Source organism: Pseudophryne corroboree, chromosome 1 (genome assembly GCF_028390025.1).
Source record: "Pseudophryne corroboree isolate aPseCor3 chromosome 1, aPseCor3.hap2, whole genome shotgun sequence".
In the NCBI taxonomy this organism is placed as follows: Eukaryota; Metazoa; Chordata; class Amphibia; order Anura; family Myobatrachidae; genus Pseudophryne; species Pseudophryne corroboree.
The window spans coordinates 712,055,905-713,153,404 of NC_086444.1; the positions used below are offsets into that span (position 1 = coordinate 712,055,905).

The window sequence follows — 1,097,500 nt, forward strand, 5'->3', positions numbered from 1 at the left end:
ACTTCTAGCTTCTATCTAAAGTTGCCAGAATAAATTTGTATTAAAAAAAAAAAAAAAATTCCTCTAAATGTTATACTTAAGATTTAAAGAAAATAAAAAATATGTATGTAACATACTGGCGGCACTCGACACAATAATGACACACCACAGCAGAAGTATCGATCAACGTTTTGAGAACCTTTACTGTCTCGTCATTAGGATAAAGTAAATCACATGAATGCCAGCTGCCGGAGTGCAGGGAAGACGCCCACAAATGACGTCATCACTCCGCATGACTACAACAGGATACAGTAGAAAAAAATATCCTTGTAGTGAATATACAAAGTTTTACAACGACACAAAAGTCTAGACTATAGTACACAAGGCTGTCACAAATACAGAACACTTCTTATGATCAAATCGCTTAACGTACAAATGCAGAATGAAAATCACATAGTTATCAGTACACAATAGGGACAAACTCATGTATTTTTACTTAAACAAGAAGTACACCACATGAATACAACAAGATTGTCAATTTCATACCGGTCCTCCGCAGCAGCAGAGCCACTAATAGTGTATCATACACCAGTGACAATGTATGAGATTACTCCTTACCTAAACAACTGTCTCGATCCACTTAAAAATAACAATGCAGACCCAGGTTTTCGTTTAACCCCCTAGGAGATAAATTCCCCAACTGATAGATCCATCCAGTTTTACATTTCAGTAATTTGTTAGCTCTGTTCCCATCACTTAGGGATTCCAGAATATGATCAATGATCATATACTGGAGTGTGGAGAGATTGTGTCCTGCTGGTCACTGTGGCCGCTCTTCAAAGCTGCTGAGTAGCCATACGCTCCCTCTGTGTCCGTTCCGTCTTCCCGACATAACTAAGCCCACAGGGACATGCTATCAAATAGACCAGGCCTGGCCAACCTGTGGCTCTCCAGATGTTGTGAAACTACACATCCCAGCATGCCCTGCCATGCCCAGCCATTCCTTAATAGCTAAACTGTGACAAAGCATGATGGGACTTGTAGTTTTACAACAGCTGGAGAGCCACAGGTTGGCCAGGCCTGAAATAGACAATCTCGTCTGGCATGAAACACGGTGCATAATCATTATCTTTTTGCCACTATGTGGATGATTACACCCATAAGCACAGTGGCACATTAGCACTGCACTTAAACAGTGAGCATATTACACAGTCTTCATGGTCCCACAAAACCTCTGACTACTCCAAAGTTCTCAGTATCACAGAACTCATACTTCCGGCAAACTTGGTTGCCTATAAATAAAAAGAGGGACTGTGCTGATAGTTACTGAACCAAGTGAATGTTTTAAAAATACGTAATTCATAAAAATGGCAAAAATAGAATCTAAACGTCTGCACAGTTTCCTTTGCAAGCATATATAAATTATAACTAATACATAAAAAAAATAGTTTTCCTTTTAAAACGCTACACAGCTTTAGAACATTATGGTAAGAAACAGACCATGTTCTTATTAGTAGCAGCTGTAATTATTGCTTAATGTGTGTGTGTGTGTGTGTGTGTGTGTGTGTGTGTGTGTGTGTGTGTGTGTGTGTGTGTGTGTGTGGTACCAGGGCTGAAACTAGGATTCGAATATAATATATATATTTTTTATAAACACAGTATAAACTGTGTATGTGTATATATATATATAATATATACATACATACATACACAGTATATATGTGTGTGTGTGTGTATATATATATATATATATATATATATATATATAATCACAGACACGGTATAGGCACATATACTTTCTATACATATATTGCACTGGCTGCTCCTTCTGCCTGGACTCCCACCTCACAATGCCCACTTCCCTCCGCCCAGAGTGGGGATGCGATGAACTTGTCGCTGGCTTGTCTTCTCTCTCTCAGCGTCTCTCCGGAGGCACTGGCAGGCAGCCGGGTGGGAGGGAGGGTTTGCAGAAGGCGCTGCCAGGCGGAAATACAGAGGACACTCGGTGGGAGACTTGCAGTAGCGGCGGGACCGGGACAGCTCCATACTCAGCTGCGGGAGATGATCGCTGCGGGCGGGTGTTAGAGAAGCAGCTGTAGAGGGAGGCTCTGGCTGTAACTTGGCACAGGGAGACTTGGAGCAGTGGTCGGACCGTGACGGCTCCGTACTCAGCCGTGGGACATGATCGCGGCAGCCGAGGGTTGGAGAAGCAGCTGCAGAGGGATGGCCTGGCTGTAACTTGGCACAGGGAGACTTGCAGCAGCGGCGGGACTGTGACAGCTACTCAGCTGTGGGAAATTATTGCGGCGGGCGGGGATTGGAGAAGCAGCTGACTGAGGGAGACTGGGAGAGGTCCCTGCGCCCCCTGAAATCCGGCACCGGGGGCACGTGACCCCTTAGCCCCCCACCCTAGTTACGGCCATGGTGGTACGAGGGATTCAAAAAGTATCCCCTGGACCCCAGGTCTAATGTAAGCAATATGTTTGTGAATAAGGGTTTGTGTGATGCTGTATTTTTAATAAAAAAATAAATTAGTTTGGTGTAGTCACATCTGTTAATGTGGGATATGCAGTGGTGTCCTCCTACATCTTGCCTCTATACGCCATGCAGCGGTAGATGCCTGGCGTGAGTGAACTGACGGGTCCCGTGCAACTCTGTTAACATCGGGTGTCTGACTGTATCTGCAAACGAAATGGTACATTACAGTGTTTCATATGCAGATATAGCCACGATCGCCCAAAGAATATAGGTATGCTGCATATCCTTTTCAATCAGCATAGTCTGCTTGTGCTCCCTGTTCACAAAGCGATGTGAAAAAGACGCTTTCTAATTGAAAAAGTTGCACGAAAAACACTCAGTGCTTCCAAGTTATGCCATGGAATTGTGTGACTAAATGGGCTGTTTAACGTATGAGGAAGCTAGATGTATGTTGACACATCTGTAAGAGTATACAAAATGCAAACTTGTCAAAAACTTGTTAATGGAAGTCAGAATGGTGGGAGAAAGGCAATTCCTGTATATTTTATCTCAAGCTCTCAGGAGATAGGACAGCCAGGTTCCCATGTGCATGGGGCAAGCAATCAGGAGATAGGACAGCCAGGTCCCCATATGTGTTGTGGGAGCACTCAGGAGCTAGGACAGCCAGGTCCCCATATGTTTTGTGGAAGCACTCAGGAGTTAGGACAGACAGGTCCCCATATGTGTTGTGGGAGCGCTCAGGAGCTAGGACAGACAGGTCCCCATATGTGTTGTGGGAGCACTCAGGAGCTAGGACAGCCAGGTCCCCATATGTGTTGTGGAAGCACTCGGGAGCTAGGACAGACAGGTCCCCATATGTGTTGTGGAAGCACTCAGGAGCTAGGACAGACAGGTCCCCATATGTGTTGTGGGAGCACTCAGGAGCTAGGACAGACAGGTCCCCATATGTGTTGTGGGAGCACTCAGGAGCTAGGACAGCCAGGTCACCATATGTGTTGTGGAAGCACTCAGGAGCTAGGACAGACAGGTCCCCATATGTGTTGTGGAAGCACTCAGGAGCTAGGACAGACAGGTCCCCATATGTGTTGTGGGAGCACTCAGGAGCTAGGACAGACAGGTCCCCATATGTGTTGTGGAAGCACTCAGGAGCTAGGACAGACAGGTCCCCATATGTGTTGTGGAAGCACTCAGGAGCTAGGACAGCCAGGTCCCCATATGTGTTGTGGAAGCACTCAGGAGCTAGGACAGCCAGGTCCCCATATGTGTTGTAGAAGCACTCAGGAGCTAGGTCAGACAGGTCCCCATATGTGTTGTGGAAGCAATCTGATTTTTTTTTTTTTTTATCCTCTACACCATGCATGATTAATGGAATAGATGTACACAGAACATTTCACAGACTAAAGTCCCCAATTTCAGATTCCTTTATTCAGGTGGCACAGAAGTCTGGTGTTTTTGGTGACTTGGTAGTATGCCTATTTGTCTGACCCGCAGACTGGCTGGTCACTGAGGGAGAGCTTTGTTCCTGTGATGAAATTTGTTTTCTCTTACGTCCTAGAGGATGCTGGGGACTCCAAAAGGACCATGGGGTATAGACGGGATCCGCAGGAGCTTGGGCACACTGAAAAGACTTAAACTGGGTGTGAACTGGCTCCTCCCTCTATGCCCCTCCTCCAGACCTCAGTTAGACTTTGTGCCCAGGACTGACTGGACACTCACTAGGGGAGCTCTCCTGAGTTTCTCTGGAAAAGACTTTGTTAGGTTTTTTATTTTCAGGGAGACCTGCTGGCTACAGGCTCCCTGCATCGTGGGACTGAGGGGAGAGAAGCAGGACCTACTTCTTCTTAGTTTAAAGGCTCGGCTACTGGACACCATTAGCTCCAGAGGGTTTGATCACTTGGTGCGCCTAGCTGCTCGTTCCCGGAGCCACGCCGTCACCCCCCTCACAGAAGACAGAAGTCGGGTGAGTATGAGAAGACCAGAAGACTTCAGGACGGCAGAAGACTTCAGTAAAGGTACAGCTCAGTGGCAACGCTGCGCTCCATGCTCCCACACACATTTCCTCCAGCACTCACAGGGTGCAGGGCGCTGGGTGGGGCGCCCTGGGCAGCATGTTACTGGGTCTTCTGGGGCCGGCAGATGTTTGTTCGGTGCATCTACACCGTTTTCGGGACCCCCGCCGGCATTTTCGTAAGTTTGAATTTGGCGGGCTGAAGCGCGCCGGGAGGGGGCAGAGCTTAGCCGCACGGCTCACAGGCGCCATTTTCTCCGCGTGTGCAGGCAGGAGACGCTGGTCCGGGACCTCCACGAGCTCCATCAGAGTAATGGGGAGCTTATCGGAAGGGGGGGGGGGGACACAGTAGCTGGTGCATATTTGGTTAATTGGGCAGCACTGGTACATATATTTTTCCTTGGTGGGATATATGGGCGCTGGGGTGTGAGCTGGCATACTCCCTCTGTGTTTCTCTGTCCGGGTTTCCTTGTGGACCTGTCCCCTACTGAGGCATTGTATGTGTGTGTCGGTGGGTCGATACTAGGTGTCGACATGTCTGAGGCTGAATGTTATTCACCGGAGGAGGTTTTGGGGGAGGCAGATGCGGGTATGGAGTTGGCTCTGTCGACGCAGCCGACACCTGACTTACTTGCACTGTTTAATACAATTAATTCTAATGTCACTTCTTTATCGAAGAGATTAGATAAATCTGAATCAGACACAGGTGTGGAAAAAATCCATGGAGGATGCTTTATCACAGGTACAGACCCCGTCGGGGTCGATAAAGAGGCCGTTCACTCAAGTGGTAGATACGGATACCGACACGGATTCTGAATCTGATGTCGACTTCACTGAGGCTCCTTTACACCCTAGATTAGTTAAGAGTATTCAGTACATGATTGTGGCTATAAAAGATGTTACGCATTTCTGAGGAACCTGCAGTACAGGAAACAAGGATTTGCTTGTTTAAGGAGAAAAAACCTGAGGTACCGTTTCCCCCCTCTCATGAGATGAATGCTCTTTGTGAAAAGGCTTGGGAGTCGCCAGACAAGAGGTGGCAGATTCCCAAGATGATTTACATGGCGTATCCTTTTCCATCAGTTGATAGGGGAAAATGTGAGGTGTCTCCTAATGTTGATAAAGCTTTATCTCGTTTGTCTAAAAAGGTGGCGCTTCCGTCTCCTGACACGGCAGCTCTCAAGGATCCGGCGGATCGCAAGCTGGAGACATCTCTAAAGTCCATTTTCGCTAATACGGGTGCATTGCTCAGACCTGCTGTGGCGTCTGTATGGGTGAGTAGTGCTATTGCTAAATGGGCTGAGAATTTAGCTTCTGATATGGATGCCCTTGATAAAGATACTGTTCTTTTAACTCTTGGTTATATCAAGGACGCTGCAGATTACCTGAAGGATGCGGCGAGGGATGTTGGTCTCTTGGAATCAAGAGCCAATGCCATGTCGATTTCGGCCAGAAGGGCGCTGTGGATACATCAATGGAATGCTGACGCGGATTCCAAGAGAGCTATGGAAGCGTTACCCTTCAAAGGTAATGTCCTGTTTGGGGAAGGCTTGGCAGACCTGGTGTCTACCGCGACGGCGGGTAAGTCCTCGCTTCTTCCCTATGTTCCCACACAACACAAAAAGCCACAACATCAGCAGATGCAGTCCTTTCATCCAAATAAATACAGGCGAGGAAAGGGTTCGTCCTTTCTCGCTTCAAAAGGTAGAGGAAGGGGAAAGAAGTCGCCTGCGGTGTCAGGCGCCCAGGACCAGAAGTCCACCCCTGCCGCTACCAAGTCCATCGCATGACGCTGGGGCTTCCCTGGGGGAGTCCGTCCCGGTGGGGGGCCATCTGCAGTTCTTCTGGGTCCAATCGGACTTGGATCCGTGGGTTCTAGAGATTGTATCTCAGGGCTACAGGCTGGAGTTTCAGGAGACGCCCCCTCACCGGTTTTTCATGTCGACCCTGCCAGTGTCTCTTCCTGACAGGGAGGTCGTGCTGGCAGCAATACAAAAGTTGTGTCTTCAGAGGGTCATTGTTCCCGTTCCCCCGTCTCAATGGGGGGAGGGGTTCTACTCGAGCCTCTTTGTGGTGCTGAAACCGGACGATTCGGTCAGACCGATTCTGAACCTAAAATCCCTCAATCCATACTTGAAAGTTTTCAAGTTCAAGATGGAATCTCTTCGAGCGGTGATTGCCAGCCTAGAAGGGGGGATTTTATGGCGTCAGTGGACATAAAGGATGCCTACTTACACGTCCCAATTTATCCTCCGCATCAGGCTTTCCTAAGGGTTGCGATACAGGATTCTCATTACCAATTTCAGACGTTGCCGTTTGGGCTTTCCACGGCCCCGAGGATTTTCACCAAGGTCATGGCGGAGATGATTGTTCTCCTTCGCAGGCAAGGGGTTACAATTATTCCGTACTTGTACGATCTCCTGATAAAAGCGAGGTCCAAGGAACGTTTGCTGAGGAGTGTGAGTTTGGTACTGTTGGTGCTCCGGCAGCACGGTTGGGTGCTGAATTTGCCAAAATCTCAGTTGATTCCGGCCACTCTGCTGTCGTTTCTGGGCATGATTCTGGACACAGAGTTACAAAGAGTATTTCTTCCAGAAGAAAAAGCTCTAGAACTGCAGTCAATGGTCAGGGAACTTCTGCGGCCGAAGTCTGTGTCCATCCATCAATGTACTCGGGTTCTGGGGAAAATGGTTGCGGCGTACGAAGCCATTCCGTTTGGCAGGTTTCATGCCCGGGTGTTTCAGTGGGATTTGCTGAGCAAATGGTCCGGGTCTCACCTGCACATGCACCGGAAGATAAGTCTATCTCCCAGAGCCAGGATTTCTCTCCTGTGGTGGATGCAAAGTTCTCACCTCCTGGAAGGTCGCCGGTTCGGTATCCTGGACTGGGTGCTTCTGACAACAGATTCAAGTCTCCGGGGCTGGGGCGCAGTCACCCAAGGAAGGAACTTCCAGGGGAAATGGTCGCTCCAGGAAGCTTGTCTTCACATAAATGTTCTCGAGTTAAGGGCCATTTACAACAGCCTGCAACAAGCAAGAAGCCTTCTTCAGGGTCGACCTGTCCTGGTACAGTCAGACAACATCACAGCGGTAGCACATATAAACCGTCAAGGCGGAACAAGGAGCAGAGTGGCAATGGCGAAGGCCACAAGAATCCTTCGCTGGGCGGAACAACACGTGAGTGCTCTGTCAGCAGTCTTCCTACCGGGAGTGGACAACTGGGAAGCAGATTTCCTCAGCAGACACGATCTCCATCCGGGAGAGTGGGCTCTTCACCAAGAGATATTTGCAGAGGTGACAAAGCGTTGGGGAATTCCGTTAATCAACATGATGGCGTCTCGTCTCAACAAGAAGCTTCCGAGGTCTTGTTCCAGGTCCAGAGACCCCCAGGCAAGTGCAGTGTCTCTGTGGGTGGGTGTTCAGGTCGGTGTATGTGTTTTCTCCGCTTCCTCTCATTCCAAAGGTACTGGGGACCATTCGACGAGCAAGGGTTCAGGCGATTCTCGTCGTTCCAGATTGGCCAAGAAGGGCCTGGTACCCGGATCTTCAGGAGTTACTGGTGGAAGATCCTTGGCCACTTCCTCTAAGAGAGGATCTGTTGTTGCAGGGTCCATGCGTGTTTCCAGACTTACCGCGGCTGCGTTTGACGGCATGGAAGTTGAGCGCCAGATCTTAGCTCGTAAGGGTATTCCTGGGGAAGTCATTCCCACTCTCATTAAGGCTAGGAAGGAGGTTACGGCGAAACATTATCACCGTATTTGGAGAAAGTATGTTTCCTGGTGTGAGACCAAAATGGCTCCTGCGGAAGAGTTTCACTTGGGTCGCTTTCTCCATTTTTTGCAGGCAGGTGTAGATGCGGGCCTAAAATTGGGCTCCATCAAGGTACAGATCTCGGCTTTGTCTATTTTCTTTCAAAAGGAATTAGCTGTCCTCCCAGAGGTTCAGACTTTGTGAAAGGAGTAATGCATATCAATCCTCCGTTTGTGCCTCCTGTGGCTCCATGGGATCTTGACGTGGTCTTACAGTTTCTCATGTCTTCCTGGTTTGAGCCTTTGCGTAAGGTTGAGTTGAAGTTTCTCACTTGGAAGGTAGTCATGCTGTTGGCACTGGCGTCTGCCAGGAGGGTGTCAGAATTGGCGGCTTTATCTCATAAGAGCCCGTATTTGATTTTTCATTCTGATAGGGAAGAATTGCGGACTCGTCAACAATTTTTGCCGAAGGTGGTGTCTTCGTTTCACATTAACCAACCTATTTTGGTGCCGGTGGCTACGGAGGCTGGGGCGATTCCAAAGTTTCTGGATGTGGTGAGAGCTTTGAGGATCTACTTCGCCAGAACAGCTGTTGCCAGGAAAACTGAGGCACTGTTTGTCCTGTATGCTTCTAACAAGATTGGTCATCCTGCTTCAAAACAGACTATTGCACGCTGGATTTGTAGTACGATCCAGCAGGCTCATTCTTCGGCCGGGCTACCTGTGCCGAAGTCCGTAAAAACTCATTCTACCAGAAAGGTGGGCTCGTCTTGGGCAGCTGCCCGAGGCGTATCGGCTTTACAGCTTTGCCGTGCAGCCACCTGGTCAGGGGCAAACACTTTTGCCAAGTTCTATAAGTTTGATACCCTGGCTGATGAGGATCTTACGTTTGCTCAGTCTGTGCTGCAGAGTCGTCCGCACTCTCCCGCCCGGTCTGGAGCTTTGGTATAGACCCCATGGTCCTTTTGGAGTCCCCAGCATCCTCTAGGACGTAAGAGAAAATAGGATTTTGGTACTTACCGATAAATCCTTTTCTCCTAGTCCGTAGAGGATGCTGGGCGCCCATCCCGGTGCGGACTGTTACTGGCAATGTTTTCGTGTTGGTTAACTTGGTTTGTACACGGGTAGTGTATTTCTGGTTTTCAGCTTGTTGCTGTTGTTATTTCATACGGTTATCTGGTTTACTATTACTCTGGTGATACGGTATGTTTGTGGTGTGGGCTGGTATGTTTGTAGCCCTTAGTTTACACAAAAATCCTTTCCTCTAAATGTCCGTCAGTCCTGGGCACAGTTCCTATAACTGAGGTCTGGAGGAGGGGCATAGAGGGAGGAGCCAGTTCACACCCAGTTTGTCTTTTCAGTGTGCCCAAGCTCCTGCGGATCCCGTCTATACCCCATGGTCCTTTTGGAGTCCCCAGCATCCTCTACGGACTAGGAGAAAAGGATTTATCGGTAAGTACCAAAATCCTATTTTTTGTTTCCAGTGGCGTAACAAGGGTGGGGCAAGTGCACTGGGCAACAGGGCAGCGAAGCGCGCCTGTGCAGGTATTCAGTTAGATCCATTCTGTCTGTGTCAAACTTGACCCTGCCCGCTGCCTCAGAGTCCCTCCCTTTACTGTGTGGGGGCTCAAATCATCTGCATGTTGCCACAGTTTCCTCAGCTGCTCTCACTTTAGTTCTTCGCTCCTCATCTATATTTTACCCCCCAGGATTTCAGATGGAATTTAGTAGGACGAGGCAGAGCCAGGTCAGGACTAGAAGGTGGGTCCAGATAGGGACTTGTGGAGGCCGAGCAGGAAAACAACCATTGTGGCTGTGGCACTGGAGGAAAGGAAACTCCTCTTATGAGTACTGTAAGTGGGACCCCTGTATTTGTAAAGACTGCAGCAGGTGAATTTCAGTTGTTTGACTTAGAACATAGAGTAACAGGGAACAATAAAAAAAAGCCACTGTCTCTATGTAAAACTGCATAGAATGATATCAGAAGCTGCTGACTGCTATTTTAATGTCTACAGTAATGTATTAGTCCTAGTCTGTGGGGAATCACTAAATAATGGGTGGTCTTCAGTATGCCGGCTGTCGGGATCCTGGCGCACAGTATACCGGCGCCGGAATCCCGACAGCCGGCATACCGACACTTATTCTCCCTCGTGGGGGTCCACGACCTCCCTGGAGGGAGAATAAAATAGCGTGGCGCGCGCCACCGTGCCCGCAGCGTGGAGAGCGCAGCGAGCCCGCAAGGGGCTCATTTGCGCTCGCCACACTGTCGGTAAGCCGGCGGTCAGGCTCCCAGTGCTGGTCGCAGAGAGCCCAACCGCCGGCATACCATACCACACCCCTAAATAATACCTTTGTATTTGTTGCACCTTGCATTTTTTTTTTTTAACTATTTCTCCCACTGATACTTTGTTGGAAGCCCATCTCTATTTGTTTAATTTAACATAAACTACTTTTGGTACTTACATGAAATAGGTGGTGGCTCAAAGAAAAGCTTTTTTTTTTTTGTTTGCTAAGGTACGACCAGTGCAGTGGAGTATCTGTAATGGGTCCAGGAGGGCACGCACTGCACACCTTGAGAATAGGAAGGGAAGAACAATTGCAATGTGAAATAAGGGGACAGCAGACATTATTTCAACTGGGTATCTGTGTCCATGTGAATATGGAGAGTGTAAATGATGGCATCAATTTTGCTTCCCAAACGTGAGATGTAGTGTTGTGAAAGACTGAAGTGCCGGAGGGGGCTCGAAATACCTGAATGACTGGATGTACCATAGAGGGATTGCAGCAATAGTCTTTGATATCTGCAGGAGTCCCTCAATTTCTGTCAGCAGAAACTGCCCCCTTATTTTTTGGGGGCACTTCTATGTTAACAAATTTACCAGAGCCTCGCCCTAACAGCTAATGCCTGATTACTCCACACAAATTACTGGGAGAGCATTTTGTAGGCAGGGCATCTGGTGGTCAGGTACACTTGTTGCTGGGACTGAAGTCAAAGCTGGGTGGTCAGATTCAAATGCCTGCCTTGCTGTGACGTCAGGATGACCAAGCGGCTGATTGGTAAGTGTATATACTTATCTGAATCAGCCGCTCTGCACGACTGTGGGTTCACCTCAAGTTGGCTACTGTGTACCCAGAATTGGCATTCCCTTTGGCTGGAGAGCTGCATGCTGCCTCATTCTGGTCACTGAAATGTTTTCCAACTTGCTGGTGTTTTAGCAGTATTGATTGCTGGGTTTGTGAACATATGTAAACAAACCGTAATTATGAATTATTTTTGCTAGTTATAAATAATGGGGTGACTTTACTTTCCCACAGCAGAAAAGTTCTCTTGAACATGTATTAGAATTATATAGATGTGTGCCTGGTAAAGTGTTGATTTAGCCTTATGGGGAAAAGTTTATTAGAATAGACATACCTGTAGCAGCAGGATTATCCCAGTTTTATATTTTGATGAACAGGTCCCATTGCAGCATTTTTTCCCCAACTTTCAAATCACAACTGTATCTTAGGGAAGAACGATAATGGTATATATAGTACATGGGTGGTTTGTTTATAGCTCTATCTCAGATGTATCAAACCTTTGAAGGAGGACAATCTTGTAGCTATAAAGTATATTATATAAAATCTTAGCTAGAAACTGGTTGCTATTGGCAACTTCACTGCCTATCCTCTTTAATAGGTTTGATACTTATTCCGCACTATCAAGTATTAATTCTGTAGATTAGCATAGTGTGATTGGTGAGCTACTACCTCCGTCCTCACACACACTGGCAGCCAGTCTCCTCTAAGCACAGGGTATGTGTATACTGTATATGTAAATGAATGTATGTGTGTGTGTGTGTGTGTGTGTGTGTGTGTGTGTGTGTGTGTGTGTGTGTTTATATAATACACTATTCTTTCTTCGCACAGGAGTTTCTGATTTTCATGGTTGTAAGTATAAATGAGTGTTAAAAATTTGGTACATTTATAGAGATGTAAATTTGAGACATCCTAATGTAAGTAAATATTAATCCTTTAAGCTTGGCGTTACCCGAGGAGCACCCGTAGCAGATATGGTAAAAAGCGACGGGACCATTTTTGTAGTTTATTAAATTCTACACACTGGAGGCGCAATCCAAATTTTGATCTGATTGTCCATTTGGCTGTTACTGTTCCTGCAACGCAAGCCACACATCGGTAATGACATCATTATGTCAACTCCCTTTAAGGGAGGTTTATTCAAATTCTAATTATGTAGTTTTCCTATTTCCCACCTGAAGAATACCTATGTTAAATTTCAGCTTCCCAACATATAAGGAATTAAGAGAATTAGTAGTCAGTCAGTCAGTGATGGCTTTCTCATTTATATAGATATAGAACTGTCATTTTACAGGATGACAGGAGCTGATTGGTTGATGCTTTATCTAGCTCCACGTTCTCTCTTCAAGTCGATAACACCCTAATTCATATGTTCAAATATATAATATGGTAATTTGCTGAGATGGCTATTTTTCTGTTTAGTTTAGTGTTTAAATATTTGTACTTTGTGGAATAAAGGGTTAATGTCATTCCTGTAACATAACTAACAAACTAACAGTTACTGTGGTAACTCAAGTCTGAATTAAATAGAAGATGGAACTATCAAACTCCAGTTCATGTACCCTAAATATTCAGCTCATAAACATATAGTTTAGTTTATCATATCATGATTTACTGTAAGGGATAATTATAAAATCAAACGGTGCTTTTATAGAGTTGGACACAATTAGCAGAGCTGGCTCTGGGCATAGGCAGTATAGGCACGTGCCTAGGGGCATCTGTGCAGGCTGGACGTCTAAATTCTAATTAGCAATTTCAGGTTGCAACTTTATTGTAGCCACTGTAGCTTTATTACACTGGTGGTGATTGGTGCAATAAAGTTTTTTTATTTTTCATTATGGTTCAGCGTGCGTGACTTAACACTTTTCCGCTGAGCAGAGTAGCCAGTGGGCGATCCAAACACTGTAAATGTGGTGACTTGAGAGTCACTTATGTGGGCTGGGGCCAGATCCTGCAGGAATCCTTCATGTTGTTTGAGATATATATATTGGTGTGCACTGTTATATCAACATTCTGGGGCTAGAGTGTGCAGGGATAAATTCATTTTTGAGATATTCTCACTTCACTCTTGGAACAAGATCTAGATTAATGTGATATCGTGTTAAAGATACCTTTATGGACATATCCTACGCTCGCATAGTGTGAGTGGGGGTACGCAGATCATTGCTTTTCATTGTCTGACACATAGATATAATCCATCATCTTTTCCCCTTGCACCAAAGGAGCGAACTGATCCAATCTTTTTTGCATTTATTGGGGTTTGTTTGTTTTTTTAGTTTTTGTGAATCTCACTATTTTGTTTTGGTTTTTAAGGATATTGCTCACCTCCTTAGTTCGTGCTTGGCAGTGAGGTAAGGTCAGGGAACTTCCAAACACATGTTTGTATGTCTACATATTAAGGGATAGTAGGCTGATTTTCTGTAGGCTGATATAGACCGTGTGAAGAATACCAAGTGTGAAAATGTAATAACTATAGGCTGCACTTAACCTGGACAGAAACTGAATGAAAACACCGAACAACTAATACAACTACAGATGAACTTCTTTGCAACTTCAAATGCATGTACTGTATATATCACTCTGCAATCCTCACTCTGTAAACACTATGCAACTAATTTATGCTTAACATTTGTAATATGATTTTAATGCAATTGTTAATACTTGTAAATTTCTCTGACGTCCTAGTGGATGCTGGGAACTCCGTAAGGACCATGGGGAATAGCGGCTCCGCAGGAGACTGGGCACAAAAAGTAAAAGCTTTAGACTAGCTGGTGTGCACTGGCTCCTCCCCCTATGACCCTCCTCCAAGCCTCAGTTAGATTTTTGTGCCCGAACGAGAAGGGTGCAAGCTAGGTGGCTCTCCTGAGCTGCTTAGAAGTAAAAGTTTAAATAGGTTTTTTATTTTCAGTGAGTCCTGCTGGCAACAGGCTCACTGCATCGTGGGACTAAGGGGAGAAGAAGCGAACTCACCTGACTGCAGAGTGGATTGGGCTTCTTGGCTACTGGACATTAGCTCCAGAGGGACGATCACAGGTTCAGCCTGGATGGGTCCCGGAGCCGCGCCGCCGGCCCCCTTACAGAGCCAGAAGAGCGAAGAGGTCCGGAGAAAGCGGCGGCAGAAGACGTTCCTGTCTTCAAATAAGGTAGCGCACAGCACTGCAGCTGTGCGCCATTGCTCTCAGCACACTTCACACTCCGGTCACTGAGGGTGCAGGGCGCTGGGGGGGAGCGCCCTGAGACGCAATAAAAATGATATAAAAACCTTATATGGCTAAATAAAATGCATCACATATAGCTCCTGGGCTATATGGATGCATTTATCCCCTGCCAGTTTCCTGAAAAAAGCGGGAGAAAAGGCCGCCGTGAAGGGGGCGGAGCCTTTCTCCTCCGCACACAAGCGCCATTTTCTTTCACAGCTTCGCTGGAAGGACGGCTCCCTGACTCTCCCCTGCAGTCCTGCACTACAGAAACAGGGTAAAACAGAGAGGGGGGCACTATTGGCAGCTAATATATAAATACAGCAGCTATAACAGGGAGTAACACTTATATAAGGTTATCCCTGTATATATATAGCGCTCTGGTGTGTGCTGGCAAACTCTCCCTCTGTCTCCCCAAAGGGCTAGTGGGGTCCTGTCCTCTATCAGAGCATTCCCTGTGTGTGTGCTGGGTGTCGGTACGATTGTGTCGACATGTATGAGGAGGAAAATGATGTGGAAGCAGAGCAATTGCCTGTGTTAGTGATGTCACCCCCTAGGGAGTCGACACCTGACTGGATGGTAGTAATTAAAGAATTACGTGACAATGTCAGCACTTTGCAAAAAACTGTTGACGACATGAGACAGCCGACAAATCAATTAGTGCCTGTTCAGGCGTCTCAGACACCGTCAGGGGCGCTAAAACGCCCGTTACCTCAGATGGTCGACACAGACCCTGACACGGATACTGAATCCAGTGTCGACGGTGACGAGACAAACGTAATGTCCAGTAGGGCCACACGTTACATGATCACGGCAATGAAGGAGGCATTGCACATTTCTGACACTACAAGTACCACAAAAAAGGGTATTATGTGGGGTGTGAAAAAACTACCAGTGGTTTTTCCTGAGTCAGATGAATTAAATGAGGTGTGTGATTATTGGCACTATACCCTTTCCCGCCAGAGGTTAGGGCACGTTGGGAAACACCCCCTAGGGTAGATAAGGCGCTCACACGCTTATCAAAACAAGTGGCGTTACCGTCTCCTGACACGGCCGCTCTCAAGGAACCAGCTGATAGAAGGCTGGAAAATATCTTAAAAGGTATATACACACATACCGGTGTTATACTGCGACCAGCGATCGCCTCAGCCTGGATGTGCAGCGCTGGAGTGGCTTGGTCGGATTCCCTGACTGAAAATATTGATACCCTGGATAGGGACAGTATATTGTTAACTATAGAGCATTACTATATATGCGAGATGCACAGAGGGATATTTGCACCCTGGCATCTAGAGTAAGTGCGATGTCCATTTCTGCCAGAAGAACGTTATGGACGCGACAGTGGTCAGGTGATGCAGATTCCAAACGACATATGGAAGTATTGCCGTATAAAGGGGAGGAGTTATTTGGGGTCGGTCTATCGGACCTGGTGGCCACAGCAACGGCTGGAAAATCCACCTTTTTACCCCAGGTCACCTCTCAGCAGAAAAAGACACCGTCTTTTCAAACCCAGTCCTTTCGTCCCTATAAGGGCAAGAGGGAAAAAGGCCGCTCGTTCCTGCCCCGGGGCAGAGGAAGGGGAAAAAGACTGCACCATGCAGCCTCTTCCCAGGAGCAGAAGCCCTCCCCCGCTTCTGCCAAGTCCTCAGCATGACGCTGGGGCTCTGCAAGCAGACTCGGGCACGGTGGGGGGCCGTCTCAAGAATTTCAGCGCGCAGTGGGCTCACTCGCAAGTGGACCCCTGGATCCTGCAGGTAGTATCACAGGGGTATAAATTGGAATTCGAGACGTCTCCCCCTCGCCGGTTCCTGAAGTCTGCTCTACCAACGTCTCCCTCCGACAGGGAGGCAGTATTGGAAGCTATTCACAAGCTGTATTCCCAGCAGGTGATAATCAAGGTACCCCTCCTACAACAGGGAAAGGGGTATTATTCCACGCTGTTTGTGGTACCGAAGCCGGACGGCTCGGTGAGACCAATTTTAAATCTAAAATCTTTGAACACTTACATAAAAAGGTTCAAATTCAAGATGGAGTCACTCAGAGCAGTGATAGCGAACCTGGAAGAAGGGGACTATATGGTATCTCTAGACATCAAGGATGCTTATCTCCATGTCCCAATCTACCCTTCTCACCAAGGGTACCTCAGGTTTGTGATACAAAACTGTCATTATCAGTTTCAGACGCTGCCGTTTGGATTGTCCACGGCACCACGGGTCTTTACCAAGGTAATGGCCGAAATGATGATTCTTCTTCGAAGAAAAGGCGTATTAATTATCCCTTACTTGGACGATCTCCTGATAAGGGCAAGGTCCAGGGAACAGTTAGAGGTCGGAGTAGCACTATCTCAGGTAGTGCTACGTCAGCACGGGTGGATTCTAAATATCCCAAAATCACAGCTGATTCCAACAACACGTCTACTGTTCCTAGGGATGATTCTGGACACAGTCCAGAAAAAGGTGTTTCTCCCGGAGGAGAAGGCCAGGGAGTTATCCGAGCTAGTCAGGAACCTCCTAAAACCAGGACAAGTGTCAGTGCATCAGTGCACGAGAGTCCTGGGAAAAATGGTGGCTTCTTACGAAGCGATTCCATTCGGAAGATTCCATGCAAGAACTTTTCAGTGGGATCTGCTGGACAAATGGTCCGGATCGCATCTTCAGATGCATCAGCGGATAACCCTATCTCCAAGGACAAGGGTATCTCTCCTGTGGTGGTTACAGAAGGCTCATCTTCTAGAGGGCCGCAGATTCGGCATTCAGGATTGGATGCTGGTAACCACGGATGCCAGCCTGAGAGGCTGGGGAGCAGTCACACAGGGAAGAAATTTCCAGGGCTTGTGGTCAAGCATGGAAACGTCTCTTCACATAAATATCCTAGAGCTAAGGGCCATTTACAATGCCCTAAGTCAAGCAAGGCCTCTGCTTCAGGGTCAACCGGTATTGATCCAGTCGGACAACATCACGGCTGTCGCCCACGTAAACAGACAGGGCGGCACAAGAAGCAGGAGGGCAATGGCAGAAGCTGCAAGGATTCTCCGCTGGGCGGAAAATCATGTGATAGCACTGTCAGCAGTGTTCATTCCGGGAGTGGACAACTGGGAAGCAGACTTCCTCAGCAGACACGACCTCCACCCGGGGGAGTGGGGACTTCATCCAGAAGTCTTCCAAGTGATTGTAAACCGTTGGGAAAAACCAAAGGTGGACATGATGGCGTCGCGTCTCAACAAGAAACTGGACAGATATTGCGCCAGGTCAAGGGACCCTCAGGCAATAGCGGTGGACGCTCTGGTAACTCCGTGGGTGTTCCAGTCGGTATATGTGTTCCCTCCTCTTCCTCTCATACCAAAAGTACTGAGAATCATAAGAAGGAGAGGAGTAAGAACGATACTCGTGGCTCCGGATTGGCCAAGAAGAACTTGGTACCCGGAGCTGCAAGAGATGCTCACGGAGGACCCGTGGCCTCTACCTCTAAGGAAGGACCTGCTCCAGCAGGGACCTTGTCTGTTCCAAGACTTACCGCGGCTGCGTTTGACGGCATGGCGGTTGAACGCCGGATTCTGAAGGAAAAAGGCATTCCAGATGAAGTCATCCCTACCCTGATCAAGGCCAGGAAGGATGTAACTGCAAAACATTATCATCGCATTTGGCGAAAATATGTTGCGTGGTGTGAGGCCAAGAAGGCCCCTACGGAGGAATTTCAACTGGGTCGTTTACTACATTTCCTGCAAGCAGGATTGTCTATGGGCCTAAAATTAGGATCCATTAAGGTTCAAATTTCGGCCCTGTCGATCTTCTTCCAGAAAGAACTGGCTTCAGTGCCTGAAGTTCAGACGTTTGTCAAAGGGGTACTGCATATACAGCCTCCTTTTGTGCCTCCAGTGGCACCTTGGGATCTCAATGTAGTTTTGGGGTTCCTAAAATCACATTGGTTTGAACCACTTGCCACAGTGGATTTGAAATATCTCACATGGAAAGTGGTAATGCTGTTGGCCCTGGCTTCAGCCAGGCGCGTATCAGAATTGGCGGCTTTATCTTATAAAAGCCCTTACCTGATATTTCATTCGGATAGGGCGGAATTGAGGACTCGTCCTCAATTTCTCCCTAAGGTGGTTTCAGCGTTTCACATGAATCAACCTATTGTGGTACCTGTGGCTACTAGGGACTTGGAGGACTCCAAGTTGCTGGACGTAGTCAGGGCCCTGAAAATATATGTTTCCAGGACGGCTGGAGTCAGAAAATCTGACTCGCTGTTTATACTGTATGCACCCAACAAGCTGGGTGCTCCTGCTTCTAAGCAGACGATTGCTCGTTGGATTTGTAGTACAATTCAACTTGCACATTCTGTGGCAGGCCTGCCACAGCCAAAATCTGTAAAAGCCCATTCCACACGGAAGGTGGGCTCATCTTGGGCGGCTACCCGAGGGGTCTCGGCTTTACAACTTTGCCGAGCAGCTACTTGGTCAGGGACAAACACGTTTGCTAAATTCTACAAATTTGATACCCTGGCTGAGGAGGACCTGGAGTTCTCTCATTCGGTGCTGCAGAGTCATCCGCACTCTCCCGCCCGTTTGGGAGCTTTGGTATAATCCCCATGGTCCTTACGGAGTTCCCAGCATCCACTAGGACGTCAGAGAAAATAAGAATTTACTTACCGATAATTCTATTTCTCATAGTCCGTAGTGGATGCTGGGCGCCCATCCCAAGTGCGGATTGTCTGCAATACTTGTATATAGTTATTGTTACAAACAAATCGGGTTGTTTATTGTTGGAAGCCATCTTTTCAGAGGCTCCTACGGTTATCATACTGTTAACTGGGTTCAGATCACAAGTTGTACGGTGTGATTGGTGTGGCTGGTATGAGTCTTACCCGGGATTCAAGATCCTTCCTTATTATGTACGCTCGTCCGGGCACAGTATCTTAACTGAGGCTTGGAGGAGGGTCATAGGGGGAGGAGCCAGTGCACACCAGCTAGTCTAAAGCTTTTACTTTTTGTGCCCAGTCTCCTGCGGAGCCGCTATTCCCCATGGTCCTTACGGAGTTCCCAGCATCCACTACGGACTATGAGAAATAGAATTATCGGTAAGTAAATTCTTATTTTTTCTCACTGAGGCATAGTTAATGAATACATAGGGGTATATTTACTAAGGTCCCGATTTTGACCGAGATACCGTTTTTTCTTCAAAGTGTCATCTCTGTAATTTACTAAGCAAAAATCACGGCAGTGATGAGGGCATTCGTAATATTTTGGAAGTCCTAGGAAAAAATCACGAATCAATACACCATCGGTCAAATACGCCTGCAATTTGGTAGAAATCGGGAATTTACTAAAAAGTGCAATTCACAAACACTGCCGGCAATAGCCAAACACTGCCGTGCAGAAATACAAATCATAAAAAAGTGCTAAAAAAAAACAGACCTGCTTTTTTATCCCGTGTTTGGATAGGCATGCAGGGATCCATGAGATCCGTGCATGTTTATCAGTGGGAAGGGGATGGGAAAGTGTTAATTTTTTGAAAAAAAAATTGCGTGCGTTCCCCCCTCCTAAGCCAAACCAGCCTCGGGCTCTTTGAGCCGGTCCTGGTTGCAAAAATATGGGAAAAAAATTGACAGGGGTTCCCCCATATTTAAACAACCAGCACCGGGCTCTGCGCCTGGTCCTGGTTCCAAAAATACGGGGGACAAAAAGCGTAGGGGTCCCCCGTATTTTTGAAACCAGCACCGGGCTCCACTAGCTGGACAGATAATGCCACAGCTGGGGGTCACTTTTATACAGCGCCCTGCGGCCGTGGCATTAAATACCCAACTAGTCACCCCTGGCCGGGGTACCCTGGAGGAGTGGGAACCCCTTCAATCAAGGGGTCCCCCCCCTCCAGCCACCCAAGGGCCAGGGGTGAAGCCCGAGGCTGTCCCCCCCATCCAATGGGCTGCGGATGGGGGGCTGATAGCCTTTGTTGTAAGTTATGAATATTGTTTTTAGTAGCAGTACTACAAGTCCCAGCAAGCCTCCCCCGCAAGCTGGTACTTGGAGAACCACAAGTACCAGCATGCGGCGGAAAACCGGGCCCGCTGGTACCTGTAGTACTACTACTAAAAAAATACCCCATTAAAGACATAACACACACACACCTTGAAAGTATAACTTTAATGCATACATACACACCACCATATACACATACTTACCTTATGTTCACACGAGGGTCGGTCCTCTTCTCCATGTAGAATCCATGGTGTACCTGTTGAAAAAATTCTACTCACCAAATCCAGTGTAGAGGGCTCCTCGGGTAATCCATTTGTAATCCACGTACTTGTAAAAATAAAAAAACGGACACCCGACCACGAACTGAAAGGGGCCCCATGTTTTCACATGGGACCCCTTTCCCCGAATGCCAGAAACCCCCTCTGACTTATGTCTAAGAGGGTTTCTTCAGCCAATCAGGGAGCGCAACGTTGTGGCACCCTCCTGATCAGCTGTGTGCTCCTGTACTGTATGACAGGCGGCACACGGCAGTGTTACAATGTAGCGCCTATGCGCTCCATTGTAACCAATGGTGGGAACTTTGTGGTCAGCGGGTGACCGAAAGTAACCTCACCGCTGACCACAGTCTCAGTTTCAGTCTCCACGACAGCAGAGGGGGGAATTCGGGAGGGGAGGAGACCATGGAGAGTGTGTTCTCCCGCCTTCCCTCACCATCTGCTCCACGTGCATATGACCGGAATCATCCTGCTGTCACAGCAGTGGTTTTTGATGTAGTGGATGCAGGCTCCCCTCTGTCTGCCTGCTGCGATCGGAAGTCTCAGCTCCGGTCCCGCAGCAGAGACAGAGGGGGAAGAGGCAGAACTAGCAGCAATGAAATGCCCGCGGCCGCCGGCTTTATGCAAAACAGCCAGGTACTACAGTGAGTCAGCCTGACTCATTATAGTGCGCTGGCAGGTGTCTGCACCGCAGACTATCGCTGAGGGAGGAGGTGAGGCTGTCTGGCTGGAGAAATGTACCTTTCCCCTTCTCCATCACCCAGCATGATAGGACGCTTTGTGCCTCCTGGATGGCTGGATACCACCCCTGGGACCAGCCACCCTATCGAGTATATAGCGTGATTCACTCCTGGCCGGGGTGGAAGGGAGAGAGCAGGATCTGAGTACTATCCTGGCTGGAAACCACCGTGGTGGCTGCAGCCTGTGTATCGCGGGCAGCTGCAGGCAGCCACGGAGGATGTAGCGAGGGGAGCACCAAGCCTGGAGCAGTCTGCTCTGCCGTGTCTGCCCCTAGTGCATGCCACAATTTGCAGGTATTTATGCAATGAACTGCCCGCGAATCGTGATGGGGCTTAATGCAATGATGGGGCCTGATGGGGGCTTAATGCAATGAACTGCCCACCCCCATCAGAGATCTGTGCCTGAGCTGCTGTAGTTGGTAGTGTATCTCATGCTGCCTCCTCTCTCTCTCTCATTCACTGTCTTGCTCCTCTCTCTCTCTCTCTCTCTGACACTCTTGTTCCTCTGTATCTAACTCTCTCTCTGACACTCCTGTCTTGCTCCCCGCTCTCTCATGCACCTCTCCCTCTCTCTCCCTGATAATGTCTTGCTCCTCTCTCTGCCTGACACTCATGTGCCTCTCCCTGACACACTCTCATGCGCCTCTCCATCACACACTCATGCACCTCTCCCTGACACACACACTCATGCTCCTCTCCATCTCTCTTCATGACACACACTCTCATGCGCCTCTCCCTCTCTCCCTGACATCCTCTTAAATGCCCCTCTCTCTCATCCCTGACACACACACTGTTCCTCTCCCTGACACTGACTCTTTCTTACTCCCCTCTTTCTCTCCCTCTCTGACACACTCACACTTACTCGCTCCCCTCCCTCTCTCTTGCTCTTTCCCCCTCTCTCTGTAACACCCTCCAGTGATTGCAAAATACGCGTTATAGCGCATTGACCCAGTTTTTAAAAATGAGCGGGTCCTGCAGGACGCGCTGATGCCTGCGTGCTCCGTGTCAGCCAATAAGAATTCACTGACCTGCTCCACTTGTCTGCTCTGATACGCATTAGAGAGCGGCCTGACCCTACTGACTCACAGTAACAACCCACGCAGCAGCAGCTAGCGTACCTCCTGGGCAGCGGAATATCTTCAGCCTTCACCCTCTCCCTGTGACCGACCGACCGAGCTGTTACGTGCGGAGCCATCTCACGAGTCTCGAAAGAACATCTACTGAGCACTGGACATCGCCTCCTAGATACCGGCCATCACCCTTCCTACACACCCAGCGCTTCAGCATCCTCTCCTTGGCTGCAGCTCAGTGGACCAGGATGCCATCATTGGAGAGTGCCCACACACAGCCGCGGCAACTTCCTCAGCCTTACTTTCTGCACTCGGCACCTGGTAAGATGTGTTTAGTACTATAGGGGTGCTGTCATATATGCCCGTGGTCCCCGCTGCCAGCCACACATGTGTAGAGGTCGTGTCTCCAGTGCCCCAACAGCCATCTACCCTTACCCTACCCCCAGTACTTCCTGCCTCTAACCCCATCCTTGCCCTTCTGCACTTACCCACCTATTAATGTACCCAGTATCTACCCATGCTGTCTCCCTACCCCCGGCACTTTGTGCCCCTAACCCCCTCTTTGCCCCCCATTATCTACCCATGCCCCCTCCCTACTCCAAGTACTTCCTACCCATAACCCGTCCTTGCCCCCCCAGTACTGTCCCAGCTACATCCTGTATCTACCCATGCCCTCTCCCTTCTCCAGTACTTCCTGCCCCAACCCCCTTCTTGCTTCAGTACTGCCCCAGCTACCATCTACCCATGCCACCTTCCTACCCCCAATATCTATCCATGCCCCCTCCCTACCAGTACTTCTGCCCCTAACCCCCTCCTTTCCCTCCAGTACTGCCCCAGCTGCTATCTACCCAAGCCGCATACCTACCACCAGTACTGCCTGCCTCTATCCCCCTCCTTGCCACCCTGTACCGCCCCAGCTATCTACCCATGCCATCTTATACCCCCAATACTACCAGCCCCTAACCCCCTCCATGCCCCCACCACTGCCGCAGCTGCTATCTAGCCATGCCTCTCCTACACCCAGTACTTCCTGCCTCTATCTCCCTCCTTGCTCCCCAGTACTGTCACAGCTGCTGTTTACAATTAACCCCTAACTACTCCCAGCACTGCCTGCTACTAGCCACCCCAACACTGTTTCAACTGCTGTCTGAACTTACCCTCTCCCTACCCCCAGTGTTGCCTGCCTTTACAGCCTCCCTCTACTCCCAGCTCTACCCCAACTTCTCTCTACTTCTGCCACAACAGCTCTACCCCACCTTCTCCCTGCTTCATTACCCCTCTATCCTAAATGCTACCTGCCCCCCAGCACTGCCATATGCTACCATCTGGCCCCCGCACTGTCCCAACTGCTGCCTTCCCTCACCCCTCATAAAGTGTGATGGGACCCATAAATGGTGAAGTAGGACCCCAATTTCTCTTACGTCCTAGAGGATGCTGGGGACTCCGTAAGGACCATGGGGAATAGATGGGCTCCGCAGGAGACATGGGCACTAAAAAGAACTTCAGATATGGGTGTGCACTGGCTCCTCCCTCTATGCCCCTCCTCCAGACCTCAGTTTGATACTGTGCCCAGAGAAGACTGGGTGCACTACAGGGAGCTCTTCTGAGTTTCCTGAAATAAAGTATTTTGTTAGTTTTTTTATTTTCAGGGAGCACTGCTGGCAACAGGCTCCCTGCATCGGGGGACTGAGGAGAGAGAAGCATACCTACTTAAATGCTAGGCTCTGCTTCTTAGGCTACTGGACACCATTAGCTCCAGAGGGAGTCGGAACGCAGGTCTCTCCTCGCTATTCGTCCCGGAGCCGCGCCGCCGTCCTCCTCACAGAGCCGGAAGACAGAAGCCGGGTGAGTATAAGAAGATAAGAAGACTTCAGAGGCGGCAGAAGACTTACAGATCTTCACTGAGGTAACACGCAGCGGTAACGCTGCGCGCCATTTCTCCCACACAGAACACACACGGCAGGCACTGAGGGTGCAGGGCGCCCTGGGCAGCAATTTACACCTCTGGGACTGGTAAAAATAGATATATTGGCTCTGTGGGCTGTATATGAGTATCCCCCGCCAGTTTTTGAATGGATTCTAGCGGGACCGAAGCCCGCCGCTGAGGGGGCGGGGCTTGATCCCTCAGCACTCACCAGCACCATTTTTCTTCACAGCACACGCTGAGAAGCTGGCTCCCCGGACTCTCCCCTGCTGAACACGGTGACAGAGGGGTTTAAAGAAGGGGGGGGGGCACATAATTTGGCGCAATCAATATATATATAAAAAGCGCTATCTGGGAATTTTTTTTCCAAAGTCATTGGCGCTGGGTGTGTGCTGGCATACTCTCTCTCTGTCTCTCCTAAGGGCCTTGTGGGGGAACGGTCTCCAGATTAGATATTTCCCTGAGTGTGTGGGGTGTCGGTATGCGTGTGTCGGCATGTCTGAAGCGGAAGGCTCTTCTAGGGAGGAGGTGGAGCAAATGAGTGTGGTGTCTCCGTCGGCAACGCCAGCACCTGACTGGGTGGATATGTGGAATGTTTTAAATGCAAATGTGAATTTATTACACAAGAGGTTGGACAAAGCAGAGTCCAGGGAATGTACAGGGGGTCTAGGCCTGCCTTTTACTATGTCGCAGGGACCTTCTGGGTCTCAAAAGCGCCCACTATCCCAGGTTGTAGACACGGATACCGACATGGATTCTGACTCCAGTGTCGATTATGATGATGCGAAGTTGCAGCCAAAATTGGCTAACAGTATTCATTATATGATTATTGCAATAAAAGAGGTGTTGCATATCACAGATGATCCTTCTGTCCCTGACACGAGGGTGCGCATGTATAAGGAAAAGAAACCTGAGGTAACCTTTCCCCCATCTCATGAGCTGAACGAGTTATTTGAAAATGCTTGGGAATCTCCGGACAAAAAACTGCAGATTCCCAAAAGGATTCTTATGGTGTATCCTTTCCCGGCTAAGGACAGGATACGGTGGGAATCCTCCCCAAGGGTGGACAAAGCGTTGACACGCTTATCCAAAAAGGTAGCGCTGCCATCTCAAGATACCGCAACCCTCAAGGATCCTGCTGATTGCAGGCAGGAGACTACCTTGAAGTCAATTTACACACATACTGGTACATTACTCAGCCCGGCGATAGCGTCGGCTTGGGTTTGTAGCACTGTAGCAGCGTGGACAGATACCTTATCTGCTGATATAGATACGCTGGATAAGGAAACCATTTTATTGACCCTGGGTCATATTAAAGATGCTGTCCTATATATGAGAGATGCTCAGAGAGACGTTGGCCTACTGGGTTCCAGAGCCAACGCTATGGCGATTTCTGCTAGACGAGCCCTATGGACCCGACAATGGACGGGTGATGCCGACTCGAAGAGGCATATGGAGGTTTTGCCTTACAAGGGTGAGGAATTGTTTGGGGAAGGTATCACGGACCTGGTTTCCACAGCTACGGCAGGTAAATCAACTTTTTTGCCTTATGTTTCCTCACAGCCTTAGAAAACGCCACATTATCAGATGCAGTCCTTTCGGTCGCATAAACCCAAGAGAGTACGGGGATCTTCCTTTCTTGCCAGAGGTAAGGGCAGGGGGAAAAAGCTGCCGACTACAGCTAGTTCCCAGGAGCAGAAGTCCTCCCCGGCCTCTACAAAATCCACCGCATGACAGTGGGGGCACGTCTTTGACTTTTCAGCCACGTCTGGGTTCACTCACAGGTGGATCCCTGGGCAATAGAATTTGTTTCCCAGGGTTACAAGCTGGAATTCGAAGAGGTGCCTCCTCGCCGGTTTTCAAATCGGCCCTACCGGCTTCTTCCCCAGAGAGGGAGATAGTTTTAAATGCAATTCAAAAATTGTGTCTTCAACAAGTGGTGGTCAAAGTTCCCCTGCTTTAGCAGGGGATGCGGTATTACTCAACCCTGTTTGTGGTCCCGAAACCGGACGGTTTGGTCAGACCGATTTTAAATTTAAAATCCTTAAACCTGTACTTAAAAAGGTTAAAAATCAAGATGGAATCGCTCAGAGCGGTCATCGCCAGCCTGGAAGGGGGGGATTATATGGTGTCCCTGGACATAAAGGATGCATACCTTCATGTCCCCATATATCCGCCTCATCAGGTGTTCCTGAGATTTGCTGTACAGGATTGTCATTACCAATTTCAGACGTTGCCGTTTGGGCTTTACACGGCCCCGAGGATTTTCACCAAGGTAATGGCGGAAATGATGGTGCTCCTGCGCAAGCAGGGTGTCACAATTATCCCGTACTTGGACGATCTCCTAATAAAAGCGAGATCAAGAGAGCAGTTGCTGAACAGCGTATCACTTTCCCTGAGGGTGTTGCAGCAGCATGGCTGGATTCTCAATATCCCAAAGTCACAGTTGGTTCCAACGACCCGTTTGCCTTTCTTAGGCATGATTCTGGATACAGACCAGAAAAGGGTTCATCTCCCGATGGAAAAGGCCCAAGAACTCATGAATTTGGTCAAGGACCTATTGAAGCCAAAAATGGTGTTGGTGCATCACTGCACTCGAGTTCTGGGGAAGATGGTGGCGTCTTACGAGGCCATTCCATTCGGCAGGTTCCATGCGAGGACTTTTCAGTCGGACCTTCTGGACAAGTGGTCCGGGTCAGATCTACAGATTCATCAGATGATCAGCCTGTCCCCCAGGGCCAGGGTATCTCTCCTGTGGTGGCTGCAGAGTGCTCACTTTCTAGAGGGTCGCAGGTACGGCATTCAGGACTGGGTTCTGATAACCACGGACGCGAGCCTCCGAGGTTGGGGAGCAGTCACACAGGGAAGAAACTTCCAAGGTCTCTGGTCAAGCCAGGAGGCTTGTCTTCACATCAACGTACTGGAATTAAGGGCCTTATACAATGGCCTTCGTCAAGCGGAGACTTTGCTTCGCGACCTACCGATTCTGATTCAGTCAGACAACATCACCGCAGTGGCTCATGTAAACCGCCAAGGCGAAACAAAGAGCAGAGTGGCAATGGCAGAAGCCACCAGGATTCTTCGCTGGGCGGAAAATCATGTAAGCGCTCTGACAGTATTCTTCATTCCGGGAGTGGACAACTGGGAAGCAGACTTCCTCAGCAGACACGATCTACATCCAGGAGAGTGGGGACTTCATCAGGAAGTCTTCGCAGAGATTGCAAGTCAGTGGGGACTGCCACAGATAGACATGATGGCGTCACGCCTCAACAAAAAACTACCGAGGTATTGCGCCAGGTCAAGAGACCCTCAGGCGCTAGCAGTGGACACCCTGGTGACACCGTGGATGTTCCAGTCGGTCTATGTGTTTCCTCCTCTTCCTCTCATCTCCAAGGTATTGAGAATCATAAGACGTAGAGGAGTACAGACAATTCTCATTGTTCCAGATTGGCCTCGAAGGGCCTGGTATCCGGATCTGCAGGAAATGCTCACAGAAGATCCGTGGCCTCTTCCTCTCAGAGAGGACCTGTTACAACGGGGGCCCTGTCTGTTCCAAGACTTACCGCGGCTGCGTTTGACGGCATGGCGGTTGAACGCCGGATCCTAGCGGAAAAGGGCACTCCGGATGAGGTCATTCCTACTCTGATAAATGCTAGGAAGGACGTGACAACAAAACATTATCACCGTATCTGGCGGAAGTATGTATCTTGGTGTGAGTCCAGGAATGCTCCTCCGGAAGAATTCCATCTGGGCCGTTTCCTTCACTTCCTACAGACTGGAGTGAATTTGGGCCTAAAATTAGGCTCCATTAAGGTTCAGATTTCGTCCCTATCCATTTTCTTTCAGAAGGAATTGTCTTCTCTTCCGGAAGTACAGACTTTTGTGAAGGGAGTGCTGCATATCCAGCCTCCTTTTGTACCTCCAGTGGCACCCTGGGACCTTAACGTGGTGTTGCGGTTCCTTAAGTCTCACTGGCTCTTAAAACGGTGGAATTAAAGTATCTCACTTGGAAAGTGGTCATGTTGATGGCCTTGGCATCGGCAAGGCGAGTGTCGGAATTGGCGGCTTTATCTCACAAAAGCCCCGATCTGGTTTTCCATGTGGATAGGGCGGAGTTGCGAACTCGTCCTCAATTTTTGCCCAAGGTGGTTTCAGCTTTTCATATGAACCAACCTATTGTGGTGCCTGTGGCTACGCAGGACTTGGAGGATTCCGAGTCCCTTGATGTGGTCAGGGCATTGAAAATTTATGTGGCCAGAACGGCTCGGGTTAGGAAAACAGAGGCACTGTTTGTTCTGCATGCAGCCAACAAGCTTTGCGCTCCTGCTTCTAAGCAAACTATTGCTCGCTGGATCTGTAACATGATTCAGCAGGCTCATTCTACGGCTGGATTGCCGTTAACAAATTCTGTAAAGGCCCATTCCACTAGGAAGGTGGGCTCTTCTTGGGCAGCTGCCCGAGGTGTCTCGGCATTACAGCTTTGCAGAGCGGCGACTTGGTCGGGTTCAAACACCTTTGCAAAGTTCTACAAGTTTGATACCCTGGCTGATGAGGACCTCCTGTTTGCTCAATCGGTGCTGCAGAGTCATCTGCACACTCCCGCCCATTTTGGAGCTTTGGTATAATCCCCATGGTCCTTACGGAGTCCCCAGCATCCTCTAGGATGTAAGAGAAAATAAGATTTTAAACCTACCGGTAAATCTTTTTCTCCTAGTCCGTAGAGGATGCTGGGCACCCGTCCCAGTGTGGACTAAATTCTGCAAGACTTGTATATAGTTTCTGCTTACATAAGGGTTATGTTACAGTTTTGATCAGTCTCGGGCTGATGCTGTTTTGTTTCATACTGTTGACTGGTTCGTATATCCATGTTATATGGTGTGGATGGTGTGGGCTGGTATGAATCTTGCCCTTAGATTAACAAAAATCCTTTCCTTGTACTGTCCGTCTCCTCTGGGCACAGTTTCTCTAACTGAGGTCTGGAGGAGGGGCATAGAGGGAGGAGCCAGTGCACACCCATATCTAAAGTTCTTTTTAGTGCCCATGTCTCCTGCAGAGCCCGTCTATTCCCCATGGTCCTTACGGAGTCCCCAGCATCCTATACGGACTAGGAGAAAAATATTTACCGGTAGGTTTAAAATCTTATTTTTTTTATAGTGAGGGGTCCAAAGGACCCACAATTTTTTTTGCTCAGCGCAATCACTGGTATTCCTTTAAATACAATCTGGGGTCAGCTGTGCTGGTGAATGTGCATTCATATATACAGATTGTTCATTACACTGTGTTTGAAAATTAATAGCTGATCAACACCAGTAAACATGTATTTGAATGCTTAACTTTAACAATTGCAACTTATTTATGCTCTAAGCCAGAGTTTCTCAAACACGGTCCTCAAGGTACCCCAACGGTCCAGGTTTTAAGTATATCCATGGCTCACCAAAGATGGTTAAATCAAATTGACTGAGATGATAATTAAGCCACCTGTGGCCAAGTATGGAAATAAATTCAAACTTGGACCTTTGGGGTGCTTTTGAGAACCTCTGCTCTAAACCTAAATACCTTCTTTTGTTAAACACACAATGGGAGTAATTCCAAGTTGATCGGAGCAGGACATTTTTTAGCAATTGGGCAAAACCATGTGCACTGCAGTGGGGGCAGATATAACATTTGCAGAGAGAGTTAGATTTGGGTGTGGTGTGTTCAATCTGCAATCTAATTTGCAGTGTAAAAATAAAGCAGCCAGTATTTACCCTGCACAGAAACAAAATAACCCACCCAAATCTAACTCTCTCTGTGCACTGCCACACCTGCAGTGCACATGGTTTTGCCCAATTGCTAACTTTCTTGCTGCTGCGATCAACTCAGAATTACCCCCTATGTACCACAAATTGCTTTTCTTTATTGCACTCCATGGTCTTGTCTCCATAGCAAATACATCCTTCATTCTCCCTACAACCCACTCCTCTGTACACGTTGCTGCCAGAATTATCTATTCCCCTCTTATTAACATTCATTTTTTATTTATCTTTACACTTTTTCAATAACATCCACGTGTCACCATAAAAAATATTTACAAACCACCTAGATAGATATAGATAGATATATATATATATATATATATATATATATATATATATATATAATTTAATTTATCTTTCTTTTGCTTCTATTACCAGGTGACCTTTCACCAAATCCAGGCCCCAACCACTTGCCCCACTCACATTCACCTGATTTGCAACATATAGAAATCCAGCAAACTTTGTTAATATCACATGTCTCCCATCAACTTCCAAATCACTAAAATGTGTCTTATGGAATGCATGCTCTGTTTGTATCAAATTAACATTTATCCATAGCCTCTACATATCTAACAACTTCAACCTGCTAGCTATAACAGAAACATGGCTCACAATCTGACATGGCCTGCCCTGCAGCATTGTTACACAGTGGTCTCCAATTCACCCACACTCCAGGCCTGGTAATAGTAAAGGAGGTGGGGTTTTATTATTACTATCCCAATCTTTCACATATATAGTTCTACCGCAGGTTCCAGAACTCGCATTTACATCAACTGAAGTACATTTTATCAGAATATACACACCTTTCTCTCTGCGTGTTGCAGCTATTAATCATCCACCTGGACATCCCAAACAATTTATGAAAGCTCTTTTTGCCTGGCTCCCTCACTTCCTATCCTCTGACATCTTAACCATCATCATGGGTGATTACAATATATTGATAGTCCGAAATCTGCTGCTCATGCCTCCAAACTACTCTCTCTAACCTTCTCTCTCTGCATCTCCCAATGGACTGATTCCTCTACTCATCAGGAGGGCCACTGCTTTGATCTTGTATTCACCAGAATATGGTTGTGTTTGTTAGCAAACAAAAAAAAAAGCACACTAATAGGTAAAACCATGTTGCACTGTAGGTGACGCAGATAAAACATGTGCAGAGAGATTTAGAGTTGGGTGAGTTTATTGTTTTTTTGCTACATGCATCTAAAAACATATCCAAAATATGACCATACCTTACACAATACACTGCAAAAAATCTAATCCATGCTCTTCTTATCTCCCGCATTGATTATGGCAATACTTCTTACTGGAAAAAATGTACTCTATAAAAAGAAAAGTGAAAACCTGTCTCTCTGTAAGAAACAATTCATTGGTCAGTGAGAGACCGCATCTGATTTACCTTTCAGGCTGCACCATAGTGTTCCAGGACGTGGTAGGAGATGCCACTTAAGTGCCAACCCTGGGAATAAAAGTGAGACCTCTGTGGAGTTTAGGGGAAATACTTGCAGTTCTTAAAGTGACTCTTAGAAGGCTGTGTTGACGTCCCCATGTAACATACTGCTAAAACCTTTTATGTACATTGGACCTTATTCAGGTCCAGTTCTACTTGCGCCCTGATGCACAAAGTACGGATGTGTGCATGCACAAATGGATTCTGCGACACAGGATGCAGGAACGGCATAGGATGGTCAGTGATTGACACTAAGTTAATGGATGTATGCCACTTTCTGGTGCAGACCAAGCTAGGACCAAAAAACTTGGGTGTATCAATCACACACTTTTCGGATATCTGGCGATAGGAATTATGGCTTATGACCCTCAGCGCTTATGGTTTAAAACAGTGAGCAAATTGCAATAAAACACTATTTATTTTAAGTAAAAATAAATTAGAACAGTAACATAAAAAGACTGTATATACAAATATAATTAGCATTAACATGTGATTTAGGATGGGAATACTGGCAAGTATTCATCAAGAGAGAATTACATGGGGTGGTACACTAAACACTGGCAGCTGTTTTACAATCGAAAATTGCATAAAACAAAAGATTGTGCAATAAAACTTTCCCAGGCACTACCACAGGTAGGTGTTTCTCAGTCCTTAGATTATATGGCAGTATGCACAGTAAGCTGACACTTTTCAAGGTCTTCCTCAAAGCTGTGTGCATTGCTGCTCCAAATACTTCTAGTGCTGGCAATCTCCTCCTCGTGTAACTGGGACCGAAAGTGGGCGTGGTCACGATGAAGTCTGACCGGAAGTTCGTGTGCCGCAGCCAGATGTTATATGTTTATTAGAAAAGCCATGCTGCAGTGTGTGAGCCCTGTTTGTGGCTCTATAAGTCCAGGTGTGCAGGTTATTGATTAAAACTTGATTTCTATATATTTCTATGTTTCTGGTGGGATATTGATAGTGGCCGCTTCCGAAAAACTTCCTGTTTTTTCAGGCGGAAGTGGGGCATTCCCCCTTTAGCTTATGCGCATGTCAGATGGATGGTTTCCACTGGTTTGGTGTATTTTCCTTGTGTGCAGATCAATTTGCTTCTGTGAAAAATAAGAATTCCTTTTTAGTACACATATAATTAAAGTGAAAAAAAGTCATGTTACGCTATTGCTGTGGTTATATATATATTATATACACACATACACATACAGTGCATCTGGAAAGTATTCACAGCGCTTCACTTTTTCCACATTTTGTTATGTTGCAGCCTCATTCCAACATGGAATAAATTATTTTTTTTCCCCCTCAAACTTCTACGCACAATACCCCATAATGACAATGTGGAAAAAGGGGTTTTTTTTGAGATTTTTGCTAATTTATTAAAAACTAAGAAATCACATGTACATAAGTATTCACAGCCTTTGCCATGAAGCTCAAAATTGAGCTTGGGTGCATCCTGTTTCCACTGATCATCCTTGAGATGTTCCTACAGCTTAATTGGAGCCTGCCATTCGTACATTCAGTTGATTGGACATGATTTGGAAAGGCACACACCTGTCTACATAAGGTCCCACTCTTGACAGTGCATGTCTGAGCACAAACCAAGCATGAAGTCAAAGGAATTGTCTGTAGACCTCCGAGACAGGAATGTCTCGCACAAATCTGGGGAAGGGTACAGAAAAATATCTGTTGGTTTGAAGGTCCCAATGAGCACAGTGGCCTCCATCATCCGTAAATGGAAGAAGTTCGGAACCACCAGGACTCTTCCTAGAGCTGGCTGGTCATCTAAACTGAGCGATCGTTGGAGAAGGGCCCTAGTCAGGGAGGTGACCAAGAACACGATGGTCACTCTGTCAGAACTACAGCATTCCTCTGTGGAGAGAGAACCTTCCAGAAAGACAACCATCTCTGCAGCAATCCACCAGTCAGGCCTGTATGGTAGAGTGGCCAGACGGAAGCCACTCCTTAGTAAAAAGCACATGACAGCCCGCCTGGAGTTTGCCAAAATGCACCTGAGGGACTCTCAGACCATGAGAAACAAAATTCTCTGGTCTAATGAGACAAAGATTGAACTCTTTGGCATGAATGCCAGGCGTCATGTTTGGTGGAAACCAGGCAGCGCTCATCACCAGGCCAATACCATCCCTACAGTGGAGCATGGTGGTGGCAGTATCATGCTTCCAGGGGGTGTTTTTCAGCAGCAGGAACTGGGAGACTAGTCAGGATAGAGGGAAAGATGAATGCACCAATGTACCTGCCAGCATTCATAAATTGTGTTTTATTGCAATCTGCTCATTGTTTTAAACCATAAGCACTGAGGGTGATAAGCCATAATTAACGATGTCAATGATTGACCGTTTTATGCCATTTGGTGGTGGGGGCAGCAACATCTTCTGTTTGTGAAAATAGAGGTGTGTTGTCGCCGTTTAGGGGGAGGAAAGTGGCCTTGGATCTCCGTCATTGCACAGAGATTTTGTGGCCTATGCAATGAGCGGCTTGCACGTCCCCATGGGTGCTGTAAGCCTCCAGATCAGATAAGTAATGCAGCAGGAGGCGTGACTCCTCCTACTGCACTACCATATTAGTGCTATCTCTATGTAAGTGCATTGTGCCAGTACTTCTTTAAAAGAGTCCAGTATTGGAGTAGCAGTAACCCAGGGAAAAATGTTAGAACAATCAAACAAACCAGTAGGGAAAATACTGTATTATTAGGAAACAAAACCTCACACGACCGAGTCTGAGGGTTGGAATGCAGTGCTGCCCAGCCTGCTTCAGAAAAAAGGATTCAGTGCTAAGTGACAAAAATCCTATTTTCTCTTTCAACAAGGCTGGGCAGCACTGGACCATAGGACATTCAGCAGCCACCCCCAGGGAGGGAATGCTAAGGCTGCATTACCAAAGAACTGTACCCCCAAAGTGGGCATCACCAGAGGCAAAAAAAAACTGAAAACGTGTGAACATTAAACCAGGTGACTGCATGACAGACTTGTTGTGCTGAAGCCCCATTCCACACTGCCTAGGAGGTTGCCACTGCCCTAGTGGTAGGCACTGACACCCGACTTGGTGCCGGTCACCCTGCACTAGCATGGGCTCGAGTGATGACCGAGGGGATCCAATGCACAATGGTCTGCATAGTAGCTGGCGAACCACATTGCAAAAAACAAGCAAAGAATCTGTGTGGCAGACAGAAGAAGTCTGGTCCAAGTAAATTTGCAAAGCTTTAACTATGTCTAGTAGAGCCAGATCATCACGGCCACTGGAAATCATTGAAGGAGTGACACACCGGAAAAACATCTTAGTTTAAGTGGAAAACCAAAACAACCTTCAGCTGAACATAAGAACCTTACGAATAAATGCACTTTCATACTGGAAGATGAGATAAGTTGTTTGAAAGCCAAAACACCTATCTTGGAAACATGCCATGCCAAGGCAATAGTTATAAGGAACACAAGCTTCCAAGTAACAAACTGAAGATTTGCTGAATCTAAAGGCTTAGAAGGATCCAGTTTGAAAGCAAAAAGGAGGAGATTTAAGATCCCATGGAGCTACCGGCAGACAAAACAATGGTTGGATAATGGAACAATGGAACACTGTAAAAAAGTTTGGACCTCTGGTAGAAGTGCCAAATGCCACTAGAAATAAATTGACAGGCCTGAAATCTGTACTTTCAATGAACAAAGCTTTAAACCAGCTCCCAAACTCCCCCTAAAGGAGAGCCAAAAAAATGAGGCAAAATTTTGAGGTATGAACCCTTCTTTATTTATACCACAAGATATAGATCTTCCATACTCTGTAGTAACTGTGTGACAAAACCGGTTTCCAGGCCCATAGCATATTACAAATTACTGAAGGAGAAAACTGTTTAGCCAACCAAGAAGGGTCCTTGTATTTAAACGGACCATGTTGTAGTAAGTCTGGGCAAAGTTGAAGACACCCCTTGGACCTACCAAAATTTTGAGAATGTCTGCATGCCACAGCCTACATGGCCACTCTGGAGCCACTAGGATTACCCATGGGTCCCTGGTGTGATTGAGTACCTGAAGCAACATTGGTGTTGGAGGAAAAAGGTATGGTAGATGAAAATCCTGCAAAGCCATTATGGTATCTACTGCAAAAAGCCAGCGGGTCCAATGATCTTGTGCAAAACTGTTGAACCATGAAGTCATGTCAAGAGGCCATGAGATACACTTGTGGAAGGCCCCACTTCTGAACCAACTGTGGAAAAACATTCAGATTGAGAGACCACTCCCCTGGGTGAAACGTGGATCTGCTGAGGATGTCTGCTTCTCAATTTACCACACTCAGGATGAACATCGCAGATAACGGCGGAACAAAGGTCTCCACCCATGTAAGTATTCATATTCAGGCCTCCTGTACCATTGCTGTCATGCTCTTTTTGCTTCCTTGGTGATTTACATACGCCACCATTGTGGTGCTGTCCGGCTGAATATGAACTGGCCGGCCATGACAGACTTCTCTTTAACGAGAGCCTGCAAAATGGCTCAGAGCATGAGTACATTGATGGACAGTGACCAAAGGCCCTTGAGATGTAATGTTACAGCACCTTATCCTAGGAGCCTCATGTCTCTAGTCACAATGACCCAATTTGGAGTGATCAAGGATCGACCTTGGAGGAGATGGTCGGGAACAAGCCACCAACGTAGAGACTGATGAGTGTTGTCTGGCAGAATGAGAAACAGAGATGAGAGCGATGCCGAGCATCCTGACCGGTTTTGGAGAATTTCCCACTGAAATTCCAGCAAATGGAACCTGGCATTCTGAATGCTCTCAAAGGCTGGGACCATTGTTCCCAACAGCTTCATGCACAAAAAGATCAACAGAAGAGGTACTGACGTGACCAAGTTCTGTAGGGTCCATGCCTTGGACTCTGGTAAGAAAACCTTTTGAACTAGGTGTTAAAGACCTAACCCAAGGACTGAAAGTGCTGACAAGGAATTGAGTGAGATACATGATATCCATGATCCTGAAGTACAGTACCAGGATGATCTAGATGCTGTTGTAACTGCGTAGCTAAATCTACTTTCACAAGCAGATCATCCAAATAAGGTATGACTGTGATACAGTGCACAGTAAACTTGCCATTGCTGACATGATCTTGGTGAAAACATGGTGCCATCACTATTCCGAATGGTAGTGCCTGGAATTGATAGTAATCATAACTGACTGCACAATAGAGTGGGGCATGATGACCTGCCCAAATCAGAGGTAAGCCTCTCTGATGTCCAATGAGGCCAAATATTCGTTGGCCTCTATGCCAGGGTTTACTGATCAAATAGATTCCATACAAAAATTATTTACCTACAACCTGGTGTTCAAGGTGTGTAGAATTAAAATTGTCCTGAATGATCCGTTCAACTTCTGAAAAATATACATTATGGTAAGAACTTCACCGTTGATAACGGTATTTCTCCTATGTCCGCAGGATAACAATGGGATATGATGGAGCGACAGCGGATTGGCACCAAACGATCACAAGCTTTCAGTCCTCCCAGGATGCAACTGGCCCGTCCATATATATATCCCCACCCACTGGCTCAGGCAAATCAGTTGGATTCCAAATCATTTTGGCAGGAGCATTATGTAGAACCCTATTCAGGTGAGAAGAACACACATGCACACCCTTCCATGCAAGAGGGAAGAGTTTAGTGAGTAAAAAGATCCTCAAATCAAGTGCATTAGGGTGGAATCCCTGTGGAACCTGTGGACATAAGAGAAATACCATTATCAATGGTAAGTTCTTACCATAACTTATATTTCTCCGGCAGGGTCCACAGGTTATCCACAGGATAACAATGGGATTTCCCAAAGCAATATTTAGTGGTGGGGACGCTCCTGATTAGACAGGAGAACCTTACGCCCGAATTCAGAGTCATGAGAGGCAAAAGTATCCAAGGCATAATGTCTAATGAATGTGTTAACGGAAGACCATGTGGCTGCCTTACATATCTGTTCTGCTGAAGCACCATGTTGTGCTGCCCATGAAGGACCTACCTTACGCGTAGAGTGAGCAGAGACATTAGCTGGAACAGGAAGATCAGCTTGAGAATATGCTTCTGAAATCGTCATTCAAAGCCATCTTGCTAGTGTCTGTTTAGTAGCAGGCCATTCCCTCTTGTGAAATCCGTAGAGAATGAAGAGAGAATCTCTCTTTCTGATGGCACTGGTACGATCCACGTAGATTCTTCATGCACGGACTACGTCCAGCGACGCTTCTCCCACAGAAAGTCCCGATACCTGAAAAGCCGGGACTACAATTTCTTCGTTAAGGTGAAATTTAGATACCACCTTAGGAAGATAACCAGACCTAGTTCTGAGAACTACTTTATCTTGATAAAAAATCTGAAAAGGAGGTTTACATGACAGTGCTCCTAAATCTGATACTCTTCTAGCTGATGCCATAGTCAGTAGAAAGAGAACTTTAGCTGTCAACCATTTAAGATCCACTTTATTAAGTGGTTCAAATGGAGCAACTTGAAGGGCTTTGAGAACCAAACTTAAGTCCCAAGGCACTGCAGGAGGAACAAAAGGCAGTTGATCGGTCACTCTGCTCCTTGTGAGAAAGGAAGCAGCGGTCACGTGATCGCAGCCCATTTCCGGACTATGGAACGCATCGTGGAACGCGGAAGTGCGGCTGGCCGCGACCACGATGCGCTCCTAAGTATATAAAATAGATATGAAAATGAAATTTATTAGTTGGGTGAGCATCATTATTTAATGTAGTTGTAACAAGCAGAGGAAAGTACAATAAAACATCGCAACTATACATTTTTATTCAAGTTACCCATGATGCATTTCCATTTCCTGTTCACTGGTATAAATATGTTTGTCAGTCACTGTCTGAGTATCCACCTTGAAAAAGACCTTGTGTCGAAACGGCGTTGGTGATATCAGACAGTGCTTTTTAATTCTCCTATATCGATACCAAATCAAGGTAATATGCAGCATTTGTGTTCGCAAGTGTAAGTCCGGAATTCACTTGTGATTGTCATTTTCCATTCTGACACACATTTTGCTCTATCCTGATTTTTTTGGTAATTATTTAAGGAGATTTGTTTTTATGAATTATTTTTAAAATTTGTTATCACGCACCAATAAACTAATTCTTTATGGAAGAGAAGAGTTATTCATCTATTCAAAGAAACCGCTACGTGTGGGATACCATCTGCTGAAAACGTGAGTGTGGTACGTTTTCGTTGAACGGATCTCGTTTCACGTGTCTTAAGTAGAAGTATAAAAGAAACCTTTATGTGTATGGTGATATTTAACTCTAAGTGAGTTTTGGTACGTGTACCTATGTTTGTGAAGTGGTGGTGAGAAACTATCCTTATCTCCTATCAAGAAAAACTTCCACATCACAGGGCTCTGCTTCATCGGAGAACACACAAAAAATTGAACTTATTGTAGACATTACTACACATTTGTTGTTTATTTTTGTTCTTTGCATGTAAACATCTGGTAATTACTGGATTTATATGAAAAAAAGATTAACGAAGGACCACAAGGTTTTGCAAGTATATTATACAAATTTTGTTTATTATATTTGTCACTTGTATAGCAGCGCCTTTGATCTCCCTTCCACTTGTTATTTCTTCAGTTGAATACGCAGCATTCCCTGGAAAAAAGTATGCACATCCTGTAGATTGGCAATTTTCTTTTGAAACCATACAGTCAATGCTGATACTTGCACTCTCAAGGAAGCCACCTTTAAACCCTTATCCATTCCTGCCTGAAGGAAATCTAAGACCTTGGATACTCTGAAAGATTTTGGGTCCATACTTCTTTCACTGCACCAATAAATATAGGCTTGCCATATTCGGTGATAAATGCGAGCTGAGGAGGGTTTCTTTGCTCTGAGCATAGTTTGAATTACCTGTTGTGAGAATCCTCTGGACTTCAGGATAGAGGTTTCAATAGCCACGCCGTCAAAGACAGTCGATCCAGATGCCTGTGATAACAAGGACCCTGCATCAGTAGATCTTGACATTGAGGGAGCAGAATTGGAGCATCAATCAACATCCTCTGTAGATCTATGTACCAATGCCTTCTGAGCCAAGCTGGAGCTATTCGAATCACGGCACCCTTTGCTTTCTTTATTTTCCTCACCACCCTGGGTAAAAGGGTGATTGGAGGAAACAGATAAGACAAATGAAAGTCCCATTTCACCGACAAGGCGTCCACAAAGATCACTCCGGGATCCCTTGCTCTTGATCCGAATGCTGGCACTTTGTTGTTCAGATGGGATTTCATGAGATCTATTTCTGGCAACCCCCATTTGTCTACTAGAGTCTGAAAAACCTCCGGGTGTAGAGCCCATTCGCTTGATTGAATGGTGTGTCGACTGAGAAAGTCCGCTTCCCAGTTTAGAACTCCAGGAACGAACACTGCAGACAATCCTGGAAGATGAAGTTCTGCCCACCTTAGTATGTGACTTACCTCCTTCATTGCTTTTTTGGCTGCGAGTTCCTCCCTGATGGTTGAGGTACGCTACGACCGTCGCAATGTCTGAGCGGATCTGGACTGGTTTTCCTTGCAGAGTGTCCTTTGCCTGAATCAGTGCCATGTATATGGCCCGAAGTTCCAACAGGTTTATTGGCAGGCAACATTCTTCTGTGGTCCACTGTCCTTGGAACCATCATTTTCCAGACACTGCTCCCAAGCCCTGAAGACTGGCATCCATTGTCAGGATCTTCCAATCTGATATCCAAAAGGGTCTCCCCTTGTCTAGATGGGATGTCAGCAGCCACCAGGCTAATTACCTTTTTACCTTTTCTGAAAGTACTATGGTCTGTTTCTTTATTGTCTGATGTACTCCATTCCATCTGGCCAGAATCAGACGCTGCAGAGGTCTTGAGTGGAATTGTGCATACTCCACCATGTCGAATGTTGACACTATCAAACCCATCAGTCGCATTGCTGCGTGAATTGGTATTGTTTGACTGTGTAACAACTCCTGAGTCCTTAACTGCACCTTGGATATCTTGTTCCGAGGTAAAAATATTTTCTGCAGACTTGAATCCAATACAGCCCCCAAATGAATCATCCGTTGTGACGGAATCAGAGATGACTTTTCCCAATTTATGAGCCATCCGTGCTTCTGTAGACGTTATTGTCTGTTGGAAATGGCTCAAGAGCAATTCCTGTGACTGTGCCAGGATTAAAAGATTGTCGAGGTATGGCAAAATTCTTATCCCCTGCTTGCGGAGATAAGCTGCCATAACCACCATGATCTTGGTAAATACTCTGGGGGCTGTGGCTAACCCAAAGGGTAAGACCTGGATCTGAAAATGTTGCTGGAGGGTGGCGAACCTGAGGTAACACCTATTGAGACAATGCTATAGGAACATGCAGGTAAGCATCCTATATATCCAGAGATACCATGTAATCCCCTGGGTCCATGGCCAAAACTATGGTGCGTAACGTCTCCATGTGGAACCGTGGTACCCAAATGTATTTGTTTAGCATTTTCAGAATGAGAATGTTCCGAAACGACCCATTTGGCTTCTGAACCAAAAACAGGTTGGAGTAAAAACCCTGTCCCCGTTGTGCAGGGTACTGGAATAATTACTCCTGACTGAAGCAATTTCTGAACTGCTTCTTGCAGGGCTCTGGCCTTCGCCTCTATACAAGACGGACTGGTGCAGAAGAACCTTTGAGGAGGCTGCTTCTTGAAAGGGAAAACATAACTCAGAGATACCGCTTCTTGCACCCAAGCATCTGTTGTCGACTGCTGCAATATGTGTGCAAACTGAAGAAGTCTGCCCCCTAGCCTGGGGTCCCCCAGGCGGAGGCCTGCACCATCAAGCTGATGGCTTATGTTCTGGTTTGGAAGCTTGCCCTCTGGTGGCCCATTGCTTTTTTGCCTTACCAAACTTATTGTATTGGGGCTGCTTAGAATCACTTTTTTCTTTTGTTTTTCCTTGCGACTGAAATGGCCGAAAAAACCGAACCCCTAGGCCTGGGGTTATAATTGGCAGGAAGCCTGACCTTCTTGGATTCTGCTTCTGACTCAAGAATATTTGTCAATTCCTTACCAAACAGAATATTCCCAACAAAAGGCAAATATTCCAGAACCTTCTTAGATTCTGAATCAGCTTTCCATGTACATAGCCAAATTGTTCTGCGAGCAGCTACCGTTAAGGCTGATGCCTTGGAAGCAATCGTACCCATATCCATTGCTGCTTTTTCTAAGAATACCGCAGCCTGCTTCATGTGAGCTATATGGGATTCCTGCTTATAGCTCACATTCAGCTACCGCCTTTGCCATCCAAGCTGAAGCGATAGCTGGCCTTATGACTTCCCCTGACAGAGAAAATATGGTTTTCAAAAACCCATCCACTCTTCTGTCTGACATCATTTAATGATGTTGACGGTAAAGGCAATATAGATTTTCGCACTAATCGAATGACATGCGTATCTACCTTAGGAGGCACTTCTCTTTTTAAACAGTCCCCAGTTGGAAAAGGGTAATAGGAATCCCATTTTTTGGGAATCTATATATTTTTTTTATTGGGTGTAGCCCAAGCTTCCTCCATGATTTCCGTCAGCTGATCTGACCCTGGAAACTGGACCCTAACTGTTTTAGGACGTTTAAACACAGGTGCCTTAGTTTTTAACACCGGCTCTGCTGAATCCTCTAGGGATAGAATAGCCTTCATTGCTCCAATTAATTCAGCTATATCCTCTGAGCTGATACCTTCTACCTGTTCTTCATATGCTGAAGCAGAGTATATAGAGCTATCATCATCTGATGTATCATCCTGTGTAGCCTGTGAATTTGATTATATATTTACCCTTGGTTTATCAGCTTGTTTACTTGGAGAAGCTGTAGGGGGCTATACCATAAGAGGGAAGCTGCATGTATGGGTTAATAGTGTACCCTACTTCTGGTACTGAAGCTGTAGGGATTACCCATTCAGCTATACTGGACAAGGTCTGTGCAAACATAGCCCAAGGTGGATCTACCTGCCGTTGAACAGGGATCTGCCTTGCAATCTGCTGAAACGCAAACCAATTTGTACATAACCCATCATGTGGCAGATCCTGAGAGGATAATCCCACTTTGCAGGACAAACATGTTATGAGTGTTGGTGTTACTGTTAATGTAACCTCGTTATCCCGCTCTTAGACATGATAAATAATCAGCTTTTCACAGTGTACTACACAATTTGTGACTGTAATCCCTTTATTATATTTAAAGTGATATCAATCTGACCCCATCCCATGCACCAGCATTGAGGCTCAGAAGAAACCACTGACAAACATATATAAAGTCAGCAATCACACTAGCAGTCAGTCACATGTTATATATTAGTCATATGAGCATATTATCAACTACAAACACATTTCAAAGTATGTAGGAGTAAATATTGCTGAATTCTGTTCTATACAGATCTTTAACGTATTCAGACGCATTGCGAAGAAAACCACAGTGATGTACACAGACTCATATGCAATAGGCACTAAAGTTCCATACTTACAAAAAGTGGATAGAAATTTAGTGCTGTATAACCCGTACTCAGTATAGTGGGATACAGGGAGACTCACCCCACTTCCAAGATCGATCAATACGTTAGCGAACGCTGAGTGGATCCAGACGCTACTAGTGTACACTGCCGCTCCGGGAACTTTTAGTGAACACAGACGTACTGGTCATACAGACGCCTGTACTGTGACCGGGTCTCCTCGCGGTAGCACTTAGTGTACACAGACGCAGCGGCTATGCTGCAACCGAGACCCCTCGTGGTAGCGTCTGAGACGGAAGTGAGGCCATCAGTTCATGGCAGGAGACCGACAAAAACTGGTCATGAACTGGGGGGAGGGGCAACCAGGAGAGTGTCCGACTCCCCACCACTGACATCAACCCTAGGGATCGCAGCCTCATACTATTCCTTGTGCCTTATGATCCCTAAGGCCTAGCGCTGGAGCACCCATGGTGGCAGCGCGCCAGCTACTGTTTGGTAGTCTCCTCCCAATACAGTGCGGCTGTGTCTGTTATTCCCCTTCTAAGTGGAACCGATGCCTTACCTTCTCCCCGTGCTCCGGCCACAGCCTGGTAACGTCTGCTGGACCTGCTAGTATATCCGACACAGACACCCGTCGAGACAGCACTTGTACCGTGGGTAAGCATTGTTGCGACCCGGCGGAGAGTTGTTGGAGCGACTCTTTCCAATATGCGTATAAGACGCTGTTAGGAAAGATCCCTCAGAAAACTAGTAAGACTATAAAAATAAAAAAAGAAAGCTTAGGGCTGCCAAACACAGCAGCCCTGTGACCATGGTCCGGCTCCTGCCGCACCAAACAAAAAACTGATTTGCCTGAGCCAGTGGGAGGGGATATATGGACGGGCCCATTGCATCCTGGGAGGACTGAAAGCTTGTGATCGTTTGGTGCCAATCCGCTGTCGCTCCATCATATTCCATTGTTATCCTGTGGATAACCTGTGGACCCTGCCGGAGAAAGGAACAGATTTGAGTAAAACACCCATTTCCATCCCAGCAGAGATACTGGAGCGATAATGCCAAAAGGAAAGAACTGCTAGCATAATTCAAAGCTGCTTTCTTCACCACATCCTGGGAAAGAACAGTGGCAAAAAAAACAACTCTGGTGATGGACTCCTGACATTGATGATGTAACCTCTGGGAATGATGCCCCGCTCCCAGGCATCTGAAGAAGACTCCGCTCAATGGTCATTGAACTGAAGCAACCACCCTCCAATTAGTGATTGTACTGAGTGGAGAGGGAACCCACGAGGTGCTAGGCTTCTCTGCAGCCTTGGGTACTGAGATGTAGTCAGGCTAATAATGGAATCCAGTTCTGATCTAAAAAGAACACCCCCACCAAAAGGAAGAGCTTACTAGGAACATTTTGATTCTGATTCTGCAGTCTTAGGGGGTTATACAGGATTTCCCCGTTGGCAGCATCAGTGTGCACGCGCAGGTCCCGCCCTGCGCATGTGCGGCCTGGCCAATGCGATCGCATTGCATTGGCTGTGAACATCTCTACCTGATTGACAGGTAGAGGCATTTGTGGGGCAGGGACGGCACGTGAAAAATGATGATGGGCTGTGGCATTTTCATGGTGGCTTTGTGACATCGCGTGTAGCTGCTCCAAAGGACAAAAGGTGACAGGGCTGCAGAGACAGGGGATCATCCACAGCTGCTGCCACTGGGCAGGACAGTCAGCATGCTGGATGGCCTTGCCCTGTGATGGGTGGCATACATTGGGTCTAATTCGGTAAGGATCGCAAAATGTACAAATTAGCAAAAACTGTGACCAATCGCAAAATTGAGAAAGCACGCCCAAACGGAAAATCTGCAACACTAATTTAATGTTACAAAAAAAGGTGGACTTGTCAAATTTGCTAATTTTGCAATGAGATTTAAAATACCGCATTTTTTGCTAAAAAACTTACACTTAGTCGCATTTTTTGCGTAAAGGCTTCTGATGTCACAATTTAACATCAGCCACACATAACATTGAGCCAACCATGCCTACTGACAGGATGTGTCGAACAACAAGACGAGCTACTTTCGCTGGTGAATCCACAAACGCAGGCGGAAAAAGGGGGAAAAAAAGTTTTTTGGGGGTTTTTTTGTGTTGAAAGTTTACATACATGACATATTAATGTTTCTTTGTTATTATTAACATTCCTATTGTTATTGTTTAATGTGAAAATATTTATTAAAAAAAAATAGTGGTGCATAATTAAAATGTCCACAAAATCACAATTATTGTGGTGATGTTATTAAACATATGTTTCTTTGTCAAGGGAAAAAACAAAACAAAAAAACCTTACACATGTATGTGGGTATGATTTTTGAAGATAATTGTTTGTTGCTTTAAATCAGAAAAAAACTCAGCTTTTAAACAAAAAGCCATTAACCAAACAAAAAAACTTGCTTGTAAATGTTATTGTACATGTTTGTAGGAAAACAAGTGTGTTCTTGACAAACCTGCATTGTTATTAACTTAAAGAATTATTAGGTTACTACTAACATATATTTTAGAGTAATACATGTGTTTAATAGTTTAAACCTCCCTTACATGTGAAGTGTCAATGCAGCTGAATAAAGTGTGTTGTGGTCTGAGATGTGAGCTTCTTCAGCTGGGTGTAATGAAGCAATGATTGCAGTATACATGCCGTCTACAACTGAGGTCAGCTTGTGCAGATTTTAAAGGTAGACCTGTAGTCACTCGGAAACTGCACACCATAAATGTGCGATCAGTTGTAAAAATTGCGAATGCACCACCCACCGATCATCAGCATACGCCCACAACATGCCCCGCAACACGCCCCTGCTCATAGTTTTTGCGAGACCAGCCCTTTAGTACGCCCCCTACATGCCTACTTTTCGTAGTGCATACGCAGTTTTTGCTATGTCTCAGTAGTATTTTTTTTGTCTCAGATTTTGCGTTTTCAGTCTCAAATTTTACGTATTTTCGCATTTTCTGCGATTTTTGTTGCTTTGCGTTCCTTGCTGAATTAGGCCCCTTATGTAAAAAAAAAAGGATTGCAGATTCTTCTAAAAAGCAGAATCTGCAATCCTTTTTTTTACATAAGGGGCCTCATTCAGCAAGGAACGCAAAGCAGCAAAAATCGCAGAAAATACGTAAAAACTGAGAAAAAAAATGCTAAATCTGAAGAACCCCCTAAGCGCACAGCTAAAAAGCCCTTTATCAGGGACAGCCATAGCTGAAACTTTGGAAGCCACCTAAGTGCCATCTTGCATGGCCTCTTATACATATTCAACTGCACTGCAAAGCTGTTTTGCCAATTCCAGTGTCAGGATCCTGAACTAATTCATACATGTAGTAAGTGTTCCTTGTATCTTACTTACCTCCTGTTTTGCAGGGGTTTTAGGATGTGCAAAGCTTCATGCAGACTTCAGCTTCCAAGCTACAGCATGTGTTTGTGTTACAAACTGCAGTCTGTGTTACTCACTCTTGATTAAGCCACCTGTGTAGGAATTCCTAATCGGCAGGATCCAGTATACAGCATCTGGTCTCTCTGTTCATTGTGTCAACATGAAGTTCCCAGCAGCCATGTTGTTTTGTCAGCTGACTGGACTGTCCTCCAATGGGATTCCTGGTGTGTGTCAGCTGATTCCCTCCACCAATGACAAGCTACCTGAGGGTATATAAACAGGGTTGTAGGAACAGGAAATTGCATAAACAACTTCTTCCTCTAGTGCAGTGATGGGGAACCTTTGGCACGCCACCTGTTGTTGAACTACACATCCCAGCATGCCCTGCTACAGTTTTAGCATGGCCAAACAGCAAAACTGTAGCAGGGCATGCTGGGATGTGTAGTTCAACAACTGCTGGAGTGCCAAAAGTGCCCCATTACTGCTCTAGTGATTGCAAGCTCCTGTTTGCTGTTTGCAGGCTCTGTACTGTGTCCTCACTAGGATCTCCAGTACTTTCAAGTATTCTCCAGTGAACTTCAACATTGATTACCATCGATTATCTTCTAGTGTTCTCCAGTGTCTTCAAGTATTCACCAGTACCGATTGGTTATCTCCAGTGATCTCCAGCATCAAATAACATTGATTTATACGAGTGTTCCCCAGTACCGAATGCTATCGGTTATCTTCAGTGATCTCTAGCATTGATTAAACATCGATTTTCTTCAAGTGCTTTCCAGTACCATGTCCTACCGGTTGTCTCCAGTGAACTTCAACATAAATTGTCTTCAAGTGCTTTCCAGTACCATGTGCTGACCTATATAGTAGCAGATGCTCAATTAGCTTAATGATATTCAGGTGCTTGAAAGGGAGGGGTATTTCTAAGCAAGAAAAAAAGGTATTTTGTTTCCCCCAGCACCCTGAATGATAACAGTAACCAGATTTAAATCCCACACAATATTAGAATTCAGAGATCTCGGTAACATATACAGAGACGCCTTGATGCGGCTCTGGGGCTTATTCATACATTTGCGCAAATATATGTAACCGAGATCTCTGGCTGAGCTGGATGGCTTAAGTGTGGCATACCTTTACATTCTATTAACACTTTTCACACACTAATTCCTTTAACACTATTTCTTCATTTTAATTGCATCTCATTTTTGTATCACCTTTATACTGTAGCTTCGGCTTCCTAACACTAATTTATAAACACTATAGTTTTTTCACTGGTATGCTGCCCTGGGCTTTCTGGCTTATGCTGGTGCTTTGGGGTGCCACACCCTGCACCTACATATAGCACTAGGGTCCCCAAATATACAGAGACGCCAGTACCATGTGCTATCAGTTATCAGTGATCTTGAGCTTCATTTAACTTCAATTGCCTCTGTGTTTCCCACTACTATTGATTATTTACATATGACCACCTTGTTTGCTGCTGCCTTATCAGCCAGTAACTCCTCCATTCAGCTTGCAAGCCGAGACCACCAGGGACCAGGTCGTGACATCCAGGAGGGAAATCCTTGGCTAGTCTGTGAAGGCCTTTAATGAGTTTGTTGGCCCAAATCTGCATGGCTTGAGCCACCCAAGCTGAGGTTAATAAAGGTTAGATAATGACCCCAGAGCCTATAAAAATGGACCCGAGACAACAGTACAACTTTTAAAGGATGCAGAGCCCTGAACAGGAAGAGCCATGGAGGCACTTCTCACTTAGATACATGATCCGCTGGAAGTGGATAAAACTAGGAAAATTTGCTAGGTACGGAGTACAGTCCAGCGAGTGGCTCACAGTCGCAATAATGTTCCTGAAGACAAGACCAGAGGAAGATATTAGGTCCTCACACCCCAGGGTGACAATCATCTCCTGAAAGTTACTCTGTCTCCTTCGAAACCTCCAATGGAGAACTGTAAGGAGGAAGTCGCTTGTACGCTGAGCACAGCTGAGGATTCTTGAAAAATAATTCTTATGGGGGCGTGGCCTGACTGTAAGGGAGAGCAGACATGTTCACTCTCAGCTTCTGCAAAAAGCCTCCTATTCCTACATCTCTAGGTAAATTCCCCTGTCCCTGCCTGGTAGAAACACCCAGAGATAGCTCCTCTAACGTCCTGGGAGCCTGCTGCAATGGCTGCCTCCCTTTTGGACTCTGTATTCCCTGCCTTGCAAGAGAGGTGCAAGAAGTCCTCTAACCCTGTCTTGCTCCACTATATTTGCCTCACTCTTTATTAACACTACAGTGATTTTTTTTCAATAAGGAGCTGAGTGCTTAGTTACTGTGTTTGGCTGCTGTATTTTTCCCCTTTCCACTCATCCTCTGCCTATGGTCCAGATACGGTGCTTGGAACTATAGTTATCTCTGTTTTTTCATTCATTCCAACTCATTCCTCTGCAGATGTGATTATAAGATGGAGTGTTGTGCTAAAGTGAGCGAGTGATGTGACACGCTGCCTTGCCTTTCCACCTGGGATCTGCCTGTTCAGCATATACTATTGCAGTGGAACCAACACTATTTTGTTTACTTCAGCCTACTGCTGTTAAAGCTAATTGTTTCCTGTCTGAACGTTTTCATTTTCTTGTTCTTTTTCTCTGATATTATGCCACCTAAGAAGTCTAAGGGGTCATTGCACCCTCCTGTTTCTTTTCCAAGTCAGAAATTGCCCCGGTCCTCACCTGTAGCCCACGGGGTACTGGCCTCCTCTTCTACTAAGAGCCGTGGTCAGTTGAGACAATTCCTCTCTGTACCAGGAGTTGATCCTAACTCTCCTGAACCTCTAACCCAGGGGTGGGCAATTATTTCAGCTGAGGGGCCACTTGACATTTTCTGTCAGTATCCGAGGGCCACAAACAAAATAGCAGCTCCCCCCACTTGCCAAAAATATAGGTACGTGGCTTCATGTGGAAGGGGTGTGGGCAAAAAAATAATACAGATTGATATAAGGCTGCACAATAGTCTCCATTACACAAATTGCGCCACACAGCGCCACTTACACGCATTACACCAGGTAGAGCCCCTTTTACACACATTACGGCAGGTAGAGCTCCCTTTTACACATTACACCTGGTAGAGCCCCTTTTACACACATTACGGCAGGTAGAGCCCCCTTTTACACATTAACATTTTATTTAGGATAATTATTGCGCAGCAAGCAAATTATCCAGTGTCTTATAGCCCCTGGGGAAAGGTGTGACACAGTGATAGAACACGGGGGTGACAGTGACAGAACACGGTGGGGGTGACACAGTGACAGAACATGGGGGTGACACTAGTGGTGTCAGAAGGGGGGTGCGACCGGCACTCGGGTGTCCCCCTCGGAAGGGGTGACGCCAAAGTGCCAGCTCTTCTGCTTTGACAGGAGCCGAGTGCTGCAGTGAGATAATCTCCTGCAGCACTCGGCTCCTGTCACAGATAAGAGCCGACACACACACAGTCCAGTCTCCGGGGTCAGCCAGCATCTTTGGGGAAGCTGGACATGCCACCGGAGCGAAAGAGAAAAGACCCACCAGGCCACGCCCCTTTTAAATTAGGTCACACCCCCTTTTCGGGTGCCACGCGGCCCGAGCGGGGGGGGGGGGGTGTAATAGTACAGAGTGCGCTCCGGGTGTCACCACACCCGGTGATGCCTCTGGGCGACACGGTGACAGAACACGTTGGGGTTGACAGTGACAGAACACGGTGGGGGTGACACAGTGACAGAACACGGCAGGGGTGACACAGTGACAGAACACGGGGGGGTGACACAGTGACAGAACACGGGGGGGTGACACAGTGACAGAACACGGGGGGTGTGACCAGTGGCGGATCTAGACTTAACTTTTAGGGGGGGCGGTTTAAGAATTATGACTCCTCCCCCTAATCATAGCCCCTCCCACTTAGTAATGCCCTTCCCGTTCGCTTCTAAATTTCCTATTGTTGCCATTACTAATAAAATGTTGCCAGTTAGTGGAGAGAACCCTGAGCCAAAATTCACGTTATTGCACGCAGAATGAGCCAAAATTCACGTTATAGCACGCAGAATGAGCCAAAATTCACGTTATAGCACACTGAATGAGCCAAAATTCACGTTATAGCACACTGAATGAGCTGAAATTCATATTATAGCACACTGAATGAGCCGAAATTCACATTATAGCACGCAGAATGAGCCGAAATTCACATCATAGCACGCAGAATGAGCCAAAATTCACATTATAGCACACTGACTGGGCCGAAATTCACATTATAGCACGCAGAATGAGCCAAAATTCACATTATAGCACGCAGAATGAGCCAAAATTCACATTATAGCACACTGAATGAGCCGAAATTCACATCATAGCACAATGTATGAGCCGAAATTCACATTACAGCATGTAGAATGAGCCGAAATTCACATTACAGTATCACTGAATTAGCCAAAATAATGCAGGGACATATACACTTTAGCTAGGAGCGGAGGGGGGAGACATGGAACACAGAGGGGGCACACACACACACACACACACTTACTTTAGTTTGGAGGGTAGGAGACATGGCATACACACTGACAGTGACACCTGCTGCAGCCAGCAGCATGAGGAGTCGGATGGAGGCCGGGTGCCGCCGCGGCATTGGGAACGAGGTGGAGAGCGGTGCAGCGCGGCGGGGGACGGGGAGAGAGAGAGAGAGAGAGAGAGAGAGAGAGAGAGAGAGAGAGAGAGAGAGAGAGAGAGAGAGAGAGCGAGCTTCCTGACGCGCGTACAGGAAGGAGGGGGCGTGGTCAGAACAGAGGCCGCTCAGCCGCTGTATGCGCGTCAGGACGCTCTCTCTCCCCTTCCCACGCCGCGCTGCACCGCTCTCCACCTCGTTCCCAACACCGCGGCGGGACCCGGCCTCCATCCCGGTGCCGGTATGTGTAGGGGGGGCGTTCGCCCTAATCGCCCCCCGCTAAATCCGCCACTGGGTGTGACACAGTGACAGAACACGGGGGGGGGGGGTGACACAGTGACAGAACACGGCGGGGGTGACACAGTGACAGAACACGGCGGGGTGGTGACAGTGACAGAACAGGGCGGGGGGTGACAGTGACAGAACACGGGGGGGGTGACACAGTGACAGAACACGGGGGTGACACAGTGACAGAACACGGGAGGGGATGGTACAGTGAGAGCTAAAGTACACACACACACACACACACACACACACACTTTCACTTTTCCCATTAACTTACTGATCTGGCTGGCAGTGGCAGGAAGGATGGATCTGTAGCAGTCTGCCTCTTGTCCCGTGTAGCTCCGCCCCCTGAGGTCCCATGTAGCCCCGCCCCCTCATCGTCACATAGCTCCACCCCCTTTTCAGTTGACCACAGCCGTTGTCACTGTGGACGGGAGGAGGAGGAGGAGGCTGGGGAGAGAGGAGCTGCCGGCAGCTAGGAGGCACTGCAGTGCAGAGCAATGACAAGCAGCTCAGCCGGTCGGGCCGCTTGTCATTACTCGGTGGTGGGAGGCAGTGGGCCGGGCAGGATCCGCGGCCCGTATTTTGCCCACCCCTACTCTAATCGTCAAAACTCTCTGTCAGGTTCTAGTGGCTTATAAGTCGGATCTATCTCAAGATTTAACTGCGGCTATTCAAGAGGTCAGAGTGGAGTTGACCACTATCGGAGACAGAAATGATCATTTAGAGCCCAAAATGGAAGAGTTAGTTGCCTCGCACAATGATCTTATAATAGCTCATGACCATCAACAGGCCGACATGGAGGCGTTCAAAGATAAAATAGCGGATATTGAGGATTGTTTGCGCAGGAACAATATTAAAATACGTGGGATTCCTGACTCTGTATCCAATTCGGAGTTACTGGACTATGCATCGTCCTTGTTTCGTAAGCTCCTACCGAAAGTGGACGTGAAAGATTTACTGATTGACGGGATCCATCGACTTCCCAGACCGCGGTCCTCGTTGACTTCCTTCCCTAAAGACACTCTACTCAGAGTACATTTATTCACTATTAAGGAACATATCTTACAAGCTGCGGAGGATTCTGATGTCTTGGGTGGCTTGCAATTTTTTCTGGACTTTTCCACCTATACTATCTCCAAGCGAAGATTATTGGCTCCAGTCACTGCTGCCCCAAGAGCTCAAGCTATCCGGTATAGGTGGGGGTTTCCGGAGAAACAGATTATCACTTACGACAACTCCTCGTACATTGTCTCCGACTTGGATGCCGGAGTGAAGTTGCTCACAGACTGGGACATTCCGGTCTTCCCACAGCTCCTGTTCGACGTCCGTCACCTTGACCTGAATGGTCTACTACTTGATTTTCTTTCTAATTGATATCTTTGCTAATAGTTCTATGTCCAGCTAGAATGCCTTTCTTTCTTTCTTTCTTTCTTTCTTTCTTTCTTTCTTTCTTTCTTTCTTTCTTTCTTTCTTTCTTTCTTTCTTTCTTTCTTTCTTTCTTTCTTTCTTTCTTTCTTTCTTTCTTTCTTTTTCTCTCTCTCTCTCTCTCTCTCTGAGACAGTCGATTCACCATGGCCAAGATCCGTTGCTATGTTGGTTTCACCTCTACTTATTTTCTTATATATTGCCATTGACTTTACTGTTTTTTTTACTAATTGTCATTCAAATTTTTATAATATTTCAATGTTTTACTCTGTGCTGCACTGTGCTGATAATTTGAATTTAGATTTAAATTTGAATTAAAATTAGTTAACAGTATTGCCTATTCCTTCACACGTTTTTGTGAAGGTGTTTGTGTCCAGACTGACCCTGGGTGGAATGTCATTGCCATTTCCCCCCACCATCACCTAACGCACTGTATTTTTTCTTCCCTACAGTGCAATGCAGATCCGATATACTGGATCTTTTGGGGGGTTTTCCCTTGTGCTCTTCTTTTTTTTTTTACTCTTTGTATTTTGTTTTGCTATTCCTGCTGTTTTCCCTAATTGTCTTTGCTCCCTCCACCTGGGATTTAAATTTATTCACTATCTGCTGTTTACTGTATGAGGGTTAGACTTTTTTCTCTAAATGTTAAGGGCTTAAATTCTCCTAATAAATGTAGGTTAGCATTGTCCTCTTTTTAAAAATAAAGGGCGGACATTGTGGTCCTCCAGGAAACTCAATTCTCTTCATTTGGCCTCCCTGTATTGAAGGATCATAGATTCCCAACGGGTTACTTCGCCAACAGCCCTTTTAAGAGAAATAGCCATTTTATTTCGAAATACTGTTTCTTTTGTTTTACATTCATAAATCGCTGATAAGTCAGGCCGGTATTTTATTCTTACAGGGTTATTAGAGGATAAACTTGTTACTATTGTCCCTTTACGCTCCCAACTCAAACCAAGTTGCTTTTCTAAGAAGGCTCTGTTTATTAATCCAGAAGGTCCGCGTTGATTCTCTTGGGAGATTTGAATTTGGTAGTTGATCCGAATTTTGATAGGGTACCTCCACATGTTTCTGCCTCCTCCAAATCACGTATCGGTCCCTCCCTAGCGTTTTGCAATCTCCTCATGGAATTTGATCTGTATGATGTGAGGAGAATCCAAAACTCAACAGGTCAAGACTATACGTTCTTCTCCTCAGTTCATAACTCCTATTCCCATATTGATCTCATTTTCTGCGATAAGTGGACTCTATAACACTCTGGTTCTTTAGATATCTTACCCATTTCTTGGTCAGATCATGCCCCTCTGCTTTCGAGATGGGATAGCTCCAATAATCGCATTTCCCCTAGACCATGGCGCCTCTCCCCACATTTGTTAACTGACCCTTTAGCAAGGAAAATTATATCTGACTCTATCTTTCTATACTTTGAAATGAACTCCCCTTCCGACACAACAATTTTAAACTTCTGGTACGCCTTTAAAGCGGTAACTAGAGGAGCGGCTCTTAAAGCTGGAGCCATTCTTAAAAAACAGAATATGCAAATACAGGCTGATTTAGAAACTAAGCTTAATGTTCTTGAAGATAAGAATAAATCCCACCCTACCAAAGCCCTATGAAGGAATTATCTGAGGTCCGTAGCCAACTACAAAAATTTCTCATGGTTAAAACACAAGCTGCTCTTAATAGACTGCGTCAGAAATTTTATTTGAAAGTAAACAGACCTGGGAAGATGTTAGCACCTAAACTACGCACCAAACAAGCTTGGAATAGGATTAAATATATTTGTTCCCCGTCAGGTTCCAAATTAGCGAATACTCTTGATATAGCTAAGCAATTCGCAAGTTATTATGCCCAACTATATAATTGCGTTCTGATTCGTCTACTCCACAACCCACCACTGCGACTGTCCAATCTTTACTTTCTTCTGTTAGTCTCCCTACTCTGACTCCTTCTCAAGTAGACACTTTGAACGCTCCGTGGTCTGCACAGGAAATTGAAGGGGCAATTAAATCTTTTCCTAAAAACAACGCCCCGGGCCCTGATGGCTTTACTAATGACTTTTGCGTCTCCTTCAACACTGTGTTCTCCTCTACTTTGACATCCCTATTCAATGAGGTGACACAAGGTGGAAATGCTAGAAGCACAAATAGTTGCGATTCCCAAACCAGGGAAAGACCCAACCTATTGTTCCAATTATCGCCCGATTGCCCTGTTGAATGGGGATGTGAAACTTTATGCTAAACTGATTGCATCCCATGTTAATGTTTACTTGCCCTCCCTGATACACCCAGACCAGGTTGGGTTTGTGCCCAGCAGGCAAGCCTCAGACAATACCCGAAAAGTTTTTAATTTGATTGATTCTATTTCGTATGGGACGGATTTCCTGTTGCCTTCTTTTGATGCTGAGAAAGCATTCGATAGGTTAAACTGGCTATATATGCACACTGTTTTGACTAAAATGGGTTTTCGTGATCAAATCCCGACCTCTGTTTTAGCACTGTACAGTTCTCTCACGGCAAGGGTATTTAGCAATTGCTTCCTGTCGGACACGTTCCCTGTCTCTAATGGGACACGTCAAGGGTGCCCTCTTTCCCCCTTCATTTTTGTACTAGTAATACAGCCTCTAGCGACTGAAATCAGATCTGATGAAAACTTTCCTGGGTTGTTGCGAGGCGAGACTTCGCATAAACTCTGCCTTTTTGTGGATGATGTTCTTCTCTTCATTTCCCACCCTACCTTTTCTCTCCACCACTTACATGACATTTTAGCTAGCTTCAGTGATGCTTCTTTCTATAAATTGAATACTACAAGGATGGACGCTCTTCCTATTAATTTACCTGATTCTCTTATAGCCTCTTTACATTCTCAATATCCTTATAACTGGAAATCTGAGTCCCTTCTTTATCTTGGAATACATATTTCCCCTTCCACTTCATCTCTCTTTGATGTAAATTTACCCTCCCTTCTTGCAGCTCTTCAGTCTTTCACGTCCTCTTGGATGTCGTATGAAATCTCATGGCTGGGTAGATTAGCGGCGTTTACAATGACTTTATTACCCAAACTTATGTATTTATTTCGAACCATACAATTTATATTCCCCAGACTATATATGGATAAGTGCTAACTCTTACTTACTAAATATATTTGGATATCTCACCATCCTAAGTTGGCTCGTCATAGGATGATCCTACCTAGAAATCACGGTGGTCTATTACTCCCAGATATAACTTTTTATCAAGAAGCTTGTCTCCTAGCATCTCTTAAACATTGGAGGTGGCCTTCTTCTGTTTCCACTTGGGTACCCATTGAAAAAACTATGTGCTCAGATTATCCTCTAGAAGACCTTTTACTTACCCCTAAACACCTGAGACCATCTCAATTATCCTTACTTCCTTCTACAACTTCTTCTATACGTGTATGGAACAGTTTAACTTCTAAACTTCCAGGTTACACTTTTCCATACGCTGCTCTCTCCTTAGATGCAATCGTTAAACTGATACCTAATTTAAAACACTCATCTTGGACCTCTTGCCAGATCTGAACCCTTGGAGATATACTTGATGGAGGTGCCTTGTTAAAATTTTCCCAACTGCAAGAATGGTTTTCACTCCCTCATATAGAATTGTATCACTATCTTCAAATTAGACATTGGTACAACAGTTTACCCAAAGCTCGGCACTCTTCCTGCCCTATAACTCAGTCAGTTTTATTATGTATATCATTAACCACTTCTTCAAGAGATATTTCCTTCAGGTATAATGTGCTTATACAATTGGTTCCTTCCAAAAAGTCCAATGCACAACTTCGTTGGGAAAGAGATCTAGATGTTTACTTATTGCCGCTAGGGCGACTGTAGCTCGGGCTTGAAAAAATTCTGCTCTCCCGCCGGTCCTAAATGTTTTTCAAAAGATACATTTTCATTTCCTTATGGAAACAGAGAATATATCTTATTCTTCCTCTGTCTCCTCTCCTTTTGTGAAGTGGATGTCTTGGCACGAATACACTACGGATAGATAGGGAGTGAAATGCTACCCCATTCTTCTAAGACATCCCCTCTACAGTTTAGTCTCATTGAAACTCCCTACTCTTAATGTTCCTCACCGATGCATATGTACGCTTTATATTTGTATTTTGTTCTATGTATTTATTTCCTTAAAGGATTTCTAATAGGAACTATGTTCCCTTTACATTTTACCATTGTCTTTATATATTTTATGTTGATGTATTTTTGATGATGTATCTGTATATATATGTATGTATGTATGTATGTATGTATGTATGTCCCTTTTTTCCCCCTATGTTCTGTTTTCCTCCCCACCCTCCCCGTTTATTTTTCTCTGTACCCCGTTGTTTGCATATTTTTCAATAAAAATTATTGAAGTTAAAAAAAGAAAGAAAAAGTATTCTTATAATAGAAAACTCTTCCGAACCCTGGCACCGTATGCCCCATGGTATGGAGCCAAGGAGGATCAGACACCGATTGGGGGAGTTGTATTACTAGGAGCAAGTAACTAAAGGTTCGTGGAGAAAGCTTGTAGTTCACTGCAGCTTCACTTCCTCAGTAAACCAGTCTGGACCATCTGTGCATATTAGCAGGGGAGACCAGCAGCTCCAGGCCCCTACCCCCCTGTAATGCGGCTGCACTCAGTGTAATGGAGCTACCCCAGGAAACTCAGAAAAATGGCTGCTGCCATCCAGGACAGCACTGCTGCTTCTGCACCCTCTAGGGCAGTGGTTCTCAAACTGTGTGCTGTGACACCCTGGGGTGCTGCGGGACACTTGCAGGGTTGCTTTATGTTGGTGGTTCAGGACCAATTCAAACTATTTATGGTCAATGTAATAGGCAAAACTAGTACTTGTGGCTGCCGATTATAAAATATGTGGACGAACAGAATCAAATCTTGTTCCTTACCACATAATTGAACCTAAGGATGACATAATTATAAACATCATTTACTTAATTTTTTTTTTCAATTTCTCAATACGAAACTTTTGGCCTAGGGGCACCGTGAAAAAAATACTAATACTCTAGGGCGCCATTATTCAAAAAGTTTGGGAACCACTGTTCTAGGGTGAGAGTGCACACTTTTCCTGGGTCTAAGCGGTCTCTAGCAGAGACTAGAGTGCTGTGTGAGGGGTCCCACCATTTGCGCAACCCCTCTTCCACCACAGCTGCACCTGACAAGCTGACACACAGCTCCCGCAGCTGCTAGCATTCTCACTGTGCATTGCTACAAGCAGTGCACAGATACTTATGTAAAAAATAAATAAAAGTATTACAAATAAAAATAATATAACTAGCTACAATAGGGGACCCTACAACAGCATGCCCTACTCCATCAGACACCTAAAGAAGGCTGACATAAAGGGTTTAAGGGGAGGAGCTCAATTTAAACCTACAGTAGCTTAAGTGCCAAACTCCAGCCCAGCCTTGCTGAAAGAGAAATTCTTGTTTTATTAATGTATTCATATAATGATTCAGTCATATGTGCAAAAGCAAAATGTCCTGTGTGAATGGGCTATAGGCCTTCTCATAAAGGCCTTCTTTACTTATACTGCTAGCACTGTCACCAGTGTGAATCTGTTCCTGTCTCTTAACTTCCATCTAGATACTCTGATTATGTCTGTCTGCTTGTGGGTACAAACTTATTGGGCCTAATTCAGTTGTGATTGTTCTTACTATAGCTGTTGCTATCTTTTGCCATCTTTTGCTACCTATAATTGCATTTATATGCTAATATGGACAGAAGCTAACCAGAACATAGGGATGCCTACTTCTGCTGCATCATTTGTATCCAGCGCATACAACTGCTGAAACATCAGTACCATTGATGTATATCAGGTCCTGTCGCAGAGTCTGAGTACATATGTAGACACGCAGGCTGAGCTGCTCTCCAGTAGCAAGTAAGATTGCAACCACTAATTTACAAGCCCAGAAAATGCAGAATTTATGGAAATGACACATCTGCGTTTACCCGACCACTCCCCATTACCACCCCCAAACACTGACTTCCTGTCACTAACATTGCGACAAATTGCTGTGTGCGATTACCATCAAAATTCACTCGCTGCACATGCTCACTGCTGCTCAGATGCATGCGCAGTAAGAAAACATTGACTTGCTGTGACACTCTCATGGATTTCCCACCAAGTATCATGAAATGCTATAAAATGCCTTCACTACAACTTATAACACAATACAATTTAAGTTCCAATACACTCAGTCATATGGGTTTATGGGAGGCACAGAGTGAAGGGGGCAGGCTGAGAGACACAGTGAAGTGTGGGAGACACAGAGTGAAGGGGGCAGGCTGAGAGACACAGTGAAGTGTGGGAGGCACAGAGTGAAGGGGGCAGGCTGAGAGGCACAGTGAAGTGTGGGAGGCACAGAGTGAAGGGGGCAGGCTGAGAGACACAGTGAAGTGTGGGAGGCACAGAGTGAAGGGGGCAGGCTGAGAGACACAGTGAAGTGTGGGAGGCACAGAGTGAAGGGGGCAGGCTGAGAGACACAGTGAAGTGTGGGAGGCACAGAGTGAAGGGGGCAGGCTGAGAGACACAGTGAAGTGTGGGAGGCACAGAGTGAAGGGGGCAGGCTGAGAGACACAGTGAAGTGTGGGAGGCACAGAGTGAAGGGGGCAGGCTGAGAGACACAGTGAAGTGTGGGGGCACAGAGTGAAGGGGGCAGGCTGAGAGACACAGTGAAGTGTGGGAGGCACAGAGTGAAGGGGGCAGGCTGAGAGACACAGTGAAGTGTGGGAGGCACAGAGTGAAGGGGGCAGGCTGAGAGACACAGTGAAGTGTGGGAGGCACAGAGTGAAGGGGGCAGGCTGAGAGACACAGTGAAGTGTGGGAGGCACAGAGTGAAGGGGGCAGGCTGAGAGACACAGTGAAGTGTGGGAGGCACAGAGTGAAGGGGGCAGGCTGAGAGACACAGTGAAGTGTGGGAGGCACAGAGTGAAGGGGGCAGGCTGAGAGACACAGTGAAGTGTGGGAGACACAGAGTGAAGGGGGCAGGCTGAGAGACACAGTGAAGTGTGGGAGACACAGAGTGAAGGGGGCAGGCTGAGAGACACAGTGAAGTGTGGGAGGCACAGAGTGAAGGGGGCAGGCTGAGAGACACAGTGAAGTGTGGGAGGCACAGAGTGAAGGGGGCAGGCTGAGAGACACAGTGAAGTGTGGGAGGCACAGAGTGAAGGGGGCAGGCTGAGAGACACAGTGAAGTGTGGGAGGCACAGAGTGAAGGGGGCAGGCTGAGAGACACAGTGAAGTGTGGGAGGCACAGAGTGAAGGGGGCAGGCTGAGAGACACAGTGAAGTGTGGGAGGCACAGAGTAAAGGGGTGACTCAGACACAAAGTAAGATGGATTGTGAGAGATACGTGGCAGGGAGATGCAGGCGGGAGATGATGGTGTGGATGAGAGATAAAGCAGTGTGTGGATGATGTTGGGGTGAGAGACCACGCAGGGAGAAGAGTAGATGCTGTGGCTGAGCGATGCAAGCGGAAGATGACGATGTGGCTGAGAGACACAGGGAGGAGATGATGGTGTGGCTTAGAGACACAGGGGGCAGGAGGTCAAAGGAGTCTGGTTGAACCTCTGTTGCATGATATAATCTTGGTTATATTCCTACACAAACAGGCATCTTCTGGACCATGTAATTTCCTACATGAATGGTGATTGCCGTCTGCCCAGGGAGGACATTTCTTCAGAGGTTCCCTATATTGTGAATCCACCATATACTGTATGTAAGGTGCATATGGAATGGATCGGAATGCTCCCAGAGTGATTAGAAGCAGTTTGTCCCTTTATCTATCTTGAAGGTCTGATACATCTCCCTGTCGCCTCTTCTTAGAAAAATATTGGCAGAATACGCACTTGTGTTTCATGCTACCAGAACACGTGTCCTCTCTCATAACATATCCTGGCTTGAGTACTGCAACCACCTCTTATCTGGCATTCCCTCCCCCATCAAACCCACTTCAACATCTTAAATGTTGTGGCACCACTACTTCCACCCCCTTGCTGCATCATATCTGCTACACTACTTGTGAGAAGAACTGCATATCCTCCAGACTTCAGTTCAAATTGTTCACCCTTACTTACAGAGGCCTCAACAACACTACTTTATTCATCTCAATTTCATATCATAATATTCTCCCTCTTGTACTTCGCTCTATCTCTGACCTGCTTCTCACCTAGTCTGTGGTAACCACCACTGCCTACTGGACTTCTTCTGTGTCACTCACTACACACTTACTGAATTCCCCACCACACTGAATAAGATTCTCCCGAAGCCTTTAGATCTTGAAGTGCTCTCTGAAAACACGTCTCTTTATTAGAGCTTATAATGCTCCAGTGATACTTCCCAAAGTAATGCCCTTATCAACTGCCTCAACTCTCATTCTGAGTCACAGTTTCTCCCCTTGTTTCAGCTAGCTCTTCCTACTAGAATGCAAGCTCTGTATAAATGAGCAGGACCCTCCATCCTTTGTTTCATTTCTAAATATACAGTATTTGGTTCAACTTTTGTTTTAAATATGTACTGGTTCTCTCATTGTGGTGCCTTTCAAATGAATAATAATATCGATTACAGAACAGGAGGCACACTGTCACATACCATGGTGTTGATATGCAATCACATAGGTGAGATGTTGTGTACTCATCTGTTCTGACACGTGCATCCGGTGATTTCTACACCATAGGTGTGTTTATCATTGTCCCTTCTCAGGTTGTGGAGGGGGAAGGGGGGGTTGTTGTTTTTTAAGTCACATCTCTGGCCTATACTTCGTCGGGTGTATCCACAAATCTTGGACTGTGACTCCTTTCTTTTGACTGTAGCTCTCACTCACTCTCTCTCTCTCTTTACTCTACTGGGCTGAGTTGAGACTGAATTGTGACTGGAAGTGTGGCTTCACTGTCAGTACAGAGATTTCTAAAATTCACAGCATACAGAAATATATTGAAGCTACTGGTCAGAATGTGCAGCTAATAATTTTCGAAGTGTCTTGGAGCATCTTCATTTCTCCACGAAGCAGATGAGAGAATAATTTTTTATATTATGGCCCAAATTAATTAAGCCTTAAAAAGTGATAAAGTGGAGAGAGATAAAGACAGATAAATGAGCAGCCAACGAGCTTCTAACTGACATTTTTCAAACACAGCCTGTGACATGGCAGTAAGGGAGGTGATTGGCTGGTCATTCATCACTCTTTATTCATCTCCACTTTATCACTTTTTAAGGCTTAATACATCTGGGCCTAGATGTGGTGCAGGCCTCCCCATTCTTACTTGTGCAAGACTCCATTTTTTTATTACAAGGGTTTCTTGTCGTAAAAACGGACCTGATTCGGAGGTAGACTCTAGTAAAAGGAGGCACTGTGCACATGTCCAGATGGTTACCTCGCCATGGTGATGTGTCAGGTGTGCCTGTGTCAGGGACTACATCTTAAGACACAGTTCCACTGACCCCAGTGACATGGACACACAGAAACATTCTGCTCCTACAACAAGCAGATGCAATGTCCAATGGTGCTGCCGATGGATCCGCTAATTTGTACAGAGCAGGGCCGGCTCCAGGCCTACTAGCACCCTGAGCGAGAAAATGTAAAAGCGCCCCCCCCCCCCCCATGCGCGCGCCGAAGGCGCGCGCGTTCCCGGAAAAGTGGGTGTGGCCTCTGGAAAAGTGGGCGTGGACTCGTAACTTCATATCATCAAACTGTAAAAATATTTTCACACAATTAGCAGCCTTACACATAGCCACAGTAGTGTTCCTTACACACAATGTCTCCAGTATAGTGCCAGATACACATAATGTGCAGTGCCAGATAGACATGACATGCCTCCCAGCAGTGCCAGATAGACATGACATGCCTCCCAGCAGTGCCAGCTACACATGACATGCCCCGCAGCAGTGCCAGCTACACATGACATGCCCCGCAGCAGTGCCAGCTACACATGACATGCCCCCCAGTAGTGCCAGCTACACAGGATAGTGTTCACTTTTTAGGGCATGGTGCTGATCACAGGGAGGGCACATTTTTAAGTTAGGAGGGCAAAATGATGTACATACTGCTTGTTGTTCCCACACCTATATGTCAAAGCATGGACAGTGCGCGCCGAAGGCGAGCAGCAAAAATTAATGGGAGTTACTTCGTGGGGAAGGTACGTGGCCACATAATAGTGGCAATTTGCATTACACCACACAGTAGTGCAGCTAATACACACTGCACCAGGTAGAACCTCCTATACACTTTGCGCCAGGCACAGCACTGAGACACATTGCCTAGCCACAGACGCCTAGCGGGAACACTACATGACATGCCCCCCAGCAGTGCCAGCTACACGTGACATGCCCCCCAGCAGTGCCAGCTACATAAATGGCCACACAGTGCCAGATATGCACCCACAGTTCAGATACATAAATGCCCCCAAAGTGCCAGATACATAAGTGCCTCCACAGTGCAGATATGCCCCCCACAGTGCCAGATACATGATGCCCCCGCAGTGCCAGATACATAAGTGCCCACACAGTGCCAGATATAAAAATGCCCACACAGTGCCAGATATGTCCCCACTGTGCCATATATAAAAATGCCCGCACAGTGCCAGATATGCCACCACAGGGCCAGATACATAAATCCCCCCAGTGCCAGATACATAAATGCCCACATATTGCCAGATGCATAAGTGCCCACACAGTGCCAGATGCATTATTGCCCCCCACAGTGTCAGATACATTAATGCCCCCAGTGCCAGATATGCCCCCACAGTGCCATATACATAATGCCCCCACAGTGCAGATATGCCCCCACAGTGCCAGAAACATAATTCCCCCACAGTGCAGCTATGCCCCCACAGTGCCAGATATATAATGCCCCCACAGTGCAGATATGCCCCCACAGTGCCAGATATATAATGCCCCCACAGTGCAGATATGCCCCCACAGTGCCAGATACATAATGCCCCCACAGTGCAGATATGCCCCCACAGTGCCAGAAACATAATGCCCCCACAGTGCAGCTATGCCCCCACAGTGCCAGATATATAATGCCCCCACAGTGCAGATATGCCCCCACAGTGCCAGATACATAATGCCCCCACAGTGCAGATATGCCCCCACAGTGCAAGAAACATAATGCCCCCACAGTGCAGCTATGCCCCCACAGTGCCAGATATATAATGCCCCCACAGTGCAGATATGCCCCCACAGTGCCAGATATATAATGCCCCCACAGTGCAGATATGCCCCCACAGTGCCAGATATATAATGCCCCCACAGTGCAGATATGCCCCCACAGTGCAAGAAACAATGCCCCCACAGTGCAGCTATGCCCCCACAGTGCCAGATATATAATGCCCCCACAGTGCAGATATGCCCCCACAGTGCCAGATATATAATGCCCCCACAGTGCAGATATGCCCCCACAGTGCAAGAATCAATGCCCCCACAGTGCAAGAATCAATGCCCCCACAGTGCCAGATATATAATGCCCCCACAGTGCAGATATGCCCCCACAGTGCCAGATATATAATGCCCCCACAGTGCAGATATGCCCCCACAGTGCCAGATATATAATGCCCCCACAGTGCAGATATGCCCCCACATGAATAAACATAATGCCCCCACAGTGCCAGATATATAATGCCCCCACAGTGCAGATTTTAACTTAAATGGCATTGTCACTGCGGACTGCGGTGCTGGGAGCCGGGAGGGGGAGTACTGCTGTGGGCCCAGGCAGGCAGGCAGGCAGGCGGGCGGCTGGACGGATGAACGATTCCGTCTGCGCTGCGCGGCGCCGGCGTCTAACGTCAGACGCAGGCGCCGCACAGCGCGCTGCGCGCACACACACACAGTTTGAAGGCTGGCTCCAGGCAGGAATATGGCGGCCGCAGCGTGCGGCGCCCTAAAAGAGTGGCGCCCCGCGCGGCCGCTCCAGTCGAACATGCCTGGAGCCGGCCCTGGTACAGAGTCTTCATAAGCACTGTTCCTGCGGTTTTCATGTATTTAAATAAATGGATTTGTTTTTTACATTTGCCACCAATTGGATGCAGTCATATTAAGAGCATTTTTAGTCATCGCTATCAACTTTACACTTACACCTGGGACAGAGCCGACACAAATTAGACCCCTTCAAGAAGCGGTGTTTGAGACTTTTCGGCAGCAATGGTTGTTTACATTCCCAGAATACACCCATTTTGCTCTTTCAAGATAACTGCATGCACCCTTCAGCCCTAGTCATACAGAGTCACAAGTTAGACCAAAGATGCAGTAAAATAATAAAATTAAAAAAATAGCAAGTTGAGACTGAATAAAAGCTTACATTTAAAATGGACTGTGAATAAAGCATTATGGGCCTGCTTCAGAGGTGGATGCAATGCTGATGTTTGTGCAGCTGAGCGAAAATTTGCTACTACACATGCGCAAAAAATCCTGAAATCCCCTATGATGCATGTGTTCCCCTGAGTGTTCCCAGAGTCTGCTGATGCATACAGGGGGAAGAAGGGCGTAGGGGTGCTCTATTATGCTTTCAAAACTTTTACACACAGAAGCATGCACGGAGCTTACTGATCTGTGCATGCTTCTGTCAAACTTGCCTATAAAAAGATGGTCTCTATATAGGCACATTTTTGGTAAGGTTATGGGTGCGAGTTTAAAACACACACCCTATCAGATTGGCCAAGTTTTTATTACACTGGATGTGAGTTTGGTCTGTGCCAGTTTCGGGATTGTATGTTCCCGCATACTCATTATATCAGTTTTAAAAATGTGCAAGTTTAGTGCTAAACTTTAGTTTGGCCCCAAGTATCCGTTTGGAAGCTGGGAAATTGAAGCGCCAAAACATTGCATTTATGATTTAGCAGTTTTCACGGAGCGTTGTAAACCATCGTAGATGTGCATATGTTTTACACATCCATCTGGCCAATCAGAAGGAGAGGAATAAACATGCACATATAATTAAAAAAAAAAAAAAAAAAAAAAATATATATATATATATATATATATATATATATATATATATATATATGTGTGTGTGTATATGTATATTGCAAAAGAAGTCCTAAATATATCAGTGGAAAATTGAGTCATTTTATTAAGATAGCGATATTATTCATTGCTTATATTAAGGGACCAATATTAAATAATTATTAATGTTTAAAAATGTATTTTAATGAGAGAATCATTTATTATTTTATGTCTATATTAATGGTACCACCATCATTAAAAGCATGTCTAAACACCAATACATAATTACTTAATATTGCCCCTTTAATATAGGTAATAAATAATATTGCTCTCAATAAATGAATGAGCAGTGTAAATGACCTTCAATGTGTATAAGTTGTATATGAAACATAAATGTATTCTGTGCTTAGACCATGATATCTCATTATGGTATGCAATTATTCCAAAATACGGAAAAATCCGATATCCAAAATGCTTGGGACCAGAAGTATTTTGGATAAGGGATACTCAACCTGTATATAAAAATTGCCATAATTATACTGTAAGTGTCCGGTTATTCCTTTCCTTCTCATTTGCCAGATAGCTCAGATAACATTCTTTGGAAGGCTCCTCGCCTTACACAACTACTTCATTTATTTGGGTGGGTCCGTCTGCAGTTTTTCATCAGTTTCTAAAAGCCGATGCTTAGTAAATATCAGTATGTATACATGTAATGTTAAAAACATTGATGGTGAGCTGATGTATTATTGTATTCTAAAGTGTGGCATTCCTGACGTTTCTCATCGTATTAAGAGTTAGTAAATCCGTGGATTGCAAAACTACTAGAAAACCCAAAACTGATGCTTACTAATATACCGCTGGGTTCTTTATGTTGGAGAATTGCACAGTAATATTGACAGCATATGCTATCAAATGATTTTCCCATTATCACATAGTCACTATAATCAAAGTCCAGGTGCCTTGATAACCAATGGGGTTATGTTATCACGGATGTTTGCAGATCCAGTTAGAACAGCACAGACCGGCACTAAGCACTAAGGGCCTAATTCAGACCTGGACGCTGCAGTGGAAGCGTTCGCAGTCTGAAGGCCAGTGCAGTGTGCGCAAGCGCAGAAGCCGCACTGCGTGTGTGATCGCCTCTGCCTGATTGACAGGCAGGGGCAGTTGGGGGCATGTTGGCAGCATTGGGGGGCTGCGATCTGAACAATAGAGGTGTGTCTGAACCGTTGTTGGGGCAGGTCACGGCAGCTGCATGGCGTCACACGCGTTGCGGCTAAAAAACATGGCGGGTAGCAGTCTGCCCTCACCACTAGGCTGCGTGGGTAGAGAACTACTCGGTAGGTGTGAAAGCATCGCCGCCATGCAATGTTTTCGTATGTCTGCAGGGGGGAGGGGATAGCACCCAGCATGCAGGGTGGACTTGCCCTGTGCTGGCGTTCCTCCCGCATGTCAAAGATTTTGATTACAATCAGGTCTGAATTAGGCTCTAAGATGGAAGTGATCCAACCTAATAAGCAGGTTTTGGCAAATATGGGCTTCATTATATGTGTGTCCTGGTAAGACAATCCCAAATTCAGCCTCTGTTATAATGTTTACAAGAAATACGCCCAAATACAACATATTGTAGGCACCTAAATACACACACATACTATAATGTGAGGCTTTCACATAAGAAGTTGAAGCATTTCCTGGGCAGAAATAATGTTTATTGAAAAAACACAAACAGCAGAATAAGATTGTACATTTCAGTAATTGTGGATTGAGTTGAGGGTGCCTCCTTTTATACCGTAGGTTATATAGTTATCAGCCCTTTCTTCAATTATTGTGTACTTTTTAAGGGAATTTCCACTTTTGGACAATACCCTGCTCATAAATTGCTTGTGTTCCAATTTAGCTGTCTTGTACTCCATTAATAGAGTAGGACCAGGAAAGCTTTATACAGTGAATGCATTATTTGTGGGTGAAGTAATACGCTGATAGCGGCTGTCTTAAACCCTCTAGCAAGTTCTGCATTGCTGCATCATTCCCTGACAATGACAGTAGTATGCTGATAGTACTAATGTATGTTTATGTCATTAAAGGGACCTATTGACAATTTGACATCAGTGGTTTTGTATAGGGCAAGGGATTAATGAAAAAAATTAATTTACCATTAAAGTAATTTTAAACGTATCATTTATTTGTATAAGTATCTTAAACTTGGGGATGAATTACGCCTATTCAGTTAGCTTTAATGACTAATATAAAGGGGACATGGGGTTTACAGCTACAGTAGGGAAGTATATTTTTTGAAGCCTAAAATAATGTCTAAATGGCTGTTCCATATTTTATTTTTTGGGCTATTTTGCAGAAGCCTAGCATAGGAAATATGAGAGAGGTCCTGATAGCTTACACCATCTAAAGATGGCGCTAGCCACTCTAGCTTATGGGTGCATCACTGCAGAGTTATCTTCTGGTCCCTCTACAGCAGATTTAATGTTCCTCCCTTTCCTTCTGTAATTCATATTATGATGGTCATGCACAGTAACTATGCAGGGTCAGTATCTGAAAGTAAAGTGACAGTGAAAGCTCTTCGCTGAGACAGCCTTGTATCAAAGCCACCGTACTGGAATGAGTTGGTAAATTGTGTCTTACTGCTCCATTACTTATTTCATTATGATATGTTTCATATATTTCATTATATGTTTTACAGTTACTAGCAGGTGATAGAAGTATAAAAAAAAATACATGTTCCTTTTGGGTCATGTGTTTAATTCAAGCATACAGTAAATACAATTTATAATTCCAGTGATAAAAAAAGATTATTGCTTTTTCTCTTATGATCATTGTGTTAATGCTGATTAAGTATTCGTACTTTAGAGCAGGGGCGTAACCAGAATTTTGTGCACTCCATTGAAACATATTGATGGGGCCCTGTCTCCAAAATGTATTGAGATACACTTCCCCAGCAGAACTTAATTTTATTCCCCATATTAGTGCCCTAGTTCATTTTATGAACCATATTAGTTAATGTTATGCCCCATAGTAGTGCCCTAGTTTATTTTACAAACCATTGTAGTTCCCTAATTTACATAATGTCACATGGTAGGGCTGCCAGTACACATTTTGCCACAATTCACATTATGACAGTGTCCCCAGTTCATATTATGCCAAGTTAGTGCCTCAGGTCATATTATGCCACACTATAGTTCCTCCATTTCATAAGGTGCCACATTATAGCGTGCATTTACCATTACAGTGCCCCCTTACCATTATTATAGTATGTAACATTATGGTGCCCTCCACATAACAATGAGCAGATCAGATTATGCCACATTACAGTGTCCCCTTTACATAACATCCACTACACACACCTCTCACTGAAAATGAAAGTAACACAATTCAGGCTTGCCAATGGATCAGACCCAAATGCAAATCTGAGAAATTGGTATGCAACTTTACAACCTGAGTCCAGGCACCCTAACCCTCTGGGTCAAATAACAATGGCACCCCTTGCATCTACTATAGTTATGCCCATGATTTCATGCTTTAGAGCATATCAGGGTCACTGTTTAGAAAGTTACCAGCTATGGTTACATCAGTCAGATTCCATTAGGCTTTACTGGCATGTATATTTTAATTTTCCCATTTCTTAGTTGTTCTTTTATATTCTCTGTTATGAAAAAAAATATATTTCTGTGTCAGCAAGGCTGGGGACACTGGACCATGGGGGTTGCGGATGGGTACTAAGGAGCTGGCACTTAAACTAAAACCTGCAACTTTATTAAACATAAGCTCCTCCCCTCTGCAATTTAAAGTGCTGTCAGGAGTTTGGCACGGTTTTGGGTGACTGCAGGCAGTCATGCAGCCATTGTGGCGAGGGGGCGGATGAGCTGACCATTCGTTCGCTTCCCTGGTGACACTCCACAGATCCATCTGGACCAGGGACTTTGTGACATTGTGATTATTTATGGTGTCCCTGTCACGTAAGTGTTGATTCTCCTGCTAACACTGCACATTTCAAGGTAATGGCCGACAAGGCAAAGGCCATTAAAGATAAAGATGCCACCGTGGTGGTGTTCTTTACATGTTCTTTACTCAGGCTATATGCCGGAGGTGCCGCATATGCCCTGATGTTTTCAGGCATAAGCACAGGCTCTGGGTCGGTCAGTATCCAGCTTAGTGAAGCTAGTAGTGATTCAGCAAGATGATTAGATTAGAAAGGTTGCTATACCTTGTTCCTCGGTGTGGGGAACCAAGACACCTGCTCCTGGCAGTGTGGTTCTTCAATTTATGTTTGAGCTGCCTTGGCTTGGTGTTATGGAGCACATGGCATGAAAAAAATTCCACATAGGCATCTTCCTTCGCGTAGGCTATTAGAAGTTTCAGATCCAGAGGAGGAAGAGGGTGAACTTAAAAAGGATGCCATTGTTCCGGCCAGTGAAGAACTGGGGGGGAAATGTACTAATGGTGTATTTTGGTCAATTTTGCATTTTTTGTGATAAAGTCACAATTTTGCTGATCGCAATTTTACTAAGGACCAAATTATATGGAAACCACATGTTGACTTTGCATTCCAAATTGCAACAAATCACCATCAGAACAATTATTGTTAAAATAACATTGGTACCAATAGAAATCGTGAACTTACTAAGTATCATTTTTGTGAAATCACTTAAAATCATACCAAAATTGCATCCCAATGCACCAAATCAATGCACTTGCTTTTAGCAAGCATGTTTGGTGCATAGCCTGCACGGATCAGAGAGATCTGTGCAGGCTTTTGTGGTTTAAGTATAATAATGAGTTAATAAAAAAAAAAAGGCAGTGTGGGATCCCACCCAAAAGAAAAACCAGCACTGGGCTCGGTGAGCTGGTTCAAGAAATATGAGGGGGGAGGGCATTGGGGTCCCTTGCATTTCATTGAACTAGCACTGGGCTCACTGGTTCTGGAAATATGGGGGGAAAATGCGCATGGGTACCCCGTAGTTCCATCAACCAGCACCTGTCTCTAACTAGTGTGTGTGTGTGTGGGGGGGGGGGGGAGGGGGGGGAGGGTAGCCTCACACCCAGGGGACATGCTTGTTGGGGTCCTTCTTCTCCAGGGCACCTGAGGCTTGGGCTGGAGCACAGGGATATCCCTCGCACCCCTGGGTGATGGGTGCAGAGTTGATAGCATTCACGTAAAGGTAGAATAATATTGTCTTTTACAAGAGGGCTACAGGTCCCAGCAAGCCTCCCCTGCATGTTGGTACTTGGAGAACAACAAGTACCAACATGCTAGGCATTAAGGGCCCACTGGTACCTATAGTCCCCCTGTAAAATAAATATTAAAATATAGACCGTATACACACACCATTGACAGCATAACTTTAATAAACACACTCACATGGCAGTGACATGTAAATCATCAAGGAGGTACAAGGAGCATGGGAGCAATGGCGGAGATGGCCCAAATTCTTTTTGGGCTGAAGCATTTGTCCCAGCACTCTCAGCAGGATTAATACCAGGAGTGCAAAATTGGAAAGCGGACTTCCTTAGCAGAACAACATTCTCCAAGGGAGTTCGGTTTCCATCCAGAGGTCTTCTAACAGTTGGTTTCAGAAGTGGGGCCTTCTGTAGGTGTAGCTCATGGCCTCTCAACACAACTTTAAGGTTTCACAGTTTTGTGCAAGATCCGTGGACTTGGTGGCTTTTGCAGTGGATGCCATGACTGTTCTGTGGTATTTATATCTGCCTTATCCATTTACCCCGATCCCAAAGTTGCCTTGTGTACTCAAGTGGATCAGAGATTAATGGGTGACCGTAATCTTAGTGGCTCAGACTGGCCACACAGGTCGCGGTACGCCGACATTCTCACAAAAGTCAGTAGGTCCCGGGTGGAGTCTTCCACTACATCCAGACCTGCAGCTACATGTCCTGTTTCTGCACAAGGTCCTTCTTCGGTGGGCTTTATTGGATTGGCTTTTTAAGACCGAGTTTCAACCAGTCCATGCATTTTTTACCATTTTCCTGGTTTTGCCTCCGGTGACACCCAGTTTGGGCATACAGTTCTCAGGTCAGGCAGCTGACCATTAGTTTAAGTGTCTGCTCCTTGGTCCCCATCCGTAAGAGAAAATGATTCAAGGGTAATTTACCAAAAATCTTCTTTTTCTTATCTAGTTTAAGAAATAGTGCTACTGCTCTAAAATGCTGAAATGAATACAAATTGAATAACAAAACATCTATATATAAGGTCTAAGGAAGGATCTTACAAAGCTGATTTAAGTAATGAAATCAGTATAATAGAGCTATGTTTACAAATGAATTTCTATAAACTACTGAAAATACAACAAAATATCTTCTTAGCCACAGATAAAGTTGCTTCAATGAGGGCATGGATTTGATAGTTTTGAATATGAAGTACGGTAAGTTTATTTTGAATTGGTGTGTGAATCAGTGCAGCATATATAATCGAAGTGATGTTAAATTGTAAATTTTAAATATTTTTCAGAGCTTAGTAAATACATTGCTGCTGCATAAGTAAATTACATCCAACTTTTTTCTAAACAGCCCATTGAGCCTGTGATTTAAGCAGATTGTTCACCTATAGAACAGGCAATATACAATAAAATAATTGTTTAAGGTATTACCCATTAATTACGCTGTCTTTACCTACACACACGCTCTGCCCTCATTCCTAGTTCACACACATTCATGCAGAATTGTTACTCTTTCACAATATTCTTAAAAAAAAACAAATATTAATAAAAGATGGATCTGTACATACTGTGCTTGGCTGATAAGGGAACAGATATTCCCCATTCATTAAGGACAAGCCCTAAATATATTCAGAGCTCTTGCAAGGAAAAATAAATGCTGGAATCTATTAATGTCATATAAGACCAGACTCAATATTTTTTTCTCAGCAAACTGATGCTATATTTCTGAGTTTTTAAAGAATAGGTACTGGAGACCACTGTATATTGATCAGACACTTGGCTCAGGTTCACCAGCCATTTTGCAACTTTTCTAGTAAAGATAAGTAAAAACGTGAAATACTGTACTGGTGACTGCTTTTACTTTGTTTGTAAGTCCAGTGCTTAGAAAGGTTTTCTATCTTTGGAGTGTGGCCATACATTTTACTTCCGCTAATAAAAATTTAAAATGTAAAAGTTGTCATGGCTCTTTATGCAGACTCAATCCAAATTTGGAATACTGCAAATGATGTTCTTGGTATTTAGGTACATATTATTGGGCATTGGATGTATGTGGCATTCCAAACTGCAACATTAGCTTAAAGTCTGATCCAGGAGGCAAACTCTGAGGGTTTGCTGGGTGCATGTACATTTTATCAGATGGCCTCAGCCAGTTCTCCCCACTATTAAAAGTCAGATTTCTTTTCAGGTGGGACAGCTGTGGAGGAGTACCATGGGAAGATTGTTGAAAAAAACTTTCACATGTGGGTGAAGAAACCACTCGTCTATGCTCTCTAGAAGACCAATGGTAATGTAAATAATGGGGGTTATGTCCATGTGAAGGATGATGGTTAATTTTCTCTCCATACTGGGTTACATACTCTTGTATGTGTTTGGACAGAAAGTTGGGATTGCTCCTGTGTTGAGGTAAATATTGATTCTCATCCACATGTATGGGCAAAAAACAAGATTCCTTCCCATGATGTGGACCGTAGCAAGAGTTCTTACTATGATGATGTAAATAACGTAAATTTTCTGCATGCTGGGCTAAATATCGAGACTCATCTTCTTTTAAAGGTAAGTAGTGGGAATCTTCCCTGTGCAATGGTGTATAGTGGGAATCCTCTCCATGGGGGTAGAAGCAATGTGGCTCTTGTGAGTCATATTGTCCATCTGTGGGTAAACTGGAAGCTGCAAATTGGTGGTTGTCTGTGTGCAATAAACTAGTGGATGAATCTCGCATCGAGTGATTGATGTAGTCTTGGGAAAAAAACATCCTCTTCTGCTGTTGAGGAGTCTGTTCTGGAGTCAGCGGAATACCAGTGTGCTCCTTACTGTGGCCAGGGCTCCAACCATGTTGTTTTAAAGATGTGAGGAGAGGATTATGATCTGGATGGTCTAACGCTCTACTTCTGCTCACACTGGTAACAGAATCCTCTGGAATGAGGCCATTGTCTTTTTCTTTGTGTTTACACTGTGTCTTTCTTCTTTGCTGTGAGCTCAGCAAACATACACCTAGCCCAGACAATACTGCACCCACAACAAAGGATGCCACAGTGGAAACCACCAGCATGTTGACAGACACTTCAACACCTTCATGCTCCATGAAACTCTGAGTGACCAAACCTTAGGAAAAAGAAATTTGAAATTAAATGTAAAGCTAACTAGGTCAGTACAGCAACAGAGAAAGCTTAATAACATATATAAAAAAAACTAACCTTCACAATCTCCAAGTTGAGATATTTGTTCTCCACCAAGGTCCTGCTCATAACGAACCCTGGAACATATTATTGCAAGTTAGCAAATACATTTCTATCAAATATAGTGGGCCTCATTTATGATGCACAAATGCAGAAAAGGTGAGTGCACACTGCTCTTTGGAGTTGCCAAATGCACCCAGATTACCATTAAAATATATCCATTTAAAAAGCAGAGGAGCAGAAGTTTGCATCAACCAATGGTAAAAGCTGTGTGGAGTGATGATATAGAGAGAATAATTACACCCTTGCATACAGTTTTGTATGCAAGTAGAGCAGAAACAAGATTTCATTTTCAGCATACTTATTTAAGTGACATAAAATTGTGCCTAGGATGCATTTAAGGGTCATGGAGAATATGACTGGATAAGGGTTCCTGGGTGTGGATGTGAGAGAGAAGTGAGGGCTCCATCCACAAGGTCCATTTCGGGTCTTTAGGCCTTCAGCTTGAGAGCAGGCTATTTCGTTTCTGCACCTGTAAAATGGCTGATAAAAGCTGTGTCAGGGCTTTGCTCAGTGTCTCCTCACTATCTGGGGCAACAGGCAGGTACTTATCCATCATGCAATACCATTATGGAGGCATCTGATTGGCTCCAAATTTATTCTACAGCAGGACAATGACACCAAACATACAGCCAATATCATTAAGAACTATCTTCAGCGTAAAGAAGAACAAAGTATCGTGGAAGTGATGATCTGGCCCCCACAAAGCCCTGATCTCAACATCATCAATTCTATCTGGGATTACATGAAGAGAAAGAAGGATTTGAGAAAGATTACATCCACAGAAGATATGTGCTTAGTACTCCAAGATGTTTGGAACAACCTACTGAGTTCCTTCAAAAACTGTGTGCAAGTGTACCTAGGGGTGGTCTTCAGGTTGCCGACTGTCGGGATACCGGCATAACGACAGTTTTTCTCCCTCGTCGGGGTCCACGACCCCTCTGGAGGAAGAATAAATAGAGTGGTAGCGCGCCACCGTGCCCACAGCGTGGCGAGCGCAGCGAGCCTGCAAGGGGCTCATTTGCGCTCGCCACGCTGTTGGTATGCCGGCGGTCGGGCTTCCGGCGCCGGTATGCTGGTCGCCGGGAGCCCGGCCGCCAGCATACCATACCACACCCGTACCTAGAAGAATTTATGGTTTTGAAGGCAAAGGGTGGTCACACCAAATATTGATTTGATTTAGAGTTCTTTTCTGTTCATTCTCTATGCATTTTGTTAATTGATAAAAATAAACTATTAACATTTCTATTTTTGAAAGCATTTTAACTTTGCAGCATTTTTTCCACACCTGCCTAAAACCTTTGCACAGTACTGTATACATATACACAACTTGGGAAGAACAATGTACAGCAGTAAAGTAAAACAGTGAGTAGTTTATTAACTGCAGTTTGGCAGGCCACTACATGCCAAGTGTCAGGTCTTATATCAAAGCAGGTTACAGTACAATATGAAGCAGTCACAGTATTAAGTATACAACTCCAGCCCACAGCCGACGTACATTAAATCAGTGGACCTTCCTAGTCCAGGCACCCTGATGCTAACCACAACCCCCAGCCTATCGCGTGGCCGACTTGTTTAGCACCAGGAGCCCTAGACTCTGTTCCCAGCAGAGGTTTAAGCCAAGATTTCAGGTGATGCTGATTACCTGCCTGTTCTACTCAGCAAGCTGCAAAACCTGTACCAGACCTAAAAAACACATTATACCTAGGTTGTCAGATGGTATGTCCCAACTCCCTCTGTGTCTGAGAACAACCCTGGGCCCACCTACCCAGTTGTGACTCATCATTACACTGGTGTTATCTATAATGGGTGCAAGGTGTGCTGTGCCCACACATCCTGCACCCATTTAACTATACTCACCTCTCCATCAGCCCGGCGCTTGCTGCAGAGTAGCAAATATCACTTGGAAAAGTTCCACAGCGGCTATTTTCTGGTGATTCACACATGTGCAATAGAGATGTCCCCTGGAACGCAGCGAGGGCGCCATGTTCCCGGTGACCTGTGCATGCACAGTAGACTCTGGTACAATGCTAGATTCCTCTGCACCGCCAAAGGGGAAGGGGGCCCAATCGGAGAGTGCACAGGAGCACTCTCATCTCTTGAAGCACCAAATAGAGTATTCAACCTGAAGTGCCCTGCTTATAAAATGGTACTGTAGAAAAAAGAAAAGCTAGCACATCTAAAGAAGAAAGCTTATTTATTAACCATAGTGAAAAGTATTTATAAGGCAGCAATCAATTGCATCCAATAAAGTACATGTCCAAACACTGCAACAAGCTAAGGCGACTTGACAACATCAATCAGCAGCATCATATTGTGAAGTACTTATCACAGTGTGAGGGTGATAGTGTATGGGGATCAGTACGAGATCCCGGAGGTCGGAATACTGAAACCAGAATCCCGACCGGCACAATCCCGACAGGGGGCTAGTGCAATGCAGCCCCTTGGAGGCTCGCTTCGAGCACACTAATTTATTCTCCCTCTATGGGTGTCGTAGACACCCACAGAGGGAGAATATGTCAGGATTGTGCCGGTCGGGATTCCGGTTTCAGTATTCCGACCGCTGGGATTCCGTCCGGCGGAATCTTGACCGCATCCCAGCGTACGACTTCTTCCTATGTAAACCACCCGACAGCCATTTTGGTGTGACACTAACACCTTTATCATGAGTATATAAAACACAATTCAGACAAGAAGGAAAGCCAATCTTGGTTGGAGGGGCGCTATTGGGGTGCGTTTCTAAATGTAGCTGCTGCCTAAATAAGATTAGTCACACCTAATTTAAAGATATACACAAAAATAAATAAAGGCAGCGCTAATCAATGAACAGATGGATTGTCTGTTAATAACACATTTCATATAAAAAAATTAAATTATTCATATGAAATACAGTAGGTTAAAAATTAATTCATAGGTAATACACTGTGAACATGAAAAGCTTCTAGTCACCATATACATTAAGCATACCACATCTCGCCTGTTCCTGATAGTTCACATAGGACCTTAAGTGTAGTAAGTGGACAATGGTTAATTTTTTAAGACCGACAGCGCAGTCCCGGGAACGGTAATCTCACTTCCCCCGCTGGAAGAATTGCAGTCCCAAAGTTAATGAATTTCAAAATCGGGAGTCCTCACCAGAATTGCAATGACTTTTAATAGGAGTCTGATCCTTTAAGATAGAAAAAGTCCAGCACTAGCTTGAGGGTCCAGTGATGGTTCAGGCGACAATTTGTCCTTTTAGTGGATTGGGGTGACGAAAGAAGCACACACCCTAGGTTGGACTTTTTCTGTCTTAAAGGATCGGACTCCTATTAAAAGTCATTGCAATTCTGATGAGGACTCCCCATTTTGAAATTCATAAACTTTAGGACTGCAATTCCTCCAGCGGTGGAAGTGAGATTACCGTTCCTGGGACTGCGCTGTCAGTTCTAAGAAATTTATTGGTGACATTGCAGATGGTATTGAGGAGAAAGTATGTTTTTTTGCAGAATGGACAAGAGTGTGGCAAATACAGTTTAATGCCAAAAAATGCAAAATCATGCACTTCGGTCTCAAAAATCTAAAGTCTAAATATAGTAATAATGGCACTATACTGGAAAAACTACTGAGGCGGAAAGAGATCTAGGAGTCACTATTTCAGGTGACTTAAAGGCAGGTAAGCAATGTAACAAGGCAATGAGGAAAGCTACTCAGATGCTTGGTAGCATAGGGAGAAGAAACTGCAGCAGAAAGAAAGAAGTAATAATGACACTGTATAGGTCATTGGTACACCCTCAACTGGAATACTGTGTCCAGTTCTGGAAGCTATATCTTCAGAAGGATATTGATACATTAGGGACAGTACAAAGAAAGACAACTAATATGGTGCATGGCCTACAGCACAAAACTTACCTGTAAAGACTAAAAGATCTTAACATATACAGGGGTCTATTCATGAAGCAGTGAAAGAGTGGAGAAGTGAGCCTGTGGAGAATTTGCCCATGGCAACCAATCAGCTGCTCCGTAAAATTGTATAGTATGCAAATGATAAATGTTACTTCAATGCTGACTGGTTGCCATGGGCAACTTCTCCACACTGTTCACTGCCTCATGAACAGACCCCATGGTATGGAGTAGTGAAGGGAAAGGGGGACATGATTGAAACTTTGAAATATATCAAGAGTTTTAACAAGGTACAGGAGTTAGGGCTGGCTCTACCATAAGGTAGCACCCCACTGAGTCTGCCTATCACAAAATTAAAAATGTTTCTGAAAGAAACATCCTTGTTGTACTTAATGCAAGTGGTGACTGTGGAACTTAAAAGTCACACTTTCATCTGAAGGGCTGGGAAGTGGTTGGGAGCAGTAGACTGAAGTTTTGCCTAGGGTGCTGAGAAACCTTGCACCGGCCCTGACAGGAGGGAAACATTCTTCAAAGGAAGAGAAGTATTAGAACATGAGGACATGCACTGAAACTGGAGGGACGTAGGTTCAGGGGAAACGTGAGGAAAAATTACTTCTCAGAAAGGGTAGTGGACAAGTGGAATTATGAGGAAAAACTTACAAGGTTAGATATGTTTACACTGGAAAAGAGACGGCTAAGAGGGGACATTATTAATATTTATAAATACATTAAGGGACAATAGAAGGACTTATCAGACAATCAAAAACAAAAACGCTACACAGGACATGAGGACACCCCCTGAGGCTAGAAGAAAATTTTTTTCCTACACAACGGAGGAAAGGATTCTTTAGAGTAAGAGCAGTAAGGATTTGGAATTCTCTACCAGAGGAGGTAGTAATGGTGGACTCACTAAATAAGATTCAAAATGGTTTGGATACATTTCTAACTGATAGAAAAACCCAAGGTTACAACATCTAAATGATATGATACAGATTGAACTCGATGGACATTTTGTCTTTTTTCAACCTCACCAACTATGTAACATTTTCAGTTTCAGGCACTACCCTTTTGACTTGCCACAGCTCCAAGGGTGTTTACCAAAATTATGGTGGTGATAGCAGCTCACCTACTTCGTCAGGGAATAAGGATTTTCCCATACCTAGACAACCTGCTAATCCTGGCACAATCCCAGGAAACCCTCCACTGCCATCTTCAATTAACAACTGCCTGCCTACAGGCTCATGGCTGGCTCATAAACTGGACAAAGTCCTCTAGTTCCATCCCAGTGGATGACTAGGGGCTGTATTGGATACCAGTCTTCAGAGAATCTTTCTTCCTCTAGACAAAATATCCATGATAAAGATGAGAATTCGCAGCTTGCTACACAATCGGAGAGTATACATTCATGCAGCAATACGGATTCTGGGATCAATGGTCTCGACATTCGACATGGTAGAATACATCCAGTTCCATTCAAGACCCCTTCAACATCTGATTCTCTCCAGATGGAATGGACAGCACCAGAAGATATAAAGTCAGACAATGACCCTTTTCACAGGAAGTTCGTCAGTCATTAGCCTGGTGGTTATAGACGTCTCCTCTAGACAAAAGTCGACCCTTTTGGATCTCAGACTGGGTGCTTATGGCAATGGACGCAAGTCTCCAAGTCTGGGGAGCAGTAATAGAGCAATACTCTCTCCAGGGGCTTTGGACCAAGGAGGAAAGTTGTCTGCCAATCAATGTCCTGGAACTTCGGGCCATCTATATGGCACTCACCCAAAAGACATGCTTTGTGGCAATCAGTTCAGATTCAGTCAAACAATGCCACTGCAGTAGCGTACCTCAATCATCAAGGAGACACTCACAGTTGGAGGGCTATGAGGGAGGCAAGCCACACATTAAGGTGGGCAGAACTTCATCATCCAGCTGTATCCGCAGTATTCATACCCGGAGTATTAAATTGGGAAGAGGACTCTCTCAGCCGGCACGTCATTCATGCAGGCAAATGGGCCTTGCACCCAGAAGTCTTTTAGGTTCTGGTAAACAAGTGGGGGAAGGGGATCTGATGGCTTCACGTCAGAACAACAAGGTACCTCCATACAGGTCAAGAACAAAGGATCCCAATGCAATCTTCATGGACGCCGTGTCCGTGAGATCGAAATTTCATCTGGCATATGTCTTAGGAACATAGTAACATAGTTTCTAAGGTTGAAAAAAGAGAATTAGTCTATCAAGTTCAGCCTGTTAGTGGTCTCCTACACTGTAACATTTTTAAGACTAATTTAACTGTGATAAATGTTTAGCCGTTACGTCAATTCCTTTTTTTATTTTTTTATTTTAATACTACAGTGCATGATTAGCCCACCATGACCCTGTATATCCTTATCCATTAGGAATTTATCTAGCCCACTGTTAAAAGCAATGACCAAGTCCGCCATTACTACTCTCTCAGGCAGGGAATTCCAAATACGTATTGTGCTTACTGTGAAGAAACCTTTCAGTCTCTGTGTGCAAAATCTCCTCTCCTCTAACCTAAGGAGGTGTCCACATGTCCTTTGTGATGATCTTACCATAAACACTTCCCCCGCTAGCTCTGTGTATTGACTCCTTATATATTTGTAAATACTAATCATGTCTCCTCTTCATCTCCTTTTTTCCAGTGTAAACATGCCAAGCCTAGCAAGACTTTCCTCGTATTCTAGCCTCTCCATCCCCTTAATCAATTTGGTCGCCCGTCTCTGAACCTTTTCTAGTTCCTGGATATCCTTTTTGTAGTATGGTGCCCATAATTGTGCACAGTTTTCAAGATGTGGCCTCACTAGTGATTTATATAATGGGAGTATTACAGTCTCATCCATTGTATTAATTCCCCGCATTATGCATGCTAATACCTTGTTCACCTTTTTTGCTGCATTCCTACTTTGGGTACTACTGCTCAGTTTGTTATCTATGTGGACACCTAAAGTCATTTTCCAGTACAGAATCCCCTAGTTTTTCCCCATTTTGGTATGTACAGTAGGTAGTATTTTTGTTCTTGCTACCAAAGTGCATTACCTTACATTTGTCTATATTAAACCTCATTCTCCATTTTGCTGGCCATGTTTCCAGTTTAAATAAGTCATTCTGTAGAGAATCAGCATCCTCCTCCAAATTTATGACCTTACACAGTCTGGTATCATCTGCAAAAATCTACACTGTGCTCTCTAGACCTACTACCAGATAATTTATGAAAATGTTGAACAATACAATACAGTCCAAGTTCAGACCCTTGTGGCACACCACTTAGTACTTCAGTCCAATTCGAAAAAGTTCCATTTACCACCACTCGCTGTTCCCTTTTAGCCAACCAGTTTCTAACCCAAGTGCATATTGTGCTCCCTAGCCCAAGTTCTCGTAATTTGTAGATAAGTCTCATGTGAAGTACTGTATCGAAAGCTTTAGCAAAGTCTAAAAAGATTACGTCTGCCTCTTTACCCTGATCTAGGTTCCACACTAACTGTTTCATAAAAGCCTATTAAGTTAGTTTGACATGATCTATCCTTCACAAATCCATGTTGGTTCCTTTTAATAACCTTATTGGTTTCAAGGAACTCCTGTATTCTATCCCTTAAATTACCTTCCAGTACTTTCCCCACTATGGATGTAAGACTAACTGGTCTATAATTACCTGGTTTAGATTTACTTCCCTGTTTAAATATCGGCACTACTTCCGCAATACACCAGTCTTTGGGGACCATGCCTGATGTAAGTGAGTCATTGAAAATCAAATATAGCTATATTGCTTATTCAGAGTGGAGCTTCATAAGAATCCTTGGGTGAATTCTGTCGGGACCAGGTCACTTCTTAATCTTAATTTTTCTTCATCAATCACAGATTACTTCCTCACTTAAATAAGCATTTAGCAGTGGGACATTATCATTGCTGAGGTTATGCGTCAATTCCGCCATCTGGTCCTCTTTTGTGAATACAGACGAGAAAAACTTGTTTAATTTTTCCGCTATGTCATTGTCGTCTTTGATTAGTATGCCCAACTTGCCTTTTACAGGGCCTATACTCTCTTTCTTTAATCTTTTGCTGTTCATCTACAGTATTTAAAAAAACTTTTTGGGGTGTGATTTACTTTGCTTTGCTACTAACTTTTCCGTTTCTATTTTAGACACTGATTTATTTCTTGCATATTTTGTTACAATCCTTATAGTACTGGAATGACTCCACCCTACCGTCCAATTTATACTTTTTGAATGCTCACCTCTTTTTGGGCATTAGTTCCTTAATCTTTTTGTTAAGCCACATTGGTTTGGAATTATTACTCCTTCGTTTGCTGCCCATGGGAATTAACTTACTAGTATAACTAGCAAGCAGCATTTTTAATACATTCCATTTCTCTGTAGTATTCTTGCTTTGATACAAAATCTCCCAGTCAATGTCTCTTAAATCTTCCCTCATCATGTCAAAGTTGGCTTTGCTAAAGTTTAAAGTCTTAGTTGAACCTGTATAGGGCTGCTTGTAAAAACTGATATTGAATGTGACCATAGTGTGGTTGCTGTTTCCCATGGGCTCCCCTACTATAATAGTTGATATCAATTTCCCATTGTTTGTTAAAACCAGGTCTAAGATTGCATTGTACCTAGTTGATTCCTCAATTAATTGAAGTAGTGATCGTTTAGTGTGTTTAAAATTGGTGTGGTCCCACCAATCTCCCTGTTGCCCAGGGTGATATTAATAGCTCCGGTGTGGCCCAGACGAAATTGTTACATGAATCTGCAGAGACTACCTGTGGATGCTCTATTCCTACTGCCACAACGACCAGATCTGCTGATTAAGGGTCCATGTCTCTATGAACACTTGGATCGACTGTCTTTGATGGTGTGGCATTTGAAAGATCCATATTAAAAGGAAAGGGATTTTCACAGGCGGTAATTCAAACTATGCTTAAAGCAAGGAAACCATCCTCCGCTCGCATCAATTACCGGATATGGCATGCTTATTTTCAGTGATGTTCTACCAGAAAATATGATCAAAGGTCCTTCAGAGTTTCAAGAAGTCTAGCGAACCTTCAAGTTGGAATGGACCAAGGTCTCCAAATAACTTCCCTGAAGGCGTCCGCATTAACCATTTGGTTCCAAAGGAAAATTGCAAATCTACAAGATGTTACCACATTTTTCCAGGGAATGCTTCACAATCCATCTCTGTTTGTACCACCAACAGCTCCTTGGGACCTTGGGATTGGTTCTCAGGGTGCTTCAAGATGCCCCATTTGAACCCCTGCATCGCATGGAGCTCAAATGGCTAACAGCTAAAGTTCTCTTCCTACTGGCAATTGCTTCAGCTAGAAGAGAATCAGATTTTGGGGCACTATCATGTCGCCTTCCATTTCTGGTATTCCATACAGAGTGGTTCTCCAAACCAAATCTGGATATCTTCCTAAATAGGTCTCAAAGTTCTACCTTAATGAAGAAACAGTAGCTCCGGACTTTCAATTGCCGGATCTCACTGTGGGAGATGCATCATTGGACGTAGTTCGTGCACTAAGGATCTACGTGGATCGTACCAGTGCCATCAGAAAAACAGACTCTCTCTTTGTTCTATATGTATTTCAGAAGAAAGGGTGGCCTGCCAATAGGCAAACACTGGCTAGATGGCTTTGGATGACTATCTCAGAAGCATACTCTCAAACCAATCTCTCTATCCCAGATAATGGGACTAATTCAGAGTTGATAGCAGCAGCAAATTTGTTAGCAGTTGGGCAAAACCATGTGCACTGCAGGGGGGTGGCAGATATAACATGTGCAGAGAGAGTTAGATTTGGGTGGGGTGTGTTCAAACTGAAATCTAAATTGCAGTGTAAAAATAAAGCAGCCAGTATTTACTCTGCATAGAAACAAAATAACCACCCAAATCTAACTCTCTCTGCACATGTTATGGGGTGTATTCAATAACTGTCGGAAGCTGCTGTCTTATCGGAAAGATGGCAGCTTCAAACAGAAATAGGTCAGAACCTATCCATTAGGGGCAGTTTTTTCCGACAAGTCTGGAACTCCCGACTTGTCGGAAAACACGTGATTCAGCGGAATAGCCGCCGATCCGCAAGCTTCTGTCGGAATTGGGGCGAAATCCAACAGGTTTTGGCCCCCTTTCCGACATACTCAATCTGACTTGAAAACAAATTGGATTGAGGAGACAGGGAGCGGTGCAGCGGGCTACTGGGATGAGAGGTACCTTGCCTGGCCATCTCCCAACAAGGCACCTCTCTCCCTACTACGAATCCCCATGCCACTGCAGACATGTCCCCCCGCCGCCAGCTCTCCCCATCGGCCACTGATCTTTGCTCCCCCTGCAGCCGTCCAGCTTACCCCTGCCGCCCGCCGCCATCCACCTCCTCCCTGCCGCCATTACTCCCCCCACCGGCCGCCGCCATCTGCACCCCCTGACGCCGCTGTCAGCGCACCCGGCAGCCGCTGACAGCAGATTTGTCCATCCATTAATTAGGGATTGTCAGATTTATTCCGACAAATGCATGTCGGAATGGATTCAATCTAATTGAATACACCCCTAGTGGCGCACCCAGGGGGGGTTTCAGAGTACCCAGAAACCCCCCTCCACTAGCTGCATGAGTATTATTAATGACTGTCTAGCGTCCTCTGTAGCCTGCTGTCTTCCTGGTGGCACTTGCAAGTGCAATAAAAGTTTACTTTATTTTAATTATAGTACACATATATCCAAGTGCCTACATATATACACATGTATATACATACATACATACATATAAACACACACACACACACACACACACACACACACACACACACACATATTATATATATATATATACATGTGTATATATATGTGTACTGTATGTGTGTATATATATATATATATATATATATATATGTATGTATGCATGTTTAAAATGCTATGTATATGTGTATATGGGTTCACTACGATCTCCCGGCGGCTGGCCTCCCGGCGACCAGCATACCGGCGCCGGGAGGCCGGCCGCCGGCTTACCAACAGTGTGGCGAGCGCAAATGAGCCCCTTGCGGGCTCGCTACGCGCGCCACACTATTCTATTCTCCCTCCAGGGGGGTCGTGGACCCCCACGAGGGAGAATAAGTGTCGGTATGCCGGCGGTCAGGCTCCCGGCGCCGGTATGCTGGTCCCCGGGAGCCCGACCGCCGGCATACTGAAGACCACCCGTGTATATGTATATATATATATATATATATGTGTGTGTAGATATATATATATATATATATACACACACACACACACACAAACACACTAGTTTTACGGACCCAGCATATACTGGGTCACCTCAGTCCCCACCCCCGTGATTGGCTCCGCCCAGTTCTGGAAACCCCCCCATGCAAATCCTGCGTTTGCCACTGGACCCCTATATCTGCCATACCTGCAGTACACATGGTTTTGCCCAACTACTAACAAATTTGCTGCCGCGATCAACTCTGAATTACCCCCAATGTCTCTGTCCATTCTCCCCGTTCAGTACAGATGGAGCCGTGCTCATCTGAGGCGGCTCCATCGCAGACGTGCACTCCTAGTGTGACTAGGCGATCCGTCCGCCTAGTCTTGCCGGGAGTCCATGGAGATGCTCCTATTGTGAGCGTCTCTGTCCAGGCGCGCGACAGAGACGCTCTCCCATTCTAGTGAATGGGGCACGTTTCCGTCACGCGCGCGCGCGCCCAGCTGGACGGAGATGCTCAAGGCATTAGGCGCGCCCAGGCACAGACGGAGCCACGATTAGCATGGCTCCATCTGTAGATCCTTCATGGGCAGCCCACCATGGTGCATCAGCTGAGCAACTCTGTAAGGCAGCCACAAGGTCTTCCATAAATACATATATTAGACATTATGCCTTTGATACCTTTGCCTCTCAGGATGCTGCGTTTTGGCATAGTATTCTCCTGTGAAATCATGAGCATCCCCTCCCTTAATTACTGCTTTCGGACATCCCAATGTATATCCTGTGGATTCTACTGTGGATCCTGAAGGAGAAAGGAGTTATGTTAGACTTACCATTGAGAACGCTGTTTCTCTGAAGTCCACAGTATCCACAGGGAACCCACCCTGACGCATCTGATTTGAGAATCTATACACTTGCTAACCCCTTCCTTCTGCTATGGAAGTTTGTGTGTTCTTCTCGTCTTCCTTCTCGATCTAATCCTGCTCCTACCTGGGCTTTGTAACAATCCGAGTTCCCTGGGCCAGTAGGCAGGGTTATATGCAGACTGGACTGATGCATGCTGGGAGCCCCAACAGCTTTAACCATTTGGTGCCCGATTCTCTGACGCCACCTACAACCCAATGTATATCCTGTGGATACTGTGGAGAAATAGAGTTATCAACGGTAAAACTACCATAACTCCTGTTTTAACAATTGTACTGTGCAGTTTATGTATATATATATATATATATATATATACATATACATACACACTCTTGTACAGCAAAGTAAATAACCAAGGTGCCTTCCTTCATAAAATATATAGCCAGAGGGGGGACCAGCTTGTCCCCCTCCAAATGTCAGGAACCAAGCAGCACTCAGCGAATTTGAAAAACTGCATAGTAAATTCCCACTAATGTTTCAACACCACACAGGAGGGGGAACTTCTGGCTTTATATATATATATATATATATATATAAATATATATATATATCAGGGGCGTATTTTTTTTTTAAATCAAGTAGTTTTTATTGAGTTTTATGTCACAAACAAACAAAACAAAACATCAACATTGAAATTTAACTATAACTTTAACAGTTGCCATCAATAAACCGGTTTTTCCAATCACATTTTGGTGTGCGTGTTATTTCTTATCATATATAGTTACATATATATATCCATGACGAGGAGTATCCATAGTTTTACAATGTCGCTCATGTGCTTAATACTTGTTCGCCCAGCCCTGCGCCACCCCAGCGGCCCCACATCTCCGTAAACCGAGAGGTGGAACCCCGTATTTTATACATATGTCTCTCATGGCGAATTACCTCGTTCACCAACGCCCTCCAGTGCTCCACCCTAGGTGTATCAGCAGAGAACCAGACCCTAGCAATAACCACCTTTGCTAGCGTTGTGAGACACAGGACATATTTGTACAGCAAAACAGAGTGCGTCTCCTCCAAATCTAGCCCAAATAAACATATGCCAGGATCTAATGTATGAAGGGACGGTGCTGTCATGACTACATCACCCCAAACTCTATGCCAGAAAAGGGAAATCTCAGGGCAGTCCCACAATAAGTGCCAAAATCCGGCATCAGCTGCCTGACACCTGGGGCAATTAGAATCTTCCCTAAGACCAGCCCTCTGCATACCAATCGGAGTGCGATAGGACCTGTGTAGAATGTAGAAAAAAACCTGCTTATACCTTATACATGGAGTAGTGTATTTAAGTGAACTCATAATCTGAAGCCACTGCTCTTGGGACAATTGCCCTAAGTCAGTCTCCCATTTAGTACGGAGATTGTTTAATAGATCGGGGTAGCTATTGTTATTTAGAGCAGCATATATGGTAGACACCTTCCCCCTCCGGCTCATTGAAGCAAGCAGCGTTTTAACAGGTGAGTCAGCAATCGATGGTGGGCCGTGAGGGAATTGGGTCTGTATAGCATGTCTAAGCCGAAAGTATCGGAACATAACTGTGTTAGGCACATCAAATTCGATCTTAAGTTGCTGAAATGACTTCAGCACTCCACCGTGGTATAGCTGACCCAGTGCCACGACTCCCCTAGCAATCCATATGTTATCTAGCGACATCTCATATAGCTCAGGGTATGCACTGTTGAACCAAAATGGAGTACAGGTATCATGTCCCTCCCAGTCATACAAAGTGTGCGCATAACGCCAAATAAGCAAGGCTTGACGCAACAAGGGAGGCATGCCAGACGTTGAGAGACCAGAAAGGAGAAGTTGAAGAGGAGAGAGAGAGAAAGCAGGAGAGCACTCCGTCCACTCAGCCAGAAACCCCCTCATCGTATCCCCCAGATAGCCCCCAGTCCATTCACTCAGATGGGCCAGCTGAGTGGCCACATAGTACAGTCTGAGATCTGGGAGGCTTGCTCCGCCAGACATCTGAGATCTGCACATCGTTCTTATAGAGACCCGCGCCTGCCTGCCACTCCATATAAATGAGGATAAAACTCCCTCAATAACAGTAAAGATTTTCTTGGGAAGGTAGACCGGGGAATTCTGTAGAGCATAGAGAAACTTTGGCTGCATCACCATTTTAAATAAATTGACCCTACCCAGGACAGACAACGGTAATTTTTTCCAGCTATGTGCCTTTTCTTTAAATGTCGCTAGTATGGGGTCAATATTTTGGGCCATATAGCTACTCGCCATAGGAGTAATCCAGATGCCTAGATATTTAAATCGCAGTGTCCATTGCAAAGGATACGCCCCCTGTGTGTTTTCGGGAAGAAGGCCAGAGATAGGAAAAATGTGGGATTTGTCCCAGTTAATTAGCAGACCGGAAAAGATACCAAAATTCTCCACTACATGTAATGCTGTACGTAGGGAGTCATCAGAGTCCTGCAGGAAAAGTAGCATGTCATCCGCGTATAGCGCCATCACATCCACATGACCCCCAATCTCAACTCCCCTGACCCCGCCATTACCTCGCAGCAGGGCGGCCAACGGCTCCACGGCCATCGCAAACAGTGCAGGAGACAGGGGGCAGCCCTGTCGAGTGCCCCTCTCCAGTGCAAAAAGCTCAGACGTGAAACCATTGGCCGTCACACGAGCCACGGGCAAGGAATACAATAATTGGATAAAGCCAATAAAACGAGGACCAAAGGCAAATTTCTCCAGCACCCCCCATAGGTACCTCCACTCTACGGAGTCGAACGCTTTGGCCGCATCAAGGGACACCACCACCGCGTCCGATCCCCCCACATCATTTCTCTGGAGATGGCAGAACAATCTACGTAAATTTTGGGCCGTGGACTTACCCGGCATAAAGCCCGTCTGGTCTGGATGAATTATCGTTGTAATTACCGAATTCAATCGAGATGCCAAGATTTTTGCTAATATTTTTACATCAGTGTTGAGGAGGGAAATGGGTCGATAGGACTCGGGGAGCAGGGGGTCTTTCCCTGGTTTCAGCAGGACAATTATATTGGCCTCGGCCATAGAACGCGGGAGGGCCCCACCCTTTAAGAGTAGTTCAAACAGTTGTAGGAGATAGGGGGCAAAGAAAGTAATGTATTTTTTATAGACCTCGCCCGGGAGTCCATCCGATCCCGGTGCCTTAGACGCCGGGAGAGACAGGATCGCGGCCTCCACCTCCTCCACCGTGATAGGCGCATCCAGAGCCCCAGAGTCCTCCCGGGACAAGCATGGCAAGGTCAGCTGAGCCAAAAAATCCCCCAGCTGATCATCAGAGTAATCGGCTCGGGATGCATAGAGCGAGGTATAGTAACTACGGAAAGTCTCCGCCACCTTTGATCCAGAGTAACACATTTGGCCAGCAGAGTCTTTCACACACTGAATTACTGTTCTAGGGGAGTCAGATCGGGCCAAAAAGGCCAAATAGCTACCATTCATCTCAGCCCGAAAATACTGCTCATGTCCCGCAAAAAGGAGTCTACGTCTGGATTTCTCAAATAAACAATCCGACCACTCATTCTGCGCGTTCTTCCACAACAATTCATCAGACCGCAAATGGGTATTAAGATATTGAGATTCCAACTGCTGGCACAAATATTCCAACCGCATCTCCTCCCTTTTACTGAACGCTTTAACTTCAGAGATCCGCTTTATAAAGGAGCCCCGCAGAAACGCCTTAAAAGCATCATGCTTCATTGTCAGAACATTGTATAGTGAATTATCTTCCTGGAACCCTTCCCAGGCGGCCACCAGATCCTCACCCTTCCCCAGCAGAGTCAACCAAAAGGGATTAAGCTTCCACATTTTTGCTCCCTGCTCCCAACCTATATTAACTGTGACCAAAACAGGAGAATGATCCGATATGCCCCTAGGGAGATAATCCACCGCCAGTACGTCCGGGGACAAACCATGGGAGACCAACACCAAATCAATACGAGAAAAAGCGTGATGGGTAGCGGATTGACAGGAGAACTGAGTGGCCGCGGGATTTCGACATCTCCATATATCCACCAGCCCCATCTCCCCCACCAGTCTTGCGAATGAGGTAGGGGACGCCATGGGAGGGGAAGATGCAACCGACTCCCTCCACCTGTCCATACCACCATCCATGACATTGTTAAAATCTCCCAGACATATCACAGGGGTGGCAGGGGACCGGGCCAGAAAACGGGCAGCGTGCCGGAGGACCTCATTGTTATATGGCGGGGGGACATATACTGCTAATATATTAAACAGTCGGCTGTTAATATGGGCTCGTAGGAAGACGTACCTGCCATATTGGTCAGTTTCACATTCATCCATATGAAATTGTACGGACTTTTTAATCATTACAGAAACGCCTCTTGCATTGCTAGAGAAGGTGGAATGATACACGTGACTGACCCATGGTTTTCTAAGCGCCAACACCCTACTTCCATGCAAATGTGTTTCAGAAAGACAAATTATGTCTGCCTGATATTTTTTAACCTGAGTCAGGACTAACGATCTTTTGATTTTTTCATTCAATCCCCGAACGTTCCAGCTGAGCAGACGGAGCCCTTCAGAAACAGTAGACATAGAAATCATACCGGAGAGGGATAACAGGATAGGTTAAAGAGACATATAGCAGAGCCTGGCATCGCAGCATATCAACGCTGAGCCAACAGTACATAGGGACAGGAATAACCAGTCCCCCTACGTTCCTGGAGGCACATGAGCACAAAGCAACATAATGCAGAGAATACACGTCTTTGCAAAATACGCACAGAGCTAAAAAGTGATGGCTTGGAAAAAAATAAACTAACCCCCCCCGCACCCACCCTGTATCACCTAATAACGCAGTGTAGCAGAACACACACATAGTCAAAAATTGATGTCATGAAAGAAAACAAACTAACCCCCCCCCACACCCACCCTGTATCACCTTGCGAACATAAGGTATACCTGGATCCCATAACTCCCACCAAAGTAACTAATCTAAGGGATAGGGGCCTAACTAAGATCCCAAAGAAATGCCCCTACACTATCTTCGGCATAAACTCTCCTCAGAATACCAGTAGAAGTATTACCCTAACCCTGGAAAAATAAAAAAAGAAGGAAGAAAAAGAAAAGAAAAACATATCTAGCAGCGTACCCCAACATATAAAAACGAGACTGAGATTAATATCAACATTAGGCTGCTCAACATTGCCCCCCTAGTACTTTGCATATATATCCACAGCATGACTAGCGTATCGTGATTTGGAACAGTTAGTCTTAGCCAGCAATAAGAAAGTAACAGATCAACAAATGTATGATATTACATCAACGAGGAGGACGAGGCTGTCGTTCCAACCATGCAGCAGCATCTTGAGGAGTGGAGAAGAAATGAGTGGTGTTATCAGACACCACCCTCAGTTTGGCCGGGAACAGCATAGAGTATTGTATATTGCGGTCACGGAGTTGACGCTTAACATGCAGAAACTGTGATCTACTCTTTTGCACCTCCAGGGCAAAGTCAGGGAAAACGGATATATTATGTCCATCTAGTTGGATAGGGCCCTGTGTCCGGGCCATGCGGAGTATAGCGTCACGGTCCTTAAAATGTAGGAAACGAGCAATAAATGTTCTAGCCGGAGCCCCGGGTGGTGGCGGTCTAGGCGGGAGCCTGTGCGCTCGTTCCACCGCGAATTGAGAGGTAAATGCTTCTTTGCCAAATAATTTAATAAGCCAATTTTCCAGAAAGGATTCCGGGGAGGTGCCCTCTGCCCTCTCAGGGAGCCCAACAAACCGAACGTTGTTGCGCCGTAGTCTCCCCTCGATATCGGACATTTTACTCTGCATAGATATCACCTGGGTAGATAGGTCGGCCACTTTCAATTGTAAGGGTGATGTAGTGTCTTCCAGATCTGATATCCGATGCTCAGTTTCACTCACTCTTTCCCGGATTTTTTGTAGATCCTGTCTTAAGAGAGAGACGTCCGCCTGGACTTGCCCAATCCTGTCTGTGACCCTTTGCTCAGACGCAAAAATGGCCTGTAGTATTTGCTGGGTAGACTGAACCTGCTCAGTGGGGTCAGGGGCAGCGACCTCAGCCGCAGGCGGGGATGGGTCAGTGTCACCCTGCTTTGCCGAATGAGTTGCCTGTTGCGACCTAGCGAATTTCTCCAGTTTTGCAGCGGCGCTCGCCGCGCTCTGACCTCCTTTCACCATTGCAGCACTGGACGCGAAGTCAGGACTCCAAGGATATTACAGCAAAAAAGTCTCTGAGCAGTATCAGGTCAGCACAGGTGCTGGAGCCGCTCGGATCGGGCAGATATGATAAATAATAATGTAGCAAAGTAGAGCAGGCCTATGAGCACACCACAAAATAGGTTGTATGCAGAGAATAGGAGACTAGCTGATTCAGCACAAGAGCAAAACTATGTGGTTATTGCAGGTTTGCAGGGAGCATATAAGGACTGTGCTGTTTCCTTCCTTATTATTGCTCTCTATTCCCCTTCTTCTTCTGTATAATCAGGAACTCCTCAGTGGATGTAGGGGGAGCAATAATTTTGTATTTTATATATATTTTCTTTTTCCTTTCTTTTCTCTTCTGTTTTATTGGGGCACCACACTTTTGGTTATTTATTAAGCCCAGGAGGGAGATATAGAGGAAGCTCCAGCCACAGCTCAATTTACTGTATTGCACCACCAGATGGCGCTGAGAGACCAGTTTCACATGTGCAGACTAGAGAAAAGAAAAGAGGATGGCGGCTTCGCGGGCTTTCCTCCCTGCACTCACCCGCCCGCCGGGTCCTCTGGTAGTCACCGCTACTCCCGGCCGTCAGTCAGGAACTCCTCAGTCTCCGATCCCCAGCTGGGGGATCACTGCAGGGCCGCCGTCAGGAGCGCTGTCGCGTGTCCCACGCGTCTTCTCTCCAGCTCCGGCACGCAGAGAGGCAGGGAGCCGGGCTAGCACACTGGAGGGGTCTGACACAAGGAGCCGCTTCACGCTCCCGGCCAGCGCGGATGACAGCAGGGGCAGCACACCTTCCTATGCCCGCAGGTAGGACCCAGGAGTCACGGGTTAGGGGAAAAAGGATGTTTTAGCAGGATTATTACGGAGAGCTAGAGTTGCACACTGCTACTCCATTCCGATCCAAGCCACGCCCCCTATATCAGGGGCGTATTTACCCATTGGCCAGGATGGCACTCGCCAGGGGTGCCAGGCAAGGATGGGGCGCCGCCTGGCAGTGCCATCCACAGCCAGGGGGTAGAATCCAGTAGTACTGTCAGACTTGGTGACTGTTAGTGTCAGCGTCCGCACCTCACTTGTAATCAGACTCAACATAAACTACAGCTCCCAGCATCCCTTGTTGCCGGGAGCTCCGGGAGCTGTAATTTATTTTGAGTCTGATTGATCACTAGTGCAGTGCTGTGCCGCTGGACACCGGCGCCGGCAGTAACAGACAGTCACAAGGTACAATCCGGATTAAGTGAGGGGAGGGGTGGCACAGGACTGCACTGCACGGCATTGACCTACGGTAAGTGGACGGAGAGGAAGCAGGGGGGCGGAGCTACACAGCACTCAGTCAGTGCCAGGCAACCCAGCAGCATAAAGGAGAGAGGGATGACAAGGAGCTACTACAGTACATGCATTGAGTGTACCCTGTCTGTGAAGTGAGGGGGGCAAACACTATATACTGTCTGTATGTGTGTCTGTGACTGCATTTATGTATTTGACTATGGACCTCATTCCGAGTTGATCGCTCGCTAGCTGCTTTTAGCAGCAGTGCAAACGCTAGGCCGCCGCCCTCTGGGAGTGTATCTTAGCTTAGCAGAAGTGCGAACGAAAGGATCGCAGAACTGCTCCAAAAAAAGATTGTGCAGTTTCTGAGCAGCTCGAAACTTACTCCTAGCCAGCAATCACTTCAGACTGTTTAGTTCCTGATTTGATGTCACAAACATGCCCTGCGTTCGGCCAGCCACGCCCCCGTTTCCCCAGCCACTCCTGCGTTTTTATCGGGCACGCCTGCGTTTTTACACACACTCCCAGAAAACGGTCAGTTTCCGCCCAGAAATACCCACTTCCTGTCAATCACTCACCGATCAGCAGTGTGATTGAAAAGCGTCGCTAGACCTTGTGTGAAACTGCATAGTTTTGTGTGAAAGTACGTCACGCGTGCACACTGCGCACCATACGCAGAAATGCCGCTTTTTCAGCTAATCCCGCGCTGCGACCGAAAGCAGCTAGTGAATAACTTGGAATGAGGGCCAATATGTGTATTTATGTTTGTGTGTATAAGTATCTACTGTATTTATGTGTGTATTAGTGTGTGACTATGTATGTAAATAAGTGTGTAACTATATATGTATGTGACTGTATATATGTGTGCCATGTGTGTGACTATTTGTATATACTGCATGTGTGACTGTACTGTATATCATATGTGTATGTGTGTATGTATGTGTGTATGTATATACATATGTGTATGTGTTTTGTGTGTGACAGTATGTATGTAAATGTACAGTATATGTGTGTGTGCCTATGGGCGGTATCAGATGTACTAATGGCAGTGGGGGTTATTCGGTAAGGATTGCAGATTCCCTTCTATTGCATGCTGGGAGATGCTCCTCCATCGCAGGGCGAGGCCGGCCAGCATGCTGAATGGCCTGCTCAGTGACTGCGACTACAATTTAATTGTGGTCGTAGCAACTGTGGACGACCCCCTGCAGCTGCAGCTAGGCTGCGTATGCAGGCGGTCCGCCTCCATTTTTCACATAGGGGTGGCTGCGTGTGATGTCACTTAGCCGCCCCGAAAATGCAGATGGCCCGACCCCGTTTTCCCCGCGCTGACAGGGGCGCTCAGACCCCTAGATACACCCCTGATATAGATATATATATGTTCCCTTTGACAGGGGGGGTCAAAGGGAACATCCCTCCTGGGCTCCAAGCTTCAGGGGGGCCCCATCACTTGCTATGGTCCGGTTGGTCTCCGCTTTGTTGCCGTCAGTATGCATGCGGCATACCGCTCTGCTGTCCCGTCCCTGTCTGACCCACCTGCTGCCGCTGCAGCTGAAGAGCTGTGCAGCAGAGCAGAAAATAACGGCTACACTGACTGTGCGAGTCAGGGCTCCTTTTAGCAGATGCCCGCAGCACTACTTCTGTCCATCCCTGCACCCAACGTGCTTGGATGGCACCCTCACAGCCTCAATATTACATACTATGTCAAGGTACTGCCATAGTTTCCTATATAAATGTGTGTGCGGTGAGTTCTATGTGTGTGTACATATATAATATATTTATACTGTATATATAATATATATATATATATATATATTCTGTATGTAAATATATGCACACACAGTATATGTGTATATCTACATACACACACATATATATATATATATATATATACATACACATACACACAATTTTTTTTAAAGCCACTCTATACTTTATAAGAGGGGGTCAAGGCAGGGTGGGGGGCCCCAGAGATATTGGTGTACCGGGCCCCAAGATTTCTCTTGCGGTTCTGGGGCACGGTACACCTATACGTTGTCCATGTCGACCTATGTCGACATACACACCCAAAAATAGGATTTTGGTACCTTTTCTCATAGTCCGTAGAGGATGCTGGGGTCCACATTAGTACCATGGGGTATAGACAGGTCCACCAGGAGCCATTGGCGCTTTCAGATATTGAGAGTGTGGGCTGGCTCCTCCCTCTATGCCCCTCCTACCAGACTCAGTCTAGAAACTGTGCCCGAGGAGATGACATACTTCGAGAGAAGGATTATACACAGATAGTGGTGAGATTCACACCAGCTCACACATACAAGGCACATCAAGCCAACTAGCTTTAACTACTCAGCAACAGCTGAAACATTACTTACCAAGTAACAATGCAGTACTCAACTAAAACGAAGTTGTGCTGAACCAAATAACATTTGCAGGAAAACTAAGCGCTGGGTGGGTGCCCAGCATCCTCTACGGACTACGAGAAAAGGATTTACCGGTAGGTACCAAAATCCTATTTTCTCTTACGTCCTAAAGTATGCTGGGGTCCACATTAGTACCATGGGGATATACCAAAGCTCCCAGAACGGGAGGGAGAGCGCTGAGGCTCCCATTCTGGGAGCTTTTTGGGTGCCCAGCATCCTCTACGGACTACGAGAAGAGGATTTACCGGTAGGTACCAAAATCCTATTTTCTCTTACGTCCTAGAGGATGTTGTGGTCCACATTAGTACCATGGGGATGTACCAAAGCTCCCAGAATGTGAGGGAGAGCGCTGAGGCTCCTGCAGAACTGATTGACTGAACTTCAGATCATCAGAGGCCAAAGTATCGAACTTGCAAAACTTTGCAAACGTGTTCGACCCAGACCAAGTTGCAGCTCAGCAAAGTTGTACTACCGAGACACCCCGGGCAGCCGCCCAGGAAGACCCCACCTTACGAGTAGAGTGGGCCTTAACAGATTTTGGACACGGCAGTCCTGCCATAGAATAAGCGTGCTGGATAGTGAACCTGATCCAGCGAGAGATCGTCTGCTTAGAAGCAGGACACACAATTTTATTGGGATCATATAGGACAGAGAGTCGAACTTTCTGTGACGAGAAGTTCTCTTCACATATATCTTCAGAGCCCTTACGACATCCAAGGACTTTGAAGTAATTGAGGAGTCAGTAGCCAAGGGCACCACAATAGGTTGGTTGATATGAAATGCCGACACAACCTTCGGAAGAAACTGCTGACGCGTCCGGAGCTCAGCTCTGTCTTCGTGGAAGATCAAGTATGGGATTTTACAGGATATAGCCCCCAGCTCGGTCACACGTCTAGCAGAAGCTAAGGCTAACAAAGTGACCGCCTTCCATGTAAAAAATTTGACATCTACCTCCTGTAGAGGTTCAAACCAATATGACTGGAGGAACTGCAACACCACGTTAAGGTCCCAAGGCAGTACAAAGGGAGGTTGGATATGCAGAACTCCCTTCAAAAAGGTCTGAACCTCATGGAGGGCAGCCAATTGTTTCTGAAAGAAAATGGATAGGACTGAAATCTGGACCTTCACAGATCCCAACCGCAGACCCATATCCACTACTGCTTACAGGAAGAGGAGGAAACGTCCCAGTTGAAACTCCACCATAGGTAACTTCTTGGACTCACACCAAGAGATATATTTCTTCCAAATACAATGGTAATGTTTAGACGTTACCCTTCTCCTAGCCTGTATGAGGGTAGGAATAACCTTCTTCGGAATGCCCTTCCGAGCAAGAATCAGGCGCTCAACTTCCATGCAGCCAAACGTAGCTGCGGTAAGTCTTGATAGCCAAACGGCCCCTGCTGCAGCAGGTCCTCCCGAAGAGGAAGAGGCCTCGGCTCTTCTTGCAGTAGATTCAGAAGGTCCGCGTACCAAGCCCTTCTTGGCCAGTCTGGGGCAATGAGGATCGCTTGAGCTTTAGGATTCTTGGGATGAGTGGGAGTGGTGAAAACATGTACACTGACTGGAACACCCACGGAGACACCAGGGCGTCCACTGCCTGTGGGTCCCTCGACCTGGAAAAATAACGCAGAAGCTTCTTGTTGAGACAAAAGACCATCATGTCTATTTGGGGTAAGCCCCAAAGATCTGTTAATTCCTTGAACACCTCTGGATGGAGTGCCCATTCTTCTGGATGGAGATTGTGTCTGCTGAGGAAGTCTGCTTCCCACTTGTCTACTCCCGGAATGAAGATGGCTGACAGCGCCAACGCGTGCTTTTCTGTCCAGAGGAGTATTCTTGTCACCTCTGACATTGCCGCTCTGCTCTTCATTCCGCCTTGTCAGTTTATGTAAGCTACTGTTGTTACGTTATCCGACTGCACTTGAATGGCCCGATTTCTCAGTAGAGGGGCCGCCTGAAGAAGACCGTTGTAGACGGCTCCTAGTTCCAGGATGTTGATGGACATGCCGGCTTCCAGGCTTGACCACCGTCCTTGGAAGGTTACTCCTTGAGTGACTGCTCCCCTGCCCCGGAGACTCGCATCCGTGGTTAGAAGGACCCAGTCCTGAATCCCGATCCTGCGGCCCTCCAGAAGGGGAGGCAATTGGAGCCACCAGAGGAGTGAAATCCTTGCCTTTGGCGACAGACGAATTCTCTGGTGCATGTGGAGGTGAGATCCTGACCACTTGTCCAGGAGATCCAGTTGGAAGGTCCAAGCGTGGAACCTCCCATACTGGAGAGCCTCGTAAGAGGCCACCATCTTTCCCAATAGGTGAATGCATTGATGAAGCGACACCCGGGGTGGCTTCCGGACATCCCGGATCATAGCTTGTATCACCAATGCCTTTTCCTGCGGAAGAAACACCCTCTGCACTTCCGTATCCAGGATCATTCCCAGAAATGACAACCTCTGGGTTGGTTCCAAATGTGACTTTGGAAGATTCAGAATCCAACCGTGACTCTGGAGCAGTCGTGTTGTGAGAACAATGGACTGCAGTAGCTTCTCTTTGGACGATGCCTTTATTAGCAGATCGTCCAGATATGGAATGATGTTTACCCCTTGCTTGCGGAGGAGAATCATAATTTCCGCCATCACCTTGGTAAACACACTCGGTGCTGTGGGGAGGCCCAATGGCAGGGCCTGGAACTGGAAATGACAGTCCAGCAATGCGAAGCGGAGATAAGCCTGATGCGGCAGCCAGATCGGAATGTGGAGGTATGCATCCTTGATATCCAGTGATACCAGGAATTCCCCTTCTTCCAGACCTGATATCACCACCCTGAGAGACTCCATTTTGAACTTGAACTCCTTTAGAAAGGGGTTCAATGATTTTAGGTTCAGAATGGGCCTGACCGAACCATCCGGTTTCGGTACCACGAAAAGGTTCGAATAGCAACCTTTGTTCTGCATGTGAGGTGGCACTGCCACAATGACCTGTGCCTCCACCAGCTTTTAGACAGCGTCTTGTAGTACCATGCTGTCCTCCAACAGAGTTGGTAAGCCTGATTTGAAAAAGCGATGAGGAGGGAGACTTTGAAATTCCAGCCTGTATCCCTGAGACACAATATCTATCACCCAGGGATCCAGGCCGGGCGATACCCAGACATGACTGAAGTGTCTGAGTCTCGCTCCCACTGGCCCCACCACCAGGGCGTGCAGTCCACCGTCATGCGGAGGACTTTGGCGTACCCGAAGTAGGCTTTTGTTCCTGGGAACCTGCAGCGGCAGGTTTCTTGGACTTAACCCGACCTCCCCTAAAGAAGGTACTGGATGTTCTGGCCTTTCTAGGTTTGTTAGGCCGAAAGGACTGCATTGCAGATAAAGAGAAAGATTTCTTCGGAGCAGGTGCTGCTGAGGGAAGAAACGGAGACTTACTCGCCGTAGCGGTGGATATCCACGCGTCTAGAGCTTCCCCAAAAAGAGCATGACCTGTATAGGGTAGGGACTCCACACTCCTTCTGGATTCCGCGTTGGCCGTACAATGGCGCAGCCACAGTCCCCGACGAGCTGAAACAGACATGGAAGAAATTCCCGCAGCCATGGAACCCAGGTCTTTCATGGATTCTACCATAAAACCTGCAGAATCATGTATGCAATGCAACATCATCCCTATCCATAGTATCCAAATCCTCAAGTAAGGTAGCCGACCACTTTACTATTGCCTTTGCAATCCATGCAGCAGCAATAGTGGGACGTAATATTGCCCCTGAAGCAGTATACATTGATTTAAGCATGTTTTATCAATTTTCCTATCAGCCGGCACCTTTAAGGCGGTAGATCCTGGAACAGATAAAACCACCTTCTTTGAGAGTCTGGACACAGAGGTGTCAACAATCGGTGGGTTTTCCCACTTTTTCCTATCCTCCTCAGGGAAAGGAAATGCCACCTGGACCCTTTTAGGGATCTGGAATTTTTTCTCTGGGTTTTCCCATGCTTTTTCAAAAATAGCATTCAATTCCCTTGACGCAGGGAAGGTTAGCGAGGCTTTTTTTATTTTCACTGAAAAAAGCCTCCTCAACCTGCTCAGGTGTGGTTTCATTAACATTTAACACATCCCTGATAGCCTCTATCAACAATTGCACCCCCTTTGCAAGAGATGCGGACCCCCACAACACATCCCCATCACCATCTGTAGTGTCAGAATCGGTATCCGTGTCATCTTGTGTGACATGCACAAGCGCACGTTTCTGGGGGTATATAGCGGGGCGTCCTGGGGTACCAGAAACAGGCCATACTGCCATAGAGCTCTGTAATACCTGGGTTGCAGATTCATTACTTGCAACCCTGTCAGGAATCTGAGAAATCCAAGATTTGATAGAGGAAAACCACTCTGGTTCCCTTGCCGGTATCTGTGCTAAACCAGTGCTATTCTGATTACATGGAATGGGATCATCCTGGGAGAATAAATCCACTGCAGCATATGACACAGTGTCCCTGTACATAGCTAAAGGAGACCATCAAACACTCCACACACACACAGGTGGGGGCAGACAGAGTTTCACCTCCAAAAATGGCAAGAGAGACACAGAGATCAGAGCCAACCCACACACAGCGCTTTCAGCAAAGGGAGACCCCTTGTCAGCGCAGACTGTGTCCCTTAATAGGAGACACAGTCGTTTTACAGCCTCCTCCCCCTTCTACAACCCCCTGGTACCGTGTACTGATAGCTGGAGTTGCTATGGAGGGACCTGTTCTTCCATCCAGCGCTGTGCAGGCAGGAAAATGAGGAGAAGCTCTGCCCCCTTAATAGCGCTGCCTTCCCACTCTTCATAGATTATACTGGCCTGAGGAGAAATGTGCTGGCTGAGACCAGTGGACCCCGACAGACTTGCTGACCAGTGTGGGGGTAAGCGCTGGCACAGGGCGCCCCTCACAGCGCCGCACCATATGCCTCTGGAACTTCACAGGAGCGCAGTTAATACTGCGTTCCCTCCCCGTTGCTTCCATCTTCACACCAGCCCCCAGCTTGCTAGGGGGGCGGTGTCTCACTCACCACTCTTCAGCTCTGTAAGGGGTTGGCGGCATGCTGCTGGGGCGAGCGGTCCCCTGTGGCGGAGAACGATCCGACCCCTCAGGAGCTCAGTGTCCAGTCAGCGGAGTCAGTGGCTCAGACCCCGCAGGGCGGACACTGCTCCCCCCCCTTAGTCCCTCGCTGCAGGCAGGCTGTTGCCAACAAAAAAAAGTGATGCAATGAGGTTGACCTATGCGCTGCCGTAAAAAACACTGTGTTTGTGTTTATATAGCAGATATAGAAATTAAAAGAAAAAACAGCTGCGCAAAATAGCAGGGAAAGTTGTAGAGACAGAGAGCCGACGTGTATAATAAAAAAGGGGGTTTATTTAAAAAAAAATTAAAACATATATGCACACAAATATTTAATAAAAACCTAATTTGATACCATGAAATAGTAGTATTACTTTGCACCCTGATGGAATAAAAATTAAATGTGTCAAACCAATAATGGTAACTGAGTAGCAGCAAAAGAAACAATGGGGTAAATTTACTAAGGTGGGAGATTTTTAGAACTGGTGATGTTGCCCATAGCAACCAATCAGATTATATCTATTATCTGCTAGAAGCAGCTAGACAAATGGTAAGAAGAATCTGATTGGTTGCCATGGGTGACATCACCAGTTCTAAAAATCTCCCACCTTATTAAATTTACCCCAATGTATCCAGTAAATACACTCTGAAGAGAATGAGAGTCCACAGTCACATTAGGTGGACACAATTCGGTTTTCCACTAATTAGCAGTATGCAACTGTTGCAGTCCCGTGATACAGATTATTTTGCCATGCTAGAAATGAACTTAATAGATAAGTGCAAGGTTGAAATACCTCTCCTGTGGGCTGGTACAACCGAGCGTCCTCGGTTGATGGTTGGTTCTATATCGGAGGGGCTGAAGGGACCTTGTGACGTATTGAGGGGAGGAGCTACGTCACCAGGGGGAGGAGCTACGGGCTCCGCTCCGCTTCGCTCACCACCTAATTACTAAAGGTAATAGTTGGTGGCGTGGATAGTAGAGGAACTATCCCGCTGGCCTAGCTCCTCCCCCTTGTGTCGTAACTCCTCCCCCTTACGGAAAAGGTCCCTTAGCCCACTTGATTCTAGCATCTACCCTCGGTTTGATAGGTCCAGCAGTGTCCACAACGTAGCTGCCTGGAGATGAGATTTATGCCGTCCAGCGATTGCGGGAAGCTGGGAGCCGCGTGTGAAGGAGAGGCGGCTTTCGTCACATGTCCCGTGACTTTTTCAAAGGTGTATATATACACCTTTGAAAGAGTCACGGGACACGTGACGAAACACGTTAGAACTCTGTATCTGTTGATACCCTGAATCACGCACCCGCTACAGCAGCACTTTGTTCCTGAGCAGCGGGATCTGCATTGGCACAGTGATCCCTGAAAGCCGCATCTCCTTAGTACGCAGCTCCCAGCCTCCAGCAATTGCCGGACGGCACAAAGCTACAGCAGCACTCTGTCTTTGAGCGACACTGTACTGGCACCGTGACTGTATATATACAGTATATATACATACATACGGTGAAAATTCTTACTTGTTTCATATGAACTGATTCTTTAGCTTTATTATGGCTCTATGGTTATTTGCATGTTCATCAGACCCTATTAGTGCTCTACATTTTCTCTGTAGTTCAAGATTTGGATATTCAGAAGCTCTCTTCCCTCTACTGTCCTGTATAACTGCTATATACGCTTTTTCCCATAGACAATATCAATTGCAGATTTCTGCAGACTTCTTTTCTGTGTGTTGTAAATACAGTTATGTGAGCATTAGCTACTTGTATTTTTCAACATGCTAATGTAAAATATCTCAAAGTTCTATGTATATGCATTATGTTAGTACATACATTATTTTTAATATATCTTACCAGGTTCTGAAAGGAGTAAAGACGCAGAGACTCTTCACTGGATCCCATGCACAGTACGGGTCACGAGTGCCCAGACAACTTCTGTGAAAAGAAAAATCCCGAAGAGGTGACACAAAAAGTAGGCAAGTATGCTTAAAACTGAAAGAAATGAGCCTGATAAAAAATGTAATTTGACAATAATTGCTATCATATATACACGATACTAATAAAACCACCCTCCCATCTTAGCAGGCAAAAACGCATCTGTAATATTGCATGCATGAGGAACTTTGCATACTAATGATAGACTGTATACCAAGTGTGGGGCTCTTTGGCTTCTTTTGACAGCCTCAACTACATCCCTCCACCACTACACCCAGCCACACATACACTTTAAATATTTAAAAAACCTTTTATTTAGAGTCTAATGCTGGGTACACACCTAAAGATATATCTGCAGATCAAATGATCTGCAGATATATCTAATGCCGGATCGGGCAATGTGCTGTGCATACACATTGGCCCTCATTCCGAGTTGTTCGCTCGTTATTTTCCTTCGCATCGGTGCGATTTTCCGCTAACTGCACATGCGCAATGTTCGCACTGCGGCTGCGTCAAGTAAATTTGCTAAGAAGTTTGGTATTTTACTCACGGCATTACAAGGTTTTTTCTTCGTTCTGGTGATCGGAGTGTGATTGACAGGAAGTGGGTGTTTCTGGGCGGAAACTGCCCGTTTTATGGGTGTGTGTGAAAAAACGCTGCCGTTTCTGGGAAAAACGCGGGAGTGGCTGGAGAAACGGGGGAGAGTCTGGGCGAACGCTGGGTGTGTTTGTGACGTCAAACCAGGAACGAAACTGACTGAACTGATCGCAGTGGCAGAGTAAGTCTCGAGCTACTCAGAAACTGCTAAGAAATGTCTATTCGCAATTTTGCTAATCTTTCGTTCGCAATTCTGCTAAGCTAAGATACACTCCCAGAGGGCGGCGGCTTAGCGTGTGCACTGCTGCGAAAAGCGGCTAGCGAGCGAACAACTCGGAATGAGGGCCATTGCCCGATCCTTCGGGGACTGACGCCACGAACTGGGCGGGCGTTAAACACGCCCGCCCAGTTCAGCTGTCAGTCACCACCGACTCCTGCAGCTTGTGTACGGGTAGGTCGGCTGACCGTCTGTACACACACACCGGCATGCCAATATATCTAATGACATATTGCCCGTCGGCTGTGCAGCAGGGCCGATGTGATAGGTCTGTTAAAGATGGACCCGCAATATATTGGCTGTTCAATAGAACTGCCAATATATCGGCCAGTGTGTACCCAGCTTAAGTCACCCCTTTGGACTAAAGCTAGAGAAACAACCAATGCATCACCCATTAATGTACAACTTTGTACCCTGCGCAAATTTTGTGTTACCAGACATTACATCATGGGGGAGTGGTATCTCCTTTCATCTTTCCTACTATCCCACTCGGACAGCTACTCAAATAATGACCGCAATATTTGTAGCATATAATATTCTACTATCACTATGGCCAGGGGCTGGCTGACAACTTTCAGGCTGGGAGGTAAACACAAACAATATATATACTGTATAAATATATATATATATATATACACATACATACATACATGCAACGTAGGTGTGCCTACTTGCGTAATCAAACTCACCTGGTGACTGATCAGAGCAGAACTCACTCATTGAGGTGAATTAAGCACTGCACTGCTGAAAGGCTAAAAAAACGGGGGGAGGGGAGGGGGGGGAAGGTTCCCTTCCTGTGTTCTGTTCAACCCATACTTGCCTACCTGACCCTCTCCATGAGGGGGGAAATACTCTGTTCCTGGACTTTCCTGGTAATGTATGATTGCCATCACCTGTGGTGAGCTAGTTAATTGAGAAGAAAGGTGTTTCACCACAGGTGATGGCAATCATACATTACCAGGAAAGTCCAGGAACATAGCATTTTCTCCCTCATGGAGAGGGTCAGGTAGGCAAGTATGGTTCAACCCCTGCATTGCTAGAAAGAAAAAAAAAACAGTGTATTGTATTTACTGTGTGCAGTACTAAAGACATATTTGTTTGTGAAAACTGGCTTCTTATTTAAAAGCACCTACATTCTTTTATACCCCTCCCACTATAAAAATGGAGAAACTTTTTTGCACTGTTTTAAATTTGCTAGCCTCACTTCAAAAGACAGAGGAACAAATGTTACAATTGGTGACCCAAACAATGGGCACAACAACTGCTGCAGGGCATCTAAAGAAAATGTCTGCTTCAGATGACCCAGAGGTGTATTTGTTAATATTTGAAAGGGTGGCAGAGTGCTTAAAGTAGCCAGTGGATACTTTGGCTGATAAGCTTGCCTCCTATTTTACAGATGAGACTCAGAAAGCATATGCTGAGCTATTCTTTGCTGATGCAGAGAAAATAGCAAATTATACTTACCAATAATTTTGTTTCTTCAAGATACTTCATGGCAGCCATTACTCTGGGATTGCATCCCATCCCCCTAGTTCTAGACAGGAAGTTTTTTTCTTCAGGGATCGCCCACTTAGGGTATATAAGAGTCACTCCTCCCCTTCCTCCTCAGTCTTTTAAGTGTCTCCTCACATTCAGTTCCTGTGAAAACACACACTAAAGGGAGGGTATATTATAGGCTGCCATGAAGTATCTTGAGGAAACAAAATTATCGGTAAGTATAATTTGCTATTTTCTTCTACACTACTTCATCGCAGCCATTACTCTGGGATATACCAAAGCATAATAATATAGGGAAGGTAACAAATAGTCCAACAGACAAAAAAGCAAGCTTAATGACCCAATTTTATACATTGCAATGCCCCTTCAAGGACATAAATGTCAAAATGGGCACCAGCCACTTCCATAGTGACTAAAGAAAGTGTGAACAAACGGCCAGGTGGCTACATATGTCTTTCATTGATACCTGAGCCTCCTTAACCCAGGAAGTTGCAGCAACCCTGGTTGAGTGTGCCTTCAGATTTTCTGGAACTTTATGATCACTTTTCTCATGCACAAGTAATCGGCACCTTAATCCACCTGGCAATAGTTTGCTTCATGGGCGCATCACCTTTCTTTATGCCTACATGTAAAACAAATACTTTGTTTTCCAAAAGTCTTACTCTGTCCAAATAGACAGAAATTGCTCGCAATACCTCCAGCATATGCAACCTTCCTTCCTTCCTTCTTATTTTTAGGTTATGGGAAAAAGGTGTTCAAAATAATCTCCTGATTTAATTAAATGCTGACACTATCTTAGGTAAAGAAGCTGTATTTGTTCATAGAACAACTTTATCTGGCAAGATATTGAGAGGACCCTTCTGCCCATAATACTTGTAATTCACTGACCCGTCTGGCTGAAGTTCAGTATCAGATTCAGATCCCATGGGGCTAGGACTGATTTGACACAAGACCATATTCTTTTCATACAGTAGCCTGACAGACACGTTTGACAAGATTGTCTTCAGACAGTTTCCTATCCAGCAGCAATCTCAATGCTGCTATCTGTATCTTAGTGGTTGATACAGTCAGACCTATCTCAACCCATAATATAGAAAGTGTAATACTTGGGGTGTTTCAACTCTCATGACATTAAATTCAGATTCGGCCCATGAGATAAAAGTATTCCAGATCCTGTAATAAATTAGAGGATACCTTCTTTCTTGCTTGCATAAGAAACTGAATAACTTGTTCTGACAATCCTTTCCTCCATACTATTAAATGAAAATTGTTCAGGATTAGATAGAATAATGGCCCTGGTATAATAGACCTGGTATGAGTGGTAACATCCATAGACTCTCTGCTGCCATGCTCACCACTTTTGGGAACCACACTCTCCTTGGTCAGTAAGGAATAATTACGATCCCTTTAACTTGCTCTTTTCTGTTTTTTTTTAAATGACATTAGCAATCATAGAAATAAAGGAGGGAACACATATTTCAGTATAAAGTTCCATGCTAGGGAGAACATGTGTACTCTGCTTGTTCACGGTGAATGGTATCTACAAAAAAGAAGAAGTGTTTTTTGGTTTGTTTTCTTTTGTTCTGACGTGTGCCCATTAGATCCACCTGGGATTGTCCAAACTTTATTACAATCTCTTGAAAGCTCTTGGCATCCACTGCCTATTCTCCTGGCAACACCTTGTGTCTGCTGAGAAAGTCTGCAACACAGTTGTCTTTTTCTGGTACATTCAGAGCTTTGAGAACTAAGATGACACTGTGCCCAGTCTAAAAGTCTTGTCAGTTCTAACTAGAAATGAGCGGGTTCGGTTCTCAGAGAGCCGAACCCCCCTGAACATCACGTTCCGAGCAAGAATCCGAGTCTAGCTCAGGACTTCCCGCCAGACTCGGATCCCAGAACGAGGCAAAACATTATCATCCTGCTGTCGGATTCTCGCGGGTTTTGGATTCCATATAAACAGCTGCGCGTCGCCGCCATTTTCACTCCTAACTTTGAGAGTGAGGGAGAGAGACCTCTGTCTCTCTCTGTGGGTGGTGGCATTGGATGCTGTCAGTGTGTACTCTGCAGGTGTGCTGTTCCTGTCACTGTGGTGTCCCTGTGAAGTTAGGGTGCTGTCCTGGCTGTCACTGTGTTGTACAGGGGGCAGGGGCACTGTCCTGTATTCAGTGAAAATACAAGGGTGTTGGCTGTAAAAATTCAGGGATGCAATGAAAATAAATGTACACTGGCCCTGTCTTGTATGCTGTAAAAACACAGGGGTGCAGTGAAAATAAACGTACACTGGCCCTGTCTTGTATGCTGTAAAAATTCTGAGGTGCACTGAAAATAAATGTACACTGGCCCTGTTTGTATGCTGTAAAAATTCTGGGGTGCAGTGAAAATAAATGTACACTGGTCCTGTATGCTGTGAAAATACAGGGGTGCTGCTGTTAAAATAAAAGTACACTGGTCCTGTATGCTGTAAAAATACAAGGGTGCTGCTGTTAAAATAAAAGTACACTGGTCCTGTATGCTTTAAAATTACAGGGGTGCTGTTGTTAAAATAAAAGTACACTGGCCTGTATGCTGTAAAATACAGGGGTGCAGTGAAAATAGGATTTTAATACCTACCGGTAAATCCTTTTCTCCTAGTCCGTAGAGGATGCTGGGGACTCCAAAAGGACCATGGGGTATAGACGGGATCCGAAGGAGACATGGGCACACTATAAGACTTTGAATGAGTGTGAACTGGCTCCTCCCTCTCCTCTATGCCCCTCCTCCAGACCTCAGCCATAGGAACTGTGCCCAGGGAGATGGACATTTCGAGGAAAAGGATTTTTGTTAACCAAGGGTGAGAAACACACCAGCCCACACCACAACACACAGTACAACATGGCTTTTAAGCAATACCAGTTAACAGCATGAACTAAAAATAGCAACAAGCTGAACATAACCGATACACAACCTCCATGTAACAGAAGCAATAACTATCAATACTACTGCAAAACAGTCCGCACAGGGACGGGCACCCAGCATCCTCTACGGACTAGGAGAAAAGGATTTACCGGTAGGTATTAAAATCCTATTTTCTCTTACGTCCTAGAGGATGCTGGCTACTCCAAAAGGACCATGGGGTCTATACCAAAGCTCCAGACCAGGCGGGAGAGTGCGGACGACTCTGCAGCACCGATTGAGCAAACATAAGGTCCTCATCAGCCAGGGTATCAAACTTGTAGAACTTAGCAAAAGTGTTTGAACCTGACCATGTAGCCGCTCGGCAAAGTTGAAGTGCCGAGACTCCTCGGGCAGCCGCCCAAGATGAGCCCACCTTCCTAGTAGAATGGGCTTTCACTGACTTCGACAACGGCAATCCAGCCATAGAATGAGCATGCTGAATCGTATTACAGATCCAGCGGGCAATAGTCTGCTTGGAAGCAGGAGCCCCAATTTTGTTGGGAGCATATAGGACGAACAGAGCCTCTGATTTCCTAATTTGAGCCGTTCTGGCGACATAAATTTTCAAAGCTCTGACTACATCGAGAGATTTTGAAACAGCCAAGGTATCTGTAGCCACAAGTACCACAATAGGTTGGTTTATGTGAAACGAAGAAACCACCTTCGCCAGAAATTGTTGACGAGTTTTCAATTCCGCTCTATCCACATGGAAAATCAAATAGGGGCTCTTTTGAGACAAAGCCGCCAATTCCGACACCCATCTTGCGGACGCCAAGGCCAAAAGAATGACCACCTTCCAAGTGAGAAATTTCAACTCAACCTTTCGCAAAGGTTCAAACCAGTGAGACATAAGAAACTGCAACACCACGTCAAGATCCCACGGTGCCACGGGTGGCACAAACGGAGAATGTATGTGCAGAACTCCCTTCACGAAAGTCTGAACCTCTGGAAGGGTCGGCCAATTCTTTTTGAAATAAAATAGATAAAGCCGAAATCTGCCCTTTAATGGAACCTAATTTCAGGCCTGCATCCACACCTGCCTGCAAAAAATGGAGGAAACGACCCAGCTGAAACTCCTCCGTAGGAGCCTTCTTGGCCTCACACCAAGACACATACTTTCTCCAAATACGGTGATAATGCTTCGCCGTGACCTCCTTTCTAGCCTTAAGGTGAGTAGGGATGACTTCCCCGGGAATACCCTTTCGAGCTGGGATTTGGCATTAAACCTCCACGCCGTCAAACGCAACCGCGGTAAGTCCTGAAAGATGCACGGCCCCTGCAGTAACAGATCTTCTCTGAGAGGAAGAGGCCAGGGATCTTCTATGAGCAATTCCTGAAGATCCGGATACCAGGCCCTCCGTGGAAAATCTGGAACAATGAGTACCGCCTGAACTCTTGTTCTTCTTATGATCCTTAACACTTTTGGAATGAGTGGAAGTGGAGGGAACACATATACCGACTGAAACACCCACGGAGTCACCAGGGCACTGGCTTGAGGGTCCCTTGACCTGGAACAATATCTCTGAAGCTTCTTGTTGAGGCGAGATGCCATCATGTCTATTTGAGGAATTCCCCAATGACTTGTCACTTCTGCAAACACCTCTTGATGAAGACCCCACTCTCCTGGATGGAGATCGTGTCTGCTGAGGAAATCTGCTTCCCAGTTGTCCACGCCCGGAAGGAAGACAGCTGACAGAGCGCTTACATGTTTTTCTGCCCAGCTGAGAACTTTTGTGGCCTCCGCCATCGCTGCTCTGCTCTTTGTTCTGCCCTGGCGGTTTATGTATGCCACCACTGTTACGTTGTCCGACTGAATCAGAACAGGTAGACCTTGAAGAAAATGTTCCGCTCGCAGAAGGCCGTTGTAGATGGCTCTTAACTCCAGAACGTTTATGTGCAGACAAACTTCCTGGCTTGACCATTTTCCCTGGAAATTTTGTTCCTGTGTGACTGCTCCCCAGCCTCGGAGACTTGCATCCGTGGTCACCAGGACCCAATCCTGGATCCCGAACCTGCATCCCTCTAGGAGGTGAGAACTTTGAATCCACCACAGGAGAGATATTCTGGTCCTGGAAGATAGCCTTATTTTCCGGTGCATGTGCAGGTGAGACCCAGACCACTTGTCCAACAGGTCCCACTGAAATACTCGGGCATGAAACCTGCCAAACGGAATGGCTTCGTAAGCTGCAACCATCTTCCCCAACACATGAGTGCATTGACGGATCAACACACTTGCCAATTTCATAATCTCTGTGACAATGGTCTGGATTTCCAGAGCTTTTTCCGCTGGGAGAAACACTCTCTGCAGTTCCGTGTCCAGGATCATGCCTAAGAAAGACAGCCGCGTTGTCGGAACCAACTGTGACTTTGGCAAATTTAGAATCCAACCATGTTGTTGTAGGATTGTCAGGGAGAGCTTCTTAGCAACTGCTCCATTGATCTCGCCTTTATCAGGAGATCGTCCAAGTACGGGATAATTGTGACACCCTACTTTCGTAGGAGCACCATCATTTCCGCCATTACTTTGGTGAAGATCCTCGGGGCCGTGGAAAGACCAAACGGCAACGTCTGAAATTGGTAATGACAATCCTGAACCGCAAACCTCAGGAAAGCTTGATGTGGAGGATATATTGGGACATGTAAGTAGGCATCTTTTATGTCGACTGACGCCATAAAATCCCCCCCTTCCAGACTGGAGATCACTGCCTGAAGAGATTCCATCTTGAACTTGAAAGTTTTCAAATACAGATTGAGGGATTTTAGGTTCAGGATTGGTCTGACCGAGCCATCCGGCTTTGGTACGACAAAAAAAGGCTAGAATAAAACCCTTCTCCCCGTTGAGACGGGGGTACCGTGACAATGACACGCTGCTGACACAGCTTTTGTATCGCAGCACGCACTACTTCCCTTTCTGGGATAGAAACTGGCAAGGCTGATTTGAAAAATCCATGGGGGGGCACCTCCTGAAACTCCAGTTTGTACCCTTGGGACACTATGTCTAACACCTAAGGATCCAGGCCCAAGTGAAACCAGACCTGACTGAAGAGCCGGAGATGCACACCCACCGGTACGGACTCCCGTAGAGGAGCCCCAACGTCATGCAGTGGATTTGGCAGAAGCCGTGGAGGACTTCTGCTCCTGGGAGCTTGGCACAGCAGGAGACCTTTTTCCCCGTCCTCTACCTTTTGAGGCAAGGAAGGACGACCCTCTTCTTTTTTTGTATTTATTAGGCCGAAAGGACTGCATCTGATAATGTGGCGTCTTTTTCTGTTGTGCAGGAACATAAGGAAGAAATGATGACTTACCCGCTGTAGCTGTAGACACCAGGTCAGCAAGGCCGTCACCAAACAAGACCCTACCTTTATAGGGGAGAGCTTCCATAGCTTTCTTAGAGTCGGCATCCGCATTCCATTGATGAATCCACAGCGCTCTCCTGTCCGAGACTGCCATGGCATTGGCCCTTGATCCCAAAAGGCCAATATCCCTTGCCGCATCCTTTAGGTAAGCTGCAGCGTCCCTGATATAACCGAGAGTCAAAAGAATGCTATCCCTATCCAGGATATCCATGTCAGATGCCAAATTATCTGCCCACTTGCCAATAGCACTACTCACCCATGCCGACACCACGGCAGGTCTGAGCAGCGCACCCGTAGTGACATAAATGGATTTTAAGGTCGTTTCCTGCTTACGATCCGCAGGGTCCTTTAGGGCAGCAGTGTCAGGAGACGGAAGCGCCACCTTCTTGGACAGCCGTGATAGAGCCTTGTCCACATTGGGAGATGACTCCCACCTTTCCCTGTCGTCAGAGGGAAAGGATATGCCATTAAAATTCTCTTGGGAATCTGTCACCTTTTGTCAGGAGATTCCCAAGCTTTTTCACAAAGAGTGTTCAGCTCATGAGAGGGGGGAAATGTCACCTCAGGCTTTTTTCCCTTTTACAAACAAACCCTTGTATCAGGAACAGTAGGTACTTCTGAAATATGTAAAACGTCTTTAATTGCCACAATCATGTACTGAATACTCTTAACCAGTTTTGGATTTAAACTGGCCTCACTATAGTCGACACTGGAATCAGTGTCTGTGTCGGTATCAGTATCCGCCATCTGGGTAAATTAGCGCTTTTGTGACCCTGAGGGGGCCTTGTACCTGAGACAAGGCGTCCTCCATGGAATTTCTCCATGCTTGTGTCTGAGAATCAGATTTATCCAGCCTTTTAGTCAATAACGCCACATTCGCATTCAATGTACTCAACATATCCACCCAATCAGCAGTCGGCGGTGCCGACAGAGTCACTCCCAGCGTCTTATCTGCCCCCACTGAAACTTCCTCCGAGGAGGAGCACTCAGCCTCAGACATGTCGACACACACGTACTGACACACACAAATACACTGGCTATAGGGGACAGTCCCACAGGAAAGCCTGTTAGAGAGCAAATACCCACTGCCTCAGACCTGTCTGCGCTGTTATTATTAAGGGTTAATAGCACCAAATTACTGTGCCCCCCCCATTTTGCTCCCTGTTACTTGTGCAGGAGAGTGGAGGTCTGGGCCAGCGTCTCTGCATCCTGTGAAGAGAAAATGTTGCTGGTAAGCTGTGAGGGCTAAGCCACACCCCCTCACCGGCGCGCTGTAGTCCCGCTCAAATTTTAAATATTTATACTGGAGGGGGCTATATTTAGTGCCTAGGCACTTTTGACATATATATTTTGGCCAGATTCATTATTAAAACTCCAGTAAGCATGCTGCCCAGGGCGACCCCCTGCGCCCTGCAAGTGCCGCCAGAAGTGTGTGTGGGAGCATGGCGCACAGCGCGACCGCTGCGCAGTACCTCATACTAAAGTCTTCTGCCGTCACTGAAGTTTTCTGATCTTCTTTATACTCACCCGGCTTCTTTCTTCTGGCTCTGTGAAGGGGTTGACGGCGCGGCTCCGGGAACAAGCAGCTAGGCGCACCAAGTGATCGAACCCTCTGGAGCTAATGGTGTCCAGTAGCCTAAGAAGCAGAGCCTTTGAACTCAGAAGAAGTAGGTCTGCTTCTCTCCCCTCACTCCCACGAAGCAGGGAGCCTGTAGCCAGCAGGTCTCCCTGAAAATAAAAAACCTAACAGAAAGTCTTTTCAGAGAAACTCAGGAGAGCTCCCCTAGTGTGTGTCCAGTCTCTCTGGGCACAGAATCAAACTGAGGTCTGGAGGAGGGGCATGGAGGGAGGAGCCAGTTCACACCCATTCAAAGTCTTATAGTGTGCCCATGTCTCTTGCGATCCCATCTATACCCCATGGTCCTTTTGGAGTCCTGAGCATCCTCTAGGACGTAAGAGAAAATAAATGTACACTGGCCTTGTCTTGGATGCTCTAAAATATAGGGGTGTTGTGAAAATACAGGGGTGCTGGCACTGTCTGCGGTTGCGATGTCTAGGCTTGACCTTCACAACACTGTATGGGAAGAGGAGGCTCCTACCACCATTTGCACATTCTCTGCAAGTGCTGGGAGGAGCACCGCCAGTCCAGTTGCTGATATTGAGATTGAGGATGTCACTGTAGAAGTACACCAGGATGAGGAGGATATTGGTTAGCTGACGCTGAGGAAGAAGTTGACGACGAGGATTCTGATGATGATGTGGTTTGTTTGAATAAGGCACCACTGGAGACAGTTGTTGGCCATGGGATGAAAAAGCCTATTGTCATGCATGGGGAAAATACCAAAAAAGCCACCTCTTCGGTGTGGAATTATTTCTCCACAAATCCAAACAACATGTGTCAAGCCATCTGTTGCCTTTGTCAATCCATAATAAGTAGGGGTAAGGACGTTAACCACCTAGCAACATCCTCCCTTCTACGTCACCTGCAGCACATTCATCATAAGTCATTGTCAAGTTCAGAAACTTTGGGTAATAGCATAAGCAGTCCGCTGACACCTAAATTATGTGGTTTGTTTGAATATTATTTCTCTGTGAGGATGAGGATGTAAGCACTGAAGGGGGGATCTGAGGATGAGGACGACATCTTGCCTTTGTGCAAGGAGAGATTAATTGCTTCTTTTTTCGTGGGGGCCCAAACACAGCAATCATTTCAGCCACAGTCGTGTGGCAGACCCTGTTGCTGGAATGATTGGTTTGATAAAGTGTGCATGTCCTGTTTATACAACATAAGGGTGGGTGGGCCCGGTAGGCCCGCCCAAGGACAATTCCACCTTGCACGTCTTTTCTTTGCCACATCATTCCAGGGGTGCTGCCCTATATGGGGTGCTGCCCTCTGCCCTATCAGTCCAGGGGTGCTGCCCCACTGCCATTTAAGTCCAGGGGTGCTATTGCCTATCTGCTGTGCTGTGTAAATCTCCAGGGGTGCTGCCTATGCTGTATAAATACAGGGGTGCTGCCATATAATTCCAGAGGTGCTTATGTATTTGATCCTAGGTTTAAAGTAATATCTAGAGCAGAATATGAAACAAGCTTTAACATCACAAACAGATTTGTGAAAACATAGCCGCAAACGTGGAAATTGCAAAGTGTTTTCCAATGAGACCGCATTTGTGACCAAAGTCAGAATGACTCAGAAGAGACAGAATCAAAAATCCAGCGCAATTGCCGGAGAGGTAAAAGTGAGATTTTCTGCCGGAGCATTAGAGGTTCTTCTCAATTACAGTAATTCAAGTTAGGGACTCACTCAAATGAATGGCTCCAATTAGTCAACCTTAATTTTGATTTATTATTTATGTTCCACATTTTGGGATTATTTATTTACAAGATGCGCATTTGTTGTACAGGGTTCTTCTCCTAAGGGCTGCGTAGGGTTATTGCAAGACCTTGTGGTGTTAGAAGAACAGAGTTTCAGTGATCTTGCATTGCATCAGCTTTCCATTGCACTGCAGTATTATAAGGGCCAGGAGCTCCTGTGAGGTACAAACAGTTACTGAATAAGGCCCAGTATGGAGTCTCATGGTGGTTTACAGCCAGGAAGATGTCTGGTTTGCCAGGCTGACGCATGATGTGGGCACAGAGGTTTAGACTGTAGAGTGGTAAGCTCTACTAGGGCAGGAGCTCAATAACAAAAAATTCACTGCAAAGTCCTGCCTAGAACTGTACAGAATCCAACCGAACTCAACTTGCCCCATCTGGGGTTGCTGTGGGGGCTCAGGATGGGCTGCTAAAACATCTAAGGGGCTGCTTTGTTTAAAACGTAAGTATGAAAAAAAATAAACAAGACACACACGTATGCTCACATGCATGTAACTGGGACACACATGTATGCTCACATGCATGTAACTGGGGTCTGTGAAAAACAAAAATAAGGCATCTGCCACAAAATATGTAAATAAAAATGCAATAAAAAAATGGAAAAAAAGAAACCCACTAGATTTTCCCAAAATAAGTCTCCGTGGATGGGGAAAAATATAAAATCTTGATCTGTGGTATACACCAGTTTATTTGCATCCCAGCATTAAATCTGAGATTATTTTAATCCCTGAAAATAGAGAAGGGGGTACAAATTTGGAGGCTTTGGACCCTAGTTTTTCAGTTTGTCCAGTAATGTGGTAATTATATATTTGCTTGGTTGAAGTCCTTTCCTTTTCACACCAATATATGAGTGGAGGTGAAAGCCTGTGTGTTGTTCCTGATTGCATGTGCCTCTCTAATTTATAATGACCTTATTGACACTGTCCTCTTCCTCTTTCCTCTTCTCATAATGTGAAAAGTCATCAAAGAAGGAGGTGGGATTGTCACGATCCTGACTGAAATTCTTATATTCTGTGTCTTACCTATCTGCTTCACATACTAACTGCAGTCTTGATTACTTGCTGGTTAGCACTTGAGTAGGAATTCCTCTGTAATTGCCAAGATCCAGTGTTCAGCAACACGGCTCTCTGTTCATTACACCCAGCTGGCAGAAAAGTCTGTATATGCTGTTTCTGCATACTGTAGCTCTCTCAGCATAATGTCTGCTTCCTAGTGTTTAGGCCTACTAGGCCTCAATCCACATCAGAGCCTAAGCCTGGAGTACTGCTGTGACAAGTCCTGATCACCTGCAGCACAGCCAATCATGTGACTGTCTGAGCTTCCCTGCACCACCTGATCATCCCAGCCAATCCCTGCACACTGGCTCCTATAAGAATGCTGGGTAAGGACTGCCTAATTGCCAGTGCTATGATTGTCATACCCTGTATGGTTGCTTGTGCTCAGCTGCTTCCAGGTTAACTTGCTCCTGGAGATTCCATTCTGACCTGAGTTCCATCCTGCTTGCAGCTCTGCCTGGCTCATTGGTGTTCTGCCATTGATCTCTACCTCTATCGGTGTTCCGCCATCGATCTCGAGCTCCATCAGTGTTCCGCCATTGATCTCTATCTCCATCGGTGTTCCGCCATTGATCTCTATCTCCATCGGTCTTCCGCCATTGATCTCTAGCTCCATCGGTGTTCCGCCATCGATCTCTAGCTCCATCGGTGTTCCGCCATCGATCTCTAGCTCCATCGGTGTTCTGCCATCGATCTCTAGCTCCATTTGTGTTCTGCCATCGATCTCCTGCTCCATCGGTGTTCCGCCATCAATCTCCTGCTCCATCGGTGCAAGATGATTGACAGGAAGAGGCCGTTTGTGGGTGGTAACTGACCTTTTTACAGGAGTGTCCGGAAAAATACAGGCGGGCTCAGGCGTTTGGAGGGAGGGTGTCTGACGTCGGCTCTGGCCCCGATAACCAGGAAATCATCGCAGTGGCTAAGTAAGTCCTGGGCTAAGCAGAGACTGCACAAACTGATGTTTGTGCAGCTCTGCTACAAATGCGATCAAACACCTGCACACACCATATACCCTCTCCCTGTATGCGGCGACTATCTGATCGCAGGGATGCAAAAAATGCACTTTAGCGATTAGGTCTAAATTACCCCCAAAGTCTCTTGTGTCTTGACATCGCTTTAACTAGTAATTCAAGGAGGTTCCTTCTCGGCTGTACTTTAGCAAATTCCATTGTAACTTTCTCATCCTCCATCTTGCCCAACGGTTATGTCTATGTTTGAGGATATTATTCCCTGCAAACAAAGTCCAGTATGTAATGTTACCATGTCCCTTCCTTGTACCAATGCGGCCAGTTCTTGAATCTTTCCGCACCTATCTTGTGCCCGCAAGAACTATATTTGTCAAAGTGGATTAAACTGACTTTTCTCCCAGTTTATTATCAAACCTTAAGACTGAGGGATCTGTAATGTTCTGTCCACAGCATCCTTCATTGTTTCCTTTGACTTTTCTGCAACATACTAAGTTGTTAAAATACAGCCAAATTGCTATCCCTTGTCTTCTTATAAGCAATAAGTGCCACAAAGCAGCTTTGCAAATGTTCCTGGGGATGTTATTATTCCGAAGGAAAGACATGTCAACTGAAGAAGTTTTCCTTGGATGCAGAATCTGAGATATTTTTGATGTCCCCTGCATACTAGAACATGAAAATATGCATCTTTTAGACAGTGCCGTAACTAGGCATTTTAGCGCTATGTGCAAAGAACGGCATTGGCGCCCCCCCCCCATATAAGATAGGGGTAGTGCGCGCCGCAGGCGCGTGAAAAATATATAAGGGCGTGGCTTCATGGGGAAGAGGTGTAGCCACAAAATAATACCAATTCATACTATGGTGCACAGTTGTCTCCATCATTCAAATTACGCTGCACAGTAGCGCCACTACACCAGGTAGAGCCCCTTTTACATATTACGGCAGACAGCGTTCCCATTTTTACACATTACGGCAGACAGCGTCCCCCTTTTTACACATTACGGCAGGCAGCGTCCCCCTTTTTACACATTACGGCAGGCAGCGTCCCCCTTTTTACACATTACGGCAGACAGCGTCCCCTTTTTACACATTACGGCAGACAGCGTCCCCCTTTTTACACATTAAGGCAGACAGCGTCCCCCTTTTTACACATTAAGGCAGACAGCGTACCCTTTTTACACATCACGGCAGACAGCGTCCCCTTTTTACACATTAAGGCAGACAGCGTCCCCTTTTTACACATTACGGCAGACAGCGTCCCCTTTTTACACATTACGGCAGACAGCGTCCCCTTTTTACACATTATGGCAGACAGCGTCCCCTTTTTACACATTACGGCAGACAGAGTCCTCTTTTTACACATTACAGCAGACAGCATAGAGTGCAGAGTAGGGAGCAATGTTGGTGGGTGAGTGATGGTAACAGAGAGAGTGGGTGTAGGGATCAGTGAGGGTGAGAGTAGGGAGTAGTGAGGGGAGCAGAGAGTGGGTGTAATGAACAGTGAGGGACACCAGTGTGGACTGTGGAGGCGCTGAGCAAAGTGTGTGTTCCCAACTTCCAGCTGTAACCACCCTACCCCCACCCCACTCTGTGACTCACCCCATGCTGCCTCCGCTCCTGTGCTGGACTCTTCCTCTGGCAGGCCATGTGTGCGACACTGCTGAGTGCAAGGTCGCACAGCAGTTCTCTCAGGGGCGCAGTCAGAAAGGGGGGGATGCAGGCATTTGTGGCCACTCCCAACGCCGAGATGTGCTGCTGCAGTGAGCTGCTTGCTGCTCCTCTTCTCTGTTCTCCTGCTGCCGCTCCCAGAATGCCATGCGCATCCCCGGCTTGAAACGCTGGGAGGGAGTGCAGCGCAGCGCGACACGGCTGTTTCCAAATTTGGCTGACAGCGACGGGGGATGGCGGCGCCTACAGGGTAAATACTAATACCCTGCTTGCCCACTTCCTGTGTGTGCTAGCGGGTGCGCCCCCAGTGCACATGCCAGTGGCGGATTTAGCGGGGGGCGATTAGGGCGAACGCCCCCCCTAAACATACCGCCACCGGGATGGATGGGCGGGTCCCGCTGCGGTTTTGGTGTTACTGCCGGTGCGGCCCGGGAACGGACTGGAGAGCGGTGCAGCGCGGCGGCGGAAGGGAGAGAGAACGCTGCGGAAGAGTGACACAGTGCAGCAGCAGCGGCCAATCTGTCCGTCGGCTTACAGGGAGGAGGGGGCGTGGTCAGAACAGAGGCCGGCGGGGAGAGGCTACAGTGATTGTGTACACTGCTGCCTCTGCCGTCCCTTCTCTGTCTCCTCATGCTGCAGCGTGCGGGCCAACGGACTCCAAAATACAGTATGTTTCTCAACATGTCTGCCCCCCTCCTAGCTAAAGTGTATGCCATGTCTCCTCCCCCCTCTCCTCCTAGCTAAAGTGTCTGTGTACCATGTCTCCCCCCTCCCCTCCTAGGTAATGTGTCTGTGTGCCACGTCTCCCCCTCCCCTCCTTGCTAATGTGTCTGTGTGCCATGTCTCCCCCCTCTTCTCCTAGCTAATGTGTCTATGTGCCATGTCTCCCCCATCTTCTCCTAGCTAAAGTGTATGCCAAGTTCCCCCTCCTAGCTAATGTGTCTGTGTACCATGTCTCCCCCACTCTTCTCCTAGCTAAAGTGTGTGTCTCATCATGTACTGTCCCAGTGCCGCCCCCCCCCCCCCCCCAGCTAAAGTGTGAGTCTGCTCCAGTACTGTCCCAGGCCCCAGTGTGTATGTCACCATGCCCCCCCTCCCCCAGTATGTTTGTCACCAAATCCCTCTCCTGGCCCCCGTATTTGTCACTATGTCCCTTAAAGCCACAGTGTGTATGTCACCATGTCCCTCCAAGACAGGGACAGCTCGACGGCCATTTGAGTGGAGTGGCGGGACACATGACTGATCTGGCAGAGGACCTCCGGTCCAGAAGCGGACCTCGGACAGCGAAACCTTGGACAAAGAGCGCAGCCCGAGAGCCGGTCGGAGGTGACAGAAGATCCGCAGACCCACAGCTCAGGGTGAGTTACTGTTTAAGCCCTTCCGCTGCAATACTCTGCCTAACGGAGTAAAGAAGGGGGCAGGCTCCCCTGTGTTTTTTTTCCTCGCTGCCCCAGTGTACAGTTATTAAGGGGGTAGGATTCCCCTTGTCCCAGTGCCTGCATTATTCCGGCTCACACGGTGTACTGTAATGTGAATTTCGGCTCATTCAGTGTTCTATAATGTGAATTTTGGCTCATACAGTGTGCTATAATGTGAATTTCGGCTCATACCGTGTGCAATAATGTGAATTTCGGCTCATACAGTGTGCTATAATGTGAATTTCGGCTCATACAGTGTGCTATAATGTGAATTTCGGCTTATACCGTGTGGTATAATGTGAATTTCGGCTCATTCTGTGTGCTATAATGAGAATTTTAGCTCACACCATGTGGTATAATGTGAATTTCGTCTCATTCTGTGTGCTATAATGTGAATTTTAGCACATACCGTGTGGTATAATGTGAATTTCGGCTCATACAGTGTGCTATAATGTGAATTTCGGCTCATACAGTGTGCTATAATGTGAATTTCGGCTTATACCATGTGGTATAATGTAAATTTCGGCTCATTCTGTGTGCTATAATGAGAATTTTAGCACATACCGTGTGGTATAATGGGAATTTCGGCTCATTCTGTGTGCTATAATGTGAATTTCGGCTCATTCTGTGTGCTATGCAGGAATGGTGATTCGCCAGTCTGTATCACCAGTGTGCAGGGTTCTCTCCACTAACTAGCAACATTTTATTAGTAATGGCAACAATAGAAAATTTTAGGAGCGAACGGGAAGGGCATTTCTAAGTGGGAGGAGCTATGATTAGGGGGAGGAGTTATAATTCTTAAACCGCCCCCCCTAAAAGTTAAGTCTAGATCCGCCACTGGCACATGCACTGTGTGCAACGCACCGCTAGCACACACCTAGTTACGGCATTGGTCGGGGGTGCTACGGATAGAGAAGGGGGGGGGTTAGAGCTGTGAAGAGAGAGAAAGCAAAAGAAGGGAATCTGGGTGGGGGACAGGGGGTGTGGGGATGCTGCGGATGGAGGAGGGGTTTGGAGCTGTGAGGAGAGAGAGCCTGCAGAAGAGAGGAATCTTGGTGGGGGACAGGGGGTCGGGGGTTATATGGATGGAGAAGGGGGGGCAATTAGACATGTGAATAGAGAGAGACCAGGAGAGGGGAATCTGGGTGGGAGACAGAGGGTCGGGTGCTACGGATGGAGAAGGGGGGGGGGTTAGGGGCTGTGAAGATATTTATTTGGGGGGGTGCATACGATTACACACACATATATACATATATATGTATATATATATACATATAGTACACACACACACACACACACACACATACATATATAACACACACACCTCTCCACTCACGAAGCAGGGGATCAGCTGCGTCCAGGTCAGGACAAGGCACCATTCGATTAGGCCCCGCCCCCAAAATGCCGCAATTTGCGGGTCTTCCGAAATTTGAGCTGATGGTACCGCAGTGACTCTGCTGCCTCTCACTGATTGTGGTGCTGGGGGGATTGGTGACTGGAGGAGCTCCACAAATTACTCCAAACTGCAGGCCCCTGGAAGGTGCCGGCATACAGTATAGCATGGTGACTGACGTGCTACTGGGGGCGGGGCCCTCCGTCCTGCTGGCTCCTCCTCCTTTAATTCCGGTAAGGGAGTAGGGGGGACGGTGAGGGGAGCCGCGTGCAGTGGTAATCCGGGGGTTGCTCTGCACTCTGGCAAAATACGGGAGCCTCCCGCGGGTAGGCAAGTCTGCTTGGTGGGTGGTGTGAGACTCCGGCGTCCGGCAGCATTTACCCCCCTGTAGCCCGCCCTCTCTCCTTTACAGTCTGCGCTGCCGCTGTTAGAAGCTCTGCCCACGCTGTTACACAAACAGCAGACACAGCCAGCCAGCCAGCTGCTGCCGGCTGCCTCCCCCCCCCAGCTAACCCCACAGACAGGTGTACCCGCACCCGCAGCAGAACACACGTCTGCCCAGTGGGGGATTCGCCAGTGCTGCCACCTTAATACACAACAGGGCAGCCAATTCGGGGGTCAGCGCACATTGCGCCTCCATCACAAGTGCGCTGTGTGCAGTGCCCACTCTGCACACACGTGGTTACGGCCCTGCTTTTAGATGTATTGATGCTAAAGAATACTCTTTTCTTAAAATAGTCAAAATAGAGTTCAGTGTTTCCATATGAAACCTTATCTTCACTGAGCTGTCTGAGATCCAGAACAGTTCTGAATCCCCTGTGGACTTTTCTAAAAGAAATATACGAAAGTAAAACCTTACTTTATCTCGGATGACTGGACAAAGGGGGTCATTCCGACCCGTTTGCACGCAGCGTTTTTTTTGCTGTGGTGCAAACGGGTGCGGAATGCACATGCGCGGTGGGCGCGCCGTTGCCCGGCGACAGGGGTCGCCAGGTTACATCGCAGCTACCGACGGGAGCGGTCGCAGCGGCGACCGCTAAGAAGATTGACAGCAAGGAGGCGTGGATGGGCGGATCCGGACCGTTGGAGAGCGTTTTCGGGGAGTGGTGAGTAAAACGCAGGCATGTCCAGGACAACAGAGGGCGGAGGAGTGACGTCAAAGCCAATCCCATCATCGCTGGATCCATCGCACAGGGTAAGTATGTCCAGGGCTACTCTTCTTCTGCTTGATTTTTTTTTAGATTAGCAGGGCTGCACAAGCGTTTGCAGTCCTGCTAAGCTAAAATACACTCCCCCATAGGCGTGGACTGTTGATCGCAGCATCAGCTAAAAGTTGCCTTACTTCCAGTACCCGTTTTACAATGGGATGTAGTTATGTGACCAGCGGTCACAATACCTCCCCCTGCATCCCGAACACTGACAATCCCGACAGTTGGCATACTGACTAAAAGGGACTATTCCCACTCGTGGGTGTCCACGACACCCATAGAGTGGAAATAGAACCTGTGGCACCGAGCCCGCAGTGTGGCGAGTGCAGCAAGCCCGCAAGGGGCTTCGTTGCGCCTGCTCCCCTGCTGGCATTCTGCAGCTGGGATCCCGGCATCGGGATGCTGACCGACAGGATCCCAGCCGCCGGTAACACATACCCAACCCTTTACAATAGGTAATTTTGAATGACAAGCACTCCATTTATAAAACAGGATACCTGGGTGCTTTCCCACGATCCAGAGGACCCATAATAACAGTATACAATGATGGGTGTCACTACCGGATTGTAATGAAGAGAACAGCTACAAAAGTTGATAGGTCAACACTTCAGATGCATTTATTTAGCAAGTGAAAATCCAAACTTTGCATTGATTTGGGAGATGGCAACACCTCGTTCACTGTTGCTTAAATTGTGATATGCTGCCATCTTCAATGTGGATTATAAACCACCTGATACCCAAAGATACTTGTCTATACATAGTACTTCAATTGTGGAAGTTACAATTGAATTCTGGGGTGTGTGTATGTGTATATATATATATATATATATAGTTGTGCTCATAAGTTTACATATCCTAGCAGAATTTGTGATTTTCTGGCCATTTGTCAGAGAATATGAATGATAACTCACAAACTTTTCTTTCACTCATGGTTGGTGGTTGGGTGAAGCCATTTATTGTCAAACAACTGTGTTTACTCTTTTTAAATCATAATGACAACAGAAACTACCCAAATGACCCTGATCAAAAGTTTACATACCCCAGTTCTTAATACCGTGTATTGCCCCCTTTAACATCAATGACAGCTTGAAGTCTTTTGTGGTAGTTGTGGATGAGGCTCTTTATTTTCTCAGACAGTAAAGCTGCCCATTCTTCTTGGCAAAAAGCCTCCAGTTCCTGTAAATTCTTGGGCTGTCTTGCATGAACTGCACGTTTGAGATCTCCCCAGAGTGGCTCAATGATATTGAGGTCAGGAAACTGAGATGGCCACTCCAGAACCTTCACTTTATTCTGCTGTAGCCAATGACAGGTCGACTTGGCTTTGTGTTTTGGATCATTGTCATGTTGGAACGTCCAAGTACGTCCCATGCGCGGCTTCCGGGCTGATGAGTGCAAATTTTCAGTATTTTCTGATAAAATGCTGCATTCATCTTGCCATCAATTTTGACCAAGTTTCCAGTGCCTTTGTAGCTCACACATCCCCAAAACATCAGCGATCCACCTCTGTGTTTCACAGTAGGAATGGTGTACCTTTCATCATAGGCCTTGTTGACTCCTCTCCAAATATAACGTTTATGGTTGTGGCCAAAAAGTAAAATTTTGGTCTCATCACTCCAAATGACTTTGGTCCAGAAGTTTTGAGGCTTGTCTCTGTGCTGTTTGGAGTATTGTAAGCGGGATGCTTTGTGGCATTTGTGTAGTAATGGCGACTCGACCATGCAGACCATTTTTCTTCAAATGCCTCCTTATTGTGCATCTTGAAACAACCACACCACTTTTTTTCAGAGTCCTGTATTTCAGCTGAAGTTATTTGTGGATTTTTCTTTGCATCCCAAACAATTTTCCTGGCAGTTGTGGCTGAAATTTTTGTTGGTCTACCTGACCGTGATTTGGTTTCCACAGAATCCCTCATTTTCAACTTCTTAATTAGAGTTTGAACACTGCTGATTGGCATTCTCAATTGCTTGGATATCTTTTTATATCCCTTTCCTGTTTTAAACAGTTCAATAACCTTTTTCCGCAGATCCTTTGACAATTCTTTTGCTTTCCCCATGACTCAGAATCCAGACACATCAGTGATGCACTGGATCAAAGATGCAAGGGTCCTTCAGGAGTCCAGAAACTCACTGACCTTTTATACGCACACACTGATTACAAGCAAATAGATCACAGGTGAGGATGGTTACCTTTAGTAGCCATTCAAACCCGTTTGTGTCAACTTGTATGCATGTTATCAGGCCAAAATCTCCAGGGTATGTAAACTTTTGATCAGGGTCATTTGGGTAGTTTCTGTTGTCATTATGATTTAAATAGAGTAAACACAGTTGTTTGACAATAAATGGCTTCACCCAGCCACTAACCATGAGTGAAAGAAAAGTTTGTGAGTTATCATTCATATTCTATGACAAATGGCCAAATCACAAATTCTGCTAGGGTATGTAAACTTATGAGCACAACTGTATACATAATATATTGTGTGTGTGTGTGTGTGTGTGTGTGTGTGTGTGTGTGTGTGTGTGTTTATGTGCGCGCGCAAATAGAATGGCATAAGTTTCCTGATTCTACAACAGGGAGCTGGGGAATGTTTTGTATGTATTACTTTTGTTATATTACCGCTTCCTTTATAGCATTTGCTGTCACCTACACATTGATACAGAAATGTACTGTAAATATGACAAAATATTTTAAATCTAAACTACCACATGTACATAAAACTTAACAAAAGTGTCAAGCTATCTGCTTGGATTAGTAAATACAGTATACTATATTCTATACCATGCTATACCCAGCCAGAATATACTATATGCTATACCTATGTTATACCTGTGATATAACAAACATTTATTTGTTATTTTATTGTCACAACTGAGGGCCTGAGCTGACGGGAGGCAGCCTCAGTTGTAGGGGCTGAGATGTACCGGAACCTGGGAGGTTGTATCAGACCCCTGGACATGTAAGTAACATGAAGAAGAACCGCCCGAAGGCGTGACCACGACAACTTGAATAAAAGTCAATGATGTTTATTTATGACAAACTCCATGCATCACAGTAGCAGTAAAAGAAACATAAAATCAGCAGAGAAATAATACAGTTCCTGGGTACTACAGGGGCAGGGGCCACAGAGTTCTGGTAGTATGAGACAGTTCTTATTATCTGCGAGTTGGAAAGTCCTTACCAGGCCTGACTGTAGCAATGAAGAAAGCCCAGGATCGTACCAGCTGGTGTTCCAGGGAAAGCTGGACTGCTGTAAATAAAATAGCTGCTGTGGGTTCTGGTTGGAACCAGACAGATGTTGGCACGGAGTGGATACTGGCTGGAACCAGTTAAATAATAAATGAAGCTTGAGAGCGATGCAATATGAATGAAATGTAGAACTTGAGAGCGGAGAAATAATAATACCGGTGGAGAGTGGTAAAGTGTAGAAAGGACACCGGCCCTTTAAGAGAAGCTGTACTCTGCTGGAAGCTGGGCTGGAAGCAGGTAATGTTGTAGCTGGAAACAGATGAATCCACAATGGATCGGAGAGTCAGGCTACACCGCAGGTGGAATGCTGGTGCGGGTCTCTATGGTGGAAGTCTTGAGACAGGAGCTGGAACCTGGAAGACAATCACAGGAGAGAGACAAACAGGAACTAGGTTTGACAACCAAAGCACTGACGCCTTCCTTGCTCAGGCACAGTGTATTTATACCTGCAGCAAGGAAGGGATTGGCTAGGCAATTATGCAGATTATCAATACTGAGAACAGATTGGTGGAAATGATCAGCTGACAGAATCCAAGATGGCTGCGCCCATGCAGACACTTGGAGGGAAGTTTGGTTTGTAATCCATGTGGTAATGAAAACAGTAATGGCGGCGCCGGCCACCGGAGACAGGAGGCGCCAAGCTGACAGGTGCACATCCAACCACGCGGACACAGCGGAGGCCGCGGCTGACGTAATCGCCACTCAGACACTCTGCATGCAGAAGCTCAGGGACGGCGGCGGAGGCCGCGGGAGACGCCATGCCAGGTGTAATATGGCGTTTACTGTGACAGCGTCTCAGAGTGACAGGAGAGGATACAGGAATGTAAACATCAGGATAACAGATGGGATCCGGTCCTGGAGCGCTGAGCCAGCCTTAGGAGGCATCTGATGGGTAAGAAATGGCGTCCAGATACCCGGATCGTGACAGCACCCCCCCCTTTAGGAGTGGCCCCAGGACACTTCTTTGGCTTTTGAGGAAACTTGGAATGGAATCTCCGGACAAAGGCAGGAGCATGGACATCAGAAGCATTGGTCCATGAACGTTCCTCAGGGCCATAACCCTTCCAGTCAATAAAATATTGTAGTTGACCGTAACGGTGACGTGAGTCCAGGATCTTGGCTACTTCATACTCAACGCCTCGTTGAGTTTGGACTTTCGGAGTTGCAGGAAGTGAGGAATGAAACCGATTCAAGATCAGCGGTTTCAACAGGGAAACATGGAATGTCCTGGGTATTTTTAAGAAGGGAGGCAACTGAAGTCTGTAAGCAACAGGATTGATGACTTGTTCAATCTTGAAAGGACCGATATAGCGAGGTGCAAACTTCATACTGGGAACTCTTAACCTCAAATTCTTCGTGGATAACCATGCCCGATCACCCACCTTGAGAGCAGGAACTGCTCGACGCTTCTTATCCGCAAACTTCTTGTACCTGAACGATGCCTTGAGCAGAGCTGATCGTACGCTCTTCCAGATATTGGCAAACTGGTGCAAGGTGATATCCACTGCGGGAACAGAAGTTGCTGGAAGCGGTTGGAACTCAGGGACTTTAGGGTGGAATCCAAAGTTAGTGAAGAATGGTGTTGAAGCAGATGAAGAATGATACTGGTTGTTATGACAGAACTCGGCCCAGGGAAGTAATTGAACCCAGTCATCTTGAGAGGAGGACACATAGATGCGGAGGAAGGCCTCCAAGTCCTGATTCACCCTCTCGGTTTGACCATTGGTCTGAGGATGGTAAGCCGTGGAAAACTTTAGCTTGACTTGGAGGACTTGACATAAACTTCGCCAGAATTTGGCTGTGAATTGAACTCCTCGATCTGAGATAATTTCTTCAGGAAGACCGTGGAGTCGGAAGATCTCTTGTATGAATACTTGAGCCAACTTGGAAGCTGACGGAAGACTGGTGAGAGGAATGAAGTGTGCCATCTTGGTGAACCGGTCAACTACCACCCAGATGGTATTGAACTTGTTGCACATGGGTAAATCTGTAATAAAATCCATCGACAAATGGGTCCAAGGTCGACGGGGAACAGATAGTGGAACCAGTTGCCCCGCAGGCGACTGGCGGGATACCTTATGTTGAGCACACTTTGGGCAAGATGCAATAAACTCCAAGACGTCCTTTTTCAGAGTTGGCCACCAATAGGACCTAGAGATAAACTCCAGGGTTTTTTGGATACCTGTATGTCCGGCAAAACGGGAAGCATGGGCCCAATGCATGAGCTTCTTCCTTAGCATCGGTTTCACAAAACTTTTCCCTGATGGGGGCGTAGAGTCCATCCCTACCGTGGAGAATGCCAACGGATTTATAATAGGATGCTTGTCTGAAGACTCTGACTCATTTTCTTGCTCCCATGAGCGGGAAAGGGCATCGGCCTTGCGATTCTGAGAGCCCGGACAGAACTGGAGTTTAAAGTCAAACCTGGAAAAGAAAAGTGCTCATCTGGCCTGACGAGGGTTGAGACATTGTGCGCCTTTCAGATATAAAAGGTTCTTGTGGTCTGTAAGTATGGTGATTGAATGAGAAGCTCCCTCCAACAGATACCTCCACTCTTCTAGAGCGAGCTTGATGGCTAGCAACTCCTGGTCGCCAATGGCATAGTTGCGCTCAGCTGGGGAGAACTTCCGGGAGAAGAAACTGCAAGGGTGTAAATGGCCATCTTTAGCCCTCTGAGATAACACCGCTCCTACTCCAACGGAGGAGGCATCCACCTCTAAGATGAAAGGAGAGTCGATGTCAGGCTGTTTCAGAACAGGCGCAGAGATGAACCTTTGTTTTAAAAGATGAAATGCTTGCATGGCTTCTTCAGACCACTTGGACGGGTTAGCACCCTTCTTAGTGAAAGCAGTAATAGGCGCCACAATGGTGGAAAAGTCTCGTATAAACTTTCGGTAATAGTTGGCGAACCCTAAGAACCTCTGGACCCCTTTGAGGGTTAAGGGTACCGGCCAATTTTGGATTGCTTGTAGTTTCTCAGGATCCATCTCTAGTCCGGAACCGGACACAATGTACCCTAGAAACGGAATGGACTTGACTTCAAAGACGCATTTCTCTAATTTGCAATAGAGATGATTGACACGGAGACGGGACAGAACCTCTTTAACCCAAAAACGATGTTCCTCTAAATCGTTGGCAAAAATGAGGATATCGTCTAGATAGACCACGACATGACGGTATAGAATGTCTCTGAAGATCTCATTGACAAAATGCTGGAAGACAGCTGGAGCATTGCTCAATCCGAAGGGCATGACGAGGTACTCATAATGTCCGTCACGGGTGTTAAAGGCGGTCTTCCACTCGTCACCCTCACGGATCCGGATGAGATTGTATGCACCTCTCAAGTCCAGCTTTGTAAAGATGGTAGCTCCGCTAACTCTGTCAAAGAGCTCAGTAATCAGGGGTAAAGGATAACGGTTCTTGATGGTAATGTCGTTCAAACCTCTGTAGTCGATGCACGGCCGCAGACCACCATCTTTCTTTTTTACAAAAAAGAAGCCTGCGCCGGCTGGGGAAGAAGAAGGTCGAATGAACCCCTTTGCTAGGTTCTCTTTAATGTATTCCTCCATAGAATGCGTCTCAGGCAGAGACAACGGATAAGTTCGGCCTCGAGGTGGAACCTTCCCTGGAACGAGATCAATCGGGAAGTGCCATTCTCTATGAGGAGGAAGGATATCAGCAGAAGCTTTACTGAACACATCCGTGAAAACTTGATATGGAGGAGGTGGAACATCAGACGACCTGGGGGAGGAAGAACAGACAGGCAATACTTTAAACAAACATGTCTCAGCACAGGAGGAACCCCATGCCAGGATTTGCGTAGTCGTCCAATCAATTGTAGGATTGTGAAGACGGAGCCATGGAAGGCCCAGGACCACAGGATGTGTGGCTCTTGGAATCACTAAAAAAGAAATAAGTTCGGAATGAAGAACTCCCACTCTCAGACGAACTGGTAGCGTCTTTAAAGAAATAACTGCATCAAAAATTTTGCTGCCATCCACGGCAGTTAAAGAAATGGACGAAGGAAGTCTCTCGGTGGGTAGGGACCACCGTTTAACATAGGCTTCGGTAATAAAGTTCCCAGCTGCTCCGGAATCAAGGAGGGCAATGACGTTCCGATAACGCTGAGCAACTTGAAGCGAGACTGGGAGATTACAATCTTGAGGAGATGGAGAGGAGATCATTACTCCTAGCCGGCCCTCTCCTTGGCGAGCTAGGATTTGGAGTTTCCCGGACGTTTGGGACAGGCATTAATGGTGTGAGACGGAGCTGCACAATAAAGACAGAGAGACTCGGAGAGACGTCTTCGGCGCTCAGCAGGAGTTAAACGGGAACGGCCAATTTGCATGGGCTCATCTTTAGTTGGTGACAGTTGGCGAGGAGGAGGAGCAGAAGATTTTGGAGCAGATGATCTTCCACGCTCAGTTGCTCTCTCTCTGAAACGTAAATCAACTTTCGTGCAGAGTGAGATTAGCTCATCTAACTTAGAGGGTAAGTCTCTGGTAGCTAACTCATCTTTAATACGCTCAGATAAGCCATGCCAGAATGCAGCATACAGGGCCTCGTCGTTCCATGCCAGTTCGGATGCCAGGATCTGGAACTGTATCAGATATTGTCCTACAGTACGTGACCCCTGGCGTAAACGGAGAATCTCGGATGAAGCTGAGGTTACCCGGCCTGGCTCGTCGAAGATGCGCCTGAATGTTGACACGAATGCAGTGTAAGAAGATAGCAGGGTGTCGTACCTCTCCCATAACGGTGATGCCCAATCAAGGGCTGAGCCACTGAGAAGAGAAATAATGTAGGCAATTTTTGTACGGTCACTGGGAAAATTGCCAGGTTGTAGCTCAAACTGAATCTCACACTGGTTGAGAAATCCCCTGCAGAATCTTGGAGATCCGTCAAATTTTGCTGGCGTTGGAAGATGAAGACGTGGAGCAGAAATGGGTAAGGTGGGTGGGGTTATAGCTGGAGTCACTGTGGTTGACGCACCAGACGCGCCTGATCCACGGAGAGTTGTCTGAATCCCATCCAGCCGAGTAGAGAAATCCTGGAGACAGCGGATGATGTGGCCCTGTGCAGCCTCCTGATGTTCTAGTCGGGCTGCCAGTTCTTGCATCGGCCTGGCCGCTTGATCCTGGTCTCCGGCTGGATTCATTAGGTCAGTGCTTACTGTCACAACTGAGGGCCTGAGCTGACGGTAGGCAGCCTCAGTTGTAGGGGCTGAGATGTACCGGAACCTGAGAGGTTGTATCAGACCCCTGGACATGTAAGTAACATGAAGAAGAACCGCCCGAAGGCGTGACCACGACAACTTGAATAAAAGTCAATGATGTTTATTTATGACAAACTCCTTGCATCACAGTAGCAGTAAAAGAAACATAAAATCAGCAGAGAAATAATACAGTTCCTGGGTACTACAGGGGCAGGGGCCACAGAGCTCTGGTAGTATGAGACAGTTCTTATTATCAGCGAGTTGGAAAGTCCTTACCAGGCCTGACTGTAGCAATGAAGAAAGCCCAGGATCGTACCAGCTGGTGTTCCAGGGAAAGCTGGACTGCTGTAAATAAAATAGCTGCTGTGGGTTCTGGTTGGAACCAGACAGATGTTGGCACGGAGTGGATACTGGCTGGAACCAGTTAAATAATAAATGAAGCTTGAGAGCGATGCAATATGAATGAAATGTAGAACTTGAGAGCGGAGAAATAATAATACCGGTGGAGAGTGGTAAAGTGTAGAAAGGACACCGGCCCTTTAAGAGAAGCTGTACTCTGCTGGAAGCTGGGCTGGAAGCAGGTAATGTTGTAGCTGGAAACAGATGAATCCACAATGGATCGGAGAGTCAGGCTACACCGCAGGTGGAATGCTGGTGCGGGTCTCTATGGTGGAAGTCTTGAGACAGGAGCTGGAACCTGGAAGACAATCACAGGAGAGAGACAAACAGGAACTAGGTTTGACAACCAAAGCACTGACGCCTTCCTTGCTCAGGCACAGTGTATTTATACCTGCAGCAAGGAAGGGATTGGCTAGGCAATTATGCAGATTATCAATACTGAGAACAGATTGGTGGAATTGATCAGCTGACAGAATCCAAGATGGCTGCGCCCATGCAGACACTTGGAGGGAAGTTTGGTTTGTAATCCATGTGGTAATGAAAACAGTAATGGCGGCGCCGGCTACCGGAGACAGGAGGCGCCAAGCTGACAGGTGCACATCCAACCACGCGGACACAGCGGAGGCCGCGGCTGACGTAATCGCCACTCAGACACTCTGCATGCAGAAGCTCAGGGACGGCGGCGGAGGCCGCGGGAGACGCCATGCCAGGTGTAATATGGCGTTTACTGTGACAGCGTCTCAGAGTGACAGGAGAGGATACAGGAATGTAAACATCAGGATAACAGATGGGATCCGGTCCTGGAGCGCTGAGCCAGCCTTAGGAGGCATCTGATGGGTAAGAAATGGCGTCCAGATACCCGGATCGTGACATTTATTTATTAACAGTTTCTTATATAGCGCAGCAAATACTGTTGCGCTTTACAATTGGAAACAGTGATGACATAAAACAAAACAACTGGAACAGTGGGGGGGGGGGGGAACAAGACTGGGTAATAACAGGCAGTCATAGAGGTAGGAAGGCCCTGCTCACAAGTTTACAATCTATAGGGAAATAGGCATTGATACACAATGAGAGGTGTTATCTATTGCATAAAGGTCCACCAGGTTGCAAAGGTTCTTGGTGGGCTGTATGATATGGTCACACAGTAATGTTTGCCTGGAGTCAGAAAGATGGGAAAGTGAAGAATGAGAAAATACTGTATGCAAGGATATGAGAGGACTCTACAGTGGGGAAGTAACTAATAGGAAAGTTTATAGGGGATGCGGTCAAGATGCCGCCGGCCGGAATCCCGGCGGTCGAAATACCGACGCCGGAAACCCGACCGCCACAATCTCGACCGCCACAATCCCGACATATTCTCCCTCCGTGGGTGTCCATGACACCCATAGAGGGAGAATATAATAGTGTGCCGAGCGTGGCGTTCCGCTCACCACCCCTGTCGGGATTGTGTGGTCGGGATTCCGGCGTCGGTATTTCGACCGCCGGGATTCCAGCCGGCGGCATTTAGTACTGATCCCGTTTATAGAGGTTATGTGGGCGGTTCCAGAATTTGATAAGCTTGCCTGAAGATAAATTATTTATATAAATATATTCAGGGACAATTCAAGGCAAGGGCTGACAGGGCTGTTGTCAACCTGGTTAATAAACTACACTCTGGTTAAGGCAATCTGCTGTGTGGACTAATTTCGATTTGCAAACCACTGCCACCTACCACCGTAGTGTCTGCCACTACCTCTGGCCAAGGCCACCATCACTGTCGCTCCCAACCCGCCCCATGGCTTTCCTTCACCTCCTCTTCTGCATTGATGGCTGCAGATGAGAGAACATTGTAAAGAGAACACACTCCTGTGCTAGCCAAGGGCGGTACATTCTGCCAAACACCACATACATACTAATCGCATATGTACTAACATGCGTATGTAATTGGTATTGCAAAGGACAGCTCATCCAATAAGAGCTGCCCTTTATAGTACTGGGATTTCTGGGTTTTGGCCCCGAAAGTCCCTCTGTGCATGCGCGGAGGGCACTGGGAGGGAATCAGCGATGCAAGTATGCAGGTACCCTTAAGAATTTGGCAGCAGGTATGCAGAACCACCCACTGAACACTTTGCACCTGTAACTGCCATTACCGCAATTATAATGTACTCCCAAGCAACAAGACCATGGTGTTTGGCAGTATGACGGGGCCTCCCACTTTGTCAGGGCTACAGGGAGCGCAACGGTGACGTCATGAGATCACATCACGCTTCTCATGGTGGCCGCGGCAGACGTGAAGAAAGGAGCCTGGGGACTGGTCGCCTTTTCCCGCAGTGTCCAGCTGTTTCCCTTCACTCGGCTCAAGTGGCGCATCGTCCCTAAGCGGCTTTTGTTTTTTACAGGCTGGGCTGCTGGGCATGTCTCTGGCTTCACTGTGTGGGGTAATGACTTTTATTATATAACTAAGTGATTCATCGTGCCCTATGGGCGCTCTTCACACCGTCGTAAGGGGCTACGCCCCCTTAACCCTTGCACTCCCTTGTGGCATGCAATATTTTTTATTATATGGAGTATTACCTCTAATCATAATTGTGTGAGTGCTTAAATATTGCACGGACAAAGGGCGTGCGATGGTTAAGGGGTCGAAGCCCCTTTCAACAGCATGAACAGCGCACACAGGGCCTGATGAATCACTTAGTAGGTGCTGTGGTTGGGGGAGTTGCAAGTGCAGGGGAGACGCAGATGGGGTCCCACGGGTGGGGGAGGGGCAGTTGCGGGGGTGCTGCAGGTAGGGGAGGGGCTGGTGCCGCGGGTGGGGGAGGGGCGGGTGCCGTGTGTGTGTGTGGGGGTGTCCAGAGCCACCATGGGTGGGGGAGGAGCGGTTGCAGGGGTGCTGTGGGTGGGGGGTCCGGAGCCACTGCGGGTGGTGGAGGGGTGTGTGGGGGTGCCGCAGATGGGGCCCGGAGGTACAGCGAGCGGGGGAGGGGCGGGTAATGCTTCTCCTGCTTCTCCTCTTGGAAGCAGCTAAACTGCTGTCCTCCCTTTGGCAGTGGCTCTCCCAGAGACTCGCACAGCAGCCAAGCAGCCAGTCACTATTGTTAGCACTGGTGTCCCAACATGCCGCATTACAGGGAAGAAGATGCACTCAATAAACTACAGCTCCCAGCAGCCCTTAGCGCCAGAATGCTTTGGCGCTATGGGCTGCTGGGAGCTGTAGTTTATTTACTGCGTCTACTTCCCTGTAATGTGGCACGTTGGGCACCAGCGCTAACAATAGTGACCGACTGGCAGAACTGACTGACTCGCTTAATCAATGTAAAAGGTGAGAGTGCTGCACAGTGTCAGTGACACTGCACACCCACTGCACCGCACAGCACTGTCACCTTTTACATTGATTCAGCATCCACACATTACCCTACGCGATATCACCCACTCTATCCATTACATTAGCCATCTCGGAGATTCCAGGCCGGCAGCCCAGGTGCTGTGTTGCGGAGTCAGGGCATCTGGGGATCTGGGCGCGGCTGTGGTGGGGAGGCACTTCTATGACATCACGCGCAGAGGAGACTGCGGGGCTCAGAGAGTATGCGGCGCAGGAAGGGCTATGAAAGCCTTCCGCTGCGCCGCTTTCATACACATCTAAGCCAGTGGCCGCAGCAGCTTTTGTTCCATCTGCACCATGGCTAGGGACTGGGGATTGTTGATGCTGGAGGGGGCAGGTGGACTGGCAGCAGGACATACTGTAGGATGCTGCAGTAAAAGGATTTTTTCCCCCCCTATGTACAGCGCAGAGACTTGCTGCAGATGCAGTGGCATACCCTCCAGCTGTACCTTTTTTGCAAGTACAGAACCTTTTTTTTATGGTCTTTACCGATTTTTGGCTCTCCAAACTTCCATTGAAAGTATATGAAAAGAGCTGTGGCCACGTCGCTTAACCAGTGGCTATGCCCCCTTTTAGAATTTGTAGCTTTTTTTTAATGTGTAAGATGTTGGAGGGTATGTTGCTGCAGATGCAGTGGGCCAATTTTGGGGTGTTGACCTGGAGCTGCAGCTCCATCAGCCCCATTGTTAATCCTGTCTGGGAACACACAGCAGCCAAAGGGCAGAGCCTCCCATTGGATGTAACCTGTGTGGGAGGGCGTTTCGCTCCCAATCAGCTGTGGACTGGTTGTGACAGACCTGCTACTAACCCAATGAGAGCTCCTAGCCACGCTCAGTGTTGTACACACAGGCACAAAGTCACAGATCTGGGCTATTATATAGGACATAGGTTCTCAATCTCGATCCTCAGGACCCCACACAGTGCATGTTTTGCAGGTAACCCAGCAGGTGCACAGGTGTATTAATTACTCACTGACACATTTTAAAATGTCCACAGGTGGAGCTAATTATTTCACTTGTGATTCTGTGAGGAGACCTGCAAAACATGCACTGTGTGGGGTCCTTAGGACCGAGTTTGAGAACCTCTGATACAGGAGATGTGGACACTACTATATATGTCTATTATTATGGGACATTACTATATATTTCTATTGTAATGTGGTCACTATAATATATTTCTATTATTATGGGGGCATTACTATATATTTATTTTGTAATGTGGGACACTACAGGGACGTGCAGTCAGGGGAGGCAGGGGAGGCAGTGCCTCCCCTGTCATTCATTAATGATTAAAATAATACAAAAAGATACATATGACACATATTCTGTGTCATATGTATCCTGTTCATATTATTCTAATAACTTCAGTGTATTAAACTAGATTGGGAGGCACTGATATCAAGTGCCTCCCGAGACAGCGTGTGGACAGTGGGAACGGGGGATAATGCCGGGGGCGGGGCCAAGCGCTGGGCTGAAAAAGCCCATTACAAAATTCAATGAAAGCGGCACTTATGTAAGTGCCTCGCTGGCAGGGAAAGCACGCCCCTGCTAGCGAGACACATTTGATTGGACAGCGGATCCAGCGCTGGATCCGTTGGCCCAATCATCAATACGCAGTGGCAGGACAAGGAAGAGACTCAGCGGTCTCCTCTCTTCCTCTCCCGCCAGCACCCGCGATCACCTGCCAGCACCCGGGGATTTAGAAGTAGAATTCAAGATCCGGGGAGGGGGGCAGAGCCAAGTGTCGCCGTGCAGCAGCAGCTAATCTGCACGGCGGCAGCGGCGGCGGCGGTAAGACCAGACACAGGGAGGAAATCGTGCGGCAGCCGGAGCTCTCCTCTCTCACAGGCAGAAACCCCAATGCCTGCTGCCATCTCCTGGCGGTGGTTTCTGCACGGGTCCCAGCGCTACCTGCTCTTCCATGTGATCTCTGGAGAGGGAACACCGCACACAGATCAGGTACTACCATTTGTCCCTACCCGGATCCCCAGACTTCATATTTGCAGCCTTATCTGGGTGTCAGTGATGCCGGAGAGGGGATGGGGGGTGTAAAAAGGGAGATGCTGTCTGCCGTAATGTGTAATAAGAGGACGCTGTCTGCCATATTGTGTAATAAGAGGACGCTGTCTGCCGTAATGTGTAATATGGGGACGCAGTCTGCCGTAATGTGTAATATGGGGACGCAGTCTGCCGTAATGTGTAATATGGGGACGCAGTCTGCCGTAATGTGTAACAAGGGGGATGCTGTCTGCTGTAATGTGAAAAAAGAGGACTCAGTCTGCCGTAATGTGCAATAAGAGGACGCTGTCTGCCATAATGTGTAATATGGGGACGCAGTCTGCCGTAATGTGTAATATGGGGACGCAGTCTGCCGTAATGTGTAATATGGGGACGCTGTCTGCCGTAATGTGTAACAAGGGGGATGCTGTCTGCCGTAATGTGAAAAAAGAGGACTCAGTCTGCCGTAATGTGTAATAAGAGGACGCTGTCTGCCATAATGTGTAATAAGAGGACTCTGTCTGCCGTAATGTGTAACAAGGGGGACGCTGTCTGCCGTAATGTGTAACAAGGGGGATGCTGTCTGCCGTAATGTGTAATAAGAGGACGCTGTCTGCCGTAATGTGTAACAGGGGGGACGCTGTCTGCCGTAATGTGTAACAAGGGGGACGCTGTCTGCCGTAATGTGTAACAAGGGGGACACTGTCCGCCATAATGTGTAATAAGAGGACGCTGTCTGCCGTAATGTGTAAAAAGGGGACGCTGTCTGCCACAATGTGTAAAAATGGGATGCTGTCTGCCGTAACGTGTAAAAGGGGGACGCTGTCTGCCGTAATGTATAAAAGGGGCTCTACCTGGTGTAGTTGTGCTACTGTGCAGCGTAATTTGAATAATGGAGACTACTGTGCACCGTAGTATGAATTGGTATTATTTTGTGGCCATGCCCCTTCCCCATGAAGCCACACCCCTATACATTTTTCACGCGCCTACAGCGCGCACTGCCCCTATCTTGCATGGGAAGGGGGGGCGCCAATGCCGTTTCTTGCACACAGCGCTAAAATGCTTAGTTACAGCACTGATGAAACGCAGCTACTACACCTATGCCCTGAGCACAGCACTAGCATCCAAGAGCCCCTAACCTCCCCCTATTGTTCCTAACCTCCATGTGGCATTACCTAAACCTAACCCTTCCAACCAGCAGCTTAACCCTAACCTTCCTGCGGCGGTACCTAACCCCCCCTCCCTGCACACTAACCTCCCTGTGACGGTACCTAACCCTCCATCCCTGCAGCCTAACACTAACATCCCTGCGGCGGTACCTAAACCTAACCCTCCGCAGCCTAATCCTTCCCGTTGATGCCTAACCCTAACCTCCCCAGGGGTTGGCTAAAGTACTATGTGTAAGACTGTAGGAGGTGATGATAATACGGTATATATATTTAAAATTTGATAATATATAATTACGAGGCTAGTCCCACTTTCCTAGGAGTGCGCGCGCCTATTGCGCACATTGGGGGGAGAGGGGGTGCTTCAACAGATCTCGCTCAGAATGCCAGTAGTTTTGGACCCAGGCCTGGCTGCTCTCTGGGTACTTTGCGATCTGTCCTGTAATCACAGTACTGCATAGGTTCTCAAACTCGGTCCTCAGGAACCCACACAGTGCATGTTTTGCAGGTAACCCAGCAGGTGCACAGGTGTATTAATTACTCACTGACACATTTTAAAAGGTCCACATGTGGAGCTAATTATTTACTTGTGGTTCTGCGAGGAGACCTGCAAAACATGCACTGTGTGGAGTTCTGAGGACTAAGTTTGAGAACCTGTGCAGTACTGTATATACACAATTGCTGCAGTACCATACCCCCCCCCCCATCCATTGACTTCACCGCACGTCACTGGGTTAGCCAGTGCCTCCTGAGCCATTTAGCTCACCGCACGTGCCTGGGACACTACTATATATGTCTATTATTATGGGGACATTACTATGTATATCTATTATAATGTGGGACACTACTATATACGTCTATTATTATGGGACATTATTATATATTTATATTGTAATGTGGGACACTACTATATATGTCTATTATTATGGGGACATTACTATGTATTTCTATTATAATGTGGGACACTACTATATATGTCTATTATTATGGGGACATTACTATGTATTTCTATTATAATGTGGGACACTACTATATATGTCTATTATTATGGGGACATTACTATGTATTTCTATTATAATGTGGGACGCTACTATATATGTCTATTATTATGGGGACATTACTATGTATTTCTATTATAATGTGGGACACTACTATATATGTCTATTATTATGGGGACATTACTATGTATTTCTATTATAATGTGGGACACTACTATATATGTCTATTATTATGGGGACATTACTATGTATTTCTATTATAATGTGGGACACTACTATATATGTCTATTATTATGGGGACATTACTATGTATTTCTATTATAATGTGGGACACTACTATATATGTCTATTATTATGGGGACATTACTATGTATTTCTATTATAATGTGGGACACTACTATATATGTCTATTATTATGGGGACATTACTATGTATTTCTATTATAATGTGGGACACTACTATATATGTCTATTATTATAATGTGGGACACTACTATATATGTCTATTATTATGGGGACATTACTATGTATTTCTATTATAATGTGGGACACTACTATATATGTCTATTATTATGGGGACATTACTATGTATTTCTATTATAATGTGGGACACTACTATATATGTCTATTATTATGGGGACATTACTATGTATTTCTATTATAATGTGGGACACTACTATATATGTCTATTATTATGGGGACATTACTATGTATTTCTATTATAATGTGGGACACTACTATATATGTCTATTATTATGGGACATTACTATATATTGATATTGTAATGTGGGACACTACTATATATTTCTATTATACTGGGGGCAGAGGAGGATTTACCACAAGTCAACAAAAGCAGCTGCTTAGGGCCCTGTTTATCTCAGGGGGCACTGCTTGTACCAGGGGTCCCACCGACAAGGCTGTATAAAGGGCATTTCTGGCAGACCACCAGCTTCACCAAAATTATCCCAAGAGCTGAGCTGGCTGAATACTCCCAGCATGCTGTCAGTAATTAGACAGCTGTTGGATGCCGGCTCCAGAGCATGCCTGTGTCCCCAGTCCTGCAGTACTGTGCGTGTGACCAGTCATGACAAACGTGTGTATGACATCAGAAGCCTAGAGAAAGGAGCCGGAATGTGCACAGTTCTTCCAGTGTACTTTATTACTGTATTTTTTACATTTTATATACATTTTACATAACATCCACCACCTACTTCAAATTCCAATCAAGCGTGAGTGGGGAATGCTGGGGGGTGGGGGTAGACAGTGCTATTTTAGGTACAGTGTCTAACATCTGCCTGTGACAGTCATGGCTGTGGAGGAGGCATATATTGACTAGTGATATATCAATATGCTATAATACTGTGTTTTAAGTACTGCCATGTACGGTAGATGCCTACTACAATCAGTGGGGCACTGATATATAATCAATACAGTCACACTGACTGAGGGGTGTAATAACGGGTATTATAAGGGATGGGGGACCTGCTAGGCTGCTACAATCAGTAAGGTGGGAGAGAGGCACTATAATGCAGTCAACACTAATGTAATTGGGTGTAATAATAAGTATTATAATGTTGGGTGCTTGCATTATATATCAGTGCCTCCCCCCAACACACATACTGATTGTAGCACATTACCCATCCCCTATTAGCAGGTCCTCCATCTCTTATAATATCCATTATTGCACCCCTCAGTGACTGTGACTGTATTGACTATATATCAGTGACTTTAGTGTGACTCCATTATACAAGGTCTGACAATTAAGTTAGCGAACTTGCTACCGTATAGTAGCGGATTTACCAGTAGGCATCAAAAACAGCTACAAGGGCCAAGCAGGTTCCAGTGGACTCGCCAACAGATCATAAGTCGGGAGGGCATTTCTGATTTCCGCCAACAATGTCCGAGTGCTGGTCTGGCCGAATAGTCCCGGCAGACTGTCAATGACTAGATTGCTGCCCGGTGTGATTTTAAGGGCACCATGGATGGTGTAATGGAGAGCATTACTACCTCACAGCACTCAGGTCATGGGTTCAATTCCCACCATTGCACTAACTGTGTGGAGATTGTATATTCTCCCCGCACTTGTGTGGGTTTCCTCCCACAATCCTAAAATATACTGATAGGTTTTTTGGCTCCCAACAAAATTAATCCTAGCGTGAATGTGTACATGTGGTAGGGAATATGGATTGAAGTTCCACTGGGAAAGGGACTGAGTTGAATGGCCTGATGTGAATGGCCAAATGTTCTCTGTAAAGCGCTGCAAAATATGTGTGTAACTGGTAATAAATAATATTCAATACACTAGTACACAGGTTCTCAATCTCGGTCCTCAGGACCCCACACAGTGCATGTTTTGCAGGTCACCCAGCATGTGCACAGGTGTAGTAATTACTCACTTACACATTTTAAAAGGTCCACAGGTGGAGCTAATTATTTATTTTGTGATTCTGTGAGGAGACCTGCAAAACATGCACTGTGTGGGGTCCTGAGGACCGAGTTTGAGAGGGTTCACTACGGCTGGCCGGCGGTCGGGCTCCCGGCGACCAGCATCCCGGCGCCGGGAGCCCGACCGCCGGCTTACCGACAGCTTGGCGAGCGCAAATGAGCCCCTTGCGGGCTCGCTGCGCTCGCCACGCTACGGGCACGGTGGCGCGCTACGCACACCACACTATTTTATTCTCCCTCTATGGGGGTCGTGGACCCCCACGAGGGAAAATAATTGTCGGTATTCCGGCTGTCGGGCTCCCGGCGCCGGTATACTGAGCGCCGGGAGCCCGACCGCCGGCAAACAGAAGACCACCCGTTTGAGAACCTGTGCACTAGTACAACTACCATCCGCTTGCTATAATTATCTATGGGCAGACTGGGGAGCATACACTGACGGGGGCAGCAGGACCTGTCTGCTACAATTGATGGGGGGCACACTGAGGATTGTTTAAGGAAGGGGGGCCTGAAATCGGTGTCTTGCTTAGGACCCCATGAAGTCTAAATCCACCTCTAACTGGGGACACTACTACAGTATATATTTCTGTTATAATGAGGGCATTACTATGTATTTTTATTAAATTGGTGGCATTGCAATATATTTCTATTATACTGGGGTATTACAATATGTTTGTATTATGCTGGTGTTATTACTATTTATTTTTATTATACTGGAGGCAGTACTATATATTTCTAGCCTTGCCTCCAGAGTGTAATGTAGCCACTCCCCCTAGTTTCATGTGGTCATGCCCCATCATGACAAGTGACCACGCCCATTTTTCGGCATACTCAGTACCACTAAGAAAATATTTCTACTTGCACCACTGGAGGGAATCGATTGGATGCCTCTCAGGAAGGGTGCGGAAAGAAGCCCATAGGTTTCTATAGGGTAACGCCATCAAAAGCTGGTGTTATCCTCCGCACCAAAGCCCTGGCATCCAGGGCTTAGTAAAGTAGTTCCCAAATGGGTGCCGTGGCGTCTTGGAGCACTTGCAAGGGTTCATCAGGTTGATGGACCAGGACCAACTCAAATTATTTATGGTCAATGTAATAGGCAAAACCAGTGCTGGTGGCTTTCAGTTAGAAAATATGTGGATAAACAGAAGTGAACCCTGTCACTCATCACAAAACTGAACCTAAGGATAACATGTAAACACAATTTACTTCATTTATTATTTTTCTCTGAATTTCTCAAGAAGAAACCTTTGGCCTAGGGATGCCATGCAAATTTGTTTTTATTCTCTAGAGTGCTGTGACTAAAAAATTTGGGAACTACTGACTTAGTTCATATGAGAAATGCGGCCAAAGCCTGAAAAAGGGCTCTTGCCTGCATTTTTCCTTAGTATATCCCGCCCTGAGGCTGGAACAGCTGCAGGAGGAGGTACCTGTCTGGCTCAGAGTAGTGATTAGCTGGATGCTCATGCAACTAAATATTGTAGCTGTGTTAAAACAGCTTCATTATACAGTATGCTTTATTGGCACATAAAGCAGCAAAACTATAACAACCTTGACTTGCAAATGATCTTGTTATCAGTAAGTCATTAACAGCTATTTTATCAAGCTGTTTTTTCCCCAAAAATGTTTTACAAATCTTTTTAGCAGGGGCATATTTATCAAATGGTTTAACGCAGGAGATATCATAAATAACCCTTGCGTTAAGTAATTAGCTGCATAACGGGTCTAATTCAAGGTTGATCACAAAAGCAAAATCTTCCTCTAATGGGCAAAACCATGTGCACTGCAGGTGGGGCAGATGTAACATGTGCAGAGACAGTTAGTTTTGGGTGGGGTGTGTTCAAAGTGAAATCTAAATTGCAGTGTAAAAATAAAGCAGCCAGTATTTACCCTGCACAGAAACAAAATAACCCACCCAAATCTAACTCTCTCTGCACATGTTATACCTGCCCCAACTGCAGTGCAGATGGTTTTGCCCATTGAGGAAGATTTTGCTTTTGCAATCAATCTTGAATTACTGTAGGTCCAACATCATATAGCATCAATATTATTTATTATCACCAGTTATTTATATAGCACACACATATTCCACAACGCTTTACAGAGAATATTTGGCCATTCACATCAGTCCCTGCCCCAGTGAAGCTTGCAATATATATACCCTACCGAATATACACACACACACATTCATGCTAGGGTTCATTTTGTTGGGACACAATTAATCTATATTTTGGATTGTGCGAGGAAACCGGGCTAACCGAAGGAAACCCACGCAAGCATGGAGAGAATATACAAACCCCACACAGTTAGGGCCATGGTGGGAATCAAACCCATGACCTCAGTGCTGTGACACAGTACTGCCAACCATTGCACAATCTGTATTACCAAATACCTTAAAGGGAACTATTGTTTGTCAGATTTATCAAACTCTGAAAAGGTATTTTTTTCAGTGCTTGTCGTCTATATCTAACTACATCTTTAGACTATTTTCAGATCACTTACTTGCATGTATGCAGCTCCTTTTTTTTATTCTTGCTCAAATGAGAGATAGAAAAGGAGACTAAAGGTATCTAGACTGCCAGGTAAAGCACCTATCTGTTCTCACCTACCTTTCTATGGAAATTCTATTTAAAAGCATTGCTGTCTGACTAGTAACATATAACTGAAATACAACTGCAGCACATCTAGCTGTCTCTTGTGCTCCTTTTGCTATAGTGTAAAATGGCATATGTCAAGAATCTGGATTTGGATGTTCTCGAAGAAGACTTTTGGGCATCTTTGGTAGTGCCATGTGCAGGAATCGGGGCAGTGTTATCTACTTACGCTTAGATTGGACTGGAGCTGGCTAGGTAAGGCTGAGGCTGGACAGGAGTACAGGATTTATGGCTGCTTGTTGCAAATACAGGAATGGAAACGGTAAGTCACTTGATGCCAAGCTGGAACTGGCTATTACCTACAGGTAACCGGACTGGAACTGGTTAAGCTACTAATGCCATCTGGGACCGGCTACTGGATTCAAATACTGGACTGGTACAGCTTACACTTGTGGTGCTAACTGGGTGCAGGGATCGGGCTTGAATCGTTTATACTTCTGGTTCCAGCTGGAACTGTCTGCTGGATACAGATACCGGGCTGGAACCGGTTATGCTTCTGCTGACGTCTGAGACCGGCTGCTGGTGCTATAGTAGCATTTTGCAGACTGACTGGTAGATGACTTAGGGGGACATTTACTAAGCAGTGATAAGAGCGGAGAAGTGAGCCAGTGGAGAAATTGCCCCATCAACCAATCAGCAGCTCTGTATAATTCTATAGTATGCAAATTATAGATGTTACTTCAGTGCTGATTGGTTGCCATGGGCAACCTCTCCACGGGCTCACTTCTCTGCTCTTATCACTGCTTAGTAAATGTACCCCAAAGGCAGATAAGCAGGAACTCTGTCTGCGGGAATTAGTACTACCTCCATGCTGGTAATCAGAATACTGGTACAGGAATCTGAATGCAGAGTTCTGGAGCCTGTACATGCCGCAATATTACCATGTTGCTCTGGCCATTTGCGGAACTCCAGCCAGAACCTTTATACCCAAAGGTTAGCGTGATTGGTGCTTGTCGTCTTGTGACTGAAATCTGGACTCCCATTGGTGTTACAGTGGTCAACTGGTCACCACCAAGATGGTGCCCAGGACCTAGAGCTGGTGGGAGACTGGGAGAGAGGACGCCAAGCCCACTTGGAGGCTTGATGCGGCCAGGGCAGGAGAGCCAGGACTTCCCATATGAGCAGCACTGCAATAGCAACCGGAGCTGCAGACCCCACTAGATGCACTTGGAGGCCCAAATGGGTAAGCACTGCGGGATTTTATGCTGAGTCCTAACAGTATATGTGTGTTAGGACAGTATCCTATGTCTGAGTTTGTATGGAAAGGGTTCTCCAAAGGAAAATTGTCGCTCTGGACCACACTTGCTCTAGAACTGGTCCTGTATATATTGTATATGACAAGAATTTTCTTTTCACCAAGGAACACTCACTTTATGCAGCCATCATGTCTCTGGCAGCGTGCAAGGGGCACCTTTACCACACATCTGGTGTACACCACTAAAAGAGACCCTGACCCCTTGTCCACTTCTAAGCCAATAATTCTCTGTTCTTCTTTTTCACCACACCTGCAAATCGGGAACATAATGTGCAATATATAACAGCAATATCTGGAATACAAGCATATCAGTCTTTCATAAACAGAATATTCAAGGTACTAACATACCTATCTGCAGGGTAAGTCTGGAGCTCCTCAAGCAAGATGCTGCTCTTAGCATTCTCTGTGTTAGATGTATAAACCTTGGGATTCAGAAGATACTTTAGGACAATTCCAGAGTTTGAGCCAAGGAACAGAACTGTTTCATTCCCAAATATGCCACAAGATGTATCTACAGCAAGGTGTGTCATCTGATCCCTGGGGAGTTACACAATAAAGAATTCTATTCTTAAGAACTATAAATAAATAAATGTGTGTGCGTGTGTGTGTGTGTGTGTGTGTGTGTGTGTGTGTGTGTGTGTGTGTGTTAGACAAACATTATTAATGTTAGTTTTGTTCTTAAAACACTAACATGTTCTGAAGCAATGAGAAATATTGACACAAAGCAAACTTACAATAATACTTCCAAGTACTACACTGCTGATTTTGTACAAAATAAAAAACAAAATTCTACTACACTTCTAATTATTTTGTTACATGGCTGGTCTGGGAGTTCTGTTAGGGGTGGTAAATCTTCCTTCCAATTATTACTGGCTTCTTCTGACCATTTCCATTTCTGCACCCATTGTGCAATCTGTATCCACCACTTTCACCCATGTCATGCTCCTTTACTGTCCATGAACACAGTAAGTCCAGGTCCGTTACTACCTATGGGCGAACGGTGCCCCGCACACAGCGCAAATGCTGCTATCTCTCTTTGCCGGCACCTGCCGCTGAGATGAATGTTTCAAGCGGCGCTCCCGGCTTCAGTAAGTTCTATCCCCAGTAAGGCAGCATCAGGTGGTCGGGGATAGTGCTGCTGTCTGTCCTGCGTGTTCCTGGGGATAGTTATTGTTGTGTCTGTACTAGCCTGCAGGTCCCGGTGTGCCCTGTGATTGGTGCCCAGGGTAAGTTTATTGTTGTCCTGCTGGGCTAGTTGTCGGGCTGATGTGCTGCTCGGGGCTCTGGGGGAAGAGGAAGAGGAGAGAGTGGCCATGTGTGTATGGTGCCTGCAGTTCTATGATGCTATGTATGTATGTGTGTATGTAAGTACATTGTCTATTTATGTACAGTATATGTGTATGTACAGTTTATATGAATGTGTGTACTGTATATATGTATGTATGTATGTATGTACAGTATGTATAGTGTATATGTATGTGTGTACAGTGTATATGTATGTGTGTATAGTGTATGTATATATATATATATATATATATATATGCATACATCCCAACTATTCCAATTTTTGCGGGACAGTCCTGATTTTTTGGGACTGTCCTGCTGTCCCACCCGCAGGCCGCAGTGTCCGCAGTGGGGGGGAAATTGGGAGGCTCCTGTCATACATACATACATACATACACAGTGTCTATTCACGAGTGACAGAGGGAGAGGGGGCATGCCAGCTGCTCACAGAGTGCTTGCTATGCCCCCTTCAGTGATGGACAAGGGAGGCGTGGCTTACAATCGCGGTATCACCACAAAGACAAGCCCCCTTTTTGAGGCCACACCGTGCTTGTGTCCCTCTTCATAGAAGAAGAAAGTTGGGAGGTACTGTATGTGTAGTGTATATGTATGTGTGTATAGTGTGTATGTATTTGTGTGTATATGTGTATGTACAGTGTATATGTATTTATGCATGTACGTACAGTGTATATGTGGGTGTGTACCATGTATATGCATGTATAGTGTATTTGTGTAAGTACATTGTCTATGTATGTACAGTGTATATGCATGTATGTACAGTGTATGTGTATATGTAGGTGTGTGTAGTGTATATGTATGTGTGTATAGTGTATATGTGTATGTAGAGTGTATATGTACTCTATGTATGTACAGTGTATATTTATGTCTGTATATGTGTATGTACAGTGTATATGTATGTGTGTATAGTGTATATGTACAATGTATATGTATGTACTGTATGTACAGTATGCATGTACATATGTACAGTGTGTGTGTATGTATGTACAGTGTATACTGTATGGTATGTGTGTATAGTGTATATGTATGTATGTACATACAGTGTATATGTATGTGTGTACAGTATGTACAGTTTATATGTATGTGTGTATGTACAGTGTGTGTGTGTGTGTGTGTGTGTGTGTGTGTGTATGTGTGTGCAGCTGGGCCATAGTTGCCTACCCTCCCACCTTCTGCGGTAGACTCTCAATTCATGGTGGAAGTCTCCCGCTATCCCAGATTTCACATCAAATCCCCCAAATTAAATTGCACCACCCTGAATCCGGTTTGCACAAGTGTGAGTCTGTATATGACAGGGTGGGTCCTGGATGAGAGGACTGGACCATAAGTTTTGACACCAGAAGCAAATCCTATCCATGAGCCTGCTGGTTCCCCACCCACCTACTGACCAGAAAGCATCTTATAAGAGCCATCAAGGAAGGACCCATCCGCCCCATCTAGATCACTGCTGCACTGGAAAGTACTGCTTCTCACCTGCACTTCCCCAACTCTGTGGGTACCCGTCTACTTTACAGACACTCCAGACTTAAACTAATGTGTAAAAGGGAGCTCTGCCTGCCGCAATGTTTAAAAGGGAGCTCTGCCTGCCGTAATGTGTAAAAGGTGTCTCTACCTGCTATAATGTGAGAAAGGGGACTCTGCCTGTCCTAATGTGTAGAAGGGAGCTCTGCCTGCTGAAATTTGAAAAATGGAGCTCTGCCTGCCGTAATGTGAAAAAGTGGACTCTGCCTGCCGTAATGTGTAAAAAGGAGCTCTGCCTGCCGTAAATTGGTAAAGGGGACTCTGCCTGCTGTAATGTGTAAACGGGAGCTCTGCCTGCCGTAATGTGAAAAAGGAGAGCTCTGCCTGCCGTAATGTGAAAAAGGGGACTCTGCCTGCCGTAATGTGTAAAAAGGAGCTCTGCCTGCCGTATTTTGGAAAAGGGTACTCTGCTGTAATTTGGAAAAGGGGACTCTGCCTGCTGTAATGTGTAAAAGGGAGCTCTGCCTGCCGTAATGTGAAAAAGGAGAGCTCTGCCTGCCATAATGTGAAAAAGGGTACTCTGCCTGCCGTAATGTGTAAACGAGAGCTCTGCCTGCCATAATGTGTAAAAGGGAGCTCTGCCTGCCGTAATGTGTAAAAGGGAGCTCTGCCTGTCGTAATGTGTAAAAGGGAGCTCTGTCTTCCGTAATGTGTAAAAGAGAACTCTGCCTGCTGTAATGTGTGAAAGGGGACTCTACTTGCTGTAATGTGTAAAAGGGAGCTCTGCCTTCCGCAATATGTAAAAGAGAGCTCTGCCTTCTGTAATGTGTAAAAGGGAGCTCTGCCTTCCATAATGTATAAAAGGTGTCTCTACCTGCCGTAATGTGAAAAAGGGGACTCTGCCTGCCATAATTTGGAAACGGGGACTCTGCCTGCTGTCATGTGTAAATGGGAGCTCTTCCTTCCGTAATGTGTAAAAGGTGTCTCTACCTGCCGTAATGTGAAAAAGGGAGCTCTGCCTGCCTTAATGTGTAAAAGAGAGCTTTGCCTGCCATAATGTGAAAAAGGGGACTCTGACTGCCGTAATTTGGAAAAAAGACTGCCTTCCGTAATGTGTAAAAGGGAGCTCTGCCTGCCGTATTTTGGAAAAGGGGACTCTGCCTGCTGTCATGTGTAAACGGGAGCTCTGCATTCCCTAATGTGTAAAAGGGAGCTCTGCCTGCCATAATGTCTAAAAAGGGAGCTCTGCCTGCCATAATGTGTAAAAGGTGTCTCTACCTGCCGTAATGTGAAAAAGGGGACTCTGCTTGCCATAATGTGTAAAAGGGAGCTTTGCCTCCCATAATGTGTAAAAGGGAGCTCTGCCTGCTGTAATGTGTAAAAGGGGACTCTGCCTGCCGTACTGTGTAAAAGGGGACTCTGCCTGCTGTAATGTGAAAAGGAGCTCTGCCTGTCGTAATGTGTAAAAGGGAGCTCTGCCTGCCGTAATGTGAAAAAGGGGAATCTGCCTGCCGCAATGTGTAAAAGGGAGCTCTGCATGCCTTAATGTGTAAAAGGGAGCTTTGCCTGCCATAATGTGAAAAAGGGGACTCTGACTGCCGTAATTTGGAAAAGGGTCTCTGCCTGCCGTAATGTGTAAATTGGAGCTCTGCCTGCCTTAATGTGTAAAAGGGAGCTTTGCCTGCCATAATGTGTAAAAGGGGACTCTGTCTGCCGTAATATGTAAAAGGGGACTCTGCCTGCCGTATTGTGTAAAAGAGAACTCTGCCTGCTGTAATGTGTAAAAGGGAGCTCTACCTGCCATAATGTGTAAAAGGGAACTCTGCCTGCCTTAATTTGAAAAAGAGGACTCTGCCTGCCATAATGTGTAAAAGGTGGCTCTGCCTGCCATAATGTGTAAAAGGTGGCTCTGCCTGCCATAATGTGTAAAAGGTGGCTCTGCCTGCCGTACTGTGCAAAAGGGGACTCTGACTACCGTAATGTATAAAAGGGAGCTCTGCCTGCCATAATGTGTAAAATGGAGCTCTGCCTGCCGTAATGTGTTAAAGGTGTCTCTACCTGCCATTATGTGTAAAACGGGACTCTGCCTGCCATAATATGTAAAAGGGGGCTCTGCCTGCTGTATTTTGGAAAAGGGGACTCTGCCTGCTGTCATGTGTAAACAGGAGCTCGGCATTCCGTAATGTGTAAAAGGGAGCTCTGCCTGCCATAATGTGTAAAAGGTGTCTCTACCTGCCGTAATGTGTAAAAGGGAGCTCTGCCTGCCGTAATGTGTAAACAGGAGCTCTGCCTGCTTTAATTTGAAAAAGGGGACTCTGCCTGCCGTAATGTGTAAAAGGGGACTCTGCCTACCGTATTGTGTAAAAGGCGACTCTGCCTACCGTAATGTGTAAATGAGAGCTCTGCCTGCTGTCATGTGTAAACGGGATCTCTGCGTTCCGTAATGTGTAAAAGGGAGCTCTGCCTGCCATAATGTGTAAAAGGTGTCTCTACCTGCCGTAATGTGAAAAAGGGGACTCTGCCTGCCGTAATGTGTAAAAGGGAGCTCTGCCTGCCATAATGTGTAAACGGGAGCTCTGCCTGCCTTAATTTGAAAAAGGGGACGCTGCCTGCTGTAGTGTGTAAAAGGGGACTCTGCCTGCCGTATTGTGAAAAAGGGGACTCTGCCTGCTGTCATGTGTAAACAGGAGCTCTGCATTCTGTAATGTGTAAAAGGGAGCTCTGCCTGCCATAATGTGTAAAAGGTGTCTCTACCTGCCGTAATGTGTAAAAGGGAGCTCTGCCTGCCATAATGTGTAAACGGGAGCTCTGCCTGCCTTAATTTGAAAAAGGGGACTCTGCCTGCCGTAATGTGTAAAAGGGGACTCTGCCTGCCGTATTGTGTAAAAGGGGACTCTGCTTGCCGTAATGTGTAAATGGGAGCTCTGCCTGCCGTAATGTGTAAATGGGAGCTCTGCCTGCTGTAATGTGTAAAAGATTTCTCTACCTGCCGTAATGTGAAAAAGGGGACTCTGCCTTCCATAATATGTAAAAGGCAGCTCTGCCTGTCGTAATTTGGAAAAGGGGACTCTGCCTGCCGTCATGTGTAAATGGGAGCTCTGCCTGCCGTAATGTGTAAAAAAGAGCTCTGCCTGCCATAATGTGTAAAAGGTGGCTCTGCCTGCCGTTATGTGTAAAAAGGGACTCTGCCTGCTGTAATGTGTAAAAGGGGACTCTGCCTGCCATAATGTGTAAAATGGCACACTACCTGATGTAATGTGTAAAAGGGAGCTCTGCCTGCCGTAATCTGTGACAGGGGCTCCACCTGGTGCAATTTGTGTAAGTCGCGCTACTGTGCGGCGTAATTTGAGTAATGGAGATTACTGTGCAGCGTAATATAAATTGGTGTTATTTGTGGCCACACCCCTTCCCGTGAAGCCACACCCATATATTTTTAGCGCGTGCCTGTGGCGTGCACTGGCTCTATTTTGAATATTATATGGGAGAGGCGCCGATGCGGTTTCTTGCACACAGTGCTAAACTGTCTAGTTACGGCACTAAGTCACTAGTATATAGTTTATGGTTGCTACTTACAATATTTAACTGTGTTCTATCCCCCCAAACACACACTATGTAACTTCAGAAGCTGCAAATTAAACAGTTCAAAATTAGTAATATGGATGCAATTTCAACTTGGGGAATTTAATTACAAGTATTGCCTTGACTCCAACACCTTCATGTGCTGATTGCCCATCCATTTTCAGTGTAATAGCAGAGATCCTCACAGATCTCCTGTCAATTTCTCTACTCCGGTGGTTACAATCTGGAAGGTTTTCATATGACAGTACGGATGGTGTAATGGTTAGCATTACTGCCTCACAGCACTGAAGTCATGGAATCGATTCCCACCATGGCCCTAACTGTGGGGAGTTTGTATATTCTCCCCGTACTTGCGTGGGTTTCCTCCGGGTACTCCGGTTTCCTCCCACAATCCAAAAATATACTGGTAGGTTAATTGGCTCCCAAAAAAATTAACCCAAGTATGAATTTGTCTGTGTGTACATGTTATAGGGAATATAGGGGTACATTTACTAAGCAGTGATGAGTGGAGAAGTGCCGATGGCAACTAATCAGCACTGAAGTAACATCTATAATTTGCATATTATAAAATGAAACAGAGCTGCTGATTGGTTGATGGGGAAATATCTCCACTGGCTCACTTCTCTTCTCTTATCACTGCTTAGTAAATGTACCCTATAGACTGTAAGCTCCACTGGGGCAGGGACTGATGTCAATGTGGAAATAGTCTCTGTACAGCACTGCGGAATATGCGTGTGCTATATAAATAACTGGTAATAATAATAATAATATGACCAAAATAAACTAGCTTTTTGAAGAATCTCTTACCTGGTATCCCCAATATGAAAAGTGAATGCCCCTTCATTTGCTGAATTTATGGTAGGCTTCCACAGAAATATCATGTACTGTATTATGAGCATATACAGTAGAGAAGTTTTAAAAATGATTCTGTCACAAACGTCACAGAATATCACTCCTAGACAGAAAAGGATCTACCTTTTGTAATTTGAGCAAGTGGGTCCTCATTTCATTGCCGATTACTATGGCTAAATTGCATATAATGTTTCACTGTGGTTAATTAAAAAAAGGCTGTCAGTTATCAACTTTATCACTGAAGCATTTGTGTTTCTTATAAAGACCCTTCTGTTTTCTCTTACTCCATGGGGGTAGGTGCAATGTTTTACAATTTGACAATCATTGTTGTATTTCTTTTTGATAACTGTTAGCAATGAATTTGCCACTGAAAGAACATAGGCCCTCATTCCGAGTTGTTCGCTCGCTAGCTGCTTTTAGAAGCATTGCACACGCTAAGCCGCTGCCCTCTGGGAGTGTATCTTAGCATAGCAGAATTGCGAACGAAAGATTAGCAGAATTGTGAATAGAAATTTCTTAGCAGTTTCTGAGTAGCTCGAGACTTACTCACACATAGCGATCAGTCCAGTCAGTTTCGTTCCTGGTTTGACGTCACAAACACACCCAGCGTTCGCCTAGACACTCCCCCGTTTCTTCAGACACTCCCGCGTTTTTCCCAGAAACGTCAGCGTTTTTCCGCACACTCCCATAAAACGGCAAGTATCCGCGCAGAAACACCCACTTCCTGTCAATCGCACTCCGATCACCAGAACGATGAAAAATCTTCGTTAGGCCGTGAGTAAAATACCAAACTTTTGAGCTAATTTACTTGGGCTAAATAACGAGCGAACAACTCGGAATGACCCCCATAAGGTGGACTTCTACTCTGAATATGTTCTGATCATAAAAATCTTAAAAGTGTCTTCAAGCTGGCCAGAGAAACAATGCAAATTAGACAGGTGTTCCTACAACTGCTACATTTATTATTAAGATGTCTCTGGTAAAAGAAACATTCATATCTAATTAACTACAGTATGTTATAAGGATATGCAGTCAGTTTACTGACAGTCAGAATGTTAATAGCCAGAGTGTAAACACAACATGTTAGGGTTAGGGTTAGATTAGTTTTACGGTTATATGCAATTCCCACTGTCGATATGCCAGCAATCAACATTCAGACATTATGTCAGTAATGACATTTGACATGTCGACATTCTGTATATTTCAACATCCTAAATGTCCGTTCTAAGTCAAACACATTCTTCATTTATAGAGATGTGCACCAACTCCCATGTTTTGATTTGGGATCTGTATTCATTTTGTGTTTTGGTTCTAATTTGACAAAACCACCCTTGGTCTGGTTTTCGATCATGTAATTTGGGCCTGTTTTTGTTCCTACAGTATTATTAACTTCAATAATATTAATTTCCAGTCAATTTTGACCAGCTCATAGTTCATAATATTGTTTTCACCAATATTGGCCAAACGCAGCAGTGAGCTGTCTGGTTACTAAGCGACAGAGCAGCGGCACAAACACACAGCAGTTTATAGCACATCTATGAAACATTGCCACACCACAGTGGTAGAAAAGTGGTGCAAAATTAAATTGTCCTTGGGTCCTTCCACCCACCCTTATGTTGGATGTCAGGTGGTTGCTGGGGCTTCAACAAGGGTGTTTGTTGTCCCTTGTTCCTGGCTGCACTGCCCAGTCCATGCATGCAGTGGAGCGGCGGGCCCTGGAGGTAGCAGCTGCATCTCCTTCACCCATAGTAGTTACACGCTGTTTGATATTAAAAAAAGACATGCACAGTTTAACAAACCAAGCTATTCAAGATGAAAAGACTTGGTTTGTTTGGGCTTAAGGCAGTGAACAGTGTTGTTTTGTTACTACAGTGGGAAGATGTCATTATCATCCTCATCAGTGTTAACATCATCATCGCACAATATAAACTCATCCTCTCTGGAATCCACCATTACAGAAGTCTCTGTACTTCGACATAATTGGCGGGAAATATCTTCCTCATGGAATCTGTAATTAATTTTCTATATTTTAAGGAAGTAGCCTCCTACGCCGATCACTGACAAGGTTCCCGGCTGTGCTGAAGCTCTTTTGGAGTACACACTGGAGGGTGGGTAGCTTAAGTAAAGCAAAGCAACTTTGTACAAATAGCCTATGTTTGCTCCCAGTAGTCAATGGGACTGTCTGACATGCTCATTTGTACACTGTCATTAAAATAATCAATATCTATGGATGGTTACCAGAATCAGAATCAGTTTATTGCCAAGTACAATATATATATCAGTACATAATACACAAGTAATTTGTTTCCAATAACCACAGCTCCCAAACAGAATATGACATATGACAAGAAACATAAAGGTAGGAAGAACACATGAAGTACAGTTTGAGTACATGAGTTGAGTACAGAGCGGATTTGTGAATATGACTAAGTGTTTGCTGAATTAACCAAGTTAATTGCCTGAGGAATGAAGCTGTTTCTGTGCCTCACTGTTCTCACGAGTATCGAGCTATACCGTCTGCCCGATGGCAGCATCCGAAACAGGTCATGGGTAGGGTGGGAGTGGTCACCGATGATCCTCCCCGCTCGCTCACTTCTTGACCCTTGCCCGATAAATATCCATGACTGCCGGGAGATTCGTCCCTATGATTTTTTCCGCTGCCCTTACAATGCTTTGTTGCCTGTTTCTGTCGTGGGTTGAGGCAAAGCCAAACCACACTATTATTGAGGTGCAGAGAATAGATTGTATAATTGCAGAGTAGAAAAGGATCAGAAGTTTCTGTGGCAGTTTAAACTTCCTAAGTTGGCGTAAGAAGTACAATCTCTGCTGAGCTTTCCCCACAATGTCATCTATATTAGAGTTCAACCTCTGATCCTTAGAGATCGTGGATCCCAGAAATCTGAAGGATTCCACCACAGTTACAACATTGTCCGCAATTATGAGTGGGGGGCGTACTTCCTAAAATTGACAATCATCTCAACTGTTTTAGTGTGTTTAGCTCTAGATTGTTTGCTGTGCACCAGTTGGCCAGCCGCACAACCTCCTTCCTGTTACCAGACTCATCACCATCCCTGATGAGTCCAATGAGCGTAGTGTCATCCGCAAATTTAAGGAGTCACAGATTTGTCATCAGAAGTGCAGTCGGTGTACAGTGAGAAGAGGAAGGGTGAGAGAACACAACCCTGCGGTGCGCCCGTGCTTGACCGAACACCAGAGGTGAATTTGATTGAGTGACGGTAGAGGTGTCACTAATGTTGGGCAATTCTTTAAGACCTGACCAGATGTCAAAATGTTGTTTCACTCTGGTGTGTTGAGTGGACTCATCCCCATCACCATTGGGACTCTGGGAAAGGTTAGTTTTTTTTCTGGCAGCAGCAGCAGCTCCTGCTCTTCTATCAACTGATTGTGATCCATATAGACTCACAGCACTTATATTATGGTGGCATGGTATCTACTGAGCATTATTGAACACACACAAGTATTACAAAAAAAAACACATTTTTTAAGTTTTTTCACAATAACTTCACACTGTAACTGACAGCGCTTATATTCTTAACATGGTGCATGGCCTGGCTGTAAACACACACAATGGGGGAGATTCAAATGTTTGAAAAGTCGGTTGGGTGTCTGTTTTTTCCTGTATATTAGATAGGAAAAAACAGACTCCCAACTGACTTTTCAAACATTTGAATCTCCCCCATTGTTTTTTATTTTTAAATATTTTTGCTTTTTATATTTTTTTACACACTGCTGCAAATCACTGTGCTTATATTATAGTTATGTTGGCATGCACCAGTGTGCACTGTGGGCAGTGACAAAAACCCCCCATCAGTGTACAACACGGGTTAATGCTGCCCTGTATCAGGTGCTCTGGGCAGCACTGTGGGCAGTGACAAAAATAAGCAACATGGTGCACCAAGGGTTAATGCTGCAGTTAAGTTACAGAACCAGTGTGACACACTTAGCCAAAATGAAAGTAATATAAATGTACTTGCAATATAAAATAAAAAATAATGTTTTGCTAACTACCTACATCCATCTAGCTCGGCCATTATTAACACTAGGGTCATGTGGGTGCCTGTCAAACTGTGTCCTTGCTTTTACCGAAAGATTCCTCCCCTCAGGCCAGTGGTGCAAGTAGAATTATTTTCTTAGTGGTACTGATAATAAAAATGGATGTGGTCATGCGTAATAAGGAGGCATGGTCACACAAAACTAGGAGAGTGGCTACATGCAAATAGGGGCATGGCTACATTATGCCACACACCGTAATGCCCCTTACACATTATGCCACACATCGTAATGCTTATTACACATTATGCCACACACCGTAATGCCCATTACACATGCCAGATATCATAATGCCCATTACACATTATGCCACACCGTAATGCCTATTACATATTATACCACACACAGTTATGCCACTGACACCATTTTATGTCCCACACACACAAAAATGCTTCTTACAGATTATGCCCCACAGTAATGCTTCTATTTACTTGCTGGAATACGAGGAAAGGCTTGCAAGACTCGGCATGTTTACACTGTAAAGAGGAGACTAAGAGGGGACATGATCAACATCTACAAATATATAATGGGACAATACACAGATCTTGCACAGGACCTGTTGTTGGTTAGATCAACACAGAGGACTCGTGGACACTCGCTCAGGTTAGAGGAGAGTCCGCACAGTACGGCGTAAAGGCTTTTTCACGGTAAGGACAATACGTGTTTGGAATTCCCTGCCTGAGGGAGTTGTAATGGCGGACTCAGTCAACACCTTTAAGAATGGGTTAGATAAATTCCTAATGGATAAGGATATCCAGGGTTATGGTGCATAGTCACGCACTATAGTTACTATAGAAAGGGATAAAACGCAACGGCTGACATCAGCATCAGTCAAAATTTTAGACCAAATAATCCTGCATAGGAGACCACAAATAGGTTGAACTCGATGGACAATTGTCTTTTTTCAACCTTAGATACTATGTTACTATTTTGCTGCATGGCAAAAGATGCAGCTTTCTGCATCTTCTCCTGGTGGCGCAAGCGTTCCCGGCACTTCTGGGTAACGCTATACATGCAGTGTCATAATTATACATTTTGCACCCCCCCATGACATTTTAGTGTCGCTTACACACACAATACCCCCTATAGTGCCTCTTACACGCATAGTGCTCCCTGCAGTGCTGCTTCCACACATAATGCCCCTTTGTAGTGCCGCTTCCACACACAATGCCCCCTGTGTGCTGCTTACATGCATAATGCCCCCTGCAGTGCTGCTTACACACATAATGCTTCTAGTAAGACTTACCACCTTACATACTCATCGCCAGGAGTTTCTTGTTCATTGACAGGTGTTACATGTTTATTGTCAGGGGTTTCTTGCTTGTTGCCAGGGGTTGCATGCCCATTGCAGACAGAGACCCTGCTTCACCAGCAGTGGGCTGGTGGTACTGCATACCACCACCATATTTCTTAATAGTACTCTGTACCACCCCGTACCACCCTACTTTCAGCACTGCCTCCGGCGGTCCTATGTGAAATTGTGCCTGAATCAACGCGAGAGGGACTCCAAAACATGCAAGATCTGAATTCAGGAGGATGACGTTTTGCCTCATTCTGTTCTCCAAGCAAGGTGGGAACACTTTGGAGTCACTCGGAAACCAATAGTTCTCTGAGAACTGAGCCCCTCATCTGTATTCATTGATGGGCATTGGCGTTTCTATAATGGGTGCAATGTATGCGGTGGGTCCGGAGGATGGGGGCCACACTTCACCCATGTTTTAATACTTAACCTTTCCTGAGCCCCATGTCGGGGGCTGCAGCCGCAGCCAAAGTGGCCACCGTGCATGCGCAGTAGTGAAATTAGTTTCCAGAACAAGGCGAGTGCCGGATTAAGTATCGGGGGTGCCCGGGGCACTTAGGCAGGTGGTCCCTGGGGAGGAGGGGTGCATATTAGATTGTGCATACCTTCCAAAATGCTCTCTACCTGGACTTCCCTTTTAATATTGTATATGATTGGCGTCACCTGTGTTGAACTAACTAATTAATAAGAAAGGTATTTCAACAGCTGTGATTGCAGTCATGAATTAAGGGGCAAATCCAGGTAGAGAGCATTTTGTTCCTCCTGGAATGGGTCATGCTGGAATATTAAATTTAAACAATGGTATATATTGAATTTAAACTAATAGTTTATTAATCAAACAAAGATAGGAAACCTCCACATAAAATAGCGCGCACAGAAAATACTTATAGGGTTTGTTGAGTCAGTCTCCAAATGATCTTTCAATGGATTTATTACCTCAAAAGGAGGCAGAAATATAATATAGTGTTATATCTTTATAACATTTATTATAGATTTTTATGAGGAAACTCGTACCCTTGGATTTGTCTACCAGGTTAGTGATAGATCAAAAAGTACATTTGAGACTCAAGATTATGCCATAGAGCTTCCTCTCTTAAAAGCCTCCCTCCAAAACCTTCCGGTGGTAACTCCTCCGGGTTCACATGTGGATACAAAAGATCACCACTATAGTGTAAAACTGCAACATTTATTTTACAAACAAATATAAAAATTAGCCTCCCACCCTTATAGGTGGTCTACTAACAACAAGTAGACAAAACAGATTTAGAAATTTGGCCAAGGTGAGGAGGGGCACTGCAAACTAAGGATCACCACCCAGGACGAAGGGACTGTTTTCCAGGGACGCCTGAGGTTTTTCCAGTAATCCTGTGATAAAGTCTACACTACGTGGTAGACCATTCCATCTGGTAGGAGTCCTATGTTTGCAGTTTAAACATCTTGGCCAAATTTCTAAAGCTGTTTTGTCTACTTGTTGTTAGTAGACCACCTATAAGGGTGGGAGGCTAATTTTTATCTTTGTTTGTAAAATAAATGTTGCGGTTTTACACTATGGTGGTGATCTTTTGTATCTAATATGCACCTCTCCTCCCCAGGGACCACCTGTCTAAGTGCCCCGGGCACCCCCAATACTTAATCCGGCCCTGGGGATGACTCACCAGGGACAGGAGTAATGGGGTCAGTGGAGACACAGTCTGTTTTTTTTTGCAAAAATACCACGAGAAGGGTGGGGAGAGGATTCACTAGGTCAGGGCATACTTGCAAGCTCTTTCCTTGCTTGCGGATATTAATACATTCAAGTGATAAATGCAAAAATTGCAGTTGTAATTAATATGCTGCTTAAACTTGCACAGTGTGTGCTCAAAAAAGTGCACAAAGCACCGTGTCTTGTCTTACTTAAAGCCAGCCAACTACTTTTTTTCCCTACTCTAGCTTACTCCCAGCCCTACATTTCTATGCATTTCACCCATTTCTATAGATTTCATAACTGACCTTAGTCTAACACCTGTATAAATGTTGCGCACATTCTGGGATTGGTGCTGGTAGAGACCCTATCATGGTCATATCCAAAGCTTTTACCCAGAAATGTTCTTCAGTACCACAGTAGGTTTAGAACTCTTCTTGCTCTTGCATTTGTATGATCAGTCTTCTGTAATAGAACTTCAGAACAGTCTTGCCATGGGCTTCACTTACAGTATAATAGATGCCTTTCTCACAGAAATGAACATGTTCACAGATACTCAGATGTCCTCAGGACTTAACCTTGAGTAGTAACAGCTTATTAAAAAAACGGATATTATATATTGGAGACTACAATCACACAATCATTGACCTACTTATGCTGGAGTAAATAATAGATCTGACCTGTCACAGGATGATGGATAGTGTGATGGTGAAGAAGCTATATGGAGTGAAGTAACCATGGAAACTCTGGGAACAGACAGGAGATTCATCAAGCATAGGTCAGGAGGCCAGCGTTCTTAGCAATATAGGGGTATATGCAATTGCGGTCGAATTCCCGAAAATGTCGAAAAACGGGACATTATCGGCCAAAAAAAAATTCGACAATGCAATACAGTACTTTTCGCAAAAAAAACGGCCATTCCAAATTCAACTTTTTGAAATTCGTCATTTGTCAAATTCGACATTTCTGCAATGGTACAAATGCGGCAATTCGACAAAAGTATATTCAATTGAAGATTGTAAATTCGACAACAGTGCTTTTCGACAGTAAATTCGTAATTTTCAATCCGCCACACTTTGCTGGCGGAATCTAATAAAAAAATGTTAAAAACATGTTTTTTTTGTGTGTTTTTTATTGGTAATAGCATATCTATTTATATTAGAAGGGATTAGGTACTTGGTTTGTCTATTTAGGAGGCACAAGTATTATTTATATATTTTTAAAAATATATATTTTTTTTTATGTAATGGGGTAAAAGTTAGAAAAAAAAATGCGTGGGGTCCCCCCTCCTAAGCATAACCAGCCTCGGGCTCTTTGAGCCGGTCCTGGTTGCCAAAATACGGGGGGAAAAATGACAGGGGATCCCCCGTATTTTAACAACCAACACCGGGCTCTGCGCCTGGTCCTGGTGCAAAAAATACGGGGGACAAAAAGAGCAGGGGTCCCCCGTATTTTTTGTACCAGCACCGGGCTCCACTAGCTGGACAGATAATGCCACAGCCGGGGTCACTTTTATACAGCGCCCTGCGGCCGTGGCATTAAATATCCAACTAGTCACCCCTGGCCGGGGTACCCTGGAGGAGTGGGGACCCCTTCAATCAAGGGGTCCCCCCCCAGCCACCCAAGGGCCAGGGGTGAAGCCCGAGGCTGCCCCCCCCATCCAAGGGCTGCGGATGGGGGGCTGATAGCCTTGAGTAAAATGTAAGAATATTGGTTTTTGCAGAAGAACTACAAGTCCCAGCAAGCCTCCCTCGCAAGCCGGTACTTGGAGAACCACAAGTACCAGCATGCGAGGGGGAAATGGGCCCGCTGGTACCTGTAGTTCTACTGCAAAAAAAATACCCAAATAAAAACAGGACACAGACACCGTGAAAATACAACTTTATTTCATACATGCAGACACACATACTTACCTATGTTGACACGCCGACTCTGGCCTCGTCTCCAATGACGACGTCCGGGGTACCTGAAAATAAAATTATACTCACCTGATCCAGTGTCCTGGTCTTTTATTATAATCCACGTACTTGGCAAAAAAACAAACCGCATTAACCCGAACCAGACGGACTGAAAGGGGTCCCATGTTTACACATGGGACCCCTTTCCCCGAATGCAGAGACCCCCCGTGACTCCTGTCACAGAAAGGTCCCTTCAGCCAATCAGGTAGCGCCACTTCGTGGCACTCTCCTGATTGGCTTTGCACGTCTGAGCTGGCAGACAGCGCATCGCACAGCTCCCTCCATTAGTTTCAATGGTGGGAACTTTGCGGTCAGCGGTGGGGTTACCCGCGGTGAGCCGCTGACCGCGGGTGGCCTCACCGCTGACCGCAAAGTTCCCACCATTGAAGATAATGGAGGGGGCTGTGCGATGCGCGTCTGACAGCTCCGACGTGCATACAGCCAATCAGGAGAGTGCCACGACGTGGCGCTACCTGATTGGCTGAAGAGACTCTCTGTGACAGGAGTCATGGGGGGTCTCTGCATTCGGGGAAAGGGGTCCCATGTGTAAACATGGGACCCCTTTCAGTCCGTCTGGTTCGGGTTAATGCGGTTTGTTTTTTGCCAAGTACGTGGATTATAATAAAAGACCAGGACACTGGATCAGGTGAGTATAATTTTATTTTCAGGTACCCCGGACGTCGACATTGGAGACGAGGCCAGAGTCGGCGTGTCAACATAGGTAAGTATGTGTGTCTGCATGTATGAAATAAAGTTGTATTTTCACGGTGTCTGTGTCCTGTTTTTATTTGGGTATTTTTTTTGCAGTAGAACTACAGGTACCAGCGGGCCCGTTTCCCCCTCGCATGCTGGTACTTGTGGTTCTCCAAGTACCGGCTTGCGGGGGAGGCTTGCTGGGACTTGTAGTTCTTCTGCAAAAAACAATATTCTTACATTTTACTCAAGGCTATCAGCCCCCCATCTGCAGCCCTTGGATGGGGGGGACAGCCTCGGGCTTCACCCCTGGCCCTTGGGTGGCTAGGGGGGGGACCCCTTGATTGAAGGGGTCCCCACTCCTCCAGGGTACCCCGGCCAGGGGTGACTAGTTGGATATTTAATGCCACGGCCGCAGGGCGCTGTATAAAAGTGACCCCCGGCTGTGGCATTATCTGTCCAGCTAGTGGAGCCCGGTGCTGGTACAAAAAATACGGGGGACCCCTACTCTTTTTGTCCCCAGTATTTTTTGCACCAGGACCAGGCGCAGAGCCCGGTGCTGGTTGTTAAAATACCGGGGATCCCCTGTCATTTTTCCCCCCGTATTTTGGCAACCAGTACCGGCTCAAAGAGCCCGAGGCTGGTTATGCTTAGGAGGGGGGACCCCACGCAAAAATTTTTCGGGTTTTTTACCATTTTTAAAAATCGGATCAAAATCCGTCAAATCGGCCGTTTTTCGACAACGGGACTGTCGAATCCGTTTTTTATTGAATATGTCGAATTCCGGCACCCACCTGCCGGAATTCGACGGTCGAATTGTGTCGAATTAAAAAACGGGCGAAAAATTGCCGCAATTCGCCCGCAATTGCATATACCCCATAATGTAGCTGTTTGGTTTGCAGATATTGTGGGGCTTATGCCGAGTTAGAAACTAATAAAAAAAGGTGCAAAAAAGCAGAAATTTTCTCCTTATAACCAAGTTTTAATACAGGTGGTGCAAATGCATTATTATTTTTTCTTTTTTGCATGCATGCCGGGAAAATTCATGCTGCTTTTGCTTGAGTGCACATATACTGGGCAGCTTTGTTTTTCAATGATGTCTATCTATATAATAAAATTGGCTGCTGATAAGAATTGGCACTGTGAGAGGATCAAGGCAGGGGTGCCCTCACCTGGGGTAGATGGGCACCTCCAAACACACAGCAGCAAGGAAAACGACACACCAGTCCAGGGATTTCGTGCAATCTAGCCATGGCTAGTTTTATTGTGCAGTACAAAAACACAAAACATAAAATAAATCCTAGTCCATCTCGGCACTAACTAAACAAAGTAAATTCCAACTTTCAGAGTGGTAGGACCTAATGCCCCTACCACAAACATAGGCATATGCACAGTACCTTCATTCAGAAAATCACAGTGTTTTATAACAGGCTTGCTGACTTTTTACCCAGGTAGTGAGATCCTGAGCAAAGCCCTGACAGCTTCTATCAGCCTCTTCCAGGTGTAGGTACTATTTAGCCTGCTCTCAGGTTGAAAGCCTAAAAGACCCGAAATGAGGCTCATGAATGGAACCCGCCCTCTCTCCACACCCATACCCCAAGGACCCCTTTTATGTAGAGCCCATACTCTAATCCAGACATTTTCCTGGGGGTTTAAATCATAAAGGTCAAAGACCTGGGACAAACATATCTACAAACTGAAAAAAAAGTCAGTGATGTTCTTCCAAAAAACATAACACACATCTACAGGTATGACTTATCACCGCTCGGGATGCTGAATGTCATTATGCCGACATCAGCATCCCAAGTTGTGGAATGCTGGCAGGGGGACGAGTGCAACTAAGCCCCTTGTGGGCTCACCACAGGGCTCCCCTTTGCTTGCCACCGGTTCTATTCTCCCTCTATGGGTGTCATTGACACCCAAAGAGGAGGAATCACTTACCTCGCCGGTATACCGGCAGCAGTATGGTGCCCCCCCTCCGTACCCCGGCGTCTGTATTGTGACTGCTGGAATCCCGACTGTCGGTATGCTAACTGCATACCATCTACAGTCTCCAAACACTTCTGGTTTTTTCCCATACTTAAAATCATAAAGGGTAGAAACTGCCACTGAACTAGGGCCCAGATTATCAAGGCTTGGAGAGTGATAAATTACATGGTTAAGTTTCAACCAGGTTGAGAAACATGCTAGGCTTGAGATTCGGGCCACTACTGTTTGGAGACTGACCCATTGCGTAATCGTCAGAGCTGACTGCAAAGCCTAGAGCTACCATTACGGGTGATTGGCTGAAAGCACCAACGTCACCACTCTGCTGCACACAAACCTACACATACAGATAGATCCACGGTTATCTTGGCTTCTTTGCTGCGCCTAGGCACACCATGGTTTATTTACATAAACCCTTCATCTATTGTTCTCAGCTGCAATACAATACAGAGAACAATACAGCAGGGGATTAAGTCCAACTGCCCAGTCTCAGTTAATCCCATTAAAGGCAAAGATAAACATGGAACCATCTGTATGCTTAATCTGGCTAAGTGAGCAGCAGGAGGGATCCCTAAGGATGATAGCTGGCAGCACAAGCGTCACTGTCGCTATACTTTGGATGACACCAAATAGGATCACATGAGGCAACAGAGAATTTAAAATTGCCCTCTGGCTGTGTGGTACCAAAGATCATAACAGTGGGATATCATTACTGCTGCCTGGCTTGATTGGAACAAGTGCTCCTGATGGATGAGCAGCCGGCTTCTTTGACAATATTGTCATGCTACACCAGGATTTAAACGTTAGATCCAGTGGGTAGTAAAGGAAGAAAAGTTAATTCATCCTATTAAGGCTAGCCAGCCGACAGGTGACTATTATATACGGAATTACAAGTTTTTCTCCACTTTTTTCTATATATAAATACAGTATCAAGTTCCATTCCTTCATTTAGGGAAGAGCACTGCCCTTCTAATTGCCTATTGTGTGGTTTCCATCTGTATATATTAACATTGCAGGAGTAACAAGCTCTTAGCGGACATTATAAGAATTTATGGAATAACAAAATAATACAACTATATTTATGTCCAGACAAATCCGTGCTGCAAACAGTGATTCTATGGACAGTTTATTGTTATAATGTTCTTGAATTGGGATGTTTAAATCCCGGTTTATTATGTATAAATGCTAGAACACTGACATAGAGGCATACTAATGTTGTTAAAACCTGAGAACTTTGGCAATATTTGTATCTCTTTTGTTTTGCTAAAACTAAAGCAGATAAAGTGGTTGAATTATACTTGCAAATCAATATGTTATTTCTTCAGCAGATACATTTGTATCTCAAGAGAGTCATAACCAGTGTCGGACTGGAGCATGTAGGGCCCATCGGGGGAATGCAGTGTTAGGGGCCCATGTTGGGGGTGTGGTCAGTCTGCAGAGAGGGTGTGACCTGCTACCTGACTGGTTGGACTAACCATTAGTGAGTGCAACATCTGGGTCCCTTCATAAATATATACAGTAAATTCAGCTGCTTCATGCATGATAATGTACAAGATTAATAACAGCAATGCACTGTAGAAAATACACCATAATCCAGTATAAGGTAACAAATGTATAATGTATAATTCAAGTGCACAGTCTGGAACCTGATTCTTAGAGCAGAAGGTGGGCCCCCGGGCAGTAGGGCCCACCAGTGGTTTCCCCTGTACCCCTGTGGGCCAGTCCAAGCCTGGTCATAACGTTAATTTAGCTACAATTATATGTCAGTTTTCACAGAGGTTTGTGTTTTTTTGTATTTAGGTTGAATGTGTATGGGGACTTAATAAATTTTAATAATTTGTATCATTGCGCTCCATCCATATGCCTTTTTCTTTTTTGATTGAATCAACACCTGGACTGGACCCTTCAGTCTTGCTGCTTTTGCTCTGCCAAACCTGGGATATCTGGACATTACACATTAACTTCATGTGGAATTACTCTGTACCTGCCACACTCCTCTCCCCTTAGCTTCAACCAGCCTGGTGAAGTTAAAAAATTTTCAGGCGAGCGATCTGCCCACATCTATTTGTGTCATTGATCCAGGTACACAACTCTCTACCAATTCACAGAGTTTGCCATCTTTCCCCTTTTCCTCCTCCTCCCCTAGCTTCACCTTAGGGTTGCTTGGAGGATCGGGCCAACAAACCTTCTGGAAAAGGCATCAGTATTGAGGCACTGTTTCCCCGGACGATACTGCAACTCAAATTTAAATGGCTGCAAAGCCAAAAACCAGCAGGTCACACGATCATTCACTTCTTTGTTAGTGTGTATCCACTGTAAAGGGGCATGATCTGTAACCAATAAGAACTCCGGGCCCAACAAAAAATATTTTAACGAGTCTACTGCCCACTTGATTGCCAAGCACTTTTGTTCTACAGTTGAGTACTTGCGCTCCCTAGGCAGCAATTTCCTGCTAAGGTAGAGGATGGCTTTCTCTTCCCCTTCTACAACTTGGGAAAGGACTGTCCCCAAACCTGTACCTGAGGCATTTGTCTGCAATATAAAATACTTCTTGAAATCAGGAGCCTGCAACACAGGCTCTGCATACAAGGCACCTTAAATCCTGTCATGCAGCCTCTGCTGGTCTAGACCATATAATTCTGTCTGGGGACTGTTTTTTCAGACACTCAGTTAGTGGTGCCACCCTAGTGGCAAAATCACAAATGAATCTGTGGTAGTATCCCACTACACCAAGAAGATAATTTATATATGGGTCGCGCTAAAGAACCATTAATAACAGAATAATGCCAGTGGTTCTAAAAATGATGGCAATATTTAGATACAAAGCTGTAACAGTTGTAGAAGAATGTAGCAATCAGAGGCAGAGCCGGCCCTAACCAATATGATGCCCTAGACAAGATTTTGGCCGGTGCCCCCTAGCACCACCGCTGGTTCTGCCTCTGACCTTGCACCTCTTTCCCAGCACCATCACCCCTCACCCATAGCAGTCCTTGTACCCCCTATATTTTAAATAGGAACAGTTCGCACATTTGATGCACAGCTCAAAAAGGGGCATCTTCTTGCTGGGAAGAGGCATGGCCACACAATAGTAACCCCAATTCCAATTGCGCCACACAGTACTGCAACTTTATTCACATTTTAGCTTACGATAGTGTCCATAATTCATATTACATCCCACAGTAGTATCACTTTACCTTATAAACGTTACTCCTCACAGTAGAGCCCCTTATTCACATTACATCACACTGAATTGCTCCTTATTCACATTACACCACACCTTATTGCTCTTTATTCACATTAGACGACACAGTAGTGCCCTTTCTATACGCAACGCCACATAGTAGAGCACCTTATACACATAATGCCATACATTAGTAATGCATTTATACACAATTCCACACAGTAATGCCCCTTATACATATGAGACACATTAATTTCCTTATAAACATAATGCAACTTACACATTATGACAACCTTTATTAATGCCCTTTTACACATAATGTCCCTTACACATATGCCGCACATTATTAATGCCCTTATACACATAATGACAGACATAGTGCCCCCTACACATTTGCTGCACATTATTAGTGAACCTATACACATAATGACACACATACAGTAGTACCCTGTTACACATATGCCGCACATTATTAATGCCCTTATACACATAATGACACACATAGTGGCCCTTTACACATATGTTGCACATTATAAATGCATTTTTACATGACACACATAATGCTCCTTACACATATTCCGAACACTACTGCACAACCAACCCTCTCACATGCACACAGCACTCACACTTCCATTAACACTGTGACCTCTGCCTCTGCTTGGATACAGATGTGTCCAGACAAATCTTGCATCAATGCTAACGTCGGGCACCTTTTTTTATTGAAAATGCATCTTATTTGCATTGCTATGTGGCTAGGATGCACAAGCAGCTTTTGCTGATTAAACTGATATGCAGCATGCCTATATACTGTGTGAGACTGTGGCTGTATCTGCATATGAAATGCTACTGTACATACAGAATATAGGCATGCCGCATATCATTTTAATCAGCAGAAGCTGCTGATGCCCTAGGCAATTGCCTAGTTTGCCTATGCCTATGCCCGGCTCTGATCAGAGGATATTACCTCACTGTTGCTACTAAGTTGCAGTTTGTTTCATATATGTATCTATGAGCTGAGTAAACTATTGTAGTCACAGAGTGGACAAGTTAATTCAATTAAGTGCCAAATAAACAGTGACCGGTTGGAGACTGGGGTCCGATATGAGGCATGTAATAATAGTGTCAACAGAAATCCCAACTTGGAGGCTCATATTAATAGTCACAGGTGATCCCTTGTAAATTGCAAATTGATGACAAGCTGTTCACCGTGCCACTACTCACTCTATCACGATGTTTGTGGGACCTATTCCAAGGTGTGAGGAATTGATCGATCCTGGGCGTCCCCGGGTGCGGCAGCTAGATGTTTAGTGGTGGTTTATAGAGCTAAGAACGGGATCGGCGGTAACATCCTGGATGAGCAGCGGTTAGCTGTTGGTATTCAGATAGCCTCTCGTGGGATCCCCCAGGTACTCGCCAGTTCAGAGAAGGAGTCCTAGACGCGTTTCATCACTTCCTGTGACTTTCTCGATAGGTAATGCTACTTCTGCTTAGCGGGATTCTTTTTATATACTAAAATCCACACACCTGTTATGGATCCAAATTAGTGATACCAATTAATACCGCACATTGCTGAACGGTATAACAGAAACCACTGGCAATAATGATCATTATATGACAATCGGAATACAATACCAAAACTTAGTATATTAATAAGCTTCAATGTCAAAACTCACCTTCTGATGAAACCGTTCAAATGTTATAACGGAGAAACGCGTTAAGGATTTGGCACTGGTGCTTTGATTATCTGCCTGCTTCGGAGTGCTACATCTATCTGCTCCATTTTTCCAGCTTTCAATATAGGCAAATAACGGCCGCACAGCAGATCAATACAGCTGTTTATCCTTTTGGCCTCAGCCTTGGCCCTGGTAAAGGAACATCTCGTGGCACACCGCTACAGCCGTCGGCTGCTCCATTCTACAAGAAGCATCACTATCCTGTCTGCGGTGAGGTGAGACGAAAAACATCACATTGACCTAGCTGGTCACGGTTACCTGTCTAGACCACACATCACGTTGGCAGTAGAGAAGTGAAGTAGAGCGGCGAGCTGTTAAACCGGCTCCCGGTGAGTGCACCCATCAGGATAGTTTGGATCCAGAGGCTGCAATTTGCATATAACTATCTGGACCTAGAATAAAAACATCTGGCTTTTAGCGAGTGATATATGCCCATTTATATGCGAAATTTCCAGGACATAAAATAAACGGCTGGACACCAATATCATTGGCCCTTAGAGCCAATTAAGAGCTATATAAATATATGGATATGGACTGCCTTGCTATTTATGAACTTTGAAAGCACTCTGGAGCAATACAGCTTATATTAGAGATTGCAGTAGATTTATAGCCCATAAAGTGCTATCTATGCATTCGAATGAATAATTTATGCCTATAAATGTATTTTACTATTATTCTTTTTTATATAAAGTTTTTTAATATGCAATAAATGTGATTGGAACTTATGCGCTCTCTAAAAATATATATATCTGAATACCAACAGCTAACCGCTGCTCATCCAGGACGTGACCGTCGATCCCACTCTTAGCTCTATGAGCCACCGCTAAACATCTAGCTGCTGCACCCGGGGATGCCCGGGATCGATCAACTCCTCACACCTTGGAATTGGTTCCACAAACATTGGGCTAGAGTGAGTAGCGGCACTGTGAACGGCTTGTCATCAATTTGCAATTTACAAGGGTTCACCTGTGACTATTAATATAAGCCTCCAAGTTGGGATTTCCGTTTATTGACACTATTATTACATGCCTCATATTGGACCCCAGTCTCCAACTGGTCACTGTTTATTTGGCACTTAATTTAATTATCTTGTCCACTATGTGACTACAATAGTTTACTCAGCTCATAGATACATATATGAAATGAACTGCAACTTAGTAACAACAGTGAGGTAATATCCCCTGATTGCTACATTCTTCCACAATTGTTACAGCTTTGTATCTATTTAGCATTTACTGTTACATACCAATGTGCAATTTTTAAAGTGTGTTTTTAAGCGCCTAAAGTGTAATAAAACTTGCCATCATTTTTAGAACCACTGGCATTATTCTGTTATTAATGGTTCTTTTGCGCGACCCTTATATAAATTATCTTCTTGCTTTTATATCTGGAGCCTATGCAGATAGGCTCTTAGGGTCAGTTGCAATTGAACCATTATATTAATTGATTGGTTTTAACCCTAGAACCATATATTTGTCTGCAATTAACCATTCGCACTATCATGCTAATTGTTTTGTCACTAGACCAAGCTGGGATTTACATTTTGGTTTAGGCCATGTGAAGACTGCCTCCACCTTACTAGGCTGAGGTTTTACAATATGTCCCAAGTACTTCGCCTCTACCATTCCAATGGCACACTTCTCAGGATTAGCAGTAAACCCGTATGCCTTTAGAGACTGTAACACTGCCTCTACCCTTGGATGGTGTGACTCCCAGTCAGAACTAAAGATGACTATGTCATCTAGATATGCAGCTGCATATTCTCTGTGAGGTCGCAGCAACTTGTTCATAGCTCTCTGGAAATTTGCTGGGGCTCCATGCAAACCAAAATGCAGCACTTTATACTAAAATAATCCCTCTGCGGTAGAGAAGGCTGTTTTGGCATTACTAGCATCAGTTAAAAAATTCTGCCAATAACCTTTTGTCAAATCCACAGTGGTGAGATACTGGCTGTTTGCTAGGTTCTCCACCTGCTCGTCAACCCGAAACATAGGGTAGGAATCGAGCTGCAAAACTTTATTTAACTTGCAAAATTCATTGCAGAATCTTAGAGCACTCAGAGGCTCGGGCACTAAAACATTTGCTATTTGATTCCTCTATGACTCCTAGGTGCAGCATCTTTTCTAACTCTCGTTTGACCACTGCTTGCTTTGCCTCAGGTATACGATATGGCCTCTGTTTTATAACCACCCCGGGAGGAGTAACAACATCATACTGGATGATTTGGGATTTTCCCGGAATGGCAGAGAACACATCCTGGTATTGTGCCACTAAATTCACCACTTCCTGTTTCTTGCTTGGATTACAGATATCTTCAATGAGCACCTGACATTCTGGGATTTTCTTAGACACCAGTGAGTGCTGGCCAGCACTCTTTCCAGGGTTTTAGCAGGTTTCCATGATAGATTTGTACCTCCTTCCTTCTACCCTCATGTCGAACCCTATAATTAGGGGGTCCCACTGCTTCTATCACATCATAAGGGCCTCACCACTGGGCATATACATTACTCTCCCTGGTAGGTACAAGAACCAGTACCTTGTCTCCCGGCTTAAAAGACCGTTGACTGTGGTCATGTCATAATTACGTTTTAGTCGCTATTGGGCCCTAGACATGTGCTTGTTCAGGAGTGGCGCAATTTGCCTTAAGCAGCCATACAACTGAGACACACACTGAATGATGTTAGGTTCTTCACATGACTGTTGTTCCCACCCCTCTTTCAGCAGATCTAAAAACCCTCTAGGTTGCCTCCCATAGAGTTTGAAAGGACTAAACACTGTAGAGGACTGGGGCACCTCTCATACTGGAAACATTAAATAGCGTAGGCGTAAATCCCAATCTTGCTTTTCCTCAGACACCGCCCTTTTATAATCTGTTTAAGAGTCTGGTTAAAGCATTCTACCAGGCCATCTGTTTGTGAGCGGTAAACTGAGGTAGTAATCCTATTCACCTTTAACAGTCGGCACAAATCTTTCATTAGTTTAGAGACAAAAGGGGTACCTTGGTCCATTAAGACCTCTTTCAGTATTCTCAGACAGGTGTTCAGTGTCAATAATTCCAAGGCAATGGTGTTAGATTTTCTATTCCGTAGTGGTATGGCCTCCGGGTATCTGGTGGCATAATCCATTACTACTAGTATGTATTGATGCCCTCAAGCAGAATTTTCTATCAGCCCTATCAGATCATTACCAATTCTCTCAAAGGGCAAAGAAATGACACATTGGGCATTCCTGACATACCTTTTTACTGCAGCATGAATGCCAGGCCAAAATAATCTTAACTGTATGCGCTGGAGAGTTTTCTCCTTCCCTAAATGGCCACCCCACAGGTACATGTGTTCTGCCCCCAATTCCAACAGCTCAGGTTTCAGGGGAACTAATAACTGGTCTACTCTTTTACCCTCCAAAGAGGTTACACGGTAAACAAATCATTTTTCAAAATAAAGTATGGTACACCTTGTGGTGGCAAAGCAGCAACCACTTTACCATTAATTTCTACCACATTTTCAAAGACATTAACCAGATTTCTATCATCTTGTTGGTCTCTGCCAAAGTTCTTTAAAGACACTTGCTCACCAACAGGGGACACTGGGCCTCAGTCTGTTTCCTCTGGCAGTTCACAGACTAAGGAAGCTTCCACTGTCGATAAGCTTGGCTCCTGGGAAGCCTCTGCTACTGACCGTTTGCTCTCATCATGCCCCGTAACTACCTCCTGCAGCAACGGGAAATCACGGGCCAGGATCAGTGGATAAGATGGTCTGGATTTAACCATGGCTACCACTTTCAATGGCCGGCCTTTTATCATTATGGTTAGGAGTACACGTGGGCACTTCTCGACATCCCCATAGATACACAATAATTTGACAGGTGGTAAAAAAACCTAGTCAGCCCCCAGAGGTACTAGGGTAGCAGCGACAAGGAGGAGGGCACTGCCAGTATCAACTAATGCCGAGACCTCTCGGCCAATCAGCTGCACCATCATATGGAACAGGATGGTTTCTGCCAGGGAAACGGTTTCAACAGCCATGCTGACCACAGGTTTTTTCATGTGCTGCAATCCATCAGTTCACCCTGTTTTGGACAGTCTTTGAGTTGTGATCAGGTTTGCCACAATCAAAACACACCAAAGGAGGCGGGGGGTTTTCTTAGCAATATGAATCTGGGTTCTGGGCTTTGGTACTGGCTGCCACCCATGCTTAATTTTGGTTAATTTTCCAAGGTCGAGGAACCACTCTATCACCACTACTAACTCCTCAAATGTTTGGGGATCAGCCTGGGTCCAGTTTTGTATCCCATGGTCTAATACCCTTATAGCATGGTCCAAAGCAATACTACAGTTCTACTATGCATAGTGCTGTACACTTCTCTAGCTGTAGACACGCTTTACTCAGTCTGGCTAGTTTGACCAGCTGAACTCTCGGTAACTCAGACAGGTTCCGCCACCTATCATGGAACTCCTAGGCTTTACTGGGGCCCATCACCCCAATCCTGCTGAGTATGGCCTACTTTACACAAGGATATGAAGTAGCTTCAGCCACAGAGAGGTCAATATAAGCTTGCTGTGATTCCCTGATAAGAGCGGGAGCTAACCTGGCAACCTATTCCTCCTCTTGCCACTTTTAAACATGCGACAGTGCACTCAAAAGTACACAAAATTGCCTCCATATCATCTTAGGCTGTAAGTTTATGCAAAACCTTACAATCCTTATTTCCTTGAATTCTTCCTGCAATAGCTGGATCTGAGTTTGCTGGCCTATAGCCAATTCGGCAAACACCTTGAAAAATTTTTCCATTTTATTATGCTGCTTGTACACAAATCTTGCACGCCTACTGTAATTAGCTGGCCTGAGTAGCACACTATCCAGCTGATTATCCTTAACACTGCATATCATTCCCTGGGCTCAATGCTCTTTACACAGGAGTTAGCAACTGCTGTATCGAGTGCACACGCACCAAACTTTCCCTATAGAAGGTTATGGGCTACTTTCCGCTCGCGCTGAGGGAGGGATCGAATTGCATCCATCGCAGCATGCCATGCAGGCGTTGCATCCTTCTGCGCATGTGTGTCACGAGACTGACTGTAGTTCTCATATCTGGTGACTCACCTCTGCCACTTGTCCTGGATCCTGCGTCTTTTCTGCTCACTGGGATAAACAGCTTGCCAGTACCATGAGTTTCCTGAGTGCTGAGTTCTCTGCCTGGAAGGTAAGAGTTAACGAGCTCCACCTGTGGTGATTAACCTTCTATGTGAATTCAGCAAGTCTCTCTATGCTGTGCCTACACAGCAATCATTGTTGTCATTATACTATATGCCTATCTGACTCCAGTGGTCACCAGATACATTCTCCACTGTGCTCAGCAATCTGGAGTTTAGGCCTAAAAGCATCCTCTGTTCCTTTGTAGAAGTGCAGGCTTCAGTGTTTTTTCGGCCTGCTAGGCCTCACTCCACATTAGAGCCTAACCTGGAGTATTCACATGAAAGGGTCTGATCACCTGACCTGGAGTTATCCAATCCTGTGCCAGCCTGAGACTCTCTGACTCACCTGACTCTGTTCACCAATCACCAAGGACCAGGAAGTATAAGTAAAGAGACTTGTGTTACAGAATCTGACAGTTCTTTGTGTCACACAGCTCTGTGTGAGCTTTGTTGCTGAGCTCCCTAAAAGGTAACACTTTTACTTTGGTTCCTGTAAAAGCTCTATCGCTACCCAGTCTGGATTACAGTTGTGTTACCAGTTATATCCAGTATCAGTCTTGTCTTAAAGACACAGTCACAGTATTCTTCAGTCTCGTCTTAAAGCCACAGCCGCAGTATTCATCAGTCTCGACTTAAAGACACAGCCGCAGTATTTTTCAGCCTCGTCTTAAAGACACAGCTGCAGTATTCTTCAGTCTCGTCTTAAAGACACAGTCGCAGTATTCTTCAGTCTCGTCTTAAAGACACAGCCGCAGTATTCTTCAGTCTCGTCTTAAAGACACAGCCGCAGTATTCTTCAGTCTCGCCTTAAAGCCGCAGTATTCATCAGTCTCGTCTTAAAGACACAGTCTCAGTATTCTTCAGCCTCGTCTTAAAGACACAGCTGCAGTATTCTTCAGTCTCGTCTTAAAGCCACAGCTGCAGTATTCTTCAGTCTTGTCTTAAAGACACAGCTGCAGTATTCTTCAGTCTCGTCTTAAAGACACCGCAGCAGCATTCTTCAGTCTCGTCTTAAAGACACAGCCACAGTATTCTTCAGCCTCATCTTAAAGACACAGTTACAGTCTTCAGTTCTTCAGCCTCATCTTAAAGACACAGCTACAGTCTTCAGTTCTTCAGCCTCATCTTAAAGTCACAGCCACAGTCATTGTTCTACTTACGGTTGCATTTCCAGTTATATCCGGTACCAGCCCGGATTACAGTTGCGTTCCAGTATACTGGTACACAGGCCAGTTCACAGTGCGGTTCTCAGTCTCACTGGTAACCAGCCCGGTTCAATGTCTTCAGCTCTCCTCCCAGTTCTGCGCAACTCCAAAGAACCTATTTCATAGTAACCTTGAGTACACAAACACCTACTCCTGTGAGAGTATATTCAGTTCATTCTCACCAATACATTCACCCTCCTGCTATCAACATCAAGTCCTTGGTGAACCAGTGGTCAGGATACTGCTCCCTCTGCCAAGGCCCGGGTTCGACCCCGGGTCAGGGATTGCTCCTTACTACTTCATCTCACTGATTCCCACAGACCAGCCAAATATACACATAGTCCTCCTGTTACCCACATGGACTTCACATACATGCCGGGTTCACAAAAATCATAGTCATGACAGTAGGAACTGGCCACATGGACTTGGCCAAAAGTGTTTGTCTGACGCAGGACCTCTTAAGCAATATTGCAGGACGCTTGGAGGGTTTGGAGTTGACTCAACAGCGACTGGCACAGAGTCTGCATCGGAACTAGTTCTGCAGAAATTCTCAGACTCCTGACCAGAGCCGGCCCTAACCAATATGATGCCCTAGGCAAGATTTTGGCTGGTGCCCCCTAGCACCGCCGCTAGTTCTGCAGGACATGCCTGGCATGAGTCAGCTGGCAGCTCTGCTAATGTTGGGGTGCCTTTTGTTTATGAAAATGCATCTTATTTGCATTACTATGTGGCTAGGATGCACAAGCAGCTTTTGCTGATTAAAATGATATGCAGCATGCCTATATTCAGTGTGCGACTGCGGCTGTATCTGCATACGAAATGCTACATTACAGTGATTTCCACAGAATATAGGCATGCCGCATATCATTTTAATCAGCAGAAGCTGCTGGTGCCCCTAAGCATACTAAATGCCCTAGGCATTTGCCTAGTTTGCCTATGCCTAAGGCCGGCTCTGCTCCTGACCAACTGTGGATTCTCTACCAGATGTTAATACAGTTACAAGAACTTTTGTCTAATATTCTTTCTGTGATGCCTGAACTCCTCAGGAATACTACCAACATTGTTGATCCTGTTTTGTCCCATCCAGTTACTAAAGTCTCCTCCTCTGTGCAAGAAAAACTTGTTCATCAGAGCTATCCACTGCTCTCTGAAGCTGAATGTCAGCAGCGTAGGGAACTACACCTCTGTCTTTACTGTGGAAATTCCAGTCATTTTGTTAAGGATTGCATTCTTTGCAATCCTGGAAATGGTGACAAATCTCAGTATCCTAGCGCTCATGTCTACAAGTCATCTACAGTAGCCAATCCTGCTACTGCTGATGGGGTGTTAACAAGGCTTCTCAAAAAGAGACTCATATTTGTGACTGGGGTCCTGTGATTAAAAGACCCTATCCCAAGTTGGATGTCCACAAAAGAATGTTCAAGCCATTTAAAGCCACAGAGGTGTCTGTGTCCGCAGCCCAAGGAGGGCCATCAGTCTCCGCAGCCCAAGGAGGGGTGTCAGTCTCCACAGCCCAAAGAGGGGTGTCAGTCTCTGCAGCCCAAGGAGAGGGGTCTGTCTCTGCAGCCCAAGGAGGTGCATCTGTGTCCAGTCTAAGGAGGGATGTCTGTCTCCACAGCCCAAGGAGGTACATCTGTCTCCACAGTCCAAGGAGGGGTGTCTGTCTCCGCAGCCCAAGGAGAGGGGTCTGTCTCCGCAGCCCAAGGAGGCATGTCTGTCTCCACAGCCCAAGGAGGGGCGTCTTTCTCTGCAGCCCAAGATGGGGTATCCAATGTTAAAGCTCTATTAGGGGCATATGAGTCTTCTTCTCAAAAAGGAGTTTCTGATCTGTCAACCCCAGGAGGGTTGCTGAAAATAACAACCATGAGAAAGGTGTCTGATTCATCAACCCCAGGAGGGGTCACTAGAGTTTCAGCCCCAATGGAAGCATCCAGAGCCAAGTTCCCAGATGGAAATATTTGTGCTACAGATGCAGTTATGAACTCCTGTTTTCCATCTTCAGAGAGCACCACCATGTTGGCATCCAGCATGGTTCAGGTCCAGGATGGGCCATCTGAATACTTCGATTCTACTCACTCTGGTTCCAGTCGGAATCTGTCTCCTTTGGTTCCAGCCGGTTCAAGTTTGTCCGGACTCAATCTGGTCTCATCCATATGTCCGGTTCAGTCTCTCCCAGTTCCAGCTGGTCCAGCAATACTCCAGGCCAGGCCTGGTCAGTCTGTCCTGGTTCCAGCTGGTCCAACTATACTCCAGGACCAGCCTGGTCAGTCTCCTTTGGTTCCAGCCAATTCAAGTATCCTTGGATCCAATTTGGTCCTACTCGTCCATCCAGAGACTTCTCCAGTTTCAGCCACTCCAAGTATAATTATTCACTCAGTAACTGTTGAGGACTTTAGTGCTTCAGAGCTGGACACCAATTTGAGTGCAGATTCTCAGCTTTGTCCCTAAGCTTTTCTGAGCAACCTATTGTTCCATCTGCTGATTTGGATAAAGGACTTCAGGCTAATGTTGCTGAGGGGGATACTGATGTTGCTTCCTCAACCCAGTCACCAGCTTCATTTGCCTCAGTCACAGACGCGAGTGTCGCAGCTTCAGGGAGAATTACTAGCGTCTCCATCCAGAAGGACATTTCAAGTGATTTCCCAGTTGAGGATTTCAGCCAGACAACTAACTCCAATCCAACTTCGAGAGTGCATTATTAGTTTCAGCCTCTAAGCTTTCATCCAATGCTTTAGCACCTATTTACTTTGATGGAGAATTATAACAATATGTCACTCTAGTCAATCATTTTCTCCCTCTGATGGAGTCAGATCATTCGGGTGCAGTAACTACTTCCAACGTTACTCGATATCTGTTCCGGGCATTCAAAGGAAGAGCTTTGGAGTGGGCTAACACGCTTTTTGAGAGTAATGATCCTGTGCGCCTTGATTTGCAGACTTTTAGTAATGCAGTATTTAAAGAATTTAGTCCTAAACCCTTGGAATCTGACTCTCAGTTAAAAAATCATGCTCCAAAAAGAATTCCAGTTTGTTTTCATTCAAACTACAACAGTCTGATACAAAAGGAAGTTTGTGCTGTCCTTCCAAGGATAATCTAAGTATCTCCTCCCGTAAGAATCTGGCCATTAAAACTGGTCATCTAGAAGTAACTCCTAGCCTGATACTAACTTCTCCGCCAAAGAATTTAAAACTCCAGTGCACTTCTCTGTCACCTCCAAACTGTGTATCTAAGGGAAATTTGTATCTTCCATTAGACTTGGACTCAGACTCTGAATTTGATCCAGTTTATGATGCTACTCCTTTCCTGAGAGGTACTGTGTTTTCTGAGGAAGTTTTATTCTTTACAGGAAATTCCACTCTCCCTGGTTAAATCCAGATGTTGCCATAAGAAGAAGAGGCATCGACGAAGGTCCTAAGTTCTTCTATATGAATTTTTCAAGTTCCTCTAAGATTCAAGATGGGTGTCCGGAGTCCACTCTTGAAAGGGGGGTACTGTCACGATCCTGACTGTAGTTCTCATATTTGGTGACTTACCTCTGCCATCTGTCCTGGATCCTGCGTCATTTCTGTATCACTGGGATAAACAGCTTGCCAGTACCATGAGTTTCCTGAGTGCTGAGTTCTCTGCCTGGAAGGTAAGAGTTAACGAGCTCCACCTGTGGTGATTAACCTTCTATGTGAATTCAGCAAGTCTCTCTATGCTGTGCCTACACAGCAATCATTGTTGTCATTATACTTTATGCCTCTCTGACTCCAGTGGTAACCAGATACATTCTCCACTGTGATCAGCAATCTGGAGTTTAGGCATAAAAGTCATCATCCTCTGTTCATTTGTAGAAGTTCAGGCTTCAGTGTTTTTTTGGCCTGCTAGGCCTCACTCCACATTAGAGCCTAACCTGGAGTATTCACATGACAGGGTCTGATCACCTGACCTGGTGTTATCCAATCCTGTGCCAGCCTGAGACTCTCTGACTCACCTGACTCTGTTCACCAATCACCAAGGACCAGGAAGTATAAGTAAAGAGACTTGTGTTACAGAATCTGCCAGTTCTTTGTGTCACACAGCTCTGTGTGAGCTTCATAGCTGAGCTCCCTAAAAGGTAACACTTTTACTTTGGTTCCTGTAAAACTCTGCTCTTTCGTTTCCCAGTCTGGATTACAGTTGTGTTACCAGTTATATCCAGTATCAGTCTCATCTCAAAGACACAGCTGCAGTATTCTTCAGTCTTGTCTTAAAGACACAGCAGCAGTATTCATCAGTCTCATCTTAAAGACACAGCCACAATATTCATCAGTCTCGTCTTAAAGACACAGTCGCAGTATTCTTCAGCCTCGTCTTAAAGACACAGCCGCAGCATTCTTCTGTCTCGTCTTAAAGACACAACCACAGTATTCTTCAGTCTCGTCTCAAAGACACAGCCGCAGTATTCTTCAGCCTCATCTTAAAGTCACAGTTACAGTCTTCAGTTCTTCAGCCTCGTCTTAAAGTCAGCTAGTCTTCAGTTCTTCTTCAGCCTTGTCTTAAAGTCACAGCCACAGTCATTGTTCTACTTACAGTTGTCTTTCCAGTTATATCCGGTACCAGCCCGGATAACAGTTGCATTCCAGTATACCGGTACACAGCCCGGTTCACAGTGCGGTTCTCAGTCTCACCTGGAACCAGCCCGGTTCAATGTCTTCAGCTCTCCTCCCAGTTCTGCGCAACTCCAAAGAACCTATTTCATAGTAACCTTGAGTACACAAACACCTACTCCTGTGACAGTATATCCAGTTCATTCTCACCAATACATTCACCATCCTGCTATCAACACCAAGTCCTTGGTGATCCAGTGGTCAGGATACGGCTCCCTCTGCCGAGGCCTGGGTTCGACCCCCGGTCAGGGATTGCTCCTTACTACTTCATCCCACTGATTCCCAAAGACCAGCCAAATATACATATAGTCCTCCTGTTACCCGCACGGACTTCACATACATGGTGTACAAAAACCATAGTCATGACAATGGGGGTCATTCCGAGTTGATCGCCAGCTGCCGTTGTTCGCAGCACAGTGATCAGGCTAAAAGTAGGCATTTCTGCGCATACATATGGCCCGCAATGCACACACGCGTCATACGGATACAAAGTCTGTTGTGGTTGTGCACAGGTTCTAGCGAAGTTTTCAGTCGCACTGACGGCTGCAAGAATATTGACAGGAAGTGGGCGTTTCTGGGTGTCAACTGACCGTTTTCAGGGTGTGTTTGCTAAAACGCAGGCGTGTCTGGAAAAACGCAGGCGTGGCTGAGTGTTCACTGGGCGGGTGTATAACGTCAAATCCGGACACAAATAGGCTGAAGTGATCGCAAGCGCTGAGTAGGTTCAGAGCTACTCTGAAACTGCACAAACTGTTTTTGCAGAGCTCGGCTGAACAAGCGTTCGCACTTCTGCTAAGCTAAAATACACTCCCCAGTGGGCGGCAGCATAGTGTTTGCACGGCTGCTAAAACTAGCTAGCGAGCGATCAACTCCCAATGCGGAGACAGACTTCCGGGGCCGATACCAGTAAGTCCAGATACAGAGACGCATTGCGAATGACAGCTCTGATCGCAAGAGCTGTCCTTCGCAACACTAATCGCATATGTTAGTGCATATATGATTAATATTGGCGTAATGTGTGGCGCGATGTACCACAACAGGTTGGTACATCCCACCCTATGGCATGAATTCTACACCACTTATATTACTCTTGCCGGTGCTGCCTCTATCTCTGTGTTGTTTAGTTCACTTTCCACAATACTTGGCCATTTATAATTGATTAACCCTGATTTGTGTGTACTGTATATGTTACTTTCATAGTCTATGCTTATGCCCTGTTTCCTCCCCTTTTTTCCCATCCCAGTTTCATAGCCTCCCTCCTATCTCATGGTATTTGTTTATATTCCTTGAAAATTTTAAATTGTTGTGATTGATTCATCTGTACTCATTGTATTGCATCTTTTTCCATAAAAATTAATTGAGTTAAAAAAAAGTATTAAGAAAAGCCTTAAATAAAGTATACCGCTACTTTTTAAAACTAAGTATTTAACATATTATCAATAACTAACTATTTTATTAAAGGCTAGGTAAGGGGGAGGGGTAGTGAAAAAATATAAAAAAAAAGAATTAAAAGAAGAAATGGGGGCCACATTTTAGGAAAAAGTATCATGGACCCAAAAAAATAGTAAAAAATAATAAAAAAAAAGAATACAAAGAAGATGATAATAATGATAATAATCTCAAGGGCAGTGCAATAGTTTTTAGGAGGTAGGAGTAGGGCCTAAAACAAAAGTGAAGCATGGATCCGAAACCTTATTAAACCTATTTTATTATGGAGAGAAGCAGTTCTTTTCTTCATATTAGCAATAAACCAAATTTTAGCATTAACCATATGCAAAGATGTTTCCAACATTTGGCTGGGGAACATCTAGCAGCTTGAAGAACATGAAACATTAGTTTATTTGAAAAATTATGATAACATGAAACCGGTGAGCCCAATTAAAATGCTCAAGGACTCAAAGGGACTGAGGTTTGTAAATATCCCTGTATGCTAGCACTCAGGGTGGCCGCCTCACCTTTTGCATGCTCCTGAACATCTCCATAAAACAGCTTAAATTCAACACAACTGACCACTGAACCAGGGGCATATCTACCTATTGGCCAGGATGGCACCCACCATGGGCGCCAGCTGAGGAGGGGCACCATCCAGTTGTGCCACTCGTGACCAGTAGCTAGATTAGAGGCAGCAGCAATCCACCCATCGTTATTGGGCATCCCTGCTGGTGAGGAACTACACAGGGTGGGAGGTTAGCTGCTGCCTCTAAAAGTGAAATGAATATGGAGGCATGTGTGTATCTGGCACTGTGGTGGCATGTGTGTGTATCTGACACTGTGGGGGCATATGTGCATCTGACACTTTGGGGGCATATGTGTGTCTGGCACTGTGGGGCATGTGTGTCTTGCACAATGGGGGCATATGTGCACCTGGCACTGTGGGGACATATGTGTGTATATCACTGTGGGGGTATATGTGTGTCTGGCACTGTGGGGCATGTGTGTCTGGCACTATGGGGAAGTATGTGTATCTGGCACTATGGGGGCATATGTGTGTCTAGCACTGTAGAGGTATTTGTGTGTCTGGCACTGGGGGGGCATATGTGTGTCTAGCACTATACTGAGAGGCATTATGTGTATCTGGCACTGCACTACTGGGTTCATTATGTGTAACTGGCACTTTACTAGAGGACATTATGTATATCTGACACTATACTGTGAACATTATGTGTATCTGGCACTATATTGAGAATATTATGTGGATCTGGCACTATACTGAGAACATTATGTGTATATGACACTATACTGGGACATTAAGTGTATCTAACACTATACTGATGCCAGATACACACATGCCCCCATATTAATTTCACTTTTAGAGGCAGCAGCTATCCCCCCACCCCGTGTAGCTCCTCACCAGCAGGGATGCCCAGTAAAAATCACAGCATGTAGCAGCAGCAGCCATGGTAATTGGTGCTGTGGTCCGTCACCGCACCACACTACTTCAAGTGCATCTGGCACTATACTGGTGAAATTACATGCATCTGGCACTATACTGGGGCATTATGTGTATCTGGCATTATACTGGGGTCATTATGCGCATCTGGCACTATACTAGAGCCATATGTGTATCTGACAATATACTGAGGACATTATGTGCTTCTAGCACTATAGTGGGGCCATTATGTGCATCTGGCACTATACTGGAATGTTATATGTATCTGACACTATAATGGGGACATTATGTGAAAGGAGCACTGCTGTGGGCATTGTGTGTAAGGCTGCTAATTGTGTGTGTGCGTGTGTAGGGGTGTGTGATTATATATTTATAGTTTGATATCATAATATAAAATTGCGAGGCCGCGTCCACTTTTCCAGGAGCGTGCACGCTTTCCCATATTTATGGCCACTACTGTGTGGCATTATGTGTATAAAGGGCATTACTGTGTAGCATAATGTGAATAATGGACATTACTGTGCTGTGTAATGCAAGGAGCACTACTGTGTGGTGTAATTTTAATTGGGGTACTATTGAGTGGCCATGCACCTCTTTGGTACACGCACCTTCCCTATTTCAAATATGGGGGGGAGCAGTCCTTCACTTTGCCAGGTGCACTTGGACCCCTAGATACACCCCTGCTCTGAACCATCATAACATTCCAGGAATTTACGTTTAACTTGTACTACCCTACACGGACATCTGTCCAAAATTAGCAGATTGTATTGCTGCACTAAGATACACATTAGATTGAAACCTCTTACTCCTTCAGTTTGGCATCTACTGTACTCTGCATTGGGTATCCCAGACAAGGTACTGTGGAAAACAATCTCTCTTTGGCTCCATTCAGCCCCTGCCTTTAGACATTATTCACCTCTGTTCTCTGAGCAACAAATAATTCCAATTTCTTGCATTAATAAACTAATACACAGTATATTCAGTCTCTGAATTGCTGAAGGGTCACTGTTAATTTCAAATCGCAGGATCCCAGCTATTCCCTAGGACACGTTTTCATTACCCCCACAAGGAATGATCACTTCAAAAGGCTCTCACACTGGGATTTTCACACCTACACAATAGGAATTGGAATCTAACAATTTTCCACAAGCCTGTTTTGTCCTGGAAAAATTGACTAAGGGGGTCATTCCGAGTTGATCGCTAGCTGCTTTCGATCACTGTGCAGCGATCAGGCAAAAAATCGGCACTTCTGCGCATGCGTATGCGGTGCAATGTGCACGCGTGTCGTACTAATGCACTGCTGGCTGCAGAGTGATTGACAGGAAGAGGGCATTTCTGGGTGGCAACTGTCCGTTTTCAGGGAGTGTTCGTAAAAACACAGGCGTGCCAGGAAAAACGCAGGTGTGGCTGGGCGTGAATAGTCTGAAGTGATCGCAAGCGCTGAGTAGGTCTGAAGCTACTCTGAAACTGCACAAAATTATTTTTGTAGTCGCTGTGCGATCCTTTCATTCGCACTTCTGCTAAGCTAAAATACACTCCCAGTGGGAGGCGGCATAGCGTTTGCACGGCTGCTAAAAACAGCTAGCGAGCGAACAACTCGGAATGACCACCAAAGGCCCTCAAAACGCTTTTCTATTGCAAAAATTATAAAGAGGATGTGGGCGCATGCGCAGGGTCCGTCCTGTGCATGCGCCCGCATTTAAGGCACAGGCAGAGGCGTTAGCAGGGAAGGAGGGGGGCTGCAATGCTCTGTTTCCTTGGTGGAGATGGAGCGCTGTGGGGGCGGCATTTGGCAAATGGAGGTGGCAGCCGAACAGGGGCATGGCATGAGCATGATCACATGCAGCCGCGGTGATCACAGATGACGGAGGACCTCCTGCAGTCGCAGCCAGGCTGCGCCGGCAAGATGCATCAAATTCTGCGATCATGCTGAAATTGCGGTACGACCGCAATTTCAGCGTGGTCACAGGGGGAGGCAGCGGGTAGTATGCTGGGTGGCCTTGCCCTGCGATGGGTGGCCCCCAGCATTCGATCAAAGGATTACAAATTCTGCTAATCAGCAACAGAAAAGAAAAGTTAGTTTGTTTAAAACTTGTTTAAAATATACCCATTGGAGTAAAATTAAGCAATTTGATATAGCCATAACCAGGATAATTTAAGTTCTGTTCATGAACCCCTTATCATTTCTGAATCACACACTGAATTGGACAAAGAGAAAAAAAAACCCTGCTTACTCTGGGCCTAATTCAGCACGGAACGCAGGTATGATTGTGCTTGCATGCTGAAGCCCTGTGAAATGTGCGCACACGCAGCAGCCGCACTGCGCATGCGCACACAGTGAGATGCATCAGCATCTCACATGTGCTAAAGCCTCTGCCTGATTGACAGGCAGAGGCGTTCATGGGGCAGAAGGGGGCATCGACCGGCGTATAAGGGGTGTCATGGTGGCATTTGGGGGGGGCGTGGTCTGGACAACACAGGCGTGTCTGTACTGTTTTCGGGGTGACTGGAAACATGGCAGGTAGCCACCTGCCTTCACTGTCGTGCAGTGCTTTTGCGTGTTTGCGTGGGGGGGCAGGGTCTGGCATGCGGGACGGGCTTGCCCCGTGCTGGATGTTTCCCCGCATATTAGTGTAATGGATTGTAGATGTGTGATTTTTTGCACGTCTACGATCCATGCTGAATTAGGCCCTTTGTCATTGATGACCCAATATATACGTATACAGTACCTCCAGCTTCATTCTTTCACTCTGCCCACCACTTGCCACAGTTCCAATTACACCCTCACAGGTATCTATTCTTCAATCCCTTGGCATTAAAAAAAACAAAACAGGTGTGTTGCATCGTGGGACACGATCAGGCCGAAAACCTATATTCCCCTGTAACCACCTAAGTACCTTGCCCAGCTGCTCACCCCCAGTTTCAAAGAGAAAGCAAATAGAAGTGGTACCCAAATGATGGGTGCGCTTGGAAGAACAGAAATGTAATACTTGCTTTGTGATTCCCATACCCAGAGCTCCTGCGCTTAACATAAAGCAGGCCATATAGAATGCCCAATCAGGTCCATCCTTTATAATGCCAGATCTATAAGAAACAAGACTGTTACAATTGCTGACCTTATTGAATCGTCAGAACTAGCCTGCGTATTACAGAAAATTGGCTAAATGAAAATGTAGCACCTATCTTGGAAGCTACGGTCCCAACAAGCTACTCTGTAATCCACTACCCAAGGCTGAACCACAAGGGAGTTCATCAGGATTAGGTTTCAGAGCACTTCTCATTTACCTCCCACCTGGAGATGGAAAGATATTTCTACAAGAAATTGCAGACACTGTTGCTGGTCTAGATGTGGAGCATCAGAGATCGCTCATCCTTGGGGATTTTAATTCATGGGTTGATGATGAGCCCTCACGCCTTGGCCAAGACCTCCTGTGTACAATGAATAGTCTGGGCTCCACACAAGTCATTCCTTCTGCTACACATAAAAGTGGACACACTCTTGATCTTGTATTTCAGAATGGATTAGAAGTCTACGACCTAAAAATAAACCCAGTCACTTGGTCCGACCAGCACTCAATTTGGTTCTCAGTTGCAACCCCTCAAATTAGATCTTCGCCCATGGAGTTAACCAGATATCACCCAAGGAAGTGTATGACTCCACAGACTCTTGCAGCATATCTGGATCTCTGCGATATTGGGTGCTTGTGGAGATTCCTGTTCGCTAGTCTTTACTATAATAGGGATATGATGGCTGCAATTGATATTATCACCCCTGTGCATATATACGACCTTGCAAACCACATCGTCAAGCTCCCTGGCTTGACAACAGTGTTAATGAGCTCAAGAAAAGGGGTGTAGACTTGGAAGAGGTAGAGGATAAGATAAAACTAATTAAGCATAATGAAGAGTATCAATCTACAATCACCTGTAAGAAATTACAGTTCCTGTCAAATGAGATCATGGCAGCAAACAATAGGCCAGCTCAACTTTTCCTGCAGCCTGATGAAACACTCTCCCAGGCAAGATGCAACAAGTTTGCAAACTTGTTTGCAGATAACGTATCAGTCATCTGGGCTGGACTCTCCACAGTGCCATCAAAGGAGTGCCAAACTACCAAGCCTGCCAATGTAAGCTACCTATCTTCATGGACCAGCTCTGACCCAATGGATGTAAACAACATTGCTGAAATTGCTCGAATTTTGCATCCCACTACCTGTGATCTGGACCCTGCCTCAAACAAGCTTCTAGTAGGGTGTATGGATATAAGTGTCACTGTCTTTGCAGAAATAGATCAATGCTCTTTGCAGACAGGCATTTTTTTCAGAACCCCTAAAGGAAGCAACTGTTAGACCTCTTCTTAAAAAACTTAATTAGATCTCGACTGCGTGGCCACCTACATACTGGTATTAGACCTTCCTTTTCTAGGGAAGGTTATTGAGAAAGTGGTTGCAAATCAACTAGAAATCTGCCTGACAACCCATTATATTTAGGATCCGTTACAATCAGGATTTAGGAGAAGACACTGCACTGAAACAGCCTTGGTGTTTGTTTTAAATGATCTTCTGATGGCAAGAGACAAAAGTGACTGTTCAATCTTAATCCTTCCAGATCTCTCTGCAGCATTTGATATTGTGGACCAAGGGCTCCTGATTGAGATCCGGAAAAAATTTCTGTGGACTGGATGGCACAGTCCTAAACTGGTTCAAATTGTTTCTCACCAGCAAGATTATATGCTATCCCCCATGCTTTTTGCAGTATATATGCATCATGGCCTGGTCTACTGCTATGCAGATGATACACAACTGTACCTGTCCTTTGCTCCGGGTACTGAGAACTCAATAACGGGAGGTGGTTGATAGATAGACATTCATTAGCTAGACGTCATATGGTCGACATTCAAAAGTCCGACAGTCCAAAGTAGGGATGAGTGGTTTGGATGCTATGAAATCTGAACTGCTCCAACGCCTGGGATCCGAGCACACCCGAGCTGCAGCTCAGGTGTTCCCGCCAGACTCGGATTCCGGCACGAGGCCAAATATCATTGTCCTGGGGTCAGATTCTCATGAGACTTAAATTACTTAAAAGGCGCATCGGCTGGGACTCCACACCATTTCACTTATAATGCACACTGCTGTATGCTGCGCTAAGCTCTGCTGATCATATCACAATCCCGATGCCTTAGAGTGAAGCAATTGCAGCTGCAGAGTGTGACTGTATAGGGGATACACTAACTGTGTAGGGGATACACTGCCAAAGTCTCACAAGGGGCTGTTTTGCCAGTGTGAAGGCACTAATAATAATAGTGTGTGGAACTCTATAGCGGGTAAACGGCATGCTGCTGTATGCTGTGTTGACTCTGCTTTATTAATTATATTATAATAACTGTGCTGTGTCAAGAGTCTCACAAGGGGCTGTGCTGAATAGCCAGTCTGTATAGGGGGCACAGTACTGTTTGCTGCATTATACGCTGCTGTACTTAATATTTACCTGCACTGTGTCCAGCCTCACAAGGTGATGCGCTGCTGTATGCTGCGCTATATTCTGCTGTAAATTGTACTGATTGGTGCACTGTGCCCTGTGATTCCACGCAGTGATCTGCAAACTGCAAGTTGCATAAACTTTAAAAAATATATGTATAAATAGCTACGTTCTATTGTTTATGTGTACTGTTTGCAGCTATTTGTCCTATTGTGCTGTGTACATGAGTATCTATAAGCCCTGTGATTCCACTCAGTGATCTGCGAACTGCAAGTACAAATATCCAGAACAATTTAAAAAAATACAGTTCTATTGTTTGTACTATTTGGTGCACTGTACCCAGTGCGCTTTCTTCACATGCATCTAACTCTGTGATTCACGCAGATTGAAAGGAGCTGCAAGTAAAAAAAAAAATATATATAAATATATATATATATATATATAGTTAAGTTCTATTGTTTATACTATTTGGTGCGCTGTACCCTAGTGTGCTTTCTTCACGTGCATCTGACCCTGTGATTCACGTAGTTAAAATGGATAACAATCAGTTTAAAGAAAACAAACCTGCTGCAACCAGTCATGATGATAATGATAGTCCAGCATCTACTAAAGTCAGCGCTCAAGGGCATAACACACAGGTTCTCAAACTCGGCCCTCAGGACCCCACACAGTGCATGTTTTGCAGGTCTACACACAGAATCACAAGTGAAATAATTAGCTCCACCTGTGGACCTTTTAAAATGTGTCAGTAACTATTAATACACAAGTGCCCCTGCTGAGTTACCTGCAACACATGCACTGTGTGAGGTCCTGAGGACCAAGTTTGAGAACCTGTGGCATAGAGGATCTGTCAGGGCTTTTAAAATAAAAAACCCAATATATAGTGGTAAAGAAAAAAACACCTATAAAGGGAAAGTTTGGTGAAGAAAACATAAAATTGCCAACATGCCATTCCCCACACACAGTGGCAAGTAAAGGCTCAGACCTTGGCCTTCATTTCTGAGTGGTGGTTTGCACCTGTCAGTGAGGGATCTACTTCTACCTCTCATGATGCCTCAGACTCGGAGTCTAAAAGAGGTCTAAAAGAAACTGAAAACCCCTATGGCAGTAGAACAAACTGTGCAATCAGAAACAGAAATGTCATAAATACCTGAGTCTAAGTGTGTCCCTGAGTGCTATGTGAAAGTCTGATATTTCTGATATTGTACTCGCAGAGAAGCCACCTTCCACCATTTCTGCTCCCTCTATATACGTTGGGATGAGCAGCATAAGTATTGCTGATGACACAGAAATTGAGGATGCCATCGTAGAATTGCAAGCGGATGAGAGGGAGATTTGTATAGCTGACACTGGCACTAATGAGGATGTTGAGGATGAGGATGTTGTTTGTGTTAGTCAGGCACCAGTGGAAACATCTCTTGGCAATGATAAGAAGAAGGCCACTGTCATGCCTGGGTATAGGACCAAAAAATCCACCTCTTACTGTATGTTTCAAATTAATTGTACCCAAGTCCTGACAACTTTTGTCCTGACAATTATTGTCAAGCCATCTGCAGCCTTTGTGGAACCACAGTAAGTAGAGGTAGCATCTAGAAACCTCCACCATATTATGTCATCTGCTGCAAGATCATGGTTCTAAAAATATAACAATAAGCAGTCCAGCATGAGCTAGCTCCCTTTTCTCTGCAATATCACACCACCTACAATCTCCACCACTAACACTTTCATCCACAGTATCCTCATTAATGATCAGAGATATTCCTGCAACCAATTTGTCAATGCTAGGTGACTCCTCTTCTTTCCAGGATTCCTCAGAAGAATCCTTGAGAGCTAGGCTGCTGCTGGTGGATCTTGATCCCAGAAGTGGACCAAAAAGATTGCTAGTAGTTGTTCCACAAAACAATTGACTGTTAAACAATCCTTTGCAATGGGTAGCAAGTATGACACAGTGGATCACTGACGCCAAGACTGCTATGCTAGTATTAGATCTGCGCCCAATATCCACCATTAATGCAGTGGGTTTTACCCAGTTAATTGAGGTCCTGTGTCCCTGGTAAAACAAACAGAATAGAGGTACAATAAAGCACCTCCCATTTCCAGGATAGTGTAAGGTTAGATGTAATTTAATTCAGTCCAATTAGCACCTACCACAAACCATTAAAAACCATTGCTGCTTGGTGTGGCTAATGACATAAACAAAAGGTGAGGTTATGACTGCGCTGAGAAATATATACACCTTTTCACAAAAAGAACTTTGATTGGCTTCTCTTTTATATAATACACAAAATGTATTACAAACAATAAAAATTCTCTTTAAAAGGGCTAAGGGCCTAAATCAGACCTGATTGCAGCAGCAAAATATTTCTCTAATGGGCAAAACCATGTGCACTGCAGGTGGGGCAGATATAACATGTGCAGAGAGAGCTAGATTTTTCTGTTTCTGTGCAGGGTAAATATTGGCTGCTTTCTTTTTACACTGCAATTTAGATTTCAGTTTGAACACACCCCACCCAAATCTAACTGTCTCTGCACATGTTACATCTGCCCCACCTGCAGTGCACATGGTTTTTCCCATTAGAGAAAAATGTTGCTGCTGTGATCAGGCCTGAATTAGGCCCTAAAGGCCTAATTTAGAGTTCATCGCAGCAGCAAATTTGTTAGCAGTTGGGCAAAACCATGTGCACTGCAGGGGGATATAACATGTGCAGAGAGAGTTAGATTTGGGTGGGGTGTGTTCAAACTGAAATCTAATTTGCAGTGTAAAAATAAAGCAGCCATTATTTACCCTGCACAGAACCAAAATAACCCATCCAAATCTAACTCTCTCTGCAAATGTTATATCTGCCACACTTGCAATTCCAGAAATGTAAGTCATTGGGTTGGATTTGTTGAAATTGATTATCCATCTGTGTTGTATCAGAGTCTGGTACGTTAGTAAAGCATGGTCTCTGATGGGTTCACTACGGCTGGCCGGCGGTCGGGCTCCCGGCGACCAGCATCCCGGCGCCGGGAGCCCGACCGCCGGCTTACCGACAGCTTGGCGAGCGCAAATGAGCCCCTTGCGGGCTCGCTGCGCTCGCCACGCTATTTTATTCTCCCTCTATGGGGGTCGTGGACCCCCACGAGGGAAAATAAGTGTCGGTATGCCGGCTGTCGGGCTCCCGGCGCCGGTATACTGAGCGCCGGGAGCCCGACCGCCGGCAAACAGAAGACCACCCGTCTCTGATGGCACCTTGATCAGAGAGGCAGTGCCGTTTCTAGCGGCGGGCGAGCCGTGCAACCGCACGGGGCGCCCGCCGCGGCACTTTGTTACTCCTTCTCGCCTCTACCGAGCGCTCCTGCTCGGGGGCGGAGTTTCGTGAAATGACGCGTTGCGTCGTGACGTCACGACGCAAACGCGTCATTCTGCGAAGCCCCGCCCCCCGAGCAGGAGCGCTCGGGAGAGGCGAGAAGGAGATAAGCATGAAGGAGGAGGCGGCCGGCGCGAGGGACGTGAGGCGGCGGGACCGAAGAGTGGGAAGACGTAAGTATTCTCTCTCTCTCTCTCCCCCCCTCTCCCCCTTCCTTCCCCTCAACTTGAAACCTGCCTGCCGCTGCCGCACTGTGTAAAATGGGGACACCTGCCTATGGGGATACCTGCCTGCCGCACTGTGTAAAATGGGGGCACCTGCCTGTGTACTGTGTAATATGGGGGCACCTGCCTGCGTACTGTGTAATATGGGGCCATCTGTCTGTGTACTGTGTAATATGGGGGCATCTGCCTGCGTACTGTGTAATATGGGGGCACCTGCCTGCGTACTGTGTAATATGGGGGCACCTGCCTGCGTACTGTGTAATATGGGGGCATCTGCCTGCGTACTGTGTAATATGGGGGCATCTGCCTGCGTACTGTGTAATATGGGGGCACCTGCCTGCGTACTGTGTAATATGGGGGCATCTGCCTGCGTACTGTGTAATATGGGGGCATCTGCCTGCGTACTGTGTAAAATGGGGATATCTGCCTGCCGCGTTGTGTAAAATGGGGATACCTGCCTGCCGCACTGTGTAAAATAGGGATACCTGCCTGCGTACTGTGTAATATGGGGGCATCTGCCTGCGTACTGTGTAAAATGGGGATATCTGCCTGCCGCGCTGTGTAAAATGGGGATACCCGCCTGCTGCACTGTGTAAACTAGGGATACCTGCCTGCGTACTGTGTAATATGGGGGCACCTGCCTGCGTACTGTGTAATATGGGGGCATCTGCCTGCGTACTGTGTAAAATGGGGATATCTGCCTGCCGCACTGTGTAAAATTGGGATACCTGCCTGCGTACTGTGTAATATGGGGGCATCTGCCTGCGTACTGTGTAAAATGGGGATATCTGCCTGCCGCGCTGTGTAAAATGGGGATACCCGCCTGCCGCACTGTGTAAACTAGGGATACCTGCCTGCGTACTGTGTAATATGGGGGCACCTGCCTGCGTACTGTGTAATATGGGGGCATCTGCCTGCGTACTGTGTAAAATGGGGATATCTGCCTGCCGTGCTGTGTAAAATGGGGGCACCTGCCTGCCGCACTGTGTAATATGGGGATACCTGCCTGCCGCACTGTGTAATATGGGGGCACCTGCCTGCGTACTGTGTAAAATGGGGATATCTGCCTGCCGTGCTGTGTAAAATGGGGATATCTGCCTGCCGTGCTGTGTAAAATGGGGATATCTGCCTGCCGTGCTGTGTAAAATGGGGATATCTGCCTGCCGTGCTGTGTAAAATGGGGATACCTGCCTGCCGCACTGTGTAAAATGGGGATACCTGCCTGCTGCACTTTGTAAAATGGGGGCACCTGCCTGCGTACTGTGTAAAATGGGGATACCTGCCTACCGTACTGTGTAAAATGGGGATACCTGCCTTCCGTACTGTGTAAAATGGGGACACCTGCCTGCCGCGCTGTGTAAAATGGGGACACCTGCCTGCCGCGCTGTGTAATATGGGGACAGTTGCCTGCTGTAATGTGTAAAAAGGGGACTTTTTTATTTTTATTTTTTCCCCCCTGTGGTGGGTGTGATGATATCAGATGAGGCCATGCCCACTTTAATGAGACCACGCCCATTTTAATCAGACCACACACCCTTGTCGGGAGCGCGCGCGCCTACGGCGCACGCATGCTTTTTCTTTTTATGGCTATATGGGGGGGGGGGGGCACACATTTTTTTTTTAGAGCAATGGGGGGGGGGGGGGGCGCATTTTGAAATCTCGCACTGGGAGCCAAATTGTCTAGAAACGGCCCTGCAGAGAGGTGCCATCAGAGGTCATCTAGGTAATGAAGTAAAATCAAATATATATCTGTGTTGCCTCAGAAATTGTGCTTTAAATCTATAGCTTCTAGTTTCTGTAACAAGTATTTTAATTTCAGTATAGTATAGAAATAATGTTTTTCTGTCGCCTTTGTGTTCTATCATCTGACTAATACCTGGTTATATAAATTACAAGGGTCCCAATTATTAACTATAGGAGACATAAGATGTATGGACCAGTCTGCCATCTGCTGGATACAACCACTCGCTTCAATTAGTTCATCTGACCATATTTGGAACTTCCTCCTTTTGCCTTTCAACCAATGTATCTCTATGATTTAATCTATATGTACGCCTTGTTAGTAAATTAGTTATGAACGATTGTATAATGTTATGGTATAAATATGTAAAGCTCAGTGCTCTAAAGATACGGGCTCATTGATGAACTCTGTCTTGCTCCACACTCCTCTGCGCATAATATTGGGTGTGGTTCCCTATTTGATAATAAATTCTATATGCTGAATATCATCACAACTGAGACCTCCCACTTATTATTACAATTATAATTTACTTTATCATATGGGGGCAAGTCCGGTTAGCTACGACCACCCACTGTACAGAAAAGCTGATTTTCCAGATGCAACAGAAAAGGGGGACATCAGCCGGTTGCACTCAGAGAGGTAAATATACCTTTTTATTTAAATACTTGTACCCTTAATCTTCTGCTTCTGGACAAGATTCTGTGGTTGCTGGGAAATTAGCTATAGTGAACTCGGCTGATTAGTGAGTTCTTGTGATTCATATTCATGCATAACTAAATACACATTATTATACTGTTATACCTTTTACTGCAGTTATTTTGCTTCTCTGTTTAGCATGGCACTGTATGCATTTATAGTATCAATAAACAATTGAGAGAAAGAGAAATTAGTTACCTCATCCTAACTGATGCAGTTGTGTTATCTGACAGTCTAAAGTACGTTGATAAGATATTGTGTGACTTGTATACACTTGAAAAGAGATTTAGATTTTTCTTTATTTTTTATTTTTTGGTTCTACGTGTTGTTTTGTTTAAGAAATACTATTCCCTATGAGAGAATAAGGGAATTATGGAGTTACTTGCTGGTACATAACTTATGGTTTTGGCATCCTAAATTACTGAAAGACGCTGTGAGCAGTCTATTTAAGATTCTTTGTGGCCACAAAGAACAGTCCAGGCTATAAAATTGCAACCCGCGCCACTGGATGTTGTGGTGTAAAGAGAATATATTGCTTTGTTGTTGTTGAAAATGGGCAGTGACTCATCTAAGTTTAGTCAGGGAACCACGGTTACAGGTATGATTAATTTATATGGAGAAGATTGTGTGAAGTATGTGAAAACATGATGTGCTATCACAAAGGATGAGGAAGCAAGTTTTCCTAAAACGGGAAGTTTTTACCCCATTATACTGGAGTGCCTTGAACGACAGATAAAAAAAACAAAACAAATAATAGCCTACAGCATTTAGAGTTATGAAAAAAAAGAAAAGAAATGTATTACTGGACAGCAAATAATGTTAATATTAATGATTGCACCGACACCGTAACTCAAAGCATTAACCCTCCACCGTATAACACGGCAACAATGGCACCATCACCACTATATCCGCGGCATGCACTACAAACAACATTGCTACCACTGGCACCAAATAACATCTCAAACCTTGAAGATGATGCACTCTTCTGCCAACACATGATAAACCACAACATGGTCCCCTATATAATAGCGCGGCCAGCCTCGATGATACCTAGCTCTCTGACATCTCGCTCTGTCTCTTATAAAATAGCAGCTATCACCCAACAGACACACACTCCTACTTCTAAATCACATAGCCTTACCACAGAGCAAGCAGTTTCTGCAGTAGGCAATGAACCAGATGTGCAATAAAGAATAAAAGAATTTATGTCAATGATATCTGCTGCTTCACAATCTTCCTGTTTCTTCTCTTTATTTTTCACTTCCTCAACCTAAACTTACTTTTACTACTCCTCTTGAAACATCACCTGTATATAAAAGAGATAATAATGCCATCGGTCTTGGCAACATAATGCCCCCAGAAGAACAACAGATCATATTATTTATAGACATCTTCCCTTCAGCCATTGACTGACTGGAAGCTATTTAACTCTTTGAACATATCTCAAAATCTTATTTCAGAAATATATTTGTCATAACTTTATATGCAAGTTAAATGTTTGTTGGCGCAGCGTTTTACAGTACAGTTACTCTTCGTAAGATTATTTTTTCTATGTGTATGTATGTGCATGTACAGTATGTGTATGTATGTATATGTACTGTATATGTGAATGTATTTATGGGGTTTTCCTTTTTTTTTTTAAACGTGATACTATTTTTTTCCAGTGTTTAAGCGCATATAGTTTGGATGATGATTAAATATTTATATATTCTTCAACCTTTTTCTACACATTCAGCCCTGGTTATATTTTTTATTACCAAATACGTGTGGTGAATTTTTTAAACTTATTCCTTTCTTTTGGCTACCGCCTGCTTAATTGAGTTACCTGTTATTTCAGACATTCCCTTCTAAATGATGCTAAGGACATACCACACAGAAGTCGCGTATCTACCGACATAATTAAAAAAAAAATTCTCTCTACCTCATTGTCCTCATGTTGCTGCTTTTTCTCTAAATTTTGTATTTTCAAACTTTTATGGTCATAACCCTTTATTTCATTATCTTGTAGTTACCCTAGGGTTATTGTTATAACCTATTTCTATTGGATCAGCTTGCCATGTTTTTTTTACATTCCCAGATCATTTTAGATTTTTGCATGTTTCTTTGTGTTCAGCTTCAGCTGCAATATAATGAGGAGTTTTGTCTGTGTGTGTAGCTGAACCAGTGCAAGTCTCCTCATCAGAGGGCCTAGTCTCCCTGGCTGCTCTGATTGGGTATTATCTCATATATATGTGTGTTTCCTGACTCTCATTCCATGCTGGTCATAGTTCCTGGTTGCTGCAGGAGCCCTCGTCATTCTGTTCCAGTCTCCGGCTTTAGAATTCTCACCTGCCTCTCAGCATCTATCGACAGTGTCAGCTCTGGTGTCCAGCTTTTGCTCCGTACCAGCCTTCTATAGAATTACCTTGCTTTATTATGTATCTTTATTTTTGTCTTTAGTGTTAGTTAAGTACTAGCTGCTACATATAGTACTATTCCTCCCAGCAAGGAGGTTACTTCAGTTTGGCATTATTTGTGTTAGCTCTCCTAAGTATTAACCTCTTCCCAGCTTGGCAGTCTCTTATCCCCTCAGTACTTTAGTTTTAGTTATTATGCAGTTGTTTGCCTTCCCTTCTCCCAGCTCATCCTCACTGCCCATGTAGTTCTCTTAGGGTTCAGTTCCTGCTGGCATTGATTCAGGTCACCTAGGGGTTGAGCTCACACTACCGCCAGTTGCCTGGTGGGCATCCCAGTACCGGTAGACATATAGAGTCTTATGGGAAAAACGGCTCTTATAGGCAAGAAGACCTGCTGAATGCGTTCTATGAGTCTCAATCCCAGGTGTACACAGAGTTTTATAATGTGGAAGTCAACAAAGTGGTACAAGCATTATAAAACAACACAGGTTTTGTTTTGTGACAAGGTTGTCACAAAGGGGGGGGGGATTAGAACAAAGATATCGTTACTATCAATAGCTGTATAGCACATATTTCAGTACGTTTTATTTTAGAAAAGATATAAAAGTGAAGAAAGGAAAAGTAGGTAGTATAATAGATGGACCGTATAAAGAGAGGTTATTGGAAACGTTTAGGAGCAATATGAAAGTTGCGTGAAAGTTTGAAGACTAGAAGAAGGGTCTATTTTGAGAAGGACAAAAGAAAGACTATTGTAGGAAGCAAAATAATGAGATGACACCTAGTCAACCCACACAGGACAATGATATTGAAATGTCCAAGGAAACTGTACAGTCACAAAAGACAATAAAGACATTGATTCCATCTCCCTTGACAATGAACCACTATGAGAAATATAGAAAGTATCCTGTTGCGACCGAAGAAAATGTTGTATAATAACTCAGACAATTGTACCAGTCTTGTTTATAACAGGAAATATTCTTGTGGAAGGGAAAAGAGATGTGTACCAGATAATAATGGTATCTGGAGAGATTAAAGGAAAGAGCACTGCACTGAAATCACTATTACAATACCTGGCCTGACCGAGAAAGCCCATAGGCTTGCTCACACTGGTAAGGGGTATGGTGGCAACAGTTCAGCTTTCTTTTCCTATGAATGTAAGAGGATGCAGTCATGCCTTCCCTGTCTAAAGAAAGAATACCCCGCACTACACAAGGACCTTTCCCAGGCAATACAGAATAACTCTATCCACCCTATAGAAAATATGTCTTAGTATATTGTAAAGTGTTTAGCGGGCAGCCAGAAGCACTGGTTGGCCACATTTTTTATAGACAAAGATGTATATTTAATCATAGGAGTCTAATCCACAAGCACACTGCCCTATAGGTCTTTGGCCACAGAGAGTCCCACCATGGTAATAATTCTGTTGTCAACAGTCACAGGGAACACAGTGTGGAGTTGGCGTAGTCTTGCATAAATACCAGTTGATGTCTATCACTCCACTAAACCTGTTCCCAAGAACCTGTTTCCATATTAGATTTTCATTGGCACATGCTCAGATTCTAGAATAAACCCAAAAGAAGATCATGCTGAATTAAATAACAGCACCACAAATTATATCCATGCCTGAAAGGAAAAAAGATACACCAGAGCGCAGTCTCCTCACATGCAAACAGCAGTGCTGGGACCAGCTGGCATGATATGAAGCCTGGTGAGTTTATGAATGGTCCGTAATTCTCTTTTTAGGTCTCCTTATACAGAAGATCACTGGGGAAGGACCAGGTCAAGGACTACCTCCACTTAGAAAAGTTGCTGAGAGAAACCCACCTGGAGAAGCTAAAAGCACCAATGAGGGGGGCTGATCTGGAGGAACTGTTCAAAGGACAGTAAATAGTTTAATGCCTTGTTTGGTACGGATGGTAAAATGGAAGAATGTGGGACAGATGAGAATGTCCTGCAGCCCTGAACATAATAAATTAAAAGAATCACTAATCCCTCTAAGGTGTATTATGTTTAAGAATAGACCTGTCCATGGTAGATTGGATGGCAGATAATATATATTTCATACAAGATCGAACGAGAGGAGGAAACAGGATGTGGAGCTGAACCAGGTTCCTGGAGCTGTGGCAAATAAGGTAACAATTCACTTGTGGGTTCTATGTGACTGATAACATTTTTCCCTACATCATGGTCCATAATGGTTTAAGGAAAATAACATACAGTATGTTCCCCACACTGACTATGGCATATGAAAATATAATGAGCAACGGAATATGTACTAAATGATGTATTGATAAGATACTGATCAATATGTACTTGAGCAGAAAATGAAATATATCACCTATCAATTGAGATATATCACCTATCAATTGAGACACGCTTATCAAAAGTATCTATTTATATCCCGTGTTTATAGAGCTAAAATAAAAAAAATTACAATTAAACTACTATAAAATCATACCCGTACTGATATGCCTTTTGGCTTATTATATTAACTTGTGATAGACATAGGAAGTTTAACTTTTATGGACTAGCTACAACTATCAATGCACCAAGTACTGCTATAGCTCTTATAAATGAGGAATTTAGAGAGGTAAGAGAAGATATGATTCAAATTAGAGTAGCCATTGACTACCTACTACTCAAAGCCGGTAGCGGTTGTGAACAATTTAAAGGAATGTGTTGTTTTAACAGCTCAGATAATTATAATCCCATTGAACAGAAAGTTAAGTTGCTACAAGATATGCAAGAACACATGACCCAATCGGCTGATTGGGACCCTTTTGGATGGATTTCAAAATGGCTCTATCAGATCCTACATTACGTTATGATAATTCTTATAATTTTCTAATATATATAACAATCAAATGTGTACCTACCCTTGGTCGACTGTGTGGCAGGATACTGACGCCGCCCCAAAGGAAGCCACGAACTAGTCTTATAGTGATGACCCCAGTTACCTACACAGCAGTTGCCCACACATAATCAAATTAACAGAAATATACTCTTAATAGGTGCTTACATGCTACTGCTCCATACATGCACACATAGCACGAAGAAGGAACCTCAACCTATAGCTAGGTTAAAGAAACAAAAACATATTCTGTCGCTACCTCTTCCATTTCTCTTATCTGTCCAAGTTTTCTGGAGGGTTGAGACTTTTCACATCAATACTCAGTGGACTAATGCCAGCGATTGCATCCAGAGAACAGGTTTTCCTTTTTCTATCTCATATCTCACACTACTACACTCATCACCGGATAACTAATTTTAAAATGATGAATATTTGATTTATTATGTAGTTGTTTATAGATTAAACAAAAGAGAGGGATGATGAAGTAAAATCAAATATATATCTGTGTTGCCTCAGAAATTGTGCTTTAAATCTATAGCTTCTAGTTTCTGTAACAAGTATCTTCATTTGAGTATAGTATAGAAATAATGTTTTTCTGTCAACCTTTGTGTTCTATCATCTGACTAATTGCGTACGTGGCTATCAGAAAAGACCCTTGTAATTTAGATAACCAGGTCTTAATGACATTTTACAAGGTTATGTGCCAAGACAACAAGGACAAGATATGGAATATCTGATAGACCTTTGCTTTGGACAAACAACATGCCATTATGAACAAGAATGACCCCTATGCTGAGGAGGCCTAATCGAGGACCCAATTATTAATTATTTATGCTGAATATCATTACAACGGAGACCTCCCAATTATTATTATAATTATCGTTTACTTTATCATAGGTATGGGACTATGGTGACACCCAGAGATCTTAGGTTTGCAACCATCACGACATGACTTTGGTGAAGACACGGGGTGCCAATGACAATCCGAATGGCAGCACCCAAAATTGATAATGATCCTGTAAAATTGCAAACCGTAAAAACACTTTATGCGGTTTCCAGATCAGGATGTGGAGATGTGTCCATGGAGATCAAGTACTCCTCTAGTTCTAAGTTTTCAATCACTGACTGAATCGATTCCATCTTGAATCGATAAAACGCTATGTATTGATTTACAGATTTCAGGTTTAGAATCCATCTGATTTCGGAACGACAAAAAGGTTGGAGTCAAACCCCCAACCCCTCTGGTGTATCTGTACCGGCAACAATACCCGACTGGAGGAGAGACTGGATCGCTTCCTGCAAGACTGCTATCCTGTCCTGGGATACTCGCAGGCCTGTTGTAAAGAACTGATTTGGCAGAGAAACTGGCAAATCTATTTTGTAACCTTGTGACACTAAATGATGAATCCAAGGATCTGAGGAGGTCTGTCTCCAGACCTGTTAAAATGACTGTAGACTATGCCTGTAAAAGGTTAGAGTGAAACTCCCATCCTCCCTGGTGTATCGGTACCAGCAACAAACCCCCGGATGGAGGAGGGACTGTGGAGGGACTTGTGACACTAAATAATGAATCCAGGAGACTGTGTGGGACTTGTGACACTAAATGATGGATCTGTGGAGGTCTGTTTCCAGACCTGTTGAAATGACTGTAGACTGGCACCCAGCTGGGGGTTGGAACACCTTCATGCCACCTGCTTTTAGGCAGGTTTGACCTCCAGACGGAATGCTGCGCTTGCGGGTGACCTCTAACTCTGCCACCTCTATGTGTGGTGCACCTCTGCCCTGAAAGGCCTGCGGGGCCCGAAAGGACTGAAACAAAGTTTTTGTATATGTTCACCTGGTAGGAGGAGCAGCTGAAAGTAAAAAGATGGACTTACCCCGGATGGCTTGGGAGATCCATTTGTCCAATTCTGGGCCAAACAGAATGTCCCCTGTGAATGAAAGAGCCTCCACAGTCTGTTTGGAATATGCATCCACCTGCCAAGAGCATAGCCAGAGCACCCTGTGAGCTGCCACAGCAGAAGCGGAAATCCTAGAGTTGACCTGACTAATTTCCTTAATGGCTACTTCCAAATATGTCACTGCAGTTCTTAACTGAGGAACCCATAAAAGTTATCAATCCTTACAAAGACTTAGCCAAGCCCGTAGTTCAGGCTGGTCCCGTCCTGTGAGACTTGGCTAATTCTGAAGACAAATTAGCCATACTGTAGCTCCAGCTAGGACTGAAGCCCCAGTGGGAGCAGAAGAGGAATCATCTGTCTTATCAGCGTAAGCTGCAGTACAAGACTCACATATGGATGATCTCCCCTCTGACTGTGTAAATTAAGTATTGCATGTAATGCAATTAAACAGCTTCTGAGAAGCTGTTATTTGACCTGCCAGTCATAATTATAAGCACACTCAGGTATACACAGTGAAGAGTTAAAATACCAGAAGGTGATGTGGAAGAGAGGGAGGATCACACAACACCCTGGTATTCCCTGTCTCCACCAACCACTTTTACACCGCAGCAGGGCCGTAACTACGTGTGTGCCAAGTTGGCTTGGCACACAGCGCAGTTGCCCTGTGGGCGCACGGCAAGCGGCATGTAATGAGTCAAATTGACTCATTACATGCCGCCTGTGCTGTGCGCCACAGCGCTGTGGAGGGAGAAGAGAGCAGCGCTGGGCAGGTGAGAAGGAAGAGGAGGGAGGGGGACTGGAGCCGCAGCAGCGCCATTTCATTGGTAGTAAGCGCCGCTGCAGCAGCCCCCTCTCCTTCTGTATTGGCTGCCTGGCGCTGCTGTGGATGCTGGTATGTGGTTCCTCCATCCCAGCATCCACAGCAGCGCCAGGCAGCCAATACGGAAGAAGAGGGGACTGCTGCAGCGGCACTTACTACCAATTACATAGTGCTGCTGCGGCTCCAGTCCCCCTCCCTCCTCCTCCTTCTCACCTGCCTGCACCGAGGAAGCTGCACGAGGAGCCTTTCAGCGGGGAGATGGTAAGTCTCTCTCTCTCTTTCTCTCTCTCTCTCGGACACCGTCTGCCATAATGTGTAAAAAGGGGGCCTGGCTGCCGCAATGTGTAAAAAGGGGGCCTGGCTGCCGCAATGTGTAAAAAGGGGGACTGGCTGCCGCAATGTGTGAAAAGGGGGACTGGCTGCCGCAATGTGTAAAAAGGGGGCCTGGCTGCCGCAATGTGTAAAAAGGGGGCCTGGCTGCCGCAATGTGTAAAAAGGGGGCCTGGCTGCCGCAATGTGTAAAAAGGGGGACTGGCTGCCGCAATGTGTAAAAAGGGGGACTGGCTGCCGTAATGTGTAAAAAGGAGGACCGGCTGCCGCACTGTGTAAAAAGGGGTACACCATCTGCCGTAATATGTAAAAAGAGGGCCTGGCTGCCGCAATGTGTGAAAAGGGGGACTGGCTGCCGCAATGTGTAAAAAGGGGGACTGGCTGCCGCAATGTGTAAAAAGGGGGACTGGCTGCCGCAATGTGTAAAAAGGGGGACGCTGGCTGCTGCAATGTGTATAAAGGTGGACACCATCTGCCGTAATGTGTAAAAAGGGGGACGCTGTCTGCCGTAATGTGTAAAAAGGGGGACTGTCTGCTGTAATGTGTAAAAAGGGGGACGCTGTCTGCTGTAATGTATAAAAGGGTCTCTACCTGGTGTAGTGGCACTACTGTGCAGCGTAATTTGAATAATGGAGACTACTGTGCACCGTAGTATGAATTGCTATTATTTTGTGGCCACGCCCCTTTCCCATAAAGCCACGCCCCTATATATTTTTTGCGCGCCTACGACGCGCACTGCCCCTGTCTTGCATGCGGGGGGAGGCACCAATGTCGTTTCTTGCACACAGCGCTAAAATGCCTAGTTACGGCACTGCACCGCAGTGTACTTACAGCCCTCCAGAAGGTTGTCAGCTGGGATGTTTATTTGTGACAGGAGAATCCATCAAACTGCAACCTTGTAGTGAAGTGGATGCAGTCTTCATCTCTGGCAAGGCCTGTCCTCTGTGTAAAGTGAGGAGAGGATCAGGAAAGTAACTCATATGCTGAAGAAGGCTGTGTTGTGAAGTCTCCGACCCCTTCCTCATGAAACTGGTGCCTAGAGAAATAAAATGGCCGCTGCTGTACCTATGTTACTATATTTTTTTATATCTTACATTTGCAGTAACTACCGGTACTAGTGCCCCTGCATGGTAAGCGTACCGAGTGTGCTGACAAGCACTATTGCTGCACACTCCCACTAGGTAAATACTTCCACAGGAGCCCTGCCGCCAGTGACCACAGCGAGGATCACATACAGCTTCCTGATCACTGCTGCTGGCACTGTGTGTGTGTGTGTGTGTGTGTGTGTGTGTGTGTGTGTGTGTGTGGTGGGGCTGCAAACCACTTTAATGAGAGGCTGCAGACTCCTAATCTGGTATGGAGAAGCCCTGACAATGTCTCCTTACCGATGTTCAGGGCGCCCAAACCCAGATCCCAAACTTTTGAAGTAAGCAGGGAATGGTACAGTGAGCCTCAGAAAAGAAAAAAAAACAATATAAAATAAAATCTAACAGAATGCTGGAGCATAGTCCAGTGTGACCAGCTTCCTAGAAACACATTTTTCTAACTGGGAGGGATGATGGGGAGGAGCTTCCCACTTCAAAATGATCATAAGTGCCAGCTCCCACTAGCCACGTCTCTATACCCCAGTGTAATAGTTCCAGTGTCCCCTAGTGGATGAAAGAGAAATTTCAGCAACTGTTTTTTGTTTGTATCACTTGACTCACCACTGAGTTGAACAAAGGTCTTTTATGTGTTCAAAGTTAGCAGCAGGCCCGGCGCTACCCGCTCAGCAAGGGGATGCAAAGCAGGTAGGCGCCTGGCTGATGTGGCGCTCTTTCTGCTTTGCATCCCTGCTGCTGCGCTGTCCTGTCCCCTATGAGTCTGCTGCTGCCGGCTGCTGTGCCTGTCACTGTATGACAGGCAGCAGCGCCGACAGCTTGTTGCTCTCCCCCTCCTTCAGTCACAGTGACCAGACAAAAGGGGGCGGAGCTACAAGTACAGGAAGAGGCGGAATCACATGGCTGAAAAGGGGCGGAGCTACATGAGACCCAGGCTGAGGCAGATCCCATTCAGCCAACCAGACTCTGGTAAGTGGATGGAAAGAAAGTGAGAGTAAGTGTATGTAATGTGTGTGTGTATGCGTGTGTGTGTGTGTGTGTGTGTGTGTGTGTGTGTGTGTGTGTGTGTGTGTGTGTGTGTAGTGGGGCTGCAAACCACTTTAATGAGAGGCTGCAGACTCCTAATCTGGTATGGAGAAGCCCTGACAATGTCTCCTTACCGATGTTCAGGGCGCCCAAACCCAGATCCCAAACTTTTGAAGTAAGCAGGGAATGGTACAGTGAGCCTCAGAAAAGAAAAAAAACAATATAAAATAAAATCTAACAGAATGCTGGAGCATAGTCCAGTGTGACCAGCTTCCTAGAAACACATTTTTCTAACTGGGAGGGATGATGGGGAGGAGCTTCCCACTTCAAAATGATCGTAAGTGCCAGCTCCCACTAGCCACGTCTCTATACCCCAGTGTAATAGTTCCAGTGTCCCCTAGTGGATGAAAGAGAAAGTTCAGCAACTGTTTTTTGTTTGTATCACTTGACTCACCACTGAGTTGAACAAAGGTCTTTTATGTGTTCAAAGTTAGCAGCAGGCCCGGCGCTACCCGCTCAGCAAGGGGATGCAAAGCAGGTAGGCGCCTGGCTGATGAGGTGCTCTTCCTGCTTTGCATCCCTGCTGCTGCGCCGTTCTGTCCCCTATGAGTCTGCTGCTGCCGGCTGCTGTGCCTGTCAATGTATGACAGGCAGCAGCGCCGACACCTTGTTGCTCTCCCCCACCCCCTCCTCCAGTCACAGTGACCAGACAAAAGGGGTGGAGCTACACGTACAGAAGAGATGGAGTCACATGGCTGAAAAGGGGCGGAGCTACATGAGACCCAGGCTGAGGCAGATCCCATTCGGCCAACCAGACTCTGGTAAGTGGATGGAAAGAAAGTGAGAGTAAGTGTATGTAATGTGTGTGTGCGTGTGCGTGTGTGTGTTTGAGAAAAAGCCACGAATGCTGCATCATAGGATATATATATATATATATATACTAGCTTACTAGACACTTCACATTAGGGAATACACTTCAGCTCTGTGGGTTTTCTTCTACCTTTGAATTGTGGGAGTCATTCCGACCCGATCGCTCGCTGTAATTTGTCGCAGCGCAGCGATCGGGTCGGAACTGCGCATGCTCCGGCGCATGGCAGCTTTCGTTGCCTAGCGATCGCCTCTGAGACAGAGGCGGACGCTGGACGGGAGGGGGCTGGATGGCGGCGTTAAGCCGCCGTTTAGGGGGAGCGGTCTGGCCAACGCAGGCGTGGCCGTAACATTGGGGGGTGCGGGCCGCGGCGGCTGCGTGATGTCTCACGCAGCCACTGCGGGCAGCGACAATTAACTCCCGGTCAGCCGCAGGAGCTGCGCTGGCCGGGAGTTACTCCTCAAATATAAAGGCATCGCCGCTGTGCGATGCTTTTGTGTTTGTTTGGGGGGGGGGGAGGCGGACTGACATGCGGGGCGGACTAGCCCTGTGCTGGGCGTTTCCCCGCATGTCATGGAAGATGATTGTAGCTGTGCTAAATTTAGCACAGCTACGATCAACTCGGAATGACCCCCTATGTCATATACTTTACAGAAAACATTTTAGATAACTGTGTAGTCATCCCACTGCACTACTCAAAAAAAAAAGCACCAATAGCAGCCAAAATACTTCTATCTTATGAAATACAGTTGTGTTCCTATACACTGTGTATTGAGTCGTGTGTGTGTGTGTATGTGTGCGCGTGCGTGCGCATGATGGGGGTCATTCCGATCCATTTGCTCGATTTGTTTTTTACAGCGGTGCGAATGGGTCGGTTCTGCGCATGCGCGGCGGATACAATGCGCAGGCACGTTGTTGCCCAGCGGCGGCCGTCGCTGGGCAACGACAAGAAGACCAAAGAAAGAAGATTGACAGAAGGAAGGCGTTCCGGGGCGTCAACTGACTGTTTTCTGGGAGTGGTGTGACGAACGCAGGTGTGTCCAGGCGTTTGCAGGGCGGGTGTCTGACATCAATTCCGGGACCTGACAGGCTGAAGACATCGCAGCGGGTAAGTAACTCCAAAGCTACTCAGAAACTGCACAAAAACATTTTGGCACAGCTCGGCTGCACAAGCATTCGCAGCCTTGCTATGCAAAAATGCCCTCCCCCATAGGCGGCGTCCAGTTGATCACACGGGCAGCAAAAAGTTGCTATGTACGATCAACTCGGAATGATTTTTACACTGCAATTTAGATTTCAGTTTGAACACACCCCACCCAAATCTAACTTTCTCTGCACATGTTATATCTGCCCCCCCCCCTCCCCTGCAGTGCACATAGGCCCTCATTCCGAGTTGTTCACTCGCTAGCTGCTTTTAGCAGCATTGCACATGCTAGGCCGCCGCCCTCTAAATTTAAACAGGATAGATTTATGTGGACCTTTACAAGCAGGTATAGCTCAAATCACAAGGAAATATAAAAATTTATCAACAAAAATTGGCCCATACTTTTGAAGGATCCAGTTATTGGAAAAGAACTTCCGGTTAAACCCTCTTTTATTTACAGAAGGGCACTGAATCTAAAAAATAAATTAGTTCGAAGTAGTTCAGAGGAAGAAAAACGTACTAGCTTAAGGATACAAGGTTTTCATCTGTGTGGTTTATGTCTTATGTGCAGAACCACAAAAAAATAATCCATCAAAAATAAAAGAATTTATAGTAAATGGAAAGGTCTATCCGATAAAGGACTTTATTACCTGTTGTTTTAAGAATGTGGTCTATGCGGTACAATGCACATGTAATTTGGTATATATAGGCAAAACTACAAGAAATCTCAAAACTCGCCTAACTGAACATGTTTACAACGTTAAAAAGGGCCTTGATTCCCAAACCTTCTCCGCACATTTTAAGGAGAAGCATAACTCAAAAGAATGTTTTATTAAATCTTTCTGGGGTATCCAATAGATACAAGCTAATTGGAGATCCAGAGATATTGAATTAAGACTCTCCAAGGCAGAGATGAAATGGATCTACCAACTTAAAACCCTGGTTCCCAGAGGTTTAAATGGGGAGTTTGAACTTAAACATTTCGTGTAGTTTGTTGTTTGATCACATACTCTTTTGTTCACTTGCCTCTTGTTCTCCTCTTTCTGTGTATGATATGTGCTTTGATAAAGATACATTTTATGTATATGAGATTATAATGTGTGTATGTTTTATTGTTTAAGGTCCCCCACCACCCGTGATACTGGATGCGTTTACATAGCTCCGATTATTGCAATCCTGTTGCTATGGAGATGAATCGCTACTGCTATCCAGTACTCTTCCGGATTGATGGTGTATAGTGGAACGCATTGTGCGACCCACCCGTCGACCGGAAACCCCGTCATTGAACTTCCGTGTAGTGGAACGCAAGACGCCGTCCCCGTCAGATAGCGGAAGTGATGTCACAGATCGCTAATACGCGATTCGCTTGTTTTGAATGTCTTTTTTGGCGCCCGGAAACACAGGGGGTGGGAGGCCAGTTTAGGATTGTATTTTGGCTAATTACCTAATTACCTTTAATATAAATAGACGAACCATGTACTCCACCACCATGCTTCTGATGAAGGACTTTTGCAGTCCGAAATGTGTAAAGCAGGTGGTTCTTCAGATGACTTCCTTGGGACCAGTACACCCCCCCGCCTGATAACATCTTACAAACGAGGACTCTGATCATTTCCATCTTTGACTCGTTGGTTTGGAATCTGTGTCCATGGAGGTTTTTATGCTTATATGTTTTTAAAGAATGTGAGTGTAATCCTGTTATTAAATATATTGTTTTTATGAAAAACAGTGTTGCACTATATCCTTTTCCTCTGATTTTCATATACGTTATTGGAGGAAGACATCCTAGGATATCCCTATCATTTTGGGGGATGATGAGCAAATATTATACTTATCAAATGTGAGTGTGATACCATATCACAATATCCATCTTGTGTATTTTAAAACGGTGTTACACTAAGTGTCTCTCTGTATCTATTTGATTTTTATATACCCCATTGGAGGAAGACATCTCAGGATATCATTATCTTGTTGGGGGATGATGAGCAAATATTATACATATCAAATGTGAGTGTGATACCTTACCACATTATCCATTTTGTGTATTATCAAAACGGTGTTGCACTAAGTGTCTCTCTCCTGTTTGAGGTACATCAAGTTGAACAACAACAAGGACTTGCTTTCAAGGATTTGAGACATAAGGACACCTGCGTTTTTTAGCAAACGCCGGGAAAACGCTGAGTTACCACCCAGAAACGCCCCTTTCCTGTCAATCATTCACCGATCAGCAGTGCAACTGAAAAGCGCCGCAGAATCCACAGCAAATCTGCAAAGTTTTCAGTTAAAAAACTAAGCGCATACACTCTGCGTGCCTTGCGCATGCGCAGTTTGCAACAAATCGCAGCATAGCGAAAATTGGCAACGAGTGAACAACTCGGAATGACCCCCATAGTTTTACCCAACTGCTAACAAATTTGCTGCTGTGATCAACTCTGAATTAGCCCCATACTCTGGTGGTGAGATTCAAGTTTTTTCTGCTGGTGGTGGTAATACAGTAGATTTACAGCAAGCTCATTGTCCGTGAAATAGATCTGACATCGCAGCTCCATGTATCATCCATTAGACAAAAGTCGGCAGTGCCAAATTAACAGCAACAGAGATTGTCAGCATTGTAAATGGACACTGCTAACTTTGAACAGTGGTGAGTCAAGTGATACAAACAAAAAACAATTGCTGGACTTTATGATACATTGTTTAATATTTTGCTTATACTCAAGCTATATGTACAAAGAAGACACTGCTACAGATTTATGTATATATGTTGTTTGTTTTGTATTTTTCTGCAAGAAACTTAGGGCCCGACCTGATCGCTGTAGTGCGAATTCGAGTAGGTCCTGGGCTATGCACAGACTGGAAAAATCATTTGATGGTGAGTGAGTTGCGAAGCTTCAAAGTCGAAAAATATTGTAATACACACAGCGTACTAATCACACACACACATGCCCGCTGCGCGTGCACTTGTTCCGCCGCGCGTGCACATATCCGCAATTTGCATTTGATCGCTCCCGCGGTCCTGCGCGTGGTATGGGTATTTACGGCGGAGTTTGTGAGCGCATAGAGGGTTATCAAAACATTACATATTTAACCCAAATAGTGCACATTGTACACATAGCCCCCCTGCACCACATCAGCAAGTATCAACAGTTTAAATGATTCCAGGACTAAGGGATTCACCTTTACATGATAGGAAGGGACAGACTAAGGTTATAAGGTGATGTCTAGTATCCAGCTGTAGGGTATTTTAAGGGTAACATTCAGGAAGATTGCATGTTCCTGCGTATAGTTATGTGCAGAAGTAGAATATAAATATAAACTGTATTTACTGTATATTATGTATGCAGCAGGAATCCAGAGGAGACCACCCACAAGAGCAGTTGGGAAAGACATCGCCCACCTTTTCAAATCAACCTATGACCTCTCCTGTAATGTAAAGATGCATCTCTGTGTCCAATGGACAAAGAGATTACAGTAACCATTGTATTGTTTATGGAAGTAGTGTATAAAAAGCCTGTTGCTGCCTGACCGGTCAGAAGACTCTGAACGCTATCTACCTGATGAGCGGAGGACTGGTCCAGGTTGTGCAAGCGAATATTCTCACGTATGTACATTGACTGTAGCCATTTTACTCTGTTGTATTTTGTAGTGTATAAATTGTATTGTTATCCCCTTCCAGATATATACGCTGAGGTTTCGGATCCCAGTGTTTAACTACAAATCGGTGTTGTGTCCTCTTTTCCCTGCTAGGGTTTAAAAGCGTATTTAACTGTATAAGGTTTAAGAGTGTATTGATAAGGTGTGTACGCACTGCGGGTACTTTATACCGTCAGCGCTGCATAAGGTTTAAGGTGTAACATCATTGCAGTGCTTTGCTGCATACGGTTTAGAGTGTAATAACATCATTGCATTTCATTACTAATAAGGTTTAAAAGTTATCAAGAGTGTGTGCGCGCGCTGTGTGTACTTTGTACCCCCAGCGCGGTGTTTGTACGCTAAGTCCGTACAGGGTACGGGACTCTGTGCGCAAATAGCGTACAAAGTGCATAGCGTGTGTATAAAGTCTAGCGGCCGCAGCGGCTCCATGGTAAAAGTGTGTTTAAAGGTATAGCTTTATGGTTTAAGATAATATCGACATTATCAGAAGGGATTGGCAGCTGACGGATGTTTGCAGAGATTTTTGCAAGGCGTATGCAGACTTGCATGGATTGGGTTTTCACTCTGTCTGGGTGGCAACTATCTGATCGCAAACCTCTGCAAATTTGAAAAGGAGCGTTAGGTCTGAATTACCACCCAAAGAGATAATTTTTATTGTTTGTAATAAATTTTGTGTATTATATAAAACAGAAGACAATCGAAGTCCTTAATGGCTGGTACCAAATTCCATCTTAGTTCTATTTTACCCGAAAAGCCATTCATCGGCTGTACCAGGACATTAAAATAAATGTAATCATTGCACTACAAAATGCCATTGTACTCACTGTCCACTTAACCACAGATATGTGGACAAGCAGTAGTAGGCAAACTAAATGACTGTAACAGTCCACTGGAAGGGTGAATCACCCGTTATCATCAGCAGCAGAAGCAATATCTAACAAACAACTCCAGTTAATTCAGAGGCAGGCTAGTCTGTGTCTCACCGGCTTCACTAAGAGGCATACCACTGACAACCTCTTAAAAAAATTGAGGGATGTCATAGCAACATGGCTTACCCCACTTGGACTAGGATTTGTTGTTTCTGATACCGCCACAAATATCGTGAAAACATTACAGCTGGGTGAATTCCAACACATCCCCTGTTTTGCTCACACGATCAACTTGGTGGTACATTTTATTCTATTTTTTTAATGACAGGGAAGTGCAGAAGATGCTTTCTGTGGCCTGAAAGATTTCGGGACATTTTTGGCATTCAGCAACAGCATGCAGGAGATTGTAGCACCTGCAAGAACAGTTCAGTTTGCTGTGTCATCAACTGAAGCTAGAGGTGTGCTTCAGCCAATGGACAAACGACAAAAAGCCATCCATAGCTATACAACAAGCCATGACTTTTTGAGAATGTACCTTAGCCCAGTGCAGTGGAGAGTACTTTCTGTCTTGTGCAAGGTGCTCAACCCCTTTGAAGTAGCCACCTGGGAAGTGAGTGCTGACACTACTAGCTTTAGCCAGGCGATTCCCCTAATTAGGCTTTTGGAAAAATCAGCTGGAGAAACTGAAGGAGGAGATGAAACAAAGTGATTATGAAAAGTAGGCCAGACTTGTAGATCAAGTCCTTGATTCACTTCACCAGGATCCAAGGGTTGCCAATATCTTGAAATTGGATCACTACATTTTGCCAACCGTACTTGATCCTAGGTTTAAGTCGTATGCTGTGTATTTCTTTTCAACTGACCCAGATCTTAGGAGATGCAAAGAGCTCCTGGTGAGCAAGTTGGCAGCTCTATTGTATCTTCAGCAGTAGCCAGGAAAAACTCACCTTTCCAAAAAGACCTATTGGTGCTGCAGATAAGTCAACACACCATTTTGACATCTGGTCAGGTTTAAACAAATTGCCCAGCATTTGTGGCACCTCTACCATAACTCCATCTGATACGGTCACCAACCACAGAATGGTGGAGGATATTTTTCATGACATCGTAAAAATAGGCATGTAACAAAGTCCTTTTGATTACTGGAAGGAAAAAAAGGCAATTTGGAGGCCCTTGTACAAACTGGCTTTGCATTACTTAGCTACCTACCCTCTAGTGTGTATTCAGAGAGTTTTCAGCACAGCCGGAAACCTTGTCAGCGATCGGCGTAGGAGGCTACTTCCTCAAAATGTGGAAAAGATGATGTTCATCAAAATAAACTGGAAATTCCATGAGGAAGACTTTTCCTGGCAATTACGTCAAGGTACAGAGACTTCTGTAATGGTGGATTCCAGTGGGGATGAATTAATATTGTGTGAGGAGGATGTACACACTGAAAGGGTGAGGATGAGGATGGCAATGACAATAACATATAACCACTGTAGAGCTGTTGCCTTAAGCCGATTGGTAGTTTGTTTTGTGGGGGCCCAAACAAACCAAGCACTTCAGCCACAAAAGCTGCAGTCCCTGTCGTTAGAGAGCTTGGTTTATTAAAATGTGCCTGTACTTTTTAATATCTAACATAAGGGTGGGTGGGAAGTTCCAAGAACAATTCCATCTTGCACCACAGTTCATTTCTCCCACTGCTGTGTGTCAGAGTTTGATAGAAATGCTATAAACTGCCATGTGTTTGTGCCGTTGCTCTATCACTTAATAAACCAGCCAGCTCACTGCAGACTTTGGCCTAAAGAGGATGAAAACAACATTGTGAGCTGTAAGATGGTCAAAATTATTTGCAAATGACTGGAAATTAATGTAATTGATGTTAATAATACTGTAAGGACTAAAAAAAGGCACACACAATGAGATTTTAGCTTTTTTAGTACTTTTTTAAAAGAAATCCAATCCCAAAGTCAGTCACAGTAGTCTGGCAAATCCATATCCAATGCCGACCAATGAATCAGTACCAAATCCAAATCCAGCAAAAATGGGCTGGCACATATCCCTAGTCAAAAGTCCGACAGGGTAAAAATGTTGACATTTAAAAGCCAGACAGTCAAAAGGTCGCCAGGGTAAAAATTCTGACAGTCAAAAGGTCGACACATGTTTTTAATGTTTTTTCATGCTTTTACAATTTTTGTATTTATTTACTGACTATGGGGGTCATTCCGACCCAAACGCTCGCTGCAGTTTGTCGCAGCGCAGCGATTGGGTCGGATCTGCGCATGGCAGCCGTCGTTGCATAGCGATCGCCTCTGAGACAGAGGTGGTCGCTGGGCCGGAGGGGGCTGGACGGCAGCATTAAGTTGCCGCTTAGGGGGAGCGGTCCGGCCAATGCAGGCGTGGCCGGACCATTGGGGAGGCGGGCCACGACGGCTGCGTGACGTCACACGCAGCTGCTGCGGGCTGGGGAGTGATGAGTAGCTCCCGGCCAGCACGCTAAAGCTGCGCTGGTCGGGAGCTACTCTTGAAGTGCAAAGGCATCGCTGCTGTGCGATGCCTTTGCACTTCTGCGGGGGGGAGGGGCAGTACTGACATGCGGGCGGATTAGACCTGTGCTGGGCATACCCCCGCATGTCAGTGTGAATGATTATAGCTGTGCTAAATTTAGTACAGAAACGATCAACCCGGAATGACCCCCTATGTCACAAACTATTACCTATAATAACTTGTGGCAAGCGAAGCAAGCTACCGAGCCCAAAGTGTGGCGAGCAGACGAATTTCAACAATTTGGGAGAAAATACAATCAAAGGACAAGGCTGCAGCATAACCAACCAACTGGACTTACACAGGTTCAGAATTACAACACACTGATCATGTGCGGAATCTTGACATTGCCTGGATGGTAGCTAGACACTTAAACATGAGATATCTGCTACAATCAAATTCTCATTCTTCTGAGGAACGTAGCCAGAATCAAGCATTTAATTCTCTATGAAGACCTGCCAAAAGTCAAACATGCATTTGTATAATCTCGATTAGACTACTGCAATGCCCTCTACCTTGGTCTCCCTGCAAAAAGAATTGCACCACTTATAACTGGTACAAAACGCAGCTGCCAGGCTGTTAATCAACCAGCCCTGTTCCAGCCACATAAAACCCCTTCTATACTCCCTCCACTGGCTGCCTGTAAGATGGTGAATCTTCAAGATTGGCTTACTGACTTTCAAAACCCTACATTTCCAGGTCCTAAGGTACCTGAAGCAGCTTCTGATTCCATATTGCCCCACTCGATTACTGTGATCTGTAGATGAAGGACTAATTCATCTGGGGGTCGAGCTTTTAGCCATACTGCTTCAACTCTATGGAACTCACTTCCCCACACAGTTCGAGAGGCCCCCACTGTAGAATCCTTCAAAAACAGGCTCAATACTTTCTAGTTTACTCAAACATTTCCTTAATGTCCCTTTATTATCTCCATGCTCTCTGTATTTTCTGAAAAGTTTTTCTGTACTACATTGCTTCTGTACTATATTATGTTCATTCTATCTGTTAAGTGCCTTGAGTCCTTTTGGAGAAAGAGTACTAAAAAATCTTATGAAGTCTTGTCGGGACCAGGTACCATCTGGAATACATTTTATGTCAGTTCTCTTTGATGGAAGAGTAGGGCCGCCATCAGGGTGGGGGTCGGGGTGGGGTAAGGGGGACTGTTAGAACTGGAGTCCCAGGCCCTGGCAGACTGGGAGCCGGGCAGCAGACCACAGACTTACAGCAAGGCATGGAGAGACAGTGGCAACATTTTCAAATTCGGAGCCAGCCACTAGCAGATCGCAGCTCGTGGACCGGTGGCCAATCAGGAGCAGCCACTCCTGCACCTGCGATTGGCTCGTGGCTGGCACCAAAGCCGAAATGCCATGCTGCCTATCTATGCCTGGCTGGCTGCCGGTCCATGATCAGCAACCAGCTTGGTGATACGGGTGAGTGGGAAGCAGTGTTGGAAGGGGAACCCTGTAAATACAGACACAGTGTCAAAAGTGTCCTGATGTGCTGCAGCTACAGGCTTGGGGTAAATAGCACTGCAGTCACAAACAGACACAGTCAAGCCCGGACAGGGGCTGACAACACCCCCCCCACACACACACCACAGACTCTCTTCCCAGCACTCTTGGAGTTGAAGGCGGATTTCATACTAAACCAAACTATATATATAATATAGTCTTATGTATGTATATATAGCATAGGTGCCTACCTTGCTGCACCCTTCCTCTGGGAGGTGGCAGTGTGATAGGCAAATGGCGTGGCTGGCAGCAATGTGGGAGGTCTGGGGCATGGGCGGTGGGGAAAGTGGGCAGTCTGGGTGCGTATCATCATGACTGCATCATCGTGGCCCGCCCCTGCTAGACAGTGCTGTGATTCGCATCATCGTATCCCCCTCGGACCACCCACTTGTTCTCTGCTGTGGGTGGCCAAGGGGGGTGTGGGGTGCTGCCAGCGAAAGTGGTAGACTTGCCCACCTTTCGGGAGCCTCCTGGCCATTCTGGGAGGGTAGGCAAGTATGATATATAGGTGATGAAGGATAAAGGGACTGCTATAGTGTGTCCCTTGTTCCACATATCCTATATCATTATATCACTATTTGTACATCCACTTTATTCTTTTCATATGCTAATAAGTTGTTTTTCTATGTGGCGGGTGCCTATTTTGTCAGTCATGTGCCCCACAATTTCTGATGGCAGCCCTGTGGAAGAGGAAATAATTGACATTCTTACTAATAATACTTCATGGATCCTTACCGAGGGGAGGCCCCAGATGCTCCTCCCATCTACGTTCATGATTGAGAACAGATTCCGAACCATAGGATCGGTGAGTGTTCTATAAAATTTAAATAATCTCCTTTCTCATAGAGATATAGTAGCTTAATCTTTCAAAAGGCGTAAAAACTGTCTAAAACCTAAAGCTCTATGTAAGGAGTGCAAATAAGATCGAATCTGCAGATATTCATACAATACAAGGCTGGGTATATGATGTTTGTGTGTTAGAGACTCTAAAGAATGCCAAAATTTGCCTTCAATAAAGTCAAGAATAAATCCAGGGGCGATCAGGTAGATAAAACCAGGAGTGAGAATGGAGGAAGGGAAAACCCGGGGTATAGGAACCAGAGTTATCCCAAATGGGGGTTAGTGGGGATGGGTAGGTAGAGGGTTAAAAACGCCTGGTGCAAAGTAGAAAAATAGAATGAGTAAGCATAGTAACTGGATTGAATTTATGAGAATATTGCGGCCCGCAGGCAGCAGTCGAGCAGGGGTCCTTTTGCGGCCCGACCGCCTTCACCTTCTTCAGGGGCCGGTACTTGTAGTCCGGGTAGTCAGCCATGTGTTTGAGACGCAGCTGCTCGGCCTCCCAAATGAAGGGGATCTTGTCGCTGTCCTTCAGCTTCTTCCGGCGCTTGCCCAGACGGAGATCTCAGCATTGTGCTTGTCCAGAGACTGCTCCATGATCTTCCGCCGCTTGATCGCGGCATCATCAGTATCTTAAATCAGGCGCCAGTTCGTGAGCCAATCAGAGCTTGCGGACCGGCAGCCAATCAGGAGCTGCCGGTCTGCAAGCTCTGATTGGTTCATGAACCGGCACCTGACTTAAAGAACCCATGCTGCCACTGGAGACTGGACTGTGGAGCAGGAGAGGCGCACGCTGCGCTCTCCTACGGTCTCACACACAGCCAGGCAGGACATCCTCAGCAGCGGCAGTGAGCACATTGGGGGCATATGGACAGGGTGATTCAAAAGTCGCAGTACACCCTTTTGTTTCAAAAAGTGTGCGAGAAATGGGAAAACTGAATACTCCAGTAAGGGATGGGTGAGATGGACTATTAAGATTCCGGTGTCGGCTTTCTGATGGGTGTTGGGATTCCCATGTCGGTATTCCAACTGCCGGGATCCTGACAGCAGGCATTTTAACCACATCCCAGCTAGACAGCTATTTTATTAAATGGTAAAAATTTTATCTGCATGTTACAGCTGATAGCACAGTACATATAACTAAACTTTTATATAAATACATTTTATATAAATAAAATTATTATTATTATTATTATTATTATTAAACATTTGCTAATTTAATATAAGCTCCGAAGGGACCACATAACACCTGGTACCTTGCAAAATAGTATTCATCTCTAGAAGCCCCCTTTTCCTGTACACCAGTCACAATTACTGGTATTTGGCTGTCAGCAGATGTTGCACATGTACTCCAAGTAAGCGAGGACATTAGTGACAAATGACATATGCACACCTCTTCACATACCCATGCAGCAGTGCTCTGGAATGCATAAGCGCAAATCCAGCGAAGAACATTCATTTGTACAAGTTGCTGAGGATGAAAGTCAGTGATAACATATGGCTAAGGAGCCACAAGTGAAAACAAGAATTGCAAAACACTTACAGTATAAAGAATAGGAAGGAAAACAAAACTTATAAAAACCCAAAACATTTATTTAGCTGATGATGAAGAATTACTGGAACTAAAATTACTGTGACATTTTTAAGATAAAATTCAGATTTGTTTCCTACCGTTTCAGTGTCCTTGTTATCCAGGGAGAACCTCCAAGAGAAGGGACAGAATCCTCCACCAAGGGATGCAACTTTACAAAACTCAGGACCTCATCGGGGAGACTACGAGAGGAATTATAGGGCATGGAAGAACCAACACAGCAACCTGGGCTGCAGGGCAACGGAGAAATAGATAAAACATTGCATTGGAAATGTTAAAAACATAACCCTGGTTAAAACACAAACATTGAGCATTTCCAATATATACATATATCCATAAAATAAAATACAAATAAAAAATGATATACAGTATGTGTGAAATAAATGTCGTTTTAGAAAAAAAAATTGTAATGAATAAATGTAATAAAACTTAAAAAAATTACCAGTCCTAGAATTGTAGGATAGCAATACAAATTTACAGTAGTTACACAGAAAAACGAAAAATTCAAAGCGGTCGATTCAATTCAAGTGTAGTGCAATGCCAGCATTGCGGCAAAATGGTATATTTTTGTGCGCAATGGTATCAGAGCCAAAGAAATGTATGTGTGATGTGAAATCCCGTTCCAGAATGCGTTTCGTACCTAATGGAATCGGCACCATTATTGTTATACCACTGCTCATACTGCATTATGCCACAGTAATTTCTGCTTGAGTGATACGGGTGGTAGTCATGTGACCGCCGGTCGGCTGACCGACAGTCACATGACCTCCTCCGTGAGCCCGACGGCTCACTATTCCGATGGTCGGGATGGTCGTGAAACATGTATAGAAAATGAGAGTGGTATATTTAATGACATAGGTAATGTATGTGCAGTGCAGTAAGATGCAGCAACCAAACAGCAATCACTTTGATTGGTTTAGTTTAGCAAGGCTAATGAAAGCAAATATATGATTTGCTGCTATGAATTACTGTGTACTATGATTAGTGAATACTGCTCACAGCAACATATGCCATCCTTCCAGTTCACCAAGAGGGTTCTACTGTACACCATTCTCATTGTTGGCTTTATGAAAATAAGGATTTGGAATTTATTTAGTTTTTCCCAGATACAAATTAAGCAACAAAAATAAATACTCTTTTGTTTTTCATTTCTCCTCATTTTACTTGATATGTTTTGAATGCTTTTTTATTTTATTTAAATCTGTTTTATTATTTTCCATGTTTCATAATAATAGTTTCTCTAACAATAATAGGAGAAGGTACAATGGAGCAGGAGTAAATACATAAGAGAAATGAGGAAGTCACGAGTACACTTCTGAAAGACAAATGTTACAAACAATTCAAAAGATCAGTGTCATAAGCCATAACATCAATATAAAGAATTGTAATGTAAACTTCAAATATGAGAATATAATCATTCATGAGAGAAAGCAGATCTTAGAACAATTAAATAAGATAATTATATTGTCTACATAATATGGGGGCTGATTCAGACCCTGTCGCAGATGTGCTAAAATCACTATGAAGCAGTACCGGCGTAGGCACATGCGCAAGGTCCTAAACTGCGTTCTCTTCAGAACGCAGTTTAAGACCTGGGAGGGACGGGCCTTCGACACTGCATTTTGTGTGTGTTGATCCTTCGTTTCAGGAGCGCGGTCCGGACAACGCAGGCGTGTCCGGACTGTTTGTGGAGCGGGCCGCGGTGGCATCACACACAGCCGCTGCAACCCTTAACATGGCAGGTAGCCACCTGCCTTCGCAGCTAGGCTGCACAGGCAAAGGGATACTCGAAACATGCAAAAGCATTACCGCCGTGCAATGCTTTTGCATGTGTGCAGGGGGGGGAGGGGGCAGGATCCGACATGCGGGGTGGACTTTCCCTGTGCTGGGCGTCCCCCTGCATGTCAAAGAAATTGATCGCAGATGTGTGTTTTCTCGCACATCTGCGATCAGGTCTGAATTAGGCCTGAATTCAAGGTTGATAGCAAAACAAAATTTTCCTCTAATGGCAAAAAACCATGTGCACTGCAGGGGGGGCAGATACAACATGTGTAGAGAGAGTTAGATTTGGGTGGGTTATTTTGTTTCTGTGCAGGGTAAATACTGGCTGTTTTTTTTACACTGCAATTTAGATTTTAGTTTGACATACCCCACCTAAATCTAACTCTCTCTGCACATGTTATATCTACCCCACCTGCAGTGCACATGGTTTTGGCCATTAGAGGAAAATGTTGTTTTGCAATCAACCTTGAATTAGGCCCATAGTGCAATAAAACATGATAAAGTGACTTTACTGGTATACTTGAACAGTGTAGGACAGGGTCATGGAGGCCCACCAGGGGAATGCAGAGGTAAAGGCCCATGCTTACGGGTGTGGCCAGCTGCCACAGAGGCTTGGCTAACATGGTATGGGCCCCATGATAAATATAGTGCATGCATGATAATGTACCAGATTAATAACTGCAATGCACTGTAGATAATATGTATAATGTACAATTCAAGTGCACAGTCGGGACCTGATCCATAGAGGAGGAGGTGGGCCCCCAGGCAGAGGGGCATACGGGTGGTTTTCCCTGTACCCCTGTTAGCCAGTCCAACCCTGTACCTGAATGAAACTGCAAGAGTATAATGATGCAACTCAATAAGAAAATGGGAGAGGAAAGAGGAGTGATTTATGCATCTGAAAGAGTAAAATAAGTGAAAAAAAATGTGGGAGGGGGAGGGAGTAGTTGTCTCCAGAAGTAATGGTGATATAGATAACATAAATATATACTTATCCCAGATTCTCAGAAATGGCAAAACCCTGCATCATGTGCACTAGAAATATAGGCATAATATCAAGTTTTATGTAAAATCTGCCAATGAAGAAACCAATCAGTGGAGTGAAATACTTGATAGATATGGTCTTTCACATCAGACTCCAGCTTATCTATATACAAACCCCAGTAGTTATAAAATTTAATGACGCCCTTCTCGATATCTGGTATACTGTAGCTGACCTTTTAGAAAAATATATTATTTGGAGTTTTTGTCAAACTTCTCCCAATGTTGGAGCAGAACTAGATGTCCAATTAATTAAAATAACATTTTTAGCTATAGTAAACATAGTGGTGAAAATAGGAATTCAAAATTCTCCATTGGGGCCTAGTTGCCAATTAGTAAAGTTGGAGGAAAGGCATGCCAAATGGTCCACTTGTAGTTGCAGAGGGAAAGTGGAGTTGACATATACTGTGGAATAAGTTTGTTCCAGAATTTCTACCGCCTGGGAAGGGGGTGCAGTCTATTGGGGTGGGGGAGGGTAGAATCCCTCCTCATAGGGCCTGAATGCAGTGTGATGTCACAGAAGAACTGTCTAGCTTCCTGTAGCTGAATGTTTTGGGATGTCACACTGGTATGTATGAAGTCACAAAGGGTTCTGTCCAGCTGTATGCAGCATAATGCATTGTGATGTCACGAAAGTGTTGTCTAGCTGCCTGCAGCTGAATGCATTGTGATGTCCCAGAAGTACTGTCTAGCTGCCTGCAGCTGAATTCATTGTGATGTCACAGAGGTACTGTCTAGCTGTCTGCAGATGACTGCATTGTGATGTCACAGAGCTATGGTCTGGCTGCCTGCAACTGAATGCAATTTGATGTCACAGAGGTACTGTTTAGCTGTCTGCAGCTGAATGGAATGTGATGTCATAATGGTACTCTCTAGCTGCCTGCAGCTGAATGCATTGTGATGTCACAGAGGAACGGTCTAGCTGCCTCCAGCTGAATGCACTGTGATGACACAGAGGTACTGTCTGTATGCAGCTGAATGCATTATGATGTTCCAGAGGTATTGTATAGCTGCCTGCAGCTGAATGCAGTGTGATGTCTTACTGGTACTTTCTAGCTGCCTGCAGCTGAATGCATTGTGATGTCACAGTGGAACGGTCTAGCTGCCTACAGCTGAATGCATTGTGATGTTGAAGAGGTACTGTCTGCAGCTGACTGTATTGTGATGTCACAGTGGTAGTGTTTAGCTGCCTGCAGCTGAATGCATTGTGTTGTCACAGAGGAACTGTCTAGCTGCCTGCATCTGAATGGATTGTGATATCACAAAGCTAAGGTCTAGCTGCCTGCAACTGAATTTAATGTGATGTCACAGAGGTACTTTCTAGCTGCCTGCAGCTGAATGGATTGTAATGTCACAGAGTGTGAAGATACCGGGTTCAAAATCACTCAAGCTTGGTAGTAGATGAAAAACCAATGTGGTTTATTGACAGAATCGGTTATAACATAGTTCAGCACACTTCTGTAATCCAATTCTACATGACAATTCCCTCCTGGAACTCCTGACAGAACATTACTTCTTAGCCAGTCTCCTGCCACTCTCTGACCCTTCTGTCCAGATCTCTCTCACCAGTAGAGCTCACTCCTCTTGTTATACCCTCCCCTGTCTATTCATCACACAAGCAGGTCAGTGAGGAGGTCACAGGAGTGGAGACGAGGTGACTGGGCTCCTGTACACAATGGGGTGCATAGGATCAGATTACCTGCAGCTCCATACAGAAACTGTTTACTACATAACCTACTCATCCTAATCACATCTGATTGTACAGCTAGGGGACTTAAATTATAATGAACTGATTTAACTATGTTACTAACACTCTGGCATACAATCACACACATTGAACACAGTATAACCAAATAAACTGCATATCACTAATATAACAGATAAATGTAACTGTACACTTGTAACAATAACATCATACAATATAATACAATATTGCCTAGTATATAGCCAAATACAAATCAGCAAGTAGTGTAGTCCATGGGCAGGACAAGGGCTAGGAAAGTAACTGCGTGTCTTTTACCACTGTGCAACACAATGCGCCGGCTGTGTTGTCCTTGTCACAGCAGGACCAGGACTAAGAAAGTAACTGCGTGTCTTTTACCACTGTGCAACACAACGCGTCGGCTGTGTTGTCACACAGAGGTACTGTCTAGTCTGCAGCTGAATGGATTGTGATGTCATAATGGTACTGTCTAGCTACCTGCAGCTGAATGCATTGTGATGTCACAGAGGTACTGTGTAGCTGACTGCAGCTGAATGCATTGTGATGTTGAAGAGGTACTGTCTGCAGCTGACTGTATTGTGATGTCACAGTGGTAGTGTTTAGCTGCCTACAGCTGAATGCATTGTTATGTCACAGGGGTACTGTCTAGCTGCCTACAGCTGAATGCATTGTTATGTCAAAGGGGTACTGTCTAGCTGCCTACAGCTGAATGCATTGTTATGTCACAGGGGTACTGTCTAGCTGCCTACAGCTGAATGCATTTTGATGTCACAGAGGTACTGTCTGTCTGCAGCTGAATGCATTTTGATATCACAGAGGTACTGTCTAGCTGCCTGCAGCTGAATGCATTGTTATGTCACAGTGGTACTGTCTAGCTGCCTACAGCTGAATGCATTTTGATGTCACAATGGTACTGTCTAGCTGCCTTCAGCTGAATGCATTGTGATGTCACAGAGGTACTGTCTGCAGCAATAATGCATTGTGATGTTCCAGAGGTACTGTCTAGCTGCCTGGAGCTGAATGCAATGTGATGTCATACTGGTACTTTCTAGTTGCCTGCAACTTAATGCATTGTGATGTCACAGAGGTACTGTCTGGCTGCCTGCAGCTGAATGCATTGTGATGTCACAGAGGTACTCTCTAGCTGCCTGCAGCTGAATGCATTGTGTTGTCACAGAGGTACTCTCTAGCTCAGGGCTGGCTCTACCATTAGGCAGCTGCCCAGGGTGCCAGGATCTGGGGGTGCCACTGAGTCTGCCTATCACAAAATAAAGGATGTCTGTGAAAGAAACATCCTTGTACATCTGAAGGGCTGGGAAGTGGGTATTATAGGAGGTTGGAGGCAGTAGGCTGAAGTTTTGCCTAGGATGCCGAGAAACCTTGCACCGGCACTGGTCTAGCTGCCTACAACTGAATGCATTGTACTGCCTGTCGGACCTGGTGTGCAGGGGCGTATCTACCCATTGGCCAGGATGGCACTCACCAGGGGCGCCAGCTGAGGGGCGCCACCTGGCTGTACCACCCACAGCCAGGGTAGATTACCCTGTGTTCCCCACCCACAGGGATGCCCGCCACTGACCACAGAAGGCAGCAGCAGCAGCCACTGTTCTTGGCGCCGGGGTCCAGCATCACTCCGCAGTCCACACTACAATCAAGCAACTCTGCAAAACTACAGCTCCCAGCAGCCATTTCAGCTGTGAGCTCTCAGCAGCAATGGCTGCTGGGAGCAGTAGTTTTGCAGTTACTTGATGTAGTGTGACTGTGGAGCGGTGCCTGACCCCGGCACAAAGAACAGTGGCTGCCGCTGCTACCTTCTGTGGTCATTGCAGAGCATCCCTGTGTGTGAGGAACTACCCCGGGAGGGGGGACATCGACGGGAACACAGGTGCCTCCTCTTCAAAGAAAAATGTGAATATATGTGTGTGTATATATATATATGTATGTATAAATATATATATATATATATATATATATATACACACTGCAAAAGGAAGGCACTCCCTTAAAAAATGCATGCATGCAGCTGGTGCCCTCACAATACTGTTTTCATACCACTCTCTGAGTGCGGCACTACTGGCGACGCAAGACACTGGCGACTGGCGTAATCAATAACATTTCAGTTGTATTCAACTGTCAGAATCTGATGACAGTTGAATATAACTGAAACGTTAATGACTACGCTAGTGTCTTGCGTCTTTGTGAAGCCAGAAGTGCCGCACCCGGAGAGTGGTGCATATATATATATACTAGGTGCTTCATCGCGCCCTACGGGCGCTCTTCACACTGTCGCAAGGGGCTACGCCCCCTTAACCCTTGCATGCCTTTCTGGGGTTCAATATTTGTATTATATGGAGTATTACCTGCATTCCTTTGTTAGTGGTTAAATATTGCACAATGAAAGGGCGTGCGATGGTGAAGGAGGCGCAGCCCCTTGCGACAGCGTGAACAGCACCTGCAGGGCACGATGTACAGAATGTAGCAGGTGCGGGGGGGACTGCGGATGGGGGAGGGTGTCTGTAGATGCTGCGGGTGGAGGGGGGGCGGAAGCGGGGGGGGGGGCCCGGATGGGGAAGGGTCGGGAGGTGCTGTGGGTGGGGGAGGGGCAGAGGAGTGGGGGCTGCAGATGGGGGAGGGGTCCGGAGGCACTGCAGGTGGGAGAGGGGCAGGGGTGCCACGGGTGGGAGAGGGGCAGGTGTGGGGATGAACAGCACCTGCAGGGCACGATGTACAGAATGTAGCGGGTGCGGGGGGGACTGCGGATGGGGGAGGGTGTCTGTAGATGCTGCGGGTGGAGGGGGGCAGAAGCGGGGGGGGGGGACCCGGATGGGGAAGGGTCGGGAGGTGCTGCGGGTGGGGGAGGGGCAGAGGAGTGGGGGCTGCAGATGGGGGAGGGGTCCGGAGGCACTGCAGGTGGGGGAGGGGCAGGGGTGCCACGGGTGGGAGAGGGGCAGGTGTGGGGATGTTGCGGATGGGTGAAGGGTTCCGGAGGTGCTGTGGGATGGGAAGGGGCGGGGGTGCCAGGGGTAGGGGAGGGGCAGGTACGGGGTGATGCGGCGGATGGGGAAGGAGGTCCGGAGGTGCTGCAGGTAGTGGAGGGGCAGGTGCAGGGGTGCCATGGGTGGGGGAGGGGTGGGTGAGGGGGGGACCGCGGATGGAGGAGGGTGTCTGCAGATGCTGCAGGTGGTGGAGGGGCAGGTGCAGGGGTGCCATGGGTGGGGGAGGGGTGGGTGAGGGAGGGGACCGCGGATGGAGGAGGGTGTCTGCAGATGCTGCGGGTGGAGGGGGGCAGGTGTGGGGGGAGACGTATATGGGGGGTGGATGGTGGAGGGGGTCTGGAGGTGCTGTGGATGGAGAAGGGGCGGAGGAGTGGGAGCCGCGGGTGGTGTAGGGGGTCTGGAGGCACAGCGTGTGGGGGAGGGTTGGAGTGCCGCATGTGGTGGAGTGGAAGGTGCGGAGATGTGGTGCATTGGGGAGGGGTCTGGAGGCGCTGCGGGTACTGTTCCTGCCAAAAAGGTAGTTGGAGGGTATGCAGTAACAGGGCCAGGACAGGGGTGACAGGGTCAGAACAGGGGTGACGGGGCCAGGACAGCTGTGACGGCGTCTGAACAGGGGTGACGGGGCCAGGACAGGGGCGACGGGGCCAGGATAAGGGTGACAGGGCCAGGGTAGGGGCGGCAGGACCAGGACAGGGGTGACAGGGCCAGTATAGGGTTGACAGGGCAAGCACAGGGGTGACAGGGCCAGGATAGGGGTAACAGGGCCAGCATAAGGGTGACAGGGCCAGGATAAGGGTGAAAGGGCCAGTATAAGGGTGACAGGGCAAGGCCAGGGGTGACAGGGACATGACAGAACACAGGGCACGGGAGAGATTGGTATTAGGGACAGGACAGTGGTGACAGACAGATGTGTGTTACCGGAGTCACTGCTGCTGGCTGCTGCTGTTCCACTCCAACCTGTTGGGATCTGCTGCTGGTGGAGACTTGGCATGGCTGACTCTCTCAGGCTGGAGTCCTGCTTCCTCTGCCCGTCCGCATCCCTCCCCCCTCCTCAGTCACACACCGCAGACCTCGCGCAGCTGCCGGGCACTGTGGTAAGGGGAGACTGGGAGTGACTGGTTAGCCCCAGGAGACGCTGCGGCTGGAGGGAGGAGGGGGTCATAGCATGCACACGGCGCGGACCTTGCGGCTGCTGGGCACTGTAATAAGGGGAGACTGGCAGTGACTGGTTAGCTCCCAGGAGACGCTGCGGCTGGAGGGAGGAGGGGGTCGGAGCCTGCAAGCACCTCGGACTTCTGCAGCGCTGCCCGCCAGCTAAAGTATGTGATGGAGCTGGGCACACCTCACTGCGGGCGGCAACGCTGCAGCTAGCAGTGGGGTTGCCGGGGCTGGAGATAACAGAGGCAGTACGGAACCTGCACAGCGGCAGGTGCCCCACAAAACTGCAGCTAAGAAGCGTGGAGTGTGGCAGAAAGTGACGCTCCTCCGCGCCAGAGAGACCCTGCTGAGTATGCTGATGTGGGGGTCACACAGTGAGCCGGTGCCCAGCTGTCTGTACGGCATACCCCCTCACACACCCCCATACCTCCCAACTGTCCCGATTTTCGCGGGACAGTCCCATTTTTTGGGGTCTGTCCCGCTGTCCCACCAGCGGGTCGCAGTGTCCCGCGGTGGGGGGGGGGGGGGCAGTTGGAAAGCCTAGCAGAGCAGCGGTGAATAGTGGAGACAGAGGGAGAGGGGGCATCAGGGGATACGGATTAAAGGGGGGTTCCAGCAGCAGAGCCGGATTAAGGGGGGGGGGCAGGGGGTACGTACCGTTGGCCCCACAGTTTTAGTGGCCCCCCCGGCTCGAATAGCTCTGTCCTAGCACAGAAGCTTCCCCGTCCTGCCAGCAACAGCGGCAGCATTGTGCTAAAGTCAGCACACGCTGCTGCGTGTTGGCAGGTCTGTGGTGTTGCAGGGAGGCAGCAGTCTCCCTGCTTTCTTCTGCCTGTGCGGGTGTGTAGGGGGGAGCGACCACCTCCCCTGGATTTAGCCCTAGCTGAGGGGCCAAAATTCCATAAAAAAATAATAATCCGGAATTTGCATAAGGGGGCGTGGCCTCGCGGATGCGATTAGACCACGCCCCCAACCCCACAGCAGGCACAGCAATGAGATAGGGCTCCCCTGTCTCAAGTGCCCTGGGCCCCCCGAACTCATAATCAGCCCCTGGGGGCATGCCAGCAGCTCACAGAGCGCTAGGCATGCCCCCTCACTGACAAAACGGGGGCCCTCCCGTAAAGCCACGCCCCTTTTTCGTTGACCAGGCCCCCTTTCCGCCGCTTGTGTGTCCCTCCTTCTGCCTGAAGAAAGCTGGGAGGTATGAACCCCTGCCTGTGCCATGCCCATACTATCTGCTTTTGCTCCTAGTCTCCTATAGATGTGGCCAGATCTGTGACTCATTTGACTAACTCCGCCCAGTGTTGTGACTCCGCCCAGCGTTAGCAAATGAGTCACAAAGTCACAGATCTGGGCTATTATATAGGAGATATGTATATTTAGATGCTGTAGTAAAGTAGCTGCCGGCACGCACAGGTCTTCCTGTTAATGTTAGAAAGGGGGTATTAGACAAGGGGTACTACTGTGTAGCATAATGTGAATAATATACATTACTGTGCGGTGTAATGTGAATGAGGGACACTACTGTGTGGTGCAATATGAATTAAGGGTACTTTTGTGTGGCCACGCCAATTTTTTGCAGACGTCCGTATTTCAAATAAGGGGAGGGGGCACCTGTCCCTAATTTGCCTGGGGTGCTCGGACCCCTAGATACACCCCTGCTGGTGTGTGTGCCCTGAGAATATCTGAGGGCAGCTGAATCATATTCCTGACTCCAGTCATTTAGGTAGCATGCAAGGGGAATATTCATGAGGTGTAGGGGCTCTTTCAAGAACGCACCTATAGCAGTGCCCAAGTTAGAGCGATGTCTGAGAAAATCGGTTCTATTCCAGCATCTAATATTCTGAAGATATATTGTGGCCGAGACAAAAACATAATCTATGCGAGAAAGAGTTTTAAGGGCTGCCGATAGGTGTATTATTTGTCTGTGTAGTGCTCGTCAAACATCTATAAAATGTAATTTAGATGTAAAATGTGGAATACCCAGATTAGGGGGTTTGGCAGACTTAAGGAGGGTACACACAGAGAGATCCGTTCTTAAAATCTAAGCAATCTGACTAGATTGCTTAGATTTAAGCACGGATCCTCCATGTGTATGCCCCACAACGATAGCGATGCACGGCCCCGTGCGTCGCTATCGCCAGTGCTAGATTGACCTGCATGCAGGCACAATCTAGCACATTGGTAATTTCACCCGCTGGGTGAAATAAGCGCCCCCCCCTCCCCCTTACTCAGCACACATTACGCTGTGCTGAGCAGGGGGAGAGATGTGTGCTGAACAGTCTGTGACAGATCTCTCCTGTGTGTACTGGCCTTTAGAGGTAGTAGAGGAATTATCCAGAAAAGTGAAGGTGGTGAGATTAAAGTCCCCACATAGTATAATAGGAGAATTAAGATGAGGAGATCATTTTGCTAATTCAGGGGTCTATTCACTAAGCCTTGGCTGGTACTGTCTAGCTGCCTGCAGCTGAATGCAATGTGATGTCATACTGGTACTTTCTAGCTGCCTTCATCTGAAAGCATTGTGACGTCACAGAGGTACTCTGTAGCTGCCTGTAGGCTGAAGTTTTGCCTAGGGTGCTGAGAAACCTTGCACCGGCACTGGTCTAGCTGCCTGCAACTGAATGCACTGCATTGTCACAGAGGTACTGTCCAGCTGACTGCAGCTGAATGCAATGTGATGTCATACTGGTACTTTCTAGCTGCCTGCAGCTGAATGCATTGTGATGTCACAGTGGAACTGTCTAGCTGCCTGCAGCTGAATGCACTGTGATGTCACAGAGGTACTGTCCAGCTGACTGCAGCTGAATGCAATGTGATGTCATACTGGTACTTTCTAGCTGCCTGCAGCTGAATGCATTGTGATGTCACAGTGGAACTGTCTAGCTGCCTGCAGCTGAATGCACTGTGATGTCACAGAGGTACTGTTGTCTGCAGCTGAATACATTCTGATGTTCCAAAGGTACTGTCTAACTGCCTGCCGCCGAATGCAATGTGATGTCATAGAGGTACTTTCTAGTTGCCTGCAGCTGAATGCATTGTGATGTTACTGAGGTACTGTCTAGCTGCCTTCAGCTGAATGCATTGTGATGTTCAGACTGTAATACAGCATAAGAGGTGGTATAATTTTTATTGACCCGGGAGACATAAGAGATCACATCATCCCGAATAAGTTTTTGCTGCTTGCCAAAATAATAAGATTTTACTTACCGATAAATCTATTTCTCATAGTCCGTAGTGGATGCTGGGGACTCCGTCAGGACCATGGGGAATAGCGGCTCCGCAGGAGACAGGGCACAAAAGCAAGCTTTTAGGATCACATGGTGTGTACTGGCTCCTCCCCCTATGACCCTCCTCCAAGCCTCAGTTAGGTACTGTGCCCGGACGAGCGTACACAATAAGGAAGGATCTTGAATCCCGGGTAAGACTCATACCAACCACACCAATCACACCGTACAACTTGTGATCTGAACCCAGTTAACAGTATGATAACAAAGAAGTAGCCTCTAAAAAAAGATGGCTCACAACAATAATAACCCGATTTTTGTAACAATAACTATGTACAAGTAATGCAGACAATCCGCACTTGGGATGGGCGCCCAGCATCCACTACGGACTATGAGAAATAGATTTATCGGTAAGTAAAATCTTATTTTCTCTAACGTCCTAGTGGATGCTGGGGACTCCGTCAGGACCATGGGGATTATACCAAAGCTCCCAAACGGGCGGGAGAGTGCGGATGACTCTGCAGCACCGAATGAGAGAACTCCAGGTCCTCCTCAGCCAGGGTATCAAATTTGTAGAATTTTACAAACGTGTTCCCCCCTGACCACGTAGCTGCTCGGCAAAGTTGTAAAGCCGAGACCCCTCGGGCAGCCGCCCAAGATGAGCCCACCTTCCTTGTGGAATGGGCATTTACAGATTTTGGCTGTGGCAGGCCTGCCACAGAATGTGCAAGCTGAATTGTACTACAAATCCAACGAGCAATAGTCTGCTTAGAAGCAGGAACACCCAGCTTTTTGGGTGCATACAATATAAACAGCAAGTCAGACTTTCTGACTCCAGCCGTCCTGGAATTATATATATATATATATATATATTTTCAGGGCCCTGACAGCGTCTAGCAACTTGGAGTCCTCCAAGTCCCTAGTAGCCGCAGGCACCACAATAGGTTGTTTCAGGTGAAACGCTGACACCACCTTAGGAAGAAACTGGGGACGAGTCCGCAGTTCTGCCCTGTCCGAATGGAAAATCAAATATGGGCTTTTGTAAGACAAAGCCGCCAATTCTAACACTCGCCTGGCCGAGGCCAGGGCCAACAGCATGGTCACTTTCCATGTGAGATATTTCAAATCCACAGATTTGAGCGGTTCAAACCAATATGATTTGAGGAATCCCAACACTACGTTGAGATCCCACGGTGCCACTGGAGGCACAAAAGGGGCTGTATATGCAATACTCCCTTGACAAATGTCTGGACTTCAGGAACTGAAGCCAATTCTTTCTGGAAGAAAATCTACAGGGCCGAAACTTGAACCTTAATGGACCCCAATTTGAGGCTCATAGACACTCCTGTTTGCAGGAAGTGCAGAAATCGACCTAGTTGAAATTTCTTCGTGGGGCCTTCCTGGCCTCACCCACGCAACATATTTTCACCACATGTGGTGATAACGTTGTGTGGTCACCTCCTTCCTGGCTTTGACCAGGGTAGGTATGACCTCTCCCGGAATGCCTTTTCCCTTAGGATCCGGCGTTCAACCGCCATGCCGTCAAACGCAGCCGCGGTAAGTCTTGGAACAGACATGGTACTTGCTGAAGCAAGTCCCTTCTTAGCTCCCGAGGCCATTAGTCCTCTGTGAGCATCTCTTGAAATTCCGGGTACCAAGTCCCTCTTGGCCAATCCGGAGCCACGAGTATAGTTCTTACTGCTCTACGTCTTATAATTCTCAATACCTTGGTTATGAGAAGCAGAGGAGGGAACACATACACCGACTGTTACACCCGCGGTGTTACCAGGACATCCACAGCTATCGCCTGAAGGTCTCGTGACCTGGCGCAATACCTGTCCCGTTTTTTGTTCGGGCGGGATGCCATCATGTCCACCTTTGGTCTTTCCCAACGGTTCACAATCATGCGGAAAACTTCCCGATGAAGTTCCCACTCTCCCGGGTGGAGGTCGTGCCTGCTGAGGAAGTCTGCTTCCCAGTCGTCCACTCCCGGAATGAACACTGCTGACAGTGCTATCACATGATTTTCCGCCTAGCGAAAAATCCTTGCAGTTTTGCCACTGCCCTCCTGCTTCTTGTGCCGCCCTTTCTGTTTACGTGGGCGACTGCCGTGATGTTATCCCACTGGATCAATACCGGCTGACCTTGAAGCAGAGGTCTTGCTAAGTTTAGAGCATTATAAATTTGCTCTTAGCTCCAGTATATTTATGTGGAGAGAATTCTCCAGACTTGATCACACTCCCTGGAAATTTTTTCCCTGTGTGACTGCTCTCCAGCCTCTCAGGCTGGCCTCCGTGGTCACCAGCACCCAATCCTGAATGCCGAATCTGCGGCCCTCTAGAAGATGAGCACTCTGTAATCACCACAGGAGAGACACCCTTGTCCTTGGATATAGGGTTATCCGCTGATGCATCTGAAGATGCGATCCGGACCATTTGTCCAGCAGATCCCACTGAAGAGTTCTTGCGTGAAATCTGCCGAATGGAATCGCTTCGTAATAAGCCACCATTTTTACCAGGACTCTTGTGCAATGATGCACTGACACTTTTCCTGGTTTTAGGAGGATCCCGATTAGCTCGGATAACTCCCTGGCTTTCTCCTCTGGGAGAAACACCTTTTTCTGGACTGTGTCCAGAATCATCCCTAGGACCAGCAGACGTGTCGTCGGAACAACTGCGGTTTTGGAATATTTAGAATCCACCCGTGTTGTCGTAGAACTACTTGAGATAGTGCTACTCCGACCTCCAACTGTTCTCTGGACCTTGTTCTTATCAGGAAGTCGTCCATTTTCTTTGAAGACGAATCCTCATTTCGGTCATTACCTTGGTAAGGACCCGGGGTGCCTTGGACAATCCAACGGCATCGTCTGAAACTGATAGTGACAGTTCTGTACCACGAACCTGAGGTACCCTCGGTGAGAAAGGCAAATTTTTGGGACATGGAGGTAAGCATCCCTGATGTCCCGGGACACCATATAGTCCCCTTCTTCCCGGTTCGCTATCACTGCTCTGAGTGACTCCATCTGGATTTGAACTTTTGTAAGTGTTCAAATATTTCAGATTTAGAATAGGTCTCACCTAGACTTCTGGCTTCAGTACCACCATATAGTGTGGAATAATACCCCTTTCCTTGTTGTAGGAGGGGTACTTTGATTATCACCTGCTGGGAATACAGCTTGTGAATTGTTTTCAATACTGCCTCCCTGTCGGAGGGAGACATTGGTACAGCAGACTACAGGAACCTGCGAGGGGGAAACGTCTCGACATTCCAATCTGTACCCCTTGGATACTACTTGTAGGATCCAGGGGTCCTGTACGGTCCCAGCGTCATGCTGAGAACTTGGTAGAAGCGTTGGAGGGCTTCTGTTCCTGGGAATGGGCTGCCTGCTGCAGTCTTCTTCCCTTTCCTCTATCCCTGGGCAGATATGACTCTTATAGGGACGAAAGGACTGAGGCTGAAAAGACGGTGTCTTTTTCTGCAGAGATGTGACTTAGGGTAAAAAACGGTGGATTTTCCAGCAGTTGCCGTGACCACCAGGTCCCATGGACCGACCCCAAATAACTCCTCCCCTTTATACGGCAATACATCTTTGTGCCGTTTGGAATCTGCATCACCTGACCACTGTCGTGTCCATAAACATCTTCTTGCAGATATGGACATCGCATTTACTCTTGATGCCAGAGTGCAAATATCCCTCTGCGCATCTCGCATATATAGAAATGCATCCTTTAAATGCTCTATAGTCAATAAAATACTGTCCCTGTCAAGGGTATCAATATTTTTAGTCAGGGAATCCGACCAAGCCACCTCAGCTCTGCACATCCCGGCTGAGGCGATCGCTGGTCGCAGTATAACACCAGCATGTGTGTGTATACTTTTTAGGATATTTTCCAGCCTCCTATCAGCTGGCTCCTTAAGTACGGCCCTATCTGTAGATGGTACCGCCACTTGTTCTGATAAGCATGTGAGCGCCTTATCCACCCTAAGGGGTGTTTCCCAACGCGCCCTAACTTCTGGCGGGAAAGGGTATACCGCCAATAATTTTCTATCGGGGGAAACCCACGCATCATCACACACTTCATTTAATTTATCTGATTCAGGAAAAACTACAGGTAGTTTTTTCACATCCCACATAATACCCTTTTTTGTGGTACTTGTAGTATCAGAAATATGTAACACCTCCTTCATTGCCCTTAACGTGTGGCCCTAAAGGAAAATACGTTTGTTTCTTCACCGTCGACACTGAAATCAGTGTCCGTGTCTGGGTCTGTGTCGACCGACTGAGGTAAATGGGCGTTTTACAGCCCCTGACAGTGTTTGAGACGCCTGGGCAGGTACTAATTTGTTCGCCGGCCGTCTCATGTCGTCAACCGGCTTGCAGCGTGTTGACATTATCACGTAATTCCATAAATAAGCCATCCATTCCGGTGTCGACTCCCTAGAGAGTGACATCACCATTACAGGCAATTTGCTCCGCCTCCTCACCAACATTTTCCTCATACATGTCGACACACACGTACCGACATACAGCACACACATAGGGAATGCTCTGATAGAGGACAGGACCCACTAGCCCTTTGGGGAGACAGAGGGAGAGTTTGCCAGCACACACCAAAACGCTATAATTATATAGGGACAACCTTTATATAAGTGTTCCTCCCTTATAGCATTTAATATATATTCATATCGCCAAATCAGTGCCCCCCCTCTCTGTTTTAACCCTGTTTCTGTAGTGCAGTGCAGGGGAGAGCATGGGAGCCTTCCCACCAGCATTTCTGTGAGGGAAAATGGCGCTGTGTGCTGAGGAGAATAGGCCCCGCCCCCTTTTCGGCGGGCTTCTTCTCCGGAGTTTGTGATATCTGGCAGGGGTTAAATACATCCATATAGCCTCAAGGGCTATATGTGATGTATTTTTCGCCATACAGGTATTATACATTGCTGCCCAGGGCGCCCCCCCCCCGCGCCCTGCACCCTCCGTGACCGCTGTGTGAAGTGTGCTGACAACAATGGCGCACAGCTGCAGTGCTGTGCGCTACCTGATGAAGACTGAAAGTCTTCTGCCGCCTGGTTCCGGACCTCTTCAATCTTCAGCATCTGCAAGGGGGGTCGGCGGCGCGGCTCCGGGACGAACCCCAGGGCGAGACCTGTGTTCCGACTCCCTCTGGAGCTAATGGTGTCCAGTAGCCTAAGAAGCCAATCCATCCTGCACGCAGGTGAGTTCACTTCTCTCCCCTAAGTCCCTCGATGCAGTGAGCCTGTTGCCAGCAGGACTCACTGAAAATAAAGAACCTAAAAACTTTTTCTAAGCAACTCTTTAAGAGAGCCACCTAGATTGCACCCTGCTCGGACGGGCACAAAAACCTAACTGAGGCTTGGAGGAGGGTCATAGGGGGAGGAGCCAGTACACACAATGTGATCCTAAAAGCTTGCTTTTGTGCCCTGTCTCCTGCGGAGCCGCTATTCCCCATGGTCCTGACGGAGTCCCCAGCATCCACTAGGACGTTAGAGAAAAGGGGGTATTTAAAATGGCATGATCTTCAGTTTATATTGTTCCCTTAAAGACAGCAGTCTCCAGGGCCTGATCAACCAATAGTCTGATTAGGCTGCAGCTTGGAGCGCTGGGCCCTGGGGGTGTGGGGGGTTGACGGGAGGGGGGGGGGGGGTGCAGCGCTGGCACAATAGAATAATTAGGTTTCTTTTTTTTTCTTTTTTACTGTGCAATCCTGCAGCACAGCCTGAGCTGCAGCATCTTCTGCATTTGGCCCCTCCTCACTCTTTCCTGCTTATGCTGCTGCGCAATGACTCAAAGTCTGACATGTGCAGTAGGCATTCCACTCCAGGACGCTGAGAGGGCCATCAGGGTGCCATTTTCAGCAGCAAAGTGCCGTGCCTCACAGGGCCTGATCAACCAATAAGAAGAATGCCTGTCGGACCTGGTATGTATTCCTTGAGACTATCTGAGGGCGGCTGTATCACAGTCCTGACTCCAGTTCTTTGGGCAGTACTTTATTATTATGGGGACCCAGAATGGGTTCTGCCTGGTCTGGTGCATATTATTGGGGGAGGGGAAGGGGAGCTGGACAATATTATTACTGAGGAAGTGGGTGCTGTCTGGTGCATCATATTATGGGGGGTAGAGAGGAGAATCTGGGATCATGTACTGGGGACTGTCTGGAACAATATTATCATGGGGGAAGGCATCTGGGAGCATAGGAAGGTCTGACAAATTGAATCTGTGGTAAATGTTGACACATTATTAAAGATTTTTAGGTGAACATGAGCTAAAAAATTGCTGGTGGTGACGAAGGGGGGGGGGGGGGGGGGGGGGGAGGGTGACCACTTTTCTATTAGCCTAGGGTGGCTGGAACCCTAAATCAGGCCCTGGCACTCTTTGTTTAAATTTGGTGGAATGGGATAAATGCGAGGGGAATATTCATGAGGTGTAGGGGCTCTTTCAAAAATGTACCTATAGCAGTGCCCAAGTTAGAGCGTTGTCTGAGAGAAAAATCGGTTCTATCCTAGCATCTAATAGTTTGAAGATATACTGTAATGTAGCTGAGACAAAAACATAATCTATGCGAGAAAGGGTTTTAAGGGCTGCCGTTAGACAGGTATATTATTTGTCTGTGTAGTGCTGTAAGATGTAATTTAGATGTAAAATATGGAATACCCAGTTTAGGGAGTTGGGCAGATTTAGAGGTAGTAGAGGACTTATCCAGAAAAGTGGAGGTGATGAGATTAAAGTCCCCACATAGTATAATAGGAGAATTAAGATGAGAGATACAGTAATTTAGCTAATTCAGAGGTCTATTTACTTAGCCTTGGCTGGAGATAAAGTGGACGGAGATAAAGTATCAGCCAATCAGCTCATAACTGCCATGTTACAGACTGTATATGGAGGATGGGGTTGAGGATACCGCACAGGACTAAGTAATGTATAATGAATAACAAATTGTATGATAGGGTTCCCGAGATAACCGACAGTCAAGACCAAAGTCTGATATTAATCATCATCTACCACTTAAGGTCTGTATTCACGGGCAGATGTGGGAGAGATCAGTGCCAGATTAAGGTCCATATGGGCCTGGAGCGGAAATTTAGGAAGGGCCTATTGTGTGCCTCGGCAGGAGATGTGACAAGCGCTGCGGTGGTGTGACTAGTGATGTAGGGGGGTGATCAGTGTGGTGTGGGTGTGGTCTAAATAGGGGGTGTGGCCTATGCCATGTGAGTGACACAGTCACCACTTACTGACAGACACTACTTACTGACACACACACACGCAACACAAAGCTTACTGACACAATCACCACTTACTGACAGACACTATTTACTAACACACACACTCACAACAAAAAACTTACCGACACAGACACCATTTACTGATAGATATTACTGACTAACACACACAAACAACACAGATAAACTTACTGACACAGATATTACTTACTGACACACGCACAACACAATACTTATACCGCTCTCACATCACAATGCCGGGTCCCACCTGGGAATTGGAAATGGGTCCATTCCTGGGTGGGACCCGGCATTTGACCCTACACACCGCCAACCCGACCCGGCAATTTGCCGGTTCGGGTTGCCATCTGTGGGCGGAGATGGAGTTGGCATCAGGTGCGGAGGCGGCGCTGGGAGATGAGATCATCCCTATGCAGTGAACGGGTCCCGGGTTGCATCGACCTGGGTGACCCATTCACACTGCACCGGACCTGGTATTTAACCCGGGAATAACCGTTCTTTATTCCCGGGTTGAATTACCGGGTCAGGCAATCCAGAATTCGCCCATGACCCCTTTCACAACACACATCGTACCGTGTCGACCCAGCAATATACCCAGTCTATACCAGGTTATTTTTGCGGTGTGAAAGGGGTATTACTGACACAGACACCCACCACTTACTGACAGACACTACTTACTGACACACACACTACAAAACCTACTGACAGACACTACTTACTGACACACACACACACACACACACACACACACACAAAACACAAAACTTACTGACACAGACACCATGCAAAATGTACTGACACAAACACTATTTACTGACAGACACTTCTTACTGACACCAGTGGTGCACACAGAATTTTTTTCTCGGTTGTACTGTGCCTGCGCGCTGTGGGCGTGGTCACATGTCATTAAGGGATGTGACCATGTGACACTAGGTGGAGTGGTTATATATTATGTGAATCCATGGCACAGACACCCCCTGTCCCTGCGGACTACAGAGACAAGGACAGCAGGATGTGACACTTGTTATAGAATAAAAAATATTATATATAAGCTGTGTACCCACACTCATCCTGTTATGATGTGAATATTTGCTCCAGTGCCCTCCGGTTTTTCAAGCTGTGGACAGAGTACAATGAGGCTGCACTCCCGAGTCTTGCTGGTGCAGTAAGATTTATTCAGTAAGATTCTGGATCAATAAATCTTACTGCTCCAGCAAAACTCGGGAGTGCCGCCTCATTGTACTTGTGGGGAGGGGTCCCGACCATTAGAGTTACTCACCGGGGTGTAGTATGAGCTGCCGGCGGCCGGGTCACCGGCGGAAAGCATACCGGCGCCGGGATCCAGACTGCCGGCTTCCCGACAGCAGGGCGAGCACAAATGAGCCCCTTGCGGGCTCGCTGCGGGCACAGTGGCGCGCGTAAGCGCCACGCTATCCTCCCTCTAGGGGGTTTGTGGACCCCCAAGAGGGAGATAAGGTGTCGGTATGCCGGTTGTCGGGATTCCGGCGCCGGTATACTGTGCGCCGGGATCCCAACAACTGGTATACTGAATACCACCCACATACTGCTGGCCTGGCACCCCATCGTCACTTTTTCTCTGCCAGTCTGCCAGGTGCGGGAGGGTGATGACATCGCCTTCATGCTCCCAGCAGTCCTTTTCCTGGAAAAGGAAGAAGGTGCTGGCGGCGCCTCCGAGCAAGATCTAGGAGCTTGGTGTTGGTGTTTTACAGTGTGGCGGGGGTATGGCGTACTGGCGGACACATTCTTAATGGTACGCCGTACGGGAGCATTCCACCACACTTGCAGGACTGACTAACACACACACAACGCAAAACATATTGACACATATGACACAACACAAAACTTACACAGCCACACACACAATGCAAAACTTACTGACACAGACACAATGCAAAACTTACTGACACTACTTACTGACACACACACAACGCAAAACCTACTGACACTACTTACTGACAGACACTACTTACTTAGCGACACACACACACATCCCCCCATTCAAAACTTACTGACATAGACACCACTTACATAGGAGACCTCGGGGCCTGGTGTGGGCTGCTACTCACATGGTTTGCATGCCCCCTCAGCTCTGACATCCAGGGACCCAGCTCTCCTAAAAGACAGGAGCCTCCTGCCAAGACCCTTCCCCTCTTGCATGAGGCATGTTATTGTTGGGAAGCTGCAGCAGGAAAGGTATGCTGCAGCAAAAACATTTACGGTTTGGTGGACAAGGGGGCGGGGCTTCGGAGGGGTTCGGGGGCGGGGCTTCAGAGTTATCTCTGAGGCTCCGCCCCATGTCCATCCGAAGCCCCGCCCCCTCACACATCAAAACATAATTGCTTTTGCTGCAGCATACCACTCCTGCTACAGCTTTCCAACAATAACATGCCTCATGAAAGAGGGGAAGGGTCTTGACAGGAGGCTGCTGTCTCGGAACTATTTCCGTGGATCCGCCCCCTTGCCCGTCCGAAGCCCCGCCCCCTTGTCCGTCCGAATCCCCGCCCCCTTGCAACACGAAGCGGTCAGGACACAGGCTGACCAGTTTGGGGTGGAGGTGAATGAGCAGCCGGAGGTGAGTGAGCTGCTCTATGTGCTGACAGGAAATGTTTTTTTTCCTCTCAGCACTGGCTACTGCTTGCACTGCAGGGAGCTCTGTGGGCCTATTTTCAATGGGGGGCTTGGAGCTGCAGCTCCATCCGCCCCATTGTTAATCCGGCCATGGGAGAGATGTGTGCTGAGCGAACCGCTTAGCACACATCTCTCCCCCCGCTCAGCACAGCGCGATGTGTGCTGAGCGTGCGGGCGGGGACGGATGGGACGCTCATTTCCCCCAGTGGGTGAAATGAGTGACCTGCTAGATTGGCCTGCATGCAGGCCAATCTAGCACCAGCGATAGCGATGCGCGGGGCTGCGCATCACTATCGCTGTAGGGGGTACACATGAAGCGATCATGCTTAAAATCTAAGCAATCTAGTCAGATTGCTTAGATTATTGCTCCGTGAGTACCCCCCTTTAGAAACAACTTTTACAGGTAGATTAAAAGGTGATTGTCAGTGGTGCTCCCATAGGTCCAAGGACATAATTGAATATAGGGGTAAAGAGAAAAAGAAGTGACCTTTGTTAGGAGCACTCGCTTTCGGAAACAATTTTAAAATTAATTTTGTGTAAATTGTATTATAATGATTAGGTAATTAAAACATAACTTTTAATAGTAGCAATTTTCAATAAAAATATAGGTATACCGTCAGAGTAAAAAAATAATAAATAGATGGCTACATTAATTGTGAACCACACAATCAGCTGTTTCTGCGAATATATATATGGATTAATTAAGCATTAATTGTAAGTCTGCTAAGCATATGTTACAGACTGTGTTTAAAAAAAAACCCCGTTTGGAGTAGATGTTAGACCCATAAACACTACATAGGACATAGTAAATATTATTGTACAGAACAGCAACTAATATAAATCTGCCTACATGGACGGCATCCATGGAAGAGATAATACGCAGCAGGGGCAGCTGCTATCAGCGACCATTTGTAGTTTGACCTTTTCTGTTAGAGTGAGGTGTGTCTCCTGGAGTAGAGCAATAAAAAATTCTTGCTTAAATAGATACATCAGAATTTTCCTCCGTTTAGTTGGAGAATTTATACCTCCCACTTTCCAATTACTTATAGCTAGGGTCGAATGGGCCAGTGTAAATAGTGCATAATAGCAGAAGAGAAGCACACAAATCCAGTCCCCAAAGGGGGGGAGTGAAACCAGATTAGTGGGAGTGTGTATGAATACAATGGAGACAGTGAGGGGGTGACCAGAGAAAGGGCTATAGGTAGGAGATGGAGACTTGGACAGGGACGCTCTCAAGAAATTGTGGCTCCAAAACAATGTGTTACACAATGACTTCTGGTAGAGAAGAAACATTGAGAAATGAGATAACTGAGAATAGAATATGCAGTATACAACATATAAGCTACACAAAGAGCTAACAGAAAATGCTGAGCATAGTGAAATAAACATATGAACGAACAATAGTAGCAATATTAGCTGTGAACTTTATCGTCAGCAATACATCGAGAATGTCAGAACATACTATGAGGCATGTAAGAAATATAAACACAGGGTAAATTAAAGTGAGTCCGAGCAGTGAACAAATACAGTTATACTTGCAAGTATTAGTACATGACCCAACATATAATAAAGTCCAATAGATCATGAAGTAGCATGGTGAGAAATATCTTGCTCTCTGGAGTCCATGCGATTAGATTCATCCAGACTTGGGAGTCACCTTGTAAAATGTGTAATCTTGCTGGATAGATCAAAGCAAGTTTCTTTTTATCCCAAACAAGTTGAGAACATATGGGAGAAAAGGCTTTCCTAGCCCTTGTGAGTTCCGGAGAAAAGTCTTGAAACAAAAACAACTTTCTACCTTCCCAATTGACATTTTTATGTCTCCTGGAAGCAGTCCAGATGACAAGCTTATAAAAGTAGTTTAAGCATTTGAAGATAGTAATCCGTGGGCGGGTGTCGGATTGTCTGGGAGTGGGTCCAATCCTATGAACACGTTCAATCACCAGGTCACCGCACTTGTTTTTGATCCCAAGTATATTGGGAAGATTGATACGTACAAATTGCGCTAATGCCGGGCCATTGATAGAATCAGGTAGGCCAAAAAAATAGAACTTGTTTCTCCACAATCTATTTTCAATATCATCAATCTTGTTCCATAAGTGGAAGTTTGTTTTCTTGAGGCGTAACTCCCAGAGGCAATGGAGACGCCTGCCTCCGGGCTACAAGCCCTGAAGGGGCACCTGCATGCACAGCAACACCTGTGTGTTTCACAGCAGGATTCAAGTGTGACTACCACTCTTCCAAAGGAGCTCTGCAGAGATAATTGGCTCTGTCCCATGAGCCTGCTAACACCAGCAATAGGGAACAGGATGACTCCCATCTGGTACCACTTAGCCTGCATTGCAGTAAGCGACGGTGCACCCACCGCTGCTGTTGGACAGTGAGATGAGACCCGCCAGTGAACGCTGATTCAACATGCTACAGGCAACTGAGTCTTGTGAGTCTGAGTAGCTGCAACCCTGCCAATTCATTGCAGGCTCTGGTCTCTGTAGACCACCTGATAGCGCTATCTATATAATTTTGTCAGTCGTGTGTGTATATTATGCACACACATTCACACATACCATATTTTTTGTGCCTTTTTTAGGGGGGGCAAACACCAAACTACAACTTGCCTCCGGGCGAATGGAATGAACTTACACCCCTATCGCTAACAGTACACTGTAAATTCACCATGTTGCGACAAATGCTCCGACAACCAAGAACAAGAAAAAATCTGCACTTTCCAATTTAAATGAGCTTTTAAGTAAATTGAAGAACCCCAATTAATATGATTGGACAAATCCCATCTATAAATGTCGGGGGTGCTACCTAAGACAACCATTGACAACACCTACTACATGGAAAGAGAATGGGGTTGTACTACAAGGTGCACCTTGTAGTACAACCCCATTCTCTTTCCATGTAGTAGGTGCGACAAATGCTCCCAATACGTTGTTCACTGACAGTGACCCTCTGTGATAAATTATGACGCTGAATAGTAATATCAGCTACAGCTTTGTTAAGAAGTGGACCCATAGTGGACTTAATGGCGTCCACTATGTCAGCAAGATATAGGAGCATCCGAGGGAGGACGCATTTGCGGCAGGTCAGTACCTTCAGGCGTCCATCACCATATTGGTCCCAGTGCGATGCTTCTGCTGAAGCGGTTGCTGTGGTGCAAGGCCAGTTAGAACCGTCAGGAACGTGTCCATGAAATGGCTGCAGGGTCACTGAGCAAGCGATTTTGGAAACTGCCAGCAGTCGTGAGAGGCTGTAATAGCCAGGCATGTGGAGGAGCAGCATGGAGAAACAGCTCACTCCATGCAGCCAGAACCGGAAATCTTTTGAATGCTTTTTACAATTTACATTTTGTTTTATATTATTTATATGACATAAATGCTCTGGTCCATGCTCTGGACACTACGCTGACAGACACAGCAAACCTTCTTGCCACAGCTCGCATTGATGTGCCATCCTGGATGAGCTGCACTACCTGAGCCACTTGTGTGGGTTGTAGGGAGGCCATACAGGCATGAGGAGGCCACAGACACTACTGAGCCTCATTTTGACTTGTTTTAAAGACATTACATCAAAGTTGGATCAGCCTGTAGTGTGTTTTTCCACTTTAATTTTGAGGGTGACTCCAAATCCAGACCTCCATGGGTTAATAAATTTGATTTCCATTGATCATTTTTGTGTGATTTTGTTGTCAGCACATTCAACTATGTAAAGAACAAAGTATTAAATAAGAATATTTCATTCATTCAGATCTAGGATGTGTTATTTTAGTGTTCCCTTTATTTTTTTGAGCAGTCATGTATATATATACATATATATATATATATATATATATATATACATATATAAATAAAAAGAATCTCCAAAGCGGCACTCCTTTAGTACTATATATACAGTAAGTCCACAATAAAGTGCATGAGTCAGTGCCCTCCAACAAACTGCACTCGAAATAAATAGAAAAGGCAGCATTCTTCACCAACATTTCAATGCTGTATTATACTAATTTTCGTCAGGGCGCCTAAAGTGATAAGTGTTATATGGCAACAGGGCTAAATGATCAAAATTATGTCATATGAAAGCACAAAAAAACAGTAAATACTAGAGATGTGCGGCTGGCACTTTTCGTGTTTTGTGTTTTGGTTTTGGTTCTAATACCACTTTCGTGTTTTGGTTTTGGCTTGGTTTTGCCAAAACCACCCTTTCGAGTTTTGGTTTTGGTTTTGGACCTGGATGATTTTTAAAAAAAAAATATAAAAACAGCTAAAATCGGTTCGAGCTTTTAGTCATGCGGCTCCGACTCTATGGAACTCACTTCCCCGCACAGTGCGAGAGGCCCCAACTATAGAATCCTTCAAAAGTAGACTCAAGACTTTCCTGTTTACTCAAGCATTTCCATAATGTCCCTTTTAGTATCTTCATGCTTCTGTATTTTATGAAAATGTACTTCATTATTTTCTGTACAATATTATGCTATGTATCTGTTAAGCGCCTTGAGTCCTATTGGAGAAAGAGCGCTATATAAATAAAATTATTATTATTATAATAAAATTACAGAATTTGGGAGTAATTTTGCTCCTACGGTATTATTAACCTCAATAACATTCATTTCCACTCATTTCCACTCTATTCTGAACACCTCATACCTCACAATATTGTTTTTTGGCCTAAAAGTTGCACCAAGGTGGCTGTATGACTAAGCTAAGCGACACAAGTGTGCGGCACAAACACCTGGCCCATCTAGGAGTGGCACTGCAGTTGCAGACAAGATGGCACTATTCAAAAACTAGTCCACAAACAGCACATGATGCAAAGAAGAAAAAGAGGCTCACCGAGACTGCTGTATAACTAAGCCAAGCAACACGGGTGTGCGGCACAAACACCTGGCCTATCTAGGAGTGGCACTGCAGTTACAGACAGGATGGCACTTAAAAAAACTAGTCCCCAAACAGCACATGATGCAAAGAAGAAAAAGAGGTGCAATGAGGTAGCTGGATGGCCAAGCTAAGCGACACAAGTGTGTGGCACAAACTCCTGGCCCATCTAGGAGTGGCACTGCAGTTACAGACAGGATGGCACAAAAAAAAACTAGTCCCCTAACAGCACATGATGCAAAGAAGAAAAAGAGGTGCAAGATGGAATTGTCCTTGGGCCCTCCCACCCACCCTTATGTTGTATAAGCAGGATATGCACACTTTAACAAACCAATCATTTTAGCGACAGGGTCTGCCACACGACTGTGGCTGAAATGACTGGTTTGTTTGGGCCCCCACCAAAAAAGAAGCAATCAATCTCTCCTTGCACAAACTGGCTCTACAAAGGCAAGATGTCCACCTCATCCTCATCCTCCGATTCCTCACCCCTTTCACTATGTACATCCTCCTCCTCACAGAGTATTAATTCATCCCCACTGGAACCCACCATCACAGGTCCCTGTGTACTTTCTGGAGGCAATTGCTGGTAAAGGTCTTCCCGGAGGAATATATAATTCATTTTGATGAACATCATCTTCTCCACATTTAGTGGAAGTAACCTCCCACGCCGATCGCTGACAAGGTTACCGGCTGCACTAAACACTCTATCGGAGTACACACTGGAGGGGGGGGGGGGGGGGGGGCAACTTAGGTAAAATAAAGCCAGTTTGTGCAAGGGCATCCAAATTGCCTCTTTTTCCTGTCAGTATACATACGGACTGTCTGACATGCCTACTTGGATGCTGTCACTCACATAATCAACCACCATTCTTTCAATGGTGACAGAATCATATGCAGTGACAGTAGACATGTCCGTAATCGTTGGCAGGTCCTTCAGTCCAGACCAGATGTCAGCTTTCGCTCCTGACTGCCCTGCATCACCGCCAGCGGGTGGGCTAGGAAATCTTATCTTTTTCCTTGCAGCCCCAGTGGTGGGAGAAATTGAAGGATGAGCTGCTGACAGGTCACGTTCCGCTTGAGTTGAATATTTACTAACCAGCAGGTCTTTGCACCTCTGCACACTTGTGTCTGCTGGAAAGAGAGATACAATGTAGGCTTTAAATCTAGGATCGAGCGCGGTGACCAAAATGTAGTGCTCTGATTTCAACAGATTGACCATCCTTGAATCCTGGCAAAGCGAATGAAGGGCTCCATCCACAAGTCCCACATACTTTGCGGAATCGCTCCGTCTTAGCTCCTCCTACAATTTCTTCAGCTGCTTCTGCAAAAGCCTGATGAGGTGAATGACCTGACTCAAGCTGGCAGTGTCTGAACTGACTTCACATGTGGCAAGTTCGAAGGGTTGGAGCTACACTGGATATATGGCAACATAGGACACCAACACTGTGACTGGCTGGACTGATGCAGCACAATACACTGACTACACTGGACTGGACAGCACAACACAGCACCACTTTATACAGCTACACTGGATATATGGCAGCAGAGGACACCAACACTGTGACTACACTGGACTGGACTGAGCAGCACAACACAGCACAAGACTCGCCACCCACTTTCCCGCCCCCACACAGACACTGAACACTGAGGACAGGTCCTCTCAATACACTCTCCGAGACTGGAGTGAAAATGGCAGCGACGCCCGGCTCCTTATATGGAATCCAAATCCTGCAAGAATCCGACAGCGGGATGATGACGTTTTGCCGCGTTCGGGTTTCAGAGTCAGGCGGGAAAACCCGAGCCACGCTCAGAACCAAACTCGGAAGGCAAAGTTCGGTAGGGTTCGGTTCTCTGAGAACCGAACCCGCTCATCTCTAGTAAATACGAGGTTCCTGGAATTAAAACACAAGGTATTTATGATCTAAAATGTTAGCTAAAAACTAAATCAATACCAAGTTAGAAACGGAATGTTTACAAAAGTACACATAATTGTGACTAATAATGGCTTATAACCAGGCACCACCCATTAAAATGGCCTTTCTGTGTGGCTGATATAGTGTCGACCGCATGGGCAACTAATTAATATACCACATATTTAATGGTGCACATCACATGCTGTCAAATTTAACATCACTAAAGAAGGGGCTACAATACTCGCAGATGCGTAGATCTGAATAATGCATTATCAGATATGGTAAATGTAACATTTGAGAGCGTGTGACGAGTACCACTAAATATGAGGTATATTTAATTAGCTGCCCATGCAGCCGACACTATGTCGGCAAAACAGAACGGACCATCAAAGAGCACATGGCTGCACATCGTTCTTCCAGTAAAGCTGGAATCACATCTGGACATAGCGACCAGCCAATCACGAGACATTTTCAGGAAGCAAGACACAGGGCCTAATTTAGACCTGATCGCTGTGCTGCAAATTACATTGTACTGTGATCATAGTCGCCGTTCAGGGGGAGTGAAAATTCGCCCCGTGTAAGTGTACGATTGCATGTGTATGCTTTGCGAAATTCCCCTCAGTCAGCGGACAGCTGCAATTCCGTTTGCATCACACTCACCATCTAATGTTTTTCCCATTCTGTGCAGTGTGTGCAGTCTATGTGTAGCTCAATACTTACTACTTACTCCTCCAGTGTGAAGAAATCAGGCTGATCGTTACACATCCGCCCTGAAAATGCTTGGGAATGCCTGCGTTTTTTTTACAGACACTCCCTGAAAACGGCCAGTTACCACCCACAAACGTCCTCTTCCTGTCAATCACCTTGCGAACAGCCATGTGACCGAAATTTTTGCACCATCCTGTCGCTGTTGGCGAACCACGTGCGCATTGCGGTGCAAACGCATGTGCTGTAGTTCGATAATCGCCCACTGTGTGAAAGCACAGCAGCAATCAGGTCTGAATCAGGCCCATAGTTCAGCAACTCTACAAAACCTGATAATAGAACAGGGTGGTCATTCCGAGTTGTTCGCTCATTGCCGATTTTCGCTATATTGCGATTAGTCGCTTTCTGCGCATGCGCAAGGTTCGCTTAGTTATTTTACACAAAAGTAAGGTATTTTACTCACGGCATAACGAGGATTTTTCATCATTCTGGTGATCGGAGTGGAAGTGGGTGTTTCTGGGAGGAAACTGGCCATTTTATGGGCGTGTGCGAAAAAACGCTGGCGTTTCTGGGAAAAACGCGGGAGTGTCTGAAGAAACGGGGGAGTGTCTGGGCGAACGCTGGGTGTGTTTGTGACGTCAAACCAGGAACGAAACTGACTGAACTGATCGCAATGGCAGAGTAAGTGTCGAGCTACTCAGAAACTGCTAAGAAATGTCTATTCACAATTCTGCTAATCTTTCGTTCGCAATTCTGCTTAGCTAAGATACACTCCCAGAGGGCGGCGGCTTAGCGTGTGCAATGCTGCTAAAAGCAGCCAGCGAGCGAACAACTCGGAATGAGGGCCTATATTCGTGCCCCTAAGTGCAGGTCGCTTTTGCCTTTGCAAGCTTAGAGCCATTAGATATCCTGACTTGACACCCTTGCCCCATGAGCTTAAAAATTTTGGAGGGACTTTCAAGTTTTCATGACGTTATTTGTAATGTTTTAGGTGATTAGAGTTGTTTTTTTCTTTTATATATATATATATATATATATATATATATATATATATATCTTTGTGGGTGGTTCCTGGTTATAACAAGGCATTATTAATCACAATTATGTGTACTTTTGTAAACATTTTTTACCATTTCTAACTTGGTATTGATTTTGTTTTTAGCTGACATTTTAGATCATAAATGCCTGGTGTTTTATTTCCAGGAACCTCATATTTACTATTTTTTTTTTGTGCTTTCATATGATATGATTTTGTTTATTTAGCCCTGTTCCCGTGTAACACAGTATTACTTTTGTTATTGGTTGGTTAGGTCACATGGTGCGAGCTCCCTCCGGGTCTACAACGTGGCGTGGACTAGTGACGTAATCTTTATGCACGAAGATGTGCGGCGGACAGCAACGTGGATGGTCCTTCAGGTATTTAGGTAAGTTACTGACAAAAATGCAGATAATACAGCATTGAAACTGTGGTATAGGATGCTGCCTGGTCTATTTATTTTGAGTGCCACTTCTGAGAGTATCTATCTATCTATCTACTGTATGTATATATTTACGTTTTTTCCTAAACTGTGTCTCTCTAAGATGGACAGATCCTCTGACATGTCTCAATGGGATGTGTCAGATTACCGGTGCCAGAATCCCAACACCTGTCAGAATGCCAATGCCAGAATGCCAACAGCTGACACCCCAAACATGCTGTAAGTATCAGGGAGAGGTGATAGGCTGCGGAGGTGTGCGTGTGTGTTGGGGACGGGGGGGGGGGGGGGGGGGGTTTAGGGCTATGCTGCAGGAAGGGAGGGGGACAGTCTGCAAAGGGACAGTCTGCAAACTACCGGCCACCATACAAGTGTATTCAAACATTGTTAAATACTTGTACATCCTAGCAAATAGTTTGTTGTGTCTAGTTTGTGATCACTACACATGCTGTGAAACACTGTTATACACCAATATGTACATTTCTGGAACTCTAATTTACAGTATTTACTTAATAATTCTTGAGCCTCTCCCTAATGCTTTTTTCAAAATGTGCTTGTCGGGACTCATTCTGTTGACCTTCACACATTTACTGACATACCAGTAACAGTATGTATGCTGTGACTACTTTATTTGGATTATTTTACTACTTTGTTTATTTGTAATTTGCCTAGGTTCCCTAACCTTGTTTATTGTTGAAGTACTGTAGCTTGTTCATCTATTCAATTTTTTTTTACCTGTCCTTGACTTTATTTTTGTTTCAACACAAATTGTGAAGCTAACCTGGGGACGATAACATGTCCTCAGTCTTCATGAAATCTTAATATTCCTGTGATGTTCTGTATTAAATGACCACATTATATGACAGTTGACCATGTATGCTCTACACATGTGCTTTTAATACAGTACTGACCGTGGCAATGGTACAAGCTCCTCTGGAACTGGTGTCCATACAGAATCTGGAGTGCGCTGCTCCTTAAACCGACTAGAGAATATCAAGGCCACCTGTTCCATGTCAAATACACAGACAGCGGAGCCTTGTATACTGGAAGATGACAAAAGTGAAGATCAGCTGATCAGTGATTAGCGGTCAGGTAGAATATAATTCATCATTTAGTTTGCTTTCCACATAACTACATAATATATAATATAACATAAAGATTGAGCACTGTACTTACTAGGGGTAATTTTTGACTACAAAAATGTATGTACATAAGTGCACCTACTTCAATGCAAAGAATATTTCAACATACACAGGGTTTAATTAACAATGGGGAAGGTGGAGTAGCATCTCCAGGCCCTCCCATGAATTGAAAACAGACAGAATACCTTGCCCGCGATTCCTCTGGACAGTTTGTAAATCAGAAAGATTTGTCTGGTGTTAATCCTGGATGGCCAGTGTGACTAGCTTCTAGAATCTCGGATGGAGGGGAAGCCAGCAACATCACTAACACTACCAGTGCATCCGCCTCCCATCAGCCAAGTGATGCTCTTTTGTGGTGATTGGTCAGACATCCCAAGTACTACATCCAAGGACCAGGCACACCCATCTTCCTGCTCATCTGCGCAGTTGCCTCCCTCCTTTCTACTCCTCCCATCCCTAGGACCAGGTAGTGCAGTGATGTAGTGTTGGGCTCTAGTATAGTGACATAGGGGGACATGTACTAAGCAGTGATAAAAGTGGAGACGTGAGCCAGTGGAGAAATTGCTCATGGCATCCAATCAGCTGCTCAGTTTGCTTTTATAGTATGCAAATTATAAATGTTATGTCAATGCTAACTGGTTGCCATGGGCACCTTCTCCACTGGCTCACTTCTCCACTTTTATCACTGCTTAGTACATCTCCCCCTTAGTCTGGGAAGGTAGTGCAGTGATACAGTATAATGCAGAACTGTGGTGTGGGTGTTAGAGGGCAGTGCACTCCAATGTCCAAGTCTCTTATTCTGCATACACTCAGGCATTAGGGTCAGAGTCAGCAGGTAGGAGCAACCTCTGATATAATGAGCTACTGAGCATGTTCAACTGGCTTCTTCTTCACTGTGTACAGTGATACAATAATGTGAAGATAATTCAAGGTATAGAGAGATCAGGGGTATAATCCAGAATTGTACAGTTGGGAAGAGATGCTGTGTATATAGAAGTTATATCATGCATGGAGGTAGTGAAGCATATAAGCATACATGAGGGAGCTCTGATGGATATATAAGAGCATGTGTTGGCCTGAAATTTTAAAAATACATGACTCTCCTGCGGTTCCTAGTTACATCACCTGTCCAGGAATCTGAATATTAAATGAAGGTAACCCTGAAGACTGAAAAAAGAAAATTCCTGTCAAAGTTAGCGCCGACAGATGTCCAAAGTCTGGCCTATGAGCCAGATTAAACTTTGGGGGACCCGGGTCACGTAGACAGGCGGATCCAGTTGAAGGGAGAATGTATATTAGATGCTTTCTATAGAGGACATTTTGTCCCTCCTGGAATGGGTCATGTTGGCAGGTATGGCTTTTGTATATTACATTTGAACCAATGGAGAGTTTAATAATGCCTGGGTACTGTTTATAGCTCCACCTGATTGAGAGACAACTATTGTATAATGTTTTCTTGTAGTGGAACAAAGACAACTTCAACAATTTAAAAAACAAATTGAAAAATAAAATATATAATTTATCTTGTCACCTACAAGAATAGCACAGCCTCTGTACTATTTACACACTGGGACAGGACTCAGGAGTACTCTATGTGTCTCTCTCTTTCGACCCAAATGCCCTCATTAGATAACAGATAACACAGGACCCAGACACCCAGGTGGGGAGAAGGAGAAGCTGGAACCCCTGGGTCATTTATAGTTCTCTATCCCCCTCCTATCTATCCTCTGGTCAGGAAGCTCCATCAGTCGTCCATGAAACCTGATACTAATGTGTCTCTGTTTGCATGGCATACTGTCCTGCTCGCATTCTGGCTGCCTGTTTCTGCTACTGTACAAGAGGGAGAGCTAGTGATGTCAGTGTGCTCTTGCCGGTGCGGCCGAGTACAGTATCCCCAGCAGCCCCCCTTAATCCGGCTATGCCTGGCCTATCGCTTCCTACACACCCGGGATAACTGCTGATTCTGGTTTTGAAAGTTTGAAGAAGCTCCAGAGTCCCATTGAAACTAAAACAACCACTTTCGGACCAACCTCCTATATTCATTTCACCTATTATCTGTTTGCCAAAAATACTGCTTGGTTTACATTTATTTATATCTTAAATGTATCATCTGAATAAATTAATTTTGAGACCATGGTTATTATGTCTATCACTTTTGTGTATTTGATGTTTTTTTATTACATTGATTAAAGCATGCCAATAAATGTGCTTTCCTACAGAAGTACAATTGGAAAGTGAAAAAGCATGTCCCATTGTTAGTATGCAGAAGATACCTGATCTTTGAGGGCTTTCAGTGGGGCGAATTGAGCTAAGCAGTCATAGAGCTGTCCCTGGAAAGGGGCAGTTTCAATGCCTGCAAAATTAAATATTTTCTGCACCTTAATCTGTACTTACCAAGAAATACCCATAATCTGCTCTGACCAATGCATAGTAATGTTTCAGACTGCTTCCGTTTTAAAAGTGGTTTCTGTGCTATTTCACTTACTGACTTTACACACACTGGTGAGCAGGAGCCTTGACTTTAAAAATGAGAAGCAGGTTATCATACGGGAAGACCATATATTTGAGTGAAGGCAAATAGTCCACCACTAGCATGATTTGTAGCTGTGCACACGCAGTCAATGTATTTGATGATTGATTTATGGTATTAGCTATCATTAGAGCACTATTTTATGTAGCTTGCAAGGACAAATGAAACCCCTGTTTCCCATCAGCAGCCTCTCCTCTCCCCCTGTGTCCCACCTGCAGCCCCTCTTCTCCCCCTGTGTCCCTCTAGAACAGGGGTGGCCGGACTTTTGGGACATGGGATCTACTTTTTGTTCACTTACTTACCGGTGATCTACCGGCATCAAAAAACACCAATAATAACACTCACATTTAAAAATAGCATTAATAATGATACCATCAAATAACAGCACCAATAATAATACGCACAATTAAAAATAGCATTAAGAATGACAACGTCAAATAACCCCCCTCTGTGCAAATCCCCCCTCTGTGCAAATCCCCCCTTTTGCAGATCCCCCCCTTGTGCAGATCCCCCCCTTCCACTCCCCTGCATAATAGCCCCCTGTACAATACCCACCTCCGTACAAATCCCCCACTTTGCAGATACGCCCCTTCCAGTCCCCTGCACAATAGCTCCCTGTACAATAATCCCCTCTGTGAAGATTCTCCACCCTTTGCAGATCCCCCCCATTTGTAAAAAAAAAAAAAACATTTGTGAAGATACCACGCCCTTTGCAGATTGTCCCTCCCCTTGTGTAGAAACATCCATTGCATAACTTACCTGACAAGTTGTCACGCTGCCGAGCTTCAGTCCTCCATCTCCCCGCAATCATGGCTCCCACATTCACGCTGCATGGCCTCCCGCTGGCTGCTAGATCAAACTGGATCCAACTAGCGTCCAGGCCCCTCACATCGCGGGTGACGTAATTACTTCACCCGCGTACCCGCACACTGCATCCCTGGGAACTATGAAGAGAAGCAGCAGTGGCAGGCTCCTTACAGTTATTTTCTGTTAAGACTGTTGGGATCTACTGACGGATGCTCCGCGAGCTACCGGTAGATCGCAATCTACCTTTTGGCCACCTCTGCTCTAGAAGCCTCTCACCTCCACCTGTGTCCCACCCATAGGTCCTCACATTCCCCTGTGTCCCTCCAGCATGATCTCACCTGACCGTGTCCCACTTCCTCCAGCAGCCTCTCACCTCCCGCAGTGTCCTACTCCCTCCACCAGCCTATTACCTGCTCGTGTCCCTCCAGCAGTCTCTCATGTCCCCCTGTCTGTCCAGCAGTCTTTACCTCCCCCTGTCCATCCAGCAGCCTCTCATCTTTCCCTGTGTTGCAACAGCAGGTATAGATTTGACACGTGGTTGCCATCTGCAACCAGAAAGGGTGCCGGTCATGAGCTAATCAGAGTTTGCGAACTAGCAGCTAATAAGGATCCACAATAGCAGCTGGTCCTGATTGGCTGCCAGTTCACAAGTTCTTATTAGATTGTGCCAGTACCAGATCTGAAAAGCCACTGGGGAATCAGTATAATATCCCAATGGACGAGATGCCGGCGGCCAGAATACTGATAGCCACATCCCAACCATCAGAATCCCGACAGGCCCCTGTAAAGTACCCTAACCCTTTCCTGCCCTCTACCCTAACCCTCCCTTAAGGGTGCCTAAACCTAACCCCCCTCGGTGGTGCCTAACCCTAACCCTTCCGGGTGGTGCCTAACCCTGACCTTCCCTTCCCTGCTGCCTAAACCCTAGGCTCCCCTTCTAAGTGCCTAAACCTAACCCTCCCTCCCTGATACCTAACTATACTTTTGCCGTCCCTGTACTCTAACCCTAACCCCCCTTCTCATGCCCAAACCTAACCTCCCCAACCCCACACTCGGCAGGACATCAGTGCGTACCGCTGGAAGAATGATCGGGATTCTGTCTGTCAGTATTTCAACGTCGATATCCCAAGCACGGTCAGTATTTAGACGCCGGGCTGCTGTTGTCCCACGGGATTCTGGCTTTGGTATATCGACAGCCGGGATCCCGTCCTTCGGGATCTTAACTGCATCCCGCCACTGGCGCTGTCTCTCCATGACTGCTTGCTGGTCCACCAGCTGCAACCAGCTAGAGGCCTAGCACCAAATACACCATGCTGCAATCTAGCCCCCCTTCAAGGATGGGCACGGAACTGCAATCCTCACCTGATAGCGGCCATTACCAGCTTGTAAGTCAAAATCAATGCTATTGTGACTAATGTGGCACATTTGGCTGACCTATTCAAAACAATTACAATAAAATTCAAAGTACTTCAGTCATGTTTATTCATCAACAACATTTAATTGTAGGGCTACCCAAATATCGGCAGCATCAGGCAGAGTGCATATAGAATGCACAAGGGGAAGGGGGGGGGGAGGGATAAACATAGTGGACAAAAGATGAAAACAATGAGTATTGATGGTTTTTGCTTGAGAGAGCTTAATCTTGTGTAAATTAGACAAACACAAGGGGAAATGTAAATCTAGGTCTACGTTTGTCTTGTACATTTAATTTTTAATCGTACCTTTTATATGAAGAATCAGATATACCTCCATAGTTGAAGTACTGAAATATGCTGTACTTCTGGAATAGTTTACATGTGTGACAGCAAAATCTATACATTTTATTTAGTTTATTTACTTATCATACAAAAAGTCAATAATTCTGCATGTCTAGAATTACTTATATGATTACTTATATAAGGCATTTATTATTTATTAACAGTGTCTTTTATAGCACAGCCAATTTGGAAACAACACTGGGTAATAACAGACAGACATAAGGAAGGCATGCAAAATTAGTAGTTTTTTTAAGCATACAGTAGGGGATCTGAGTTGGGAGCAAGTAACTTTGCACTTTGGTAAAACCTTCTTGTACCGCAGGTGAAGGCTGAATTAAAATTTGCAGAGAGATTTAGATTTGGGAGAGAAAAGTCCAAACCCAGATCTAAATTGCAGTGTAAAAATAAAGCTGTCCAGTAATTGTGGGCTACATGCAATAGCAACCCATATCCCTCCCTCACCAATCCCACCAGCTACTATCAGTGTACAAGGACAAGATTGATAAGATCCAAAATGAGATGGTATGCTCTTCTACAGCCATTGACCTGCTGAATTCCCTTCCTGAACCCTCTAACACCTTCTCTTCGTTTGATCCCACAAATGAAGATGAAGAATCTACACTTGTCTCATCTGTCTACTCTACTACCTTCTCTCTTGATCATATACCCTCACAAAGAGTAGAGCTCTGTCTCCTGTGCTTATCCCAACCTTAACTTAAATCTGTAATATCTCTCTCTGTCTACTGGTATCTTTCCATCTCTGTTTAAACATGCAGTGATTACTCCCATTCTGAAAAAAACAAAAGTCATACCCTAACATCTCTCTGTCAAACTACCATCCCATTTCTCAGCTCCCATGCTCCTCTAAGATACTTGAGAGACTTGCCTGCACTCGACTCACATGCTTTCTAACTCACTAACTTACTGGACTCACTTCAGTCGGGCTTTCGTGCCCAACACTCTACAGAGACAGCACTGACTAATGTAGTGAATTATTTGGTCACTGCTAAATCTAAAGGCCAGATCTAATCTAATCTCTTTCAGTGTGCAATTCTCTGGATCCACCTCCTCTTCACTACCTCTATCAGAAGTGTGCATCGACACCGACATAGGTGGTCATTCCGAGTTGTTCGCTCGTTGCCGTTTTTCGCTACAGAGCGATTAGGTGGAAAATGCGCATGCGCACGGTACGCAGCGCGCATGCGTTAAGTAATTTAACACAAAACTTTGGAGATCTACACAAGCTCGAGCGACGTTTGTGATTGACAGGAAGTGGGTGTTTCTGGGCGGAAACTGGCTGTTTTCAGGGAACTAAATGGACCGAGGTGATCGCAATCTAGGAGTAAGTCTGGAGCTATTCAGAAACTGCAAGGAATTATTTATTAGCAGTTCTGCTAAACTTTTGTTCGCTATTCTGCTAAGCTAAGATACACTCCCAGAGGGCGGCGGCCTAGCGTTTGCAATGCTGCTAAAAGCAGCTAGCGAGCGATCAACTCGGAATGAGGGCCCTAGTGCATACACACTGGACGATTTGAATAATGTGTAATTCCAATCCGTCGGAATCGGACAGATAGTTCACTATATCGCCTAGGTGTACCTGGCATTAGGTCCTCTGCTTTTCTCAATCTATATTACATCTCTTGGCAAACTAATCCGCTCTGTTGGATTTCAGGATCATCAGGATCATCTCTACGTGAATGATACTCAAATCTACCTATCCTCCCCAAATTTGTCACCATCTGAACTGGACCGTGTCACCGAATACCTTTCTGCCATTTCATGTTGGATGTCATCTCGCCATCTTAAACTTTATATTTACAAAACAGAATTGATTATATTTCCACTGACCAATTGTAGTTACCAACCTGATATCTTTATCACTGTTAAGAACTCGACAATCAGTCCTACCCCACAAGCTCGCTGCCTAGGTGTCATCCTTGACTCTGAACTGTTGTTTGTTCCCCACATTCAATCTGTCTCAAAATCATGTTACATGCATCTAAGAAACAAATCCAAAATACGACTATACTTTACATAAGACACTGCAAAAACTCTGATCCATGCTCTAATTATCTCCAGCATTGGTTATTGCAATAGTCTTCTTACTGGTCTTTACCAAAAAGAGAGTCCACTCATATCCTCACATATTTTCTCTAACGTCCTACGTGGATGCTGGGGACTCCGTCAGGACCATGGGGAATAGCGGCTCCGCAGGAGACAGGGCACAAAAGTAAAAGCTTTAGGATCAGGTGGTGTGCACTGGCTCCTCCCCCCACGACCCCCCTCCAAGCCTCAGTTAGATTTTTGTGCCCGGCCGAGAAGGGTGCAATCTAGGTGGCTCTCCTAAAGAGCTGCTTAGAGTAAAAGTTTTGTTAGGTTTTTTATTTTCAGTGAGTCCTGCTGGCAACAGGCTCACTGCTACGAGGGACTTAGGGGAGAGAAGTGAACTCACCTGCGTGCAGGATGGATTGGCTTCTTAGGCTACTGGACACCATTAGCTCCAGAGGGAGTCGGAACACAGGTCTCACCCTGGGGTTCGTCCCGGAGCCGCGCCGCCGACCCCCTTGCAGATGCCGAAAAGTGAAGAGGTCCAGAAACCGGCGGCAGAAGACTCTTCAGTCTTCATAAGGTAGCGCACAGCACTGCAGCTGTGCGCCATTGTTGTCAGCACACTTCATAGCAGCGGTCACTGAGGGTGCAGGGCGCTAGGGGGGGGCGCCCTGGGCAGCAATGATAGTACCTTATTCTGGCTAAAAATACATCACATATAGCCCCTGGGGGCTATATGGATGTATTTAACCCCTGCCAGGTCTCAGAAAAACGGGAGAAGAAGCCCGCCGAAAAGGGGGCGGGGCCTATTCTCCTCAGCACACAGCGCCATTTTCCCTCACAGAAATGCTGGTGGGAAGGCTCCCAGGCTCTCCCCTGCACTGCACTACAGAAACAGGGTTAAAACAGAGAGGGGGGGCACTTATTTGGCGATATGTATATATATATTAAAATGCTATAAGGGAAAATCACTTATATAAAGGTTGTCCCTGTATAATTATAGCGTTTTTGGTGTGTGCTGGCAAACTCTCCCTCTGTCTCCCCAAAGGGCTAGTGGGGTCCTGTCCTCTATCAGAGCATTCCCTGTGTGTGTGCTGTGTGTCGGTACGTGTGTGTCGACATGTATGAGGACGATGTTGGTGAGGAGGCGGAGCAATTGCCTGAAATGGTGATGTCACTCTCTAGGGAGTCGACACCCCGGAATGGATGGCTTATTTAAGGAATTACGTAATAATGTCAACACGCTGCAAGGTCGGTTGACGACATGAGACGGCCGGCAAACAAATTAGTACCTGTCCAGGCGTCTCAAACACCGTCAGGGGCTGTAAAACGCTCATTTACCTCAGTCGGTCGACACAGACACAGACACGGACACTGACTCCAGTGTCGACGGTGAAGAAACAAACGTATTTTCCTTTAGGGCCACACGTTACATGTTAAGGGCAATGAAGGAGGTGTTACATATTTCTGATACTACAAGTACCACAAAGAAGGGTATTATGTGGGGTGTGAAAAAACTACCTGTAGTTTCTCTAACGTCCTAGTGGATGCTGGGAACTCCGTAAGGACCATGGGGAATAGCGGGCTCCGAAGGAGGCTGGGCACTCTAGAAAGATCTTAGACTACCTGGTGTGCACTGGCTCCTCCCACTATGACCCTCCTCCAAGCCTCAGTTAGATTTCGTGCCCGGCCGAGGTTGGATGCACACTAGGGGCTCTCCTGAGCTCTTAGAAAGTTATAGTCTTAGAATTTGTTCTTTTCAGTGAGACCTGCTGGCAACAGGCTCACTGCAGCGAGGGACTAAGGGGAGAAGAAGCGAACTCGCCTGCTTGCAGCCGGATTGGGCTTCTTAGGCTACTGGACACCATTAGCTCCAGAGGGATCGACCGCAGGCCCAGCCTTGATGTTCGGTCCCGGAGCCGCGCCGCCGTCCCCCTTACAGAGCCAGAAGCAAGAAGATGGTCCGGAAAATCGGCGGCATGAAGACTCAGTCTTCACCAAGGTAGCGCACAGCACTGCAGCTGTGCGCCATTGCTCCTCTCACACACTTCATACTCCGGTCACTGAGGGTGCAGGGCGCTGGGGGGGGCGCCCTGAGGCAGCAATAAAAACACCTTGGCTGGCAAAAATACCTCAATATATAGCCCCAGGGGCTATATATGAGGTAAATACCCCTGCCAGAAGTCCATAAAAAACGGGAGAATAGGCCGCGAAAAAGGGGCGGAGCCTATCTCCTCAGCACACTGGCGCCATTTTCCCTCACAGCTCCGTTGGAGGGAAGCTCCCTGGCTCTCCCCTGCAGTCTACAAGGGTTAAAAAAAGAGAGAGGGGGCACTAAATTTAGGCGCAGTATACATTATATATATAGATATAAAGCTATAGGGGACATAACTCAGTTAGTCCCTGCAGTATATAGCGCTCTGGTGTGTGCTGGCATACTCTCACTCTGTCCCCCCAAAGGGCTTTTGTGGGTCCTGTCCTCGTTTAGAGCATTCCCTGTGTGTCTGCGGTGTGTCGGTACGGCTGTGTCGACATGTTGAATGAGGAGGCTTATATGGTGACGGAACAGAGGCCGATATATGTGATGTCGCCCCCTGTGGGGCCGACACCAGAGTGGATAGAGAGGTAAAAGGTATTAACCGACAGTGTCAACTCCTTACATAAAAGGGTGGATGACGTAACAGCTGTGGGACAGCCGGCTTCGCAGCCCGCGCCTGCCCAGGCGTCTCAAAGGCCATCAGGGGCTCAAAAACGCCCGCTCTCTCAGATGGCAGACACAGATGTCGACACGGAGTCTGACTCCAGTGTCGACAAGGTGGAGACATATACACAATCCAATCCGTGACTTGATCCCGGCAATAAAAAATGTGTTATACATTTCTGACTTTAACCTCTATAAATGGGTTTTAGGTTTGGGGAGAAAAAACAGGCAGTGTTTTGTTCCCCCATCAGATGAATAAATGAAGTGTGTGAAAAGCGTGGGTTCCCCCGTTAAGAAACTGGTAATTTATAAAAAGTTACTGATGGCGTACCCTTTCCCGCCAGGAGGATAAGTTACGCTGGGAGATATCCCCTAGGGTGGATAAGGCGCTCACACGTTTGTCAAAAAAGGTGGCACTGCCGTCTTAGGATACGGCCACTTTAATAGGTACCTGTTGATAAAAAAAAAAAAAAACCAGGAGGCTATCCTGAAGTCTGTATTTACACACTCAGGTACTAGACTGAGACCTGCAGATAGTGCTGCTGCAGCGTGGTTGGTGACCCTGTCAAACAGGGATAATAGTTGGCAAACATAAAAACATATTAAAGACGTTGTCTTATATATGGGGGATGCACAGAGGGATATTTTGCCGGCTGGCATCCAAAATAAATGTAATGTCCATTCTGTCAGGAGGGTATTAGAGACCTGTCACTGGACAGGTGATGCTGACTTAAAAAGCGCATAGAGAGCCTTATAAGAGTGAGGAATTATTTGGGGATGGTCTCTGGGACCTCGTATCCACAGCAACTGCTGGGAAGAAATAATTTTACCTCAGGTTTCCTCACAGAAAAAGGTACAGTCCTTTCGGCTTCAGAAAAGCAAGCGGGTCAAATGGCGCTTCCTTTCTGTACAGAGACAAGGGTAGAGGGAAAAAGCTGCACCAGTCAGCCTGTTCCCAGAATCAAGATTCTTCCCCCGCCTCCTGTGAGTACACACCATGACGCGGGTGCTCCACAGGTGTAGCCAGATACGGTGGGGGGCCGCCTCAAAAATTTCAGCAATTAGTGGGCTCGCTCACAGGTGGATCCCTGTTTCTTCCAAGTAGTATTTCAGGGGTACAAGCTGGAATTAGAGATGTCTCCCCCCAGCCGTTTCCTAAAATATGCCTTGCTGACAACTCCCTCAAGCAGGGAGGCTGTGCTAGAGGCAATTAATAAGCGGTATTCCCAGCAGGTAATACTCAAGGTGCCCCTACTTCAACAAGGACGGGGTTACTATTCCACACGGGTTGGGGTACCGAAACCGCATGGTTCGGTGTGACCCATTTTATATTTAAAATCCTTGAACATAAAAAAATTCAAGTTCAAGATGGAATCGCTCAGGGCGGTTATTGCAAGCCTGGACGAGGGGGATTACATGGTATCCCGGGACATCAAGGATGCTTACCTGCATGTCCCCATTTACCATCCTCGCCAGGAGTACCTCAGATTTGTGGTACAGGATTACCATTACCAAGTCCAGACACTGCCGTTTGGACTGTACATGGCACCGAGGGTGTTTTATCAAGGTAATGGCCGAAATGATGATACTCCTTCAAAAAAAGGGAGTTGTAATTATCCCGTAATTGGACAATCTCGTTATAAGGGCGAGGTCCAAGGAGCAGTTGGTAGTCGGGGTAGCACTATTTTGGAAAGTGCTACAACAGCATAGGTGGATTCTAAACAGTCCAAAGTCACAGCTGGTTCCTATGACACGTCTACTGTTCCTGGGGATGGTTCTGGACATAAACCAGAAATAGTGTTTCTCCCGGAGGAGAAAGCCAAGGAGTTGTCATCTCTAGTCAGAGACCTCCTGAAACCAAAATAGGTAGCGGTGCATCATTGCACGCGAGTCCTGGGAAAAATGGTAGCTTCTTACGAAGCAATCCCATTAGGCAGGTTCCATACAAGAACTTTTCAGAGGGACCTGTTGGACAAGTGGTCCGGATCGCATCTTCCGATGCATAGGCTGATAACCCTGTCTCCAAGGACCAGGGTATCTCTACTGTGGTGGCTGCAGAGTGCCCATCTTCAAGAGGGCCGCAGGTTCGGCATACAGGACTAGGTCCTAGTGACCATGGATTCCAGCCTTTGAGGCTGGGGGGCAGTCACATAGGGAAGAAACTTCCAGGGACTTTGGTCAAGTCAGGTTATTTCCCTACACATAAATATTCTGGATCTGAGGGCCATTTACAATGCCCTGAGGCCAGCAAGGCCTCTGCTTCAAAACCAGCCGGTACTGATCCAATCAGACAACATCACGGCAGTCGCCCATGTAATCAACAGGGCGGCACAAAAAGCAGGATGGCGATGGCAGAAGCCACAAGGATTCTCCGATAGGCGGAAAATCATGTGTTAGCACTGTCAGTAGTGTTCATTCCCGGAGTGGACAACTGGGAAGCAGATCTTCTCAACAGACACGACCTCCACCCGGGAGAATGGGGACTTCCTCCAGAAGTCTTCCAATAGGATTGTACACCATTGGGAAAGGCCACAGGTGGACATGATGGCGTCCCGCCTTAACAAAAAGCTATAAAAGATATTGCTCCAGGTCAAGGGACCCTCAGGCGATAGCTATGGACGCTCTGGTAACACCGTGGGTGTACCAGTCGGTTTAGGTGTTCTCCCCTCTGCCTCTCATACCAAAGGTACTGAGAATAATAAGAAGGCGAGGAGTAAGAACGATACTCGTGGATGGCCAAGAAGAGCTTGGTACCCAGAACTTCAAGAATTTATATCAGAGGACCAATGGCCTCTGCCACTCAGTCAGGACCTGCGGCAGCAGGGGCCCTGTCTGTTCCAAGACTTACCGCGGCTGCGTTTGACGGCATGGCGGTTGAACGCCGGATCCTGAAGGAAAAGGGTATTCCGGAGGAAGTAATTCCTACGCTTACTAAAGCCAGGAAAGAGGTTACAGCAACTCATTATCACCGCATATGGCGAAAATATGTTGCATGGTGTGAGGCCGAAATGGCCCCAACAGAAGAATTTCAACTAGGTCGATTTCTGCATTTCCTGCAAGCAGGAGTGACTATGGGCCTTAAATTGGGTTCCATTAAGGTACAGATCTCGGCTCTGTCGATTTTCTTTCAAAAAAGAACTAGCTTCAGTACCTGAAGTTCAGACATTTATAAAAGGAGTGCTGCATAGTCAGCCCCCGTTTGTGCCTCCTGTGGCACCTTGGGATCTCAACGTGGTGTTGAGTTTTCTTAAAATCACTTTGGTTTTAACCACTAAAAACCGTGGATCTGAAATATCTCACATGGAAGGTGGTTATGTTATTTGCCTTGGCTTCTGCCAGGCGAGTATCAGAATTGGCGGCTTTGTCTTGTAAAAGCCCTTATTTGATTTTCCATATGGATAGGGCAGAATTGAGGACTCGTCCCCAGTTTCTCCCTAAGGTGGTGTCAGCGTTTCACCTGAACCAGCCTATTGTGGTGCCTGCGGCTACTAAGGATTTGGAGGACTCCAAGTTGCTAGACGTTGTCAGGGCCCTGAAAATATATGTTTCCAGGACGGCTGGAGTCAGAAAATCTGACTCGCTGTTTATCCTATATGCACCCAACAAGCTGGGTGCTCCTGCTTCTAAGCAGACTATTGCTCGTTGGATTTGTAGTACAATTCAGCTTGCACATACTGTGGCAGGCCTGCCACAGCCAAAATCTGTCAATGCCCATTCCACAAGGAAGGTGGGCTCATCTTGGGCGGCTGCCCGAGGGGTCTCGGCTTTACAACTTTGCCGAGCAGCTACTTGGTCAGGGGCAAACACGTTTGCAAAATTCTACAAATTTGATACCCTGGCTGAGGAGGACCTGGAGTTCTCTCATTCGGTGCTGCAGAGTCATCCGCACTCTCCCGCCCGTTTGGGAGCTTTGGTATAATCCCCATGGTCCTTACGGAGTTCCCAGCATCCACTAGGACGTTAGAGAAAATAAGAATTTACTCACCGGTAATTCTATTTCTCGTAGTCCGTAGTGGATGCTGGGCGCCCATCCCAAGTGCGGTTTATCTGCATTACTTGTACATAGTTATTGTTAACTAAATCGGGTTATTGTTGAGCCATCTGTTGAGAGGCTCTATTGTTTCATACTGTTAACTGTGTTTCATATCACGAGTTGTACGGTGTGATTGGTGTGGCTGGTATGAGTCTTACCCGGGATTCAATATCCTTCCTTATTGTGTACGCTCGTCCGGGCACAGTACCTAACTGAGGCTTGGAGGAGGGTCATAGTGGGAGGAGCCAGTGCACACCAGGTAGTCTAAGATCTTTCTAGAGTGCCCAGCCTCCTTCGGAGCCCGCTATTCCCCATGGTCCTTACGGAGTTCCCAGCATCCACTACGGACTACGAGAAATAGAATTACCGGTGAGTAAATTCTTATTTTTTCCTGAATCAGATAAATTAAATGAAGTGTGTGATGATGAGTGGATTTCCCCCGATAGAAAATTATTGGCGGTATACCCTTTCCCGCCAGAAACACCCTTTAGGGTGGATAAGGCGCTCACACGCTTATCAAAACAAGTGGCGGTACCGTCTCCAGATAGGGCCGCCCTCAAGGAGCCAGCTGAGAGGCTGGAAAATATCCTAAAAAGGTATATACACACATACTGGTGTTATACTGCGACCAGCGATCGCCTCAACCTGGATGTGCAGCGCTGGGGTGGCTTGGTCGGATTCCCTGACTGAAAATATTGATACCCTTGACAGGGACAGTATTTTATTAACTATAGAGCATTTAAAGGATGCATTTCTATATATGCGAGATGCACAGAGGGATATTTGCACTCTGGCATCAAGAGTAAGTGCGATGTCCATATCTGCCAGAAGATGTTTATGGACACGACAGTGGTCAGGTGATGCAGATTCCAAACGGCACATGGAAGTATTGCCGTATAAAGGGGAGGAGTTATTTGGGGTCGGTCCATCGGACCTGGTGGCCACGGCAACAGCTGGAAAATCCACCTTTTTTACCCCAAGTCACATCTCAGCAAAAAAAGACACCGTCTTTTCAGCCTCAGTCCTTTCGTCCCCATAAGGGCAAGCGGGCAAAAGGCCAGTCATATCTGCCCAGGGATAGAGGAAAGGGAAGAAGACTGCAGCAGGCAGCCCATTCCCAGGAACAGAGCCCTCCACCGCTTCTACTAAGTCCTCAGCATGACGCTGGGGCCGTACAAGCGGACTCAGGTGCGGTGGGGGGTCGTCTCAAGAGTTTCAGCGCGTAGTGGGCTCATTTGCAAGTGGACCCCTGGATCCTACAAGTAGTATCCCAGAGGTACAGATTGGAAATTCGAGACGTCTCCCCCTCGCAGGCTCCTGATGTCTGTTTTACCAACGTCTTCCTCCGACAGGGAGGCAGTATTGGAAACAATTCACAAGCTGTATTCCCAGCAGGTGATAATCAAAGTACCCCTCCTACAACAAGGAAAGGGGTATTATTCCACACTATATTGTGGTACTGAAGCCGGACGGCTCGGTGAGACCTATTCTAAATGGATAATCTTTGAACACTTACATACAAAGGTTCAAATCAAGATGGAGTCACTCAGAGCAGTGATACCGAACCAATAGGGTGTCCCTGGACATCAAGGTTGCTTACCTCCATGTCCCAAATTGCCCTTCTCACCAAGGGTACCTCAGGTTCGTGGTACGGAACTGTCACTATCAGTTTCAGACGCTGCCGTTTGGATTGTCCACGGCACCCCGGGTCTTTACCAAAGTAATGGCCGAAATGATGATTCTTCTTCAAAGAAAAGGCGTCTTAATTATCCCTTACTTGGACGATCTCCTGATAAGGGCAGGGTCCAGAGAACAGTTGAAAGTCGGAGTAGCACTATCTCAAGTAGTTCTACGACAGCACGGGTGGATTTTAAATATCCAAAATCGCAGCCGTTTCCGACGACACGTCTGCTGTTCCTAGGGATGGTTCTGGACACAGTCCAGAAAAAGGTGTTTCTCCCGGAGGAGAAAGCCAGGGAGTTATCCGAGCTAGTCAGGAACCTCCTAAAACCAGGAAAAGTGTCAGTGCATCATTGCACAAGAGTCCTGGGAAAAATGGTGGCTTATTACGAAGCGATTCCATTCGGCAGATTCCACGCAAGAACTTTTCAGTGGGATCTGCTGGACAAATGGTCCGGATCGCATCTTCAGATGCATCAGCGGATAACCCTATCTCCAAGGACAAGGGTGTCTCTCCTGTGGTGGTTACAGAGTGCTCATCTTCTAGAGGGCCGCAGATTCGGCATTCAGGATTGGATGCTGGTGACCACGGAGGCCAGCCTGAGAGGCTGGGGAGCAGTCACACAAGGAAAAAATTTCCAGGGAGTGTGATCAAGTCTGGAGACTTTTCTCCACATAAATATACTGGAGCTAAGGGCAATTTACAATGCTCTAAGCTTAGCAAGACCTCTGCTTCAAGGTCAGCCGGTATTGATCCAGTGGGACAACAACACGGCAGTCGCCCACGTAAACAGAAGGGCGGCACAAGAAGCAGGAGGGCAATGGCAGAAACTGCAAGGATTTTTCGCTGGGCGGAAAATCATGTGATAGCACTGTCAGCAGTGTTCATTCCGGGAGTGGACAACTGGGAAGCAGACTTCCTCAGCACAACCTCCACCCGGGAGAGTGGGGACTTCATCGGGAAGTCTTCCACATGATTGTGAACCATTGGGAAAGACCAAAGGTGGACATGATGGCGTCCCGCCTGAACAAAAAACTGGACAAGTATTGCGCCAGGTCAAAAGACCCTCAGGCAATAGCTGTGGACGTTTCTGGTAACACCGTGGGTGTACCAGTCGGTGTATGTCTTACCTCCTCTGCTTCTCATACCCAAGGTATTGAGAATTATAAGAGGTAGAGGAGTAAGAACTATACTCGTGGCTCCGGATTGGCCAAGAAGGACTTGGTACCCGGAACTTCAAGAGATGCTCACAGAGGACTCATGGCCTCTGCCGCTAAGAAGGGACTTGTTTCAGCAAGTACCATGTCTGTTCCAAGACTTACCGCGGCTGCGTTTGACGGCATGGCGGTTGAACGCCGGATCCTAAGGGAAAAAGGCATTCCGGAAGAGGTCATTCCTACCCTGGTCAAAGCCAGGAAGGAGGTGACCGCACAACATTATCACCACATGTGACGAAAATATGTTGCGTGGTGTGAGGCCAGGAAGGCCCCACGAAGAAATTTCAACTCGGTCGTTTCCTGCATTCCTGCAAACAGGAGTGTCTATGGGCCTCAAATTGGGGTACATTAAGGTTCCAATTTCGGCCCTGTCGATTTTCTTCCAAAAAAGAATTGGCTTCAGTTCCTGAAGTCCAGAAGTTTGTCAAGGGAGTGCTGCATATACAACCCCCTTTTGTGCCTCCAGTGGCACTGTGGGATCTCAACGTAGTTCTGGGATTCCTAAAATCACATTGGTTTAAACCGCTCAAATCTGTGGATTTGAAATAGTTCACAGGGAAAGTGACCATGCGGTTGGCCCTGGCCTCGGCCAGGCGAGTGTCAGAATTGGCGGCGTTTGTCTCACAAAAGCCCATATCTGATTGTCCATTCGGACAGGGCAGAGCTGCGGACTCGTCCCCAGTTTCTCCCTAAGGTGGTGTCAGTGTTTCACCTGAACCAGCTTATTGTGGTACCTGCGGCTACTAGGGACTTGGAGGACTCCAAGTTGCTAGATGTTGTCAGGGCCCTGAAATTATAGTTTCCAGGACGACTGGAGTCAGGAAAACTGACTTGCTGTTATCCTGTATGCACCCAACAAACTGGGTGCTCTTGCTTCTAAGCAGACGATTGCTAGTTGGATGTGTAGTACAATTCAGCTTGCACATTCTGTGGCAGGCCTGCCACAGCCAAAATATGTAAATGCCCATTTCACAAGGAAGGTGGGCTCATCTTGGGCGGCTGCCCGAGGGCTCTCGGCTTTACAACTTTGCCGAGCTGATACTTGGTCAGGGGCACACCCTGACTGAGGAGGACCTGGAGTTCTCTCATTCGGTGCTGCAGAGTCATCCGCACTCTCCCGCCCGTTTGGGAGCTTTGGTATAATCCCCATGGTCCTGACGGAGTCCCCAGCATCCACTTAGGACGTTAGAGAAAATAAGAATTTACTTACCGATAATTCTATTTCTCGTAGTCCGTAGTGGATGCTGGGCGCCCATCCCAAGTGCGGATTGTCTGCAATACTTGTACATAGTTATTGTTACAAAAATCGGGTTATTATTGTTGTGAGCCATATTTTCAGAGGCTCCGCTGTTATCATGCTGTTACCTGGGTTCAGATCACAGGTTGTACAGTGTGATTGGTGTGGCTGGTATGAGTCTTACCCGGGATTCAAAATCCTTCCTTATTGTGTACGCTCGTCCGGGCACAGTGTCCTAACTGAGGCTTGGAGGGGGGTCGTGGGGGGAGGAGCCAGTGCACACCACCTGATCCTAAAGCTTTTACTTTTGTGCCCTGTCTCCTGCGGAGCCGCTATTCCCCATGGTCCTGACGGAGTCCCCAGCATCCACTACGGACTACGAGAAATAGAATTATCGGTAAGTAAATTCTTATTTTCTCTCTCTTCACTTTCACATCCTCCTGACCCATTGCTGTGTGACTACATCATACTGACCACCAAGAACCTTTACAATCTGGTGGACCATTATACAATAGATAACACCTATCCTTGTGTCTCAATGCCTATTTCAGCACAGACTGTAAGCTTACAAGCAGGGCCTTCCTACCACTATGACTTTATGTCATTACACAGTTTTATTTCATCACTGTTGTTTCCAATTGTAAAGTGCAACAGAATTTGCTGCACTATATAAGAAATTGTTAATTAATAAATAAATGTGTGCATTTGTTTTTCATTTTGTATTCTGGGCACTTAACATATATTTATTTTCTATTTATTTTCTCTTAACACCTGTGACACAAAAATAAATAGATAAGAAGAAATGACAAGAAAAAAACTCCAATCCGCACTAAAAAATATATTATATTCATTAAAACTATGTAACTCATATATGGTTATATCATACTGAATAAAATAATGTGTATCAGAACATGAATAATGGGTTCTATAGGAATGACCTGATAGTTTATTTCTGGAATGTAGACAAAGTTTAATCAATAATACTGCATAATAAATACACTGACTAAGGGGCAATTTAAGAGAGGAGGGAACCCGTGTGCAGCTTCCGTTGCGTGCCCCCTCCTCTCCGGCAGCAAGTAGACTGGCATTCTACCAGAGTCTACTGCACATGTGCAGGTCTCCGGGAACATGGTGCCTTGTTCGCGGGGACATCTCCAGTGCACATGTGCAGATCAGTCGGAAATGGGCGCGGCAGCAATTTTTCAAGTGATTTATACCCGCACTGGGGGGGGGCGCTCCCGCGGGACTCCGGAGTGGTAAGTATTATACAGTATATAAATGCAGTGTGTGCGGTGTGGGCCCCCCTGGACCCACACACTGCACCCATTATAGTAACGCCTATGCACTGACTATAGTATCCTGTTGTATCAACTACAGTTTTACCATTTGGACTGATTTTTATAAAAAGTGCCAGCTCACATTACAGGTACACCTGAAATACTGCTTACACATTCTGTGCGATTTCTTCTTGGTATGTAATTTGTATTTACATTTATATGTGTGGCATGGCTGGTATTTTATATATATATATATATATATATATATATATATATACATATACACATAATGTAAGACTAGCACTAATAGCCACTCGCCTTGCAGTAACATATGGGATGTGACTGCAGCCAGGTGTGTATTACCTAACCAGGTTGCATCCTATAGGTTAGTGATACCTTTCTGCTTCTGCTGTTTGCATGGAAGAAATCCTTTCTGCCCATATGCAGAACGAATCTCCTCCTCCTGACCCAGGCCCCTGGGAGTATTGTTGTGGTCTGTGAACACGAACCTCACTCCCCAAATTGTGCCCCAGATTGCCATGTAAATGACACTCTGGGCCACATGCACCTACACTAAAAGTTCTAGGAAGAAGTCACTAGACAGTGGGGACCCATTGACACTGGGAGTGGGAGTCGCATTGGTGGTGAGGGTGGGGTAGCTGCCACTGGGACCTATTACTGCTGGGGGAGGGGGTGATAATGCTGTGTATCATTTGCCACTGGGGGTTCTATTTCCGATGGAAGGGGTAGGAGTTGGTTTTACAATAGGGGGCTTATGGTCATGGTAGAGGTGGGGGTAACTTTGGAGGTTCTGAAGTCATTCCATTATTCTGTCTTCTCATAAACATTATCTTATTGAGTATGGTATATGAGCATATATCAATTGATATACTGTAGTTGTAACAAATATAATACATTATTTTTTTAATGCAGATTGGAATTTGTTTCTTGTTTTTTGTCCAGACTTTTGGTCTACACCGATTGTGGTGATTATAATGTTAGTGGAACCCTGGGCTAGCAGCCACTTCTTCAAACTCAGCACAACTGAAAGGGCATCCTATTTATACTTTACTATTACCTTCCTATTAATGTGAGCCTTCCCATCAGTTATTGTACCTGTTAGTCGGCGTAGAGAAGAGAGCAAGAACAACATGTCTTCCGTCCAAGGTTAGAATTTCACTTGATGACTGGATAACATTGAAATAAAAGTGAGAATCTCCAGGAACAGAGCAGTTGAGGCGTGCTTTCAGGAAGGATGTGAATTGCTTCTCCAGAACACGCTGAGATCCCCCCATGTCATTCTTACATACACGTGCAACACGAGAGACAATCACCTGTAGTACAATATAGTAAAGGTGGCTGAAAGTGGTGACTAAAATACAGAATGATTTAAGAAAAAAGAAAAAGTGAAACTGAAAATTTTGGAACACACTTTACTTTTGTAATTTTGTGAATTAAGATTAGAAATTAAACCCCAACATGGGCACAACTCAGATTAAAAAATGTGTCTCTCTAACTCATACACACAAATTTTACTAGACACAAGGGGGTATATTCAATTAAAGTCGGATCCATTCCGACACGTATTTGTCGGAATGGATCCGAGAACCCCTATTCAATCCCATCTTAATTCGATTTTTTCAAGTCGAATTGAAATGGGACGCAGAGGAGGAGAGGGGGGGCGAGCCGCAGAGAGACCAGCGGGGGGACAGCCGGCGGGCATACAGGGAAGATCAGCGCTACAGCAGCGCTGCAGCAGGATGTCACTCAGCCGCCCGACTTCACGGCAGCTTCCACCCGGCCCCAGCAGCGTGCTGGAGCCGGGTAGAAGCTGCCGTGAGGTCGGGCGGCTGAGTGACATCCAGCTGCAGCGCTACTGTAGCGCTGATCTCCCTGTATGCCCGCCGGCTGTCCCCCCATCTCCCTGCGGCTCCCCCCCCCCTCTCCTCCTCTGGGTCCTCATCTCAGTCCAACATCTTTTTGATGTCGGACTGAGATGGTCGAAAAGGGTTTTGGCCCCGTTTTCGACACAAGCACGTGGATCGGCAGCTATTTCGCCGATCCACGTGCTTTTCGACAAGTCAAATTCATCGACTTGTCGAAAAATTTAGGGATATATTGAATAGGTTGAATCGGGATTCGACCTTAAAAAGTCGAAAACTGCCGTCTTTTTGACAGACAGCAGTTTTCGACTTCAATTGAATATACCCCAAGGTCTCTGTCTCCACGAGAGGTTTCTGTCCTCCCTGAGCTTGCTTTAGGACACCTGCGGTATGGTTTGATAGGTGTACCGCCCCAGTCAAACTCCCCACCTGCCTCTGTATCTGAAGTGGGTTGGTACACATGAAGAATATATCAACATAAAAAAAATGCAAATACAAATTTGAAACATTACATAAATTAATAAAAGTTGAATATGCAATTGCTATAAAGTTTATGATAAAAAGTATAATAACAAATACTTTAGCATTTAGTAATATTTTTTCGCAAATATCTACAGTACTTTCACAACAGAATATGTGGTTTGTTGATTTATCTTATTTGGACTGAAGTTCATTTTTTATGGTAAGCAGTTGGAGTAGCAAGTACAACCAATTTAAACGTAAAATCTGAAGATAATTAGCTGAAAGGAGCCCACCCCTGCAATGTGTTAGTAGTCAATAAAGTTAGAAAAAACAGACAGCGCCGGAGACGGTCCCCACACAGCAATTAGATATTAAATGATCAGATGCTCATTGTTTCGATCCAAAAAATCTAAAAGTACAATTTATTACATAAGCTTAAATACAATTTAAAGTGTCTGGCAACAACATAACAGTGTTTATTAATATTACTGCATGGAGGTATTCACAGAAGAACTCCATTAAGAAGAACTCCATTAAGTCTTAAGGGACCTTTGGTTAATGTCAAGATCAATGGGTAGTCAGGTCCAAACTAGAACCATCAAAAATACCTAGCATACCATGTGTTGAACACAAAGTCTGTTCTTAGGAGCAACCTGGAGTTGGTGTTTTGAAGCTCTGAGAGTTTTGATGTTCATGGAGTAAGCAGGTGCCCAGGTGAAAGGGTCCTGAGGTGGGAGCTTGACTGTCAATGCTGAAGAGGTCCTGGGCTGCATTCAGAAAGTGTAGGGACCAGTACAGATGAAACAGGCAGGACTCCCCTTATCCTACATCCTGCCTCAAACTCAGTGGACACAGTGAGTTAGCAAGGAGCCCTGGAGCCCAGAGCAAAGTCATGCTATGATGCCCTCCCTCACAGTACTAACATGCACCTCATGGCCACTCCTCAATCAGACACGGCCACAAATACACACAGATATATATGTGTGTGTGTGTGTGTGTGTGTGTGTGTGTTTGTGTGTATACAAATAAACAAATAAAAATAATGTAAAAAAAATAAGTTACAAAATAAATGACAAATATTTGTTAAATGCAATAAAAAATAATAAAAATAAAATATTTTAGGACTACACAAGAGCTATCCAAGCTTTTTTTTTTTTTTTTTTTAAATAGTCATGTATTGATGCTTGTGAGACTTCCCCGTACAAACAGCGTTTATTGCTGGTGCTACCAGTTACAGACAATGTTAACCCTTTGAAGTAAGGAAAAGTCTTAAAGATTTATTAAAGTAAAAATGTAAAAAGGATTTGCTGCAGTCCCTCCATGTTACAATTGGGAGATACTAAATATACAGATTACTTTAAGTGATACTCTGTTTTTGATAATTAATTTTTTTTTTTACAATTGTTAAATAATTAATTTTTAATTTCACAATGTATGTGTTCTGTGGATAATGTTAATGTTTACCTGTACTTACAATTTCTCATCAAGTCACTGATCAAATCTTTTCTCTCTATCTAACCAACCAACCAACCAACCAACCAACCAACCAACCAACCAACAGATCTAACATCTGCCCTTTTTCTAATAGACAATATCACCAAGTTGTAGAACTCATTATACAGTCAATTGCAGTCCATTATGAATACTGATGCCAGGTTTGTACACCACCAATCATCTTCAGTTCCCAATCCTTACACAGGGAAAAAAAAACATATGAAGCGATCCACAATCTTCCCCTATTCTACATGTGCAACCTTATCACTAAGGGCCTGATTCCGATTTGTATGGAATTGCAGTCGCAGGGAAGCAGTCTTGCAATTCCATACAAATAAAATGCGAATGTGGCAGAAGGCGTCTGTAGGAGATAGACGCCACCTGCATACACCTGCGAGATACTGTATATAAGTACTACATCTGTGGATGCAACATCGGATCACCCTCTTGACCAGTGACGGTTCAAGAGGTAGGGCTGCAACTCAGTCTAAATTCAAACAATGGAGACACACCAACTGCCCATTTATGTTCGGTGATGTATGACAGTGTTTGGGGGGGCAGTTGGTGTGGCACCCCTATTTTAATTTAACGACTTGCAACGGTAGCAGACCATGGTCAGTTTGCTTAAATTGAAGCTCACTCAGACCAGCCATATGATCTGGACAGCCAGGTCCAGAGCCCGGAGCACCTACAAAGCAGAGGCAACATTTCCCCATTTTGAAGAACAGTGGCGGTTGCTACCCTAGCCATCCCCCAAATGCAGCAACATGTCAGCCACGCTGCAGCTAAGTGGGGGTTGCAAGTGATATTGCAAGAACCATTCTGCACATGCACAGATCACTAACCATTTGTAACCCATCAGGTTTGTGTACAAATCTGAATCAGGCCTATTTACTAAACCTTGGATGAAGTGTATGGAGATAAAGTGCCAGCCAATCAGTGTCTACTGTAACTTCCATGTCACAGGCTGGGTTTGAAAAATGACAGTTAGGAGCTGGTTGGTTTTGGTACATTATCTCCATCCACTTTATCTCCATCCAAGGCTAAGGGTTCTATTTACTAAGTCTTGGATGGAGATACAATAGACGGAGATAAAGTACCAGCCAACCAACTCCTGTCATTTTTTTAAGGTTCCAGTCTCTGACATGGCAGTTAGGAGCTGATTGGCTGGTACTTTATCTCCGTCTATTGTATCTCCATCCAAGGCTTAGTAAATAGACCCCTTAGTACAGTACATAGACCCATCCTTTATCAATTGTTCTTTAGATTCATCTTCAGCTCTGTTACCCCCTCAAGATTTCTTACTGATGCCCAGCCCATTAGTTATACCAGGAAACGTATGGGAAAAAAAACTGTTTAATGATTCTTTAACTGCCTTGTTTCTTTTTAAAGCATAGAGGGAAGTATGTGAGAATGGAGATGAATGCATACCTTCTCAAGGTAGTTAAACTCTACTGCAGTCTCCCTGAAGAAGAAATACACATGATCTTTCCATTCCACAGCATTGACAAAATATGGATCTAAGCACAGAAAAGAGAATAACTAGACACAACATACAGTACATTACCTATGTTATACAATATAAAGCATCAGAACAGATACTTTGAATCAGAAATGCACCTAGACACTTACCAAATCAAGTGGTCCACAAAGGAACATGTTAGGCAGAGCAGGTCCTAACCAATATGATGCCCTAGGCAAGATTTTGGCTGGTGCCCCCTAGCACCGCCGCTAGTTCTGCAGGACATGCCTGGCATGAGTCAGCTGGCAGCTCTGCTAACGTTGGGGTGCCTTTTGTTTATGAAAATGCGTCTTATTTGCATTACTATGTGGCTAGGATGCACAAGCAGCTTTTGCTGATTAAAATGATATGCAGCATGCCTATATTCAGTGTGCGACTGCGGCTGTATCTGCATACGAAATGCTACATTACAGTGATTTCCACAGAATATAGGCATGCCGCATATCATTTTAATCAGCAGAAGCTGCTGGTGCCCCTAAGCATACTAAATGCCCTAGGCATTTGCCTAGTTTGCCTATGCCTAGGGCCGGCTCTGATGTTAGGAGAAATAATAATCACGCACGCGCTAAAAACAAAGTACAATAGCATATGCATTTACGTACGACATTGCTATTACTTGAGGTTGATTTTGCAACCCATAGGCAGTTCAGGGTGAAGACCTGGAGGTGACCTAAAGTCTTCACAAAAACAGGAGATGTCATGGGCCTGTTATGGCAGTGTCATGGGCCTGTTATGGCAGTGTCATGGGCCTGTTATGGCAGTGTCATGGGCCTGTTATGGCAGTGTCATGGGCCTGTTATGGCAGTGTCATGGGCATGTTATGGCAGTGTCATGGGCCTGTTATGGCAGTGTCATGGGCCTGTTATGGCAGTGTCATGGGCCTGTTATGGCAGTGTCATGGGCCTGTTATGGCAGTGTCATGGGCCTGTTATGGCAGTGTCATGGGCCTGTTATGGCAGTGTCATGGGCCTGTTATGGCAGTGTCATGGGCCTGTTATGGCAGTGTCAAGGGCATGTTATGGCAGTGTCATGGGCCTGTTATGGCAGTGTCAAGGGCATGTTATGGCAGTGTCATGGGCCTGTTATGGCAGTGTCATGGGCATGTTTCAGCATGCAGCTGTGATCCCATTCTCAGCACTGCAGCCACAGTGGCTTTATCTTAAGAAAGTTAAAAGGGAGGCTGTGTGCAAAGCAGGGGCTGCTTGAGGAGTCAATGATGTGACCGTTGGTGCGTCAATAGTGAAGAGATCAAGGGGGTCATTCCGAGTTGATCGTAGCTGTGCTAAATTTAGCACAGCTACGATCTTCCCTGACATGCGGGGGGGACGCCCAGCAGAGGGCTAGCCCGCCCCACATGTCAGTCCGCTCCCCCCCCCCCACCGCAGAAGTGCAAAGGCATCGCACAGCGGCGATGCCTTTGCACTTCAAGAGTAGCTCCCGGCCAGCGCAGCTTTAGCGTGCTGGCCGGGAGCTACTCATCGCTCCCTGGCCTGCAGCGGCTGCGTGATGTCACACGCAACCGCTGCGGCCCGCCCCCTGTTCGGTCCGGCCACGCCTGCGCTGGCCGGACCAAACCCACGAAACGGCAACCAAACGCCGCCATTCCGCCCTCTCCCGCCCAGCGATCGCCTCTGCCTGATTGACAGGCCTTCGGCCGCCTGGCATGCGCTGGCGCACTACGGCGCCGGCGCATGCGCAATAGGGACCCATTTGCTCTGCTGCGTTAAAACGCAGCGAGCGAACGGGTCAGAATGACCCCATATCCACCAGCACATTTGAGCACTTTGTATACAGATTCAGACTCAGTTACACACAGATATAAAAGTGTCGCATATCAAGTTAATCAAAGCAGCCTCTTGGTGCAACCTAGTCACATTGTGACTAAAATGCATTATCAGGTGAAAGATAGTGACAATAGTGTATGAGGAGTGGAACACATCTATATAGTACACATAAATAAACATGGCATAAAACATTCAGACATGCAAATATGAAAAATATTAAGACAGTCTGCCTGTTCTCTGGCTCTTATGCTAAGAAGATAAGCTTTTCAGATCTTGGTAAATGGCTCATTTGCACATGGCCCTGTGGAAAGCAATGTGGTCTGCTTTTATTAATGAAAGCAGAGGGATTACAGCAGGTCCCTCATTCAGATGTGGCTGGAGGTGTACCCTGATGCGCAAAACAACGATGTTCAGTACTTTGCGTATGTGCAGGAAGCAGGAATGGCAGCAGACTGTCTGTGATTGACAGTCTAATGCCGTTGGGGGGCGGGTAGGGGGCGGCGACGGGCTCTTTGTGAAAATGGAGGCGTGTCACCACTGTTTAGGAGAAGGGAAGAAGCCAGGGATCTCTGTCGTTGCACAGAGATATCCTGGCCTCTGTGATGGGTGGCCTGCATATCTCCATGGGTGCCGCAAGCTTCCCGATGGTGCCAGGAAATATATGATACTGCTTCCTTGGATGCAATATAGATCAGTAATGCAGCAAAAGGCGTGACGCCTCCTGCTGCATTACCATATTGGTGCTATCGCTGCTGCTTCTATGTAAGCAGCAGCGATAGCACCTCCAACCACATCTGAATAAGGGCCCAGTTATCTGTCAGCTTACTTATGGTGCACCGATTTAGTAGAACATCAATAGTCATTTTTCTAGAACAATATACTTACTGATAGTGCCAGTTCTAATTTTCTTTTAAAACAATAAATTGTATTATGTATTTGATCAATGTTAATAGTACTGAAAAATTGTCACAGACATAAACTTTCATGGTCATACCTGAGCCTACTACAGTTTTATTTCTTTCGAATCTTAGATATCTCCTACCTTTGAACCATTTTGAGTCATGTTTGACACTTCGTAGAGCTGGACGCCGACCAAGACTACGATAAAGAACAGCATCAATTGCTAGGAAATCTGTTACTGTAGCAGTGAAGAGCATTCCATCTAAAAAACAGAGAAGTGAAGCTGAACTCTGAGATATATTATTGTACCTTCTAATAGTCTCTTTGTCTTAGTTTCTGAATGTTTAAATAATAATCTTGATGTACAGTACACACTGAGAGGCAGATGTATTAACCTGGAGAAGGCATAAGGAAGTGATAAACCAGTGATATGTGCAAGGTGATAAAGGCACCAGCCAATCAGATCCTAACTGTTAATTTACATATTGGAGCGGATTGGCTGGTGTGTTTATCACCTTGCACATATCACTGGTTTATCACTTCCTTATGCCTTCTCCAGGTTAATACATCTGCCCCTGTGTTTCCTACAGAGAACAGTGTGACAGTTGTCTCATGTGGATCATTGGGTCGACCAGTATTAGGTCGACAGTCACTAGGTCAACCCCATATGGTTGACAGGGTCAAAAGGTCGTTAGGGTCAATTGGTCGACATGCAAAAAGGTAGATATCTGAAAAGACAAATACAAAAGGTTGACAGATAAATGGTCGACACAGGTTTTTATTTTTGGGTGTCATTTTGTATGTTGTACCATGTAAAACCAAATTAGCGGAAAATATGTACACTTTCCTTGCCACGCTTCAGGTAGGTTACTATTCCCAATTGAAAACCACATGTATGGTAAAGAATGAAAAAAAACCTTGTGTTGAACATTTGTGTTGACCATTGTCTTGTCGACCTTAAACACTGTTGATATTTTACATGTCGACCTTTTGACCATGTCGGCCTAATGCATGTCGATCAAATAGAGTGACATATTGACTGTTGACCTATCATCCGGGCACCGTCTCAGGAAATTAATCTGTGCTGTTGGAAGTGCTTGCTTCTTTGACTATCTATCAGTATTTGCTACGTACCTCCAATTCTACCCTTGTATCCAGGGCTGCCTAATTACCTGGGTCTGGCTTCTTGGGGGGACCTGGAAGGCGATCAAGTCCCCCCCCCTTCCCCATCTACACCATACCTCTTAACTGACAGAGGTGGCAGCCTTTCTCCCCTGCCCAGATTGCTGTGTACTTGGATACAGTGAAGCCAGAAAGGCATCTGCCTATGCTGGTTGGGGGAAGCAATCACACTGATTATGTCCCCGCCTGGATTTGTCCCAGGTTGGGGGGCTCACAGATTTGCAGGCTTAGAAATACTCTTTTTCAAAAGGGGTGTGGCCACATCTAACGCGATTAGGCCATGCCCCCAAAATATAACGCAGGCCCGGCAGAGCTTGCTACAGTACAGCTTGTATCTTGACATTGATCCCATTCAGTCTAGCCCTCACTTACATAATCACATTACTGGACAAGCTACAACAGACATGTATTCACCGGGCGTTTTTGCACTATATAGTATGAGATGCATGGCATGACTTAGACGCCGCACCACCGATTGAAAGTGTCAGACTTTACCATCTTTTTCCCACCAGATAGTTTTTTTTCATCACAGCCACACACACAAATAGGATTATTGTGCACTGAAGGCTTATACCGAAAGCTTACATTAGATGACATGTGCACCCAGCCGATCCAAAGGGCGACAAGAGCCGGCATGCAGCAAGTGCGTACACACTTGCTGATGCCGGGTCCATCTGGGGGAGCCACGTAACATGCTGCATTCCGCAGCATGTCATCACTAGCGATATCCCTTGTTGGCCCTGCAGCAGATGTCAATAGTGACCTGCAGGAGCACGTGTATCATGGGTACAATACACACTAGATGATGTACCCAATATGTCACTCCGATCCGAGAGATTGGGCGACATATTGTCTAGTGTGTACTCAGCTTTAGAATTTGTACTGTTCTCCCAGTCATGGCTGTGGAATTTTCACAATGGGCATGATTCAGAGATGGACGGATATGCACAGTCTTTGTATAGCTAAGTGCATATGTGATTAGCATTGCAGCGATTGGCAGGGATGGCCATTAGTGTTTTATTCATGTGGGGGCCTATGGATGTGACTTTTTAATGCAAAGTCTATGTGTTTTATTAGTTTTATTTGGGGAACTATGGTTGTGGGTTTTTTTTTCATGCAAAGCCTATGGATGGGGGGGTTTACTGGAGCAATCCAATTAGTGGGGATTACCCCACACATGAATATCCGATGTGTGTCGAATGCGATTGCAACATATTGTTATGAAACGACTAGAACCTTGGACTTGCAAGATGCCGGAGAGAGTTCCTATGAAGAATTTTTGGACTCGCAAGATGCCGTGGAGTATTTCAGAACAATTAGAGTATGTGGCTGCCTTAGACTTAAGCTTGAAGTCATGGGAAACTCCAGTTCTATTACAGGGAGGCTCCTAGACCCTCTCAAGAGGCCTTTCATCATTATCAACCCCCCGCTGTTCCCTTAGAGCTTGTTGTGCACACTGGTACTTAGGGGGCCCCTGGACTTAATTCCTCCAGCAGTAGCAGCTCACCCAATAGAACGAAGGTCCCAGATTACACAGACTAAAGACTACAAAGAGAGGATACAGCAGTGTCTGGGTAGCTAAAACACAATTTGATGAGACTTCGGGACCACTGGGTCCTACGTGGTTCTCCCATACATGAGATTGTTAAGAGGTAGAGTCAGGCATCGGCAGATGCTGACAGACGAAATATCAGGAATGGCTTTGGCTCAGCCGTGTGAGGAAACTGCAGTCTGCTAGATAAAGTAGAGCTGAAGTTGCTCGACCTTGCAGGACATCAGCAGATAGCTCATGTATGCTGGATTGATCGAATCTTGGTCTAACAGGATGTCAGGAGATAGGACTGGTATGCAGGATTGTTAGAAGCTTGGCCTAGTAGTATGTCAGCTAACTGACCAGATACACCAGATTGACTGTAGATTTGACTTTGCAGGATATTAGATGACAGACAAGTATACAGGATTGACCTAAGCTTGGCCTTTCTGGACTTTAATGGACAGACCAGGTGTGCAGGGTTGGCTGGAGATTGGCCCTGCAGGATGTCAGCAGATAGAGATGTGCAGAATTGACTGAAGCTTGACCTTGGATGATGTAAACTGACTGACCAGGCATGCAGGATTGGCCGAAGCTGAACCTTGCAGGATGTTAACTGGCAGACAAGATGAGCAGGATTAGCTCAAGCTTGACCTTGCAGGATGGCAGCAGACATACCAGGTTTTCAGGAACAGCTGCAATATCTGTGTTTCATCATTACTATTGCCTCCAGTGCCGTTCTTTCTGGACTCTGCATACAACTTTGAGATCTGGCACAGGGGCTAGCTGTTTTGAAAGCAAAGGAGTGCCAACTGTCATGGAGATATATATATATATATATATATATATAAAAGTGTGTGTGTGTGTGTGTGATAGTATATATGTAATGGTTTCAGATCCATTTACTAGGAATTGAATGTTTAGTTAATATTTACAGTTTCCCAGACACTCATTACTCTTCTCGCCCATGATACTGGAAGACAAAAGACATTCAAATGAAATACTCCACAGCGGGACCTCCAGGCATTATCTAGATTTCTAGATCCAGCTATTCAGAGAAAGGAAAACTACTGATCTATCAGATGTCGAGTATACACAGATCCCTTCCTGTAACCAATGACTTTATTCCCCAAGGACTATTTCAATGCTGGTTTATAAATTGTGTAAGCTCTGGCTCTGAAGGTCGAAGCGTTCTGTGTAGAAGCTTGGGGCAGTGCTGTCTGTGTGCATGCAAATGAAATTGGCGGTACTTATACTTAATGGTTATGGAATCATTTGGGTTTCCCCGGGACTCTCTGAACCTCTAAGTGGCCTGAGGACACATCTGTACCTCTCAGCACTCTTGTAAACTGGTCTGTGCTGCTGAAATCATTTTGCGGAGCTGACAAGTCCCAGGCTATTCTATGGCTATATACTTTAAAACTGTGTAAACAAAACTCTTTACAACCAAGAATCTGAACAATTGAAAAATAAGCATTTCAATATGAAAATTCAGGGAAAGCAGGACATATTTTGCAATATCTGTGGATATATGATTGTATCATTACTTTACCTGCAAATAGAGCCACATTTCCATGTTTTGGATCATATGGACATCGAGCCATCCCACCAAGTGTTTCCCCAACTTGTTCAAACAAATCAATCTAAGAAAGACATAGAATATGCTAAGTATGCTATATACTGTAAAGGAAAGATACCAAGAAGAAAATTAAATGGTGGACAGAACACACCAGAGAGAAAGTGGATGCAGCATGTATTAATGAAAAAAGAGAGGTGAAGACAAGAACAGGCAAAACAGTCTGACAAGAGAGAGTATATGTAGAACATATCATCCCCATCGCGCAGGGATGGGGATGATAAAAAATGAGGGTGAGGCCACCGTGACACTTTCATAAGAAGGCCACGGGGCACATACTTGAGACCATTTGACCCTGTCATGGAGATAGTAGGTAATACATGCCATAGGGGAAGTGAAGGCACAAATTTGTGATTTTAGGGCAGAAAGAGATGGCGGGGAGGTTTTTCCAGTCACGAGCTATGAGACTTCTAGCAGCGACTAGGACATGGGACAGCAGTTTGATGCAATAATTTATTTTTTAATAAATACTACTTCAAGACAAATAGATTCATGATAAATAGTTTATCTTTAATTCAATACTTTCACAGTTGAAACAAGCATAAAAATGTATGTTTTTGACTCAATAGAAAGGCTATATAATCAGTACAGAAACAGTTAACAATTAGTAGTTGCAGAAGAAAGAGTTCTTACGTACACTGTAGTCTGCACAAACTGGGTTGAATGCATTGGTTCCACAAGCAAATAGAGTGTTGTGATGCAAAAGGAGAACTTTCACAAAATTTCTGCACTCATCCTGTTGGACAAGAAGAGAGTATTATTCAGATAGCTACAGTACCAGGAAAAAACGTGCATATATCAAATGAATGAGTGATAAATTAAGTTGTTGTACAAAATCTATTGAATATAAAAACTTTATTTAACAAAACTGAACACACAAAGCACACAAGATACTGAAACAAGTGTTATGTTTCATCCAAACATGGGAAGAAGTGGAATTGGTCTTGTTTGCTATAAACAGGTTAAGTCTACCTTATCCATGAGTCTAAAAACCATAATATTCTGAAAACTGTAATTTTTGGGCAGCTATGATATCATCACATAATCTGACTTTATGACGTCATCTAGTATCAATTGCCTATGACTGGTTAGGTGAGCATAGCTTGGCATTCAGTCTTATATGCAGCCCTCGCCGGAAACTCTAACCCGGGTAGGCTGCGGGGAGGGGGGGTTAGGGTTAGGCACCACCGGGGGGAGATTAGGTTTAGACACTAAGGGGGAAGGGTTAGGGTTAGGCTGCCGGAAGAGAGGGTTAGGAGGTAGGGGACAGGGAGGAAAATACTTACCTTGCCCCTGTTAGGATTTCAAACATCGGAATGCCGGCATCGGTATTCTGACTGCTGGCATCCCGTCTGCCAGTCAATCCTACTGAACCCACAGAGAAAGTTGACATATTTTGTCTTACAACTTTGAGATAACTTTTCCTAAAGAGACCTGAAGAGAACAGTTTGAGTAGGACATTAAGATCAATTGTACTCAACATTTTTTAGCTGGGATCCCAAGTAGGAGTGTGCCGTTTTTCTGATAAAGTCTCCATTGAACAATAGGTATGCAGAAAAACCTTACTCAGGTTCCCAACTCACAAGTTGTGTGCAGTAAACCTATACAAACTCAAAGATTGATCCAAAAAATAAAAATGCAGTATTCATGTGAAACACAGCAGAAGCACTGTCAATAAATCAGCAAGATGTCTGTTAGCAGCTATTCCCATACAAGAATGTAGGTTCTACCATTGTTGAGGTCTTGTTATAGACTTTACACCAATCTGAAAGTCATGCCATGCACAAGCTCCCACAATGCACTGTAAATTCTATTGTAAACTAGTCACCAGATTATAAATCCTGCCATATGCTCCTCGGCAGACTATAGGGTACACTAGCCACCAATGCCATAGACTGTTCAGTCTGAAGAGTCTCCCATTTGCAAGCTACCAGTTTGGATGTATAGTAAAACACATGAGTAACTAGTGTTCCTGGTAGACCGGGGGCAGGTACTGGAGGTGCAGGAGGTCTTCCCTGTACGATTTATGGTCAATCTCGGGGGTTTGCCCGGCATCTGCTTCCCCTATACTCACTCCTCAATGTGAATAGATGCTGCATTTATTCACCCAACGGCGATCTTAAACAGCAACTTTTCCCACCGATAGGACACTGCTGCCCGCAAGTGGGGATGGAAACGGACAGGCTCTTTTTGTCGGGCCACCGCGATTAGGACAGGATGCATTTTGTCCCTTTAAAATCAGGGAGGTTGACCCAACAAATATTAAACTGCACATGAGATGCGACCTCCCAATCCCAACCACTGCAATAGCGCGATTAGCTGTTTATCAGCTAACACTACTGCATCAGCACTGCATACAGTCCTTTACAATAAACGCCTGATCAGGAGAACGAGCCAACAATTGTATAGGTGTGTACCCAGCTTTATTTTTTGACAGTGCATAAATGGAAAGAAGAAGAACGAAGAAAGAAGGAAGAAGAAAGAAAGAAGCAAGGAAGGAAGGAGGGAGGAAGAAGAAAGAAGAGAAGAAGAAAGAAGCAAGGAAGGAAGGAAGGAGGGAGGAAGAAGAAAGAAGAGAAGAAGAAAGAAGAAAGAAGGAAGGAAGGAGGGAGGAAGAAGAAAGAAGAGAAGAAGAAAGAAGAAAGAAGGAAGGAAGGAGGGAGGAAGAAGAAAGAAGAGAAGAAGAAAGAAGCAAGGAAGGAAGGAAGGAGGGAGGAAGAAGAAAGAAGAGAAGAAGAAAGAAGAAAGAAGCAAGGAAGGAAGGAAGGAGGGAGGAAGAAGAAAGAAGAGAAGAAGAAAGAAGCTAGGAAGGAAGGAAGGAAGGAAGGAGGGAGGAAGAAGAAAGAAGAGAAGAAGAAAGAAGAAAGAAGCAAGGAAGGAAGGAGGGAGGAAGAAGAAAGAAGAAGAGAAGAAGAAAGAAGAAAGAAGCAAGGAAGGAAGGAGGGAGGAAGAAGAAAGAAGAGAAGAAGAAAGAAGAAAGAAGCAAGGAAGGAAGGAAGGAAGGAGGGAGGAAGAAGAAAGAAGAGAAGAAGAAAGAAGAAAGAAGCAAGGAAGGAAGGAAGGAGGAAGGAAGAAGAAAGAAGAGAAGAAGAAAGAAGCAAGGAAGGAAGGAAGGAGGAAGAAGAAGAAGAGAAGAAGAGAAGAAGAAAGAAGCAAGGAAGGAAGGAAGGAGGGAGGAAGAAGAAAGAAGAGAAGAAGAAAGAAGAAAGAAGCAAGGAAGGAAGGAAGGAGGGAGGAAGAAGAAAGAAGAGAAGAAGAAAGAAGAAAGAAAGGAAGGAAGGAAGGAAGGAGGGAGGAAGAAGAAAGAAGAGAAGAAGAAAGAAGGAAGAAGGAAGAAAGAAGGAAGAAGGAAGAAGGAAGAAGAAGAAGAAGAAGAAGAAGAAGAAGAAGAAGAAGAAGAAGAAGAAGAAGAAGAAGAAGAAGAAGAAGAAGAAGAAGAAGAAGAAGAAGAAGAAGAAGAAGAAGAAGAAGAAGAAAATGATACCGGACATTTACAGATAGTTAAGGCATTATAGGGTACGGTTGTTTCCATGTAGAAGGGGAATAATTGCAATTTTTTTGAGTGATCTGTGTAGATTATTTGATAGCTGTTTGATTCTGTAAAGAAAGGCATGCATATTTCAGTCAGTCTAATGTCCTAACTGTCCGAAGCCAACTCTATACATCCTGCCCCCTCATAGTTATCTAAAACTGACACGCTATACATCCTGTTCCAACTATCAGGGTTGCCATCAGGAGGTACAGCAGTAAGTTGCCTGAAAAGAATTTAGGGCTCATTGCCACTCAGATTTTTAAACTAAAATGTACTGTTCTTCTGCACTGACCCCAGGAAAAGAGTGGGAAGTGTTGCCACACATTCTGGTGGTCGAGAAGGCTTGCTTATTGCTCCTATTCGGACCTTCCATTTGCATTGCAGCCAGGCTCAATGCAAATGCTGTGTAATCTTAGTGGGAGGCGTGGCTTGTGAGTGGATGTGTGTTTACATGTGCAGGCTACAAATATAGAGGCAGAAATATAAAACATTGTTACAAGGCAAACAGCATTAAATATAAGATCATTGCTTTTAAAAAAAAACAAGGAGAGGGAAGGTTCAGGAGGAAGGACATGGAATGAGTAGGAGGAAAGAACTACCCAACACCACCATATTTTAAATAATATTTTTTCAAATATTTAAATATTATATTATGCACATCTGCAAAGTGGATCCACTCGTCAAAAACTGGGAGACACAGTGGGGCGATGCAGTCGCATGTGATATGACCATTACAGTTAAGTGGTTAAAGGGACAGTATGGCAAGCCTATTATTAAATGACAATAAGTAGTGCAAAAGTCAGTTAAATCCAGAGAGATAAAATAACAGAAAAAGTGTTGTGAGAGAAAAACATAATGGTTGCAAGTAGTGATGTGCACCGGACATTTTTCGGGTTTTGTGTTTTGGTTTTGAATTCGGTTCCGCGGCCGTGTTTTGGATTCGGATGCGTTTTGGCAAAACCTCCCTGAAAATTTTTTGTCGGATTCGGGTGTGTTTTGGATTCAGGTGTGTTTTTACAAAAACCCCTCAAAAACAGATTAAATCATAGAATTTGGGGGTAATTTTGATCCCATAGTATTATTAACCTCAATAACCATAATTTCCACTCATTTCCAGTCTATTCTGAACACCTCACAATATTATTTTTAGTCCTAAAATTTGCACCGAGGTCGCTGGATGACTAAGCTAAGCGACCCAAGTGGCCGACACAAACACCTGGCCCATCTAGGAGTGGCACTGCAGTGTCAGACAGGATGGCACTTCAAAAAAATAGTCCCCAAACAGCACATGATGCAAAGAAAAAAAGAGGCGCAATGAGGTAGCTGTGTGACTAAGCTAAGCGACCCAAGTGGCCGAGACAAACACCTGGCCCATCTAGGAGTGGCACTGCAGTGTCAGACAGGATGGCACTTCAAAAAAATAGTCCCCAAACAGCACATGAAGCAAAGAAAAAAAGAGGCGCAATGAGGTAGCTGTGTGACTAAGCTAAGCGACCCAAGTGGCCGACACAAACAACTGGCCCATCTAGGAGTGGCACTGCAGTTTTCTAGCGAGAGGATGAGTGCTTCCATCCTCATGTGAAGCTGAACCACTAGCCATGAACATAGGCCAGGGCCTCAGCCGTTCCTTGCCACTCCGTGTCGTAAATGGCATATTGGCAAGTTTACGCTTCTCCTCAGACGCTTTTAATTTTGATTTTTGGGTCATTTTACTGAACTTTTGTTTTTTGGATTTTACATGCTCTCTACTATGACATTGGGCATTGGCCTTGGCAGACGACGTTGATGGCATTTCATCGTCTCGGCCATAACTAGTGGCAGCAGCTTCAGCACGAGGTGGAAGTGGATCTTGATCTTTCCCTATTTTACCCTCCACATTTTTGTTCTCCATTTTTTAATGTGTGGAATTATATGCCAGTATCAATAGCAATGGCCTACTACTATATATACTGCGCACAACTGAAATGCACCACAGGTATGGATGGATAGTATACTTAACGACACAGAGGTAGGTAGAGCAGTGGCCTACTGTACCGTACTGCTATATATTATATACTGGTGGTCAGCAAACTGTGCAAAACTGAAATGCATCACAGGTATGGATGGATAGTATACTTGACGACACAGAGGTAGGTAGAGCAGTGGCCTACTGTACCGTACTGCTATATATTATATACTGGTGGTCAGCAAAATTATGCACTGTACTCCTACTATATACTACAATGCAGCACGGATATGGAGCGTTTTTCAGGCAGAGAACGTATAATACTGGTGGTCACTGGTCAGCAAAACTCTGCACTGTACTCCTCCTATATAATACTGCTGGTCCCCAGTCCCCACAATAAAGCAGTGTGAGCACAGATATATGCAGCACACTGAGCACAGATATGGAGCGTTTTTCAGGCAGACAACTTATAATACTGGTGGTCACTGGTCAGCAAAACTCTGCACTGTACTCCTCCTATATAATACTGCTGGTCCCCAGTCCCCACAATAAAGCAGTGTGAGCACAGATATATGCAGCACACTGAGCACAGATATGGAGCGTTTTTCAGGCAGAGAACGTATAATACTGGTGGTCACTGGTCAGCAAAACTCTGCACTGTACTCCTCCTATATAATACTGCTGGTCCCCAGTCCCCACAATAAAGCAGTGAGCACAGATATTTCCAGCCACCTGAATAAAACTGAGAGGACGCCAGCCACGTCCTCTCACTATCATTTCCAATGCACGAGTGAAAAATGGCGGTGACGCGCGGCTCCTTATATAGAATCCGAATTTCGCGAGAATCCGACAGCGGGATGATGACGTTCGGGCGCGCTCGGGTTAACCGAGCAAGGCGGGAAGATTCGAATCTGCCTCGGAACCGTGTAAAATGGGTGAAGTTCGGGGTGGTTCGGATTCCGACGAACCGAACCCGCTCATCACTAGTTGCAAGATGTAGGCATTAAAGTTGTACAGTATACAGTAATAAAGCACAGATGACAAAATTATGAGTAGATGATAGGATAATATGGAAGAAAAATGCTGGAGATAAATGGCAAAATATGCAAAGGGCAACAATGGGTACAGAAAATAAAAAGAATACAACTGGAAAAATCAATAGCTCTCACTTTGGCTGCTTGGGTGGTCTTCCACAGTGGGCTAGGTTTACTAAGCAGCACATTTCATAGCAACCGTGTCTTCAGCGATTTTGACCATAGGGTTTTAAGGGGCAATAGTATTAAATACAAAACCAGGCATTATAAGGTATTTAGTACTTTTGCATCTTTAAATCCAGTGACAGAAACCGCATAAAAAGTGTTTGCTTTGAGAAGCTCTATGAATCTAACATTCATTTAGTTATGGCACAGTGCGAGACAGATACATGGGGACCCAGGATACTGGTACACAAATATTGTAGCAGGCGGGCGCGTGGCCTGGAGAGGTCTCTCCAGCCTATTTATCTTGTGTGCTTATCCTGCTGCCCTAAAGGGACTCCTAGCACCTTTCCTCTGATCCAGTAAGTCATCTGTCACCTTTGGGGAGCTCAGGAGATCCTTGGGGATGTGTGTTTGTTCAACTCTGATCCTCTGTGTGCTGAAAACGTTTGGCAGCTATCTTAGATTTTGTAATCTGGCTTTTCTGCTGCCTCCTGAGGTCTCCTTGTGGCTATTGGGAGAGCTTCCAAAGCCTTCTCCTAACCTGCTGCTGTAGTTCTGTGAGCTCCTTGAACTCTTTCTCTGTCTTGCAGATCTCTGATAGCTGGCTGCCATCTTTGATTTTTGTCTCTGACTGTGTACTGCTGGCTGCTGCTTTGGAGACTGTCACTGCCTATGATTGCTCCTGACTCCTATACTGCTGATTCCTGACCCTGCTGCACACTACTGCTGATTCCTGGCCCTGTGCTGTTTTGAGATATAGGAAGCTGCAGTGATATACTCCCTGGTCTCCACAGCCACATCCCTGCAGTTCAGTGCAACCCTCTGACCCCTACTACATGCTATTGAGGATACCTGTCCTCTGATACTCTGCTGCTGATGGATTGGATTCCTGATGCTTGGCTCTATGCCGGATTTGACTATTATAATTACCTAATGATTGCTGGGATCGGTAGAAACTAGGCTGGAAAGATTTGCATGAGTTGTACCAGTTCCATTTGTAAGGTTCTCACACCAGTTGTTGCTCTGTTGACCGGCTCCTATTTAAGATCCTGTCTTAGCTGTCTCCTTGGCTCCTCGGAGAGAGATAAAGTACCAGCCAATCAGCTCTTAACTGCCATGTTACAGGATGTATTTGAAAAATTACAGTTAGGAGCTGATTGGCTGGTACTTTACCTCTGTCCACTTTATCTCTCTTCAAGGCTTAGTACATCGACACCTTAAGCTTATGTTCAGTGCTACCCCCTGGACTGTTACTCAGTTGCTGATACTTACCTACTGTTACAGTACAATCTTTTTCTGTTGTGACTGCACCATCGGTGTGCATCATGGATACAATCCTTTAGGCCATTATAAACTCAGGAAGGAGGCTGGTGGCTTAGGTAGTGAAGCCGCTGAGGAAAATAGCACTCCTGTCCTTTCTTTTCAATTTTCTGTTACACAGATGCGCTGTATATCTATGCAATTTTATTTATCCAGTGGTCCTCTGAAACCATTAAGCCTTACCAGGATTGGTGGCAGGGGCATAGCCAGAACTTTGTGGGCCCCATAGGAACATTTTGAAGGGGTCCATGTCCCAATGCTTCTTGAGTGACACCTCTCCGCAGTAGGTGTTAATTTTAAGCCACATATTAGTTCCCTACTGTAGTTCATTTTCTGAACCATAGTAGAGACTTAGGGGGACATGTACTAAGCAGTGATAAAAGTGGAGTCAGCAGCACTGTATACTTTTATAGTATGCAAATTATAAATGTTATGTCAATGCTGATTGGTTGCCAAGGGCAACTTCTCCACTGGCTCACTTCTGCACTTTTTTCACTGCTTAGTACATGTCCCCCTTAGTTAACGTTATGCCCCATAGTAGTGCCCTAGTTCACATTATGTCACATTGCAGGACTGCCAGTACACAGTATGTAACACAGTACCCACAATTCATATTATATTACATACAGTGTCCCCAGTTCATATTATGTAACATTATAATGCCCTCCAGTTAATTTTCTACTACATACAATAAACAGGTCCAGGGACATAACTAGTTAAATTGTAGGCCACAAAGCTAAAGATTGTAAGAGCTCTTATGTATCACCCAATAGTGAAAAATGTAACGCATGTAACTTTGAAAGCAAAGGTGGGCCCTTCTAAACTCTGGGCCCCATAGCAGCTGCACTCCCTGCACCTATGGTAGCTACGCCCTTGATTGGTGGAATGATGGAGCTTGGTGGTTGGGTAGTAGTGTTTTCCCTGAATATCTGCAGGCATCCTGGGAACTTTTGTATCTACAACATGACTCAATTTAATGATTTAATTGTATTTGTATTATCTCCTATATTTGTCTCTCATTCTGTTTCTTTATTATTCTTTTGTCTACACATGTTTTGAATTATGGAGGTCATTCCGAGTCGTTCGCTCGGAAAATTTATTCGTATCGCAGCGTTTTTCCGCTTAGTGCGCATGCGCAATGTCCGCACTGCGACTACGCCAAGTAAATTTGCTATGAAGTTTGGATTTTTACTCACGGCTTTTTCTTCGCTCAGGCGATCGTAGTGTGATTGACAGGAAATGGGTGTTACTGGGCGGAAACTGGCCGTTTTATGGGCGTGTGGGGAAAAACGCTACCGTTTCTGGAAAAAACGCGGGAGTGGCTGGAGAAACGGAGGAGTGTCTGGGCGAACGCTGGGTGTGTTTGTGACGTCAAACCAGGAACGATAAGCACTGAACTGATCGCAGATGCCAAGTAAGTCTGAAGCTACTCTGAAACTGCTACGAGATGGGTAATCGCAATATTGCGAATCTTTCGTTCGCAATTTTAAGAAGCTAAGATTCACTCCCAGTAGGCGGCGGCTTAGCGTGTGCAATACTGCTAAAATCGCCTTGCGAGCGAACAACTCGGAATGAGGGCCTATATGTAGAGATGTGCGGGCCTGGTTTCCTGAAAACCAAGCCTGTCTGAACTTCAGGAATCCAAGCTGTGGCTTGGGTTTTCCCACCAGGCCTGGATTCCAAATCAATGCAAAATGTCATTTTCCTGGTATCTGATCTCTGTTTTGGATTTAATATAAATTCCTCTAACGGTGATTCGGGCACCATTTCACCGCAGATGTCAGTGTTAGAGTACATCCACTAGACTGCCCGAACAGAAATTAATATATTACATTATTAATAAAAGGAGATTTATGGTAAGAACTTACCTTTGTTAAATCTCTTTCTGCGAGGTACACTGGGTTCCACAGGGATAACATCGTAGTGTAGAGTTGGATCTTGATCTGAGGCACCAACAGGCTAAAAGCTTTGACTGTTCCCAAGATGCACAGCGCCGCCTCCTCTATAACCCCACCTCCGTGCACAGGAGCTCAGATTTGTTAACCAGTCCAATGCAGTAGCAGGTAAAAGAGACGACAACCGTTAGTAGCCACATGTACCACATTCTAGCGACAGGGGAAGGTACCAGCGGCTAATGCCATACAAACCCAAAGAAGCTAAGTGCATCAGGGTGGGCGCCCAGTGGAACACACTGTACCTCGCAGAACGAGATTTAACAAAGGTAAATCTCCTTTTCTGCAGCGTGGTACGCTGGGGTTCCACAGGGATAACAACGGGGATGTCCTAAAGCAGTTCCTCATGGGAGGGGACGCACTGTAGCGGGCACAAGAACCCAGCGTCCACAGGAGGCATCCTGGGAGGCGGAAGTATCGAAGGCATAGAACCTTATGAACGTGTTCACTGAGGACCACGTAGCCGCTTTGCACAATTGTTCAAGGGTCGCCCCACGGCAGGCCGCCCAAGAAGGTCCAACAGACCGAGTAAAATGGGCTTTGATAGTAGCAGGAGCTGGAAGGCCAGCCTGTACATAAGAATGTGCAATCACCATTCTAATCCATCTGGCCTAGGTCTGCTTATTAGCAGGCCAGCCACATTTGTGAAAACCAAAAAGGACAAAGAGGGAATCAGATCTCCTAAGAGAAGCTCTTCTCTTCACATAAATACGGAGAGCCTGTACCACATCCAAAGACCGTTCTTTGGAGGATAAACCTGGAGAGGAAAATGCTGGAACCACAATTTCCTGGTTAAGGTGGAAAGACGACACCACCAGAGGCGGAACTAACGGCAGTGCAAGCAGTGCGTTGCACTGGGGCCCGCCTCTGATCAGGGGCCCAAGCATGTAATGAGTCAAACTGACTCATTACATGCCGCTGTGCGCTGCGGGCAACCGCTGCCCGCAGCGCACAGCCGCCCGGAGAGAGAGGAGAGGAGCGGCGCGCACTGCAGCGGTACGGGGTAAGGTGGAGGACGGAGGTGAAGGAGGGAGCCGCAGCAGCGCTTTGTTACTGGTGGAGGCGCTGCTGCTGCTGCTCCTCTGCTTCACTATAGGCTGTCTCTGAGAACAGCCTACAGTGAAGCAGAGGGGCAGCAGCAGCAGCGCCTCCACCAATAACACAGCGCTGCTGCGGCTCCCTCCTCCACCTCCCTCCTCCTTCTTCTCTACTGCCCGGGAAGCTGCACAAGGAGCCTGAGCCAACAGAGAGGGTAAGTATAATTTTTCTTTCTTTCTTTCTTTCTTTCTTTCTTTCTTTCTTTCTTTCTTTCTTTCTTTCTTTCTTTCTTGTCTCTTTCTTTTTTTATTTGTTGGGACTGCCTGTCGCAATGTGTAAAAAGGGGGAATCAGCCTGCCGCAATGTGTAAAAAGGGGGGACTGCCTGCCGCTATGTATAAAAATGGGGAATCTGCCTGCCGCTATGTATAAAAATGGGGAATCTGCCTGCCGCAATGTGTAAAAAGGGGGAATCTGCCTGCCGCAATGTAAAAAGGGGGAATCAGCCTGCCGCAATGTGTAAAAATGGGGAATCTGCCTGCCGCTATGTATAAAAATGGGGAATCTGCCTGCCGCTATGTGTAAAAAGGTAGAATCTGCCTGCCGTAATGTGTAAAAAGGGCACGCTGTCTGCCGTTATGTGTAAAAAGTGTATGCTGTCTGCCGTAATGTGTAAAATGGGGATGCTGTCTGCCGTTATGTGTAAAAAGTGTATGCTGTCTGCCGTAATGTGTAAAATGGGGACGCTGTCTGCCGTAATGTGTAAGAAGTGTATGCTGTCTGCCGTAATGTGTAAAAAGGGGATGCTGTCTGCCGCTATGTGTAACGAGGGCACGCTGTCTGCCATTATGTGTAAAAAGTGTATGCTGTCTGCCGTAATGTGTAAAAAGGGGATGCTGTCTGCCGCTATGTGTAACGAGGGCACGCTGTCTGCCATTATGTGTAAAAAGTGTATGCTGTCTGCCGTAATGTGTAAAATGGGGACGCTGTCTGCCGTAATGTGTAAAAAGTGCACGCTGTCTGCCGCTATGTGTAACGAGGGCACGCTGTCTGCCGCTATGTGTAACGAGGGCACGCTGTCTGCCATTATGTGTAAAAAGTGTATGCTGTCTGCCGTAATGTGTAAAAAGGGGATGCTGTCTGCCGCTATGTGTAACGAGGGCACGCTGTCTGCCATTATGTGTAAAAAGTGTATGCTGTCTGCCGTAATGTGTAAAATGGGGACGCTGTCTGCCGTAATGTGTAAAAAGTGCACGCTGTCTGCCGCTATGTGTAACGAGGGCACGCTGTCTGCCATTATGTGCAAAAAGTGTATGCTGTCTGCCGTAATGTGTAAAAAGGGGATGCTGTCTGCCGCTATGTGTAACGAGGGCACGCTGTCTGCCATTATGTGTAAAAAGTGTATGCTGTCTGCCGTAATGTGTAAAATGGGGACGCTGTCTGCCGTAATGTGTAAAAAGTGCACGCTGTCTGCCGCTATGTGTAACGAGGGCACGCTGTCTGCCGTTATGTGTAAAAAGTGCACGCTGTCTGCCGTTATGTGTAAAAAGGGGAATCTGTTCGCTGTAAGGTGTAAAAGGGTCTCTACCTGGTGTAGTGGTGCTACTGTGCGGCGTAATTTGAAGAATGGAGACTACTGTGCACCGTTTTATGAATTGGTATTATTTTGTGGACACACCCCTTCCCCACGAAGCCACGCCACTATGTATTTTTGCGCGCGCCTACGGCGCGCACTGCCCATGGGGTGGACTTGGATGGGATGGGGGGGGGGCCCAAAGCATTTTGTCGCACCTGGGCCCACCGCTTGCTTGTTCCGCCACTGGACACCACCTTAGGCAAATAACCAGGACGAGTTCTAAGAACCGCCCGGCCACGGTGAAAAATCAGAAAGGGAGACCTACAGGACAAGGCACCCAAGTCTGAAACTCATCTAGCAGAGGCAAAAGCCAGCAAGAACAAGACCTTAAGAGTAAGCCACTTAAGGTACACAGACTCAAGAGGTTCAAACGCAAACTCTTGTAGGGCATCCAGAATAACCGACAAATCCCAAGGAACCACAGGCGGGACATAAGGAAGTTGAATCCGTAAAACACCCTGAGTGAATGTATGATCATCATCAGGCAGAGTCGCAATTTTTCTCTGAAACCATATCGACAAGGCAGAAATATGAACCTTGAGGGAGGCCAGACGAAGGCCTAAGTCCAGGCCCTGTTGCAGGAAATCCAAAAGCTTGGCAGTACTGAACTTGTATGCGTCATAATGGTTAGTCGCACACCAGGCGAAGTAAGAATTCCAGACCCTATAATAAATCCGAGCAGACGCCGGTTTACGGGCCTTCAACATAGTTTGAACGACCGCCTCAGAAAATCCTTTGGCCCTCAATACGGAAGCTTCAAGAGCCATGCCGTCAAAGCCAGCCGGGCCAAATCCTAGTAGACACAAGGGCCTTGAACGAGGAGGTCTGGGCGCTGTGGAAGTAGAAGAAGACGCTCTATCGAGAGACCCTGCAGGTCTGAGAACCAATGCCGTCTGGGCCACGCTGGAGAGATTAGAAGTAGTATTCCTCCTTCTTGCTTGAACTCTCCGGCGTGTACGTCCTGATGACTGAGGAAGTCCGCATCCCAGTTGAGGACTCTCGGAATGAACACTGCCGATATGGCTGGCAGATAGCGTTCTGCCCAAAGAAGGATTTTTGACACTTCAGTCATTGCCATGCGGCTTCTAGTGCCGCCTTGATGATTTATGTATGCCACCGTGGTGGCATTGTCCAACTGTACTTGAACAGGCCTGTTCTGTACTAGAGGCAGGGCTAGTGTTAACGCATTGAGCACTGCCCGCAATTCCAAAATGTTTATCGGGAGGAGAGATTCCTCCCTGGTCCACCGACCCTGAAGAGTGTGTTGCTCCAACACCGCGCCCCAGCCACGCAGACTGGCATCCATCATCAGAAGGACCCAGTTGGAGATCCAGAAGGGACGACCCCTGCTCATTTGCTGGTCCTGTAGCCACCAGCTCAGTGACAAGCGGACCTCCGGAGTCAAGAAGATCATGTGAGTACTGATCCGGTGAGGCAGGCCGTCCCACTTGGAAAGTATCAACCGCTGCAGAGGGCAGGAATGAAATTGATCATACTCTACCATGTCAAAAGCCAACACCATGAGGCCAAGTACTTGCATCGCCGAGTGTACCGACACATGTGGGCGAGAGAGGAAGCATCTTATCTTGTCCTGAAGTTTCAGGACCTTCTCCGGAGACAAAAACAACCGCTGGTTGTGGATGTCCAGTAGCGCTCCCAGGTGCACCATGCTCTGAGCAGGGACCAGGGAAGATTTCTTCCAGTTGATGAGCCACCCGTGGGCTTGCAGGAATTGGACCGTCAGTTCCAGATGACAGAGTAGAGCCGTCATGACCGCCATGACCTTGGTGAAAATTCTTGGAGCCGTGGTCAGACTGAAAGGTAAGGCCTGGAATTGAAAACGTAGGTTGCCAATAGCAAACCACAGGTATTGCTGATGTGACACTGCAATAGGTATATACAGGTATGCATCCTGTATGTCCAGGGATACCATATAGTCCTTGAGCTCCAAAGCCAGAACAATAGAGCGAAGCGCTTCCATACGGAATTTGGAAACTTTCACAAATTTGTTCAAAGATTTGAGGTTGAGAATGGGCTGAGAGGACCCATTCGGTTTCGGAACTAGGAACAGCATGGAATAGTACCCCCTGCCTCTCTGAGCCAGAGGCACCGGCACTATCACTCCTGTATCCAGGAGAGATTGTACCACCAAGTGGAGAGTTTTTACTTTTACCTGATCCGAAGGGTTGTTTGTTGAGCAAAACTGGCGAGGGGGACGTTTCTTGAAAGAGATGGCGTATCCGTGAGTGACGACTTCCCTTACCCAGGCATCCGAAGTGGTCTGTAACCACACCTGAGCAAACCGTAGAAGTCGGCCTACCACCCTGGGACCACCCAGGGGGAGGCCCGCCCCATCATACAGTAGGATTGTCTGTTTTGGAAGCAGGCTTAAGGGCAGCCCAGGCACGTTTAGGTTTGGGCTTAGAGATTTTGGAAGTGCGAGCCTGTTTCGGGTACGCTGGACCCTTTGCTTTACCTGGAGGTTGAAAGGAACGAAAGGAAGTACTCTTAGCCTTTGGAGCCGAAGGAGAAGTACTAAGCAGACATGCAGTCGTAGCTAATGTCAAGTCAGCATCAATCTTGTTGAGATCTTCCCCAAAAAGAATGTTTCCCTTAAAAGGGATCACCTCCAATGTCTTTTTAGAGTCCAGATCTATGGACCAGGACCGCAACCAGAGAATCCGGCGAGCCAGAATGGACGTAGTAGATGCCTTGGCCGCCAGGACACCTGCATCAGATGCCGCCTCCTGAATATAATAAGAGGCTGTAATAATATATGAAAGATATTGTCTAGCATTATCAGGAAAATCCGACGGTAGTTCCGCTTCAACTTCCTGAACCCAGGCTTCAATAGCTTTTGCCGCCCAAGAAGCCGCACCAGTGGGCCTATGCACAGCTCCAGCAAGAGTGTAAATGGACTTCAAGCAACCCTCCATACGCTTATCTGTCAGTTCCTTCAGTGAGGTAACGGTAGTGACAGGCAGAGCAGAGGACACCACCAGACGTGCTACTTGTGAATCCACCGGCGGAGGTGTTTCCCATTTTTTACTTAACTCTGCAGCAAGGGGATAACAAGCTAGCATCTTTTTAGACAGGGAAAATTTATTTCCTGGATTTTCCCAGGATTCCTGATGAATGTCAACCAAGTGGTCAGAATGAGGTAAAACTAATTTAGTAACCTTCTGACGTTTAAACTTATCTGGTTTCTTAGAGGTAGCTGGAAGCTCTTCGTCATCATCGATTTGAAGAATCAGCCTGATAGCCTCCAAGAGGTCAGGAACATCCACTTGTGTCAGAAATTCCCCATCAGAAGCATCTGCATCAGTGTCTGAAGGGTCAGTGTAAGCGCCATCTTCATCGGATGAGGTATCCAAAACATGTGGATTGTGAGGAATTAATGGCCCGTTTAGATGACCTCTTAGTCTTAGGCGGGCGAGAGTGAGGATTTTGCTTAGCCAGAGACTGATTTAATTGCTGTAACTGAGAGGACAGAGTATCTGCAATTGGCGGATTAACTGCAGGGACAATATGTGGCTGTAATGGAGGTCCCATAGGGGGCGTAAGTCTAGTTACTAGCGTAGTCAGTAAATTAGAGAAAACAGCCCAAGGTGGGTCTTGATTGCCCCCGTTGCTGCAGACTGACCATGGGGTATAGAACCCCCAGCACCTGAACCCTCAGCTGCTATGTTTTCCTCCGAGTAATCCGTGGCGTCAGCACTGCATGGTGCAGGATCAGCCATGGATCTACCACCCTGTTTAGCAGACATTATATGTAAGCGTAACCTTAGGGTGTAATAGTACTATATAAGCAGACCAATTACCTGACAAAAAAAAACCCTGTATAGTGTGACTGCAAAGCAGAGCACAAACAGATGATTTAAGAGGTATGTGGTGACTGTAAAACACAGAGAAAAATATCAAAGTAGTATATCCTGTGAAACACTATATTATATGAGAACCCTGATGCACTTAGCCCCCCTCAGGGTACAGAATATAGGGATAGCAATATGTGTGAGATACATGAAATAGAGATAACACAGCAGCTATTGGCACACACACTCACATATACAATCCAGAAATTATTACAGACAATAAAACTGCACTGGACTAGCAATACTAAGTACAAACTGTACCACTAAGTAAAGCTATATAGGTATATAGATATAACAATGCACAGTAAAGACTGGATGTATATCACAGGGTACTTGTACTAAATATCCCTGTAGTATTGCACTTGTTCTTAACTAACACTGTCTAAATGACATGTAGAATACTTAAGTGTCCTGTAAATGCACAGCGCTGATGATGCAGGCGGCTTTACAGAGGAGACATTGCCCAGCAGTCCCAGAATCAGCTCAGCATGTGTGTAATGGCGCCCAAACGCTGACAGGGAGTGAGGGAGAGAGAGAGATGCAGCTCCAGGGTGGGAACATTTGCAGCAAATGGCACCTGGGGCTGGGGGAGGGGCTACAGGTCAGAGCCTTATCCCCTTGCTGGACTTCTCCATCGGTTACTGCGGAGCCTATTAAAGTGGATTATGAGGTAATCCGACCTGTGCCCCTTGCCCAGGTGGTCTAGTGGGGTCCCTGTATGGCCACAGTGTCCACGCCAGCGCACGCGGCCCATCTCCCAGAGACCACGGCGGATCGTGTTTTTCAGCGTGTCCCGCCTGGGGGACCCTCTTACCTCCTCCCTGTAATGCAGCCACGCGATCCTGGAGAGCAGAGGCAAGTGTGTGTGCCTGATGAGAAATCGGAGCCCTCCGCTATAAGTACCCGGCAACTAGGGTGCGGGAGTATACAGCGCCACTGGAGGAGGTGAGGGAGCCGAAGCACGATATGTCAGAATGACATATAGCACTTTTAAGTGCCTGTGCTGTGGCTCTTGAAGTCTTCTGTCTTCTAAAAAAGCTTTTCAGGGCTGCCTAGCGCAGCCCTCCCTGTTAGCTGCCTGCCGGCACCAACTTACAAACTGAGCTCCTGTCCACGGAGGTGGGGTTATAGAGGAGGCAGCGCTGTGCATCTTGGGAACAGTCAAAGCTTTTATCCTGTTGGTCCCTCGGATCAAGATCCAACTCTACACCCAAATGTTATCCCTGTGTAACCCCAGTGTACCCCGCTGCAGAAATATATATTGTTTATATATAACAGTCCTCTACTGATACACAGCCCAGAGCTCCTAAGGGCAGTGTTACTGTTAACCATCATTATTTGTGCTCACTGCTGCTTAGGAAGATTTAAAGCAAGTCACTGTTTGGCATGTCAATAGTTAACTACCAGCCTAGTAAGATGGATGTAGGCAGTTATCAAAACAGTCAGTTTTATTTTATGTTAGGAACATCTATAATATTACTTGTATTTTTGTTACACTGGTGCTGTAACTGAACTGCAGCACTTAGGGGGTCATTCAGACCTGATAGTTCGCTAGCGTTTTTTGTAGCGCTGCGATCAGGTCAGAACTGCACATGTGTATGCACCGCAATGCGCAGGCGCGTGGCACAGGTACAGAGCGGATAATATCTGTGCGATGGGTTTTACGAAGAATCCATTCGCACAGCCGATCGCAAGGAGATTGACAGGAAGAAGGCGTTTGTGGGTGGCAACTGACCATTTTCAGGAAGTGGTTGGAAAAACGCAGGCGTGTTCAAGTGTTTGCAGGGCGGGTGTCTGACGTCAATTACGGCCCCGGACAGGTTGAAGTGATCGCAGAGACTGAGTAAGTTCTGGGCAACTCAGAAACTATACAAAGTATTTTTGTACCGATTGGCTGCACATGCGATCGCGCAATACACTCAGTAGCGGATCTTGCCACGGGCAAGCAGGACTTTTGCCCGGGGTGCCGCCTTCCGGAGGGCGCCGCACCATGGCAAGATCCGCTGCTGCTGTGGTGCCCCCCGCTGCCGCTGCCCGCTGTCCTGTGAAGGGTAACTAGACGCTATGCGTCTAGTTTCCCTTCGTGGGCTGCCCGCTGTCAAGGGAAACTAGACGCTACGCGTCTAGTTTCCCTTCCTGGAGAGGACCTTAACTGTAATGATGTGCGGTGCGCGTTGACGTCATCGCGCACCGCACAGCAAAGGTCCTCTCCACGAAGGGAACTAGACGCTTAGAGTCTAGTTTTCCTTCGTGGAGAGGACCTTTGCTGTGCGGTGCACGATGACGTCATCGCGCACCGCACATCCTACTACAGTACAGGGGGCGTAACTGACCACGCCCCCTGTATGAAGCCACGCCCCCTAATGCCGCCCGGGGCGCAAGAAGCCCCGGAACCGGCCCTGAATACACTCCCCGGTGGGTGGCGAATATGCGAACGCAGGACTGCAAAAACCAACTAGCGAGCAATCAGGTCTGAATGACTCCTTTAGGCCCTAATTCAGATCTGATCACAGCAGCAAATTTGTTAGCAGTTGGGCAAGACCATGTGCAGGGGTGTATCTAGGGGTCTGAGCACCCCTGGCAAAGTAAGGGACTGGCGCCCCCCCCCCCCCCATCCCCATTTGATATAGGGAAAGTGTATGACTGTGTGGGGGTGTGTGTATTATATATATATATATATATATATATATATATATCAGGTTGTAGCCGGTACTCGGTAATAAGATAGACAAAGTTGCCAAGGTGCCCTCCACGGTCGCTGAATGCAGCTAAATATGCAGGGAAATGGTATCGGCGGCACTCATAGTACTTCCACGTTGCTAAACTATAAGCAGGCGTCAAACACCATTCCTTGTGGTCAACGTTTCGGTTTTATTCATTCAAAACTTTTGTCAGGACGATAATGAAGAATCTCTTAGCTTACATATATAGAAAATCACCCTGTGTCACAGTATCCGTCAACCACGCTAAATGCCGGGGAAGAGTGACGTCACACACCTGCGACGCGAGACTCACTGCGCTGTTACCAACCCGAACGTTGCCTAGTTACAAAAATAAACAAGTGCCTTCACCAACATAATAATGTGAACAGTCTGATTATAGTACAGTACTCTACATGATAAACATATAAACGGCACTAAGGCTTAGAGTATCTGAAAGTGAGTAGGTCATGAATCTCTGCGGTGAAGCCAGCAATAAATATGAAGGAAAACTAATGTCATAAACTATATAATATAGCTAAATATGTACCCATCAACAAATGTATTTAAGATCAAAAATGGCAAAGCCTGATGATAATGACTATAAACATATATATATATATATATACTGATTAATATATAACAACATCGAAGCAGCTGTAGCTCCAGCACGTAGTGTGTGCAACATTAAAGAACAAATTGATACACCATAATCTCCAAACCTAATTAATATATACATAAATGTATCCAAGAGGTATCACATTCCATCAGAAAAGCCTGTCAAATCCCAGCAACCGGAATCCCGAATGTAAGTATGCCGGGGAGGGTTAGGTTTAGGCTGTGGGGGGGAGGTCAGTTTTACGCACTAGAGGGAGGTTTAGGGGGAGGGTTTTGATTAGGGTTACTTAAGTGCGGTGCCTCTGTTGGGGTTCCGAGCAGTTGGGATGCCTGTGTCGGTATTTTTACTGCCGACATCCTTACTACTGATCTCCCATACCCAACCCGTCCCTGACAGAGGGTCACTGGGGACTGCACGGCACATATCACAGGCACAGCATAACACAAGAGTGGGGTTGTGTCATCCTTACAGCACCCAGAAGTCCCCAGCATCTAGAGGAGCACTCCACCACCACAAACCCATAACCCAGAGTAGCACTGTCCACCACAGACCCAGCACCCCTACACCACACACATCCAGAATATAAAGTGACCATATTATCCCTTTTACCTGGGACGCTTATGGATTACACAGGTTCTGTGGCTGATTAAAACAAGCTGAAATGTAGGCTTGAAGTCAGCCATAGAGATGAGCGGGTTCGGTTTCTCTGAATCCGAACCCGCACGAACTTCATGTTTTTTTCACGGGTCCGAGCAGACTCGGATCCTCCCGCCTTGCTCGGTTAACCCGAGCGCGCCCGAACGTCATCATGACGCTGTCGGATTCTCGCGAGACTCGGATTCTATATAAGGAGCCGCGCGTCGCCGCCATTTTCACACGTGCATTGAGATTGATAGGGAGAGGACGTGGCTGGCGTCCTCTCCATTTAGATTAGGGTTGAGAGAGAGAGAGAGAGATTGACCTGAGGCTGTGATACTGTAGAAGAGAGTGCAGAGTTTAGTGACTGACGACCACAGTGACCACCAGACAGTGCAGTTGTTTGTTTTATTTAATATATCCGTTCTCTGCCTGAAAAAAACGATACACACAGTGACTCAGTCACATACCATATCTGTGTGCACTGCTCAGCCCAGTGTGCTGCATCAATGTATATATATATCTGACTGTGCTCAGCTCACACAGCTTATAATTGTGGGGGAGACTGGGGAGCACTGCAGTGCCAGTTATAGGTTATAGCAGGAGCCAGGAGTACATAATATTATATTAAAATTAAACAGTGCACACTTTTGCTGCAGGAGTGCCACTGCCAGTGTGACTAGTGACCAGTGACCTGACCACCAGTATATATAATATTAGTAGTATACTATCTCTTTATCAACCAGTCTATATTAGCAGCAGACACAGTACAGTGCGGTAGTTCACGGCTGTGGCTACCTCTGTGTCGGCACTCGGCAGCCCGTCCATAATTGTATATACCACCTAACCGTGGTTTTTTTTTCTTTCTTTATAGTCATACTAGTTACGAGTATACTATCTCTTTATCAACCAGTCTATATTAGCAGCAGACACAGTACAGTGCGGTAGTTCACGGCTGTGGCTACCTCTGTGTCGGCACTCGGCAGCCCGTCCATAATTGTATATACCACCTAACCGTGGTTTTTTTTTCTTTCTTTATACATACATACTAGTTACGAGTATACTATCTCTTTATCAACCAGTCTATATTAGCAGCAGACACAGTACAGTGCGGTAGTTCACGGCTGTGGCTACCTCTGTGTCGGCACTCGGCAGCCCGTCCATAATTGTATATACCACCTAACCGTGGTTTTTCTTTCTTTCTTTATACATACATACTAGTTACGAGTATACTATCTCTTTATCAACCAGTCTATATTAGCAGCAGACACAGTACAGTGCGGTAGTTCACGGCTGTGGCTACCTCTGTGTCGGCACTCGGCAGCCCGTCCATAATTGTATATACCACCTAACCGTGGTTTTTCTTTCTTTCTTTATACATACATACTAGTTACGAGTATACTATCTCTTTATCAACCAGTCTATATATTAGCAGCAGACACAGTACAGTGCGGTAGTTCACGGCTGTGGCTACCTCTGTGTCGGCACTCGGCAGCCCGTCCATAATTGTATATACCACCTAACCGTGGTTTTTTTTTCTTTCTTTATACATACATACTAGTTACGAGTATACTATCTCTTTATCAACCAGTCTATATATTAGCAGCAGACACAGTACAGTGCGGTAGTTCACGGCTGTGGCTACCTCTGTGTCGGCACTCGGCAGCCCGTCCATAATTGTATATACCCCCTAACCGTGGTTTTTTTTTCTTTCTTTATACATACATACTAGTTACGAGTATACTATCTCTTTATCAACCAGTCTATATTAGCAGCAGACACAGTACAGTGCGGTAGTTCACGGCTGTGGCTACCTCTGTGTCGGCACTCGGCAGCCCGTCCATAATTGTATATACCACCTAACCGTGGTTTTTTTTTCTTTCTTTATACATACATACTAGTTACGAGTATACTATCTCTTTATCAACCAGTCTATATATTAGCAGCAGACACAGTACAGTGCGGTAGTTCACGGCTGTGGCTACCTCTGTGTCGGCACTCGGCAGCCCGTCCATAATTGTATATACCACCTAACCGTGGTTTTTTTTTCTTTCTTTATAGTCATACTAGTTACGAGTATACTATCTCTTTATCAACCAGTCTATATTAGCAGCAGACACAGTACAGTGCGGTAGTTCACGGCTGTGGCTACCTCTGTGTCGGCACTCGGCAGCCCGTCCATAATTGTATATACCACCTAACCGTGGTTTTTTTTTCTTTCTTTATACATACATACTAGTTACGAGTATACTATCTCTTTATCAACCAGTCTATATTAGCAACAGACACAGTACAGTGCGGTAGTTCACGGCTGTGGCTACCTCTGTGTCGGCACTCGGCAGCCCGTCCATAATTGTATATACCACCTAACCGTGGTTTTTTTTTCTTTCTTTATACATACATACTAGTTACGAGTATACTATCTCTTTATCAACCAGTCTATATATTAGCAGCAGACACAGTACAGTGCGGTAGTTCACGGCTGTGGCTACCTCTGTGTCGGCACTCGGCAGCCCGTCCATAATTGTATATACCACCTAACCGTGGTTTTTTTTTCTTTCTTTATACATACATACTAGTTACGAGTATACTATCTCTTTATCAACCAGTCTATATATTAGCAGCAGACACAGTACAGTGCGGTAGTTCACGGCTGTGGCTACCTCTGTGTCGGCACTCGGCAGCCCGTCCATAATTGTATATACCACCTAACCGTGGTTTTTTTTTCTTTCTTTATACATACATACTAGTTACGAGTATACTATCTCTTTATCAACCAGTCTATATTAGCAGCAGACACAGTACAGTGCGGTAGTTCACGGCTGTGGCTACCTCTGTGTCGGCACTCGGCAGCCCGTCCATAATTGTATATACCACCTAACCGTGGTTTTTTTTTCTTTCTTTATACATACATACTAGTTACGAGTATACTATCTCTTTATCAACCAGTCTATATATTAGCAGCAGACACAGTACAGTGCGGTAGTTCACGGCTGTGGCTACCTCTGTGTCGGCACTCGGCAGCCCGTCCATAATTGTATATACCACCTAACCGTGGTTTTTCTTTCTTTCTTTATACATACATACTAGTTACGAGTATACTATCTCTTTATCAACCAGTCTATATTAGCAGCAGACACAGTACAGTACGGTAGTTCACGGCTGTGGCTACCTCTGTGTCTGCACTCGGCAGGCAGTCCATAATTGTATACTAGTATCCATCTCCATTGTTTACCTGAGGTGCCTTTTAGTTGTGCCTATTAAAATATGGAGAACAAAAATGTTGAGGTTCCAAAATTAGGGAAAGATCAAGATCCACTTCCACCTCGTGCTGAAGCTGCTGCCACTAGTCATGGCCGAGACGATGAAATGCCAGCAACGTCGTCTGCCAAGGCCGATGCCCAATGTCATAGTACAGAGCATGTCAAATCCAAAACACCAAATATCAGAAAAAAAAGGACTCCAAAACCTAAAATAAAATTGTCGGAGGAGAAGCGTAAACTTGCCAATATGCCATTTACGACACGGAGTGGCAAGGAACGGCTGAGGCCCTGGCCTATGTTCATGGCTAGTGGTTCAGCTTCACATGAGGATGGAAGCACTCAGCCTCTCGCTAGAAAAATGAAAAGACTCAAGCTGGCAAAAGCAGCACAGCAAAGAACTGTGCATTCTTCGAAATCCCAAATCCACAAGGAGAGTCCAATTGTGTCGGTTGCGATGCCTGACCTTCCCAACACTGGACGTGAAGAGCATGCGCCTTCCACCATTTGCACGCCCCCTGCAAGTGCTGGAAGGAGCACCCGCAGTCCAGTTCCTGATAGTCAGATTGAAGATGTCAGTGTTGAAGTACACCAGGATGAGGAGGATATGGGTGTTGCTGGCGCTGGGGAGGAAATTGACCAGGAGGATTCTGATGGTGAGGTGGTTTGTTTAAGTCAGGCACCCGGGGAGACACCTGTTGTCCGTGGGAGGAATATGGCCGTTGACATGCCAGGTGAAAATACCAAAAAAATCAGCTCTTCGGTGTGGAGGTATTTCACCAGAAATGCGGACAACAGGTGTCAAGCCGTGTGTTCCCTTTGTCAAGCTGTAATAAGTAGGGGTAAGGACGTTAACCACCTCGGAACATCCTCCCTTATACGTCACCTGCAGCGCATTCATAATAAGTCAGTGACAAGTTCAAAAACTTTGGGTGACAGCGGAAGCAGTCCACTGACCAGTAAATCCCTTCCTCTTGTAACCAAGCTCACGCAAACCACCCCACCAACTCCCTCAGTGTCAATTTCCTCCTTCCCCAGGAATGCCAATAGTCCTGCAGGCCATGTCACTGGCAATTCTGACGAGTCCTCTCCTGCCTGGGATTCCTCCGATGCATCCTTGCGTGTAACGCCTACTGCTGCTGGCGCTGCTGTTGTTGCCGCTGGGAGTCGATGGTCATCCCAGAGGGGAAGTCGTAAGCCCACTTGTACTACTTCCAGTAAGCAATTGACTGTTCAACAGTCCTTTGCGAGGAAGATGAAATATCACAGCAGTCATCCTACTGCAAAGCGGATAACTGAGGCCTTGACAACTATGTTGGTGTTAGACGTGCGTCCGGTATCCGCCGTTAGTTCACAGGGAACTAGACAATTTATTGAGGCAGTGTGCCCCCGTTACCAAATACCATCTAGGTTCCACTTCTCTAGGCAGGCGATACCGAGAATGTACACGGACGTCAGAAAAAGACTCACCAGTGTCCTAAAAAATGCAGTTGTACCCAATGTCCACTTAACCACGGACATGTGGACAAGTGGAGCAGGGCAGGGTCAGGACTATATGACTGTGACAGCCCACTGGGTAGATGTATGGACTCCCGCCGCAAGAACAGCAGCGGCGGCACCAGTAGCAGCATCTCGCAAATGCCAACTCTTTCCTAGGCAGGCTACGCTTTGTATCACCGCTTTCCAGAATACGCACACAGCTGAAAACCTCTTACGGCAACTGAGGAAGATCATCGCGGAATGGCTTACCCCAATTGGACTCTCCTGTGGATTTGTGGCATCGGACAACGCCAGCAATATTGTGTGTGCATTAAATATGGGCAAATTCCAGCACGTCCCATGTTTTGCACATACCTTGAATTTGGTGGTGCAGAATTTTTTAAAAAACGACAGGGGCGTGCAAGAGATGCTGTCGGTGGCCAGAAGAATTGCGGGACACTTTCGGCGTACAGGCACCACGTACAGAAGACTGGAGCACCACCAAAAACTACTGAACCTGCCCTGCCATCATCTGAAGCAAGAAGTGGTAACGAGGTGGAATTCAACCCTCTATATGCTTCAGAGGTTGGAGGAGCAGCAAAAGGCCATTCAAGCCTATACAATTGAGCACGATATAGTAGGTGGAATGCACCTGTCTCAAGCGCAGTGGAGAATGATTTCAACGTTGTGCAAGGTTCTGATGCCCTTTGAACTTGCCACACGTGAAGTCAGTTCAGACACTGCCAGCCTGAGTCAGGTCATTCCCCTCATCAGGCTTTTGCAGAAGAAGCTGGAGACATTGAAGGAGGAGCTAACACGGAGCGATTCCGCTAGGCATGTGGGACTTGTGGATGGAGCCCTTAATTCGCTTAACAAGGATTCACGGGTGGTCAATCTGTTGAAATCAGAGCACTACATTTTGGCCACCGTGCTCGATCCTAGATTTAAAGCCTACCTTGGATCTCTCTTTCCGGCAGACACAAGTCTGCTGGGGTTGAAAGACCTGCTGGTGACAAAATTGTCAAGTCAAGCGGAACGCGACCTGTCAACATCTCCTCCTTCACATTCTCCCGCAACTGGGGGTGCGAGGAAAAGGCTCAGAATTCCGAGCCCACCCGCTGGCGGTGATGCAGGGCAGTCTGGAGCGACTGCTGATGCTGACATCTGGTCCGGACTGAAGGACCTGACAACGATTACGGACATGTCGTCTACTGTCACTGCATATGATTCTCTCAACATTGATAGAATGGTGGAGGATTATATGAGTGACCGCATCCAAGTAGGCACGTCACACAGTCCGTACTTATACTGGCAGGAAAAAGAGGCAATTTGGAGGCCCTTGCACAAACTGGCTTTATTCTACCTAAGTTGCCCTCCCACAAGTGTGTACTCCGAAAGAGTGTTTAGTGCCGCCGCTCACCTTGTCAGCAATCGGCGTACGAGGTTACATCCAGAAAATGTGGAGAAGATGATGTTCATTAAAATGAATTATAATCAATTCCTCCGCGGAGACATTGACCAGCAGCAATTGCCTCCACAAAGTACACAGGGAGCTGAGATGGTGGATTCCAGTGGGGACGAATTGATAATCTGTGAGGAGGGGGATGTACACGGTGATATATCGGAGGGTGATGATGAGGTGGACATCTTGCCTCTGTAGAGCCAGTTTGTGCAAGGAGAGATTAATTGCTTCTTTTTTGGGGGGGTCCAAACCAACCCGTCATATCAGTCACAGTCGTGTGGCAGACCCTGTCACTGAAATGATGGGTTGGTTAAAGTGTGCATGTCCTGTTTTGTTTATACAACATAAGGGTGGGTGGGAGGGCCCAAGGACAATTCCATCTTGCACCTCTTTTTTCTTTTCTTTTTCTTTGCATCATGTGCTGATTGGGGAGGGTTTTTTGGAAGGGACATCCTGCGTGACACTGCAGTGCCACTCCTAAATGGGCCCGGTGTTTGTGTCGGCCACTAGGGTCGCTAATCTTACTCACACAGTCAGCTACCTCATTGCGCCTCTTTTTTTCTTTGCGTCATGTGCTGTTTGGGGAGGGTTTTTTGGAAGGGACATCCTGCGTGACACTGCAGTGCCACTCCTAGATGGGCCCGGTGTTTGTGTCGGCCACTAGGGTCGCTAATCTTACTCACACAGCTACCTCATTGCGCCTCTTTTTTTCTTTGCGTCATGTGCTGTTTGGGGAGGGTTTTTTGGAAGGGACATCCTGCGTGACACTGCAGTGCCACTCCTAGATGGGCCCGGTGTTTGTGTCGGCCACTAGGGTCGCTAATCTTACTCACACAGCTACCTCATTGCGCCTCTTTTTTTCTTTGCGTCATGTGCTGTTTGGGGAGGGTTTTTTGGAAGGGCCATCCTGCGTGACACTGCAGTGCCACTCCTAGATGGGCCCGGTGTTTGTGTCGGCCACTAGGGTCGCTAATCTTACTCACACAGCTACCTCATTGCGCCTCTTTTTTTCTTTGCGTCATGTGCTGTTTGGGGAGGGTTTTTTGGAAGGGACATCCTGCGTGACACTGCAGTGCCACTCCTAGATGGGCCCGGTGTTTGTGTCGGCCACTAGGGTCGCTTATCTTACTCACACAGCGACCTCGGTGCAAATTTTAGGACTAAAAATAATATTGTGAGGTGTGAGGTATTCAGAATAGACTGAAAATGAGTGTAAATTATGGTTTTTGAGGTTAATAATACTTTGGGATCAAAATGACCCCCAAATTCTATGATTTAAGCTGTTTTTTAGTGTTTTTTGAAAAAAACACCCGAATCCAAAACACACCCGAATCCGACAAAAAAAATTCGGTGAGGTTTTGCCAAAACGCGTTCGAACCCAAAACACGGCCGCGGAACCGAACCCAAAACCAAAACACAAAACCCGAAAAATTTCAGGCGCTCATCTCTAGCAGCCAGCCACAGAACCTGTGCAATCCATAAGCGACCCAGGTAAAATGGATAATATGGTCAATCTACAGAATAGCACCCCCCACAGAAGCACCAAATTGAGCACCTCCACACACAGACCCAGCCAGCACCTACGAGAGCCCCCCCCACACTTCTCGACCCAGCAGAGTACTCCCACGGCACCCCCTACCCCCAGGACCTTCCTTTGTTTGCACAGATCCCAATCTCCATGCAGGTACACAGGCCAGTGGCTCTACTCAGCGGTGTAGAAGCTTACCTCGTCCAGGGCATGGTGGGAGTGTCGCTGCTGGACAGGAAACCTCCTGCACTCCCGGTTCTGGCATTGCTCCCTCCGCTCACCATGCTGTCCCTGTAGTGCTGCCGCCACATTCATCTTCCCGGACAGCATGCTGCCTCAGCGCAACCTCCTCCCTGACACCCAGTACTCAGTTGGCTCCCGGAGACCGCTCCGCCCTGGAGTTTATGGCTCCACCCACACACGTCCTCGACCGAGGACCCATGTCTGCTCCCAGCTGCTGCGCTGCGTTTTGAGCTACGGCAGCCAGCCATCCATATGCCCCAAAACGGCAGCAGCTGGAGCCACCGTAAGGCGCCGGTGTCCGGCACCGCGCCGCATTACAATAAAGAAACACTGCATAAACTACAGCTCCCAGCAGCCCTTGCTTCTGTGAGCTGCGGCAGCAAGGGCTGCTGGGAGCTGTAGTTTATGCAGCGTTTCTTTATTGAAATGCGGTGCAGCGCCGGACTCCAGCGCCTTACAGTGGTTCCAGCTCCTGCCTACCGTGGTTGATGCCGGGGCAGGTGAGGAACTGGCAGGGGAAGGGGGTACGAAGTGTACCTACCTCCTGGCCGCGAGTGGCACCATCGGGTGGCGCCCCTCCTTGGCTGGCGCCCCTGGCGAGTGCCATCCTGGCCAATAGGTAGATACGCCTCTGACCATGTGCACTGACATTTGCAGAGAGAGTTAGATTTGGGTGGGTTATTTTGTTTCTGTGTAAACGCAGGCGTGCCTGTGAAAACGCAGGCATGGCTGGCCGAACGCAGGGCATGTTAGTGACGTCAAAATAGGAACTAAACAGTCTGCAGTGATCGCAAGCTAGGAGTAGGTCTGGAGCTGCTCAGAAAATACACAATCTTTTTTTGTAGCCGCGCTGAGATCCTTTCGTTCGCACTTCTGCTAAGCTAAGATACACTCCCAGAGGGCGGCGGCTTAGCGTTTGCACGGCTGCTAAAAGCAGCTAGCGAGCGAACAACTTGGAATGACGCCCCATGTGCGCTGCTGGCGGGGCAGATATAACATGTGCAGAGAAGGTTAGATTTGGGTGGGTTTTATTGTTTCTGTGCAGGGTAAATAGTAATACTGGCTGCTTTTTTTTACACTGCAATTTAGATTTCAGTTTGAACACACCCCACCCAAATCTAACTCTCTCTGCACATGTTATATCTTCCCCACCTGCAGTGCAATATGGTTTTGCCCATTAGCTAACAAATTTGCTGCTGTGATCAGATCTGAATTACGCCCTTAGTTGCACGGTACACTAGTCTGTTAGTGGGGGGTTTTGTCACTGCCAAGTCTAACGTTTTAAGGGGGTAATTCAGAGTTGATCAGATATGTGCTAAATTTAGCACATCTACGATCACTTTCACAGACACGCAGGGGGACGCCCAGCACAGGGCTAGTCTGCCCCGCATGTCTGGCTCTGCCCCACTGCCCATGTACAAAAGCATCGCTCGGCGGCGATACTTTTGTACTGGCAGGGAGCTTCTCGCCACACACTGGGTCGCAGCAGCTGCGTATGACGTCACATAGCAGCCACGGCCCGCACCCCCAACGGTCCATACATGCCGATGTTGTCTAGACCGTGTATCACCAACGGCGTTCTAATGCCGTTGGCACCGCCTCTCCCACCCCGCGACTGCCTCTGCCTGTCAATCAGGCAGAGGCGATCGCAGCTCAGAGATGCAATAGCATCAATCTGGGCTTTCTGGGGTGCGCACGCACCCTTCGGCCACTGCACACGCGCACTCCACAAAAAGATTCAGACTGCGATCACTGCCAGTGCAGTAATCCAGTCTGAATTACTCCCCAATACATGGTCAGTATTAACTCTTAGTGCACAGTGCACACTGGTGTTTTTTGTCATTACCATGCCTACTTTACAGAACAGAGCTCCAAATAGGGCAGCATTAATCCTTGGTGCACACAGTTTTTTTTTTTTTTTATATCTCTGCCTTGTATACACTGCAGCCCAGAGCTTTTGGTGAAAAGAACAAAAAAATATAGAAATAGACATTTTTTAAAAAAAATGCCCCACTGCATTCACATAAATATACGCACTATGGGGGTCATTCCGAGTTGTTCGCTCGTTGCCGATTTTCGCAATGGAGCGATTAAGACAAAAATGTGCATGCGCATGGTACGCAGTGCGCATGCGCTAAGTAATTTAGCACAAAACTTAGTAGATTTACTCACGTCCGAACAAAGAATTTTCATCGTTGAAGTGATCGGAGTGTGATTGACAGTAAGTGGGTGTTTCTGGGCGGAAACTGACCGTTTTCTGGGAGTGTGCGGAAAAACGCAGGCGTGCCAGAATAAAACGCGGGAGTGTCTGGAGAAACGGGGGAGTGGCTGGCTGAACGCAGGGCGTGTTTGTGACGTCAAACCAGGAACGAAACAGGCTGAGACGATCGCAATGTAGGAGTAAGTTTCGAGCTACTCAGAAACTGCTAAGAAATTTCTATTCGCAATTCTGCTAATCTTTCGTTCGCAATTCTGCTAAGCTAAGATACACTCCCAGAGGGCGGCGGCCTAGTGTGTGCAATGCTGCTAAAATCTGCTAGCGAGCGAACAACTCGGAATGAGGGCCTTTGATTCCACAGTGTGAGTTGTCATTTGCAAAACAAAGAAAATAAAAAAAATGGCTTTTATTTGTACAACTTGTGTGTGCTGTAGGTGCTGTGACACTACATTAATAAATATAAGCATTGAGTCTATATGGATCACGACCAGTCAATAACTTAGTAGGAGCCACAACCAAGTACTAGTGCTAATGGACAAAAAAAGACGAGCATTTAAAAAATACAAATCCGAGGGGGATGCGGAGTCGTTTCAGCACTATAAGGACTGTAACAAAATATGCAAACAAGGAATAAGAGCGGCTAAAGTAGAAACTGAAAAACTAGTAGCAAAGGAAAGCAAAGCGAATCCCCCCAAAAATTTTAAGTACATCAACAGCAAGAGACTAAAGAAGGGGAGTATAGGCCCTTTAAAGGACAAGAGGGGAGTCTTAATTAAAAATGATAATGACATAGCAAACAAACTAAACAAGTTTTTTTTCAACAGTATTTACCAGAGAGGACCAAATGCTGGGTCTAACACAAAATCTCAACAAAGATAATGTCCCACTGCTAAATGCTTATTTATGTGAGGAGGTAGTCTGTGACCGATTAAAAAAGTTTAAGATTAATAAGTCACCTGGTCCCGATGGAATTCACCCGAGGGTTCTTATGGAGCTGCACGCTGAACTAGCAAGACCTCTATTTTTGATCTTCATGGATTCGGTTAAATCAGGTATGGTTCCCAAAGACTGGCGTATAGCGGAGGTAGTCCCGATATTCAAAAAGGGGAGCAAAGCTGAACCAGGTATTTATAGACCAGTTAGTCTTACATCTATAGTGGTGAAAGTATTGGAAGGTATTGTTATGCACACCAGTGCCAGCAGGAATGTACTGGTGTCTGAACGGAGAGGGATGCAAAACAAATGAACTCACAGACAGACTGGGGAATATGACATTACATACATAGAAGGTGATAGGGTAACATAATAAACACAAAGTGAACAGAGAAGCCCAAAGGCTAAGAAACTGGGTGTCTCCCTAGTATTAGGAATGCTCAGATGGAAAGAAGCGAGATGTTGTGATTTAATACGTAGAGAACCCGAAATGCTGTTGCTAAGGGCAACAGCAAAACCCTAAAGGGTTACCAACGGGTGTGGCAGTAAACTCCTTGGTCAGAGATGGAGTAATAGACACAAGGAGAGTCTCCACAATCCTAGTCCTCACTTGCAGTGCACTGGTTCAGCTTACTGCCACTAAACTGACACCTGAACACCTTGCACAGTGAGAAAGGATTTTGGCAGGCAAGTCTGAGAATACAGCCGCAAACCTGCTAGGTTCACAGAGTAGCAAAAGAACCCCAGCAGGTTAAACGACTGACTCCAGTCTTACTGCTAGGTCTGGATTGGCAGAGTGGAATACCAAATCCCAAGGCCTATTTGCAGTAAGCAACAAACAAATACAAAGTTTACACAGTACTAGCTAGCTTTCAGGAACTGACTAACCAACAAAGATTCAGCAGCATCTGCCTAACCTGAGAAGAGGGTTTATATAGCAGGTGCTGTCCACGCCCCACTCAGACCTCACAGACTGTGAGCACAAAAACCAGCACCGGATCCCCTGCCATGCACAGAGCCTGTAACCACTGCACAGCAAAAGACCCGAACCGGAGTATCAGCTACGCTCAGGTTACTCCGCTAGCACTTGTCTCCCGGTTGCCATGACGACGTGGCAGCACAGAGCAGGAGACCATAACAGTACCCCCCCTCTGACGAGGGGTCAAAGAACCCCTACCACCGGGTTTATCGGGGAACTGCGAGAAGAAAGAGCGTAACAGTGTGGGGGCATGAAGATCACAACTGCGCACCCACGACCGCTCCTCCGGGCCATACCCCTTTCAGTGCACCAAAAATGACAGCCGACCCCGAACCATCTTGGAGTCAAGAATCCTTTCAACAACAAACTCCCTCTGGCCACGTATCAGAAGAGGGGAAGGTCTTCCACTGGAAGAAGGATTACAAGTCGCCCGTTTTAAAAGGGAACAATGAAATGTTTTATTGATACCCAAAGAACGGGGTAGATCTAACTGAAATGCCACCGGATTGATAACCCTAGTGATCTTATAAGGACCGATGAACCGGGGGCCTAACTTATGAGATGGCTGTCTCAACTTCAAATTCTTGGTAGACAACCAGACGAAGTCTCCTAATTTGAAGCTGCAGGGTCTTTTCCGCTTATCAAAAACCCTTTTGGTCACTAATGACACAGACACAAGGGCTTTCTTCACTTTCCTCCAAATACCTCTAAGGACCGAAACCACAGAGGAACCACCAGGCGTGGAGTCCTGGGGGTCAAAAGAATTGGCCTTAGGATGATGCCCATACACACAAAGGAAGGGAGAGATCCCTGTAGCAGAGTGAGCCGCGTTGTTATAGGCAAACTCCGCCATGGACAGATGAGCAACCCAGTCAGTCTGACACTTGGAGACATAACACCTGAGGAACTGCTCCAAGGACTGGTTCACCCTTTCAGTCTGCCCATTAGACTGCGGATGGTAGCCTGACGACAAGCTGACAGAAATCTGGAGATCGGAACAAAATGCCCTCCAGAATTTGGCCACAAACTGGGATCCGCGGTCAGAGACCACATCAAGTGGCAACCCGTGGAGGCGCACAACATGCAGCATAAATAATTCAGACAGGCGTCTGGCCGATGGCAGCCCAACCAATGGAACGAAGTGCGCCATCTTCGAAAACCTGTCAATGACAACCCAGATGGCTGTCATCCCCGAGGATTTGGGCAAGTCCACCACAAAATCCATTGAAATGTGGGTCCATGGCTTAGATGGGATAGAGAGTGGATGTAATGGGCCAACAGGAACCCCTCTAGGAGTCTTATTTCGGGCACAGATGTCACATGCCCGAACCCACTGATCCACATCCCTAGCCACCGAGGGCCACCACACCGCCCTAGATAGCAACTCCCGAGTTCTGGCAATACCCGGGTGACCTGCCGACTTCTTGGCATGGAATTCCAGGAACACTCGCTATCTTAACCTAGGAGGCACAAACAAAAGACCTACTGGAAGGTCTGGAGGAGCCTGCTCCTGTGCTCTAAGGACTAATGACAAGAGGTCCTGGGTAATGCCCACTTTAATACATGATGGGGACACAATGGGCAATGGCTCCTCGGTGGTCTCCTGGATTGGAGCAAAACTCCGCGAGAGCGCATCAGCCTTGATGTTTTTTGACCCAGGGCGATATGTTATCAAAAAATTAAAGTGAGCAAAAAACAAAGCCCATCATGCCTGCCTGGCATTGAGGCGCTTCACTGACTCTAAATATGCCAAATTCTTATGGTCGGTGAGAATTGAGACCACAAACTTAGCCCCCTCAAGCCAGTGTCTCCACTCCTCGAGTGCATCCTTAATAGCCAACAATTCCCAGTTACCCACGTCATAATTCATCTTGGCAGGCGAAAATTTACGGGAAAAGTAAGCACAGGGATGAAGGCGATTATCAGACACCCCCATCTGAGAGAGCACTGCCCCAATACCCATCTCAGAGGCATCCACCTCCACTACAAAAGGACGCTCTGGATCTGGGTGTCGCAGCACCTTGGCCGAGACAAATGCCCTTTTGAGACGGGCAAAAGCCGCTTTGGCCTCACAAGACCAGTGAGCAACATCCGCCCCTTTCTTAGTGAGTGCCACCAAGGGCGCCACTATAGACGAAAATCCAGCGATAAATCATCTATAAAAATTCGCAAAGCCCAGAAAACGCTGAAGCGCCTTCAAACTAGTGGGCTGCACCCAATCCAGGACTGCCTGTACCTTGGAACCCTCCATTTGGAAACCCTTCTGGGGAGATAATATATCCTAGAAATGCGATTTGCTGAACTTCAAATTCGCACTTCTCCAGCTTCGCCCCAAGCCGGTGGTCTCTGAGTTTCTGGAGGACTAAGCGTACATGCTTCCGATGTTCCTCCAGGGAATGGGAGAAGATTAGGATGTCATCTAAGTATACAACTAAGAATCTATCCAAATATTCCCTGAGCACATCGTTCATGAAGTCCTGGAAGACTGCCAGGGCATTACAGAGCCCAAAAGGCATCACCAAATATTCATAATGCCCTGAGTGGGTATTAAAGGCAGTCTTCCATTCATCCCCCTCTCTTATTCGGATTAGATTGTACGCACCGCGTAGGTCAATCTTAGAAAAAATGGTGGCAGTACGAAGCTGGTCAAACAAGACCGAAATGAGAGGCAGTGGGTATGAGTTTTTAATCGTGATACGGTTCAATTCCCTGAAGTCGATGCAGGGTCGCAACGAACCATCCTTTTTACCCACGAAGAAGAACCCCGACTCAACTGGAGACTGTGAAGGTCTGATAAATCCCTTAGCCAAGTTCTCCTGAATGTACTCTGCCATAGCCTGAGTCTCAGAACGTGACAGGGAGTACAACCTGCTCTTGGGAAGCTTAGCATTCGGCAACAAATCAATGGCACAGTCATAGGGGCGATGGGGAGGTAGTACCTCTGCAACTCTTTTGGAGAACACGTCCGCAAAATCTGCATAACATCCTGGCAATCCTGGCAAACTTAGCTGCGAAAGCCTGACTGGAAGGCTCAAGCAGCTCCTGAAACAATCAGTACCCCAACTAAGAATCTCCCCAGAGACCCAGTCAAATTGAGGATTGTGGGCCCTTAACCAGGGTAACCCCAACACCAATGGGGCAAAAGTACAGACAGTCACATAAAAGGACAATTTTTCAGAGTGTGTGGCTCCAATAAACAAAGAAATCTGGCTAGTGCAAGAGGTAATTTTACCCTGGGATAATGGTTCCCCGTTTAACCCACAAATCTCAATCTCCGATGCCAAGGGTACTAAGGGAACAGAGTGTTTCAGGGCGAATTGGCGGTCCATAAAAACCCCGTCGGCCCCACTGTCCACAAAGGCCTCAGTCTTGACAGTTTGACCGAGGATCTTCAAGGTCACCGGAATGATAAAAGTCTTCTTGGGAAATTCTGACTTCTGGCCTGATAGGATATTTCCCATCACCCTCAGGCCCTGAAGTTTTCCGGCTTTTCTGGGCATGATACTACCACATGACCTTTATTCCCACAGTACAAACATAACCCCTGCTGTCTCCTCCGCGTCTTCTCACGCGAGGAGAGGCGGGTAGCCCCAATCTGCATAGGCTCCTCGGAAAATTCCTCAGAGTCTGAGGTTCCCTTGGGAAAGAAGGAAACCTCGGTCTCCCTTTCAAGCCTGCGCTCTCTCAGCCGTCTATCCACCCGAATGGATAACTGCATGAGCTGATCCAAGCTATCAGGCAAGGGATAGTGTACCAGTTGGTCTTTTAACTGGTTAGAAAGACCTCTTCGGTACTGGTGTCTCAGGGCTGGGTCATTCCACTGGGTATCATGGGCCAACCTCCGAAACTCCGTACAATAAACCTCAACTGGCCTTCGCCCTTGCTTAAGGATCGAAATCTGAGCCTCGGCTGAGGCCGTCTTGTCAGGGTCATCATACAACATGCCCAGTGCCGTAAAAAAAGCATCAACACTTTTAAGCGACGGACAGTCAGGCTGCAACCCATATGCCCAGACCTGTGGGTCTCCTTGTAGCAAGGAAATCACTATGCCCACCCGCTGAATCTCCGACCCAGAAGACTGAGGCCTAAGCTGGAAATATAGCTTGCAGCTCTCCTTGAAACAAAAGAACTGCGAGCGATCTCCAGAAAAAGGATTCGGGAGATTTACTTTCGGCTCCTTAACCCCTGAAGGCACTGCTGCTGCGGGAGCTCCGCCAGCGGCCTGCGAGGTGTGCATTTTAATGGACAAATCATTAAGTTGTCGAGTCAGGACCTGCACCTGATCGACCACCTGTTGCAAAGTATTTTGAGGGGTATGCTCCATATTCCCACAAAATTTCAACAGGAGTATTAGGCTGCTGAATATGTTATGCACACTAGTGCCAGCAGGAATGTACTGGTGTCTGAACGGAGAGGGATGCAAAACAAATGAACTCACAGACTGGTGAATATGACATTATATACATAGAAGGTGATAGGGTAACAAAATAAACACAAAGTGAACAGAGAAGCCCAAAGGCTAAGAAACTGGGTGTCTCCCTAGTATTAGGAATGCTCAGATGGAAAGAAGCGAGATGTTGTGATTTAATACGTAGAGAACCCGAAATGCTGTTGCTAAGGGCAACAGCAAAACACTAAAGGGTTACCAACGGGTGTGGCAGTAAACTCCTTGGTCAGAGATGGAGTAATAGACACAAGGAGAGTCTCCACAATCCTAGTCCTCACTTGCAGTGCACTGGTTCAGCTTACTGCCACTAAACTGACACCTGAACACCTTGCACAGTGAGAAAGGATTTTGGCAGGCAAGTCTGAGAATACAGCCGCAAACCTGCTAGGTTCACAGAGTAGCAAAAGAACCCCAGCAGGTTAAACGACTGACTCCAGTCTTACTGCTAGGTCTGGATTGGCAGAGTGTAATACCAAATCTCAAGGCCTATTTGCAGTAAGCAACAAACAAATACAAAGTTTACACAGTACTAGCTAGCTTTCAGGAACTGACTAACCAACAAAGATTCAGCAGCATCTGCCTAACCTGAGAAGAGGGTTTATATAGCAGGTGCTGTCCACGCCCCACTCAGACCTCACAGACTGTGAGCACAAAAATCAGCACCGGATCCCCTGCCGTGCACAGAGCCTGTAACCACTGCACAGCAAAAGACCCGAACCGGAGTATCAGCTACGCTCAGGTTACTCCGCTAGCACTTGTCTCCCGGTTGCCATGACGACGTGGCAGCACAGAGCAGGAGACCCTAACAGGTATTCTAAGGGACAGTATTCAAAAGTTTCTTGAAGCAAATAAGGACATTAAAAGGAACCAACATGGATTTGTGAAGGACAGATCATGTCAAACCAACTTACTTTGCTTTTATGAAACAGTAAGTGCGAACCTTGATCAGGGTAAGGAGGTGGATGTAATCTTTTTAGACTTTGCCAAAGCTTTCGACATTGTACCACACATGCGTCTTATCTATAAGCTACAAGATATAGGGCTAGGGAGCACAATATGCACTTGGGTCAGTAATTTGTTAGATAATAGGGAGCAGTGCGTTGTGGTCAATTGATCATTTTTAAATTGGACTAAAGTACTAAGTGGTGTGCCACAAGGGTCTGTACTCGGATCACTTTTGTTCAACATTTTCATCAACGACCTAACAGTATGTCTAGAGAGCATGGTGCCAATTTTCGCAGACGATACCAAATTGTGTAAGGTTATAAATACGGAGGGGGATGCTGAGTCTCTTCAGAACAACTTAACTAAACTGGAAGCATGGGCAGCAAAATGGAGTATGAGATTCAACACAGACAAGTGTAAGGTAATGCACTGTGGGAGCAAGACCAAAAATTACACCTATATACTAATTGGGGTAATATTAGGGGATTCTGTACTGGAAAAAGACTTAGGGTTCACATAGATAACAAATTAAGCAGCAGTACCCAAAGTAGGAGTGCAGCAAAGAAGGCTAATAAGATATTAGCATGCATAAAATGGGGAATTGATGCAAGGGACGAGAGTATTATATTCCCATTATGTAAATCACTACTGAGGCCACATCTTGAATACTGTATGCAATTTTGGGCACCATATTACAAAAGGATATCCTGGAGCTAGAAAAGGTGACCACACTATTCAAGGGCATGGAGACGTTGGAATACGAGGAAAGGCTTGCAAGGCTAGGAATGTTTACACTGGAAAAGAGGAGACTAAGAGGGGACATGATAAACATCTACAAATATATAAGGGGTAAATACACAGAGCTTGGGAGGGACCTGTTTTCTATAAGATCAGCACAGAGGACACGTGGTCACTCACTTAGGTTAGAGGAGAGGAGTTTCCGCACATTGAGGCGAAAAGGTTTTTTCACAGTAAGGACAATACGTGTTTGGAATTCCCTGCCTGAGAGAGTAGTAATGGCAGACTCAGTCAACACCTTTAAGAATGGGTTAGATGAATTCCTATTGGATAAAGATATTCAGGGTTATGGTGTGTAGGCACGCATTATAGTTAATATAACTAGTCCAAACATAAAAATTACTAGTCCTATAATAAGAATGCATAGGAGACCACAAATAGGTTGAACTCGATGGACAATTGTCTTTTTTCAACCTTAGTTACTATGTTACTATGTTACTATGCTGTGGCTGCTGCCAGTCATGATAGTACTACAACATCTACTAAAGGTGGTCCAAGGAACAGAAAGTTTAGGAACGGGCACCTGAAATCAAAATCTTTCAAACTGTTAAAAAAGGGGTAGAGGTGTGTTAAATCTCCAAGTGCATAAGGAATATTATATATTTTACTTATTCTATATACTCACATATTTTGTAGGTCTATAAGTATACCTATCATTGAATACATTTTACATGGAAAATAAGCATATTAATATACATAATCTTTTGTCTTATGCATTTTACCCTGAAAGAGATGCATCTCTCTCAGTCAAATGGGCTGATCTTTAAATAAATAATTACTTCTCTATGAAACTGAGCAAGAAACATATTACTTGCTGGCAACATGAACAGAAATCTAGTATTCAACAGTTGGGGGCTCATAGACTGACCATCCTCACTTCAACTTCTATGTCCACTCCTCCCTCGAATGTGGGGAATGATTGTAACTGTCCCTCTATGTTGGCAGAGTGTTGCGGTGTCGGATAGGGATGTTGTCGGATAGGGATGTTAGTCCACACAATGGAACTTCATCAGGATGATTGGTTTATTCATATAACAAGGATAACAGGTTGTAGTATACTGAAGATGTTCTGCAGCAGCAGGAACTCATAGTATACATGTAAAGCAGTACAGCGGTGACACAGCGATTTAGTACACACAGGGTGCGGCTGCAGGTTAAACAAGTTTACACACTCAGGAGAGTAGAAGCTGCACGTTAGTGCAGTTGTCTCTCCCAGTAAGAACTCTCTAAGACCGTGCACTAAGCACCTCCTCCTGCACTGAGCTGACACTAGGAGGGAAAACACTAGAGCAAGGAAGCTGCCTCTAGTGCTGGGAATGGAGACAGACAGCAGAGTTATCCACTTCTAATACCCCCTTCCCCGCTCGCTCAAGGCTGTCTCTGGTTACATAAATTTGCATAACACTTTATCAAAAACATTTCTCAATAAAGTTTTCTTGTAACCGAAAACACATTAATAAAGCATGGTAAGCAAACAGTAAAACAAATCAACATTTCTAAAAAGTATTCCAGTCCACATTTTGTCATGAACATGTTCGGCAAGTGTGATGACAGACAGCATATCAGCAGCATTGCTTTCGCTTGCTATGTAATCCACATTGACAGACTTATTCTCCACTAACTCACGGATAAAGTGATGTCCGATGGACCGTCCATAATGCTTGGTGCTGGAAGAAAAATTAATTGCTCCCTTGTTATCACACGCAATGTTGATAGTCTCACTGTGATAAAGAAGTCTAAGCTCATATAAAGTCTCCTTTATCCATAAAGCTTCCTTTGTAGTTTCTGTAAGTGCCATGTACTCCGCCTCAGTGGTGGATAGGGCAATGATTGGTTGCTTTCTGCTTGCCCAGCTGACATCTGCGCCTGCAAAAATGACCAAGTATCCCATGTAGGAATGACGGTCATCCTCATCTGATCCCCAATTGGCATCACAGAAAACTTCCAAAGTCATACCTTTTGACTTTGTAAACACCAACTTTAATGAACTTGTACCTTAAGATTCTTTTGACTGCAATCCAGTGTTGCCTCCCAGGGTTAATTGCAAACTGGCTTGCCCGGCTGTTAGGGTCTCCTGCCCTGTGCTGCCACGTCGTCATGGCAACCGGGAGACAAGTGCTAGCGGAGTAACCTGAGCGCAGCTGATACTCCGGTTCGGGTCTTTTGCTGTGCAGTGGTTATAGGCTCTGTGCACGGCAGGGGATCCGGTGCTGGTTTTTGTGCTCACAGTCTGTGAGGTCTGAGTGGGGCGTGGACAGCACCTGCTTTATAAGGCCTCTTCTCAGGGTAAGCAGATGCTGCTGAATCTTTGTTGGTTAGTCAGTTCCTGACAGTTAGCCAGTACTGTGTAGCTTTGTATTTGTTTGTTGCTTACTGCAAATAGGCCTGGGGATTTGGTATTACACTCTGCCAATCCAGACCTAGCAGTAAGACTGGAGTCAGTCGTTTAGCTTGCTGGGGTTCTGTTACTACTCTGTGAACTTAGCAAGTTTGCGGCTGTATTCTAAGACTTGCCTGTCTAATCCTGTCTCACTGTGCTAGGTGTCAGGGGTCAGTTTAGTGGCAGTAAGCTGAACCTGTGCACTGCAAGTGAGAATTAGGATTGTGGAGACTCTCCTTGTGTCTATCATTCCATCTCTGACCAAGGAGTTTACTGCCACACCCGTTGGTAACCCTTTAGGGTTTTGCTGTTGCCCTTAGCAACAGCATTTCGGGTTCTCTACGTATTAAAACACAACATCTTGCTTTTCCCATCTGAGCAGTTCTAATACAAGGGAGATACCCAGTTCCTTAGCCTCTGGGCTTCTCTGTTCACTTTGTGTGTATTTTGTTACCCTATCACCTTCTGTGTACGTTATGTCATATTCCCCAGTCTGTCTGTGAGTCCATTTGTTTTGCATAACAGTTCAAACACCAGTACATTCCTGCAGGCACTGGAGTGCATAACAGTTCTGACACCAGTACTTTCCTGCAGACACTGGTGTGCATAACAAATTCAGCAGCCTAATACTACTGTTGAAATTTTGTGGGAATATGGAGCATACCCCTCAAAATACGTTGCAACAGGTGGTCGATCAGGTGCAGGTCCTGACTCGACAATTTAATGATTTGTCCATTAAAATGCACTCCTCCCAGGCTGCTGGCGGAGCTCCCGCAGCAGCAGCACCTGCAGGGGTTAAGGAGCCGAAAGTAAATCTCCCGGATCGTTTTTCTGGAGATCGCTCGCAGTTCTTTTGTTTCAAGGAGAGCTGCAAGCTATACTTCCGGCTTAGGCCTCAGTCTTCTGGGTCGGAGATTCAGCGGGTGGGCATAGTGATTTCCTTGCTACAAGGAGACCCACAGGTCTGGGCATATGGGTTGCAGCCTGACTGTCCGTCGCTTAAAAGTGTTGATGCTTTTTTTACGGCACTGGGCATGTTGTATGATGACCCTGACAAGACGGCCTCAGCCGAGGCTCAGATTTCGATCCTTAAGCAAGGGCGAAGGCCAGTTGAGGTTTACTGTACGGAGTTTCGGAGGTTGGCCCATGATACCCAGTGGAATGACCCAGCCCTGAGACACCAGTACCGAAGAGGTCTTTCTAACCAGATAAAGGACCAACTGGTACAATATCCCTTGCCTGATAGCTTGGATCAGCTCATGCAGTTATCCATCCGGGTGGATAGACGGCTGAGAGAGCGTAGGCTTGAAAGGGAGACTGAGATTTCCTTCCTTCCCAAGGGAACCTCAGACTCTGAGGAATTTTCTGAGGAGCCTATGCAGATTGGGGCTACCCGCCTCTCCTCGCGTGAGAAGACGCGGAGGAGACAGCAGGGGTTGTGTTTGTACTGTGGGAATAAAGGTCATGTGGTAGTATCATGCCCAGAAAAGCCGGAAAACTTCAGGGCCTGAGGGTGATGGGAAATATCCTGTCAGGCCAGAAGTCAGAATTTCCCAAGAAGACTTTTATCATTCCGGTGACCTTGAAGATCCTCGGTCAAACTGTCAAGACTGAGGCCTTTGTGGACAGTGGGGCCGACGGGGTTTTTATGGACCGCCAATTCGCCCTGAAACACTCTGTTCCCTTAGTACCCTTGGCATCGGAAATTGAGATTTGTGGGTTAAACGGGGAACCATTATCCCAAGGTAAAATTACCTCTTGCACTAGCCAGATTTCTTTGTTTATTGGAGCCACACACTCTGAAAAATTGTCCTTTTATGTGACTGTCTGTACTTTTGCCCCATTGGTGTTGGGGTTACCCTGGTTAAGGGCCCACAATCCTCAATTTGACTGGGTCTCTGGGGAGATTCTTAGTTGGGGTACTGATTGTTTCAGGAGTTGCTTGAGCCTTCCAGTCAGGCTCTCGCAGCTAAATTTGCCAGGATTGCCAGGGTGTTATGCAGATTTTGCGGACGTGTTCTCCAAAAAAGTTGCAGAGGTACTACCTCCCCATCGCCCCTATGACTGTGCCATTGATTTGTTGCCAAATGCTAAGCTTCCCAAGAGCAGGTTGTACTCCCTGTCACGTCCTGAGACTCAGGCTATGGCAGAGTACATTCAGGAGAACTTGGCTAAGGGATTTATCAGACCTTCACAGTCTCCAGTTGGGTCGGGGTTCTTCTTCGTGGGTAAAAAGGACGGTTCGTTGCGACACTGCATCGACTTCAGGGAATTGAACCGTATCACGATTAAAAACTAATACCCACTGCCTCTCATTTCGGTCTTGTTTGACCAGCTTCGTACTGCCACCATTTTTTCTAAGATTGACCTACGCGGTGCGTACAATCTAATCCGAATAAGAGAGGGGGATGAATGGAAGACTGCCTTTAATACCCACTCAGGGCATTATGAATATTTGGTGATGCCTTTTGGGCTCTGTAATGCCCCGGCAGTCTTCCAGGATTTCATGAATGATGTGCTCAGGGAATATTTGGATAGATTCTTAGTTGTATACTTAGATGACATCCTAATCTTCTCCCATTCCCTGGAGGAACATCGGAAGCATGTACGCTTAGTCCTCCAGAAACTCAGAGACCACCGGCTTGGGGCGAAGCTGGAGAAGTGCGAATTTGAAGTTCAGCAAATCGCATTTCTAGGATATATTATCTCCCCAGAAGGTTTCCAAATGGAGGGTTCCAAGGTACAGGCAGTCCTGGATTGGGTGCAGCCCACTAGTTTGAAGGCGCTTCAGCGTTTCCTGGGCTTTGCAAATTTTTATAGACGATTTATCGCTGGATTTTCGTCTATAGTGGCGCCCTTGGTGGCACTCACTAAGAAAGGGGCGGATGTTGCTCACTGGTCTTGTGAGGCTAAAGCGGCTTTTGCCCGTCTCAAAAGGGCATTTGTTTCGGCCAAGGTGCTGCGACACCCAGATCCAGAGCGTCCTTTTGTGGTGGAGGTGGATGCCTCTGAGATGGGTATTGGGGCAGTGCTTTCTCAGATGGGAGTGTCTGATAATCGCCTTCATCCCTGTGCTTACTTTTCCCGTAAATTTTCGCCTGCCGAGATGAATTATGACGTGGGTAACCGGGAATTGTTGGCTATTAAGGATGCACTCGAGGAGTGGAGACACTGGCTTGAGGGGGCTAAGTTTGTGGTCTCAATTCTCACTGACCATAAGAATCTGGCATATTTAGAGTCAGCGAAGCGTCTCAATGCCAGGCAGGCACGATGGGCTTTGTTTTTTGCTCGCTTTAATTTTTTGATAACATATCGCCCTGGGTCAAAAAACATCAAGGCTGATGCGCTCTCGCTGAGTTTTGCTCCAATCCAGGAGACCACCGAGGAGCCGTTGCCCATTGTTTCCCCATCATGTATTAAAGTGGGCATTACCCAGGACCTCTTATCATTAGTCCTTAGAGCACAGGAGCAGGCTCCTCCAGACCTTCCGGTAGGTCTTTTGTTTGTGCCTCCTAGGTTAAGACAGCGAGTGTTCCTGGAATTCCATGCCAAGAAGTCGGCAGGTCACCCGGGTATTGCCAGAACTCGGGAGTTGCTATCTAGGGCGGTGTGGTGGCCCTCGGTGGCTAAGGATGTGGATCAGTGGGTTCGGGCATGTGACATCTGTGCCCGAAATAAGACTCCTAGAGGGGTTCCTGTTGGCCCATTACATCCACTCTCTATCCCATCTAAGCCATGGACCCACATTTCAATGGATTTTGTGGTGGACTTGCCCAAATCCTCGGGGATGACAGCCATCTGGGTTGTCGTTGACAGGTTTTCGAAGATGGCGCACTTCGTTCCACTGGTTGGGCTGCCATCGGCCAGACGCCTGTCTGAATTATTTATGCTGCATGTTGTGCGTCTCCACGGGTTGCCACTTGATGTGGTCTCTGACCGCGGATCCCAGTTTGTGGCCAAATTCTGGAGGGCATTTTGTTCCGATCTCCAGATTTCTGTCAGCTTGTCGTCAGGCTACCATCCGCAGTCTAATGGGCAGACTGAAAGGGTGAACCAGTCCTTGGAGCAGTTCCTCAGGTGTTATGTCTCCAAGTGTCAGACTGACTGGGTTGCTCATCTGTCCATGGCGGAGTTTGCCTATAACAACGCGGCTCACTCTGCTACAGGGATCTCTCCCTTCCTTTGTGTGTATGGGCATCATCCTAAGGCCAATTCTTTTGACCCCCTGGACTCCACGCCTGGTGGTTCCTCTGTGGTTTCGGTCCTTAGAGGTATTTGGCGGAAAGTGAAGAAAGCCCTTGTGTCTGTGTCATTAGTGACCAAAAGGGTTTTTGATAAGCGGAAAAGACCCTGCAGCTTCAAATTAGGAGACTTCGTCTGGTTGTCTACCAAGAATTTGAAGTTGAGACAGCCATCTCATAAGTTAGGCCCCCGGTTCATCGGCCCTTATAAGATCACCAGGGTTATCAATCCGGTGGCATTTCAGTTAGATCTGCCCCGTTCTTTGGGTATCAATAAAACATTTCATTGTTCCCTTTTAAAACGGGCGATTAGTAATCCTTCTTCCAGTGGAAGACCTTCCCCTCTTCTGATACGTGGCCAGAGGGAGTTTGTTGTTGAAAGGATTCTTGACTCCAAGGTGGTTCGGGGTCGGCTGTCATTTTTGGTGCACTGGAAGGGGTATGGCCCGGAGGAGCGGTCGTGGGTGCGCAGTTGTGATCTTCATGCCCCCAGACTGATACGCTCTTTCTTCTCGCAGTTCCCCGATAAACCCGGTGGTAGGGGTTCTTTGACCCCTCGTCAGAGGGGGGGTACTGTTAGGGTCTCCTGCCCTGTGCTGCCACGTCGTCATGGCAACCGGGAGACAAGTGCTAGCGGAGTAACCTGAGCGCAGCTGATACTCCGGTTCGGGTCTTTTGCTGTGCAGTGGTTATAGGCTCTGTGCACGGCAGGGGATCCGGTGCTGGTTTTTGTGCTCACAGTCTGTGAGGTCTGAGTGGGGCGTGGACAGCACCTGCTTTATAAGGCCTCTTCTCAGGGTAAGCAGATGCTGCTGAATCTTTGTTGGTTAGTCAGTTCCTGACAGTTAGCCAGTACTGTGTAGCTTTGTATTTGTTTGTTGCTTACTGCAAATAGGCCTGGGGATTTGGTATTACACTCTGCCAATCCAGACCTAGCAGTAAGACTGGAGTCAGTCGTTTAGCTTGCTGGGGTTCTGTTACTACTCTGTGAACTTAGCAAGTTTGCGGCTGTATTCTAAGACTTGCCTGTCTAATCCTGTCTCACTGTGCTAGGTGTCAGGGGTCAGTTTAGTGGCAGTAAGCTGAACCTGTGCACTGCAAGTGAGAATTAGGATTGTGGAGACTCTCCTTGTGTCTATCATTCCATCTCTGACCAAGGAGTTTACTGCCACACCCGTTGGTAACCCTTTAGGGTTTTGCTGTTGCCCTTAGCAACAGCATTTCGGGTTCTCTACGTATTAAAACACAACATCTTGCTTTTCCCATCTGAGCAGTTCTAATACAAGGGAGATACCCAGTTCCTTAGCCTCTGGGCTTCTCTGTTCACTTTGTGTGTATTTTGTTACCCTATCACCTTCTGTGTACGTTATGTCATATTCCCCAGTCTGTCTGTGAGTCCATTTGTTTTGCATAACAGTTCAAACACCAGGACATTCCTGCAGGCACTGGAGTGCATAACAGTTCTGACACCAGTACTTTCCTGCAGGCACTGGTGTGCATAACACCGGCTCACTGCATATGTGATGTCGGGGCTAGTCCCAGTACTTGCATACATCAAGCTACCAACACCATTTTGATAAGGAATCTCTCTTATTTCCTCTATCTCCTCCTGGCTGGTTGATGACATGGCCTTTACCATCTTTATGCTTTTGTCAATAGTAGTGCTCACTGGTTTTGCATCAGACATTCCATACTTGTGAAGTATTGCTTCAATATATGTCTGTTGATCAATTGTAACAGTCCTCTCTTTTAGATTTTGTACAATCCTCATGCCTAACAAATGATTTGCAGGCCCTAAATCCTTTAGTTTGAATCTTTGTTTCAGCTGCTGTTTTACATCAGTAATGTGCTCTTCTTGACCTGCTAGCAACAGATCATCCACATACACAACTATGATGAACCGCTGTTCTTCTTTTGTTTTGTGATATAAACAGTGATCAGTCTCTGACCAAACAAAGTTCATACCTAGCAGCACAGCATCCAGCTTTACATACCAACAACGACCACTTTGCTTTAGGCCGTACAACGATTTCTTGAAGAGGCAAACTTTTCCCTCTTGGAACATACTCTCGTCATAATGTTCAGGTGGTTCCATATAAATCTCCTCAATTAACTCTCCATTTAGTAATGCAGAATCAAAGTCTATCTGGTATAACAATAAATCATGAAGTGTAGCAATGGCAATGACTAACCTCAAGGTGCTGTACCTTGCGACAGGTAAAAAGATCTCTCCGTAGTCGATCCCAGATTTTTTTGTGTTTCCTTTAGCAACAAGGCGGACTTTATAACGAGCAATAGTCCCATCTGCATTCAGATTTCTGTAAAAGACACACTTGTTCTTGATTGTCTTATTGTTATTCGGCCTGTTAATTACAGTCCATGCTGTTAACATCCAGAGCTGACAGCTATGTATCTATTGCTGACTTTTATTCTTTCCAGTCGCTACTTGATTTAGCTTTCTGTATATTTTGGGGTTCACAGTAAGCTATATTTGCATATTCCTCACTGTATCATGGAACTTCTGTTTCCTGATTGGGTATCCGCATTAACTCTTTTGGGTTCAGACACACTTTTTGCTGCCTGTACACCCAGCGATACAAATTGTTGCTGTGATTCTTATTCCACTGTTCCAGTGATTGGTGCTGTATCATGGAACACCACATTTCTAGACTTTAGAAGATGTTTGTTTGTATTGTCCCAAAGCATAATACATTCCACTGACTTTGGATCTAATTTCCGTCTTTTCTCCTTAGGTATATGTGCATAAGCTTTAAAGACGAAGACACGGAGATGATTGACAGCTGGCTTTTTCTTGAACCATGCCTCCAGTGGCGTTTTACCTTTTACAGCTACTGTGGGTGCACGGTTTTTAAGATGTACTGCAGTAGACACTGCCTCGGCCAAAAAGCTTTACTCCAGGCCTGCGTCACTCAACATAGTTCATGCTCTCTCAACAATTGTACGATTTGCATGCTGACTCACAATGTTTTGTTCTGGTGTGTAAGCAATTGTTAGTTGATGCTGTATGCCATACTTTAAAACTCTGTTGTCATACTCTCCGCCAATCTCGGATCTCAAGACTTTTAATTTCAGACCGTCTGAGTCTCCACCTGGTTCTTGTATTCCCCAATTTTATTGACAACTTCACTTTTAGCTTTCATGAAATACACGTGTCATCCTTGTGGCATCATCAATAAATGTTATAAAATACCCGTAGTCACTCATTGATTCCATCTCCATTGGACCACATATGTCAGTATGCACTAGAGCTAGTGGTATTTCCGCTCTACTAATAGACTTAGGAAATAGGGTGTGGGTCTGCTTTCCTTTTATACAAATCTCACACGCAGGTCTCTCAGTATTACTCACAGTGATTCCAGTTGCCATTCCATCGAGTAGTTTCTGGACGTTGTCATATCACAGATGACCAAGGCACCTGTGCCACAGCTACATCGACTGGTTTGAATCAGAGGCCACCATTGCAGAACACGGTTTGGTGTCCAGGATATATAGGGGTATATGCAATTAGCGGCGAATTCCCGAAATTGTCGAAAAACGGCACTTTTTCGCCAAAAAAAAAAAAATTTGACAATGCAATTCAGTACTTTCCTACAAAAAACTGACTTTCAAAATTCGACTTTTTGAAATTCGACTTTTTGCAAATTCGACTTTTCTGCAATGATACAAGTGCTGCAATTCGACAAAAGCATATTCAATTCAAGTTTGGAAATTCGACAGCAGTGCTTTTAGACAGTAAATTCGTCATTTTCAATCCGCCACACTTTGGAGGGTGAAAACAATAAAAAAAAATTTAAACATGTTTTTTTTTTTTTGGGGAATAGCATATCTATTTATATTAGAAGGGATTAGGTACTTTTTTTTTTTTTTTTGGGAGGCACAAGTATTATTTATATATTTTTAAAAATAAATATTTTTATTTTATTTTTTTTTATTGCTGGAACGGTAAAATAAAAAATAAAAATGGCGTGGGGTCCCCCCTCCAAAGCATAACCAGCCTCGGGCTCTTCGAGCTAGTCCTGGTTCTAAAAATGCGGGGGAAAATTGGGCAGGGATCCCCCGTATTTTTAAAACCAGCAACGGGCTCTGCGCCTGGTGCTGGTGCAAAAAATACGGGGGACAAAACGAGCAGGGGTCCCCCGTATTTTTCACACCAGCATCGGGCTCCACTAGCTGGACAGATAATGCCACAGCCGGGGGTCACTTTTATACAGTGCCCTGCGGCCGTGGCATTAAATATCCAACTAGTCACCCCTGGCCGGGGTACCCAGGGGGAGTGGGGACCCCTTCAATCAAGGGGTCCCCCCCCCCCAGCCACCCAAGGGCCAGGGGTGAAGCCCGAGGCTGTCCCCCCCATCCAAGGGCTGCGGATGGGAGGCTGATAGCCTTGAGTAAAATGTCCGAATATTGTTTTTTCCAGTAGTACTACAAGTCCCAGCAAGCCTCCCCCGCAAGCTGGTACTTGGAGAACAACAAGTACCAGCATGCGGGAGAAAAATGGGCCCGCTGGTACCTGTAGTACTACTGGAAAAAAAATACCCAAATAAAAACAGGAGACACACACCTTGATAGTAAAACTTTATTACATACTGCCGACACACACATACTTACCTATCAGGGACGTGCGGTGAGTTAAATAGCTCAGGAGGCACTGGCTGGCACCAGAGCCAGATTTACATGCAATATATGAGCCAAAATGTACATCTGGGCATTATACACAGGTGCAGCAGTATAAACTCCTGGAAATTTGGCGAGTTTTGATCAGAGATGTGCAGGAAATATAGGCAGAGGAGGCACGGCCTCACCTGCCATAGACTTTTTACTCCAGAGTTTTGGCTATAACAATTATTAGAATAATGCAAATAACATATTTCAAACATATTCTTTGTATTTTTCATATACTTTATGCAGTCAAAACTCTGGCACAAACGTAAGTATGACAAGAAAGGCTCTGCCTCACCTGCCTCACCCCACCGCACGTCACTGTTACCTATGTTGACACGCCGACTGCCACGGTCTCCGACGATCCGAGGATACCTGTGAAAAAATTATACTCACCTTCCAGCGTCCAGAGGTACATCCACGTCCAGAAAATAATCCACGTACTTGGCAAAATAACAAAACGCAAAGACCCGACCAGCGAACTGAAAGGGGTCCCATGATGGTACCCCTTTCCCCGAATGCAGAGAGACCTCTCAGAGTGACAGCTGTCACAGAAAGGTCTCTAAAGCCAATCAGGAAGCGCAACTTCGTTGCGCTCACCTGATTGGCTGTGCGCTGTCTGAACTCAGACAGCGCATCGCACAGCTCCGTCCATTACTTTCAATGGTGGGAACTTTGCGGCTAGCGGTGAGGTCACCCGCCGGTCAGCGGCTGACCGCGGGTAACCTCACCGCTGACGGCAAAGTTCCCACCATTGAAAGTAATGGAGAGGCTTTGCGATGCGCTGTCTGACAGCTCAGACAGCGCACAGCCAATCAGGTGAGCGCCACGGAAGTAGCGCTTCCTGATTGGCTGAAGGGACTTCAGTGACAGGAGTCACGTGGTGTCCCGGCATTCGGGGAAAGGGGTCTGATGTGAAAGCATGGGACCCCTTTCAGTCCGGTGGTACGGGTGTTCGTTTTTTTTTTTAACAAGTACGTGGATGTATCTCTGGACGCTGGAAGGTGAGTATAATTTTTTTCACAGGTACCCTCGGATCGTCAGAGACCGTGGCAGTCGGCGTGTCAACATAGGTAAGTATGTGTGTGTCGGCAGTGTGTAATAAAGTTTTACTTGTCACGGTGTCTGTGTACTGTTTTTATTTGGGTATTTTTTTTCCAGTAGAACTACAGGTACCAGCGGGCCCGGTTTTCTCCCGCATGCTGGTACTTGTGGTTCTCCAAGTACCAGCTTGCGGGGGAGGCTTGCTGGGACTTGTAGTACTGCTGGAAAAAACAATATTCTTGTCATTTTTCTCAAGGCTATCAGCCTCCCATCCGCAGCCATTGGATGGGGGGACAGCCTCGGGCTTCACCCCTGGCCCTTGGGTGGCTGGGGGGGGGGGACCCCTTGATTGAAGGGGTCCCCACTCCCCCAGGGTACCCCGGCCAGGGGTGACTAGTTGGATATTTAATGCCACGGCCGCAGGGCACTGTATAAAAGTGACCCCCGGCTGTGGCATTATCTGTCCAGCTAGTGGAGCCCGATGCTGGTGTAAAAAATACGGGGGACCCCTACTCTTTTTGTCCCCCGTATTTTTTGCACCAGCCCCAGGCGCAGAGCCCGGTGCTGGTTTTAAAAATACGGGGGATCCCTGCCCTATTCCCCCCCGCATTTTTAGAACCAGGACCAGCTCGAAGAGCCCGAGGCTGGTTATGCTGTGGAGGGGGGACCCCAAGCCATTTTTTCCCGTTTTTCCCCGTTTTTTTAAATCGCGGCAAAATCCGGCAAATCGGCCGTTTTTCGCCCGCGGGAATGTCGAATCCGTTTTTCATTGAATATGGTGAATTCCGGGCAGCCACCTGCCGGAATTCACCTGTCGAATTGTGTCGAATTAAAAAACGGCGATAATTTGCCGCGATTCGCCGTGAATTGCATATACCCCATAGTCGGTTGCACTGGGTTGCTGAAGCAATTACAGCCCCTTTCTCATTTTGCACCATACATTTGCACTTTGCAAACTGGACTCTGTAACCCTTTTTCTCCAGGACGCTTATAGCAATAAGATTGCTTCCCCATTCTGGCACGAAAAAGACATCTTGGATGTCCGTAATAACTGTTTCACCTTTAATTCTTAGACGCACTGTGATTGTCCCAAATTTTGAAGCAGTAAGGACTTTTTCTCCAATCTCTTTTACTGTAATGGGTTCACATGCTGTCAGTGAATTGAACCATTCCTGATTACAACTGAAATGCCTAGTGGCCCCCGAGTCCATGTACCAGCAATCCTTCCTGTGACTATCTGCTACATTCAATGCTGACTCATTTGGTTTGTCACGCTTCTTCTGCGTACCACTGCAATTTCTCAGTCTGCAATCTGAGGCCTTGAGCCCCACCTTGTGTCATATAAAGCACTTCAACTTGAGCTTTCTGGACATAGTACTTTTTGTGAATAAGGCAGGACCTTCAGCATGTGTCTCGACAGGAATACATTCTTGGAACTGCAGCAGCGTGGCTCTTACAATTTCTGTTGTCAGCTTGGTATCGTTATGCTCCAAAGCTACTACCAGGAACTCAAATTCTGGTGTCATATTCTGTAACATCGCTACTGCCACTCCCTCATCACCCACCTATGCCCCCACAGATGCCAACTGCTGAACTATGGACAGTATTTTATCAATATAAACTTTCATGTCTTTACAGGCACTTAACTTTGTCCAGTACAGTATACGCCTCAAGTTTGTTCTTCTCATCAGACCTTTGTCTTCATATGCCATTTGCAGAGTTGCCCACATGTCTTTGGCTGACACTTTCCCGCTGATAATGGAGTAGACATGTTCCACGGCAAAGTCTATCATCCCGATGGCTCTATCCACCTCAACTGGGTTTGGGTCTTCTCCTGGCTCAATTGTGACTTTCCACAACTTTTCCCACTTAAGCTGCATCTCCATGGCGAATTTCCACGTTGTGTAATTCTCTGAGCCTTTTAGCTTTGTCAAGTTCACACTGTTCCCTGTACTGTATATTCTCTATATTTAATAAAAGTACTCCTTCTTTAATCAGCTGCACTTTTACTTCTTATTTACCTCTGTTTTAGAATGCCTTTCCGACTTGGAGCCCTGGGCCCATAACCAGTTGACAGAGTGTTGCGGTGTCAGACAGGGATGTTAGTCCACACAACAGCACTTAACCAGGATGATTGGTTTATTCATATAACAGAGATAACAGGTTGTAGCAGCAGGAACTCACAGTATACATGTGAAGCAGTTGTCACGATCCGGGTATCTGGACGCCATTACCTGCCTTTCAGATGTCTCCTGAGGCTCGCTCAGCGTTCCAAGGCCGGATCTCATCTGTGTCCACATACTGCACATTCCTCCTGTCACGCTGAGATGCTGTCACAGCGGCGCCATGTTTGTATCCTGCATGGTGTCTCCCGTTCTCCGCGGCCTCCGCCGCCGCTCCTGTGTTATAGGTGCAGGTTGTCAGTGTGGTGTTCCATGCCTGCCGCGGCCTCCGTTGTCATCCACGAGTATCAGCATACGTTTCTCAGTCTGGCGTCTCCTGTCCTCTGCGGCCGGCGCCGCCATTGCAGTTATGTTTCCACATGGTTTCCTAAACGAGTTTTCCCTCCAAGTTCTAACATGGGCGCAGCCATGTTGGATTCAATCACATGCTTCAGTTCCTCCAATCCACTGCCTGGAAATCTGCATAATTGCCCAGCCAATACCTGCATTGCTGCAGGTATAAGTATCCTGTGCCTGGGCCAGCAAATGGTCAGTGCTTTGTTTGTCATACCTTGTTCCAGTCTCTCTCCTGTGGTTGTGTTTCCAGGTTCCAGCTCCTGTCTCCGGCATCCACTAAAGAGACCCGCACCTGCCTACCATCCTGCGGTGCAGCCTGACTCTGCAGTCCTCCGTGGCTGATCCAGTTTCCAGCTTCCAGCTATTTCATCTGCTTCCAGCAGTATCCACTACCACCGCTAATCATCCTTCAACTCCTCTGTTTCCACGCTCCCTAGCATCTTACTACATTCACTCCGTGTTTCATCACCTGGCTGGTTACACCCAGCATTCATTCAGTGACTTTATCATCTGCTGATTCCATTCCGCATCCACTCCGTGTCTTACCACCTGGCTGGTTCCATCCAGCAATTACAATTACCAGCTTCATCTGTTCCATCTACTGGCCTGTTCCTTGGATATCTTCACTACTACAGCCAGGCCTGGTAAGGTTATTCCATCTAAGAACTTTAACAACTGTTCTTAACCTACCAGTGTCCTGTGTAACCATTTCATGGTCAGAGTGCTCCAGGAATCATATTATTTATCATTGCCATTATTTACCTTGAATGCTGTTTGTTTACACGGTACTGTTAATAAACTTTTATTTTGACTTTTACCTGGTTGTCATGGTCACACCTTCGGGTTTCCTTTTAACACTTACATGTCCAGGGGTCTGATTAAACCTCCCCGGTTTAAGTTCCTCTCAGCCCCTACAACTGAGGCTTTCTCCTGTCAGCCAAAACCCTCAGTTGTGACAGTAAGCACTGACCATATGAATCCAGCCGGAGACCAGGATCAAGCGGCTAGGCCGATGCAAGAACTGGCAGCCAGACTCGAACATCAGGAGGCTGCACAAGGCCACATCATCCGCTGTCTCCAGGATCTCTCTACGCGGCTGGATGGGATTCAAACGACCCTTCGTGGACCTGGCACGTCCGGTGCGTCCACTACAGTGACACCAGTTGTAACCCCACCCTCCTTACCCATTTCCATTCTACGTCTTCATCTCCCAACGCCAGCAAAGTTTGACGGATCTCCAAGGTTCTGCAGGGGATTTCTTAACCAATGCGAAATCCACTTTGAGCTTCAGCCTGGCAATTTTCCCAGTGACCGTACTAGAATTGCCTATATCATTTCCCTTCTCAGCGGCTCAGCCCTTGACTGGGCATCACCTTTATGGGAGAAGTCTGATCCCCTGCTGTCCTCTTATACGGACTTTGTGGCAATATTCAGGCGCATCTTCGACGAGCCAGGCCGGGTAACCTCTGCTTCATCTGAGATTCTCCGTTTACGCCAGGGAACACGTACTGTGGGACAGTATCTCATACAGTTCAAAATCCTGGCATCCGAACTGGCATGGAACGACGAGGCCCTGTATGCTGCATTCTGGCATGGCTTATCAGAACGCATCAAGGATGAGTTAGCTACCAGAGACTTGCCTTCTAAGTTGGATGAGCTAATTTCTCTTTGCACAAAGGTTGATCTACGTTTCAGAGAGAGAGCAACCGAGCGAGGAAGATCGTCTGCTCCAAAATCTTCTGCTCCTCCTCTTCGTCAACTGTCTCCATCCAAGGATGAGCCCATGCAAATTGGCCGTTCCCGTCTATCTCCCGCTGAGCGCCGAAGACGTCTCTCTGAGTCTCTCTGTCTCTATTGTGCAGCTCTGTCTCACATTATCAATGCTTGTCCCAAACGTCCGGGAAACTCCAAATCCTAGCTCGCCAAGGAGAGGGCCGGCTAGGAGTAATGATCTCCTCTCCATCTCCTCATGATTGTAATCTCCCAGTCTCGCTCCAAATTGCTCAACGTTACAGGAACGTCATTGCCCTCCTTGATTCCGGAGCAGCTGGGAATTTCATAACCGAAGCTTATGTTAAACGGTGGTCCCTACCCACCGAGAGACTTCCTTCGTCCATCTCCTTAACTGCAGTAGATGGCAGCAAGATTTTCGACGCAGTTATTTCTCTAAGGACTCTACCAGTTCGTCTGAGAGTGGGAGTTCTTCATGCAGAATTTATTTCCTTCCTAGTGATTCCAAGAGCCACACATCCAGTGGTTTTGGGCCTTCCATGGCTCCGTCTCCACAATCCGTCGATTGACTGGACGACTACGCAAATACTAGCATGGGGTCCCACCTGTGCTAAGACTTGTTTATCCAAAGTGCTTCCTGTTTGTTCTTCTTTCCCCAGGTCGTCTGATGTTCCACCTCCTCCATATCAAGACTACGCGGACGTGTTCAGTAAGGCTTCTGCTGATATCCTTCCTCCTCATAGAGAATGGGACTGCCCAATTGATCTCATTCCAGGGAAGGTTCCACCTCGAGGCCGAACTTACTCGTTGTCTCTGCCTGAGACGCACTCCATGGAGGAGTACATCAAAGAGAACCTGGCGAAAGGTTTTATCCGACCTTCTTCTTCTCCAGCTGGCGCAGGCTTCTTCTTCGTTAAGAAGAAGGACGGTGGTCTGCGACCGTGCATCGATTACAGAGGTCTGAACGACATTACCGCCAAGAACCGGTATCCTTTACCTTTGATTACAGAGCTCTTCGATAGAGTCAGCGGAGCAACCATCTTTACAAAGTTGGATTTGAGGGGTGCCTACAATCTCATCCGGATCCGTGAGGGCGACGAGTGGAAGACCACTTTTAACACCCGTGATGGACATTATGAGTACCTCGTCATGCCCTTCGGATTGAGCAACGCTCCAGCTGTCTTCCAACATTTCGTGAATGAGATCTTCAGGGACATTTTATTCCGCCATGTCGTGGTTTATCTAGATGATATCCTCATCTTTGCCAATAATCTGGAGGAACATCGTTTCTGGGTAAAGGAGGTTCTGTCCCGTCTCCGTGTCAATCATCTCTATTGCAAATTGGAGACATGTGTCTTTGAAGTTAAATCCATTCCGTTCCTAGGTTACATTGTGTCCGGTTCCGGACTAGAGATGGATCCTGAGAAACTACAAGCAATCCAGAATTGGCTGATACCCTTAACCCTCAAAGGGGTCCAGAGGTTCTTAGGGTTCGCCAATTATTACAGAAAGTTCATACGAGACTTTTCCACCATTGTGGCGCCTATCACTGCATTAACCAAGAAGGGTGCTAACCCGTCCAAGTGGTCTGAAGAAGCTACGCAAGCTTTTCATCTTCTAAAACAACGTTTCATTTCTGCACCAGTTCTGAAACAGCCCGACACCGACTCTCCTTTCATCTTAGAGGTGGATGCCTCCTCCGTTGGAGTAGGAGCGGTGTTATCCCAGAGGGCTAAAGATGGCCATCTACATCCTTGCAGTTTCTTCTCCCGGAAGTTCTCCCCAGCTGAGCGCAACTATGCCATTGGCGACCAGGAGTTGCTAGCCATTAAGCTCGCTCTAGAGGAGTGGAGATATCTGTTGGAGGGAGCTTCTCATTCAATCACGATACTTACCGACCACAAGAATCTTTTATACCTGAAAGGCGCACAATGTCTTAACTCTCGTCAGGCCAGATAGGCACTTTTCTTTTCCAGGTTCGACTTTAAACTCCAGTTCTGTCCGGGCTCTCAGAATCGCAAGGCCGATGCCCTTTCCCGCTCTTGGGAGCAAGAAAACGAGTCAGAGTTTTCAGACAAGCATCCTATTATTAATCCGTTGGCATTCTCCACGGTAGGGATGGACTCTACGCCCCCACCAGGGAAAAGTTTTGTGAAGCCGGTGTTGAGGAAGAAGCTTATGCATTGGGCCCAAGCTTCCCGTTTTGCCGGACATACAGGCATTCAGAAAACCCTCGAGTTTATCTCTAGGTCCTACTGGTGGCCAACTCTGAAGAAGGACGTCAAGGAGTTTATTGCCTCTTGCCCAAAGTGTGCCCAACACAAAGTCCCCCGCCAGTCGCCTGCGGGGCAACTGGTTCCATTATCTGTTCCCAGTCAACCGTGGACCCATTTGTCGATGGACTTTGTTACAGATCTGCCTATATGCAACAAGTTTAATACCATCTGGGTGGTAGTTGACCGGTTCACCAAGATGGCACATTTCATACCCCTCACCGGTCTTCCGTCAGCTTCCAAGTTTTTATCCAAGAGATCTTCCGACTTCACGGTCTTCCTGAAGAGATCATCTCCGATCGTGGAGTACAATTTGTAGCCAAATTTTGGCAAAGTTTGTGTCAAGCCCTCCAAGTCAAGTTACAGTTTTCTACAGCTTACCATCCTCAGACCAATGGTCAAACCGAGAGGGTGAATCAGGACTTGGAGGCCTTCCTCCGCATTTATGTGTCTTCCTCCCAAGATGACTGGGTTCAACTCCTTCCTTGGGCCGAGTTTAGCCACAACAATCAATACCATTCCTCATCCTCCTCAACACCATTCTTCATCAATTATGGATTTCACCCTAAGGTTCCAGAATGCCAACCGCTTCCAGCAACTTCTGTTCCAGCAGTGGATGTCACCTTGCGTCAGTTTTCAAACAACTGGAAGAATGTCCGCGCAGCCCTGCTTAAAGCCTCATTTAGGTACAAGAAGTTTGCCGATAGGAAGCGCAGAGCGGTTCCTGCTCTCAAGGTGGGTGATCGAGTATGGTTGTCCACGAAGAATTTGAGGTTGAGAGTTCCCAGCATGAAATTTGCTCCTCGTTACATCGGTCCTTTTAAAATTGAACAAGTCATCAATCCTGTTGCTTACAGACTCCAGTTACCTCCCTTCTTGAAAATACCCAGGACATTCCATGTTTCCCTGTTGAAACCGCTGATCCTGAATCGGTTTCATTCAGCACTTCCTCCAACTCCTAAAGTTCAGACTCAAGGGGAATCGAGTATGAGGTGGCCAAGATTCTGGACTCACGTTTCCGTTACGGTCAGTTGCAGTATCTTATTGACTGGAAGGGCTATGGTCCTGAAGAACGCTCTTGGACCAATGCGTCTGATGTCCATGCTCCTGCCTTGGTCCGGAATTTCCACTCGAAGTTTCCTCTAAAGCCTAAGAAGCGTAATGGGGCCACTCCTAAATGGGGGGTGCTGTCACGATCCGGGTATCTGGACGCCATTACCTGCCTTTCAGATGTCTCCTGAGGCTCGCTCAGCGTTCCAAGGTCGGATCTCATCTGTGTCCACATACTGTACATTCCTCCTGTCACGCTGAGATGCTGTCACAGCGGTGCCATGTTTGAATCCTGCATGGCGTCTCCCGTTCTCCGCGGCCTCCGCCGCCGCTCCTGTGTTATAGGTGCAGGTTGTCAGTGTGGTGTTCCATGCCTGCCGCGGCCTCCGTTGTCATCCACGAGTATCAGCATACATTTCTCAGTCTGGCGTCTCCTGTCCTCTGCGGCCGGCGCCGCCATTGCAGTTATGTTTCCACATGGTTTCCTAAACGAGTTTTCCCTCCAAGTTCTAACATGGGCGCAGCCATGTTGGATTCAATCACATGCTTCAGTTCCTCCAATCCACTGCCTGGAAATCTGCATAATTGCCCAGCCAATACCTGCATTGCTGCAGGTATAAGTATCCTGTACCTGGTTCAGCAAATGGTCAGTGCTTTGTTTGTCATACCTTTTTCCAGTCTCTCTCCTGTGGTTGTGTTTCCAGGTTCCAGCTCCTGTCTCCAGCATCTACTAAAGAGACCCGCACCTGCCTACCATCCTGCGGTGCAGCCTGACTCTGCAGTCCTCCGTGGCTGATCCAGTTTCCAGCTTCCAGCTATTTCATCTACTTCCAGCAGTATCCACTACCACCGCTAATCATCCTTCAACTCCTCTGTTTCCACGCTCCCTAGCATCTTACTACATTCACTCCGTGTTTCATCACCTGGCTGGTTCCACCCAGCATTCATTCAGTGACTTTATCATCTGGCTGATTCCATTCCGCATCCACTCCGTGTCTTACCACCTGGCTGGTTCCATCCAGCAATTATAACAGCTGATTCAAGTTACCAGCTTCATCTGTTCCATCTACTGGCCTGTTCCTTGGATATCTTCACTACTACAGCCAGGCCTGGTAAGGTTATTCCATCTAAGGACTTTAACAACTGTTCTTAACCTACCAGTGTCCTGTGTAACCATTTCATGGTCAGAGTGCTCCAGGAATCATATTATTTATCATTGCCATTATTTACCTTGAATGCTGTTTGTTTACACGGAATCTGTTAATAAACTTTTATTTTGACTTTTACCTGGTTGTCATGGTCACACCTTCGGGTTTCCTTTTAACACTTACATGTCCAGGGGTCTGATTAAACCTCCCCGGTTTAAGTTCCTCTCAGCCCCTACAACTGAGGCTTTCTCCTGTCAGCCAAAACCCTCAGTTGTGACAGCAGTACAGTGGTGACACAGTGATTTAGTTCACACAGGGTGCGGCTGCGGGGTTGACAAGGTCACACACTCAGGAGAGTAGAAGCTGCACGTCAGTGCAGTTCTCTTTCAGACTGTGCACTAAGCACCTCCTACTGCACTGAGCTGACACTAGGAGGGGAAAACACTAGAGCAGGGAAGCTGCCTTTAGTGCTGGGAATGGAGACAGACAGCAGAGTGATCCACTGTCTAACACTCTAAACTACAAGATGCTTGGTAAGTATAAGAAATATTTCTGTGCTCCGAGATGTTCTGAGGGAGGGTGAAGAAAGTTGTCAGTAATTGCTTAGTGAGAACCCAGGGACAGAATTATTGTGTCTTGCTGCATTTTAAATAAATGCAGATGTACAGTGTGGACTGATCACCCATAGCTGTTAGAGATTAAGACAAATATTTCTCCTGAAAAAAAATTGTGCAGAAGCAGTGTTATTGCTATTTATGACTATAATCTAAATTATCTAAACTCTGTTGTCACCTTATATCTCCTATATAATAGCCCTATTCTGTGACCTTGTGATTCATTTGCTAACGCTGGGCGGAGTTACAACAGTGGGCGGAGTTAGTCAAATGAGTCACAGAGATCTGGCCAACTCTACAGGAGACTAGGAGCAGAAGCAGATAGAATGGGCATTGGGCATGGCACAGGCAGGGGTGCAGACCTCCCAGCTTTCTGCAGGAGCTTTCTCCAGGCAGAAGGAGGGACACACACACACACTCAGCGAAAAGGGGGCGTGGCTTCACGGGACGGTCCGAGTTTTCGTCAGTGAGGGAGCATGCCCAGCGCTCTGTGAGCTGCTGGCATGCTCCCAGGGGCTGATTATGAGTCCGGGGGGCCCAGGGCACTTGTGACAGGGGAGCCCTATCTCATTGCTGTGCCTGCTGTGGGTTGGGGGCATGGCCTAATCGCGCCCGCGCGGCCACGCCCCCTTATGCAAATTTCGATTTTTATTTTTATTTTTTTCATGGGATTTTGGCCCCTCAGCTAGGGCTAAATCCAGAGGAGGTGGTCGCTCCCCCCCTACACACCCGCACAGGCAGAAGAAAGCAGGGAGACTGCTGCCTCCCTGCAACACCACAGACCTGCCTACACGTAGCAGCGTGCGCTGACTGTAGCACAATGCTGCCGCTGTTACTGGCAGGATGGGGGGGGGGTAGCTTCTGAGCTGGGACAGAGCTACTCCAGCCGGGGGGTCCCCTAAAACTGTGGGGCCAACGGTACGTATCCCCTGCCCCCCCCACCTTAATCCGGCTCTGCTGCTGGAACCCCCCCATTAATCCGTACCCCCTGATGCCCCCTCTCCCTCTGTCTCCACTATTCACCGCTGCTCTGCTAAGCAGAACAGCGAGTACAGGAGCTTTCCAACTGCCCCCCCCCCCCCCCCCCCACCGCCGGACACTGCGACCCGCGGGTGGGACAGCGGGACAGACCCCAAAAAATGGGACTGTCCCGCAAAAATCGGGACATTTGGGAGGTATGGGGGTGTGTGAGGGGTATGTCATACAGACAGACGGGCACCGGCTCACTGTGTGCTTGACCCCCCACATCGGCATACTCAGCAGGGTCTCTCTGATGCGGAGGAGCGTCACTTTCTGGCACACTCCACGCTTCTTAGCTGCAGTTTAGTGGGGCACCTGCTGCTGTGCAGGTTCCATACTGCCTCTGTTATCTCCAGCCCCGGCAACCCCACCGCTAGCTGCAGCGCTGCCACCCGCAGTGGAGTGCGCCCAGCTCATTCACACACTTTAGCTGGCGGGTAGCGCTGCAGAAATCCGAGCTGCTTGCAGGCTCTGACCCACTCCTCCCTCCAGCCGCAGCGTCTCCTGGGAGCTAACCAGTCACTCCCAGTCTCCCCTTACCACAGTGCCCGGAAGCCGTGAGGTCCGCGCCACGTGCATGGTATGACCCCCTCCTCCCTCCAGCCGCAGCATCTCCTGGGGGCTAACCAGTCATTTCCAGTCTCACCTTACCACAGTGCCCGGCAGCTGCGCGAGGTCTGCGGTGTGTGACTGAGGAGGGGGGGAGGGATGCGGACGGGCAGAGGAAGCAGGACTCCAGCCTGAGAGAGTCAGCCATGCCAAGTCTCCAGCAGCAGCAGATCCCAACAGGTTGGAGTGGAACAGCAGCAGCCAGCAGCAGTGACTCCGGTAAGACACATCTGTCTGTCACCACTGTTTTGTCCCTAATACCAATCTCTCCCGTGCCCTGTGTTCTGTCATGTCCCTGTCACCCCTGGCCTTGCCCTGCCACCCTTATCCTGGCCCTTTCACCCTTATCCTGGCCCTGTCACCCTTATCCTGTCCCTATCATTTCTGTCCTGGCCCCCGTCACCCCTGTCCTGGCCCCGTCACTCCTGTCCTGGCCCCGTCAACCCTGTACTGACCCTGTCACCCCTGTCCTGGCTCTGTTACTGCATACCCTCCAACTACCTTTTATGGCATGTACAGTACCCGCAGCGCCTCCAGACCTCTCCCCAATGCACCACACCTCCGCACCTTCCCCTCCACCACATGCGGCACTCCACCCCTCCCCCACATGCTGTGCCTCCAGACCCCCTACACCACCCGTGGCTCCCACTCCTCCACCCCTTCACCACCCACAGCACCTCCAGGCCCCTTCCACCATTCACCACCCTTATATGTCTCCCCCAACACCTGCTCCCCTCCACCCGCAGCATCTGCAGACACCCTCCTCCATCAGCGGTCCCCCCCTCACCCACCCCTCCTCCACCAATGGCACCCCCGCACCTGCCCCTCCACCACCTGCAGCACCTCCGGACCTCCTTTCCCATCCGCCGCAACACCCGTACCTGCCCCTACCCTACCCATGGTGCCTGCGGTCCCCTACCCAACCCCCGGCACTCCCGTCCCTTCCCATCCAACAGCACCTCCGGAACCCTTCATCCATCCACAACATCCCCACACCTGCCCCTCTCCCACCCGTGGCACCCCTGCCCCTCCCCCACCTTCAGTGCCTCCGGACCCCTCCCCATCTGCATCCCCCACTCCTCTGCCCCTCCCCCACGCGCAGCACCTCCCGAACCTTCCCCATCCGGGCCCCACCCCCACTTCTGCCTCCCTCCACCCGCAGCATCTACAGACACCATCCGCAGTCCCCCCCACACCCGCTACATTCTGTACATCGTGCCCTGCAGGTGCTGTTCACGCCGTCGCAAGGGGCTGCGCCTCCTTCACCATCGCACGCCCTTTCATTGTGCAATATTTAACAACTAACAAAGGAATGCAGGTAATACTCCATATAATACAAATATTAAACCCCAGAAAGGCATGCAAGGGTTAAGGGGGCGTAGCCCCTTGCGACGGTGTGAAGAGCGCCCGTAGGGCGCGATGAAGCACCTAGTAGGATTGTAATAGTTAATTCCGAACAAGATCCAGCCCATAACTTACTATGGTTGACATGTAGGGAAGAGGTAGGTGTGTGTGCGTGTGTGTGTGTGTGTGTGTGTGTGTGTGTGAGAGAGAGAGAGAGAGAGAGAGAGAGAGAGAGAGAGAGAGAGAGAATGTGTTGCATTTCCTTCACAGAATGTGAATTTCAGCTGCTTCCAAAATTCAATATTACTTTTGTTAGCGTCAAACGAAGAAACAGATTCCAGATCCTTTTAGTTGAAAAGTTTAGCAGCTATGAATAGGTAAACATTGCCCATACACAGCAGGGCGTAAAATATGTATGTATGCATAAAAAAGGTGAGAACTATAGTTGGCTACTTGATAAATTTGTAGTGTGAGGATTTGTGCCTGTCCCCATGATAGGCATGTCTCTATTGTAGATATAGATCCAGTATCAGGACAGGATCTAATATTTCATAGGAAGCAAAGACTAGCCCACATGTATTTGTTGGATCATACAAGCATTAGATCCTGATTATATAACGTTTGTGAAGAGTGGGGTAAGATGACAAGAAGTCATAGACAAATGTGTTCTCAGGGTATGGGACATTTTATGAAGACAGTTAAATTCATTAAGAGAAACAGAGTGCAACTCTTATAGGAGAGCAATGTTTACTAAAGTAGTTCATAAAAGTAGCCTAAAATAAACTATAAAATAATTGAAAGACTACAGCATTGATCTCTGGTTTCATGTTTTTTGGTTTTGTTATGAATAACGTCAGTAATTACTGTATGCATGTCTGAAAATGTTTAAAGAAGTGTTTTTTTTTTTTATCTCTCTGAAGTTAGGGGAGCCAGCTTGTTGTTATTGTGTATAGATGTTAGATAGAAATACAATAAATATTGTTGTGATATCCGTAGTCATGGAATAGTTGTAACTGTTAAATCATATAAGTATGATTTTGTGATAAATCAGCAACTAGAGTTATTTTCGGTAAAATATGGGGGGAGTTATGGAACATAAGATTTCATGTGTTTTGGCAGGAGCGTTTGAACTGTTTGTCTGTCAGCTGTTATTTTATATATATATATACATATATATATTAGTATATTCCCTTAGTGCGCTCTTATTATACACTACTGAAATGTCTAATTACTTTATGTCAGTTAGTGTCTGAGTTTACTAACATAAATACTATTATATTTCCAAACGGGAAAGCAAGCTTCATCACAGAGAGAATCCTTTGTCGGTAAGGATCAAAAATAGATAAAAGAAGAAATATCTCTATGGAGCGCTCTTATTCTATAATCTGATATAATTAGATGACTGTTGGTGGATGTTATATAAAGAGAGGATGACCTTACACATTTATACACCCATATTAGAATCACATATATCTCTTTATTAAAAGATTTTGATTTAAAACTTATCATAAAACTTATTCTTTTCTTTTACATTGGAGATACAATTGTATATTTCAACATTATTTGTATAAGGAAAAAAACAATAATATAATGAGCTTTCACCCAACGCGTTTCATCTATATCGACTTCTTCAGGGGTGTTTTCTAAATAACAGCTCTCTGTTTATATTGGAATAACTGTAGTATTCAAAAGGTATGAAGTTCTAATTGAACCAAAGTTGTACTGAAAAATATTTATTACCAAGTTGAAAAAACTTGAAGAAAATTATTCCCAGAATATGATAGCGTTTATTGGGATTCCTTATTATAGGCCACCTAATGAATTATATTCTTCTCCAGCATGTAGATATATATTTCATTCATTTTTCTTGGCTCATTGGGTTGGCATTTCCTCAGTTTTTCAAAGTATCAGTGAAGTCCAACAGAAGGGATCCACTTGTAAACTTAGGATAAAAATATCCCTTTAATTTTCCAGCAGTTGTCCTATAGGTCTGCCTGCATAGGTATCCAATATATATATATATATACATAAATAGACAAAGACTGCGCAATATAACCTGTTTCCAACTAGTCCAATATAATCCAATATGTGGTGTTTATAAGATGTGCAGCAAATTCCTTGGAGCCGTCCCACCAGCTCGATACATGTAGAGAAAGAACCAAACGTTTGGTGCACACATGAGTATAATTAAAAGTTTTTACTAGAACAAAAGTATCAAGCTCACATACATCAAGGTTTAAAATCACAGGCTTCATTCACGATCCTCGACATCAGCGCTTCCGGAATGCGCTCAGCAGTATGAACGAGGTTGAGAACACCGGGTGTAAACGTACAGGTATACTGCACTCGACCAACAGGAATGAACTCACTCAACCCACTGCTCTATTTTGATAATCCCGACCGGTTTCGTCACACTGGACTTCGTCAGGGGGTGTGTGGCCATACAGAACACTGCTGGTGTTTTTATAGCAGATCTCATTGGCAACATTATTATTGGCAACATAGTAACACCGGCTTGTTTTTAAAACACTCATGCAAGACGGTAATAGTTGCATTCAAATAAAATCTTATTCCAATACAATGTCACAATGCATTCACTCTTTATATCGAGGACCATACCCTAATTTTAAGGGCTTAGTATATAAAAACCATAACATCCCAGTTTAAAACACTCATTTAACCCTCTAAAGAATAGATATTACAAAGGGTATATAATAATTTTAAAACACCAGCCCACATTCAGGCATAGTACCTCAGTATAATTACAATATATATATATATATAAACTGTGGTCTTCTAGAGAGGGGTGTGCGTCAGCCCGCTCTCAATACTTAAAGAACCAGGCGGCACTCGAAGGACTAGTGAAAAAGGTCCTTCGAGTGGCGTAGCTATGCCATTTGTTTGATTGATTTGTTCAGTACATACTTTTTTCACTAGTCCTTCGAGTGTGCCTGGTTCTTTAAGTATTGAGAGTGGGCTGACGCACACCCCTCTCTAGAAGACCACAGTTTGTATATGATCCAGAAGGAAGGCACCGGGGCAGGATGCAGAGTAGACAAGTTTACACACTCAGGAGAGTAGAAGCTGCACATTAGTGCAGTTGTCTCTCCCAGGAAGAACTCACTAAGACTGTGCACTAAGCACCTCCTCCTGCACTGAGCTGACACTAGGAGGGAAAACACTAGAGCAGGGAAGCTGCCTCTAGTGCTGGGAATGGAGACAGACAGCAGAGTGATCCACTTCTAATACCCCCTTGCCCGCTTGCCCAAGGCTGTCTCCGGTTACATACATTTGCATAACACTTTATCAAAAACATTTCTCAATAAAGTTTTCTTGTAACCGAAAACACAATAATAAATCATGGTAAGCAAACAGTAAAGCAAATCAACATTTCTAAAAAGTATTCCAGTCCACATTTTGTCATGAACATGTTAAGCAAGTGTGATGACAGTCCCTTTGTCAACATATCAGCAGCATTGCTTTCGCTTTATTACTAACTCACGGATAAAGTGATGTCTGATGGACCGTCCATAATGCTTGGTGCTGGAAGAAAAATTAATTCCTCCCTTGTTATCACATGCAATGTTGATAGTCTCACTGTGATAAAGAAGTCTAAGCTCACATAAAGTCTCCTTTATCCATAAAGCTTCCATTGTAGTTTCTGTAAGTGCCATGTACTCCGCCTCAGTGGTGGATAGTGCAATGATGGGTTGCTTTCTGCTTGCCCAGCTGACATCTGCGCCTGCCAAAATGACCAAGTATCCCATGTAGGAATGACGGTCATCCTCATCTGATCCCCAATTGGCATCACAGAAAACTTCCAAAGTCATACCTTTTGACTTTGCAAACACCAACTTTAATGAACTTGTACCTTAAGATTCTTTTGACTGCAATCCAGTGTTGCCTCCCAGGGTTAATTGCAAACTGGCTTGCCCGACTCACTGCATATGTGATGTCGGGGCGAGTCCCAGTACTTGCATACATCAAGCTACCAACACCATTTTGATAAGGAATCTCTCTTATTTCCTCTATCTCCTCCTGGCTGGTTGGTGACATGGCCTTTACCATCTTTATGCTTTTGTCAATAGTAGTGCTCACTGGTTTTGCATCAGACATTCCATACTTGTGAAGTATTGCTTCAATATATGTCTGTTGATCAATTGTAACAGTCCTCTCTTTTAGATTTTGTACAATCCTCATGCCTAACAAATGATTTGCAGGGCCCAAATCCTTTAGTTTGAATCTTTGTTTCAGCTGCTGTTTTACATCAGTAATGTGCTCTTCTTGACCTGCTAGCAACAGATCATCCACATACACAACTATGATGAACCGCTGTTCTTCTTTTGTTTTGTGATATAAACAGTGATCAGTCTCTGACCAAAAAAAGTTCATCCCTAGCAGCACAGCATCCAGCTTTACATACCAACAATGACCACTTTGCATTAGGCAGTACAAAGATTTCTTGAAGAGGCAAACTTCTTGGAACATACTCTCGTCATAATGTTCAGGTGGTTCCATATAAATCTCCTCAATTAACTCTCCATTTAGTAACGAGGAGTCAAAGTCTAACTGGTATAACAATAAATCATGAAGTGTAGCAATGACAATGACTAACCTCAAGGTGCTGTACCTTGCGACAGGTGAAAAGATCTCTCCGTAGTCAATCCCGGATTTTTTTGTGTTTCCTTTAGCAACATGGCGGACTTTATAACGAGCAATAGTCCCATCTGCATTCAGATTTCTGTAAAAGACACACTTGTTCTTGATTGTCTTATGGTTATTTGGCCTGTTAATTACAGTCCATGTACTGTTAACATCCAGAGCTGACAGCTATGTATCTATTGCTGACTTCTATTCTTTCCAGTCGCTACTTGATTTAGCTTTCTGTATATTCTGGGGTTCACAGTAAGCTATATTTGCATATTCCTCACTGTATCATGGAACTTCTGTTTCCTGATTGGGTATCTGCATAAACTTTTTTGGGTTCAGACACACTTTTTGCTGCCTGTACATCCAGTGATACAAATTGTTGCTGTGATTCTTGTTCCACTGTTCCAGTGATTGGTGCTGTAACATGGAACATCACATTTCTAGACTTTAGAAGACGTTTGTTTGTATTGTCCCAAAGCATAATACATTCTACTTACTTTGGATCTCATTTCCGTCTTTTCTCCTTAGGTATATGTGCATAAGCTTTAAAGCCGAAGACACGGAGATGATTGACAGCTGGCTTTTTCTTGGACCATGCCTCCAGTGGTGTTTTACCTTTTACAGCTACTGTGGGTGCACGGTTTTTAAGATGTACTGCAGTAGACACTGCCTCGGCAAAAAAGCTTTACTCCAGGCCTGTGTCACTCAACATAGTCCATGCTCTCTCAACAATTGTATGATTTGCATGCTGACTCACAATGTTTTGTTCTGGTGTGTAAGCAATTGTTAGTTGATGCTGTATGCCATACTTTTTCAGGAACTGTGCTAAAACTCTGTTGTCATACTCTCCGCCAATCTCGGATCTCAAGACTTTTAATTTCAGACCGTCTGAGTCTCCACCTGGAGTACATCCTCCAGAAGGAAGGCACCGGGGCAGCTGTCTCAGGTGAAGGGAGTGCCGATCATTTCAGTTCTCTCTCTCTCTCTCTCTCTATATATATATATTACATACATATTACTTCTATACATATAAAATCTAGATTAAACTAGAGATGTGTGGCTGGCACTTTTTGTGTTTTGGTTCTAATTCCACTTTCGTGTTTTGGATTTGGCTTGGTTTTGCCAAAACCACCTTTTTGTGTTTTGGTTTTCGATCTGGATGATTTTTGAAAAAAACATAAAAACAGCTAAAATCACAGAATTTGGGGGTAATTTTGCTCCTACGGTATTATTAACCTCAATAACAACCATTTCCACTCATTTCCAGTCTATTCTGAACACCTCACAATATTGTTCTTAGGCCAGGTTTAGGCAAGGTTGCACCGAGGTGGCTATATGGCTAAGCTAAGCGACACAAGTGGACAACACAAACACCTGGCCCATCTAGGAGTGGCACTGCAGTGTCAGAAAGGAGGGCAGATATTAAAAAAGGCCCCAAACAGCACATCATGCAAAGAAGAAAAAAAATTGCAATGAGGTAGTTGTATGACTAAGCCAAGCGACACAAACAATTGGCCCATCTAGGCGTGACACTGCAGTGGCAGACAGGAGGGCAGATATAAAAAAAGGCCCCTAGCAGCACATGATGCAAAGAAGAAAAAAAGGTGCACCGAGGTTGCTGTATGACTAAGCTAAGTGACACAAACACCTGGCCCATCTAGTAGTGTCACGCAGTGGCTGAATGTCGAGAGTGGGCCGCAATTGTTCGGTCCACTGACAGCATCTCCAGCAAGCTCGTCACTTTTTAAAAAAATCTGCAATTGGTGGATTTATACGGCAGTACCCCAGGACTAATACAGCAGTATCCCTGGACTCATAAGGCAGTGTCACACAGGATGGCACTTTTCAAAAACTAGGCCCCAAACAGCACCTCATGCAAATATGTCGAAGAGGTGCAATAAGGAAGCTGTATGACTAAGCCAAGCGACACAAACAATTCCAACTGGAATTATATGTCCAAATCACTGGAATTATACATCCAAATCACAGGAATTAATTGGCAAGATCACTGTAATTAATAATTATACGTCCAAATCACTGGAATTAATTCGCAAAATCACTGTAATTATACGTCCAAATCACTGGAATGAATTGGCAAGATCACTGTAATTAATAATTATACTGCAAAATCACTGTAATTATATGTCCAAATCACTGGAATTAATTGGCAAGATCACTGTAATTAATAATCATACGTCCAAATCACTGGAATTAATTGGCAAGATCACTGTAATTATATGTCCAAATCACTGGAATTAATTGGCAAGATCACTGTAATTAATAATTATACATCCAAATCACTGGAATTATACGTCCAAATCACTGGAATTAATTGGCAAGATCACTAATTAATAATTATACGTCCAAATCACTGGAATTATACGTCCAAATCACTGGAATTAATTGGCAAGATCACTGTAATTAATAATTATACGTCCAAATCACTGGAATTAAATGTCAAAATCTCGCTATCGCCTGCCTAGCGAAGTGGAATCTAGATAGGATTTGGTACCGGGGACACAATACCTCCATCAATTGTCTAAATCCCACTGCACTAATGGCAGACACCGGATGCACGTCTAACACCAACATAAGTGTCAAGGCCTCAGTTATGAGGGCTTCCATCGTCATGTGAAGCTGAACCACTAGTCATGAACATAGGCCAGGGCCTCAGCCGTTCCTTGCCACTCCGTGTCATAAATGGCATATTGGCAAGTTTACGTTTCTCCTCAGACCATTTCTATTTCTTTTTTTTGGGTCTTTTTACTGAACTTTGGCTTTTTGGATTTTACATGCCCTCTAATATCACATGATCGGCCTTGGCAGACGATGTTGATGGCATTTTATCATCTATGTCATGGCTAGTGGCAGCAACTTCAGCACTAGGAGGAAGTGGTTCTTGATCTTTCCCTATTTTATCCTCCAAATTTTTGTTCTCCATTATGTTTCTGGAGTTATATAACACAATATGCGGCACAGGAATGACTGATGGCTGATGGCCAGGACACTACAACTGGTCTGATGCAGCACAACACAGCAACACTGTGATGGACTTGTTGTTGTTATTATTATTATTATTATTATTATTATTATTATATGGCAGCAGTGGACATTTAGCAGCAGCGTATACCACTGTAACTGCCTCATCACTGGAATGACTGATGGACAGGACACGATCACTGGTCTGATGCAGCACAACACAACCACACTGTAAGGGACTTGTGGTTGTTGTTGTTATAATTATTATAATACTGTAGCAGTGGACATATAGCAGCAGCATATACCACTGTGACTGCCTCATCACTGGAATGACTGATGGACAGGACACTGGTCTGATGCAGCACAACACAACAACACTGTAAGGGACTTTTACAGCTACACTGAATATATGGCAGCAGAGGACACCACCACTGTGAATGGTCACTGGACTGATGCTGCACAAGACACTTCCCCAGGTCTAATGCAGGACAACACAGCACCATTGAAAGGGACTTATACAGCTACACTGGATATATAGCAGCAGAGGACACCACCACTGTGACTGGTCACTGGACTGATGCTGCACAAGAGAGACACTACCCCTGGTCTGATGCAAGATAACACAGCAAAAATGCAAGGGACTTATACAGCAGCACTGGGGACATATAGCAGCAGAGGACACCAACACTGTGACTGGCTGAACTGATGCAGCACAATACACTGACTACACTGGACTGGCTGAACTGAGCAGCACAACACAGCACAAGACTCGCCACCCCACTTTCCCGCCCACACAGACACTGAGGACACGTCCTCTCAATACACTCTCCGAGACTGGAGTGAAAAAATCCGCGCCGCGCCGCTCCTTATATGGAATCCAAATCCTGCGAGAATCCGACAGCGGGATGATGACGTTTTGCCTCGTTCGGGTTTCCGAGTCAGGCGGGAAAACCCGAGCCTGACTCGGATCCAGGCTCGGAAGGCAAAGTCCGGTGGGGTTCGGTTCTCTGAGAACCGAACTTGCTCATCTCTAGATTAAACCATCATTAATCATAAATACATCCTCCAAATACCAACTTTAAACGGCAGCAAATTTATTAGAATAGATTTGTCAGGAATCGACTTACCACAGCTACATCTGTCGGTCGGTGCGGACTCCGTCCGGGGTCCCTACGTCTCGCTGTCGCTGGTCTCCCTGTCGCCGGATGCCATCCTGGGCCTAGGAACGCTCCTGTTGTCAGTTCCCGCCGGGCCGCGGCATGGGCGCCGCCATGACAGCTTACCACAGACTGCCGCATCAGCCAATCCGGAGCATGGCCGCACCTCCTCGTTTCCCTGCCAGCCAATGCCTGCAGACCGGGGGGTATATCAGGAGCAGCAGAGTGAGTCAGTCCTTGTCCTGGACTTCGTGTCACTCCTATGACCTGTGTCTCTGGATCCGTTCTCCAGTTCCTCCGTTTACCTGCTTTGCCTTCCAGTTTGTTCCTGTACTACCGTGGAACCACAAGCACCAGCAACCCTTGCACTTGAGTTTTGGCTTCACACCTTTACCAGCTACAGTGTGCTCCAGCCTCTGCAGTAGAGACTCTCCTCCAGGTGCATCTCGTCATCTACACCTGTTCATCAGCCTGCAAGCTGCCAGTGTTATTCAAACTGCACTGAGAACTTTAACACTCGTCTCCTGCAATTGCTACCAGGTTTGCTATTCCCATCAACATCTCTGCTGGCTCCACGGTCCAACAACTATCGGTTCCCATACCGACACATCGATCCCCTGATCGATTGAACTCATTATACAAACTTTGCCATAGACTCTCAGCTTCCACGCTGCTCATTCTCATTTGCATCGTTACTGTTATTATTTCTGCTGCCATATTGTTTCAACTTATTGTTTAATAAAACCACTTTGCGCACATGCGCAGGAATCCAATCCGGCCTCCTCACTTCCTCCACATTACTACCACTGAGCCACTACCGCCCCCTCCAGGAACACAAACTAAACAGAACCTGACAGTAAGTCCAGGACCGATGGACTCGGACGGTGGTCAGAATGTGGGGTCAGGGGCCTTACAAAATCTGGTCTCCCGCTTGGATGGTCAAGAGGCTGCGCAGCAGCAGATGTTCCAGTTCCTGCAAGGAATGTCCTCCCGTCTCGATACACTACAACAATCTCTGCCCAGTGCTCTTGTTTCTTCAGTTCCAGTCACCCCTGCGCCTGCAAGTGCAGCGGGTTCTCCTTCACCGGCTGCATCAACTCCAGTGTCACGCTTGCACCTGCCCGTGCCCAGCAAATATGATGGCAGCCCCAAGCTATGTCGCGGGTTTCTTAATCAATGTGAAATCCAGTTTGAGTTGTTATCACACAATTTCCCCACGCCAAGATCCAAGGTTGCCTACATCATATCACTGTTCTCTGGATCAGCTTTGAGTTGGGTGTCTCCTCTGTGGGAACGTGCCGACCCTCTTATGAATAACTATACCGAATTTGTGTCAACCTTCAGACGCATCTTTGATGAACCAGGTCGCGCAACATCAGCTTCTGCAGATCTTATCCAACTTCGTCAAGGTACCCGTAGCATGGGTCAATATGTCATCCAGTTCCAGACGTTAGCCGCAGAGATTCAATGGAATAACCAAGCACGCACTGGTAGCAGCCTTCTGGCATGGACTCTCTGATCGGATTAAAGATGAACTAGCCACCCGTGACATTCCTGAGCAATTATCAGAGTTAATTTCTTTGTGTATCAAGTTGGACTCTCGCATTCGCGAACGCAACAGTGAGCGTGCTCGTAGTGAGCCTCACAAGCCAAGAATGGTACCTCCGACATAATTTCAGCCTCCACCTTCTGACGAGCCTATGCAAATTAATAGGTCCCGCTTAACCCCTGAGGAGCGGTCAAGAAGACTTCGAGAGAGACTGTGTCTTTATTGTGCGGCTACAGGTCACCAAATTAATTCTTGTACAGCGCGTTCGGGAAACACCATATCCTGACTTGTAAAGAAGGAGTCAAGTTGGGATCTTCTAGACAAGCTCCTTCAAACCAAGACCTTATCCTTCCTGTGACTTTAGAGACTAGGGCTGGACTCCAGTCTGTAACTGCATTAGTGGACTGTGAAGCTGCTGGAAACTTCATTACTCAAGCTGCAGTTGATAAGTTCCGTCTGCCTATCTGCGAATTCATATATCCAGCCTATATCACTGCAGTGGATGGTAGCCGAATTTCCAAGGGTTCCATCTCTCATCAAACCAAGCCAGTTGTTCTGGGAGTCGGGTTCCTGCATTCGGAATTAACTGAGTTTCTAGTCATCCCTCAGGCAACCCAGGAGATCGTTTTGGGTATGCCCTGGCTCCAGCTACATAATCCGCAGATTGACTGGTCCACGTTACAACTGACTTCTTGGGGTTCACACTGCCATCAGTCCTGCCTAGCCCAAGTTCGTCCTGTGAGGTCTTCAGAAGTTAAAGTTCAGTCAAGTCTTCCTGTGGCCTACCAAGATTTCTCTGACGTCTTCAGCGAAAAGGCCGCCGATGTTCTGCCGCCCCATAGAGAGTGGGATTGTCCCATCGATCTCATTCCCGGCAAGAAGCCACCTAGAGGGCGTACTTATCCGTTATCCGTTCCTGAAACCGAGGCAATGAGTGAGTACATCAGGGAGAATTTACAGAAAGGATTCATCCGCCCTTCGTCTTCACCCGCTGGAGTGGGTTTTTTCTTCGTTAAAAGAAAGATGGAGGATTACGTCCATGCATCGATTACCGGGGGCTCAACGATATTACCGTCAAAAACAGCTATCCATTACCTCTCATCACTGAATTATTTGACAGAGTAAAGGGAGCCCGCATCTTCACCAAGTTAGATCTCCGCGGTGCCTACAATCTCATCAGGATCCGAAGTGGTGATGAATGGAAAACTGCCTTTAATACTCGGGATGGTCATTACGAGTACCTAGTAATGCCATTCGGGTTGAGCAATGCCCCAGCAGTGTTCCAGCACTTTGTTAACGAAATCTTCCGTGATGTCTTGTACAAATATCTCGTAGTCTACCTGGATGATATCCTTATCTTCTCTCAAGATCTCTCCTCACATCGCCTACAAGTTCGTGAGGTCCTCCGACGTCTTCGTGAGAACCGTCTCTACGGCAAGTTGTCTAAATGTACCTTCGAAGTTTCTTCCATACCCTTCCTAGGGTATTTAATTTCTGGATCGGATCTCCAGATGGACCCGACAAAATTAGAAGCTATTGCTAATTGGTCTATTCCGAGTACTCTCAAGTCCATTCAGCGATTCCTGGGATTCGCTAATTATTATAGGAAGTTCATCAGAGGATTCTCAACTCTCATTGCTCCTATTACCAGCCTAACTCGAAAGGGGGCAGATCATTCCAACTGGCCAGAAGATGCCTTGGCTGCGTTTCAAAAAATCAAGCAGGCTTTTATGTCCGCCCCAGTTCTGTTGCAACTAGATGTGGACAAGCCATTCAAGTTGGAGGTAGATGCGTCTACAGTGGGAGTTGGAGCTGTTCTTTCCGAAATAGGGGCTGATGGGAAGATTCATCCTTGTGGGTTCTTCTCTCGCAAATTCCTTCCTGCGGAAGCTAATTATTCCATCGGTGACCAAGAATTACTGGCGATCAAGCTGGCTCTTGAGGAGTGGAGGTATCTCCTGGAAGGGGCAAAGTTTCCATTTAACATCTACACGGATCACAAGAACTTGCTCTACTTAAAGGCAGCCCAGTGTCTTAATCCTCGCCAGTCCCGGTGGGCTATGTTCTTTTCTCGTTTCAACTTCAAGCTTCATTTCCGCCCAGGTTCTCAGAATAGCAAAGCTGATGCTCTGTCCCGATCTATGGGATCCGAAGAGGAGACGTCTGATCCAGTTCTGCATTACATTCTGAATCCAGTTGTGTTTGCTTCGTCTCAAGTTACTCCTGTTCCGCCTCCTGGCAAGATTTTTGTTTCTCCTGAGCTTCGTTCCAAGTTACTGTCTTGGGCTCATCAGTCTAAGTTCACTGGGCATCCTGGTGTCCTAAATACTTTCAAGTTCCTGTCTGAAACTTACTGGTGGCCAAAAATGAAGGTCGACATCAAGGACTTCGTGGCATCCTGCTCCAAGTGTGCTCAACACAAGACTCCCCGTCAGTCTCCGGCAGGTCAGTTACAGCCGTTATCAGTACCCAGCTGTCCTTGGTCACACCTGTCCATGGACTTTATCTCTGATCTTCCCTCCTCTCAAGGATTCAATACCATCTGGGTAGTTGTCGACAGGTTTACCAAAATGGCCCATTTTGTTCCACTCCAAGGTCTTCCTTCTGCTCCGAAACTTGCTCAAGTCTTCCTACGGGAGATCTTTCGTTTACATGGACTGCCCACTGAAATTATATCTGACCGTGGAGTTCAGTTCGTGGCAAGATTTTGGAGAGCCCTTTGTTCTGCCCTGCAAGTCAACCTTAAGTTTTCGTCAGCCTACCACCCTCAGACGAATGGACAGACGGAAAGGGTGAATCAAGAATTGGAGACCTTCTTGCGACTTTATGTTTCATCTTCCCAAGATGACTGGGTAGACCTGCTTCCATGGGCTGAATTCGCTCACAACTTTCGCTATCATACTGCCACGGAAACCACTCCGTTCTTTGCTGTATATGGACAACATCCTTGTGTCCCAGATTTCCAAGACCTTCCTAACATCGATGTTCCTGCAGCCACTTCTGTTCTAAGTCAGTTTTCATCAACTTGGAGGAAAATTCATGTTTCCCTTAAAAAGGCTTCAAGTCGATACAAGTTCTTTGCCGACCGCAAAAGACGTGCAGTTCCCAGCCTAAAACCCAAAGATAAGGTTTGGCTTTCCACTCGGAATCTTCGTCTCAGAGTGCCGTCGATGAAGTTTGCACCACGCTTCATTGGTCCTTTTCCCATTGACAAAGTCATCAGTCCTGTGGCCTACAAGCTTAAAATTGCCTCATTCTTTACGAATACCTAATGCCTTTCATGTCTCTCTCCTCAGACCTTTGATCCTGAATCGTTTCCAAAGAGCTCTTCCAGTTGGTCCCAAAATACGAACCCAGCGGGGCATTGAGTTCGAAATAGAGAAGGTTCTGGATTCCCGTTGCCGGTACGGTCGTCTGCAATATCTCATCGACTGGTCCGGTTATGGTCCTGAGGAGAGGAGTTGGGTAAATGCTACAGATGTCCATGCTCCAAGGTTGGTCCATGTTTTCCATAGAACTCATCCTTCCAAGCCACGTGGGTGTTCGGTGCCCACCCGTAAAGGAGGGGGTACTGTCAGGAATCGACTTACCACAGCTACATCTGTCCGTCGGTGCGGACTCCGTCCGGGGTCCCTACGTCTCGCTGTCGCTGGTCTCCCTGTCGCCGGATGCCATCCTGGGCCTAGGAACGCTCCTGTTGTCAATGGGCGTGCATGCACGCCGCGTTCCCGCCGGGCCGCGGCATGGGCGCTGCCATGACAGCTTACCTCAGACTGCCGAATCAGCCAATCCGGAGCTTGGCCGCACCTCCTCGTTTTCCTGCCAGCCAATGCCTGCAGACCGGGGGGTATATCAGGAGCAGCAGGGTGAGTCAGTCCTTGTCCTGGACTTCGTGTCACTCCTATGACCTGTGTCTCTGGATCCGTTCTCCAGTTCCTCCGTTTACCTGCTTTGCCTTCCAGTTTGTTCCTGTACTACCATGGAACCACAAGCACCAGCAACCCTTGCACTTGAGTTTTGGCTTCACACCTTTACCAGCTACAGTGTGCTCCAGCCTCTGCAGTAGAGACTCTCCTCCAGGTGCATCTCGTCATCTACACCTGTTCATCAGCCTGCAAGCTGCCAGTGTTATTCAAACTGCACTGAGAACTTTAACACTCGTCTCCTGCAATTGCTACCAGGTTTGCTATTCCCATCAACATTTCTGCTGGCTCCACGGTCCAACAACTATCGGTTCCCATACCGACACATCGATCCCCTGATCGATTGAACTCATTATACAAACTTTGCCATAGACTCTCAGCTTCCACGCTGCTCATTCTCATTTGCATCGTTACTGTTATTATTTCTGCTGCCATATTGTTTCAACTTATTGTTTAATAAAACCACTTTGCGCACATGCGCAGGAATCTAATCCGGCCTCCTCACTTCCTCCACATTACTACCACTGACCCACTAGCGCCCCCTCCGGGAACACAAACTAAACAGAACCTAACAAGATTACCCTATTCACTCTATATTAATTAACACTAAAAACTATACTAGGAACTGAGATTCACATTGATAATTACATATATCTACACACCTGACTGCACACCCTGCAGGTATCACAAAGGAGTAATTAAACTCAAACAACAATGTAATACCAATGTGCACAACCGACCATTAGAATTAATGTAAAAAGGGCACAAGTCTCGTTCAATCCATTGGGACTTAGGGCCTAATTCAGAGCATACTTGCCTACCTGACCCTCTCCATGAGGGAGAAAATGCTCTGTTCCTGGACTTTCCTGGTAATGTATGATTGCCATCACCTGTGGTGAGCTAGTTAATTGATTAAAAAAAAGGCGTTTCACCACAGGTGATGGCAATCATACATTACCAGGAAAGTCCAGGAACAGAGCATTTTCTCCCTCATGGAGAGGGTCAGGTAGGCAAGTATGATTCAGAGTTGATCGCAGCAGCAAATTTGTTAGCAGTTTGGCAAAACCATGTACACTGCAAGGGGGGCAGATATAACATTTGCAGAGTGCGTTAGATTTGGGTGGGATATTTTGTTTCTGTGCAGGGTAAATACTGGCTGCTTTATTTTTACACTGTAATTTAGATTTCAATTTGAACACACCCCACCCAAATCTAACTCTCTCTGCACATGTTACATCTGCCCCCCTGCAGTGCACATGGTTTTGCCCAACTGCTAACAAATTTGCTGCTGCGATCAACTCAGAATTAGGCCCTTAATGTCTTTAATTTATGTATCCAATATGTTTCTCTTTTGCCAAGAAGCTTCAATAAATCTCCTCCTCTCTCATCAAGTACTACATGTTCAATGGGCTTAAATGAAAATCTATTCAGATCCCCCCCCCCCCCCCCCCCCCCCCCACACACACACACACACACACACACACATTTTACAAAGGGTCTAGGGACAGTATGATTAATTTATTATTACTACTTCTGACATGCTCAAGAATTCTCATTTTTAATGCCCGCTTCGTTTTGCCGACATATCTAGCCCCACAGTCACATTCCAACAGGTATATGACATGTGCAGTCAGACAGTTGGCAAAACCCTTAATATTCCATGATTCAGTTTTATCTTCATTGCAGATTTTCTTTCTATCCTTACTCATATATTTACATATTTTACAATGGCTACATGGAGCGCAGCCGTTCACATTCTTAAGCCAATTATTTTTATTATTAATTATTTTTATGATGAGAGAGGAGGAGATTTATTGAAGCTTCTTGGCAAAAGAGAAACATATTGGATACATAAATTAAAGACATTAAGCCCCAATGGATTGAACGAGACTTTCGACATTGTGCCCTTTTTACATTAATTCTATTGGTCGGTTGTGCACACTGGTATTACAATGTTGTTTGAGTTTAATTACTTCTTTGTGATGCCTGGAGGGTGTGCAATCAGGTGGGTAGATATATGTAATTATCAATGTGAATCTCGGTTCTTTCCTAGCATAGTTTTTAGTGTTAATTAATATAGACTGCATAAGGTAAACTATTCTAATAAATTTGCTGCCGTTTAACGTTGGTATTTTGAGGATTTATTTATGATAAATGATGGTTTAATCTAGATTGTATATGTATAGAAGTAATATGTATGTATTGTATATATATTGTTTTTGTAATTATACTGAGGTACTATGCCTGAATGTGGGCGGATTTATTAAAATTATTATATACCCTTTGTAATATCTATTTTTTAGAGGGTTAAATGAGTGTATTAAACTAGGATGTTGTGGTTTTTATATACTAAGCCCTTAAAATTCAGGTATGGGCCTCAATATAAAGAGTGAATGTATTGTGACATTGGCCCTCATTCCGAGTCGTTCGCTCGTTCTTTTTTTTTCGCATCGCAGTGAAAATCTGCTTAGAGCGCATGCGCAATGTTCGCACTGCGACTGCGCTAAGTAATTCTGCTATGAAGAAAGGATTTTTACTCACGGCTTTTTGTTCGCACCGGCGAACATAGTGTGATTGACAGGAAATGGGTGTTACTGGGCGGAAACACGGCGTTTTATGGGCGTGTGGCTGAAAACGCTACCGTTTCCGGAAAAAACGCAGGAGTGGCCGGAGAAACGGGGGAGTGTCTGGGCGAACGCTGGGAGTGTTTGTGACGTCAAACCAGGAACGACAAGCACTGAACTGATCGCACAGGCAGAGTAAGTCTGGAGCTACTCTAAAACTGCTAAGTTTTTTTTGTTCGCAATATTGCGTAAACTTCGTTCGCACTTTTAAGATGCTAAGATACACTCCCAGTAGGCGTAGACTAAGCGTGTGTAACTCTGCTAAATTCGCCTTGCGACCGATCAACTTGGAATGAGGGCCATTGTATAGGAATAAAGAGATTTATTGTAGACTTACCATAGTTAAATCTCTTTCTGTGAGGTACATTGGATTCCACAGGGAATAACATCGGGGTGTTCATTTGGATCTTGATCCGAGGCACCAACAGGCTAAAGCTTTGACTGTTCCCAGGATGCATTGCAACGCCTCCTATATAACCCCGCCTCCAGATACTGAAGCTCGATTTCATTAACCAGTCCAATGCAGTAGCAGGCAAAAGAGGCGGTAGATATTAGTAACATAGAACCACATTCTCAGAGCAGGAGTAGAAGTAGGAGTAGAAGCTAAGTGCGTCAGGGTGGGCGCCCAGTGAAATTCAGTGTACCTCGCAGAAAGAGACTTAACTATGGTAAGTCTACCATAAATCTCCTTTTCTGCAGTGGGGTACACTGGTATTCCACAGGGAATAACATCGGGGATGTCCTAAAGCAGTTCCTCATGGAAGGGGATGCACTGTAGTGGGTACAAAAGAAGCATCCTGGGAGGCAGAAGTATCAAAGGCTTAGAACCTGATGAACGTGTTCACTGAGGACCACGTAGCCGCCTTGCACAACTGTTCAGCGGACGCGCCACAGCGAGCCGCCCAACAAGGTCCAACAGACCGAGTAGAATGGGCCTTGATAGCAGCAGGAGCTGGTAAACCAGTGTGCACATAAGCTTGTGCAATCACCATTCTAATCCATCTGACCAAGGTTTGCTTATTCGCAGGCCAGCCACGTTTGTGAAAACCAAAAAGTACAAAAAGGGTATCTGAACTTCTGATGGAGGCAGTCCTGTCTACGTAAATACGGAGAGCCCGTACCACATCCAAAGACCGCTATTTGGAGGACAAAACAGAAGAGATAAAGGCCGGAACCACAGTCTCTAGGTTAAGATGAAAAGATGATACCATCTTAGGTAGATAACCAGGGCAAGTTCAAAGAACTGCCCGTTCACGGTGAAAAATCAGAAAGGGTGGACGACAGGACATGGCGCCTAAGTCCGACACCCTCCTAGCAGAGGCAATAGCCAGTAAAAACACAACCTTAAGCGTAAGACCTTTAAGATCCACAGTCTCAAGAGGTTCAAATGGAGACTCTTGTAGGGCATTTTAGACAACAGACAGATCCCATGGAGCCACAGGAGGGACATAGGGAGGTTGAATCAGTAAAACGCCCTGAGTAAAAGTATGAACGTCAGGAATTGACATCATTTTTCTCTGAAACCACACCGACAAGGCAGATATATGAACCTTGAGGGAGGCCAGACAAAGGCCTAAATCTAGGCCTTGTTGCAGAAATGCCAAAAGCCTAGAAGCACTGAACGAATAGGCATCATATTTCTTAGCAGCAGACCATGTGAAGTAAGAGTTCCAGACCCTGTAATAAATTTGTGCAGAAGCCGGTTTGCGGGCTTTCAAAATAGTTTGAAGAACCGCCTCAGAGAATCCCTTGGCCCTGAGGAGTGAAGCTTCAAGAGCCACGCCGTCAAAGCCAAACTGGCAAGGTCCAGATAGACACAAGGGCCCTGAACAAGGAGGTCTGGGCGTTGAGGAAGTAGAAGAGGACGCTCTATCGATAGACCCTGCAGGTCTGAGAACCAATGCAGTCTGAGCCATGCTGGAGCGACTAGAAGTAGTATTCCTCTTTCTTGCTTGAACTTCTGTAGAACCCTGGGCAGGAGCGACACTGGTGGGAACACGTATGACAGACGAAAGTTCCATGGAATTGCCAGTGCATTCACGAACGCTGCTTGAGCATCCCTTGTCCTTGATCTGAAGACTGGAACCTTGTGATTGTGTCGAGACGCCATTAGGTCTACATCTGGTAGGTCCCACTTGTCCACTAGGAGTTGAAAGACTTCTGGATGAAGACTCCACTCTCCAGCGTGAAAGTCCTGACGACTGAGGAAATCCGCTTTCCAGTTGAGGACTCTGGGGATGAACACTGCCGATATTGCTGGCAGGTGGCGTTCCACACAACGGAGGATTTCTGATACTTCCATCATTGCTTTGCGGCTTCGAGTGCCGCCTTGATGATTTATGTACGCCACCGTGGTGGCGTAGTCTGATTGTACTTGAACAGGCCTGTTCTGTACTAGAGGCAGGGCCAGTGTCAACACATTGAACACTGCATAAAATTCCAGAATGTTTATCGGGAGGAGAGATTCCTCCATGGTCCACCGACCCTGGAGAGAGTGTTGCTCCAATACCGCGCCCCAACCCTGCACACTGGCATCCGTTGTCAGGAGGACCTAGCTGGAGATCCAGAAGGGGCGGCCCCTGCTCAACCGTTGGTCCTATAGCCACCAGCTCAGTGACAGACGAACCTCCGGAGTCAAGGAGATAATTTGAGACCTTATCCGATGAGGCAGGCCATCCCACTTGGAAAGGATTAACCTCTGCAGAGGGCGATAGTGAAACTGAGCGTACTCTACCATGTCGAAAGCCGACACCATGAGGCCTAGTAGTTGCATCGCCGAGTGTATCGACACTCTTGGGCGAGAGAGGAAATATCTGATCCTGTCCTGAAGTTTCAGGACTTTCTCTGGAGACAGAAACAATCATTGGCTGTGTGTGTCCAGTAGTGTCCCCTGGTGCACCATGCTCCAAGCATGATGAGCCACCCGTGGGCTAGTAGGAAATGGGCCGTCAATTCCAGATGACTGAGAAGAACCTCTCGGGCGTTCGCCAGGATCAGCAAGTCATCCAGATATGGCAGGATCCTGATTCCCAGACGGCGGAGAAGAGCTGTCATCACGGCCATTACTTTGGTGAAAATCCGAGGGGCCGTGGTCAATCCAAATGGCAGGGCCAGGAATTGATAATGTAGGTTGCCAATAGCAAACCCCAGATACTGCTGATGCGACATGGCAATGGAAATATGTAGGTAAGCATCCTGTATGTCCAGGGATACCATATAGTCTTCGGGTTCCATGGCCAGTACAATAAAGCGCAGAGTTTCCATACGAAATTTGGACACTCTCACAAATTTGTTCAACGATTTATGGTCGAGTATAGGCCGGAAGGACCCATTTGGCTTCGGAACTAGAAACAGGGTCGAATAGTATCCTCTGCCTCTCTGAGACAGAGGTACCGGCACTACCACTCCTGTATCCAGGAGGGATTGTACAACCAAGTGTACAGATTGCGCTTTTAACGGATCCGCAGAGATAACTGTTGTGCAAAACTGTTGAGGGGGACGTCTCTTGAAAGAGACTGCGTACCCGTGAGAGACAACTTCCCGCACCCTGGCATCTGAAGTAGTCTGTAACCAGGTCTGGGCGACCTGCAGAAGTGGGCTTCCCACCCTGGGGTTCCCCAGGGGGAGGCCCGCCCATCATGCAGCAGTCTTGTCTTGTTTGGAAGCAGGCTGATGGGCGGCCCAGGATTGTTTAGATTTAGGCTTAGTGGTTTTGGAAGCACAATCCTGTCACTGATACGCTTGACCCTTTGCCTTCCCTGGAGGTCAAAAGGAATGAAAGGTGGTACTCTTAGCATTCGGAGCAGAAGGATTAGTACTTGGGAGACACGCAGTCTTGGCAGTAGCCAAGTCAGTTACAATCTTGTTCAGATCCTCACCAAATAGGATGTCTCCTTTAAAAGGGAGCACCTCCAAGGTCTTTTGGAGTCCAGGTCCACCTTCCAGGACCTCAACACACAATTTGACGAGCCAGGATAGACGTAGTAGATGCTTTGGCCACCATTACACCAGCATCAAAGGCCGCCTCCTGAATATAGTGGGAGGCTGTGGTAATATAAGACAAATATTGTCTGTCAGTGTCAGAAAAATCCTGAGGCAGCTCATTCTCAATTGCCTGAACCCATGCTTCAATTCCTTTCGCAGTCCAGGAGGCTACCATAGTGGGTCTATGTACAGCACCTGTAAGTGAGTAAATAGACTTCAGGCATCCCTCCACACGCTTATCCATCGGTTCCTTCAGTGAAGTGACAGTGGTGACAGAGTAGATAACACCACCAGACGGGCGACATGAGAGTCCACCGGCGGTGGAGTTTCCCACTTGTTACTCAACTTCGCAGGGATAGTATAACAAGCTAGCATCTTTTTAGACAGGGAAAATTTCTTTCCAGGAGACAACCAGGATTCCTGACGTATGTCAATTAAATGGTCAGAATGTGGTAAGACTACTTTAGCAACCTTCTGATGTTTGAACTTATCAGGTTTCTTAGATGCAGTAGTAGGCTCAATGTCATCATCTTTTTGAAGAATTAGCTTAATAGCCTCCACTAGATCAGGAACATCAACCTGGGTTGTAGGTTCCTCATCAAAAGCAACTGTATCAGTGTCTGATGGATCAGTATATTCCCCATCCTAATTGGAAGAATCATCCAAAATATTAGTGGATTGTGAGGAAGAAATGGCCCGTTTAGATGACCCCTTGGCCCCACAGGGGTGTGGGGTAGACTTTTGTCTAACCAAAGATTGATTTAATTGTTGTAATTGGGTAGACAGAGTATCCGCCCAGAGCTGATAAACTACAGGGACAATATGTGGCTGCAATGGCACAGGTGGTCCTACAGGGGGTGTAAGACATGTCACAAGTGTAGTCAGCATACTTGAGAACGCTGCCCAAGGTGGGTCCTGATTGGCCACAGGTGCTGCAGGTTGACTGGGTGTATGGCACTCAGCACCTGAACCAGCAGCTAAAACTTCTCCCTCAGGTAAACCAGTGGCGCCAGTACTGCAGGATGCAGAAGCATCCGTGGATTTCCCGCCCTGTGTGGCTGACATTTTAAGGAATGTAGCCCTAGGGCATAACAGTACAATATAGCCAGACAAACACAATACCTGCAGATAACCCTCTATGTAATGTGACAGTAAATACCGGACACAGAACAGAGGATTTAAGCTGTATGAGGTGACTGAAAAACACAGGAAAAATACCAAATCGGATATTCTATGTGACACTATATATATATATATATATATATATATATAGTGTTCCAAATAAACGACACTCAAATTTCCAAATTCAGCTGCCTCGGTGCCTTCCCTTGCTAAATGCTGAGATATCCTGAAAAGACGAGTGGCACTCACAGGGGACTATAACAGCAATAATAATGACAGAGACTGCGCTCTAGATTGCGGTAACGTTTCAATTATATTATAACCTAGCCCCTCAGGGTACAGAATGTAGTGATAGCAATATGTGAAACAGGAGAATGGAATCCCACACAACAGCTACAGGCACACTCAGTCACATGTACAATGCAGAAGTTATTACATATAAACAATAAAACTGCACTGGACAGTAATTTACATATAACTATGCATGAGTATAGATATAACAATGCACAGTAGATACTGGATGTATATCACAGAATACTTGTACCAAATATTCAGATAGCAGTACACTTGTTCTAACTAACACTGTCTAAAATTACATGTAGAATACTTAAGTGTCTGTAAAAGCACAGCGCTGATGAGGCAGGCGGCTTTACAGAGAAGACAGAGCCTGCAGTCCCGGTGATCAGCCCAGCTAGTAGTGAAGATTGCGCCAAAATCTCAGTCAGGGAGTGAGGGAGAGTGAAATGCAGCTCCATGGCGGGAACACCAGCAGTAGATGGCGCCCGGAGCTGGGGGAGGGGCTACAGGTCAGCGCCTTATCCCTTATGCTGCTCCTCACCACCGGGTACTGTGGAGCCTTTTAGTAAATCCGATCTGTGCTCCCTTGCCCTGGTGGATATAGTGGGGTCCCTGTGCAGTATAGTGTCCACGGCAGCGGCGCGGTCCATCTCCTGGGACCACGACTGGATAGCGATTTACCGGCGGGTCCCACCTGAGGGACCCTTTTACCTCCTCCCTGATGTGCAGCCAAGCGATCCAGGAGAGTGTCAGTGGTGTGTGCCTGAAGTCCGGTGCGCCTCCGCCGCAAGTTCCCGGGAACCAGGCGGCAGCAGTATGCAGTGCTGCTGGGGAGGTGATAGAGCCACAGCACAGAATGTCAGACTGACATAAAAGTGCTGCAGCCCTTGAAGTCTAAAAAAAAAAAGCTCTTTTCAGGGCTGCCTAGCGCAGCCCCTACTTGTTAGTTGCCTGCTCTGCAGGCACCAACTTACAAACTGAGCTCCAGTGCCTGGAGGTGGGGTTATAGAGGAGGCGGTGTACCCCGCTGCAGAATTTATTTATTTGAATGCAACTGTTGCCGTTTTGCATGAGTGTTTTACTATGCCGGTGTTACTATGTTGCCAATAATAATGTTGCCAATGAGAGCTGCTATAAAAACACCAGCAGTGTTCTGTATGGCCACACCTCCCCTGAGGAAGTCCAGTGTGACGAAACCGATCGGTATTATCAGAATAGAACAGTGGATGGAGTGACTACCTTCTTGTGGGACGAGTGCTGTATACCTGTACGTTTACACCTGGCGTTCTCAACCTCGTTCATACTGCTGAGCACGTGCTGGAAGCGGTGATGTCGAGGATCGTGACTGAAACCTGTGATTTTAAACCTTGATGTATGTGAGCTTGATACTTTTGTTCTAGTAAAAACTTTTAATTATACTCACGTGTGTGCCAAAGTTTTGTTCTTTATATATGTATAATATATATATACATAAATCCTGCACTCTCATCGAGCATGTCACAACGGTGGGGTGCACCCAGTGTATGTCCACTGAGAAAGCGGATCCACATACATAGAACAGGTCCCTGATTCAGGGGAGGGCACGCTCCAATTAAACAAAAATCCACAACTGTTCAATGTCTTTTAATGTTCAATATAATGGCTCCAAACGGTCACCGTTTCGATTCCAGTGTAGAATCTTTATCAAGACCAGCCAAATTAAAGCATCCATACAAATGTGGGAACTGTACAGAATATAAAAATACAAAAAGAGGAAAAAATATGAACAATGCCTCACGGGCCCACATCTAGACAATATATGTGCACCCCAGGGGTGAGCCCCAACAACAGCCACGTGCCAGATGAAAGGTATAGGGGACCCCTACTGCATGCATAGTGACCAATGATAGAATAAACTAAAAAGCATGGGAACGACACAGGTGGTCAAGACCTAAGGTCACAACTGGACAGGCCGTGCTGGAGGATATAGATGCATATACCTATTTCATAGTTCAAAGCCCACTCGTCTCAATAACGGTGATCCAAAAGCCATGGCATGGGTAATTCAATATAGAGATACCTGGTCATTGTAAACAAAAAACTCTATGATGATATATCTTAATCAATCACCATGCAACAGGCAAGGGTTAAACAACAAGTATACTCACAACTAGAGCCGATGCAAGACAAGTCTGCTCACAAATGGGATCATTCCACCAGCCAACTAAACAGAGACATAATGGCAAAAGGTACTATGATCCTCAGCAAGATGGGTACAAAATATTGCCAATTGAATAACACAACAACCCTCAAAAAAAAAGAAGTAAAACGAATGGTACTCACATGGACCCAAGATCAATATCACAAACAGCAGAGGGATCAGACGTAGGGCTATGTGTACTGAGACTGCCACAGCGTCCAGATATAGTGCCCAGACAGGAAGTGACGTCACCCGGTGAGCGGTGCCCATACACTACAACCCCCTATGTATTATACACTATTATGGGCCACACCAGTAATGCCTGGTGACCCACCAACACCACAATCAACCTGCTACAGACGTCCGCGGTCAAAGCGCAGCAGACAAAAACCCCTAAAGAGCACTGGCTCTCCGAGGGATGAGGGCGGAAGTGCCGTGCTTTCCAACAGCGGCGGGCGGAAGTCCATACGTTCCACATGCACTCTCCACCCACCGCACCACAGACAAAAACAATAACAAGGGGATTCCGTGGCACATGATTCAAGTGCCCAATGGCAATACAGTAAGACATTAAAGGAGATGTGCAGTCCACAAAGGACTATCAATATGTGCAACTAGGGCATGTAGAGGCTGAACCCAGGTGCAACACACAGTCTATAAGGGGTCCGTGAGATACTAGGGAAAATGAAAAATAACATATGAAAAAACAAATTCATATATACAAAGTATACTAAATATAACGAAAAACACTAATTCGTTCCTCTTAAAAAATGCACAGGTGTTACAGGTAAGTATAAAATAACAAAAGTAATATCACAGGGAGACCTAAACCAATTCAAGGTTACACTGTTAGACAGTATATACAGACGTGTCATGACGACAGTAGAAGCAGAAAATGCAGAGTCAATCCAGTAATAAATAAACAAATAAATAAACAATGGGCCTTACAAATAGGGGAAGGGTCAAAGGAATAGAATACATACAGATAATTAGCATAGGAAATATGGACATAAGGTCCGCATATCACCCCAGTGCATACTTCTGAGTATGTGTAGATTTTAGACATACACTAACTGTTGAATAACCAGGGTGCTTAAAGAAAAATATTGAGGGAATTGTACTCATTCAAGCCCCGAGGGGCAACCGTGTCCAGTGTAGAAGTCCAATAGGTCTCTCGTTTCTTGAGCAGCGATTGGCGATCCCAACCCAGATACTGAGGCGGGACCCAGTCTATTAACATACACTTCAGGTTTGCTACCTGATGTCCATTCAACAAATAATGTCTAGCTACTGGTTTATCAGTTTTCTTGGTCTGGAGGGCGGCCCTGATGGTGGTCCTGTGATTTGCCATTCGGTCCCTGAAGCATCGCGAGGTTAACTCTACATAGTAGAGCCCGCACGGGCATGTGAGTAAGTATATCACATGGTCCATCTTACAGTGCAGGTGGTATCTGATCTTAATGCTTTTCCCAGAATGGGGATGAGGAAAGGTCTTACCAACTAGCATCGATCTACAGGTGGTACAGCCCCACAGGAAAAACTACCTGGTTTAGAACTCATAACTTGAGAAATGTTGGGACGTACTTCGGGCACTAGGGTAGGTCGCATCAACAGTTGCTTAAGACTTGCCCCTCGGCTATATGCCATCATCGGGGGTTGCATACGAGAAAATGGCAGTTATATCAGAGGTGAGGATTGGCCAATGCTTTTTCAAAGACCGTTGCGTGAAGTGTGAAAGGTGATCAAATTTACTGGTGTATACCATTCGTTGTTGATTGACACCTCGAGCGTTACCCTCACCATTAAAGATTCTTCTAGCCTTATACAGACATTTCTTTAGGGTCTTAGGTCGATAACCACGGTCACGGAAACTGTTTGACATTTCTTCCAGTTGTTTTTCTCTAATGGATGAATCAGTGTTGATCCGCATGACCCTCAGGTATTGCGAAACAGGTAAGTTGTCTTTCAGGCCGGAGGGATGGAAACTGCTGGCAAGAAGTGTGGTATTGCGATCTGTTGATTTCCTATAAAGTGATGTAATGATACGGCCATTGTTGATGTTAACAGTCACATCCAAGAAATTGATACTATCATATGAGAAATCAAAAGTAAACTTAAGAGGGGTATTGAGGAGATTGATTTTTTCGGCCATCGCTGTGAAAGACTCCCTGGTGCCACTCCACAGGAGGAAAACGTCATCTATGAAGCATTTATAGAAAAGAATCTGCGAGCCAAATTCAGGAAAAATGTGCGTGCTCTCAAAGCATGTCATGTATAAATTGACATACGACGGTGCCAGGTTAGAACCCATGGCAGTACCAGATTGTTGTATATAATACGCATCTTTATACTTAAAATGATTTTGACTAAGCACTAGATGGACGAGCTCCAAAACATACTCAGTCAGCATCCCTGAATACGGCTCAACAGACAATGTTTCTCTAAGTGTAGCAATGCCATCACCGTGCGGTATAACCGTATACAACGATTGAACATCCATCGTCTCCAATAGGGATAGGTTCTAAAAATGTGTAATTTGCTGGAGTTGGAAAAGAAAATTGCTGGTGTCACGAATGTAGCTGAGACTCTTAGTGACATATGGCTGGAGAATGTGGTCAACAAATTCGGCAATAGGTTGCAACAAAGATCCCTATGATAGGTCTTCTGGGAGGTCTAACTAAGGTTTTATGTACCTTAGGTAGTGTGCACATGAATGGACATCTCGGCGAATCCATAGTAAGAAATTCAAAAAGGTCATGGTCGATCCATGAATGGTCTAGACCAATCTTTAAACTCACGTCGACCTTCTTTTTAATAGAAGGAATGGGGTTCACAGCTATTCGCATGTAGGTATCTTGATCAGCGAGTTGACGACAGATCTCAGCGTCATAGTCGGTCCAGTCCTGAACAACAACTGCCCCGTCCTTGTCGGCAGGACGTATAACCAATGACGTGTCGTTCTTTAATCTGTTAAGGGCTGTCTTCTCGTCACTAGAGCGATTATCAAAGAATGGTGGAGGCGTGTATGTCTGTATGTCCTTGTGGACCATGCGCAAAAAAGTTCTGATGCTGGCGTTACTAGAGGGTGGGTCAAACCAAGATGCTTTTTTGAATGGTCATATCTGTTCAGGGTGCTGGGATTAGACAGAGGAGAATTCCTTGAGATGAAGTTTACACCCAAAATTATACTGATCCACGTTCCCCTTAAATTTTTGATGGTGAAACGAAGGTACAAACAATAACCCCTTGGCCAAAAGAGATAATTCAGCTATAGATAAATCTTGGCTAGAAAGGTTAAAGACCAAGTCAAGGTGCGCTTTCTCCGTCCTCTTCCCTTTATATCCACCCCGCCGCAGGTGTATACTATGTTTAGCCTTCAAGAAATGTCGTGCGACCTGTTGGTCGCTCCGACCAGATTCCAAGGCTTGTCTAATGGACATCCTATGCATAGCCATCCGCTCCCGGAATTGGCGCTGGGTTTTCCCCACATAGGATAGTCCACAAGGACATGTCAACATGTAAACCACATATGTTGTGCTACATGTGACTGGAAATTTAATCTGAAATCTTTTAACTGTATAAGGATGATTAAATGTGCTATTAGCCGTCATGGAGCTGCATGTAGTGCAGCCCAAGCATTTGAAACATCCGGGCTTCCGGTTCAAAAAATTAGTTGGGGCGTTTATAATCCAGCCCAGTGATGTCTAACTTAACCATTTTATCTTTTAAGTTTTTATTACGCTTATAACTGGGCATTAGACGTGTCTCTTTAAATCGGGGGAGATCTTTATCTGAACTAACCATAGGCCACCACTGTTTGGCTTTTTTTGTAAGTTCAGTGCTATGGGTGGTGTACCTATTCACCCATGGTATAGTAGTATTGGGTAGCAGTTTTTTTACTTTAGGGGTTAACAGTGCTTCTCGTGGCAATCCCATCACCTTTTGTTTATGCTTATGCAATTCCCTTTTGTCATAATCCCGTTCACTGAATCTTTGCATCATCTGATCCAGAGCTGGTTCTACTTGTAACGGGTCTGAGGTTAAATGTTTAACCCTTAATAATTGAGAGTAGGGTAAACTTTTACGTAAAGGTAGGGGATGGGAGCTTTCATTACATAATAAAGTGTTTCTGTCAGTACTTTTTCTATGGATGCTAGTCTGCAATTGTTGGTTGCATAACTGGATATTAACATCCAAATATTGTATGCATTCCTTGCTAATATTAAACGTGAACTTGGCCGGACTGGAGGAGATGTTATGAGATTCTAATAGTTGGACCAATTCTAACTCAGAGCCTACCCAAATAATCAGGAGGTCGTCTATAAACCTCCAGTAAAGTAGTACATTGGGATTTGTTATACCTTCTACATCAAATAGCTGTTTTTCTATCGCATACATAAATGCATTGGCGCACGATGGGGCCACTGAGGGCCCCATCGCACACCCTGAGCATTGTAAAAAGTACTGCCCGTTATGGAGAAAGTAGTTCCTGGTGAGGACCAACATCAACAGTTGTAATATAAAATTAACATCTGGCCCCTGATATGTAGGATTATCAACAATCAATTCTCTGACTGCCTGTACACCTGCCCCATGGGGTATGCAGGTGCACAGGCTGGTCACATCCACACTGCACAATACCGTCTGTTCAGGAACATTCTGCAAATCACTCAAAGAATTTAACAACATATTTGTGTCCTTCAAATATGACAGGATCCCTTGTATGCAGGGGTTAAGTAGGGAATCAATGTAAATCGATGCTGGTTGGTATAACGACCCACATGATGAACAATGGGTCGACCCGGAGGGTTTGTAAGACCCTTATGTATTTTGGGTGCTACATAGAATAAAGAAGTTATTGGGTATTCAACTTTCAAAGCCCCACATAACTCCGCTGAAATTACTGAATTCTTTTCAGTCTGATTCAAAGTGCTATCTAATTCAGCTTAAAATCTACCAGTAGGATCTTCAGCCAGATGTTGATATGTGTTCTCATCCTGTAACTGCCTTTCACATTCCTTTTTGTAGTCCACAAGGTCTTGAACCACTACGGCGCCACCTTTGTCCGCCGGCCGTATTATGATATCAGTCCGTTTGCTTAAAGCATCCATAGCCCTACGTTCCTCTCGTAACATATTGTCATAATATACACTCTGTTGTGCCATCTTAAAGCCTTCGGTTTCCAATAACCTAGTAAAGGTTTTGATTGATGGATTTTGATTAGGAGGGTCAAATTTTGACCTAGGTAATATTTTAAGTAACTGATGTGGAATATCGTCTCTCTTGTTGCCCTTATTATCCTCATTAGGCACTCGTGAGAAATGATCTTTGATACGCAGAGATCTATTGAGTCGGTATGTATCCAGTTTCCATTGAAAAGGGTCCATTCTAACTGAAGGCACAAATGATAAGCCTTTAGACAGCACTTGAGTCTCTGTGACTGTGAGGGGGGGGTTGATGATAAATTAAACACCAGGTGTTCTACTTTCTTGGAGCTATTGTTGTAGATCCTCTCATTCTGCCGCGACCGCCTCGTCGGCCTCTTCCTCTGGTTGGAGGAGCGTAGAGAGTGGACCGGGTTTGTAACCCCAAAGGGTTTGAGGCCTCTGCTGTAGCCTGGCTTTCCACATCGCTCTGTGAGGTACTAGATTCACCTGTGTTACTAAATTTGGTGTATTGCCCCCTCTTCCTATAATATTTAGGTCTATCTCTATTAGAGCTATTACTGGACAACCATGGATATACTCGTCTCCGTTCATAGTCCTGCTGGACTTTCTGCAGTTTTTCCTTTTTAAAGGTTATAAGGTCTTTTTTGTGGACCCCGATCAGAAACAATATCAGTGGGCAACCCATGAAGCCTGAACACATGGCGGAGGAACAAAACTGCCAACCCTTGAGCAGAAGGCAATCGAGGAAGAGCAATAAAATGAGCCATTTTACTAAAACGGTCCACTACCACCCATATGACTCGGAATCCGGCTGAAAGGGGAAGGTCAACCACAAAATCCATGGAAATATGAGACCATGGCCTGAGAGGAACAGTTAACGGCATAAGTTGCCCGATAGGCAAGGAACGGGGAACCTTATGCTGTGCACAAACCTGACATGAATAAACAAATTCCTTAACGTCTTTAGAAAGACTAGGCCACCATACTGAGCGAGAGACTAACTCCAATGTCTTAGTGATTCCCGGATGCCCTGAAACTTTGTTGTCATGATATTCAGTTAAAACAGTGGCTCTCAAAAATTCAGGGACATAAAGACGACCAGCAGGAGTAAATCTAGGAGCTTGGTGTTGAAGCTGGTTTAACTGGGTAAATAAATCCTGTGTGAGGCCTGCCCGGATGACCGAAGATGGAAGTATGGGGGTAACAACAGGATTGCTATTGTGAACCGGAAGAAAGCTACGTGACAGGGCATCAGCTTTAGTATTCTTGGAACCAGGCCTGAAAGTGATTATAAATTTGAAACGAGTAAAAAATAATGCCCAACGTGCCTGCCGGGCATTAAGCCGTTTAGCTGATTCAATGTATTGCAGGTTCATATGGTCAGTCAAAACCGAAATAGTATGTTTTGCTCCCTCCAGCCAATGCCTCCACTCCTCGAAAGCCCACTTTACCGCCAGTAACTCCCGATCACCAACGTCATAGTTGGATTCAGCGGAGGAGAATTTCCTGGACATAAAGGCACAAGGATGTAACTCCAGAGACTCCAGATCCTTTTGAGAAAGGACAGCCCCCACTCCAACCTCTGAGGCATCAACCTCCACAACAAAGGGCAACTCCGGATTAGGATGTCTGAGGACTGGAGCCGAGACAAAGGCTTGTTTCAAGGCCCGGAAGGACAACTCAGCTTCATGCGACCAGTTGGTAGGATCCGCTCCTTTCTTTGTCAGAGCTACTATAGGAGCAACCAGGTCAGAAAAAGAATGAATGAACCTTCTATAATAATTCGCAAACCCTAAAAAGCGCTGAATTGCTTTTAAATTGGTGGGTTGCGCCCAATTAAGGATGGCCTGGAGCTTCTTTGGTTCCATGGAAAATCCCTGAGGGGAAATTATGTACCCTAAAAAAGATACTTCCGTGACGTGAAAATCACACTTCTCCAGCTTGGCATATAAATGATTCTCACGTAACTTTTGAAGAACCAGACGAACCTGGGTAACATGTTGTTCCATTGATTCAGATTAAATCAAGATGTCGTCTAAATAAACGACCACGAATTTCCCTAGGAAGTCACGGAGCACATCGTTAATGAGGTCTTGAAAAACTGCTGGAGCATTAGACAGGCCGAACGGCATCACCAGGTATTCGTAGTGACCCGACTGAGTGCTGAAAGCCGTCTTCCACTCATCTCCAGATTTAATTCGGATGAGGTTGTAAGCTCCTCTAAGGTCAATTTTAGAAAAAATCACAGCAGAACGTAACTGATCAAAAAGTACAGAAATTTACGGCAAAGGATAGGTGTTTTTTACTGAGATCTTATTCAGGGCTCTAAAATCAATGCATGGTCTAAGCGAGCCATCCTTTTTCTCCACAAAGAAAAAACCTGCACTTAAAGGAGATTTTGATGGTCTAATAAATCCTTTCTCTAAGCTCTCCTGAACATAATCATTCATGGCCGATGTTTCTGGCCCGGACAATGCATATAATCTCCCCTTTGGCAATGTGGCACCTGGAACTAGCTCAATTGCACAATCATAAGGCCGATGGGGAGGCAGAATGTCCGCATTGCCTTTGGAGAATACATCGGCAAACTCCTGGTATTCCACAGGAATGAGCTCTGGAATGATAGCTGCTACTCTGACTGGATACGAAATACATTCCTTAGCACAAAATGTACCCCATTGGGAAATCTCCCCAGACCGCCAATCAATGGTGGGATTATGAAAGGCCAGCCAAGGGTGACCCAGAACAACTGGAACTGCTGGGCAATGTGTTAGGAAGAATTCAATATTTTCGGAATGTAAGGCTCCTACTGTAAGTACTACGGGAGGTGTACGGTGAGTAATAACCCCATTGGAAAGCTTACTCCCATCTAAGCCGTGCATAGTGATACACCTATCCAATGGTAACTGTGGAATGCCTAAGGCCTTAGCCCAAGTTAAATCCATAAAGTTTCCTGCAGCTCCACTGTCAACAAAAGCCGACACCAAAGAACTGAGGCTGCCAAAGGAAACCTTAACTGGAACTAAAAGAGAGTTATTCGAGGAGATAAGCTGCAGACCTAGGTGAACCCCCTCACAATTCACCTGGTCAAGGCGTTTCCCGACTTGTTGGGACAATTACGAGCAAAATGTCCCTTACCACCACAGTAAAAACAAAGACCGGAATTTTGCCTTCTGGTTTTTTCCTCAGGAGACAGCCGGGAAAGACCCATCTGCATGGGCTCTTCAATGTCCTCAGGAATGGAAAAAACACAAGGACTAGACCTTACAGTTGTTCCTCTTTCAGCCCTCCGCTCTCTGAGACGACGATCAATCTTAATAGAAAGCTCCATGAGTTTATCGAGAGTCTCAGGAGCGGGGTACTGGAGGAGACTGTCTTTAATAAACTCTGATAAACCGAGGCGAAACTGACTGCGCAGGGCTGGGTCATTCCAGCCACAGTCGTTCGACCAACGGCGAAACTCGGTACAATAAACCTCTGCAGGATTTCTACCTTGTTTGAGAGCGCGCAGCTGACTTTCAGCGGACGCCTCTCTATCTGGGTCATCATACAAGAGCCCTAAAGACTTAAAGAAAGCGTCTACTGACAACAACGCAGGATCCTCTGCTCTTAAACCAAATGCCCAGGTCTGAGGATCCCCCTGGAGTAAAGAAATAATAATCCCAACCCGCTGAGATTCAGTACCAGAGGAAGTAGGTCTTAAACGAAAATAAAGTTTACAGGACTCTTTAAAATTAAAAAATTCTTTTCTATCACCAGAAAAACGGTCGGGCAAATGCATCTTTGGTTCAGGGACTAGCTTTGGGGAGGCTCGCAAAAGATCTTCCTGCGACCTCACCCGAAGAGAAAGATCCTGAACCATCTGAGTAAGTTCTTGAATCTGATTGACTAAGAGCTGGCCAGGATTTGGCCCTAAACCTGTCGGATTCATGAGGCCAAAAAACTTTAACAAAATCTGAATGAGAAAAAATTAAACCCTGTTTAATTTTAGTTTTTGGTTTGGCCGGTAATAATGTTATGATTCCAGCACTCTGGTCTGAGGAGATCTTATTGCGAGGACCGGAGCACTGGAACGTAATGCTGGGGAAGGAAGCGGGAATGGAAAATAGTCCCTGGCGCCCTAACTCCGTTGTCTCGCCCGTGCTGTCAGAAATCCCCTGCGAGACTATGGTTGCTTGAGCCCATGGCAGCCGCGTTTGAAGGGCGGATTATGTCTGCCCAACTCCGATGCCCCCTCAGGTCTTAATGGGAGACAAAGGGAAATCCGAGACAGGGTGATAACAAGGGGCCCTCTGACTAAACAACCAGGCCAGGGGCTACAAGAAACTAAAAACTAGAATATGTGCGGAAAAACCGCCAGGGAAAAGGACAACCAAAATATCCACTTGTCCACTCTCCTACCCGGCACCGCCGAGTTCCGGAGAGGACTTGTGGAAGCGGAACCCTCCGCAAATGCTCCGAAACAGAATATAAAGATAAAGCAGCTGAGCCGCAACATACGGCAGAGCCGTAACTCACGAACACCACACGATATTCTCTGGTGATCGTTGAGGACAACAAGGGACCAAACGACTTCTTGGGATGAGATGACAACTCCAAGATACAGAACTTCTGAGGACAGGAATGACCGGATACAGCAGGACAGGAACAGACGTTCAGCAAACCAAAGCAGCATGCAGGAAGCTATTACCGGCGTCTGTGTGCAGCACTGAGCAGGTATTTAGCAGGGAGTCCTCCAATCAGAAGCTTGGAGCCTGATTAACAAGATGCCGTGCAGCTGGCTTGCTGCACGAGCAGAAGACAAATGTAAAAGTTTTAACTGATTAGATTGACCCTGCAATGGGGAGCGCGGTCCGCCCGTGGCGTCCCCGTTGCTAGGGTCCAGGCGGCTCAGTGTTACTAGGGAGCCGGCGGCTAAGCGCGCACGGCGTCCCAGCGTTGCTAGGGACCCGGCGGCTCGCACGCCTGGCGTCACTAGTTGCTAGGCGCCAGGCCGCAAGGACGTCGCGGACCACGGCGCCTAACAATTGACCAAGGACCAATAGAAGAACACGCCGCTTCCAATTAGAGACAGAGACCTCTAGCGGCACCTCGAATAGTGAGACAGATCGTGCCAGTTCCAGACGACGTCCTGCCGCACCATTAGCCCCTTTGGGGGTCCAAACCAGGGCCCAGAGGGACTTACCCGCAGAGCCAGAACCCGACGCGGCGGGCAGTGTGAAAGGCAAGGGCGCCAAAGGCGCAAAACCGAAGAAGTAATTTATAACTTATCTTCAAGATCCTTCACAGAGGATGAGATTAGCGTACTGTCTAAAGGTTTGAATTTTGTCCCTACCAACGAACATAATGATTTGGACAGTAGGATTGACCTCAGTAGGTTCAGTAGACAGTTACGCTTGAAGGAGTTCTTCAACACCAGACCCGATATGACCCTTAACTCTGCTGATTGCCCGATTAGATCGAGATCTTCTTTTGATCCATATTCCACTAATCCTGCAATCAAAGTCTTTACCAGGACTTTATCACAATGTATTGATGAATGTGGTAATCTTTCTAATTCAAGTGTGAATAATCTTACCAAAGCTCAGCGCCTGGGTTTACGTGATCTGTCATCCTATCCTGATATCACGGTGCGCCCTGCCGATAAGGGGGGCGGCATTGTGATTCAGGATTTGACAGACTACAAGTCAGAAGCTTATCGCCAGCTTGATGATGAATCTGTGTATAGCAGATTGATGGTTGATCCTACATCTGAATATACTGGGGAATTGAATTCCATTTTATCACAGGCGGAGATAAATGGTATTATTTCCAGTGCCACTAGGAAGGCTCTGGTAGTTACCTCACCATATGTGCCTGTCTTTTACACGATCCCTAAGCTACATAAAAATCCTGTCCAGCCGCAAGGGCGCCCTATAATTGCGGCGAGGGAATCGTTATTTTCGAATGTAGCAAAGTATGTGGATTATTATTTACAACCAGTTATTCAGAATCAGGCTACTTACCTGAAGGACACAACCACCTTTCTGCAAAAATTACGGGATATTGATTTAGCCACTGGTGAATGCTGGTTGTGCACAGCTGACGTTGTCAGCTTGTACACCAGCATTCCCCATGCACGAGGTTTAGCTGCTGTTAAATCATTGATAGAGGGTAATCCCCATTACTCTGGTCCAGATATCAATTTTTTCATGTCATTACTGTATTTAACCCTACACAGAAATTATTTTTTATTCAACAATGAGTTTTTCAAACAAGTGCAAGGTTGTGCCATGGGTTCTTGTGCCGCACCGGCATATGCGAATTCGTTTATGTTCGGTGTGGAGCAGACCCTTTTCTTTTCAAACAATGAGTCTAAATCATGTATAGCTATGTACACACGTTACATAGATGATATTTTTATTCTATGGACGGGTACACGTGATAGTTTCATTAAAATGATGAGTGAAGTGAATTTAAAGGACGAGTCTATCAAATTTACCTACAATATTCAGCCAGTTAGTATTAATTTTTTGGATGTCAATATCACGTTATCTGAAGGTAAATTTAAGACTTCGCTCTACAGTAAGCCTACTGATGTTAACAGTCTTTTAATGTCTTCAAGCCACCATCCCCAGTCGTTGAGAAATGGATTGCCATATTCTCAATTCTTGCGGGTTCACCGCATTTGTAGCGATTTGAATGATGAAAAGATCCAGATGGACCTCATGACCAAGAAATTCTTGGAAAGAGGTTACAAGAGTAAATTGCTTCAATCAGCCAGAGCCAGAGCGATGTTACAGCCCAAAATTCCGATATCTAAAACTAGTGACACTGATAGCTCATCTAAAGTGGTAGCATGTGTTACTAATTTCACTACTACTAGCCATCTCCTTACTAAAACAGCTAAAAGGATCTGGCCGATCATCCAATCGGATGCTGACCTTAATAGTTTGAGATCCAGCAGATTTATGCCCTGTTATAGGAGAGGTAACAACATTAGGGACATGATAGTACATAATGACATTTCTCAATTATCAATTATTGACACAGGCACTTTTTTATCCAGGAAACCAGGCAATTATAAGTGCACTGGGTGCACTACCTGCCTATATCTTGAGACAGGTGACTATGTGGTTCATCCACATACGGGGAAAAGAATTAAAATCAAACAGGTTTTAACGTGCACTAGTAAGTTCGTAGTGTACTGTATTAGGTGTCCATGCGGCCTATTTTATATAGGTAAAACTAGCTGTCAATTTAAAGAGCATATGTCCCAGCACAGAAGTGCAATTAAACAAATCTTGGAAGGTAAAATTATTGATCAGCCAGTGGCGAAGCATTTTAAATTACATCAACTTGGATTAGCTACTTTACGCTACAAAATGCTAGAACAGGTACCTTTGTCTAAACGAGGTGGAGATAGACATAGGATACTTTTGCAGAAAGAAGCCAGGTGGATACACCGGTTAAACACGGTATCACCTAATGGCTTAAATGAGACTCTTTCACTAACATGCTTTCTATAACGTAGATATGGTTAAGATGGTTAACTTTCATAATAGATAATTTAGGACATCTTTGAGAGGATTTAGCATAATGAGTCTTTTTGTACTTGTATTTTTACAGTGGCGCTGGCATTCCGGTCCCGGAGTTTTCTCTTGTATGTTTGTTTTTAAGTTGTCATGGTGATGGGTTAGTCACGATAGCCGGAAGTGTGCCGTTGTCAGGACAACTATGTCCGTGGATGATGACGCAACCGGAAGTTGATCCCGGCGTGGACGCCGTGGACATGGCACTAGTGGTGGTTCTTAGAGTGTATAAAGGTAAGAGTTTTGTAATGTTATATTTTTACTTCTGAAGACGGTTATATTAAAACCGAAATGTTAAGACACAATCCTTGAGTCAGCTCGAGTTTTGTTTTATGAAAAGTCCGTGAGTGCCGCCTATTTCCTTTCCATATATATATATATATATATTCCATAGACAAAAAACCTTACGGTTTCACATGTCCCATTAAGGCTTCTTAGACATGATCGAAATTTCAGAAACCTGTTGTAACTCTTCCACTCAAACTCTAAAAAGCAATGAAATTCCGATCATTAAGGCTGACGCCTTAATGGACGTGTTCCTTGCGCAATACAGATATGGTATGCCATCACAGCCTGTGGGTAAGTGCAGATTCAGCACTCTCACAGAGTGAGATTGCTGTCACTCACACAATGGTGGAGCTGCTAATTCACAGATTTGTGTGCTCATTGGAATACACACATGCAGTCTATGCAACTGAAGGTCTGAGCAGTTTTGTGGTGCTCCCATCCCACACAGTGCCCACAACCATCCCATTCAGTCACCACAACAATGCCACCTTGTTACAACATCCTTCTAACTCCATACATCCATCTCACTTAGTATACACATTTAGCTCCCTCAAACATCTTGGTTAATTGCTAAACTATAATACCCCATCTACGGTCTATGCATCTACACTTACTTCCCCTATACACCCCCATGCTGCCCTGTCTTCCCCAATCCCTACTGCTGTGTTCTCCCATCTGTGCTAGTCTGTACTAACTTATCTGTACCATCTGTCTTTCCCCACCTGTGCCTTGTCTGTACCACCGTTTCCTTCTCTCTGTGCTGCTCAGTGTTTCCTTCTTCAACGTCACTCTGCCTCCTCCAGTACATGGCACACTGTCTTCTCTCCCATCTGCACCAGTTTTCTACCCATCCATGCCAGTGTTTTCAACCCATCTGCACCATTTCCCCCATCTGCACCGCTCTGTCTCCCTTCCCATACTTGCTGCTTAATCTACCCCCTATCCACACCACTCTTACCCCATTCATGTAGCTGACATCCTGAAGGTAAATTTAGTGGATCCTGCGCTCTTGGCAGGGGGATAACCGCCACAGCCCACCCCCCAGTGGTCCGGAAACGCCTCCGTTGTGCAGACCATGCCCTGCCAATGGCATTCTAACGCTGTTTGCACGCCCCCCTCCTTCCCCGCAACCACCTCTGCCTATCAATCAGGCAGGGTGATAGCATCTCACTGGGCTCCTGGGGTACGCACGCGCAGTGCGGCCATTGCACGTGCGCACCTCACAAACTAATTCAGACTGCAATCGCTGCTGCTGCGGTCTGAATTACCCCCTGTGTTTCTCTGTCCCCCCCATTAGTGCTGCTTAGTGTTCCCTCTATCCACACACTTCTGTTCCCCCATCCACACCGCTCTCCTCCCTCCAATCAACAACACTCTTACCTCATCTGAGCAGCTTTGTCTTCCGCTCAGACCTTCAGTTGCATAGACTGCATGTGTGTATTCCAATGAGCACACAAATCTGTGAATTAGCAGCTCCACCATTGTGTGAGTGACAGCAATCTCACTCTGTGAGAGTGCTGAATCTGCACTTACCCACAGGCTGTGATGGCATACCATATCTGTATTGCGCAAGGAACACGTCCATTAAGGCGTCAGCCTTAATGATCGGAATTTCATTGCTTTTTAGAGTTTGAGTGGAAGAGTTACAACAGGTTTCTGAAATTTCGATCATGTCTAAGAAGCCTTAATGGGACATGTGAAACCGTAAGGTTTTTTGTCTATGGAATTTCATCGCTTTTTTTAAATTTATTTTTTTATTCAGAAATGTAAAATTTCACTGTAAGAATAAACATTTGATTTTTTAAATGTTTAATGAAAATGTTCGTATAACATCACTGTTCTGTGCAAAATTATTTTATTAACCAAACTGAATTGTTTAAGGTCCGTACACACTTAACGATTTAATGAGCGACGTCGCTCATTTTATCGTTAAGTGTGTATGCAGCCAGCGACAAACGATGCGCGGCCCCGCGGGTCGGCAACAATCGTCGCTGTCGGTAGGGCATGCAGGAAGGATGTGGACTGTCGTCCACGACCTTCATGCAGGGCTGGCGGGGGCGTGACGTCACTGAGCGATCATATCGCTCAGTGTGTACAGTCGGCCGCCGGCCGGCCCGGGAGGGGAAACATTAGACGATGTCGCTCACAGAGCGACATCGTTTAATGTGTATGGGCCTTTAGACTTTGGTCAAAATATTTTGCTGCCTTTGCAGCTGATGCAGGGAGGGGGGTAGGCGGCAGCAGCCTGTGACTGAGGCTGGAGGTAGGCGTGAAATGCATTGCTTGTACGTGTGAGTGCGTGGTGTCAGGTGCTGCGCGTGTATATGTGTGTGTGTGTGTGTCAGGTGCTGCCTGTGTATGTGTGTGTCAGCTCCTGTGTGTATGTGTGTGTCAGGTGCTGCGTGTATATATGAGTGTGTCTGATGGTGCGTGTGTATGCGTCAGCTGCCGCACGTGTGTGTGTGTGTCAGGTGTTGCGGGTGTATATGTGTGTGAGTATCAGGTGCTAAGCGTGTGTACAAGTGTATGTCTGGTGCTGTGCATGAATACGTATGTCTGTGTCAGGTGATGCGCGTGTACATGAATGTGCATCAGGTGCTGCGCGTGTACATGAGTGTGCATTAGGTGCTGCGCGTGTACATGAGTGTGCGTCAGGTGCTGCGTGTATACATGAGTGTGCATCAGGTGCTGCGCGTGTACATGTGTGTGCGTCAGGTGCTGCGCGTGTACATGTGTGTGCCTCAGGTGCTGCACGTGTCTATGTGTGTGTGAGTAAGGCACTGCGTGTGTATGTGTGTGTCTGATGGTGTGCGTGTATATGTATGTGTCAGGTGCTGCGTGTATATGCATGTGTCAGGTGCTGCGTGTATATGTATGTGTCAGGTGCTGCATGTTTATTTTATTGTGTCTGATGGTACGTGTGTGTGTCAGGTGCCGCACGTGTATATGTGTGTGTGTCAGGTGTTGCGCGTGTATGTGTGGGTCAGGTGCTGCATGTTTATTTTATTGTGTCTGATGCTACGTGTGTGTGTGTCAGGTGCCGCACGTGTATGTGTGTGTGTCAGGTGTTGCGCGTGTATGTGTGTGTCAGGTGCCGTTCCCCTTCTTCCCATCCCAGCTCTCTCTGTAGAATACAGCTCTGCACCCAGAGAGAGGGAAAGACTAGGGGGCTGATCACTGCACTGCTCACTTTTTGGTCATGAGTTCGGCCTCCTGTTTCTTCCAGTGCTGTGTTCCTGCAGCCTAGCCCTCCCTGTTGTGCCAGAGAATCAGCCCTTCCTTCCCCTGCCAGAGAGAGAGAGCCCGAGGCAGAGACACTCTTCCCGTAGCTGGCCTACCCCCAGTACTTCAGCACTGGCCATGCGGCAGTCAACAAAGGAGACCAGCAGGGGGTTCTGGCAGCATCAGCTGTGGCCGCAGCTGGATCGGGGAGGCCTGCAGTGTCTGAGGTAGGCAGCACTTCCTCCGCCGCTGTCACCTTCCCCTGCCGGACAGAAAGCCAGAGACATACCCTTCCCGCAGCTGGGCTACCCCTAGTACCTCAGCGCTGGACAGGCAGAAGTCTATGGAGGGGACCGGCAGGGGTTTCGGGCCGCAGCAGCGGCCGCAGTCAGATCAGGGAGGCCTGCAGGGTCAGAACTGGGCAGCACTTCCACCAACACTGTCACCTCTGTGCTGGGCATGTACACCAGTCCGTACGGACGGAGGTGTCCACAACAGGCAGCAGTATAATGAGTCAGACAAACTCATTACACGCTGCCCAGTGCTGCGCCGCATGCCCTCGATGGAAGAAGCCTAGATGCGGTCCCCAGCGGCAGCGAGGGAGAAGGGTGATCACATCACCTTTCAACCCGGCACCTCACAATCAGCTGGGGATCTGCAGTAGCTTCATCTCTCTCTTCCTCTCCCTCTCTGACAGCACAGCAGCCCCTCTGGGTCCCATGTAGCTCTGCCCCCCTGCTCACAGTTCACTCGGCCTCTCCTGATTAAAAAGAAAATAAGAGCCTGACCTGCTGCTCAGATGCAAGGAGGGGACGGGCGGTAGGTCCTCTGTGAGTACACTACACAGTCAAAATTAACTCTGACTCCTCACAACAGTGTGGACTGCGGGCGACGTCAGATGCCAATTTGGGTGTGCTTGCCGCACTACCTGCCCATCAAGCCCAACGTGGTGCCATGGTGCCAGCCCCGCCCACTATACGTATTCCATTTTGTATTAGGAACCCTATAACAGCATTCCGACATCCCTCCCTATGACGCTGCCATCCATACACTGCCGCTCTCATACATCCGTACACCGCCACTCTCATACATCCGCACACTGCCGCTCTCACACAACTGTACACTGTTGCTCTCATACATCCATACACTGCCGCTCTCATACATCCGTACAACCCCGCTCTCATACATCCGTACAACCCCGCTCTCATACATCCGTACAACCCCGCACTCTTACAGCCGCACTCTTACAGCCGTACTCTTACAGCCGCACACTGCCGCACTCTTACAGCCGCACACCATCGCACTCATACAGCCGCACACCGACGCAGTTATACAGCCGTACATTGCCGCTCTCATACATCCGCACACTGCCGCTCTCATACATCCGCACACTGCCGCTCACATCTATACATACATAGCCTCCATACATCTACACATCCAATCCCCGCGCAAGGGAACACTGAAATCACTATCACTTTTCCCTGGGGTGTGACCACAGCCAGCCACTACTCCGGCCACCTTCTTGTGACACCAAAATGCATCTTACCTATCATCAGGGTGGTGCTGCTGCTGGGGGCAGGTTGCTGCCTCAGTCTCCTGGTTGGTGCTGCGATTGGAGGGGGTACTGCTTCCCTGTGCTGCCACTGTCTCCCGGATCATCGTGCCGCTGGCTGAATTGCAGCTTGACGCTACTGCTGCCGGGAGTAACAGCTTCCTGACTGTTGTTGCTGGTGGCTGCCTACTGCTCATTGCCGCCGGAACACTGACCGGCTCGGCAGTGATGCTGGCGGAGGAGTAGTGGCGGTGGGGTGGTGCCTGCTCCCTTCCCTCGAGCATGCCGCAGTGTAAAAAAATAAATAATAAATAGAGAGCATACCAGGGTGAGAGTCTGTATGGATCACAGAGATTACACGGGGCACAGCATAAGGACACCTTGCTGTGAGGGGCTCTGCCCACACAGATTGCTGCACCCTCTCTGATGTCAGCCGCTGCCCTCTCGTTCTCTGGGCGGCCAGTTCCAGTGTGAGGTAGGAGAGGAAGAGAACACACAGGTGTTAGGCGCCGTGGTCCGCGATGTCCTCAAGGCCCGGCGCCTAGCAACTAGGGACGCCGAGCGTGCTAGCCGCCGGCTCCCTAGCAACGCTAGGACGCCGGGCGCGCTGAGCCGCCTGGACCCTAGCAACGGGGACGCCACGGACGGACTGCGCTCCCCTTGCAGGGTCAATCAAGTGAACTACACACACACACTTGTCTTCTGGTCGTGCAGCAAGGCAGCTGCACGGCATTGTGCTAATCAGGCTCTGAACTTCTGATTGGAGGACTCCCTGCTAAATACCTTCTCAGTGCTTCACACAGACGCCGGCAATAGCTTCCTGCATGCTGCTTTGGTTTGCTGACGTCTGTTCCAGTTCTGCTGTGTCCGGTCATTCCTGTCCTCAGAGTTCCTGAATCTTAGTGTTGTCATCTCTTCCCAAGGAGTCTTCCAGTCCTCATTTACCCGCAACAGTCGCTAGAGGATCTCGTGTGGTTTTCGTGAGTGGCGGCTCTGCCGCGTGCTGCGGCCTAGGCCGCTTTATTTTGTATTCTGTGTTGGTGCATTTGCGGAGGTTTCCGCTCCCACAGTCCTCTCCGGAACTCGCCGGTGCCGGGTAGAAGAGTGGACAAGTGGGTATTTTGGTTGTCCTTTTCCCTGGCGGTTTTCCGCACATACTCTAGTTTAAAGTTAGTTTTGAGCCCCTGGCTTTGATGTTTAGTAGAGGGCCCCTTGTTATCACCCTGTCTCGGATTTCTCTTTGTCTCCCATTAAGACCTGAGGGGGCATCGGAGTTGGGCAGACGTAATCCGCCCTTCAAACGCGGCTGCCATGGGCCCAAGCAACCATAGTTTCGCAAGAGATTTCTGACAGCACGGGCGAGACAACGGAGATAGGGCGCCAGGGGCTATTCCCGTTCCCACTCCCTTTCCAAGCATTACGTTCCAGTACTCAGGTCCTTGCTATAAGATATCCCCAGACCAGAGTATTGGAATCATAACAACAGGAGAGCAGCCCTGATATATAACAGAGGTGGAAGTTCTATAGGCAGCAGAGACGGAGACCAGCCAGCCAGTCTCCCAGTGCCCTGATCACTACACGCCGCCAGCACAGCATTACAGGAGGGTCCTATAGTGCTGCCCTGAGCTAACAGGTGTGTGTACCAGTGTGCTGCGCCCTGGTGTCTCTGAGAGGGGTGAGGTCACCGTGCCGCTTTAGTATATGGCTTTTCCTTAGTACTGTAAGTTACAGCCCTGCACTAGTAGTGGCAACTCTGCCCTATGTGAACCTGTGAGGTTATTTTCCTATTTACAGAATAACCGGGGAGAAGGCGGCCATATTGCGGCTCTCAAGAGAAGGCACTCTAGTACACCCCCTGCTGGCGGCCACTGCGCAGGCGCAACAAATTGAAATGCCCGATCTCTATAATGGGGCATATTTCTCTTCATTAAAAAAAACCTGTAACTTTCTGAAAAACCCCAACCGGGCGGGAGAGTGCGGATGACTCTGCAGCACCGCATGAGCGAACTCCAGGTCCTCCTCAGCCAGGGTGTCAAACTTGTAAAATCTTGCAAATGTGTTTGACCCCGACCAAGTAGCAGCTCAGCAAAGTTGTAAAGCCGAGACCCCTCGGGCAGCCGCCCAAGAAGAGCCCACCTTCCTCGTGGAATGGGCTTTTACTGATCTAGAATGCGGCAGTCCCGCCGCAGAATGTGCAAGCTGAATTGTGCTACATATCCAGCGAGCAATAGTCTGCTTTGAAGCAGGAGCACCCATCTTGTTTGGTGCGTAGAGGATAAACAGCGAGTCAGTTTTCCTGACTCCAGCCATTCTGGAAACATAAATTTTCAGGGCCCTGACTACATCCAGCAACTTGGAATCCTCCAAGTTCCGAGTAGCCGCAGGCACCACAATAGGTTGGTTCAAATGAAACGCTGAAACCACCTTAGGCAGAAATTGGGGACGAGTCCTCAATTCTGCCCTATCCATATGGAAAAATAGGATTTTGGTACTTACCAGGTAAATCCTTTTCTTTGAATCCATAGGGGGCACTGGAGTACTCTTGGGATATGGACGGGCTTCCGTAGGAACAGCACTGAATATTTAAATTTAGAACACTCCACCCCTCCATATCCCCGAGTACCTCTCAGTGTTTTTTACTGAGCCGAACAGGAACTATAGAGAGGTTGACAATGGAGTATTACATATAACATAACGGACAATAACGAAGTTGACACATAACGTTACCGACAACTAAACAGTTGACACCCTAACCAGCACTTGTAATTTGAACCAGTCGGTGAAAGTGTGTTACCATAAGATCCTCCGAACTCACCACAACTAGGTAAAACTGCTCTGGGTGGGCGTCCAGTGCCCCCTATGGATTCAAAGAAAAGGATTTACCTGGTAAGTACCAAAATCCTATTTTCTTCATCATCCACTAGGGGTCACTGGAGTACTCTTGGGACGTACCAAAGCTTCCCCCGTGGGCGGGAGAGCTGTTTGGCACTTGTAACACTAGGCGGCCAAAGCTAGATGCTGATGCCGCAAACGTATCAAACTTGTAAAAGCGCACAAACGTGTGCACTGAAGACCATGTAGCCGCACGGCAAAGCTGCGTCGTAGAAGCCCCACGACCAGCTGCCCATGAAGTTCCCACAGAACGTGTGGAATGAGCAGTTACTGACGTAGGCGGTTGTAACCTAGCATGAAGGTAAGCCTGACGTATGGTCAGTTTTATCCATCTGGATAAGGTTTGTTTAGACGCTGGCCAACCTATCTTGGCAGCATCATAGAGAATAAACAACGTATCCGTCTTACGAACTGAAGACGTTCGGGATACATAAACGCGTAATGCGCGTACCACATCCAGAGTTCCAGAATGTGCTGTCAACACAGGAACTACTATTGGTTGATTGATGTGAAAAGATGACACTACCTTTGGTAAGAAAGCGGGATTCGTCCGAAGTTCCGCTCTGTCATCATGAAACACCAAATACGGTGCCTTGCATGACAAGGCACCCAAATCCGAAACACGCCTTGCCGAAGCTAAGGCTAGGAGAAAAATAAGATTTTACTTACCGATAAATCTATTTCTCGTAGTCCGTAGTGGATGCTGGGACTCCGTCAGGACCATGGGGAATAGCGGCTCCGCAGGAGACAGGGCACAAAATTTAAAAGTTTGACCACTAGGTGGTGTGTACTGGCTCCTCCCCCTATGACCCTCCTCCAAGCCTCAGTTAGGATACTGTGCCCGGACGAGCGTACACAATAAGGAAGGATTTTGAATCCCGGGTAAGACTCATACCAGCCACACCAATCACACCGTACAACTTGTGATCTGAACCCAGTTAACAGTATGACAAACGTAGGAGCCTCTGAACAGACGGCTCACAACAATAACAACCCGATTTTTTTTTTTTTTTGTAACAATAACTATGTACAAGTATTGCAGACAATCCGCACTTGGGATGGGCGCCCAGCATCCACTACGGACTACGAGAAATAGATTTATCGGTAAGTAAAATCTTATTTTCTCTGACGTCCTAGTGGATGCTGGGACTCCGTCAGGACCATGGGGATTATACCAAAGCTCCCAAACGGGCGGGAGAGTGCGGATGACTCTGCAGCACCGAATGAGAGAACTCCAGGTCCTCCTTAGCCAGGGTATCAAATTTGTAGAATTTTACAAACGTGTTCTCCCCTGACCACGTAGCTGCTCGGCAGAGTTGTAATGCCGAGACCCCTCGGGCAGCCGCCCAAGATGAGCCCACCTTCCTTGTGGAATGGGCCTTGACAGATTTAGGCTGTGGCAGGCCTGCCACAGAATGTGCAAGTTGAATTGTGCTACAAATCCAACGAGCAATCGTCTGCTTAGAAGCAGGAGCACCCAGCTTGTTGGGTGCATACAGTATAAACAGCGAGTCAGATTTTCTGACTCCAGCCGTCCTTGAAATATATATTTTCAATGCTCTGACAACGTCCAGCAACTTGGAATCCTCCAAATCGCTAGTAGCCGCAGGCACCACAATAGGCTGGTTCAGGTGAAACACTGAAACCACCTTAGACAGAAGGTGAGGACGCGTCCGCAGTTCTGCCCTGTCCGAATGGAAAATCAAATATGGGCTTTTATACGATAAAGTAGCCAATTCTGACACTCTCCTGGCTGAAGCCAGGGCCAGTAGCATGGTTACTTTCCATGTAAGATATTTCAAATCCACCGATTTGAGTGGCTCAAACCAATGGGATTTGAGAAAATCCAAAACTACATTAAGATCCCACGGTGCCACTGGGGGCACAACCGGGGGCTGTATATGTAGTACTCCTTTTACAAAAGTCTGGACTTCAGGAACTGAAGCCAATTCTTTCTGGAAGAAAATCGACAGGGCCGAAATTTGAACCTTAATGGACCCTAATTTGAGGCCCATAGACAATCCTGTTTGCAGGAAATGTAGGAATCGACCCAGTTGAAATTCCTCCGTCGGGGCCTTCCTGGCCTCACACCACGCAACATATTTTCTCCAAATGCGGTGATAATGTTGTGCAGTCACCTCCTTCCTGGCTTTTACCAGGGTAGGGATGACCTCTTCCGGAATGCCTTTTTCCCTTAGGATTCGGCGTTCAACCGCCATGCCGTCAAACGCAGCCGCGGTAAGTCTTGGAATAGACACGGTCCCTGCTGAAGCAGGTCCCGTCTTAGAGGTAGAGGCCACGGATCTTCCGTGAGCATCTCCTGAAGTTCCGGGTACCAAGTTCTTCTTGGCCAATCCGGAGCCACGAGTATCGTTCTTACTCCCCTTTGCCGTATAATTCTCAGTACTTTTGGTATGAGAGGCAGAGGAGGAAACACATACACTGACTGGTACACCCATGGTGTTACCAGAGCGTCTACAGCTATTGCCTGAGGGTCTCTTGACCTGGCGCAATACCTGTCCAGTTTTTTGTTGAGGCGGGACGCCATCATGTCCACCATTGGTCTTTCCCAATGGACCACAATCATGTGGAAGACTTCTGGATGAAGTCCCCACTCTCCCGGGTGCAGATCGTGTCTGCTGAGGAAGTCTGCTTCCCAGTTGTCCACTCCCGGGATGAACACAGCTGACAGTGCTAACACATGATTTTCTGCCCAGCGGAGAATCCTTGCAGCTTCTGCCATTGCCCTCCTGCTTCTTGTGCCGCCCTGTCTGTTTACGTGGGCGACTGCCGTGATGTTGTCCGACTGAATCAACACCGGCTGACCCTGAAGCAGAGGTTTTGCCAGGCTTAGAGCATTGTAGATTGCTCTTAGCTCCAGTATATTTATGTGAAGAGACGTCTCCAGGCTTGACCACACGCCCTGGAAGTTTCTTCCCTGTGTGACCGCTCCCCAGCCTCTCAGGCTGGCATCCGTGGTCACTAGGACCCAGCTCTGTATGCCGAATCTGCGGCCCTCTAACAGATGAGCACTCTGCAACCACCATAGCAGAGACACTCTTGTCCTTATGGACAATTTTATCCGCTGATGCATCTGCAGATGCGATCCGGACCATTTGTCCAGCAGATCCCACTGAAAAGTTCGTGCATGGAATCTGCCGAATGGAATCGCTTCGTAAGAAGCTACCATTTTTCCCAGGACTCTTGTGCATTGATGCACAGATACTTTTCCTGGTTTTAGGAGGTTCCTGACTAGATCGGATAACTCCCTGGCTTTCTCCTCCGGAAGAAATACCTTTTTCTGAACAGTGTCCAGAATCATCCCTAGGAACAACAGACGTGTCGTCGGGATCAGTTGGGATTTTGGAAAATTCAGAATCCACCCGTGTTGTTGGAGCACTACTTGGGTTAGTGCTACTCCGACCTCCAGCTGTTCTCTGGATCTTGCCCTTATCAGGAGATCGTCCAAGTAAGGGATAATTAAGACGCCTTCTCTTCGAAGAAGGATCATCATTTCGGCCATTACCTTGGTAAAGACCCGGGGTGCCGTGGACAATCCAAACGGCAGCGTCTGAAACTGATAATGACAGTTTTGGACCACGAACTTGAGGTACCCTTGGTGTGAAGGACAAATTGGAACATGAAGGTAAGCATCCTCGATGTCCAAGGACACCATAAAATCCCCTTCTTCCAGATTCGCTATCACTGCTCTGAGTGACTCCATCTTGAACTTGAATTTTTGTATGTACAGGTTCAGAGATTTTAGATTTAGAATCGGTCTTACCGAGCCGTCCGGCTTCGGTACCACAAATAGCGTGGAGTAATACCCCTGTCCCTGTTGTAGGAGGGGTACCTTGACTATCACCTGCTGAGAATACAGCTTGTGAATGGCCTCCAATACCGTCGCCCTGTCGGAGGGAGACGTTGGCAAAGCAGACTTTAGGAAACGGCGAGGAGGGGACTTCTCGAATTCCAACCTGTAACCCTGAGATACTACCTGCAGGATCCAGGGGTCCACCTGCGAGTGAGCCCACTGTGCGCTGAAATGTTTGAGGCGACCCCCCACCGCCCCTGAGTCTGCTTGTAAGGTCCCAGCGTCATGCTGACGCCTTTGTAGAAGCCGGGGAGGGCTTCTGCTCCTGGGAAGGAGCTGCTTGTTGCAGTCTCTTACCCTTTCCTTTGCCTCGGGGCAAATAGGAATGTCCTTTTGCTCGTTTGTTCTTATAGGAACGAAAGGACTGCGGCTGAAAAGCCTGCGGCTTTTTCTGCTGGGAGGTGACCTGGGGTAAAAAGGTGGATTTTCCGGCCGTTGCCGTGGCCACCAGATCCGATAGACCGACCCCAAATAATTCCTCCCCCTTATACGGCAATACTTCCATATGTCGTTTGGAATCCGCATCACCTGACCACTGGCGCGTCCATAAACTTCTTCTGGCAGATATGGACATCGCACTTACTCTTGATGCCAGAGTGCAAATATCTCTCTGTGCATCTCGCATATAAAGAAATGCATCCTTTAACTGCTCTATAGTCAGTAAAATACTGTCCCTATCCAGGGTATCAATATTTTCAGACAGTGACTCCGACCAAGCCACGCCAGCACTGCACATCCAGGCTGAGGCGATTGCTGGTCTCAGTATAACACCCGTATGTGTGTATATACTTTTTAATGTATTCTCCAGCCTCCTATCAGCTGGATCCTTGAGGGCGGCCGTATCAGGAGACGGTAACGCCACTTGCTTTGATAAGCGTGTGAGCGCCTTATCCACCCTAGGAGGTGTTTCCCAGCGCGCCCTAACCTCTGGCGGGAAAGGGTATAATGCCAATAACTTCTTTGAAATTAGCAGTTTTCTATCTGGGGTAACCCACGCTTCATCACACACTTCATTCAGTTCCTCTGATTCAGGAAAAACTATCGGTAGTTTTTTCACACCCCACATAATACCCCTTTTTGTGGTACTTGCAGTATCAGAGATATGCAAAGCCTCCTTCATTGCCGTGATCATATAACGTGTGGCCCTACTGGAAAATACGTTTGTTTCTTCACCGTCGACACTGGATTCAGTGTCAGTGTCTGGGTCTGTGTCGACCGACTGAGGTAAAGGGCGTTTTACAGCCCCTGACGGTGTCTGAGACGCCTGGACAGGTACTAACTGGTTTGCCGGCTGTCTCATGTCGTCAACCGACTTTTGTAGCGTGCTGACACTATCCCGTAATTCCATAAACAAAGCCATCCATTCTGGTGTCGACTCCCTAGGGGGTGACATCACCATTACAGGCAATTGCTCCGCCTCCACGCCAACATCGTCCTCATACATGTCGACACACACGTACCGACACACAGCAGACACACAGGGAATGCTCTGATAGAAGACAGGACCCCACTAGCCCTTTGGGGAGACAGAGGGAGAGTTTGCCAGCACACACCCAAGCGCTATAAATATATATAGGGACAACCTTAATAAGTGTGTTCCCTTTATAGCAGCTCAAATATTATAAATATCGCCAATAAGTGCCCCCCCTCTCTGTTTTTACCCTGTTTCTGTAGTGCAGTGCAGGGGAGAGTCCTGGGAGCCTTCCTCGCAGCGGAGCTGGGCAGGAAAATGGCGCTGTGTGCTGAGGAGAATAGGCCCCGCCCCCTTTTCGGCGGGCTTCTTCTCCCGGTTTTTTTGGAACCTGGCAGGGGTTAAATACATCCATATAGCCCCAGGGGCTATATGTGATATATTTTAGCCAGAATAGGTATATTACATTGCTGCCCAGGGCGCCCCCCCCAGCGCCCTGCACCCTCAGTGACCGCTGGTGTGAAGTGTGCGGAGAGCAATGGCGCACAGCTGCAGTGCTGTGCGCTACCTCATGAAGACTGAGACGTCTTCTGCCGCCGGTTTCTGGACCTCTTCTCTATTCGGCATCTGCAAGGGGGTCGGCGGCGCGGCTCCGGTGACCCATCCAGGCTGTACCTGTGATCGTCCCTCTGGAGCTAGTGTCCAGTAGCCTAAGAAGCAAATCCATCCTGCACGCAGGTGAGTTCACTTCTTCTCCCCTAAGTCCCTCGTTGCAGTGAGCCTGTTGCCAGCAGGACTCACTGAAAATAAAAAACCTAACAAACTTTTTCTAAGCAGCTCTTTAGGAGAGCCACCTAGATTGCACCCTGCTCGGACGGGCACAAAAACCTAACTGAGGCTTGGAGGAGGGTCATAGGGGGAGGAGCCAGTACACACCACCTAGTGGTCAAACTTTTAAATTTTGTGCCCTGTCTCCTGCGGAGCCGCTATTCCCCATGGTCCTGACGGAGTCCCAGCATCCACTAGGACGTCAGAGAAAATTGTTTTCCAAGTGAGAAACTTTATATCCACTTGCTGTAAGGGTTCAAAATATGAAGACTGTAAGAACTCTAAAACCAGATTCAAGTCCCATGGCGCTGTAGGTGGAATGAATGGAGGCTGTACTCTGAGGACACCTTGGAGAAAAGTGCGTATAGACGGCAATAGAGCCAATCGTCTTTGAAAGTAAATTGACAAAGCAGATACCTGCACCTTTAGTGTAGATAAACGCAGTCCTCCATCTAACCCTGTTTGTAGAAACAACAAAAGGCGGCATAACTTGAAAGATGATGTCGGAAATTTCCGAGCTTCACACCAACCTATATAGGCACGCCATATGTAATAATGAGCTGCCGTAACCGGCTTCCTAGCTCGTAACATGGTTGGTATAACTGAATCTGGAATGCCCTCTCTTCTTAAGAGGGCGGTCTCAACAGCCACCCCGTCAAACGCAGCCGCGCTAAATCGGGGTAAAGGAACGGACCCTGTTGTAACAGGTCTGGACGCAGTGGGAGCGGCCAAGGATCGTCTGCGAGTAGTCCTCGGAGATCCGAGAACCAAGCTCTCCGAGGCCAATGAGGCGCCACTAGTATGACTGTGACAGACTCTCTTTTGATCCGTTTTAGCACCAGAGGGAGCAACGGAAACGGTGGAAACAGATACACAAGACTGTACGGCCACGTGACAGTGAGAGCATCCACCGCCACTGCCTTTGGATCTCTTGTTCTGGACACATACTGGAACGTTTGGTGATTGTGTCGAGACGCCATCAGGTCCACCTGAGGATAACCCCATCTCAGAACCAACATGTGAAACACTTCTGGATTTAATGCCCATTCGCCTGGATGAAAATCCCGACGACTGAGATAATCCGCTTCCCAGTTGTCCACTCCCGGAATGAACACTGCCGACAATATCACCTGGTGGCATTCCGCCCAATTGAGGATACGAGCTACTTCCCGCATTGCCATGCGGCTTCTCGTTCCTCCTTGTTTGTTGATGTATGCGACCGCCGTCGCATTGTCTGACTGCACTTGGACAGGCTGAGAGCGAAGCATGTGCACTGCTTGTCGAAGCGCATTGTAAATTGCGCGGAGTTCTAGGACATTTATAGACAGCAATTTCTCGTGATCCGCCCAGAGACCCTGGAGCTGACAATTTTGAATTACCGCTCCCCAACCTCTGAGACTGGCATCCGTAGTTAGAATTATCCAATTCCAGCCTCCGAACCGTCTTCCTGCGGTTAAATTGTGTTCCTTGAGCCACCAGAGAAGAGATACTCTTGCCCTTGGCGACAACCTCACCCTGTGGTGAATCTGCAGATGCGAGCCCGACCACTGGGCGAGCACATTCAGTTGAAATGGACGCGAGTGAAATCTTCCGAACTGAAGCGCTTCGAAAGCTGCTACCATTGTGCCTAAGAGGCGAATGCACAAGTGTACCGACACTGTGCGTGGCTTGAGCACTAATTGTACTAGATGGCATAGAATTTGTACTTTCTGCTGTGGTAGGTAAATTCTTTGATTGACCGTATCGAGAATCATACCTAGGAATTGAAGGCGTTGAGACGGAATGAAATGTGATTTCTTGAAGTTGACAATCCAACCGTGGTGAACCAGTACATTGTACGTTAGCAGCGCATGTTGGAGAAGCATCTGTTGAGACGGAGCTTTGATGAGCAGATCGTCTAAATACGGAACTATTGTCACTCCCAGGGATCTGAGATGAGCTATCAACACAGACATCACTTTGGTGAATACCCGAGGCGCTGATGACAGGCCAAACGGTAGAGCCTGAAACTGGTAATGGTTCTGGCGTATTGCAAACCGTAAGAATTTCTGATGAGGTTGCCAAATTGGAATGTGTAAGTACGCATCCTTGAGGTCTAGCGCAATCATAAATTCCTTTGGCTCTAAACCCGCAATCACCGAACGCAGAGACTCCATCTTGAATCTGTAGTAAGTTACGTACTGATTGAGACCCTTTAAGTTCAATATTGGTCTGACTGTGAATAATAACCCTGACCCTGTTGGTGTACAGGGACCGGAATCAAAACTGCCGAATCCAGTAGGGACTGAATGGCAATGTGCAGAACCCTCCTCTTGTCGTCCGACAGAGGCAATCCTGTCTTGAAAAACCGCAGACGCGGAAGACAGTCGAACTCTATTTTGTAACCTTTTAACACTAAATTGCGGATCCACCCATCCGCGGATGTGTGGAACCACGCCAAATGGAACGTCTGAAGGCGTGCTCCCACAATCGGAGAACCGAGATGGGCTGGTAGCCCGTCATGCCACTGGCTTGTCGGTAACCTTAGCGTCCTGGCGAGTTGTGTTGGTTTGTTGGAAACCACGTCCGCGACCACGTCTAGCAGGCGTGGCTGATCCTCTGCCACGTCCTCGAAAGGGCTGAGGTCTAAAGGATTTGAACGAAGGTCCAGCGTACCTTCTTCTTGATACCGGTGGAGGCAATGGTAAGAAAACAGACTTACCTCCCGTAGCCTCAGCAATCCATGCGTCCAATTCAGGACCAAACAACTTCTTGCCATCGTAAGGCAACGCCTCTATACCTCGTTTGACCTCTGCCTCCGCATGATAAGCACGCAGCCAGAGTGCTCTTCGTGCCGTAACTAGCGACGATGAAATACGAGAAGTGAGCTGACAGACGTCAGTAGACGCTGTACAGAGATACTCTACAGCCTCAATCATTTGATTTACAAGAATTATCAGGTTTTCGTCATGTAAAGCAGATTTGAGTTCTGTAAGCCATATTATGAGTGCCTTAGTGACCCAAATGCCAACCAATCCAGGTCTTAGCATCACACCTGCTGCTACATACATGGATTTTAGCATAGTTTCTATCTTGCGATCTGAAGGGTCTTTAAGCGTAGTAGCTGCTGGCACTGGTATGGTTAATTTCTTGGTAAGCTTTGACACTGAAGAATCAACTATTGGTGGATTCTCCCATGTACATGTTACCGAGTCTGGAAACGGGTAACTAGACTTAAATCTGCGAGGTATAGAAAACCGTTTATCTGGATTCTGTCGTGTTTCTACTAACATCTGATTAAGAGATTCCGACACAGGAAAACTTATTGGAGTTTTTTGTCGTTTAGTAAATACGACCTGATCATTTGTGAGAGGCTCCTCAGTTTCAGTAAACTTCAGAGACTGACGTACCGCTCTGATGAGATCATCAATGCCGGAACTGTTAAAATCCTCGCCATCTGACTCCACTTCGCCCTCCTCACCCTCATCTTGTTCCGTGAGGTCTGGCATGGAATCGTCAGAATGCAACATAGCAGACACTGGAAAATCCTAAGACATATGAAATTTATCCCGTTTACCCAAAATGGATTTGGACCTTACGCAAGGCTGAGACGCCTCCGGTAGTTCTGGCGGTCTCACCCTAGACTCAGATCTTGCCGTTTCCCGCTCCTGACGAGCGGCGGTCAATTCTGATTGTAACCTATCCAGTACATTTACTAACATACCCCACGAAGGGTCCGGTGAGGAAATTGGTTGTAAAACAGGAGCAGAAATGGTATTCTGAACCGAATTCACAAAACATACTGTACATGTGGTAGATCCATCCGGTAATACATTGTTACAGACTTTGCAATTATGCTTTTTAGTTTTTGCTGGTGCCTTACTCATTATGGCGACAGACAATACAATACACAAAAACCAGACACTTGCACGACTCAGTAAAATAGCAGTAAGGTGTCTCTGTATATAAATCTGGCCAAGTGCAGTACACGTGGCCAGTACTATGAAATGTGATCCCAAATTCCCTCTAACACCCCTGCGCCTCCGGTGGAGTAGAGATGTAGTACTGGAACGTTCTGGAATCACAGCAGGAAGACACAGGAAGCATGGTTAAAAATGGCTGCCATGCTATGCTTAATAATTCCTGCAAATATCCCTGCAGCCTAGCATCTGGTGCTGCAGTATTTCTTATGCCGCTTATTGCCCCCTTATTTATTTATTGCCCCCCCCCCCTTGTGTAATGGCTGCATGCTCTTTCCGATTCAGAGCAGCGGCAGCGCAGCGTGTGGGGCCCCAGCGGGTATCGCCGTGCGCTGTGTCTGAGCCCGGGTGAGCAGCGCGTCAACCAGCAGTGGGACCCGGAGCAGTAGCGGCGGCCGGCTCCGTGAGCGAGAGAGCTGCGGCGGCCGGCGCCCTCTGAGCGGCAGATCAGCGGCGGCCGGAGGCGTGCGGAAGAACTGCTGTGGCCGTCGCCATGTGGGGAGGGCGGCTGAGTGGGGAGAGCAGCGGCGGGACGGGCGGCTAAGTGGAGCGAGCAGCGGCGCTAAGCGCTAACAATGTCCCCACACCTCGGGGCGGCAGCGGGAGCTGACCGCCCCGTTCACATACCTTTATCCTGCAGCTTGTGAGGAGGCTCCGACGGGGCTTCTGAACAAGCGCCGGCCAGCCTGTGCAGGAGGCTGTGTGTGTGGCTGTGAGGGAGCTCTTTCAGAGAGGCCCGACACGCCCCTGCTGCTATCAGCAGCTGCACTATCCCTGACCCTGCCTTTTGGAAGGGGGAAAGGGATGTGTAAAATAGAAAAAAAAAATCAAATAAATAGAAAAATAAAAATTCTTCAAAGTAATCGTGACCTGAGTCACAGAGCTGTTGCTACGTCGAGCACAGAAAAAACACTGAGAGGTACTCGGGGATATGGAGGGGTGGAGTGTTCTAAATTTAAATATTCAGTGCTGTTCCTACGGAAGCCCGTCCATATCCCAAGAGTACTCCAGTGACCCCTAGTGGATGATAAAGAAATCACATAAGGGCTTTTACATGACAAAGCCGCCAACTCTGACACACGCCTGGCCGAAGCCAGGGCCAATAGCATGACCACTTTCGCCGTGAGATATTTTAACTCCACGGTTTTAAGTGGCTCAAACCAATGTGATTTAAGGAAATCCAACACCACGTTGAGATCCCAAGGTGCCACTGGAGGCACAAAAGGAGGCTGAATATGCAGCACTCCTTTAACAAAAGTCTGAACTTCCGGCAGGGAAGCCAGTTCTTTTTGGAAGAAAATCGACAGAGCCGAAATCTGGACCTTAATGGACCCCAATTTGAGGCCCATATTCACCCCTGACTGTAGGAAGTGCAGGAATCGACCCAGTTGAAATTCCTCCGTTGGGGCCTTCCTGTCCTCACACCAAGCAACATATTTTCGCCATATGTGGTGATAATGTTTTGCGGTCACGTCCTTCCTGGCTTTGATCAGCGTAGGAATGACTTCCTCCGGAATGCCCTTTTCCTTCAGGATCCGGTGTTCAACCGCCATGCCGTCAAACGCAGCCACGGTAAGTCTTGGAACAGACAAGGCCCCTGCTGCAGCAGGTCTTGTCTGAGCGGTAGAGGCCATGGGTCCTCCGAGATCATTTCTTGAAGTTCTGGGTACCAAGCTCTTCTTGGCCAATCCGGAATAATGAGTATAGTTCTTACTCTTCTCCTTCTTATTATCCTCAGCACCCTTGGTATGAGAGGAAGAGGAGGAAACACATAAACCGACCGGTACACCCACGGTGTCACTAGAGCGTCCACCGCTATCGCCTGAGGGTCCCTTGACCTGGCGCAATAGTTTTCTAGCTTTTTGTTGAGGCGGGACGCCATCATGTCCACCTGTGGCCATTCCCATCGGTTTGTAATCAGCCGGAAGACTTCTGGATGAAGTCCCCACTCTCCCGGGTGGAGGTCGTATCTGCTGAGGAAGTCTGCTTCCCAGTTGTCCACTCCTGGAATAAACACTGCCGACAGTGCTAACACGTGATTTTCCGCCCATCTGAGAATCTTCGTGGCTTCTGCCATCGCCATCCTGCTTCTCGTGCCGCCCTGTCGGTTTACATGGGCGACCGCCGTGATGTTGTCTGACTGAATCAGTACTGGCTGACTTTGAAGCAGGAGTCTTGCCTGACTTAGGGCATTGTAAATAGCTCTTAGTTCCAGAATATTTATGTGTAGGGACATTTCCTGGCTTGACCATAGTCCCTGGAAATTTCTTCCCTGTGTGACTGCTCCCCAGCCTCGAAGGCTGGCGCCCGTGGTTACCAGGACCCAGTCCTGTATGCCGAATCTGCGGCCCTCCAGAAGATGAGCACTCTGCAGCCACCACAGTAGAGACACCCTGGTCCTTGCAGACAGGGTTATCCTCTGATGCATCTGAAGATGCGATCCGGACCACTTGTCCAACAGATCCCACTGAAAGATCCGTGCATGGAACCTTTCCGAACGGAATTGCTTCGTAAGAAGCTACCATCTTTCCCAGGACTCGCGTGCAGTGGTGCACCGACACCTGTTTTGGTCTTAGGAGGTCTCTGACTAGCGATGACAACTCCTTGGCCTTCTCCTCCGGGAGAAACACCCTTTTCTGTTCTGTGTCCAGAACCATCCCCAGGAACAATAGACGTGTTGCAGGAACCAGCTGCGACTTTGGAATATTCAGGATCCAGCCGTGCTGTTGTAGCACCTGCCGAGCAAGTGCTACTCCGATCAACAACTGTTCCTTGGACCTCGCCTTTATCAGGAGATTGTCCAAGTACGGGATAATTATAACTCCCTTTTTTCGCAGGAGTATCATCATCTCGGCCATTACCTTGGTAAACACCCTCGGTGCCGTGGACAGACCAAACGGCAGCGTCTGGAATTGGTAATGACAGTCCTGTACCACAAATCTGAGGTACTCCTGGTGAGGAGAGTAAATGGGGACATGCAGGTAAGCATCCTTGATGTCCAGTGATACCATGTAATCCCCTTCCTCCAGGCTTGAGATAACCGCCCTGAGCGATTCCATCTTGAACTTGAACCGTTTTATATACGTGTTCAAAGATTTAAAATGGGTCTCACCGAACCGTCCGGTTTCGGTACCACAAACATTGTGGAATAGTAACCCCTTCCTTGTTGAAGGAGGGGTACCTTGACTATCACCTGCTGCGAATACAGCTTGTGAATTTGCCTCTATCACAGCCTCCCTGTCCAAGGGAGATGTTGGCAAGGCAGATTTTAGGAAACGGCGAGGGGGAGACGTCTCGAATTCCAGCTTGTATCCCTGAGACACTACTTGTAGAATCCAGGGATCCACCTGTGAGCAAGCCCACTGATCGCTGAAGCACTTGAGATGGGCCCCCACCGCACCTGGCTCCACCAGTGGAGCCCCAGCGTCATGCTGTGGACTTAGCGGAAGCGGGGGAGGACTTTTGTTCCTGGGAACTGGCTGTATATATATATATATATATATATATAGATATATATATATGCACACACACTCATGTATATACATGTATACACAAATACACGTATGTACATGTTTATGTATGTATAATACACTGATAGAGTACATTATATTTATGAATTAATTGCTTCCCGATTCTGCAGCAGCATCATCAGCACCATCAGTGTTACTCACAGTCACTTCACACTGACTGCTGCACAACACGTCACTTAATTTCCGGGCCGCCCGCCACCTGGTGAAGAGACATGGGAGATGAAGGACCAGCAGTGCCACGTTGAGCGGAAGTATTGTGAATTAGTTACCCACACACTCCTTGTGACACCTGCTCACCGTCTGCCCTCCCACCCGCCGCCTGCCATCCGGAACCCGCACTGACAAGTAAGTCTCAGCAGAATGTGTCTGCCGGCGGCTCCCAGTCCCCCCTAGAGGAACACTGCCAGTGGTGTGGCAGCCGCGGCACACTAGGACTGAAAGACCGCAGCGGGAGGAAAGCACGGGTGGGCGGGAGGAGAGCATAGGCGGACATCACCACGTCACATTGCAAGGTGACACCAGTCCCCCCAGTGAGGCCGCCGACGAATGCACTCAGCATAGTATTAGCAGCAGGCAGAGGGGGGGCGGGCGCAGCGGTGGTGGGAGGTACGGAAATGAGCTACAGGCTAGGCTCCACCAATCACACACTCAGCGATCACTGTGTTACAGCAAGCGTGGCGTGCAGCGGTGCTGGACATTAGGGAGTGCCTGTGCGCACCAGGCACCCCCTGTATGCACGCCTATGCGCTACCACCCCCCATATGCCACACTACATCACTATGCTATAGCCCTCCCATATGCTGCACTTCATAGTTACACTATACCCCCCATACAACATACTACATCACCACACTACACTACTCACAATAAAATTAAAACATCCCAGTTCCTCATTCTTAATGAGCTCACGTGAGTTCTCTCCCCAACGGAGCTCCAGACCAAGTAACAATGAAGACACCAGCAGCGTGTAGGGGGCAGGCCTGGTCCACTTGTCAGGAGAGAGCAGTCACTGGAGGGTAAGAAGGGGGCGGGGCCTAGTCCTACAGACGAGAGAGAGCACAGACAGGAGAGAGCAAGGTACAGGGGTAGAAGGGGACGGCTGATGTGAAGAAGGGGGCGGGGCCTGTTCTTGCAGGCTTTCAAAATTCGACTTTTTAAAATTCGACATTTGACAAATTCGACTTTTCTGCAATGGTACAAATGCGGCAATTCAACAAAAGTATATTCAATTGAAGTTTGTAAATTCGACAACAGTGCTTTTAAACAGTAAATTCGTCATTTTCAATCCGCCACACTTTGCAGGCGGAATCTAATAAAAAAAATTTAAAACATGTTTTTTTGGGGGTAATAGCATATCTATTTATATTAGAAGGGATTAGGTACTTGGTTTGTCTTTTTTGGAGGCACAAGTATTATTTATATATTTTTTAAAAGATTATTATTATTATTTTTTTTTTTAAATGGTATGTGAAAAACCCGGAAAAGAAAAATTGCGTGGGGTCCCCCCTCCAAAGCATAACCAGCCTCGGGCTCTTCGAGCCGGTCCTGGTTCTAAAAATCCGGGGGGAAAACGGACAGGGGATCCCCCGTATTTTTAAAACCAGCTCCGGGCTCTGCGCCTGGTGCTGGTGCAAAAAATACAGGGGACAAAAAGAGTAGGGTCCCCCATTATTTTTACACCAGCATCGGGCTCCACTAGCTGGACAGATAATGCCACAGCAGGGGGTCACTTTTATACAGTGCCCTGCGGCCGTGGCATTAAATATCCAACTAGTCACCCCTGGCCGGGGTACCCTGGGGGAGTGGGGACCCCTTCAATCAAGGGGTCCCCCCCCCAGCCACCCAAGGGCCAAGGGTGAAGCCCGAGGCTGTCCCCCCCCATCCAAGGGCTGCGGATGGGAGGCTGATAGCCTTGAGAAAATTGAAAGAATATTGTTTTTTCCAGTAGTACTACAAGTCCCAGCAAGCCTCCCCCGCAAGCTGGTACTTTGAGAACCACAAGTACCAGCATGCGGGAGAAAAACGGGCCCGCCGGTACCTGTAGTTCTACTGGGGAAAAAATACCCAAATAAAAACAGGACACAGACACCGTGAAAGTATAACTTTATTTCACACCTGCCGACACACACATACTTACCTATGTTGACATGAAGCAGTCGGTCCTCTTCTCCAAGTAGAATCCACGGGTACCTGAAAATAAAAAAGATAATTATACTCACCTGATCCAGGTTCCAGATTAAATCCACGTACTTGGCAAAACAACAAACCGAACACCCGGACCAGACGGACTGAAAGGGGTCCCATGTTTACACATGGGACCCCTTTCCACGAATGCAGACATCCAAATCTCGTGGGAATCCGACAGCGGGATGATGACGTTCGGGTGCGCTCGGGTTAGCCGAGCAAGGCGGGAAGGTTCGAACCTGCCTCGGACCCATGTAAAATGGGTGAAGTTCGGGGGGTCCGGATTCCGACGAACCGAACCCACTCATCACTAGTATGTACATGTGTGTCAGGTGCCGTGCGCGTACGTACGTGTGTGTCAGGTGTCGTGCGTGTACGTGTGTGTGTGTCAGGTGGCGCGTACCTACATGTGTGTATGTCAGGTGCTGTGCATGTGTGTACGTACACGCGTGTATGTGTCAGGTGCCGCGCGTGTACGTGTGTGTGCCAGTGTGCCAGGAGCCACGCGTGTACATGCGTGAGGGTGTCAGGAGCCGCGCGTATACGTACATACGTGTAGGTGTCAGGTGCCGCACGTATACATACGTGTGTGTGTCAGGAGCCGAGCGTGTACGTACATGTGTGTGTGTCAGGAGCAACGCGCGTGTGTGTCAGGAGCCACGCGTGTGCATACGTGTGTGTGTCAGGTGCCACACGTGTACGTACGTACGTACGTACGTGTGTGTGCTTGTGTGTGTGTGTCAGGTGCCGCGCGTGTACGTGTGTGTGTCAAGTGCCGCGTGTGTACGTACGAATGTGTGTGCCTGGAGCCGCGCGTGTACATACATGTGTGTGTGTGTCTCAGGTGCTGTACGTGTATGTGTGTGTCTCAGGTGCTGCACGTGTATATGTGTGTATTTCAGGTGCTGCATTTGTATGCGTCAGCTGCCACGTGGGTGTCAGGTGTTGAGCGTGTATGTGTTTGTGTCAGCTGTCGCATCTGTATGTGTGTGACTGTCAGGTGCTGCGCGTGTATGTGTGTGTCAGGTGCTGCATGTATATATGTGTGTGTTAGGTGCTGTTCATGTATGTGGGAGTGGCAGGTGCTGCATGTGTATATATGTGTGAGTGGCAGGTGCTGCGTGTGTATACGAGTGTGTGTGAGGTGCTGCGAGTGTATGTGTGTGTTAGGTGCTCTGAGTGTATATGATTGTGTGTCAGGTGCTGTGCGTGTGTGCGTTAAATGCCACATGTATATATGTGTGTCAGGTGCTGCGTGTGTGTGTGTGTGTGTGTGTCAGGTGCTGCATGTCTGTGTGTGTGTGTGTGTGTGTGTGTGTGTGTGTGTCAGGTGCTGCATATCTGTATGTGTGTGTGTGTGTGTGTGTGTGTGTGTGTGTCAGGCGCTGCATGTCTGTGTGTGTCAGGTGCTGCATGTCTGTATGTGTGTGTGGGTGTGTCAGGTGATGCATGTCTGTGTGTGTGGGTGTGTCAGCTGCTGCATGTGTGTGTGTGTGGGTGTGTCAGGTGCTGCATGTCTGTGTGTGTGTGTGTGTGTGTGTGTGTGTGTGTGTGTGTCTGTCAGGTGCTGCATGTGTGTGTGTCAGGTGCTGCATGTCTGCGTGTGTGTGTTTCAGGCGCTGCATATCTGTGTCAGGTGCTGTGTGTGTGTGTGTGTCAGGTGCTGCGTGTGTGTGTCAGGTGCTGCGTGTCTGCGTGTGTGTCAGGCGCTGCGTGTCTGCGTGTGTGTCAGGCGCTGCGTGTCTGCGTGTGTGTCAGGCGCTGCGTGTCTGCGTGTGTGTCAGGCGCTGCGTGTCTGCGTGTGTGTCAGGCGCTGCGTGTCTGTGTGTCAGGTGCTGCGTGTGTGTGTGTCAGGTGCTGCGTGTCTGTCAGGTGCTGCGTGTGAGTATGTCAGGTGCTGCGTATGAGTGCGTGTGTCAGGTGCGTGTGAGTGTCAGGTGCGTGTGTGTGTCAGGTGCGTGTGTGTGTCAGGCGCTGCGTGTGTGTCAGGCGCTACGTGTGTGTGTGTCAGGCGCTGCCTGTGCGTGTGCATGTGTGTCAGGCGCTGCCTGTGCGTCAGGCGCTGCGTGTCTGTGTGTGTCAGGCGCTGCGTGTCTGTGTGTGTCAGGCGCTGTGTGTCTGTGTGTGTCAGGCGCTGTGTGTCTGTGTGTGTCAGGCGCTGCCTGTGCGTGTGTGTCAGGCGCTGCCTGTGCGTGTGTGTCAGGCGCTGCCTGTGCGTGTGCGTCAGGCGCCGCATGTGCGTCAGGCGCCGCGTGTGAGTGTGTGCGTGTGTGTCAGGTGCTGCGTCTGTGTGTGCGTGTGTCAGGTGCTGCGTGTGTGTCAGGTGCTGCGTGTGAGTGTGTGCGCGTGTGTCAGGTCCATGTGAGTGTCAGGTGCTGTGTGTGTGTGTGCGTGTGTGTCAGGTGCTGTGTGTGCGTGTGTGTCAGGTGCTGTGTGTGTGTGTGTGTGTGTGTGTGTGTGTGTCAGGCGCTGCCTGTGCGTGTGTGTCAGGCGCTGCCTGTGCGTGTGTGTCAGGCGCTGCCTGTGCGTGTGTGTCAGGCGCTGCCTGTGCGTGTGCGTCAGGCGCTGCCTGTGCGTGTGTGTCAGGCGCCGCGTGTGCGTCAGGCGCCGCGTGTGCGTCAGGCGCCGCGTGTGCGTCAGGCGCCGCGTGTCTGTGTGCGTCAGGCGCCGCGTGTGAGTGTGTGCGTGTGTGTCAGGTCCGTGTGAGTGTCAGGTGCTGCGTCTGTGTGTGCGTGTGTCAGGTGCTGCGTGTGTGTCAGGTGCTGCGTGTGAGTGTGTGCGCGTGTGTCAGGTCCGTGTGAGTGTCAGGTGCTGTGTGTGTGTGTGTGTGTGTGTCAGGTGCTGTGTGTGTGCGTCAGGTGCTGTGTGTGTGTGTGTGTGTCAGGTGCTGTGTGTGTGCGTGTGTCAGGCGCTGCCTGTGCGTGTGTCAGGCGCTGCCTGTGCGTGTGTGTCAGGCGCTGCCTGTGCGTGTGTGTCAGGCGCTGCCTGTGCGTGTGCGTCAGGCGCCACGTGTGCGTCAGGCGCCGCGTGTCTGTGTGCGTCAGGCGCCGCGTGTCTGTGTGCGTCAGGCGCCGCGTGTGAGTGTGTATCAGGTCCGTGTGAGTGTCAGGTGCTGCGTCTGTGTGTGCGTGTGTCAGGTGCTGCGTGTGTGTCAGGTGCTGCGTGTGAGTGTGTGCGCGTGTGTCAGGTCCGTGTGAGTGTCAGGTGCTGTGTGTCAGGTGCTGTGTGTGTGTGTGTGTCAGGTGCTGTGTGTGTGCGTGTGTGTCAGGCGCTGCATATGCGTATGCGTGTGTCAGGCGTTGCATGTCTGTGTGTGTCAGGCGCTGCGTGTCTGGGGGGGGTGGCCGGACACACAGCAGAGAGGGGGGGGTGGCTGGACACACAGCAGAGAGGGGAGGGTGACCGGACACACGGCAGGGAGGGGAGGGGGTAGGGGGTGGCTGAACACAGCGGCAAGAGGTGGGAGTTGCCGAACACACAGCAGGGGAGGGGAGGGGATGGTGGCCAGACAAACAGCAGGGAGGGGGGGGGGAGGGTAGGCCGGACACACAGCAGGTGAGGGGGGGGGCTGGACTCACAGCAGGGAGGGGGGGTAGGCAGGACACACAGCAGGGGAGGGGAGGGTGGCCGGACAAACAGCAGGGAGGGGGGGTAGGCAGGACACACAGCAGGTGAGGGGGGCTGGACACACAGCAGGGAGGGGGGGGGTAGGCCGGACACACAGCAGGTGAGGGGGGTGGGGTGGCTGGACACACAGCAGGGAGGGAAGGGGGTAGGGGGTGGCCTTATTATAATAACCGTGTGGGGGAGGAGTCTGCGGCGGTGGGTGAATGAGATGTGGGGGCAGGCTGCTAAAGTTGCAGGGAAGGAGGGGGAGGGATCTGAACATGAGCCGCACGTCCCGCTGCCGGTAACTACCGCTCCGATGCCACTGCTACGGTTGCCAGTCTTCCTCCCCAGGATGGAATACATGGTGGGGGCAGGCTGCTAAGGGTGCAGGGGAGGAGGGGAAGGGAGCCGGATGGATCTGAATGTGAGCCGCACGTAAGCGACCATACTGATCCTCCCCACCTCAGCCCGCTGGTGCTGGTGCTGCTGCCTGACTTCTTCCGTGCAGCACAGCTGTCTACTCCGGCTGCCGCTCCCGCACCCGCTTCAGGTGTGGGGGTACCACACCGCTCAGTAGGCAGGCGCTGTCAGTGAGGAGTCAGCGCTGCGCCGGATGTCTCTTCTGGATGTCCTCTGACTTTCTCCTGCGGCGCAGCTCCAGCTATTCCTCCCGCTGCGGCTCCCACTTCGGGTAAGGGGACCATATTGCTCAGTAGTGAGCACTTTCGGTAAGCCTGCGGCTGCTATGCCGCTACCCCTCTCCTCCACAGTCCTAATGGGTCGCTGCAGTCTGTAAGGGACCGCAGGTGCACACACCCAGGAACCGCTGTTCTCCTCCCGCCGCCAGCAGTTACTTTTATAACCTCAGCCTGCACGAGACCCCTTCCCTCACTCACTCTCTCCTGGCGGCCACTGCGCAGCCGCAACAAATTGAAAAGCCCTATCTCTATAATGGGGCATATTTCTCTTAATTAAAAAAACCCTATAACTTTCTGAAAAACCACAACCCCAAAAGGCACTACCCTGGGGCATACTCTATCTAGTAAAACAAACCCCAAGTCTTAATTCGTCCTCTATCCGGAGTTATGCCTTCCCAAAAAATATCTAATTCACTCTATAGGAAAACGGTGTCAAAAAGCCACAAAGGAAGTCACAGAAAAAAACTGACAGTTGGAACTTTAGGTTACTCCCAATTCCTCATTTTTTATTATTTTGCCCTGAAATTTGGCATGCAGCACCGGGTGACGATTCTACACGCCCATGCCAAATTTCAGCTCAGTACGTCCAATCAGTTTTGAGGTGTAGCCCCTCAAACACCATGCCCCCATCTCAGAAGTTCCCTATGGGAGAATTCCGTTTGTTCGATTCAGCCTTAATATAAGGGCACGACCGTGCCCTTATAATATATATACATATAGTGAATGCAATGGGATCCTGTTCAATTATTATTATAATTAAGTACCTTGAAATTTAAGTTAAGTACTTTGAAATTATGTTAAATCCACAGCCTAATGACGTTATGATGGATCTGGTTTTTCCCAATAGCCTGCAAATGTTTTCAAATATACTGATTTTTTTTTTTTTTGTTTTAAAATGTTTGTAATACAAACAATTAAGGAAATGTATTATGTTATTATGATCTGTTTGAATTATAATGAAAGAAAGAGGATTTTATGGAATATTGTATAGAAAAGAGCTTTCTTTTTCAAACATTAAATAATGATAATGATCAATATTGTACTGTATAAAGTGAGCTTGTGTCATATTGCTATGATTTTTTGTGATATTAACTTTGTTATTTTCTTGCAGGAGCAAGTCCCATTGTGAACAAGTTACGCTATGTCAAGCCTTGACCATTTGAGAACTGATAAGGTTCAAAGGGGTGGACATAACTTTAGTTATTGTTTATTTAGAGGAATGGGGGGTAAAACGGGGAGAAGTACATTATGAAAAATGTGACACTTCTGTAATAGTAGATAAGGTTTTCTTATACAACATTACCAGTACATACAGTATAATTCATATTCCTCTTTGTATATTATACTTCAGAAAATGTAAAGAATGTGGAGGGATTAAATATGCTTTTGATGCAGCTCAGCATTAAGACTGACAAATTGTGATATACACCATTCCAATTTTAACAATGTTGAAAATAATAGCACAGATTTGAGAGTTTAGGGTGGTTTTGAAACACAGTTTTTATAGTCACAGACTGAAGTGGTATTTTAGAACAAAGTTAGAGGTAGTACAGCAAACCTTGCCCGTTTGCCTTAAAAGTTAAAGAAACATGTATCCTAGTAATAAAGAAGAAGGAAAATGTGTTGCAACATAACTTACATTTGTATGTTCCGTATGTAATAGTTCAGATTTTAAACAAAAACATGATTTAAAAGATAGGAAATTGTAATCTTGAATCTTACTAACTTTATGGTATATGGATATCCGCAACCTGAAATCCTGCTAAAACATTGCCTTCCTCAGTCTCAACATGGTGGAGTAAATATCAAAAATGAGAAAGAGGAAGATAATGAATAGGATTACATGAGCCATACTGTATTTGCGATAATTTGGAATTCCTTAACAAATCAGGGAAGTCTATAATTCATGCATATAAAGTTGAAAAATGTGAGTGTATATAGTTAACAAAAAGAAGTTACAATAACTAAGTGCCAAGCACATGCAAAATATGTGTTAGCATATTTGGGAGTAGTTAACATTAACTGGTTGGGGAAAAAATAAATGTGTCATTTGGTATGAAACTTATTTGTGAAACATGCATTATTGGTTGAAGAGAAAAGTACCCATAAAAGTTAAGCATCTTGTGTAATATAACATATCTTTTTCAAAGGTTGCAAATTAATTTTATTCAATTGATAAAGATAAAGGGACTATAGTAAGTGTTACATGTAAATTGTGAAGCACAATGGAATTTGCTGCGCTATATAAAAAATTGTTAATAAATAAATTACAAGGCGTCCAGATGCAGTACAGTACAGTTTTACTGATTGAAAGATTTTGGTGAATTTTGCAAAAAGAATATATTGAGTTTGTAAGAATTTTTTGTAAATATGATTTACCTAGTGTCACAGAATAGTGACCATGGATCTTACATTATGTGAGAAGATGATGAATAGAAGTAAATTCATTTCATTGTCTAGGGAAAGTTAATAAAATAAATAATGTGAAAATTGGTTAGATAAACTTACAAAAGAAACAGGAAAGGCATTACCAAAGCCCTATCTTTGGTGCTTCATAGTGTCTGAGTCACACCTTTCTCAATCTCTCTCTTTATGAACTAGTATTTGGAATTCAGTCAAGATACAAGATATGTTACTACTCCTCAGATTTCAAAATGATTTCAAATGACAAATGTGACGTGACTGTTCAATATTTTATACAGTTGACCAAACAGCTGCAAGAACTTTGAAGGGCTGACAAGGGAATCCAATCAGGTATAAGAGATATAACCTATATCAGCTATATGCTTATAAACTGATGTCACAAAGATCTTTTAATTTTCAGAGTATTATAATGGGAACACTGATACTTGTAATAATAGTTGGACTTATTTTTTTATTTTTGGAGAGAGAGCGAGTAGAGGTGTTGTGTATGAATACTCAACCATTGAGGGTGACAATTATTTTAATAAGACCCTTCCTTCTTCTTTTCTAAGCACCAAAACTAGATAACATAATGAGCAGTATAAAGAATTGGAATTGCTGCTTGTTGGAAGATGTATTTGTTAAGGTCCGTACACATTAGACGATGTCGCTCTGTGAACGACGTCGTCTAATGTATGCCCTCCCGGTCAGGCCGGTCGGCGGCTGACTGTACACACTGAGCGATGTGACCGCTCATATCGCTCAGTGATGTCATGCCTCAAGCAGCCCTGCATGCAGGTCGTGGACGACAGTCCAGATCCTGCATGCACGCACTGGTGACAGCGACGATTGTTGCCGACCCGTGGGGCCGCGCCTCGGTCGTCGCTGGCGGCATGCACACTTGCAGATAAAATGAGCGACGTCGCTCAGGGAGGGGGAAAATGAGCGGCGTTGCTCATTTTATCGGCAAGTGTGTATTGGCCTTAAGTATCATGGTAATCCACCTGAGAGATGCAAGGAGATACAACATAAACATGCCACATGGGAATGACAGTTGCTACTACAGTATATCCTTAGATTATAATATGGCATTTCTGTTAAAAAATTATATACAGTATAATATATATGTGAAAATTTGCTTACAAATGGTTACTAGTTAATTGAAGGTCTTTGTTAGTTGGGTAGAGTGATACCTCAATTCTATACCATAACTCATGATGATTTGGAAAAATAAGTGTTTTCACAGTATGACAGTATGAGAGATATTGTTCCAGTTACCAAGAAATATATTCTGCTTATTGATTCTTCAGTTAAACATTGTATTGTTACAACCATTGCAAAGATCTTGGAGTTATTTGAACAATCAACAGGAAATTATTGATCATGTTGAATTTATTCAGAATTTGACTGAACTTTATGATCAGACATGTTGGACATGAACTGAAAGCTTTTAGAAAAGAGCTGTCGTTCTGGACTCCATCACTGCCCAAACTGGAGGATATTGTTCATCACTTGAAACCAATCTTGGAGTTCACTGTTGTAATTATCTGACTAATAATACTACAGATCCAAAAGCTGTTATTAGTAATTACATGAATGAAGCTCATGATATGAAAGAAAAATGTTGCCGAATACATTATGATATGGACTCTTGGTTTTCAGGATTTGCAAAAATGGTTGTCACATATATTGAATTCCTTGATAAAGTTTATTCTTCATTCTGCACATATATGCCTTTTATAGGTCTATGCGCAGGGGTGTTTTAAGAGAGGAGGGGACCCGCATGCAGCCTTCATTAAGAGCCCCCTCCTCTCCAGCAGCAGTAGACTCTGGCATAATGCCAGAGTCTACTGGGCATGCGCAGGTCTCTGGAAACATGGTGCCCGCGGCACAGTGGCCATTTTCTGAGTGATTTGTGCCTGCAGAGCAGCTGTCGCGGGACTTCTGACTGGTAAGTATAATATATGGGTGCAGTGTGTGCTGTGTGGGCTCCCCTGGACTCAGGGGACTGTGTGCACCACACACACTGCAGCCATTATAGAAACGCTTATGCCTATGCTGTATTCAAATGGCTACTTTAAGGAAAAAGGAAGACTGAGAACATGTGAGAAATAATGCTGAATGAACTGTATATTCCTATGCAGACCCATAAGTGGTATAGCACATGTAAAATAAGCTTAATCAAAGGGTGGAACTGTTAAATCTCTAAGTGCATAAGGAATATTATACATTTTACTTAGATACTCACATATTTTTGTAGGTATACTTGTAGGTATAATTATCATAGAAAGATATTCCATAGAGTTAGATATGTGACCTTTATACAGTCTTCTGTTCAATGACACTTTGTACAAAAACATCTTTAGCATGCTTTGTCAGGTTTGATGGATATAAAAAAAGGAATAGGGGTGGAGGCTGCGCTCATATATCAGTGCATAACCATAATAAAATATCAAGACAATTTAATAAAAAAACATAGTAATGCATACATACAACAAAGAGTAAAAAATGGTATGAATTCATATACAGTAGTTAAAAATTAGATACAGGTTGAGTATCCCATATCCAAATATTCCGAAATACGGAATATTCCGAAATACGGACTTTTTTGAGTGAGAGTGAGATAGTGAAACCTTTGTTTTTTGATGGCTCAATGTACACAAACTTTGTTTAATACACAAAGTTATTAAAAATATTGTATTAAATGACCTCCAGGCTGTGTGTATAAGGTGTATATGAAACATAAATGATTTGTGTGAATGTAGACACACTTTGTTTAATGCACAAAGTTATAAAAAATATTGGCTAAAATGACCTTCAGGCTGTGTGTATAAGGCGTGTATGTAACATAAATGCCTTCTGTGCTTAGATTTAGGTCCCATCACCATGATATCTCATTATGGTATGCAATTATTCCAAAATACGGAAAAATCCTATATCCAAAATTCCTCTGGTCCCAAGCATTTTGGATAAGGGAGACTCAACCTGTATTACCATAGATATCCGGTCAGGACTGAAATAAAACTTAATTGATGGAGTCTGTTCCAATAGTGCCCCTGTAGAGTTAATAGTCCAGTGCAACAAGAGTCTCTTTGCAGAGTTATTTCATTAAGAGATGCATGCAATTTACCGTTAGAGGAATGATGGTTTAGCAATGTCCTTTTGGTGAATAGGTCCCTCATGCAATACGGTAATAGGCCGAAAAGTCTCTGGGTCTCTTGTAATTCAAAGGTGGTAATCCGGGGCTGGTTCGGTTTCCAATTTAGTAAAGCGTTCTGATAATCTGACAACATCAAACGCGTTTCGCTGCGTATAGCCTGCAGCTTTTTCAAAGGGAAGCATTTTTTGGCTGCAGCTTAGCGAGGCATCTCCTACTTCAGCGCCCTCAATACCTGTGTACAGGTTTCTCTTTCTTGATGGATATCAATGTTGTATCTCATCATGCAGAATATTTTAATACGTACGCAAAACTAAGAATATTTTATAAAGTATAAAGTCAGTGTGTGTGTATGGGGGGATGTAACCAACAGTACAAAGTGATTGTTAAATCACAATCTTTTGTCTTATGCATTTTACCCTGAGAGAGATGAATCTCTCTCAGTCAAATGGTCTGATCGTTAAATACATAATTACTTCTTCAAGAAACCGAACAAGAAACGTATTACTTACTGGCACCATGAACAGAAATCACTAGATTTATTGTACAAGAATGACTGATTAATTAAAATTAACAGGTGTCCCCTTAAAAACCAACAAATCAGTGCCCCCCAAAAATTAACATTAAGGCTGAAGAACAAACTGTGTGTTCACAAATCTTTGAGGAGAGTCTAGGGGTGTCCAAGTTAGCTATATGTGATTCTGTAATTTCTCACACTGTCCTCATAGAGAATCTTCCTTAACCTCCTCCCTCACATTTCTGCACCATCTGCAAATGTGGGGATGAGCAGTACAAATAAAGATGGTGATGATGACAAAATAGAAACTGAGGATGCTAGTGTGAAAGTGGAACAGAATTGGGGATATTTTTGTACTATCTGATGCTAATGAGAATGATGTGGATGAGTATGTTGATGATGTTGTTTATGTAAGTTGGCCATCAGTGGTAGCAGTTCTTGCCCATGATAAAAAGAAAGCCATTGTCATGACTTGGCATAAGACCAAATAGCCACCTCTTGGATGTGAGATTATTTTTACCCAAAACTTGACTATGTTTGTGAAGGCATCTGCTCCATTTGTGAGGCCAAAGATAGTAGGGAAGGGGACGTTATCCATCTAGGTACCTCCTCCGTGTTACGTCATTTGTGGCACACTCATGAAATGTATTTTACAAAATTATAATAATTTGTTGTAAATAACAACCTCATCCATCAACCTTCTCATTAGTGATGGAAATAGGGGGTCATTCCAAGTTGATCGCTTGCTAGCTACTTTAAGCAGCCATGCAAACGCATAGTCGCTGCCCACAGGGGGAGTGTGTTTTGCTTTGCAAGTGTGCGAATGCGTGTGCAGCCGAGCGGGACAAAAAAGTTTTTGCAGTTTCTGAGTAGCTCTAGACTTACTTAGCCCTTGCGATCACTTCAGTCTTTTTGGTCCTGGAATTGACGTCAGACACCCGCCCTGCAAACGCTTGGCCACGCCTACGTTTTACCAAACAGTCCCTGAAAATGGTCAGTTGACACCCACAAACGCCCTATTCCTGTCAATCTCCTTGTGATCGGCTGTGCAAATGGATTCTTCATTAAATCCATCGCCCAGCAACGATCCGCTTTGTACCTGTACAACACGCCAGTGCATTGCGGTGCATATGCATGCACAGTAGTGGCCTGTTCGCTGCGCTGCGAAAAACAGCAGCGAGCGATCAACTCGGAATGACCCCCATAGTCCTTCTATAAAATTGGTTTGTGGGGGCCTACACAAACCAAACACTTCAGCCACAAATGTGGTAGTCCCTGTCACTGAAGTGCTTAGTTTGTTAAACTGTGCTTGGCCTTCATAACAGTTGGTGGAAGGGCCCAAGAACAATTCCATCTTACACCACTTTAGTTTTCATAATGGACTACATTTTTGGGGGTATTGGGGATGGTCTTTGCATTACTAATCTGCAACACATGTTTAGCAAGAAATTATGTGGTGCCTCACACATGTCAATTTTAATTACTCAATCGATCAATCTTGCATTGCCTTTTGTCCCCCCCACAGAACAGCCTACAGATTTTGATTTAGGCTAACATCTGTTAATTTTAATTAATTAGTTTATTAATTGATCATTCTAGTATTTTATGGCCTTTCCCCCCCCCCCCCTGTAGGACAGCCTATAGCTCTTGATCTAACAGAAGAATGAGTAATACAGATTACAGAATACAACAAGATCGTTCAGATATATGTCCTGATAAGCAAAACGACTGGAGCCCAACGCATTTCGTCCTTAGGACTTCATCAGGGGTTAATATCTATGTGGTTTTAGAAAAAATATGTAAATTTTAAACCCAATAAATTGAGATCCTACAAATGTCAGATACCAACACACATACCCAATTTTTATAACGGGAGCGATCATCACTGGTTTTAATTCTCAGTGTGTCCCATCCAGACAATATGAAGAATATGATCAATGTTCAATAATATAGATATCTGGAAAATCACTATCATATCATATATTAATTTGCATATATATACAAAACAGGAAATAAGAGGAGGAGGAAAAAACAAGGGATCAAGACTCAAAATTGGTGTACATTAGATATCCATTAGTCATACATTATATATCCGTTAATCATAAATTTTACACTAGGTTCTGACAAGGATATCATAAACTGGATTGCTTTACGTTGATGATAGCACCTTTTGATAAGAATCTATAGTAGGAGTCAGATATACACAAAAAGGTGATAGATCAATATATCAAGTGTACATACCAATTTGGCTTCACCAGCAAATACCAATACAGGTATACAGAAAAAAATGGAGTGCTGTAACAATCCCTATAATCCCTGTTTTTTCCTCCTCCTTTTATTTCCTGTTTTGTATATATATGCAAATTAATATATGATATGATGGTGATTTTCCAGATATCTATATTATTGAACATTGATCATATTCTCCATATTGTCTGGATGTGACACACTGAGAATTAAAACCAGTGATGATCTCTCCCGTTATAAAAATTGGGTATGTATGTCGGCATCTGACATTTGTAAGATCTCAAATTATTGGGTTTAAAATGTACATATTTCTTCTAAAACCACCTAGATATTAACCCCTGATGAAGTCCTAAGGACGAAACGCGTTGGATCCAATCGTTTTGCTTATCAGGACATACATCTGAACGATCTTGTTGAATATTGGATGTTCTACCTTTATAGTAGATACCATCAGAGAAAAACTCTTCAGATCATTTTAAAACAATATTGGTATGTGTAGTTGATGTATATGATTCTGAAAGAGATCTTTTATGTATTTGCGTCTTAGACGTAAATAACAATGTTAAGAAATTCACTGTTCATTTTATGATAATAAAATAATTTTTATATTCATTTGTGAAAATTAATTAAGGTGGTATAACTCCCTTGAGAACTCTCTACACTTATATATATATATATATATATATATATATATATATATATATAAATATACATATATACAAGTGGCTATACTGAGGGGTAATTCAGACCTGATTGTAGCAGCAAATTTGTTAGCAGTTGGGCAAAACCATGTGCAATGCGGGGGGTGGGGGGGTGGGGGGGGCAGATATAACATGTGCAGAGAGAGTTAGATTTGGGTGTGTTGTGTTCAAACTGAAATCTAACTTGCAGTGTAAAATAAAGCAGCCAGTATTTACCCTGCACAGAATCAAAATAAGTCACCCAAATCTATCTCTCTCTGCAAATGTTATATCTCCCACACCTGCAGTGCACATGGTTTGGTCCAACTGCTAACAAATTTGCTGCTGCAATCAATTCTGAATTACCCCCTGTGTCCATTAAGTGGCTGTCCAGTGTCCATATATATATATATATATATATATATGAAACACATGAATAAAATGGATATCAATCCATACGGCATATGCTCATTACCGACAACACAACATAGTAGACCCTGGTTCCATAAACAAACATAAATATGAATAATAATGGATTTTATGACTTAGCAGGTCATCAAAATGCATTTTTCAGTTGTAGTTCACTAGCCAGCGGTATGCTACTACCTCCTGAGTGTGAAGTCTCTGGTGCTCCGTTGAGCTGGTTGGCTAAAGGTGAGTAACTGCAGATGCTGTATGATGGGAAGTGGAAGAGAGGCCACAGCTGCACTCTGCTATCTGTCTCCGTATTGTGGCTGTCAATAGGCAGAGGGAACCCGTATCAGTAAATGAAATGCTGTCCGTTCTTAACGCGTTTCACCGTCAGGGCCATAACTAGGGGGTGTGGAAACCTAGAAGATGCCCCTTCACTGCCCAAATGCTCCTGCATCTGGCTCAGATGGTGCCTGAAATGGCACCCTGCAGCCAATTTCGCTCATGCAGTCCCATCCAGAGCATCCTTTGGATCCTTAAGGCATGCACCCTACAGACACCCAGAGAGTCTTCTTGACTTCCAGTGCTGGCGGCCCCAGGATGCAGTGCCACTGTGTTACAGCACTGAGACAAATTGCAAAAAAAATAACATTTTCTATTGGAGCTATGAGCAATGATAAACAAAACTTTATTTTCAGAAGTATCTTAATAAATAGACCGCTAAACACTTAAAGTCAGTAAGGCTACTTTGGTCATTTAATGATATGCCTATTACCAGACTATATATTAGTCACTGAATACTTTGTGCTGTGAAACAAGAGGGAAAAATGTGTTATAATAACTTATTCAGTGAAACTTTGGAGATTTAATTATAGCCCAGTTGTAAAATAAGATCAATTGCTTTTTTTATGCTATGACACCAGTCATCCCAATTGTAACACTAACAATGAATTATAAACTCCATTATTTTGGAACCATCTTTATGGAATGATAATTAATTATACAATTATTAGATTCATTAAATCATTTCCTCTGATGACTGCTTTTTCAGCTGCATTTTATTCGAACAATTACCCAGGGATTAGTATAACATAAGTTAAATTGTGCTCTCTTTTATATGTATTTCATCCACTTGCCCATTTATTTAATTTATTCCATTTCATTTTAATGCTTACATTAATTTGTCACTCATATTTTAAAAATGAATTTAACACACATTGATTTTATATACTGTAACAATGGACTAAAGAAATACAGTGCATCCGGAAAGTATTCACAGCGCTTCACTTTTTTTAAGTTTTGTTATGTTACAGCCTTATTCCAAAATGGAATAAATACATTTTTTCCCTCAAAATTCTACACAAAATACCCCATAATGACATGAAAAAAGTTTTTTTTTTAGATTTTTGTTAATTTATTAAAAATAAAAAACTAAGAAATCACATGTACATAAGTATTTACAGCCTTTGTCATGAAGCTCAAAATTTAGCTCAGGTGTATCCTGTTTCCACTGACCATCCTACAGCTTAATTGGAGTCCACCTGTCGTAAATTCAGTTGATTGGACATGATTTAGAAAGGCACACACCTGTCTAAATAAGGTCCCACACTGCACAGTGCATGTCTAAGCATACACCAAGCATGAAGTCAAAGGAATTGTCTGTAGACCTCCAAGACAGGATTGTCTTGAGGCACAAATCTGGGGAAGGGTTCAGAAAATATCTGCTGCTTTGAAGATCCCAATGAGCTCAGTGACATCCACCATCCATAAATGCAAGAAGTTTGGAACCACCAGGACTCTTCCTAGAGCTGGCCAGCCGTCTAAACTGAGCAATCGGAGGAGAAGGGCCCTAGTCAGGGAGGTGACCAAGAACCTGATGGTTACTCTGTCAGAGCTACAGCATTCCTCTGTGGAGAGAGGAGAGCCTTCCAGAAGGACAACCATCTCTTCAGCAATCCACCAATCAGGCTTGTATGGTAAAGTGGCAAGACGGAGGCCACTGCTTAGTAAAAAGCACATTGCAGCTCATCTGGAGTGTACCAAAATGCACCTGAAGGACTCTGAGACTGTGAGAAACAAAATTCTCTGGTCTAATTAGACAAAGATTGTACTCATTGGCGTGAATGCCAGGCATCATGTTTGGAGGAAACCAGGCACCGCTCATCACCGGCCAATATCATCCCTACAGTGAAGCATGGTGGTGGCAGCATCATGCTGTGGGGATGTTTTTCAGTGGCAGGAACTGAGAGACTAGTCAGGATAGATGGAAAAATGAATGCAGCAATGTACAGAGACATCTTGATGAAAACCTGGTACGGTTGACCTCTTGACGGTTCATCTTTCAGCAGGACAATTACCCAAAGCACACAGCCAAGATATCAGAGGAGTGGCTTCAGGACAACTCTGTGAATGTCCTTGAGTGGCCCAGCCAAAGCACAGACTTGAATACGATTGAACATCTCTGGAGAGATAAGAAAATGGATGTGCACCGACGCTTCCCATACAACCTGATGAAGCTTAAGAGGTGCTGCAAAGAGGAATGGGCAAAACTGCCCAAAGATAGGTGTGCCAAGCTTGTGGCATCATATTCAAAAAGACTTGAGGCTGTAATTGCTGCCAAAGGTGCATCAACAAAATATTGAGCAAAGGCTGTGAATACTTATGTACATGTCAGAATCAGAATCAGAATCAGCTTTATTGGCCAGGTGTACTCACGTACACTAGGAATTCTTTGTGGTACAATGCATCGCCAAGCAGCAACATGGAGGAAAAAACGTAGCATACATTACACATATGAGTTCATACTGCACATATGCAACTGTACAGTAGACATATTATACATTTAAGACTAAAAACTAAGGCTGCTTGGCAGAGCAGCACCGAGGCAGCCATCCGCGGCGCCAACTAGAACTCACACAATGCACATAATACAGAAGATTTAAGTATTACATCAAAAGATAAACCACACAGACAAAGACACAGAAAGAATAATGCATGATTGGTGTAGGCATTTTGAGTAATAACCTCCAGGGGTTGTATATTCCACCATCACAAGGCACCAGGTGCGGCAGCCATCTTAGGAGCACTGCGTAGGATTACCCAGGGTGGAATAGTCCACCCCTAGAAGAGAACACAAAATGGGGAGATTGCAGAGTCCTTAAGTTCAGAGTAGGGTTCCAATAAAAACATCAGGTCCACGCATTTTTCATCCCATCCACAAGCGCACCAGATAAGGCAGCCATGTTGGGCGCACTACAAGGTTACACAGTGGGAGATGAGCCATACAGGGGCCAAATGCATGTATGGGAGAACTGACACGTGTGTAGGAGTATGCTATACCCTGCATGGAAAGATCCAAATGAAGCACACCCTGCCCACAGGGGAACCATCCGAGGCAGCCATGTTGGGCGCACTGCATAGGTTACTGCTGGCAGGGTGTGCAACCAATGGAGGTACACATTACGGGAATAGCACACAGTGGGGTGGAAGTACCGTGTAATGTGATTTCTTAGTTTTTTATTTTTAATAAATTTACAAATATCTCCAAAAACTTTTTTCACATTTTCACTATGGGGTACTCTGTGTGTAGAATTTTGAGGGAAAAAATGAATTTATTCCAACTTGAAATAATGATGTAACATAACAAAATGTGGAGTGCTGTGAATGCTTTCCGAATGCACTGTAAATATAGATTACAAGTGCATTCACAATGATTCTTAATAAATGTAATAACCTAATAATATATTTTTTCAGTTCTGGCATTGAATATTGGGGACTACAACTGCACTGAGTTATTTGCGTCATTTAAAATTCATTATTATTTTTTTAATTATCTGCAAGGTGTTTGAGCATGATTAGATATAAATGCAGTTTAAAGTGCTTTTGGTTTGGATTCTAGGCATTGATAATCTGTTGTTTATATCAGAGATGAGTAATTCGGATTCCTTGGAATCCGAGACTGCCCGAACTTCCGATATCAGAGTCAATCTGAGTCGTGGCTCGGGTATTCCCACCAGACAGGAATTCCAAATTGAGTCAAAATGTCACCATCCCGGAGTCGGATTCTCGTGTTTTTGGATTTAGGGGGCCACAGCCAGGACTCGGCATCACTGCACTCCAGTCTGAGCACAATGCTGTATGCTGCGCTCTGCTTTAAGTGACTGTGCGGCGTCCAGACTTCATACAAGTGGCTATACTGAGGGGTAATTCAGACCTGATTGTAGCAGCAAATTTGTTAGCAGTTGGGCAAAATCATGTGCAATGCGGGGGGGTGGGGGGGCAGATATAACATGTGCAGAGAGAGTTAGATTTGGGTGTGGTGTGTTCAAACTGAAATCTAACTTGCAGTGTAAAATAAAGCAGCCAGTATTTACCCTGCACAGAATCAAAATAAGTCACCCAAATCTATCTCTCTCTGCAAATGTTATATCTCCCACACCTGCAGTGCACATGGTTTTGTCCAACTGCTAACAAATTTGCTGCTGCAATCAATTCTGAATTACCCCCTGTGTCCATTAAGTGGCTGTCCAGTGTCCATCTGCTTCTGTGCTACCAACGCACCTGTGCAGTGTCCATCCACTTCAGTGCTGTCGATGCACCTGTCCAGTGTTCATCTACTCCGCTGCTTACAACACACCTGTCCAGTGTCCATCTACTCCAGTGTTAAAAAAGTAAAAAAAAGTTTAAAAAGGAAAAAGTCTTAAAAAGTAAAAATAATAATTGAAAAAGCTTTAAAAAAGTACAAAGAAATGAGAAAGCAAAAAAAAGTGTATCCATAACATACAAGTACTGTGACTTTGCAGTCCTTTGTACTTTGTGTATTTATAACATACAAGTACTGTGGCTACTGTGTATCCGGGTGTAGTACTGGTGACCGGCGGTCTCCTGACCGCCGGTCACCTTACCGACGCCGGGATCCCGGCAGCATACCGACGCCGGGATCCCGGCGGGGAGGGGTGAGTGCAGCAAGCCCCTTGCGGGCTCGCTGCGCTCGCCAAGCTGCGCTCGCCACGCTGCGGGCTCGGTGGCGACCTGCGGTCGCCACGGCTTCTATTCCCACTCTATGGGTGTCGTGGACACCCACGCAGTGGCGTAACTAGAAATTTTTCTCCCCCAAGCCAAATAATTCTATGGCGCCCCCCCCATAATTGACACTAGTAAAGGGACAAACGTGCGCGCCGAAGGCGCGCGTCGCCAAAAAGGGCCGTGGTTTCGTTTAAATGGGCGTGGCTTCGCATAAAGAGGCGTGGCATTGCAGGAAAAGACTACCTTATACCACAGTTTTGCAACCTGCACACCCAGACGTTGGCCACCACAGGAAAGAAAAATAATCCTGATTCATGCCCCTTCCATTATTTGTCATTTTTCCTCCTTATAGTAATGCCCAGTATACATTATGCCACATACTGCAAAGGCCCTCAGACATTATGCCACACACAATAATGCACATGACACAATATGCACACTCCGTAATGCCCCCGACACATTATGCCACACACCGTAATGCCTGTGACACATTATGACAGGAATCGCAATGCCCGTTATACATTATGCTACACACTGCAATGCCCCTGATACATTATAGCACATACCACAATGCCCGTGATATAGTATGCCACACACCGCAATGTCCGTAATACATTATGCCACACACCGCAATGTCCGTGATACATTATGACACACACTGCAATGAACCTGAGACATTATACCACATTCCACAATGCCCATGATATAGTATACCACACACCGCAATGTCCGTGATACATTATGACACACACCGCAATGTCCGTGATACATTATGACACACACTGCAATGAACCTGAGACATTATACCACATACCACAATGCCCATGATATAGTATACCACACACCGCAATGTCCGTGATACATTATGCCACACACTGCAATGACCCCGAGACATTATACCACATACCACAATGCCCGTGATATAGTATACAACACACAGTAATGCCTGACACATACCGCAATGCCCGTTATACATTATGCCACACTGCAATGACCCTGAGACATTATACCACATACCACAATGCCCGTGATATAGTATACAACACACAGTAATGCCTGACACATACCGCAATGCCCGTTATACATTATGCCACACTGCAATGACCCTGAGACATTATACCACATACCACAATGCCCGTGATATAGTATACAACACACAGTAATGCCTGACACATACCGCAATGCCCGTTATACATTATGCCACACTGCAATGACCCTGAGACATTATACCACATACCACAATGCCCGTGATATAGTATACAGACACCGTAATGCCTGACACATTATGCCACACACCGCAATGCCCGTTATAAATTATGCCACACACTGCAATGACCCTGAGACATTATACCACATACCACAATGCCCGTGATATAGTATACCATACACCGTAATGCCTGTGACACATACCGCAATGCCCGTTATACCCTATGCCACACTGCAATGCCCCTGAGACATACCACAATGCCCGTGATATAGTTTGTCACACACCGTAATGCCTGTGACACATTCTGACACACACCGCAATGTCCGTGATACATTATGCCACACACCGTAATGCCCATTACACATTACGTCCTACAGTAAGGCTTCTAATTACTTTTAAATTACCTGCTCGTTGTCAGGGGTTTCATGCTCTTGGTTCCATGCACGGTGCCAGGGGTTTTCATGCTCAGGGTGTCATGCTCGTTGCCAGGTGTTTCATGCACTCGGTGTCATGCTCGTTGCCAGGGATTTCATGCACTGGGTGTCATGCTCGTTGCTAGGGGGTAGTGCTTGTTGCTAGGGCTGTGCTCCCAGTGCCACATATGTCCTCAGTGCCAGATATTCCCCCACGGTGCCAGGTACTCACATGCCCCCAGTGCCAAATATAGCCTCTCCCCCCAGTGCCACATATGCCCCCAGTGCCAGATATTCCCCCACAATGCCAGGTGCTCACATGCCCCCAGTGCCAAATATAGCCCCCCCATGTGCCAGGTACACATACAGTGCCATATATGCCCCCTCAGTGCCCCCCCAGAGCCATATATGCCCCCTCAGTGCAATATATGCCCCCTCAGTGACATATATGCCCCCTCAGTGCCCCACCAGTGCCATATATGCCCCCTCAGTGCCCCCCAGTGCCATATATGCCCCCTCAGTGCCATATATGCCCCCTCAGTGCCCCCCAGTGCCATATATGCCCCCTCAGTACCATATATGCCCCCTCAGTGCCATATATGCCCCCTCAGTGCCCCCCGCAGTGCCATATATGCCCCCTTAGTGCCATATATGCCCCCTCTGTGCCCCCCAGTGCCATATATGCCCCCTCAGTGCCCCCCCAGTGCCATATATGCCCCCTCAGTGCCATATATGCCCCTCAGTGCCTCCCCAGTGCCATATATGCCCCCTCAGTGCCATATATGCCCCCTCAGTGCCCCCCCCAGTGCCATATATGCCCCCTCAGTGCCATATATGCATACCTTCCAACTGTCCCGATTTTCGCGGGACAGTCCCGTTTTTTGGGGACTGTCCCGCTGTCCCACCCGCGGGCCGCAGTGTCCCGCGATGGGGGGGAGCAGTTGGGAGGCTCCTACACTCACTGCTCTGCATAGCAGAGCAGTAGTGAATAGACGCACAGCGTCTATTCAGCGCAGACAGTGGGAGAGAGGGCATGCCAGCAGCTCACAGAGCGCTGGGCATGCCCCCTCAGTGACGAGACGGGGCGTGGCCCGCGATCGCGGGTCCTCCCGCGAAGCCACGCCCCTTTTCATAGGCCACGCCCCCGACACGCCGGAGACCCAGAGGGACACAGGAGAGGCGCGCGCTGTGCCCTCCGTGTGACCGTGTCCCTACTTCACAGCGGCGGGCTAATGACAACAGATTGACATGCGGACGCTCGTCCGCATGTCAATCTGCTCTAAATCAGTGGCGGCGCCCCCGCAGCCCCTCGCCCCCAAGCCACCGCGAGGGCTGCGGGGGCAGTAGTTACGCCACTGCACCCACGAGTGGAAATAGTCCCTGTTGGTCGGCATGCCGACCATCGGGATAGTGAGCCGTCGGGCTCACGGAGGAGGTCATGTGACTGTCGGTCAGCTGACCGGCGGTCACATGAATACCACTCGTGTATCCATAATATGTAAGTATTGTGACAATGCAGGCAATACCCCACTGCATATACATAACATATAAGTACTGTTACTCCGCAGTGAGCTATGATTTTCCCAAAAAAAAGTTCAAGTAAATAAATAATACTATTAAACTGTAGCTTTTGTACAACATGATTGTGTTTATCAATATGGATCACAACATTCATTCGAGAGAAGAGAAGGAGCAGCAAATGGTAGCGCTGCAGCTGCTGCAACCATTCATGATGACGAAACTAGTTCTTTAAAGTCATATAAAGCTCATGACAAGATCATAGTTAGTTTAAGTCAGGGCATCTAAAAACCCAAAAACAATATACAGTGGTAAAGAAAAAAATCCTCTATTAAAAGGAAAGTGTAGTGCAGAAAAACATAAAATTGGCGACATGCCATTCACCACACGCAGTGGCAAGGAAAGACTCAGGCCTTGGCCTTTTTTTATGAGTGGTGGTTTTGCAACTGTCAAGTAAGGCATCTTCTTCTGCCTCTCATGAATCTCAGAGTCTAGAAGAGTTGTAAAAAATAGATAAAAACCACCAAGGCAGTTCAGAACCATCACACATCCCTGAGGAGAGTCTAGGGATGTCCACATTACTATGTGTGAGTCTGACATTTCTCCCACTGTCCCCATAGAAAAGCCTTCTTTACCTCTTTCCACTATTTCTGCACTATCTGCCCATGTAGGGAGCAGTATAAGTAAACATGGTGATGCGGACAAAATGAGGATGCCTGTGTGGAAGTGGAACAGGATGAGGGGGAATGTGTGTACTACTACTATCTGACATTGAAGATGAGGATGTCGATGATGCTGTTTGTGTAAGTCAGCCATCAGTGGCAGCAGCTCATGACCGTGATAAAAAGAAAGTAATTGTGATGCCTGGGCATAAGACCAAAAAGCCACCTCTTGGGTGTGGGATTATTTTTACACAAGCCCTAACAAAATTTGGTAAGGCATCTGCTTCATTTGTGCGGCCAAAGTTAGTAGAGGTAGGGATGTTAGCCTACTAGACTCCTCCTCTATGTTATGTAATTTGCAGTGGGTTCATGAAATGTATTTTACAAGATTATAATGTAATTAATACCCTCATCATCGACCTCCTGATTAGTGATCGGAGGTAGCCCTTTCAAAAAATTGGTTTGTGGGGGCCAAAACAAACCAAGCACTTCAGCCACAAAAGTGTCAGTTCCTGTCACTGAAGTGCTTGGTTTGTTAAACTGTCCATGTCCTTTTTAATATCAAACATAAGTGGGTGGGAGGCCCAAGGACAATTTCATCTTGCACCACTTTTCTTTTCAAAATGGGCTGTAATTTTAGGGTTTTTAGGAATGGTCTTTTTTGCATATATATTTTTATTGGTTATATGTAGCTCTATTTTCATTTTGGGCTACATTTTTTGGGGGGGCCTTGGTGACTGTCTTACTCTTTATTGTCTCTTTGCCTCTAGACCTCACCTTGTAGAGAATTTCAATATTTTGTTTATTTATTTTTTTTTGCTGCTAGCCTCACAGAGAAAAGTGAATTCACATCAGTGTCTTCCCTAGTAGACCATACAGTTGCCAATGCCTACCACAATCAATCATTCAATATATTTTTTTTTATTCTGCTTTTATTGTTGACATAATAAGTATAATAAGTATAAGCAGGGTGATTTGACGCTGTGAGTTGTCAAATGTGAAAATAGTAAAAAAGAAAAATAGAGTTGCCTACCATAATCAATTAATCAATTTTTTTAAGTCTTCTTTTATTGTCTTTTTGCCACTAGGCCTCACTTTACTGTCACTTTGCTTACTCAACAAAAATTAGCCCCAGGGAACCAAATATATCCGACTTCAAAGCAGTGGTCCCCATCCTAGCTTATTAATTGCTTTTCCGAGCCAGATATCTCGGGTTCTGTCTGAAAGTATTCTCCAAAAGCTGGGACTCTGACGTTTCAGTGGACACTTGTCTCTACTATGCCCAGAAATTTCAGTCATCCAGCAGCTGGTCCCTTCTCCAGCTCCACACGCCTCGTATACAGTTTATATTTTTATCGGTAGATTGCTCTGGCTCCTGAACTCTGATGCCCAAGTCCCCAGTTCCTCCTGAAAGTTGGGACTCTCTATTTTTTTTTATCCCATTGAAAACTAAGAACTCTGGAACTAGGAGCTGCCCTCCCACTGGAAAATTATGAATATTAAACCCACTCCGCTATACACCCCTCCCCTGCATATTAAACACCCCCTACCACCCTGGAAGTCATGTACCGGGGCCCCTTCATTCAGCCCAATACCCCCTTGTACAGTTTAGTGTTCTCCCTCCCACCATCAGGGAGATGCAGTAAAGGAGTTATTAGCAGAAATTACTGCTCCAGGTCCTACATGCTGAGTGGAAAATAGAACACCCGCTACTGCCCGCGGTACATGAAAGCTGCCACTGATAGCCCCCCCTACTGCTGGAGGATGGGTAGGGGCCCCAGTGCACTGATTTGCCCAGGGGTCTACACTGTATTTAAGACGGCCCTGGCTACCCGGGTCAGATTCCCGCGTAACTGGACCCAAGTTAGTTTTCATGGAACCTTTTCCACTGACTCAGGAAAAACCCGAGTTATTTCAGCAGTGGAAAAGGGGTATTAGGTGACATCACACTACAATGACTCAGGAAGTATCAGTTCCTAAGTAATAACCAACATATGAAAAGTAGAAAAAATCCTGCATGATAACTCACAGAGCAATAACAGTGAAATATTTTAAGCTTGCGAGCAGGGCCCTCCTACCTCTATGTCTGTCAGTTTTTGCCGTTTGTTCTATTACTGCTGTTCTAATTGTAAAGTGCAACGGAATATGCTGTGCTATATAAGAAATTGTTAATAAATAATAACCCTATGGTATACATCCATGCAAGGGTGTAGCTACGATAGGTGCAGGGAGTGCAGCTGCCCAACTTCCCTGTCAATGTTACATGTGTCATTTACCATTGGTTATACATAGGGGCCCTTTCAAACCTTTGTCTGCAGTATATTGAGTTATGCCCCTGAACCTGCTCATTGTAATCTGGTATAAAATGAACTGGAGGGCATTATAATGTTATTTTATATGTACTGGTGCACTGTAAAGTGACGCAATATGAACTGGGGACACTGTATATCATAATGTGAATTGGGGGCATTGTGCTGCATAATGTGTACTGACAGCCCTATTATGTGACTTAACGTGTACTAGGGCACTAATATGGTTCATAAAATATACTAGGGCACTACTATGGGGAATAATATTAACTAAAGCACTACTATAGTTCAGTAATTTAACAAATGCAATATTATGGTACAGAAACTTACAAAGGCTGCAGAGAGGTGTCTCTAGCATTGGTGCAGGGGCCCCTTCATTATGTTGCTATGGGGCCCACAAAATTCTGGTTATGTCCCAGTATCCATGCACCGACTATTAATTCCCAAAATATATGAAAAGGCATGACACAGGTACTGTATATCATGATTACACAGACCTAAATCACATGAGATATACACAAAAATAACTAATAAAATAACTAAAAATAATAACCAAAAACAAAAGAATACAGTTACGGTAACCCCAAAGGCAAGGAGATATTACTACACAGCCTCTCAACCCCTAGGTAATATTAGTATATAACCCTTACCATACAAAACTACACCCCCTAACCCACCTTATCCCCCAGATAATAGTATACACCCCACACACAATTACTACACCCCCCAGCCCCCACAAATAAAATTAGTGTACAAAACCCCACCCCCATACATTACTACTGTACATCCCCCAACCCACCTCTCCATCCCCAGATATTATTAGTATACACCCCCCCCCCCCCCTTCCGCCCCCCCCCCCCCCACGTTACTAAACCCCCCAAACCCACCCCTGGTAATATTAGTGTACAACTGCCCTACCTATATATTACTTCTATTTCAATAGGAGGTAAATCATTCTGTGACCCACCACTTTTTTCATCATTCTCTGGCTCGCCACTCAGGCTTGACAAAAGAAACATTTCAGAACTGAAAGACACTTCCACTGCCACTGTACCAGTAACATTATCAAATGGGTCTGGGTTATTTACTTCAACGTCTCTCCCCAATATCACAATATACATCACTCCACGATCCAAACCCAAACCCAAAGAGACTACAGTAGAACCACACTGCATTTATGTGTTCACCTCCAAATTAACATAATAGTGAGTATCCCCATGTATGCAATTCACACCAAGAGTTTTCCCATTACAGTTTAAAGGGTTCATCAATTTGGAATTCAGAAGAGTAACCAGTCTACCAGAGTCCAGCAAATACTCTACCCTGTTGCATTCTATAGTGACTATACACATTTGCCTATCTGTCTCAGCCTATTGGCCTGTAGTCCAGGCTAGCTGAGCAAAGAAAGACACTATGCGATTGACATACCTGTAAGCAGTATTACATTGCATAGGTTCAGAGGTAAGCAAACAAATTAGCATCAATATGGCCCAAACCACCACATCAAAAGCATTGGATCATATTATTATCAAATCTTTTAAGGGGTAGGAATCTTCCTGGCACTGCTAGCCTACTTCCAGGTTCCAACCCCACAGTCTTAGGTTCATTCTGCTGCCAGGCACCCTTGAACAGTCTTACCAGTAGTCACTGGAGATCACTGTTGCGGGACTAGGGCCCGGTGGAGTACACTTAATAGTTCTTCAGACACCACATTCCTCTTCACCATTTCAACCAATTGGTCTGCTGTTTTAGGGTCTGTGTGGCTCTCCCACTTGCACAGGATTGTAGGTAGGGATAGTAGATATCTATCAATCAATCAATCAATCAATCAATCATCTCCTTTAATTTATCATAGTATTTGTTGTCAGGCACAAGTCAAAATATGCTTTTTGCTGTTCTCCAGACTGGAAGGGTGCCACAGGACTTGCCCACTGATCTTTAGGCCAACTCTCTCTTTCTCTCAGCTGTCCTTTCAGAAGTAGTAAAATAAGCTTCAACATCATCACTCTGGGTCATCTTTTGCAGAAAAAGACTTGCTCGCATGGAGCGAGTGTTAGTTGGAACATCAGTAGAATCATCTTCAGACCGGGCTGCTAGCTGCTGTACTTTATGCACAGCTCAAAAACCTTTGATTTTCCAATTTTCAATGTTGGATGTTCCTTCTTAAAAAGTTCATAACTCTCCATGACAGTCTTCACAAGATATCAATGCTCTATTCTTTTCTGCCAGGGCCAGTGGTTAATATCATATCGCAAGAAGAAATTATTTACTGCCTCCATTATTTCAAAATCAAGAGAGAGATCACGCCTTTCACGCTTTTTCTCAGGTGAGGCATGAATATTAGACTTTTCTGCCAATCGCTTGTTGCAGAGATCAGAGCCGGCCCTAACCAATATGATGCCCTAGGCAAGATTTTGTCTGGTGCCCCCTTGCACAGATGCTAGTTCCGCCTCTGACCCTGTACCCCTTTACCAGCACCATCACCCCTCACCCATACCAGTCCTTATTTTGGTGCTCTTACCGCCTATATTTTAATAGGAACAGTGTGCACATTCAGTGCCAGCTCAAAATGGTGAATGTTCTTGCTGGGAAGGGGCATGGCCACACAATAATACCCCTTTCTTTATGTTACGCCACAAAGTACTGTAGTACACCTTATACTAGTGATGAGCGGGTTCGGTTTCTCGGAAACCGAACCCCCCCGAACTTCACGCTTTTTACACGGGTCCGAGGCAGACTCGGATCTTCCCGCCTTGCTCGGTTAACCCGAGCGCGCCCGAACGTCATCATCCCGCTGTCGGATTCTCGCGAGGCTCGGATTCTATCGCAAGACTCGGATTCTATATAAGGAGCCGCGCGTCGCCGCCATTTTCACACGTGCATTGAGATTGATAGGGAGAGGACGTGGCTGGCGTCCTCTCCGTTTAGAGTAGACTAGAGACTAGAGAGTAGTAGAGACACTTGATTTACTAATTTTGGGGAGCATATTAGGAGTACTACTTGCTGATAGTGTGACCAGTGACCACCAGTTTAATTAATCCGTTCTCTGCCTGAAAAAAAACGATACACAGTGTGACACAGTCACATACCATATCTGTGCTCAGCCTCAGTGTGCTGCATCATCTATGTAATACTGTATATCTGACTGTGCTGAGTGCTCACTGCTCACACAGCTTAATTGTGGGGGAGACTGGGGAGCAGTTATAGCAGGAGTACATATTTTAACAGTGCACACTTTTGCTGCCAGAGTGCCACTGCCAGTGTGACTGACCAGTGACCACTGACCACCAGTATATTGTGATTGTCTGCCTGAAAAAGTTAAACACTCGTCGTGTGGTGTTTTTATTCTATAAACGCATTCTGCTGACAGTGTCCAGCAGGTCCGTCATTATATAATATATACCTGTCCGGCTGCAGTAGTGATATATATATATTTTTTATATCATTATCATCCAGTCTATATTAGCACTGCAGCAGACGCAGTACGGTAGTCCACGGCTGTAGCTACCTCTGTGTCGGCAGTCGCTCGTCCATCCATAATTGTATACCACCTACCCGTGGTGTTTTTTTTTTTTTCTATCTTCTTGATACTAGTAGCTTACTTTAGGAGTCTGCAGTGCTGAGCTGACAGTGTCCAGCAGGTCCGTCATTATATAATATATACCTGTCCGGCTGCAGTAGTGATATATATATATATATTTTTATATCATTATCATCCAGTCTATATTAGCAGCAGACGCAGTACGGTAGTCCGCGGCTGTAGCTACCTCTGTGTCGGCAGTCGCTCATCCATCCATAATTGTATACCACCTACCCGTGGTGTTTTTTTTTTTTTCTATCTTCTTGATACTAGTAGCTTACTTTAGGAGTCTGCAGTGCTGAGCTGACAGTGTCCAGCAGGTCCGTCATTATATAATATATACCTGTCCGGCTGCAGTAGTGATATATATATATTTTATATCTCATTATCATCCAGTCTATATTAGCAGCAGACGCAGTACGGTAGTCCACGGCTGTAGCTACCTCTGTGTCGGCAGTCGCTCGTACATCCCTAATTGTATACCACCTACCCGTGGTGTTTTTTTTTTTTCTATCTTCTTGATACTAGTAGCTTACTTTAGGAGTCTGCAGTGCTGAGCTGACAGTGTCCAGCAGGTCCGTCATTATATAATATATACCTGTCCGGCTGCAGTAGTGATATATATATATTTTTTATATCATTATCATCCAGTCTATATTAGCAGCAGACGCAGTACGGTAGTCCACGGCTGTAGCTACCTCTGTGTCGGCAGTCGCTCGTCCATCCATAAGTATACTAGTATCCATCCATCTCCATTGTTTACCTGAGGTGCCTTTTAGTTGTGCCTATTAAAATATGGAGAACAAAAATGTTGAGGTTCCAAAAATAGGGAAAGATCAAGATTGACTTCCACCTCGTGCTGAAGCTGCTGCCACTAGTCATGGCCGAGACGATGAAATGCCAGCAACGTCGTCTGCCAAGGCCGATGCCCAATGTCATAGTACAGAGCAAGTAAAATCCAAAACACCAAATATCAGTAAAAAAAGGACTCAAAAATCTAAAATAAAATTGTCAGAGGAGAAGCGTAAACTTGCCAATATGCCATTTACCACACGGAGTGGCAAGGAACGGCTGAGGCCCTGGCCTATGTTCATGGCTAGTGGTTCAGCTTCACATGAGGATGGAAGCACTCAGCCTCTCGCTAGAAAAATGAAAAGACTCAAGCTGGCAAAAGCACAGCAAAGAACTGTGCGTTCTTCGAAATCACAAATCCACAAGGAGAGTCCAATTGTGTCGTTTGCGATGCCTGACCTTCCCAACACTGGACGTGAAGAGCATGCGCCTTCCACCATTTGCACGCCCCCTGCAAGTGCTGGAAGGAGCACCCGCAGTCCAGTTCCTGATAGTCAGATTGAATATGTCAGTGTTGAAGTACACCAGGATGAGGAGGATATGGGTGTTGCTGGCGCTGGGGAGGAAATTGACCAGGAGGATTCTGATGGTAAGGTGGTTTGTTTAAGTCAGGCACCCGGGGAGACACCTGTTGTCCGTGGGAGGAATAGGGCCATTGACATGCCTGGTGAAAATACCAAAAAAATCAGCTCTTCGGTGTGGAAGTATTTCAACAGAAATGCGGACAACATTTGTCAAGCCGTGTGTTGCCTTTGTCAAGCTGTAATAAGTAGGGGTAAGGACGTTAACCACCTCGGAACATCCTCCCTTATACGTCACCTGCAGCGCATTCATCATAAGTCAGTGACAAGTTCAAAAACTTTGGGCGACAGCGGAAGCAGTCCACTGACCAGTAAATCCCTTCCTCTTGTAACCAAGCTCACGCAAACCACCCCACCAACTCCCTCAGTGTCAATTTCCTCCTTCCCCAGGAATGCCAATAGTCCTGCAGGCCATGTCACTGGCAATTCTGATGAGTCCTCTCCTGCCTGGGATTCCTCCGATGCATCCTTGCGTGTACCGCCTACTGCTGCTGGCGCTGCTGTTGTTGCTGCTGGGAGTCGATGGTCATCCCAGAGGGGAAGTCGTACTCGTAAGACCACTTTTACTACTTCCACCAAGCAATTGACTGTCCAACAGTCCTTTGCGAGTAAGATGAAATATCACAGCAGTCATCCTGCTGCAAAGCGGATAACTGAGGCCTTGGCATCCTGGGCGGTGAGAAACGTGGTTCCGGTATCCATCATTACTGCAGAGCCACCTAGAGACTTGTTGGAGGTACTGTGTCCCCGGTACCAAATACCATCTAGGTTCCATTTCTCTAGGCAGGCGATACCGAAAATGTACACAGACCTCAGAAAAAGACTCACCAGTGTCCTAAAAAATGCAGTTGTACCCAATGTCCACTTAACCACGGACATGTGGAGCAGGGCAGGCTCAGGACTATATGACTGTGACAGCCCACTGGGTAGATGTATGGACTCCCGCCGCAAGAACAGCAGCGGCGGCACCAGTAGCAGCATCTCGCAAACGCCAACTCTTTCCTAGGCAGGCTACGCTTTGTATCACCGCTTTCCAGAATACGCACACAGCTAAAAACCTCTTACGGCAACTGAGGAAGATCATCGCAGAATGGCTTACCCCAATTGGACTCTCCTGTGGATTTGTGGCATCGGACAACGCCAGCAATATTGTGTGTGCATTAAATCTGGGCAAATTCCAGCACGTCCCATGTTTTGCACATACCTTGAATTTGGTGGTGCAGAATTATTTAAAAAACGAGAGGGGCGTGCAAGAGATGCTGTCGGTGGCCAGAAGAATTGCGGGACACTTTCGGCGTACAGGCACCACGTACAGAAGACTGGAGCACCACCAAAAACGCCTGAACCTGCCCTGCCATCATCTGAAGCAAGAAGTGGTAACGAGGTGGAATTCAACCCTCCATATGCTTCAGAGGTTGGAGGAGCAGCAAAAGGCCATTCAAGCCTATACAACTGAGCACGATATAGGAGGTGGAATGCACCTGTCTCAAGCGCAGTGGAGAATGATTTCAACGTTGTGCAAGGTTCTGCAACCTTTTGAACTTGCCACACGTGAAGTCAGTTCAGACACTGCCAGCCTGAGTCAGGTCATTCCCCTCATCAGGCTTTTGCAGAAGAAGCTGGAGACATTGAAGGAGGAGCTAACACAGAGCGATTCCGCTAGGCATGTGGGACTTGTGGATGGAGCCCTTAATTCGCTTAACAAGGATTCACGGGTGGTCAATCTGTTGAAATCAGAGCACTACATTTTGGCCACCGTGCTCGATCCTAGATTTAAAACCTACCTTGGATCTCTCTTTCCGGCAGACACAAGTCTGCTGGGGTTCAAAGAACTGCTGGTGACAAAATTGTCAAGTCAAGCGGAACGCGACCTGTCAACATCTCCTCCTTCACATTCTCCCGCAACTGGGGGTGCGAGGAAAAGGCTCAGAATTCCGAGCCCACCCGCTGGCGGTGATGCAGGGCAGTCTGGAGCGACTGCTGATGCTGACATCTGGTCCGGACTGAAGGACCTGACAACGATTACGGACATGTCGTCTACTGTCACTGCATATGATTCTCTCCCCATTGAAAGAATGGTGGAGGATTATATGAGTGACCGCATCCAAGTAGGCACGTCAGACAGTCCGTACTTATACTGGCAGGAAAAAGAGGCAATTTGGAGGCCCTTGCACAAACTGGCTTTATTCTACCTAAGTTGCCCTCCCACAAGTGTGTACTCCGAAAGAGTGTTTAGTGCCGCCGCTCACCTTGTCAGCAATCGGCGTACGAGGTTACATCCAGAAAATGTGGAGAAGATGATGGCCCTCATTCCGAGTTGATCGGTCGCAATGCGAATTTAGCAGAGTTACACACGCTAAGCCGCCGCCTACTGGGAGTGTATCTTAGCTTCTTAAAAGTGCGACCGAAGTAATCGCAAAATTGCGATCACAAACCTCGTAGCAGTTTTGGAGTAGCTTCAGACTTACTCTGCCTGTGCGATCAGTTCAGTGCTTGTCGTTCCTGGTTGACGTCACAAACACACCCAGCGTTCGCCCAGGCACTCCCACCGTTTCTCCGGCCACTCCTGCGTTTTTTCCGGAAACGGTAGCGTTTTCAGCCACACGCCCCTGAAACGCCGTGTTTCCGCCCAGTAACACCCATTTCCTGTCAATCACATTACGATCGCCGGAGCGATGAAAAAGCCGTGAGTAAAATTACTTTCTACATAGCAAAGTTACTTGGCGCAGTCGCAGTGCGAACATTGCGCATGCGTACTAAGCGGATTTTCATTGCGATGCGATGAAAAATACCGAGCGAACAACTCGGAATGAGGGCCCATGTTCATTAAAATGAATTATAATCAATTCCTCCGTGGAGACATTGACCAGCAGCAATTGCCTCCACAAAGTACACAGGGAGCTGAGATGGTGGATTCCAGTGGGGACGAATTGATAATCTGTGAGGAGGGGGATGTACACGGTGATATATCGGAGGATGATGATGAGGTGGACATCTTGCCTCTGTAGAGCCAGTTTGTGCGAGGAGAGATTAATTGCTTCTTTTTTGGTGGGGGTCCAAACCAACCCGTCATTTCAGTCACAGTCGTGTGGCAGACCCTGTCACTGAAATGATGGGTTGGTTAAAGTGTGCATGTCCTGTTTATACAACATAAGGGTGGGTGGGAGGGCCCAAGGACAATTCCATCTTGCATCTCTTTTTTCTTTCATTTTTCTTTGCGTCATGTGCTGTTTGGGGGGTGTTTTTTGGAAGGGCCATCCTGCGTGACACTGCAGTGCCACTCCTAGATGGGCCAGGTGTTTGTGTCGGCCACTAGGGTCGCTTATCTTAGTCACACAGCTACCTCGTTGCGCCTCTTTTTTTTCTTCTTTGCGTCATGTGCTGCTGTTTGGGGAGTGTTTTTTGGAAGGGCCATCCTGCGTGACACTGCAGTGCCACTCCTAGATGGGCCAGGTGTTTGTGTCGGCCACTAGGGTCGCTTAGCTTACTCACACAGCTACCTCATTGCGCCTCTTTTTTTCTTTGCGTCATGTGCTGTTTGGGGAGTGTTTTTTGGAAGGGCCATCCTGCGTGACACTGCAGTGCCACTCCTAGATGGGCCAGGTGTTTGTGTCGGCCACTAGGGTCGCTTAGCTTACTCACACAGCTACCTCATTGCGCCTCTTTTTTTCTTTGCGTCATGTGCTGTTTGGGGAGTGTTTTTTGGAAGGGCCATCCTGCGTGACACTGCAGTGCCACTCCTAGATGGGCCAGGTGTTTGTGTCGGCCACTAGGGTCGCTTAGCTTACTCACACAGCTACCTCATTGCGCCTCTTTTTTTCTTTGCGTCATGTGCTGTTTGGGGAGTGTTTTTTGGAAGGGCCATCCTGCGTGACACTGCAGTGCCACTCCTAGATTGGCCAGGTGTTTGTGTCGGCCACTAGGGTCGCTTAGCTTACTCACACAGCTACCTCATTGCGCCTCTTTTTTTCTTTGCGTCATGTGCTGTTTGGGGAGTGTTTTTTGGAAGGGCCATCCTGCGTGACACTGCAGTGCCACTCCTAGATGGGCCAGGTGTTTGTGTCGGCCACTAGGGTCGCTTAGCTTACTCACACAGCTACCTCATTGCGCCTCTTTTTTTCTTTGCGTCATGTGCTGTTTGGGGACTGTTTTTTGGAAGGGCCATCCTGCGTGACACTGCAGTGCCACTCCTAGTTGGGCCAGGTGTTTGTGTCGGCCACTAGGGTCGCTTAGCTTACTCACACAGCTACCTCATTGCGCCTCTTTTTTTCTTTGCGTCATGTGCTGTTTGGGGAGTGTTTTTTGGAAGGGCCATCCTGCGTGACACTGCAGTGCCACTCCTAGATGGGCCAGGTGTTTGTGTCGGCCACTTGGGTCGCTTAGCTTAGCCATCCAGCGACCTCGGTGCAAATTTTAGGACTAAAAATAATATTGTGAGGTGTGAGGTGTTCAGAATAGACTGAAAATGAGTGGAAATTATGGTTATTGAGGTTAATAATACTTTGGGATCAAAATGACCCCCAAATTCTATGATTTAAGCTGTTTTTTATGGTTTTTTGAAAAAAACACCCGAATCCAAAACACACCCGAATCCGACAAAAAAAATTCGGTGAGGTTTTGCCAAAACGCGTTCGAACCCAAAACACGGCCGCGGAACCGAACCCAAAACCAAAACCCGAAAAATTTCCGGTGCTCATCACTACCTTATACACATACTGTAATGCCGCACATTAGTAATGCATTCATATGCAGATAGAGCCGCAGTCACACACAGAATATAGGCATGCTGCATATCATTTTAATCAGCAGAAGCTGCTTGTGCCCCTAGGCATTCCAAATGCCCTAGGCATTTGCCTAGTTTGCTTATGCCTAGGGCCGGCTGTGGCAGAGATCGTTTTACTTGATCAACAACTTTTCACAGTAATTGAACACTACTAAATACTGGAGCGCTTCTAGGAGTCTCATGAACTACATTGCTCTCTGCTGCTTTCCTCAAAGTTCGAAGGCGTTGCATAAAAAGTCAACACTCTCTTTTTTTGGCAGCTGGTGACTGACTTGCCAGTGCTGCGGCCTTCCTAAAAAGACTGTTCTTTGGTCTGATAGCAGCCTTTTGTTCTTCATCTGTTTTGGCATGATAGACACGACTCTTCTCAGCTGAAGTTTTCCCTATGTTGTAAAATGCTATCTTATGCTGGGTACACATTGGCAGATATGTTGGCCAATCAATTGATTGGCCAATATATCGTTAAATGATCGGTGGGTGTGTATGAACGATATGTCTGTGAACTACGTCGTTCACAGACATATCGCGTCGGCCCTGCTGCACAGACAATGACCAATATATCTGCAGATATATTGGTGCATCGTTCTGTATGTACGGCCGACCCGGAGCTGCTCGATAGGTCGGCCTTTTACAGGTGGGCAGTATTATTTAAATAATCTGTGTCCCGGGGTGGGTGTGGTCAGCGTACCGGCTCTCTGCAGCACCCCTGTCTACATTGCACCTGTCACCACCGGCATAGGCAAACACAGGGGGGTTTCCAGTTGCACGGAAACCCCCCTCCTCTTGGCAAGTTGCTCAAATTTTGTGTTAAATATAAATACTGTAGTCCATACAGTATCCAGTTTATAAAAAGACCAATGTTTACATTAATATCCAGGGTCGTGACTAGGTTATTCTACCGCTCCCCCAGACTCCCGCACTTGCTCTAATGTTCCTCAGAGTGGGAGATTGTGGAATGCATTTGGCAACTCCCCTCCAGAGACCCTGCGTTTGCCACTGACCGGGCAGCCGGGGGAGAGATCGTAGCCTCCAAAACGAAGCTGTTGCTAAACTCTGTACGGAGCTCCGTAGCTGTGGTCTCTTTATGTCCCCAGCCGTGCTGTCCAGTGCGTGCCCGGCTCCCTGCTGTTGCCGCTGGCCACTCCACCCATCCTGGACTCACAGCAGCGCTTCCTCCCGGGGCCACCAGACCCCGCCTCGGCCTCCAGGTCTCGCTGCACTAATTACACATAGGAATGGAGCTGCAGCCGGAGACCACCTACACCTGTGCTCCCTCCCCCTCCCGTGACTATGCCTGTACTTGTGCCCCCCCAGTGACTGCACCTGCACTTGAGCCCCCCCCAGTGACCACACCTGCACATGTGCCCCCCCCAGTGACCACACCTGCACTTGTAGCCACCCCCTCCCCCTGTGACCCCTCTCTCCTGTGATCACACCTACACCTGTGCTCCCCCTCGTGACTACGCCTGCACTTGTGCCCCCCCAGTGACCGCACCTGCACTTGTGCCCCCCCAGTGACCACACCTGCACATGTGCCCCACCAGTGACCACACCTGCACTTGTAGCTGCCCCCTCCCCCTGTGACCACACACCTACACCTGTGCCCCCTCTTTCCTGTGATCACACCTACACCTGTGACTCCCCCCCAATGACCACACTTACACTTGTGCCCGCCCTCTCCCCGGTGACCCCACCTGCACTTGTGCACTCAAACAACTTGCACCATGTTTGCAGGGGGCCACATCTCCTGCACCCAGTCACACTGCCCCTGCCCCGGGCCATACAAGGGCAGGCCTGATGGGTAAGAGAGCTGTGCACCCAGCTAGAGCCACAGAGGTCCAGCACCCCGCCTCTACTTATCCCAGAGCTCCACCTACATAGGGCAATCTAACTGGGCAGAGCTGGAGTAAGCCTTTGGGGGGCATGGGGCTCTTAAGATAGGGGGGCCCCTCTCCCTCATGTCAGCAATAGACCCCTGGCTGTGTGTCCTCCCCCTGTGCAGGTCCGAAATATAAATTATATATATATATATATATACAGTATATATATACAGTATATAAAAAAATTATTTATCATAATATATTTCTCCTTGTATCCCCCTCACCTCACTGAGGTCTGAGGCACGAAGACCGCTTTTCCCCCATAATTGTGTGATGAGGAGTTCTTTCCGCCTTCCAGTCTTCCAGTGAAAGTAGCCGAAGCCCCGACCGCTGCTAATGCTGCCACCGCTGCTGTATTATGGCATTGCATGAGGTGAGAATGATGGCTGCATGCTCACCTCTGCCAATGCTCTGCCCAGAGGGTCAGAAATGCATGGCTGCCCACTGGATCAGTATGTGCAGGCTGGTGCTGTGTGTTACAAGGAGTAACCCCTCTCCCTTTCCCCTGGATCCGCCACTGCCACCAGTGGAGGGGAACAAGCAGCGCTACTGGCACAGGTCTGCAGTCTGTGATGATTCTACTTCATTCCGGGCTCCACCGTCAGCAGCAGTTCTCCCAGCTGCTGCTGCTAGCCCCGGAGCCCAGAGATGGGCAGAATCATCACAGACAGCAGCTCCGGCACTGTATCTGGGAAGAGAGCAGTTAATGCTGGAGCTCTGTGCCACACTCCGCCACCAGCCCCGATTACCCTCTATCCTCAAGCAACCACTCCATGAGGAGGGCTCGTGGCCCAAACCCGACAGAAGAGGAAGCATCGGTGCACAGAGCGGTGAGTACACAGGGAAGCCCCATACCCCTCTACCCCTGTGTGTGTTTGTTACACCCTGTACCTCCCTACACGTGTGTGTGTGTGTGTGTGTGTGTGTGTGTGTGTGTGTGTGTGTGTGTGTTTGCGACACCTTGTACTCCCCCTACCCCTGTGTGTGTGATGCCCTGTACCTCCCTACTCCTGTGTGTGTGTGTTTGTGACACTTTGTACCCCCACACTTCCCGTGTATGTGTGTGTCACGCTGTACTACCACTTTCTGTAGAAGAGGGGCCCTTTAAAAATTTTGCTATTGGGTGCACAAAGTTCTAGTTTTGCCACTGCCCCTGAGTCTCCCACATTGAGACCAGATCAGCACCAGTAGCAGTAGGTTAGCAGCCTGTAACATCTCCCTGCTGAGAGTCTGCACTCAGTTCAGCAGTCTCCTGTCAGTTCGGCAGCAGCTTCCTTGCGGGTAAGCTGTGTTCTGTCCCTCCCATCTCCTTTCTGACAGCTGCCACAAACACCACTTCCCCGCCTGGATGGATACACACACTGAGAGCTCCCAGGGCTATTTCTAGGCAATTTGACTCCCAGTGCGAGATTTAAAAATGCCCCCCCCCTTCCATTGGCATAAAAGAAAAATGCGCTTCCCACAGATATTAAAACAAAGAATTTGCTCCCGGTAAGGGGGCATGGCCTTGTTACAATGGGCGTGGCCTTATCTGAAAAGACTACCTTACACCCCAGTTTTTGACCCTGCACCAACATATCACGGCCACCAAAGGAATAAAAAAAATTCTACCATATTAAGTCCCACACAGTAATGCCCCCTGCGCCATATTATGCCACACACTGAAATGCCCTTGATACATTAAAACCCCATTTTACACATTACAGCAGGCAAGAGTCCCCATTTTACACATTACAGCAGGCAAGTGTCCCCATTTTACACATTACGGCAGGCAAGTGTCCCCATTTTACACATTACAGCAGGCAAGTGTCCCCATTTTACACATTACGGCAGGCAAGTGTCCCCATTTTACACATTACGGCAGGCAAGTGTCCCCATTTTACACATTACGGCAGGCAGAGTCCCCTTCTACAAAGAAAGAGAGCGAGAGAGAGAGAGAAAGAGAAAGAAAGAAAGAAGGAGAAAGTTATACTTAAGTTTGCAGCGGTCCTCTACTATCCCGCTTACCGCTCTTCGGCCCACGTCGGAGGCGGAGTTCCGTGTAACTAAGCGTTTGCATCGTGACGTCACAATGCAAACATATTATTGCACGAAACTCCACTCCCGAGCGGAGTAGTATTGACAGTGAAGAGGGGGAGCAAACTGAGCCACCTAGAGCCGCGGCGGGCGCCACGTGTGAATGCATGCCTTGCCCGCCGCAAGAAACGGCTCTGTATATAGCATCAGCTTCGACCCTTGTGTCAACAGCAACCCCCTCCATCTCTATATAGCATCATACCCTCCCACTATGTCTGCACTCTCAGCAACCCTCCTCCCCCCTGCATCTATATATAGCATGATCTTTCACTAACCCCCCCCCCCCCCCCCCCACACAGCATGTGTCTGCACTCTAAGCCTCCCCCTCTCCCCCTGCCTCTTTGTAGTATCAGTGGCCCCCAACCCCCTCCTCCCCGTCTGTAGCTGCTTCACTCACGTCATTCTTGCAGCTCCTCATGGAAGGACAGCGTCTAGACTCCAGTGTGGAGAGAACCCTTCTGGCTCAGCGGCGGCAGGCTCCTTCTGCATTCAGCGCGCAGACGTCATGACGTCACGCGCACAGTACAGGAAAAAACTTTATTGTGCCAGGCAGCCCAGGTCACAGTAATGGTGCCGAGGCAGAGGCTTCTTGGCCACTCTGGTGGTGCAAGTATGGAGGCGGGATCCGGTCACAGAGGTGGCAGCAGCAGCCAGAGCAGCGGCGCCAGCTATCTCCCCTGCTCCCCCTCCTCCTGTCATTCTGCTCCGATCGGGGGGCGGAGTTTCGTGGAATGACGTGTTTGCCCGAGCGGAGTAGTAGTAATGATGACGGGGAGGAGGGGGAGCACACCAGAACAGAGCCACCAAAAGAGCTGTGGCAGGCGCCCCGTGCAGAGGGCGTTGCAGGGAGCATTCTGGCTTTCACCCAAACCCCATCCTGGTGCAACCCAGGCGCATATAATACTGGTCTCTCCGAGCGTTACTCTGGTGCATATACTACTGTTCTCTCCTGGTGTAATCCAGGCGCATATACTACTGCTCTTTCCTGGTGTAATTCAGGCACATATATTATTGTTCTCTCCTGATGTAACCTAGATGCATATACAGTACTGATTATATTATACAATAAGTCGGCAGCAGGGAAGGAATTTTTTTAAACTGCGAGATAGAGCTGCACTAATGTCGCCGCTATCTTAGCATCCTAAAGCCACACCCCTGACCCATACAGTATAAATATCTTTTAATGTATATCTAAACATGGATAGCATTTATTTTTATTTGGCAAAATGACACAAGGTACTGTGACACAATTGCTGTTATAGCTGCAGAGCATCACAGGAGAATAGATGACCTATTTCCTTTTCCTGTGTGCTCTTTAGAAAACCAGCCCATTATGTAAAATGCAGGAAGTTTTGGCACATTTCATGATGACGATCTGCCAGTGTGTACAGAGGAAAGATTAATTGGCCAATGTCCACAACCACAGATATATTTTCAGATGGCAGTGGTGGTTGGTCAGTGTGTACTATCTACAGATATATCTGCAGATCGATTGATCTGCAGATATATCTGCCAGTGTGTACCCAGCTTAAAATCAAAAATCAATGCCTTGTTTTGTAATTGTTATACATTACAATCCTTCAATCTTTATAAACATGTAATGCTGGGTACACCCTGGCAGATCCGTTGATCGGCCAATATATCATTTACTGATCGGCGGGTGTGTAACTAGAGATATATTGATTCATCTTGCTGTGTGTATGGCCGATTTAGTGACACACGATAGGTCGGCCGTCTTTAGGTGGGCTGGATTATGTAAATTACCTTTTACATGTCCCGGGACTGGCTCCCTACGGTGGCACAGTCCTCAAGGGCATGTTTGTGCTTTAAGGGAACAGTAAACCGACAACTGCGTGGAGACCGTCTTTGTACCGCCTGCGGGGCTCAGTGCGTGAAGCTTGCGGGGAGGGTGATGGGGGGGCGACGGCTGATGCATGCCTTGTGCCGCCTGCAGAGCTCACCGTGTGCAGCCGTGCAGCCTATGGAGAGGGGAGGGAGGGCGGCTGATGTCTGCGGGACTCGCCATGTGCTGCCTGCGGGGGGGCCGTCTGATGTCTGAGGGTCTCGCTGTGTACCGCGGTGCTTGTTATTTGGGAGAGGAAGGATGGTCCAGGGCATCTCCCCACTGCAGAGATATACTGTGCGGGTCCCCAAACCCCCTGGGGTGAAGGAGAATGGGGAGGCAGCTGGCTGGTCTGTGTTGTCCATCCCTGCTGCTCCTGGTTCCCAGTTTGAATGACTCCTGAAGTGCAGAGGCTGATTGGTGAGTAGAGCTGGGGAGTGTGCGCCCTATGTGTCTGGTCTCATCTACCCTGACTGGTCACATTGGCTGGCACCCACTATTCTCTATGTCCAGGGCCTGTGCTAGCCCCATTCTACCCCCTTGTCATAGTGCCCAGGATTACCTGTTCTGAGGCTGTTTACTGCCACTCCGGGGACACCCACCCTGCTCCCCAGGCTGAGAGAAAAGCCACACACTGTATAAGCACCTATACACTGGTAACGTATTGGGGTAATCCCCCAATCCCCTGATGGTTGCGTCGGGGATATTAAACATGTTAAAAAATCCTGATCCCGGCAGGGATTGTGGAATTGGGCATTTCTAACATGCTTCATTTCCTCGATCCCCGACGGATCGCCGATCAAAATGACAGTCAATACGTGGACCCACGGTCGTTGACGACCCTCGGTGTCTGCCATACATGCAGCTCAATTTGGACTCTTCATCCAAAGCTGCATGCACAGGCCGCCCGAGGCATGACGTCACTGTGCGATGTTGTTTGCCTGCTGGCGAGCAGGCCAGGAGGGGACACACTAGGAGATGTTGCTCACGGACCACATAACCTAGTGTGTAACCACCTTTACACTACTGAGCAAGGGATGCACACATATAGTACCAGCTACCTACGTCATCCCTCTATGTGGGTGACTCCCACCCCAATGTCCATGGCCATGCTGTATGATAAATTTAGTCCAGCAGCAGTGGCGTCAGAAGGGGTGACACCAAAGTGCCAGCTCTTCCGTAGTGACAGGAGCCGAGTGCTGCAGTGAGATAAACTCCTGCAGCACTCGGCACCTGTCACAGAGAAGAGCCGGCACTGCACGCTGAGCAGTCTTCGGGGGCAGCCAGCATCTTTGGGTAAGCTGGACATGCCCCTGGAGCGAAGAAAAAAAAGATCAGAGAGGCCATGCCCCTTTTGGATTAGGCCACGCCCCCTTTTCGAATGCCTGCGGCTCCATCAAGAGGGGGGGGGGTGATAATACGGAGTGCGCTCCGGGTGTCACCACTCCCGGTGACGCCTCTGTCCAGCAGGGCTAGTGTTATCTATACGGGTCTGCAGGGACATGATAACACAGAGGTCCCTGGGATACAGTTGGGGACTCAGGATCATTCAGTTGCGGTCAGATTTGCTTTCACTGCTGCTTTCTTGGGGGCAGCAGTGATAGCACTATGTGTTCAGTATGATTTCCTGATGGACGGGATACCAGCGGTCAGAATACGGACATCGGCTTCCTATCCTTCAAAATCCCGACAGGCCCCTCTAAAGTACCCTAACACTCCCTTGTGGGTGCCTTTCCCTAACCATCTAGGGTGGTGCCTAACCCTTACCCACCTGTCCCCGCTTCCTAAACCTAACCCTCCCTGCTTGATGCCTAACCCTAACCTCCACTTCTATGTGCCTAAACCTAACCCTCCCTCCCCGGTCCCTAACCTTTCCGACCCTGCACCTTAACGCCAACCCCCCTTCTCCTGCCTAAGCCCAAGTCCCCGTCCCCCCCCCCCCCGTGGCAGGATGCCAAAGCGTCCCCTGTCAGGTTGATCGGGATGATGGCTGTCGGTACTGTGGCGCAGGTATCCCATGTTGCGTCGGTATCTAGATGCCGGAATTGCATCTCCTTTGGGTTCCTAGCGTCGGTATATAGGCTGCCGAAATCCCGTCCATCGGGAAGCTAACTGCTTCCCAGCACTTAATGTAAAAGCAGCAGGATGCATTTATTACATGCAGACGCCTCTTGCTGCAATAGTGATCAGAGCTTCGTCATAGGACGCGGCATCATATCAAATCACCCACCATCGGGTGGCTTGTGGCACCCATGGTGCAGCGCAAATCCACCTGTTGTAGAGGCCATGAAATCTCCGTCCTATGACAGAGATCCCTGACCTCTTCCTACCCACTAAACAGCGGTGACACACCTGTTTTTCCAAATGGAGCCTGTCGCCACCCCTGAAACTGTATCAGATGTTAGAAGGCCAGCCCATTATGTAACTTGCAGGAATATTTGGCGCATTTCATGACAACAATCTGCCAGTGTGTACAGAGGAAAGATTAATTGGCCAATGTCCTCAACAACAGATATATCTGCAGATGGCAGTGGTAGTTGGTCAGTGTATACCATCTGCAGATATATCTGCAGATCGATTGGTCTGCAGATATATATTTAGGTGTGTACCCACCTTAAAGGTAGGTACACACTTGAAGATATATCTGCTGATCAATTGATCGGCAGATATATCTATGGACGGATCGGGCAGTGTGTTGAGCATACACACTGCCCAATCCGTCGGGGACTGACGTCATGAACTGTTCAGCTGTCAATCACACCGGCCGCCGCACCATGTGTGCGGGCGGTCGACACACAGCGACGCGCCAATATATCGGTAGATATATTGGCCATCGGCTGTGCTGCGGGGCCAACGCGATACGTCTGTGAACGACGGGCGGACGTATCACCCGCGATATATCGACCGTTCAAGAGAATGACCGATATATCGGCCAGTGTGTACGGGCCTTTAGTTTATAGGTTATGTTGGATTCATAAAACCTACAATAAAATAAAGTTGTGTAATAATACTTATGTTAGGCCACAACTATGTGCTAGTCCATGACCATGTGTTAGTCCACAACCATCAGTTTTACTACATGTGTTATCTTTTCAGCTGTTTCAAATATATCTGATTATTGGCCCATCTAAGTAGTAAGGAGATTATGAGTCCTAGGGGGATCATTCCGAGTTGATCGCTCGCTAGCTACTTTTAGCAGCCGTGCAAATGCATAGTTGCCGCCCCCACAGGGGAGTGTATTTTCGCTTTGCAAGTGTGCAAACGCGTGTGCAGCCGAGCAGGACGAAAAAGTTTTCAGCAGTTTCTGAGTAGCTCTGGACTTACTCAGCCCTCAGCGATCACTTCAGTCATTTTGGTCCCAGAATTGACGTCAGACACCTGCCCTGCAAACGCTTGGACACACCTGCGTTTTTACAAACACTCCCAGAAAACGGTCAGTTGACACCCATAAACGCCCTCTGTCTGTCAATCTCCTTGTGATCGGCTGTGCAAATGGATTCTTCGTTAAATCCATCGCCCAGCAACGATCCACTTTGTACACGTACGACGTGTGTGCGTATTGCGGTGCATACGCATACACAGTAGCAGAGGCAGAACTCTGGGAGGCAACGGAGTCAGCTGCTGCCGGGCTCCTGCTTTGAAGGGGGGCACCTCTCCTCCTGTTCTGTGTGTTCAGCAACATTAATCAATTAAGTTAATTGACAACAGCCGGTAACTCTTCCGTAGCCAACTTCCCTACTAGCCACTACACCTTACAAATCACACCCTCTTTATTATAGATACACTGGAAGCAGACCCCTTACTGATGAAGCTATTTGCTCCTATAAAGGAAGCATGAGAATTCTAACTATATGAAGTTATTTCTCTGACAATTACAAGTAACTTCATATAGTTAGAATTATCATACTTCCTATGCAACAGCAGATATCTCCATCAGTAAGGTGCATGCTTCCAGTGTAATAGGTTGTGGGTTCTAATCCTGGATATGACACTTGCAAATTAATTGTCAGAGAAATAATCAGCATTGTGAGTGACTGAGCAGATGTATGTAGTGTGTGGCTGGACCCCTACATAGATCTGCCTAGTTGCAATGGTTTTGTAGTAGCTTTATATAGTTAGAATCTGCAGGCTTACTATGCAGGAGCAAATTTATATACATGGGGGGGTGGGGGGACACCAATATTTGTCTTGCCTCCGGGCAACTGAGACAAACTTACGCCACTGCACAGTAGTAACCTGTTCACTGTGCTGCATAAAAACGTCAGCAAGCGATCAACTTGAAATGACCCCCTAATCATAACTTTTATGAAAATAAAAATATTAACAGTTGGCACCAAGGGTATTTATAAAAAGAAAGTATACATACATATTTCAACTGTATAAGTTTGTATACAACTTCCAACTTCCTAGCCTTCTTTACATTGGTAGCCATTTTTGAAATTGCAAAGCATTAAGGAAATGCATCTTGTGTGGGAAATATGAATGTTTGAATATACAGGTTGAGTATCCCATATCCAAATATCCGAAATACGGAGTATTCCGAAATACGGACTTTTTTGAGCGAGAGTGAGATAGTGAAACTTTTGTTTTCTGATGGCTCAATGTACACAAACTTTGTTTAATACACACAGTTATTAAAAATATTGTATTAAATGACCTTCAGGCTGTGTGTATAAGGTGTATATGAAACATAAATGAATTGTGTGAATGTACACACACTTTGTTTAATGCACAAAGTTATAAAAAATATTGGCTAAAATTACCTTCAGGCTGTGTGTATAAGGTGCATATCAAACATAAATGCATTCTGTGCTTAGATTTAGGTCCCATCACCATGATATCTCATTATGGTATGCAATTATTCCAAAATACGGAAAAATCCCATATCCAAAATACCTCTGGTCCCAAGCATTTTGGATAAGGGATACTCAACCTGTATCTGATGTTTATTACAAGGAAACAGTACAAGCGCATGACATTATTAAAATGCTTATAACATTCATTATATTATTATTGGAGGAAAAAGTTTTCTAGTTTAGGAAACTACAATAAAAAGCCTTTCCAAAAATATGTAACACTTCTATATTCAATAAAATGTTTCATGCTGCAACTTTGTCCACCTTCATGTGAAAATGCACATATCACAGGGACTGTAATGACATCATTGTATTCAAACAAATATACTTTAATATGTAGTTGGCTCCCCTTTTGTGGCTATAACAGCTTACACTCTTCTTGGAAGGGTCTCCACAAGACTTTGGAGTGTTTCTGTGGAAATTTGTGCCCATTCATTCTGTAGAGCATTTATGATGTCAGGCATTGATGTTGGATGTGTAGATCTGGCTCGCATTCTCCATTCCAGTTCATCCCAAAGGTGCTCGATGGGGTTGAGGTCGGGGCTCTGTGCAGGCCAATCAAGTTCTTCCACACCGAACTCATCAAACCATGTCTTTATAGTACTTGCTTTGTGCACTGGGGCACAGTCATGTTGGAACAGAAAAGGGCCTTCCCCAAACAGTTGCCACCAATTTGGAAGCATAGCATTGTCCAAAATGTCTTGGTATGCTGAAGCATTACAATTGCCCTTTACTTGATATAAAGGTGCCTAGTCCAAACCCTTAAAAACTGCCCCATATCTTTATATGTCCTACACCAAACTTAACAGTTGGCATATTGCAATCAGGCAGGTAACATTCTCCTGGAATCCGCCAAACTCAGACTTGCCCAACTGACATTTCCACTGCTCCACAGTCCAGTGTCGGGGTGATTTACACCAGTGGTTCTCAACCTCGGTCCTCAAGTATCCCCAATAGTTCATATTTTCAGGTCACCTATCAGTTGAACAGGTGTATTCATTACTCACTGACACATTTTAAAAGACCCACAGGTTGAGCAAATTATTTCACTTGCAATCTTGTGAGGAGACCTGGAAAACATGAACTGTTGGGGGTACTTGAGGACCGTGGTTAAAAACCACTGCTTTACATCACTCCATTCGACACTTGGGATTGGACTTTGTGATGTGAGGCTTGCATGCAGCTGCTCGGCCATGGAACCCATTCCATTAAGCTACCACTGAACAGTTTTTGTGCTTACATTAATGCTAGTGGAAGTTCGGGACTCTTCAGCTATGGAATTAGGAGAGCATTGGCGACTTTTACGCACCATGTGCCTTAGCAGTCATAGACCCCACTGTGTGATTTTACATGTTCTTCCGCTTCGTGGCTGAATTGCTGTTGTTCCTAAACGCTTCCACTTTCTATTAATATCACTTACTGTTGACCGTGGAATATCCAGCAGGGATGACATTTCACAAACTGTCTGATTGCAAAGGTGACATCCTATCACAGTACCACGCTTCAAGTCACTGAGCTCTTCAGAATGACCCATTTGGTATCACAAATGTTTGCAAATGGAGACTGCATGGCTAGGTGCTTGATTTTATACACCTGTTGGAACAGGTCTATTGAAACACCTGAATTCAATAGTTAACATGTGTGGGCAAATAATTTTGTCCATATAGTGTATATACATATATATTAGATTTATGCAAAAACTTGTTTATACTTTATCAGTATAGTTTCTAGGTCAGTGGTTCCTAAACTTGGTCATCAGGAGGACCCCATAAAACTCACATTTTCCAGGTCATCTAGCAGGTGCACAGGTGTATTTATTAGTCATTGGCACATTTTAAAACAAGTTTACAAAAAACAAAAAAAAAGTAAAACTTTTTCATACTTTTCCATCCATGTGGACTACAACTGGGAACAGTAAAGTGTGCCAAGCACCGCGGTACCGAAGCAGGTCACCTTGCTTGAAGTATGGCAAAAAAATTAGTGGGAACGGGGTACACTAATTGGGATTCTCTATACTGTGGCGGCAAAAATGACGCAAAAAATATATTTAAAAAGATATGTCGACACTGCATGTCGACCTTTTTATGTGTCAATCATTTGCACTTGTTGACTTTTTCCAATGTCGACTTGTACTTGTCATCCTTTTCCAAAGTCAACCTTTTAGAGGTCGACATTTTGATCATGTCGCCCTTTTTGCTGTCGACCTAGTCATTGTAGACCTTCTTACTATAAATCTATTGAACCAAAACTGAGAAAATATCTTGGGTGTGCTCTGTTTTCGGTAGTTTTATGTTGTGATGTCAGAATATTTTGTAAACAAAACTCTGATTTCCAATATTGCTTCTGATTTTTCTGCTCAGGACAGTTGAGTTTCCTGATTATTCTCTCAATTTCCATAAACCAACTCGTGGGTGTAGCTATGACCTGGTATCTATGCAATACCAAAAGACAAACATGGATTCTATACAGAAAATCATACTACATAGTGAAGTTTAAGTCTGACATTTCATATAATTTTTGGTGTGTTACCACAGATACAGGTGCTGTCTGTGTAGACTACCTACCTCCTGCTTTCCTTTCATTCGACACACATTTATGTCCTGATGGTTTGATTTCCAGATGAATTTCTGTGTGAGGAAAAAAATAAAAAGTAAAACAAATGATAGATAACTACTGAATAAGAAAAGGCACAGAATAACACTAAGAAAAGTTCATAAATATCAGTAAACCTGGAAATCACCAAAGCATTTTGGGAGCCATAATAAGAAGGATCACATGCATCTTCAACTCTTGTAGTTAGATAACATGCTTATTAGAGTTGGCGCTGACATATATCTAAATGATACAACATCTTTGTCTAAACCAAAATGGTCTAAGATCAACAAAAAATAAAAACAAAGGTGAAGGCCAACATGCAGATAAATGCCCAGAGTGAAATTAGAAGAATGAAAACTTTCTTGAAGTCACTGTTATGGTGCGTACACACGGTGAGATTCGGGCTAAGAACGATTCTCACTATGCGAGAGGGGCTAGGTCGGTATCGCAGGCACATAATGAGTGTGCTTGCGATACTGACTGCGTGATTTTGGCTAAGTGTCAATTTTGACTATCTTTTATACTAGAAAGTCAAAATTGACTTGCCTGCACTGTCTATCTAGGCTTGCGATGCCGACCGCGCGGGACCGCGCATCGGCATCGAATCGAGGATCGCAAGCTGACTTTCACCTTGCGATCTGCACTAACTTTTCTTACGATTTTGGCTATATGGTGTCAAAGTCAAAAAAATAAGATTTTAAACCTACCGGTAAATCTTTTTCTCGTAGTCTGTAGAGGATGCTGGGGACTCCGTAAGGACCGTGGGGATAGACGGGCTCCGCAGGAGACATAGGCACTTTAAGAAAGACTTTAGATCTGGTGTGCACTGGCTCCTCCCTCTATGCCCCTCCTCCAGACCTCAGTTAGAGAAACTGTGCCCAGAGGAGACGGACAGTACGAGGAAAGGATTTTTGTTAATCCAAGGGCAAGATTCATACCAGCCACACCAATCATACCGTATAACTTGTGATATACTATCCAGTTAACAGTATGAAAACGACATAGCATCAGTCCAAGACCGATGAGACTATAACATAACCCTTATTTAAGCAATAACTATATACAAGTCTTGCAGAAGTAGTCCGCACTTGGGACGGGCGCCCAGCATCCTCTACGGACTACGAGAAAAAGATTTACCGGTAGGTTTAAAATCTTATTTTCTCTTACGTCCTAGAGGATGCTGGGGACTCCGTAAGGACCATGGGGATTATACCTAAGATCCCAAACGGGCGGGAGAGTGCGGATGACTCTGCAGCACTGATTGAGCAAACAGCAGGTCCTCCTCAGCCAGGGTATCAAACTTATAGAACTTTGCAAAGGAGTTTGAACCCGACCAAGTAGTAGCTCGGCACAGCTGTAGCGCTGAGACCCCTCTGGCAGCCATCCAAGAAGAGCCCACCTTCCTAGTGGAATAACATGACCACTTTCCAAGTGAGATTTTTCAACTCCACCGATTAAAGTGGTTCAAACCAGTGTGACTTAATGAAACTTAACACCACGTTAAGGTCCCAAGGCGTCACCGGAGGTACAAAAGGAGGCTAAATATGCAGTACTCCCTTCACAAAAGTTTGTACTTCAGGGAGAGAGGCCAATTCCTTTTGAAAGAAAATGGATAAGGCCGAAATCTGAACCTTAATAGATCCTAATTTTAGGCCGAAATTCACTCCAGTTTGCAGGAAGTGAAGGAAACGGCCCAGATTGAATTCTTCCGTAGGAGCATTCCTGGCCTCACACCAGGAAACATATTTTCGCCATATACGATAATGTTTAGATGTCATGTCCTTCCTAGCCTTTATTAGCGTAGGAATGACCTCATCCGGAATACCCTTAACCGCTAGGATCCGGCGTTCAACCGCTATGCTGTCCAACGCAGCCGCTGTAAGTCTTGGAATAGATATGGCCCCTGTTGCAACCGGTCCTGTCTTAGAGGAAGAGGCCACGGATCTTCTGTGAGCATTTCCTGCAGATCCGGATACCAGGTCCTTCGTGGCCAATCTGGAACAATGAGGATTGTTCTCATTCCTCTCCCTCCTACCATTCTCAACACCTTGGATATGAGAGGAAGAGGGGGAAATACATAGACCGACTGGAACACCCACGGTGTCACTAGGGCATCTACAGCTACTGCCTGAGGGTCTCTTGACCTGGTGCAATACCTCTGTAGCTTCTTGTTGAGGCGGGACGCCATCATGTCTATCTGTGGCAGTTCCCACTGACTTGCAATCTGTGTGAAGGCTTCCTAAAGAAGTCCTCTCTTGGATGCAGGTCGTGTTTGCTGAGGAAGTCTGCTTCTCAGTTGTCCACTCCCGGAATGAACTGCTGAAAATGCGCTTACATGATTTTCCGCCCAGCGGAGAATCCTGGTGGCTTCTGCCATTTCCACTCTGCTCTTTGTGCCGCCTTGTCGGTTTACATGAGCCACTGCGGTGATGTTGTCTGACTGGATCAGAACCGGTAGGTCGCGAAGCAATGTTTCCTTGCCGAAGGGCGTTGTATATGGCCCTCAGCTCCAGGATGTTGATTTGAATACAAGTTTTTTGACTTGACCCAAAGACCTTGGAAGTTTCTTCCCTGTGTGACTGCTCCCCACCTCGGAGGCTTGCGTCCGTGGCTACCAGAATCCAGTCCTGGATGGCGAACCTGCGACCTTGCAGAAGGTGAGCACTCTGCAGCCACCATAGGAGAGACACCCTGGCCCTAGGGGACAGGGTGATTAACTGATGCATCTGTAGATGTGATCCGGACCACTTGTTCCGTAGATCCCATTGGAAAGTCCTTGCAAGGAACCTGCCGAAGGGAATGGCCCCGTAAGATGCCACCATCTTTCCCAGGACCTGAGTGCAGTGATGCACTGACACCTGTTTTGGCTTTAATAGGTTTTTTACCAGAGTCATTAGTTCCTGGGCCTTCTCTATCGGAAGATAAACCCATTTCTTGTCCGTATTCGGAATCATACCCAAGAAGGGCAGACGAGTCATAGGAACCAACTGTGACTTCGGGATATTGAGAATCCAGCCAAGTTGCTGTGACACCTTCAGCGAAAGTGACACGCTGTTCAACAACTGCTCTTTTGATCTCGCCCTTATTAGGAGATTGTCCAAGTATGGGATAATTGTGACTCCTTGCTTGCGTAGGAGCACCATCATTTCCGCCAATTACCCTGAAATTGGTAATGACAATACTGTACCGTAATTCTCAGTTACGCCTGATGGGGTGGATAAATGGGAACATGAAGGTATGCAGCCTTTATGTCTAGATACACCATAAAATCCCCCCTCTTCCAGGCTGGCGATGATCGCTCTGAGCGATTCCACTTTGAATTTGAACCTTTTCAAGTATAGGTTGAGATTTTAATTTTAAAATAGGTCTGACCGAACCGTCCGGTTTCGGGACTACAGCCAAGGTTGAGAAATATCCCCTTCCTTGTTGAAGGAGGGGAACCTTGAGCACCACCTGTTGGAGATACAATGTGTGAATTGTATTTAATATTATCTCCCTTTCTGGGGGAGAAGCCGGTAGGGCCGATAAGGAAAACCGGCGAGGAGGCACCTCTTCGAATTCCAGCTTGTAACCCAGAGAAACAATTTCTATTGCCCAGGGATCCACCTGTGAGTGAACTCAGATGTGGCTGAAGAGTCAAAGACGTGCTCCCACTGGGGCGGACTCCCTTAGCGGAGCCCCAGCGTCATGCGGTGGATTTAGTAGAGGCCGGGGAGGACTTCTGTTCCTGGGAACTAGCTGTGCCCTGCGCCCTTACCTCTGGTAAGAAAGGACGCTCCTCGTACTTTCTTGTTTTTCTGCAACCGAAAGGACTGCATTTGCTAATGTCGTGCTTTCTTAGGCTGTGAGGGAATATAAGGCAAAAGATCAGATTTACCAGCTATAGCTGTGGAGACCAGGGGGGAAATTTACTAAGGTGGGAGATTTTTAGAACTAGTGATGTTGCCCATAGCAACCAATCAGATTATATCTATTATCTGCTAGAAGCAGCTAGATAAATGGTAAGTAGAATCTGATTGGTTGCCATGGGCAACATCACCAGTTCTAAAAATCTCCCACCTTAGTAAATTTACCCCCAGGTCCGAGAGCCCTTCTCCACACAATTCCTCACCCTTGTAAGGTAAAACCTCCATATGCCTCTTTTAGTCGGCATCACCTGTCCATTGCATGTTCCACAGGACACGTCTAGCAGAAATCGACATAGCGTTGACTCTAGAACCCAGTAGACCAATGTCTCTTTGAGCATGTCTTATATATAAGACAGCATCTTTTATATATCCTAGGGTCAATAACATGGTATCCTTATCTAAGGTTTCAATCTCCGCTGATAAGGTATCTGTCCACGCTGCTACAGCGCTATAAACCCCTGCCGACACAATCGCCGGTCTGAGTAGTGTACCAGAATGTGTGTAAATGGACTTCAAAGTACTTTTCTGCATGCTATCTGCAGGATCCCTGAGGGTAGCTGTATCTTGGTATGTCAGCGCTACCATTTGGGGAAACGTGTCAACGCCTTGTCCACCCTAGGGGAGGATTCCCATCGTATCCTGGCCCTAGATGGGAAAGGATACGCCATGAGAATTCTTTTGGGAAACTACAGTTTCTTGTCTGGAGATTCCCGCTCTTTTTCACACAATCCATTTGGTTCATGAGAGGGGGGAAATGTTATGTCAGCTTTCTTCCCCTTAAACATGTGTACCCTCGTGTCAGGGACAGATGGGTCATCAGTGATATGTAAAACATCTTTTATTACAATAATCATATATTGAATACTTTTCTGCCAGTTTTGGCTGTAACTTTGCATCATCGTAGTCGACACTGGAGTCAGACTCCGTGTCGGTATCAGTGTCTATTATTTTGGATAGTGGGCGTTTTGAGACTCTGAAGGTCCCTGCGACATAGGGACAGACATGGGTAGATTCCCTGTCTATTCTCTAATCTTTTGTGCAATAAATTTACCTCAGCACTTAATTCCACATATCCAGTCAGGTGTCGGCGTTGTCTCCTCCTTAGAAGAGCCTTTTACCTCAGACATGTCGACACACACGTACCGACACACCACACACTCAGGGAATCCTCTTATCTGAAGACAGTTCCCCCACAAGGCCCTTTGGAGAGACAGAGAGAGAGTATGCCAGCACACACCCAGCGCTAATACCCCAGGAAAAACACACAATGTGTTTACCCAGTAGCGCTGCCAATTATGTGCCCCCACCCCCTCTTCTCTGAAACCCCCTTTCACCGTGGATAAGCAGGGGAGAGCCCGGGGAGCTTCCTCTCAGCTGTGCTGTGGAGAAAACGGCGCTGGTGAGTGCTGAGGGAGAAGCCCCGCCCCCTCGACGGCGGGCTTCTGTCCCGCTTAAATACAATAAAAACTGGTGGGGGCTCTTTATATATACAGTGCCTAGCTGTATATATATATCTCTTTTGCCAGAAATGAGGTTTATATTGCTGCCTCTCACTGATGAATACAATCAGGAGAATGTACGGCAAATCAATCTGCAATTAAGAGTATATTTCCCTACTGTTGTCAAATGGAATAAAATCTTTTCCATAAGACAAAAGGAAGGTGAAATGGCATCCGAATATTTTCATCGAGCACTGCAGGAAATAGCTAGATACACTGGGATCGAGGACATAAAAGATAATGCGCATCACAGGGAGGTAGCTGTTACTGTATTAATGAACGGGTTAAAAGAGGCATTAAGAGCAAGGGTACAGACCTCTCTACCAAACTGGAGAGGTATCTCGGTGGCTGCATTGAGAGAGTCCGCTATCGAGCACGACAGGAACATCAGTAAGCACAGGGAGTCTCAGGGGGAAAAGCTGATGACAGTGAGTATAGACGCACTTACCAAAAAGCCATATCAGCCGAAACCCCAGATCCCTGATGGTAAGTCACGTATAGTAACATGCTATGCTTGTCACCAGGTAGGACATTACTCAAGGGAATGTAAGAATAAAGGTACACATAATGTATACCGACCCCCTAGACCAGGATATGAACCACACTACAAGGCACATAATTGGGATCAGGGACCACTTAGGAGAAATTACGAGCCACATGCAGGGGAAACAAGGAGGTACCCACCAAGGAGAGACTGGCAGGCCTCCGAAAATTCTCAGCTACCCCCCTCACATATTGTAGCTGCCAATACGCAGCGAGAGGATCTCAACACACAATAGGGGTTGGGCCACACCTGTAGTCTGCAGCCAGTGAAGTTGATTGCTAGCCTTGGTAGCGAACCTGAGGTCACAGTTGATGTAGCTGGTGTACCATTACCTTTTCTCGTAGATACAGGGGCGGCCAGGTCAGTGTTAAATTCAACGATAGGTATAAAAACCACGGGTAAAACAATTTCGGCAGCGGGAGTAACAGGAACTGTGCAACAATACCCTTTGAGTAGACCGGCAGAGATTACGATAGGGCCTTTGCAAACCAAACATTCTTTTCTGCTGGCTGCATCGGCTCCGACTAATCTACTCGGCAGAGATTTATTGTGTAAAATGCGGTGTGTCATATACTGTACTCCTGAGGGTGTCTTCTTGGATATACCTGGGAACCACGCTCAAGAAGTACAAGATATATTAGACACCCCTCAAAGGCTAATGTCGCATTCTACTGTTATAGACAAGTGTCCATCAAAGGTTGAGGAAATGATCTCACAAATACCAGGTTCCCTTTGGACCAAAGATGGACAAGACACTGGATTGATGGCGAATGTAGCTCCAGTAGTAGTACAAGTAAAAGATGGTAAGATAGCTCCAAAAATACCTCAGTATCCTCTGAAGCCAGAGGTAGAATAATTAGGAGTGTACCCTGTCATAGAGCGGCTGCTACAGCAGGGCATCCTAGTCAGGACGTCCAGCACCGCCAATAGTCCCATTTTCCCTGTGAAAAAGAGTGGGGGGAGGGGTTATAGGCTAGTGTAGGATCTAAGGGGGATAAACAAGATAGTTGAGAGCCAATTCCCTGTAGTGCCCAATCCAGCAGTCATCCTCATGCAAATTCCCTCTACGGCAACATTTTTCACTGTCATTGACCTCTGTTCTGCTTTCTTTTCTGTCCCTCTTCACCCTGACCGCCAATACCTTTTTGCTTTTACATACAGGGGAGTAGAGTACACCTGGACTCGTCTCCCCCAAGGTTTCATTAACAGCCCGATTATTTTCTCTCAGGCCTTGCATCACTGTTTACAATCCTTTCAACCTGAGAGTGGATCAGTGCTAATACAGTATGTCGATGACTTATTGTTGTGTTCTGACTCACTCGAATCGTCCTTGAAAGACACGAAACAGCTTCTGTTTCATCTTTCCCAAACGGGACACAAGGTTTCAAAGGATAAGTTGCAGTTGTGCCAGACCAGGGTAAAATATTTGGGACATTGCTTGACTCAAGGACTTAGACACCTCACCGCTGATAGAATACAGGCGATTCGCGACATGACTCTGCCACAAACGCAGCAACAGATCCGCACTTTCCTTGTAATGTGTGGGTACTGTCGAAACTGGATTCCAGGTTTCTCTATACTAGCTTTACCTTTGCAAGAAATGGTCTCTTCAAACAAACCAGAACGGGTCTCGCACACAGATGAGTCCAAACTGGCATTTGAGAGACTCAAACAGTGCCTATCACAGGCACCTGCATTAGGTATGCCAGATTATGAGAAGCCCTTTGAATTGTACGGTACAGAAAGTGCAGGGTGCGTGGCAAGAGTTTTAACTCAGAGACATGGTGATGCCAGCAGACCGGTAGCATACTACAGTGCACAGTTGGACACTGTAGCGCGGTCTCTTCCCACTTGCTTGCGAAGTGTTGCAGCGATAGCTTTGCTGGTAAGTAAAAGTGAGGACGTAGTGTTAGGACATGACCTGACCATTCATACACCTCATGCAGTATCAGCCTTACTGAACTCAGCCCAAACCAAACATGTCTCATCTGATCGGTTTACAAAGTGGGAATTATCACTGATGGCCCCGGTAAACATCACCATTAAGAGATGCAGCTCACTAAATCCTGCAACTTACTTGCCAAGTGTGCCTGGACAGGCACAAAGGGTGGAGGATGAGAATAATGGTGAAGGAGGATTTAGTGCAGATACTGATACGCATGATTGTATGGAATACCTGAATCAGACTTTCACAGCGAGACCTGACATCAGTGACAACCCACTGGAAGTAGTAGACTTTACCTTCTACACTGATGGTAGTTGCCACAGACAGACAGAATCGGGAGACTTGTGCACTGGATGTGCAGTTGTAAATGACAGAGGTATCATAGAAGCTGAACCCCTGGGCCCACCGCACTCAGCACAAGTTGCTGAGTTGGTCGCCCTAACTAGAGCGTGTGAATTGGCCAAGGGTAAGTCAGCTAATATATACACAGATTCTAGGTACGCATTTGGAGTAGTGCATGATTTCGGGGCCCTATGGCGCCTCAGAAATTTCATGACGGCAGCTGGCACACCTGTAGCGCATGCGTCCCACATAAAAAGGCTTCTAACAGCGATACAGGAACCAGACAGAGTGGCTGTTATCAAGTGCAAAGCACATACTTACAGATCCAATTTCACTTGGTAACAGCCGGGCAGACAAAGCTGCTAAATCAGCAGCCAGCACCCCCATACAAACGAACATCACATCACTGATGACATTTAACATGATCAATACACAACAATTAATTGAAATGCAAGATTTGTGTTCTTTACAGGAAAAGGCGGTCTAGAGGTCAAAGGGGTATGGCCAGGAATCCTCAGGACTGTGGACAGGTGGACACGGTAAGCCGGTGGCCCCCAGAGCATATCTTCCAAGCTTAGCTGAGGCGGCACACGGTCTGACTCATCTGGGCAAAGAGGGTATGTGCAAGCTGGTAAGAGCCTACTGGTGTGCTCCAGGATTCTCTTCTCATGCAGGTAAGAGAGCAATGACATGCTTTACTTGCTTGAGGAAGAATATTGGAAACTCAATACCAACAGAGCCATCCCATATCCCTCCGACAGATGGACCTTTTCAGGTAATACAAATCGATTTCATACAGTTACCACCCTGTAGGAATTTAAAATATGTGTTAGTTTGTATTGATGTATTTTCCAACTGGGTAGAAGCGTTCCCTGCTGGCACAAATACTGCTATGTTCACTGCAAAGAAAATTGTGCAGGAATTTGTGTGTAGATATGGTATCCCTAGAATAATTGAAAGTGACAGGGGTACCCATTTTACAGGTGAAGTCTTTCAGGTCATGTGCAAACTGATGGGTATTAATAGCAAGCTGCATACTCCGTACCGTCCACAGGTGAGTGCAAAGGTGGAGAGAGTGAACAGCACTATTAAGAACAAGCTGAGCAAATTAATGGCTGAAACTGGATTGTCGTGGCCAGAAGCTTTGCCACTAGTGTTGTACAGCATCAGAACCACTCCCAGGTCTCCCCTTAACCTATCACCCTTCGAAATTATTTTTGGTCGACAACCTTATGTAATGATAGACCCCCAGGATGATTTGAAATGTAATAATGAAGTGACTGTGAAATATTTGGTTGGGATGAGCCAGCAGCTGAGAAATCAACAAAGAAATTTAAAGCTGGTGATTCCTGACCTACCGAACAGTAAATGTCATGACATTGAGCCTGGGGATTCTGTGATGATTCTAAATTTCTTACGCTCAGGTTGCCTCATAGACAGGTGGGAAGGACCATACCAAGTCTTGTTAACCAGCACGACAGCATTGAAGGTCGCCGAAAGAGAGACTTGGGTCCACTCGTCCCACTGCAAGAAGGTCGCTGACCCGGAGAGAACACGTGACAAAGAGCAGAGTGTAGAGAATCTCGTATCACTGGAGTGTCTGTTCCGGGAAAGTTGAGTGGCAGGACTGTTGAAGGGCATCTGAGCACACAGAGTAACAAGATCTAGAACGGTTGTCGTACCACTTTCTTTTTTCACCTCCCCCTGCATTTTTCCTTTCTTTTCTCCCTCTTATTTTCCTCCTTTCCCCTAACGAAATGGATCAATCACAAGAGACTGTGTTTCGGGTTCTGTTAGTAATTCTGGTTTTGATAAGGACAGTTTGTTTTGGTGAGGGTCCCAGAGAGGTCGAGCAGGGATCTGGAATGGGTTCTGATGGCGAGTATGAATTTGTAGTATCTCAGGAGCAGCACATCACTCTAGTAAAGGCTGGCATTAGTAAGCGCTCTGGTAGTCAGGGAGCTCGGAGGCACTGTGAGGGGTTATTGTCTGATGAATATTGTATTTGTAGGAATTGTGAGAATATAGTAGAGGATGGGTGCATCCAGAGATGCCAGTCCAACCTTAATATCGACATGGACCGTCATCCGTTGAGTGATTACCACTCACTAGTGGGTAAAGTCTTAAACCAGACAGAATGCTGGGTGTGCTCACAGGTACCTCAAGGTCAGAGCAAGTCAGGATTAGTACCATACCCTTTAGTAATTGATGAGGTACTCGAATTACGGGGTGGGAGACCGGTGGACAAGAAATTCAATATCTTTAGGCCCCCTAGTTTGAAGCTCCACCAGTATCATGTAGACAGGTCCTTATTGTGTTTTAATATTTCCAATTACCGAAAACCGGGAAATTGGGAAGTGATGTGGAATAACCAGACAATAACCTTTTCACACAGAGCTGATAGCATACCCATCATAGACTCTGAACTTGTACGCCAAATAGCCAAAAGTGGGAGGTATTTCCGGTATAGGTATACTCGTGGAAGCAAGACCATGTGGGTTGGAAAAGTATCGCCAGGGTATTGTGCTCATATCATCCAGCCCGATACTTGTACTGAGCAGATGGGAGAACTAGGGATTGGTTTCTTTACTTGGAAAATTTGTAATATGGTAATGTTATATTTTGTCCCCTATGTTCTCCCAGATGAGGCCTATTTCATATGTGGGAGGAAGGCATACAAGTGGCTTGCCCCGAGCTCAGAGGGATTGTGTTTTATTGGGAGAGTACTGCCAGAGGTCATGACCATAACCCATGATAAGATGAAAGACGTTCACCGCAGTGCTCAGGCTCCTTATACTCACCCTCACTATGAACACATCATCAAGAAACACCTCATAGATAGGGCAGAGCACGCAGCCTCTGATTTGATCCACAAATCCACCGGAATTCAGTTCCTTCTCGCATTAGACATCACCCGTACTGCTAGAGGAACTATAAATTATAGGTATATCCATGCGCTAGCGAACTTGATAGATAATATCACTGAGATGTATGACGACACCTTCAGGTATACGGGAAGGGAGTTACAAGCTTACAAGAAGGAACTGATTCAGCACAGGATGGTCCTTAATTATGTCACAGCCGTGACAGGTGGGTACTGTGTTACTCTGGCAACTCAATATGGTGTGAAGTGCTGTACATATATTACAAACAGCACTGACGACCCAACGGAGATTATCGATCGAAAGATGGACGATATCTTGCAGTTGAAGTGGGAGGTCAGGAGGAAGCACAACCTTACCTTAGCGACTGTGAGTAATGAACTGACCGGCTGGGTCTCATGTGTCAGGAATCGACTTAGCACAGCTGCATCTGTCCGTCGGTGCGGTCTCCGTCCGGGGTCCCTACGTCTTGCTGTCGCTAGTCTCCCTGTTGCTGGATGCCATCCTGGGCCTAGGAACGCTCCTGTTGTCAGCGGGCGTGCAAGCACGCCGCGTTCCCGCCGGGCCGCGGCATGGGCGCCGCCATGACAGTTTTCCTCTGACTAGTGTGGCAGCCAATCCGGAGCTTGGCCGCGCCTCCTCGTTTCCACTCCAGCCAATGCCTGCAGACCGAGGGGTATATCAGGAGCAGCAGGGTGAGTCAGTCCTTGTCCTGGACTTTGTGTCACTCCTGCGACTCGTGTGTCTGGATCCGCTCTCCAGTTCCCCTGTGTTCCTGTTTGCCTTCCAACCTGTTCCGATACCACAGTGGAACTACAAGCACCAGCAATCCCTGCATCTGTTATCAGGCTCCACACCTTTCACAGCTTTAGTGTGCTCCAGCCCTCTGCAGTAGAGACTCTCCAGGTGCATCCCATCATCTCTACCTGTGCATCAGCCTGCAAGCTGCCAGTGTAATCTCCAACAGCACTGTGAACTTTACACCTGTCTCCTGCATTTGCTACCAGGCTTGCTACCATTATTACCATCTCTGCTGGCTCCACGGTCTAACTATCTCTGGTTCCCATACCAGCATATCGATCCCTTGATCAATCATTCAGCCATACTGTTATTGCCATAGACTCTCAGCTTCCACGCTGCACCATATCCATTACATTTATTGTTTGTTATTGCAAGTATTCCTGCTGCCATATTGTTTAACCTTTTTGCTTAATAAACAACATCGCGCACATGCGCAGGAATCCAATCCAGCCTCCTCACTTCTTCCATCCTACCTCCACTGACCCACTAGCGCCCCCTCCGGGGACACAAACCAAACCGAACCTGTCAGTAAGTCCAGGAACATTGGACTCGGATGGTGGTCAGAATGTGGGGTCAGGGGCCTTACAAAATCTGGTCTCCCGTTTGGATGGTCAAGAGGCTGCGCAGCAGCAGATGTTCCAGTTCCTGCAAGGAATGTCATTCCGTCTGGATACACTACAACAATCTCTGCCTAGTGTACTTGCTTCTTCAGTTTCAGTTACCCCTGCACCTGCAAGTGCTGTGGGCTCTTCCTCACCGGCTGCATCGACTCCAGTGTCACGCTTGCACCTGCCCGTGCCCAGCAAATATGATGGCAGTCCGAAGCTATGTCGCGGGTTTCTTAATCAGTGTGAAATCCAGTTTGAGTTGTTACCACACAATTTCCCCACGCCAAGATCCAAGGTTGCCTACATCATTTCTCTGCTCTCTGGATCAGCCTTCAGTTGGGTGTCTCCTCTGTGGAACGTGCTGACCCCCTGATGAATAACTACACCGAATTTGTGTCAACCTTCAGACGCATCTTTGATGAACTGGGTCGTGCAACATCAGCCTCTGCAGATCTTATCCAACTTCATCAAGGTACCCGTAGTATGGGTCAATACGTCATCCAGTTCCAGACATTAGCCGCAGAGATTCAGTGGAATAACCAAACCCTGGTAGCAGCCTTCTGGCATGGACTCTTGGATCGGATCAAAGACGAACTGGCTACCCGTGACATTCCTGAGCAATTAGTTAATTTCCTTGTGCATCAAGTTGGACTCTCGCATTCGCGAACGCAATAGTGAGCGTGCTCGTGGTAAGCCTCGCAAGCCAAGAATGGTACCTTCAGCACAATTTCAGCCTCCACCTTCTGATGAGCCTATGCAAATTAATAGGTCCCGCTTAACCCCTGAGGAGCGGTCAAGAAGACTTCGAGAGAGACTGTGTCTTTATTGTGCGGCTACAGGTCACCAAATTAATTCTTGTACAGTGCGTTCGGGAAACGCCAGATCCTGACTTGCAAAGGAGGAGTCAAGTTGGGATCTTCTAGACAAGCTCCTTCAAACCAAGACCTTATTCTTCCTGTGACTTTAGAGACTACGGCTGGACTCCAATCTGCAACCGCGTTAGTTGACTGTGGAGCTGCTGGAAACTTCATTACTCAAGCTGCAGTTGATAAGTTCCGTCTACCTGTCTGTGAACTCACCTATCCAGTCTATATCACTGCAGTGGATGGTAGCCGAATTTCCAAGGGTTACATCTCTCATCAAACCAGGCCAGTGGTGCTGGGAGTCGGGTTCATGCATTCAGAGTTAATTAAGTTCCTAGTCATCCCTCAGGCAACCCAGGAGATCGTTTTGGGTATGCCCTGGCTCCAGCTACATAATCCGCAGATTGACTGGTCCACGCTGCAACTGACTTCTTGGGGTTCACATTTGCCGTCAGTCCTGTCTAGCCCAGGTTCGTCCTGTAAGGTCGTCTGAAGTTAAAAAACAGTCAAGTCTTCCTGTGGCCTACCAAGATTTCTCTGACGTCTCCAGTGAAAAGGCCGCTGATGTTCTGCCGCCCCATAGAGAGTGGGATTGCCCCATTGACCTTATTCCCGGAAAGAAGCCACCTAGAGGGCGTACTTATCCGTTATCCGTTCCTGAAACCGAGGCAATGAGTGAATACATCAGGGAGAATTTACAGAAAGGGTTCATCCGCCCTTCGTCTTCACCCGTTGGTGCGGCCTTTTTCTTTGTTAAAAAGAAAGATGGAGGATTACGTCCATGCATCGATTACCGGGGTCTCAACGATATTACCGTCAAAAACAGCTATCCATTACCTCTCATCACTGAATTATTCGATAGAGTCAAGGGAGCCCGCATCTTCACCAAGTTGGATCTCCGCGGTGCCTACAATCTCATCAGAATCCGAAGTGGTGACGAATGGAAGACAGCTTTTAATACTCGGGATGGTCATTACGAGTACCTAGTAATGCCATTCGGGTTGAGCAATGCCCCAGCAGTGTTCCAGCACTTTGATAACGAAATCTTCTGTGATGTTCTGTATAAATATCTCGTAGTTTACCTGGATGATATCCTCATCTTCTCCCAAGATCTCTCTTCACATCGCCTACAAGTTCGTGAGGTCCTCCGACGTCTTCGTGAGAACCGTCTCTACGGCAAGTTGTCTAAATGTACCTTCGAAGTTCCTTCCATACCCTTCTTAGGGTATATAATTTCTGGATCGGATCTCCAGATGGATCCGACAAAGTTAGAGGCTATTGCTAATTGGTCTATTCCGAGTACTCTCAAATCCATTCAGCGATTTCTGGGATTCGCCAATTATTATAGGAAATTCATCAGAGGATTCTCAACTCTCATTGCTCCTATTACCAGCTTAACTCGAAAGGGGGCAGATCATTCCAACTGGTTAGAAGATGCCTTAGCTGCGTTTCAAAAAATCAAGCAGGCTTTCATGTCCGCTCCAGTTCTGTCGCAACCAGATGTTAACAAGCCATTCGAGTTGGAGGTAGATGCTTCTACAGTGGGAGTTGGAGCTGTTCTCTCCCAAATTGGAGCTGATGGAAAGATTCATCCCTGTGGGTTCTTCTATCGCAAATTCCTTCCTGCGGAAGCTAATTATTCCATCGGTGATCAAGAATTACTGGAGATCAAGCTGGCCCTCGAGGAGTGGAGGTATCTTCTGGAAGGGGCAAAGTTTCCATTCAACATCTACACGGATCACAAGAACTTGCTCTACTTAAAAGCAGCCCAGTGTCTTAATCCTCGCCAGTCCCGGTGGGCTATGTTCTTCTCCCGTTTCCACTTCAAGCTTCATTTCCGCCCAGGTTCTCAGAATACCAAAGCAGATGCTCTGCCCCGATCTATGGAATCCGAAGAAGAGACGTCCGTTCCAGTTCCGCATTCCATTCTAAATCCAGTTGTATTTGCCTCGTCTCAAGTTACTCCTGTTCCGCCTCCTGGCAAGATTTTTGTTTCTCCTGAGCTTCGTCCCAAGTTGCTGTCTTGGGCTCATCACTCTAAATTCACTGGGCATCCTGGTGTCCTAAAGACTTTCAAGTTCCTCTCCGAAACTTACTGGTGGCCGAAAATGAAGGTCTACATCAAGGACATCGTGGCGTCCTGCCCCAAGTGTGCTCAGCACAAGACTCCCCGTCAGTCTCCGGCAGGTCAGTTACAGCCGTTATCAGTTCCCAGCCGTCCCCGGTCACACTTGTCCATGGATTTCATCTCTGACCTTCCCTCTTCTCAAGGATTTAATACCATCTGGGTAGTGGTCGACAGGTTTACCAAAATGGCCAATTTTGTTCCACTCCAGGGTCTTCCTTCTGCTCCAAAACTTGCTCAAATCTTCCTACGAGAGATTTTCCGTTTACATGGACTACCCACTGAAATTATATCTGACCGTGGAGTTCAGTTCGTGGCAAGATTAGTCAACCTCAAGTTTTCGTCAGCCTACCACCCTCAGACGAATGGGCAGACGGAGAGGGTAAATCAGGAGTTGGAAACCATTTTAAGACTTTATGTTTCATCTTCACAAGATGACTGGGTGGACCTGCTCCCGTGGGCTGAATTTGCTCACAACTTCCGCTACCATACTGCCACAGAAACGACTGTTTTTTGCTGTATATGGACAACATCCTCGTGTTCCAGATTTCCAAGACCTTCCTAACATCGATGTTCCTGCAGCCACCTCTGTTTTAAGTCAGTTCTCATCAATCTGGAGAAAGATTCATGCTTCTCTCAAAAAAGCTTCCAGTCGATATAAGTTCTTTGCTGACCGCAAAAGACGTGCAGTTCCTAGCCTAAAACCCAATGACACGGTTTGGCTTTCCACTCGGAACCTTCGTCTTAGAGTACCGTCGATGAACTTTGCACCACGCTACATTGGTCCTTTCTCCATTGAAAAAGTTATCAGTCCTGTGGCCTACAAACTCAAATTGCCTCCTTCTTTACGAATACCTAACGCCTTTCATGTCTCTCTCCTCAGACCTTTAGTCCTGAATCGTTTCCAAAGAGCTCTTCCAGTTGGTCCCAGAATACGAACCCAGCGGGGCATCGAGTTCGAAATAGAGAAGATTCTGGATTCTCGTTGCCTGTACGGTCGTCTGCAATATCTCATCGACTGGTCCGGTTATGGTCCTGAGGAGAGGAGTTGGGTAAATGCTACAGATGTCCATGCTCCAAGGTTGGTCCGTGTCTTCCACAGAACTCATCCTTCCAAGCCACGTGGGTGTTCGGTGCCCACCCATAAAGGAGGGGGTACTGTCAGGAATCGACTTACCACAGCTGCAACTGTCCGTCGGTGCGGTCTCCGTCCGGGGTCCCTACGTCTTGCTGTCGCTAGTCTCCCTGTTGCTGGATGCCATCCTGGGCCTAGGAACGCTCCTGTTGTCAGCGGGCGTGCAAGCATGCCGCGTTCCCGCCGGGCCGCGGCATGGGCGCCGCCATGACAGTTTTCCTCTGACTAGTGTGACAGCCAATCCGGAGCTTGGCCGCGCCTCCTCGTTTCCACTCCAGCCAATGCCTGCAGACCGAGGGGTATATCAGGAGCAGCAGGGTGAGTCAGTCCTTGTCCTGGACTTTGTGTCACTCCTGCGACTCGTGTGTCTGGATCCGCTCTCCAGTTCCCCTGTGTTCCTGTTTGCCTTCCAACCTGTTCCGATACCACCGTGGAACTACAAGCACCAGCAATCCCTGCATCTGTTATCAGGCTCCACACCTTTCACAGCTTCAGTGTGCTCCAGCCCTCTGCAGTAGAGACTCTCTCTCCAGGTGCATCCCATCATCTCCACCTGTGCATCAGCCTGCAAGCTGCCAGTGTAATCTCCAACAGCACTGTGAACTTTACACCTGTCTCCTGCATTTGCTACCAGGCTTGCTACCATTATTATCATCTCTGCTGGCTCCACGGTCTAACTATCTCTGGTTCCCATACCAGCATATCGATCCCTTGATCAATCATTCAGCCATACTGTTATTGCCATAGACTCTCAGCTTCCACGCTGCACCATATCCATTACATTTATTGTTTGTTATTGCAAGTATTCCTGCTGCCATATTGTTTAACCTTTTTGCTTAATAAACAACATTGCGCACATGCGCAGGAATCCAATCCAGCCTCCTCACTTCTTCCATCCTACCTCCACTGACCCACTAGCGCCCCCTCCGGGGACACAAACCAAACCGAACCTGACATCATGGTTGAACCCACGCAATTGGTTCTCAGGTTTAGGAGAGTGGGCTCAAAATGTCATCATGAGTGTAGGGAAGTTTCTCCTTTGTATCCTGGAAGTCGTCATAATTATTGGTTCGATATTTAGGTGTGTTCGAATTCTAATGCGGCGGAAGCACGGCACAACTCTGATGAGTCTAAGGAGCGAGGGCGCTGTTATAGCAGCAGATTTAAATTATGAGCCATCCATAGAGACAGTGTTATGATAAGGATTGCAAATGAATTTCATGGCCTGTTTCTTTCACCCGTTTTTCTTTTGTTTCCCCCTCTGTCCAGATACATCCATCCGGAAAAGACATCAGCCCTACCCAAAATGTTTATGTGAATGTATTTTCATATATGTGTCTTATCTTCATCTCTGCAACCTCCAGTTAACGGCACACATAGTCGACAGGTAATATCCACATATGCTAGCACTCACATATGTTTCCCCCTCCATGTATCATCAACTACATGTGGACCCCATTTGTTGGAACAAGAAGCCGAAACGAGCTCGGTAGTGTTTGCCCATTTACAGACCCTTAATACTGGATGAGAAGGATTTAATGTATACTTTGCAATACCTCGAAGCTTATTACATATACGGCACGATGACACATGCCCCTCAGACATGGATTCATACATACATGCTTTTTACTATCCCACTAGGTCATATATTTCCCACCTACAACTCTCCCCCGACCATCCAAACTTCTGTAGCTATTGTGTAGATATTTTTCTGTTTATTGATTAGATAGTGGCAGTTATTGGTGACTGCCAAAGGGTGGACTGTCAAAGTCGAAAAATATTGCAGTACACACATCACGTACAAACTACACACAGATGGCCTCCGTGCGCGTACTTATTCTGCCGTGCGTGCACATATCCGCAATTTGCGTATGGTAGCTCCCGCGGTCCTGCGCATTAGAGCGTGGTATAAGTATTTACGGTAGAGTTTGTGAACGCATGGAAAGCTATCAAAACACATTACATATTTAATCCAAATAGTGCACAATGTACACAGTCTCCCTGCACCACATCAGTAAGTTACAACAGTTTAAATGGTAACAGAACAAAGGGATTCACCTTTACAGGATAGGAGGGGACAGAACAAGGTTATAAGGTGGTGTTTGGTATCCAGCTGTAGGGTATTGTAAGGGTATATTCCGGTATTAGTTTGAATAAGATCGCATGTTCCTGCGAATAGTTATGTGCAGGAGCAGAATAGAGAAATAAACTGTATTTACAGTACATTATGTATGCGGCGGGAATCCAGAGACCACCCACAAGAGCAGTTGGAACAGACATCGCCCACCTATTCAAACCGACCTATGACCTCTCCTGTACTGTAAATGACCATCCCTGTGTCCAATGGACAAAGAGATTACAGTATCCATTGTGTTAGGTTTTGGAAGAATTGTATAATGAGAGAGCCTGCTGCAGGCCTGGTCAGACACAAGACTCACAAAGTAATCTATCAGATGACTGAGGACCAGACTGGGTAGTGCGGCAAATCCAATCACGTATGTACCATTGACTGTAGCCATTATTCTGTTGTATTGTATATATTGTAACCCCCTTTCAGTAATAATATGCTGTGGTGTCGGAACCCAGCAATTTAATTACAATCTGGTGTCGTGTCTTCCTTTCCCTGCTAAGGTTTAAAGTGTATTATTATCGCATTGCATAGCTGTTAAGGGTTTGCGGTGTATCTCTGGGTGCGTACGCGCTGTGTGTACTTTGTACCATCAGCGCGGCGTTTGTGCGCAAAGTCCATACACAGTACGGGACTCTTTACGTTAATAGCGTAAAGAGTACGTAGAGTGTGTATTAAGTATAGCGGCCGCAGCGGCTCCATGGTAAAGTGTATTTAAAGTGTGTTTAAGGTATAGCTTTTCATTTCTGTATATAAATCAGCATTATCAATAGTCAAAATCGTAAGAAAATATCTCACCATGTGTACACACCATTACAGCTAGCGATGGTTCTCTTTCCAAGGAGGGTAGAGCTCACAGAGGTCTTCTGGGTAGTGACCTTTGTACACCCTGAGTTAAGACTCGTAAAACTCACCAGCAGATCTTCTTGCATATAATAGTAAATTTTCCCTTAAGGTGTGATGTGCCTAGTGGTACTGAGATGCCACCACGACTTACGCCACTGGTGGTAGTGCGCACTTAATCTTGGAGTGACCCGGGTCAATGCCAATGGAGCGAAAGACCAAAAGAGGAAGGAGCTGCTCTAAGACAGAAGACTGGAGAACAAACAATACACACTTAACACAGAACTCAGAGGATAAGAGCTGCTTTAAGACAAGAGACTGGAGAACAAACAATACACACTTAATCACAACACTCTCACAAACTCTGGATAGCTTTCGGGTGAGGAGACTACATAAAGTACGTAAACAGACAATACACCACAGAAAGAAGTTAGAAAAAACAATGAAGACACAGAGCCACTGGCATGGGAGTACTGATGTTATGCAGGAGAGATAGATAACTGAGGAAACACAAGACTGTATAGCTAGAAGACGAGGAGTACTATAAACTGAAATAAGAAAAGCAACAAGACAGATAATGCAACTGACAAAGAGTAGGATGCTGATAATTATGTACTGACACAGGGCTGGACACAGGAATACTGCAGAGTTAGATGCTGATAATTATGCAACAGACACAGAACTGGACACAGGAATACTGTAGAGGACAGTAGAAAAATAACCAGACAAAGGAATCCACAGCTAGTACTAGAACCTAGAAACAAGACTCCCGCTGCAATCAGAAACTTTGACCAGCAGGGAGTGAGAGACAGAGAACACATATATAGGAGACAAGAGCCAATGAGAGTCACAGCACAGCCAGCCTCCCCTAATTACCAACTCTCTGCAGCTGTGCTGCTTCACATCCACCAGCCTCCTGACTTTCACAAGAGACAAAAGGCAACAAAGCATTCCGAAACAGGTGTGCTGCCACACATAGCAGCCAGCCTCCAGGTTGCCAGGAGACAGCCAGAAACACAAACAGAAATGAGCAGCAGCAGCGATAATGGTCCCAGGATAAAACAAAAAAGCTACAATATTTGAAATCATAATATTAGAGATGGACAAGAGAAAAACTGCATAGTTCCAGATAGGATCTCAGGAAAGAAAGATAAGACACAAACCCAAATTTAGGATATGTTGGAAATAGGTTGTATTCTTACAGAGAATTGTACTAGACAAAACAGCAAGAAAATCATGGATTGCAAAGTAGCAAGAGTTGTACAGCGAGTTCTGTCCCTGGTTAGCTGAATTCACACTGAGGGATCACAATTACTGGCTGAGGTACTACAACAATGCAGACTGTGGATTTTGAATCTACAGAAACAAATGGAAAGTTATGTGGCTTAGCTGTCCATTTTAAGACAGGGCTGCAAAAACATCTATGGAACAGAGAGGCCAAATATATTAGTTGTGGCCACACCCAGTATAATTTCTAGGGCTGGGCAAACTGTACGGGGCACTTGCAGTCACAGCTACTGTGTCTTTGGGACAGTATTCCATGCGGTCTGGTTGCAACCAGAAGTTCCGATCTATAAAGGAGAAAGACCGGCCGGGAAAATGGCCCGCAGCATTGGATGGTGTAGCAAGAGGCAGAGGCTTTTGTTAGGTGAGTACTCTGCAGTGGGGGGGTTGTGTGGCTAAGGATTTAAAAGCTGGAACCATTCACGCTCCCTCCCTGGGCAACGGTCAGACTCAAGCAGTGATCTAAGACCAGGGGAATGTCCTAAACAAGAATGAACTACTGATGGCGGTATAACTATAAAACTCTAACCAGCTCAGAGCCCCTGTGTCAGGTCTGTGCAAATGTCTGTTCCCGGAGGGGGCACTTGTGGGTCAGTGCTGGTATGATGGAGGAAACGAGGAGGCCGTAGTAAGTTCCTGCGCATATGCACAATGATGTTTATTAAATACACACAGCAATATAATGATTACTGGAACAGGAATAACAATACAGAAGTTTCACAGCGTGGAAGCTGACATTGGTTCTAAGTACATTCACAAAGAATGAGCTGATCTGGAAACCAGCGATAATTAGAAAACAGTAATGACCGGCCTGGGAGCCGATGGCAATCAATGATGGTCACCCTGGGAGACGATGGCAAGTAAACAATGGTCGGCCTGGGAGCCAATGTGAAGCAGAGTCTATATCCTGAGGATAAATAATGAAACAGAGTATCAACCTGTAAACCGATTGGAGAATGTGATGGAACAACACAGGCAATAAATAACTTTTGGTATTCAGTCTGGAAACCGTTAGCAACTTGCAAATAACGATGGTCGGCCTGGTAGCCGATGGCAACTGAAATCAGTACTCTGGAGGTAAGTAATACAATTGGTATAATAACAGTCACAGGTAATGAACTGGTCACATCGATGGCTGGTTCGGAAGCCAATGGTAACAGGATCAATATGCAGTAGGTAGGTAATGCAACCGATGGTAGTAAATACAGGCAATAAGTAACTCCGGTAATCAGTCAGGAAACCGACAGCCTTCTTATTCAAGGATCCTGGGTGATAAGTAAGATTGAAATTAAACTGGGCGAAAAAGAGAGCCAATCTTTCTTGCCGTGGATTGAGACATTGTTTGAAGAAATAGAAGATTTTTATGATCGGTGTATACTGTGATGCTAACTTAATGGCAAGCAATTCCTACTCCCTGATGGTGTCATTTCGTTCAGCGGGCAGGAATCTTCGATAAAAATAACCGCATGGCTGGACTTTCTTATCTTCATATACCTGTGACAAAACAGCCCCGATGGCCTCTGTGGAAGCATCCACCTCCACAAGAAATGGACGATTAAGATCTGGTTGATGAAGAATGGGAGCAGACATAAAGGCTTGTTTCAAATCGAGAAAGGCTTTAGTAGCTTGAGGAGTCCAGTTCGAAGGATCCGCTCCTTTATGCGTCAAGGCCATGATGGGAGCGACCAAGGTGGAAATTGGAATTGTAGAAATTGGCGAAGTAGAGGAAGCGCTGAATCCCTTTGAGAGTCGTGGGAGCAGACCAGTCATGAATAGCTTGGACTTTGGCAGGGTCCATCCGTAGCTCAGATCTGGAAATGATAAAACCCAAAAATGGAATGGATGCTACCTCGAAGGTACATTTCTCCAATTTGCAGAATAAACGATTCTTCCTTAGACAAGTTAATACTTTCTTGACTTGTAGACGAAGGGACTCTAGATCTTTGGAAATATTAAGATATCATCTAAGTATACCACTAAGCATTTATAAAGAAGATCCCGAAAGAGTTAATTCACATAACTTTGGAAAACCACTGGAGCATTGCAGAGGCCAAATGGCATTACGAGATACTCGTAATGCCCATCCCGAGTATTAAAGGCCATCTTCCATTCATCCCTTAAATGGATTCTAATCAAGTTATAAGCGCCTCGAAGATCAAGTTTAGTAAAAACTGCAGCCCCCTTCACTCGGTCAAATAACTCAAGGATGAGAGGAAGTGGATACCAATTTTTGATTGTGATTTTGTTGAGTCCACGGTAATCAATGCATGGCCGCAAGCCACCATAATTTTTCTTAACAATGAAAACCCCAGCCCCTGCCGGAGATGACGAAGGTCTAATAAAACCTTTGGCTAAATTCTCTTGTATGTAGTCTGACATAGCCTGAGTCTCATGAATGGACAATGGATAAATTCGGTCTCTGGGAGGAGTCTTACCCGGCACCAAATCAATCGGGCAATCCCATTCACGGTGAGGTGGCAAGGAATCTGCCCCTTGTTTACTGAAGACGTTTATGTAGGACTGGTAAACTGTAGGTAACTCTGAGACATAAGCTGAACAAAGAGGTCTAACTGGAGCCAAACAACCATTGATACAAGATTCTCCCCAGGACTGAATTTCAATCGTTCGCCAACAGAGCTTCGGGTTATGTTTTTGCAACCAAGGTAAACCGTGAATCACATCATGAGAGGCTTTGGGAATCACGAGAAAGGAGATATATTCGGAATGTAATACGCCCACATTCATTCTGAGATAAGCAGTTTGAAAGGTGATTATGCCTTCTGGGATTTGACTTCCATCCACCGCCATAATAGAAACTGCTTGTTCCAAAGGTATGGTCCGAATCTTAAATTGCTGAACCTTGACGGAAGAAATTAAGTTCCCAGCTGCTCCGGAATCTACTAGGGCTGAGATAAAGATGACAGAAGATGGAACTTCCAAACTAATGGGCAAAGTTGGCTCCTTTCCAGTACGTGATTCTAAAGTAACTCCTAGCTTAACCTCTCTGGAGTAAGCCAGGAGCGGGAGTTTTCCGGCCGGAGGTTACAAGATTTCATGAAGTGTTCTGAGGAGCCGCAATACATGCAAAGGTTTCCCCAGCGGCGACGAGAGCGCTCCTCTTCAGAAAGTCGAGAGCGACCAATTTGCTTTGGCTCTTCCGTTGCGGGAGCAGTTTGAGATGAGGAAAGAGCTTGCCGAGGTCGTGGCAGGAAACGAGGACTTGAACGTTCAGACTTAAATTTCTCCAAACAACGTTCTCTATACCACAAGTCCAGTTTGTTGCTAATGGAAATCAGTTCATCCAATTTCGTGGGCACATCCCGGACCGTCAAAGCATCCTTAATCCTATCAGAAAGGCCATTCCAAAAGGCTGCGACTAAGGCCTCCTCATTCCAATTCAATTCTGATGATAAAGTACGGAACTGGATTACATATTGACTGACTGGACGTGAGCCCTGCCTAAGACAAAGGATCTCTAGGGATGCTGAGTTGGTTCGATCCGGCTCGTCAAAGAACTTCCTGAAAGAAGAAACAAACCCAGCATAATCGGAGAGGATTGGATCCCCTCTCTCCCAGAGCAGAGATGCCCACTCCAATGCTTGACCAGTGAGAAGTGAAATAATATAAGCGATCTTTGTACGGGCTAATGGGAAGCTGGCCGACTGAAGCTCAAACTGTATCTCACACTGGTGGAGAAATCCCCTACAGAGTTTCGGGGTTCCATCGAACTTACTAGGTGGCGGTAGTTGCAGTCGAGAAATTGGGACAGCCACTGGAGGAACTGCAGCAGAGGAGACTACCAGAGCCGGGGACTGTGGGGGCCTAATGGCCGCATGAAGAGCATCCAAACGGGCAGACATGGTTTGCATAAATTGAACTATTTGTGACTGGGTGGACTCTTGATTATCCAGGCGTGAGAGAATGTTGGCTGTAGCATCGCCTCCAGAGGCCTGGTCACCTGATGGATCCATCTGCCAGTGCGTACTGTCAGGACAGGTTGTTTTTGTGAATCCGTTGACTCAGACCAACCAAAGGAGCAGATGCTCCGGAGTGCAGGAAACAAGGAGGATGAAGATAATTCCTTTTCATATATTTATTAACTGCACAAACAGAGAAAAGCAGTAGGAAGTCTAACTGGCTCGGGACTGATAAACTGTAGAGAATGAAGTCTCTGAACTCCTGAAGGAAGAGGCTGGTGCTTGCATAGAGAGATGGTTTGTAGAAGCGGCATGACTGTGGAACTATGATGAGGTTTGCAGGGTGACGTGGGGGCGTGAGATGAACTGCGGAGAGTAGGTTTCTGGATGGGATGATAACGTGAATGAAAACTGTAAGAATGTTCAATGAATGATACAAAGTCAAGACTGAAGAACTGAGAAGTTTGCTTTAGATGATACGAAGACGTGGCCGACGAACTGTGAAGTTAAGTTGCTGTATGATGCTAAGACGTGGCTGAAGAACTGTGAAGTTAAGTTGCTGTATGATGCGAAGACGTGGCTGAAGAACTGTGAAGTTAAGTTGCTGGATGATGCGAAGACGTGGCTGAAGAACTGTGAAGACCAGTTGCAGGATGATGCGAAGACGTGGAAGGAGGACTGTGTAGACGGGTTATCTAGCTGAAGTGGGGACGTAACTGAGGAACTGCGAGGATCGTCCACTGGATGATGCGGAGATGTGACTGAAGGACACAGACTGAGGCTGACAAACCACCATGGGAAACCTGGAGAACTCGAAGACACTGGCGGGAGAGTGGTCAGCCATGACCGCGCACGGGGAAGCTGGTGGTCATAGTGCAACGAGAGCTGGCTGACAACTCGGAGCGAGATGGGACCAAATTACCTAGAGACGCACAGAGTAATCAGCGGGAGCACAGAGCTAGGGTACAGAGTAACCACAACAAAGCATGTCAGTGCTGCCCCCCCCCCACAGAAGTGCAAAAGCATCGCCTGCGTTTGCCAGACCGCACCCCCCCTGTCGATCGCCTCTATCTGTCAATCAGGCAGAGGCAATCACTAGGCAACGACGGCCTATGGCCGGCACACTGTGGCGCCGGCGCATGCACAGTACTGACCCGATCGCACTGCTGCGATAAACTGCAGCATGCGATCGGGTCAGAATGACCCCCAAAGTCCACAGAGCCAAGCAAGGCTATAGAAGGAGACAGCTGGTAATATACAAGCTGGTTGTTTAAGTGCTGGATGCAATAGTACAGTGCTGGATGCAGATTAACAACACACAGGTGAGAATGATGAGGCAGCACCTGGAGAGAGTCTCTTACTGCATGTAGAAGTGGAAGCTGACTGTGGAAGGAGTTGTAGCAGAGCTGGATGGCTGGAGCCTGTAGTTCCATGGAGACACTGAAGCTAGGAAGTCACTGAAGACTGCTGGTGTCTGGATCTGAATGCAGATGGAACTGCACCAAACTAGATGGCTGATGCCTGTAGTTCCACGGAGCTAATACACAGGAAATCTCTGAAGACAGGAGACTGGAGCCAGGAGACGATTGTTCACAGGATGTGACACGTTGTTCAAGGCAATGATACTGAGCAGGAACTCTGAGTATATACCCCCTGGTCAGCAGGGATTGGAGAATCAAGTCATGTGAGCGCTCCAATGCTCAGGAGTGGATAGCACCAAGTCAGCTGACTGCAGGTGTCATGGTGGCGCCCATAGGGGGTAATTCCAAGTTGATCGCAGCAGGAATTCTGTTAGCAACTGGGCAAAACCATGTGCACTGCAGGGGGGGCAGATATAACATGTGCAGAGAGAGTTAGATTTGGGTGGGGTGTGTTCAATCTGCAATCTAATTTGCAGTGTAAAAATAAAGCAGCCAGTATTTTCCCTGCACAGAAACAAAATAACCTGCCCAAATCTAACTCTCTCTGCAAATGTTATATCTGCCACACCTGCAGTGCACATGGTTTTGCCCAACTGCTAAAAAATTTCCTGCTGCGAATACATCAGGGTACACGCTGTATGGCAAGCAGGGTACACACTGGAGAGAGTCTCTGCACATTGCAGGCAATCATGGAACATGCTGCCAGGCTGGGGATGTGACCTCCGGATGCCAGTACATCAGAGCACTGGTAAGTGACGTGATACAAAATGCAGATTCCTGACACCATGACAGCCATGGGTCACAACGAGGATCATGCCTCAGACATGACGAGCATTAAGGTACCCACCGAAGTGCACTGAATATTCCCAGTGACGGACGCCGCACCTCACTACTCATTTACCATTTTTCCACAAGAAGGAACGCAACAACACACAATTTTCTCATACCCAAGACTTAATTATCTTAACTGCAATCAATTATACATATTCTAGTATTTTTGTTTATTATTATTATTATTATTTTATTATATTTTTCTTTATTTTTATATTTTATTTTTATTATTATATTTTTTTATTTTTGTTTCTTTCATCTACTTTTGATTTATGATTTCCCTGCATTGTACCACATGCATGCCATTGAGATATATGTAATAAATCAGTATCATCTGTCATATTGAAACTCAAGTAAAGCTACTTAATAATTTACATTGTGTCTATCCTTATACCTAATCATTTGATTCATTGGCCAACAATTAGGTCCCAAATTTCCCGGCATATCTCCATCACAATAGTCGCTAATTCCTCCATCCTCACAGTTAATGCTGTAAGTGGGTCACTTGCGTTCCTCTGTGAGCCTTGCACCGCTATCTCATCAGGAATCTGTTTCTTACCAGACCTGGAAGGGTCTGGTTCTCTGGCTGCTGCATCTCAACACCTGCTATCTGGCAATGCTCCTCGGTAACACTCCGCTGCTGTCCTTCAGCAGTGCTGCTCTCACCACCCAGTGTCCTGCGGCTGTTTCCAACAGTCACCTCTCACTCTGCTCCACTTTTTCCTGCCTTCCAGCTCACCACACTCTCCACCTTCTTCTTCCCAGCAGGCTCTGTTTCTCCCGGCTGCCTCTGTCCAATCCGCTCTCTTTCCTAAGGCCACATGACCGGACCCAAGGCTACAGTTAACTCCTCCTACCCCAGCCTTTCTCCTGCTGCTATGGAGCACCAGCAAACATTCCTAAAGGGGTACACACACCAAGTTCCGGGGTGCACATATGCAGGTGTTGACATTGCAAAGTGTTATAGGCACACACCAGCAGATGATTTAAACTTATTAACAGCCAAGTTATTTAACCAGTGGTTAAAAGAACCAGGTGAAGTATGGAGTAGTTAACAGTGTCTCTGCAGCTGTAAGAGATTGTCTGTCTGTTAAAGAGAAGTAGGTACAATACAGAATAAACGCTGAGTGAATACAAATATATCAACTAGAGATGAGCGGGTTCGGTTCCTCGGAATCCGAACCCGCCCGAACTTCAGGTTTTTTTACACGGGTCCGAGCGACTCGGATCTTCCCGCCTTGCTCGGTTAACCCGAGCGCGCCCGAACGTCATCATCACGCTGTCGGATTCTCGCGAGGCTCGGATTCTATCGCGAGACTCGGATTCTATATAAGGAGCCGCGCGTCGCCGCCATTTTCACACGTGCATTGAGATTCATAGGGAGAGGACGTGGCTGGCGTCCTCTCCGTTTATAGAGATTCGAGAAGAGAGTGAGACAGAGAGAGACACAGTAGTAATTTTGGGGAGCATTAGGAGGAGTACTACTACTACTAGTACTTGCTGAAGTGATAGAGATAGTGTGACTGTATTATCTGACTTGTGGGGGAGACACTGACAGTGGGGAGCAGTTAGAGTCTGAGAGCAGGACTCAGGACTCAGGAGTACATATAACGTACAGTGCACACTTTTGCTGCCAGAGTGCCACACTGCCATTGTTTGTGACCACACTGACCACCAGTATAATATATATTGTGATTGTCTGCTTGCAAGTTGCTGATAGTGTGACCAGTGACCTGACCACCAGTTTAATAATCACCACCAGTTTATGAGTTTAATATATATATATATATATATATATATATAATTGTATATAATATATATATAATATTGTATACCACCTAGCACCTACCCGTGTTTTTTTTTTTTCTTTCTTCTTTATACATACTACTATAGTAGCTTACTGTAGCAGTCTGCGGTGCTGCTGAGCTGACAGTGTCCAGCAGGTCCGTCATCAGTCATTACATAATAAATATATATACCTGTCCGGCTGCAGTACTAGTGATATTATATAATTATATATATATATATATTGATTTCATCTCATTATCATCCAGTCTATATTATCAGCAGACACAGTACGTTAGTCCACGGCTGTAGCTACCTCTGTGTCGGCACTCGGCAGTCCATCCATAATTGTATACCACCTACCCGTGGTTTTTTTTTTTTCTTTCTTCTTTATACATACTACTATAGTAGCTTACTGTAGCAGTCTGCGGTGCTGCTGAGCTGACAGTGTCCAGCAGGTCCGTCATCAGTCATTACATAATAAATATATATACCTGTCCGGCTGCAGTACTAGTGATATTATATATACATATATATTGATTTCATCTCATTATCATCCAGTCTATATTATCAGCAGACACAGTACGTTAGTCCACGGCTGTAGCTACCTCTGTGTCGGCACTCGGCAGTCCATCCATAATTGTATACCACCTACCCGTGGTTTTTTTTTTTTCTTTCTTCTTTATACATACTACTATAGTAGCTTACTGTAGCAGTCTGCGGTGCTGCTGAGCTGACAGTGTCCAGCAGGTCCGTCATCAGTCATTACATAATAAATATATATACCTGTCCGGCTGCAGTACTAGTGATATTATATATACATATATATTGATTTCATCTCATTATCATCCAGTCTATATTATCAGCAGACACAGTACGTTAGTCCACGGCTGTAGCTACCTCTGTGTCGGCACTCGGCAGTCCATCCATAATTGTATACCACCTACCCGTGGTTTTTTTTTTTCTTTCTTCTTTATACATACTACTATAGTAGCTTACTGTAGCAGTCTGCGGTGCTGCTGAGCTGACAGTGTCCAGCAGGTCCGTCATCAGTCATTACATAATAAATATATATACCTGTCCGGCTGCAGTACTAGTGATATTATATATACATATATATTGATTTCATCTCATTATCATCCAGTCTATATTATCAGCAGACACAGTACATTAGTCCACGGCTGTAGCTACCTCTGTGTCGGCACTCGGCAGTCCATCCATAATTGTATACCACCTACCCGTGGTTTTTTTTTTTCTTTCTTCTTTATACATACTACTATAGTAGCTTACTGTAGCAGTCTGCGGTGCTGCTGAGCTGACAGTGTCCAGCAGGTCCGTCATCAGTCATTACATAATAAATATATATACCTGTCCGGCTGCAGTACTAGTGATATTATATATACATATATATTGATTTCATCTCATTATCATCCAGTCTATATTATCAGCAGACACAGTACGGTAGTCCACGGCTGTAGCTACCTCTGTGTCGGCACTCGGCAGTCCATCCATAATTGTATACCGCCTACCCGTGTTTTTTTTTTCTTTCTTCTTTATACATACTACTATAGTAGCTTACTGTAGCAGTCTGCTGTGCTGCTGAGCTGACAGTGTCCAGCAGGTCCGTCATCAGTCATTACATAATATATATACCTGTCCGGCTGCAGTACTAGTGATATTATATATATATATATATTGATTTCATCTCATTATCATCCAGTCTATATTAGCAGCAGACACAGTACGGTAGTCCACGGCTGTAGCTACCTCTGTGTCGGCAGTCGCTCGTCCATCCATAATTGTATACCACCTACCCGTGTTTTTTTTTTTTCTTTCTTCTTTATACATACTACTATAGTAGCTTACTGTAGCAGTCTGCGGTGCTGCTGAGCTGACAGTGTCCAGCAGGTCCGTCATCAGTCATTACATAATAAATATATATACCTGTCCGGCTGCAGTACTAGTGATATTATATATACATATATATTGATTTCATCTCATTATCATCCAGTCTATATTATCAGCAGACACAGTACGTTAGTCCACGGCTGTAGCTACCTCTGTGTCGGCACTCGGCAGTCCATCCATAATTGTATACCACCTACCCGTGGTTTTTTTTTTCTTTCTTCTTTATACATACTACTATAGTAGCTTACTGTAGCAGTCTGCGGTGCTGCTGAGCTGACAGTGTCCAGCAGGTCCGTCATCAGTCATTACATAATAAATATATATACCTGTCCGGCTGCAGTACTAGTGATATTATATATACATATATATTGATTTCATCTCATTATCATCCAGTCTATATTATCAGCAGACACAGTACGTTAGTCCACGGCTGTAGCTACCTCTGTGTCGGCACTCGGCAGTCCATCCATAATTGTATACCACCTACCCGTGTTTTTTTTTTTTTTCTTTCTTCTTTATACATACTACTATAGTAGCTTACTGTAGCAGTCTGCGGTGCTGCTGAGCTGACAGTGTCCAGCAGGTCTGTCATCAGTCATTACATAATAAATATATATACCTGTCCGGCTGCAGTAATAGTGATATTATATATACATATATATTGATTTCATCTCATTATCATCCAGTCTATATTATCAGCAGACACAGTACGGTAGTCCACGGCTGTAGCTACCTCTGTGTCGGCACTCGGCAGTCCATCCATAATTGTATACCACCTACCCGTGGTTTTTTTTTTTCTTTCTTCTTTATACATACTACTATAGTAGCTTACTGTAGCAGTCTGCGGTGCTGCTGAGCTGACAGTGTCCAGCAGGTCCGTCATCAGTCATTACATAATAAATATATATACCTGTCCGGCTGCAGTACTAGTGATATTATATATATATATATATATATATATTGATTTCATCTCATTATCATCCAGTCTATATTAGCAGCAGACACAGTACGGTAGTCCACGGCTGTAGCTACCTCTGTGTCGGCAGTCGCTCGTCCATCCATAATTGTATACCACCTACCCGTGGTTTTTTTTTTCTTTCTTCTTTATACATACTACTATAGTAGCTTACTGTAGCAGTCTGCGGTGCTGCTGAGCCGACAGTGTCCAGCAGGTCCGTCATCAGTCATTACATAATAAATATATCTACCTGTCCGGCTGCAGTACTAGTGTGATATTATATATATATATATATATATAATGATTTCATCTCATTATCATCCAGTCTATATTAGCAGCAGACACAGTACGGTAGTCCACGGCTGTAGCTACCTCTGTGACGGCAGTCGCTCGTCCATCCATAAGTATACTAGTATCCATCCATCTCCATTGTTTACCTGAGGTGCCTTTTAGTTGTGCCTATTAAAATATGGAGAACAAAAATGTTGAGGTTCCAAAATTAGGGAAAGATCAAGATCCACTTCCACCTCGTGCTGAAGCTGCTGCCACTAGTCATGGCCGAGACGATGAAATGCCAGCAACGTCGTCTGCCAAGGCCGATGCCCAATGTCATAGTACAGAGCATGTAAAATCCAAAACACCAAATATCAGTAAAAAAAAGGACTCCAAAATCTAAAATAAAATTGTCGGAGGAGAAGCGTAAACTTGCCAATATGCCATTTACCACACGGAGTGGCAAGGAACGGCTGAGGCCCTGGCCTATGTTCATGGCTAGTGGTTCAGCTTCACATGAGGATGGAAGCACTCAGCCTCTCGCTAGAAAAATAAAAAGACTCAAGCTGGCAAAAGCACCGCAAAGAACTGTGCGTTCTTCGAAATCCCAAATCCACAAGGAGAGTCCAATTGTGTCGGTTGCGATGCCTGACCTTCCCAACACTGGACGTGAAGAGCATGCGCCTTCCACCATTTGCACGCCCCCTGCAAGTGCTGGAAGGAGCACCCGCAGTCCAGTTCCTGATAGTCAGATTGAAGATGTCAGTGTTGAAGTACACCAGGATGAGGAGGATATGGGTGTTGCTGGCGCTGGGGAGGAAATTGACAAGGAGGATTCTGATGGTGAGGTGGTTTGTTTAAGTCAGGCACCCGGGGAGACACCTGTTGTCCGTGGGAGGAATATGGCCGTTGACATGCCTGGTGAAAATACCAAAAAAATCAGCTCTTCGGTGTGGAAGTATTTCAACAGAAATGCGGACAACATTTGTCAAGCCGTGTGTTGCCTTTGTCAAGCTGTAATAAGTAGGGGTAAGGACGTTAACCACCTCGGAACATCCTCCCTTATACGTCACCTGCAGCGCATTCATAATAAGTCAGTGACAAGTTCAAAAACTTTGGGCGACAGCGGAAGCAGTCCACTGACCAGTAAATCCCTTCCTCTTGTAACCAAGCTCACGCAAACCACCCCACCAACTCCCTCAGTGTCAATTTCCTCCTTCCCCAGGAATGCCAATAGTCCTGCAGGCCATGTCACTGGCAATTCTGACGATTCCTCTCCTGCCTGGGATTCCTCCGATGCATCCTTGTGTGTAACGCCTACTGCTGCTGGCGCTGCTGTTGTTGCTGCTGGGAGTCGATGGTCATCCCAGAGGGGAAATCGTAAGACCACTTTCACTACTTCCACCAAGCAATTGACTGTCCAACAGTCCTTTGCGAGGAAGATGAAATATCACAGCAGTCATCCTGCTGCAAAGCGGATAACTGAGGCCTTGGCATCCTGGGTGGTGAGAAACGTGGTTCCGGTATCCATCATTACTGCAGAGCCAACTAGAGACTTGTTGGAGGTACTGTGTCCCCGGTACCAAATACCATCTAGGTTCCATTTCTCTAGGCAGGCGATACCGAAAATGTACACAGACCTCAGAAAAAGAGTCACCAGTGTCCTAAAAAATGCAGCTGTACCCAATGTCCACTTAACCACGGACATGTGGACAAGTGGAGCAGGGCAGGGTCAGGACTATATGACTGTGACAGCCCACTGGGTAGATGTATGGACTCCCGCGGCGGTGGCACCAGTAGCAGCATCTCGCAAACGCCAACTCTTTCCTAGGCAGGCTACGCTTTGTATCACCGGTTTCCAGAATACACACACAGCTGAAAACCTCTTACGGCAACTGAGGAAGATCATCGCGGAATGGCTTACCCCAATTGGACTCTCCTGTGGATTTGTGGCATCGGACAACGCCAGCAATATTGTGTGTGCATTAAATATGGACAAATTCCAGCACGTCCCATGTTTTGCACATACCTTGAATTTGGTGGTGCAGAATTTTTTTAAAAACGACAGGGGCGTGCAAGAGATGCTGTCGGTGGCCAGAAGAATTGCGGGACACTTTCGGCGTACAGGCACCACGTACAGAAGACTGGAGCAACACCAAAAACGCCTGAACCTGCCCTGCCATCATCTGAAGCAAGAAGTGGTAACGAGGTGGAATTCAACCCTATATATGCTTCAGAGGTTGGAGGAGCAGCAAAAGGCCATTCAAGCCTATACAATTCAGCACGATATAGGAGGTGGAATGCACCTGACTCAAGCGCAGTGGAGAATGATTTCAACGTTGTGCAAGGTTCTGCTGCCCTTTGAACTTGCCACACGTGAAGTCAGTTCAGACACTGCCAGCCTGAGTCAGGTCATTCCCCTCATCAGGCTTTTGCAGAAGAAGTGGAGACATTGAAGGAGGAGCTAACACGGAGCGATTCCGCTAGGCATGTGGGACTTGTGGATGGAGCCCTTAATTCGCTTAACAAGGATTCACGGGTGGTCAATCTGTTGAAATCAGAGCACTACATTTTGGCCACCGTGCTCGATCCTAGATTTAAAACCTACCTTGGATCTCTCTTTCCGGCAGACACAAGTCTGCTGGGGTTCAAAGACCTGCTGGTGAGAAAATTGTCAAGTCAAGCGGAACGCGACCTGTCAACATCTCCTCCTTCACATTCTCCCGCAACTGGGGGTGCGAGGAAAAGGCTCAGAATTCCGAGCCCACCCGCTGGCGGTGATGCAGGGCAGTCTGGAGCGACTGCTGATGCTGACATCTGGTCCGGACTGAAGGACCTGTCAACGATTACGGACATGTCGTCTACTGTCACTGCATATGATTCTCTCCCCATTGAAAGAATGGTGGAGGATTATATGAGTGACCGCATCCAAGTAGGCATGTCACACAGTCCGTACTTATACTGGCAGGAAAAAGAGGCAATTTGGAGGCCCTTGCACAAACTGGCTTTATTCTACCTAAGTTGCCCTCCCACAAGTGTGTACTCCGAAAGAGTGTTTAGTGCCGCCGCTCACCTTGTCAGCAATCGGCGTACGAGGTTACTTCCAGAAAATGTGGAGAAGATGATGTTCATTAAAATGAATTATAATCAATTCCTCCGTGGAGACATTGACCAGCAGCAATTGCCTCCACAAAGTACACAGGGAGCTGAGATGGTGGATTCCAGTGGGGACGAATTGATAATCTGTGAGGAGGGGGATGTACACGGTGATATATCGGAGGATGATGATGAGGTGGACATCTTGCCTCTGTAGAGCCAGTTTGTGCAAGGAGAGATTAATTGCTTCTTTTTTGGTGGGGGTCCAAACCAACCCGTCATTTCAGTCACAGTCGTGTGGCAGACCCTGTCACTGAAATGATGGGTTGGTTAAAGTGTGCATGTCCTGTTTATACAACATAAGGGTGGGTGGGAGGGCCCAAGGACAATTCCATCTTGCACCTCTTTTTTCTTTAATTTTTCTTTGCGTCATGTGCAGTTTGGGGAGTGTTTTTTGGAAGGGCCATCCTGCGTGACACTGCAGTGCCACTCCTAGATGGGCCCGGTGTTTGTGTCGGCCACTAGGGTCGCTTATCTTACTCACACAGCTACCTCATTGCGCCTCTTTTTTTCTTTGCGTCATGTGCTGTTTGGGGAGTGTTTTTTGGAAGGGCCATCCTGCGTGACACTGCAGTGCCACTCCTAGATGGGCCCGGTGTTTGTGTCGGCCACTAGGGTCGCTTATCTTACTCACACAGCTACCTCATTGCGCCTCTTTTTTTCTTTGCGTCATGTGCTGTTTGGGGAGTGTTTTTTGGAAGGGCCATCCTGCGTGACACTGCAGTGCCACTCCTAGATGGGCCAGGTGTTTGTGTCGGCCACTAGGGTCGCTTATCTTACTCACACAGCTACCTCATTGCGCCTCTTTTTTTCTTTGCGTCATGTGCTGTTTGGGGAGGATTTTTTGGAAGGGACATCCTGCGTGACACTGCAGTGCCACTCCTAGATGGGCCCGGTGTTTGTGTCGGCCACTAGGGTCGCTTATCTTACTCACACAGCTACCTCATTGCGCCTCTTTTTTTCTTTGCGTCATGTGCTGTTTGGGGAGGGTTTTTTGGAAGGGACATCCTGCGTGACACTGCAGTGCCACTCCTAGATGGGCCAGGTGTTTGTGTCGGCCACTAGGGTCGCTTATCTTACTCACACAGCTACCTCATTGCGCCTCTTTTTTTCTTTGCGTCATGTGCTGTTTGGGGAGGGTTTTTTGGAAGGGCCATCCTGCGTGACACTGCAGTGCCACTCCTAGATGGGCCCGGTGTTTGTGTCGGCCACTAGGGTCGCTTATCTTACTCACACAGCTACCTCATTGCGCCTCTTTTTTTCTTTGCGTCATGTGCTGTTTGGGGAGGGTTTTTTGGAAGGGACATCTTGCGTGACACTGCAGTGCCACTCCTAGATGGGCCCGGTGTTTGTGTCGGCCACTAGGGTCGCTTATCTTACTCACACAGCTACCTCATTGCGCCTCTTTTTTTCTTTGCGTCATGTGCTGTTTGGGGAGGGTTTTTTGGAAGGGACATCCTGCGTGACACTGCAATGCCACTCCTAGATGGGCCCGGTGTTTGTGTCGGCCACTAGGGTCGCTTATCTTACTCACACAGCTACCTCATTGCGCCTCTTTTTTTCTTTGCGTCATGTGCTGTTTGGGGAGGGTTTTTTGGAAGGGACATCCTGCGTGACACTGCAGTGCCACTCCTAGATGGGCCCGGTGTTTGTGTCGGCCACTAGGGTCGCTTATCTTACTCACACAGCTACCTCATTGCGCCTCTTTTTTTCTTTGCGTCATGTGCTGTTTGGGGAGGGTTTTTTGGAAGGGCCATCCTGCGTGACACTGCAGTGCCACTCCTAGATGGGCCAGGTGTTTGTGTCGGCCACTAGGGTCGCTTATCTTACTCACACAGCTACCTCATTGCGCCTCTTTTTTTCTTTGCGTCATGTGCTGTTTGGGGAGGGTTTTTTGGAAGGGCCATCCTGCGTGACACTGCAGTGCCACTCCTAGATGGGCCAGGTGTTTGTGTCGGCCACTAGGGTCGCTTAGCTTAGTCATCCAGCGACCTCGGTGCAAATTTTAGGACTAAAAATAATATTGTGAGGTGTGAGGTATTCAGAATAGACTGAAAATGAGTGGAAATTATGGTTATTGAGGTTAATAATACTATGGGATCAAAATGACCCCCAAATTCTATGATTTAAGCTGTTTTTTAGTGTTTTTTGAAAAAAACACCCGAATCCAAAACACACCCAAATCCGACAAAAAAAATTCGGTGAGGTTTTGCCAAAACGCGGTCGAACCCAAAACACGGCCGCGGAACCGAACCCAAAACCAAAACACAAAACCCGAAAAATTTCAAGTGCACATCTCTAATATCAACACAATATAAATAAATAAATATTCTAAACCATACGTACATTCATATTCATTGTGATATTATATGATTGTTTATATTTTTTTATATTTTGTTGGTATATTTTAATGATGGGTTTTAGTACAGCAGAGAGGGCCCGGGGTATGACAGTGGATGGCGTTACCAGTTACCAGGCAGGGTGGACACCAAGGTGTCAGTATATATATATATATATATATATATAAATAATATACAGGGTTCTGATCAGCTCATATGCCAGAAGATGGAAGGGGGGAAGTCCGACACAAAAAGCTACTTCGTCTTAAAGCTAAATGGATGCACATTAGGGACTTATTAAAGCCGCAAGAACTGAATGACCACTTGAATTTTAGTATTTAGTATTTATTTACGAGTCCTTGATCACTAATTATAATGCTTATAATAGTTTTTAGAATAGTTTTATGGGTTTTTTCTGTGTATATATAGAAGCATGCAACATATTCTAAATCGTTGTTAAGGCCAGTACTCACCGGCAGATGTGGGGAGAGATGTCTGCTGAGCGAACCGCTTAGCGCACATCTCTCCCGCCGCTCGGCACAACGCGATGTGTGCTGAGCGTGCGGGGTGGGGGGGATGGGGGGCGCTCATTTCAGCCAGCGGGTGAAATGAGCGATCTGCTAGATTGAGCCTGCATACAGGCTAATCTGCAAGCAGAGATAGCGAAGCGGGGCCGCGCAACGCTATCGCTGTAGGGGGTATACACGGAGAGATCTTGCTGAATATCTAAGCAATCTAGTCAGATTGCTTAGATTATCGCTCCGTGAGTACCCCCCTTTAATGTTGGAATCTAGTAACAATAATCATCTTATGCTGGCCATACACTTGTGCAATGCCCCACGACGCGACATCGCGGGGCATCAGACCGGCAGTCCAGGTGCGATGAAATCGCACCTGAACTGCCAAAGTGATTACCATGCGATAGATCGCATGGTAATCACGTGATGGGCACGTCACCGCCGAGTGGGAGCGGCCTCTGGCCACTCCCGGCGGGTGCCCATCGCACATCGATATATCTCATGTGGGCTTAAAACCACGGCCCTCATTCCGAGTTGATCGGTCGCAAGGCGATTTTAGCAGAGTTACACACGCTAAGCCGCCGCCTACTGGGAGTGAATCTTAGCTTCTTAAAATTGCGACCGATGTATTCGCAATATTGCGATTACTAACTACTTAGCAGTTTCAGAGTAGCTCCAGACTTACTCTGCCTGTGCGATCATTTCAGTGCTTGTCGTTCCTGGTTGACGTCACAAACACACCCAGCGTTCGCCCAGGCACTCCCACCGTTTCCCCGGCCACTCCTGCGTTTTTTCCGGAAACGGTAGCGTTTTCAGCCACACGCCCCTGAAACGCCGTGTTTCCGCCCAGTAACACCCATTTCCTGTCAATCACATTACGATCGCCGGAGCGAAGAAAAAGCCGTGAGTAAAAATACTTTCATCATAGTAAAGTTACTTGGCGCAGTCGCAGTGCGAACATTGCGCATGCGTACTAAGCGGATTTTCACTGCGATGCGATGAAAAATACCGAGCGAACAACTCGGAATGAGGGCCCACATGCGATCGCACTGATATGCGAGAAATATTAAGTGCAGCACATAATATCTTGAGACGCGATATTCGACCGGCGTGCCCGCGCATCGAGTCTCAAGGTACTAAAATGTGCATACAATCCTTCGGTTTCTCTCACAGATGTGGTCGAAATCGAAGGCTAGTACTGATAATCTCACAAGTGTATGGGCACCATTACATCTCCACTACTGTTACCACCTAGGATTTTTGTGAATAAGAAGGTTGGACGTTGTGCTACAGTCCTGTTGTTTCTGGTGAGACACTGGATTATTAAGACATAGCCAGGATCAGCTTGAATTAAACTCTAGTGAGTCTGTCCTGAACACATCTTTAACACAATATAGGGTCATAGGGTATGGAAGAATTTAAAATAATTAAAACAAATGACACTGGTCACAGGGTAAAGAGGGGGGGGGGGGTGCAACAATGGGAATCTGTTACACTGGGAGGGGGTGCGTAATTACACAAATGGGGATCTATATCCACATGGTAACTTAATGTTACTGAACAAAGAGCAATTGCCATGGGGGTAGGGGGTGGGGTGCCAGGGGGTCTATTGCCAGTAGGGGTGCGAGGTAATTTTACAGTGGGGGTCTGTAGATGCAGAGTGATAAAAAACACTTCCTAATCCTATTGTCTTTTTTAAGAAAATATATGAATTCATTTTTTTAAATGTTTTCTACTTAATTACATTTTTTTTATTAAAAGAGATTAAACAAATTGTCAATTTTGAGACCCATTTCATAAAATTTTTGCATTAAATATAAATGCTGTTTTAAATTATGAGGTCTAAATCTAGCCCTAAATTTCTATTAAGGAGTTAGGATTACACAAAAAGCCAGGACCAGATAATAAGATTTTACTCACCGGTAAATCTATTTCTCGTAGTCCGTAGTGGATGCTGGGACTCCGTAAGGACCATGGGGATTAGCGGCTCCGCAGGAGACTGGGCACAACTAAAGAAAGCTTTAGGACTACCTGGTGTGCACTGGCTCCTCCCACTAAGACCCTCCTCCAGACCTCAGTTAGGATACTGTGCCCGGAAGAGCTGACACAAATAGGAAGGATTTTGAATCCCGGGTAAGACTCATACCAGCCACACCAATCACACCGTATAACTCGTGATACTATACCCAGTTAACAGTATGAAATATAACTGAGCCTCTCAACAGATGGCTCAACAATAACCCTTTAGTTAGGCAATAACTATAAACAAGTATTGCAGACAATCCGCACTTGGGATGGGCGCCCAGCATCCACTACGGACTACGAGAAATAGATTTACCGGTGAGTAAAATCTTATTTTCTCTGACGTCCTAAGTGGATGCTGGGACTCCGTAAGGACCATGGGGATTATACCAAAGCTCCCAAACGGGCAGGGGAGTGCGGATGACTCTGCAGCACCGAAGGAGCAAACTCTAGGTCCTCCTCAGCCAGGGTATCAAACTTGTAGACTGTTGCAAAAATGTTTGAACCCGACCAAGTAACAGCTCGGCAAAGTTGTAAAGCCGAGACCCCTCGGGCAGCCGCCCAAGAAGAGCCCACTTTCCTCGTGGAATGGGCTTTTACAGATTTAGGGTGCGGCAGTCCAGCCGCAGCATGTGCAAGTTGAATCGTGCTACAGATCCAGCGAGCAATAGTCTGCTTAGAAGCAGGAGCACCCAGCTTGTTGGGTGCATACAGGATAAATAGCGAGTCAGTTTTCCTGACTCCAGCCGTCCTGGAAACATATACTTTTCAGGGCCCTGACTACGTCCAGTAACTTGGAATCCTCCAAGTCCCAAGTAGCCGCAGGCACCACAATAGGTTGGTTCACATGAAAAACTGATACCACCTTAGGAAGGAATTGGGAACGAGTCCTCAATTCCGCCTTATCCATATAAAATACAGATAAGGGCTTTTGTATGACAAAGCCGCCAATTCTGATACACGCCTGGCCGACGCCACGGCCCACAGCATGACCACTTTCCACGTGAGGTATTGTAGCTCCACGGATTTAAGTGGCTCAACCCAATGCGACTTCAGGAAATCCAACACCACGTTGAGATCCCACGGTGCCACTTGAGGCACAAAAGGGGGCTGACTATGCAGCACTCCCTTAACAAAAGTCCGAACTTCAGGCAGTGAAGCCAATTCTATTTTGGAATAAAATCGATAGAGCCGAAATCTGGACCTTCATGGAACCCAATTTTAGGCCCATAGTCACCTCTGACTGTAGGAAGTGCAGAAATCGACCTAGCTGAAATTTCTCCTTTGGGGCCTTCCTGGCCTCACAGCAAGCAACATATTTCCACCATATGCGGTGATAATGGTTTGCGTTCACTTCTTTCCTAGCTTTAAATAGCGTAGGGATAACTTCCTCCGGAATGCCCTTTTCCTTCAGGATCCGGCGTTCAACCGCCATACCGTCAAACGCAGCCGCCGTACGTCTTGGAACAGACAGGCCCCCTGCTGCCGCAGGTACTGTCTGAGCGGCAGAGGCCATGGGTCCTCTGAGATCATTTCTTGGAGTTCTGGTTACCAAGCTCTTCTTGGCTAACCCGGAACAATGAGTATAGTTCTTACTCCTCTCCTTCTTATTATTCTCATTACCCTGGGTAAGAGAGGCAGAGAAGGGAACACATACACCGACTGGTACACCCACGGTGTTACCAGAGCGTCCACAGCTATCGCCTGAGGGTCCCTTGACCTGGCGCAATATCTTTGTAGCTTTTTGTTGAGACGGGACGCCATCATGTCCACCTGTGGCCTTTCCCAACGGTGTACAATCATTTGGAAAACTTCTGGATGAAGTCCCCACTCTCCCGGGGGGAGGTCGTGTCTTCTGAGAAAGTCTGCTTCTCAGTTGTCCACTCCGGGAATGAACACTGCTGACAGTGCTAACACATGATTTTCCGCCCATCGGAGAATCCTTGTGGCTTCTGCCATCGCCATCCTGCTTCTTGTGCCGCCCTGTCGGTTTACATGAGCGACCGCCGTGATGTTGTCTCACTGGATCAGCACCGGCCGGTGTTGAAGCAGGGGTCTAGCCTGACTTAGGGCATTGTAAACGGCCCTTAGTTCCCGAATATTTATGTGTAGGGAAGTTTCCTGACTTTTCCATAGCCTTGGAAGTTTCTTCCCTGTGTGACTGCCCCCCAGCCTCGAAGGCTGGCATCCGTGGTCACCAGGACCCAGTCCTGTATGCCGAATCTGCGGCTCCCTAGAAGATGAGCACTCTGCAGCCACCACAACAGCGACACCCTGGCCCTTGGAGACAGGGTTATCCGCCGATGCATCTGAAGATGCGACCCGGACCACTTGTCCAACAGATCCCACTGGAAAATCCTTGCATGGGACCTGGCGAATGGAATTTCTTCGTAAGAAGCTACCATCCTTCCCAGGGCTCGCGTGCATTGATGCACCGACACCTGTATACGTATTAGGAGGTCTCTGTCTAGAGACGACAACTCCTTGGACTTCTCCTCCGGGAGAAACCCTTTTTATCCTGTTCTGTGTCCAGAACCATACCCAGGAACAGTAGATGCGTCGTAGGAACCAGCTGCGACTTTGGAATATTCAGGATCCAGCCGTGCTGTTGTAGCACTTCCCAAGATAGTGCTACTCCGCCGAACAACTGCTCCCTGGACCTCGCCTTTATAAGGAGATCGTCCAAGTACGGGATAATTATTTCGGCCATTACCTTGGTAAATACCTCGGTGCCGGGGACAGACCAACGGCAACGTCTGGAATTGGTAATGACAATCCTGTACCACAATTTTGAGGTACTCCTGGTGAAGAGGGTAAATAGGGACATGCAGGTAAGCATCCTTGATGTCCAGTGATACCATGAAATTCTCCAGGCTTGCAATAATCGCCCTGAGTGATTCCATTTTGAACTTGAACCTTCGTATATAAGTGTTCAAGGCTTTCAATTTTAGAATGGGTCTCACCGAACCGTCTGGTTTCGGTACCACAACATTTTGGAATAGTAACCCCGGCCTTGTTGAAGGAGGGGTACCTTGATTTCACCTGCTGGAAGTACAGCTTGTGAATTGCCGCCAGTACTACCTTTCTCCGAGGGCAGCAGGCAAGGCTGATGTGAGGTAACGGCGAGGGGGAGTCGCCTCGAACTCCAGCCTGTATCCCTGTGATACTATTTGCAGAACCTAGGGATCCACCTGTGGGCAAGCCCACTGGTCCCTGAAGTTCCCGAGACGCGCCCCTACCGCACCTGTCTCCACCTGTGGAGCCCCAACGTCATGCGGTGGACTCAGAGGAAGCGGGGGAAGATTTTTGATCCTGGGAACTGGCTGCTGGTGCAGCTTTTTCCTTCTTCCCTTGTCTCTGTGCAGAAAGGAAGCGCCTTTGACCCGCTTGCTTTTCTGAAGCCGAAAGGACTGTACCTGAAAATACAGTGCTTTCTTAGGCTGTGAGGAAACCTGAGGTAAAAAAATTTCTTCCCAGCTGTTGCTGTGGATACGAGGTCCCAGAGACCATCCCCAAACAATTCCTCACCCTTATAAGGCAGAATCTCCATGTGCCTTTTATAGGCAGCATCACCTGTCCACTGCCGGGTTTCTAATACCCTCCTGGCAGAATGGACATTGCATTAATTCTGGATGCCAGCCGGCAAATATCCCTCTGTGCATCCTTTATATCTAAGACGACGTCTTTAATATGCTCTATGTTAGCAAACTATTATCCCTGTCTTAGAGTATTAATATTATCTGACTGGGTATCAGACCACGCTGCAGCAGCACTATTTATGCTGAGGCAATTGCAGGTCTCAGTATATAACCTGAGTGTGTATATACAGACTTCAGGATAGCCTCCTGCTTTTTATCAGCAGGCTCCTTCAAGGTGGCCGTATCCTAAGACGGCAGTGCCACCTTTTTTGACAAACGTGTGAGCGCCTTATCCACCCTAAGGGATATCTCCCAACGTGACCTATCCTCTGGCGGGAAAGGGTACGCCATCAGTAACTTTTTAGAAATTACCAGTTTCTTATCGGGGGAACCCACGCTACTTTACACACTTCATTCATTCATCTGATGGGGGAACAAAACACTGGCTGCTTTTTCTCCCCAAAAATAAAACCCCTTTTATGTGGTACTTGGGTTCATGTCAGAAATGCGTAACACATTTTTCATTGCCGAGATCATGTAACGGATGTTCCTAGTGGATTGTGTATATGTCTCAACCTCGTCGACACTGGAGTCAGACTCCGTGTCGACATCTGTGTCTGCCATCTGAGGTAACGGGCGCTTTTTTGAGCCCCTGATGGCCTTTGAGACGCCTGGGCAGGCGCGGGCTGAGAAGCCGGCTGTCCCACAGCTGTTTTACGTCATCCAGCCTTCTATGTAAGGAGTTGACATTGTCGGTTAATACCTTCCACCTATCCATCCACTCTGGTGTCGGCCCCACAGGGGGCGACATCCCATTTATCGGCCTCTGCTCCACCTCCACATAACCTTCCTCATCCCACATGTCGACACAGCCGTATCGACACACAGCACACACACAGGGAATGCTCTGACTGAGGACAGGACCCCACAAAGTCCTTTGGGGAGACAGAGAGAGAGTATGCCAGCACACACCAGAGCGCTATATAATGCAGGGATTAACACTATAACTGAGTGATTTTTCCCAATAGCTGCTTGTATACACAATATTGAGCCTAAATTTAGTGCCCCCCCTCTCTTTTTAACCCTTTGAGCCTGAAAACTACAGGGGAGAGCCTGGGGAGCTGTCTTCCAGCTGCACTGTGAAGAGAAAATGGCGCCAGTGTGCTGAGGGAGATAGCTCCGCCCCTTTTTCGCTGACTTTTCTCCCGCTTTTTTATGGATTCTGGCAGGGGTATTTATCACATATATAGCCTCTGGGGCTATATATTGTGATGATTTTGCCAGGCAAGGTGTTTATATTGCCGCTCAGGGCGCCCCCCCCCCCCCCCCAGCGCCCTGCACCCATCAGTGACCGGAGTGTGAGGTGTGCATGAGGAGCAATGGCGCACAGCTGCAGTGCTGTGCGCTACCTTGGTGAAGACTGAAGTCTTCTGCCGCCGATTTTCCGGAACACTTCTTCCTTCTGGCTCTGTAAGGGGGCCGGCGGCGCGGCTCCGGGACCGAACATCAATGGCCGGTTCCATGCGGTTGATCCCTCTGGAGCTAATGGTGTCCAGTAGCCTAAGAAGCCCAAGCTACCACCAGTTAGGTAGGTTCGCTTCTTCTCCCCTTAGTCCCTCGCTGCAGTGAGTCTGTTGCCAGCAGATCTCACTGTAAAATAAAAAACCTAAAATATACTTTCTTTCTAGGAGCTCAGGAGAGCCCCTAGTGTGCATCCAGCTCAGCCGGGCACAAGAATCTAACTGAGGTCTGGAGGAGGGTCTTAGTGGGAGGAGCCAGTGCACACCAGGTAGTCCTAAAGCTTTCTTTAGTTGTGCCCAGTCTCCTGCGGAGCCGCTAATCCCCATGGTCCTTACGCAGTCCCAGCATCCACTTAGGACGTCAGAGAAAATACAGTATCGTAGACCAGTGAATCTCAATAATTTTCAACCTGGGTATTCGCTGGCAGCCCTTTTGCACTATTTGGGGGCTCAACATTTGCAGAGCAAATTTATTTCATTTGTATTTTATCAATATTTAGACACTACTATACTGTCCATAAAAGCAATAAATATGCTATAAAATAAGAATTTACTCACCGGTAATTCTATTTCTCGTAGTCCGTAATGGATGCTGGGAACTCCGTAAGGACCATGGGGAATAGACGGGCTCCGCAGCAGACTGGGCACTCTAAAAGAAAGATTAGGTACTATCTGGTGTGCACTGGCTCCTCCCTCTATGCCCCTCCTCCAGACCTCAGTTAAGGAAACTGTGCCCGGAAGAGCTGACACAACAAGGAAAGGATTTGGAATCCAGGGTAAGACTCATACCAGCCACACCAATCACACCGTACAACTTGTGATAACCAAACCCAGTTAACAGTATGAACAATAACTGAGCCTCATTAAACGGATGGCTCATAACAATAACCCTTTAGTTAAGCAATAACTATATACATGTATTGCAGAGAGTCCGCACTTGGGACGGGCGCCCAGCATCCACTACGGACTACGAGAAATAGAATTACCGGTGAGTAAATTCTTATTTTCTCTGACGTCCTAGTGGATGCTGGGAACTCCGTAAGGACCATGGGGATTATACCAAAGCTCCCAAACGGGCGGGAGAGTGCGGATGACTCTGCAGCACCGAATGAGCAAAGGCAAGGTCCTCCTCAGCCAGGGTATCAAACCTGTAGAACTTAGCAAATGTGTTTGAACCCGACCAAGTAGCAGCTCGGCAAAGCTGTAAAGCCGAGACCCCTCGGGCAGCCGCCCAAGAAGAGCCCACCTTCCATGTGGAATGGGCTTTTACTGATTTAGGATGCAGCAATCCTGCCGCAGAATGAGCTTGCTGAATCGTGTTACAGATCCAGCGCGCAATAGTTTGCTTAGAAGCAGGAGCACCCAGCTTGTTGGGTGCATGCAGGATAAACAGCGAGTCAGTTTTCCTGACTCCAGCCGTCCTGGCTACATAGATTTTCAAAGCCCTGACTACATCTAGTAACTTGGAGTCCTCCAAGTCCCGAGTAGCCGCAGGCACCACAATAGGTTGGTTCAAGTGAAACGCTGATACCACCTTAGGGAGAAATTGGGGACGAGTCCTCAATTCTGCCCTGTCCATATGGAAGATCAGATAAGGGCTTTTACATGACAAAGCCGCCAATTCTGACACACGCCTAGCCGAAGCTAAGGCCAATAGCATGACCACTTTCCACGTGAGGTATTTTAGCTCCACGGTCTTAAGTGGCTCAAACCAGTGGGATTTCAGGAAATCCAACACAACGTTAAGATCCCAAGGTGCCACTGGAGGCACAAAAGGGGGCTGAATATGCAGCACCCCCTTAACAAACGTCTGAACTTCAGGCAGTGAAGCCAGTTCTTTTTAAAAGAAAATAGATAGGGCCGAAATCTGGACCTTAATGGATCCTAATTTTAGGCCCATAGTCACTCCTGACTGTAGGAAGTGCAGGAATCGACCCAGCTGGAATTCCTCTGTAGGGGCCTTCCTGGCCTCACACCAAGCAACATATTTTCGCCATATACGGTGATAATGTTGTGCCGTCACGTCTTTCCTAGCCTTTATCAGCGTAGGAATCACTTCATCTGGAATGCCCTTTTCCGTTAGTATCCGCCGTTCAACCGCCATGCCGTCAAACGCAGCCGCGTTAAGTCTTGGAACAGACAGGGCCCCTGTCTGAGAGGCAGAGGCCATGGGTCCTCTGAGATCATTTCTTGTAGTTCTGGGTACCAAGTTCTTCTTGGCCAATCCGGAACGATGAGTATAGTTCTTACTCCTCTCTTTCTTACTATCCTCAGTACCTTGGGTATGAGAGGAAGAGGAGGGAACACATAAACCGACTGGTACACCCACGGTGTCACTAGTGCGTCCACAGCTATCGCCTGAGGGTCCCTTGACCTGGCGCAATATTTTTTTAGCTTTTTGTTGAGGCGGGACGCCATCATGTCCACCTGTGGCCGTTCCCAACGGTTTACAATCTGCGTGAAGACTTCTGGATGAAGTCCCCACTCTCCCGAGTGGAGGTCGTGCCTGCTGAGGAAGTCTGCTTCCCAGTTGTCTACTCCCGGAATGAACACTGCTGACAGTGCTAGCATGTGATTCTCCGCCCATCGGAGAATCCTTGTGGCTTCTGCCATTGCCATCCTGCTTCTTGTGCCGCCCTGTCGGTTTACATGGGCGACCGCCGTGATGTTGTCTGATTGAATCAGCACTGGTTGGTTTTGAAGCAGGGGCTCTGCTTGACTCAGGGCGTTGTAAATGGCCCTTAGTTCCAGTATATTTATGTGTAGTGAAGTCTCCTGACTTGACCACTGTCCTTGGAAGTTCCTTCCCTGAGTGACTGCCCCCCATCCTCGGAGGCTTGCATCCGTGGTCACCAGGACCCAGTCCTGTATGCCGAATCTGCGGCCCTCGAGAAGATGAGCACTCTGCAGCCACCACAGCAGAGACACCCTGGCTCTTGGGGACAGGGTGATCAACCGATGCATCTGAAGATGCGATCCGGACCATTTGTCTAACAGATCCCACTGAAAGATCCTTGCATGGAACCTGCCGAAGGGAATTGCTTCGTAAGAATCCACCATCTTTCCTAGGACTCGCGTGCAGTGATGCACCGACACCTGTTTTGGTTTCAGGAGGTCCCTGACCAGAGATGACAATTCCTGGGCCTTCTCCACCGGGAGAAACACCTTCTTCTGTTCTGTGTCCAGAATCATGCCCAGGAAGGGCAGACGCGTCGTAGGAATCAGCTGCGACTTTGGGATATTCAGAATCCAGCCGTGCTGTTGCAACACTTCCCGAGAGAGTGCTACGCTGACTAACAACTGCTCTCTGGACCTCGCCTTTATAAGGAGATCGTCCAAGTACGGAATAATTATAACTCCCTTCTTCCGAAGGAGTATCATCATTTCGGCCATTACCTTGGTAAATACTCTCGGTGCCGTGGACAGACCAAACGGCAACGTCTGGAATTGGTAATGACAATCCTGTACCACAAACCTGAGGTACTCCTGGTGAGGTGGGTAAATGGGGACATGCAAGTAAGCATCCTTGATGTCCAGCGACACCAAAAAATCCCCCTCTTCCAGGCTTGCAATAACCGCCCTGAGCGATTCCATTTTGAACTTGAACTTCCTTATATAAGTGTTCAAGGATTTTAAATGCAGAATGGGTCTCACCGAACCGTCTGGTTTCGGTACCACAAACATTGTGGAATAGTAACCCCGTCCCTGTTGAAGGAGGGGAACCTTGATTATCAGCTAATGGAGGTACAGCTTGTGAATTGCCGCCAGTACTACCTCCCTTTCCCTGGGAGCAGCTGGCAAGGCTGATTTGAGGTAACGTCGAGGGGGAGTCGCCTCGAACTCCAGCTTGTATCCCTGAGATACAATTTGTACAGCCCAGAGATCCACTTGTGAGCGAACCCACTGGTTGCTGAAGTTTCGGAGACGCGCCCCCACCGCACCCGGCTCCGCCTGTGGAGCCCCAGCGTCATGCGGTGGACTTAGAGGAAGCGGGGGAGGATTTTTGTTCCTGGGAACTGGCTGCCTGGTGCAGCTTCTTTCCTCTACCCCTGCCTCTGGGCAGAAAGGATGCGCCTCTGATCCGCTTGCCTTTCTGAGGCCGAAAGGACTGTACATGATAATATGGTGCTTTCTTAGGCTGTGAGGGAACCTGAGGTAAAAAAGTTGACTTCCCGGCTGTTGCCGTGGATACGAGGTCCGAGAGACCGTCCCCAAACAATTCCTCACCCTTAGAATCAGCATCACCTGTCCACTGCCGAGTCCATAATACTCTCCAGGCAGAAATGGACATTGCATTAATTCTAGATGCCAGCAGGCAAATGTCCCTCTGTGCATCTTGCATATATAAGACAACGTCTTTTATATGTTCTATGGTTAGCAAAATAGTATCCCTGTCGAGGGAATCAATGTTGTCTGACAGGGTATCCGACCATGCGACTGCAGCACTACACATCCATGCTGAAGCAATAGCAGGTCTCAGTATAGTACCTGAGTGTGTATACACAGACTTCAGGATAGCCTCCTGCTTTCTATCCGCAGGCTCCTTTAAGGCGGCCGTATCCTGAGACGGCAGTGCCACCTTTTTTGATAAGCGTGTGAGCGCCTTGTCCACCCTAGGGGATGTTTCCCCACGTAACCTGTCCGTTGGCGGGAAAGGGTACGCCATCAGAAACCTCTTAGAAATCACTAGTTTCTTATCGGGGGAACTCCACGCTTCCTCACACAATTCATTTAATTCATCAGATGGGGGAAAAGTCACTGGCTGCTTTTTCTCCCCAAACATAATACCCTTCTTGGTAGTAACCGGGTTAATATCAGAAATGTGCAATACATTTTTCATTGCAGTAATCATGCATCGGATGGCTTTTGTAGACTGTGCATTTGTCTCGTCCTCATCTACACTGGAGTCAGACTCCGTGTCGACATCTGTGTCTACCATCTGAGCTAGCGGGCGTTTATGAGCCCCTGATGGCCTCTGAGACGCCTGGGCAGGCGCGTGCTGAGATCCCGGCTGTCCCAAGGCTGCTGCGTCATCGAACCTTTTATGTAAGGAGTTGACACTGTCTGTTAAGACCTTCCACATATCCATCTAATCCGGTGTCGGCCCCGTCGGGGGCGACACCACACTTATCTGCCCTTGCTCCGCCTCCACGTAACCCTCCTCATCAAACATGTCGACACAGCCGTACCGACACACCGCACACACAGACAGGGAATGCTCTGACTGAGGACAGGACCCCACAAAGTCCTTTGGGGAGACAGAGAGAGAGTATGCCAGCACACACCACAGCGCTATATAACACAGGGATTTACACTATAATGAGTGATTTTTCCCAATAGCTGCTTAATATATATTATTTGACCCTAAATTTATGTGCCCCCCCCTCTCTTTTTTACCCTTCTTGTATCAGGAATACTGCAGGGGAGAGCCTGGGGAGCTGCTTCCAGCAGAACTGTGAAGGAAAAATGGCGCTGGTGTGCTGAGGAAGAAGGCCCCGCCCCCTCAGCGGCGGGCTTCTCCCTGCAGTTTCTGACTGAAAAATGGCGGGGGTTTTACACATATACAGTCACAGACTGTATTATGTGTATTTTTATGCCAAAAGGTATTTTATTGCTGCCCAGGGCGCCCCCCCACCCCCAGCGCCCTGCACCCTACAGTGACCGGAGTGTGTGGTGTGCAGTGGGAGCAATGGCGCACAGCTGCAGTGCTGTGCGCTACCTTAATGAAGACCGGAGTCTTCTGCCGCCGATTTCATCTCCATCTCTTCTGTCTTCTGGCTCTGCAAGGGGGACGGCGGCGCGGCTCCGGGAACGGACGATCGAGGTCAGGCCCTGTGTTTGAACCCTCTGGAGCTAATGGTGTCCAGTAGCCTAAGAAGCACAAGCAAAGGCGTCACCAGGTGTGGTGACACCCGGTGCGCACCCCTGATGTACTGCCGCGATCGCTGCAAAAAGGGGGCGTGGTCTTACAGCTAGGGGGCGTGGCTTCGCGGGGATACTGGTATCGTCACTCTGGGGGCGTGCCCAGCATCTCCGGAGATGCTGGGCTTCCCCCAGAGACGGTCTCAGTGTGCTGTCGGCTCCTCTGCTATGACAGGAGCCGGGTGCTGTAGCGGAATTTCACACTGCAGCACCTGGCTCCTGTCACTACGGAGGAGCTGACATTTGGTGTCACCCCCTCCAGGTGTCACACCCGGGTGCGGGCCGCACCCCCCGCACCCGCCTTGTGACGCCACTGAGCACAAGCTAGCTGCACGCAGGTAGGTTTGCTTCTCTCCCCTCAGTCCCTCGTAGCAGTGAGTCTGTTGCCAGCAGATCTCACTGAAAATAAAAAACCTAACAAATACTTTCTTTCTAGCAAGCTCAGGAGAGCCCACTAGGAGCACCCAGCTCTGGCCGGGCACAGATTCTAACTGAGGTCTGGAGGAGGGGCATAGAGGGAGGAGCCAGTGCACACCAGATAGTACCTAATCTTTCTTTTAGAGTGCCCAGTCTCCTGCGGAGCCCGTCTATTCCCCATGGTCCTTACGGAGTTCCCAGCATCCACTAGGACGTCAGAAAAACAAGATTTATTTTTAAAGATAATACAATAAATTGTAAATATTACAAAGTCAAAAATAATACACAAAAAACTGCAGTCCATATCTGCTATCTTAGAATATTTTTAAAGCTACAGTATGTTATGTTCTAAAAGTTACAGGGATACACAGGTAAACATATTATTATTATTGTTATTTTATTTATATAGCACTTTTCACCATAAGGATTCAAAGCACTTTACAGAAATCATGATCATAATGCAGAGGTTTAACTTTACAGGAAATACTGAAAACAATGGACAGGGTTGTTGCAGCAATATTGGATCATAAACTCCAAGGATTTATCCTACCCACAGAAGTACCAGGCAAATTAATGGACACATTACATTGGTTACACTGGGCAGAATAGGCAATGACTGGAAGAGATGACACATAGTGGGCATAGCCAGATTAAAGGGGGGATGCAGGGCACACTGTACCCTGCCCCCCCCCCCCCCCCCACCCCCACCCCTTCCCCGGCCAGGGCACACTGACATCACTAGCTTTCCCTCTTATGCAACAGCAGAACCAGACAGCCAGAATGCAGTACAGTATGTAATGCAGGCAGAGACACAGGAGTATCAGATTTCATGAGCTATTAACGGGGTCCCCAACTAGAGAACGGATAGGAGGGTGGAGAGAGCTGTGACACAGGGTGGGATCCCTGTTTCACTTACAGATCTCTCCACACCTGGGTGTCTGAGTCCTGTGTAATTTGTTATCTAATGAATGTCTAGAGAAAGACACACACACATACACACAGAGTCCTCCTGAGTCGTGTCCCAGTGTGTAAGTAGTGCAGATGCTGCTGCTATTTTTGCATGTGACAATATAAATTATAGATTTTATTTTTCTATGTGTATTTTAAGGTTGTTTAAGTTGTCTTTGTTCAACTATAAGTACATTTTATGAAATAGTTGTCTTTCAATTTGGTGGAGCTATAAACAGTAGCCAGGCAATATTAAACTATTAGTTTAAATCTAATATACATCATTGGGCTAAATTTAATATACACAATCCATACATCCCAACATGACCCATTCCAGGAGGGACAAAATTCTTACGTTATGATTACAAGCACCAGTGATGAAACACCTTTCTTATCAATTAAATAGTTCAACACAGGTGACTACAATCATATATTAAGAGGGAAATCCATGTAAAGAGCATTGTTTCTCTCCTGGAATAGGTCATGTTGGGAGGTATGCACATTCTTATATACACCCCCTCCTTCCACTTGGGCCCCCCTGTCTAAAGTTCCCCGGGCACCCCCAAGGCTTAATCCGGCCCTGATAGTGGGGAAGCAACAAAATACAAAAGCAGAATGCAGGATACTTACAAAATCCTCAGTTCCATGCATACAAAAGTATCAGGTGATGCAGCCATCTTGGGTACATTGTATAGGTTATAATGTATGAGATGTGCAATATAAGTAAATCAGAAACTTATGGTTAGTAGTAGGGCTGCTGCTACTCGGGTCCAGATTAACAATGCGGTGGATGGAGCAGCAACTCCTGGCCTCCCATCACAATAGATCCACAGTATCTGCTATGCTGCTGTACACAGGATAGATAGATAGATAGATAGATAGATAGATAGATAGATAGATAGATAGATAGATAGATAGATAGATAGATAGATAGATGTAAAGTAAAAAACATGGGTACTCACCAACTTGTGGACTCTATCTATCTATCTATCTACCTACACACCAGCTTTTGCAGTACCACCTCAGTCTGCCCCTGTCTTTGCCACCCCCATGGTCTGTGCAGCCTCATAGCTTCTCTATTAGCACCGCCTTCTGCACCCTCCTGTGCATATCATGCACATTTTGCCAGGAGCGGCAGGGACTACCCAGCAGCTCGCTCCCAGAGTACTGCCCAAGTCTCAAGCATGACGAGAGCATCACACTCCCAAAATGTGCCCAATAGGAGGCATGGTCTTGCACGGTATGAAACTACGCCATGAAAGTTCCTACTCTGTCCTCCCCAGTGTTGGGAGATTTATGCTAAGCAACATTTTTCTTTTTGTCATCTTGTGGTCACAAAAGGGCTTCCCTTTGTCCATAGACTCTCACTTTACACTATTAATACACAACTTATGCAGACAACATCCCCACAACACTGGCCACACCTCCCATATCACTAACAACATCCCTGTGGCGCTGGGCACACCCCCAATGGCACACAATAGGCCAGTCATACATTTCAGCCCCAGGTCCACATGGACCATTATCTGGCACTGTCACTACCCCCGTGCAGGGGAGAGGAGACAGCAAGCCACCAGCTCCAGGTCCTGGCACCTGTGCAATAGATCAGGCAGGTTCCAGGACCGACGCATGCACAGAAGCCGCTGTTTGACTGCGCATGCGCAAAAACCCGGCTTCTATGGACTGCATCGGTAGCAGCCCATATAAAATGAATCAGATTGGGCTACGCGGCCTACGCCATAGGACTGCATCTGGCTTCACTGACACTAAGCTGGGCGGTGGATTTTACCTTCTGGGCTGCAGTTATGCAGCACATAGGTAAAATCCGCCACTGGTGACAAGTTCTGTCATTAGTTACCAGGGTCAGAAAAGATCTGGATTTCAGTAAAGCCAGTTAATCTCGTCTATGCAGGAAGCACCAGTGATCATGGTTGATGTATCAAGCAGTGAAAAGAGGGCAGAAGATGCCCACACCAACCAATAAAAATTCAGGTAACATTTATCAAGTACATAATAACCTGGATGCCTCCACCCCTCACCCCACCATCACAGAAGATATTTTAGTTTGAGAGCCAGTGTTACAAACCATGCATTTTGGGGGTCATTCCGAGTTGATAGCTCGCTAGCAGTTTTTAGCAGCCGTGCAAACGCATAGTCGCTGCCCATTGGGGAGTGTATTTTCGCTTTGCAGAAGTGCGAACGCTTGTGCAGCAGAGCGCCTGCAAAATCTTTTTGTGCAAAACAAGACCAGCCCTGTAGTTACTCTTCTTGGATGGCTTTTGATGTCACACACCCGCCCAGCCACGCCTGCGTTTTTTCTGCCATGCCTGCGTTTTACCAAACACTCCCTGAAAACGGTCAGTTGCCACCCAGAAACGCCCACTTCCTGTCAATCTCCTTGTGATCGGCTGTGCGTTTGGAATCGTCGCTAGAGCCTGTGCAAAACCACAAAGGACTCTGTACCTGTACGACGCGCGTGCGCATTGCAGTGCATACGCATGCGCAGATTAGCCATTTTTTTCACTGATCGCTACGCAGCGAACAACGGTAGCTTTCGATCAACTTGGAATGACTCCCTTTGTTCTGTATTCTCTACTCACCTTTTGGTATTTCAACTCTAAACTGTGGGAGTCCAGCAGAATTTGATAGAGCGTATCCCTGCAAGTACAGACAATTGCATTGACATTGCTGCTATCACTAATAAATCAAACAGTATTTTGCTTGGTTAAATGTATAATTATAATGACAGAAATTATTGAAGGAATTACTATAAAGAAAAATACTAAAGGAATAAAACAAAGTTATTAAAGCAACAACAACACTACTATGTCACTAGCTCACCTGTCCCCAATGTACAGCGTCCGGTTCACCTTTAGAGTCCTTTGGATGTTTAGATGTTCTCTTTCCTTTTCTGGAATTCTGCTCGGACCATTCCCTATGAATATAGGATATGTCCGGAGGTCTGAGAGAAGCAGAATAAAAAGGGGCAGTGAAAAACAGTAGGGATAAAGCAACAGAAAAAACAACAGGGTGAGACATAGGGGCTATTCAGAGTTGGTTGCAGATTTTGCTTTCGCAGCAAAATCTGCAACCATATACTCACATGCTGAGGGCTGCCCAGCACAGGGCAAGGCAGCATGACTGGCGCCAAGCCATGATGCGTTCGCAATTTAATTGTGAACGCATCGAATAAAGGACAACCCTTGCCTGCACAGCCTGGCTGCATAAGGCAGGGGCACATCTGCCATGTTTCCATATGAAGGAAATGCAGGCGACGTCATAAGCTGGCCCCGAAAACGGCATGACATGCCTGTGTTTCCCAATCTCCTTCCCCCCAAACACCGCGTCGTCGCTACCAGACAACCATCGCCTGTCAATCCCTATCTCCACCTCTCTATAGAACTTTAAACGGGCTCTTAAGACCCACGTCTTTACCAAACCCAGTCAAATCTCATCCTAGCCCTCTATCCCATGCTCGGTCTACCCCATCTGTGTCACCCCTGTCTGTCTGCCCCTCCCCTTTAGAATGTAAGCTCTCACAAGTAGGGACCTCTTCCGTCATATGCTTATCCTTTACTTACTAATCCTCAACTGCCCAAATCCTGTGGTTTTCAGCCACCTTGTTACTTATTTCAGTGTTGTCTGATGTAGTTATGCTTAGTTACCCTGTTTTTGTCCTATATTGTCTTTAACTGTAAGTCACTGTTTTCCTGTTTTGATTATGTGCATATGTACTCTGTAATTGGGCGCTGCAGAACCCTTGTGGCGCCATATAAATAAAGGATAATAATAATAATAATTGCATCCTTCCGGAATGCGATCATACGGTGAAGGGTCGCGTATGTGCACTATGGCTGGTGCATATTCGCATACCCTTTGGACACGGCCGCTGCAAGTGAACGCAGTGGTTGCATCCATCTCTGACTAAAGCCCATAGTGTAGAATAAAAAAAAGTGGAAAGATAGGCAATGCAATGGAAAAGATTGAAACTATTATTGAGATAAATTACTAGAATGACACTCACACTCAGCCCCAACTCTGACCAATGGTTCTTCTTCCTCGGGAATCACAGAGACTCCAACACCTCCCATTATCACAAGGCAAAACCACAAGAGCCCAGTGTGAAGGTTCATGGTACATATACCAGTTTAAATTCTATAAAAAAAGAGAAAAAAAAGAAAGAAAACAAAAAAGAAGGTTAGAATAGTATATTGGTAAACCAAAATTCTATAGATACTGTAACAGTACAGGATTTACAGTAGGTTACTTTCCTTTACTTTACATACCTCCCAACATTGGAAGATGACGAGGGACTCCATGGTGCAGCAAAGCCGTGGCCTGCCAAAAGGGGTGTGGCTATAGAAAAGGGGTGTGGTTTTGTGGGACTGCCTTAATCGCGAGTCACCGTTTTCTGTCACTATGGGGGCACGGCCAGTGCTCTGAGAGCTGCTGGCATGTCCCCAGTCCCTCTGACTACCGTCTATTCACCCCTGCTCTGCTAGGCAGAGCAGTGACTGACAGGAGACACCCAACTGCCCCCCACCGCAGGACACTGTCGGTGTTGGGAAGCCTCCTGTCAGTCTGCTCTGCATAGCAGAGCAGCCATGAATAGATAATGTGTGCATGCGCACAGCATCTTTTCACCCTGTCACCACCCCTCTCTGATTTGGGCTCATGATCTATTATCATAAATTTTAATGATACCGTCTAGTTTCCACTTTCCATAAAATGTCATGCCACAGGTTTGGCACTCTTGGAATTTATCATAGCTTGTCTAATGGAAATGTGGTGACTGGCCATCTGTTCACGAAAACTTGTAACCATATTTCCAACATAGTAAAGCCCACAAGAGCACATCAAAATATATATCACATAGCAGTGGCAGAACTAGCGAGCGGGGGGCCCAGGTGCGACAAAATGCTCTGCCCCCCCCCCCCCATCCCATCCAAGTCCACTCCCTCACCCCTGGAGAGGATCTGGTGAGGGGGATCTGCTTAGGGCCAGAGAAATGGATACCTAGCAATAGTGCCGTAACTAGACATTTTAGCACCGTGTGCAAGAAACGGCATTGGAGCCCCACCCCTGCATGCAAAACAGGGGCGTGGCTTTGTGGGGGTAGGGGTGTGGCCACAAAATAATACCAATTCATAAAACGGTGCATAGTAGTCTCCATTATTCAAATTACGCCGCACAGTAGCACCACACCAGGTAGAGATCCTTTTACACCTTACGGCGGACAGATTCCCCTTTTTACACATTACGGCAGACAGCGTCCCCTTTTTACATATTACGGCAGACAGCGTCCCCCTTTTTACACATAACGGCAGACAGCATGCCCTTTTTACACATAACGGCAGACAGCGTCCCCTTTTTACACATAACGGCAGACAGCGTGCCCTTGTTACACATAGCGGCAGACAGCGTACACTTTTTACATATAATGGCAGACAGCGTGCCCTTGTTACACATTACGGCAGACAGCATGCCCTTTTTACACATTACAGCAGACAGCGTGCCCTTTTTACACATTACAGCAGACAGCGTACCCTTTTTACACATTACGGCAGACAGCGTGCCCTTTTTACACATTACGGCAGACAGCGTGCCCTTTTTACACATTACGGCAGGCAGCGTGCCCTTTTTACACATTACGGCAGGCAGCGTGCCCTTTTTACACATTACGGCAGGCAGATTCCCCCTTTTTTACACATCACGGCAGGCAGATTCCCCCTTTTTTACACATTAAGGTAGACAGTCCCCCTTTTTGGAAAGAAAGAAAGGAAAGAAAGAAAGAAAGAAAGAAAGAAAGAAAGAAAGAAAGAGAAAGAAAGAAAGAAAGAATTATACTTACCCTCTCCGCTGGCTCAGGCTCCTTGGTGCAGCTTCTCCAGAGATCCCGGGCAGGAGAAAAGGAGGAGGAGGGAGGTGGAGGAGGGAGCCGCAGCAGCGCTGTGTTATTGGTGGAGGCGCTGCTGCTGCTGTCCCTCTGCTTCACTATAGGCTGTTCGCCGCCGCTGTGAATGCTGGGATTGGCGGAGAACACCCTATAGTGAAGCAGAGGGACAGCAGCAGCAGCGCCTCAACCAATGAAACAGCGCTGCTGCGGCTCCCTCCTACACCTCCCTCCTCCTCCTTCTCCCCCCCCCCCGTACCACTATGCTCTTCTTCTCTCCTTTCCGGGCGGCTTTGTGCTGCGGGCAGCAGTTGCCCGCAGCACACAGCGGCATGTAATGAGTCAGTTTGACTCATTACATGCTTTGGGTCCATGGACTGAGGCGGCCCCAGTGACACGCACTGGTTGCACTGGTGGTAGTTCCGCCTCTGTCACATAGGATGATGTACATGTGACCCAATGTTTCATTAGAATCTTTTTTATGGTGTGAGGATGAGCAAATTCTTTACCATTTAACATTCCATTGTATGTTGGACATTCTAAACACTTAAAACAGTCCAATTTCTTCCTGCTTAACCAAGAGCTACCTGATTTTTTTTCCTGAAATGTTTTTGTTTGTTTCATTAACAATTGTTTGAGATTGGGTCCATGGGTAAAAGATATCTGTTATGAGCCATGGCTGTGGCTCATTTCCATTTTTGCATTTTGGTTATGTATTTTATGTTATACTTCTGTTCATGTTCCCCGTGGGTGTCATGGGGTGCTCGGAGCTCACCCTTAAGGAGGGGATACTGTTATGAACCACAGGTAGTGGTTCATTCCTATTTTATGTTTATAAAGTTGTCTTGCATGCCAAGATTTCCTGTTGCTCTGTTTTAGAATACTCTTGTCTGCTGCCGCTGGTGAGTCTGTGTAATTGCAGCTTGTTCCCATGTGTTCAGCCTCACCTGGCTGCTAATTGCATCTTGTCAGTTTGGAGTCATGCAACAGGGCAGCTGCATGAGATTATTAATTAGGCCTCTCTGTTATATGCTGGCTGACTGCAATTCACAGACGCTGGTGATATTTCTGGGTATCCGGTCTGCTTGAGTTCTGAGCTTGGTTCCTGCTAGTTCCTGAGCTTCCTGTGTCGATTCCTGAGTCAGTCCCTTTGTCGATTCCTATGTCTGATCCCGTGTCCTGCCGTGAGGCGTTCCTGTCCTGAGGTCCAGTGCCTTTGCCTGTGCCTGGTCAAGTTTCTGGCTTCTTGGTGTCCACCGGTCTTTTGTTTGGGATTCTGCCTGTCCTCCAGTTCTAAGAGTCTGTGACAGCAGCATTGGGAGTTCCTGTCCGTTTGCCAGTATTCGTACCGGTTCCGTAAGTAGCGGCTCTGCCGCGTCCGTCGGCCTAGGCCGCTGTATTCCATTATTATTTCTGTCACTGGTGTTTTGCAGAGGGTTCTGCTTATGCTGTCACCGCCGGTACACAAAAGTATTGTGTGGGCGTGTGGTCAGCATTTCCTTTGTTGTTCTTTTCCTTTGGCGGCAAGCTGCACATACATTTAGTTTTAGGCTAGTTAGTAGCCCCTGGCTTTGGTTGTTTCAGTAAGAGGGCCCCTTGTTATCACCCTGTCTCGGTACACTCTTTGTCTCTCATTAAGACCTGAGGGGGCATCGAAGTTGGGCAGACGTAATCCGCCCTTCAAACGCGGCTGCCATGGGCTCAAGCAACCATAGTCTCGCAAGAGTGTACTGACAGCACGGGCGAGACAACGGAGATAGGGTGCCAGGGGTTATTCCCTTTCCATTCCCCTTTCCCAGCATTACGTTCCAGTGCTCCGGTCCTTGCAATAAGATCTCCTCAGACCAGAGTGCTGGAATCATAACATTATCACCAGCCATACCACAAAAAAGAAATAAAACTTTTTTTCTTTTTTGGCCCAGTCCAGTGTCTAGTCTAGAATCCAGTCCTGTCTAGAATTCAGTGTGCAGAATCCAATCCGGTGTTTAGAATCCAGTCTTGTCTAGAATTCAGTGTGTAGAATCCAGTCCTGTCTAGAATTCGGTGTGCAGAATCCAGTCCGGTGTGCAGAATCCAGTCCGGTGTGCAGAATCCAGTCCGGTGTTAGAATCCAGGCGGGTGTTAGAATCCAGTCCGGTGTTTAAAAAAAAAAAAAGTATTGTTTTGTTTAGCAAAAATTTAGTCTTGCCTTGTCTTGTCTAGTTTTAAATCCTCCTATGTCTACTATGCAAGCCCTGCAGGCATCTCTCGCAGCCCTGAACTCTGTTTTCAGTGCTTTGAGACCAGAGCGACTAGAAGTTTTGCAGCAATCCCTAAAGCAACTGCAAAACCTTCTGACTAAAATCTTGCTCATCTTGCCAGAAGTCGTTGAGAGTACATCTATCTCTAAAGAGACTCTTGTTCACAGTATGGTGACAAGAGAATCCTCTGGTTTAATTGAAGAGAAAAGGTTTAAAAGTTTTCTGCGGCCCAGGCTCTCAGAAGAGGAGCGTCTGCGTCGCAGAAACTTAAACTTATGCCTATATTGTGGGGGTTTAGGCCACTATCTGCAGACCTGTGAGTTGCGCAAGCCAAAGTGTGGTGACGAGTCTTGCCCTCTGGCCAAGTTGAGTCAGGATACAAGACCTACTCCTGTCTCTACTGTGGCAGAGGTACTTGTCACACAACCCACACTAAAAAGCTCTCTGTCCTATAATTGGGGTCCTTGGGCAAGGGAGCCCCATTATAGATTTAGGAATCAAAAGATAATGTTTCTCTCCTCTCTTGAGGTTCCTGTTGAAGCAGAGTTGCAAGCCCCTGGAGTGGTGCCCGTTGCCAAGGGTCCTGGAGTGGTGCCCGTTGCCCAGGGTCCTGGAGTGGTGCCCGTTGCCCAGGGTCCTGGAGTGGTGCTCGTTGCCCAGGGTCCTGGAGTGGTGCCCGTTGCCCAGGTTCCTGGAGTGGTGCCCATTGCCCAGGTTCCTGGAGTGGTGCCCATTGCCCAGGTTCCTGGAGAGGTGCCCGTTGCCCAGGGTCCTGGAGAGGTGCCCGATGCCCAGAGTGCTGGAGCGGTACCCGATGCCCAGAGTGCTGGAGCGGTACCCGATGCTCTAGCTTATAGAGGGACATCAAATATTTTAGCCCAGGTTTCCATGCCAGAAGGGGTCTCAGAAGCTGTTACTCCAGGTAGGGACTTGAAGAGCGCAACCCCAGAAAGGGTATCTGAAACCATAGTTCTAGAAGGGAACTCGAGAAGCAAAACCCCAGAAGGGATCTTTGAAGTAATATCCCCAAGTGGGGTCTCGAGAGACGCAACCTCTAAGAAGGGTCTAGAGGTCGCTTCCCCAGGAAAGAACTTAAGAGGCGTAGCATTAGTGGAGGTGCTGAAGGTTATAGCTTCAGCAAAAGTCCCGGAAGTCATAGTCCCGGGAGAAGTTTCGATAATTATCGACTCAGAGAGGGAGGCCGATGGCTCGGTCCCAGTGGGGGAGGCCGACGGCTCGGTCCCAGTAAAAGAATCCGAGGTGCTGACCCCAGCGGGGTTCCCAGTGGCCACTGCCCCAGCGGGGTTCCCGGTGGCCACTGCCCCAGCGGGGTTCCCGGTGGCCACTGCCCCAGTGGGGTTCCCGGAGGCCACTGCCCCAGCGGGGTTCCCGGAAGTCACTGCCCCGGGTGGGGTTCAGAAAGTCACTGCCCCGGGTGGGGTTCAGAAAGTCACTGCCCCGGGTGGGGTTCAGAAAGTCACTGCCCCGGGTGGGGTTCAGAAAGTCACTGCCCCGGGTGGGGCTCAGAAAGTCACTGCCCCGGGTGTGGTTCAGAGAGTCTCAGCCTCGAGTAAGGTCAATAGTGACCAGGTCCTAGCAAAGCACTCCAGTCAGTCAGATGGGAAGGAAACAGATCCTGACTCTGATATCTCAACATCCATAATCTTTGATGGGGACTTAGCCCAATTTCTGGCACTTTACAAACACTATTACATTATTATGTTGTCTAGACCATTTCTGGGCATCACTTCAGAGAACCTTGTGCTTTATCTGATTTATTCTTTTAGAGGAGAGACTTTTGAGTGGGCGACCAGCCTAATGAAAGCTGAAGATCCCATTCTTCAGGATCCCCCAGCATTCAGTGATGCAATTATTAAAAGATATGGTTCCAAAGAAATTGGTTCAGGTTCCTCTAAGTCACCCGTCTTGTCTGCTGAGAGTCCACCACATACTGTAAACTCGGCACAAGAGTCCCAGCCCGTTGTTTTGACTGCAGGATGTGCTTTTCTGACTTCTTCTTCTTCTAATAATAGTACTTTGCCAGAAAGTTCAGCTCCCAAGGGTAAGAAACCTGTCTCTGATTTGAACGCAGCCTTGCTGGGTGGTACCATCAGTTCAGACAATGTTTGGGGAATTACCTTGGTCAGACCTAAAGAGCTTTGTAAAAAGAAGAAGAAAAAGAAATAATTTTTGACTCTTGCCTTGATATTAAAAAAAAATAAAAAATAAATATTTTTTTTTTTCCTTATCTTGTATCCAGTGGCCACCGTCAGGGGGAGGGCACTGTTACAAGCTGTGGTTGCAGCTTGTTTCTGTTTTTATGTCTGTTAGACCAGTGTGTCAGGTTTTTTTTTTTGTGTATCCCTTGGTTTGGATAGTCTGTATTTTGGGGTCCTTTGACCCCTCCTCAAGGGGGGGGTAAGGTTATGAGCCACGGCTGTGGCTCATTTCCATTTTTGCATTTTGGTTATGTATTTTATGTTATACTTCTGTTCATGTTCCCCGTGGGTGTCATGGGGTGCTCGGAGCTCACCCTTAAGGAGGGGATACTGTTATGAACCACAGGTAGTGGTTCATTCCTATTTTATGTTTATAAAGTTGTCTTGCATGCCAAGATTTCCTGTTGCTCTGTTTTAGAATACTCTTGTCTGCTGCCGCTGGTGAGTCTGTGTAATTGCAGCTTGTTCCCATGTGTTCAGCCTCACCTGGCTGCTAATTGCATCTTGTCAGTTTGGAGTCATGCAACAGGGCAGCTGCATGAGATTATTAATTAGGCCTCTCTGTTATATGCTGGCTGACTGCAATTCACAGACGCTGGTGATATTTCTGGGTATCCGGTCTGCTTGAGTTCTGAGCTTGGTTCCTGCTAGTTCCTGAGCTTCCTGTGTCGATTCCTGAGTCAGTCCCTGTGTCGATTCCTATGTCTGATCCCGTGTCCTGCCGTGAGGCATTCCTGTCCTGAGGTCCAGTGCCTTTGCCTGTGCCTGGTCAAGTTTCTGGCTTCTTGGTGTCCACCGGTCTTTTGTTTGGGATTCTGCCTGTCCTCCAGTTCTAAGAGTCTGTGTCAGCAGCATTGGGAGTTCCTGTCCGTTTGCCAGTATTCGTACCGGTTCCGTGAGTAGCGGCTCTGCCGCGTCCGTCGGCCTAGGCCGCTGTATTCCATTATTATTTCTGTCACTGGTGTTTTGCAGAGGGTTCTGCTTATGCTGTCACCGCCGGTACACAAAAGTATTGTGTGGGCGTGTGGTCAGCATTTCCTTTGTTGTTCTTTTCCTTTGGCGGCAAGCTGCACATACATTTAGTTTTAGGCTAGTTAGTAGCCCCTGGCTTTGGTTGTTTCAGTAAAAGGGCCCCTTGTTATCACCCTGTCTCGGTACACTCTTTGTCTCTCATTAAGACCTGAGGGGGCATCGAAGTTGGGCAGACGTAATCTGCCCTTCAAACGTGGCTGCCATGGGCTCAAGCAACCATAGTCTCGCAAGAGTGTACTGACAGCACGGGCGAGACAATGGAGATAGGGCGCCAGGGGCTATTCCCTTTCCATTCCCCTTTCCCAGCATTACGTTCCAGTGCTCCGGTCCTTGCAATAAGATCTCCTCAGACCAGAGTGCTGGAATCATAACAATATCGATAGCAACTGCTTTATATTTTTAAAAGATTTGTCTATACTAATGAGCAGCATCTTCCTTTTCATGGCCTTAGCAAAGGTAACATCAAACTGGGTGGTGACAACCATTCTACCTTCCATAGCTGTTGACATTCCCATCATTTAAAATGTGTTGAGCTGTGTGAGAGATCTTTTAATATCTCTGGATAAATAGCCCCTCTCAGCAAAACGGGCAGCAATATCTTGGAATTGAATTTCTGCCTCATCTCTCAGTGTTATTACGTAATACCCATACAAATTGTTATATTGGTAATCCTTCCTTTAATGCCTGGGGTGGTGACTGCTCTCAAATAATATGGTGTTTCTTTCAGCAACCCTACAATAAAGTATTAAACCCAAAGTATTACCAACTCGAAAGACAGGAACATCTAAAAATTCTATCTAGTCGGTCTGAATTTTTTATGTAATCTACTAGGATTTACTATAGTTAAATCAGATATCATCTGAATGAATTTTGCTTGGGAATCACACCACAACACAAAGATGTCATCTATAAATCAAAAAAAGTGTAGAATGCTGGGACCATACTTGGGATAGATATATGTTCTCTCATATCTAGTCATGAATATGTTTGCATATACTGGTGCTAAATTCAAATGCATAGTGGTCCCAGCATTCTGCCCATAAAACGCCTTTGTGTATTGAAAATGATTGTTATCAAGAATGCAGTGTATCATATAGCAGACTAACTCATTGGGTGGTCCAGTGAAATCAGAAGCCAAAAGAGCCCCATTCACAGATTCAACTGTTCATTGGGTATCCCTGTATACAAAGGAGCTACATCCATAGTTGCCAATAGAACATTTTCCGGTAAAGAATCAATAATTTGTAATTTTCCTAACAAATCAGCTGTATCATGGTCGGGATCCCAGCAGTCAAAATACAGACAATGGAATCATGACATTGCTCGGAATGCCGGCATCCCAACTGGAATCACAATCCCGGTATCGGCATCCCAACAGTCAGGATCCGGAATGACTGACTGCCGGGTCACCAGAGAGGTAAGCAGCGGGAGGGAGCTTAGGTTTAGGCTGCAGGGGGAGGGTTAGGGTTGCTGCAATACAGAATGTTGTGCTGACACAATTGGGTGTTTTTTCCTATAATTTGTGGATTTTAGGTATACAATATAATATTGGACAAAACGGATGTTCTTCTGTCATTGCATCTCCTAATTGTGTTCTAATATCAATGTCATAATCATGATTATTCAACACCACCACTCCACCTCCTTTGTCTTCTAAATGTATGACTATTTCTTCATTCTTTTGTAATCAATGTATAGAGAATGTAATCTCTGTTCTGCAGATAAATTACTTGATGTTGACATCTCAAAGATGTGGACATTTCAGTATATTCACGCTCCACAATCCTTAAAAAAAAGTTTTTAAAGTCAAATTTGTCGATTGTGGGTCAAACCTACTTGATTACTTAATACAAAATACATCTCGCAATTCTTGGGATTCAATGCCCTTAAAAATTAAGATTTAACTTTCGACCCATTTTGTACAAATCAACCTGAAAGTCAAATTTATCTCTATTAAATGTTGGTACAAATGTAAGACCAAGTGCCAGAACTGACTCTTCAGCATCTGTTACTATATAATCACATGGGACCAATTTTTACCCTGTCTTCTTCCTCCAGGATTATTTCCTGGGAGGTTCTTAAATAAGAACCCCTAGATACACTGGGGAAGGGTGGGGGGAAATAAATCACCTTGATCAGCTCCAGAGGAAGATTGTGAGCTTACGAGCAGGGCCCTCCTACCTCTATGTCTGTCTGTTTTTACCCAATTTTGTTCTATTACTGTCGTTCTAATTGTAAAGCGCAACAGAATATGCTGCGCTATATAAGAAACTGTTAATAAATAGAACAGAGAAAGGTAACCTCCTCCTATTGTTCCTAAAGCGTTGTCTAGGAATCCTAGCTCTATCATCTGTCAGACATCTAGAAACAACATGATTCTTATAATCATTCTGCACCACTTCTAATTTATTTATCTTGAATGTTATCAAATCCTTCTTATAACCAGAGCCGGCCCTAACCAATGTGATGCCCTAGGCAAGATTTTATTAATGTCCTTATAAACATAATGTGCCTTACACATTATGCCAACCTTTATTAATGCCCTTATACACATAATGTACCTTACATATATGCCGCATATTATGCCCTTATACACATAATGACACACATAATGTCCCTTACACATATGCCGCACATTATTAATGCCCTTATAAACATAATGCGCCTTACACATTATGCCAACCTTTATTAATGCCCTTATACACATAGTGTACCTTACATATATGCCGCATATTATGCCCTTATACACATAATGACACACATAATGTCCCTTACACCTATGCCGCACATTGGCCCTCATTCCGAGTTGATCGGTCGCAAGGCGAATTTAGCAGAGTTACACACGCTAAGCCGCCGCCTACTGGGAGTGTATCTTAGCATCTTAAAATTGTGACCGATGTATTCGCAATATTGCGATCACAAACTACTTAGCAGTTTTAGAGTAGCTCCACACTTACTCTGCCTGTGCGATCAGTTCAGTGCTTGTCGTTCCTGGATTGACGTCACAAACACACCCAGCGTTCGCCCAACCACTCCCCCGTTTCTCCGGCCACTCCTGCGTTTTTTCCGGAAACGGTAGCGTTTTCAGCCACACGCCCATAAAACGCCGTGTTTCCGCCCAGTAACACCCATTTCCTGTCAATCACATTACGATCGCCGGAGCGATGAAAAAGCCGTGAGTAAAAATACTATCTTCATTGTTAAATTACTTGGCGCAGTCGCAGTGCGAATATTGCGCATGCGTACTAAGCGGATTTTCATTGCGATGCGATGAAAAATACAGAGCGAACGACTCGGAATGAGGGCCATTATTTATGCCCTTATACACATAATGACACACATAATGTCCCTTACACATATGCTGCACATTATTAATGCCCTTATACGCATAATGACACACATAATGGCCCTCATTCCGAGTTGTTCGCTCGTTGCCGATTTTTGCTATATTGCGATTAGTCGCTTACTGCGCATGCGCAAGGTTCGCAGAGCGCATGCGCTTAGTTATATTACACAAAAGTTAGGTATTTTACTCACGGCATAACAAGGATTTTTCATCGTTCTGGTGATCGTACTGTGATTGACAGGAAGTGGGTGTTTCTGGGCGGAAACTTGCCGTTTTCTGGGCGTGTGCGAAAAAACGCTGGCGTTTCTGGGAAAAACGCGGGAGTGTCTGCAGAAACGGGGGAGTGTCTGGGCGAACGCTGGGTGTGTTTATGACGTCAAACCAGGAACGAAACTGACTGAACTGATCGCAATGGCTGAGTAAGTCTGGAGCTACTCAGAAACTGCTAAGAAATTTCTATTCACAATTCTGCGAATCTTTCGTTCGCAATTCTGTTAAGCTAAGATACACTCCCAGAGGGCGGCGGCTTAGCGTGTGCCATGCTGCTAAAAGCAGCTAGCGAGCGAACAACTCGGAATAAGGGCCAATGTCCCTTACACATATGCTGCACATTATTAATGCCTTTATACACATGACACACATAATGCCCCTTAGTTATACATATGCCGAGCACTACTGCACAACCAACCCACCTGTACACAGCACTCACATGGCCGCTAACACTGTGACCTCTGCCTCTGCTTGGATACAGATGTGTCCTCATACATCTTGCCTCAATACACCATGCAGCAGGAGTTGCCTGGCGTGAGTCAGCTTGCAGCCCTGCTAACGTCGTGCACCTTTTTTGCCGAAAATGCGTTTTATTTGCATTGCTATGTAACTAGGATGCACAAGCACTTCTGCTGATTAAAATGATATGCAGCATGCCAATATTCCGTGTTTGACTGTGGCTGTATCTGCATATGAAATGCTACATTACAGTGACTTCCATTAATACACTGTAACATAGCATTTAATATGCAGATACAGCTGCAGTTACACACAGAATATAGGCATGCTGCATATCATTTTAATCAGCAGAAGTTGCTTGTGCCCCATGGCATTACAAACGCCCTAAGCAATTGCCTAGTTTGTCTATGCCTAGGGCCGGCTATGCTTATGATGTTCAATGCTTGCTGATAATTTATCCATCCATTTTTCAGTCCTATTCTCCAATTTTGGTTGTAGGTTTACCCTGAACTCTTCAAGGTCAGTTCTTTTCTTCCTTAATTCATTGCCCAATTCTTCTACTACAAGGAGAATAAGATCCAGAGAACACTTATTTAAAATCCCACACCATTTCTTACAAAAAAGGATGGGAATATTCTGGATACGAAAACCCAGAGGTATCTTTTTTTGGTGGTAATAATATGACAAGAACTGTACTTGAAGGACAAGGTCAACCTCTCTTTTATTTAACCATAATAATTTATTATATAAATTCTAATGCACACTCAGCTGCCAATTGATCAAATTCTTCCTCTTCAAATAAAACCGTATCTGCATCATAGGTGTGCGCAGCACATTTTATTAGGGTGTGCACCGCTAGAGGGGTGTGTTTAGCACCGCCTATTGGGTGTGGCTAGCACCACCGACTGGGCGTGTCTAGCACCACCTACTGGGAATGTCTAGCACAACTTTAAAATTAGTGCAAGTGGGAGAGATTAAGAATGCAAAAATAATGGGGGAGGACTGAATGGGATGGATACGTTGGATCGACCCTAAGTCAATCCCAGAATGCAAGCACTAGCCTGTGAACAAGGATAACATTACTTAGAGCATTTTAACTGGATCGGCATTACAACAGTAAACATGCTGGGTAGGCAGTATGTATAAAGTGTTATTCTTGATCTAGTTAAGATGCTGTAAGTAGCATGCTGACAACATGCCGGCACCTACATTCTGGAATTGACATATTCACTGTCCATCCTGTAACTACTTCCTGCACACACCTTATTCCATGTGCAGTTCTTCCCCCTGACACGTCTGATACCTGATGCAGTTCTTTCCTCTGACACGTCTTAGGCTTTGGCCACACATAGCGGCCAAGCGGGTCCCTCTGAACGGGACCCACTTAGCCGGGAGGGGGGTTTTGTCTGCACACAGATCCGGCCAGTGACACATGGAATGCTGCTGTTGGATCCTGCGGCGGCGGGACTGACGCACGTGTGGGCGCCTGCATAGGCACCCCTGTGCAGTCTCCTTGCGGCCAAGCATGTCCCGCTGAACGGGACCTGCTTGGCTGCTATGTGTGGCCCCAGCATAATATCTGACTCTGCTCTTCTCCGACACATCTTATCCCTCACGCATCTCTTGCCCCTGACACATCTTATACCTGACGTAGCTCTTCTCCGACACATCTTAGCCCTCACACAGCTCTCCCACCTCAAATTTCTCCCCGCTCATACAGCTCACCCTCCCTTACACAGCTAATCTCATACCCCATACAGTTTCTCTTCTTATGTGCCCCCCCATGTAGCTTATCACACCTCTTGTGTCTCCCACTCCCCTCATGCAGCTCATCTCCCCTCTTGTGTCTCCCACTCCCCTCATGCAGCTCATCTCCCCCCTTGTGTCTCCCACTCCCCGCGTGCAGCTCATCTCCCCCCTTGTGTCTCCCCCTCCCCTCATGCAGCTCATCTCGACCCTTGTGTCTCCCCGCGTGCAGCTCATCTCCCTCCTTGTGTCTCCCCCTCCCCTCATGCAGCTCATCTCCCTCCTTGTGTCTCCCCCTCCACTCATGCAGCTCATCTCCCCCCTTTTGTCTCCCCCTCCCCTCATGCAGCTCATCTCCCCCTTGTGTCTCCCCCTCCCCTCATGCAGCTCATCTCCCTACTTGTGTCTCCCCCTCCCCTCATGCAGCTCATCTCCCCACTTGTGTCTCCCCCTCCCCTCATGCAGCTCATCTCCCCACTTGTGTCTCCCCCTCCCCTCATGCAGCTCATCTCCCCACTTGTGTCTCCCCCTCCCCTCATGCAGCTCATCTCCCCACTTGTGTCTCCCCCTCCCCTCATGCAGCTCATCTCCCCACTTGTGTCTCCCCCTCCCCTCATGCAGCTCATCTCCCCACTTGTGTCTCCCCCTCCACTCATGCAGCTCATCTCCCCACTTGTGTCTCCCCCTCCCCTCATGCAGCTCATCTCCCCCCTTGTGTCTCCCTCTCCCCGCGTGCAGCTCATCTCCCTCCTTGTGTCTCCCCCTCCCCTCGTGCAGCTCATCTCCCCCCTTGTGTCTCCCCCTCCCCTCATGCAGCTCATCTTGCTCATCTCCCCACTTGTGTCTCCCTCTCCCCGCGTGCAGCTCATCTCCCCACTTGTGTCTCCCTCTCCCCGCGTGCAGCTCATCTCCCTCCTTGTGTCTCCCCCTCCCCTCATGCAGCTCATCTCCCCACTTGTGTCTCCCTCTCCCCGCGTGCAGCTCATCTCCCTCCTTGTGTCTCCCCCTCCCCTCATGCAGCTCATCTCCCCACTTGTGTCTCCCCCTCCCCTCATGCAGCTCATCTCCCCACTTGTGTCTCCCCCTCCCCTCATGCAGCTCATCTCCCCCCTTGTGTCTCCCCCTCCCCTCATGCAGCTCATCTCCCCACTTGTGTCTCCCCCTCCCCTCATGCAGCTCATCTCGACCCTTGTGTCTCCCTCTCCCCGCGTGCAGCTCATCTCCCTCCTTGTGTCTCCCCCTCCCCTCATGCAGCTCATCTCCCCCTTGTGTCTCCCCCTCCCCTCATGCAGCTCATCTCCCCACTTGTGTCTCCCCCTCCCCTCATGCAGCTCATCTCCCCCCTTGTGTCTCCCCCTCCCCTCATGCAGCTCATCTCCCCACTTGTGTCTCCCCCTCCCCTCATGCAGCTCATCTCCCCCCTTGTGTCTCCCCATCCCCTCATGCAGCTCATCTCCCCACTTGTGTCTCCCCCTCCCCTCATGCAGCTCATCTCGACCCTTGTGTCTCCCTCTCCCCGCGTGCAGCTCATCTCCCCCCTTGTGTCTCCCCCTCCCCTCATGCAGCTCATCTCGCTCATCTCCCCCCTTGTGTCTCCCCCTCCCCTCATGCATCTCCCCCAGTGGAGCTTTCTTACCTTTATTTTGAGCTCCTCTGTGCGTGCAGTCCTCCTCCACCTCTCTTTTCAGTATCCTTTCTAGGCTTTGCAGGCTCCTCTTCCCGCGGCTGCGCTTACAGACGTGCGGCTATGACGTCACTGCGTCATCACCGGCAATGTCTGAACGGGGACAGAGGGAGGCGGGGTTATGGGTGACCACTGCCGCTGTCTAGCACTGCCTGCTCGCCACAAAATGATGTGGGAGATGTGACGGCGGGCCACTTCTTTCATTCAGTGGGCTGCAGCAGCGGACCTGGCGTGCGGGGGGTGCCCGACATTAGGGGGTGCCTGTGCGCACCAGGCACCCCCCGTGCGCACGCCTATGATCTGCATTTTCATCAGTCAGGCTCACCTGAACATTCTCAGCAAAATTCAACAGTTGTTCATCCAGAATTTTCCCACCTTGAGACATTGGGCGGAATTCAAATATTATACCCGCCGGCAGCCACTTTTCAAATGTAGTTCTGTACAGGCGCAATAGGCTGCTGATGTCTACATTTCAGCTTGAAAATACCAGGGGTGGCAAGCTGAAATGTGCGAAAAGTGATCCGAACTGCACTTTTCGTGCCCATTAGTTTAGTCTGGTTTAGCCACTTTACGTGGCTAAACCCGACACTAATGGGTGCAATCAGCGCGATAGAGCACATCAATTGTATATCGCCCCCTGTGATGTCCCGTCACTTTAGACGGGAGACCAGGGGAGATAACATTTGAATTCCCCCCATAATGTTATTGCACAATATCCTCAATTATACAGTATAATAAACAGACCAACCAGCACAATAAACCTCCTAATGATAGTGTGTGGACCCTTATTCAAAAGTAAAGCATTCAATACCTTAATACCAAGAAATAATGACACGGAGACTTGAATTTGGCAGAAAATTGTTAGCTATTTATTGTACCCTAACCATTAGAAAAACCTGTAAAGTAAAATTTAAGTTAACATGCCGATTCAGCCGGCATATGGTGGCAGAAAAAAGAACGGCTATATTCAACTGACGATAACCTCAAAAAACATTAAAACCCAAACGATCCTAATTTACCACAAACCATACATAGGTAATAGGTGCCCGACTCAGACCTCCCCGCTGACTGCCCACCCAGATGGGTGATGACGCTGCACCCTGATGGGTGATCTAGCGGCCTTAAAAGTCAATGGAGGTGAGTGCACCTAAACCACACCAAAACTGTAAACAACTGCAACTAACAAGTCAAATTACAACCTGCCGTTCTTTTCCGCCGACAAATAGCCAACGATAACACACGCTAACAATTCAGAGCCAAGGCACTCCGTGCCAAAACCTCTACCAAATGGGGTGGGAGGGTGGGAAGGAAAACCAGCAGCAAGAGAGACCAAGCTAGGCTATACATCCCTATATATACTGATCCCTCCCCTCTCTAACATTGGTTGTACTTTTCATCACAGTTAGGTCCACCCCTCACAGGAGGTTTAACTCTCTCCATTCCAATGCTGTCATTTCGCTCTCCTTAGGATACAAATCTCCTTACTGAACCAATAAAAAAACATAGAAAATTACTTTAAAAAAAATGATAACCATAAAATATATTATGGCTTGAAACCTGTTCAAATCAATTACACTAAATACCAGATTCTCACAAATTCTTCTATAGTGGTTCAATATTGGTTTTCAGGGGTGTAGACAGTAACACAATGAGATGATACTCCATCAGCTCACAAAAATAGACATTTGGATGGGTCTTGCATTCTCCAATAGTCCAACTTCAGGGGTGCTACCTTACAGTCTGCAGTATAAACTACAGTCCTTAATGTACAATCCATATAAAGGGCACTCACCAATCACATTTTTTGTTGTCACCAACCAGTGAAAAAGCACAAAAAGTGCAATAAAAGTGTAGCAGTATATAAAGGTAAAAAGTTCACTTAACATGTATCAGACACCATCTCTTCTCATTGTCTTAGATCAACTTCGGTCCCATTCTGGGCCGTTCTAAGACTTATATACATGACAACTGCCAAATTCAGATGTTCAGGCCATATGAACATCAACTCTCCCAGAGCCCCAAAATGTAATCTGCCCCCCATCAACATAATATCTTGGAGCCAACTTATTCACCCATTCCTCCTTCTGCCAACTTAGGCAAGCCGAATCTCTTTTAAAGGTGTGCAAATATGCCGTGACGTCATCAGACGCTGTCATTTTCTGAAAAACCTTTAGCTCCTAACTTGTTTTCTGTAGCAGGACCAATACAGTATGCCTTAACTTACTCTCTAGCTAAGTCTGCACCTGGGGCTGCAGCATTTGTATTTTGGCTTGCTGGTCTGCGGCCACATTTTTAATAATGTGGAGGATTTCCTCCACACCTCTTTCAGGCTCTGCAGGCAAATTTAAACTTATGGTGTGTACACACGGTAAGATATTTTCTTACGATTTTGACTATATAGTCAAAATCGTAAGAAAAGTTAGTGCAGATCGCAAGGTGAAAGTCACCTTGCGATCCCGATGCAATGCCGATGCGCGGCCCCGCGCAGTCGTCATCGCAAGCCTAGATATACTGTGCAGGCAAGTCAATTTTGACTATCTCAGGGAAAAGATAGTAAAAATTGACACTTAGCCAAAATCGCACAGTCAGTATCGCAAGCACACTCATTATGTGCTTGCGATTCCGACCTGGCCCCTGTTGCATAGTGAGAATCGGGGTTAGCCCGAATCTCACCGTGTGTATGCACCTTTAGCGTCCCTTAACTTAAATTAGGGGGGGGGGAGTGAGTGACAGGAGAGGAACTAGCTGATATGCCACAGTCACTTATAGTAATAGTATGGATACTCCTGTATGTGTGTGTACTTTAAACACGTCACTCTTTTAACCATGATACTTCAACAGTCATATCTCACACAGGATACCTCTGTATTTACACTAAGCAACCAGAAAAAAATTAAACTTGCCTTTAATTGGATTTTACACAGTTTTCAAGCTGTCTCTCGGCATTAACAGACCAGTCAAGCAAATTATAACCCTTTCCCTGCTTGTTCAACTCCCGGCAGAGGCGGGCTGGCCCGGGCGGCAGGGTGCCATGTGCCCCCGGGCCACGCTACTGCCAAGGGTCACGGGCCGGCCGCCACCTTCCACTACACCAGCGGTGGCCAACACGCGGCTCTCGAGCTGTATGTGGCTCTTTCTATCTCCGCATGCAGCTCGTAAGCTCCCCAGCACCTCCCGCTGCCCTAGTCTGCAGTGCCCGGCGCAGGCCCGTGAGCCGTTCAGAGCTCGCGGACCAGCAGCCAAATCAGGAGTCTTAGCTGCTGGTCCTCGAACTCTGATTGGCTCACAGACCGACGCCTAATTAGAGAGCATCAACGCTGCCGGAGAGTGGAGACTGAGGGGCAGGAGAGGCGCACGCTGCGTTCTCCTTCCCTCACAAGCAGCAGACTGAGCAGAGCTGCAGCGCGGTGGTGAGCAGCACTGGGGGGGGCGCAGTGTGGGGACATGTGTATCTTACACGTCCCCCCAGTGCCAGACATGTCCCCAGTGTATCTGGCACTGGGGGTATATCTGGCACCGGGGGGACATTTGTTTCTGGCACTGAGGACATATCTGGCACTGGGGTGGACGTGTATCTGGCACTGGGGGCATATCTAGCACTGGGGAGATGTGTAGCTGGCAGTGGGGGGAATATCTGGCACTGGGGAGATGTGTAGCTGACAGTGGGGGCATATCTGGCACTGGGGAGACGTGTAGCTGACAGAGGGGGCATATTTGGCACTGGGGGCATATCTGGCACTGGGGGGGAAATGTGTATCTGGCACTGGGGGGTTGGGTATCTGGCACTGGGGCATATTTGGCACTGGGGGCATATCAGGCACTGGGGGGACATGTGTATCTGGCACTGTGGGCATATCTGGCACTGGGGGGACATGTGTATCTGGCACTGGGGGCATATCTGGCACTAGGGGGACATGTGTATCTTACACTGGGGGCATATCTGGCACTGGGGAGATGTGTATCTGGCAGTGGGGGCATATCTGGCACTATGGGGTCATTTATGTATCTGGCACTGTGGAGGAATATATGTATCTGGCACTGTGGGTACATATATGATATCTGGCACTGTGGGGACATATATGTATCTGGCACCCATTTTTTGAAGGCACCCATTTTTTGGTGTTTTTATATGTATGTGGCACTGTACAGGGGCTTTATTTGTATGTGGCACTGTACAACATGACTAAAACTGGGGTTATGACACAAGGTCACACTCCTACAAACGTCAAACCAAAAGGTGTGCGCATAAAAATGGGGTGTAGCTTTGTGACAACTATGCCATGCCCCCATTTTTGCTAGCGCGCCTTCGGTGCCCGCATGACATGGCTCTTACCCTTGACTACAGATCTTTTGTGGCTCTTTGCCACTGACTGGTTGGCCCCCCCTGCACTACACAGCTCTGCTGAAGCCGCGGCCACGCTGACAAATTTATAATAAAGTATCTTTGGGATAATTTACACCAGGCCTAATTTTTTTTTTATTAATAAATATTTTTTAAAACAAAAAAAACTCCATTTAAGATGGCGCCATTACTTATGGGCCAGTGCTCTGGACTTGCCCCCCAGGCTAAAAGTTGCCAGCCAGCCCCTGTGTCCCGGTACGGACCACCAAAATGTGACACCTTGGGAAGAACCACATCCAGCAGTACAGTAAAACAGTGGGATGTTTATTAACTGCAGCTAGACAGGCAACTCCACAGCAAATATCAGGCCTTATATCACAGCAGGTTACAGTTGCAGTACAATATGAAGCAGCCTATCTCCTGGCCAACTTGTCCAGCATCAGGAACCCTGAACCATACTTACCTACCTTATTGAATTCCTCTCTGGGAGATGCCCGGAGAGAAGAAGCAGGTGGACGGCAATGGGGGGCAGGGCTGGTTTAATCATGTCATTAGGCTCTGCCCTCTCTCATGGGTAAACTGCCGCAATTGGAGTGTATCTGAATATAGCAAGGGCTAAAACAACGCATTTAGCATTTAATTGCATCATTAGGCTCCATCTCCTCTGCCAGTACCGCGGTTTAGTGTACTTATTTCCCCATTCTGCCCATTTTACTATGAAGTGGGCAGAATGCAGGAGGGGTGTCAACTTCCTGGGCTGCGGGGGACTACTTAAAAAACAGGGTGTCTCCCGCAGGATCTGGGAGAGTAAGCAAGTATGCCCTGGACCCACCTATGCATCTGTGTCTCCTTTACACTCTTATCACTACATAGTATATATATATATATATATATATATATATATATATTCATATTCTAGCTGAATATCTGTGCTTCGCTACAGAATTTAAAAAATTCCCGTGCGTGTGACTTTCATTTTGAAGGACTTCCTGGTAAACTACATTTTTAGTCTTTCCTTCAGGCTGGAGAATGGCCAGGCTGTCAGTGGAGCTGACTCTGGAACAGGTAACATAAAACTGGCCATGGGAGAAGCAGTCACTCCTCAGATCCACACCAACCACTTTCAAACTCTGCCTCTGAGCTTTGTTAATGGTCATGGCGTAGCAGGCCTATACCGGAAACTGCAGCCGTTTGAACTGACAATGGTAGTGTGATGGGATCAGAGGAATTCTTGGAATGAAGATACTTTCTCCCTGGCCGACGTCTGTGATAATTGTCACTTCAATTACATGTTTGTGCAGAGTCTTCACCTGCAGCCTGATACCATTGCACAGTTTGGGTGGATTGAAGTTGCATAAAAGCATTATTGGGGCCGACCTTGAGATAGAGTACATGAGGTAGTATTCGGGTGGGTTCAGAGTATCCAGAAACCCTACAGGGTAATGAATCGTGTCCTCCACCTCCACCACAGAATCAACCACCTCGTACCTAACCAGTAGCCAGCTTCTTCAACAGTGTAGTTGATGATAACTGCTGCATCATTTGTTGGAGAATAGCCCTCTCCCTCAGCCAAAAGATGCTTTTACCTCCATTCTCATTCAAAGCCAGGTAGATCCTCTCAGTCAAAACGTTCAAGTCGTAAAGTAAATCGTATATATATATTTTATTACTCACATAAATAAATATATATATATATATATATATATATAGCAGAAGACCCTTGTGTTGGGAAACAGGCGGAACTCAGAGACTGAATAAGATCACTTATTTATTTAGGAAAGAAAATAAATAAACAAGTGATTTTATTCAGTCTCTGAGTACCGCCGTTTCCTCACATGAGGTTCTCCTGCTGCAACACACCTGAGTATGGCAACGGAGAATTCAACTTATACCTGTGAGTGCCGAAAATCTGCTATACAGTGCATCCGGAAAGTATTCACAGCGCTTCAGTTATTCCACATTTTGTTATGTTACAGCCTTATTCCAAAATGGAATAAATTAATTTTTTCCCTCAAAATTCTACACACACTACCCAATAATGACAATGTAATAAAAGGTTTTTTGAGATTTTTTGCAAATTTATTATAAATAAAAAACTAATAAATTATATGTACATAAGTATTCACAGCCTTTGCTCAATACTTTGTTGATGCACCTTTGGCAGCAATTACAGCCTCAAGTCTTTTTGAATATGATGCCATAAGCTTGGCACACCTATCTTTGGGCATTTTCGCCCATTCCTCTTTGTAGCACCTCTCAAGCTCCATCAGGTTGGATGGGAAGCGTCGGTGCACAGCCATTTGCAGATCTCTCCAGAGATGTTCAATCAGATTCAAGTCTGGGCTCTGGCTGGGCCACTCAAGGACATTTACAGAGTTGTCCTGAAGCCACTCCTTTGATATCTTGGCTGTGTGCTTAGGGCTGATGCCCTGCTGAAAGATGATCCATCGCCCCAGTCTGAGGTCAAGAGCGTTCTGGATCAGGTTTTCATCCAGAATGTCTCTGTACATTGCTGCATTCATCTTTCCCTCTATCCTGACTAGTCTCCCAGTTCCTGCTGCTGAAAAACATCCCCACAGCATGATGCTGCCACCACTATGCTTCACTGTAGGGATGGTATTGGCCTGGTGATGAGTGGTGCCTGGTTTCCTTCAAACATGATGCTTGGCATTCACTCCAAAGAGCTCAGTCTTTGTCTCATCAGACCAGAGAATTTTGTTTCTGATGGTCTGAGAGTCCTTCAGGTGCATTTTGGCAAACTCCAGGCTGGCTGCGATGTGCTTTTTATTAAGGAGTGGCTTCCGTCTGGCCACTTCACCATACAGGCATGATTGGTGGATTGTTGCAGAGATGGTTGTCTCTCTGGAAGGTTCTCATCACTCCACAGATGAATGCTGTAGCTATGACAGAGTGACCATCGGGTTCTTGGTCACCTCCCTGACTAGGGCCCTTCTCCCCCGAACGCTCAGTTTAGACGGCCGGCCAGCTCTAGAAAGAGTCCTGGTGGTTTCAAACTTCTCCCATTTACAGATGATGGAGGCCCTTGTTCCTATTGGGACCTTCAAAGCACCAGATATTTTTCTGTACCCTTCCCCAGATTTGTGCCTCGAGACAATCCTGTCTCAGAGATCTACAGACAATTCCTTTGACTTCATGTTTGGTTTGTGCTCAGACATGCACTGTTAAGTGTGGGACCTTGTATAGACAGGTGTGTGCAATCAACTGAATTTACCACAGGTGGACTCCAATTAAGCTATAGGAACATCTCAAGGATGATTAGTGGAAACAGGATGCACCTGAAGCTCAACTTTGAGCTTCATGGCAAAGGCTGTGAATACTAATGTACATGAGATTTCTTAGTTTTTTATTTTTAATAAATTTGCAAAAATCTCTTTCAATATCCATACCGATCTTACAAATAAGAAAGGATTCATAAAGCTGGGAAATATGAAGCAATTAAAACTGGTACTGCATCTAAAAATCTCTAGTTAAATATTTTCCTGAGTTACATAGAAATATTGTTGATACTGTGCATATCTACAGATTTTGGGGGTAATTCAGATCTGATCGCTGGGTTGCTTATTTTGCTGTCCTGCGATCATATAGTTGCCGCCCCCAGGTGGAGTGCACATTTGCCGTGCAAGTGTGCGATCACATGTGTACGCTGGGCTGCAAAAATCCACTTTGTGCAGTCTCTGCGCAACCCAGGACTTACTCCTACAGTGTGATGAAAATAGGCTGATTGGGGCGGAGCTGACGTCACACACCCTCCCTGAAAACGCTTGGTAACGCCTGCGTTTCTCCGGACACTCCCTGTAAATGCTCACTTGCCACCCACAAATGGCCTCCTCCTGTCAATCACCTTTAAAATGTCCGTGCAAACTGATTTTTTTAACCATCCTGCCGCTGACCAGTGATGCCCATTATTGTTGTCTGACGCGCGTGCGCATTGCGGTGCATATGCATTGCGCAGTTAGGACCTGATCGCCTGCTGTGCAGAAAAGCACAGCAGCGATCAGATCTGAATGACCCTCTACCTAATTGTAGTAATAAGCAGAAAATGTATGCCGTCCACTCGAACTATTGTTGGAGAAATTGTGACCTATGTTCTGAAACAGTCTTTTTTTTATGTGTAAAATGAAACCTTTTTTCACCCCATTCTTTGTGTCATTTTGTTATTCACATATAACATATACAGCTGTGTCTGGCTTTATCCTACCTTGCTTGCAGCTGCATCGCTACTGCAATTAGCCACGGCAGCCTGTGACCCATTCGCAGGAGCATATGCACCATGCATTACCATGGAAGTGGGTGCAAACGCACGTGCCCGCGCACAGCTGCAGGCATAATATTCATAGCAAACCAGTCGCGATTGCCTCGAATAGCTTTTAAGGTGAGCGGGGACACATCTGTACATGCTGACATGTAAAAATAAGTTCAAGAAAATGCTTAGTTTCGCTTTGTTTAATTTTTTTATTAGACTACTTCATGTAAAACATTTTGCAATATTTCTGTATTCGTGGTGAATAATGCCATAAGAAGGGCAAGAGGGTGCATATACAGATGTAGCAACGCTCATCGTGGCTACATCTACATGCAAATGCACCCGTCGTGCACGACTGGTGTGCGCATGCATCTTAGTTGCACCGACGCCCCATTAAGAATGTATTGAGCAGCAATTGCCACAGCTAGGCGCAGCTGAGCGCGGGTGTGACTAGGTGCACTTGGTGTACACATATTGCCGCGGCGATGTCACGATGAGTGTGGCTACATCTGTAGTGTAATATTGCTACATAATTTTGACGATGTGAAACACAACAGCCATACTCAACACAAGGCTGCAGGTGTCCACATTTCAATTGGAACATGGTAATGATATCAAATCAGTATACTCCAATGAATTAAAAGTCACAGCATGCTAACATAATGTAAAACTGTTGGAATAATGACAAAGTAAAAAAAAAGCTCCATAAAGATGGCATCTTACAATAAAATAAATAACACATAAAGGCTTTCTGAAGTGGGACCAGGTCGTATTCAGAACTCACATCCACCGAAGAAAACTAGAGACCCAGACCCAGTAAAGAGGTGTGAGACTGCAAATAATGATCACCAGCATGCTTTCTTAGTTTGTTCTGTATAGATACAGGTAGTAAGACTTAACATTTCCTAGTTCTGTCCAAAACTGTAAGGACATGGTAGCTACCCTGTATAGGTAATGCTTTCAAAATTATAGTCTGAGATCCTTTGCTTTAGTCTAAAAAATAAATTCTAGATTGTCACGATAACAGCCTGCACTCATATACCATCAGCTGACATTAACAATCCATCAGTGTATTTTCTGTTCCTAGTAGGCCCTACGCACTGGGCGATAATACTCAAAGATATGAACGATCTCGTTCATTAATGAACGAGATACCGTTCATATCTTTGAGTGTGGAGGCACCAGCGATGAACGATGCGCGGCCCCGCGCTCGTTCATCGCTGGCGCCCCGTCCCTGTGCATGCAGGCCAATATGGCCGATCTTGTCCATATTTGCCTGCACTTCTATGGAGCCGGGTGATGGGGGAAGTGAAGAAACTTCACTCCCCCCGTCACTGCCCCCCCGCTGCCGGGTCGCCCGTCTGCCGTATCCACCATGGGGCAGTTTGGCAGCTGATCGCTCAATGGGGGTAATTCCAAGTTGATCGCAGCAGGAAATTTTTTAGCAGTTGGGCAAAACCATGTGCACTGCAGGGGAGGCATATATAACATGTGCAGAGAGAGAGAGATTTGGGTGTGGTGAGTTCAATCTGCAATCTAAATTGCAGTGTAAAAATAAAGCAGCCAGTATTTACCCTGCACAGAAACAAAATAACCCAGCCAAATCTAACTCTCTCTGCACATGTTATATTTGCCTCCCCTGCAGTGCACATGGTTTTGCCCAACTGCTAAAAAATTTCCTGCTGCGATCAACTTGGAATTACCCCCCATGTGTAGGGCCCTTTAGGCTCTCTGTGTACATGCAGCTCAGCAGGTGCACAGAGTTTGTAATTAGAGTTGGCACTCCCAGCCTGGCCTTGTTCATTGGTTAGTGTGGCTGTTATAAACCAGCTAGCTGAGTTCTCCTACGCTGGTGATATTATACTATTTTCCTGCCTGAACGATCTGCATTGTATGATGTCTTCTTAGTTCTAGCTCCTGTTCATGCTGAGAAACCTGGTCTGCCAGTTCATGTTACACAGCAACTCCTGTTCTTGCCAGTTTGTGTTCCAGGACTACCTTAGCTAAGTATTATGGACTTTCACTGTGCCCTGTAGATTCTCCAAGCATTCATTACTTGTGTTTACTTATTACTGTGAACTTCTATGCTGCATGCATTTCTGATTTATTGTGCAAATCCTGCAATCTGAGTTCTGTGGATTATATTTCTCTGGATTCTTGTTCAACTATTTCATTACTCTGTTGCAAGTTTCATTCTGGAGAACCATTTACTCTCTGCTCATATTGTACCTTGGATTGTTACTGTGATTCCTTTGCCATACATTATTATATCACAGCTACAATAAAGTACCTAGTATTTCCTCACATCTGTGGACACTCATTACCTGCAACAGTGTGATACATTCTGGTCCTGTATTGAAGCCCTGACTCATAGCTGTGTAACTGCTGCATCTGCCTGCATCTCCAGTGGTAATTCACCTGCCAAACATTAGAGGCAGATGAATTGTAACAACCAGTGAGTCACTGAGTCGCAGGCTGCAGTTTGTCATGCGATTTTTAACTCCGTAACCCAAAGTGTTGTTCCATAGTAGTTAATGCTACCATACAATTGAATCAAGTGTGATCAGACTAGCATACTAGGGGTACAACTGTTTGGGTGGATACCTTTTTTATATACACATCACCAACGCCGGTGAGCCATACCCAACCCTAGGATAAGGGGGAGGTTCAATTGTTTGAAAAGTCAGTTGGGTGTCTGTTTTTTCTGTCTATTAGATAGGGGAAAAAACAGACACCCAACCGACTTTTCAAACATTTGATTTCCCCCCTATAGGTCTATCATTATGGGGGTATTGTGATGTGGGACACTACTATATATTTCTATTATACCGGGGGCACTACTATAGGTTACTATTCCCAATCGTAGTCTGTGTGGATCATTAAGTATGAGGTAAAAAAAAATTGAAAAACTCATGTTGACCTAGAGACCCTGTCAACCTACTTACTGTCGACTAATAATGGTCGACCTAGAGACTGGATCACCTTCCCTTCAATCTATGGTCCTCATAATACTGAACCTTAATTGAGGTTGATATTATTCTATATGTGCATATATAATTTTTTTTTTTTCTTGAGGGCATACATTATTTGCAAGTTTTATGTTTTTGCATCCATAACTAGAAGAAAAATGTCTTGGAGCATCTAAAACTCATTTAACCAATTTATCAACATTTGATGTTGTTTATTGATGTATACTTGCCTACCGTTGAACCACACTGGGTATGCCCAATCTCGTCTGATCTTGGAAGCTATGCACTGTTGGGCCTGGTCAATACTTGGATGGAAAACTGCCAGGGAATACTATGTACTGTAGGTATTTTACTCAAACACACAAACACTGCGTTTGGTTCCACAGGAATATATTAGTGACTTCCTTATTACATCTGTGACTGAAACAGTGTGCCCATTTGGGATCTAATTATATAATTAGTTATTGGATGCTTTTGAGCCAAGTGAGTTCTTTCCTCAAATAATTAATTTCCATTGCGGAATATTATTCTATTTTATTAAGGACAATCGATCATATTTTCGCTTATCACAATTACTTTTGTCCTTCATTGGATATTCAATTAATGTCTGTGTCTGTATCTCCTCCCCCCTTTTTTCTTTTAAGTGTATCAATAATCAAAGTTACATTTTATTAATTCATTTCATTCAATACACGTGTGCCCCAGAAAAGACTTCTGGCCCGATTCAGACCTGATCGGTGCTGTGCTTTTTTGCACAGTGGGCATTTATTAATAGACTGTGTATGCATATGCACCGCAATGTGCATCGCCGAACAGCAACAGGCTTGTGCGAAAATTTAGTTTGCACGCCCATTTGCAAGTTGATTGACAGGAAGAGGCCATTTGTGGGTGGTGACTAACCATTTTCTGGGAGTTTCAGGGAAAATGCAGGCATTCCTAAGCGTTTTCAGGGAGGGTGTGTGACGTCAGCTCCGGCTCCGATCAGCCTATTCCTATCGCACTGTAGGAGTAATAGGCCCTACACACATGCCGATATTCTGAAAGATATGAACGATCTCGTTCATAAATGAACGAGAACTCGTTCATATCTTTCAGTGTGGAGACTCCAGCGATGAACGATGCGCGGCCCCGCGCTCGTTCATCGCTGATCTCCCGTCGGCTGTGCATGCAGGCCAATATGGACGATCTCGTCCATATTTGCCTGCACTTCACTCCCCCCGTCACCCGGCTGCATTGAAGAAACTTCACTCCCCCCGTCACTGCCCCCCCGCCGCCGGGTTGCTCGTCGGCCGTATCGGCCGTCGGGCACCTCGGCGGCGCATCGCCGATTGTGTAGGGCCCTTTAGTCCTGGGCTGTGCACAGACTGCACACACTGGTAAAATCATTCGATGGTGAGTGTGGTGCGAACGGATTTGCAGCTGTCCGCTGACTAAGGGACATTTTCGCACGGCAAACACCTGGGCGGCAACTATCTGAATGCAGGACAGCAAAACTAGCAGCACAGGGATCAGGTCTGAATCACACCCTTTGTGTGTGCTCTATCAAATGATTCTCTACACAGTTTTCTGAACTACCATCTGGGAGCACTACCAACCAAGTGCTAACCAGAGGTGTAACTGGCATGGGGCGAGCAGGGCACGTGCCCTGGGTGTCGTGGCAGGCATAGTAGAGGGGGGATGCCATTGGGAGCTGCACGGCCCACTGTGCCACCATTGCGCCCACTGCCGCTGGAGCTCCGCCTGCCCTCCACCATCGTACTGCCTAGCTGTCATCCCTCCCTCCACCACGTTCATCAAGTTACCTGCTTGCTGCCGGGAGTGTGACCATGATGTGTCATGCTCCCTGTCTGATTAGCGGAGCACCAGAATCTCAGCCTGCTGCCTGCCTCACACACAGTCCTCGTCGGGCTCCCAGCTCCAAGAAGGTAAGAGGGGGAGGAGGTGATACACGAGAGGCTTAGAAGTGTGTGTTTGTAGGTGGGGGGTGGGGGGTGGGGGGGGGGGGGGGGGGGGATGCACTGAGAGACATAGGGCCCAAATCAGACCTGAACGCTGCTGTACGTTTTCGCACTGTGGCCAATGGTCAAACTACTGCGCATGCACTGCAATGTGAACTCGCATCACCAAACAGCATCAGGATGGTACGAAAACTTTGATTGCACGGGTGTTCACAAGGTGATTGACAGCAAGTGGACATTTGTGGGTGGTAACTGAAAGTTTTCAGGAAAAATGCAGGCGTTCCAATCGTTTTCAGGGCGGATGTGTGACGTCAGGTCCAGACCCGATCAGCCTGATTCCTTCGCACTGGAGGAGTAAGTAGTAAGTATTGAGCTACGCACAGACTGCACAGAATGGGAATAACATTGGAAGTGAGTGTGATGTGAATGGTGTTTCAGCTGTCCGCTGACTGAGGGGAATTTTCACACAGCATACACATGCAATCGCATGCTTACACCGGGCGAATTTTCACTCCCCTTGGGCGGCGACTATCTGATCGGAGCACAGTGTACTTTGCAGCACAGCAATCAGGTCTGCATCGGGCCCTCAGAATGAAGTTGGGGGGGAGACACAGAATGATGTGGAGAAGGTTGTTTGACACAGGAACAGGGGATGGTGAGCGACACAGGCAGAACATGAGAAGATGCAGGGGAGATGATTTTGTGCAGAGAGACGACGAAGGGGGTGGGGGGGTGATGGTATGCAGAGAGATGATGCAGGTTTGGAGATGTTGGTGTGCAGAGAGACAACGCAGGGTGGGAGATGATGGTTTTGGCCTTGAGACGACGCAGGGTGGGAAATTATGGTGTGCAGAGAGATGACGAAGGGTGGGAGATGATGTGCATAGCGACAACGCAGGGTTGGATATGATGGTGTGCAGAGATGACGCAGGGTGGGAGATGATGTGCACAGAGATGACGCAGGGTTGGAGATGATGGTGTGCAGAGATGACGCAGGGTTGGAGATGATGGTGTGCAGAGATGACGCAGGGTGGGAGATGATGGTTTTGGCTGAGAGATGACGCAGAATGGGAGATGATGATGTGCAGAGAGATGACGCAGGGTGGGAGATGATGATTTGGCGGAGAGATAACGTGGGGGGGAGATGATGGTTTGGCTGAGAGACGACGCAGGGTGGGAGATGATGGTGTGCACAGAGACAACGCAGGGTGGGAGATGATGGTGTGCAGAGATGACGCAAGGTGGGAGATGATGGTTTGGCTGAGAGACGATGCAGGGTGGGAGATGATGGTGTGCAGAGATGACGCAAGGTGGGAGATGATGGTTTGGCTGAGAGACGATGCAGGGTGGGAGATGATGGTGTGCAGAGATGACGCAGGGTGGGAGATGATGGTGTGCAGAGATGACGCAGGGTGGGAGATGATGGTGTGCAGAGATATGGTGCAGGGTGGGAGATGATGGTGTGCAGAGATGACGCAGGGTGGGAGATGATGGTTTGGCTGAGAGACGATGCAGGGTGGGAGATGATGGTGTGCAGAGATGACGCAGGGTGGGAGATGATGGTGTGCAGAGATATGGTGCAGGGTGGGAGATGATGATGTGCACAGAGACAACGCAGGGTGGGAGATGATGGTTTTGGCTGAGAGACGATGCAGAATGGGAGATGATGATGTGCAGAGAGATGACGCAGGGTGGGAGATGATGGGCACAGAGACAACGCAGGGTGGGAGATGATGATGTGCAGAGAGATGATGCAGGGTGGGAGATGATGGTGTGCAGAGACAACGCAGGGTGGGAGATGATGGTTTTGGCTGAGAGACGACGCAGAATGGGAGATGATGATGTGCAGAGAGATGACGGGCACAGAGACAACGCAGGGTGGGAGATGATGGTGTGCAGAGATGATGCAGGGTGGGAGATGATGGTGTGCAGAGATGATGCAGGGTGGGAGATGATGGTGTGCAGGGTGGGAGATGAAGCGGGGGGGAGATGATGGTTTGGCTTAGTGACGACGCAGGGTGGGAGATGATGGTGTGCAGAGATGACGCAGTATGGGAGATGATGTGCCCTGAGACAATGCAAGGGGCATGTAATGGTTTGGCTGAGAGATGACGCAAGGGGAGAGGATGGTGTGCTGAGTGAAGACACAGGGTGGGAGATGATGATGTGCACAGGGACAACGCTGATGGGAGATGATGGTTTTGGCTGAGAGACGACGCAGGGTGGGAGCTGATGGTGTGCAGAGATGACGCAGGATGGGAGATGATGCTGTGCAGAGAGATAATGAAGGGTGGGAGATGATGTTTGGCTGAGAGATGACGCAGGGTGGGAGATGATGATGTGCACAGAGACAACACAGGGTGGGAGATGATGGTGTGCAGAGATGACGCAGGATGGGAGATGATGCTGTGCAGAGAGACAATGAAGGGTGGGAGATGATGTTTGGCTGAGAGATGATGCAGGGTGGGAGATGATGATGTGCACAGAGACAACACAGGGTGGGAGATGATGGTGTGCAGAGATGACGCAGGATGGGAGATGATGCTGTGCAGAGAGACAATGAAGGGTGGGAGATGATGTTTGGCTGAGAGATGACGCAGGGTGGGAGATGATGATGTGCACAGAGACAACACAGGGTGGGAGATGATGGTGTGCAGAGATGATGCAGGATGGGAGATGATGCTGTGCAGAGAGATAATGAAGGGTGGGAGATGATGTTTGGCTGAGAGATGACGCAGGGTGGGAGATGATGATGTGCACAGAGACAACACAGAGTGGGAGATGATGGTGTGCAGAGATGATGCAGGATGGGAGATGATGCTGTGCAGAGAGACAATGAAGGGTGGGAGATGATGTTTGGCTGAGAGATGACGCAGGGTGGGAGATGATGATGTGCAGAGAGACAATGAAGGGTGGGAGATGATGTTTGGCTGAGAGATGACGCAGGGTGGGAGATGATGATGTGCACAGAGACAACACAGGGTGGGAGATGATGGTGTGCAGAGATGATGCAGGATGGGAGATGATGCTGTGCAGAGAGACAATGAAGGGTGGGAGATGATGTTTGGCTGAGAGATGACGCAGGGTGGGAGATGATGATGTGCACAGAGACAACACAGGGTGGGAGATGATGGTGTGCAGAGATGATGCAGGATGGGAGATGATGCTGTGCAGAGAGACAATGAAGGGTGGGAGATGATGTTTGGCTGAGAGATGACGCAGGGTGGGAGATGATGATGTGCACAGAGACAACACAGGGTGGGAGATGATGGTGTGCAGAGATGATGCAGGGTGGGAGATTATGGTGTGCAGAGAGATGACGCAGGGTGGGAGATGATGATGGGCACAGAGACAACGCAGGGTGGTAGACGATTATTCGGCGCAGAGACGAAGCCGGGGGTGGGAGATGATGGTTTGGCTTAGAGACGACGCAGGGTGGGAGATGATGTTGTGCAGAGATGACGCAGGATGGGAGATGATGTTGTGCAGAGAGACAATGCAGGGGGCATGTAATGGTTTGGCTGAGAGATGATGCAAGGGGAGAGGATGGTGTGCTGAGTGAAGACACAGGGTGGGAGATGATGTTGTGCAGAGAGATGATGCAGTGTAATGTGATGGTGTGCTGAGAGATGATGCACGGGATAGGTGGTGGTGTGCTGAGAGACGTTGCAGCCTGGGGAGGCGATGGTGTGCTGAGAGAAGACGCGGGGGGGGGGGGATGATGGTGTGGCTGAGATACGCAGGGGGGAGGTGGTGAGGCAGATGCAAGGAGTAGATTGTCAGGTCAGGCTGGAATGTTGTATCTGACTAATGAACCTGAGCGGTGGTGGCAGAGGCCACTGATGGAAGAAGACGTGGAGGCCGGTTATGGATCCTTCTCATCGTCTCCTAGGGTAGAAGGAATAGCACACTATGACAACTGGATAAGAAATGACTGGGCTGGGAAACTGTTACTGTGTCAGAGAACGTGGTTACTGTAGCAGGAAGATAATAACTGCAAAGACTGGTACTTGATTACTGCGGCTTGGAGTTACTAGCTGTGAAGACTGAGAGTTTGTTAACCGTGGCTTGAAGATAGTAACTGTGAGGACTGAGAGTTGCATGACTGTATCTTAAGGTTAATAACCATGAAGACTGGATGCAGGATGACTGTGACTTGGAGACTGGATACTTGAAGATTGTGATTTGAAGTCTGTCACTGTAAAGTCTGTATACTGAATGAGTGGGACTTAAAGACAATAATTTTGAAGACTGGGTACTTGATTACAGCGACTTGGAGACTATAACTGTGAAGACTGAAGATTGGAGTGCTGCGTGTCAAAGACAAAATATAAGAAAACTGGACACTTGGGAATCGTGTCTGAAGAAATTAGACTCTGGAAACTGGATTCTTGGAAAACATCACAGAAGTATTCAAACTCTGGAAACTGGATTCTTGGAAAACGTAACTGAAGAACTCGGACTTTGGAATCTGGATTCCTGGTAAACGTGACTGAAGGACTTGGTCTGTCAACTCTGGATACTTGGTATCGTAACTGAAAGACTAAACTATGAACTCTGGATATTTGGTAAACGTAACTGAAAGACTTGGACTGTGAACTCTGAATAGTTGGACAACGTAACTGAAAGACTTTGACTGTGAACTCTGGATACTTGGTAACTGAGCAGAGAACCGAAGGAATCACTTATAGCTCCGGATAACTCACGGCTTCCACCTGGCGAGCTGGCAGCCACAGGAGGCAGTGCCGGTATTAAACTCAGAACCAGAGCGCAGAGGATAGCGGAATATAATGCTAGAGAGCGAACAGGAGATTTCCAGGAACTCAAAGCACCAAGCATGTCTGCAGGAGCACAGAGCTGAAGCACCTTCTAGGAAGAGCAACATAAAGCACTGGCAGTGCTTGATTTATTGAAAAGGGGAAACAGATTGGTATTGGCATAGAAACAACAGAGAGCACAGCTACTAGTTACACCGCATGCATTGGTCTCCAACATGGCGACTCCCATAACTGCAGACATACAAGGAAGCACCCCCCCCTTTCCCTGCTGAGTACACGATTCCTGAGCTCCAGAGCTCACACCAGCTGACTCTGCCAGACACACTGCAACCGCTTACCAAGAGTGAGACCCAGCCACACGTCACCGCAGTACAGCCCAGGACCGAGGGTAAGACTCCTGACTCTGACATAGATGGTGTGTCGCAGGATGTGACACAGGGGGCAGGATGTGAGTCTGGTTGAACCGCTGTTGTATGATGCTGACCTTGTTAATATTCCTACACAGCCAGGCATCTTCTGGACGATGTGATCTTCTACATGAATAGTGAATACCGACTGAAGTAGTCGTCTGCCTTAGAGGATACATTTCTTCAGAGATTCCACATTGTAAGAAATCATCATGTTGGTAAGGTGCATGTGGAATTGAAAAGAATGTTCCCAGTGTGACGAGAAATAGGTGGTATGTCATGTTGGCATGCCCCGTTTTCAGTGGCAACCCCCCTTCTGGTATGTGGCCACACACATTTTTGGCACCTGCACATAATTTACTTTGTGGGAGGTTTTTTGTTTTGTTTTTTTGCTGGGGGGGGGGGGGGGACACACACACACACACACACACACACACACACACACACACACACACACACACACCAATTTTAATCTTCCTCTGGGCTCCAAAAAATCTAGTTATGCTTCTGGTGCTAACAATAAATTATGTAAGCATAGCCATATGTTGGTTCTTCATATCTGACATACATCTATTATAGATATCCTGTGCAGATTTATTGTGCTTTCTGACAGAGAGTGATGATGTCATCACTGTGTTCCACACACCCAATCGTGTCACTGTGGGGGCGTGCTCAGCACTCTCAGAGATGCTGAGCTGCATCCATACTCCCCCCGGCACTGTGAGTAGTAGCCGTGCGCTTTTCTCATCTCCTGTGCTCCCCCAAAGCCTCGTGACTACCGAGAGAGTAGGCAAGTATGACTTAACCTCCTGAAAATTTTCATGAAGAGTAGCCCATAAGCATCTCAAAAAGGCGTTAGCTGCCGAGGCCAAGCTTTGGAATGCTTCACATTCCCGATGCTTGGTAAATCTGACATTAATTTAGCCCCAGAAAAACCTATGGTGGCTACTTTTGCAGTCAGAAATGGAGGACTGCAGTAGGGGGCGATCGGGATCCCAGTGATCATTATACAGACACTGGGATCCCAGTCATTAGAATGTCGGCAGGGGGGTGGGGGCGAAAGCAACGAAGCCCTTTGCGGGCTCGATGGCAGACTTAACTCTCCACAGGTTCTTTTCTTGTTATACCAGAGGCAGGGGATGTGGGGGCAGGTGAGTACCCTGTAGCAGGAAGGGAAGAGGTGAGCACAGGGGAAGATGGGGGTATATGAGTACCCAGTGGCAAAGGGGGGTGGGGACAGGTGTATACCCAGTAGCAAACTCTGCAAGAGAAAACTCGGCGCACATACACACACTGCTCCACACAGAGAACTTCTGCTCACACAGCCACACACTATGCAAAGCACAGAGGTAAGATGCTCTGCAGTGCAGGTGGTACACTCAGTCCTGAGCCCGTCCGTTACTCACCTGCCTGCTTGCGCTGACTATTCCCGTCACGGCTGGCTTCTATGTGTGTGATTGCTGCTGTGCTCCACCTGCGGAATTCCCAGTGCTTGAGAGACATAATGTATTTGTCCTCCATTCTCAGTCCCCCTGGTGAGATGCTTCTGGCAGGGTAAGGCTCCGGCCGCCGGGCTTCCCTGCAGTACAGATGTGGCCACGTGTGGTAGGAGGATGAAGGTGGTGGAGTCAGAGCTGGAGCTGAAGCTGGAGTGGGACTTCCAGGTAAGGCTACTGCTCTGTTACCCACAACTCTGCAGTGGCCGTCCCGTTAAGTGTTTTGAGAGATAGCATAGAGGATTATCTGCAGAATACTAAGTTTATTAGCAATAGTCAGCATGAGTTTGTGAGGGACAGATCTTGTCAAACTAACTTAATTAGCTTCTACAAGGAAGTGAGTGATAATCTTGACAAGGGAAAAGCAGTGGATGTCGTCTATTTAGATTTTGCAAAAGCCTTCGATAACTGTCTCACAGGAGACTGATCATCAAATTAAGGGAACTAGGCCTAGGAAATACTATTTGTACATGGATAGGAAATTGTCTGGATAACAGGGTACAAAAAGTAGTGATCAATGGGGTGTTCTCCAGCTGGGCACCAGTATTCAGCGGAATACCAAAAGGGTCCGTACTTGGCCCGCTACTGTTCAATATATTTATTAATGATCTAGGAATAAGCCTGGGAAGTACAGTGTCAATCTTTGCAGATGATACCAAACTGTGTATGGTAATTAATTCAGAAATCGATGTGGAGCCTCTACAGAATGACTTATTTAAACTTGAAACCTGGGCAATTACATGGGGAATGAGTTTCAATATTGAAAAATGCAAAGTTATGCATATTGGGATTAATAACAAACTTGCATCCTACACACTTAATGGGGAAAATATAGGGGTAGCAGTAGTGGAAAAAGATTTGGGGGTGCCATAGATAACAGGCTTAATAACAGTACACAATGTCAAAATGCAGCAAAGAAGGCTAGTAAAGTCCTTGCGTGCATAAAATGGGGTATTGAGACAAGGGACGAGGGTGTAATCCTGCCACTGTACAAATCATTGGTAAATCCGCACCTGGAATATTGTGTTCAATTTTGGGCACCATATTATAAAAAAGATACTGGGGAACTCGAAGAGTTCAAAGGCGAGCTACTAAACTAATTAAAGGGTTAGAGACACTGGAGTTTGTGGAAAGGCTTACTAAGTTAAATATGTATACACTAGAAAAGAGGCGACTAAGAGACGACATTATTAATATCTTCAAATATGTGTAGGGTCATTACAAAGAGTTAGCAGGGGATTTGTTTATTAATAGAACTCTGTATAGGACATGTGGGCACTCGCTGAGGCTAGAGGAGAGAAAATTCCGTACAAAACGTAGGAAAGGGTTCTTCACAGTAAGGGCAATAAGGATTTGGAACTCCCTTCCGGAGAAGGTAATAATGGCGGACTCTGTAAATGCATTTAAAAACAGATTGGACAGTTTTCTAGCTGAAAAAAGTATCCAAGGCTACAGCATTTAATATATTGACATTAAGTATCTGGGTGAGGTATGAAATATATTTGTCAATTGGTACGAAACCATTACTTCAGCTGGTGCATTATAATGTGCACAGCTTAATACAAAATACAGGTTGAACCCGATGGGCATTGTGCCTCTTTTCAACCTCATTAACTATGTTACTATCTTTCTACCTATAGATGTCAACCTCTATTTTATAGCTTGTTTACAGCTGTGATTCCCAGGGCCGTAACTAGGTGTGTGCGGAGGGGGCACCGCACATAGCGCTGCAGAACAGGGGGCGTTGTTTGCGTCTCTTGTTAATTATTAATTTTAATTTCACTTGCAGCTTCCGCCCATTTTGAAGCCCAATATCTCCTGGCCGCTGCGCTTTCCTACCCTGACCCGTAATACCTATACAAATTTCATGAACTCAACTTGAGATTTCTTTGTTATTCAGTCACACTGTCCTTTATTGCACTTCAAGATGCTGACGTACCTGTGATTCGAACCCATTGCATGTGACATTGCACTCAGAAAATCTATTCATTGAGCTATCTGCCCTTGCATAGAAAGGTAGATAATTCTAAGCTAGAGAATTCTAACTATTTTGAGCTTACCTTGTACTTTGTGAAAAAAATGATCAGCATTGCGGCTGAGGGTATCTTTGTAGTGTGTGGCTGAAAGAGATTGGATGTTTGGCTGCACACAATATAGATCTGCTCAATTGCAATGCTAATTTTTTTTTTTTTCAAAGTGCCAGTAGTACTTTATATAGTGTTCATAGATGTTATTCAGGATCAAACAGCTCAATGAGTAGGGCGTTTGATTAGAATACAACAGGTAATAGGTTTGAATCCTGGGTATGGCAATATATTAAAATGTGTTATTTAATAAAGGGTATTGTAACTGAATAACAACTAGCTCTCCCACGAGGCATGGAATTGGTACACAGTCACAGATAAAGTATAATGATGCATGTCGCCGGCGACTTGTATCAGAACTGGTCTTTGCCTTTTTACACAGACTGCATACTTTTTCCTCAATTTGGTCTCTTATTGTGTCTGCTTATAGTGTACTAGGGGCCTAATTCAGCATGAAACGCAGGTATAAATGCTGAATCCCAGCATCTCACATGTGCGAATGCCTCTGCCTGATTGACAGGCAGAGGCTTTCGTGGGGCGGGAGGGGGCGTCACATCAGTGTTGGGGAGGGCATGGTCCGGACAAGACAGGTGTGTCTGGACCATTTGCAGGTCGGGCCGCGGTGGCTACGTGATGTCACACGCAGCTGCTGCGACCCAAAAGATGGTGGGTTGCCGTCTGCTTTAGCCCTAAACAAGCGAGAGCATCGCCATCATGCGATATGCTCGCATGTTTGCAAAGGGGGAGGGGGCAGGACCCGTCATGCGGGGCGGATTTGCCCTGTGCTGGGCGTCCCCCTGCATGTCAGTGTAATGGATTGTAGATGTGCGATTGTTAGGCCCTAGGAGGGTTAGTCAGGTAGCAAGCAAAAAAAGCACCCTAATGGGCAAAACCATGTTGCACTGCAGGTGGGGCAGATGTAATGTGCAGAGAGATTTAGATTTGGGTGGGGTGTGTTAAAACTGAAATCTAAATTCTAGTGTCAAAATTAAAAAAAATTTGGTTTGCTAACAAATCCAAATAAAGCTTATATACCCATTATATGTTGCCATCTCCTTATTTTAACTGAGTCTGATATATTAACATCAGAAATTGCACTACTCCCTGGGCCCTCAGTATATCCCTGCACAGGCTCAGCAGGATGCATCACTGCACTGCTGAATGCACTATACTGTATGACTCTCACTGACATTCAGAGGCTTCTGGAAACTTCCCTGTCATACAACATTTCTGTAACCATCTCTAGCTGCCATACAGCTTTTATATACAGTAAGCTTCTCTATCTGACATACATAGTTTCTGGAAGTGATACAAAAAGAGTTTTTCTCAGTCCTCCTTTTCCAGATCACCTAGCAGGGAACCAACTACCTGTATCACATTTTAAACCTTCACAGATGACCAATAATACAGGAACTGTTTAAGGTCCTGAGGACCATGGCAGGGCCGGCTCCAGGCCTACTAGCACCCTGAGCGAGAAAATGTAAAAGCGCCCCCCCCCCCCCCCATGCGCGCGCCGAAGGCGCGCGCGCTTCCGGAAAAGTGGGTGTGGCCTCTGGAAAAGTGGGCGTGGTCTCATAACTTCATATCATCAAACTATAAACATATTTTCACACAATTAGCAGCCTTACACATAGCCACAGTAGTGTTCCTTACACACAATGTCTCCAGTATAGTGCCAGATACACGACATGCCCCGCAGCAGTGCTAGCTACACATGACATGCCCCGCAGCAGTGCCAGCTACACATGACATGCCCCGCAGCAGTGCCAGCTACACATGATAGTGTTCACTTTTTAGGGCATGGTGCTGATCACAGGGAGGGCACATTTTTAAGTTAGGAGGGCAAAATGATGTACATACTGCTTGTTGTTCCCATACCTATATGTCAAAGAATGGACAGTGCGCGCCGAAGGCGCGCAGCAAAAATTAAGGGGAGTTACTTCGTGGGGAAGGTACGTGGCCACATAATAGTGGCAATTTGCATTACACCACACAGTAGTGCAGCTAATACACACTGCACCAGGTAGAACCTCCTATACACTTTGCGCCAGGCACAGCACTGAGACACATTGCCTAGCCACAGACGCCTAGCGGGAACACTACATGACACGGCCCCCAGCAGTGCCAGCTACACGCGACAAGCCCCCCAGCAGTGCCAGCTACACGCGACAAGCCCCCCAGCAGTGCCAGCTACACGCGACAAGCCCCCCAGCAGTGCCAGCTACACGCGACAAGCCCCCCAGCAGTGCCAGCTACACGCGACAAGCACCCCAGCAGTGCCAGCTACACGCGACATGCCCCCCAGCAGTGCCAGCTACACGCGACATGCCCCCCAGCAGTGCCAGCTACACGCGACATGCCCCCCAGCAGTGCCAGCTACACGCGACATGCCCCCCAGCAGTGCCAGCTACACGCGACATGCCCCCCAGCAGTGCCAGCTACACGCGACATGCCCCCCAGCAGTGCCAGCTACACGCGACATGCCCCCCAGCAGTGCCAGCTACACGCGACATGCCCCCCAGCAGTGCCAGCTACACGCGACATGCCCCCCAGCAGTGCCAGCTACACGCGACATGCCCCCCCAGCAGTGCCAGCTACACGCGACATGCCCCCCAGCAGTGCCAGCTACACGCGACATGCCCCCCAGCAGTGCCAGCTACACGCGACATGCCCCCCAGCAGTGCCAGCTACACGCGACATGCCCCCCAGCAGTGCCAGCTACACGCGACATGCCCCCCCCAGCAGTGCCAGCTACATAAATGGCCACAGAGTGCCAGATACATAAGTGCCCACACAGTGCCAGATATAAAAATGCCCACACAGTGCCAGATATGTCCCCACAGTGCCATATATAAAATTGTCCCCACAGTGCCATATATAAAATTGCCCCCACAGTGCCAGATATGCCCCCACAGGGCCAGATACATAAATGCCCCCAGTGCCAGATACATAAATGCCCACACATTGCCAGATGCATAAATGCCCCCAGTGCCAGATGCATTATTTCCCCCCACAGTGTCAGATACATTAATGCCCCCAGTGCCAGATATGCCCCCACAGTGCCAGATATGCCCCCACAGTGCCAGATATGCCCCAGTGCCAGATATGCCCCAGTGCCAGATATGCCCCCACAGTGCCAGATAAATAAATGCCCCCCACAGTGCCAGATAAATAAGTGCCCCCACAGTGCAGATATACCCCCACAGTGCCAGATACATAAATACCCCCACAGTGCCAGATACATACATGCCCCCACAGTGCCAGATACATACATGCCCCCACAGTGCCAGATACATACATGCCCCCACAGTGCAGATACATACATGCCCCCACAGCGCAGATATGCCCCCACAGTGCCAGAAATGCCCCCACAGTGCCAGATACATTAATGCCCCCTCACAGTGCACAGATAAATGCCCCCCCCGCACTGCCAGATAAATGAATGCCCCCCACAGTGCCAGATAAATGCCCCCACAGTGCCAGATACATAAATGCCCCCACAGTGCAAGATTCATAAATGCCCCCACAGTGCAGATATGACCCCACAGCGACAGATATGCCCCCACACTGTGCCAGTGCCCCCACAGTGCAGATATGCCCCCACACAGTGCCAGTGCCCCCACAGTGCAGATATGCCCCCACACAGTGCCAGTGCCCCCACAGTGCAGATATGCCCCCACACAGTGCCAATGCCCCCACATAGTGCCAATGCCCCCACAGTGCAAGATTCATAAATGCCCCCACAGTGCAGATATGACCCCACAGCGACAGATATGCCCCCACACTGTGCCAGTGCCCCCACAGTGCAGATATGCCCCCACACAGTGCCAGTGCCCCCACAGTGCAGATATGCCCCCACACAGTGCCAATGCCCCCACATAGTGCCAGTGCCCCCACACACAGTGCCAGTGCCCGGCCCCGACGATCCCAACATACCTGCGGCGACGCTGGGAGGGGACGTGCTGCTGTTGAGCCTGAGGGCCACCGACTGTTCCCGGCTGCTTGGTGCGCGCTGCGCGGCGTCTGACGTCAGACGCCGGCGCCGCGCAGCGCACAGTTTTGAAAGGCCGGGGACGGTGGGGAGAGCTGCCAGCAGTGTACAGGGCCGGCTCCAGGTAAGACTATGGCGGCGCCAGCGCGCGGCGCCCATTAAGGGTGGCGCCCCGCGCGGCCGCTCTAGTCGAACGTGCCTAGAGCCGGCCCTGGACCATGGGGTCTATTTACTAAGCCTTGCATGGAGATAAAGTACCAGCCAATCAACTCCTAACTGCCATGTCACAGGTTGTGTATGAAAAATGACAGGAGCTGGTTGGCTAGTACTTTATCTCCATCGACTTTTTCTCATCGAAGGCTTAGTAAAAAGACACCTAAGTTTAAGTACCACTGCAATTAGATATATTTCAGACAGACTAAAAAAATAGGCATATATGCTGGGGCATTTCTAGAGAAGAAGAGGCCCGTGTGCAGGCTCCGTCTCCTCTCTAGCTGGCAGTGCAGAGACTCTGAGCACTAGGATCTCTAGGGGACCCTTGCACTGTCCCAGAGTCTAGATCTGCAACCATTTTCCCAGTGATTTTCCTACTGAACATGCGCAAAACACTGGGAAAATGTCACTGTGCCATTTTCCTAGTGATTTCTGCTACGCTGCTGCTGCGCCGCTGTGCTCCAGAAGGTAAGTATTAAACCTAATAGAAGCAGAGCATTGGACCCTTGTACCAGCCTTCATTGCACCCCCAAATTACCACATCAGCCAGCGGTAACATCTGTGGACAAACCGGAGATCGGGAGATCACAACCGCGACTGTGGTGTCTGCATACGGCACATAGAGGTGTGGACTCCTAGAGCTTGGAAGTCGGGTAAAACACTCAACACAGCAGGCGCCATTCCCGCAGCCCGAGACCGCCTCGTCTGTCATTGGATTCTCCCGTGGTACAACAACCGGTGTGAGCTACACGTAAGGCTCCAGTGTGGAGCGATCATTTCTGCACAATAACATTTCCTTATAACGAGTGGCAGCTTATAGAGGAAATTCAATACACAGCAAGGGTGCAAATCACAGTTGGCAATTTGTTTTTTATTTCAACATATGGACTGAGTTTTATACATTTTTTGATAAATTTTTATTCTCTGTGCACAGAGTTTACCTAGATCCACCTCCTTTAGATATGCAAAGATATTGTTAGTGATTTTATTGACCGATCTAATAGTTTATTTGAGAGTATATATATATAGATACATATGTCTATTTTTCACTAAATAATAAAAAATATAGATTATATGAAATTATTAATTTGTTTTTATTTTGAACTTTTGAGCCATACCATATTATTTATAGCGCAAGAGGGGATTTGTTTAGTGATTAAACCTAATGGGTGCAGGGTGTGCGGTGTGGGCACCCCTGAAACCAGAAGGCCCGTGTGCACTTCACACACTGCACCCATTATAAATACACCAGTGTGTCTATGTACTAAGGATAAGAGTGAGATAAAGTGGACAAAGATAAAGTACCAACCAACCAGTTCCTAACTGTCATTTTTCAAACACAGCCTGTAACATGGCAGTTAAGAGCTGATTGGCTGGTATTTTCTCTCCAAAGCTTAGTAAATAGAAGCTACAGCCTGTAACATGACAGCTAGGAGCTGAGTGGCTGGTGATTTATCTCCGTCCACTTTATCTTTCTCCAAGGGCCAAAAGTAAGACAATACGAGTTTGGTGTGTGAGAAAAAGTCGCACCATCTTGGACATTAAAATGTGCAACTTTTTCCAGCAAATCAGTCAATAGGGTCCAAGTTTTTAGGCAAAAATGTAACTCTCATGCCACTTCTCGGAAAAATAGACACCAAAAAAATCCATTTTTTTTTTTAGACCAACCGGAATCCGGGTTTCACTATTGTGAGTTGCAAAATTTAGTAGAATGTCACCCATTGGGCCCCAAAAGTCTCCAGATTTATGTATCACACACCATATATACATCCCTGATCCTCCATTTTGCTCTTTGATAGGTAGTGATGCATTTTGGGAAGTAGAGGCGAGTTTTCCCTCAGAGAGAGAGTTAGGTGTTGTGTTTGTGTTATTTTAAGCAGCATGACTACCAGGAGAGTTGGTAGAGAGGAGAGGAGGATGGAAGTACTGGAGGTCATGCTTCAGCAGCAGCCTGAGCCTGCCAGTGAGAAGGAAGAGAGTGAGGAGCCGGAGCTGCAAGATGTGGAGGAGAGTGAAGAGAAGTAAGAGACTGCTGCACCTGTACCTGGCAAGATAAGTACAGGGCACAATATCCGATTCTCAGAAGATGAGAACTGCACCCTGGTACATGCCATGGTGCAAGTACTTCCACACCTGCTGGGTGCTCAGGCGCAAAAGACCACTGTGTCCAGGAAGAAGGTGCTGGGAAAGCAGTCCGCTCCTGCCGGCAGGACATAAAAACAGTCAAGAAGGTTTGGGGACATTAAGTCGGTCCTTAAACACAAGATGGCAGAGGAGCGCCGCAAGAGTCACCGGACTGGATGAAGATGTCCAGCATCGGTCCACTGTACCACCTTTAAGGAAGAGTTGAAGCAGGTGATTCTACTGGAAGTGCTTCCAGGCAGAGGTGTAACTGTGGGAGGCAATGGAGTCGGCTGCTACTGGGCTCCTGCTCTGTAGGGGTGCACCTTTCCTCCCGTTCCGTGTTCAGGGACACCATTCAATTAAGTTGATTGACAGCTGCCCCTATCTCTTCCATGGCCAACTCCCTATCCCCACACCATACAAATCACACACTTTTTATTATAGAAACACATTTTACAAGTGTCACACCCAGGATTAGTTAGAACCCACAACCTATTACACTGAAAGCAGGCACCTTACTGGTGGAGCTATTTGCTCCTGTAAAAGAAGCATGAGAATCCTAACTATATGAAGTTACTTCTCTGATTATTACTAGTAACTTCATTTAGTTAAAATTGTAATGCTTCCTATATGGGAGCAAATAGCTCCATCACTAAGGTACTTGCTTCCAGTGTAATAGGTTGTGGGTTCTAATCCTGGGTATGACACTTCTAAAATAATTGTCAGAGAAATAATAAGCATTGTGAGTGACTGAGCAGATCTATGTAGTGTGTGTACACTACATATATCTGCTTAGTTGCAATGGTTTTGAATTGACAATTCTAAGTACAGTAGCTTCATATAATTAGAATTTGCAGGCTTGGTATACAGGGGCAAATAGCTTGATCAGTAAGGTGTCTTCCTTCAGTGTAACAAGTCATGGGCTCTAATCCTGTGTATGACTGCTAAGAAATGTGTGATTTAAAATAAATTACAATGAAATCTAATTATATATATATATACCACTAGTGTTTTTATAATGGTACAATGTGTGCAATGCACATGGGCCCCTGAGTCCAGAGGGGGACCCCACCGCACACGCGGCACCCATTTTCTAAATACTCACCCCTCCAGAGTCCAACGCAAACGTCCATGGTGGTGTTAAAACTCTGTGAAAATGACGCAGCATCCATTTTCACGGAGTTCTGCGCATGTGCAGTACAAAAATCACTGGAAAAATGGCCACCGCGCCATTTTCACGGAGATCTGTGCATGCGCAGTAGAGTCTGAGCGCTCTAGCACTCAGACTCTCAGCACTGCAGGCAGAGAGGAGGGGGCCCGAACGAAGAAGGCTGCCCCAGGGCCTCCTCCTCTCTTAAAGCGCCCCTGACATATACATTTTTATTCTTTCTGAACAATCCATAAACACATTTACATACATATATTTATATATATATATATATATATATATATATATATATATATATATGGGTGGGGGGGGGGCACCAATATTTAAATTGCCTCCGGGCAACTGGGACAAACTTACGCCACTGCTTCCCTTCCAGGAGTGTATGTAATGGACATGGACCATCCAGTATCCCCAACTAATCCTGATGAGTAAATAAAAAATGTCCCCTTTTTTTTAACTGTAACAACCTAAATCAGTGTCAATTGTTACATTTTTACAGACAAAATAATGTTACACATAATTATTTTTAATTTGACAATATAGTTAAATTTTTTTCCCTATAACCATAGTGTTAAAAAATTTGTTTTCAAAGTTTTTTAAAAATATATTTAAAAGTATGCAGAAATGTTTGCTTTTATAAAATATGTGCCACTATCCCTGAAGAGGTTAAAAGTTTGTGTGTATGAAAAGATGGGTACACATCAAATGACATGCAAACGATACGATGCAGCTCACGATTTCCCTTGAACTCCCTGGAACTCCCAGATAAACTATATTGTATGTACAAACTGAACAATTTTACAAATGACCAAATGATATACCTGAGTTGTCAGATACTACCAAATTGTTGGGTTTTAGCCTATTTGAAATTAGTCGTTCATTCTTGGCACACTATGATATAGTCCTAGTCGTTACTGACATTGTCGAAATTGAGCTGCATGTACAGACAACAGAGGACATAACTAGTGACCTGTTGGAGCACGCATTAAAACATTAATGGGCAACAGTGTTGGGTGGCATACATTGGTTTGCCAGCATCATTGGTGAGCAGCAGCATACAACATTGTTGGACAAGTGGGCAGCACTGTATACTTACCAAAATACACAGAATATTCCAATCCTGGAACCTCTATCTTCATTGCTGCCAGCGTTGAGGACCCAAGTATTCAGGGAGTGGCTCTGATGACGTCCACACCAGGCAGATCGTGAAGACGGGTATGGTATGAAAGGTCGACAGTAACTACGTCGACCACTATTGGTTGACAGGGTCTCTAGGTTGACATGGTCTAGGTCAGCAGGTCAAAAGGTCTTCATGAGTTTTTGATGGGGTTTTTGTGTCATTTTCTCCGCACAGTGACCAGGAACCCCAATTAGTGCACCGTGTTCGCTCGCCATGCTTCTGGCAAGGTGCCTCGCTCTGCTACCGCTGCGCTCGGCACAGGTTACTATTCCCAATCATAGTACATGTGGATAGTAAAGTATGAAAAAGGTTAAAAAAATAAAAAAATTGTGAAAAACTCATGTCGACCTTTTGACCTGTCGACCTAGAACATGTCAACCTAGAGACCCTGTCAACCTAGAGACCCTGTCGGCCTAGTTACTGTTGACCAATAGTGGTCGACCTGGTTACTGTCGACCTAGTTACTGTCAACCTAGAGACTGGATCCCTGTGAAGACATATCGGTTGTCGTTGGTACTCACTGTACAATTTGCTCCTAGTCGTTAGCGATATTTTCGAAATTGAGTTGCATGTACAGATGACCTGGGGGAGTTTTTATCACTATCGATATAGTGCGCACACACAATTATTTAAACAATTTGTCATAACGATTGGTCGTTATCAGCAAATTTGTTTAAAATGTCATTCAGTGTGTACCCGACTTTAGTACAGGCCATTTGGTAATGTGTACTATGTATGGACTAAAACCAACAATCAGTATTTGTGTTGCTATTTCCACATTATGTACAGACTAATTATATACTATAGAATGCATCTTCTTTAATGTTTTTAATACATCTACCATTTAAACATCACTGAATGTTTTAATTTCTTTTTCCTCAGCTGGTGTGCCACAGCATATGGCTCCACTAATGAGGTGGCGGCAAGAAGCAGATGCAGAGGAGGCTGGTAATTGTGCCCAAAAAACCACACACACTTCCCCCTTTTTTAATGGATCTGAAGGCCTTTTGACCCTGTCATCCTTTCAACTGTCGGCCTTTTGACCCTGTCGACCTTTTGACTGTCAACCCTATGGTGTCCACCTATTGACTGTCGACCTTGTAACTGTCTATCAAGCACCTTGCTGTCAGCTAGCATGGTTTTCTTTTACACATAATGTTAGGTGACCCAAATTTATTGGGGTGGTATTTTTTCTGCAGTACAAGCATATTTGATTCTCCATTTTGTTTCCTTTTCAGGTCCTTCTCGTGCTCTTACCAATGCCGCTCCCCTTGCTACTTGCACCTCGTATCCTGCCAACTCCAGTGCTGGTGGCATATTCATTGGTGGAGGAGGAGGGCACCATCATCCTCACTCCCGTGGAGCAGACGCCAACCATGCCACCACTACAGTAGCCGAAGCCATCACTGGTCACTCCACAGTCCAAGTGTGGAGGAGCTTACCATGTCCCTCCACAATTTTCGGGAGCACCAACTTAAATTTATGGACTGGCAGACCAACCAGCTGAACTCCATTGGGTGTCAGCTTTGGAGGATGAATAGAACAACGGCGCTGGCACAGGGCACCCGCATCAGGGTGGCCTGTGACATAAACAAATCTGCTCGAGCTCTCACAGGCCACCCATGAGCAATCTCAGGTGATGCAGGAGCAGATGCAGGTGACAAGGGAGCAAACGCAGGCAGTTGTGGCTCTGTAGAGGGAGCTGGCAGCCCAAAGGACGGTTATGGAACGGCCATCTACCTCAACTCGCAGCTCCCTACAGACCAGACCACAAACTGCCTCGCCGGTGACTGCCCCAAGGTGTAGTGTCCATACACACAGGAGAGGGTGGGGGGTGCAACAAAAGGGAAAGGGAGAGGATGAGGCCCTTCAGCTTCTTAGTAGTTATTTTTTTCACCCATTTTTCTTGTTTTTTGTTTTGTTTGTAAATGTTATTAATTTTTTTGTTCAGTAAAGTGTTTAAAAAACAGTTGTATTTGTGTTTTTTTATTTTCAACGTAATTTAATTTGTTAGTATATATTGGTATTTTTGGGGGGTAATGAGGTTTTTAATTTTATGTATAAGTAGGTAAACTATTTGGGGGGTACATTAAGATAAATGTGTTGTACACATACATGTACGTACTTTTTTTTGTGATGTAAAATATTGTATTTGGGAGTTTTTAGATATGCTGATTTATTGTAAATGTGCTTTAAATGTGTATTTTTAATTGTTTTTCCTTAGCGTCACATACAACTCACTTACTTAAACCATTTCTATTTTTTTGAGAGTTTTTAATCATGTTATAAGTCCGATGTTTCAAACTCAGACAGTATTACACTGGCCAAGTTGTACGTAGAAAATGGAAAAACATCTGGATGCGACTTTGAACTGTTAGTTTCGTAAGTCCGGAAAACATGCGAGTTTGCATATTCTCAGACCTTATTATATTGGATGAATTTTGAATATGTGCGACTTTGCTGCAAAGCTCTCACATTTGCAAAACTTGTGCCCTATTACAATTGGCCCCAAGTCTTAGTACATAGACCCCACATGGCAGTTAGGAGCTGATTGCTGGTACTTTATCCCCATAGTGCTATAAACATTAAAAACCCTGCTCACAAGTTTACAGTCTATGATAACACATGTTTAACTCATAAGGTTAAGTGCTACATATTGCATATTGGTCCAGCCAGAATATAATGGTAAAAAGTCACACAGAAATGTTGCTCTAATGTCAGAGGGTTAAGTATAGAAAGAGAACACATTTATGTTTTCTGGGGACTTTGTATAGGGGTGGTAGAATAGCTAAGTGCACTGGTTTCCAAACTGTGTGACATGGCACCCTGGTGTGTCTCGGAGCACTTGCAAGGTTGCCCTGGGTTGGTGGTCCAGGACCAATTCAAATTATTTATGGTCAATGTAATAGTCAAAACTAGTGCTTGTGGCTTCCAATCATAAAATTTGTGGACAAAGAGAAGTGAATCCTGCCCCTAACCATATAACTGACCCTAAGGATATAGTATAAACACATTTTACTTAATTTAGTATTTTTTTCTGATTTTCTCAATAAAAAAACATTTTGCCTAAAAGTTCTGATACTCTAGGACAGTGGTTCCCAAACTTTTTTGAGTCACAGCGCCCTGGAGTATCAGAATTTATTTCACGGCACCCCTAGGCCAAAAGTTTCTTATTGAGAAATTTGGAAAGAAATATTAAATTAAGTAAATTGTGTTTATATGTCATCCTAAAGGTGTGTACACACGGTGAAATAAATCTGTAAGATTTTGACTATATAGTCAAAATCTTATGAAAAGTTAGTGCATATCTCAAGGTGATAGGCAGCTTGCGATACCGATTCGATCCCGATGCGCGCTCCCGTGGGGTCGGTATCGCAAGGCTAGATAGACTGTGCAGGCAAGTCAATCTTGACTATCTAGTGTACTATCTAGTCAAAATTAGCAATGTTAATGGTGTAGTTTTGCCGATAGCCTTTTATGTAAGCAGAAACATTTTATATTGGATTCGTTGAAATACAGGCAACCATTGCAGGCAGTAACAAAGTGGAGCTATAGCAATAGAACATTTTGCAAGACAAATCAGTCTAGCACAGCATTCAAAATATATTGTAGGGGTGAAAATCTGTTGGAAGACCAGCAAGGGGGCAATTGCATACCTCCCAACATGACCCTCTCCAGCAGGGCCGGTTCTTGCCCTTGCGGCGCCCCGGGCAAAAGTTAGGGGCGTGGCTTAACATGGGGCGTGGTCAGTCACGCCCCCCATTTGTAGCACCGCTGGGGGAAAAAAAAAAAAAAAAAGTATACTTACTGTACCCCGCTCCTGTTTCCAGGCCCTGCAGACCGGCGCCGCTCTTCTCCTCGGATCAATGGGAGAGACGTCAGTCATGACGTCTCTCCCATAGCACAGCATAAGCACTAGAGGTCAATTATGACCCCTAGCGTCTATGCCACAATGCTGTGCGGTGCGCGATGACGTCATCGCGCACCGCACACCAAAGGTCCTCTCCATGAAGGGAAACTAGACGCTTAGCGTCTGATTCCCTTCAGAGCGGGGGAGGACCAGCGCCACGAAGGGAAACCAGACGCGTAGCGTCTGGTTCCCTTCTCACAGCGGGAGGGGGGGCACAGCGGGGGGACACTGCTGGGGCGCACACTGACAGTGGAGGATCTTGCCATGGTGCGGCGCCCTCCGGAAGGCGGCGCCCCGGGCAAAAGTCCTGCTTGCCCGTGGCAAGATCCGCCACTGCTCTCCAGCAGGGCTGTTTCTAGCCAATTTGGCTCCCAGTGCAAGATTCAAAAAATGCGCCCCCCCCCCCCACCCACCCATGACATAAAAAAATGTGCCCCCCCCACACACACACACCTAGATGAAAACAACTTGCGCACGCACCCGACAAGGGGGCGTGGCCTCATCTAAATGGGTGTGGCCTCGTCTGAAAAGACTACCTCACAATCCAGTTTTTGACCCTGCTCCAGATCACGACCACCACAGGAAAAATAAAATTCTACCATATTAAGCCCCACACAGTAATGCCCCCTGCACCATATTATGCCACACACCGCAATGCCCTTGATACATTAAATCCCCACACTACGGCAGGCAAGAGTCCCCATTTTACACATTGAGAGAGAGAGAGAATACTTACAGAGGCGATTACGCTCTTCGGCCCGCCTCACCAGTCGCTCCTCGCGCCGGCCTTTCCCTCTTCCTAACTTGGATCTCCCTCTGTACTCCGCTACGGGGGGGGGGGGAGTTTCGCGGAGTGACGGGGTTGCGTCGTGACGTAACGACGCAACCGCGTCATTCCGTGAAACTCCGCCCCCCGAGTGGGTTACTAGGGGAGAAATAGGAGGGGGAAGCAGGGAGCCACAGTTAGTGCCGCGGCGGGCGCCCAGTGCGGTTGCACTGCTCGCCTGCCCCAAGAAACGGCCCTGCTCTCCAGGAGGGAAAGAATGCTCTGCTCCTGGACTTCTCTCAGGGCCATCTTTTTGTATGGGCTCTTGCCCAAGGGCCCCAGGAGTATACGGGCCCTAGGTTGTTAGCGGAGGGTCCCCTCTTTCCAAGGGTACCAGATTTTTGAAAATCGGCCCTGGGGAACCAGAGATATCCGACTTGAAAGCAGTGGTCCCCATCCAAGCCTGTTAATTGCTCTTCCCAGCCAGATATCTCGGGTTCTGTCTGATTTAGAGTTTTTCTGAGTCTATAATCCAAAAGCTGCGACTCTCCCCTTTTGGTGGACACTGGCAGCTTTTCTCTACTATGCCCAGAACCAGAGATATCAGCCTTCCAGCAGCTGGTCCCTGCTCCAGCTCCACACGCCTGGTATGCTGTTTTATGTTTTCATTGGTGGATTGCTCTGACTGCTGAACTCTGATCCCCAAGTCCCCAGAACATTCTCAAAGGTGGTACTCTCTAGGTTTTTATCCCATTCAAAGCTAAGAAATATATTTTCAGAAACTTGAGATATCTACAGTCAAGCAAGCTGCCCTCCCACCGGAAAATGATAAATATTAAGCCCACTCCACTATCCACCCCTCCCCTTTGTATTAAACTCCCCCTACCACCCTGGAAGTCATGTACCAGGGCTTCTTCATTCAGCCCAATGCCCCCTTCTACAGTCTAGCCCCATCTGTGCAGTAAAGGAGTAATTAGCAGAAATTAACTGCTCCAGGTCCTACATGCTGAGCGGAAGATAGAACACCCCCTACCGCCCACGGGACATCAAAGCAGCCACTGATAGCACCCCCCACCCCTACCGCTGGAAGATGGGTAGGGGGCCCAGTGCATTGCTGTGCCCAGGGGCCTACACTGCTGTTAAGACGGTCCTGACTTCTCTCTCAAGTTTTGATTGCTCTCACCTGTGCTGAAACACCTTTCTTATCCATTAACCTGTTCAAAACAGATGCCAGTAATCATATATTAAGAGAAAAGTCCAGAAACAGAGCATTTTGTACCTCCTGGAGAGGGTCATGTTGGGAGGTATGCAATTGCAACAGTGAAAGCATGTATTACATTTATTGCAGTGTATTGTATAGGACAGGCCTGGCCAAACTGGCTCTCCAGATGTTGTGAAACTACACATTCCAGCATGCCCTGCCACAGTTGGAGCATTTCATAATAGCAAAACTGTTGCAAGGCATGATGGGACCTGTAGTTATACCACAACTGGAGAGCCACAGGTTGGCCAGGCCTAGTATAGGATATGTTTAACCACTTGCCTGGTGTGGTCAAATCAGGTGTAACCACCCCAAAAAAAAAATGTCAGAGCAGACTCCCACAGCGCTACTGATATATACAAATAATCATCTTGATGCAGGTCAGAGGCGGAACTGTGGGAGGCAATGGAGTCGGCTGCCGCCGGGCTCCTGGCCTGCAGGGGGCACTTCTCCATTGCCTCCCGCTGCCCGACAATCCATCCCCGCATCTGACTGGACGGAGGAGAGTGTCAGTGTCATGACACGGCAGCAGCAGCTGCCTCCTTGTATGCAGAGAGACGAGCTGGCAGCTGGCTGCAGCTAGGGGGAGCTCCAGCACACAGCTGCTCACAGGGACTTCCAATAGAGCTGGGCCGTCTGAAGCTCTCTTTCTCCGTCCTGCTGATAGCAACAGGTAGGCACTGGCACCACCTGCCTCCAGCTGCTGCATTGTGTGTGTGTGTGATATGTAGGGGTGTATGTATGTGTGGTGTATGTGTGTGTGAGGAGGGGTGGTGATTACCGGGGGTATCTTTAATAAATGTTGGCAGCACTGTGTTTATATGTGTGAATGGTGAGGTGTGTATGTCTGTTTTTTCAAGGAAAGTTGTGTGTTTAAATAAAAGAGGTGTGTGTGTGTGTGTGTGTGTGTGTGTGTGTGTGTGTGTGTGTGTGTGTGTGTGTGAAAGTGTTGTGTGTGTAATTGTGCATGTGTAAGTGAAAGTGTCGTGTGTGTGTGTGTGTGTGTGTGTGTGTATAAATGAAATAGGCATGTGTGTGTATTTGTGTGTGTGAAAGTGATGTGTGTGTGTAATTGTGTGTAAGTGAAAATGGCATGTGTGTGCGTAAGTGAAAGTGGCGTGTGTGTGTAATTGTGTGTGTGTAAGTGAAAGAGGCATGTGTGTGTGTGTAATTGTGCATGTGAAAGTGACACGTGTGTGTGTGTGTGTGTGTGTGTGTGTGTGTGTGTGTGTGTGTGTGTGTAAGTGAAAGTGGCAGGTGTGTTTGTGTGTAAGTGAAAGTGACGTGTGTGTAATTGTGTGTAAGTGAAAGTGGCATGTGTGTGTGTGTAATTGTGTGTGTAAGTGAAAGTGACGTATGTGTGTAATTGTGTGTAAGTGAAAAAGGCGTTTGTGTGTGTAAGTGAAACAGGCACATGTGTGTAAGTGAAAAAGGTGTGTGTAAGTGAAAAAGGTGTGTGTGTGTGTGTGTGTGTGTGTGTGTAAGTGAAACAGGCACATGTAAGTGAAAAAGGCATGTGTGTGTAACTGAAAAAGGCATGTGTGTAAGTGAAAAAGGCGTGTGTGTGTAAGTAGAAGTGTGTGTGCAAGTGAAAGAGGCGTGTGAGTTAGTGAAAAAGGCATGTTTGTGTAAGTGAAAGAGGTATGTGTGTTTTAAGTGAAAAAGGCACTTGTGTGTGTAAGGAAAAGAGGCATGTGTGTGTGCGTAAATGAAAGATGTGTGTGTGTGTGTGTGTGTGTGTGTGTGTGTGTGTATGTCTATACTACTATTGTGAAAGGTATCTGAGTACGCTGCTACTGTTCACCCTGAGTACCAGATATCTACATATGGCATATATGTGTGTGTGGGGGAAAAAGGGGGGCGCCAACATTTTATCATGCCTCCGGACGACTGGGGCAAACTTACGCCACTGATGCAGGTGCTGCAGTTCAAGGGACCCACTGAGTAGAGTCCAGTAATAGAAAATAAAAAGGGGAAAAAGAACTGTTCAATTGCAACAAGAATATTAATCCAATAATTATATAATTTATTCCATGCAAATACAGTAAAAATAAATAATAAATAAAACACAAGTATTAAAAAAAGGGGAATATTGTCCCTAAATACACAGCAAATAGCCTTAATTGATGAGACACATATTTAAACATGAACCCATTCAACGGTATTGGAAGGCAAGATGTTGATGTTATATGATCAAATGGTAATTATTGTATCCACAGCTCAAACAAAGTATCAAAAGGTTGATCCTGCTTCATGAATAGTAAAGTGCACCTGTATAGGGCAGTCAACTGTTATGTATCCAAACAAACAAGTTAAAATCCTGCTTGAACAATGTGTATTGCAGAGGATGCAGGGTTTATGAAGCAGCTGCTTGATTAACCTAGAAGACGTTGTTTAGTTGAACAGGTATATTTCCCAACAGCCATAGCCAGATTAAGGAGGGGATGCAGGGCATACTGTACCCTGGGCCCCCCTCTGTCAAGGTCCCCCCCCCCCCCCGACCCCCAGCCAGAGCATACTGACATTACTAGCTCTCCCTCTTGTGCAGCAGCAGAACCAAGCTGCCAGAATGTGAGCAGGACAGTATGCTTTGCAGGCATAGACACAGTAGTATCAGGTTTCAAGAGCTATTGACGGAGCTTCCTGACCAGAGGAGAGATAGCAGAGGGGAGAGAGCTGTAAGTGACCCAGGGATTCCAGCTTCTCCTCCCACCTGGGTGTCAGGGTCCTGTGTAACCTGTTATCTAATGAGAGCATTTGAGTCTAGAGAGAGACACACACAGCATCCTCCTGAGTCTTGTCCCAGGGTGTTAGTAGTACAGAGGCTGCTGCTATTGCATTATTGCAAGATAAATTATAGATTTTTTTTCTGTGTGTATTTTAAGCTTAAATTGTCTTTGTTTCACTGCAGGAAAACATTATAAAATAGTAGTCTCTCTATAGGTGGAGATATAAACAGTACCCAGGCCTTATTAAACTATTAGTTTAACTCTAATACACACCATTGGTTTATATTTAATATACACAATCCATACATCCCAACATGACTCATTCCAAGAGGGACAAAATGCTCTCTGCCTGAACTACCCTCTTAACTTATAATTGTAATCATTTTTGTTGAAATACCTTTTTTACCAATGAAATAGTTCAACACATGTGATGTCAATCATATATTAAAAGGGAAGTCCAGGTAGATAGCATTTTATCCCTCCTGGAATGGGTCATGTTGAGAGGTATGTGCAACCTAACATATACCCTCCCCCACCCCCTTCCACCTGGGCCCCCCTGTCCTTAGTGCCCCAGGCCACCCCAATGCTTAATCCGGCCCTGCCAACAGGCAGTCCATGAGCAATAGTGTGTCTGGCAGCCTTAATTTTCTCTCATTAGTTAATCTGTTGTTAAATGCATAGTCACTTAGGGATATTCCGGTGGTGAAATATAATAAATTCCAGCATATATGTAGGCACACCCCCCACCCAGCAGCTGCAGAGATTAGCAGTTGCTGGGGATATGTAAAACAAGCAGTCGTTGGCGTCTGCAGAGCAGGACCAGAGACAGGGCCTGATTAAGGGTTCCAGCGCCCCAGGCTAATACAGAAGTGGCTGTGGCCACCCCCACCAAAATAGTTAGTTTAAAAAAAAAAGAAAAAAGGTTGTGCAGGTCCCCCGCAAAAGCATAACCAGCCCCGGGCTCTTTGAGCCGATCCTGGTTGCTAAAATACAGGGAAAAAATGGCTCCTAGACCAATCCTGGTACCAAAAATACGGGGAAAAAGGACGTAATTTTTAAACCAGCACCAGGCTCCGCTATTCAATGAGATAATGCCACACCACCGGGATACGTCTATACTGGCCCTTGCGGCCATGGCATCACCCCCCCAACTGGTCACCCCTGGCTGGGATTGAGGACCTCCCCAATAAATGGTCCCCCCCTCCAGGCACCCAAGGGCCAGTGATGAAGCCCGGGGCTGTACCGTGGGCTGTGGATGGCGGGCTGATAGCTGTGAAAATTTATAAAACAAGAAATTAGTATTGTCTTTTTGCTGTGGAACTACAGGTCCGAGCAAGCCTCCACCACATGCTGGTACTTGGAGAACCATAAGTACAAGCATGCAGATCATTAAGGGGCCCTCTGGTACCTGTAGTTCCACTACAAAAGAAATATTACAATATACACAACACACACACCGTCATAGTATAGCTTTAATAAAACACACTTACATACTCACACATACTTACCTAGTGTCCCACGGAGCATCCCCTTGTCAATGTAGAAGCCACGGGGTACCTATAAAAAAATTATTTATACTCACCTGCTACCCTCTAGAACACATGGATGCCATCTCCTCTCCTGCAAACAACCAGGCAGACAACAGGTTTTCAACAACAGATGGCCTCCACAGTCAGTGACAGTCGGTCCGCACATGGTTAGAGAGTTGAACTGTGGTCCGTGGCACTAGTTTGACAGTCACCGATCCTCTCCGTGGCAGTGCTGCTGAACTATTAAACGACTGTAGCGGCTCTGGGTGCGTGGGCGTGTATGGCACATGATGTCATGATACACGTGACGTCCGCTGCACCCGTTGCTCCCCCACAGGACCCAGCACTCCAGGCTGCGATCATGCCCTGACCAGAGACTGCACTGCGGGGAGAACAGGGCCTGATGAGCCTAGTCTAGGCAAGAAGAAAGTCCTTCCCCATCTACCCAACATGTGATTCCCACCTCCAAGCCCAGCACTGGGAGAGGGTGGACAAGGGGTTGGATGGGAACAGGGATCGGGAGGAGCAGGAGGATGAGGACAGATCCAGGGACTAGGAGGCTCACCCTCATGGAGGAAGTGTTGCTGCTGGGGCTCAATTAAAGGGAGGGCTATACATTCATCAAGAATGGCTGTATTTCTGCTGGCCTATGTGTGTGACTGCTAATTAAGCTGGTGTTTAGAGAGGACAGATTACCCTGAAGGCTGTTGGAATGAGAGATGTAAATGTCTCTTGGCAAGAAAGTTTATCTGCAAATCTGATGCTCCGACAAGCGATGTCATGCTTGATGACGACATAAAACACAATAAGGAAAGCCCTGCCCCAGACACTGTGCAAAGCTAGATAGAACTCTTAAGTGGTGAGACCTGGAACCCAATTAACTCCACTTCCAGCTACGAAATGTGCAAGAATGCTCAGCTAAGAAACATGTGAAAAAAGGCGTTGTGTTTCTTTGAACCAATGTTTCTGAACATTGCCTCGTCCCAGAATAGCACCTTCAAATGCCTTATGGCATATGCACTGGCAGAAAAGTATTTCAACGTTGCATGGAGCATCTGTTTGAGGGATACCCACGTGAGATCATCCTTGTTTGGGGTGATGCCATGGAAGAACATGACATGTGCCTCTGCAAGTTCCTCTAAAGAATCTGTGAAATCAACATGCAGTTAAACCCTGACAAGTTTTATTTCAGAGTCATTGATGTCTCATATATTGGCCATCTCCTAACTTTAGAGGGTGTTAAGCTGGATCCTGACAAGACCTAGGCTATGCTTACCCCTAAAGATAAGTTGCTTACCCCTAAAAGCTTACCCCTAAAGAAAAGTTGACTCTGCAGTGCTTTCTGGGTATGTCCAACTACCTTTCAAAATGTATGACTAACTACCTTTCAAAATTTCTGTCACGCTACAGTGAGGTCACAGCCTTGCTCCACTGATAGTTTTTTCACATTGACATTTAATGGTGAGGGATGGACTGCCATGCTGCTATTATTTCTTGCCAAAGGTACTACCTGGATGTGGTGTACAAACATGGAAAGGACCTCCATGTCACTGATGCTTTGTCACATGCTCACCTCCTGACTCAGGTGTCCCTGATGCTGATCATGAACTAGATGTTAAGAGGTTTGATGTCCTCCCCTTCAGATGCATGGAGAAGCTTTGAGATGCGACACTCAGGGATGATTTCTGCCAATGGTTGAGTTGTCCTGCATGGCTGGCCATCTTCCACCAGGGAACTTATGATCACTCTTTTCACACGTGCAATAAATTAACCTTCACAGGTGGCATCCTCCTTTGTTAGCAGCATTTTGTGATACCTTATGTTCTTCTAGGTTTTTATGCACCGCACGCTTACAATGGCCATCCTGGGCATAAAGCCACCATACATAGCGCTAAGGTTGCCCTCTTTTGGCCCTCTATGACTGCTGACATTGAGCAGTTTGTCTCTGCCTGTGCACATTGCAATGCTTTATGGGCAATCATGCCAAGGATCTGCTCACTCTCAATGAAGTTCCTGACATCCCTTGGTCCATCGTTGCTGCAGATCTCTTCAAAGAAGGTTGAAAAAGCACTTTGTGTTAGTGGATTCATAATCGGATTGGTTCGAGGTACATTATTTTCCCAAACTGACAAGTGACACAGTCATCAACAAAATGAAAAGCCACTCTTATGTACGTGGCATTCGACACAAGCTAATTAGTGACAATTCCATGCAGTTCATGAGTGGTGAGTTCCAGATTTTCACCAGTGAATGGGATATCTCGCATATCACCAGCAGTCCTCGCTATCCGCAGTAGAACAGACAAGCAGAAGGGGTACTATGTTCTGCGAAGCACCTGTCAGAAAAATGTAATAGAGATAGTTCTGACATGTTTATGGCACTCCTCAATTTGAGAAATACCTAGAGAGATGAACTACCCTTTACTGTACAACACATTATGTCCATGTGCACCCTCATCATAATTCCCATCACAAAGATTAGAAATTGAGAACAACATGCAAGAAGCTCTGCAGAACTCCAGATTGTGGCTCTACAACCACCCATGATAAAACATCTCATTGCTTAAGACCATTGTCCCTTGGGCAGACTGTCTGCATCCAGACCCCTTTCGGGTTTGATAAGAGTTAGGAATGTGCAGGGATGTTAAAACAGGCACAACAGCTATGTGGTATAATCTTTCAGTGTTTTGTATGAGCACAACAGGCGCTACCTTTTAGGGGTGTATAAGCCAACACCTCCACCTTACCTGACACCAATTGATGGTATAAGAACATCCATTATCATGGACACTTTGCCACCTGAAGAAGCATCTATTGAGATACAGGACACAGGGGCATGGCAGACAGCCGACAGCTGTCTTAGCCCAGTGATCGCCTCTGCCTGATTGACAGGCAGAGGCGGTCGCTGGGTGGGAGGGTGCGGGCTGGCGGCGGTTAGCCGCCATTTAGGGGGTGTGGTCTGGGCAATGCAGGCGTGCCCGGACCATTGGCAGGGAGCTACTCCTCCAGTACAAAAGTATCGCCGCTGTGCAATGCTTTTGTACTTGTATGACAGGGGTAGGGCCTGACATGCTGGGCGTCCCTCGGCATGTCAGGGAAGCTGATCGTAGATGTGCTAAATTTAGCACATCTACGATCAGGTCTGACTCACCCCCACAGTCTCATGCTCGTGACCAATAACGGGGCTATTCAGTCACCGGCTACACCACTAGACCTTCTCTTTGTCACTAGGTCTGGGACAATTTCCAGGCCTAATCCAAATTCCAGGACTATGTTATTTAATTTTTTAGTTTATATTTGTCCTTTGTTGCACACTCTGCTTGCAGTCAACACATGTCACAGTTATCAAATTAAATGCTCCTGAAGAGCAGAGCAGTGTGTACTCAGCTTGACTCCCTGTGATGCCCGTACACACAGAGCTAGAAATATCTGTGTGTACATTCTTCTATGGGATCGGGAGGTTGACATACTGTAAGATATATACACTTATACCAGCCGATATTTGGTGATTGGGCCAACAATTGTGGAGTTGTGTACCCAGCATTACAACCACACACAAGTTTATTGTTCTTATGTTGAAAAAGGGGGTGTATATGTATGCTGTATGCATACCTCCCAACTTTGTCTCGTCGGCAAGAGGGACACATGCGCGGCGAAGCCGCGTGCGCTCCCGAAAAGGGGGCGTGGCCTATGAAAAAGGGGCCGTGTCTTTGCGGAGGACCCGCGATCGCGAGCCACTCCCCCGATTTCGTCACTGAGGGGGCATGCCCAGCGCTCTGTGAGCCGCTGGCATTCCCCCTCTCCCTTTGTCTGCACTGAATAGACGCTGTGCGCATGCGCATAGCGTCTATTCACCGCTGCTCTGCTAAGCAGGGCAGCGAGAGACGGAGCCTCCCAACTGTCCCCCCCCCCCCCCACCGCGGGACACTGCGGCCCGCGGGTGGGACAGCGGGACAGTCCCCAAAAAACGGGACTGTCCCGCGAAAATTGGGACAGTTGGGAGGTATGTGTATGTGGATGTCCTTAGTTGCATAATTGCCATACCCTTGTTATACAGGAAGTGTTTGTTATACAGGATGATTTTGTTATATAAGAAGTGCTTCTGCAGCCTTAGGGGGTAATTCAGACCTAATCATAGCAGCAAATTTGTTAGCAGTTGGGCAAAACCATGTGCACTGCAGGTGGGGCAGATATAACATGCAGAGAGAGTTAGATTTGGGTGGGTTATTATGTTTCTGTGCAGGGTAAATACTGGCTGCTTTATTTTTACACTGCAACTCAGATTTCAGTGTGAACATACCCCACCCAAATCTGAGGGAGATTCACTATTTCGAGCGAAGTTTAGACAGAACGGTGGAGGAGTTGCGGGAGGGGTCACTGGTAGAAGAGGATGATGATCAGGTAGCCAGCTGGGTCACAGTTAGAAGGAAGAAAAAGAAGGGGAGGCTCAACATCTCCGAACTATCAAACCCGAACAAATTTGCCCGACTGGACGAGGAATCGGAAGATGATACTGAAGAAATGACAGTGCTGGAGAAGACTGCTCCCTCTAGCATCCAGAGGAGCGGTCCCTCTGGCGCAGTTGGGATAAAAGATTGTGAGGTACCTAGTAACTGCAGGCAAGGACATCTAAGGTAATATTCTCTGAAATATTACCCATGCCACGCGCTAGTCCAGGGAGGCAGAGGGAGATAAGGGAGGTAAATGTGTGGCTATGGGATTGGTGCAGGAAAGAGGGGTTTGTGTTCCTGGAACACTGGGCGGACTTCTCAGTCAGGCGCCATCTCTTTTGTTGTGATGGATTGCACCTGACTGAGGAGGGGGCAGCGGTGCTGGGGGGAAGGATGGTTAGAAGGTTGGAGGAGATTTTAAACTAGGAGCCTGAGGGGGAGGATTTAGCTAGAAACTACGGGTCATGCAGTGAGAATAGTGGGGATGGCGGTAGTAAACGAAATGGGGGAGAAGTTGGGGGGAGGGTAAGAGCAGGCGGTAAGGTTACTAACATGGGTACTAAAAGAGATTTTACCAAAGCACTAACCAATGACGATTACAAGTCATCATTGCTACATAAGGTGAAAGATGTCCCTAATGCAAGGGAAAATACTTATCTTAGTTGTATGTATGTAAACGCTAGAAGCATTACTGGTAAAAAGGGCGAACTAGAAATACTTGCAGCAAGCAAACAGTATGATATTATAGGCATTACTGGAACTTGGTGGGACAAATCTCATGATTGGACAGTCAATCTAGAGGGCTATACACTGTTTAGGAGAGACAGACTAAATAAAAAAGGTGGAGGGGTGTGTCTTTACGTAAAGCCGTTTTTAAAACCTGATATACGGGAAGATATTCAGGAGGGGACTGTAGACACTGTCGAAACATTATGGGTAGAAATTGAATGCGGGGGAAAAGGAATAAAAAAGTTAGTATTGGGTGTATGCTATAGGCCGCCTGGTATTAACATATCTGATGAGGAATTGTTACTAAAGCAAATTGAAAGAGCAGCAGGAGTAGGAGACATAGTAGTGATGGGAGATTTTAACTATCCAGAGATAAACTGGAAAAAACGATTCATGTGATACTGCTAGGGGCAATATGTTTTTAAAAACACTTAATGATAACTACTTAGCTCAACTAATTGAGGAACCAACTAGGTACAATGCAATCTTAGACCTGGTATTAACAAACAATGGGGATTTGGTATCAGGTATTATAGTAGGGAAACCCATAGGAAACAGCGACCACAATATGGTCACATTCAATATCAGTTTTCATAAACAACCCTATACTGGCTCAACTAGGACTCTAAACTTTAGCTAAGCGAATTTTGAAAAGATGAGGGTATTTTTCAGGGATATTGAATGGGAAGGTTTGTTTTAGGAAAAAATACTATGGAGAAATGGGAGGTACTAAAATTCCTGATAGCTAAAAATACTCTCAAATTTATTCCTACGAGCAGCAAAAAAAGGAATAAAAATCATAAACCGATGTGGCTTAACAAAAAGATAAAGGAATTTATGGGCAAAAAAAAGGCGAGCATTTAAAAAATACAATTCTGACGGGGAAGCACTATAAGGAATGTAACAAAATATGCAAAATAGAAATAAGAGCGGCTAAAGTAGAAACAGAAAAACTAGTAGCATAGGAAAGCAAAGCGAATCCCAAAAAAATCTTTAAATACATTAATAGCAAGAGATTAAAGAAGGAGAGTATAGGCCCTTTAAAAGACAAGTTGGGAGTCTTAAGCAAAAATGATAATGACATAGCGGCCACACTAAATGAGTTTTTTTTCAACAGTATTTACTAGAGAAGACCCAATTCAGGGACTAACACATAATCTCAATAATGAGAATATCCCACTGATAGGTACTTATTTAAGCGAGGAAGTAGTCTGTGACCGATTAAAATATTTAAAGATTAATAAGTCACCAGGTCCCAATGGTATTCACCCAAGGGTTCTAATGGAGCTTCACTCTGAACTTGCAAAACCGCTATTTTTGATCTTTAAGGATTCAGTAATATCAGGTATGGTTCCCGTAGACTGGCGTATAGCGGAAGTAGTGCCTATATTCAAAAAGGGAAGTAAAGCTGAACCAGGTAATTATAGACCAGTTAGTCTTACATCTATAGTGGGGAAAGTATAGGAAGGTATTCTAAGAGATAGTATTCAGAAGTTCCTTGAAGTCAATAAGGTCATTAAAAGGAATCAACATGGGTTTATGAAGGACAGATCCTGTCAAACCAACTTACTTGGCTTTTATGAAACAGTAAGCGCAAACCTAGATCAGGGTAAAGAGGTGGATGTAATCTTTTTAGATTTTGCCAAAGCATTCAACACTGTACCACACATGAGACTTATCTACAAGCTACAAGAAACAGGGCTAGGAAGCACAATATGCACTTGGGTCAAAAACTGGTTAGATAATAGGGAGCAGCGCATTGTGGTTAATGGATCTTTTTCAAATTGGACTGAAGTGCTAAGTGGTGTGCCGCAAGGCTCAGTATTAGGACCACTATTGTTCAATATTTTCATTAACGACCTAACAGTAGGTCTAGAGAGCATGGTGTCAATTTTTGCAGATGATACCAAATTGTGTAAAGTTATAAATGCGGAGGGGGATGCTGAGTCGCTTCAGAACGACTTAGTTAAATTAGAATCTTGGGCAGCGAAATGGAGAATGCACTTCAATACAGACAAGTGTAAGGTAATGCACTGTGGTAACAAGAACAAAAATAACACCTACCTACTAAATGGGGTAAAATTAGGGGATTCTGTACTGGAAAAGGACTTAGGTGTCATCATAGATAGCAAACTAAGCAGTAGTACCCAAATTAGGACTGCAGCAAAGAAGGCTAATAAGATATTAGCATGCATAAAATGGGGAATTGATGCTAAGGACGAGAGTATTATACTCCGGTTATATAAATCACTTGTGAGGCCACACCTTGAATAATGTGTACAATTCTGGGCATCATACTACAAAAAGGATATCCTGGAGCTAGAAAAGATTCAGAGGCGGGCGACCAAACTAATTAAGGGTATGGAGACGCTGGAATACGAGGAAAGGCTTGCAAGACTAGGCATGTTTACACTGGAAAAGAGGAGATTAAGAAGGGACATGATCAACATTTACAAATATATAAGGGGACAATATACAGATCTTGCACAGGACCTGTTTTTGATTAGATCAACACAGAGAACTCGTGGACACTCGTTCAGGTTAGAGGAGATTCCACACAATACGGCGTAAAGGCTTTTTTACGGTAAGGACGATACGTGTTTGGAATTCCCTGCCTGAGGGAGTTGTAATGGCCGACTCAGTCAACACCTTTAAGAATGGGTTAGATAAATTCCTAATGGATATGGATATCCAGGGTTACGGGGCATAGTCACGCACTATGGTTATTATAAAAAAGAGGGGTAAAACGTAACGGCAGTCATCAACATCAGTCAAAATTTTATACAAAATAATCCTGAATAGGAGACCACAAATAGGTTAAACTCGATGGACAATTATCTTTTTTCAACCTTAGATACTATGTTACTGTTACTATGTTATGTTATGTCAAAGTCGGAAAAATATCATGCTACACGTTGCCATATATCCACCCCATGCGCGTGCCTGCTGCACGTGCACATTCTCTCCCGTGCGTACGGATACTCGCAGCTGCGTGATGGCGCCTCCTCGGCCATGCGCTCGAGCGCGTGGTATGTGCATTTACGGTAGAGTTCGTGTGCGTCTAGCGGGCGACTCAATCGTTAAATAATAAAACCAAATAGTATGTTTTATAGATAATGTTCCCCTTAATAATGACTGTAAGTTTGTTTAATGTAAAGGGTCGCTGGACAGAGGAATTCCTCTTTGCATGGTAGGAAGGGTCAGACAGGGTTTGAGCAGCTGTGTCTGGTACCTAACTAAAGAACATTTTATTAGAAACAATCCGGTGCAGGTTAGGTAAAAATTAATCACTCCTGCGTATAGTTATGGCCATTAGTATTTTCTGGACATTTACTATATTTGCGATTCATTACCCATGCGGCGGGAATCTTCAGATTCACTCCCACCTGAGCAGTTTGATATAGTCACAGCCCACCTGTTCAAACTAACCTATGACCTTTTGTTATGATGCGAGGAGACATTCCTGTGTCCAATGAACAATGAGATTATAGGTCCCTTTGTAGTGTACTGTACGCAGTGTATATAAGATCTGCCAGCATGGGCAGCTCTCTCACTCTCCACAAACGGTTTTCATCTTGACTAACTTGGAGCTGGTACCAGAAGCTGCGCAGCGATCGTTCCCAGTGTGTGTAAGTAATTCTCTGTAACCAACTTGTTCTCTGTTTGTATTGGCCATACTCTCTCTCTCTCTCTCTGTTATAGTATAGGATTGTGACGCTATTGTATATTTCTGTCTAGATATTCTGTTAGAATGATATGTTAGCTTGTAGTGTATGACTTGTAAACTGTTTCCCCTTTTCGATATAACTAAAAGCTTGTTAGTAAAGGTGTTGGAACCTTAGCAAGGTATCGTGTGTTTATTATATTGCAGAGGGTAATAGGAGCGTCTCAAACGCTCAAGCAGCTTTAGCATTAACAAGGTTAAGCAGCGTTACATCGCTACAGTATTTCAGTACAAGGTTTACCGTATAAGAGTATCCTTTCTGTGTGTTACATTCAAGGTTTACTGATTGTCATCCCGTGAGCGTCTGCGCCGCTCGTGTTCTCCTCGTGGACTCGAGCGTCCGCTACGCTGGTAGCGTAGCATTACGGTAGTCGGCCGCCTATAGCGTGCTCGACACCACGCATTAAGCTGTGAGCGAGCGTGTCGCATGTGCGTCTCAATCACGGCCGAGCGTATGCTACGCTAAGTGCGTACCCTTACGGTACCCCACACGCCAATTGCGTACTGAGTCTCTTACCCATTTATAGTGAATGTTATAAGATAAATAGTTAGCTTTATCAATTGGGGCCTCGTCCTCCCTCCACATATCCACACTAGTGCAAACAGACTTTATCTGTCAGCAAAGGGCGGGAAAGCAGTGTCCTTTCGTATCCGTATTGGTGGTGAGGGATACAGTGGTGCTGACTAGATAAGCGTCTGTTACGCTACGCTGTAGGAGTGCTGGGGTGGAATCCGGAACCGGAAGGTAGGAAGGTAAGAACAATACGCTATTGTCTTTTAAAACTGTTTATTTCTGTTTTGCGTACGCACACACGCACGCACGCACGCACCTGTATTTCTTTTCATTTGTGTATTTTCACATATCACTTTCCTGTTTGCCATTTCACAATTGATAACGTGCTGAGAAAGATGTGTTGCTATTGGTAGTTAAAAGTAATATTAATACGTTAAGGAGTAATTTGTAAAACACGCGCACGGCTTGCCTAAGATACAAGGAAGTTCGGTGTGGTGTTCGGTAGATGATTACAGTTAAAGATCATCTACATTGATATAAACGTGTTAATTGTATTTCTGTGGATATACCTGGCTTGCGTACACGTGTCTCTAACAAAGGGCGGGACTAGCGTACGCGACGCAAGGGCCGACGCACGGAGCGTATATTACGCAACGGAGCGTCTGGGTACGCCCACATAATACAAATCACACGATAGTATTGTTTTAGTTAGGCGATAAGGAGGCAACGTGATAATAGCGCAAATCGATCTCAGTGTCCAAAATTTTAAGCTAATAGATCCTTCTCTAGTTGCAACTCCTCGGGATTAGCCTGCGATACTGAATGAAAGGGATTTCTGCGCAGAAACGAAAGTAAAGAGTATATGAGGTGAAAGAGTGTGTATACATATATATAAGTTTCTAATTTTTGGGGTTGAACCACAGGAAATCATCGAGTTCTCGTAAGGTACTAACGTGTAAGTGACGGCACGGTGGCTTGGGAGGAATCCCTTGTTAAACATTTAAAAAAAGAGCATTAGAATATAGCAGACCAGGAGGTCTACTGTAGCACAGACCAGGAGGTCCAGACAGACCAGGAGGTCTAGGTACAGCAGACTAAGAAGTCCGCTATAGATAAAGAGTAAAGGAGCACAACACCAGGAAGGGTTGGTGCGGTACACATATAGGCCATTAAGCTCTGGCTGAAGGAATTCGCAGCCACAATTTTCGATTCCACTGGTCGCTCCGCACATAAGATTAGTTGCTTATGTGCAGAACGATTGTACCGCACGTAATTGTGTGCATTAGTTAGTAACTTGACCCAGTACCATTTGCGTACGTAGAGGGGTCATAAACGCTATTTGTACATTCTAACGTGATTTGTGTAATTTTTTTTATTTTAAGGGAGGTTCGCTGGTCACTCGGGAATTCTCTAACAACCGATACTTGCTGGGGACTGGTAGGTCCAACACGCCCCAGTAAATAAAGGTTCATAGGGGCCCTAGGTTGGGTACAGCAGCTCTGAGTCAGTGATTGCAGTACTGGCCAACGTGGGCGAGGAGTGAGTGGAGGTACTCGGTAAACTTCCGCCGCCGGCCTACCCTGGACATCTTGGTTTTTGTAAGGGTTCGCTGAAGACCCTGATTTGAAGGTCAGAGGTAGTGAAAGCAACACCTGCAAAGATGGGGGCCAGTTGTCCAGGTAGGGGGCGATCAACCTCGGTTCGGGTTGACTTAGTAAACCGACCAATCGGGTCGGCAAGGTATGTCATGTGTGAGAAATACGGTTCACACACAGAGGTTTTGTGCGATGAATGGGAAAGAATGACTGTGCATGATGGGGAAAAGTTCCCACGGGTAGGCAGTTTTAGTCCCGAGGTGTTACAAAATCTAAGGAGAAGGATATGTCTCATAAAATCTGCAAAGAGACGGATCAAACATTATGATTATTTACAGTTATGGCAACGGGAAGGTGAAATACAAGGAGGATTAGCTTACACAGCTGACTCTCACTGTGGTAAGAAAAATATGGCAACGGGAGAGAAGGTGGTTACAGAGAATGGCACACTGGTGTATGATAAAAATGCACTTAGCAACTGTATTATAGATTATAAGGATAAGTGTAACAAATGTAACAATGATAAAAGTAAAACTGTTAAATGTACAACTGTTAACCTGTGCAAGTCGCACCCCATGTTAAACTTCCCTCAGGATCACCAGCAAGAAAGTGAGCCCAGCACGATGTCGGCACCTTTTCCAGCAGCCATCACACAAGACATCCAGGTGGACGCGACCAATTCGATAAAGGCAATAATCAAACCCCCTAACGGAGGGTCAGGTGAGGTCGTGTCCACAGGTACGTACGGTGTTATATATCACGCACAAACAAATGTACCTCATATTGTAGAACCAACACAAGATGATGTAGTTGAATTTAATCCTGTCAGGGTGATCGCAGTCCCAGATGGGAAGATTGATGCTCAGGGAATCATTCCCGCCAGGAGCTGTGTAATGCCCTGCCCCTGGTCCCAGACAGAATTAAGGACAATTATGTCTGAATTTCCTGATCCTAGGAAAAATCTAGTTGCATGTCAAAGGTTTATTAAAGAACTAGGAAACTCCACAGAACCCACCAACAAAGATTGGCGGACAGTGCTGAGGGCAGGTTTGCCCTCCAGCGTTGACCCTGCGAAATTTATTGCTGATTGTAAATTAGACACAGAGGTACCTCGTACGGAGGAACACAATCAGGAATGTATTAAGCAGATCAACCGGCAGTTAGGAGTATATTTCCCAGCCATTGTCAAGTGGGACAAAATCCTCTCCATAAGACAAGGAGAAGGGGAAAGTACTTCTGATTACTTCAATCGAGCACTGCAAGTAATGGCTAGAGACACTGGGATCACGGACATCAAAACAAATGCACCGCATAGAGAGATAGCGGTTAAGGTATTAATGAATGGTTTAAAGGAAGTGTTGAGAACAAGGGTACAGACCACCAACTCAAACTGGAGAAATATCTCGGTGGCTGCATTAAGAAAGTCTGCTGTTGGGCATGAGCAAAACATCAGCAAGCACAGGGAAGCACAGAGAGGTAAGAGGCCTCAGATCCCTGTGGGTAAGTCAAAGGTGATAAGGTGTTATAATTGCCAGAAGGAAGGTCATTATGCACGAGATTGTAGGTTTAAAGAACCACAGAAGGTATATAAACCCCCTAGACAAAGACATGAGCAGAGTCATGACACACAAAATTGTAATCAGGGATCACATAGGAAGGAGTTTGGGCCGCACCTGTAATATGCAGTCGGGAAAGGTGATTATTAGGACTGATAGTAAGCCTGAGGTTACAGTTAATGATATTGGGAGGTCAGTTCCTTGTAAACACAGGAACGGCCGGGTAAACGTTGTAATTTATTTGTAAATGTTTCTTTTTTCCCCATCTCTGACGTTCATTGGCAGAACTCAAACATCACATAGCTATTTGGTCCTTGCAGAAGTCTACCTAACCCCAGTGTGACCTACCGACATCGGTGTGTCCTGGCCAGGCACAAAAGGGTGGGGTGTGGAAATACTGGTGGGGAGGGGACTTCGCAAGGACACCAGTGGATGTGTTGGTGTGACAGCCTGATGGTGAACGGAAGATCTGACAATGTGTTTTTTTTGTTGGTTAATGCAAAATGTGATGAATTGTTCTCTCTCTCGTTTGTTTTTTTTCCCTCTTCTTTCTCATGTTCTCATGCTTTAAAGATGGTATGTCACACATCAGTTGGACAAATGGTAATGCAAGATTTTTGCTCCTTACAGAAAGATTGCAGATTTGGAAGGAATATTGTATCACCAGAATGTTCGTTTGGAAGACTGAGAGATAGCACCTTTGAGATAACAGCAGAGCAAGAAGAACAACAAGACTAGAGGACAAAAGCATCATAACATTTTTTCTTTCCCCTCAAAGTATTATTTTGTGCCCCCATTACAAATTTCTCTTTCTCCTCCTGTAAGATGGACTCGCCCCAAGAGACTGCAGTCCGTGTTTTCCTGTTGACCATGATGTTGACCAGAGCAGTCTGTTTCGGTGAGAGTATCAGTGAGGTCGAGAAAGGATCCGGAATGGGTTTCTGATGACTGAGACGGAGGCGTAAATTTCCAATAGCAACACAATCACCAAGCAAAGGCGAGTACCAGAAAACGATCTAGCAGCCATGTTATTTGTAGACATTGTGAAGGATTGTTAGCTAAAGAGAACTGCATCTGTAGGCATTGTGACAATATAGTTGAGGATGGGTGCATCAAGAAATGTCAGTCCAGTTTTAATATCCACATGGACCGGCATCCATTGAGTGACTATCACTCCTTAGTGGGTAAAGTGTTAAATCAGACAGACTGTTGGGTATGCTCTCAAGTACCTCAAGGTCATAGCAAATCAGGACTAGTACCATTCCCTTTAACTGTAGGAGAGGTACTTGAGCTAAGTGGTGGGAGGCCAGTGGACAAGAGGTTTAATATCTCTAGTCCTCCTAGTTTGAAGCTCCACCAATATCATGTGGATAGGTCCTTAGTGTGCTTTAACATTTCCAATCCCCGAAAGCCGGGAAATTGGGAAGTGTCATGGAGTAATCAAACCATGACCTTTTCATACAGACCCGACAGAATGCCCATAGACACAGAACTTATACGCCAGATAGCCGACCATAGGAAATTTTTCCGGTATAGGTACACCTTAGGAAGTAGGACCATGCGAGTTGGAGAAGTATCACCAGGATACTGTGCACAGATCGTACAAACTGATACGTGTACTAAACAGATGGGAGAATTAGGGTTAGGAGATTTCACATGGAAAATTTGTAACATGATAATGTCATACTCCGTCCCATATGTTCTCCCCGATGATGCATATTTCATATGCGGGAGGAAGGCATATAGGTTCCTTGCCCCAAACTCAGAGGGATTGTGTTATGTTGGAAAAGTACTGCCTGAAGTAATGACTGTATCCCATAACAAAATGAAAGACATTCACCGCGGTGCCCAAGCTTCTTATACTCACACTCATTACGAGCACGTCGTTAAACGGCACCTGATAGAGAGGACAGAGCATTCAGCCTCTGATCTGATCCATGAATCCACCGGGATTCAATTCCTACTCGCATTAGATATTACTCGTACCGCCAGGGGAGTGATAAATTACAAATATATATCTGCGCTTGCAAATTTATTAGACAATATCACCGAAATGTATGACGACACATTCAGGTACACTGGGAAAGAGTTACAAGCCTACAAAACAGAACTGGTTCAGCATAGGATGATTCTTAATTACCTCACAGCTGTGACAGGCGGGTATTGTGTTACCCTAGCAACTCAATATGGAATAAAGTGCTGCACGTACATTACAAACAGCACGGAGGACCCAGCCGAGGTCATAGACCAAAAGATGGATGTAGGGAAATTTCTTTTGTGTATTCTGGGAGTCGTCATATTGGTTGGCCTGATATTTAGATGCGTTCGGGTTTTAACGAGGTGTAAAGGTAGTACCCGGGTGATGAGTCTGAGGAGCGAGGACACTGTACTAACAACAACTAATTTGATGTATGACCCAACGATAGAGACAATGTTGTGATGACAATGTGATTCCACGGTCCGTTTCTTTCACCCGTTTCTCCTTTGTTTTCCTCCAAGGTACAAAGACATCCGCTTGGAAGAAGAATTTGACAACCTCTTTTATACAGACCATTGATGAACTATGCTACAAGCCCCATTTTCCCTAGTGACTTTAAATTTTACGATAGCCCAAATATTTTAGTGACTAACTTTCTGGACAATGGAGAAACTTTTGCCGTCATTTATAGCAAAAGCATCAGGAGACTACAGTCAACATGTACATCGAGACAAGACACAAGACAAGACCTCAATCGGCAAATGTATATTAAACTCACATAGTTTATGACTGCATTTACCATAATTGCTTCTTATCTTCATTTCTACAACCTTCAGGTAATGACACACATAGTCAATAGGGAATATAGGCACAGATATCAGCACTCACATATCCCCCCATTCATGTATCATCAACTAAAATGTGCTCCCCCATTTTGTTACAACTAAAAGCCGAAAAGAGCTCGGTAAAGTTTGACAGCCCATCCACAGACCCTTGATACGGGATAAGAAGGAATTCAAATGTATACTTCGCAATACCTCAAAGCTTGATTTAAAACACGTACGGCACGATGATACATGACCCCTCAAACATGGATTCATACACACATGCTTCTACTATCTCACTAGGTCATACCTTTTTCCCACCTGCTCCTCTCCTCCCTTTACCCAATCATAAAATGGTATTTACATTATGACATATATTTTTCTTTTTTGAACTGTTTTAGGAAGTGGCAGTTATTGATGACTGCCAAAGGGTGGACTGTCAAAGTCGGAAAAATATCATGCTACACGTTGCCATATATCCACCCCATGCGCGTGCCTGCTGCACGTGCACATTCTCTCCCGTGCGTACGGATACTCGCAGCTGCGTGATGGCGCCTCCTCGGCCATGCGCTCGAGCGCGTGGTATGTGCATTTACGGTAGAGTTCATGTGCGTCTAGCGGGCGACTCAATCGTTAAATAATAAAACCAAATAGTATGTTTTATAGATAATGTTCCCCTTAATAATGACTGTAAGTTTGTTTAATGTAAAGGGTCGCTGGACAGAGGAATTCCTCTTTGCATGGTACGAAGGGTCAGACAGGGTTTGAGCAGCTGTGTCTGGTACCTAACTAAAGAACATTTTATTAGAAACAATCCGGTGCTGGTTAGGTAAAGATTAATCGCTCCTGCGTATAATTATGGCCATTAGTATTTTCTGGACATTTACTATATTTGCGATTCATTACCCATGCGGCGGGAATCTTCAGATTCCCTCCCACCTGAGCAGTTTGATATAGTCACAGCCCACCTGTTCAAACTAACCTATGACCTTTTGTTATGATGCGAGGAGACATTCCTGTGTCCAATGAACAATGAGATTATAGGTCCCTTTGTAGTGTACTGTACGCAGTGTATATAAGATCAGCCAGCCTGGGCAGCTCTCTCACTCTCCACAAACGGTTTTCATCTTGACTAACTTGGAGTTGGTACCAGAAGCTGCGCAGCGATCGTTCCCAGTGTGTGTAAGTAATTCTCTGTAACCAACTTGTTCTCTGTTTGTATTGGCCATACTCTCTCTCTCTCTCTGTTATAGTATAGGATTGTGACGCTATTGTATATTTCTGTCTAGATATTCTGTTAGAATGATATGTTAGCTTGTAGTGTATGACTTGTAAACTGTTTCCCCTTTTCGATATAACTAAAAGCTTGTTAGTAAAGGTGTTGGAACCTTAGAAAGGTATCGTGTGTTTATTATATTGCAGAGGGTAATAGGAGCGTCTCAAACGCTCAAGCAGCTTTAGCATTAACAAGGTTAAGCAGCGTTACATCGCTACAGTATTTCAGTACAAGGTTTACAGTATAAGAGTATCCTTTCTGTGTGTTACATTCAAGGTTTACTGATTGTCATCCCGTGAGCGTCTGCGCCGCTCGTGTTCTCCTCGTGGACTCGAGCGTCCGCTACGCTGGTAGCGTAGCATTACGGTAGTCGGCCGCCTATAGCGTGCTCGACACTACGCATTAAGCTGTGAGCGAGCGTGTCGCATGTGCGTCTCGATCACGGCTGAGCGTATGCTATGCTAAGTGCGTACCCTTACGGTACCCCACACGCCAATTGCGTACTGAGTCTCTTACCCATTTATAGTGAATGTTATAAGATAAATAGTTAGCTTTATCAGTTACATGCCCATGAAATAGACATTTTATTACTAGCCACAGGGCCATAACTAGCAGTGTGCCAGTAGTGCCTGGCACACAGCGCATATGCACTGTGGGTGCACTCTACTGACAACACCTGCTGGCCCGTGCCACCATCTCACTGTGGGGTCTGCCCGGCCACTCACCCGCTGCGTATATCAACCTCGCCGCACCGCCGCTCAGCTGCAGCTACCTCTTTCACATATAGCCGGGTAGCATTGCAGCTCATCCGCCCCGTCTCCCTGCTTCCCCTCCTCTCCCCCTGTCTTCTGGGAGAGATGACATCTCTTAATAAACGAAAGAGAATGGGGTTGTACTACTAGGTGCACAGAAGATAAGTTAAAATTTAACTTTTATTATTATATTTAAAAAGACCGATAATCGGACATCATGCGAAATATAAGGATAAAAATGGAATAGAAAATCCAAGATTGTGCTCTAAGATAGAAAAGTGAAAAATAAAAATTGTCCGCTCCTTTAATTGCACTGACTCTCCTATGGAGTATATTTGTGTATAGATCTAATATCTTCTGATATATTTTGTGTACCACAGAATGAAATAAACACAATTGTATCTATTTAAGTTTGAGTGCCCGCAGCTGACAGCTGCTGTTGTATTGAGTTTACAGTGTCCTATGGAACATGAGTATACACCAAGTGCTGTGCTAATCGTACATACAACTGATATCCCTAGATCTCATGAGGATAGTTACAATTATTGCACTGGGTTGAATCAACCCTATTGTGTGCCCTATTGTGTCTAAATAACGGGTATCCTCGTGCTGATTATGCAGCAATCATCTCCGTCTCTTATGATATACAGAACGCAGTGGAGACCATTCACTATAAAAGCAACCACACTCCAACGATGTCTAGTCAATTGGCTTTCATCCAACTGACGGGTATTCCCGTACTTGCCGTGCAATAGGCCACACCCCTTATACAAACACCACACTTAATACTGCTGATGTTGATAATATAAACTAGGAATGACAGGGGTATCTGTGCTGTAACTGCATGTAGTTATTCGGCATCCATCCAGTTAACAAATATTCCCATAATCACTGTGCAGTGGTATACTACCCTAAGTAATCCCCCATTGGGCACACTTGGAATTATTAACTGTTTACTGTCGGGGCAGAGGTGTCGATCCACTAGGCATTTATCCGATTGACAGGTAGTAACAGGGGCTCTGTCTGACGTTATGTGTACAAGAGGGCTCTGTCTGGCACAATGTGTAAAAGGGGGCTCTAGTTATGTCACCTCCCAGTAACCCCTCATATATTGCCTTAACAGTTTTTAGTGCATGCGCCTTAATCAGTTTTTGTGTATTTTGAGACAATCAAGATGCATATGCATTACGAACTTTTATGGTTTTTCACACATGCAAAAATTGTACAACTACGCGAACATTGGCATTGTGGGCATCTCTGAATCAGGCCCTAATTGTCCAAGCTGTACACTTAATAGCTGAAAATCAGGCTATTTTGTACATTATACTACTCTCTGTTCTTTGATATTAAAGTCACTACTATATTCATGTAATTTATTTGTATCCATTCTTCACCATGATGTGGCTAGAGCAGTGGTTCCCAAACCTTTTTGAATCATGGCACCCTAGAGTATCAGAATTTTTTTCATTGCACCCCTGGACCCAAAGTTTCTTATTAAGAAATCTTAAAATATTAAATTAAGTAAATTGTGTTTATATGTCATCCTTAGGTTCAAGTGTGTGGTGAGGGACATTGGGTGTCATTCCGAGTTGATCACTTGCTGCCGTTTTTCACAGCGCAGCGAACAGGTTACTACTGCGCATGTGTATGCACCGCAATGCACAGGTGCGTCGTACGGGTACAAAGCGTATAGTCGCTGGGCATTGGATTTAACGAAGAATTCATTCGCACAGCCGATCGCAAGGAGATTGACAGGAAGAGGGCGTTTGTGAGTGTCAACTGACCGTTTTCAGGGAGTGTTTTGGAAAATGCAGGCGTGTCCAGGCGTTTGCAGGGCGGGTGTCTGACGTCAATTCCGGGACCAAAAAGACTGAAGTGATCGCAAGGGCTGAGTAAGTCCAGAGCTACTCAGAAACTGCGAAAAACTTTTGCGTCCCACTCGGCTGCGCATGCGTTCACACAATTGCAAAGTGAAAATACACTCCCCCGTGGGTGGCGACTATGCGTTTGCATGGCTGCTAAAAGTCGCTAGCGAGCGATCAACTCGGAATGACCCCCATGATTTGCTGCTATTTGTCCACATATTTAGGATTAGCTCTCACCAGCACTGGTTTTGCATATTACATTGATCATAAATAATTTGAATTAGTCCTGGACCACCAGTCCAAGGAACCCCAGCAAGTGTCCTGAGGCACCCCAGGGGGCCACGGCACACAGTTTGAGAACCACTGGGCTAGATGATACAATTATGGGCAATGATAAGGGTGAAAGCCAACTGGTATGTATTTAGTTTAAAGCTCCTATTCGCTTTCCAATCCACTACCACTTATACATTCAGCCATTTCAATTGCTCAAATCAGACTTGCCTACCCTCCCGCATTGAGCGGGAGGATCCCGATTTTTAAAAGAGCCTCCCACTGCCCCCCAAACCTTGTCAGCCCTCCAGGAGATTAAGCCATCATTGAAACGCTAAACTGCACATGCGCAAGTCCGGCGAGTCCAGGGGCTGGGCCTGCACGGGAGACTTCAGGGCAGCCATCGGAGCGTTGTGTGCAGTAGCAATTGTCCTGCTGTGCACACTGAGATGCCGTGTGAAGCAGGGCTTTGCTTCCCTGTGGCTGGCCCCTCCCACCACACTCAGCAGCATATATCAGCCCAGCAGCAGCAGCTCCTCGGCTCTCTCTGGGTGTTCCCTCCCACACTGTCCTGAGGTCAGCTCCAATTCCATACAGGTAGGAGCAACATAGCCAGTTTGGTACAGAGTGTAATAGTGGGGGATGTACTGTGGCACTGGGTCAGTGGCGGAAATACCGCCAGTGCAAGCAGTGCCTTGCACTTGGGCCCACCACTGTCAAGGGGCCCAAAGCAACGCGGCATGTAATGAGTCAAACTGACTCATTACATGCCACTGTGTGCTGCGGGCAACCGCCGCCCGCAGCACACAGCTGCCTGCCGAGGAGAGGAGCGCAGCGGCCACGGGGGAGAAGGAGGAGGATGGTGGAGGAGGGAGCCACAGCAGCGCTGTGTAATTGGTGGAGGCACTGCTGCTGCTGTCCCTCTCCTTTACCATAGGCTGTCATCCGCCGCTGTGAATGCTGGGAAGCGCATCCCAGCATTCACAGCGGCGGAGGACAGCCTATGGTGAAGGAGAGGGACAGCAGCAGCGCCTCCACCAATCACACTGCGCTGTGCGGCTCCCTCCTCCACCTCCCTCCTCCTTCTTCTCCCCTGCCCGGGATCTCTGCCAGAAGAAGCTGCACCGAGGAGCCTGACTGCCAGCGGAGACAGTAAGTATAATCTATTCTTTCTTTCTTTCTTTCTTTCTTTCTTTCTTTCTTTCTTTCTTTTCTGTCTGCCTTAATGTGTAAAAAGGAGACGCTGTCTGCTGTAATGTGTAAAAAAGGGGGACGCTGTCTGCCGTAATGTGTAAAAAGGGGATGCTGTCTGCATTAATGTGTAAAAAGGGAACGCTGTCTGCCGTAATGTGCAAAAAGGGGACGCTGTCTGCCGTAATGTGTAAAAAGGGGGACGCTGTCTGCCTTAATGTGTAAAAAGGGGGACGCTGTCTGCCGTAATGTGTAAAAAGGGGGACGCTGCCTGCCTTAATGTGTAAAAAGGGGGACGCTATCTGCCATAATGTGTAAAAAGGGGACGCTGTCTGCCTCAATGTGTAAAACAGGGGACGCTGTCTGCCTTAATGTGTAAAAAGGGGAAGCTGTCTGCCATTATGTGTAAAAAGGGGGACGCTGTCTGCCGTAATGTGTAAAAAGGGGACGCTGTCTGCCGTAATGTGTAAAAAGGGGGACGCTGTCTGACGTAATGTGTAAAAAGGGGGACGCTGTCTGACGTAATGTGTAAAAAGAGGACACTGTCTGCCATAATGTGTAAAAAGGGGAATCTGTCCGCCGTAAGGTGTAAAAGGGGCTCTACCTCGTGTAGTGGTGCTACTGTGCGGCATAATTTGAATAATGGAGACTACTGTGCACCGTTATATGAATTGGTATTATTTTGTGGCCACACCCCTTTCCAATGAAGCCATGCCACTATATTTTTTGCGTGAGCCTGCGGCGCGCACTGCCCCTGTTTTACATGGGGCGGGGCTCCAATGCCGTTTCTTGCACACAGTGCTAAAATGTCTAGTTACGGCACTGTTGCTAGGTATCCATTTCTCCGGCCCTGAGCAGGTCCCCCTCACCAGATCCTCTCCAGGGGTGAGAGGGTGGACTTGGATGGGATGAGGGGCGGGGGGGAGGGGGCAAAGCATTTTGTCGCACCTGGGCCCACCGCTCGCTAGTTCCGCCATTGCACTGGGTGTAATATAGGGGAGGGGGGCTGTGTATAATAATATGTTATCTAGTACAGGGTGTAATATAGGGGAGAGGGGTATGTATGCTGTGTATAATGTCATTTTGAGGTGTAATATGGGGTGGCTGTGTATAATGTCATGTGCTGGGTGTAATGTCATGTGGTGGGTGTAATATGAGGGGGCTGTGTATAATTTAATGTGCTGGCTGTAATATGGGGTGGTTGGGATCGGAAGACTGGCGGTCAGGATTCCATCGGTCAGCATACCGAAGCCGGGATCCCGGACGCCAGATTGCCAGCAGGGGGGATGAGTGCAACAAAGCTTCTTGCAGGCTCACTGCACTCACCATGCTGCAGGCTCGGTGGCACGCTGCGCTCACCACAAGTTCTAATCCTGCTCTGTGGGTGTCGTGGACACCCATGAGTGGGAACAGTCCCTGTTAGTTGGAATGCCGACTGTCGGGAGTTCTAGCGGTCGTGATCCTGACTGTCGGTAACATAATTACATCCCATATGGAGGGGCTGTGTACAATGTGGTACTGGGTGTGATATAGGGGGCTGTGTATAATGCAATGTAATCTGCTACTGGGTGTAATATGGGCGAGGGGCGCTGTGTATGTTATTTATGTCAGACCTCCCAGCTGTCCTGATTTTGGCGGGACAGTCCCATTTTTTCACTGACTGTACCATTGTCCCACCCGCGGGCATCAGTGTCCCGCAGTTGGGGGAGGGGCAGTTGGCAGACCTTAGCAGAACAGCAGTGAATAGACACTGTGCGACTATTCGCCGGCAGAGAGGATGCAGGGTATGGCCAGCAGCTCACAGAGCGCTGTTCATGCCCCCCTAGTAACAAAAACAGAGGCATGGCTCATAATCGCGGCACTTCCTGTGAGGCCACACCACTGTCAATGAGGCCACACCCCTAATTCCGGGAGCACGCCCACGGCACACACAGATGTCCCTCCTGGAGGATTCAACAAGTTGGGTGGAATGTTATAATGTAAAGTACTGGGTATAATGCTCCTTTTGCTGCTTTTAGTACTATAGTTTTCACCTGCCATTGTAGGACACATCCCTGATTGCAATAAATACACCCATGGGTGGAGCTAGACACGTCCCCCTGGGCGGAGATAGAGACGCCCCTCAATGGAGCATTCTGCTGCCACCTGGAATCTCCCTAAAACTCGTTTTCAGAAGTAGGCAAGTATGGCTCAAATCCCTCGTCAGATGAATCAAACACAATACAGCCAAAGTTAAGCAAGTTTTAACTTAATAATAAGCTTCTATTAGTACTTGAACCTGATAAAAATGATTACACATCAATTCAGTATTAGCGCTGATCACACTCCAACTGTGAAACTGGGATCTCTACCTGCTAATAGTCAGTGTATTTCACACAATCGTTCATTGAAAGGCCTGTGCGCAGAGGATTCCATTTGAAGAATAAAGTAGACTGCTGTGCCCATCCCGGTCTATCTACTGGCCTTAGTTTCTAAGATAGTGCAACCGTAAGTAGGCTTATCATGTAGCCCACCAATTTGCTAGAAGCCAGTGACATCACGTAGGCACTGTCTGTCTAGTATTCATGTGGCCGAGTTATATTCAATATGAGCAATGAGTTTAAAGTAAATCGATATTAAACATTTTGTAGGAGCCCACAACATTTGAAGATGTCACGTCAACTTATAACATATATTTGAATAATATGAACAACTGAAACTTCTGTGCTGATTATTTACCTGGGCGCAGCGGCACAGAGACGGACAGCCGTGGCCAGCAAAGCACCATCATCTGCAAATGCCGCTGGTAAGACAGGGACAGGTAGGGTGCACAACATCTCGTTGGAGCTGGGAAACACTTGATTCATCACCTTGTTACAGTTAGAAGGGAACATTTTTTATTTACTCACCAGGATGAGTTGGGGATACTGGATGAGCCATGGGCACTTTAAGACTTTTCCAGAGTGTGAACTGGCTCCTCCCTCTATGCCCCTCCTCCAGACCTCAGTATAGGAACTGTGCCCAGGGAGATGGACATTTCGAGAAAAGGATTTACTTTTAAGTTAATGATGAGATTCATACCAGCTCACACTTCAACCATGCCGCACAACATGGCAATTAACATAACACATGCCTACAAGTATGACCATTGCAGCAACGTGCTGAAAACAATTTTAACACAACACCTGTGTAAAACTTACAACTATATAACAAACTGCAGGTAAAGGACGCACTGGGCTGGGTGCCCAGCATCCTCTACGGACTAGGAGAAAAGGATTTACCGGTAGGTATTAAAATCCTGTTTTCTCATAGTCCTAGAGGATGCTGGAGTCCACTTCAGTACCATGGGGTTATACCAAAGCTCCAGTACGGGCGGGAGAGTGCGAATGTCCCTGCAGAACCTATTGACCAAACTTTAGGTCATCAGCGGCCAAGGTGTCAAACTTGTAAAACTTAGCAAACGTGTTTGTCCCTGACCAAGTAGCTGCTCGGCAAAGCTGTAATGCCGAGACCCCCTAGGCAGCCGCCCAGGACGAGCCCACCTTCCTTGTAGAATGGGCATTCACCGAATTTGGTATCGGCAATCCTGCCGTGGAATGAGCGTGCTGAATCGTACCTCTGATCCAGCGCGCAATCGTCTGCTTAGAAGCAGGACACCCAATCTTGTTGGGAGCATACAGGACAAACAGTGCCTCTGTTTTCCTTATCCGAGCTGGTCTCGTGACATAAGTTTTCAACGCTCTGACCACATCCAGAGACTTTGAAGCAGCTAAAGTGTCAGTAGCCACTGGCACCACAATAGGTTGGTTCACATGGAAGGAAGAAACCACTGTCACGATCCAGGTAATTCCTTATCAGTATTTACCTTCCAAATGCCTCCTGAGACTGTCCCAGTGTTCCAAGCCTGGATTCCATCTGCACTGTCTGCATGCAGCACGCTCCATCTCATTGTCTCAAAACTCTTCACTGTGATTCTGGCAGCTTCATGGTTAAAACTCACATGCAAGTTACAAACAGTCTTTCCCTCCAAGTTCAAACATGGGCGCAGCCATGTTTGTTTTCATCACATGTTGCTTTTCAGCCTATCAGCTGCACTCTGGTTTCTACCTAATTACCCAGCAGCTGCACTCTAGACTCTGCTTAATCAGCCAGCCAATCCCTGTTTCCCAGCTGGTATAAATATCTTGTTCCTGGGCTGGAAAGATGGTCAGTGCTTCAATTGTCTTCAGTGATTCCAGTGTGCAGTTCTTCCATGGACTTTCTCTGCTGTACAGCCTGACTCTGCAGTGTCTACATTGCTCCCTGTGACTGGCAGTTACCTGAGACCGGCTTCCAGCTTCTAGCTTCCAGCGGTGCTCTGCCCTGCCAGTAACCATCGGTGTTCCGCCATCGATCTCCAGTCACCATCGGTGTTCCGCCATCGATCCCCAGTCACCATCGGTGTTCCGCCATCGATCCCCAGTCTCCATCGGTGCTCCGCCATCGATCCCAAGTCTCCATCGGTGTTCCGCCATCGATCCCCAGTAACCATCGGTGTTCCGCCATCGATCCCAAGTCTCCATCGGTGTTTCGCCATCGATCCCAAGTCACCATCGGTGCTCCGCCATCGATCCCAAGTCACCATCGGTGCTCCGCCATCGATCCCAAGTCTCCATCGGTGCTCCGCCATCGATCCCAAGTCTCCATCGGTGCTCCGCCATCGATCCCAAGTCTCCATCGGTGCTCCGCCATCGATCCCAAGTCTCCATCGGTGCTCCGCCATCGATCCCAAGTCACCATCGGTGTTCTGTCATCGATCCCAAGTATTTCTCTGAACTGTGATTCCTGTTACCTGTACCAAGTCATCAGTATTCCTCTGAACTGTGTTTAATAAACCTTTGAACTTTCCTTCGTTGTCTTGGTCATGCCTTCGTGCATTTGTTCTAAAGGTTCCCTGCATGTCCAAGAACCCTGTACTGCCTCCCAGGTACACATATACCTCAGCCCCTACAACTGAGGCTTCCCCCTGGTCAGCACCAGCCCTCAGTTGTGACAGTAAGCACTGACCACAATGGATCCGGCCGGAGACCAGGTCCAAGCGACCAGGCCGATGCAAGAACTTGCAGCCTGCCTTGAACGTCAGGAGACTGCACAGGGCCATATGATCCGCTGTCTCCAGGACCTCTCCTCTCGGCTGGATGGAATACAAGTAACCCTCCGTGGTTCAGGGGCGTCTGTGTCTACAGCCCAAGAAGGGGCGTCGGTGTCTACAGCCCAAGTTGGGGCGTTCGTTTCTGCAACCCCAGGAGGGGTATCCAATGTTCAAGCTCTAGTAGGGGCATATGAGTCTTCTCAAAAAGGAGTTTCTGATCTGTCAACCCCAGGAGGGGTGCTGGAGAAAACAACCCTGAGAGAGGTGTCTGATTCGTCAACCCCAGGAGGGGTCACCAAAGTTTCAGCCCCAAGGGAAGTATCCAGAGCCAAGTTCCCAGATGGAAATTTTTGTGCTACAGATGCAGTTATGAACTCCTGTTTGCCGTCTTCAGAGAGCACCACCCTGTTGGCATCCAGCATGGACCATGTCCAGGATGGTCTAACTGAACAATCAGATACCACTCATTCCGGTTCTAACCGGATTCAGACTCCATCAGTTCCAGCTGATTCGAATGTCAATCCAAAGACTCCTCCGGTCCCAGCCGGTTCAAGCTTTTCTGGACCCAATCCGGTTCCATCCGTAGGTCCAAAGACTCCTTCAGTTCCAGCTGATTCAACGGTCTCCAAACTCAATCCTGTCCTATCCGTCGGCCCGAAGTCTCCGCCGGTCTCAGCCGGTTCAAGTTTGTCTGGACTCAATCTGGTCTTGTCCATAGGTCCAGTACAGTCTCCTCTGGATCCAGCCAGTTCAAGTTCATCAGGATTCAATCTAGATTCTTCCGTTTGTTCAGGTAAAGAATTTATAAGAAGTGTCCTGGGGCCACTCCTAAAGGAGGGGGTGCTGTCACGATCCAGGTAATTCCTTATCAGTATTTACCTTCCAAATGCCTCCTGAGACTGTCCCAGTGTTCCAAGCCTGGATTCCATCTGCACTGTCTGCATGCAGCACGCTGCATCTCATTGTCTCAAAACTCTTCACTGTGATTCTGGCAGCTTCATGGTTAAAACTCACATGCAAGTTACAAACAGTCTTTCCCTCCAAGTTCAAACATGGGCGCAGCCATGTTTGTTTTCATCACATGTTGCTTTTCAGCCTATCAGCTGCACTCTGGTTTCTACCTAATTACCCAGCAGCTGCACTCTAGACTCTGCTTAATCAGCCAGCCAATCCCTGTTTCCCAGCTGGTATAAATATCTTGTTCCTGGGCTGGAAAGATGGTCAGTGCTTCAATTGTCTTCAGTGATTCCAGTGTGCAGTTCTTCCATGGACTTTCTCTGCTGTACAGCCTGACTCTGCAGTGTCTACATTGCTCCCTGTGACTGGCAGTTACCTGAGACCGGCTTCCAGCTTCTAGCTTCCAGCGGTGCTCTGCCCTGCCAGTAACCATCGGTGTTCCGCCATCGATCCCCAGTCACCATCGGTGTTCCGCCATCGATCCCCAGTCACCATCGGTGTTCCGCCATCGATCCCCAGTCTCCATCGGTGCTCCGCCATCGATCCCAAGTCTCCATCGGTGTTCCGCCATCGATCCCCAGTAACCATCGGTGTTCCGCCATCGATCCCAAGTCTCCATCGGTGTTTCGCCATCGATCCCAAGTCACCATCGGTGTTTTGCCATCGATCCCAAGTCACCATCGGTGCTCCGCCATCGATCCCAAGTCTCCATCGGTGCTCCGCCATCGATCCCAAGTCTCCATCGGTGCTCCGCCATCGATCCCAAGTCTCCATCGGTGCTCCGCCATCGATCCCAAGTCTCCATCGGTGCTCCGCCATCGATCCCAAGTCACCATCGGTGTTCTGTCATCGATCCCAAGTATTTCTCTGAACTGTGATTCCTGTTACCTGTACCAAGTCATCAGTATTCCTCTGAACTGTGTTTAATAAACCTTTGAACTTTCCTTCGTTGTCTTGGTCACGCCTTCGGGCATTTGTTCTAAAGGTTCCCTGCATGTCTAAGAACCCTGTACTGCCTCCCAGGTACACATATACCTCAGCCCCTACAACTGAGGCTTCCCCCTGGTCAGCACCAGCCCTCAGTTGTGACAACCACCTTTGGAAGAAATTGCTGACAAGTTCATAGTTCAGCCCTATCTTCATGGAAGATTAAATAAGGGCTCTTGTGGGACAAAGCCCCTAACTCAGACACCCTCCTTGCGGATGCCAAGGCCAACAGCATGACCACTTTCCAAGTGAGAAACTTTAACGCCACCTCCTGGAGAGGTTCAACCCAATCTGATTGAAGGAACCGCAACACCACGTTAAGATCCCATGGTGCCGTAGGAGGCACAAAAGGAGGTTGGATGTGCAGAGCCCCCTTCACAAACGTCTGAACTTCTGGAAGGGAGGCCAATTGTTTCTGAAAGAAAATGGACAAAGCCGAAATTTGGACCTTGATTGAACCCAATCTTAAGCCTCCATCCAAACCCGTCTGAAGAAAATGGAGAAAACGTCCTAACTGAAATGCTTCCATTGGAGCCTTCTTGGTCTCACACCAAGACACATATTTTTTCCAAATACGGTGGAAATCTCTAGACGTTACTCCTTTCCTGGTCTGAATAAGCGTGGGAATTACTTCTTTGGGAATACCATTTCGGACTAGGATCCGGCGTTCAACAGCCATGCCGTCAAACGTAGCCACGGTAAGTCTTGATACACGCACGGCCCCTGCCGCAGCAGGTCTTCGCGAAGAGGAAGAGGCCAAGGATCTTCTATGAGTAACTCCTGAAGATCTGGATACCAAGCCCTCCTTGGCCAGTCTGGGACAATGAGGATCGCTCGAACCCCCGTTCTTCTTATGATCTTGAGAATCTTTGGTATTAGTGGAAGTGGAGGGAACACATACACCGACCGAAACACCCACTGGGTCCCTAGTGCATCCACTGCTATTGCTTGTGGGTCTCTTGACCTGGAACAATATCTCTGAAGCTTCTTGTTGAGACGAGATGCCATCATGTCTACTTGAGGAACTCCCTGTCACCTCTGCAAAGACTTCTTGGTGGAGGCCCCATTCTCCTGGGTGGAGATCGTGTCTGCTGAGGAAGTCCGCTTCCCAGTTGTCCACTCCCGGAATTAAAATTGCCAACAGAGCTCTTGCATGTCTTTCTGCCCAGAGGAGTATCTTTGTCACCTCTGCCATTGCCGCTCTGCTTTTTGTTCCGCCCTGACGGTTTATGTACGCCACTGCTGTTACATTGTCTGACTGGACCTGTATGGGTTGATCTTGAAGAAGATGCACCGCTTGTAGAAGGCCGTTGTAAATGGCTCTCAACTCCAGAACATTAATGTGAAGACAGGTTTCTTGACTTGACCATCTTCCTTGGAAGCTTTCCCCTTTTGTGACTGCTCCCCACCCTCGGAGACTTGCATCCATGGTTACTAGGACCCAATCCTGAATCCCGAACCTGCGCCCTTCCAGGAGGTGAGAACTGTGAAGCCACCACAGGAGCGAAATTCTGACTTTGGATGACAGGATTATCCTCTGATGCATGTGCAGATGGGATCCGGATCACTTGTCCAATAGGTCCCGCTGGAATACTGTGGCATGGAATCGGACGAACTGTAGGGCCTCGTAGGCGAAACAATAATCTTGTCGTCGGTTCCAACTGTGACTTTGGAAAATTTATGATCCAACCGTGCTGTTGAAGTACTGTCAGGGAGAGTGCAATGCTTTGCACCAACTTTTCCTTGGACCTTGCCTTTATTAGGATATCGTCCAAGTAAGGAATTATGTTTACTCCTTGCTTTCGAAGGAGAACCATCATCTCCGCCATCACCTTGGTAAATACTCTCAGTGCCGTGGACAGTCCGAATGGTAAGGTTTGAAATTGGTAATGACAATCCTGCACTGCGAATCTCAGATAAGCCTGATGCGGAGGATAGATAGGAACATGTAAGTAGACATCTTTTATGTCCACTGACACCTGAAGTCCTTCTCCTCCAGACTGAAAATCATTGCCCTTAGAGAGTCCATCTTGAATTTGAACCTTTGTGGGCAGGGAAAGTAGAGGGCAGGTTATTGATGGTCTGGTGGGATGTGATGTTCTAATGTATGGAGTAAATTCTGGATGTGAAGTAGGTGATCAAGTCAAGGGCAGAGAGTGAAGAAGGGTGTCAAGGTGGGGGTGGGCAGGGGAAGGAGTTGACAGTGGCAAAGAGATGCCGGGGTTTGAAGAGTGGGAAGAGATTAGGTTCTTAAAGTATGACAGTTTAGAGACAGAAAGGGCACTACTGTAGGATGAGAACATAAATTTGAAAGGTAGTCCGCTTCAGAGCATGATTTCTTCCACCGACGATGAGCGGTACGTGAACATTTTTGCATATCTGGTGAATTGGGAATACAAAGGATTAGGTGTTGATCTTCGACAGTGAATAGTGGTTGCTGGAACAACAGAGTCAAGAGCAGAAGAAAGGTTGGCAATGTATAGGGAAGTGGCTTGTTCAGAACATGAGACAGAGAATAGGAGAGAAATGAGTCAAGCCTAGAGGATATGGAAACTGTGTTGATGGCCTCACTGTTATGCTTAGTGATGGTAGCCTTAAAATGTAGAGATGGAGAAGCAGAGAGGAATAAGTTAAAAAAGAGCAGTTGATGGTCAGAGAGGGGGAATGGGGACTTGGAGAAGTCAGATATATCACAACGCTGAGTGAAGACCAGATCAAGTGAGCTCCCATTCACGTGGGAGGCTGAGGTGGTCCACTGGGAGAGACAAAGCGATAATGTGAGGTTAAGGAGTTTAGTGGCAGAGGATATCAATTGGGATGTTGAAATCACCTAAGATAATGGAGGGAATGTCTAATGAAAGGAAGTGAGTGAGCTAGGAAGCAAAGTAATCAAGGAATTTGGTGGGAATGCTAGGGGGACGATAAATGACAGCTACTCGAAGGTGAACAGGTTGGAAGAGGGATATAGCATGGACCTCGAATGTAGAGAATGTTTGGGAAGGTTCTGGGGTATGAGTTAGTAGGAGTAACTGGGCCAGGGGTGTGTGAATGTGTGGACCCCAGTAGAAAGAGCAGTGGGAGAAGTGGTGTCAGAGGGGAAAATCCAGGTTTCAGTAATGGCTAGGAGATTCAGGGAGTTTGAGATAAAAAGTTAATGGTTTGGGACCAATTTGTTAGACAGATCTGGCATTCCAGAGGGCAAGGAGAGAGGAAGAGAGTTTGTGGGAGAGATGTGAATGAGATTATCAGGGTTGCTGTAGCATTGAGGTGGGATTAATTTGGAGGGCAGGGATGATGAGAGAGTAGTGATGGTGCAGGCTAGGAAGGGAAACTGCAGGAGGTAGGCAGGGAGGGAGTTCAGTGTGATGTGGATGGGGGTGTGGTGAGATGACAGGGAGAGGAGAGAGGGAGCAGGGCTAAGCAGTGAGTTAGTAGGACCATGGTGGGGTAGAGGTGAATGAAAGTGGGGTAACAGGTGAGGAGGGGAAAGGAAACAGAGGGGAGACAGAGGAGTGGAGAGAGGAGATGTACAAGACATGGGGGGAAGGATAAAGGTGGAAACCTAGACATAGTGTGAAGTAGGTAAATAGGGGGAGAAAAACTGGAACTAGGAGTGCAGGTGGTAACGGAATCAGAGCAGAAGATTTGCAGAAATGCAGGAGAAAAATGCGGTGTAAGTTCAATGGCAGTACATTTAGTTTGAAGTGAAACAAAAGAGTATATAATATGGGTGCAGAAATTGATTTGGACTGTAAGAAATGAGAGAAGTTGAGTGAGGCCAAAAAAAGCAATGGTAATTCAGAAGGCCTTTTATGAGTTTAAAGGTAAAATTGCATTGGTACAGCTGTGCATTTAAAAACATATACAAATAAAAGCATTTGTTGGTTAACTGGAAGGATTTTGAAATGTCCAAGTCAGGTAATTCAGTGTTATTTAACCAGATTAATCAATCAGGAGGTGAATGATATGAACAGTAAGTGAACTCACATATATTTTTTTTTATTAGTTCTTCAGTTTTCTCTTTTTTGATAGATTGATCTCCTTCTGTTTCACTTCGGAAGAACGCTGGTAGAACGCTGCAGTTATGGGTCAGTTTTATCGCACTTTGATAAATATGCACACTTAGATAATATATGCACAGCCTACCAGAGGCTGGAGAGTTAGGATGAGATGTGATAAGTCTGAATGGCCAGATAAGGTTTGAGTGTGTATTTGAAGCTGGAAGTCTTGGTAAATGTCTGACAGAGCATTCCATAGGATAGGGGCAGCACATGATAAATCCTGGAGTCACCCTTGAAAGGAGGTACTCAGAGAAGATGTGGCAGTCACTATTGGTCGACAGTAACTAATTTGACACCCAAAATAGGTTAACAAGACAAAAGGTTGACAATTCACAATTAGTGAATCGTGTCCCCTCGCATGGCGAGCGAAGGCAAAGTGCCTTGCTGCGCTCGGCACAGGTTACCATTCCCAACTGTAGTCCACATGGATCGTAAAGTATGAAAAATTCAAAAAATGAAATGTTTTTTGAAAAACCCATGTCGACATTGTGTCATGTCGACCTAGTACACGTCGATCTAGTAACCATGTCAACCTAGAAACCATGTCAACCTAATGACTGTCGACCTATGTGTGGTCGACCTAGAGACCGGATACCCATATTAATGACAAGCCAGCACCTACAGTACACATATATTTTAAACTAGCTGTTCTACCCATTGCTCACACGGGAGTTTCTGATTTTCACAGTTGGACAAATAAATGAGGGTTAGAAAATTGATAAATCGATAGAGATGTAAATTTGAGACATCCTAATGTAAGTAAATATTAATCCTTTAATCTTGGCGTTACCCGAGGAGCACCCGTAGCAGATATGGTAAAAAGCGACAGGACCATTTTTGTAGTTTTATTAAATTCTACACACTGGAGGCGCAATCCAAATTTTGATCTGATTGTCCATTTGGGCGTTATCGTTCCTGTAACGCAAGCCACACATCGGTAATGACATCATCATGTCAACCTCCTGTTCATACCCTTAGGGGAGGTTTATTCAAATTCTAATTATGTAGTTTTACTATTTCCCACCTGAAGAATACATACTTTATGTAACATTTCAGCTTCCTAACATATCGGGAAGTAAGAGAATTAGTGATGAGTCAGTGAGTGACTGAATGAGGGCTTTCACATTTATATATATAGTTCTAATAATTACAGTAACTCACTGTCTGACTCAGCCTTAACAAAAAGCAACCTCACTTTCAGATGTTCTATGCAGGTAGACAACACATGCTCGCTGCTCCTAGCATCTTGCCATTTGTTCTTGTTCCTGCATCAGATTGTGCTACTCTGTGACTTCTCCCTCGCAGCTGCTTTCCTCTGCCTTCATGGTATGGGAACATCAGCACCAGGTCTCCTTGACAGCCCGGCCCCTTGCTAGTGTAAATGTATTAATATTTAATAAACAGTCATACTTCTCCCAAACATGTATTTCTTAGCCCCTACACCTTTTGCTGTTGCCTATTACCTTATGTGTTATGTAAAACAATTGAATCTCACCTGCCACACAGCTTTACAAATATAGGGGTAACATTTATTCCTTGAGAGAAATGTCCTTTCCTCCTAGGCCACAATGTTCTTCCCCTAGTCCACACCTTGCACAGCCACTAGTCTCAACCTTGCTCCACCTACTCCCATTCGAACATCTGAAGGCCTGGTGGAAGAGTTCGGGGGGGCTATTTCACAATGGATCTTTTCTGGTCTTGCTTTCACTAGTCCAGACCTGGTCCTGCATCCCAGTCCATGCCTAGCTCTGCCCCCTAGTCCACACCTTGCACAGCCACTAGTCTCAACCTGGCTCCACCTTCTCCCATTCTAACATATGAAGGCTGGGGAAGAGGAGGGTGGGGCCGGGGTTGCAGTTCCAGTAACTGTGGTACATTATTTTAGCTCAGTACCCACCCAGCACAAGCTGTGGGCCCAATCAGGCACAAACAGAAGGGGGTCCATCTAATTCTAAAACCTGCCAAGATATACAGACATCCCCTCTGCCCCACTTGCCCCATCCACTGCCTTTAATTCCTTTTAGGTGAACTTACCCAACATTACCCCCCTAATCTTCAAAACCTTACCGTCTTCGTGAAAGATAACAAATATTTTATTCTTTCTTGGAGAATGTGTCTAAAGGTGGGTACACACTAATAGATATATCTGCAGATCAATTGATCTGCAGATATATCTATGGACGGATCGAGCAGTGTGTTCAGCATACACACTGCTCGATCCGTCGGGGACTGACGTCATGAACTGGGCGGGCGTGTACACACGCCCGCCCAGTTCAGCTGTCAATCACCGCCGGCCGCCGCAGCATGTGGCCGACCGCCCCGTACACACACAGCGACGCGCCAATATATCGGTAGAAATATTGGCCGTCTGCTGTGCTGCGCGGCCGACGCGATACGTCTGTGAACGACGGAGTTCACAGACGTATCGGCCGTATACACGCCCGACGGTCCCGCGATATATCGGCCATTCAAGAGAACGGCCGATATATCGACCAGTGTGTACGGGCCTTAAGATTATCATTACAGTGTGTCAGTAACACCTGTAGGGAATGATGTGTGTGTGCAGGTGTAGACACTTGCAGAGTTATATAAGCACACACCAGTGGATGACTCAAACTACTGTATGAACAGCTCAGTTACTTAACCAGTGGTGTTGATTTATTGAAGCCATACTTACTACTGTATACACACTGGTGCTCATGGATCAAAGGTTTAGCGTAGTGGGGTTCTATACAGCTCACCAGATGAATGTATGCAGCTTGCAGGTAGTGGTAGACGGTTGTTGGAACATAGCAGCTAATCACTGGGATCTCCTGCAATGTCTCCTTCTTATAAAGTCTCTCACAGTAGTATGTAAATATCTACAACATGGCTGAGGCAGATGATGCAAATGATGTAGATACTACAGTTTCTGCGAAACTTTATGCAGGGGATTTCAGAGAAATAACCTGCAGAAGGCTAATTACTGCTACAGGTGGCATTCCCTATTATTGTCAATGGGACTATGGTCTGACCCCTATGTACCAAAGCTTTGCAGAGTTTGGTCCTTTTGGTATACACCATCCTCTGAAGCCTATGGTGGCATAGTCGGCGGAGTCTGTTTTAGGCTCCATAAACTTCTACTGTGCACATGTGTAGTGTCAGTTTCCCAGGAGTCATTAGAAAATGACTCAACCAATATGGCCAGGACGTAACTCGCAAGAACAGCAGTTATTGCTGCTGCTGTCCCTGTGAGTTACAGTTAGTGTTATGAGTTGCTGCTGCGGCTCATTTCTGTTTGTGTTTCTGGCTGTCTCCTAGCAACCTGGAAGCTGGCTATGTGAAGCAATACACCTGTTTGAGAAGACTCCAGCCTGTTGTCTCTTGTGAAAGTCAGAAGGCTGGTGAATGTGCAACAGCACAGCTGCAGAGAGTTGGTAATTAGGGGAGGCTGGCTGTGCTGTGACTCTCATTGGCTCTTGTAACCTATATATGTGTTGTATGTCTCTCACTTCCTGCTGGTCATAGTTCCTGGTTGTAGCGGGAGCCCTTATCTCTAGGTTCTAGTACTAGCCATGGATTCCTTTGTCTGGTAATTCTTCTACCGTCCACTACAGTATTCCTGTGTCCAGTTCTGTGTCTGTTGCATAATTATCAGCATCCAACTCTGCAGTATTCCTGTGTCCAGTCCTGTGTCAGTACAAAATTCTCAGCATCATACTCTGTGTCAGTAGCATTATCTATCTTGTTGCTTCTGTTATTTCTACTTTTAGTCCTCCTCCTCTTCTTGCTACACAGTCTTGTGTTTCCTCAGTTATCTATCTCTCCGCACTGCCAGTGGCTTTGTCTCTTCGTTGTTTTGTCTAACTTCTTTCTGTAGTGTATTGTCTGTTTATGTACTTTATGTACTCTCCTCACCAGAAAGCTATCCAGAGTTTGGGAGTGTTCTTTGTTTAAGTGTGTATTGCTTGTTCTCCAGTCTCTTGCCTTAGAGCAGCTCCTATACACTGAGCTCTGTGTTTAAGTGTGTATTGCTTGTTCTCCAGTCTCTTGCCTTAGAGCAGCTCCTATACACTGAGCTCTGTGTTTAAGTGTGTATTGTTTGTTCTCCAGTCTCTTGCCTTAGAGCAGCTCCTATACACTGAGCTCTGTGTTTAAGTGTGTATTGTTTGTTCTCTCTTGTGTTAGAGCAACTCCTATACACTGAGCTCTGTGTTTAAGTGTGTATTGCTTGTTCTCCAGTCTCTTGTCTTAGAGCAGCTCCTATACACTGAGCTCTGTGTTTAAGTGTGTATTGTTTGTTCTCCAGTCTCTTGTCTTAGAGCAGCTCCTATACACTGAGCTCTGTGTTTAAGTGTGTATTGTTTGTTCTCCAGTCTCTTGTCTTAGAGCAGCTCCTTCCTCTTTTGGTCTTTCGCTCCATCAGCATTGACCCGGGTCATTCCAAGGTTAAGTTCGCACTACCACCAGTGGCGTAAGTACCCAGCACCGATAGGCACATCATGCCTTAAGGGAAAAGCGACTTTTACAGGCTAGAAGACCTACTGGTGAGTTCTGCAAGTCTTAACCCGGGTGTACAAGTGTCACTGCCCAGAAGACTTCTGTGCGCTCTGCCCTCCTTGGAAGGAGAACCGTCGCTAGCTGTAACAGTTAGTGCATAGTGGAGAAACGTTAAAAATTTTTAAAAGTATGCTATCCGAGAAATATCGGGAGATCCTCTGATAAACATATTACCCTAAGTCTGTCTTACTGTAGCTTATTCAATCAATAGATCCTACGAGTGGATCAATGTGTGGAGGCATTCGGAAAATGATACACAGGACGCGAGGTCTTGTGGGAAAGATAGAGATGTTTATTTCACTCTGTGAATAAATTGAATGTGATAATATACTGTCTGTAATAATACATATTATCCAATATATATTCTGATATGTAACTGGCTAAGAGTTGATGTACCATTCTGTAATAACGATTGTAAATGTTAACTTTACTGACTACAATATCATAATGTACAATGTGGAATATTGGTGTTTCCATAAAAACTTTAAAAAAAACAATTTTAAAAGTCAGTTGCAAATAGAACTGTCTCAATTAAATAAGACGAGAGCTGAATAAGCTTGAGGTTATATAAGAGTCCTTAGTCTTTTGCAATTGGGTTAGAATTCAATAGCTGTTGCTAGGTAAATGTGGCTTTGGGAATTTTTGTGATTGGTCAGGATTGTCCTATCAGGGAATTTCTAGGAGTGGCTATGTCTGTCCTTTATAAGCATGGGGTTGTGGGCCTCCACGACTTAGCTTACATTTGTCACATAGGAGGCGTGTCAGTAGCCTCCTAATTTAGTTCAGAATCATATGGCTTGAGCTTTGCGTTTGTAGCGTTCTTCTTTGCTCCCAAAAATTAAGTAATATTGTTGGTATAATTGCAGTAAATTGTTGATATTGTCGGTTAATTGCAATAAAGTTATTGACGCTTTATTAATACATTGACCCCAATGTCTGTTCTGCTTATACCCCTTTCACACCGCACAAATAACCCAGTATCGACCCAGCATATTGCCGGGTCGGCGTGCGGTGTGAAAGGGGCATTGCCGAAATCGCGGGTCGCCTGACCTGGCAATTCAACCCGGGTATAAAGCAGTGTTATACCTGTGTTGAATACCGGATCAGTGGATGCGTAAACGGGCTCCCGGGTCGATGCGACCCGGGACCCGTTTACTAGATAGGGAGAGGCGGCGCGGAGATGAGCTCATCTCCCAGCCGCCTCCGCCCCCCGCTGCTATGGCAACCCGCCGGGAAAGCCTGCAGCTGCTTCCAATGCCGGATCCCACCCGGGAAGGACCCGCTTCCAATTCCCGGGTGGGATCCGGCATTGGCAGTGTGAAAGGGGTATTACTGTGTCTGCACAATTGTAATGCATAATTGTTACTAATCAGTTTTGTGATAGTTTCACAATGTATTTGCTTGCTTTAGCTTGGTGATATTTCTTTTCGGCACACTTTAATGTATAGGATAACTCATGTTACTCCAATTTGAGCTGTAAACCTTGCTTGCAAGGAAGTGTCATATCTCTGCATTGGGGCCCCCTCCCATGTTCTTTCTTACTTTAGCAAAGGGAAGGGGGTATCTTCTGCTCCTTAAACATTATCATGTCAGATTCCAATGCCACACTCCCAATTTAAGAGCATGTCGATGGCCAATGCGGGGAACATTTGGTATCTGCAAGAACATTGAAAACACTAGTTTCTGAATAATACCATGATTTCCTTTACACTAACCTCATAGTGAAATGGCTCAGTGACACCCAGTAAGCAGCCACCTAACCTGAAGGAAAGCTCATCCAACTCTTATTAACAGACCTCACCTGCAAAACCAAAAATAGCCATGTTGGGCTAGGGCATGTTCCAGCCTACGCCTGGTTCTCAGGTGCAGACATTATTTATGGCACTCAAAGATTTATTTTATCTGCAAATACTAGAAACCACATAAACTTTCATGACAGCTGTAGCACTTCAATCACATTAATTCTTCCATATTGTCTTTTATCCACATACAGTACTTAGGAATTAAGGTACAGTATTAAGCACTGCACAGAGTGGAGAAGTGGGGCAGTGTTGAAGTTGCCCATAGCAACCAATCAGCCGCTACCTGTGGTTTTAAAGAAATCTACTTGATGATGCTACCTGAAAGCAGATTGGTTGCTATGGACAGCTTCTCCACTCTTTTCGCTCCTTGATACATCAACCTCATAGAATAAACTTAGTCATTTGTCTTAAATTACCTTGTATTAGACCCTCAAAAGGAATTATGGGAGTTTATTTTAAATTTCAGGTCATTTTTGTATTTTTAAATCACAGGATCCCTCAGTTCCAAAAAAAAAAAACCCCAACAACTGTTCACTAGGATTTCCACTTAATTATTAGGATTGATTATTAAGAATATTTGGAGAATTATTTTTAATACAAATTAGCCTAGTTTATACTATTTAAAAGAGCTATGGTTCCTGTTTTATCTACAATGAAGGCAGGCTCTGGTATTCATCAACTATAAGTACCTGAGTTTAGAAAATAAAAAGTGACCTAATAACTTTTGCCTATGGGAATATATTGTAGTTGGACTTGGTTTTCAGCAGCCCTGACTATTGCCACATCATTGACCTTGTCTATTGATCCTTTATGTTTAAAATGCCTGGAGTGTATATGCATCAGGTGACAATTACTAACTAGAAATTAGAATAATCTCACCATCCTGTAGGCAAAGGCAGAAACAGTTTACCCTAGTGTAAACTTGAAGACCAGTCCTACAAATATCAGGATCAATGTCCTGTTTGGTCCGAAATATAGGTGGCCAGATTGGATGAGGCCCAGGCTTCAGTGCAAGGGCCAATCAGCTTTATCTCTGCTCTGTTAGCTTTTCTTCATACTAATATTGGCTGATTGTGAAAACCCTACAGAAGAATATGGTCTAGTTAAAGATAAAAAAGATCACTAACATTTTAGCTTGTATAAAGGGTCAAAAACAAACCTAACTTATCTGCATGAATTCTCCGATTGAACAGTTTTTGATCCTTTTAGAATAGTATGAAGCTGAACTTGGATTCCACAAATTGTATAAAGTTTTATTCTGTTGTGAATTACCCAGACAGGCATAGTGTGCAGCAATATACACTTGTGTAGCAAGAATATTATTTCTTTAGTTATTTCATTTATCTTTAATCCCCTACTTTAGGAACATTAATATTATGGCAAAAGAAGGTAAATATGTAATACCCAAAAAGTATAGACTGAACAGTTCCAGCCTATCTCCCAGTCCCTGCTAACAGCTATTCTGGGGATTCAGAAAACAGTATATAAAAAAATCCAACTAAAATTACTGAAGAAAAACTACTTTTCAGATAAAGATGAACTGAAAACATTCATATTGGTTATAATATAAAGAATTGTCCCGGGAAATGTTTATTACCAGTGGTGTTTGGATCACAGCTGCAGCTATTTGAATATGAGCTTAGAAAAAATAATAATAATAATAATAATAATACTATGATGTACAGGATGCCGGGTATTTGGGATATTTGGGCAGGTGCCCACATATGTGACATGATGGTTACTGTATGTGAATATGCACATGCACTGCCAAGGGCTTTCCATTCGTACTGTAGTTGTCAGCACAGCATTGATCTAAAAGCACTGATTGGAAAAAAAAAATGGCTAGATATAGATACAGAGACACAGAAGCGCTAGTTCCCAGAATGGCACACATACATAGAGCACATTGTCAGACTAGCCGCGGCGTATTCACAGTCCGCTTTCACCCATATCAGTAATGTACCTCTATCTACGTATCTATCCATAGTAACAATGTTGCAAACAATTGCTAAAAATCTACAAGGTATACCATGTTTCCACGCAATTACTACCAAAAGATATTTATAAACATAAAAACCGCATCATGCACTTACAGTTTAGCACCACGCACGATATTAATACCGCACAATAAAACCCACCATTTACAATTCATTTGTGTCACCATGAATGAGCTTCAAGCAACATTGCACTAGCAAACAAACAGGCATTCATGCACCATGATATTCTTATTCCATATTGGCCCTGAGCTACTGTACATAATAGCGTGGTACTGACACAGGTTACTGTACCTTCTGTCCTTGTTACATGATGCGTCAGATGCAGATCCTGCGGGCAGCCACATCCGCTGTGCACCACAATGTCACCAGAAGATCCAGTCTTCCAGCAGGTCTAGTCACACAGCTGCTGCTGCTGCTGCTGCCGCCGTATATCACTGTGGGCGTCAGACTCGCTCCCCCATTGTCCCTAGATTCTTCTCTATCTGCAACAGAGACCCACACCCTATATGTTCTCCTTATCGTTTTAACCGCTCCTCTCTGATATTGCTTACAGCCACCCGTCCGAATCCCATCTCTTAGCCTCCCAGGGTCCTCTTTATTCTCCCCCTCTATCGTTTTACATATCCACTGTCTGTCTGTCTCCTTTCCCTTAGGTCCTCTCTAACATCCCCTCCCTTCTCTCTCAGATCTGTTTCTCCCAGTATCTGTTATTACCGGCTATGATATGTATGTGAATGATTTGTATGGGTATATGTATGTGCTTGTATGCCCTACACTCACTTGTATTGTGCATTTAACAATGAAACATACCTGCTTTTTACTATTTTGCCGTTTGGAATGTTGTCATCTGATGTATGCTGATTGTGCTTGCCTGTATTATCATATTATTGAGGTTGAAAAATACATTTCTATCAAGTGGCATAACTAGAGGGCTAAAGGTACATTTTAAACTTGACTCACCTTTCAGTTTCCTCATAAGGGAATTTTTTTTTTCTGGAAGGGATATTCCAAAGCATGTTACCATGACATCATATTATATCCAGAAATTACTGTGTTATCATAAATAATTAGCACTCTTACTAGAATTTCCAGGCTGAATGATCAACATATTCATGGAGCCCAAATACTGTAATCTGCATTTTATTCAGCCAGAGTGACAAGCATATGTATACAGCCATCATCACAAACATAAAGACCAAAAGTCTAGCATGCCAATACAGTGAAAAAGGCCTGCACTTATACATCTGACATGACCAGTGTGTTTATACGTCATAAATTATACAGTCACAATGTTTGCATTAATTGTATCATAATTATATTACAATGTTAGCAATCCAGGAGGCTTTATTGTTTTAATACTCAGTACAAGGGCTAATAACAATAATACTTTTATTTATATAGCCCTCTTTTTACAGCAGGACTCAAGGTGCTTTAGTAATAAAAAACACAGCACATTGGCCCTCATTCCGAGTTGATCGCTCGCTAGCTGCTTTTAGCAGCATTGCAAACGCTAGTCCGCCGCCCTCTGGGAGTGTATCTTAGCTTAGCAGATTTGTGAACGAAAGGTTAGCAGAACTGCTACTAAATAATTCCTAGCAGTTTCTGAGTAGCTCCAGACCTACTCCTAGATTGCGATCACCTCAGTCCGTTTAGGTCCTGGTTTGACGTCACAAACACGCCCTGCGTTCGGCCAGCCACTCCCCCGTTTCTCCAGCCACTCCTGCGTTTTAGCCTGACACGCCTGCGTTTTTTAGCACACTCCCGGAAAACGGTCAGTTTCCGACCAGAAACACCCACTTCCTGTCAATCACTCACCGATCAGCAGAGCGACTGAAAAGCGTTGCTCGGACCTGTGTAAAATTGCATAGTTTTGTGTGAAAATACTTAGCGCATGCACCCTGCGGCCCATACGCATGCGCAGAATCGCCCATTTTTAGCCTGATCGCTATTCTGCTAAAAATGGCAGCGAGCGAACAACTCGGATGACCACCATAGTACGAAGTTTAATACAGTGATACAGATGTAAAAATAAAAACATAGAGAGCACATTAAGAGTAGTGCAGGGTTGGTGCTGACAATTTGGGCAATAACCTCCATGGGTTATATATTCGACCCACTAAAGGTACAAGGTGAGGCAGCTGTGTTGGGCGCACTATGTAGGAATACCCTGGGTGGAGTAGATCATGCCTAAAAGAGATGACACAAAATGCAGTAATTGCAGTGTCCTAATAATGCTAGGCACAGGGTCCCAACATATTCGTCAGGTTCGTTTATTTTTCATCCCACCCAGAGCATACCAGGTGAGGCAGCCATGTTGGGTGCACAACAAAGGTTACACTGTAGGACACAAGGACCCAAGGCAAACATGGAAACTACTAACACATGTGTAGTAATATGATATACCCTATATAGATAGATACATGTGGTGGAGGTTTAGCATACAGGCATAGCATATGGTGGGACCAGAGGCGTAACTAGGGTTTTCGGAGCCCAGGGCAAGATGGAAAATGGCGCGCCCCCCCCCCCCCCCCCCCCCCGAAAAAAAACATACAAAAAGAATCATGTGCGCGCACCGGAAGGGCGTGGCCACACACCAGAAGGGGTGTGGCCATGCTCCAGAAGGGGCGTGGCCACTGAAAATGGCCCACAGTGCCAGTTACATTGCCCCACAGTGCCAGTTACATTGCCCCACAGTGCCGGATACATTGCCCCACAGTGCCGGATACATTGCCCCACAGTGCCAGATACATGCCCCACTCAGTGCCAGATACATGCCCCACTCAGTGCCAGTTACATTGCCCCACAGTGCCAGTTACATTGCCCCACAGTGCCGGATACATGCCCCACAGTGCCGGATACATGCCCCACAGTGCCAGATACATGCCCAACTCAGTGCCAGATACATGCCCCACAGTGCCAGTTACATTGCCCCACAGTGCCGGATACAATGCCCCACAGTGCCAGATACATTGCCCCACAGTGCCAGTTACATTGCCCCGTAGTGCCAGATACATTGCCCCACAGTGCCAGATACATTGCCCCACAGTGCCAGATATATGCCCCACAGTGCCAGGCCCCACTCAGTGCCAGTTACATGCCCCATTTGGTGCCAGTTACATGCCCCACAGTGCCAGATACATTGCCCCACAGTGCCAGTTACATGCCCCACAGTGCCAGTTACATTGCCCCACAGACAGTGCCAGATACATGCCCCATAGTGCCAGGCCCCACTTGGTGCCAGATACATGCCCCCCCGTGCCGCGCCCCCCCCCCCCCCCCCCCGTGCCGCCGGACCCCCCGTCACTTACCGGCCGGCGGCCGCTTGTTGCTATATGAGGGGAGGAGAGCGCAGCGCAGCGCCTCTCCTTCCCCTCGCCGCTCCAGGTCTCCGGCGGCTATCTGGCGCCGGTTCGCTAGCCAATCAGAGCTCGCGGACCGGCAGCCAATCAGGAGCCGGTCTGCAAGCTCTGATTGGCTAACGCCGGAGACCGGACACAGCAGCGCTGCTGGCAGCTCTGCTAGTGCTGGCAGCGGCGGTGAGGGGAGGGAGAGACGCTGCGCTCTCCTCCCCTCACATTTATGGTTGACGGGGGCGAGTGGGGCATGATGCCCTGGACGCCGGCGGCGCCCCCCTCACCTGGGCCTGCCAAGGCGCCCAGGGCACGTGTCCCACTCGCCCTACTCTAGATACGCCTCTGGGTGGGACAAAAGTACATGGTACATGATGTGGTCCATGAGGCAGCAGATAGGAAAGGCAGTAGGTGGCAGTATCAGCATTCGACATATTTCAAAGTGAGAGTCCAGCAAAACAAAAGTTCTTAGAAATAAAGTCCATGTGTGGGCTGAGAAGCAGCCTGGCAGTGGAGAGGGTGTATGCAGGTGTGCAGGGCCGCCATCAAGGGGGTGCCCTGTGTACAGTTGTCCCAGGCCCGGACACTCTGACAGAGTGGAGGGCCCGAGCTGCACACACAGCCAGCTGTAGCTATTCCCGGTGGCAGCCGCCGCTGGTGACACTGACCGTGGCTGGTCGGCTGCCCCTTCATATCCCGCCGGCCCGCCGCGATCACAGCAAGCTGCTGCTTGCTGTTCTTTTTAATAAAGTTTATTTTATTCGGGGGCGTGGCCACGGCAGCTAAGGAGTAGGTTGCGGATCTTGGGAGCTCCCCGGCTACAATAATCCTCTCACCCATCCTGACCCCCTCTGGTGTCCCTACCCAGGCTGAATACCTCCCTCATACTGCTGGGCACCGGCGGGCATCCTCCTCCGCAATCTCCGGGACCCGTGGAGCGGCGACGGCTGACTTCCGGCCTCGATTTCGGCGCCCTCGGCCGCGTGTTACCCGGAGCTCGAGCGGCGGGCTGCCGCTGCCGCCAAGCACCCCGGGACGACTGGGAGGTGGAAGCTGCCTCTCCTCTCCCCGACAGGCTGCGGCACGGAGCCCCGGTACCCGGAGACGAAGCAGGTACTCCTAGGGAAGGGGAAGGGGCACTGCGGCCATTTTGGGAGAGGCTTATACAGACGGCCCCACTGCTCTGGGCTGATATCCATGCTTGGAAGGGCTGCATTCATCTGAAGGGGATTCTCATGTGCCCTGTGAACTGTCTGTGCACTCTGGGTCCTTGCTGCATGTTGATCTCTCCCATTCTTGGTCTCTTACTAACTATGCTAAATTTCACCTGTGATTGGAAGCAAAGTCAGCCACTTCCACTGCACAGCTCTTCCATTCTGCCACACAGGAGTTGCATGTAGATTGGAGCTGACTACACTGCTGTACTGCACTAATATCCTACAGTGTACTGCACACCAATATCCTACTTTTGCCTCCTGGAATTTACTGCAGGATATTCCCGTCCGTATTGTTACTTTTACACAAGCCTGTGCTTCCTATCCATTGATATTTTGACCTACAGACCGGGCACGGTTGGTTCCCGCCACTGATTATACACAACCTTGCTGCAGCCGCCTTCTAATTACACTTCTATACTGTAACCCTAACTTGGGGTGAGTGTGACTGCTCCTGTCCAATATGGTTAAGGGCGGTCAGAGTGCGGCCGCGGCCAAACTAGAAAGATTTGCCAGACAATCCAATCTCAAGGTAACATCGGCTCCTTCTCATGGAGCCTCTCCGACACACTCGACCTCCCCTCCTGAGTCTGCTGTCAATTTCCCAGAGGCAGCGGAGGCGCCGTCTATTCAACAAGTGCTGGAGGCTATAGCTGGCAGTGAACAGCGTCTCTCCGATAAGATGGAGAAGGTGCAGTGCGATCTCTCCTTGCTCCGACAAGATGTTCAACGTATCCGAGAGAGAGTGGGTGAGGCGGAGACGCGGGTCTCCAACCTGGAAGATGTGTGTGGCCCCCTAAAGCAGTCCGTATCGACGGTGACCCAGCAGGTTTCCTCCCTCCAGACCAAGCTTTTAGACATGGAGGGACGGCTGCGCAGAAATAATGTAAGATTTGTAGGCCTGCCTGAAAGAGAAGAGGGTTCGCAGCCGGAGGATTTCCTCGAATCCTGGCTTAAGGAGATGTATGGCGCTGAGTCCTTCACGGTGGAGCGCGCACATAGGATACCATCTCGGCCGCTACCTCTTGGTGCCCCTCCTCGCACCTTCATCGCCAAATTCCTGCACTATAAGAACCGTGACTCGGTTCTCCGCTTAGGTCGCACGAAGGGCCCGTTGGTCCGCAATGGAGTCAAGGTGTCGGCCTTCCCGGACTTTGCAGCAGACTTCCAGAAGGACCGAGCCCAGTTTATGCCTATTAAACGGCGTCTGCGAGACCTCAACATTTCATACTCCATGCTGTTTCCTTCAAGGCTCCGGGTTGTGGCGGATGGGGAGACCAAGTTTTTTAATTCCCCTAGAGAGGCGGCCCAATGGCTGGACAGACTTGCGCCGGGTGCTCGGCAGCTGGCTCCGGACTGCCCTCCTGCGTTGAAGAGCCTGGGGCCTGGTCTGCCGGAGGAAATGATCACAGATCGGGGAGCCCCCCTCCTTTGCATTGGTGGCTCAAGACTTTTACGTCCAAGTGGTGTTGGTTAGAGAGGGTTAGAGGTTCAGTTGGGAATCTAGGCCTTCTTAGCGCTTGGTAGTTTGGGTTGATTGTTCGGGATATAAGTATGCCGGAGTTTGGGGTGGTGTGCGGGGAGGGGACGGTTAGTTGGGAAGCTGCTAGATGCGCCTCCTTTTGCTGTTTTCGGTTTTCTTTCTTTAGTTTGTTATTTTTCTTATTTAAGTATTTTCTGAAGCAAGGATGTTTAATATTTCAGATGCAATGGCTTACACCGCAGGGCTCATATACTTCATGTGTTGCTGGTGTTAATAATGCTGATTCTCAAGATGTATTTTGGGAGATGTCTATCCGGGTGGTACATAGAGCTTACATGGGGTCATGATTAACCTAAAATTTCTGGCATGGAATGTCCGAGGTCTGAATAACAAAATCAAACGATCTTTGGTTCTGAATATGATTAAGAAATATGACCCGGATATTGCATGCCTCAGTGAGACCCACTTGGAGGGACATAGGTTACTGTCCTTACGACGGGCCTGGGTGGGATGGGCTTACCATGCCTCTCACTCCTCCTTTTCTAGGGGTGTCTCGGTTTTGATTAAAAAGTCAGTGCAATTTGAGTTGTTATCGATTAAAACTGACCCGTATGGAAGATTTGTATTTATGGAGTGTAAGCTGAGTTCCCAGCCCTATTACATTTTAGCGGTGTATGTTCCCCCTCCTTTTTCATATGCTGTGCTGCAGCAGGCTGCTTCTTTCATTGCTCCTTCTCCTACCACCCCAGTGATTTGCTTGGGCGATTTTAATAACATCCTGGATTTATCTTTGGACCGATGGCACTCCCCGAAGGTTGCGCTGGCGGGTGGTGGTCCTACCAAGTTTGCTGATTTTTTGAATAGTTTGCAGTGGGTAGATGTGTGGAGGCTTCGTCACCCTGCGGTCCGTCAGTTCTCCTGTTTTTCCAGCACTCATGGCTCCTTCTCCAGGATTGACCTGATGTTGATGTCCCCCGCCCTCGTCCCTGGGATCATTGACATCCACTACGAGGCTCGAGGGGTCTCTGACCACTCCCCTCTGTTGATGACTCTTGCTGTGGAAAGTCAGAGGGGGCACTCTTATTGGAAGTTGCACCCCTCTTGGCTGGCCCAGCTGGGTGGCTGCAGTGATCTGGAGACTCAGTGGGAGGGTTACTTTAACGACAATGCAGGGTCTGCCCCGGGTACAGTAGTTTGGGATTCATTTAAGGCGTTTTTGAGAGGTTCATATATTGGACGTATAGCGGCTCATAAAATGTCCTCACGGGAGAGAGAACAGGCCCTTGAAAGTGACGCTAGGGAACTGGAGTCCCAATATTTGTCCGATTGTGCCCCCGCGACAAGGACACGCTGGCTAGTGGCTCAGTCGGCTTGGTTAGCCCACCTGTCTGATAAAAACTCTCGATCCCTCCTTTTTAAGGCTACTAATATTTATATGCAGGCTGATAGGACGGGGGGCCTCCTGGCCCGTCTGATACATTATGATCGTCCTGGGACTACGATCACCCAAATGTCCGGTGGAGATGGCTCCCTTGTTGACACCACACCGGACATTGCGCAGTTATTCCGATCTTATTACTCTGAGGTTTATAGCTCACAATTGACACGCTCTACTTTAGATCTTTCATATTACCTGGGGGGTATTCCACTGCCCGCACTCTCCTCTGAGGCCTGTGAGCTGCTGGAGGCGCCTTTGACGCTTGAGGAGGTGACTGTGGCCATTGGTATGTCCCCTAATGGCAAGGCTCCGGGCTGTGACGGAATTCCCTCCGAGGTATACAAAAATCATGTTGATTTTTTTGGGCCCAGGCTCCATGCCCTATACTTAGATATATTTGCCAATAACGAACTTCCCCCCTCTATGTCAGAGGCAGTTATAATAGTGATCCCTAAGCCCGGTAAGGACCCAGGGTCTCCGGACTCCTATAGACCGATATCCCTGATTCCCACCGATGCTAAGGTCCTGGCAAAGATTTTGGCAGTACGGCTTAACACGGTGATCACCTCCCTCGTTCACCCGGACCAGACTGGCTTCATGCCAGGGAAGTCCACGTCTATCAACCTACGTAGACTGTACACCATTTTACAACTCCCACATGACTCCCCTTCTGACTCGGCTGTGGTCTCGTTAGACGCGGCCAAGGCCTTTGACAGCATTGAATGGGCTTATTTATGGGAGGTGATGGCTTGTATGGGCTTTGGACCCAACTTTATCAGATGGACTAAATTACTGTATCAACATCCGAGTGCCAGGATCTTGGTGAACGGCTATGTATCCCCCTCTTTTCAACTGTCCCGTGGTACTAGACAGGGCTTCCCCCTATCCCCCGCGCTGTTTGCCTTGGCCATCGAGCCCCTGGCCTGTTTGATAAGATCACACCCAGATATTGTGGGAATCTGTACGGATTCACGTGAGGATAGAATAGCTCTCTACGCCGATGACATGTTGTTTTTGCAGGATTACACCAAGACAATGCCCACTCTGCTCCGTGTGATTGAGAGCTTTGGAGATCATTCGGGTCTTAGAATTAACTGGTCTAAATCATACATTATGCCAGTCATAGGCCCCCCTCCTTCTGTCTCCAAAATTCCCCTGCCATTATGTTGGACGTTACAATTTAAATACCTCGGAATCCAAATAACTAACAACCCTTCTGATTTTGTCCCTCTGAACCTGGACCCGACCATGCAGTGGGTCATGGGCAAATCCAAAACTTGGTGTAGGCTTCCACTGACGGTGTCGGGCAGGGTTAACCTCATTAAAATGATTATAATGCCCAAACTCCTATACATTATTCTCCAGTCCCCGGTATATATTTATCCAATATTCTTTAGGAAATTAAATAGCGTTTTATCCTCACTGATATGGCCTAACAAACGACCTAGGATACAGCTAAATAATCTTACCAGGCAGCGATCTGACGGTGGCCTGGCTCTGCCTAATTTTCAGATGTATTACTACGCTGCTCAGCTGACTCATATCAGTGTGTGGGCGCAAGATTCTGGGGCTGACTCTTTACATTGTGAGTTTATTCGCTGTTACTTTCCCCACCTCTCTCCTGTGCAGGTGCTACTGAGCGGGAGCATAGCTCGGTTCCTTCCCCCTATTATTTTCCAGGCCTTAAAGATATGGCGGGCCCTGAGGGACCTCTTGAGGTATGATGGCCTGGACCCAGATACCCCCCTCTGGTACTCTGACTGGCTCCCTGAATTACATGCGCTTGAGGGGCGGGAGGTATGGGCCCCTAGATCGGTGGTTTCTATTTCTCAACTCTACCTAGATAATGTACTCAAATCCTTTCAACAACTGCGAGATGAGTTTGACTTACCCAATTCCTATTTCTTCAGATACCTCCAGCTTCGTCACGCCCTCCAGTCCCAATTTGCTAAATCCCCCCCACGAATCCTCCCATTCCCCATCAAGACCTTTGTGGCTACTTTGGGTCGAGCTAAGATGGTCTCCCTTGCGTATGGATATCTTCTTACCAAGCTCCATACGGACCCTTTGACACGTCTCCGTGGAAAGTGGGAGGAGGATATGGGTCTAATAACTGAGGAGGACTGGGTCCTTGCTCTGGAATACCCTGCCAAAGTTACCAAATCCCTCAGATATCAGCAAATTCAATTCTTCATTTTACACAGAACATATATGACTCCAGCTAGGCTGGCTACTTTTGGGACGGGCGGATCTGGCCTTTGTCCTAAGTGCGAGGGGGCGGTGGGAACATTCTGGCATCTAGTGTGGGATTGCCCGAGGTTGAGGGTGTTCTGGTTGGGGTCAGGTCAATTCTGGAGAGTACGGGAGTGACTGGCGGACTGCTTACCCCACAATTCTGTATTTTGGGGATGGGATGCTCTACTTCTTTGTCTGTTTCAATGGGTCTTTATGCTCGCAGTGTATGTGCTTTGGCTAAGGTTTGCATTGCGAGGCTATGGATGGCCCCTAGAGGCCCTTTAGTATCTGCGCTTAAGACCTTAATTAATGACACAATAATTAAGGAAAGATACATATATATGAAACAAAACGCATCAGCCAAATTTGAAAAGGTTTGGCCTCCATGGCTAGACTCCCCCCATTCCCACCTGGTTCCCTCAATATAGTGGGCACTGAAGTGCTAACCTACCCCAAAAAATGTAATGTTTAGAGATGTATATTGGAGATGCTTGGCGGGGCAGCCCTGCGGGTTCGCCTACTTAAATACATGAATAATGCGGTCCTAAATCAGATGATTCCTTCTCACTTTGCTTCTGTTTTTTCTTTCTTTTTTTGTTTTTTTTTGTTTTTCTTACTGTTTAGTTTAAGGGCGTAAATATAAAAGTTAATGGAGATTTCAATATTTGGCTACGGATTTTGCAGACCCAATTGGTCTGAACAATAGGAAATCCTTGTATATTCCCTCATGGACTCGGCCTATTAGTCCACTGCTGTAAACTTCTCTCAAAAATGTGGCTATGATTCAAGATAATTTGATGTATTTTTTGTGATATGATGATGCTCTGCAATGTCTGTACCTTTTTTCTCCAGACTACTGAATAAAAATTACTTTATTAAAAAAAAAAAAAGTTTATTTTATTCGGATGCGATGCAGCGTGACATTGTGACATCACGCTGCATCAGGTGAAGAGGAGCCGCGGAGCTAGGGACAGGAGGAGGCCGGCAGCAGCAGACAGCGTGGGAGAGAGAGCAGAGAGGACGGATTTGTAAAGGTAAGTATGTTGGATGTCTTTGTCTCTGTCTGTGACTGTGTGTTTTGTGGGAAGGGGGCCCGGGGCTGTGAGGACATGTGCACCTGGCACTGGGGGCATATCTGGCAGGCACTGAGGGGGCATTTCTGTATCTGGCAATGGGGGCATATCTGGCACTGGGGACATATCTGGCAGGCACTGTGGGGGCATATCTGGCACTGGGGACAGCGCATCCCAGCATTCACAGCGGCGGAGAACAGCCTATGGTGAAGCAGAGGGACAGCAGCAGCAGCGCCTGCACCAATTACACAGCGCTGCTGCGGCTCCCTCCTCCAACTCCCTCCTCCTCCTTCTCCCCTGCCCGGGATCTCTGCACCGAGGAGCCTGAGCCAGCGGAGAGAGTAAGTATAATTAATTCTTTCTTTCTTTTCTTTTCTTTTCTTTCCTTTCCTTTCCTTTCCTTTCCTTTCCTTTCCTTTCCTTTCCTTTCCTTTCCTTCCTTTCTTTCTTTCTTTCTTTCTTTCTTTCTTTCTTTCTTTCTTTCTTTCTTTCTTTCTTTCTTTCTTTCTTTCCTTCTTTCTTTCTCATACGTCCTAGAGGATGCTGGTGTCCACTTCAGTACCATGGGGTATAGACGGTTCTGCAAGAGCCATGGGCACCTTAAGACTTTTTCAAAGTGTGAACTGGCTCCTCCCTCTATGCCCCTCCTCCAGACCTCAGTTTAAAAATGTGCCCAGGCAGACTGGTCGCACTCCAGTGGAGCTCTACTGAGTTTCACTGAAAGACTTTATGTTAGGTTTTTTTATTTTCAGGGAGACTGCAGCGCGTTTCCATGGTGACGTGACGTCACTTCCGCTAGCGGGCCTAAATAAACTAGCGGAAGTGATGTCACGTCACCATGGACACATGCTACGGTCGCGCTGCGGGCCTAAATAAACTAGCGGAAGTGACGTCACGTCACCATGGAAACACGCTGCGGCCGCAGCTGATCGGGGGACTGTTAGGAAAATGAATGTAATAGGTATCAGCTGCGACCGGAGAGTTACTATTGGATAAAGCTTATTTAAATACCCATATGTTTGGAAACTCCACATACAGACTCCTTGAAAAAGACCCCAGATTAGGGGTGGAAACGCGTCGGAGGTGACAGCAAAGGCCGCCCAGGACAGCTGTGTGACTGTGACACCGGGGAATTGATTACAGCATCATTTGACACCGAGGGTGCCTGGGACTCACCTTTTATGTGCTGATTTGAACTGATTTCTCAGTTCAAAAACTCTGGTAATTATATTCATTATATCTCTCGCTGGACGAACTACTGCTTATGCATTTTATGTGTAGCTATATATATCATGTCTTTTATGTCATTAAAGGTGTTTTAATTGTACTTCGCTATATAAACTCCTTTATATATATATATATATATATATATATATATACCACCTGGGTAAACTGTCATTGCTCCGAGAGAGAGCCAGACCAAAATTGCATTTATAGATCATCTTTCAAACAACAGCGCCGGATAAGTGATACCTACTTTTTGTTTCTTGCACGTTGTGGTGGAGGTTGGAGGAATACTCCGGTTTTGGTATTTCACATATCTGGCTGCATATTGTCGTCTTAGCACACTAGACCTCAGTTTCACATCTCTTTTGTGTACAAGGAGGGCTTGGTATCCAGATCTTCAGGAGTTGCTCATAGAAGATCCTCGGCCTCTTCCTCTTCGCGAGGACCTGCTGCAGCAGGGGCCGTGCGTATATCAAGACTTACCGCGGCTACGTTTGACGGTATGGCTGTTGAGCGCCGGATCCTAGCCCGAAAGGGTATTCCCAAAGAAGTCATTCCCAGGCCAGGAAAGGGGTAACGTCTAAACATTACCTCCGTATTTGGAGAAAATGTGTCCTGGTGTGAATCCAAGAAGGCTCCAACATAAGAGTTTCAGTTAGGACGTTTCTCCATTTTCTTCAGGCGGGTGTGGATGCGGGCCTACGATTGGGTTCAATCAAGGTCCAGATTTCGGCCTTGTCCGTTTTCTTTCAGAAACAATTAGCCTCCCTTCCGGAAGTTCAGACCTTCGTGAAAGGGGTTCTGCACATCCAACCTCCATTTGTGCCTCCTGTGGCACCATGGGACCTTAACGTGGTGTTGCAGTTCCTTCAATCGGATTGGTTTGAACCTCTCCAGGAGATAGAATTGAAGTTTCTCACTTGGAAAGTGGTCATGCTGTTGGCCTTGGCATCTGCAAGAAGGGTGTCTGAGTTAGGGGCCTTGTCTTACAAGAGCCCTTACTTGATCTTCCATGAAGATAGGGCTGAGTTAAGAACTCGAATTTATGTCGCAAGAACAGCTCGAATACGGAAAACAGAGGCTCTGTTTGTCCTGTATGTTCCCAACAAGATTGGGTGTCCTGCTTCTAAGCAGACAATTGCGCGCTGGATCAGAGCTACGATTCAGCACGCTCATTCCACGGCAGGATTGCCGATACCGAATTCGGTGAATGCCCATTCTACTAGAAAGGTGGGCTCATCCTGGGCGGCTGCCCGGGGGGTCTCGGCATTGCATCTTTGCTGAGCAGCTACTTGGTCAGGGTTAAACACGTTTGCTAAGTTTTACAAGTTTGACACCTTGGCCGATGACAACCTAAAGTTTGGTCAATCGGTGCTGCAGGGTCATCCGCACTCTCCCGCCCGTACTGGGGCTTTGGTATAACCCCATGATACTGAAGTGGACCCCAGCATCCTCTAGGACGTATGAGAAAACAGGATTTTAATACCTACCGGTAAATCCTTTTCTCCTAGTCCGTAGAGGATGCTGGGCACCCAGCCCAGTGCGTACTTTTACCTGCAGTAGTTATTTGATTAAAAAAAATTTCAGCACGTTTGCTTTGCTGTAATGTTCATGCTCGTTGGTGTGTGTTTTGTTGAATGCCATGTTGTGCGGCATGGTTGAAGTGTGAGCTGGTATGAATCTCACCATTAACTTAAAAGTAAATCCTTTCCTCGAAATGTCCGTCTCCCTTGGCACAGTTCCTATACTGAGGTCTCGAGGAGGGTCATAGAGGGAGGAGCCAGTTCACACTCTGAAACAGTCTTAAAGTGCCCATGGCTCCTGCGGAACCGTCTATACCCCATGGTACTGAGGTGGACCCCAGCATCCTCTACGGGCTAGGAGAAAAGGATTTACTGGTAGGTATTAAAATCCTGTTTCTCTTACGTCTTAGAGGATGCTGGGGACTCCAAAAGGACCATGGGGTATAGACTGGATCCGCAGGAGACATAGGCACACTAAAAGACTTTGACTGGGTGTGAACTGGCTCCTCCCTCTATGGCCCTCCTCCAGACCTCAGTTAGACTCTGTGCCCAGAGAGACTGGACACACACTAGGGGAGCTCTCCTGAGTTTCTCTGAAAAGACTTTGGCCCTCATTCCGAGTTGTTCGCTCGCAAGCTGCTTTTAGCAGCTTTGCACACGCTAAGCCGCCGCCTACTGGGAGTGAATCTTAGCATAGTAAAATTGCGAACGAAAGATTCGCAATATTGCGAAAATACTTCTCTGTGCAGTTTCTGAGTAGCTCGAGACTTACTCTGCCAGTGCGATCAGTTCAGTGCTTGTCGTTCCTGGTTTGACGTCACAAACACACCCAGCGTTCGCCCAGACACTCCTCCGTTTCTTCAGACACTCCCGCGTTTTTCCCAGAAACTGTAGCGTTTTTTCACACACTCCCATAAAACGGCCAGTTTCCGCCCAGAAACACCCACTTCCTGTCAATCACACAACGATCACCAGAACGAAGAAAAAACCTCGTAATTCCGTGAGTAAAATTCCTAACTGCATAGCAAATTTACTTGGCGCAGTCGCACTGCGGACATTGCGCATGCGCATTAGCGACTAATCGCTCCGTTGCGAGAAAAAAATAACGAGCGAACAACTCGGAATGACCCCCATTGTTAGGTTTTTTATTTTCAGGGAGACCTGCTGGCTACAGGCTCCCTGGGAGTGAGGGGAGAGAAGTCAGACCTACTTCTTCTGAGTTAAAGGCTCTGCTTCTTAGGCTACTGGACACCATTAGCTCCAGAGGGTTCGATCACTTGGTGCGCCTAGCTGCTTGTTCCCGGAGCCGCGCCATCAACCCCCTCACAGAAGCCAGAAGAAAGAAGCCGGGTGAGTATAAAGAAGCAAGAAGACTTCAGTGACGGCAGAAGACTTCAGTAACGGAGGTACAGCGCAGCGGTCGCGCTGCGCACCATGCTCCCACACATACACCAACGGCACTCACAGGGTGGAGGGCGCAGGGGGGGCGCCCTGGGCAGCAAGTTACTGGAGCTAATAACACTGGCAAAAACATATATATATAAGTGCCTAGGCACTAAATATAAGACCCCCGCCAGTCTAAATATTCAAATTTGAGCGGGAGGGGGCGTGGCTTAGCCCTCACAGCTTACCAGCGACATTTTTCTCTCTTCACAGACATGCAGAGACGCTGGCCCGGGACCTCCACTCTCCTTATCAAGTACAGGGAGCAAAACGGAGGGGGACACACACACACAGTTATTTGGTGCTATCAAAGCAGCGCAGGGATCATATATTATTTTTTTTGTAGTATATGGGCGCTGGGGTGTGAGCTGTTATACTCCCTCTGTGTTCTCTCTAACAGGCTTCTCTGTGGGTCTGTCCCCTTTTACCAGTGTGAGTGTGTGTATGTCGGTACGGTGTGTCGACATGTCTGAGGCTGAGTGCTCCTCCCCGAAGGTGGTTACTGGGGGTGCAGAGAAAGAGTTGGGAGTGTCTCTGTCGGCACTGCCGACTGCTGATTGGGTGGCCATATTAAGTACATTGAATGCAAATGTGGCATTATTGTCTGAGGCTGGATAAATCTGATTCTCAGACTCAAAGGTGGAGAAATCTATGGAGGAAGCCTTATCCCAGGTACAGGCACCCTCAGGGTCACAAAAGCATTCATTTACCCAGATGGCGGATTCTGATACCGACACGGACTCTGATTCCAGTGTCGACTTTAGTGAGGCCAGTTTATATCCAAGAGTGGTGAAGAGTATCAGTACATGATTGTGGCAATTAAAGATGTTTTACATATTTCTGAGGTGTCTGCTGTTCCAGATACGAGGGTTTGTTTGTATAAGGGAAAGAAACCTGAGGGTGACGTTTCCCCCCTCTCATGAACTGAATGCTCTCTGTGAAAAAGCTTGGGAATCGCCTGACAAAAGGTGGCAGGTTCCCAAGAGAATTTTTATGGCATATCCTTTCCCCTCTGTCGACAGGGAAAAGTGGGAGTCATCTCCCAATGTGGACAAGGCCCTCTCCTGGCTGTCCAAGAAGGTGGCACTTCCATCCCCCGACACTGCTGCCCGCAAGGACCCTGCGGATCGTAAGCAGGAAATGACATTAAAGGCCATTTATGTCACTACGGGTGCACTCCTCAGACCTGCCGTGGCGTAGGCTTGGGTGAGTAGTGCTATTGCTAAGTGGGCTGATAATTTGGCATCTGATATGGATACCCTGGATAGGGATAACATTCTTTTGACTCTCGGTTATATCTGAGGTGCTGCAGCTTACCTAAAGGATGCGGCGAGGGATATTGGCCTCTTGGGATCAAGGACCAATGCCATGGCTGTCTTGGCCAGGAGAGCGCTGTGGATTCATCAATGGAATGCTGATGCCGACTCCAAGAAAGCTATGGAAGCTCTCCCTTATAAAGGTAGTGTCTTGTTTGGGGACGGCCTCGCTGACCTGGTGTCTACCGCTACAGCGGGTAAGTCATCTTTTCTTCCTTATGTTCCAGCACAACAGAAAAAGGCACCCCATTATCAGATGCATAATAGATACAAAAAAGGAAGAGGCTCGTCCTTCCTTGCTTCAAAAGGTAGAGGAAGGGGAAAAAGGGCGCCTGCTGCGTCAGGCTCCCAGGACCAAAAGTCCTCCCCGGCCTCTGCTAAATCCACCGCATGACGCTGGGGCTCCCTTACGGGAGTCCGTGTCGTTGGGGGCGCATCTCAGACTCTTCAGTCAGGTCTGGGTCCACTCGGGCCTAGATCCTTGGGTGTTAGACATAGTGTCCCAAGGATACAAACTGGAGTTTCAGGACCTGCCCGCCCCCCCCACTGATTTTTCAAATCAGCCTTGCCAGTTTCTGTCCCAGAAAGGGAAGTAGTGAGTGCGGCAATACAAAAGCTGTGTCAACAGTGTGTCATTGTCCCGGTACCCCCGTCCCAACGGGGAGAAGGGTTTAATTCAAGCCTCTTTGTCGTACCAAAGCCGGATGGCTCGGTCAGACCAATCCTGAACCTAAAATCCCTCAATCTGTATTTGAAAACTTTCAAGTTCAAAATGGAATCTCTTTGGGCAGTGATCTCCTGTCTAGATGGGGGGGATTTTATGGCGTCAGTAGACATAAAAGATGCCTACTTGCACGTCCCAATATATCCTCCACATCAGGCGTTCCTGAGATTTGCAGTGCAGGATTGTCATTACCAATTTCAGACGTTGCCGTTTGGGCTTTCCACGGCCCAGAGGGTCTTCACCAAAGTGATGGCGGAAATGATGGTGCTCCTATGCACGCAAGGTATCACAATTATCCCGTACTTGGACGATCTCCTGATAAAGGCGAGATCGAAGGAGCAGTTGCTAAGAAATGTGGAACTCTCCCTGACGGTTCTGCAACATCATGGTTGGATTCTAAATTTGCCAAAATCACAGTTGATTCCGACAACTCAGCTGCCTTTTTTGGGCATGATCCTGGATACGGAACTGCAAAGAGTGTTTCTTCCAGCAGAATAGGCTCTGGAAATCCAATGCATGGTCAAGGAGATTCTGAAACCAGCAAGAGTGTCGATTCATCAATGCACTCGAGTGCTAGGGAAGATGGTTTCGGCTTACGAAGCCATTCCGCTTGGCAGGTTTCATGCAAGGGTGTTTCAGTGGGACCTGCTGGACAAATGGTCCGGGTCTCACCTGCACTTGGACCGGAAAATAAGTCTATCTTCCAGGACCAGAATTTCTCTCCTGTGGTGGCTGCAAAGTTCTCACCTTCTAGAGGGACGCAGGTTCGGAATCCAGGATTGGGTCCTGCTGACCACAGATGCAAGTCTCTGAGGCTGGGGAGCAGTCACGCTAGGAAGAAGTTTCCAGGGAAAATGGTCAAGCCAGGAAACTTGTCTCCACATAAACGTTCTGGAGTTAAGAGCCATTTACAACGGCCTTCTGCAAGTGGAACACCTTCTTCGAGGTCTACCTGTCCTGATTCAGCCGAACAACGTAACAGCGGTAGCATACGAAAACCGTCAGGGCGGAACAAGGAGCAGAGCGGCAATGGCGGAGGCCACAAGAGTTCTCTGCTGTGCGGAAAAGCACGTGAGCGCTCTGTCAGCAGTTTTCCTTCCGGGCGTGGACAACTGGGAAGTAGACTTCCTCAGCAGACACGATCTCCATCCGGGAGAGTAGGCTCTTCGTCAAGAGGTATTTGCAGAAGTGACAAGGCATTGGGGAATTCCTCAAATAGACATGATGGCGTCTCGCCTCAACAAGAAGCTTCCGAGGTACTGTTCCAGGTCAAGGGACCCCCAAGCCAGTGCAGTGGACGCCCTGGTAACTCCAGGGGTGTTTCAGTCGGTATATGTGTTCCCTCCTCTTCTTCTCATTCCGAAAGTGTTGAGGAACATAAGACAAACAAGAGTTCAGGCAGTACTCGTCATTCCAGATTGGCCACGGAGGGCCTGGTATCCGGATCTTCAGGAATTGCTCAGAGAGGATCCTTGGCCACTTCCTCTCAGAGAGGACCTGTTACTGCAAGGGCCATGCATATTTCAGGACTTACCGCGGCTGCGTTTGACGGCGTGGGGGTTGAACGCCAAATTCTAGCTCGAAAGGGTATTCCCGGGGAAGTCATCCCCACTCTCCTTAAGGCTAGATAGGAAGTCACGGCGAAGCATTATCACCGTATTTGGAGAAAATATGTGTTGTGGTGTGAAGCCAGGAAAGCTCCTGCGGAGGAGTTTCAGCTGGGTCGTTTCCTCCATTTTTTGCAGGCAGGTGTGGATGCATGCCTAAAATTAGGGTCCATCAAAGTGCAGATTTCGGCTTTATCTATTTTCTTTCAAAAAGAATTGGCCGCCCTTCCTGAAGTTCAGACTTTCGTGAAGGGAGTGCTGCATATCCATCCTCCATTTGTGCCACCCGTGGCACCGTGGGATCTTGACTTGGTGTTACAATTTCTTATGTCTCACTGGTTTGAACCTTTGCAAAAGGTTGAGTTGAAATTTCTCACTTGGAAAGTGGTCATGCTTTTGGCCTTGGCGTCCGCCAGACGGGTGTCGGAATTGGTGGCTTTGTCTCACAAGAGCCCATATTTGATTTTCCATGTGGATAGAGCGGAATTGAGGACTCGTCAACAATTTCTGCCAAAGGTGGTTTCTTCGTTTCACATAAACCAACCTATTGTGGTGCCAGTGGCTACGGATGCCGTGGCGGTGCCAAAATCTCTCGATGTGGTACGAGCGATGAAGATTTATGTCGCCAGAACGGCTCTTGTGAGGAAAACAGAGGCTCTGTTTGTCCTGTATGCTTCCAACAGGATTGGAAATCCTGCTTCCAAGCAGACTATTGCGCGCTGGATTTGTAATACGATTCAGCACGCTCATTCTACGGCTGGATTGCCGTTGCCGAAGTCGGTGAAGGCCCATTCTACCAGGAAGGTGGGCTCATCTTGGGCGGCTGCCCGAGGGGTCTCGGCACTTCAGCTTTGCCGAGCAGCTACGTGGTCGGGTTCAAACACTTTTGCTAAATTCTACAAGTTTGATACCCTGGCTGATGAGGACCTCATGTTTGCGCAATCGGTGCTGCAGAGTCGTCCGCACTCTCCCGCCCGGTCTGGAGCTTTGGTATAGACCCCATGGTCCTTTTGGAGTCCCCAGCATCCTCTAGGACGTAAGAGAAAATAGGATTTTAATACCTACCGGTAAATCCTTTTCTCCTAGTCCGTAGAGGATGCTGGGCGCCCATCCCAGTGCGGACTGTTACTTGCAGTTGGATTGTTAGTTGTTGTTTTCGGTTACACGACGGTTGTGTATCGGTTATGTTCAGCTTGTTGCTGTCTTTCGTTCATACTGTTCTCTGGTATTCCTGGTAATCCAGTTGTACAGTGTGTTGTGGTGTGAGCTGGTATGTATCTCACCCTTGGTTTAACAAAAATCCTTTTCCTCGAAATGTCCGTCTCCCTGGGCACAGTTCCTATAACTGAGGTCTGGAGGAGGGGCATAGAGGGAGGAGCCAGTTCACACCCAGTCAAAGTCTTTTAGTGTGGCCATGTCTCCTGCGGATCCCGTCTATACCCCATGGTCCTTTTGGAGTCCCCAGCATCCTCTACGGACTAGGAAAAAAGGATTTACCGGTAGGTATTAAAATCCTATTTTTTTTTCTTTCTTTCTTTCTTTCTTTCTTTCTTTCTTTCTTTCTTTCCTGCCTAAATGTGTAAAAAGGGGGAAGCTGTCTGCCGTAATGTGTAAAAAGGGGGGCGTTGTCTGCCGTAATGTGTAAAAAGGGGGATGCTGTCTGCCGTAATGTGTAAAAAAGGGGACGCTGTGTGCCATAATGTGTAAAAAAGGGGACGCTGTCTACCGTAATGTGTAAAAAAGGTACACTGTCTGCCATAATGTGTCAAAAAGGGTACGCTGTCTGCTTTAATGTGTAAAAAGGGGGATGCTGTCTGCCGTAATGTGTAAAAAGGGGGACGCTGTCTGCCGTAATGTGTAATAAGCGGACGCTGTCTGCCGTGATGTATAAAAAGGAGGACGCTGTCTGCCGTAATGTGTAAAAAAGGCACGCTGTCTGCCGTAATGTGTAAAAAAGGGCATGCTGTCTGCCGTAATGTGTAAAAAAGGGTATGCTGTCTGCTGTAATATGTAAAAAGGGCACGCTGTCTGCCGTTATGTGTAACAAAGGGCACGCTGTCTGCCGTAATGTGTAAAAAGGGGACTCTGCCGTAATGTGTAAAAAGGGGGACGCTGTCTGCCGTAATGTGTAAAAAGGGCACGCTGTCTGCCTTAATGTGTAAAAAAGGGGACGCTGTTTGCCGTAATGTGTATAAAAGGGCATGCTGTCTGCCGTAATGTGTAAAAAAGGGTATGCTGTCTGCTGTAATGTGTAAAAAGGGCACGCTGTCTGCCGTTATGTGTAACAAAGGGCACGCTGTCTGCCATAATGTGTAAAAAGGGGGACGCTGTCTGCCGTAATGTGTAAAAAGGGGGACGCTGTCTGCCGTAATGTGTAATAAACGGACGCTGTCTGCCGTGATGTATAAAAAGGAGGACGCTGTCTGCCGTAATGTGTAAAAAGGGGGACGCTCTCTGCCATAATGTGTAAAAAGGGCACGCTGTCTGCCGCAATGTGTAAAAAAAGGCACGCTGTCTGCCGTAATGTGTAAAAAAGGGCATGCTGTCTGCCGTAATGTGTAAAAAAGGGTATGCTGTCTGCTGTAATGTGTAAAAAGGGCACGCTGTCTGCCGTTATGTGTAACAAAGGGCACGCTGTCTGCCGTAATCTGTAAAAAGGGGGACGCTGTCTGCCGTAATGTGTAAAAAGGGCACGCTGTCTGCCTTAATGTGTAAAAAAGGGGACGCTGTCTGCCGTAATGTGTAAAAAAGGGTACGCTGTCTGCCGTAATGTGTAAAAAGGGGACGCTGTCTGCCGTAATGTGTAAAAAGGGGAATCTGTCTGCCATAAGGTGTAAAAGGGACTCTACCTGGTGTAGTGGTGCTACTGTGCGGCATAATTTGAATAATGGAGACTACTATGCACCGTTATATGAATTGGTATTATTTTGTGGCCACACCCCTTCTCCACAAAGCTATGCCCCTGTTTGGCTGGTCTTCAGTATGCCGGCTCTTGGGATCCCGGCGCACAGTATACCGGCGCCGGGATCCCGACAGCCGGCATACCGACACTTATTCTCCCTCGTGGGGGTCCACGACCCACCTGGAGGGAGAATAAAATAGTGTGGCGCGCGCAGCGCGCCCGCAAGGGGCTCATTTGCGCTCGCCACACTGTCGGTAAGCCGACGGTCGGGCTCCCGGCGCCGGTATGCTGGTCGCCGGGAGCCCGACCGCCGGCATATCGTAGTGAACCCCCCTGTTTTGCATGTAGCGGTAGAGCTCCAATGCCGTTTCTTGCACACAATGCTAAAATGTCTAGTTACGGCACTGTTGCTAGGTATCCGTTTCTCTGGCCCTGAGCAGGTCCCCCTCACCAGATCCTCTCCAGGGGTGAGGGGGTGGACTTGGATGGGATGGGGGGGGCAAAGCATTTTGTCGCACCTGGGCCCACCGCTCGCAAGTTCCGCCACTGACTGGGGCATATATGTATCTGGCACTGGGGGCATGTCTGGCACGGGGGGCATATCTGGCACTGGGGGCATTTCTGTATCTGGAACTGGGGGCATATCTGGCACTGGGGGCATATATGTATCTGGCACTGGGGGCATATCTGGCAGGCACTGTGCAGGCAATTCTTTATCTGGCACTGGGGGCATATCTGGCAATGGGGGCATATCTGGGAGGCACTGTGGGGGCATTTCTGTATGTGGGGCACTGGGGGCATATCTGGCACTGGGGGCATTTCTGGCAGGCACTGTGGGGGCATGTCTGGCACTGGGGGCATATCTGGTAGGCACTGTGGGGGCATGTCTGTCACTGGGGGGCATATCTGGCAGGCACTGTGGGGGCATGTCTGGCACTGGGGGCATGTCTGGCACTGGGGGCATATATGTATCTGGCACTGGGGGCATATCTGGCACTGGGGGCATATCTGGCAGGCACTGTGGGGCATTTCTGTTTGTGGCACTGGGGGCATATCTGGCACTAGGGGCATATCTGACACTAGGGTTTATTTAATGAGGGTGGTTAGGTACCTGCCTAAAGAGTCTACCTTGATATGGTGGCAGGCTTGATAATATTTGGCCAAAATATCTAAGGGGGGTCCCTGCCTATTTTGTCAGTCCTGGGCCCCACAATTTCTGGTGGCAGCCCTGCAGGTGGGAGCAAAATGGCAATGCCCTCATCCCCGCTCACCCTGGGGTCCTCGACAGGTCCTGGCCTCGAAGATCCTCTACAGCCGGGTCTCATCAGCAGTGCAGGAGAAATCCAGGGATCGGGTCTGGCTGCGGTGTCAGGCAGCGCAGACCAGACCAGCAATTATTTGGCAGCATCATGGGTGGAGAGGCGGTGGTCCAATTGCCAAAGAGTGTCTCTGTAGCAACTGCAGCCTGAACGGAGAGCCAGGAGCAGGAGACCAGCGGGCAGGTCAGGTGTGGGGAGATGACGGAAGGTCCGGTGAGCGCTGGAGGCCACAATTTAGCTTGCGGATCCTGCAGCGGCGAGACAATGTTGCTGCTGTCAGCGGTCATCTTCAGGCAGTCAGCAGGAGTCTCTGAGTGGTGTCCCCGGGATGCAGTGGTGTCCCCAAAATGCAGGGGCAGGTGAGGAATTTTTTGGGAGCGAGTCTGGAAGCTCTGCAAGAATGCAACTATCCCAGGCTCCCACCATCAAGCTTTGGAACTATACATCCCACTGTACCCTACCACAGCTTTAGAATGGTCTAACAACAAACTGTGGTGGGGTTGGGTACAAAATCCAGACAGTCAGAACACCGACAGTGGAGTTTCAACAGATCCCAGTAAGTATTCTCACTCTACCCCTAATTCTAACCCACCCCTCCCGCAGCCTAACCCTAACCTGCCCCTCAAACACCCTGAGCCTAACCGTCCCCTCTCACAGCCTAACCATAACTGCACCCCCCCAGCTAACCCCCGCAGCCTAACTATAACCCTACCCCTAGCGCCCAACACTAACACCAGTACTTTCCTACAGAATTTTAACTTTGTGAACTGCCAGGATTCCACTGTTGGTGTTCTGACTGTCGGCATCACAGCTGCCAGGATTTTGTCGCATCACGTGTGGTGTGTAGTTCCACAGCAAATGGAGTGCCGCACATTGGGTCTAATTCAGATCTGATTGTAGATGTGCTAAATTTAGCACATCTATGATTATTTACTCTGACATGCGGAGGGACACGTCCTGGGTCACAGCGGCTGCGTTTGACATCATGCAGCCGCCCCCCCCCCCCCCCCCCCCCAACAGTCTGGATACGCCTGCTTTGTCTCGACTGCGCCCCGCCAGCGGCGTTCTAACGCCGTTGGCATGTCCCCTCCTGCCCTGTGACCACCTTTGCCTGTCAATCAGGCAGAGGTGATCGCACCAGTGAGATGCTGTTAGCATCTCACTGGGCTCCCGGGGTGTGTGTGTGTGCACTCCACAAAGTGATTCAGACTGCAATCGCTGCTGCAGCGATGCAGTCTCAATTACCCCCATTGTCTATCCCTGGTTTAGTGTGTACTCTTAGTGCTCAAGTGTTCCTCACCACATACGTACAGTAGTATATTAAATCATGTAAACCAATAAAAGATTATAATTATGCCTATAGGTCTGCATTTGTGGGATTCATCCCAGAAAGATCAGTGATGGGCCAGTGGTTCTAACAATCCTCCATTATCCCATAGGCAACCAGACTGTCCAGTTATTATTTTAGCAAATACATTTTTATTTTAGCAAATACAGCCCTTACAACCACCATCTCCCTTTATCTGGCCCAAGCACTGCTGCTGTTGTATTCCTCATACTTATTGTGAAAATGAAGCACAGCTTCCAGATGGAAAAGCTGGGCGTTCTCTACGCCTCATAATGAACTGGTTTTCATGGCAACAATATGTCCCTGATGGTGATGGTTTATTTTTAGGATTGGGCAGCATGGTTGGCATAATGGTTTGCATTGCTGCCTCACAGAACTGAATTCATGGGTTTGACTCCTACTAAGGCCCTAACTGTATGGAGTTTTTATGCTCTACCTGTGTTTGATTTGGTGTCATGTGGGTACAGTACACTGGTTTTCCACACAAAAAAAATAACCTTAGTGTGTGTGTACTTGTGGTAGGGAATATATGGAAAGACTTAACTAGAGCCAATTGGGATGGGAAGCAGCCTTAATGGGGGTGGGGTCTGTTGAGAGGGTGGGGTCTGTCAAAAGAGATGCGATCAGTGCTGATTCTGATGAAGCCTGCGGGGACAGGCGAAACTTGATTGCAGAGATATTGATTGAACGCCCGACTTCTGGAAGCCATACAGTACACAGTTAGAGTGTACCTAAGTTTGCCAGAAGACACTTTGCTCTCTTACTACTACATGCCACATTAGAGGTTAGTGCACATCACTGCACATTAGACTTTATCTGACAAAACTGGATGGGTGAGTGCTGGGCCGGTTCTAGACTTTGTGGCGCCCAGGGCGAAAGTTTCCTGTGCCCCCCCCCCCTGCCCCCAGGTAAAACAGAGTTGGTGCATGACTTCTTCATAGGGAAGGGGCATGGCCACAGTTATCTCCTTGTACTTGTGCCCCCCCTGTAGCTGTACCCCCAGTAGATTTGCCTCCAATAGTTGTGCCCCCTGTAGCAGTGCCCCCAATAGTTGAGCCCTGTAGTTGTGCCCCCTGTAGTTGTGCCCCCTGTAGTTGTGCCCCCTGTAGCAGTGCCCCCAATAGCTGTGACCCCTGTAGCTGTGCCCCCAGTAGTTGTGCCCCCAGTAGCTGTGCCCCTTGTAGCTGTGCCCCCAGTAGTTGTGCCCCCAGTAGCTGTGCCCCTTGTAGCTGTGTCCTTTGTAGTTGTGCCCCCTGTACTTGTGCCCCCAGTAGCTGTGCCCCTTGTAGCTGTGCCCCTATTAGCTGTGCCCCCAGTAGTTGTGCCCCCTGTAGTTGTGACCCCAGCAGTTGTGCCCCCTGTAGCTGTGCCAGTGCCCCCAGTAGTTGTGCCCCCTGTAGTTGTGACCCCAGCGGTTGTGCCCCCTGTAGCTCTGCCAGTGCCCCAAGTAGATGTGATCCCCGTAGCTGTGCCCCTTGTAGCTGTGCCAGTGCCCCAGTAGTTGTGCCCCCTGTAGCTGTGCCATTGCTCCCAGTAGTTGCGCCCCCGTAGCTGTGCCAGTGCCCCCAGCAGTTGTGCCCCAGTAGCACCGCACACACACACACATTTAAAACCCCCCACAATACTTACCGCTCCTGCTGCGCTGCCCTCCGTCTCCGGCCGCCATGACGTCTCTCCCATAGTAGCACTGCACAGACACTAGGGGTCAATTAAGACCTCTAGTGTTTGTCACTGGAGCCGGCTGCAGCCGGGGAGCGGGGGGGTTGCGGGGTGTCGCCGGGATCAGGAGTAGCAGCTCTTGCCACGATGGTGGCAGCGCCCTCGGGGCAGTGGTGCCCCGGGCAAAAAGCCTGCTTGCCCATGGCAAGAGCCGCTACTGGGTGAGTGACTGCAATACCCCATACTCAAACTACAGTTGATATTTTGTGGACTTCATGTTACCATACTGAAGGTCAATGCACAGCACAAACTAATATACCTAAGGGACTCTTTATTGCAATTAGCACACAATGAACATCTATTTGGGATAAATACATTTTGGTTGAATAAATTGACCCAAACATTTGCATAATTTGTATATTTTCCACAAGAATGGAAATGGACATAAATTAATGCTTAGAACAGTAAATATGACACTTGAAATGTGCGCAAGGCAGCTTTAACAGAAACGATTTCCCAACGGGATGTCACCACATCCTAAACAGACAATAGATATGCAGACAGAAAAGGAACCTCTATCTGTATAAGCGCCACAGTGTTGTGTATAAAGATAATGATAAAATATACATTCCTCATGTAAGTGATTGTAGACATCCTCCTTTTGTTTTTCTATTCTTTCACTCTTTCAATCGGATGGTTCAGTCTCAGCAGATATGTGAAAGAAAGAATTGAACAAAGGAGGCAATGTGGGTCATTCCGAGTTGTTTGCTCGTTGCCGATTTTCGCTATGCTGTGATTTGTTGCAAAATGCGCATGCGCAAGGCGTGCCAGGGAAAAACGCGGGAGTGTCTGGAGAAACGGGGGAGTGGCTGGCCGAACGCAGGGCGTGATTGTGACGTTAAACCAGGAACTAAACGGACTGAGCTGATCGCAATCTGTGAGTAGGTCTGGAGCTACTCAGAAACTGCAAGAAATTATTTATTAGCAATTCTACTAATGTTTTGTTCGCTATTCTGCTAAGCTAAGATACACTCCCAGAGGGCGGCGGCCTAGCGTGTGCAATGCTGCTAAAAGCAGCTAGCGAGCAAACAACTCTGAATGAGAGGAGCATACCCCAACTCACAATAAAGGATCAATAATGGTGCCCAAAAAGGTTTCATTACTCTTCACCCCTTGTGTGTCCTCCACCGAAAGGATAAATAGAAGGCGTACCTAACTCACTTCAATTATATAAGAGTGAAACATATAAAGGTATCTTTCATACGACAATTAGTAAGCGTACCACACTCACGAGTTCAATATTGAAAGGGCTCCTATCTGGGTTTCTTTTCAATCCAATATGTTATTGTTCAAAAGTTCTGATGAGTGTGTGGTCACATTGACCCCAAATGGACAAATCAAATGCACTTGGTCCAGCCAGTCCACATAAAAAAAAATGTATTGTACAAAAAGCCCCATAGTTGTGTAGTATAAAGAGACAGGAAAACGTTGTCCTCACATACTGTTCCTATACAACATGTAAGGAAAGAAAATACCCCATAGTGTAATACTGATTGATCCACCTTAGAAATGCTTTTAATTCTGGGAGATTTACTGTAGACTCTTTCCAGAATAAATGGTCTACACAAATTTGCAGACAAATAAGCATTCATAAAATAGAACCATTTCAATAGCAGTCCATAATTGAAATAGAAAATAAGGTATGCCAGGAAAATACTTACAAGTCACAATTTAATATATAGAAATTATATAAAAATAATACAATTGCACAACAGTAGTGAGTTAAGATGCCTTGAAAAAGAAACCTTTGGGGCGGAGGACGTGGGGGCTACTTTGGACACTCTCTCCTGTACTGACCATCTACCCAGGGACACCTGTGAAACTGTACTTATGCTTTATTGTCTGCTTTATTACAGATACTAAGCTTTGGTGAGAGGCCAATTTTAGTCTTTATCTCCAAAGACATCTGAGACCAGTATTACTACTTCTGGAGACATGGTTACATTACCTACATGCATTTAAGATCATTGCATTTGGTAAGAGTCTAAGAAAAAGCACACCTTTGGACATAAAGAATTACATCTACACTATGAAGTTCCTCTCTTTGTATCTATGTCTTTAATAACATACAGATAAAATACGTCTATGGTGTTTTGGTGAACATATGTATATAGCACCTGAAGGCAGTGTCTTTTCACTGGCTGGACCAGACCGACCCTCGATCTGCAGCAGCTTCTTCTCTCCCTGCGCATGCTGAAATTGCTGAGAGCCTGAGACAGTCCCGTGTAATCCTGCCCCCTGTCAGACCCGTGTAGCCCCGTCCCTGTGAGTCTTGTGTAGTCCCCGTTCGTAACAAATGTTAACAATAAATCTGCCCTGTTGATTGTAAGCGCCACTGGAGAAGGGAATGATGTGAATGACCACATTTTCTTGATATAGCACTGCGGAATAAGGACCCAAATCTAACTCTCTCTGCACATGTTACATCTGCCCCACCTGCAATGCACATGGTTTTGCCCATTAGTGTGCTTTTTTGGTTTGCTAACAAACCTGAACAACTCCCTACAGTATGTGTGCTATATAAATAATAAAAAAATAAGATACAATACAATACAATACAATACTTGTCAGTCATTATTTAACAGATTTATAACAATTGCCAGGAAATCTTTATTTACTAAACAATATAAAAAAAACACAACTGCCACATCTAAGGGTGTGTACACACGGTGAGATCATTGCTATGCCCGATTTTCACTTGCGATTTCCCTTGAACTCCCTGAAGCCAAGATAGCACAGATTTTGACTAACTTTTCTTGAGATATGGACTATGTGCGCTGTGCTTACGATTTTGGCTTATGTGAGATTTTGGCTTATGTGAGATGTCATTGACATGTGAGATGAACTAGATAGTACACCGATCTAGCAAGGATTGACTTGCCTGCACAGTCTGTATTTTATTGCGATGCCAACCTGGCGGGACCGCGCTTCGGGATCGAATCGGGATCGCAAGGTGACTTTCACCTTGCGATCTGCACTAACTTTTCTCGTGATTTTGACTATATAGTCAAAATCGAAAAAGAAAATATCTCACCGTGTGTACTAGAGATGAGCGGGTTCGGTTCCTCGGAATCCGAACCCGCCCGAACTTCATTTTTTTTTACACGGGGCCGAGCGACTCGGATCTTCCCGCCTTGCTCGGTTAACCCGAGCGTGCCCGAACGTCATCATCCCGCTGTCGGATTCTCGCGAGGCTCGGATTCTATCGCGAGACTCGGATTCTATATAAGGAGCCGCGCGTCGCCGCCATTTTCACACGTGCATTGAGATTCATAGGGAGAGGACGTGGCTGGCGTCCTCTCCGTTTATAGAGAAGAGAGTGAGACTACTAGAGAGAGACACAGTAGTAATTTTGGGGAGCATTAGGAGGAGTACTACTACTTGCTGAAGTGATAGATAGTGTGACGTGTATATCTGACTTGTGGGGGAGACACTGACAGTGGGGAGCAGTTAGAGTCTGAGAGCAGGACTCAGGAGTACATATAACGTACAGTGCACACTTTTGCTGCCAGAGTGCCACACTGCCATTGTGACCACACTGACCACCAGTATAATATATATTGTGATTGTCTGCTTAGGAGTACTACTTGCAAGTTGCTGATAGTGTGACCAGTGACCTGACCACCAGTTTAATAATCACCACCAGTTTAATATATATATATATATATATATATATATATATATAAAATTGTATATAATATATATATAATATTGTATACCACCTACCCGTGTTTTTTTTTTTTCTTTCTTCTTTATACATACTACTATAGTAGCTTACTGTAGCAGTCTGCGGTGCTGCTGAGCTGACAGTGTCCAGCAGGTCCGTCATCAGTCATTACATAATAAATATATATACCTGTCCGGCTGCAGTACTAGTGATATTATATATATATATATATTGATTTCATCTCATTATCATCCAGTCTATATTAGCAGCAGACACAGTATGGTAGTCCACGGCTGTAGCTACCTCTGTGTCGGCAGTCGCTCGTCCATCCATAATTGTATACCACCTACCCGTGGTTTTTTTTTTCTTTCTTCTTTATACATACTACTATAGTAGCTTACTGTAGCAGTCTGCGGTGCTGCTGAGCTGACAGTGTCCAGCAGGTCCGTCATCAGTCATTACATAATAAATATATATACCTGTACGGCTGCAGTACTAGTGATATTATATATATATATATATATATTGATTTCATCTCATTATCATCCAGTCTATATTAGCAGCAGACACAGTACGGTAGTCCACGGCTGTAGCTACCTCTGTGTCGGCAGTCGCTCGTCCATCCATAATTGTATACCACCTACCCGTGTTTTTTTTTTTTTCCTTTCTTCTTTATACATACTACTATAGTAGCTTACTGTAGCAGTCTGCGGTGCTGCTGAGCTGACAGTGTCCAGCAGGTCCGTCATCAGTCATTACATAATAAATATATATACCTGTCCGGCTGCAGTACTAGTTATATTATATATATATATATTGATTTCATCTCATTATCATCCAGTCTATATTAGCAGCAGACACAGTACGGTAGTCCACGGCTGTAGCTACCTCTGTGTCGGCAGTCGCTCGTCCATCCATAATTGTATACCACCTACCCGTGTTTTTTTTTTTCTTTCTTCTTTATACATACTACTATAGTAGCTTACTGTAGCAGTCTGCGGTGCTGCTGAGCTGACAGTGTCCAGCAGGTCCGTCATCAGTCATTACATAATAAATATATATACCTGTCCGGCTGCAGTACTAGTGATATTATATATATATATATATATATATTGATTTCATCTCATTATCATCCAGTCTATATTAGCAGCAGACACAGTACGGTAGTCCACGGCTGTAGCTACCTCTGTGTCGGCAGTCGCTCGTCCATCCATAAGTATACTAGTATCCATCCATCTCCATTGTTTACCTGAGGTGCCTTTTAGTTGTGCCTATTAAAATATGGAGAACAAAAATGTTGAGGTTCCAAAATTAGGGAAAGATCAAGATCCACTTCCACCTCGTGCTGAAGCTCCTGCCACTAGTCATGGCCGAGACGATGAAATGCCAGCAACGTCGTCTGCCAAGGCCGATGCCCAATGTCATAGTACAGAGCATGTAAAATCCAAAACACCAAATATCAGTAAAAAAAGGACTCCAAAATCTAAAATAAAATTGTCGGAGGAGAAGCGTAAACTTGCCAATATGCCATTTACCACACGGAGTGGCAAGGAATGGCTGAGGCCCTGGCCTATGTTCATGGCTAGTGGTTCAGCTTCACATGAGGATGGAAGCACTCAGCCTCTCGCTAGAAAAATGAAAAGACTCAAGCTGGCAAAAGCAGTAGCACCGCAAAGAACTGTGCGTTCTTCGAAATCCCAAATCCACAAGGAGAGTCCAATTGTGTCGGTTGCGATGCCTGACCTTCCCAACACTGGACGTGAAGAGCATGCGCCTTCCACCATTTGCACGCCCCCTGCAAGTGCTGGAAGGAGCACCCGCAGTCCAGTTCCTGATAGTCAGATTGAAGATGTCAGTGTTGAAGTACACCAGGATGAGGAGGATATGGGTGTTGCTGGCGCTGGGGAGGAAATTGACCAGGAGGATTCTGATGGTGAGGTGGTTTGTTTAAGTCAGGCACCCGGGGAGACACCTGTTGTCCGTAGGAGGAATATGGCCGTTGACATGCCTGGTGAAAATACCAAAAAAATCAGCTCTTCGGTGTGGAAGTATTTCAACAGAAATGCGGACAACAGGTGTCAAGCCGTGTGTTGCCTTTGTCAAGCTGTAATAAGTAGGGGTAAGGACGTTAACCACCTCGGAACATCCTCCCTTATACGTCACCTGCAGCGCATTCATAATAAGTCAGTGACAAGTTCAAAAACTTTGGGTGACAGCGGAAGCAGTCCACTGACCAGTAAATCCCTTCCTCTTGTAACCAAGCTCACGCAAACCACCCCACCAACTCCCTCAGTGTCAATTTCCTCCTTACCCAGGAATGCCAATAGTCCTGCAGGCCATGTCACTGGCAATTCTGACGATTCCTCTCCTGCCTGGGATACCTCCGATGCATCCTTGCGTGTAACGCCTACTGCTGCTGGCGCTGCTGTTGTTGCTGCTGGGAGTCGATGGTCATCCCAGAGGGGAAGTCGTAAGCCCACTTGTACTACTTCCAGTAAGCAATTGACTGTCCAACAGTCCTTTGCGAGGAAGATGAAATATCACAGCAGTCATCCTGTTGCAAAGCGGATAACTGAGGCCTTTACAACTATGTTGGTGTTAGACGTGCGTCCGGTATCCGCCGTTAGTTCACAGGGAACTAGACAATTTCTTGAGGTAGTGTGCCCCCGTTACCAAATACCATCTAGGTTCCACTTCTCTAGGCAGGCGATACCGAGAATGTACACGGACGTCAGAAAAAGACTCACCAGTGTCCTAAAAAATGCAGTTGTACCCAATGTCCACTTAACCACGGACATGTGGACAAGTGGAGCAGGGCAGGGTCAGGACTATATGACTGTGACAGCCCACTGGGTAGATGTATGGACTCCCGCCGCAAGAACAGCAGCGGCGGCACCAGTAGCAGCATCTCGCAAACGCCAACTCTTTCCTAGGCAGGCTACGCTTTGTATCACCGGTTTCCAGAATACGCACACAGCTGAAAACCTCTTTCGGCAACTGAGGAAGATCATCGCGGAATGGCTTACCCCAATTGGACTCTCCTGTGGATTTGTGGCATCGGACAATGCCAGCAATAATGTGTGTGCATTAAATATGGGCAAATTCCAGCACGTCCCATGTTTTGCACATACCTTGAATTTGGTGGTGCAGAATTTTTTAAAAAACGACAGGGGCATGCAAGAGATGCTGTCGGTGGCCAGAAGAATTGCGGGACACTTTCGGCGTACAGGGACCACGTACAGAAGACTGGAGCAACACCAAAAACGCCTGAACCTGCCCTGCCATCATCTGAAGCAAGAAGTGGTAACGAGGTGGAATTCAACCCTATATATGCTTCAGAGGTTGGAGGAGCAGCAAAAGGCCATTCAAGCCTATACAATTCAGCACGATATAGGAGGTGGAATGCACCTGTCTTAAGCGCAGTGGAGAATGATTTCAACGTTGTGCAAGGTTCTGCTGCCCTTTGAACTTGCCACACGTGAAGTCAGTTCAGACACTGCCAGCCTGAGTCAGGTCATTCCCCTCATCAGGCTTTTGCAGAAGAAGCTGGAGACATTGAAGGAGGAGCTAACACGGAGCGATTCCGCTAGGCATGTGGGACTTGTGGATGGAGCCCTTAATTCGCTTAACAAGGATTCACGGGTGGTCAATCTGTTGAAATCAGAGCACTACATTTTGGCCACCGTGCTCGATCCTAGATTTAAAACCTACCTTGGATCTCTCTTTCCGGCAGACACAAGTCTGCTGGGGTTCAAAGACCTGCTGGTGAGAAAATTGTCAAGTCAAGCGGAACGCGACCTGTCAACATCTCCTCCTTCACATTCTCCCGCAACTGGGGGTGCGAGAAAAAGGCTCAGAATTCCGAGCCCACCCGCTGGCGGTGATGCAGGGCAGTCTGGAGCGACTGCTGATGCTGACATCTGGTCCGGACTGAAGGACCTGACAACGATTACGGACATGTCGTCTACTGTCACTGCATATGATTCTCTCCCCATTGAAAGAATGGTGGAGGATTATATGAGTGACCGCATCCAAGTAGGCACGTCACACAGTCCGTACTTATACTGGCAGGAAAAAGAGGCAATTTGGAGGCCCTTGCACAAACTGGCTTTATTCTACCTAAGTTGCCCTCTGTCACAACTGAGGGCCTGAGCTGACGGGAGGCAGCCTCAGTTGTAGGGGCTGAGATGTACCGGAACCTGGGAGGTTGTATCAGACCCCTGGACATGTAAGTAACATGAATAATAACTGCCCGAAGGCGTGACCACGACAACTTGGATAAAAGTCAATGATGTTTATTATGACAACTCCGCAACACAGCAGCAGTAAAAGAAAACGTAAAAGTCAGCAAAGAATAAATACAGTTCCTGGGTACTACAGGATGGCAGGAGCCACAGGGCACTGGTAGTGTGAGATAGTTCTTATGATCTTCTAGATGGAAAGTCCTTACCAGGCCCGACTGTAGCAATGGAGATAACCCAGGATTGTGCCAGCTGGTGTTCCAGGAAAAGCTGGGTTGCTGAAGATAAAACAGCTGCTGTGGATACTGGCTGGAACCAGACTGTTGTTAGCACGGAGTGGATACTGGCTGGAACCAGTTAAATAATAAATGAACTTGGGAGCGATGAAATATGAACTGAAATGTAGAACTTGAGAGCGGAGAAATAATAATACCGGTGGAGAGTGGTAAAGTGTAGAAAGGACACCGGCCCTTTAAGGGAAGCTGTACTCTGCTGGAAGCTGAGCTGGAAGCAGGTAATGTTGTAGCTGGAAACAGATGAATCCACAATGGATTGGAGAGTCAGGCTACACCGCAGGTGGAATGCTGGTGCGGGTCTCTATGGTGGAAGTCTTGAGACAGGAGCTGGAACCTGGAAGACAATCACAGGAGAGAGACAAACAGGAACTAGGTTTGACAACCAAAGCACTGACGCCTTCCTTGCTCAGGCACAGTATATTTATACCTGCAGCAAGGAAGGGATTGGCTAGGCAATTATGCAGATTATCAATACTGAGAACAGATTGGTGGAAATGATCAGCTGACAGAATCCAAGATGGCTGCGCCCATGCAGACACTTGGAGGGAAGTTTGGTTTGTAATCCATGTGGTAATGAAAACAGTAATGGCGGCGCCGGCCACCGGAGACAGGAGGCGCCAGGCTGACAGATGCACATCCAACCACGCGGACACAGCGGAGGCCGCGGCTGACGTAATCGCCACTCAGACACTCTGCATGCAGAAGTTCAGGGACGGCGGCGGAGGCCGCGGGAGACGCCATGCCAGGTGTAATATGGCGTTTACTGTGACAGCGTCCCAGAGTGACAGGAGAGGATACAGGAATGTACACATCAGGATAACAGATGGGATCCGGTCCTGGAGCGCTGAGCCAGCCTTAGGAGGCATCTGATGGGTAAGAAATGGCGTCCAGATACCCGGATCGTGACACCCTCCCACAAGTGTGTACTCCGAAAGAGTGTTTAGTGCCGCCGCTCACCTTGTCAGCAATCGGCGTACGAGGTTACTTCCAGAAAATGTGGAGAAGATGATGTTCATTAAAATGAATTATAATCAATTCCTCCGTGGAGACATTGACCAGCAGCAATTGCCTCCACAAAGTACACAGGGAGCTGAGATGGTGGATTCCAGTGGGGACGAATTGATAATCTGTGAGGAGGGGGATGTACACGGTGATATATCGGAGGATGATGATGAGGTGGACATCTTGCCTCTGTAGAGCCAGTTTGTGCAAGGAGAGATTAATTGCTTCTTTTTTGGTGGGGGTCCAAACCAACCCGTCATTTCAGTCACAGTCGTGTGGCAGACCCTGTCACTGAAATGATGGGTTGGTTAAAGTGTGCATGTCCTGTTTATACAACATAAGGGTGGGTGGGAGGGCCCAAGGACAACTCCATCTTGCACCTCTTTTTTCTTTAATTTTTCTTTGCGTCATGTGCTGTTTGGGGAGTGTTTTTTGGAAGGGCCATCCTGCGTGACACTGCAGTGCCACTCCTAGATGGGCCCGGTGTTTGTGTCGGCCACTAGGGTCGCTTATCTTACTCACACAGCTACCTCATTGCGCCTCTTTTTTTCTTTGCGTCATGTGCTGTTTGGGGAGTGTTTTTTGGAAGGGCCATCCTGCGTGACACTGCAGTGCCACTCCTAGATGGGCCAGGTGTTTGTGTCGGCCACTAGGGTCGCTTATCTTACTCACACAGCTACCTCATTGCGCCTCTTTTTTTCTTTGCGTCATGTGCTGTTTGGGGAGTGTTTTTTGGAAGGGCCATCCTGCGTGACACTGCAGTGCCACTCCTAGATGGGCCAGGTGTTTGTGTCGGCCACTAGGGTCGCTTATCTTACTCACACAGCTACCTCATTGCGCCTCTTTTTTTCTTTGCGTCATGTGCTGTTTGGGGAGTGTTTTTTGGAAGGGCCATCCTGCGTGACACTGCAGTGCCACTCCTAGATGGGCCAGGTGTTTGTGTCGGCCACTAGGGTCGCTTATCTTACTCACACAGCTACCTCATTGCGCCTCTTTTTTTCTTTGCGTCATGTGCTGTTTGGGGAGTGTTTTTTGGAAGGGACATCCTGCGTGACACTGCAGTGACACTCCTAGATGGGCCCGGTGTTTGTGTCGGCCACTAGGGTCACTTATCTTACTCACACAGCTACCTCATTGCGCCTCTTTTTTTCTTTGCGTCATGTGCTGTTTGGGGAGTGTTTTTTGGAAGGGCCATCCTGCGTGACACTGCAGTGCCACTCCTAGATGGGCCAGGTGTTTGTGTCGGCCACTAGGGTCGCTTATCTTACTCACACAGCTACCTCATTGCGCCTCTTTTTTTCTTTGCGTCATGTGCTGTTTGGGGAGTGTTTTTTGGAAGGGCCATCCTGCGTGACACTGCAGTGACACTCCTAGATGGGCCAGGTGTTTGTGTCGGCCACTAGGGTCGCTTATCTTACTCACACAGCTACCTCATTGCGCCTCTTTTTTTCTTTGCGTCATGTGCTGTTTGGGGAGTGTTTTTTGGAAGGGCCATCCTGCGTGACACTGCAGTGCCACTCCTAGATGGGCCAGGTGTTTGTGTCGGCCACTAGGGTCGCTTAGCTTAGTCATCCAGCGACCTCGGTGCAAATTTTAGGACTAAAAATAATATTGTGAGGTGTGAGGTATTCAGAATAGACTGAAAATGAGTGGAAATTATGGTTTTTGAGGTTAATAATACTTTGGGATCAAAATGACCCCCAAATTCTATGATTTAAGCTGTTTTTTAGTGTTTTTTGAAAAAAACACCCAAATCCAAAACACACCCGAATCCGACAAAAAAAATTCGGTGAGGTTTTGCCAAAACGCGGTCGAACCCAAAACACGGCCGCGGAACCGAACCCAAAACCAAAACACAAAACCCGAAAAATTTCAAGTGCACATCTCTAGTGTGTACACACCCTAAGAGTGTGCCAAATTTTACATTTTGCATCTTGTGATGCATCTATCTGAACATATGCATGTAAAATGCCTGCTTTCTATTGCTTCTATTTATTAAAGAAAGGATTTCCCATTGTCTGAGCTTAGGCCACATGTATAAATTGAAGTGAAATACCACTTCTAGCACATTCATCTTATGGCTCTGTAAGGAGCAAGGCATGTTTCATCTGATAAGAGTTTTTATTTTTTAACCAGTGGTGTAATTCATTTTTCAAAACTCTATTTGGACATGTTCAGTAAACAAATCACTCTTTAACTGTACCACCCATTCATAAAAGATAAATAGCACATGCCCAGTTCTTTTTCAGCAAACCACTTACATTGGTGGCCATGTAAATAAGCCTAACACCATCCTCAGATGGCGTTATGTTTTTTACACAGACTGGGATAAGAATACCTTATTGCACAAAATTGCACACACCGTAATCTTCCTATCAGTCTAGGAGGATCCATAAACTCTAAAAATGAAAGGGGACGCTTAATGTACGCAACACTTTCCCTCTCCTCATGGTAGCAATTACATTTTCTGGGCAACCGCCTGAGTGAACAGATAATGGCTAATTATTGGCTGTTGTCTCTCAGAGCTTGGTTTTATACTGATACGGATCCCTATGCTGTACAAGGGTTGCTGTATGGATATTTTATTTGTCTGTGGTAGCACCCTCATTTTGATAATTTCTATCTAGTGTGGCAGGGACAGCAGAAGTTCACCAGTTTAAATGTGTAACAGCAGTTGAACATGGATCCAGTCCAGGTTTCTGTAAGGTCATAGATGAAACTGCAGCTAGCTGATTAGTAGCACCTGTTAGCTACCATTAAAAATGCTGTCAGTATACAGGGATGCTCCTTATGCTGGACAAGCTGGCCAGGTGATAGTGTGTGGTTATGCTAGGAGCCGTTGGAGTCTGTACCATCTTTGATTGTCAGAACATGGAATGTTATGCTGTTAGTTACCTGTAACCTGCTGTGAACTGCACCATATGAGTGACCTAACTTCTGGAGAAAGAATAAATCTGCTGTTTGAATTTTACCCAGGGTATGTGATCCTTGTCACACTATATTCAAAGTGAGGTTCTACAAAATCCATACATTTATTGGATATCTGGTTTTATTCCATTGCAGTGGAATTTGTTGCTTTGGGGTGAATTCAATTGAGGGCGTGAAATTTTCCCACAGCCATGTGGTTTTGCTATTCAGTTGCAGGGATGGAAATGGGATGCCATGATATCTCTAGAAATAACCACGTTTTTTCTCACACCTCCAGAGCAGGTCTGGTTTTTTCTTAAAATCATAAATGTTGAACATTCAACTCTGCCTCTGAGATGTAAGGCTGCACTCCAGAGCTGATCTGCTGCCACCGGCTCTAAATAGCATTTCATGGCTGCTTTACAGCCTCCAAAACGGCCCTGGGACCCCCCGGAACAACCCCCAAAGATTCTACCTTGCATGGAGAGATATTTTTCTCCCTTGATGCCCGGAAAAGAACAAACAGTCACAGCGAGGTGGCCAGAAATCCAAGATGGCACCAGACACTGCAGGCACTGCTGATGAGGCTGACTCTGCTCCTTCCTCTCCTCACCAGACACCTCAGGTGAGCAGAAACACCACTACTCATTTCCCAAATAGAGTTATTCCTTCTCCAGAGACACCAGTTACATATGGGGATATGATAGTAGCAGTCAGAGAGGATATAGGTCCCGTGCTGCAACAACAAACAGCCAGCAGTACAGAGCAGTTGAACGAGCTAACACAGAAAGTGAAAGTAAATGAACAGAGTGGGAGAGTAGTTCTCAAAATGGCAGCGCTCAAGGTGATCCGAGTTAAACAGGACCGCATTCAATCTCAAATATTAAACAAATTAGATGACCTAGAGAACAGATCGAGAAGACAGAATTTGAGGGTGGTGGGGTTCCCAAAAACTCTTAAAGGACCGGCATTGCTGGACTTTCTCAAAATTTCACTGTCCAGCTTGTTGCAAATTACAGACTCCTGCTCAGACCTCGTAATAGAACGAGCACACAGAGTGGGACCACTACACACCCACCCTGGAGCAAGACCACGTGTCATTCTTTTTAGATGCCTGAATTTCCTGCATAAGGAAGCGTCCTGGAGAGCATTGAGAAAATGTCATGACCTTGTTTAGGAAGGGTACAAGAGATTTCTGTTCTAAGATTACTCTGTTGAACTGACTAAAGCACGCAAAGATTTCTCACCGCTGTGCTCGCAGCTAGTTCAAAGGGGAAGAAAGGTTGCTCTATTATACCCTGCCTGCCTTCGGATATTTGATGGGAACAGTTATGTTGACTTTACTAATGTTGACGGTGCTTATGCCTACCTAGAGGAGGAAGATGCTCGCACATCTCGTAATACAGAGCCAATCTGAATTTTGATTGCTCACATACAGTAATATATTTTTCCCTTTTTCATATTTTATGCAGCTATGCATACCTACAATATTCACAGCTCTTTGTTGCTATTGCTGTCAATGGTATTACACTCATCCCTCCAAGATATATGCTTCTCTATATTATGATTAGTTAGTAATGTGTTTATTTGTGCTCACTGGATACATATTTATGTTTGGTTTATTCATACAAGTTATACTTTTGTTTTTATTGCTGCTCAAGGATCTTCTTTAAAGTTATTCTAGACATACCTTTATCACTGAATAACAATGTTTAGATTTTTGGAAGTTAGTGGCTAGGAGTAAGTCTCCTATCATACTGGACATTTACCTGTGTTTGATTCTGAGATTGAAGCTCCACCTGGAAGTTCATAGTATTTCTACTGCCACCCTGTGGCTTTTTTGTTTCTCAACATTTCTTATGGTTTCTTTCTTTTTACTTTCCTGTTATATCTTCCATGTTTTTTCCATCATGTATTTTTTTGTGCGATATAGAATGGCTTGTTGGAAGATAGGATCCTGGAATATAGGAGGTATTAACTCCCCCTGGAAACACAATAAAATTATCATTTATGCTAACACAATGAAATTGGAAATGCTTCTCCTTCAAGAAACGCATTTGATACCGTCAGAACTATTAAAACTAAACACTTTAAGATGGAAGGTGTTAGCATCTGCCCCGTTTAATTCAAAAGCAAGAGGGGTGGTTATTTTGGTTAAACAGCACTTGGATATAGAGTTAATCTCCTTTAACGCTGACCCGGATGGTCGAATACTTACATGTGAAGTTTTAATAGCCAAATTCAAGTTGACTCTTTGTAATATATACGCGCCTACCATATATTCCATGTCCTTCTTCCAGACATTAATAGCCAAACTTTTACCGAAAGTGGACACTCCACTGATTATTTGTGGGGACTTTAATTTGATCTCGTCTACCCAGTTAGATAAACAAAGGCCTTCAGTAGGCAGACGTAAACTCTTGAAAATAGGGGTGCCTTATTTCTCCAAACGACTACAACTACTAGATATTTGGAGGTTACACAACCCTTCACAAAAGGAATTCTCCTGTCTATCTGCGGTGACTGGTCTGATGTCCCGAATTGACTATGTCTTATGTTTCCATACTTTGTTCAATAAAATTCCTCCTAAACAAATGGAACTTATCAGCCTCTCAGACCATGCACTGATTTGGTTTGAAGTACGTACAAATATTGAACAAAGCCCTTTTAGATCGTGGAAATTTCCCACAGTTCTTTCTAATTCACTAAAATTTAGAGAAAAATTAGAAGATGCCTGGGAGTCGTATAGTTTAAACAACCTTCCCTTTGCATCAGATAATCCTGTATTATTTTGGTAGGCGTCTAAGGCCGTAATCCAAGGTAGCATTATTTCTTATGTGTCATCAGCTAGGAAATCTTTGAGGGATGATCATGTCAAGGCCCAACAAGCTTTGACAGATGCCTTTCAAACATATAAATCCCACCCTAATGCAGCTACTAAGAAAATATATTTTGAAGCTAAATCACATTATGATAATAATAATAATAATAATAATAATAATAATAATAATAATAATAATTTTATTTATATAGCGCTCTTTCTCCAACAGGACTCAAGGCGCTTTACAGACATCAAAAACAATACACATGATACAGAGGATTTAAGTAATACAGCAATAGATAAGCCACACAGACATAAAAGAAAACCTTAAGCACACAGAAAGCATAATGCAGGATTGGTGTAGGCATTTTGGGTAATAACATGATGGCATGTTTATTAAGATGGAAGAATATTTTTCCTTTAAAAGAGACCATAGCTTCTACAAATAAGGCAACAGAAGTGTTAAACTTCTATCTACCATTTTAAAAGGACTAAAACCTCAGATGGTGGTTAGACCATTAGCTAAGCCTGATGGTACCTTCACAACTACCAATGCACAGATAGCTGATATTATGACTAAATTCTATGCCTCGTTGTACTCACAACCAACTGCCTCTCCTGCAGCGGAAGTTGCAAAGTTCTGGGAAAACTTACCTATCCCTCGAATACCGGAACAATTAGTAGAATCCCTTATAGGCCCTATCACTGAAGAAGAAGTATCTTGTGGTATTAAACGTTTAAAAAATGGCAAAGCACCAGGCCCTGATGGGTATACTGCAGAATATTATAAGATACTAGCACCCAGAATTGTCCCTCAATTAATGCTATTTTATAACTCACTTTTGACATGAGAAAAGGTCCCGGATCATTTTAATTCAGCCACTATAAACATCATCCCCAAACAAGGTAGAGATCTGTCAGATCCAGGATCCTATCGTCCAATATCACTTTTGAATGTCGATTATAAGATGCTTACTAAAATTTTTGCAGAAAGGGTAAAATATATCCTCCCGCATATCATTCATAAAGATCAGATGGGGTTTATAATTGGCCGGAACTCAACAGTAAACATCAGAAGAGTGTTGTCAGCTATTTCAGATGCACAGAACTCTAACAAAAAGACACCACAAGCTATCCTCACCCTAGATGCTGAAAAGGCATTTGATAAAATACATTGGGACCATCTCTATCTATCGCTTCGGAAATTTGGTTTTCCTGACAAATTCGTTACTATTCTGAACCTGTTATATTCTTATTCGAATTCTAAGATTCTATGTAATGGCTAAATTTCTGACTTTTTTCAAATTTATAAGGGTACAAGACAAGGATGGCTACTCTCACTGTAGCCCTAGAACAACTTGCAATAGCCCTCAGACAATCGTCCCTATATCAAGGAATCATGGTAGGAGGAGTAGACTTGCGCCTATCTCTATTCGCTGATGACATGTTACTGTTTATGTCACATCCCAATTATTCTTTACCCATTATCTTAGATATTATAACACAGTTCGGCTCTTTTTCTGGATATAAAATAAACATAAATAAATCAGAAATGTTGCAGTTGGGTACCGACACATAATATGACATGTCATCAGCATCACTCAAGGAAATTAAAGTGGTGAAATTCAAATAAAAATATTTAGGAATTAATTTCCGAGCCATTTATCTCACCTATACTCATATAATTTGACTCTACTGATAAACTCAATTATCAATTTATTAGAGAGTTGGAATGGGTTACCTTTGTCCCTAATGGGAAGGATAGCAGAATTCAAATCTGTCATTTTTTCTGAAGCTATTTTATACGATGCAGATGCTCCCAATTTCTATCTCTACCCAGGATATTAAAAAATTATACAGAGGGACTTCCGGTGTGTGGGCCATCCAGCATGGCTGCATTTTAAATCAGCTCCGCACCAAGAGCAGAAAATCCCTAGCCATCCACCGAGCTTCATGTTTCCCCGGTGTCTGACCATAAATCCTGAAGGCCTCCATGACTGCCACGTTGTTTGGCACGAACGCACTGAAACCCATATACTCTAGCTGCGGAGTACTGCCTGCCCATAGGTAACTGTAGCACTCTGGCTGTGTAGTGAGATAGAGGGCTGATTCTAACTGTGACCATTGCCAGAGGACGCAGAGTGTGGCTTGCGGCTTCGACTCACCTTTCCGGTGTATGGGGGCTGGTGGGATGACATGGAGCTGAGGCAGTGTGGTATCTGCCCAGCCTTTGAGATTGGCCTCTGGGGCGCTGCAGGGGAGATGGTTTGGGCCCGCGCTGTGCCTTTCCTGGCCAAAGCTCTCTGCTCATTCGTGGCTTGCTGGCTGCGGACCCCCAGTGGCTGGTTTGAGCAGGAGGGGATTGCCTCTCTGCGCTCCAGCCGGCTCCCGAGGACAGAGGACTGGTGCTCGCTGTGCCTGTTGCCGGAAGACTTTCCCTCTACTTCTATCTCTGCTGCACGATCTGCATTATCCTGGCAGGATACATTTGGTCTGCGAGTAGTAGGCTATTATTCATAACCCCAGCACAAAGTGAACCTGGGTGCCAACTGGGCAGGAGGAATAAGGAAAGATCTGATGTATTCCAGGTTACACTGAACTGTTCCTTAGACTACTCAGCCTTGCTGTATGACCAGGGTGAAGCTCATTGACGGCCTCCATATCATCGCTATTTCTCACATACTTAGATTGGGGTGAGGTGGTTCACGGTGGTTGACTTGTGGTAAGGATTACTACCACAACATACTGTGTATTTTGTAACTACATCATTTATTTTCTATCCCTGATTGATCCTATGTAATATTTCACAGGGATTGTCATGTTTTATGCTGTTATCAGGATTCACTGCAGAAGTTAGTTCCACCACGAGTCATCAGCTACTGGTTCATTTATTGGGTAGGACAACTAGTGGTGGTTTTGCTTCATTGCAGCTTTTTTCTGTTTACTGATAATTTTATACAACTGCATTGGTATAAATTTTACTATATTATAAGACCACTCAAAACTGCCACTTGGTGGTAGTATTGCAGGGCAGCATTATTTTTTGTACAAATGCTGATTGGTGCTAATCTTCCTATTGGATTTTAAGGAAGACTGACTAGCAGTGCTGTCTCGTTACTGCCGCTTTTTTCTACTTACTGATAACTCTTTCGGTTCTTCCTGCTAGGATTATCATTATCATTCTTCCTTATAGCTTCTGAGGAAGGACGTAAGTCCGAAAGCGCTTAAGCAGACAGACGAGCCAGACGAGGATTGGAGCTGCGACCTGGGACCGGTGGAGACGCTGGAACTTGGGGACTTTGCGGTGATTATACCCGGGAGACCTGATCAGGCTTGCAGTCCTATGTGGATATTTTATGCTGATTTTAATTAGATGTTTTGTGAGTGCATTCCTTATTAAAAAATGTTGTCTTTGAAAAAAGACGGTGTTGCACTATTATCCTTATTTCTTATTTCAAGAGTCCTATGGAGGAGGATTCAGCCGTGGAGTGAAAACTACCCTTCATGTCTTGTGATTTTCTACATGCAATCTATTTCACATTTATATGTGAGTGGGACCATTAATAAAATACCCATTAATTATTTTACAGTGTTGCACTATGTGTTGTATATATTTTATGTTTTGTAGTTGATTCTCAAATCAAGACAGCTGTGAGACCTGAAATTTGGTATGCCTACTGTGTAAGCTTTCTCTGAAGGTGATTAAGTAGCGCCACGTGGAGTTCCAAGTTGTTTATATATAGGATATCAACGTTTCGTCAATAACTTGTTTCGTTTACATTTCTACCTGGTACTCTTTGGTAGACACATATTGGTGTTTTTCAATTATACTCAAACCCTAGCGTATAGTTACGTTAACTTACTTGGGATTAACTCTTTTTATTACTGCTTGCACCAGTTGGACCCAGCATAGTGTACTAGGACCATTCATTTTACAAATTGAGAGCACTTCTTCTTTGAACAAAGTTTATCATAACTCTGATATTAATTGTTTGAAATCATTACATTGTGTTTGTGTATCACATATATTATTTCTGGAAGACGGTTATATATTGCCTAGGTCTACAGCCCTTTGCTAACTCCTATCGGTAAATCTCTTTCACACCCAAAGTTAGTTTCTCTAACGTCCTAGTGGATGCTGGGGACTCCGTCAGGACCATGGGGATTAGCGGCTCCGCAGGAGACAGGGCACAAAAATAAAGCTTTAGGATCAGGTGGTGTGCACTGGCTCCTCCCCCTATGACCCTCCTCCAAGCCTCAGTTAGGTTTTTGTGCCCGTCCGAGCAGGGTGCAATCTAGGTGGCTCTCCTAAAGAGCTGCTTAGAAAAAGTTTTTAGGTTTTTTATTTTCAGTGAATCCTGCTGGCAACAGGCTCACTGCAACGAGGGACTTAGGGGAGAAGAAGTGAACTCACCTGCGTGCAGGATGGATTGGCTTCTTAGGCTACTGGACACCATTAGCTCCAGAGGGATCGAACACAGGCCCAGCCATGGAGTCCGGTCCCGGAGCCGCGCCGCCGACCCCCTTACAGATGCCGAAAAGCGAAGAGGTCCAGAAACCGGCGGCAGAAGACTTTTCAGTCTTCATGAGGTAGCGCACAGCACTGCAGCTGTGCGCCATTGTTGTCACACACTTCACACCAGCGGTCACGGAGGGTGCAGGGCGCTGCAGGGGGCGCCCTGGGCAGCAATGAGAATACCTTGTTCTGGCTAAAAAATACATCACATATAGCCCCTGGGGCTATATGGATGTATTTAACCCCTGCCAGGTCTCAGAAAAACGGGAGAAGAAGCCCGCCGAAAACGGGGTGGAGCCTATTCTCCTCAGCACACAGCGCCATTTTCCCTCACAGAAATGCTGGTGGGAAGGCTCCCAGGCTCTCCCCTGCACTGCACTACAGAAACAGGGTTAAAACAGAGAGGGGGGGCACTTATTTGGCGATATGATTATATATATTAAGATGCTATAAGGGAAAAACACTTATATAAAGGTTGTCCCTGTATAATTATAGCGTTTTGGTGTGTGCTGGCAAACTCTCCCTCTGTCTCCCCAAAGGGCTAGTGGGGTCCTGTCCTCTATCAGAGCATTCCCTGTGTGTGTGCTGTGTGTCGGTACGTGTGTGTCGACATGTATGAGGACGATGTTGGTGAGGAGGCGGAGCAATTGCCTGTAATGGTGATGTCACTCTCTAGGGAGTCGACACCGGAATGGATGGCTTATTTAGGGAATTACGTGATAATGTCAACACGCTGCAAGGTCGGTTGACGACATGAGACGGCCGGCAAACCAATTAGTACCTGTCCAGGCGTCTCAAACACCGTCAGGGGCTTTAAAACGCCCATTTACCTCAGTCGGTCGACACAGACACAGACACGGACACTGACTCCAGTGTCGACGGTGAAGAAACAAACGTATTTTCCATTTGGGCCACACGTTACATGTTAAGGGCAATGAAGGAGGTGTTACATATTTCTGATACTACAAGTACCACAAAAGAGGGTATTTTGTGGGGTGTGAAAAAACTACCTGTAGTTTTTCCTGAATCAGATAAATTAAATGAAGTGTGTGATGATGCGTGGGTTTTCCCCGATAGAAAATTATTGGCGTTATACCCTTTCCCGCCAGAAGTAAGGGCGCGTTGGGAAACACCCCTTAGGGTGGATAAGGCGCTCACACGCTTATCAAAACAAGTGGCGTTACCGTCTCCAGATACGGCCGCCCTCAAGGAGCCAGCTGATAGGAGGCTGGAAAATATCCTAAAAAGTATATACACACATACTGGTGTTATACTGCGACCAGCGATCGCCTCAGCCTGGATGTGCAGCGCTGGGGTGGCTTGGTCGGATTCCCTGACTGAAAATATTGATACCCTTGACAGGGACAGTATTTTATTGACTATAGAGCATTTAAAGGATGCATTTCTATATATGCGAGATGCACAGAGGGATATTTGCACTCTGGCATCAAGAGTAAGTGCGATGTCCATATCTGCCAGAAGATGTTTATGGACACGACAGTGGTCAGGTGATGCAGATTCCAAACGGCAAGTATTGCCGTATAAAGGGGAGGAGTTATTTGGGGTCGGTCCATCGGACCTGGTGGCCACGGCAACACCTGGAAAATCCACCTTTTTTACCCCAAGTCACATCTCAGCAGAAAAAGACACCGTCTTTTCAGCCTCAGTCCTTTCGTCCCCATAAGGGCAAGCAGGCAAAAGGCCAGTCATATCTGCCCAGGGATAGAGGAAAGGGAAGAAGACTGCAGCACGCAGCCCATTCCCAGGAACAGAAGCCCTCCACCGCTTTTGCCAAGTCCTCAGCATGACGCTGGGGCCGTACAAACAGCTGCGGTGGGGGGTCGTCTCAAGAGTTTCAGTGCGCAGTGGGCTCACTCGCAAGTGGACCCCTGGATCCTACAAGTAGTATCCCAGGGGTACAGATTGGAAGTTCGAGACGTCTCCCCCTCGCAGGTTCCTGAAGTCTGTTTTACCAACGTCTCCCTCCGACAGGGAGGCAGTATTGGAAACAATTCACAAGCTGTATTCCCAGCAGGTGATAATCAAAGTACCCCTCCTACAACAAGGAAAGGGGTACTATTCCACACTATATTGTGGTACTGAAGCCAGACGGCTCGGTGAGACCTATTCTAAATCTGAAATATTTGAACGCTTACATACAAAGGTTCAAATCAAGATGGAGTCACTCAGAGCAGTGATAGCGAACCAGGAAGGGGACTATATGGTGTCCCTGGACATCAAGGATGCTTACCTCCATGTCCCAATTTGCCCTTCTCACCAAGGGTACCTCAGGTTCGTGGTACAAAACTGTCACTATCAGTTTCAGACGCTGCCGTTTGGATTGTCCACGGCACCCCGGGTCTTTACCTAGGTAATGGCCGAAATGATGATTCTTCTTCAAAGAAAAGGCGTCTTAATTATCCCTTACTTGGACGATCTCCGGATAAGGGCAAGGTCCAGAGAACAGTTGGAGGTCGGAGTAGCACTATCTCAAGTAGTTCTACGACAGCACGGGTGGATTCTAAATATTCCAAAATCGCAGCTGTCTCCGACGACACGTATGCTGTTCCTAGGGATGATTCTGGACACAGTCCAGAAAAAGGTTTTTCTCCCGGAGGAGAAAGCCAGGGAGTTATCCGAGCTAGTCAGGAACCTCCTAAAACCAGGAAAAGTGTCACTGCATCATTGCACAAGGGTCCTGGGAAAAATGGTGGCTTCTTACGAAGCGATTCCATTCGGCAGATTTCACGCAAGAACTTTTCAGTGGGATCTGCTGGAAAAATGGTCCGGATCACATCTTCAGATGCATCAGCGGATAACCCTGTCTCCAAGGACAAGGGTGTCTCTTCTGTGGTGGCTGCAGAGTGCTCATCTACTAAAGGGCCACAGATTCGGCATTCAGGACTGGGTCCTGGTGACCACGGATGCCAGCCTGAACGGCTGGGGAGCAGTCACACAAGGGAAAAATTTCCAGGGAGTGTGATCAAGTCTGGAGACTTCTCTCCACATAAATATACTGGAGCTAAGAGCAATTTACAATGCTCTAAGCTTAGCAAGACCTCTGCTTCAAGGTCAGCCGGTATTGATCCAGTGGGACAACATCACGGCAGTCGCCCACGTAAACAGACTGGGCGGCACAAGAAGCAGGAGGGCAATGGCAGAAACTGCAAGGATTCTTCGCTGGGCGGAAAATCATGTGTTAGCACTGTCAGCAGTGTTCATTCCGGGAGTGGACAACTGGGAAGCAGACTTCCTCAGCACGACCTCCACCCGGGAGAGTGGGGACTTCATCGGGAAGTCTTCCACATGATTGTGAACCGTTGGGAAAGACCAAAGGTGGACATGATGGCGTCCCGCCTGAACAAAAAACTGGACAGGTATTGCGCCAGGTCAAGAGACCCTCAGGCAATAGCTGTGGACGTTCTGGTAACACCGTGGGTGTACCAGTCGGTGTATGTGTTCCCTCCTCTGCTTCTCATACCTAAGGTACTGAGAATTATAAGACGTAGAGGAGTAAGAACTATACTCGTGGCTCCGGATTGGCCAAGAAGGACTTGGTACCCGGAACTTCAAGAGATGCTCACAGAGGACTCATGGCCTCTGCCGCTAAGAAGGGACTTGCTTCAGCAAGTACCATGTCTGTTCCAAGACTTACCGCGGCTGCGTTTGACGGCATGGCGGTTGAACGCCGGATCCTAAGGGAAAAAGGCATTCCGGAAGAGGTCATTCCTACCCTGGTCAAAGCCAGGAAGGAGGTGACCGCACAACATTATCACCACATGTGGCAAAAATATGTTGCGTGGTGTGAGGCCAGGAAGGCCCCACGAAGAAATTTCAACTCGGTCGATTCCTGCATTTCCTGCAAACAGGAGTGTCTATGGGCCTCAAATTGGGGTCCATTAAGGTTCAAATTTCGGCCCTGTCGATTTTCTTCCAGAAAGAATTGGCTTCAGTTCCTGAAGTCCAGAAGTTTGTCAAGGGAGTACTGCATATACAACCCCCTTTTGTGCCTCCAGTGGCACTGTGGGATCTCAACGTAGTTCTGGGATTCCTCAAATCACATTGGTTTAAACCGCTCAAATCTGTGGATTTGAAATATTTCACATGGAAAGTGACCATGATGTTGGCCCTGGCCTCGGCCAGGCGAGTGTCAGAATTGGCGGCTTTGTCTCACAAAAGCCCATATCTGATTGTCCATTCGAACAGGGCAGAGCTGCGGACTCGTCCCCAGTTTCTCCATAAGGTGGTGTCAGCGTTTCACCTGAACCAGCTTATTGTGGTACCTGCGGATACTAGGGACTTGGAGGACTCCAAGTTGCTAGATGTTGTCAGGGCCCTGAAAATATAGGTTTCCAGGACGGCTGGAGTCAGGAAAACTGACTTGCTGTTATCCTGTATGCACCCAACAAACTGGGTGCTCTTGCTTCTAAGCAGACGATTGCTAGTTGGATGTGTAGTACAATTCAGCTTGCACATTCTGTGGCAGGCCTGCCACAGCCAAAATATGTAAATGCCCATTCCACAAGAAAGGTGGGCTCATCTTGGGCGGCTGCCCGAGGGGTCTCGGCTTTACAACTTTGCCGAGCTGCTACTTGGTCAGGGGCACACCCTGGCTGAGGAGGACCTGGAGTTCTCTCACTCAGTGCTGCAGAGTCATCCGCACTCTCCCGCCCGTTTGGGAGCTTTGGTATAATCCCCATGGTCCTGACGGAGTCCCCAGCATCCACTAGGACGTTAGAGAAAATAAGATTTTACTTACCGATAAATCTATTTCTCGTAGTCCGTAGTGGATGCTGGGCGCCCATCCCAAGTGCGGATTGTCTGCAATACTTGTACATAGTTATTGTTACAAAGAAATCGGGTTGTTATTGTTGTGAGCCGTCTGTTCAGAGGCTCCTACGTTGTCATACTGTTAACTGGGTTCAGATCACAAGTTGTACGGTGTGATTGGTGTGGCTGGTATGAGTCTTACCCGGGATTCAAAATCCTTCCTTATTGTGTACGCTCGTCCGGGCACAGTATCCTAACTGAGGCTTGGAGGAGGGTCATAGGGGGAGGAGCCAGTGCACACCACCTGATCCTAAAGCTTTATTTTTGTGCCCTGTCTCCTGCGGAGCCGCTAATCCCCATGGTTCTGACGGAGTCCCCAGCATCCACTACGGACTACGAGAAATAGATTTATCGGTAAGTAAAATCTTATTTTTCATTACTATATATTATAGAATTTACTAAATACTTTGTCTTATTTGCTGCAGGGGATGAATGGATATCCCCATTGTTATGTTGTTGTGATGATGTCCTCTTTTCACAAGTAATGACAACATGAGGTAGAGGTCTATAATTGATCGTGTAGCTCTGTTACATATCTACAGACTTCACTAGCATAATAGGCATATAACTTAGCGGATACTTAAATTGAACACAAATTTTGGGTACTTGGCTACACGGTAACCACACTCCTGCAGATTGTTGGGTAGTGGGTTATAGACAAATACGTCCACAAAACTTTGGCAAATCGAACAAATCAACTTTAAATGCTAGAATGAGTAAGAACAAACGAAATTTAGGGAAATTGAACCCACCTTCACCCCCCCCACCCCCACCCCCACCCAGTTAAGCAATTCTCCAGAGGGGATTCCTGAGTTAGATATGCCATTGAACCAGCCATCTCTCTCAAGAATGGATCAAGAACTCTCCAAATTTTTGATGCCCCAGATAGATAAGAAACGTGAAAACATACAATTTATAGATCAAAAGCTTGAACAAATCCAGACAGCGCTAGATATTACGCTAGCCAAGCTGGTGTGAAACTCATGCAGACTCACCTCAGTAGAACAGAGGGTGAGCGATACTGAAGATCAGGTGCAAACCCTTCAACACACCTCAGATTCATACTCAAATTCTATCCAAGCCATGCAAGCTAAGATAGATGACTTGGAAAATAGAGATAATAGATCTAATCTGAGATTTGTAGGTATCCCAGAGTCCATTTGGAATTCATAGCTCCCAGAGTTTCTTTCTACTGAGGTTTTTGTGGCAATGGGGGTCCCTGATGGGTCGTTTCTGCCCCACATAGAAAGGGCTCCTAGAATTGGTCCGATTAGGACAGATAGGAAATCTAGACCATTGCCGGTTATTGTGAAATTTATTGATTTCCACATGAAGGAACAGATTCTCAGTTCCTACCACAACACTCCTCAACTGAAGGTAAGACACAAAAATGTCCTTATTTTTCAGGATTTCTCTGCCTCTGTGGCGCAGAACTGAAGGGAGTTTTCTAATGTCTGCAAATTACTTCATGATAACAATTCAAGGTTTGCATTAATGTACCTTTGAAAATTGCGTATTCAGGACAAAGGTCGCACACTCTTCTTCTCAGACCCAAAAGAAGCAAAAACATATGTTACGAGGATGCTTGGCTCTAGAAGTCCTGATAATCATTAGAATGAGTAAATGTACACTATTTAACATGATAACTCCTTTATGAGTGAACCGGTTATACATTCATATTAGAGCTACTTGGTTGGTTAGCTTTCACACTTAACTTATGTTCTTAAGTTCAATATAAGTGTCACTCTCAGCGAGGACATTTGTTGGGTTTCTAAGGTTTAGAGGAAAAGTTAGAAAATGTTTGAAGCGATGTGGTGTACTACTCCTATGTATTTTTATTTTGTCTGCGTCTCATCTCCCTCCCCCAGGGTATGAGATACCCACACACTCTCTATCTTATCTATCCTAATCTCCCTGCTTGCTGGGACAGGGAGTGGATAATTGACAAGTTCATCTTTAATAGACTCATCGTCCCCCGTTTAGGTATTGGTTAGTCAGAATATAGACTCACATTCAAAACCTTCAGCTCCTCCGGGTTCTTGCTTTAAGGTGGTCTCCTGGAACATTGTGGGTCTCAATTCCCCTGTCAAGCGGAAAAGTGTAGTAACACATTTAAAGAGGTTTCACCCCCAAATTATGTTTTTACAAGAAACACATTGGGTAAATGGATCAAATTCTTCCCTTAGAGCTTCATGGATAGGCAACTGCATCTCTGCTGATTATCACAGAAAAGCGAGAGGAGTTGCCATATTATTCCACAAAGACCTGAATTATACTATTCTACACTCGATTGGCGATCAGAATGGTAGATATTTAATATTAGATGTAGAATTATGGGGAACTAAGTACACGTTGGTAAATGTATATGCTCCAATGTAGGGACTGCAGATTTTTTACAGGAATTAACTAATTTACTTTCGCAAAGGGAAAACTTCGCCCTTGTGATGGAAGGAGACTTTAATTCGGTTGCCAATCCCAAATTGGATAAAAGGCCTCCCAGAGAAATTTGAACTCTCCTATGTGGAAGCAAATACAGATGATGAGATCCACTCTCCAGCTCACAGATATTTGGTGGTTACTGAACCCCACAGATAAGTCATGTACTTTTTATTCAACTGTACACCATTCATGGTCAAGAATTGACTCTGTATTAATAGCAGACTCTTTAGTGACGCAAGTCAGAAACACAGACGTCCATAATGTGCTAATTTCAGATCACGCACCAGTATCTCTAACATTGGAGAGAATTGTACAGACAGGTGACACCAGGTTTTGGAGGTTGCCTAGTTATTTATATCAATCGGATGATTTTCGTAAGTTCCTTACAAACAATTGGTTAAATTATTTGGATGATAACTTAGACTATTGGGACAGACCAACTATCTTCTGGGGCGCAGCCAAATATGTTCTTAGGGACCAGATAACTGAGTGGGTAATTAAGCAAAAAAAGAAATCAGCGGCTGCTTACCGCTTGTTACACGATTCCATGAACAATGCTCTTCAGGAGCATTTCATCCTATCTACTGAAGACTCTTTGCAAAAATACACTCAAGCTAAACAGCTACTGAATGATTTTTTTATTGTCCCAGGCTAAAAAAGACATAGGCCCTCATTCCGAGTTGTTCGCTCGCAAGCTGCTTTTAGCAGCTTTGCACACGCTAAGCCGCTGCCTACTGGGAGTGAATCTTAGCATAGTAGATTTGCGAACTAAAGATTAGCAGATTTGCGAATAGACAGTTCTTAGCAGTTTCTGAGTAGCTCGAGACTTACTCTGCCACTGCGATCAGTTCAGTCAGTTTCGTTCCTGGTTTGACGTCACAAACACACCCAGCGTTCACCCAGACACTCCCCCGTTTCTTCAGACACTCCCGCGTTTTTCCCAGAAACGGCAGCGTTTTTTCAAACACACCCATAAAACGGCCAGTTTCCGCCCAGAAACACCCACTTCCTGTCAATCACACTACGATCACCAGAACGAAGAAAAAACCTTGTAATGGCGTGAGTAAAATACCTAACTTAATAGCAAATTTACTTGGCGCAGTCGCACTGCGGACATTGCGCATGTGCATTAGCGACTAATCGCTCCGTTGCGGAAAAAAAAATAACGAGCGATCAACTCTGAATGACCACCATAGTCTTTTCGCGTTACAAATATTACCAATAGGGAAATAAGACTCACGAATGCCCGTTCAATTGTAAACCACTTTGAATCATATTTTACGAATTTATACTCAAGCCTTACCTTTGACAGAGAGGCTCATGAATGTCTGTTGAGACAAGCAAATGTGCCTCAGCTGTCTCAGTCTCAGGCAGAAAATTTGATTGCACCTATTACAATTCTAGAGATTGATGAGGCAATATCAAATCTTCATCTACATAAATCCCCGGGTCCAGATGGTCTGTCGAACTAATTTTATCAAATTCTTAACCCGCATATTGGGGGTAATTCTGAGTTGATCGCAGCAGCAAGTTTGTTAGCTAATGGGCAAAACCATGTGCACTGCAGGGGGGGGGGGGGGGGGCAGATATAACATTTGTAGGGAGAGTTAGATTTGGATGGGTTATTTTGTTTCTGTGCAGGGTAAATACTGGCTGCTTTATTTTTACACTGCAAGATTTCAGTTTGAATACACCCCACCCAAATCTAACTCTCTCTGCACATGTTATATCTGCCCCCCCTGCAGTGCACATGGTTTTGCCCAACTGCTATCAAAGTTCCTGCTGCGATCAACTCAGAATTACCCCCATTGCTCCCACGTTACTCGAATTGTTTAACAACATTATGCAACATCACACCCCATTTCATCATTTTAACACAGCTCGTACTATTCTAATCCCTAAACCGAACCAGGATCCTCAGATAGTGAACTCGTATAGACCTATAACGTTACTAAACATGGACATTAAATTATTCGCTAAAATCCTTTCAGACAGATTGCAAGCAATTTTACCGTATGCCCTGACCTCCCATCAACTTGGTTTTGTTAAGAATAAACATTCAGTTAGGGGAGCAGTAGCGGCAAGCATTATATCTTCGCAATCACCTCAATCCCAAAACATTTTATTGAGTTTAGATACAACAAAGGCCTTTGACACAGTACTGTGGCTCCACTTATATTCCATTCTACAGCATAGAAACTTTCACCCAGATTTTATCAATACAATATTTGTATACATCCCCTTCTACTACTCTCCTGATAAACGGTTTCTGTAGTAATTCTATGACTATGCACAGAGGAACGTGCCAAGGTTGTCCCTTGTCTCCACTTCTATTTAATTTGGCAATAGACCCTTTAATACGCATTTTGCAGAATGACAACCAGATTAGTAATTCATAGTAAGGAATATTCCTATTATAGAGTCCAGATCAAGGTGTCAGTCCTGAAATGAAAGAACAACTGATGGATTTTAACGTTTTGGTGCAGCTGTGAGCATTTTGCACATGCTCTTCGAGATCCCTGTATATAAGAGCCGGACGGCTGGCTATCGACTCCCGCTAATGTAGCCGCAAAGCGGCCAGGTGTAATTGATGTTAAACTTTAGTGTCTGGGCTCTATAATAGGAATATTCCTTACTATGAATTACTAATCTGGATGTAGTGGAAGTGTCCATCTAAATAAGGTTTTACCTGCTGCAGTAGGGTGAGTTTTTATCCTTTTATTTTTATATATGTGCATGTGTTTATTTTTATTTTATATGTAATAAATTGTATATATATATAACTATATGCGCTCTCTGATAATATATTATCCTTTTTGTGCTAATAAAAATGGTGTCGTTTCCTCATCTCATGTATATTATTCAAACCCTCCCAAATGTAATTTTGCCCAAGGATATTCAATATTTGAACTTTCTCTGTAGAAAGTTTGTATGGCAAGGGACAAAACCACAAATTAGCTTACTTAAATTGCAACAAACCACTAATAATGGTGGATTGAATTTTCCCAATGTAGTTTGGTATTCTCAAGATGCCCAGTTAAGATACCTTTGTGATTAGCTCCATAATCAGGAAAACTATGCTAATACAGACTTGGAAAGGGAATTTTTACAAGGTAGCGATATGGTTAGCTTTTTGCATATGCACGTCCAAGAGGTCCCAGCCCAAGTCAAAGATAACCCGCTCTTGTGGTATGTTAAAAAATTATGGGTGGGTATGAGACACAAAAATATTGTGAACGCTCACAAATCTTTATTCCTCCCATTCATAGACAACCCAGAATTCCAAGAATTCCAAGAAGGAAACGCACATTTCCCATATAACATATGGAGAGCAGGGGGAGTTCTTAATATCGGGAACTTAGTTAATGCCCAGGAAAGGAGACCCTTGACATTATGGGAGGCGGCCGAGAAGTTTCCAGTAATAGAGCCATATCCGATTGCGTTCTTATTAGCTCAACACTATGCCAGAACCACAGTAAGACATTTGTCTTTGACAGACTGGCATAACCCGGTAGATGACATGCTTAAGCAGATACCCATGGTTAAGAAAGACATTTCGATAGCCTACAAACACTTCCAACTGACTTTAGATTATTCGTCCAGATCAGAGGGTTTAGCCGCCTGGAGAACATAGTTTCCAAACATAGATCTGGGCGAGATATTAAAGGCTCATAAGAAGGCCTGTATGACTCTCTCTTCCACAAGATACAAAGAAATGTTTCTAAATATACTTCACAGAACATATCTCGCTCCTCATAAAAGATTCTTGATTGGCCTTTCTACATCTCACACTTGTTGGAAATGTGGCAAAGCCCAAGCAGACCTGTATCACTGCCTTTGGCTAAGCCCCTTAATTAGAGGCTTTTGGGTGCAAATTAGCAGGTATGTCATGAACCATCTTGTGTACTATTTACATCTAATGCCAGAATTAGCACTTTTCGGCATTTTCCCAAAAATCAAGTAATGTCCAAAGGCTGCAGCTCGGAAATCCATTCTACAAGTATGGATCCACCCCGAACCTCCATCACTGACTTTATTTAAAACAAAGTTATTTTACCTTTTCAGAATGGAATGGGTAGGAGTGATGTTAGAGAAAGATAAAAAAGTAGAAAAGTTCTTTGACGTGTGGGAGAGTTATGTGGCTACATTATCTACCCCTATAAAATCGCAAATACATGAATCTCTAACAAATACTCTGTGGTATATGATTAGGGTATTGGGAGGGAACCAACCCATTCTTTTGTGATGCTTTTCTTTTTGAGGCCCTGGGGGGTGTAAACGTCGATTTACATACAGGACTAAAAGCAACACTTTAGAAACACATTAAATACACTTTAAAATGGAGCCGCTGCGGTCGTTTGTGATCAACCTTAGCCTACGTACTTTTTACACCATTAGCGTACAAAGCCCTGTACTGTGTACGTACTTTGCGTACAAATGCTGCGCTGGCCGTACAAAGTACACGCAGTGCGTACACACCCAAAGACACGCCGTGAGCACTCTGCAGCTACACGTGTGACTGAAATACACTTATAACCTTAGCAGGGAAAAGAGACACGACACCAGATTGTATTTAAGATGCTGGGTTCTGACACACCAACATATAATTGCTGAAAGGGGGTTACAATAACAACAATACAATACAATAGAAAAATGGCTACAGTCAATGGTACATACGTTTTGGTTTCGCCTGCGCTTCCCGGCCGGTCCTCAGTCATCAAGGGAGATGACCTTCAGAGTCTGTGATAGTGACCTGACCTGCAGCTGGCTTTTTATACAGTGGATCAAAGCATAATACAATAGACACTGTGTGCTCTTCTTCCATTGGTTTGGGGGTGGGACATATCCTGTGCACCGGGGATCATTGGTCAGCTCAAGAGGTGGGCGATGGCTAAGACTTGAGATGTGATTTCTGTTGTTTGCATCTGAGTTCCCGCCCCATGACCAGTTAAACCCATCACATTAATCATACATAAATCTGGTATTATTAATAACTTAATGTTGCAATATATGATAATATTCTTATACCCACCAGAGTAATGTTTACGTGACTCTGAACAATATGATCCCACACATGATATGATTATCTATTTCCATCCTCAAGCTATACATATATCTATATATATATATCTATATATATATATATATATATATATATATGTACACACACATACACACACACTCCTGCTATTACAATTTGTTAGGAAATAAATATATATATATATATATATATATATATATATATATTTCCTATCTCCAAGAGTTTCGACTATGAATGTTATTACCTCAGATTTCTAAATGTCTGGTTTGTAATTTGTTAGCTATTGCTAATTGAGTTTCTCTTCAGTCAACCTAGGTTCCTGGATATTGTCTTTTTTGTTTGTCCTGACTTCAGATAAGACAATGACAATCCAGTATTTATTGTCTTCGACAGATACTGGACAACTCTAGAACAATAGGGGTAACCAAAGGTATTTGCCTTCTTCTTAGGATTTCAAAGCTTTGCGTAAATAAGGCCATCTGGTACATTGTATTTGAGTCTTTGGGAGGATAATTTGTGTGCGAACCATCTTCATGCCATTAGAAGAGTGAGCAGACAGTGGGTGATTTATGCAATATATGGATTAAATATATGATATGTCTTTGTGGCTTTTCCATGCGAGTACAAATGCCTCCGTAATTACTCATACCACGCGCTAACATGCACAACCGCGTGAGCGATCATACGCAATTTGCGAATATGTGCACGCACGGCCGAATAAGTACACGCACGGAGGCCATCTATGTGGTGTTTGTACGTGATGTGTGTACTGTAATATTTTCCGACTTCGACAGGGGAGACGAGCGCAGATGTTATTTTTTTTTCTCTTTTTCTCATGTTGTGTATACTAAGAAATGTCATTGTTAATATGAGTCAACTGAACTGATGTACTGTCTTACCTGCATTTGAATGTAACATAGACAATTTGCACATTTGGACGTATTTTCATTTGTAGCTGAATCTCACGGAGCTCGCCAATCGCAAAAACAGACAACTAGTGTATGTCAAATTTTGGAGTTTCTTGTGTTATGATAATGACATGTGCACACTTTATATCTCTTTATGTACCAAGAGGATTGTGTAACACATTGCTTCAATAAAAATATGGACGCACTAGAATTTCCAGAGCCAAATTACACATGTTGGCTCGGATGGCAGCCTTGGACTTCCAGACCTACTGAAATTCACATATTGTATATTTTTCCATTATATTGCAGATTGGCTACTGGAAAGGAATATCTATTCATTGCATGCCTTAGACTGTGCTACTTGTGCCCCGTTCTCCGCAGGTGCTGTGTTACATATCCTGAAAAAGCTTCTCCCACCTTCTGTACTTAATAATATTTTCTTTAAAGACACCTACCATACTTGGTGGGCCCTTAATAAACTTTTCAAGAGAAACCATTGCCGCACTGACGTGATCCCGCTTTGGAGCAACCCTTTGTTTAAACCAGGGCTAGAAAATCTAACTTACCTTAGACTGAAGACAAAGGGCATCAGAAACACTGCTGTCGTTTTTGACCCTGGAGGCAAGATTCTTTCTGTTTCTGAATTGCAAACTAAATATAATCTAAATAATCACCATTTCTTTGCATACCTTCAGATTAAGCACTACCTGGAGTCGCTTCCTAATGCCTTGTCTACTCCTGAAGAAAACAATGTTCTGATGTCTTTGTTGTCTTTCATTAAACATATTAAATATAAAACTAGATACCTTTATCAGGATTTAGTCAAACTGAACTCCCCCAAACTGTGGACTCATTTCAGTGCGTTATGGAAGAATGATGTTCCTTCCTTAAACAATGAACTGATCTTGTTTAGAAACCATGAGACTGCATTGAAACTTGAAAGCACTTCACTCTGTTTCTTTACAAGAAACCCATGTACATTTCACACGCTCGAAGCAAACACTGTACCCGCTGTAAGTGCAAGGCCTCATCGGCTACCTTCTTTCATAATGTGTGGTCTTGTGGAACAATTAAAAAGTTTTGGAACAAGATTATTTCATATATTAATACCACGTTTAGTTTACAAGTGTCATTAGATCCTGCAGCATTGTTGTTTGCTAATTTCAAAAACTGGGCTCTAGGAGCTGATACCACAAAGCTCAGTCCTTTCTTAATTGTACTGGTCACTAATGCCACTAAAGTAATATTGACACAGTGGATACACCGTTCACCACCCAGATTAGATATGGTCCACCACATGCTTCATAAAACCATGTACTGTATTTAGGGGGTCATTCTGAGTTGATCGTAGCTGTGCTAAATTTACTTGAAGAGTAACTCCCGGCCAGCGCAGCTCCTGCGGCTGGCCGGGAGTTACTCATCACTGCCCCGGGTTACAGCAGCTGCATGTGATGTCACGCAGCCAATGTGGACCGCTCCCCACAATGTTAGGCCATGCCTGCGTTGGCCGGACCGCACCCCGAAAACGGCAGCCAAAAGCCGCCGTGCCACCCCCTCCTGCCCAGCGACCACCTCTGCCTGTCAATTCCGATTGGGTCGGAATAACAGATACTCCAAGCTCACTAATGTTGAAAAAGGTATTATAACTTTTCACTGTAAATGGTGCTCCTTTATTGATACACTGCCAGATCATACCAAAGAACAGATTTTTAAAATATTTGAAAATATGGAATGGTATTTATATCACAAAATACAGGAAACATTGTAGCTGTGGTTTCCAGGGAGAATTGTTGAAACTAGTCACACCATCCTCCCACTTTCTACTAGAGATGAGCGGGTTTGGTTCTCAGAGAACCAAACCCTACCGAACTTTGCCTTCCGAGCCCAGATCCGAGTCCGGCTTGGGTTTTTCCCGCCTGACTCGGAAACCCGAACGCGGCAAAACGTCATCATCCCGCTGTCGGATTCTCGCGGGATTTGGATTCCATATAAGGAGCCGCACGTCGCGCCCATTTTCACTCCAGTCTCGGAGAGTGTATAGAGAGGACGTGTCCTCAGTGTTCAGTATCTGTGCGTTAGGGCGGGAAAGTGGGGTGGGAAGTGTTGTGCTGCTCAGTCCAGTCCAGTGTAGTCACTCAGTGTATTGTGCTGCATCAGTCCAGGCAGTCACAGTGTTGGTGTTCTCTGCTGCCATATATCCAGTGTAGCTGTATAAGTGGTGCTGTGTTGTGCAGACCAGTCCAGTGTAGTCAGTGTATTGTGCTGCATCAATCCAGCCATTCCCAGTGTTGGTGTTCTCTGCTGCCATATATCCAGTGTAGCTGTATAAAGTGGTGCTGTGTTGTGCAGACCAGTGGTAGTGTCCTGTGTCATCAGCAATTCCAGTGACGATATACGCTGCTGCAATATGTCCACTGCTGCAGTATAACAATTCTAACAACAACCTGTTGTGCTGCATCAGACCAGTGGTAGTGTCCTGTGTCATCAGTAATTCCAGTGACGATATATGCTGCTGCTATATGTCCACTGCTGCAGTATAATAATTATAACAACAACCTGTTTTGCTGCATCAGGCCAGTGGTAGTGTCCTGTCTCATCAGTCATTCCAGTCATTCCTGTGCCGCATATTGTCTCATATAACTCCAAAAAAATAATGGAGAACAAAAATTTTGAGGAGAAAATAGGGAAAGATCAAGAAGAACCACTTCCTCCTAGTGCTGAAGCTGCTGCCACTAGCCATGACATAGACGATGAAATGCCATCAACGTCGTCTGCCAAGGCCGATGCCCAATGTGATAGTAGAGGGTGTGTAAAATCCAAAAAGCCAAAGTTCAGTAAAAAGAATAATTTTAAATCGTCTGAGGAGAAACGTAAACTTTGCAATATGCCATTTACGACACGGAGTAGCATGGAACGGCTGAGGCCCTGGCCTATATTCATGACTAGTGGTTCAGCTTCACATGATGATGGACCTCATAACTGAGGCCTTGACACTTATGTTGGTATTAGATGTGCGTCTGGTATCCGCCATTAGTGCAGTGGGATTTAGACAATTGATGGAGGTATTGTGTCCCCGGTAACAAATCCCATCTAGATTCCACTACACTAGGCAGGCGATAGCGAGATTTTGCCATTTAATTACAGTGATTTGGACGTATAATTACAGTGATTTTGCCAATTAATTTCAGTGATTTATAATTATTAATTACAGTGATCTTGCCAATTAATTCCAGTGATTTATAATTATTAATTACAGTGATCTTGCCATTTAGTTCCAGTGATTTGGACGTATAATTACAGTGATTTTGCCAATTAATTTCAGTGATTTATAATTATTAATTACAGTGATCTTGCCAATTAATTACAGTGAGTTGGACGTATAATTCCAGTTGGAATTGTTTGTGTCGCTTGGCTTAGTCATACAGTTACCTCATTGCACCTCTTCGACATCTTTGCATGAGGTGCTGTTTGGGGCCTAGTTTTTGAAAAGTGCCATCCTGTGTGACACTGCCGTATGAGTCCAGGGCGTACTGCTGTATTAGTCCTGGGGTTACTGCTGTATTAGTCCTGGGGTACTGCCGTATAAGTCCACCAATTGCAGATTTTTTGATATCTGCCCTCCTGTCTGCAGTGCCACATCTAGATGGGACAATTGTTTGTGTCGCTTGGTTTAGTCATACAACTACCTCATTGCAATTATTTTTCTTCTTTGCAGGATATGCTGTTTGGGGCCTTTTTTTATATCTGCCCTCCTGTCTGACACTGCAATGTCACTCCTAGATGGGCCAAGTGTTTGTCTTGTCCACTTGTGTCGCTTAGCTTAGTCATCCAGCAACCTCGGTGCAACCTTTTGGCCTAAAAACAATATTGTGAGGTGTTCAGAATAGACTGGAAATTAGTGAAAATGGTTGTTATTGAGGTTACTAATACTGTAGGAGCAAAATTACCCCCAAATTCTGTGATTTTAGCTGTTTTTATGTTTGTTTGCTTGTTTGTTTGTTTGTTTGTTTGTTTTTCAAAAATCATCCAGAACCAAAACCAAAACACGAAAGGGTGGTTTTGGCAAAACCATGCCAAAACCAAAACATGAAAGAGGAATTAGAACCAAAACCAAAACACAAAACTCGAAAAGTGCCCACCGCACATCTCTACTTTCTACCACTTGTTGAACTATGACAGTCTAAATGCCTCTCTAACATATTGTCTAACTACTTTAATAACAGCTCTAATGTATTATGCAAATATGATGCCTATGTGCAAAACATTTCCCCCTCTTCCCCTCATTCCCGCCTTCTGTGTTTACCCTTGTTGTCTGTGTTTTTTTCTCCCACTTTCTTTTACTGTGATAACTTAGATGATATTTTATATTACTGAATACTGTTCTTTTATCAATACGTATGTACATTGTATTTTTGCCAACTATTCCTATAGTTTACGCTTTCAACACACTCGTACTATTAATGGAGATGCTGATTTCGTTGATTATATAATACCTGGACGAACTTTGGACCAGAGCCGCAGATCCCTATTGATATTCTATGAGAACTATAAGTAATGGGATTGTGTGTCTCACTCACTGACTTTATATGACAGTCATTTCTGTATATGACTCCAGTCAACTCTTTTTTCTTTTTATCTCCACTTATCAACTCAATGATTTTACATTGTAATGATTATATTGTTGGCAATTGTACATTTATTGCATTTTAATACATTGAGTAAACTTTTTGTAAAAATAAAAAATAAACAATAAATAGATTTTGAAAAAAATAAATAAAATTCATAAATGTTAGGAAGAATCTCTCGGACCTGATCTGACACACCGGCGGCAACACCTAACCCTCACCCCCTTCTTCCGAGGACTAATTAAGCAATTGGGAATTTACAATTAGCTTAATTAGTCTGTAATTACTAACCTTCTGAAGTGGTTTTCTGCCTATAGTGTGTGAAGCGTGTATGAGTGTCTCTGAGTCTGTGTATGTGTGTACGTATGAGTAAGTGGGTCTGTGCATGATTGTGTGTGACACTCGGTGTGTGTGTGTGTGTGTGTGTGTGTGTGTGTGTGTGTGTGTGTGTGTGTGTGTGTGTGTGTGTGTAACCAGCCCACCATGTAGTGTATTCCCCCCAGAGGCAGTGGATGGGAGAACTACATCTCCCAACAGACCTTGAGCCTTCTAGCAGCCCCAGAGCTTCCCAGAAGATCCCTTCCTAGTGCAAAGATGGTGGGAAAGACCACAAGGAGCTGCAGAGACCACAAGAGAGATGAGTATATATATATATATATATATATATATAAAATTAATTTTTTATTATTTGCGCTGAAAACCCTGTGACAACTTTTTTTTAATTGAATACCATGGGTATCAGGAGCGTGCATACTTGCAGTAATCCAAAATTAGGCATGAGGTACGCATGGTATTTAAGGTTTTTTACCTCGCTAAACCTCAAGCCCAATTTAAACTTTGCATGGGCGTCTATTTGGAGTATCCTCATAAACAGTGATTTTTTTTCTATTCAAAAAAAGGTCCTGATACTCCAAGAAAAGCATGCATCACAATTCATTACCAATGGCAGGTGTAGTGAGAATTTGGGGGGCTGGCTAGCCCAACAAAGGAGTGTTGCAAGCATTTCATGGACATTCAGCAACCAGTGACTGCATCTGAGTATGCAGTTGCAATGGCTCCAGTGACTTAGTTCTGGGGGTTGCTCAGATGTTCAATTGTGCTATTGATGTATGTCCGATGTTACACTTGTTTTAGATTAGAGATGATGCTGGAGGCTGTCTGTACAAATTCCAGTGGCTGTAGCATTACCATATTTCTATAGTACCACTGCGTACAAAGACGCAGACATGACAGGAGTTACTATCACCTCAGAATCAGACCCAGTGCTATGAATTCTTGTGTGGAGTCAGGTGTTCATGACACAATATACAATTGGGGGGGATACCCTAGCCTGCACATCCCACTTCCAAACATAATAAGATGTTCTAACACACTCTATAGTACTAAGCACTGCTAATCAGAATAATTATAATAAACTCTGCAATCTAACATAGAGCAAAATTGGGGTGCTTAGCATAATTTGGGCCAAAAATATATGGGCCCACCAACCACGACCAGGTGACCTCATCTTGTACTTCCACACAGAAAAAAATCTAATTATTACTTCTTACCAATGTAACACTCCAACGTAGTACTTAATCTAGCACTTTTTAGCTACTAATTATTTTTTTTATCTATGTAACATGTTTTATAATTTTAATCAGAGGTGGCTGCTGCAGCGCAGACCAAAAACTGCAGAGGAGAGCAGGCCAGCAAACAAACATGTTTTCATTAAGTCCACCCCCATAGACCCATTGGCTAGTTTCACAGGAGTCTGGGGCTGCCTTCTTGAAGATATACAGACTGAACACTAGCTGTGGTGTGTGGGCCCATATATTTTTGGCCAAAAAGTATGCTTATAACTTCAATTTTGCTCTATGTTAGATTGCAGTGTTTATAATAATTATTCTGATTAACCGTGCTTAGTACTATAGAGTGTGCATCTGCATTTTTTTTTTATCTGTCCCTGACACAATAGCAAGAAACAGTTTCACTGGTTTGTCTATGGCACATATGTGTATAGTTGTATTAATCTGCATGTAAGTGGCAGCAACTGAATATATAACTACATAAAATACCTCTTAACCCTTATAAGATGTTTACCAAAGGTACATATGACGAAAGATAATAATTATTTCACAACCCCAAGACTTGATTGGGTAAATATAAATTTAGTGAGTGCTCTCTGCGTTATGGGCCTAATTCAGTATGGAAGCATCAGTTCGCATACTGAAGTCCTTGTGCAGTATGCGCATGTGCAGGAGTCGTACCGCGCCTGCGCACACATTGAGATGTGACAACATCTCACTTATGTGAATGCCTCTGCCTGATTACGGGCAGAGGTATTTATGGGGCGGGCCGTGGCAGCTGCGTGACAACACACGCAACAGCTGCGACCCAAAACATGACTGCCTTAGCAGCTAGGCTGCGTAGGTATGGGGTAACCATAAACGTGCGAGTGCTTCGCTGTTCGCAGTTCAGCAGGGGGGCAGAACCCGGCATGCTAGTGGAATGAGTTGCAACTCATGCTGAATTAGGCCCAATATCCTTTAGTATGACATAAAACACACTGCAGCTATGAGTTGTTATGAATAATAAGTATTATTGATGATGATGATGATGATGATGATAATAATAATAATATGGCATTATTAAGAAATTAAACCAACATGTAAAAATGGTATATGCACTTTCTTTTCATTCTTTACACAACTTTTTCTATTTATTTATTTTATTTTGCTGGTTTTAATGTATCACAGAAATAGACTTCTGTTTTCATCACTGCTTTTGTTAGGATTGAACCCCATTATACACCACTATTATATGTCCTTCAGATCCTTTTCAATGATAAGACGCTGCAAGAATTCATTAATTATAATTATTATTATTTTTTTTATTTTTTTTAATGATGCTTCATTCTGAACCTGATCTTGCAGTTACCAATAATGAGCATGATTTGGATCCAGACAGTCTTCAGTGTATTGTGAATTGAGTTGGATGGAAATCAAAAAAGGGTTCACATTATAAATTCTTTTGTAGTACTACCCGGGGATTAATTACAGCTTTGGAATTGGAGTAATGACACATAATGGGTGGATAATGGATATTCAAAACTAGATTGTATGAAGATAGGCAGAAAATCAAATGTGTATTATCCAAAAGTGTTATCTAGGTCCTCCCATAGGTGCATACTATAGTAGTGTTAGCTTGCATGCATGTGTGTGTGTGTGTGTGTGTGTGTGTGTGTGTGTGTCTCACTCTCTCTCGCTCTCTCTCTCTCTCTCTATATATATATATATATACAGACAAAGGCAGTCGGCACTCGCAAATTAGACTTCAACAGCCAGCCTCCGTGCTACATTCAAAAAAAGTCCATACAGTATTCCAGAAAAGAATGGCACTGGAGGCAATAATCACCATAAGTATAAAGTGTATTTAAAGCAACAGCTGTTTCAGGGCAGGACGCCCTTTCCTCAAGCAATAACACCAAGAAGTTAGACTTCTTGGTGTTATTGCTTGAGGAAAGGGCGTCCTGCCCTGAAACAGCTGTTGCTTTAAATACACTTTATACTTATGGTGATTATTGCCTCCAGTGCCATTCTTTTCTGGAATACTATATATATATACATATATATATATATGGAGAGAGACACACATATATATATATATATATATATATATATATATAAAAGAAAAAATACTATTAGCGCTAATACAGAGAGTATACAAATATTATACTAAGTTTATCACTTCACATATATAAGTGAGTGTTTTAGAATTCAAAAAGAATCTTTCATGTGAGTCCAAAGAAGTGAAGTGCCTAGGAAAATCCACCAATCAGGTACGGCCAAGCTCCTTGTCTGTTAAGTGCACCTTCTCCTTAAATCTGTGAAAAAAACACATAAACAAAGGTGCCTCCAAGTGCAAATAGCGTAGTATAATCACCGCTTGTGTGAACAAAAAGGTATAAGTGAACCCATACCATATAACAGTGGTTCCCAAACTTTTTTGAATCACGGCACCCTACAGTATTAGATTTATTTTTCACGGCACCCCTAGGCCAAAAGATTATTTTTGAGAAATTTAGAAAGAAATATTAAATTTAGTAAATTTTGTTTATGTGTCATCCTTAGATTCAGTCAGTGGTGAGGGACAAGATTTGATTCTGTTTGTTCACATACTGTATATTTTTACTGACAGCCACCAGCACTGGTTTTACCTTTTACATTGACCATAAACAGTTGGAATTGGTCCTGGACCACCAACCCAGGGCACCCCTGCAAGTGTCCCGAGGCACCCCAGGGTTCCACGGCACACAGTTTGGGAACCACTGCCATATAATCAATTAAAATTGGCTTATCTCAAACTCTTTATCCACAGAGATTAGTTGGCATCATCAGGGTTTTTTCATATATTTATTGTAGATCCAAAATGCAGAGAAATTTTCAAAACAAGAAAGGACAAACATAGTGTAAAACAATGAAAACACTTTTTTGGAGCACTAAAGACACGTTTGTAGTTGCCCGTACATTAATTTAAAAGTGTTTTTGCTTATCTGTATAGTCTCATCCAGTCATGAATAACCAACGCATTTCATCCTGGTGGAGCCAATGTCCTCAACTCCAGACTTCCACAGGGGTAATATATATATATATACACACATAAATACATATACACGGTACAAAAGAGGCAGCAGAATTGGTTAAAAGTAAAAAAATATTGTATTAAAAGTCACATGCGCCTTGTATGTGACGTTTTATTACAAGTTTTTTTCACTTTTAACAAAACCTGGAGTTCCGCTGCCTCTTTTGTACTGTATGCATTTGCGGAGGGCACCCAGGTATGTATATTGTCTGTGCAAAAAGAGAAGAAATAAGCTAGTATTTCAGAGGACGGGCGCTAAAATGGGCTCTAATCACCAAGCTGCTGTGTAGAAAACAGGGATAGTCAATCCCATGAAATATGGACACTAAAAACAGAAGGAACACTATGCTCTTTGAGGAAAGAGATAACGTTACAAGTGAAGTGAAGTGAAATTGAATTTAATAATATTTATTAAAAATAATAATAAGAAATGTATTATTTTTCAATTTATATAGATAAACACCTGTTTTAGTGTGCAATATCTGTTGAGAAGGTTATGTATACATTAAAAACTATTAAAAATGTATGTAGCAGCCAACAAATGAGAAAAAAAACATATGATAAACAGCATGAAACAGTGACAAGTGATAGTTCACCCCTTTTATTTGAGGATTTCACCTCCACACTGTGGTGGTATTGCTGAATGTGTCCCGTTCCTTGAACGAGACATTGAAGTGTGAACTCAGTCACAGGTTGTGGATGGTGGGTCCTGGCTGTGTATTGCTGTCCCAGCTTGGGGTACGGGGTCCTACAGTATAATCAGCAGATGGCAGGAGCTGTAATAGCTGGAGTCCCCTGTAGCAAAGAATCTACAGCTGTGTTAATATAGACCCTGGAATTTGCCATCCATATTTGACATGAATGTGAAGGTCTGGTTCAGGTCAGAAAGATTAGACCCAAGTGGACAAAATCCAAGTGGGAATCCAATAAATGTCCTGGGGTGGCACTGGTCTGACGCATTTCGCTGGGGGGTCCCATCTTTTTCAAAGGTATCATGCTGATGCTGGTAATGAGGTATTATAAGGGCACGGTCGTGCCCTTATATTAAGGCTGAATCGAACAAACGGAATTCTCCCATAGGGAACTTCTGAGATGGGGGCATGGTGTTTGAGGGGCTACACCTCAAAACTGATTGGACGTACTGAGCTGAAATTTGGCATGGGCGTGTAGAATCGTCACCCGGTGCTGCATGCCAAATTTCAGGGCAAAATAATAAAAAATGAGGAATTGGGAGTAACCTAAAGTTCCAACTGTCAGTTTTTTTCTGTGACTTCCTTTGTGGCTTTTTGACACCGTTTTCCTATAGAGTGAATTAGATATTTTTTGGGAAGGCATAACTCCGGATAGAGGACGAATTAAGACTTGGGGTTTGTTTTACTAGATAGAGTATGCCCCAGGGTAGTGCCTTTTGGGGTTGTGGTTTTTCAGAAAGTTATAGGGTTTTTTTAATTAAGAGAAATATGCCCCATTATAGAGATAGGGCTTTTCAATTTGTTGCGGCTGCGCAGTGGCCGCCAGGAGAGAGTGAGTGAGGGAAGGGGTCTCGTGCAGGCTGAGGTTATAAAAGTAACTGCTGGCGGCGGGAGGAGTACAGCGGTTCCTGGGTGTGTGCACCTGCGGTCCCTTACAGACTGCAGCGACCCATTAGGACTGTGGAGGAGAGGGGTAGCGGCATAGCAGCCGCAGGCTTACCGAAAGTGCTCACTACTGAGCAATATGGTCCCCTTACCCGAAGTGGGAGCCGCAGCGGGAGGAATAGCTGGAGCTGCGCCGCAGGAGAAAGTCAGAGGACATCCAGAAGAGACATCCGGCGCAGCGCTGACTCCTCACTGACAGCGCCTGCCTACTGAGCGGTGTGGTACCCCCACACCTGAAGCGGGTGCGGGAGCGGCAGCCGGAGTAGACAGCTGTGCTGCACGGAAGAAGTCAGGCAGCAGCACCAGCGGGCTGAGGTGGGGAGGATCAGTATGGTCGCTTACGGCTCCCTTCCCCTCCTCCCCTGCACCCTTAGCAGCCTGCCCCCACCATGTATTCCATCCTGGGGAGGAAGACTGGCAACAGTAGCAGTGGCATCGGAGCGGTAGTTACCGGCAGCGGGACGTGCGGCTCATGTTCAGATCCCTCCCCCTCCTTCCCTGCAACTTTAGCAGCCTGCCCCCACATCTCATTCACCCACCGCCGCAGACTCCTCACCCACACGGTTATTATAATAAGGCCACCCCCCTACCCCCTTCCCTCCCTGCTGTGTGTCCAGCCACCCCACCCCCCTCACCTGCTGTGTGTCCGGCCTACCCCCCCCCCCTCCCTGCTGTGTGTCCAGCCCCCCTCACCTGCTGTGTGTCCTGCCTACCCCCCTCCCTGCTGTTTGTCCGGCCACCCTCCCCTCCCCTGCTGTGTGCCCTGCCTACCCCCCCTCCCTGCTGTGAGTCCAGCCACCCCCCCCCCCCTCACCTGCTGTGTGTCCGGCCTACCCCCCCCCCCCCCCTCCCTGCTGTTTGTCTGGCCACCATCCCCTCCCCTCCCCTGCTGTGTGTTCGGCAACTCCCACCTCTTGCCGCTGTGTTCGGCCACCCCCTACCCCCTCCCCTCCCTGCCGTGTGTCCGGTCACCCTCCCCTCTCTGCTGTGTGTCCAGCCACCCCCCCTCTCTGCTGTGTGTCCGGCCACCCCCCCCAGACACGCAGCGCCTGACACACACAGACATGCAACGCCTGACACACGCATACGCATATGCAGCGCCTGACACACACGCACACACACAGCACCTGACACACACACACACAGCACCTGACACACAGCACCTGACACTCACACGGACCTGACACACGCGCACACACTCACACGCAGCACCTGACACACACGCAGCACCTGACACACGCACACACAGACGCAGCACCTGACACTCACACGGACCTGACACACACTCACACGTGGCGCCTGACGCACACAGACACGCGGCGCCTGACGCACACAGACATGCGGCGCCTGACGCACACGCACAGGCAGCGCCTGACGCACACGCACAGGCAGCGCCTGACACACACGCACAGGCAGCGCCTGACACACACGCACAGGCAGCGCCTGACACACACGCACAGGCAGCGCCTGACACACACGCACACACACACACAGCACCTGACACACACACACACACACAGCACCTGACACACACGCACACACACAGCACCTGACACACACGCACACACACACACAGCACCTGACACTCACACGGACCTGACACACGCGCACACACTCACACGCAGCACCTGACACACACGCAGCACCTGACACACGCACACACAGACGCAGCACCTGACACTCACACGGACCTGACACACACGCACACACTCACACGCGGCGCCTGACGCACACAGACACGCGGCGCCTGACGCACACAGACACGCGGCGCCTGATGCACACGCGGCGCCTGACGCACACGCGGCGCCTGACACACACGCACAGGCAGCGCCTGACGCACACGCACAGGCAGCGCCTGACACACACGCACAGGCAGTGCCTGACACACACGCACAGGCAGCGCCTGACACACACGCACAGGCAGCGCCTGACACACACGCACACACACAGCACCTGACACACACGCACACACACAGCACCTGACACTCACATGGACCTGACACACGCGCACACACTCACACGCAGCACCTGACACACACGCAGCACCTGACACACGCACACACAGACGCAGCACCTGACACTCACACGGACCTGACACACATGCACACACTCACACGCGGCGCCTGACGCACACAGACACGCGGCGCCTGACGCACATGCGGCGCCTGACGCACACGCACAGGCAGCGCCTGACACACACGCACAGGCAGCACCTGACACACACGCACAGGCAGCGCCTGACACACACAGACACACAGCGCCTGACACACACAGACACACAGCGCCTGACACACACAGACACGCAGCGCCTGACACACACAGACACGCAGCGCCTGACGCACAGGCAGCGCCTGACACACATGCACACGCACAGGCAGCGCCTGACACACACGCAGCGCCTGACACACACGCAGCGCCTGACACACACACGCACCTGACACACACACGCACCTGACACTCACACGCACCTGACACACGCACTCACACGCAGCACCTGACATACTCACACGCAGCACCTGACACACACACACGCAGCACCTGACACACACACACGCAGCACCTGACACACAGACACGCAGCGCCTGACACACACGCAGACACGCAGCGCCTGACACACACGCAGACACGCAGCGCCTGACACACACGCAGACACGCAGCGCCTGACACACACGCAGACACGCAGCGCCTGACACACACGCAGACACGCAGCGCCTGACACACACGCAGACACGCAGCACCTGACACACACACGCAGCACCTGACACACACACGCAGCACCTGACACACACACACACAGCACCTGACACAGATATGCAGCGCCTGACACACACACGCAGACATACAGCGCCTAAAACACACACACGCAGACATGCAGCACCTGACACACACATGCAGCACCTGACAGACACACACACCCACACACACACACACACACACACACAGACATGTAGCACCTGACACACCCACACACACACACATGCAGCACCTGACACACCCACACACACAGACATGCATCACCTGACACACCCACACACACAAACAGACATGCAGCACCTGACACACACAGACATGCAGCGCCTGACACACACACACACACACACACACACACACACACACATACAGACATGCAGCACCTGACACACACACATACAGACATGCAGCACCTGACACACACACACACACACGCAGCACCTGACACACATATATACATGTGGCATTTAACGCACACACGCACAGCACCTGACACACAATCATATACACTCAGAGCACCTAACACACACATACACTCGCAGCACCTCACACACACTCGTATACACACGCAGCACCTGCCACTCACACATATATACACATGCAGCACCTGCCACTCCCACATACATGAACAGCACCTAACACACACATATATACATGCAGCACCTGACACACACATACACGCACAGCACCTGACAGTCACACACATACAGATGCGACAGCTGACACAAACACATACACGCTCAACACCTGACACCCACGTGGCAGCTGACGCATACAAATGCAGCACCTGAAATACACACATATACACGTGCAGCACCTGAGACACACACATACACGTACAGCACCTTAGACACACACACACATGTATGTACACGCGTGGCTCCAGGCACACACATTCGTACGTACACACGCGGCACTTGACACACACACGTACACGCGCAGCACCTGACACACACACACACAAACACACACGTACGTACGTACGTACACGTGTGGCACCTGACACACACGTATGCACACGCGTGGCTCCTGACACACACGCGCGTTGCTCCTGACACACACACATGTACGTACACGCTCGGCTCCTGACACACACACGTATGTATACGTGCGGCACCTGACACCTACACGTATGTACGTATACGCGCGGCTCCTGACACCCTCACGCATGTACACGCGTGGCTCCTGGCACACACACGTACACGCGCGGCACCTGACACATACACGCGTGTACGTACACACATGCACAGCACCTGACATACACACATGTAGGTACGCGCCACCTGACACACACACACGTACACGCACGACACCTGACACACACGTACGTACGCGCACGGCACCTGACACACATGTACATACTAGTGATGAGTGGGTTCGGTTTGTCGGAATCCGGACCCCCCGAACTTCACCCATTTTACATGGGTCCGAGGCAGGTTCGAACCTTCCCGCCTTGCTCGGCTAACCCGAGCGCACCCGAACGTCATCATCCCGCTGTCGGATTCCCACGAGATTTGGATGTCTGCATTCGTGGAAAGGGGTCCCATGTGTAAACATGGGACCCTTTCAGTCCGTCTGGTCCGAGTGTTCGGTTTGTTGTTTTGCCAAGTTCGTGGATTTAATCTGGAACCTGGATCAGGTGAGTATAATTATCTTTTATTTCTCTAACGTCCTAAGTGGATGCTGGGACTCCGTAAGGACCATGGGGATAGCGGCTCCGCAGGAGACGGGGCACAAAATAAAAGCTTGAGATATCAGGTGGTGTGCACTGGCTCCTCCCCCTATGACCCTCCTCCAAGCCAGTTAGATTTTTGTGCCCGGCCGAGAAGGGTGCAAACTAGGTAGCTCTCCAGAGCTGCTTAGAATAAAAGTTTAGTTAGTTTTTTTTTTTTTTTTCAGTGAGTCCTGCTGGCAACAGGCTCACTGCATCGTGGGACTAAGGGGAGAAGAAGCGAACTCACCTGAGTGCAGAGTGGATTGGGCTTCTTAGGCTACTGGACGTTAGCTCCAGAGGGACGATCACAGGTTCAGCCTGGATGGGTCACCGGAGCCGCGCCGCCGTCCCCCTTACAGAGCCAGAAGAGACGAAGGTCCGGTGAAAGCGGCGGCAGAAGACATCCTGTCTTCAAGACTAAGGTAGCGCACAGCACCGCAGCTGTGCGCCATTGCTCTCAGCACACTTCACACTCCGGTCACTGAGGGTGCAGGGCGCTGGGGGGGAGCGCCCTGAGACGCAATATAACACACATATACCTTAGCTGGCAAAAGGAATACATCACATATAGCTCCAGGGCTATATGGATGTATTTTTTCCCCTGCCATTTTACACAAAAAAGCGGGAGTTAAGGACGTCGTGAAGGGGCGGGGCCTATCTCCTCAGCACACTGGCGCCATTATTCCCTCACAGCTCCGCTGGAAGGACAGCTCCCTGATTCTCCCCTGCAGTACTGCATCTGATTCAGGGTAAAAAAGAGAAGGGGGGGCATTTTGGCAGCAAATAACTAGATTAACAGCAGCTATAAGGGATTAACACTTATATAAGGTTATCCCTGTATATATATAGCGCTGGGTGTGTGCTGGCAGACTCTCCCTCTGTCTCTCCAAAGGGCTAAGTAGGGTCCTGTCCTCTATCAGAGCATTCCCGGTGTGTGTGCTGTGTGTCGGTACGCGTGTGTCGACATGTATGAGGAGGAAAATGAGGTGGAGGCGGAGCAGTTGCCTGTGTTAGTGATGTCACCCCCTAGGGAGTCGACACCTGACTGGATGATTGTGTTTAAGCAATTAAGTGATAATGTCAGCAATTTACAAAAAACTGTTGACGACATGAGAAAGCCGGCAAATCAATTAGTGCCTGTTCAGGCGTCTCAGACACCCTCAGGGGCCCTAAAACGGCCGCTACCTCAGTGGGTCGACACGGATCCAGATACAGATACTGAATCTAGTGTCGACGGTGACGAGACAAACGTAATGTCCAGTAGGGCCACACGTTACATGATCACGGCAATGAAAGAGGCATTGAACCTTTCTGACACTACAAATACCTCAAAGGCGGGTATTATGTGGGGTGTGAAAAAACTGCCAATAGTTTTTCCTGAGTCTGAGGAAATAAATGAGGTGTGTGATAAAGCGTGGGTTTCCCCCGATAAAAAACAGCTAATTTCTAATAAGTTATTAGCACTATACCCTTTCCCGCCAGAGGTTAGGGCACGGTGGGAAACACCCCCTAGGGTAGATAAGGCGCTCACACGTTTATCTAAACAAGTAGCGTTACCGTCCCCTGATACGGCCACCCTCAAAGAACCAGCTGATAGGAGGCTGGAAAATATCCTGAAAAGTATATACACACATACTGGTGTTATACTGCGACCAGCAATCGCATCAGCCTGGATGTGCAGTGCTGGAGTCGCATGGGCGGATTCCCTGACTGAGAATATTGATACCCTGGATAGGGACAATATTCTGTTAACTATAGAACATTTAAAGGATGCATTGCTATATATGCGTGATGCGCAGAGGGATATTTGTACCCTGGCATCAAGAGTAAGCGCAATGTCCATCTCTGCCAGAAGAGCATTATGGACCAGACAGTGGTCAGGGGACGCAGATTCCAAACGGCACATGGAAGTATTGCCGTATAAGGGGGAGGAGTTATTTGGGGCTGGTCTAACAGACCTGGTGGCCACGGCAACGGCTGGAAAATCCACCTTTTTACCCCAGGTTACTTCACATCAACAGAAAAAGACACAGTCTTTTCAAACTCAGTCCTTTCGTTCCCATAAGTACAAGCGAGCAAAAGGTCACTCATTTCTGCCCAAGGGCAGAGGAAGAGGAAAAAGGCAGCACCATGCAGCCGCTTCCCAGGAGCAGAAGCCCTCCCCTGCTTCTGCCAAGTCTTCAGCATGACGCTGGGGCTTTACAAGCAGACTCAGACAAAACCAAAGTCTCCCTCCGACAGGGAGGCAGTTCTGGAAGCCATTCACAAGCTGTACTCCCAGCAGGTGATAATCAAGGTACCCCTCTTACAACAGGGGAAGGGGTATTATTCCACACTATTTGTGGTACCGAAGCCGGACGGCTCGGTGAGACCAATATTAAATCTAGAATCTTTGAACACTTACATAAAAAGGTTCAAATTCAAGATGGAGTCACTCAGAGCGGTGATAGCGAACCTGGAAGAGGGGGACTATATGGTGTCGCTGGACATCAAGGATGCGTATCTCCACGTCCCAATATATCCTTCTCACCAAGGGTACCTCAGGTTTGTAGTACAAAACTGTCATTATCAGTTTCAGACGCTGCCGTTTGGATTGTCCACGGCGCCTCGGGTCTTTACCAAGGTAATGGCCGAAATGATGATTCTTCTACGAAGAAAAGGCATCTTAATTATCCCTTACTTGGACGATCTCCTGATAAGGGCAAGAACCAAGGAACAGTTAGAAGTCGGAGTGGCACTATCTCAGGTAGTGCTAAGTCAGCACGGATGGATTCTAAATATTCCAAAATCGCAGCTGATTCCAACGACACGTCTACTGTTCTTAGGAATGATTCTGGACACTGTCCAGAAGAAGGTGTTTCTCCCGGAGGAGAAGGCCAGGGAGTTATCCGAGCTAGTCAGGAACCTCCTAAAACCAGGACAGGTCTCAGTGCATCAGTGCACAAGGGTCCTGGGAAAAAATGGTGGCTTCTTACGAAGCGATTCCATTCGGAAGATTCCATGCAAGAACTTTTCAGTGGGATCTACTGGGAAAATGGTCCGGATCACATCTTCAGATGCATCAACGGATAACCCTGTCGCCAAGGACAAGGGTGTCTCTCCTGTGGTGGCTTCAGAGGGCTCATCTACTAGAGGGCCGCAGATTTGGCATTCAGGATTGGATCCTGGTAACCACGGATGCCAGCCTGAGAGGCTGGGGAGCAGTCACACAGGGAAGGAATTTCCAGGGCTTGTGGTCAAGCATGGAAACATCTCTTCATATAAACATTCTAGAACTAAGGGCCATTTACGATGCCTTAATTCAAGCAAAACCTCTGCTTCAGGGTCAGGCGGTGTTGATCCAGTCGGACAACATCACGTCAGTCGCCCACATAAACAGACAGGGCGGCACGAGAAGCAGGAGGGCAATGGCAGAAACTGCAAGGATTCTTCGCTGGGCGGAAAATCATGTGATAGCACTGTCAGCAGTGTTCATTCCGGGAGTGGACAACTGGGAAGCAGACTTCCTCAGCAGACACGACCTTCACCCGGGAGAGTGGGGACTTCACCCAGAAGTCTTCCACCAAATTGTAAACCGTTGGGAAAGACCAAAGGTGGACATGATGGCGTCACGTCTAAACAAAAAACTGGACAGATATTGCGCCAGGTCAAGGGACCCTCAGGCAATAGCAGTGGACGCTCTGGTAACGCCGTGGGTGTACCAGTCAGTGTATGTATTCCCTCCTCTGCCCCTCATACCGAAAGTATTGAGAATCATAAGAAGGAGAGGAGTAAGAACTATACTCGTGGTTCCGGATTGGCCAAGAAGGTCTTGGTACCCGGAACTTCAAGAGATGCTCACGGACGAACCGTGGCCTCTACCTCTAAGACAGGACCTGCTACTGCAGGGGCCTTGTCTGTTCCAAGACTTACCGCGGCTGCGTTTGACGGCATGGCGGTTGAACGCCGGATCCTGAAGGACAAGGGCATTCCAGAAGAAGTCATCCCTACTCTGGTAAAAGCCAGAAAGGGAGTAACCGCAAAACATTATCACCGCATTTGGCGTAAATATGTTGCGTGGTGTGAGGCCAAGAAGGCCCCTACACAGGAATTTCAACTGGGTCGTTTCTTGCATTTCCTGCAAACAGGACTGTCTATGGGCCTAAAATTAGGGTCCATTAAGGTTCAAATTTCGGCCCTGTCGATATTCTTCCAGAAAGAACTGGCTTCAGTACCTGAAGTTCAGACATTTGTGAAAGGGGTGCTGCACATACAGCCTCCTTTTGTGCCTCCAGTGGCACCTTGGGATCTCAATGTTGTGTTGAGATTTCTAAAATCACACTGGTTTGAACCATTGTCTACGGTAGATTTAAAATATCTCACGTGGAAGGTGTCGATGCTGTTGGCCTTGGCTTCAGCTAGGCGTGTGTCAGAATTGGCGGCTTTATCATGTAAAAGCCCTTACCTAAATTTTCATTCTGACAGGGCGGAATTGAGGACTCGTCCTCAATTTCTACCTAAGGTGGTTTCTGCATTTCACATGAACCAACCTATTGTGGTACCTGCGGCTACTAGGGACTTAGAGGACTCTAAGTTGCTGGACGTTGTCAGGGCCTTGAAAATATATGTTTCCAGGACGGCTGGAGTCAGGAAAACTGACTCGCTGTTTATCCTGTATGCACCCAACAAGCTGGGTGCTCCTGCTTCAAAGCAGACTATTGCTCGTTGGATTTGTAGTACAATTCAGCTTGCACATTCCGTGGCAGGATTGCCACAGCCAAAATCAGTAAAAGCCCATTCCACAAGGAAAGTGGGCTCATCTTGGGCGGCTGCCCGAGGGGTCTCGGCTTTACAACTTTGCCGAGCAGCTACTTGGTCAGGGGCAAACACGTTTGCTAAATTCTACAAATTTGATACCCTGGCTGAGGAGGACCTGGAGTTCTCTCATTCGGTGCTGCAGAGTCATCCGCACTCTCCCGCCCGTTTGGGAGCTTTGGTATAATCCCCATGGTCCTTACGGAGTCCCAGCATCCACTTAGGACGTTAGAGAAAATAAGATTTTACTTACCGATAAATCTATTTCTCGTAGTCCGTAGTGGATGCTGGGCGCCCATCCCTAGTGCGGATTGTCTGCAATACTTGTATATAGTTATTGTTACAAAAAATTCGGGTTATTATTGTTGAGCCATCTTTTCAGAGGCTCCTTTAAAATTATCATACTGTTAACTGGGTTCAGATCACGAGTTGTACGGTGTGATTGGTGTGGCTGGTATGAGTCTTACCCGGGATTCAATATCCTTCCTTATTATGTACGCTCGTCCGGGCACAGTATCCTAACTGGCTTGGAGGAGGGTCATAGGGGGAGGAGCCAGTGCACACCACCTGATATCTCAAGCTTTTATTTTGTGCCCTGTCTCCTGCGGAGCCGCTATCCCCATGGTCCTTACGGAGTCCCAGCATCCACTACGGACTACGAGAAATAGATTTATCGGTAAGTAAAATCTTATTTTTCAGGTACCCGTGGATTCTACTTGGAGAAGAGGACCGACTGCTTCGTGTCAACATAGGTAAGTATGTGTGTGTCGGCAGGTGTGAAATAAAGTTATACTTTCACGGTGTCTGTGTCCTGTTTTTATTTGGGTATTTTTTCCCCAGTAGAACTACAGGTACCAGCGGGCCCGTTTTTCTCCCGCATGCTGGTACTTGTGGTTCTCAAAGTACCAGCTTGCGGGGGAGGCTTGCTGGGACTTGTAGTACTACTGGAAAAAACAATATTCTTTCAATTTTCTCAAGGCTATCAGCCTCCCATCCGCAGCCCTTGGATGGGGGGGACAGCCTCGGGCTTCACCCCTGGCCCTTGGGTGGCTGGGGGGGGGACCCCTTGATTGAAGGGGTCCCCACTCCCCCAGGGTACCCCGGCCAGGGGTGACTAGTTGGATATTTAATGCCACGGCCGCAGGGCACTGTATAAAAGTGACCCCCTGCTGTGGCATTATCTGTCCAGCTAGTGGAGCCCGATGCTGGTGTAAAAATAATGGGGGACCCTACTCTTTTTGTCCCCTGTATTTTTTGCACCAGCACCAGGCGCAGAGCCCGGAGCTGGTTTTAAAAATACGGGGGATCCCCTGTCCGTTTTTTCCCCGGATTTTTAGAACCAGGACCGGCTCGAAGAGCCCGAGGCTGGTTATGCTTTGGTGGGGGGACCCCACGCAATTTTTCTTTTCCGGGTTTTTCACATTCCATTTAAAAAAAAATATATATAATAATAATCTTTTAAAAAATATATAAATAATACTTGTGCCTCCAAAAAAGACAAACCAAGTACCTAATCCCTTCTAATATAAATAGATATGCTATTACCCCCAAAAAAACATGTTTTAATTTTTTTTTATTAGATTCCGCCTGCAAAGTGTGGCGGATTGAAAATGACGAATTTACTGTTTAAAAGCACTGTTGTCGAATTTACAAACTTCAATTGAATATACTTTTGTTGAATTGCCGCATTTGTACCATTGCAGAAAAGTCGAATTTGTCAAATGTCGAATTTTAAAAAGTCGAATTTTGAAAGCCTGCAAGAACAGGCCCCGCCCCCTTCTTCACATCAGCCGTCCCCTTCTACCCCTGTACCTTGCTCTCTCCTGTCTGTGCTCTCTCCCATCTGTAGGACTAGGCCCCGCCCCCTTCTTACCCTCCAGTGACTGCTCTCTCCTGACAAGTGGACCAGGCCTGCCCCCTACACGCTGCTGGTGTCTTCATTGTTACTTGGTCTGGAGCTCCGTTGGGGAGAGAACTCACGTGAGCTCATTAAGAATGAGGAACTGGGATGTTTTAATTATATTGTGAGTAGTGTAGTGTGGTGATGTAGTATGTTGTATGGGGGGTATAGTGTAACTATGAAGTGCAGCATATGGGAGGGCTATAGCATAGTGATGTAGTGTGGCATATGGGGGGTGGTAGCGCATAGGCGTGCGTACAGAGGGTGCCTGGTGCGCACAGGCACTCCCTAATGTCCAGCACCGCTGCACGCCACGCTTGCTGTAACACAGTGATCGCTGAGTGTGTGATTGGTGGAGCCTAGCCTGTAGCTCATTTCCGTACCTTTCACCACCGCTGCGCCCGCCCCCCCTCTGCCTGCTGCTAATACTATGCTGAGTGCATTCGTCGGCGGCCTCACTGGGGGGACTGGTGTCACCTTGCAATGTGACGTGGTGATGTCCGCCTATGCTCTCCTCCCGCCCACCCGTGCTTTCCTCCCGCTGCGGTCTCTCAGTCCTAGTGTGCCGCGGCTGCCACACCACTGGCAGTGTTCCTCTAGGGGGGACTGGGAGCCGCCGGCAGACACATTCTGCTGAGACTTACTTGTCAGTGCGGGTTCCGGATGGCAGGCGGCGGGTGGGAGGGCAGACGGTGAGCAGGTGTCACAAGGAGTGTGTGGGTAACTAATTCACAATACTTCCGCTCAACGTGGCACTGCTGGTCCTTCATCTCCCATGTCTCTTCACCAGGTGGCGGGCGGCCCGGAAATTAAGTGACGTGTTGTGCAGCAGTCAGTGTGAAGTGACTGTGAGTAACACTGATGGTGCTGATGATGCTGCTGCAGAATCGGGAAGCAATTAATTCATAAATATAATGTACTCTATCAGTGTATTATACATACATAAACATGTACATACGTGTATTTGTGTATACATGTATATGCATGTATATACATGAGTGTGTGTGCATATATATATATATATATATATATATATATATATATACAGCCAGTTCCCAGGAACAAAAGTCCTCCCCCGCTTCCGCTAAGTCCACAGCATGACGCTGGGGCTCCACTGGTGGAGCCAGGTGCGGTGGGGGCCCATCTCAAGTGCTTCAGCGATCAGTGGGCTTGCTCACAGGTGGATCCCTGGATTCTACAAGTAGTGTCTCAGGGATACAAGCTGGAATTCGAGACGTCTCCCCCTCGCCGTTTCCTAAAATCTGCCTTGCCAACATCTCCCTTGGACAGGGAGGCTGTGATAGAGGCAAATTCACAAGCTGTATTCGCAGCAGGTGATAGTCAAGGTACCCCTCCTTCAACAAGGAAGGGGTTACTATTCCACAATGTTTGTGGTACCGAAACCGGACGGTTCGGTGAGACCCATTTTAAATCTTTGAACACGTATATAAAACGGTTCAAGTTCAAGATGGAATCGCTCAGGGCGGTTATCTCAAGCCTGGAGGAAGGGGATTACATGGTATCACTGGACATCAAGGATGCTTACCTGCATGTCCCCATTTACTCTCCTCACCAGGAGTACCTCAGATTTGTGGTACAGGACTGTCATTACCAATTCCAGACGCTGCCGTTTGGTCTGTCCACGGCACCGAGGGTGTTTACCAAGGTAATGGCCGAGATGATGATACTCCTGCGAAAAAAGGGAGTTATAATTATCCCGTACTTGGACAATCTCCTGATAAAGGCGAGGTCCAAGGAACAGTTGTTGATCGGAGTAGCACTTGCTCGGCAGGTGCTACAACAGCACGGCTGGATCCTGAATATTCCAAAGTCGCAGCTGGTTCCTGCAACACGTCTATTGTTCCTGGGGATGGTTCTGGACACAGAACAGAAAAGGGTGTTTCTCCCGGAGGAGAAGGCCAAGGAGTTGTCATCGCTAGTCAGAGACCTCCTAAGACCAAAACAGGTGTCGGTGCACCACTGCACGCGAGTCCTGGGAAAGATGGTAGCTTCTTACGAAGCAATTCCGTTCGGAAAGGTTCCATGCACGGATCTTTCAGTGGGATCTGTTGGACAAGTGGTCCGGATCGCATCTTCAGATGCATCAGAGGATAACCCTGTCTGCAAGGACCAGGGTGTCTCTACTGTGGTGGCTGCAGAGTGCTCATCTTCTGGAGGGCCGCAGATTCGGCATACAGGACTGGGTCCTGGTAACCACGGGCGCCAGCCTTCGAGGCTGGGGAGCAGTCACACAGGGAAGAAATTTCCAGGGACTATGGTCAAGCCAGGAAATGTCCCTACACATAAATATTCTGGAACTAAGAGCTATTTACAATGCCCTAAGTCAGGCAAGACCCCTGCTTCAAAGTCAGCCAGTACTGATTCAGTCAGACAACATCACGGCGGTCGCCCATGTAAACCGACAGGGCGGCACGAGAAGCAGGATGGCGATGGCAGAAGCCACGAAGATTTTCAGATGGGCGGAAAATCACGTGTTAGCACTGTCGGCAGTGTTTATTCCGGGAGTGGACAACTGGGAAGCAGACTTCCTCAGCAGATACGACCTCCACCCGGGAGAGTGGGGACTTCATCCAGAAGTCTTCCGGCTGATTACAAACCGATGGGAATGGCCACAGGTGGACATGATGGCGTCCCGCCTCAACAAAAAGCTAGAAAACTATTGCGCCAGGTCAAGGGACCCTCAGGCGATAGCGGTGGACGCTCTAGTGACACCGTGGGTGTACCGGTCGGTTTATGTGTTTCCTCCTCTTCCTCTCATACCAAGGGTGCTGAGGATAATAAGAAGGAGAAGAGTAAGAACTATACTCATTATTCCGGATTGGCCAAGAAGAGCTTGGTACCCAGAACTTCAAGAAATGATCTCGGAGGACCCATGGCCTCTACCGCTCAGACAAGACCTGCTGCAGCAGGGGCCTTGTCTGTTCCAAGACTTACCGCGGCTGCGTTTGACGGCATGGCGGTTGAACACCGGATCCTGAAGGAAAAGGGCATTCCGGAGGAAGTCATTCCTACGCTGATCAAAGCCAGGAAGGACGTGACCGCAAAACATTATCACCACATATGGCGAAAATATGTTGCTTGGTGTGAGGACAGGAAGGCCCCAACGGAGGAATTTCAACTGGGTCGATTCCTGCACTTCCTACAGTCAGGGGTGAATATGGGCCTCAAATTGGGGTCCATTAAGGTCCAGATTTCGGCTCTGTCGATTTTCTTCCAAAAAGAACTGGCTTCCCTGCCGGAAGTTCAGACTTTTGTTAAAGGAGTGCTGCATATTCAGCCTCCTTTTGTGCCTCCAGTGGCACCTTGGGATCTCAACGTGGTGTTGGATTTCCTTAAATCACATTGGTTTGAGCCACTTAAAACCGTGGAGTTAAAATATCTCACGTCGAAAGTGGTCATGCTATTGGCCCTGGCTTCGGCCAGGCGTGTGTCAGAGTTGGCGGCTTTGTCATGTAAAAGCCCTTATGTGATTTCTTTATCATCCACTAGGGGTCACTGGAGTACTCTTGGGATATGGACGGGCTTCCGTAGGAACAGCACTGAATATTTAAATTTAGAACACTCCACCCCTCCATATCCCCGAGTACCTCTCAGTGTTTTTTCTGTGCTCGACGTAGCAACAGCTCTGTGACTCAGGTCACGATTACTTTGAAGAATTTTTATTTTTCTATTTATTTGATTTTTTATTTTTTTTCTATTTTACACATCCCTTTCCCCCTTCCAAAAGGCAGGGTCAGGGATAGTGCAGCTGCTGATAGCAGCAGGGGCGTGTCGGGCCTCTCTGAAAGAGCTCCCTCACAGCCACACACACAGCCTCCTGCACAGGCTGGCCGGCGCTTGTTCAGAAGCCCCGTCGGAGCCTCCTCACAAGCTGCAGGATAAAGGTATGTGAACGGGGCGGTCAGCTCCCGCTGCCGCCCCGAGGTGTGGGGACATTGTTAGCGCTTAGCGCCGCTGCTCGCTCCACTTAGCTGCCCGTCCCGCCGCTGCTCTCCCCACTCAGCCGCCCTCCCCACATGGCAACGGCGACAGCAGTTCTTCCGCACGCCTCCGGCCGCCGCTGATCTGCCGCTCAGAGGGCGCCGGCCGCCGCAGCTCTCTCGCTCACGGAGCCGGCCGCCGCTACTGCTCCGGGTCCCACTGCTGGTTGACGCGCTGCTCACCCGGGCTCAGACACAGCGCACGGCGATACCCGCTGGGGCCCCACACGCTGCGCTGCCGCTGCTCTGAATCGGAAAGAGCATGCAGCCATTACACAAGGGGGGGGGGGCAATAAATAAATAAGGGGGCAATAAGCGGCATAAGAAATACTGCAGCACCAGATGCTAGGCTGCAGGGATATTTGCAGGAATTATTAAGCATAGCATGGCAGCCATTTTTAACCATGCTTCCTGTGTCTTCCTGCTGTGATTCCAGAACGTTCCAGTACTACATCTCTACTCCACCGGAGGCGCAGGGGTGTTAGAGGGAATTTGGGATCACATTTCATAGTACTGGCCACGTGTACTGCACTTGGCCAGATTTATATACAGAGACACCTTACTGCTATTTTACTGAGTCGTGCAAGTGTCTGGTTTTTGTGTATTGTATTGTCTGTCGCCATAATGAGTAAGGCACCAGCAAAAACTAAAAAGCATAATTGCAAAGTCTGTAACAGTGTATTACCGGATGGATCTACCACATGTACAGTATGTTTTGTGAATTCGGTTCAGAATACCATTTCTGCTCCTGTTTTACAACCAATTTCCTCACCGGACCCTTCGTGGGGTATGTTAGTAAATGTACTGGATAGGTTACAATCAGAATTGACCGCCGCTCGTCAGGAGCGGGAAACGGCAAGATCTGAGTCTAGGGTGAGACCGCCAGAACTACCGGAGGCGTCTCAGCCTTGCGTAAGGTCCAAATCCATTTTGGGTAAACGGGATAAATTTCATATGTCTTATGATTTTCCAGTGTCTGCTATGTTGCATTCTGACGATTCCATGCCAGACCTCACGGAACAAGATGAGGGTGAGGAGGGCGAAGTGGAGTCAGATGGCGAGGATTTTAACAGTTCCGGCATTGATGATCTCATCAGAGCGGTACGTCAGTCTCTGAAGTTTACTGAAACTGAGGAGCCTCTCACAAATGATCAGGTCGTATTTACTAAACGACAAAAAACTCCAATAAGTTTTCCTGTGTCGGAATCTCTTAATCAGATGTTAGTAGAAACACGACAGAATCCAGATAAACGGTTTTCTATACCTCGCAGATTTAAGTCTAGTTACCCGTTTCCAGACTCGGTAACATGTACATGGGAGAATCCACCAATAGTTGATTCTTCAGTGTCAAAGCTTACCAAGAAATTAACCATACCAGTGCCAGCAGCTACTACGCTTAAAGACCCTTCAGATCGCAAGATAGAAACTATGCTAAAATCCATGTATGTAGCAGCAGGTGTGATGCTAAGACCTGGATTGGTTGGCATTTGGGTCACTAAGGCACTCATAATATGGCTTACAGAACTCAAATCTGCTTTACATGACGAAAACCTGATAATTCTTGTAAATCAAATGATTGAGGCTGTAGAGTATCTCTGTACAGCGTCTACTGACGTCTGTCAGCTCACTTCTCGTATTTCATCGTCGCTAGTTACGGCACGAAGAGCACTCTGGCTGCGTGCTTATCATGCGGAGGCAGAGGTCAAACGAGGTATAGAGGCGTTGCCTTACGATGGCAAGAAGTTGTTTGGTCCTGAATTGGACGCATGGATTGCTGAGGCTACGGGAGGTAAGTCTGTTTTCTTACCATTGCCTCCACCGGTATCAAGAAGAAGGTACGCTGGACCTTCGTTCAAATCCTTTAGACCTCAGCCCTTTCGAGGACGTGGCAGAGGATCAGCCACGCCTGCTAGACGTGGTCGCGGACGTGGTTTCCAACAAACCAACACAACTCGCCAGGACGCTAAGGTTACCGACAAGCCAGTGGCATGACGGGCTACCAGCCCATCTCGGTTCTCCGATTGTGGGAGCACGCCTTCAGACGTTCCATTTGGCGTGGTTCCACACATCCGCGGATGGGTGGATCCGCAATTTAGTGTTAAAAGGTTACAAAATAGAGTTCGACTGTCTTCCGCCTCTGCGGTTTTTCAAGACAGGATTGCCTCTGTCGGACGACAAGAGGAGGGTTCTGCACATTGCTATTCAGTCCCTACTGGATTCGGCAGTTTTGATTCCGGTCCCTGTACACCAATATTATTCACAGTCAGACCAATATTGAACTTAAAGGGTCTCAATCAGTACGTAACTTACTACAGATTCAAGATGGAGTCTCTGCGTTCGGTGATTGCGGGTTTAGAGCCAAAGGAATTTATGATTGCGCTAGACCTCAAGGATGCGTACTTACACATTCCAATTTGGCAACCTCATCAGAAATTCTTACGGTTTGCAATACGCCAGAACCATTACCAGTTTCAGGCTCTACCGTTTGGCCTGTCATCAGCGCCTCGGGTATTCACCAAAGTGATGTCTGTGTTGATAGCTCATCTCAGATCCCTGGGAGTGACAATAGTTCCGTATTTAGACGATCTGCTCATCAAAGCTCCGTCTCAACAGATGCTTCTCCAACATGCGCTGCTAACGTACAATGTACTGGTTCACCACGGTTGGATTGTCAACTTCAAGAAATCACATTTCATTCCGTCTCAACGCCTTCAATTCCTAGGTATGATTCTCGATACGGTCAATCAAAGAATTTACCTACCACAGCAGAAAGTACAAATTCTACGCCATCTAGTACAATTAGTGCTCAAGCCACGCACAGTGTCGGTACACTTGTGCATTCGCCTCTTAGGCACAATGGTAGCAGCTTTCGAAGCGCTTCAGTTCGGAAGATTTCACTCGCGTCCATTTCAACTGAATGTGCTCGCCCAGTGGTCGGGCTCGCATCTGCAGATTCACCACAGGGTGAGGTTGTCGCCAAGGGCAAGAGTATCTCTTCTCTGGTGGCTCAAGGAACACAATTTAACCGCAGGAAGACGGTTCGGAGGCTGGAATTGGATAATTCTAAATACGGATGCCAGTCTCAGAGGTTGGGGAGCGGTAATTCAAAATTGTCAGCTCCAGGGTCTCTGGGCGGATCACGAGAAATTGCTGTCTATAAATGTCCTAGAACTCCGCGCAATTTACAATGCGCTACGACAAGCAGTGCACATGCTTCGCTCTCAGCCTGTCCAAGTGCAGTCAGACAATGCGACGGCGGTCGCATACATCAACAAACAAGGAGGAACGAGAAGCCGCATGGCAATGCGGGAAGTAGCTCGTATCCTCAATTGGGCGGAATGCCACCAGGTGATATTGTCGGCAGTGTTCATTCCGGGAGTGGACAACTGGGAAGCGGATTATCTCAGTCGTCGGGATTTTCATCCAGGCGAATGGGCATTAAATCCAGAAGTGTTTCACATGTTGGTTCAGAGATGGGGTTATCCTCAGGTGGACCTGATGGCGTCTCGACACAATCACCAAACGTTCCAGTATGTGTCCAGAACAAGAGATCCAAAGGCAGTGGCGGTGGATGCTCTCACTGTCGCGTGGCCGTACAGTCTTGTGTATCTGTTTCCACCGTTTCCGTTGCTCCCTCTGGTGCTAAAACGGATCAAAAGAGAGTCTGTCACAGTCATACTAGTGGCGCCTCATTGGCCTCGGAGAGCTTGGTTCTCGGATCTCCGAGGACTACTCGCAGACGATCCTTGGCCGCTCCCACTGCGTCCAGACCTGTTACAACAGGGTCCGTTCCTTTACCCCGATTTAGCGCGTCTGCGTTTGACGGGGTGGCTGTTGAGACCGCCCTCTTAAGAAGAGAGGGCATTCCAGATTCAGTTATACCAACCATGTTACGAGCTAGGAAGCCGGTTACGGCAGCTCATTATTACAGAATATGGCGTGCCTATATAGGTTGGTGTGAAGCTCGGAAATTTCCGACATCATCTTTCAAGTTATGCCGCCTTTTGTTGTTTCTACAAACAGGGTTAGATGGAGGACTGCGTTTATCTACACTAAAGGTGCAGGTATCTGCTTTGTCAATTTACTTTCAAAGACGATTGGCTCTATTGCCGTCTATACGCACTTTTCTCCAAGGTGTCCTCAGAGTACAGCCTCCATTCATTCCACCTACAGCGCCATGGGACTTGAATCTGGTTTTAGAGTTCTTACAGTCTTCATATTTTGAACCCTTACAGCGAGTGGATATAAAGTTTCTCACTTGGAAAACAATTTTTCTCCTAGCCTTAGCTTCGGCAAGGCGTGTTTCGGATTTGGGTGCCTTGTCATGCAAGGCACCGTATTTGGTGTTTCATGATGACAGAGCGGAACTTCGGACGAATCCCGCTTTCTTACCAAAGGTAGTGTCATCTTTTCACATCAATCAACCAATAGTAGTTCCTGTGTTGACAGCACATTCTGGAACTCTGGATGTGGTACGCGCATTACGCGTTTATGTATCCCGAACGTCTTCAGTTCGTAAGACGGATACGTTGTTTGTTCTCTATGATGCTGCCAAGATAGGTTGGCCAGCGTCTAAACAAACCTTATCCAGATGGATAAAACTGACCATACGTCAGGCTTACCTTCATGCTAGGTTACAACCGCCTACGTCAGTAACCGCTCATTCCACACGTTCTGTGGGAACTTCATGGGCAGCTGGTCGTGGGGCTTCTACGACGCAGCTTTGCCGTGCGGCTACATGGTCTTCAGTGCACACGTTTGTGCGCTTTTACAAGTTTGATACGTTTGCGGCATCAGCATCTAGCTTTGGCCGCCTAGTGATACAAGTGCCAAACAGCTCTCCCGCCCACGGGGGAAGCTTTGGTACGTCCCAAGAGTACTCCAGTGACCCCTAGTGGATGATGAAGAAAATAGGATTTTGGTACTTACCAGGTAAATCCTTTTCTTTGAATCCATAGGGGGCACTGGACGCCCACCCAGAGCATTTTTACCTAGTTGTGGTGAGTTCGGAGGATCTTATGGTAACACACTTTCACCGACTGGTTCAAATTACAAGTGCTGGTTAGGGTGTCAACTGTTTAGTTGTCGGTAACGTTATGTGTCAACTTCGTTATTGTCCGTTATGTTATATGTAATACTCCATTGTCAACCTCTCTATAGTTCCTGTTCGGCTCAGTAAAAAACACTGAGAGGTACTCGGGGATATGGAGGGGTGGAGTGTTCTAAATTTAAATATTCAGTGCTGTTCCTACGGAAGCCCGTCCATATCCCAAGAGTACTCCAGTGCCCCCTATGGATTCAAAGAAAAGGATTTACCTGGTAAGTACCAAAATCCTATTTTTCCATATGGATAGGGCGGAATTGAGGACTCGTCCCCAATTTCTGCCTAAGGTGGTTTCAGCGTTTCATTTGAACCAACCTATTGTGGTGCCTGCGGCTACTCGGAACTTGGAGGATTCCAAGTTGCTGGATGTAGTCAGGGCCCTGAAAATTTATGTTTCCAGAATGGCTGGAGTCAGGAAAACTGACTCGCTGTTTATCCTCTACGCACCAAACAAGATGGGTGCTCCTGCTTCAAAGCAGACTATTGCTCGCTGGATATGTAGCACAATTCAGCTTGCACATTCTGCGGCGGGACTGCCGCATTCTAGATCAGTAAAAGCCCATTCCACGAGGAAGGTGGGCTCTTCTTGGGCGGCTGCCCGAGGGGTCTCGGCTTTACAACTTTGCCGAGCTGCTACTTGGTCGGGGTCAAACACATTTGCAAGATTTTACAAGTTTGACACCCTGGCTGAGGAGGACCTGGAGTTCGCTCATGCGGTGCTGCAGAGTCATCCGCACTCTCCCGCCCCTTTGGGAGCTTTGATATAATCCCCATGGTCCTTACGGAGTCCCAGCATCCACTTAGGACGTCAGAGAAAATAAGATTTTACTCACCGGTAAATCTATTTCTCGTAGTCCGTAGTGGATGCTGGGCGCCCATCCCAAGTACTTGTACATAGTTATTGTTAACAAAAGGGTTATTGTTGAGAGCCATCTGTGCAGAGGCTCCGTTGTTGTCATACTGTTAACTGGGTATAATATCACGAGTTGTACGGTGTGATTGGTGTGGCTGGTATGAGTCTTACCCGGGATTCAAAATCCTTCCTTAGTGTCAGCTCTTCCGGGCACAGTATCCTAACTGAGGTCTGGAGGAGGGTCATAGGGGGAGGAGCCAGTGCCCACCAGGTAGTCCTAAAGCTCTCTTTAGTTGTGCCAAGTCTCCTGCGGAGCCGCTATTCCCCATGGTCCTTACGGAGTCCCAGCATCCACTACGGACTACGAGAAATAGATTTACCGGTGAGTAAAATCTTATTTTATATATATATATATATATATATATATATATATATATATATGACTTGGGGTTTGTTTTATTAGATAGAGCATGTCCCTGTGAAGTGCCTTTTGGGGTTGGGGTTTTTCAGAAAGTTACAGGGTTTTTTTAATGAAGAGAAATATGCCCCATTATAGAGATCGGGCATTTCAATTTGTTGCGCCTGCGCAGTGGCCGCCAGCAGGGGGTGTACTAGAGTGCCTTCTCTTGAGAGCCGCAATATGGCCGCCTTCTCCCCGGTTATTCTGTAAATAGGAAAATAACCTCACAGGTTCACATAGGGCAGAGTTGCCACTACTAGTGCAGGGCTGTAACTTACAGTACTAAGGAAAAGCCATATACTAAAGCGGCACGGTGACCTCACCCCTCTCAGAGACACCAGGGCGCAGCACACTGGTACACACACCTGTTAGCTCAGGGCAGCACTATAGGACCCTCCTGTAATGCTGTGCTGGCGGCGTGTAGTGATCAGGGCACTGGGAGACTGGCTGGCTGGTCTCCGTCTCTGCTGCCTATAGAACTTCCACCTCTGTTATATATCAGGGCTGCTCTCCTGTTGTTATGATTCCAATACTCTGGTCTGGGGATATCTTATAGCAAGGACCTGAGTACTGGAACGTAATGCTTGGAAAGGGAGTGGGAACGGGAATAGCCCCTGGCGCCCTATCTCCGTTGTCTCGCCCGTGCTGTCAGAAATCTCTTGCGAGACTATGGTTGCTTGGGCCCATGGCAGCCGCGTTTGAAGGGCGGATTACGTCTGCCCAACTCCGATGCCCCCTCAGGTCTTAATGGGAGACAAAGAGAAATCCGAGACAGGGTGATAACAAGGGGCCCTCTACTAAACATCAAAGCCAGGGGCTCAAAACTAACTTTAAACTAGAGTATGTGCGGAAAACCGCCAGGGAAAAGGACAACCAAAATACCCACTTGTCCACTCTTCTACCCGGCACCGGCGAGTTCCGGAGAGGACTGTGGGAGCGGAAACCTCCGCAAATGCACCAACACAGAATACAAAATAAAGCGGCCTAGGCCACAGCACGCGGCAGAGCCGCCACTCACGAAAACCACACGAGATCCTCTAGCGACTGTTGCGGGTAAATGAGGACTGGAAGACTCCTTGGGAAGAGATGACAACACTAAGATTCAGGAACTCTGAAGACAGGAATGACCGGACACAGCAGAACTGGAACAGACGTCAGCAAACCAAAGCAGCATGCAGGAAGCTATTACCGGCATCTGTGTGAAGCACTGAGAAGGTATTTAGCAGGGAGTCCTCCAATCAGAAGTTCAGAGCCTGATTAGCACAATGCCGTGCAGCTGCCTTGCTGCACGACCAGAAGACAAGTGTGTGTGTGTAGTTCACTTGATTGACCCTGCAAGGGGAGCGCAGTCCGTCCGTGGCGTCCCCGTTGCTAGGGTCCAGGCGGCTCAGCGCGCCCGGCGTCCTAGCGTTGCTAGGGAGCCGGCGGCTAGCACGCTCGGCGTCCCTAGTTGCTAGGCGCCGGGCCTTGAGGACATCGCGGACCACGGCGCCTAACACCTGTGTGTTCTCTTCCTCTCCTACCTCACACTGGAACTGGCCGCCCAGAGAACGAGAGGGCAGCGGCTGACATCAGAGAGGGTGCAGCAATCTGTGTGGGCAGAGCCCCTCACAGCAAGGTGTCCTTATGCTGTGCCCCGTGTAATCTCTGTGATCCATACAGACTCTCACCCTGGTATGCTCTCTATTTATTATTTATTTTTTTACACTGCGGCATGCTCGAGGGAAGGGAGCAGGCACCACCCCACCGCCACTACTCCTCCGCCAGCATCACTGCCGAGCCGGTCAGTGTTCCGGCGGCAATGAGCAGTAGGCAGCCACCAGCAACAACAGTCAGGAAGCTGTTACTCCCGGCAGCAGTAGCGTCAAGCTGCAATTCAGCCAGCGGCACGATGATCCGGGAGACAGTGGCAGCACAGGGAAGCAGTACCCCCTCCAATCGCAGCACCAACCAGGAGACTGAGGCAGCAACCTGCCCCCAGCAGCAGCACCACCCTGATGATAGGTAAGATGCATTTTGGTGTCACAAGAAGGTGGCCGGAGTAGTGGCTGGCTGTGGTCACACCCCAGGGAAAAGTGATAGTGATTTCAGTGTTCCCTTGCGCGGGGATTGGATGTGTAGATGTATGGAGGCTATGTATGTATAGATGTGAGCGGCAGTGTGCGGATGTATGAGAGCGGCAGTGTGCGGATGTATGAGAGCGGCAATGTACGGCTGTATAACTGCGTCGGTGTGCGGCTGTATGAGTGCGATGGTGTGCGGCTGTAAGAGTGCGGCAGTGTGCGGCTGTAAGAGTATGGCTGTAAGAGTGCGGCTGTAAGAGTGCGGGGTTGTACGGATGTATGAGAGCGGGGTTGTACGGATGTATGAGAGCGGCAGTGTATGGATGTATGAGAGCAACAGTGTACAGTTGTGTGAGAGCGGCAGTGTGCGGATGTATGAGAGTGGCGGTGTACGGATGTATGAGAGCGGCAGTGTATGGATGGCAGCGTCATAGGGAGGGATGTCGGAATGCTGTTATAGGGTTCCTAATACAAAATGGAATACGTATAGTGGGCGGGGCTGGCACCATGGCACCACGTTGGGCTTGATGGGCAGGTAGTGCGGCAAGCACACCCAAATTGGCATCTGACGTCGCCCGCAGTCCACACTGTTGTGAGGAGTCAGAGTTAATTTTGACTGTGTAGTGTACTCACAGAGGACCTACCGCCCGTCCCCTCCTTGCATCTGAGCAGCAGGTCAGGCTCTTATTTTCTTTTTAATCAGGAGAGGCCGAGTGAACTGTGAGCAGGGGGGCAGAGCTACATGGGACCCAGAGGGGCTGCTGTGCTGTCAGAGAGGGAGAGGAAGAGAGAGATGAAGCTACTGCAGATCCCCAGCTGATTGTGAGGTGCCGGGTTGAAAGGTGATGTGATCACCCTTCTCCCTCGCTGCCGCTGGGGACCGCATCTAGGCTTCCTCCATCGAGGGCATGCGGCGCAGCAGTGGGCAGCGTGTAATGAGTTTGTCTGACTCATTATACTGCTGCCTGTTGTGGACACCTCCGTCCGTACGGACTGGTGTACATGCCCAGCACAGAGGTGACAGTGTTGGTGGAAGTGCTGCCCAGTTCTGACCCTGCAGGCCTCCCAGATCTGACTGCGGCCGCTGCTGCGGCCCGAAACCCCTGCCGGTCCCCTCCATAGACTTCTGCCTGTCCAGCGCTGAGGTACTAGGGGTAGCCCAGCTGCGGGAAGGGTATGTCTCTGGCTTTCTGTCCGGCAGGGGAAGGTGACAGCGGCGGAGGAAGTGCTGCCCACCTCAGACACTGCAGGCCTCCCCGATCCAGCTGCGGCCACAGCTGATGCTGCCAGAACCCCCTGCTGGTCTCCTTTGTTGACTGCCGCATGGCCAGTGCTGAAGTACTGGAGGTAGGCCAGCTACGGGAAGAGTGTCTCTGCCTCGGGCTCTCTCTCTCTGGCAGGGGAAGGAAGGGCTGATTCTCTGGCACAACAGGGAGGGCTAGGCTGCAGGAACACAGCACTGGAAGAAACAGGAGGCCGAACTCATGACCAAAAAGTGAGCAGTGCAGTGATCAGCCCCCTAGTCTTTCCCTCTCTCTGGGTGCAGAGCTGTATTCTACAGAGAGAGCTGGGATGGGAAGAAGGGGAACGGCACCTGACACACACATACACGCGCAACACCTGACACACACACATACACGTGCGGCACCTGACACACACACACGTAGCATCAGACACAATAAAATAAACATGCAGCACCTGACCCACACATACACGCGCAACACCTGACACACACACATATACACGTGCGGCACCTGACACACACACGTACCATCAGACACAATAAAATAAACATGCAGCACCTGACACATGCATATACACGCAGCACCTGACACATGCATATACACGCAGCACCTGACACATACATATACACGCACACCATCAGACACACATACACACGCAGTGCCTTACTCACACACACATAGACACGTGCAGCACCTGAGGCACACACATGTACACGCGCAGCACCTGACGCACACACATGTACACGCGCAGCACCTGACGCACACTCATGTACACACGCAGCACCTGACGCACACTCATGTACACGCGCAGCACCTAATGCACACTCATGTACACGCGCAGCACCTGACGCACACTCATGTACACGCGCATCACCTGACACAGACATACGTATTCATGCACAGCACCAGACATACACTTGTACACACGCGGAGCACCTGATACTCACACACATATACACCCGCAACACCTGACACACACACACACGTGCGGCAGCTGACGCATACACACGCACCATCAGACACACTCATATATACACGCAGCACCTGACACACACATACACACAGGAGCTGACACACACATACACAGGCAGCACCTGACACACACACACACATATACACGCGCAGCACCTGACACCACGCACTCACACGTACAAGCAATGCATTTCACGCCTACCTCCAGCCTCAGTCACAGGCTGCTGCCGCCTACCCCCCTCCCTGCATCAGCTGCAAAGGCAGCAAAATATTTTGACCAAAGTCTAAAGGCCCATACACATTAAACGATGTCGCTCTGTGAGCGACATCGTCTAATGTTTCCCCTCCCGGGCCGGCCGGCGGCCGACTGTACACACTGAGCGATATGATCGCTCAGTGACGTCACGCCCCCGCCAGCCCTGCATGAAGGTCGTGGACGACAGTCCACATCCTTCCTGCATGCCCTACCGACAGCGACGATTGTTGCCGACCCGCGGGGCCGCGCATCGTTTGTCGCTGGCTGCATACACACTTAACGATAAAATGAGCGACGTCGCTCATTAAATCGTTAAGTGTGTACGGACCTTAAACAATTCAGTTTGGTTAATAAAATAGTTTTGCACAGAACAGTGATGTTATACGAACATTTTCATTAAACATTTAAAAAATCAAATGTTTATTCTTACAGTGAAATTTTACATTTCTGAATAAAAAAAATAAATTAAAAAAAAGCGATGAAATTCCATAGACAAAAAACCTTACGGTTTCACATGTCCCATTAAGGCTTCTTAGACATGATCGAAATTTCAGAAACCTGTTGTAACTCTTCCACTCAAACTCTAAAAAGCAATGAAATTCCGATCATTAAGGCTGACGCCTTAATGGACGTGTTCCTTGCGCAATACAGATATGGTATGCCATCACAGCCTGTGGGTAAGTGCAGATTCAGCACTCTCACAGAGTGAGATTGCTGTCACTCACACAATGGTGGAGCTGCTAATTCACAGATTTGTGTGCTCATTGGAATACACACATGCAGTCTATGCAACTGAAGGTCTGAGCGGAAGACAAAGCTGCTCAGATGAGGTAAGAGTGTTGTTGATTGGAGGGAGGAGAGCGGTGTGGATGGGGGAACAGAAGTGTGTGGATAGAGGGAACACTAAGCAGCACTAATGGGGGGGGACAGAGAAACACAGGGGGTAATTCAGACCGCAGCAGCAGCGATTGCAGTCTGAATTAGTTTGTGAGGTGCGCACGTGCAATGGCCGCACTGCGCGTGCGTACCCCAGGAGCCCAGTGAGATGCTATCACCCTGCCTGATTGATAGGCAGAGGTAGTTGCGGGGAAGGAGGGGGGCGTGCAAACAGCGTTAGAATGCCATTGGCAGGGCATGGTCTGCACAACGGAGGCGTTTCCGGACCACTGGGGGGTGGGCTGTGGCGGTTATCCCTCTGCCAAGAGCGCAGGATCCACTAAATTTACCTTCAGGATGTCAGCTACATGAATGGGGTAAGAGTGGTGTGGATAGGGGGTAGATTAAGCAGCAAGTATGGGAAGGGAGACAGAGCGGTGCAGATGGGGGAAATGGTGCAGATGGGTTGAAAACACTGGCATGGATGGGTAGAAAACTGGTGCAGATGGGAGAGAAGACAGTGTGCCATGTACTGGAGGAGGCAGAGTGACGTTGAAGAAGGAAACACTGAGCAGCACAGAGAGAAGGAAACGGTGGTACAGACAAGGCACAGGTGGGGAAAGACAGATGGTACAGATAAGTTAGTACAGACTAGCACAGATGGGAGAACACAGCAGTAGGGATTGGGGAAGACAGGGCAGCATGGGGGTGTATAGGGGAAGTAAGTGTAGATGCATAGACCGTAGATGGGGTATTATAGTTTAGCAATTAACCAAGATGTTTGAGGGAGCTAAATGTGTATACTAAGTGAGATGGATGTATGGAGTTAGAAGGATGTTGTAACAAGGTGGCATTGTTGTGGTGACTGAATGGGATGGTTGTGGGCACTGTGTGGGATGGGAGCACCACAAAACTGCTCAGACCTTCAGTTGCATAGACTGCATGTGTGTATTCCAATGAGCACACAAATCTGTGAATTAGCAGCTCCACCATTGTGTGAGTGACAGCAATCTCACTCTGTGAGAGTGCTGAATCTGCACTTACCCACAGGCTGTGATGGCATACCATATCTGTATTGCGCAAGGAACACGTCCATTAAGGCGTCAGCCTTAATGATCGGAATTTCATTGCTTTTTAGAGTTTGAGTGGAAGAGTTACAACAGGTTTCTGAAATTTCGATCATGTCTAAGAAGCCTTAATGGGACATGTGAAACCGTAAGGTTTTTTGTCTATGGAATATATATATATTTACACTGCTCAAAAAAATAAAGGGAACACTTAAACAACACAATGTAACTCCAAGTCAATCACACTTCTGTGAAATCAAACTATCCACTTAGGAAGCAACACTGATTGACAATCAATTTCACATGCTGTTGTGCAAATGGAATAGACAACAGGTGGAAATTATATGCAATTAGCAAGACCCCCCCAATAAAGGAGTTGTACTGCAGGTGGTGACCACAGACCACTTCTCAGCTCCTATGCTTTCTGGCTGATGTTTTGGTCACTTTTGAAAGCTGGCGGTGCATTCACTCTAGTGGTAGCATGAGACGGAGTCTACAACCCACACAAGTGGCTCAGGTAGTGCAGCTCATCCAGGACAACAAAATCACACAAAAATAATTAATGGAAATCAAATTTATTAACCCATGGAGGTCTGGATTTGGAGTTACCCTCAAAATTAAAGTGGAAAAACACACTACAGGTTGATCCAACTTTGATGTAATGTCCTTAAAACAAGTCAAAATGAGGCTCAGTAGTGTGTGTGGCCTCCACGTGCCTGTGTGACCTCCCTACAACCCACAAAAGTGGCTCAGGTAGTGCAGCTCATCCAGGATGGCACATCAATGCAAGCTGTGGCAAGAAGGTTTGCTGTGTCTGTCAGCGTAGTGTCCAGTGCATGAGGCGCTACCAGGATACAGGCCAGTACATCAGGAGATGTTGAGGAGGCCATAGGAGGGCAACAACCCAGCAGCAGGACCGCTACCTCCGCCTTTGTGCAAGGAGTAACAGGAGGAGCACTGCCAGAGCCCTGCAAAATGACCTCCAGCAAGCCACAAATGTGCATGTGTCTACTCAAACTATCAGAAACAGACTCCATGAGGGTGGTATGAGGGCCCGACATCCACAGGTGGGGGTTGTGCACCGTGCAGGATGTTTGGCATTTGCCAGAGAACACCAAGATTGGCAAATTCGCCACTGGCGCCCTGTGCTCTTCACAGATGAAAGCAGGTTCTCACTGAGCACATGTGACAGACGTGACAGAGTCTGGAGACGCCAAGGAGAACGTTCTGCTGCCTGCAACATCCTCCAGCATGACAAGTTTGGCAGTGGGTCAGTAATGGTGTGGGGTGGCATTTCTTTGGGGGGCCGCACAGCCCTCCATGTGCTCGCCAGAGGTAGCCTGACTGCCATTAGGTACCGAGATGAGATCCTCAGACCTTTTGTGAGACCATATGCTGGTGCGGTTGGCCCTGGGTTCCTCCTAATGCAAGACAATGCTAGACCTCATGTGGCTGGAGTGTGTCAGCAGTTCCTGCAAGATGAAGGCATTGATGCTATGTTGTTCCCCAGACCTGAATCCAATTGAGCACATCTGGGACATCATGTCTCGCTCCATGCACCACAGACTGTCCAGGAGTTGGTTTAGTCCAGGTCTGGGAGGGGATCCCTCAGAAGACCATCCATCACCTCATCTGGAGCATGCCCAGGCTTTGTAGGTAGGTTATACAGGCACGTGGAGGCCACACACATTACTGAGCCTCATTTTGACTTGTTTTAAGGACATTACATCAAAGTTGGATCAGCCTGTAGTGTGTTTTTCCACTTTAATTTTGAGTGCAACTTCAAATCCAGACCTGCATGGGTTAATAAATTTGCTTTCCATTGATAATTTTTGTGTGATTTTATTGTCAGCACATTCAACTATGTAAAGAACAAAGTATTTAATAAGAATATTTCATTCATTCAGATCTAGGATGTGTTATTTTAGTGTTCCCTTTATGTTTTTGAGCAGTGTATATATAGTGTTTCACCGGATATACTGTTGTATTTTTCTCTATAAATAGTTACTTTTTCACTATACATTTTGTTAGAAACATTAACATAAGTAAAAAGATAATTTAGTAGTTGGTCGGAGGTAGTTATAGACCACTAATTCACATACTTTTTGTAGTTGTAACTTCATAGTTTTATAATACATCTAGTGGAGCCAGTATGTGTATCCTCCGATCATGTTGGTCACATGATCGGTTGATTGTAGAGGAGAATAGGGAAGGAAAGGGTCTAATCTTACTGAGTTCACACACATAATATCCCCACACCTCAACCTCATAGTTACGCCAATTGCAGGTAACAATGGGGACAGCGTTATTTACTTCAGTTCCTCGATGGATTTAGGTGATTGGAGATCTCTGAGGGTGGAAGAGATGTTGAGGGTGTGTCCCGATTTGGCTTCCACCAACATCTCCATGGTAACTTTATAGACAATTACTGAAGATCTCTGAGGGCGGGAGGGACCCGTATCGGAAGTGTGTGCTGGTCCAACTTCCGTTCTTGTTTCCATGGTGACTCTTCAAATGATTACTGGAGATCCCTGAGGGCGGAAGGGACTCGTATCAGAGACGCATCCCAGCTAACTTCCACCCTCATCTCCATAACAACTCAACAACGGGGAATTGTCATCATGTGACCACCCTGGGTTTATGTAAATATAAGTAGCAATAATTATAGTAATTGTAATGATATAAAACATTTCTATTAAGCAATATTTGGTTACCTAAAGAAATTGTTAATTGTGAGCGGTAAATATGTTATATTTGTATCTCTACCGTACTTTAACATATTTTGCAACATTTTATTTTAAATAGCTCTTTCTAATAGTAGAGATGTTGTAGTGAGTGTCAAGATATAGCAGGGGAGCATGGGGAATTTTGGGAACAGAGGGAGTATGGGACAATAAAGGGATATTGGTAAGTAAAGAGGAGAAGTATTTTATAGTACTATATTAAGTTCTACTCATTCATTTAATCCATTAGGATACAGTGAGTCTAATTTAAACATCCAGGAAATTTTTTGCTTGCAAAGTCTCGTAAAACGATCTCCTCCTCTATTCGTTACCGGGATATGTTCTATACCTGTCACCCACAGGCAACTAGGATCTCCCTTATGATATTCGTTATAGTGTTTTGAAACACTATGAGTTAGGACATGATTCAATATGTTTCTGTGATGCTCCATAAATCTTGTCTTTATTTTGCAAGTGGTTCTACCTACATATCTTAAATTGCAACCACCGGTCAATAGGTAGATGGAATTCTCTGTGTTGCAATTAATGAAACTTTTAGGGTCAATATGTTGACCTTCTTTTAGCCCTGAAATCAGGGACGTTTTTACTACATGATGGCAGGTAGTGCATATAGAACCACCACACTTAAAAAAAACAAGCAAAGGTTTTAGCCAGGTGGAGTTTTCTTTAGAGTTCTTTTTGGTCGGTGATTGTTTTAAATGACTAGGTGTTAGAATATTTGTTAAAAAGGGGGGCATGGCCTAATGCCGGAGGAGAGCAGTTGCAGCCTTCCTGGGCTCCTGCTGTATTTACAGCTAAAATTACCCTCCTGGCCTGTCTTGTCCCAGCTCCATACCCCAGTTACCCTTCCTGTACCATTCCCCTCCCATCTTACCACCATCGAAGTGATGCTGCAGAGCCGGGGAGCGCCGTGGAAGCTCCCGCGGGTTGCAGCCTACACAGCTCACTGAGGCCAGGGCCTCGATTTTGGAGTCAGCCTGCCGGACCCGCAGGAAGCTCTGGAACAATGGCGGTCGGGCTTCTCTCACTCCCCTTGCGCCCTCTCGATGTGTCACGGTCTGTTGTGAGCCCTGGGCGACCCGTGGACAGGTGTCTTTGCCCTGCAACCTGGCTGGGACTACTAGGGGCTGCCTCACTGAGAGCTCTCACTGAGCGGTGGCCATCTTGCCTATGAAGCTGCAGCCTGCTACTTGGGAGACAAATACCTAGGGAGAAGGGGATCAAACCTGCAAGGTATATCTCTCCAGCTTTTCTCAGACCAACCCCCATCTATCAAGCCCCTGTGTGTGGTGGCCCTCTCTGATTACATATCATATCTGTATGCCCCCGACTGATATCACATACAGTGCAACTATAATTGTGCAGCTAGCATAGGAACAGCTGTGAACTCCGGCACGGTCTCACCCACTGACGAAAGATACACCGCTTCCCTTCTTTGAGCCGGATTGTACCATCCCAGCGGTATCTGCCCAGCACACCTGCTACTCCAGCGTGGTCTCCCCCTCCCTTCCTAGGATTGACTGGTGTGCTCTGCATCTCTCATTGTGCCTTTTACACTATCACTCTCAGCATCCACCTCCCTGACTCTGGAACTTTTACTTGTCTCCATATTACTCCTGCCCCCCACTGAAGCCTTTTTGTTGGCAGATTTGTCACCCATCTGCTTTTCCCCATCCACCATGCTGATATCTTAATTTACATATGCCTTCGTAGTGTACTGCCCTACTGATAAAGACCTACACAACTGACCTCAAGGCTCTGCTTGATTTGCCCATTTACCATATACACTTTATTATAATATGCTGATCATTTCTACTATGTGATGTCTACCTGCCTCTGTGGATGCCCAATTGTTCCTTATCTCACCGCACTTTGATGCCTAACGCTTCCGATGTGACCGACTGAGAACTTTGTACTACACATGTGAGACCCGGAGCGACTCTTTCAACTTACACTCCCTACATGCTCCTGCCTTTTACTACTACCTAGGCCTACAATGTCTATAAATTCTTAGTGCCTATGGCCATGACTTCTTCAGCCACAGCTTTACCACCTCAAGAGGATACTCCATGCAGCAACTCTTCTGACTCTGACCGTTCGTCTACACGCTCTGCCTCTCGATGCTCACGAAGATCTAGGCCGCCCACTAAACAGCCAAAAATGAAACCCGCTGACCTCGTGGCTGTCCTAGGCCCTCTATTGGATGAGAAACTGGCCAGCATTTGTGAGGCTGTTGAATCTACTCTCACCCACTTAACCAACATTTAGGCCACCTGAACGAGGCAGAACAAAGGATATCATCCTTGGAGGATGACCTGTTGATGGCACAACAGACCATTCACGCCAAACAGCTCGAGATCAATGGCTTCTCCGAAAAGCTAGACGATTTGGAAAATCAAAGCCAACAAAATAATCTCTGTGTCATCGGCATACCGGAGTCTATCAAGGGCTACGAACTCATGGATCTCCTGTCGACGGGTATCCCCGAACAACTGGCTATGGATCTTAAAGGAGCACCACTTGTCATTGAGAGGGCACATTGGGTTGGTCCAGACCGGAAAAACCCTGCTGGGCGTCTCTGCCCTGTCATCGTGCGGATCCTGAACTATGTGGATAAAATGAGACTCCTGGATCACTACTGTAAAACTGCTAGCCTATCTTTCATCGGTGATCGCCTTCTCATATTTCAGGACTTCTCTGCTCTCGTGGCAAATAAACGTAGGGAGTTTGCTCCACTCTGCAAGCATCTCTTCGATTCCAAAGTTAAATTCTCATTGCTCTACCCTGCTCGCCTGCAAGTTTTTGAAGATGGCAAGCCACTATTTTTGATGACCCTAACACAGTGAAGGCACACTTCTTCCGCCCTGACACCTGACTGTAATGTATTTTATTTAGCTTGCCTTTCATTGCTCCTTTACTCCTTGCTTCGGTTCTCACATGTAAGGTAGTAATTTGAGGTATATGTATACCATTAGTTCTGTTTATGTACATTTGATTTTTCTGTTGCTTCTTCTACTGTTTATTTGTTCTCATTGTTATGCCTGCCTGGCCCGTGATCCCCCACCCCTCCATGGGTGTTTCCTCCCCGCTTGCTGGGATGGAGCGGTCCCCTACTTCGCCATTGCTTTTTCATTATTGCTTTTTCCTACTGTGGGGGTAGGTTAATATAATGGCCCTTACTCCCCCACACCCTACTTCAGATGGAGATTCCCGCAACTCCGTGTTAAAAATTATATCGCCATTGACTGAAGTGCCACTGTTTTGGGGTGCTGCTAAGGCTGTCCTCAGGGGCCACATTATGTCATACAGTCATTCCAAGCGGAAACAGTTTTCTTCTAGATTACAGGAAATCAGTGCAACGTTGATCTCATACATACCGACGTTATAAACTGCATGACTCTCTGGCTCACAAGGAAGCATACCTGTGTTGGAGATAAGCCTCCTTCTATCAATTCCCTTCAATTGTCTGTTCGATACCGTTTGTTTACTAATGCATTGGGAATACCAGGAAGCAGACAACACACGTCAGCAAGATGAGACTGAAGCTTGTTTATTCCACAAGGCGTTATATAGCAGTAAGTTACTTGCATGAAAACTTGATACATGTCACAGGGTGAAACAAAATGCATCTTCTCTCAGAAATCGTCTAATAACATATTTCCAAGACTATTGCTACGACCTTGCTTCTCACAGAATGTACTAACTATGAAATGTCAGCATTTTTATGATTTCTTAAAAAAGCATCTTCCTTATTCACTACAACATGGCTGCTACTTATACAAAATGACTGATAGCAGCTTAAGCTTAATACTATCTCTCTCAGTCCCTCCTCTTCATAATAATTTGACATTACAGTTGAGCTATAAGGCATTACACAATCTCTACCTACAGAGTCTAGGCAAACAGTCTAGCTATTATGGTGCTAAAGGTTATGTTCCCATAGGATGGTGCTTGTCACTCTGTCCCATGGAAGGTAATGACCGTTCACATCATATCCATTAAGGTAGACTGCTCACGGCTCCTTCTTGCCAAGCTCTTCTGTAGTTTCTTAAACATGGAGGTTTCACATCCTTGAGTTTACAGACTTCTTTCAAGCTGAAAGGAAACAAAATAACATCTTAAGACACATATATATACAAATTGCTAATCCAACAATTTTTAATAAAAACATCACAATTTCAACAATCTACTCTTTGATCCCGCTAAACCAATTGGCAGGATTTAACCAGGAGAGGAAAACCATCCTCCCTACCCCCAAGTTCCCTCCAGGAAGTCAGGAGTATTATGTTTGTTGGCATATGCCTGCCTTTGATTCTCCACTTCTTGGACATATCTCTAAACCACTTCTTGCGCATTATCTATTTCATTAGTGATAAATGTACAACACATTCTTGGAGTTCTTTTCATACATATTTTAAAAAACTGTCACACTATATTTTGTAGTATGTATTTGCTTCACAGAAATCTAAAACCCTTATATGCTTATATGTAGTGGGGACAAATGTCCATTCCCCTCCTTTTCCAGATGTGGCCCATGTGAGCCCAACATTTCCTAACTAACTGGTATCTTTGAAATCCTAGAGATTTCATGATCTTTATTTTAATTTGCTTAACACAAGATCTAGTGGCTTTGATACCACACTTTTTACATACTAAACACTGGTATGTAACTTTGGATTGGCGGACATGCCAGTCCCTGTCCTCTCCTATGAGGGATATAGAGTATATTATATGTCACAACTGAGGGCTGGTGCTGACCAGGGGGAGCCTCAGTTGTAGGGGCTGAGGTATATGTGTACCTGGGAGGCAGTACAGGGTTCTTAGACAAGCAGGGAACCTTTAGAACAAATGCCCGAAGGCGTGACCAAGACAACGAAGGAAAGTTCAAAGGTTTATTAAACACAGTTCAGAGGAATACGGATGACTCGGTACAGGTAACAGGAATCACAGTTCAGAGAAATACTTGGGATCGATGGCGGAGCACCGATGGAGACTTGGGATCGATGGCGGAGCACCGATGGAGACTTGGGATCGATGGCGGAGCACCGATGGAGACTTGGGATCGATGGCGGAGCACCGATGGAGACTTGGGATCGATGGCGGAGCACCGATGGAGACTGGGGATCGATGGCGGAGCACCGATGCAGACTGGGGATCGATGGCGGAACACCGATGGAGACTTGGGATCGATGGCGGAGCACCGATGGAGACTTGGGATCGATGGCGGAACACCGATGGTGACTTGGGATCGATGGCGGAACACCGATGGTCACTGGAGATCGATGGTGGAACACCGATGGTTACTGGCAGGGCAGAGCACCGCTGGAAGCTAGAAGCTGGAAGCCGGTCCCAGGTAACTGCCAGTCACAGGGAGCAATGTAGACACTGCAGAGTCAGGCTGTACAGCAGAGAAAGTCCATGGAAGAACTGCACACTGGAATCACTGAAGACAATTGAAGTACTGACTAATCTTTCCAGCCCAGAAACAAGATATTTATACCAGCTGGGAAACAGGGATTGGCTGGCTGATTAAGCAGAGTCTAGAGTGCAGCTGCTGGGTAATTAGGTAGAAACCAAAGTACAGCTGATAGGCTGAAAAGTAACATGTGATGAAAACAAACATGGCTGCGCCCATGTTTGAACTTGGAGGGAAAGACTGTTTGTAACTTGCATGTGAGTTTTAACCATGAAGCTGCCAGAATCACAGTAAAGAGATTAGAGACAATGAGATGCAGCGTGCTGCATGCAGACAGTGCAGATGGAATCCAGGCTTGGAACACTGGGACAGTCTCAGGAGGCATTTGGAAGGTAAATACTGATAAGGAATTACCTGGATCGTGACAGCACCCCCTCCTTTAGGAGTGGCCCCAGGACACTTCTTATAAATTCTTTACCTGAACAAACGGAAGGATCTAGATTGAATCCTGATGAACTTGAACTGGCTGGAACCAGATGAGACTGTACTGGACCTATGGACGAGACCAGATTGAGTCCAGACAAACTTGAACCGGCTGAGACCGGCGGAGACTTTGGGCCGACGGATAGGACAGGATTGAGTTTGGAGACAGTTGAATCAGCTGGAACTGAAGGAGTCAGAATCCGGTTAGAACCGGAATGAGTGGTATCCGTGTGTTCAGTTAGACCATCCTGGACCTGGTCCATGCTGGATGCCAACAGGGTGGTGCTCTCTGAAGACGGCAAACAGGAGTTCATAACTGCATCTGTAGCACAAAAATTTCCATCTGGGAACTTGGCTCTGGATACTTCCCTTGGAGCTGAAACTTTGGTGACCTCTCCTGGGGTTGACGAATCAGACACCTCTCTCAGGGTTGTTTTCTCCAGCACCCCCCCTGGGGTTGACAGATCAGAAACTCCTTTTTGAGAAGACTCATATGCCCCTACTAGAGCTTGAACATTGGATACCCCTCCTGGGGTTGCAGAAACAGACGCCCTTCCTTGGGCTGTAGACACAGACGCCCCTCCTTGGGCTGTAGACACAGACGCCCTTCCTTGGGCTGTAGACACAGACGCCCTTCCTTGGGCTGAGGAAAGTTCGGACACTAGGATCTGGTACTGTACCAGATATTTACCGACTGTTTGTGTCCCGTGACGTAGCCTGAGGATATCAGAGGAGGCAGAGGTCACACGACCTGGTTCGTCAAAGATGCACCTGAAGGTTGCCACGAAGTCTGCATATGAAGAGAGCAGGGCATCAGACTTCTCCCATAGAGGTGATACCCAATCGAGGGCGGAGCCACTGAGGAGGGAGATGATGTAAGCAACCTTGGTGCGGTCAGTTGGGAAACTGCCAGGTTGTAACTCGAAATATATCTCACACTGCTTTAGGAAACCCCGACAGGCTTTTGGGGAACCATCAAACTTGGCAGGTGTCGGTAAATGGAGACAAGGAGCAGAAACAGGAATGGTGGGTGGGGATACCACCAAAGGTACTGCAGTCGGCACACTGGACGCCCCTGAACCACGGAGGGTTACTTGTATTCCATCCAGCCGAGAGGAGAGGTCCTGGAGACAGCGAATCACATGGCCCTGTGCAGTCTCCTGACGTTCAAGGCAGGCTGCAAGTTCTTGCATCGGCCTGGTCGCTTGGACCTGGTCTCCGGACGGATCCATGGGGTCAGTGCTTACTGTCACAACTGAGGGCTGGTGCTGACCAGGGGGAGCCTCAGTTGTAGGGGCTGAGGTATATGTGTACCTGGGAGGCAGTACAGGGTTCTTAGACAAGCAGGGAACCTTTAGAACAAATGCCCGAAGGCGTGACCAAGACAACGAAGGAAAGTTCAAAGGTTTATTAAACACAGTTCAGAGGAATACGGATGACTTGGTACAGGTAACAGGAATCACAGTTCAGAGAAATACTTGGGATCGATGGCGGAGCACCGATGGAGACTTGGGATCGATGGCGGAGCACCGATGGAGACTTGGGATCGATGGCGGAGCACCGATGGAGACTTGGGATCGATGGCGGAGCACCGATGGAGACTTGGGATCGATGGCGGAGCACCGATGGAGACTGGGGATCGATGGCGGAGCACCGATGGAGACTGGGGATCGATGGCGGAACACCGATGGAGACTTGGGATCGATGGCGGAGCACCGATGGAGACTTGGGATCGATGGCGGAACACCGATGGTGACTTGGGATCGATGGCGGAACACCGATGGTCACTGGAGATCGATGGTGGAACACCGATGGTTACTGGCAGGGCAGAGCACCGCTGGAAGCTAGAAGCTGGAAGCCGGTCTCAGGTAACTGCCAGTCACAGGGAGCAATGTAGACACTGCAGAGTCAGGCTGTACAGCAGAGAAAGTCCATGGAAGAACTGCACACTGGAATCACTGAAGACAATTGAAGCACTGACTAATCTTTCCAGCCCAGAAACAAGATATTTATACCAGCTGGGAAACAGGGATTGGCTGGCTGATTAAGCAGAGTCTAGAGTGCAGCTGCTGGGTAATTAGGTAGAAACCAAAGTACAGCTGATAGGCTGAAAAGTAACATGTGATGAAAACAAACATTTGTATACCAAAAAGAAGAAAGGATTGGTCTCGAATGGCGCACAAAAATAATTAAACAATTACCTAAAATATAACTTTTATTCTAGTTTATCTAAAAGGCCTGTAACTGTGAAATATTAAAACCAACATGTAATGACAAGACAAAGTGTATTCATTAAAAACACACGCTGCACTCTGAGTGTCATGCACTGCTCTTCTATTTACTTGATGGGTACAATGACCTCTATATATTTTATGTGTATTTTCTGATATTGTGTGAATAAAAATTTATATCAATATCCGTATTGCAATATGTCTCTGTTTTGTGTCAATTACCAGACTCTCCAGTATATTGTGAGATATTGTGTCACTTATGGAATTTCTGTGTACAAACGCTTAATTACTCTAGGATTTTACTAGCTGCTGGCTGGTGAACCCCTATCTCATATATCACCAGATTTTAATCTGCACGGTGCATATATATAGTGAAAGTTTCAGAGAGTTTATTGTTTATTTCTTATTCCTCAATATCACCCTATGTGATCACTTAAGATTCCCTATTATCAACTGGTGCTCTCAATCCATGTAGTCAGCACTGTCAATATAAAGGAGAGATGCTGTGTCTCACTGTTGGTATATTCCACCTTTTATTACAGTGAACATAGCTTAGAATCTCGAATTAGATGGTATCCACTTAGTGGGAGTGTATTATTCTCTGAGGTACTGATTGTATCTCTTTAAACTGCACCCTTTTATTGCAGAAAAATAATACTTTATTGTGAGAAATTCATTCAAGGGGATCCACTGCTCTATACATGCAGCTTTAACTTAGAGTAAGCGAGTTGACACATAAATTTGTTTCCAAAATAATCCACTCATTTATTTCTCTCTGGAGATTTGGTTATTTTGGTAACAGATTTGTTGCAATTTTTCTATGTAGAGTCTGCGGGACCAATCGAGACCAATCCTTTCTTCTTTTTGGTATACAAGTTCTGTAAAGTTGGTAACACTACGGTGTGTGGCAGCACCCCCATAACCAATTCAAATTTATGAAATAGAAAATAATATGGGGTTTGTAGAAAAATAACACACAATACTATACTAGTGCAGTAGTTTTCCCACTCCCCTTTTTCCTAGAATAATGAAAACAAACATGGCTGCGCCCATGTTTGAACTTGGAGGGAAAGACTGTTTGTAACTTGCATGTGAGTTTTAACCATGAAGCTGCCAGAATCACAGTAAAGAGATTAGAGACAATGAGATGCAGCGTGCTGCATGCAGACAGTGCAGATGGAATCCAGGCTTGGAACACTGGGACAGTCTCAGGAGGCATTTGGAAGGTAAATACTGATAAGGAATTACCTGGATCGTGACATTATAACTACAATGAGTACTGAAGTTCCCAATATAATGACCCATAGTGGCCTGTCTAGTTTAGGCCTAATTCGCCTCTGCATGTTTGTGTATTTCATTGTTCAAACTTAATTTGAGCAAATTTGCAGTGGACCCAAGTCTCTCTCTCCTTAATTTTCACAGAATACAGAGGCAGTGGCGTCATGAGGGGGGTGCGGGGGTTGCGGCCCGCACCCGGGTGTAACCCTTCAATAGGGTGACACCAAATAGAGCCCTGCACTCCCAGCCGCACCCTAATCCCATCAAAAGAACTGACATAGACATGTCAGCAGCGACGTCCACACCTCCTCTTCCCCGGCACTAAGCGCTGCAGGCTCAATAGGAGCTCACCCCGCGCTCCGCTGCTTTCTGCGCCTGTCAACAGCTGACAGGCAGCGGCAAGCTAGATGACAGCACAGGACGGGGCACTGACTGTCAGCACGATCCCCCTGGCCGGATCTTCAGACTCTTCACTCCGAGTCCCCTCCCCTCAGAGGCGCGGCTCCCATCAGCGCTATGTGGGGCAAGGCGGAGGGCAGCTATTTACAAGCTGGCGAATGCTGGCATTGCTGAGGGGCAGGATTGATTGAAGTGGCCGGCGGCAGGTACAGCTGAGAAGTGTGGGGGAAGTACAGTGTCACTGTGTACAGGGGCCATGCTTGTGCTGATGATCATGCAGGTTGTAGTTACCAGCATGGGGGTTGTGTGCCCCCCTCCCCCGCTCTCCAGTCGCAGCAGCCTCTCAGGGCATTCACTTAAATCTCTCCCGAGTCCCGACTAGCTCAGTAGTTTCCTTCCTCTCTTCAGTTATATTTACTGCACTGCATGTTGCCCCGCCCCCAGGTCTCCTGCTGCTCCTCTGTTCTCCTCCTTCTCCTGCTTCTTCTAGCTCTCACAAGTTTCCCAGGTATGCTTCCTTCCCCTACATTCCCAGGTGTGCCTCTTTCCCCTGTATCCCCAGGTGTACCTCTTTCCCCTGTATCCACATGTGTGCCTCTTTCCCCTGTATCCCCAGGTGTGCCTCTTTCCCCTGTATCCCCAGGTGTGCCTCTTTCCCCTGAATCCCCAGGTGTTCCCCTGTATCTCCATGTGTGCCTCTTTCCCCTGTATCTCCATGTGTGCCTCTTTCCCCTGTATCCCCATGTGTGCCTCCTTCCCCTGTATACCCATGTGTTACTCTTTCCCTATATCCCCATGTGTGCCTCTGCTCCTACTTACCCAAGTGAACCTTTCACCTATATCAGCTGTGTTTTTGTCACCCCTCCGTCTGTGCCTCTGCCCCTCAACCCTTCTATGCCGCAGTTCCCTTTCCCATAAGTGCCTCGCTCACTTTCCTATATCTGTACAGTCTGTATATCTTTGGTACTTTCCCCATCTGTGTCTCTGATACTCCCCCCCCCCTTCCCCCCCTCTGTGACTCTGCCCCCATGCGCCGTGTGCTCCTCTCCCCCTCCATGTGTGCCTGTCTGTCTCTGCTCCTTTCCCCATCTGTACCTCTGCTACCGGCAGTGGCGGGTGCGGGGGGTGCCGCCCGCACCCCGGTGTCACCCTTCAATGGGGTGACACCAAACAAGAGCCGCACTCGCACCTGCTAGGGGGGGATGCGATCAAAACTGAGCCGCGGCGGAGTCTTTTTGTTGCAGGCGGGGGTATATGATTTTGATTCGGCGAGGGTGCGATCGTAACTGCAGTGCTCTATTTGCATTACGATCGCACCCCCGCCGACTCAAAATCATATACCCCCGCCTGCAACAAGAAGACTCCGCCGCGGCTCAGTTTTGATCGCATCCCAATACCCCCCCCCCCTCCCCCCTGCTGGAAGAGGAGGACTCCGCCGCGGCCGGGTCTGAACGTCATCACGCCGCCGGGATTCTAGGAGGGAGAAGTGTGAGGATGCTCTTGCGGCTTGCTATTCTCCTCACCCGCGCCAGCCACATTTTGCACACTGCCACCGCCCACGTCCTCCGCTGCTCATCTTAGGTACTCTTACCCTGCTTCCCTGTGTCCCTCTCCCTGTCACTGTCCCTGCTGCCAATCTCCCTGGCCCTGAGTTGTGGATCATACTGTGTGGCATATGTGAATTTTGTCTAAATCTACTGTATGTTGTATAATGTGAATTTCGGCTCATACTGTGTGCTATAATGTGAATTTCTGCTCATTCTGTGTGCTATAATGTGAATTTCGGCTCATTCTGTGTGCTATCATGTGATTTTGGCTCATTCTGTGTGCCATCATGTGATTTTCGGCTCATTCTGTGTGCTATAATGTGAATTTCTGCTCATACCGTGTGCTATAATGTGAATTTCGGCTCATTCTGTGTGCTATCATGTGATTTTCGGCTCATTCTGTGTGCTATAATGTGAATTTCTGCTCATACCGTGTGCTATAATATGAATTTCGGCTCATTCTGTGTGCCATCATGTGATTTTCGGCTAATTCTGTGTGCTATAATGTGAATTTCTGCTCATACCGTGTGCTATCATGTGATTTTCGGCTCATACTGTGTGGTATAACGTCACCCGGCTCCATAGCAGTGCATGCTAATATGGACGAGATTGTCCATATTGGCCTGCATGCATAAGTGACCCAGCACCAATGATGAACGAGTGCGGGGCCGCACATCGTTCATCGCTGGTGCCTACGTACGAGAACGTTCATATCGTGCAGTTATATCGCCTAATGTGTAGGGCCCATTAGCTGTTTATGGACCTAATTCTGGTCGCATTTCATTTTAGCAATAATCGCAATAGAGTGATTTTTGCAAAAATATGCCACGGTAACAGTGTGCATGCAATCAAAGCGCGTTTGCATCCCTGAAGGATGCGACTGCACTTTCATTGACAGCGGCGGGCAGTGCCGTAACTATGTGTGTGTCAGGTGTGCCTGGCACACAGCGCAGTCGCCCTGAGGGCGCAACGGCCCCGATTCCCTAAAGTCAGCAGCTTGTAATGAGTCAAGTTGACTCATTACAAGCCGCCTGTGCCTGAGGAGGAGAGGAGCAGCAGCGGGAGCAGCGGAGAAGGAAGAGGAGGGAGGGGGTGGAGGGAAGGAGCCGCAGCAGCGCTATGTAATTGGTGGCAGCGCTGCTGCAGCTGTCCCTCTCATTCCACATAGGCTGGCTGCCGCTGCTGTGAATGTTGGGATGCGCTTCCCTCATCCCAGCATGCACAGCAGTGGCGGCCAGCCAATGCGGAAGGATATGGACAGCTGCAGCGGCACCGCCAGCAATTACAGTGCACTGCTGCGGCTCCCTCCCTCCTCCCCCTCCCTCCTCTTCCTTCTCCCCTGCACCCGGAGCTGCCAGCAACGAGGAGCCTGACTGAGCCAGCGGAGAAATGGTAAGTATAATCTATTCTGTCTGCCGTAATGTGTAAAAAGAGGACTCTGTCTGCCGTAATGTGTAAAAAGGGGGATGCTGTCTGCCGTAATGTGTAAAAAGGGGGACGCTGTCTGCCGTAATGTGTAAAAAGGGGATGCTGTCTGCCGTAATGTGTAAAAAGGGGCTCTACCTGGTGTAGTGGCGCTACTGTGCGGCGTAATTTGAATAATGGAGACTACTGTGCCGTGTAATATGAATCGTTATTATTTTGTGGCCACACCCCTTCCCATGAAGCCACGCCCCTATATTTTTTGCGTGCAGGTTGGCACCAATGCCCTATTTTGCACACAGCACTAAAATGTCTAATTACGCCACTGGCGGCGGGCATTGGGGGCAGGCGTAGCTGCAAAAGGGGGTCAGAGCTTTTTTGGGGCAGCTACGTGACATCACACGCGCCCACTACAACCCAAAAATTGCCGGTTCATCGCCTGAATACGCAGCCTAGCTACGTCTGCAGGGGGTCATCCTTAGTTTCTGCTTCAGCGATGGGATCTCAATTATTTTGCGATCGCATCGCTGGATGCCAATTAGCATGCTGGACAGCCCCCAGCATGCTGCAGAAACGATTGCAGATACTGCTTTTTAGCAGAATATGCAAACCAACCTGATTAGGGTCCTATGTCACTACTATTGCCATCGCATTCAGTGATATACAGGAATTATGATTTACAAGTAAAACTAGTACAAAAACATTACTAAGGATGTGTGTGGTGTGATATGGGAGGAGGTCCATGGGGGGGTGACACCATGAGTTACCACACCGGGTGACACCAACCCTAGTGACGCCTCTGTACAGAGGTGTTAGTTTCTTCTTCAGTAAGACTTTTTTTAACATATGCAGTCAAATTACCATATTTATGTTGTAACTCTTGTGGATAATAACATCCTATAGGTATTCTATCAAACAATATTTCATAAGGTGAATAATCAATATGGTTTTACCTAATATGGTTCTACTATTAACCAGTACTAGAAATAAACACTTTAGCATCCCTTTCTGGTTTCTGTGACACACTCACTAACCTGTCGGTGATACATGGAATGCCTGTTGTATTCCCAAATCATACATTATGTACTACATTGTTTCTTAAATGAAATGAATACCGCTATCTGCTACTATAACTTCTGGTACTCCATATCTGCAAATAACTTCTGAAACTAATTTTCTAGCTATTGATTTTGCTGTGGCTTTTGCCATTGGCCACTAACTAAAAATGTCTGTGGCTACCAATACATCTTTGGCAGTTAGATATAGTCAATTTGCAAATAACTTTTTTGGGGATTGCTCCAAGGGTTGTCTTGACCTTCTGTCCTGGATTGGACATTTCCACATATCCAGTAGGCTTGTACAAACTTGGTTGTACCTGGATAAAATTCTGGAGCTATCCATTTTTCATTAACAAAATTTCCCATTTGATCCCTTCCCAGGTGTGTGAGTCCATGGCTGACTTGACACATAGGTGGGTATAAGCTTTGGGGTAAGCATAACTTATTTTCTGATTTCCATAGGCCAGTTTCTTCTTCTTGGCTGGCTCCTCTTCTTTGCCATGATGCTTTTTCTTCAGGACCTGCTTGTTCCTGAAATTTCTTCAAATCCTGTAGATCAGGCATTTGAGGCTTTACTTCTTCTGTTTCTTCTGTCTGTGTGGTATAGACTGCTACCTTCACTGGTTGTTTGGTTGCTTTCTTTTTCATAGGCTTCTTTCTCAGTCTCTCCTGCTTGGTTCTGAAGTTCAATCAGCGTAGCATAATCAGGCATTTGGTCTGGCACTGGAATGGTTACTTTATATGCTTGCCTTTCCTGCTGGGGGCATCTTGCTGCCCTCTTGGTTTCAGCATCTTGCCAGATTGTTGCCTCTTGTTTCAGGAGTGTCATTTCCTGCGTGTGCTGGGATCTTCATTACTGCAACCTTTTCTGTGGCCCTTGCACAGCTCTGAACTGGTGTCTGATCAGTGAAGCATGTTGTATGTCTTCACCACTTGCCTTCTTGAAGCCTCTGCTTTTTCATATCTGGCCCACACTCTTGTACTGGGATGGTAAGGATCCTGAATCCACAACTTCATGTTCAGTGGTTACTACATATCCTGTATAAGGAATCCCCATAGTACCTTGATCCATCCACATATAGCTCATTCTGAGCATAAGGTAGTTCTTGTTCCAGTAAAGCCACACAATCATGGGAAAAAGAAAAATTTTGATTAGTAGAACTATCATCATCCATGATGATCTGTCTGTATCCTCCTCTTCTGGATCACCTTCCTGGTCCTCATCATCATCTTCATCTTCTTTCTTGCTGATCCATCACTAGGGATGATAATCTGTTTCTCCCTCCTTTTGAATCTTGAGATTCAACACCTTTATTAATTAATACTGGAAAAGGGTTGCTGAGTTGAGGGCAGTACATCTGATGGTTACGTTGTTGGACTTAGCAGTGCTACGCCATACTTGGTAAGTCTTGCTGCTGACAAGCGTTTGATTCTTGCTTGTGAAAGCTTCTCTTAAGCTCATGATTCAGCACTATGCCTGTGCTCTCGTACTCTTCTAGGACTGCTGATGCTGCCACTGCTCCGATGCTGGTAGGTGCTCCTTGAATGATGTCAAGGTTGCTTGAGTGGTAGGCCACTGGTCTTTGCCTTAGTCCATATTTTTGCATAAGGACTTCTATGTATGGTCTCCTTCTTCAATAGTCAGGTAGTTCTAGGGCTTGAGATGAGGCAACTGCTGCTTTAAATTGTTCAATTGCTTTATTCATCTGTTGCTGTGTAGGATGTGGACTCTCCTTCCCTTTCATTGTTGTCATACAATGCTTGCATGTAGACTGATGCTAGAGGTATCAATTCTCTGCAGTATCCTACTAAGCCCATAAATGATCTCTGACTTGCTTGACACTAGTTGGTATCTTAGCTTGCATTATGATTTTCTTTCTCTATTCTGTTAGAAGTCCAGTACCCTGAGTATCCTATGAAGATTACTTTTTGCTTTGCTAGCTGCAATCTCTCCTTTCGAGGCTCTGCAGTCTTGTTCTTCCAGAAACTTCAATAAGGACGCTGTCTTTTCTTGGTACTTCATTTCGATGGCATGGGTCAATCAGCAGGTCATTTACATACTGTATTAGCTGTGTGTTTTTTGGATAAATCACCTGGTGATGTAGCCCCTCCCTATGGTAATTTGGTCTAGCAGTATTGCTTACTTTCTTCCACAAATGGTACTGCGAGAATGAGCCAATACTGAACTTCTGTTCCAACTTGCTTCTAAATGGTTCTGTATGTCCTTTGATAAGTTGCTGGATAACTCAACTTCTGCTGAGGTGTACTGTATTCTCGCTTGGATAAGCTTCAGTACATTGTGTCCCAGCAAAATCACTGTACATGTACTTCGAGGTCAAGAACTGAACACAAACAAATTTAACTGTAAAAAGCGCCTCAATAAGATAATTAAACGTATATATCAGAAGCCCTCTGAATTACTGCGCAGCCTGCAACTATATGTGTAATAGTGGGGAGAAATGAACTGAAAAAGAGAACTGGCTGCGCTGAATTTCAGAAGGATTCAAATAACAAAGGAGAGAGCCAATGTATCAATATAAAAAGACAGCAAGTTTATTTAAAACATAATGTGTTAATTAATAAAAATAATAATAATAAACAGACATGTTGCATTAATGATAACACAGTCCGGTGTCTCACAGTGTCAGCTGACACTGTGAGACACCGGACTGTGTTATCATTAATGCAACATGTCTGTTTATTATTATTATTTTTATTAATTAACACATTATGTTTTAAATAAACTTGCTGTCTTTTTATATTGATACATTGGCTCTCTCCTTTGTTATTTGAATCCTTCTGAAATTCAGCGCAGCCAGTTCTCTTTTTGAGGTCAAGAACTGGACTGGTATTGGTGACTGTAGTTCTTGCATCTCCTGTCCCTTTAAGAGTTTCTGATATCATCAGTTCTTGTGGTACCTCCCTCTGCTGTCTTCTGTGTCTGCTGGCTCCAGTATTCATAAGAAACAAACGTAATTTTCCAGTGGGCATGGTGACTGTAATCATACCTTCTGTTGTTTCTTCTGGAGACATTATGTTCACTGGGAAGTACCTGAAGAAGCTTGTACTTTATATTGGCAGAAGAAGCATCATTCATTTGCCTTCTGGGACTTCATCTGTCCTGTTCCTTATTATTTGCTTTAACTTTAGAGCTGCTGGTGCTTCAAATCTTCTAATCGTGGCATCACCTCTGTAGTCTTGCCATGTAGTACACTGTCAGATGTCTTTTAAGTCCATCCATGCTGGTGTTCAACATAATGATGTGCATGGTGGGAGTTTGCTTCGATGGCCTGATCTGTAAGTAAATGTGGAGGAATATGGTTGTGCATAAAACCAGTTCTTGAAGCCCCCATGTCTATTAAATAATCAAGTTCTTGTCCTGTGGGTAAAGTCACTGTAATGGTACCTTTTGTCGAAATGTCAGTGGTAGCTGGGTACACTGTTGCTGACACAGGGGTTGCACACCTTCATACTCTGTCATCTTGTGTGTGCTGCTTTACATATGGCTGGTCAGAAGCCTGTTGCCGTGCTTTTAAAACCTGTTCTAAATCTACTTAACAGGGTCTATATATATATATATATATATATATATATAAACAAAAAACAATACTCACCTCCTGAGCTGATCTATTATGATATATGGGATGTGAGAAAAAGTATCCAGATGATACTAGTACAATTGGCTGCCTAATTCCCCTAAGTTCCCTGTTAGAGGAAACTAAACGTAGAAATGGAATGAAAAATAGAGGAATAGGGCGCCCAATGATTGTGTCAACCCCAAAGGTTAAAAAACCTCAGAAAATTATACGGTATGATTAAATCTGGCATTAAAACATAAAAATATACTGTTCATTTAATAATTTATTAAAAAAATACAGAAGCATACATAGTGTCCATCACATTACATAGTTAGCAAGATGCAAATCTCCTGTGTTTTGTGGAAGAGTGCAGATAAACTTCTGCCTGTATCTTTAATCTTCCTTATAGAGTATTCGGAGATAACATCAGAAAACAGAGTAATAGCCCAACGCGTTTCGTCTAATATCAAGACTTCATCAGGGGTGTGTCTAGAATCATAGGACAACTGATCAATGCTTAGCATTTATATAACCATTACTGATTACAATATACAAAAAAATATAATTAAGAATAATAAAAAGTGAACAGTATAAAGACAATTAAGCAAGACATGGTATAGCAGAGCAGTGTTATAATCAACCTTAGTCACAGAGAGAATGAAAGGAACAGGGAAGGAACAAGGAGCAAAAAAATGGGGACATCCATACATCATAATTACAAGACAGGACATACCTCTGATTTTTGATAAATAATGACAAAAAAAGAACTATTTTGATGGACCCAGACAATCAATCAAGGATATTCATAAGGAAAATTCGATAACCACCATTGTGGTAATGTCACTCCAACCTAATTGGAACATATTAATTGAAGTTGTAATCAAATATGTAAAAAGGCTATTACCAAATTCACGTATTTGGGTATTACACCACATACCTCTAGAGTCGACTACCCAAATTCTAACCATCAATAGAGGAGGTTCAAGATGATAATGAAGTCGGTTAATTCCAACCCAAAAGAACCTAATGGATCAATTAATTACCATAGATTAGTATTGGTGTGTGTGGGACTATAACATGAGATACTAAGGATTTCAAATAATAGCAATCTTTCTAAAAAATGTTGTAACTTACATATAGAAAAATATTTATGTGCTAAATATCTCAACCTCTATCTGTACATTAACTTATGGTTATATTTAAATAGATTCAATAGGCTATTCCAAAATCTATATATAAAAGGGTATATAATGACATACCTCAAAGGTCAGCTCAAACAATGGAGCTTATGCATACAAGAGATCCTAGTATGAATAAATGGATTTTGGAACCTGAGAATTCAAGTAATGCATTTCAGTTAGGTATCCATTAGTATCTAGCTTTAATAAGAAAGAGGTTTCAAAAAGAAGAAACCATTCAATAAGGTCTAAGTGACATATGTGTGTGTGTATATAGATATATAAAAGAGACACATTTAAAATAAACACATATTAGTTCTGACTACTCATACATTGATCATCATAGAGAATAATACACTTATGGGTAACATACTTAATTCAAAGGAATTTCTAGTGCAAACAATATCCATTCATAAGTATCAGAATGTAGTGATACATACACCGATTTACAGAAAACATACACTGAAGTGTATGATTAATTAAATGGAGCCTTGTTCTAATTGTTGTATATATGTACCTTACCTTCCAACAGCAAGTCAGTGATTGTCCAAACCTCCATGCAATGAAGCATGAGGAACAAGGCCTAACTTATATAGGGGAGGAGGAATGACATCACCTCCTAAAGTGGATCAATTAGTAATTTATCAATTAATATATATTCTTAAAGAAATTTGATTTCTCTGACGTCCTAGTGGATGCTGGGGACTCCGTCAGGACCATGGGGAATAGCGGCTCCGCAGGAGACAGGGCACAAAAGTAAAAGCTTTAGGATCAGGTGGTGTGCACTGGCTCCTCCCCCTATGACCCTCCTCCAAGCCTCAGTTAGATTTTTGTGCCCGGCCGAGAAGGGTGCAATCTAGGTGGCTCTCCTAAAGAGCTGCTTAGAGTAAAAGTTTTGTTAGGTTTTTTATTTTCAGTGAGTCCTGCTGGCAACAGGCTCACTGCATCGAGGGACTTAGGGGAGAGAAGTGAACTCACCTGCGTGCAGGATGGATTGGCTTCTTAGGCTACTGGACACCATTAGCTCCAGAGGGAGTCGGAACACAGGTCTCACCCTGGGGTTCGTCCCGGAGCCGCGCCGCCGACCCCCTTGCAGATGCCGAAAAGTGAAGAGGTCCAGAAACCGGCGGCAGAAGACTTTTCAGTCTTCATAAGGTAGCGCACAGCACTGCAGCTGTGCGCCATTGTTGTCAGCACACTTCATAGCAGCGGTCACTGAGGGTGCAGGGCGCTGGGGGGGGGCGCCCTGGGCAGCAATGATAGTACCTTATTCTGGCTAAAAATACATCACATATAGCCCCTGGGGGCTATATGGATGTATTTAACCCCTGCCAGGTCTCAGAAAAACGGGAGAAGAAGCCCGCCGAAAAGGGGGCGGGGCCTATTCTCCTCAGCACACAGCGCCATTTTCCCTCACAGAAATGCTGGTGGGAAGGCTCCCAGGCTCTCCCCTGCACTGCACTACAGAAACAGGGTTAAAACAGAGAGGGGGGGCACTTATTTGGCGATATGACTATATATATTAAGATGCTATAAGGGAAAAACACTTATATAAAGGTTGTCCCTGTATAATTATAGCATTTTTGGTGTGTGCTGGCAAACTCTCCCTCTGTCTCCCCAAAGGGCTAGTGGGGTCCTGTCCTCTATCAGAGCATTCCCTGTGTGTGTGCTGTGTGTCGGTACGTGTGTGTCGACAAGTATGAGGACGATGTTGGTGAGGAGGCGGAGCAATTGCCTGTAATGGTGATGTCACTCTCTAGGGAGTCGACACCGGAATGGATGGCTTATTTAAGGAATTACGTGATAATGTCAACACGCTGCAAGGTCGGTTGACGACATGAGACGGCCGGCAAACCAATTAGTACCTGTCCAGGCGTCTCAAACACCGTCAGGGGTGTTAAAACGTCCTTTTACCTCAGTCGGTCGACACAGACACGGACACTGACTCCAGTGTCGACGGTGAAGAAACAAACGTATTTTCCAGTAGGGCCACACGTTACTTGTTAAGGGCAATGAAGGAGGTGTTACATATTTCTGATACTACAAGTACCACAAAAAAGGGTATTATGTGGAGTGTGAAAAAACTACCTGTAGTTTTTCCTGAATCAGATAAATTAAATGAAGTGTGTGATGATGCGTGGGTTTCCCCCGATAGAAAATTATTGGCGGTATACCCTTTCCCGCCAGAAGTTAGGGCGCGTTGGGAAACACCCCTTAGGGTGGATAAGGCGCTTACACGCTTATCAAAACAAGTGGCGGTACCGTCTCCAGATAGGGCCGCCCTCAAGGAGCCAGCTGATAGGAGGCTGGAAAATATCCTAAAAAGTATATACACACATACTGGTGTTATACTGCGACCAGCGATCGCCTCAGCCTGGATGTGCAGCGCTGGGGTGGCTTGGTCGGATTCCCTGACTGAAAATATTGATACCCTTGACAGGGACAGTATTTTATTGACTATAGAGCATTTAAAGGATGCATTTCTATATATGCGAGATGCACAGAGGGATATTTGCACTCTGGCATCAAGAGTAAGTGCGATGTCCATATCTGCCAGAAGTTGTTTATGGACACGACAGTGGTCAGGTGATGCAGATTCCAAACGGCACATGGAAGTATTGCCGTATAAAGGAGAAAAAGACAACGTCTTTTCAGCCTCAGTCCTTTCGTCCCCATAAGGGCAAGGGGGCAAAAGGCCAGTCATATCTGCCATGGGATAGAGGAAAGGGAAGAAGACTGCAGCAGGCAGCCCATTCCCAGAAACAGAAGCCCTCCACCGCTTCTGCCAAGTCCTCAGCATGACGCTGGGGCCGTACAAGCGGACTCAGGTGCGGTGGGGGGGGTCGTCTCAAGAGTTTCAGCACGCAGTGGGCTCACTCGCAAGTGGACCCCTGGATCCTACAAGTAGTATCCCAGGGGTACAGATTGGAAATTCGAGACGTCTCCCCCTCGCAGGTTCCTGAAGTCTGCTTTACCAACGTCTCCCTCCGACAGGGAGGCAGTAGTGGAAACAATTCACAAGCTGTATTCCCAGCAGGTGATAATCAAAGTACCCCTCCTACAACAAGGAAAGGGGTATTATTCCACACTATATTGTGGTACTGAAGCCAGACGGCTCGGTGAGACCTATTCTAAATCTGAAATAGTTGAACACTTACATACAAAGGTTCAAATCAAGATGGAGTCACTCAGAGCAGTGATAGCGAACCAGGAAGAAGGGGACTATATGGTGTCCCGGGACATCAGGGATGCTTACCTCCATGTCCCAATTTGCCCTTCTCACCAAGGGTACCTCAGGTTCGTGGTACAGAACTGTCACTATCAGTTTCAGACGCTGCCGGTTGGATTGTCCACGGCACCCCGGGTCCTTACCAAGGTAATGGCCGAAATGATGAGTCTTCTTCAAAGAAAATGGACGATCTCCTGATAGGGGCAAGGTCCAGAGAACAGTTGGAGGTCGGAGTAGCACTATCTCAAGTAGTTCTACGACAGCACGGGTGGATTCTAAATATTCCAAAACCGCAGCTGTTTCCGACGACACGTCTGCTGTTCCTAGGGATGATTCTGGACACAGTCCAGAAAAAGGTGTTTCTCCCGGAGAAGAAAGCCAGGGAGTTATCCGAGCTAGTCAGGAACCTCCTAAAACCAGGAAAAGTGTCAGTGCATCATTGCACAAGGGTCCTGGGAAAAATGGTGGCTTCTTATGAAGCGATTCCATTCGGTTGATTTCACGCAAGAACTTTTCAGTGGGATCTGCTGGAAAAATGGTCCGGATCGCATCTTCAGATGCATCAGCGGATAACCCTGTCTCCAAGGACAAGGGTGTTTCTTCTGCGGTGGCTGCAGAGTGCTCATCTACTAAAGGGCCGCAGATTCGGCATTCAGGACTGGGTCCTGGTGACCACGGATGCCAGCCTGAGAGGCTGGGGAGCAGTCACACAGGGAAAAAAATTCCAGGGAGTGTGATCAAGTCTTGAGACTTCTCTCCACATAAATATACTGGAGCTAAGGGCAATTTACAATGTTCTAAGCTTAGCAAGACCTCTGCTTCAAGGTCAGCCGGTATTGATCCAGTGGGACAACATCACGGCAGTCGCCCACGTAAACAGACAGGGCGGCACAAGAAGCAGGAGGGCAATGGCAGAAACTGCAAGGATTCTTCGCTGGGCGAAAAATCATGTGATAGCACTGTCAGCAGTGTTCATTCCGTGAGTGGACAACTGGGAAGCAGACTTCCTCAGCAGGCACGACCTCCACCCGGGAGAGTGGGGACTTCATCGGGAAGTATTCCACATGATTGTGAACCGTTGGGAAAGACCAAAGGTGGACATGATGGCGTCCCGCCTGAACAAAAAACTGGACAGGTATTGCGCCAGGTCAAGAGACCCTCAAGCAATATCTGTGGACGTTCTGGTAACACCGTGGGTGTACCAGTCGGTGTATGTGTTCCCTCCTCTGCTTCTCATAACCAAGGTACTGAGAATTATAAGACGTAGAGGAGTAAGAACTATACTCGTGGCTCCGGATTGGCCAAGAAGGACGTGGCACCCGGAACTTCAAGAAATGCTCACAGAGGACTCATGGCCTCTGCCGCTAAGAAGGGACTTGCTTCAGCAAGTACCAGGTCTGTTCCAAGACTTACCGCGGCTGCGTTTGACGGCATGGCGGTGGAACGCCAGATCCTAAGGGAAAAAGGCATTCCGGAAGAGGTCATTCCTACCCTGGTCAAAGCCAGGAAGGAGGTGACCGCAAAACATTATCACCACATGTGGCGAAAATATGTTGCGTGGTGTGAGGCCAGGAAGGCCCCACGAAGAAATTTCAACTCGGTCGATTCCTGCATTTCCTGCAAACAGGAGTGTCTATGGGCCTCAAATTGGGGTCCATTAAGGTTCAAATTTCGGCCCTGTCAATTTTCTTCCAGAAAGAATTGGCTTCAGTTCCTGAAGTCCAGAAGTTTGTCAAGGGAGTATTGCATATACAAACCCCTTTTTGTGCCTCCAGTGGCACTGTGGGATCTCAACGTAGTTCTGGGATTCCTCAAATCACATTTTAAACCGCTCAAATCTGTGGATTTGAAATATCTCACATGAAAAGTGACCATGCTGTTGGCCCTGGCCTCGGCCAGGCGAGTGTCAGAATTGGCGGCTTTGTCTCACAAAAGCCATATCTGATTGTCCATTCGGACAGGGCAGAGCTGCGGACTCGTCCCCAGTTTCTTCCTAAGGTGGTGTCAGCGTTTCACCTGAACCAGCTTATTGTGGTACCTGCGGATACTAGGGACTTGGAGGACTCCAAGTTGCTAGATGTTGTCAGGGCCCTGAAAATATAGGTTTCCAGGACGGCTGGAGTCAGGAAAACTGACTCGCTGTTATCCTGTATGCACCCAACAAACTGGGTGCTCTTGCTTCTAAGCAGACGATTGCTCGTTGGATTTGTAGCACATTTCAACTTGCACATTCTGTGGCAGGCCTGCCACAGCCTAAATCTGTCAAGGCCCATTCCACAAGGAAGGTGGGCTCATCCTGGGCGGCTGCCCGAGGGGTCTCGGCATTACAACTCTGCCGAGCAGCTACGTGGTCGGGGGAGAACACGTTTGTAAAATTCTACAAATTTGATACCCTGGCTAAAGAGGACCTGGAGTTCTCTCATTCGGTGCTGCAGAGTCATCCGCACTCTCCCGCCCGTTTGGGAGCTTTGGTATAATCCCCATGGTCCTGACGGAGTCCCCAGCATCCACTAGGACGTCAGAGAAAATAAGATTTTACTTACCGATAAATCTATTTCTCGTAGTCCGTAGTGGATGCTGGGCGCCCATCCCAAGTGCGGATTGTCTGCAATACTTGTACATAGTTATTGTTACAAAAATCGGGTTATTATTGTTGTGAGCCATCTTTTCAGAGGCTCCGCTGTTATCATGCTGTTAACTGGGTTCAGATCACAGGTTGTACAGTGTGATTGGTGTGGCTGGTATGAGTCTTACCCGGGATTCAAAATCCTTCCTTATTGTGTACGCTCGTCCGGGCACAGTATCCTAACTGAGGCTTGGAGGAGGGTCATAGGGGGAGGAGCCAGTGCACACCACCTGATCCTAAAGCTTTTACTTTTGTGCCCTGTCTCCTGCGGAGCCGCTATTCCCCATGGTCCTGACGGAGTCCCCAGCATCCACTACGGACTACGAGAAATAGATTTATCGGTAAGTAAAATCTTATTTTTTTTGTGATTTTTTTTCAAACCCTTAAATGCATGCAGCATACCAGCCATTAAATATGGATCAAGATCATTTGTCTTTTTCAATAATTAAACTAGGACCCAGTGGCGGAACTACCGCCAGTGCAAGCGGTGCCTTGCACTGGGGCCCACCACTGTCAAGGGGCCCAAAGCCAGCGCGGCATGTAATGTGTCAAACTGACTCATTACATGCCGCTGTGTTCTGCGGGCCACCGCCGCCTGCCGAGGAGAGGAGCAGCAGGGAAGCAGTGGCCACGGGGGGGAAGGAGGAGGAGGGAGGTGGGGGAGGGAGCCGCAGCAGCGCACTGTAATTGGTGGAAGCGCTGCTGCAGCTGTCCCTCACCTTCCACATAGACTGTCATCCGCTGCTGTGAATGCTGGGATGCGCTTCCCTCATCACAGCAGCGGCAGGCAGCCTATGTGAAAGGAAAGGGACAGCTGCAGCGGCGCCTCCACCAATTACATTGCGCTGCTGCTGCTCCCTCCCTCCTCCTTCTTCTCCTCTGCCCGGGATCATCAGCTGCCAGAAGAAGCTGCTGCACTTCAGAGACAGTAAGTATAATCTATTCTATCTATCTATCTATTCTGTCTGTCTGCCATAATGTGTAAAAAGGGGACGCTGTCTGCCGTAATGTGTAAAAAGGGGACGCTGTCTCCTGTAATGTGTAAAAAGGGGATGCTGTCTGCCGTAATGTGTAAAAGAGGGGATGCTGTCTGCCGTAATGTGTAAAAAGGGGACGCTGTCTGCCGTAATGTGTAAAAAGGGGGACTGTTTGCCGTAATGTGTAAAAGAGGGGACGCTGTCTGCAGAAATGTGTAAAAAGGGGACGCTGTCTGCCGTAATGTGTAAAAAGGGGGACTGTTTGCCGTAATGTGTAAAAAAGGGGACGCTGTCTGCCGTAATGTGTAAAAAAGGGGACACTGTCTGGCGTAATGTGTAAAAACGGGACGCTGTCTGCCGTAATGTGTAAAAAAGGGGACGCTGTCTGCCGTAATGTGTAAAAAAGGGGACGCTGTCTGCCGTAATGTGCAAAAACGGAACGCTGTCTGCCGTAATGTGTAAAAAGGGCACTCTGTCTGCCGTAATGTGTAAAAGGGGGACTCTGTCTGTTGTAATGTGTAAAAAGGGGACGCTGTCTGCCGTAATGTGTAAAAAGGGGGAGTGTCTGCCGTAATGTGTAAAAACGGGACGCTGTCTGTCGTAATGTGTAAAAAAGGGGATGCTGTCTGCCGTAATGTGTAAAAAAGGGGACGCTGTCTGCCGTAATGTGCAAAAACGGGATGCTGTCTGCCGTAATGTGTAAAAAGGGCACGCTGTCTGCCGTAATATGTAAATGGGGGACTCTTCTGCCGTAATGTGTAAAAAGGGGACGTTTTCTGCCGTAATGTGTAAAAAGGGGAATCTGTGCGGCGTAATTTAAATAATGGAGACTACTGTGCACCGTTATATGAATTGGTATTATTTTGTGACCACACTCCTTCCCCGTAGGCGCGCACTGCCCCTGTTTTACATAGAGGGGGGGCTCCGATGCCGTTTCTTGCACACAGCGCTAAAATGTCTTGCTACGGCACTGTTGCTAGGTATCCATTTCCCTGGCCCTGAGCAGGTCCCCCTCACCAGATCCTCTCCAGGGGAGAGGGGGTGGACTTGGACAGGATGAGGTGGGGCCCAAAGCATTTTGTCACACCTGGGCCCACCGCTCGCTAGTTCCGCCACTGCTAGGACCCACCTAATTTGACCTTAATGGGTTAATGACCCCACAACGTGCTTCATGAATTAATCCTGATGTGTGATAATCTTTTTAAGAGTGACAGCTTTGTCTGCCTATAAGGACGGTGAGGGGCGGGACAAACACCAGCAGAGACATGATATCTAAGTATACCAGCTTTTTAACCAACACAGTAACTTGTGGAAAAAAGACCTCATCTCAATCACACATGTATCCCTTTCAGCCCATCCATAAATAACATGCCCCATGGACCGGGATCGCTCAGCGTGGAGCCACCAGCACCATGCATACCTAGACACCAGAAAAGCCCCCCGCATCATGTGACCACGTCATACGGCCCGGACATCCAACACCGGAGCGCCAGCTTGCGCTCCAGTGCCATGACGACCTGCATCTACGAAGACGCCGGGAGTGTATCCTGCATCACGTGACTATGTCACGTGACCCGGATATCAGACGTTGGAGCGTGTCAGCTTGCGCTCCAGTGCCATGACACTGTGTGTCTCACCTACTCAGGGAAAAAAACTCTAATGCAGCCCTTCATACAATTTAAACAAGCTAGTGGGCGTGTACTAGTGAAGTGTAAGATAAATGTATTTCCCTACCTACACCCTTATTCTGATAGTGAAGCTTAATTCACTTATTAGTATATACTTCTATAAAATTAATTTAAGTATTACATGGTTAACTATAACTCCACATATCGTGTTTACCAATAATTAAATGAATTTTTAGTGCACATCTAAGTTAATTATCAGTGTCTATTAATTCACAATACAAATTTAGTTGAATGTAGTGTATAACATGACTATCCAATGTATTTGACATGTAGTAAGGATAAACACTAATTAATCCCAAATTACTACAATATTAATGCACCCACCGTACATCTTATATTCAGTCTGGGTCTGAAACGATATGATCCAATACCTATCGTATTCTGTATTTTCCGCCTCCAAGGGAACTTTATTCACCATATGGTGATGTGTGTCCAATACCTACAGACCACAACTCTATTTATCTTTCTACGAGTGGATAATAGTGGATCAAAAATTAGAAACTCAGGGATTTATGACACTCCAAACTATATATTGCCATGGGTAAGTATTCTACCCCTGTTAGCATCCCATAAAAAAAAAAAAAGGCTCCGAGATTTCTACAGTACCCACCCCTAATTATTAAAGAGGAATAAAGAAGAACTCCCCCCCCCCCCCCCCCCGCAGAATTTCATAAAGACCATATAACTGATTATATATAAACCTGAGGTGGGCAATAATCTAAATGTAAATGTACCAATATATATAAGAAATTCGAAGGTATAGGATACTCCAAAAATTATGTGTTAATGAATAAATATTGTGCCCTACTTTCATACCATAAAGAAAAAGGCTCAATTTTTACAATTTTTACAATAACACCTACCAAAAGGCATACGGAAAAGAGCTGCCCCCCTCGAAATTCATAAGGGACATGTAATTAACAATATATAGCCCAGAGAGGAGTAGGGCCTTTCTACTGGACATAAACTAACTAGAGTTCTCTTATTATCAGCAATAGTGCAAAAATACAAGTAGAGATCTACTACAAAGGAGGAGAACCTTGGACCCTGGTCTTAAAGGAATGATGCCATATCTATATTTTCATTTAGCCCATTGGGGATAAGGGTATTTAGAGTATAAATCCAATATGACTCTCTTTGGGCCAGGTACAGGTCTCTATCTCCCCCCCTTTTATTCTCCAGGATGTGCTCAAGGACAGTGAAAGTCAAATCATGAACTTCGGAATTATGTCTTTCCTGAAAATGTCTGGGAAGACTGTGATTTTGAACTTTGTTTCAGATATTTCTTAAGTGCTCTATTTACGTTCTTGGTGCTCTGAACAAAGAGGTATTGCGTAGAAAGTCCAGAGCACAAGAACGTGACGCTGAAATGATGGCAAGGTGTAATAATAGCCCCCAGCAGCCTACCTCCGTTGTTTCACCCGCGTGGTCAGTTTACGCCTGCGAGACTATGGTTTCTTGGGCCCACGGCAGCCGCGTTTGAAGGGCGGATTATGTCTACCCAACTCCGATGCCCCCAGGTCTTAATGTGAGACAAGGCGTAAACCGAGATGGGATGATAACAAGGGGACCTCTAACTAAAGCAAACAGAGCTAGGGGTTACAAAGAGACCTAAAACTAAAACGTATATGCGGCACAGCCACCAGGATAAACAACAACAAAGGAAATGCTGTCCACACGCCGACACAATACTGTTGTGTACCGGCGGTGACAGCATATGCAGAACCCTCGGCAAAACACCAGTAACAAATATAACTAAAGAATACAGCGGCCTAGGCCGACGGACGCGGCAAAGCCGCTACTCACGAAACTGGTACAAAAACTGGCAAACGGACAGGAACCCCCAATGTAGCAGACACAGTGTTAGGGTCTCCTGCCCTGTGCTGCCACGTCGTCATGGCAATCGGGAGACAAGTGCTAGCGGAGTAACCTGAGCGCAGCTGATACTCCGGTTCGGGTCTTTTGCTGTGCAGTGGTTATAGGCTCTGTGCACGGCAGGGGATCCGGTGCTGGTTTTTGTGCTCACAGTCTGTGAGGTCTGAGTGGGGCGTGGACAGCACCTGCTTTATAAGGCCTCTTCTCAGGGTAAGCAGATGCTGCTGAATCTTTGTTGGTTAGTCAGTTCCTGAAAGTTAGCCAGTACTGTGTAGCTTTGTATTTGTTTGTTGCTTACTGCAAATAGGCCTGGGGATTTGGTATTACACTCTGCCAATCCAGACCTAGCAGTAAGACTGGAGTCAGTCGTTTAGCTTGCTGGGGTTCTGTTACTACTCTGTGAACTTAGCAAGTTTGCGGCTGTATTCTAAGACTTGCCTGTCTAATCCTGTCTCACTGTGCTAGGTGTCAGGGGTCAGTTTAGTGGCAGTAAGCTGAACCTGTGCACTGCAAGTGAGAATTAGGATTGAGGAGACTCTCCTTGTGTCTATCATTCCATCTCTGACCAAGGAGTTTACTGCCACACCCGTTGGTAACCTTTTAGGGTTTTGCTGTTGCCCTTAGCAACAGCATTTCGGGTTCTCTACGTATTAAAACACAACATCTTGCTTTTCCCATCTGAGCATTTCTAATACAAGGGAGATACCCAGTTCCTTAGCCTCTGGGCTTCTCTGTTCACTTTGTGTGTATTTTGTTACCCTATCACCTTCTGTGTACGTTATGTCATATTCCCCAGTCTGTCTGTGAGTCCATTTGTTTTGCATAACAGTTCAAACACCAGTACATTCCTGCAGGCACTGGAGTGCATAACAGTTCTGACACCAGTACTTTCCTGCAGGCACTGGTGTGCATAACATATTCAGCAGCCTAATACTCCTGTTGAAATTTTGTGGGAATATGGAGCATACCCCTCAAAATACGTTGCAACAGGTGGTCGATCAGGTGCAGGTCCTGACTCGACAATTTAATGATTTGTCCATTAAAATGCACACCTCCCAGGCTGCTGGTGGAGCTCCCGCAGCAGCAGCACCTGCAGGGGTTAAGGAGCCGAAAGTAAATCTCCCGGATCGTTTTTCTGGAGATCGCTCGCAGTTCTTTTGTTTCAAGGAGATCTGCAAGCTATACTTCCAGCTTAGGCCTCAGTCTTCTGGGTCGGAGATTCAGCGGGTGGGCATAGTGATTTCCTTGCTACAAGGAGACCCACAGGTCTGGGCATATGGGTTGCAGCCTGACTGTCCGTCGCTTAAAAGTGTTGATGCTTTTTTTACGGCACTGGGCATGTTGTATGATGACCCTGACAAGACGGCCTCAGCCGAGGCTTAGATTTCGATCCTTAAGCAAGGGCGAAGGCCAGTTGAGGTTTACTGTACGGAGTTTCGGAGGTTGGCCCATGATACCCAGTGGAATGACCCAGCCCTGAGACACCAGTACCGAAGAGGTCTTTCTAACCAGATAAAGGACCAACTGGTACAATATCCCTTGCCTGATAGCTTGGATCAGCTCATGCAGTTATCCATCCGGGTGGATAGACGGCTGAGAGAGCGTAGGCTTGAAAGGGAGACTGAGATTTCCTTCCTTCCCAAGGGAACCTCAGACTCTGAGGAATTTTCCGAGGAGCCTATGCAGATTGGGGCTACCCGCCTCTCCTCGCATGAGAAGACGCAGAGGAGACAGCAGGGGTTGTGTTTGTACTGTGGGAATAAAGGTCATGTGGTAGTATCATGCCCAGAAAAGCCGGAAAACTTCAGGGCCTGAGGGTGATGGGAAATATCCTGTCAGGCCAGAAGTCAGAATTTCCCAAGAAGACTTTTATCATTCCGGTGACCTTGAAGATCCTCGGTCAAACTGTCAAGACTGAGGCCTTTGTGGACAGTGGGGCCGACGGGGTTTTTATGGACCGCCAATTCGCCCTGAAACACTCTGTTCCCTTAGTACCCTTGGCATCGGAAATTGAGATTTGTGGGTTAAACGGGGAACCATTATCCCAAGGTAAAATTACCTCTTGCACTAGCCAGATTTCTTTGTTTATTGGAGCCACACACTCTGAAAAATTGTCCTTTTATGTGACTGTCTGTACTTTTGCCCCATTGGTGTTGGGGTTACCCTGGTTAAGGGCCCACAATCCTCAATTTGACTGGGTCTCTGGGGAGATTCTTAGTTGGGGTACTGATTGTTTCAGGAGTAGCTTGAGCCTTCCAGTCAGGCTCTCGCAGCTAAGTTTGCCAGGATTGCCAGGGTGTTATGCAGATTTTGCGGACGTGTTCTCCAAAAAAGTTGCAGAGGTACTACCTCCCCATCGCCCCTATGACTGTGCCATTGATTTGTTGCCAAATGCTAAGCTTCCCAAGAGCAGGTTGTACTCCCTGTCACGTCCTGAGACTCAGGCTATGGCAGAGTACATTCAGGAGAACTTGGCTAAGGGATTTATCAGACCTTCACAGTCTCCAGTTGGGTCGGGGTTCTTCTTCGTGGATAAAAAGGACGGTTCGTTGCGACCCTGCATCGACTTCAGGGAATTGAACCGTATCACGATTAAAAACTCATACCCACTGCCTCTCATTTCGGTCTTGTTTGACCAGCTTCGTACTGCCACCATTTTTTCTAAGATTGACCTACGCGGTGCGTACAATCTAATCCGAATAAGAGAGGGGGATGAATGGAAGACTGCCTTTAATACCCACTCAGGGCATTATGAATATTTGGTGATGCCTTTTGGGCTCTGTAATGCCCCGGCAGTCTTCCAGGATTTCATGAATGATGTGCTCAGGGAATATTTGGATAGATTCTTAGTTGTATACTTAGATGACATCCTAATCTTCTCCCATTCCCTGGAGGAACATCGGAAGCATGTACGCTTAGTCCTCCAGAAACTCAGAGACCACCGGCTTGGGGCGAAGCTGGAGAAGTGCGAATTTGAAGTTCAGCAAATCGCATTTCTAGGATATATTATCTCCCCAGAAGGTTTCCAAATGGAGGGTTCCAAGGTACAGGCAGTCCTGGATTGGGTGCAGCCCACTAGTTTGAAGGCGCTTCAGCGTTTCCTGGGCTTTGCGAATTTTTATAGACGATTTATCGCTGGATTTTCGTCTATAGTGGCGCCCTTGGTGGCACTCACTAAGAAAGGGGCGGATGTTGCTCACTGGTCTTGTGAGGCTAAAGCGGCTTTTGCCCGTCTCAAAAGGGCATTTGTTTCGGCCAAGGTGCTGCGACACCAAGATCCAGAGCGTCCTTTTGTGGTGGAGGTGGATGCCTCTGAGATGGGTATTGGGGCAGTGCTTTCTCAGATGGGAGTGTCTGATAATCGCCTTCATCCCTGTGCTTACTTTTCCCGTAAATTTTCGCCTGCCGAGATGAATTATGACGTGGGTAACCGGGAATTGTTGGCTATTAAGGATGCACTCGAGGAGTGGAGACACTGGCTTGAGGGGGCTAAGTTTGTGGTCTCAATTCTCACTGACCATAAGAATCTGGCATATTTAGAGTCAGCGAAGCGTCTCAATGCCAGGCAGGCACGATGGGCTTTTTTTTTTGCTCGCTTTAATTTTTTGATAACATATCGCCCTGGGTCAAAAAACATCAAGGCTGATGCGCTCTCGCGGAGTTTTGCTCCAATCCAGGAGACCACCGAGGAGCCGTTGCCCATTGTTTCCCCATCATGTATTAAAGTGGGCATTACCCAGGACCTCTTATCATTAGTCCTTAGAGCACAGGAGCAGGCTCCTCCAGACCTTCCGGTAGGTCTTTTGTTTGTGCCCCCTAGGTTAAGACAGCGAGTGTTCCTGGAATTCCATGCCAAGAAGTCGGCAGTGTCACCCGGGTATTGCCAGAACTCGGGAGTTGCTATCTAGGGCGGTGAGGTGGCCCTCGGTGGCTAAGGATGTGGATCAGTGGGTTCGGGCATGTGACATCTGTGCCCGAAATAAGACTCCTAGAGGGGTTCCTGTTGGCCCATTACATCCACTCTCTATCCCATCTAAGCCATGGACCCACATTTCAATGGATTTTGTGGTGGACTTACCCAAATCCTCGGGGATGACAGCCATCTGGGTTGTCGTTGACAGGTTTTCGAAGATGGCGCACTTCGTTCCACTGGTTGGGCTGCCATCGGCCAGGCGCCTGTCTGAATTATTTATGCTGCATGTTGTGCGTCTCCACGGGTTGCCACTTGATGTGGTCTCTGACCGCGGATCCCAGTTTGTGGCCAAATTCTGGAGGGCATTTTGTTCCGATCTCCAGATTTCTGTCAGCTTGTCGTCAGGCTACCATCCGCAGTCTAATGGGCAGACTGAAAGGGTGAACCAGTCCTTGGAGCAGTTCCTCAGGTGTTATGTCTCCAAGTGTCAGACTGACTGGGTTGCTCATCTGTCCATGGCGGAGTTTGCCTATAACAACGCGGCTCACTCTGCTACAGGGATCTCTCCCTTCCTTTGTGTGTATGGGCATCATCCTAAGGCCAATTCTTTTGACCCCCTGGACTCCACGCCTGGTGGTTCCTCTGTGGTTTCGGTCCTTAGAGGTATTTGGCGGAAAGTGAAGAAAGCCCTTGTGTCTGTGTCATTAGTGACCAAAAGGGTTTTTGATAAGCGGAAAAGACCCTGCAGCTTCAAATTAGGAGACTTCGTCTGGTTGTCTACCAAGAATTTGAAGTTGAGACAGCCATCTCATAAGTTAGGCCCCCGGTTCATCGGCCCTTATAAGATCACCAGGGTTATCAATCCGGTGGCATTTCAGTTAGATCTGCCCCGTTCTTTGGGTATCAATAAAACATTTCATTGTTCCCTTTTAAAACGGGCGATTAGTAATCCTTCTTCCAGTGGAAGACCTTCCCCTCTTCTGATACGTGGCCAGAGGGAGTTTGTTGTTGAAAGGATTCTTGACTCCAAGGTGGTTCGGGGTCGGCTGTCATTTTTGGTGCACTGGAAGGGGTATGGCCCGGAGGAGCGGTCGTGGGTGCGCAGTTGTGATCTTCATGCCCCCAGACTGATACGCTCTTTCTTCTCGCAGTTCCCCGATAAACCCGGTGGTAGGGGTTCTTTGACCCCTCGTCAGAGGGGGGGTACTGTTAGGGTCTCCTGCCCTGTGCTGCCACGTCGTCATGGCAATCGGGAGACAAGTGCTAGCGGAGTAACCTGAGCGCAGCTGATACTCCGGTTCGGGTCTTTTGCTGTGCAGTGGTTATAGGCTCTGTGCACGGCAGGGGATCCGGTGCTGGTTTTTGTGCTCACAGTCTGTGAGGTCTGAGTGGGGCGTGGACAGCACCTGCTTTATAAGGCCTCTTCTCAGGGTAAGCAGATGCTGCTGAATCTTTGTTGGTTAGTCAGTTCCTGAAAGTTAGCCAGTACTGTGTAGCTTTGTATTTGTTTGTTGCTTACTGCAAATAGGCCTGGGGATTTGGTATTACACTCTGCCAATCCAGACCTAGCAGTAAGACTGGAGTCAGTCGTTTAGCTTGCTGGGGTTCTGTTACTACTCTGTGAACTTAGCAAGTTTGCGGCTGTATTCTAAGACTTGCCTGTCTAATCCTGTCTCACTGTGCTAGGTGTCAGGGGTCAGTTTAGTGGCAGTAAGCTGAACCTGTGCACTGCAAGTGAGAATTAGGATTGAGGAGACTCTCCTTGTGTCTATCATTCCATCTCTGACCAAGGAGTTTACTGCCACACCCGTTGGTAACCTTTTAGGGTTTTGCTGTTGCCCTTAGCAACAGCATTTCGGGTTCTCTACGTATTAAAACACAACATCTTGCTTTTCCCATCTGAGCATTTCTAATACAAGGGAGATACCCAGTTCCTTAGCCTCTGGGCTTCTCTGTTCACTTTGTGTGTATTTTGTTACCCTATCACCTTCTGTGTACGTTATGTCATATTCCCCAGTCTGTCTGTGAGTCCATTTGTTTTGCATAACAGTTCAAACACCAGTACATTCCTGCAGGCACTGGAGTGCATAACAGTTCTGACACCAGTACTTTCCTGCAGGCACTGGTGTGCATAACACACAGGCTCTCAGAACCGGAGGACAGGCAGAATCCCAAACGACAGACCGGTGAACACCAAGAGGCCACAGGACTTCTGGACAGGAACGCTTCACGGCAGAACACTGGGTCTGACACTGGATCCGACACTGGAACAGACACTGGATCAGACACTGGATCAGACACTGGATCAGACACTGGATCAGACACTGGAACAGACACTGGATCAGACACTAGATCAGACACTGGAACAGACACTGGAACAGACACTGGAACAAGGCTGGAAGCAGCTAGACAGGAACTGGCAGGAACTGGACAGGAACTAGCTCAGAACTATCACCGGGGTCTGTGTATTTCACTGAGCCAGAATATAACAGAGAGCCCTAATTAGTTATGTTGTGCAGCTGCCCTGTTGCACGACTCCAAACTGACAGGTGCAATTAACAGACAGGTGAGGCCAAACACATGGAAACAGGCTGCAATTACACAGACTCACCACCGGCAGCAAACAAGAGTCTTCTAAACCAGAGCAAAGGGAAATCCTGGCCTGCAAGAGAACTATAACATAAAATACATAAGCGGAAAACAGGAATGAACCACTACCTGTGGTTCATAACAGTACCCTCCCCTTAAGGGTGGGCTCCGAACACCCCATGACACCCACGGGGAACAGAAACAGAAGTATAACAAAAAATACATAAGCCTTGAAACAAATTAATGATACCACCACTTATGAAAAATTAATTGGGGATCCGACTGAGAAATTCGTAGAAGAACTGCATACACTACTGTGGGAAGCCAAGATCAAAGATGTGGTCTGTAAAGAGGAGTTTGAATATATCTACAAAAAGAAACCTATGATACCTATTTTCTATCACCTGCCTAAGGTACATAAGGGCATTATCCCGCCCCCTGGTAGACCTATAGTGGCAGGTATAGACTCTTTAACCTCCAACTTATCACACTATCTGGACATCAAACTCCAACCATACGTCAAAAAGCAACAGTCCTACTTGAAGGACTCAACCAGTCTTTTGAGCGATTTGAAAGAGTTCCAATGGCAACCCACTTATAGATGGGCTACAATTGACGTCCAAGACCTGTACACCTCCATCCCCCACTCCAAAGGAGTAGAAGTGGTGGAGAGAATTTTACTTGCGGATGACTCAGTCACCAGAGAAGAGAGAAATTTTGTGTTGGATGGTATTCGGTTTGTCCTGAACCACAACTATTTCGAATTTGAAGGACCGTACTATTTACAGAAACAAGGCACCGCGATGGGGACGAAGTTTGCCCCATCGTATGCTAACATCTATATGGATCAATGGGAAAGTGAAAACATATACACAAATGAAGATTTCAGACATCCCAACATTAAGTTCTACAAAAGATACATCGATGATCTGATCTTCATTTGGGATGGCGAACCAGAGACATTAGCCAGCTTTGTCTCTATGATCCAGATAAATTCCTTTAATCTCAGGTTCACGTACAAACAGCATCCATCAACAATTGATTACCTTGATCTCCTTCTCAGTATTAAAGATGATAGCACCTTGAACACTAAAACCTTTTTCAAAGAGACCGATGCCAACAGTTTCATCCCACATGACAGCTGCCATCTTTCTAGATGGAAGACAGCTGTCCCCTTCTCCCAGTTTATGAGACTCAGAAAAAATTGCAGCAGTCTGACCAGTTATTGGGAGCAATCCTCCACCTTGGTAGAACAGTTTGTAGATAGGGGGTATGTAGAGGATGAACTTCGAAGGGATCAAATCCGAGCATCAGAGGTCGATAGAAATAAATTCTTCATGTCAGAAGTAACAGCCAGGGACATACGAAGCACCGAGAGACCATTTGTAACACAGTTTAACCAGGAGAATGTGAAGATTAGACGTATATCAAATCGACACTGGCATCTTTTACTTAAGGATCCCATATTAGGACCCCATTTGCCAGATAGGCCGAACGTAGTGTTCAGAAAGTCTAAAAATCTTAAGAGCACTCTAGCCCCGAGCCAACTACAATCTCGTCAACAGAGTAGGACCACTACCCTCGAACATCCCATTATGAAAAGAACAGGATTATTCCCCTGCAATAAATGCAATTGCTGTCGATATATAGACAAGAGAGGTTTCGTTTGGAAAGATGAAAGAATGAGAATACACAATCTGAAGACTGTGGTCACGTGCAACACTAATTATGTGATATATAAAATCAAATGTACGTGCAAGCTTTCATACATTGGTAAAACCAAGAGGAGTTTAAAAATAAGAATACAAGAGCACTTAAGAAATATCCGAAACAAAGTTCAAAATCACAGTCTTCCCAGACATTTTCAGGAAAGACATAATTCCGAAGTTCATGATTTGACTTTCACTGTCCTTGAGCACATCCTGGAGAATAAAAGGGGGGGAGATAGAAACCTGTACCTGGCCCAAAGAGAGTCATATTGGATTTATACTCTAAATACCCTTATCCCCAATGGGCTAAATGAAAATATAGATATGGCATCATTCCTTTAAGACCAGGGTCCAAGGTTCTCCTCCTTTGTAGTAGATCTCTACTTGTATTTTTGCACTATTGCTGATAATAAGAGAACTCTAGTTAGTTTATGTCCAGTAGAAAGGCCTTACTCCTCTCTGGGCTATATATTGTTACTTACATGTCCCTTATGAATTTCGAGGGGGGCAGCTCTTTTCCGTATGCCTTTTGGTAGGTGTTATTGTAAAAATTGTAAAAATGGAGCCTTTTTCTTTATGGTATGAAAGTAGGGCATAATATTTATTCATTAACACATAATTTTTAGAGTATCCTATAACTTCGAATTTCTTATATATATTGGTACATTTACATTTAGATTATTGCCCACCTCAGGTTTATATAAAATCAGTTATATGGTCTTTATGAAATTCTGCAGGGGAGGGTTCTTCTTTATTCCTCTTTAATAATTAGGGGTGGGTGCTGTAGAAATCTCGGAGACTTTTTTTTTTTTTATGGGATGCTAACAGGGGTAAAATACTTGCCCATGGCAATATATAGTTCGGAGTGTCATAAATCCCTGAGTTTCTAATTTTTGATCCACTATTATCCACTCGTAGAAAGATAAATAGAGTTGTGGTCTGTAGGTATTGGACACACATCACCATATGGTGGATAAAGTTCCCTTGGAGGCGGAAAATACCGAATACGATAGGTATTGGATCATATCGTTTCAGACCCAGACTGAATATAAGATGTACGGTGGGTGCATTAATATTGTAGTAATTTGGGATTAATTAGTGTTTATCCTTACTACATGTCAAATACATTGGATAGTCATGTTATACACTACATTCAACCAAATTTGTATTGTGAATTAATAGACACTGATAATTAACTTAGATGTGCACTAAAAATTCATTTAATTATTGCTAAACACGATATGTGGAGTTATAGTTAACCATGTAATACTTATATTAATTTTATAGAAGTATATACTAATAAGTGAATTAAGCTTCACTATCAGAATAAGGGTGTAGGTAGGGAAATACATTTATCTTACACTTCACTAGTACACGCCCACTAGCTTGTTTAAATTGTATGAAGGGCTGCATTAGAGTTTTTTTCCCTGAGTAGGTGAGACGCACAGTGTCATGGCACTGGAGCGCAAGCTGACACGCTCCAACGTCTGATATCCGGGTCACGTGACATAGTCACGTGATGCAGGATACACTCCCGGCGTCTTCGTAGATGCAGGTCGTCATGGCACTGGAGCGCAAGCTGGCGCTCCGGTGTTGGATGTCCGCGCCGTATGACGTGGTCACATGACATGGGGGGCTTTTCTGGTGTCTAGGTATGCATGGTGCTGATGGCGCCACGCTGAGCGATCCCGGTCCATGGGGCATGTTATTTATGGATGGGCTGAAAGGGATACATGTGGGATTGAGATAAGGTCTTTTTTCCACAAGTTACTGCGTTGGTTAAAAAGCTGGTATACTTAGATATCATGTCTATGCTGGTGTTTGTCCCGCCCCTCACTGTCCTCATAGGCAGACAAAGCTGTCACTCTTAAAAAGATTATCACACATCAGGATTAATTCATGAAGCACGTTGTGGGGTCATTAACCCATTAAGGTCAAATTAGGTGGGTCCTAGTTTAATTATTGAAAAAGACAAATGATCTTGATCCATATTTAATGGCTGGTATGCTGCATGCATTTAAGGGTTTGAAAAAAAATCATTAAAAAAATCACATTTCTTTAAGAATATATATTAATTGATAAATTACTAATTGATCCACTTTAGGCAGTGATGTCATTCCTCCTCCCCTATATAAGTTAGGCCTTGTTCCTCATGCTTCATTGCATGGAGGTTTGGACAATCACTGACTTGCTGTTGGAAGGTAAGGTACATATATACAACAATTAGAACAAGGCTCCATTTAATTGATCATACACTTCAGTGTAAGTTTTCTGTAAATCGGTGTATGTATCACTACATTCTGATACTTATGAATGGATATTGTTTGCACTAGAAATTCCTTTGAATTAAGTATGTTACCCATAAGTGTATTATTCTCTATGATGATCAATGTATGAGTAGTCAGAACTAATATGTGTTTATTTTAAATGTGTCTCTTTTATATATCTATATACACACACATATGTCACTTAGACCTTATTGAATGGTTTCTTCTTTTTGAAACCTCTTTCTTATTAAAGCTAGATACTAATGGATACCTAACTGAAATGCATTACTTGAATTCTCAGGTTCCAAAATCTATTTATTCATACTAGGATCTCTCGTATGCATAAGCTGCATTGTTTCAGCTGACCTTTGACCTGGTATGTCATTATATACCCTTTTTATATATAGATTTTGGAATAGCCTATTGAATCTATTTAAATATAACCATAAGTTAATGTACAGATAGAGGTTGAGATATTTAGCACATAAATATTTTTCTATATGTAAGTTACAACATTTTTTAGAAAGATTGCTATTATTTGAAATCCTTAGCATCTCATGTTATAGTCCCACACACACCAATACTAATCTATGGTAATTAATTGATCCATTAGGTTCTTTTGGGTTGGAATTAACCGACTTCATTATCATCTTGAACCTTCTCTATTGATGGTTAGAATTTGGGTAGTCGACTCTAGAGGTATGTGGTGTAATACCCAAATACGTGAATCTGGTAATAGCCTTTTTACATATTTGATAACAACTTCAATTAATATGTTCCAATTAGGTTGGAGTGACATTACCACAATGGTGGTTATCGAATTTTCCTTATGAATATCCTTGATTGATTGTCTGGGTCCATCAAAATAGTTCTTTTTTGTCATTATTTATCAAAAATCAGAGGTATGTCCTGTCTTGTAATTATGATGTATGGATGTCCCCCTTTTTTTGCTCCTTGTTCCTTTCCTGTTCCTTTCATTCTCTCTCTGACTAAGGTTGATTATAACACTGCTCTGCTATACCAGGTCTTGCTTAATTGTCTTTATACTGTTCACTTTTTATTATTCTTAATTATATTTTTTTGGATATTGTAATCAGTAATGGTTATATAAATGCTAAGCATTGATCAGTTGTCCTATGATTCTAGACACACCCCTGATGAAGTCTTGATATTAGACGAAACGCGTTGGGCTATTTTCTGATGTTATCTCTGAATACTCTATAAGGAAGATTAAAGATACAGGCAGAAGTTTACTGCACCCTTCCACAAAACACAGGATATTTGCATCTTGCTAACTATGTAATGTGATGGACACTATGTATGCTTCTAGAATAAACAGAAAGTTTTGTTGAGAAGTATAACGGCGCTCCTGTTCAAATCTCTGCTGCCTTTCCCTTATACCTTGGATCTATCCCAAATGGTCCAAAAGAGTTGAATAAAAAGTGAAAAGAAATGGTGAAGGGAATTGGCGCTGAGAGAATGTATAGAAATCAGTACTTATCATGAATATTGTGATGACTCGGATTTGCGGATGTTTTTCTTATTCTTCTTTGGTTTTCCTCATTCCAATGTTCTTCCAAAGAGTTTATCAGTACGGAAAAAACATAAAAATGACTGGGGGTTAACCACTGATGTATGGGAATATTCTGAAGAAGCTTCTTAGGAGATGGGGTCTATTTTCTCCAAAAACAGTATGTATAGTGGTAGATATACCTGGCTTACATTAATAGATCTATTCACAATGATCATCAAGGTTTCTTTCAAGGGTATTATATCATCGGGATATCTCTCTAAAACAAATGCATACCTCCACTTACACAGGACAAATGTGATGACAAGCCTATCAAGGTATCTTTTATGTTGGGACCTTATTTTTCATATTGTGATCACAATCCTGACGGTATGTATGTTGAAATAGTGGAATTAATCCCTTATTGTGCGTACCTCACTTACACTTATATAGTGTGCTATCCTCTCATCAAGGTATCTTTATAAACATGGATTCGTACCAGTACTCACAGATGTTATCGGTATGCTATGCTCATCAAGGTTTCTTTGTTTTTCTTCAATTCGAATGGAGACTCTTATGAAGGTATAACAATTTTTTAATAAATTATAAACATGAAAATAAAATAATATAAAATGTTGGCTGCAGGTGGCGACCACCCGTGTGGGGGATTGGTTGGACCAACTTTATCCAGACGTGAGGGACCGGTATCCTGACTGACTGAATAGTAAACAAACAAAAGTGGTCGTAGCTTTCCCACAACACGGGTGGGGCAGTGTCCAGCAGGCAATAGTCCTCAGCCAACGCGTTTCGAGTAGGTTACTCTTTGTCAAGGCTGATGGAGGACTGAATTGGTGAGGTTTTTATACTGAATGACCGGAAGTTATGATCCGTTACGTCACTTCCGGTTCCGGATCTTCCCGAAAGTCTACCTTTTAAAAGGGCTCTATAGTCACTCTCTTTAGGGTCCAATTCATTGGTGGTGTCCGTGGTATATGTGTGAAGGAGCGGAGCTGCATCTTGATGTGTACAAAGAAAGAAATCTTCCGAAATCGCCGCGACCGGAAGTGACGTGACGCGGCTTCTGGGTAGTGTTGTTTTGGATAACCGTAAGTCCCCGTCTGTATTGCAAATAGCGGTAGGCCTTCTGGGTAATGTAGTCCTATATTCCGGAAGTCGTCCGAAATCGCCGTAACCGGAAATGACGTGACGTGGCTTCTGGGTAGTGTAGTTTTGGAGAGCCGGAAGTCCCCGTCTGTATTGCAAATGGCGGTAGGCCTTCTGGGTAATGTAGTCCTATATTCCGGAAGTCGTACGATGTATTCTTCAGGAGGAGATGAAACCAGATGAATTCTGGGGATTGTAGTGAAAATCCGTGGATTTCTCTGATGATAGTTTAAATAAAGACTACTCAATGAATGTATTCATAAATCTTCTGTTCATTTGGCAATGTACATCAAGGCACTATATAAGAGATGGAGTTATATTAGTGATGATGTAATTATACATTCAAAAGGTTATTTATATAGTGAAGCCTTATATAAATGATATTGTGACTTATGTGCAAAAAAAAATAGACAGAGTGCATATGATAGATAGAAATAGCAGCTGTGGGGAATTGAAGAAGCTGATAGTTCAATGTTTTACAGAAACCATTTCAACTCAAAATCCTGATTGAGTCCCCTTGGATTTAATGTTTTTAAATCAAAAATGGTGCGCATTTCTGTTCTGGCCAGTCTGCTTTCTACATTTTTATCTTTCCAGGTTGCTTTAATATGTTTCAGGCACACAAACTTTATTATATGGTTGGTCGAACAGTTATGGTGATTTTTGAAATGGTTTGAAAGGTGGTGTGTTTGAAGTCCTTTTTTGATATTTCTTAAATGTTCAGAGATACGTATTTTTAGTGGTCTTGTCGTCCTTCCCACGTATGCTAGACCGCAGGAGCATTCCACCAAGTACACAACATTTGAAGTGTTACATGTGATGAAGTCTGTGATTTTTATGGATTTATTGTTAATCTTGAGTTCAGAATATTTGGAATTTGAGTCTTTGACATTGCGGCAACCTATGCACATGCCGCACCTGTGAAAGCCCTTAGTCCTGATTAGATTTCTTGATGGTACTGGGAGAGAGCTTTTGACTAAATGGTCCTTAAGGTTTCTTGACTTGCGGTATATAAAAGACGGTTTGTTCGGAATTATTTGGTTCAGAACTGGATCTCGTTGGAGAAGGTGCCACCAACAGGGAGAGAGGAACACCAAAATAAAAAATTTGAAGACAAACATAAATGGGCATTCATCACCAAATATGACGCCCAGCACAAACAACTCGAAAAAATATTTCGCAAAAATTGGCACCTTCTCCAACGAGAAGGATTTTGAGTTGAAATGGTTTCTGTAAAACATTGAACTATCAGCTTCTTCAATTCCCCACAGCTGCTATTTCTATCTATCATATGCACTCTGTCTATTTTTTTTTGCACATAAGTCACAATATCATTTATATAAGGCTTCACTATATAAATAACCTTTTGAATGTATAATTACATCATCACTAATATAACTCCATCTCGTATATAGTGCCTTGATGTACATTGGCAAATGAACAGAAGATTTATGAATACATTCATTGAGTAGTCTTTATTTAAACTATCATCAGAGAAATCCACGGATTTTCACTACAATCCCCAGAATTCATCTGGTTTAAACATCTCCTCCTGAAGAATACATCGTACGACTTCCGGAATATAGGACATTACCCAGAAGGCCTACCGCCATTTGCAATACAGACGGGGACTTCCGGCTCTCCAAAACTACACTACCCAGAAGCCACGTCACGTCATTTCCGGTTACGGCGATTTCGGACGACTTCCGGAATATAGGACTACATTACCCAGAAGGCCTACCGCTATTTGCAATACAGACGGGGACTTCCGGTTATTCAAAACAACACTACCCAGAAGCCGCGTCACGTCACTTCCGGTCGCGGCGATTTCGGAAGATTTCTTTCTGTCTACACATCAAGATGCAGCTCCGCTCCTTCACACATATACCACGGACACCACCAATGAATTGGACCCTAAAGAGAGTGACTATAGAGCCCTTTTAAAAGGTAGACTTTCGGGAAGATCCGGAACCGGAAGTGATGTAACGGATCATAACTTCCGGTCATTCAGTATAAAAACCTCACCAATTCAGTCCTCCATCAGCCTTGACAAAGAGTAACCTACTGGAAACGCGTTGGCTGAGGACTATTGCCTGCTGGACACTGCCCCACCCGTGCTGTGGGAAAGGTACGACCACTTTTGTTTGTTTACTATTCAGTCAGTCAGGATACCGGTCCCTCACGTCTGGATAAAGTTGGTCCAACCAATCCCCCACACGGGTGGTCGCCACCTGCAGCCAACATTTTATATTATTTTATTTTCATGTTTATAATTTATAAAAAAATTGTTATACCTTCATAAGAGTCTCCATTCGAATTGAAGAAAAACAAAGAAACCTTGATGAGCATAGCATATCGATAACATCTGTGAGTACTGGTACGAATCCATGTTTTATAAAGATACCTTGATGAGAGGATAGCACACTATATAAGTGTAAGTGAGGTACGCACAATAAGGGATTAATTCCACTATTTCAACATACATACCGTCAGGATTGTGATCACAATATGAAAAAATAAGGTCCCAACATAAAAGATACCTTGATAGGCTTGTCATCACATTTGTCCTGTGTAAGTGGAGGTATGCATTTGTTTTAGAGAGATATCCCGATGATATAATACCCTTGAAAGAAACCTTGATGATCATTGTGAATAGATCTATTAATGTAAGCCAGGTATATCTACCACTATATATACTGTTTTTGGAGAAAGTAGACCCCATCTCCTAAGAAGCTTCTTCAGAATATTCCCATACATCAGTGGTTAACCCCCAGTCATTTTTATGTTTTTTCCGTACTGATAAACTCATTGGAAGAACATTGGAATGAGGAAAACCAAAGAAGAATAAGAAAAACATCCGCAGATCCGAGTCATCACGATATTCATGATAAGTACTGATTTCTATACATTCTCTCAGCGCCAATTCCCTTAACCATTCCTTTTCACTTTTTATTCAACTCTTTTGGACCATTTGGGATAGATCCAAGGTATAAGGGAAAGGCAGCAGAGATTTGAACAGGAGCGCCGTTATACTTCTCAACAAAACTTTCTGTTTATTTTGTATACATATCCCTATTCTTGAGGAGTTGAGGCAGCACCATGTTCAAACACTTAGAAGATAGAAAGAAAAGAACTGAAGAAGCCTTTAAAACTAATTTTCATGAAGAAAATATAGAGATGACAGATGATAACCTCGAAACCGCCATGCACAGATTATGTGAATGGCTATTAAAGGAAAACAAACTTTGGTGGGAGGTAGCAACTTTGGAGAGGCTTGAAAATTAGGCTTGAAAATTAACAAACCAGCATCTTTCCAGGATGCATCAGAGAGCTTCTGGTCAGAATGGGATGAAATCCTGGAAACCTGTTCCTTTTCACTAATGAAACTCATTTTAAAAGAAAGAAAGGAAAAACTCAGAGAAATTAATGAAAGGATCGAAATTCTAAGGACACTCATTCAGCCCTTCGAAGAAATCCCCCTTTTCAGCACTCTAGAAAAAGAAATAACTGAAAAAATTCAGAAGAATACCGACTTCTTAATAAAAAAGAAACAAGGTAAATTGCAACGAGATTTCGATTATTATAAATTCGGGATAAGTAAGGATAAAAGGAAGAAAGAAACAAATGAGGAAACTAGGAATAGAAGTCCATTCAAAACACAATACCCGACCCGAAATACCCAGTGGAAAGAAGAGATCCATCGAAGAAGAAATGAAGAAAACAACAGATACATAGAAGAAGTAAAGAGAACAGACAGACATCAATATTCCCGACAACAACAAAGAAATTGGAGGAACCAAGGAACAGAACGTCATGACCATGTCCCCAAAAGGAATCATTATTACCATGCATCCAGAGAAGGAAGACATGTAGATTCCACCAGATATAAAAGAACGCGGTCTCCAGAATCAAGACACCGAGGAACAACAATAAGATACCATCAGGATCGGAAGTATGAATGATCTAGAAGACAATATTATAATAAACAAGGAAACCAGCAAAAACATCCATCAAGAGAAAGAAATTACTCTAGACGATCTCGTTCAAGAAAAGGATATAGAAGATCCCTCAAAAGGTCGGCAATAAGAAATACCCGCACACATCATACACAAGAAATGAGGGCAATTGAAAAAATTTCCCATGTATCCAGAACCCCTTTTTTAGAAGAAAGGACACTGGACGAACGATCGAATGCACATCGGACCAACAGGAAAACACCAACAAACAGTTATCCTTAAGCATTCCGAATAGAAAAGAATCCCCAATAAAAAATAAAAATAAAAACAAAAAAAGAGGATGCCGTGGAGGAGTTGAACGAGGAAAGAAAAAGCACAAGATGGATAGAAAAAACAGAAAAAAGAAGAAAACCATGGAGATGCCAACACCCACTGAAAAACAACCGTTGGAAGCAAAGAACCCTATCTACAATCTGAGCAAGAGAATATTAACGAAAGAAGAAGAAAAAATCCTGAAAAAAGGCCTAAAATACGCCCCAACATCCAACATGAAAGAATTCGACAAATTTGTCGATATTCATAAGTTTGTACGAAAAATCACGTTAAAGAAGTTCTTTGCAACCAAAGAGAAAGAAGGAACATCAGAGATTCTGCCAGAAACAAGAAGTGAAAATACAGACCATGAAGAAGAACCGAAGAGAAAGAAGAAAAAGAAATCCACTTTCTATCCATCATATATCAAGGGGAATTTCATAGAAACCTTTACGAAGGTAGTATTAGATGACGTGGAACACCTAAAAAAAGGGCGCATCAGACCCAATCTTACCAAAAAGGAAAAGGAATTGATCGAAGACCTAGCTAAAGACGAAACTATAGTAATTAAACCTTGCGACAAAGGAGGGGGAGTCGCCATTCTCGATAAGGAAAATTACACTTAGGAGGTGTACAGACAATTAGCCGACACCACAACCTATGGCAAACTAAAAGGGGATCCAAGCAACAAAATAAAGGAAAACTTCGAGAAATTGATGCAAGAACACCTTCAAAAATGAGGACTAACCAAGGATGAGTACGAGTATATTGATGTATTAGACTCTACCACCCCAAATATATATATACTACCTAAGATCCACAAAGATCCTATCAATCCTCCAGGAAGACCTATCATCGCGGGCACCAACAGTCTGACGTCTAATTTGTCATCATTGATCGATTCCTTTCTACAACCCCTGGTGATAAAAAGTAAGTCTTATCTAAAGGACACGGGAGATACATTAAACAAATTAAAAGATTTCCAATGGGAAACAGACTGTATCTTAGCCTCGGCGGACGTCACATCATTATACACCTGCATTCAGCACAACAAAGGTTTGGAAGCAATAACATGGTCCTTGGAGAAGTCAGATTACTCAGTAGAAAAAAAGAACTTCATCATTGACGCCATAAGATTCATCCTGGAGAACAACTATTTCTTTTTTAATGGCGATTTTTACATACAGCGCACAGGTACAGCAATGGGAACAAAATTTGCCCCAAGCTACGCTAACCTATTTATGAATTTTCGGGAAGAGAAAAACATCTATAATAGCGTAGCTTGGGGATCCCAGCTAATCAAATGGCAAAGATACATAGATGATGTGCTACTTCTATGGAAAGGCAGCGAGACCTCCCTAATGGGATTTCTCGAATCAATTAATACGAACGAATTTAACATCAACTTCACCTTATCACACAGTAAAACTCAAATTAACTTTTTGGATCTAACTATTTATATAGAAGAGAACCATATACAAACAAAAATCTTCCAGAAACAGACAGACGTTAACACCTTCATACCAACGGATAGCCAACATCACAACATCTGGCTGAAAGGTGTACCAAAAAGCCAATTCTTATGCGTCAAACGCAATTGCAGTAAAAAAGAAGTCTGCAGACATCAAATGGAACAGATGAAGCATAACTTTATAGAAAAGGGATATAATGAAGAAATGCTGAACCAAATAATCGAAGAAACAGAGAAAAAAGAAAGAGAAACCTTATTACAACCAACGGGGAGAGAGGAACACCAAAATAAAAAATTTGAAGACAAAAATAAATGGGCATTCATCACCAAATATGACGCCCAGCACAAACAACTCGAAAAAATATTTCGCAAAAATTGGCACCTTCTCCAACGAGATCCAGTTCTGAACCAAATAATTCCGAACAAACCGTCTTTTATATACCGCAAGTCAAGAAACCTTAAGGACCATTTAGTCAAAAGCTCTCTCCCAGTACCATCAAGAAATCTAATCAGGACTAAGGGCTTTCACAGGTGCGGCATGTGCATAGGTTGCCGCAATGTCAAAGACTCAAATTCCAAATATTCTGAACTCAAGATTAACAATAAATCCATAAAAATCACAGACTTCATCACATGTAACACTTCAAATGTTGTGTACTTGGTGGAATGCTCCTGCAGTCTAGCATACGTGGGAAGGACGACAAGACCACTAAAAATACGTATCTCTGAACATTTAAGAAATATCAAAAAAGGACTTCAAACACACCACCTTTCAAACCATTTCAAAAATCACCATAACTGTTCGACCAACCATATAATAAAGTTTGTGGGCCTGAAACATATTAAAGCAACCTGGAAAGATAAAAATGTAGAAAGCAGACTGGCCAGAACAGAAATGCGCACCATTTTTGATTTAAAAACATTAAATCCAAGGGGACTCAATCAGGATTTTGAGTTGAAATGGTTTCTGTAAAACATTGAACTATCAGCTTCTTCAATTCCCTACAGCTGCTATTTCTATCTATCATATGCACTCTGTCTATTTTTTTTTTGCACATAAGTCACAATATCATTTATATAAGGCTTCACCATATAAATAACCTTTTGAATGTATAATTACATCATCACTAATATAACTCCATCTCTTATATAGTGCCTTGATGTACATTGCCAAATGAACAGAAGATTTATGAATACATTCATTGAGTAGTCTTTATTTAAACTATCATCAGAGAAATCCACGGATTTTCACTACAATCCCCAGAATTCATCTGGTTTAAACATCTCCTCCTGAAGAATACATCGTACGACTTCCGGAATATAGGACTACATTACCCAGAAGGCCTACCGCCATTTGCAATACAGACGGGGACTTCCGGCTCTCCAAAACTACACTACCCAGAAGCCACGTCACGTCATTTCCGGTTACGGCGATTTCGGACGACTTCCGGAATATAGGACTACATTACCCAGAAGGCCGACCGCTATTTGCAATACAGACGGGGACTTCCGGTTATCCAAAACTACACTACCCAGAAGCCGCGTCACGTCACTTCCGGTCGCGGCGATTTCGGAAGATTTCTTTCTTTCTACACATCAAGATGCAGCTCCGCTCCTTCACACATATACCACGGACACCACCAATGAATTGGACCCTAAAGAGAGTGACTATAGAGCCCTTTTAAAAGGTAGACTTTCGGGAAGATCCGGAACCGGAAGTGACGTAACAAATCATAACTTCCGGTCATTCAGTATAAAAACCTCACCAATTCAGTCCTCCATTAGCCTTGACAAAGAGTAACCTACTCGAAACGCGTTGGGGGAGGACTATTGCCTGCTGGACACTGCTCCACCCGTGCTGTGGGAAAGGTACGACCACTTTTGTTTGTTTACTATTCAGTCAGTCAGGATACCGGTCCCTCACGTCTGGATAAAGTTGGTCCAACCAATCCCCCACACGGGTGGTCGCCACCTGCAGCCAACATTTTATATTATTTTATTTTCATGTTTATAATTTATTAAAAAATTGTTATACCTTCATAAGAGTCTCCATTCAAATTGAAGAAAAACAAAGAAACCTTGATGAGCATAGCATATCGATAACATCTGTGAGTACTGGTACGAATCCATGTTTTATAAAGATACCTTGATGAGAGGATAGCACACTATATAAGTGTAAGTGAGGTACGCACAATAAGGGATTAATTCCACTATTTCAACATACATACCGTCAGGATTGTGATCACAATATGAAAAATAAGGTCCCAACATAAAAGATACCTTGATAGGCTTGTCATCACATTTGTCCTGTGTAAGTGGAGGTATGCATTTGTTTTAGAGAGATATCCCGATGATATAATACCCTTGAAAGAAACCTTGATGATCATTGTGAATAGATCTATTAATGTAAGCCAGGTATATCTACCACTATACATACTGTTTTTGGAGAAAGTAGACCCCATCTCCTAAGAAGCTTCTTCAGAATATTCCCATACATCAGTGGTTAACCCACAGTCATTTTTATGTTTTTTCCGTACTGATAAACTCATTGGAAGAACATTGGAATGAGGAAAACCAAAGAAGAATAAGAAAAACATCCGCAGATCCGAGTCATCACGATATTCATGATAAGTACTGATTTCTATACATTCTCTCAGCGCCAATTCCCTTCACCATTCCTTTTCACTATGTATGCTTCTGTATTTTTTTAATAAATTATTAAATGAACAGTATATTTTTATGTTTTAATGCCAGATTTAATCATATCGTATAATTTTCTGAGGTTTTTTAAACTTTGGGGTTGACACAATCCTTGGGCGCCCTATTCCTTTATTTCTCATTCCATTTCTACGTTTAGTTTCCTCTAACAGGGAACTTAGGGGAATTAGGCAGCCAATTGTACTAGTATCATCTGGATACTTTTTCTCACATCCCATATATCATAATAGATTAGCGCAGGAGGGGAGTATTGTTTTTTGTGTATTTATTTTCTGTTAGTTACTCCCCAGTGCAGCTTGGCATTATGCCTCTGTTTAATGACCGTAAAAGTAGAAACCAAGAATGTAAAACCATTTTTCTAGAGGACGTACAAGACATGGAGCAGACAGAGGAAGATAATGAAGAATATTATCACCTGCTTAACAAAATGGAGAAATTGGCCACCAGGGAGCTGAAGAGCTGGTACGATCTCATTACCCTTGAGAAATATCTTGAGGTAGGCCGCATCCCCAGAGGTCTAAGGCTCAACAAGACACCTGTAATGGGATCTATGAGCGAGGATTTTAATATAAAATGGAATAGGATTTTAGATGAAAGTTCTACCAAATTGGTAGATCTTATTGTCACAGAGAGAAAGAGGGAACTGGTAGGTTTAGAAGTAGACATTAGTGAATTGGAGTCCGTTCTTATTAAATTTAATGAAGATGAAGAGTTCAAGAGGGACGTGGCAGATCTCCAGCATAAGCTAGACTCTTTAGAAAATGAAATTATAATGCGAAAACAGAAGAAGTTCGCTAGGGACAAATCTGATTACACTAATGGGAAAGTACATGATTGGGGCAATAACGGTCCCAATAAAAAGGACTAGAGGGAGTATCAAGTACAAGGAAGAAGGAGAAGAGTTACAGAAGATTATGACAATGAAGTGTTTCACAGTAGACGCAATTATGTTACCATACAGCGTCTCAAACAAAGAAGTGCCTATAGGACAAGGAGGAGGAGCTCCAATCAGTCCCCTAGGCGTGGACATGGGAGAAAATACTCCTATCAATCCTAACCATCTCCGAATATTGTCCGCCCGAGGTACTCACATTACAACAGATATGAACATCTGAGACCAGCATCTCCGAAGAGGGGGACTTTTTTAGGGGAGAGGAGGAATACTGGTTTACAGTATCGCCAGGAGAAGGAACTCCTTCATACTCGCCTGTATTCCCCACAAGGTGTGAAAAAACCTATACATACAGGAGAAGAGGCACAAGTGGTGGAAGAAAAATCGCCAAACAAAAAAAGAAGGGCCATCAACTTCCTACAAGAACCTCCAAATCAGGTATCATCAACCTTACTAAAAAGGAACTATCAGTCCCACAGACATCAGTATTGAACAAAGGTCTAAAATTTGCTACGAACCAACATGACGATAAATTTAATCTATTTGTGGACCTCAACAAATACGTACGTAGTCTAACATTAAAAAGACACTTTTTGAAAAATCCTACACAGAAATGACATCATGAACCGAAAACTAAGCCTGTTGTAGCACCCCCTTCCAGATACTACCAGGTAGAGTCTAGGGGCAACCACATAGACTTTTTCTTTGACTCAGTTAAGGAGGACTTTAGGTAACTTAAAATCCAGAATGATAAATACTGTGACAATCTCACACCGCAGGAAAGACTAGCCGTCAAACAACTCAAAAATGATGAAGAATTGGTGATAAAAATGGCTGACAAGGGAGGTGCTGTGGTGGTACAAGAAAGAACGTCTTATGTGGAAGAAGCCTTGAAACAAATTAATGATACCACCACTTATGAAAAATTAATTGGGGATCCGACTGAGAAATTCGTAGAAGAACTGCATACACTACTGTGGGAAGCCAAGATCAAAGATGTGGTCTGTAAAGAGGAGTTTGAATATATCTACAAAAAGAAACCTATGATACCTATTTTCTATCACCTGCCTAAGGTACATAAGGGCATTATCCCGCCCCCCTGGTAGACCTATAGTGGCAGGTATAGACTCTTTAACCTCCAACTTATCACACTATCTGGACATCAAACTCCAACCATACGTCAAAAAGCAACAGTCCTACTTGAAGGACTCAACCAGTCTTTTAAGCGATTTGAAAGAGTTCCAATGGCAACCCACTTATAGATGGGCTACAATTGACGTCCAAGCCCTGTACACCTCCATCCCCCACTCCAAAGGAGTAGAAGTGGTGGAGAGAATTTTACTTGCGGATGACTCAGTCACCAGAGAAGAGAGAAATTTTGTGTTGGATGGTATTCGGTTTGTCCTGAACCACAACTATTTCGAATTTGTAGGACCGTACTATTTACAGAAACAAGGCACCGCGATGGGGATGAAGTTTGCCCCATCGTATGCTAACATCTATATGGATCAATGGGAAAGTGAAAACATATACACGAATGAAGATTTCAGACATCCCAACATTAAGTTCTACAAAAGATACATCGATGATCTGATCTTCATTTGGGATGGCGAACCAGAGACATTAGCCAGCTTTGTCTCTATGATCCAGATAAATTCCTTTAATCTCAGGTTCACGTACAAACAGCATCCATCAACAATTGATTACCTTGATCTCCTTCTCAGTATTAAAGATGATAGCACCTTGAACACTAAAACCTTTTTCAAAGAGACCGATGCCAACAGTTTCATCCCACATGACAGCTGCCATCTTTCTAGATGGAAGACAGCTGTCCCCTTCTCCCAGTTTATGAGACTCAGAAAAAATTGCGGCAGTCTGACCAGTTATTGGGAGCAATCCTCCACCTTGGTAGAACAGTTTGTAGATAGGGGGTATGTAGAGGATGAACTTCGAAGGGATCAAATCCGAGCATCAGAGGTCGATAGAAATAAATTCTTCACGTCAGAAGTAACAGCCAGGGACAAACGAAGCACCGAGAGACCATTTGTAACACAGTTTAACCAGGAGAATGTGAAGATTAGACGTATATCAAATCGACACTGGCATCTTTTACTTAAGGATCCCATATTAGGACCCCATTTGCCAGATAGGCCGAACGTAGTGTTCAGAAAGTCTAAAAATCTTAAGAGCATTCTGGCCCGAGCCAACTACAATCTCGTCAACAGAGTAGGACCACTACCCTCGAGCATCCCATTATGAAAAGAACAGGATTATTCCCCTGCAATAAATGCAATTGCTGTCGATATATAGACAAGAGAGGTTTCGTTTGGAAAGATGAAAGAATGAGAATACACAAACTGAAGACTGTGGTCACGTGCAACACTAATTATGTGATATATAAAATCAAATGTACGTGCAAGCTTTCATACATTGGTAAAACCAAGAGGAGTTTAAAAATAAGAATACAAGAGCACTTAAGAAATATCCGAAACAAAGTTCAAAATCACAGTCTTCCCAGACATTTTCAGGAAAGACATAATTCCGAAGTTCATGATTTGACTTTCACTGTCCTTGAGCACATCCTGGAGAATAAAAGGGGGGGAGATAGAGACCTGTACCTGGCCCAAAGAGAGTCATATTGGATTTATACTCTAAATACCCTTATCCCCAATGGGCTAAATGAAAATATAGATATGGCATCATTCCTTTAAGACCAGGGTCCAAGGTTCTCCTCCTTTGTAGTAGACCTCTACTTGTATTTTTGCACTATTGCTGATAATAAGAGAACTCTAGTTAGTTTATGTCCAGTAGAAAGGCCCTACTCCTCTCTGGGCTATATATTGTTAATTACATGTCCCTTATGAATTTCGAGGGGGGCAGCTCTTTTCCGTATGCCTTTTGGTAGATGTTATTGTAAAAATTGTAAAAATGGAGCCTTTTTCTTTATGGTATGAAAGTAGGGCATAATATTTATTCATTAACACATCATTTTTAGAGTATCCTATACCTTCGAATTTCTTATATATATTGGTACATTTACATTTAGATTATTGCCCACCTCAGGTTTATATATAATCAATTATATGGTCTTTATGAAATTCTGCGGGGGGGAGTTCTTCTTTATTCCTCTTTAATAATTAGGGGTGGGTACTGTAGAAATCTCGGAGCCTTTTTTTTATTATTATTTTTTTGGGATGCTAACAGGGGTAGAATACTTACCCATGGCAATATATAGTTCGGAGTGTCATAAATCCCTGAGTTTCTAATTTTTGATCCACTATTATCCACTCGTAGAAAGATAAATAGAGTTGTGGTCTGTAGGTATTGGACACACATCACCATATGGTGGATAAAGTTCCCTTGGAGGCGGAAAATACCGAATACGATAGGTATTGGATCATATTGTTTCAGACCCAGACTGAATATAAGATGTACGGTGGGTGCATTAATATTGTAGTAATTTGGGAATAATTAGTGTTTATCCTTACTACATGTCAAATACATTGGATAGTCATGTTATACACTACATTCAACCAAATTTGTATTGTGAATTAATAGACACTGATAATTAACTTAGATGTGCACTAAAAATGTATTTAATGATTGGTAAACACGATATGTGGAGTTATAGTTAACCATGTAATACTTATATTAATTTTATAGAAGTATATACTAATAAGTGAATTAAGCTTCACTATCAGAATAAGGGTGTAGGTAGGGAAATACATTTATCTTACACTTCACTAGTACACGCCCACTAGCTTGTTTAAATTGTATGAAGGGCTGCAGTAGAGTTTTTTCCCTGAGTAGGGGAGACGCACAGTGTCATGGCGCTGGAGCGCAAGCTGACACGCTCCAACGTCTGATATCCGTGTCACATGACATAGTCACGTGATGCAGGATACACTCCCGGCGTCTTCGTAGACGCAGGTCGTCATGGCACTGGAGCGCAAGCTGGCGCTCCGGTGTTGGATGTCCAGGCCGTATGACGTGGTCACATGATGCGGGGGCTTTTCTGGTGTCTAGGTATGCATGGTGCTGGTGGCTCCACGCTGAGCGATCCCGGTCCATGGGGCATGTTATTTATGGACGGGCTGAAAGGGATACATGTGTGATTGAGATGAGGTCTTTTTTCCACAAGTTACTGCGTTGGTTAAAAAGCTGGTATACTTAGATATCATGTCTCTGCTGGTGTTTGTCCCGCCCCTCACCGTCCTCATAGGCAGACAAAGCTGTCACTCTTAAAAAGATTATCACACATCAGGATTAATTCATGAAGCACGTTGTGGGGTCATTAACCCATTAAGGTCAAATTAGGTGGGTCCTAGTTTAGTTATTGAAAAAGACAAATGATCTTGATCCATATTTAATGGCTGGTAGGCTGCATGCATTTAAGGGTTTGAAAAAAAATCACAAAAAAAAATCACATTTCTTTAAGAATATATATTAATTGATAAATTACTAATTGATCCACTTTAGGCAGTGATGTCATTCCTCCTCCCCTATATAAGTTAGGCCTTGTTCCTCATGCTTCATTGCATGGAGGTTTGGACAATCACTGACTTGCTGTTGGAAGGTAAGGTACATATATACAACATTTAGAACAAGGCTCCATTTAATTGATCATACACTTCAGTGTATGTTTTCTGTAAATCGGTGTATGTATCACTACATTCTGATACTTATGAATGGATATTGTTTGCACTAGAAATTCCTTTGAATTAAGTATGTTACCCATAAGTGTATTATTCTCTATGATGATCAATGTATGAGTAGTCAGAACTAATATGTGTTTATTTTAAATGTGTCTCTTTTATATATTTATACACACACATATGTCACTTAGACCTTATTGAATGGTTTCTTCTTTTTGAAACCTCTTTCTTATTAAAGCTAGATACTAATGGATACCTAACTGAAATGCATTACTTGAATTCTCAGGTTCCAAAATCCATTTATTCATACTAGGATCTCTCATATGCATAAGCTCCATTGTTTCAGCTGACCTTTGAGGTATGTCATTATATACCCTTTTTATATATAGATTTTGGAATAGCCTATTGAATCTATTTAAATATAACCATAAGTTAATGTACAGATAGAGGTTGAGATATTTAGCACATAAATATTTTTCGATATGTAAGTTACAACATTTTTTAGAAAGATTGCTATTATTTGAAATCCTTAGTATCTCATGTTATAGTCCCACACACACCAATACTAATCTATGGTAATTAATTGATCCATTAGGTTCTTTTGGGTTGGAATTAGTCGACTTCATTATCATCTTGAACCTCCTCTATTGATGGTTAGAATTTGGGTAGTCGACTCTAGAGGTATGTGGTGTAATACCCAAATACGTGAATCTGGTAATAGCCTTTTTACATATTTGATTACAACTTCAATTAATATGTTCCAATTAGGTTGGAGTGACATTACCACAATGGTGGTTATCGAATTTTCCTTATGAATATCCTTGATTGATTGTCTGGGTCCATCAAAATAGTTCTTTTTTGTCATTATTTATCAAAAATCAGAGGTATGTCCTGTCTTGTAATTATGATGTATGGATGTCCCCCTTTTTTTGCTCCTTGTTCCTTCCCTGTTCCTTTCATTCTCTCTGTGACTAAGGTTGATTATAACACTGCTCTGCTATACCATGTCTTGCTTAATTGTCTTTATACTGTTCACTTTTTATTATTCTTAATTATATTTTTTTGTATATTGTAATCAGTAATGGTTATATAAATGCTAAGCATTGATCAGTTGTCCTATGATTCTAGACACACCCCTGATGAAGTTTTGATATTAGACGAAACGCGTTGGGCTATTACTCTGTTTTCTGATGTTATCTCCGAATACTCTATAAGGAAGATTAAAGATACAGGCAGAAGTTTATCTGCACCCTTCCACAAAACACAGGAGATTTGCATCTTGCTAACTATGTAATGTGATGGACACCATGTATGCTTCTGTATCTTTCTAATAAATTATTAAATGAACAGTATATTTTTTATGTTTTAATGCCAGATTTAATCATACCGTATAATTTTCTGAGGTTTTTTAAACTTTGGGGTTGACACAATCCTTGGGCGCCCTATTCCTCTATTTCTCATTCCAGATAGATAGATAGATAGATAGATAGATAGATATATATATGTATATATATATATATATATATATATCATACACTTGTCATATTTGCTTAAAGAATGCAGCAGGATTCTTTTTCCTCATATCTGGTAACTCATTTGCAATTCTTAACATACTAGACTGAAACCATGGTATATAATGTTCTTAATCAATATGTTTGGGGTTGTAATGTCTAACTAATTTTCCCTGCATCAAAACTGCATTAACAGAACTTTTAGTATTTATAATAATAGTAAAGTACTGTAATAATGAGCACTATGCTACTATCTTCAGCTACCTGACAGCTGAGAATACTTTTTTCTAAACCAAAACTAAAATACACATTGCATATATGAAAAATGACTTTATGGAATATATAAATCTGCATAATTATGCGTAATCACCCACTAATATAATTTGCAGTAGCATGTTCTATGTAGTTAAACTTACAGCTTTCTAATTATATTTAAAATCTCGTAAGGCATTCAGGAATAAAATGACATTTATTTTTCTAATGCAATTTTTGCTTACTGTTATAGTATCCATATTCCGCAGTCATAAACATTTGTACATCCGTATGTAATTAGTCACATAGAACTAACAGGTGAATTGTTACCTTACTTCCCATCCCCAGCCTGTATATTTACAGAGCACATAGAATAACAGATTATAATTGATAATGTTACCATTACGATAAACTTTGATATATCAATGATCTATTTCTGCCCATTTTGTAATATTTTGGATTTACATACTGGTACTTTGGCCATATAGAATCAGCTATTGTGGCTTCCCTGAGGGATTTACAACATGAACGTGCTATATCTGTGGTTCTGTATGATTACTTTGCCGGTCGGTTCCTTTCTCTTTGCTATCACATTTACATTTCCAGGAATCTTGCTTATAGGGAGTAACCATTGGCTTTTCTTTATTACCGCTTCTAGTACTACGTGCTGTGGGCAGTACCCCAGGCTTATTAGGTCTGCATTTTTCAGACCTAGGAATATTACAATTTTGACAATCTCTATTTGTACATTTCCATCCTGATACTTTTGTATAAACCAGGGAACAATTTGGATCCACTGTTCTTGTGGATGACATAATAAAATTATTATGGAGGTTGGGTACAACTAAACCATTAAGCATTTTTAACACTCAAGAATATTAAACTTAGGTAACATTAACACTTAGGTACTTTTCCAAGTATCAATATCCAGGATCTAAAGGATCGTGGGATATCCAGCTGTGTGCTCAATTTCCTGAAATAGCAAGGAAAATCAACCACTCTTTGCCAATATCACATGGTTTTGGAATAAAGTGACACCCCATCAATATATAAACACTTTCCACTGAGTCCGTAGTGTTTCTCCAGACCCCTGGCTCAGCACAAAATGAAATAGTTCTCAAGATAAAAGGGCCGTGCCCCTTCTTTTCTAAAAATGCCACACACAAACACTCTGAGCATACGTCTTCTGTCGACATGTGTATACGCTTTTAAATTCTTATTCATACAGGTGATGTATTGAACCTTAAAGTCCTGAGACAGTTTGCCAAATTCTTAACAGTGTCAGTAAAACCTCATTTATCAATCCAGTGTTTATTGTTTGCTTCAAATCTCCTTCATTGGTCAACACTTCCCTTCCTCTGGGAAGTTTGCCCCTTACACAAATTGCACAAATAAGTGCCTATTTCCCTTCCCCTAGCACTGACTATTTCCAGGGGCTCACTGTGCTGTCCCTTCACGTGATTGATCAATTCACTTTGTGAAATCCTTTGGGGCTGCACCTTTACTTGTACTGCGCAGTATCCAAAACAAAAGTCAGTATATATCTCAGCTTGAAAGACTTACTCTTTCAAGCATGACACTTATAGTAATAAGTGTTTTCTAGGGAACTCTCAGTTTAAAAGACCTAGCCTTCCAAACATCACACTCGTATTAAGTGTTTTCTGTATTCATCAACAACAAAGGACCAAATGAAGCAAACTACTTGTATCTTAATTCTCTGACACAACAAACCAAAAGTCTGTTATTACTGACTTGACTCTACCTAGTTCACAAAGACCTCCTAAATCACTGAGTAATAAGTTTTTCCTATATGAATAAATTACCTTTTGTCAATAAAAGCTTTAACGTCTTCTAACAATGTTAATCTCTTTGAATTAATCAGGAATAAATTTTAAGTGACAAAAAGACTTTGTATGCTTTCTTATGAAAAAACTGATACCACTATTATTAAACCTTGTATGTTAAATCTCGACTGCAGTTTCCTTATATTAAAAGAGACACACAGTCCCTGGCTGTACTGGATTTAAAAAGGCTGAGTATATGAGTTTTTAATGTCTTAACCTAATTCTATGCCATCTGCTTAAACGTTGTTTATAATTAGTAGAATTTCCTTCACTAACTATAACTCTGGGACCAAGGGGTAAGGATGACAAAGACTTAGAACAAACCACCTGATAGGTTCCTGGTATATAATTAACAGGTAATTGATCAAGACAATACAGAAATTTATCACCAATAAAGTTTTCTATCACCACTTTATCAACATGACACCCCACAACTGTTGCAAAACCAGTCTTAAGGTTCCCTACAAAACTGAAATCACTGTTTTGCAATATACCTTTAAATTCACAATATTCAGACTCAATAGCAGGATTACAAAAAAATATTCCCAGCGCCACTAACTGAGGAAGCCGCCGAGGGTGATAGGAGGCGGAGAAACGCGTATGTGACTATCAGCAGCAGTTACACGGACCCTCTCTGTTTTACAAGTCCCCTACAAGCCTGTGTGGAAGGGATCAGAGTCTCCGGATAAGGCTCATGGAAAGGAAATTCAGCTACCAGAGCCGGGAGTGAACTGACCTGTTCAATTGTCCACAGACGACAAACGGGGTAAAGTGAATTTATTCATTTGAATAGTTACATGGCCATGTAGATAACCTAGCACTAATGGTGCAAATAACTGTTTCCCATAATGGAATAAAAGGACTTTAAGATCATAACAAAACACACTGTGGAAAGGAAAATAATTTATCACTGTGAACTGCAACATATTCCAGTTGAGTCCATCAATTAAGTCCGATTAAAAACGGACTGAAGATAATGTTCTAGTGATTATTCAACAGAAACTACTTGAATGTGGACATTGCCATGCTATTTTAGAGTACTAAGAATTGCCTTTTAAATGTATAAATAAATAATATATATTTTGTTGCAAATTATAGGGGAGTAACTAATTTTTCTGCTCTGCAGAGACTGCTTTGATATAAATAGAAAGCTATTAAAATACCAAAAATTGGAGCAGCCTCTGGAGATCAGAGGAAGGGGTGAGATACCTACATGATATATACGGAGAGGGTGACTGTGAATTTTATTGATTTAGAGCTTTTTAATTGAGATATATATATATATATATATATATATTGTCTTTTTACTATATACTATTAAAAGAATACAAATAAATAAAAGTAATTCTTTACACATACTATACAGTGTGTCAGCGCTTTCAAAATTTCTCTTTTTTTCAATAGCAGGATTACACCACAAAAATATTGAGCATTTGCAGTTATGACACGTCATTTAAAAATAAAACCACATTTTTCCTTGCAAAACTGAAACTGAAACTTGTAACTTTATCAGCGCACACAGAAAAATAATGAATGCTTTCAAACAGACAAGTGGATCCAAATGATCATGTTAGGCTTACCTGAGCAGATGAAAAGACCAAAGGACTATAAACATGGGCTGATAGAGTAATCAAATTGAAATCAATCTTCAGACCACTCACCCGGGTATGTCAGCAGTTGCACATGTCCAGCAGTCGTGTCGTCATCTGATGTCAGCAGCTGTCAGTGATCCCGGCAAAAGAGCCCCCATGTAACTGTTGGAGATAAGCCTCCTTCTATCAATTCCCTTCCATTGTCTGTTCGATACCGTTTGTTTACCAATGCATTGGGAATCCCAGGAAGCAGACAACACACACGGTTATGTCGGCAAGATGAGACTGAAGCTCGTTTATTCCACAAGTCGTTATAAAGCAGAGAGTTACTTGCATGAAAACTTGATAAACGTCACAGGGTGAAATGCATCTTCCATATTTCCAAGACTATAGCTACGACCTTGCTTCTCACAGAATGAACTAACTATGAAATATCAGCATTTTTATGATTTCTTAACAAAGCATCTTCCTTATTCACTACAACATGGCTGCTGCTTATACAAAATGGCTGATAGCAGCTTAAGCTTAATACTATCTCTTTCACCTGTCAGCCAAACAAATTAATGATACTTTTCCCACTGAGCGTGACCAACTGTCTTATGATTATCAGAGGAACAAGTTTCACAGATGTGGTAATAAGTCAGGCAGACTACTGGCCAATTTGATCAAGGGGCCCAAGGCCCGTACGTGGGTCAATGCTATTAATTCATCTGGAGGGGTTGTCTCTAACCTCGATACCATTTGTGCTGAGTTCATGCAGTACTATAGAACCCTATACTCTAAAGGTCCTGATGATGTGACTGAAGGTCACTCTTTCCTTGCCAAAGCTCATCTTCCCACTCTCTCACGGGAGGAGAGGGCCTTTCTAGATGAACCTATTACTGTGGAGGAAGTTATTGACACCATTAAAAGTTTACCAAACAACAAAAGCCCTGGTCCTAATGGATTCAGTACTTAGTTCTATAAAATGCTACAGGCTGAAATGGCCCCTACTTTGACGACCTTATATAATCACATACTTACATCTCATCAGACTCCCCTCAGGTTTAATGAAGCCAAGATTATTGTATTGGCTAAACCAGGCAAAGACCCCTCCTTGGTCAGTTCTTATAGACCTATCTCTCTTCTTAACCAGGACTTTAAGGTCCTGACTAAACTGATGGCTACGCGTCTACAGTCCTGCCTCTCCCATTTGATCTCGCCTGCGCAATTGGGCTTCATTAAAAATAGACAGTCGGTACCGGGCACCAGGGCAGCTTTGGCCGCAATAATTTATTCCCATACCCATAAACATAAAAATAACATCCTTATTAATCTCGACGCTGAAAAAGCATTTGACAAAATTGCCTGGTCACATTTAGATAGAGTCCTACAACATCAAAACTTTGGGACAAAGTTCTGTACTTTTGTACATTTTGTACTTTTGCCCATTGCGCAGGTGACAGTAAACAATGTGTCTTCCACCTCATTTACCCTCGAAAGGGGGACCAGACAGGGATGCCCTCTTTCGCCCTTCCTCTTTAACCTAGTATTGCAACCCTTCATTCGTTACATTGCCCATTTGCCTTCCTTCCAGGGTATTAGAATTGGTGATAAGGGGGTTAAATAGTTGCGTTTGTAGACAATATTTTTCTTCTAACCTCTAACCCCAAGCATTCTATCCCCGCGCTATTGGACACCATTGCTTGGTTCTCCTCCTTTGCAGGCTTCTCCATTAATTTTGACAAGTCTGAGGCCCTGGCCCTTTTTGAGCAGGCGAGGTTAGATTGGACCACACCCTTCCCATTTCTATGGGCCCACACCCACATTACATATCTAGGGGTCCTACTGCCCTCTGACCCTTCCCATCTATACTCTAACAATGTTAATCTTATTATTTCTAAGATACAAACTGAACTTAGCCTTTGGCAAACTTTGCCACTCAATCTTTTAGGTCGCTGTAACCTTGTTAAAATGGCGTGCTTTCCGAAATTGCTCTGTCCTACAGATGGTGCCTGTATTGCTCACGAAATCTGATATTTCTCTCCTTACCTCCCATATCTCTAAATTTATCTGGTCTAATAAAAGGCCGAGAATTAGCTTTCTTAAACTATCTCAAACAGTGCAGATTGGTGGATTCAATCTGCCTGACATTAAGCAGTATAATCAGGCATGCCTTCTTCGTTTTGCCACAGACTGGCTCAGAGACACTAATCTCTATACTGACTCTACATTAGACTCTCAACTTTGTGCTCCTTTGTCGCTCAGTTACATACTACATGCCCGCACTGCTGACTTAAAGACTCCCCACCTGAAAAAATGTCCTTTTGACCTCCACTATTAAAGCGTGGAGAATGTCCAGGAAATCGCTCAATCTCCAACATTCATACTCAGTGTTCCTACCCCTCACCGGCAATCTTGACTTTCAAGGGGGTGGGACCTCAATGCCTTTTCAAGCCTGGCGCTTGAAATTAAGGAGATACATCTTCATAATCTCCTTAATTCCTCTAATAAACCCCTCGCCTTTACTGAAGCTATGGAAAAATTTAATATTAGTCCCACTCACAAATTTCACTACTTCCAAGCCTCTCACTATATACACTTTGTATTGTCTAAACTATGAAAACAGGACTTCCTGAACACACTGTACACACTTCTACATTCCGGTACCTATTCTATCTCCTCAATATATGCTCGCATACGCACTGAAATTGTTCCTGCCTCTGACTTGAAACAATTGGCAAAATGGTCGTCACAAATTCCTTCCATGTCCCCTGAAACTATAATAGACAACTTTGTTGCATCTGTGAAACTTCTTTCAGCTAGTGTATATCAAGAAATGTCATACAAAATCCTCCATCGGGCATACATATCACCAAAACTGAGTCATGTAATGGGCTTCTCTGACTCAACAAAGTGCATTAAATGTTTTGCACCGGAGGCTGATATTATGCATTGTTTTTGGCACTGCCCCATATCCAATGGTTTTGGAATGAGCTACAGACATATAGTGCCTCTGTGTTGGGTATTTCATTCCACTGTACTGCTCCTTGGGAACTCTTTGGTTATCTACAAGACCAACCAGCCATCCCTAACCACGATAAAAAACTAGTGGCACTTCTTTCTGCTGTAGGTCGACAGTCTATACTTCAACAATGGATCTATGATGCTGACCCTACTATCCCCATGGCGACCACCAGACTACTTTTCTTATTCACCATGGACTGGCTTGAAACTTCCTTGAACAAGGAAATCTTGGCTCCTGCATTGTTTCAATGCTGAGGTAAATTTATTAACAACCTAACTCAACAAACCAAACTAGCAATCAGGCAATGTTTCCAAACCACTACATCAGTGATTTTCAACCTTTTTAAAGCCGCGGCACACTAAACAAGATTTCAAAATGCTGAGGCACACCATCAAAAATATATAATAACAAATATCAAGATATATTACATGCACTGGCCCACTTGCAGTAATAAAACACATTTTCCCCCACAGCATTTAAACACTTTGTCCCCACAGTAATTACACATTATGCCCCCACATTAATAAAACAAATGCACTGGCCCTCATAGTAATGGCACACATTGGCCCCCACAGTAATGGCACACATTGGCCCCCACAGTAATGATACTTATTGACCCCCACAGCAATTACACATTATGCCCCCACATTAATAAAACAAATGCACTGGCCCTCACAGTAATGGCACACATTGGCCCCCACAGTAATGGCACACATTGGCCCCCACACTAATGATACTTATTGACCCCCACAGCAATTACAAATATTGGCCCCTAATGTAATAAAATAAATAAAAATACTGACCCCCTACAGCAGCTATTCCAACGCCAGCAGCGCGAGTGTCTGCCAGGGAGCAGGGAGCAGCAGCGATGAGCAGGAAGTAACTCGGCAGAGGCAGACGGAGGGGAAGGAGACGTGCGTGACCTATGAAGTCACGCTGCATCTCTACAGGTCACGAACCGGGCTGTGTCGGGGCAACTCAGGAGATCCCAGTGCTGCCCGAGTGAGGTGACAATGGGCATCTCTGGCGGCACATTTGAGAACCGCCCGCGGCACACTAGTGTGCCGCGGCACAGCGGTTGAAAAACGCTGCACTACATGGTACGCTCACTAGCTATTAGATGATAGGCCCCCAATTCCTCTTTCCTGATATCGCCCTCGTAGTCACGTCACTCTCACTCATTCTCTATGCCTTGTTTCTCTACATCTTCGTCCCTACTTCTCTCCCTCTCTCTTTCCCTCGTCCTCCCTTTCTCCTTTCTTTTCTCCTCTGAATCTCCCTCGCATCTGATATTTCTGGCTGATTGGTTTTCTCCATGGATGGGTCGGCGATTTTCGGGTTTTGGTAGGCAATGTTTATATTTTTGTTTGGGTTTATGCACTCTGGTTTTTTTTTTTTCCGTTATCTTTCTTGTTCTTTTTTTATTGTATATTATACATTCCTCCTTGGGTGCTTATTACAACTCGGCACCCTATCGTCTACTCTGATATATTTTACCAATTGTGTAAATGGATTTCTTTATGAGCCTGTTTGCCTGCTACCCAGTACCCATTTATGATGATTGTATTTACTGTACTATTTTGGAACGATGGTTCTCTTTTACCATTATATATTCTGTTTTGGAAGAAAATTGGAAAATTTTTGAGGTCTTTTATTGTGGACACTATATTTTATTAATTTATTGTATTTCATTATGTCATTTTGAACTGTGTTCCACCTTTTCCTTTTTGGATATTTTCTTGTCACATTTTTACCTCAATAAAATATATGTTGGGGAAAAAAAAGAATATTTGTTAAAGACTTATTCTTTCTGAAAATAAAATTAGGTTTTGTTGGTATACATTCTCATAGAAACATAGAATTTGTCGGCAGATAAGAACCACTTGGCCCATCTAGTCTGCCCCCCTTTTTTTTTTACATAATTTTTATCTCTAACCTTATTTGATCCTTATTTCAAATAAGGTTAGAGATAAAAATAATGTAAAAAAAAAGGGGCAGACTAGATGGGCTCGTGATATATTATTTTGTTTTAGAATCTTATAATTTTTGGATACTATGTGTGTTATATTATGGTGTTGGTTATTAATTGTTGATATGATGAAAGCTGGTAATTTTTTATCCCCATTTACTCTTTATTTTTATTTTCTCTAGAGAATAATAATAATAATAATAATCTCTAGGGGTTTGTTTTACTTCATCCAGGGCTCCAAAGACTAAGTCTTTTGGATATCCCCTGGAAATAAATGCATGTACCATATCCATTTGATTGGCTTTCAAAAGTTTCAAGACTGGAGCAATTTCATCTGAGGCGAAGCAATTGTCTTTGTGGAATATTTATCTTCCATGTAGAGAGGTGACCACTTTAGAAGTGTAAGTAAGCATTAGACCCCACTTTTTTTTATATAATTGGATGTTTGGATGTGGTCCCCCTTGGCTTCTAGGGTCACATCCAGAAAGTTAATTTGTGTAGGGTGATACATATATGTGAATGACAAATTGTTAGTGTTGGAACTGAGAAGGGTAACAAAAGAAGTGGCTAAAACTAATCCCCCATCCCACATGAAAAAAGATCATTTATGTACAGACCATAGAGGACCAGGTTCCCGCCGAGCTTACTCCCCAACACATGCCGTTCCTTGAAGCAGTCCATGTATAGGTTTGCGTAGCTTGGTGCAAACCTAGTCCCCATGGTGGTACCCATCACCTGGAGGTAGTGTGTGTCAAGAAATAAAAAGTGATTGTGTTTAAGGATAAATGAAAGAGAATCCACAAGAAATCTTTCTGTGAGATCCCCATCGTTCTTTAATTTAGATTCTATAGCCTTTAAGCTTAAATAATGAAGAATGTTGGTATATAGGCTTTGACCGTCAAGTGTTAAAAATGCATATGATTCTTTCCATTTTATGTTTTGGAGTTTCTGTAGAAAGTGGGTAGTGTGTTTTGTCTGTACATTTTAATACAAGTTTTTTTACTTTTAACAAATCCTGGAGTGCCTCTTTTGTACTGTATGCATGATTCCATTTGCGGAGGGCACCCTTATATGTATTTTGTCTGCAGCAAGTGTCGGGCATTCTTGTGCTTTTTTCTTTCTTTTCTCTTCTATACTTTTACCTCTCAGCTTACAGTAGTCCTTGCTGTGCGGTGGACGTAGCAGTAGTTGGATGGTAACATCCCTGTTGTGTCCTTTACACTATGGTGAGAGAAAACTGGTTATTGATCATATTTTAGTTATATATGCGGACCTATTCTTATTGAATAGATGGCTGCATAATAGTTTTAATTATTTTTTTGTTAATTATAGTATGTGTATGGCTCATTGTATTAATGTAAATGGGAGGCAACCTACGGGACATCGATCCATAATTATGAGTATGTACAAAAGATTTAAATAACTTTTTATTGTTCACCATTGATTGGTTATGGAAATAGCAATAGGGATATTTATAATTAAAAATGTAAACTACATTAAAATGGTGAATGGAGTATAGAATTAATATAGGCAGACTATAATAAAATGGCGCCTGAATAAGAGACAGGGATTGATGTACAGAGCTTTCCTCCTGGTGGTTCTAATTAGATGTTACCCATTGGTTAGTCTTATCATGTGATGCAGCTGTGGGATATTTATGTGTGGACATGACAACACTTAGCCACACCTACTGACGAAGTCCGGATGGACGAAATGCGTTTGGGAATGGCCTGTGATGTGAACGTGACCAGAAAGCTGTGATCGTGGTAGTGTGGGCATCAGCCGGAGACGCCGTGGAACCGCCATTAAAGATACTGGGGACAGAGGCTGGTGATTCCAGATTAATCTGCCCACATGCGCTATTGTGATATATGTGTGTGTATATCACCACTATCATTGTGAGTGTTTTAATTCCTCATTAAAAATTTTGCTTATAAAAATACTACACTATTGTGCGCCTCCTGGTTTTAGGACAGGGAGATGGGGAGCGGCACCACTCGTTGAAATCTGCTTATACCTGGACTATTATGAACTGATACTGATTTTAACATGACTTGCGCAACATAACATAGAGATATTGTTTTTATATCTTCTTTCTGTTTTTGTTCCAAAAAATCTCTGTGTGCAGCAGGGTTGTGTATACTGTATGTTGATAATTGTATCTTTTTTTTGGTTGTGGTTTATTTTGTCCATACTAAATATGATACGGTCTGTCTATAGAGCCAAACGCTCTGATGAGCATCACAACATTTTGAATGAATATTTTAACCAAACACATAATGCTAATGGAAAGGAAAAAGATATGGATCTAGATAATTTATGCTCGATTCAAGAGCGACTATTAATAAAAGAAAATAAATTAAGCTGGGAGGTAACCTCTATTTGAAAACAATTTAGAGGCAGGTAGAGTCCCTAGAGGGTTAAGAATTTTTAAAAATCCTACCTATGGTAATGAGAGAGGTGAGTTTAAAGAAAAATGGTTTAGCATATTGGATGCTTGTTCCATGGAACTAATGAAGCTAATTGTTTCAGAAAGAAAAAAAGAGCTATTAGAAGTTGAGACCGAAATGGGAAACCTTATGGAAAAAATTGAACCTATGAAAGGATTGGAGAATTACGTAGAAATAAAAAAAATCTATAGATGTAAAAGTGATCAAACTTGAGAAAGATATAATAGAGACAAAAGTTTCTAAATTTAAATGTGATCTCTCAGATTATAGACTTAATAAAATATGTGCATGGTCCCATAAAAATGAAAATTGGAACAATAGAGGCTGGAAAAAGTTCCTTATAAAAAGAGATCTGGATTTCAAAAGAAGAGAGGCTATAGGCAGGAAAAAGGTCCAATACGGGAAGATAGATCTATTCCTGTGTCAAATAGGTATGAGATATTGGATTCCCCAAGGTTTCCAAAAAACTTACAAAGGAGAAAATTCTCAGTAAGGGAAAAATTAAAAAATATTGACAAGAATCAGGGAGTCTCCACGGTCGAACAAAAGAAAACAGGGAGAATCCGTAGGTGAAGGAGAGGAGGACAAGGAAAAAAGAATGACAGAAACAAATTACCGGTAGAATCAGGAATTTGTAATTTATCAACTTATGAATTAAAAAGAGAAGAGATAACACTTTTAAAAAAAGGTTTAAATTATGCACCTTCTAAAAAAACTTCAAATTTTGGTTTATTTATTGACGCTAATAAATTTGTAAGGAATATGACCTTAAAAAGGCATTTTATCAAACATGAAAAGAAAGATTATAGAAATGAGAATGGTGAGAGTACTGAAAATTGTACTGGTCTGAAAAAGAGATCTTTTTATCCGATAGAGTCCAGAGGCAATCAACTTGATACATTCTTTAGTTTGATTAAAAAAAAAAAGATTTTGAATCTCTGAGTAATACTAGGAGGGATAAAGATGAAAATAATTTAACTAAGGAAGAATGGACAGCGCTGAGAAATCTTGAGTATAATAAAGATATTGTGATCAAAAGTGCCGACAAAGGCAGGGGGAACTGTCATTTTAAATAGGGCTGATTATGTGACAGAAGCTTGGAGGATTCTAGGAGATGAACATACGTATTTGAAAATCAATGACGATATGAGTGAAAAAATTAAAGAGGAAGTAAACTCCCTATTACAGAAAGGGGTAGAAAATGGAAATCTCAAAAGATGAATTTAATTATTTAAAGGTTGAATACCCTAGGATACCTATTTTTTATTATCTCCCTAAACTACTCAAAAGGCTCAATAATCCACCAGGGCGCCCTATTGTTTCAAGGTTAAATTCAGGGACATCAAAACTATCACAATTTGTAGACATATATATTAAAAAGTATGTTGAACAATTAGACTCATATTTGAAGGATTCAACCCAGGTTTTGCAAATATTGGAAGACTTTAAATGGTCTCCCGAATACTCATGGTGTACAATTGATACTGAATACCTCTATACGAGTATCCCGCATACTAAAGGGATAGCAGCTGTAAATGAATTTTTAAGGAAAGATCCCAATGTTAGTGAAAGTAAGAGAGGATTTTTGGTGGATTGCATGTTTTATATTTTGACACATAACTTTTTTAAATTTCAAGACCAATTTATATTACAGCATTGTGGGACCGCGATGGGTACACCCTTTGCGCCCAGCATCGAATTTCTCTATCTAGGAATTTGGGAAAACACCCACATTCCAGATAGTACTAAGAATCCATTCTTTCAATATTTTAAAATGTTTAAAAGATATATTGATGAAGTGCTAATTATTTGGGAGGGATCTGAGGAGTGCTTTCTGAATTTTATGAGTTATATTGGTTGTAATGATCTAAACCTAAGGTTCACACATAATTTTCAAAAAGATAAGATTGAATTTTTAGATTTGGTTCTTGACACTACGAATGTTGATGGTTGTATTAAGGATCAGGTAAATACCTATACATAAATAAAACATGTGGACAGTAATAGTTATGTTCATTTTAAAAGCTGCCATTATAATAAATGGAAGACAAAATACACCCTATTCTCAGTTTATACAATTAAGACGTAATTGTCGGAACAGAGATATGAAGAAATGCGCTCATCTATAAAAATAGATTTTTGGAGAAGAAATATCCAGAAACTCTAATAGATAACAGTATTAGAAGAGCGGCAGCTATTCCTAGAAATTAGTTATTGTCTTATAAAGAAAAAAGAGGAGTCACTGACAGCTTTTTTGTACCCTTTGTCACACAATATAATAATAAGGACAAGGAAATTAGGAACATCTTAAAAAGGCATTGGAATGTTTTGAAACTTTACCCTATGTTAGGTGGAATTCTGCTGGAAGAGCCCCAGATAGTGTTTCAGAAGGCAGGATCCATTAAAAATAAATTTGCACCTAGTCTTTTATCCAAAAATTTAAGTACCAACTCCTGGTTGAGTGACATAACAGGCTTTTTTCCCTGTTCACATTGTAAAGTATGTAAATTTGCAAGCTCAGATAAATCCAACTTTAAGAATTTTGATAATTTTGAAACTTTCAAAATTCAGAACTTTATGAATTGTTTATCGATGGGTGTTGTATATATGATTGAATGCCATTGCGGCCTAAAATATATAGGGAAAACAAGACGTCAACTGAAGCTTAAAATATTAGAGCACACTAGAAATATTCTAAATAAAGTCACAAATCATAGTGTCCATCGACATTTTGCATCATGTCAAAAATCCTCTCTCAGTAATTTTAGATTTAAAGCAATCGAACAAGTGTCATTAAATAGTAGAAAAGAAGATTTATTGAAAAAATTGGCAAAAAGAGAAACCTGGTGGATTCATACATTAAACACCTTTGCCCCTTATGGTCTTAATGAGGGATGTGATATTGTTCCTTTTTTGGTTGATTAGGTGATTGACTTGTGCTTTCTTTTCTCTTCTATACTTTTACCTCTCAGCTTACAGTAGTCCTTGCCGTGCGGTGGACGTAGCAGTAGTTGGATGGCGACATCCCTGTTGTGTCCTTTACACTACGGTGAGAGAAAACTGGTTATTGATCATATTTTAGTTATATATGTGGACCTATTCTTATTGAATAGATGTCTGCATAATAGTTTTAATTATTTTTTTGTTAATTATAGTATGTATATGGCTCATTGTAATAATGTAAACGGGGGGCAACTTACGGGACATCGATCCGTAATTATGAGTATGTACAAAAGATTGAAATTACTTTTTATTGTTCACCATTGATTGGTTATGGATATATATATTGTATATATATATTGGGGGTCCCTAGCGCTATAGGGCGTTAACACTTATCACATACTAATTTCTTTAGCACTATTTCTTATTTTAATTACGTCTGATTTTTGTATCACTTTCTCTATAGCTTCGGCTTCTTAAACACTAATCTATTAATATTATAGTTTTTTGACTGGTATGCTGCCCTGGGCAGTCTGGCTTATGCTGATTTTTTTGGGGTGCCACGCCCTGCACCTAGATATAGAGCTAAGGACCCCCAATATATATACAGAGAGGTCTTGATGCGGCTTGGGGGCTTACACCTACACTTGCGCAGATCTATGTAACCGAGATCTCTGAATTCTAAGATATTGTATGGGATTTAAATCTGGTTACTGCTATCATTCAGGGTGCTGGGGGAAACTAAATGTGTTCCTGCTCAGTAATACCCCTCCCTTTCAAGCACCTGAATGATATTATTAAGCTAATTGAGCATCCACCACTATATTTGAAAATAGAGACGTAAGACTGCCAGCATGCATCTGATATTAAATAATAAACAACTGTTTTAATATTATACAAAATCTAATAAAACAAAAAAAATAATAATCAAGAAAATGTATGCCACTTATGAGTCATCAATGTTATACAGACAACCAGGTATACAAGATATCAGAGAATCAGCACATGAACTAGAAAAAAACACAATAGGGATATACATAAAATATCCATATAAAGTCCAAAAACAAAGTCTCACATAAAGGAAAAAAATCCAAAACTCACCATAACAGCAGAGACTGTCCTACTCCATGCTGGCAGTATCACAACAGTATCAGGGCCAGGTATTTATAGGGCAAAGACACAGGAAGTACTCCAATACCAGAAATCCAACTTAAATACAGACCACTACACTGAACTACCTAATTATCATTTCCAAAAAGGAGACATTGCGCCCCGGTGAGCCGTTAAAACATAACAATTCAGAATACACATAAAACTAACCATAACAACAAGTACAATCATGCATCCGGCGCTGTGACCGGATGTCGCGTGCATTCCACCGGTATAGATGCCGGAAGTGTCCGCCGCAATAGGCATTCGACTCCTGCGTTCCAACAGCGCAGATGCCGGAAGTAACCGCCACGGCCAGCGCCCAACACCAAAGCCGTGGGATGCGTTCCACCAAGTCAATACCGGAAGTGGCATATGTTCCACTTCAATGCTTACTGCAATCTCAATGCAATCCATCGCCACATCCAAAGATTAAAGGGGCTGTATAAGGCTCAATAGTGTAGAAGGCCAATGAACACTTAGGGTGACCTGGCACGTGGGAGAGGAAAAAAACCCAACCAAAATACATAAAAACAAACAAATCAATATTATTACAAAGTGTATCATGCACATATATATGCACCGCAGGGAACAATGATGCATAAAACACCTCAATAAAAAAGATATTTACAAAATAACGGAACACATCATCAAATAGATAAAGTGCACATAATCTCCAACAATATTCCAACCTTTAAGGGCCAGGATTATTATGTTTAGATCAATATAGGCTAAAGAAAAATATTGAGACTGTTATACTCATTCATTCCCCTAGGGAACACTGTATCCAATTTGTGGATCAAAAGCTTTCTCTTTGTTTTAGAATCAGTGTGCGATCACCACCAAGGGGCTGCGGAGGAATCCAATCTATCAATTTGCATTTCAACACCGCCACCTGACGTTTTAATTTAAGGAAATGTCGCGCTACCGGTTTGTCAGTTTGTCCAATAGACAAGGCGGCATGTATAGACAATCGGTGATTGGCCATATGATCCCTAAAATGTTGCGTGGTGAGCCCAACATAATAAAAGCCACAAGAGCATATTAATAAATATACAACGAAATCTAATCGGCAGTGAAGATGGTAAGAAATGCTAAACTTTTTACCAGTGTAGGAGGAACCAGTGATCATTGAACGACAGGTGGTACAGCTCCCACATGAAAAGCTCCCCAGTCTAGACTTCATTAACTGAGTGTGGTCAAAACCTTTTTCTGTATTTAAGGTTGGTCTCATCAGCAACTGTTTCAGATTAGGACCCCTATGGTATGCCATCATTGGTGGTCCCATCTTGGTAAAGGGTAACCCAGGGTCAAAAGCTATAATAGGCCAATGCCTAGTGAGAGTTTTACGGATTTTGCTAGAGCAATTATCATATTTAGTAGAAAATAACATCAGTTAGCCGCCTTATTATTCCTACGGCTACCTTAAAAAAATATATTTTTGGCCTTAACAAGACAATGGTCTAAAGTCCTTGTCGTGTAACCACGTTCAAGGAATCATTCATGAATTTCCATCAGTTGAGTCTCCCTGGTACTCTCATTTGAATTGATTCTCATTACGCGCAGATACTGCAAAACCGGAAGGTTTTCCTTAGGGGCAGGTGGATGTTGACTACTGGCTTCCAAAATAATGTTCCTATTCGTAGGTTTACGATAGAGGGTGGTGACTAATTTACTTCCCTGAAAAGAAATCAACACATTTAGGAAACTAATTTCAGTAGCGGAAATAGTGGAGGTGAATCTGATAGGACTATTCAAATTGTTAAGGTCTATTAATTAGCCATAATTCCCTATAAGGAATTATGTGATTGATTTATCTTAGACTTTGGTGAACCTTTGAAAATCTGTTAAAAGCTATGTTGTGTTGTTATCATAATATTATTTTTCCTCTTATTTTTTTCTTTTGCTGTGATGTCTGTGTAGAGTTTGCATGTATTCTTTAAATGTAGAAATTGGATGTTTTTAATGCACAATTACATATGAGGATATTATGTATTTATATGTAAGTGTTAGGCGCCGGGGTCCGCTCGTCTGCGCGGCCCGGCGTCTAGCAACCAGGGACGCCGTGCGCGTACAGCCGCCGGCTCCCTGGCAACGCTAGACGCCAGGCGCGCTGAGCCGCACGGACCCTAGCAACGGGGACGCCACTGGCTGACCGCGTTCCCCGTTGCTGGGTCCATTTGAAATTATAGTGCACCTGTTCTCTGGAAGTGCAGCAAGGCAGCTGCACGGCATTTATGCTAATCAGCTCTGTCAGCAGCTGATTGGAGGACTCCTGTTTTAATACACTCTCAGGGCTTCTCACAGACGCCGGTAATAGCTTCCTGCATGCTGTCTTTGTTGCTGAGAGTCTGTTTCCAGTCCTGCTGTATCCGGTCGTTCCAGTCTTCTGAAGTCCTGTACTCGGGAGTTGTCATCTCGTCCCTGGAGTCCTGACTGATCACCGTTTAACATCCAGTGGTGTTCGTGAGTCGCGGCTTTGCCGTGTGTAGCGGCTTGGCCGCTTTACCCTTTATTATTTGTGTTTGGAGCATTTTGCGGAGGGTTCCGCTTCCACAGGTCCACTCTGGTATCCGGCGGTGCTGGGTAGGAGTATTGGACAAGTGGATTTTGGTTGTCTTTTTCCCTGGCGGTTTTTCCGCACATACTTTAGGTTTTGTTAGTTAGCTCGTAGCCCCTGGCCTGTTTGTTAGTTAGAGGTCCTCTTGTTATCATCCTGCCTCAGATTTCCCTTTGTCTCTCATTAAGACCGGGGGGCACCGGAGTTGGGCAGACATAATCCGCCCTTCAAACGTTGCTGCCAAGGGCTCAAGAAACCATAGTCTCGCAAGGGATTTCCGATAGCACGGGTGAGACAACAGAGTTAGGGCGCCAGGGGCTATTATTCTTTCCTGCTCCCGTTACCAGCATTCCATTCCAGTGCTCCAGTCATTGTCATAAAATCTCCTCTGGCCAGGAGTGCTGGAATCATAACATTATTACCGGCCAATACCAAAACTTAAAATTAAACGGGGTTAATTTTTTCTCATTCAGTTTTGTGAGAGTTTATCGGCCTCATGAATCCAACAGGTTTAGGGCCAAATCCTGGTCAGCTCTTAGTCAGTCAGATTCAAGAACTTACTCAGATGGTTCAGGATCTTTCTCTTCGGGTGAAGTCGCAGGAAGATCTTTTGCGAGCTTCCCCGAGGGTAGTCCCTGAACCAAAGATGCATTTGCCTGACCGTTTTTCTGGTGATAGGAAAGAGTTTTTTAATTTTAAAGAATTCTGTAAACTTTATTTTCGTTTAAGACCAATTTCCTCGGGTACTGAATCTCAGCGGGTCGGGTTTGTTGTTTCTTTGCTCCAAGGGGATCCTCAGACCTGGGCATTTGGTTTGAAGGCAGAGGATCCGGCATTGTTGTCAGTGGACGCTTTTTTGGGGTCTTTAGGGCTCTTGTATGATGACCCTGATAGAGAGGCATCCGCTGAAAGTCAGTTGCGCGCTCTCAGACAGGGTAGAAATCCTGCAGAGGTTTATTGTACGGAGTTTCGCCGTTGGTCGAACGACTGTGGCTGGAATGACCCAGCTCTGCGCAGTCAGTTTCGCCTCGGCTTATCGGAGTCTATAAAAGACAGTCTCCTTCAGTACCCCGTTCCTGAGACTCTCGATAAACTCATGGAGCTTTCTATTAAGATTGATCGTCGTCTCAGGGAGCGGAGGGCTGAAAAAGGAGCACCTGTAAGGTCAAGTCCATGTGTATATTCCATTCCTGAGGACGTAGAGGAGCCCATGCAGATGGGTCTCTCCCGGCTGTCTCCTGAAGAAAGAGCCAGAAGGCAAAATTCTGGTCTTTGTCTGTACTGTGGGGGTAAGGGACATTTTGCTCGTAATTGTCCGAACAAGTCGGGAAACGCCTTGACCAGGTGAATTGTGAGGGGGTTCACCTAGGTCTGCAGCTTATCTCCTCGAATAACTCCCTTTTAGTCCCAGCTAAGGTTTCCTTTGGCAGCCTCAGTTCTTCGGTGTCGGCTTTTGTTGACAGTGGAGCTGCAGGAAATTTTATGGATTTAACTTGGGCTAAGGCCTTAGGCATTTCTCAGTTACCTTTGGGTAGGTGTGTCACCATGCATGGCTTAGATGGGAGTCCACTGTCCAATGGGGTTATTTCCCTCTGTACACCCCCTGTATTACTTACAGTAGGAGCTCTACATTCTGAAAAAATCGAGTTCTTCCTTACTCATTGCCCAGCAGTTCCAGTAGTTCTGGGTCACCCTTGGCTGGCCTTTCATAATCCCACCATTGATTGGCGGTCGGGGGAGATTTCACAATGGGGTACCTTTTGTGATAAGGAATGTATTACGTTTCCAGTCAGAATAGCAGCTGCCATTCCTGAACTCATTCCTGTGGAATACCAGGAGTTTGCTGATGTGTTCTCCAAGGGCAATGCGAACATTCTGCCTCCCCATCGGCCTTATGATTGTGCTATTGAGCTAATTCCTGGTGCCGCATTGCCAAAGGGAAGGTTATATGCTTTATCCGGGCCAGAAACTGCGGCCATGAATGATTATGTTAAGGAGAGCCTAGGGAAAGGATTTATTAGACCATCAAAATCTCCTTTAAGTGCAGGCTTCTTCTTTGTGGAGAAAAAGGATGGCTCGCTTAGACCTTGCATTGACTTTAGAGCCCTGAATAAGATCTCAGTTAAAAATACTTATCCTTTGCCGCTGATTTCTGTCCTCTTTGATCAGTTACGTTCGGCTGTGATTTTTTTCTAAAATTGACCTAAGAGGAGCATACAACCTCATCCGAATCAAATCTGGAGATGAGTGGAAGACGGCCTTCAGTACTCAGTCGGGTCACTACGAGTACCTGGTGATGCCGTTCGGCTTGTCTAACGCTCCAGCAGTTTTTCAGGACCTCATTAACGATGTGCTCCGTGATTTCCTAGGGAAATTCGTGGTCGTTAACTTAGACGACATTCCAATTTATTCTGAGTCAATGGAACAACATGTTACCCAGGTGCGTCAGGTTCTTCAAAAGTTGCGTGAGAATCATTTATATGCCAAGCTGGAGAAATGTGAGTTTCATGTCACGGAGGTATCTTTTTTAGGGTACATTATTTCCCCTCGGGGATTTTTCATGGAACCTAAGAAGCTCCAGGCCATCCTTAGTTGGGCGCAACCCACCAATTTAAAAGCAATTCAGCGCTTTTTAGGGTTTGCGAATTATTATAGGAGGTTCATTCATTCTTTTTCTGACCTGGTTGCTCCCATTGTAGCTCTGACAAAGAAAGGAGCAGATCCTACCAACTGGTCGCATGAAGCTGAGTTGTCCTTTCGGGCCTTGAAACAAGCCTTTGTCTCGGCTCCAGTCCTCAGCCATCCCAATCCGGAATTGCCCTTTGTTGTGGAGGTTGATGCCTCGGAGGTTGGAGTGGGGGCTATCCTATCTCAAAAGGATCCGGAGTCTCTGGAACTACATCCTTGTGCCTTTATGTCCAGGAAATTCTCCTCCGCTGAATCCAACTATGACGTTGGTAATCGGGAGTTACTGGCAATAAAGTGGGCTTTCGAGGAGTGGAGGCATTGGCTGGAGGGAGCAAAACATACTATTTCAGTATTGACTGACCATAAAACCTGCAATACATCGAATCAGCTAAACGGCTGAATGCCCGGCAGGCTCGTTGGGCTTTATTTTTTACTCGTTTCAAATTTATAATCACTTTCAGGCCTGGTTCCAAGAATACCAAGGCTGATGCCCTGTCATGCAGCTTTCTTCCGGTTCACAATAACACTCCTGTTACTCCCATACTTCCATCTTCAGTCATTTGGGCAGGCCTCACACAAGATTTATTTACCCAGTTAAAACAGCTTCAACACCAAGCTCCTGGTAATACTCCTGCTGGTCGTCTTTACGTCCCTGAGGTTTTGAGAGCTACTGTTTTGACTGAATTCCATGATAACAAAGTTTCCGGGCATCCGGGGATCTCTAAGACTTTGGAGTTAGTCTCCCGCTCGGTGTGGTGGCCTGGTCTTTCTAAAGACGTTAAGGAGTTTGTTTTTTCATGTCAGGTTTGTGCACAGCATAAGGTTCCCCGTTCCTTGCCTATCGGGCAACTTATGCCCTTAAATGTCCCTCTCAGGCCATGGTCTCATATTTCCATGGATTTTGTGGTAGACCTTCCCCTTTCAGCCAGATTCCGAGTCATATGGGTGGTAGTGGACCGTTTTAGCAAGATGGCTCATTTCATTGCTCTTCCCCGACTGCCATCTGCCCAAGGATTGGCAGTTTTGTTTCTCCGCCATGTTTTCAGACTTCATGGGTTGCCCACTGATATTGTTTCTGATCGGGGTCCACAATTCATCGCACAATTCTGGAAGTGTTTTTGTGCTTCATTTAAGATGAAATTGTCGTTAACATCCGGTTACCACCCACAATCCAACGGGCAAACCGAGCGAGTTAACCAATCATTGAAACAGTATTTGCGTTTGTATTCAGCCAAACTCCAGAATGATTGGTCCGAGTTTCTTCCGTTGGCGGAGTTTGCTTACAATAATTCTTGTCATTCCTCCACTAATGTGTCTCCATTCTTTTCAGTTTTTGGTTTTCACCCCAGAGCTAATTCTTTTTTTCATCATTCCTCAGTTTCCTCGCTAACCTTAACCTCCCATCTCAGAGCAATTTGGAAAAAAGTGCACCTTGCTCTCAGAAAAGCGGCCTTTCGAGAGAAATTTTTTTCTGACAGGCTCCGACGTCCTTGCACTTTTAAGGTGGGAGATAGAGTATGGTTGTCGACTCGTAACATCAGGCTTCGACAATCCTCGGCTAGATTGGGACCCAAATTTATTGGACCATTTCTTATTATTAAAAAAGTCAACCCAGTTGCTTTCCGGTTACGTTTACCAAGATCTCTCAGGATTGGAAATACGTTTCATTGCTCCCTGTTGAAACCATACGTTACTTCCAGTAGATTTCCTCGGGGGATCTCTCAGGGTAGATCTCCGGTGGATGTACAGGGACAACAGGAGTTCTTGGTGGAGAAGGTTCTCGATTCCAAATTGTCCCGGGGCCGACTTTATTTTCTGGTTCACTGGAGAGGCTATGGTCCGGAGGAAAGGTCTTGGGTCCTGGATAAGGATCTTCATGCCCCGAGGCTCAAGAGGGCATTTTTTCGGGAATTTCCTCGGAAACCTGGCTTTAGGGGTTCCTTGACCCCTCCTCAAGGGGGGGGTACTGTTAGGCGCCGGGGTCCGCTCGTCTGCGCGGCCCGGCGCCTAGCAACCAGGGACGCCGTGCGCGTACAGCCGCCGGCTCCCTGGAAACGCTAGACGCCGGGCGCGCTGAGCCGCATGGACCCTAGCAACGGGGACGCCACTGGCGGACCGCGTTCCCCGTTGCTGGGTCCATTTGAAATTATAGTGCACCTGTTCTCTGGAAGTGCAGCAAGGCAGCTGCACGGCATTTATGCTAATCAGCTCTGTCAGCAGCTGATTGGAGGACTCCTGTTTTAATACACTCTCAGGGCTTCTCACAGACGCCGGTAATAGCTTCCTGCATGCTGTCTTTGTTGCTGAGAGTCTGTTTCCAGTCCTGCTGTATCCGGTCGTTCCAGTCTTCTGAAGTCCTGTACTCGGGAGTTGTCATCTCGTCCCTGGAGTCCTGACTGATCACCGTTTAACATCCAGTGGTGTTCGTGAGTCGCGGCTTTGCCGTGTGTAGCGGCTTGGCCGCTTTACCCTTTAGTATTTGTGTTTGGAGCATTTTGCGGAGGGTTCCGTTTCCACAGGTCCACTCTGGTATCCGGCGGTGCTGGGTAGGAGTATTGGACAAGTGGATTTTGGCTGTCTTTTTCCCTGGCGGTTTTTCCGCACATACTTTAGGTTTTGTTAGTTAGCTCGTAGCCCTTGGCCTGTTTGTTAGTTAGAGGTCCTCTTGTTATCATCCTGCCTCGGATTTCCCTTTGTCTCTCATTAAGACCGGGGGGAACCGGAGTTGGGCAGACATAATCCGCCCTTCAAACGTGGCTGCCAAGGGCTCAAGAAACCATAGTCTCGCAAGGGATTTCCGATAGCACGGGTGAGACAACAGAGTTAGGGCGCCAGGGGCTATTATTCTTTCCTGCTCCCGTTACCAGCATTCCATTCCAGTGCTCCGGTCATTGTCATAAAATCTCCTCTGGCCAGGAGTGCTGGAATCATAACAGTAAGATTGTGTTATATTATTATATGGTGCAGCACGGGTAGCATTAGTGATCAGTGCAAGATTTTATACTCTTTGAAATAGGTTAGATATTTATAAAGTGAGGTATACAATATGTATTTAGCACTTTCATTGTAATGACACACACACTATCTTTTTAACACATTTTTGGTCTGTGCATTATGGACCCCTCTTTAGTATCATAAGGGCTACACATAGGGTTGGTTTATTTCATAAATGTGGCTAGTGGGATTTTTTTAGAATAAGCACTTACCTCTGAGCTCCGTGGTAACTGTGTGTATACACTGCAGGGTCACCATGGTAACGCGTCCGGGACCCGCAACGTCACTTCCGCCGGAAAGGTCACATCCCGGAAGTGCGGACCAATGGGACCGGGATGGCGTGGCTGCGGTGACCGGGCAGTAGGAGGTTCTATGTGGTGAGTGTCACCTATTTATTAGTTTGATTTTGCACTATGCTGTATCCTGACGAAGGTGAACAAGTCCCTGAAACGTTGATGAAGTGAATACACTTAATTTTTTTCACCAAGATATTCTCTGAGTGCCGCCTCATTTTTACCTGATATGTATGGGGCTGTTACACCCTAGGGGAAGGCACCAGAGCAAGCTAGACCTGGGAGGCTGCCAGAGTGCCGGCGAAGTGGTGCGTGTGTGTGTATATATATATATATATATACTAGCTGAATACCCATGCTTCGCTATGGGATGAGGATGGTAAATTAGAATTATAGTTGTTCGTTAATTTACATTGGTTGGAGATCTAGTATATAGGCTTATCTTGCTTCCCTGACCCACTTTGTGTAGTGGCCAGACCCCTTTTTGGTCCCCCAAGGGACCCTGCTTTTCCCACTATACAACTCTCAGTCAGTGGCTTCTTGCTGCCTCCATTCCCCTCCTCACATAATAGTGCCCCTGTGAAATGATCGTTTTATGTACAGTTTCTCATATAGCACATTAGGCATCTCCTGATATACTCTGTGCTGCTAGGGGAGCCCGCTACTTCCACTATATAAATCTCAGTGTGTGGGTTTCTTACTACCTCCATTACCCTCCTGACATCATGTCACTGCCCCTGTCACATGCAGCCCTGTCCTGCCTGACATATCATGCATCTCCCAATATACTTTGTGCTGCTGGGGACCATGCTCCTCCCACTATTTGACTCTCAGCGTGTGGCTTCCTGCTACCTCCATTCCCCTCCTCACATCATGTCACTGCCACTATTACATGAAGCCCTGTTGTCACTGACATATCATGCATGTCCTGATATACTTTGTGCTGCTGGCCCACCCCTAGGGGTGTGTTACCCCCACAGTGTATGTTCCCAGAGTGTAAGTCATATATGTATCAAGTTTGGTGTAAATTGCACCAGGCATTCCAGAGTTATGCTGTCTGCTGAAATACTCTGTGCTGCCGCCTCACCCCTATGGGTGCTAGGGGTGTCTTACCAGCACTGTGTTTGTTCCTTGATTCTAAGTCATATGTGTAGCAAGTTTGGTATAAATTAGTTACATAGGGGGTCATTCCGAGTTGTTCGCTCTGTAAAAATCTTCGCATCGCAGCGATTTTCCGCTTAATGCGCATGCGCAATGTCCGCACTGCGACTGCGCCAAGTAAATTTGCTATGCACTTCGGAATTTTACTCACGGCATTTTCATCGTTCTGGCGATCGTAATGTGATTGACAGGAAATGGGTGTTACTCGGCGGAAACAGGCCGTTTTATGGGCGTGTGGGGAAAAACGCTACCGTTTCCGGAAAAAACGCAGGAGTGGCTGGAGAAACGGGGGAGTGTCTGGGCGAACGCAGGGTGTGTTTGTGACGTCAAACCAGGAACGACAAGCAGTGAAATGATCGCAGATGCCGAGTAAGTCTGAAGCTACTCAGAAACTGCTACGAGGTATGTAAGCGCAATATTGCGAATACATCGTTCGCAATTTTAAGATGCTAAGATTCACTCCCAGTAGGCGGCGGCTTAGCATGAGCAAATCTGCTAAAATCCGCTTGCGAGCGAACAACTCGGAATGACCCCCATAGTTACATAATTAGTGAGGTTGAAAAGAGGCAAAAAGCCCATCGGGTTCAACCTGTATTCAGTGTTAAGCTGTTCATAATAGGATTTTAATACCTACCGGTAAATCCTTTTCTCTTAGTCCATAGAGGATGCTGGGGACACTTCAAGAACCATGGGGTATAGACGGGATCCGCAGGAGACATGGGCACTTTAAGACTTTGAAGGGGTGTGACCTGGCTCCTCCCTCTATGCCCCTCCTCCAGACTCCAGTTATAGGAACTGTGCCCAGGGAGACATTTCGAGGAAAAGGATTTGTTGTTAAACTAAGGTGAGATACATACAACATCACAAACACGCCGTACAACATGGCATTTCACAGAAACTCCAGTCAACAGCATGAACCATGTCAGCAACAGGCTGACTATAACAGAAACACAACCTGTGTGTAAACATAACTAATAACTGCAGATAGAGTCCGCACTGGGACGGGCGCCCAGCATGCTCTACGGACTAAGAGAAAATGCATTACCGGTAGGTATTAAAATCCTATTTTCTCATACGTCCTAGAGGATGCTGGGGATACTTCAAGAACCATGGGGTTTATACCAAAGCTCTAGAACGGGCGGGAGAGTGCGGATGACTCTGCAGCACCGATTGACCAAACATGAGGTACTCATCAGCCAGGGTTTAAACTTGTAAAATTTAGCAAAAGTGTTTGAACCCGACCAAGTAGGTGCTCGGCAGAGTTGTAATGCCGAGACTCCCCGGGCAGCCGCCCAGGATGAGCCCACCTTTCTGGTAGAGTGGGCCTTCACTGATTTCGGTAACGGCAATCCAGCCGTAGAATGAGCATGCTGAATCGTATTACAGATGCAGCGCGCAATAGTCTGCTTGGAAGCAGGCGTCCCAATCTTGTTGGCAGCATACAGGACAAACAGAGCTTCCGTTTTCCTAAGTTGAGCCGTTCTGGTGACATAAATCTTTAAGGCCCTGACAACATCGAGAGATCTTGACTCCGCGAAGGCGTCAGTAGTCACCGGTACCACTATAGGCTGGTTCATGTGGAACGATGAAACCACCTTCGGCAGAAATTGTTGACGAGTCCTCAACTCCGCTCTATCTTCATGGAAGATTAAATAAGGACTTTTGTGAGACAAAGCCGCTAACTCAGACACCCACCTTGCGGATGCTAAGGCCAATAGCATGACCACTTTACAAGTGAGAAATTTAAACTCTACCTTCTGTAAAGGTTCAAACCAATGTGACTGAAGGAAATGCAACACCACGTTAAGATCCCATGGTGCCACTGGGGGCACAAATGGAGGTTGGATGGGCAAAACTCCTTTCACGAAAGTCTGAACTTCTGGAAGGGAGCCCAATTGTTTTTGAAAGAACACCAACAAGGCCGAAATTTGTACTTTAATCGAGCCTAACTTTAGGCCCGCATCCACACCAGCTTGCAGGAAATGGAGAAAACACCCTAGCTGAAATTCTTCCGTAGGAGCCTTCTTGGATTCACACCAAGACACATATTTTCTCCAAATACGGTGATTATGTTTAGACGTTACTCCTTTTCTAGCCTGAAGAAGTGTGTGAATGACTTCACTGGGAATACCCTTTCGGGCTAGGATCCGGCGTTCAACCACCAAGCCGTCAAACGTAGCCGCGGTAAGTTGTGATACACACACGGCCCCTGCTGTAACAGATCCTCTTGTAGAGGAAGAGGCCAGGGATCTCTTATGAGTAATTCCTGAAGATCTGGATACCAAGCCCTCCCTGGCCAGTCCAGAACAATGAGGATCACCTGAACCTTTGTTCTTCTTATGATCTTTAGCACCTTTGGAATGAGTGGAAGTGGAGGGAACACGTACACTGACTGAAACACCCATGGTGTCACCAGCGCATCCACTGCTATTGCTTGAGGGTCCCTCGACCTGGAACAATATCTCTGAAGTTTCTTGTTGAGGCGAGGCGCCATCATGTCTATTTGAGGAATTCCCCAAAGACTTGTCACTTCTGTGAATACCTCTTGATGGAGACCCCACTCTCCTGGATGGAGATCATGTCTGCTGACAAAGTCTACTTCCCAGTTGTCCACTCCTGGAATGAAGATTGCTGACAGAGCGCTTGTATGTGTTTCCGCCCAGCAGAGAACTTTTGTGGCCTCTGCCATTGCCACCCTGCTGTTTGTTCCACCCTGGCGGTTTATGTGCGCTACTGCTGTTATGTTGTCCAACTGTATTAGGATGGGCAAGTTGCGAAGAAGATGTTCCACTTGAAGAAGGCCGTTGTAAATGGCCCTTAACTCTAGAACGTTTATGTGTAAACAAACTTCCTGGCTTGACCATTTTCCCTGGAAAGTTTCCCCGTGTGACTGCTCCCGAGCCTCGGAGACTCGCATCCGTGGTCACTAGGATCCAGTCCTGGATCCCGAACCTGCGTCCCTCTAGGAGGTGAGAGCTGTGCAGCCACCACAGGAGTGAGATTCTGGTCTTGGAGGACAGGATTATTTTCCGGTGCATGTGCAGATGGGATCCGGACCACTTGTCCAATAGGTCCCACTGAAACACTCTGGCATGGACTCTGCCAAATTGAATGGCCTTGTAGGCCGCCACCATCTTCCCCAGCAATCAAGTGCATTGATGGATTGATACTCTCGCTGGTTTCAGAATTTGTTTGATCAAACTCTGAATTTCCAGAGCCTTCTCTTCTGGAAGAAAAACTCTCTGTAATTCTGTGTCCAAAAACGACAGCCGTTTCGTCGGATTCAACTGTGACTTCTGCAAGTTTAGGAGCCAACCATGTTGCTGTAGAACCGTCAGGGAGAGTGCAATGTCCTGCTCCAGCTTGTCTTTGGATCTCGCCTTTATCAGGAGATCGTCCAAGTAAGAGATAATTGTGACTCCTTGTTTGCGAAGGAGATCCATCATTTCCGCCATTACCTTGGTGAAAATTCTCGGAGCCGTGGACAGACTAAACGACAACATCTGAAATTGGTAATGACCATCCTGAATAGCAAACCTCAGGTAAGCCTGATGCGGAGGATATATGGGGACGTGTAAGTAGGCATCCTTTATGTCGACTGATACCATGAAATCCCCTTCCTCCAGACTGGAGATCACTGCTTGGAGAGATTCCATCTTGAATTTGAATTTTCTTAGGTAAAGATTGAGGGACTTTAGGTTCAGAATTGGTCTGACCGAGCCGTCCGGTTTCGGGACCACAAACAGGCTTGAATAAAAGCCTTCTCCATGTTGTGACGGGAGAACCCTGATAATGACTTGATTTAGACACAACTTTTGTATTGCATCGCATACAACCTTCCTGTCCGGAAGAGAAGCTGAAAAATCGGTGAGGGGGAACGTCTTGAAACTCCAGTTTGTACCCCTGGGACACTATTTCTAAATCCCATGGGTCCAGGGCCGAACGAGCCCAGAATTGACTGAAGAGCTTGAGACATGCCCCCACCGGTGCGGACTCCCGCAGAGGAGCCCCAGCGTCATGCGATAGATTTGGCAGAAGCCGGGGAGGACTTCTGCTCCTGGGAACCTGCCATGGCCGGAGATCTTTTACCTTTTCCTCTTCCTCTATTGGGAAGGAAGGAATAACCTCTGCCTTTCTTGTATTTCAGACTGCATCTGAAAGTGGTGAGCTTTCTTTTGTTGTGGAGGAACATAAGGCAAAAATGACGACTTATCCATTGGTAGCTGTAGATACCAAATCAGTGAGACCCTCACCAAACAAGACACTACCTTTATATGGGAGAGTCTCCATAGCTTTCTTAGAGTCAGCATCAGAGCCGGCCTTAGCTATAGGCAGGCTAGGCATTTGCATAGGGCATTCAAGCATGTCTAGGGGCATCCAAGCATGTCCCTGCAGCATCTCATGCTGGGAGGGACAGTCTGCAAACTAACTGTTACTTTCCAAATGTATTCAATCAGTACTTGTATACACTGCTGTTTACATTTGTCAAAAAAAATGCACACTGTGCCTTAAACTTCCTCTGACATGCTTGAATGCCCCTGACTTGTGAGACCTCAGACAGACAGCAGAAGCCCAGTAAATGCAATTCCTGGACCTGTGACATTTTTACTGACTATATAAGGTTATTACTGGATGGCTTCTTATGATAACACATGTGTATTTTGGAAGACTGCTTCACAGAAACCTGACATCACCTATACTGCTTGTGCACATGGGGGAGGGGGACCCTGCCATCCTGTGTGTGTCCCTTATCCCTGTGCAAACCCCAGGTGTCTGCAGGGACATAACATGGGCAGTGTTCTCCCCACACTTTATTTTCTAGTCAGTCCATACCGTAAAATTCCCCTGCCATCTAGCACTGTAACGTGGTCAGTAAGTTGCGTTGTGCTATTTCTATATGAAACATCAGTGCAGCGTGACTTTTGGACACATCAGACTGGAGGGCAGAGCATTTAGCTCCCACAGTATAAAGTAAAGTGCATGCAGTTAACGGGAGTAACAGACACCAGCAAACACACTGAATAGTGAAGAGAATGGACAGTTTCTACATGTTTGATACTGATCTTTTTGTATAACCAGCAAGTGTGGCAGTATCTGTGGCAGTACATGTGTATTATGGGCATTACTAATGTGGGGCATATGTATAAGGTGCATTACTGTGTGGCATTATGTGTATTATGGGCATTACTAATGTGGGGCATATGTGTAAGGTTCCTTTACTGTGTGGAATTATATGTATTATGGTCATTACTGTGTGGTATTGTGCAGAGTTGAACTGGCCCACAGGGTAACCCCCCGGTAGGCCCCACTACCTGAGCGTTGCAGGTACAGATGCAGAACTAGCGGCGGAGCTAGGGGGCACCAGACAAAATTTTGCCTAGGGCATCAAATTGGCTAGGGCCGGCTCTGGTCAGCATCAGCATTCCATTGATGAATCCACAATGCTCGTCTAGCTGAAATTGCCAAGGCATTGGCTTTTGCTCCCAAAATGCCAATATCTCTCGCCGCCTCCTTTAGGTAGGCCGCAGCGTCCCTGATATAACTCAGAGTTAACAGGATGCTATCCCTATCTAGGGTATCTATATCAGATGACAAGTTATCTGCCCACTTTTCAATAGCAGTACTCACCCATGCCAATGCAATGGTTGGTCTGAGCAGCGTACCTGTGGCGACGTAAATGGATTTTAACGTATTCTCCTGCCTATGATCCGCAGGATCCTTAAGGGCTGCCGTGTCAGGAGACGGTAAAGCCACCTTTTTAGACAACCGTGATAGGGCCTTGTCGACAATGGGGGATGACTCCCACTTATCTCTATCCCCAGAGGGGAACGGATACACCACCTGAATCCTTTTAGGAATCAGAAACTTTTTGTCAGGATTTTCCCACATTTTTTCAAAAAAGGTATTCAGTTCAAGAGAGGGCGTAAATGTTACCTCAGGTTTCTTTCCCTTACAGACCCTAGTATCAGGAACAGCAGGGTCCTCAGTGATATGTAACACATCTTTTATTGCCACAATCATGTACTGAATGTTCTTTGCCAATTTTGGGTCTAATCTGGCATCACTACAGTCGACACTGGAGTCAGTGTCCGTGTCGGTATCTGTGTCTGCCAACTGAGCAAGTGAACGTTTATGTGACCCCGAAGGGGTCTGGACCTGTGATAACACATCCTCCACAGATTTCTTCCATGCCTGGTTCTGAGATTCAGATTTATCCAATCTCTTATTAATAAGAGCCACATTAGCATTCAAGGCATTCAACACATTTACCCAATCAGGAGTCGGCGGTGCACAGTCGTTTCTGTCCCTACCACAGTCTCCTCCTGGGAAGAGCACTCAGCCTCAGACATGCCGACACACGTGTACCGACACCCACAGACACACTGGGCAAATAGGGGACAGACCCACAGTAAAGCCTGTCAGAGAAACACAGAGGGAGTTTGCCAGCTCACAACCCAGCGCTCAATCCCAGAACTGAAAACTCTAATATAAAGCCCCAGACCAGCAGCGCTTTTATATTTGCACCAAATTATGGTCCCCCCCCCCCCCCCCCCCCCCGTTTTTCACCCTGTTACTTGTACAGCAGTGTTTGGAGGGGAGGATCAGCATCTCTGCAGCTTCTGTGAAGAGAAAATGGCGCTGATGAGAGCTGTGAGGGCTAAGCCCCGCCCCCTCAATGGTGCGCTTCAGCCCCGCTATTTTCTTAATATAATATACTGGCGGGGGTTCGGATTTTGTGCCCAGGCACTATATTCCACTTTTGCCAGCCTGAAAATTAGGATTTTATGCTGCCCAGGGCGCCCCCCCCCCCCTGCACCCTGTAGTGCCGCTGTGTGTGTGGGAGCATGGCGCGCAGCGCGTTTGCTGTGCGGCTACCTCAGAAAGCCGTCACTGAAGTCTTCTATCTTCTTCTACACCACTGTCTTCTGACTTCTGGGTCTGCAAGGGTGGTGACGGTGGGCTCTGGGAGTGAACCCCTAGGCTTACCTAGTGTTCCAAACCCTGAGGAGCTAATGGTGTCCTGTAGCCAAGAAGCAGAGCCTTTAAACTCATTAGAAGTAGCTCTGACTTCTCTCCCCTAAGTCCCACGATGCAGGGAGACTGTTGCCAGCAGTCTCCCTGAAAATAAAATACCTAACATAAAGTCTTTTCAGAGAAACTCAGTAGAGCTCCCCTGTGTGTGACCAGTCTCCCTGGGCACAATTCTAAAACTGGAGTCTGGAGGAGGGGCATAGAGGGAGGAGCCAGTGCACACCCCTTCAAAGTCTTAAAGTGCCCATGTCTCCTGCGGATCCCGTCTATACCCCATGGTTCTTGAAGTATCCCCAGCATCCTCTAGGATGAGAAATTATAATGCGCCTGCTGAAGTAATGGTTTAGTACCAATTGACAACTATGTTTCTAACCACTCCCAGATATTTAACGTCAATATGTTAAATGCTATAGCCCTGGGTACATTTTACAGTTAGAAATTTGTCCAAACCGTTTTTAAATGCATTTATAAAGTCTGCCATTATTACCTTCCCCGGCAGGGAGTTCCAAATCTTTACTGCCCTTACCGTGAAGAACCCTTTCCTATGTTGTGTATGGAATTTTCTCTCCTCTAGCCTCAGCGAGTGCCCACGTGTCCTATACAGAGTTCTTTTAATAAACAGATCCCCTGCTAACTCCTTATAATGACCCTTTACATATTTGAAGATATTAATAATGTCTCCTCTTAGACATCTCTTTTCTAGTGTATACATATTTAACCTAGTAAGCCTTTCCTTGTACGCCAGTGTCTCTAACCCTTTAATCGATTTAGTAGCTCGCCTTTGAACTCTTTCTAGTTCCCCGATATCTTTTTTATAATATGGTGCCCAAAATTGAACACAATATTCCAATTGCGGACGTACCAATGATTTGTACAGTGGCAGGATTACATCCTTGTCTCTTGTCTCGATGCCCCGTTTAATGCACGCAAGCACTTTACTTGCCTTATTTGCTGCATTTTGACATTGTTTACTGTTATTAAGCCTGTTATCTATGAGCACCTTTAAATCTTTTCCCACCACAGTTACCCCTATATTTTCCCCATTTAGAGTGTAGGATGCAAGTGAGTTTTTTGTACCAAAATGCATAACTTTGCATTTTTCTATATTGAACCTCATTAACCATTTATACGCCCAGGTTTCAAGTTTAAATAAGTCATCCTGTAGAGACTCCACATCGCTTTCTGAATGAATTACCCTACACAGTTTAGTATCATCTGCAAAGATTGACACTGTGCTTTCCAGACCTTTTCCTAGATCATTGATAAATATATTGAACAATAGTGGGCCAAGTACAGACCCTTGTGGTATTCCGCTGAATACTGGTGCCCAGCTGGAGAGCATCCCATTGACCACTACTCGTTGTACTCTATTATCCAGACAATTACTTATCCATGTACAAATAGTATATCCTAGGCCAAGTTCCCTTAATTTAATGATCAGCGTCCTGTGAGGCACTGTATCGAAGGCTTTTGCAAAATCTAAATATACCACAGCCACTGCTTTTCCCTGGTCAAGATTCTTGCTCCCTTCTTCGTAGAAGCTAATTAAGTTAGTTTGACATGATCTGTCCCTTACAAACCCATGCTGACTTTTGCTAATAGACTTAGTACTCAGTAGATAATCGTCTATGCTATCCCTCAAAATGCCTTCCAATATTTTACCCACTATAGAGGTTAAACTAACTGGTTGATAGTTACCAGGATTATTTTTAGTTCCCTTTTTAAATAAATGCACTACCTCAGCTGTTTGCCAATCCTTTGGTTATGCCTGATTTAATTGAACTATGGAAAAATAAGAATTTACTTACCGATAATTCTATTTCTCATAGTCCGTAGTGGATGCTGGGGACTCCATAAGGACCATGGGGAATAGCGGCTCCGCAGGAGACTGGGCACATCTAAAGAAAGCTTTAGGACTATCTGGTGTGCACTGGCCCCTCCCCCTATGACCCTCCTCCAAGCCTCAGTTAGGATACTGTGCCCGGACGAGCGTACACAATAAGGAAGGATTTTGAATCCCGGGTAAGACTCATACCAGCCACACCAATCACACCGTATAACCTGTGATCTGAACCCAGTTAACAGCATGATAACAGAGGAGCCTCTGAAAGATGGCTCACAACAATAATAACCCGATTTTTGTAACAATAACTATGTACAAGTATTGCAGACAATCCGCACTTGGGATGGGCGCCCAGCATCCACTACGGACTATGAGAAATAGAATTATCGGTAAGTAAATTCTTATATTCTCTAACGTCCTAAGTGGATGCTGGGGACTCCATAAGGACCATGGGGATTATACCAAAGCTCCCAAACGGGCGGGAGAGTGCGGATGACTCTGCAGCACCAAATGAGAGAACTCCAGGTCCTCCTCAGCCAGGATATCAATTTTGTAGAATTTTACAAACATATTTGCTCCTGACCAAGTAGCTGCTCGGCAAAGTTGTAAAGCCGAGACCCCTCGGGCAGCCGCCCAAGATGAGCCCACCTTCCTTGTGGAGTGGGCATTTACAGATTTTTGGCTGTGGCAGGCCTGCCACAGAATGTGCAAGCTGAATTGTACTACAAATCCAACGAGCAATAGTCTGCTTAGAAGCAGGAGCACCCAGCTTGTTGGGTGCACACAGGATAAACAGCGAGTCAGATTTCCTGACTCCAGCCGTCCTGGAAACATATATTTTCAGGGCACTGACAACGTCTAGCAACTTGGAGGCCTCCAAGTCCCTAGTAGCCGCAGGCACCACCAATAGGTTGGTTCAGGTGAGACGCTGAAACCACCTTGGGGAGAAACTGAGGACGAGTCCTCAATTCCGCCCTGTCCGAATGGAAAATCAGATAAGGGCTTTTTCAGGATAAAGCCGCCAATTCTGACACGCGCCTGGCCCAGGCCAGGGCCAACAGCATGACCACTTTCCATGTGAGATATTTTAACTCCACAGATTTAAGTGGTTCAAACCAATGTGACTTTTGGAACCCAAAACTACATTGAGATCCCAAAGTGCCACTGGAGGCACAAAAGGAGGCTGTATATGCAGTACCCCTTTTACAAACGTCTGAACTTCAGGGACTGAAGCTAGTTCTTTTTGGAAGAAAATTGACAGGGCCGAAATTTGAACCTTAATGGACCCCAATTTCAGGCCCATAGACTCTCCTGTTTGCAGGAAATGTAGGAATCGACCCAGTTGAATTTCCTCCGTCGGGCCTTACTGGCCTCGCACCACGCAACATATTTTCGCCAATTGCGGTGATAATGTTTTTGCGGTTACATCCTTCCTGGCTTTGATCAGGATAGGGATGACTTCATCCGGAATGCCTTTTTTCCTTCAGGATCCGGCGTTCAACCGCCATGCTGTCAAACGCAGCCGCGGTAAGTCTTGGAACAGACAGGGTCCTTGCTGGAGCAGGTCCCTTCTTAGAGGTAGAGGCCACGGATCCTCCGTGAGCATCTCTTGAAGTTCCGGTTACCAAGTCCTTCTTGGCCAATCCGGAACCACGAATATAGTGCTTACTCCTCTCCATCTTATCAATCTCAGTACCTTGGGTATGAGAGGCAGAGGAGGGAACACATACCCTGACTGGTACACCCACGGTGTTACCAGAGCATCTACAGCTTATTGCCTGAGGGTCCCTGGACCTGGCGCAATACCTGTCGAGTTTTTAATCATGTGGAAGACTTCTGGGTGAAGTCCCCACTCTCCCGGGTGGAGGTCGTACTGAGGAAGTCTGCTTCCCAGTTGTCCACTCCCGGAATGAATACTGCTGACAGTGCTATCACATGATTTTCCGCCCAGCGAAGAATCCTTGCAGCTTCTGCCATTGCCCTCCTGCTTCTTGTGCCACCCTGTCTGTTTACGTGGGTGACTGCCGTGATGTTGTCCGACTGGATCAACACCGGCTGACCTTGAAGCAGAGGTCTTGCTAAGCTTAGAGCATTGTAAATGGCCCTTAGCTTCAGGATATTTATGTGAAGTGATGTCTCCAGGCTTGACCATAAGCCCTGGATATTCCTTCCCTGTGTGACTGCTCCCCAGCCTCGCAGGCTGGCATCAGTGGTCACCAGGACCCAGTCCTGAATGCCTAATCTGCGGCCCTCTAGAAGATGAGCACTCTGCAACCACCACAGGAGGGACACCCTTGTCCTTGGTGACAGGGTTATCCGCTGATGCATCTGAAGATGCGATCTGGACCATTTGTCCCGCAGGTCCCACTGGAAAGTTCTTGCGTGGAATCTGCCGAATGGGATTGCTTCGTAGGAAGCCACCATTTTACCCAGAACCCTTGTGCATTGATGCACTGAGACTTGGCTCGGTTTTAGGAGGTTCCTGACTAGCTCGGATAACTCCCTGGCTTTCTCCTCCGGGAGAAACACCTTTTTCTGGACTGTGTCCAGGATCATCCCTAGGAACAGAAGACACGTCGTCGGAACCAGGTGCGATTTTGGAATATTGAGAATCCAATCGTGCTGCCGCAACACTACCTGAGATAGTGCTACACCGACCTCCAACTGTTCCCTGGATCTTACCCTTATCAGGGAATTGTCCAAGGAAGGGATAACTAAAATTCACTTCCTTCGAAGGAATATCATCATTTCGGCCATTACCTTGGTAAAGACCCGGGGTGCCGTGTACCATCCATACGGCAGCGTCTGAACTGATAGTGACAGTTCTGTACCCTAAACCTGAGGTACCCTTGGTGAGAAGGGTAAATTTTGACATGAAGGTAAGCATCCTTGATGTCCCGAGACATCATGTAGTCCCCTTCTTTCAGGTTCGCAATCACTGCTCTGAGTGACTCAATCTTGAATTTGAACCTCTGTACATAAGTGTTCAAAGATTTTAGATTTAGAATCGGTCTCACCGAGCCGTCCGGCTACGGTACCACAACAGTGGGGAATAATACCCCGTTCCCTGTTGCAGGAGGGGTATCTTGATTATCACCTGCTGGGAATACAGCTTGTGAATGGCTTCCAAAACTGTCTCCCTGTCAGAAGGAGACATCGGTAAAGCCGACTTTAGGAAACGGCGAGGGGGAGACGTCTCGAATTCTAATTTGTACCCCTGAGATATCACCTGAAGGATCCAGGGGTCTACTTGCGAGTGAGCCCACTGCGCGCTGAAATTCATTGAGACGGGCCCCCCACCGTGCCTGATTCTGCTTGTAAAGCCCCAGCGTATACTGAGGGCTTGGCAGAGGCGGGAGAGGGTTTCTGTTCCTGGGAACTGGCTGATTTCTGCAGCCTTTTTCCTCTCCCTCTGTCACGGGGCAGAAATGAGGAACCTTTTGCCCGCTTGTCCACGAAAAGACTGCGCCTGATAATACGGCGTCTTCTCATGTTGAGAGGCGACCTGGGGTACAAACGTGGAATTCCCAGCTGTTGCCGTGGCCACCAGGTCTGAAAGACCGACCCCAAATAACTCCTCCCTTAATAAAGCAATACTTCCAAATGCCGTTTGGAATACGCATCACCTGACCACTGACGTGTCCATAACCCTCTACTGGTAGAAATGGACAACGCGCTTAGACTTGATGCCAGTCGGCAAATATTCCGCTGTGCATCACGCATATATAAAAATGCATCTTTTAAATGCTCTATAGGCAAAAATATACTGTCCCTATCTAGGGTATCAATATTTTCAGTCAGGGAATCCGACCACGCCAACCCAGCACTGCACATCCAGGCTGAGGCGATTGCTGGTCGCAGTATAACACCAGTATGTGTGTAAATACCTTTTAGGATACCCTCCTGCTTTCTATCAGCAGGATCCTTAAGGGCGGCCATCTCAGGCGAAGGTAGAGCCCTTACAAGCGTGTGAGCGCTTTATCCCCCCTAGGGGGTGTTTCCCAACGCACCCTAACCTCTGGCGGGAAAGGATATAATGCCAATAACATTTTAGAAATTATCCGTTGTTATCGGGGGAAACCCACGCATCATCACACACCTCATTTAATTTCTCAGATTCAGGAAAACTACAGGTAGTTTTTCCTCACCGAACATAATACCCCTTTTTTGGTGGTACTCGTATTATCAGAAATGTGTAAAACATTTTTCATTGCCTCAATCATGTAACGTGTGGCCCTACTGGAAGTCACATTCGTCTCTTCACCGTCGACACTGGAGTCAGTATCCGTGTCGGCGTCTATATCTGCCATCTGAGGTAACGGGCGCTTTAGAGCCCCTGACGGCCTATGAGACGTCTGGACAGGCACAAGCTGAGTAGCCGGCTGTCTCATGTCAACCACTGTCTTTTATACAGAGCTGACACTGTCACGTAATTCCTTCCAACAGTTCATCCACTCAGGTGTCGACCCCCTAGGGGGTGACATCACTATTACAGGCAATCTTCTCCGTCTCCACATCATTTTTCTCCTCATACATGTCGACACAAAAGTACCGACATACAGCACACACACAGGGAATGCTCTGATAGAGGACAGGACCCCACTAGCCCTTTGGGGAGACAGAGGGAGAGTTTGCCAGCACACACCAGAGCGCTATATATATACAGGGATAACCTTATATAAGTGTTTTTCCCCTTATAGCTGCTGTATAGTTAATACTGCGCCTAATTAGTGCCCCCCTCTCTTTTTTTAACCCTTTCTGTAGTGTAGTGACTGCAGGGGAGAGACAGGGAGCTTCCCTCCAACGGAGCTGTGAGGGAAAATGGCGCCAGTGTGCTGAGGAGATAGGCTCCGCCCCTTTTTTGCGGACTTTTCTCCTGCTTTTTTATGGATTCTGGCAGGGGTTAAATGCATCCATATAGCCCAGGAGCTATATGTGATGCATTTTTTTGCCATCCAAGGTGTTTTTATTGCGTCTCAGGGCGCCCCCCCCAGCGCCCTGCACCCTCAGTGACCGAAGTGTGAAGTGTGCTGAGAGCAATGGCGCACAGCTGCAGTGCTGTGCGCTACCTTGTTGAAGACAGGACGTCTTCTGCCGCCGATTTTCCGGACCTCTTCTGCCTTCTGGCTCTGTAAGGGGGCCGGCGGCGCGGCTCTGGGACCCATCCAAGCTGGGCCTGTGATCGTCCCTCTGGAGCTAATGTCCAGTAGCCTAAGAAGCCCAATCCACTCTGCACGCAGGTGAGTTCGCTTCTTCTCCCCTTAGTCCCTCGATGCAGTGAGCCTGTTGCCAGCAGGTCTCACTGAAAATAAAAAACCTAATCTAAAACTTTCACTAAGAAGCTCAGGAGAGCCCCTAGTGTGCACCCTTCTCGTTCGGGCACAGAGATCTAACTGAGGCTTGGAGGAGGGTCATAGGGGGAGGGGCCAGTGCACACCAGATAGTCCTAAAGCTTTCTTTAGATGTGCCCAGTCTCCTGCGGAGCCGCTATTCCCCATGGTCCTTATGGAGTCCCCAGCATCCACTTAGGACGTTAGAGAAATCAAGTATAGGGGTTTTGCTAGCTGTGACCTAAGCTCCATAATAACCCTCGGATGAAAACCATCTGGGCCTGGTGATTTATTAATCTTTATGTTGCTTAGTCTCTCCAGGACTACTTCCTCACTTAGACAAGCATCAAGCCAAGAGTCATTACCTTCACTATCGTTATGCACTACTCTCACCATCTGATCCACCCTAGTGAATACTGAGGAAAACAAATTGTTCAGTATTTCCACTTTTATTTTGTCATTATTTATCAAAGCTCCCAATTCATCTTTTAATGGGCCTACATTCCCCTTCTTTAACCTTTTACTGTTTATGTATTTATAAAACTTTTTAGGATTGGTTTTACTCTCTATAGCGATTTGCTTTTCGTTTACAATTTTAGCCGCTCTTATTACTTTTTTGCACCTTTTATTGCATTCCTAATAATACTGGAATGACTCCTCCCCACCATTAGATTTAAATGCTTTGAAAGCACGCCTCTTATTAGCCATTGCTTCTTTGACCTCCGTATTAAGCCACATTGGTTTGTGTTTAGTACTCCTGCGTTTACTGCCCATGGGAATGAATTTGTGAATATTGCTATCAAGCAACCCTTTTAAAGCATTCCACATTTCCGTTGTGTTTTTACCATGAAACAAAACTTCCCAGTCATGTTGTTTAGTGCCCGTCTCAGAATATTGAAGTTAGCTTTTCTAAAGTTAAATGTTTTGGTTGATCCCTTATAGCTATGTTTCTTGAAACTGATGTCGAATGTGATCATATAGTGATCACTGTTTCCCAAAGTCTCCCCAAATTTAGTGTTTGATATAATGTCAACATTATTGGTAATAACTAGGTCCAGAATAGTTTCACCTCTAGTTGGGTCCTCGACTAATTGAACCAAGTAATGATCCTTTAATGTATTTAAGAACCTGCTGCTCCTAGTTTTTACACATGAATCATTACTCCAATTCATATCAGGATAATTAAAATCCCCTAACACTAGGATGTCCCCCATTCCCGCAGCTTTTTCAATTTGCTGTAAGAGTTGTTCCTCCTCATGTATGCTAATATCTGGTTGCTTGTAGCACATGCCAATGATTAGTTTCTTTGCTTCAGTGCCCCCACTAGTGATCTCAACCATAGCGACTCCACGTTATCTCCAGTCCCCTCCAGTCCCCTCGTAAATAACATCTATTAAGTATGGTTTTAGAGATGGTTTAACAAAGAGACATACCCCTCCTCCCCTTTTGGTAGCCCTATCTCTCCTGAAAAGAGACTATCCCTCCAAATTCGCAACTCAGTCGTGAGAGTCGTCCCGCCATGTTTCCTTAATACCTATAATATCATACTGAGACTTTGATACAAGCCTGATAGGCTTCTTGCGTTCGCAAGCATACATTTTAGCTTAGTATTTCCCTTGCCCATTTGTTTTAATGGTACCTTATCTATATTTACAAGTGCCTTTATATAATTACTCTTACTGACTGTTTTTATCTTCCCACCCCCATCATACTTAATGCAGCCTTCCTCACTACTATCTCTATTTGACTATTTGACCTATTAAGACTTTCCATACCCCCCCCAATGTTAGTATCTTCCCTTATGCTATATACATCATTTTCTATATACCGTATTGTAGAGCCATAATCGTCAGTAGGGAATAAATTGGGAATATTTTGGGCAATACCTGTGTCTGTAATTCCGGTGTCAATACCCATGCAAATACCCTTGCCGGATGATCTTTCGCTACCCCCTTCTCCGCCCCCAAATTGTTCACTACCCCCATCTTTACTGTTCTCTCTGTTCGACCCGTAGCTTCTAGATAAACCCTCCCCCCAGGCTCCTAGTTTAAAAGCTTCTCCAACCTTCTAACCATCCTGCCCCCAGCACCGCAGCCCCTTCCTCATTCAGGTGCAATCCATCTCGACAAAAAAGATGGCGCCTGGCTGAGAAGTCCACCCAGTGTTCCAAGAACACAAACCCCTCCTTCCTACACCAGTCTCTAAGCCACAAATTTACCTCCCTAATCTCCCTCTGCCTCCCTGGGCTAGCACAGTGTTTGTTCCCAGATTGTAAGTACAGGTTGAGTATCCCTTATCCAAAATGATTGGGACCAGAGGTATTTTGGATATCGTATTTTTCCGTATTTTGGAATAATTGCATACCATAATGAGATATCATGGTGATGGGACCTAAATATAAGCACAGAATGCATTTATGTTTCATATACACCGTATACACACGGCATGAAGGTCATTTTAGCCAATATTTTTTATAACTTTGTGCATTAAACATAGTTTGTGTACATAAACACAATTCATTTATGTTTCATATACACCTTATACACGCAGCCTAAAGGTAATTTAATACAATATTTTTAATAACTTTGTGTATTAAACAAAGTTTGTGTACATTGAGCCATCAAAAAACAAAGGTTTCACTATCTCAGTCTCACTCAAAACAGTCCGTATTTCGGAATATTCCGTATTTCGGAATATTTGGATATGGGATACTCAACCTGTAATATGTGTACCAAGTTTGGTGTAAATTGCTGCAGGCATTCCGGAGTTATGCTGGAACATACATATACACATACATACATACATACATACATACATACATACACACATATATTTTTGGCGATTTCCGTGGATGGGCAGTGACATTTGTAAAACAGGTTCTTAGCAAGCACCTGGGATGTAAGAAGAAGCTACCTGGCGAGTTTGATTTTGTTATGTTACAGCCTTATTCCAAAATGGAATACATTCATTTTTTCCCTCAAAATTCTACACACAATACCCCATAATGACAATGTGAAAAAGTTTTTTTGAGATTTTTGCACATTTCATACAAATAAAAAACAAAGAAATCACATGTACATAATTATTCACAGCCTTTGCCATGAAGGTCAAAATTGAGCTCAGGTGTATTCTGTTTCCACTGATCATCCTTGAGATGTTCCTACAGCTTAATTGGAGTCCACCTGTGGTAAATTCAGTTGATTGGACATGATTTGGAAAGGCACACACCTGTCTCTATATAAGGTCCCACACTTGACAGTGCATGTCTGAGCACAAACCAAGCATGAAGTCACAGGAATTGTCTATAGACCTCTGAGACAGGCACAAATCTGGGGAAGGGTAAAGAAAAACATCTGCTACTTTGAAGGTCTCAATGAGCACAGTAGCCTCCAACATCCGGAAATGGAAGAAGTTCAGAACCACCATGACTCTTCCTAGAGCTGGCCGGCCATCTAAACTGAGCAATTAGGGAGAAGAGCCCTAGTCAGGGAGGTAACCAAGAACCCGGTGGTCACTCTGTCAGAGCTACAGCATTCCTCTGTGGAAAGAGGAGAACTCTTCTGAAGGACAAACATCTCTGCAGCAATCCACCAATCAGGCCAGACGGAAGCCTCTCCTTAGTAAAAAGCACATGGGGGCCCGTCTGGAGTTTGCCAAAATGCACCTGAAGGACTCTCAGACCATGAGAAACAAAATTCTCTGGTCTGATGAGACAAAGATTGAACTCTTTGGCGTGAATGCCAGGCGTCATGTTTGGAGGAAACCAGACACGGCTCATCACCAGGCCAGTGCCATCCCTACAGTGAAGCATGGTGGTGGCTGCATCATGCTTTGGAGATGTTTTTCAGTGGCAGAAACTGGGAGACTAGTCAGGATAGAGGAAAAGATGAATGCAGCAATGTACAGAGACATGCTGGATGAAAACCTGCTCCAGAACACTCTTGACCTCAGACTGGGGCGACGGTTCATCTTTCAGCAGGGCAAAGACCCTAAGCACACAGCCGAGATATCAAAGGAGTAGCTTCAGGACAACTCTGTGAATGTCCTTGAGTGGCCCAGCCAGAGCCCATACTTGAATCCGATTGAACATCTCTGGAGATATCTGAAAATGGCTGTGCACCGACGCTTCCCATCCAACCTCTACTTAAGTTCAATGGCGTAGGCTGTGCAAAGCCGTTTGGCTGTGCATTTACTATCTAAGCGTGCATTTTTATCAAAGCGTCATAAAATTGACACATAACAGCAGCGTTCCATCAGCGTTCAATCGAAGTGAAAAAGAAGGAAAACAAAAGCACACCAATCTAACAAAACAAAGAAAACTGAAGAACTAATAACAAATGTGATTCACTACTTAGATCACTCACCTCCTGATTGTTGCATCTTATAATAGCACGGAACTACCTTACTTGGACAATTCAAAAACCATCCATTTCACCTACAAATGCTTGTATCTGTATTATTGTAATTTTGTTTTTCAAGCACAGCTGCACCAATGCAATTTTACCTGCAAACACTTAAAAATCTAACATAATTACCATTGCTTCTTAAACCTCTCACAATCCTTTAAATTCTTACACTCCAAATATATTTCTGCAACCACTTTATCTACGCTTTTGACTCATTTCATACTAAATCTACACCCATTGAGCCTACACTGCTTTTCTCACCTGCATTTCTGCAATTCTTCTGTTCGGATTCCCTTACAGTCTCCTCTCCTACTTCCACTTTCCCTCAACCTATTTACCTACTTTTCACTATGTCAAGGCTTTCTTATACTCCCCACATCACTCAGTGTCTACCAAATAATGTATCTTTATCCTTCCCCCCCTAGTCTCCTACACTTCCTCCTCTGTCTCCCCTCCATCCCCGTTTCCTTCCCCCTCTTTTCCTGTTACCCCACTTTCATTCACCTCTGCCCCTTGGTCCTGCCACCCCACAACTCAGCCCTGCTCCCTCTCCCCCTTCCCTGTCACCTCCCCACACCCCCATCCACATCACACTGACCTTCCTCCCTGCCCACCTCCTGCAGTTTCCCCTCCTAGCTCAGGCACCCGTACCATCACTACTCTCTCATCATCCCTGCCCTCAAAGTTAATCTCACCTCATTTCTACAGCAACCCTGATAATCTCATTCACATCTCTCCCACAAACTCATACCCCCTATCCTGTGCCCTCTGGAATGCCAGATCTGTTTGTAACAAACTGGTCCCCACTCATGACCTTTTAATTTCCAACTCCTTACACCTACTAGCCATTACTGAAACTTGGATTACGCCCTCTGACACTACTTCTCCTGCTGCTCTCTCTGCTGGGGGCCTCACATTCACACACACACCCCGACCTGGGGGTCGCCATGGGGGTGGTGTTGGGGTCCTTTTACCTTCTAGTTACTCCTACCAACTCATACCACCAGAACCATCCCTTACATTCTCTACATTTGAGGTCCATGCCATACGCCTCTTCCAACCAGTACATCTTGGAGTAGCTGTCATTTACCGCCCCCCTGGCACTGCTTCCAAATTCATCGACAACTTTGCTTCCTGGCTTCCTCACTTCCTCTCTTCTGACATTCCCTCCATTATCCTAGGCGATTTCAACATCCCTATTGACATCCCCACACAATCCCCTGCCTCTAAACTCCTTAACCTCACCTCTTCACTTGGTCTCTCCCAGTGGACCTCCTCACCCTCCCATGTGAATGGGAGCTCACTGGATCTGGTCTTCACTCACCGCTGTGATATTTCTGATTTTTCCAACTCCCCATTTCCCCTCTCTGACCACCATCTGCTCTCCTTTAACCTATCTCTCTCGACTTGCCCATCTCTACCTCCTAAGGCTACCATCACTAAGCGCAACATTGAAGCTATTGACACCACATTCCTTTCCTCCCTGTTTGACTCGCTTCTCTCTCCTATTCTCTCTCTCAGGCCCTAAACAAGCCACTTCCACATACAATGCATCCCTTACTTCTGCTCTTGACTCTGTTGCTCCACCAACCACTATTCACCCTCGCAAATTAACACCTCAACCCTGGCACACCAAATGCACCAGATATCTGCAAAAATGCTCACGTACTGCTGAGCGACACTGGAGGAAATCACGCTCTAAGGCAGACTTCCTCCATTTCAAACTTATGCTCTTATCCTTCAGTGCTGCCCTTTCTCTTGCTAAAGTCATATTTCAAGAACCTCATCTCCTCCCAGTCTTCCAACCCCCGGCGCCTCTTTGCCACTCTCAACTCACTCCTCTGCCCACCTCCACCTCGTCTCCCTTCCTCACTTTCTGCTCTTGACTTTGCCACTTACTTCACATCCAAAATTGACTCCATACGTCAGGACATCACATCACACCAGACCATCAGTAACCAGTCTTCTCCCATCCCTTACCAACCCTCCCCATCCCTCGCACCAACTCTGACATCTTTCTCCCATGCATTTGGAGAGGAAGACATGGCCCTCATTCGTTCCTGTCCCCTCACCACCTCCCCACTTGACCCTATCCCCTCCCGCCTTCTCCACTACCTCTCTCCTTCTGCTTGTTCCCATCTTTCCCACCTTCTCAATCTCTCCCTCTCATCAGGCACTGTCCCCTCTGCCTTCAAGCATGCACTAATCTCTCCTATTCTTAAAAAACCTACCCTTGATCCAAACACTCTCTCCAACTACCGACCCATCTCTCTCCTCCCTTTTGCCTCCAAACTCCTTGAGCGTATTGATAACAAATAGAAAAGATATTAGCGCTTATTGGTCACAAATGCAAAGGTGTGTCACAATTAAAATCACAATTTATTAAAAGGATATAGGTTTGAGCATATTAAAGATTAAATGCAATGCACATAAGTGGTTAATACCACATAAAAACACTAAGAAGAAATGAATAGTGTAACTCCCAATGCTGAATCATCCTATTGGAAAAACTGGTCAAAAATGGGCCTGTTCTTATAAAAGTCTCCTTGATTTTTAAGGTTCAATGTGCTATTCCTCGGCGGGTGGTGAGTAGTGACTTTCCACGGTGAAATAGGAATGTCCTTGCACTACTCACCACCCGCCGAGGAACAGCACTTTTGCGGACGCAGATTCGCTAAATTACCTCGAGAGACGTTGGTGGTAATTATAATCCCACGGATAAGACATTGAACCTTAAAAATCAAGGGGACTTTTATAGGAACAGGCCCATTTTTGACCAGTTTTTCCAATAGGATGATTCAGCATTGGGAGTTACACTATTAATTTCTTCTTAGTGTTTTTATGTGGTATTAACCACTTATGTGCATTGCATTTAATCTTTAATATGCTCAAACCTATATCCTTTTAATAAATTGTGATTATGTATTGATGGCACTACTATCTCCTCTAGCCCCCAAGTGCCCTATCTTGGAGTAATCCTCGACTCCTCCCTCTCCTTCAAAACACACATTCAGCACCTTTCACAAACCTGCCGTTTTCATCTAAAAAATATTTCCAGGATCAGACCCTTTCTGACCCAGGATGCTACTAAGACTCTTATCCACTCACTGGTCATCTCCAGACTGGACTACTGTAATCTCCTCCTGACTGGCATTCCTGACAAATACCTCTCTCCACTCCAATCTATCCTCAATGCTGCTGCCCGGCTCATTTTCCTCACCAAACGCACTACGTCCACCTCTCCTCTCTTACTAGACCTTCACTGGCTCCCCTTCCCTTTCAGAATCCATTTCAAGCTTCTCACACCTGCTTACAAAGCCCTCACCCACTCCTCTCCCATCTACATCTCTGACCTTATCTCCCTTTACACTCCCACCCGTCCTCTTTGCTCTGCTAATGCACGCTGACTCTCCTGCCTACGGATTACTTCCTCCCACTCCTACCTCCAAGATTTTTCACGTGCTGCACCACTTCTCTCTAATTCCCTACCGCTCCCCCTCAGACTCTCCACCTCTCAACAAAACTTCAAACAGGCTCTCAAGACCCACTTCTTCACCAAACCCAGCCAAATCTCATCCTAAACCTGTTCCACGCTCTCTATGTACCCCATCTGTCTCACCCCTGTCTGTCTACCACTCCCCTTTAGAATGTAAGCTCTCACGAGCAGGGCCCTCTTCCCTCATGTGATTATCCTTTTCCTACTTTAATAATATTCAACTGCACCAAATCCAGCAGTCTTCTGCCACCTAATACTTATTCCAGTGTCATCTGCTGATGTAGCTATGTTTATTTACTCTGTACTTGTCCTATATTGTCGTCAACTGTAAGTTGCTGTTTTCCTGCTTGATTATTTGTTTATGTACTCTGTAATTGGGCGCTGCGGAACCCTTGTGGCGCCATATAAATAAAAGATAATAATAACCTGATGGAGCTTGAGAGGTGCTGCAAAGAGGAATGGGCGAAACTGCCCAAAGATAAGTATGCCAAGCTTGTGGCATCAATTGGTGCCAAAGGTGCATCAACAAAGTATTGAGCAAAGGCTGTGAATACTTATGTACATGTGATTTCTTAGTTTTTTATTTTTAATAAATTAGCAAAAAATCTGAAAAAAACTTTTTTCACATTGTCATTATGGGGTATTGTGTGTAGAATTTTGAGGGGAAAATTAATGTATTCTATTTTGGAATAAGGCTGTAACTTAACAAAATGTGGAAAAAGTGAAGCGCTACAATCTTGAAACTCGCCAGGTAGCTTCTTCTTACGTCCCAGGTGCTTGCTAAGAACCTGTTTTACAAATGTCACTGCCCATCCACCGAAATCGCCAAAAATGGATGTGTGTATGTATGTATATATATGTATGTTCCTGCATAACTCTGGAATGCCTGCAGCAATTTACACCAAAACGTGGTACACATATGACTTACAATCTGGGAACAAACCTTGTATAGCCATACAGTGATTTTAGCTGTATAGAGAATAGAATCCTTAATGACTGAGGGATATCACCCTTCTATATGAATTAATAAGGTCAGTTTCCAATAATTTGATTTATAATAGTTATTGGTGAAATAATTGTCTCCTATACAGTAGTAATAATCTCTTGGACTGTGTACAGTATCTCCAGTCAAGCTGTTTTCATATGCTTTTCAGAATTAAAGGTTATATTTCCTCATTTGGATACTTCCAGCAGTTATTTTATGTTACAAATGTTGCAATGTTATGTTGCACATTGTAACAGTGGGAGCAGTATGATATACCGGTGGCCATCAGTATATTGACATCGGCATCTTGGCCATCAGTATGCCAGCAGCGGGGCAAGCGCAAAGAGTCCTCTTGCGGTCTCGCTGCACTCGCCGCAGGTTCTATTCCCAGTCTAGGGGTGTCCCATGAGTGGGAATAGCCCGTTAGCCCGAGGGGTGTCCCATGAGTGGGAACAGCCCATTAGCCAGTATTCCGGTAGTCGGCATTGTCAGCGGTCGGGATTCCAGCATCGGTGTTAGGGTCTCCTGCTCTGTGCTGCCACGTCGTCATGGCAACCGGGAGACAAGTGTTAGCGGAGTAACCTGAGCGTAGCTGATACTCCGGTTCGGGTCTTTTGCTGTGCAGTGGTTACAGGCTCTGTGCACGGCAGGGGATCCGGTGCTGGTTTTTGTGCTCACAGTCTGTGAGGTCTGAGTGGGGCGTGGACAGCACCTGCTATATAAACCCTCTTCTCAGGTTAGGGAGATGCTGCTGAATCTTTGTTGGTTAGTCAGTTCCTGAAAGCTAGCTAGTACTGTGTAAACTTTGTATTTGTTTGTTGCTTACTGCAAATAGGCCTTGGGATTTGGTATTACACTCTGCCAATCCAGACCTAGCAGTAAGACTGGAGTCAGTCGTTTAACCTGCTGGGGTTCTTTTGCTACTCTGTGAACCTAGCAAGTTTGCGGCTGTATTCTCAGACTTGCCTGCAAAAATCCTTTCTCACTGTGCAAGGTGTTCAGGTGTCAGTTTAGTGGCAGTAAGCTGAACCAGTGCACTGCAAGTGAGGACTAGGATTGTGGAGACTCTCCTTGTGTCTATTATTCCATCTCTGACCAAGGAGTTTACTGCCACACCCGTTGGTAACCCTTTAGGGTTTTGCTGCTGCACTTAGCAACAGCATTTCGGGTTCTCTACGTATTAAATCACAACATCTCGCTTCTTTCCATCTGAGCATTCCTAATACTAGGGAGACACCCAGTTTCTTAGCCTTTGGGCTTCTCTGTTCACTTTGTGTTTATTTTGTTACCCTATCACCTTCTGTGTATGTAATGTCATATTCCCCAGTCTGTCTGTGAGTTCATTTGTTTTGCATCCCTCTCCGTTCAGACACCAGTACATTCCTGCTGGCACTGGTGTGCATAACATATTCAGCAGCCTAATACTCCTGTTGAAATTTTGTGGGAATATGGAGCATACCCCTCAAAATACTTTGCAACAGGTGGTCGATCAGGTGCAGGTCCTGACTCGACAATTTAATGATTTGTCCATTAAAATGCACACCTCGCAGGCCGCTGGCGGAGCTCCCGCAGCAGCAGTACCTTCAGGGGTTAAGGAGCCGAAAGTAAATCTCCCGGATCGTTTTTCTGGAGATCGCTCGCAGTTCTTTTGTTTCAAGGAGAGCTGCAAGCTATATTTCCAGCTTAGGCCTCAGTCTTCTGGGTCGGAGATTCAGCGGGTGGGCATAGTGATTTCCTTGCTACAAGGAGACCCACAGGTCTGGGCATATGGGTTGCAGCCTGACTGTCCGTCGCTTAAAAGTGTTGATGCTTTTTTTACGGCACTGGGCATGTTGTATGATGACCCTGACAAGACGGCCTCAGCCGAGGCTCAGATTTCGATCCTTAAGCAAGGGCGAAGGCCAGTTGAGGTTTATTGTACGGAGTTTCGGAGGTTGGCCCATGATACCCAGTGAAATGACCCAGCCCTGAGACACCAGTACCGAAGAGGTCTTTCTAACCAGTTAAAAGACCAACTGGTACAATATCCCTTGCCTGATATTTTGGATCAGCTCATGCAGTTATCCATTCGGGTGGATAGACGGCTGAGAGAGCGCAGGCTTGAAAGGGAGACCGAGGTTTCCTTCTTTCCCAAGGGAACCTCAGACTCTGAGGAATTTTCCGAGGAGCCTATGCAGATTGGGGCTACCCGCCTCTCCTCACGAGAGAAGACGCGGAGGAGACAGCAGGGGTTATGTTTGTACTGTGGGAATAAAGGTCATGTGGTAGTATCATGCCCAGAAAAGCCGGAAAACTTCAGGGCCTGAGGGTGATGGGAAATATCCTGTCAGGCCAGAAGTCAGAATTTCCCAAGAAGACTTTTATCATTCCGGTGACCTTGAAGATCCTCGGTCAAACTGTCAAGACTGAGGCCTTTGTGGACAGTGGGGCCGACGGGGTTTTTATGGACCGCCAATTCGCCCTGAAACACTCTGTTCCCTTAGTACCCTTGGCATCGGAAATTGAGATTTGTGGGTTCCACAAATTATCCCAGGGTAAAATTACCTCTTGCACTAGCCAGATTTCTTTGTTTATTGGAGCCACACACTCTGAAAAATTGTCCTTTTATGTGACTGTCTGTACTTTTGCCCCATTGGTGTTGGGGTTACCCTGGTTAAGGGCCCACAATCCTCAATTTGACTGGGTCTCTGGGGAGATTCTTAGTTGGGGTACTGATTGTTTCAGGAGTTGCTTGAGCCTTCCAGTCAGGCTTTCGCAGCTAAATTTGCCAGGATTGCCAGGATGTTATGCAGATTTTGCGGACGTGTTCTCCAAAAGAGTTGCAGAGGTACTACCTCCCCATCGCCCCTATGACTGTGCCATTAATTTGTTGCCGAATGCTAAGCTTCCCAAGAGCAGGTTGTACTCCCTGTCACGTCCTGAGACTCAGGCTATGGCAGAGTACATTCAGGAGAACTTGGCTAAGGGATTTATCAGACCTTCACAGTCTCCAGTTGGGTCGGGGTTCTTCTTCGTGGGTAAAAAGGACGGTTCGTTGCGACCCTGCATCGACTTCAGGGAATTGAACCGTATCACGATTAAAAACTTATACCCACTGCCTCTCATTTCGGTCTTGTTTGACCAGCTTCGTACTGCCACCATTTTTTCTAAAATGGACCTACGCGGTGCGTACAATCTAATCCGAATAAGAGAGGGGGATGAATGGAAGACTGCCTTTAATACCCACTCAGGGCATTATGAATATTTGGTGATGCCTTTTGGGCTCTGTAATGCCCCGGCAGTCTTCCAGGACTTCATGAACGATGTGCTCAGGGAATATTTGGATAGATTCTTAGTTGTATACTTAGATGACATCCTAATCTTCTCCCATTCCCTGGAGGAACATCGGAAACATGTACGCTTAGACCTCCAGAAACTCAGAGACCACCGGCTTGGGGCGAAGCTGGAGAAGTGCGAATTTGAAGTTCAGCAAATCGCATTTCTAGGATATATTATCTCCCCAGAAGGTTTCCAAATGGAGGGTTCCAAGGTACAGGCAGTCCTGGATTGGGTGCAGCCCACTAGTTTGAAGGCGCTTCAGCGTTTTCTGGGCTTTGCAAATTTTTATAGACGATTTATCGCTGGATTTTCGTCTATAGTGGCGCCCTTGGTGGCACTCACTAAGAAAGGGGCGGATGTTGCTCACTGGTCTTGTGAGGCCAAAGCGGCTTTTGCCCGTCTCAAAAGGGCATTTGTCTCGGCCAAGGTGCTGCGACACCCAGATCCAGAGCGTCCTTTTGTGGTGGAGGTGGATGCCTCTGAGATGGGTATTGGGGCAGTGCTCTCTCAGATGGGGGTGTCTGATAATCGCCTTCATTCCTGTGCTTACTTTTCCCGTAAATTTTCGCCTGCCGAGATGAATTATGACGTGGGTAACCGGGAATTGTTGGCTATTAAGGATGCACTCGAGGAGTGGAGACACTGGCTTGAGGGGGCTAAGTTTGTGGTCTCAATTCTCACCGACCATAAGAATTTGGCATATTTAGAGTCAGCGAAGCGCCTCAATGCCAGGCAGGCACGATGGGCTTTGTTTTTTGCTCGCTTTAATTTTTTGATAACATATCGCCCTGGGTCAAAAAACATCAAGGCTGATGCGCTCTCGCGGAGTTTTGCTCCAATCCAGGAGACCACCGAGGAGCCATTGCCCATTGTGTCCCCATCATGTATTAAAGTGGGCATTACCCAGGACCTCTTGTCATTAGTCCTTAGAGCACAGGAGCAGGCTCCTCCAGACCTTCCGGTAGGTCTTTTGTTTGTGCCTCCTAGGTTAAGACAGCGAGTGTTCCTGGAATTCCATGCCAAGAAGTCGGCAGGTCACCCGGGTATTGCCAGAACTCGGGAGTTGCTATCTAGGGCGGTGTGGTGGCCCTCGGTGGCTAGGGATGTGGATCAGTGGGTTCGGGCATGTGACATCTGTGCCCGAAATAAGACTCCTAGAGGGGTTCCTGTTGGCCCATTACATCCACTCTCTATTCCATCTAAGCCATGGACCCACATTTCAATGGATTTTGTGGTGGACTTGCCCAAATCCTCGGGGATGACAGCCATCTTGGTTGTCGTTGACAGGTTTTCGAAGATGGCGCTCTTCGTTCCATTGGTTGGGCTGCCATCGGCCAGACGCCTGTCTGAATTATTTATGCTGCATGTTGTGCGCCTCCACGGGTTGCCACTTGATGTGGTCTCTGACCGCGGATCCCAGTTTGTGGCCAAATTCTGGAGGGCATTTTGTTCCGATCTCCAGATTTCTGTCAGCTTGTCGTCAGGCTACCATCCGCAGTCTAATGGGCAGACTGAAAGGGTGAACCAGTCCTTGGAGCAGTTCCTCAGGTGTTATGTCTCCAAGTGTCAGACTGACTGGGTTGCTCATCTGTCCATGGCGGAGTTTGCCTATAACAACGCGGCTCACTCTGCTACAGGGATCTCTCCCTTCCTTTGTGTGTATGGGCATCATCCTAAGGCCAATTCTTTTGACCCCCTGGACTCCACGCCTGGTGGTTCATCTGTGGTTTCGGTCCTTAGAGGTATTTGGAGGAAAGTGAAGAAAGCCCTTGTGTCTGTGTCATTAGTGACCAAAAGGGTTTTTGATAAGCGGAAAAGACCCTGCAGCTTCAAATTAGGAGACTTCATCTGGTTGTCTACCAAGAATTTGAAGTTGAGACAGCCATCTCATAAGTTAGGCCCCCGGTTCATCGGTCCTTATAAGATCACTAGGGTTATCAATCCGGTGGCATTTCAGTTAGATCTACCCCGTTCTTTGGGTATCAATAAAACATTTCATTGTTCCCTTTTAAAACGGGCGATTAGTAATCCTTCTTCCAGTGGAAGACCTTCCCCTCTTCTGATACGTGGCCAGAGGGAGTTTGTTGTTGAAAGGATTCTTGACTCCAAGATGGTTCGGGGTCGGCTGTCATTTTTGGTGCACTGGAAGGGGTATGGCCCGGAGGAGCGGTCGTGGGTGCGCAGTTGTGATCTTCATGCCCCCAGACTGTTACGCTCTTTCTTCTCGCAGTTCCCCGATAAACCCGGTGGTAGGGGTTCTTTGACCCCTCGTCAGAGGGGGGGTACTGTTAGGGTCTCCTGCTCTGTGCTGCCACGTTGTCATGGCAACCGGGAGACAAGTGCTAGCGGAGTAACCTGAGCGTAGCTGATACTCCGGTTCGGGTCTTTTGCTGTGCAGTGGTTACAGGCTCTGTGCACGGCATGGGATCCGGTGCTGGTTTTTGTGCTCACAGTCTGTGAGGTCTGAGTGGGGCGTGGACAGCACCTGCTATATAAACCCTCTTCTCAGGTTAGGCAGATGCTGCTGAATCTTTGTTGGTTAGTCAGTTCCTGAAAGCTAGCTAGTACTGTGTAAACTTTGTATTTGTTTGTTGCTTACTGCAAATAGGTCTTGGGATTTGGTATTACACTCTGCCAATCCAGACCTAGCAGTAAGACTGGAGTCAGTCGTTTAACCTGCTGGGGTTCTTTTGCTACTCTGTGAACCTAGCAAGTTTGCGGCTGTATTCTCAGACTTGCCTGCAAAAATCCTTTCTCACTGTGCAAGGTGTTCAGGTGTCAGTTTAGTGGCAGTAAGCTGAACCAGTGCACTGCAAGTGAGGACTAGGATTGTGGAGACTCTCCTTGTGTCTATTATTCCATCTCTGACCAAGGAGTTTACTGCCACACCCGTTGGTAACCCTTTAGGGTTTTGCTGTTGCCCTTAGCAACAGCATTTCGGGTTCTCTACGTATTAAATCACAACATCTCGCTTCTTTCCATCTGAGCATTCCTAATACTAGGGAGACACCCAGTTTCTTAGCCTTTGGGCTTCTCTGTTCACTTTGTGTTTATTTTGTTACCCTATCACCTTCTGTGTATGTAATGTCATATTCCCCAGTCTGTCTGTGAGTTCATTTGTTTTGCATCCCTCTCCGTTCAGACACCAGTACATTCCTGCTGGCACTGGTGTGCGTAACAATCGGTATCCCGACCATCGGCAACTTAACTGCATCCTGTAACAATATCCACTTATGTCTATCCATGGAATGTTCACCGTAGTGAGCAGGTACCATAGAAAGTTTATTGAGAGGTCAGCTCAGTGCCACGAAACCTCCATATGGGTACTGCTAAAACAGCCTATTGGTGCATGCTAGATACACTAGTGCCTTTATATACATACTGTATAAATGATAAAACTATGTTTGTGTATGCAAGGCATTGATACACCCATACCCCAGATATTAATACATCCCCCTATAACTTAACATCCCTAATACCCACTTTGCCCATTAAACAATCCAGAAATAATGAGGCAAGAGACATGGTTTTGATAAAAATTAGGTAACGTTTATTGATAATTACCCTTCATTGTGGCTTATTTATGAATTATTGGGCCAGGTGACTTTGCTTGCAGCTCTGATAAATGGCTAACCAGTCCCCTATATACAGATCCCTCTGCCCCATCAGTCCCTTATAAACAGCCCAGTATGCAAACAAAACAGCCCCATAAACAGTACTCTTTATGTGGTGTCAGACTGGCTACCCGGGGAACCCCTTCCGGTACATTTATGCCGGGAAAATGTTTCAAAGCATCCAGCTCTTTACACCTTCTACCTGCATTGCAGGTGAGAGTGCAGAGAGCCAGGTGCCTGTAAACACTGTCCTGGCATATATGGACTGGAAGCAGTTCCCCGGTCAGCCAGTCTGATGCAGCCTCTACGTCTTTTTCTGGATGAAAGTTTATATTTCTGCCTTTATTAGGCCAGCTGCCTTTGTGCACAGCTGTCAACTCAGCCCCCTACACAGACTTTCTGCCCCCAAATACAGCCTCCATAAACAATCTGCTCTTCTCACACAACCAGCAACCATAAACAGTCCTCTCTACCCCTTTTCTGGCTGAAAGTTGAAATGTATGCCCATATTGGGCCAGCTGTGCTTTTGCGCAGTTCTGATGAGTCAGACCCTACCCATTTACATCCCCCTCTCCCTCACCAGTTCCCCATAAAAAGCCCAGCTGTCCACTAAAGCACCCATAAACATTCCTTCTGTCCCTTTTACTAGCTGAAAGTTTGAATTGATGCCCCTCCTGGGCCAGCTGCCTTTGCATGCAGTTTTGCTGAATGGTGAATCAGTCAGATATACAGAGCACAGTACCCTTGGCCTACATAAATAACCTCATCAGGCCTCAACCACATGACCCTTCTTCTGTCTGGTACTAATGGATTTATGCACTTCAGGGCCAGCTGACTTTGGGGGTCATTCCGACCTGATCGCATGCTGCAGTTCTTTGCAGCGGTGCAATCGGGTCTAAACTGCAATGGGTGACCGCAATGGGCAGGCTCATCGCTGCTCGGCGATGGGAAGCGCCGGGCAGCATGGGACCTTATGAAGAAAGTGATCACGGCGGTGATCGTAAGGAGACTGACAGTAAGAAAGCTTTTCTGGGTGGCAACTGACCGTTTTCTGGGAGTGCCGTGGAAAACGCAGGCGTGTCCAGGCGTTTGCAGGGCGGGTGTCTGTCGTCAATTCCGGGACCTGACAGGCTGAAGTGATCGCAGTGGCTGAGTAACTTCAGAGCTACTCAGAAACTGCACAAAAACGTTTTGCACAGCTCCCCTACACAAGCGATCACACACTTGCTATGCTAAAATATACTCCCCCATAGGCAGCGACTATCTGATCACACGGCTGCAAAAAACTGCTACCATGCGATCAGCTCAGAATGACCCCCTTTGCTTGGTCTTGAACCCTGCATTTTAAGCATGTCATCTGAAGCATGGAGATTGGACTGGACTGGAGTTTTAAAACCATCTCTTCATGGTTACATTAATTCCATCTTCCAAACCAGATGCTTTTAATTTCAAGAATAGTCTGTAGTGGAAGTTTGTTTTGCAAATATGAGGCTACAACTTCCCCCACTATTAGTTAGCATGTTGAACAATTTGCTCAAACACCCCTCCACCTGTAACAGCTGACCCAGCATATCCTAAAAAAGTGTATTATTTGGATCATACTTGCCTACCTGACCCTCTCCATGAGGGAGAAAATGCTCTGTTCCTGGACTTTCCTGGTAATGTATGATTGCCATCACCTTTGGTGAGCTAGTTAATTGATAAGAAAGGTGTTTCAGGACTTCCGGTAGGCGGGGCATCAAGTATGGCCGCTTTTTAGATTCTCTCCTGGAGAAGACGCCTGGCATCAGCCTCCATCCAGCTTTATACTGCAGTTCTGAAAGAACAAAGTGCAGCATCGGATAGACTACAGGCTGCACAACACATTGGTGTCAGTATCTGGGAGAGAAAGTATATATCTGCCGGAGTCCGGCCACTGATCATAGTGGCATGTATGAACGCCATACTTTGGGGCGAAAATTTGCGTGAGGACTGGGGTGCCTACACTCGAGGTGCCCACCGGCATCAAGCCTGCTAGCTGTGGTACTCTGTTCTCTTGCCCCCCCCCCAAACACCTATTGCCTGGGAGGCGGCAGCTCTGTCCCCGGTTTGAGAGGAGGAGGGCTCGTGACCCGGGGCATACTGACCCATAGTGAACCGCGCTGCACTATCTGGACGGTACTCCAACTCGTGCGGACCTACGGGCTGTGCCACTCCTACCTGAGCTGTTGTACGGGGCTGCGCTCTGGCTGTGCTGCGGAGATCACTGATGCGGACAGCTTGACTCCACGGGGTGAGTGGTGCTGCATCTCTACCCTGAGTTCTTCCCACTGCTGTCACAGCCTGGCGCCTAACTTGGGAGACCTGTGTCTGATCTCTGCAACCCTTCCCTTCGCCTACGGTGATTCCTCTCTGGCCCCTCGACGTCTGCTGCTTGTGGCTCCCGTGCGGAAGTAGCGGAGCCTTGGTCCCGGACTCTCCTGCTGGTCTCTGCTGCACCGGCGGCGCTCCCTTTCGGAACCCTTGGCATCTGCCGCATACGGCTCCTGTGAACGACTGCACTGCTGCTGAGGAGCTGATCCCTGGCCTGAATCTCCCTTGTCTATAGAACTGGCTCACCTGTGCTCATATACCTAGGCGAATATCTGCATCATCATCCAGTAACCCCTTGGGAAACTGGGACTTATGTCCGAGGGCTGCTGCAGTGAACCCGGACCTTTGCTGGACTTTCGCCTCTGTTTCCAAGCTTTCTTTCTCCATCGATTTCTGTCCAAGCGTGGAAATATTTGACTATTCAGTTGGACTTCATCAATCCTGGTGTTTGGACTCTTTAGTTCAACTACAGTACTTCTGAGCTTAACTTTTTTTTTTTGTGTTTTTATTTGTGTTTCACCTATTCGTTTTTTTGGCTTTTTTTTTATTATTTCTCTTTTTATTTTTATACTAGTGTGCTTTAACACTTGCTACATTTTCTCTGCTGAGATACAGTACTTCATAATCTGACTCTAGTACATAACTTTCATGTTTTGGTGTTAATCTTCTGTTACATATTTTAAGTGGTAACTGGTAAAATGTCTATGTGTAGGATTCCCTCTTGGAAGATATGCCCTCCGCTACCCTCTCTCCCTCCTGTTTCAACAGGGGAGCTGGTCATATCTTCACTGCATGACACTGACGCTCTCGCCACTCAAGGCAGAGCTATCAAAAATTTTAATGCCTTACATAGAAAGTAGAATCAACTGTTTGATGTCTCTCTTTGATCGTGACTTGGCCCCTTCTGATGGCCAGTCTCCTTGTCTGTCTGTTTTGATACAGTCGCAGGGAGACTGTGACATTGATGATTTATCTACCAGCCTCAGAACAGGGCCCCCATGTATTTCTGAGGCGAATGCCACTATTTCTACCCCTGCACCTAACTGCTATAGCAACTTTTCCAGTTGTGCTCAAATCCCTGACTCTCACCTTTCTGACGAAAGAGACTTGCATTTTGAATTGGGAACATCCTTACCAGGTGTTGCCCTTATTTTACCCTGCAGACAGATACAAGGTGAAAACATGTCCTGTTTAATTAGCCCACATATGTTGATTTCTCCCTTGCCCACTAGGCTGTTGTATTGGTTTATCAGAAAGGATGTACCACTTTTGCTTCAGGGCCCTCTCGGTGCTGTTACTTGAATAGTTCGTTATTGACTCCCACCTCCTTGGCCTGCCTACACAGTGTATGACCTTCACTCAAGACCTTGACTTTGACAAATATATGTACCTATTCATATTGGTTCTGTATATATTAACACATGGATCAGAATATGGCCCTTATATATGGGTATTACATCTAAACTATTCTTATTGGTTCTGTATACCCTAGCATATGGATCAGAATACGGCCCCTCTATATGGGTATTGCATCTAATATACTTTTATTGGTTCTGTATACCCTAGCATATGGATCAGAATATGGCGCCTATGCATGTGTATGTCACATTTGGTATCGTAGTATTGTGGACTGCGGAATACATTTCATCCTACTTCCTTTTACCCTATGCCGTAATATAGTTTCCACTGCATAGGTAGTTTACATTTTAGTTTGCAGTTTATCTTATGACCATGGGCTACGGCCGTAGCTCATGCTCTCCCCATTTTGGTTGGGAAAAAAAGGAGGAAAAGGAGGAGTTTGGAGCAATGCATTATTTTTTTATTAATTTTTTTTTCAGCCTTTGATAACCATACGCCTTTTGCTAATCCCTCATGTAATAACCTATCACACTGCTTTATATGCTGTGTTAAAAACTATCTTACTAGTTTATCTGAACTATTTGTTACGTTGGCTTGATTTAAGACTTACTCTTTGATTATGTAAACTGTCTGAATGCATTTGCTTCAATAAAAAAAATTATAAAAAAAAAAAAAAAGAAAGGTGTTTCACCGCAGGTGATGGTAATCATACATTACCAGGAAAGTCCAGGAACAGAGCATTTTCTCCCTCATGGAGAGGGTCAGGTAGGCAAGTATGATTTGGATGCCTGCCATCTTATAGCCTGCATCTGAAGCATGGAGTTAGGACTGGATTTGGACTTTGGCTTACTCACATTATGTGGAATATATATATATATATATATATATATATATATAAATATATATATTCTTCTAATGCATCTTGGTTATGTACCATGTACGTGAGAGACTGGATTCAGGGAGTCTCTTGCTGCAGCTCAGTTGCACTTAATAAGCTGCTGGATGCAACAAGACCGCAAACACCAGTGAGGGAAACGCTAATCGCAGGCAGAGTTTTGCGGCTAGTTGCAAAAAATAATTATTTTCATTTTTTTTTAAATTAACTTTACCATAGTTTTTAGGCTAGGGCCACACATAATGGCCAACCGGACCCGCTTGGCCTGGAGGGGGGTTTTGTGTGCACATGGATCCTGTTCCATGGGATGCCGCAGAACAGGATTCGTACAGTGACACACAAGATTTCAATAGAACACAGTGCACAGCCGTAATGTGTGAACACATACATTGAAATGTATGTGTTCACATTGACATCCCGCCGTCCTATCATCCGGCCCAACTGCAGCATGCTACGGTTGTATCCGGCGGCGGCGGGACTGCCACATATGTATGGGCGTCTGCATAGGCGCCCATGTGCAGTCTCCTTCTGGCCAAGCAGTTCCTGATGAACGGGACCCGCTTGGCTGCTATGTGTGGCTCTAGCCTTATAGTGCTGTCAATATTGTTTTAATATTGCCATTTTATTCAGCTTCTCTATATTATTTTCCTCCACATGGATGTTATACCATATGTATGCTTATTGAACACCCTGCCAGATGTAACATACGCAGTGCACCCCAGATGGCTGCCTCGGATGGCTTTTTCTTGGGTGGGTCAAACAACAAGTGGATCTATTCCACCAGTGCGTATCATATTACACACATTTCAGTAACCCGTATAGTTCTTATTTCCTCATATGGATTATCTAACACATTATAATCTTTGTAGTATGCCCAACATAGCTGCATCGACCTGGTACACCCATGGGTGGGATGAAAAATACTTGGAACTTGGAATTATTATGTAAGGGCTCTGCTTCTAGCTTTTGTATATTGCTACTTCTTTACTTTGTGTAATATCTTCTAGGTTTCGCCTATTCGAAACAGGGTAATTTATGTAGCTCGCCCAAAATTGCTGCCTTGCCTGGGTGGATTATGTAATCTGTGGAATTTATTAATCAAAATGGCTGCACCAACCCTGCATTATCCTCATTGTGCCTGTTATGTTTCGGTTTGTTTTCGTTGTGTTGTAACACCAAACCTCCGTGCTATGTTTTTGATGCTTGTAAAGTGACTGAGTCCTGCTGGAGAAAGACACTACATAAAATGGGATTTTGGTACCTACTGATAAATCCTTTTCTCTGATTCCACAAGGGACAGTGGAATCTTACGCCGGGGTATGGATGGCTTGGTTGCTGGGAGTTGCAAGATACTAATTTAGAAAAGTGTGATGCTCCCCTCCCCCCCCCCCCCACTACCCATCATCTCCCAGTTGGAAAATTGTAGTCCAAGAGGAGATATGATATAGGAGAACACACAAATAAAACAGAGACAAACAGGTCAAAACCCAAAAACTATCTACAAGAAGCAGGTGAAAAAGCTGTAGTGGGAGTCCAGTGTCCCCTGTGGAATCAGAGAAAATGATTTACTGGTAGGTACCAAAATCCCATTTTCTTTCATCCAGTAGGGGACACTGGAAGCTTAAGCCGGGGACATCCAAAAGTTTTCCTCCCGGGTGTGTGAGAGCTCTGAGGAACCTGCAAAACCAAGTGGCTAAAACGAGAAGCCGAAGATGGAAATGTGTCAAATGACAGAACTTTATGAACGTATTTGACGAGGACCAAGTAGCCGCATGGTAAAGTTACATAGTTGAAGCCCCCGGCGAGCTGCCCAGGACGTACCCAAAGATCTGGTGGATTGCGCCACAATGGAGGACGGAGGCTGAAAAGCCTTGTTGATATATGCCTGACGTATGGTCAAGCGAATCCATCAAGCTAGAGTCTGTTTGGAGGCCGGCCATCCTTTCGGGCAGCGTCATACAAAACAAACAATGTGTCTGATTTTCGTAATGAAGCTTTCTTGGCTACATAAATGGGAGGGGATGGTCGGATACCTCATGAAAAGCCGGAACTACAATCTGTTGATGAATATGAAAGGCGGACACCACCTTCGGAAGAAAAGCAGCCTGCGCCCACAGTTCCGTCCTGTCAGCGTGGAATACAAGGTACGGGGGCTGCCACGACAGAGCACCCAATTCAGATACTCGGTGAGCAGACGCCAGAGCTAGCAAAAAAAACGTCTTCCAGGAAAGAAACCTAATGTCGACCTCCCCCAGTGGTTCAAACGTGGACAATTGAGGAAGGATACCACCAAGTTTAAATCCCATGGTGCCGTAGGCAGAACAAAAGGAGGCTGAAGTCTGAACGCTCCCTGAAGGAATGTTTCCAGTTCAGGTAAAAGAGCCAGACATCGTTGGAAAAAAGTTAGTAGGGCAGAAATCTGTACTTTCAAAGAACCAAAACGGAGGCCAGCATCTAAAGTTGTAATCTTGAGAGTCGAAACGATATGGAAGGAAGTTCTCGACCCTGACACCCTATACGGCTGTCAAATTCGGTGATAATGAGCCACTGTTACCGGTTTTCTGGCCCGAAGCATGGTAGGAATGACATAATCAGAAATACCCTTACTTCTTAGGATAGCGGTCTCAAAAGCCACCCCCGTCAAATGTAGAAATGGACCCTGCTGCAGGAGATCTGGCCGTAGCGGCAGAATCCATGGTTTGTATGCCAGAAGCAGCTGAAGATCCGAGAACCAGCTTCTTCAAGGCCAGTCTGGCGCTATCGGAATGACCCTGAGTGCTCGCATTTTATGCGCTTCAGAACATGAGGGTAAAGTGGAATGGGTAGAAAAATGTACACCAGATCGAAATTCCAGGGAGCCGTGATCGCATCCAATGCTCTGCCACTGGATCTCTTGTTTTGGACACATATCTTGGTAGCTGATGATTCAACCGTGACACCATGAGATCGATTTGAGGACATCCCACCCTCTGAAGGCCTGAAACACCTCCGAGTGTAGAGCCCACTCTCCCGGATGAATGTCCTGGAGACTGAGACAGTCCGCCTCCCAGTTGTCCACCCCTGGAATAAAGACGGCGGACAGAATCACCCGATTTTTCTCTGACCATTGCAAACTCAGAGAGGCCTCCCTCATTGCCAGGCGGCTGCGAATTCTACCTTGTCTGTTGATGTATGCAACAGCTGTTGCATTGTCTGATTGTACCCAAACAGGACTTGATCGAAGATGATGAGACGCCGCCTTCAGAGCATTGTAAATTGTTTTGAGTTCTAGTGCGTTTATGGGTATCCGACTTTCCTGGGTCGACCACCTTCCTTGAAATTGAGAATCCAGGACCACGGCACCTCAACCCCAGAGACACACATCTGTTGTTAGAATAGTCCAATTCCAAATTCCGAAACAATGCCCTGCTACCAGGTTGTGGAGTTGGAGCCACCAGAGAAGTGACATCCTTGTCCGAAGCGATAAGTGGACCCTGCGATGAAGTTGTAGGTGAGAGCCCCACTATTGAGACAGATGGTCCAGTTGAAAAGGTCTGGAGTGGAAACAGCCCAATTGTAGTGCCTCGAAGGCTGCCACCATCTTTCCCAAGGGACGAATACAAAAGTGTAACGACAACCATTTCAAACAGGTCTGCTGTTTGGATTGGCGCCCCGAATCTTCACCAAGGTCATGTCAGTGATGATCGCCCATCTACGACCGTCATTGGGGATCATCATTGTTCCTTACCTGGTCGACTTTTTAATCAAGGCACCAACAGAGTCAATTTCGACAAATCTCACCTAATGTCCTTCGCCTTGTCCAGTGGTAGAAACACTCTCTGTAGTCTTGTGTCAAGAATTAATCCTAGAAACCAAAGACGCTGAGTCGGCATTAGGTGAGATTTGTTGAAATTGACTCCGTTGGTGCCTTGATTAACAAGTCGTCCAGGTAAGGAACAATGATGACCCCCAATGACTGTAGATGGGCGATCATCACTGACATGACCTTGGTGAAGACTCGGGGCGCCAATCCAAAGCAGTGTCCGAAAACTGATAGTGTTCCTGTAAAACGGCAAACCTCAGGTAAGCTTGAAGCGGTTCCCAAATCAGGATGTGTAGATACGCATCCTTTATATCCATGGAAGTCAGGTACTCCGCTGGTTCTAAGTTCGCTAACACTGATTGAATGGACTCCATCTTGAACCAATAAATCGTCAGGTACTTGTTACAGGATTTTGGGTTGAAAATCCGTCTGACAGAACCGTCTGGTTTCGGGAACCAGAAAAAGGTTGGAGTAGAACCCTAGACCTCTCTGGTTTACTGGGACCAACACACATGATATGAAAAGAGCTTGTATGGCTTCTTACAGAACTGTAGCCCTTTCTGGAGACAGAGGTAGTCCTGTTGTAAAGAATTGGTGGGAAAACTGAAAAATCTATTTTGTACCCTGACAATATCAAATGGCGAACCAAGGATCTGATGAAGTGTAGTCCCAAACTTGATGGAACGTCAGGAGACGAGCGCCCACCTGTGGAGCCCCTAGGTGGGTTGGAAGACCGTCATGCCACCGGTTTGTCAGTTGTTTTGGCCTCTGGACAGCGTACTGCTGTACTTGGGACGACCTCTGTCTGGCTCCTTATTCTGGAAGGAAGTTCCCCTGCCTCTGACATGAAAGGACTGTTGAGGCCAAAAGGATTGAAACAAAGGACCCATATAGGGTCGCCTAGCTGGTGAAGGTGCAGATGGTAAAAAATAAGATTTTACTCACCGGTAAATCTATTTCTCGTAGTCCGTAGTGGATGCTGGGAACTCCGTAAGGACCATGGGGAATAGCGGCTCCGCAGGAGACTGGGCACAACTAAAGAAAGCTTTAGGACTACCTGGTGTGCACTGGCTCCTCCCACTATGACCCTCCTCCAGACCTCAGTTAGGATACTGTGCCCGGAAGAGCTGACACAATAAGGAAGGATTTTGAATCCCGGGTAAGACTCATACCAGCCACACCAATCACACCGTATAACTCGTGATACTATACCCAGTTAACAGTATGAAATATAACTGAGCCTCTCAACAGATGGCTCAACAATAACCCTTTAGTTAGGCAATAACTATATACAAGTATTGCAACCAATCCGCACTTGGGATGGGCGCCCAGCATCCACTACGGACTACGAGAAATAGATTTACCGGTGAGTAAAATCTTATTTTCTCTGACGTCCTAGTGGATGCTGGGAACTCCGTAAGGACCATGGGGATTATACCAAAGCTCCCAAACGGGCGGGAGAGTGCGGATGACTCTGCAGCACCGAATGAGAGAACTCAAGGTCCTCCTCAGCCAGGGTATCAATTTTGAAGAATTTTGCAAACGTGTTTGACCCTGACCAAGTAGCAGCTCGACAAAGTTGTAAAGCCGAGACCCCTCGGGCAGCCGCCCAAGAAGAGCCCCCTTCCTTGTGGAATGGGCTTTTACAGATTTAGGATGCGGCAGTCTAGCCGCAGAATGCGCAAGCTGAATTGTGCTACAAATCCAGCAAGCAAAAGTCTGCTTAGAAGCAGGAGCACCCAGCTTGTTGGGTGCATACAGGATAATAGCGAGTCAGTTTTCCTGACTCCAGCCGTCCTGGAAACATAAATTTTCAAGGCCCTGACTACGTCAAGTAACTTGGAATCCTCCAAGTCCCTAGTAGCCGCAGGCACCACAATAGGTTGGTTCAAGTGAAAAGCTGATACCACCTTAGGGAGAAACTGGGGACGAGTCCTCAATTCTGCCCTATCCATATGGAAAAACAGATAAGGCTTTTACACGACAAAGCCGCCAATTCTGACACACGCCTGGCCGAAGCCAAGGCCAATAGCATGACTACCTTCCACGTGAGATATTTTAAATCTACGGCTTTAAGTGGTTCAAAGCAGTGTGATTTTAGAAAATCCCAATGTACCACTGGAGGCACAAAAGGGGGCTGAATATGCAGCACTCCCTTTACAAATGTCTGAACTTCAGGCAGTGAAGCCAGTTGTTTCTGGAAGAAAATCGACAGAACCGAAATCTGGACCTTAATGGAACCCAATTTTAGGCCCATAGTCACTCCTGACTGTAGGAAGTGCAGAAATCGACCCAGCTGAAATTCCTCTGTTGGGGCCTTCCTGGCCTCACACCACGCAACATATTTTCGCCAAATGCGGTGATAATGGTTTGCGGTTACTTCTTTCCTAGCTTTAATTAGCGTAGGAATGACTTCCTCTGGAATGTCCTTTTCCTTCAGGATCCGGCGTTCAACCGCCATGCCGTCAACGCAGCCGCGGTAAGTCTTGGAACAGACACGGACCCTGCTGCAGCAGGTCCTGTCTGAGCGGTAGAGGCCATGGGTCCTCTGAGATTATTTCTTGAAATTCCGGGTACCAAGTTCTTCTTGGCCAATCCGGAACAATGAGTATAGTACTTACTCCTGTTTTCCTTATTATCCTCAGTACCTTGGGTATGAGAGGAAGAGGAACGAACACATAAACCTACTGGTACACCCACGGTGTCACCAGAGCGTCCACAGCTATTGCCTGAGGGTCTCTTGACCTGGCGCAATATCTTTCTAGCTTTTTGTTTAGGCGGGACGCCATCATGTCCACCTGTGGCCTTTCCCAACGGTTTACAATCAGTTGGAAGACTTCTGTATGAAGTCCCCACTCTCCCGGGTGTAGGTCGTGTCTGCTGAGGAAGTCTGCTTCCCAGTTGTCCACTCCCGGAATGAACACTGCTGACAGTGCTAACACGTGATTTTCCGCCCATCGGAGAATCCTTGTGGCTTCTGCCACGCCATCCTGCTTCTTGTGCCGCCCTGTCGGTTTACATGGGTGACTGCCGTGATGTTGTCTGATTGGATCAGTACCGGCTGGTTTTGAAGCAGGGGTCTTGCCTGACTTAGGGCATTGTAAATGGCCCTTAGTTCCAGAATATTTATGTGTAGGGAAATCTCCTGATTTGACCATAGTCCCTGGAAGTTTCTTCCCTGTGTGACTGCCCCCCAGCCTCGAAAGCTGGCATCCGTGGTCACCAGGACCCAGTCCTGTATGGCGAATCTGCGGCCCTCTTGAAGATGAGCACTCTGTAGCCACCACAGCAGAGATACCCTGGTCCTTGGAGACAGGGTTATCAGCCGATGCATCTGTAGATGCGATCCGGACCACTTGTCCAACAGGTCCCACTGAAAAGTTCTTGCATGGAACCTGCCGAATGGAATTGCTTCGTAGAAAGCTACCATTTTTCCCAGGACTCGCGTGCAGTGATGCACCGACACCTGTTTTGGTTTCAGGAGGCCTCTGACTAGAGATGACAGCTCCTTGGCATTCTCCTCCGGGAGAAACACTTTTTTTCTGGTCTGTGTCCAGAACCATACCCAGGAACAGTAGATGCGTCGTAGGAACCAGCTGCGACTTTGGAATATTCAGAATCCAGCCGTGCTGTTGTAGCACTTCCCGAGATAGTGCTACTCTGACAAACAACTGCTCCCTGGACCTCGCCTTTATAAGGAGATTGTCCAAGTACAGGATAATTCTTTCGGCCATTACCTTGGTAAATACCCTCGGTGCCGGGGACAGACCAACGACAACGTCTGGAATTGGTAATGACAATCCTGTACCACAATTTTGAGGTACTCCTGGTGAGGAGGGTAAATAGGGACATGCAGGTAAGCATCCTTGATGTCCAGTGATACCCTGAAATTCTCCAGGCTTGCAATAATCGCCCTGAGCGATTCCATTTTGAACTTGAACCTTCGTATATAAGTGTTCAAGGATTTCAATTTTAGAATGGGTCTCACCGAACCGTCTGGTTTCGGTACCACAAACATTTTTGGAATAGTAACCCCGGCCTTGTTGAAGGAGGGGTACCTTGATTTCACCTGCTGGAAGTACAGCGTGTGAATTGCCGCCAGTTCTAACTCCCTATCTCCGAGGGCAGCAGGCAAGGCTGATGTGAGGTAACGGCGAGGGGGAGTCGCCTCGAACTCCAGCTTGTATCCCTGTGATACTACTTGCAGAACCCAGGGATCCACCTGTGGGCAAGCCCACTGGTCCCTGAAGTTCCCGAGACGCGCCCCCACCGCACCTGTCTCCACCTGTGGAGCCCCAGCGTCATGCTGTGGACTCAGAGGAAGCGGGGGAAGATTTTTTGATCCTGGGAACTGGCTGTCTGTGCAGCTTTTTTCTTCTTCCCTTGTGCAGAAAGGAAGCGCCTTTGGCCCCCTTGCTTTTCTGAAGCCGAAAGGCCTGTACCTGATAATACAGTGCTTTCTTAGGCTGTGAGGAAACCTGAGGTAAAAAAATTTCTTCCCAGCTGTTGCTGTGGATACGAGATCCCAGAGACCATCCCCAAACAATTCCTCACCCTTATAAGGTAGAATCTCCATGTGCCTTTTAAAGTCAGCATCACCTGTCCACTGCCGGGTCTCTAATACCCTCCTGGCAGAATGGACCGTGCATTAATTCTGGATGCCAGCCAGCAAATATCCCTCTGTGCATCCCTCATATATAAGACTACGTCTTTAATATGCTCTATGTTAGCAAAATATTATCCCTGTCTAGGGTATTAATATTATCTGACAGGGTATCAGACCCTGCTGCAGCAGCACTATTCATGCTGAGGCAATTGCAGGTCTAAGTATAATACCTGAGTGTGTATATACAGACTTCAGGATAGCCTCCTGCTTTTTATCAGCAGGCTCCTTCAAAGTGGCCGTATCCTAAGACGGCAGTGCCACCTTTTATGACAAACGTGTGAGCGCCTTATCCACCCTAGGGGATATCTCCCAACGTGACCTATCCTCTGGCGGGAAAGGGTACGCCAGCTGTAACTTTTTAGAAATTACCAGTTTCTTATCGGGGGAACCCACGCTTCTTCACACACTTCATTCACTCATCTGATGGGGGAACAAAACACCGGCTGCTTTTTCTCCCCAAACATAAAACCCCTTTTATGTGGTACTTGGGTTAATGTCAGAAATGTGTAAAACATTTTTCATTGCCGAGATCATGCAACGGATGTTCCTAGTGGATTGTGTATATGTCTCAACCTCGTCGACACTGGAGTCAGACTCCGTGTCGACATCTGTGTCTGCCATCTAAGGTAACGGGCGTTTTTTGAGCCCCTGATGGCCTTTGAGACGCCTGGGCAAGCGCGGGCTGAGAAGCCGGCTGTCCCACAGCTGTTACGTCATCCAGCCTTTTATGTAAGGAGTTGACATTGTCGGTTAATACCTTCCACCTATCCATCCACTCTGGTGTCGACCCCACAGGAGGCGACATCCCATTTATCGGCCTCTGCTCCGCCTCCATATAAGTCTCCTCATCAAACATGTCGACACAGCCGTACCGACACACCGCACACACACAGGGAATGCTCTGACTGAGGACAGGACCCCACAAAGCCCTTTGGGGAGACAGAGAGAGAGAGTATGCCAGCACACACCAGAGCGCTATATAATTTAGGGATTAACACTATAACTGAGTGAATTTTCCCGAATAGCTGCTTGTATACACAATATTGCGCCTAAATTTAGTGCCCCCCCTCTCTTTTTAACCCTTTGAGCCTGAAAACTACAGGGGAGAGCCTGGGGAGCTGTCTTCCAGCTGCACTGTGAAGAGAAAATGGCGCCAGTGTGCTGAGGGAGATAGCCCCGCCCCTTTTTCGGCTGACTTTTCTCCCGCTTTTTTATGGATTCTGGCAGGGGTATTTATCACATATATAGCCTCTGGGACTATATATTGTGATTATTTTGCCAGCCAAGGTCTTAATATTGCTGCTCAGGGCGCCCCCCCCAGCGCCCTGCACCCATCAGTGACCGGAGTGTGAGGTGTACATGAGGAGCAATGGCGCACAGCTGCAGTGCTGTGCGCTACCTTGGTGAAGACTGAAGTCTTCTGCCGCCGATTTTCCGGACCATCTTCTTGCTTCTGGCTCTGTAAGGGGGACGGCGGCGCGGCTCCGGGAACGAACACCAAGGACGGGTCCTGCGGTCGATCCCTCTGGAGCTAATGGTGTCCAGTAGCCTAAGAAGCCCAAGCTAGCTGCAAGCAGGTAGGTTCGCTTCTTCTCCCCTTAGTCCCTCGTAGCAGTGAGCCTGTTGCCAGCAGGTCTCACTGTAAAATAAAAAACCTAAAATATACTTTCATTCTAGGAGCTCAGGAGAGCCCCTAGTGTGCATCCAGCTCGGCCGGGCACAAGATTCTAACTGAGGTCTGGAGGAGGGTCATAGTGGGAGGAGCCAGTGCACACCAGGTAGTCCTAAAGCTTTCTTTAGTTGTGCCCAGTCTCCTGCGGAGCCGCTATTCCCCATGGTCCTTACGGAGTTCCCAGCATCCACTAGGACGTCAGAGAAATGTAGATTTACCCCCGATAGCTTCAGAAATCCATTTGGCTAATTCCAATCTGAACAAAATATCTCCCGTAAATGGGAGGCCCTCCACTGCCCTTTTTGCCAAGAGCAATGCCAGAGGGTTCGACAAGCGGAGATAGAAGAACAGAGATCCTTGAACTAATCAAACTTATGTCTTTAGTTTGATTAGTTCAAGTAGCTAAATAACTTGCTGATTCATGGATGTGTTCAGCGTTGACCTTTAGATCCGACCTCAAGGAACCAGAGTCCAAACTGTTACCCAGTTCTTGTGCCCAGCAGACGATTGCAGTGTTAACCCATGCACTTACCAGTGTAGCTCTGAGTTGGGTTCCTGCTGCCATATAAATGGACTTAAATGTTGCCTCAAGTCTACGATCTGATGTGTCCTTAAGTGAAGTGGCTCCCGGTACAGAAAGAGTCGTCTTTTTGGACAGTATGGACACTGACGCGTCCACTGGCGGAGGGTTTTCCCGCTTACCTGTCATGAACGACTGAAAAGGGTAGTGAGAGAACTTTCCTTGGGATTTGGAAATGTTTGTCTGGCTGTTTCTATGCCGTTGCCAGATGATCGTGTAGTTGTTGAGAAAAGGGAAAAAACAACAGAAGAAATCTGTTGTTCACCAAACAACTGAAATTCTGTAAGTGCGGGAGCGGGGTCCTCTAGAAAATTAAGAACCTCCTTCACTGCCAGAATCAATGATTCCACTCCTTGCGTGCTAGAATCAGATTCCTGTACCAGATCCTCCGGAAGTTCCTCCCATTCACCTTCTTCCACGTCCTCGTGATGAAGTTGCTCATCGTCCGATTCATCAGACTGAAGAATCACTGGAAGCGGACGTTTCTGCCTGAGTAAAGAAATAGGAGAAATCTTGCTCGAAGACCCCATAGCGCAGTGGTTTCCAAACTTTTTTCAATCAAGGCGCCCTAGAGCATCAGAATTTGATTCACGCCACCCCTAGGCCAAAAGTTTCCTATTGAGACATTTTTAAAGAAATATTAAATTAAGCAAGTTTTAATGTCATCCTTAGGTTCAATTGTGTGGTGAGGAATTTGTGAAGATTTGATTCTGTTTGTCCATATATTTTATGATTGGCAGCCACCAGCACTGGTTTTGCCTATTACATGGACCATAAATAATTTGAATTGGTCCTGGACCTCCAATCCAAGGCACCCCTGCAAGTGTCCTGAGGCACCCCAGGGTGCCATGGCACATAGTTCGGGAACCACTGCCATAGCAGTTACGATACTTTCCATGGACTTGGCTAAGCCCTTAGCCCAGGCTGGTTCGGTCTTACGGGACTCGGCCAGGTCGGCCGATAACACAGGCACGGATCCCGCCAGGATCGAGGCCCAAGCAGGAGTGTTAGAAGCGGCACAAGTTTTATCTGAGTCCGCCATGGAACATGAATCACACAAGGTAGAATTACCCTGTCGATTTGACAGCATTAACTAAGTACAGGAAAAGAACTGCTGAGAAGCTTTGTGTGTTTGACCTGGCCGTCATGTTCTGGGACACACAAACAGGTAAAAGGAGATTTATGGTAAGAACTTACCTTTGTTAAATCTCTTTCTGCAAGGTACACTGGGTTACACAGGGATAACATCGGGGTGTAGAGTTGGATCTTGATCCAAGGCACCAACAGGCTAAAAGCTTTGACTGTTCCCAAGATGCACAGCGCCGCTTCCTCTGTAACCCCACCTCCGTGCACAGGAGCTCAGTTTTGTTAACCAGTCCAATGCAGTAGCAGGTAAAAGAGACGACAACCGTTAGTTCCACATATACCACATTCTCACGACAGGAGAAGGTACCAGCGGCTAATGCCATGCAAACCCAAAGAAGCTAAGTGCGTCAGGGTGGGCACCCTGTGGATCCCAGTGTACCTAGCAGAAAGAGATTTAACAAAGGTAAGTTCTTACCATAAATCTCCTTTTCTGCAGCGGGGTACACTGGGGTTCCACAGGGATAACTTCGGGGATGTCCTAAAGCAGTTCCTCATGGGAGGGGACGCAGTGTAGTGGGCACAAGAACCCGGCGTCCAAAGGAGGCATCCTGGGAGGCGGAGGTATCAAAGGCACAGAACCTTATGAACGTGTTCACTGAGGATCACGGAGCCGTCTTGCACAATTGTTCAAGGGTCGCACCACGGCGGGCCGCCCAAGAAGGCCCAACAGACCGAGTAGAATGGGCTTTGATGGTAGCAGGAGCTGGAAGGCCAGCCTGTACATAAGCATGTGCAATCACCATTCTAATCCATCTGGCCAAGGTCTGCTTATTAGCAGGCCAGCCACATTTGTGAAAATCAAAAAGGACAAAGAGGGAATCAGATCTCCTAAGTGAAGCTGTTCTCTTCACATAAATACGGAGAGTCCATACTACATCCAAAGACCGCTCTTTGGAGGATAAACTTGGAGAGGTAAATGCCGGAACCACAATTTCCTGGTTAAGGTGGAAAGACGATGCCACCTTAGGCAAATAACCAGGACGAGTTCTAAGAACCACCCGGTCACGGTGAAAAATCAGAAAGTGAGACCTACAGGACAATCACCCAAATCTGAAACCCGTCTAGCAGAGGCAATAGCCAGCAAGAACAAGACCTTAAGAGTAAGCCACTTAAGGTCTACAGACTCAAGAGGTTAAAACGGAAACTCTTGTAAGGCGTCCAGAACAACCAACAAATCCCAAGGAGCCACAAGCGGGACATAGGGAGGTTGAATCCGTAAAACACCCTGAGTGAATGTATGAGAGTCGCAATTTTTCTCTGAAACCATATCGACAAGGCAGAAATATGAACCTTGAGGGAGGCCAGACGAAGGCCTAAGTCCAGGCCCTTTTGCAGGAAAGCCAAAAGCTTGGCAGTACTGAACTTGTATGCGTCATAATGCATTCGCACACCAGGCGAAGTAAGAATTCCAGACCTTATATTCGCACACCAGGTGAAGTAAGAATTCCAGACCCTATAATAAATCTAAGAAGATGCCGGTTTATGGGCCTTCAACATAGTTTGAACGGCCGCCTCAGAAAATCCTTTGGCCCTCAGTACGGAAGCTTCAAGAGGCACGCCGTCAAAGCCAGCCGGGCCAAATCCTGGTAGACACAAGGGACCTGAACAAGGAGGTCTGGGCGCTATGGAAGTAGAGGAGGATGCTCTATCGAGAGACAGTGGCAAACGCAGGATTTGCATGGGGGGGTTTCCAGAACTAGGCGGAGCCAATCACGGGGGTGCGGACTGAGGTGACCCAGTATATGCTGGGTCCGTAAAACTAGTGTGTCTGTGTGTGTGTGTGTATATATATATATATCTACACATATATATATATATATATATATATATATACATATATCTACACATACATATACACGGGTGGTCTTCAGTATGCCGGCGGTCGGGCTCCCGGCGACCAGCATACCGGCGCCGGGAGCCTGACCGCCGGCATACCGACACTTATTCTACCTCGTGGGGGTCCACGACCCCCCTGGAGGGAGAATAGAATAGTGTGGCGCGCGTAGCGTGGCGAGCGCAGCGAGCCCGCAAGGGGCTCATTTGCGCTCGCCACACTGTTGGTAAGCCGGCGGCCGGCCTCCCGGCGCCGGTATGCTGGTCGCCGGGAGGCCGGCCGCCGGGAGATCGTAGTGAACCCATATACACATATACATAGCATATTAAACATGCATACATATATATATATATATATATATATATATATATATATATATATATATATATATAAAAGGGTTGGGAACGGCGGCACTCAGGAATAAAGACACAACCACAGCCAGTAGTATCAGCCAACGTTTCAAAGCATGTGATTTTTCGTCAGGGCAATAACAAACATTAAAAACATTCACGTTTATATGTGCTCCCCCTCACCGTCAAAGTCCGCGCCTCAGGCTCCACTTCCGCTATGCAGGCGCTCCCTCGTGATGTCACCCAGTGCGCCCATCACCATAGCAACCAAATCAACATAAACGAAAAAAATCCTCCACGTATAAAATTGCATGAGAAATCAATACATCAGATATTTCATTCTAGCACAGATCATGTATTAATAATAAGTTTAGTATTCGCCACGTCACCAAGATATATCAGGAAGGTCAGATAAAGCAATTATACCCAGCTTGTTCATTTAACCCCCGTGGACTAAGTGTGTCCAAACGGAATATCCAACGGGACTCACATTGTAGTAAGCGTTTAGATCTATTACCACCTCTCACCAATGGTGGTATGTGGTCGATGATCATGTGTCTCAATGCGGTTGGTGAGTGACCGGCCAGGGCAAAATGTCTTGCCACTGGCTGGTCACTATGTCCAGCCAACACAGCTTCCCTTATTGCATATCTATGTTGACCCATTCTGACTTTAAAAGAGCATTCTGTTTTCCCCGTGTAGTATTTACCACACGGGCAGATGAGCACATAGACAATAAATTTAGACATACAGGAAAGTCTGTGCTTGATTTTAAATGCTTGACCAGAGAACGGGTTTTTAATCGTGTCTCCTGTCTGCATGTGGCTACAGGTGACACAGCCAGTACACTTAAAGCAACCATTCTTGGGTCTCCCCAAAAATGTTGTAGATATTTTTTTATCAAAATTAGTTATATCATTATGTACAACATAGTCGCGTATATTCTTTCCTCTGGAGTAGCTGCACATAATACGCTTATTAGTTATGCTAGGTAGTTCTTTGTCACTTGATACAATGGGCCAGTGAGAACGGATTGATTTCCTCACCTTGTTACTAGCAACATTGTATCTATTAGGCCAAATGATCTTATTGGTGACATTCTTCTTTAATTTGGGCTTTAAAGTGCTTTCTCTAGATATAGACATTACCTTGTTTTTAAGTTCAATAAGGGTTTGTTTATTATAGCCTCGAACTACAAATTTGTCTATCATAAGATCTAATTGGGCGGAGGCATCACATTCATCTGTGCAAATGCGTCTCACGCGCAGAAACTGGGAAAAAGGTAAACCCTTCTGAATGGTGACAGGATGATGACTCTGTGCACTAAGCAACGTATTGCGGTCAGTTGGCTTCACAAAAAGTGAAGTTTTGATAGCTCCCTGCATCAAATTAATTCTCACATCAAGAAAATCGATAGTTGATTTATCAATTTTATAGGTCAATTTAACAGGACTGTTACTGCGATTATGATTTAATAGAATATTTTCCAGGGATTCAACGTCGCCTTTCCATAACAGCAGCATGTCGTCTATAAAACGAGTATAATAGACGACATTCTGCTGAATATCAGGGTCCGTAAAAAATATGTCTTTCTCCACTGAGATCATATATGCATTAGCGTATGCCGGGGCGACTGACGCCCCCATGGCACACCCAGATACCTGGAGATAATGTTTCCCATCAAAATAGAAATAGTTTTTATTCAAAACCATTTCTAACAAGGCACAGAAGAACTCGATATTGGGCCCCTTATACCAAACATTGTTGGTGATAAGTCTCCTAGTGGCTGCAATCCCCTCTCCATGAGGAATGCAGGTATATAACGAACTCACATCTATACTGCATAAAATGCACTCAGGAGGGATGTTGGTTAAATTATTTAATTTAATCAGAAGATCAGTGGTGTCCTTTAAAACACACACTGAGTTCTGAACACACGGCTGTAAATAAGTGTCAAGATATATGGACACTGGCTGAAAGATGGAACCTCTGGCCGATATAATCGGCCGACCGGGAGGGTGCTTCAAATCTTTATGCACTTTAGGGAGCGTATAGAGTAAAGGTTTAATAGGGAAATCAGTTTTCAGTAATTTAATTATATCACTGGAAATAACCCCCACATCGACAGCATCCTGCAACAATTGATCAAGAGATTTTTTATATTCTTGGGTAGGATCTGTGGTTAAAGGACGATATACAGAGCAGTCAGATAACTGACGTAGAATCTCTTGCCGATAATCCGCTAAATCCTGTATAACCACTGAACCCCCCTTATCCGCTGAACGGATAACTATATCTTTTCTAGCACTTAATGATTTTAAGGCTTTAAACTCTGCTCCAGTTAAATTAAAATGTCCCTTATGAGATCTGGTTTCAGCAGTGTCAACAGTAGAGTCCAACATCCTGATGAAACTCTTTATAGAGGCATTATTCGAAGTGGGATCAAAATTAGATCTTGGAGTTAGTTTCTTTAATTCACTTGGTATAGGGTTCTCCCCTTCTGTGGGCGGACGTGATCCAAAGAATTCCTGCAGCTTTAGTTGACGATTAAGTTTGAACACTTCAGTTTTCCATAAAAATGGATCAAAAGTGGTAGTTGGTACAAAACTAAGTCCTTTCATTAATACGTGGGTTTCTTCAACAGTGAGTGGGACTGAGGATAAATTAAATATTAATTCCTGGTTGGCAGTGGCGGTTTTTTGCGTGCCTCGCTTCCACTGGCCTCCTCGTCGGTTGTATTTACGTTTGCTGCACGGTATTTGGCCCTTGTTTTCATCCCTAAAGGGAGTGATTTAAAACGCTTTCCTCTCCTAGAACCTTGATCACTATCACTGGCAGAAGTGATAGTGTCTACGGTTGACTTATAATTGGAGTTACGTCCAAAGCGTCGACCTCCCCTCAGATTCTGTTGGGATGTTTGGGCTCCACCAGTTAGCCAGCCATAGACATTATTTGATTCATAGTCATTGTTGACTTTAGTGAATTTCTCACGTTTATATTTGAGCAAGTCTCGTTTGTAATCTTCAATTTGTTTGGAAAGTTTTTCTATCCAATTACAAGACTTGTCGTCCAACAATGTCTGTGTATGCAAAGCTTCAAATGCTTCTACCTTGATTTTGGTATTATTCATTTCTCTAGTGGCCTCCTCTATCACCAAAAGTACCAAATCTAGGGAGCATTTGTTCAAAATAGCACACCATCTTTTACAAAAAGCCACATTGTGTCGACCAATGGTCGGTATGTTCCTAACCCGAAACCCACGGGGTATTTTCTTTTCTTTAAAGTATTCTGAAAGCGTTGCACCATGATAATAAAAATCGACCTCCCGTTTTTTCAATCTAAATAAATCTCTGTAAATATCTTTAGCAGGGATGCTAGTCACATCAGAAAAAATGGCACCTTTATATACTATGCCTTCAGCATCTATATCAGAAAACGACAGAGTCTCTCCAATGTCGAGTGCAACACGTGTGAATTGATCATTCATTTTGATTTGCGATTCCTTTGTGGTTTAAAAATCAGACTCAATAATTAGACGTAACAATGTCACCACACAGGTGTATACACCTTATGAGTCAAAGAGTAGAAAAAAACAGAACAGCAAGACGAAAGCCACAATTCAATGAAAATACTTCAGGGTGCCTTGACAAATTTGTGTGATAAATCCCTTAGCACTGGGACGTTCACACAATACACAATATGCAACAAGTCCGGCACTCACTGTTACTTGATATACTGTCCCCGTTGCCTTCCGCAAGATACAGCTCACACTGTTATGTAAAAAGGGTTGGGAACGGCGGCACTCAGGAATAAAGACACAACCACAGCCAGTAGTATCAGCCAACGTTTCAAAGCATGTGCTTTTTCGTCAGGGCAATAACAAACATTAAAAACACTCACGTTTATATGTGCTCCCCCTCACCGTCAAAGTCCGCGCCTCAGGCTCCACTTCCGCTATGCAGGCACTCCCTCGTGATGTCACCCAGTGCGCCCATCACCATAGCAACCAAATCAACATAAACGAAAAAAATCCTCCACGTATAAAATTGCATGAGAAATCAATACATCAGATATTTCATTCTAGCACAGATCATGTATTAATAATAAGTTTAGTATTCGCCACGTCACCAAGATATATCAGGAAGGTCAGATAAAGCAATTATACCCAGCTTGTTCATTTAACCCCCGTGGACTAAGTGTGTCCAAACGGAATATCCAACGGGACTCACATTGTAGTAAGCGTTTAGATCTATTACCACCTCTCACCAATGGTGGTATGTGGTCGATGATCATGTGTCTCAATGCGGTTGGTGAGTGACAGGCCAGGGCAAAATGTCTTGCCACTGGCTGGTCACTATGTCCAGCCAACACAGCTTCCCTTATTGCATATCTATGTTGACCCATTCTGACTTTAAAAGAGCATTCTGTTTTCCCCGTGTAGTATTTACCACACGGGCAGATGAGCACATAGACAATAAATTTAGACATACAGGAAAGTCTGTGCTTGATTTTAAATGCTTGACCAGAGAACGGGTTTTTAATCGTGTCTCCTGTCTGCATGTAGCTACAGGTGACACAGCCAGTACACTTAAAGCAACCATTCTTGGGTCTCCCCAAAAATGTTGTAGATATTTTTTTATCAAAATTAGTTATATCATTATGTACAACATAGTCGCGTATATTCTTTCCTCTGGAGTAGCTGCACATAATACGCTTATTAGTTATGCTAATTGTCGACACAATGTGGCTTTTTGTAAAAGATGGTGTGCTATTTTGAACAAATGCTCCCTAGATTTGGTACTTTTGGTGATAGAGGAGGCCACTAGAGAAATGAATAATACCAAAATCAAGGTAGAAGCATTTGAAGCTTTGCATACACAGACATTGTTGGACGACAAGTCTTGTAATTGGATAGAAAAACTTTCCAAACAAATTGAAGATTACAAACGAGACTTGCTCAAATATAAACGTGAGAAATTCACTAAAGTCAACAATGACTATGAATCAAATAATGTCTATGGCTGGCTAACTGGTGGAGCCCAAACATCCCAACAGAATCTGAGGGGAGGTCGACGCTTTGGACGTAACTCCAATTATAAGTCCACCCAAGACACTATCACTTCTGCCAGTGATAGTGATCAAGGTTCTAGGAGAGGAAAGCGTTTTAAATCACTCCCTTTAGGGATGAAAACAAGGGCCAAATACCGTGCAGCAAACGTAAATACAACCAACGAGGAGGCCAGTGGAAGCGAGGCACGCAAAAAACCGCCACTGCCAACCAGGAATTAATATTTAATTTATCCTCAGTCCCACTCACTGTTGAAGAAACCCACGTATTAATGAAAGGACTTAGTTTTGTACCAACTACCACTTTTGATCCATTTTTATGGAAAACTGAAGTGTTCAAACTTAATCGTCAACTAAAGCTGCAGGAATTCTTTGGATCACGTCCGCCCACAGAAGGGGAGAACCCTATACCAAGTGAATTAAAGAAACTAACTCCAAGATCTAATTTTGATCCCACTTCGAATAATGCCTCTATAAAGAGTTTCATCAGGATGTTGGACTCTACTGTTGACACTGCTGAAACCAGATCTCATAAGGGACATTTTAATCTAACTGGAGCAGAGTTTAAAGCCTTAAAATCATTAAGTGCTAGAAAAGATATAGTTATCCGTTCAGCGGATAAGGGGGGTTCAGTGGTTATACAGGATTTAGCGGATTATCGGCAAGAGATTCTACGTCAGTTATCTGACTGCTCTGTATATCGTCCTTTAACCACAGATCCTACCCAAGAATATAAAAAATCTCTTGATCAATTGTTGCAGGATGCTGTCGATGTGGGGGTTATTTCCAGTGATATAATTAAATTACTGAAAACTGATTTCCCTATTAAACCTTTACTCTATACGCTCCCTAAAGTGCATAAAGATTTGAAGCACCCTCCCGGTCGGCCGATTATATCGGCCAGAGGTTCCATCTTTCAGCCAGTGTCCATATATCTTGACACTTATTTACAGCCGTGTGTTCAGAACTCAGTGTGTGTTTTAAAGGACACCACTGATCTTCTGATTAAATTAAATAATTTAACCAACATCCCTCCTGAGTGCATTTTATGCAGTATAGATGCGAGTTCGTTATATACCTGCATTCCTCATGGAGAGGGGATTGCAGCCACTAGGAGACTTATCACCAACAATGTTTGGTATAAGGGGCCCAATATCGAGTTCTTCTGTGCCTTGTTAGAAATGGTTTTGAATAAAAACTATTTCTATTTTGATGGGAAACATTATCTCCAGGTATCTGGGTGTGCCATGGGGGCGTCAGTCGCCCCGGCATACGCTAATGCATATATGATCTCAGTGGAGAAAGACATATTTTTTACGGACCCTGATATTCAGCAGAATGTCGTCTATTATACTCGTTTTATAGACGACATGCTGCTGTTATGGAAAGGCGACGTTGAATCCCTGGAAAATATTCTATTAAATCATAATCGCAGTAACAGTCCTGTTAAATTGACCTATAAAATTGATAAATCAACTATCGATTTTCTTGATGTGAGAATTAATTTGATGCAGGGAGCTATCAAAACTTCACTTTTTGTGAAGCCAACTGACCGCAATATGTTGCTTAGTGCACAGAGTCATCATCCTGTCACCATTCAGAAGGGTTTACCTTTTTCCCAGTTTCTGCGCGTGAGACGCATTTGCACAGATGAATGTGATGCCTCCGCCCAATTAGATCTTATGATAGACAAATTTGTAGTTCGAGGCTATAATAAACAAACCCTTATTGAACTTAAAAACAAGGTAATGTCTATATCTAGAGAAAGCACTTTAAAGCCCAAATTAAAGAAGAATGTCACCAATAAGATCATTTGGCCTAATAGATACAATGTTGCTAGTAACAAGGTAAGGAAACCAATCCGTTCTCACTGGCCCATTGTATCAAGTGACAAAGAACTACCTAGCATAACTAATAAGCGTATTATGTGCAGCTACTCCAGAGGAAAGAATATACGCGACTATGTTGTACATAATGATATAACTAATTTTGATAAAAAAATATCTACAACATTTTTGGGGAGACCCAAGAATGGTTGCTTTAAGTGTACTGGCTGTGTCACCTGTAGCTACATGCAGACAGGAGACACGATTAAAAACCCGTTCTCTGGTCAAGCATTTAAAATCAAGCACAGACTTTCCTGTATGTCTAAATTTATTGTCTATGTGCTCATCTGCCCGTGTGGTAAATACTACACGGGGAAAACAGAATGCTCTTTTAAAGTCAGAATGGGTCAACATAGATATGCAATAAGGGAAGCTGTGTTGGCTGGACATAGTGACCAGCCAGTGGCAAGACATTTTGCCCTGGCCGGTCACTCACCAACCGCATTGAGACACATGATCATCGACCACATACCACCATTGGTGAGAGGTGGTAATAGATCTAAACGCTTACTACAATGTGAGTCCCGTTGGATATTCCGTTTGGACACACTTAGTCCACGGGGGTTAAATGAACAAGCTGGGTATAATTGCTTTATCTGACCTTCCTGATATATCTTGGTGACGTGGCGAATACTAAACTTATTATTAATACATGATCTGTGCTAGAATGAAATATCTGATGTATTGATTTCTCATGCAATTTTATACGTGGAGGATTTTTTTCGTTTATGTTGATTTGGTTGCTATGGTGATGGGCGCACTGGGTGACATCACGAGGGAGCGCCTGCATAGCGGAAGTGGAGCCTGAGGCGCGGACTTTGACGGTGAGGGGGAGCACATATAAACGTGAGTGTTTTTAATGTTTGTTATTGCCCTGACGAAAAAGCACATGCTTTGAAACGTTGGCTGATACTACTGGCTGTGGTTGTGTCTTTATTCCTGAGTGCCGCCGTTCCCAACCCTTTTTACATAACAGTGTGAGCTGTATCTTGCGGAAGGCAACGGGGACAGTATATCAAGTAACAGTGAGTGCCGGACTTGTTGCATATTATATATATATATATATATATATATATACACACACACACATACAGTACACATATATATATATATACACATGTGTATATATATATATATATATCATGTGTGTGTTTGTTTGTATGTATGTACATACATGTGTATATATGTAGGCACATGGATATATATGTACTATAATTAAAATAAAGTAAACTTTTATTGCACTTGCAAGTGCCACCTGGAAGACAGCAGGCTGCAGAGGACGCTAGACAGTCATTAATAATACTCATGCAGCTTAAAAAAAAAAAAAAAAAAAATTTGTGGAGGGGGGTTTCTGGGTACTCGGAAACCCCCCCTGGGTGCGCCACTGAGAGACCCTGCAGGTCTGAGAACCAATGCCATCTGGGCCATGCTGGAGCGATTAGAAGTAGTATTCCTCTTTCTTGCTTGAACTTCCTGATCACCGTGGGCAGAAGTGACACCGGAGAGAACACGTACAGCAGCCGAAAGTTCCATGGAATTGCCAGTGCGTCCACGAACGCTGCTTGAGGATCCCTTGTCCTTGCTCCGAAGACCGGAACCTCGTGATTGTGTCGAGACACCATCAGGACTACATCTGGTAGGCCCCACTTGTCCACTAGAAGTTGAAAGACTTCTGGATGAAGGCTCCACTCTCTGGTGTGTACGTCCTGACGACTGAGGAAGTCCGCTTCCAGTTGAGAACTCCCGGAATGAACACTGCCGATATGGCTGGCATATGGCATTCCGTCCAACTAAGGATTTTTGACACTTCCATCATTACCATGCGGCTTCGAGTGCTGCCTTGATGATTTATGTATGCCACTGTGGTGGCGTTGTCCGACTGTACTTGAACAGGCCTGTTCTGTACTAGAGGCAGGGCTAGTGTCAACGCATAGAACACTGCTCGCAATTCCAGAATGTTTATTGGGAGGAGAGATTCCTCCCTGGTCCATCGACCCTGAAGAGAATATTGTTCCAACACCGCACCCCAACCCCACAGACTGGCATCCATCATCAGAAGGACCCAGTTGGAGATCCAGAAGGGACGACCCCTGCTCAGTTGCTGGTCCTCTAGCCACCAGCTCAGTGACAAGCGGACCTCCGGAGTCAAGGAGATCATGTGAGCCCTGATACGGTGAGGCAGTCCCACTTGGAGAGTATCAACCGCTGCAGAGGGCGGGAATGAAATTGAGCATACTCTACCATGTCGAAAGCTGACACCATGAGGCCTAGTACTTGCATCGCTGAGTGTATTGACACACGTGGGCGAGAGAGGAAGCATCTTATCTTGGCCTGAAGCTTCAGGACCTTCTCCAGAGCCAAAAACAACCGCTGGTTGTGGGTGTCCAATTGCGCTCCCAGGTGCCCCATGCTCTGAGCAGGGTCCAGGGATGATTTCTTCCAGTTGATGAGCCACCTGTGGGCTTGCAGGAATTGGACTATCAGTTCCAGATGACAGAGGAGAACATCTGGAGAGTTCGCTAGGATCAACAAGTCATTCAGATATGGCAAGATCCTGATACCCTCATGGCGGAGTAGAGCTGTCATGACCTTGGTGAAAATTCTTGGAGCCATGGTCAGACCGAAAGGTAAGGCCTGGAATTGAAAATGTAGGTTGCCAATAGCAAACTGCAGGTATTGCTGATGCGACACTGCAATAGGTATATGCAGGTAAGCTTCCTGTATGTCCAGGGATACCATATAGTCCTTGGGCTCCAAAGCCAGAACAATAGAGCGAAGCGTTTCCATACGGAATTTGGAAACTTTCACAAATTTGTTCAAAGACTTGAGGTTGAGAATGGGCCGAGAGGAACCATTCGGTTTTGGGACTAGGAACAGCGTGAAATAGTACCACCTGCCTCTCTGGGCCAGAGGCGCCATTACTATCACTCCTGTATCCAGGAGAGATTGTACCACCAAATGGAGTTTTTGCTTTTACCTGATCCAAAGGGATGTTTGTAGAGCAAAACTGGTGAGGAGGACGTTTCTTGAAAGAGATGGCTTATCCGTGAGTGACGACTTCCCTTACCGAGGCGTCCGAAGTGGTCTGTAACCATATATATTGGTAGATGCTCAATTAGCTTAGAGATATCATTCAGGTGCTCGAAAGGTGCTTTCTGGCTTATGCTGGTGTTTTGGGGTGCCACACCCTGCACCTAGATGCTTTCTGGCTTATGCTGGTGTTTTGGGGTGCCACACCCTGCACCTAGATATAGCGCTAGGGACCCCAAATATACAGAGACGCCTTGATGCGGCTTTGGGGCTTATTCACACATTTGCGCAAATATGTGTAACGAAGATCTCTGAATTCTGTTATCATGTGGAATTTATATCTGGTTACGGTTATCATTCAGGGTGCTGGGGGAAACAAATGCCTTTTTTTCTTGGTCTGTAACCATGCCTAGAGCAAACCGTAGAAGTCGGCCTCCCACCCTGGGATCCCCCAGGGAGAGGCCCGCACTGTCATGCAGCAGGCTTGTCTATTTTGGAAGCAGGCTGATGAGCAGTCCAGGCACGTTTAGGTTTGGGCTTAGAGGTTTTGGAAGTGCGAGCCTGTTTAGGGTATGCCTGACCCTTTGCTTTTCCTGGAGGTCGAAAGGAATGAAAGGAAGTACTCTTAGCCTTCGGAGCAGAAGGAGAAGTACTAGGCAGACATGCAGTCTTAGCTGATGCCAAGTCAGCAACAATCTTGTTGAGATCTTCCCCAAAAAGAATGTTTCCCTTAAAAGGGATCACCTCCAAGGTCTTTTTGAGTCCAGATCTACAGACCAGGACCGCAACCAGAGAATCCGGCGAGCCAGAATGGACGTAGTAGACGCCTTGGCCGCCAGGACACCTGCATCAGATGCCGCCTCCTGTAAGAGGCTATAATAATATATGAAAAACATTGTCTTGCATTATCTGGAAAATCCGACAGTAGTTCCGCTTCAACTTCCTGAACCCAGGCTTCAATAGCTTTTGCTGCCCAAGAAGCCGCAATAGTGGGCCTCTGCACAGCTCCAGCAAGAGTGTAAATGGACTTCAAGCGACCTTCCACACACTTATCCGTCGGTTCCTTCAGCGAGGTGACGGTAGTAGTGACAGGCAGAGCAGAGGACACCACCAGACGCGCGACTTGTGAATCCACCGGCGGAGGTGTTTCCCAATTCTTACTTAACTCTACAGCTAGGGGATAACGAGCTAGCATCTTTTTAGACAGGGAAAATTTATTTCCTGGATTTTCCCAGGACTCCTGACGAATGTCAACAAAGTGGTCAGAATGAGGTAAAACTTATTTAGTAATCTTCTGACGTTTAAACTTATCTGGTTTCTCAGAGGTAGCTGGAGGCTCTTCGTCAGCATTGATTTGAATAATCAGCCTGGTAGCCTCCAAGAGGTCAGGAACATCCACTTGTAACAGAAATTCCCCATCAGAAGCATCTGCATCAGTGTCTGAAGGGTCAGTGTAAGCGCCATCTTCATCAGATGAGGTATACAAAACATGTGTGGATTGTGAGGAAGTAATGGCCCGTTTAGATGACCCCTTGGTCTTAGACGGGCGAGAGTCAAGATTTTGCTTAGCCATAGACTGATTTAATTGCTGTAACTAAGAGGACAGAGTATCTGCCCTTGGCGGATTAACTGCAGGGACAATATGTGGCTGTAATGGCACAGGAGGTCCCATAGGGGGCGCAAGTCTAGTGACTAGCATAGTCAGTAAATTAGAGAAAGCAGCCCATGGTGGGTCTTGATTGCCCCCGTTGCTGCAGACTGACCATGGGGTATAGAACCCCCAGCACCTGAACACTCAGCTGCTATGTTTTCCTCCGAGTAATCCGTGGCGTCAGCACTGCATGGTGCAGGATCAGCCATGGATCTATCACCCTGTTTAGCAGACATTATATGTAAGCGTAACCTTAGGGTGTAATAGTACTATATAAGCAGACCAATTACCTGACAAAAAAAAACCCTGTATAGTGTGACTGTAAAGCAGAGCACAAACAGAGGATTTAAGAGGTGACTGTAAAACACAGAGAAAAATATCAAAGTAGTATATCCTGTGAAACACTATATTATATGAGAACCCTGATGCACTTAGGCCCCCTCAGGGTACAGAATATAGGGATAGCAATATGTGTGAGATACACGATATAGAGATCACACAGCAGCTATTGGCACACACACTCACATGTACAATGCAGAAATTACAAACAATAAAACTGCACTGGACTAGCAATACTAAGTACAAACTGTACCACTAAGTAAAGCTATAATTATAGATATAACAATGCACAGTAAAGACTGGATGTATATCACAGGGTACTTGTACTAAATATTCCTGTAGTAATGCACTTGTTCTTAACTAACACTGTCTAAATGACATGTAGAATACGTAAGTGTCCTGTAAATGCACAGCGCTGATGATGCAGGCGGCTTTACAGAGGAGACATTGCCCAGCAGTCCCAGAATCAGCGCAGCATGTGTGTAATGGTGCCCAAACGCTGACAGGGAGTGAGGGATACAGAGATGCTGCTCCAGGGTGGGAACATTTGCAGTAAATGGGGCCTGGGGGTGGGGCTAAAGGTCAGAACCTTATCCCCTTGCTGGACTTCACCACCGGGTACTGCGGGGCCTATTAAAGTGGATTATGAGGTAATCCAACCTGTGCCCCTTGCCCTGGTGGTCTAGTGGGGTTCCTGTACGGCCACAGTGTCCACGCCAGCGCGCGCGGCCCATCTCCTAGAGTTCGCGGCGGATCGCGGTTTGTAGCGGGTCCCGCCTGGGGGACCCTCTTACCTCCTCCCTCCTCCCTGTAATGCGGCCATGCGTTCCTGGAGAGCAGCGGCAAGTATGTGAGCCCTCCGCTGTAAGTACCCGGCAACCAGGGCGCGGGAGTATACAGCGCCGCTGGGAGAGGTGTCAGAATTACATATAGCACTTTTAAGTGCCTGTGCTGCGGCCTTTGAAGTCTTCTGTCTTCTAAAAAAGCTCTTTTCAGGGCTGCCTAGCGCAGCCCTCCCTGTTAGCTGCCTGCACTGCAGGTACCAACTTACAAACTGAGCTCCTGTGCACGGAGGCGGGGTTATAGAGGAGGTGGCGCTGTGCATCTTGGGAATAGTCAAAGCTTTTAGCCTGTTGGTGCCTCGGATCAAGATCCAACTGTACACCCCGATGTTATCCCTGTGGAACCCCAGTGTACCCCGCTGCAGAAATATACGTTATGGTAAGAACGTACCGTTGATAACGGTATTTCTCCTAAGTCCACAGGATAACATTGGGATATGATGAAGCGACAGCGGATTTGCACCAATTGGTCAAAGCTTTTCAGCCTCCCAGCATGCAACCAGCCCTGTCCCTATATTCCCGCCTCCTGGCTCAGGCAAATCAGTTGTATTCCAAAGCTCAAGGCAGGAGCATCATATTTGAGAACACACATACACACCCTTCTATGCAAGAAGGAAGAGGTTAGTGAGTAAAAGGACCCTCAAATCAGGTGCGTCAGGGTGGGATCCCTGTGGATCTTGTTTAATTAGATGAAATACAGTTATCAACGGTAAGTTCTTACCATAACGTATATTTCTCCGGCAGGGTCCACAGGTTATGCACAGGATAACATTGGGATTTCCCAAAGCAATATAGTGGTGGGGACTCTCCTGATTGGACAGGAGAATTCTTCACCCGAATTCAGCGTCATGAGTGCCAAAGGTATCCATGGCATGTCTAATGAATGTGTTAATGGAAAACCATGTGGCTGCCTTACATATCTGTTCTGCTGAAGCACCACTTTATGCTGCCCATGTTGGACCTACCTTACGAGTAGAGTGAGCAGAGACATTAGCCGAGACAGGGAGATCAGCTTGAGAATATGCTTCTGAAATCGTCATCCGAAGCCACCTTGCCAGTGTCTGCTTATCAGCAGGCCATCCTTTCTTGTGAAATCCATAGAGAATGAAGAGAGAATCTGTCTTTCTGATGGCACTGGTACGATCCACATAGATTCTTAAGGCACGGACCACGTCCAGCGATGCATCTCCCGCAGAAAGGCCCGGTACCTGGAAAGCCGGGACTACAATTTATTCGCTAAGGTGGAATTCAGATACCACCTTGGGAAGATACCCAGATCTAGTTATGAGAACTGCTTTATCTGTATAAAAAAATAAATAATCAGAAATGGGGAGCGACATGACAATGCCCCTAAATCTAACACTCTTCTAGCTGACACCATGGCTTTAGCTGTCAACCATTTAAGATGCACTTTATTTAGTGGTTAAAATGGGGCAACTTGCAGGACCTTTAGGACTAAATTTGAGTCCCAAGGCACTGTAGGAGGAACAAAAGGATGCGCAGCATTGCCTGGAAAAAAAAAGTACGCACATCCTGTAAGTTAGCAATTTTCTGTTGGAACCATACAGTCAATGCTGACACTTGCACTCTCAAGGAAGCCACCTTCAAACCTTTATCCATTCCTGCCTGAAGGAATGCTAAGACCCTGGAAACTCTGAAAGACTTAGGGTCCATTTTCCGTTCACTGCACCAATGAATATAGGTTTGCTATATTCGGTGATAAATGAGAGCTGAGGAAGGTTTCCTTGCTCTGAGCATTGTTTGAATTACCTGTTGTGAGAATCCTCTTGACTTCAGGATAGCGGTTTCAAGAGACACGCTGTCAAAGACAGTCGATCCAGATGTCTGTGATAACAAGGACCCTGTATCAGTAGATCTGGACGTTGAGGGAGCAGGAGTGGGACATCGATTCGACATTCTCTGCAGATCTGTGTACCAAGCCAATGGCCAAGCCGGAGCTATTAGTATCACAGCACCCTCTATCCTCGCTTTATCTTTCTCACCACCCTGGGTAATAGGGTGATTGGAGGAAACACATAAGCCAGATGAAAGTTCCATCTCACTGACAGGGCATCCACAAAGCTCGCTCTGGGATCCTTTGTTCTTGACCCGTATGCGAGAACTTTGTTGTTCTGACGGGACGCCATGAGATCTATCTCTGGCAACCCCCACTTGTCTACTAGGGTCTGGAAGACCTCCGGGCGTAGAGCCCATTCCCTTGCCTGAATGGCTTGTCGACCCGAGAAAATCTGCTTCCCAGTTTCGGACTCCCGAAACGAACACTGCGGACAAAGCTGGATAATGAAGTTCTGCCCACTTTAGTATGTGACTTACCTCCTTCATTGCTTTTCGGCTGCGAGTTCCTCCCTGATGGTTGAGGTACGTTACTACCGTCACATTATCCGAGCGGATCTGAACTGGTTTTCCCTGAAGAATGTCCTTTGCCTGAATCAGTGCCCTGTATATGGCCCGAAGTTCCAATATATTTATTCGCAGGCAACCTTCTTCCTTGGAAACACAACCTTCCTGACACTGCTCCCCAGCCATAGAGACTGACATCTGTTGTCAGAATTTCCCATCTGATATGGTCTACCCTTGTCCAGATGGGATGTCTGTAGCCACCAGGCTAATGACCTTCTTACTTCTATCTCAAGAACTATAGTCTGTGTTTTTATCATCTGATGCAACCCATTCCATTTGGCAAGAATCAGATCAAGTGGAACTGTGCATACTCCACCATGTCGAACGTTGACACCATCAATCCCATCACACGCATTGCTGCGTGAATGGATACCTTTTGACTGTGTAGCAAGTCCTGAATCGTTCAGAGGTAAGATTACTCTGAAGACCTGAATCCAGTACAGACCCCAAGTGAGTCATCCACTGTGACGGAACCAGAGACGATTTTGCCCAATTTATGAGCCACCGGTGCCTTTGCAGACACGTTATTGTCTGTAAGAAAAGGGTTTTTGTGGGAACCGCAACAATCAATAGTAAATATAAGTATAGATAATGTCCTCTGAAAAACTGAATTCATATCATAGAATTGCTTCTGAGTCTGGTAACCATGCACATAAAGGAATTACTAGCTTATTCAATTATATGTGCGTGTTACCTTCAGTGGTGCTCCCTAGAGTCAATAATAGTCAAAAAGAAAACCAAAGAAAAGAGAGTTGGATAGTAGACTCTGATGTGGGAGCACTCTAATTCAGAGGGACTGATATAGTTTAGTATTCAATACTGATAAAATTCAAAATTTTAATAGGAATTAATTAAAACTGGATTATAGGAGTCAATGTGAATCAATGACTTAGCGAAAACATATAAGCAAATTATAACGTATAATTAGTAGCATTAATGCCACAATATATAATGAGCCGGAAAATCATATTTGTGACCAAAATAATTTTTGTCACATAAAAGTTATATATTGTTCATCATATAATGTATGACCATCATTTATTCTACAAATATTCAGAAGGAAGTTATGTCGCAGAGAATTAAATCATAGGTCATATGGGTCTGAATACTAGGTAGTATATTTTAAAGTGATACACAATTAGGCAGCAAATTTCTTGCAGTACCAGGGTGTTCCAAGGTGGTCTCCCATCCAAGTACTAACCCGGCCCTCCACTGCTTGGCTTCCAAGATCAGAAGAGATTGGGCATCTCCAGTGGGGTATGTCCGCAACTGTTATGTAAGCCTTTCTTATCTCTCTGATAGCATGTACAGCAAACCGCTGAATATCCACAATAATACACACATGTAATATCTAGTACCTTGAGCATGCGTGTAGGAAATATGACCGTAGACAGTGCAACGGGTAAAATGGAGGCCTATTGTGTGGAAAATATTAATAAATGCCACATACCATCCAACATAGGACTTTCCTTGATACCCAATAACAAATGGTTAAATCACCGGTGTGGCCACTCGATATCATTAAATACCATACATATATGTGCTAGGAAATACTAGCTCAGCACTTTTAACCCTGCAATTATCACAGGAATTTGTACAGTGGTATATAAAGAGGCAGCAATTTTAGCAGTACCAGGGTGTTCCAAGGTGGTCTCCCATCCAAGTACTGACCCGGAACAGTGGAGGGCCGGGTCGGTACTTGGATGGGAGACCACCTTGGAACACCCTGGTACTGCTAAAATTGCTGCCTGCTGAGCTAGTATTTCCTAGCACATATATGTATGGCATTTAATGATATCGAGTGTCAGATGACACTGCTGAGGTGGAACTGGAACAATGACCTCTGACACCACCAATTTTCTGATGGCCTCCAGAAGAATTGTTCTGTGTGCCAGCAGAGCTGGCAAGCCTGACTTGAAGAAACGGTGAGGTGGGGTATCTTGATACTCCAGTCTGTACCCCCCTAGACACTATATCCAGGACCTAGGGGTCCAGGCCAGATGACACCCAGACGTGGCTGAACTGCCGGAGTCTTGCCTCCACCTGACCTTCCTCCAGGCCTAGCTGTCCACCGTCATGCGGAAGACTTAGGGGTATCAGAAGTGGGCTTCTGGGTTTGGGAACCTGCGGGAGTAGGTTTCCTTCCTTTGGCACGACCACCTCTGAAGAAGGTGTTCGAAGGCTTGTTCTTTCTAGGCCTCGCGGGCCGAAAGGACTGTGATGTGGCTGGTGTAAAAGGCTTCTTCATAGCTGGTGCAGCTGAGGGGAGAAAAGGAGACTTACCCGTGGTAGCCGTGGCAATACACGCATCCAGCGCCTCCCCAAAGAGAGCCTGACCTGTATAGGGTAGGCCCTCCACGCTCTTCCTGGATTCCGCGTCCACAGACCATTGGCACAGCCAGAGACCCCTGCGAGCCAAGACGGACATTGAGGAGATCCCCGCAGCCATGGAACCCAGGTCCTTCATGGAGTCTACCAGGAACCTTGCAGAATCCTGAATGTGGCGTAAAAATAAATCAACGTCACCTCTATTCAGCGAAGTCGACTCCTCCTGCAGAGTGATTGACCACCTGGCAATAGCCTTTGCAATCCAAGCACAGGCTATAGTAGGCGTAATGTAGCCCCAGAAGCTGTGTAAATGGATTTCAGCGTAGCATTCACCTTGCGATCTGCCGGGTCCTTCAACGCGGCAGATCCTGGGACTGACAAAACCACCTGTTTGGACAGCCTGGAGACAGAGGCGTCGACTATCGGCAGGGACTCCCATTTCTATCTTCCTCTGGGAAGGGAAAAGCAACCAAGACCCTCTTAGGGATTTGAAATTTATTTTCCGGAGTTTCCCAGGCTTTTTCAAAGATAGCGTTTAATTCTTTGGATGCCGGGAAGGTGAGAGGGGGCTTCTTATTATCTGTAAAAAAGGCCTCCTCCACCTGCTCAGGAGCTGTGTCAGAAATATGTAAAACATCCCTTACAGCTTCAATCATCAACTGCACCCCCTTAGCAAGTGATGCTGTCCCCCTCGACACATCCCCGTCACCGTCTGCAGTGTCAGAGTCTGTGTCCGTGTCATCCTGCATAAGCATTGCAAGTGCACGTTTCTGGGAATGTACCGCAGGGGACCAGGAGGAAGCAGTATCAGACCATACAACCATAGAGGATTGTAGGACCCGAGTGGCATGCTCAGCCCTAGCAACCCTATCAGAAATCTGAGAAATAGTACCCCCTCAGAGAGACTAACCATTGCAGCTGGGATCTGCGCTACAACGGTGCAATCCTGATTACATGGTATGGAGTCTTCCTGGGAAGACAAATCCTCTGCAGTGTCCCTAGACATGTTGTCACACACACCAAACACCCCACAAACACACATGGTATTTACTAGTTTCCCCCCAAGAATGGCAGAGAGACACAGAGATTGGCGCCAACCCACACACAGCACTATTAGAGGTATAGGGAAGACCCTAACCAGCGCTGTGTCCCTTAATAGGTGACAGGCTAACTACAGCCTCCCCTCCCTTCCACAACCCCCTGGTACCGTACAGATAGCTGGAGTTGCTCTGGAGGGACCTGGACATCCACTGGCAGTGATTGCAGGCAGGAAAAATGGCGCTGAACGCTGTTGGGTCCGCTCTGAGGAGAAGCTCTGCCCCTTCAATGGCGCTGTCTTCCTGCTCTTGAAGATTATACTGGCCTGAGGAAATTTGTGCTGGCTGAGATCCGCGGACCCCGACAGGCTGGAAATGGTCAGTGTAGGGTTCTGTGCTGGCTCAGGGCGCCCCTCACAGCGCCGTACCGCAGTACCGCTGAGCCGTCCGGGAGAACGGTTAATACCGCGCTCCCACCCTTAAGCCGCCCTTTTCACACTGACCCCCTGCTTGTAAGGGGGGACAGTGACCTACTCGCCACACTTCAGCTCTGTGAGGGGGTGGCGGCTAGCTGCCGGGGTGAGCGCTCCCCTGTGGCAGGGCGCGATCTGTCCCCTCTGGAGCTTAATGTCCAGGCAGCGGAGGCAGTGGCTCAAGACCCCGCAGGGCGGACACTGCTCCCTCCCTCAGTCCCTCGATGCAGGGAGGCAGTTGCAGCAGCCTCCCTGTAAAACAACAAACTCTTAAAAAAAAACATTTTCTAAACTGAGTCTGGTAGGAGGGGCATAGAGGGAGGAGCCAGTATTAAACTCTTAAAGTGCCAATGGCTCCTGGTGGACCCGTCTATACCCCATGGTACTAATATGGACCCCAGCATCCTCTAGGACGTAAGAGAAATTATGTGGAAGCAGAGGGGATCACACCGCCCACCCCTGAATTCTCTGTCTCCAGCAACCAGCTTAATACCCCAGCGTACTCACAACCTTGTGTGGAGAGGCTGGGATGTGCAGGCTTGTCTGCAGTTGGTAGGAGAGTTTTATTTCACTGCATCAGCCTGTCAGCAGTGTAGGTCTCTGAAGAAAACTCATCCACTGTGCTCAGCCTATAGGGTGGAGAGGTACAGGGGCGGATCCAGAAAAGAATTACAGGGGGGGCACCATAAGTGGTTGTGCTATCAAGGAGGGGTGGAGTTAGAAGTGGAGTGGGCGTGGCGAAGTTTCAGTGCGTGTGACCAATTGTGTGAGGGGGTGTGGTCAAGTGCTCAATGTCAGTATCGAGTGTGTCTATGATCGAAATGCACTGCTGGAGGGGGTACAGGTCCACAGTTAGTTCTTATACCTTATGGGGATCATTCCGAAACGTTCGCACGCTGCTGGTTTTCGCAGCCGTGCGAACGGGTCGGAACTGCGCATACGTGGCGGACGCAATGCGCAGGCGCACTATTGCCCAGCGACGGCCGTTGCTGGGCAACGACAAGAACACAGAAGAAAGCGATCGCAGGGGCGATCGCATGAAGATTGACAGCAGGAAGGTCACCCCCACTCCCCCCCCCCCAGCAAAAGACCGCTCACAGCAGCACCATTCTCTCTCCCCAGGTCACCCCCCCCCCCCCCCGAGGGGGAGATACAGGGAGGGGGAGGGTGCTTAGTGATAGTCACAGGAAGAGTGAGCTTAAGGGTACTGAGGGTGAGATACAAGGAGGGTGAGGGTGCTGAGGGAGAGTTACAAGGAGGGTGAGGGTAAGGGCATTGAGGGGGAAATATGGGGAGGGTAAGGGAGCTGAGGATAGTTACAGAGAGGGTGAGTGCTCTTTGGGGGAGTTACAGGGAGGGTGAGGGTAAAGGCGCTGAAGGGGAGATACAGCGAGGGTGAGGGTAGGAGTGCTGAGGGGGAGATACAGGGAGGGTGAGGGTTGAGAGTAAGGGCGCTGAGGGGGAGTTACAGGATGAGGACAGGGACACTGAGGGTGAGCTACAGGGTGGGTGAGGGGGCTGAGGGGGAGATACAGGGCGGGGGCTGAGGTGGAGATACAGGGACAAAACATTTGTTTCAGGAAAGAAAAATATATTATATACACATGATGTGACTGTACATACTATTCTCAAAAAAAACATACTTTCCTATTCAAAATAATCTAAATAATGAAGCATTCCCTGACAATATCGCACGCCCATGCCTCCCTCCCGGCATCACATTTACTATAATACTACAAGTGCATGGACTGTAATATAATGCTACAAGTGCCTGTAATATAATGCTACAATGCATGGGATATAATATAATTCTACAAGTGCATGGACTATAATAAAGTGCATTGTAGCATTATATTACAGGCACTTGTAGCATTATATTACAGTCCACGCACTTGTAGTATTATATTATAGTCAAGGCAGTGGGCATTGTTTTGGAGCAAATACCTTACAGCCCCACTGGCTGGTACCTGAGGACTGGAAGGAGCCGACAGCGCATGGCGGGTACAGGTCCTAAGGGTACAGGAGAAGACAGCTGCTGCGGATGGCGTGATGTCTTCACAATACGTTGCGGGCACCAGGTTCCCTATGGTTATTAGGCAGGGGAGGATCGGCGCCGGCGGCTAAGAGTGAGAGTGTGAGTAGTACACTTTCACTGCACAGCGTACACGGCGTGGTGTCAGTGGGGAGCACAGCACCACGTCGGAGATCGGTAGCAGAGATCCCCAGCGGCGGCGGGCTGCATCTTTAAAGTTCCTCCTCCTGCTCGGCTCCTCCGTGTGAGCAGAGCAGCATCAGCAGGTGACAGGAGAGCAGGGGGGCATGTCGGGTGCCGGGGGCGGGTGCGCACAGCAGCGGGGGATATGTCGGGTGCCGGAGGCGGGTGCGCACAGCGGCGGGGGACATGTCGGGAGGCGGGTGCGCACAGCGGCGGGGGACAGCCGTGTCCACATGCGGTTATATAGACCACTGGCCGCCGGGAACGCCACCAATAATGTGGTTACCCTGTATAGAGGAGAGGAACTGACTAAGCTGCCATGCTACATACGCCTCCACTCCTACCGCATACACTGCCTGTGACCGCCATGTGCCTGCTCAGTGTTACACAGTGTTCAGTAGGTTCCGTCGCATGTACGCGGGAGCTTCGTACTCAAAGTTCTGGCATCTCTTCCTGTCAAGGTGCTGCAAGCAGGACAACAGGGTGTAGCAGCAGCTTTAGATGAGCCCTGGTAACCAGTCTGAATCTGTCAGAAATATGCTAGGTTCTGCATCTGGACTCCTGCTGTGATATAAGCAGTGAATCCTCTATAGAAATGAAGGAAAAAAGTAAACTAAAAATACCTAACAGAGTACTGGAGTGATATCCAGTGTGACCAGCTCCCTTGCACAAATTTCTAAACTGGGGGATGGGTAGTAGAGGGGGAGGAGCATCACACTTTTCTAAATTAGTATTCTGCAGCTCCCAGCAACCAAGCCCTCTATACCCTGGCGTAAGCTTCCAGATTCTTAAGGAGAGGTTCTAGGCCAGTGATGGCTAACCTTGACACTCCAGCTGTTGTTGAACTACACATCCCAGGATGCCCTGCATCAGTTTTAGCATGGCCAAATAACAAAACTGTAGCAGGGCATGCTGGGATATGTAGTTCAACAACAGCTGGAGTGTCAAAGTTAGCCATCACTGTGCTAGGCTGATCCGCCGGGCTGATCAGGGTTGTATTAGAAGGGTTGTTTAAAAAGGTTATGAAATATTATAAAAAGGACTTATTGCAGTTTTGGCCTATTTAGAAAATTCAAGCTGCAGTGCAAAATATACGTTATGGTAAGAACTTACCGTTGATAACGGTATTTCTCCTATGTCCACAGGTTCCGCAGGATAACAATGGGATATGATGGAGCGATAGCGGATTGGCACCAAACGATCACAAGCTTTCAGTCCTCCCAGGATGCAACGGAATCGTCCATTTATCCCCGCCCACTGGCTTAGGCAAATCAGTTGGATTCCAAAGCATTTAGGCAGGAGCATCATGTAGAGCCCTAATCAAGCGAGAAGAACACACATGCATACCCTTCCGGCCAAAGGATCCTCAAATCAGGTGCGTCAGGGTGGGATACCTGTGGATATAGGAGAAATACCGTTATCAACGGTAAGTTCTTACCATAACGTATATTTCTCCGGCAGGATCCACAGGTTATCCACAGGATAACAATGGGATTTCCCAAAGCAATTTTTAGTGGTGGGGACGTTCCTGATTGGTAAGAGAACCCTTTGCCCGAATTCAGCATCACGAGAGGCAAAAACGAGATTTATGGTAAGAACTTACCGTTGTTAAATCTCTTTCTGCGAGGTACACTGGGCTCCACAAGGAATTACATCGGGGTGTAGAGTAGGATCTTGATCCGAGGCACCAACAGGCTCAAAGCTTTTGACTGTTCCCAAGATGCACAGCGCCGCCTCCTCTATAACCCTGCCTCCATGCCAGGAAGCTCAGTTTTGTTAACCAGCCCAATGCAGTAGCAGGTACCAGAGACGACAACCGATCATAGCCAAAAACACCACACACTCACCGCAGGAGAGGGTGTCAGCAGCTATGCCAATATCAACACAAAAAAGCTAAGTGCGTCAGGGTGGGAGCCTTGTGGAGCCCAGTGTACCTCACAGAAAGAAAGAGATTTAACAACGGTAAGTTCTTACCATAAATCTCGTTTTCTGCTGCGGGGTACACTGGGCTGCACAAGGAATTACATCGGGGATGTCCCAAAGCAGTTCCTCACGGGAGGGGATGCACTGTAGCGGCCACAAGAACCCGTCGTCCAAAGGAAGCATCCTGGGAAGCGGCGGTATCGAAGGCATAGAACCTAACAAACATGTTCCCTGAGGACCACGTAGCCACCTTGCACAATTGTTCAAGGGTCGCACCACGGTGGGCCGCCCAAGAAGGTCCAACCGACCGAGTAGAATGGGCCGTAATGGTAGCAGGAGCTGCCCGACCAGCCTGTACATAAGCATGTGCAATCACCATTCTAATCCATCTAGCCAGAGTCTGCTTGGAAGCAGGCTAGCCACGTTTGTGAAAACCAAACAATACAAAAAGAGAATCAGATTTCCTTACGGAGGAAGTTCTCTTCACATAGATACGGAGAGCCCGTACCACATCCAAAGACCGTTCTTTGGGAGACAACTCAGGAGAATTAAAGACCGGAACCACAATCTCCAGGTTAAGGTGGAAAGAAGACACAACCTTAGGCAAATAAACTGGCTGCGTTCTAAGAACCGCCCGGTCACGGTGAAAAATCAAATAGGGAGACTTGCAGGACAAGGCACCCAAGTCCGAGACACTTCTAGCTGAAGCAATAGCCAGCAAGAAAAGGACCTTAAGGGAAAGCTACTTAAGGTCAGCAGAGGCAAGAGGCTCAAACGGAGCCACTTGCAAGGCCTCCAAAACCACCGACAAGTCCCAAGGGGCCACAGGCCGCACATAAGGAGGCTGAATCCGCAACACACCCTGAGTGAATGTATGGACACCAGGTAGGGTGGCAATCTTTCTCTGAAACCAAACTGACAAGGCAGAAATGTGAACCTTGACGCAGGCCTAAGTCCAGGCCCTGTTGTAGGAAGGCCAACAGTTTGGCCATGCTAAACTTGAAAACGTCATGATTGTGAGACGCACACCAAGTAAAGTACGCATTCCAGATCCTATGGTAAATCCGAGCAGAAGCCAGCTTACGGGCCTTCAACATAGTTTGAACGACTGCCTCAGAAAAACCCTTGGCCCTCAGGACGGAAGCCTCAAGAGCCATGCCGTCAAAGCCAGACGAGCCTGGTAAACACAAGGGCCCTGAACGAGGAGGTCTGGTCGTGTGGAAGTAGAAGGGGACAATCTAGCGAGAGGCCCTGTAGATCGTAGAACCAGTGCCGTCTGGGTCACGCTGGAGCTAGCAGAAGTAGTTTTCCTCCTTCTTGCTTGAACTTCCATATTACTCTGGGCAGGAGTGACAACGGAGGGAAGACGTACGGCAGCCGAAAGTTCCATGGGATTGACAGAGCATCCACGAACGCTGCCTGAGGATACCTTGTCCTTGCTCCGAAGACCGGAACCTTGTGATTGTGTCGAGACGCCATCAGGTCCATATCTGGGAGGCCCCACTTGCCTACGAGAAGTTGAAACACCTCTGGATGTAGGCTCCATTCTCCGGCGTGCACGTCCTGATGACTGAGATTGTCCGCCTACCAGTTCAGAACGCTCGGAATGAACACTGCTGATATGGCCGGCAGATGGCGTTCTGCCCACTGAAGAATCCTCGATACTTCCCTCATTGCCATGCGGCTTCCAGTGCCGCCTTGATGATTTATGTACGCCACCGTGGTGGCGTTGTCCGACTGTACTTGAACAGGTCTGTTCTGAATTAGATGCTGGGCCATTGTCAACGCGTTGAACACTGCCCGCAGTTCCAGAATATTGATTGGGAGCAGAGACTCCTCCTTGGTCCACCGACCCTGAAGAGAGTGTTGTTCCAACACCGCGCCCCAACCTCTCAGACTGGCATCCGTCGTCAGAAGGACCCAGTTGGATATCCAGAAGGGACGGCCCCTGCTCAATCGTTGGTCCTGCAGCCACCAACTCAGGGACAGGCGGACCTCCGGAGACAATGAGATCATATGAGATCTGATCCGGTGAGGCAGGCCGTCCCACTTGGTCAGAATTAACTTCTGCAGAGGGCGAGAGTGGAACTGAGCATACTCCAGCATGTCGAAAGCCGACACCATGAGACCCAGCACTTGCATTGCCGAATGTATCAACACTTGCGGACAAGATAGGGAGCATCGAATCCTGTCCTGAGGCTTCAGGACTTTCTCCTGAGACAGGTACAACCGTTGGTTGTGAGTGTCCAATAACACTCCCAGGTGTTACATGCTCCGAGCAGGAACCAGGGAGGATTTCTTCCAGTTGATCAGCAACCCGTGGGCTTTCATGCACTGGACCGTCAGATCGAGATGACACAGAAGAAGATCTGGGGAATTTGCCAGGATCAACAAATCGTCCAAGTACGGTAGGATCCTGACCCCTTGACGGCACAGAGTACCTGTCTAGACCACCATTACTTTGGTGAAGACTCGGGGAGCCGTTGGCAAACCAAAGGGTAATGCCCGAAATTGGTAATGGAGGTTGCCCACCGCAAACCGCAGGTACGGTTGAGGAGATACCGCAATAGGAATATGCAGGTAGGCATCCTGTATGTCCAGGGAGACCATATAGTCCCCAGGCTCCATGGCCAGAACAATAGAGCGCAGAGTTTCCATACGAAACTTGGAGACCCGCACATGCTTGTTCAAGGACTTCAGATTGAGAATGGGCCGCGAGGACCCGTTCGGTTTCGGGACTAGAAACAGCGTGGAATAGTACACCTTACCTCTCTGAGCCAGAGGCACTTGTACCACCACTCCTGTGTACCGCCTCCTCTATATCCAACGACTTCTGGGCCAAACCGGAGCTATTAGAATCACGGCACCCTTAGCTTCTTTTATCTTCCTCACTACCCTGGTAGCAGGATGATTGGAGGTAAAGATACGGCACTTTTTGTTGTATTTTCCTCACCATCCTGGGTAGCAGGATGATCCGAGTATACACATAAGTGAAAAGAAATTCACATTTTATAAAAAAAAAGACGTACACAAATATTACTACCTGATCCCTTGTTCCTGACACGTATATGGATATTTTGCCGATAGGACGTCATGAGATCTATCTCTGGCAAACCCCACTTGTCTACCTGAGTCTGAAAAGACTTTTGGATGTATAGCCCATTCGCTTAACTGAATAGCGTGTCGACTGTGAAAGTCTGCTCTCCAGTTTAGGACTCCTGGAATGAATACTGCGGACAAGGCTGGAAGATAAAGCTCTGTTCACTTTAATAATAAGAATTTACTCACCGGTAATTCTATTTCTCGTAGTCCGTAGTGGATGCTGGGAACTCCGAAAGGACCATGGGGAATAGCGGGCTCCGAAGGAGGCTGGGCACTCTAGAAAGATTTATGACTACCTGGTGTGCACTGGCTCCTCCCACTATGACCCTCCTCCAAGCCTCAGTTAGGACACTGTGCCCGGACGAGCGTACACAATAAGGAAGGATTTTGAATCCCGGGTAAGACTCATACCAGCCACACCAATCACACCGTATAACTCGTGATATTATACCCAGTTAACAGTATGAAACAATTGAGCCTCTCAACAGATGGCTCAACAATAACCCGATTTAGTTAACAATAACTATGTACAAGTATTGCAGATAAACCGCACTTGGGATGGGCGCCCAGCATCCACTACGGACTACGAGAAATAGAATTACCGGTGAGTAAATTCTTATTTTCTCTGACGTCCTAGTGGATGCTGGGAACTCCGAAAGGACCATGGGGATTATACCAAAGCTCCCAAACGGGCGGGAGAGTGCGGATGACTCTGCAGCACCGAATGAGAGAACTCCAGGTCCTCCTTAGCCAGGGTATCAAATTTGTAGAATTTTGCAAACGTGTTTGCCCCTGACCAAGTAGCAGCTCGGCAAAGTTGTAAAGCCGAGACCCCTCGGGCAGCCGCCCAAGATGAGCCCACCTTCCTTGTGGAATGGGCATTGACAGATTTTGGCTGTGGCAGGCCTGCCACAGAATGTGCAAGCTGAATTGTACTACAAATCCAACGAGCAATAGTCTGCTTAGAAGCAGGAGCACCCAGCTTGTTGGGTGCATATAACTAAACAGCGAGTCAGATTTTCTGACTCCAGCTGTCCTGGAAACATATATTTTCAGGGCCCTGACAACGTCTAGCAACTTGGAGTCCTCCAAGTCCTTAGTAGCCGTAGGCACCACAATAGGCTGGTTCAGGTGAAACGCTGACACCACCTTAGGGAGAAACTGGGGACGAGTCCTCAATTCTGCCCTATCCGTATGGAAAATTAGATAAGGGCTTTTACATGATAAAGCCGCCAATTCCGATACTCGCCTGGCCGAAGCCAAGGCCAATAACATGACCACTTTCCACGTGAGATATTTCAGATTCACGGTCTTTAGTGGCTCAAACCAATGTGATTTTAAGAAACTCAACACCACGTTGAGATCCCAAGGTGCCACAGGAGGCACAAATGGGGGCTGAATATGCAGCACTCCTTTTACAAATGTCTGAACTTCAGGTACTGAAGCTAGTTCTTTTTGAAAGAAAATCGACAGAGCCGAGATCTGTACCTTAATGGAACCTAATTTTAGGCCCATATTCACTCCTGCTTGCAGGAAATGCAGAAATCGACCTAGTTGAAATTCCTCTGTTGGGGCCCTTTCGGCCTCACACCATGCAACATATTTCCGCCATATGCGGTGATAATGATTTGCTGTAACCTCTTTCCTGGCTTTAATAAGCGTAGGAATGACTTCTTCCGGAATGTCCTTTTCCTTTAGGATCCGGCGTTCAACCGCCATGCCGTCAAACGCAGCCGCGGTAAGTCTTGGAACAGACAGGGCCCTTGCTGTAGCAGGTCTTGTCTGAGCGGCAGAGGCCACGGGTCCTCTGAGATCATCTCTTGAAGTTCCGGGTACCACGCTCGTCTTGGCCAATCCAGAACCACGAGAATTGTGTTTACTCCTCGCCTTCTTATTATTCTCAATACCTTTGGTATGAGAGGCAGAGGAGGAAACACATAAACTGACTGATACACCTCCGGTGTCACTAGAGCGTCCACAACTATTGCCTGAGGGTTTTTTGACCTGGCGCAATACCTCTCTAGTTTTTTGTTTAGGCGGGACGCCATCATGTCCACCTGTGGACAATCCCACTAATTTACAATCATTTGGAAGACTTCTGGATGAAGTCCCCACTCTCCCGGGTGGAGGTCGTGCCTGCTGAGAAAGTCTGCTTCCCAGTTGTCCACTCCCGGAATGAACACTGCTGACAGTGCTAGTAGATGATTTTCCGCCCATCTGAGAATTCTTGTGGCTTCTGCCATTTTCATCCTGCTTCTTGTGCCGCCCTGTCGATTCACATGGGCGACAGTCGTGATGTTGTCTGACTGGATCAGCACCGGCTGGTGTAGGAGCAGGGATTTTGCTTGACTTAGGGCATTGTACATGGCCCTTAGTTCCAGAATATTTATGTGAAGGGAAGTCTCCTGACTTGACCATAGTCCTTGGAAGTTTCTTCCCCTTGTGACTGCCCCCCAGCCTCGAAGGCTGGCATCCGTGGTCACCAGGACCCAGTCCTGTATGCCGAATCTGCGGCCCTCCAGAAGATGAGCACTGTGCAGCCACCACAGAAGAGACACCCTGGTTCTTGGAGACAGGGTTATTAAACGATGCATCTGAATATGCGATCCGGACCACTTGTCCAACAGGTCCCACTGAAAGGTTCTGGCATGGAACCTGCCGAATGGAATTGCCTCGTAAGAAGCTACCATCTTTCCCAGGACCCGCGTGCAGTGATGCACCGATACCTGTTTTGGTTTCAGGAGGTCTCTGACTAGAGAAGACAGCTCCCTGGCTTTCTCCTCCGTGAGAAACACTTTTTTCTGGACTGTGTCCAGAATCATACCCAGGAACAGTAGATGTGTAGTCGGAACCAGCTGTGACTTTGGGATATCAGGATTTTGGTACTTACCGATAAATCCCTTTCACCGATTCCACAGGGGCCACTGGAGCGTAGTTACAATGGGGAAATAGTAGGCAGTAATTGGGAGCTGGCACTTTAAAATTCTCACACTGTGGCTAGCTCCTCCCCTACTATCTCCCCTCCAAGCCAGTCTACGTAAAACTGTGCCCGATGAGAGATGGAATAAACAAACCTTAAGGTAGAGGAGGTTAATGACGCCCTGTAAACCAGGATAAACCAAACTAAACCTGGAACAGAACCTGACAAAAACCAGGCTAGCCTGTACTCAACAAGTAGTCATATATTGATCTGCAAACCTTTAAGCAAAAAACAAGGAGGAACAGCGCTGGGCGGGCGTCCAGTGGCCCCTGTGGAATCGGAGAAAGGGATTTATCGGTAAGTACCAAAATCCTGATTTCTCCTTCATCCACTAGGGGCCACTGGAGCGTAGTTACAATGGGGACGTCCCAGAGCTCCCAAAAACGGGTGGGAGAGCGCTGAGAGTCCTGTAAAAACTGCTCGGCCAAACTGTGATGCAGAGGCCGCAAAATTGTCAAACTTGTAGAATTTGACAAAACGAATGTCGGTTCGACCAAGTAGCCGCCCGACAAACCATTTATGGAGACCCCACGGGCAGCCGCCCCCGAAGGTCTTACAACGCGCATAAAGTGCGCTGAAATGGAAAACGGAGGCTTCCTAGCAACCGCCAAGAAGACTGTCTGATGGTCAGATGTATCCAACGTCCCAGCGTATGCTGGGACCCCGGCTATTTAGCACGGGAGCATCGTACAGCACAAAGAAGAAAAACACTTCGTCGAATAGCCGAAGACCTCTGTAGAGAGTCGGCGAGCCCTGACAACATTCATAGAGGACCAAAAAACACTAGTGTCAGATTTATCTGAAAAATGGACATTCCCTCTGGAAGAAACGACCGCCGAGACCGAAGCTCAGCCGGGGGAGTTGCCAATAGAGTACTCCCTGAAAAAGAGGCCGAACTGACGGCCGCTAGGCTAATCTCTTTTGGAAGAAAACCGAAAAAGGCAGATACCTAAAATTCAGGTCAGTGTGGTTTGAAGCCTGAGCAAAACCTCCCAGAGAAACCAAAGATGACGGCTGAATGGTAACTGAAAAAAGGGGAAAACCCCTTTTATGCTTATTATGTCCCATACAGTTTTGCAAAAGTGGCAAAAGCGAGAAGAGATAACAGACTTCTGAAATCGAGGCCCAGTAGGCCTAACCGAACTAGGGAACTCCTCCCTTCTGAGGTCTCGAGAACAGTCACACGGTTAAACGAGACCAGTGTAAGATTGAACAAAGAAAAAGGACCCTGTTGAAGTAGACAGTCCAGTCGAGGTAGGAGCCAAGGCTCCTCTACTGACAACAGGTGTATCTGTATCTTCAAGTCATGCGTGGCCCAACCAGAGCCAACGAGAGGGCTAGCACACATAATCCCCTCCTGTGTTACCGAACATGAGGTAGAAATCAAAAAGGGAGGCAGGATAGAATAACCAGAAAACTCCCCGGAGCCCTGAGGGCCTCCTCGGCTACTGCCGCCCGAGCTCACGTCCGAGAGTAGTAAAGGGTTAAGAGTCAGTCAGAACGACCTGAGGTCGATCCGAAATCTCCGCCCACAGCGGACCAGCTGACAAAACTCCGGGGAATGTTTCCTCACCCGGGAGTCTGACCTGGTGGCTTGACCTTTTTGGAAAGAAGATTGTTGTCCCCCGCTCAGAGAGGAATGTTGTCCCCCGCTCAGAGAGGAATGTAGGCGACCACTCATTGCGTCGCAACTTGACAGAAGGAATAGAGTACCTGGTGCCGAGGAAGGAAAAAAAAAATCCTCTGACGGACCGTGTTGAGAAACGTCTACGAGGAGCATAAATTGGATCTGTGTTGAACCAGAAGCTCCTGGATCCTCCGGATATTCAGAAGCCACCTAATGTACAGAGTGGGAAAGTAGCAGTAGATTGTCCCATTAGGGAACCAACGTCACCTACTGCCCTTGAAAAAGAGTTATTCTGTGATCTTCCTGAACTCTGTGGGAGCGGAAGAGAGACCGAAAGGAAAGGACTGACAGTGAAAATGAGAATCCTGTAATGCGAATCTGAGAAAAGCCCGTCCAGCGGAAATGAGTAAACAGGCATCTCTGAAGACAAGGGACACGTAAAACTCCCTTTCTTGTTCAAACTAGCAATCACAGACTGAAAGGATTCTAAGGCCAGAATAGGCCTGGCCGAGCCAACTGGCTTCGGAACGTGAGAAGAAAACAAAGGCCTGAGAACTGTCCCGATTCAAATGCTATGTGAAAAACAGGGATCAACACCCTTTGCGGTTAGAAGCATATGGAGCGCCGCCTGCAGTATGACTCTCTTGTCATCGTAAATCGGCCGACCCCTGCCGAGGGACTCCTGAGATGGTTGTACTCCAAAATCTAGTTTGTAACCGCCCAAGCCTTCTCAGTTCTTCCCGCAGGACCACCGACCTGCGCCTACCCTGGGACCCTCCAGGTGGTAGGAAAGTCTGACCTGTAGTGGGTTTATAGGATGACCTAAAATCAGACTGGACCGAGGATGCTGAACCTCTGCTTCAGCCTTTTACCCTGAGATCCCCTGGCGACTGAGATATCGCCCGTGTGGAGTCGAAAGTTTGAAGGGGCACGGAAAAATTTAAAGGAAAGACCGGTAAAGGTCTGTCTTGGAGCTGGGGCAGTATTAGGAGAAAGCACAGTGGACTTACCTCCCATGGTTCAAGAAATCCTGCAGAAAGATCCTTCCCCTGAACCATCTGTCCTGTAGGATTACATGTTCACCTGTCACTGTCGCAGACCCAGAGGTCGTCGGGTTAAGACAGCCCAAGCGAAAATCCAGGGTCCGAGTCTGCAGACGTGGAGACCTCCAAAGATCATAAAGCAGAATCCTGATTCGGACCTGTACCAAAGTATCAGTTTATCCTGATGCGACTTATCCCGTAACCTAGAGGACAATTGTTCCACAACCTACCTGCTCCGGACAAGGTAGAACCGCGCTGCCGTATATGTCTTTGATGGATCCCTGAGCAAGGCTGCCTCAGGAAAACAGCAGCTTGTTGGACCAGCGATACATCGAGGGGTATACCCTAGAGAGGTTCTGATACCATCTCCTGCCGTCTGCGGGGAAAGGATAGGAAAAACAAACATTGTTTGATACCTGATATTGTGTATTCGGGTGTCTGCCGGCCGCCTACCGGAGCCTGCCCAGCTCATCCGAGACTGGACCAGTCGCTGTCATTTCGTCATTGGCGTCGAACCCCGATGGACTTGACGTGTCCGCCTCCTTTACCTGCAGTACCAGACGAACTGCTGTATAATGCACCTGGATATTCTGAGACACTGGTTCAGACTCCACAGAAAACAGACATCATCAGTATTGTAACCTGGAAGGTTAGTTAGCAAGGTTCCTTTAGAAACCTGGAGAGGTGAAATGACGTACAAGGTCTCTGGTTACTAGTGACATTACCTGCATAATCTGAGCTGTTCAAACAGGAGTGTTCTGCAGGTGCGTGGAGGGCTAAGCAGATGGCTCCACCGCATACTTCACACCTAAGAGGGAATTCTTTGACTATCCCAGGTGAGACCAACGAAAGGAGAAAAGGTGGGTTAAATAAACACAGCCCTATGTAAGGTCTGCACTATAATGTGTAGTGACCGACACGATTCAAATAAACTTTCTGGAGCAGCGGAGACCTGAACCAGTAGCGCTGCGCTGTGGGACAGGAGTCTTAGCCCTAGGCTATAGGAGCTCCCCTTAAAGTTTTTCAAACCCTGGTCCCCCTGTTCAGATACCCGCTACTAGCATACTGAGCAGCAGCGCTATTTGTCTGATGCCTTACACACATTTCTCAAATTACAAATAGCATTAGTAACTAGTGACACCAAGGAATAATAAAGGGAAGGCAACACCCCGCCCTGTATGTAGTGTACCGCTAATTTAGGTGCACCAGATGTTTCTCGGAGGTTCCGCTGGCTTTTCAAAATGGTGACCAGACTGCGAGAAAAGATGGGGGAAAATGTTATGTGGTAAGGAGGTATTTTGTTATTAGAAAACATTGCGGAAATGGTTTGTTTTATCCTAAGGATGTATGTGGACACATCTGTACAAACTACACACAGCTAGGGCCACGGTGGGAACCAAACCCACGACCTCCAATGCCGCGAGGCAGCAATGCCAACCACTACACCATCCGCACTGCCCTATATACGGTATTGTATGCATATATCTATATACATACCTCCACACATATGCATATCTATATATATATATATATATATATATATATATATACACACACCCACAGTGAATCCAACCGTGTATGTGAACCCACTAGGGTAGATAAATACTGTGCCTGTGTAAATACTGTCTATTTGAACCTAATAGTATTTGTAGGGTAAAGCACAGTAGATTTTTAATCAGTAATGAGATGAGCCCCAGCTCCTGTAATAGAGCAGGCTCCATGTATGAAATGTCTGGCAGAGGACTCTCCTGCCGGGAGGAATGGCTGACAAAGTCAGATATTACCAATATGTCAGCAACTCCCTGCACAGAAACACTAAAAACCCCCCTGAAACAGGATTTGTGCCTAGAGGCAGTGAACGCTGCGATCCGCCGCCGGGAGCCCGCTGAGCAAAGCGGGAATAGCCCTCACCCCCACATCCTACCTTTATCCTCCCTGAACAGCCCGGAGAGGGAAGGGAGCTTGCAGCGGCCGGGGAGCGGTATGACAGTGAAGCGGCGGTCCTGTAGCGGCCGGGGGACGGAGAGCGCTTAACCCGCCGAACAGAGCGGGAGTTAGCTCCGCCCCCCCGCTTCGGCGCCAAATTCAAACCTGCTCTACAGTAAGCGGGAAGCTCCCTGTATCTCCCCGTCCGCTTGTATGCTGCGGCCGGGGAGCGGACAGTCCATTACACAACACTGACATAAGATAAAGGCGGCAACTATAAAAGGCAACCAGCCTTGTAACTTACATTTCACTGTTCTGTATCCCCCGGCTGCCTTCTGCTGCAGCCGGGTAGTGAAGAGCGCTGAGCCCGTCTACAGAGCGGGCTGAAGCTCCGCCCCCCATATAATGGCGCCAAGTTCAAATTAGTAAGCGCCTTTGATGCACTCCAGCCTTCTATGACTGGAGATACATATGTTGAAAACTGAATCTGTAAAAGCATACATCAGTCTGGAGGGGGGGATGTTTGTACTCACCACTTTAGGCGTACTCTGTTCGACCCCGCGGCCCCGACACGCGCCGCACGCAGCGGTGTCCGGCCGGAATCCTCTGTGATGGAGTGGCCCCGACACGCGCCGCACGCAGCGGTGTCTGGCCACATTTGATACTCACCGCTGCCCTGCTGCCGGAATCTTCTGCTGGATGGAGTGGCCGCGACACGCGCCGCACGCAGCGGTGTCCGCCAACTCAGGAGAGCTCAGCGTCTCCCTCAGCCGGGGCCCACCCCGAGCCGCACGCAGCTGCGATGGGACCCCGCCGGCAGCTCCCGCGGTGCACACTGGCAGTGGCAGAGCTGCCAGTCTGTGCGTGTGTGAAAGAAAAATAAAATAATAAAGAAAAAAGAAAAAAATCTTCAGCTAAACCCAAGTGAACCAGCTCACATCGGGCACTAACTAAGACTGGCTTGGAAGGGAGATAGTAGGGGAGGAGCTAGCCACAGTGTGAGAATTTTAAAGTGCCAGCTCCCAATTACTGCCTACTATTTCCCCATTGTAACTACGCTCCAGTGGCCCCTAGTGGATGAAGGAGAAATTCAGAATCCAGCCGTGCTGGCGCAGCACTTCCTGAGATAGTGCTACTCCCACCAACAACTGTTCCTTGGACCGTGCCTTTATTAGGAGATCGTCCAAGTACGGGATAGTTAAAACTCCCTTTTTTCGAAGGAGTATCATCATTTCGGCCATTACCTTGGTAAACACCCTCGGTGCCATGTACAGTCCAAACGGCCGTGTCTGGACTTGGTAATGGCAAACCTGTACCACAAATCTGAGGTGCTCCTGGCGAGGATGGTAAATGTGGACAAGCAGGTAAGCATCCTTGATGTACCGGGATACCATGTAATCCCCCTCGTCCAGGCTTGCAATAACCGCCCTGAGCGATTCCATCTTGAACTTGAATTTTTTTATGTATGTGTTCAAGGATTTTAAATATAAAATGGGTCACACCGAACCATGCGGTTTCGGTATCCCAAACCGTGTGGAATAGTAACCCCGTCCTTGTTGAAGTAGGGGCACCTTGAGTATTACCTGCTGGGAATACCGCTTATTAAATTGCCTCTAGCACAGCCTCCCTGCCTGAGGGAGTTGTCGGCAAGGCATATTTGAGGAAACGGCGGGGGGGAGACATCTCGAATTCCAGCTTGTACCCCTGAAATACTATTTGAAAGAAACAGGGATCCACCTGTGAGCGAGCCCACTAATTGCTGAAATTTTTGAGACGGCCCCCCACCGTACCGTACCGTCATGCTGTGGACTCACAGGAAGTGGGGGAAGAATTTTGATTCTGGGAACAGGCTGACTGGTGCAGCTTTTTCCCTCTTCCCTTGTCTCTGTACAGAAAGGAAGCGCCATTTGACCCGCTTGCTTTTCTGAAGCCGAAAGGACTGTACCTGATAATACAGTGCTTTCTTAGTCTGTGAGGAAACCTGAGGTAAAAATATTTCTTCCCAGCAGTTGCTGTGGATACGAGGTCCCAGAGACCATCCCCAAATCATTCCTCACCCTTATAAGGCAGAATCTCTATGCGCCTTTTAAGTCAGCATCACCTGTCCAGTGACAGGTCTCTAATACCCTCCTGACAGAATGGACATTACATTCATTTTGGATGCCAGCCGGCAAAATATCCCTCTGTGCATCCCTCATATATAAGACGACGTCTTTAATATGTTCTCATATTAGCAAACTAGTATGTTTGACAGGGTCACCGACCACGCTGCAGCAGCACGATCTGCAGGTCTCAGTCTAGTACCTGAGTGTGTAAATACAGACTTCAGGATAGCCTCCTGCTTTTTATCAACAGGTACCTTCAAAGTGTCCGTTCCTAAAACGGCAGTGCCGCCTTTTTTGACAACCGTGTGAGCGCCTTATCCACCCTAGCGGATATCTCCCAGCGTAACTTATCCTCCTGGCGGGAAAGGGTACGCCATCAGTAACTTTTTTAAAAATTACCAGTTTCTTAACGGGGGAACCCACGCTTTTCACACACTTCATTTATTCATCTGATGGGGGAACAAAACACTGCCTGTTTTTTCTCCCCAACCTAAAACCCATTTTTAGAGGTGCTTGGGTTAATGTCAGAAATGTATAACACATTTATTATTTGCCGGGATCAAGTCACGGATGTTCCTAGTGGATTGTGTATATGTCTCAACCTTGTCGCCACTGGAGTCAGACTCCGTGTCGACATCTGTGTCTGCCATCTGAGAGAGCGGGCGTTTGTGATGGCCTTTGAGACGCCTGGGCAGGCGCGGGCTGAGAAGCCGGCTGTCCCACAGTTGTTACGTCATCCACCCTTTTATGTAAGGAGTTGACACTGTCGGTTAATACCTTTCACCTATCCATCCACTCTGGTGTCGGCCCCACAGGGGGCGACATCACATATATCGGCCTCTGCTCCGTCACCATATAAGCCTCCTCATTCAACATGTCGACACAGCCGTACCGACACACCGCAAACACACAGGGAATGCTCTAAACGAGGACAGGACCCACAAAAGCCCTTTGGGGGGACAGAGTGAGAGTATGCCAGCACACACCAGAGCGCTATATAATGCAGGGACTAACTGAGTTATGTCCCCTATAGCTGCTGTTTCTATATAATGTATACTGCACCTAAATTTAGTGCCCCCCCTCTCTTTTTTAACCCTTTTCTGTAGTGTAGACTGCAGGGGAGAGCTAGGGAGCTTCCTTCCAGCGGAGCTGTGAGGGAAAAATGGCGCCAGTGTGCTGAGGGAGATAGCTCCGCCCCTTTTCCGCGGCCTATTCTCCCGCTTTTTTATGGAATCTGGCAGGGGTATTTACCTCATATATAGCCCCTGGGGCTATATATTGAGGTATTTTTGCCAGCCAAGGTGTTTTTATTGCTGCCTCAGAGCGCCCCCCCCAGCGCCCTGCACCCTCAGTGACCGGAGTGTGAAGTGTGTGAGAGGAGCAATGGCGCACAGCTGCAGTGCTGTGCGCTACCTTGGTGAAGACTGATGTCTTCATGCCGCCGATTTTCCGGACCATCTTCTTGCTTCTGGCTCTGTAAGGGGGACGGCGGCGCGGCTCCGGGACCGAACATCAAGGCTGGGCCTGCGGTCGATCCCTCTGGAGCTAATGGTGTCCAGTAGCCTAAGAAGCCCAATCCGGCTGCAAGCAGGCGAGTTCGCTTCTTCTCCCCTTAGTCCCTCGCTGCAGTGAGCCTGTTGCCAGCAGGTCTCACTGAAAATAAAAAACCTAAGTCTATCTTTCTTTCTAAGAGCTCAGGAGAGCCCCTAGTGTGCATCCAACCTCGGCCGGGCACAAAATCTAACTGAGGCTTGGAGGAGGGTCATAGTGGGAGGAGCCAGTGCACACCAGGTAGTCATAAATCTTTCTAGAGTGCCCAGCCTCCTTCGGAGCCCGCTATTCCCCATGGTCCTTTCGGAGTTCCCAGCATCCACTAGGACGTCAGAGAAATGTGACTTACCTTCTTCCTTGCTGTTTAGCTTCGTGTTCCTCTCTGAAGGTTGAGGTACACTAATGCCATTGCCTTGGTCCTGCGGATCTGGACTGGTTTTCCTTTAGGAGTGTCCCTTACCCGAACCAGGATCATGTATATGGCACGAAGTGCTAACAGGTTTATTAGCAGGCAACTTTCTTCTGTGGTTCATAGTCCCAGAATATTCATCTTTCGGACAATGGCCTTCCCCAGCCCCGAAGACTGGATGTAAAGCCCATTCGCTTAACTGAATAGCGTGTCGACGCATATGTTGTCAGGATCTCCCAACTTGATATCTAACAAGGTTGTCCCCTTATCTAAATGGGATGTCTGTAGCCACCAGGCTAATGACTTTCATACCTTCTCTGACAGTACCACTTCCTCTTGAAAATAATTACGGCCATGCTACCACATCGTTTATGGTCCATCTGGCTAACGTACAACACTTGTTATTCACAGGTGGTCTCCTATCAGAGATTTTAATCAGGCACAACACTGTTTAACTTCCAACACAAGATTTGATTGGACCTATCCAGTGTGATGTGGCTGTTGATAAAATCAGAAGCTGCAGAAGTCTTGAGTAGAATTGTTCATACTCCACCATGTCGAATGTTGATACCATCAAACCCATCATTCGCATGCTGCGTGAATTGATATTGTTTGACTGTGTAACAACTCCTGAGTCCTTGACTGTACCTTGGATATCTTATTCCGAGGTAAATATTTTCTGCAGGCTTTGATTCAGTACAGCCTCCCAGCGAGTCATCCGTTGTGACGGAGCCAGGGATGACCTTGCCCCATTTATGAACCACCCGTACCTCTGCAGACAAGTTTTTGTCTGTTCGGGATAGCACAGAAGCCTTTCCTGTGATTGTTCCAGAAAAAAAGGGTGGTCGAGGTATGGGAATTTTCTTATCCCCTGCTTGTGGAGATAAACTGCCATAATTATTTTGGAACATACTCCGGGGCTGTGGCTAACCCAAAAGGTAAGACCTAGAACTGAATGTTGCTGAAGGATGGTAAACCTTGAAATAACACTGATGGACAGTGCTACAGAAACCTGTAGGTAAGCATCCTGACTATCCATGGGATACTATGTAATCTATTGGCTCCTTACCCAACTATGGAGCGCATCCATGTCAACCGTGGTACCCAAACCTATCTGTTTAGGATTTTAGAGACTGAGAATGGAGAAAAGAATCCTTCTGAATCAAAGCCAGGTTGGAGTAAACCCCCTGTACACATTGTGCATGGGTTACCGGGATGACTACTTCTGACAAAAGCAATTTCTGAACTGCTTCTTGCAATCCCCTTAGCTTCGCCTCTGCCCAGGACGAGTTGGAGTAGAAGAATCTTCGAGGAAGATGCTCTTGAAAGGAAAGCATAAACTAGAGATACTGCTTCTTGCACCCAGGCATCTGTTACCAGATCTGTGCAACCTACGAGGTTGGCCCCCTACCCTGGGATCCTCCAGAAGAAGGCCTGTACCATCATGCTGATGGGTTATCCTCTGGTTTGGAAGCTGGCCCTCTGGTCGCTGTTACGAACCTATTGCTTTTCCTTTATGACCAAAAAGGGCGAAACCAGACCCCTAACTAGGGGTTATATGTGGAAGGAAACGTAACCTTCTTGGAGTCTGATTCTGACTCCCCACTATCTGCTTACTCAAACATAGACTTTCAGCCAAAGTCAAGTTCCCAGAAATTTCTTTGATTCTGAATCAGCTTCGCCTATAGTAAGCAAACTGATCTGTCAGCAGCTATTGTTAAGGTTGATGCCCCAAAAGCATAACCCATGTCTTTGCTGCCTGTTACATGGAAGCTATATGGGATTCTTGCTCCCCTGCAGGTACTGAAAGTCAGTCTTCCAGTACCTCAGCCCAGGCAACTAATTGCTTTTTATGCAAGCTGAAGTCATGGCTGGCCTTATGACTGCCCTAGACAGAGACATTATGGTATTTTTGAAAACCATTACTCTTTTGATGTTGACGGCAGAGGCCATATAGATTTTTGCACTATCAAATGATATGCATATGAGGCACTTCCCTTTAACAATCCCCAGCTGGAAAAGGATATTGGAATGTAGCTCAAACCTTTTCCTGATTCTCAGCTGTTGGTGTCCCCCTTGAGGAGGCCCTACCTGTTTTGGGACATTAAAATACGGGTGCCTTATTTTTAACCAAGGTTCTGCTGCCTCTAAGAACAGACTAGCCTTTACTGCTCTTATTGTTTCAGTTTATTCACTGAACTGATACCTTTTACCTGTTCTTCGTGTGCCGAAGTAGAGGATATAGAGCTTTCATCGTCTGATGATCATCATGTGTAGCCTGTGAAGTGGATGATTTATTTATACTCGGTTTATCAGCTTGACTTATTTGGAGAAGCTGATGGAGATATACCGTATGTAGGGAGCTGCATGTATGGATTCTAGTGAAACCCATTCCTGCTATCGAGACTGTAGGAATTAACCTTTCAGCCAAACTGGACAAGGTCTGTGCAACCATCACCCAAGAGCGTCTATCTATACCTGGTGTCGATCAGGGACCTGAACCTCCAACCATTTACACATAAACCATCCTGTACCAGATCAGAAAGGATAATAGTTTTTGCAAACAACATAATATGAGTGGTTGTTGGTGTTAGGTAAGTGTACCCTTGTCACTTTTGCCGCTCTTAGACATGATAAATAATCAGCACTTTCGCAGTGTACGACAAAATTTGTGACTGTAACCACTTTATCTCTCTAAAGTGATATCAATCTGACCCTACCCATGCACCGGCATTGAGGATCAGAAGACCAACTGACAAACATATCTAAAGTCAATCACACTAGCAGTCAGTCACATTATATATTAGTAATATGAGCACATAATCAACTACAAACACATTTCAAAGGATGTAATAATAATAATAATTTTATTTATATAGTGCTCTTTCTCCAATAGGACTCAAGGCGCTTAACAGATACATAGCATAATATAGTACAGAAAATAATGAAGTACATTTTCATAAAATACAGAAGCATGAAGATACTAAAAGGGACACTATGGAAATGCTTTAGTAAACAGAAAAGTCTTGAGTCTACTTTTGAAGGATTCTATAGTTGGGGCCTCTCGCACTGTGCGGGGAAGTGAGTTCCATAGAGTCGGAGCCGCATGACTAAAAGCTCGACCCCCAGATGAATTACGGTAGATTCTAGGTACTGCTAAAAGTCCTTCATCTACAGATCGCAGTAATCGAGTGGGGCAGTATGGGGTCAGAAGCTGTTTCAGGTACCTTGGGCCTTGGTCATGTAATGCTTTGAAACTCAGTAAGCCAATCTTGAAGATGATTCGCCATCTTACAGGCAGCCAGTGAAGGGAGTAGAGGATGGGTGTTATGTGGCTAGAACGGGGCTGGTTGGTTAATAGCCTGGCAGCTGTGTTTTGCACCAGCTGTAAGCGTTGCAATTCTTTTGCTGGTAGACCAAGGTAGAGGGCATTACAGTAGTCTAAACGAGATTATACAAATGCATGTATGACTTTTGGCATGTCATCTGAGGGAATTAAGTGCTTGATTCTGGCTATGTTCCTCAGGTGAAAGAATGAGGATTTGATTGTGGCTGATATCTGATGTTTAAGTGTCAAGCCACCATCCAGGACAACGCCAAGATTCCGCACACGATCACTGGTCTGTAATTCTGAATCCCCCAGTGTAAGTCCAGTTGGTTGGCTATGCTGCAGTCTTGTCCTTTGATGTTGCGGTCGTATCAAAAGGACCTCTGTTTTATCCGGGTTCAGTCGCAGCCAACTGGCGCTCATCCACTCCTGTAGTTCAGCTAGACAGCCATTTAGGGTTGCTATTGGGTTATCAGTGCCCGGAGCAAAGGACAAGTACAGTTGTGTATCATCTGCATAGCAGTGGTAGACCAGGCCATGGCGCCTGATTATTTTGCCCAATGGGAGCATGTATACTGCAAAAAGCATGGGGGATAGTATAGAACCTTGTGGGACACCACATGGCAATGGCACTGGTGGTGATGAGTATAATCCAGATGATACTCTCTGTGACCTGCCTGTGAGAAATTATTTGAACCAGTTTAGGACTGTGCCATCCAGACCACAGAAATGTATCAGTCGCTCAATCAGAAGCCCATGGTCCACGGTATCAAATGCTGCCGAGAGATCCAGAAGGATTAATATTGAACAGTCACCTCTGTCTTTTGCCATCAGAAGATCATTTAACACACACACCAGGGCTGTTTCAGTGCTATGTCTTCTCCTGAATCCTGATTGAAATGGATCATAAATATCATTGGTTGTCAGGCGGGTTTCCAGTTGATTTGCAACGACTTTCTCAATAACCTTTCCTAGGAAAGGAAGGTTTGATACCGGTCTGTAGTTGGTCATGCAGTCGGGATCTAAATTAGGTTTTTTAAGAAGCGGTCTAACAATTGCTTCCTTTAGGGGTCCAGGAAAAATGCCTGTCTGCAAAGAGCATTGAACAATTTTTGTAAAGACAGGACCAATTATATCCATACAACCTATTAGAAGCTTGGTTGAGGCTGGGTCCAGATCACAGGTGGTGGGACGCAAAATTCGAGCAATTTCAGCAGTGTCCTTTACATCCACTGGGTCAAAGCTGGTCCATGAAGGCAGGTAGCTTATATTGGCAGGCTTTGTAGTTTGGCACTCCTTTGATGGCACTGTGGAGATTCCAGCCCGGATGGTGGATATTTTATCTGCAAAGAAGTTTGCAAACTCGTTGCATCTTGCCTGGGAGAGGGTCTCATCAGTCTGCAGGCATGCTGGCTTGCAAAGCATCTCCACTGTGCGGAAAAGCTGAGCTGGCCTATTGTTTGCTGCTGTGATCTCATTTGACAGGAACTGTGCCTTCTTACGAGCGATTGTCGATTGATATTCTTCGTTATGCTTTATTAGTTTTATTTTGTCATCCACTAGGTTAGTCTTCCTCCATCGTCTTTCCAGTCTACGCCCCCTTTTCTTGAGCTCACTAACACTGTTGTCGAACCATGCAGCTTGACGTTGTGGTTTACGAGGTCTTAAACGCACAGGGGCGATAACATCAATTGCAGCCATAACATCCCTATTATAATAACGGACTAGGGAACAGGGATCTTCACAGGCACCCAGTATAGCAGAGAGATCCAGATTTGCTGCAAGAGCCTGGGGAGTCATACCCCTCCTTGGACGATACCTGGTCAACTCCACGGGCAGAGATCTTATTTGAGGGGTTGCAACTGAGAACCAGAGGGAGTAGTGGTCTGACCAGATGACTGGGTTTATTTTTAGGTCAGTGACTTCTAATCCAATCTGAAAGACAAGGTTGAGAGTGTGACCACTTTTATGTGTGGCAGAGGGAACGACCTGTGTGAAGCCCAGACCATTCATTGTGCACAGGAGGTCTTGGCCAAGGCGTGAGAGCTCATCATCCACCCATGCATTGAAATCCCCGAGGATGAGCCATCTTTGATGTTCCAGAACCAGGCCAGCAACAGTGTCTGCAATTTCTTGTAGAAATATCTTTCCATCTCCAGGTGGCCGGTAAATGAGAAGTACTCTGAAACCTAATCCTGTCGAACTCCGGGCAGCAATGCACTCGAATGAGCGAGTAGTTTCAATAGGGTGGACCCTAAGTTTAAGTTCTTTTTTGAAGCAGATAGCCACCCCGCCACCCCTGCGGTCCAGTCTTGGGTTGTGGATGACAGAGTAGTTTGTTGGTACTGCAGCCTCCAATATAGGTGCTGCATTTTCATCTAGCCAGGTCTCTGTAATACAGGCTAGATCTGCAGATTCAATAAGGTCAGCAATTGTTGCAGTCTTGTTTCTTATAGATCTGGCATTACAAAGGACTGACCTGATTGGGCATACCAGAGGGCCTTCAGTTTTCTTTATGTTAAGTGCAGGAGCTCTGGGTATGGGGGTCACAAAGTGAGAGTTGACAGTTCTGTCCTTCCAAACACAGGGCCGTCTTTTGGGTATCACTTCTATTTGATTGTTCTTTGAGTATGAGGGTGAGCAAGTGGGCAAAGGACTTAGATGGTTACCGGGGGAAATACATTTCCGGCCTGCTCGCTTCCCACGAATGCGCCAGTGTTTTCTTTTTAAAATGCCAAGGGATTGGAGAATAGAAGCCTGTGATGGTGTGATAGGAACTGCAGAACGTGGTGGGCGGAGTGAAAGTATGAAGCTGGAGCAATACGTATACATTTGGTCATCAATGACAGATTACTATAAATTTGAGCTGCATATGATGATGAGAGAGGGAGAGAAAGCAGTGTTTTTTTTTTTTTTTTGTAGGAGTACATATTACTGAATTCTGTTCTATACAGATCTTAACGTATTCAGACGCAATGCGAAGAAAACCACAGTAATGTGCACAGACTCATATGCAATATGCACTAAACTTAACTATTCATACTGACAAAGGTAGATAGAATTTTAGTGCTGTATAACCCGTACTCAGTAGAGTGGGATACAGGGAGACTCACCTCACTTCCAAGATCAATCAATACGTTAGTGAACGCTGAGTGGATCCAGACGCTACTAATGTACACTGTCGCTCTGGGAACTTTAAGTGGACACAGACGCACTGTGCATACAAACACACCGGTCATACAGACGCCTGTACTGCGACTGGGTCTCCTCGCGGTAGCGCTTGGTGAACACAGACGCCTATGCTGCGACCGAGAACCCTCATGGTAGCATCTGAGACGGAAGTGAGGAAACAGTTCATGGTGGGAGACCGACGGAAACTGGTCATGAACTGGGGGGACTACCAGGAGAGCATCTGACTCCCCACCGCTGACATCAACCCTAGGGATTGCAGCCACATTGTCAGCGTCCGGAGTCTTACCGGTACGCTGGGGCCGCGGGGCTGGCTTCCTTGGCGATGTGCGGGCAGCGGTGGAGGTGGGCTGCTGCGCCGGATCCGTGGGCAGCAGTAGCGGCGGTCCACTCGGGTCGCTCTTGCTGAGCCGTTGCCAGGAGACCAGGGGCAGTGAGCATTGTGGCTTTGCAAAAAGGTCTGCATTACTGGGCGCCGCCATGTTGGAGACCAAGTTTTAAGCATAGCTCCTGTTTCCTGTTTCTTCCAGCCAATCCAGGGGAAGCTCTCCCTATGAAAGGGGGCTGGTTTAGGACAGGGATGCCAGTGCTTCAAGTTACAACCCTGTTGTAGGTGCTTTAGCCTGTGCTCCCAGGATTCCTGCTGCTTTCTGGTTCCTCCTGATCCTGTTTGGTTGGTTCTCTGTTGCTGCTGCTGCAGCCCTGCCGTCTCTAGCCTGTTACTGCCTGTGGAAGCGCTCCTGGAAAACCCGGTCCAGTAAGACTCTTTGGGCATAGTCGGCCCCGGGTCTTCTGCCTCGTCTTTCAAGCCACACTCCACAGATCTCCTTCACCAGTCACGCCTTTGTACCACCGACCACAGCCTGCAGATTATTATCTTCAGCCTCGTTTAACAAACCACAGTCCACAGTCCTTGTCTCCAGCCACGTCTTCAACCACCATCCACAGTTCCACAGTTCATCATCTACAGTCTTGTCTTTCAAATCACAGTCCACAGTTCTTCGCCCCCTGCCACGTCTTTAACCATCGTGCTCCAGCCTCGGTCCTCTACCTAAGCTCTGTACATAATAAATACTTCCCATTGACTCTCAAACCCCGCCTACGTTCTTCATTGCTCCGTGTCCCATGCGAAGGAACTATATCCAGCCCCCTCATCTGGTTCATTCACAGCCTGCTACCTCCTCGGGCAAATCTCAGCTGCCAGATCCTCAAACTTTGCTAGACATGACACTCATGCTATTCCCGGTGCCTTATGATCCCTAAGGCCTAGCGCTGGAGCACCCGTGGTGGCGCGCCAGCTACTGTTTGGTAGTCTCCTCCCAATACAGTGCGGTTGTGTCCGTATTCCCCCTCTAAGTGCTACCGATGCCTTACCTTCTCCCCGTGATCTGGCCATAGCCTGGTAACGTCTGCTGGACCTGCTAGTATATCCGACACAGACGCCCGTAAGGACAGCACTTGTACCGTGGGTAAGCGTTGTTGCGACCCGGCAGAGAGTTGTTGGAGAGACTATTTCCAATATGCGTATAAGACGCTGTTAGGAAAGATCACTCAGAAAACATAGTAAGACTATAAAAATAAAATAAGAAAGCTTAGGTCTGCCCAAAACAGCAGCCCTGTGACCATGGTCCGGCTCTTGCCGCACCAAACAAAAAACTGATTTGCCTGAGCCAGTGGGCGGGGATATATGGACGGGCCCGTTGCATCCTGGGAGGACTGAGCTTGTGATCGTTTGGTGCCAATCCGCTGTCGCTCCATCATATCCCATTGTTATCCTGTGGATAACCTGTGGACCCTGCTGGAGAATATACTATATTGGGCAATTTCACCGGTCCCTTGCAGTTTTGGTCTATTTAGAAAATTCCTGCTGCAGTGCAAAATTATTATATTGGGTAATTTCACCGGTCCCTTGCAGTTTTGGCCTATTTAGAAAATTCATGCTGCAGTTCAAATCTATTATATTGGGTAATTTCACCAATAATATTTACATCAGCAGTTATCAGTGTATACTAGGATGCAGTGGCGTCACAAGGCGGGTGCGGGGGGTGCGGCCCGCACCCGGGTGTGACACCTGGAGGGGGTGACACCAAATGTCAGCTCCTCCGCAGTGACAGGAGCTCCGAGCCAGGTGCTGCAGTGTGAAATTCCGTTACAGCACCCGGCTCCTGTCATAGCAGAGGAGCCGACAGCACACTGAGACCGTCTCTGGGGGAAGCCCAGCATCTCCGGAGATGCTGGGCAAGCCCCCAGAGTGACGATCCCGGTATCCCCGCGAAGCCACGCCCCCTAGCTGTAAGGCCACGCCCTTTTTTTGCCGCGATCGCGGCAGTACATCAGGGGTGCGCACCGGGTGTCACCACACCTGGTGACGCCTCTGCTAGGATGACACTTTATTTCAACTTTCTGAATTGTTGGTAATCTGCTATCAGTGTTTATGCTAGTGAAGTTTTATTGCATCCTCTCTAACTGGGGGTGGGGTGTTAGGCCTTGATTGGAACTATTGGACACACATGGATAGACTCCATTCTTAAGGAGAGGTGCTCGGATGGTCAGGGTTGTTTAAAAAGGTTAAGAAATATTATAAAAATAAGATTTTAAACCTACCGGTAAATCTTTTTCTCGCAGTCCGTAGAGGATGCTGGGGACTCCGTAAGGACCATGGGGATAGACGGGCTCCGCAGGAGACATGGGCACTTTAAGAAAGACTTTAGGAAAGGGTGTGCACTGGCTCCTCCCTCTAAGCCCCTCCTCCAGACCTCAGTTAGAGAAACTGTGCCCAGAGGAGACGGACAGTATGAAGAAAGGATTTTTGTTAATCCAAGGGCAAGATTCATACCAGCCACACCAATCACACCGTATAACTTGAGATATACTAACCAGTTAACAGTATGAAAACAACATAGCATCAGTCCAAGACCGATGAAAACTATAACATAACCCTTATGCAAGCAAAACTATATACAAGTCTCGCAGAAGTAGTCCGCACTTGGGACGGGCGCCCAGCATCCTCTATGGACTACGAGAAAAAGATTTACTGGTAGGTTTAAAATCTTATTTTCTCTTACGTCCTAGAGGATGCTGGGGACTCCGTAAGGACCATGGGGATTATACCAAAGCTCCCAAACGGGCGGGAGAGTGCGGATGACTCTGCAGCACCGATTGAGCAAACAGGAGGTCCTCCTCAGCTAGGATATTAAACTTATAGAATTTTGCAAAGGGTTTGAACCCGACCAAGTAGCAGCTCGGCACAGCTGTAGTGCAGAGACCCCCCGGGCAGCCGCCCAAGAAGAGCCCACCTTCCTAGTGGAATGGGCCTTAACCGATTTTGGTAACGGCAATCCAGCCGCAGAATGAGCCTGCTGAATCGTGTTACAGATCCAGCGAGCAATAGTCTGCTTTGAAGCAGGGGCGCCAACCTTGTTGGCCGCATATAGGACAAACAGTGCTTCTGTTTTTCTGACTCTAGCTGTTCTGGCCACGTAAATTTTCAAAGCCCTGACTACATCAAGGGACTCGGAATCCTCCAAGTCGCGCGTAGCCACAGGCACCACAATAGGTTGGTTCATATGAAAAGATGACACCACCTTAGGCAAGAATTGAGGGCGGGTCCGCAATTCCGCTCTATCCATATGGAAAACTAGATAGGGGCTTTTATGAGACAAAGCCGCCAATTCAGACACGCGCCTAGCCGAAGCCAAGTGAGATATTTAAACTCCACCGTTTGAAGTGGTTCAAACCAGTGCGACTTAAGGAAACTCAACACCACGTTAAGGTCCCAAGGCGCCACCGGAAGTACAAAAGGAGGCTGAATATGCAGCACTCCCTTTACAAAAGTCTGTACTTCTGGGAGAGAAGCCAATTCTTTTTGAAAGAAAATGGATAAGGCCGAAATCTGAACCTTAATGGAGCCTAATTTAAGGCCCAAATTCACTCCAGTTTGTTGGAAGTGAAGGAAACGGACCAGATGGAATTCTTCCGGAGGAGCATTCCTGGCCTCACACCAAGCAACATATTTTCGCCATATACGGTGATAATGTTTAGCTGTCACGTCTTTCCTAGCCTTTATCAGAGTAGGAATGACCTCATCCGGAATGCCATTTTCCGCTAGGATCCGGCGTTCAACCGCCATACCGTCAAACGCTGCTGCGGTAAGTCTTGGAACAGACAGGGCCCCTGTTGCAACAGGTCCTGTCGTAGAGGAAGAGGCCACGGATCTTCTGTGAGCATTTCCAGTAGATCCGGATACCAGGTACTTCGTGGCCAATCCGGAACAATGAGAATTGTCTGTACTCCTCTTTTCCTTATTATTCTCAACACCTTTGGGATGAGAGGAAGAGGAGGAAACACATAGACCGACTGGAACACCCACGGTGTCACTAGGGCGTCTACAGCTACCGCCTGAGGGTCTTTTGATCTGGCGCAATACCTCTGCAGCTTTTTGTTGAGGCGGGATGCCATCATGTCTATCTGGGGCAGTCCCCACTGACTTGCAATCTGTGCGAAGACTTCCTGATGAAGTCCCCACTCTCCTGGATGCAGGTAGTGTCTGCTGAGAAAGTCTGCTTCCCAGTTGTCCACTCCCGGAATGAACACTGCTGACAGTGCGCTTACATGATTTTCCGCCCAGCGAAGAATCCTGGCGGCTTCCACCATTGCCACCCTGCTCCTTCTGCCGCCTTGGCGGTTTACATGAGCCACTGCGGTGATGTTGTCTGACTGGATCAGAACTGGTCGGTCGCGCAGTAAGGTCTCCGCTTGACGTAGGGCGTTGTATATGGCCCTCAGTTCTAGGATGTTGACTATTCTCCTGACTTGACCAAAGACCTTGGAAGTTTCTTCCCTGCGTGACTGCTCCCCAACCTCGGAGGCTCGCGTCCGTGGTCACCAGGATCCAGTCCTGAATGCCGAACCTGCGGCCTTCTAGAAGGTGAGCACTCTGCAGCCACCACAGGAGATACCCTGGCTCTGGGGGACAGGGTGATCAACTGATGAATTTGTAGATGTGACCCGGACCACTTGTCCAATAGGTCCCATTGGAAAGTCCTCGCATGGAACCTGCCGAAGGGAATGGCTTCGTATGATGCCACCATCTTTCCCAGTACTCGAGTGCAGTGATGCACTGACACCTGTTTTGCTTCAATAAATTCCTGACTAGAGTCATGAGTTCCTGAGCTTTTTCTATCGGAAGATAAACCCTTTTCTGGTTTGTATCCAGAATCATGCCCAAGAAAGTCAGTCGAGTCGTAGGAACCAACTGCGACTTCGGGATATTGAGAATCCAGCCGTGTTGCTGTAACATCTTCAGTGAAAGTGATACGCTGTTCAGTAACTGCTCTCTTGATCTCGCTTTTATGAGGAGATCGTCCAAGTATGGGATAATTGTGACACCTTGCTTGCGCAGGAGCACCATCATTTCCGCCATTACCTTGGTGAAAATCCTCGGGGCCGTGGAAAGCCCAAACGGCAACGTCTGAAATTGGTAATGACAATCCTGTACCGCAAATCTCAGGTACGCCTGATGAGGTAGATAAATGGGAACATGAAGGTATGCATCCTTTATGTCCAGAGATACCATAAACCCCCCCCCTTCCAGGCTGACGATGACCGCTCTGAGCGATTCCATCTTGAACTTGAACCTTTTCAAGTATAGGTTCAGGGATTTTAAATTTAAAATGGGTCTGACCGAACCGTCCGGTTTCGGGACCACAAATAGGGTTGAGTAATATCCCCTCCCTTGTTGAAGCAGGGGAACCTTGACCACCACCTGTTGAAGATACAATTTGTGAATTGCATTTAACACTATCTCCCTTTCCGGGGGAGAAGCTGGTAGGGCCGATTTGAAAAACCGGCGAGGAGGCACCTCTTCGAATTCCAGCTTGTAACCCTGGGAAACAATTTCTATTGCCCAGGGATCCACCTGTGAGTGAACCCAGATGTGGCTGAAAACTCGAAGACGTGCCCCCACTGGGGCGGACTCCTGTAGCGGAGCCCCAGCGTCATGCGGTGGATTTTGCAGAGGCCGGGGAGGACTTCTGTTCCTGGGAACTAGCTGTGTTGTGCATCTTTTTTCCTCTGCCCTTACCTCTGGCAAGAAAGGACGCACCTCGTACTTTCTTGTTTCTTTGTGATCGAAAGGACTGCATTTGATAATGTGGCGCTTTCTTAGGCTGTGAGGGAATATAAAGTAGAAAATTTGATTTACCAGCCGTAGCTGTGGAGACCAGGTCCGAGAGACCTTTCCCAAACAATTCCTCACCCTTGTAAGGTAAAACCTCCATATGCCTCTTTGAGTCGGCATCACCTGTCCATTGCCGGGTCCATAGGACTCGTCTAGCCGAAATGGACATCGCGTTGATTCTAGAACCCAGTAGACTAATGTCTCTTTGAGCATCTCTCATATATAAGACCGCATCTTTTATATGCCCTAGGGTCAATAAAATGGTATCCTTATCTAGGGTCTCAATATCCGCTGATAAGGTATCTGTCCAAGCTGCTACCGCACTACAAACCCAGGCTGACGCAATCGCCGGTCTGATAAGGTACCAGAATGTGTGTAAATGGACTTCAAGATAACCTCCTGCTTGCGGTCAGCAGGATCCCTGAGGGTAGCCGTATCTTGGGATGGCAGCGCTACCTTTTTGGATAAGCGCGTTAATGCTTTGTCCACCTTAGGGGAGGATTCCCACCGTATCCTGTCCGTAGGCGGGAAAGGATACGCCATAAGAATCCTTTTGGGAATCTGCAGTTTTTTGTCTGGAGATTCCCAACCTTTTTCACATAATTCGTTCAACTCATGTGAGGGGGGAAAGGTTACCTCAGGTTTCTTTCCCTTATACATGTGTACCCTCGTGTCAGGGACAGGGGGTTCCTCTGTGATATGCAAAACATCTTTTATTGCAATGATCATATATCAAATACATTTAGCCACTTTTGGCTGTAACTTTGCATCATCGTAGTCGACACTGGAGTCAGAATCCGTGTCAGTATCTGTGTCCACAATTTGGGATAGTGGGCGCTTTTGAGACCCCGAAGGTCCCTGCGACATAGGGACCGACATGGGTTGACTCCCTGGCTGCTCCCTAGCTTCAGCTTTGTCTAATCTTTTGTGCAATAAAATAAGAATTTACTTACCGATAATTCTATTTCTCGTAGTCCGTAGTGGATGCTGGGGACTCCGTAAGGACCATGGGGAATAGCGGCTCCGCAGGAGTCTGGGCACAAAAGTAAAGCTTTAGAACTACCTGGTGTGCACTGGCTCCTCCCCCTATGACCCTCCTCCAAGCCTCAGTTAGGTACTGTGCCCGGACGAGCGTACACAATAAGGAAGGATTTTGAATCCCGGGTAAGACTCATACCAGCCACACCAATCACACCGTACAACTCGTGATCTAAACCCAGTTAACAGCATGATAACAGAGGAGCCTCTAGAAAAGATGGCTCACTACAGCAATAACCCGATTTTTTGGTAACAATAACTATGTACCAGTATTGCAGACAATCCGCACTTGGGATGGGCGCCCAGCATCCACTACGGACTACGAGAAATAGAATTATCGGTAAGTAAATTCTTATTTTCTCTAACGTCCTAAGTGGATGCTGGGGACTCCGTAAGGACCATGGGGATTATACCAAAGCTCCCAAACGGGCGGGAGAGTGCGGATGACTCTGCAGCACCAAATGAGAGAACTCCAGGTCCTCCTCAGCCAGGGTATCAATTTTGTAGAATTTTACAAACGTATTTGCTCCTGACCAAGTAGCTGCTCGGCAAAGTTGTAAAGCCGAGACCCCTCGGGCAGCCGCCCAAGATGAGCCCATCTTCCTTGTGGAGTGGGCATTTACAGATTTTTGGCTGTGGCAGGCTTGCCACAGAATGTGCAAGCTGAATTGTACTACAAATCCAACGAGCAATAGTCTGCTTAGAAGCAGGAGCACCCAGCTTGTTGGGTGCATACAGGATAAACAGCGAGTCAGATTTTCTGACTCCAGCCGTCCTGGAAACATATATTTTCAGGGCCCTGATAACGTCTAGCAACTTGGAGTCCTCCAAGTCCCTAGTAGCCGCAGGCACCACAATAGGTTGGTTCAGGTGAAACGCTGAAACCACCTTAGGGAGAAACTGAGGACGAGTCCTCAATTCCGCCCTGTCCGAATGGAAAATCAGATAAGGGCTTTTACAGGATAAAGCCGCCAATTCTGACACGCGCCTGGCCCAGGCCAGGGCCAACAGCATGACCACTTTCCATGTGAGATATTTTAACTCCACAGATTTAAGTGGTTCAAACCAATGTGACTTTTGGAACCCAAAAACTACATTGAGATCTCAAGGTGCCAATGGAGGCACAAAAGGAGGCTGTATATGCAGTACCCCTTTTACAACGTCTGAACTTCAGGGACTGAAGCTAGTTCTTTTTGGATGAAAATTGACAGGGCCGAAATTTGAACCTTAATGGACCCCAATTTCAGGCCCATAGACACTCCTGTTTGCAGGAAATGTAGGAATCGACCCAGTTGAATTTCCTCCGTCGGGCCTTACTGGCCTCGCACCACGCAACATATTTTCGCCAAATGCGGTGATAATGTTTTGCGGTTACATCCTTCCTGGCTTTGATCAGGATAGGGATGACTTCATCCGGAATGCCTTTTTTCCTTCAGGATCCGGCGTTCAACCGCCATGCCGTCAAACGCAGCCGCGGTAAGTCTTGGAACAGACAGGGTCCTTGCTGGAGCAGGTCCCTTCTTAGAGATAGAGGCCACGGATCCTCCGTGAGCATCTCTTGAAGTTCCGGTTACCAAGTCCTTCTTGGCCAATCCGGAGCCACGAATATAGTGCTTACTCCTCTCCATCTTATCAATCTCAGTACCTTGGGTATGAGAGGCAGATGAGGGAACACATACACTGACTGGTACACCCACGGTGTTACCAGAGCGTCTACAGCTATTGCCTGAGGGTCCCTTGACCTGGCGCAATACCTGTCGAGTTTTTCCCAACGGTTTATAATCATGTGGAAGACTTCTGGGTGAAGTCCCCACTCTCCCGGGTGGAGGTCGTGTCTGCTGAGGAAGTCTGCTTCCCAGTTGTCCACTCCCGGAATTGCTGACAGTGCTATCACATGATTTTCCGCCCAGCGAAGAATCCTTGCAGCTTCTGCCATTGCCCTCCTGCTTCTTGTGCCACCCTGTCTGTTTACGTGGGTGACTGACGTGATGTTGTCCGACTGGATCAACACCGGCTGACCTTGAAGCAGAGGTCTTGCTAAGCTTAGAGCATTGTAAATGGCCCTTAGCTTCAGGATATTTATGTGAAGTGATGTCTCCAGGCTTGACCATAAGCCCTGGAAATTCCTTCCCTGTGTGACTGCTCCCCAGCCTCGCAGGCTGGCATCCGTGGTCACCAGGACCCAGTCCTGAATGCCGAATCTGCGGCCCTTTAGAAGATGAGCACTCTGCAACCAACACAGGAGGGACACCCTTGTTCTTGGTGACAGGGTTATCCGCTGATGCATCTGAAGATGCGACCCGGACCATTTGTCCAGCAGGTCCCACTGGAAAGTTCTTGCGTGGAATCTGCCGAATGGGATTGCTTCGTAGGAAGCCACCATTTTACCCAGAACCCTTGTGCATTGATGCACTGAGACTTGGCTCGGTTCTAGGAGGTTCCTGACTAGCTCGGATAACTCCCTGGCTTTCTCCTCTGGGAGAAACACCTTTTTCTGGACTGTGTCCAGGATCATCCCTAGGAACAGAAGACGAGTCGTCGGAACCAGCTGCGATTTTGGAATATTGAGAATCCAATCGTGCTGCCGCAACACTACCTGAGATAGTGCTACACCGACCTCCAACTGTTCCCTGGATCTTACCCTTATCAGGGAATCGTCCAAGTAAGGGATAACTAAAATTCCCTTCCTTCGAAGGAATATCATCATTTCGGCCATTACCTTGGTAAAGACCCGGGGTGCCGTGGACCATCCATACGGCAGCGTCTGAACTGATAGTGACAGTTCTGTACCATAAACCTGAGGTACCCTTGGTGAGAAGGGTAAATTTTGGACATGAAGGTAAGCATCCTCGCTGTCCCGAGACATCATGTAGTCCCCTTCTTCCAGGTTCGCAATCACTGCTCTGAGTGACTCAATCTTGAATTTGAACCTCCGTATGTAAGTGTTCAAAGATTTTAGATTTAGAATCGGTCTCACCGAGCCGTCCGGCTTCGGTACCACAACAGTGTGGAATAATACACCGTTCCCTGTTGCAGGAGGGGTACCTTGATTATCACCTGCTGGGAATACAGCTTGTGAATGGCTTCCAAAACTGTCTCCCTGTCAGAGGGAGACATCGGTAAAGCCGACTTTAGGAAACGGCGAGGGGGAGACGTCTCGAATTCCAATTTGTACCCCTGAGATATCACTGAAGGATCCAGGGGTCTACTTGCGAGTGAGCCCACTGCGCGCTGAAATTGATTGAGACGGGCCCCCCACCGTGCCTGATTCTGCTTGTAAAGCCCCAGCGTCATACTGAGGGCTTGGCAGAGGCGGGAAAGGGTTTCTGTTCCTGGGAACTGGCTGATTTCTGCAGCCTTTTTCCTCTCCCTCTGTCACGGGGCAGAATGAGGAACCTTTTGCCCGCTTGTCCACGAAAAGACTGCGCCTGATAATACGGCGTCTTCTCATGTTGCTCCGCATCACCTGACCACTGTCGTGTCCATAACCCTCTACTGGTAGAAATGGACAACGCACTTAGACTTGATGCCAGTCGGCAAATATTCCGCTGTGCATCACGCATATATAGAAATGCATCTTTTAAATGCTCTATAGGCAAAAATATACTGTCCCTATCTAGGGTATCAATATTTTCAGTCAGGGAATCCGACCACGCCAACCCAGCACTGCACATCCAGGCTGAGGCGATTTCTGGTCACAGTATAACACCAGTATGTGTGTAAATACATTTTAGGATACCCTCCTGCTTTCTATCAGCAGGATCCTTAAGAGCGGCCATCTCAGGAGAGGGTAGAGCCCTTACAAGCGTGTGAGCGCTTTATCCACCCTAGGGGGTGTTTCCCAACGCACCCTAACCTCTGGCGGGAAAGGATATAATGCCAATAACATTTTAGAAATTATCAGTTGTTATCGGGGGAAACCCACGCATCATCACACACCTCATTTAATTTCTCAGATTCAGGAAAACTACAGGTAGTTTTTCCTCACCGAACATAATACCCCTTTTTGGTGGTACTCGTATTATCAGAAATGTGTAAAACATTTTTCATTGCCTCTATCATGTAACGTGTGGCCCTACTGGAAGTCACATTTGTCTCTTCACCGTCGACACTGGAGTCAGTATCCGTGTCGGCGTCTATATCTGCCATCTGAGGTAACGGGCGCTTTAGAGCCCCTGACGACCTATGAGACGTCTGGACAGGCACAAGCTGAGTAGCCAACTGTCTCATGTCAACCACTGTCTTTTATACAGAGCTGACACTGTCACGTAATTCCTTCCAACAGTTCATCCACTCAGGTGTCGACCCCCTAGGGGGTGACATCACTATTACAGGCAATCTGCTCCGTCTCCACATCATTTTTCTCCTCATACATGTCGACACAAACGTACCGACACACAGCACACACACAGGGAATGCTCTGATAGAGGACAGGACCCCACTAGCCCTTTGGGGAGACAGAGGGAGAGTTTGCCAGCACACACCAGAGCGCTATATATATACAGGGATAACCTTATATAAGTGTTTTTCCCCTTATAGCTGCTGTATTGTTTATACTGCGCCTAATTAGTGCCCCCCTCTCTTTTTTAACCCTTTCTGTAGTGTAGTGACTGCAGGGGAGAGCCAGGGAGCTTCCCTCCAACGGAGCTGTGAGGGAAAATGGCGCCAGTGTGCTGAGGAGATAGGCTCCGCCCCCTTATCGGCGGCCTTATCTCCGGTTTTTCTATGTATTCTGGCAGGGGTTAAATGCATCCATATAGCCCAGGAGCTATATGTGATGCATTTTTTGCCATCCAAGGTGTTTTTATTGCGTCTCAGGGCGCCCCCCCCCCCCAGCGCCCTGCACCCTCAGTGACCGGAGTGTGAAGTGTGCTGAGACAATGGCGCACAGCTGCAGTGCTGTGCGCTACCTTGTTGAAGACAGGACGTCTTCTGCCGCCGATTTTCCGGACCTCTTCTGTCTTCTGGCTCTGTAAGGGGGCCGGCGGCGCGGCTCTGGGACCCATCCATGGCTGGGCCTGTGATCGTCCCTCTGGAGCTAATGTCCAGTAGCCTAAGAAGCCCAATCCACTCTGCACGCAGGTGAGTTCGCTTCTTCTCCCCTTAGTCCCTCGATGCAGTGAGCCTGTTGCCAGCAGGTCTCACTGAAAATAAAAAACCTAAAACTAAACTTTTCACTAAGCAGCTCAGGAGAGCCACCTAGTGTGCACCCTTCTCGTTCGGGCACAAAATCTTAACTGAGGCTTGGAGGAGGGTCATAGGGGGAGGAGCCAGTGCACACCAGGTAGTTCTAAAGCTTTACTTTTGTGCCCAGACTCCTGCGGAGCCGCTATTCCCCATGGTCCTTACGGAGTCCCCAGCATCCACTTAGGACGTTAGAGAAATTTACATTAGCACTTAAAACCTTCCACATATCCATCCAGTCAGGTGTCGGCGTTGTCGACGGAGACACCACACTCATTCTCTCCTCCTCCTCCCCCTAAAAGCCTTCTACCTCAGACATGTCGACACACGCGTACCGACACACCACACAGTCAGGGAATCCTCTTATCTGAAGACAGTTCCCCCACAAGGCCCTTTGGAGAGACAGAGAGAGAGTATGCCAGCACACACCCAGCGCTATATGACCCAGGAAAAAACACTATATAAATATATGTTTACCGAGTAGCGCTGTTTTACATATATAAATGCACCAAATTATGTGCCCCCCCCCCCTTCTTCAAAACCCTCTTTCCCCTGCTTAACCACGGTGAGAGTCCGGGGAGCTTCCTCTCAGCGCTGTGCTGTGGAGAAAATGGCGCTGGTGAGTGCTGAGGGAGAAGCCCCACCCCCTCGGTGGCAGGCTTCTGTCCCGCTCAAATATACTGAAACTGGCGGGGGCTCTTTATATATACAGTGCCCAACTGTATATATACCTATTTTTGCCAGAAAGAGGTTTATATGCTGCCCAGGGTGCCCCCCCCTGCGCCCTGCACCCTTACAGTGACTGCCGTGTGTGAGGTGTATGGGAGCAATGGCGCACAGCTTCACCGCTGTGCGTTACCTCGGTGAAGATCATGAAGTCTTCTGCCGCCTCTGAAGTCTTCTTTTCTTCTCATACTCACCCGGCTTCTATCTTCCGGCTCTGTGAGGAGGACAGCGGCGCGGCTCTGGGACGGACAGCGAGGGTGAGACCTGCGTACCGATCCCTCTGGAGCTAATGGTGTCCAGTAGCCTAAGAAGCAGAGCATTGAAACTCACAGAAGTAGGTCTGCTTCTCTCCCCTCAGTCCCTCGATGCAGGGAGTCTGTTGCCAGCAGGCTTCCTGAAAATAAAAAACCTAACAAAATACTTTGACAGGAAACTCAGGAGAGCTCCCTGTAATGCACCCAGTCTCCTCTGGGCACAGTAGTAAACTGAGGTCTGGAGGAGGGGCTTAGAGGGAAGAGCCAGTGCACACCCATTCCTAAAGTCTTTCTTAAAGTGCCCATGTCTCCTGCGGAGCCCGTCTATCCCCATGGTCCTTACGGAGTCCCCAACATCCTCTAGGACGTAAGAGAAAAGGACTTATTCAGGACTTGAACAGGAGGGAAACAGACAAACAACATTACAGCAAAGGAACAGACATAAAACATGCCTTTCAACCTCATGCAAACTCATCTGTCCATTTAAACATATGTACATATGTTTCTCTCTTACATCCTCATGCAGTCTAAGAACAGTTGTTTTATCATGATTTGCTTGCAATTCATGTATGTTGTTTGATGTAATGTTTTGCTTGTAATTGGCATTGCATGTATGGGGAAGTTGCTCAGTGAAACATAGTTTATTATTGCATGCTGTCTGGTGTTTACCTACTTTGATCGTTTGGCCATTTGTGGTCAGGTGTACTATATCTTTACATTTAGTGAGGTGTAGTCGTGGTGTAAAGGACAGAGTGTGAGTCCTAATTAGTGAAAAACAAATACCAAACACTGAGCAACATCACCAAACAGGTAATTTCAACTTTAAACTTGTCATTTATTTTGTACTGTCTGGACATGGCTACTAACAACAGATGCACAGACAAAATTCTTAAAGCTATGTGTGCAAATGCTAGGAGCTTAGGAGACAAAATTCCAGAGCTAATTGTGTTTATGACAAGGGATAACCTGGATATTGTGGCAATTACAGAGTCATGGTGCAATGAGAATCATGACTGGGACATAGCTATACCAGGATACAATTTATTTAGGAAGGATAGAATGGGAAGAATAGGAGGGAAGGTAGCAATGTATGTGAAAAAAAGCATAAATGCTACTTTAATACAAAAAATTGAAGACAAAACTGAGGCCCTTTGGGTCACCATAGAAACCGGGGAGGACATTATTCGCATTGATGTGATCTTTAGACTACCAGGCCAGTGACAGAATTTGGACAGGATCCTATTGTTGGACATCACTAAAATGGTTTTAAAGGGAGAAGTCATAATCATGGGAGACTTTAATTTACCTGATGTAAATTGGGAGGGGTCTTTTGCAAGTTCAGCTACAAGTGGCAAATTTCTAAATTCCTCACAGGGAGCTTCTCTCAAGCAACTGGTGAGGGAGCCCACTCACAAAGACTCAATATTAGATTTAATTCTTACAAATGGTGACAGGATATCAGAGATATATGTGGGTGAGCACCTGGAATCCAGTGATCATCAAGCAGTATGGTCTAGTATAAAGACAGGATCCAACTCCTGTCACATAAAAACAAAGGTGTTGGATTTTAGAAATGCTGACTTTGCAAAAATGAGGAGATGTTTAAGCGATTCATTGGCAGACTGGAGGAACTTGGAAGGAGTGCAGGAGAGGTGGGAAAAACTAAAAAGTGCAATACTAAGGGCAACAGACCTTTGTATCAAAAGGGTTAGGAAAAGCACCAGGAAAAGGAAGCCAATGTGGTTCACAAAAGTAGTATCAACTAATGTGAAAGAAAAAAGGATGGCTTTTAGGAAATACAAACAGACTCAAAATAATAATGAGAAAGAGGGTTATCTTGACAGACGGAAGGATGCTAAGAAAGTGATCAGATATGCAAAGGCAGAAGCTGAGGAGAAAATGGCCCAGTCAGTAGATATAGGGGGCAAAACTTTTTTTTAAGTATATAAGTAAAAATAAGATTTTACTCACCGGTAAATCTATTTCTCGTAGTCCGTAGTGGATGCTGGGAACTCCGTAAGGACCATGGGGAATAGACGGGCTCCGCAGGAGACTGGGCACTCTAAAAGAAAGATTAGGTACTATCTGGTGTGCACTGGCTCCTCCCACTATGACCCTCCTCCAGACCTCAGTTAGGATACTGTGCCCGGAAGAGCTGACACAATAAGGAAGGATTTTGAATCCCGGGTAAGACTCATACCAGCCACACCAATCACACCGTATAACTCGTGATACTATACCCAGTTAACAGTATGAAATATAACTGAGCCTCTCAACAGATGGCTCAACAATAACCCTTAGTTAGGCAATAACTACATACAAGTATTGCAGACAATCCGCACTTGGGATGGGCGCCCAGCATCCACTACGGACTACGAGAAATAGATTTACCGGTGAGTAAAATCTTATTTTCTCTGACGTCCTAGTGGATGCTGGGAACTCCGTAAGGACCATGGGGATTATACCAAAGCTCCCAAACGGGCGGGAGAGTGCGGATGACTCTGCAGCACCGAATGAGAGAACTCAAGGTCCTCCTCAGCCAGGGTATCAAATTTGTAGAATTTAGCAAACGTGTTTGCCCCTGACCAAGTTGCAGCTCGGCAAAGTTGTAAAGCCGAGACCCCTCGGGCAGCCGCCCAAGATGAGCCCACTTTCCTCGTGGAATGGGCTTTTACTGATTTAGGATGCGGCAATCCAGCCGCAGAATGCGCCAGCTGAATTGTGCTACAAATTCAGCGAGCAATAGTCTGCTTAGAAGCAGGAGCACCTATTTTGTTGGGTGCCTACAGGATAAAAAGCGAGTCAGTTTTCCTGACTCCAGCCGTCCTGGAAATATAAATTTTTAAGGCCCTGACTACGTCCAGTAACTTGGAATCTTCCAAGTCCCTAGTAGCCGCAGGCACTACAATAGGTTGGTTCAAGTGAAAAGCTGATACCACCTTAGGGAGAAACTGGGGACGAGTCCTCAATTCTGCCCTATCCATATGGAAAATTAGATAAGGGCTTTTACATGACAAAGCCGCCAATTCTGACACACGCCTGGCCGAAGCCAAGGCCAATAACATGACCACTTTCCACGTGAGATATTTCAAATCCACAGTTTTAAGTGGCTCAAACCAATGTGATTTTAGGAAACTCAACACCACGTTGAGATCCCAAGGTGCCACAGGAGGCACAAAAAGGGGGCTGAATATGTAGCACTCCCTTTACAAATGTCTGAACTCCAGGCAGTGAAGCCAGTTCTTTCTGGAAGAAAATCGACAGAGCCGAAATCTGGACCTTAATGGAACCCAAGTTTAGGCCCATAGTCACTCCTGACTGTAGGAAGTGCAGAAAACGACCCAGCTGAAATTCCTCTGTTGGGGCCTTCCTGGCCTCACACCACGCAACATATTTTCGCCAAATACGGTGATAATGGTTTGCGGTTACTTCTTTCCTGGCTTTTATCAGCGTAGGAATGACTTCCTCCGGAATGCCCTTTTCCTTTAGGATCCGGAATTCAACCGCCATGCCGTCAAACGCAGCCGCGGTAAGTCTTGGAACAGACAGGGCCCCTGCTGTAGCAGATCCTGTCTGAGCGGTAGAGGCCATGGGTCCTCTGATATCATTTCTTGAAGTTCTGGGTACCAAGCTCTTCTTGGCCAATCCGGAACCCCGAGTATCGTTCTTACTCCTCGTTTTCTTATTATTCTCAGTACCTTTGGTATGAGAGGCAGAGGAGGGAATACATAAACCGACTGGTACACCCACGGTGTCACTAGAGCGTCCACAGCTATTGCCTGAGGGTCCCTTGACCTGGCGAAATATCTAGTTTTTTGTTTAGGCGGGACGCCATCATGTCCACCTGTGGCCTTTCCCAACGGTTTACCAACAGTTGGAAGACTTCTGGATGAAGTCCCCACTCTCCCGGGTGTAGGTCGTGTCTGCTGAGGAAGTCTGCTTCCCAGTTGTCCACTCCCGGAATGAACACTGCTGACAGTGCTAAGACGTGATTTTCCGCCCATCGGAGAATCCTTGTGGCTTCTGCCATCGCCATCCTGCTTCTTGTGCCGCCCTGTCGGTTTACATGGGCGACTGCCGTGATGTTGTCTGATTGGATCAGTACCGGCTGGTTTTGAAGCAGAGGCCTTGCCAGACTTAGGGCATTGTAAATGGCCCTCAGTTCCAGAATATTTATGTGTAGGGACGACTCCTGACTTGACCAAAGTCCTTGGAAATTTCTTCCCTGTGTGACTGCCCCCCAGCCTCGAAGGCTGGCATCCGTGGTTACCAGGACCCAGTCCTGTATGCCGAATCTGCGGCCCTCTTGAAGATGAGCACTCTGCAGCCACCACAGTAGAGATACCCTGGTCCTTGGAGACAGGGTTATCAGCCGATGCATATGAAGATGCGATCCCGACCACTTGTCCAAGAGGTCCCACTGAAAGGTTCTTGCATGGAACCTGCCGAATGGAATTTGCTTCGTAAGAAGCTACAATTTTTCCCAGGACTCGTGTGCAGTGATGCACCGATACCTGTTTTGGTTTCAGGAGGTCTCTGACTAGAGATGACAGCTCCTTGGCTTTCTCCTGCGGGAGAAACACTTTTTTCTGTTCTGTGTCCAGAACCATCCCCAGGAACAGTAGGCGTGTGGTAGGAACCAGCTGTGACTTTGGAATGTTTAGAATCCATCCGTGCTGTTGTAGCACTTCCCGAGATAGTGCTACTCCGACCAACAACTGCTCCTTGGACCTGGCCTTTATAAGGAGATCGTCCAAGTACGGGATAATTAAAACTCCCTTTTTTCGAAGGAGTATCATCATTTCTGCCATTACCTTGGTAAAGACCCTCGGTGCCGTGGACAGTTTAAACGGCAGTGTTTGGAATTGGTAATGGCAATCCTGTACCACAAATCTGAGGTACTCCTGGTGAGGATGGTAAATGGGGACATGTAGGTAAGCATCCTTGATGTCCAGGGATACCATGTAATCCCCCTCCTCCAGGCTTGCAATAACCGCCCTGAGCGATTCCATCTTGAACTTGAATTTTTTTATGTATGTGTTCAAGGATTTCAAATTTAAAATGGGTCTCACCGAACCGTCCGGTTTCGGTACCACAAACAGTGTGGAATAGTAACCCCGTCCTTGTTGAAGTAGGGGCACCTTGACTATCACCTGCTGGGAATACAGCTTGTGAATTGCCTCTAGCACAGCCTCCCTCCCTGAGGGAGTTGTCGGCAAGGCAGATTTGAGGAAACGGCGGGGGGGAGACGCCTCGAATTCCAGCTTGTACCCCTGAGATACTACTTGAAGGATCCAGGGATCCACCTGTGAGCGAGCCCACTGATCGCTGAAATTTTTGAGGCGGCCCCCCACCGTACCTGGCTACGCCTGTGGAGCCCCCGCGTCATGCGGTGGACTCAGAGGAAGCGGGGGAAGAATTTTGATTCTGGGAACTGGCTGACTGGTGCAGCTTTTTCCCTCTTCCCTCGTCTCTGTGCAGAAAGGAAGCGCCTTTGACCCGCTTGCTTTTCTGAAGCCGAAAGGACTGTACCTGATAATACAGTGCTTTCTTAGGCTGTGAGGAAACCTGAGGTAAAAAATTTTTCTTCCCAGCTGTTGCTGTGGATACGAGGTCCCAGAGACCATCCCCAAACAATTCCTCACCCTTATAAGGCTCTATGTGCCTTTTAAAGTCAGCATCACCTGTCCAGTGTCGGGTCTCTAATACCCTCCTGACAGAATGGACATTGCATTAATTCTGGATGCCAGCCGGCAAAATATCCCTCTGTGCATCCCTCATATATAAGACGACGTCTTTAATATGCTCTTATGTTCGCAAAATAGTATCCCTGTTTGACAGGGTCACAGACCACGCTGCAGCAGCACTATCTGCAGGTCTCAGTCTAGTACCTGAGTGTGTAAATACAGACTTCAGGATAGCCTCCTGCTTTTTATCAGCAGGTACCTTCAAAGTGGCCGTATCCTAAGACGGCAGTGCCACCTTTTTTGACAAACGTGTGAGCACCTTATCCACCCTAGGGGATATCTCCCAGCGTAACTTATCCTCTGGCGGGAAAGGGTACGCCATCAGTAACTTTTTAGAAATTACCAGTTTCTTATCGGGGGAACCCACGCTTTTTCACACTTCATTCACTCATTTGATGGGGGAACAAAACACTGCCTGCTTTTTCTCCCCAAACATAAAACCCTTTTTTTTTTTTAGTGGTACTTGGGTTAATGTCAGAAATGTGTAACACATTTTTTATTGCCGGGATCATGTAACGGATGTTCCTAGTGGATTGTGTATATGTCTCAACCTCGTCGACACTGGAGTCAGACTCCGTGTCGACATCTGTGTCTGCCATCTGAGGGAGCGGGCGTTTTTGAGCCCCTGATGGCCTTTGAGACGCCTGGGCAGGCGCGGGCTGAGAAGCCGGCTGTCCCACAGCTGTTACGTCATCCAGCCTTTTATGTAAGGAGTTGACACTGTCGGTTTATACCTTCCACCTATCCATCCACTCTGGTGTCGGCCCCACAGGGGGCGACATCACATTTATCGGCATCTGCTCTGCCACCACATAAGCCTCCTCATCAAACGTGTCGACACAGCCGTACCGACACACCGCACACACACAGGGAATGCTCTGACTGAGGACAGGACCCCACACAGCCCTTTGGGGAGACAGAGAGAGAGTATGCCAGCACACACCAGAGCGCTATATAATTTAGGGATTAACACTATATTGAGTGAATTTTTCCCAATAGCTGCTTGTATATACAATATTGCGCCTAAATTTAGTGCCCCCCCTCTCTTTTTAACCCTTTGAGCCTGCAAACTACAGGGGAGAGCCTGGGGAGCTGTCTTCCAGCTGCACTGTGAAGAGAAAATGGCGCCAGTGTGCTGAGGGAGATAGCTCCGCCCCTTTTTCGCGGACTTTTCTCCCGCTTTTTTATGGATTCTGGCAGGGGTATTTATCACATATATAGCCTCTGGGGCTATATATTGTGATTATTTTGCCAGCCAAGGTGTTTTTATTGCTGCTCAGGGCGCCCCCCCCCAGCGCCCTGCACCCATCAGTGACCGGAGTGTGAGGTGTACATGAGGAGCAATGGCGCACAGCTGCAGTGCTGTGCGCTACCTTGGTGAAGACTGAAGTCTTCTGCCGCCGATTTTCTGGACCATCTTCGTGCTTCTGGCTCTGTAAGGGGGACGGCGGCGCGGCTCCGGGAACGAACACCAAGGACGGGTCCTGCGGTCGATCCCTCTGGAGCTAATGGTGTCCAGTAGCCTAATAAGCCCAAGCTAGCTGCAAGCAGGTAGGTTCGCTTCTTCTCCCCTTAGTCCCTCGATGCAGTGAGCCTGTTGCCAGCAGGTCTCACTGTAAAATAAAAAACCTAAAATAAACTTTCTTTCTAGGAGCTCAGGAGAGCCCCTAGTGTGCATCCAGCTCGGCCGGGCACAGAAATCTAACTGAGGTCTGTAGGAGGGTCATAGTGGGAGGAGCCAGTGCACACCAGATAGTACCTAATCTTTCTTTTAGAGTGCCCTGTCTCCTGCGGAGCCCGTCTATTCCCCATGGTCCTTACGGAGTTCCCAGCATCCACTAGGACGTCAGAGAAAGGAGAAAATCAAATGGAGGAATAAAAAGATTTAAGACAGAGAGTGAGCATTTGGTGGAGGGAGACAAGGCAATAGCAGATCACCTAAATAATTTTTACTCAGTATTTACTACAGAAGGAGAAGGGGCCACAGTTAAGCAGCAAGGACATTCATAAAAATAAGGTAGATGAAAATACATTTACTGAGAAGGTCCTAACAAAACTAATAGTGGATAAATCAATGGGGCTAGATGAGATACACCCAACGATACTAAAAGAGCTAAAAGATGTGCTGGTGACACCTTTAACAGAATTATTTAACCAGTCACTAAATGCAGGTGCCATTTCAGAGGACTGTAAAAGAGCAAATGTAGTTCCACTGCACAAAAGTGGAAGCAAGGAAGAAGCAAGTAACTACAGACCAGTAAGCCTTACATCAGTAGTAGGGAAAGTAATGGAAAAAGTATTCAAATAAAGAGTTGTGGAATATCTTAAAGCAAACAACTTACAAGATCCAAAACAACATGCATTTACTGGTGGGAGATCATGCCAAACAAATCTTATTGACTTTTTTGACTCTGTGACAAAAAGAATAGATCAAGGGGGAGCTGTAGATGTAGCATATCTAGACTTTAGTAAGGCATTTGACACTGTCCCACATCACAGACTGCTAAATAAACGTGAAAGCATAGGGGTGGATTATAAAACAGTTAAATGGATAAGAACCTGGTTGCAGAATAGGAAACAGACCGTTGTAGTAAATGGAGTGCAATCTATGAAGGGAAATGTTACCAGTGGAGTACCCCAGGGATCTGTACTTGGACCAGTTCTCTTTAATATCTTTGTTGGTGGCATTACAAATGGTATTGAAGGTAAAGTATGCCTTTTTGCTGATGATACAAAGATATGCAACAGGGTAGACACACTGGGAGGGGTAAAACAAATGATTGATGACCTTGGTAGGCTTGAGAAATGGTCAAGAACATGGCAACTACAGTTTAATGCTAAAAAATGCAAAATCATGCACTTGGGTCTCAAAAACTCAAAGGTTAAATATAGTATCATGGTACTATAATGGAAATTACTGAGGAGGAAAGGGATTTAGGAGACACTATTTCAAGTGACTTAAAGGCAAGAAAGCAATGCAACAAAGCAATGAGAAAGGCAAGTCAGATGTTTGGTTGCATAGGGAGAGGAATCAGTAGCAGGAAAAAAGAAGTAATAATGCCACTGTATAGGTCATTGGTACGGCCCCATCTGGAATACTGTGTCCAGTTCTGGAGACCATATCTCCAAAAGGATATAAATACATTAGAGAGTGTACAAAGAAGGGCAACTAAAATGGTGCATGGCCTAAATCACAAAACTTACCTGGAAAGGCTAAAAGATCTTAACATGTATAGTTTGGAGGAGAGAAGAGAAAGGGGGGACATGATAGAAACTTTCAAATATACCAAAGGTTTTAACAAAGTTCAGGAGGGAAACATTCTTCAAAGGAAGAGACGTATTAGAACTCGAGGACATACACTGAGACTGGAGGGAAGCAGGTTCAGGGGAAATTTAAAGAAACATTACTTCACAGAAAGGGTAGTGGATAAGTGGAATAGCCTCCCACCAGAGGTGGTAGAGGCTAAGACGGTAGAGCAATTTAAACATGCTTGGGATAAGCATATGAATAGCCTTACAACGAATTAAGGTTCAAAAAGGGTTGAGATTACCTAAAGGATGTAGGGTAGACTAGATGGGCCAAGTGGTTCTTATCTGCCATCAAATTCTGTTTCTATGTTCCCTAGTGGATGAAATAAAATTAATATTATTCTGGCTGATAGTTGGAATTTATGCCATCTGCCTTAGCATACTCTGGTGATGCAGCAACCCTACACAAAATCCCGTTAGCCTGCATAAACAGCTCCATCTGTATATCTCCTCACTACAACCATTTACTGGTTCTACTGGATTTATGCTATTGGATATGGTATCTCTGGTGAATCATCCCACATCTCGGTCTTCCCTTTACCCTATCAGCCCCTTCCCCCCTCAAGCTTGTATTCATTTAGCTCTTATAATTTTTCTCCATTTAAAAAAATGGGCTGATTGCATTATTTTTAACCAATGATCAGGCTATTCAGTTAAAGGTTTTTTTGGGGAGAGAAAAATTTCCCTGCGTTAACACATGGGGTCCAGGGTAAGTATCCAGACCAGTGTGTTATCACAGCTCCAAGGGCTGCTTATGTTGATTATACTTCAGGTGCCAATCTCCAATAACTGCTGGGTATCTGGGGTTTTCGAATAGCCCCCTGGCAAATCAATCAGCTCTGGTAAATTATTGCAGCTAATTGAATACCAACTTTATTCTGCCCGATAGTCCCCACACCACTAACCCCATTCGTACACAGCTCCCATCAGCCACTTACCCTCTTGCCCTTTGCTACACAGGTGTCTATTCATGAAGCAGTGAAAAGAGTGGAGAAAAGAACCAGTGGAGAAGTTAACCAAGGCAACCATTCTGCTTTGAAGGGACCCTTTATCATGAACATTCTATAAAATGTAAGGGAGATGCTGATTGGTTGCCATGAGCAACTTACCCACTGGTCTGTTTCTACACTCTTTTCACTGCTTCATGAATAAACCGCTATGTAGTAAGCCTTGGAGAGAGAGATAAAGTGGATGGAAATAAAGTACCAGCCAATCAGCTCCTAAATGCCATGTTACAAGCTGTGTTTGAAAAACAACAGTTATGATCTGGTAGGTACTAAATCCACTTGATCTCTCTCCAAGGCTTAGTACATGAACCCCCACAGTCTCCATCACACATCAACACATCTCAATACCCCCCCCCCCCCCCCAGAAATTGGAAGGAAAGGATGACTTCGGACTTTCCATTTACGTTATCAATTCACAACCCAATTTATAGCTGCGCAGGAGTATGACAAACATGTAATCATGAATCTGATAAAGAGGAACGCCGCAGACACCGACTCTAGCAGCCACGTGATTTAGATTGGACGGTGACGTAGGGAGAAACCATCTCTGCCATTGGAAGCTACGGAAATGGCGCGGCGCGCGTTGATGACGCAGTTTCCTGGGATGCCCTCGTCGCATACAGCTCTGTATTACCTGTTGGCTGCTGGTTGGTTCCATTTTATAAAAACCTCCCGGTAGTTGTGAAGATGGCGTCCAGCGCGTTGATTAAGGTTAAGATCCACCGAAATTTACCCGCAAAGATCAAAAGTGAGGAGGCGACTGCTGCCCCCAGCAACGGAGATGCGGAGAGTAACAAGGAGCCTCAAGTGTCAGGGTGAGTGCGGGAGCTGCCAGCAGTGTGCAGCAGGGGTGTATGGAAAAGCTCAGCGTCTTGTCTCCTATATTCCTAAATGGCATGTGTTACACACAGCCCCAGTTCCGCCTGCAATATGTGTTTTCGCCACTGACACCCGGTGCCTGGCAGGCGGGGACATCCGAGTCCTTGCTATGATTGTGCTCCGTACGTTTGGAGGGATACGAACCTAACGTGGCTGCAGCGGGATATCCCGCCAGTGCTGACTCGGGAGCGAACCGATAAAAAACCTTATCGGTAACAGTGGGCGACAAAAGTCTTCATACAGCACTATCTAAATGGAGTGAGTTGTGCTGTTCTCTTTTATGTCTGGTTTGCACAGTGGTATGGCTTCAGCTGTGTAAAGGTGCATACACACTGAGCGCTTTCCCCCCCTGCCCAGCGATGTCAGTGGTGGTGAGCGGCTTTCCATAGCAGGCAGGGGCGGATCCAGAAGAAAATGATAGGGGGGGGCACCATGGAAGGGGCAAGTACATTTATGTGAGGTGGCGCTTCTTATACAATGCCCACAGTTGTAGCGCTCATTATGCAATGTCCACTGTACTGGTAGTGCCCCTTATATAGACCCCATAGTAGTGGTGCCCCTTATGCAATGCCCGTATTGCCCCCAGTAGTAATGTTGCCTGTAGTAATGCCCCCAGTCATTTAGCGCCCTAGTAGTTATGCCCCCAGTGGTAATGCCCCTGCAGTTATGACCCCAGTAGTTTACCCCCGCCCCCTTTAGTTTAGCCTCCCAGTGGTAATGCCCCCAGTAGTTTGCCTGCTTGTAGTTTAGCCACCAGTAGTAATGCCCCCCTGTAGTTGCCTGATTGTAGTTATGCCCCCCTTGTAGTTATGCCCCCCTTGTAGTTATGCCCCCCTTATAGTTATGCCCCCTTGGCCCCCCTGTAGTTTGGCCCCCCTGTAATGATGCCCCCAGTAAAAATGTCCCCAGTAGCTGCCTCAAAAAGTTGACCCCCCAATAGTGATGCCCCCCAGTAGTAATGCCCCCCAGTAGTAATGTCCCTTGATGATGCCCCCAGTAGTAATGTCTCCCCCTAGTTTGCCCTCAGTAGATGCCCCCGCTGCACTGAGGTAGAGAAAAGAGAACATACTTACCAAGCCCCGTTCCCGCTTCCAGACCGCTGCAGTCCTCCTCCTGGCGTCCTCTTCTCAGCACTATGAGAGAGACGTCATGACTGACGTCTCTCCCATAGCGCACGCCGCACAGTGACAGCGCCGGAGGCAGTAGCTCAGTACTGAGCTCCTGCCTTCGGCTGCCGCTGTGCAGGGAGACGGGCGCCCGCTGGTAACACAATCTCAGCGGGCGCCCGTCATCTCCCTGTGTGGTGCCAGGGGGGGGGGACAGGGGGACGGACGGAGGCCACAAACGACAGGGGGGGCACGGGCCCGAGTGCCCCCCCCCCCCGGATCCGCCACTGATAGCAGGACACTATGGACAGCCGCTCACCCCGCCGTTCATATACTGTTAATACCAGTAGATGAACGGCGGCCGCCAGCGATTAAGTGGAAGCGCGCATCATCGCTTGTGCATACACACTGGGCAGCTTTGAGCTGAAAGCAGCTCAACACACCAAAAGTGAGCCGCTTTCAGCTCAAAATAGCCCAGTGTGTATGGGCCTTAAGTCTAAAGCTAAAATGGCTTTAGTTATACTTTGTTGCAGGAATTCAACAGTCCTTTGAGGTTTTGGCTATCCTGAGGATCGCCCATCACTACTATGAGTGTAGGCTCGTGTCACTGAATGCCTGTCTGCCATTTCATCTTGGATGTCATCTCGCCACCTTAAACTCAACATTTCCAAAACAGAATTATTTTCCCACCAGCCAAGAGTAGTTACCAACCTGATATCTCCATAACTGTTGACAATGCGACTATCCACCCTACGAGCTCTCTGCCTAGGTGTCACCCCTGACTCTGAACTGTCCTTTGTTCCACACATTCAATCTGTGTCTGAATCATGTTACATTCACCTAAAAAACATATCCAAAATACGCCCTTATCTTACACAAGACACTGCAAAAACTCTAATCCATGCACTCGTCATCTCCCGCATTAATTATTGTAAGTCTCCTTACTGGTCTTCCCAAACATAGGCTCTCACAACTACAATCCATTTTCTCTAACGTCCTAGTGGATGCTGGGGACTCCGTCAGGACCATGGGAATAGCGGCTCCGCAGGAGACAGGGCACAAAAAGTAAGCTTTTAGGATCACATGGTGTGTACTGGCTCCTCCCCCCATGACCCTCCTCCAAGCCTCAGTTAGGTTTTTGTGCCCGTCCGAGCAGGGTGCAATCTAGGTGGCTCTCTTAAAGAGTTGCTTAGAAAAAGTTTTTAGGTTCTTTATTTTCAGTGAGTCCTGCTGGCAACAGGCTCACTGCATCGAGGGACTTAGGGGAGAGAAGTGAACTCACCTGCGTGCAGGATGGATTGGCTTCTTAGGCTACTGGACACCATTAGCTCCAGAGGGAGTCGGAACACAGGTCTCGCCCTGGGGTTCGTCCCGGAGCCGCGCCGCCGACCCCCCTTGCAGATGCTGAAGATTGAAGAGGTCCGGAACCAGGCGGCAGAAGACTTTCAGTCTTCATCAGGTAGCGCACAGCACTGCAGCTGTGCGCCATTGTTGTCAGCACACTTCACACAGCGGTCACGGAGGGTGCAGGGCGCGGGGGGGGGGCGCCCTGGGCAGCAATGTATAATACCTGTATGGCGAAAAATACATCACATATAGCCCTTGAGGCTATATGGATGTATTTAACCCCTGCCAGATATCACAGACTCCGGAGAAGAAGCCCGCCGAAAAGGGGGCGGGGCCTATTCTCCTCAGCACACAGCGCCATTTTCCCTCACAGAAATGCTGGTGGGAAGGCTCCCATGCTCTCCCCTGCACTGCACTACAGAAACAGGGTTAAAACAGAGAAGGGGGGGCACTGATTTGGCGATATGAATATATATTAAAATGCTATAAGGGAGGAACACTTATATAAAGGTTGTCCCTGTATAATTATAGCGTTTTGGTGTGTGCTGGCAAACTCTCCCTCTGTCTCCCCAAAGGGCTAGTGGGTCCTGTCCTCTATCAGAGCATTCCCTATGTGTGTGCTGTATGTCGGTACGTGTGTGTCGACATGTATGAGGAAAATGTTGGTGAGGAGGCGGAGCAAATTGCCTGTAATGGTGATGTCACTCTCTAGGGAGTCGACACCGGAATGGATGGCTTATTTATGGAATTACGTGATAATGTCAACACGCTGCAAGCCGGTTGACGACATGAGACGGCCGGCGAACAAATTAGTACCTGTCCAGGCGTCTCAAACACCGTCAGGGGCTGTAAAACGCCCATTTACCTCAGTCGGTCGACACAGACCCAGACACGGACACTGATTTCAGTGTCGACGGTGAAGAAACAAACGTATTTTCCTTTAGGGCCACACGTTAAGGGCAATGAAGGAGGTGTTACATATTTCTGATACTACAAGTACCACAAAAAAGGGTATTATGTGGGATGTGAAAAAACTACCTGTAGTTTTTCCTGAATCAGATAAATTAAATGAAGTGTGTGATGATGCGTGGGTTTCCCCCGATAGAAAATTATTGGCGGTATACCCTTTCCCGCCAGAAGTTAGGGCGCGTTGGAAAACACCCCTTAAGGTGGATAAGGCGCTCACATGCTTATCAGAACAAGTGGCGGTACCTTCTACAGATAGGGCCGTACTTAAGGAGCCAGCTGATAGGAGGCTGGAAAATATCCTAAAAAGTATACACACACATGCTGGTGTTATACTGCGACCAGCGATCGCCTCAGCCTGGATGTGCAGAGCTGAGGTGGCTTGGTCGGATTCCCTGACTAAATATATTGATACCCTTGACAGGGACAGTATTTTATTGACTATAGAGCATTTAAAGGATGCATTTCTATATATGCGAGATGCGCAGAGGGATATTTGCACTCTGGCATCAAGAGTAAATGCGATGTCCATATCTACAAGAAGATGTTTATGGACACGACAGTGGTCAGGTGATGCAGATTCCAAACGGCACAAAGATGTATTGCCGTATAAAGGGGAGGAATTATTTGGGGTCGGTCCATGGGACCTGGTGGCCACGGCAACTGCTGGAAAATCCACCGTTTTTTACCCTAAGTCACATCTCTGCAGAAAAAGACACCGTCTTTTCAGCCTCAGTCCTTTCGTCCCTATAAGAGTCATATCTGCCCAGGGATAGAGGAAAGGGAAGAAGACTGCAGCAGGCAGCCCATTCCCAGGAACAGAAGCTCTCCACCGCTTCTACCAAGTTCTCAACATGACGCTGGGACCGTACAGGACCCCTGGATCCTACAAGTAGTATCCAAGGGGTACAGATTGGAATGTCGAGACGTTTCCCCCTCGCAGGTTCCTGTAGTCTGCTGTACCAATGTCTCCCTCCGACAGGGAGGCAGTATTGAAAACAATTCACAAGCTGTATTCCCAGCAGGTGATAATAAAATTACCCCTCCTACAACAAGGAAAGGGGTATTATTCCACACTATATGGTGGTACTGAAGCCAGAAGGCTAGGTGAGACCTATTCTAAATCTGAAATATTTGAACACTTACAAAGGTTCAAATCCAGATGCAGTCACTCAGAGCAGTGATAGCGAACCGGGAAGAAGGGGACTATATGGTGTCCCGGGACATCAGGGATGCTTACCTCCATGTCCCAAAATTTGCCTTTCTCACCAAGGGTACCTCAGGTTCGTGGTACAGAACTGTCACTATCAGTTTCAGACGATGCCGTTGGATTGTCCAAGGCACCCCGGGTCCTTACCAAGGTAATGACCGAAATGAGGATTCGTCTTCAAAGAAAATGGACGACCTCCTGATAAGAACAAGGTCCAGAGAACAGTTGGAGGTCGGAGTAGCACTATCTCAAGTAGTTCTACGACAGCACGGGTGGATTCTAAATATTCCAAAACCGCTGTTGTTCCGACGACACGTCTGCTGGTCCTAGGGATGATTCTGGACACAGTCCAGAAAAAGGTGTTTCTCCCAGAGGAGAAAGCCAGGGAGTTATCCGAGCTAATCGGGATCCTCCTAAAACCAGGAAAAGTGTCAGTGCATCATTGCACAAGAGTCCTGGTAAAAATGGTGGCTTATTACGAAGCGATTCCATTCGGCAGATTTCACGCAAGAACTCTTCAGTGGGATCTGCTGGACAAATGGTCCGGATCGCATCTTCAGATGCATCAGCGGATAACCCTATATCCAAGGACAAGGGTGTCTCTCCTGTGGTGATTACAGAGTGCTCATCTTCTAGAGGGCCGCAGATTCGGCATTCAGGATTGGATGCTGGTGACCACGGAGGCCAGCCTGAGAGGCTGGGGAGCAGTCACACAGGGAAAAAATTTCCAGGGAGTGTGATCAAGTCTGGAGAATTCTCTCCACATAAAAATACTGGAGCTAAGAGCAAATTTATAATGCTCTAAGCTTAGCAAGACCTCTGCTTCAAGGTCAGCCGGTATTGATCCAGTGGGATAACATCACGGCAGTCGCCCACGTAAACAGAAAGGGCGGCACAAGAAGCAGGAGGGCAGTGGCAAAACTGCAAGGATTTTTCGCTAGGCGGAAAATCATGTGATAGCACTGTCAGCAGTGTTCATTCCGGGAGTGGACGACTGGGAAGCAGACTTCCTCAGCAGGCACGACCTCCACCCGGGAGAGTGGGAACTTCATCGGGAAGTTTTCCGCATGATTGTGAACCGTTGGGAAAGACCAAAGGTGGACATGATGGCGTCCCGCCCGAACAAAAAACGGGACAGGTATTGCGCCAGGTCACGAGACCTTCAGGCGATAGCTGTGGACGTCCTGGTAACACCGTGGGTGTAACAGTCGGTGTATGTGTTCCCTCCTCTGCTTCTCATAACCAAGGTATTGAGAATTATAAGACGTAGAGGAGTAAGAACTATACTCGTGGCTCCGGATTGGCCAAGAGGGACTTGGTACCCGGAACTTCAAGAGATGCTCACAGAGGACTAATGGCCTCGGGAGCTAAGAAGGGACTTGCTTCAGCAAGTACCATGTCTGTTCCAAGACTTACCGCGGCTGCGTTTGACGGCATGGCGGTTGAACGCCGGATCCTAAGGGAAAAGGCATTTCGGAAGAGGTCATACCTACCCTGGTCAAAGCCAGGAAGGAGGTGACCGCACAACGTTATCACCACATGTGGTGAAAATATGTTGCGTGGGTGAGGCCAGGAAGGCCCCACGAAGAAATTTCAACTAGGTCGATTTCTGCACTTCCTGCAAACAGGAGTGTCTATGAGCCTCAAATTGGGGTCCATTAAGGTTCAAGTTTCGGCCTTGTAGATTTTCTTCCAGAAAGAATTGGCTTCGGTTCCTGAAGTCCAGACGTTTGTCAAGGGAGTATTGCATATACAGCCCCTTTTGTGCCTCCAGTGGCACCGTGGGATCTCAACGTAGTGTTGGGATTCCTCAAATCATATTGGTTTGAACCGCTCAAATCTGTGGATTTGAAATATCTCACATGGAAAGTGACCATGCTGTTGGCCCTGGCCTCGGCCAGGCGATTGTCAGAATTGGCGGCTTTGTCTTACAAAAGCCCATATTTGATTTTCCATTCGGACAGGGCAGAACTGCGGACTTGTCCCCAGTTTCTTCCTAAGGTGGTGTCAGCGTTTTCACCTGAAACAACCTATTGTGGTGCCTGCATTGTCAGGGCCCTGAAAAAAAATAAATAAATAAAATAAAATAAATAAATAAATAAATAAATAAATATATATAATATATATAAAATATATATATATATATATATATATATATATATATATATATATATATATATATATATATATATATATATATATATACATATACATATACATATACATATACATATATATATATATATATATATATATATATATATATATATATATATATATATATATATATATATATATAATATATTTATTTATTGTGGATGGCCCGGCACTCCTGATCGCCTGTGTAGTAAATGCTGCGGTGCCCTCCGGGTGACTCCAAGTCACTGATATATGGTGTAGATGAACGGCGGCACTCAAACAGACTCCTCAATATGCAAGTAAGGTCATTTATTAAGACCGTCTTAATAAATGACCTTACTTGCATATTGAGGAGTCTGTTTGAGTGCCGCCGTTCATCTACACCATATATATATATAATTATATAATTCCAGGACGGCTGGAGTCAGAAAGTCTGACTTGCTGTTTATATTGTATGCACCCAAAAAGCTGGGTGCTCCTGCTTCTAAGCAGATTATTGCTCGTTGGATTTGTAGTACAATTCAGCTTGCACATTCTGTGGCAGGCCTGCCACAGCCAAAATCTGTAAATGCCCATTCCACAAGGAAGGTGGGCTCATCTTGGGCGGCTGCCCGAGGGGTCTCGGCTTTACAACTTTGCCGAGCAGCTACGTGGTCATGGGGGAACACGTTTGTAAAATTCTACAAATTTGATACCCTGGCTGAGGAGGACCTGGAGTTCTCTCATTCGGTGCTGCAGAGTCATCCGCACTCTCCCGCCCGTTTGGGAGCTTTGGTATAATCCCCATGGTCCTGACGGAGTCCCCAGCATCCACTAGGACGTTAGCGAAAATAAGATTTTACTTACCGATAAATCTATTTCTCGTAGTCCGTAGTGGATGCTGGGCGCCCATCCCAAGTGCGGATTGTCTGCATTACTTGTACATAATTATTGTTACAAAAATCGGGTTGTTATTGTTGTGGGCCATCTTTTCAGAGGCTCCTTCGTTGTTATCATACTGTTAACTGGGTTCAAATCACAGGTTGTACGGTGTGATTGGTGTGGCTGGTATGAGTCTTACCCGGGATTCAAGATCCTTCCTTATTGTGTACGCTCGTCCGGGCACAGTACCTAACTGAGGCTTGGAGGAGGGTCATGGGGGGAGGAGCCAGTACACACCATGTGATCCTAAAAGCTTACTTTTTGTGCCCTGTCTCCTGCGGAGCCGCTATTCCCATGGTCCTGACGGAGTCCCCAGCATCCACTACGGACTACGAGAAATAGATTTATCGGTAAGTAAAATCTTATTTTAAATGCAGCTGCGAGACTAATCTTCCTCGCTAGACGTTCCTCGTCTGCTGAACCGCTCTGTCAGTCCCTCCATTGGGTACCGGTATTCTACCATGTTAAATATAAAATACTTTCTCTGACGTCCTAGTGGATGCTGGGACTCCGTCAGGACCATGGGGATTAGCGGCTCCGCAGGAGACAGGGCACAAAAATAAAAGCTTTAGGACTAGGTGGTGTGCACTGGCTCCTCCCCCTATGACCCTCCTCCAAGCCTTAGTTAGGTTTTTGTGCCCGTCCGAGCAGGGTGCAATCTAGGTGGCTCTCCTAAAGAGCTGCTTAGAAAAAGTTATTAGGTTTTTTATTTTCAGTGAGTCCTGCTGGCAACAGGCTCACTGCAACGAGGGACTTAGGGGAGAAGAAGTGAACTCACCTGCGTGCAGGATGGATTGGCTTCTTAGGCTACTGGACACCATTAGCTCCAGAGGGATCGAACACAGGCCCAGCCATGGAGTCCGGTCCCGGAGCCGCGCCGCCGACCCCCTTGCAGATGCCGAAAAGTGAAGAGGTCCAGAAACCGGCGGCAGAAGACTTTTCAGTCTTCATGAGGTAGCGCACAGCACTGCAGCTGTGCGCCATTGTTGTCAGCACACTTCACACCAGCGGTCACTGAGGGTGCAGGGCGCTGGGGGGGGGGCGCCCTGGGCAGCAATGATAATACCTTGTTCTGGCTAAAAATACATCACATATAGCCCCTGGGGCTATATGGATGTATTTAACCCCTGCCAGGTCTCACAAACACCGGGAGAAGAGCCCGCCGAAATAGGGGGCGGGGCCTATCTCAGCACACAGCGCCATTTTCCTGCACAGCTCCGCTGCGAGGAAGGCTCCCAGGACTCTCCCCTGCACTGCACTACAGAAACGGGGTAAAAAAACAGAGAGGGGGGGCACTTTTTTGGCGATATTGATATATTAAGCTGCTATAAAGGAAACAACACTTCTGTAGGGTTGTTCCTATATATTTATAGCGCTTGGGTGTGTGCTGGCAAACTCTCCCTCTGTCTCCCCAAAGGGCTAGTGGGGTCCTGTCTTCGATAAGAGCATTCCCTGTGTGTCTGCTGTGTCGGTACGTGTGTGTCGACATGTATGAGGACGATGTTGGTGTGGAGGCGGAGCAATTGCCGGTAATGGTGATGTCACCCCCTAGGGAGTCGACACCGGAATGGATGGCTTTGTTTATGGAATTACGTGATAATGTCAGCACGTTACAAAAATCAGTTGACGACATGAGACGGCCGGCAAACCAGTTAGTACCTGTCCAGGCGTCTCAGACACCGTCAGGGGCTGTAAAACGCCCTTTACCTCAGTCGGTCGACACAGACCCAGACACGGACACCGAATCTAGTGTCGACGGTGAAGAAACAAACGTATTTTCCAGTAGGGCCACACGTTATATGATCACGGCAATGAAGGAGGCTTTGCATATCTCTGATACTGCAAATACCACAAAAAGGGGTATTATGTGGGGTCTGAAAAAACTACCTGTAGTTTTTCCTGAATCAGAGGAATTGAATGAAGTGTGTGATGAAGCGTGGGTTAACCCCGATAGAAAACTGCTAATTTCAAAGAAGTTATTGGCATTATATCCTTTCCCGCCAGAGGTTAGGGCGCGCTGGGAAACACCCCCTAGGGTGGATAAGGCACTCACACGCTTATCAAAACAAGTGGCGTTACCGTCTCCTGAAACGGCCGCCCTCAAGGATCCAGCTGATAGGAGGCTGGAAACTACCCTGAAAAGTATATACACTCATACTGGTGTTACACTGCGACCAGCCATCGCCTCAGCATGGATGTGCAGTGCTGGGGTGGTTTGGTCGGATTCCCTGACTGAAAATATTGATACCCTGGATAGGGACAGTATTTTATTGACTATAGAGCAATTAAAGGATGCTTTTCTTTATATGCGAGATGCTCAGAGGGATATTTGCACTCTGGCATCGAGAGTAAGTGCGATGTCCATATCTGCCAGAAGAAGTTTATGGACGCGACAGTGGTCAGGTGATGCGGATTCCAAACGGCATATGGAAGTATTGCCGTATAAAGGGGAGGAATTATTTGGGGTCGGTCTATCGGATTTGGTGGCCACGGCAACAGCCGGGAAATCCACCTTTTTACCTCAGGTCCCCTCCCAACAGAAAAAGACACCGTCTTTTCAGCCGCAGTCCTTTCGTTCCTATAAGAACAAGCGGGCAAAAGGACAGTCATATCTGCCCCGAGGCAAAGGAAAGGGTAAGAGTGCACCAAGCAGCTCCCTCCCAGGAGCAGAAGCCCTCCCCGGCTTCTGCAAAGCCCTCAGCATGACGTTGGGGCTTTACAAGCGGACTCAGGGGCGGTGGGGGGTCGACTCAAGAATTTCAGCGCACAGTGGGCTCACTCACAGGTGGACCCCTGGATCCTGCAGGTAGTATCTTAGGGTTACAGGTTGGAATTCGAGAAGTCTCCCCCTCGCCGGTTCCTAAAGTCTGCTCTGCCAACGTCTCCCTCAGACAGGGCGACGGTATTGGAAGCCATTCACAAGCTGTATTCTCAGCAGGTGATAGTCAAGGTACCCCTCCTACAACAGGGAAAGGGGTATTATTCCACACTATTTGTGGTACCGAAGCCGGACGGCTCGGTAAGACCTATTCTAAATCTGAAATCTTTGAACCTGTACATACAAAAATTCAAGTTCAAGATGGAGTCACTCAGAGCAGTGATAGCGAATCTTGAAGAAGGGGACTTTATGGTGTCCCTGGACATCAAGGATGCTTACCTGCATGTCCCAATTTGCCCTTCACATCAAGGGTACCTCAGGTTCGTGGTGCAAAACTGTCATTATCAGTTTCAGACGCTGCCGTTTGGATTGTCCACGGCACCTCGGGTCTTTACCAAGGTAATGGCCGAAATGATGTTTCTTCTGCGAAGAAAAGGCGTATTAATTATCCCTTACTTGGACGATCTCCTGATAAGGGCAAGGTCCAGAGAACAGCTGGAGGACGTAGTAGCACTAACCCAAGTAGTGCTGCAACAGCACGGGTGGATTCTGAATTTTCCAAAATCTCAATTGACCCCGACGACACGTCTGCTGTTCCTGGGAATGATTCTGGACACTGTTCAGAAAAAGGTGTTTCTTCCGGAGGAGAAAGCCAGGGAGTTATCCGAACTTGTCAGGAACCTCCTAAAACCAGGAAAAGTGTCTGTGCATCAATGCACAAGAGTCCTGGGAAAAATGGTAGCTTCTTACGAAGCGATTCCATTCGGCAGATTCCACGCACGAACTTTTCAGTGGGATCTGCTGGACAAATGGTCCGGATCGCATCTGCAGATGCATCAGCGGATAACTTTGTCTCCACGGACAAGGGTGTCTCTTCTGTGGTGGTTGCAGAGTGCTCATCTGTTAGAGGGCCGCAGATTCGGCATACAGGACTGGGTCCTGGTGACCACGGATGCCAGTCTGAGAGGCTGGGGAGCGGTCACACAGGGAAGAAACTTCCAGGGAGTGTGGTCAAGCCTGGAGATGTCTCTTTACATAAATATACTGGAGCTAAGAGCGATTTACAATGCTCTAAGCCTGGCAAAACCCCTGCTTCAGGGTCAGCCGGTGTTGATCCAGTCGGACAACATCACGGCAGTCGCCCACGTAAACAGACAGGGCGGCACAAGAAGCAGGAGGGCAATGGCAGAAGCTGCAAGGATTCTTCGCTGGGCGGAAGATCATGTGATAGCACTGTCAGCAGTGTTCATTCCGGGAGTGGACAACTGGGAAGCGGACTTCCTCAGCAGACACGATCTACACCCGGGAGAGTGGGGACTTCATCCAGAAGTCTTCCACATGATTGTGAACCGTTGGGAAAAACCAAAGGTGGATATGATGGCGTCCCGCCTCAACAAAAAACTGGACAGGTATTGCGCCAGGTCAAGAGACCCTCAGGCAATAGCTGTGGACGCTCTGGTAACACCGTGGGTGTTCCAGTCAGTGTATGTGTTTCCTCCTCTGCCTCTCATACCAAAAGTACTGAGAATTATACGGCAAAGGGGAGTAAGAACGATACTCGTGGCTCCGGATTGGCCAAGAAGAACTTGGTACCCGGAACTTCAGGAGATGCTCACGGAAGATCCGTGGCCTCTACCTCTAAGACGGGACCTGCTTCAGCAGGGACCGTGTCTATTCCAAGACTTACCGTGGCTGCGTTTGACGGCATGGCGGTTGAACGCCGAATTCTAAGGGAAAAAGGCATTCCGGAAGAGGTCATCCCTACCCTGGTAAAAGCCAGGAAGGAGGTGACTGCACAACATTATCACCGCATTTGGAGAAAATATGTTGCGTGGTGTGAGGCCAGGAAGGCCCCGACGGAGGAATTTCAACTGGGTCGATTCCTACATTTCCTGCAAACAGTATTGTCTATGGGCCTCAAATTAGGGTCCATTAAGGTTCAAATTTCGGCCCTGTCGATTTTCTTCCAGAAAGAATTGGCTTCAGTTCCTGAAGTCCAGACTTTTGTAAAAGGAGTACTACATATACAGCCCCCGGTTGTGCCCCCAGTGGCTCCGTGGGATCTTAATGTAGTTTTGGATTTTCTCAAATCCCATTGGTTTGAGCCACTCAAATCGGTGGATTTGAAATATCTTACATGGAAAGTAACCATGCTACTGGCCCTGGCTTCAGCCAGGAGAGTGTCAGAATTGGCGGCTTTATCGTATAAAAGCCCATATCTGATTTTCCATTCGGACAGGGCAGAACTGCGGACGCGTCCTCAGTTTCTGCCTAAGGTGGTTTCAGCGTTTCACCTGAACCAGCCTATTGTGGTGCCTGCGGCTACTAGCGATTTGGAGGATTCCAAGTTGCTGGACGTTGTCAGGGCATTGAAAATATATATTTCAAGGACGGCTGGAGTCAGAAAATCTGACTCGCTGTTTATACTGTATGCACCCAACAAGCTGGGTGCTCCTGCTTCTAAGCAGACGATTGCTCGTTGGATTTGTAGCACAATTCAACTTGCACATTCTGTGGCAGGCCTGCCACAGCTTAAATCTATCAAGGCCCATTCCACAAGGAAGGTGGGCTCATCTTGGGCGGCTGCCCGAGGGGTCTCGGCATTACAACTCTGCCGAGCAGCTACGTGGTCGGGGGAGAACACGTTTGTAAAATTCTACAAATTTGATACCCTGGCTAAAGAGGACCTGGAGTTCTCTCATTCGGTGCTGCAGAGTCATCCGCACTCTCCCGCCCGTTTGGGAGCTTTGGTATAATCCCCATGGTCCTGACGGAGTCCCAGCATCCACTAGGACGTCAGAGAAAATAAGATTTTACTTACCGATAAATCTATTTCTCGTAGTCCGTAGTGGATGCTGGGCGCCCATCCCAAGTGCGGATTGTCTGCAATACTTGTACATAGTTATTGTTACAAAAAAATCGGGTTGTTATTGTTGTGAGCCGTCTGTTCAGAGGCTCCTACGTTTGTCATACTGTTAACTGGGTTCAGATCACAGGTTGTACGGTGTGATTGGTGTGGCTGGTATGAGTCTTACCCGGGATTCAAAATCCTTCCTTATTGTGTACGCTCGTCCGGGCACAGTATCCTAACTGAGGCTTGGAGGAGGGTCATAGGGGGAGGAGCCAGTGCACACCACCTAGTCCTAAAGCTTTTATTTTTGTGCCCTGTCTCCTGCGGAGCCGCTAATCCCCATGGTCCTGACGGAGTCCCAGCATCCACTACGGACTACGAGAAATAGATTTATCGGTAAGTAAAATCTTATTTTTACTTACATACAAGGCTATTAACCAAACTTCACCATCATACATCTCCTCACTCATCTCAAAATATCTCCCTACCAGACCTCTCTGCTCTGCACAAGATCTGCGTCTTTCATCAACATGTATTACCTGTTCCCATTCAAAATTACAGGACTTTACCTGGGATTCACCCACTCTGTGGAATGCTCTCCCACGCACAATATGACTCTCCTCTAGTCTCCAAACCTTTAAACGTTCCCTGAAAACTCGCCTCTTCAGACAAGCCTACCAAATTCCAGACCCACCCACATAACCTTCAATGCTTCCCTATTCAATTACATCCTCTATGTAGTGTTCACTCTAGGATTTTTTTAGGGCAGGGTGCTGATCACGGGTAGGGCACATTTTTCATTCGGGAGGGCACATTTTTCATTCGGGAGGGCACATTTAGGTACATACTATAATGCTTGGTCCTCCCATTCCCACATGTGAAAGAATGTAAAGTGCGCGCCGAAGGCGCGCAGCAAAAATTAAGGGGCGTTGTTTTTCATTGGGAAGGGGCGTGGCCACATAATAGTGGCAATTCACATTACACCACACAGTAGTGCAGCTAATACACACTGCACCAGGTAGAACCTTCTATACACACTGCGACAGGTAGAGCACGTTATACATTTTTTGCCAGATAGAGCACATTCTACACTTTGCGCCAGGCAGAGCACGTTATACACATTGAACCAGGTAGAGAGCACTGAGACACATTGCACCAGGTAGAGAGCATTGAGACACATTGCACCAGGTAGAGAGCACTGAGACACCTTGCACCAGGTAGAGAGCACTGAGACACCTTGCACCAGGTGGAGAGCACTGAGACACCTTGCACCAGGTGGAGAGCACTGAGACACCTTGCACCAGGTGGAGAGCACTGAGACACCTTGCACCAGGTGGAGAGCACTGAGACACCTTGCACCAGGTGGAGAGCACTGAGACACCTTGCACCAGGTAGAGAGCACTGAGACACCTTGCACCAGGTAGAGAGCACTGAGACACCTTGCACCAGGTAGAGAGCACTGAGACACCTTGCACCAGGTAGAGAGCACTGAGACACCTTGCACCAGGTAGAGAGCACTGAGACACCTTGCACCAGGTAGAGGCTCTCAGATATTTTCAAAGTGCAGCAGACACAGGGGGCCACACAACAACATGGGAGGAGGAGGGGGGGGGGGGGGGGGTAGATGGTTCCGCACACACATAAAACAAGGGGTAGAGGGGTCACACACAGGGGGTTGGGGGGGGCAGGAGGGCACAAGGTGTCATACACACACACGGGGGGCACAAAGCAGGGTGAGGGGGGTAAAGTGTGCCACACACAAAGGCAGGGGGTAAATGGGGCCACATGGTGGGGGTGGGGGGCAGGATATGTCAATGCATTAAAATACATGTACATTACTTAGTGTATATCTACTCACACTCTGGCAGCTGAGGGTCACACTCCGGTAGGTGGGTATACTGGCTGGTGGGAGGTGGGGGCTGCCCGTGGGTATCTGGCCCCAGCAGAAGTGACATGTGCAGGAGGCCATTACGGCGCAAGGTGTAACGTGCTCTGGATCCATGCACACAGCGGTGGGAGGGCTGGGTCTTCCTCGGCGGGAGAGGCAAACCCAGCCCTCCTGTCTCTCACAGAGGAGGGGAGCTGCGGCTCACAGCTAAGGACGGGCGGGAAGGGACGGGGCGGGCCGCGGAGGTCTCTGTCTCTCATGCAGGGAGACAGTGTGACCGCACTGCAGTAATCAAACTGCAGTAATGTGTCCGGCGGCGTGGCGGGGTCTGGCGGGCAGCAAAGAGCGGGGCAGGAGGGCATTCAGGTGTCTAAAAAAGGGGCAGGGCGCAGCGCCCTGTGAAAGACACCTAGAGTGAACACTACTATGTACAGTCCACATAGCATCACATATTTTGTTTTCCAACATTGCTGGGTGATCATATCATACAACCCATTAAGAACCTAGAAATCTGGTGGACCATTATACAACAGGTAGCATCTATCCTTGTGTATCAATGCCTGTTTCCCTATAGATTGTAAGCTTGCGAGCAGGGTCTTCCTACCTCTGTCTGTCTTTTCCCAGTTTTGTTCTATAACTGTTCTAATTGTAAAGTGCAACGGAATATGCTGCGCTATATACGAAACTACTAATAAATAAATAGGCTGAGGTGAGCCCTGGCTGGTGAACCTGTTAGTATTCGCTGATAAATCTGATGTCAGAGGAGAGAAGGGTGGCCTTGGCTGCATCAGGGAAAGATCTGTTCAGATGATGTGACTACACGAGGCAAGAAAATGTATATTGCGCACATCTTCATTCACTCAGACACACATGGGGACACAGACATGCTGCGACATGGGCCTCTCATTCTCTTTCTATCGCTAAATGCGCTCCACTTTCACACACTTTACACGCTTATTGTAGAAATGACCCAAGTCTGTTCTTGGCCTCCTACTGATTCAATCAGGATGCTGGTGGTCAGAATACTGACTCTTCTACTTCCCTAACCCTCCCCGGAGGTGCCTAAACATACCCCCTCCCCCCCCCCCGTTCCTGCAGCCTAAACCTAACCCCCTCCCCTAAGGCTGAGGCCACACATAGTGGCCCGCTTGGCCGCAAGGAGACTGCACATGGGCGCCTATGCAGGCGCCCACACGTGCGCCAGTCTTGCTGTTGCCAGATCTGACCGGTCGGGCAGGGTGACAGGATGGCGGGATTTAAATTTTAATGTATGTGTTCACACAGTGCAGCACGGGCGCACTGTGTTCCATTGAAATCCTGTGTGTCGCTGTCCGGATCCTGTTCTGCGGCATCCCTGTTTAAAACCCATCTCCCGGCCAAGTGTGTCCCGTTCAGTGGGACCCGCTTGGCAGCTATGTGTGGCCCCAGTCTTTGGAGTCCCAACATACTTTTGTTGGGGATGCTGTTATTTTGATCCATGTCTGTATTCCAACAGGCGGCATCATGAACACCCAGTATGCTGACTGGATCCCAGTTCAATCTGCACCTCCTCACTTATTGACCTTATCAGCTCCTTTGGTCTGCAATACCATCTTTATGTTTCTGATGCCCAACTTTCTCATGTATCTGCCCATTCCTCCTCCTCGTATTTTAAACTTTCTATCCTCTATTTCTGGATGATTCTGCTATCAAATGGTAGCTTAATGTATCCATGATTGGGCTCTTTTTTTTTTTTTTTAAACCCTTCTCATGTCTCTGTCTCTTTCACACCTCTCCCTCATTTTTATAAAACGACCCCTCTTCAAACTAACAATGGAAACCCCCAATTCTGTGAAGAACTAAATAAGTATAGATGAGAGCCCAGTTGAGTGACACTAATAGAATTCCAACAAGAATGTATTTGTAATTTCTTCCGAGTGGCTCAGTAACCCTTCATAGGACACGTTTTCTTCCATCACTGGGCATGCATAGGAGAGAGAGTGAGAAAAAAGGGCACAATAGTGCTTTGCTTCATATTTACCTATCAACCAGTGATTGGGGAAATGAGAAACTTCCAAATAGGAAAGCACTATACGATGATAGGGGAACAAACACTTTTATTATTAAACAAACTCCATTCCATTCATGGAATAATTCATAACTAATAGATGTAGTAAGGGGAATACACTGTTCATGTTTTATACTTAAACAGCTTGTGTAATCAGCATATCAGATAGTCTTCTCCTTTCCACTCGTGTGTCTCGCCAATCAATGGAATGTGTGAATCCCAGAGAAAATGCCAGAGCATAGATGTAAAATGGCATCCGGCTTGACAAAAACTTTACGAAAAAGCATTGACAACTCTATGAAACCTCCGATCTAGTGGTGGTTCATAATGTAACCATAGTGATGGTCGCTTGCCCGGGTATACAGCTAGCTTCTTCTTTTTTTTCTCTATCGTCCTAGTGGATGCTGGGGTTCCTGAAAGGACCATGGGGAATAGCGGCTCCGCAGGAGACAGGGCACAAAAAGTAAAGCTTTTCCAGATCAGGTGGTGTGCACTGGCTCCTCCCCCTATGACCCTCCTCCAGACTCCAGTTAGATTTTTGTGCCCGGCCGAGAAGGGTGCAATCTAGGTGGCTCTCCTAAAGAGCTGCTTAGAGAAAGTTTAGCTTAGGTTTTTTATTTTACAGTGAGTCCTGCTGGCAACAGGATCACTGCAACGAGGGACTGAGGGGAGAAGAAGTGAACTCACCTGCGTGCAGGATGGATTGGCTTCTTGGCTACTGGACATTAGCTCCAGAGGGACGATCACAGGTACAGCCTGGATGGTCACCGGAGCCGCGCCGCCGGCCCCCTTGCAGATGCTGAAGTTAGAAGAGGTCCAGAATCGGCGGCTGAAGACTCTGACAGTCTTCTAAAGGTAGCGCACAGCACTGCAGCTGTGCGCCATTTTCCTCTCAGCACACTTCACACGCTGTCACTGAGGGTGCAGGGCGCTGGGGGGGGGGGCGCCCTGGGAGGCAAATGTAAACCTATATACTGGCTAAAAATACCTCACATATAGCCCCCAGAGGCTATATGGAGATATTTAACCCCTGCCAAACTTCACTAAAGAGCGGGAGACGAGCCCGCCGTAAAAGGGGCGGGGCCTATCTCCTCAGCACACAGCGCCATTTTTTCTCTCACAGAAAGGCTGGAGAGAAGGCTCCCAGGCTCTCCCCTGCACTGCACTACAGAAACAGGGTTTAAACAGAGAGGGGGGGCACAAATTGGCGATATAAATATATATATAAAGATGCTATTAGGGAGAAACACTTATATAAGGTTGTCCCTATGTAATTATAGCGTTTTTTGGTGTGTGCTGGCAAACTCTCCCTCTGTCTCTCCAAAGGGCTAGTGGGGTCCTGTCCTCTGTCAGAGCATTCCAGGTGTGTGTGCTGTGTGTCGGTACGTGTGTGTCGACATGTATGAGGACGATGCTGGAGGAGGCGGAGAAATTGCCTGTAATGGTGATGTCACTCTCTAGGGAGTCGACACCGGAATGGATGGCTTATGTAGGGAATTACGTGAGAATGTCAACACGCTGCAAGGTCGGTTGACGACATGAGACGGCCGACAAACAATTAGTAACGGTCCAGGCGTCTCAGAAACACCGTCAGGGTTTTTTTATAAAAAACGCCCATTTACCTCAGTCGGTCGACACAGACACAGACACGGACACTGAATCCAGTGTCGACGGTGAATAAACAAACGTATTCCTCATTAGGGCCACACGTTAAGGGCAATGAAGGAGCTGTTACATATTTCTGATACTACAAGTACCACAAAAAAGGGTATTATGTGGAAGTGAAAAAACTACCTGTAGTTTTTCCTGAATCAGATAAAATAAAATGAAGTGTGTGATGATGCGTGGGTTTACCCCGATAGCAAATATTGGCGTTATACCTTTTCCCGCCAGAAGTTAGGGCGCGTTGGGAAACACCCATTAGGGTGGATAAGGCGCTCACACGCTTATCAAGTGGCGTTACCGTCTCCAAATACGGCCGCCCTCAAGGAGCCAGCTGATAGGCAGCTGGAAAAATATCCTAAAAAGTATATACACACAGACGGTGGTTATACTGCGACCAGCGATCGCCATCAGCCTGGAGATGCAGTGCTGGGTTGGCTTGGTCGAATTCCCTGACTAAAAATATTTTATTGATATAGGGCATTTAATAGGATGCATTCTATATATATATATATATATGTATGCGAGATGCACAGAGGGATATTTGCACTCTGGCATCAAGATAAGTGCGTTGTCCATATCTCCCAGAAGATGTCATGGACACGACAGTGGTCAGGTGATACAGATCCCATACGGCACATGGAAGTATTGCCGTATAAAGGGAAGGAGTTATTTGGGGTCGGTCAGTCGGACCTGGGGGCCACGGCCACAGCTGGGAAATCCAACCTTTTTACCCCAAGTTACATCTCAGCAGAAAAAGACACTGTCTTTTCAGCCTCAATCCTTCCGTTCCCATGTGGGCAAGCGGGCAAAAGGCCAGTCATATCTGCCCAGACATAGAGGAAAGGGAAGTAGACTGCAGCAGGCAGCCCCTTCCCAGGAAAAGAAGCCCTCCACCAGTGGGGGGGTAGTCTCAAGAGTCTCAGCGCGCAGTGGGATCACTCGCAAGTTGACCCCTAGATCATACAAGTATTATCCCAGGGGTACAGATTGGAGAGTCGAGACATTTTTTCCTCGCAGGTTCCTGAAGCCTGCTTTACCAACGGCTCCCTCCGACAAGGAGGCAGTATTGGGAAAAAATTCACAAGCTGTATTTCCAGCAGGTGATAATCAAAGTACCCCTCCTACAACAAGGAAAAGGGTATTAGTCCTCCACACTATATTGTGGTACTGAAGCCAGACGGCTTGGTGAGACATAGTCTAAATCTGAAATCTTTGAACACTTACATAAAAAGGTTCAAATCAAGATGGAGTCACTCAGAGCAGTGATAGAGAACCGGAAAAAAGGGGACTATATGGTGTCCCTGGACATCAAGGATTACCTCCATGTCCAAATTTGCCCTTCTCAACAAGGGTACCTCTGGTTCGTGATACAGAACTGTCAATATCCGTTTCAGACGCTGCCGTTGAATTATCCACGGCACCCCGGGCCTTTACCAAGGTAATGGCCGAAAAGATGATTCTTAAAAGAAGAAAGGCATCTAAATTATCCCTTACTTGGACGATATCCTGAAAGGGACAAGTTTCCAGAGAACAGTTGGAGGTCGGAAAAGAACTATCTAAAGTAGTTCTACGACAGCACGAGTGGATTCTAAATATTCCAAAAATCGCAGCTGTTTTCCGATGATACGTCTGCTGTTCCTAGGAATGATTCTGGGCATAGTCCAGAAAGAGGTATTTCTCCTGGAGGGGAAAGCCAGGGAGTTATCCGACCTAGTCAGAAACCTCCTAAATCCAGGCCAAGTATCAGTGCATCAATGCACAGGAGTCCTGGGAAAAATGGTGGCTTCTTACGAAGCGATTCCATTCGGCAGATCTCACGCAAAAACTTTTCAGGGGGATTTGCTGGACGAATGGTCCGGATCGCATCTTCAGATGCATCAGCGGATAACCCTGTCTCCAAGGACAAGGGTGTCTCTTCTGTGGGGGCTGCAGAGTGCTCATCTTCTAGAGGGCAGCACATTCAGCATTCAGGACTGTGTTCTGGTGACCACGGATGCCAGCCTGAGAGGCTGGGGAACAGTCACACAAGGAAGAAATTTCCAAGGAAGTGTGGTCAAGTCTGGAGATTTCTCTCCACATGAATATACTGGAGCTAAGGGCAATTTACGATGCTCTGAGCCTAGGAAGACCTCTGCTTCAAAGTCAACCGGTGCTGATCCAGTAGGACATCATCATGGCAGTCGCCCACGTAAACAGACGGGGCGGCACAAGAAGCAGGAGGGCAATGACAGCAAGGATTCTTCGCTGGGCGAAAGATCATGTGATAACACTGTCAGCAGTGTTCATTCCGGGAGTGGACAACTAGGAAGATTTCCTCAGCATAAATGAATTCCACCCGGAAAAGTGGGAACTTCATCTGGAAGTTTCCACATGTTTGTAAACCGTTGGGAAAGACCAAAGGTGGTTATGATGGCGTCCCACATGAAGCGCCAGGTCTAGAGACCCTCAGGCAATAGCTGGGACGCTCTGGTAACACCGTGGGTGTACCAGTCGGTGTATGTGTTCCCTCCTCTGCCTTTCATACCCAGTGTATGGAGAATGATAGGAAGGAGAGGAGTAAGAACTATACTCGTGGTTCCGGTTTGGGCCAAGAAGAACTTGGTACCCGGAACTTCAAGAGATACTAGAAAGGATCTTGATTCAGCAAGAATCATGTCTGTTCCATGACTTACCGCAGCTGCGTTGACGCCAGGGCGGGTGAACGCCGGATCCTAAGGGAAAAAGGCATTCCGGAAGAGGTCATCCCTACCCTGGTCAGAGCCAGGAAGGAGGTGACCGCACAACATTATCACCGCTTAGGTGAAAATATGTTCCATGGTGTGAGGCCAGGAAGGCTCCACGGAAGAATTTCAACTAGGTTAATTCCTACATTTCCTGCAAGCAGGAGTGTATATGGGTCTCAAATTGGGGTCCATTAAGGTTCAAATTTTGACCGGTCGATTTTCTTCCAGAAAGAAATTGGCTTCAGTTCCTGAAGTCCAGAAGTTGTTAAGGGAGTACTGCATATACAACCCCTTTTTGATGTCTCCAGTGGCACTGGGCGATCTCAACGTAGTTTGGGATTCCTAAAATCACATTGTTTTAAACAACTCAAATCTGTGGATTTGATATATCTCACATGGAAAGTGACCATGCTGTTGGTCCTGGCCTCGGCCAGGCGAGTGTCAGAATTGGCGGCTTTATCTCACAAAGCCATATCTGATTGTCCATTCGGACAGAGCAAAGCTGTGGACTCGTCCCCAGTTTCTCCCTAAGGTGGTGTCAGCGTTTCACCTGAACCAGCTTATTGTGGTGCCTGCGGCTACTAGGGACTTGGAGGACTCCAAGTTGCTGGATGTTGTCAGGGCCCTGAAAATATAGTTTCCAGGTCGGCTGGAGTCAGGAAATCTGACTTGCTGTTTATCCTGTATGCACCCAACAAGCTGGGTGCTCCTGCTTCTAAGCAGACTATTGCTCGTTGGATTTGTAGTACAATTCAGCTTGCACATTCTGTGGCAGGCTTGCCACAGCAAAAAATATGTAAATGCCCATTCCACAAGGAAGGTGGGCTCATCTTGGGCGGCTGCCCGAGGGGTCTCGGCATTACAACTCTGCCGAGCAGCTACGTGGTCGGGGGAGAACACGTTTGTAAAATTTTACAAATTTGATACCCTGGCAAAAGAGGACCTGGAGTTCTCTCATTCGGTGCTGCAGAGTCATCCGCACTCTCCCGCCCGTTTGGGAGCTTTGGTATAATCCCCATGGTCCTTTCAGGAACCCCAGCATCCACTAGGACGATAGAGAAAATAAGAATTTACTTACCGATAATTCTATTTCTCGGAGTCCGTAGTGGATGCTGGGCGCCCATCCCAAGTGCGGATTATTCTGCAATACTTGTACATAGTTATTGTTACAAAAATCGGGTTATTGTTGTAGGAAGCCGTCTTTCAGAGGCTCCTTTTGTTATCATACTGTTAACTGGGTTTAGATCACAAGTTGTACGGTGTGATTGGTGTGGCTGGTATGAGTCTTACCCGGGATTCAAAATCCTCCCTTATTGTGTACGCTCGTCCGGGCACAGTACCTAACTGGAGTCTGGAGGAGGGTCATAGGGGGAGGAGCCAGTGCACACCACCTGATCTGGAAAAGCTTTACTTTTTGTGCCCTGTCTCCTGCGGAGCCGCTATTCCCCATGGTCCTTTCAGGAACCCCAGCATCCACTACGGACTCCGAGAAATAGAATTATCGGTAAGTAAATTCTTATTTTTTCACAATTATTTGCAATGGTAGTGTTCATTAAAAATAATCCACCCTCTGTTTCACATACATACTTTGGTATGTTCCATTTTTTTGATGGCTGACTGGAGTAAAAAACATTTTGGTTTTCCTTGGTTTATCGCTCTTGCCACTCCCCCTCAATGTGTCTTGGCCTTGCTGTATAGTTCTCATGTGGTTTTGGTAGAATTCCTGACAGGATGCGTTCAGTGACCAACGCAGGAATACTGACAGCCAATATCCCGAAGGGAAGTATCATGGTTCACCTTAGGGTTAAGGCCTGGGGGTTTTGGGTTAGGCACTAGTGGTGGCTTAGGGTTTAGCCCTAGCCACCACCCCACGGGGGGAGGTTTAGGGGCAGGGGACGAGGGAGGGTAAAAATACTTAACCCCTCCAATGTCGGGATCTTCAATGTCGGGTTGCCAGTGTTAGTCATGTGGCCACTGGCATCCCGACCGCTTGGAGGCCATGCCGAACCCCTCCTGAGGTCATATTCTTCACCATGTTGTCCTACTTTTATGTTCATTGGGGGGAATTAAATTGTTTTGGGTGTCTAATAAAAAAAAAAAAAGTTGAGTACATACCTGTGTAGTGGCCGCGGCTCCCTGTCAGCTCCCCTCCATCGTTCCACTGTGAAGGAAGCTCCTGGGAGGTGGCTGCAGGTAGATGTAGTTCTCTCTGCTGCTGTAACTAGACACACACTCGCACACGTGGGGGGGGGAGAGGGGAGTTTGTTGGGAAACCACTGCAGTTCGGGATTTTTGGAAATTTGCACCCAATTGGCTATGCCCCAATTTATATCTAGAACATAAGTATTCAGCATGTGGTACTCTACCACTGTGTTGCTGGTAGGTCATGCTAAAACTGTGTACAGGGCATACTGGGATGTATAGTTCCACAGCAACTGGTGGGATGAATGTTCAATGATGCAACCATGCTGTCCAAGAGCAGTTAAATTAACACCGAATGAAAACCTAACAAATGATATTACACCAAATGAGGTGAAAAAAACCTGCGGGCTAAGCTAAGTTTATATACATTTTTGGTATCTTAAACTTGGTAATCCTTTTGAAAATCAGTCTATGATAAAGCCTAAAAAACATTAGTGTACAAAAGCTTTTTATATGGAAAAGGAACTCCTCTCAATTTAATTATTCCATAGATAAACTTGTAGTCTTGTCATCCATCATGAATAACTGTATTTATAACTCTAATTTTTTAGAGCCACAGAGCAACCCAATCAAAATGACAAGCGAAAGGAGAAAGGAATGAAGAAAACTGTGAACCGCTTTGAGCCGTATCACTCTCAGAGACGCTTCCGAGCTTTCATCTCTAACATTTCATTTGATGTGAAGTGGCAAGCACTTAAAGACTTAATTAAAGAGAAAGGTAATTGGAATGTATTTTATGTCCCTCATGGTTTTTTTTTTTTTGTCTTGAGACATTGAGGTAGAAATTAGATGTTGCTTGGTTGACCTAATATCCTGTTGTGAGGGTGTTAGGTGTGTCTATCTGTGTGTGCGTATATATAAAAATTATAACTTTTTAAAAAAACTTTTATGACTTATTATGTTCATATTTGTGCACAGGCTGAGATTGGTGTTTGCTACTTAAAATAATTTTATGATTTGCTAAGCTGCTAATACTACTTGGCATCTTTTGACGACAAAGGAGGTATCAGAGCAAGCAGTGATAAAGTTGTACATCAGGAATGTTTGCATGTTTTACTGCTCGTTCCAGGTCTGTGATGCAGTTGTGTGACTTCTATGTAACTACACAGTTTCTTTCCTGTGCTGATAGGTTATATGCTCTTTTTTTTTTTTTCTTGTTTATTATTAAATTATAATGAATAGCACAGTGAAAAATATATTTGAAGTAAGTGAGTGAATGTTATTGTTGGTATAATGCTTAGGGTGGAATTCAGTTGCGGGCGAAAGCTTCAGAAATGCTGTTGCATCGTTTAAATGCCCACAACTGCACCGCATCTTGCACCCTTTGCCCTGCTGTATTCACCCAAAACTGCTTGCAACCCTATGGTGGTACGAGCAGTTTTGTGCAAGATCAATTGCCGCACTGATTTGGCCAGGCAAAAAATAATTGAATCCCCCCCCCTCCTTAATCTGTGTGTACTGTGGGATTCTTTTTTCTTTTCATCGGCCAGTCAATTATAAGTGTAAGCTATAATTACAATCGAGATAGATAAGTGTGGGCTTTCCCCCACTGGCCTCCCACTACCTCAGTTAAGCTTTTTTTATGCTCCTTTTCTCTATCGTCCTAGTGGATGCTGGGGTTCCTGAAAGGACCATGGGGAATAGCGGCTCCGCAGGAGACAGGGCACAAAAGTAAAGCTTTCCGATCAGGTGGTGTGCACTGGCTCCTCCCCCTATGACCCTCCTCCAAGCCAGTTAGATTTTTGTGCCCGGCCGAGAAGGGTGCAATCTAGGTGGCTCTCCTAAAGAGCTGCTTAGAAAAGTTTAGCTTAGGTTTTTTATTTTACAGTGAGTCCTGCTGGCAACAGGATCACTGCAACGAGGGACTTAGGGGAGAAGAAGTGAACTCACCTGCGTGCAGGATGGATTGGCTTCTTGGCTACTGGACATCAGCTCCAGAGGGACGATCACAGGTACAGCCTGGATGGTCACCGGAGCCTTGCCGCCGGCCCCCTTGCAGATGCTGAAATAAGAAGAGGTCCAGAATCGGCGGCAGAAGACTCCTCAGTCTTCTAAAGGTAGCGCACAGCACTGCAGCTGTGCGCCATTTTCCTCTCAGCACACTTCACACGGCAGTCACTGAGGGTGCAGGGCGCTGGGAGGGGGGCGCCCTGGGAGGCAAATGAAAACCTATTTTGGCTAAAAATACCTCACATATAGCCTCCGGAGGCTATATGGAGATATTTCTCTAACGTCCTAGTGGATGCTGGGGACTCCGTCAGGACCATGGGGAATAGCGGCTCCGCAGGAGACAGGGCACAAAAGCAAGCTTTTAGGATCACATGGTGTGTACTGGCTCCTCCCCCTATGACCCTCCTCCAAGCCTCAGTTAGGTTTTTGTGCCCGTCCGAGAAGGGTGCAATCTAGGTGGCTCTCTTAAAGAGTTGCTTAGAAAAAGTTTTTAGGTTCTTTATTTTCAGTGAGTCCTGCTGGCAACAGGCTCACTGCATCGAGGGACTTAGGGGAGAGAATTTCAACTCACCTGCGTGCAGGATGGATTGGATTCTTAGGCTACTGGACACCATTAGCTTCAGAGGGAGTCGGAACACAGGTCTCACCCTGGGGTTCGTCCCGGAGCCGCGCCGCCGACCCCCTTGCAGATGCTGAAAATTGAAGAGGTCCGGAACCAGGCGGCAGAAGACTTTCAGTCTTCCTCAGGTAGCGCACAGCACTGCAGCTGTGCGCCATTGTCTGTCAGCACACTTCACACAGCGGTCACGGAGGGTGCAGGGCGCGGGGGGGGCGCCCTGGCAGCAATGTAGAATACCTGTATGGCGAAAAATACATCACATATAGCCCTTGAGGCTATATGGATGTATTTAACCCCTGCCAGACTTCACAATCTCCGGAGAAGAAGCCCGCCGAAAAGGGGGCGGGGCCTATTCTCCTCAGCACACAGCGCCATTTTCCCTCACAGAAAGGCTGAGGGGAAGGTTCCCATGCTCTCCCCTGCACTGCACTACAGAAACAGGGTTAAAACAGAGAGGGGGGGCACTGATTTGGCGATATACTTATATATTAAATGCTATATGGGAGGAACACTTATATAAAGGTTGTCCCTGTATAATTATAGCATTTTGGTGTGTGCTGGCAAACTCTCCCTCTGTCTCCCCAAAGGGCTAGTGGGTCCTGTCCTCTATCAGAGCATTCCCTATGTGTGTGCTGTATGTCGGTACGTGTGTGTCGACATGTATGAGGAAAATGTTGGTGAGGAGGCGGAGCAAATTGCCTGTAATGGTGATGTCACTCTCTAGGGAGTCGACACCGGAATGGATGGCTTACTTATGGAATTACGTGATAATGTCAACACGCTGCAAGTCGGTGGACGACATGAGACGGCCGGCGAACAAATTAGTACCGGTCCAGGCGTCTCAGACACCGTCAGGGGCTTGTAAAAACGCCCATTTACCTCAGTCGGTCGACATAGACCCAGACACGGACACTGATTTCAGTGTCGACGGTGAAGAAACAAACGTATTTTCCTTTAGGGCCACACGTTAAGGGCAATGAAGGAGGTGTTACATATTTCTGATACTCCAAGTACCACAAAGAAGGGTATTATGTGTGAGGTGAAAAAGCTACCTGTAGTTTTTCCTGAATCAGATAAATTAAATGAAGTGTGTGATGATGCGTGGGTTTCCCCCGATAGAAAATTATTGGCGGTATACCCTTTCCCGCCAGAAGTTAAGGCGCGTTGGGAAACACCCCTCAGGGTGGATAAGGCGCTCACACGCTTATCAGAACAAGTGGCGGTACCATCTACAGATAGGGCCGTACTTAAGGAGCCAGCTGATAGGAGGCTGAAAAATATCCAAAAAAGTATACACACAAATGCTGGTGTTATACTGTGACCAGCGATCGCCTCAGCCTGGATGTGCAGAGCTGAGGTGGCTTGGTCGGATTCCCTGACTAAAAATATTGATACCCTTGACAGGGACAGTATTTTATTGACTATAGAGCATTTAAAGGATGCATTGCTATATATGCGAGATGCGCAGAGGGATATTTGCACTCTGGCATCAAGAGTAAATGCGATGTCCATATCTGCAAGAAGATGTTTATGGACACGACAGTGGTCAGGGGATGCAGATTCCAAACGGCACAAAGATGTATTGCCGTATAAAGGGGAGGAGTTATTTGGGGTCGGTCCATGGGACCTGGTGGCCACGGCAACTGCTGGAAGATCCACCGTTTTTTACCCTAAGTCACATCTCTGCAGAAAAAGACACCGTCTTTTCAGCCTCAGTCTTTTCGTCCCTATAAGAGTCATATCTGCCCAGGGATAGAGGAAAGGGAAGAAGACTGCAGCAGGCAGCCCATTCCCAGTAAAAGAAGCCCTCCACCGCTTCTACTAAGTTCTCAGCATGACGCTGGGACCGTACAGGACCCCTGGATCCTACAAGTAGTATCAAAGGGGTACATATTGGAATGTCGAGGCGTTTCCCCCCTCGCAGGTTCCTGTAGTCTGCTGTACCAATGTCTCCCTCCGACAGGGAGGCAGTATTGAAAACAATTCACAAGCTGTATTCCCAGCAGGTGATAATAAAATTACCCCTCCTACAACAAGGAAAGGGGTATTGTTCCACACTATAGGGTGGTACTGAAGCCAGAAGGCTAGGTGAGACCGATTCTAAATCTGAAAAATTTGAACACTTACAAGGGTTCAAATCCAGATGGAGTCACTCAGAGCAGGGATAGCGAACTGGGAACAAGGGGACTATATGGTGTCCCGGGACATCAGGGATGCTTACCTCCATGTCCCAAAATTTGCTTTTCTCACCAAGGGTACCTCAGGTTCGTGGTACAGAACTGTCACTATCCGTTTCAGACGATGCCGTTGGATTGTCCAAGGCACCCCGGGTCCTTACCAAGGTAATGACCGAAAGGAGGATTCGTCTTCAAAGAAAATGGACGACCTCCTGATAAGAACAAGGTCCAGAGAACAGTTGGAGGTCGGAGTAGCACTATCTCAAGTAGTTCTACGACAGCACGGGTGGATTCTAAATATTCCAAAACCGCAGTTGTTCCGACGACACGTCTGCTGGTCCTAGGGATGATTCTGGACACAGTCCAAGAAAAGGGTGTTTCTCCCAGAGGAGAAAGCCAGGGAGTTATCCGAGCTAATCGGGATCCTCCTAAAACCAGGAAAAGTGTCAGTGCATCATTGCACAAGAGTCCTGGTAAAAATGGTGGCTTATTACGAAGCGCTTCCATTCGGCAGATTTCACGCAAGAACTCTTCAGTGGGATCTGCTGGACAAATGGTCCGGATCGCATCTTCAGATGCATCAGCGGATAACCCTATATCCAAGGACAAGGGTGTCTCTCCTGTGGTGATTACAGAGTGCTCATCTTCTAGAGGGTCGCAGATTCGGCATTCAGGATTGGATGCTGGTAACCACGGAGGCCAGCCTGAGAGGCTGGGGAGCAGTCACACAGGGAAAAAATTTCCAGGGAGTGTGATCAAGTCTGGAGAATTCTCTCCACATAAATATACTGGAGCTAAGAGCAAATTTGTAATGCTATAAGCTTAGCAAGGCCTCTGCTTCAAGGTCAGCCGGTATTGATCCAGTGGGATAACATCACGGCAGTCGCCCACGTAAACAGAAAGGGCGGCACAAGAAGCAGGAGGGCAGTGGTCAAAACTGCAAGGATTTTTCGCTAGGCGGAAAATCATGTGATAGCACTGTCAGCAGTGTTCATTCCGGGAGTGGACGACTGGGAAGCAGACTTCCTCAGCAGGCACGACCTCCACCCGGGAGAGTGGGAACTTCATCGGGAAGTTTTCCGCATGATTGTGAACCGTTGGGAAAGACCAAAGGTGGAAATGATGGCGTCCCGCCCGAACAAAAAACGGGACAGGTATTGCGCCAGGTCACGAGACCTTCAGGCGATAGCTGTGGACGTCCTGGTAACACCGTGGGTGTAACAGTCGGTGTATGTGTTCCCTCTTCTGCTTCTCATAACCAAGGTATTGAGAATTATAAGACGTAGAGGAGTAAGAACTATACTCGTGGCTCTGGATTGGCCAAGAGGGACTTGGTACCCGGAACTTCAAGAGATGCTCACAGAGGACTAATGGCCTCTGGAGCTAAGATGGGATTTGCTTTCAGCAAGAACCATGTCTGTTCCAAGAGGAACCGTGGCATCTGCCTCTAAGAAAGGACCTGCTCCAGCAGGGACCTTGTCTGTTCCAAGACTTACCGCGACTGCGTTTGACGGCATGGCGGTTGAACGCCGGATCCTAAGGGAAAAGGCATTCCGGAAGAGGTCATACCTACCCTGGTCAAAGCCAGGAAGGAGGTGACCGCACAACGTTATCACCACATGTGGTGAAAATATGTTGCGTGGGTGAGGCCAGGAAGGCCCCACGAAAAAATTTCAACTAGGTCGATTTCTGCACTTCCTGAAAACAGGAGTGTCTATAAGCCTCAAATTGGGGTCCATTAAGGTTCAAGTTTCGGCCCTGTAGATTTTCTTCCAAAAAAAAATTGGCTTCAATTCCTGAAGTCCAGACGTTTGTCAAGGGAGTATTGCATATACAGCCCCTTGTGTGCCTCCAGTGGCACCGTGGGATCTCAACGTAGTGTTGGGATTCCTCAAATCATATTGGTTTGAACCGATCAAATCTGTGGATTTGAAATATCTCACATGGAACGGACCATGTTGTGGCCCTGGCCTCGGCCAGGCGATTGTCAGAATTGGGGGCTTTGTCTTAAAAAAGCCCATATTTGTTTTTCCATTCGGACAGGGCAGAACTGCGGACTCGTCCCCAGTTTCTTCCTAAGGTGGTGTCAGCGTTTCACCTGAAACAACATATTGTGATGCCTGCGGCTACTAGGGACTTGGAGGACTCCAAGTTGCTAGACGTTGTCGGGGCGGCCCTAAAAATAGATATATATATATATATATATTTATTTATTTCCAGGACGGCTGGAGTCAGAAAGTCTGACTTGCTGTTTATATTGTATGCACCCCAAAAGCTGGGTGCTCCTGCTTCTGAGCAGACTATTGCTCGTTGGATTTGTAGTACAATTCAGCTTGCACATTCTGTGGCAGGCCTGCCACAGCCAAAATCTGTAAATGCCCATTCCACAAGGAAGGTGGGCTCATCTTAGGCGGATGCCCGAGGGGGTCTCGGCTTTAAAATTTTGCCGAGCAGCTACGTGGTCAGGGGGGGAACACGTTTGTAAAATTCTACAAATTTGATACCCTGGCTGAGGAGGACCTGGAGTTCTCTCATTCGGTGCTGCAGAGTCATCCGCACTCTCCCGCCCGTTTGGGAGCTTTGGTATAATCCCCATGGTCCTGACGGAGTCCCCAGCATCCACTAGGACGTTAGAGAAAATAAGGTTTTACTTACCGATAAATCTATTTCTCGTAGTCCGTAGTGGATGCTGGGCGCCCATCCCAAGTGCGGATTGTCTGCATTACTTGTACATAGTTATTGTTACAAAAATCGGGTTATTATTGTTGTGAGCCATCTTTTTTAGAGGCTACTTCATTGTTATCATACTGTTAACTGGGTTCAGATCACAAGTTGTACGGTGTGATTGGTGTGGCTGGTTTGGGTCTTACCCGGGATTCAAGATCCTTCCTTATTGTGTACGCTCGTCCGGGCACAGTACCTAACTGAGGCTTGGAGGAGGGTCATAGGGGGAGGAGCCAGTACACACCATGTGATCCTAAAAGCTTGCTTTTGTGCCCTGTCTCCTGCGGAGCCGCTATTCCCCATGGTCCTGACGGAGTCCCCAGCATCCACTACGGACTACGAGAAATAGATTTATCGGTAAGTAAAATCTTATTTTAACCCCTGCCAGACTCCGTTAAGAGCGGGAGACGAGGCCGCCGAAAAAGGGGCGGGGCCTATCTCCTCAGCACACAGCGCCATTTTCCCTCACAGAAAGGCTGGAGGGAAGGCTCCCAGGCTCTCCCCTGCACTGCACTACAGAAACAGGGTTAAAACAGAGAGGGGGGGCACTAATTTGGCGTTATAGCATCTTTTTTATATATTTCTAAGGGAAAACACTTATATAAGGTTGTCCCTATATAATTATAGCGTTTTTGGTGTGTGCTGGCAAACTCTCCCTCTGTCTCTCCAAAGGGCTAGTGGGTCCTGTCCTCTATCAGAGCATTCCCTGTGTGTGTGCTGTGTGTCGGTACGTGTGTGTCGACATGTAGGAGGACGATGTTGGTGAGGAGGCGGAGCAATTGCCTGTAATGGTGATGTCACTCTCTAGGGAGTCGACACCGGAATGGATGGCTTATTTAGGGAATTACGTGATAATGTCAACACGCTGCAAGGTCGGTTGACGACATGAGACGGCCGACAAACCATTAGTACCGGTCCAGACGTCTCAAAAACACCGTCAGGGGTTTTAAAACGCCCGTTTACTTTAGTCGGTCGACACAGACACAGACAGGGACACTGAATCCAGTGTCGACGGTGAATAAACAAACGTATTCCTTATTAGGGCCACACGTTAAAGGCAATGAAGGAGGTGTTACATATTTCTGATACTACAAGTACCACAAAAGAGGGTATTATGTGGGATGTGAAAAAACTACCATAGTTTTTCCTGAATCAGATAAATTAAATAAAGTGTGTGATGATGCGTGGGTTCCCCCCGATAGAAAATTATGGGCGGTATACCCTTTCCCGCCAGAAGTTAGGGCGCGTTGGGAAACACCCCTTAGGGTGGATAAGGCGCTCACACGCTTATCAAAACAAGTGGCGGTACCGTCTATAGATAGGGCCGTCCTCAAGGAGCCAGCTGACAGGAGGCTGGAAAATATCATAAAAAGTATATACACACATACTGGTGTTATACTGCGACCAGCGATCGCCTCGGCCTGGATGTGCAGAGCTGGGGTGGCTTGGTCGGATTCCCTGACTAAAAATATTGATACCCTTGACAGGGACAGTATTTTATTGACTATAGAGCATTTAAAGGATGCATTTCTATATATGCGAGATGCACAGAGGGATATTTGCACTCTGGCATCAAGAGTAAATGCGATGTCCATAACTGCCAGAAGATGTTATGGACACGACAGTGGTCAGGTGATGCAGATTCCAAACGGCACAAAGGTGTATTGCCGTATAAAGGAAGAGGAGTTATTTGGGGTCGGTCCATCGGACCTGGTGGCCACGGCAACTGCTGGAAAATCCACCGTTTTTACCCTAAGTCACATCTCTGCAGAAAAAGACACCGTCTTTTCAGCCTCAGTCCTTTCGTCCCTATAAGATCATATCTGCCCAGGGATAGAGGAAAGGGAAGAAGACTGCAGCAGGCAGCCCATTCCCAGGAACAGAAGCGTTCCACCGCTTCTGACAAGTTCTCAGCATGGCGCTGAGACCGTACAGGACCCCTGGATCCTACAAGTAGTATCCCAGGGGTACAGATTGGAATGTCGAGACGTTTCCCCTTCGCAGGCTCCTGAAGTCTGCTTTACCAAGGTCTCCCTCCGACAAGGAGGCAGTATGGGAAAAAATTCACAAGCTGTATTCCCAGCAGGTGATAATTAAATTACCCCTCCTACTACAAGAAAAGGGGTATTATTCCACACTATATTGTGGTACTGAAGCCAGAAGGCTAGGTGAGACTTATTCTAAATCTAAAAAATTTTTGAACACTTACAAAGGTTCAAATCAAGATGGAGTCACTCAGAGCAGTGATAACGAACAGGAAGAAGGGGACTATATAGTGTCCCGGGACATCAGGGATGCTTACCTCTATGTCCCAAATTTGCCCTTCTCACTAAGGGTACCTCAGGTTCGTGGTGCAGAACTGTCACTATCAGTTTCAGACGCTGCCGTTTGGATTGTCCACGGCACCCCGGGTCTTTACTAAGGTAATGGCCGAAATGATGATTCTTCTTCGAAGAAAAGGCGTCTTAATTATCCCTTACTTGGACGATCTCCTGATAAGGGCATAGTCCAGGGAACAGTTGGAGGTAGGAGTAGCACTATCTCGGATACTGCTACAACAGCACGGGTGGATTCTAAATATTCCAAAATCGCAGCTGATCCCGACGACACGTCTGCTGTGCCTAGGGATGATTCTGGACACAGTCCAGAAAAAGGTGTTTCTCCCGAAAGAGAAAGCCAGGGAGTTATCCGAGCTAGTCAGGAACCTCCTAAAAACAGTGCATCATTGCACAAGGGTCCTGGTAGAAAATGGTGGCTTCCTACGAAGCAATTCCATTCGGCAGATTTCACGCAAGAACTTTTCAGTGGGATCTGCTGGACAAATGGTCCGGATCGCATCTTCAGATGCATCAGCGGATAACCCTATATCCAAGGACAAGGGTGTCTCTCCTGTGGTGGTTATAGAGTGCTCATCTTCTAGAGGGCCGCAGATTCGGCATTCAGGATTGGATGCTGGTGACCACGGAGCCCAGCCCGAGAGGCTGGGGAGCAGTCACACAAGGAAAAAATTTCCAGGGAGTGTGATCAAGTCTGGAGACTTTTCTCCACATAAATATACTGGAGCTAAGGGTAAATTTATAATGCTCTAAGCTTAGCAAGACCTCTGCTTCAAGGTCAGCCGGTATTGATCCAGTGGGAAAAACATCACGGCAGTCGCCCACGTAAACAGACAGGGCGACACAAGAAGCAGGAGGGCAATGGCAAAAACTGCAAGGACTTTTCGCTGGGCGGAAAATCATGTGATAGCACTGTCAGCAGTGTTTCATCCCGGGAATGGAAACTGGGAAGCAGACTTCCTCAGCAGGCACGACCTCCACCCGGGAGAGTGGAAACTTCATCGGGAAGTTTTTTCCACATGATTGTAAACCGTTGGGAAATACCAAAGGTGGACATGATGGCGTCCCGTCTGAACAAAAAACGGGACAGGTATTGCGCCAGGTCAAGAGACTCTCAGGCAATAGCTGTGGACGTTCTGGTAACACCGTGGGTGTACCAGTCGGTGTATGTGTTCCCTCCTCTGCTTCTCATACCTAATGTGCTGAGAATTATAAGACGTAGAGGAGTAAGAACTATACTCATGGCTCCGGATTGGCCAAGAAGGACTTGGTACCCGGAACTTCAAGAGATGTTTACAGAGGTCTTATGGCCTCTGCCGCTAAGAAGGGACTTGCTTCAGCAAGTACCATGTCTGTTCCAAGACTTACCGCAGCTGCGTTTGTTGGCATGGCGGTGGAACGCCGGATCCTAAGGGACAAAGGCATTCCGGAAGAGGTCATTCCTACCCTGGTCAAAGCCAGAAAGGAGGTGACCGCACAACATTATCACCACATGTGGCGAAAATATGTTGCGTGTTGTGAGGCCAGGAAGGCCCCACGAAGAAATTTCAACTCGGTCGATTCCTGCATTTCCTGCAAACAGGAGTGTCTATGGGCCTCAAATTGGGGTCCATTAAGGTTCAAATTTCGGCCCTGTCAATTTTCTTCCAGAAAGAATTGGCTTCAGTTCCTGAAGTCCAGAACTTTGTCAAGGGAGTATTGCATATACAACCCTCTTTTGTGCCTCCAGTGGCACTGTGGGATCTCAACGTAGTTCTGGGATTCTTCAAATCACATTGGTTTAAAACCAGTCAAATCTGTGGATTTGAAGCATCTCACATGAAAAGTGACCATGTTCTTGGCCCTGGCCTGGACCAGGCGAGTGTCAAATTGGTGGGTTTTTTTCTCAAAAAAGTCCATATTTGTTTGTCCATTCGGACAGGGCAGAGCTGCGGACTCGTCCCCAGTTCTCTCCCTAAGGTGGTGTCAGTGTTTCACCTGAACCAGCTTATTGTGGTGCCTTGCACCTACTAGGGACTTGGAGGACTCCAAGTTGCTAGATGTTGTCAGGGCCCTGAAAATATAGGTTCCAGGACGGCTGGAGTCAGGAAAACTGACTTGCTGTTATCCTGTATGCACCCAACAAACTGGGTGCTCTTGCTTTTAAGCAGACTTTTGCTAGTTGGATGTGTAATACAATTCAGCTTGCACATTCTGTGGCAGGCCTGCCACAGCCAAAATATGTAAATGCCCATTCCACAAGGAAGGTGGGCTCATCTTGGGCGGCTGCCCGAGGGGTCTCGGCTTTACAACTTTGCCGAGCGGTTATTTAGTCAGGGGCAAACACGTTTGTAAAATCCTACAAATTTGATACCCTGGCTAAGGAGGACCTGGAGTTCTCTCATTCGGTGCTGCAGAGTCATCCGCACTCTCCCGCCCGTTTGGGAGCTTTGGTATAATCCCCATGGTCCTTTCAGGAACCCCAGCATCCACTAGGACGATAGAGAAAATAAGAATTTACTTACCGATAATTCTATTTCTCGGAGTCCGTAGTGGATGCTGGGCGCCCATCCCAAGTGCGGATTATCTGCAATACTTGTACATAGTTACAAAAATCGGGTTATTATTGTTGTGAGCCATCTTTTCAGAGGCTCAGCTGTTATCATACTGTTAACTGGGTTTAGATCACAAGTTGTACGGTGTGATTGGTGTGGCTGGTATGAGTCTTACCCGGGATTCAAAATTCCTCCCTTATTGTGTACGCTCGTCCGGGCACAGTACCTAACTGGCTTGGAGGAGGGTCATAAGGGGAGGAGCCAGTGCACACCACCTGATCGGAAAGCTTTACTTTTGTGCCCTGTCTCCTGCGGAGCCGCTATTCCCCATGGTCCTTTCAGGAACCCCAGCATCCACTACGGACTCCGAGAAATAGAATTATCGGTAAGTAAATTCTTATTTTTTTTATTTTTTTAATCTCTCGATTGTAATTTTTGTTTTTATTCAGACTAGCTGAATTTTGTAAAAAATCTTTTATTTTTTTATCTTAGACCCTGTTTAACGCTAAACAAAAAACTCTCTCTTAAATTTTTACCCTATTTAACGTGTATTTATAAGCATATTTACGAGACATTTCCCAGTTCAGGTTGACACCATTGGTTGTTTTAACCCTTATCCCCCATCACCACATACCTTTTCAGTAGCCAACCAATACTGTATATTTAAGGGTTAGCTGACACCCACTTAATTGGGAGTGTCATTTTTAGTAATTTATTTAATTACTACATAATTTAGACTGGTAGATATACTCTCATAAAGTGGCGCTGCATTTCTCTGCGTGCGTGTGTGTATATATGTATATGTGTGTGTATATATGTATGTATATATGTGTATATATATATATATATATATATATATATATATATATATATATATATATATATATATATATATATATATATTATGTATGTGTGTGTGTATATATGTGTGTGTGTATATATGTGTGTATATATATATATATATATGTGTGTATATATATATATATATAATATATATATATATTAATATTATAACACAATCCTTCGGCAGCACTCCCAGTCTCAGAGCATAACGGTCCGGTGCCCTCCTACACCCGTATGGCAGCGGGTCATGTATAGTATACAGTCGGCGGCACTCCGGTACGATGAAGCACAAAGGCAGGTTGAATGAAAAACAGCGTTTCGAAGTTTTAATTACTTCGTCCTCAGGTTTATAACAGATACAACAAACACATACCTTATATCCCCTCCTCGTGTGCGGTGAGCCCCGGCGTGGACCCGGCGTTCAGACGCCCACCAATGACGTCATCCTGCCGTCCCACCCACCGGAGGCATCACCCTATAATCAACATCCCAAGTATAAACATCATAAAAATATCAATCAAAAGTGCACAAGAAACATGCAAATTAAAAACAATTATAGATCAGGCACAGATACAGTACATGCAAATGTCAACAAAACATCAACACATTAATCGCTCCTAATGAGGTCTGTAACACGGCTCAACGTCCCCTGTCCAGCAAGCTGACACAAAACATACTCACAGTATGCTATAAAAAGCAATGCAGCCCCAATGTCTCATTGAGACCCCTTGGTGCCAAAGTTTGCAATTCATGAATCCATTTAGACTCCTTCTGCAACAATTTTAAAGATCTATTGCCCCCTCTCACTTTGGATGGTACATGATCTATAATAATGTATTTTAGACAAGCAACACTATGTTTAGCGACTGCAAAGTGCCGTGCTACCGGCTGGTCACTAGTCCCACTCAGGATGGCTTTTCTGATGGCCAATTTATGATTGGCCATCCGTTCCCTCAGTGTGCAGTCGTCGTTCCCTCAGTCGTGCAATTAAGCCCTTAGTATTAATCGACAATCTTTGCTTACACAACAAGTGAAACAATCAACTAGATCACAGTTACCTTGGGTAAATCATTTTAACACCAAGAGTGGAGCTATTGCTAAGGTGGCGAAATCCCTTTGGCCCATGATTCAGTCAGATCGTGATCTCAACATGACTGAGACCTCTATTATGCCCACTTATACTAGGGGAAGAAACCTTAGGGACTGGCTGGTTAAAACTGACGTCACTGATTTAGCCTCTATACAAAGTGAACAGAATTCCTTTCTTGCCCTTCGCAAAGGTTGCTTTAGGTGTTTAAATTGCACGACCTGCAGATCCCTGCTGACAGGAAGTATATTCCATCACCCCTTCAGTGGGAGAAAATATACCATCAGGTTCAGACTCGCATGCACTACCAAGTTCATCATCTATTTAATTAGTTGCCCCTGTGGCCTGCACTATGTTGGGAAAACTGACTGCACACTGAGGGAACGGATGGCCAATCATAAATTGGCCATCAGAAAAGCCATCCTGAGTGGGACTAGTGACCAGCCGGTAGCACGGCACTTTGCAGTCGCTAAACATAGTGTTGCTTGTCTAAAATACATTATTATAGATCATGTACCATCCAAAGTGAGAGGGGGCAATAGATCTTTAAAATTGTTGCAGAAGGAGTCTAAATGGATTCATAAATTGCAAACTTTGGCACCAAGGGGTCTCAATGAGACATTGGGGCTGCATTGCTTTTTATAGCCTACTGTGAGTATGTTTTGTGTCAGCTTGCTGGGCAGGGGATGTTGAGCTGTGTTACAGACCTCATTAGGAGCGATTAATGTGTTGATGTTTTGTTGACATTTGCATGTACTGTATCTGTGCCTGATCTATAATTGTTTTTAATTTGCATGTTTCTTGTGCACTTTTGATTGATATTTTTATGATGTTTATACTTGGGATGTTGATTATAGGATGACGTCATTGGTGGGCGTCTGAACGCCGGGTCCACGCCGGGGCTCACCGCACACGAGGAGGGGATATAAGGTATGTGTTTGTTGTATCTGTTATAAACCTGAGGACGAAGTAATTAAAACTTTGAAACGTTGTTTTTCATTCAACCTGCCTTTGTGCTTCATTGTACCGGAGTGCCGCCGACTGTATTATATATATATATATATATATATATATATATATATATATATATATATATATATATATATATATATATATATATATATATATATATATATATATATATATATATATATATATATATATATATATATATATATTTTATTTATTTATTTCCGGCACTCCTTAGGATGGCTATTGCGTTTCTGTGCTGGTTGCCCTCACAAACGGAAATAGATAACTTCAAATGGTGCGGCACTCCAGACGAAAAAGATTACTCATAACGGTATAGAGAGCACTCACCAGTCGTCTTGAGGTACTCACAATTAAGTTTTAATTCACATACATTGTGTCACAGAGGTGCATGTCAAGTCGACATTTTGAGCCCAACAAGGCCCTTCCTCAAGACCCAGTTACCAGAGTGAAGAAGCCTAACTCACCCAGGCCCAATCTGGCCTATATATACCCAGAGTCCATCACATATCGCCACCCACCTTCACCTGTATACAGGAAGTAGGTCACAATTTAGAAAAACAAGTTTAATTAGTAAGTGTCAGTGGATATCATCGCAGCGTTACCATCAACAGCAATAAAGATTGTGATGCCCAAAATAACTGGACTGTCAGCCTTACTGTAAAACTTTCATCCATAAAAAAACCTCTCTACATGTCCTCTAACATAACTAACGCTGAACCGGAAGTGCTGTGTGCGTAGATCCGCTCCGGGACCCCTCAACAAACGTGTCCCCATGGAAACAAATTCAACTAAGCTATTGATCGGAGTCAAGCGTTAACAGCGCCGTCTGTCTCCAACACAGCAATCTGCATCTTGCTCTTAACAGTGTTTTTGATTCCTGTGACATTGACCATTCCTTGAGTGTATGTAATAAAATATATACAATTTTACATACAGTGCATCTGGAAAGTATCCATAGCGCTTTACTTTTTCCACATTTTGTTATCTTACAGCCTTATTCCAAACTGGAATAAATAAATTTCTCATACGTCCTAGAGGATGCTGGAGTCCACTTCATGACCATGGGGGTATAGATGGTTCCGCAGGAGCCATGGGCACTCAAGACTTTTCAATGGGTGTGAACTGGCTCCTCCCTCTATGCCCCTCCTCCAGACCTCAGTTTTAGAAATGTGCCCAGGCAGACTGGATGCACTCTGAGGACCTATACTGAGTTTCTCTGAAAAGACTTGTTAGGTTTTTTTATTTTCAGGGAGAACTGCTGGCAACAGTCTCCCTGCTTCGTGGGACTGAGGGGGCAGAAGTAGGAACCAACTTCCTGAAGAGTTTCATGGCTCTGCTTCTGGCTGACAGGACACCATAAGCTCCTGAAGGGTACTGAACGCTAGCCGTGTCTAGATGCTCACTCCCACAGCACGCCGTCACCCCCCTCACAGAGCCAGAAGACAGGTGAGTAGAAGAAGAAGATCTTCTATCAAGAAAAGTGACGGCTGAGGTACGGCGCGGCTGGCGGGAGCGCAGCGCGCCATTGCTGCCCACACACACACTGGCACTGCAGGGGGGGGGGGTGCGCCCTGGGCAGCAAAAATACCTATAAACTGGCAAAAAGGGGGCATAAGATGCCTCTGGCGCAGCCCTACCCCCGCCAGTATAAATATTATAAAAGATTACTGAGTGAAAAACGTGCCATTGCGGGGGCGGAGCTTCTTCCTCAGGCAGCCAGCACACTGCTCAGCGCCATTTCCTCTCTCTCCTCAGGCTGCAGAGACAACGCTGGTCCTTTCCTCCACTTCTGACTACAAGTATCAAGGTGAAGATAAGGGGGGGGGGGGGGGGACAAGCGTTTTTTGGTGCATTACAAGTGTGAATTACTGTGTAAAAGCGCTGCTTGTCTGTGGGCATTCTGTGTTCACGGGCATTAGATACTGGCGCTGGGGTTGTGAACTGGCTGCTCCTAAACTGTGTCCCCCTGACAGATTTTACTGTGGGTCTGTCCCCTATAAGTCCCAGTGTGTCTGTGTGGGTGTTGTACACGTGTGTGACACGTCTGAGGCAGGGAGTTCCTCCCCGGAGGAAACCATGTTAGGGACACAGAGTTGTAATGTGGTGGCGCTGCCGGCACACCAAGAGCCTGCATGGGTGAAAGAAATACTTGATAGTATGCATCATATAAATAGGAGATTAGATAAGTCTGAATCTCATGCTGAGTACTGGAGAAAATCTGTGGAAGATGTGATTTTTCAGGGCTCTGTTCTTCCATCTGCAGGCGACTCCTCTGGGTCACATAAGAGGCCATTTGCGAATATTGGGGGTAATTCCAAGTTGATCGCAGCAGGAATTTTGTTAGCAGTTGGGCAAAACCATGTGGATTGCAGGGGGGGGGGCAGATATAACATGTGCAGAGAGAGTTAGATTTGGGTGTGGTGTGTTCAATCTGCAATCTAAATTGCAGTGTAAAAATAAAGCAGCAAGTATTTACCCTGCACAGAAACAAAATAGCCCACCCAAATCTTACTCTCTCTGCACATGTTATATCTGCCTCCCCTGCAGTGCACATGGTTTTGCCCAACTGCTAACAAAATTCCTGCTGCGATCAACTTGGAATTACCCCCATTGTGAATACTGATACCGACATGGACACTGATTCTTGTGTCGACGATAGTGACTCCAGAGAAATAGATCATAAATTGGCAAAAAATATACAATATATGATTATAGCTATAAGGGAAGTTTTGGAAGTCACGGAAGCCACTCCTGTACCTCAGGAGAATGCGTATTTCTATAGAGAAAAGAAATCCAAAGTCACTTTCCCTCATTCCCACGAGTTTAATACTCTCTGTGAAGGGATGTGGGTGAATCCTGAAAATAAATTTCGTATTCCCAAGAGGATTCAAATAGCTTACCCTTTCCCAGCAGAGGACAGGAAAAAATGGGAGTCACCCCCTGTGTTAGACAGTGCACTGTCCAGGTTGACAAAGAAGGCAATTCTCCCTGCACCTGGTACGGCTTCGCTGAAAGAGCCGGCAGACCGAAAGATGGAAACTACATTAAAATCCATTTATGTTGCCAATGGTACGCTGCTCAGGCCCACTATTGCCTGCGCGTGGGTGAGTCGCGCTATTGAAAAATGGTCGGAAAGTGTGTTATCAGAAATTGACACGATTGATAAAGACGAGATACTCCTTAAGTTAGGGAATATTAAAGACTCTGCCGCATACATGCTAGAAGCAATGAAAGATATTGGACTCTTGAGTTCACAAGCCGCTACCATGGCAGTATCGGCTCGGCGGGCGTTGTGGATTCGCCAGTGGAACGCGGATGCAGATTCCAAAAGAAATATGGAGGCTCTCCCATATAAAGGTGAGGCCTTATTTGGCGATGGACTGGATGCGTTGGTCTCAGCGGCTACCGCAGGTTAGTCGACATTTTTGCACTCTGCGCCTGCACCGGCAAAAAAGACCTATCTCCCATACATGCAGTCCTTTCGGCCCAATAAATACAAAAAAGCGAGAGGTTCCCCCTTCTTTACAGGTAGGGGAAGAGGAAAGGGAAAGAAGTCCACAGCGGCTTCAAGTTCCCAGGCGCAGAAGTCTACCCCTACTTCTGCCAAATCTTCAGCATGACGCTGGAGCTCCCTTGCGGGAGGCCGCTCGGGTGGGGGCACGTCTCAAACTGTTCAGCAAAGGTTGGATTCTGTCTGGCCTGGATCCCTGGGTGTTACAAATTGTATCCCAGGGATACAAGCTGGAGTTTCAAGACATTCCCCCATGCCGATTTTTCAAATCGACCTTGCCAGCTTCTCCTCCGGACAGAGAAGCAGTAACAGCGGCAATCCAAAAATTGTCAGGATCAGGTCATAGTCCTGGTACCTGTGTCACAACAAGGGAAGGGATTTTATTCAAGCCTTTTTGTGGTTCCGAAGCAGGACGGCTCGGTCAGACCAATCCTAAACCTGAAAAATCTGAATTTCTACTTGAAACGTTTCAAGTTCAAAATGGAATCACTGAGAGCAGTGATTTCCAGTCTGGAGGAGGGGGACTACATGGTGTCTGTAGACATAAAGAATGCTTACCTGCATGTTCCCATTTACCCTCCTCACCAGGCCTATCTGAGATTTGCGGTTCAGGATTGCCACTACCAATTCCAGACGTTACCTTTCGGTCTCTCCACAGTGCCGAGGGTATTCACCAAGGTGATGGAGGAGATGATGCTTCTCCTGCGTTAAAAAGAAGTCCATATAATTCCTTATCTGGACGATCTCCTGATAAAGGCGAGATCCAGGGAGCAGTAGTTACAATAATCACACTTTCCCTGTCGATACTCCAACAACACGGTTGGATCATAAATTATCCAAAGTCACAGTTGGAACCGACGACAAGGTGGTCTTTTCTCGGGATGATCCTGGACACGGAAGTTCAGAGAGTATTTGTTCCGGTGGAAAAGGCTCTGGAAATCCAGAAACTGGTAAACTAGTTATTGAAACCATCCAGGGTGTTGATCCATCAGTGCATTCGGTTGTTGGGGAAGATGGTGGCAGCCTACGATGCCATACAGTTTGGCAGGTTCCATGCCAGAGTGTTCCAGTGGGACCTGTTGGACAAGTGGTCGGGTTCCCACCTACACATGCACCGAAAGATAATCCTGTCGACAAAAAACAGGATTTCGCTGCTGTGCTGGCTACACAGCTCTCGCCTACTAGAGGGACGCAGGTTCGGGATTCAGGACTGGCTCCTGGTAACCACGGATGCAAGTCTCCGAGGCTGGGGAGCTGTCACTCAAGGAGAAAGCTTCCAAGGACGATGGTCAAGTCAGGAAGCCTGCCTTCACATAAACGTGCTGGAACTGAGAGCCATTTACAATGGCCTTCAACAAGCGGTACATCTTCAAGATCATCCCGTGCAGATCCAGTCGAACAAAGTAACAGCAGTCGCATACATAAACAGGTAGGGCGGAACGAAAAGCAGAGCGGCAATGGCAGAGGTGACGATGATCCTCCTCTGGGCAGAAAGACATCTAAAAGCTCTATCGGCAATATTCATTCCGGGAGTAGACAACTGGGAAGCAGACTTCATCAGCAGACACGATCTCCATCCAGGAGTGTGGGACCTCCACCAAGAAGTCTTCGCAGAGGTGACAAGTCTTTGGGGAGTTCCTCAAGTAGACATGATGACCTCTCGTCTCAACAAGAAGCTTCAGAGATACTGTTCCAGGTCGAGAGACCCTCAAGCGATAGCGGTGGATGCGCTAGTGGCCCAGTGGATTTTCCCGTCTGTGTATGTTTTCCCTCCACTTCCGCTGATCCCAAAAGTGCTCAGGATCATAAGAACAAGAGTTTGGGCAATCTTCATTGCCCCAGACTGGCCAAGGAGGGCTTGGTACCCAGATCTTCAGGAGTTGCTCTTGGGAAATCGTCAGCCTCTTCCTCTTCGCGAGGACCTGCTACAGCAGGGGCCGTGCGTGTATCAAGACTTACTGCGGCTACGTTTGACGGCATGGCTGTTGAGCGCCGGATCCTAGCCCGAAAGGGTATTCCCAAGGAAGTCATCCCCACTCTCCTATTCAGGCCAGGAAGGGAGTAACGTCGAAACATTACCACCGTATTTGGAGAAAGTATGTATCTTGGTGTGAATCCAAGAAGGCTCCAACGGAAGACTTTCACTTGGGACGTTTTCTCCATTTTCTACAGGCTGGTGTGGAGGCGGGCCTCAGATTGGGATCGATCAAGGTCCAGATTTCAGCCTTGTCGGTGTTCTTCCAGAATCAATTGGCCTCTCTTCCAGAGGTTCAGACCTTTGTGAAAGGGGTTCTGCACATCCAGCCTGCATTTGTGCCTCCGGTGGCACCATGGGACCTTTAATGTGGTGTTGCAGTTCCTCCAATCGGACTGGTTTGAGCCTCTACAGGAGATAGAATTGAAATTTCTCACTTGGAAAGTGATGATGCTTTTGGCATTGGCATCCGCACGGCGGGTGTCTGAATTGGGTGGCCTTGTCTCACAAGAGCCCTTACCTAATCTTCCATGAAGATAGGGCGGAGTTGCGAACTCATCAACATTTTCTTCCAATGTTGGTTTCTTCTTTCCACATAAACCAGCCTATTGTGGTGCCGGTAATTACTGACATGTTCACCGAGTCAAAGTCACTAGATGTGGTTAGGGCTTTGAAAATCTATGTTGCTAGAACAGCTCGTATACGGAAAACAGAGTCGCCGTTTGTCCTGTATGCTCCCAAAAAAATTGGGTGTCCTGCTTCCAAGCAGACTATTGCGTGTTGGATCAGAAGTATGATTCAGCACGCTCATACTACGGCTGGATTTCCGTTACCGACGTTGGTGAAGGCTCATTCCACTAGTAAGGTGGGCTCATCCTGGGCGGCTGCCCGGGGGGTCTTGGCATTGCAACTCTGCCGAGCAGCTACTTGGTCGGGGTCAAACACATTTGCAAAATTCTACAAGTTTGACACCTTGGCCGATGAAGACCTCAAGTTCGGTCAATCGGTGCTGCAGGGTCATCCGCACTCTCCCGCCCGTACTGGAGCTTTGGTATAAACCCCATGGTCATGAAGTGGACCCCAGCATCCTCTAGGACAGAGGTTCTCAAACTCTGTCCTCGGGGGCCCACACAGTGCATGTTTTGCAGGTCTCCTCACAGAATCGCAAGTGAAATAATTAGCTCCACCTGTGGACCTCTTTAAAATGTGTCAGTGAGTTATTAATACACCTGTGCACCTGCTGGGTTACCTGCAAAACATGCACTGTGTGGGCTCCCGAGGACCGAGTTTGAGAACCTCTGCTCTAGGACGTATGAGAAAACAGGATTTTGATATCTACCGGTAAATCCTTTTCTCCTAGTCCGTAGAGGATGCTGGGTGCCCGTCCCAGTGCGTACATTACCTGCAGTTTAGTTATTAGTGTTACACAAGTTGTGTTATCTTAGTTCAGCATGTTGCTGCAATTGATTCATGCCTGTTGGCGTGTGTTATGTTGAATGCCATGTTGTGCGGCATGGTTGAGGTGTGAGCTGGTATGAATCTCACCACTAGTATTAAAGTAAATCCTTTCCTCGAAATGTCCGTCTCCCTGGGCACAGTTCCTATAACTGAGGTCTGGAGGAGGGGCATAGAGGGAGGAGCCAGTTCACACCCATTGAAAAGTCTTAAGAGTGCCCATGGCTCCTGCGGAACCATCTATACCCCCATGGTCATGAAGTGGACCCCAGCATCCTCTACGGAACAGGATAAAAGGATTTACCGGTAGGTATTAAAATCCATTTCTTGTTTTTGTGTTTTGTTTTTTTCCCCTCAATTCAAAACACAATACCCCTTTTTTATTTTTATTTAGGTTTTTGCAAAAAAATGTAAATAAAAAAACTAAGAAATTACATTGTACATAAGTATTCACAGCCTTTGCCATGAAGCTCAAAATTTAGCTTGTTTGCATCCTGTTTCCACTGATCATCCTTGAGCTGTGCCTACAGCTTAATTGGAGTCCACCTGTGGTAAATTCAGTTGATTGGACATGATTTGGAAAGGCACACACCTGTCTATATAAGGTCCCACACTTGACAGTGCATGTTTGAGCACAAACCAAGCATGAAATCAAAGGAATGGTCTGTAGACCTCTGAGAGAGGATTGTCTCGAGGCACAAATCTGGGGAAGGGTACAGAAAAATATCTGCTGCTTTTGAAGGTCCCAATGAGCACAGTGGCCTCCAACATCTGTAAATGGAAGAAGTTCAGTAACCACCAGGACTCTTCCTAGAGCTGGCCGGCCGTCTAAGCTGCGCGATCGGGGAAGAAGAGCCCTAGTCAGGGAGGTGACCAAGAACCCGATGGTCACTCTGTCAGAGCTACAGCATTCCTCTGTGGAGAGAGAACCTTCCAAAAAGGACAACCATCTCTGCAGCAATCCACCAATCAGGCCTGTATGGTAGAGTGGCCAGACGGAAGCCACTCCTTAGTAAAAATCACATGGCAGATCTCCTGGAGTTTGCCATAATGCACCTGAAGGACTCAGACCATGAAAAACAAAATTCTCTGGTTGGAGATAAGATTGAACTCTTTGACGTGAATGGCAGGCATCATGTTTGGAGGAAACCATGCACTGCTCATCTCCAGGCCAATACCATCCCTACAGTGAAGCATGGTGGTGGCAGCATCATGCTGTGGGGATTTTTTCAGCGGCAGTAACTGGGAGACTAGTCAGGATAGAGGGAAAGATAAATGCAGCAATGTACAGAGACATCCTGTCTGAAAACCTGCTCCAGAGTGCTTTTGACCTTAGACTGGGGCGACGGTTCATCTTTCAGCAGGACAATGACCTTAAGCACACAGCCAAGATAGCAAAGGAGTGGCTTCAGGACAACTCTGTGAATGTCCTTGAGTGGCCCAGCCAGAGGCCAGACTTTATTTCGATTGAACATCTCTTGAGAGATCTGAAAATGGCTGTGTACCAACGCTTCCCATCCAACCTGATGGCGCTTGAGAGGTGCTGCAAAGAGGAATGGGCAAAACTGCGCAAAGATAGGTGTGCCAAGCTTGTGGCATCATATTCAAAAAGACTTGAGGCTGTAATTGCTGCCAAAGGTGCATCAACAAAGTTTTGAGCAAAGGCTGTGAATACTTATGTAGTGTGTGTGTGTGTGTGTGTGTGTGTGTGTGTGTGTGTGTCTGTGTGTTTTTTTTTTTATGTTTCTCTGACGTCCTAGTGGATGCTGGGAACTCCGTAAGGACCATGGGGAATAGCGGGCTCCGAAGGTGGCTGGGCACTCTAGAAAGATCTTAGACTACCTGGTGTGCACTGGCTCCTCCCACTATGACCCTCCTCCAAGCCCCAGTTAGATTTCGTGCCCGGCCGAGGTTGGATGCACACTAGGGGCTCTCCTGAGCTCTTAGAAAGTTATAGTCTTAGAATTTGTTATTTTCAGTGAGACCTGCTGGCAACAGGCTCACTGCAGCGAGGGACTAAGGGGAGAAGAAGCGAACTCGCCTGCTTGCAGCCGGATTGGGCTTCTTAGGCTACTGGACACCATTAGCTCCAGAGGGATCGACCGCAGGCCCAGCCTTGATGTTCGGTCCCGGAGCCGCGCCGCCGTCCCCCTTACAGAGCCAGAAGCAAGAAGATGGTCCGGAAAATCGGCGGCATGAAGACATCCTGTCTTCACCAAGGTAGCGCACAGCACTGCAGCTGTGCGCCATTGCTCCTCATACACACTTCACACTCCGGTCACTGAGGGTGCAGGGCGCTGGGGGGGGGGCGCCCTGAGGCAGTAATAAAAACACCTTGGCTGGCTAAAATACCTCAATATTTAGCCCCTGGGGCTATATATGAGGTAAATACCCCTGCCAGAATCCCATAAAAAGCGGGAGAATATGCCGCGAAAAAGGGGCGGAGCCTATCTCCTCAGCACACTGGCGCCATTTTTCCCTCACAGCTCGGCTGGAAGGAAGCTCCCTGGCTCTTCCCTGCAATTCTACAGTACAGTAAGAGGGAAAAGAGAGGGGGGGCATTAAAATTGGCACTGTATACAGTATATTATATTGAAAAGCAGCTATTAGGGACATAACTCAGTTAGTCCCTGTATGTATGTATGTATGTATGTATGTATATATATATATATATATATCGCGCTCTGGTGTGTGCTGGCATACTCTTACTCTGTCCCCCCAAAGGGCTTTTTGTGGGTCCTGTCCTCTGTTTGAGCATTCCCTGTGTGTGTGGAGTGTGTCGGTACGGCTGTGTCGACATGTTTGAGGAGGATAATGATGTGGAGGGGGAGCAGATGCCTTTAACAGGGATGTCACCCCCTGGGGTCAGACACCTGAGTGGATGGTATTATGGCAGGAAATGAGTGCACGTATAGACTCCTTACATAAAAAATTTGACGACATGCCGACTGTGGGACAGCCGAGTCTTCAGCTCGTGCCTGTCCAGGTGTCTCAAAAGTCATCAGGGGCTCTGAAACGCCCGCTATCTCAGGTGGCACAAGTAGATGTCGACACGGATACTGACACCAGTGTCGACGACGATGAGTCAAATTTAATGCCCGTTAAGGCCATTCACTGCATGATTGAGGCAATGAAAGAGGTGTTAAATATTTCTGATTTACATCCAGGTACCACAAAAAAGGGTATTATGTTTGGGGAGAAAAAACTACCTGTAGTTTTTCCCCCGTCAGATGAATTAAATGAAGTGTGTGAAGAAGCGTGGGCTTCCCCTGATAAGAAATTGGTAATTCCTAAGAAGCTACTAATGGCGTTCCCTTTCCCGCCAGAGGATAGGTTACGTTGGGAAACACCCCCGAGGGTGGATAAAGCGCTCACACGTTTGTCTAAAAAGGTGGCACTACCGTCCCAGGATACGGCCGCCCTTAAGGAACCTGCTGATAGAAAGCAGGAGGCGATCCTGAAGTCTGTATATACACACTCGGGCATTATACTCAGACCAGCTATTGCGTCAGCATGGATGTGCAGTGCTGCCGCTGCGTGGTCAGATAAACTGTCAGAAAATATTGACACGTTAGACAGAGACACGATCCTGCTAACAATTGACCATATCAAAGACTTAGTCTTATACATGAGAGAGGGAAATCTGCCGGCTGGCATCTAAAGTAAGTGCATTATCCATCTCTGCTAGGAGATGCTTATGGACTCGCCAGTGGACTGGAGATGCAGATTCCAAAAGGCACATGGAAGTTTTTCCTTATAAGGGGGAGGAATTATTTGGGGATGATCTCTCCGACCTAGTTTCCACAGCAACGTCTGGGAAGTCAGCATTTTTACCCCATGTCCCCTCACAGCCTAAGAAGGCGCCATTTTATCAGGTTCAGTCCTTTCGGTCCCAGAAAAACAAGCTGGGAAAAGGAGGGTCTTTTCTGTCAAGAGGCAGGGGAAAAAGGCTGCAGCAAACAGCAGGTTCCCAGGAACAAAAGTCCTCCCCCGCTTCCTCTTCCAAGTCCGCCGCATGACGGTGGGGCTTCACAGGCGGAGCCAGGTACGGTGGGGGCCCGCCTCAGGAATTTCAGCGATCAGTGGGCTCGCTCACAGGTGGATCCCTGGATCCTTCAAATAGTATCTCAGGGATACAGGCTGGAATTCGAGGCGACTCCACCCCGCCGTTTCCTAAAATCCGCCTTGCCGATTGCTCCCTCAGAAAGGGAGGCGGTGCTAGCAGCGATTCACAAGCTGTATTCCCAGCAGGTGATAATCAAGGTACCCCTATTTCAACAAGGCCGGGGTTACTATTCCACACTATTTGTGGTGCCGAAACCGGACGGTTCGGTGAGACCCATTTTAAATTTGAAATCCTTGAACACATACGTAAAAAAATTCAAGTTCAAGATGGAATCGCTCAGGGCGGTTATTGCAAGCCTGGACGAGGGGGATTACATGGTATCCCTGGACATCAAGGATGCTTACCTGCATGTCCCCATTTACAATTCTCACCAGGAGTACCTCAGATTTGTGGTACAGGATTGCCATTACCAATTCCAGACGCTGCCGTTTGGACTCTCCACGGCACCGAGGGTATTTACCAAGGTTATGGCGGAAATGATGATACTCCTTCGAAAAAGGAGTTTTAATTATCCCGTACTTGGACGATCTCCTAATAAAGGCACGATCCAAGGAACAGTTGTTAGTGGGAGTAGCACTATCTCAGGAAGTGCTGAGCCAGCACAGTTGGATTCTGAATATCCCAAAGTCACAGCTGGTCCCCACGACACGTCTAATGTTCCTGGGAATGATTCTGGACACGGCCCAGAAAAAAGTGTTTCTCCCGGAGGAGAAAGCCAGGGAGTTGTCTTCTCTAGTCAGAGACCTCCTAAAACCAAAACAGGTATCGGTGCATCACTGCACGCGGGTCCTGGGAAAGATGGTAGCTTCTTACGAAGCAATTCCATTCGGCAGGTTCCATGCCAGAATTTTTCAGTGGGACCTGTTGGACAAGTGGTCCGGATTGCATCTTCAGATGCATCGTTTAATAACCCTGTCTCCACGAACCAGGGTGTCTCTTCTGTGGTGGCTGCACAGTGCTCATCTTCTGGAGGGCCGCAGATTCGGCATACAGGACTGGGTCCTGGTGACCACGGATGCCAGCCTACGAGGCTGGGGGGCAGTCACAAAGGGAAGAAATTTCCAAGGACTATGGTCAAGTCAGGAGACTGCCCTTCACATAAATATTCTGGAACTAAGGGCCATTTACAATGCCCTAAGTCAAGCAAAATCCCTGCTCCTACACCAGCCGGTGCTGATCCAGTCAGACAACATCACGGCAGTCGCCCATGTGAATCGACAGGGCGGCACAAGAAGCAGGACGGCGATGGCAGAAGCCACAAAAATTCTCCGATGGGCGGAGAATCATGTACTAGCATTGTCAGCAGTGTTCATCCCGGGAGTGGACAACTGGGAAGCAGACTTTCTCAGCAGGCACGACCTCCACCCGGGAGAGTGGGGACTTCATCCAGAAGTCTTCCAAATGATTGTAAATCAATGGGGTCGTCCACAGGTGGACATGATGGCGTCCCGCCTAAACAAAAAACTAGAGAAGTATTGCGCCAGGTCAAGAGACCCTCAGGCGATAGCTGTGGACGCTCTAGTGACACCGTGGGTGTACCGGTCAGTTTGTGTTCCCTCCTCTACCTCTCATACCAAAGGTATTGAGAATAATAAGAAAGCGAGGAGTAAACACAATTCTCGTGGTTCCGGATTGGCCGAGAAGAGCGTGGTACCCGGAACTTCAAGAGATGATCTCAGAGGACCCGTGGTCTCTGCCGCTCAGACAGGACCTGCTGCAGCAGGGCCCCTGTCTGTTCCAAGACTTACCGCGGCTGCGTTTGACGGCATGGCGGTTGAACGCCGGATCCTGAAGGAAAAGGGCATTCCGGAGGAAGTCATTCCTACGCTTATTAAAGCCAGGAAAGATGTTACGGCAAAGCATTATCACCGCATATGGCGGAAATATGTTGCATGGTGCGAGGCCAAAAAGGCCCCAACAGAGGAATTTCAACTAGGTCGATTTCTGCATTTCCTGCAAGCAGGAGTGAATATGGGCCTAAAACTGGGCTCCATTAAGGTACAGATCTCGGCTCTGTCAATTTTCATTCAAAAAGAACTAGCTTCAGTACCTGAAGTTCAGAGATTTGTGAAAGGAGTGCTGCATATTCAGCCCCCATTTGTGCCTCCTGTGGCACCTTGGGATCTCAACGTGATGTTGAGTTTCTTAAAATCACATTGGTTTGAGCCACTGAAAACCGTGGATCTGAAATATCTCACGTGGAAAGTGGTCATGTTATTGGCCTTGGCTTCAGCCAGGCGAGTGTCGGAGTTGGCGGCTTTGTCATGTAAAAGCCCTTATCTGATTTTTCATATGGATAGGGCAGAATTGAGAACTCGTCCCCAGTTTCTCCCTAAGGTGGTGTCAGCGTTTCACCTGAACCAGCCTATTGTGGTGCCTGCGGCTACTAAGGATTTGGAGGACTCCAAGTTGCTAGACGTTGTCAGGGCCCTGAAAATATGTTTCCAGGACGGCTGGAGTCAGAAAATCTGACTCGCTGTTTATCCTGTATGCACCCAACAAGCTGGGTGCTCCTGCTTCTAAGCAGACTATTGCTCGTTGGATTTGTAGTACAATTCAGCTTGCACATACTGTGGCAGGCCTGCCACAGCCAAAATCTGTCAATGCCCATTCCACAAGGAAGGTGGGCTCATCTTGGGCGGCTGCCCGAGGGGTCTCGGCTTTACAACTTTGCCGAGCTGCTACTTGGTCAGGGGCAAACACCTTTGCAAAATTCTATAAATTTGATACCCTGGCTGAGGAGGACCTGGAGTTCTCTCATTCGGTGCTGCAGAGTCATCCGCACTCTCCCGCCCGTTTGGGAGCTTTGGTATAATCCCCATGGTCCTTACGGAGTTCCCAGCATCCACTAGGACGTCAGAGAAAATAAGAATTTACTCACCGGTAATTCTATTTCTCGTAGTCCGTAGTGGATGCTGGGCGCCCATCCCAAGTGCGGTTTATCTGCAATACTTGTACATAGTTATTGTTAACTAAATCGGGTTATTGTTGAGCCATCTGTTGAGAGGCTCTATTGTTTCATACTGTTAACTGTGTTTCATATCACGAGTTGTACGGTGTGATTGGTGTGGCTGGTATGAGTCTTACCCGGGATTCAAAATCCTTCCTTATTGTGTACGCTCGTCCGGGCACAGTACCTAACTGAGGCTTGGAGGAGGGTCATAGTGGGAGGAGCCAGTGCACACCAGGTAGTCTAAGATCTTTCTAGAGTGCCCAGCCTCCTGCGGAGCCCGCTATTCCCCATGGTCCTTACGGAGTTCCCAGCATCCACTACGGACTACGAGAAATAGAATTACCGGTGAGTAAATTCTTATTTTTTTTATAAATTGCAAAAATCTCAATCTTTGTTCACATTGTCATTATGAGGTGTAGAATTTTGAGGGGAAAAAATGAATTTATTCCATTTTGGAATAAGGCTGTAACATAACAAAATGTGGAAAAACTGAACCGCTGTGAATACTTTCTGTATGTCTGTAAGTATAGGGGTGTGTGTGTGTGTGTGTGTGTGTGTGTGTTTTGTGTGTGTGTGTGTGTGTAATATATTGTCCGATCGTGCCTGAATGGAGCTACATTAGATACCGATCTAGTTGCTTGCCAGTGCTAAAAACATTAGAATCTCGCCCAATGTATCTAATAAATATTTTCTACTTTTATGGTACGGGTTATGAGTTCTTAATTACCTCCCAAATTTGTTTCTTATGCAAATACTACTTTTATTTTGTTAACACAGATAATGAAATTTCATAAATACCGTGTTCAAAATGCATTCCTTGGTAATTGTTCACCCATATTTTTATGGTAACAGGTTGGCTTGGCACTTTGACAACTTTCAGGTTTAGATTTTATCATGGTAGTTTGTCACTACATACATATTTTCTCACTCTTAGGGGTAAGTTTACTAAAGCTTCTAAAAGAGGGAATTGGGGATGTTGCCCATAGCAACCAATCAGATGCTGTCTATCATTTCTCTGTTGCCTTTTAGAAAATGATAGACAGCATCTGATTGGTTGCTATGTGCTACATCACCAATTCCCTCTTTTAGAAGCTTTAGTAAATTTACCCCTTAGTATGTATTTGCATTGTGGAACAACTTGCTTTGTGGGTGTCTAATGCTGCTGTCGCTGGGTTTTGTTTCCACCAACCTCGAAATGGCATCCACTGCCACAGAGCATTGCTTTTTTTTTTTTTTTTTTTTTTATGTAATTTTTTGATTCTCTGTGTGTGTGGTTTTTTATTTTTATTTTTTATTTTTTTTTGTGTGCGCACAGGCTTGTCAAAAAGGTAGACATGTGTCTGTCTCTTACTACAAGTACTGTAGAACAATTTTGATTCTGTAATGGCCCCTATATATCACAAATGTATAGGGGCAATGTCTCAATTCGCCGCCAAACATGTAATCAGAAAAAAGAAAGAAAAAGAAGCATTTTTTTTGGACGCACTAAACCACTGTTCATTTTTTTAAATTTTTTTATCTTTAATCGGTATGCCCCAACCTTACGAAAGATGAAGTTAAAGCTCTTCAGGATATAGAAAAATGGGGTGATGTTGAGATCAAACCATCAGACAAAGGAGGGAATGTGGTGATCTGGAAAAAAGATATGTACCTCGAAGAGATCATGAGGCAATTGAATGACACATCTTGCTACCAAAGATTAATCTTTAACCCCACTGCTAATTTTCTGAAGAAATATCTGCATCTTGTAGAAAAGAATTTCAATGAAGGAGTTATCACAAAGAGGGAAAAAGATTTCCTATGGGTTGAAAATCCCAAAATACCGACCTTTTATGTATTACCAAAAGTTCATAAAAATCCTGATAAACCACCTGGAAGGCCCATAGTGTCGGGCATAGGTGGCCTGACGGAAAGGGCAAGCACATTTGTGGATAAACAACTGAGGAAGTTTGTCATAGAATTACCATCTTATACAAGGGACACCTTGGACATTCTAGGCAAACTGGAAAATCTGACAGTGTCATCAGATATGTGGTTATGCACGTGTGACGTGGAGTCTTTGTATACCAGCATAAGTCATGAAAAAGGACTGGGAGCGGTAAGACACTTTCTCAATACGAGAAATATGAATAAATTCGATGAATTTGTAGTGCAGCTCCTAGAATTCGTTCTGACAAAAAACTATTTTGTCTTTAATGAAAGATTCTATCTCCAGACCCGAGGTACAGCGATGGGAAGTACTTGTGCGCCAACATACGCAAACCTGTACCTCGGGTGGTGGGAACGAGAATTTGTCTTCTCAGATGAAAATGATATCTATACCAGTCATGTGATGGGATGGTTTCGGTATATAGATGACATCCTGATACTGTGGGAAGGAGAGAGACGACTTCTAACAGAATTCATTAATGTCTTAAACCAGAACGAATTAAACTTGAGACTAACATCAGAAATGGATCAGACATCCATTACCTTTTTGGATCTGACCATCACAATTGAACCAGATGGTGTGATTACAACTGACTTATACCGAAAAACCACAGCCACGATCAGCATACTGCATAGCGAAAGCTCACATCTCCCAGAAACAATAAGAGGGGTCCCCAAAGGAGAGTTTTTGAGAACACGCAGGAATTGCTCGAATGATGAGAATTTTGAAAAAAGAGCAAAAGAACTTAAGGAGAGGTTGAGATTGAGGGGATACAGCAATAAGAACATTAAGAGCAGTTACAAGGTAGCAGCCAATAAGGATAGAAAATCCCTTATTTATCCTAAACAACGGAGTGAAACCCAAGGGGAAGGGTTACAGAAGGTCAGGTACATTGGAACCTTCTGTAACGAATATAAGGAGATAAAGGACATCCTACAAAAGCACTGGCATGTGGTGATCACAGATGGAGATCTAAAAGGAATGTTGGGAGAAAAAGTACACACAAGTTGGAGAAAATCTTCCAACCTGAAGGACACCTTGGTACACAGTCACTTTCTGCGAGAAGGAAAGAGTAGAAAGAATAGACCATTAATGGGATGTTTTCCCTGTGGAACATGCAGCACCTGTCGACATATAGAGCAGACTAAGGAAATTCAAGATCGATATGGAAAACAATGGAAAATAAGAGATTATATCAACTGCAAATCGGTGGGAGTGGTTTACTGTTTGGTATGTCCATGTGGAAAAAGATATGTGGGCATGACTGGCAGACAATTAAGGATACGTGTCATGGAACACATCAGGAACATCAAAAATGCTGCGATGGACCTACAGAGACATAAGAAAATTACCAGTGTGGCAAACCATTTTTTGAAAGTACACCAAGGAAATGAAAGAGAGTTAAAAGCCTTTGGCATAGAACAGATACATCTTGGTATCAGAGGTGGAGATGCCACAAAGGAACTCCTAAAAAAGGAGACGAGGTGGATATTCCTCATGAATAGAGTTGATCCCTTTGGGATGAACGAATATAACCATTTTTCTTCCTTTTTATAAGACAACCTATGAGCATAGAATCATGTGAACTGAGTGGTCCTCTCCCTCTCCTCTTCTAAACCATATAATTTCTGATATTGACATACATTCTGAAGTAAGATGATGTGAAATAAAATGATATAAGAAGGATGATACAAAGGAATAAATAATTGAAAGTCCGACAAATCGGCCCAGATGATATAAAGTACTCAATGGAACAAGAATAGAATGGAATAAGATGAAATTGTATAACATAATTTTAAAGGGGTTTTTTGTTATTAATTAGAAATTTACTTCTGCAATAAAGTGAGGCAGAATTATCTAAAATAGAGAACTGAATAATAGAAGGAGTAGAATGAATTCCACCCATACACAGGTGGTGATTATGGAATAGGTAACATTTATGAAAGAAAAATTGAAATGATAAGTACATATCCTGGAATTTTTGGTTGATTCACACAGTGTGGCTATGGCACAGAGAGTGGAATTTGATTGAGGCACTCCACAAATATCTTTTGAGTGTGAGTGGGTGTATGGTGGCGGGGGTCGGGGGTGGGGTGGGGGGGGGGGATAAGTAACACGGATAATTAATAATGAAACACTACATATATTAAAATGAGAACACTCATATAGTTACAGTACACTATCTCCATAGAGAGACACCTGGAGAAGAGATGCACTTATAGGTAGGGATTATGGTTATATCACTATGGTGAATAATTCACGAAAAATTAAAATGTATGCACTTATTACGTAATATTGAGGAAGGGTTATTATTGGTTTAAGGATGTATAGGATTAAAGGATCAAACAAATAGAATAGTGATTAATAGTAAGAAGCTAGTCAACGAGATTTATTGGTTGTAATAATATATTAGAAAAAGCTACTAGCCTATAAATTAAAAAATATCACTAGGTAAAAATAACTAGATAGAATATTGGGTGAAAAGAAATAAGGGTGGATTAATAAATAGAAAAATTCATGAGACTCCAACTATACGATAATTCTTTGAATAATAAAAAAATAAAAAATATGTAGTAATTTTTTCATAACAGAAAAAATCTTTTATAGCATTATAGTGTATATTTTCAAAGAAACTGCTAAAAAATGACAAAAACCCTATAATAATAATTGCCATGAGAAGAAATGATCCATGGGAATAAAGATGTTTCGGGGAATGATATTCATCAATATAATAATAATCCAAATAATAATTTTATACTATCGATACATTTATCTTGATCCTTCGATCATAATTACAGCCACAAAATAGATAGGAATGTAACAGTATTACAGGAATACAAGAAATCACAATGGTATTACCATCATAATAATGATGATAGAAGCCATGTTAGAAACATGCAGCAGGATCTGATTGATTGACAGCTGTAAGATCCAATCAGAATGATACAAGGGGGATATAAGGAGACGGAAACTCTGGCTCTGGTTAGTGCCCTGAGGAAGCCTAAGGTGGAACGGCCGTGGGCTGCTTCCGAATGGTGGAAATAACTCAAAGTTGAAAGAATGTTAATTATGTGTCTTTAGTTTATTGTCCTCCCACGTAATACAGGCAGCACAGCTACTAGCACCGCTCCCCCTCACGATCTCCGTTGTCAGCAGCAGCCTGACGTGCAGGACTGCCAGACGGAGAGAGGAGAGAGAGAGCAGGGAGCCCCAGCGTCAGCCCGCATACACGCTGAGCTCAGAGCGGCCAGCGGTAATTAGACGGGCGGTGATTATTCAGTGCTCTCCTGCATAGTGATCACAGCATCGAAAGCCACATGGTGCTGTGATCTTAAAGTATTAAGACACAAGTTGATAATAAGCAATATGATCAAATAATAAAACATTACTGATACTGGGAGAAAATAATGAAATAGCAGTATTAAATATGATTGCCTGAAATATTATTGATGGGATGGAATTATGATGAGACTATATACAAACTGTCAGATTGCTTAAAGTTCCAAACAGAATACACTAAATAAGGTGGAATAAAATTTATTTTGTGAATTAACACTCAAAAGATGATGTGTCAATAATTGGGCAACACATTGTAAGAAGAGAGCTAATACCAAGCAGTTATATTATATAAGAGCATTTGTGCAAATGTGATATTAGCCCACGATAACCAGTGGAGGTATTATTTCCCCTGTATAAAGGGCTAATAGTGACACATCCCTGGAATTAAGCTGAGAATATACAACTTGCTACATTCTCTAAGAACAGACAAATAGCTACAATTTAAAAGCTTGCATACAATTGTAGCAAAAGGGTATACAACAACACTGCTGGCTTGTTATATGTATAATAGGAAATTTTAGGACAATACTAAGAGAAGACACTGATACTTTATTATAGGCAATATAGCCTTTATTTCAATAGATACTTTGAGGGATCACCATTCGGATATTAGTAGTTTTTATTATCACATTCTGTTTTTCTTACTCACACTATATTTTAATATTTCACCAATTCCTTGAGATTACAATTTTAATGCATACCGATTAAAGATAAAAAATTTTAAAAAAATGAACAGTGGTTTAGTGCGTCCAAAAAAATGCTTCTTTTTCTTTCTTTTTTCTGATTACATTGTGTGGGTCTAGGACCCAAAAGCATTTGGAGAGCACCTGCGTTTAGAACAAGAAATAGGGTATAATAAACCCAAGATAAGTTAGTAACGCAGTAGTTACCACGATACATTTAAGCTCTACATATAAGAAAGTAATTAAGAAAACTGGTGCGGGATTATAAAAACTTTGTGTATCGCCGCCAAACATGTTTAAAAATCCTGATACCCCATTCCCCAACCCCGACCGAAAACGGTCAGGATCGGCAAATCGAGCATTTTTAACATGTTTTTTTTCCCCCGTTTCCTTGACGAATCACTGGTCCTCTCTGGCCGCCGATCAGGAGGGCCAGATGGAGATTTCAGCAAAGTTTTATGTTTCTTGCCACAATGTTAGTAATGTTAATCATCTCGTATTATCGTTGTAGTGATCTGTTTCTTACATATAATTGGTACACTTGCTGGTCTTTTATTGTTTTTATTTGAAATTGTCAGTTCAGATGGTGTAATGGTTAGCATTACTGCCTCACAGCACTGAGGTCATGGGAATGATTCCCACCATGGCCCTAACTGTGTGGTGTTTGTATAGTCTCCCTGTGGTTTGATGCTTCCAAATTTCTTTTGTTACACTCCAGTCATTTTTTATATTGCCTGCACAGAGAATTGCGGTTTTACTGTTTTAATTTACATTTTTAGTCTCATTCACATCCAAACACAGCAAAACACCACTCAAATTGTTCTAGATACACTGGGCTGCGAACTTACCCACAAAGAAATTAGTTCTAAAAATGCACCAAGTCGCAGATTAAGTACAATGGAACTCGGCTTGAAATAAAGTTGCATACAGATGATGTATATAAAATAATTATTATTATAGCGCTCCTTCTCCAACAGTACTCGAGGCGCTATACAAATGTTGCACATCACACTGATTCGTGTTATCTAGTAAACTAGATTTGTTGGCCCCAGTATTATTTATGCAAATAAGATGTACGTTTTGAGCAAGAAAAACGCTTTGTACTGCCAAGGCTCCCAGGACATGGCACGCTGAGAGGGGTTATTTGCCGTGATTTCAGCAACACTCTGAGGGCACATCTGTACACAGGGTGGCCAAATTGTTGTGACCACCAGGTTTGTACTTTGTTCAGTTGCCTTTTGCCCTTTAAAATGGCTTGAATTCTACCAGGCATGGTTTCCCCTAACTGTTGGTATCTTTCATCAGGAGTAGAAGTCCAAAAGCGATGAACTAATAGTGAAGGATCCCACTATTGATCCATGCACCCCCGTATGGAACAACATGGACTTTAATTTGGAAGAGTGGTACGGGCTGGATTTCTTCTGGGGTTTTGCTATTGGCCAGCTCTACAATGATGGAGTTTTCCACTCCTTCGATTTTCATAACCTCCGCATATGCTAGACACCATTTTTTCCGTTACCTACAATTGCGTCATGCCTTAACTGCACAGTGGGGCTGAGGTGTCTGCTCTGCAACTCTCTGATACTCGTGTTCATGACCTGGTTTAGAATATGCCCTGTCGTAAGACTGGTTCGGTTTTGTACACTTTCTCCTCTCTCTGGAACACATGGATTGGGGGCATGGTGGATTTAGGAACCCTGGAGAATGAGGAATGGGATTACATTCTTGGCTCTCCAAGGGCTGCTGCAGCTTATACCAGATTCCAGCAGATATTCCATAGGGTCTACTGTACCCTGAGTAGACTGTTTAAAATCGGAGGATCGACATCAGATAATTGCCCTAAATGCTCTGCTGTTGCTGCTGATTTTTTGGCATCTGCTGTGGCTTTACCCTCGGTTGACCTCATTTTGGGAGGAGGTTGTGAAAAGCATTCATAATATGGGTGTTCAGAGTTCCCTTTTGAATCCGCGTATATGTATTGTTGGGTCAGCATATCTCCAAGTATATGTAAATAATCTCCTTACTCTGGCCCGTGTCTCCATAGCCCGCACATGGATGGGTAATGACCCACCTTCCTTAGTGGCTTGGGTGGCACTGGTTAATACCACTATGCCATTAGCATTTTTATGTATACCAAACATAAATGCCCTTGGAAATATGATTAGATTTGGGGGCTTTGGTGGAACTCTAGCTACGGTCTTGATCTCTTTACCTAATCTGTATTGTAAATGTTTGGACTTGTTAGGCAAGTATGTTGTATGTGTAATGTGAAGTGTCAGTGAATCACAACCTTAATACGTGCAGCATATCCCCCCCCCCCCTGAGTCCTCCGCTACCGCCGGCGGCTTTTGTAACTGAAACCGCTAGACAGAGGGAGAGATCTGTCTAATGTAAAATGTCCGAATGTGCAGTTATTCCCCCCCCCCCCCCCCCCGAGGCCTCCGCTGCCGCCAGCAGTTCTTGTAACAGAAGCCGCTAGAAGGAGGGAGAAGAGGGAGAGACCCGTGACACAGCACAGACAAGCGTGCCAAGCCTCCTCTAGCTGGCGGCATGCGTCTGGTAGTAACAGCGAGGCAGCAGGCACACTGTGCACATAAGGAGAGGGGATAATCTCACAGTGCTGTACAGTAAACCCAATTTGATAGCAGGGAGATAACTACAACAACAGAGCATTACGCTCCTACTATGCACAGAGAGATGATTTATAGAATGTATAAAATACCTTTTGAGATATCTAAAAGTCTAACTGATATTAAACGCGCTGCAGAGAGCAGGAGAAATATGAATTACAGAAATAAAAATAAATGACCAATCCTTTATATCCCTCCCAAACCCAATGCAGCATAGGGGATAAATCTATGAACACAGTGATACAGATGGAGCCTCCGTTATCTTGGCTGGCTGAGGCGTTCGTGCCTTGGCGCAAGGAGGCTTGCCTAGTCGTAGGAAGGCGCACAGAGCGTTTGGCGTTACCTTTAAGTGTAATGCCTGCAATCATCCACCAGATGTCGCGTTTTAAAATCACCATTGCGCATGTGGTCTCCATTTATACAGAACTACAGCATAAGAGCTTCTTTACTGGTGCGTCTCATTACGCTACAGTATGTCATACAGTATATTACAGTGTACAGACACAAATACAGTATATACAGACTCAAACGTGATAAAGTATAGTCCATTGACATTAGGAAAATGTGAGTGTCCCTGTCCCACGGACAAATCAACAAATAAAAACAGTAGTGTACACAGACGCAAACGAACATGTTACAGGTACAGTGTTACAGATAAGTTTGCTATCCCTAAAAGGTTGCGGGTAGCGTACCCTTTCCCTGAAGAGGATAGGCGTAAGTGGGAGTCACCCCCAATGATACACCTCAGTCTCTAGGTTGTCAAAGAAAATAATTTTACCTGCCCCAGTGTCGGCTTCATTAAAAGAACCTGCTGACCGCAAATTAGAGACGACTTTAAAGTCCATCTATGTTGCTACGGGTACGTTACTCAGGCCCACAATTGCTTCTGCGTGGGTAGGTAGCGCAGTCGAAAAGTGGGCAGACAACTTGATTGTTAATATTGACACGGTCGATAAAGATGACATGCTGCAAATTCTAGGTCATATTAAAGATTCTGCAGGTTACTTGGTTGAGGCTATGAAGGACGTAGGCTTACTGGGGTCACGGGCCTCTGCTATGGCGATTTTCAGCCCGCAGGGTGCTCTGGATCCGCCATTGGAGTGCTGACGCAAAATCCAAAAGAAATATTGAGGCGCTCCCCTACAATGGTGAGGCCCTCTTTGGAGACATAATAGATGCCATGATATCAACTAATACATCTGGCAAGTCAGCATTTCTGCCGTCGGCAGCTGCATCGGCTAAAAAAGTATATCATTCTCATACTATGCAGTCCTTTCGGCCCAACAAGTACAAAAAGGCTAAGAGTACCCCTTTTTTCACAGGAAAAGGTAGAAAACCTACAACACCCTCAGGCTCCCAGGAGCAGAAGTCAGCAACTACTTCTGCAAAAGCCACAGCATGACTCTGGGGCTCCTCTGCGGGAGTGCAATTGGGTGGGTGCATGTCTACTATTTTTCAGCCAGGTCTGGCTTCGCTCAGACCTGGATCCTTGGATTTCACAGATAATATCCCATGGTTACAAGTTGGAATTTCAAGACCTTGCCCCATGCCGATTTTTCAAATCAGCCTTGCCAGTTTCTGCTCAAGAACGCACAAATGTCCTGAACGCAATACACAAATTATGTCAAGACAAAGTAATTGCCTTGGTTCTTGCCAAACAAAGGAACCAAGGCTTTTATTCAAGCCTGTTTGTGGTACCAAAGCCGGATTGCTCGGTCAGACCGATTTCTGAATCTTTATTTGAAAAGATTCAAATTCAAGAATGGAATCCTTGAGAGCGGTGATTTCTAGCTTGGAAGAAAAGGAATTTCTGGTGTCAGTGGACATCAAGGATGCTGACTTGCATGTCCCCATTTACCCGCCACATCAAGCATACCTGAGGTTTGCAGTTCAGGATTGCCACTACCAATACCAGACATTACCGTTCGGGCTCTCCACGGCTCTGAGAATATTCACCAAGGTGATGGCGGAGATGATTGTTCTCCTTCGCAAACAAGGAGTCAACATAATTCCATACTTGGACGATCTCCTCATAAAAGCGAGATCCAGGAACAAGCTAATCCAAAACGTAGCGTTATCCCTGACAGTACGTCAACAGCACGGTTGGATCATCAACTTTCCAAAATCTCAGTTGGAACCGACTGAGATTATAATTTTTGGGAATGATACTGGACACCGAGGTACAGAGTATTTCTACCGGTGGAAAAGGCTCGGGAGATCCAGAGCATGGTCAAACAACTTTTGAGACCAAGAACAGTATCAATTCATCAGTGCATTCGCCTGTTGGGGAAAATGGTAGCGGCTTACGAGTGGCTACAATAGGGTCTTCCAGTGCGACCTACTGGACAAGTGGTCCGGGTCACATCTCCACATGCATCAAAAGATAATCTTGTCAGCAAAAGCCAGAATTTCGCTCCTGTGGTGGCTACAAATGTCTCACCACCTGGAGGGATGCAGGTTCGGGATTCAGGCCTGGATCCTGGTGACCACGGATGCAAGTCTCCGAGAATGGGGAGCTGTCACGCAAGGCGAAAGCTTCCAAGGAAGATGGTCTAGTCAAGAAGTTCCTTCACATAAACATTCTGGAGTTGAGAGCTGTGTACAACAGTCTTCATCAAGCGGCACACCTTCTTCAAGGTCGTCCCATACAGATCCAGTCAGACAATGTAACTGCAGTAGCTTACATGAACCGTCAAGGCAGAACAAAAAGCAGAGCGGCAATGGAAGAGGTGACAAAGATACTCCTCTGGGCAGAAAGACATGCAAAAGCTCTGTCGGCAATTTTCATTCCGGGAGTGGACAACTGGGAAGCAGACTTCCTCAGCAGACACGATCTCCATCCAGGAGAATGGGGCCTCCACCCAGAAGTCTTTGCAGAGGTGGCAAATCGTTGGGGCGTTCCTCAAGTGGATATGATGGCATCACGCCTCAACAAGAAGCTTCAGAAATATTGTTACAGGTCGATAGACCCACAAGCTATAGCGATAGATGCACTGGTGACCCAGTGGGTGTTTCAGTCGGTGTATCTGTTCCCTCCACTTCCACTTATTCCAAAAGTTCTCAAGATCATCAGAAGAACAAGAGTTCGAGCAATACTCATTGCTCCAGACTGGCCAAGGAGGGCTTGGTATCCAGATCTTCAAGAGTTAGTACTGGAAGATCCTCGGCCTCTTCCTCTTCGCGAGGACCTGTTTTAGCAGGGACCGTTAGTTTATCAGGACTTACCGCGGCTGCGTTTAACGGCATGGCTGTTGAGCGCCAGATCCTAGCCCATATGGGTATTCCCAATGAAGTCATTCCCACACTTATTCTGGCCAGGAAAGGGGTAACGTCCAAATGTTACCATCGTATTTGGAGAAAATATGTATCTTGGTGTGAATCCAAGAAGTCTCCTGCGGTGGAGTTTCAATTAGGGTGACTTCTCCTATTTCTACAGGCTGGTGTGGATGCTGGATTGAGATTAGGATCTATCGAGGTTCAGATTTTGGCCTTGTCAGTTTTCTTTCATAAACAATTGGCTTTTCCTGAGGTCCAGACGTTCATGAAGGGGGTTCTGCGCATCCACCCTCCCTTTGTGCCTCTTGTGGCGCCATGGGATCTTAATGTAGTGTTGCAGTTCCTTAAATAAGACTGGTTTGAACCTCTGCAAGAGGTGGAGTTAAAGTTTCTCACTTGGAAAGTGGTCATGCTGTTGGCCTTGGTCTCAGGCAGACGAGTGTGAGTTAGGAGCTCTATCAAATAAGAGTCCTTATTTAATATTTCCTGAAGTTAGGGCTGAACTGAACACGTCAGCACTTTCTTCCGAAGGTTGTCTTCTTTTCATATCAACCAACCGGTGGTGGTGCAAGTGGCTTCTGACACTTCAGCCGTCTCAAAGTTCTTGGATGTCGTCAGAGTGTTGAGGATTTAAGTTGCAAGAACTGCTCGTATAAGGAAAACAGAATCTTTGTCATCTATGACCCCAACAAGATTGGGGGTCTTGCTTCTAAGCAGACTATTGCGCGCTGAATCAGGGGTACCATTCAGCACGCTCATTCCATGGCAGGATTGCCGTTACCGACTTCGGTGAAAAGCCCACTCTACAAGAAAAGTGGGTTCTTCCTGGGCGGCTGCCCGGGGTGTCTCGGCTTTGCAAATCTGCCGAGCTGCTAATTGGTCAGGTGCAAACACGTTTGCTAAGTTTTATAAGTTTGACACCTTGGCTGCTGACGACCTAAAATTTGGTCAGTCAGTTCTGCAGGAACATTAGCACTTTCTTGCCCATACTGGGAGCTTTGATACATTCCCATGGTACTAAAATGGACCCCAGCATCCTCTAGGACGTAAGAGAAAATAGGATTTTAATAACCTACCGGTAAATCCTTTTCTCGTAGTCCGTAGAGGATGCTGGGCGCCCGCCCAGTGCTCCATTTTTCCTGCTGATTACGTTTACATTTTTTTTTTTTTTTTTTTTTTTTACACACTTGTGTTTAGATGTTGACAGCTGTTGCTGTTACGTTATACATGCTGGTTGGCATGAGTTATGTTAAAGGCCATGTTAGCCGACATGTTTTTTGTGTATGGTGTGAGCTGGTGTGAATCTCGCCACAAGTTTATTTGTAATTCCTCTCTCGAAAATGTACGTCTCCTCGGGCACAGTTCCTATAACTGAGGTCTGGAGGAGGGGCATAGAGGGAGGAGCCAGTTCACACTGTTAAAGTCTTAAAGTGCCGAAGGCTCCTGCGGAACTGTCTATACCCCATGGTACTAAAATGGACCCCAGCATCCTCTACGGACTACGAAAAAAGGATTTAACGGTCGGTTATCGAAATCCTATTTTTACTGACCTACAAGGCTATTAACAAAAATGAAACCCTCCTAAGCTCGCATTTATCACCGTATATGGCAGGCCTATATTCATGGAGCAGTGAAAGAAATATGGACCTGAAATCTTTCCAAGTTTCCCGGGTCTTAGATTTCCTTCAGGCGGGAATGGATAAGGGTTTGAAGGTGGCTTCCTTGAGAGTACAAGTATCAGCATTGACCGACTGTATGGTTCCAAAAGAAAATTGCCAATTTACAGGATGTGCGTACTTTTTCCAGAGAATGCTGCGCATTAAACCTCCTTTTGTTCCTCCTACAGTGCCTTGGGACTTAAGTCTAGTCCTCAAAGCCCTTCAAGTTGCTCCGTTTGAACCACTTAATAAAGTGGATCTTAAATGGCTGACAGCTAAAGTTCTCTTTCTACTGACTATGGCATCAGCTAGAAGAGTGTCAGATTTAGGAGCGCTGTCATGCTCTCTCTTTTTTTATTTTTTATTTTTATCCAGATAAAGCAGTTCTCAGATGGTGTCTAAATTCCATTTTAATGAAGAAATTGTAGTCCCGTTTTTTTTTCAGGTAGCGGGAGATGCGTCGCGAGGCGTAGTCCGAGCATTAAAGATCTACGTGGATCGCACCAGTGCCATCAGAAAGAGGGTGGCCTACTAATAAATAGACGCTGGCTAGAGGGCTTCTAATTAATTTCAGAAGCGCATTCTCAAGCGGATCTCCCTGTTCCAGCTAATGTCTCTGTTCACTCTACTTGTAAGGTAGGTCCTTCATAGGCAGCACAACATGGTGCTTCGGCAGAACAGATATGTAAGGCAGCCACATAGTCTTCCATTAACACATTAATTAGATATTATGCTTGGATACTTTTGCCTCTCATGACGCTGAATTCGGGCGAAGGGTTCTCCTGTCCAATCAGGAGCGTCCCCACCACTGAAAATTGCTTTGGGAAATCCCATTGTTATCCTGTGGGTAACCTGTGGAACCTGCCGGAGAAATATACGTTATGGTAAGAACTTACCGTTGATAACGGTATTTCTCCCATGTCCACAGGTTCCACAGGGATCCCACCCTGACGCACCTGATTTGAGATTCTTGCTACTCACTAACCTCTTCCTTCTTGTGCGGAAGGGTGTGCATGTGTGTTCTTCTCGCCTGATTAGGGCTCTACATGATGCTCCTGCCTAGATGCTTTGGAATCCAACTGATTTGCCTGAGCCAGTGGGCGGGGATATGTAGACGGGCCCATTGCATCCTTGGAGGCCTGAAAGCTTGTGATCATTTGGTGCCAATCCGCTGTCGCTCCATCATATCCCATAGTTATCCTGTGGATAACCTGTGGACTTAGGAAAAATACCGTTATTAACGGTAAGTTCTTACCATAACGTATATTTAGCCTACACCTCCCCCTTCCCACATCTTACTTGGGAGCCTGCACAGTTCATAGACTGGGAGGGAGGTCAGGTTACAATAAATGTACAACACAATACTGTACTGTATGCAGTTCTCTCTGATTTTCATTTACTGTACAGTCTCTTTGATGTGCAAATGGTACAGTAGCAGTGATCCCTTCTCATAAAGTACAACACAGATTCTCTAACGCCGATGATCTACAGTACTGTGTTACTTGAACAGTTAGTTCCGTCATGATACACTAATTTATATTTATTGGTATGTCTACGGGTCCTCATTGCCGCTGTGTATTTTAGATAGTGGAATGAGACACTCCTGCCGATTTACCCTGATATATGTAAAACCTGTGTGCACACTTCTATTGAATGTGAAGGTACATTACAATAGATTAAAAAAAAAAACAGTGAGTGTCAGAAAAAATTAAAATACACTCGCACTTTGGTAATCAAACCCGGGACTCTAAGCATGGGACGCAGAAGACTTCACTGCTTGCCCACACCGCTTCATGGAAGATACACAGGCTCATCTGTAAAAGTACTGTAAGCAGTGATTCCTCCCCATTGGTGGTGTTTGTTTATGCCTTTAACGGACTTGGATGCTCATATTGTACAAAATATTCAGTATACTGTACATACTTTAACGTCAATGAACGGCATTATTGCTTTCACACATTAGGTGCGTTTGCATACACTATTTTAATTTTTACTCTATTGCTTTGTTTACGGGACTTGGATGCTCACATGCAGTAACACAGCAATTGTCAAGTGTTTTAATACGTTCGTTTGCATCTGTATAAACTTCTTTTTTTTTTTACTTTTTAAATTTACTCTGTCTGACCATTGGTCTGTGTGTACAAAAAGAGAAGAGGAAAGAATGTCTCTTTGTTGGCGCTATTTACCATTTACCAGAGCTTGAACTTTAGATCTATTCTCTCTAAAGTACTGGATTAGTGGAGCATTAGCCACCCAGTGGTGGAGATGTGTATTGCATGTTGAGAATGTAGTCGTGCCTCAGCGCGCCTGTCCGCGATTAAACTAGGCAACCTAAGCTATCGCCTATATGCGACTAAACCTCAGTTTAGGCGGAGAAACCGCCAAGATAACTGAGGCTTCATCTGTACATTGAAGATAGACTAACCATTTGTGTCCTTGGCCCACAGAAACTAAATAAATCTAATTTTGTGAATATAATATCAAGAAGAAAGATACATTTGTTACAAAAAGCTAGGATACCTATGGGGAATGTTACAAACATGTTACGCTTGCTGTGAGAAGGTGGAATAAATATTATATTGAGAATATGATGTGAAATTAATCTAAGAAGGGCAAGTTTGTAGGACCATATAACACAAAATCACAAACTCACATGGAACTTATAAGCAAACAAGCTTTATTATGAATAAAAAGAGTCACATTGAAAAACATTGACTGGACTTTTGTAGTTTTTAATATTACAACTTTTTTTCAGATCACACTATTTTAATATTTCACCAATCTTAAAGATCATTTTAATGTACCGGTATATCTAATAAAGAACAGTAATTTTTAACCAGTTATTATGGTTCCAGTGCATCCAAAGAAAGATGCTTTTTTTTTTTTAATCTTTTCTTCTTTTGTAAATGTTGGTTCCTAATACAAAGAGTTGAGCTGAATTATCTAATAGAAGTTTTCTTTGTCCCGTACATGACATGGCATCCCATTAATGGGGATATCCAATTAGCCTCTGTAATTTACCGGGGCTATTTGTCCTGTCGGGGGGCTATCCTATTAGCCCCGATAAGCCGGCACGAGCGGCGGCTTATCAGGGGTTACCTGATGCTGTGCTGCATTGGGTGCCGCCTCCTGACAGCTCCCGGTGCAGCGCTGTAGTTCCGGCTATCTCCAGTCACATGACCGCTCCCCCATCGTGACTGGGGGTGGGGGAAGATGGGAAATTCGGGTCATCTTTGTTTTGGCCATAATCTTCGGGTCATGGCGGTGCCCCAGGTTCCTCGCCGGGGGTCAGTTCCGAGTGCTGTCTCCCAGGTTGGCGCTCTCCCTGCTAGCCCAGTCTGCAGCTGCTGCGGAGGCATGGGACACTGCAGGTCGCTGCGGTTATCAAGGGTTTTCTTTTGACTGCCTCAGGCAGGTGAAACCAAATCCCCGGAAAAAGCCCCTTTTTTCTTGTTTCTACCAAAAACACCCAGGTTTCACTGAACCTGTGTGTTTTCGAGAAATAATGTATTTTCTCTGACGTCCTAAATGGATGCTGGGACTCCGTAAGGACCATGGGGATTAGCGGCTCCGCAGGAGACTGGGCACAACTAAAGAAAGCTTTAGGACTACCTGGTGTGCACTGGCTCATCCCACTAAGACCCTCCTCCAGACCTCAGTTAGATTCTTGTGCCCGGCTGAGCTGGATGCACACTAGGGGCTCTCCTGAGCTCCTAGAAAGAAAGTATATTTAGGTTTTTTATTTTACAGTGAGATCTGCTGGCAACAGACTCACTGCAGCGAGGGACTAAGGGGAGAAGAAGCGAACCTACCTAGCAGGTGGTAGTTTGGGCTTCTTAGGCTACTGGACACCATTAGCTCCAGAGGGATCGACCGCAGGACCCGACCTTGGTGTTCGTTCCCGGAGCCGCGCCGCCGTCCCCCTTACAGAGCCAGAAGCATGAAGAGTCCGGAAAATCGGCGGCAGAAGACTTCGGTCTTCACCAAGGTAGCGCACAGCACTGCAGCTGTGCGCCATTGCTCCTCATGTACACCTCACACTCCGGTCACTGATGGGTGCAGGGCGCTGGGGGGGGCGCCCTGAGGGCAATATATGACACCTTGGCTGGCAAATCTACATCATAGTCCTAGAGGCTATATAGATGTAAAATTACCCCTGCCAGTATTCCAGAAAAAGCGGGAGAAAGTCCGCCAAAAAGGGGCGGGGCTTCTCCCTCAGCACACTGGCGCCATTTTTTCTTCACAGTGCAGCTGGAAAACAGCTCTCCAGGCTCTCCCCTGTAGTTTTCAGGCTCATAGGGTTAAAAAGAGGGGGGGCACTAAATTTAGGCGCAATATATGTATACAAGCAGCTATTGGGGGGAAAAAATAACTCAGTTATAGTGTTAATCCCTGCATTATATAGCGCTCTGGTGTGTGCTGGCATACTCTCTCTGTCTCCCCAAAGGACTTTGTGGGGTCCTGTCCTCAGTCAGAGCATTCCCTGTGTGTGTGCGGTGTGTCGGTACGGCTGTGTCGACATGTTGGATGAGGAAGGTTACGTGGAGGCGGAGCAGAGGCCGATAAATGGGATGTCGCCCCCTGTGGGGCCGACACCAGAGTGGATGGATAGGTGGAAGGTATTAACCGACAGTGTCAACTCCTTACAAAAAAGGCTGGATGACGTAACAGCTGTGGGACAGCCGGCTTCTCAGCCCGCGCCTGCCCAGGCGTCTCAAAGGCCATCAGGGGCTCAAAAAACAACACCCGTTACCTCAGATGGCAGACAGATGTCGACACGGAGTCTGACTCCAGTGTCGACGAGGTTAAGACATATACACAATCCACTAGGAACATCCGTTACATGATCTCGGCAATGAAAAATGTGTTACGCATTTTCTGACATGAACCCAAGTACCACATAAAAGGGGTTTTATTTTTGGGGAGAAAAAGCAGCCAGTGTTTTGTTCCCCCATCAGATGAATGAATGAAGTGTGTAAAGAAGCGTGGGTTCCCCCGATAAGAAACTGGTCATTTCTAAAAAGTTACTGATGGCGTACCCTTTCCCGCCAGAGGATAGGTCACGTTGGGAGATATCCCTTAGGGATAGGGTGGATAAGGCGCTCACACGTTTGTCAAAAAAGGTGGCACTGCCGTCTTAGGATACGGCCACCTTGAAGGAACCTGCTGATAAAAAGCAGGAGGCTATCCTGAAGACTGTATATACACACTCAGGTTATATACTGAGACCTGCAATTGCCTCAGCATAAATAGTGCTGCTGCAGCGTGGTCTGATACCCTGTCAGATAATATTAATACTCTAAGACAGGGATAATAGTTTGCTAACATAGAGCATATTAAAGACGTCGTCTTATATATAAAGGATGCACAGAGGGATATTTGCCGGCTGGCATCCAGAATTAATGCAATGTCCATTCTGCCAGGAGGGTATTAGAAACCCGGCAGTGGACAGGTGATGCTACCTGTAAAAGGCACATGGAGATTCTGCCTTATAAGGGTGAGGAATTGTTTGGGGATGGTCTCTGGGACCTCGTATCCACAGCAACAGCTGGGAAGAAATTTTTTTTACCTCAGGTTTCCTCACAGCCTAAGAAAGCACCGTATTTTCAGGTACAGTCCTTTCGGCTTCAGAAAAGCAAGCGGGTCAAAGGCGCTTCCTTTCTGCACAGAGGCAAGGGAAGAAGGAAAAAGCTGCACCAGCAGCCAGTTCCCAGGATCAAAAATCTTCCCCCGCTTCCTCTGAGTCTACAGCATGATGCTGGGGCTCCACAGGTGGAGACAGGTGCGGTAGGGGCGCGTCTCGGGAACTTCAGGGACCAGTGGGCTTGCCCACAGGTGGATCCCTAGGTTCTGCAAATAGTATCACAGGGATACAGGCTGGAGTTCGAGGCGACTCCCCCTCGCCGTTACCTCACGTCAGCCTTGCCTGCTGCCCTCGGAGAAAGGTAGTATTGGCGGCAATTCACAAGCTGTACTTCCAGCAGGTGAAATCAAGGTACCCCTCCTTCAACAAGGCCGGGGTTACTATTCCAAAATGTTGTGGTACCGAAACCAGACGGTTCGGTGAGACCCATTCTAAAATTGAAAGCCTTGAACACTTATATACGAAGGTTCAAGTTCAAAATGGAATCGCTCAGGGCAATTATTGCAAGCCTGGAGAATTTCATGGTATCACTGGACATCAAGGATGATTACCTGCATGTCCCTATTTACCCTCTTCACCAGGAGTACCTCAATATTGTGGTACAGGATTGTCATTACCAATTCCAGACGTTGCCGTTGCTCTGTCCCCGGCACCGAGGTATTTACCAAGGTAATGGCCGATATAATTATCCCGTACTTGGACGATCTCCTTATAAAGGCGAGGTCCAGGGAGCAGTTGTTCGTCGGAGTAGCACTATCTCGGGAAGTGCTACAACAGCACGGCTGGATTCTGAATATTCCAAAGTCGCAGCTGGTTCCTACGACGCGTCTACTGTTCCTGGGTATGGTTCTGGACACAGAACAGGGGAAAAAAAAAAAAAAAGGGGGTTTCTCCCGGAGGAGAAGTCCAAGGAGTTGTTGTCTCTAGACAGAGACCTCCTAATACGTATACAGGTGTCGGTGCATCAAAGCACGCGAGCCCTGGGAAAGATGGTAGCTTCTTACGAAGAAATTCCATTCGCCTGTTCCCATGCAAGGATTTCCCAGTGGGATCTGTTGGACAAGTGGTCCGGGTCGCATCTTCAGATGCATTGGCGGTTAACCCTGTCTCCAAGGGTCAGGGTGTCGCTGTGGTGGTGACTGCAGAGAGCTCATCTTCTAGGGGGCCGCAGATTCGGCATACAGGACTAGGTCCTGGTGACCACGGATGCCAGCCTTCGAGGCTGGGGGGCAGTCACACAGGGAAGGAACTTCCAAGGCTATGGAAAAGTCAGGAGACTTACCTACACATAAATATTCTGGAACTGAGGGCCATTTACAATGCCCTAAGTCAGGCTAGACCCCTGCTTCAACACCGGCCGGTGCTAATCCAGTCAGACAACATCACGGCGGTCGCTCATGTAAACCGACAGGGCGGCACAAGAAGCAGGATGGCGATGGCAGAAGCCACAAGGATTCTCCGATGGGCGGAAAATCATGTATTAGTACTGTCAGCAGTGTTCATTCCCGGAGTGGACAACTGAGAAGCAGACTTTCTCAGAAGACACGCGTTCCACCCGGGAGAGTGGGGACTTCATCCAGAAGTCTTCCAAATGATTATACACCGTTGGGAAAGGCCACAGGTGGACATGATGGCGTCCCGCCTCAACTAAAAGTTACAAAGATATTGCGCCACGTCAAGGACCCTCAGGCGATAGCTGTGGACGCTTTGGTAACACTGTGGGTGTATCAGTCGGTGTATGTGTTCCCTTCTCTGCCTCTCTTACCCAGGGTAATGAGAATAATGAGGAGAGGAGTAAGAACTATACTCATTGTTCCGGGTTGGCCAAGAAGAGCTTGGTAACCAGAACTCCAAGAAATGATCTCAGAGGACCCATGGCCTCTGCCGCTCAGATAGGACCTGCTGCAGCAGGGGGCCTGTCTGTTCCAAGACGTACCGCGGCTGCGTTGACGGCATGGCGGTTGAACACCGGATCCTGAAGGAAAAGGGAATTCCGGAGGAAGTTAACCCTACGCTATTTACAGCTAGGAAAGAAGTGAACGCAAACCATTATCACCGCATATGGCGGAAATATGTTGCGTACTGTAAGGCCAGGAAGGCCCCAACGGAGGAATTTCAGCTAGGTCGATTTCTGCACTTCCTACAGTCAGAGGTGACTATGGGCCTAAAATTGGGTTCCATTAAGGTCCAGATTTCGGCTCTATCGATTTTCTTCCAAAATTGAACTGGCTTCACTGCCTGAAGTTCAGACTTTTCTTAAGGGAGGGCTGCATAGTCAGCCCCCGTTTGTGCCTCCAGTGGCACCGTGGGATCTCAACGTGGTGTTGGATTTCCTGAAGTCGCATTGGGTTGAGCCACTTAAATCCGTGGAGCTATAATACCTCACGTGGAAAGTGGTCATTCTGTGGGCCTTGGCGTCGGCCAGGCGTGTATCAGAATTGGCGGCTTTGTCATACAAAAGCCCTTATCTGTATTTTATATGGATAAGGCGGAATTGAGGACTCGTTCCCAATTCCTTCCTAAGGTGGTATCCGTTTTTCATGTGAACCAACCTATTGTGGTGCCTGCGGCTACTTGGGACTTGGAGGATTCCAAGTTACTGGACGTAGTCAGGGCCCTGAACAGTATATGTTTCCAGGACGGCTGGAGTCAGGAAAACTGACTCGCTATTTATCCTGTATGCACCCAACAATCTGGGTGCTCCTGCTTCTAAGCAGACTATTGCTCGCTGGATCTGTAGCACGATTCAACTTGCACATTCTGCGGCTGGACTGCCGCACCCTAAATCTGTAAAAGCCCATTCCACGAGGAAAGTGGGCTCTTCTTGGGCGGCTGCCCGAGGGGTCTCGGCTTTACAAATTTGCCGAGCTGTTACTTGGTCGGGTTCAAACATTTTTGCAAGAGTCTACAAGTTTGATACCCTGGCTGAGGAGGACCTAGAGTTTGCTCATTTGGTGCTGCAGAGTCATCCGCACTCTCCCGCCCGTTTGGGAGCTTTGGTATAATCCCCATGGTCCTTACGGAGTCCCAGCATCCACTTAGGACGTCAGAGAAAATAAGATTTTACTCACCGTTAAATCTATTTCTCGTAGTCCGTAGTGGATGCTGGGCGCCCATCCCAAGTGCGGATTGTCTGCAATACTTGTTTATAGTTATTGCCTAACTAAAGGATTATTGTTGAGCCATCTGTTGAGAGGCTCAGTTATATTTCATACTGTTAACTGGGTATAGTATCACGAGTTATACGGTGTGATTGGTGTGGCTGGTATGAGTCTTACCCGGGATTCAAAATCCTTCCTTATTGTGTCAGCTCTTCCGGGCACAGTATCCTAACTGAGGTCTGGAGGAGGGTCATAGTGGGAGGAGCCAGTGCACACCAGGTAGTCCTAAAGCTTTCTTTAGTTGTGCCCAGTCTCCTGCGGAGCCGCTATTCCCCATGGTCCTTACGGAGTCCCAGCATGGACTACGAGAAATAGATTTACCAGTGAGTAAAATCTTATTTTATTTTACTTATTTATTTTTAACAAACGATCTAATAGGATAGCCTGTAAAAACAATAAATAAAAATATACTTGTAAAACATCGAAAAAAAGTGCAAAAAAAAGACGTGTTTCGCACCCGATGTTTCACCTCTAATTGAATTCCCCCTCTAAGGGGAGTATTCAACTGTAGTCAGAACTGCCGTCTTGTCTGAAAGACGGCAGTTACCGACTTTTTTTTTTGTTCGGAAACTCTTCCGACCTATACAATCCCCCTGCCGTTTTTCATACAAGTCGGCAATTCCGACTTGTCGGGAAACGCATGGATCGGTGGAATTGCTGCGGATCCACTTATTTTGTTAGAAGCATGGCCAAATCCAACAGGTCACGCTTCCGACAATGTTAATCCGACTTTAAAAAAAAGTCGGATTGGCATTGTCCGGAATGCACAAATCCTGTCTGATTTGGCCGCTCATTGAATACTGAGATGTCCGATCCTTTCCGTCAGAAAGGATCCAACATCAATTGATTACCCCCCTAAGTAAAGGCGTGTACACATGGTGAGATTTCTGTCCAATCTGTCTGGTGAGAACAAAAATCTGGCAATGGATGAGAGCAAATGACAATCAACCATTTTCTCCCAAACACTGGAAAATGGATTAAAACTATTGATTTAACACATTTTTCCAAACAAACTGATTTAACCTATTTGTTTGAACAACCGTTGTCTATTTTCCAGTGGATGGGAGCAAATGGTCTATTGTCATTTGCTCTCATCCATTACCAGATTTTTGTTCTCACCAGACAGATTGGACTGATAAATCTCACTGTGTACACACCTTAAGATACGGAATAGGAAAATAGTGCATCAAACATCTGGATGAGGAGACCCCGGCCCTTCAGTAATACCTCCAAGCTGCATGACTATCTCATCCATTGGTAGTTATGCAGATGAGGACCCATTCCTGTACTTTATGTGCTATAAGACTTTTGAAAAAAATGAGCGGGACCCATTATTTTTATTTTTTTTAATGGTAAAAATCCAAGTACATGTACACAAAGTAGCATAGGTAGAAATAAGTCCTGAACATTCAAAAATTGGTAAGCGTACAAAATATCGGGAAACACCCACTCGTATTTCATTTTCTAAAGACAAAATAACATATAGGAGGAAGAAGAAAAGATAAGGGATAGAACAAAGAGATATAGAAGAGAGGGAAAGGGGGAGGGGAGTAAGTGAACATTACCGATAAATTAACTGACCGAAATATGCCTCTGACAAGAAAGCGAGGCCACAGTTGAGGTAGATAATGAAGAGTTTGACTTGTATCCAAGCCAAGGAAATCAAATAGCCGTGAACTCTGCATGTCTACCCATGGATGATGACAACAGTTCTTCCATGCTCATAAAGACTGGTTCTCCAAATTAGATTACTTTTATGTGTAGTGAGATGGATATTTCCACAACGCAGGAGTCACTGATCTTGCAGCATTGCTAAGGTGGCGTAGTAGAGATCCCTTATAGGCAGAGACTGACATTGGGGAATGACCCAACAACCAAAAGGCTGGACCAGTGGGGGGTGTTATATTTAAAATACATTGCGATGTTTCAATAACATCGTCCCAAAAGACAGTTAAACGGGGACATTCCTACCAAACGTGGAGTAATGTGCCAAGTGCAGAAGAACAACGCCAGAATGTATTGGGAGTGGAAGGGTTCATGGCATGAAGGAGTGAGGGATACCTATACCAGCGCATTAATACTTCATACTGAGTCTCCCTGATCTGAATACAAATAGAACTTGTATGCGCCTTAAGAAATATAGTTACCTTTTAGCTCCCCCATGGCAGCACCACCTCTGGGTATTCTCATTAAGGGTAGAGACAGGAAAGAAGAATAAGACACCAGCCCTATATAAGTCACAACCCTTCTGGCCTCATTCTTTTTTTCTTTCCTGTCTCAGCAGGCAGAGTGCACACCAGTTTATAGGGCTTGCCCAGTACAGTGGATCCTCCCCGCCACAGCTGTCCGGCGGGGAGAGGGAGGTGTGGAGCCGGCCTCAATACGCTGGGGGAGTGAGCTTTCTGGATATCTGTTTTGTTATTGGGTCAGAGACCAGTAAAGAAAGTGGAATTCAAGGCTAAACATAAGCTGTATGCAGCTAAATGTTCATTATGTGACACAGCTTTATCAGACAAAGGAACAGGAAATGTGTGTGAAGATTGTAAAGTGTTGCAGCAGCTTATGCCTTCTCAAACATCAGAATTTGTTAATATGTTGAAAACTTCATTGTCGGATACGTTTGTTACTAAGGAGGACCTTAATAGAGCATCAGTCAAAGGTCCAGAGCAGTGTTAAGTGATAATTTTGAAATCTCTGATGTGGATGAGATATTTGCAGTGTCTGACAATTTGAAGTCAGAGGAAGAATCTGTCGCGTCAGAAGGAGAATTTAATCCTGTATAAACTTTGTTAATTTATTAGTATTGATTATTCATTGGTCTCTGAATATCGAGGAATCGCACCAGGAGAGGAATCTGCAAGATTTATTGTTTAAAGAGACACAGAAAAAGGGATTTTAATTTTTTTTACCTTTGTCTCAGGCTCTCAAAGACTTTTCTGGGGAGTGCTGGCATCTGGATAAAAAGGGTGTCAGCAGCAGCTATGGCGGTAACCACTAGAGTTTTGCGTGGGTGGTGTCATAATCTGGAGACAGATGTGTTGGATGGCATTAAAAGGGCGGAATTGTTGAAGTCAATTCAAGATATTCAGTTCGCTGTGGAGTTCTTGTGTGATGCTTCCATGGATTCGGTTAAGTTAATGGCCAGAGCTGGTGCTACTGCAGCTGTAGTGAGAAGTGCGTTGTGGTTAAGACCCTGGGCAGCTTATGTTCAGTAAAAAAACAGGCTTCTTTCTTTTCAAGGGGATTACGTTTTTGGTCAAAAGTTAAATGAAATAATAAGATTTTGGACGGCAAGTCCATTTGGGTGCCACAAGATAGAGGTTCAAGAAAAAGTTTTTTTTACTAACTCTTAAAAACGCAGTCTCGGGAATAGAGAGATTCCAGGGCTTATTGGCCAGGAAGAAGATACAGAAGACGACAGTGGGGTAGTTCTCGTTCTAATTTTTGTTCTTCTTATGATCCTTATCACCTTTGGAATGAGTGGAAGAGGAGGGAACACATATACCGACTGAAACACCCACGGTGTCACCAGGGCGTCCACTGCACTGGCTTGAGGGTCCCTCGACCTGGAACAATATCTCTGAAGCTTCTTGTTGAGGCGAGACGCCATCATGTCTATTTGAGGAATTCCCCAATGATTTGTCACTTCTGCAAAGACTTCTTGATGAAGACCCCACTCTCCTGGATGGAGATCGTGTCTGCTGAGGAAGTCTTCTTCCCAGTTGTCCACGCCCAGAATGAAGACCACTGACAGAGCGCTTGCATGTTTTTCCGCCCAGCGGAGAACTTTTGTGGCCTCCGCCATCGCCGCTCTGCTCTTTGTTCCACCCTGTTTCGGTTATGTTCAGCCTGTTGCTGTTTTTGGTTCATGCTGTTAACTGGTATTTTCTTAAAAAAAACATGTTGTACGGTGTGTTGTGGTGTGAGCTGGTATGTATCTCACTCTTAGTTTAACAAAAATCCTTTTCCTCGAAATGTCCGTCTCCCTGGGCACAGTTCCTATAACTGGGGTCTGGAGGACGGGCTTAGAGGGAGGAGCCAGTTCACACCCATTTAAAGTCTTATAGTGCCCATGTCTCCTGTGGATCCCGTCTATACCCCATGGTCCTTTTGGAGTCCCCAGCATCCTCTATGGACTAAGAGAAAAGGATTTACCGGTAGGTATTAAAATCCTATTTTTTGCCTTTTTTTTGTTTTACCTTGCCGCCGAAACCCCAAACGCCTAGGTCTAGGGTTATAACTGGCAGGAAACCTGACCACCTTGGATTTGGCTTCTAACTCCAGAATATCTGTCAATTCCATACCAAAAAGAATATTTCCAACAAAAGGCAAAGCTTCCAGAACCTTCTTGGATTCTGAATCCGCTTTCTGTGTACGTAGCCAAATTGCTCTGCGAGCAGCTACCGTTAAGGCTGACGCTTTGAAAGCAATTGTACCCATATCCATTGCTGCTGCTTCTAAGAATAGTGCAGCCTGTTTCATATGAGCTATATGGGTTTCCTGCTCCCTAGTAGGTGCTGAAAGCCCGTTTTCCAGTTCGTCAGCCTATTCAACTACCACTTCCGCTTTTGCCATCCAGGCTGAGGCCATAGCTGGCCTTATGACTGCCCCTGACAGAGAAAATAATGTTTTTCAAAAAACCATCCACTCTTCTGTCTGTGACATCATCATTTAATGATGTTGATGGTAACGGCAAAATAGATTTTCGCACTAATCGAATGACTTGCGTATCTACCTTAGGAGGCACTTCTCTTTTAAACAGTCCCCAGTTGGAAAAGGGTAATAGGAATCCCATTTCTTTGGGGAATTCTATATTTCTTATTAGGTGTAGCCCAAGCTTCCTCCATAATTTCAGTCAGTTCTTCTGACCCTGGAAACTCAACCCTAACTGTTTTTGGGATGTTTAAACACAGGTGCTTTTAGTTTTTATTGTTGGCTCTCCTGAAACCTCTAGAGACAGAATAGCCTTCATTGCTCCAATGAAATCAGCTATATTCTCTGAGCTGAAACCTTCTACTTGTTCTTCATATGATGAAGTAGGGTAAATAGAGTTATCCTCATCTGATCTATCATCCTGTGTAGCCTGTGAATTTGATATGTTTACCCTTGGTTTATCAGCCTGTTGATTTGTAGAAGCTGTTGGGGCTAAACCATAAGACGGGAGCTGCATGCATGGGTAAATAGTATACCCTATTCCTGAGGTTGAAGTTGTAGGGACCAACCTGTCCGCTATACTGGCTAAGGTTTGTGCAAACATAGCCCAAGGTGAATCTATTTGTCGTTGAACAGGGATCTGCCTTGCAATCTGCTGAAACGCAAAACAATTTGCACATAACCCATCATGTGCCAGATGCTGAGCTGATAACCCCACCTTACATGATAAACATGTTATGAGTGTTGGTGTTACTGTTAATGTAACCTCGTCACCTTTGCCGCTCTTAGACATGATAAATAATCAGCTTTACACGGTATACTACATAATCTGTGACTAATCACTTTACCTGTATTAAAGTGATATCAAGCTGACCCCAACCCAAGCACCAGCATCGAGGCTCAGAAGAGACACTAACAAACATATATAAAGTCGGCAATCAAACTAGCAGTCAGTCACATGTTATATATTCGTCATATAAGCATATTACCAACTATGAACACATTTCAAGTATGTAGGAGTACATTTTTCTGAATTCTGTTCTATACAGTTTAGTTAACGTATTCAGACGCATTTGCGAATAAAATCACAGTAATGTATACAGACTCGTATGCAATAGTCACTAAAGTTTACTATTCATACTAACAAAAGTAAATAGAAATTTAGTGCTGTATAACCCTTACTCTGTAGAGTGGGATACAGGGAGACTCACCCCACTTCCAGGATTGATCAGTATGTTTGCGATCGCTGAGTGGATCCAGACACTACTAGTGTACACTGCCGCTCCGGTACTTTTTAGTGGACACAGACGCTTGGTGAATGCCAGTGCATGCAGACGCACACGTCTGCAAGCCAATCTCTATCAGTAACACTTAGTGTACACGGACGAAGCAGCCTATGCTGCGACCGAGTCCCCTCGTGGCAGCGTCTGAGACGGAAGTGAGGCAATCAGTTCATGGCGGGAGACTCACTGAAACTGGTCATGAACTGGGGGGAGGGGCGACCAGGAGAGCGTCTGACTCCCCACTGCTGACATCAACCCTTGGGACCGCAGCCTGAACTAATCCTGGTGACTATTGATTCCTAAGGCCTAGCGCTGGAGCACCCATGGTGGCGGCGCGCCAGCTACTGTTTGGTAGTCTCCTCCCAAACAGTGCGGCAGTGTCCGTATTCCCCTTCCAAGTGGAACCGATGCCTTACCTTCTCCCCGTGCTCTGGCCACAGCCTGGTAACGTCTTCTTGGACCTGCTAGTATATCTGACACAGACGCTCGTCGAGACAGCACTTGTACCGTGGGTAAGCGTTGTTGCGACCCGGCAGAGAGTTGTTGGAGGAGCGACTCTTTCCAATATGCGTGTAAGACGCTGTTAGGAAAGATCACTCAAAACAATGTGGTAAGACTATAAAAATAAAATAATAAAAATAAAAAAAATGCTTAGGGCTGCCAAACACAGCAGCCCTGTGACCATGGTCCGACTCCTGCCGTACCGAACAAAAAACTGATTTGACAGCCAGTGGGTGGGGATATATGGAGGAACCCGTTGCATCCTGGGAGGCCAGAAACCTTGTGATCGTTTGGTACCAATACGCTGTCGCTCCATCATATCCCAATGTTATCCTGTGGATAACCTGTGGACCCTGCCGGAGAAAGAGCGCCTACTTGTGTCTGGCACATTAAATTTAGTGCGATCACCCTGTGAGTTATGTGTACACAGTGGTAATAAAAGCAGCAACTTAGCTTATAGAAACATCTTCAGGCTGATGATTCTTAGATGAGTAAACATGTAAATTAAAAGGAAAACGACTGTGTGTACTGTTTGTAAACTGTTTTCACAGAAGCTCATAATTAGGAACACTTCTGGTCCCAGTAAGCATTAACAGAGCGGGTTAAATAAAAAAATACAGTTTTTAATATACACAATCCAGTCGCAAAAGCAGGTATAAAACGTACAAGATTAAAATATAAAATGGCTTATCTGTCCGCTATGGGAAGTCCTGGGTAACTATTAATAAGCATCAAGTCCCTGCTCCAACGCGTTTCAGTTGGTGTGTGGGATTTTTTTTTTTTTTTTTTTTACTGAAATCAGTGTGTTACAGGAGACCTCTACTTAAGTGTTGATGACGTTGAGTAGGTTCGACGAAGACCCTCTTGTACTGTTACCAGAAAGCAGTTTAAACAGAAGTTTTGTTTGTCATCTTCTGTAAGCCCTGTGAGAGGGCTTACTGCCGGGTAAAGTGAACCATAGTAGAACAAATCAATATTAATTGTCCTAAGTTGGACTTGTTTGTTGGCTCTTGGTCATTCTGTGCTGCCTGTGGACTGATGGAATGCGTGGGAAGAACATCTATTGTTACAAGAACATTGTATTTGCTTTTTCTGCTGGATTTTCAAAGCCCAGTTGGTCTTTGTTGTCTTTATTTTTAATTGAAATCTGCAAATGTTATGGGCAGTGTAACCCAAGAATAGTGGTAAATATTGTTGGAATATATTGAAAAACATGAGGTGATACATTTTGCTTGAAAGGGTGGTGAAACAAGAATGCCTTGCCTTACTTGTTTGCTCTGCACACTTGTAAATCTTGTGTAGTAACTGAGCTTGGCTGATGCTCAAGGTTGTTGATGACTTGTTCTAAATCCCCATTATTTTCTTGGCTTTTTTCCTATGGTTTGTTTCGTCTGGATCTGATTTGTAGTGGGTGAGGTAACATACGTGGAACTCTTATTGGACGATGAAGGAAAGTCAAGGGTAAGTCTTCGAGAGATTCCCCACCTGTTTATTTATTTATGTTTAATATGAGCGCCGTGCATCCTGGTTTGTCTTCATAGATTCTTGTGGAAGCAGCAACCAATCAGCAAAACAAGAAGTTGTTAGGAAAATTTGTTTTTTGTTTTTTGTCGACGCTCACGTGGCTTTGAAAGTGACAAATGCCAAGGTTGTTGTGTTCATTTATCCTTCTCATTATTATGGTAGTTTTGTTATTTGCTCAAAGTTGAGTTAGACTGGGTTAAACCATTTCATGGGACATGAAACTGAGGTGTTACCTTTTGATTTTTGTCTTCAACACTTTTTTTTTCTTTTGGATACTTTAAATGATACCTTATTCTGGCATTAGTGATGATTTGTGTTTTACTATGTTATTTTTCACACTCATTGCTATAAAAAGTACCACAATGAATTAGTGATATGTTAAACCCAATGTTATATAGGCAATCCTTGTACTATAATAAGTTTTATTTTTAAGTTGGTTCAGTAACTATTTGTTGAATTAATTTTTGTTTTTTATCTCCTCTTCACTTGCCATCCTAATGCCTTCCTTGTGTGTGTCACCTCCTAAGGGATGCGCGTAAGTATTCTGCTTTCTGTGTTTGCCTACTGCTCATTGAGGTTTTATGCGCCTAACAAAGTTTATATGCTCTCATTCAGTGTTGTGGAGTTTAAGCTTGAGGAAAGCATGAAGAAAGCAGTGCAACTTCTCAACAAGCATGCTCTCAATGGAAGACCATTAAAAATTAAAGAGGTACATTTTTATTTTTATTTTTTATCATCCCAAGTAGTAGTGTCTCTGAACAGTTCATGAGAATTAAGTGAAACTGCTGAAACAACAATTTGATAATTCCTGGGTAGCTTTAAAAAAAATAAAATAATAAAAAAAAAAAAGGAAAAGAAAAATAAATTATTTTTTTAATTATCATTGTTACTGTCAGGCTGAATAACACGCTATGAGATGTATAGTTCATACAGCCAGTGAGCAGTATATATATATCTCTAAGTGCACTGTTACGTGTGTATGGTGTCATTCAGGCACATCATGTCTGCCCTACAGGTATATCCGTACATCTGCCTTTGTGTGTGGGTGGGCGACTGACCGATGAACCTGTTATGATGGGTGCAGGAACTGTCGACAATGACACCACAACTTGACGTGCAATTTTGAATGCTTGTCCAGTTGTGATGTGTGGCCATACATATTGAACGGACAATTGGTTAAGTGTGTATACTTACCAAATTGATTGCCCAACAGGATGGCCCGTGGGTTGGTCAGGTGTGTACCCAGCCTTATTGTTGTATTTTTATGATTATTTTCAGCAGTAGTGGTGGCTGTCTTGCTTGCATTTTTAAACAAACATCATTTTAATGTAAACTCCTGTTAATGTCCCATAGTATGACCACCTACAATGCTGTGCAGCGCACTGTGTTATTAAACCTAATGAAGAGAGGCAGAACATGGACAGAGCAATTATTTGCGATATTCCGCCAGGCATCGCAACAGTGCTTGGCTGTACACACATCTGGGTGTTATGTTGCCACTGACATGGAGTGAGAGGGATAAGTTGTAATGTCAGCAGACTTGGTGTGGTGTTCTTGAATGACACATTGTGCAAATTCCTGGGAAATTACTACCCCTCCTACCTTAGTGTTTTCCATTGATCGCACGAAGATCATAAGTAAGAGATGCGGTTATTAAGAGCGAGACTGTACTTGTAAAAAGTAAACCATATTACGTGAGTTTAAAGGGGGTGGGGGAACATAGTCCAAGGTCAATCTCAAAATGTTTCACCTCTCACACGGTTTGCTGTCACACACTGTGTGTTTTTCCCATGCATCGTTAAAATGCATAGTACAAAAGTAGAGCAACGTGTTAACCTAAATTTTTTAGTAAAATTGAACAAAACGTTCACCGAGGCTTACGGGGCTGTTTGTATGTTACGTGCACGTATCTTTGAGTGGCACAAAAGATTTAGTGACAATCGGGAGGATCTTGAAGATGACAAATGTCCCGGAATGCCTTGCACATCAATAACAAACAAAATGTGGGGGGAAAAAATATAAAAATAGTTTGAATTGACCATAGACTCTGCATCCTAAAGATGGCAGAAATGGTAAACATTGACAAAGTTACTGTTAGGCAAGTTTTACATCCAGAGCTTAACATGACAAAAGTTTGTGATAAGATTGTTCCAAGACTTCTCACTGCAGAGCAGTTTGTACAGACATTTTGGAACAAATTCAAGCGAATTCACATTTTTTTGATATTTGTTAACTAAAATAAATTATGGATCTTCCTTTACGATCCTGAGAGAAAACACCAGTTCATGCACTGGAAAACGCAATCACCATGAATGAAGGTAGCACATCAAAACAAATCCAAATTCTAAGCCATGTTAATTGTTTTCTTTGATATCAAGGGTGTTATTTTAGCAGACTACCAGGAGGCGCAACAGTGAATCAACATTACAGGAGTATCCCTTATCCAAAATTCTAAATCTTAAATTTTTGGGTCCGCTCCTGAGATAATGACATATATTATATGATCTCTATACATATAATATATACAGTGCCTTGCTAAAGTATTCACCCCCCTTGGCTTTTTACCTATTTTATTACATTACAACCTGTAATTTATTTATTTATTTTTTATTTGAATTTTATGTGATGGCTCTGCACAAAATAGTCTAAGTTGGTGAATTGAAAAATATATATATAAAAAAAAAGTATAAATAAAAATTTGAAATGAAGTACACCTGTGTGCAATTTTAAGTGTCTCATGATCTGTCAGTATAAACACACCTTTTCTAAAAGGCCCCAGAGGCTGCAACACCACTAAGCAAGAGGCATCACACCATGAAGACCAAGAGCTCTCCAAACAAGTCAGGGACAAAGTTGTTGAAGAACAAGTCAGGGTTGGGTTATTAAAAAAAAAAAAAAAAAAAAAAAAAAAAAATACAAATCTTTGATGATCCCCCAGACCACCAACAAATCCATCATCTTCAAATAGAAAGAACATTGTACCACAGCAAACCTGCCAAGAGAAGGCCAGCCGCCAAAACTCACAGACCGAGCCAAGGAGGGCATTAATCAGAGAGGCAGCACCGAGACCAAAGGTAACCCTGAAGGAGCTGCAGAGACTGGTGTATCTGCTCATGTGACCACAATAAGCCGTACACTCCATAGAGCTGGGCTTTCTGGAAGAGTGGCCAGAAAAAAGCCATTACTTAGTCTTAAAAATAAGAAGGCACGTTTTGAGGTTGCCTAAATTCATGTGGACGACTCCCCAAATGTATGGAGGAAAGTGCTCTGGTCAGATGAGACTAAAATTTTACTTTTTGGCCACCAAGGAAAACGCAAGGAAGACCACCATCCCCACAGTGAAACATGTTGGTGACAGCATCATGCTGTGGGATGTGTTTCAACAGCGGGGACTGGGAAACTTGAGTCAAGGGAATTATGGATGGTGCTAAATACAGGGATATTCTTGAGCAAAACCTGTTTCAGTCTGCCTGTGATTTGAGACTGGGACGGAGGTTCACCTTCCAGCAGGACAGTGACCTGACGCATACACTCGAGTGGTTTAAGGGGAAACATTTAAATGCGTTAGAATGGCCTAGTCAAAGCCCAGATCTCAATCCAATTGAGAATCTGTGGTCAGACTTGAAGATTGCTGTTCGTAAGCGGAAACCATCCAACATGAAGGAGCTGGGGCAATTTTGCCTTGAGGAATGGGCAAAAATCCCAGTGGCAAGCTCATAGAGACTTATCCAAAGCGACTTGCAGCTGTAATTGCCGCAAAAGGTGGCTCTACAAAGTACAGACTTTAGGGGGGTTAATTAGTTATGCACGCTGAAGTTTTTTGTTTTGTCCTATTTGTTGTCAACCATTTCAATTCCAGGTTGTGAGGCAACAAAACATGAAAAACGCAAAGGGAGATTAATACTTTAGCAAGGCACTGTATAATTATCATTATCATATCAATATGTCATTATCTCAGTAGTGGACCCAAAAATGTGGGATTTTTGGATAAGAGATACTCAACCTGTACTACAAAAATGTTCTAGAAACTTTGCATGAAAGAATCGGAAGAAACAGACCAGTGTTCTGGAAAAATCTTCCATGGGGGCAATGCACCAGTCCACACCTCCCCCCCCCCCCCCCGCTCTCTCGCGCTCTCTCTCGCGCTCTCTCTCGCGCTCTCTCTCGCGCTCTCTCTCGCGCTCTCTCTCGCGCTCTCTCTCGCGCGCTCTCTCGCGCGCTCTCTCTCGCGCTCTCTCTCGCGCTCTCTCTCGCGCTCTCTCTCGCGCTCTCTCTCGCGCTCTCTCTCGCGCTCTCTCTCTCGCTTGAGTTCTATCTTTTGTTACATCTGTACTCAAGGGAATCTGTTTTGCATCAGTTACTGAGGTAAAGAAGAAAACAGAACTGTTGATACATCTGATTGATAATGAGCTACAGCACAGTTTTTACCAATTGAAAATAAGAATACAGCGGTGTGTGGATGCAGAAGGAGGGAGTACATAGAAGGGACATACTTAAAATGTAGTTAATATAATTAAAAGTAGGTTGTAGCATTCGTCTCGTTATGTAATGGCACACCTCATAAGTGGGTCCCATTTAAAAAAATTAAAAAATAAAACAAAAAATCTTTTTTCACTGGGGTCATACAATAGTTTATCTGGGCCCCATAATTTTTCTTAATCTATTTGTGTGTCATCCGGAAATTATTCAAAGTGCTTCACTTTTTCCACATTTTGTTATGTTACAGCCTTTATTCCAAACTGGAATAAATTTATTTTTTCCCTCAAAACTACACACAATACCCTATAATGACAACGTGAAAAAAGTGTTATTGAGATTTTTGCAAATTTATTAAAAATAAAAAAACATAGAAATCACATGTACATAAGTACTCACAGCCTTTGCCATGAAGCTCAAAATTGAGCTCGGGTGCATCCTGTTTCCACTGATCATCCTTGAAATGTTCCTACAGCTTAATTGGAGTCCACCTGTGGTAAAATCAGTTGATTGGACATGATTTGGAAAGGCACACACCTGTCTATATAAGGTCCCACACTTGACAGTGCATGTCTGAGCACAAACCAAGCATGAAGTCAGAGGAATTGTCTGTAGACCTCCGAGACAAACACAAATCTGGGGAAGGGTACAGAAAAATATCTGCTGCTTTGAAGTTCCCAAAGAGCACAGTGGCCTCCATCATCCGTAAATGGAAGAAGTTCGGAACCACCAGGACTCTTCCTAGAGCTGGCCGGCTGTCTATACTGAGGGATCGGGGGAGAAGGGCCCTAGTCAGGGAGGTGACCAAGGACCCGATGGTCACTCTGTCAGAGCTACAGCATTCCTCTATGGAGAGATTAGAACCTTCCAGAAGGATAACCATCTCTGCAGCAATCCACCAATCAGGCCTGTATGGTAGAGTAGCCAGACTGAAGCCAGCCTGGAGTTTGCCAAAATGCACCTGAAGGACTCTCAGACCATGAGAAACAAAATTCTCTGCTCTGATGAGACAAAGAATGAACTCTTTGGCGTGAATGCTAGGTGTCATGTTTGGAGGAAACCAGACACTACTCATCACCATGCCAATGCCATCCCTACAGTGAAGCATGGTGGTGGCAGCATCATACTGTGGGGATGTTTTTCAGCGGCAGGAACCGGGGGACTAGTCAGGATAGAGGGAAAGATGAAAGCAGCAATGCACAGAGACATCCTGGATGAAAACCTGATCCAGAGCGCTCTTGACCTCAGACTGGGGCGACGGTTCATCGTTCAACAGGACAATGACCCTAAGCACACAGCCAAGATATCAAAGGAGTGGCTTCAGGGCAACTCTGTGAATGTCCTTGAGTGGTCCAGCCAGAGCCCAAACTTGAATCTGATTGAACATCTCTGGAGAGATCTGAAAATTGCTGTGCACCGACGCTTCCCATCCAACCTGATGGAGCTTGAGAGGTGCTGCAAAGAGAAATGGACAAAACTTTCCAAAGATAGGTGTGCCAAGCTTGTGGCATCATATTCAAAAAGACTTGAGGTTGTAATTGCTGCCAAAGGTGTATCAACAAAGAATTGATCAAAGGCTGTGAATACATATGTACATGTGATTTTCTTTAGTTTTTTATTTTAAATAAATTTACAAAACTCTCAAACTTTTCACGTTATCACTATGGGGTATTGTTTTTAGAATTTTTTGAGAGAAAAATTAGTTTATTCCAGTTTGTAATAAGGCTGTAACATAACAAAATGTGAAGCGCTGTGAATACTTTCCAGATGCACCTTATGTATGTGGCCATATCATGCAGCCCACCAAGAACCTTTACAATCTGGTGGACAACTGTGCAAAAGATAGCACCTATACTTGTGTATCAATACCTATTTCCCTATGGATTGTAAGCTTGCGAGTGTGGCCTTCCTACATCTATGACTTTATTACCCAGTTTTGTTTTATCATTGTTTCAAATTTTAAAGTGCAGCGAAATTTGCTGTGCTATATAAGAAAAATGTACATAGTGCGGCGCTGTGAGGGGTGCCCTGAGCCAGCGCCTACACCCTACACTGTCCAGAAAGCCTTTCAGGGTCCCAGGATCACTGCCAGCAGAATTCCTCAGACCAGTATAATCTACAGGAGAGCGGGAAGCAGTGCCATTAAAGGGGGCGGAGCTTCTCATCAAAGCGGACCCAGCAGCGTTCAGCGCCATTTTCCTGCCTGCAGAAGAGCTGACCGGAAGAGCTGTCCCTCCAAATCAACTCCAGCTATCTTGTATGTTACCAGGGGGTTGTAGAAGGGAGGGGGGGAGGCTGTGTAAAGTCTGTGTAGTCTATTAAGGTACACAGACAGCGCTGGTAGTTTCATTAGTTCTACCTTAAAAAGCGCTGTGTGTGGGTTGGCTCCAATCTCTGTGTCTCTCTGTGGCTTACTTGGGTGGAAACTGTGTCTGACATTTCCCTGTGTGTGTGTGTGTTTACTATCTCACATAGCCATGTCTATGAACTCTGTCATATGCTGCAGAAGATGTTTCCTCTCAGGAGGGATCCATTCCATGTACACAGGATTGTAATGTTTGTCTCAGATAGCTAATACTGAGGCTGAAACTCAGGTGTTGGAAGTCTATGGCAGTTTGGTCCGGCTCTGTCCTTATTCCTGCAAGATCCCCTAGCATGTTCCCACAGAGAAGTGCACTTGCCCAAATTATGCAAGATGACACAGATACCGATTCTGATACTGCAGACGGTGATGGGGACATGATGAGGGGGTGCAGCTCATGATTGAGGCCATTAGAGATGTGTTAAACATTAATGACACTACACCTAAGCAGGTTGAGGAGGCTTACTTCACTGATAATAAGAAAGCCCCACTAGCCTTTCCCGCGTCTAATAAATTAAACGCTATATTTTAAAAGTCCTGGGAAAACCCAGAGAAAATATTCCAGATTCCAAAAAGAGTTCTGGTTGCCTTTCCCTTCCCTGAGGAAGATAGGGAAAAAATGGTAAAACCCACCAATGACGCATCTGTCTCCAGACTGTCTAAAAGGTGGTTTTACCTGTCACTGGATTTACCGCATTAAAAGAACCGGCTGATCGTAAGATTGACACTACGATCAAATCCATTTACACTGCTTCAGGATTGGCGTTAAGGCCCACTATATTGCCTGTGCATGGATTTCTAAACCCATAGTGAAGTGGTCAGGCACATTACTTGAGGATTTGGATACAATGGATAGAAGTGACATTGAATTTGTTTTTACATAACAGACAGGATTCTGCGGGGTTCATGGTGAAATCCATAAAGGACTTGGGTACGCTGACTGCACGGATATCCTTGATGTCGGTCTCTGCTCGCAGGGGACTCTGGCTACGCCAATGATCTGCAGACACGGAATCCAGAAGAAATGTGGAGAACCTACCCTACACAGGTCAGGCTCTATTTGGGGAAGCGTTGGATGCGTGGATTTCCACGGCAACCGCGGGTAAGTCACCTCTCTTGCCCTCTGCTGCTCCTTCTACGAAGAAACCATTTTCTTCAGCTATGCCACAGCCCTTTCGGACCGCTAAAGCAAAAAAGCCCAAACCTTCTACCACTTTCTTTAGAGGTGGTCGGGCAAAATCCTAAAAGCCTGCACTTGCATTCTCCCAGGACCAGGGACCTACTTCTGGTCCCTCAAAATCCTCAGCATGACGGTGGACCTCAAAGCCTGGAGGGTGGGCTGGGGGGTGGGAGACTCGGATGTTTCATGCACGTCTGGGTGTCGTCCGGCCTGGATTCCTGGGTACAGTGTATTGTGTCCCAGGGGTTCGGACTGGAGTTTCAAAAACTCCCGCCTCTCACCAATTCTTCAAATCAGGCTTGCCAGCTTTGCTGACACAGGGCTATCTTACAGGAAGCCATCCTAAAATTGGAAAAGTCACAGGTCATTGTCCCAGTTCCGCCTCATATGCAAAACAAGGGTTATTATTCAAACCTTTTCATGGTACAGAAACTGGATGGTTCGGTCAGACCAATTTTGAACTTGAAGTTGTTGAACCCTTATCTGAAGGTGTTCAAGTTCAAAATGGAGTCTCTCAGAGCAGTGATTTCATGTCTGGAGGAGGGAGAGAGTATGGTATCCCTGGATATGAAAGATGCGCACCTCCACATTCCGATTTGGCCGCCTCACAGGCTTATCTCAGATTTGCACTGTTAGACAGTCACTATCAATTCCAGGCATTACCATTCGGCCTCTCCACAGCAGAGTGTTCACCAAGGTGATGGCAGACATGATGGTACTCCTCCGCAGACAGGGGGTGAACATAATGCTATATCTGGACGATCTGCTGATTAAAGGCATCGTCCAGGGAGAGGATGTTGCAGTTCATTGTTCTCACGACTCATCTGCTCAGGGAACACGGTTGGATCCTGAATCTTCCAAAATCACATTTGGAGCCGACGAGGAGGTTGTCTTTCCTGGGAATGATCCTCGACACAAAATTGCAGAGGGTGTTTTTTTCGGTAGAGAAAGCGTTAGTGATGCAAACAATGGTCCATCGGTTCATCAGTGCATTTGCCTTCTGGGGAAGAGGGTGGCCTCTTACGAGGCTCTACAGTACGGAAGGTTTCATGTTATACCCTTCCATCTGGATCTCCTGGACAAGTGGTCGGGATCTCATCTACACATGGACCAGAGAATACGTCTGTCGCCAAAGGCAGGATTTCACTCCTCTGGTGGCTCCAATTACCTTGCCTTCTGGAGGGCCGCAGGTTCGGGATTCAGGACTGGCTCCTTCTAACCATGGATGCAAGTCTCCGGGTCTGGGGCGCAGTCACTCAAGGGGAAACCTTCCAATGAAGGTGGTCAAGTCTGAAAGCCGGCCTACCGATAAACATTCTGGAACTAAGAGCAGTCTACAACGTTCTTCTCCAAGCGGCCCATCTTCTTAGAAACCGAGCCATTGAAGTGCAGTCGGACAATGTAACGACAGTGGTTTACATAAACCAACAGGGCGGAACGAAGAGCAGAGCTGCAATGTCGGAGGTAACAAGAATCAGCCTCTGGGCAGAAAAACACGCGTTGGCGCTGTCCGCAAACTTCATTCCGGAAGTACACAACTGGGAAGCGGACTTGCTCAGCAGACACCATCTCCGTCCAGGGGAGTGGGGTCTCCATCTGGAGGTGTCCAGGGAGGTAACAGATCTTTGGGGTGTACCTCAAATAGTCCTGATGGCCTCTTGTCTCAGCATGAAGCTTCGGTGATATTGTTCCAGGTCGAGGGACCCACAAGCCGTTGCGGTGGACGCCCTAGTGACTCTGTCGGTGTTCCAGTCGGTGTACGTGTTTCCTCCACCCACTCATTCCAAGAGTTCTAAAGCGCATAAGGAGAACAAGAGTTCAAGCATTCCTTATTGCTCCAGACTGGCATCCTCTACGGACTACGAGAAAAGAATTTACCGATAGGTAATTAAAATCCTATTTTCTCTTGCGTCCTAGGGGATGCTGGGGTCCACATTAGTACCATAGGGTATAGATGGGTCCACCAGGAGCCATTGGCACTTTAAAAGTTTGAGTGTGGGCTTTCTCCTCCCTCTATGCCCCTCCTACCAGACTCTGTTTAGAAAATGTGCCCGGAGGAGCCGGTCACAGCTAGGGGAGCTCTACAGAGCTTTTCTAGTAAAGAGTTAAGAGTTTATTTTTTTACAGGGAGGCTGCTGGCAACAGCCTCCCTGCAGCGAGGGACTAAGTGGGGGGAGCAGTGTCCGCTTTACTGGGTCTTAGACACGACACAGTCTCCGCTGACTGGACACTGAGCTCCAGAGGGGTCAGATCATTCTCCGCCACAGGGGACCGCTCGCCCCAGCAGCATGCCGCCAACCCCTTACAGAGCTGAAGATGTGGTGAGTGAGACACCGACCCCCCCCCCCCCCCCAGCAAGCGGGGGTCCGGTGTGAAGATGATGGCAACGGGGATGGGCGCTCCTAAGAATGCTCAGAGGCACATGGTGTGGCGCTGTGAGAGGCGCCCTGGGCCAGCGCTTACCCCCACACTGGTCCAGAAGTCTGTCGGGGTCCGCGGATCTCAGCCAGCACATTTTACCTCAGGCCAGTATAATCCTTGAAGAGCGGGAAGACAGCGCCATTAAGGGGGCAGAGCTTCTCAGAGCGGACCCAGCAGCATTCCAGCGCCATTTTCCTGCCTGCACAGCGCTGAGAGGAAGAATAGGTCCCTCCACAGCAACTCCAGCTATCAGTACACGGTACCAGGGGGTTGTAGAAGGAGGGGAGGCTGTAAGAAGACTGCGTGTCCTATTAAGGAGCACAGTCAGCGCTGACAAGGGGTCCCCTTTGCTAAAAAGCGCTGTGTGTTGGTTGGCTCCAATCTCTGTCTCTCTCGTGCCATTCTGGGGGGGGAAACTCTGTCTGCCCTCACGTGTGTGTGTGTGGTGTTTGGTCGTCTCCTTTAGCTATGTCCAGAGATACTGTGTCATATGCTGCAGAGGATTTATCCTCCCAGGATGATCCCATTCTGTTTAGCACAGATACCAGCAAGGGAACCTGAGTGGTTTTCCTCTATCAAATCTTGGATTTCTAAGATTTCTGACAGGGTTGCAAGTAATGAATCTGCAACCCAGGTATTACAGAGCTCTATGGCAGTATGGCCTGTTTCTGGTACCTCAGGACGCCTCGTTATATACCCCCACAAACGTGTACTTGTGCATGTCACACAAGACGACACGGATACCGATTCTGACACCACAGACTCTGATGGGGATGTGTTGCGGGGGGTCCGTGTCGTCTTGTGTGACATACACAAGCACACGTTTGTGGGGGTATATAGCGAGGCGTCCTGAGGTACCAGAAACAGGCCATACTGATGTAATTGTTGATAGAGGCTATCAGGGATGTGTTGAATGTTAATGATACCACACCTGAGCAGGTTGAGGAGGCTTTTTCACGGAAAATAAAAAGTACTCGTTAACCTTCCCTTCGTCAAAGGAATTGAATGCTATATTTGAAAAAGCATGGGAAAACCCCAGGTGGTGTTTCCTTTCCCTGAGGATAGGAAAAAATGGGAAAACCTGACTATTGTTGACGCATCTGTGTCCAGACTCTCAAAGAAGGTGGTGTTGCCTGTTCCAGGATCTACTGCCTTAAAGGAGCCAGCTGATAGGAAAATTGATAACACGCTTAAATCAGTGTACACTGCTTCAGGGGCCATAGTACGCCCCACTATTGCTAGTGCATGGATTGCAAAGGCAGTAGTAAAGTGGTCGGCTGCCTTACTTGAGGATTTGGGTACGATGGATAGGGATGACGTTGCATTATATTACGCAACATACATGATTCAGCAGGTTTTATGGTAGAATCCTTGAAGGACCTGGGTTCCATGGCTGCAGGAATATCTTCCATGTCTGTTTCAGCTCGTCGGGATCTGTGGCTGTGTCAGTAGTCGGCCGACGTGGAATCCAGAAAAAGTGTGGAGTCCCTACCCTATACAGGTTAGGCTCTCTTTGGGGAAGCTCTAGATGCGTGCATATCCACGGCTACAGCGAGTAAGTCTCCGTTTCTTCGCTCAGCAGCACCTGCTCCGAAGAAATCCTTCTCCATCTGCAAGACAGTCCTTTCGGCCTAACAAGCCTAGAAAGGCCAGGACGTCCAATACCTTCTTTAGGGGAGGTCGGGTTAAGTACAAGAAACCTGCCGCTGCAGGTTTCAAGGAACAAAAGCCTGCTTCAGGTACGCCAAAGTCCTACGCATGACGGTGGACCGCACGGCCTGGAGGTGGTGCCGGTGTGGGCGAGACTCGGATACTTCTGTCACATCTGGGTATTGTCCGGCCTGGATCCCTGGGTGATAGATATTGTGTCCCATGGATGCAGGCTGGAATTTCAGAGTCTCCCTCCTCATCGCTTTTTCAAATCAGGCTTACCAACTCTGTTGGCAGACAGCACTGTATTACAAGACGCTGTTCAAATGCTGGTGGAGGCACAAGTCATTGTGCCAGTACCACCTCACATGCAGAACAAAGCTTACTATTCGAACCCTTTCGTGGTACCGAAACCGGATGGTTCGGTCAGGCCCATTCTGAACCTAAAATCATTGAACCCCTTTCTAAAGGAGTTCAAGTTCAAAATGGAGTCTCTCAGGGCGGTGAGATCAGGTCTGGAAGAGAGGGAATTTCTGGTATCGCTGGATATAAAGGATGCGTACCTCCACATTCCGATCTGGCTGCCGCATCAGGCTTCTCTCCGTTTCGCATTGCTGGACTGTCATTTCCAGTTCCAGGCCCTGCCATTCGGCCTCTCCACAGCACCAAGGGTGTTTACCAAGGTGATGTCAGAAATGATGGTTCTCCGCAAGCAGGGTGTGAACATCATTCCATATCTGGACGATCTGCTGATAAAAGCATTGTCCAAGGAGAAGCCGCTGCAGTCCATTGTACTCACAGCACGACTTCTCGAGAGTCATGGTTGGATTCTGAACCTTCCAAAGTCACATTTGGAACCATCCCAGAGGTTGTCATTTCTGGGAATGATCCTGGATACGGGAGTGCAGAAGGTGTTTCTTCTGCAGGAAAAGGCGTTGGTCATGCACGCTATGGTCCGGTATGTTCTGAAGCCAGCCCGTGTGACTGTTCATCAATGCATTCGCCTATTGGGAAAGAAGGTGGCCTCTTACGAGGCTCTCCAGTACGGGAGGTTCCACGCTCGGACCTTCCAACTGGATCTCCTGCACAGGTGGTCTGGATCTCATCTCCACATGCACCAGAGAATTCGTCTGTCGCCAAAGGCCAGGATTTCACTCCTCTAGTGGCTCCAATTGCCTCACCTTCTGGAGGGCCGCAGGTTCGGGATTCAGGACTGACTCCTTCTAACCACGGATGCGAGCCTTCGGGGCTGGGGAGCAGTCACTCAGGGAGTAACCTTCCAAGGAAGGTGGTCAAGCCTGGAAGCCGGCCTGCTCATCTACATCCTGGAACTAAGAGCCGTCTACAATGGTCTTCAGGCGGCCCCTCTTCTAAGGAATCGGGCCATTCAAGTGCAGTCAGACAACGTAACCGTGGCTTACATAAACCGACAAGGTGGAACGAAGAGCAGAGCGGCAATGTCAGAGGTGACCAGAATACTCCTCTGGACAGAAAAGCACACGTTGGCGCTGTCAGCCATCTTCATTCTGGGAGTAGACAACTGGAAAGCAGACTTCCTCAGCAGACACGATCTCCATCCAGGAGAGTGGGGACTCCATCCGGAGTTGTTCAAGAAAATAACAGATCTTTGGGGGTTACCCCAAATAGACATGATGGCCTCTCGTCTCAACAAGAAGCTTTGGCGTTATTGTTCCAGGTCGAGGGACACACAGGCAGTGGCAGTGGAGCCCTGGTGTCTCCGTGGTGTTCGTCAGTGTGTGTGTTTCCACCACTCCCACTCATCCCAAGAATCCTAAAGCTCATAAGGAGAACAAGGGTTCAAGCGATCCTCATTGCCCCAGACTGGCCAAGAAGGACTTGGTACTCGAACCTTCTGGATCTACTGCAAGAAGAGCTGAGGCCTCTTCTTCGGGAGGACCTGCTGCAGCAGGGGCCATTCGCCTATCAAGACTTACCGCGGCTACGTTTGACGGCATGGAAGTTGAGCGCCTGATACTTGCTCGGAAGGGCATTCTGAAGAAGGTCATCCCTACCCTCATACAGGCTAGGAAAGGGGTAACGTCTAAACATTACCATCGTATTTGGAAGAAATATATGTTTCTTGGTGTGAATCCAAGAAGTTTCCTACGGTCGGACGCTTTCTCCTCTTCCTGCAAGCAGGAGTGGATATGGGCCTGAGGTTAGGATCTGTGAAGGTCCAGATTTCGGTCCTATCCATTTTCTTTCAGAAACAATTGGCTGCCCTCCCTGGGGTTCAGACCTTTTTGAAGGGAGTTCTGCATATCCAACCTCCCTTTGTACCGCCTACAGCGCCTTGGGACCTTAACGTGGTGTTGCAGTTCCTCCAGTCGGATTGGTTTGAACCTCTACAGGAGGTAGAGGTCAAATTTCTTACATGGAAGGCGGTCATGTTGTTGTCCTTGGCTTCTGCTAGACATGTGTCCAAATTGGGGGCTTTGTCCTGTAAAAGCCCTTACTTGATCTTCCACGAAGATGGAGCTGAGCTCCGGACACGTCGGCAGTTTCTTCTGAAGGTTGTGTCGGCATTTCATATCAACCAACATATTGTGGTGCCAGTGGCTACTACGAACTCCTCAATTACATCAAAGTCCTTGGATGTTGTAAGGGCTCTGAAGATATGTGAAGAGAACTTCTTGTCACAGAAAGTCGGACTCTCTGTTTGTCCTATATGATCCCAAGAAAATTGGGTGTCCTGCTTCTAAGCAGACTATTTCTCGCTGGATTAGGTTCACTATCCAGCACGCTTATTCTACGGCTGGACTGCCGTGTCCAAAATCTGTTAAGGCCCACTCTACTCGTAAGGTGGGGTCTTCCTGGGTGGCTGCCCGGGGTGTCTCGGCTTTGCAACTTTGCCGAGCTGCAACTTGGTCGGGGTCGAACACTTTGCAAAGTTTTACAAGTTCGATACTTTGGCCTCTGATGATCTGAAGTTCGGTCAATCAGTTCTGCAGGAGCCTCCGCGCTTTCCCTCCCGTTCTGGGAGCTTTGGTACATCCCCATGGTACTAATGTGGACCCTAGCATTCTCTAGGACGTAAGAGAAAATAGGATTTTGCTACCTACCCGGTAAATCCTTTTCTTGTAATCCGTAGAGGATGCTGGGTGCCCGCCCAGCGCTTCGTTTTCCTGCAAATGTTTGTTGGTTCGGTACCTCTTCATTTTAGTTAGGTACTGCATTGTTACTTGGTAAGTACTGTTTCAGTAGTTGCTGAGAGTTTCAAGCAAGATAGCTTGATGTGCCTTGTATGTGTGAGCTGGTATGAATCTCACCACTATCTGTGTTAAATCCTTCTCTCGAAGATGTCAGTCTCCTCGGGCATAGTTTCTAGACCAGTGGTTCTCAAACTCGGTCCTCAGGACCCCACACAGTGCATGTTTTGCAGGTCACCCAGCAAGTGCACAGGTGTATTAAATACTCACTGACTCATTTTAAAAGGTCTACAGGTGGAGCTAATTATTTCACTTGTGATTCTGTGAGAAAATCTGCAAAACATGCACCATGTGGGGTCCTGAGGACCGAGTTTGAGAACCTGTGTTCTAGACTAAGTCTGGTAGGAGGGGCACAGAGGGAGGAGCTAGCCCATACACTCAAACTTTTAAAGTGCCAATGGCTCCTGGTGGACCAGTCTATACCCCACGGTACTAATGTGGACCCCAACATCCTCTACGGACTATGATCAAAGTATTTACCGGTAGGTAACCAAAATCCTATTTTAACACCCCACATGCATTTGGTATTGGTTAAACGCTGCACACATAAGTTATCACTTTTGTCTAGAAGACTTTGCTTCTCCTGAAAATGGCATTAGCAGTTTTTTTTTTTTTTCCTCCCCTCCTAACACTGCAAAGACAATCTAGGAAAATGGGAGGAAATATATAAAAAACATTTCTCTGACGTCCTAGTGGATGCTGGGGACTCCGTAAGGACCATGGGGAATAGACGGGCTCCGCAGGAGACTGGGCACTCTAAAAGAAAGATTAGGTACTATCTGGTGTGCACTGGCTCCTCCCTCTATGCCCCTCCTCCAGACCTCAGTTAGAATCTGTGCCCGGCCAGAGCAGGGTGCTCCTAGTGGGCTCTCCTGAGCCTGCTAGTTAGAAAGTATTTGTTAGGTTTTTTATTTTCAGTGAGCTTCTGCTGGCAACAGACTCACTGCTACGTGGGACCGAGGGGAGAGAAGCAAACGTACCTGTTCACAGCTAGGTTGCGCTTCTTAGGCTACTGGGCACCATTAGCTCCAGAGGGTTCGAACACAGGCAGCTGTCCTCGATCGTCCGTTCCCGGAGCTGTGCCGCCGTCCCCCTCGCAGAGCCAGAAGATCAGAAGCTGGAAGAAGGTGAAATCGGCGGCTGAAGACTCCTGTCTTCATTGAAGGTAGCGCACAGCACCGCAGCTGTGCGCCATTGCTCCCACTGCACACCAAACACTCCGGTCACTGTCGGGTGCAGGGCGCCCTGGGCAGCAATTAGAGTACCTTTGGCATAATATACACATAATACAGTCAGGTACTGTATATGTGTAAACTCCCCTGCCATTTTTCAGTCACAGACAGCGGGACAGAAGCCCGCCGCTGAGGGGGCGGGGCCTTCTTCCTCAGCACACCAGCGCCATTTTTCTTCACAGCTCCGCTGGAAGGACGCTCCCCAGGCTCTCCCCTGCAGTCTCCTGGCACTAGAAGGGTAAAAAGAGAGGGGGGGCACATAAATTTAGGCACAAAAGGTGTATATTAAGCAGCTATTGGGAAATCACTTGTGTAGTGTGTATCCTTGAGTTATATAGCGCTGTGGTGTGTGCTGGCATACTCTTTCTCTGTCTCCCCAAAGACCTTGTGGGGTCCTGTCCTCAGTCAGAGCATTCCCTGTGTGTGTGCTGTGAGTCGGTACGGCTGTGTCGACATGTTTGATGAGGAGGGTTACGTGGAGGCGGAGCAAGTGCAGATAAATGTGGTGTCGGTGCCGACACCGGATTGGATGGATATGTGGAAGGTCTTAAATGACAATGTAAACTCATTACACAAAAGGTTTGATGATGTTGCAGCCGGGGGACAGCTGGGCCCTCAACCCGGGCCTGCTCAGGCGCCTCAGAGGCCGTCAGGGTCTCAAAAGCGCCCACTATCTAAGTTGGTTGACACGGATGCCGACACGGAGTCCGACTCCAGTGTCGACGATGATGAGGCACAATTACAGCCTAAAATGACCAAGGCCATCCGATACATGATTATTGCAATGAAAAATGTATTACACATTTCAGATGTTGACCCTGTCCCTGACAAGAGGGTAAATATGTTTGGGGAGAAAAAGCAGCCAGTGACTTTTCCCCCATCACATGAATTAAATGAGTTATGTGAAGAAGCGTGGTCATCCCCTGATAAGAAAGTGCTGATTCCCAAGAGAATAATAATGGCGTACACTTTCCCGCCAACGGATAGGTTACGCTGGGAATCCTCCCCTAGGGTTGACAAGGCGCTGACGCGCTTATCTAAGAGGGTGGCATTGCCGTCTCAGGATACGGCCGCTCTAAAGGAGCCTGCGGATAGAAAGCAGGAAGGTATCTTGAAGTCAGTGTATACACACTCTGGTACTCTACTGAGACCGGCTATTGCTTCAGCCTGGATGTGCAGTGCTGTAGCAGCATGGACAGATACTCTGTCAGAGGAGTTAGATACCCTGGACAGGGATACCGTATTGCTGACCCTTGGCCATATTAAAGACGTTGTCTTGTATATGCGGGATGCCCAGTGGGACGTTTGCCTGCTGGGCTCTAGAATAAATGCTATGTCCATTTCTCTGACGTCCTAGTGGATGCTGGGACTCCGTAAGGACCATGGGGAATAGCGGCTCCGCAGGAGACAGGGCACAAAATAAAAGCTTAAAGATCAGGTGGTGTGCACTGGCTCCTCCCCCTATGACCCTCCTCCAAGCCTCAGTTAGATTTTTGTGCCCGGCCGAGAAGGGTGCAATCTAGGTGGCTCTCCTGAGCTGCTTAGAATAAAAGTTTAGTTAGGTTTTTTTTTATTTTCAGTGAGTCCTGCTGGCAACAGGCTCGCTGCATCGTGGGACTAAGGGGAGAAGAAACGGACTCACCTGAGTGCAGAGTGGATCGGGTTTCTTAGGCTACTGGACACTAGCTCCAGAGGGACGATCACAGGTTCAGCCTGGATGGGTCACCGGAGCCGCGCCGCCGTCCCCCTTACAGAGCCAGAAGAGACGAAGAGGTCCGGTGAAATCGGCGGCAGAAGACATCCTGTCTTCAGACTAAGGTAGCGCACAGCACCGCAGCTGTGCGCCATTGCTCTCAGCACACTTCACACTCCGGTCACTGAGGGTGCAGGGCGCTGGGGGGGGAGCGCCCTGAGACGCAATATAACAGAATACCTTAGGTGGCAAAACAGAATACATCACATATAGCTCCTGGGCTATATGGATGTATTTTAATCCCCTGCCATTTTACACAAAAAAGCGGGAGATAAGGACGTCGTGAAGGGGCGGAGCCTATCTCCTCAGCACACAAGCGCCATTTTCCCTCACAGCTCCGCTGGAAGGACGGCTCCCTGACTCTCCCCTGCAGTCCTGCTTCAGAATCAGGGTAAAAAAGAGAAGGGGGGGCACGTTTGGCAGCAAATAAATATATTAACAGCAGCTATAAGGGAGTAACACTTATATAAGGTTATCCCTGTATATATATATAGCGCTGGGTGTGTGCTGGCAGACTCTCCCTCTGTCTCTCCAAAGGGCTAAGTGGGGTCCTGTCCTCTATCAGAGCATTCCCGGTGTGTGTGCTGTGTGTCGGTACGCGTGTGTCGACATGTATGAGGAGGAAAATGATGTGGAGGCGGAGCAGTTGCCTGTGTTGGTGATGTCACCCCCTAGGGAGTCGACACCTGACTGGATGATTGTATTTAAACAATTAAGTGATAATGTCAGCAATTTGCAAAAAAACTGTTGACGACATGAGACAGCCGGCAAATCAATTAGTGCCTGTCCAGGCGTCTCAAACACCGTCAGGGGCGCTAAAACGCCCGTTACCTCAGTGGGTTGACACAGACCCTGACACAGATACTGAGTCTAGTGTCGACGGTGACGAGACAAACGTAATGTCCAGTAGGGCCACACGTTACATGATCACGGCAATGAAAGAGGCATTGAACCTTTCTGACACTACAAGTACCACAAAGAAGGGTATTATGTGGGGTGAGAAAAAACTACCAATATTTTTTCGTGAGTCAGAGGAAATAAATGAGGTGTGTGAAAAAGCGTGGGTTTCCCCCGATAAACAGCTAATTTCTAAAAAATTATTAGCATTATATCCTTTCCCGCCAGAGGTTAGGGCGCGTTGGGAAACACCCCCTAGGGTAGATAAGGCGCTCACACGTTTATCAAAACCAGTAGCGTTACCGTCTCCTGATACGGCTACCCTCAAAGAACCAGCTGATAGAAGGCTGGAAAATATCCTAAAAAGTATATACACACATACTGGTGTTATACTGCGACCAGCAATCGCCTCAGCCTGGATGTGCAGTGCTGGAGTCGCATGGTCGGATTCCCTGACCGAGAATATTGATACCCTGGATAGGGACAATATTTTGTTAACTATAGAGCATTTAAAGGATGCATTACTATATATGCGTGATGCACAGAGGGATATTTGCACCCTGGCATCAAGAGTAAGTGCTATGTCCATCTCTGCCAGAAGAGCGTTATGGACGCGACAGTGGTCAGGGGATGCGGATTCCAAACGGCACATGGAAGTATTGCCGTATAATTGGGAGGAGTTATTTGGGGCTGGTCTATCGGACCTGGTGGCAACGGCTGGAAAATCCACCTTTTTACCCCAGGTCACTCCACATCAGCAGAAAAAGACACCGTCTTTTCAAACTCAGTCCTTTCGTTCCCATAAGTACAAGCGAGCAAAAGGCCACTCCTTTCTGCCCCGGGGCAGAGGAAGAGGAAAAAGACTGCACCATGCAGCCGCTTCCCAGGAGCAGAAGCCCTCCCCTGCTTCTGCCAAGTCTTCAGCATGACGCTGGGGCTTTACAAGCAGACTCAGATATGGTGGGGGCCCGTCTCAAGAATTTCAACGCGCAGTGGGCTCACTCGCAAGTGGATCCCTGGATTCTACAGGTAGTATCGCAGGGGTACAAACTGGAATTCGAGGCGTTTCCCCCTCATCGGTTCCTGAAGTCTGCTTTACCAAAGTCTCCCTCCGACAGGGAGGCAGTTTTGGAAGCCATTCACAAGCTGTATTCCCAGCAGGTGATAATCAAGGTACCCCTCCTGCAACAGGGAAAGGGGTATTATTCCACGCTGTTTGTGGTACCGAAGCCGGACGGCTCGGTGAGACCAATTTTAAATCTGAAATCCTTGAACACTTACATAAAAAGGTTCAAATTCAAGATGGAGTCACTCAGAGCAGTGATAGCGAACCTGGAAGAAGGGGACTATATGGTGTCTCTGGACATCAAAGATGCTTATCTCCACGTCCCAATATACCCTTCTCACCAAGGGTACCTCAGGTTTGTAGTACAAAACTGTCATTATCAGTTTCAGACGCTGCCGTTTGGATTGTCCACGGCACCTCGGGTCTTTACCAAGGTAATGGCCGAAATGATGATTCTTCTACGAAGAAAAGGCATTTTAATTATCCCTTACTTGGACGATCTCCTGATAAGGGCAAGATCCAGGGAACAGTTAAAAGTCGGAGTAGCACTATCTCAGGTAGTGTTACGTCAGCACGGGTGGATTCTAAATATTCCAAAATCGCAGCTGATTCCAACGACACGTCTACTGTTCCTAGGAATGATTCTGGACACAGAAGGCCAGGGAGTTATCCGAGCTAGTCAGGAACCTCCTAAAACCAGGACAGGTCTCAGTGCACGAGGGTCCTGGGAAAAATGGTGGCTTCTTACGAAGCGATTCCATTCGGAAGATTCCATGCAAGAACGTTTCAGTGGGATCTACTGGACAAATGGTCCGGATCGCATCTGCAGATGCATCAGCGGATAACCCTGTCGCCAAGGACAAGGGTGTCTCTCCTGTGGTGGCTGCAGAGTGCTCATCTACTAGAGGGCCGCAGATTTGGCATTCAGGATTGGATCCTGGTAACCACGGATGCCAGCCTGAGAGGCTGGGGAGCAGTCACACAGGGAAGGAATTTCCAGGGCTTGTGGTCAAGCATGGAAACATCTCTTCATATAAACATTCTGGAACTAAGGGCCATTTACAATGCCCTAAGTCAAGCAAAACCTCTGCTTCAGGGTCAGGCGGTGTTGATCCAATCGGACAACATCACGTCAGTCGCCCACGTAAACAGACAGGGCGGCACGAGAAGCAGGAGGGCAATGGCAGAAGCTGCAAGGATTCTTCGCTGGGCGGAAAATCATGTGATAGCACTGTCAGCAGTGTTCATTCCGGGAGTGGACAACTGGGAAGCAGACTTCCTCAGCAGACACGACCTTCACCCGGGAGAGTGGGGACTTCACCCAGAAGTCTTCCACCTGATTGTAAACCGTTGGGAAAAACCAAAGGTGGACATGATGGCGTCACGTCTAAACAAAAAACTGGACAGATATTGCGCCAGGTCAAGAGACCCTCAGGCAATAGCAGTGGACGCTCTGGTAACGCCGTGGGTGTACCAGTCAGTGTATGTGTTCCCTCCTCTGCCTCTCATACCAAAAGTACTGAGAATCATAAGAAGGAGAGGAGTAAGAACTATACTCGTGGTTCCGGATTGGCCAAGAAGGACTTGGTACCCGGAACTTCAAGAGATGCTCACGGACGAACCGTGGCCTCTACCTCTAAGAAAGGACCTGCTACTGCAGGGGCCTTGTCTGTTCCAAGACTTACCGCGGCTGCGTTTGACGGCATGGCGGTTGAACGCCGGATCCTGAGGGAAAAAGGCATTCCAGAAGAAGTCATCCCTACTCTGGTCAAAGCCAGGAAGGACGTAACCGCAAAACATTATCACCGCATTTGGCATAAATATGTTGCGTGGTGTGAGGCCAAGAAGGCCCCTACAGAGGAATTTCAACTGGGTCGTTTCCTTCATTTCCTGCAAACAGGACTGTCTATGGGCCTAAAATTGGGGTCCATTAAGGTTCAAATTTCGGCCCTGTCGATTTTCTTCCAGAAAGAACTGGCTTCAGTACCTGAAGTTCAGACTTTTGTAAAAGGGGTGCTGCACATACAGCCTCCTTTTGTGCCTCCAGTGGCACCTTGGGATCTCAATGTTGTGTTGAGTTTTCTAAAGTCACATTGGTTTGAACCACTTTCCACTGTGGACTTAAAATATCTCACATGGAAGGTGTCGATGCTGTTAGCCTTGGCTTCAGCCAGGCGTGTGTCAGAATTGGCGGCTTTATCATATAAAAGCCCTTACTTAATTTTTCATTCTGACAGGGCGGAATTGAGGACTCGTCCTCAATTTCTACCTAAGGTGGTTTCTGCATTTCACATGAACCAACCTATTGTGGTACCTGCGGCTACCAGGGACTTAGAGGACTCTAAGTTGCTTGACGTTGTCAGGGCCTTGAAAATATGTTTCCAGGACGGCTGGAGTCAGAAAATCTGACTCGCTGTTTATCCTGTATGCACCCAACAAGCTGGGTGCTCCTGCTTCAAAGCAGACGATTGCTCGTTGGATTTGTAGTACAATTCAGCTTGCACATTCTGTGGCAGGATTGCCACAACCAAAATCAGTAAAAGCCCATTCCACAAGGAAAGTGGGCTCATCTTGGGCGGCTGCCCGAGGGGTCTCGGCTTTACAACTTTGCCGAGCAGCTACTTGGTCAGGGGCAAACACGTTTGCTAAATTCTACAAATTTGATACCCTGGCTGAGGAGGACCTGGAGTTCTCTCATTCGGTGCTGCAGAGTCATCCGCACTCTCCCGCCCGTTTGGGAGCTTTGGTATAATCCCCATGGTCCTTACGGAGTCCCAGCATCCACTAGGACGTCAGAGAAAATAAGATTTTACTTACCGATAAATCTATTTCTCGTAGTCCGTAGTGGATGCTGGGCGCCCATCCCTAGTGCGGATTGTCTGCAATACTTGTATATAGTTATTGTTACAAAAATTCGGGTTATTATTATTGTTGAGCCATCTTTTCAGAGGCTCCTTTGCGTTTATCATACTGTTAACTGGGTTCAGATCACGAGTTGTATGGTGTGATTGGTGTGGCTGGTATGAGTCTTACCCGGGATTCAATATCCTTCCTTACTATGTACGCTCGTCCGGGCACAGTATCCTAACTGAGGCTTGGAGGAGGGTCATAGGGGGAGGAGCCAGTGCACACCACCTGATCTTTAAGCTTTTATTTTGTGCCCTGTCTCCTGCGGAGCCGCTATTCCCCATGGTCCTTACGGAGTCCCAGCATCCACTACGGACTACGAGAAATAGATTTATCGGTAAGTAAAATCTTATTTTCTGCCAGGAGGGTCTTATGGACTCGGCAATGAACAGGGGATGCCGACTCTAAGAAAAAAAAAAAAAAAAAATGACGCTGGGGCTCCACAGGTGGAGCCAGGAGCGGTGGAGGCGCGTCTCCGAAACTTCAGCAATCAGTGGATTCGCTCACAGGTGGATCCTTGGGCTGTACAGATTGTATCGCAGGGATACAAGCTGGAGTTCGAAGTGACCCCCCCTCACCGTTACCTAAAATCTGCCTTACCGGCTTCTCCCACGGAGAGGGAGGTAGTCCTGGCGGCAATTCACAAGCTGTACCTCCAGCAAGTGATAATAATGGTACCCCCCCTTCAGCAGGGAAAGGGTTACTATTCCACACTGTTTGTGGTACCGAAACCGGACGGTTCGGTAAGACCCATTCTAAATTTAAAATCCTTGAACATCTACATGAATAAGTTCAAGTTCAAAATGGAATCGCTCAGAGCGGTCATTGCAAGCCTGGAAGAGGGGGATTTTATGGTATCTTTGGACATCAAGGATGCGTACTTGCATGTCCCCATTTATCTCCCTGAGGAGAAGGCTCAGGAGTTGGTGATTCTGGTCAGGGACCTCCTGAAACCAAAACTAGTGTCTGTGCATCACTGCACGCGAATCCTGGGAAAGATGGTAGCGTCTTACGAAGCCATTCCTTTCGGCAGGTTCCATGCCAGGATCTTTCAGTGGGATCTGTTGGACAAGTGGTCCGGATCGCATCTTCAGATGCATCGGCTGATCACCCTGTCCCCAAGGACCAGGGTGTCTCTTCTGTGGTGGCTGCAGAGTGCTCATCTTCTCCAGGGCCGCAGGTTCGGCATACAGGACTGGGTCCTGGTGACCACGGATGCAAGCCTCCGCGGATGGGGGGCAGTCACTCAGGGAAGAAACTTCCAAGGCCTGTGGTCAAGTCAGGAGACTTGTCTGCACATAAACATACTGGAATTAAGGGCCATATACAACGCCCTGAGTCAAGCGGAGCCCCTGCTTCGAGACCAACCAGTGCTGATTCAGTCAGACAACATCACGGCAGTCGCCCATGTAAACCGCCAGTGCGGCACAAGAAGCAGGGTGGCAATGGCGGAAGCCACAAGGATTCTTCGTTGGGCGGAGAATCACGTGCAAACACTGTCAGCAATGTTCATTCCGGGAGTGGACAACTGGGAAGCAGACTTCCTCAGCAGGCACGACCTCCACCCGGGAGAGTGGGGACTTCATCAAGAAGTCTTCGAGCAGATTGCAAATCGGTGGGAACGTCCACAGGTGGACATGATGGCGTCCCGCTTAAACAAAAAGCTAAAAAGATATTGCGCCAGGTCGAGGGACCCTCAGGCAATAGCTGTGGACGCACTGGTAACACCGTGGGGGTTCCAGTCGGTCTATGTGTTTCCTCCTCTTCCTCTCATACCCAAGGTGCTGAGAATAGTAAGAAAAAGAGGAGTGAGAACAATTCTCATCGTTCCGGATTGGCTAAGACGGACTTGGTACCCAGAGCTACAAGAGATGATCACAGAGGACCCATGGCCTCTGCCTCTCAGACAGGACCTGTTGCAACAGGGGCCCTGTCTGTTCCAAGACTTACCGCGACTGCGTTTGACGGCATGGCGGTTGAACGCCGGATCCTAGCGGAAAAGGGTATCCCGGAGGAAGTAATTCCTACGCTGATAAGAGCTAGGAAGGATGTGACAGCAAAGCATTATCACCGCATATGGCAAAAATATGTTGCTTGGTGTGAGGCCAGGAAGGCCCCTACAGAGGAATTCCAGTTGGGTCGATTTCTGCACTTCCTACAGTCAGGTGTGACTATGGGCCTCAAATTAGGGTCCATAAAGGTTCAGATCTCGGCCCTATCCATTTTCTTTCAAAAAGAACTGGCTTCACTGCCTGAGGTTCAGACATTTGTAAAGGGAGCGCTGCATATTCAGCCTCCTTTTGTGCCACCAGTGGCACCTTGGGATCTTAACGTTGTGTTGGATTTCCTGAAATCCCACTGGTTTGAGCCACTTAAGACCGTGGAGCTAAAATACCTCACGTGGAAAGTGGTTATGCTGTTGGCCTTAGCATTGGCTAGGCGGGTGTCAGAATTGGCGGCTTTGTCATGTAAAAGCCCCTATCTGATCTTCCATATGGACAGGGCAGAATTGCGGACTCGTCCCCAATTTCTCCCTAAGGTGGTATCATCGTTTCATTTGAACCAACCTATTGTGGTGCCTGCGGCTATTTGGGACTTGGAGGAATCCAAGTTGCTGGACGTAGTCCGGGCTTTGAAGATTTATGTAACTAGAACGGCTAGAGTCAGGAAGACTGACTCGCTGTTTATCCTGTATGCACCCAACAAGCTGGGTGCCCCTGCTTCAAAGCAAACTATTGCTCGCTGGATCTGTAACACGATTCAGCAGGCTCATTCTGCTGCGGGATTTCCGCATCCAAAATCAGTGAAAGCCCATTCCACAAGGAAGGTGGGCTCGTCTTGAGCGGCTGCCCGAGGGGTCTCTGCTTTACAGCTTTGCCGAGCAGCTACTTGGTCGGGTTCAAACACATTTGCTAAGTTCTACAAGTTTGATACCCTGGCTGAGGAGGACCTTGAGTTTGCTCATTCGGTGCTGCAGAGTCATCCGCACTCTCCCGCCCGTTTGGGAGCTTTGGTATAATCCCCATGGTCCTTACGGAGTCCCCAGCATCCACTAGGACGTCTGAGAAATTAAGAATTTACTCACCGGTAATTCTATTTCTCGTAGTCCGTAGTTGATGCTGGGCGCCCGTCCCAAGTGCGGACTTCTTCTGCAATACGTGTATATAGTTATTGCTTACTTAAAGGTTATTGTTATGAGCCATCCGTTGAATGAGGCTCAGTTGTTGTTCATACTGTTAACTGGGTATAGTTATCACAAGTTGTACGGTGTGATTGGTGTGGCTGGTATGAGTCTTACCCTGGATTCCAAATCCTTTCCTTGTAGTGTCAGCTCTTCCGGGCACAGTTTCCCTAACTGAGGTCTGGAGGAGGGGCATAGAGGGAGGAGCCAGTGCACACCAGATAGTACCTAATCTTTCTTTTAGAGTGCCCAGTCTCCTGCGGAGCCCGTCTATTCCCCATGGTCCTTACGGAGTCCCCAGCATCCACTACGGACTACGAGAAAAAGAATTACCGGTGAGTAAATTCTTATTTTTTTTGTTATTGCAGTAGTAAGGAAGAAGAAAAAAATATTATAATTCCGTGGTGCTGATTACATTAACAAATTCTTTGCGTAGAATCTCCCGTTTTTGCCATTTTAGAAAGGTGTATGAAAGTCAAAGTAGAACCACAAAATGGCTTTTTTCTCTATTTTCTATTTTTTCTATGGTGTTTGAATGAAACCCATACAATGTGTATGAATACGATGGTAGTTCAACAAGACATAATGTGTTGGAAAGAATATAGAAAAAAACCTGCATAAAAATAAGGGGACTACTGTGTCTATTAATGTCAAGATTTGGGAATAAGAACACCCCACCCCCCTGGAATTACACATTTTACTGCATAGGGTGTTATTGTCTGGCGATAACTGCTAAGGCTGTATTTTTTTATTTGAAACCGGGATCTCTCAAATGCGAATGTCCTGGAGGGTGAAAGCATACATTCTATGCTGCCCTCCCCCAGCCACCAGGTCTATTATTTTTTTCTGGAGTTCAGGTTGATGTGATTATCAGACAATAACTGGGTATGGGGAGTAATCCGTTGAAAGTGAGGCCTCTCTTTTTCATATAAAGATGCCCCTGAGTTTGAGACCAGGATGGGAAATGTATTCCCCAATCCCTGGAATAAAGATTTCTGTAGTCTCGCACATGATCAGCAGAGAAAAACATCTTAGATGGAGTCCTATCATTTGAAAGACCAGACTTTCCTCTTTCATGTGAGCATACCATTGAGTCTGTGTGTTCCAACGTGAGGGAGATAGGTACTCTCCCTATTTTCTGACTTTTAAAAAGTTGTTAATATTTGTTCTGAAAGGGACAGGCAGGGCTTATTGACATTTTCATGGGTCTGTCATGATATCTTTAAGTGCTGCCCCTTCCCAAGTCTGGGCAATAGCATTTGTAGTGTTCATTCTGCATCTAATCTGTGAGGAGGGCATATTTTAATTTTGATGGGCAGAATTTTAGTTGTAATGTATCACTACAGCTGCTAATTTGAACCACTGCAGTGTATAACCGGAGTCCCACTCACCCTAAGCAACTAGAGGGTTAGCTTTACTTCACATCCAAAGAAATGGCTAATATATCTACACACCACTACACAGTCCTCCTGCTTGTTCTGTACTTGGTAGCCACAAAAAGTGCCTTGCAATTGATACACTTTGCCACCATGATCTATAGCACGCACATCATGATACCCGGCTCTGAGCACCGCATGCTAATATCCCATGACCGTGCGACTGAATTCTCATCAGATGAGCCCTGTCAAAAGAAAGTGAGTTTATGATCGGTTTAATAAAATTACAAGTGCTCATGTACCCAAAATATAAACAAAACAGGCGTATCTGTTTAATGTTATTGTATAGACTCAGGAGTTCCAGTGGTACTTGATCTGGTCTTTTATAGGAACACAGATACAATACTGTGTAAGATAAACAAAACATTTTTATTTAACACATTTCTTATTCCTGTCTGACAGCCTCCTGCTCCTTTGCCCACAATTTGAACATCAGTAGTTATATGCCCATGACTCCCGTTAATCAGCCTGTCTCCCATTTACTCACCTAGAGTAGTAGGGCAGACACTATACTTTTAAATGTAATTTAATGTCAAATTCATATAAAACATTTATTTTGCAGGATCCTGATGGAGAGCATGTTAGAAGAGCTACACAAAGCCTCTTTAGGCCAGGAGCTATGAACATGGGGACACCAGACCATATAGGTCTTGGAATGTCAGGTCCTCTGGGAATGCCTAGAACAATAGGCATGAATAATCCTGGGCCTCTTGGGATGGCTTGTCCAGTGCCAGCTGGATCTAACTTAAATATACCACCAAGCATTCTTAACAACCCGAACATCCCTGGTGATGTCATCCTTGCCTTGCAGTCTGGAAGACTTGGGAGCACAGTGTTTGTAGCCAATGTAAGTACTGACCATAGAAGTTGATTTCTTTTGAGCATTTACTAAAGTTTTTTTTTTGGCATTCATTTAAAAAAATTTACATGTTTTTCCTAATGGCTATAGAGAAATTTGAATCCAGACTGGTATTGACCTGTGTAAATTCTGAGGGTGGTTTAATAAGAAAGATAACATCCATTATAAGATGGCGGGGATGGCAGAAACATGGTCAATCAGTGAGGTGCATAGTGTAAGATTTCTGCTTCTAAAGGGCACATCAGCAGCTGTAATTCACCGCCATTTTGTTGAGGTGTACGGTGATCACATAATTTCACTGAAACAGGTTTGTGCCTTCTTACCTTACTTATTGAATCCTATTATATTTATTTTTGAGCCCTAATGGATTTCTTAAGTAGAGTTGTAGGTGAAATGTATTTATTAAAACTTATATACAGTTAAACCAAAGCCAAAATGCAGAAATTGATTACACAAAGATTATTATAGCTATTTTCTCTATCGTCCTAGTGGATGCTGGGGTTCCTGAAAGGACCATGGGGAATAGCGGCTCCGCAGGAGACAGGGCACAAAAAGTAAAGCTTTAGGATCAGGTGGTGTGCACTGGCTCCTCCCCCCATGACCCCCCTCCAAGCCTCAGTTAGATTTTTGTGCCCGGCCGAGAAGGGTGCAATCTAGGTGGCTCTCCTAAAGAGCTGCTTAGAAAAGTTTAGCTTAGGTTTTTTATTTTACAGTGAGTCCTGCTGGCAACAGGATCACTGCAACGAGGGACTTAGGGGAGAAGAAGTGAACTCACCTGCGTGCAGGATGGATTGGCTTCTTTGGCTACTGGACATTAGCTCCAGAGGGACGATCACAGGTACAGCCTGGATGGTCACCGGAGCCTCGCCGCCGGCCCCCTTGCAGATGCTGAAACAAGAAGAAGGTCCAGAATCGGCGGCATGAAGACTCCTCAGTCTTCTTAAGGTAGCGCACAGCACTGCAGCTGTGCGCCATTTCCTCTCAGCACACTTCACACGGCAGTCACTGAGGGTGCAGGGCGCTGGGAGGGGGGCGCCCTGGGAGGCAATGAAAACCTATTTTTGGCTAAAAATACCTCACATATAGCCTCCGGGGGCTATATGGAGATATTTAACCCCTGCCAGAATCCGTTAAGAGCGGGAGACGAGGCCGCCGAAAAAGGGGCGGGGCCTATCTCCTCAGCACACAGCGCCATTTTCCCTCACAGAAAGGCTGGAGGGAAGGCTCCCAGGCTCTCCCCTGCACTGCACTACAGAAACAGGGTTAAAACAGAGAGGGGGGGCACTAATTTGGCGTTAGAAATATATAAAAAAGATGCTATAAGGGAAAACACTTATATAAGGTTGTCCCTATATAATTATAGCGTTTTTGGTGTGTGCTGGCAAACTCTCCCTCTGTCTCTCCAAAGGGCTAGTAGGTCCTGTCCTCTATCAGAGCATTCCCTGTGTGTGTGCTGTGTGTCGGTACGTGTGTGTCGACATGTATGAGGACGATGTTGGTGAGGAGGCGGAGCAATTGCCTGTAATGGTGATGTCACTCTCTAGGGAGTCGACACCGGAATGGATGGCTTATTTAGGGAATTACGTGATAATGTCAACACGCGCCAAGGTCGGTTGACGACATGAGACGGCCGACAAACAATTAGTACCGGTCCAGACGTCTCAAAAACACCGTCAGGGGTTTTAAAACGCCCGTTTACTTTAGTCGGTCGACACAGACACAGACAGGGACACTGAATCCAGTGTCGACGGTGAATAAACAAACGTATTCCTTATTAGGGCCACACGTTAAGGGCAATGAAGGAGGTGTTACATATTTCTGATACTACAAGTACCACAAAAGAGGGTATTATGTGGGATGTGAAAAAACTACCGTAGTTTTTCCTGAATCAGATAAATTAAATGAAGTGTGTGATGATGCGTGGGTTCCCCCCGATAGAAAATATGGGCGGTATACCCTTTCCCGCCAGAAGTTAGGGCGCGTTGGGAAACACCCCTTAGGGTGGATAAGGCGCTCACACGCTTATCAGAGCAAGTGGCGGTACCGTCTATAGATAGGGCCGTCCTCAAGGAGCCAGCTGACAGGAGGCTGGAAAATATCATAAAAAGTATATACACACATACTGGTGTTATACTGCGACCAGCGATCGCCTCAGCCTGGATGTGCAGAGCTGGGGTGGCTTGGTCGGATTCCCTGACTAAAAATATTGATACCCTTGACAGGGACAGTATTTTATGGACTATAGAGCATTTAAGGATGCATTTCTATATATGCGAGATGCACAGAGGGATATTTGCACTCTGGCATCAAGAGTAAGTGCGATGTCCATATCTGCCAGAAGATGTTTATGGACACGACAGTGGTCAGGTGATGCAGATTCCAAACGGCACAAAGGTGTATTGCCGTATAAAGGAAGAGGAGTTATTTGGGGTCGGTCCATCGGACCTGGTGGCCACGGCAACTGCTGGAAAATCCACCGTTTTTACCCTAAGTCTCACATCTGCAGAAAAAGACACCGTCTTTTCAGCTTCAGTCCTTTCGTCCCTATAAGAGTCATATCTGCCCAGGGATAGAGGAAAGGGAAGAAGACTGCAGCAGGCAGCCCATTCCCAGGAACAGAAGCGTTCCACCGCTTCTGACAAGCTCTCAGCATGACGCTGAGACCGTACAGGACCCCTGGATCCTACAAGTAGTATCCCAGGGGTACAGATTGGAATGTCGAGACGTTTCCCCTGCGCAGGCTCCTGAAGTCTGCTTTACCAAGGTATCCCTCCGACAAGGAGGCAGTATGGGAAACAATTCACGAGCTGTATTCCCAGCAGGTGATAATTAAATTACCCCTCCTACAACAAGAAAAGGGGTATTATTCCACACTATATTGTGGTACTGAAGCCAGAAGGCTAGGTGAGACCTATTCTAAATCTAAAAAAATTTGAACACTTACAAAGGTTCAAATCAAGATGGAGTCACTCAGAGCAGTGATAACGAACCGGGAAGAAGGGGACTATATGGTGTCCCGAGACATCAGGGATGCTTACCTCCATGTCCCAAATTTGCCCTTATCACTAAGGGTACCTCAGGTTCGTGGTACAGAACTGTCACTATCAGTTTCAGACGCTGCCGTTTGGATTGTCCACGGCACCCCGGGTCTTTACCAAGGTAATGGCCGAAATGATGGTTCTTCTTCGAAGAAAAGGCGTCTTAATTATCCCTTACTTGGACGATCTCCTGATAAGGGCAAAGTCCAGGGAACAGTTGGAGGTCGGAGTAGCACTATCTCGGATACTGTTACAACAGCAGGGGTGGATTCTAAATATTCCAAAATCGCAGCTGATCCCGACAACAAGTCTCCTGTGCTTAGGGATGATTCTGGACACAGTCCAGAAAAAGGTGTTTCTCCCGGAAGAGAAAGCCAGGGAGTTATCCGAGCTAGTCAGGAACCTCCTAAAATCAGTGCATCATTGCACAAGGGCCATGGTAAAAAAATGGTGACTTCCTTCGAAGCAATTCCAGTCGGCAGATTTCATGCAAGAACTTTTCAGTGGGATCTGCTGGACAAATGGTCCGGATCGCATCTTCAGATGCATCAGCGGATAACCCTATATCCAAGGACAAGGGTGTCTCTCCTGTGGTGGTTACAGAGTGCTCATCTTCTAGAGGGCCGCAGATTCGGCATTCAGTTTTGGATGTTGGTGACCACGGAGGCCAGCCCGAGAGGCTGGGGAGCAGTCACACAAGGAAAAAATTTCCAGGGAGTGTGATCAAGTCTGGAGACTTTTCTCCACATAAATATAGCTAAGGGTAAATTTATAATGCTCTAAGCTTAGCAAGACCTCTGCTTCAAGGTCAGCCGGTATTGATCCAGTGGGATAAAACATCACGGCAGTCGCCCACGTAAATAGACAGGGCGGCACAAGAAGCAGGAGGGCAGTGGCAAAAACTGCAAGGACTTTTCGCTGGGCGGAAAATCATGTGATAGCACTGTCAGCAGTGTTTCATTCCGGGAATGGAAACTGGGAAGCAGACTTCCTCAGTAGGCACGACCTCCACCCGGCAGAGTGGGAACTTCATGGGGAAGTTTTCCACATGATTGTAAACCGTTGGGAATTACCAAAGGTGGACATGATGGCGTCCCGTCTGAACAAAAAACGGGACAGGTATTGCGCCAGGTTAAGAGACCCTCAGGCAATAGCTGTGGACGTTCTGGTAACACCGTGGGTGTACCAGTCGGTGTATGTGTTCCATCCTCTGCTTTTCATACCTAAGGTACTGAGAATTATAAGACGTAGAGGAGTAAGAACTATACTCATGGCTCCGGATTGGCCAAGAAGGACTTGGTACCCGGAACTTCAAGAGATGCTCACAGAGGACTTATGGCCTCTGCCGCTAAGAAGGGACTTGTTTCAGCAAGTACCATGTCTGTTCCAAGACTTGCCGCAGCTGCGTTTGACGGCATGGCGGTGGAACGCCGGATCCTAAGGGAAAAGGCATTCAGGAAGAGGTCATTCCTACCCTGGTCAAAGCCAGAAAGGAGGTGACCGCACAACATTATCACCACATGTGGCGAAAATATGTTGCGTGGTTTGAGGCCAGGAAGGCCCCACGAAGAAATTTCAACTCGGTCGATTCCTGCATTTCCTGCAAACAGGAGTGTCTATGGGCCTCAAATTGGGGTCCATTAAGGTTCAAATTTCGGCCCTGTCGATTTTTCTTCCAGAAAGAATTGGCTTCAGTTCCTGAAGTCCAGAAGTTTGTCAAGGGAGTATTGCATATACAACCCCCTTTTGTGCCTCCAGTGGCACTGTGGGATCTCAACGTAGTTCTGGGATTCCTCAAAACACATTGGTTTAAAACCAGTCAAATCTGTGGATTTGAAGCATCTCACATGAAAAGTGAACATGCTCTTGGACCTGGCCTGGACCAGGCGAGTGTCAAATTGGTGGTTTTTTTCTCAAAAAAGCCCATATCTGTTTGTCCATTCGGACAGGGCAGAGCTGCGGACTCGTCCCCAGTTCTCTCCCTAAGGTGGTGTCAGTGTTTCACCTGAACCAGCTTATTGTGGTGTCTTGCGCCTACTAGGGACTTGGAGGACTCCAAGTTGCTAGATGTGGTCAGGGCCCTGAAAATATAGGTTCCAGGACGGCTGGAGTCAGGAAAACTGACTTGCTGTTATCCTGTATGCACCCAACAAACTGGGTGCTCTTGCTTCTAAGCAGACTTTTGCTAGTTGGATGTGTAATACAATTCAGCTTGCACATTCTGTGGCAGGCCTGCCACAGCCAAAATATGTAAATGCCCATTCCACAAGGAAGGTGGGCTCATCTTGGGCGGCTGCCCGAGGGGTCTCGGCTTTACAACTTTGCCGAGCGGCTATTTAGTCAGGGGCAAACACGTTTGTAAAATCCTACAAATTTGATACCCTGGCTAAGGAGGACCTGGAGTTCTCTCATTCGGTGCTGCAGAGTCATCCGCACTCTCCCGCCCGTTTGGGAGCTTTGGTATAATCCCCATGGTCCTTTCAGGAACCCCAGCATCCACTAGGACGATAGAGAAAATAAGAATTTACTTACCGATAATTCTATTTCTCGGAGTCCGTAGTGGATGCTGGGCGCCCATCCCAAGTGCGGATTATCTGCATTACTTGTACATAGTTACAAAAATCGGGTTATTTGTTGTGAGCCATCTTTTCAGAGGCTCCGCTGTTATCATACTGTTAACTGGGTTCAGATCACAGGTTGTACAGTGTGATTGGTGTGGCTGGTATGAGTCTTACCCGGGATTCATAAATCCTTCCTTATTGTGTACGCTCGTCCGGGCACAGTATCCTAGCTGAGGCTTGGAGGGGGGTCATGGGGGGAGGAGCCAGTGCACACCACCTGATCCTAAAGCTTTACTTTTTGTGCCCTGTCTCCTGCGGAGCCGCTATTCCCCATGGTCCTTTCAGGAACCCCAGCATCCACTACGGACTCCGAGAAATAGAATTATCGGTAAGTAAATTCTTATTTTAAGGAAGGAGGGTGTGGGGGTGCTGGACAGCACACCCTAATTTTAAACAGAATGGGCACTACCGTGACGAGACAGGAAAAAGCAAATGCATGCACACACTCGTAAGCACCAAGAATACTTATAGTAAACAAAAAAAACATGATAAACTCTACAATTCACTCTACAAAAGTAGCTTCTTAGCATATGTTTGGCCAAAAGTGGCTGCCCAGCTAATCTAAGTCTTTAATAAACTAAAAGGGTTTTTGTTACTTTCCCATAGGTAGCACTGTGGCTGGATTCCCTATTTAAATTTAAAAATGTCATGAGGGCTACAGATCTAAAGAGATCTAGGAAATAATCTTTGCCACAGAAACCAATATTGACCTAGAGAATGGATCCCTAGGTTGTCGCTTAAGTGTGGCTCCGGTCAGCAATAGCGACACCATTGTGAGTTTTATTTAATTGTTTAGGAACATTCCAACACCAAGACAACATAATGGTGGAAAAAGAAGAAAAAACTAAAATAACTAAACTCTGTGTATAAATTAATATTTATATGAATTTGCTTGGGCCTCTTTCTGTGATTGCTAAGGGCTTCTTAACCTTCCGTACAGTGTTTTGTCGTTGTAAGCAATTTCCCTGGTTTCTGTGTTGACAATCTGTAAGTTCGAAAGGCATACGTGCAGCTTGCTTATAATTCTGCTTCTAAGACTTGAACATGCTAAAAAATTAACCAGATTGTGCCCACAATACTTACTGGTCACTGCTTCCTTTTTGTATAATCAGTGTACCTGTCCGTTATGAAGATTTCCTCAACTTTCCCATATGGGAGTATTATGCAATGCTAGATTAGCGGTAACGTAAAGCATGAAAGTACAGTAAACTATAAACTATGCTTACTGCAGCTGGAAAGGGGTATTCAGTTATATCCTTTAAGAACAGCAATTGTTTTATTAAAATGCTAATAGTTTCTCTTACGCCCTAGAGCAAACATTCCCAACCACAGTCCTCAAGGCACACCAACAGTACAGGTTTTAGTGATATCCAGGCTGCAGCACAGATGGTTAAATCAAAATAACTGAGCTACTAATGAAATCACCTGTGCTGAAGCCTGGATATCACTAAAACCTGCACTGTTAGTGTGCCTTGAGGACCGTGGTTGGGAATGCCTGCCCTAGAGGATGCTGGGGTCCATATTAGTACCATTGGGTATAGACTGGTCCACCAGGAGCCATTGGCACTTTAATAGTTTAATAGTGTGGGCTGGCTCCTCCCTCTATGCCGCTCCCACCAGACTCTGTTTAGAAAATGTGTCCGGAGGAGCCGGTCACAGCTCGGGCCTACCCGGGTATCTGTTCATTAGTGCATCCGCCTTCTGGGGAAGATGGTTACCTCCTACAAGGCTCTCCAGTATGGAAGGTTTCATGCTCGATCCTTCCAGCTGGATCTCTTGGACCAGTGGTCGGGATCTCACCTACACATGCACCAGAGGTTACGTCGGTCACCGAAAGCCAGGTTTTCGCTCCTCTGGTGGCTACAACTACCACACCTTCTGGAAGGCAGAAGGTTCGGAGTTCTGGACTGGATCCTTCTCACCACAGATGCAAGTCTAAGAGGTTGGGGAGCAGTCGCTCTGGGGGAAACTTTCCAAGGAAGGTGGTCGAATCAAGAATCCCTTCTCCCAATAAACATACTGGAGCTAAGAGCCGTGTACAATGGTCTTCTGCAAGCAGCACACCTTCTACAGGATCGGGTTGTTCAGTTGCAGTCAGACAACGTGACCACAGTGGCCTACATAAACTGACAAGGTGGAATGAAGAGCAGAGCTGCCATGTCAGAGGTGTCAAAAATCCTCCTCTGGGCAGAAAGACACGCGGTGGCGATGTTGGCAGTCTTCATTTCGGGAGTAGACAGCAGACACGATCTCCATCCAGGAGAGTGGGGCCTCCATCCGGAGGTGTTCGAGGAGGTAACCGGTTGGTGGGAGGTTCCTCACATAGACATGATGGCCTCCCGCCTCAACAAGAAGCTGCGGAGGTACTGTTCCAGGTCGAGAGACCCACAGGCAGTGGCGGTGGACGCACTGGTAACACCGTGGGTGTTCACGTCAGTGTGTGTTCCCTCCACTTCCTCTGATTCCAAGGGTTCTTCAACAGGTAAGAAGAAAAATGGTTCTGGCAATCCTCATTGCTCCGGACTGGCCAAGGAGGGCTTAGTACGCGGATCTACTGGATATTCTGCTGGAACATCCACGGCCCTTACCTCTTCGGGAGGATCTGCTGCTGCGGGGGACGTTCGCTTAGCTACGTTTGACGGCATGGCGGTTGAGCGCCAGATCTTAACTAGGAAGGGTATCCCGAGTGAAGTTATTCCTACCCTAATACAGGCTAGGAAGGTGGTAACGTCTAAACATTACCATCGAATTTGGAAAAAAATATGCTTCTTGGTATGAATCCAAGAAATTTCCTGCAGTGGAGTTTCAATTTGGGCGTTTTCTCCTTTTCCTGCAAGCAGGTGTGGATATGGGACTGAGATTGGGCTCCGTCAAGGTCCAGATCTCTGCTTTGTCCATTTTCTTCCAGAAACAGTTGGCTGTCCTCCCTGAGGCTCAGACCTTTTTGAAAGTGTTTCTGCACATTCAGCCTCCCTTTGTGGCGCCGACGGCACCCTGGGATCTTGATGTTGTGTTGCAATTCCTACAGTCAGCTTGGTTTGAGCCTCTACAGGAGGTTGACATCAAGTTCCTCACGTGGAAGGCGGACACTTTGTTGGCCTTGGCTTCTGCTCTGTGTGTCGGACTTGGGGACTTTGTCTTGTAAAAGTCCCTACCTGATCTTCCATGAAGATAGGGCGGAACTTAGGACTCGTCCGCAGTTCCTGCCTAAGGTTGTATCTGCTTTCCATATCAACCAACCTATTGTGGTGCCAGTGGCTACTGACTGCTCAATTGCTTCAAAGGCCTTGGATGTTGTGAGGGCTTTGAAGATTTATGCGAAGAGGACGGCTCGTCATAGAAAATCTGACTCTCTGTTTGTCCTCTGTGATCCCAAGAAGATTGGGTGTCCTACTACTAAGCAGTCAATTTTCTTGCTGGATTAGGTTCACTATCCAGCATGCGTATTCTACAGCAGGATTGCCGTGTCCAAAACTCTACTCGTAAGGTGGGCTCTTCCTGGAGGCTGCCCGGGGTGTCTCGGCTGTACAGCTTTGCCGAGCAGCAACGTGGTCTGGGTCGAACACGTTTGCAAAGTTTTACAAGTTCGATACTTTGGCCTCTGATGACCTCAAGTTTGGTCAAGCAGTCTTGCAGGAGCCTCCGCGCTCTCCCTCCCGTTCTGGTAGCTTTGGGTACATCCCCATGGTACTAATATGGACCCCAGCATCCTCTAGGACGTAAGAGAAAATGAGATTTTAATTACCTACCGGTAAATCCTTTTCTCGTAGACCGTAGAGGATGCTGGGCGCCCGCCCAGCGCTGCGTTTTTCTGCATTGGTTTTATAGTTCAGTACTGCCTGGTTCCTAGGTAAGTTTTGCATTCTTTACTGTTTAAGTACTGTTTCAGCTGTTGCTGAGTTTTCCGGCAAGATCGCCGGATTTGCCTGTTATGTGAGCTGGTATGAATCTCGCCACTATCTGTGTAATTCCTTCTCTCGAAGTATGTTGTCGCCTCCAGTATTCCTTCTCTTGAAGTATGTCGTCATCGACTGTGTTCCAGTCTGTGTACGTGTTCCCTCCACTTCCACTCATCCCAAGTGTTCTCACACTTCTAAAAAGAACAGGAGTTCAGGCGATCCTCATTGCTCCGGACTGGCCAAGGAGGGCTTGGTACACCAATCTTCTGGAATTACTCCTGGAGGATCTGAGGCCTCTTTCTCTTCGCGAGGACCTTCTGCAACAGTGGCCGTTCGCCTATCAAAACTTACCAAGTCTACGTTTGACGGCATGGAGGTTGAACGCCAGATCTTAGCTCGGAAGGGCATTCCGAAAAAGGTCATTCCTACCCTGATGCAAGCTGGGAAGGGAGTTACGTCTAAACATTACCATCGGATTTGAAAAAAGTATTTGTCTTGGTGTGACTCCCAAGAAATTTCCAACGGTGGCGTTTCAGCTGGGACGGTTTCTCCTCTTTCTGCAGCAGATGTAGATGTGGGCCTACATTTGGGCTCCATAAAAGTCCAGATTTTGGCCTTGTCCATTTTCTTTCAGAAACAATTGGCTGCCCTCCCTGAGGTTCAGACTTTCTTGAAAGGGGTTCTGCACATCCAGCCTCCCTTTGTGCCTCCTACGGCACCTTGGGATCTTGATGTGGTTCTGCAGTTCCTACAGTCGGATTGGTTCGAGCCTTTACAGGAGGTTGATGTCAAGTTCCTTACTTGGAAGGCGGTCACACTGTTGGCATTAGCATCTGCTAGACGTGTGTCGGAATTGGAGGCATTGTCCTGCAAGAGCCCCTACTTGAGTTTCCATGAAGATAGGGCTGAGCTCAGAACGCGTCAGCAGTTTCTTCCAAAGGTTGTGTCAGCTTTTCTTTTTTAATCACTTTATTTTTGAAAGGAAGCACAGACAACACATTATGGATAAAGCATCACAAATTCCAGAGCGAGTTGCACGGGAAAAACCCATACAGTCAGATAGCATATAACACAGTGATGCATGACAAGAACAATAAAAAATATCCAAAGTAATACCTGTGCCTCCCGATTTTTTTTCATTTTTATCTAAACCATACAAGATTAACAAAATGCTATTGCCAAAAATGATCAGAAGTCGGGGAGGAGGGGAGAGAAAAGGAGGGGGAAAAAAAAAAGTGTGACCATTGAGAGATCTGGTAAATACCTCACAAAAGGTTACAATTATCGAAAGGACAGGGAGATACTATCATAAGAAGTATATATGTTCAATTATCTACAGCTGACCCGGCAGCTGCCTTTGGTAAAAGAAATACCAAGGTGCCCACGTGTCTGAGAATTTCCCGCCTTTGGTAAAAGAAATACCAAGGTGCCCACGTGTCTGAGAATTTCCCCACTCGGTCGTGAAGTAAAGCCGAAATATATTCCATTTTGGCTGTGCACCAGACTTTGTTAACCACAGCCTGAATGGAAGGGGCGTTAGGTTTTTTCCAATTTGCGGCTATTAGCATTTTGGCTGAGCTCAATATATGATTGCTCATTTTACTCTCGGGGGTCGAAAGGCTCTCGACAGGTTTGCAAAGTAAGGCCAACATGGGGCATTTGGTAATGGTCGAATCAAGGACTTCTCGTAATAGAGAAAAGACGGCATCCCAATAAGGGGAAATCGGGGCAGTCCCTCCATATGTGCATAAAGGAACCCTGGTGGCCACAGTGTCTCCAGCATTGATCCGAACAAGTGGGGAAAATCCGGTGTAAGACAGTAGGAACCCTGTACCATCTTGGGTATACTTTGAAAGCATTCTCGTTGAGGTTCGAATTAATAGAAGATTTTGCTATCACTTCCCTTATGTCTGACCACTCTTCCCCTGTCATTGTTTGGCCTAGGTCCCGCTCCCAGGCTAGCTCAAAGGCTTCCTTTTCGGGCGGTAATAAAGGGTTGAGAGAGTTCCCCTGCGGTCTGGGTTTTGCAAGCACAACCTTTCAAAGGGTTGTAGGGACCTGGCTTTAGCAGGCTTGTGGAGAGAATGCACAAAACGAAGTATTTGTAAATTAGTCGAAATTTTTAAGAGACTTAGTTTCGTATTTTTCACATAATGCCGCAAAGTTTTTGGGGGCAGTATCTCCAGAAACGTGCAAAAGTCTGTCAATGCCCAGAGAAGCCCATGGTCTAGAATAGGGAGTCATGCATCCCAGGGGGAAATCAGGATGACGCCACAGAGGGGTCATAGGGGACGGGTAAGGAGCTAATTGAAGTTTTTTATTCAAGGAGTCCCAAGTCTTCAATACAGAGGAGACACATGGAGTCAATGCCCCCGAGGCCGGCCTTAAACGCGGCGGGAGCCATGGAAGAAAGCGAACCGGCTGATAATCCACCAATTCACTTTCCAGAGACACCCACCTCTTGTCTCCTTCCATCGTATGCCATGCCACCACATGGCTCAACTGCGTAGCCTGGAAGTAGCATTCAAAAATGGGGAGGCCGAGGCCCCCGTTAGACGAGGATTTAGCCAGGCAAGGCCTGCTGAGTCTAGGGGTCTTATTGTCCGCTTTTCAAATTAACCAATCTATTGTGGTGCTAGTGGTTACTGACTCCTCAATTACCTCAAAGTCATTGGATGTGGTGAGGGCTTTGAAAATTTATGTGAAGAGAACTTCTCGTCACAGGAAGTCAGACGCTTTATTCGTCCTTTATGATCCCAACAAGATTGGGTGTCCTGCTTCAAAGCAGACGATTTCTTGTTGGATCAGGTTTACTATCTACCATGCTTATTCTACGGCATACTTGCCGTGTCCACAATCGGTTAAGGCCCACTCTACTCGTAAAGTGGGTTCTTCCTGGGCGGCTGCCCGGGGTGTCTCTGTTTTACAGCTTTTGCCGAGCAGCTACTTGGTTTGGGTCGAACACATTTGCTAAGTTCTACAAGTTCGATACTTTGGCCTCTGAGGACCTAAAGTTTGGTCAATCTGTTCTGCAGGAACCTGGGCATTCTCCCTCCCATACTGGGAGCTTTGGTACATCCCCATGGTACTAAATGGACCCCAGCATCCTCTAGGACAGTGTTTTTCAACCTTTTTATACTCACGGCACACCAAACAATATTTTAAAATTGCCAAGGCACAGCATCAATTCCCCACAGAAAAAAAAACAAAAAACACACATTGGCCCTCATAGTAAAAAAAAAAATCCACACATACATTGGCCTATACAGAAAAAAAATCATTGCTCCCCACATAAATCACATTGCTCTCTACATAAATCCTATTGCTCCCCACATGATAATTCACATGGTTCCCTCCATAAATCCTTATTCTCCCCACATAAATCCTATTGTTCCCCACAGGAGAAAAAAAATAACAACAAATATTAGCCCCTACCGGTCAGCTGTCCTCCTCCCTGTCCCTCAGTGGCGGGGATTGTTCATAGTGGTGTGCTGCGAATACTGAGCAGAGGGCGGTCAAGCAGGTGTGGATGTGGGTGGGCAAAGAAAGCTGTGTATGCAGGCAGGAACTGGAAGATGTGTGTGCAGGTGGGTTGGCTAGCTGGGTGGTGAGAAGCAGCGACCGTGACCTATGATATCACACTGCCGCGTCTTCAAGGCATACATTACGGCCCGGAGCACGACTGATCCTCTAAGAAGAGCACGGGCCAACAGTTCACTCTGAAGGTGCAGGAAGCTGCTCTGGCTCCGCGGCACACCTTGCAACTGGTCGCGGCACACTAGTGTGCCACGGCACACTGGTTGAAAAAGCCTGCTCTAGGACGCAAGAGAAAATAGGATTTTAATTACCTACCGGTAAATCCTTTTCTCGTAGTCTGTAGAGGATGCTGGGTGCCCGCCCAGTGCTTCGTATTCCTGCATAGTTACTTGGACGGTACCAGAGGCACACTGTGCGGGGCGCCCTGGGCCAGCGCTTACCCCTCACACTGGTCAGCAAGCCTGTCGGGGTCAAGGGATCTCAGCCAGCACAACTCCTCAGGCCAGTTTAAACTTCAGAAGAGAGGGAAGACAGCGCCATGAAGGGGGCGGAGCTTCTCAGAGCGGACCCTGCAGCGTTCCAGCGCCATTTTCCTGCATGCAGTAGCTGAAGGAAGATTCTGGTCCCTCCACCGCAGCTACAGTTTACTGTATTTCGGTACCAGGGGGTTGTAGAAGGGAGGGGAGGCTGATAGATTGACTGTGTGTCCTATTAAGGAGCACAAGTCAGCGCAGATAAGGGGTTTTTCCTTGTAAAAAAAAGCGCTGTGTGTGGGTTGGCTCCAATCTCTCTCTCTCTTGCCATTCTTGGGGGGGGAAACTGTCTTACCCCAACCTGTGTGTGTTTGGGGGTCACCTGCAGCAATGTCCAGGGATACAGTGTCATATGATTTATCCTCCCAGGATGATCCCATTCCATGTAATCAGGTTAGCACTGGTTTAGCACCGATTCCAGCAAGGGAACCAGAGTGGTTTTCCTCTATCAAGACTTAGATTTCTCAGATTTCTGACAGGGTTGCCAGTAATTAATTTTCAACCCAGGTATTGCAGTCCTGTATGGCCCTTGTCAGGTACCTCGGGTCACCTCACTATATACCCCCACAAACGTGCGCTTGTGCAGGTAACACAAGATGACCGATTGTGACACTACAGATGGGGATGTTTTGCGGGGGTCCGCATCTATTGCAAGGGGGGTCCAGTTGTTGATAGAGGCTATCAGGGATGTGTTTGATGATACCACACCTGAGCAGGTTGAGGAGGCTTTTTTTCACTGAAAACAAGAAATCCTCGCTAACCTTCCCTGCGTCAAAAGAGCTGAATGCTGTATTTGAAAAGGCCTGGGTGAATCCTGAAAAGAAGTTTCAGATCCCTAAGAGGATTCTGGTAGCTTTTCCTTTCCCTGAGGAGGATAGGAAGAAGTGGGGAAAACCCGCCGATTTGTTGACACATCTGTATCCAGAATATACAACAATTTCACCAATCTTGTATCCCTCGGCGCTTAAGAAATCTGATGAATGGGATTTCTTATGGAAGTGTTCACTTTGTCCTTTATATTTCCTTTGGAAAAGAGAAAAACACTTCATAGGGCAGAACCGTTTGTTCTTAAAGGATAGAATGTTCAATATTAGGGTGGACTCCTACCGTATATGTTGGTCTACAGTAACAGTAGACAAATAGGCAGATTTTTTTGAGAGGGTATTCCCACCATGCAGTAGTAACCACGTATCCTCAAAGATAATAAAGACACATCATAGGGCAATCACCTTCCAATGTATGGATATCAAAAAAAGTTGTATTGGACTCTTACCCTATACATTGGTCTACCATTCCAGTAGACAAATGTGCAGTTGTGTTTTAATGGTTTTCCCCACCATAAGTACTCGGCTGGATTTCCCTGTGGATTGGTCCACTCCGAAAAGTAGACAAACAGATATAAGATGGTGTAACAAACAGGCGTCCCTGCAAGTTCTCATCCAAACCGGGTGGTAGTCCAGAGTCCTGTCTTTAACCTCAGTGCTGCATGGATTGCAAAGGCAATAGTGAAGTTTTGGATACGATGGATAGGGATGACGTTGCATTGTATTTACGCAACATTCATGATTCTGCAGGTTTTATGGTAGAATCCATGAAAGACCTGGGTTCCATGGCTGCGGGAATTTCTTCCATGTCTGTTTCAGCTCGTCGGGGACTGTGGCTCCGCCAGTGGTCGGCCGACACGGAATCCAGAAGGAGTGTGGAGTCCCTACCCTATACAGGCCAGGCTCTTTGGGGAAGCCCTAGAAGCGTGGATATCTACCGCTACAGCGGGTAAGTCTCTGTATCTATCTTCCCTCAGCAGCACCTGCTCCGAAGAGATCCTTCTCAGCTACGCAGCAGTCCTTTCAGCCGAACAAGACCAGAAAGGCCAAATCATCCAATACCTTCTTCAGGGGAGGTAAGGTTAAATCCAAGAAGCCTGCCGCTGCACGTTCCCAAGAACAAAAGCCTGCTTCAGGTACCCCAAAGTCCTCCGCATGACGGTGGGCGGGCAGGCCCGGAGGTGGGGCCTGTGGGAGCGAGACTCAGACAGTTCAGTCATGTCTGGGTATCTTCCGGCCTCGATCCCTGGGTGGTAGATATTGTATCTCAGGGATACAGGCTGGAATTTCAATGTCTCCCTCCTCATCGGTTTTTACAAGTCTGTATTACCGACTCTGTTGGAGGACAGCGCAGTACTTCAAGACACTGTCCAAAAGCTGGTGGAGGCACAAGTCATTGTGCCGGTACCACCGCACATGCTGACAAAAGGTTATAATTCAAACCTTTTTGTGCTACCGAAACCGGAAGGTTCTGTCAGGCCCATTCTGAACCTAAAACCTTTCTAAGGGAGTTCAAGTTCAAGATGGAGTCTCTCAGGGCGGTGATATCCGGTCTGGAAGAGGGGGAATTCCTGGTATCACTGGATATCAAGGATGCGTACCTTCACATTCCGATCTGGCTGCCGCATTAGGCTTATCTCTGCTTCGCATTGCTGGACTGTCATTTTCAGTTCCAGGCCCTGCCATTCGGCCTCTCAACAGCACCAAGAGTGTTTACCAAGGTGATGGCGGAAATGATGATGCTGCTCTGCAAGCAGGGTGTGAACATCATTCCTTATATGGACGATCTCCTGATAAAGGCATCATCCAGGTAGAAGTTGCTGCAGTCCATTGTTCTCACAACACGACTGCTTCAGAGTCTTGGGTGGATTCTGATTTTTCTAAAGTCACATTTGGAACCAACCCAGAGATTGTCGTTTCTGGGAATGATCCTGGATACGGAAGTGCAGCGGGTGTTCCTTCCGCGGGACAAGGCGGTGATCCAATCCATGGTCCGGGATGTCTTGAAGCCCCCCGGGTGTCTGTTCATCAATGCATTTGCCTATTGGGAAAGATGGTGGCCTCTTACGAGGCTCTCCAGTACGGGAGGTTTCATGCTCGGACATTCCAACTGGACCTCCTGGACAAGTGGTCAGGATCTCGCCTCCACATACATCAGAGAATTCGTCTGTTGCCAAAGGCAAGGATTTCACTCCTCTGGTGGCTCCAATTTCCTCACCTACTGGAAGGCCGCAGGTTCGGGATTCAGGACTGGGTCCTGCTAACAACGGATGCGAGCCTCCGGGGCTGGGGAGCAGTCACTCAAGGGGTGACCTTCCAAGGACGGTGGTCAAGTCTGGAAGCTGGCCTGCCCATCAACATTCTGGAACTAAGAGCCGTCTACAACAGTTTTCTTTAGGCGGCCCCTCTTCTAAGAAACAGGGCCATTCAAGTACAGTCGGACAATGTAACAGTGGCTTACCATCGTATTTGGAAGAAATGTCTCTTGGTGTGAGTCCAAGAAGTTTCCTGCGGTGGAATTTCAACTGGGACGTTTCCTTTTCTTTCTGCAGGCAGTAGTGGATATAGGGCTGAGATTGGGATCTGTGAAGGTCCAGATTTCATCCCTATCCATTTTCTTTCAGAAGCAATTAGCTGCCCTCCCTGACTCCTCAATTACTTCAAAGTCCTTGGATGTCGTGAGGGCTCTGTAGATTTATGTGAAGAGAACCTCTCGTCACAGGAAGTCGGACTCTGTTTTCCTATACGATCCCAAGAAAATTGGGTGTCCTGCTACTAAGCAGTCTATTTCTCGCTGGATTAGGTTCACTATCCAGCATGCCTATTCTACGGCAGGACTGCCGTGTCCAAAATCTGTTAAGGCCCACTCTACTCGTAAGGTGGGGTCTTCCTGGGTGGCTGCCCGGGGTTTCTAGACAGTACAACTTTGCCGAGCGGCAACTTGGTCGGGGTCGAACACGTTTGCAAAGTTCTACAAGTTCGATACTTTGGCCTCTGATGATCTGAAGTTCGGTCAATCAGTTCTGCAGGAGCCTTCGCGCTTTCCCTCCCGTTCTGGGAGCTTTGGTACATCCCCATGGTACTAATGTGGACCCCAGCATCCTCTAGGACGTAAGAGAAAATAGGATTTTGGTACCTACCGGTAAATCCTTTTCTCGTAGTCCGTAGAGGATGCTGGGCGCCCGCCCAGCACTTCGTTTTCCTGCTGTTGTTAATTGGTTCAGTACCACTTAGTTTAGTGGAGTACTGCATTGTTACTTGGTAAGTAATGTTTCAGCCGTTGCTGAATAGTTCAAGCTAGTTGTCTTGACGTGCCTTGTATGTGTGAGCCGGTATGAATCTCACCGCTATCTGTGTAAAATCCCTTCTCTCAAAGTATGTAGTCTCCTCGGGCACAGTTTCTAGACCGAGTCTGGTAGGAGGGGCATAGAGGGAGGAGCCAGCCCACACTCTTAAACTCTTAAAGTGCCAATGGCTCCTGGTGGACCCGTCTATACCCCATGGTACTAATGTGGACCCCAGCATCCTCTACGGACTACAGGAAAAGGATTTACCGGTAGGTACTAAAATCCTATTTTTTGGCACCCTTCAATACTCTGTATAAAAGTTCTGGGGCGATTTGTGAACTGAGCGAAGTGCTCGTTAATCCTGAATGACCCTGATATGACAATGAAGGCTTTAGGAGATAATACCACTGTTTGTTTCAGAATTTCATACAGACACATAATTGCTTCAGGCACACGTGTATGGATGATCAAGGCAAGGTCACGCATGTTGATCCGACTATTCAGCTGTCAGCAAAACGGTCTATGCATGGATCCTTTGGATTAATGTGCAGGTGTTGAAAAATTATGCCCGCAAAGGACTTTAGATGGATTTTTTTCCAATTTTTTGAAGATCTAGATTTGCCCAGAGCATTGGACAGAATAAAAGATTTGGTATATCCTTAAAATTAAGTAAATGTAAGGCTCTTTCCCTTTTAAATAGAATTTTACTTGAACATTTTCACACCTTTTTCTATTTTCTGATCTTTCCTAAACATGTTATGCTGCTTAATTGTGCTTGTCCTATCAGAGTTCTCCTGTATTAATTTTTCCATAATGCCCACTTGATCAAAATACTCTGCAAGCTTTAATTGTTTCCCCTGATTTATTTGGCAGGTTTCTACAGTTGCTGCCATATATATTTTTCTCTAACGTCCTAGAGGATGCTGGGACTCCGTAAGGACCATGGGGATAGACGGGCTCCGCAGGAGACATGGGCACTTTAAGAAAGACTTTGGATCTGGGTGTGCACTGACTCCTCCCTCTATGCCCCTCCTCCAGACCCCAGTTTGATACTGTGCCCAGTGGAGACTGGGTGCTTTCAGGGAGCTCTCCTGAGTCCCCTGTAAAAGAAAGTATTTTAGTTAGGTTTTTTATTTTCAGGGAGCCTGCTGGCAACAGGCTCCCTGCATCGAGGGACTGAGGAGAGCGAAACAGACCCACTTCTCTGAGTTTCAGGGCTCTGTTTCTTAGGCTACTGGACACCATTAGCTCCAGAGGGATCGGTACGCAGGGCTCACCCTCGCCGTCCGTCCCAGAGCCGCGCCGCCGTCCTCCTCGCAGAGCCGGAAGAGAGAAGCCGGGTGAGTATGTGACTAAAAGACTTCAGAGGCGGCAGAAGATACCTTGATCTTCATAGAGGTAAAGCACAGCAGGGAAGCTGTGCGCCATTGCTCCCATTCACCTCACACACCGGTTACTGTAAGGGTGCAGGGGGGATGGGGGGGGCCCTGGGGAGCAATAAACACCTCCTGTGGCAAATACACATATATACATGTACAGCTGGGCACTGTACATGTATAAAAAGAGCCCCCGCCGTGTTATTAAGAAATTTGAGCGGGACAGAAGCCCGCCGCCGAGGGGGCGGGGCTTCTCCCTCAGCACTCACCAGCGCCATTTTTTCTCCACAGCACCGCTGAGAGGAAGCTCCCCGGACTCTCCCCTGCTTGACACACGGTGAAAGAGGGTTTTAAAGTAGAGGGGGGGCACATAATTGGCGCATATACATGCTACAAAAGCGCTACTGGGTAAACATCCTGTGTTTTTTTCCTGGGTCATATAGCGCTGGGGTGTGTGCTGACATACACTCTCTGTCTCTCCAAAGGGCCTGGTGGGGAACCTGTCTTCAGAAAAGAGCTTCCCTGTGTGTGTGTGTGGTGTGTCGGTACGCGTGTGTCGACATGTCTGAGGTTGAAGGCTCACCTAAGGAGGAGGGGGAATGTATGAATATTAGGTCTCCGTCGGCAGCGCCGACACCTGACTGGATGGATATGTGGAATGTTTTAAGTGCTAATGTTAATTTATTGCACAAAAGATTAGACAAAGCTGAAGCTAGGGTACAGTCAGGGAGTCAACCCATGTCTGTCCCAATGTCGCCGGGACCTTCGAGGTCTCAGAAGTGCCCACTATCCCAAATAGTTGACACGGATTCAGACTCCAGTGTCGACTACGATGATGCAAAATTGCAGCCAAGGGTGGCTAAATGTATTCGATATATGATTATCGCAATTAAAGATGTTTTGCATATCACTGAGGAACACCCTGTCCCTGACACGAGGGTACACATGTATAAGGGAAAGAAACCTGAGGTCACCTTTCCTTCTTCACATGAGCTGAACGAATTATGCGAAAAAGCGTGGGAAACTCCAGACAAAAAACTGCAGATTCCCAAAAGGATTCTAATAGCGTATCCTTTCCCGTCACAGGACAGAATACGGTGGGAATCCTCCCCTAGGGTAGACAAAGCTTTGACACGCTTATCAAAAAAGATAGCGCTCCCATCCCAAGATACGGCTACCCTCAAGGATCCTGCTGACCGCAAGCAGGAGGTTACCTTGAAGTCCATTTACACACATTCTGGTACGTTACTCAGACCGGCAATTGCGTCGGCCTGGGTTTGTAATGCTGTAGCAGCATGGACAGATTCCTTATCAGCGGATATTGAGACCATTGATAAGGATACCATTTTAATGACCCTAGGGCATATAAAAGATGCTGTCTTGTATATGAGGGATGCTCAAAGAGACATTAGTTTACTGGGTTCCAGAATAAACGCTATGTCTATTTCTGCTAGGTGAGTCTTATGGACCAGACAGTGGACAGGTGATGTCGACTCAAAGAGGCATATGGAGTTTTTGCCTTACAAGGGTGAGGAATTGTTTGGAGAGGGCCTCTCGGACCTCGTCTCCACAGCTACGGCAGGTAAATCGAATTTTTTGCCTTATATTCCCTCACAATCTAAGAAAGCGCCTCATTATCAAATGCAGTCCTTTCGTTCAAATAAAAGCAAAAGAGTACGTGGATCGTCCTTTCTTGCCAGGGGTAAGGGCAGAGGAAAAAAGCTGCACAACACAGCTAGTTCCCAGGAACAGAAGTCCTCCCCGGCCTCTACAAAATCCACCGCATGACGCTGGGGCTCCCCTGAGGGAGTCCGCTCCAGTGGGGGCACGTCTTCGACTTTTCAGCCACATCTGGGTTCACTCACAGGTGGATCCCTGGGCAATAGAAATTGTTTCCCAGGGTTACAAGCTGGAATTCGAAGAGGTGCCTCCTCGCCGGTTTTTCAAATCGGCGCTACCAACTTCTCCCCTGGAAAGGGAGATAGTGTTACATGCGATTCAAAAATTGTCTTCAACAAGTGGTGGCCGAGGTTACCCTGCTTCAGAGAGGGAAGGGGTACTACTCAACCCTGTTTACGGTCCCGAAACCGGACGGTTCGGTCAGACCCATTTTGAATTTAAAATCTCTGAACCTTTACTTAAAACGGTTCAAGTTCAAGATGGAATCGCTCAGAGCGGTCATCGCCAGCCTGGAAGGGGGGGATTTTATGGTATCACTGGACCTAAAGGATGCATACCTGCATGTTCCCATATATCTTCCTCATCAGGCGTACCTGAGATTTGCGGTACAGGATTGTCATTACCAATTTCAAACGTTGCCGTTTGGGCTTTCCACGGCCCAAGAATTTTCACCAAGGTAATGGCGGAAATGATGGTGCTCCTGCGCAAGCAGGATGTCACAATTATCCCGTACTTGGACGATCTCTTTATAAAAGCGAGATCACGGGAGAAGTTGCAGAACAGCGTATCCCTTTCACTGAAGGTGTTACAGCGACACTGCTGGATTCTCAATATTCCAAAGTCGCAGCTGAATCCTACGACTCGCCTGCCCTTCTTGGGCATGATTCTGGACACAGACCAGAAAAGGGTTTTTCTTCCGATAGAAAAAGCGCAGGAACTCATGACTCTAGTCAAGAACCTGTTGAAGCCGAAGCAAGTGTCAGTACATCATTGCACTCAAGTCCTGGGAAAAATGGTGGCGACATACGAAGCCATTCCCTTTGGCAGGTTCCATGCAAGGACTTTCCAATGGGACCTATTGGACAAATGGTCCGGGTCACATCTGCACATGCATCAGCGGATCACCCTGTCCCTCAGGGCCAGGGTATCTCTCCTGTGGTGGCTGCAGAGGGCTCACCTTCTAGAGGGCCGCAGGTTCGGCATTCAGGATTGAATCCTGGTGACCATGGACGCGAGCCTCCGAGGTTGGGGAGCAGTCACACGGAAGAAATTTCCAAGGCCTTTGGTCAAGTCAAGAGACTTGTCTTCACATCAACATCCTGGAACTAAGGGCCATATACAACGCCCTACGTCAAGCGGAGACCTTACTTCGCGACCGACCAGTTCTGATCCAGTCAGACAACGTCACCGCAGTAGCTCATGTAAACCGCCAAGGCGGCACAAGGAGCAGAGTGGCGATGGCGGAAGCCACCAGAATTCTTCGCTGGGCGGAGAATCATGTAAGCGCACTGTCAGCAGTGTTCATTCCGGGAGTGGACAACTGGGAAGCAGACTTCCTCAGCAGACACGACCTGCATCCAGGAGAGTGGGGACTTCATCAGGAAGTCTTCGCACAGATTGCAAGTCGGTGGGGACTGCCCCACATAGACATGATGGCGTCCCGTCTCAACAAAAAGCTACAAAGGTATTGCGCCTGGTCAAGAGACCCTCAGGCGGTAGCTGTGTACGCCCTAGTGACACCGTGGGTGTTCCAGTCGGTCTATGTATTTCCTCCTCTTCCTCTCATACCCAAGGTGTTGAGAATAATAAGAAAAAAGAGTGAGAACAATCCTCATTGTTCCAGATTGGCCACGAAGGACCTGGTATCCGGATCTGCAGGAAATGCTCACAGAAGATCCGTGGCCTCTTCCTCTAAGACAGGACCTGTTGCAACAGGGTCCCTGTCTGTTCCGAGACTTACCGCGGCTGTGTTTGATGGCATGGCGGTTGAACGCCGGATCCTAGCGGAAAAAGGTATTCCGGATGAGGTCATTCCTACGCTAATAAAGGCTAGGAAGGACGTGACATCTAAACATCATCACCGAATATGGAAAAAATATGTTTCTTGGTGTGAAGCCAGGAATGCTCCTACGGAAGAATTCCATCTAGGCCGTTTTCCTACAAACTGGAGTGAATTTGGGCCTAATATTAGGCTACATTAAAGTTCAGATTTCGGCCTTATCCATTTTCTTTCAAAAGGAATTGGCCTCTCTGCCTGAAGTACACACTTTTGTGAAGGGAGTACTGCATATTCAGCCTCCTTTTGTACCTCCGGTGGCGCCTTGGGACCTTAACGTGGTGTTAAGTTTTCTTAAGTCACATTGGTTTGAACCACTTAAAACAGTGGAGTTGAAATATCTCACTTGGAAGGTGGTCATGTTGTTAGCCTTGGCTTCGGCTAGGCGAGTTTCGGAATTAGCGGCTTTATCACATAAAAGCCCCTATCTGGTTTTCCATATGGATAGAGCGGAATTGCGGACCCGTCCTCAATTCCTACCTAAGGTGGTCTCATCCTTTCATATGAACCAACCTATTGTCGTGCCTGTGGCTACGCGTGACTTGGAGGATTCAGAGTCCCTTGATGTGGTCAGGGCTTTGAAGATTTACGTGGCCAGAACGGCTAGGATCAGGAAAACAGAAGCACTGTTTGTCCTGTATGCAGCCAACAAGGTTGGCGGCCCCGCTTCAAAGGAGACTATTGCTCGCTGGATCTGTAACACGATTCAGCAGGCGCATTCTACGGCAGGATTGCCGTTACCAAAATCGGTTAAGGCCCATTCCACTAGGAAGGTGGGCTCGTCTTGGGCGGCTGCCCGAGGGGTCTCGACACTACAGCTGTGCCGAGCTGCTACTTGGTCGGGGTCAAACACCTTTGCAAAGTTCTATAAGTTTGATACCCTGGCTGAGGAGGACCTCCTGTTTGCTCAATCGGTGCTGCAGAGTCATCCGCACTCTCCCGCCCGTTTGGGAGCTTTGGTATAATCCCCATGGGCCTTACAGAGTCCCAGCATCCTCTAGGACGTAAGAGAAAATAAGATTTTTAAACCTACCGGTAAATCTTTTTCTCGTAGTCCGTAGAGGATGCTGGGCGCCCGTCCCAAGTGCGGACTATTTCTGCAAGACTTGTATATAGTTATTGCTTTCATAAGGGTTATGTTATAGTTTAGTCGGTTTTGGACCGATGATATGTTGTTGTTTCATACTGTTAACTAGATAGTATATCACAGGTTATACGGTGTGTATGGTGTGGGCTGGTATGAATCTTGCCCTTAGATTAACAAAAATCTTTTCCTCATACTGTCTGTCTCCTCTGGGCACAGTTTCTCTAACTGAGGTCTGGAGGAGGGGCATAGAGGGAGGAGCCAGTGCACACCCAGATCCAAAGTCTTAAAGTGCCCATGTCTCCTGCGGAGCCCGTCTATCCCCATGGTCCTTACGGAGTCCCAGCATCCTCTACGGACTACGAGAAAAAGATTTACCGGTAGGTTTTAAAATCTTATTTTTTTGCATGGACATATGATGTGAAGCAGTTTAGAAGGATGGTGGATGCAAATACTTGAAATTCTTCGTATTGGATGCAACGATCCAAACACCATTATACTTTATGAATTTACTGATTCGAAGACTTATGTGGTGGGATGTAATGGCGTGGTTACTGCTTTGATTTGCATTGTAGTTTTAAAATTTGTCACAATTTAGCCTTTCTCCCTTGCTTTTCTAATTTGTTTATCTGTTTAACTTATTTGTTTAATGATCCAGCTTGACTACAGTGTGGGGTGGAAGAAGCTGAAGGAAGTGTTTGGCATTGCTGGCACAGTAGTGCGGGCTGATATTCTGGAAGACAAGAACGGAAAGAGCAGAGGGATTGCCACGGTCACCTATGAACAGCCTATTGAAGCAGTACAAGCAATATGTATCCTTCTGAAAATGTGCTGCATATGAGAAAGTGTTTGAAATATCATTTAGAACAGAATTTCACCTAGTATATAGTATGTTCCTGAAGGTTCTCCCAATTTAATTCTTCATGGAAACATTTAAGGTAAAAAGCCTTGATTATGTGCTACAAACCATTCTTTAATAGAGTGTAAAATTGCACAAATTTGTCTACTCTTCCGATTTTCACACTTTCCCCTCTGTGCTAAATTGTTAAGATACAGTGGGGCAAAAAAGTATTTGGACAGCCACCGATTGTGCAAGTTGACCCACTTAAAAAGATGAGAGGTCTGTAATTTCCATCATAGGTACACTTCAACTGTGAGAGACAGAACCTGAAAAAAAAACCTAGGAAATCACATTGTATGATTTTTAAACAATGTATATTCTTGCGGAAAATAAATATTTGGACAATCAAAAAGTTTAACTCAATACTTTGAAATATAACCTCGGTTGGCAATTACAGAGGTCAAATGTTTTCTGTAGTTCTTGACCAGGTTTGCACACTGTAGCAGGTATTTTGGCCCACTCTTCCATGCAGATCTTCTCTAGATCTGTCATGTTTTGGGGCTGTGGTAGAAGAACTACACAAACATAAGGCGCTCAAAGGTAAAAATAGTACACCAAATAGGAACTTTAAAACAATAATCACCCCACTATTTCCAATACAGGTGAAGGACTTGAGATATAATCTTGAATTTTCTTTCTTTCACCGTCTTTAGTTATAATCTAAAAGACAAAGGGGTATATGCAATTGCGGTTGAATTCCCGAAATTGTCGAATTTCGGGTCATTTTCGACCCCAAAAAAAATTTGCCTATGCAATTCAGTGCTTTCCAACCAAAAAACGGACTTTCAAAATTCGACTTTTTGAAATTCGAATTTTTGCAAATTCGACTTTTCTGCAATGATATAAGTGCTGCAATTCGACCAAAGCATATTCAATTCAAGTTTGGAAATTCGACAGCAGTGCTTTTAGACAGCAAATTCGTCATTTTCAATCCGCCACACTTTGGAGGGTGAAAACAAATAAAAAAAAATTAAACATGTTTTTTTTTGTGTTTTTTTTTTTTGGGAATAGCAGATCTATTTATATTAGAAGGGATTAGGTACTTTTTTTTTTTTTTTTTTTGAGGCACAAATATTATTTATATATTTTTTAAAATATTATTTTTAAAAAAATTTTTTATTGCTGGAACGGTAAAATCCTAAAAAAAAATGGCGTGGGGTCCCCCCTCCAAAGCATAACCAGCCTCGGGCTCTTCGAGCTGGTCCTGGTTCTAAAAATGCGGGGGGAAAATTGACAGGGGATCCCCCGTATTTTTAAAACCAGCACCGGGCTCTGCGCCTGGTGCTGGTGCCAAAAATACGGGGGACAAAAAGCGTAGGGGTCCCCCGTATTTTTAACACCAGCATCGGGCTCCACTAGCTGGACAGATAATGCCACAGCCGGGGGGCACTTTTATGCCGTGCCCTGCGGCCGTGGCATTAAATATCCAACTAGTCACCCCTGGCCGGGGTACCCTGGGGGAGTGGGGACCCCTTCAATCAAGGGGTCCCCCCCCCCCCCAGCCACCCAAGGGCCAGGGGTGAAGCCCGAGGCTGTCCCCCCCCCCCATCCAATGGGCTGCGGATGGGGGGGCTGATAGCCTTTTGTGATCATGAAAAGAATATTGTTTTTTCCAGCAGTACTACAAGTCCCAGCAAGCCTCCCCCGCAAGCTGGTACATGGAGAACCACAAGTACCAGCATGCGGGAGAAAAGCGGGCCCGCTGGTACCTGTAGTACTACTGGAAAAAAAATACCCAAATAAAAACAGGACACACACACCGTCGACAGTAAAACTTTATTTCATACGTCGACACACACATACTTACCTATGTTCACACGCCGACATCGGTCCTCTTCTCCATGTAGAATCCACGGATACCTGAAAATAAAAGATCAATATACTCACCTCAACCAGGGTCCAGAGATAAATCCACGTACTTGTAGAAAATAACAAACCGGACACCCGCTCCATGCCGGACTGAAAGGGGTCCCATGCTGACACATGGGACCCCTATCCCCGAATGCAGAGAGACCTCTCAGTGACAGCTGTCACAGAAAGGTCCCTTCAGCCAATCAGGAAGCGCTACTTCCGTGGCGCTCACCTGATTGGCTGTTCGCTGTCTGTGCTGTGACAGCGCATCGCAAAGCCGCTCCATTACTTTCAATGGTGGGAACTTAGCGGCTAGCGGTGAGGTCACCCGCCGGTCAGCGGCTGACCGGCGGGTGACCCCACCGCTACCCGCAAAGTTCCCACCATTGAAAGTAATGGAGCGGCTATGCGATGCGCTGTCACAGCACAGACAGCGAACAGCCAATCAGGTGAGCGCCACGGAAGTAGCGCTTCCTGATTGGCTGAAGGGACTTCAGTGACAGGAGTCACGTGATGTCCCGGCATTCGGGGAAAGGGGTCTGATGTGAAAGCATTGGACCCCTTTCAGTCCGGTATGGAGCGGGTATTTGCGTTTTTTTTTTTTTACAAGTACGTGGATTATCTCTCTGGACGTGGATTTATCTCTGGACGCTGGAAGGTGAGTATAATTTTTTCACAGGTACCCTCGGATCGTCGGAGACCGTGGCAGTCGGCGTGTCAACATAGGTAAGTATGTGTGTGTCGGTAGTGTGTAATAAAGTTTTACTATCAAGGTGTCTGTGTCCTGTTTTTATTTGGGTATTTTTTTTCCAGTAGTACTACAGGTACCAGCGGGCCCGTTTTTCTCCCGCATGCTGGTACTTGTGGTTCTCCAAGTACCAGCTTGCGGGGGAGGCTTGCTGGGACTTGTAGTACTACTGTACAAAACAATATCTTTTTATTATCACAAAAGGCTATCAGCCCCCCCATCCGCAGCCCATTGGATGGGGGGGGACAGCCTCGGGCTTCACCCCTGGCCCTTGGGTGGCTGGGGGGGGGGGACCCCTTGATTGAAGGGGTCCCCACTCCCCCAGGGTACCCCGGCCAGGGGTGACTAGTTGGATATTTAATGCCACGGCCGCAGGGCACGGCATAAAAGTGACCCCCGGCTGTGGCATTATCTGTCCAGCTAGTGGAGCCCGATGCTGGTGTTAAAAATACGGGGGACCCCTACTCTTTTTGTCCCCCGTATTTTTGGCACCAGCACCAGGCGCAGAGCCCGGTGCTGGTTTTAAAAATACGGGGGATCCATGCCCAATTTTTCCCTGCATTTTTAGAACCAGGACCAGCTCGAAGAGCCCGAGGCTGGTTATGCTTTGGAGGGGGGACCCCACGCCATTTTTTTTCCGGGATTTTCCCGTTTTTTTAAAATCGCGGCAAAATCCGCCAAATCGGCCGATTTTCGCCCGCGGTTCTGGCGAATCCGTTTTTCATTGAATATGGTGAATTCCGGCAGCCACCTGCCAGAATTCACCTGGCGAATTGAGTCGGGGAAAAAAAACGGCGAAAAATTGCCGCGATTCGCCGTGAATTGCATATACCCCAAAATGTGGCTACCTCCACATATCATGTGTTTGAGGTAGGGCACATAAAATACAAAAGAGAATAGTGCAGTAATCCTTTTACAAGGGGGATTTTCTGAATAAATCAATGCACTTACAAACGATTGTTAATAAACAGCATGTCTCATAATCCCACACGGCATACAGCTCAGCAGCCCACAAGGAATATTTGGACGACTGTCTGAATAGATGTATCTATCTGGAAGATAAATGTGACTACCTCCACATAATATGTGTTTTGAGGTTAAGACACCTAAAGGAAAAGAAATAGTGCAATGATCCTTTTAACATATAAAATTTAATACATCAGCACACTTACAATCGTGGCTTAGTCGGCATTAAAAACAAAAATCCACAAGGCAGCTCAGCAGACAACAGCAGCCACCCTCGGGTCCTAGTCCAAGATGGAAAACTAGACAGGTAAGTGATCCCCCAGTCCGGATATGAGGGTCCACACAGAGAGTAGTCACCGCAATCACTGCCAGGTCCTTGTGGATCAGATGTATGGAAGAGGAACACTTAATGCGTTTCTGACTTTTTGGTCCTTCGTCAGAAGTGTAAATCCCTTTTCCATTAAGGTCCTATTTCTCTTACGTCCTATAGGATGCTGGGGACTCCAAAAGGACCATGGGGTATAGAAGGATCCGCACGAGCTTGGGCACACTATAAAGACTGGGTGTGAACTGGCTCCTCCCTCTATGCCCCTCCTCCAGATCTCAGTCAGTCTTTGTGTTCAGGAGTGAAGGGACACACACTAGGGGAGCTCTACTGAGTTTCTCTAAAAGACTTAGTTAGAGACCTGCTGGCTACAGGCTCCCTGCATCGTGGGACTGAGGGGAGAGAAGTCAGACCTACTTCTTTTTAGTTTAAGGGCTCTGCTTCTCAGGCTACTGGACACCATTAGCTCCAGAGGGTTCGATCACTTGGTGCGCCTAGCTGCTTGTTCCCGGAGCCGCTCCGTCACCCCCCTCACAGAAGCCGGGTGAGTATGAGAAGAAAAGAAGACTTTAGTGACGGCAGAAGACTTCAGTAACTGAGGTAACAGGCAGAGGTCGCGCTGCGCTCCATGCTCCCACACACCAACGGCTGGTATCGGGGGGGGGGGGAGGGGGAATGTTTTACATTGTTTGTACACTCCCAGAGAACATATACAGTGGGTAGCCACTGTTTATGGTGCCCTGCCTGCATAAAACGTTTTTAATATAGTGGGCTACCGTACGCCGATAAGGGGCGGGGCTTAGCCTTCACCGCAAGAGACAGCGCCATTTTTATTCATTGTCCCCGCCAAAACATGTTTGTAGCACAAACAAGGGGGGGCCACATTTTGTTAGTGTTATGTAGGAATGTATAACACTAATTGGAAATGGGCATGTACTCATGGTTGTGTATACTCTGTGTCCTCCCTGTCAGATATACACTTGTGTCGACATGTGTGAATGTTATGTCACGGACACCTCTGGGGTTCATTGTCTGCATCGTCGACGCCTGTTTGATACTTGATACAGAGTCAACAGATCGGTTGTGTTATACCTGTTCATAGTAAACACGGTATGGGAGACACAGTAGTAGGTGGGTGACCCTGTCAGCACCAACTGTTATTACCGGGTGTAAATTGACATGCTGTAACGAACTTGTACCTGTATATTTATTTATATGTATTTATATGGTTCGGTTCAGGGAGTCTGGGCCTCGAGCACAGACATGATTATATTTGTGGGGGAATGTTATTAAAATTATTTATGTATGATTCCCTTGGACCCCTCGGGGTCGCAAGTATGTTATTTTGCCTCTTTCTCATGTGCCGGTCGCTCTGTTGATAAAGCTCTAGGTCGGCCGCGACGAGTGGGTCTCCCGTCCTCTCAAGGAGTCCGAATGTTTATTCTTTTCCTGCGGCGGAGAAGATACTGTGAAAGTCAACTCCTGGTCGACACGGCGTCCTGTCACAAAGGATCGGATACAGGAAACTAAGTGATATTTTATTTCTATTCTTTGGATTTATTTGCATTACATGCACATGAGGGAGTGTTTATATTCGGAAGGACATCCGATGAAATTATCCTGCAGAGATAGGGGATTTTCCTTATGTTGGGTTTTCTCTATATATCGCGGCAGGCTGCAGTGCGTATACAGGAGGTGGCCGGGGAAATACTGTGGCTGACTCCGAGAGATACTGGAGCTTTTTCCCTGGGTAGGTGTACCGCTGTTTGGGGATGCCGTAGTTCAGTCAATCTCAGCGAATGCTGCTGATAAATCTAACTTGGTGAGTTAGATTCCCTCACAACGGTTGGTGACGCATTCTTTTGTGGGATGCAGTCGATTTAACTAGTTCGATGCCGTTCTTTTTTCCTTTCTGTGCAGATGGAGTGTGAAAAGGTAAGTGTTCTGCAGCCTTGTTAGGTTCGCAGAAGCGGAGGTCGTTTTCTGTTTCTCACACATCCACCACATGGTGCTAAGTCTACCTGCCTGGACCCCACTCTGGTGGGGACTTGTCCTACTACCTTTCAGTTGGTCCGGGAATAGACCAGGACCCGTGAGTTAATTGTAGAATCCAGAGGAGGAATATCTGGAGTTACAGATGTTTCCCCTCACTGTTTCCTAAAAGATCTTACCGTTTCCCCTCTGGAAGGGGAGGTAATTCGCGACGCTATATCAGAGGTGCGTCACATTCAGGGCCTTGTCCTCCTCCTGACCCGGTTAAAAAAAAAAGTTTTACGTGCGTTATTTTACGCATTCAGATTACCTGGAGGGATAGCCAGGATGGTCTTTGCCATTTCACTGGAGTGATGGTAGTATGATGGTTTTCTTTAAATAGTAAGTTCCATTGTTATTCTGTAATGAGATTCTCGCCTGATTGAGGCGAGGTCTAGTAACAAGTGGCGCAAATTGTTTTCTCTCTGACTGTTCTTCAACACAGGGAAGGGCTGTTGTTCCCAACGACACAGATATCGGAGGTGGTATCAGAGTAGATACTGAATGGTTGAGGTTCTGTGCTTTCCTGTGGAAAGAGCTCTGAGGATCCTGAGTCGGATCAGATTTGCAGTGACAATCCATCTGTATGTTCCATTGATGAAGAAGTTGGGCGCGGCCTGAGAGACCTTTTCTGTGAGCAGGTCAAATGCCAGAGTGGTTTTCACGGGTCCTGTTGGGAATGTGGTCCGGGTCTCACCGGCACATGCACCGGAATATAGTTCTAATGGCCGGGATTTCGATTCTGTGCTGTCTGCTCAGTTCTCCCCTCCTAGAGGGATGAAGGTTCGGGCTTCACGATTAGATCCTGGTGTACATGGGTGCAGATCTCCTAAACTGGGGAACGGTCCTTGCATGGGAAGTATTTCCAGAGGAAAAGGTCAACTTGCGAAGCTTGTTTACAATAAGCTTTCTTGAAGTAAGAGCTATTTTCAACGAACATATTCTTCGTGATCTGCCCGTGTTATTTCTGTCGGACGGCTTGGCAGCAGTGGCGTAAGTAAGCCGCTAGGGCGGAACAAGGAGCAAAGCGGCAATGGCAGAAGCTGAAATAGTTTTCCGCTGGGTGATAAGACTGGTAACCGTTATTAGTAGTCTTGGTTCCGGACGTGAACGACTGAGAAATAGATTTCCTCTGCAGACACGCTCTCCATCCGGGAGAAATACGGTTGTCATAGAGACAGTTTGCAGAAGTGACTAGTCTTTGACGAGTGCCTCAATTGGGCATGTGGGCGTCTTGCCTCGATGAGAGACTTCAGGAATATGGTTCCAGGTCAAGGGACACTCAAGCTATAGCAGTGGACGCCCTCGTGAAACCTTAGGGGTTTTCAGTCGGTCTGTGTGTCCCCTCCGCTTTCACTCTGCTGAAGGTGATAAAAGTAGAGGAACAGAGGTTCTGGCGATACTCATTGTTCCGGTCTAGCCAAGGAGGACTTGGTATCCGGTTCTTCAAGATTTATTCATAGAAGACCCCTGGACTCTTCCGCTATGGGAGGAACTGTTACAGCAAGATCCGAGCATGTATCAGGACTTATCGCGGCTGCGTTTGACGCCGTAGCGGTTGAACGCCATATCCTAGTCCGATCGGGTATTCCCAGTGGGGTCATTTCCACACTTCTTAAGGATAAAAAAGAAGTTACGGCGAAGCCTTAACACCGTTTCTGGGGTGAATGTGTCTTGGGGTAATTCTAAGAAGCTTCCTACGGCAGATTTTCAGCTGAGTCGTTCTTCTCCGTTCTTTGCAAGCAGGTGTGGATGCAGGCCTACAGTTAGGCTCTGTTTCAGGGCAGTTTTGGCCTTGTAAATTTTCTGTTAACAAAATAAAAAATAAAATAAAAAAAGAATTGGTCACCTTTTCCGGAAGTTCAGACTTTCGTGAAAGGAGTACTGCGCATCCAACCTCCATTTGTGCCCCATTGGCACAGTGGGCTCTTGACGTGGTGTTGCGTTTCTTGTGTCTCACGGATTGGAACCTTTATTAAAGGTTGTGTTAAACTTTCTCTCTTGGAGAGTGGTCTTGTTTTTGCTTTTTAGGCGTCCGCAAGGCGGTTGTCGGAAGTAGCGGCTTTGTCTCACAAGAGCCCGTTTGATTTTCCAAGTGGATAGAATTGAGAACTCTGATAGTAGTTCTGCCGAAAAGGGTTTTCGGGGGTTATCAAAGATCTGCCTTTTTCGATGCCTGTGGTAGCTTCAGCATTGGCTGCTTTAATCTCTCTAGATGTCGTCAGGGCTGTGCAGTTTGTCGCCAATTTGGGCTCAGTTTGGGGAAACAGAGTCTCTGTTTGTCCGGTATGCTCCCAGCTTGCTTGGGCGCCTGTGTCTCTGCGGTCTGTTACACGCTGGATCTGGGATACGATTCCGTGTGCTAGTTCTACGGCTGGATTGCCGTTACCGAAGTCGGGGGAGACCCATTCTACTAGGAAGATGGGTTATTGTTGGGCGGATTCCCAAGTTGTCTCGGCGGGTTAACTTTGCTGAGCGGTTACTTGGTCGGATTTCAAACACCTTTGCTAAGCTCTACAAGTTTGATACCCTGGATGATGGGGACCTCATGTTTGCTCAATCGGTGCTTCAGAGTCGTCCGCACTCTCCCGCCCGTTCTGGAGCTTTGGTATAGACCCCATGGTCCTTTTGGAGTCCCCAGCATCCTCTAGGACGTAAGAGAAAATAGGATTTTAGTACCTACCGGTAAATCCTTTTTTCCTAGTCCGTAGAGGATGCTGGGCGCCCGTCCCAGTGCGTACTGTGTCTGCAGTTATTGATATTGGTTGCACTTTGTGGTGTTTCTTCTCTGTCAGGCTATCGCTGACGTTCATGCCATGGCATGTGGTTTTTTATTGTTGGTAGGCTGACACACAGGTTGTGTTACATATTCTCTCAGCATATGGCTGTATGGTTTCCATACCGTGGGCTGGTATTCTGTTGAAGGCCATGTCTTGCGGTATGTTCGTGGTGTGAGCTGGTATAAAACTCATTGTGTTTAAATTATAAATTCTTTCCTCGAAATGTCCGTCTCTCCTGGGCACAGTTTCTAACTGAGGTCTGGAGGAGGGGCATAGAGGGAGGAGCCAGTTCACACCCAGTTTAAGTCTTTATAGTGTGCCCAAGCTCCTTCGGATCCGTCTATACCCCATGGTCCTTTTGGAGTCCCCAGCATCCTCTACGGACTAGGAGAAAAGGATTTACTGGTAGGTACTAAAATCCTATTTTATACCCCCTCCTATTGAAATCACCTGTGTCCCATAATGATAATGTTTTGGGGCTCTAGCTGGGCAACACGGATTTTCAACTCCCTCCACAGATTTTCTATTGGGTTGAGGTCTGGAGACTGGCCAGGCCACTCCAGGACCTTGAAATGCTTCTTACGGAGCCACTCCTTAGTTGCCCGGGCGGTGTTTGGGGGTCATTGTCATGCTGGAAGACCCAGCCACGTTCCATCTTCAATGCTCTTACTGAGGGAAGGAGGTTTTTGCCCAAAATCTCACAATACATTGCCCCATTCATCCTCTCCTTAATATGGATCAGTCGTCCTGTCCCCTTTGCAGAAAAGCAGCCCCAAAGCATGATGTTTCCACCCCCCTGCTTCACAGTGGGTATGGTGTTCTTGGGATGCCATGCATCATTCTTCTCCCTCCAAACACGGCGAGTGGAGTTTATACCCAAAAGTTTGATTTTGCTCTCATCTGACCACATTACATTCTCCCAATCCTCCTCTGGATCATCCAGATGGTCACTGGCAAACTTTAGACGGGCCTGGACATGTGCTGGCTTAAGCAAGGGGACCTTTCGGGCACTGCAGGATTTCAATCCATGGCTACGTAGTGTGTTACTAATGGTAACCTTTGTGACTGTGGTCCCAGCTCTCTTGAGGTCATTGACCAGGTCCCCCTGTGTAGTTCTGGGCTGATTCCTCGCCGTTCTCAAGATCATTGATAGCCCACGAAGTGAGATCTTGCATGGAGCACCAGATCGAGTGTACCTATGATGGAAATTACAGAGCCCTCTCATCTTTTTAAGTGGGTCAACTTGCACAATCGGTGGCTGTCCAAATACTTTTTACCCCACTGTATGGCTAGATGATTGTGTATATTCTATATATCTATATCCAATTTTGGCTCTGCAAGCCACCACAATTGATTTGAAATTCAACAACGGAGATGCAATTGAAGTGCAGACTTTCAACTTTAATTCTAGGAGTTGAATAAAAATATTTTGTGAAACATTTAGGAATTGCAACCAGGGGTTCAAATGTACCTGGACAAATTAACATAATCCTAAAGAAAATGTTAATTTGTAGAACTTTGTCAAGAATCCTTTGCAGGCACTGACTGCCATGGCCCATAGACACCACTAAATGCTGGCTCCTTTGTTATGCTTTGCTAGGAATTTATTGCAGCTGTCTTCAGTGTTTGTGGGTATTTGTCTTTTTAGTTTTGTCTTCAGCAAGTGAAATAAACTCTCGATCAGGTTGAGATTAGTTGATTTACTTCGCTATTGCACAATATTTAACTTTCTGCCTTTATTGCTTTCATACTGTGTTTCTCTTTCAGCCACTAGGGGACACTGTAGAATATACTTGAGAATAGATGAGTGGAGCCTGGCACTTAAAATTTCTTCAGAATTGTAGTTGGCCCCTCCCCCTTTATGCCCACCCAAATCAGTTTAGATTTTTTTACCCCGAGGCAGCCGGGTGTACTTTAGGGCTGTCGCCAGCTCCTTTCTATTTTATTTTCACTTGAATGATCTTCACAGTCAATCTGCATGCAACAGCAGTCTGCCTGCACCATTAGTGCCATTGGATGGGACCCGCCACTGCATACTGCGGCTAGTGTCCGGGTCCTTGGCTACAGGATGACCAGACCCCAGGGACCTGCCACAGCTTACTGCAGCTAGTGTCCGGATCCCTGGTTCCACCGCACTCCGAATGGCGTCGGCAGCGTTATGGTCATTCCATGTCAAATCACCCATATATTTTTAATTAAGACACCCACTGACTCATGAAACATATACTTGATACTGTCACACAGCTACAAATCCATGTTCAGTTTTTTATTCTCTAGGCCTCCTAGTTTTTGAGCTATAGATTTTCGAAAAATTGCTAGGAAATTCCACTCCTGATGCTCCATTGCTATGTGAGGTGTATCTGGTAAAAAAAAATCCTATCTCAGTGCCTAATACACATATCACTTTGAAATTTTGAACCTTTGTCCTTTAAAATATGTAGATATATATTATCCAGAAAAAATATTTTTGCAATCTTGCCTCTGTGGGGGCGATTCAATTGTTTCTCACTATCTTCGCTCCAATCTAAAGTGACCGGGAGCCATTGAGTTGTTTTGCGGGACCAGCTGCAACTAGGCATTTTCCTGCAGTGGCGCCTTTCACGCACAGGATTAGCTCCGTTGAGCAGCTTCTTCCCTCCTACTGTAAGTGCAGGGCAAGCTTCAGTTATGGCATGTCTGGCACTCCTAACCAGTCCTTATTCCTCCCTTTATGTGAATTCCTGCTTGTTCTTTAGAAGGGTTCACACCTAAATCCGTGGTAAATGCACCCTCTGGTCTGGTCAGCCAAAACAATTGAATATCTTACGGGCTCTTTAAACAGGAGCTAAAATACCCAGCAACAATTAAATTGACCCGAGAGACATTTCTTTTACATAATAATTAATTATTTTTCTCTTGCGTCCTAGAGGATGCTGGGGACTCAGTAAGGACCATGGGGTAGACGGGCTCCGCAGGAGACATGGGCACTTTAAGAAAGACTTTAGATCTGGTGTGCACTGGCTCCTCCCTCTATGCCCCTCCTCCAGACCTCAGTTTGATACTGTGCCCAGAGGAGACTGGGTGCTTTTCAGAGAGCTCTCCTGAGTTTTCTGACAAAGTATATTTTTTAGGTTTTTTATTTTCAGGGAGCCTGCTGGCAACAGACTCCCTGCATCGAGGGACTGAGGGGAGAGAAGCAGACCTACTTCTGTGAGTTTCAAGGCTCTTCTTCTTAGGCTACTGGACACCATTAGCTCCAGAGGGAGTCAGAACACAGGTCTCACCCTGGAGTTCGTCCCGGAGCCGCGCTGCCGTCCTCGTCACAGAGCCGGAAGTAGGAAGCCAGGTGAGTATGAGAAGAAAAGAAGACTTCAGAGGCGGCAGAAGACTTCATGATCTTCACTGAGGTAACGCACAGCAGTGCAGCTGTGCGCCATTGCTCCCACACACGGCAGTCACTGTAAGGGTGCAGGGCGCAGGGGGGGGGGGGGGGGGTGCCCTGGGCAGCAATATAAACCTTATTTCTGGCAAAAGAGATATATATACAACTAGGCACTGTATATATAAAGAGCCCCCGCCAGTTTTTATTATATTTAAGCGGGACAGAAGCCCGCCGCTGAGGGGGCGGGGCTTCTCCCTCAGCACTCACCAGCGCCATTTTCTCCACAGCACAGCTGAGAGGAAGCTCCCCGGACTCTCCCCTGCTTATCCAGGGGGGGTTTCAGAGAAGAGGGGGGGCACATAATTGGCAGCAAATAATAGTATTACAGCGCTACTGGGTAAACACATTGTGTGTTTTTCCTGGGGTATTCGCGCTGGGTGTCTGCTGGCATACTCTCTCTCTGTCTCTCCAAAGGGCCTTGTGGGGGAACTGTCTTCAGATAAGAGGATTCCCTGAGTGTGTGGTGTGTCTGTACGTGTGTGTCGACATGTCTGAGGTAAAAGGCTCTTCTAAGGAGGAGATGGAGCGTGTGTGTGGTGTCTCCGTCGACGACGCCGACACCTGACTGGATATGTGGAATTAAGTGCTGAGGTAAATTTACTGCACAAAAGATTAGGGAACAGACAGGGAATCTACCCATGTCTGTCCCTCTGTCGCAGGGACCTTCAGAGTCTAAAAACGCCCACTATCCAAAATAATAGACACTGATACCGACACGGAGTCTGACTCCAATGTCGACTACGATGATGCAAAGTTACAGCCAAAACTGGCAGAAAAGTATTCAATATACGATTATTGTAATAAAAGATGTTTTGCATATCACTGATGACCCAAGAGACTGTAGTTTCCCAAAAGAATTCTCATGGCGTATCCTTTCCCTGCTAGGGCCAGGATACGATGGGAATCCTCCCCTAGGGTGGACAAGGCGTTGACACGTTTACCCAAAAGATAGCGCTGACATACCAAGATACAGCTACCCTCAAGGATCCTGCAGATAGCATGCAGAAAAGTACTTTGAAGTCCATTTACACACATTCTGGTACACTACTCAGACCGGCGATTGTGTCGGCAGGAGTTTATAGCGCTGTAGCAGCGTGGAGAGATACCTTATCAGCGGAGATTGAAACCCTAGATAAGGATACCATGTTATTGACCCTAGGATATATAAAAGATGCTGTCTTATATATAAGACATGCTCAAAGAGACATTGGTCTACTGGATTCTAGAGTCAACGCTATGTCGATTTCTGCTAGACGTGTCCTGTGGAACATGCAGTGGACAGGTGATGCCGACTAAAAGAGGCATATGGAGGTTTTACCTTTACAAGGGTGAGGAATTGTGTGGCGAAGGGCTCTCGGACCTGGTCTCCACAGCTATAGCTGGTAAATCTGATCTTTTGCCTTATATTCCCTCACAGCCTAAGAAAGCACGACATTATCAAATGCAGTCCTTTCGGTCGCAGAAAAACAAGAAAGTACGAGGAGCGTCTCTTCTTACCAGAGGTAAGGGCGCAGGGCACAGCTAGTTCCCAGGAACAGAAGTCCTCCCCGGCCTCTACTAAATCCACCGCATGATGCTGGGGCTAAGGGAGTCCGCCCCAGTGGGAGCGCGTCTTCGACTCTTCAGCCACATCTGAGTTCACTCACAGGTGGATCCCTGGGCAATAGAAATTGTTTCTCGGGGGTTACAAGCTGGAATTCGAAGAGGTGCCTCCTCGCCGGTTTTCCTTATCGGCCCTACCGGCTTCTCCCTCAGAAAGGGAGATAATATTAAATACAATTCACACATTGTATCTCCAACAGGTGGTGCTCAAGGTTCCCCTCCTTCAACAAGGAAGGGGATATTACTCAACCTTAGCTGCAGTCCCGAAACCGGACGGTTCGGTCAGACCTATTTTAAAATTAAAATCTCTGAACCTATACTTGAAAAGGTTCAAATTCAAGGTGGAATCGCTCAGAGCGATCATCGCCAGCCTGGAAGGGGGGATTTTATGGTGTATCTAGACATAAAGGCTGCATACCATTTATCCACCCCATCAGGCGTTCCAGAGAATTACGGTACAGTATTGTCCTTACCAATTTCAGGGTAATTGGCGGAAATGATGGTGCTCCTACGCAAGCGAGTCACAATTATCCCATACTTGGACGATCTCCTAATAAGGGCGAGATCAAAAGAGCAGTTGTTGAACAGCGTGTCACTTTCGCTGAAGGTGTCATAGCAACTCTGCTGGATTCTTAATATCCCGAAGTCACAGTTGGTTCCTATGACTCGTCTGCCCTTCTTGGGTATGATTCGGCATACGGACCAGAAATGGGTTTATCTTCCGATAGAGAAGGCCCAGGAACTAATGACTCTGGTAAAAAAAACCTATTAAAGCCAAAACAGGTGTCAGTGCATCACTGCACTGGGGTCCTGGGAAAGATGGTGGCATCTTACGGGGCCATTCCCTTCGGCAGGTTCCATGCGAGGACTTTCCAATGGGATCTACGGAACAAGTGGTCCGGATCACATCTACAGATGCATCAGTTAATCACCCTGTCCCCTAGGGCCAGGGTGTCTCTCCTATGGTGGCTGCAGAGTGCTCACCTTCTGCAGGGTCGCAGGTTAGCCATCCAGGACTGGATTCTGTTAGCCACGGACGCGAGCCTCCGAGGTGGGGGAGCAGTCACACAGGGAAGAAACTTCCAAGGTCTTTGGGTCAAGTCAAAAAACTTGTATTCAAATCAACATCCTGGAGCTGAGGGCCATATACAACGGCCTTCGGCAAGCGGAAACATTGCTTCGCGACCTACTGGTTCTGATCCAGTCAGACAACATCACCGCAGTGGCTCATGTAAACCGCCAAGGCGGCACAAAGAGCAGAGTGGAAATGGCAGAAGCCACCAGGATTCTCCGCTGGGCGGAAAATCATGTAAGCGCATTTTCAGCAGTTCATTCCGGGAGTGGACAACTGAGAAGCAGACTTCCTCAGCAAACACGACCTGCATCCAAGAGAGGACTTCTTTAGGAAGCCTTCGCACAGATTGCAAGTCAGTGGGAACTGCCACAGATAGACATGATGGCGTCCCACCTCAACAAGAAGCTACAGAGGTATTGCACCAGGTCAAGAGACCCTCAGGCAGTAGCTGTGGATGCCCTAGTGACACCGTGGGTGTTCCAGTCGGTCTATGTATTTCCCCCTCTTCCTCTCATACCCAAGGTGTTGAGAATGGTAGGAGGGAGAGGAATGAGAACAATCCTCATTGTTCCAGATTGGCCACGAAGGACCTGGTATCCGGATCTGCAGGAAATGCTCACAGTAGATCCGTGGCCTCTTTCTCTAAGACAGGACCGGTTGCAACAGGGGCCATGTCTATTCCAAGACTTACCGCGGCTGCGTTGGACGGCATGGCGGTTGAACGCTGGATCCTAGCGGATAAGGGTATTCCGGATGAGGTCATTCCTACGCTAATAAAGGCTAGGAAGGACATGACATCTAAACATTATCACCGAATATGGCGAAAATATGTTTCTTGGTGTGAGGCCAGGAATGCTCCTACGGAAGAATTCCATCTGGGCCGTTTCCTTCACTTCCTGCAAACTGAAGTGAATATCGGCCTAAAATTAGGATCTATTAAGGTTCAGATTTTGGACTTATCCATTTTCTTTCAAAAGGAATTGGCCTCTCTCCCTGAAGTACAAACTTTTGTGAAGGGAGTACTGCATATTCAGCCTCCTTTTGTACCTCCGGTGACGCCTTGGGACCTTAACATGGTGTTAAGTTTCATTAAGTCACACTGGTTTGAACCACTTAAAATGGTGGAGTTGAAATATCTCACTTGGAAGGTGGTCATGTTATTAGCCTTGGCGGAATTAGCGGCTTTATAACATAAAAGCCCCTATCTGGTTTTCCATATGGATAGAGCGGAATTGCGGACCCATCCTCAATTCCTGCCAAAAGTGGTTTCAACCTTTCATATGAACTATATTTGGTTCCTGTGGCTACGCGTGACTTGGAGGATCCCGAGTCCCTTGATGTGGTCAGGGCTTTGAAAATGTACGTGGCCAGATAGGCTACAGTCAGAAAAACAGAAGCACTGTTTGTCATGTATGCAACCAACAAGATTGGTGCCCCTACTTCAAAGTAGACTATTGCTCGCTGGATCTGCAGCAGGCGCATTCTACGGCTGGGTTGCCGTTACCTAAATCGGTCAAGGCCCATTCCACTAGGAAGGTGGGCCTTTCTTGGGCGGCTGCCCGAGGGGTCTCTGCACTACAGCTGTGCCGAGCTGCTACTTGGTCGGGTTCAAACACCTTTGCAAAATTCTATAAGTTTGATACCCTGGCTGAGGAGGACCTCCTGTTTGCTCAATCGGTGCTGCAGAGTCATCCGCACTCTCCCGCCCGTTTGGGAGCTTTGGTATAATCCCCATGGTCCTTACGGAGTCCCAGCATCCTCTAGGACGTAAGAGAAAATAAGATTTTAAACCTACCGGTAAATCTTTTTCTCGTAGTCCGTAGAGGATGCTGGGTGCCCGTCCCAAGTGCGGACTACTTCTGCAAGACTTGTATATAGTTATTGCTTAAATAAGGGTTATGTTATAGTCTCATCGGTCTTGGACTGATGCTATGTCGTTTTCATACTGTTAACTGGATAGTATATCACAAGTTATACGGTGTGATTGGTGTGGCTGGTATGAATCTTGCCCTTGGATTAACAAAAATCCTTTCCTCGTACTGTCCGTCTCCTCTGGGCACAGTTTCTCTAACGGAGGTCTGGAGGAGGGGCATAGAGGGAGGAGCCAGTGCACACCAGATCTAATGTCTTTCTTAAAGTGCCCATGTCTCCTGCGGAGCCCGTCTATCCCCATGGTCCTTACGGAGTCCCCAGCATCCTCTACGGACTACGAGAAAAAGATTTGCCAGTAGTTTTAAAATCTTATTTTTAGCATTGTCAACCTAAGTCAGATAGTTATGTCCCTTTTTTGTTTTAAATTGAACCTTTTAAAGTATACTTTAAAAGGCTATGAAAGAAAAATATTGGGATCTTGATTGCCTGTATGAGTGTTTTAATGTTTAATTCTCTCTTTATAAAAGAAAATCACCATTAGGCTGGGGCCACACTTAGCGTTTTAACGGGACTCCTATCCGTCCTCACATATGCGGTGGTGCCGCACCTGCTGGATCCAACCGCGGAGCCGGATGACAGGATGACATACATTGAACACATACATTTGAATGTATGTGTTCACACAGTGCAGCTGTGCCGCTCTGTGTTCTATTGAAATCCTGCCGTGGCACTGGTTGGATCCTTTTCTGCGGTGTCGGGGAAAATATTGAACACATGAAGAAAGGGAGGTGCAAAAAGGCATGGATAGCCAAGACACCAAAATCTATTAGTAATAAGAAAGCAATCCTGCCCCTTGTCAGGGCAAACTAATATAAGCTGGTTCAGTCCCAACTGATGGCCTCTAAGAAGGTGTCTCATTACCACGGTGTCATACAAGAAACCTATAATGGTGGGCAAAAACAAAGAGCTCTCTGTAGACCTTCACAACCTTATTGTTGCAAAACATACTGATTTCATTGGTTAACAAAGAATTTCTAAACTTCTAAATGATCCAGTAAACGCTGTTGGGACCATGGGGGTCATTCCGAGTTGTTCGCTCGCAAGTGAATTTTAGCAGATTTGCTCATGCTAAGCCGCCGCCTACTGGGAGCGAATCTTAGCATCTTAAAATTTGCGAACGATGTATTCGCAATATTGCGATTACACACCTCGTAGCAGTTTGAGTAGCTTCAGACTTACTCGGCATCTGCGATCATTTCACTGCTTGTCGTTCCTGGTTTGACGTCCCAAACACACCCAGCGTTCGCCCAGACACTCCCCCGTTTCTCCAGCCACTCCTGCGGTTTTTCCGGAAACGGTAGCGTTTTTTCCCACACGCCCAGTAACACCCATTTCCTGTCAATCACATTACGATCGCCAGAACGATGAAAATGCCGTGAGTAAAATTCCTAAGTGCATAGCAAATTTACTTGGCGCAGTCGCAGTGCGGACATTGCGCATTAAGCGGAAAATCGCTGCGATGCGAAGATTTTTACCGAGCGAACAACTCTGAATGACCCCCCATATTCCGAAAGTGGAAATAACATCATTTCACCATAAAGAGGCCACGACCAGGTGCTCCTCGTAAGATTTCTCTCAGAGGAGTAAAAAGAATTATCAGAAGAGTTGTCCAAGAGCCAAAGACCACTTGTGGAGAGCTTCAGAAATACCTGGAATTAGCAGGTACAATTGTTTCAAAGAAAACAATAAGCAATGCACTCAACTGCCATGGCCTGTTTGCACGCTCACAAAGCAAGACTCCATTGCTGAAGAAAAAGCATGTTGATGTGCGTTTAATGTTTGCTGCACAACATTTGGACAAGCCTGTGAAATATAGTCTGGTCAGATGAGACCAAAATTTAACTCTGGATCCCAAATACACACCGTTTGGTGGAGAAATGGCACTGCACATCACCCCAAAAACACCATACCAACAGTGAAGTTTGAAGGTTGGAACATCATGTTGTGGTGTTGTTTTTCAGCATAGGGTACTAACAGACTTCATGTCATTGAAGGAAGGATGAATGGAAAAATGGACCGAGACATTCTTCGAAGATGAAACGAGGTGGACATTTCAGCAAGACAATGATCCCAAACACACACTCTCGACTGGTTTCAGAGAGAAAATAAAGCTGATAGAATGGCTCAGCCATTCACCTGACTTGAATCCAATTAAAAATCTCTTGAAAGAACTAAAGATCAGAGTTCATAGAAGAGGCCCACGAAATCTTCAAGATTTGAAGAATGGGTCAAAATCACACCTGAGCAATGCATGCGACTAATTTCTCCATACAGGAGGCATCTTGAAATGGTCATTACCAACAAAGCCTTTTGTACGAAGTGTTAAAAAGATTTCAGTAAGCGTGTTCAATACTTTTTGACTGTGCCATTTCACATTTTTACACATAACATAATTAATGAACAGCTATGGTTTGATTTGTTTGCATGTGTGGATTGCATGGGTTGTGGCTAACATATGGATAAAGTTTCATTACAATAGCCTCATTTCAAATATAGTTACTGAGAAAAATGTTGTAGGTGGCACTCACGGCGATAAAGTAAGACAGGAGCCTTGTGGAGCTGTCAACGTTACAATGTACAAACACATGCATTTTTGTCAGGACAACAAGACAGTGGTGAACATAATGCCAAAATAACCTTCTCCGTCTGTGCATGGCGCCGTCCCGCCCGCCGCTCAGTCCAGTGACGTCGTCCGCAGACGCCAGCGTCCGACGTCATGACAACTGGACGAAGCCCACTATAAACGACAAAACAAAATACCAAGTGTAAGTTAATGCAAAACTGAAACAATAACAGTGCAAGAATAAAAAACATTGTTCATCATGGAGAACTTGATACTGATGCACAGACTGTATTGTTCAAAGCTTAAGCCATGCTAAAAAAGATAAACAAGTTAAACAGTTCAATATATTCCCATACAATAAAGGCACCAGCTATAAAAAAAAAAATCTGATCATAGGCTTAAGGCAACAATACCTAGTACAAATTGGCTAGCGTTCATGCTTACACTAGTGTATGACATTAGAAACCAATAGTCACTGCCTCAGTAGAACCAAAGATAGTATGGAGAACATTCAAACTCCACACCATCCCAAGCAACATACTTCATATTTGATCAGAACCCTACAAACCCAATTCATCCCAAATTTGTTTAGATAAAGCATGCTAAACCATGGTGTTCACCTCAATGAACACCATGGTTTAGCATGCTTTATCTAAACAAATATGGGATGAGTTGTTTAAGCCTATTCTAGCCGGCGCCTGCGGATGACGTCATTGGACTGAGCGGGACGCGGCGGGCGGACGGCGCCATGCACAGACGGAGAAGGCTATTTAGGTATGTATGTTCACACTGTCCTTGTTGTCCCTGACGAAAATTTATGTGTTTGTACATTGTAACGTTGACAGCTCCACACGGCTCCTGTCTTACTTTATTGCCGTGAGTGCCATCCCACAGATGGAATATACATGGGGAAAGGAAATTTATTCTCTTCATTTGGAGGGCAACAGCGTTTTTATTATACTGATGAAGTGGAGTGCCGCCTGACATGTAGGTAGATATAGATATATATATATATATATATCTATATATATATATCTATCTAATACAATTTTTTTTTTTAATAAACAAGGAGACTATCTATCTAATACAATTTTTTTTTTTAATAAACAAGGAGACTGACACTCCTGAGTTAAATCACAATGTGTCTGGTGCCCAAAATAAAACTCTGTATAGATTCCATGCAGTAACGGCACTCAGAATAACCATCTAGAAACGTCTCTTAGGAATGCAGCGTTTCGGAGAACTTAATTCTCCTTCGTCAGGACAAACCTACAATACAAACAGATACTGTACCTTTTTATAGCAGACACCCAGTGCTGAAATTGCCATTCAGACCAACCGGTGTGGCTGATGTCATTAAGTAGAGCTGGCGCAGCTCCGATGACCTACCCAGCCACATCGAGACACTGCCGCTGCGGCCGGCTGGGATAGAGGGCGTGTACTTAAAAGTGGACTTAAAAAAATAAATAAACTTGTTTCAAACAGATATTAATTTGTTACTATGTAACCAATATTAAACCATATAAATACAGCAAAGCTGTTACTGTATAGAATACAGTTGAGGGAGAACACCGGTTCATTAATAGAAACTAATAAAGTATATATAAAAAAATATAAAATTTATTGTGTGTGTGTGTGTGTGTGTGTATATATATATATATATATATATATATTCCAGATGTGGTCGCACTCGCACAAGAAAAATGTAACATCAACTGAGGTGACTCCCAAGAGGTCCAGAGTATTAATCCAGACGTCAACGTATAGAGAGACAGCATAAAGGGGCACTCACCAGAGTTTTGCACGTAAAAAGCATTGATTTTTAATTTATACTTATCAAGGTGATTTCACAAAGAGAGAGTTCTTTCAACGTTTCGATCCCTCAGGATCATTGTCAGGAAAATACAGCAAAGGCAGCATGTACAAGAAGTTGCATCTGTTCATGTACACCAATACAGGTTGAGTATCCCATATCCAAATATTCCGAAATACGGAATATTCTGAAATACGGACTTTTTTGAGTGAGAGTGAGATAGTGAAACCTTTGTTTTTTTGATGGCTCAATGTACACAAACTTTGTTTAATACACAAAGTTATTAAAAATATTGTATTAAATGACCTTCAGGCTGTGTGTATAAGGTGTATATGAAACATAAATGAATTGTGTGAATGTACACACACTTTGTTTAATGCACAGTTATGAAAAATATTGGCTAAAATGACCTTCAGGCTGTGTGTATAAGGTGTATATGAAACATAAATGCATTCTGTGCTTAGACTTGGGTCCCATCGCCATGATATCTCATTATGGTATGCAATTATTCCAAAATACGGAAAAATCCGATATCCAAAATACCTCTGGTCCCAAGCATTTTGGATAAGGGATACTCAACCTGTATCTGATATTGGTGTATATGAACAGATGCAACTTCTTGTATTCCTGACGATGATCCTGAGGGATCGAAACGTTGAAAGAACTCTTTGTGAAATCACCTTGATAAGTATAAATTAAAAATCAATGCTTTTTACGTGCAAAACTCTGGTGAGTGCCCCTTTATGCTGTCTCGCTCTCTCTATAGCTATATATATCTATAGCAAACTGGTAACCGGCACTCTCACTTCATCGTCGTCATCTCGCCGCGGTGCACATTAGCATGATGCATACATTCCTCCAAAATACGGCACTCAGCGGACTCATTCAGTAAATGGAATTCAACAAGCAGTTGTAGCAACGTTTCGGCTTTATTTAGCCGTCTTCAAGCAACATCATAAAAATCTTTTATGATGTTGCTTGAAGACGGCTAAATAAAGCCGAAACGTTGCTACAACTGCTTGTTGAATTCCATTTACTGAATGAGTCCGCTGACTGCCGTATTTTGGAGGAATATATATATATATATATATATATATATATATATATATATGCAGAACTACAGCAGGAGAGCTTGTAAAAGAAACCTTGAACAACAAGAGTAGCACAAAGAGTCTTAACTGAAATTAAACATTAGAGAAAACTACTGTAAGAGATTTGTTCATTGACGCCCAAAAGGCTGTACAGTTTGCAGTGTGTAGATCCGTTTAGTCTCACAATGAAGTAACAACAGGTCCCTGTTGCCACCCAACTTGCACGGTGGCATCCAGTCAATCATTTTATACCTCAGAGATGCCAGACTATGTTGGAAGTCCCTGAAGTGTCTAGCTACGGGCTGATCGCAGGCTTCATTACTCCAGCGCTTGCCTGATTCTCGACCTATGGGCTGCCATTCGTTCCTTAAAACACCTAGTAGTCTTCCCTACATATAACCATCCACATGGGCATCTGTTGTAATAAACCACGGGTGTGCTAGTGCAGGTAAGGGGGTATCGGATAGAATATTGTTTTCCAGATCTGGGATGGTAAATCTTATCACCAGTTTCTAGAACCTACAGGTGGTGCAGTTAATGCATCTAAAGTTGACAGGTTTTCTACTGAAAATGTGAGACGGGTTGTGAACAAAAGCCAGTACTGTCATTATGTACAACAATGTCTTTAATATCTCAGCCCCTCCTATAGTCAGGCATCATGATGGTTTTTTGCAGCGTAGGGAATGTAGGGTCTGTGTCAATCGGCCAGGCTTTCATAATCGAAAGTGAATTGGTGGGGAATTGATTCGGCCAGATCTGTCTATTCATGATGGTAGCTTTTGTTGTCCTCCTAGTTGTCCTCCTAAGCGCCTGTTCCCTAGGCAGGGATAATGCTTTTGATTTTGCTTGTTTAAGGAACATATAATTGTAACCTCTGGTAAGAAATTTCTCTTACGTCCTATGGGATGCTGGGGTCCACATTAGTACCATGGGGTATAGACGGGTCCACCAGGAGCCATTGGCACTTTAAGGGTTTGAGAGTGTGGCCTGGCTCCTCCCTCTATGCCCCTCCTACCAGACTCAGTTTAGAAAATGTGCCCGGAGGAGCCGGTCACAGCTAGGGGAGCTCTCCTGAGCTTTTGTAGTAAAAGTTGTTTTTAGAGTTTATTTTCTTTACAAGAGGCTGTTGGCAACAGCCTGCCTGCATTGAGGGACTAAGGGGGGGAGCAGTGCCCGCCTTGCGGGGTCTGAGCTACTGTCTCCGCTGACTGGACACTGTGAGCTCCAGAGGGGTCGGATTGTTCTCCGCCACAGGGGACCGCTCGCCCCTGCAGCATGCCGCCAACCCCTTACAGAGCTGAAGAGTGGTGAGTGAGACACCGACCCCCCTAGCAAGTGGGGGGCCGGTGTGAAGATGGCAGCAACGGGGAGGGAGCGCAGTATTAACTGCGCTCCTGTGAAGGTTCAGAGGCACATGGTGAGGGGCGCCCTGGGCCAGCGCTTACACCCACACTGGTCCACAAGTCTGTCGGGGTTCGCGAATCTAAGCGAGCATGTTTTACCTCAGGCCAGTATAATTCTTGAAGAGTGGGAAGACAGCGCTATTAAGGGGGCGGAGCTTCTCAGAGCGGACCCTGCAGCGTTCCAGCGCCAATTTCCTGCCTGCACAGCGCTGAATGGAAGAACAGGTCCCTCCACAGCAACTCCAGCTATCAGTACACTGTACCAGGGGGTTGTAGAAGGGAGGGGAGGCTGTAAAACGACTGTCTCCTATTAAGGGACACAGTCTGCGCTGACAAGGGGTCTCCCTTTGCTGTAAGCGCTGTGTGTTGGTTGGCTCCGATACATGATTCAGCAGGTTTTATGGTAGAATCCATGAAAAGACCTGGGTTCCATTGCTGTGGGAATATCTTCCATGTCTGTTTCAGCTCTTCGGGAACTGTGGCTGCGCCAGTGGCCGACGCGGAAATCCTTCTCTTCAGCCATATTGCAGTCCTTTCGGCCTAACAGGCCTAGAAAGGCCAGACCGTCCAATACCATCTTTAGGTGAGGTCTGGTTAAGTCCAAAAAAAACTGCCGCTGCAGGTTCCCAAGAACAAAAGCCTGCTTCAGGTACCCCAAAGTCCTCCGCATGACGGTGGACTTCACGCCCCGGTGGTGGGGCCAGTGGGAGCGAGACTCAGACACTTGCCATGTCTGGGTATCGTCCGGCCTTGATCCCTGGGTGATAGATATTATGTCTCAGGGATACAGGCTGGAATTTCAATGTCTCCCTCCTCATCGCTTTTTCAAGTCAGGCTTACCAACTCTGTTCTACAAGACGCTGTCCAAAAGCTGGTGGAGGCACAGGTCATTGTGCCAGTGCCACCTCACATGCTGACCAAAGGTTACTATTCGAACCTTTTTGTGGTACAGAAACCGGATGGTTCGGTCAGGCCCATTCTGAACCTAAAATCATTGAACCCCTTTCTAAAGGAGTTCAAGATGGAGTCTCTCAGGTCTGGAAGAAGGGGAATTCCTGGTATCACTGGATATCAAGGATTTGTACCTCCACATTCCAATCTGGCTGCCGCATCAGGCTGATCTCCGCTTCGCATTGCTGGACTGTCATTTCCAGTTCCAGGCCCTGCCATTCGGGCTCTCCACAGCACCGAGGGCGTTTACCAAGGTGATGGCGGAGCTGATTGTTCTCCTCCGCAGACAGGGGGTGAACATAGTTCCATATCTGGATGATCTGCTGATAAAGGCATCGTCCAAGGAGAAGCTGTTACAGTCCATTGCTCTCACGACACATCTACTCAGGGAACACGGTTTGATCCTGAATCTTCCAAAGTCGCATTTGGAACTGATCAGGAGGTTTTCCTTTCTGGGAATGATCCTCGACACGGAAGTGCAGAGGGTGTTTCTTCTGCAAGAGAAGCGTTGGTGAAACAAACAATGGTCTGGGATGTAATTAAGCCAACCCGGATATCTGTTCATCAGTGCATTCGCCTTCTGGGGAAGATGGTGGCCTCTTACGAGGCTCCGCAGTACGGGAGGTTTCACGCTCTGCCCTTCCAACTAGATCTCCTGGACAAGTGGTCGGGCACTCATCTACATATGCACCAGAGAATACGTCTGTCACCAAAGGCCAGGATTTCACTCCTCTGGTGGCTACAGTTGCCTCACCTTCTGGAGTGCCACAGGTTTGGGATTCAGGACTGGATCCTTCTAACTGCGGATGCATGTCTCCGGGGCTGGGGCGCAGTCACTCAAGGGGAAACCTTCCAAGGAAGGTGGTCAAGCCTGGAATCCAGCCTTCCAATAAACATTCTGGAACTAAGAGCCGTCTACAACGGTCTTCTCCAAGTGGCCCATCTTCTGCGAGATCATTCAAGTGCAGTTGGACAATGTAACGATGGTGGCTTACATAAACCGACAGGGCAGAACGAAGAGCAGAGCTGCAATATCAGAGGTAACCAGAATCCTCCTCTGGGCAGAAAAACACGCGTTGGCAGTATCGGCGATCTTCATTCCGGGAGTAGACAACTGGGAAGCGGACTTCCTCAGCAGAAGTGATCTCCACCCAGGGGAGTGAGGTCTCCATCCGGAGGTGTTCAAGGAGGTAACAGATCTTTGGGGCATACCCCAGATCGACATGATGGCAAAATTGAGAACACTCTCAAATCCCTTTGCAGAGCTGCTGGAGTGCCCCAGAGACCCACTATTGCTTGTGCATGGATCACTAGGGCCATTGCAAAATGGTCAGAAAATCTCCATCCAGGATGTACCTCAGATAGACATGATGGCCTCCCGTCTCAACAAGAAGCTTCGGAGGTATTGTTCCAGGTCGAGGGACCAGCAAGCCGCGGCGTTGGACGCACTGGTGACTTCATTGGTGTTCCAGTTGGTGTACGTGTTTCCTCCACTTTCACTCATTCCAAGAGTTCTAAAACTCATAAGGAAAACGAGTTCAGGCAATCCTCATTGCTCCGGACCGGCCAAGAAGGGCTTGGTACGCGGATCTTCTGTATCTACTGCTAGAAGAGCCGAGGCCTCTTCCTCTTCGGGAGGACCTGCTGCAGCAGGGGTCGTTCGCTTATCAAGACTTACCGCAGCTACGTTTGACTGCATGGAAGTTGAACGCCAGATATTAGCACGGAAGGGCTAGGCTAGGAAAGGAGTAACGTCTAAACATTACCATCGCATTTGGAAAAAGTATGTATCTTGGTGTGAGTCCAAGAAGTTTCCTACAGTGGAGTTTCAACTGGGACGTTTTCTCCTCTTCCTGCAAGCAGGTGTGGATATGGACCTGAGGTTGGGATCCGTAAAGGTCCAGATTTCGGCCCTATCCATTTTCTTCCAGACACAGTTGGCTTCCCTCCCTGAGGGTCAGACTTTTTTGAAAGGGGTTCTGCACATCCAGCCTCCCTTTGTGCCACCTACGGCACTCTGGGATCTTAACGTGGTGTTGCAGTTTCTCCAATCAGATTGGTTAGAGCCTATACAGGAGGTTGGGGTCAAGTTTCTCACGTGGAAGGCTGTCACTTTGTTGGCCTTAGCTTCTGCTAGATGTGTGTCAGAGTTGGGGGCTTTGGCTTGTAAAAGCCCCTACTTAATCTTCCATGAAGATAGAGCTGAGCTTCGGACACGTCAGCAGTTCCTTCCGAAGGTTGTCTGCATTTCATATCAACCAACCTATTGTGGTGCCAGTTGGTACTGACTCCTCAATTTCATCAAAGCCTTGGATGTTGTGAGGGCTCTGAAAATCTATGTGAAGAGGACTGCTCGTCACCGAAAATCGGACTCTGTTTGTCCTGTATGATCCCAAGAAAATTGGGTGTCCTGCTTCTAAGCAGACTATCTCTCACTGGATCAGTTTCACTATCTAGCATGCGTATTCTACGGCAGGATTGCCGTGTCCAAAATCTGTTAAGACCCACTCTACTCGTAAGGTGGGTTCTTCCTAGAGGGCTGCCCGGGTTTGTCTCGGCTTTACAGCTTTGCCGAACGGCTACTTGGTCGAGGTAAAACACGTTTGCTAAGTTCTACAAGTTTAATACTTTCGGCCTCTAAGGACCTGAAGTTTGGTTAATCAGTTCTGCAGGAGCTTCTGCGCTCTCCTTCCCGTTCTGGGAGCTTTAGTACATCCCCATGGTGCTAATGTGGACCACAGCATCCTCTAGGACGTAAGAGCAAATAGGATTTTAATTACTTACCGGTAAATTCTTTTCTCGTAGTCCGTAGAGGATGCTGGGTGCCCGCCCAGCGTTTTGTGATCCTGCAGTGATTACTTGGTTCAGTACTAATTAGTTCTTAATTACGTACTGTTTTGTTACTTGGTTAAGTAATCTTGTTCAGCCGTTGCTGAGTTTTCAAGCTAGAAAGCTAGGTTTGCCTTGTATGTGTGAGCTGGTGTGAATCTCACCACTATCTGTGTATAATCCTTCTCTCGAAGTATGTCGTCTCCTCGGGCACATTTTCTAGACTGAGTCTGGTAGGAGGGCATAGAGGGAGGAGCCAGCCCACACACTCAAACTCTTAAAGTGCCAGTGGCTCCTAGTGGACCTGTCAATACCCCATGGTACTAATGTGGACCCCAGCATCCTCTACTGACTCCGAGAAAAGGATTTACTGGTAGGTAATTAAAATCCTTCTTTTTACCCTGCAATAAATTAAATGACACATTTAAAAATTATTGGGTTGATGTATCGGGCAGTAAAAAGAGTGGAGAAGTTGCCCATATTGCTTCTACCGATCATTATCTAGAATGTACTTGATAAATGCTACATTAAAGTTGATTGGTTACTGTGAGCACTTCTGTACTGGTCCACTTATCCACTCTTTTCACTGCTTGATACATCAACCCCTCTATTTCTATTTATGTTCGGGTTGTCTTTGTTTTATATTCAGTTTTATTAGAAGAGATCAAACTATTAAGGCTGGGTACACACCTTACCTGCAGTCGTGCCGGCTGAGCGGCCAATCAAGGTGGTGCACACGCTTACTGATGGGCTGCTCGATATGTATTTCCCTGTCATGCAGCTGGCACGCATTTGAAGTTGCCCGCCCAGCTGTGACATTGGCCTCTGCAGCAAGTGTGTTTCCCATACACTTAGCACGATGTACTGAGCTATCTGCCAACACGATATGTCTGTGAACAACATAATTCAGATACATCGCTGATAAACACCCACCGATGCGCCCACAATAATGTAGCTGTTCAATTGAATATGTATCGACCTGTGTGAACCCAGCATAGGTGTCCCAAATATGCAAAAATCAAAGAAATCAGTAAGTGGGTCAAAAATGTTTTCATGCAGCTTTGTGTATGAATACACAATATAAACAAGTGGACTAGCAATTTAGTATATGAAATGGTAATTTTCCATTTTTATTGTGCCTTCCGGCAATCCTTTTATTTTCCTTGACTGTGTGTTAGCAATGTTTAATGGACAGTTACTGTTTGATAGACCTATGATGGTGAAAATGGTAAGTTTATTTATAGATGGAAATAAGATATGTGCGCACTTAATAACCATGTTTACATTTCTTGTAAAAGTGGAACGCATTAATGAAATTTTTTTTTTTGTTTTTGTTTTTTGGCCCTTTCAGATTCTAGCCGCCGCAGTTTCGGCGACTGGAATAAGGGGTACTAGTATTATATTTAATAACTGGTTTTTTTTTTTTTTTGGTTTTTTTTTCACATTATTGCTGCTTTAAATCCAGCAGTCTAAGAAAGTGACTTTGAAAGATGCTGTCTAGTAAAACTACTTTAGTGGGCTAGTATAATTTTTCAAACTGTATCTTGTTTGTTCTAAAACTAACTGGTTTATATACATTTACATGCTCATGTATATTACATCTGCTTACAAAATGGTTGCCCTCAATGTTATCTTTTAATTCAGTTCTTTGTCATGTATTTAGAAACTGTTTATTTAAAATACCGTGGATGCAAACAGAGTACCAAAATGCATCCAAAGAATGGTGCAATTTTGCATCCTGTTCACAGTGGGTTATATTTGCAAGTTTATGGCTGCTGCCCCTTCACGTACCTGGGTAGTTATGCATCTGGAGGTTACACTGTAAGAACTGAAATACAGTTTTTCTCTTACGTCCTAGAGGATGCTGGGGTCCACATTAGTACCATGGGGTAAATATGGGTCCACTAGGAGCTATTGGCACTTTAAGAGTTTGAGTGTGTTTGCTGGCTCCTCCCTCTATGCCCCTCCTACCAGACTCGGTTTAGAAAATGTGCCCGGAGGAGCTCTACAGAGCTTCTTTAGTAAAAGTTTATTTTAGAGCTTATTATTTTAAACAGAGGCTGCTGGCAACAGCCTCCCTGTTTTGTGGGACTAAGGGGGGGGGGGGGGGGGGGGGGGGGAGTAGTGTCCGCCCTGCGGGGTCTGAGCCACTATCTCCGCTGACAGGACACTGAGCTCCTGAGGGGATCGCACACCCCGGCAGCATGCCGCCACCCCCTTACAGAGCCAGAAGATCTGTGGCGTGTCAGTCACCGGCCCCCCCTAGCAAGCGGGGAGTGAAGATGGCGGCAGCAGGGTATGGAGCGCAGGACTAACTGCACTCTGGGGCTCAGCGGTACATAGTGCAGCGCTTTGAGGGGTGCCTTGAGCCAGCGACTACACCCTACACTGACCTCTTAAGCCTGTCAGGGTCCCGGGATCAATGCCAGCATGAATCCTCAGGCCAGTAAAATCTCATGAAGAGCGGGAAGACAGCGCCATTAAGGGGGCGGAGCTTCTCAGAGCGTACCAAGCAGCGTTCAGCGCCATTTTCCTGCCGGCAGAAACGCTGTCAGTGAAGGGCTGTCCCTCCAGAGCAACTCCAGCTATTTTGTATGGTACCAGGGGGTTGTAGGAGGCGGGGGGGGGGGGGGGGGGGGGAGAAAGCTGTGTAAAAGACTGTGTAACTTATTAAGGTGCACAGTCAGCTCTGGTTGGGTCTCGCAATCTCTTTGTCTCTCTTGCCATTCTTGGGGGTGAAACTCTGTCTAGTCTCCCCTGTGTGTGTATGGAGTCTCCATTTAGCTATGTCCAGGGACTCTGTGTCATATGCTGCAGAGGATATGTCCTCTCAGGATGATCTCATTCCATGTAATCAAGATTGCACTGTTTTAATGCAGGTACCAGCAAGGGAGTCTGAATGTTTATCCTCTATCAAATCTATGATTTCTCAGATTTATACTAGGGTAGTACAGAATGAATCTGCAACTCAGGTTTTACAGAACTCTGTGGCAGTTTGGTCCGTTTCTGTTACCTCAGGGGCCCCCTTCTGTAGGTTCCCACAAACGTGCTCTTGCCCAGATTATGCAAGATGACACGGATACCGATTCTGACACTTCAGACGGTGATGGGGATGTGTTCAGGGATGCCTCATCTCTTGCTAAAGGGTGCAGTTGATGATCGAGGCTATCAGGGATGTGTTGAATATTGGTGATACAACACCTGAGCAGGTTGAGGAGGCTTACTTCAGACAGTAAGAAAGCCTCGCTAACCTTCCCTGCGTCTAGGGAATTAAATGCTATTTTTGAGAGAGCCTGGGAAAACCCTGAGAAATTCCAGATCCCTAGAAGGATTCTTGTTGCTTTCCCCTTCCCTGAGGAGGATAGGAAAAAAATTTGAAAACCCACCCATAGTGGACGCGTCTGTATCCAGACTCGAGAAAAATGTGGTTTTAGCTGTTCCAGGATCTACCGCGTTTAAGGAGCCGGCTGATCGCAAAATTCATACTACGCTCAAATCCATATACACGTCTTCAGGGGCGATACTACATCCTACTATTGCCTGTGCATGGATTTCCAAAGCTATAGTAAAGTGGTCAGGCACGTTACTTGAGGATTTGGATACAATGAATAAAAGTGACGTTTAATTGTTTTTACGTAACATTCAGGATTCTGCAGGTTTTATGGTGGAATCCATGAAAGACCTGGGTTCAATGGCTGAACGAATATCTTCCATGTCGGTCTCAGCTCGTCAAGGAATGTGGCTGTGCCAGTGGTCTGCCGATGCGGAATACAGGAGAGGTGTGGAGACCCTACCCTACACAGGTCAGGCTCTCTTTGGGGAAGCGTTGGATGCGTGGATCTCCACGGCTACAGCGGGTAAGTTGCCTTTTTTTCCCTCAGCTGCACCTGCTACGAAGAAACCTTTTTTTTTCCCAGCTACTACACAGTCCTTTCGGGTCGCTAAAACAAGAAAGGCCAAACCGTCCAACAGTTTCTTTAGAGGAGGTCGACCAGAATCAAAGAAACCTGCTGCTGTTGGTTCCCAGGAACAGAAGCCTGCTTCCAGTACGCCAAAGTCCTCAGCATGACTGTGGACCACGCGGCCTAGAGGTAGGGCCGGTGGGGGCGAGACTCAGACATTTCAGTCACGTCTGGGTGTCGCCGGCCTGGATACTAGATATTGTGTCCCAGGGGTACAGGCTGTAATTTCAAGATCTTCCTCCTCACCGGTTCTTCAAATCGGGCTTGCCTGCTTTGCTGGCAGACAGGGCTACCCTACAGGGAGCCATACAGAAGTTGGTGGAGGGACAGGTTATTGTACCAGTTCCTCCCCATATGCAAAACAAAGGTTACTATTCAAACCTTTTCGTGGTTCCGAAACCGGATGGTTCGGTCAGGCCCATTTTTAACTTAAAGTCACTAAACCCCATTTTGAACTTAAAATCACTAAACCCCTTTCTGAGGGAGTTCAAATTCAAAATGGAGTCTCTGAAAGCAGTGATATCAGGTCTGGAGGGAGGGGGAATTCCTGGTATCCCTGGATATTAAGGATGCGTACCTCCACATTCCGATTTGGCTGCCGCATCAAGCTCATCTCCGATTCGCACTGCTGGACTGTCATTTTCAGTTCCAGGCCCTGCCATTTGGCCTCTCCACAGCACCGAGGGTATTCACTAAGGTGATGGCGGAAATGATGGTTCTCCGCAGCAGACGGGGGGTGAACATAATTCCATATCTGGACGATCTGCTGATAAAGGCATCATCCAAGGAGAAGGTGTTACGGTCCATAGCTCTCACAACCCAGCTTCTCAGGGAACATGGTTGGATCCTGAATCTTCCAAAATTACATTTGGAACCAACCAGGAAGTTGTCCTTTCTGGGAATGATCCTTGACACGGAAGGGCAGAGGGTGTTTCTTTCAGAGGAAAAATAGCATTGGTGATGCAAACAATGGTCCGGGATGTCCTGAAGCCAGCCCGGGTGTTGGTTCATCAGTGCATTCGCCATCTGGGGACGATGGTGGCCTCTTACGAGGCTCTGCAGTACGGGAGGTTTCACGCTCGGTCCTTCCTACTGGATCTCCTAGACAAGTGGTTGTGATCCAATGTACATATGCACCAGAGAATACGTCTGTCGCCAAAGGCCAGGATTTCACTCCTCTGGTGGCTCACCTTCTGGAGGGCCGCAGGTTCGGGATCATTCTAACCACGGATGCAAGTCTCCGGGGCTGAGGCGCAGTCACTCAAGGGGAAACCTTCCAAGGAAGGTTGTCAAGTCTGGGAGCTGGTCTTCCGATAAACATTCTGGAACTAAGCCGTCTACAACGGTCTTCTCCAAGCGGCCCATCTTCTGAGAAATCGGGCCATTCAAGTGCAGTTGGACAATGTAACGACTGTGGCTTACATAAACCGACAGGGCGGAACAGAGAGCAGAGCTGCAATATCAGAGGTAACAAGAATCTTCCTCTGGGCAGAAAAACATGCGTTGGCGCTGTCCGCAATCTTCATTCCGGGAGTAGATAACTGGGAAGCGACTTCCTCAGCAGAAACCATCTCCACCCAGGGGAGTGAGGTCTCCATCCGGAGGTGTTCAAGGAGGTAACAGATCTTTGGGGCATACCCCATATCGACATGATGGCAAAATTGAGAACACACTCAAATCCCTTTGCAGAGCTGCTGGAGTGGCCCAGAGACCCACTATTGCTTGTGCATGGATCACTAGGGCCATTGCAAAATGGTCAGAAAATTTAATTGACGAGTTAGATTCCTTATCCAGGGGTCAGAAAGTTTTACTCCTACAGCATATACAGGACTCTGCAAATTTTATGGTAGAGGCCATAAAAGAAATAGGATTGCTCAATGCACGCACCACGGCCATGGCAGTGTCGGCACGCAAGGGCCTATGGCTACGCCAGTGGACTGCAGACGTGGATTCCAGAAAAGGCGTGGAATATCTACCGTTTACAGGTGAGGCCCTGTTTGGAGCTGAACTAGATACGTGGATTTCCAAAAATAGGGCGGGTAAGTCTACATACCTTCCTTCCGCAGCTCCCCTGGAAAGGAAAACCTACTCTGCTCCAACGCTGCAGTCCTTTCGGACAACAAAATGTAAAAAGAGGTAAACCCAGAAAACCAGCAACTGCTGGTTCACAGGAACAGAACCCCAGTTCTGCTTCCTCTAAGCCAGTGGTCTCCAACCTTAATTGGGGTGTGAGCTACTTTCGAAAAATAAAACCTCTGGAAGAGCTACCCCCCTCCCACTAATGCGCACGCATTCTGGTGAAAGTTGGTGTGGCCTCAGAAAAGTGGGTGTCCTCGCAACAGTAATGCCCCCCCCTGCATAGTGCCAGATACACAAATAATGTCCCCCAGCAGTGCCTGAAACACAAATAATGTCCCCCAGCAGTGCCTGAAACACAAATAATGCCCCACCCCAGCAGTGCCAGATACACAAATGCCCCCCCCCCAGCAGTGCCAGATACACAAATAATGTCCCTCCCCCCTCCAGCAGTGCCAGATACACAAATAATGCCCCTCCCCCCTACAGCAGTGCCAGATACATAAATAATGCCCCCCCAGCAGTGCCAGATACACAAATAATGCCCCCCCCCCCCAAGCAGTGCTAGATACACAAATAATGCCCCTCCGCCCTCAAGCAGTGCCAGATACACAAATAATGACCCTCCCCCTCTAGCAGTGCCAGATACATAAATAATGCCCCCCCCCCCCCCCCCCCCCCCCCCCCGGCACTGCCAGATATGCACACAATGCCCCCCCCCCCAGCAGTGCCAGATACGCAGATAGTGCCCCCAAAAAATCACTACGATGCTGGTGTATACTGATGGAGCATAATGAGGTTGTGGCACAGCCACATTATGCTCCATCATAATACAATGCATTGTGCTGACTGCAGCTGACACACACACACACACACACACACACACACGCCTTTAATAATAATTCTGCTGGCACTAACCCTGGACTGTCCGGATGGCGTGGTGTGCGAACTCCGTCACACTCCATGCGGCAGCGGCTGCTCAGGGGCAAACGTGGAGGAGGTATCGGCGCCATCAGCTCTACTGTGTATGCAGCTCCCGGCCACGCGCAGTCACATACAGTCGCATATGGATGCCGCCCACTCCCCGAGTCCCCATGTGTTTGCCGGATGAGATGGGCAGCTGCATTACACCCGCGAGCTACTCTGATTCCAGCGGCGATCTACCCGTTGCGAGCGACGGGTTGGTGACTGCTGCTCTAAGCCTTCAGCATGACGGTGGTCTGCACTGCCTGGGAGACAGGCAGTTGGGAGCCCGATTAAGACATTTCAGTCAACTATGGGCAACATCATGCAAGGATCCCTGGGTGGAAGATCTTATCGCCCAGGGCTACAGACTGGAGTTTCAGTAACTCCCACCTCACAGATTCTTCAAATCAGGCTTACCAGCTTCTCAAGAAGCAAGTATGACTTTACAGAAAGCAATTAAAAAACTGGTACAGACTCTGGTCATTGTTCCAGTTCCACTTTAACTGCAAAACAAAGGTTATTTATTCCAATCTGTTTGTGGTACCAAAACTGGACGGTTCGGTAAGGTCCATTTTAAACCTCAAGTTGTTGAACCCGTAGTTACGGGTGTTCAAGATGGAGTCTGAGAGCGGTGATCTCAGGTCTGGAGGAGCAGGAATTCTTGCGGTCTCTAGATATCAATGATGCATACCTTCATATGCCGATCTGCTGATAAATGCACCATCCAGGGAGAGGTTGTTGGACAACATTGCCCTCTCAACCCGACTATTCTAGGACCACGGGTGGATTCTGAACCTACCAAAATCTCATCTGGAATCAACACTGATGCTTCCGTTCCTGGGAATGATACTGGATATGGAGGCACAGAAGGTATTCCTTCCTTTAGACAGACATTTGTAATCCAGTCGATGATACGGGATGTTCTAAAACCAACCCGGAATCAGTGCATCTATGCATTCGCCTCCTGGGGAAGATGGTAGCCTCTTACGAGGCACTGCAGTACGGAAGGTTTAACGCACGGCCCTTCCAGCTGGATCTGTTGGACAAATGGTCCAGATCGCATCATCACGTGAACCAGAGGGATCCGTCTGTCGCCAAAAGCCAGGATTTCTCTTCTGTGGTGGCTTCTCACCTGACCGAATGCCGAAGGTTCGGGATTCAAAATTTTGATTCTAACCACAGACGCAAGCCTCAGAGGTTGGGGGAGCAATCACCCAAGGGGAACAGTTCCAAGGAAAATGGTAAAGTCAGGAAACCATCCTTCCAATCAACATTCTGGAACTAAGGGCCATATACAATTCCCTTCTACAGGCATCACATCTTCTTCAAGATCACGCAATTCAGGTTGTCGGACAATGTGACGGCGGTAACGTACATAAACCCACATGGAGGAACGAAGAGCAGAGCAGCAGTGTCAGAGGTGACAAGGATTCTCCTCTGGACGGAAAGACACGCTGTGGCGTTGTCGGCAAACATCCCGGGAGTAGACAACTGGGAAGCAGACTTCCTCAGCAGACACGACCTCCACCCAGGAGAGTGGGGCCTTCACCCAGAGGTGTTCGGGTTCTTGACACGTCGGTGGGGAATGCCACAAATTGACATAACGACCTCTCGTCTCAACAAGACGCTCAAGCGATATTGTTCCAGGTCGAGAGACCCACAAGCAGTGGCGGTGGACGCTCTGGTGATTCCATGGGTCTACCAGATGGTGTACGTGTTTCCACCATTTCCATTGATCCCAAAGATTCTCAAAAGAATAAAAAGGGAAAAGGTTCAAGCAATTCTCATTGCTCCGGACTGCCAAGAAAGGCCTGGTACGCGGATCTACTAGAGGACCTGTGGCCTCTCCCTCTTCGCGAGGACTTTCTACAACAGGGGCCGTTCGTCTAGCAAGACTTATCACGGCTAAGTTTGACTGCATGGAGGTTGAGCGTCAAATTCTAGCACGGAAAGGGATCTCGGATAGGGTTATTCCAGCCCTGATCCAAGCCAGAAAGGGGGTAACGTCTAAACATTACCACCGTATTTGGAAAAAATACGTCTTTGTGCGAGAACAGGAATGTTCCTGCGGTGGAATTTCAGCTGGGACGTTTTCTCCTTATTCTGCAGTCAGGTGTGGCTGTGGGCCTACGTTTGGGCTCCATAAAAGTCCAGATTTCGGGCTTATCCATTTTCTTCCAGAAATAGTTTTGCTTCTCTCCCTAAGGTTCAGACATTTTTGAAGGGGGTTCTGCACAACCAACTGCCCTTTGTGCCTTCTATGGCACCTTGGGATCTCAACGTGGTGTTGCAGTTCCTGCAATCGGAATGGTTTGAGCCTTTACAGGACGTTGACGTCAAGTTTCTTACATGGAAGCCCGTCACTCTGTTGGCCTTGGCTTCTGCGAGGCGTGTGTCGTAGCTGGGGGCATTGTCTCACAAAAGCCCCTATTTGATTTTTCATGAAGATAGAGCTGAACTCAGAACTCGTCAGCAATTTTATCCAAAGGTGGTATCTGTGTTTCATATCAACCAACCTATTGTGGTTACTGACACCTCTGCTACCGCAAAGTCCTTGGATGTTGTGAGGGCTTTGAAGATCTATGTGAAGCGTACAGCTCGTCAGAGAAAATCTGACTCGCTGTTTGTTCTCTATAATCCCAATAAAATTGTGTGTCCCGCTTCAAAGCAGACAATTTCACGGCGGATCAGGCTTACTTTCCAGCATGCTTATTCCACGGCAGGTTTGCCATGGCCAAAATCTATACAGGCCCATTCTACAAGGTCAGTGGGTTCTTCCTGGGCGGCTGCCCGGGGTGTCTCTGCTTTACAGCTCTGCCGAGCAGCTACTTGGTCAGGTTCGAACACGTTTGCCTCTGAGTTCGATACCTTGGCCTCTGAGGACCTTCAGTTTGGTTAATCAGTTCTGCAGGAACCTCAGCACTCTCCCACCCGGTTTGGGAGCTTTGCTTCATCCCCATGGTACTAATGTGGACCCCAGTGTCCTCTAGGACGTAAGGGAAATAAGATTTTAATTACCTACCAGTAAATCTTTTTCACGTAGTCCGTAGAGGATACTGGTCGCCCGCCCGGTGCTTTTATTCCTGCGCTGTTACTTGGTTAAGTATTGTTGGTTCAGCGGTTGCTGTTCCTGGTTTAAAGTTTGGTTAGCTTGCCTTTCCTCTAGTTTGTGTGTGCTGGTTCGGAATTTCACCACTATCCTTTTCTATCCTTCTCTCAAAGTATGTCCGTCTCCTCAAGCACAGTTTCCTAGACTGAGTCTTGTAGGAGGGGTATAGAGGGAGGAGCCAGCCCATAGTATAAAATTCTTAAAGTGCCCAAGGCTCCTAGTGGACCCGTCTATACCCCATGGTACTAATGTGGACCCCGGTATCCTCTATGGACTACGAGAAAAGGATTTACTGATAGGTAATTAAAATCCTATTTTCTCAAACATAGTAGCAAACTTTTGTTTATTTTATTTTTTTATTTTTTCTTCTGACCTTCATTCTCCCCATTTATGAAATAGTTTTATTGCATTTCATTGATGCATACTTTGTAACTTAATTGTAGGATGACAAAGCAATGCCTAAAGGAGACCTGTTTGCAGATCGACCTCCGCAGCTTCCACGTAAGTTACAAAGTCTCTAGTAAAATTAATTCTGTTTTATGTTTGCACATCTATATTTTTATTAGTATTTATTTTGGAAGATGTACAAACAGTATTAACACTTTCATGCCCTACAAAACCAAGTTTTTGGAAGGATGTTCTAAAAAAAAATGGTGCAGCACAGTGGTTAGCATATTACTTTATAACATGGCTGGGGTTTGCAAAAGGAAATCGACATTGAGTCCTGTTGTGTGACAGACACTATATAAATAGTATGAAAATTGGAAAAAGCTATAATTGAAGTAACGCCACATTCTATAAAATGTATTCCAAGTAAATACAATACAATGAAAAATGGACTATGGTTAGAAGCCTCTCTCCAAAAAGAGAAACACACACAACAGTTTTTGCAGTAATGGAAAGTTTTTAATGGACTTACAGCCCACTTTTATTAAGGGCATAAAAGGGATAGGGGGGATGGGATATGCTCTGCACTAGCTGGATAATTGATGATATTAAATTGCGAAGAAAATCCAGATTAGTATCTGTCAGTAAATCAATCACTAATTGCTGGATATTCGACGATTGTATTGTACGAAAAGAGTAGAGGAAAGAATGTGTTGGCGCACGTAAGATAATTTAAAATTTTACTTTTAATAGATCCATTAAGATTGTTCAAAAACACGAAATAAGACAATACAGTACAACAAATATTACATTGACTACCTACAGTGAGTGAAATATTTTAAATTAAAGTGAATTTTAAAACCAAGGCTCGCTACCTGTGTCGTATCTTATATTGATTCGGTTTTAGTGTGATAAGGATCACTATGGATCTGAATGCTCTGGGATGATTATTCAATATTCTGAAAGATTATATTCCTATTATTATATTGCAATCTATAAATTCAGTATCTAGACAATTGTCCAGTTAATTTCCAGAGAGTTGTTGTATTGCAGTAGATGCTGTGTAGTAACTAATAAACGTTATATTCCTATTAGTTACTATTATATTGCATTCAGAATATTGAATAATCATCCCAGAGCATTCAGATCCGTAGTGATCCTTATCACACTAATAAAACCGAATCAATATAAGATACGACACAGGTAGCGAGCCTTGGTATTAAAATTCACTTGATTTAAATATTTCACTCACTGTAGGTAGTCAATGTAATATTTGTTGTACTGTATTGTCTTATTTCGTGTGTTTGAACAATCTTAATGGATCTATTAAAAGTTAAATTTTAAATTATCTTACATGCGCCAACAAAGAGACATTCTTTCCTCTTCTCTTTTCGCACTTTTATTAAGGAAAATGTGTGGTGATGCTTTCACTCAACCCTCTGGTACGAAACCACTGTTTTTCTTTTTCTTGTTTATGTTTATATATATATATATATATATATATATATATATACCCCCTCTTATCATATGATCCTTTTTCCGGTCTCCTCGTCCCCCTTGTTTTGTCGTTCCGCTATAATGCTGCTCCTGTTTATAGCTTTTATTGTGACTTTTTTTTCACTTTTTGCATATTTGTTGTCCACATCTCTAATTTTGTAATCTTTTACATATGTATCTGTATTTATATTACTTATGCCACCTACAGTGGCACTTTCTATCATTGTACACTAAATGTAATATTTACGCCAATAAAACATAGTCCTTATGGAGACCTGTTCAATGGTCCTGCATGTCCACGTTCTATAAAGTAGATAATTCCTTTAAATCCCTTTTGAAAATATTTTAATGCAATCAATACATCTCCAATGCAAGTGCTGATGTGATGAGCCTGCAATTAAGAGATGGATAATGCTGTGCTATACAGTGCATCTGGAAAGTATTCACAGCGCCTCACCTTTTCCACATTTTGTTATGTTACAGCTTTATTCCAAAGTGGAGTAAATTCATTTTCTGCAGTGGGGGTACACTGGGATTCCACAGGGAATACATTGGGGTGTATAGTTGGATCTTGACCCGGGGCGCCAACAGGCTGAAGCTTTGACTGTTCCCAGGATGCATAGCGCCGCCTCCTCTATAACCTCGCCTCCAGGCACTGGAGCTCAGTTTGTAAGTTGATGCCTACAGAGTAGGCCACTATCGGGTGGGGCTGCACTAGGCAGCCCTGAAAAGACCTTTTTAAGAAGACTTCAAGGGCTGCAGAACTGTTTTGTCATTCTGACATTCTATGCTGCGGCTCCATCACCTCCCCAGCAGCGCTGCATATAGTTTGCTATGGTGATCTATTCCGTCGCGTCACTTCCGGTTTCGGTAGCGTGACCACCGGAGCACTGGTTATCATTGTAAGCTCTTGATTGTTAGTACCTGTATGAGGATGTGTGATTGCATTGGCGCCACAAAGGGGCTTGTTTTGGTTATATTAGACACTGTTTTGAATCGTCTCTGGTTGCTTAGCAACGGGCTCCGCTACGTCACTTCCTGTCCCTGTGTGAGTCAGTGTGACAGGCTAAATGGATAGTGACGTTTTTCTTTTGATTTTGGCACTTCTGCACTGCTGTTATACTACAAGTGAGTTGAATTTGGTGATCTTGATGGGTATATAGCTTGCTAGTGTATGTTTGGCAGGTTAATCCTAGACAAAGGCACAATGGAGGCGCCGAAACAGCTGTTGGGTTCACTGCCACTTTGTTAGCAGGAGGATTTCTTTATGCACTTATGACCACCCTGGCATGATGAGTATACATTTATCTATATGATCCTCTGCTATGTACCTTTTTTTGCATGGACATATTGAACAATATGGAATTCTGGATGTTTTAATACTAAAACGTTTTCTGCAAGCAAACAGGAGGTGCTGGCTCCTTTTATTTCCCTTGAATACTATTGTCTGTGCCTTGCACTCCTCCCTGTGAACTTTTAATGTGTGCGGCTGTTTTTTTATATACATATATATATATATATATATATATATATATATATATATATATATATATATATATATATATATATATATATATATATATATATATATATATATATATATATATATATATATATATATATATATATATATATATATATATATATATATATACATATATATATATATATATATATATATATATACATATATATATATATATATATATATATATATATATATATATATACACACACACACCAGCAGCAGCCGGCACTCCAACAACGGAATCACTGATGCTCAGGTGCCAGGACCAATCATCCATAAACATCCACCAATGAACGGCACTCAGAGACGGCATATGTGAAGAAAGTTATATTCAAATAACCAACACTTACCCTGCTATATACCCGAGTGATCCTGACCCTGCCGTCCGTCTCGTGCACGCCCGCATCTCGAAACCCGCTTCCGCATACGTCATCCAACATCCGCTTCCGGCGCCAGCCGTCTCCAAGGGAACCACAGCATGCGGTTCACCTAGTCTCCGGCTGCGTTCCACAAGCAGGAAAGGACGCAGGCCGGACCCACAGGGGAGGGAGGGCTGTGGACAGAGGCAACGACAGCATCAGTAAAACAAACCCAAATAAATGAACATAATTGACAAAAAAGCATAACGAATACATGTATACAAAATAGAGACAATCAGCAAGACCCGCAATATACATATACTGCATACCACCCATATAAATAAAGGGAATAAGTTAGACAAGCATATTCCAATTAATTTTTTCATTCAATCCTCCCGGGGCACAGGTACCCAGTCTCATGATCCATCTTGTTTCTTTAACTAAAAGGGACTTTGCACGATCGCCACCCCTCAAACTGAGGGGCACGTGCTCAATCATAAAATACCGGAGAGACTCTAAAGAATGTCCAGCACTTTTGAAATGTTTGGCTACCGGCTGGTCTATGGGTTACCCTCAAGGGTAAGCTTGATAGCTGATCTATGAGCCGCCATCCTTTCAGAAAACTTTAGAGTAGTTTGACCTACATACATTAACCCACAAGGACAAACAATAATATAAACAACAAAAGTGGAGGAACAAGTTAACACAAACCTAATATCATATTTTGTTGCAGTGGGGGTGTTTAAAAATTTAGCACACCTGCTACAACGATAGCACCCACCTGGTTTATAATAGACATTAGGAGGTCTTGCATTTCCCATACCAGTAATATCCGTTCTTAACAATTCTATCTTTGATATTACGTCCACGACGGAACGACATAAGGGGGGTAGTATGATGGAAAACTTTAAGCTCAGGGTCAGACGACACTATCGGCCACAGGGCCTTAGTTGCCCTACTAATCCCAACACTAGAAGAGCTGAAGTCACTGGGAAAGGGAATCCTATTCTTGAGGTGTCTACTCGTCGGTTCCAAAAGGGATTGCCGAGACATACCTAATACTTCCTCTTTCTGTGCCTTAAGCAGATCAAGGTCATAACCACGGGATGCAAAATTCCGTACCAAAGAATCAAGCTCTTCGGGGATTTTAGAAGGATCTGACGCGATCCGTGCTATTCTCATCTGGGAGCGTGGAAGCCCTTTCTTGAGGAGCCCAGGGTGATGGCTAGACGCTAGTAACTGTGTTACGGTCAGTGGGTTTATGAAAAACCTCTGTAGACAAACAGCCCTTCTCGAGATGAATCATTACATCAAGAAAATGGATGTCTGTCAGGCTACATGTGTAGGTAAATTTAATGGAAGAATCAGAACCATTGGTCCTACCTATAAAATCCACAAGGGCGTCCTAACCCCCACCCCACAACAAAAAAATATCATCTATATAGCGACAATATAATAAAATATTGTCGCTAATCTCCGAATTGGAAAAGAAAATTTGTTGTTCCTGCTCAAACATAAAAATGTTGGCTTACGATGGGGCCACAGGGGACCCCATCGCACACCCTCTCAGCTGTAGAAAAAAAGATCCATCAAACAAAAAATAATTACGATTGAGGGTTAACTCGAGGGACAAAAATAGCTTCTGATCAAATAACTGTTCAGAAAGTTCAGCCTTCAAAAAGTTCCTCATAGCCGATAAGCCTTCACCATGGGGGATGGCCGTATAAAGGCTGCAAACATCGAGACAGCACAATAGAGTTCCTGGAGGAATATCCGGAACAGATTGTAACTTTTTCAGGAATGAAGTAGTATCCTTTAGAAATGCGTCCCTATGTAGCAGCAAAGGCTGCAAGATGGAGTCCAGTAGCTGGGCAACTGATCTATATAGAGAATCTGGGGCCGAAATGATCGGACGTCCCGGGGTCTTAAGTGGATTCTTGTGTAGGTTGGGGAGTGTGTACAATAACGGGACCCTAGGGTGACTGACACTGAGTGCTTTGAGAATTTTATCTGGTAATTTACCAGCCAATTTAGCTGAATTGAGAATCCCCGCAAGCTCTTTCTGAAACAGGAGAGTTGGATCCGATGACAGTTTCCGATACACTTCCACATCAGCAAGTTGGGCATAAATCTCTTCTCTATAAAATTGTAGATCTAAAATGACAATTGCCCTGCCCTTATCGGCGGGTCTGATTATAATATCGTCATAAGACGCCAAAGCTTCAAGGGCTTTGGCTTCCGCCCTAGAGAGATTAAACTTAATTTTAGCTGGGGCTGCTGAAAATTTAGTAATGGAATCATCCAGCAGCCGGTGGAAGGATTTAAGAGAAGCGTTAGAAGAAACTGGGTCAAACGTAGATCTTGATGCACGTTTGAGAAAATTTGAAAAAATGGAGGTGTCACTGGTATCAGGAGAATGCTGGAAAAACTCTTTAAGCCTCAGTTTGCGTGAGAATGTGTGAATGTCCTTGGGTCAGTTAAAGGCATCATGGAGGTTAGTAGGGACGAAACTCAGGCCCTTGCTTAGCACCGATATTTCGGCCTGCTCTAGTTTCCGCTGGGTTAGATAAAAAATTAGCGATGTTGACGCTGTGTTACTGCCCATACCCCTTTTGTTTTGGCCACCCCGGTGGGTGGCAGCGAGGTTGTAGGTTTTGCAGTGGCTCGGGTACCTTCCCCTAAAGGGGCTTCCTTGTTACTAGGTGCATCCTCACCTTCAGATGCAGCAAATTCACTATCCGACCTTGAGCGTGGCCCATATCTATCCCTGGTAGAGGTATTTTTATGCCAGGGTCTCCTTGTTCTAGGAAATCTGTGGTGGACTTTCACTGGTTCACTCCCTGCTAACCACCTATACACCTGATAGTCCTCATAATCTGCATCCACAGCCAATTTTTTATTACGCTTAAATTTTAGCAGGTCTTTTTTTGTATTGTTGGCATTGAGTTTCCAGTTTCCTGAAGCAGTCTTGAAATGGATCTTCCAAAAGTTTAAGAGAATCAGTTTCAAACACCGCAATCTTAGACCGGGTGGCCATCAGTTCTTTGTTGGCTTCGTCGATCACCAAGATCATGAGGTCAAATGCGCATTTATTTAAAATGGCGATTCATTTACGGACAAAGTCCGGGTTATTGCGCCCTATGGTAGGGATGTTCCTAACCCGAAATCCCCTAGGTATTTTATGTTCCCTAAAATATTCTGAGAGGGAACTGCCATGCAACATGTAATCAATTTCTCTACGTTTCAACCTCCAGATCTGGTGAAATAATGTTTCCGCATTAACAGCCTTATCAGGGTCAATAATAACTTCTTGGCAGAGGATTTGATCAATTTCAGCTTGTGAGAAACTGAATGTTTCCCCCATGTCAGTGATCCGAGAGCTCCGGCATCCAGGAGCATCCTGGGGGGGATGCATGACAGGTTCCATCATCAAACTGTAACTTTAAAATCAAGTAGCAGAGTAGGTGCTGTATAAACATACAGGGAGGGGGCCATGCAACGTGTGCTCCAATGCAGGGGCACTAGCATACAAATCCAGCAGCAGCCGGCACTCCAACAACGGAATCACTGATGCTCAGGTGCCAGGACCAATCATCCATAAACATCCACCAATGAACGGCACTCAGACAGCAAATGTGAAGAAAGTTATATTCCATAAAGTCAACGTTTCGGGGATCAAGTCCCCGTCGTCAGGACAAACATACAGCAGTATCACATCAAATAACCAACACTTACCCTCCTATATACCCGAGTGATCCTGGCCCTGCCGTCCGTCTCGTGCAGGCCCGCATCTCGAAACCTGCTTCCGCATACGTCATCCAACATCCGCTTCCGGCGCCAGCCGTCTCCAAGGGAACCACAGCATGCGGTCCACCTCGTCTCCGGCTGCGTTCCACAAGCATGAAAGGACGCAGGCCGGACCCACGGGGGAGGGAGGGCTGTGGACAGAGGCAACGACAGCATCCGTAAAAACCCCCAAATAAATGAACATAATGGACAAAAAAGCATAACGAATACATGTATACAAAATAGAGACAATCCGCAAGACCCGCAACATACATATACTGCATACCACCCATATAAATAAAGGGAATAAGTTAGACAAGCATATTCCAATTAATTTTTTTCATTCAATCCTCCCGGGGCACAGGTACCCAGTCTCATGATCCATCTTGTTTCTTTAACTAAAAGGGACTTTGCACGATCGCCACCCCTCAAATTGAGGGGCACGTGATCAATCATAAAATACCGGAGAGACTCTAAAGAATGTCCAGCACTTTTGAAATGTTTGGCTACCGGCTGGTCTATGACCCATACATTTCAAAAGTGCTGGACATTCTTTAGAGTCTCTCCGGTATTTTATGATTCATCACGTGCCCCTCAGTTTGAGGGGTGGCGATCGTGCAAAGTCCCTTTTAGTTAAAGAAACAAGATGGATCATGAGACTGGGTACCTGTGCCCCGGGAGGATTGAATGAAAAAATAAATTGGAATATGCTTGTCTAACTTATTCCCTTTATTTATATGGGTGGTATGCAGTATATGTATATTGCGGGTCTTGCTGATTGTCTCTATTTTGTATACATGTATTCGTTATGCTTTTTTGTCCATTATGTTCATTTATTTGGGTTTGTTTTACTGATGCTGTCGTTGCCTCTGTCCACAGCCCTCTTTCCCCCGTGGGTCCGGCCTGCGTCCTTTCCTGCTTGTGGAACGCAGCCGGAGACGAGGTGGAACGCATGCTGTGGTTCCCTTGGAGACGGCTGGCGCCGGAAGCGGATGTTGGATGACGTATGCGGAAGCGGGTTTCGAGATGCGGGCCTGCATGAGATGGACGGCAGGGCCAGGATCACTCTGGTATATAGGAGGTTAAGTGTTGGTTATTTGATGTGATACTGCTGTATGTTTGTCCTGACGACGGGGACTTGATCCCCGAAACGTTGACTTTATGGAATATAACTTTTTTCACATTTGCTGTCTCTGAGTGCCGTTCATTGGTGGATGTTTATGGAGGATTGGTCCTGGCACCTGAGCATCAGTGATTCCGTTGTTGGAGTGCCGGCTGCTGCTGGATTTGTATGCTAGTGCCCCTGCATTGGAGCACACGTTGCATGGCCCCCTCCCTGTATGTTTATACAGCACCTACTCTGCTACTTTATTTTAAAGTTACAGTTTGATGATGGAGCCTGTCATGCATCCCCCCCCCAGGATGCTCCTGGATGCCGGAGCTCTTGGATCACTGACATGGGGGAAACATTCAGTTTCTCGCAAGCTGAAATTGATCAAATCCTCTGCCAAGAAGTTATTATTGACCCTGATAAGGCTGTTAATGCGGAAACATTATTTCACCAGATCTGGAGGTTGAAACGTAGAGAAATTGATTACATGTTGCATGGCAGTTCCCTCTCAGAATATTTTAGGGAACATAAAATACCTAGGGGATTTCGGGTTAGGAACGTCCCTACCATAGGGCGCAATAACCCGGATTTTGTCCGTAAATGGATTGCCATTTTAAATAAATGCGCGTTTGACCTCATGATCTTGGTGATCGACGAAGTCAACAAAGAACTGATGGCCACCCGGTCTAAGATTGCGGTGTTTGAAACTGATTCTCTTAAACTTTTGGAAGAAGATCCATCTCAAGACTGCTTCAGGAAACTGGAAACTCAATGCCAACAATACAAAAAAGACCTGCTAAAATTTAAGCGTAATAAAAAATTGGCTGTGGATGAAGATTATGAGGACTATCAGGTGTATGTATAGGTGGTTAGCAGGGAGTGAACCAGTGAAAGTCCACCACAGATTTCCTAGAACAAGGAGACCCTGGCATAAAAATACCTCTACCAGGGATAGATATGGGCCACGCTCAAGTTCGGATAGTGAATTTGCTGCATCTGAAGGTGAGAAGGCACCTGGTAACAAGGAAGCCCCTTTAGGGGAAGGTACCCGAGCCACTGCAATACCTACAACCTCGCTGCCACCCGCCGGGGTGGCCAAAACAAAAGGGGTACGGGCAGTAACACAGCGTTAACATCGCTAATTTTTAATCTATCCCAGCGGAAACTAGAGCAGGCCGAAATATCGGTGCTAAGCAAGGGCCTGAGTTTCGTCCCTACTAACCTCCATGATGCCTTTAACTGGTCCAAGGACATTCACGCATTGTCACGCAAACTGAGGCTTAAAGAGTTTTTCCAGCATTCTCCTGATACCAGTGACACCTCCATTTTTTCAAGTTTTCTCAAACGTGCATCAAGATCTACGTTTGACCCAGTTTCTTCTAACGCTTCTCTTAAATCCTTCCACCGGCTGCTGGATGATTCCATTATTAAATTTTCAGCAGCCCCAGCTAAAATTAAGTTTAATCTCTCTAGGGCGGAAACCAAAGCCCTTGAAGCTTTGGCGTCTTATGACGATATTCTAATCAGACCCGCCGATAAGGGCGGGGCAATTGTCATTTTAGATCTACAATTTTATAGAGAAGAGATTTATGCCCAACTTGCTGATGTGGAAGTGTATCGGAAACTGCCATCGGATCCAACTCTCCTGTTTCAGAAAGAGCTTGCGGGGATTCTCAATTCAGCTAAATTGGCTGGTAAATTATCAGATAAAATTCTCAAAGCACTCAGTGTCAGTCACCCTAGGGTCCCGTTATTGTAAACACTCCCCAAGTTGCACAAGAATCCACTTAAGACCCCGGGACGTCCGATCATTTCAGCCCCAGATTCTCTATATAGATCAGTTGCCCAGCTACTGGACTCCATCTTGCAGCCTTTGCTGCTACATAGAGATGCATTTCTAAAGGCTACTACTTCATTCCTGAAAAAGTTACAATCTGTTCCGGATATTCCTCCAGGAACTCTATTGTGCTGTCTCAATGTTTGCAGCCTTTATACGGCCATCCCCCATGGTGAAGGCTTATCGGCTATGAGGAACTTTTTGAAGGCTGAACTTTCTGAAGTTATTTGATCACAAGCTATTTTTGTCCCTCCTTTAGTTAACCCTCAATCGTAATTTATTTTTTGTTTGATGGATCTTTTTTTCTACAGCTGAGAGGGTGTGTGATGGGGTCCCCTGTGGCCCCATCGTACACCAACATTTTTATGTTTGAGCAGGAACAACAAATTTTCTTTTCCAATTCGGAGATTAGCGACAATATTTTATTATATTGTCGCTATATAGATGATATTTTTTTGTTGTGGGGTGGGGGTCAGGACGCCCTTGTGGATTTTATAGGTAGGACCAATGGTTCTGATTCTTCCATTAAATTTACCTACACATGTAGCCTGACAGACATCCATTTTCTTGATGTAATGATTCATCTCGAGAAGGGCTGTTTGTCTACAGAGGTTTTTCATAAACCCACTGACCGTAACACCCTGTTACTAGCGTCTAGCCATCACCCTGGGCCCCTCAAGAAAGGGCTTCCACGCTCCCAGATGATGAGAATAGCACGGATCGCGTCAGATCCTTCTAAAATCCCCGAAGAGCTTGATTCTTTGGTACGGAATTTTGCATCCCGTGGTTATGACCTTGATCTGCTTAAGGCACAGAGAGGAAGTATTAGGTATGTCTCGGCAATCCCTTTTGGAACCGACGAGTAGACACCTCAATAATAGGATTCCCTTTCCCAGTGACTTCACCTCTTCTAGTGTTGGGATTAGTAGGGCAACTAAGGCCCTGTGGCCGATAGTGTCGTCTGACCTTGAGCTTAAAGTTTTTTTCATACTAACCCCCTTACGTCGTTCCGTCGTGGACGTAATATCAAAGATAGAATTGTTAGAACGGATATTACTGGTATGGGAAATGCGAGACCTCCTAATGTCTATTATAAACCAGGTGGGTGCTATCGTTGTAGCGGGTGTGCTACGTGTAAGTTGATGTTGAATTGTAAATCTTTTAAACACTCCCACTGCAACAAAACATATGATATTAGATTTGTGTTAACTTGTTCCTCCTCTTTTGTTGTTTATATTATTGTTTGTCCTTGTGGGTTAATGTATGTAGGTCAAACTACTTGAAAGTTTTCTGAGAGGATGGCGGCTCATAGATCAGCTATCAAGCTTACCCTTGAGGGTAAACCCATAGACCAGCCTGTAGCCAAATAGTTCAAAAGTGCTGGACATTCTTTAGAGTCTCTCCGGTAGTTTTTTGATGATAACGTGCCCCTCAGTTTGAGGGGTGGCGATCGTGCAAAGTCCCTTTTAGTTAAAGAAACCAGATGGATCATGAGACTGGGTACCTGTGCCTCGGGAGGATTGAATGAAAAAATTAATTGGAATATGCTTGTCTAACTTATTCCCTTTATTTATATGGGTGGTAGGCAGTATATGTATATTGTGTGTCTTGCTGATTGTCTCTATTTTGTATACATGTATTCGTTATGCTTTTTTGTCCATTATGTTCATTTATTTGGGTTTGTTTTACTGATGCTGTCGTTGCCTCTGTCCACAGCCGTCCCTCCACCCGTGGGTCCGGCCTGCGTCCTTTCCTGCTTGTGGAACGCAGCCGGAGACGAGGTGGACTGCATGCTGTGGTTCCCTTGGAGACGGCTGGCGCCGGAAGCGGATGTTGGATGACGTATGCGGAAGCGGTTTCGAGATGCGGGCGTGCACGAGACGGACGGCAGGGCCAGGATCACTCGGGTATATAGGAGGGTAAGTGCTGGTTATTTGATGTGATACTGCTGTATGTTTGTCCTGACGACGGGGACTTGATCCCCGAAACATTGACTTTATGGAATATAACTTTCTTCACATTTGCTGTCTCTGAGTGCCGTTCATTGGTGGATGTGTATATGTATGTATGTGTGTGTGTATATATATATGTGTGTATGTATGTGTGTATATATATATATATATATATATATATATATATATATATATATATATATATATATATATATATAGCGTGGATATGCGGCGGCACTCAGACGGACTCCTTGATATGAATATTCAGGTCATTTGTTTAGACCAATGCAACCGACATGTTTCGGGGCGGATCCCCGTCCTCAGGGTCAGACAGCAAGTAAGAGACAAATAACAGACATATATATACCCTAACTCATAAACGTGAACATACTCACCTGTTCATCGGCGCTCCCGCCCGCCACTCCGCTCGGCTGTGTGCTGCGTCGCTGGATGCTGGCGTGTCAGGTGCGCCGGAAGAACAGGGTGGTTACCATGGGAACGGCCGTAGCGTCCGGCTGGGCCGTTCTGTACACAATCAGGCAACAATACTCACCTTTCATCTGCGTGAGGCCTGTTTGATTGAAAATAGTGTCTAGAGACATTGCCTTAGCAACACATATTTTTGATGAAGATACATCCCTGAGGAAGTCTATCTGACGAAATGCGTTGGGTATTCTATTATGTTTTCATGTAACCTCCAACCTGTATCATTGGAAGGAGGATCCCATGAAAGAAGCAATCTGTTAATCTATGAGAAATCAAACCTCCATGTTATGTGAGGAGACAGTCATCTGTTAATGCATCTAAGGATATAAGGATATTATTGACATTTTAGCAATGTTTTAATAAAAAAAATCTGTATATTGGAACTCACTCTGTATTTTATGCTCTCTCTCTAAGAAGTATTGAAAGGGATATTAACAAAAGAGGTGTCAGGAGTATACCTCCCCTAGGGTGCCAATTCCGCTACTGTTTCGTGTGTGTGTATGTAAGTATGTGTGTATATATGTATATGTGTGTGTGTATATGTATAATATTTTTTCTCATACGTCCTAGAGGATGCCGGGGTCCACTTCATGACCATGGGGTATAGACAGTTCCGCAGGAGCCATGGGCACTCTTAAGACTTTTCAATGGGTGTGAACTGGCTCCTCCCTCTATGCCCCTCCTCCATACCTCAGTTTTAGAAATGTGCCCAGGCAGACTAGGGGAGCTCTACTGAGCTTCTCTGAAAAGACTTGTTAGGTTTTTTTTTCAGGGAGAACTGCTGGCAACAGTCTCCCTGCTTCATGGGACTGAGGGGGCAGAAGTAGGAACCAACTTCCTGAAGAGTTTCATGGCTCTGCTTCTGGCTGACAGGACACCATTAGCTCCTGAAGGGTACTGAACGCTAGCCGTGTCTAGATGCTCACTCCCACAGCACGCCGTCACCCCCCTCAGAGTCAGAAGACAGGTGAGTAGAAGAAGACAGATCTTCTATCAAGAAAAGTGACGGCTGAGGTACAGAACGGCTGGCGGGAGCGCAGCGTGCCATTGCTGCCCACACACACAGGCACTGCAGGAGGTGGGGGGGGGGTGCCCCGGGCAGCAAAAACACCTCTATAAACTGACAAAAAGGGGGCATAAGATGCCCAGGCACAGCCCTACCCCTGCCAGTATAAATATTATGAAAAGTTTCTGAGGTAAAAAGGGCGGAGCTTCTTCCTCAGGCAGCCAGTACACTGCTCAGTGCCATTTTCTCTCTCCTCAGGCTGCAGAGACATCACTGGTCCTCCTTCACTTCTGACTACAAGTATCAGGGTGCAAAACACGCGAATTTGGTGCTTTACAAGTGTGTTTTACTGTGTAAAAAGCGCTGCATGTCAGTGGGCATTCTGTGTTCACAGGCATTAGATACTGGCGCTGGGGTTGTGAACTGGCTGCTCCTAAACTGTGTCCCTCTGACAGATTTTACTGTGGGTCTGTCCCCTATAAGTCCCAGTGTGTTTGTGTGTGTGTGTTGTACACGTGTGTAAGACATGTCAGAGGCAGGGAGTTCCTCCCCGGAGGAAACCATTTTGGGGACACAGAAGTGTAATGTGGTGGCGCTGCCGGCACACCAAGAGCCTGCATGGGTGAAAGAAATATGTGATAGTATGCATCATATCAATAGGAGATTAGATAAGTCTGAATCTCATGCTGAGTGCTGGAGAAAATCTGTGGAGGATGTGATTTTTCAGGGCTCTGTTCTTCCATCCGCAGGTGACCCCTTTGGGTCGCATAAGAGACCATTTGCAAATATTGTGAATACCGACACGGACACTGATTCTTGTGTCGACGATAGTGACTCCAGAGAAATAGATGATAAATTGGCAAAAAATATACAATATATGATTGTGGCTATAAGGGAAGTTCTGGAAGTCATGGAAGCCACTTCTGTACCTCAGGAGAAGGCTTTATTCTATAAAGAAAAGAAATCTAAGGTCACTTTCCTTCCTTCCCACGAGCTTAATACACTCTTTGAAGGGATGTGGGTGAATCCCGAAAAGAAATTTCGTATTCCCAAGAGAATTCAGATAGCTTATCCTTTACCGGTGGAGGACAGGAAAAAATGGGAGTCACCCCCTGTGTTAGACAGTGCACTGTCCAGGTTGACAAAGAAGGTAATTCTCCCTGCACCTGGCACGGCTTCATTAAAAGAGCCGGCAGACCAAAAGATGGAAACTACATTGAAATCCATTTATGTTGCCAATGGTACGCTGCTCAGGCCCACAATTGCTTGCGCGTGGGTGAGTCGCGCTATTGAAACATGGTCAGAAAGCGTGTCATCAGAAATTTACACGATTGATAAAGATGAGATACTCCTTAAGTTAGGGAATATCAAAGACGCTGCCGCATACTTGCTAGAAGCGATGAAAGATATTGGACTCTTGAGTTCACAAGCCTCTATGATGGTAGTATCGGCTCGGCGGGCGTTGTGGATTCGCCAGTGGAATGCGGATGCAGATTCCAAAAGAAATATGGATGCTCACCCATATAAAGGTGAGGCCTTATTTGGCGTTGGATTGGATGCGTTAGTCTCAGCGGCTACCGCAGGTAACTCGTCATTTTTGCCCTCTGCGCCTGCACCGGTAAAAAAGACATATCACCCGCACATGCAGTCCTTTCGGCCCAATAAATACAAAAAAGCAAGAGGTTCCCCCTTCTTTGCGGGTAGGGGAAGGGATAAGGGAAAGAAGTCCACAGCAGCTTCAGGTTCCCAGGAGCAGAAGTCTACCCCTACTTCTGCCAAATCTTCAGCATGACGCTGGGGCTCCTTTGTGGGAGGCCGCTCAGGTGGGGGCACGTCTCAAACTGTT

General features: G+C 46.3%; 2 protein-coding genes, 3 long non-coding RNA genes and 1 pseudogene across 6 annotated transcripts in view; 3 read left to right on the forward strand and 3 right to left on the reverse strand.

Annotated features, from left to right (window-relative positions):
* Positions 1 to 31,446: 31,446 nt before the first annotated feature.
* LOC134908881 (uncharacterized) lies at positions 31,447 to 47,629 on the reverse strand. The gene is made up of 3 exons (XR_010175815.1): positions 47,185 to 47,629; positions 46,566 to 46,855; positions 31,447 to 32,807 (listed from the first exon to the last, which is right to left on the reverse strand). It is a non-coding gene; the product is annotated as an uncharacterized LOC134908881 (long non-coding RNA).
* Positions 47,630 to 71,265: 23,636 nt separating this feature from the next.
* On the reverse strand, positions 71,266 to 607,567 carry SEMA6B (semaphorin 6B). 2 transcript variants are annotated; one of them, XM_063915079.1, is made up of 17 exons: positions 607,211 to 607,567; positions 510,709 to 510,839; positions 509,526 to 509,646; positions 509,285 to 509,342; positions 454,174 to 454,236; positions 282,605 to 282,703; positions 281,884 to 281,974; positions 277,761 to 277,880; positions 274,844 to 274,932; positions 270,690 to 270,907; positions 250,054 to 250,185; positions 218,429 to 218,578; positions 146,067 to 146,255; positions 145,834 to 145,968; positions 103,169 to 103,249; positions 74,303 to 74,361; positions 71,266 to 74,210 (listed from the first exon to the last, which is right to left on the reverse strand). In XM_063915079.1, the coding sequence occupies exons 2-17, from the start codon at positions 510,815 to 510,817 to the stop codon at positions 73,138 to 73,140; spliced, it is 2,787 nt and encodes a 928-aa protein (XP_063771149.1). In that variant the 5' UTR covers positions 510,818 to 510,839; positions 607,211 to 607,567; the 3' UTR covers positions 71,266 to 73,137. The 2 variants fall into 2 exon arrangements, with proteins under 2 accessions (XP_063771149.1, XP_063771157.1); XM_063915087.1 differs by lacking the exons at positions 145,834 to 145,968; positions 146,067 to 146,255.
* On the forward strand, positions 544,399 to 558,441 carry LOC134937347 (uncharacterized). Its single transcript, XR_010180572.1, has 3 exons — positions 544,399 to 544,509; positions 557,430 to 557,495; positions 557,786 to 558,441. It is a non-coding gene; the product is annotated as an uncharacterized LOC134937347 (long non-coding RNA).
* On the forward strand, positions 602,084 to 651,338 carry LOC134908885 (uncharacterized). Its single transcript, XR_010175816.1, has 3 exons — positions 602,084 to 602,152; positions 634,697 to 634,816; positions 650,968 to 651,338. It is a non-coding gene; the product is annotated as an uncharacterized LOC134908885 (long non-coding RNA).
* Positions 651,339 to 854,810: 203,472 nt separating this feature from the next.
* On the reverse strand, positions 854,811 to 854,930 carry LOC134939112 (5S ribosomal RNA; annotated as a pseudogene).
* A 51,950-nt stretch (positions 854,931 to 906,880) lies between these two features.
* Positions 906,881 to 1,097,500, forward strand: part of HNRNPM (heterogeneous nuclear ribonucleoprotein M) — a 304,130-nt gene continuing 113,510 nt past the window's right edge. Inside the window, exons 1-9 of the mRNA XM_063915138.1 lie at positions 906,881 to 907,153; positions 931,712 to 931,878; positions 990,610 to 990,662; positions 991,253 to 991,260; positions 991,341 to 991,434; positions 1,019,079 to 1,019,363; positions 1,043,969 to 1,044,122; positions 1,072,771 to 1,072,820; positions 1,082,149 to 1,082,206. Of these exons, the coding sequence (XP_063771208.1) occupies positions 907,026 to 907,153; positions 931,712 to 931,878; positions 990,610 to 990,662; positions 991,253 to 991,260; positions 991,341 to 991,434; positions 1,019,079 to 1,019,363; positions 1,043,969 to 1,044,122; positions 1,072,771 to 1,072,820; positions 1,082,149 to 1,082,206 (997 nt within the window). The 5' untranslated portion in view covers positions 906,881 to 907,025. The remainder of the gene's footprint in view (positions 907,154 to 931,711; positions 931,879 to 990,609; positions 990,663 to 991,252; positions 991,261 to 991,340; positions 991,435 to 1,019,078; positions 1,019,364 to 1,043,968; positions 1,044,123 to 1,072,770; positions 1,072,821 to 1,082,148; positions 1,082,207 to 1,097,500) is intronic.

Coding starts and splice junctions, on each gene's coding strand:
- SEMA6B (XM_063915079.1), bottom strand. CDS start 510,817: ATGAACCTTCACACTGGGCTCTTGTGGTTTTGCCTTGTGATAATGGGA. Junction 509,343..509,525: donor ACGCTGTACATTGGGGACAG/GTGAGCTAGTGA, acceptor CTGTACTTGCAG/GGATACGCTCTATCAAATTC. Junction 146,256..218,428: donor ATAACAAGGACACTGAAACG/GTAGGAAACAAA, acceptor GTAACTCCCCAG/GGATCAGATGACACACCTTG.